Source organism: Dendrobates tinctorius, unplaced genomic scaffold, assembly GCF_039654945.1.
Source record: "Dendrobates tinctorius isolate UK_male_01 unplaced genomic scaffold, ASM3965494v1 ptg000111l, whole genome shotgun sequence".
NCBI lineage: Eukaryota > Metazoa > Chordata > Amphibia > Anura > Dendrobatidae > Dendrobates > Dendrobates tinctorius.
Genome location: NW_027361779.1, coordinates 42175323 through 43328755, shown reverse-complemented (window position 1 = coordinate 43328755; position 1153433 = coordinate 42175323). Strand labels below are relative to the sequence as shown.

The 1153433-nt window shown below is 44.8% G+C and overlaps 8 protein-coding genes and 2 long non-coding RNA genes across 16 annotated transcripts in view; 6 read left to right on the top strand and 4 right to left on the bottom strand.

Annotated features, from left to right (window-relative positions):
* Positions 1 to 20320: 20320 nt before the first annotated feature.
* LCA5 (lebercilin LCA5) lies at positions 20321 to 56921 on the bottom strand. Of its 6 annotated transcripts, none has more exons than XM_073589696.1 (8): positions 56900 to 56921; positions 41502 to 41857; positions 39106 to 39635; positions 37085 to 37222; positions 25551 to 25647; positions 25312 to 25439; positions 24906 to 25089; positions 20321 to 21917 (listed from the first exon to the last, which is right to left on the bottom strand). In XM_073589696.1, the coding sequence occupies exons 2-8, from the start codon at positions 41836 to 41838 to the stop codon at positions 21148 to 21150; spliced, it is 2184 nt and encodes a 727-aa protein (XP_073445797.1). In that variant the 5' UTR covers positions 41839 to 41857; positions 56900 to 56921; the 3' UTR covers positions 20321 to 21147. The 6 variants fall into 6 exon arrangements, with proteins under 6 accessions (XP_073445797.1, XP_073445795.1, XP_073445794.1 ...); XM_073589694.1 differs by lacking the exon at positions 56900 to 56921 and adding an exon at positions 53479 to 53532; XM_073589693.1 differs by lacking the exon at positions 56900 to 56921 and adding an exon at positions 51478 to 51569.
* Positions 56922 to 90785: 33864 nt separating this feature from the next.
* On the top strand, positions 90786 to 195152 carry SH3BGRL2 (SH3 domain binding glutamate rich protein like 2). The gene is made up of 4 exons (XM_073589690.1): positions 90786 to 91111; positions 146801 to 146986; positions 192493 to 192572; positions 194917 to 195152. Exons 1-3 carry the CDS (start codon positions 91067 to 91069, stop codon positions 192562 to 192564), a joined length of 303 nt encoding a protein of 100 aa, XP_073445791.1. The 5' UTR covers positions 90786 to 91066; the 3' UTR covers positions 192565 to 192572; positions 194917 to 195152.
* Positions 195153 to 275955: 80803 nt separating this feature from the next.
* LOC141100933 (uncharacterized) lies at positions 275956 to 792873 on the top strand. Its single transcript, XM_073589707.1, has 107 exons — positions 275956 to 276091; positions 281076 to 281230; positions 283415 to 283660; positions 294383 to 294534; positions 306249 to 306422; positions 315227 to 315431; positions 319170 to 319384; positions 320411 to 320613; positions 321866 to 321990; positions 331724 to 331850; positions 334248 to 334351; positions 358759 to 358915; positions 360417 to 360473; positions 360906 to 361041; positions 362149 to 362286; positions 372722 to 372842; positions 395629 to 395721; positions 403365 to 403576; positions 403898 to 403982; positions 415461 to 415672; positions 418723 to 418840; positions 419899 to 420024; positions 425531 to 425625; positions 427606 to 427826; positions 430197 to 430375; positions 450861 to 450974; positions 451062 to 451237; positions 459052 to 459142; positions 463144 to 463209; positions 465679 to 465791; positions 469216 to 469315; positions 471337 to 471450; positions 478501 to 478632; positions 481316 to 481425; positions 491416 to 491512; positions 492747 to 493004; positions 493529 to 493621; positions 495919 to 496118; positions 497110 to 497320; positions 498980 to 499099; positions 499277 to 499411; positions 502360 to 502584; positions 514613 to 514721; positions 515858 to 515985; positions 518196 to 518264; positions 519517 to 519615; positions 532059 to 532196; positions 536244 to 536461; positions 536950 to 537119; positions 544014 to 544162; positions 547887 to 548079; positions 554829 to 555052; positions 555834 to 555920; positions 556168 to 556275; positions 556815 to 556901; positions 557297 to 557361; positions 559196 to 559402; positions 560167 to 560317; positions 560584 to 560698; positions 560818 to 560916; positions 565218 to 565318; positions 567528 to 567677; positions 568576 to 568650; positions 569066 to 569236; positions 574591 to 574743; positions 576666 to 576770; positions 576864 to 577030; positions 595204 to 595390; positions 638536 to 638643; positions 640868 to 641007; positions 641835 to 641966; positions 642155 to 642341; positions 643028 to 643176; positions 647978 to 648144; positions 650010 to 650099; positions 650699 to 650844; positions 664369 to 664452; positions 664607 to 664763; positions 664926 to 665022; positions 675045 to 675172; positions 677968 to 678217; positions 687950 to 687973; positions 690351 to 690432; positions 693097 to 693209; positions 693342 to 693467; positions 694087 to 694195; positions 694322 to 694504; positions 720970 to 721125; positions 721242 to 721451; positions 721546 to 721691; positions 721975 to 722160; positions 725418 to 725529; positions 725618 to 725785; positions 728856 to 728972; positions 729387 to 729511; positions 733505 to 733715; positions 735014 to 735199; positions 763180 to 763371; positions 765404 to 765499; positions 767793 to 767904; positions 768350 to 768480; positions 768566 to 768674; positions 773878 to 774032; positions 774161 to 774277; positions 775270 to 775485; positions 777123 to 777284; positions 792443 to 792873. The coding sequence occupies exons 1-107, from the start codon at positions 275956 to 275958 to the stop codon at positions 792764 to 792766; spliced, it is 15375 nt and encodes a 5124-aa protein (XP_073445808.1). The 3' UTR covers positions 792767 to 792873.
* On the bottom strand, positions 581494 to 588808 carry LOC141100919 (uncharacterized). The gene is made up of 6 exons (XR_012234814.1): positions 588506 to 588808; positions 586912 to 586990; positions 585733 to 586727; positions 583338 to 583391; positions 581769 to 581847; positions 581494 to 581584 (listed from the first exon to the last, which is right to left on the bottom strand). It is a non-coding gene; the product is annotated as an uncharacterized lncRNA (long non-coding RNA).
* Positions 792874 to 806563: 13690 nt separating the features above from the next.
* ELOVL4 (ELOVL fatty acid elongase 4) lies at positions 806564 to 865701 on the bottom strand. The gene is made up of 6 exons (XM_073589689.1): positions 865401 to 865701; positions 845760 to 845947; positions 845415 to 845495; positions 824197 to 824368; positions 820722 to 820849; positions 806564 to 814041 (listed from the first exon to the last, which is right to left on the bottom strand). The coding sequence occupies exons 1-6, from the start codon at positions 865471 to 865473 to the stop codon at positions 813664 to 813666; spliced, it is 1020 nt and encodes a 339-aa protein (XP_073445790.1). The 5' UTR covers positions 865474 to 865701; the 3' UTR covers positions 806564 to 813663.
* Positions 865702 to 888281: 22580 nt separating this feature from the next.
* LOC141100917 (uncharacterized) lies at positions 888282 to 935233 on the bottom strand. Its single transcript, XR_012234813.1, has 2 exons — positions 934997 to 935233; positions 888282 to 888606 (listed from the first exon to the last, which is right to left on the bottom strand). It is a non-coding gene; the product is annotated as an uncharacterized lncRNA (long non-coding RNA).
* Positions 912880 to 988312, top strand: TTK (TTK protein kinase). 2 transcript variants are annotated; one of them, XM_073589687.1, is made up of 23 exons: positions 912880 to 913061; positions 917692 to 917844; positions 923283 to 923505; positions 924734 to 924840; positions 940080 to 940223; positions 940311 to 940425; positions 940533 to 940602; positions 940686 to 940771; positions 942060 to 942150; positions 944475 to 944598; positions 945029 to 945219; positions 953639 to 953772; positions 955146 to 955260; positions 955676 to 955768; positions 956091 to 956248; positions 956328 to 956479; positions 958152 to 958276; positions 958657 to 958737; positions 961585 to 961761; positions 977366 to 977456; positions 981800 to 981897; positions 984630 to 984759; positions 987378 to 988312. In XM_073589687.1, the coding sequence occupies exons 2-22, from the start codon at positions 917703 to 917705 to the stop codon at positions 984717 to 984719; spliced, it is 2607 nt and encodes an 868-aa protein (XP_073445788.1). In that variant the 5' UTR covers positions 912880 to 913061; positions 917692 to 917702; the 3' UTR covers positions 984720 to 984759; positions 987378 to 988312. The 2 variants fall into 2 exon arrangements, with proteins under 2 accessions (XP_073445788.1, XP_073445787.1); XM_073589686.1 differs by having other exon boundaries at positions 917687 to 917844.
* Positions 988313 to 1098446: 110134 nt separating this feature from the next.
* Positions 1098447 to 1101624, top strand: LOC141100953 (nuclear receptor subfamily 0 group B member 2-like). Its single transcript, XM_073589714.1, has 2 exons — positions 1098447 to 1099088; positions 1100515 to 1101624. Exons 1-2 carry the CDS (start codon positions 1098536 to 1098538, stop codon positions 1100754 to 1100756), a joined length of 795 nt encoding a protein of 264 aa, XP_073445815.1. The 5' UTR covers positions 1098447 to 1098535; the 3' UTR covers positions 1100757 to 1101624.
* Positions 1101625 to 1140199: 38575 nt separating this feature from the next.
* Positions 1140200 to 1153433, top strand: part of BCKDHB (branched chain keto acid dehydrogenase E1 subunit beta) — a 318960-nt gene continuing 305726 nt past the window's right edge. Inside the window, exons 1-2 of the mRNA XM_073589685.1 lie at positions 1140200 to 1140411; positions 1145268 to 1145345. Of these exons, the coding sequence (XP_073445786.1) occupies positions 1140207 to 1140411; positions 1145268 to 1145345 (283 nt within the window). The 5' untranslated portion in view covers positions 1140200 to 1140206. The remainder of the gene's footprint in view (positions 1140412 to 1145267; positions 1145346 to 1153433) is intronic.
* The window catches only part of LOC141100914 (uncharacterized), a 5273-nt gene continuing 4396 nt past the window's right edge, over positions 1152557 to 1153433 (top strand). The window contains exon 1 of the mRNA XM_073589684.1: positions 1152557 to 1153433. This exon is cut by the window's right edge and continues 924 nt beyond it. The gene's annotated coding sequence lies outside the window, so the exon portion shown is untranslated.

The window sequence follows — 1153433 nt, the reverse complement described above, 5'->3', positions numbered from 1 at the left end:
TGTATATATAAAATACGGGGTTTACTCTTTTTACCATGTCCCACACAGTGGCCTTTTTTTTTTTTTTTATAAATCCAGTTTTATTGAGTTAAAATGGAAAATACAGTACATAGTACAACCATTAATAATAAAAAGAGTATAACTTGATCACGAACATGCAATTATTCATGACATATCGTTTAGTAGATTTATGTTTAGTGTCAAAGTTTACCACAGCTTCCACTCATTGTTACTTTCTTGTATCAATAAAATCTATAAGAAAGATTTATAACATATCAACATCTACTTTACTGCACTTGTTTATGAATAAAGAAGTATGTAAAATAAAATTCCAGTTAGGAAGAAGGGGAATAGGAAGAAAAGAAAAAAAGGGGGGATAATGACAGAAGAGGGGGGAAGGTTATGTGGGACAGGGATCGAGGATTTTTAATATCTCCATCAAGCAAACCCAAACCTCCCAACTGGTAGGAAGAGAGAGTGAAGATCTAATTATTCTGAGCACACAGGACAAACCAAATGTATATTATTCGTGTTATGAAAGCGCCCAATTTGGTCGTAAGTGTAAATTAAGTTCAAGACAACCAAGAGTCTAGTTCTGTTCTGGGGTTTCTCTAAATACGATCCAGGAAGCCCTAGTGTTGTAGATTTTTATCAGGATCTCCCGTCAGTAGGCTTTTTTTTAATGCTTGTTCCAAGCTAGACTTCAGGATTTTGGGAAGCAACCTGTGAAGTGAGGCAAGTGCAGAAGGCAAAAAAGAGGCTTGTGACTCTGAATTCACAAAAACAATCTTCTGATCCCAGTCGGTTTCCATAGGTTCAAGTATTGTGGAGACAAAGGTTTGCTGCTCATCTCTAGTTACATTGTTAGCGACACTGAGAAAAACACGCTGCTGGCCATTTCTTTCACTTTGGCTGTTCCTGTCTGGCCCACTAACTGGGACATGCAAAGGGCTGGAAGCAGTGGTGTACCACACCAATGCGGCCTTATCCAAGCCTGGTGTCCTGAGGCTGCAGATGCCGGTGAATAGAATCAGTCAACAGCTCCCTGTTCGACTAATGTGGGGGTCATCATACTGTGTATAGAGTGTTGCGGGGGCCATAATACTGTGTGGGGGGCCATAATACTGTATATAGTGAGCTATGAGGGACATCATACTGTGTATATGGGGTGTTGGGGCCATAATACTGCTGAGGGACATACTCTGTAGAAAACTGATGGCCATCATACTCTGTGGTGGGCTTTGGGGAACATCATAATTTATGGGGGACATCAATCTGTGGGGGTGTAACTGGGGGAATCATACTTTGTGGTTGTAATAACAGGAGCAGTATTAGCATAAATTTATTATTAAACTGATTAGTGATTTTATGAAAAGTGGTGTATTTTATTGTTTTGATTAGCTGCTACTGATAAAAATACAAGTAACAATAATCCCTAGCGTAACATGTATAAGCAGTAGGAGCGAGTCAACAGACTTAACCCCTTCACTACCAAGGGTGGTTTGCACGTTAACTACCGGGCCAATTTTTACAATTCTGACCACTGTCCCTTTATGAGGTCATAACTCTGGAACGCTTCCATGGATCCCGGTGATTCTGACATTGTTTTCTCGTGACATATTGTACTTCATGTTAGTGGTAAAATTGCATTCAAATAACTTGCGTTTATTTGTGAAAAAAATGGAAATTTGGCGAAAATTTTGAAAATTCCGCAATTTTCCAACTTTGAATTTTTATGCCCTTAAATCACAGCGATACGGCACACAAAAAACTTAATACATAACATTTCCCACATGTTTACTTTACATGAGCACAATTTTGGAACCAAAATTTTTTTTTGTTAGGAAGTTATAAGGGTTAAAAATTGACCAGCGATTTCTCATTTTTGCAACACCATTTTATTTTTAGGGACCACTTCACATTTGAAGCCACTTTGAGGGGTCTATATGATAGAAAATACCCAAAAGTGACACCATTCTAAAAAATGCACCCCTTAAGGTGCTTAAAACCACATTCAAGAAGTTTATTAACCCTTTAGGTGCGTCACAGGAATTTTTTGAATATTAAAAAAAAAAATGAACATTTAACTTTTTTTCACAAAAAAAATACTTCAGGTTCAATTTTCTTTATTTTACCAAGGGTAACAGGAGAAATTGGACTGCAAAAGTTATTGTGCAATTTGTCCTGAGTACGCTGATACCTGATATGTGGGGGGGAACCAGTGTTTTGGCGCATGGCAGACCTCAGTAGGGAAGGAGCGCCGTTTGACTTTTTCAATGCAAAATTGGCTGGAATTCAGATCGGACGCCATGCCGCGTTTGGAGAGCCCCTGATGTACCTAAACAGTGGAAACCCCCCAAGTGACCCCATTTTGGAAACTAGACCCCCCAAGGAACTTATCTAGATATGTGGTGAGAACTTTGAACCCACAAGGGCTTCACAGAAGTTTATAACGTACAGCGGTACAATTAAAAAATCATATTTTTTCCACAAAAATGATCTTTTCACCCACAATTTTTATTTTTCCAAGGGTAACAGGACCCTAAAAGTTTTTGTGCAATTTGTCCTGAGTACGCTAATACCCCATATGTGGGTGTAAATGACTATTTGGGCGCATGGCAGAGCTCGGAAGGGAAGCAGCGCCATTTGACGTTTTTGGCTAGAATTGAGATCGGACACCATGTCGCGATTGGAAAACCCCTGATGTACCAAAACAGTGGAAACCCCCCACAAATGACACCATTTTGGAAACTAGACCCCCCAAGGAACTTATCTAGATGTGTGGTGAGCACTTTGAACCCCCCAGTGCTTCACTGAAGTTTATAACGTACAGCAGTACAATTAAAAATCATATTTTTTCCACAAAAATGATCTTTTCACCCTCAATTCTTATTTTTCCAAAAGTAACAGGACCCTAAAAGATATTGTGCAATTTATCCTGAGTACGCTGATACCCCACATGTGGGGGTAAACCACTATTTGGGCGCATGGCAGAGCTCGGAAGGGAAGCAGCGCCATTTGACGTTTTTGGCTGGAATTGAGATCGGACACCATGTCGCGTTAGGAAAGCCCCTGATGTACCAAAACAGTAGAAACCCCCCACAAATGACACCATTTTGGAAACTAGACCCCCCAAGGAACTTATCTAGATGTGTGGTGAGCACTTTGAACCCCCCAGTGCTTCACTGAAGTTTATAACGTCCGGGCGTGAAAATAAAAAAATCGTATTTTTTCCACAAACATCATATTTTAGTCCCCATTTTTTTATTTTCCCAAGGGTAACAGGAGAAATTGGACCCCAAAAGTTGTTGTCCAATTTGTCCTGAGTACGCTGACACCCCATATGTGGGAGAAAACTACTGTATGGACACACGTCGGGGCTCGGAAGGGAAGTAGTGACGTTTTGGAATGCAGACTTTGATGGAATGGTCTGTGGGTGTCATGTTGCCTTTGGAGAGCCCCTAATGTACCTAAACAGTGGAAACCCCCAACAAATGATCCCATTTTGGAAACTAGACCCCCTGAGGAACTTATCTAGATGTGTGGTGAGCACTTTGAACCCCCAAGGGCTTCACAGAAGTTTATAATGCCCAGGCATGAAAATAAAAAAATCTTATTTTTTCCACAAACATGATCAATTAGTCCCCAATTTTTTTATTTTCCCAAGGGTAACAGGAGAAATTGGACCCCAAAAGTTGTTGTCCAATTTGTCCTGAGTACGCTGATACCTCATATGTGGGAGAAAACTACTGTATGGGCACACATCAGGGCTCGGAAGGGAAGTAGTGACGTTTTGGAATGCAGACTTTGATGGCATGGTCTGCGGGTGTCATGTTGCTTTTGGAGAGCCCCTGATGTACCTAAACAGTGGAAACTCCCTACAAGTGACCCCATTTTGGAAACTAGACCCCCTAATGAACTTATCTAGATGTGTGGTGAGCACTTTGAACCCCCCAGTGCTTCACAGAAGTTTATAACGACCGGGCGTGAAAATAAAAATATCGTATTTTTTCAACAAACATCATCTTTTAGTCCCTAATTTTTTTATTTTCCCAAGGGTAACAGGAGAAATTGGACCCCAAAAGTTGTTGTCCAATTTGTCCTGAGTACGCTGATACCTCATATGTGGGAGAAAATTACTGTATGGGCACACGTCGGGGCTCGGAAGGGAAGTAGTGACGTTTTGGAATGCAGACTTTGATGGATTGGTCTGCGGGTGTCATGTGCGTTTGGAGAGCCCCTGATGTACCTAAACTATTGAAACTCCCCACAAGTGACCCCATTTTGGAAACTAGACCCCCCACGGAGCTTATCTAGATGTGTGGAGAACACTTTGAACCCCCAAGTGCTTCACAGAAGTTTATAACGCCTGGGTGTGAAAATAAAAAAAACATATTTTTCCGCAAAATTATATTTTTGCCCCCAATTTTTTATTTTCCTAAGGGTAACAGGAGAAATTGGACCCCAAAAGTTGTTTTGTAATTTGTCCTGAGTAGGCTGATACCCTACATGTGGGGGTAAAACACTGTTTGGGCGCATGGCAGAGCTTGGAAGGGAAGGAGCACCATTTGACTTTTTCAACGCAGAATTGGCTGGAATTGAGATCAGACGCCATGTTGCCTTTGGAGAGCACCTGATGTGCCCAAACAGTGGAAACCCCCCAATTATAACTCCAACCCTAACCTCAACACACCCCTAACCCTAATCTGAGCCCTAGCCCTAACCCTAGCCCTAACCCTACCCTAACCCTTACCCTAGCGGGAAAATGGAAATAAATACATTTTCTTTTAGTTTTATTACTTTTCCCTAACTAAGGGGGTGATAACGGGGGGTTTGATTTACTATTTATGGCGGTTTTTATGTTTGGCGGCTGTCACACGCTAAAAGACGCTTTTTATTGTAAAAGTAGTTTTTGCATCACCACATATTGAGAGCTATAATTTTTCCGTATTTTGACCCACCGAGTCATGTCAGGTCTTATTTTTTGCGGGACGAGTTGACGTTTTTATTGGTACCATTTTCGGGCACGTGACATTTTTTGATCGCTTTTTATTCCGATTTTTGGGACGCAGAATGAACAAAAACCAGCATTTCATGAATTTTTGGGGGGGTGCGTTTACACCGTTCCGCGTGCGGTAAAATTGATAAAGCGGTTTTATTCTTCGGGTCAGTACGGTTACAGCGATACCTCATTTAGGTCGTTTTTTTATGTTTTGTTGGTTTTATGCAATGAAAACTATTTTATATAAAAAATAATTATTTTTGTATCGCTTTATTCTGCGAGCTATAACTTTTTTATTTTTTTGCGGATGACGCTGTATGGCGGCTCGTTTTTTGCGGGACAAGATGACGTTTTCAGCGGTACCATGGATATTTATATGTGTCTTTTTGATCGCGCGTTATTGCACTTTTTGTTTGGTGGTATGATAATAAATCATTATTTTTTGCTTCGTTTTCTATTTTTATTTTTTAAGGGGTTCACTAAAGGGGTTAACTAATGGGACATTTTTATAGGGCAGGTCATTACGGACGCGGCGATACCAAATATGTGTACTTTTATTGTTTTTGTTTTTTTTTATTTTGAAAAAATGGATTTATTGGGGAATATTTTTTTTTTTACTAATTTATTTAGCGATTTTTTTTTAAATTATTTTTAACACTTTTTTTTTTTTTTTTACTTTATTACCTTGTCCCAGGTGGGACATCACTGTCCTGTGACAGATCGCTGATCTGTCACATCACAGATCACTGTCACAGATCAGCGATCTGTCACAGGCACTGCTGCAGACTTCCTCATGCCTGCGCTTTGCAGGCACTGAGGAAGCCAGCTTCCTCAGGCTCCTGAAGGCCCCCGTCGCCATCTTGGATTCGGGGGCCTGGAGGAAAGGAGCCCCCCGCAGCAGCGCTGCACATTGCGCTGCTGTGGGGGGCTTAGGGAAGCACGGAGGGAGCCCCCTCCCTGCCGATGCTTCCCTTTAACCCCCGGTACACCGCGATCGCGTTTGATCGCGGTGTGCAAGGGGTTAACGTGTCGGGGGCAGTCCGTGACCGCCCCTGACACATTGTGCCGGGTGTCAGCTATGATAATTAGCTGACACCCGGCCGCGATCAGCGGCGCTCACCACGTGGGCGCCGCTGATCATGGTGACGTAATATTCCGTCCATGGTAATTAGGTCCATGGTCACATGGACGGAATATTACGTCAATTGTAGGTAAGGGGTTAATTCTGCTCAATATTAAATTATAAAATTAATATAAAATAAATGACGTTATGGAGCAGAAGTAAGTTCACTGGCATGTGAAAGTAAATATTGTATGCATCTGTTAGTTTTATTTAATGTGCAATATCTTCATTGTAATGACTTCTTTAAAAGATGCAAAGAAAAAAAGTGTTATATGTCTTATGGAAGAAACTTTTGGTTAATCTATGCAATTTAGAATATTAAAACTATTAAATTTCAAGTCCGAATTACACATAACATTCATTATACCAAGAAACAGTGAATTAATAATAATACTTCCTAATACAATAAAGGCCAAACAAAATGAACTGTTCATGTGGCAAAAGAACACTCAGGAATATTGACTAAAGGTTTGCTTAGCCATGCTATTTTTCAAACCTAGCGACCAGCGGCCTATAGTCACGTTAAATACTGATGTGCCTTTCTTTCTTGTATAAACTGCTGGATAGTAGGGTGCTTTGAAAGGATTCCCTTTAACAATGACCATAGCCCTTGGTGCTATAATGTAGAAAGGTGTAGTAAAAGAGAAACCGCTAAAAAGACTGAGACTGCTGGGTGAGCTTTTCCTTTTAATGAGAGGAGCATTTGAAAAACAATAAATATACTTACAGGAAAGATGTATATCTTTGTACCGTGTTAGCCAGTGGATAGAAAAATATTCAGGATTGAGAGTCCTCAGTAGTTGATACCTTTTAATGGCTAACTGAAAAGATGGTAACACATTGCAAGCTTTCGAGACTACTCAGGTCTCTTCATCAGGCTAGACTAATACAAAATCTGAAGTCACATATTTATGCACAATACAGCCTAGAAAAAATGCAATAGATAAGACAAGTGACGTGAAGCAGAACTATCAATATGGGAGAGGGAGAAACATAAATATAAACATTGGACCAGTTCATAGATAAGGAGTCTGGATGTTTTATGGTCCTCTGATTGGGGTCTAGTTCTGTGTTGCCCCGCAAGGTTTTAAAAGGAAATTCCTTAATTGATGTAAAAAGACATAAATCCATGCGACACATTCATTCCAGCACTGAGAGTGTCAAAGTTCGTCATAAATTTGTACTCCCAAACTCGTCTCTCTCTCTGAGATGTGAAGTTACCTTTCAATACCAGTAATTTCATATCCATGCTGCTGTGATCAGGGATACAGAAATGTTTTGCCACAGGTAGATCCATTCTTTTTTCTCTTATTGTGTGACGATGAGCATTCATCCTTGTTCTAAGCTTTTGCCCTGTCTCCCCCACATACAGACCCCCAGTTGGACATTTAGTACAAATAATTAAGTACACCACATTAGATGTAATGCAGGTGAAAGTACCTGGGATCTTGTAGTCCTGATGTGAGTTGGGGATCTTTATCTTGTCCGTGGTCATTATAAATGGACAGGTTTTACATTTTTTCTGGTTGCAAGGAAAGGTTCCTGCAGCTGTTGGAGAGGACAGGGAGCTTCTGACAATGATGCTTCTTAAATTTGGGGGCTGCCTAAAACACAGTAGTGGGGGGTCTGGAAAAATGGATTTTAATCGGGCATCTTTTTGTAGTAAAGGTTGTAATTTCCGTGCAGCTCCCCTTAGCACCTCCAGATTTGGGTTGTAGGTGACTACTAGAGGCACTCGGTTATTTTCTTCTTTAGCTTTGTAATGTAGCAGGTGATTCCTTGACAATCTGGTGGCTCTTGTAATTTGGTTTTCAATTGTTCTTGGATGGTAACCCTGATTCAAAAAGGTCTTTTTGAGGCGACCAAGGTGTTTGTCTCTATCCATGGGGTTGGAACATATACGATTGTATCTGATGGCTTGGCTATAGATAATAGAGTTCTTTATGTGTTTTGGATGGAAACTGTCCCATTTAAGGTATGTTGGACTGTCGATTGGCTTCTGATACAGGGATGTCTCTATTTCATTGTTTTTTAGCTTAATGATGGTGTCCAAAAAATTAATCTCGGTACTGGAGTAGTTGAGTGTTAAATTGATGGTGGGATGAAATTGATTAAACTGTTCGTGGAACGTCTTTAGCTGTTGCTCAGACTCCGTCCAGATGATTAAAATATCATCAATGAAGCGGTAGTAGGCCAGGGGCCTGATGGGGCATGAGGACAAAAAATCGCTTTCAAGCTTGGCCATGAATAGATTTGCATACTGTGGAGCCATTTTACTTCCCATAGCTGTGCCAGTCTCCTGTAGATAGATCCTGTTGTCAAATTCAAAGTAATTGTGGGTGAGGATGAATTTTATAAGTTTCACCACAGCATCAGCATCAGTCCCTGTGTTTTCCATGAAGAATTTGCAGGCATGTAAACCATCTTGGTGTGGGATATTAGATTACAAAGATTCCACATCCATGGTGGCCAGGATGGTTCCTTCTGGTAGAGGACCTATTGCTGCTAGTTTATTCAATAGGTCAGTTGTGTCCTGAATGTAGCTGGATGTATCCTTCACCAGTGGTTTAAGAATACCCTCTACCCATCCAGATACCTGCTCAGTGAGGGTGCCCACACATGACATAATAAACTAGCAGCAATAGGTCCTCTACCAGAAGGAACCATCCTGGCCACCATGGATGTGGAATCTTTGTACTCTAATATCCCACACCAAGATGGTTTACATGCCTGCAAATTCTTCATGGAAAACACAGGGACTGATGCTGATGCTGTGGTGAAACTTATAAAATTCATCCTCACCCACAATTACTTTGAATTTGACAACAGGATCTATCTACAGGAGACTGGCACAGCTATGGGAAGTAAAATGGCTCCACAGTATGCAAAACTTTTCATTGCCAAGCTTGAAAGCGATTTTTTGTCCTCATGCCCCATCAGGCCCCTGGCCTACTACCGCTTCATTGATGATATTTTAATCATCTGGACGGAGTCTGAGCAACAGCTAAAGACGTTCCACGAACAGTTTAATCAATTTCATCCCACCATCAATTTAACACTCAACTACTCCAGTACCGAGATTAATTTTTTGGACACCATCATTAAGCTAAAAAACAATGAAATAGAGACATCCCTGTATCAGAAGCCAATCGACAGTCCAACATACCTTAAATGGGACAGTTTCCATCCAAAACACATAACGAACTCTATTATCTATAGCCAAGCCATCAGATACAATCGTATATGTTCCAACCCCATGGATAGAGACAAACACCTTGGTCGCCTCAAAAAGACCTTTTTGAATCAGGGTTACCATCCAAGAACAATTGAAAACCAAATTACAAGAGCCACCAGATTGTCAAGGAATCACCTGCTACATTACAAAGCTAAAGAAGAAAATAACCGAGTGCCTCTAGTAGTCACCTACAACCCAAATCTGGAGGTGCTAAGGGGAGCTGCACGGAAATTACAACCTTTACTACAAAAAGATGCCCGATTAAAATCCATTTTTCCAGACCCCCCACTACTGTGTTTTAGGCAGCCCCCAAATTTAAGAAGCATCATTGTCAGAAGCTCCCTGTCCTCTCTAACAGCTGCAGGAACCTTTCCTTGCAACCAGAAAAAATGTAAAACCTGTCCATTTATAATGACCACGGACAAGATAAAGATCCCCAACTCACATCAGGACTACAAGATCCCAGGTACTTTCACCTGCATTACATCTAATGTGGTGTACTTAATTATTTGTACTAAATGTCCAACTGGGGGTCTGTATGTGGGGGAGACAGGGCAAAAGCTTAGAACAAGGATGAATGCTCATCGTCACACAATAAGAGAAAAAAGAATGGATCTACCTGTGGCAAAACATTTCTGTATCCCTGATCACAGCAGCATGGATATGAAATTACTGGTATTGAAAGGTAACTTCACATCTCAGAGAGAGAGACGAGTTTGGGAGTACAAATTTATGACGAACTTTGACACTCTCAGTGCTGGAATGAATGTGTCGCATGGATTTATGTCTTTTTACATCAATTAAGGAATTTCCTTTTAAAACCTTGCGGGGCAACACAGAACTAGACCCCAATCAGAGGACCATAAAACATCCAGACTCCTTATCTATGAACTGGTCCAATGTTTATATTTATGTTTCTCCCTCTCCCATATTGATAGTTCTGCTTCACGTCACTTGTCTTATCTATTGCATTTTTTCTAGGCTGTATTGTGCATAAATATGTGACTTCAGATTTTGTATTAGTCTAGCCTGATGAAGAGACCTGAGTAGTCTCGAAAGCTTGCAATGTATTACCATCTTTTCAGTTAGCCATTAAAAGGTATCAACTACTGAGGACTCTCAATCCTGAATATTTAAATATACTTATTCTTTCTAATAGTTATTTCTGTACGTTACTTCGAAATGCAAATAATTAGAAACTGTAAATCCAGAAGTTCCCATGTATCAAGGCTGACTTTGTTGGCTGCAGTCACCAATTATGGAACATTTTCATTGCAATTAGTAAGTAAAACAAATGAAATTAATTGATTAGGCGGGATGGACACCAATGTCATGTTTTCTATAAAACTGTATTGCAGTATTGATCCATGAGACTTGAAATCGGCATGCTTGATAAAATATACCCCGCCGAAATCTAGGAAATCCAGTTACCATGAGGGGTAAAGGAACAAGTTTAGAGACATGCACAGCAACAGTTATTGTTCAATCTTTATGGAAGGAATTATTATTATATCACAATGTCTGTCATTTCCTTTGTGCCTTATGGGATTTTTAGTCCTGTGCATAGGAAACAGTTTTGAATATCCCAATGCCTGGATATCTTTGTACGTGTGATTATTAGATACTATGTGGTGCTTTGTGCTTTCCTTCTTCACCAGTTTGATGCACTTTACTTACCCACACTGGGCCTTATCTCCGCAGCGACCATGGTCCCTGTTGTTTGGGTCCATTGGCAGAACTGCTAAGCTTACTGATTGACGGCAGCCAAACAACAGAGACCAGGGTGTCGGAGACACAGCACTATACTCGGGTAGGTAACTGAAGTACGTTAACAGTTCTCTTCAATAGTTTGTCATACCCAGTTGACAAATTAGTGTATTAGTCAATGCTGACTGTTTAGCTTTTTACGATTTTCTTTTTCACGTACAGTTTGGTTTTAGTTGTCTCAATATAAGTGAAGTTTTCCTGAAAGGTTCAGTTATTAAACATCCGGTAAGACTATTAGGTAAATCAATGGGGACTCATATTTGGAGGTTGTGCTTGAACTTTAGACAACTAGCACACAAACCAAGAGAAAACATATAGAAAGTTTTGAGAGTTACCCGATTGTCCAGAACTTTTAAACTGATGGTCTATTGTTAGGGTAAGTGCACACGTAGTTTTTAGGTTGTGCGGATTTTGTTGAAAAATCCGCAGGTAAATCCGCAGGACAAAAGTCCTGCTGATTAGCCTGCGGTTTTTCCCTGCGGTTTCACACCTCATAATGGATGTGTGTGAAACCACAGCGAAATCCGCACAAAGAATTGACATGCTGCAGATTGTAATCCGCAGCAAAACCGCACGGAAAAATCCGCAGCATGTGCACTGCGTTTTTTTATTTCCATAGGAATTAAAGGTACTGTACAACGCAGCAGAATCTGCTGCGGACCCGCAGGGCCAAATCCGCAGCGTGTGCACATACCCTTAGGGTACCGTTACAGTAAGCGATGCACCAGCGATCCCGACAACGATATGGATCGCTGGTGCATCGCTAATTGGTCGCCAGTGAGCTGCCACACAGGCAGATCTCACCAGTGACATAGCAGCGGTCGGGGGTTGCTACTTACCTGTCAGACGCGGCAATCCTGACGTCCTCCCGCCCGCGTCCACGCGTCGCTCGTCGGCGCCACAGGAAGCCCAGCAAGAAGTGCCCGACGAGAAATGGTCCAGGATGTTCTCGCGCAACCAGCGGGGGAGCCGGTCGCAGGTAAGTATCAGACATAGCGATATCGCTGCTGCGTCACAAAACCTGTGACGTTTCAGCGATATTGCTAGCGATCTCGCTGTATGTAATGGGGGCTTTAGGCTGTCATCAGTATCAGATCAGTGGGGTGTGAATCCCCGACAATTAGCGGTTACTGGTGTTAGGGGTTACCAGATATTAATCAGTGGTGGTGCGGTGGCCCAAAGTCGCCAGTTGCGAAGCAGAATCAACTATATAGAGGCCGTGGCTGGGTGCTGAACATCCATCTTTATTTGAATCAACAGGGGTGGATTTACCATACCCTAGTGAGGCCAGTATACTGTTGTTGGACCTATGCTATTCTGCTTCGCAACAGATGACATTCGTCCAGCACCCTCACTGGGAACAGTTGATCGGCAGGAGTGTCAGTTGTCACCCCCCCACTGTATCCCAACAACAGAAAGTACTACACAACCCCTTTAAACCTATACAGCTTCCTCCAGTGGTACATGGCAATAACAGCAGGAGTTCTTGAGTCACTACACAGTGTGATGCATTGTTGAAGCATTCTGCTAAGTCAGCATTGATTGCATCAGTTTATAAGTCAGAAACGTTGTTTTGAATTCACTAGCTACATTGCACCATTCCAAATTCTCCTAATTGTATGATTAGCTTTGGAGGGATCCTACCCCCGAAGTGGAAATCTGCAGGTAAACTGAACTTTAAACATCTGTGGATGTTGAACTGGAAGGAGTGCGGATAGTAAATTTGTCTTCCTTAGATCTATTAACCCTTTAAGAACCAAAACAGTCTTGGCCCTAAAGGGAATCAATCAGTATGTTTTGAGGAAGATCTAAAGGCCCCGTCACACACAGCGAGATTGCTGATTTTGTGATACAACAGCAATCTCACCAGCGATCTCGCTGTGTGTGGCACGCATTAGCGACCGGCCCCCCGCCGGGTATTGCTGATTGCACACAAATGTCATGGGCCATTTTTTGATCGTTGGTCTCCCGCTGGCCAGCACGCATTGCGTGTGGCAGCGGGAGAGCAACGATCAGCGAGCTCCCAGCGCTGTAAGCAGACGCTGGGAGCTGGTATCTAAGGTAAATATCAGGTAACTAAGCGCATGCCGTCACTTAGTTACCCGCTGTGTACCTTAGATACCTGCTCCCTGCGCGAGCACGCAGGTATCTAAGGTACACAGCGGGTAACTAAGCGATGGCGCGCGCTTAGTTACCCGATATTTGCCTTAGATACCAGCGTCCTCGCTGGTCCTGATCGCTGGTGAGTCTGCCTGTTTGACAGGTCACCAGCGATCATGTAGTGAGGCACCAGCGATCCTGACAAGGTTATATCGTTGTCAGGATCGCTGGTGCATCGTTTAGTGTGACGGGGCCTTAAGGAGTTGAAGAGCAAGTTGTTGCAGTGAGATGTTGATGGGTTGACCGAGACCTCAGAGGTCTGCCTTTATTCCATACCAGAAGCGTGGCTTTATGGACTATTTGTCAACAATACATTGACATGCAAACTTTTCTTCAGAATATTAAGTATTGCAAAGAATTATGTAAACAATCAGGGAGTCACAGCGTAATGTCCCCTAGTGAGACAAAAATCTAACATTAGAAAGGATAGGGACAGACGCAAGGGTATTTTTAATTCATGTATTTTGGGCTTAAAACGGATTTTTGTGAGAACTCACCGTAACATCCTTTTCTCCGAGACGCTCATTGGGGGACACATGTACTGTGGGTGTATGCTACTGCCACCTGGAGGCTAACACTAAGTGAACAAAAAAAGGTTAGCTCCTCCCCCGCCGCATACACCCTCGCCCCAATCGCGGGCAGAAACCAGTTTAGTGCAACAGCAGTAGGAGAACATAAGACAAATCAGCCTTAATGCAGAATACAATATGTCTGGAAAAGGACCACCCTAATCTTAAAAGGAAAATACATTAATTAAATAAACAAGAGCCAACTGGCCATCAGGGTGGGTGCTGTGTCCCCCAATGAGTGTCTCGGAGAAAAGGATTTTACGGTGAGTACTCAAAAATCCATGTTTCTCCTTCGTCTCATTGGGGGACACAGGTACTGTGGGACGTCCTAAAGCAGTCCCTGGGTGGCAGATTGACTCACCGATCCAAGCCACATACACCTCCTGTCTAAAGGTGCGCCACTGTTGCTTGGAGAACTTTCCTACCCAGGCTCGCATCTGACGAAGCCTGGGTATGCACCTTGTAATGTTTAGAAAATGTGTGCAGGCTGGACCAGGTTGCTGCCTTGCATACCTGCTCCGCCGAAGCCTGGTGCCGAGGCGCCCACTGCCCGAGTAGAGTGCGTTCTGATCCCTGCTGGAATCGGCGTGCCTCTAATGCGGTAGGCCTCTTGAATGGTTAGAGGGATCCATCTGGCTATTGTCGACTTTGAGACTGCGAGTCCTTACCTGCGCCCTTCGGGGAGCATGAACAGCGTGTCTGTCGAAAGGGCGCCGTCTGCGACACGTACCTTCTGAGTGCTCTCACTAGGTCTAATGTGTGAAGCGCGCTTTCCACCTGATATACTGGCGCTGGACAAAATGAAGGCAGGACAATGTCCTCATTAATGTGAAATGAGGACACGACCTTCAGCAGAAAGGGGGGAGCTGCCCTGAGTACCACCTTATCCTTGAAGAAAGTGAGAAACGGTGTTCGACAAGATAGGGCCGCCAACTCTGAGACTCGCCTAATGGAAGTTATGGCTACCAAGAATACCACCTTCCGGGAAAGGTATGACAAAGAAATTTCCCGTAATGGTTCAAAAGGAGCTTCCTGCAGGACACTCCAGACCAGGTTAAGGTCCCAGGAGTCTAGAGGCGCCTTACAGGGGGGGTACCAAATGTGAAACACCCTGGATGCACATCCTCACCTGCCTATTGGTAGCAATTTTTCGCTGGAAGAGGACCGCCAAGGCCGATATCTGTCTCCTAAGGGAGCTCAGGGCCAACCCTGAGTCAAGGCCTGACTGAAGAAAAGCCAAGATGTTTTGGATAGAAAAGATCAGTGGAGCAACCCCGCGATCTCGACACCAACCAAAGAAGACCTTCCAAGTGTGATGGTAAATTTTTACCGAGGTAAGCTTCCGGGCGCTAACCATTGTAGCGACCACCTCACGCCAAAACTGCGCCTGGGTCAGAATCCAAGATTCAACGGCCATGCCGTCAAACACAGGGCCCCTAAGTTTGGGTGGAAGATCGGGCCCTGGGATAGTAGATCTGGGCGCTCTGGCAGTCGCCAAGGGACGTCGGCGAGCAGCTGCACTAGATCTGCGTACCATGCTCGGCGGGGCCAGTCTGGAGCCAGCAGAATTGCTGGAACCCTTCTGTTTTGATCTTTTTGATGACCCTCGGGAGCAGCAGCAGTGGGGGAAACAAGTATGGAAGATGAAACTGGTTCCTTGGCAGAACCAGCGCATCCACTGCAATCGCTCGCGGGTCCCGAGATCGAGTGACAAACACGGGCACCTTGGCGTTCATCCTGGAGGCCATCAGATCCACATCCAGTGTCCCCCACCGTTTGCAAATCTGCTGGAAGACCTCGGGGTGCAAAGACCATTCCCCGGACGTGACCCCCTGCCGGCTGAGGAAGTCCGCCGAACAATTTTCCACGCCCAGTATGTGGACTGCTGAAATTACCGAGTGGTTCCTCTCGGCCCAGCGAAGTACGTGTTCTACCTCGCGCATGGTTGCCTTGAGGCGCATACCCCCTTGATGATTTACGTAAGCCACCGCTGTGGCATTGTCCGATTGAATCCGGACAGGCCATCCCGCTAGAAGGTGCTGGAAATGTTGCAGCGCCAAATGCACTGCTCGTATCTCCAACAAGTTGATCTGGAGGCGCATCTCCTGTTTCGACCATTGCCTCTGGGTCGTGTGGTGACGAAAAACTGCTCCCCAGCCGAGGAGGCTCGCGTCGGTTGTGACCAGCAGCCATTGATCCGGGGGAAAAGGTTTCCCCTGAAGCAGGGAGGAACTGTTCGTCCACCACTGTAGTGACTGTTTGACCTGAGGGGACAACCGGCACCGGTGATCGAGCGTGAATGGGTTCTTGTCCCAGGATGACAAGAGGGCGTGCTGTAGGGGACGAAGATAAAATTGGGCAAACGGAATCGCTTCCATTGCCGCCACCATCTTCCCTAGCACCCTCATCCCAAACAGGATGGTGTGAGGGACTGGTTGCAGCAGCTTCCGGACTCCTTGCCGAAGCGCTAGAGCCTTGTCCTGAGGGAGAATTACCAACCCTCGGGAAGTGTCGAAAAACATCCCTAAAAAAGAAATCCTTTGGGCTGGGACAAGGGATGATTTCTTTCTGTTGACCAACCATCCTAGACGGGATAGGGTATTCAGCGTGATGCTGACGTTTTCCTTGCATGCCCGAAATGAGGGGCCTTTCACCAAAAGGTCGTCTAAGTATGGCAAGACGACTATGCCCTGAGAGTGCAAAATGGCCATGACGACTGCCATTACCTTTGTGAACACTCAGGGCGGTGGCTAGCCCGAAGGGAAGTGCTACAAACTGGAAATGCCGACCGTTGATGGCAAAACGTAGGAACCTCTGATGCGGAGGTAAAATAGGGACGTGCAGATAAGCATCCTGGACGTCGATTGAGGCCAAGTATTCTCCCTGCTCCATGGCCGATATAACCGAACGGAGAGATTCCATTAGAAAATGTCTGATCCTGATGAACTGGTTCAGGAGCTTTAGGTCCAGCACTGGCCTGACTGTCCCATCCTTTTTGGGGACCACGAACAGATTGGAGTAAAAACGACGAGTCCTCTCATACTCTGGTACGGGAATAATGACTCCGTTGCGCTGGAGTGGCTCTATGGCCCCTATCAGCACCTCTGCCTGGTCCTCCCCTTTGGGAAGCTGGGACAGAAAGAAACGCTTTGGAGGATACCTGAGAAGCTCTATCTTGTACCCTGAGGACACTATTTCCGCCACCCATGAGTCGCGTGCTACCGCGACCCAGATGTGGCGAAACCGGAGCAGGCGGCCGCCTACCCTGCCACTTTTGGGCAGAGGGCGCCCCGATTCATTTGGCTGAGGATCTTTGGGATCTGATTCCCCTTGACCTGGGCTGGCGAGCCCGCATCCTGCCCAGCGGGTTGGCTCTATATGTGACCTGTCGATCCTTATCTTGGTTGTAGCGGGCTGGCACGGCGGAACTGGCCGCTGCCATCCACCCGGGGTTGCGAAATGCTCGAAACCGTGCCTGAGGCTGGCAAAAAGGCGGTTTAATTTTCTGTTGTGGGAGAAAACTGCTTTTTCCCCCTGTAGCATCAGAGATGAGTTGGTCTAATTTTTCCCCAAATAGGCGGCCACTTTGATAAGGTAGGAAAGTCAGATTTTTTGGAAATTGAATCGGCCCGCCACATCCTTAACCATAGGGCCCTCCTAATGGCGACTGTATTTGCAGCCGCAAGTGCCGCGCAATTAGCCACATCCAAGGAAGCATTGATTAAGTATTCACCAGCCATCGTGATCTGACTCGCTATTTCTGATATTTCCGTTTGCAGGTCCCTATCCTGCAGGACCTTATTTAATGAATCTGACCATGACATCATGGCCTTGGCTACCCATGTTGCTGCGAACGACGGAGAGAGTGCTGCTCCTAATGCCTCATACACCGAGTGGGCCAAGCTTTCTATGAGCCGATCCGTGGGGTCTTTAATGGCAGAAACACTAGGTACTGATAACAAAGTTTTTGAGGCCAAGCGCAATACTGGCGGATCCACCACTGGGGATTCCGTCCACTTCTTACAGAGCTCCGGTGCAAACGGATACCTTGCTTCCAGTGTTTTCTGGCCCGAGAAACGCCTGTCCGGTCGTTCCCCATGACGCTGCACTATGTCCTCGAACTCCGGGTGAGTGTAAAAAACTCTATGCGATCGTTTGGCCCTCTTAAAGGCCTCCTTATGACCTGAGGCCAGGGAGACGTCTTCCTCGATTCCCAGATTCTGATTGACTGCTTCAATGAGACTGTCAACCGTTTCCCGACACCCTGGAGTATCTAGGTCCAGGGGCTCGTCTGCGTCATAACCTGAACTCTGCTCGCTCCCGGATAATGGTGACGGTGAAAGAGACGGCCCACTCACGGATCCCGAAGCACCGGACGGGCCCGGAGACGCAGTGTGGGTTCTTTTCCTATGCGCCTGCCAAGAGTGAGAGCGGCCCCTGCAGGCCGGAGGCTCTTGTGAGATGGATGATCCCTCCCAGACCGGCGAGCCGCCATCTCTGCCCCTACCTGGGGCTAGAAGGGTCTCGATCACCTGTCTTATCTTCACAAAATAAAAAAATAGAAGTCTGGGGAAAAACGGCCCAGATATGTCCCACAGTGCGGGAAAGGCTACGCGGAGACTATACTCAACGCGTGCTCGCCTGTTGATGGTTTGGGGAGATCGGCCCCTTTCAATAGGGTCCGTCCGTCTTATCTTCATAGTAAAAAGAAAAAGATAGCAAAAAAAAATAAAAGTCTGAAGACATCCAGACGTGTGTGCCTCCAAGGACACTAAGCAAAAAACTGGTTTCCGCCCGCGATTGGGGCGAGGGTGTATGCGGCGGAGGAGGAGCTAACTTTTTTTGTTCACTTAGTGTCAGCTTCCAGGTGGCAGTAGCATACACCCACCGTACCTGTGTCCCCCATTGGGACGAATGAGAAATTATTTTTTGCAATTGGGTTTCATTAAAAAAATGTTGCAGTTTGCCTTCTATATCCTCAATGTTGGATTGTCCATTGACTGACAGCAGAATCTGTTATCAAAGAATCAGTCAGTGTCTTGTCTTATCTGTCATTTTCTGAGCTAATTTCTGCTGATTTGTAACCACATACCATATCAAAGTTGAGCTGTACTTTATGGTCAAATCAGCTGACAGGAGCTCAGAAAAAAGCCAAGTGTTACAAACTGTCTTGTCAGAACAAGCTGGCTGACTGATTCTCAGTTAACTCATTCAGTATCCAGCAATATACAAAACAGCCAAGCCTGTAAAAGCCAAACAGCGAAAAATTGTTAATGAAACCCAATGGCAAAAATTACTTTTAAGCCCAAAAGATACAAATTTAGATTGAAATCAAATTGTCCCCAATGGTGTATAGACTTTAAAGCTACAAACTGTGTGCCCCCTAAAATGTCACTAATAAAACTAGAACTAAATGTGTGACTACTAAATAGCATAAAAGGGCATGTAAGCAGGGAATTGCTGAGAGTAAGTGAGATATAGATGGTAGATTCAGTTTGAGAAGAAACTTACCACTCTCCACTCCACTCGGTCGGTAGTTAAAGGGGAAGTCAGAACACAGTCCTAATAATCCAGAAATGTTATACAATAGGGCTGTACTAGGGCAAGGTCCCCCAATACATATTTACTAGGTACAAAATTACAGAGGCTTATTCATACAATATTATCCTTTTATCTGCTTGTAACATCAGAGACCGCACAGTTTAGGCCTGCAGTGCAGCCATGCCACAATGCCCGAACTGTTAAGCCCCCGTCACACATAGCGAGACCGCTGCTGAGTCACAAGTTTTGTAACGCAACAGTGATCTCACCAGTGAGATCGCTGTGTGACACTTACCAGCGACCGCCCCCCGTGCCCGTTATTCCTGATTGTCCTGGAATGGCAAGGACATTTTTTGATCGCTGGTCTCCCGCTGGCCAGCACACATCGCTGCGTGTGACAGGCGCGAGACCAGCGATCAGGAGCTGGTAACTAAGGTAAACACAGGGTTTCTAAGCGGCGCGCAGCGCTTAGAAACCAGATGTGTACCTTAGTTACCAGCACGCTGGTGCAGGGAGCTGGTAACCAAGGTACACATCAGGTTTCTAAGGGCCGCGCTCCGCTTAGAAACCCGATGTGTACCTTGGTTACCAGCTCCTTACATCAGCGCGCTGGTAACTAAGGTACACAGTGGGTAACCAAGCGACATGCGTCGCTTGTTACCCCCATGTCGCTGGTGCTGATCGCTTGTGAAGCTGCTTGTTTGACAGCTCACCAGCGATCATGTAGCGACACACCAGCGATCCTGACAAGTTCATATTGTTGTCGGGATCGCTGGTGCGTCACTATGTGTGACGGGGCCCTTACTCATCAGGAAGTTACTCCCCCGCTGGCAACCTTGAAGCCAGGAGGCAGAGGAGTGGTGCGCTCCAGGAGAATGATCATGAGACAACCCCTTTAAAGAAATTATTATGGAGCCAGAATAGGCTGTGTTAATTCACGGTATCATTTATTAACCTTCTTCAGTTAACTATTGTACGTTTTTCAGCATTCCTTTTACATTCAGTTTGAGCAAAACGTCAGCATTGATCATATAATTCAAGTTTACAATATACATACGTATTATAACTTATACAGAATTTACGCCCCAGGATAAACTAATCATTTATTTATAAATGTAGCACAATGCAAAAAAAGTGTTAAGTTGTCCGGCTGTCAGCTTAGTGCAGACTTTTCAGCTAGAGTTGAATGTAGCAAACAAGGATGCATCTGCCAAATGAAGTATGTGGTCATTACTATAATCAAAGTGCAATTATATAGATATATAATGTGTGGGGAGGGGGTTGTTTAATTAAACTAAAGTGATTTACATAACCTATTAACATTGAAAACAGGGATCTGAACTGTACTTAACGCATTCCAGTCAAACTATGGATATGAATCTTCAGAATTAAAAAAAATAATAATTTAATAAAATTATTTACGAAAAATGGTAACATAAAAAATACACATTTTAAAAGGGAGTCTGTCAGGATGATTTTACTGGTGGGACCAGTGGTATGGCATCAAGTCCAATGTGTCAGTACTAATGATACATCCAGAGCAGTGATATGAGCCCAATGCACTTCCAGGCTAATTTGCATGTTGCTTGAATTCTCAGCGCTGGCACAATGGACTACTACAGAACAGGTATCATTTTTATTACTGTACTAGATCTACAGGATGCAGCCATAACACTAGTGTCAGGAAATCGTCCTGACAGGTTGCCTTTAAACAACCTTTACATCTGGAAAAGGCATGTTTCCATCATTTCTATAGCGCTAATTCTTCTATTTCATCTTCCACAGAGTTAACAGCATTGACCGCTGTCCGTCCTGGTGTGTTCTGCATGCGACCTCTACTGGAGCTTGAGATTTTCCCATTGCCAGATAAGAAATTATCACCTTTCCCTTTGATTTTGCTGTTTTGTTCCCAAGGTAAAGTGTTGCTGGAGTCCTGATGTGAGATTCTGCTGCTGTTTGAAATGGGTCCATCTTGATCTCCAAATTTGTGAACGGAAGGCAATGTAGTGCTGTTCCCAAAAAGCTGCTCCATTAAATTAGTTTTTTTGTCTTTTTGTATGTCCAACTTTGAAATGCTTATAATTGGCTCCTCTAAGACTTCCTTCCTTTGATTATTAACAGTTGATCTTCCCCTTCCAAAAGATGGAGTGTAACTTCCGAACGTGATCTCCCCATTGGTATCACCTGTGATTGTATGACTCTGAACATCTCGTTTTGATTCTCGTCCTCCCTGTACTGGAAGGCCATTGAACAGGTTGTCGGTCGCCTCCGAGAATTTGTATGTCGTAGGCTTTGAATCCGTCGTGTCAGTCTTTATTGAATTATTTATAAGAGGTGTTGGAGCAGGTCTAGAGTGGTCAGAATAAAACGGGTCATGGCTTTCGCTGTCAATTTCAAACATTTTTGCCAATAACAGCTCCTTCTTAAGCCTTTCTTCTTCATTTTTGTTTCCTTCTATTATTATTTTATCTTTATTTAAGAAATCTTTATTCTTTCTTTCAAATTCTTCTTTTTCAAATTCTGCAAGGAAAAAAAAATGATACATTTGGATATACCACACATAGAAAGTCTGATAGGTTAGCCATTCAGTGAGATGTCTTAATAAAAGGTCTGATTTTCAAAACAAATTTTTATTGGGAGAAATTGCAGTGAAAGCTACTGCAAGCATGCAGTGGTTTGTCAACAATGGATGTATAGAACTGATCTATCTGGATGTGTTATACATTTTCTGGCATAGTAGCAATCATTTTGTTATATATTAAAAGGGATGGAGTTCAACTTAAAGAATTGCTCCCATCAAAATTTTTATCCTCTTGATATATTGCAATTATCATATTATATAGCACTGTGCACTTACAATTGCTCATTTACCTTCTACCCACTTAGTTCTTCTCTTTTCCATTAGGTCTATGACATCACATGATTAATAACTGACTAGCTGAATCTTCCTAAGCTCTATGTAGAAATAGGAGGTCAATTTTCCCTGCAAAATCCCTGGAGGGGGTGGGTGTGGGGAGCAGCCGGGTCAAGAGTTGAAGAAAGAGATTTCCTATTTTTACATAGACCTTAGAAGGACTCCGCTAGTAATTTATTAATCATGTGATGTCATAGACCTAATGAGATGCAGTAGAACTTATTGTGTAGAAGGGAAGAAAGAGCAATTGTAGTACACAATGCTATATAATATGATGACTGCAATATATCACTGCAAGCAACATGAAGTGCAGCTTGGCTGCACTTTTGCATCCAGGTATATTAATGTTGTTCCTATCTTCAAAAAGGGGAAGAAGGTGGACCCAGGCAACTATAGGCCGGTGAGTCTGACTTCTATACCAGGAAAGATCTTTGAACAAATTATTAAACAACATGTAAGTCAATACCTGGATAAGAATGAAGTGATCAAACAGAGTCAGCATGGGTTTGTAACTAATAAGTCATGTCAGACTAACTTAATTTCCTTCTATGACGGTATCACTGATTGGGTGGATCAAGGAAATGCTGTAGATATAGTATATCTTGACTTCAGCAAAGCATTTGACAAAGTCTCTCATACAATCCTTATTGAAAAAATGACTAAGTATGGAATGGACAAGGCAACTGTTAGGTGGATTCATAGCTGGCTTAGTGATCGGACCCAAAGAGTGGTCGTAAATGGCTGCACATCCAGTTGGAAGAATGTCTCAAGTGGGGTACCACAGGGCTCTGTCCTGGGCCCTGTATTGTTCAACATCTTTATCAACGATTTAGATGAAGGAATTGAAGGTAAACTGATTAAATTTGCTGATGACACAAAGCTAGGAGGGATAGCTAATACTAGAGAAGAGAGAGAGAGGATTCAAAGAGATTTAAATAAACTGGAGAATTGGGCAGTAACTAACAGAATGGTTTTTAACAGGGAGAAATGCAAAGTACTACATCTGGGCAATAAAAATGAAAAAAGCATATATAGAATGGGAGGAATAGGGCTAAGTGACAGCACATGTGAAAAAGACTTGGGTATACTAATAGATCACAGACTGAATATGAGTCAACAGTGTGATGCAGCAGCAAAAAAGGCAAATGCAGTTCTAGGATATATTAACAGAAGCATACAGTCTAGATCACGTGAAGTCATTATTTCCCTCTACTCCTCTTTGGTCAGACCTCATCTGGAATATTGTGTCCAGTTTTGGGCACCACATTTTAAAAAAGACATCAACAAACTGGAGCAAGTTCAGAAAAGAGCGACCAGAATGGTGACCGGTCTGCAAACCCTGTCTTATGAGGAAAGGTTGCAGGATTTGGGAATGTTTAGTTTGCAAAAGAGAAGACTGAGAGGAGACTTAATTGCTGTCTACATATATCTAAAGGGCTGTCACATTGTAGAAGGATCAACTTTATTCTCATTTGCACAAGGAAAGACTAGAAGCAATGGGATGAAACTGAATGGGAGGAGACACAGATTAGATATTAGAAAAAACTTTTTGACAGTTAGAGTGATCAATGAGTGGAACAGGCTGCCACGAGAAGTGGTGAGTTCTCCTTCAATGGAAGTCTTCAAACAGAGGCTGGACAGACATCTGACTGGGATGATTTAGCGAATCCTGCTTTGAGCAGGGGGTTGGACCAGATGGCCCAGGAGGTCCCTTCCAACTCTACGATTCTATGATTCTATGATTATTTTAGTATAATTTGAACAACAAGCCAGGGGCTATAGCTAGATCAGAGTCTAATCCGGCTTCATAGCGTTACTGCAGGTGATTCACAGGTTTCTCTCTAGCGTGTACACACGCGAGGGAGACACCTGTCAATCACATCTAGCAATGCTGGAAAGAGCAGGATGGAGGTGCACCGGACTAGTTTCATGTCTCCCTAATTTTTCTGGATCAACAAAGTAGATTTTCGCTGATCTGCCGAAATATTTGAGAATATTATGTCCTGGCTGCAAGTGTTCAGCCAAATTGTATTTAATGCTGCCCGTGGTTTTGGAAGCATGAGTCGCATTCCATGTTCCCTTCAATAATTATCACACTGTACAATTATATGGGACAGTGTTTAGCTGATTACACCATGGATTCTACTTTTTCCCAAAACAAATATTTTGCAGCTTTTGAATTTTTATTCAACAAATTTCCACTTTTATATAACACAACATATCTTGGCTTCTTCTGTCTGATCATGGCAAACATTTTGGGAGTATGCGAAACGATATAAGGCAAATATTTATTACTGATACTGATGGAATTTTGACGATCATCAGCAGCAATGATTTACAGATTTAGATGACCGTTTTAGTGTCATTAGGTCAGTCTAGGATACAACTAATGGAAACTCACAGAGTTCGCAGTCCACAGACAACAAATCATAAAATTCTGATTGAGTTAGCATCCATTAACTTTATCATCATTATAATCACACAATATCTTCTACTCAAAAATGTGGCATATTTTCACACTGTACAAAAGTATTCATAATTTCATACTTCAGAATTGATAAAGGTGTCACTTTATATATCAAGGGGATTCTTACCTTCACGCATTTTCCTTGCCTTGTCCTCCAAGATTTTTTGCTCCTTATTTCTATTCATTTTCTCTTCTTGATCTTGTTTTCGTTCTGCCTGCTCTCGTTCTCGTTTAAGTCTTTCAGCTTCTTGTTTCTCTCTTTTAATCTTTTCTGCTTCCTCTTTGAGCTGCTTTGCTAAATTTTCTTCCCCCTTTAGAAAAAAATATTGATACTGAATGAACGAATGCGCGTTAATGTCAGAGAAGTAAGATTTACCAAAACTGTATTTGGGAACATTTCTCATGCCAAAAGTAGGATCTCAGTTGAACATTGTATGGTAACTTCAATGGTAGTTCACGAAGAACAAAAAAAAAAAAAAAAAAAAAAAAAGGTTGTAGCATAAACAATATTTAAGAAAGTTTCACTTTATTACCAGAACTTCCTGCTCACTCTCCAGTTTATCTTCACTTAGAAATGGAGGTGGGGAAGGTGGAGGAGGGAAATCCAGCCATGAGGCATAGTCATTGGTCTGAACACCTACGTTAACACTATGGCTCGTCCCTATGAAGAAAACAATAGATTCATATTAGCTACAAATGTCTTATACAGTGCATTATACTCAGTTACTTAAAGCGGAGTTTCTATATGCTTTTCATGAAAGAAATCTGTTACCCTTCTTCCTAGGTGTAATCTCCGTGTCCTTTTTAGGTGATGGTTTGGACAAGCGCAACGCATAGATATTTTTTGCGTCAAGTTCTCTTTCCTTGTCCTATATGAAGGAAAAAAAAACCCTTTAAAATATGCAAATAAATACAGAGCTAAATTCTTGTAAGTTTTAAGTATTTTTAATAAGCCAGTATAACGTAATAAGAAATGCAGCAAATAATTTATATAGCTTTTCTAAAGATCAACACCACAATACCTCTACATAGACTAATGAAAATATATATTATATACACAAATATACATACACAGGTTCAGAAATATTTGGACAGTGGCTCAAGTTTTGGCATTTTAGCTGTTTACCAAAACATATTCAGGATATAATTACCGTATATACTCGAGTATAAGCCGACCTGAGTATAAACCGACCCCCCCTAATTTTGCCACAAAAAACTGGGAAAACTTATTGACTCGAGTATAAGCCTAGGGTGGAAAATGCAGCAGTTACTGGTAAATTTCAAAAATAAAAATGGATGCCAATAAAAGTAAAATTAATTGAGACATCAGTAGGATAAATATTTTTGAATAGCCATATTGAATCAGGAGCCCCATATAATGCTCCATACAGTTCATGATGGGCCTCATAAAGATGCTCCATACAAAATACACCCCATATAATGCTGCACAAAGGTTAATAATGGTTCTATAAGATGCTCCCTAGAATAACATACCGCATAAAGGTTATGACCCCATAAAATGCTCCACAGATTATGCCCCCATAAGATGATCCATAGATTATGCCCCCATATGCTGCCCCCATAAGATGTTCCATAGATTATGCCCCCATATGCTGCTCCACAGAATATGCCCCCATATGCTGCTCCACAGAATATGCCCCCATATGCTGCGCCCCCTGACGAAGGTGCTTCCGAAACGCGCGTTGGGGCGGGCACGGGGACCTTTGCTTGCCTGCACTTGCAACTCTCAGGTAGTTTATAACATACTTATGCTATTGTGACCTAAATTCTATATGCTATGTATTAGTCCTTATTTGAGGACAGCTTTATAGGTACTAGGATTGCATTATATTTTCTTGTGCTGCTTTGATCCTGATGAGTGACGGTTCTATTATGTCATACATGGCAATACCTGCTTATTATTGGCAACATAGTCCACCATGCCCTTATTATCTTTTGTAAATGACTAACTAGCACTGCTGCATGTTTTAATTTGTTCTGTGCATTACCACACAATAAAGCATTTTTCACTATGACCTTTGGTTGCTTTTTTGGATCCGTCCCCCCCTCTCTCCCCATATGCTGCTCCATAGAATATGCCCCCATATGCTGCTCCCATATGATGCTCCTTAGATTATGCCCCCATATGCTAATCCATATATCATGCCCCTAAATGCTGCCCCCATATATTATGTCCCCATATGCTGCAGCTGCAAATAGAAATAAAAAAAAAATTTACATACTCACATCTCCGTCCGTCGCTGGGTGTCAGGTGCCGGTGTCGCTGCTGGCTCAGGACCCGGCACCTGAGACATTCACCTGTCCTGCGTCCATCGCTGCTGCTCACCGCTATCTGCCACGCCATCTGTCAGTGACGTTCAGGCAGCAGAGGGCACGGCGCGCACTAACCACGTCACCGCGCCCTCTGCTGTCTGAATGTCACTGACAGAAGACACATCAGACAGCAGCAAGCAGCGATGGAGCTGGGACAGGTGAATATAGCCTATACTTAACCCGTCCTGGCACGGTCTCTGCACCCCTGCTTGTCCCACGGTCTCCCTTCCTTCCTTCAGCGGTCACGTGGTACTGCTCATTAAACTCATGAATATGTGCATATTCATGAATTTAATGAGCGGTACCATGTGACCGCTGAAGGAAGGGAGACCGTGGGACAAGCAGGGGTGCTGCAGAGACCATGCCAGGAGGGGTAAGTATGACCTGACACCCCCGCTCCCCCTCCGACCCCCTGGTGTATATGATTCGAATATAAGCCAAGACGGGGACTTTCAGCCCAAAAAATGGGCTGAAAAGCTCGGCTTATATTCGAGTATATACGGTATATAATCAACATGGGCTTGAAGTGCAGTCTCTCCACTTTAGGGCTTGCTCACATCGGCATATACATCGGAGGAGTTCTATCTGATGTTTTATCAGATAGCACTCAGACCATTGTTATTCAATGGGGCAGTGCTGATGCACGATTTTTTTTCCACTGACAGAATCGGTCACTGGGAAAAAAAATAAATAAATAAATCGCAGCATGATGCAATTTCTCTCCGAAATCGGAGGTCACTCACTCATTCAAGTCTGTGGGTACTTGGAAAACACAGACTCACACAATAAAGTAGATGGAGAAATTTTCTTCTCCATCTTCTCCTTACAACATGCTATTCTCCACAATTCTCTCATCTGAGAGAGTCGGATCACACGAAGTGGACACTCTGATCAAATTCAGATCAGAGATTCATTAGCATAATCAACTCAAAAGCACTTTAATGGGCTGCATGAGCTTTTCCATTGTTAATCCATCATCGATTAAGCAGGTAAAAGGTCTGGATTTAATACCAGTTGTGGCATTTGCATTTGGAAGCTGTTGGTCTGGACCCACAAATTGTGGTCAAAGCAGCTGGGAATGGAAGTGAAACAACCATCATTAGGCTGAAAATAAAAGAAATACATCAGAGAGATAGCAGAAATGTTAGTGGCGGATAAATCTACAGTTTTGTAAATTCTGGAAAAAATAAAAAGAGAGCACTGGTGAGCTTCGGATCTCAAAAATGCCTGGACATCCATAGAAGACAACAGTTGTGGAAGATTGTACAATCCTCCACAATGTACAATGTAAAATCTTTTCCATTTGTGAAGAAAAACCCCTTCATAACGTCCACCCAAGTGAAGAACACTCTCCAGGAGGTAGGCATTTCAGTATCTAAATCTACCATAAAGAGAACACTTCATGAGAACAAATACAGAGAGTTCACCGAAAGGTGCAAACCATTAATCAGCCTTAAAAATAGAAAGTTCAGATTAGATTTGGCCAAAAGAAATCTAAAGAAGCCAGCCCAGTTATGGAAACTAAGATCAACCTGCACCAGAATGATGGTAAGAAGTATGGAGGAGGTTTGGAACGGCTCATGACCCAGAGCACACCACATCCTCTGTAAAACATGGTGGAGGCAGTGTGATGGCATGGGCATACATCTCTTCCAATCTCACCAGGTCACAAGTGTTTATTGATGATGTGACTGAAGACACGAGCAGCCAGAAGAATTCTGAAGAGTACAGGGCGATGCTTACCTGTAATTTTATCCACTCATACCTCACCTGCAGAGTCAGCTATATTCCTTGATCATATCTACATTGACTTTACAGACAAAAAACGAAGGCAGCACACCAGTTCGGGTGAAAAAATGTGGCTATTTAAAGGGAATCTGTCACCTAATTTTTCGTATATAATATGCGGCCACCGCCATCAGAGGCCTATCTACAGCATTCTGTAATGCTGTAGATAAACCCCCAATGTGACCTGAAAGATAAAAAAATGAGTTATAGTATACTCACCCAGGGGCGGTCTGGGTCCGATGGGTGTCGCGGTGTGGTGCCTCCCATCTTCTAACGATGACGTCCTCTTCTTTGCTTCCCGTCGCAGCTCCGGCACAGGCGCACTGCTCTGCCCTGTTGAGGACAGAGTACTGCACTGCACAGGCGCCGGACCTCTCTGACCTTTCCCGGCGCCTGAGCACTGCAGTACTCTGCTCTTCCCTCAACAGGGCAGAGCAGTGTGCCTGCGCCGGAGTCGCGACGGAAAGCAAAGAAGAGGACGTCATCGCTAGAAGATGGAAGGTGCCGGACTGGACCGCAGCACCCATTGGACCCTGACCCCCCTGGGTGAGGATAATATAACTTTGTTTTTCTTCTCTTTCAGGTTACATTGGGGGCCGCATCTTATATACGAAAAATTAGGTGACAGATTACCTTTAATTGCCCAGAAAAAAAGCCCCTCTCATAATCCTGAGCTGAAACATCCCCATTTTGGGCAATTAAATAGCCACATTTTTCACCCTGATCTGGTGTGCTGCCTTTGTTTTTTGTCTGTATATACAATTTTTTGCATTGCCTTGGAGGCACTGCACCCAGGAATGCAAACTGCATGTGCTGTTTTTCGTTTTCTTTACATTGTGTTTAGCTATATACATGATCTTGGTTTTATACTGTGTATGCATTTTTGCTATTACCATGCACCATGGCTCATGTGAATTTTATTACCCTGCTGTGATTTGTGCTCTTATTTTGTTTGTGCGTGTCCCTACAACTTTTTATACTTAGATTTTGATATTCAATTTTATAAATCACTTACTGTCATACTGACTTTTTATTGATTTCTTTGTGCTTGATTATATCTAATTTACAGATTAGTCCTTTGGGTATCAGAATTCAGACGTATGCGGATATCTATTGTATTATTCATTACAGTCTCATATTTATGTGCATATTGATTCTTTTTCTTGCAACCTTTCTTTCCGGATTATAAAAATAGATACATAGGAGATGTTATTTCTTAACTATTTTGTGTGGCATGACTATCTGGTTTAAGGATATAAGCATTCAAAGTATGAAAATTGCACGTTTCAACATTTTCAATAAAATAGAAAAAAAAAGTGCAAAACCAAGATTACCGCTAACAAAGTTCAACATCTCAGGAAAACTCCTCCACAAGATTAGAAACACTGGGAGATTATATAATATATACACACACACACACGTGGATCTCAGAAAATTAGAATATCAAAAAGTTAATTTATTTCAGTTCTTCAATACAAAAAGTGAAACTCATATTATATAGAGTCATTACAAACAGGATTATGTATTTCAAGTGTTTATTTCTGTTAATGTTGATGATTATGGCTTACAGCCAATGAAAACCCAAAAGTCATTATCTCAGGAAATTAGAATACTTTAAAACACCAGCTTAAAAAATTAATTTTAAAATCCGAAATGTTGGCCTACGGAAATGTATGTTCAGTAAATGCACTCAATACTTGGTCGGGGCTCATTTTGCATCAATTACTGCATCAATGTGGCGTGGCATGGGGGCGATCAGCCTGTGGAACTGCTGAGGTGTTATGGAAGCCCAGGTTGCTTTGAGAGCAGCCTTCAGCTCGTCTGCATTGTTGGGTCTGGAGTCTCTCATTTTCCTCTTGACAATACCTCATAGATTCTCTATTGGGTTAAAGGGAATCTGTGACCCCTTTTTTCGAATATGAGCTGCCGGCATCGACATCAGGGGCTTATCTATAGCATTCTGTAATGCTGTAGATAAGCTCCCGATGTAACCTGAAAGAGAAGAAAAAGGAGTTAGATTATACTCACCGGGGGGCAGTCCGGTCTTGGTCCGATGGGTGTTGCGGTCCGGCGCCTCCCATCTTCATACGATGCCGTCCTCTTCTTTCCTTCCTGTCGTGGCTCCAGCGCAGGCGCACTGCTCTGCCCTGTTGAGGGCAGAGCAGAATACTGCAGTGCACAGGCGCCGAACCTCTCCTGGAGCCTGCGCACTGCAGGACTCTGCTCTGCCCTCAACAGGGCAGAGCAGTGCACCTGCGCAGGAGCCACGACAGGAAGGAAAGAAGTGGACGGCATCGTATGAAGATGGGAGGCGCCGGACCGCGACACCCATCGGACCAAGACCGGACCGCCCCCCTGGTGAGTATAATCTAACTCCTTTTTCTTCACTTTTATGTTACATCGGGGGCTTATCTACAGAATTACAGAATGCTGTAGATAAGCCCCTGATGGCGATGCCGGCAGCTCATATTCGAATAAAGGGGTGACAGATTCCCTTTAAGGTCAGGCGAGTTTGCTGGCCAATCAAGCATAGTGATACTGTTGTTTTTAAACCAGGTATTGGTACTTTTGGTAGTGTGGACAGGTGCCATTCCTACTGGAGAATGAATTTCCATCTCCAAGAAGCTTGTCGGCAGAGGGAAGCATGAAGTGCTGTAAAATTTCCTGGTAGACGGCTGCGCTGACTTTGGTCTTGATAAAACACAGTTGACCTATACCAGCAGATGACATGGCTGCCCAAACCATCACTTATTATGGAAACTTCACACTAGACCTTAAGTAGCTTGGATTGTCTGTTTCTCACCCTTCCTCCAGACTCTGGGACCTTGATTTCCAAGGTCTAGTGTGAAGTATACATACATTTCCTTTAAAGGGAACCTGTCAGTAGCTTTTGCCAATGTAAGATGTGTGACCATCACCTTTCAGGGCTTATACACAGCATTCTATAATGCTGTATATAAGCCCCCAACCCGACCTGGAAGAACTGAAAATAAGTTTATTATACTTACCTGCGGGGAGGTCCGGTCTAATGGGTGTCGATTGTCTTGATCCAGTGCCTCCCATCTACTTATGATCGCCTCCTTCTTGTGGATGACGCGACCCTGCATCATCCACACAGGCTCCCTGGCATCACACTCCTGTGTAGGCATACTTTGCTCTGTCCTGTTGAGGGCAGAGCAAAGTACTGCAGTGCACATGTGCCGGGGCTCTTTGACCTTTTACAGCACCTGCGCACTGCAGTACTTTGCTCTGCCCTCAACCCGCAGGTAAGTATAATAAAACTTATTTTTCAGTCCTTCCAGGTCGGGTTGGGGGCTTATATACAGCATTATAGAATGCTGTGTATAAGCCCTGAAAGGTGATAGCCGCATCTTATATCTGCCAAAACTGCTGACAAATTCCCTTTAACCCATGAAGCTTTTTTCGGTTTTGCGTTCTTCGTTCCCCTCCTTCCCAGAGCCATAACTTTTTTAATTTTCCGTCAATATGGCCATGTGAGGGCTTATTTTTGCGGAACGAGTTGTACTTTTGAACGATACCATTGATTTTACCATGTCGTGTACTAGAAAACAAGAAAAAATTTCAAGTGCGGTGAAATTGCAAAAAGTGTAATCCCACACTTGTTTTTTTTGTATGGGTTTTTGGCTAGGTTCACTAAATGCTAAAACTGACCTGTCATTATGATTCTCCAGGTCATTAGGAGTTCATAGACACCAAATATGTCTAGGTTCTTTTTTTTTTTATCTAAGTGGTGAAAAAAAATTCCAAACTTTGGCAAAAAAAAGGAAGAAAAAAAATTGCAAAATTGCACCATTTTCCGATACCCGTAGAGTCTCCATTTTTTGTGATCTCGGGTTTGGTGAGGACTGATTTTTTTGGGTGCCGTGCTGACGTTTTTAATGATAACATTTTGGTCCAGATATGATCTTTCGTTCACCAGTTATTGCATTTTAATGCAACGTCAGAGTGACCAAAAAATGTAATTCTGGCCTTTTGACTTTTTTCTCACTATGCCGTTTACGATCAGGTTAGTTTTTTTTGATAGATCAGGCGATTCTGAACGCGGCGACACCAAATATGTGTATGTTTGATTTTATTTTAAAGTTTTATTTTGAATGGGGCGTGATATGAACTTTTAATTTTTTACACATTTTTTTTTTTTTTACTTTTGTCATGTTTCAATAGTCTTCATAGGAGACCAGACGCTGACACAACTCGATTGGCTCAGCTACATACAGGCGATGAGCAGATCGCCTCTATGTAGCTGAATTACTGACTTGCTATTGTTATGAGCGGTGGAACGTACTAAATAAAATTAAAATAAAGTGCGTTCACCGCTCGGGATCCACCGTGCAGTAGATGGGGTAACCGCTGCTAAAAGAGGCAGGGCACTCAGGCGGTAATGTGCACAGAGTTTTAGCTGCACTCAGTGCACTAAAGCAGACTCTGTTATATGCAGAGAGCTGCCAACAAAAACATAAATACCGCTGAGTCTGTATAGAGTCACAGACTTCAGCGATGTGGACACGGTATTAAAGGTCACAGAAATAGCCTTAAACACCAGGACTATCCCCTCTAGACCTACCGTAAAAAATAAGGTACGAAGTGTCGCAACTGCGAACACCCGGAAGGCTGCAACCGCAGCGCGGCGTGAACAGAGCCGCAAGCAAGGCGCTGCAAGGACGCTGGTGCAATGCAAGACCCTTAGCTGCTGAAAAGGTATAGCTGGAGCGCGCTAGTGCTGCTACTGGCGGCTGCCCAATCACTCACACAATCGTAATATCCGAGGGAAGGGGTTTCATAATAAGTTATCCACCAGTCCAAGCATCCATACCAAACACACAGCAGCAAGTATGAGAAATACTAGCGCATGGCGGAACAGCCATGCGCACTTTTTATAGTGAGTGGGACCTTCCAGAAATCTCCAGAGCCCTGAGCTGAACCAATGGAATCAGGAGCAGGACCTGAGCACCTGACTCCTGAACTCCAATGGGAGCTCATTCCAGAAGCATGCTCAGAAGCTGGCTGAAAGGACTTAGCCTCTGGAGACAAATGTGAGGATCTGGATCTCTGCATAAGTATGGAAGGACACCGATTCCTAACATTACCCCCCCTCCTAAGGCCCCCTCCTCCCCGAGCCCTCCGGGCAAATACCCTGTGCCCTACGGTGGCATAGGGCTCAAACTCGTCCGAGGGCGAGCTTGGTGTCCAGGTAAGGGTTACAGTAACCCGAGACACCTGGAAGGCATCAGAGGAACCGAGGTCACCTGGTTTCAAGAGGGACACTTGGGAGATAGTAGGAGCGGGAGTGACAGAGGCACGCTGCCGCGTGTCAGCAGATGTCGCCACCCTCTGTCTAGGAGGGTTAGGCTGAGCACATAAGGTGCAAGCCCGAATAAATTTTTTTATGTCCCGAGCTCTATGGGGCCACCAATACGCATCAGCCAACAGTTTTGAGACCTGCATATAGCCCCGATGGTGGTGCGTATTAGGCGCATGCGCCCAGGCGAGCACCTGAGCCCTGAGATGAGGAGGGACAAAGGTCTCGATAGCCGGTTCAGACTCCGACCTTTGCGGGGAGCTGGCTTCCGGAGAAACCACACAGACATGGTGACAACCGATGGATTCCTGGTCAGAGTCTGTATTAAAGTTGGTGCGAGACACCTCCATGGGCTCAGGAGGTAGATCCTCCGGCTCGTCTAGCTCAAGGGGTACAAAAAATTTGGGAGCCGAAACGGATTTGCGCTTGGAGTGAGCTCGCTCCATACCGCGCTCCGAAAAACAGAGATCAATACGTGAGGAGACTGAGATTAGCTCTTCCAAGCTAGTGGGAATCTCTCAAGTAGAGAGAGCGTCCTTCACATGCTCCGCTAGACCTCGCCAAAAAATGGGGATTAGGGCCTTGTCGGACCATTCCAACTTGGACGCCAGTGTCCGAAAACGGACGGCATACTGGCTAACCGAGAGTGATCCCTGAGTAAGGGCGAGTAACTGCAGGGACGTATCATGCGTGACCCGAGGGCCGAGAAAAACTTGCCTGATGGCAGTTAGCAAGTTAGCCGCGGACCGAATCTCGGGGTCACCATGCTCCCACAGAGGCGTAGCCCATTCCAAAGCCTTGCCCGATAGTAGGGAGATAACAAAAGCCACCTTGGCCCGCTCCGTAGGGAATTGCGCAGCCAGCAGCTCCAGGTGTATCGAGCACTGGCTGATAAAACCCCTACAGGAGGCGCCATCCCCAGCATATTTATCGGGCAACGGAGGCGGGTAACTGTCGGTGCAAGGGCGGACATGGACATATGTCCTACTGCATCTGTGAGTGCCTGGATGGCAGCATCTGTAGCCTGCGCAGCTGCGAGAGACCTCTCAAGAGTAGCAAGACGAGCCACGAGATGACGCACAAGCTGTAACAGCTGCTGCTGATCTGCCATCTCTAGCCAGACCCTGGCGCTAGTATTATGTTATGAGCGGTGGAACGCACCAAATAAAATTAAAATAAAGTGCGTTCACCGCTCGGGGTCCACCGTGCGGTAGATGGGGTAACCGCTGCTAAAAGAGGCAGGGCACTCAGGCGGTAATGTGCACAGGGTTTTAGATGCACTCAGTGCACTAAAGCAGACTCTGTTATATGCACAGAGCTGACAACAAAAACATAAATACCGCTGAGTCTGTATAGAGTCACAGACTTCAGCGATGTGGACACGGTATTAAAGGTCACAGAAATAGCCTTAAACACCAGGACTATCTCCTCTAGACCTACCGTAAAAAATAAGGTACGAGGTGTCGCAACTGCGAACACCCGGAAGGCTGCAACCGCAGCTCGGCGTGAACAGAGCCGCAAGCAAGGCGCTGCAAGGACGCTGGCGCAATGCAAGACCCTTAGCTGCTGAAAAGGTATAGCTGGAGCGCGCTAGTGCTGCTACTGGCGGCTGCCCAATCACTCACACAATCATAATATCCGAGGGAAGGGGTTTCATAATAAGTCATCCACCAGTCCAAGCATCCATACCAAACACACAGCAGCAAGTATGAGAAATACTAGCGCATGGCGGAACAGCCATGCACACTTTTTATAGTGAGTGGGACCTTCCGGAAATCTCCAGAGCCCCGAGCTGAACCAATGGAATCAGGAGCAGGACCTGAGCACCTGACTCCTGAACTCCAATGGGAGCTCATTCCAGAAGCATGCTCAGAAGCTGGCTGAAAGGACTTAGCCTCTGGAGACAAATGTGAGGATCTGGATCTCTGCATAAGTATGGAAGGACACAGATTCCTAACAGCTATGAGCGCCGACCACTGGATGGCGATCTAAGCAATCTGGTACTGACAACCATAGAGATCTCCAGGAGAACTCGGGTTGTCATGCCGATACACCGGTGACCCGCGATCACATGACACGGGTCACCAATGTGCGTATTTCTGGCCCGATAGCTGGAGGCGCCATTTAAATGCCGCTGTCAGCGTTCGACAGCGGCATTTAACTAGTTAATAGCAGCGAATGGATCGCGATTCCACCCGCGGCTATTGCAGGCACATGTCAGCTGTTCAAAAGATGTGGGCTCACCGCCAGAGCCCATATCAAAAGGAGGGATACCGACATCGGCGTAAATATACGCCAGATGTCGATAAGGGGTTAAGATCATTGACGACTATAACCTGCTTTTTGCAACTTCATACTGCTCTCAGATTATATAGAGACCCTGATTCCAGTGATGTTTCACTGGGCTGCTTGTTACAGTTTTAATAAAAAATAAATAAATAAAAATCACAATTTTAAGCAACAGATTATTAAAAGACTAGTAAACCTGTTGCCAGGTAGTCCACAATATTCATGAGCTCTGTATATCCCCCGGCCCCACTAATTGGCAGCTTTCTGCATATACACTTTGTACACAGAAGGCTGTCAGTCCATGGTGTGGGCAGGGTTATACAGAAGTCAGCATTCAAAGAACTGCTAGAAACATTAATTTTATCAAAAACTCAGCAAGCACCCCAGTAGGTGATAAACTGCAGGAATCAGGGTTACTGCCCCTAACGACAGGTTCACCCAAGGTTAGTCTAATGCACATGGGGGCCTTAACTCTAGCAGAATTAGGTAGATTCCTTATTTACAGTGTACCAGATTCATAGTAGACAGACTTCAAACCTATTCTACATTATAGGCATTAATAAAAGGACACATACTCTTAATTTCTGAGTCAATCGTTGAAGCTCCTCTCGTAACCCTTTGTTGTCCTCCTGAACATCATGGACTTTCTTTTTCTCAGCTATCAGCTGCCTCTGGAAACTGCTTTGTGTCAGATCAATGTTCTTCTCCAGCTCCTGTAACACACAGGAATCTGTTAATAGTAATATCAGCACTATTGCTGAGGTTTCAGAAAGCACAGGAACAGTTTAACATTTCTCACCCAACTCTTCTACAGGCACGCAGCGATTAGCACACATCCTCAAGACTGAAGAGGCAGACTTAGGGGAGAGTCACACTGCCGTATTTTTCGTCCGAGAATCGCATCATAAAACTCGCACTGGCTGTCTGCTCTCCTGACCTGAGCTTAACAGCTGCATAGTAACCCATCATGCTGTCATGCTCAGGTCAGAGAGGTGCCGGCCATTCCGTTCAGTGCGATGCGATTATCGCAGGAGAAATACGCCAGTGTGTCTCTGCCCTTAATGTCTGAATGGGACAGATAAGCGGGATTCATTTTCATTATGTATACATTGCATAGCCAATATAAACAGAAGCAGGAGGACCCCCATTAAATATTATAGGGCCCGTCTGACTTCTGTTATTTGCTTAAACAGAAGAAAAATTGCAGCAAGTAGAATTTTTGTCGCTTGCTTGTATTTGTATCAGTTATGCAACATGGTAGCAATGGATGAAAGGCTGGTCATTATTCTATATTACATAGCAGTACTATCTTACAGCAGTGTGAGACTCCAGAAAAGCCAGTATGTGATTGGAGCGTGTGACGGCCAAGATCTGGAAAAATGACTGGCCAGTGCTGCACAGTAGTGGATCTATTAAAGGGGTTGTCTGATCTTAAAGAGAACCGGTCATCAGGATTTAGCTAAGTATAGATATGGCCATATTGCTGTGAAACGGATTAAAACGATACTTGTGTAGAAGAAATCGGTTTTGTGGCTTTTGTGTAATCATTGTTTGGCGTTTTCTTACAATGATATATTCGTGCATCTGGCAGGGTCTGATCTTGGTGCTCTGCCCCCTCTGTCTGTTTCCTGTATTTGAATGACAGGTTACTGATCCATCAGTGACCTGCTTCCTATTTTAAATATCTCACTGGCGCCTACATCAGGTCTTCAATAAAATGGGCTTTCACAAATCATCAATGTGGATATGCATGCGCTGCTGATGGCGCCATTCCATTGGAAATGTAACCTATGCAACAGCTCAATATTTAAAATAGGAGGCAGGTCACCGACGGATCAGTAACCAGTAATTCAAAAACAGAGGGGCCAGAGCACCAAGGTAAGACCCTGTCTACAGTCCCGCCCGTGCACGAATATATCATTATAAGAAAACGTCAATGATTACAAAAGAACCGCAAAATGATTTTCTTTATCACAGGCATCGTTTAACTCAGTATCACAGCGCCGGTATGGCCATGTCTGTGTTCAACAAATTCCTGCTGACAGGTTGTCTTTAAGCTACAAGTGTGGAGTCACAATGTGACTGCAGACATGTAAATCCTCACATCGTGCACACTGTGCATTGTATTCTCCGCTGCAAGGAGCGGGCGGCCATGTGACTGCAAGTGCGCGATTCCAAATAGACCATACCCAGCCTCGCTCAATACACTTGCATTGAGCGAGGGCGTGCCAATCTAGTCGGCACGTGACCACTTGTAGTCAATTCACATACTTGTGGACACAGGTTCACCATGCTGAGAGGATTCACAAGCCAGCCGTCTCATAGAATGACTACAGACTTGTAGTTTAAGACCGGACAAAATCTTTAAGCAACAGTAATATACATTAAGGGCAGTAATGTGTAGGTAACCCATTATTTGATGACTTGGCCCAACTGTTTTAAAAGTCTCCTCGGAGAAAACGGTTTCTTTGCCCACCCCCCATTCACCAGCAGTCAGCTCAATGCAGACCTTCTCTCCCTATCTGTAAAGCCTGCCCACCCAGCACGGTTCATGTGGGTCAGGTTGTACATGACGACGTGTGGTTATGAACAATACCTTAACTCTTCTTTCTCGATCATCCAGCCTGCTTTCAAGGAGATCCACTTTCTTTGTCAGCTCCTCGCGTTCAGCTAGGTGTTTATTTTCAGAAAGCAGCTTTAACTTTTTTAATGCAACATTTGCCCTATACAGCTCTTCTTCTGTTTCCTTCAGTCTCTTTTCCGTATTCCTCTCCCTTTCCTGAGATTTGCGCAGTCGTTCTCTTAGTATCCGGATTTCATTATTATGCCGGGATATAAGCTGGGAGACCTCATTTTCTGTATCCTCAAACTTATTTAAGGCCTTTTCCTGTCTGAACTGCAGCCTCTTTAGGGCCTTGTTTTCTTTCTGGCACTCTTCTAGTTTAATCTGAAGTTCTGTTACTTCATTTCTTAGTTCATTTATTTTCAAAAGCCGAGCTGAAAGAACTCTCTTGGTGACCACATCTATGTCCTTTGGTAGAGACTCTTTGTTTAGGCTCTGGGAACGAAATCCCCATCGTGGTGTCTTTTTACTTGATGAAAATTTGCTATTTACTTTTTTTAAACCTGAAATTACAAAACTACAATGGTAATTTCATAGACACACTCTCTATATGAATGACGTATAGAGGTGCCAAAAGGATAGACATTGTATTGACATAGCACATGATTTACAGCTTCCCTAATACCAGTCAAATATGTCCATGGACAGTCCCAATTCTAATGCTCTGCAACGTGCCTTCTACTCTTTTTGAGTGGGTGATTCTTCTTCATCCAGCACTACAGGTATTGGAGTTTTTCATTCACTTCCCAGTATGCATTGTATGTGTCGAAACGCAAAGCCCATCTCTCTCTATTATGACTATATGCATCCCAATCATTCCACTGAGACTGCCCTGACCAAAATTACTAACGACCTACTTACAGCCAAAGATAACGGACAATACTCTAGCCAGTGTCTCATTCATCCCGTCACAAGATCTGTGACGGTCCCAAAAGGCGAGATTACCACTGATCATGAATTAATGTTCATTCTAGCAAAAAGTCATTACTCTAGAGCAGACCTGGGCGTCTCACTTACACAGGTGTTTGCATCCTTGAGATGCAGATATACCAATCAAATCAGTGATGGAATAAAGAGCTGTCAGCTTGCGCCTCCATCACTGAACCTGATGTAGCATACCTGTGCCCTTGCCTCCTCCACTCCTTTCACTCACAGCATTATTTGTACCCTAGGCAGGATTTTCTCCACGTGGGTGATACTCTTCCCAGGTCCAGGTAGTAGGAGACTTTTTAGCCCCTTTATTCGGGCCATTTGTATTGCTTTGTAAAGGCTCATCCTGGCTCCTGGGAGAGGTTATTGCTACACCGTGCTTTTTGATAGTTGGCTTTATCTGGCCACTTTATTCTATTTGTTTCTTTTGCAGTACATATTCAACTGTACAGCTTCACTTGTATGGTATTAGTTGGCATACTTTTATTTCATATATGTGCTGCATTTGATTGATTATGTCTTGCACAAAATAATATGTTCATGGTGTAGCCAGGAAGGATTACGGCTCATTTGGGGTCTGGCAAGGGCACGGCCCTATTGTGGGTCATTGTGTGTGTTTTTTCTTTTTTTGCATTATGCATTTTTAAATGTTTTTAACCTTGCAGTGTTGTTGTGTTGTCACTTTAATAAAGACTTTGATATTATTTATTTGACGATCCCCGTGATTTGCATGCTACTTTTCTTCTCTCTTGGTCATGAATTACTCTAGCAGGTAATGGGAGATCTTTATTAGTGGTGCCCTCCAGCTTGTTTGTTCCGAGAGAGTAGCAGATGCAATAACCAGCTGTACCCAGGTACACAGCGCTGAGCGAAGGAACAGGGTTAGGCGAGTAGTTTTATTTGTTAGTACATTGTGGAAAAACTGTGGGGACACAATACTTTGCAAGGGGGCTGTGTGCGAACATCAGACTGTGTAGGGGGGCTTTGTGCAAATATAGTTTGTGAGGGGGGGGGGGATGTGTGGTGACAGCATACTGTGTAAGGGGACATCATATGTTGTGAGCGGATGATTAATTTAGAAGGGCTGAATAACAGGAGCAGTACAATTTATACATTTTATAAAAAGCAGTAAATTATATGGTTTTGATTAGCTGCCATTGATATGTATACATGTTAAAATGAACCATAAAACACTAAACAGAGTCAGCACACTTAGTTCTGCTACATCTTAAGTGATACAAATTAGTATAAAACAATATATAAAACAATAATGAGCAAAATTAAGTTCAAACATTCCATAATAGTCATGGTCTCTCCTGTAAACAACTGGGAAAATTAATGGCTGACCCCCGTCCTAGAGGATGGAATAAACCCTTTAGCTAAAAAGGAGGTCAAAGCATTTTGCTAAAGAGAAAAAACAAACAAACAAAAAAACTTACCTCTGTTATGTAATGGTGTGACAGATCTGACTTTATAGCCAGGCTTTTTGGTACGAGGTGACAAGGTCTTGGAGCTTGGTGTTGGTGATCGGTCAGACCCATATGTTGTGTTCTCATAATCATCAGAGTAATAAGAATCGCTACTTTTATCATCCTGGCTTCTATCCCGGTTGCCCCTTGTCCTCCCTCGGTCTGTTCTAGCCATGTCCTGGCCATCCTTCATGCTTTTCTTTGCAGTGTAAGTTTGCGAGCTTGTAGAATCCTGGCGGGATGAAGGACTCCTTCCTCTTCGTCCATCAGTCTCATGTTCCTGGGAGTGTGGGCTCCTGCTATTCATATCAATGAGTTATGCATTTCTGTCAGTAACAGATAAAAATGGACATACATTAAAAGGTAGGTATATACCATGCCTAAAGCACCTAGGGGAAAATTCATCAGAACTGGAGTTTTGTACTTCAGTCTTGATCCGAAGTACACTGGAATAAGATTCGCCAAATTGCTTAATAGGTCTACACTTCTTAATGAATTTGTTGCATCTTTCATTGGCCAATATGCCAGCATCAGAAAATGTACTGCATTCATGGACTGGAATGTATTTCTACCATAATTTACACCACCATGTAGTAAATTATAGTGACTGTGTAAGGGCATGTGCACACGCTGCAGATTCCTTTATTTCCTATGGAAAAAAAAAACGCAGTGCACATGCTGCGGATTTTTCCGCGGGTTACAATCCGCAGCATGTCAATTCTTTGTGCGGTTTTACACCTTATCATTATGAGGTGTGAAACCGCAGGGCAAAACCGCAGGCTAATCCGCAGGACTTTTGTCCTTCGGATTTACCTGCAGATTTTTCAACAAAATCCGCACAACCTATAAAAAACTACGTGGGCACATAGCCTTAGGCTTCTCTACACTACAAAAATGGGCATCGAAGTGGACACGGAAGGGCGTTATTAAAAGGGTTAAATGGCTTTGGGCCACTGATCTCACACTGCAGACACATAGATCAGGGGGGCCCACATCAAATTCAGGTTACTGCAGCCTGGTCCAAATGTGTTCTGAGCATAAGAACTGGCATCAAAGTGGGCAAACAGCCAATTTTCACACATTTGAATAAGAGTTTGGGGTTTTTAAGGGGTTAAATGACTTTGGACCACTGATGTCACACCAGCATTACATACCTGCATCAAGCTCCTGCTACTCCAGCCTCTACAGCCTGGCCTAAATGGGTTCTGAGCAGCAGAGCTGGCATAAAATGGGCAAATAGCTAGTCTTCACAGATTTAAAGAAGTACCGTAACTGGTGTTTCTTAAAGTGTAAGGGTATGTGCACACGCTGCGGATTCTGCTGCGTTTCCGCAGCGTTTTTGGCCGCTGCGGACACGCAGCAGTTTTAGCTGCGGTGTACAGTACCATTCAAATGAATGGTAAAAAAAAAAACAAAAACGCTGTGTAGACGTTGCGGAAAAATCCGCGCGGATTTGCTGCGGTTTTGAAACCGCAGAAAGAAGTGACATGTCAATTCTTTCTGCAGAATCCGCAGCGGGTTCCTATCTCCACCATTGTGGAGATGGTGAATCCGCAGGACCAAACCGCAGTCAAAACCGCAGATAATCCGCAGGTCTTTTGACCTGCGGTTTATCTGCGTTTTTTGCAAAATCCGTGCGGATTAATCTGCAGCGGATTCCGCAGCGTCTGCACACACCCTTAATTGACCTTGGGCCACTGGTCTTATAACAGCAGCACAAAACAGGACGATCTGCTGTACATCAAAACCAGTTTTCTTTCAGGTTGGTCAGAATGGTAACTGAACAAATAGCTGGCATCAGAGTTGGCAAATTGCAATTTTGTACCGATTTTAATAAGTTACTTATTCGTTCTAAGGGTTAAATGGGTTGTCCCATATTAAGCTAAATGTCTGCAGTATCTCTATGACTGCAGACTTGTGAATCCTTAAATTGCACACACTGCTCACTGTGAGGATTCTCCAGTGCCAGCGCCATGAGTGGCGAGCATGTGACTGCAGGAATGCCATTTGCATACTTTCGGCCACATTCTGACTAGACGTGTCTGGCCTCGCTCAATTCACTTGCATTGTGCAAAGCCGTTGGCTGTGACAGCATGTGTGCAAATCACAAACTAGCGGTCACACGCCCGCTGGGGAATCCTCACAGTGAGCAGTGCTGAAAGAAAGCGGATTTTGATGTGAATCTTCCTTTTGTGCTGGTGATATAAGACCAGTGGCCCAAGGTCATTTAACCCCTTAAAAAAGTTACTTATTTAAATCTGTGAAAACTAGCTATTTGCCCGCTTTGATGCCGAGGACCTGTTTCGGCCAGGCTGGAGTGACCAGAATTTGATGCGGGCATCATTATCTATGTAATGGTGGTGTGAGATCAGTGACCCAAAGTCATCTAACCCCTTAAAAACAACAGTTAGTTTTGAATAACTATTTGCCCACTTTGATGCCAGTTCTCATGTCCAGAACCCATTTGGGCCAGGCTGGAGGGACCTGAATTTCATGTGGTGTTACCTGATGTGTGTTGGCAGTGTGAGATCAGTGACCCAAAGTCCGTTAACCCTTTTAATAACGTCCTTCCATGTCCACTTTGATGTCCATTTTTCTGCCAGTTTTATCATTTTTGTAGCTGGTCTAAGTGTATTCACATCAGGACTCCTGGCTTCATTGTATTTTATTATTGTGATTTTTTACTTGCTGTCAAATCCGTAAAAACCAGAAAATAAAAATGCTGAATAAGAAACCTACTTCAGCATCATATGTAGTCCCCATAAACTTCTTTAATTTTAAACAGGCCTGCAAAGTATATATCTAAGCATATTTACTGTAATTGTAATACATGTTTAGAGACAGGCTGACCTAATACATGCACATACAGTTAGGCCCAGAAATATTTAGACAGTGACAGAATCTTCAGGATTTGAGCTCTGCATGCCACTATTTTGGATTTAAAATGAAACAACTGAGAAGCAATGAAGTGCAGACTTTCAGGTTTAATTTAAAGAGTTAAACAAAAATATCCTGTGAAACATTTAGGAATTTCAACCATTCTATAAACCGCCTCATTTCAGGAGCCCAAAAATAATTGGACAAATTAAGTTTATCATAAATATAATCATTTTTAACACGTTGTAGAGAATCCTTTGTAGGTAATGACTGCCTGACGTCTGGAAGCCATGGACGTCACCAAACACTGGGCTTCTTCCTTTGTGATGCTTTGCCAGACCTTTACTGTAGCTGACTTCATTTGTTTCTTGTTTGTGGGTCTTTCAGCCTTAAGTTTTGTCTTAAAGAAGTTGTTCACTACTTAGACAACTTTCTCTCATTTCACACGCTTGGCTCCGATAAAATAATAAAGCTTATACTTGCCTCCTGTGCTGTTGCCATTCCCGCGGTGTCGGCATTCGCTCTCTTCGGCGCTCTCGTGCTTTGTTGTGACACATGACCCCGACAACCAATCAGTGCTGGCGTCACTATCTCCGCCTCCTGTCGAACTGAACATGACGAAGACGTGTCAGGGATCAGCTGCAGCCCGGACTTCCTCTTCATGTTCGATTTGTCTGAATGCGGAGACAGTTACCCCGGCGCTGATTGGGCTCCGGGGTCACATGTCACAACAACAACACAAGTAGTGAACCATCTGTGTTTGCTTTCATGAAATCTTCTCTTTAAGCTAGATTTAGATACTGAAGCACCCACTTCCTTGAGAATGTTCTTCACTTGGGTGGGAAGGGGATTTTCTTCACCATGGAAAAAATTCTGCAATCATCCACCACTGTTGTCTTCTGTGGACATCCATGCCTTTTTGCGTCCCCAATATCACCAGTGCCTTTTTGTTGTTGCAGAAAGTACTAAATTGTTGATTTGGCCACTCCCAACATTTCTGCTGTCTCTCTCTCAGATGATCTTTTTTTCCAGCCTAATTATGGTCTGTTTCTCTTCAACTGAGTTGAAGCGTTTTGTGGGTTCACAGCAACAGCTTTCAAATGCAAATGCCATACCTGGAATCCACTCCAGACCTTTTACCTGCTTAAATTGATGATGGATTAATGAGGAAATGCAGCCCATTAAAGAGCTTTTGAGATAATTGTCCAATTACTTACTTTTGGTCCCTTAAAAAAAGAGGCATCTACATATAAAAGGGCTGTAATTCTTAAACCCTTAGGGTACGCTCCCACAGTCAGTAAACGCTGCAGGTTGGATGCTGCATACATCCGTGTAGTGATGGGATTTCAAGAAATCCCATGTCCACTCTGCGTGCTCTGACACCTGCAGAGACGGACATGCGGCACATCTTTCCAGACAACAGCATGTCTATTTATCTTGTGGAGACGCGAGTCTCTGCAAGATAAATTTCACCCGTCCAATGTATTGTATGCGGTGATTCTGCATGTTTTAGTGAACACATGCGGAATCACCTGCGTTCAAAAGCCGGCAGTGGACATGTGCTGCGTCCAAAGCTCTGCCAATTACTGACCGTGTGGACGTAGCCTTACTGTAATTAGGATGCGAATACCCTCAAATTAAAGCTGAGAGTCTGCACCTTAAGGCCATATTGATTAAGTAACTGTACCTTGAATATGTTTTGGTAAACAGCAAAAATTCCAAAACTTGTGTCACTGTCCAAATATTTCTGGACCTAAATGTATACATAAAGCTTTTATGAAAGGCTCTAAGGACTCATTCAGACATCCATTTTTTTTGCATACGAGTGCTATCCGTATTTTTTTAGCGCTTCTACCTACAATAGTGAATGGCGCTATTCACGTCTGATTTTTCATGAACTGAGCGGTCAGCACAAAATTTGCAGAGACATGTCTGATATTGTTCAGATTGTTGGATCAAAATTAGCAATGCAATTCTGTGGATGCATGAAAAATAGACCAGACAGCACTCGGATGCCATCCATGTGCTTTCCATTTTTTCACGGAGTGCTATATTGGAAAAAGATAGAGAAACTGTTTTTTGGTTTGTTTCTCAACTAAGAAACTGGTGAAACTCAAACCAAACTGATGACACGGTGATCAAAAACACTGAGATATGAGAAAATCACTGATGTGTGATTGAGGCCTAACATAAGCAGAGACAAATGAAATGCTAAGATCTAGCAAAAGGCGTTAACCACCAAACCACAGAACAGCAGCCAGCATTGAGAAGCTGCTCAGAAGTTCGGGTGCTAACCGAGTGTCTTCGGCAAGCTCGAATAATATGCTTGAGACCCCGCTCTTAAACAGCCACAACACACTTCATTTGTTTCTTGTTTGTGGGTCTTTCTGCCACAAACATATAGGACCTGTTGAAGTGCATTGTGCACGAAACGGCTGTCGTCCGTCTGTTTACATCTCTCCCGTGCCGATGCTTTGTCAATATGAAATAAAGTGAATCATTTCAAGTGAACGGTGAGTGCCATCCGGCTGTCTAACAGCCGCGGGGTCTCGAACATAATATTCGAGCTTGCCGAAGACACTCGGTTAGCACCTGAGTATGCCCAGATGACACCTTATCCGAACACGTTCGCTCATTGCTTTTGCTCATCCCTTCAAGTTTCTATCAAGTGTCAAATATTGTGTAATCTCTCCTGCTTGGCGGCTGCAGAAACTGTGGACAGAGAGCCACCAAACATGCGCTGTCACCCATCCGCCAACACAAGAATAGGAGGAGACACTTGTACTAGTGAATCAAATAATATTACTTGTATGGTCAACACATCATAAAAGTGAGTTACCCTTAGGTCGCATGCAGACGTGTGAATTACAGGTGAAATATCCATGATTTATCAGATTGTGGTAACACATATTAATTAGAATCTATGGTTCTATGGGATTTTTGCTGATCAAGAAACATGTCCATTTTTTATCTAAATCAGTGAGTCCAGGATTAAAAGCAAATATTGCCATCCGTGTTATGGATTGCAGAAGCTTTACAATGTATTTATTTCTCACAAGAAAATCACTGATGGGAAAAGCTGAGTGATTCTGAATGGGGTCTAAGGCTATGTGCACACGCTGCGGATTGGTATCTGCGGAACCGCAGGTAAAATGTCCTGCGGTTTTACCTGCGGATTGGCCTGCGGTTTATCACCTCTATAATGGAGGAGATGGTAAACCGCAGCAGAATCCGCAGAAAAGAAGCGACATGTCATTTCTTTCTGCGGATTCAAAACCGCAACTTTTCCGCAGTTAAAAATCCACAGCATGTGCACAGCAGAATGTAAATCTCATAGACTTACATACTACTGTACACTGTCTGCAGAACTGCCGCAGATCCACAGCAAAAACCGCAGCGGATCCGCAGCAAAATCCTCAGCGTGTGCACAGCAGAATGTAAATCACATAAGATAACATGCTACTGTACACTGTCTGCAGAACTGCTGCAGTTCTGCTGCAGCCAAAACCACAGCAGATCCGCAGCAAAAACCGCAGCGTGTGCACAAAGCCTAATGGGACATCACATTCACACTTCCGTATTGTAATCAGGTTCTCACTTTTAGGAAGCTAAATCAAATAATGTGACAGACTGACAAAACATGCAGGTGTGATCAAGGCCTCAAAGGGGTTCACCATGATGTTGATACTGATGACCCAATCTACGGCCTCGTACAGTATTTGACCTCATTATTTGGGGCCAAAGTCAGGAATGGGACAATCAGAGGGAAAGTATAATAGAAACACGTCACCATTTCTGGATTTTTGACCCTCTACTGGTTTTGGGTTACAAATACTGGACGTGGCCTTATGGTAGGGCCAGATGATGTGGTCACAATGTCACCCAATGAGATCGCTTGTCCTTTTCTCTTTCCAAAAAATAGGTCATCAAGATCAAATCATGAGGCACTCTCACCGATCAGCAGCTTTAAGGGCCAAGGTGTCATCACTACTTAACAGGTACAGCGCTGCACCTATGCCTGGTGCCCTTAAGGCTGTGTGCACACGATGCGGATATGCAGCGGATCCACAGCGGATTTTTCCGTGCAGAAACATTGCATATCCGCAATGTGATGTACAGTAGCATAGAACTCAATGTAAAAAAAAAAAACGCTGTGCAGACGCTGCGTATTTTTCAGCGCGGTTTTCCTGCGGTACAAAATCCGCAGCATGTTACTTCTTTTGTGCGGTTTTCCATCTCCCCTGTCTCCAAATCCGCAGTGAAAAACCGCAAGAAAACCACAGGAAAAATTGGAGAAATCCACATGAAAAACGTAGGACATTTGACCTGCGGATTTCTTCAATTCTGCGCTGAAAAATCCGCAGGGCCAAAAAGTCCGTCTGCACTCAGCCTTAATGGGACTTATATAGAGCGTCAATGCCAGGATCATCCCAGACCTGCAGCTGGGGAACTATTAACAGCCCCCCACCAATCACCTGAGAGCGAGCCCCCCCCCCACCACCACCAATCACCTGAGAGCGAGCCCCCCCCCCACCACCAATCACCTGAGAGCGAGCCCCCCCCCCACCAATCACCTGAGAGCGAGCCCCCCCCCCACCAATCACCTGAGAGCGAGCCCCCCCCCACCAATCACCTGAGAGCGAGCCCCCCCCACCACCAATCACCTGAGAGCGAGCCCCCCCCACCACCAATCACCTGAGAGCGAGCCCCCCCCACCAGCAATCACCTGAGAGCGAGCCCCCCCACCACCAATCACCTGAGAGCGAGCCCCCCCCACCACCAATCACCTGAGAGCGAGCCCCCCCCACCACCAATCACCTGAGAGCGAGCCCCCCCCACCACCAATCACCTGAGAGCGAGCCCCCCCCACCACCAATCACCTGAGAGCGAGCCCCCCCCACCACCAATCACCTGAGAGCGAGCCCCCCCCACCACCAATCACCTGAGAGCGAGCCCCCCCCACCACCAATCACCTGAGAGCGAGCCCCCCCCCACCACCAATCACCTGAGAGCGAGCCCCCCCCCACCACCAATCACCTGAGAGCGAGCCCCCCCCCACCACCAATCACCTGAGAGCGAGCCCCCCCCACCACCAATCACCTGAGAGCGAGCCCCCCCCTCCACCAATCACCTGAGAGCGAGCCCCCCCCCTCCACCAATCACCTGAGAGCGAGCCCCCCCCCCCCAATCACCTGAGAGCGAGCCCCCACCAATCACAGGAAGACTAGTCTGTACACTACCTACATGTCAGACAATGAAGCCGTCTTCACAGTGTGTATTGTACCCACCGCCACATGCATGGCACAGATATGCAATCAGGACACAATATGTCGGAATCTGAGACCCCGATATAGCGCAGGGACGTGCGGGCCGCAGTCGGTCGTACCCCGCTGGTCGGTGAGCCGCGGTCGTCCTCAGTCCCGGGCCTCTGAGCTGTGCAGGTCGCTGAGCGGGGCCGTGGTAGCTCCGGGCCGCTTTCTATTTACACGCAGCTCCACGGTAACCGCTCTGTAACCGCACCAACCACAGCGCTGAGTTCTCTCCACTCCCAGGAGCCGCAGCAGGCAGAGCTGCAAGCGGCCCGCTCATTAGAGGATGCGAGTCCCCGTGTGATTGGTCCGAGCACTCCGTGATCTGCTGCTCTCCCTGTGCTGGTTACCAGGCAGCGGCTGTAGTCACGGGGTGCAGTCACCCATGACACAATCACAGTGTGCCACCACGGGCTCCCAGAGCGGTTCTGTGGGCACGCGGGCTACTCCCAGCTATGTATGGTCACCTTGTGGTAGTAGGAGCGCACTGGCAGCACGGTCGCCACTGCCAACGGGCACAATGTTTCTCACTGACACATCAGGAAACCACGAGGGCACAGTGTGATTGTCTGCAGCCCCTAATATGAGGCCATCAGCTGTATTCCCTGTGACTGGTGATAAATCCACACCGTGTCTCCAGCGTCACATTAGAATCCTGTGCGGTAAGCTAGGCTTGTCACCAATAATGGGTGGCGGCAGCGTCGGACTGGCCCACCGGGGAGCCGGAGGATTCTCCGGTGGGCCCTGGCATCTGGTGGGCCCAAGGTGCTCCAGTCCGACGCTGGGTGGCGGGGCCACAGACACCAGTGCGTCCGGGCACTTTACAGACGCCAGCACTACCAAGGGGTTAGCCGGGGCTTCGGCTGTTTGTTTCTGTTGCTATAGGTCCTTCCTGACAGGTCGTTACTAACCTCCTGCCTGCAGCTATGGGCTCGTTCACACTGGCGAGTAGCAGCTCATGATTCTCTCATGCAAGAGAGTCGGATTCTGTCTGAAAATAATCCTCGGCTCAAACTCTCAGGAACCGAGGTCACTTTACTGTTAACCTAGTCTCTAGCATGCGAGTTTTCCGTCTTCTCCATTGTCTTTGTGAGTCGTCATATATCAGACTGCATTCAGATGACATCCGAGTGCAGTTCGATGTTTTGCACTCACCCATAGAATTGTATGGGTGCGCGCCGTCCGATATATGTTGCCAATTGTAGCATGCAGCAGCTTTTTTCCTCATGCCGACTCAGCAAGGGAAAATAACGCTAATCAGTACTGCTCCATAGTATAACATTGGTGTGAGTGCCAGTGCTGTTGATCGGCCCTAAAAGATCAGGAGCCCAAGCCCCAAAGTAAGTGTTTCCCAATGCAACCTCCCCACCACTTAAAAGAGGATCTATACATACACAATATAATTACAGTATACCACTGTTGCCAAGCTAAAATACACCATACAAGGACTAATGTTACCAAAATTACTGCTACACAAGACCAAGATTATACCGCTACACAATGTCCTCTACCATCACCACTACTCAGTGAGTACATGGCATTATGATAGGACCATTACCTCTACATGACTCACACTGTACAAAGACCAATAATGCCGCCATACACCTACCACTGCATAACTGAGATGCAGTAAGCTCTTACTAAATTGAGGGGAAAGAAACGCTATTGAACAGACCGATATTGCCGCCATACGATGACCATATAGTGGTAGATACCAGTCCTGCCAACCATATTACGGAGATTACAGTATAGTGACTTACAGCTGCCGTTCTTTGTGATGGTGTAGTTTATTTTTCTCATCTTTTTCATTTGGTCCAGACCACCATAACAATTTCTTCCAGACAGGACTCGTCTGCAGAGTTTACAACAAAGACACATCTGACTTCTCATATTTCCAGTACCGTCCTCATCTATTCCCAACCTGCACAACCTCCCCATCCTGCCGGCTCTTGTGGCGTGGAGCAGTGACCCCAATACTAATATTATGTCATTACTATGATTACCCCTTCACAAATTAATGCTACAAAGACTGTGTGTCAGATAAAGGGCCTATAAAAATAATAGCGCCCAATAGAAAGTAGTAAAGACCCCACTGTGCTACCTTGCAAGTAATAATGCCAGATATGGTTATAATATCTGAAGTGTCAGCTCCATGCAACAAATACCCTTGAGTATGCATGATTGTCCCCACAGCTCCCTACGCACTGTATGATTGTCCCCACAGCTCCCTACGCACTGTATGATTGTCCCCACAGCTCCCTACGCACTGTATGATTGTCCCCACAGCTCCCTACGCACTGTATGATTGTCCCCACAGCTCCCTACGCACTGTATGATGGTCCCCACAGCTCCCTACGCACTGTATGATGGTCCCCACAGCTCCCTGCGCACTGTATGATGGTCCCCACAGCTCCCTGCGCACTGTATGATGGTCCCCACAGCTCCCTGCGCACTGTATGATGGTCCCCACAGCTCCCTGCGCACTGTATGATGGTCCCCACAGCTCCCTGCGCACTGTATGATGGTCCCCACAGCTCCCTGCGCACTGTATGATGGTCCCCACAGCTCCCTGCGCACTGTATGATGGTCCCCACAGCTCCCTGCGCACTGTATGATGGTCCCCACAGCTCCCTGCGCACTGTATGATGGTCCCCACAGCTCCCTGCGCACTGTATGATGGTCCCCACAGCTCCCTGCGCACTGTATGATGGTCCCCACAGCTCCCTGCGCACTGTATGATGGTCCCCACAGCTCCCTGCGCACTGTATGATGGTCCCCACAGCTCCCTGCGCACTGTATGATGGTCCCCACAGCTCCCTGCGCACTGTATGATGGTCCCCACAGCTCCCTGCGCACTGTATGATGGTCCCCACAGCTCCCTGCGCACTGTATGATGGTCCCCACAGCTCCCTGCGCACTGTATGATGGTCCCCACAGCTCCCTACGCACTGTATGATGGTCCCCACAGCTCCCTACGCACTGTATGATGGTCCCCACAGCTCCCTACGCACTGTATGATGGTCCCCACAGCTCCCTACGCACTGTATGATGGTCCCCACAGCTCCCTACGCACTGTATGATTGTCCCCACAGCTCCCTACGCACTGTATGATTGTCCCCACAGCTCCCTACGCACTGTATGATTGTCCCCACAGCTCCCTACGCACTGTATGATTGTCCCCACAGCTCCCTACGCACTGTATGATTGTCCCCACAGCTCCCTACGCACTGTATGATTGTCCCCACAGCTCCCTACGCACTGTATGATGGTCCCCACAGCTCCCTACGCACTGTATGATGGTCCCCACAGCTCCCTGCGCACTGTATGATGGTCCCCACAGCTCCCTGCGCACTGTATGATGGTCCCCACAGCTCCCTACGCACTGTATGATGGTCCCCACAGCTCCCTGCGCACTGTATGTGTCACGGGGGCTTAGTTCAACTAAGGCTGAAATACCCGGGGCCCCTGTGGTGTCCCTTTACTAGGGGAAACCCTGTCTGACCCTCAACCCAGGGTTTTTGCTGAAGGTGCAAATGCCTGAGCCTCCGACCTTTCCTTATCTCCTGCTCAGCCCTGCACTTAACCCTCCACCCTCCACCCAGTGAGAAGTCACCACCAAAGCTCCCACACAAATAATGACAGACAGGGAGAACTTAAACTGCACTGCGCCGCACACACACAGGAATAAACAGTAATGTGAACAGGGCACAACTAAACACAAATATGGGAAGGAGAAAGGATAACGACGGATCATACGACACCAGATATGAATCTCTCTCTCTTGAACACCTCCACTCCAGACCGGAACCACTTGGTATGAAACACAAGCTATAATCGGCGACGCCCATAGGCTAGCATGACTATTTAAAGACCGTGGGCGTGACTAACCATCCAACCTGGTCTCCAGCAGGATTAACCCCCGAGAGCCTGAAGATCAGGCCGGCGCCACTGAGGCTATAGTGGCTGGAGGTGGAACTACCTCTGCCTGCCGGATGCTGTGGTGTGAACAGCGTCCGACATGACAGTATGATAGTCCCCACAGCTCCCTGTGCACTGTATGATGGTCCCCACAGCTCCCTATGCACTGTATGATGGTCCCCACAGCTCCCTATGCACTGTCTCATGGTCTTCACAGCTCCCTACACACTGTATGATGGTCCCCACAGCTCCCTACGCACTGTATGATGGTCCCCACAGCTCCCTATGCACTGTCTCATGGTCTCCACAGCTCCCTACGCACTGTATGATGGTCCCCACAGCTCCCTACGCACTGTATGATGGTCCCCACAGCTCCCTATGCACTGTCTCATGGTCTTCACAGCTCCCTACACACTGTATGATGGTCCCCACAGCTCCCTACGCACTGTATGATGGTCCCCACAGCTCCCTATGCACTGTCTCATGGTCTCCACAGCTCCCTACGCACTGTATGATGGTCCCCACAGCTCCCTACGCACTGTATGATGGTCCCCACAGCTCCCTACGCACTGTATGATGGTCCCCACAGCTCCCTACGCACTGTATGATGGTCCCCACAGCTCCCTACACACTGTACGATGGTCCCCACAGCTCCCTACGCACTGTATGATGGTCCCCACAGCTCCCTACGCACTGTATGATGGTCCCCACAGCTCCCTACACACTGTACGATGGTCCCCACAGCTCCCTACGCACTGTATGATAGTTCCCACAGCTCGCTACGCACTGTATGATGGTCCCCACAGCTCCCTATGCACTGTCTCATGGTCTCCACAGCTCCCTACACACGGTATAATGGTCCTCGTAGCTCCCTATATTCAGTATGATGGCCCCCACAGCTCACTATGACCAGTATGATGGCCTCTACAACTCGCTATATCCTGTATAATATCCCCCATAGCCCAATATATACTGTATAACGGCCCCTGCATCCCAATATATACTGTATGATGGCCCACTCACACCCTTGTACACTATATTATGGCATCCACTTCCCCTTATGTATACACTGTAGTATGATGACCCCCACAGTCCCTTATCTATAGTATGTTACATATATGTATAGTTGTGGGAGAAAGTGCCCCTTTCCTGATTTCCTATTCATTTGCATGTTTTTCCACACTTAAAAAATTCAGATCACCAAACAAATTTAAATATTAGACAAAGATAACACAGTAATCACGAAATTCTATTTTTAAATGAAGGTCTTTATTAAGGGAAAAAGAAATCCAAACCTACAGGGTCCTGTGTGAAAAAGTGCTGACCCCCTCCTTGAAACATACATTGTGTGTGTTTTATCACATCTTTGGGATGCTGAGTTCAAATTCCCTGGCCACACCCAGGCTTGATTACTGCCACACCAGTTCTCAATCAAGTAATCATTTAAAAAAGACCTGCCTGACAAAGTGAAGTAGACCAAAAGTTCCTTAAAAGCTAGACATACTGGAACAAATGAGAAACAAATTCATTGAAATCTATCAGTCTCGAAAAGGTTATAAAGCCATTTCTAAAGCTATGGGACTCCAGCAGACTTCAGTGAGAGCCTTTATCCTAAAATGGAGAAAACATGGAGCAGTGGTGAAGCTTCCCAGGAGTGGCCGGTAGACCAAAATTACCCCAAGAGCGCAGTGACGACTCATCCAATAGGTCACAAAAGACCCCACAACAACATCCAAAAAGCTGCAGGTCTCACTTGCCTCAGTTAAGGTATTCAAAACTCCACCATAAGAAAGAGACTGTGCAAAAATGGCCTGCATGGCAGAGTTCCAAGATGAAAACCACTGCTGAGCAATAAGAACATAAAGGCTAGTTTCAATTTTGCCAGAAAACATCCTGATGATCCCCAAGACTTTTGGGAGAACACTCTGTGGACTGACGAGACAAAAGTTGAACTTTTTGGAAGGTGTACTATATGTCCCATTTCATCTGGTGTAGAAGTAATACAGACATTCAGAAAAGGAACATCATACAAACAGTAAAATATGGTGGAGGTAGTGTGATGGTCTGGGGCTGTTTTGCTGCTTCAGGATCTGGAAGACTTGCTGTGGTAAATGGAACTATGAATTCTGCTGTCTACCAAAAAATCCTCAAGGAGAATATCCAGCCATCTGTTCGTGACCTCAAACTGAAGCACACCTGGGTTATGCAGCAGGACATTGATCCTAAACATACCAGCAAGTCCATCTCTGAAAGACTGAAGAAAAACAAAATTAAGACTTTGGAGTGGCCTAGTCAAAGTCCTGATCTTAATCCGATTGAGATGCTGTGACGTGACCTTAAATAGGTGGTTCATGCTCAGAAACCCTCCAATGTAGCAGAATTACGGTATTTTTCAGACTATAAGATGCAGTTTTTTCCTCCCAAAATTTGGATGAAAATGGGGTGTGCGTCTTATAGTCCGGATGTACTGGCTCTGGCTGTGGTAGGGAGGTGGGGGAGCGGTTTCGTTGGAGAAGCGGGTCACAGAGGTAGGAGCTGGCGGCTCCGGCTTACTCCTGTGCCCGCTGCTAAAGAGAAATGACTACTCACTGCATTCCACATCCATGGGCGTGGAGGGCAGTGAATATTCATTTTTTTTTGGCATCCTGGTATGATTGGTCCCATCCATATTCTGGTATGATTGGCCCCATCTCGTTCCTGGTATGCATGGCCCCATCAGAAAAGATTAAAAAAGCCACACCATTACACTTACCTTCCTCTGCTCCCTCGCAGTGTCCTGCTCCGTTGCCAGCAGCTGCTTAATGATGGTAAGCAGCGCATGGCAGAGACGTCATGTGCTGCTCACAAGCAGAGCACAGCTGCCGGAATACTCACCGGGACTGTTCATTGCAGAGAGCAGTGAGTAATCATTGATCTTCAGTAGCGCGCAGTGTCAGCCACTGGTTTCCTGCTGCTACCGGCGGTCATGTGTGCTGCTACTTAAGAGAAATGAATATTCACTTAAGGTTTTTTGGCAACATTGGAATTAATTAGAGACACACCTGTGGATGAATTTAACGTGCACCTGAAACACGCTGCTTCTTTGTGTAGCATGATGGCAAAGTCTAAAGAAATCAGCCAATATATTAGGAAAAGAATTGTGGACTTGCACAAGTCTGCCTCATCCTTGGGTTCAAATTTAAGATACCTGAAGGTGCCTCATTCATCTGTGCAAACAATTTTATAAGCAAGTACAAACAAGATGAGAATGTCCAGGCATCATACCGTTCAGGAAGGATACAGGTTCTGTGTCCCAGAGATGAATGTGCTTTGGTCCGACATACTGTATGCATATCAACCTAAGGACAAAAGCAAAAGACCTTATAAAAATGATGGTGGAAGCTGGTAAGATTGTGTCAATATCCACAGTGAAATGAGTACTGTATCAACATGGGCTGAAAGATCACTCTCTCAGGAAGAAGCCATTACTCCAACAGTTACATAAAAAAGCCAGATTAATGTTTGCAAATGCACACCTGAACAAAGACCTTAATTTTTGGAGACATGTCCTGTGGTCTGATGAAACTAAAATTGAACTTTTTGGGCATAATGACCATCGTTGCGTTTGGAGGAAGAAGGGAGAAGCTCAGAAGCCTAAGAACACCATCCCAACTGTGAAATATGGGGGGTGGCTGCATCATGTGGTGGGGTTGTTTTGCTGCAGGATGGACTGGTGCACTTCACAAAAATAGATGGCATCATGAGAAAAGAAGATTATGTGGCAATAGTGAAACAGCAGTGAAACAGCATCTCAAGACATTAGCCAGGAAGTTAACCCCTTTCCTACATTGGACATAATAATCCGTCCATGTGACCTGGGACCAAGGACGGAATATTACGTCACAGGCAATCAGCGGCCGGGTGTCAGCTGATTATCACAGCTGACACCCGGCACTATGTGTCAGGAGCGGTCACGGACTGCCCCTGCACGTTAACACCTGGCACACTGCGATCAAACATGATCGCAGTGTACCGGGGGTTTAGGGAAGCATCGGCAGGGAGGGGGCTCCTTCTGTGTTTCCCTGAGACTCCCGCAGCAGCGCAATGTGCAGCGCTGCTGCGGGGACCTCCTTCCCTGCAGGTCCCCGGATCCAAAATGGCGGCGGGGACCTCCGGGGGCCTGCAGGGAGCCGGCTTCCTCACTGCCTGCTGAGAGCAGGCAGGAGGAAGGCTGCAGCAGCGCCTGTCAGATCGCTGATCTGACACAGCGCTGTTCTAAGTGTCAGATCGGCGATCTGACAAAAGACAGTGATGTTCCCCCTGGAACAATATAATAAAGTAAAAAAAAAAAAAAAAAACACGTGTAAAAATAATTTAAAAAAAAAAATCACAAAATAAATGAAAAAAAAAAATATTCCCTAATAAATTCTTTTTTTCTAAATAAAAAAACAAACAATAAAAGTACACATATTTAGTATCGCCGCGTCCATAACGACCCGCCCTATAAAATTATCCTACTAGTTAACCCCTTTAGTGAACCCCTTAAAGAAAAAACAAAGCAAAAAACAATGCTTTATTATCATACCGCCGAACAAAAAGTGCAATAACGCGCGATCAAAAAGACGGATATGAATAAACATGGTACTGCTGCAAACGCCATCTTGTCCCGCAAAAAAACAAGCTGCCACACAGCATCATCAGCGAAAAAATAAAAAAGTTATAGCTCACAGAATAAAGTGATGCAAAAATAATTATGTTTTATATAAAATTGTTTTTATTGCATAAAAGCGACAAAACGTAAAAAAAGACATAAATGAGGTATCGCCCTAATCGTACTGACCCGAAGAATAAATCCCCTTTATCAATTTTACCACATGCGGAACGGTGTAAACGCACCCCCCTAAAAGAAATTCATGAAACGCTGGTTTTTGTTCATTCTGCGTCCCAAAAATCGGAATAAAAAGCGATCAAAAAATGTCACATGCCCGAAAATGGTACCAATAAAAATGTCAACTCGTCCCGCAAAAAATAAGACCTCACATGACTCAGTGGTTCAAAATACGGAAAAATTATAGCTCTCAAAATGTGATGATGCAAAAACTATTTTTACAATAAAAAGCGTTTTTTAGCGTGTGACAGCTGCCAAACATAAAAACCGCCATAAATAGTAAATCAATCCCCCCCGTTATCACCCCCTTAGTTAGGGAAAAATAATAAAATAAAAAAAAATGTATTTATTTCCATTTTCCCATTAGGGTTAGGGCTAGGATTAGGGTTAGGGCTAGGGCTGATATTAGGGTTAGGGGTGTGTTGGGGTAAGTGTTCGAGTTAGAATTGGGGGGTTTCCACTGTTTTGGCACATCAGGGGCTCTCCAAACGCAACATGGCGTTTGATCTCAATTCCAGCCAAAAATGTCAAATGGCGCTGCTTCCCTTCCGAGCTCTGCCATGCGCCCAAATAGTGGTTTACCCCTACATATGGGGTATCAGCATACTCAGGACAAATTGCACAATAACCTTTGGGGTCCTGTTTCCCTTGGGAAAATAAAAATTGGGGGTGAAAAGATCATTTTTGTGGAAAAAATAATATTTTTTTTATTGTATGGCTGTACGTTATAAACTTCTGTGAAGCCCCTGGGGGTTCAAAGTTCTCACCACACATCTAGATAAGTTCCTTGGGGGGGTCTAGCTTCCAAAATGGGGTCACTTGTGGGGGGGGTTTCCACTGTTTAGGCACATCAGGGGCTCTCCAAACGTGACATGGCGCCCGATCCCAATTCCAGCCAATTTTGCGTTGAAAAAGTCAAACGGCGCTCGTTCCCTTCCGAGCTCTGCCATGCGCCGAAACAGTGGTTCCCCCCCCACATATCAGGTATCAGCGTACTCAGGACAATTTGCACAATAACTTTTGCAGTCCAATTTCTCCTGTTACCCTTTTAACCCTTATAACTTCCTAACAAAAAAAAATTTTGGTTCCAAAATTGTGCTGATGTAAAGTAAACATGTGGGAAATGTTGCTTATTAAGGTTTTTGTGTGCCATATCTCTGTGATTTAAAGGCATAAAAATTCAATGTTGGAAAATTGCAAAATTTTCACAATTTTTGCCAAATTTCCATTTAAAAAAAAAAAGAAACGCAAGTTATATCAATTAAATTTTACCACTGACATGAAGTACAATATGTCACGAGAAAACAATGTCAGAATCACCAGGATCCATGGAAGCGTTTCAGAGTTATTACCTCATAAAGGGACAGTGGTCAGAATTGTAAAAATTGGCCCGGTCATGAACGTGCAAACCACCCTTGGGGGTAAAGGGGTTAAAGCTTGGGCAGAAATGGGTCTTCCAAATGGACAATGACCTGAAGCATACTGCCAAAATGGTAACAAAGTGGCTTAAGTGGCCCTGATCTCAATCCTATTGAAAATTTATAGGCAAAGCTGAAAAGGCAGGTGCAAGCAAGGCGACCTACAGTATAAACCTGGATCAGTTACCAGTTTTATCAGGAGGAATGGGCCCAAATTCCGATCAACTATTGTGAGAAGCTTGTGGAAGGATATTCCAATTATTTGATCCAAGTCATTCAGTTTAAGGGAAATGGTACCAAATACTAATGAAATGTTAGTAAACTTTTGACTTTGCAGTAAGTAATAAAAATGCCTTAAATCATTCTCTCTATCTCTCATTACTCAGGCATTTGGCAAATATCAATAATTATGGTAATTCTAATTGACCTAAAACGGGAAAGGTTTATTCTAATTTCACATCAAATACTGAGAAAAACATGCACATGTGTCATTTTATATAGTGTATGTAAATTTCTGGTTTCGACTGTATATATAGAGTGGGTATGGAAAGTATTCAGACCCCTTAAAATTTTTCACTCTTTGGTTCATTGCAGCCATTTGGTAAATTCAAAAAAGTTCATTTTTTTTCTCATTAATGTACACTCTGCACTCCATCTTGACTGAAAAAAACAAAACAGAAATGTAGAAATTTTTCCAAATTTATTAAAAATGAAAAACTGAAATATCACATGGTCATAAGTATTCAGACCCTTTGCTCAGTGTTGAGTAGAAGCACCCTTTTGAGCTAGTACAGCTATGAAACATCTTGGAAATTATGTGTAAGGGAGAAACAGTTCGTTGGATGCAGTGAGTAACCGGAGACAGAAAAGGGGTTAACAAGAATTTACTGAACAATCAATAACAGTAATACTCCACGCAGGGAGGTAAAGGCAATGGCAAAAGAATATACAAGATAACTGGGACACTTATTGGTTGCAGTTCTGGCAGGGGGAAGGCTGGAATATCTCCCGACGGTGTCTCAAATGATGCACAAAGTCTCTGGCTCTGCTACGAAGAAACGAGTAACACTGCCACCCGATAGTGCCAAAGGATTCAGTCCTGTTTGTCTTGGGTACGCTGGAACATAGGAACAGTCCTTTGTATGAATGCCTCAGAAATGGCGCCGAGCACGGGTCGCAGGCACGTGCACAAGCCGCAACAATGCGCGGTCTCTCGGAGTAGTCTCTAAATAGTTGTTCCAGTATCTCGGGTGAAGCAGGGGTATTCAACGGTGCGGGTACAGACAGTAACTGAATAGCGTCATGAGAAGTCTCAAAGTCAGCACACGGAGGTCTGGAAACAGAGGGGTTGTCAGTAGGAGCAGCGGAGAGGGAGTCAACCATCTCTTGTCACCTTCTTGCCAAGCCTCCCTCGTTCCTGCGCTCAGGTCTCCTTTTGTACCCAGCGCCCCTTGCTGTCTGACAGAAAGGTCTCTCCCTCTCAAAGGAAAACTTCCCCCACCAACAGTGGTGACAGCCCCTATAGTTCCGGCCTTAAAGGGCACCGCACACCGCTGACTCCATCTTGTCTCACCTTCTTACACCCCCCCTCTCTTTTCACTCGCCATTCCATGGGCAAGACATCAGGAGCACAAGTAGGGAGTTCATTTACAGGTTCAGCAGTTTGCCGCCAAATGAATTGATCTTTATTGTATAGAATGGTGGGCTGGCTGGCCGTTGTTCGTTTGGAGCGATGTGGATTGGAAGGAATAGTGGAGTCTTCTGGTGGAGGCAAAGCCGAATCTTTATTCGCCATAACGCTTTCTTCAGGAGTCTCGGGATCCTGATCTGCAGATGTATTTTCAGATGGTTGCTCAAGATTTTCATCTTCTTCCTCTATAGTCACAGGAGGCACTTCTTCAGAAACTTTGGGAGTCTCTTCCCTCCATATGGGATCTTCCGAGAAGCATGGCCGGAGCATATTCCTATGGACCACCCTAGTGGGCGCATTCTCTTCTCCTTCTGGAAAACTTCATATACAGGTCCTTCCACACCGATTCGATGCTTCACTCTGTATGGCCTACTCTCCCATCGATTTTCCAGCTTGTCATGGGGACGCTTGTCCCGCACCAACACTCGATCACCCACCTGAAGATCTGTGCCCCAGAGAGGAAGTTTCTCAAAATGCTCCAGCTCCCAGAGCCAGGTCAGCACTAGACGATGTAAGGTCTGTAGACCGCTGACTCCGTCTTGTCTCACCTTCTTACATATGCACCAAGTTTTTCCCACCTGGATTTGGGGATTCTCTGCAATTCTTCCTTGCAGATCCTCTCCAGTTACGTCAGGTTGAAGGGTGAACATTGGCGGACAGCCATTTTCAGGTCTCTCCAGAGATGCTCAATTGGGTTTAGGTTAGGGCTCTGGCTGGGCCAGTCAAGAATGGTCGCAGAGTTCTTCTGAAGCCACTCCTTTGTTATTTTAGCTGTGTGCTTAGGCATAGCTCCCAACAATCCCGGATTTGGCGGGACAGTCCCGTTTTTGATTGCCTGTCCCGCTGTCCTGGGCGGGAGCTTGTTTTTCCTGCATTTCACTGAGCCACACCCCCCCCATGCACTGACCCCATCCTCGCCCTCCCAGACAGACCCACCGGCCACCGCAGGACATTGCTGGGCTGTTCTGTGTGCACAGGACCTGTGATGAGGTCACAGGAGGGGAGGAGTCAGGGGTCACATGATCAGCCCTTGGTGTATGCAGGACTCTGCTGTGCTGGTTGTCATGGTGCTGGATGAGGGGAAGTTTATGTGTGGGGTCAGGAGGGGTTTACAGTGTGGATGTAGCAGAGGTACGAGGTTTACGGAGCAGAGCCGCGTGTGTTTGAGGTGTACGGAGCAGAGCCGCGTGTGTATGAGGTGAGTGGAGCAAAGCCGGATGTGTACAAGGTTTACGGAGTGGAGCCATGTGTGTACAAGGTGTACAGAGCGTGGCTGCGTGTGTACAAGGTGTACGGAGAAGAGCCGCATGTGTACGAGGTTTATGGAGTGGAACCATGTGTGTACTGAGTGGAGCTGTGTGTGTGCGAGGTGTACGGAGCGGATCCATGTGTGTACGAGGCATACAAAGCGGAACCGTGTGTGTATGCGGTGTCCCTGATCCAGCGGGACAGTCCCGATTTTGAGAGTCTGCCCCACTGCACCAGCCGGGAGCTTACTTTTCCTGCGGACACAGGAGTACATGGTGGAGCCCCAAAGAGCACTTTAAAATTCACACGTGACGTTCCACCGGAAGCAACGTGCTAGAAGCTGACCAGAAATGAGGTAATTTCTGGAAGAGACTGTGACAGAACCATGGAGGCACTTCAGGGAATGCTTCAGATCCATCACCGTGTTCTCCTCCGACAGCGTGGACAGCGGGATTGCCTTGGACTCGGGGATGTCGGCCATGTGAGCGGATCATGATATGTCCTGCATCTTTATAGAATCTTTCTCTGTTTCTTTCTATCTCTAATCTTTCTTTCTTTCCTCTCTTTCTTTCTCTCTGTTCTTTCTTTCTGTTCTTTCTTTCTTTCCCCTCTTCCGTTCTCTCTCTCTCTGTTCTTTCTTTCGCTCTGTTCTTTCTTTCTCTGTTCTTTCTTTCTCTCGCTGTTCTTTCCTCTCCTTCTCTCTCTGTTCTTTCTTTCTCTGTTCTTTCTCTCTCTGTGTTCTTTCTTTACCATCATTCTTTCTTTCCCATCTCTCTCTCTGTTCATTCTTTCTTTCCCCTCTTTCTTTGTCTCTGTTCTTTCCTTCTTTCCCTTCTTTCTTTCTCTCTGTTCCTTATTTCTTTCCCCTCTTTCTTTCTCTCCCTCTCTGTTCTTTATTTCCCCTCTTTCTTTTTTCCTCTCTCTGTTCTTTTTTTCTGTCCACTCTTTCTCTCTCTGTTCTTTTTCTTTTTTCTTTCTTTTTCCCCTTTCTTTCTTTCTTTCTTTCTTTCTTTCTTTCTTTCTTTCTTTCTCTCTCTGTTCTTTCTTTCTCTTTGTTCTTTCTTTCTTTTTCCCTCTTTCTCTCGCTAATCTTTCTCTAATCTTTCTTTCTCTGTGTTCTTCCTGTCATGGTTCAGTCCGGAGCTTATTTTCTGCTGTCTTCACTCTGGACTGGTCATGCAGGGGTTAAGCTCCTCAGCCTCGTTCTGGAGCTAGCTGGGCTATTTCAGTCTCTCACAGCCTGCTGACCAGTGTTAGTGATAGCTCAAGCTTCCAGTTTAGAGCCTCTGACCCTTGTACCTTGGTGATCCTCCTGCCTCTGACTAGTATCCACGTGTATGACCCGGACTGATCTCTGACTCCGCCTCTTGGTATTCGTCTATGCACCTACGTTTCCTCTCTGGCATTTGACTTCCCGGCTTGTACCCCGACCATGTATTTCACCTCACGTTTCTGGACCCTGTGCTCATGTTTTGGCTTTCTGACCCTCGGCTTGGTATTTTGACTACGTGTATTGCTGCTCCTTCTGGTACGTCTGCTCCTGCTAGTTTCTGACTCGGTTCGTCTGACCATTCTCTCTCGTTACCTGTCACACCTGTGCTATTTGCTCAGTGTTTGCTACTCTTAGTGTGTAACCTCTCTTCCCTCACCAGCTCCCCCTGGTGGAGGTTTCACTACACTTCCTTTCTTTCTCAGGGCCCTCATTCCTCTTGGTATTTGTTATAATCTACTGTATGTGATTATTGTTATGCTGTAATGTCTATTGTCTGTACAAATCCCCTCTGAAATGTAAAGTGCTGCGGAATATGTCGGCGCTATAAAAATAAAATTTATTATTATTATTATTATTCTCTCTGTTCTTTCCTTCTTTCTCTCTCTGTTCTCTTTATTTCCATTTTCTTTCTTTCTCTCTGTTCTTTCTTTCTTTCCCCTCTTTCTTTCTCTCTCTGTTCTTTTTTTTCTTTCTATCTCTCTGCTCTTTCTTTCCCATTTCTTTCTCTCTCTGTTCTTTCTTTCTTTCTTTCTTTCTTTCTTTCTTTTTCTTCCCCTCTTTCTTTCTCTCTCCTTTCTTTCTCTCTCTGTTTTCTTTTTGTTCTCTCTCTGTTCTTTCTTTCTTTTCCTCAGTACCAGTCAGTGTGCCCACAGTGCCAGCCACTGTGCCCTCAGTACCAATCAGTGTGATCAGCAGTGCTATATGGAATGGATGTGGTTGGGGCATGGACATGGGTGTGACTATTTGTGAAATGGGTGTGGTCAGGGCATGGCCTAAAATTTCCTGCGGCGTGATGTGCGCGCCGCAGCCTTTATCCCTCTTTCCTGTCTTCAAAAGTTGGGAGGTATGGTTTAGGTCTTGGGCTTATTCTATTATACTGTATGCTAGATACATTTATGAGTGTAGCCAGCAGGTGGCAGCATCACACACGGAAAGAGGTCATTGATGCTTCCTTCTGCTCACACAGCCTGCAGTCTGTTGGACAAGAGTGAAATGCAATGAGATGACTGTGTATAGTCAGAATTTGCAGTTCACATTAGGACCACAAATCTGTCGCAGTACCAGATAAGTGTTTGTAAAAACCCCATTCACATATAGTGGAAAACAAACACTAAAATAAATGCCAGGTATAGTTTGTCCATTTTTATGCAATTCACCCTATCCAATGGAGTGTGGCGAACAGGACCGGCTCCAGGTTTTTGTAGGCCTTGGGCAAAAGAGTCTCAGTGGACTCCTTTAACACACGATTCATGAGGCACAGATAAAAAATATAGGTAGTAAAATGCCAAAGATTTCACTTCTTACATTACATGAGTGATATCTACCGTAAATTCTACAATAGGTCAGAATAGCGAGCCCCATATATTGCTCCATACAGTATTATAGGCACCATATAGTGCTCTGTACAGAATAATGAGCCCCATATATTACTCCATACAGTATTATGGGCACCACATAGTGCTACGCACAGAATAATGAGCCCCATATACAATGTGTCCATAAAGTCATGGTGCACTTTTGACCAGTCACTGGAAAGAAACAAAAAAATGATAGAAATGTGAAATCTGCTCCAAATAAAAGAAAAACTCTCCCAGTTTCATAACTATACAATCATGGGAAGCAACTGCCATAGGTTTAAAAGAGTTACTGTATATAAATCTTTATTTAAACAAAATGCGACATACAGGTTAAAATTTCATGGGAACACGATTTACAAAAAAGGATCTGCCAAACCAGAGGTAGGTAAACCTTAATATTCAATATATCACCTTTGAAGGTAGATTTAAAAAATAATAATGCCTGGTAGATTAGAGTAAAGAGGTGATATGTATGAGCAAAACAGTTTTTTCCTTACATAGACTAAAACCATGTATATAAGAAAAAAAAATTGAATTCTCAGGACATAATAGGAGCAATTAGTGCTTATAAAATTCAATGTATTTGACAATTTTAAACCAACTCCGCAGTAAGTACATATAGTCCTAAATAATTATTAATTTTGGCCAAGAATAAATATCTCTAGCCTAGTGGCGGTTATCAAAAATCCAAAGTACTATTTATAGAGTATTAATTATATATCAGTCCAAATGGACAAGGTTAGAACACATTAGTTCTGGAAAGGATTAATAAAGAAAACCGAAGTCTAAAAATGTTTTTGTTTCATGGGCAAGTCAATCCAAAATGCTTAGCATCACAGTTGGTGCTCATAAAGTTCCATGTGTAGAGCAAAACACATAGGTTTTATATGTTTAGGAAATTCAACAGCTCCTGAACTAAACGCAAATAGACATAAATGATAGACAAAGAAAGAATTCCTTCTTTCTAATAGTAGTCACCAAAGGTTCAAAATGCTATACATGGAACCTTAATTATAAATCAGTCCAATTTGACAGTGTTCATATGTTGGTTTTAGAGGAGATTACTAAGGGCAACCAATGTCTACAAAAAATAATATTTTATCCAAAATGCTCAGCATCAGTTAGTGCTCATAAGGTTCAATATAAAGAGCACACTAGAATTAAGGCACAACAAATGTCACAGAATTTACTTAAATTCTCTATTTCATTTCACAATGCTTGAAATACTCCCCACTTGAGAGATTAGACTCCGAAAAGTTAAACAAAATTGTAATACTCTGACAGAGAGATGCAGCACTCTTGAAATTGCTAAGATATTAGATGATGACAGAACCATCAAAGGTCACAAAAACGTGTTAAGAAATAATATGAATGGGAAACAAAAGTGCAAGTGAAAATTCTGCAAAAACAATCTGCAGCAAAAATGGTGCCAGTGAACAGACACTTAAAAGGGTTTTCCTGAAAATATTAAAAAAATTAGCATGAAGTGATAAATCCCCCGTGGCTCCAGTCCTGATGGTGCCGTGACCTCTGCCAGTCCTGACTCTTGGCTGCAGTGCTCTTGTGGGTGTTCCTTCTACATATATAATCGCTAGTTGGGACTGTTGGCTGCTGTCCCCGAATCCCATAAGGCACCACAGCAGTGTCACTTGCGCCTGCGCAAGTGACATTCACGTCACCGCTATTCCCGTGCATGAGCAGTAACAACCACAACTGCGCGCTCTACCCGCACATGCGCGGTAACGACGCGGCTGTTACTGCGCCTGCGTGGAGAATAGCGGTGACGTCTATGTTTTACTTGTGCAGCCACAGTAACAGCCTTATGGCCACGAACTGCGCCTGCACAAGTGACAGATATACATGTCCGCTGCTCCTGTCAGCACCACTAAGCACTGACCGATGCAATAGCATCGGGCCTATTTCTAGTATGTTATAAGTAGCTTTGGGGACAATACAGCACTTTTTTATATTGCTTCATATTCTGCTGTTTGTGAGGTAGGTTGTACAAAAAGACATTGTGTCAATGTTTTCTATTCTTTTGACTGTTAGAGCTCATTCACACGACCTTATTTTCAGTCCTAGTGCTGTCTGTGAAAAAAAATGGTAGCAATTGGCCCAGTGTTGTTCAGTGGGGCAGTACAGACGAGTGGTTTTTATTCCACTGACCGAATCTCTGTGTGAAAAAGAAATTATAGTGTGCTCAAGTTTCTACTGCAATCGATAAAAATCAGATGCCATATGGAGACATAGTATATCATCCAATTGTTATGGATACAGTACAATTCTGTAACATAGCAAACTATAAATGGTCCTCTATATGATTAATAGCTGCTGCTGTAAAAAACAGATTGTAGACGATTGACAAGTCAAAAAAAATCCTCCCACTTTTCTGGATGAAACACTGTATTATCCGCTCATGTGAACATTCCCTAAGGCTATGTGCACACATGTGGAATTCCATTCCACGGGAAATATGCAAGAAATCCGCATTTTAAATTCCCGCGTATTTCTCGCGGAAAAACTAGCGATTTGCAAGCGTAATTAGCTTGCAGAATGCTAGCGTTTTCCAAGTGGTCTGTAGCATCGCTTGGAGAACTGATTGGCAAGTTGGTCACATAGTGATTGACTAGTGTGACCAACTTTTTACTATTGAGGCTGCCTATGCGGCATCAATAGTAAAAAAAGATATGTTAAAAATAATTTAAAAAATAAAAAAACGTATTTTTCTCACCTTCCGGCATCCCGCGCATCATTCCCGATCATCGCGACGATCCCGGCAACTCCCGTTCCCAGGGATGCCTTGCGACAATGACCTTTGATGAAGTCGCGGTCTCGCGAGACCGCGACGTCATCAAAGGTCATTGTCGCAAGGCATCCCTGGGAACGGGAGTTGCCGGGAGCATCGCTGAGGCCTGGTGATGCTGCGAGGGACGCCGGAAGGTGAGAATAACATGATTTTTTTTATTTTAATTCTTTTTTTTAACAGGGATATGGTACCCAGAGCCTGGAGGACAGTCTCCTCTCCTCCAGACCCTGGGTACCATCCGCACATGTTCCGCTTACTTTTCGCATGGTGGGCATATAGCCACATGCAAAGTAAGCGGAACAATGCAATCCTATGTGTGCGGATTTTCCCGCGATTCCGCATAAAGAATGAACATGCTGCGTATTTTTCCATGATGCAATTCCGCCGCGGAAAAATACGCAGCACTAGCACAGAACGTGCGGAATGCCATAGGATTGCATGGGATGCTTTTTTTTTGCATCTTCACGGAAAAATCACGTGTTTAAAAATGCCACGAAAACGCAAAAAAAAAACCCCGCTACGTGTGAACTCAGCCTAACAGTGTTATTGTTGGAATATTTATGTGTCTTGTTCAGTTGTGGTCGGATTTCTGCCTTCCTTTCCTTGGCCATGTCTCTGAGCACTGAACACCTTGCACTTCTGGGCTCTCCAGGGAGGTTACAGTTCTGGAGTATGATAGCACTGCACAGAGGCGTAGCTAGGGGTTCAGCTCAGGCGGGTGTGGGGAGCAAACACCTAAGTGGGCCCCTGATCAGGTAACTTTGTTGCATCTATGGTGGCGCATCCCATTTGTGCCTTCAGGGGAACCTCTCAGGTGATGACCATGGTATTACTGAAAATAAATTTCTATACAAAGCCCAACACTAATATTACCGCCATGTGGTGATCGTATAGTGATAGATACCGGTGCTGCAGAACATGTAAGGCTAGTTTCACACTAGCGTTTTGAGGCGCAGCGCACGCTCACCGTGAAGCTCTGCCCCCTGCCGTGCCTCCTCCGGTCAGCTCCACCTATGGGCGCATGACGCTGCATGCAACCTGCGTACCCTATCTTTAGCATTGGGTACGCAGGCTGTGCGCAGGTATGCTTTTGCCGGCTCATGCGTCCTTTTGACGGTGCGCCGATCTGTGCCAAACGCATCGTGACACTACTGGACACTACCTCACAATAGCTCACTGTCACTATGGGCACTTCACACCCCAAGGTCTTGGCTGTGAGCTCACTTCCAGCTGGCCATGACTTTTCTGCAGAAAAAAAGCAGCAAGTAATGATACCTGTGTTTTTGCAACATTTTTTTTAACACCCATTCAAGCCAATGGATGAAAAATGCTGCAAAAACGCAGCAAAAAGCTGAAAGAAGTGACATAATAATAATAATCTTTATTTATATAGCGCCAACATATTCCGCAGCGCTTTACAGTTTAACAGTTTCAAAACACAAGTCATAAGTAACAACGCTAACAATACAATAATTAAAGCAAAATAAGACGACCCTGCTGACATGCTCTATGTCCAAATTACGCAGCAAAGCACAAAATCCTGATGACACAAAAAAACAGTGTGTGTGCATGAGATTTCTGAAATCTCATAGAATATGCTGGTAATGGAAAAAGCAGCTGAAAATTAGCATTAAAAAACGCTAAAAAAAAGGCAGCAAAAATGCCCAGTGTGAACATACCCTTAGACTGTTTTTTTCGTGACATATTGTACTTCATGTTAGTGGTAAAATTTCTACAATATGACTTGCGTTTATTTATGAAAAATAAAAGGAAACTTGGCAAAAATTTGGAAAATGTAGCAATTTTCAAACTTTTAATTTTTGTGCCCTTAAATCAGAGATTCATATCTCACAAAATGATTAATAAATAACATTTCCCACATGTCTACTTTACATCAGCACAAGTTTGGAAACATAGTTTTTTTTGTTAGGACATTATAAGAGTTAAAAGTTGACCAGCGATTTCTAATTTTTCCAACAAAATTTACAAAACCATTTTTTATGGGACCACTTCACATTTGAAGTGAGTTTGGGGAGTCAATATGACAGAAAATACCCAAAAGTGACACCATTTTAAAAACTGCACCACTCAAGGTGCGCAAAACCACATTCAAGAAGTTTCTTAACCCTTCAGGTGCTTCACGAGGACTAAAGTAATGTGAAGGAAAAAATGAACATTTTACTTTTTTTCACAAAAAATTTACTTTGGAACCAAACTTTTTTATTTTCACAAGGGTCTCAGGAGAAAATGGACTACAAAATTAGTTGTGCAATTTCTCCTAAGTATGCCACTGTTAGCACCACGCTGGAGTCCTGCTCTGACAGGCAGGGTCTCCGGCGTGTCTCTGCACTCATCCGTGCTGCGGTCCTCTGGCCATGTCCTTAGGGCACGCGCGTGGGCACTCCCACCCTCTTGAAGGGTCAGCACGTGCACTTGCTATTTCCTCCCCAGCCAATAGCTGTGGGGCATTATTCCTCCCCAATGGGGAAGTGCCTGAGCAACCCGCCTGTTTTGCAGTCTAAATTGTGTAAAGTTGCATACCAGTCCCTGCTGCACTCTGGTGCAAATCCTGCCTGCATGCACTCTGGTGCGGATCCTGCCTGCATGCACTCTGGTGCGGATCCTGCCTGCATGCACTCTGGTGCGGATCCTGCCTGCATGCACTCTGGTGCGGATCCTGCCTGCATGCACTCTGGTGCGGATCCTGCCTGCATGCACTCTGGTGCGGATCCTGCCTGCATGCACTCTGGTGCGGATCCTGCCTGCTGCACTCTGGTGCGGATCCTGCCTGCTGCACTCTGATGCGGATCCTGCCTGCTGCACTCTGATGCAGATCCTGCCTGCTGCACTCTGATACCAACACTGCCTGCTGCACTCTGGTGTGAACTCTGTCTGCTGCATTCTAATACAAACTGCCAGCTGCTCCCTCCAGTCTGTCCTCTGGGTCCAGCAGCTGCGCATCCATTGGTCTGTCCTGGAGTGGCACCTGGCAGTCATCGGGAGCCAAGTCTAACCTCACCATCAGAGGTTCTAGTGAGTAGTCAGGTGTTCGCTTAGTCACGCCCCTCCAGGCTCTCCACGGTCCATGGTACAGTGGTTCCACAAACCACGTCCGTGACAGCTGATACCCTGTATATGTGGAAAAGCCACTGTTTGGGCGCATGGCAGGGCTCAGAAGGGAGGGAGCACCGTTTGACTTTTTGAAAGCAAAATTGGCTGGAATCAATGGTGGCACCATGTTGTATTTGGAGATCCCCTGATGTACCTAAACAGTGGAACCCCCAATTCTAACTCCAATTCTAACCTCCACAACCCCTAACCATAATCCCAACCTTAACCACAAGCCTAACCCCAAGAACACCCTAACCCCAACACAACCCTAACCCTACCCTAACTCTAACCATAACCTTAGTTATAACCCCAACCATAACCCTAACTCCAGCCTTAACCCTAACCCTAATGGAAAAAAATACATTTTTTTACTTTAGCCTAACTAAGGGGGTGATAAAGGGGGATTGCTGTACTATTTTTTTGTCACTGTGATAGGGTCTATCACAGTGATCAAAATGAACCAATAGGAAAAATCTCCTATTGTTGCTGTGTGCCTACCAGCCGATCTGGGTGGGCGCACTGCGCATGCACCTGCCATTTTCTTCCCGGAAGAAGATGCAGACGGCCGGGGGACAGGACTGGAGGATGGAGGAGGGTCCAGGGACACCAGAGGCACCAGGGGGTCTCGGAGGACCCTATTTCTTGCTCCTCTGATGTGCTTATATCATATCAGAGGAGAGAGAAATTAAATGGGAAATCTGACTTTTTTTGTGGTCGCCGTTATTCCGTGAATAACGGTGATCGCAACACTGAGGTCGGTAAAAACAGCCCCGAATTATGTTCTCTGGGGTCTCAGCTACCCGATAGCCAGAACCCTAAAGAAATTCCGACACTGGGGGTCGCTATAACCTTATTTCTCTCACTCACCTTGAGAAAGACACACTAGGTGTCATAACGCGTGGGTCTCCATATACCGCTCTGGCTGCAGACACTTCTTTCAGACTATGGGGCAACTGAGTCTTGCCATTTGACTGACCGACTTGTGGTGAAGTAATCTATTACTTACTCTGTTGTGAGCTATTTGTCACTTAGTACCAGCATGATCTCTTTTTGCTCAGGACATTTGTGGGGGGCTATCTTGTGGGGTTGAGATCTTTTACCATCTGTAGCATGAACACCCCTGACTTTGTATACTGACTTTGTGATTATGGTGCTTATTTTGTTGATATCACTTCATTACAGAGAACCTCCAGTGGTCTGAGCAGCTTAGTCTACCTCACTACGTATATATGGCTTTGTTGTAGATTAGCCTCTTTATTTGTGTCTATATATATCAAGTACTATTAGCAGTCTGACTATAAGGATATGATAAGGATTTCCTAGTGCACCAATTCTCTGCAGCCAGTGGCTATATGTTATTAATCACTTTGTTCGTGATCTCTTGGTGACTTTTTTGTCCCTTTGTACTGTTTTTAAATGCTTTTAAATAATTGTGTGTTGTTTTCTGATGCTTTTTTGAAAATAATAAAATTATTCATATACAGTTTTTGATTGAGTTGTTTTCTGCGTGGTGATCCCACACATATGCATAGTCCTTCTTCTTGCAATTTTTCATAACCTTATTTCTCAGCACAGTTAAAAAGCAGCGCTGAGGAATAAGTACTCTTAACTGCTGCGGTTAAAAGGGAAATCAGCGGTCGTTAAAGGGAATATGTTACCCTTTTTTTTGACTATCAGCTGCCGGCATTGACATCAGGGGCTTATCTACAGCATTGTGTAATGCTGTAGATAAGCCCTCGATGTCAATGCCGGCAGCTGATAGTCAAAAAAAAGGTGACAGATTCCCTTTAAGGGGTTATTGATGGAGTCGTTCATTTTTCCTGTCTTTTCCATCTGTCCCAGACTATTATACCTTCTCCAGCCAGACATAGATAACAACAAAAACACATTTGACTTTTTACATTTCCTGCACCGTCCCCATATATTACCAACCAGCACAAACTTTTCATCAAACTCAGACTCCACTACAGAGCTACTGCTGCTGTATGTGTCCCTATGACTGCCCAGCTGTGTGTCACAAAAAATGTTTTCATTTTACTGCCCCACATAGTAATGTCCATCACTCTGACCTTAAAAAGTAAATGCCTCCTTTCAGGGGCGGACACTGACAGCTTGGGGCCCCTGTGCAAGAAATGTGTCTGGGCCCCTCCTTCCTTTTATGGCGACAAAGCTACATATATATATATATATATATATATACTGTGTTCTAAATTATTATGCAAAAAGAGTTTAGGAGTGACAAGGTTAGAATTTTTTTGTTTGTCATTTAAACTCATTGATGGTAATGTGTGTCAGGGCTCTTTATAGCACTGAAAGCAATTGCAGATACCTGTGCAAATTAGTTTGGCAGGTGTGACCAAATAAAGGCAAGACTACTTAAGAAGGCTGTTCCACATTATTAAGCAGCCTACATTTTTTGCCAAAATGGGAAAGAAAAAGGATGTGTCGGCTGCTGAGAAGCCACAAATTGTGGAGTATTTAGGTCAAGGCATGACTACAATCAACATTGCCAAGACACTTCATCGTGATCATCGCACAATCAAGAAGTATGTAGCCGATTCCCAGCACACACGTGTGCGTGCTGATAAGGAAAAATTGAGGACTCTTTCCAACAGACAATTGCGTCAGGTTAAAAGAGCAGCTGCAAAAATGCCTTGTCATAGCAGCAGACAAGTTTTTGAAGCTGCTGGTGCCTCCAACGTCCCCCGAACAACAAGATGCAGGGTCCTTCAGAGGTTTGCAGCTGTGCGAAAGCCATCCTGTCGACCACCTCTATCCAATGCACACAAGCAGAAACGGCTCCAGTGGGCCAAACGATACATGAAGACTGATTTCCAAACTGTTTTGTTCACCGATGAGTGCCGTGCAACGCTCGATGGTCTAGATGGATGGAGCAGAGGATGGCTGGTTGATGGACACCCCATGAAAACACGGCTAAGGCGCCAACAAGGAGCAGGTGGAGTAATGTTTTGGGCTGGAATGGGGAGAGAGATTGTCGGCCCCTTTAGGATCCCTGAAGGGGTAAAGATGAACTCCATAATCTATGTGGAGTTTCTAAAACAGCACTTCCTGCCATGGTTCAAGAGGAAGAACCGTGGTTTCCGCAGCAAGATCATTTTCATGCATGATAATGCACCGTCTCATGCTGCAAATAACACATCTGCATCTCTGGCTGCTATGGGCATAAAAGAGGACAAACTTATGGTGTGGCCACCATCTTCCCTTGACCTCAACCCCATTGAGAACCTCTGGAGCATCATCAAAAGGAGTGTCTATGATGGCGGGAGGCAGTTCACATCTAAGCAACACCTCTGGGAGGGTATTCTGTCCACATGCAAAACAACTGAAGCACAAACCATCCAAAAACTGACAAATTCAATGGACGAGAGAGTTCAGAAGCTTCTTTCGAACAAGGGGTCCTATGTGCAAATGTAACATCACCTAGAATAAAGTTTTGACTTGAAAACTGTTTGATTTCATTTTGCAATAAGCTGATAATGTTTATAATTTCACAATTGACCATTTTTTTGTTCAAAATAAAAAGGTTGAAAACTATGCTGTGCATAATAATTTGGAACATGCATTTTGAGTGTTTCTTATTTTTTTTAAATATACTGTTTTCATAGGCAGTTTGTTCAAAAACATTGCAATTATACTAGAATATTAGATGACTGGAAAATAACAATGACTGCAATTCATATAGGTAATTTAGAGAAAATATGAGGAAATATTTTTTGCATAATAATTTGGAACACAGTGTATATATATATATATATATATATATATATATATATATATATATATCTCTCTCTACAGTTTTGGCCAAAAGTATTGACACCCCTGCAATTCTGTCAGATAATACTCAGTTTCCTCCTTTGGTATTATTATCTTCATTTAATTTGTCTTAAATGAAAAAAACTCAAAAAGAATTGTCCTAAAGCCAAATTGGACATAATTCCACACCAAACATAAAAATGAGGGTGGACAAAAGTATTGGCACTGTTCGAAAAATCATGTGATGCTTCTCTAATTTGTGTAATTAACAGCACCTCTAACTTACCTGTGGCACCTAACAGGTGTTGGCAATAACTAAATCACACTTGCAGCCAGTTGACATGGATTAAAGTTGACTCAACCTCTGTCCTGTGTCCTTGTGTGTACCACATTGAGCATGGAGAAAAGAAAGAAGACCAAAGAACTGTCTGAGGACTTGAGAAACCAAATTGTGAGGAAGCATGAGCAATCTCAAGGCTACAAGTCCATCTCCAAAGACCTGAATGTTCCTGTGTCTACCGTGCGCAGTGTCATCAAGAAGTTTAAAGCCCATGGCACTGTGGCTAACCTCCCTAGATGTGGACGGAAAAGAAAAATTGACAAGAGATTTCAACGCAAGATTGTGCGGATGTTGGATAAAGAACCTCGACTAAGATCCAAACAAGTTCAAGCTGCCCTGCAGTCCGAGGGTACAGCAGTATCAACCCGTACTATCCGTCGGCGTCTGAATGAAAAGGGACTGAATGGTAGGAGACCCAGGAAGACCCCACTTCTTACCCCGAGACATAAAAAAGCCAGGCTGGAGTTTGCCAAAACTTACCTGAAAAAGCCTAAAACGTTTTGGAAGAATGTTCTCTGGTCAGATGAGACAAAAGTAGAGCTTTTTGGGCAAAGGCATCAACATAGAGTTTACAGGAGAAAAAAAAGAGGCATTCAAAGAGAAGAACACGGTCCCTACAGTCAAAAATGGCGGAGGTTCCCTGATGTTTTGGGGTTGCTTTGCTGCCTCTGGCACTGGACTGCTTGACCATGTGCATGGCATTATGAAGTCTGAAGACTACCAACAAGTTTTGCAGCATAATGTAGTGCCCAGTGTGAGAAAGCTGGGTCTCCCTCAGAGGTCATGGGTCTTCCAGCAGGACAATGACCCAAAACAAACTTCAAAAAGCACTAGATAATGGTTTGAGAGAAAGCACTGGAGACTCCTAAGGTGGCCAGCAATAAGTCCAGACCTGAATCCCATAGAACACCTGTGGAGAGATCTAAAAATGGTAGTTTAGAGAAGGCACCCTTCAAATATCAGGGACCTGGAGCAGTTTGCCAAAGAAGAATGGTCTAAAATTCCAGCAGAGCATTGTAAGAAACTCATTGATGGTTACCGGAAGCGGTTGGTCGCAGTTATTTTGGCTAAAGGTTGTGCAACCAAGTATTAGGCTGAGGGTGCCAATACTTTTGTCTGGCCCATTTTTGGAGTTTTGTGTGAAATGATCAATGTTTTGCCTTTTGCTTCATTCTCTTTTGTGTTTTTTCATTTAAGACAAATTAAATGAAGATAATAATACCAAAGAATTTGTGTTTTCAATCATTTTCAGGAAGAAACTGAGTATTATCTGACAGAATTGCAGGGGTGTCAATACTTTTGGCCACAACTGTATATACAGTGCCTTGCGAAAGTATTCGGCCCCCTGGATCTTTTCAACCTTTTCCCACATATCATGCTTCAAACATAAAGATACCAAATTTAAATTTTTGGTGAAGAATCAACAACAAGTGGGACACAATTGTGAAGTTGAACAAAATTTATTGGTTATCTTAAATTTTTGTGGAAATTCAAAAACTGAAAAGTGAGGCGTGCAATATTATTCGGCCCCTTTAACGTAATACTTTGTTGCGCCACCTTTTGCTGCGATTACAGCTGCAAGTCGCTTGGGGTATGTCTCTGCCTGTGGGAGACTGCATTCTAGTATAGAGTCTGCCTACCCAGGGGGCTGTATTATGCTATAAAGTCTGCCTGTGGGGGGAGTGCATTATGGGGTCTGCCTAAGGGGGGGGGGGGCAGTATTATACTATAGAGCAGTGGTCCCCAACCTTTTTGACCTACAGAGCCACCTTCAGCTCTGAGAGAGGGTCGCGAGCGACATCCAGCTCAAGCCCCCCTCACAGTAGTGGCAACCAGAGCCCCCCCATTTCAGGTATAATCATAACCAAAGCTTTTCCACAGACATCCCCCCCGAAGCAGTATAACAAGATCCAGTGATCCCCAAAATTCCCCCATTCAGTATTCTCCCATCCAGCACTCCCAACACACTGTCACATCCAGCTTCAGGCGCCACCTCTCACAGGTAGTATCATTCTGTCTCCAGCATACCATACTTAAATTAAATCGAAACCTCTAAGACTAGTATATGTGCATCCAGATCTGCTCTTCTGTGCAGGGCTACTCACAAAATTCACTATTTTGAGTTGTGCTCCTCATACCTGTTTACTAGACCTGGAGCTAATGCACCAAGCTGGTAGACAACCGCGAGCCACATTTCATGGGACCGTGAGCCACACATGCCTCTCGATCTACAGGTTGGGGACCCCTATTATAGGGGAACTCGGGTTACTGTGACTGTCAATGGGGAACACCGAGCATTATTACTTTGTAGGTTTCTAGTGGGCAAAATGTGGGCACTGTTTTCTAGGGCACTTGCACCCAGCATTACTATATTATACAGGGTTTCTTTAGAATTTAGAGGGCACAGAGAGCCACACAGTAGGTTCAGTAATAGGGACACATACGGCAGCAGCGGCTAAGCATTGGGGTATCAGCAGGATAAGGAGTTTGTGTAGGGTGGGAATAGATGGTGATGGGGCTGGAATGTGAGAAGTGAAATATGTCTTTGTTGTAATCTCTGCAGCCGAGTCCTGGCTGAAGAAGCTTTCATGTTGGTCTGGACAAGTTGGAAAAGACGGGTCAAGTGAACGATTCCATCAGAAAGAACGTCCTCTGTAAAGGGGGTTTTACACATAGCGATATCGCTAGCAATATCGCTAAAGCGTCACCGATTTTGTGACGCAGCAGCGATATTGCTAGCGATATCGCTACATGTGATACTTACCTCCGACCGGCTCCCCTGCTGGCTATCGCTGATCGCGCGAGATCGTCCATGTCCATTTCTCGTCGGCTGCTTCCTGCTGGGCTTCCTGCTGGCGCCGACGAGCGACGCGTGAACGCGGGCGGGAGGACATCATCATCGCCGCGTCTGAAAGGTAAGTAACCACCGCTGCTGCATTGCTGTGAGATCTGCCTGTGTGGCAGCTCACTAGCGACCATTTAGCGATGCACCAGAGATTCTGACCGGGTCATATCGTGGTCGGGATCGCTGGTGCATCACTAAATGTAAAGGGGACTTAAGTCACCATGTTCTGTAATCACTTATCTGTTCTGTGGTACTGGTATTTACTACTGACCATATGGCAGTAATATCAATATTGGTTTTTGTATAGAGATTATTTTCAGCAACAGCGCTGTCATCTGCTGAGGTTCTCCTACATTCATTATTAGGGTGCATCACCGAATTGCAATCAAGGTTACCTGGTTAGTGGCCCACTCAGAAGTTTTGCTCTCCCTGAACCAAAACTCTAGCTATGCCTCTTTGGAGCCATGTGAAAATGGAAAACGGTCTTAGGAGCGCAGGAAAAAGACTCAGACAAGAGATGGGTTTAAACCACAACGCGTTTTGACGGAGGATCCGTCTTCATCAGGTGGAACTTCCACCTGATGAAGATAGATCCTCCGTCGAAACCAAGCCATGTAGCTTTTTCAAAGTCTCTGTGCTACTAGTAATGTGGAAAGACTCCCTATATTTCCTTTGACAGGTGACAGACCTGAGTTGGGGCTTTTTCATGAGCTGAAGATTTTATTGGTAACATTTTGGGCTATATACAGAACAAGGGGCCAGCTAAGTACTACTACAGTAAAATAGTAATAAGGAAACAAGGGGAAAAAATGGGAGAGGGATTTGTACAATGTAACCATTTCCAATTCAGAGTTACAATGACTTTTATACTTGTGTTAGGATCTAAAGCCAATATTATGACAGATAGCAGATCTCAAAAGCTACTCACTCCTGAATTTGTAGCTGGAGCATCAATTTCCCTTCCAAATATTTTTGGAAATTTGTCTAGACACTCTCCTGCTGTGTATGTCCACTTGTGCGAAGTAAACACATTATTTTTCTCTTGTAACCATGCCCCTTTAAAAGGTCTTCTTAGATATTTACAATTCCTTTTAGCATAATATGACAAGATTTTATATAAGGCTACTTTCACACATCCGTTTTCTGGAATCCGGCACGATGCGGCGAAAAAGTAAAAAACCTGATCTGGCACCGGATCCGGTTTTTTCCTCATTGACTGTCATTATCGCCGCATCGTGCCGGATGGCCATGCGGCGTGTCAGGTTTCTGCCGGAAACGGGAAAAATGCGCCGTCCGGCGTGTGCAAAAAACGTTCCCTTTTTTCACAGCGCCGGAACGGTTTTCAGCAGTGCGCATGCCCGGGCACGTTGTCTTTTAACCCCATAGGTGATTCTCTCTCTCTCTCTCCCTCTCTCTGCGTCTGTCGCCCTCTTTGCGCTCTGGCTCCTTTAAATCTTCACGACACCGTATCCGGCCGTACACAGACATCCGGTGTCTCCGCTCCACGCCGCATCCGACACTACGGCTTTTCACCGCAAGGCGCCGGATCACTAAAAACGGATGTGTGAAAGTAGCCTAAGCAGCGTGTAGCTCGTCCACAAGCCAAAATAGAGAGTTGTTAAGGGGAACCTGTCATCAGGAATAACGCTGTTAACCTGCAGATATGGTGGTAATCTGCAGGTTAACAGCATTATTATGCTGTTTGACGCAACAGAATGCAGCAGGGATAAAATTATCTTTTAAAAAGATCATTTTCTCCCCACTGCATAATAACGCTGTTAACCTGCAGACTAACCCCATATCTGCGTTATTCCTGGTGACAGGTTCCCTTTAAGAATCGGATGAATAACTCTTTGAGTACCAACATGCTCTTCCCTACTACCTTCCAGCCTACTAGGATTTTTTCCTCAATTTCCTCTCCCTCTATTTGCCTATCCCATGACCTAAATGCTTGTACTGTCTCTAATTTCCTCAGGATTGAGAGTCCTCAGTAGTTGATACCTCAACTACTGAGGACTCTCAATCCTGAATATTTTTCTATCTACTGCCTAACACGGTACAAAGATATACATCTTTTCTGTATCTAATTTCCTCAGAATTTATTTGAAACCTCTGTGTTCATGCTTGGTCTATTAATAGAGTATCCATTGCGTTTATTTTATTTGCTTCCCTTATATTTATCAGATGAGAAAAAATCATTCCCCTGATTTGTTTGAATTGCAGAAATTGCTGTTTACTTAAATTAAATTTTGATACAATTTCTTCTCTAGTCAACCACCTATTCTCTTCCTCGTGCAATAAATTAGCATTTTTGAGTATCTCCTTCAGCTTCCATTCCTGGAATAATTTATTCTCCCCTAATTTCTGTAACGCTGGTGTCATGATCCAGGTTGGATCATGACAGATTTTGCAAAAGTAACCTTTTTTTTTTCCTTTAAGCTGTTTGCTTAAAGCTAGTTTTACCCCCGGTGGCCGCTATTGTTATTGCACGTGATAATGAAGCAGGTGTGATTCCCTGGCTGCTACCGTACCTATAAGGGAGTAGCAGGTGGTCTCGCTCACTGTTGGTGATATTGCTCATTTCCAACTATGGCTGGTGAAGGAACTACAGAGAGGAATTCCTGGCAGCTCAGGGGAGCTCTGGTGTAATAGCTTCAGGCAGAAGCTGAATTCAGGTGTCGAGCTTCTTTGGTGTTGTATTGTTGCTGGGAGCAATAGAAACAGAGCTAAGCTAAGTGGTGTTTTTCCCTGTTTGTGACTTTCCTTGTGTGTGTATTAGTGCAGTGGTGGGATTAGTTTCTGCACCGTCCAGTTCACTAGAAAGGGATAGGTGCAGGGCAAGCTAGGGATTTGAGGTATCCAGCTCGTCACCAGGTGCGGAATCTGCCTAGGGATCGTCAGGAGTGTAGGGACACTGACTCAGGGGAGTGCAGGAGGTCTCCACGTCCCCGTTCCCTATTGCAGGGCCCTCCATTGTAATGTTTTCCCCGGTGCTTCCCTTAACTCTGTTTAAATTCGCCCTGCTGGAGGCGGTGTATCCATGTTCACGGGTGTTATAGAAATTCGCCCTGCTGGAGGCGGTGTATCCAGTCACACGTGACATTACAGCTGGCTTCCCCAACAAGGGCAAATCCCTTGAAATTCTCCACGATAACTTTAGTCTTTTTCTGATATCTTTACATGTTGCTATTGTGTCCTGGTATATTATTGAGTTTTTAATTTAAGTAGGCACTAGATTTTTTGGTGTGTGCAATACTGCAAATAGATTCCACGGGTCTGCATAGGATTTTTCCAGGGCCTTGTCAGGTTGTGTTACAGGCTGGCGGAACGCACCAAATAGTATAATGATAGTAGGTGCGTTCGCAGCCCGGGGTCCACCGTGCAGAGGTGGTAAACTGCTGCTTAGTAATGGCGGATATATATAGCGGTATACAAAGGTCATACGCGGGTTAACGTCACCCGGTGTGAACAGGACCGGTCTCTGTTACGTCACAGAGCCCATATATATTGTGTTATAGTGTTTGGGAAGTGAGGAAAGATCTGAAGGGACCTCGGTGGAGGCAACCTGGACGCACTCCCTTAGACATCTACCCTCACATGACTTACTCCACCCAAGAATTCTCCCCGAGGACCACTCTATGTGGGGAGAGTGATACGGCTGTAGGGAAGGTGTAGGGAAACCGCTTAGTCATGGGGGGCAGGGAGATAGGAACCCAGGAGGGAAATTCCCGAGGAAGAGGATAAATAGGACAGGACAGGGTTCCAGACAGTTCTAGTCCCGGGAGGAGCTCAGGAGGAGAAGAATCAGAAAGGAGAACTGACAACGGTGGAGAGCTTGACCAGGGGACTGATAGGAAGAGACAGTCAGGGGGTGGCCCTGACACAAAGAACCGCAGGACAGATGAGGCCCCGGGGGTACCAATTGGACGACGACCTCGGACTGGTGAAGCGCTGGCGGTAGATAGGCCTAGGGCAGCCCCAGCAAAAGAGCCGCGAGGAACGTCACTATGACAGAAGAAAGGTGCAGGTAGCCGGGCCTGAATACGGAGAGCTGTGAAGGTGCTGAGGTGTATGGCTACGGTCGTCAGGAGGACGGCCAATAAACTCGGACCTGTTGCAACCAAAATCTGCCTCCGTCTGGTGTCTGTGTCGTCTGGCCGCGGTAAGCAGTGGACCACCCCCCAATCTGGGCCTCTACCACATTTGGCGTAGTCGGCAGGATCGCCGCTGCCAATACTTCAACTTCAGGGGCAAGCCTGCGACAAAAGTAACCAGAAGAACTCGCGCTGCCGCACCTGTGGATTACAAACTTGAGACTTTGTTCCAGATCATTGGCTGTCATCAACGGAGCCGGGGCAGTACAAAAACTGGACAAAATGGCTGTGATATTCCAGCGTCAGGAAGAGGCACAGGCGTTTGCAGCTGTACCAGACGATCTGGGGCCATCTCAAATCCGCCTCCGGGGGGAGCGGTGTACATCTGGAGACCGCCGCCCTCTCATGCTGGACCCTGGGAGATGGGTGGAGAAGCCGACCACCGCCCCACCCAAGAACGGGAGTGGCCCGGGTGGGGAGACTGGCTGCGGCTGCTTGGCGCCATTCAGTTGCTGTACACCGGACGGAATGCGACGTTGCAGCTGCCGCGGTCTCGGACGCCTGGAAAGCGGTGGCGCCAGGAGGTCGAGTCTCATCGGGACACCTGCCCCTGGGAGCCGCTGACAAGACAATACCCCGGACACCGGTCGGAGAAAAGGAGCGACTTCGGGCCCTGCTGGAGCAGCCGCAGATGAAATCTTCAGGGAGCCTCCCCGTGGAACCATTGAGCCTGGAGGCTGGCCCTGCCGGACGGTGGGGTGAAGTTTCTTGGCAGATGACGGAGCGGCGGGGAAGCCTGTTGGGAGCCATGGTGCCGGGGAAGGTGAGCGTTCCCCCGGTCCCGCCGGCGGATCCTGTCCCCGCTCTCCGTACACCGGACGAGCCTCGGGGCCCCGACACCGGCCCTCAGCCTCCCCGCCTGACCTCCCGCTCTTTAGTGACCCTGGCTCCGGACGATTCCACGGCCCTTACCAGGCTGACTGACATCCTCAACAACGACCCCGAGCCACCCCAACCGTGGAACCAGCCCGCGGCCGCTCCCGCCGCGCGCCAGCATACGGCGGCGGCCTTTCCAGCGGGGCCTGCCGCCATGTCAGCTCCGCTCCAGGTCACCGCTACAACCGGGCCGCCGGCTGCCACGGCTGATCCACCGGCCTCTGCGGTCGCCGCTATTACATCTGCGACCCTGGCTGCAGTCGACCTGCTGGTGCCTGCGGCCGCCTTAGTTCCGGTTGCGGCCTCCCCCGCGGCCGTGTCCACTCCACTCCCGGAGCTGGCTGCGGCCTGCTTGTCGGGCTCTGCGGCCTACTCACCAGGACCCGCGGCTGCCTGTGCCCGTCACCTGGCCCCAGCTGCTGCTGGACTGCCGGAATCTGTGGCTGCCTCTGCCCCGCTCTCAGCCTCGGCCCGCCCACCGGACTCTGTAACCTACACCGGAATCTCAGCTTGGGTTGCGGAGGTCATCGAGAAGAAGGCCAGAGAGCGGGAGATCTGGGGCTGCTCCACGAGAAAGGAGAGGCTGGCATGGCGGCTCCACGATCCACCGGACGGCTCGTATACACCAACCTGGAGAAGGGTTACGGGTTCTCACAACCGGCCAAAAGGTATACCTTAACGTGACTTCCATCCGTCACGGCCGGGCTTTGCGGGAGGGGGACTTGGTATCCTATTATAAGGAATACTGCCCCCGCGGCTACTACGAAGGCCCCGAGCCCCCGTAAAAGGACTCACAGAGACACTTCATGCACCCCGGGGGCCTCACGGCTGTGGGGTTCCCTGCTGGATTTGCGCAACATCGGCCGTCAGGAGATGGCCTGGACTATCGGGATGTCGATGCACCGTTGTGCAGCCTAAAGGACAGTTTTACGTCCAAGTCAAGAAAAATGTTTTTTTTTGCTGTTTGGTATTTTCTCCTGACACAGCGGGGACAGGGGGGGGAGTGCTAATGTTAAAGGAAGGGGGAGTACTTCCATTTTTTGTTTGGAATATTGTGTTTGAAGAAGGAGTTAAAGTAAAAAAAAAAAAGAAAAAAAAGAAAAAAGGGGTTACTCCTGTTGAGTCACCCTTATTGTTATTAAAGCAAAGGTAACCATATATACGGTATACCAAAAGTTGATTTAATGTGTAGCATGTATAAGAATGTATAACAGGTCCTGGGAACAGGGTATGATAAAACCGCCGACCATGACTTTGTAACTGGAGGGACAAAAAGACGGAAGACATTGAACCGGACAGTGGTCCTTCAGTCAGGTCCCCGACACCACGCACACCCAAAAGGATAGGCGGGCGCTAACGATCTGGTAGGCGAAAGGCCTCGGTCATGGCGTTCCGGACAGTTGAGGGTAACAGAAGGGGAAAGTAGTGGGAGGTACACGCCGTAGAGTAGTCCGGGTGGACCTAACCCAACTTGAAAGAAGTTGTCACGTATGGTGCGCAACGGCGAGTAGCTGTAGGCTGCTCGGAGCATGGTGCTCCCGGTTTGATTCGGCCCCCCGCATATGGCGGGTTTGGCCCAACAACTGGTCCGACAACAGACGGTGGACAAGCTTCAGGACGACGTAGGTAGGGAATACGATTGTCGAGGACGACAATTGACAAAGGAAGGAGGAGTGTAGGGAAGGTGACCTGACGGATGGACTTGTCTGTAGGAAGAAGGGATGCTGGGTGCACTGTAGATGGACGGTTATAATAATAGAAGGGAAACAGCTGGGGGAAAATGGAATAGGAGTGCAGTACCTAAGTTTGACCACAAAATGACAGGGGGGAGTGTAGTTCAGGACTTGACAGCAGCTTAGGGCTTTAGAAACCACTTAGTCATGGGGGGCGGGGAGATAGGAACCCAGGAGGGAAATTCCCGAGGAAGAGGATAAATAGGACAGGGTTCCAGACCGTTCTAGTCCCGGGAGGAGCTCAGTAGGAGAAGAATCAGAAAGGAGAACTGACAACGGTGGAGAGCTCGACCAGGGGACTGATAGGAAGAGACAGGGGGTGGCCCTGACACAAAGAACCGCAGGACAGACGAGGCCCCGGGGGTAACAATTGGACGTCGACCTCGGACTGGTGAAGCGCTGGCGGTAGATAGGCCTAGGGCAGCCCCAGCAAAAGAGCCGCGAGGAACGTCACTACGACAGAAGAAAGGTGCAGGTAGCCGGGCCTGAATACGGAGAGCTGTGAAGGTGCTGAGGTTATGGCTACGGTCGTCAGGAGGACGGCCAATAAACTCGGACCTGTTGCAACCAAAATCTGCCTCCGTCTGGTGTCTGTGTCGTCTGGTCGCGGTAAGCAGTGGACCACCCCCAATCTGGGCCCCTACCACACCGCAACCAGGAGACCCCTAGAAGGACCTGGTCGATACCCTCGGGAATGACAAGGAGGGATATCGTCTCCTGATGAGATGGGGACACCGAGAGTAACAGTGGAGCGGTTTGGTGGGTAATCTGTGAGGGCAGAGTCGCGCTGTTCACTACTCTGACGCTGACTGGCTTGGACATCATAACCAGTGGTATCGCGTGCCGTTGACTGAAGGCAGATGACATAAAATTGCCCTCTGCTCCGGAATCCACGCAAACCTCCACCACCAGAGTGGAAGAACCAAACTCAAGTGTCCCCTTAAAGGACAACTTGTAGGAAAACGCCGCGGATACTAGTGAGCCGCCTCCTACGGCCACTAGGCGCGAGCGTCTTCACAGGCGCTGTGGGCACCGGTTGGCAAAGTTACCTGACTGCCGGCAACCATGACAGATCACAGGGGCTCGAGCGGGCCGGGGCCTGGATCCCTCACGGGAAGCCCCCTGACGCTCGGACGCCCGATTGGGAGATTCCAGAGGTTTAGCAAAACTGGGTGCCAACCTAAACCTCTGCCTACACTGGGACCGCTCCAAACTTTGCTCGGCAAAGCGAAGGTCTATACGGGTGGAGACGGTGATAAGCTCCTCCAATGTAGCGGGAATCTCCCTGGTGGCCAGAGCATCCCTCACATGGCTAGCCAAACCTCTCCAGAATGCCGGAATGAGGACCTTATCTGGCCATTCTAACTCCGAGGCCAGCGTCCGGAACTGGATGGCAAAGTGGCTGACCATGGACAAGCCCTGTGACAATGCCAGCAACCGGAGCGCGGTGTCATGGGTGACTCATGGTCCCAGGAAGACCTGCTTCAGACTGTCCAAGAACCATGAGGCACTCTGCACCGCATGATCACCACGCTCCCACAGCGGTGTGGCCCACTCTAAAGCCCTGCCCGACAAGAGGGAAATAATAAATCCCACTTTAGCCCGCTCGGAGGGGAATTGTGCTGCCAGCAGCTCCAGCTGTATAGAGAACTGGCTCACGTAACCCCTACAAGAAGCACTATTGCCCGAGAACTTTTCGGGCAGCGGGAGGCGGGACAAAGTTGGGGCAGGGATGGCAGTGGTCACACGGGAGACAGCCTCTTTGGCTGCCTGAACAGCGACCGCAGTAACATCCGCAGCTGTGGCGGAATGCTTGAGAACCGCCAACCGCAGTCGCTGTTCGTCCGCCATTACTAGTCAGACCCGGGCGCTAGAATGTTACGTGCTGGCGGAACGCACCAAATAATGTAATGATAGTAGGTGCGTTCGCAGACTGGGGTCCACCGTGCAGAGGTGGTAAACTGCTGCTTAGTAATGGCGAACGTATATAGTGGTATACAAAGGTCATACGCGGGTTAACGTCACCCGGTGTGAACAGGAGCAGTCTGTTACGTCACAGAGCCGCAGTACCGCGAAACTTAAATGCCGGAGTCTGTTAGCACTCACAGAGTTAGGCAAGGGGGTGCTCAGAATGTGGTCACAGAACTCTGCCCCAAGGACACGGGGTCAGAGTCCCTCTAGACCTCCTGAGCACGCGGCGTCGCACCTGCAGACGCCACTATAGACGCTGACTATGGAGTGTCGCTCACGTGCACTGTGGCGTGCCAAGCTACAGTTGGACACTGATGCCTGTCTCAGACTCTGTCCTACCTACACCTAAGCCTGGGCGCTTAACAGGCTAGGCTTCACAACACATGCATACCAAGGGTAGGGGTTTCTTAATGAGTCATTCACCAGAGACATTCATACATGCATACGACACTCACTAGTCTGATAATGCAGTTTATACTAGCGCATATGTGGTGCCCCTGAGGCTCAGTCGCCACAGAGGTACTGCACCTTCTCCTAAGGTGTGGTGCCTCACCATCCAAGTAAGGTGGGAACTCCTGACCACGCTCCAACACTCGCACCCCACACAACAGGGTAGTTCAGTAAAGCCACATTGCGGCTCCTTGCTTAGAGTGTAGCAGAGCACCTTTGGTGGCTCCCTACTTGGAACACGAAACGTGCTGGGAGGTGGGTGGAGTTGAGAATTCATAAAAGAGTGGGAAGGTTTAGGATTTAGGTCAGTCGGTGAGTCTGAGGGAGGAAGTCACTCAGAGAGGAGTGAGGAAAGAAGATCCCTGAGAGAGGGATTGAGGAAGGAGTGCTGCAGCAGTCCTGAGTGACCCGGGTCTGCTGGCACGGGAAAAGAGAGAAGGAGAAAGACATTGAACTGAAGCCTGAGCTTCCATAGGAAAGAAAGACAAGTACGGAACATAGGAGAATAAGAGAACACAGAGGACGTGGGTTAGAGGAAGAACCCTGCCTAGCAGTTCTAAGCGCAAGGCCGGGGCCCGGTCCCCGAGGTTGTATGGACACTAATGGTTCTGCAGCAGACACCGGTGGAGTAGTGGGCTGTAAATGCACTACTCCCATCTAAGACTTGGGGGCACAACAGCAACACGGATAGAGAGCCAGGACTCAGGAGTAAGGATTCCCAGAAGCAGGCTACAGCTGTCTGCCGTACAAGTAGAGTTCTTGGGAACATCTGTTAGGAGGAACTGCGGTGTAACTCAGTACTAGGAGATCTTCACACTAAAAGGCGCTATAAGAGGAGACGTTCAGAAAGGCACATGTTGGAGGAGCGTTGGAAGGGCCTGGAGGTTGGCTGAGTCCCTGACCTGGAGGACATGGCACAGAGGCCGGCACCTGTGTGTACTACAGACTGTGAGTAAAGCTTTGGAACTACAAGCCCTGGTGTCCTCCAATGATTCTTGCGCCAACACACCCAGCACCGCTACATCTGGGTACCAGCTTCTACACCGCCTGCGCCTCTCCTCTTCCCCTACATCTACACTGCCCTGGGGCTACAGCTCCACATGTGGGGAGCTTCACTTTCTTGGCTGCAACCCATCACCAGCCCCAGAGCATCTGCAAGCAGCGTCGGCCTAACATCTCACTTGCCGAACACCACAGGTGGCGTCACGAACTATTCCATCTAACTACATTCCACCATTCACCTTTCCCCATTACTTGGGTGCCCAGGGCCACGGTCCGGGTCACTGCTGCTGTGACACATCCCACTGATACCGGCCCGGTACCGAGTACCCCACGGCCCTGGGAGGGCGACCCACATGGCTGAGCGGCCATGCGAACCTTTTATAGCCGCGTCCTTCCGGGACCTTCCTGACCTTTCTGATGGTCCAATCCGAGCTGGAGAAGGACCTGAGCATGTGACCTTCGATCTCCAATGAGAGATCGTCCCACGGGCATGCTCAGTGGACCGAAAGGAGGACTTAGTCCCTGGAGTAGGTTGCTGCTGACCAGCCTGCATTGCTATAGCTGGACCAGAGGTGGCAGCAGCAACTAAACCTACTGAGCTGGTCTGAGCAGTCTCCTGTGCTGTCGGAGAGGAATGGGAGACTGCTGAATGCAAGGCTCGGGATTCCTGCTGTGCAGCGACCGGAACCCGACGCCTAACAGGTTGCATCTTCTTATGTCTATTAGATTTGCAAGTTCCCCCTGCTCACGTCAGCACATGTCCAGGCCCGTTTGAAGTTCTCGAATTACCATCTGGATGACAGTACGTGCATCTCGTATATGTGTCCCATAGGTCCCTACAATTGATAAGTAAGTGGTACATATGTACGCATATTCACCAATGGATTGATAATTGATATTCTGACTAACCAATGATGGGATATTGAGGAGGTAGTGATTGACCTCATATATGTATCCATTTGACCTGTCTATTGAGTCAGATGATTGACTGACTTTGGATGACATCATAACCAACCCTTTAAAAGACCATGTGCCTGCTCTTTATAGCCTCAATCCCCTAGTGATACCAGTTTGGTGAAACATGTCGGGGAGTCTCTAAACGCATCGTGGAAATGAGATTTCATGAAATCCCCTCCACTATGCTGTAACATCTGGACGTTGCGGGTTTGATGCTGCGGATGTACACAGCATCAAACCCGCAGCGTTTACTGACCGTGGAAACACAGCCTAAAAAAGCCAAACAAAAAAACAAGTGTGGGATTGACTTTTTTTTGCAATTTCACTGCACTTGGAATTTTTTTCCTGCTTTCTATTACACGACATGGTAAAACCAATGGTGTGGTTTAAGAGTACAACTCATCCCGCAAAAAACAAGCCCTCACATGGCCATATTGACGAGAAAATAAAAAAGTTATGGCTCTGGGAAGGAGGGGAGCGAAAAACTAAAACGCGAAACCGAAAAAAGCTACGATGGTTAAGGGGTTAATGGCATACAAATTTAAAGCTTGAAAATTGCAAAATGTTCAAAAGAATTCAAATTTGTTACATTTTCAACATTTTTATAAATAAATGGAAGTCATATTGACCAGAATTTACCACTATCATGAAGTACACAATGTCATGAAAATGCAGTCGCAGAATCACTTGGATACGTTGAAGTATTCCAGGATTAAGACTTAATCCACGTTTAAAAAAAAAAACCTCGGTGTGAACTTGGCCTTATGGTGTGCAGCCTCTGATGTAGTCTTCTAGGTCAGGGTTCCCCAACTCCAGTCCTCAAGGCCACCAGCAGGTCATGTTTTCAGGATTTCCTTAGTATTGCCCAGGTGATAATTGCTTCACCTGTACAATACAAGGAAATCCTGACCACATGACCTGCTGGTGGCCTTGTTCTAGGTCACCACCACTAATCCTAGCTGTCATCACAATACCCTGTAATGCAGTAGGCGTCCAGCAGGTGGCGCTGCATACTCGTGCACCATGAGATATTAAATGATATTACACGAGCCGTACATATCCCTTTTTTATTACTGGCGCTCAGCTATGCCACCATTTTCGGGGCTGTAGCTTTGCACTATTGAGGTAATGGTCGGTAAGGTAGCAATGTGCGCCCATATTTCTAGCCCAGCGCCCTTTGGCCGGCCCCTCCTCCTCCTCGGCCTGGGCGGTGCAGTGGGAGGTAGCAGAGCGGAGTGTCGGCCGGGGTATTAGGGACACGCACCCCGGTGTCCTCTCATCGTGTGCGAGGGAGTGTAATCTGCAGGTGTCCCAGGAAGACACGCGTCAGCTGGAGAAGATGGTGACCCGAGTGTACACGGCATCCTCCTCCTGCTCCACCACGGTGAGTGCGGCTCTGGAGATTCCCCGGAACTTAACGCTGCTTCGCTAGTTTTTCTACGAAGTCTGTGATCTTTGAATGACCAATGAATTAAAAGACGCGGTGGAGTATGTGTGCATCATCTATGTGGGGGATGGGTCCAGCTAGATCCCCTCGCCATACACCTGATCACATAGATGGGGGGCTGACTCCGGCACAGTGCTTGGCTCTGCCGCTCTCCTATGTCTCCGAGTAATACAGCATTACCAAGTTACACGGGGCGGGTCGTGGCTGACAGTAACGTCTCCATGTGTTGCCCCCTCTGCGACACGGGGGTCGTGGCTGACAGTAACGTCTCCATGTGTTGCCCCCTCTGCGACACGCGGGTCGTGGCTGACAGTAACGTCTCCATGTGTTGCCCCCTCTGCGACACGGGGGTCGTGGCTGACAGTAACGTCTCCATGTGTTGCCCCCTCTGCGACACGGGGGTCGTGGCTGACAGTAACGTCTCCATGTGTTGCCCCCTCTGCGACACGGGGGTCGTGGCTGACAGTAACGTCTCCATGTGTTGCCCCCTCTGCGACACGGGGGTCGTGGCTGACAGTAACGTCTCCATGTGTTGCCCCCTCTGCGACACGGGGGTCGTGGCTGACAGTAACGTCTCCATGTGTTGCCCCCTCTGCGACACGGGGGTCGTGGCTGACAGTAACGTCTCCATGTGTTGCCCCCTCTGCGACACGGGGGTCGTGGCTGACAGTAACGTCTCCATGTGTTGCCCCCTCTGCGACACGGGGGTCGTGGCTGACAGTAACGTCTCCATGTGTTGCCCCCTCTGCGACACGGGGGTCGTGGCTGACAGTAACGTCTCCATGTGTTGCCCCCTCTGCGACACGGGGGTCGTGGCTGACAGTAACGTCTCCATGTGTTGCCCCCTCTGCGACACGGGGGTCGTGGCTGACAGTAACGTCTCCATGTGTTGCCCCCTCTGCGACACGGGGGTCGTGGCTGACAGTAACGTCTCCATGTGTTGCCCCCTCTGCGACACGGGGGTCGTGGCTGACAGTAACGTCTCCATGTGTTGCCCCCTCTGCGACACGGGGGTCGTGGCTGACAGTAACGTCTCCATGTGTTGCCCCCTCTGCGACACGGGGGTCGTGGCTGACATTAACGTCTCCATGTGTTGCCCCCTCTGCGACACCGGGGTCGTGGCTGACAGTAACGTCTCCATGTGTTGCCCCCTCTGCGACACGGGGGTTGTGGCTGACAGGAACGTCTCCATGTGTTGCCCCCTCTGCGACACGGGGGTCGTGGCTGACAGGAACGTCTCCATGTGTTGCCCCCTCTGCGACACGGGGGTCGTGGCTGACAGGAACGTCTCCATGTGTTGCCCCCTCTGCGACACGGGGGTCGTGGCTGACAGGAACGTCTCCATGTGTTGCCCCCTCTGCGACACGGGGGTCGTGGCTGACATTAACGTCTCCATGTGTTGCCCCCTCTGCGACACCGGGGTCGTGGCTGACAGTAACGTCTCCATGTGTTGCCCCCTCTGCGACACGGGGGTTGTGGCTGACAGGAACGTCTCCATGTGTTGCCCCCTCTGCGACACGGGGGTCGTGGCTGACAGGAACGTCTCCATGTGTTGCCCCCTCTGCGACACGGGGGTCGTGGCTGACAGGAACGTCTCCATGTGTTGCCCCCTCTAGCCCAGGGTGGTATATTGTAGGTAAGTGAAGGGGCAGCTGAAGTTTAGTACATGGCTCTGATTGTGCCCCTCCTATACCTGTCCTACAGGCTTTCTTCCTGCCGCTTCAGATGTTTTTGACATTTTTGTTTATGGAGCCATAAATGTCAGGAACGCACCAAATTCTCCGTCTGTGGAAAATATCACTGTTGGGCCACGGTCACATGTTCAGTATTTGGTCAGTATTTTACCTCAGTATTTGTAATCCAAAACCAGGAGTGGGTGATAAATCCATAAGTTATACTTTTCCTCAGACTGTCCCACTCCTGGTCTTGGCTTATAAATACTGAGGTAAAACACTGAACGTGTGCACGTGACCTTACACTTGATTCATTGTTTTTTTATCAGAGCTTGGTGGTTTTTCCCATTAGGATTTGGTCAGTCTCAGATTAATAAAATGATGGCGGTTTCCTCAGATTCTCCTATGTCTGTGAGAAATGCACCGCTCACAGGTGAGGCTTTTTTCTCCTCACAGACCCGTTTACTTTGGCAATTTTGATCTGAGAGGCGAATTAGGATCGGACATGCCTCTTTGATTCTGTGCTTACCACTTGGTCCGCCAAAGTACGCCGACGTGTGACCAGCCCCACAGATGATCATAGGGCCAAGTTCTCTATGTGGAAGACTGACCGCTGAATGAGCCCTTAGGTCTAAGGTCACTTAAGCGTCTAAAAATAAGTTGGCTGATTTTTCATCTGTTTTGCCATCCACATGACATTAGTAAAAAATCAGATGCTTTCTGGATCACCCTATGGGTCTCTCAGTTTGTGCACCCATAGACTTCAATAGGCGAGTCTCATCTGAAAAATGGAAGAGAACGGTGCATGTTGCTTTTTTTTTTTTTTGGTCCAAGTAAAAGAGGAAAAAAAGAAAAAAAGGTCGCCTGAACAGCCCAATTAAATAGCGGGTATTGTCTGTGTGATGTCAATTTTTCCAGACTGAATACGGTGGTGTGCGCAGAGCCTTGGGGCTTATCAGTATGATCATTTTCTATTTATTTTTTTTCCTACAGAAAATCGCTTTTGTGCCTTATGCTATAGATGTTGTTCATGTACAGTTTGTTGTGATAACAGGCCCTGTAAGAGTCAAAGGCAAAATTCACACAAGTGATTTTCCCGCATAGAAAACCTCACAACTTGCACCTACGGTCAAGAGTCGGATACAGTTGTGCCAAAAGCGTGCGCTACAAGGACTGCCGTCACATCCACTACTAATGTGACTGGTCCATACCTATACAGTCTTTTGAATAAGTCCTTCATAGTATAGCCATAGAATTATTTTATTTGACCCCCTCGCCCTGCGCCTGTGATTATACACACGTATCTGGGTAGCAGACGTTATCCAGCCTGTAGTGAATCACCCATGTCAGGCACTCCTTGTTTTCTCAGAGTTCCACAGTAGCGCTTCATGAGTGTATTGTGTTTTCTGTGTGCAGAATACACGGTGCAAATATTTGCTGCAACATTCTCGCACCACTAGTCACAACTGCTGGGACAGATTGGAATATATTGGACAAAATGATCAATTTACCACATAGAAAAGCATGTCTGCTCAGACTTGGGAAGCCAAGAAAAGTTTCCATACACTATAAAAAAATGCCAGAAAGTTAACAACGCTCTGAAAGACCTTACAGTAACGTCAGATGAGCAGTTTTCTTGGATGTTGTGAAGGGTGGCGTATCCTTATATCTTGCTTTATTTACTAGACATCTAATTTTCACTCCTTTTTGTCACAGATTATCCACAATAAGCCTTAGGCCTCATTCAGACATCAGTTCTTCTCCTGTACATGACAAACACACCGATTTTGATCAGTGTGTGGTCCAAGTGTCATCAGTTTTTCTCATACAGTACATGGAGAAAATGAAAGTTTCTCCACCTTCTCCTTTCTGACAGTCTGTAAAAATCGGTCTAGACTTGCATTGTCAATTTTGATCTGACCCTTGGATCAAAATCTACCTTTTTGCCACTGACCTCTCAGTCAGCGAAAAATCAGATATGTGAATGGGCCCCATAGAATATCACAGGTAACGTTTTATTTTCTTCTGAGTAATATATGGGCAGAACTTGTATGCAAAAAACTGAGATCTGAATGAGGTTTTATAGCAAACTCCACATTGTATAAGGGTTTGTGCAGACAACCATAGTTTTGGTCCAAGTGTGATACACCAGAAGATTGGATCACACTTGGACCAATGTTATTCAATGAGGCCATGCACATGACTGATTTTTTTTTTTTTTTTTTTTCCCCCCCCTCTGGCCAAGTAGTCTGAGGAAAAAAAATTACAGCATGCAGGATTTTCCTCTGATTATCAGATCACACTTGCTCATTCAAGTCTATGAAAAAAAATTCAGATTTTAATGGACTGACAGTATGCAGAAATTAATTGTTCTATATTCTCCATATGTGAGAAAAACAGATTCCACTCTGAGAGTCAGATGAGAGTCTGATCAGCATAATTAGACATTTTTTTCAGATGGGAAAACATACGGTTGTGGCCCCTAGCCTTACAGTGCATACCTGTGGAGGTGTTTTGGGGTCTTTTCTCATAAGGTGATGTGCAGGTAAATATGTGAATAATAGTAGCTTGCATCTCTCTTGTGTGGATTGTGTGATCAATAGAAGTAGAGCATAAAAAGAGAAGGGGAAACACACTTTCAAGGTATTTTCCCCATTAGTGCAAGTGTTTGTGGGCTATATTCACATGTGTAATATTTGGTCTGTATTCCAGATCAGTATTTGTAAGCCAAAACCAGGAGTTGGTGAAAAATGCAGACGTGGTGACGTGTTTCTATTAGGCTTTTTCCTCGGATTGTTCCACTCCTGATTTTTCCTACAAATACTGACCAAATATTGAACGTGTAAACGTGGACTTACAGATTGACACAGAGGTCTCTCACACACCTATATGCAAACATCTGATTTTAGAGGCTCAATTGTGAAAATATGGTATGGAGACCTCGATAAGATATCAGCACAAAATTCTAATACGGCCATATACATCAGTTATTCCAGATAAAGTGATTTGACTTGCAATGCTAATGTGGCAGATTAGTGTATGGTCACGTGCACACCTTCAGTATTTTACCTCAGCATTTGTAAGCCAGAACCAGGAGTGGGTGATAAATACAGAAGTGGTGATGGTTTTCTATTATACTTTCCCTCTGATCCCTTCCTGGTTTTGGTGTACAAATACTGAGGTTAAATACTGACCAAGTACTCAACATAAAAATGTGGCCTTAAAGCTATAGCTCTATTAAAATTTCATAAACATATAAAAGCAAAGGAAGTCTGTTTGATAAACATAGGGAAAAAAAACTTCTTACCTGCTGTATGTGAGCAGAAGGTACTGTACCCCTGCCGTTTATTCCCTGAAGTACTGGAAATCAAAATGTCAGTGATTTACAACACACGGAGAAAGGACAGCTTAAGGTGTTTACATGTGCTTCTAACTTCCATCATGTTTCTTGCTTCCTGTTGCCCACAGGAATTGTCTGCAGCATCAATTTCTGTCTCTGGTGTTATAAAGTATGACAGAGGCAGCAAACATTACTGGATTCTGCATTCTCTTTCATTTCTGGCACAACGACCATATAGAATTTATGATTTTTTTTGTGGAGCTACGTGTTACATATGAATAAATGAAGATATCTGAATCTTGCATCCAGTAGCCTACAGTTTCACTTTTCAATCATTGCTCATTAATTTGTGACAGACAAGCCAGAACTATGAGTTGGTCCTAATATAGAAGAGGTTCATATGTTTCGATTATTTATTCCCTGTTATGTTCCACTACTGCTTATGTTTTCTGACAAACATACTGCCGTGTAAGTGTGTGTAGTCAGTTTTCATATTACGTTTTACCTTGCGTTCAGTGGCTCTGTAGAGGCTTGTATCCGATCCCACCAAAACGGGATTTGGACACTTGTGCTCATGGGGCCATTGACGATAATGATTCAAATGGAGTCAGTTTACTCTGTCGTACACTATTTTGCCACAATTTTTTTTCTTCTTACATCCTCACTAGAGATGAGTGGATGAGGCAGAATTTGATATATTGTACTTCATGATAGCTGTGAAATTTCTTTGCTATGACTTGCGTTTATTTGTGAAAAAAAACAAACAAATTTGGCGAAAATTTTGCAATTTCAAACTTTAATTTTTATATCCTTAAATCAGAGACTCATATTACACAAAATAGTAAATACATAACATTTCCCTCATGTCTACTTTACATCAGCACAATTTTTTTGAAACATACCTTATATACTCGTGTATAAGCAGAGTTTTTTTTTCAGCACATTTTTTTTTTTTTTTTTTTTTTGTGCTGAAAACGCCCCCCTTGGCCAATACACAAGTCAATTGTCCCAGAAAGATGCGGCAGAGCAGAGGCAGGAGTGTGTGGCTGTGGCTAAAGCCTGTGCCGCTGCTAAAGAGAAATGAATATTCCAGCACACATCCTCCTTACCTTCCTGCGCGCCCTTGCAGCATCTCATTCGTTGCAGCGCCAGCAGCTCTTCCAGCTGAGCGATCACGTGGCCCCGCTCATTAAAGTAATGAATATGCACGCCTCTCCACTCCTATAGGCATGGAGTGAATATTCGTTACCTTAATGAGTGGGGCCACGTGATCGCTCGGCCGGAAAAGCTGCTGGCGCCTGAACAAGATGAAGCGAGGGCGCCCAGGCAAGGTAAGTAGGATATAGATATATTTTTATTTTTATTAGTACCATGTATACAAGGACAAGGGGGATAAGGAGCCGTGCATACAAGGACAAGGGGGATAAGGAGCCGTGCATACAAGGACAAGGGGGATGAGGAACCTGTGCATGCCCGGCTTATACTCGAGTCAATAAGTTTATCCAGTTTTCGTGGCAAAAGTAGGTGCCTTGGTTTATACTCGGGTCGACTTATACTTGAGTATATACAGTATTTTTTTTTTAAGGAAGTTATAAGGGTTAAAAGTTGACCAGCGACTTCTCATTTTTACAACAAAATTTGCAAAACCATTTATTTTTAGCGACCACTTCACATTTGAAGTGACTTTGAGGGGCCTATATGGCAGAAAATGCCCAAAATTGTCACCATTCTAAAAACTGCACCTCTCAAGGTACTGAAAACCACATTCAAGAAGTTTATTATCCTTTCAGGTGCTTCACAGGAGTTTTTGTAATGTGGAAGGAAAAATAAACATTTGCTTTTACTTTACAAAAAAATTTTTTACACTTTTTTTTTTTTTTTATTTTCGCAAGGGTATCAGGAGAAAATGGACCATATAATTTTTTTCGTGCAATTTCTCCTGAGCATGCCAATACCCCATATGTGGGGGAAATCTACTGTTTTGGCACATGGCAGGGCTTGAAAGGGAAGGAGCGCCATTTCACTTTTTTAATCTATAATTTGCTGGCATAATTAGTGGACGCCATGTAATGTTTGGAGAGCCCCTGATGTGCCTAAACAGTAGAAGCCCCCCACAAGTGACCCCATTTTGGAAACTAGACCCCTCAGGGAACTTATCTAGATGTACTTTGAGCACTTTGAACCCATAGGTGCCTCACATAAGTTTATAATGTAAATCCGTGAAAATTATTTTTTTTTTTTTTTTTTTTTTTTTTTTTAGTTCCAAATTTTGCATTTTCATAAGGTTAACAGGAGAAATTGCTCCATACAATTTGTTTGGTAATTTCTCCTGAGTGCGCATATACGCAATATGTGGAGGGAAAACTGTTTTGGTGCATGGCAGGCCTTGAAAGGGAAGAAACGCCGTATTATAGTGCAGATCTTGCTGCACTTGTTTGAGGATGCCATGTTACATTGGCAGAGCCCCTGAGATGCCAACACAGCAGAAACCCCCCCCCCCCATTAGGGACCCCATTTTACAAACTAAACCTCTCAATGAATTCATCTTTAAAGGGGCTAGCTGAGGGACACAAGGACACTGCCAGCTACAATGGGTAAGCAGGACAACTCTGGAACATACATTAGCGCGGTGGTTTTTGACTTTTGTCACTTTTTGATCATGCATCGGTTCTTGTTATGCTCATTATTACATATGGGTGGTTATCTAAGTTATGACCTGCCTTACCCCAGGTTACTTCTTTGTATGTCCTTGTTTCTTCCCTCATGCTCCCGCAGAGCAGTATATGTACGACGCATGTCTGAAAAGGGTTAATGTCCCTCCTTCTGCTCACCTTCCCAGCCCTTCGCTCTCGCTACCATGCATCTGTTCCTCACCACATATACCCCCAGCACTTGCATTGAAATCTTCAGTACTTTCGCTGTACCAGAATTTCAGATGACATTGTGCGGAAAGTCAGCTGCGCACATCATGAAATTTTGATGCCTGTATAAAGTCTTCCCAGGCGCCATGACACTGGGAAGTTCAGCACAGTTCTAGAGACTTGAAGATTCAATCGCGAGCAGTGGGCAGTCAGAAGATGCGTTGACCTGCTAAGGGGCCGAAGAGGTGAGTTTAACAATTTTTCCAACATTTTGATGGCCCGTTATGGTTCAGAAAAATAATGGCTAGCGGCCACCATTTTGCTTAATCAGTACAGAAGCAAATTGCAAAGAATCCGCATTTGGCAAATGTGGATATTTTTAAAACTTCAGTATGAGGACTCAAACTCACATGCGAGAGAGAAACTCTGACGAGTCTCGCACGTCAGTACCTGGCACTGCCGCTGGCACTCAGATCGGATCGTTCAGCTGCATGTATATCTATGCAGCTGAACGCTCCGATTTGAGTGCCGGTGGCAGTGCCAGGTATTGACGTGCGAGACTCATCACAGTTTCTCGCATGTGAGTATGAGCCCTAATAATAATAAATCAACTTCACTTGAATTTATTTACTTATCTGTAATCTAATATATAAAGCACAATGTGTGTATGTCCGGTATTGGCATCCGCACCGTCGCAGCTACAGCCACAAAATTTGGCACAGTCACATGTCTGGACCCCGAGAGCGTCATAGGCTATGTTGAGGCGAAATTTTAACCCCGCGCGTTCCAATTCACCAAAAAATTTTGCCCCTATCTATATAATGGGGAAAAAGTGAAAGGAAAAGTGTTGGAGGCAAATTGACAGCTGCCAGATGTGAACAAGGGGGACTTAAAGAATGTGAGCGATGGTGCCAAAGAGTATATACCGTACAGTTGCTAAGGTGGGGCCCTGACATGGGATACTCACCACACACGGGGATATGAACACACACAAAATGCGCCACACACTACCACGTGCTTCCACACATATACCACCCTCAGCACACATTTCACCATACATACACCAACCTCGCCACATAAAAGTCGAAACACAAAAGACGCCACTCAAAACTCACCACACTGTCCCAGAGCTGTTTAAAAGATGAAAAATGAGCTGTGATTGGTTGCTATCAGCAACAGTTTTCTTTGTAGACAGTTGTGGTAACTGAGGCCTATTATTCTTATAATTTCTATGGTGTTATTGTCCTTCTGTGAAGCTGGAAATAACACAATTTATTACCGTGCCAACACAGACCACCCTCTGACACAGACTGCAGGGGAGCCCAGTATCACACAGGATAGGATTGGATACACAGCTCAGCAGTCAGTATCACACAGGATAGGATTAGATACACAGCTCAGCAGTCAGTATCACACAGAATAGGATTAGATACACGGCTGAGCAGAAAGTATCACACAGGAGAGGATACTTGGGTAATCGTTTAGTTAATTTGTGTTGCAAATCTGTAGTGTTGAATATATGATGTGAAATGGTTTTATGTGCAATATAATTATAATTTATTATAACTAACCACAGTTGGTTACTATGCCTAGGCAACGTTGGGCTCTCCAGCTAGTCCTAACTATAAAGTTAAATAAAAAGTTATCAAAAAGTTGTTGGTGAATGGTATTTAACCAAAACAACAAGAATTCAGAGTTGCTGTTTTGTTTTTTTTGTTTTTGTTCATTCCATCTCCCACAAAATATAATAAAAAATGAACAAAAAATTATATATTCACCTAATTTGGACTAATGATTAGATCCTGTCAGGTGAAAAATAAGCCCTCACACAAGGTCAGTTGACTGAAAAATGTTCAACTTGTGGCTCTTAGAATATGGTGACACAAAAACAAAATTGTTTTAAGCTGTGTATTTATTGTATAGCGTTATAAAACTATATTAATTTGGTGTGAAAACAGAAAATTAATACTTTTTATTTATGTACCATATGTAATCAAGCCCTCGTACAGCTATGCTGACAAGAACATTAACAAAATTATGAATCATGGAATAGAACAATGAAAAAATAGATGTTTAGCTCCAAATTGGGCCTGGTCCTTAAAGGGTTAGTAATAGGGATGGGCGAATCCTGAAATACTCGGAATCGCTAGACTCTAACGAGTCCGACTCGGAAACTCGCTACTCGTTGCGAGTCTAGCGAGTCCAATGTTAATGAATGGGGATGCGAGTATTGCAGCGATTCCTGTGCTGCCATTTTTTTTGTTCCGCTTACTTCCCGCATGTGGCTGTGCACACCATGCGGAAAGTAAGCAGAACAATTGCGGATGGTACCCACTGTCCTCCGGGCTTTGGGTACCATATCCCTGTAAAAAATAGAATTTAAAAATAAAAAATATTGTTATTCTCACCCTCCGACGTCCCGCGCAGCCTTCCCGCCTCTCCACGCTCTTGTTCCCAGTAGTCCTTTGCGAAAATGCCCGCGATGGCGTCCGTTCTCGCGGGATCGCGAAGTCTCGTGGTCATTCGCGCAACGTCATCTCGAATCACCGCGAGACATCGCGATCCCGCGAGAACGGACGTCATCGCGGGCATTTTCGCAAAGGATTACTGGGAACGGATGCGTGGAGAGGCGGGAAGGCTGCACGGGACGTCGGAGGGTAAGAATAACAATATTTTTTATTTTTTTTTACATTCTATCTTTTACTACTGAGGCCGCATAGGCGGCCTCAGTAGTAAAAAGTTGGTCACACTTGTCAAACACTGTTTGACGAGTGTGACCAACCTGTCAATCAGTTCTCCAAGCGATGCTACAGATCGCTTGTAAAACGCTAGCATTTTGCAAGCTAAATACGCTTGCAAATCGCTAGTTTTCCGCGGGAAAATCGCGGGAATTTAAAATGCGATTTTCCCGCGGAATGGAATTCCGGAATTCTCGCGGTAATTTCCGCGAGAGTTCCGGTACGTGTGCACTTAGCCTTATTTGCATTGGACTCGTTACTGTGCGAGTAATCGCTTGGAAACTCGCAGAGTACCGACTCCTGCGAGTCCCCTACTACTCGCAGAGTAACGAGTCCTAACGAGTAGATTCGCCCTTTCCTAGTTAGTAAGTTATTTGGGTTTTCTATTTTTTTTATTTATTTATTTTTTTGTTTAATCCTGTCCTGTTGTGAATCCTCTGTGTTTGATTCATGACAGCGTGAAAAAGGTAATAAAGATTGTAAGTACCAGTAAATGCCGGATAGATTTGTTTTGTAATGTATTGTATCAGGTTTTAACCTGCGTTCAACAAGTATGTACATGAGATCTGAGAATAAGTGCTTTCTGTGTAATGTTTTGAAAATGACAGTGTTGTAATGTATTTGTTTTGTGTAGCTGTGCCCTGTGTGGGATTTCCTGATGACTTGTGCTTATCATTCATGTCCAAGTCATAAGGAAGGAGCCAGAGACAGCTGAGTTTACATTTGTGTGCAGGACCTTGCTGAGTTTTGCTTACCATTCAGCAATTTTTTTTTATAGTTTTGCATTCCTAGTGTTTTCATTATAATGTATCCCATGTCACACTGTCACTGATCACTGTTGCCATTGTTTTTAAACGGCCCTGTTCGTATTTTGCAGTTTGATAATTTTAATTCAGAGAGGTTTTCATTACACACTAGGGAATATTTGTTAATACTGTCGTAAACGTAGACAGCCTAAGGCTGGGTTCATATTGCGTTCGGGTGCTGCGTTTAACGCATCTGTTACATAGCGGCATAACGCTATGTAACGGATGCGTTAACGCACCCATAGACTGCTATAGATGAGAGCATTGCTAACGCATGTCATAATTGGCATGCGTTAACGATGTGCTGTCATTCTGTGACAGGCGCTCATGCGCGGTCTGCAGTGTCCGAGGGTCCGTCACTGCTAGCGCATACGTTGAACGGACTGCCCTAACGCAATCTGAACCTAGCCTGAAAGTCAACGACACAGATGGAAACAGCACCAAATTTACAATGTGTGTCAGTGTCACGTGCTGAGTGATCATTTTCAAGCATCTTGCTAGATATGTTAGCCACTTTGTTGTGGTACCTCTTGGTTGACTTTACATTAGGGGTGGGAACCTTTTTTTTTATTTTTTCTTCTGTCAACGGCCATAAGTCGCATCTAAAAAATTATCCTTCCATCTTTGGTCAAACATTTAAAGGATTTGTGCAGTTACTTTGTAACTGCAGACTTATGAATCCCCCCCCCAGCACACGCACTGTGCGCTATGGGGATTCGCTGCTTTCTGAGCCAGGACCAGAGAGTTTTTATGCGTTATACATAGTCCCTGCCAGCGAGCACCGCCTCGCACCATACACTTGTATTCTGGAGCTGGTGTGTATACATCACATAGGAAAAGCTGGGGGCTGGAACAGATGCATCACATAGGAGACGCTGGGTCATATACAGTGGGTACGGAAAGTATTCACACCCCTTTAAATTTCATTGCAGCCATTTGGTAAATTCAAAAAAGTTCATTTTCTCATTAATGTACACTCTGCACCCCATATTGACTGAAAAGAAACAGAAATGTAGACATTTCTGCAAACTTATTAAAAAAAGAACTGAAATATCACATGGTCATAAGTATTCAGACCCTTTGCTCAGTATTGAGTAGAAGCACCCTTTGAGCTAGTACAGCCTTGAGTCGTCTTGGGAATGATGCAATAAGTTTTTCACACCTGGCTTCTTCCTTGCAAATCCTCTCCAGTTCCATCAGGTTGGATGGTAACGTTAGTGGACAGCCATTTTCAGGTCTCTCCAGAGATGTTCAATTGGGTTTAGTTCAGGGGACTGGCTGGGCCAGTCTAGAATGGTCAGAGTTGTTCTGAAGCCACTCCTTTGTTATTGTAGTTGTGTGCTTAGGGTCATTGCCTTTTTGGAAGGTGAACCTTCGGCCAATTCTGAGGTCCAGATCACGCTGGAAGAGGTTTTCAACCAAGATATCTCAGAAATTGGCTGCATTCATGTTTCCTTCAATTGCAACCAGTCGTCCAGTCCCTGCAGCTGAAAAACACCCCCATAGCATGATGCTGCCACCACCATGTTTCATTGTTGGGATTGTATTGGGAAGGTGAAGAGCAGTGCCTGGTTTTCTCCATACATACCACTTAGAATTATCACCAAAAAGTTCCATCTTTGTCTCATCTGACCAGAGAATCTTATTTCTCATAGTCTGGGAGTACTTCATGTGTGTTTTTTTTTTTTTTTTTATATAGCAAACTCTATGCGGGCTATCATATGTCTGGCACTGAGGAGAGGCTTCTGTTGGACCACTCTGCCAAAAAGGAATGACTGGTGGAGGGCTACAGTGATGGTTGACTTTGGGGAACTTTCTCCCATCTCCCTACTGCATTTGTGGCGCTCAGCCACAGTGATCTTGGGGTTCTTCTTTACCTCTCACCAAGGCTTTTCTCCCATGATTGCTCAGTTTGGCTAGATGGCCAGGTTTAGGAAGGCTTCTGGTGTTCCCAATCTTCTTCCATTTAAGGATTATGGAGGCCACTGTGCTCTTAGGAACCTTGAGCACTGCAGAAATTCTTTTGTAATCTTGGCCAAATCTGTGCCTTGCCACAATTCTGTCTGAGCTCCTTGGCCAGTTTCATTGACCTCATGATTCTCATTTGGTCTGACATGCACTGTGAGCTGTGAGGTCTTATATATAGACAGGACTTGGTTTGTAAAGACAAAAACCTATCAGTTTAATTAAACACAGCTGGACTCCAATGAAGGAGTAGAACCATCTCAAGGAGGATCACAAAGAAATGGACAGCATGTGACTAAAATATGAGTGTCTGAATTTGTTCAGAATGGGTCTGAATACTTATGACCCATGTGAAATTTCAGTTTTTCTTTAATAAATTTGCAAAAATTTCCACATTTGTTTTTTTTTTTTTTTTCTTTTTTAAACTCATGATGGGGTGCAGAGTGTACATTAGTGAGAGAAAAATGAGCTTTTTTGAATTTAGCAAATGGCTGCAATGAAACAGTGAAAAATTTAAAGGGGTCTGAGTACTTTCCGTACCCACTGTACATCATATAAGAGCGACTGGGACATATACATTTACATCGGAGGTGCTGAAGCGTCATATGGGAGAAATTGGCAGCTGTCTTGATTGGTGGGATGAGAGTGCATAGTGCACTGAATGTACCCACAAAGTACATCCTCACGCTGGCATTGAGTGTTGCATGTGTGACAGCATTCAGTTGGAAGCCTGTATGTGCATATTAACAGTGTAAATGTTAGGTTGAACAATAAGAAATGTTCACTAATTGCCTGCTCCTGGCCTAATGGATATTAATCAAGTGCGCACTAAAGAATTCACACCAGACACAGTCGGATGTAACCTCTCTTTGATCAATCTATGGCACAGCTCCAAAAGAGTTGATTTAACCTGAACATAGATTTATATATCCCATGTAAGGGGGCTCGGTTAGCTCTAAAATGGGAGTGATCATATGTATTCCATTGGTTAGTGGGTTGGGCAATGAGCTAGTCCGTGGGCGGATCCATGACGTCATCAGAGTGGGCGTCAATGTGGGGGGATTCATGAGGTCATCAGGGTGGTCATCTTGGATACCAGCACATGGTGTGTGGTGAAACAGGAAATGGCAGCCATCTTTAGTGCCACACTTTGATCTGAACAAGCTCATGTAAGGTTAAACAATACACTTTATAGGTCGTTTCTCTCACTCATGTCTTGAGGTTAATTAAGTATTTGATCTTATGGCTCTCCTCAACATAAGGAGCAATGAAATGGTTGGCAAAACAGACCCACCAGGCCAAGCACTGCGGTCCACATGAAGGTGCCCTGGGGCTGGAGAAAAAGAACATTGTGGGCCGTAAATGGTCTGCAAGCCGGAGGTTCCTCACCCCTGCCTTACAGGAATTAATTTAGGGAGTCTGAGCATTTTGAACCCACAGGTGAGTCACAGAATTTTATAACATTAGAACGCGGAAATGTAAAGTGAGTGGGTTTATTTTTTGTTTGTTTTTTTTTTTCAACCTTTGGCTTTAGTCCTAAATTTTAATTTTCACAATTGACCATAGGAGAAAGTGTACCCCACGATTTATTATGCAGTTTCTCCTGAATATGGCAATGCTCATAAATGGTTAGAAACTGTTTGGCTACTTGCCTGGGCTTGGAAGACAAGGAGCCCTCTTTGACTTTTAGAGCTCAATTTTGGCTGAAATAGATTGATACCATGTTGTATTTGCCGAGCACATGAGGTGCCAGGTACCTGGCAGACCTGGAAGTCCTTGTTTGACAGAAGACATGACATCCATTGGCACATTTAATATTACAGGAAGATTTATGTAAACTAGAAGCTTGGGTGGGCTGATAAATGGCAAATGAGCTTTAATGGGGATAAATGTAAGGTCATGCACTTGGAAAGAAGAAATAAGATATATAACTATGTGCTTAATTGTACAACACTGGGCACAACTGTCACTGAAAAAAAAAAAGACCTGGGTGTATGGGTGGACGACACTCATTTAGTGGCCAGTGTCAGGCAGCTGTTGCAAAGGCAAATTAATGGGATGCATTAAACGAGGCATAGATGCTCATTAGGAGAACATAGTTTTACCCCTATACAAGTTACTAGTGCAACCACACTTAGAATACTTTGTACAGTTCTGGTCTCTGGTGTATAAGAAAGACATAGCTGAACTGGAGCGGGTGCAGAGAAGAGTGACCAAGGTTATTAGAGAATTGTGGAGTCTGCAATACCAGGACAGGTTATTACACTTGGGGTTATTTTATTTTGGAAAAATGAAGACTTAGGGGTGATCTTATTACAATGTATAAATATGAGGGGACAGTACAAAGACCTTTCTAATCTTTTTACTCTTAGATCTGTGACTGGGACAAGGGGGCATCCTCTACGTCTGGAGGAAAGAAGGTTTAAGCATACTCACAGACGCGGATTCTTTACTGTAAGAGCAGTGAGACTACGGAACTCTCTGCCATATGATGTTGTAATGAGTGATTCCCTACTAAAATTTTAAGAAGGGACTGGATGCCTTTCTTGAAAAGTATAATATTACAGGGTATATACACTAGTTTCCTTAATATTGCGTTGATCCAGGGAGCTAGTTTGATTGCCATATGTGGAGTCACATGGGTTTTTTTTGCCTTCCTCTGGATCAACATGTTAAGGCAAGTTATGATAGAATATGGGTTGAACTAGCTGGACTTAAAGGGAAGGTGCCATCCAAAAAATTTTTTTCCAGCAATTGAAAAAATGTAAAGAATTAATGTTTACATATTCTTAAAAAATATATTATCATTTGTTTTTAACCCCTTCACCCCCAAGGGTGGTTTGCACGTTCATGACCGGGCCAATTTTTACAATTCTGACCACTGTACCTTTATGAGGTCATAACTCTGGAACGCTTCCATGGATCCCGGTGATTCTGACATTGTTTTCTCGTGACATATTGTACTTCATGTTAGTGGTAAAATTTCATTCAAATAACTTGCGTTTATTTGTGAGAAAAACGGAAATTTGGCGAAAATTTTGAAAATTTCGCGATTTTCCAACTTTGAATTTTTATGCCCTTAAATCACAGAGATACGGCACACAAAAAACTTGATAACTAACATTTCCCACATGTTTACTTTACATCAGCACAATTTTGGAACCAAAATTTTTTTTTGTTAGGAAGTTATAAGGGTTAAAAGTTGACCAGCGATTTCTCATTTTTACAACACCATTTTATTTTTAGGACCACATCACATTTGAAGCCACTTTGAGGGGTCTATATGATAGAAAATACCCAAAAGTGACACCATTCTAAAAACTGCACCCCTTAAGGTGCTCAAAACCACATTCAAGAAGTTTATTAACCCTTTAGGTGCGTCACAGGAATTTTTTTGAATATTTAAAAAAAAATGAACATCTAACTTTTTTTCATAAAAAAAATACTTCAGGTTCAATTTTTTTTATTTTACCAAGGGTAACAGGAGAAATTGAACTGCGAAAGTTATTGTGCAATTTGTCCTGAGTACGCAGATACCTGATATGTGGGGGGGAACGACTGTTTCGGCGCATGGCAGAGCTCAGAATGGAAGGAGCGCCGTTTGACTTTTTCAATGCAAAATTGGCTGGAATTCAGATTGGACGCCATGTCACGTTTGGAGAGTCCCTGATGTACCTAAACAGTGGAAACCCCCTACAAGTGACCCCATTTTGGAAACTAGACCCCCCAAGGAACTTATCTAGATATGTGGTGAGAACTTTGAACCCACAAGGGCTTTACAGAAGTTTATAACGTACAGCGGTACAATTAAAAAATCATATTTTTTCCACAAAAATGATCTTTTCACCCCAATTTTTATTTTCCCAAGGGTAACAGGACCCTAAAAGTTATTGTGCAATTTGTCCTGAGTACGCTGATACCCCACATGTGGGAGTAAACCACTATTTGGGCGCATGGCAGAGCTCGCAAGGGAAGCAGCGCCATTTGACGTTTTTGGCTGGAATTGAGATCGGACACGATGTCGCGTTTGGAAAACCCCTGATGTACCAAAACAGTGGAAACCCCCCACAAATGACACCATTTTGGAAACTAGACCCCCTAAGGAACTTATCTAGATGTGTGGTGAGCACTTTGACCCCCCCAGTGCTTCACAGAAGTTTATAACACCCGGGCGTGAAAATAAAAAATTCGTATTTTTTCCACAAAAATGATCTTTTAATCACCATTTTTTTATTTTCCCAAGGGTACCAGGAGAAATTGGACCCCAAAAGTTGTTGTCCAATTTGTCCTGAGTATGCTGATACCCCATATGTGGGAGAAAACTACTGTATGGGCACACGTCGGGGATCGGAAGGGAAGTAGTGACGTTTTGGAATGCAGACTTTGATGGAATGGTCTGCGGGTGTCATGTGCGTTTGGAGAGCCCCTAATGTACCTAAACTATTGAAACTCCCCACAAGTGACCCCATTTTGGACACTAGACCCCCCACGGAACTTATCTAGATGTGTGGTGAGCACTTTGAACCCCCAAGTGCTTCACAGAAGTTTATAACACTCGGACGTGAAAATAAAAAAATCATTTTTTTCCACAAAAATGATATTTTTGCCCCCAATTTTTTATTTTCCTAAGGGTAACAGGAGAAATTGGACCCCAAAAATTGTTTTGCAATTTGTCCTGAGTAGGCGGATACCCTACATGTGGGGGTAAAACACTGTTTGGGCGCATAGCAGAGCTTGGAAGGGAAGGAGCACCATTTGACTTTTTCAACTCAGAATTGGCTGGAATTGAGATCAGACGCCATGTTGCATTTGGAGAGCCCCTGATGTACCCAAACAGTGGAAACCCCCAATTCTAACTCCAACCCGAACCCCAACACGCCCCTAACCCTAGCCCTAACCCTAGCCCTAGCCCTAACCCTAACCCTACCCCAACACACCCCTAGCCCTAACCCTAATGGGAAAATGGAAATAAATACATTTTTTAATTTTATTATTTTTCCCTAACTAAGGGGGTGATAACGGGGGGTTTGATTTACTATTTATGGCGGTTTTTATGTTTGGCGGCTGTCGCACGCTAAAAGACGCTTTTTATTGTAAAAATAGTTTTTGCATCACCACATATTGAGAGCTATAATTTTTCCGTATTTTGACCCACCGAGTCATGTGAGGTCTTATTTTTTGCGGGACAAGTTGACGTTTTTATTGGTACCATTTTCGGGCACGTGACATTTTTTGATCGCTTTTTATTCCGATTTTTGGGACGCAGACTGAACAAAAACCAGCGTTTCATGAATTTCTTTTGGGGGGGTGCGTTTACACCGTTCCGCGTGCGGTAAAATTGATAAAGCGGTTTTATTCTTCGGATCAGTACGGTTACAGCGATACCTCATTTAGGTCGTTTTTTATGTTTTTGTCGGTTTTATGCAATGAAAACTATTTTATATAAAAAATAATTATTTTTGCATCGCTTTATTCAGCGAGCTATAACTTTTTTATTTTTTCGCTGATGATGCTGTGTGGCAGCTCGTTTTTTGCGGGACAAGATGACGTTTTCAGCGGTACCATGGATATTTATATGCGTCTTTTTGATCGCGCGTTATTACACTTTTTGTTTGGCGGTATGATAATAAATCATTATTTTTTGCTTCGTTTTTTATTTTTATTTTTTAAGGGGTTCGCTAAAGGGGTTAACTAATGGGACAGTTTTATAGGGCGGGTCGTTAAGGACGCGGCGATACCTAATATGTGTACTTTTATTGTTTTGTTTTTTTTTATTATTTCCAAAAAATGGATTTATTGGGGGAATATTTTTTTTTTTCTAATTTATTTGGCGATTTTTTTTTTTTTTTTTTTTTTTAATTATTTTTACACTTTTTTTTTTTTATTTTTTTTTTTATTTTATTAAATAGTCCCAGGTGGGACATCACTGTCCTGTGACAGATCGCTGATCTGTCACATCACAGATCACTGTGACAGATCAGCGATCTGACACAGGCAGTGCCGAAGGCTTCCTCATGCCTGCGCTTTGCAGGCACTGAGGAAGCCAGCTTCCGCAGGCCCCCGTCGCCATCTTGGATTCGGGGGCCTGGAGGAAGGGAGTCCCCCGCAGCAGCGCTGCACATTGCGCTGCCGTGGGGGGCTCAGGGAAGCACGGAGGGAGCCCCCTCCCTGCCGATGCTTCCCTTTAACCCCCGGTACACCGCGATCGTGTTTGATCGCGGTGTGCAAGGGGTTAACGTGTCGGGGGCGGTCTGTGACCGCCCCTGACACATTGTGCCGGGTGTCAGTTGTGATAATCAGCTGACACCCGGCCGCGATCAGCGGCGCTCACCACGTGGGCGCCGCTGATCGCGCCGACGTACTATCCCGTCCCCGGTCATACGGGCCCGGGTACCGTGGACGGGATAGTACGTCGGATGGCAGGAAGGGGTTAATTTTGCAAAATATGAAAAATAATTTTAAAAAGTTTGGCATTTCCACTTGTTAACACTAGGGGGAGCAGCTACTTAAATCTGGCACAAAAACCTATGACACCTGGGAACACAGTGAGCAGCCATTTTGATGGGGCCTGCAAAGTTACTGACTGTCTTTGCAAGTAAAGTCTGGATCAGAACAGGTCATCAATCGGCAGAAATGTTTCCTGGATTTCTGTGGAGCAGATAAGCAGACTGTCCATCCATGTGTATAAAAGACAGCACTCGATGTACAATCCCTGGCACTGAACAGAGTGCCCCCCCATAGACCAGTGCACTGCTCTTCTGAAATACTCTGTGCTGCTGTCACTCTGCTCCTTCCTCCATATATCAGGCCCCTGTCGCCTCGCTTTCACACATCGCCAGGACAAGATCTGAGGAGAGGAATGGGGTCTTAGGTCGCTGAGGATGGCAGGCAGCAAGGATTCTGGGAGCAGGGTGACAGCAGCACAGAGTATTTCAGGAGAGCAGTGTGCTAGTCTATGGGGGGCACAGAGGGAGATATATGGCGAAGGAGCAGGGTGACAGCAGCACAGAGTATTTCAGGAGAGCAGTGCGCTGGTCTATGGGGGGCACAGAGGGAGATATATGGTGGAGGAGCAGGGTGACAGCAGCACAGAGTATTTTAGGAGAGCAGTATCACACGGGATAGGATTAGATACACGGCTCTGCAGTCAGTATCACACAGGAGAGGATTAGACATGACTCAGCAGGCAGTATCACACAGGATAGGATTAGATACACGGTGCAGCAATCAGTATCACACAGGAGAGGATTAGATACACGGTTCAGCAGTCAGTATCACAGGATAGGATTAGATACACGGCTCAGCAGTCAGTATCACACAGGATAGGATTAGATACACGGTTCAGCAGTCAGTATCACACAGGAGAGGATTAGATACACGGCTCAGCAGTCAGTATCACACAGGAGAGGATTAGATACACGGCTCAGCAGGCAGTATCACACAGGAGAGGATTAGATACACGGCTCAGCAGGCAGTATCACACAGGAGAGGATTAGATACACGGCTCAGCAGGCAGTATCACAGGAGACAGTATTACAGATATGCCCACACTGGTGAAACTTCCAGCCCCCCCAATTATGCACTAGACTATGGGCTGTATATGTCACTGTCCTCCTCAGACAGCCATAAAAGCTCTCATAAAAGCAAAGGTGTCAGATTACCGGAGATCACTGGGGCTGTGTGTGAGTGAGGAGGCGGAGACAGAGCAGGAGGACTGTGGAGCTGGAGCAGGAAGCACGGTGCCGAAAGTGGAGCTCAGCAGATGGCACTGGGCTACAGTAAAATGGCGCCCAGCCACACCTACAGCAGTGAATGGTGCAGCCCACAGGGGCGTGCCCAGTTCACTGCTAATGAGGCTGCATGGTGGGGTCGGGAGCCGACCGCAGTCTCCTATGTCCAGGGACGGCCATATTTGCAGACTGTATGAGTCCTCCACAGATTTGCAAATCAAGATGGCAGCGCCCAGTGGCTACATTAAAACATTTTTACAAACAAACCATAAATCCTAGTTAGTACAACATTTGCTGAAACAACATGTTTTGTTACTTACTCTTTTTTTGCAAATTAAAGGAAAGGTGCCGCAATTTTATATAAAGTCTTTTCAATCTCAATAACTATGTTACTATGAACTGGAGCGGGTGCAGAGAAGAGTGACCAAGGTTATTAGAGAATTGGGGAGTCTGCAATACCAAGACAGGTTATTACACTTGGGGTTATTTTATTTTGGAAAAATGAAGACTTAGGGGTGATCTTATTACAATGTATAAATATGAGGGGACAGTACAAAGACCTTTCTAATCTTTTTACTCTTAGATCTGTGACGGGGACAAGGGGGCATCCTCTACGTCTGGAGGAAAGGAGGTTTAATCATAATCACAGACGCAGGTTCTTTACTGTAAGAGCAGTGAGACTATGGAACTCTCTGCCATATGATGTTGTAATGAGTGATTCCCTACTAAAATTTAAGAAGGGACTGGATGCCTTTCTAGAAAAGTATAATGTTACAGGGTATATATACTAGATTCCTTGATAGGGCGTTTATCCAGGGAACTAGTCTGATTGCCGTATGTGGAGTCGGGAAGGAATTGTTTTCCCCAATGTGGAGCTTAGTGTTTGCCGCATGTTGTGTTTTTTTTTTTTTTTTGTTTTTTTTTTGCCTTCCTCTGGATCAACATGTTAAGCAATGGGTTGAACTAGATGGACTTAGTCTCCCTTCATCCTTAAAGGGAATCTGTCACCCCTTTTTTGAGATATCATATTATGATATCATTCAATTGTGTGTCTCATAAGGATTCTCTTAGTACTTTTGCTTCCCCCTGACCCTGCACCTTTCATGCATAAATACCTTTTTTATATCGGTTCAGATGTATGTAAACTGCCGCTGTCCGGTCCGCTGGGCGGGGCTTATTCAACTGCTCCCCCCCTCCCTGTCTTGCTCTACACAAGAAGAAATGCATAGAGCAAGACAGGGAGGTGGGGGGAGCAGGTAAATAAGCCCCGCCCAGCGGACCGGACAGCGGCAGTTTACATACATCTGAACCGATATAAAAAAGGTATGTATGCATGAAAGGTGCGGGGTCAGGGGGAAGCAAAAGTACTAAGAGAATCCTTATGTGACACACAATTGAATGATATCATTAGATATCTCAAAAAAGGGGTGACAGATTCCCTTTAAATGCTATGTTACTATGTTACATCACAACCATGATGCTATAGTATCGATTTGATTAAATAGGGAACGCCCTCATGCTCACAATCATCTAGCTGCAGCAGTTATTATTGAATGTGACATCCAGAGGATTAAACAGTCAGGCTGTTAGGTAAGCCATACTTTCAAGGTGATCGCGTTGGGAACAGCTAGCCTGTACAATCACCAGGAAGTTCTAGTACATCCATTTGTGGACACTTATTCCCAAATAGGACGAACCCATTTGTCTAATATTGGGAATATTGGGAAGGCTTTAGTATACTTGCTGATCAATACATACCTTTTTTGGCATAGTGAACATGGGAACAAAGCCTCATTGTGTCCTGGAAGATGAGATATATTGTTCCATTGGCTATTTCCCCATGACTACAACATATGTATTGACAGAAAAAAGGAAGAAAAGGATTCACGTGACCATATGGATGAAATAATACATAAAATTATTTCACATGGTTAAAAAAGCTGTCCAGACAATTAAAAAAACATTACCCATTCTGACGTATGTTTCTTTTCCAAATAGTTTATTAATTTTGTAACAATTATCACAAGGATAGTAAAGATAAGAGAGGAATGAGGAATCCAATAAAATTATTATTGTACAAATAATACAATTTCAATATTAAACATAAAACAATAGTATGTAACACTAATACACTTCTCAAGTCCTATGCTCAAGCCTATATGGAAATATGGAAATATTTCTGTGAGACTGTTTTGTAACAATTACAGTATATACTCGTATATAAGCCGAAACCCCCCCCCAATTTTGCCACAAAAATCTGGGAAAACTTATTGACTCGCGTTTAAGCCTAGGGTGGAAAATGCAGCAGCTACTGGTAAATTTCAAAAGTTAAAATAGATTGAGACATCAGTAGGCTAAATGTTTTTGAATATTTATATTGAATCAGGAGCCTCATATAATGCTCCATACAGTTCATGATGGCCCCATAAGATGCTCTATACAAAATACACCCAATATAATGCTGCACAGAGGTTAATAATGGCCCAATAAGATGCTCCATAGATTAATATGCCCCATATGCTGCTCCATAAAGGTTATGGCCCCATAAGATATTCCATAGATTATGCCCCAATAAGATGCTCCATAGATTATGCCCCCATATGCTGCTGCTGCAAATTAAAAAAAAAAAAAAAAAAAAAAAAAAAAAAAAAAAATGACATGCTCACCTCTCCGTCGCTGGGGGACAGGTGCCGGTGTCACCACTGGCTCCGGACCCCCGCACTGGCGTTATTCAGCTGTCCCCAGTCCAATGCTGCTTGCCGCTGTTTGCCGGGTCCTGTGTCAGTGACTGTTCAGGCAGCAGAGGGCGCGGAGCGCACTAACTACGTCACTGTGCCCTCTGCTGCCAGAACGTCACTGACAGAGGACGCGGCAGACAGTGGCGAGCAGCATTGGACCGGGGAGAGGTGAATATTGCATATACTTACCCCCTTCTGGCACGGTCTCTGCAGCCCCCCCCTTCTCCCATGGTCTCCCTTCCTTCAGCGGTCACGTGGTACCGCTCATTAAAGTAATAAATATACGCATATTCATGACTTTAATGAGCGGTACCACGTGACCGCTGAAGGAAGGGAGACCGTGGGAGAAGCGGGGAGGTGCTGCAGAGATGTGCCGGGGGGGGGTCAGCATGATCTGACCCCCCCTCCTTCAGCCCAAAAAAATGGGCTGAAAATCTCGGCTTATACGTGAGTATATACGGTATTTTCTAGAGACTTGTAGTCAAACGATTGATGCAATGATATTTTATCAATCTCATCTTGTATAGTAGGTAAGTTTGAGGATTTCCAATAATATGCAATACTAATCTTCGTTACCAGTAGAACATATATAAATATTTGTCTCAAAATGGGATCGATTTGATCTGAATCTAAAGATAGGAGGACCAATTCGGGGGTTAGGATGAATTGCTGGTTTTTGAGAACCTGACCTATAAGAGTTGAGACTGAAACCCATAAAGGTTTAACCTTAGAGCATAACCAGAATATATCTAATAAATTTCCATGCTGGCCACAGTTTCTCCAACAGGAGTAAGGATTATCTGGATTAATGTGGGCTAGTTTAGCAGGGGTATAATAGCATCTCATAATGAGTTTATAATATTATTCCTGTAAGCACATAGAAGTTGAGGATTTCTAAGTTAGAGCTAACGCTTTTTCCCATTCCTCCAGATCTTCAGACAAATTAAATGGGTATCTGATTTAAATCATCTAGGGAGACTTGCAAATGTCGCTATCATTATTGAGCCATTTGTATATGTAATTTAGGCTCCAAAATATCTTATGGCCTAGGTCGCAAACCAGATTTCTGGAGGGTTCTGAGAGGAGTGGTTTTGTGAGGATGAAATTGACAGTCTTTCAGGAAGATATTGCAAGAAAGTTGAAGGTGGTACTTTAAAGATGGATCTAATACGACTAAAGGGATAACAGGTTGTACCATCACAAATATCCTGTAGTTTGGCGATCCCTAACTCAGCCCATGTGGGATTGATGATGGTGTTATTCATATACAAAATAAAAGAAATAGGAAGCGTTTTGGTTGAATCAAACCAGGGAACACCTCTTTTTGTTTTTGAAAGTTTTCTCCATGCTGTAATGGAGGCCTGAAAAATGGGATGAGTATTGGAACTGAATTTTGTGAGTGTGAGGTGATTCAAAATGAGAAGATTTAAAGGCTTACCTCAATTAAAGGATAATTCAAGATCATACCAGGTAGGTATTTATTCTAGAGGCCACCAGTACAAGCTTTGTTTTATCAAATTGACATAGTAGTATGCTATGCGGTTACATTAGGGAGGCCAATTCCACCATGTAATTTATTCCTGTATAACACATTTATTTGAGATCAGATGCTAGTCAAAAATGAAGTAGATATTATTAATGGTAGAGACCTAAAATATATAGGATTTGGGGTAAAATTATAGATTTAGCAATCATTATTCTCCCCCACCAGGACAAACCCCCGTCACCATAAAAGATCAAGTCATTGTTGATGATCTTAGTTAAATTGGTCAAATTATCTTGCATTAAAGTATTAAGTTTTCTGGACAATTTTAAACCCAGGTATGTTGTCTCTTTCTGCCCTGCTCCAAGAAGATGTTTTTTTAATTTCATCTATATGAATTTTGTTAAGACCAAAATGAAGGATTTTTTACTTTATTTAATTTATTTTAAAGTAGGAGACTATAGAAAATTTATGAAGAAGAATTTGTATTGTGGAAATGGATTTGACAGTCTGTTAGCGTCAAAATATCGTCTGCATTAGTGTTGAGCGATACCGTTCGATACCCAAAAATATCGTATCGGATGGTATCGCCCGATACGAAAAAAATATCGGGTATCACCGATTCCAATACCGGAAGTCCCATTCAAGTCAATGGGACTTCCGGTATCGGAATTAAAAAAACCCCTTTATTTCCTTGTTGGCTAATTCTACATAATTGAAAACAAATAAGAATCATGTAGAAAATATTGTGGGAGGTGGAGGAGACATTAAAGGCATAGTGGTTTATTCAAATCACATGACATAGCATTAATTCCAATTTTTTTTTTTCAAGACGTTCGGAGTTAAAAAGATATTGACTATGTTAACTTTTTTATATTTTGTCACATATGTATGTTTCACAACTTCCATGCTCTTCACCTTCTTTTGTACTTCTCCCACACTTTCTCCTTCATGATCCGCAGCAGTAGCATTTTTTTTATCAACTTTTTCTTCACCTTATTCATCTTCTTCTTCTTCACCTTCTTCCCATTATTTTTTTTTTCCATTCTTCATATTCTTCTTATTCAGCTGCTATTAATTTTCATATGCTATTTCTTCATCTTCTTCCTATTCTTCTTTTTCTTCATTTTCTTATGGTGACAGGCATTCCTGTAGTACTTATCTATAAAAGTTATAAGATTACACCTTACGTTCTGCCTGTCAAAAAAGATTTACAACAGGATTTGTCCGCGTTCAGTTTGGCCTGCAGCAGCAGGCATTTTCCAGGGGCACCACGAGGAGGAACGGACTCACCCCCATTTACTGCTTAGTCTTCTTCTGCTTATAATTTTGATTTCTTCTATGCTGATTTTTAGCCTTATGCTTAATGTTCTTCTGCTTTCTGTTCTTCTGCTTTTGCTTCTTCTGCTTCTTGTTCTTCTGTCTTTTGTTCTGTATCTTGGTGGTTGTCTTCATGTTCTTTGTCCTCTTGGTCATATTATTTAGGGTCATATTTCTGGTCTTCTTTGGTGTGGTCTTCAGGGTCGTCGTCATCAGGGTCGTCGTCATGGAGATCAATAAGGATTACCAAAGACAATTTCAAAAAGCTTGATCTTGGAAATGTAGCAGAAGGTACAAGAAGGCTGAGAAACTGGCGACAACCAGCTGACAGTACTGGAACCCGTAGTGGCAGCAGAAGGAACAAGAGCCAATGGCACTTCCGAGGACCAACTGACGGTTCTGGACCACGGTTACTAAGCAGAAGGTACCTGTGCTAGAAAGCACTACCAAGGACCAGCTGACGGTGCTGGACTTCGGATACCGAGATGGAGGCACCTAGGCCAAGGCTCTGGCGAGAACCAGCAGACAGTGCTGGAACCCGGGTGGGTAGCAGAAGGTACCCATTCAAAGCAAAGTAGCCAGGCCGCAAGCCGGCCGCAGTTACCAAAACCCACAGTCCTACACGGGGTCCATGTCCCATTGGCACTACGGATCCAGCCTTCAGTGCCAGTTCCCGCAGCCCACATAGGAGTCATCTAAGGCTGGTTTCACATTTGCGTTTTTTTGCGCTGGAAAAAAACGCATACGTGCGCATGCGTTTTTTCCCCTATATTTAACATGGGTGTGCATACCTGCGCGCTGGTAAGCGCACGTATGCGATTTTCATGCTCTGCGTTTTTTTGGGGTGTGCGTTTGTATTTTCCAGACGCAGCATGTTGCATTTTTTGGCCCTGCAAAAAAGCGCATGCGCACGTATGCGCACGTTTTGCGCTAAAAATGGCCATAATAGCCTATGGATGCGCATACATGCGCACTGGCATGCTCATGTATGCGTTTTTTTGCACATGCGTTTTTTTTTTGTTAACCATGGAATTTAGGGGTTTGGGTTAGAGTTAGGGTTAGTTAATGGGGTTTAGGGTTAGGGTCAGGGTCAGGGTTAGGGTTGGGGTTAGTGTCAGGGTTAGGGTTAAGTATGGTTTGGTTAAGGGTTAGGGTCAGGGTTAGGGTTAAGTATGGTTTGGTTAAGGGTTAGGGTCTGGGTTAGGGTTAGGGTCAGGGTTAGGGTTAAGTATGGTTTGGTTAAGGGTTAGGGTCAGGGTTAGGGTTAAGTATGGTTTGGTTAAGGGTTATGGTCAGGGTTAGGGTTAGGGTTAAGGTTAGTTAGGGTTTGGGTTAGGGTTAAGTATGGTTTGGTTAAGGGTTAGGGTCAGGGTTAGGGTTAGGGTCAGGGTTAGGGTTAAGTATGGTTTGGTTAAGGGTTAGGGTCAGGGTTAGGGTTAGGGTCAGGGTTAGGGTTAGTTAGGGTTTAGGGTTTGGGTTAGGGTTAAGTATGGTTTGGTTAAGGGTTAGGGTTAGTAAAGTCATGGTTTGGGTTAGTGTGAGGGGCCACCTAATGTTGGAAAAAAACGCAAACGCGGTAAAAACGCACTAAAAACGCATACAAACGCATAAAAACGCTGCGTTTTTTTCATGCATGCTCATAAAAATGCTTGAAAAAAACGCAGCAGTTGTATGCTTTTGTATGCGTTTTTTCAATGCGTTTTTTTGCGGGAAAAACGCGCTGCAAAAAAAAGCAAGTGTGAAACTAGCCTAAACTGCCGGCACCGTAGAGTCAGCTAACCCGGCCGCAAGACAGGACAATGGATTGGTGGCATAGTGACCTTGACACTACCCGGAAACAGCAGGCATGCTGAAAACAGGCTGGGCAACAGGGAGTACCCGTGCCAAAGACACTGCCGAGAACCAGCTGACGGTGCTGGAACCCAGATGGGTAGCAAAAGCTACAAGAGCCAGTGGCACTACCGAGGAACAGCTGACGGTGCTGGACCACGGTTACTAGGCAGGAGGTACCTGTGCTAGAAAGTACTACCAAGGACCAGCTGACGGTGCTGGACTTTGGATACCGAAATGGAGGCACCTAGGCCAAAGGCTCTGGCGAGAACCAGCAGACAGTGCTGGAACCCGGGTGGGTAGCAGAAGGTACCCATTCAAAGCAAAGTAGCCAGGCCGCAAGCCGGCCGCAGTTACCGAAACCCACAGTCCTACAGGGGGTCCATGTCCCATTGGCACTACGGATCCAGCCTTCAGTGCCAGTTCCCGCAGCCCACATAGGAGTCACCTAAACTGCCGGCACCGTAGAGTCGGCTAACCCGGCCGCAAGACGACTGGACAACGGATTGGTGGCATAATGACCTTGACACTACCCGGAAACAGCAGGCATGCTGGAACCAGGCTGGGCAACAGGGAGTACCCGTGCCAAAGACACTGCCGAGCACCAACTGGCGTTGTTGGAGCCCAGGGACAATCATGGTGCAGGCCGAGGCCTACTTGGTGGCAGTTTTAGATTGTTTGTAGGCTTACAACAGACTGTCAACGTGCTCCAATTAGGCATCTGTCTCCACTCTGTTTCCAGGATTTCACGTGACCACCAACACCGCCAGTTTATGCGTACAGCAGCCGTCTGCCCAATCCACACGTGTTCCTGTGTTACTGGGATTCTGTAATGTCAGCAGATCCCCTGATGTGTGTCTGCCACTGTCTCCTGCTCTGTCCACATTCCCACCACTTGCAGTGGGAAGGTGGACAGCGCAGGAGACAGTGCCGGACACACATTGGGGGATCAGCTCACGTTACAGAACACCAGGAACACAGGAACAAGTGTGGAATGCGTGGACGGCAACTGTGAGCAGGAACTGGCGGTGTTGGAGGTCAGGGGAAATACTAGAGACAGAGTGGAGACAGAGGCCAAATCAGAGAATGTTTAAATCTGAAGTAGTTACAATTTGGAGGCAGCAGCAGTTTGCCCTCCACACAGCAGGGGATCAGCTGACGTTACTGACCCCCACTTTCACATGAACAAGTGTGTTTTTCTGTGTGGACAGCACTTCGGAGCACCAACTAGCGTTGTTGGAAGCCAGGGAAAATCAGGTAGTAGGCCGAGGCCTACTTGGAGCCAGGTGTAAATCTGAGGTTGTTTGACTGTGGAGGGAGCAGGACACTTTGCCATACACACAGCAGGGGATCAGCTGACGTTACCGAACCCCACTTACACATGAGCGAGTGTTTTGTCTGTGCGGACAGCACTTCTGAGCACCAACTGGCGGTGTCGGAGCCCAGGGAAAATCAGGTAGTAAGCCGAGGCCTACTTGGTGGCAGTTTGCGATTGTTTCTAGACTACTACTAACTGTCAACGTACTCCAATTAGGCCTCTGTCTTCACTCTGTTTCGAGTATTTCCTCTGGCTTCCAACCACGCCAGTTGCTGCTCTGAAATGCCGTCTGCACAACCCACACTTGTTCCTGTGTTACTGGGGTTCTGTAACAGCAGCTTCTCCCTATAGGTGAGTCAGGCAATGTCTCCTTCTCTGTCCACATTTCCACTACAAGTAGTGGGAATGTAGACAAAGCAGGAGACATTGCCCTGCTCACCTCTGGAGATGAGCAGATGTTACAGGACCCAGGTAACACAGGAACAAGTGTGGATTGTGCAGACGGCACTTGAGAGCAGAAACAGGCAGTGTTGTAGGCCAGAGGAAATACTCAAAACAGAGTGGAGACAGAGGGCAAATCAGAGAACATATTAAATCAGAGGTAGTCAGAAGTTGTAGGCAGCTGGAGAGTTTGCCGTACACACAGCAGGGGATCAGCTGACGTTACCGAACCCCACTTACACATGAGCGAGTGTTTTGTCTGTGTGGACAGCACTTCTGAGCAACAATGGGCGTTGCTGTAGCCCAGTAAATAAAGTTCAGGTCATAGAAACATGAACACAACAGGAGACCTGGATCCTGTTGCCAACCAATTATTTATTCTGGAAGAGGACTGGCAAATTCAGGTGAGATCCAGGCCTTGTTCATTTTCAGAAAAGTAAGCCGGTCAATATTATCGGCGGATAGTCGCGTGCGACGGTCTGTTACTACACCACCTGCAGCACTAAAGACACGTTCCGATAATACACTGGCAGCAGGGCAAGCCAGCACCTCCAATGCATACTGGCTAAGCTCTGGCCATGTATCCAGCTTAGTGACCCAATACTTGAACGGGGAAGAGCCGTCTGGGAGTACACTAACAGGGCAAGACAAGTAGTCTGTCACCATCTGACGGAAACGTTGCCTCCTGCTGACTGGAGCCGTCTGTGATGGTGTAGCCGTTTGTGGCGGTCCCACAAAACTTTTCCACATTTGGGCCATACTGGCCTTGCCTTGTCCTGCGGCACTGCCTCTGCTACCTCTGTGCAGAGCTTCCTCCACTGCCTCTACCCACATGGCTGCTTTGAAAAGCACTACCAGCAACACTTGCGGGGGGAATGGAGAACATGATGGCCTGCACAAGTGTTTCTTGGTACTCCCGCATTTTTCGCTCCCGGTTCAACTGTGGTATGAGGCTTTGTAAGTTGTCCCGGTAGCGAGGATCTAGGAGTGTGTACACCCAATAATCAGCCGTGTGGAGAATGTTGGCGATGCGGCGGTCATTTAACAAGCACTGCAGCATGAAATCAACCATGTGCTGCAGACTGCCAACTGGACCGGAAATGCTGTCCCCAGCTTGAGGCAGCATCTCTGCCTGCTCAGCATCACCCCACCCTCGCTGTACACACTGACTACTAGAGCCTTGTGTACCTCCCTCCTCTGGAGAGATGTGTTCCTCCTCCATTGACTCCTCGTCATCCTCCTCACTAAGTGTTCCCTGCCTGGGCCTTTGTGTGGAAGCACGTTGCGCAGACTTGCCAGAAGCAGATGGCATTTCTGACTGCTCATCCTCGACCTCTTCAAAAACCTCCTCACTTAGTGCTTGTAAGGTTTTTTGAAGCAGACAGATGAGGGGGACAGTCATGCTGATTAGTGTATCATCTGCACTGGCCATCCGCGTAGAGTCATCGAAGGCACGCAAAACTTGGCAGATGTCCCTCATAGTGGCCCACTCAGTGGTGGTGAAGTGTGTCCGGCGCACAGTGCGACTTGTTTGCGCCTGATGCAGCTGGTACTCCATTACTGCTGCCTGCTGCTCACACAACCGCTCCAACATATGTAACGTTGAATTCCACCTGGGGGGGAGGTCACATATGATGCGATGTTCTGGCAGGCGGAATCGGCGTTGCAGAGATGCGATGCGCGATCTTGCCATGCTGGAACGCCGCAAGTGAGCACACTCTAGGCGAACCTTGTGCAGCAGTGCATCAAGATCCGGATAGTTCCTCAGAAAGCTCTGCACGACCAAATTGAGCACGTGTGCCAGACATGGTATGTGAGTGAGGTTGCCTAGGCCCACAGCTGCCACTAGATTTCGGCCATTGTCACTCACTACCAAACCTGGCTGGAGATTCGCTGGCACAAACCACACATCGCTCTCCTGCTTGATGGCATTCCAGAGCTCCTGTGCTGTGTGGCTCCGATTCCCCAAAGAAATTAATTTAAGGACGGCCTGTTGACGTTTGGCCACACCTGTGCTCATATCTGGTCTAACAGGCTCACACAGTGCTGATTCCGAGGAACTAGAGTAGGAGGAGGACTCAATATGTACAGACTGCATTCCTGCAATCCTTGGAGTTGGCAGAATACGTACAGAGCCACTCTCCAGATCTGTACCCGGCTCCACAACATTGACCCAATGGGCAGTGAGGGAAAGGTATCGTCCCTGTCCATGGCTACTGGTCCACGCATCGGTGGTCAGGTGGACCTTGCTACTGACGGCATTAAGTAGCGCATTTTTAATTTTTCCCTCCACATGCTTTTGCAGGGCAGGGACGGCTTGCCTGCTGAAATAAAAGCGGCTGGGCACATTGTATTGTGGAACTGCCAATGACATAAAGTTCCGGAAGGTGTCGGTCTCCACCAGCCTGAATGACAGCATCTCAAGGGCCAGTAGTTTGGCAATGCCGGCATTCAGAGCCAGTGCTCGGGGATGGTTTGCCGAGTATGGCCGCTTTTTCTCCCATGCCTGTGCTACTGATTGCTGGTGAGTGGCCTGGGAGTGTGCTGATGACTGCGAACGTGGTTCAGTGGGTGGAGTTTCACTGGGTCTCTGGACAACAGTGGCAGTGGTTCTTCCATGGCGTTCCAGTGAGGAAGCCGAACCAGCTGTGTGTGAGCTGGAGGAAGAGGCCCCCAACACGAGCTGAAGAGGTGGTAGGTGCTGCTGAAGGTTGGCCTACATCTTCAGTGTGTCTGTGTAACTCCACCTCGTGCTTGGTACGCACATGTTTCCACATATTTGTGGTATTGAGGTTGCTCACATTTTTCCCTCGTTTCACTTTCTGATGACACAGCTTGCATTTGACAAAGCAAATGTCATCTGCAACTGTGTCAAAAAAAGACCACGCACTGCAAGTCCTGGGAGCGCCCGTTTTGTGTTTTGGAAGAGGATTGCTCCTCACGGGTGCCAAAGTGGAGGCTACAGGCAACCAAGTCTGCCCCCGCCCTCTCCCTCCTCTTTTGGCCATTCGGGGAATCTCTTCCTCAGAGCTGCTCCCACCACCTTCCTGTGGCTGACGCCATGATGGGTCAAGGACCTCATCTCCACTCCCCTCTTCAAGCACCGGCTGGTCCTGGGTTGTCTCGCCAGCACCGTACGCACCAGAAATTGGCAACTGAGTCTCATCATCATCAGATGAGCACTGAGGTGTGCTGACAATAGGCACTGGCCCACCCGCCTCTTCAGATTCAGAGGGACAAAGCAGTTGTGCATCACTGCATACTCCCTCTTCTTCACGCTCTAGAATGCTGCTTGGCTGGCCACCTCTTTCCAAGCCAACAGATTCTGAGAACAGAAGTAAAGATTGAAATGGCTCCTGTCCAGGGCTCTCAGACTGCCTGGGCAATTTGGCAGGTGGTGAAGAGACAGATGGTTGCTCTTCAGTGCTCTGGCCTTGGGAGGATGCGGAAGTCATTGAAGTGGATGCGTTAGCTGCCATCCATCCGACAACGGCTTCAATTTGTTCGTCACGCAGCAGTGGGGTACGGCGAGGTCCTACAAAGCTGCGCATGAAGGACTGTTGCCTGGTAAAAGTGGGGGATGCCAGGTCACTGGTGGCCGCAGCAGACACCGAATCCCCACGTCGTCTCCCTGCTGAATCCCCCCGTCCTCTCCCTGCTGAAACTCCGCGGCCACGACCACGTGCCTTACTCCCTGCCTTCTTCATCTTGGTAGACTGATAGATAGGCAGAAAAGTAAAAAAGGGGTGGCTTAGTGTTCTTATTCCTGAACACCTGCTAACCAGTATAAGAAACACTAATTTGGCTAAGAGTGTGTGTACTACACTTTAATATGATCTAATGTGGCCTAGACAACTGTAAAGTGGAGTGTTTGGTGAACTTTATTTCCTTTTTTTTTGGGGGGGGGGGGGAAAGAAAAGAATGTGACCAAAGTTTGAAAGCTATAGTATCACAAACTTTTTGGAGTGATTACAATGCAGGAAGCTAACCTACAATGCAATTGATGAGGCTCCAAAAAATAGGGTGATACTAGTCTGGCTGGCCCTGAAGGGCACAAGCCAGCAAAAAGGTTCCTCTATCTAATCCTATATAGTGTTTGCAACCAACCAATGACAATGGATGCGGTTGGAAGCACACTAATATAGGAGCAAAAATCTGGCTAAATTAGGCTGGTTTCACATTAGCGCTTTTTAAGCGCACGCACGGCCGGGGGTAGCTCCGCCCCCGAGCCGGCTCTCTGCCCGGCGTGCCCACCCCTTGCTTGTAGCGCCGCCTCCTAGCGCACAGCGGCCCCTGCGATCGGCGCACCCTATCTTTAGCATAGGGTGCGCAGATCGTGCGCTAGTTGCGCTTTGACCTGCGCTGCGCACTTTTGACGGTGCGCCGTGCGCGCCAAAATCCGAAAAGTTTGATTGGAGTGGACATCCTTGTCTTGTCCCGTTTGTAATATCAAACGGTGTTGAAAGATGGTTGTTTGCATATATCTTGGATTTTGGTTTTGAGTACAAGGCCATCATTTGTTATACACGACTCATTAAATCCAAATTTTAAGAGTGGATTGTAAATATTTCCAGTTCAGGCGATCAAACGCTTTTTCGGCATCTAGAGAAATAACAGAACCGGTGTGTTTTGAAATGATTAATAATGTTGATGAGTCTCCTAGTACCCGCTGTAGATTGCCTACCTTTGACAACTCCAATCTGATCGTTGAATATCAGCTTCGGTAAAATACTATTCTGTTAGCTAGAATTTTTGAGTAGATTTTCAAGTCAGAATTTATCAGTGAAATAGGCCTATAATTTGTAACCAGAGTGGAGTTTGAGTCAGGTTTAGGAATAAGTATAATAGTAGCTTCTAAATTTTCTTCTGGAAATGAACCAGAGGTCGAAGCCGCATTGAAAACTTTTGTAAGGTGAGGAACCAGGAGATCACCAAAACTCTTTATAATAATCGTTACTAAAACCAACAGGCCCTGGTGCTTTGAGCGTTTTCAGCTGTTTAATAGTAGACGCGATTTCTTCATCACTAAAAGGAGAAGAAAGGAAATCTGAATCTTCAGGGGACATTTATGAGAGGTTAATTTTTGATAGGAGTCAATGTCTTTGCTGGGTTGGGGTAAAGGATTATTTAAACTTACATTGTATAATAGACTATAGAATTCTGCGAATGAGTTAACGATATCTTGTGGGTGAAGAATAGTATCTCCTTTTGGGTTTATAATTTTGTCTATTCTATTGTTGAGTCTGATTTTCTTAATTCTGTTTGACATACTGTATATTTGGAGGGCTTAAGTGAAGCATATTGCTTGAATTTAGAGTTTTTAATAGCCACTAAGATGGCCTTAAGATCTTTCCTTAATTTAGAAAGTTCTGATTGGTTTTTGAAACATGGAGAAGATTTTTTCATAAGGGACATTTCTTTATCTTTTATTAAGGTTTGTAATTCTTTAATATTTGTTCTATTAAGTTATTTCATTTTTGAAGATAATTGGATGAGAACTCCCCTAATGACAGCCTTTGGGCATTCCCGCAAAGAAAAGGGCTGTCTGGGATGTAGGGATTTTCTTTAAGTAATTTTCGATAGCCAAGGAAATTTCTCTATTGTAATTGGAGTTTTGAAATAAGGAAGAAATGCACTTCCATAGAAAATGATTATTTACGGAGTGACCTTCATTTATTTCTGCCGCAACTGGTGCATGATCCAAGATAGATTTAGAGCAGATGGATGCAGAGGTAAATCTAGGGAGCGAGAACACATCCGTTAAAATGAGATCTATTCTTGATGCTGATTGATGTACGTTCGAGCAATGTGAAAATTCTTTGGAATTGATTTTCAAACATCTAAACACATCAAAGACCTCGTTGTTAAAAAGCCAATTATGTGAAAGGGATTTGGACCTATTAGTTGAAGTTGAGTCACGTTGAAATCGCCTAAAATCAATAATAAACCTTTTTTGACCTTATTGATTTTCTTAGTTTATTTAAAAAAACGTATTTGTCCTTTATTAGGGACATATACATTGGTAATAGTATAAAGGCCCTTTTACACTTAGCGATGCACCAGCGATCCGACCAGCGATATGACCCGGTCAGGATCGCTGGTGCATCGCTAAATGATCGCTAGTGAGCTTCCACACAGGAAGATCTCACAGCGATGCAGCAGCGACGCAGCGCACGATACTTACCTTTCACAGACAGCGATCCTGACGTCCTCCCGCCCGCCTCCACTCGTCGCTCGTCGTCACAGCAGGAAGCGCCCGACGAGAAATGGAGCCGGACATTCTTGCGCGATCAGCGATGGACAGCGGGGGAGCCGGTCGGAGGTAAGTATCACACAAAATCGGTGACGTTATAGCGATATTTATGAAAAAAAACGGAAATATGACGAAAATTTTATAATTTTCAAACTTTGACGTTTTATGCCCTTAAACCAGAGAGTTAGTTCCATATATATTTGGACCTGCATGGAGAGCTCCTTTGACCGAATGTTTCCTTCAAAGCAAAACCTTCCAAATGCAAGCACCACACCTCAAATCAACTCCAGGCCTTTTATCTGTTTGAGAATGACATAACGAAGGGATTGTCCACACCTGTCCATGAAATAGCCTTGGAGTCAATTGTCCAGTTACTTTTGGTCCCTTTAAAAACAGGGTGGCACATGTTAAGGAGCTGAAACTCCTAAACCCTTCATCCAATTTTAATGTGGATACCCTCAAATGAAAGCTGAAAGTCTGATCTTCAACTGCATCTGAATTCTTTTGTTTAAAATTCATTGTGGTAATGTCTAGAACCAAAATTAGAAAAATGTTGTCTGTCCAAATATATATGGACCTAACTGTATGTGAAACAAAATAGTTAATAAATAACATTTCCTACGTGTCTACTTCACATCAGCACAATTTTGGAAACAAAATTTTGTTTTGTTAGGAAGTTATAAGGGTTAAAAGTTGACCAGTGATTTCTCATTTTTACAACAAAATTTACAAAACCATTTTTTTTTAGGGACCACCTTACATTTGAAGTCACTTTGAGGGGTCTATATGGCAGAAAATACCCAAAAGTGACACCATTCTAAAAACTGCACCCCGCAAGCTACTCAAAACTACATTCAAGAAGATTATTAACCCTTCAGGAGCTTCACAGGAGCAGAAGCAACATGGAAGGAAAAAATTGACATTTAACTTTTTAGTCACAAAAATGATCTGTTAGCAACAATTTTTTATTTTCCCAAGGGTAACAGGAGAAATTGGACCACAAAAGTTGTTGTCCAATTTGTCCTGAGTACGCTGATAACCTATATGTGGGGGGGGACGACCACTGTTTGGGCGCACAGCAGGGCTCGGAAGGGAAGCAGCGCCGTTTGACTTTTTCAACCTAAAATTGGCTGGAATTGAGATTGGACGCCATGTTGCATTTGACTAGCCCCCGATGTGCCCAAACAGTGGAAACCCCCCCCACAAGTGACCACATTTCGGAAACTAGATCCCCCAAGGAACTTATCTAGATATGTGGTGAGGACTTTGAACCCCCAAGTGTTTCACTAAAGTTTATACTGCCCAGGCGTGAAAATAAAAAATCCTATTTTGTGCCCACAAAAATGATCGTTTAGTCCCCAATTTTAAATTTCCCCAAGGGTAACAGGAGAAATTGGACCCCAAAAGTTGTCCAATTTGTCCTGAGTACGCTGGCCCCCATATGTGGGGAAAAAACTGATCAGGCACACGTCGGGCATCGGAAGGGAGTGACGTTTTGGAATGCAGACTTAGATGGAATGGTCTGCCGGCATCATTTTCCATTTGCAGAGCCCCTGATGTGCCTAAACAGTTAAAAAAAAAAACAACAACCCACAAGTGACATTGTTTTGGAAACTAGACCCCCCAAGGATCTTATCTAGATGTGCCCCAACTAATCTAATGTTTCCGGTAAAGTAATTTAGTAGTGCATTGAAGTTTGGTACAATTTGAAGTAATCCTTCATACACAGGCCAGGTTTTTCGGGGCAGGTGTCGCATTGATAAATGGTGTCCTTGCGTATTCCGTTTTTGTAACACACTCTGCACCTTTTTTGCGATTTACCTCTTTTTGCAGTTTGTGGGACCTCCCCCGGGAAATGCTGACCTGTACAATACGAGCACCTTCAGTTCCGGAGGTTCTGGGGCCTGCTCCTTTGAGTGCTAAACATCAGGGCCTTAGCCACTACCTCCTGGAACTCAAGGTACGACGTATCGGTGTGGCGTGCACATTGTGACAGCAGGAATGCGTTGAGCATTGCCAATTGGACGATGTGCATGGCCAGCTTTTTGTACCACACCTTGGCCTTTCTCAAAGCATTGTACGTTTGGAGGAGTTGATCGGAGCGATCAACTCCCCCCATGTTTTTATTGTACCCAAGCACACATTCAAGTTTGCTGACTTGTGCAGAGGTACCCCGTACAGTGCTGAGGGCGCTGCCATCACCGTGTATGGTGGTCAAGAGAAGGACATCCCTCTTGTCCATGTACTTGACCACCAGCAGGTGGTCGCTACATTGGGCCCTGCTCTCACCTTTTCGGAGCATCTGCCCAAGTAGCGTCTTCGGGAGGCCTCTCTGATTTTTGCGGACAGTACCGCAAGGTGCGGTACCTCGCGCAGAGAGGGATTTGTAGAGTGGGATGATGGAATAAAAGTTATCAGTGTAGAGGTGATAACCTTTATCCAGCAGTGGGTGCACCAAATCCCACACAATTTTCCCACTCACTCCCAGGGCAGGACACTCAGGGGGTTCAATCCTGGTGTCCTTTCCTTCGTACACTCTAAACCTGTTGGTATACCCTGAGGTACTCTCACACAGCTTATAGAGTTTGATTCCATACCTGGCCCTCTTACTGGGCAGGTATTGAGGGAATCCCAGCCTGCCCTTAAAATGGACCAAGGACTCATCCACGCAGATGTCCCTTTGGGGCACGTACACCTGAGCAAACTTCTTGTTGAAGTGTTCGATGATCGGCCGAACTTTGATCAACGGTCAAAGTTGGGGTCATCTCGTGATGGACACTGTGAATTATCGTTATAATGCAGGAATTTGTGGATGGCCTGAAAACGCGTCCGGACCATGACCATTCGGAAAACTGGAGTGTTGTATAAAATATCAACACTCCAATATTGCTGAATTTCAGGCTTCTTCAGGATACCCATGTGGAGGACCAGGCCCCAAAACTTCATCATTTCAACTGCATCCACAGGAGAAAAGTTAGAATAGGATGAACGCGGGTGTTGTTCCAAAAATTGCCGAGTGTACAAATTAGTTTGCTCCACCATGAGGTTAACAAAATCCTCAGAAAAAAAGACTTTGAAAAAGTCAATTTCTGTGAGGCTGGTGGTGTCAAACTTGATTCCTGATTCTGCCACAAAATCGGGAATCAGTGGCTCATAATTTTCGGGGGGCGAGATCCACACAGGGTCTGCTGAATCCGCTGCGTGCATGGTGGGCGCTGCCTCATCTTCTGTCCTGGAGCGTCTGCATGGCGGTTCCACAGGACCCTAGGAGGAAGATGAGGAGGAAGAGGATGAAGAATCCGAAAAATAAAGAAAATTGGGATCCTCTCCCTCACTATCAGTGTCGGAGGCAAGTGAGGCATATGCCTCCTCCATTGAAATAGTGCTGATGGGAGGAGCGTGATGGGCGGGACATTTTTGTGTAAATATGGGGTTTGGGTGTACTTTATTTATAACTGTGTATGTGTGTGGGGGGCTAGTGATTGGTGCACACTATCCTGTAAGAAAAAGCTAAAAGGAAATGGGGAGCAAAATACCTCTGAAAAAAGTCTAAAACAGCAAGCCCTAGATATGATAAGTGAACGGCATCACTTACCAAAATTTAGTGGCTGCTGGATGTGTGCACAGGGGTGGCTCAAGGAGCGGGGGGTGAAAAAGAAAAATGGAAAACAGCCAACACGAGCTTTGATAAGTGAATTGCGTCACTTACCAAAATTCGGTGGCTGATAAATGTGCACACAGAAACAGCAAAAATGGGGGTAAAAAGAGGGGGCTGGGGGGATTGGGGTGCATGAATAGAGATTGGGCAGGGGTCAACAGTTAGGGTTGTTGTTAGGTGGCACAAAAAGGGGTGAAAAAAAATTAAAAACGGCAGGCACAATCTCTGATAAGTGATGCGCGTCACTTAGCAAAGTTTTGCGGCTGCGGGATGTGTAGGAGGAGGTGGCGCAAAGGGGGCAGAGTGGGGAAAAAAAGGGAGCACGAGTGTTGATCGGTGAACTGCGTCACCGATAAACGCTCGGCGGCTGCGCACTGAGGCGGCGCTGGAGGGGAGTAAAAGGGGGGTGATGGGGGGGATGAAGATAGATTGGGCAGGGGATCAGGGATCAATTAACACTTACAGTTGTAGTGTTCATTCTTCTCTCTTTCTTCTGCAGGGATTATGATGCTACAAGCTGTGGCACCACAATACCCAGCACAGGAGGTCTTGCTGCATCTGACCTCTCTGCAGGAATCTTCAGCTAAGAGTGAGGACCCCTGCAGAGATGTCAGAGGCAGGTCAGGGACAGGTCACAGGGCGGTCACATCGCTGCTGTGACCTGTCATTGGTGGGATCGAATGATTACATCGTTCCACCAATCCCTGCTCTGCCTGGTGACCATGGCAACTGCCTAGGATCGGAGCTCACAGCTCCGATTCCTAGGCAGGTCATGGTCAGGTCACCAGCAGGGCACAGAGCGGTCACAGCGTGACTGCAGCTGTACCCTGTGGTTAGCGCGATCGCCGATCTAATCGATCGTGCCAACCACTTCCTGCAGGCCCTGCTGGGCCTGTCCTAGGCTCCGGCCTAGGATCGGTGCTATTACAGCACCGGGCCGGTACCGGCAGGGCACAGCGGCGATTTTCCTCCGCTGTGCGCTGCAATTGGCGTGATCGATTAGATCGGCGATCACGCTAATCTGGGGGCTTTTCACCAGTGGTACATCGGTACTCAATCCTAGCCTAGGAACCCGTTGTTTCAGCAAATCTGATTGGCTGAAACAATGAGAAGCGCTGTGATTGGCTGTTCTGAACTGAAGCGCACGGAGGGGCGGGCCAGGGCGGAGACAGACCGGGATGCCGAGGCCATCTTTCCTGAGGTAAGATGGCGTCGGCATTTTAATGCGATCACCGCGACTTAAGTCGCATTAAAGGGCATGACATACTATTCCGTCCATGGGACTTAGGTCCCAGGTCACATGGACGGAATAATAAGTCTAATGTAGGAAAGGGGTTAATTGTATTTAAAAACTTCAGGCCTTCATAAGGCTAGAGCAGGACAGTAGTTTTTCCTTTATACTGAACAAGGAGTTTTAATGGAAATCCCCATTTGTATGGGATTTCATTGTCTCTTAGAGGGATGGTTAACCATAAACCCCTTCATGACCAAGCCTATTTTGACCTTAATGACCAGGCCATTTTTTGCACTTCTGACCAGTGTCCCTTTATGAGGTAATAACTCGGGAACGCTTCAACGGATCCTAGCAATTCTGAGATTGTTTTTTCGTGACATATTGGGCTTCATGTTAGTAGTAAATTTAGGTTGATAATTTTTGCGTTTATTTGTCAAAAAATCAGAAATTTGGCGAAAATTTAGAAAATTTTGCAATTTTGAAATTTTGAATTTTTATTCTGTTAAACCAGAGAGTTATGTGACACAAAATAGTTACTAAATAACATTTCCCACATGTCTACTTTACATCAGCACAATTTTGGAAACAAAAAATTTTTTTTTTTTAGGAAGTTATAAGGGTTAAAAGTTGACCAGCGATTTCTCATTTTTACAATAAAATCTACAAAACCATTTTTTTTAGGGACCACCTCACATTTGAAGTCACTTTGAGGGGTCTATATGGCAGAAAATACCCAAAAGTGACACCATTCTAAAAACTGCACCCCTCAAGCTACTCAAAACTACATTCAAGAAGATTATTAACCTTTCAGGTGTTTCACAGGAACTAAAGCAATGTGGAAAGAAAAAATGGACATTTCAATTTTTCCAACAAAAATTTTCTTTTAGCCTCAGTTTTTTCATTTTCACATGGGCAACAGGATAAAATGGATCCTAAAATTTGTTGAGCAATTTCTCCTGAGTGCACAGATACCTCATATGTGGTCATAAACCACTGTTTGAGTGCACGGCAGGGCCCGGAAGGCAAGGAGCACCATTTGACTTTTTGAATGGAAAATTAGCTCCAATCGTTATCGGACACCATGTCGTATTTGGAGAGCCCCTGTGCACCTAAACATTGGAGCTCCCCCACAAGTGACCCCATTTTGGAAACTAGACCCCCTAAGGAACTTATCTAGATGTGTAGGTAGCACTTTGAACCCCCAAGTGCTTCACAAAAGTTTATAACACAGAGCAGTGTAAATAAAAAATAATTTTTTTTCCTCAAAAATGATTTTTAGCACACTATTTTAATTTTCACAAGGCTAACAGGAGAAATTGGACCCCAAATCTTGTTGTCCAGTTTTTCCTGAGTACGCTGGTACCCCATATGTGGGGGGGAACCACTGTTTGGGCACACGGCAGGGCTCAGAAGGGAAGGAGCGCCATTTGACTTTTTGAAATGCAAATTACTTTAAATCGTTAGCGGACACCATGTCGTGTTTGGAGAGCCCCTGTGTGCCTAAACATTGGAGCTCCCCACAAATGACCCCATTTTGGAAACTAGACCCCCTAAGGAACTTATCTAGATGTGTGGTGAGCACCTTGAACCCTCAAGTGCTTCACAAAAGTTTGACGCAGAGCCATGAAAATAAAAAAAAAAAAATTTTTTCCCTCAAAAAATTTTTTAGTGCGCAATTTTTTTATTTTCACACTGGTACCAGGATAAATTAGACCCCAAAATTTGTTGTCCAGTTTGTCCTGAGTACGTTGATACCCCATATGTGGGTGGGGACCACTGTTTGGGTACACGTCGGGGCTCGGAAGGGAAGTAGTGACATTATGAAATGCTGACTTTGATGGAATGGTCTGCGGGCATCATGTTACATTTGCAGAACCCCTGATGTACCTAAACTGTGGAACCCCCCACAAGTGACCCCATTTTGGAAACTAGACCCCCCAAGGAACTTATCTAGATGTGTGGTGAGCACCTTGAACCCCCAAGTGCTTCACAGAAGTTTATAACGCAGAGACGTGAAAATAGAAAATATTTTTTTCCTCAAAAAAAATGGTTTTTAGCCAGCAATTTTTTTTTTCACAAGGGTAGCTGGAGAAATTGGACCCCAAAAGTTGTTGTACAGTTCGTCCTGAGTACGCTGGTGCCCCATATATGGGGGGAACTATTGTTTGGGCACACGTAAGGGCTCGGAATGGAAGTAGTGGCGTTTTGAAATGCAGACTTTGATGGAATGGTCTGCGGTCGTCATTACGTTTGCAGAGCCCCTGATGTGCCTAAACAATAGAAACCCCCCACAAGTGACCCCATTTTGGAAACTAGACCTCCCAAGTAACTTATCTAGATGCCTGGTGAGCACTTTGGACCCCCCAAGTGCTTCACAGAAGTTTATAACGCAGAGATGTGAAAATAAAAAAAAAAAAAATTTCCACAGAAATATTTTTTTAGCCCCCAATTTTTTATTTTCCCAAGGGTACCAGGAGAAATTAGACCCCCAAAGTTGTTGTGCAATTTTTCCTGAGTACGCTGATACCCCATATGTTGGGGTAAACCACTGTTTGGGCACACGTCGGGGCTTGGAAGGGAGGAAGCACAGTTTAACTTTTTGAACGCAAAATTGGCTGGAATCAATGGTTGCACCATGTCGCGTTTGGAGACCCCCTGATGTGCTTAAACAGTGGAAACCCCTCAATTCTAACTCCAGCCCTAACCCCAACACACCCCTAACCACAGCCCTAACCCCAACACATCCCTAAACCTAATTCCAACCCTAGCCATAACCCTAACCCCAACATAACCCTAACCCTCTTTCCAGCCCTAACCCTCTTTCCAGCCCTAACCCTCTTTCCAGCCCTAACCCTCTTTCCAGCCCTAACCCTCTTTCCAGCCCTAACCCTCTTTCCAGCCCTAACCCTCTTTCCAGCCCTAACCCTCTTTCCAGCCCTAACCCTAATGGAAAAATAAAAATATTTTCTTTATTTTATTAGTTTTGCCTACCTATGGGGGTGATAATCGGGGGGTTTATTTACTTTTTCTTTCATTTTGATCACTGTGAGAGTGATCAAAATGAAAGAATGGAATCTGCAGCCGGCAGATTCGGGCGGGCGCACTGCGCAGGCGCCCGCCATTTTCCAAAATGGCGGCGCCCATCATCCGGACCCGAGGGACACCGGGAGGGACGGGGTGACTCAGGAGGTACCGGGGGGGGTGAGGGGGGGGATCGGAGGCTGGCGGGGAGCAGAGGGAATGGGAGGGGGGCAGATGATGACAGCAGTGGCAGATCGCCGCTGTCATTCAGTTGCGGGGGGGCGATCGCTGGTGGGGGGGGGTGGAATCGGTGTCTCCAGCCATGTCCGATGCTACAGCAGCGTCGGACATGGCTGGATTGTAATATTTCATCAATTTTCATTGATGAAATATTACTATCGCTCTGATTGGCTGTTTCACTTTTAACAGCCAATCAGAGCGATCGTAGCCACGTGGGGGCGAAGCCACGCCCCCTGTGGTGAATTACAAAGCCCCCTGTATCTGCGGGTCGGGTGACCTTTCAGTGACCCCGGTCACCCGACCCGCAGGGGGGCTTTAAAGTCATGACGCCACATAGGCGTCACTGGTCAGATTTGAACCAGGTTTCATGACGCCTATGTGGCGTCATTGGTCGTGAAGGGGTTAAATGTTTTCCTCCCTTCTATGGTATCTTTTGAAAGATCAGCATAGAACTTCAGATGATTGTAAGATTCTGGAAACCCACCCCTGTTTTTAACCCTGTTTAGCAGTTATTCCTTAATATGAAAGAAATTCTTAATATGGTGTCTCTAGGGAGGTCTTTAGCAATATTGGGTGGTTTGGGTAAATGTTGATTTCTGTCGATTATTAGGTCTTTAGTCAGACAAAGATGAAGAAATTTTCTTAAATACTGTACGTCTGACGTTGTCTGCAAGGTTATTAAGAGAAATAGATTCAGGGATCCCTTGTATTTTTATATTATTTCTCCTGTTTCTATCTTCGATATCCGCTAACTTCTAACTTATGCAATTCGCTTTTTATAACTTCATTTTCTTTCAAAGTAGTTTCTGATTTCTTTTCTACCACCACAAGTCCTTTTTTTCGTGATTTTCCAATTTGTGATTAAACAATTCTAGAGTTTCTTGGAAAATTTTTTGTTTGTCTAAAGTGGCTTTTAGATTGCCATTAATTTTTTCAACAAGACTAGCCATGTATTTCTCAATAGAATTCTTATCTATTTTAATAGAATTTTCACTTTCTGACTCAACTTTTTTAAATTGGGATTTTTCAGGGCCAGTGTTTGGTGAGGAGGAAGAGGAAGACTCTTCAGAATCTTTGCCTGTTGCTTCATGTTGTAGAGCAAATATTTCTCCCCACTCCCCTGGACCCTTCCTCTTGGAAGAGATGGATATTTACATAAGTTCTGATGTTTTTAAAGAAAAGTTGTCCGCTTTAGCAAAATTAGACGCATTGATGTCATTGCCTAGTTGGGGCTATTAGGAGATAGAGATCTCCAATCCAAAGGAAGGAGAAACTATTTCATTGGGCTTATGGTGTTGGTAGAGTCATGTGATGGGTTGCAGGAATGACCCTTGTCTTTTTTGGTCTGAATTGGAATTGTTGATTTCTTAGCAGCCATTTTAACTTTTGTATTATTATGACTCATTTTTCTGTATTATAAACGTTTGGCATGGAATTAGAAAACTGCAACAGTATGGTATTAGTAATTCTTATTGTGGTATCAGAATTGAATTTTAACCTATTGGTATTGTAGCAGAACCAATTAAAGAGGTAAAGGAGTATAAAATTACCAATTAATTATAATTGTTATAACCACTCAGTGTGGTAATAGAGGTGAAAAATAACCGAACTATATGGCAATAAAACTGCTTAATGTAGTAATAGATATTACATATGAACAACTAGTTTGGTGTAGGAACCACTCAATGTGGTAAATGAATTAAAATGTAGTTATCCAATACAATATTAGACACGAGGTATGACCAGCTAATTCTGGTATCAGAATTAAAATATGATCAACCAGAGTTATATGCGGATCACTTAGTGTGATATCAGATTAAACAGTTCCGGTCTTCCTTTTATTACTGCAAGCCCGATCGGTAAAAAGCTATTTTCCCCGGGGCCTCGGGGCTGTCAGCCGCTGAGACGCTTGCAGCCACGTAGTATGACTAGCCGCGGCTTTGCTAGGAGCTGCCGTGATCCCCCGTTTCCTTCCCTATGCAGGGGAGGCTCACAGTCGGGACCGCTGGATTACCCCGCTTAAGCACAGTATACTTCACCGCTGAATGTCAATGCGGAGCTAAGGCTACTTTCACACATCAGTTTTTTGCCGTCAGGCAGGATCCGGCTATTTTTAGAAAAACCGGATCCGGCATAAATTTTGGAGAACTGTAGAAACGGATCCGTTTTTCTGCTGGATCCGTCTAGCAGGTTATATCTGTTTCCTGGGGGCTGGTCAATTGGATCTGAGCATGCGCAGACTTAAAAAAACGGATCCGGTGGCTGGATCCGTCTTTTTCTGGATCCGGCGCATTCCGGCGCCCATAGACTTTCATTGTAGCAAAAAGCCGGAAGCGTCGGATCCGGCGCTTCCGGCTTTTTCGCCGGAGACAAAAAAACGTTACAGTAGCCGTTTTTTCCAGATGCCGGAATGAGACAAGTAGCTGGATCCGGCAAAAAATGGATGAAACGTAATGCCATCCGGCGCGATCCGGCGCTAATGCAAGTCAATGGGGAAAAACTGGATCCGGCATTGCATTTTGCCGGATCCGGTTTTACAAAAAAAAGCCGGATCGCGCTTGACGGCAAAAAACTGATGTGTGAAAGAGGCCTAAGTCCTCATCGCCGTCTCTTCTGGTATGTTACTGCCAGCGTCGCTGCTTGTCCTCCGTCCTCCCTTCAGCGCAGGATGGCACCTCACCTCCGTGACATCCCAATATTGTCCTTCAGAACAGACGGCAGGGACCGTCGGCGCTTTTAATCTTCACTGCAGCACGGCAGACTTAGTAGCGATGACGTGGCTGTATTGTCTCTAGGATCCCGGAGATGTCAGCCGCCCGCAGTGACTGCGGACAAGTTCTGCAGCTGGAGAAGTTGCTAATAAAAGTTCAAAAAGTCTATTTTGATAATCTTCTGCCTCCTTCTTTATTCCGGGGAGAGATATGGCTCAAGCCGGGGAAATATACAATAGGAGCCTGGCGGTGCCTGTTGCTATGCAACGCTCAACAGCTGATAAATAGCTGATGCCTCCATTGCTAGTGACGCAGTTAGGCCTCCATCAGCTGGACCGTTGTTAGTAATGCCATATAACCTGGATATTAAAGTCTGTGGGAGCCAATTTCAGGTTAAAATGATCTTCAAAGGATCAAATATTAGATATTAGCAAAAGGAGGTAAAATCCACGATTTTAAGTGGTGATAGTGATGCAGTGACGCAGTTAGGCCTGCAATAACTAGCCAGTTGGAGCAATGTCAGATGATTTTAGATAAGAGTCAAATATAGCCAACTTTAGGCTTAAAATAATCCACAAGGGATAAAAAATAGTTTTAGTGGAAAGAGGTAAAACAATCCACAATTTTGGTGGCAGTGACAGTAGTTTTAGAGGATGTCTCTCCAGAGCTAAAAGACCACACGTCCTACTCCATCGCAGTCATAGGCCACTCCCCCTGACATGTTTCTGGCCAAATCCCTTAGTTGTAGAATTCCACATTCATGACTGAGGGCTTTGGGCAGAAGCGTACATCATGTTTTTTAAGTATCTGGACAACTTTTTTAACCATGTGAAATAAAATTACGTAATTTTTATCTATACGACCATGTGGCTCCTTTTCTTCCTTTTTTGTCAATTTTCTCTGGTGGTCAACAGTATTGGATCCATTCTGTTTAACAGGGAGCAACGTTACATTTACCACATAGTGAGGCTCTTTCCAAATTTTCTTTTTGCGTTACTTCCTGTGTGTATGTGTGTGTGTGTGTGTGTGTGTGTGTGTGTATATATATATATATATATATCTATATATATATATATATAAAATCTCCAGTATACACTTGTTTTGGCTCTATTAGAAATTATATTCGCTTCGTGAGTATTCAACAAAGATGAATTGCAATTATGACGAATATCATTATTCAACTTGTCTTAAACATCAGTCTGAGATCACTGAACCTACTCTGGAGATTTGTTTTATGCTCTTAAAGGTGTTTTGTTGACTGTCTCTTTAACATCATCCTATGTTTGTTGGTTTCAACACTCTGATACAGAATCTTAGTGATTTCATTACACACACAAAGCAGCACAATTTCTAAACCTCGCAGAATAAGACAAGCTAATGCAGTTGTGTGAAAAAGTGTTTGCCCCCTTCCTGATTTCCTATTCTTTTGCATGTTTGTCACACTTAAAAGGAATCTGTCTCCCCCAGGAATGTATATGACCTATTAATATGGGCATACAGGTAATAGAAAGGTTAAGCTAGTCCTACCTGTATGCCTCATATTAACCCCTTAAGCCCCCATCACACATAGCGAGCTCGCTAGCGAGATCGCTGCTGAGTCACAAGTTTTGTGATGCAACAGCGATCTCACCAGCGAAATCGCTGTGTGTGACAGCTATCAGCGACCGGCCCCCCTGCCAGGTATCGCTGATCGCTGTGGAAACCTCGGGACATTTTTGGGGTCGCTGGTCTCCCGCTGGCCAGCATGCATTGCTGCGGGAGACCAGCGAGCAGGAGCTGGTAGCTAGGTTTCTAAGGGGCACGCAGCACCTAGCAACCCGATGTGTACCTTAGTTACCAGCGCGCTGATGCAGGGAGCTGGTAACCAAGGTACACGTCGGGTTTCTAAGTGACGCACATCCCTTAGAAACCCAGTGTACCTTGGTTACCAGCTCCCTGCATCAGCGCGCTGGTAACTAAAGTACACAGCGACGCCGCGCGCTCGGCGTCGCTGGTGCTGATCGCTGGTGAAGCTGCCTGTTTGACAGCTCACCAGCGATCATGTAGCGGCTCACCAGCGATCCTGACACGTTGATATCGTTGTCGGGATCGCTAGTCAGTCGCTATGTGTGACGGGCCCTTAGTGACACTCAATTTGGTACTTAATGACCAAGCCAATGTTTACAATTCTGACCACTGTCACTTTATGAAGTTATTGCTCTAGAATTTATCCCACTGACTCTGAGATTGTGTTTTTTTTCGTGACATATCATGTTAGTGGTAAAATGTCTTCAATATAACTTGTGTTTATTTATGAAAAAAAAACTAATTTGGCAAAAATTTTGATAATTTAGCAATTTTCAAACTTTTAATTTGTCCCCTTATGGACCGGAGCTTTTTTCGATTTTCGTTTTTCACTCCCCTTCTTTCCAGAGCCATAACTTTTTTTTTTTTTTTAATTTTTCCGTCAGTATGGCCATGTGAGGGCTTATTTTTTGTGGAACAAGTTGTACTTTTGAATGACACCATTGGTTATACCATGTCATGTACTCGAAAACGAGAAAAAAACTCCAAGTGCGGTGAAATTGCAAAAATAGTGCAATCCCACACTTGTTTTTTGTTTGGCTTTTTTGCTAGGTTTGCTAAATGCTAAAACTGACCTGCCATTTTAATTCTCCAGGTCATTACGGGTTCATAGACATGTCTAGGTTCTCTTTTATCTAAGTGGTGAAAAAAAATTCCAAAGTTTGCTTAAAAAAATGCTCAATTTTCCGAGACACGTAGCGTCTCCATTTTTCGTGATCTTGGTCTGGGTGAGGGCTTATTTTTTTGCGTGCCGGGCTGATATTTTTAATGATACCACTTTTGTGCAGATACGTTCTTGTGATCGCCCGTTATTGCATTTTAATGCAATGTCGCGGCGACCAAAAAAATGTAATTCTGGCGTTTTTGATTTTTTTTTTTTTTTTTCTCGCTACGCCGTTTAGCGATCGGGTTAATCCTTTTTTTTTTTTTTTTTTTTATTGATAAATCAGGCGATTCTGAACATGGCGATACCAAGTATGTGTAGGTTTGATTTTTTTTTTTTTATTTTGATTGGGGCGAAAGGGGGGGGCGATTTAAACTTTTGTTTTAATTTTTTTAAATTTTTAAACACTTTTTTTTTTTTTTCTTTTGGCATTCTTCAATAGCCTCAGGAGGCTAGAAGCATTCCATACTTGATCGGCTCTGCTACATATAGGCGATGCTCAGATCGTCTATATATAGCAGAAATACAACACTGCTATGAGCGCCGACCACAGGGTGGAGCTCATAGCTATCCGCTGGCAACAACCATGGAGGTCTCTTGAGACCTCTGGTTGTCAAGGCAACACGTTGCTGACCCTAGATAACGTGACTGGGTCATCGACGCGCTCATTTCCAGCCGGGCACCGGAAGTACTAGTTAAATGCCCGCTGTCCGCTTTTGTCGCGATTCCGCCCCCGACTATTGCGAGCACATGTCAGCTGTTTATAACAGCTGACATGTCGCGGCTTTGAGGTGGGCTCACCGCCGGAGCCCACCTCAAAGTAGGGGATAATGACCACTGACGTACTATCCCGTCAGCAGATGGTAAGGGGTTAAATAAGAGAGTGGTATCACACAAAATAGTAAATAACATTTCTCACATGTCAACTTTACATCAGCACAATTTTGGAAACATTTTTTACTCGAATCAATAAGTTTACTCAGTTTTTCGTGGCAAAATTAGGTGCCTTGGCTCATACTCGGGTTGCGGTAAATTTTTTTTATTTTTTTTGTTATGATGTTATAAGGGTTAAAAGTTGACCGGCGATTTTCTCATTTTTCCAATAAAAATTACAAAACCATTTTTTTTAGGGACCACCTTACATTTGAAGTGAGTTTGGGGGTCAATATAACAGAAAATACCCAAAAGTGACCTCATTCTAAAAATTGCACCCTTCAAGGTGCGCAAACCCACATTCAAGAAGTTTATTAACCATTCAGGTGCTTCACGAGAACTAAAGCATTGTGGAAGTAAAAAATGAACATTTTACTTTTTTCTACAAAAAAATTGGTTTGGAAGCAACTTTTTTATTTTCACAAGGGTATCGAGAGAAAATGGACCACAAAATTTGTTGTGCAATTTCTCCTGAGTACGCCGATACCTCCTATGTGGGGGGAAAGCCACTGTTTAAGCACATGGCAGGGCTCAGAAGGGAGGGAGCACCATTTGGCTTTTTGTATGCAAAATTGGCTGGAATCAAAGGTAGCGCCATGTCGCGTTTGGAGACACCCTTTATGTACCTAAACAGTGGAACCCCCCAATTCTAACTCCAACCCTAATCCCAACACGCCCCCAACTTTAGCCCCAACTCCAACTTTAGCCCCAACCCTAATACTAATGGAAACATGGAAATAAATATATATTTTTTATTTTATTATTTTTACCTAACTAAGGGGGTAATAAAGGGGGGTTTGATTTACTATTTTTTATTTTGATCACTGTGATAGGGTCTATCACATTGATCACAAATGAACCAATAGGAAAAATTTGTTGCTAGTTGCCGGCCAGCAGATCTCAGCAGGTGCACTGCGCATGTGCCTGCCATTTTCTTCCCAGAAGAAGACGCCGCTGGCCGGGGGACATCACAGGGGAATCCAGGAGGATCCAGGGACACCGGAGGTACCAGGGAAGGATCGGGGGACCCCATTTCTCTCTCCTCTGATGTGCGATCACATCAAAGGAGAGAGAAATTAAATGGTAAATCGGATTTTTTTTTTTTGGTCTGTTGTTCCGTTAACAGCGATTGCAACATTGTGGTCGGTAAAAACCGACCTGAATCATGTGCCCGAATCGGTAGAAGAGACCCTGGAGAAATTCAGACACTGAGGGCGCTATGCCCTTATTTCTAAGTGCTGTTAAAAAGTGGCGCTGAGGAATAAGTATCCTTAACTACTGCCGTTAAAAGGCGTATCGGCGGTCGTTAAGGGGTTAATGGTCTTGTTGTGGAAAAATGTTTTATTCTCTTTATGGTAATGATTTCTTCCAGGCTCCAGGGTGTGCTGTCACTGGGAGAAATCCCTGCCTATTGTCTTCGTTATAATATCACCACTGTCCCACGCACATCAGTTATGGTCTCGGAATCATGTGCCCTGCACGTGCTCAGTAGTACATACCTCTTCCTCCCTTCTATGGGCACTATATTCAGGGATCTGCGCAGGAGCCGGCAACTTTCGCTCCAGTGACCTCCGGTGTGTACGCCGTAAAGGTGATCCCCACTTCCTCCCTGCATAGTCATTGCCATGTACACACGGTTCCTAGCGATGACTATGCAGGGAGCAAGCGGGGAGAGCATCTTATCGGCGCTCACACCGGAGGTCACAGCGACTCTCCGGCGCTTGTGCAGAAGATCACTGAATACAGTACCCATAGAAGGGAGGATGAGGTATGTAGTTCTGATTGAGTGCAGGACGCAGGTTTCCGGGGTCATAACTGACATGAATGGGAGGGGTGTAGTATTGTAATAAGGAAAGGAGGCAGGCATTTCTTCCAGGCACTGCACGCTCCGTAACCTGGGGGAAATCATTAACATAAAGACAGAATATATCATTTCTCCACAACAAGACCATTAATATGAGGCATACAAGTAGGGCTGATAACTACCAGACCTGTTTTCAATCAAGAAATCGCTTAAATGGAACTTGCCTGACAAAGTGAAGTAGACCTAAAGATCCTCAAAAGCTAGACATCATTCTGTGATCCAAAGAAATTCTGGAACAAATGAAAAACAAAGTAATTGAGATCTATCAGTCTGGAAAAGGTTATAAAGCTATTTCTAAAGCTTTGGGACTCCAGCGAACAACAGTGAGAACCATTGTCCACAAATGGCAAAAACATGGAACAGTGGTTAACCTTCCCAGGAGTGGCCGGCTGACAAAAATTACCCCAAGAGCTCAGCGGCGACTCATCCAAGAAGTCACAAAAGACTCCACAACAACATCCAAAGAACTGCAGACCTCACTTGTCTCAGTCAAGGTCAGTATTCATGACTCCACCATAAGAAAATAGACTGTTCAAAAATGGCCTGCATTGCAGAGTTCCAGGATGAAAACCACTGCTGAGCGATAAGAACATAAAGGCTCGTCTCAGTTTTGACAGAAAACATCTTGATGATCCCCAAGACTTTTGATAGAATACTCTGTGGACTGGCAGGCAAAAGTTGAACTTTTTGTAAGGTGTATGTCCCATTACATCTGGTGTAGATGTAGCACAGCATTTCAGAAAAGGAACATCATACTAACAGTAAAATATGGTGGTGGTAGTGTGATGGTCTGGGACTGTTTTGCTGTTCGAGGGCTTGGAATTATATAGAACCATGAATTCTGCTGTCTATCAAAAAATCCTGAAGGAGAATGTGTGGCCATCAATTCGTGACCTCAAGCTGAAGCACATTTGGTTATGCAGCAGGACGGTAATCCAAAACACACCAGCAAGTCGACCTCTGGATGGCTTAAGAAAAACAAAATTAAGACTTTGGAGTGGCCTAGTCAAAGTCCTGACCTTGATCCGATTGAGATACTGTGGCATGACCTTTAAAAGGGCAGTTCATGCTCGAAAACTCTCCAATGTAGCTGAATTACAACAATTCTGCAAATATGAGGCGGTCTAAATTCCTTCAGAGCGTTGTAAAAGACTCATTTTCAGTTATCACAAACACTTGATTGCAGTTGTTGTTGCTACGGGTGGCCCAACCAGTTATTAGATTTAGGATCCAGTCGCTTTTTTACACAGGGCCCTGTAGTTTTGGATTTCTTTTTCCCATATTAATTAAAACCTTCATTTAAAAACTGCATTTTGTGTTTACTTGTGTTTTCTTTGTCTAATAATTAAATTTGTTTGGTGATCTGAAACATTTAAGTGTGACAAACATGCAAAAGAATAGGAAATCATTAATGGGGCAACCACTTTTCCACAACTGTAAGCTGCAACAACTGATTGTATATCTTTTATTCTTAGGTCCCCTGTACCTCACAGGGGCCACTCTCTGAACTGTTACTTTGGGTAGAAATTCTCCCTTAAGCCTTGTTCAGCATTTAGAGTAAGTTCAGTTTTTTTTTTTTTTATGCAGCAGAAAAGCTGCAGAAAAAAGTATGTTTTCTTTGTTTTTTTTTTCCTCTGCGGTTTTTGCATGCTAGATTTGTCTATTGTGCATGCTGATAAAGTTTAATGTCGGGAAAAAAATAAAAAGTCCTTTTTCTATAGAATCAGGTTTTGGAACAAAAAACGCAGCAAAACCTGATACCTGCATTTTTTTTTTTTTTTTGTGCATTTTTTTTTCACAACACATTCATCTCAATGGGTGAAAAACGCTGAAAAAAACCGCACCAAAAACTCAGTGACGTGTTCCATTATGCAAAAAAAAACATGCGAAGCACATAATCCTGATGACTAAAAACCAAGACGTGTGCACGAGGTTTCTGAAATCTCATAGACTTTGCTGGTTCTGTAAAACGCAGCTGAAAATTTGCGTTAAAAAGCATTAAAAAATGCTGCAAAAATGCCTAGTGTGAAATTAGTTGAAGCGCATATTTTATATCGGTATTTGTAAGCCAATATCTGGAGTGGAACAATTAGAGGAAAAGTATATTCGAAACACGTGCACCACTTCTGCATTATTCCCTCCTGGTTTTTGTTTACAAATACTGATGGAAAATGCTGACCAAATAAGGTTTTAACAAAACTTTTTTCTGAAGGGCTCTGCTTTTATGACCTACATTATGCTTCCTATAGTGAACATGTGGCTTCTCTTGGCTCAGCTCTCTTTCACTTGCAAGTCTGTCCCTACATACAATAAACATTAAATTGCATTACTGCACTAGAAATATGAAAAAGTGAGAATACTTAGCGCATAAAGTGGCCAATTCATGTGTACCTGGAAGCCACGTTAAGGCGATTCTCGTTTCCAGGACCTAACGCCAATCCTCTCTTAGCCAGTCTACATTTCTTCTGGGAACCTAATGTGAATCCTCTCCTAGACTAAAGTCTAAATCTCAATGGAGGGGTATGACGATGTTGCAATTAAAAACGCCTAAGGGGCAGAGTGCTCAGTCAGAAGGCTAATACAACTGTCAAAAAAGCACCTGTTCAGACCTGATTTGTGTTTGGATGTGACGATCAGTTTTTTGATAGTTGTATACAGTTGTATAGTTCTTAACCTCTGTATGATCAAAATTGAGCATAAATAGATTGGAATCTGGCTAATATATTTCTCTGTTCCTCCAGATAAAGAAGCAGCAGCAGGAACTAATGCAGTACTTGGAATCCCATAATATCACTTGTGAAATAGTGGATATCACCATGTCAGAGGAACAGAAGCAGTGGATGTACAAAAACATCCCTAAGGATAAGTGGCCTGAGCATGGCAACCCCCTACCTCCTCAGATATTTAATGGTGAAACTTATTGTGGGGTAAGTATTCTCTATTTTTACTCCTATAGTTGGTGTGTAAATGAAAAAAAGCTTTAATTACACTGTTGTACATATTTCTTAATGATTTTGAGCTCCTTAATTTAAACTCAGAGTTTTCCTTTTTATGTTAAATAGCTACTATATAATTGTCTGTCTTGGAAATCCCACTTCGCTGATTGGTCGCGGCAGTTAGGCCGCGACCAATCAGCGACAGTTGCTTAGTCGTCGTGGCAATACGGCTGCATTGCTTATTGTACAGGCACATTACAGCTGTTAAAGGCATCACTGCTGCGTCGCTCATTACCCAGGCACAGTCCTGTACATATTCTGGAGTACAATACATTAGGTAATTAGTTAACAGTAGAACAGTGACTTCAGCTCTGGGTGTAACTTGCATACAATACATTAGGTGACAGCAGAAAAGTGAATGCAGCTCTGGGTGTAACTGGAGTACAATACATTAGGTAAGATCTAAACAGTGACTGCAGCTCTGGCTGTAACAGGAGTATAATACCTTAGGTAAGAACAGAACGGTGACTGCAGCTCTGGGTGTAACTGGACTACAATACGTTAGGTAAAAGCAGAACAGTAACTGCATCTCTGGGATTAACTGGAGTACAATACATTAGGTAACAGCAGAACAGTGACTGCAGCTCTGGCTGTAACTGGAGTACAATACATTAGGTAACAGCAGAACAGTGACTGCAGCTCCGGGTGTGACAGGAGTATAATACACTAGATGGTGGCACGATTCTATCACATCGGGTATTCTAGAGTCTGTTAAAATAAAAAATAGTTATATACTCACCTACCGACGACCCCCGGACTCTGTCCCTCCTCTCACCACGCTCCCGGCATCTTCCGGTCCCAGTAATGCTTAGCGAGAAGGGCCGGAGATGATGTCACTCTCGCAAGAGCGCGACGTCATTAGCGGTGTTTTGCGCGAAGCATTACTGGGACCGGAAGATGCCTGGAGCGTGGTGAGAGGAGAGAAAGAGTCCGGGGGTCGTCGGGAGGGGAGTATATCACTATTTTTTATTTTAACAGAGACTCTAGAATACCCGATGCGATAGAATCAGGCCACCATCTAGTAATTAATAGCAACAAAATTCTAAGAACTGAGTTCATAGTATGGCAGTAAGTAAGGCCCTATGCCTAATGGTAAAAGGGCCAGAGTAGTAAAGGGAGATATTGTTCAAAATCCGTTATATCTTCTTTGTGCGTCTACATATAATTAATGTATAAAAGTTTCAGTACTTCTCAACAATTCAAATACCGTATTTTTCGGACTGTAAGATGCATCGTGCACCTAGGTTTTAGAATAGGAAATTAGGAAAAAAACTAACAAAAAATGTGGTCAATTCTGTACTTAATATCCACTATCCTGGTAAATATGGTCCCCTCATCCTCATACACATGGCCCCTCATCCCTATCCTGGTATGCATGGCTCCCTCATCCCCATCCTAATATGCATGCCTCATCATCCCTATCCTGGTATACATGGCCCCCTCATCCATATCCTGGTAAGAATGGTCACCCTCATCCCTATAATGGTATGCAGGGTCCCCATCCTTAACCTGGTATGCATGGCCCCATACTTATCCTGGACTTGGCATGCATGGGCCCCATCCCGGTCCTGGCATGCATGGGCCCCATCAGAAAAGATTAAAACAAAAACAAAAAAACTCTTTGCACTTGCCTTCTTCCACTCCCTCGCAGTGTCCTGCTGCGGTGCCAGCAACTGCTTTATGCTTGTAAGCAGCACATGGCAGGGACGTGATGCGCTGCTCACAAGCAGAGCACAGCGTCTGGAGTACTCACCGGGACTGTTCACCGCAAAGAGCTATGAGTATTCATTGCTCTTCAGTAGTGCGCAGTGTCAGCCACCGGCTTCCTTCTGCTACCGGCGATTACGTGTGCCAATACTTAAGAGAAATGAATATTCAGAAGTGAGTATTCCGGACGCTGTGCTCTGCTTGTGCGCAGTGCATGATGTCTCTGCCATGCGCTACTTAGGCTACTTTCACACCAGCGTCGTGTGACGGCCGTCGCCCTGCGTCGGGGCGACGAACCGTCGCACGTTGTGAAAGTTGTGCAAAACGGGGGCAGCGGATGCAGTTTTACAACGCATCTGCTGCCCCATTGTAATGTCCGGGGAGGAGGGGGCGGAGTTTCGGCCACGCATGCGCCGTCGAAAATGGCGGATACGACTCACAAAAAAAGTTACATGTAACGTTTTTCTGTGCGTCGCGGCCGCCAAAACACGACGCATCCGTCGCACGACGGATGCGACGTGTGGCAATGCGTCACTAATGTACGTCTATGGAGAAAAAACGCATCCTGCGGGCAACTTTGCAGGATGCGTTTTTTCTTCAAAAAGACGCATTGCGACGTGCTTCGCACAACGCTAGTGTGAAAGTAGCCTAACAAACATAAAGCAGCTGCTGGCATCGGAGCAGGAGACTGCAAGGGAACGGAAGAAGGTAAGTGTAATGGTTTTTTTTTGTTTTTTTTTTATCTTTTCTGATGGGGCTATGCATACCAGGAATGGGATGGGGCCAATCATACCAAGATAAGGATGGGTCCATGCATACCAGGATAAGGATGGGGCTAATCGTACCAGGGTAAAGATGGAACCAATCATACCAGAATAAGGATGGGACCAATCATACCAGGATGCCAAAAAGAAATGAAAATTCACTGCCCTCCATGCCCATTGGTGTGGAATGCAGTGAATATTCATTTTTCTTTAGCAGCGGGCGCAGGAGTTAGCTGCAGCCGCCAGCTTCTGCCTTTGTGACCCGCTGCGCCGCCGAAACCGCTCCCCCATCACAGCCAGAGCCAGTACATCTGGACTATAAGACGTTACCCCCCCAATTTCCTCCATATTTTGGGAGGAAAAAAGTGCGTCTTATAGTCCGAAAAATATGGTAAAGAAAACATGTCTAAACACTATTGTGAATTATAAACAGTTACCGCAATTACAGTACAGAGTTTGTTCCTCATTCAGTAGCAACTTTTTTTTTTTTTTTTTTTTGCTTGTCTCTTGTACTCCTGCATCAGATCATCTCTTACAATTATCCAACAGTAATCTGCAAGCATTGATGGATTACATTTTCCTTTTATCTTTTCTCTATAGCTGCAATATCTTGGTGAAAATGCACCGTTCTCGTTGCTCACTCATTGCTCCACTGTTTGGTGGAAAGAGTGTCTAGATGCGAATTTAAGAAATTAATCTTTAAAGACTTGTTGCAACCAAGATACTTGATCTTATGAATCTGAGGTCCAATAAAGACTCCTTTTAAATTTGCTTCGGTCAACCTTGGAACTTTATCAATGAGATGCTTAAATTCTTTTGCATTTTTATCCATTGCCTTTACAAAGTTCTTCATTAGGCTCAACCTGATATGCAATGGTGTCAACAAAATCTTATGTAGGTCAACAAGTGGTGGATGCAAGACATTGTTACTCCCTGGCTGAAGTGAATGTCAGAGAGGTCAGTCTCTTATTGTAGTGATATTCTCTTGCATGACTATCTCACTCTCACAGAAATCAGCAGTACTTAGTGAATCCACCCTAGAGGCCAAGTAAGAGAGCAACCACCTTTTAATCACTACAGAGGGGCCACAAATTTGGGCGGCGTTCAGGCACCTCAACAGCTGTTTCATGTTGTCATAGGTTTCTTTCATGTGGACTGCATAACCACCTGGAATTGAAGGTAGCGCATTGCCATTATGCAGCAAGACGGATTTTAGGCTTGTTTTGGACAAATCGACAAAGAGCCTTCATTCTTCTTGATTATGACTTAACTTCAGAGCTTCCATAAAACTGTTCATGTTGTTGCATGCCACAACATATACCCACATGAAGAAGTATTGGACAAAACTTTAGCACGGTTGCCGAACAAAGAAATCCGAACATCGGCCACTAGGAGATTCCACTGCTGCAGCATGGAACTGAAGAGCTCAGCCTTTTATTTTTGACAGACTCAAATCTCTAACTAGATCATTCAGTTCACTTGGTGTTTATAAGGTGTGGTTCAGTTGAGGTTCCTGACATAGTCTTGGTTGTGAGAGGAAGATGCTTCATGACACCAGTGTCCTCGTCTTCCTCGCTTGACTCAGCAGAAAATTTTTCTGGTGCTTTTGAAACTGGCAGTTCTTCTGTATGTAGAAAATGAAAAAGTCAGCTCACCTTGTATATAGGCTCTTTCACATACACCCGCAAGGAGAAATGCTTAGCAGTCAGTCCAGAGCATTCCACAAGCGAAGTATAATCCAGCGGGGGATCAGTGGTTAAAATCCAAAATTTATTAATCCATAAAAATGCCATGATTAAGACGTTGTCGAAAAGCGTTTGCTGATGCTACATGTGTGCTATGTTGATGTGTGCTTATATATATTTATAACATTTTGGTACACCAAGTGGAAATTTTTATGGATTAATACATTTTGGATAGTAACCAGTGATTCTCCGCTGGATTATACTTCGTTTGTGTTCTTCTGTATTTGGTACTGGGTTTATTGCAAATGAATGTTTGGATACTGTAAAGTCCACTACTTCTTCCTTGAAACTCCTTTCCTAATGGGAGACACCATGCAGAAATGGCAAATGTTAAGGGGGTTTTACACTAAGCGATATCGCTAGCAATATCGCTAAAACGTCACTGGTTTTGTGACGTTATAGCGATATTGCTAGCGATATCGCTATGTGTGATACTTACCAGCGACCGGCTCCCCCGCTGTCCATCGCTGATCGCGCGAGAATGTCCGGCTCCATTTCTCGTCGGGCACTTCCTGCTGAGACTTCCTGCTGTGACGACGAGCGACGCGTGGAGGCGGGCGGGAGGACATCTGGATCGCTGTGTGTGAATAGTAAGTATCGTGTGCTGCGTCGCTGCTGCATCGCTGTGAGATCTTTCTGTATGAAAGCTCACTAGCGATCATTTAGCGATGCACCAGCGATCCTGACCGGGTCGGATCGCTGGTCGGATCGCTGGTGCATCGCTAAATGTAAAAGGGCCTTTAGTGTGATCGGCTGGCTCTTTCCAGCTCATTGGGACTGCAAAATGCTTAGATTACATCTTCCCATGCAAGTACTGGGTAAAATGTGATGTGCATATATGTGGAGCCCAACTCTTGTCCTAATCTCCTATTCTGCAGCCAAAATACAGGTTTTAGGTTTACATTATAATGGTAGTCAAGTTGCACCTTTGTGACGACAAAGTGATTTCTCTACGTATATAGCAAAAAGTATCCTCTCATTTTAATGCAAGAATGAGGCAAATCTTAAAAAAAACAAAAAAAAAAAAAAAAAAAAAAAACTATACCTTACACAGAGAGTATTTATAAAAGTAGGTGATGCAACTGTAATTAGGATTATGTCATCAAAGCAGAGTTGGCGATTTTTGATTGCTCACCATAGGATAGAATGCTGTTGGCTCAATGGACTAACTAGAAGACATAATAGAGTAGCTGCTAATAATGCAATAATAATGATGAAATGGTAAAGACAAAATTTTTCTATAAGCTTCCACGAAAAATGTCATATGTAATTACAAGCTCCTCTGGATCTTGAAAATTAGATTCAATCAGCAAATTTAAGCATCATATTTGTTTTTAGCACCATGAAATTAGGTAGCTTCAACTGTTTTCGTGTCTGAACTAATTTGGCTGGAGAACAGTATTATCATAATTATTTTGAGCAGTGCCTGAAGCAAACTTAGTTTTACACATCTCATGATAAATCTGTTACCACAGATTTAAAAAAAAAAACAAAAAACTGCACAACTAATCATTGGAAAATAATTAATATTTGCACTCCTTCATCTCCTTTTAATTGTGCCCTCTGGAATCTTTGGTCTGTATGTAACAAGCTTCCTTTCCTGCACAACTGCTTTCTGAACAACTCTATTAATCTGTTGGCCCTCAGCGAAACCTGGATTCAAGATTCTGACACTGTCTCCCCTGCTACCATCTTTTTTATGGTGGCTTACAATTCTCCCATTCCCCGAGACCCACAAACAGACTTGGTGGTGGAGTCGGCATACTCCTGTCCCCACAATGAACTTTCCAGGTCATCTACCCAGCTCCATCGCGGTCATTCCCTTCTTTTGAGGTCCACACCAGGCTCTTCCGTCCCCACTTCCTCAGAGTATCGGTCATATACCGGCCCCCAGTCTTACCCACCCAATTCCTTGACCACTTCTCAGCCTGGCTGCCACACTTCATGTCCTCAGAACTCTCGAGCCTTATCCTGGGAAACTTCAACATCCCCATTAACAGCCCTACTTCCACATCTGCATCCCAGCTTCTATCACTAACCACTTCTCTTGGTCTCTCACAACTCTCAACCTCCTAGAGACACACAGACGGTAACACCCTTGACCGGCTCTGTTCAATCTCCTACCTAGATAACACCACTTTCCCTCTCTCTCTGACCACAACATTCTCTCCTTCATGCTCACAAATCCTCGCCCACACTAGCACACTCCTACTTGCCACACATTCAGAAATCTAGGCCATTAACCCTCATAAACTTGCAGACTCCCTACTCTCATCATTGTCCCCAATCTCCTATTTTTCCTGTCCTGATCTGGCTGGACATCACTACAACAACACTCTCAGAAGCACCCTTGACGAAGTAGCTTCCCTCACCTGCAAAACCTCCAAGCACAGAGTAAAACAGCCCTGGCTCACATCGCAAACTCGACTTCTCCAGCGATACTCTAGGAGTGCTGAACGCTTACGGAGCAAAACTCGCACACCAGAAGACTTCATCCACTTCAAATTCATGTTAAGAACCTATAGTTCTGCCATTCACCTTGCCAAAAAGACCTACTTTACCACCCTGATCTCCTCACTATCCAACAACCCCAAAAAACTTTGACACCTTTCACTCACTCCTCAGGCCGAAAGCACAAGCCCCTATCACAGACATTTGTGCTGATGACCTGGCCTCCCACTTTATAGAGAAAATAGATAATATCTGTTAGGAAATCCACTCCCAGCCACCAAGTGCAGTGACTCCCATCCCTCCCTTCATTTCCCCTGGCTCACTCTCCACATTTGATCCCATCACAGAAAAAGTCGTCTCCAGGCTCCTCTCTTTTTCTTGTCCGACTATATGCACTACTGACCCCATTCCCTCACATCTCCTCCAGTGTGTCTCTCTCTCTCTCTCTCTCTCTCTCTCTCTCTCTCTCGTGTCGTCACAACTCTCCTAACTACAATCTTTAATCTGTCTCCTCGGGCATTTTCCCCTCCTCCTTCACTCACTCTATACTCCATTATTAAAGAAACCCGCTCTCGACCCATCATGCAAAAACTACAGACCAGTCTCCAATCTTCCCTTCATCTCTAAACTCTTGGAGCTTCTGGTTTGCTCCCGCCTTACCCATTACCTTTCCACTCACTCATTCCTAGACCCATCACAGTCCGCTTTCCGCCCCCTACATTCGACAGAAACTGCTCTCATCAGTGACCAATGACCTTCTGACAGCAAAATGTAACAGTGACCACTCTCTGCTCATTCTCCTCGACCTTTCTGCAGCTTTCGACACTGTTGACCACCATCTCCTACTCTCTAGGCTCCATTCACTAGGCATTAAGGACAGTGCTCTCTCCTGGTTCTCTTCCTATCTTTCTTACCGCTCCTTCAGCATCTTGTTCGCTGTCTCCACTTCATCTCCTCATCCTGTCGGGGTACCTCAGGGCTCAGTCCTTGGCCCCCTTCTCTTTTCTCTCTATACGGCCCCAATTGGATAGACCATTAGCAGAGCTTTCAGTACCATCTTTATGCTGATGACAAACAACTATACTCATCCCCTGACCTTACCCCCGCTGTACTACAGAATGCCAGTGACTGTCTGTCCGCAGTCTCCAACATCATGTTCGCTCTTTATCTGAAACTCAACTTTTCCAAAACTGAACTACTTCTACTCCCACTGTCTACCAACCTACCTAAATCTGACATTTCCCTCTCCGTGAGTGGCACCATAAAAACACCCCGGCAGCAGGTGCGCTGTCTGGGTGTTATGTTTGACACCAATCTCTCCTTCACCTCCCATATACAATCTCTTGCCGCTTAAACCTAAATAACATCTCTAAATAACATCTCTAGAATCCACCCTTTTCTCACCATAGAAACAACAAAAACCCTCACTGTCGCCCTGATCCACTCCCGCCTGGCCTACTGTAATGCTCTATTAATTGGCCTCCTCATCACTCGACTTTCCACTCTCCAATCCATACTTAATGCAGCAGCCAGGGTCATCCATCTGGCTAATGAGTACTCTGACACGTCCGCTCTTTGTCAGTCATTACACAGACTGTCCATTCATTATAGGATCCAATTCAAAGTACTAGTTCTCACCCACAAAGCTCTCCACGGTGCGGCACCCCATTACATCTCCTCCCTCAGCCTAGCCGATTGCTGCGCTCTGCAAACGACATCCAACTAACCTCTGCACTAATCCGTACCTCCCACTCCTGACTCCAAGACTTCTCCCGCGCTGCACCAATCCTCTGGAATACTCTACCCCAGGAAATTAGGACCAGCCACAACTTGCACAGTTTTAGGAGCTCCCTGAAAACACATTTGTTCAGCCTATCATGTTCCCTAATCAGTCATTTTATGTGTAAGTGTGCGTGGGTAGCCCAGTCACTATCCCCCACTACCTCAAGATGGCTGGACCATCATTGTAAATACATCACTGTAAATACACACCTGTACTTTGTATCTCCCCCATCTGATTGTAGATTTTAAGCTCTCACGAGCAGGGCCGTTTTATTTTGCTTTTATCACTGTATTATTGTTAAAGTTGTTACTTTTGATTGTTTTTGAAACGTTTAAATTGTAAACCGCTGCAGAATATGTTGGCGCTATATAAATAAAGATGATTATTATTTATTAATGTTATTGTTATTATTATTATTTGGCCGATTTTAAAAAAAATAATGTGGGGCTACGAAAGTTGTGAGCTAACTTGGATTCATACATAGACATGATACACATTAAAAACTACGGTATATAAGAGAAACCTTAGGGGGTTGTGTGTGTGTGTGTGTGTGTGTGTGTGTATATATATATATATATATATATATATATATATATATATACATACTCACTCACTCACTGGCCACTTTATTAGGTACACCATGCTAGTAACGGGTTGGACCCCCTTTTGCCTTCAGAACTGCCTCAATTCTTCGTGGCAGAGATTCAACAAGGTGCTGGAAGCATTCCTCAGAGATTTTGGACCATATTGACATGATGGCATCACACAGTTGGCGCAGATTTGTCGGCTGCACATCCCTGATGCGAATCTCCCGTTCCACCACATCCCAAAGATGCTCTATTGGATTGAGATCTGGTGACTGAGGAGGCCATTTGAGTACAGTGAACTCATTGTCATGTTCAAGAAACCAATCTGAGATGATTCGAGCTTTATGACATGGCGCATTATCCTGCTGAAAGTAGCCATCAGATGTTGGGTACATTGTGGTCATAAAGGGAAGGACATGGTCAGCAACAATACTCAGGTAGGCTGTGGCGTTGCAACGATGCTCAATTGGTACCAAGGGGCCCAAAGAGTGCCAAGAAAAAATTCCCCACACCATGACACCACCACCACCAGCCTGAACCGTTGATACAAGGCAGGATGGATCCATGCTTTCATGTTGTTTACGCCAAATTCTGACCCTACCATCCGAATGTCGCAGCAGAAATCGAGACTCATCAGACCAGGCAACGTTTTTCCAATCTTCTACTGTCCAATTTCGATGAGCTTGTGCAAATTGTAGCCTCAGTTTCCTGTTCTTAGCTGAGAGGAGTGGTACCCGGTGTGGTCTTCTGCTGCTGTAGCCCATCTGCCTCAAAGTTCGACGCACTGTGCGTTCAGAGATGCTCTTCTGCCTACCTTGGTTGTAACGGGTGGCAATTTGAGTCACTGTTGCCTTTCTATCAGCTCGAACCAGTCTGCCCATTCTCCTCTGGCATCAACAAGGCATTTCCGGCCACAGAACTGCCGCTCACTGGATTTTTTTTCTTTTTCGGACCATTCTCTGTAAACCCTAGAGATGGTTGTGCGTGAAAATCCCAGTAGATCAGCAGTTTCTGAAATACTCAGACCAGCCCTTCTGGCACCAACAATCATGCCACGTTCAAAGGCACTCAAATCACCTTTCTTCCCCATACTGATGCTCGGTTTGAACTGCAGGAGATTGTCTTGACCATGTCTACATGCCTAAATGCACTGAGTTGCCGCCATGTGATTGGCAGATTAGAAATTAAGTCTTAACACACAGTTGGACAGGTGTACCTAATAAAGTGGCCAGTGAGTGTATATATATATATATATATTATAATATAATATATAATATAATATAATATAATATAATATATATATATATATATATATATATATATATACACACACACACACACACACACACACACACACAGTGGGGGAAAAAAAGTATTTAGTCAGTCAGCAATAGTGCAAGTTCCACCACTTAAAAAGATGAGAGGCGTCTGTAATTTACATCATAGGTAGACCTCAACTATGGTAGACAAACTGAGAAAAAAAAATCCAGAAAATCACATTGTCTGTTTTTTTTTTTTTTCATTTTATTTGCATATTATGGTGGAAAATAAGTATTTGGTCAGAAACAAAATTTCATCTCAATACTTTGTGATATATCCTTTGTTGGCAATGACAGAGGTCAAACGTTTTCTGTAAGTCTTCACAAGGTTGCCACACACTGTTGTTGGTATGTTGGCCCATTCCTCCATGCAGATCTCCTCTAGAGCAGTGATGTTTTTGGCTTTTCGCTCGGCAACACGGACTTTCAACTCCCTCCAAAGGTTTTCTATAGGGTTGAGATCTGGAGACTGGCTAGGCCACTCCAGGACCTTGAAATGCTTCTTACGAAGCCACTCCTTCGTTGCCCTGGCGGTGTGCTTTGGATCATTGTCATGCTGAAAGACCCAGCCACGTTTCATCTTCAATGCCCTTGCTGATGGAAGGAGGTTTGCACTCAAAATCTCACGATACATGGCCCCATTCATTCTTTCATGTACCCAGATCAGTTGTCCTGGCCCCTTTGCAGAGAAACAGCCCCAAAGCATGATGTTTCCACCACCATGCTTTACAGTAGGTATGGTGTTTGATGGATGCAACTCAGTATTCTTTTTCCTCCAAACACCACAAGTTGTGTTTCTACCAAACAGTTCCAGTTTGGTCTCATCAGACCATAGGACATTCTCCCAAAACTCCTCTGGATCATCCAAATGCTCTCTAGCAAACTTCAGACGGGCCTGGACCTGTACAGGCTTAAGCAGTGGGACACGTCTGGCACTGCAGGATCTGAGTCCATGGTGGCGTAGTGTGTTACTTATGGTAGGCCTTGTTACATTGGTCCCAGCTCTCTGCAGTTCATTCACTAGGTCCCCCCGCGTGGTTCTGGGATTTTTGCTCACCGTTCTAGTGATCATTCTGACCCCACGGGGTGGGATTTTGCGTGGAGCACCAGATCGAGGGAGATTATCAGTGGTCTTGTATGTCTTCCATTTTCTAATTATTGCTCCCACAGTTGATTTCTTCACTCCAAGCTGGTTGGCTATTGCAGATTCAGTCTTCCCAGCCTGGTGCAGGGCTACAATTTTGTTTCTGGTGTCCTTTGACAGCTCTTTGGTCTTCACCATAGTGGAGTTTGGAGTCAGACTGTTTGAGGGTGTGCACAGGTGTCTTTTTATACTGATAACAAGTTTAAACAGGTGCCATTACTACAGGTAATGAGTGGAGGAAAGAGGAGACTCTTAAAGAAGAAGTTACAGGTCTGTGAGAGCCAGAAATCTTGATTGCTTGTTTCTGACTAAATACTTATTTTCCACCATAATATGCAAATAAAATGAAAAAAAAACAGACAATGTGTTTTTCTGGATTTTTTTTTTCTCAGTTTGTCTCCCATAGTTGAGGTCTACCTATGATGTAAATTACAGACGCCTCTCATCTTTTTAAGTGGTGGAACTTGCACTATTGCTGACTGACTAAATACTTTTTTTCCCCACTGTGTATATATATATATAAATTGTCTCCCGTTGTACCTGAGCGAGTAGAATTATATATATATATATATATATATATATATATATAATATGTGTGTGTATATATTATTAATATTACATGCATGTATTTCTACTCGCTCAGGTACAGCGGGAGACAATCAGGGGGCAGGTTTCTTTTAAAGTTCATGGGGTTTATTGCATCATAAACCCATAAAGCAGCACATAACAAAAGAGAGCCCTTTAGCTTAGGCAAAAAGAGAACACATGTCCATTACTTCAGACTCAGTCCTGGAGCCTCAGCACACAAGGGAGGCTTGGTCCTCCCTGCATACAGCTCTGGGTTTCAGGAGTAGTCTAGCTTATAAAGTTGTTTAACCAGCCAATGGATAGAATAATTAAAATATACCTTTTATTGATATTTTTAAAAATTAAAGTGCAAGGTGCTCAAGTAACGTTAAACACAACAAAGAAGAACGCATAAATGAAAAAAGCTAGTATTGCCCATCGTTTACTGAGTATCCCAATTATCAAGCATATTCATTGGGTATTTTAAATCAGTCCAGAACAACCAACCTTTTCAAAAGACATAAGAGTTTCTCAAAATAGTCTCTAGACTTAACATATCATAGCGTTGGCCGTTTTTATTGGAAACCGGTGTCATGCCATCAGTATGTTCCCAAATATGGCATACCCGTTTCCCTCTCCTCATCAGGAGTACTGTATACTACAGGGTACAATACTGCTATACAACATAAAACAGAACCACATAACCTCAGTTATTACGTTCGCTGCAGGTTCTATGACACATACATAGTATATCAGATAGAAATGTATCAAGTGTCCTATAAAAGATATAATCCCGCATACCCTCCTTATATATCAGCAACAAATCTGAATCCACCAAGTATGCATAAATATCTTAGATAGACCGTCTCTTATAAAATGAGACCATTATCTAGACACCAAGGTATTATATACAACACGAAACAATCTCACCCAATTAGCAGGGGCATTTTTTGATTGATTGCCATCTCCGTGACTAGTAGGCGCGACACCCCTTTCTCCCGACGCGTTTCGTCCTATCTCATCAGGGGAGTCCAGTGGGGTTCATCTGAATGGTGTATCACGCATGGCCGTTCTATACTTCATCCGACATTATGTGTACATACACTCATGCATGCCTCCTTTTAAATGTTGGCGCCGTGGCGTCTCGGGAAGCCGTCACTTCCGGTCCCTGATCCACCTCACATCCTGTGTTCGGGTCGCGCGTATCATCAGCGTGCTCGCTCAACAGAGCGCGTCACACGCTGAGAGCGCGTACCTCCAACTGGGCATGCGCACATAGCGCTGCCCCCTCCAAAGGGAAAATGATATATATACTTTATATTATTATATTGGCGTCATTTAATTGCGGCATCACACAGCCCCTGTTGCACTATATATGCGCCTATCATTACCATCCATACAGCAGCAAAATATCATCTTATGCTAATTGTGGGAGCCCCTCTAGAGATTTAATTATTGGAGATATTTATCATATTTTGAAATATCCCCTACTACGATCATGTGCAGGAATTCATATATATGGGATTAGTTCCATATTAAATCAAGGGTTTTAGTTAATACAACTGCAGAATCAACAGACTCCTTCAGAAATATATCAGTTATAGAAAAATAGGCAGTTATGAAATTATTGCTATGACAGTACCGACTCACTTTGACCAGATGGGCCTTATAACCACCGAATTTTGCCTAAATAAACAATATCTTCTTGTTTGATAACAAGGTCTTCCACCAGCTCAGGGGTACTGCGATGGGGAGCCCTTGTGCCCCTACGTATGCAAATTTGCTCCTGGGCTGGTGGGAGGAGAATATAGTGTTCAATGATACATTCACTGAATTCAGCGAGAAGATAGTGATGTGGGTACGTTACATAGACGACGTGTTCGTCATATGGAAAGGTACTGAGGTTGACTTTGGTCAGTTCGTTGGGGGACTAAATGACAATGAGATTGGTTTGCATTTTACCCATGAGGTTAATAAATGCAGTCTGACATTCCTAGACATCCTAGTCCAAAAGAATGAGAATGGTGAGCTCATGACAAAAAACTACCGTAAACCTACGGCTACAAATTCCCTCTTAAGATGGGAAAGTGGGCATCCCAACTCCCTTAAGAGAGGCATTCCGAAGGGACAATATCTTAGAATCCGTCGGAACTGCTCAAATACAGCCAATTATAAGGAACAGGCTGATTTAAGGCAAAGGTTTTTGGATAGAGGCTATCCTAAGAATGTGCTAACGGAAGCCTACCAAAACTCTCTGACAAAAAACAGAAGAGATCTATTGAGCCATGCACCTCCGAAACGGGAGGATAATATCTCTAGGTTCATAACGAAGTTTTCTAGTGGGGCTAAAGAGATACGTAAAATCTTAGAACGACACTGTGCAGTGTTGTGTATGGACTTGGATGTCAGGGATACAGTGGGCCCTACCCCTCAGGTCACCTTTCGTCGAGGTAGATCACTGAGGGATAGATTGGTCCACAGTCATTTTCAGAATCCGTGCAACCAGACATGGTTGGGGTCACCTCCACTGGGATGTCATAGATGTGGGAAATGCAAAGCTTGTGCTTCTATATCCCCGGGTAAAACCTTTAAAAGTAATAACACTGGAAAGGTGTACTCTGTCAGACAGTTTATTAATTGCCAAAGCACAGGAGTGGTGTATAAGGCAACATGTGAATGCGGCCTGGAATACGTAGGAAAGACCAGGAGAGAGTTTCGGAGGAGAGTAGGAGAACACATACGTGACATCAGTAATAAAAGAGACACGTCCATTGCTAACTACATAAATGGATACCATCAGGGTAACTCCAAGGCTATTACATTTATGGGTATTGACAAAATAAGACCACCTACACGTGGAGGCAATTGGGACCAGATGATCCTTCAAAAAGAAACAAAATGGATCTTCTGGTTACAAACTACATATCCAAAGGGTCTTAATGATCAACTATCCTTTGTATCTTTCATCTAGCAAAGGGATTAATAGGGTCAGCAGTGAGGGAAAGCCGACGTTGAGTGGGGACGCCATCTGCGCAGGTCTTAGGGTGCCAATCTCCGCGGTAGGTAGGGAGAGGTAGCCTAGGAACTGTTATAGGGAGAATATAGTGGCACCCCTTTCAGTTTTTCGGTGGTTATAAGGCCCATCTGGTCAAAGTGAGTCGGTACTGTCATAGCAATAATTTCATAACTGCCTATTTTTCTATAACTGATATATTTCTGAAGGAGTCTGTTGATTCTGCAGTTGTATTAACTAAAACCCTTGATTTAATATGGAACTAATCCCATATATATGAATTCCTGCACATGATCGTAGTAGGGGATATTTCAAAATATGATAAATATCTCCAAGAATTAAAACTCTAGAGGGGCTCCCACAATTAGCATGAGATGATATTTTGCTGTTGTATGGATGGTAATGATAGGCGCATATATAGTGCAACAGGGGCTGTGTGATGCCGCAATTAAATGACGCCAATATAATAATATAAAGTATATATATCATTTTCCCTTTGGAGGGGGCAGCGCTATGTGCTCATGCCCAGTTGGTGGTACGCACTCTCAGCGTGTGACGCGCTCTGTTGAGCGAGCACGCTGATGATGCGCGCGACCCGAACACAGGATGTGAGGTGGATCAGGGACCGGAAGTGACGGCTTCCCGAGACGCCACGGCGCCAACATTTAAAAGGAGGCATGCATGAGTGTATGTACACATAATGTCGGATGAAGTATAGAACGGCCATGCGTGATACACCATTCAGATGAACCCCACTGGACTCCCCTGATGAGATAGGACGAAACGCGTCTGGAGAAAGGGGTGTCGCGCCTACTAGTCACGGAGATGGCAATCAATCAAAAAATGCCCCTGCTAATTGGGTGAGATTGTTCCGTGTTGTATATAATACCTTGGTGTCTAGATATTGGTCTCATTTTATAAGAGACGGTCTATCTAAGATATTTATGCATACTTGGTGGATTCAGATTTGTTGCTGATATATAAGGAGGGTATGCGGGATTATATCTTTTATAGGACACTTGATACATTTCTATCTGATATACTATGTATGTGTCATAGAACCTGCAGCGAACGTAATAACTGAGGTTATGTGGTTCTGTTTTATGTTGTATAGCAGTATTGTACCCTGTAGTATACAGTACTCCTGATGAGGAGAGGGAAACGGGTATGCCATATTTGGGAACATACTGATGGCATGACACCGGTTTCCAATAAAAACGGCCAACGCTATGATATGTTAAGTCTAGAGACTATTTTGAGAAACTCTTATGTCTTTTGAAAAGGTTGGTTGTTCTGGACTGATTTAAAATACCCAATGAATATGCTTGATAATTGGGATACTCAGTAAACGATGGGCAATACTAGCTTTTTTCATTTATGCGTTCTTCTTTGTTGTGTTTAACGTTACTTGAGCACCTTGCACTTTAATTTTTAAAAATATCAATAAAAGGTATATTTTAATTATTCTATCCATTGGCTGGTTAAACAATTTGGGAAGTGGATATCCTAGTGCTGTATATATAGCTTATAAAGTTCTAGCCACACCCACAAACCCAGCAGCTGACTGGTCACGTGATTGTGACCTCACCACAGGTCCTTGCAAAACATCTGAAATAGAATGATAATTAGGGTTTACATTACAGAGCGCACCCATCTCTGAGCCACATACCTACCATCAACTATACAACCCTTAGCCATGCCACATACCTCCCCCCTCTGCCTAAAGCTGTGGGGCTTGGCACTTTTACCTACTAGACAAGGGATTCGTGAGAGGACATCGGCATTACCATGTAGCTTCCCGACCCTATGTTCTACATGGAAGCTGAAGTCTTGCAGGGCTAAGAACCAGCGGGTGACCCTAGCATTCTTACCACTTGTTTCCCTCAGCCATCTGAGTGGGACATGGTTGGATATTAACCTAAACTTCCTTCCCACCAGGTAGAACCTTATGGTATCCACAACCCATAGCCACGCCACTATATATTCTACCGTAAACAAACAACCTATACATGTTTGGTATCTACAAACTTGAAATGACCTTGAGAATCATAATGGCAGGTCAGTTTTAACATTTGGTGAACATAGTAAGAAAAAAAAGTTATGGAATTGCACTTTTTTTGGGGAATTTCCCCACACTTGGAGTTTTTTTCCCGTTTTCCAGTACACGATATGGTAAAACCAATGATGTTGTTCAAACTTGCACCTTGTCCCGCAAAAAACAAGCCTTCACATGGCCATATTTATTATTATTATTATTATTATTATTATTATTATTATTTTATATTCCATGGTGCTGTTGTACAGGAGAAAGGGTTACATACAAATTACTGAATCACTTACAGTAAACAAACTAACAATCACAGACTGATATAGAGGGGAGAGAGGACCCTGCCTTTTCGGGCTTACATTCTACAGGATGGTGGGGAAGGAGACAGTAGGTTGGGGGTTTGCAGCAGCTCCAGTGATGTTGAGGCGGTAGCTCCAGTAGTGGTGAGGAGGCAGCGGGGATCATTGCAGGCTGTAAGCTTTCCTGAAGAGATGGGTTTTCAGGTTCCGTATGAAGGATCCATTTGTGGTTGATAGTCGGACGTGTTGGGGTAAAGAATTCCAGAGGATGGGGGCTATTCGGGAGAAGTCTTGGAGGCGGTTGGGTGAGGAGCGAATAAGTGTCGAGGAGAGAAGGAGGTCTTGGGAGGACCGGAGATTACGTGAGGGCAGGTATCGGGAGATTAGTTAAGAGACATATGGGGGAGACAGGTTATAGATAGCCTTGTAGGTCAGTATTAGTAATTTGAATTGGATACGCTGAGGGAATGGGAGCCAGTGAAGAGATTTGCGGAGGGGTAGCAAGGAGAGAGATGAATTAGTCGGGCGGCAGAGTTAAGGATGGACTGGAGGGGTGCGAGGGTGTTAGCAGGGAGGCCACAGAAAAGGATGTTGCAATAGTCGAGGCAGGAGATGATGAGAGCATGTACAAGCATTTTATTAGAATGAGGGTTGAGGAAGGGACGAATTCTGGAAATATTTTTGAGCTGGAGGCGACAGGAGGTGGAGAGAGCTTGGATGTGCGGTTTGAAGGACAGGGCAGAGTCAAGGGTTACTCTGAGGCAGCGGACCTCTGGTACGGGGGAAAGCGTGATGTCGTCAGTTGTTATAGATAAGTCGTGTAAGGAAGATCTGTGAGATGGGGGAGAGATGATCAGTTCAGATTTGTCTACATTGAGTTTGAGGAAGCGAGAGGAGGGGGATATGGCTGATAGACACTCTGGAATTCTGGACAGCAGAGAGGTGACATCTGGGCCAGAGAGGTAGATCTTAGTATCATCGGCATAAAGGTGTTACTGGAATCCATGGGACTTTGAGTTGCCACAGGCCAATTGTATAGATTGAGAAGAGTAGGGGTCCTAGAACAGAGCCTTGGGGGACTCCAACAGAGAGGGTGGGAGTGGGAGACGCTGAACGTGTGGTTGGAAAGGTATGAGGAGATCCAGGATAGGGCGAGGTCTTTGATGCCAAAGGAGGAGAGGATCTGTAGTAGGAGGCAGTGGTCAACTGTGTCGAAAGCAGAGGACAGGTCTAGAAGGAGGAGTATAAAGTATTGTCCGTTAGCTTTGGCTGTAAGTAGGTCATTGGTAATTTTGGTCAGTGCTGTCTCAGTGGAATGATGGGGACGGAAAACAGATTGTAGATTGTCAAAGAGCAAGATGAAAGGTAGGCGGAAAGGTCAGCGTGGACATGCTGTTCCAGGAGTATTCCAGGAATATTGATGGAAAAATAAAGTTATGGCTCTGGGAAGCAGGGGAGCAAAAAGTAGAAACGCAAAAATGAAAATGGGCTGCAGCGTGAAGGGGTTAAACTCCAAAATGTGTGACTTTGGATATTTTATCGTAATAAATAATTCCTAAGTACATGCAAAATGGGTTCTGGGGGGGCGTGGCTATGTAGCGGCGGAGAGAGGACGCATTCAGGGAGAGCTCATATCCTGATATTTATCCAGTCAGCGGACTTGTGGTGCCGCGACATACCTGCCGGTATTGGACCCCCTGGACTGTGGAGCACCTCTGGACCCCCGCGGGAGGCCGAATCTCGGCGGGCTGATAGCGGTAAAGGCCGGGGCAGCCGGCTGGGCCTGCACGAGGCGGCAGCCATTTTCAGAAGCGCGCGCTTTGGCTGTGAGAGATGCGGCGCTGGCTCCCTCCTCGCAGCGCTGACAGGACGGTGAGCACACATCCTGTGGATCTGAAAGGGAGAAGCGGTGAGTGCTCTGGAAGATTGGGCCCCGCACTCCCCTCTGCTAAGTCGCCCAATTTGTCGGTGTTATTAATTTAGGGTCCTCTGGACCTATCCCTGACTGCTGTCTCTGTGGGCACTGCGGATCCATCCCCAGCCATAAGGCCCCTCGGTTACTTCTCAGAGCCGAATTTTATCCTCCTGTGTGGCCCTTCCGCTCTGTGCTGCCCTTGTTATCATATTATAGCACTGCTGTGCTCATAACTTGGACCTGGGAATCCCCTGGATATACCATTTCTGTTACCCGGCGGTGCCATATTGCTATTGAAAATGAACCGTTCCAAGGGGGCAGGAGCAGCCGAAAAATTGAAAGAGTTTGCTAGACCTGACCATTCTGATACTACACGGTCCCTCAGAAATAACCCCTCACAGACTCATTTAAAAACCGTCCCTCTGAGGGTGAAGAGGAGAGTGAGCAGGAGGAATTAACCCTGAAGCAATCATCTGAGCAACTGATGCAGGACATCTCTTTAACTAGGACATCGCTGACAGGGAAAATAGAGGACGTGTATACCGAGGTGGGGCCTCTTCGACAAGATATGCAGGCCATGAGAGGGCGCATTACGGAGGTGGACACAAGGGTGTCCAAGGTAGAGGACACCATCGCACCCATGGAAGCCAAGCTTACGAAAGCGTCGGGCTCAGTGAACGCATGGAGGCAAAAAGCAGATGACCTGGAGAATAGAATGCGTCGGAATAATATCCGAGTTATTGATCTGCCGGAATGCTCGGAAGGTCAACATCCGGAACAGTTTCTAGGAGATTGGCTCAAAACTTCTCTGGGAGATGAATTCTCCCCAACATTTGCTGTGGAAAGGGCTCATAGGGTCCCTACAAGACCTCTTCCTCCTGTAGCCCCACCTAGACCTTTTTTGGCGCGTCTCCTCAATTGCAGGGACAGGGATGCGATTTTACGTCTGGCTCGACAAAAAAGTCCCATCCAGTTCAGCAATGCCACGATCTCAATTTTGCCGGATTTTTCCATGGAACTTCAGAAACAACGAGCACAATTCATGTAAATCAAGAAGCGGCTCCAGGAGAGGAATGTCGTGTACTCAATGATCTATCCGGCCAGGCTCCGGATCTATCTGGCCAGGCTCCGGGTGGTCCACAAGTGGTGTTCTACATTTTTTATGGATCCAGCGGAGGCGGCTGAGTGTTTGCGGTCCCACAAAGGGTCTGCTGCGAAGGAATCCTAATGTTTCTACTGTTAATCAGAATTCTTTTTATTGATGGTTTGATTGGAGCTTTTTCCACAGACGTCCGGATTACCAACAATACCGGACACTGAGCTGAGTGATGGTATCCCCGTGTCTATTTCGTGATGGGAGAGCAGGACTTTGCTCCCGTATTGTTTTTTTTTTCCACTTTGATGTTTTTTATAGTGGTTTTATTTGTTTTCTAGGTATAATTTGCAGCCAACAGCAATTTCAGTTTGTGTGGTGTCTCTAAATTTTACTCAGGCAGTGATGTAGGACATATCCAGCGGAGTAAATCTGGGGTCTGAGATGATATGTACGACATGGAATGTGAGAGGTATAAAAACCCCCTGGAAAAAGATCAAAGTTTTCTCGCAGATTAGACATTACCGCCCTCACATTGTGGCCTTGGTGGAGACGCTTCTGACCAGGGATACAGCCCGCTGCGTGCAGAAGCCTTGGGTGCAATGGTCTGTTCATGCATTCCATACTAGTTACTCGAGAGGGGTTTCACTGTTGGTACACAGAGATGTTCGATGGGAAGCCAGGGAGACCCGGAGGGATCCTGAGGGTCGTTTTATCTTCGTATATGCATCAATAAATATCAGGAAATATGTGATTTTGTGTGTTTATAATTTGCCCCCGGCTAATATGTCCATTCTCCAGAAGGCGCTGAGTTTTGCCCTAAATTATCCGGACACGGATGTTATCTGTATGGGGGACTTCAATATGGTTATGAACAATTGTCTTGATAAATTGAGATTGGATGATGGAGTATCTGGGAGGGTTCCTTCGCCGACGGCAACCCAACTGTCGCTATTTATGGTGGCTAGATTTGTGGAGAGTGCGGCATCCTGAGTTGAGAGAGTCTACCTGCCACTCATCCACTAAGCGCTCCCTATCGCGCATAGATTACATATTTGGAACCAGTGGTCTGGCGATGTGGGTGGATAGTGTGGAGCATGGCAGTAGAGGGATCTCAGACCATAGCGCGGTCATCCTCAAACTTAAGTACGGGCAATTAAATAACAGGATGGTTTGGAAGTTGAACCCTTTCTGGCTGAAACTGATAGTCCCCCCCCCCCCCCCCCGATAGAACAATCAATCAATTGCATTGTTTCATTTTGTCCCACCAGGAACCTCATGATATTAATTTATTTTGGGATGCCCTTAAGGCGGCATATCTGAGGGGCTGCTTGTCCTCCACAATTTCTTATATTAAGCGGGTAACCTCAAGAGCGGATGATGAGATGGAACGGCGATTGAAGGATTCAGAGGCTGTATAATACATATGTAACCAAACTAATGGCAATAGGATTGAGTGGTTGGCTGCCCAGCGATTATACACCCAGCATATAGACACTAAGTCTAAGCGCAAATTATTCTTTGCTCGCCAGTCTTATTTTGAACTGGGAAACCAAGCAAGTAAACTTTTGGCCTATCTGGTGCGCCAACATAATACTTCTAATACAATATTACAGATCCGTAAGTCGGATGATTCATTGGTGTCTTCAACTGAGGAGATTCTTGGCTGCATTTATGATTATTATAAGTCATTATATGAATCTAAAAGTGGCTCTGATAATTTGGAGTGTTTGGATTACTTGTCAGATCTAACATTCCCTACCATAGATCCTGATCAGCGAACCTTTATGGACGCTGAATTCACTGTGGAGGAGATAGAGAATGCTATAATGGACATGGCCTCTGGGAAGGTCCCTGGGCCGGACGGGTTCCCTATTGAGTTGTATAGGAAATACCGAGACATATTAACGCCACTTCTGATAAAGGTATTTCGGGGAGTATGGGAGGGGGAATCTATGCCTGAATCCTTTTACGAGGCTAATATCATAGTGCTTAGGAAGGAGGGGGAAGGACCCTTTGGGATGTGGTTCCTATTGTCCCATATCGTTAGTAAATATGGACTATAAAATCTTTTCTAAGATTCTTGCCACCAGATTAAATTCGATTATACTGAATCTTATACGTCCTGACCAGACGGCCTTTATGCCTGGTAAGAGCACTTCAATTAATATTAGATGAGTCCAGTCAGTAGTCCAATATAGTTCTCTAATGCCAGACAACAAATGGGCACTGGCATCGTTAGATGCCGCCAAAGCTTTTGACTCTCGAGTGGCCTTTCCTCTCCGCATGCCTACAGAGGTATGGCTTTGGTGATAAGTTTATAAAGTGGGTTAAAATACTATATATGAAACCTAAAGCCCGTATTATTGTGAACAATTCCATATCTGAGCCCTTTTCATTACACAGGGGGACCCGTCAGGGGTGCCCCCTTTCCCCGGCCCACTTCGCCCTTGCGATTGAGGCATTGGCAATACGTATAAGGTCTTCCCCTGACATTAGGGGTATAGATATAGCGGGTCGGGTAGATACCATAGGTTTATACGCAGATGATATGGTGAGATTTATGGACGAGGCGGAGGAAACTTTGCCTCAAGTGATTGCCACCATAGATAGATAGATAGATTCAGTAAATATTCGGGCTTATATATAAATTGGGAAAAGTCTGCCCTGTTACCCCTATCCCATGCCCCGACTTGAGGGTCTCTCCTCGTTGTCTATTGTATCTAGCTTTAAATACCTGGGTGTTCATGTGTCTCATACCAGCACGCTTGACTTACAACTTAATATCTACCCATTGCTGGAACTGGTTAGAGTTAAATTTGCAACCTGGAGCAAATTACCGCTGTCTGTGGCCGGACGCATTAACCTTATTAAAATATTACTTCCCAAACTTAGCTATTCCCTTCAGCACAGTGCTGTAATGGTACCCAAGTCCTTTTTTGTGAATCTTAATTCCCAGGTCACATCTTTTATATGGGGGGAAAACCAGACCCAAACTTAAATTGCCCACTCTACAGAGGCCTAAAAAGGGAGGTGGGGCGGCGCTACCAGATTTCTTCCTATATTATTTGGCTGGACAGGCTAAAGCCCTAAGTAAATGGATGCCAGGTAATTATCTCCCTAATTCTGAAAGCCACTTGCTTCAAGCTGCAAGATCTGATTGCCCACTGGGTTTCCTGGAGTTGGAGAGCCCTGGTGCCCCTCGTTTGCTGCCCTTGCTCCGTCTGGCACGATTAGTTTGGAGGCAAATTAAGAAAGTGATTGGATTTAAGGATATCATAGCTGAAATACCCCTATGGAAAAATGTCTATTTTCCGGTATTACTAAGTCACCCGTCCACTGATTTTTGGATTCAACATAATGTCTCCTTGATAGGAGACTTGTATGATCATGGGACCTTAATGTCTTTCGAGCAGATACAGGTTAAACATGATGTCCCGAGATCTCAATTTTTCCGCTATTTACAACTAACTGCTCTTCAGTCGCACATAAGGTGTATAGGTGTGGGCCGTGCCATTTCGTCCCCACCTTTGATAGGAATCCATAACTCACGGTCCACAGGGCCTTATCTCCTCTTTATATACGTCCATGCTGTCGGTGGGAACAGAATCTGCCATAAGCTCTGTTAAAGGGAAGTGGGAAAGACTCATCCCTAATACGCAGGGAGAGGAGTGGGAAGAGATCCAGGAGTCTCTGATCAGAGTATCACCATCTACTAATAATAGAATGATACAGTTGTATATAATAAACCAATCATATTTGACTCCGATACGACTTTTTAAGATGGGTCGATTCCAATCATCAGAATGCTTGCGATGTCACTCACCAGATTCAGACTTTATTCACATGATATGATAGTGGTATGTCCCACTATCTTACAGTACTGGAAAGAGGTGACGCTATTCTTGTCATCACTGGTGCAAACTCCTGTCCCTCTTGAACCACTGGTCTGCTTGTTTGGGGTATGGGAGGAGGTTTGGGGTTACCACGTTGGGATTTTTCTATGTGAGACGCTGTTTATGGCACGGAAAGTATTGGCACTACGGTGGATGGGTAATTCATGTCCCTCTCTTAGAACCTGGATTGACTTGGTAAACACAATTGTTCCATACGAGCGCACATTATATCAGAACATGGGATGCCTGGGTAAATTTGAAAAGATCTGGGAGAAGTGGAATTCTTCTCATATTACTTTGTAGAATGGAGACATTGCATATGAGATAATATAGTGCAAGATAGTAGGCTGCGAGTTAGTAAATAGTTGACGTAGACGTAGTTTAGGAACTTATAATCAATCTACATTATCTGAGCGACACTAAAAAGGCTTGTGAGATATGACTGATGTACATGCTTATAATGTATAGCCTGTTCTTTGTATATACTTGGGGGATTATGCATAGATTACCCGTATATTAAGAAGTGTTCAATTTTTGTTTAGTATTTAACAAAAAGACAGTAATGTGTATGCTCTGTACAGTGTTCACAACCACAAGCAAATATGTACATTGTATACTACATCCTTTTCTTGTTTCAAAGTTTAATAAACAAATTTAACCCCTTCACTACCAAGGGTGGTTTGCACGTTTACTACCGGGCCAATTTTTACAATTCTGACCACTGTCCCTTTATGAGGTAAAAACTCTGAAACGCTTCCATCGATCTCGGTGATTCTGACATTTTCTCGTGACATATTGTACTTCATGTTAGTGGAAAAATTTCATTCAAATAACTTGTGTTTATTTGTGAAAAAAATGGAAATTTGGCAAAAATTTTGAAGATTTCGCAATTTTCCAACTTTGAATTTTTATGCCCTTAAATCACAGAGATATGGCACACAAAAAACTTGATAACTAACATTTCCCACATGTTTACTTTACATCAGCACAATTTTGGAACCAAAATTTTTTTTTGTTAGGAAGTTATAAGGGTTAAAAGTTGACCAGCGATTTCTCATTTTTGCAACACCATTTTATTTTTAGGGACCACATCACATTTGAAGCCACTTTGAGGGGTCTATATGATAGAAAATACCCAAAAGTGAGACCATTCTGAAACCTGCACCCCTTAAGGTGCTCAAAACCACATTCAAGAAGTTTATTAACCCTTCAGGTGCTTCACAGGAATTTTTTGAATATTTAAAAAAAAAAAAATGAACATTTTACTTTTTTTCACAAAAAAAAATACTTCAGGTTAAATTTTTTTTTTATTTTACCAAGGGTAACAGGAGAAATTGGACTGCAAAAGTTATTGTGCAATTTGTCCTGAGTACGCTGATACCTGATATGTGGGGGGGAACCACTGTTTCGGTGCATGGCAGAGCTCAGAAGGGAAGGAGCACCGTTTGACTTTTTCAATGCAAAATTGTGTGGAATTCAGATCGGACGCCATGTCACGTTTGGAGAGCCCCTGATGTATCTAAACAGTGGAAACCCCTCACAAGTGACCCCATTTTGGAAACTAGACCCCCCCCCCCCAAGGAACTTATCTAGATATGTGGTGAGAACTTAGAACCCACAAGAGCTTCACAGAAGTTTATAACGTACAGCCGTACAATTAAAAATCATATTTTTTCCACAAAAATGATCTTTTCACCCTCAATTCTTATTTTTCCAAGGGTAACAGGACCCTAAAAGTTATTGTGCAATTCGTCCTGAGTACGCTGATACCCCATATGTGGGTGTAAATGACTATTTGGGCGCATGGCAGAGCTCGGAAGGGAAGCAGAGATCGGACACCATGTCGCATTTGGAAAGCCCCTGAAGTGCAAAAACAGTGGAAACCCCCCACAAATGACACCATTTTGGAAACTAGACCCCCCAAGGAAATTATCTAGATGTGTGGTGAGCACTTAGAACCCCCAAGGGCTTCACAGAACTTTATAATGCCCGGGCGTGAAAATAAAAAAATCGTATTTTTTCCACAAACATGATCATTTAGTCCCTAATTTTTTTTATTTTCCCAATGGTAACAGGAGAAATTAGACCCCAAAAGTTGTTGTCCAATTTGTCCTGAGTACGCTGATACCCCATATGTGGGAGAAAACTACTGTATGGGCACACGTCGGGGCTCGGAAGGGAAGTAGTGACGTTTTGGAATGCAGACTGTGATGGAGTGGTCTGCGGGTGTCATGTTGCCTTTGGAGAGCCCCTGATGTACCTAAACAGTGGAAACCTTCCACAAATGACACCATTTTGGAAACTAGACCCCCCTAAAGAACTTATCTAGATGTGTGGTGAGCACTTTGAACCCCCAAGTGCTTAACAGAAGTTTATAACGCCGGGGCATGAAAATAAAAAAAATCATATTTTTTTCCACAAAAATGATATTATTTTTCCCCCAATTTTTTATTATCCTAAGGTTAACAGGAGAAATTGGACCTCAAAAGTTGTTTTGCAATTTGTCCTGAGTATGCTGATACCCCATATGTGGGGGTAAAACACTGTTTGGGCGCATGGCAGAGCTTGGAAGGGAAGGAGCGTCATTTGACTTTTTCACCGCAGATTTGGCTGGAATTGAAATCAGATGCCATGTTGCGTTTGGAGAGCACCTGATATGTCCAAACAGTGGAAACCTCCCAATTCTAACTACAACCCTAACCCTAATCTCAGCCCTAACCCTAGCCCTAGCGGGAAAATGGAAATAAATACATTTTTTTTACATTTTATTATTTTTCCCCTAACTAAGGGGGTGATAAACGGGGGTTTGATTTACTATATATGGCAGGTTTTTATGTTTGGCAGCTGTCATACGCTAAAAGACACTTTATTGTAAAAATAGTTTTTGCATCACCATATTTTGAGAGCTATAATTTTTCCGTATTTTGATCCACCGAGTCATGTGAGGTCTTATTTCTTGCGGGACGAGTTGACGTTTTTATTGGTACCATTTTCGAGCACGTGACATTTTTTTGATCGCTTTTTATTCCGATTTTTTTGGACGCAGAATGAACAAAAACCAGCATTTCTCCTTCGTCTCATTGGGGGACACAGACTGTGGGTGTATTCTACTGCCGTCTGGAGGCTGACACTAGGTATACAAAAAAACAAGTTAGCTCCTCCTCCGCCGCATACACCCTCGCCCCGATAGCGGGCGGAAACCAGTTTTTTGCTTAGTGTCTTATGGAGGCACACGCAGTCTGGATCGCTCCAGACTATTTTTTTTTTTCTCTCGCTATGAAGAGGAGACAGGGGCAACGGATCCTATAGAAAGGGTCTGATCTCCCCAAACCAGCAACGGGCGAGCACGCGTTGAGATTCGCCTCCGCGTATCCTTTCCCACACCGAGGGACATCTCTGGGACTTTTCCCCAGACATCTATTTTTTCTTTGTTTTTTATTTTATTAAGATAAGACAGGGGCAACACATCCTATTGAAAGGATCCGATTTCCCCAAACCAGCAACGGACGACCACGTGCGAGTGTCCCTCCACGTTTCCTTTCCCGCGACGTGGGACACTATGCCAGACTTAGCCCTGTCCACCCCTAGGTATCGAAACCATGGGCTTGCACAGAGGCACAAGACTAGTCTGTGCGGCCCCCACTGCTCCACCAACGCAAGACGGCGGTGCTGCATGACGGCGGACGGTCCCTCTCCTCGCCCCTACAAGGCGGACGGAGCTAGGGTGCCTGCACCGTCCTAAACGGAATTACCTCAGGTGCTGACTATCGAGCTGGAGTGCAGGTATGAGCTGGAGAGGGCCCTGGGCAGCGTTTTTTGGAGCCAGGGATAGTAGTCAGCCTCGGCTCACCCCCGGGTGGCAGGCGGCCATTCGGCTGGGGGGGGGACAGTCTTCAGAATGGCTAAAGCCCGGGTAATCTCAAATCGCATTACCTCTCCCCCCCTCCTTCCCTCCGCTCCTCGATCCTTCCTCGCTCCTTCACTTCCCCTCCTCACTCCTAGTACCGGTGCGGTCCGGGAGACTCAGTGGGTCCGGGGAGCCGCCAGCAGACGGAGCGGCATTGGGAAGTGGACGGACCGTCTCTAATTTAGCCCGGGGCTTCGGCCTGGGCCGCGGGCGGAAGTTCCGCCCTGGGCGCGACGTCCTAACCAGGGCGGGCGCCGGATAAAATTGAGGCCCCTGCTGCAAAGCAGGGTAGGCCACGATCATAGAAGACTCGCAGCTTACCCAGGAGTGAAGCAGCAGGCAGACTGCAGGAGCACGGGGAGAGACACGCAGGAGCAGGTAAGTGCGACCCCCGTCCCGAAGCCGCACTAAGGCATTACAGGGTTACCCTCCTCCTCTCCCCTCGAACCTTAAAAGAAAAAATTTTTTTTTTTTTTTTTTTTTTTTGGCCTACTCCAGCAGTATGTCTGGAAAAGGAAAAACACACACGTTCCTTTATGCCGCATGCGTTTCCTGTGGGGTTATGTTCCCACGAGCGCAGACTGTTAAGTTATGTGAAGCCTGTGACTCCGAACGTGCCCAGGAGCCCTCCCTTGCGACAGAGCCCAGGGGTCTGGATCCCCTGGAATGGGCATTATTGCTCTCTCGGTCCATGGCTTCGCTTACGAAGGCGATTGAGACCATTCAGGCCTCGGATAGGGGTAGAGACGACGGCTCGCCTGTTTGGGAGGGTTCATCCACCTCACAAGAGCCTCCGGCCTGCAGAGGCTGCACTCTCTCTAGGCAGACGCATAGGAAAAGAACCCATACTGCGTCTCCAGGCCCCTCCAGTGCTTCAGCATCCGCGAGTGCGGCGTCTCGCTCACCGTCACCATTTTCTGGGAGCGAGCAGAGTTCAGGTGATGACGTGGAGGAATCCTTGGAGCTGGATACCCCGGGGTATCGGGAGACGGTAGACAGTCTTATTGAAGCTGTCAATCAGACTCTGGGTATTGAGGATGATGTCTCCCTAACCGCAGGTCATAAGGTATCCTTTAAGAAGGCCAGGAGACCACATAGATTGTTTAGCACTCATCCTGAGTTCGAGGACATAGTGCAGCGGCACAGAGAACGTCCAGGCAAATGTTTTTCAGGACAAAAAACGCTAGAAACGAGATATCCGTTCGCATCAGAGTTCTGTAAGAAATGGGCGGAATCTCCGGTGGTGGATCCCCCAGTGTCACGTTTGGCCTCAAGATCCTTGTTGTCAGTACCTAGTGGTTCTTCCATTAAGGACCCCACGGATCGACTCATAGAAGGTTTAGCTCGCTCGGTGTATGAGGCATCGGGATCAGCGCTCTTTCTTTCTTTTGCGGCAACATGGGTAGCCAAAGCCATGATGTCGTGGTCAGATTCTTTGAATAAGGTCCTACAGGATAGAGAATTGCCGACGGAAGTGGCTGAGATAGCAAGTCAGATCGCGATGGCGGGTGACTATTTAATGCATCTTTGGATGCGGCTAATTGCGCGGCACTAGCGGCGGCAAATGCAATCGCCATTAGGAGAGCCTTGTGGTTAAGGCTATGGCGGGCTGATTCGATTTCTAAGAAGTCTTTGACTTCCCTGCCTTTTCAGGGTAACCGGCTATTTGGGGAGAAATTAGACAAACTCATTTCAGACGCTACAGGGGGAAAAAGCAGCTTTCTTCCACAACAGAAGATTAAACTGCCATTTCGTCAACCTCAGGCGCGCTTTCGAGCATTTCGCACCCCCGGGTGGATGGCAGCGGCCAGTACCTCCGCCCCAGCTCGCTATAACCAAGACAAAGAGCGTCAGGTCACGTATAAAGCCACTGGGTAGGATGCGGGGCCGCCCGCCCAGGTCAAGGGGGGCCAGGTCCCAGAGGCCCTCAGCAAAATGACTCGAGGCATCCGGTACCCGAGGACAGCAGAGTAGGCGGACATCTGCTCAGGTTCTGCCGCGTCTGGGTCGCAGTGGCGTGCGACGCATGGGTGGCAGAATTAGTGTCGTCCGGGTACAAAATAGAATTTGTCAAAGATCCGCCAAGACGATTTTTTTTCTTTCCCGGCTTCCCAAAACGGAATCCCGGGCAGAGGCATTGCTAGGGGCCATCGAGGTGCTGCAGCGCAATGGGGTCATTGTCCCTGTGCCAGAGTGCGAAAGAACCCAAGGATTTTATTCCAACCTGTTCACGGTCCCCAAGAAGGACGGAACAGTAAGGCCGGTTCTGGACCTAAAGCTCCTGAATAGGTTCATCAGAGTCAGGCATTTTCGCATGGAATCTCTCCGGTCGGTCATATCGTCCATGGAGCAGGGAGAATATTTGGCCTCGATCGATGTCCAGGATGCCTACCTGCACATCCCTATTTTTCCCCCGCATCAAAAGTTCCTACTGTTTGCAATCGATGGGCGGCGTTTCCAATTTGTGGCCCTACCTTTCGGGTTGGCCACGGCCCCCAGGATATTCACGAAAGTGATGGCTGTTGTCATGGCCATTCTACATTCTCGGGGCATAGTGGTTTTGCCGTACTTAGACGACCTCTTAGTAAAGGGTCTGTCCTTTCGGGCATGCGAGGAAAATGTCAGCATCACACTGGATACCCTATCTCGCCTAGGATGGTTGGTCAACGGGAAGAAGTCATCCCTTACCCTAGCTCAGAGGATTCTATTCCTAGGGATGATTTTCGACACTTCCCGAGAGTTGGTAATTCTCCCTCAGGACAAGGCTCGGGCGCTCCGGCAGGGAGTTCGAACTCTTCAACAACCAGGCCCTCACACTATCTGGTTCGGGATGAGGGTTCTAGGGAGGATGGTGGCGGCGATGGAAGCAATTCCGTTTGCTCAATTTCATCTTCGTCCCCTGCAGCATGCTCTCTTAGCGTCTTGGGACAGGAGTCCGTTCTCGCTCAATCATCAGTGCAGGTTGTCCTCTCAAGTCTGACGGGCACTTCAATGGTGGACGCGTGACTCCTCTCTTCGTCAGGGGAAGCCCTTTCCCCCAGATCAATGATTGGTGATCACAACCGATGCAAGTCTTTTCGGTTGGGGGGCAATCTTCCGCCATCACACGGCCCAGGGACAATGGTCACCTCAGGAGGCACATCTCCCTATCAACTTGTTGGAGATTCGAGCCGTGCGGTTGGCACTGCAGCATTTTCAGCACTTGCTAGCAGGACGCCCAGTCCGGGTTCAATCAGACAACGCCACGGCAGTGGCGTACGTGAATCACCAGTGAGGCACGCGCAGCAGGGCAGCCATGCGCGAGATAGAGCATGTACTCCGTTGGGCCGAGAGGCACCACTCGGTAATCTCAGCAGTTCACATACCAGGCTTGGAAAATTGGGCAGCAGACTTCCTAAGCTGGCAAGGTGTCGCGGCCGGGGAATGGTCCTTGCACCCCGAGGTCTTTCAGCAGATTTGCCAACGGTGGGGGACTCCGGACGTGGATCTGATGGCCTCCAGGGAGAACGCCAAAGTGGGCACGTTTGTCGCTCGGTCTCAGGACCCTCGAGCAATCGCAGTGGATGTGTTGGTCCTACCATGGAACCAGTTTCGGCTCCCATACCTGTTTCCCCCACTGCCACTTCTCCCGAGGGTCATCAGAAAGATCAAGACAGAGGGGGTCCCGGCAATTCTGCTGGCCCCAGACTGGCCCGTCGAGTATGGTACGCGGATCTAGTGCAGCTCCTCGCAGACGTGCCTTGGTGTCTACCGGAATGACCAGACTTACTGTCCCAGGGGCCGATCTGCCACCCGAACTTAGGGGCCCTGTGTTTGACGGCATGGCTGTTGAATCTTGGATTCTGACCCAGGCGGGGTTTGGGCGTGAAGTGGTTGCTACAATGGTTAGCGCCCGGAAGCCGGCCTCGGCGAGAATTTATCATAACACTTGGAAGGTTTTCTTTCATTGGTGTCGAGAACACAGGGTTGCGCCATTATCCTTCTCGGTCCCCAACATCCTGGCTTTTCTTCAGTCCGGCCTAGACGCAGGGTTGGCTCAGAGTTCCCTTAGGAAGCAGATATCGGCCTTGTCGTTCCTTTTCCAGCGAAAGATCGCTACCAATGTGCAGGTCAGGACGTTCATTCAAGGGGTCTCTCATTTGGTACCCCTCTATAGAGCACCCATAGATGCCTGGGACCTTAACCTGGTCCTGAGTGTCCTGCAGGAAGTCCCGTTTGAACAGTTACAGGAAATTTCATTGTCATATCTCTCCAGGAAGGTTGTATTCTTGGTAGCCATAACTTCCATTAGGCGGGTCTCGGAGTTGGGAGCATTATCTTGTAGAGCTCCATTTCTGGCTTTTTTATAAGGATAGGGTAGTCCTTAGCCCACCGCCGCCTTTTCTCCCGAAGGTCGTGTCCTCTTTCCATGTTAATGAGGACATTGTTCTGCCTTCGTTTTGTCCAGCGCCAGTACACAGAGTGGAAAGGGCGCTCCACACGTTGGACCTGGTAAGAGCTCTCAGGAGGTACGTGGCAAGGACAGCACCTTTTCGCCAGACGGACTCGTTGTTTGTGATTCCCGAAGGGCGCAGGAAGGGGCTCGCAGCCTCACGGTCGACCATACCCGTATTAGAGGCACACCGATTCCAACAGGGATAGGGGCGCACTCTACTCGGGCAGTGGGCGCCTCTTGGGCGCTTCGGCACCAGGCTTCAGCAGAGCAGGTATGCAAAGCAGCAACCTGGTCCAGCCTGCACACTTTTTGTAAGCATTACAATGTGCATACTCAGGCCTCGTCGGATGTGAGCCTGGGTAGAAAAATTCTGCAAGCAGCAGTGGCACACCTTTAGACAGGAGAGCATGCGGCTTGGATCAGTGAGTTGTCCTCCCACCCAGGGACTGCTTTAGGACGTCCCACAGTCTGTGTCCCCCAATGAGACGAAGGAGAAACATGGATTTTTGTGAGTGCTCACGTAAAATCCTTTTCTCCGAGACGCTCATTGGGGGACACAGCACCCACCCTGTTAGCCAGTTGGCTCTTGTTTATTTAATTACTAGAATTCCTTTTTTAATGCAGGGTGGTCCTTCTTCAGACATATGACTTTCTGCATTAAGGCTAATTTGTTTTTTTGTTCTCCTACTGCTTTTGCACTAAACTGGTTTCCGCCCGCTATCGGGGCGAGGGTGTATGCGGTGGAGGAGGAGCTAACTTGTTTTTTGTATACCTAGTGTAAGCCTCCAGACGGCAGTAGCATACACCCACAGTCTCTGTGTCCCCCAATGAGCGTCTCGGAGAAAAGGATTTTACGGTGAGTACTCACAAAAATCCATGTTTCAAGAATTTCTTTTGGGGGGTGCGTTTACACCGTTCCGTGTGTGGTAAAATTGATAAGGCAGTTTTATGGTTTTATTCTTCGGGTCAATACGGTTACAGCGATACCTCTTATGTAGTTTTTTTTTATGTTTTGGCGCTTTTATGCAATGAAAACAATTTTATATAAAAAAAAAAAGCAAAACGATTGTATGCTTTTGAGCATGGCCCTCACTCCGCTTGCCTGAATTATATGTCACTTTGTTATGCATTATTGTACTTAGAGATACATTTTCCTTTTAAAAATTAATCTAGTAATTTAGGGTCCTGTTACCCTTGAGAAAATTAAAATATAGGGTGAAAAGATCAATTTTGTGGAAAAAATATGATTTTTAAATGTACGGTACAGTTCCTTGGGGGGGGGGGGGGTGGTCTAGTTTCCAAAATGGGGTTACTTGTGGGTGGTTTCCACTGTTTAGGTACATCAGGGGCTCGGCAAACGTGACATGGCGTCCGATCTGAATTCCAGCCAATTTTGCATTGAAAAAGTCAAACGGCGCTCCTTCCCTTCTGAATGCTGCCATGCGCCGAAACAGTGGTTCCCCCCACATATCAGGTATCAGCGTACTCAGGAGAAATTGCACAATAACTTTTGCAGTCCAATTTCTCCTGTTACCCTTGGTAAAAAAAAAAAAAATTGGACCTGAAGTAATTTTTTTGTGAAAAAAAGTTAAATGTTCATTTTTTTTTTTTAAACATTCAAAAAATTCCTGTGAAGCACCTGAAGGGTTAATAAACTTCTTGAATGTGGTTTTGAGCACCTTGAGGGGTGCAGTTTTTAGAATGGTATCACTTTTGGGTATTTTCTATCACATAGACCCCTCAAAGTGACTTCAAATGTGATGTGGTCCCTAAAAATAAAATGGTGTTGCAAAAATGAGAAATCGCTGGTCAAATTTTAACCCTTATAACTTCCTAACAAAAAAAAATTTTGGTTCCAAAATTGTGCTGATGTATAGTAAACATTTGGGAAATGTTATATACTAAGTTTTTTATGTGCTATATTTCTGTGATTTAAGGGCATAAAGATTCAAAGTTGGAAAATTGCGAAATTTTCGAAATTTTCGCCAAATTTCCATTTTTTTCACAAGTAAACGCAAGTTATTTGAATGAAATTTTACCTCTAACATGAAGTACAATATGTCACGAGAAAACATTGTCAGAATCACCTAGATCCATGGAAGCGTTTCAGAGTTATTACCTCATAAAGGGACAGTGGTCAGAATTGTAAAAATTGGCCCGGTCATGAACGTGCAAACCACCCTTGGGGGTGAAGGGGTTAAAAAGATGTTTTTTTTTCAAGGCACTCTTAAAGGGAACCTGTCAGCAGGATTGTGCAGAGTAACCTACAGACAGTTATAGGTCAGAACATGCTGAACCAAGGCAATACATTTATATCAACACGTACCTTATATACTCGTGTATAAGCCGACCCCCCCCCCCCCCCCCCCCCCGCCTAAATTTGCCACAAAAAACTGGGAAAACTTATTGACTCGCGTATAAGCCTAGGGTGGAAAATGCAGCAGCAGCTACTGGTAAATTTCAAAAATAAAAATAGATACCAATAAAAGTAAAATTAATTGAGACATCAGTAGGTTAAATGACTTTGAATATCCATATTGAATCAGGAGTCCCATACAGTTAATGATGTGCCCCATAAGATGCTCCATACGAAATACACCACATATAATGCTGCACAAAGGTTAATAATGCCCCCATAAGATGCTCCATAGAATAATATGTCCCATATAATGCTCCATAAAGGTTATGCCCTATAAGATACTGCATAGATTATGCCCCAATAAGATGCCCCATATGATGCTTCATAGATTATGCCCTCATATGCTGCTCCATAGAATATCCCCCATATGCTGCCCCCATATGCTTCTCCATAGAATATGCCCACTTATGCTGCCCCATAGAAAATGCCCCCATATGCTGCGGCTGCCCCCATATGCTGTATCTATCAGATACATTAATGATACTAGTGCTATATATGTGCACACAACGGAATGGCAGACCATTCGGAATAGATATAACTATACCAATAGCAAAAAACCCGAATATAGGTCGAGGAGGGGGTCACAATAAAGAATGTAGAAAATAGTTTGAAATAAAACACCTTTATTTGAGACATTGATGAAGTAGTGGCACAACTAACAGGAGTGCCTGCACATACAAACAGCAACAAACCATAAGGGCATATACAGTAAAATTACATACAAAGTATTGCACCAAGATAAAGACAGATAATTTAGATAAGCAGTTAAGACAAATATAGTAGTGTCCAAGTGGATAAGCCTTGCCAGATATAGGGTCCCATAGCAAAGTTTTAAAGTAGATAGAGTATATCCAAAGAAGATGGTCCAGAGTCTTTACACTAAAGGTGTATATCTTTGGTGCGAAAGAGTGCAATGTGCTAAGGTGCTTGGAGAAATATAAAGGCAGTAAGCACTAGAAATAAGCGCCAAAAATTGAAAGAAGGTACACTGAGAGTTAATTATACCTGCATCTAGATCCATGCTTATATTGTAGTAGCCATCTCACAGTAGTATAGTGCTGCACACATAAATAAGGTCAGTGAGCCCATAATACAAGATATAATGGCATAATTACCTGATAGTAGGTGTTGTGTATTATGGGCTCACTGAAATTATTTATATGTGCAGTACTATACTACTAATTATGCAAATTGTATCTTCAGAGAGGAAGAGGACTAGAACTCTAGTGCCACCTATTTCAGGTAGCAATCCTAAAAGTCAATGTTGACCCTTTTTAACAAGCCTAGTTACATGACTTAGGATAAAAGCCAAGCCAGAATCTCCATTTGCAGACACTGTGACTTTTATCCTAAGTCATGTAACTAGGCTTGTTAAAGGGTCAACATTGACTTTTAGGATTCTACCTCCAATAGGTGGCACTAGAGTTCTAGTCCTCTTCCTCTCTGAAGAGACAATTTGCATAATTAGCATATTTCCCAGAGGAGCATTATGGCTTTAAGTCTCCTCACCTCGACATGCTTAGCATGTCATTCTCTGCAAGGAGAAATGATACTACTTGTACTATACTACAGTGACATCCTGCTACTGCAAAACCTGCTTCTAGATCCATGCATATATAATTAATCCTCAGTGCACCCTCTTCCAAATTTTGTCATATACTTATTTCTTGTGCTTACCACATTTATATCTCTCTTGGCACATTGCACTTTCTCACACCAAAGAGATACATCTTTAGTATAAAGACTCTGGAGCATCTTCTTTGGATATACTCTATCTACGATCACCGGTACGCCTTTTAACGGCAGCAGTTAAGAGAACTTATTTCTCAGCACCGCTTTTTAACGACGCTGAGAAATAAGGTTATAGCGCCCCCTGCTTCTGATAATATCCGTGGTCTCTGCTACTGGGGGTAGCTGAGACGAAGGAGGACATGATTTAGGTTGGCTTTTACCGTCCCCATTCATGTAATTGACGTTATTCACCAAATAACGTAGATTGGAAAAAAAAAAGTCAGATTTCCCATTCATTTCTCTCTCCTCTGATATGATCTAGCATACCAGAGGAGAAAGAAATCGGGTCCTCCAAGCGGTGGTGTTGGGGTTAGAGTCAGGGGTAGGGCTGTGTTAGGGTTGGAGTTAGAATTCAGGGGTTTCCATGGCGCCCGTCATCGATTCCAGCCAATTTTGCGTTCATAAAATCAAACGGTGCTCCCTCCCTTCTGAGCTCTGCCATATGCCCAAACAGTGGCTTTCCCCCACATACGAGGAATTGGCGTACTCTGGAGAAATAGCACAAAAAATTTTATGGTCCATTTTCTCCCTTTACGCTTGTGAAAATAAAAACGTTTGGGTCTAATGTAAATCTTTTTGTGAAAAAAGTAAAATGTTCATTTTTTTTTTTCTTCTGCACCTGAAGAGTTAAACTTCTTGAATGTGGTTTTGAGCACCCTGAGGGGTGCAGTTTTTAGAATGGTGTACTTTTGGGTATTTTCTGTCATATTGACCCCCCCAACTCGCTTCAAATGTCAGGTGGTCCCTTAAAAAAGTGGTTTTGTAAATTTTGTTGGAAAAATGAGAAATCGCTGGTCAACTTTTAACCTTTATAACTTCCTAACAAAGAGAATTTTTTCCAAAACTGTGCTGATGTAGACATGTTGAAATGTTATTTATAAACCAATTTTACCACTAACATGAAGTACAATTTGTCCAGAAAAAACATTCTCAGAATCAGTGGGATACATTGAAGTGTTCCAGAGCTGTAACCTCATAAAGTGACAGTGGAATTGTAAAAATTGGCTTGGTCTTTAACCCCTTAACCCCTGGATCTTTTTTCGGTTTTGCGTTCTCGTTTTTCGCTACCATCCTTCCCAGAGCCATAACTTTTTTATTTTTCCGTCAATATGGCAGTGTGAGGCTACTTTCAGACTAGCGTACTGAGGCACAGCGCAGGGCTGCAGCTAAGGCTAGTTTCACATTTGCGCTTTTGAACGCAGCGATGGCCTGCGCACGGCCGCCGCTAAGCCCCGCCCCCTGCCGTGGCTCTGCCGGTAGCTCCGCCTACCGGCGCATGACGCTGCATGCGTCCTGCGTCCCCTATCTTTATCACTGGGGGCCCAGGCCGTGCGCAGTATGCGTTTGGCGCCGCATGCGTCCTTTTCACGGTGCGCCGACCATCGCCAAACGCAACCTGCTGCAGTTTGGTTGCGCTCGGCACACCGTGAAAAGGACGCATGCACCGGCAAACGTGCACTGCGTACAGCCTGCGCCCCCAGTGATAAAGATAGGGGACGCAGCATGCAGCGTCATGCGCCGGTAGGCGGAGCTACTGGTGGAGGCGCGACAGGGGGCAGGGCTTAGCGGCGGCTGTGCGCAGGCCGTCGCTGCGCTCAAAAGCGCAAATGTGAAACTAGCCTAAGCCCCGCCCCCGGCCGCGCCTCCTCCGGTCAACTCCTTCTATGATCGCATGACGCTGCATGCGATCAGCGTACCCTATATTTAGCGTTGGGTACGCTGGCCCTGCGCTGGTATGATTTTGCCGGCGCTTGCGCCCTTTTGGCGTTGCGCCGAGCGCACAAACGCATCGCATCAGTACACTAGTCTAAAAGTAACCTGAGGGCTTGTTTTTTACGGTACGAGTTGTATTTCATCATTGTTTTTACCATGTCGTGTACTAGAAAGTGGGAAAAAAATTCCAAGTGCGGTGGAATTGCAAAAAAGTACAATCCCACACTTGTTTTTGTTTGGCTTTTTTACTAGGTTCACTAAATGCTAAAACTGACCTGTCATTATGATTCCCTAAGTCATTACAAGTTCATAGACACCAAATATGTCTAGGTTCTTTATCTAAGTAGTGAAAAAAAATCCAAACATTGTTAAAAAAAGTAAAAGTTGCGCCATTTTCCGATACCTGTAGCGTCTCTATTTTTTGTGGCCTTGGGCTCAGTGAGGGCTTATTTTTTGCATGCCGAGCTGATGTTTTTAATGATCTCATTTTGGTGCAGATACGATTTTTTAATAGCCAGTTATTGCATTTTAATGCAATGTCGCGGCGACCAAAAAAAGTCATTCTGGCATTTTGACTTTTTTTTTTTTCCCTCTCCACGCCGTTTAGCAATTAGGTTAATCCTTTTTTTGATTGGGCAATTCTGAACACGGTGATACCAAATATGTGTATGTTTAATTTTATTATATTATTGGTTTTTTTTGAATGGGGCGAAAGGGGGGTGATTTGAACTGTATTTTTTTTAAATATTTTTTAAAACATTTTCTTCTTACTTTTGGCATGCTTCAATAGTCTCCATGATAGTCTAGAAGCTGCCACAACCTGATCGGCTATGCTACATACATACAGGTGATGGTCTGATCGCCTCTATGTAGTAGAATTGCTCATTTGCTATGAGCGCCGACTACTGGGTGGCGCGCACAGCAATCCGGCACTGACAACCATAAAGGTCTCCAGGAGACCTCCAGTTGTCATGCTGACACACTGGTGACCCGCAATCGCGTGAGACGGGTCACCGGTGTGCATATTTCTGGCGAGATTGCCGGAAGCGCTTGTTAAATGCCGCTCTCAGAGTTTGACAGCAGCATTTAACTGGTAAATAGCAGTGGGTGGATCATGATTCCACCCATGGCTATTGCGGGCACATGTCAGCTGTTCAAAACAGCTGACATGTCCCGGGAAAGATGTGGGCTCACCGCCAGAGCCCACATCAAAGGGAGGGAGTCCGACATCGGCGTACTATTATGCCCGATGTCGGAAAGGGGTTAAGGCCAAAATTGGCTCTGTCGCTAAGGGGTTAAAATCTTGCTATTGGCCCCAAGACTGCTGACAGGTCCCTGATCCCTCAGTGACCTGCCCCCTAATGTACATAATAAAATAAATATATACAGTATATAATCTCTTGGGGCGGGGGAGGGGGGAACAACCTTCTGCAGGCACCTGCGTTGCAGCATGATTTCCTATGTACCGTATTTTTTGCTTTATAAGACGCTCCAGATTATAAGATGCACCACAAATTTTGAGGAGAAAAATAAAAAAATATTTTTTAATAAAATGATGGTGCTGCTTATAATCCTTGCATCTTTATTGCTTACCGGGTTTGGTGGCTGCGGTGTAGCAGGGTCCCAGGCCCCGCTGCTGGAGGAGGCAGGAGTGGAGTGATGCTGCAGTCTGCATTCAGGGATGGGGGGGCTCCGATGTGTGCCGTTGTTGCAGGGGTCTTGTTCTGCTGAAGGGTCTTGTGCTGCTGCCGGGTTTCTCCGGGTGTCCGGTGGTTGCTGCGGGGGTCTTGTGCTGCTGCAGGGTCTTGTGTTGCTGCCAGGTTTCTCCGGGTGTCTGGCCGGTGCTGTGGGTGTCTCCGGGCTGCCTGTGGCTCTGCCGACATTGTGTGACAGGCCAGAGACCCGGCATTTCCACGGATCTCATCTCTCGAGAGCTGGGTCCCGAGATCCCATCTGCGCAAGTGCGGCAGCCATTTTTTACCGGAACCACAGAACACACAGAGGAATCGTGGTAATGCCGGGGTTCTGGCCTGTCGCAGAATGTCGGCAGAGCCCCGGGCAGCGCCGGACACACACGCAGCACCGGAGATACCCGTAGCATCGGCCAGCAACCGCCAGACACCCAAACACCCCCTGATCACGGCCTATGGTAAGGCATGTACGCTTTGTAAGACGCACCCCCATTTTCCCCCCAAGTTTTGGGGGGGAAAAAAGTGCATCTTACAAAGCGGAAGATTCTGTAATTATATACACATTTGTTTGTTGTAATCCTAAGTTCCTAAAAAATAAGAAATCAGTTTGAAAATGGCGCTGGCTGTGCCTGTGCAGTAGCAACTATCTGATAGCTGCTACTGCGCAGGTGGCACCATGTTGGAAGAGAATTTTTTTTCTTCCTCTAGCAAGATGGCGCCACCTGCGCAATAGCAGCTATTGCTGATCGTTGATAGCTGCTACTACACAGGCATGACCGGCGCCATTTTCAAACTTATTTTTAGGAATTTCAGGATTACATCAAACATATGTGTATATAATTCATTACATATCCAATCATGCTTTAGCGCAGGTGCTGGCGCCTGCCTGCAGCAGGTTTTTTTTTTTTTCTTTCAAGATATATGTAATATTCATTATGTAAACTTTGGGGCAGGTTGGTGAGGGATCAGTTACCTCTCAGCAGTCTGCATTATGAATAGATAATTAGAGCACCACATGAAGACCCCTCACAGGCCCGCCCAGAGCACGAGCATATCATTAACTCAAAGCTGAAAATAAAGATTAAACAACAACCACAAGACAGATTTCATCAACCACGGTATCATTTTATTCAGTATAACTGCGCCGACCTGACACTTTGTGTAGGATACTGTGCATAATCCTGCTGACAGGTTCCCTTTAAAGCTGGGAATTGATCGGACTGTCATGGGTAGTGCAAGAATAGGAAGGGAAGGATCAGGAAGAATGTCTTGGAGAAGAAGTGAGAGGTTCAGATTCTGGAGGATGTTAGTCTTGAAAGATTAGCACAACTGAGAGCACAGGTAGGCTGGCAAGCAGAGATGAGGTAATACAGTGGAGAAAAGTATTTAGTCAGCCACCAATTGTGCAAGTTTTCCCACTTAAAAAGATGAGGCCTGTAATTGACATCATAGGTAGACCACAACTCCGAGAGTCAAAATGAGAAAACAAATCCAGAAAATCACCTTGTCTGATTTGGCAAGATTCATTGTATAGGGAAGGGCAAAGCTGTGGAGACCTTTGGTGAGTTTGATATCTTCTGTAGCGGAGGAGCACACAGATCACATAGAAGAAAACGTGTTTGAGGCATGTGCCAGAGTTGCTGTCTTCTGTGAGATTTCTGGGTGTATGGAGCGCCTCTTCAACCTGAGACATTTAAAAAGTAGTTTTCCAACAAACAAAAGTTCATTTTAATCAATAGATTTTAGAATAATAGTAATTTCCACAATTTAATGTGTTTAAATAAAATGTTCCTGCTGTGCCCCTGCTGTGTATTGTAAGGCAGTGTCTGACCATACAGGGGACATAGTCTGATCATATCACAGCTCCTGGGCAGCTCGTCCCACAAAAAAACAAGCCCTCACACGGCCATATTGACTGAAAAATAAAGGTTATGGCTCTGGGAAGAAGGGGAGCAAAAAATGAAAATGTAAGAAAATGGAAAATCCCAAGGTCGTGAAGGGTTTAAAGGGGTTGTCCCATCTTCTATCTTCAGGAACACACTGCTCCCCATCCTCTTAACCCTTTCGCGCCTGAGCCTGTTTTTGCCTTCGTGACCAGGCCAATTTTTTCAATTCTGACCAGTGTCACTTTATGAGGCCATAACTCTAGAACGCTTCAACGGATCCTGCTGATTTTGACATTTTCTCATGACATATTGTACTTCAGGATAGTGGTAAAATTTCTTAGATATGAACTGCGCTTATATGTTAAAAAAATCTAAATTTGGCAAAAATTTTGAAAATGTTGCAATTTTCAAACTTTTAATTTTTATGCCCTTAAATAAGAGAGTGATATCGCACAAAATAGTTAATAAATAACATTTCCCACATGTCTACTTTACATCTGCACAATTTTGGAAACATAATTTTTTTTTTTTTAGGAAGTTATAAGGGTTAAAAGTTGACCAGCGATTTCTCATTTTTACAACAAAATTTACAACACCATTTTTTTTAGGGACCACCTCACATTTGAAGTGAGTTTGGGGGGTCAATATGACAGAAAATACCCAAAAGTGACACCATTCTAAAAACTGCACCTCTCAATGTACTCAAAACCACATTCAAGAAGTTTATTAACCCTTCAGGTGCTTCACATGAATGAATGGAATGTGGAAGGAAAAAATAAACATTTAACTTTTTTTCACAAACATTTTACTTCAGAACCATTTTTTTATTTTCACAAGTGTAAAAACAGAAAATGAACCACAAAATTTTTTGTGCAATTTCTCCCAAATACGCCGATACCCCGTATGTGGGGCTAAACCACTGTTTGAGCACACGGCAGAGCTCAGAAAGGAAGGAGTGCCGTTTGACTTTTTCAATGCAGAATTGGCTGGAATTGAGATAGGACGCCATGTCGCATTTGGAGAGCCCCTAATGTGCCTAAACAGTGGAAACCCCCACAAGTGACCCCATTTTGGAAACTAGACCCCTTAAAGAACTTATCTAGATGTGTCGTGAGCACTTTGAACCCCCAAGTGCTTCACAGAAGTTTATAACGTAGAGCCATGAAAATAAAAAATCATTTTTGTTCCACAAACATGATCTTTTAGCCCCCAATTTTTTATTTTCACAACAGTAACAGGAGAAATTGGACCCCAAAAGTTGTTGTCCGATTTGTCTTGAGTACACTGGTACCCCATATGTGGAAGAAAACTATTGTTTGGGCACACGGGGGGGGGGGGGCTCGGAAGGGAAGTAGTGACGTTTTGGAATGCAGACTTTGATGGAATGGTCTGCGGGTGTCATGTCGCGTTTGCAGAGCCCCTGATGTGCCTAAACAGTGGAAATCCTCCACAAGTGACCCCCTTTTGGAAACTAGACCCCCCCCAAGGAACTTATCTAGATGTGTGGTGAGCACTTTGAACCCCCAAGTGTTTCACTAAAGTTTATAATGTAGAGCCGTGAAAATAAAAAAATCATTTTTTTTCCACAAAAATGATCTTTTAGCTCCCAATTTTTATTTTCACAAGGGTAACAGGAGAAATTGGACCCTAAGAGTTGTTGTCCAATTTGTCCTGAGTACGCTGGTACCCCACATGTGGGGGGGGACCACTGGTTGGGCACACGGTGGGGCTCGGAAGGGAAGTAGTGACGTTCTGGAATGCAGACTTTGATGGAATGGTCTGCGGGCGTCATATTGCATTTACAGAGCCCCTGATGTGCCTAAACAGTGGAAATCCTCCACAAGTGACCCCTTTTTGGAAACTAGACCCCCCCAAGGAACTTATCTAGATGTGTGGTGAGCACTTTGAACCCCCAAGTGTTTCACTAAAGTTTATAATGTAGAGCCGTGAAAATAAAAAAATCATTTTTTTTCCACAAAAATGATCTTTTAGCTCCCAATTTTTATTTTCACAAGGGTAACAGGAGAAATTGGACCCTAAGAGTTGTTGTCCAATTTGTCCTGAGTACGCTGGTACCCCACATGTTGGGGGGGACCACTGTTTGGGCACACGGTGGGGCTCAGAAGGGAAGTAGTGACGTTCTGGAATGCAGACTTTGATGGAATGGTCTGCGGGCGTCATATTGCATTTACAGAGCCCCTGATGTACCTAAACAGTGGAAACCCCCAATTTGAATTCCAACCCTAACCCCAACACACCACTAACCCTAGCCCTAACCCTAACCCTAGCCCTAGCCCTAGCCTGCCTACCTGCTTTTTTTTTCTTTACTTTTTTTTATTTTTTGTGTTTTTTTATTTTTTGTATTTTTGACTCATAGTAACGCCACTTCTCCTCTGATCTCACACTGGCAGATGATCAGAGGAGAAGCAGCGTTACTATGTGACAAGATCGCTGCCCGGCACATAGTAACGCCACTTCTCCTCTGATCTCACACTGACAGATGAGCAGAGGTGAAGCAGCGTTACTGTGTGACAAGATCGCTGCCTGATACAGCTGTGCCAGGCAGCGATCAGCTGTGCCAGGCAGCGATCTAGTCACACTGTAACGCTGCTTCACCTCTGCTTATCTGTCAGCATGAGCTCAGAGGAGAAGTCGCGTTATAATGAGGGAGATCGCCGGGAAACAAGCAGCTTTCCCAGCGAGCTCTCTCATTGGCTGCTGTGACGCGACGTCATCAGGACCTGAACCAATCAGGTCTCGATGACGTCGGGGGTCCCAGCATGCATTGTGCACCGGGATCCCCGCGTTATAAGGTATGAGGGGGTCCCGGGGGGCACAAAACCGCCGACAGTAGATAAACGTCGGCGCTGCACAAAGCCCAGCAAGCGCCAACTTTTATCTACTGTGGGCGGTCGCGAAGAGGTTAAAATAAATAAACTAAAAACTTTAAAAATCTCAAATAGCCGCAAATCATATTTATTTTTATTTTTTTCTTACAACTTCTGAATTTTTTTTTTTGTAATTGCTTTGTCATGCAACCATAATGAAGGCAGGGTAAACCAGGCACACACACATTAAAGTTCAACTGTAGAAATGATTTTTATGCTTCCTTTTATGGACATAACATGATCATCAGATGCTCCCTTTTCTACATTGCTATAAACTACTAGGGTATCATATTCTCTGCCAGCACTGACCTCTAGTGTTTTTAGCAACTTATTCAGTTTTGGCTACTTTGTTAACCTTTTCTCACTTTTTTTTTCAGGATTATAATGCTTTTTTTGAAGCAAAGGAAAGTAATACAGTGTCGTCATTCCTACGGATATTGCCAAAATAATCAGCAAAGTTAGTTCTTTTCGTTTCTTTTATTTCTTTTGTGTAAACAGTGTTTTTTTGTTACTGCTTTCTCTCTTTTGGAGTAATATACATGAACAGGTTAAATTTCTGCTCCCTGACCCAAGACATTTATGCAAACTAAAATAGACTGGAAATTCTGAATAGTTTATGGAGGAGCCGATAAAGTAAAGAAACGCCGCCACCACCTGCCCAGAAGTGAGCTTGGACGCTCTCTAAGAAGAGAGAAAGCTAGTTTATTTAAACCAAGAAAGGGACATGAGTCATCTCCCCATCTCTCTGTTATCAGAGTAACAGCACTCTGTGCTCTGAGGGAATAACCACCACTGTGTGATTTCTAAGGGTATATTCCTACAGTCAGTAAACACTGCCGGTTGGACGCTGCGTATATCCGCTGCGTAAATCCACTGCGTCCAACCCGCAGCAGCCTCGTGTTACAGCATAGTGGATGGGATTTCATGAAATCCCATGTCTACAATGCGTGCAGGGATGCCTCCGGCTTCCCTGCGTAAACGGACATGCGGCACATCTTTCCAGACCGCAGCTTGTCTATTTATCTTGCAGAGACGCTCAGTCTCCGCAAGATAGTCACCCATCCAATGTATAGAACACGGTGATTCCGCATGATTCAATGAACACATGCGGAATCCCCTGGATTCAAAAGCCGGCAGCGCTTTGGACGCAGCGCATGTGAAAGCGCTGCGTAATACTGAAACTGGGAACATACCCTTAGATATTTTCAAGCAAAGGCATTTTATAATCACAGGGACACTTTATTCTTTTTACACTGCAACATCTTTAGTGTTTTCATGGTGATGCCTCCCAATAGCAAGTACACTCCCCTCATGATTTCTCCTATCGGAGAAAGAAACTCGTTGGGAGGGAATCTTTTCTTGGGATAATAGCTCCACTTGGGTACTTATTAGGACAGAATCAACTGCAGAGGGCAGGACAGGGCAGAGTGTGGGATGCTGCACTTCAGTTGGGTGAGATCCACGATGTTTCTTCTTTTTTCATTCACCTTATTGCACTGTGACACTTTTCTTATTTAGTCCTAGCATTACTAGTCAGATACATTAGCTAGCATTCTTACTAAAGGATGGGAATGTTTTTGTTGTAGTTTGTTGTATCTTGATAGTAGGTGTTAGGTTTGGATTTGGGTTCTTGCTGCTCTGCTGAATTTTTAAGGTATGATTTAATTAAAAGTCAATTTTTAATAGTGTCCTCTAGGCTAGATGTGTTAGTAATACTGATGAGGTGCCTGGTTAAAGACAGGAACAAGGGCCTTTATTGCTTACTATTATCTCTAGCTACAAGATTACTGGGCCACTTACCAAGAAATGTATTTTTAAAGTAATATTCAGATTAGTTTGTCTCTGCACCATGGGCGCTCTGCAGCACCATCCCTCTGTAGCTCCAAACCCTTCCCTGGACCTAACACATACATGTTTCAATATCCAAAATACTGTGACCTGTTTAAAGTTATGCCATTTTGATTTTTGGACAAGAAGCATCATAAATCAGTCACTCCCTCCCTATAGATAACTTATTTCTCAAATTATAGAAGCACTTATGAGAACATGTGAACTCTCACACTGGGAATCCAAAATTTGGAGGAGTAACCACTTAACAATGGGTTTAAATACAACAGCATAATGCTGATCAGCATAATACATTCAGAAGTTTTTCAGGGCATTACATGAGCAATCAAGCTGTTTGTAATTCTAGCCCAGAAGTGGACTAAAATAAAAAGTGAAAAAACCAAAATGCTGTTTATAAGTGCATATTATTTTGACAGTCAGATAGGAGGCATGCAGCCTTTACTTCTATCTACTGTATATGTTCATTTACTTTATTCAAGAGTGGATTAAATGATACATTTATGTACTTTAATGATGAAAGAACCTGTCTTTCGAAAATTACTTAAAACTACAACTGTTTATTGTGGGTCCATGGATATTACAGAAGGGGGTCCAATGCCGTAGCAGAGTGTCAATTTAAACGGAATCGGTTTCCTCCAAAATTACTTTTTAACTGCAGCTATCGGGGTAATCTATTGATAAACTGTTTTTAAATCATGCCTGGCAGGATTTCTGGAAGAGCAGTTACAGTAAGTTACCGATCACTATATAGTGAGAGCGCTGTAACATTGACAGCAAGCTGTGCACATACACACACTATACACACCTGCTGCAGAGCTGGCTGTTGATCAATATGCCTGATAAGATATATACATATACACACTATTTTGTTTCATTGCAGATGCCAAGATATGAAAAGAATGGTTTATCTCAAAATAAGGGTTTGCATTTATTCTATTTTTTTTCTCCCACAGAATGAAGAAATGTAAAAAGCATTTGATGCATTTAATAGAAAAGAAACACTTGATTCCTGTACAGCTCGAAACCATCCTGTCACATATTGTACAATCTGGATCCTTCATTTTTCTACAAGTGATGTGGAATAAATTGCGTTCGTAAACTGCACATTCTGTATAGGTTCCTTTGTACTTTGTAGAGTATATCATGTTGTGCAGAAGAGTGTGTTATTAAACCTACGGTTTATTTGTTACGTGCATACTGTTTCTTTTCTCTTCAAACCTGCAACTCTTTGCCAAAATCTCCTTTTACTTAAAGGGGTTATCCGGGACTTTTGCCTTTTTTATTGCTATGCTACTAAGCTCTTACAGGTAGATAGTTGCTAACTCCCTGCCTGTTGTGCCCAGCTTGGAGCAGTGACCGATCACTCCTGAGTACCTAAATGTGACCATATAGTAACAAGGCCCTCCCAATAGGGAGAAAAACAGGGAGTATAGCAGCCAAAGTAAAATAGTAATCTTTAATTGAAACATAAACTAGATACAATTTCATACAGAAGGCTGAAAATACATAGGGAGTCCCAGGGGATCAGACAAAATCAGAAAAGACAAAAAATGCAGGTGTATAGATAGTAAATAAATAGGTCTTGTATATTCAATGAGTATAGACTACAAAACACAGCTTGATAACAAAATTCAAGGTAACCTAGTTTATTTATATATGGATCTAGTGCAATAAACTTTAGGATTTATTTACATTTTTAACCTGCATTTCTGGATCATCTTACTACAGTATTTGTTTTTATTTTTTTTTGAAGGTTCCCTGAATTTTTCCTATCAACCTTTTTTTGGTAGACCATCTTCATTGAATATATAAGGGCTATTTATTATCTTTACACCTGCATTTTTTTACTTTTCTGATTTTGTCTGATCAGCTGGGGTTATCATTGCCCCTGGTACTCCCTTTGTGTTTTTAGCCTTCTGTATGACATCCTCTTTTTAATGAAATCTTACCTTGTTTATATGTTTCAATAAAGATTTCTATTTTACTTTGATTGCTATACTCTTTGTTGTTTTGTAGGTCTTTCTTTCACAGATCTCTCCTGCTGTTGATTCTGCTGCTTCATCTGACCTCACACCAACAAATCCATGACATCACCAAAGCCATGCAAACTAGCTACAGTGGTTACAATACTGTTGCATATACAGGGGCACCCAATAATGACCACATTTCATTGTAAACATTAATTTGTGCTGCTGTTTGTTCCATTTTCGTTTTAGGAATAACAACTTAAATATTTTATTGAAAAAAATATTATACAGAAATATGAATGTTACTATCTATATATTGTAGTATTTGAAACCCAAAACACTGAGGGTAAAACTAATGTTTACTATTAAAGGTGATATCAAGTTTCCCTTTAAATATTGCTTATTTTGATATTTTAATCCTTTAACAACCATCGGTACGATGAAAGGCTAAAATGCTGCGAGTCTCAGCTGAATACCATAGCTGACACTTTGCTACTAGGAAAGTTAATAATAATAATTTTATTTCTATAGCGCCAACATATTCTGCAGCACTTTACATTATAGAGGGGACTTCTACAGACAAAAGACATTACAGCATAACAATAAACACATAGATCAAAATAGATACCAAGAGGAATGAGGGCCCTGCTCGCAAGCTTACAGTCTATAAGGAAAAATGGGAGACACGAAAGGTGAATGGTAACAATTGCTTTTATTGTTTGGACCAGCCATAGTGTAAGAATCGGGTGTTCCTGTAATGCTGCATGAACCAGTCAACAGTCTAAATATGTAACAGTACAGACACAGAGGGCTATTAAATGCATAACGCATGTGAGAACATGATGCGAGAAACCTGGTTATGGTAAAACATTTTGAATGAGCCACACAGGGAGATTTAGGTTAATGCATTTAGGCGATAGGCCAGTCTGAACAAATGCGTTTTTAGGGCACTGATCGTGGCTGTTTAATCACTTATATGCCACTGTCAATAGCAATAGAGGCATCTAAATGGTTAAAAAAATGGAGGGGGCTCCGACTTTAACTGCCATCGTTATTTAAGATCTTGAGGCCAAGTAATGGTCTTTTGCTACAGTGGCCTGTTAAGTGCCACTATAAGTAGGGTCTAACAGGCAAAAAGTCAATATGACAGGTCTTATGCACTGTAATATAGAGGTATAGCAGTGTAGAAGGTGAAAGATCAGACCATTGAAAGTACAAGTCCCACAAAAGGACTAAATAAAACAAGCATTTACTTATAATTTGGTAGTTTCACACTTGCACCAACAAGTCTTAGAAGAGACCGTCACATTATTTATCCTGTATATGAATACTGCAAAAAACACACCAAAAATTTAGTTTTTTCATCAAACTGACACAAAAAAAGAATAAAAATGATCAAAAAGTCATTAGTTAAAAAAATGGGTATAACTAAAATATTAACTTGTCTCGCAGAAAAGAATTCCTCATACCTTTATTCCTGCAACCTGCACTCCCTCAGAAATGCATACCTCGTCCTCCCTTCTGTGGGCACTGCATTCGGGGATCTTCTATGTAGGCGCCGGTGACTTCCTCTCCAGTGACCTCCAGCGTGCGTGCTGATAAGTCGTTCTCCCCATTTGCTCCCTGCATAGGCATCACATTGTTCCTAGCGATGACTGTGCAGGGAGGAAGTGGGGAGAGCATATTATCCAGGCGCTCACCAGAGGTCTCAGTGATTGACCTCCGCAGAAGATCCGAGTGCAGTGCCCACAGACGGAGGGATGAGGTATGTATTTCTGAGGGAGTGCAGGGCGCAGGATTCTGGGGCCGTAACTGACGCTGATGGGAGGAGGTAAGTATTACAATGCAGAGAGGAGGCAGGGATTTCTTCCAGGCACTGCATGCCCTGGAGCCTGGAAGAAATCATTAACATAAAGAGAGAATATAAAATTTCTCAGCAACAAGACCTTTAATGAGGCATACAGGTAGAACTAGTGTAACATTTCTATTGCCTGTTTGCCCATATTAATAGGTCTTATACATTACATGCAATAACAGATTACCTTTAAAAACAAAACTCATCTTATCACTTATTCTGTGCAGTGAACAGTGTAAAAAATAAATAAAACCGTTCCTGATTTGCAGGATTTTGTTCATTCTTTTGTCCAAAAAATATGATTTAAGAAAAAGTACCCCAAAATGGTAACAGTAAAAATTTTGAATCATCCTTGGAAAAGCAGGCCCTCTTACTGCACTGTGGGGCAAAAAATGAAAAGTTACAGCTCTCAAATAAGAATAGTGACTAAAAACAAGGTTTTCTCTAGCAACCTTCCACGACAGCATAGGAGGATGTCTCCACGCCCTAATGGGGGACAGGAAGCACGAGAGGTTAAAAGGTCCCTCCCACCTCCCTCTCACCAGTGATTTTCCTGTCCCCCATGGGGCATGGAGAGGTCTGGTGTGCTGTGTGGCCGGCTGCTGCAGCATACCTGAGGATCCAAAGAAAAAGCCGGGCAGTGGTGGTCGCTGGCACTGCCTCCCCTCCTCCGATCTGCTCCCGTCTCCTCCTGGATTCGGGACCGTTCCTGGCCCTCCCGCGCTCCCCTATGGGGAGTAAAGCGGGCCAGTGATCCCTGACCGGAGGCCTCCTGTAGCTCTCCGGTCTCTCCCCCTGCGTGCAGTGCGATACCCGGAAGTGACGTCACGCACAGGTCACTTACGGGGTATGTGGAGGACGCGCTGTCATGGCGGCCCCCATGCAGTTGCCGGCGCGTGGAGCTCGCCAGCGCTTGCTGTGCCAGCATCGGGACCTAGGGAGGAGGAGGAGGGGGAAAATGAATACTGCGCTGAGGGCGGGGTTAATCTGTTATTAACCCGCCGGAAGACACCGACAGGTAAGATGAGAATCCCCTGTTAGCATGGACGGGTCTTCCTGCCCTGCATCTGCAGAGCCCAGCACTGCCCCAACCACAGTAAGTGTCCGGGGATGGGTCCTAGTGGTGCGGTCTCTGGGTATAGGTCCTCAAAAAAAATTCTCCGCCTTGTTTCATAGGGAGAAAAGTCTGCCCATAAGAGCACCAATACATCCAGCAAGTCGGCTAAATGTGCGATATGTAGCACAAAACTTCCCTCAAATTGGGAGAAAAAGCTATGTCAAGCTTGCACAGATAAGGTGGTTAGGGCTGAGCACCCGTCATTAATCGACGAGATCCGCAGCTTGGTTACCCATCAGGTTCAAACCTCTTTAGCTGCCCTGCCCCCCCCTCCACCACCTCCACTCCCCCCGATTGTGGGCTCACCGCCCCCCAAAAAAACGGAAAATTCAAATAGAGGATTCGGAATCTGAATCAGAGGGATCATACAAATCGGGATCCGAGAATTGGGAACAACCAGGAACCTCTAGGTCAGCAGACACTAGAAGGTACCTCCTCTCCACAGAATATGTGGAGGAGCTGGTCAGTGCAGTACGTGCCACTATGGGCCTAGAGGACGAACCCGTCACGCAGACAGCACAGGATCGCATGTTTGGTGGATACGAGGGGCCTAAGCGAACAGGCTTTCCAGTCCACAGGAGTATAGCAGATATGATTTCCCAGGAATGGGAGTATCCAGAAAAATGCTACTCTGCCCCCTCAGAAATCCGACATAGATTTCCCCTGGAGGGAGAGGAATTTAAATGGGACATCCCGAAGGTTGACGTCCATATGGCAAGAGTAGTAAAAAAGACGGTTCTGCCGTTTGATGATGCATCCCAGCTTAGAGATCCGATGGACTGTAAAGCAGAAAGCCTCCTAAGGAAGGCCTGGGAAACCTCTGCCTTTACCTTAAAGTCAGGAATCGCGTCCACTTGTGTCTCTAGGTCTCTCTTCCAATGGATTGAGGAACTAGAGAGCCATATCTCTCGTGGTACCTCAAGAAGTGACCTCCTTAACTCCCTCCCTATCTTGCAGAGAACTACGGGTTTCCTGGCAGATGCATCAATGGAGATGATCTGTGCCTCTGCCATGGCTATGGTGCAGTCAAATTCCGCCAGGCGAGCCCTCTGGCTTAAAACATGGAGCGGGGATGTTACATCCAAGATTAAACTCTGTTCCTTACCCTTCAAAGGCGAACATGTCTTCGGCCCTGCCTTAGACGAAATTCTAGAAAAGGCCACAGATAAAAAGAAGGTGCTTCCAGAGCCGGGGTCCACAAGAAAGCGTCTTTTTCGAGCCCCCCAGAGTCAGTCATCCCAACCGTGGGGAAAGGGAAAGATGGGAAGATGGAGCTACGCTAAAGGGAGAGGCAGGAACATCCTGGTCCCCCAGCAGCAGCAGCAACCACCACAAGAAAAACAATGACTCAACCCCGGTAGGGGGGAGGCTTTCGAGGTTCTTTCCTGCCTGGCAGTTGATCTCCAACAGCCCCTGGGTCCTCAGTGTGATCAGAGAGGGCCTACTGCTAGAGTTCGAATCCTCCCCCCCCCCCCGCGGGGTCTGAGTTACCTCCCTACCAGCTCGGGAGTCCCCAGCACTAAAATCCGGCAGTCGGCTTCTTCTACACTCAAATGCCATCTCTCAGGTCCCTGTGGAGGAGCAAGGAAGGGGACATTATTCCAGATTGTTCCTAGTAAAAAAGCCCACAGGGGAGGCAAGGATAATAATAAATCTGAAGGGCCTCAACCGACACATTCAAGATGGAGTCATTAAAGACTGCCATTCCTCTGATAGGGCCAGATTACTTCATGGCAACTATAGATCTGAAGTATGCTTATTTCCACATCCCCATACATCCTTCCCACAGGAAGTATCTAAGGTTTGTGATTCGTCAGGGTCCGTAAGTCAAGCACTTTCAATACAATGTGCTTCCCTTCGGAATATCCTCTGCCCCTCGAGTGTTTTCCAAAATTATGACAGAGGCCGTGTCCTACATCAGGAGCCGGGGAATATGTATTTTACCTTACCTGGACGACCTACTGGTAATAGGGTCCTCCTACCAGGCCCTGGAAGACCAGGTAGCCCAGACTCTAGACATTCTCCAATCATTGGGATGGATCCCGAATATAAAGAAGTCGCAAATCCAACCCTCTCAGGAGATAAAAATTTTTAGGAATCCTACTAGATTCAAAGAATCAAATGTCCTTCCTCCCGGAGGAACATCAGACGTCTATAATGTCAAGAGTCTCAGATTTCAGAGGACAGAGATCCCCGACCCTCAGGGCAGCCATGTCCATAGTAGGGTTAATGACCTCCTGCATCCAGTCGGTGCCTTGGGCGCAGGCCCACTCCAGAACACTCCAGTCTCATATCTTAAGAAACTGGAATAGGGATCACACCTGCCTGAACAAAAGGGTCCAGACCCCGGGAACAGTGAAAGCTTCACTAGCATGGTGGATGGACCGCAAAAACCTGTGCAGGGAAATCAACTGGTCCCTGATCCCCTTAATTACGGTAACAGACGCCAGCAAAAAAGGCTGGGGAGTTGTAGTGTCTCGTCAGCCATTCCAAGGGTTATGGAGCCAGAAAATGAGTGCAAGATCCTCAAACTTCAGGGAGCTGAAAGCAGTGGAGGAAGCTCTCCTGGCAGCAAGACACCTGGTCCAAGACCAACATATCAGAGTCTACTCGGACAACATAACAACAGTGGCACAAGATCCAGCAACCTGGAGGGCCTCTCAGGCCGAATATTTTGCTGGGCCGAAAGACACCTTCGTTCCCTGACAGCAGTCCACCTGAGGGGTACGGATAATCTTCAGGCAGATTTCCTGAGCAGAAAAGGTATCCAGCCTGGCGAGTGGGCCCTGAATGGAAGAGTCTTTCGAACACTAATCAGCAGGTGGGGCCTCCTGGAGGTGGACCTACTAGCCTCAGGAGAGAATGCTCAAGTGAGAAACTACTACTCCCTGAACCCCAGGGACAGATCCCTGGGAGTGGACGCCTTCGCCCACAGGTGGAGTTTCCATCTGGCATATGCCTTTCCGCCAGTTCCAATCCTTGCTGCAACCCTGAGGAAAATCTGGGAGGATCAGACCCCAACAATTCTAGTAGCTCTGCTATGGCCAAAGAGGAGCTGGTACTCTTTAATAACAGAACTACAGGTAGACGGGCCATTCATCCTACCCATAAAAGACGATCTTCTCTTACAGGGCCCTCTGCATCACCCGAACCTCAGGGGAATGAAGTTAGCGGCCTGGTTTCTGAAGCCCAGATCTTGAGGGCCAGGGGGCTATCAGAGGCGGTAATTAAAGCCCTCCAGAAATCTCGAAAGCCAGTCACCATTGCCATATATAATAAAATATGGAAGAGATTCCTCTCATGGTGTCTGCCAGACCTGCCCGACCCAGACAACCCTAACATTTCCCGTATCCTAGATTTCTTACAGAGGGGGCTGGAACTAGGTCTAAAACCTAGCACACTAAAAGTGCAAGTATCAGCATTAAGCTCTATGTTTGACTGTGACTTGGCTAACCACAAGTGGATAAAAAGATTCATGACATCGGTCTGTAGGCTACATCCAAAAAACTAGTCTCTGTCCCACCATGGGACTTGAATGTGGTGCTTACGGGACTCACTCAATCACCCTTTGAGCCTCTGTCATCCTGTACTTCTCAGCTCCTCACCTACAAATTAGCCTTCCTTATAGCAATAACCTCAGCAAGGCGGGTAGGAGAGCTCCAGGCTCTCTCAATCAAGGAACCCTACTTAACAGTTAGAGACGATTCCATAGTTCTCTCCCTTGAGCCATCTTTTCTACCAAAGGTTGTGTCCGACTTTCATAGGTCTCAGAGTATAATTCTTCCTTCATTCTGTCAAAACCCAGCAAACCCCAAAGAGGAGGTGTTTCACACGCTGGACGTAAGACGTATAATTCTCCACTACTTGGAGTACACCAAACCATATAGAATCGACCACAACCTACTTATCCATACCTCTGGTCCGAACAGAGGAAATAAGGTGGCAAAAAACACCATTGCCAATTGGATTAAAAAGGCTATCTCTGAAGCATACCTGGCGCAAAACATCACTCCCCCTACAGGGATCAAAGCGCATTCAACACGATCTACCTCCACTTCATGGGCTGAGAGGGCAGGCGCATCTTCAGAGCAGATTTGTAAGGCAGCAACCTGGTCTTCCTTACATACTTTCACTAAACACTATAGATTAGACCTTGTGTCCAACAGGGATTTAGTCTTTGGCCGAAAAGTTCTTCAGGCCGTTATCCCCCCCCCCCCCCCCCTAGTGCAGTATAGGTTGTTATGCCTCCTATGCTGTCGTGGAAGGTTGCTAGAGAAAATAGAATTATACTTACCGGTAATTCGGTTTCTAGAAACCTTCCACAACACCACTATTTCCCTCCCTGCATTCTTGGGCAAATTCTGAGAATCTTAAGGTAACCGGTGCTATGGTAATCAGTTATAAGTCACTGGTGAGAGGGAGGTGGGAGGGACCTTTTAACCTCTCGTGCTTCCTGTCCCCCATTAGGGCGTGGAGACATCCTCCTATGCTGTCGTGGAAGGTTTCTAGAAACCGAATTACTGGTAAGTCTAGTTCTATTTTTTTAGTGTTTTAAAAGGACTTAAAACAAAAAAAATATATAGAAATCCGGTATGCAGTGAACTTTACTAGATGAAGAAAAGTGTTTTATTACTTGTACTGCACAATGCAAGGCTTTAAAAAAGAAAAAAAAACTTCTGTGCTCTACGCTGACCACCTACAGAAGCGCAAGATGGGCACAATGCAATAGGCACTAAACTGGCATATTTGCAATTTTCAGTGTGCAACATCCACTCCATGCTTTTTTTTCTGGAAAAAATAGTCACTGCATTTGTAGATGAATTTACTGAGGGAGGAATTATCAAAATGGGGTCACTTCTGGGGCTTTCTACTGTTTTTTTGCACCTTAGGTGCTCTGCTGGAATACATTGTGATTGCAATTTGTAAAGTCTGCATTCCAAAAGTCAAACTGCATTCCTTCATTCTAAGCCCTGTCGTGTGGCTAAACTGTAGTTTCCAATTAAATATAGGGCATCAATGAGTTCAGTAGATATTTTGCAACAAATTATGTGGTCTAGCTTCACCTATTATCCCTTGTGAAAATAACAAAATTTCAGCTATTCTAACATTTTAGTACCAACATTTTTATATTTTTTTTTTATTTTTTATTTTAATGGTTCACTATTATAAAAATCTGTGATGCACCTGTGGGTTCAAAATACTCAGTTCAGCCCTGGATGATTTCCTTGAGCGGTGTAGTTTCCAAAGTGGGATCACTTTTTGGGGGGTTTCTACTGGTTTGGTACCTCAGAAGCTCTGCAAGTGCCACATTTCTTCCCCAATCAAATCCAACCAAAATTTCACTCCAAAAGTCAAACAGCACTCTTTCCTTGCCAAGCCCCGAAATGTGAACAAACGATAATATTCAACTACCATTAGTCCTATCACTGTGATCGGGAGAAATGGCATTACAAATTTTGTGATCATTTTTCTCTTACTACCCCTTGGGAGAATGAAAACATTAGATACTAAGGTAAGATTTTGAAAGTATTTATTTATTTTTTTTATTTTCATGGCCCATTCTTATAAAACTGACACACGTTGCGGATTCTGCTGCAGATCCGCAGCGGATTTGGCCCTGCAGATCCGCAGCAGATTTTGCTGCGTTGTACAGTACCATTAACCCCTTTCCTACAATAGACGTAATATTCCGTCCATGTAACCTGGGACCTAATTCCCATGGACGCAATATTACGTTATAACGATCAGCGGCGCCCACGTGGTGAGCGCAGCTGATCGCGGCCGGGTGTCAGCTGATTATTGCAGCTGACCGCGGCCGGGTGTCAGCTGATTATCACAGCTGACATCCTGCACAATGTGTCAGGGGAGGTCACGGACCGACCCCGACACGTTAACCCCTGGCACACCGCGATCAAACACGATCGCGGTGTACCGGGGGGTTAAAGGGGAGCATCGGCAGGGAGGGGGCTCCCTCCGTGCTTCCCTGAGCCCCCCCACAGCAGCACAATGTGCAGCGCTGCTGTGGGGGGCTCCTTCCCTTCAGGTCCCCGGATCCAATATGGCGACGGGGACCTTCGGGGGCCCGCAGGGAGCTGGCTTCCTCAAGCCTGCAAAGCGCCGGCAAGGAGGAAGCTTGCAGCACTGCCTGTGACAGATTGCTTATCTGTCACAGTGATCTGTGATGTGACAGATCAGCGATCTGTCACAGGACAGTGATGTCCCACCTAGGACAATGTAATAAAGTTAAAAAAAAAAAAAAAAGTGTAAAAATAAATTTTAAAAAAATCGCTAAATAAATTTAAAAAAAAAAATTCCCTAATAAATTCATTTTTTGGAAATAAAACAAAACAATAAAAGTACACATATTTGGTATTGCCGCGTCCGTAACGACCCGCCCTATAAAACTGTCCCATTAGTTAACCCCTTTAGCAAACCCCTTAAAAAATAAAAACAAAAAACGAAGCCAAAAATAATGATTTATTATCATACCGCCGAACAAAAAGTGCAACAACGCACGATCAAAAAGACGCATATAAATATCCATGGTACCGCTGAAAATGTCATCTTGTCCCGCAAAAAACGAGCTGCCACACAGCGTCATCAGCGAAAAAATAAAGTTATAGCTTGCAAAATAAAGCGATGCAAAAATAATTATTTTTTATATAAAATTGTTTTCATTGCATAAAAGCGCTAAAACATAAAAAAGACATAAATGAGGTATCTCTGTAACCGTACTGACCCGAAGAATAAAACCGCTTTATCAATTTTACCGCACACGGAACGGTGTAAACGCACCGCCCAAAAGAAATTCATGAAATGCTGGTTTTTGTTCATTCTGCGTCCCAAAAATCGGAATAAAAAGCGATCAAAAGATGACACGTGCCCGAAAATGATACCAATAAAAGCGTCAACTCGTCCCGTAAAAAATAAGACCTCACTTGACTCAGTGGGTCAAAATATGGAAAAATTATAGCTCTCAATATGTGGTGATGCAAAAACTATTTTTTACAATAAAAAGCGTCTTTTAGCGTGTAACAGCTGCCAAATATAAAAACCGCCATAAATAGTAAATCAAACCCCCGTTATCACCCCCTTAGTTAGGGAAAAATAATAAAATTTAAAAAAAAGTATTTATTTCCACTTTCCCATTAGGGTTAGGGCTGAGATTAGGGTTAGGGGTGTGTTGGGGTTAGGGTTGGAGTTAGAATTGGGGGGTTTCCACTGTTTGGGCACATCAGGTGCTCTCCAAACGCAACATGGCATCTGATCTCATTTCCAGCCAATTCTGCGCTGAAAAAGTCAAATGGTGTTCCTTCCCTTCCAAGCTCTGCCATGCGCCCAAAGTGTTTTACCCCCACATATGGGGTATCGGCCTACTCAGGACAAATTGCAAAACAAATTTTGGGGTCCAGTTTCTCCTGTTACCCTTAGGAAAATAAAAAATTGGGGGAAAAATATCATTTTTGTTGAGAAAACGATTTTTTATTTTCACGCCCGGGCGTTATAAACTTCTGTGAAGCTCTTGGGGGTTCAAAGTGCTCACCACACATCTAGATAAGTTCCTTGGGGGGTCTAGTTTTCAAAATAGTGTCATTTGTGGGGGGTTTCCACTGTTTTGGTACATCAGGGGCTTTCCAAATGCGACATGGTGTCCGATCTCAATTCCAGCCAAAAAGTCAAATGGCGCTGCTTCCCTTCCAAGCTCTTCCATGCGCCCAAATAGTCGTTTACACCCACATATGGGGTATCAGCGTACTCAGGACAAATTGCACAATAACTTTTAGGGTCCTGTTACCTTTGGGAAAATAAAAATTGAGGGTGAAAAGATCATTTTTGTGGAAAAAAATGATTTTTTAATTGTACTGCTGTACGTTATAAACTTCTGTGAAGCCCTTGTGTGGGTTCAACGTTCTCACCACATATCTAGATAAGTTCCTTGGGGGGTCTAGTTTCCAAAATGGGGTCACTTGTGGGGGGTGTCTACTGTTTAGGTACATCAGGGGCTCTCCAAACGTGACATTGCGTCCGATCTGAATTCCAGCCAATTTTGCATTGAAAAGTCAAACGGCGCTACTTCCCTTCTGAGCTCTGCCATGCCCCGAAACAGTGGTTCCCCCCCACATATCAGGTATCAGCGTACTCCGGACAAATTGCACAATAACTTTTCCAGTCCAATTTCTCCTGTTACCCTTGGTCAAATAAAAAAAATTGAACCTGAAGTATTTTTTTTGTGAAAAAAAAGTTAAATGTTCATTTTTTTTTTTTTTAAATATTCAAAAAATTCCTGTGAAGCACCTGAAGGGTTAATAAACTTCTTGAATGTGGTTTTGAGCACCTTGAGGGGTGCAGTTTTTAGAATGGTGTCACTTTTGGGTATTTTCTATCATATAGACTCCTCAAAGTGACTTCAAATGTGATGTGGTCTGTAAAAATAAAATGGTGTTGCAAAAATGAGAAGTCGCTGGTCAACTTTTAACCCTTATAACTTCCTAACAAAAAAAAATTTTGGTTCCAAAATTGTGCTGATGTAAAGTAAACATGTAGGAAATGTTACTTAAGTTTTTTGTATGCCGTATCTCTGTGATTTAAAAATTCAAATTTCAAAATTTTCACCAAATTTCTGTTTTTTTCACAAATAAACACAAGTTATTTGAATGAAATTTTACCACTAACATGAAGTACAATATGTCATGAGAAAACAATGTCAGAATCACCGAGATCCATGGAAGCGTTCCAGAGTTATTACCTCATAAAGGGACAGTGGTCAGAATTGTAAAAATTGGCCCGGGAGTTAACGTGCAAACCACCCTTGGTAGTGAAGGGGTTTTAAAGTCTATCTAGAACCATAAAGGCTGTGCACATGCTGTGGATTTTTCCACGGATTTAAATTCGCAGCATGTTAATTCTTTGTGCGGATCCACAGCTTTTTGAGATCTGCTCCTTTATAGGAATCCACCGGTGATAAAACGCAGGGGAAATCCGCACTAAATCCACCAGTAAAACGCAGGTCATTTGACCTGCGTATTTACCCAAATCCGCATGGAAAAATCCGCAGGGATTAATAATCTGCAACGTGTGCACATACCCTGATAGGTTAAAAATGTTCACCTTACTCATAGATGAATTCTTGCAGGGTTTAGTTTTCAAAATTAGATCACTAATTAGAAACTAATAATCATCTTTTTTGCTGCCACCTCAGGAACATGGGCACCACTGCATCTGAAATCTATTCCAACCAAATTTACGCTCCAAAAAACAAATAGCATTCTTTCCCTTCTGAGGCCTGTTGTGTGCCCAAATTGACATTTTTGACAACATATGGGATATTGCTGTGTGTGGGAGAAATTGCTAAACAAATTGTGGGGCTATTTTCTCTCATTAACCTGTGGGAAAATGAATAGTTTGGAGCTTACGCAGTGTTAGTGGAAAAACTTTCATTCTGTATTTCTTTATACTTTACACATATTTCTGTGAAACAACTAAAGGTTAACAAATTTCTTGACAATTTTTGAGAGGTGCAGTTGTTAAATTGGTATTACTTTTGATGCTGAAATGGTCCTTATGGAAATAAAACTTGTAAATTTTCTTTAAAAATTGATGCTAAATGTTAACCCTTCTGACAAAATAAAAGGATGTTTGAAAAATTATGCTTACATAAACTGCATTATATATATCATATAATATATATACTGGTGTGTGTGTGTATATGTGATATATACACACACACACACACACACACACACACAGTTTTTCAGTAATTCCTTTGTATCCCCGTTCATACGGCACCCACACAACATTTGAAAGGTAAACTTGCCCCCTTCAGCAAAGCAAGAAAATAGCCAAACAAACAACACATCCACGATTTGATCACAAAATACAGTTTACACATTAATTTTCATAAACCTGCAGTAAGGAAAAATGACCTGCAGGTGGCACCACAGTACCCCAAAGCACACTACCAACACATTTGTAAGCATGCACTGCTTTTTCGCTCATTACTTCGCCCCACAAACACAAATGATACACCATTTGAAAGGTAAACTTGCTCCCTTCAGCAAGAAAACAGTCAAACAAACCACACAATCATGATTCTATCACTAAATACAGTTTAAACATTTTCATAAACCTGCAGAAAGACACAATGACCTGCAGGTGGCACCTCAACCAGAAAACATTTTTTGGCCTCTACTTATCAAAACAATTTATAGTATTACCAATCTACATATATAAATACCTGTCTGTTCATCAGCTCATGAAATACACTTACATTTGACCAGCTTGCTTTTTCTGAAATTGTCTGCGCCCTCGACAACCAATGTGCGAAAATTTCACATGCGTCAAGCTAGTATATGTGTGTGTGTGTGTGTAATATATATATATATATATATATATATATATATATATATATATATATATATATATATAAAAACTGTGGTAGCGTCACTCTGTCTGAAGCCTTTATAGACTGCGCAAGCGCGACGTGCCTGCACAGTCTGGCTCCAGGCAGAATGAGGCATCCAGCGGTAAGAGGAGTGTGTATGGCACCAGAGATGGCGGTACGCGTACAGACTGCATACCGCTATCTCCGGCGCCATACTTTCCTGACCGGGAGGAGCATTGCCACGGCGCTTCTCCGGCTGGAGACCGGGGCCGGAGTGCATGTGGGAATCGCGCATGCGCAAAGCGCTATCCGGCGCCATTTTACTGAAGACATTTGCAGTGTGTCTTCAGCAATATGGCGCCAGACAGCGTGGTATGGGCATGCGTGTACTCCGGCGCCAGACTCCTCCCCTGGCCTCCGGCAGAAGTGGAACAGGACAGCGCTGGACACAGGGAAGAAAGGTGAGTATAATTTTTTTTTTTGCATGTGTGCAGTTTAATAGGGGTCAGGAGGACCATGCATACCAGGAAAGGGGGGGGAGTGAGGGGACCATGCATACCAGGAAGGGGGGGGAGTGAGGGGACCATGCATACCAGGAAAGGGGGGGGAGTGAGGGGATCATGCATACCAGGAAAGGGGAGGGGAGTGAGGGACCATGCATACCACGATTGGGGGGTGAGGGGTACCATGCATTCCAGGGCAGGAAGCGGGCAGCACATACCAGGATGGGAGACCATATGCCAATAAAAATGCTCGTCACCCGGACATGGAACGGGCTCATAGCTAGCTAGTGTGTGTGTGTGTGTGTGTGTATATATATATATATATACACTCACTGGCCACTTTATTAGGTACACCTGTCCAACTGTGTGTTAAGACTTAATTTCTAATCTGCCAATCACATGGCGGCAACTCAGTGCATTTAGGCATGTAGACATGGTCAAGACAATCTCCTGCAGTTCAAACCGAGCATCAGTATGGGGAAGAAAGGTGATTTGAGTGCCTTTGAACGTGGCATGATTGTTGGTGCCAGAAGGGCTGGTCTGAGTATTTCAGAAACTGCTGATCTACTGGGATTTTCACGCACAACCATCTCTAGGGTTTACAGAGAATGGTCCGAAAAAGAAAAAAAATCCAGTGAGCGGCAGTTCTGTGGCCGGAAATGCCTTGTTGATGCCAGAGGTCAGAGGAGAATGGGCAGACTGGTTCGAGCTGATAGAAAGGCAACAGTGACTCAAATTGCCACCCGTTACAACCAAGGTAGGCAGAAGAGCATCTCTGGACGCACAGTGCGTCGAACTTTGAGGCAGATGGGCTACAGCAGCAGAAGACCACACCGGGTACCACTCCTCTCAGCTAAGAACAGGAAACTGAGGCTACAATTTGCACAAGCTCATCGAAATTGGACAGTAGAAGATTGGAAAAACGTTGCCTGGTCTGATGAGTCTCGATTTCTGCTGCGACATTCGGATGGTAGGGTCAGAATTTGGCGTAAACAACATGAAAGCATGGATCCATCCTGCCTTGTATCAACGGTTCAGGCTGGTGGTGGTGGTGTCATGGTGTGGGGAATTTTTTCTTGGCACTCTTTGGGCCCCTTGGTACCAATTGAGCATCGTTGCAACGCCACAGCCTACCTGAGTATTGTTGCTGACCATGTCCATCCCTTTATGACCACAATGTACCCAACATCTGATGGCTACTTTCAGCAGGATAATGCGCCATGTCATAAAGCTCGAATCATCTCAGATTGGTTTCTTGAACATGACAATGAGTTCACTGTACTCAAATGGCCTCCTCAGTCACCAGATCTCAATCCAATAGAGCATCTTTGGGATGTGGTGGAACGGGAGATTCGCATCAGGGATGTGCAGCCGACAAATCTGCGCCAACTGTGTGATGCCATCATGTCAATATGGTCCAAAATCTCTGAGGAATGCTTCCAGCACCTTGTTGAATCTCTGCCACGAAGAATTGAGGCAGTTCTGAAGGCAAAAGGGGGTCCAACCCGTTACTAGCATGGTGTACCTAATAAAGTGGCCAGTGAGTGTGTATGTATATATATATATATATATATATATATATATATATATATATATATATATATATATATATATATATATATATATTGTGGTGTAGTTACCACTATGTCAGCTAGGGGGCGCTGTGTGGGTGTCCCAGGACGGGTGTACAGGCACATTCAGTGTGGTAACAGGAGCAGGGTCCTAAATGACCATTATGGGTCTCAAGGTGGGTGGCCTTGGGATGCAGGCTCCAGGGTGTATTGATCAGCAGAGGTACTGCTGATCTTTCTGTTACACTGTGTCAGGGAAGCCTGTGTTTGTCTATACAACCTTTAGTGATGTCATAGCCATGTGATCACCTGTGGGTGTGGTTACAGGGCTATGTAATTGAGATGTTTGGCACATGTGAGAGAGTGGAGGGAGTCTGTGAGAGTGTGGACAGACTTCCCTGTGTCCAGGTGGGACACTACAGAGAGGGGCATGTGTGCTAAGGAAGGAGAAGCCTTCCTGGGTCTGCGGCTGCAGATAGAGCGCTGCTCTGGACATTGCCCTGAGCTGGGTATATTAGTGTATATGGGGAGGACTACACCTCCCAGCATGTGCTGAGACTCTCGGTCCGAGTCTGAAGCCACGGACGTTTATGTTCTTTTGTGCCTAAGCTAGAGGCTATTTTGGTGATATGCTGATTTATGGTTTATGGAGCAAATAAACCTCATGAACTTTGGGAAGAACCTGCCTCATGATTGTCTCCCGCTGCACCTGAGCGAGTCACATCCCTACAATTGGCGGAGAACGCAGGCAGCGATTCCCAGAAGCACGTGTGGCAGCGCTGGCGATTCTGAGCCAGGAGAGCAGATGGTCTGACAACCGTGAGTAATACTGACCGAGGTCAGAGAAAGTGACTGTGTTAATATTTGTGGGATACCTCTGAGGAGAAGAGGCGTCCAGGAACCTGTGTGGCCGACACAGATAACAGACAGGAGTCTGTGTTGCACTGACCAGGGTCAGTGAGAGACTGTGTCCCTGGAGGGGTCAGTGAGCAAGGTCCTGGAGGGTCAGTGTTGGGAGGATCCCTGAAGCACGTGCTATGACCTTGGACCTGGTGAGGGGTGTGTTGGGCAGTCTCAGGTGGAGACAGATGTCCTGAAGAGCACTCGCTGAGCCCCTGGACCTGGTGAGACCGGTGTGTTGGGAAACCCTGGGAGGAGGGTCGGCTCCCTGAATAGCACCCGGTGTGCGCCTGTGTGTTGGACGGTCTCAGGCGGAGACGGTACGTCCTGAACAGCACACGGACAGGACATGAGAGACTGTGCATGTGTTTTTGTTTTTTTTTCTTTTCCTCTGCAAAACCTGAAGGTGCTTGCTGTGGCTCAGTGGGGTCACGAAGGTCTCGCAGCACAAGGACCTGGTGTTTTCTTTTTGGGATCTGCCCTGGGAGCATTGGTAGCAGACGCTGTCTGTCTACACCATCCTGCTGCAGCTTTATTGCATGTGACTAAGCGGATACAGTAGTTGTGGCTTTACACAACTATTAAGGGTGAGTACCCTGTATTATTGCTGCATAACCCATTATACCTGCACTGGTAAGGCCCTATGGGTGCGCTTTTGTGGCTTTTTTATCTTTGAGGGTGACAAGCAGCTTCCAGTAACCCGGCGGGGTTACGAAGGTGACAAGCGGCTTCCGGTGGATCGGCGGGTCCACGAAGATGGCGCAGCAGGAGCTGCAGTGACACCAGCCGCTGTGTATGTGTGTGAACAGCAGCCGGAGGTGCCGGTGATCAGTGACAGCAGGAGCTGTGGTGGTGCCAGCAAAGACTTGTGTGGTATCGTTAAAAGACAAACTGTACTGTGTGAACTGTGGCCTAAGAGGTTCTGCAGGACGGACATGGTGGTGACCCAAAAGGGGGTGGTGACCCAAAAGGGGGTGGTGACCCAAAAGGGGGCGGTGACCCAAATTGGAGTGGTAACCCAAAAGGGGGCGGTGACCCAAATTGGAGTGGTAACCCAAAAAGGGGTGGTAACCCAAAAGGGGGAGGTGACCCAAATTGGAGTGGTAACCCAAAAAGGGTGGAGTCCCAAAAGGGGGAGGTGACCCAAATTGGAGTGGTAACCCAAAAAGGGGTGGAGTCCCAAAAGGGGGCGGTGACCCAAATTGGAGTGGTAACCCAAAAAGGGGTGGAGTCCCAAAAGGGGGCGGTGACCCAAATTGGAGTGGTAACCCAAAAAGGGGTGGAGTCCCAAAAGGGGGCGGTGACCCAAATTGGAGTGGTAACCCAAAAAGGGGTGGAGTCCCAAAAGGGGGCGGTGACCCAAATTGGAGTGGTAACCCAAAAAGGGGTGGAGTCCCAAAAGGGGGCGGTGACCCAAATTGGAGTGGTAACCCAAAAAGGGGTGGAGTCCCAAAAGGGGGCGGTGACCCAAATTGGAGTGGCAACCCAAAGCGGGGTGGTGGTCCAGAAAGGGGCCAAGTTTGAAGAAGTGACAGCACTAGGTGACTCAGTAGGTACGTCTGGAGTACCGCAGTGTATGTGCAGGTCTTTTTCAGAATGTGGAATAACATTTCCAGGTAGTAATGACGGGCCACAGATGTGTACAGTGATGCTGCACCGGGAAGGAGCCTTTGGTCGGCTGGACTCAGAGAGTCAGGTGACTCTGACAGGTACGCCTCTCGTTTTCTCTGACCGAGAAAAACGTCAGGGTTCGCTGTAAACACGGGGTCACGGTGAACTACGCAGTAGACACAGTAGTGTTTGAGGGGACCAAAGGTGGTGAGTGCCAAGGTAGAGGGATACCACGGGACTTAGTCTATGCCTGGGAGAGGGGCCGGGACTTTCTTTTGTTTAATGACATTTGGTCGGATGATGGAGATGCTTCGACTGTGGGGCCAGCGGACACTGAAACAGTGACGGCTCCTGACATGGACAGGTCAGAGGTAGAACTGACCAGAGGAAGAAGTACATCTGCCCAACTGACGGACCTGACGTCTCGTGATAAGACAGATGGTGGGCTGGGAGATGAGACGACTGGACTAGACACATTGGTGCTGGACGGTAACTGGAGGGTTCACTCGACTGGGGTGACTGACCCAGTGGTACCCTTTAACGATATAATTAAAGAGGTAGTAGTGAGACACGTGATGGACAAAAGAGAGCAGGATCGTGAGATACAGCTGATAAAGGAGACTGTAACAGAACATGTCGAACGGGAAAGAGTCCTAAGGCAAGCAGCTGAGCACAGAGTGGATGAGCTGGAGAAGGAAGTCTCTGAGCTCAGAGGTCACCTGTCAGCGTGTAAAACCATGAACAAGACCCTGTTGGAAGATATGGAGGTGCTCAGAGAGGCCCAAGAGAAGCATCAACAGGAGATTCTCAGGAGAGAGGATGAGCGTCGCTACCTGGCAGAGGAGAAAGATAAAGTTCTGCAAGAACTCAGTGGAGTAGTAAAAGGTCTTCTGCAGAAGAAGTGGATGGGCGAAGACGTACAGCGGCCTTGCCCGACTGATAGCAAGGCAGAACTGCCAAAGCCCATCTTGGAAAAGGGTCCTGAAGACTTTAAATCTCAGGAAGATGGTGAGCCAAGAGCTGCACAAGACAGTCACCCGGTCTTGGCAGATACCTTGAGGGAAGTGTCCGTGGGGAACCCAGAGCCATCTGTCCAGGATGAGAGCAAGTCCATGACCTTCAAGTGCGTGATGGAGGTACCCGAAGACGTGCGAGAAGCGTGTGCCAGCGAAGGTGTGCATGAGACCTTTAAAAAGGCAGTAAAGGCCTATAGTGTGAGCTGGGCACCAGAAACAGACCAGTTGGTGATACTGGCAGAAACGGAAGACACAGAGAGAAGGGTGGCTGTCCTGAAGGAGATGCACCTACAACGTCTCCACACGAAACAGATGCTCGTGGAGCGTAATAGGAAAGCCGCTCGACGTCTGGAGCTTGCAAGGGAAGCACAAAGTCGGCTGGGCTTTGTGGAAGACATAATTCCGGTACCCCTGAAATCTGGTGGGGAAAGTCGTTGGCAGACTTGGAAAGGTGATGCAGGAGATGGTGAATCGATCCTGTGTGAAGAGAGTGAGGATCCCACCTGCTGGTGAAATCCAAGTCGTTATTGAAGATGACATGGTTCCTGTCATTGTGGTTGGTTCGGTGGAAAGCATTGGGAAGCTTCGCTTGCTCCTGGAATATCGGGTAGCGTACCTGAAGGAGATTGAGCAGCTAAGACAGGATCGACTGCAGATGAATGAGCAGATAGAGAACGTCAGGTGGCGTCCCCCTCCAACCCAAGGTGTAAGGACCCGAAGGGATCCTCCAAGGAATGAAAGGACAGGTAGTCGAAGGCAAGAACGTCGAGAGTCCGCAAGTGGCCGTTCTAATCTTAGTAACATAGGCACGAGACTCGGTGGTGGACATAGCGACAGAGGGTCAGACTCAGACCAGCCAGTTGGCCCAGCTGGACGTGGGACTCATGACCGTGCGAACTGGGAGAGCCAGCCAGTGAGAGAGAGGTCGCGTGATGAAGCACACTGCAGACAGGTGGAGACTAAAGAGTGTCTGGTCACACTGACGGACGTTGACGGGAAGGCCAAAGCCCAAGGCCGAGATACTGACCGCTGGGGGCAGGGGAGGCCTAACGTAAATATGCAGTATGACTACCGAAACAGACGGAGATGGTCCTCCCGACTGGTAGGGCAAGGTGACATGGGTGCCAGGTCTCAAGATCCCTGGGTGATGTCATGTGTTCAACCCCACAAGTTTGAACAGAGGGGGGAGGTATGTGGTGTAGTTACCACTATGTCAGCTAGGGGGCGCTGTGTGGGTGTCCCAGGACGGGTGTACAGGCACATTCAGTGTGGTAACAGGAGCAGGGTCCTAAATGACCATTATGGGTCTCAAGGTGGGTGGCCTTGGGATGCAGGCTCCAGGGTGTATTGATCAGCAGAGGTACTGCTGATCTTTCTGTTACACTGTGTCAGGGAAGCCTGTGTGTGTCTATACAACCTTTAGTGATGTCATAGCCATGTGATCACCTGTGGGTGTGGTTACAGGGCTATGTAATTGAGATGTTTGGCACATGTGAGAGAGTGGAGGGAGTCTGTGAGAGTGTGGACAGACTTCCCTGTGTCCAGGTGGGACACTACAGAGAGGGGCCTGTGTGCTAAGGAAGGAGAAGCCTTCCTGGGTCTGCGGCTGCAGATAGAGCGCTGCTCTGGACATTGCCCTGAGCTGGGTATATTAGTGTATATGGGGAGGACTACACCTCCCAGCATGTGCTGAGACTCTCGGTCCGAGTCTGAAGCCACCGACGTTTATGTTCTTTTGTGCCTAAGCTAGAGGCTATTTTGGTGATATGCTGATTTATGGTTTATGGAGCAAATAAACCTCATGAACTTTGGGAAGAACCTGCCTCATGATTGTCTCCCGCTGCACCTGAGCGAGTCACATCCCTACAATATATATATATTGTTTTAGGACTTAAACCTGATAGTCATACCACATACGTACAAAGTAAATTTTTCTGTCTATTCATCAAATCAAAGTATGATGTTTTAAAAAAAACAAGTCTCAGACATTACTGGGATGTGTTGAAGCATTTCAGAATTATTTATTATGCTTTACTTATTTAGCGCCATTGTATTCCATATCCAAAAAGAGACACATTTCAGATTTAAAAAAAAAAAAAAAAAAAAATCGGGCTTGGTTATTAAGGTCAACAATCAATGCGTTTCGAATTCAATAGGACTTCTTCAGGAGGTGCTATAGGTCAAAAATAGCCTGTAGGACTGAAGAAGTCCTATTGACTTTGAAACGCGTTGAGTGAATAAACCATCATCTTTATCCCTAAATTGTGTGAAAAGGAATTTGCACAGCAGCGCGGGTGTCAGCCACAATTTTTTTTCCAGTTTTAACACTATCTCCTCAGGTTGTTTTACCACCCAGCTCCAGACTCCTCAGATTGATTACTCACTGTCTTATTTCCTTGCCTGGTACTTGAGGTTACATAGACTGTGAGCTATCAATCACGCAAAAGCGGTCGGTGCTTTGCGGGAAAACAAGCTGGAGAGGCAGTGGATCCTTAAGCCCTCAGTCAGGCCCAGATCACTTGACACCTCATTTGCATATGAATAAAAACACTAATTACTTAGTAATTCAGCTACAGATAGAAAATATAAAGTTGTATATGGATATACCTGCATTTACAAGACCTGCATTCTCCCAAGCATGTGATTTGGGCGCCGTGGGGTTGATTTTACAGATTCCCTTTAACTTCGCTAACTTAAAACTTATTGTTATATAGAAAGAACCATGAAAAAATGTTTCTTGATTTCAAATGACTATTTCTTATATGAAAAGCAATTTCTCTTTTACAAAAAAAGTAAGATTTTATTTTTATGTATCTATATTTTTATGTAACTTACTTTCTGTTTCTGTTTCCCTTTTCATTCAATGTCAGATACTTGTATGATCCTCTTTTAGATATGGAAGGCAAATGGATGAATGCAATTTATTTTTTAAAAAATGTTACTTTCATTTATTCATCCATGAAAATGGTTAATAGATATTATACTATAGAAGAATGTAGAAAGAGACCCAAATAACACTATGGCAAAGCCTCTTGCATAAGTGAGTTCATGTTTACCCGGTATTTTCACTGTTATTGTGTGGTTTAGTTTCTTAATAAAAACGATTACTGACATGATGCTGACAGGGTTTTTTTCTTTTACTTATACTGAACCAAATGTGTGTTTTTAAACACCTATACGCAAAGCTCATTTATACAAAATCGCAGTGAATGTTTTATTGTATTTTTAATAGTTTGGGAGAAGAAAAAAGAAAGTGGTTACCTCCTAAGGTGATCCTCTAATGGAGCATTGTAGAATGTTAATATACCTGAAGGCCAGATATAAGAGGAATCCATTACGCTAGTGGGAACGAAGTATAAAATAAATATGAAATTATTTGTGCACATTTGACATATTTGGTTTTATTGGACATCATCTGGCTGCAAGTCCATAAAAAGGTTTAGAGTCTTGACGAGCTCACGGTCTTTCTGCTATCCACCATCTGTCTTTGCATTACCGTGTAATATCAGCCTCTTCTCATATTACCCTGCATTTAAAGTAAGAATTAATTCCATAGTCCTTTATCGCAGTTTATTATATGATTAACTATATGATTAACACGGTATGTATTTTCAAACTGTAAAAAAAGGAAACTTGCCATCTTAAGGAGGGAATTGTGTATAAATTCTGATTTTCTTCACTTAAAATGACTGTAAGACCATTACTACTTATAATGTACACCATTTTTTATGGTTTTCCCATCTATGAAACTGCACATCAGCCATTGTCAAAGATTTTTGCAAAGAGCTGTAAGATCCATGTAGTAATTCATACAGTGCAAAGCGCCATATCGCTTTATGCAAGGTGTTTAATTAAAGGTGTTTTTTTTTTGTTTTCAGAAACTGTAACATGATTTAATAATGACACCGCCTAGGAATAAAGACCACATCAGTGCACAGCCTAGACATAAGGACACAGGCTGTTGTGCTCTTCAGCATTGAACACCGTAATTGAGTGAAGCCTAGAGCTATAGAAAAAAAATTCACACACAAAAAATCAATAAATAAGGAATACATAAAATCAATCCCTGTTATGGCATTATTACAAAAGAACATGGCTTATAAATGAAGAAATGCATTGTTGTTATATCAGTACAGTATAATGTATCCTTGGGATACCTGTAATAGTAAATAAAATAATCACACAAAAATATTCTAGGAATAAACACCGTTTTAACATTATGGTAGTATATGCATAAAGGCCTGATATTGCGACATCATCACAATAAAACACACAAACAATAATACAACCAGAAATGTAAATGGTCATAACATTGTCATAGATATTCTTGCATCGTAATAAAGCTTACCTCAGTATTTGTAAGCTAAAATTTGGCGTAAAACAATCATAGGAAAAGTATATTAGAAACACATTGCCACTTCTGCATTTTTCTCCCAGTCGTGGCTTTGGCTTCTTACTGAGATAAAATACTGACCAAATACTGAACGCGTGAATGTGGCCTTATGCACAGCCTCCACCTGCAGCGCCTCACTCTTCTATATACACAGCCTCATACTGCAGCAGCTCCTCACTTCTCTCATTTTCCCAACATGCCTCTCATTTTTCCCCTCAATCCTCTCATCCCCCCTCCTCACTCCTCATTTTCCAATCACTCTCTTCCCCTCACACTTGCACAGCAACTTCCTGTTATGAGCACAGCGGTGTAATCCATGAGGCTCCTCCCTTTCCCTAGACGTCATGCCTCACAGGAGCAACTCCATTCTAGACACGACGGAGTTAGATGTGGCCTGAGCCTGCCACGCCCTGATACTCTGAAAGCGGCGGCCCTGATTGTAGCTCGCAGCGGCAGGGATGTTGCAGCCGGTGAATTTTAATTTCATAGCCCTTTCTTTTAGCAAGGTCACTTCAATGCGGAGCTCAACATATTCCACAATGATGTATGTCATGTGGAAAGAAAGTAAAGATAACAAAAAATATAAATTGATAAATTATTCTTTATTGAATGTATTAAAAAATAGGAAAATTAAAAAGACAGGGCAATAGGCCTCCAAAAAAGAGGGGGATAAGCTGCGGCAAAGAAAGTAGACAAAGACATGAAGCAAACAATAAAAATAACCCTATAGGTATGTATAAATACAAAAAGGTTCTTACATGCAAATTAGTCACTACAAAAATCAACATACCTTAGGCTACTTTCACACATCAGGTTTTCGGCGTCAGGCGCGATCTGGCGTCGTGCCGGAACGCTGGATCCGGCAAATGTTTTGTAAAACCAGATGTGACGGATCCGGTTTTCTGCCGGATCTGTCTTGTTCTTGACAGACAAAACCGGACCCGTCTCATCCGGTTCATCCGTTTTTCTATCCGTTTTTCGACGGATTACGCCGGATCCAGTTTTTAAAAACACCCCTTGTGGCCTTCCGAACGGGTTTGGCTACTGGAAAACTATATATAGCGTGTTCCTACAGCCCTTCTTTGACAGGTTGTAGAGGAGAAAGTGCAAGTTGGAGAGAGGAGCAAGTTACTGGCGAAGATGGATGTTGTGATTGGAAATATTTTGAAGAATTTGGCGGATTTTACAGCGGAGGTGAATCGTTTGAGGGTGATTGTTCTGGAGAAGGAGAGAGCGAGACAGCAGCGCATCAGGCATCGTAGACGATGTTTGTGGATCCACCCCATCACAGCCAAGAGAATGACGCGTGGGGTCTATTCTACACTCTGCATGGACCTTCGACGAAACCCGGATAAATTTTTTGGATATGTTCGGATGAAAATGGAGAATTTTGATTACTTGGTGGAGCGCATTGCACACCTCATAAGAAAAGAGGACACCTATTGCCGCTTCTCTGTTTCACCCGCAGAGCGTCTGATGGTGACTTTAAGGTAAGCCACATTTATTGGATGTGCTCGCATCAGAGCACACTTTCACTGCAATCTTGTTGGTGGTAGTTTGTATCTCCAAGTGTTATAGCTGAGTTTTGGTATGTAATGCTGTGATTTAAAACTAATTGATTGTTTTTTAATTCCCCACAGATTTCTTGCAACTGGAGAATCCCTTTCGTCACTGCATTTCCAGTACAGACTCGGGATTTCCACCATATCTGGAATAGTGAAGTACACATGCCGTGTACTGTGGGACTCCTTAGCTGAAGAGTTTTTACCAGAGCCCCCAACAGAGAGGTGGATTGAAATTTCAGAAAAGTTTCAACAGATATGTCAGTTTCCCAACTGCTTGGGCGCTGTGGACGGGAAACATATCCGCATTGTAAAGCCAGCCGGATCGGGATCGGAATATTTCAATTACAAGAAATATTTTTCAATTGTCCTCATGGCCATCGCTGACGCGGAATACAAATTTATTGCTGTTGATATTGGGGCCTATGGCCGCTCCAATGACTCTCAAGTTTTCAAACTGTCTGCCATGGGGCGTAAACTGTATGGAAACACCTTCCAGTTCCCACCCCCTAGACCGCTGCCGCAAACATCTGGTCCACCTATGCCATATGTCTGTGTAGGGGATGAAGCCTTCCAGCTGTCAGAACACCTTTTGAAACCGTACTCTAGCAGAGGATTGACAAGAACAAAACGCATTTTTAATTACCGCCTCACAAGAGCAAGAAGAATGGTTGAATGTACCTTTGGTATTCTGACAGCCAAATGGCGGGTCCTATTGACTGCGATCAACCTCAAGACAGAAACTGTGGACGAGGTGATCAAAGCATGTGTGGTACTCCACAATTTTGTTATCTGCAAGGAACCCATTTCCATTGAGGACACCTCTGAAGAAACCACCTTGCAAGATTACCATGACATTACCACTAGAAGTTCTGTGACGGTTTCAGTAATGAGGGACAATTTTGCACTATACTTTGTCACCTCAAGGCAGAGTACACTGGCAGGATGACAGAGTGTGAAAGATTTGTGCCCAACCAAACTTGTGTACCTTCTGTACCAACAGTATATACCTTTGCCAACCAAAGTTGGCTATCTTGTCATGGTCTCTATTTTTAGCTTTAGGCCACAGGTGTGTACCTGGTTGTGTTTTATGCAAAGTATTTCACCTTTTAACAAAAGTTGTGTACATTGTTAGGAAATCACCAACAATAAACACAACTTTTTAGGTGAAATACTTTGCTTCAAACACAACCAGGAACACAACTGTGGCAAAAAGCTAAAATTTACCCACAGTTATATACCTGGTTTTGAATACCTTTTTACCTTTTAAATACCCTGTATTTAACCTTTTTTTTAAACATATTTCGCCGCAGAAAGAAATGACAGACAACCAGTGTAAACAATAATTTAACTTTTATTTAAAATATTTTTTTTTTGTAAACTGTTTTTAAAGTTAAAAAAACTTTTTTAATAAAGGTTTGAAACCAACTGGGCATTTTTATTACAAAACACATCATAAATCTGTGTAGTGTGGGGTGGAAATACTGCTGGAGGGGCTGCGGGACACTTCGACACTGGGAGTGTGGAGAGAGGATTGGGATCGTGGTGGGGAAGGAACAGTTAGAGGTGATGGTGTGGAAAAAGCTACAGAATGGGTGGACATGTGGGAGGCAGAAGAGGTGGTGGGCGGTGGAGTGGAGGGTTGGGCAGGGACTGTAGGAGCAGATGATGTTGATGGCAAGTTGTATGGGGAAGGAGTTTGGTACGGGGAAGGAGTTTGGTACGGGGCAGGTTGCTGGAAGTGGGGAGGTTGCTGGTATTGGGGAGGTGGATGGTATGTAATAGGAGGGGGAGGATGGAAAGTGGCTGGAGGGGGTGCAGGTGGAGGAACTACTGTGGTGGGAGGAGGAGGTTGGGAGGTAACTTGCTGGAGAGCACCGTGGCATGAATGCATTACATGCATCTGCTGGGTAGGAGATAGCGTTTCCATGCGCTCCACAACAGACCTGAAAAAGGTGTGGTTGGCGAAGATCTTGCTTCTGAATGCATGGTTTGCAGAAGTGTCTTCACCTCCAGAATGCTGGAGTTGATCTGCTGAAAGCCTGCAGAGATTTGCTCTGACAAGACTTTTAGACAGTTCTGGAAAGATGCATTCAGATGCAAGAACTCTGGCGCATAAGTCTTTTCCTGACCCCTCTGCCGCTGCCGCCCAGTACCCGCAGGTGTACTAGAGGTGGCAGGGGCAGAAGGGTGGGGTAAAGGGAAATCGATCTCGTCACCAGCAGCTTCATGTAATGTAGGCGGCCACGATGCTCCTGTGCTGGTGGATGGGACAGATGGGTCGAATGTGTGGGAAGGCTGGGAAGGTGCAGATGTACCGGGGCGGTCGAAGTGTCCCTCGGTGCCGGTCTCCTCAGGGATCGCCTCAGAAGGGTCCAATCATGCAGGCTCCCGAGTGCTGCTCACCGTGCTGTGGACTAAAGAGAAAAAAAAACAATTAAAATAGTGACATAGTATGGCCCTGGCTGAAAAAAAAAAAGTTACATCTAACATTTTTTTTCACATGTGGTGTATAATATTTACCTTCTAGTGACCATTGTTTCCCGGAGGAACGACAGGGCTTGTGCGTACTTGTACTTGCTCCTGCGTCCTCCAGATCCACTCGGGGCCCGCATCTCTTTATTGAACTCCTTCTTGAAACGATCCCTCACAGACTGCCACCGCTTCACAATTCTGTTCCCTGAAACGAGAAAGGAGTGGTTAGTATACAACATCAGTGTTTCCCAAACTCCAGTCCTCATGGTCCCCAGGGGTCATGTTTTCAGGATTTCCATAGTAAATAGAAATCCTGAACACATGATCCGTGGGGACCACGAGGACTGTTGTTCGGGAAACACTGGTTTACATCAAGCAACCGGTACTGTATATACTTAAGCTCTTTAATCTGGGCCCGAGCATCGAGGTCCTCCCAGCGGTCCACAAGGAGCGAACAGATTTCCTCCCAGAGTCGCCGGGTAACAATCAGGTCAGCGTGGCGGCGGTCAGCCATATTCCAGAGCGGCTCCCTTTCTCTGACGAGATCGATGAGGTGGTCCACATCGATTCCTCCATCCTCACTGTCAGAGTCGGGAGCACGCTGTGAAGGCTGTTAAAGACAAAGACAAAAATAACATAATTAGCCTCCACAAAAGAAATGAAATAAAAAGTGCAAAAAAACAAAGCAAAAATATTTATACTTACACGCTGGTGACTGCCGCGTTGCTGTCACCGACGACCCTGGGAGGCACTGCGAGGACCTCTTGGCCGAGCACCAGATTGGGAAGACTAGAGAAGAAAACAAAAAATGTTATGTCTTTGGATGTAGGCATTTGTTTGCTGTGTGTGGTCTGCAGAACATTGTTTTCTATGTGTTGTGTGTAGTGTGATGTTGTGTTTCTGCGTTTGATGCCAAAATCTTACCAATTGTGAGCCCACTCCAGGTGTCTGTCCACCCCTTCCTTCTTCTTCTGGGAGCTCCTCTTCATCTTGTGATTCCTGTTTTGAAATAAAAGGCAATGAATAGACATATATTACAGAGATGATGGATTTTGGAAATAAAAACTTACCGTCAAACGCTGACGATGCGAGGGAGGGCTCCCAGAAGAAGATGTGCTGTCTTCCTGCTGGCCAGACTCCATGGCTGTGGGTGGTGTTCCTGCTGCTGCCATTGCTGCTGCTGCATCTATTGGGCGGCTGTTGAATAAAGAGAAACAAAGGGCCAATGAATATCTTGATATTCCATGGCCCTAGTTTGGAGGAATGGGGGATTTGATAATTACCATCTCTCATCTGCTGCTGGACTCCCCTCCTCAGCATGTTCCATTTGCTGCTCCATTTGGCGGCGTGGTGGTGGTGGTGGTGCTGATGGTGCTGCTGCAGATGTCTCCTGCCTTCTGCTCCTGGTTCTTGGCTTGGGTGGCATGTTGGGTGTGGCTGAGGGTCCCACTGTCTTGCTTTTATATATGTCTTGTGGGCAGAGCTACTGAGCATGCTCAGACCAAAAAAACCGGATCCGGCCACCGGATCCGGCTGTCGCCGGATCAGGCGCATTGCGGCGCTCATAGGCTTTCATTGTGTGAAAAAGCCGGACACGCCGGAGACAAAAAACGTTACAGTAGCCGTTTTTTCCAGACGCCGGATCGCGACACATTGCCGGATCCGGCGAATACCGGATGAAACGCATGGCCATCCGGCTCTAATGCAAGTCAATGGGGGGGAAACCGGATCCGGCATTGCTTTTCGCCAGATCCGGTTTTTGTCAAAAGCGCCGGATCGCGCCTGACGGCGAAAACCTGATGTGTGAAAGAGGCCTTAGTAGATGACAATAATCACCATTGTTTGTTACTACTAAGTTTTGCAAAAAGCAATACTGCACGTGAATACAGAGGTTCTAACATGCAAATTAGTCACTACAAGGTTCAGCATGCCTCAGTGAACAAAAAAACAGCCATTGTTGTGTTACTACTAAGTATCTGCAAAAAGAGCAGTATTGCACATTGCCCATATGACTGTTAGAAAGCTGGGTATAATGTAGGGTTAATAGGTTGGAATACACCAGGGAGCTGCACAGAGTAACAAGATTATAATGGTTGTGCTTATGTATAAAGCAAAGGACTGATGCTTAGTACCTGATATTAAGACGTGTGCCAGGTTAGGTGCAGCATCCACCAGTGAAAGGTAATTGATTGCTGCAGGCTGTCTCCCCCCGCCCGACGAGCGCCGTTTTGCTAAGTAGCTTCTTCCAGGGGAAACCTTAGTGCTGTAGGTAACAAGATTGTAAACACAGTATTCACCAAATGGTCTCACATGTCAACTTCTTCCGACCATGTAGACCAGGGGTGGGCAATTAATTTTCCCGAGAGGCCACATGAGAGACCGTGACTGTTGTGGAGACCGAACCAAAAGGTCGAAATTATTTCTACTTAATATTAATTTCAATTTATTACAATTAATATATTATTGAGAATTATAGTAATATAATCACTAGTATCACTTAATATTGAGCAGAATTAAGTATGCTGACATCCCGCTATATATCGTTTGAACCCGAGTACAGCCCCTTCTGCATATGTGACATAAGCCCCACACCAGCCTCTCCCATATGCAGCATGAGCCCACAGCAGCCTCCCCCATATGTGGCATAAGCCTCACTCCAGCCTCTCCCATATGCGGCATGAGCCCCACACCAGCCCTCCCTATATACGCTGCAGGAGTCCCACACAGCCTTCCTATATATATGCTAAAGGAGCCCCACACAGTCTCCCTATATATGCTGCAGGAGCCCCCACATAGCCTCCCTATATACGCTGCAGAAGCCCCACACAGCCTCCCTATATACGCTGCAGAAGCCCCACACAGCCTCCCTATATACACTGTAGGTGCCCCACACAGCCTCCCTATATATACTGCAGGAGCCCCACACAGCCTCCCTATATACACTGCAGGAGCCCCACACAGCCTCCCTATATATGCTGCGGGAGCCCCACATAGCCTCCCTATATACGCTGCAGGAGCCCCACACAGCCTCCCTATATACGCTGCATGGGCCCCACACAACCCTCGCTATAAACACTGCAGGAGCCCCACACAACCTCGCTGTATACACTGCAGGAGCACTACAAAGCCTCCCCATGTGCAGCATGATGCCCCCATAGCCAGCACCATGTGCAGCAGCATGTCGCCCTCATAGCCATCACCATGTGTAGTAGCATGTCGCCCCCATAGCCAGCACCATATGCAGCAGCATGTCACCCCCATAGCCAGCACCATGTGCAGCAGCATAGCCTCCCCATGCCCACCCAAACAAGCCATAGATATGAAAAAAAATACTACATACCTCGATTCCGTTCCCTCGCGCTTTGCTTCTCACCCTGACTCTCTGCAGTACGTCATCGCGTCATCTGCTTCACACCTTGATTGTTGGAGGTTGTGGCCAGAGGCCACTCCTCCACCAACGCAGATGGAGACAGTGGAGACAGCAAGCGGGCAGGCATGGTGCGGCCTGTGGACCTCTGGTTTCCAGCCCCACAGCTGTCTGTGGCCCACAGGCCACACTTTGCCCAGGTCTGATGTAGACAATTTCCTAAAAAAAATGAGCTGGTACATGAGACCTTTCAGTACTTTGGATTGGCCAACAAGGCCCACCTATATATTTAACCCTTAATGACAGCCAACACATGTTTTTACTGACCTGAGATATGAGACTATCATCCCCATACAGGTGACAATCCAGCAGCTGTCGGCTGTACACTATAGCTGACAACTTGCTGTATCACCAACAATCAGTGTTGGCATAGTCTATATCTGTTTAACCTCTTAGATGCTGCTGTCAAAAGTGACTACATCAAAAAAATGGTTAATAGATTGTGGGGGCTTCCGTTTTAATCTAATTGACACACCGAGATCATGATTGTGTGGTCCTAATGTTTGCCATAGCAGTTCATGGCCAAATAGCGGTCATAAGGGCCCGTTACACACAGCAATCTCGCTGGCGAGATCGCTGATTTTGTGACATCAGCGATCTCTCCAGCAAGATGGCTGTGTGTGACATCCAGCAACGATCGCCCCCCCTCCCCCGCGGGGTATCGCTGATCGTGCTGGATCGTCCTGGCCTGTTTTTCATCGCTGGTCTCCCGCTCGCAGCACGCATCGCTGCGTGTGGCAGCGGGAGCCAGCGATGAGCGACGCTGCACGCTGGTTACCAACATAAACTTCGGTCTGTCAGACCAGAGTAGCAGATAGCAGAGCTACGCCGGTCTGTCTGTGTCGCTCTGCCTCCACCTCCCACCCTGCCTGCAGTGCACGCTGGTATCTAGGGTAAACATCGGGTTTCTAAGGGCCCCGTGGCCCTTAGAAACCCGATGTTTACGTTGGTAACCAGCGTGCTCGTTGGTCCTGATCGCTGGAGGGGCTGTCTATGTGACAGCTCACCAGCGATCAGCTAACAATGTCCCAGCGATCCCATCCACGTCGGTTCGTTGGTGGGATCGCTGGGACATCTTTATGTGTAGAGGTACCCTTAGAGTCTCCAGGCTATAGCGGTCAGTTCAGAAGTCAGCGACATTTAGGTGGTAAACAAACACTTTTTCATTCCTGCTATACCACTTTGCATTAATTCCTGAAAATCACCTGAAGGGTTAATAAACTATCTGACAAAAGTTTTCAATATGTCAGGGGGTGCTGTTTTTAAAATGGTAACACTTTTGGGGTTTTCCAATATATAGGACCCCCAAAGTCACGTCAAACATGGATGGGTCCCTCAAAAAAATAAATTTTGAAAATTTCCTTGAAAAAATGAAAAATTACTGCTACATTTTTAAACCTCCTAAAAGGCTAACAAAATAAATTAGCATTTTTAAAATGGTGCTGATGTAAAGCAGGCATGAGGGAAATGTTATTTATTAATGTTTTTCTGTGGTATGACTATCTGGATTAAAGGGATAATCATTCAAAGTTTGAAAATTGCAATTTTGTTTACATTTTTGTCAAATTTCTGATATTTTTTTTATAAATAAACACAAAACATATCCATGTAAAGTTAGCATTATCATAAATTATAATTTTCTAAGAAAAAACATTCACAAAATCACTGGGGTTTGTTGACGTGTTCCAGTTTATCACCACATAGTGACATTGGTCAGAATTTTAAAAAATTGGCCCCGTCACTAAGTTAACCACTACATTTATACTCTTTATAAGGCAGGTAGGCTCTAATGTGAATGTTACACATCACATCTGTAGATGCGCCCACTAAGGTTTTGGTTGGGGCATCTTGTAAAGGTCATAATGAAATCGGTCCTGCCTAGTGACAAGGTTATTTTACAGGCTTCTGTACAAAGGCACAATGGCAGGCATTCAAGGGTTAATACTTTGGAACACTGAGACGGGCGTTCTAGCCAATGAAGCACCAGTAATAAACACCTGTGGTAACTATGGCAAGTGTGCTGATGTCATAAACACATACATCTATGATAGAGAAGATTCTGGAACCACAGGTCATTCAGCCGTAGGAGGAGCCGTACTTGATGTGTCTGGAGACCTGGAGCTTCATCACTCCACAAAGGGAGGAAGGGGACATCCGCCTAGCCAGCCAGATCAGCTATTCCACCTAGCCATCCAGATCAGCCCCATGGCCTAGCCAGCCAGAATAAACTAACCCTAGCGATCAGTGGGGTGACAGATGTTGCAGCCAGATCTCCCTCACATCCGGTACTAGCCGCCTTCACCTTTATGTATAGGGCCTGGAGAGGTCACATTAGGCTTCTCCATATGGCGCTTGCACAGGGCACCGGCTTGGACATTCTCCATTACGGTCTGTTTTCTGCTGATGTAATGTGTAACCTGTGTGACTATGTGATGTCACTGCTATCATATCTATGGTGGATGTATTTTGTGTCTCACTGTAAATATGATACAATGTACAATTTGCTGTTTCGTGTTGGCATTAAGCCCAAGGGAAGGGCAGTCCTCCAAGCCATGGTTCCCTAGAGGTTTCCACCACAGGGGTTTTTTCCCCTCCTGAGTGCTGAAGGATGATTCTTCGTGAGTCGGAGGTCTGTCATTTTCAGTGTCTTTTTCATACTAATTGGCTGATTCTAAATTTCAGACACTGAAAGAAATTACAATAATAATGTGATTTATAATAAAATTCTGTCCATTTAACATTCATTAAAAGTGTTTTGAGCATTTCTTTCACAATCTTGGGATGGTGGGATTTTGCTTGGGAAACAGAAACCTATGATTGAGCCATGAAATCCAGATAGGAAGTCCATGCGTTTTTATCCCTGTGCTTGAAAACCGGATGGAGCAGAGATAACAATTAGCACAATTTCACACTCATCCTTGGACTGAAATAATGGAGGTTACTCCTGTCAATCAAATTCACGATATGTTATGCCAATTTAGTAGTGCAGTCTACTCCAGTCATTGACTGGAGTACATTGTTTTACCGAAATAAAAGATCAGATAGCAGATATCATTTTATTCAGCTTCCTATGACCTACATGCTCATATAGATGACTTAGGAGTGTTGATCCTATTGACAGATTTCCTTCAATCACAGCTAAACTTAAATGGCATTTAAATATGAAACAAGCACAAACAGCTTTCATCGTGAATATAGGTGTCGGAGGCAATGTCCACAGAAGGTGCAGCAAAAAATCCACCAGCTCCAATGTGTCCGAATCCAGGTAGCAGTAGGAATGTCATTGTGAACAAGTGGGAATATTCTTCATCCCATGTTGCTCCGGTTTGTTGCACTCACTATCTCCACATGTGTGCAGCTCAAAGGAAGGTACGTATTTTTCGCTTTGTAAGACGCACTTTTTTCCCCAAAATTTGGGGGGAAAATAGGGGTGCGTCTTACAATGCAAACATACGTTTTTTGGGCTGCCGCTGCGGGTGTCCGTTACTTGCCGCCGCCGCGCTGGGTCCCTCGGGTGCTGCTGCTGCTGCCGCCGCCGCGCTATGTCCCCCCGGTGCCTGCCGCCGCCACCGTGCTGCGTGGGGGGCTCTGCCATTCCATCCATGACTGCGCGGTGGCTTGCTTCCTGGAAAATGGCTGCCGCGCAAGAGCAGATGGAGATCTCAGCACTGAAATCTCAGGAGATGAGATTTCAGCGCTGAAATCTCATCTCCCGAGATTTCAGTGCCGAGATCTCCATCTGCGCTTGCGTGGCGGCCATTTTCCTGGAAGCAAGCCACCGCGCAGGCATGGATGGAACGGCAGAGCCCCCCACGCAGCACAGGACAGAGCCCGGTGGCGGCAGGCACCGGGGGACACAGCGCGGCGGCAGCAGCAGCACCCGAGGGACCCAGCGCGGCGGTGGCAGCACCCGGAGGACCCTGTGCGGTGGCGGCAGCACCCCAGGGGACAGAGTGGGAAACAGCACCCAGGGGACAGAGTGGGCGACAGCACCCCGGGGACAGACCGGTAAGCAATAAGACGCCTGGATTATAAGAAGCACCACCATTTTATTAACCCCTTCCCGACCTGTGACACAGCGTATGCGTCATGAAAGTCGGTGCCAATCCGACCTATGACGCATACCCTGTGTCATGAATTCAAAGCCCCCCTGCGGGTCGGATGACCGGGGTCAATGAAAGGTCACCTGACCCGCAGATACAGGGGGCTTTGTAATTCACCACAGGGGGCGTCGCTTCGCCCCCACGTGGCTACGATCGCTCTGATTGGCTGTTAAAAGTGAAACAGCCAATCAGAGCGATAGTAATATTTCATCAATGAAAATTGATTAAATATTACAATCCAGCCATGGCCGATGCTGCAGTAGCATCGGACATGGCTGGAGACACCGATTCGACCCCCCCCCACCGGCGATCGCCCCCCCGCCACTGAATGACAGCGGCGATCTGCCGCCGCTGTCATCATCTGCCCCCCCCTCCCATTCCCTCCGCTCCCCGCCAGCTTCCGATAACCCCCTCACCCACTCTCACTGCCCCCGGCACCTTCTAAGTCCCCCAGTCGCTCCCGGTGTCCGGCGGGTCCGGTTCATGGGCGCCGCCATCTTGGAAAATGGCGGGCGCATGCGCAGTGCGCCCGCCCGAATCTTCCGGCTGCAGATTCCATTATTTCATTTTGATCACTCTCACAGTGATCAAAATGAAATAAAAAGTAAATGAACCCCCCGATTTTCACCCCCATAGGTAGGCATAACTAATAAAATAAAGAAAATATTTTTATTTTTATTTTTCCATCAGGGTTAGGGTTGGAAAGAGGGTTTAGGGTTGGAAAGAGGGTTAGAGTTGGAATTAGGGTTAGGGTTGAAAAGAGGGTTAGGGTTGGAATTAGGGTTAGGGTTAGAATTAGGGTTAGGCTTGTGGTTAGTGTTATGGTTAGTGTTGGGGTTAGGGGTGTGTTGGGATTAGGGTTAGGGATGTGTTGGGGTTAGGGTTGTGGTTAGGGGTGTGTTGGGGTTAGGGTTGGAGTTAGAATTGAGGGGTTTCCACTGTTTAGGCACTTCAGGGGGTCTCCAAACGCGATATGGTGCAACCTTTGATTCCAGCCAATTTTGCGTTCAAAAAGTCAAACGGTGCTCCCTCCCTTCCAAGCCCCGACGTGTGCCCAAACAGTGGTTTACCCCCACATATGGGGTATCAGCGTACTCAGGAAAAATTGCACAACAACTTTTGGGGTCTAATTTCTCCTGTTACCCTTGCGAAAATAAAAAATTGGGGGCTAAAAAATTATTTTTGTGGAAGAAAAATGTTTTTATCATTTTCACGTCTGCATTATAAACTTCTGTGAAGCACTTGGGGTTTGAAAGTGCTCACCATACATCTACATAAGTTCCTTGGAAGGTCTAGTTTCCAAAATGGGGTCACTTGTGGGGGGTTTCCACTGTTTAGGCACAGCAGGGGCTCTGCAAACGTAATGACGACCGCAGACTATTCCATCAAAGTCTGCATTTCAAAACGTCACTACTTCCATTCCGAGCCCTGACGTGTGCCCAAACAATGGTTCCCCCACACATATGGTGTATCAGCGTACTCAGGACAAACTGGACAACAACTTTTGGGGTCCAATTTATCCTGTTACCCTTGTGAAAAAAAAATTGCGGGCTAAAAATCATTTTTTTTGAGGGAAAAAAATGATTTTTTATTTTCACGGCTCTGCGTTATAAACTTCTGTGAAGCACTTGGGGGTTCAAGGTGCTCACCACACATCTAGATAAGTTCCTTTGGGGGTCTAGTTTCCAAAATGGGGTCTCTTGTGGGGGGTTTCTACTGTTTACAAAAAGAAGATAAATCCAGCGAGCCAAGTTTGAAGTACCTAAAAAATCTTTTTCTTTATTTCAAACGTAGATTAAAAATATTTATCCATAGCAGCATATTATAAATATAGGCAGAAATAGGAAAAATTACTGCTGTAAAGCGCACGGCAAGGCGCTTTTCGGCTAGACCTTTATCATTGCCATATCATTATGGCAATGATAAAGGTCTAGCCGAAAAGCGTCTTGCCGTGCGCTTTACAGCAGTAATTTTTCTTATTTCTGCCTATATCTATAATATGCTGCTATGGATAAATATTTTTAATCTACGTTTGAAATAAAGAAAAAGATTTTTTAAGTACTTCAAACTTGGCTCGCTGGATTTATCTTCTTTTTGCAATTATTGTTGGCAAGAGCTCCTGTCATTTATCCGTTGCTGAGAGCCTATACAGCATAGCAGCTTATCTTTTGAACCAACCGGGTAAGCTGGCATTTTTTCTTCTTTTTTATTTTTCTACTGTTTAGGCACACAGGGGCTCAGCAAATGTAACATGACGCCCGCAGACCATTCCATCAAAGTCAGCATTTCAAAATGTCACTACTTCCCTTCTGAGCCCCGACGTGTGCCCAAACAGTGGTCCCCCCCACATATGGGGTACCAGCGTACTCAGGACAAACTGGAAAACAACTTTTGGGGTCCAATTTATCCTGGTACCCTTGTGAAAATAAAAAATTGCCGACTAAAAAATTTTTTTTTTAGGAAAAAAAAAGATTTTTTATTTTCACTGCTCTGCATTATAAACTTCTGTGAATCACCTGGGGGTTCAAAGTGCTCACTATGCATCTAGATAAGTTCCTTAGGGGGTCTAGTTTCCAAAATGGGGTCATTTGTGGGGGAGTTCCAAAGTTTAGGCACACGGGATCTCCAAACACGACATGGTGTCCGCTAACGATTGGAGCTAATTTTAATTTCAAAAAGTCAAATGGCGCTCATTCCCTTCTGCGCCCTGCCGAGCGCCCAAGCAGTGCCCCCCCCACATTTGGGGTACCAGTGTACTCAGGACAATCTGGACAACAACTTTGGTGGTCCAATTTCTCCTGTTACCCTTGTGAAAATAAAAAATAGTGTGCTAAAAAATCATTTTTGAGGAAAAAAAAAATGATTTTTTTATTTTCACTGCTCTATGTTATAAACTTTTGTGAGGCACTTGGGGGTTCAAAGTGCTCACTACACATCTAGATAAGTTCCTTAAGGGGTCTAGTTTCCAAAATGGTGTCACTTGTGGGGGAGCTCCAATGTTTAGGCACACAGGGGCTCTCCAAACGCGACATGGTGTCCGATAACGATTGGAGCTAATTTTCCATTCAAAAAGTCAAATGGCGCTCCTTCCCTTCCGGGCCCTGCCGTGCACCCAAACAGTGGTTTATGACCACATATGAGGTATTGGTGTGCTCAGGAGAAATTGCCCAACAAATTTTAGGATCCATTTTATCCTGTTGCCCATGTGAAAATGAAAAAACTGAGGCTAAAAGATAATTTTTGTCAAAAAAAAGTACTTTTTTTTTACGGATCAATTTGAGAAGCACCTGGGGGTTCAAAGTGATCACTATGCATCTAGATAAGTTCCTTGGGGGGGTCTAGTTTCCAAAATGGGGTCACTTGTGGGGGAGCTCCAGTGTTTAGGCACACAGCGACTCTCCAAACGCGACATGGCAAGCGCTAAATATTCCAGCATATTTTCCATTCAAAAAGTCAAATGGCGCTCCTTCCCTTCTGAGCCCTGCCGTGCGCCCAAACAGTGGTTTATGACCACATATGAGGTATCGGTGTACTCAGGGGAAATTGCCCAACAAATTTTAGGATCCATTTTATCCTGTTGCCCATGTGAAAATGAAAAAATTGATGCTCAAAGGAAATTTGTGTTGGAAAAATTAAAATGTCCATTTATCCTTCCACATTGCTTTAGCTGCTGTGAAACACCTGAAGGGTTAATAATCTTCTTGAATGTGGTTTTGAGTAGCTTGAGGGGTTCAGTTTTTAGAATGGTGTCACTTTTGGGTATTTTCTGCCATATAGACCCCTCAAAGTGACTTCAAATGTGAGGTGGTCCCTAAAAAAAAAATGGTTTTGTAAATTTTGTTGTAAAAATGAGAAATCACTGGTCAACTTTTAACCCTTATAACTTCCTAGCCAAAAAATATTTTGCTTCCAAAATTGTGCTGATGTAAAGTAGACATGTGGGAAATGTTATTTAGTAACTATTTTGTGTCACATAACTCTCTAGTTTAACAGAATAAAAATTCAAAATTTGAAAATTGCGAAATTTTCAAAATTTTGCGCCAAATTTCTGATTTTTTCACAAATAAACGCAAAAATTATTGACCTAAATTTACCACTAACATGAACCCCAATATGTCACGAAAAAACATTCTCAGAATCGCTAGGATGCGTTGAAGCGTTCCAGAGTTATTACCTCATAAAGGGACACTGGTCAGAATTGCAAAAAATGGCCAGGTCATTAAAGTCAAAATAGGCTGGGTCATGAAGGAGTTAAAAAACGTTTTTTCCTATTTTTCTCCTCAAAATTTGGGGTGCGTCTTATAATCCGGAGCGCCTTATAAAGCGAAAAATACGGTATATCATTTCACTACACAAAGGTACAGTAGTCTGTCGGGCTAGACAAATTAAATATCTGAGTAGAAGTGTAACAACTCTTGAATGTCAAAAATATCACATTTCTGGGAGTTCACCAGAACAATGACATTGAAGTATATGAATTTCTGGTGTACTGCTGGTCCCCCAGTTATCAGTGTCTCCTCTGTTGCATATATATATATATATATATATATATATATATATATATATATATATATATATATATATATACTATAAACACAAAATCCTACATGGATTGGCTTCATATTCTGCAGCCATTCAGCAGCAAAATGTACACCCTTATAGGTTCCGTAATGCCTCTTCTAATCTACACATATATCCTACCAGAATCCCTAACATTTAGGAATATCTGTAAGGTAAAAAATATTTTATGAATATCCTCTCTCTTTAAAAAACTGGGCTACATTATAGATGCTTCTCACAAAATTAGATTATCATCAAAAAGTTAATTTATTTCAGTTCTTCAATACAAAAAGTGAAACTCATTATATAGAGTCATTACAAACAGAGTGATCTAATTCAAGTGTTTATTCTGTTAATGTTGATGATTATGGCTTACAGCCAAAGGAAACCCAAAAGTCATTATCTCAGTAAATTAGAATACTTTATAACACCAGCTTGAAAAATGATTTTGAAATCCAAAATGTTGGTCTACTGAAATGTATGCTCAGTAAATGCACTCAATACTTGGTCGGGGATCCTTTTGCATCAATTACTGCATCAATGCGTCTTGGCATGGAGGCGATCGGTCTGTGGCACTGCTGAGGTGTTATGGAAGCCCAGGTTGCTTTGATAGCAGCCTTCAGCTCATATGCATTGTTGGGTCTGGTGTCTCTCATCGTCCTTTTGACATTACCCCATAGAACTATGGGGTTACGGTCCGTCAAGTCTGCTGGCCAATCAAGCCCAGTGATGCTGTTGTTTTTAAACCAGGTATTGGTACTTTTGGCAGTGTGGACAGGTGCCAAGTCCTGCTAGATAATGGAATTTCCATCTCCAAAAAGCTTGTCGGCAGAGAGAAGCATGAAGTGCTCTAAAATTTCCTAGTAGAAGGCTGCGCTGACTTTGGTCTTGATAAAACACGGTGGATCTACACCAGCAGATGACATGGCTCCCCAAACCATCACAGATTGTGCAAAACTTTACACTAGACCTCAAGCAGCTTGGATTGTGGCCTCTCCACTCTTCCTCCAGACTCTGGGACCTTGATTTCTAAATTAAATGCAAATTTACTTTAATCTGAAAACAACACCTTGTACCACTGAGCAACAGTTCAGTTCCTTTCTCCTTGGCCCTGGTAGTACACTCCTGGCGTTGTCTATTGGTCATGAGTGGCTTGACACAAGGAATGCAACACTTGTAGCCCGTGTCCTGGATACGTCTGTGTGTGGTGGCTCTTGAAGCAATGACTCCAGCAGCAGTCCACTCCTTGTGAATCTCCCCAAAATTTTTGAATGGCCTTTTCTTAGCAATCTTTTCAAGGCTGCAGTTATCCTGGTTACTTGTGCACCTTTTTCTACCACACTTTTTCCTTCCAGTCAACTTTCCATTAATACAGTATCCTTAGATACATGCAGTGGCACGGGGTGGTAGGTCAAAGTCAGTGAGCACCCCGGCCCCTTGCACATGAATAGACAGTCCCAGCCCCAGGTCACAGCAGGTTACCTCAGAATTCACGGCTGCTCTCCACGTTGGCACGGCATCCTCCAGATGCACAACATGTCACACTCTTTAGGGCCCAACAGTGGCAACTTGTTTAATGAAGCTAAAGAATGGAAGAAGGTAACAATTCCTGAACTGTCCCTATTCCCCTCGGCAACAGCAGCAAAAGCATCAGCTCCCAATGGCTCCTGGAAATTCACAGTCACCTGGAGGGCACCATCACAGTTTCCGTGCCTTGTTCCACTGCCCGGCAGTCCTTGGCAGCTTTAAGTCCCCAGCCGTGGGTCCCTTCTGTCCCAGACGGGTATCCACATATACCCCAAATGGGGGTACTCACTGTTCCAGACAGGAACATGCTTATGCCCCAGACGGGAGTCTCTTCTGTCCCTGACGGGGACGCCCCTGTGCCCCAGATGGGGACACACACCCTGCCTCAGGCTGTCCTGCCTGGGCTCTGCTCATGAGGCTGGAGCTTCCTGCTTCCTTGAGGCTGCAAGTTCAGCCCCTATCATTAACTCTCTCTATCCCTGCACTAATCATGCAATGGCAATATACATTCACATGACAGATATTGACAGACATTTCACATTACACAGTACATATGAGACATGGCACATTAACACAATTCAACATAAGGGAACCATTCAGGTGCCGCACGGGCGACATGTGCCTGCAGTGGCGTAGCTACTGGGGGGCCAAGGGGGCCATTGCCCTGGGCCCAAGGCCGGTTTTAGATAAATCCGTCCATGTACCATCTGTGTTTTTCTGATATGGATAATGGAAATGAAATTACAAAGCTTCTTATATACTTTCCATGTTAAACAAAGACGGCACATGTACAGCACACGGACGGCATGTTTACACGGACCCATAGACTTGTATTGGCCCTTGTCATCTGTGCTGCTGGGAAAACACGGACATGAGTGCAGCACCGTAGGTCAAATAGGGGACATGTGGCATCCGTGAAAAACACAATAGTATATTAAGCCCTGTTCACACTGCGCTTCTGCAGTGCGTCCGGATGCTCTGCCTAAATCCCTCTAAAATAGTATTCACGTAAATCCCCAACGGGGCCACAGACTGCACTGACTCCAATTTTCCTGACTCCAATTTTTCTAATTTTGCATGCACTGACACAAGCAGAGGTCAAATGAATGTGTTTTTTTTTCTGAAATTGACTGATTTATTTTCTTAGGCCGGGTGCACACGATCAGGAATTGGCAGCGCTTTGGATGAAGCACATGTCCGCTGCCGGCTATTGAACGCAGGTGACTCCTCTGTGATCACTGAACCGAGCGGATTCACCGCGTCCAATACATTGTACAGGTGAGATTTATCATGTCTCCGCAAGATAAATAAACATATTGCGATCTGGAAAGACGTGCCGCATGTCCGTCTCTGCAGGTGAGCCGCGAGCGTCTGTGCACGCATAGTGGGCATGGTATTTCTTGATATCCCATCCACTATGCTGTAACATCTGGACGCTGCACAAGTACACAGCGCTCAACTCGCAGCGAATACTGATCGTGTGCACATACCCTCAGAGTCTGTTTGTGTTTTTTTGTCTAAAAGTGTCCACTTTTCTGTGGCTGTTGGAACACACGGACACGTTCAGAAAAAAAACATCACATGTGGGATTCATGTGAACTCCATTCCTGTCATTGCAATCTATGGCTCTATACAGGATTCAGGCAGAACGCACCGGGAGCAGTAAAGAAAGACAGTGTGAACAGGCCCTAATGTAAGACACGGCCATTAGACATACCGTATTTTTCGAATTATTAGGCTGGTTTCACACTTGCTGTTTTTTTGAGCAAAAAACGCATGCGTTTTTTCCTATACTTTACATGGGTGCGCATACACATGCGTTTGTACGTGTTTGTATGCGCATGCGCTTTTTTGTAGTGTGCGCTCGGGCACACAAAATGCATCCTGTTGCATTTTTTGTGCGTCCGACTTGTCCCCAAAAAAGCATGCGCCCGCAATGCGTTTTTTTTTCACCCAAACACCCATTATAGTCTATGGGTGCGCTGACGTGTGCGCATGGTAATGCGCATGTCAGCGCAAAAAAGCGCATGCTTTTTTAAAAAAAATGCGCAAAACCGAAAAAACCGCACACAAACGCATGATGCGTTTTTATGTGCGTTTGTGCACGGTGCGCAGCTTAAAAAAACGCAAGTGTGAAAGTAGCCTTAGATGCACTTTTTCCCAAAAATTTTTTGGGGAAAATGGGGGTTTGTCTTACAATGCAGATATACCTTACCGGCCGTGGTGGAGCAGGATCCCAGGGTCTCTCCAGGCCGCAAGCTGGGATGAAGGGGTGATCGCATGTGCGGCGAATGCCGGGTGTTTGGTGCTGCGGGTGTACGGTGTTGCGGGTGTACATTGCTGCGGGGGCTCTGCCGACATTTTGTGAAAAGCCAGAGCCCCCCCGCAGTTGCATGGATTCCTATGGGGTGGACTTCGAGAAAATGGCTGCCGGGGGTTTCGCATGATCTAGGGAGATGAGATTTCAGCGCTGAGATCTCATCTCCTGAGATCATGGTGTTAAGATCACCATCTGCGTATGCGCCGCCCACGGCAGCCATCCAAACACCCCCCTCATCCCAGCCTGCGGCCTGCAGCAACGGGCATTGGGACCAATGTTTGGGAGTGAGATATGATGTCTTTCTTGCTTCCCTTTATCAGATTGTCCCTCCTATGTTATTGTGTATATATTGCTAAGTGATAATGTTTGTGATAAACAACTGCGGTACTGCTACATAAAAATATGTATTATCGCTCGTCTTTAATGGTATTATCACTTGTATGTGTTACCATTGTGTAGAAAGCTGTACATATTGTCTTGCGTTTCTATATTATATTATTGCGTAATATAGGGTGTCTGTTGTGCATGTACAGTTAGGGAAGATTAGTGCATTCTTTTGGCTACATTAGAGGAGGGCACTTTATTATATAGTTTACATAGTCATGGGTAAGTATATTTCTGTTATGGGCCACTAGATGGGGACATACTAGTGGGCTCTATAGGTATAGCTGATAGGACGTTCATAGAGGGTTAAGTGTAGGAGGGGCTGCCGGGTAGTAAGTGGGGACCTCGTAGGAAGTTAGGTCAGATGGGGCCAGGGTGCCCTAGTGTCCACATGGGCTATAGACCCAGACAGCTTGGCAGCCACATAACGTTCAAGCGCTGCCACCCACATTACCCATGGACAATGTGTGTGTCATAGCAGTGGGCTAGTACAGAAGTGGAAAGATGTGGCGACTTGTCGCCTGGGCCAATGCTTTTATGGCAGGAGTAGGCTGGACAGCTGAAGTGAAGGAAGCTGGATCTTCGACGAGTTCGGTACAGATGGGCCGGATGCTTTACCAGAGGTGACCAAACCTGGTGGCTGATGATTTTGAGTCTGGGGCGAAACAGGCAGAAGGAATTGTCATCATGGCGAGGTTAGGCCAGGAAGGAACTGGGAAGCAGTCTAGAACGGTCTGGTCTGGCCGTGTACTGCACAGAAGTGACAGCCAGAAAGGGAAAGATGAGGAAACACTCAAATGTCACTGTTACGGTTGTGCTATGGTGAGGGGAGAACACTAGTACAACCCAGAAGTGAACCCTCTGGGTCACGGCTCCAGAGCCCCTGCGGGCAAGCTGACCAGGTGGAGCCACCCCCTAAACAGGGAGCGTTAGGGGCAGTTCCACAAGGGATGTAACCGTGACAGCCGGAGCCAAAGGGATGACTGGGTAGGCACCAGGAAAGCAGAGATAGAGAGTCCGAGATGCAACAGCAGGGGGAGATAACAGAGACCATGGAGCGAGAGAGGCTAAGGGACTGGGAGCACACAGGACTGGCGGAGGCTGGAGGCTGCAAAGAGAGGGAGAGATATGGTAATACAGCAGACAAGGACCTCAGAAAGGACAAACAAAGAAACTCAAAGACAGGATACACTCAGAGGGTTCTACCAGAGATGGTAGCACGGAGGGAGACACAAGACCGGAAAGACAGGGACACCGAGTATAGACAGGAGGAGGACACAGAGGCAACCAGCGGTAGCACCGGCAGAGAAATCAAAGTAGCGATACAGGGCCTGAAGGATGAGTGAGCGCTGGCCGAACGGACAGCGTCACCGCATAGGATAAACAGGCATCTTACCTGTGAAGACGCCGTGAAGAAATAGACTGTGGGCGCCTCCATGTTGGGGGCGGAGCCACCGCGTCACAGGTCCCATCAGTCTGAGCGCCGGGTGGAACGTCGGGCGCAGGCGCGCAGGACCGACATCGAGGAGACTGGATGTCGGAAGCGGGGACGCGCCGTGGAGCCGTAGCACGGCAAGAGGTGCGCCCGGGATCGTGCAGGTAAGTAACGGCGCCGGTGGGGGGCGTGACAGTGACCATGTACCAACTGTGGATGTAATGTGTTAAGTACTCAGTAAAGAAAGTGTTAAAGTTAATTTGGACTGTGTTTCCATTGATGGGGGTCGCCTGAGAGAGGGACCGTCATTGCCTGGGAAGTGCCCAGAGGAAGCTGAAACTGGAGATGCAGGTATGCCAGACAGAAGAGTACAGTTTTCTGTAGGGGAAGGACTGTACATGCATATAGCGGTTATTCAGGTCACGACTACAGTCCTGCCCCTCCCTTCCACCAACACCAGAGGCTCTAAGCCACAGCTCCCAACCGTCCCGATTCTCACAGGACATTCCCGTTTTTGACCCCCCCCACCCGTGTCCCGCTTGGGACTCTATTTTTCCCGCACCGCACTGATCCGCCACGCCCCCCATGCACCGACCCCAGCCGGGTGGAACGTGCAGGCCCGACGTCGAAGAGGCCGGATGTCGGGAGCGGGGACGCACCGTGGAGTGGGAGCGCGGCGAGAGGTGCGCCCGGGATCGCGCAGGTAAGTAACGGCGCCGGTGGGGGGTGTGACAGTACCCCCCCTCTACTCCCCCCTTCCTAATGCTGTTGAGAAATCGTTTCATGATAAGAGGAGCATCATTGTTTTCTCGAGGCTCCCAGGACCTCTCCTCAGGACCGAAACCTCTCCAATCAAACAAAAACAAAGTTCTTCCCCTAACAGTTTTCATAGCGAGTATATCTTTAACCTCAAAGGTATTATCAGAGCTGCTAGGTTGGGGATTTTGAGAAGAAGATGAGTGGAAGCGGTTAAATACCGCGGGTTTGAGGAGAGATACATGAAAAACACTGGGAATTCTTAGTGAGGCGGGCAATTTCAACTTGTAGGCCACATCATTGATGCGCTTTAAGACTTCAAAGGGACCAATGTAACGTGGGCCCAACTTATAGGAGGGAACCTTTAGCCTGATATACCGTGAGGATAGCCAGACTTTATCCCTGGGGATATACGGGGGAGCGTCCAAACATTTCTTGTCAGCATAACACTTCATTCTACGACTGGCTCTCTCAAGAGCCACTTTGGTGTCCCTCCAAATCTGAGAGAAGTCCACAGACAAGGAGTCCGCCGCCGGTACACCCGAGGTGGGGGAAACGGGAAGGGGGATGCCGGGATGTTGTCCAAAAACCACGAAAAAGGGAGACTTGGAAGAGGCTTCGCTGGGATGATTATTGTACGCAAATTCAGCCCACGGAAGAAGAGTAACCCAGTCATCCTGGTGGGCGTTGGAAAAATGCCGGAGGTAGGAAGTTAGGACCTGGTTGACCCGTTCCACTTGCCCGTTCGACTGGGGGTGATAAGCTGAAGAAAAATCCAGGGTTATCTTCATCAATCCGCAGAGAGCTCGCCAAAATCGTGAGGTAAACTGGACTCCACGATCAGAGACAATATGCTGAGGGAAGCCATGGAGTCGGAACACGTGGAGCAAGAAAATCTTTGCCAACTCAGGGGCAGAAGGCAGATTGGACAATGGAACAAAGTGAGCCATTTTGGAAAATCGATCAACGATCACCAAGTTAACAGTACATCTTGAGGACGGTGGTAGATCGGTGACGAAGTCCATGGCAATGTGGGTCCACGGGGTCGTAGGTACGGGCAACGGATGTAAAAGCCCTGGAGGACGATGTCGAGGGACTTTGTTCCTGGCACACGAAGGACAAGAAGCGATGAAGTCCAAGACATCCTGGCGAAGTGACGCCCACCAATAGTGGCGGGAGACGAGAGAGAGAGTCTTCTTGACTCCTGCATGTCTGGAAAATTTAGACGAATGTCCCCAACGCAAGACCTTCGGCCTGTCTCCACTTTGAACAAAGGTTTTACCTGGTGGTGGGGTAAGCACGCTTAGCGGAGCCACAGTAAGGATTTTGGCCGGATTGATGATATGCGTTGGACCATCCTCATTGTCCACAGAGAAAAATGAACGAGACAGGGCGTCAGCCTTGATGTTCTTATCCCCTGGCCGAAAGTGGAGTTCAAAATTAAAGCGCCTGAAAAACAAGGACCATCTGGCTTGACGTGGGTTAAGCCTTTGGGCAGACTGAACGTAGGCCAAATTCTTATGATCCGTGAATATGATGATAGGATGGACGGCTCCCTCGAGAAGATGGGGCCACTCCTCAAGGGCTAGCTTAATGGCCAAAAGTTCTCTGTCTCTGATGGAGTAATTTCATTCTGGAGCGGAGAAAGCTTTAGAGAAGAACCCGCAAGTGACCATACGTCCAGAGGAGGATTTCTGCAGAAGGACTGCTCCTGCACCCACGGACGAAGCATCAACCTCAAGGATGAATGGCCTATTGGCATCTGGGCGGTGGAGCACTGGAGCCTTAGTGAATTCTTGTTTCAGAGCCTCAAAGGTGGTCTCAGCGTCAGAGGGCCAAGTGTTGGGGTTAGCCCCTTTGCGAACGAGAGCTGAAATAGGCTTGGTCAGCGAAGAAAAATGGGGGATGAATTGCCTGTAATAATTGGCAAAGCGCTGGATAGCTTTCACACCCAGGGGACGCGGCCACTTGAGGATGGCAGAGACCATTTCAGGAACCATCTCCAAGCCAGAGCTCGAGACGATGTAACCAAGGAATGGTAGCGAAGCTTGCTCAAAGAGGCATTTCTCCAACTTGGCGAAAAGGTGGTTCTCTCTGAGGCGATGGAGAACTTGACGTCTCGACGGTGGGTAGACAAGTCGGGGGAGAAGATCAAGATGTCATCTAAGTAGACCACAACACAGACATAGAGGAGATCTCGAAAGATGTCATTGACGAGTTCTTGGAATACTGCAGGAGCATTGCAGAGACCGAATGGCATGACTAAATACTCGTAACGACCGTCTCGTGTATTGAACGCGGTCTTCCATTCATCCCCAGACCGTATGCGAACAAGGTTGTAGGCTCCTCGTAGGTCAAGCTTGGTGAACACTCGTGCTCCCCTCAGGCGGTCAAAGAGCTCAGAGATGAGCGGAAGTGGGTATTTGTTCTTCACCGTGATGCGGTTAAGACCTCGATAATCAATACACGGACGAAGGGACCCATCCTTCTTCACAAAAAAGAAACCCACCCCCGCAGGCGAGGACGACTTCCGAATAAAACCTCTGGCCAAGTTATCTTGAATGTACTCAGATATGGGTTGTGTCTCAGCTAGAGAGAGAGGGTAAATCTTCCCGCGGGGAGGAGTGCTACCTGGAATGAGCTCAATGGGGCAGTCATAAGGTCGGTGTGGCGGAAGGACCTCAGCTTCTCTCTTGTCGAAGACATCCGAGTAGGCGCTATATGCCGGCGGCAATCCGGAGAGAACAGGAAGAGGACGGGGGACACCTATGGGACGCACCGGCAGCAGACACTGAGCCCGACAGGACTCCCCCCATCGCAGAACATTGCCGTTACGTCAATCCAAGGTGGGTTCATGAAGCCGCAACCAGGGAAGACCGAGGAGGACAGGATCAGAGATACCTGCTAAAATATAGAACGTAATTCTCTCTTTGTGCAGACTCCAATCTGCAGCTCAATCTCATGCGTAACTCGAGTAACGGTTTCTTGCAAAGGGTTACCATCTACAGATGCATGGACCTGTGGATTCTCTAGAGTTCTCACGGGGACAGAAAATTTGGTGACTACATTGTGCCTAATAAAATTTCCGGCGGCACCAGAGTCCACGTAGGCCGCTAAAGAAACCCGCTTATCACCAACATGCAAGAGGACAGACAAAGAAAGGGGTTGAGAGGAATCATGTACACCTAGAGAGGCCTCTCTTACGTGACCTAGGCGGAGAAGTTTTCCGGTCGTTCCGGACAGGTTCGGAGCAAATGAGACCCACTGCCGCAATAGAAAGAGAGGCCATGGGAGCATCTCTCCTTGCGACGCTGTTCGGAGAGCTTCAGGCGGTCCACTTGCATCGGCTCAGGCGCGGAAGCAGAAGTGAGAGCCCGCTCCTGGAACCAAAGATCAATTCGAGTGGCCAGGGAGATTAGATCCTCAAGGGCAGTAGGAGTGTCGCGACCCGCAAGCTCGTCTTTTATACGACGCGAAAGACCTTGCCAAAAGGCTCCCACCAACGCCTCATTGTTCCAGCCCAAATCGGATGACAGCGTCCAAAATTGAATGGCATATTGGCCCACGGTTTGAGAACCCTAACACTGACTGAACAGAGACTCTGTAGTAGAGGCAAGACAGCCTGGTTCGTCGAATACCCGACGAAAAGTATCCAAAAAGACCGACAGGTGGGTAAACAGGGAATCGTCACGCTCCCAGAGGGGTTTCACCCATGCCAAAGCATCCCCTTCAAGATGGGAGATTATGAAGGCCACCTTGGACCTTTCCGTGGGGTATTGCTGGGGCAAAAGTTCGAAATGGAGGCGACATTGGTTCAGGAAGCCCTGGCATAGTTTTGCGTCACCGTTATACTGGGGTGGTTTGGCCAACTGCGGTTGAGGGTGGGGACCAGCGACTGGAGGGGAAGCAGCAGCAGCTGCCTGTAGCGAGAGTAACCGACTATCAACCGATGCCATGTAGCTGAGAATATGGGTCTGAGCATCACGCTGCTGCGCCAGCTCCTGTTGTAAGCAGGCCAGCTGAGCTGCATTACTAGGGTCAGATGATTGGAGGGCGGAGAGGCGTGCGTCCATGGATTTCATAAAGGACATTATGCGCGTTTGATTCTCCCATAAAAAAAATTACTCCTTCTGAGTAGCCGAGGCTCCAGCGGGTTCCATGGCCTGTTTATCTGTTACGGTTGTGCTATGATGAGGGGAGAACACTAGTACAACCCGGAAGTGGACCCTCTGGGTCACGGCTCCAGAGCCCCTGCAGGCCAGCTGATCAGGTGGAGCCACCCCCTATACAGGGAGTGTTAGGGGCAGGTCCACAAGGGATGTAACCGTGACAGCCGGAGCCAAAGGGACGACTGGGTAGGCACCAGGAAAGCAGAGATAGAGAGTCCGAGATGCAACAGCAGGGGGAGGTAACAGAGACCACGGAGTGAGAGAGGCTAAGGGACTGGGAGCACACGGGACTGGCGGAGGCTGGAGGCTGCAAAGAGAGGGAGAGATATGGTAATACAGCAGACAAGGACCTCAGGAAGGACAAACAAAGAAACTCGAAGACAGGATACACTCAGAGGGCCTACCAGAAATGGTAGCATGGAGTGAAACACAAGACCCGGAAAGACAGGGACACCGAGGCTACCAGCGGTAGCACCGGCAGAGAAATCAAAGTAGCAATACAGTGCCTGAAGGATGAGTGAGCGCTGGCCGAATGGACAGCGTCACAACATAGGATAAACAGGCGTCTTACCTGGGAAGACGCCGGGAAGAAATAGACGGTGGGCGCCGCCATGTTGGGGGTGGAGCCACCGTGTCACAGGTCCCATCAGTCTGAGAGCCGGGTGGAACGTCGGGCGCAGGCGCGCAGGACCGACGTCGAGGAGACCGGATGTCGGGAGCGGGGACGCGCCGTGGAGCGGTAGCACGGCAAGAGGTGCGCCCGGGATCGTGCAGGTAAGTAACGGCGCCGGTGAGGGGTGTGCCAGTCACCATGTACCAACTATGGATGTAATGTGTTAAGTACTCAGTAAAGAAAGTGTTAAAGTTCATTTGGACTGTGTCTCCATTGATGGGGGTCACCTGAGAGAGGGACCGTCATTGCCTGGGAAGTGCCCAGAGGAAGCTGAATCTGGAGATGCAGGTATGCCAGACAGAAGAGTACAGTTTTCTGTAGGGGAAGGGGAAGGACTGTACATGCATATAGCGGTTATTCAGGTCACGACTACAGTCCTGCCCCTCCCTTCCACCAACACCAGAGGCTCTAAGTCACAGCTCCCAACCGTCCTGATTCTCACGGGACAGTCCCGTTTTTGACCCCCCCCACCCGTGTCCCGCCCGGGACTCTATTTTTCCCACACCACACTGATCCACCATGCCCCCCATGCACCGACCCCATCCTCGCCCTCCTAGAGAGATCCACCACAGCCTGCAATGACGTCCTATGCGAACAGGACCTGTGATGAGGTCACAGGAGGGGAGGAGTCAAGGGTCACATGATCAGGGGCCTCCATGTCTGCACTCTGCAGGACTTTGCTGTGCTGGTTGTCATGGTGCTGGATGAGGTGAAGTTTCTGTGTGGGGTCAGGAGGGGTTTACAGTGAGGATGTTAGCTGTGTGTGTACGAGGTGTACGGAGTGGAGCCGAGTGTGTACGACGTGTACAGAGCGGAGCCATGTGTGTATGAGGTTACGGAGTGACGCCATGTGTGTACGAGGTGTACGGAGCGGCGCCGTGTGTGTACGAGGTGTACGGAGCAGAGCCACGTGTGTACGAGGTGTACAGAGCGGAGCCGCGTGTTTACGATGTGTACGGAGCCACGTGTGTGCGAGGTGTATGGAGCGGAGCCGTGTGTGTGCGAGGTGTGCGGAGCGAAGTCGTGTGTGTACTTGGTGTATGGAGCGGAGCCGCGTGTGTATGGGGTATGCGGAGCGGAGCCGTGTGTGTATGGGGTGCGTGGAGCGGAGCCGTGTGTGTACGGAGTGGAGCCATGTGTGTATGGGATGTACGGAGCGGAGCCAAGTGTGTACGAGGCATACAAAGCGGTCTTTTCCCGCTGGCACAGGAGTACACGACAGAGCCCTGAGGAGCACTTTAAAACTCGCACATGACGTTCCACCGGAAGTGATGTGCTGGAAGCTAACCGGAAATGAGGTAATTTCATGAGGAGATTGTGACGGAACCATGGAGGCGCTTCAGATCCATTACCATGTCCTCCTCTGACAGCGCAGACAGCAGGACCACCTTGGAATCGGGGATGCCGGCCATGTGAGCGGATCATGATATGTCCTGCATCGGGAGGCTCAGGTGGGCATTACAATGGGAGCCGGGCTGCTATAGTATCTTTATAAAATCTTTCTTTCTCTCTCTCTGTGTTTCTTTCTTTGTTCTTTCCGTCTCTCTGTTTTTCTTTCTCTGTTCTTTCTCTCTCTGTTATTTCTTTCCCTCTCTTTTTCTTTCTCTCTCTGTTCTTTCTTTCTTTCTCTCTCTAATCTTTCTTTTTTCTTTCTCTCTGTTCTTTCTCTCTCTGTTCTTTCTTTCCCCTCTTTCTTTCTTTTTCTTTCCCTTCTTTCTTTCTTTCTCTCTGTTATTTCTCTTTCTTTACTTCTTTCTTTCTCTCTCTCTCTGTTCTTTCTCTGTCTCTCTCTCTGTTCTTTCTTTCCCCTCTTTCTTTCTCTCTCTGTTCTTTCTTTTTTTCTCTTTCTTTCTTTATCTTTCTTTCTCTCTTTCCCCTTTATTTTTCTCTCTCTGTTCTTTCTTTCTTTCCCCTCTTTCTTTCTTTCACTCTCCCTCTGTTCTTTTTTCTCTCCCCTCTTTCTTTCCATAATAGATAGATCGGGTAGGGAAGATATGTGAGATGGAGGAAACATAATGAGTTCAGTTTTGTCTACGTTGAGTTTTAGGAATTGAGAGGTGAAAAAGGAGGATATGGCTGATAGACACTCTGGGATTCTGGACAGCAGAGAGGTGACATCTGGGCCAGAGAGGTAGATCTGAGTGTCATCTGCATACAGGTGGTACTGGAAGCCATGGGACTTTGAGTTGTCCTAAGCCACGAGTATAGATGGAAAAAAGTAGGGGCCCCAGGACAGAGCCTTGGAGAACTCCAACAGAAAGGGGGTGGGATGAGGAGGTAGAGTGGGAGTGGGAAATGCTGAATGTGCGGTCAGAAAGGTATGAGGAAATCCAGGACAGGGCAAGGTCTTTGATGCCAAGGGAACAAAGAATCTGTAGCAGTAGGCAGTGGTCAACTGTGTCAAAGGCAGAGGACAGGTCAAGAAGGAGGAGGATGGAGAACTGTCTGTTAGCTTTGGCTGTGAGTAAGTCATTAGTAATTCTGGTCAGGGCAGTTTCAGTGGAGTGGTGGGGGGGCGGAGGCCAGATTGCAGGATGTCAAGGAGAGAGTTAGATGAGAGGTGGGAGGAAAGTTGAGCATGGACATGCTGTTCAATGAGTTTGGAAGCAAACAGGAGCAGTGATATGGGGTGATAGCTGGGCATAGCAGTTGGGTCAAGGTTTAATTTTTTGAGGATGGGTGTTTTGGTGGCATGTTTGAAGGCAGAGGGGAAGGTACCAGAAGTTAGTGATAGGTTGAAGAGATGGGTTAGTGCTGTAATGATCATGTTAGTGTGGTTGGGGAGCAGGTGGAAAGGGATGGGGTCAAGTGCACAGGTGGTGAGGCATGATTTGGAAAGGAGAGGAGTAAGCTCTCCAGTGATGTTGGAGAGGGAGGTTATTAGGGAAGGGCAGAGGTCTGGTATGTGGAGTGGTTGGGGTGGTGGAACTGTAAAGGTTTGCCTTGTTTGGTTAGTCTTGTTTTTGAAATAGGTGGCAAAGTCCTCAGCAGAGATGAGGTGGCAGTGATGGACGGAGGAGAGAGTTGAATATGCTGAACAGTTGTTTTGGGTTGTGGGATAAAGAGGAGACAAGGTTTATGAAATAGGTCTGTTTAGCAGAGGTGAGGGCTGATTTAAAGGCAAGTGTAGCTTGTTTGAAAGCAGTGAAGTCGTCTGGCAGGCGTGTTTTCTTCCAACGCCGCTCCGCGACCCTGGATGCTTGTCGAAGTTTTGTGGTGAGGTTGTTGTGCCAGGGTTGCCTATTGGTTTGTCGCACTTTGCCATGCATGAGAGGAGTGACTGAGTCTATGGCTGATGTGAGGGTGGCGTTGTAGAAAGCGGTGGCACTGTCCGTGTTGTGGAGTGAAGATATGGAGGACAGAGGTAGAAGAGAGTCTGCGAGTCTGTGGATGTCTAGGTGTGCGAGGTTTCTGCAAGGATGTGCTAGTGGCTGGACATGGGGGGAAGGTGAGAAGGACAAGGATGAGAAGGTGAGTAGATGGTGGTCAGATAGGGGGAAGTGAGAGGTTGTGAGATTAGATAGGGAACAGAGGCAGGTGAAGATGAGGTCTAATGTATGTCCATCTGTGTGGGTGGCTGTGGAGGACCACTGAGTAAGTCCAAAGGATGAGGTAAGTGACAGGCGTTTGGAGGCTGCTGGCTGGGGGGTGTCAATGGGGATGTTGAAGTCCCCCATGATAATGATGGGGATGTCAGCAGAGAGAAAGTGGAGGAGCCAGGTGGAGAATTGGTCGATGAAGGCAGTGGCAGAGCCTGGTGGTCGGTATATGACAGTCATTTGGAGATTAGAGGGAGAGTAAATACGAAAGAAGGGAGGATAAAGGAGGGTGGGGGTTGGATAGGGTTGAAGGAGCAGTTTTTAGAAAGGAGGAAACCCACTCCTCCACCTTGTCTGTTGCCAGGGCGAGGAGTGTGGGTAAAGTGGAGGCCGCCATAACACGGGGATGCCGTGTCAGGGGGTGTCAGCCAGGTCTCAGTGAGGGCCAGGAAGGAAAGATTGCGGGAGGTAAAGATGTCCTGAATCACGTGGAGCTTGTTGCAGATGGAGCGAGCATTCCAAAGTGCTCCAGAAAGAGGGAGGGGGTCAGTGGCACAGGTGTTAAGTGTGAGGGATTGCGGTAGTTTGTTCTTTCCCCTCCTTCTTACTCTCTGTTCTTTCTTTCTTTCTTTCTCCTTTCTTTCTCTCTCTCTGTTCTTTCTTTCTTTCCCCTCTTTCTTTCTCTCTCTGTTCTTTCTTTTGCTCTCTGTTTGTTCTTTCTTTCTTTCCCCTCTTTCTTTCTCTGTTCGTTCTTCTTTCTCTCTGTCCTTTCTTCTTTCTCTGTTCTTCCTCTCTCTGTTCTTTCTTTCTCTCTCTCTGTTTTCATTCTTTCTTTTCCTCAGTACCTGTCAGTGTGCCCACAGTACCAGCCACTGTGCCCATAATGCCAGCCACTGTGCCCTCAGTACCTGTCAGTGTGATCATCACTGCTAAATGGGTGCAGTTGGGCGTGGACATGGGTGTGACTGGTCGTGAAATGGGTGTGGTTGGGGTGTGGTCTGAAATTTGCAACAGCGCAGCGCGCGCCGCAGCCTTTGTCCCTCTTTCCCTTCTTGAAAAGTTGGGAGGTATGTCTAAGCACCAGCTCCTATTAGATAGAGCAGTCGTTCAAAACTCAAAATCCAGAAGAGAGACCAATCTCAGCACAGCCTGGATTGACTACAGGAAAGCCTATGACTCAATGCCACACACATGGATCTGTGAATGCTTGGCTCTCTACAATGTCAACAGGAAATTAAGACCATCCCTCAGAAACTCAATGTGGCTATGGAGAACAACATTGTAAGTCAACTCAAGACAACTAGCACAAGTGACCATCAAATGCAGCACACACCAAGGTGATGCACTGTCCCCATTGCTGTTCTGCATAGGATTGAACCCCCTCAGTCAGATAATTTCAGACTCTGGCTATGGATACAAGTTCAAGAGTGGAAGCACCATCAGCCACCTCCTCTACATGGATGACATCAAGCTGTATGTGAAAAACGAACGAGAAATTAATTCACTCCTTACTGCCTCTGACTGCTGCTGGAAACCGTGTCCGAGCATTTAGTACATCTGATGCCTCTCCTGCCTCCTGAGCAGTTCTGACAACTGAACTGCCTAATGTTCACATGAGCTATCACATAAATCCCCCCTTTCCCCTGTAGCTACCTGCACCCCCTGTACTGAGGGTGTTTTATTGGAAAACCGCTGTACTGGCCCATTCAGAAGCAGGAGCTGCAGTGTGAATGCTGCCTGAGTGGGCCAGCGCAGTCATCCCTCAATAAAGACCCCTCAGTACAGAGGTGGTAAGTGGCTACAGGGGGAGGGGAGGTTGATGTTGTGGTAGGGGCCGGGCTTGGGGGGTGTACCGCTACTTACCAGACGAGACGGAGACAGAATCCAGTTGTAACAGTTCCAGGTTTATTTCGTCATCCTCCTGACGACCACTGCCACGCACCGCAGCCGCCTGTACAATTCTCCGTTTCTAGGCTTGGGTACCTTTTCACCTGTCTTTTAGTCGTGTTGGCGTCCCTCACGGATCTTTCACTGGAGCTGTCCTAGACCCATCTATAGCCAGCGCTTCACCTGCCCGAGGTCGCCGTCCAGTCGGTACTCCCGGGGCCTCACTTGTCCTGCGGTACGTCACCTCGCCTGTCCTGCGGTACAATGTGTCAGGGCCACCCCCCTGACTATCCTCTCCGTCAGTCCCCTGGCCGAGTTTTCTCTGTTCTCAGTCTTCCGCCTTCCTCTGCTAAGCTCCTCCCGGAACTGAACTCTCTGGAACCCCAGCCACTCCTACTTATCCCCTCTCTCACCGGGAATTCCCCTCCTGGGTTCCTATCTCCCCGCCCCCCATGACTGTGCGTTTCTCGAGCCATAAGCTGTTGTCAAGTCCTCAACTACTCTCCCCTGCCATCTTGCGGTCATTTCTTGGTACTACACCCTCCTATCTACCTTTCCTAGCTGTCACCCTTCTATCCTGTCAATCTCCGTCTCTTGTGCACAAACCGTCCCCTCCCACTACCAGTCACGTCCTTCCGTCAAGTCACCTTCCCCATAATGTCATGGCTCATGTTCACATGGGTCAGGCACCTGACAAAACTTCTCTGGAGGAAAAGTGTCAGAATCACTGACTGTTCGGAGGCCGCTCTCTGCAGCTATCAGAGGTAGTGAAGAGGCAGGAGACAGCACTGTCTGAAAGCTGGAGATCTGGCCAGTAAGTGCTGATGGACGGACTGAAGAGTAGACCCCCAGGATGGAGCTGCTGAGGATGGAGGACATCAGAGGGACAACATATGTAGGTAATAAAATGTGTACAGGTTTCCTGTTATCTATGTGTATTACCATACTTCTGTGCACCTGTTTGTAAAAGTCTATATATATATATATATATATATATACACTCACTGGCCACTTTATTAGGTACACCATGCTAGTAACGGGTTGGACCCCCTTTTGCCTTCAGAACTGCCTCAATTCTTCGTGGCAGAGATTCAACAAGGTGCTGGAAGCATTCCTCAGAGATTTTGGACCATATTGATATGATGGCATCACACAGTTGGCGCAGATTTGTCGGCTGCACATCCCTGATGCGAATCTCCCGTTCCACCACATCCCAAAGATGCTCTATTGGATTGAGATCTGGTGACTGAGGAGGCCATTTGAGTACAGTGAACTCATTGTCATGTTCAAGAAACCAATCTGAGATGATTCGAGCTTTATGACATGGCGCATTATCCTGCTGAAAGTAGCCATCAGATGTTGGGTACATTGTGGTCATAAAGGGATGGACATGGTCAGCAACAATACTCAGGTAGGCTGTGGCGTTGCAACGATGCTCAATTGGTACCAAGGGGCCCAAAGAGTGCCAAGAAAAAATTCCCCACACCATGACACCACCACCACCAGCCTGAACCGTTGATACAAGGCAGGATGGATCCATGCTTTCATGTTGTTTACGCCAAATTCTGACCCTACCATCCGAATGTCGCAGCAGAAATCGAGACTCATCAGACCAGGCAACGTTTTTCCAATCTTCTACTGTCCAATTTCGATGAGCTTGTGCAAATTGTAGCCTCAGTTTCCTGTTCTTAGCTGAGAGGAGTGGTACCCAGTGTGGTCTTCTGCTGCTGTAGCCCATCTGCCTCAAAGTTCGACGCACTGTGCGTTCAGAGATGCTCTTCTGCCTACCTTGGTTGTAACGGGTGGCAATTTGAGTCACTGTTGCCTTTCTATCAGCTCGAACCAGTCTGCCCATTCTCCTCTGACCTCTGGCATCAACAAGGCATTTCCGGCCACAGAACTGCCGCTCACTGGATTTTTTTTCTTTTTCGGACCATTCTCTGTAAACCCTAGAGATGGTTGTGCGTGAAAATCCCAGTAGATCAGCAGTTTCTGAAATACTCAGACCAGCCCTTCTGGCACCAACAATCATGCCATGTTCAAAGGCACTCAAATCACCTTTCTTCCCCATACTGATGCTCGGTTTGAACTGCAGGAGATTGTCTTGACCATGTCTACATGCCTAAATGCACTGAGTTGCCGCCATGTGATTGGCTGATTAGAAATTAAGTCTTAACACACAGTTGGACAGGTGTACCTAATAAAGTGGCCAGTGAGTGTGTATATATATATATATATATATATATATATATATATATATACCTGTGCAAAGTGTTTATATGCATGTATGTTTACTGTGGTTATCTGTGGGTGTATGTGTGTAAAGGTAATCACAGTACACAGTTTCATGTATTGATGTGTACTTTGGCTATCTGTGCATGTATGTGTGCACACACACACTGATGATAGTACAATATATTTTATATATACATATGCATATTTATATATTAGTACCTGAGACACAATATACAGTATGTGTACAGGTAAATATCATCTAATGTGGGTTTCCTGGGGCCAGACAAAATGCCAATGCAGCTGTATCAGGACCAGGAGTGGAGTGAGGCCACTGACACCAGCGAATATTTCAGCTCGATCTGCATGGGCAGAAGCAGGGGCGCGCACCTATCATGGTGAGGCCACCTGTTTTTTCTGCCGTCAGCACTTTAAATCTTCGGGCACGGCGGCTTTACAGGTGCGCGCGCTCGCGCAAGCATCAGTTAGTCAGTGGCCGGGTGCCTTGCGCATAGGGGTTAAGAACGTTTGACGTTGAACGTCAGGACGTTCTTTGTGAGCGGAGAGAGCTCTCCGCGTCTCCCGCCCCTGGCTGCAGCGTAACGCTGAACTAATCAGGTCAGGCATCCGGAGGAATTCCTAGTACCTGCGCACTCCTGAGGCAATCACTGTTATTCTATTCAGTCAGTGACATCACGCCGGGTCTGGGTGAGTGAGTGCTGGCTGGGCTGATTTATATACAGGGGCTAGGGGCTGGCTGGGCTGCTGTATATACAGGGGCTGGCTGGGCTGATGTATATACAGGGGGTGGGGCCTGGCTGGGCTGATGTATATACAGGGGCTGGCTGGGCTGATGTATATACAGGGAGTGCTGGGCTTAGTGGGCTGGGGCTGTGATGATATATACAGGTGGTGCTGGGTTCAGTGGGCTGGTGATGATATATACAGGTGGTGCTGGGCTCAGTGGGCTGGTGATATATACAGGTGCTGCTGGGCTCAGTGGGCTGGGGCTGGTGATGATGTATATATAGGTGGTGCTGGGCTCAGTGGGCTGGGGCTGAGGATGATGTATATACAGGTGGTGCTGGGCTCAGTGGGCTGGTGATGATGTATATACAGGTGCTGGGCTCAGTGGGCTGGGGATGATGCGTATACAGGTGCTGGGCTCAGTGGGCTGGGCTGGTGATGATGTATATACAAGTGCTAGGCTCAGTGGGCTGGGGCTGGTGATAATGTATATACAGGTGCTTGGCTTAGTGGGCTGGGGCTGGTGATGTATATACAGGTGCTGAGCTCAGTGGGCTGGAGCTGGTGATTATGTATATACAGGTGCTGGGCTCAATGGGCTGGGGCTGGTGATGTATATACAGGTGCTTGGCTTAGTGGGCTGGGGCTGGTGATGATGTACATACTGGTATGGGGCTCATTATACTGTATGGAGCAGTTTCATTCACCTTTTTTGTTCTAAAAGTTTACAACCTGAACTACCATGGCTTGCCCCCCTCCCTAGTTTTGATCCTGGGTACTCCCATGTCCCTCCTCCCTCCATTCAGGGGCGCCTGCTTAGTGACCAGCCCATGGTGCTGTCCCCAGCATGCTCCTGCCTTCTCCCTCCACTATGCACGCTGCACTGTGTCCCGACGCTGTGCCTAGGGTGCATGTGCATGCGCTCCACTGTTCTAAAATTGGCAGCATGCACACATGGTAAATGCTCCCAGCAACAGCTGGGAGGCATTTAGTTAAATGTGTGTTCACTTGCAACGTGTCTCCTAGTCAATAGCTTGGAGACATCTTGTTTAAAAAACATCCTCCCCAATAGGAAGGTGCCTGAGCAATCCCTATAGTTACTGTATGTTAGGTGGTTGGTGTGTATGCAACTTTTTGTTGCCAGGTCCCCCATCCCTAGCCTGATATCCCATATCCCATACCCTGTGTCCTGTTATTAGTGCTCACTTTCTGTGACCGCTTTGGCGGTGTCTGTGTCCTGAAATTGCGTCTGCGGTACCGGTACCTTCTCATCCCTATTTTCTTAACATCCTCCCTATTTATGTATGGTGCCATCCTTTATTATATAGCATCCTATTATGTGGAGTGCCGTCCATTATTGCACAGTATCATCTCTTGTCATCTACAGCAGCATCATCCATTACATTGAGTATTCTCATTATTTTTCTTATTCACAGCGCCCTCGCTTTATTGCTGTGTCCTCTCCTGTAAAATGACTGCTGATGGATCATCTGACCAGAAGACCAGTCTGTCAGCTAAATCCATCCCAAAAGAAACTTTCCCTTGCTCCATCAGCCGTCATTTCAGTTTATATCTAATAAGAGCGGATGATATGTAATAAAGAACAGGGAGGCATAAATAACAAAAATAATGAGAATCTGATATGTAAGGGATGGTGCTGTACATAACAAGAGGGAACTATGTGATAAGGGACGGCGCTATACATAAAGAGAGGACACTGTGTAATAAGGGGCGGAAATATATATAATGAGAGGATACTGTAGAAAAAATATGTATATCTGTAGCTTGGTCGCCATAAAAAGAGGGGGCCCCAGATGCATTTCTTGCACAGGGGCCCCAAGCTGTCTGTGTCTGCCCCTGGTACAGACATGCTACTAGTACCTCGGCATCCCACAGGGATACGGTAACCATGATGAGGAGGCAAGGAAAGCAGCAACGTCCAAATACCATCAAAGGGTAAGACAGGTCCTGAAGAGCCAGCTCAATGGGAAGAATAATATCCGCGCCTTCAATACATATGCCCTGCCAGTTATCAGATACCCTGCTGACATAGTGTGTTGGCCAAAAGAAAAGATGGAAGCTGCAGATGTGAAGACATGAAAATGCCTCACAAGGCATGGAGGTCTCCACGCTAAGTCTAGCACCCAAAGATTGTATACCAACAGAAAGGAGGGCAGTCGAGGCTTAATAAGCATTCAAGCCACCATCACTGATGAAACAAGGTGTTGGCAGCGGATTATTCAGGATACTCTCCAAATGTGTGACAACAGAGCTTCTTTATTCAGGAACAATCAGGAACAATATGTGATAAGCTTAACAGATCAGGAATAAATCATTTGTGTGTCTCTATCTGTGCAGCATCTACAGAAGGCTGCTTCTCTCATACACAGACACAGGAAAACAGGAAATACAGTCACATGCTCTCCCTGTATGAACCTCTGGGAGTTTTTTTTTAACTTTATAAACAGCAAACAAATCTAGCAACTAAACACTCATAGATAGGAATGGAGTTGTTGCACCAAACATATTCCAACATCAGGATATCCTGATAGGGTTACAGCGTATTTTCTTTCATGTGAGGCAATCGGGCCGAATTATCACACTGTGATGAAACCCTTGTCAGAGTGTGATTATACTGTGATTCGATTCTCTCAGATGAGGAGAAGATGGAGAAAAAAATGTCTCCATCTCCTCCATTCTATCAGTCCATGGAAATCGGACTGTACTCAGATGTCATCAGAGTGCAGTCTGATTGTTTCCACAGAGTCATTGCATTCCAGTGCCAAGTATGATCAGAATATCAGATCAAACTCTGGCATGCTGCATTTTTATTCTGGACGGCTCTGTCTGAGGAAAAAATCTGATGTACACGGCCCCATAGACTAACATTATTCTAAGTGCAATCCAATGTTTTGTCGGATAGCACTCAGACAGATATTATAGTTGTCTGCACAAGCCAATATAAAACTATAAGCAAGCTCACAAGGGGTTAATAACACTTTACATAGCAGATTTTTAAACTAGTAGGAAAGAGAAGTCAGCACTCATTGCTCAGGAGCTGTAAAACAGGAAACTAACATTGAAAACACTGAAGCCCTGATCAAGCTGAACCGGGTGATCCAGAAACACCGGCTAAACCTTACTTATGTGCAGTAGTGAAGATTAGCTCTAGACCGCCATAAAGAACTACAAAAGAAAAAGCTCAATTAGCCAGTGTGCCCATCCACCTATCCCATCATTGGTAGGAAATAAAGACCACAACATGGGTTATATGGGGGCAGCTTACATCGCATTCAGGTGATAATTCCATTTTCTTGTACTATCAGCTCACAAAGTAGAGATATCACCCTTAGACTTCCTTCACACGTCTGTATAAAACAAGTACATGAAAAAAACAATACTGTTGTCATCATTGATTTCCATTAGTGTGTCCTCGGTGTGTCTATTTTCACTATCCATGTGCCATACATGTGTCCGTGTTTACCATCAGTGTGTCATCAGTGTTTTAAATCAATGTGTCATGAGTGTGTCCGTTTTTACCATCAGTCATCGGTGTTTTTCCAGTATGAATGAAGAAAGAAATAAATTACAAAGCTTCTCATATACTTTGCAACGTTAAACATGGACAGCACATGGCAATAGAATAGCATAGCTACCGGGAGAGCAGACGGGGCGGTTGCACTGGACCCCGTGCTTTAAGGAAACTACTAAATCTTTAGTATAATTCATTTGTTCCATTGTATTTAATACTTGCTGCTTTATATTAATGACTGGGATCACTCTAGATGTTATCTGGTGGAAGGTGCTATAGCATATAGATGCAGCCAGGTCTAGTGTCTTTGATCATCTACCCATCCCCTGGTGTGCTGGCTCCAGCTGCCAAATTATCATAAACCAGCTCCCACAATCCCTTTCTCCTGACCTTGTAGTGTGGCCAATATATTTAGTTGCATTCTAAGGGGTGCACGCAGTGTGGGGTGCTTGCACTCGCATCCCCTCAGCAAATCATCCCATTAGCTAAGCATCCAGAAGAAGCAGTTATTCCAAGGCAGTCAGGTAAAACACACTTTGCTCTCCGTTTTATCCACATGCTTTATTTCTATCCTTCTGTGTTCTCTTGCATTTCACATTCACCGCCCCATCCCCCCTCCATCACGACTCATACACATCAGCCCCTCGCTCTTTCCCTCTCCAATGTACAGCTCCCATGCACTTCTCACCTTCCTGAAAAACCTCAGCCCATCTTACCCAAACACATCGCACAAAAAAACTTCTTACAATTCCAATAACTACTTGCTCTTTATCTTCCTACTGATTTGAGGGGACATCTGTTAGGGATGGCGGAACGCAGTAAATATTAAATAATAGAAAGTGCGCTCGCCACCCGGGGTCCACCGTGCAGAAGGTGTTAAAATCGCTGCTAGACAATGGCAGACGCGCTATATGGCGGTATAGCAGATGCGGGTTTTAACGTCTCCCGATGTGCACTGGGCGTACTCTGTTGATTCACAGAGTCGCTTAAGGCATGAACATAAATGCCGAGCCTGTTAACCTCACAGGACTCAGCGGAGTGCACGCACGGTATGTGGTTCCAGGACTAAACTCAAGACTCAGGGCGATGTCCATCTAGACCTACCGTGCGTGCCGCATCGCTACCACGGACGCCAACTAGTGCTGCTACAGCAGCGCAGTGACTGACCCTGCCGCAATGCGACAGTGCCCAAGAGGGGCGCACTGTCGGACACTAGTACTGTAGAGGATGTGCCGTGTGGCCAGTAACTTGCCACTAACAGGCGCTGACTCTATAACTAGATCCCTATACGCACACGTAATATCAGAGGGAGGGGAATCTTAATGAGTCATTTGCAGTCCATACATCCATCACCATTCACACAGTAGCAATTAGAGTCTATACTAGCGCATGGCCGAGCGGCCATGCGGGCCTTTTATAGCCGTGCGCTTCTGGGACCTTCCAGATATCTGAGATGGACCAATCAGATCCGGAGAAGGACCTGAGCACGTGACTCCCGATCTCCAATGGGAGATCGTCAAGTGAGCATGCCCAGTAGCGCGACGAGAGGACTTAGCCTCTGGAGTGGCTTGCTGCAGGACAGCCTGTGTGGCGCCCCTGAGGCTCAGTCGCCACAGAGGTACTGCACCTTCTCCTAAGGTGTGGTGTCCCACCATCCAGGTAAGGTGGGAACTCCTTTCCACGCTCCAACACTCGCACCCCACACACCAGGGTAGTTCTGCACAACCACATTGCGGCTCAGTGCTTAGAGAGTAGCAGAGCACCTTTGGTGGTTCCCTGCTTGGAACACTGGATGTGCTGGGAGGTGGGTGGAGTTAGAATACATAAAAGACTGGGAAGGTTTAGAATTGGAAGTCAGTCTGCGGGAGCAGTCTGCGAGAGCCGTCCCCTGGGGAAGTAGGAGAAGGAAGCCACTCGGAGAGGAGTGGGGATCCCTGGAAGAAGGGATGGAGGAAGGAGTGCTGCAGCTTCCTCCGTGACCTGAGCCAGCTGGCACTGGAAAGGAAGGAAGGAAGAAGGACACTGATCTGTAACCTAAGCATCCATAAGAAAGAGGGAATAGTACGGAATGAAGGAGAATAGGACCGAGAGGATGTGGGTTGGAAGGAAGCACCCTGCCTATAGGTTCTAAGCGCAAGGCCAGGGCCCAGTCCCCGAGGTTGTATGGACACTTATGGTTCTGCCGCAGACACCGGTGGAGTAGTTGGATGTAAATGCACTACTCCCATCTAAGACTTGGGGCACAACAGCATTTGGATAGAGAGCCGGGACTCAGGAGAAGGGAGTCCCCGAACCAGGCTACAGCTGTCTGCCATACGAGTAGAGAACACAGGAACATCTGTAAGGAGGAACTCCAGCGTAACTTAGTGCTAGGAGATCTTCACACTTAAAGGCGCAATAGAGGAGACGTTCAGAAAGGCACATGTTGGCGGAGTGTTGGAGGGGAGCCTACCATCTTGCCTGGAGGTTGACTGAGTCTCTGACCCGGAGGACACGGCCTGGAGGCAGGCACCTGTGTGCACTACAGACTGTGAGTAAAGCTTTGGAACTATAAGCCCTGGTGTCCTCCATTCATTATCGCGCCTACACTCTCAGCACCACTACATCTGGGTACCAGCTCCTACACTGCCTGCGCTTCTCCTCATCCATTACACCTACACTGCCCTGGGGCTACAGCTCCACCTGTGGGGAGCTTCACCATCTTGGCTGCCACACACCACCAGCCCCAGAGGATCTGCAAGCAGAGTCGGCTTAATACCTCACTTGCCGAACACCACAGGTGGCGGCACGAAATTTTCATTAAAACTAACTACAATACGAATTTCCCCCATTACTTGGGCGCCCAGGGCCATGGACCGGGTCACCGCTGCTGTGACACATCCCGCTGACACCGGCCTGGTACCAAGTACCCCACAGCCCTGGGAGGGCGACCCAACTTGTCGTCACGAACAGGATGAGGAGACCCGATACCGTCGGGTTCTGTGTACCTGAGATTTGTTGGACTTAGAACTTTTGAAAATGTGCAGACGACCTGATTTGATAGACTATAAAATGGACATTAGAAATGGCCGCTGGCGCGGAGAAGAAGGGCGTGAAGAGATGGGAGGTCCTAGGAAAAGACCGCAAATAGTCTTGGGCCTCCCCTGCCTGAATTACTATGTGACAGCAACATGGCCCACCCCCCGAGGGGTTCGTATACTGGCTTGGTATGGAGGTGCTGGAAGAAGACGCCGCCCCCGGAAGGAGGAGCTGAAGAAGCCAGTGGCGGGAAAGGGGCCGAGGCAGGAAGAACGCCAGAACGCTGTAAGAAAAAGTCCTACTGAGAGCTGGAAGAGTCGGGAAGAAGTTCCACAGACGATCTCTTATCAAGCTGAGGTTGAAGGTTTATTCGGAGATACACAGCAAGACAGATACAGAATAACAGAGGAGTTGGAATATGCAGGCAAAAACAGGAATTCAGACAGGCAGAGATTTGCTAGGAGGTCTGGCGATGGTAAGGCTCTGTGCCCTGGCCATGGTGAGGCACAGTGGCATGATGGCGATGGAATGGCCCCGATCGACAGTAACAGGGGCTTCTTATACATTATCAGAACAAAGAAAGCTGCATTTTGCCGCAGAGGGCGTTAACATTATAATTCTAAGGCGTTTTCATGGTAATCTACAGAAACGTGGTTTAGAACAGAGAATATAATGACATAATACGAAGATATTAATTAACATTTCTTCAAGCAACACTAAAACCCATAAGTCATTGGTATCTATGGCTACTGTCCTAAAATCTTATCATTGTCTCCAGTCTAGGTCCCTAAATTCTTACATCCTGACATTTTAACTACTCTACTCTTCGCTACCACACTATCACGTATAAGCATACTGACCATATATTTGGTAACCTGTGACCCTATTGATTGATCCAATCTTCCTCTACGCACATCGGCTGAGGTTGCTAGGAGACATGATCTCATTTTCCATCCTCCATTTAATACATTTTATCAGCTCTTTTGTAAAAGTTGAATCTTCTCTAACTTTCAACAAAATGGCTGCTAGAGACAACATGGCCGTTCAGTATATTATGACTGACCATTCTCTTACAAGTCCCCCTCTTGTACTCTATCCAGAGTACAACATACAGTACTGTAATATTCATGGGTGAATTACTGAAAATAAGAATATTGAGGTAATTCAGCACTTTATGCACGTGTGTGTAAGGCAAATGTCCCTAAAAATAGAACAAACACAATAAAAAAAATAATTCAAATGGTCCCGAAAAAAAAATAAGTTGCACAATAGTCAAGTCTTTTGGTCTTTTTCTTCTCATTCTTTGTCTTCTGGATTTTCCTGATCTTCTCCCCCTCTCACACTATCAGAGTCCCACTGTATAGTGTGAAACATCTTCTCCTGATCATCCAATAGGTTCATGGTCCCAGGAGTCGAATATGAAAATCTTCAGCGGACCTGGAGAAAATAGAAAAAAAGAGTGGAGTATCAGTCCTTACCAGAAATTTCAGCAAAATAATTAAGAAGTCTACACTGATTGATATGAACCATGTTAATCACCTCTTTAGCTTGAAAATTTGAGCAAAGACTTAATCATTGTTGTTGGGATGTAAAGCACTAGTCTATCATTAACCCGTTTGTAGTACAAGCACTCCCCCTCAATGGGCAGGGACTCAAGGGAATTGAACAGAGATGAGTCTCCATCCTTCTCCTGTGCTTTTACGAGATCTTGAAGAGAAGAATAAACAAGGGGGGGCTCTCGGGGTTTCTTTTAGTAACTGCAGCGATGACTTCTTGGGGATATTTGTCCTCGCCTGTGAGTGCAGCTTCCCTGGCTGCGTGATCTACATATGCATTGCCAAGGATGTGAGGGTCAGGAATTAGCCTCTGGTGTCCTTTAATTTTGCAGAAGGACCATAATTTTGGAAATTCTTTACCCCGTTGCTCAATTTGTTTTAGAATGTCTGCATGCTGCAAGGGCTTGTTCTGAGAATCAACCATCCCCCTAAGGGCCCATACATTAAGATACAGAGTGAGTGATGACACGACATATGCGCTACCACTAAAAATATTCATTGGTTCTGTACACACGAGAATGACCTGTAGAGCTGCTTCCAACTCAGCTCTTTGACCGGAGAAATGACCAGGGAGTTTATACTGCAGCAGCAATGGCTTAGCTGGAAACCACACAGCGAAGCCTGTGACGTAATGCCCCTCATGCCAATAGCGAGCTCCGTCAATATAGGCACAGGGGATTCCCTCTTGAAAGTCTGCTCGGAAGGGAGAGGGAGTAACATTAGCCTGTTCAATTTGACAATCGTGACTTTTTCCTGCATACTGCATCATCTGGGCTAAGTGATATTTTTCACCCACTTCGACTTGTAAGTCTCTAGTCTCAAAATCAATGATCCATTGGGCCATTCTCTGTGAATTGATACCTGAAGCTTTTCCCTTCAGCATAGTTTTTAAAGTGACATGTGGGGTCTGTAGAATTAAGGGAGCAAATCCCACTATATGTCTCACTTGATTCATAGTCCAGTGCACGCCCAGTAGGTGCTTCATGCACTGAGTGAATCCTTTTTCCACGGGGGTCAGCAACCTGGAGTAATAACCTAGGGCATACAACTGACTAGACACTTCTGGGCTTTCTTTGGGCCATTTTTGTAGGAGCACAGAAGAAATAGAGATATCACCAGTGTGAGTCTGAATGTAGAAAGGCTGGGAAGGGTCAGGGATAATCAATGCAGCAGCTGCCGTAAGGGCGCGCTTCAATCCCTCAAAAGCCTGTAAGGCGGTTCCCTCTACATTAACAAGGTCAAAGTCATTATCAACATTTTTCAATAAATCATACAGTGGTTTAGCCAAATAAGCAAAATCTTCAATGAATTCTCTGGAAAAATTAATAAGACCCAAAAATTTTCTGAGTTCAGTATTATTAGTTGGTAGGGGAACAGCTTGAATAGCTTTAACCCTATCATGCATGGGCTTCTTTCCTTCTGCTGAGACAGACACACCCAGAAATTTAACCTCTGATTTCATCAATTGTACTTTATCTAGACTCATTTTGAGTCCTGCCTCTTCTAAAGCCTGACAAACATTTTCAAGGGTTTCTCTGTGTTCACATTCATCGACAGTTTGAATCAATAAATCATCCCCATACTGTAAGACTTAGAATCCCTTGGTTACGGAGACAAACATCTGAGCCAATGCCTGATGGAAATACACAGGAGAACTGTGAAATCCCATGGGCAACCGCGTGCGAAGCGGAGTGCAGATTCAGGTGTTAGGGGTACTGAGAAAAAGCCATTTGCAATATCCAAACAAGAAAATACTTTACAATCACTCCTCAGCTGCGACATAACTTCAGGGACAGATGCAACAAGGTGAGCAGCTGAGGGAGTGTACTTATTTACAAGTCTCAGGTCTACTACCATTCGAAAACTGCCATCTTCCTTTTTTACAGGTAGAATAGGACTGTTACATGGAGAATTACCTTTCACAACAACACCTTGCTTCTCCAATTCACTGACTGCTACCCTTATGTAAGGGATTGCGTCCTCCGGAATATGGTACTGACGCTGGAAAGGTGGCAGCTTTTCATCATCAATTTTAACCTGAGTTTGCATTAACCCACAATCAGTTTTCTTTGAGATCCACAATTCAGGGAACTTTTGCTTCAATTCATTCTTTAAAGCATCATTGTCAGCATTTTCAACATTTTCACCAGTACATGCTCTGAAACTAGCAATGGGTAATTTATGACTCTCCTCCTCCTCCTCCTCTACAGGGACAATTACAGAACAGATAGTGGCTTCTTTGTTCCGCCACAAGACTTTGTTACATAAATCAACAACAATTCCCATTGCTCCCAAAACATCAGTTCCCAAAATAGTGTACCGTAACTGTGGGTTTACCCAAAAAGCGCATCGAAGACCCCTTTGCTTCGATCCCCCTGTGTCCTGAAATCTCAGGTTTACTGGACGACTTTTTACTGCTTGAATACAGGAGTCATCAAATTCTACAAAAGTGTAGTCTCAGGCAGTCCAGGGGGTGACTGCAATTTGTGTCATGTTATTGAAACTGAGGCTCCTGTATCGATGAGGATGTCTTCCCAAGGCAGCCCCTCTATTCTCCCTCTGACATAAGGTCTACCGTCCCCAGGGAAAGGGCGGCAAGGAGGGTAAGGGGAACAGGGGGAGCACTCCATCAATCAGTGTTACCTGCCGTGGGAAGCCCGAAAAATCCATCATCCCCATCTGGACATGGCTTCCGTCCAACAGCTGCCACCCCCGCCCCAAAGAGATCCTTAGTCAGGGTCCGGTCCTCATGTTCCCGCAGCTCCTTAATCAGCGGAGCATAGGGACGAGGAGGAGTGACCCCTCCCTTAATAGCATGGACCTCCGGGTGCGGATGAGTGAAAGCCATTGGGGAAGGAGCAGGAGCAGAAGGCTCCTGTGAGACTGGGTTAACCATTTGAAGACCGCTGTACTGCTGATACTGCCTAGGGTCATTCACTGCTGGATACGGAGGTCTAACTCCGAAAGGTGGTCTAGAAAACTCCCGGGGCCGTTGGGGGTTAAAGGGCTCCCGGGGTTCTTGGGATATAGGCCCTGGCACAAAGTTGGGACAAAAACGTCTAACATGTCCCAGATGTCCACAAAAATAACACAAGGGAGGACCTCTCATGGGATCCCGTGGGGGCTCTGCCGAACGGGACCTGCCCATTCTCGGCAGCTGCGCATACCCCCCCGGAACTCCTGGCCTCCCGGAATCAGCAGATACACCCCGAGGTGAATGGCATGCAAAAACATTAGACTCATCACCCCTCACCTCGGATTGCATCGTCCTAACAAAACACTCACCTACTTTCCTCCCAATTAGGCAACATTTTTTTAATAAATTTAAGATGGACCAGGAACATTTGGCCTGGGATTTTTCTCTCGGGGTAGAAGCAGCATCACACCTAACCTAGGGTCTGCATGTGCTGGAGCTGTCGGGACAATATATCTTTCCTCAACTGTGTCTGCATAAGCTGGAGCTGTTGGGACACTATATCTTGTTATGTACTACTTCACTCATTCTCCTAACTCTCTTCTCCAGTCTACAACTGTATTTACATCACACTGTGTCCCGAAGCTACAGTGTCCATCTGTGACATAACTGCTCTCAGCTGCTGCTGCTGCTCGCACCCCTCCTCTCTGTGCTAGCTCCAGCATCTCACTCAGCTTTCCTAATCTCTCCCTATACGCTGCCCCTCCCCAGGTGATCATGTTAACATATTGTTGTGTAGACTATTTATCAAGAGCCTGATCAAAGGTTATGACTGTCTTACACAAAGCCACTACTTGGCTATTAGCTTAACCTAGCAAATTTTTTCCTATCTAGTTCCCTGTTCTCTGTGGTAAACCAACGCATACAATTTAACCACGTGGTTTCCACATTAACCCCCTCCAGCTGGGGTGTGCCAGCATATTTCTCTGCCTGCTTCCGTAACCACTCCATATTTACAGTGGTCTACAAGGACGAGTTTTACTCTGTTCTAGTATCAACAAATGCAATTTAAGCAACGTTAGATACTCACACCTCTCTCGAATGGAAGACCTCCTGCCGGCTGTTTGGGGGTCGACCAGATATCAAAAGAGGTGCAGCCGTGATTCCAGCCTCACTCGTTAGCTTGCCAGGCGTCTCCCCACGCCCTTTTAAAGCTTCTTGCTACCGGGCACAAAAAATTCTCACGTCCTTGTAGATAGCTTCTTCTTAGTTACTCATCTTTTTATAGTCTTTTTCTTTGTCCGTGGTTTTCTTATAAAAAAAATCGGGCAGGCGGTCTCGGAGCGATCACGAGAGGTTCTCCTTCAGGCTGGCTTACTTTGATCGGTTTCACGTGTGGCCACACGCGTTTCTTTTATTTTTTCTCTTCCTCTTCCCACCTCCAAGCCCTCATCTGCGGCTTCTTCCACAAAGGTTCTTCTGGAGGCCACTCTCCGGAGCTGCTCCTCCTGGCTGGCAATCGCCACTTGTAAGAAAAAGTCCTACTGAGAGCTGGAAGAGTCGGGAAGAAGTTCCACAGACGATCTCTTATCAAGCTGAGGTTGAAGGTTTATTCGGAGATACACAGCAAGACAGATACAGAATAACAGAGGAGTTGGAATATGCGGGCAAAAACAGGAATTCAGACAGGCAGAGATTTGCTAGGAGGTCTGGCGATGGTAAGGCTCTGTGCCCTGGCCATGGTGAGGCACAGTGGCATGATGGCGATGGAATGGCCCCGATCGACAGTAACAGGGGCTTCTTATACATTATCAGAACAAAGAAAGCTGCATTTTGCCGCAGAGGGCGTTAACATTATAATTCTAAGGCGTTTTCATGGTAATCTACAGAAACGTGGTTTAGAACAGAGAATATAATGACATAATACGAAGATATTAATTAACATTTCTTCAAGCAACACTAAAACCCATAAGTCATTGGTATCTATGGCTACTGTCCTAAAATCTTATCATTGTCTCCAGTCTAGGTCCCTAAATTCTTACATCCTGACATTTTAACTACTCTACTCTTCGCTACCACACTATCACGTATAAGCATACTGACCATATATTTGGTAACCTGTGACCCTATTGATTGATCCAATCTTCCTCTACGCACATCGGCTGAGGTTGCTAGGAGACATGATCTCATTTTCCATCCTCCATTTAATACATTTTATCAGCTCTTTTGTAAAAGTTGAATCTTCTCTAACTTTCAACAAAATGGCTGCTAGAGACAACATGGCCGTTCAGTATATTATGACTGACCATTCTCTTACAAACGCCATGATGGAAAGAGAAGAGAAGACAGAAGAACGGGGGGAGGAGAAGCCACTCGCTCCCAGACCGCCCCTGCGGAGGCTGTGACCGCTGATGCACCCTCAGCAGCGGCCACCACCACCTCATAATCGATATTGTCATTGGATGAGTCCTGTCCGGAGGAGATATATGAGGGCTCTGGAGCAGAACGGAGGGCCGGGACCGCGTCCCCGTTTGGACCGAGCACGGTTGCACCGGCCTCCACTGACGATCCCGGCTGAGACCGGTCTTACCCCTGTCCGAATTCAGCTGCGGTCCATCCCATCAACAACTCTGGGAGTTGCGGCAGCCGCCGTCCATCACCAGGTACCGGAGCCGGAACTGCGGCTGGGAGCACCAGGTATGATTACCGCTCCAGGTCTGACCCTAGCTTTGGGAGCGGAACCCACGAATAGGAATGGCCCAATTGACCTCCGCCGACGACCCCTGACTGCGGTGCCGCTAGCTGAGGTCCCGATGGACACTGAAGAATCAGATCCCGAGGAATTAGCGGCAGCGCCGGCTGAATCACCGACAGCAGCAGCGGTGCCATCGGTGGTAGCGGATATGCCGTCCCCACCGGCAGTAGACATTTTCATGGCCCTTTCCATTACCCCGACCAGCCCTCATCTCTCCCTTTGGGAAGCAGAATACATGCGCTTAGCAAGCAACCAGCAAAAAGATGAAGACACCCAGAGTATTTCACCTGGTAGCGATTCACCAGCTTCCAGAACCCCAAGAGGAGATCAGCACTAACAATCTCGTTACCCAGGAGGGTATTTTGCACCGTTGTGCCTTTTTGCTTGCATCATGGTTTTGTTTTTTTTTCTTAGAGTTGCCCTGTTTGACTGGCAGCCTTTACATTTGAACTGAGCGATCATGAACTTGGAGTGATCCAAAAACTTTGTTGTAAATAGTTGCGCCTCTTAAGGTGCCCTCTCTTGGTTTTACATAAAGACACTTTGCGAAGATAAGGTGTTTTACATTAGGACACTTTGCGAAGATGATGTCTACCTCAAGGGACACTGCAAGAAATCCCAGCTGGGAGCAGTGTTCAGCACTAACAAGAATTTTTGAATGTTTTATTGTGAATTATTTGATAATGTGTCTTATGATAGCTTTTACATAGAATTAGGAATGCTTTAAGGAAGAAATGAGAGATTTGAATAAAGAGTTGGAAATGTAAATGATGATTGTTACTCAGAGTAAAAGAGAAGAGTAGAGAATGTGCACTAGAGATGAGTAAGAAATGTGCAGATGCAGAGTACTGAAGTGATAGAGTGTGACAGGTGATAGCACTTTGAATTACGCATAGTATTAAAAGATTTTGCACTTTTAGAACTTAGAATTCTAGATAGATAATTAAGAATTGTTTGTAACGTTCAAGAATGAGTGCCTCTCACATTGGGAAGTTTAATATAAGAAATGTTTATTCAGCATTACAAAAATTTTGTATGTTTCAGTGTTGCGCTCTTTGTTTACCTTGCAGCCCGTGGATGTGCTGTGTTTAATGGGGGGTATGTGGCACCCCTGAGGCTCAGTCGCCACAGAGGTACTGCACCTTCTCCTAAGGTGTGGTGCCCCACCATCCAGGTAAGGTGGGAACTCCTTTCCACGCTCCAACACTCGCACCCCACACACCAGGGTAGTTCTGCACAACCACATTGCGGCTCAGTGCTTAGAGAGTAGCAGAGCACCTTTGGTGGTTCCCTGCTTGGAACACTGGATGTGCTAGGAGGTGGGTGGAGTTAGAATACATAAAAGACTGGGAAGGTTTAGAATTGGAGGTCAGTCTGCGGGGGCAGTCTGCGAGAGCAGTCCCCTAGGGAAGTGGGAGAAGGAAGCCACTCGGAGAGAAGTGGGGATCCCTGGAAGAAGGGATGGAGGAAGGAGTGCTGCAGCTGCCTCAGTGACCTGAGCCAGCTGGCACGGGAAAGGAAGGAAGGAAGAAGGACACTGATCTGTAACCTAAGCATCCATAAGAAAGAGGGAATAGTACGGAACGAAGTAGAATAGAACAGAGAGGACGTGGGTTGGAAGGAAGCACCCTGCCTATAGGTTCTAAGCGCAAGGCCAGGGCCCAGTCCCCGAGGTTGTATGGACACTTATGGTTCTGCAGCAGACACCGGTGGAGTAGTTGGATGTATATGCACTACTCCCATCTAAGACTTGGGGCACAACAGCATTTGGATAGAGAGCCGGGACTCAGGAGAAGGGTGTCCCCAAAGCAGGCTACAGCTGTCTGTCATACAAATAGAGTTCTTGGGAACATCTGATGAGTGGAACTCCAGTGTAACTCAGTACTAGGAGATCTTCATACTTTAAGGCGCTATAGAGGAGACATTCAGAAAGGTACATGTTGGCGGAGTGTTGGAGGGGAGCCTACCATCTTGCCTGGAGGTTGACTGAGTCTCTGACCCAGAGGACACGGCCCGGAGGCAGGCACCTGTGTGCACTACAGACTGTGAGTAAAGCTTTGGAACTACAAGCCCCGGTGTCCTCCATTCATTATCGCGCCTACATCCTCAGCACCACTACATCTGGGTACCAGCTTCTACACTGCCTGCGCTTCTCCTCATCCATTACACCTACACTGCTTTGGGGCTACAGCTCCACCTGTGGGGAGCTTCACCATCTTGGCTGCCACACACCACCAGCCCCAGAGGATCTGCAAGCAGCGTCGGCTTAACACCTCACTTGCCAAACACCACAGGTGGCGTCACGAACTATTCATTCAAACTAACTACAATACAAATTTCCCCCAATTACTTGGGTGCCCAAGGCCACTGACCGGGTCACCGCCGCTGTGACACATCCCGCTGACACCGGCCCGGTACCGAGTACCCCGCAGCCCTGGGAGGGCGACCCACCTGCACTGCTATTGCTGACCCAGAGGTGGCAGCAACAACCAGTCTTACACAGCTGGTCTGAGCAGAGCGTCTGGGACGCCGAGATTGCTGTGCAGGCTCCTGAGCGGTCGGTGGAGAATGGGAGACCGCTGGATGCAAGGCTCTGGATTCCCGCTGTGCAGCTGCAGGAACCCGATGCCTAACAACATCTTCCCCAACCCTAGTCCACCATCCTTCAACCCCTACCCTACCTCACATCGAAACCTTAGTAACCTTATTAATACTATTTGCACGCCTTCATCTCCTTCTTTTAATTGTGCCCTCTGGAATCTGCGGTCTGTATGTAACAAGCTTCTTTTCCTGCACAATTAGTTTCTGAACAGCTCTCTTAATCTTTTGGCCCTCAGTGAAACCTGGATTCAGGATTCTGACACTGTCTCTCCTGCTGCCATCTCCCATGGTGGCTTAAAATTCTCCCATTCCCAGAGACCCACAAACAGACTTGGTGGTGGAGTCAGCATACTCCTGTCCCCACAATGCACTTTCCAGGTCATCCAGCTCCATCACTCTCATTCCCTTCTTTTAAGGTCCACACCATCAGGCACTTCCGTCCCCTCTCCCTCAGAGTAGCGGTCATATACCGGCCCCCAGGCTAACCCACCCAATTCCTTGACAACTTCTCAGCCTGGCTGCCGCACTTCATGTCCTCAGAACACCCAACCCTTATCCTGGGAGACTTCAACATTCCCATTAACAGCTCCACTTCCGCATCTGCATCCCAGCTTCTGTCACCAACCACTTCTCTCGGCCTCTCACAGCTCTCAACCTCCGAGACACACAAAGACGGTAACACCCTTGACCTGATCTTTGTCTGGCTGTGTTCAATCTCCTACCTAGATAACTCACTGCTTCCCTTCTCTGACCACAACATTCTCTCCTTCATGCTCACAAATATTCGCCCACCGCAGCACACTCCTACCTATCACACATTCAGACTGCCTACACTCATCATTGTCCCCAATCTCCTCTTTTTCCTGTCCTGATCTGGCTGTACATCACTACAATGACACTCTCAGAAGCACTGTTGACCAAGTAGCTCCTCTGACCTGCAAAACCTCCAAGCACAGAGTAAAACAGCCCTGGCTCACATCGCAAACTTGACTTCTCAAGCGATGCTCTAGGAGTGCTGAACGCTTATGGAGGAAAACTCGCACACCAGAAGACTTCATCCACTTCAAATTCATTTCAAGAACCTATAATTCTGCCCTTCACCTTGCCAAAAAGACCTACTTTACCACCCTGATCTCCTCACTATCCAACAACCCCAAGAAACTTTTTGACACCTTTCACTCACTCCTCAGGCCGAAAGCACAAACCCCTATCACAGACATTTGTGCTGATGACCTGGCCTCCCACTTTATAGAGAAAATAGATAATATCCATCAGGAAATCCGCTCCCAGCCACCAAGTGCAGTGACTACCTAGGCTCCTCTCTTATTCTCGTTCGACTACATGCACTACTGAACCCATTCTCTCACTTCTCCTCCAGTCTCTCTCTCCAGTCGTCACAACTCACCTAACTACAATCTTTAATCTCTCACTCTCCTCGGGCATTTTCTCCTTCAAACACTATCATTTCTCCATTATTAAAGAAACCCACTCTCGACCCATCCTGCGCAAACAACTACAGACCAGTCTCCAATCTCCCCTTAACCGCTAAACTCTTGGAGCATCTGGTTTACTCCTGCCTTACCCGTTACCTCTCCACTTACTCCCTCCTAGACCCATCACAGTCCGGTTTCCGCCCCCTACATTCGACAGAAACTGCATTCATTAAAGTGACCAACGACCTTCTGACAGCAAAATGTAGGGGTGACCATTCTCTGCTCATTCTCCTCGACCTTTCTGCAGCTTTCAACACTGTTGACCACCATCTCCTACTCTCTAGGTTCCAGTCACTAGGCATTAAGGACACTGCTCTCTCCTGGGTCTCTTCCTGTCTTTCTGACCGCTCCTTCAGTGTCTTATTCGCTGGCTCCACTTCGTCTCCTCTTCCTCTCGCTGTCGGAGTACCTCAGGGCTAAATCCTTGGGCTCTTCTCTCGCTACACAATTGGACAGACCATCAGAAAATTTGGCTTTCAGTACCATCTTTATGCTGCTGACACACAGCTATACACGTGATCCCTTGACCTTTGTCCCCGCTTTACTACAGAACGCCAGTGACTGCCCGCAGTCTCCAACATCATGTCCGCTCTCTATCTGACACTCAACCTTTCCAAAACTGAACTTCTTCCACTCCCGCTGTCTACCAACCTCCTGACATTTCCTTCTCCATGGGTGGCACCATAATAACACCCTGGCAGCAGGCGCGCTGTCTTGGTGTTATGTTTGACACCAATCTCTCCTTCACCTCCCATATACAATCTCTTGCCCACTCTTGCCGCTTACACCTAAATAACTTCTCTAGAATCTGCCCTTTTCTCACCATGGAAACAACAAAAACCCTCACTATCGCCCTGATCCACTCCCGCCTGGACTACTGAAATGCTCTATTAATTGGCCTCCCCATCACTCGACATTCCCCTCTCCAATCCATCCTTAATGCAGCAACCAGGGTCATCCATCTGGCTAATCGGTACTCGGACGCGTCCGCTCTTCGCCAGTCATTACACTGGCTGTCCATTCATTATAGGATCCAATTCAAAGTACTTGTTCTCACTCACAAAGCTCTCCACGGTGCAGCACCCCATTACATCACCTCCCTCATTTCTGTCTATCAGCCTAACTGACCGCTGCGCTCTGCAAACAACTTTCGACTAGCCTCTGCACTAATCTGCACCTCCCACTCCAGACTCCAAGACTTCTCCCGTGCTGCACCAATCCTCTGGAATGCTCTACCCCAAGAAATTAGGACCAGCTACAACTTGCACAGTTTTAGGTGCTCCCTCAAAACACATTAGTTCAGAGCAGTCTATCACATTCCCTAATCAGTCATTTTATGTGTAAATGTGCGGGAGTAGCCCATTCACTATCTCTATCTACCCCCTCCTCCCTCGAGATGGCTGGACCATCATTGTAAATACATCACTGTGAATATACACCTGTACTTTGTATCTCCCATACCTCATTGTAGTTTGTAAGCACTCACGAGCAGGGCCATCTTATTTGCTTTAAACACTGTATTATTGTTAAAGTTGTTACTTTTGACTGTTGTGTTTGAAACTGTTAAATTGTAAAGTGCTGCGGAATATGTTGGCGCTATATAAATAAACATTATTATTATTATTATTATTAACTGTATGGGCGTGTGCAGTGCACTCATACAGTTAACCCGTTCACGATATTCGTCATACATGTGTGGCACATGACGGGTCTCCCTCTTTGATGTGGGCTCTGGTGCTGAACCCGCCTCTTTTCCTGCACATGTCAGCCCTATTTCATCAGCTGACATTTGCCCCTAACAGCCATGGGTGAAATCACGATCCACCTGCGGCTGTTAATGTGTTAAATGAAATGCAGCTGGCAATTTCTGACAGCGGCATTTACCATGCACGCGCTGGAAGCCCTGCTGTGTGTAGCACAGGAGTTGGGATGATCACAGCTTCTAGTCTCCCACTACTACTGAAGCAAGTAAAAAAATGTTTTTAAAAACAATAAAAAAAATAAGAGTTCACATCACCCCCCCCCATTCATCCCATTCAAAATAAAACAATAATAACAAAAATACATATTTGGTATTGCATTATACTATATGGAGGCCTATGCCTATGGGGAGTGCTTTATATTATATTGAGGGCTAGCTGGTGTATTATACTACAGTATATGGAGGCTATTTAGGGGGCCATCATACAGTGCGGGGATTATAATATATGGACCATTATAGTTTATGTGTCGACGGGACCATAGACTATAAAGGTGCTTACAGAGTGAACGTGTGCGCTGCCGTGCATCATTTTCGAGCGTGTACACCTACTGAAGGCGGACACCCAGACATCTTACACTGTGTCTGAGCGTCCACAGGCGAATGCACTTGAAAATGATGCACAGCAGAGCACAGCTTCACTCTACAGGCACCATTATAGTCTATAGCACCATTAAAGGCTAAGACCCCATTGGTGCGTCTGTCTGAATCCCGTTTTGCTGGGAGTCAGACATAAGCCCCAACGGGGCAAATGAACGGGTACCGGAATACAATGTGAAAGCAGCCTTTGGGTGAAATTTGCAGCTCAGCTGTACCATTTTCACTACATTTCGCAAAGAAAATGCCTGTAGATGAATAGGACAGAAACTATACTTTTCTTTTGATAAATATATAAAATAAAGACAAAACAAAAAACAGCAACAATAACAGCAAACAACCTAATAAATAACGGATTCACTATAAGTTATGCCCTGTACTGACCCTCTCACAAGGAGCAGGTGAGGTGGGCAGTAACTTCTCTGATTTGTCACTTGGTTGTATGTGTGCCAAGTCCATAGCAAACAGCTAGAGTGCAGAGGTACAAACACAAGTGCCATTGTTCATTTCTCCCCCCAGCAGTTAATAGAAGGGTTACAGCTTCATTGTGTGAATTGTTTACTGTTGGCCATGACAACAGCCACAGCTTGACAAGGTGCAGCTTTCTATATAGGAGACTGTGAGAGATTGTAATATTTGTATCACTAAAGAAGAAGAATGGACGAGAGACATTGGTGGCTAGCAGGAAAAGTACAGCAAGCAGTGGATAATGCCAGCGAAGAGAGCTCCGCTGCCTTAGAAGCCTTCTTCCTGGAAGCTGACAATCTCCAACTTGTCAACAGATTTCTGCAGGGTCAGTACTCTTCACAGCGAGGAGGGAATACTGGCATAACGGCATCTGCAAGGAAAGGGTTAACCGCAGATATTCTTCCACTCTCAGACACATTGGTATTTGCAATGTTACCTGCATTTACTATTGGGGGGCATGACTAACAAAATGTCTTATGGGCATCCTATTACTTAGCAGTCTGAAGAAACTGAAAATTTTTAACTGATCAACTTTTTTGAGTGCATTTCTTATTTGATATCATTGCATAAGAAAATTGGCTTTACCATAATTTCAACTAATTTTTCTGACACAAATGACAAAAATTTTGGGAAAATACTTCTGCACTGTTTGGTGATCACCGGTCTTACAGTTTGAGTGAAAAAGTATCATTTCCAAAAATGTTTTCTTGCCATAAGTTTCAAAAATGTTCTAGACTTTAGCAAATTGAAGAAAATCAGCAGAGGAAAATATATGCCAAAATGTGTAATAAATTTTTTTTAAATGGTTTTCCAGTCCAGCACAAAAACACCAGAGTGGGGGTGCCAGAGCCTCATGTACCATGAGGCAAGAGGAGCTTCTCACCTCAGGCCAGTACTGCGGTTTCTATAAGGGGGCAGCACTTGTCGCAGGGCCTTATACGAGACAGTGACAACACATAATTCGTGCAGCATCCTCCTATCTATGTGTCCCTGATGCTGCACGGAGCCTGAAGCATTTCTATGCCCTTTACCTTTTGGCCTGGCTAGCATAGAGAAGCAATCACTATTGTTTTCTATCAGCCACAATGAAATCTTCAGGACAGGTCCTTGAACTAAACCCACAGACCTTGTTTTCTTGACTGGAGGCGTGTGCAATACAGTATTTATTGCAACATTGCCGAAATACATGTGTCCACTACCGCACCGAACCACAAGGGCCTATATTTGTAGAACATTAGGTGACAAGGAACAAATAAGGGCAGAGACTGGGACAATAATGATTCCAACAGCAGACTCGACCAGACCATGCAGCCCATTTTTCTTCAAGTGCCTCCTTATTATGCGTCTTGAAACAGCCGCACCGCTAGTTTTCAGAGAGTCCAGTATTTCAGCTGATGTTATTTGTGGGTTTTTCTTTGCATCCTGAACAATTTTGCTAGCATTTGTCACAGGTCAGAAGTGAGGATGTTACCTTTAGTAGCCATTCAAACCCATTTGTGTCAACTTCTGTGCATGTTATCAGGCCAAAATCACCAGGGTATGTAAACTTTTGATCAGGGTCATTTGGATGTTTTGGGTTGTCATTATGACAATAAATGGCTTCACCCAACCACTAAACATGAGTGGAGAGAAAGTTTTGGTGTTATCATTCATATTCTCTGAAAAAAAGGCCCCGAAAGCAAAAATTCTCCCGTGGTATGTAAACTTTTGAGCACAACTGTATATACAGTACTGTGGAAAAGTTTTAAGTAGGTGTGGAAAGAATGCTGCACAGTAAAAATTCTTTCTAAATTAGAAGTGTTATTAGTTTATTTTTGTCAATTAACAAAATGCAAAGTTAATGAACAAAAGAGAAATCTAAATCGAATCAACATTTGGTGTCACCGCCATTTGGGGCTGTTGTTTTGCTCGAGAAACCAATCAGATGCCTACTTAATGTCATTGCATGATGGGTAAATTTCTGCCTGTATTTCGCAGCATTGAGGACACCTTTATCCTGATCAAATCCCCAACTCCATTTGCTGAAATGCAGCCTTAAACCTGCAAGGAACCTTCATCAACTTCCCAGTTAATTCAGACCTCATTACTGTACCGCTCTCCAGCCCTTCAGTGAACAAACTGCCTTCTGTTACAGCCAAATATTTCACATTTGTACTTATGAGATCAGAGTACCTGCTGCCATTTTTCTGCACATCAGTTCCTATGTTTATATGAGTCGCTTGACCTTGTTTCCATGTCAAAGACAAAGCAATTCTTCCATTAAGACCACACCTGGCCAGTCTTCTCTGAACAATAGATGGGTATAGCTGGGTAACATTGGTTACTGCCAGCTCTGATCATTATCACCTGTTTGGTAAAATTAGTCACTCTTATACCTAACTATAATCGTGCAAAATCCCTGACTTTGTGCTATGTAGCTAAAAGAATTGCTGCTATTTTAAAGACAAAGAGTGGTGACATAAAATATTGGTTTAATTTAGATTTCTCTTTTGTTCATTCACTTTGCATTTTATTAATTGATCAAAATATAAACTATTAACACTTTTTTCAAATCATTCTTACATTGCTGCATTTTTTTCCACACTTGCCTAAAATGTTTTCAAAATACTGTACATACTATGTGGTGTATCTACATATACTGCACATATACATATGTACGGGCCCGGTTCCAAATAAATTGGGACTCTGTGTAAAATGTAAAGAGAACAAAGAAGTGTAGCACAATGGCCAGCGCCGAGATCCCGCCGCGCAGTGTGAATAAATCAGAAGTGACTGCAGGGCGGGATCTCGGGCTGCGCGTCCACGCAGGAGCGAGAAGGAAGACATCATGTGATGTCAGTGGACGGGCAGCGCTAACTGCGCATGTCCAAGAAACAAGATTACAGCGCAGGCGCCGGGTAAATAACTGAACGCTGAGGAGGCGGCACCCAGAAGAATAGAGGAAATGACTGATGGCTGTGAGGTGTCTGTGTCTGGGGGGAAAGACCTGCCCCCCGGACAAACTAGAGGTATGAGGGACAAATTATAAAAACGATTCTTTCAGCGGTGGAAGGGACCCCAACTAAAAGAGCCACCTTGACAGAATGCAGCATTAGTGCTGCACAAGGTGGCTCTTTTAGTTAAAACTGCCTGGGGGGTGACAGGTTCCCTTTAAATGGGCAGCGCAAGCATATTGCTAAATGACTTCAGACTGTTGCTGAGAGGCATTTAGCATAATGTGTACACCTGCTGGATGGCTCTTAGCCAATTGCTGGGATTCATCCTGTATAAAATACTCTCCCTTAGGAAGTCACCAAGCAACGAGTTTAGTCATTAGGTAGTGTGGTATTCTACCAGTGCAGTTGTAAGGTTCCCTGGTCCCGGTGTGACAAGTGTCCTGTTCCCGAATCCCTGGTCCTGGTATGGCAATTGTCCTGTACCAGAATTCCTGGTCCCAGTGCAGCCAGGGTCCTGAGCCTTATCCTCTAGTCCCAGTGCAGCCAGTGCCTGAACATTGTTCCCTTGTCCTGGTGCAGCCAGTCCTAAATCCAAAAAAAAGAGGAAATCCCGGCACTCACATGTGTTGATTTAATTTGCTTTATTCCACATCACAGCAAAGAGCAAAATGTTTCAGCTCATCCAGAGCCTTTGTCAATTGTCCAAAGTCCTCTGGTCCCAGTGCAGCTAGGTCTGAAAATTGTCCTCTGGTCCTTGTGCAGCCAGACCCTGATTCAGTTTCCTAGACCTGTGTGTCTGAACGTAGCCCTAATTAGAGTCAGCAAACCTGACCCCTGGTGCCAGCCACTTCAGTACCAGTATCTGCCAAGGAGTCGTACCAGGCGGTTACCTGCAGCGCAGTCTGTCTCCACCATCAGGAGCACCAGTGAACACCAGGTAGCCATTTAGCTATGCCCCATCCTGGATAGGCCCGGTCCTAAACACAGTGGGTCCACAAATCCACTTGTGCCACTTGGGCGTAACAGAATGCAATGATTTGGGAATCTCTCATTGCCATATTTTATACACAACAAAACATGGAACACATATCAGAAGGTGAAAGTCAGGAATTTTTACAGTTCATTTGAAAAAATTAACTCAATTAGTAATTGATGGCAGCAACATATCTCAAACAACGTTGAGACAGGGTTAGTAAAGGCTGGGAAAGTAAGTGGTACTAAGGAACAATGCTTGGATGATCAAATTAAAACTGAGTCACCTGAGTATGTAGAAAAAGACCATGTTAGAGATGCAGAGTCTCTCTGAGGCAAAGACAGATAGCTCTTAGAAGGTGGAGATCAAAAAAAATAAAACCACCTGTCAAAACTTCCTAATTCAGCAAGGGGATAAACATCAACTTGACAAGTGTTCACAAAGGAGTAGGACTTTGTACAACTTTGAAGGTTTGTCCTCTTTTCCAACACATACAAATGTGGATGAGAGATTTCATGAATAATGTTTCTGACCCACACATCATATTTTTTATTGAATTTACAGCAGAAAAAAAGATGTTGCTAATTCAGCCCCAATATCTGAAGTAATCTTGAAATAGTTTTATGCATATGGAGCTAGAGGTAGAAAGTATTTTACAGTCTTCTTTAAACGGTCCTATTTAAAATATGGTAGCCAATAAATAGGAACAGAATGTGTTGTCATTTTTTTAAGATTTGATGGCATTTCATCCACAAGGATATAATAAAGCATTTGACTTTTTTTTGGACTAAAGTTACACAATATGAGTTAGTAGTCTTCTTTTGCTAAAGGGCCACTCGATTCATACTGCCCAAACCACAGACAGCATGTGTCAGAACCTGGCTGCAAGATTGCAGTCAGGTAGGTTCTTCTTCGGAACATTCCGATGCATCAGAGTAAACATAGTTTGAAGAACCAGCTGGGGACCATTGGCAGAGACTAAACTAGTGAAGTGCAGCAGCTGGTTTCTCTCCCGCACCACTCTGTTAATTAACAAGTCTATCCCATGTCCCATGTGCGTACATGTGGAGACACCTGGCAATCAACTGGAGCAATGGGGAGAAAAGTTGACCGGAGGCAGCATTGGACTTCTGTCCTCTCTTCATATGGTCCCCTCCCCAGCCTTCAAATTATGGTTTCTCTAAAGTGTTGGAGCATTTCCGACAAATATGTACCTGGCTGCAATCATGCAGCAAGGCTCTGATTTATTCTGCCCATGGATTGAGCAATATGAATCAAAAATCTGATAATATAGGAAGTGTTTCCCTTAACAAACAATACCAACATTGCTTTCATCTTCTATTCTTGACTATGGAATGCTATCGAGTTGACTGATAAAATGTAATTTTTTTGCTACTCAGATGGAGGACACCAAGCCATGTTTTTTATGGTTGAAGCTAACGACAAAATCAATCCATCTACTTGGAAATTCCAAGTCAAGTCTGATCTCCAGAGTTTGGAAAGTGTGAATTTAAAGACATCTTTCCCCATATTACTTTATTTTCTACGCTTTGAGGTAAGTATAAAGATGTTACCTTACGATGCTCTCTCTTAAAAAGAGTGCTCAATAATCAAAGGTTTGGTCTCACCAATTCATTCAGTCTCGTCTCTCGTCATTAGCAGGTTGAAGAAACACAGGAACAAGAAGAGATGAATAAATTAAGGGAGGTTTTCCTATCATCCCCCTGTCAAGCCCCTGTATTGCTTCTGCCCTCACAAGAGCAGTCCACAAGTGTAGGTTGCTAAGATGTACCCACCCTCATATATTATCTTCTTCCTATGTGTTTCCTCCCCAATATGGGGGATTTATCAGGGAAGTGAAGAACATGTGGGAAGCATATCAAAAGTTCTTGCAGTAGCAGGAAACCCGGAATCAGGTCTGACCAGTTGTGTCAAATGTATGGTACTGGGGGAGGAAACGTGTAGGGAGAAGATAATATATGATAATCTCCTGCTGATAAAACACTGATTTTATTGAAACTATGAGAAAAAGACAGGAAGGCGCTCCTGGTGTAGATCAGACAGACTATGGAGTGTAGGTATGTTAGTACCACACCTACTGTTCGGGCATGGACCTTGAACACGGACTTCTCCAGGAAGTCAGTGCTACTGTCTGGATTCGGCACCCCGAACATCAGGTGTTTTGCACGCTGTCATCTGCATGACAGCACAAGAAACACTGTTGGCTCTGATTGGGAGTAAGATTATTTCTGCCAGTCAGAGCGCCAGCAGCTGTGGCCAGTGATAAAAAGTTTACCACTGATCACAGAGGTATCAGTTGATGTGAGTAGCAATCCTATCAGCCCACACCTGCTGTCACGAAAAACTGCGAGAGCAGGCACCACTGATGGGAGTATTTATCAGCCAGCGCCTGCACTATAAATAAATAATAATAAAAAAAAGTGCCATTTTTGATAACCAGCATGGCAAAACTGACAGCTGCGGACTTCAACCCACAGCTACCAGTTTTATCATGGCTGGTTATCAAGAATAGAGGTGTCCTCACTCCATTTTTTTTAAATTATGTAAATAAATAATTTGAAAAAATGACGTGGGGTCCCCCTTATTATTGACAACAAGCTAAACTAAAGCAGACAGCTAGGGGCTGGTATTTTCAGGCTGGTAAGGGGACATGGATATTGGCCCACCAGCCTAAGAATAGCAGCCCGCATCTGCCCTTGGATAGGTGTATGTATTAGATGCACCAATTCTGGTGCTTTGCCTGGCTTTTCCCACTTGCACTGTGATGGTGGCAAGTAGGGTAACAGTTGTGGGGTTGATGTTACCTTTGTATTGTCAAGTGACAGCAAGCCCACTGGTTGGTAATGGAGAGACGTCTATAAGATGCATATCCATTACTAATCCCATAGTCATAATGTAAATAAAAAACACCCAGAATAAAGTCCTTTATTTGAAATAAAAATCCACCCAATTTTACAAATGTATTAAAAATAACAAAGTTATACTCACCTTACGCCCATTCCAAGGAAGTCATTGTCCCCTGTAAAAAACAGAAAATAATAATCAACAAAAATACTCCCATGTCACCTGTAAAAGAAGAAAAACAACAACAATAAACAACTATATTCCTCACCTGTCAAAAGTGCAGCTATTCCATACTGTTTCCACAACAATTAGGATGATTTGGAAAGTAGTGACCAATGTCCCAACCAGCAGGTACACACTGAAAGAAGAGATAGTGAGAAAGTTCACCGGAGTTCATAGATGAACTCCGGTAACCTCACTTTCGGCACTGCACACTGCATGAGAATATTGCAAAAAAATTTAAAATTTTGGCCAAATTTCCGATATTTTAGCAAATAAACGCAAAAAAATTGACCTAAATTTACCACTTGCATAAAGTACCACATGTCACCAAAAACCATCTCAGAATCACTGGGACACACTGAAGCAATTCAGAGTTATCACCTCATAAAGAGACACTGGTCAAATTTGTACAATGCGGCTGGGTCAGGAAGATGAAAACAGGCTTCGGAATGAAGGGGTTAGCATAAAAATCATATTTAAATACACATTCCCTTTAATGTACTCTATTATACAAAAGGTGTTCACAGAATTTTTGTGCAGTCAAAAACTGTTCAGATTTGTTTAGCTATTGGATGGTGCAGAAGAGGTTAATCCATGTGTGCTAGGATTTTGGATAACCTTGACCTCTGCTATTTTTCTTTATTGTGTTCAGAAAAATCATGATGTTGATGCTGGTTTGATGGAAAAAGACATTCTCTGTGGTGAGATAAAGGAAAACCCAGTGGAGAGTCTTCGATGCTTATTGAATGAATTATATATCCCACTTCTGCGTGCTCAGAAAGACTGGGGATCCTGCAATCAGGAGAACGTGGCTAGTTTTCTTTCAGGCCTAGAGAAATATGTATCATCTATTGACGAAGCAGCCACCGTAACTAATCTAGAAAAACATCATATCACAGTAAGTAAAGATGGAAACAAAAAACATAATACTTCTAGTTTTATTTTTGTGTGATGTTCACGATTTATTAGCTAAAGAATAATGTCCAAGACAAAACAGACCAGCTATATACAGGTGCTTCTCTCAAAATTAGAATATCGTCAAAAAGTTAATTTATTTCAGTTCTTCCATACAAAAAGTGAAACTCATATATTATATAGAGTCATTACAAACAGAGTGATCTATTTGAAGTGTTTATTTCTGTTAATGTTGATGATTATGGCTTACAGCCAATGAAAACCCAAAAGTCATTATCTCAGTAAATTAGAATACTTTATAACACCAGCTCGAAAAAATAATATTAAAATCCAAAATGTTGGCCTACTGAAATATATGTTCATTAAATGCACTCAATACTTGGTCGGGGCTCCTTTTGCATCAATTACTGCATCAATGTAGCGTGTCATGGAGGCGATCAGCCTGTGGCACTGCTGAGGTGTTATGGAAGCCCAGGTTGCTTTGATAGCAGCCTTCAGCTTGTCTGCATTGTTGGGTCTGGTGTCTCATCTTCCTCTTGACAATACCCCATAGATTCTCTATGGGGTTAAGGTCAGGCAATTTGCTGGCCAATCAAGCACAGTGATACTGTTGTTTTTAAACCAGGTATTGGTACTTGTAGCAGTGTGGACAGGTGCCAAGTCCTGCTGGAGAATGAAATTTCCAACTCCAAAAGGCTTGTCGGCAGAGGGAAGCATGAAGTGATCTAAAATTTCCTGGTAAATGGCTGTGCTGACTTTGGTCTTGATAAAACAGTGGACTGTTATGATGAGTCACCGAAGGAGAAAAAAACAAAATACAAGCTAAGTCCAGAAAAACCAGAGAGGTTGGCAGTTATCGGATTGCAGACCCCTGAACCTATCCACAACAACTAGCAGTAGCCGTGGGGGGTTCCTACGGTGCCCTAGACCCCTCGATCACAGCCGGAGAACTATATAGCCTAAAGACAGAAAGGGGAAAAACTAAACTGCCCCAGAGCAGACCCCAAAGCAATAGGCAGCCCCCAACATATAATGACGGTGAAGCAAGATGAAAACACTAACACAGATAGAAAGATAGGTTGAGCAAATGATGGGGCCCAAGCTAACTACATAGGACAGGATAGGAAAGCTGCTGTCTGCCATCCGCAAAAACTCTATGAAAATGAGCCAACCGACTGATAGGAAAAACAGGCCCTGAAGTCGCCAGGCTTTAAAAGACTATATCAGCACTCAGGTATATTCTGAAGACAGAGCAAAAGATCAACAGATCAGAGACAAAAATGGAATTCAGCTCACCCCCGGCCGGGAATGGCAGAACTCCCAAAAAACAAGGCAAAACAAAAACAAAACTGAAGAGTACAAAGCAGAGCAGAAAAACTTAGCTTTGAGATGCAGGAATCAGACTGGTCTCCAAGAATCCAGCAGGAAAATCACCAGCCAGGAAGAAGGGCGTCGGCAGCCTTATATCCAGTCCTCAATTCCAGCCACCCAGTCATCATCTAGCTGCCCATGTGTTTGGTAATCAGCCTCACTACCTTCCTTCACCAGAGGAGGGAGTTCATCAGACCTCCATGGTGAAGGGAAAAATGAACTCACAACAGTACCTCCCCCTTGAGGAGGGGTCACCGAACCCTCATCCATGCCACCAGGGCGATCCGGGTGAGCCCGATGAAAGGCACGCACCAATCTTTCGGCATGAATATCAGAGGCAGAGACCCAGGAATTATCCTCCTGACCATAACCCTTCCACTTAACCAAATACTGGAGTCTCCGTCTAGCCAGACGGGAATCCAGTATCTTCTCTACCTCATATTCCATGTTACCTTCAACCAATATAGGGTCAGGAGGTGCCACCACAGGAACTACTGGTTCAACAAACCTCTTCAACAAGGACTTATGAAACACATTATGAATTTTAAATGTGACAGGAAGAGCCAACCGAAAAGAGACCGGATTAATAATCTCCAAAATCTTGTAAGGTCCAATAAATCTAGGCTTAAACTTAGGAGAAGCCACCTTCATAGCGATATTTTTTGATGACAACCAAACCATATCACCCACCTTAAACTGGGGACCAACGGTCCTACGCCGGTTGGAAAACCGCTGGGCCTTTTCCTGGGAGAGAGACAACTTATCCACTACTTGGTCCCAGATCTGGTGCATTCTCTCCACCACAGTGTCAACACCTGGGCAGGCAGAAGGCTCCACCTGCCCTGAAGAAAATCGAGGGTGAAAACCAAAGTTACAAAAAAAAGGTGACATCAAAGTGGCAGAACTAGCTCTATTATTTAAAGCAAATTCGGCCAAGGGCAAAAATGAAACCCAATCATCCTGATCGGCAGAAATAAAACATCTCAAATACGACTCCAAAGTCTGGTTTGTTTTCTCCATCTGCCCATTGGTCTGAGGGTGAAACGCAGAGGAGAAGGACAACTGAATTCCCAGCTTGGAACAGAAAGTCCTCCAAAATCTAGACACAAACTGAACTCCTCTGTCAGATACAATGTTCTCAGGAATCCCGTGCAAGCGAACCACCTGTTGCAAAAACAAGGGCACCAACTCAGAGGAAGATGGCAACTTAGGGAGTGGTACAAGATGGACCATCTTAGAGAATCTATCACAAATCACCCAAATAACAGTCATTCTCTGAGAGACAGGCATATCAGAGATAAAATCCATTGAAATATGGGTCCATGGCCTCCTGGGCACCGGCAAAGGCATCAACAAGCCACTAGAGCGAGAACAAGGTTTAGACCGGGAGCAAGTCCCACAGGACTGCACAAAATTCCTGACATCATGAGACAAGGCGGGCCACCAAAAAGACCGACTCACCAGATCTCTAGTACTAAAAATACCTGGATAACCAGCCAATGCAGAGCAATGAACTTCAGACATCACTCTCTTCCTCCACTGGTCAGGAACATACAACTTTCCACTGGGACAACGCTCAGGTTTGTCCTCCTGAAACTCTTCCAGAGCACGTCTCAAATCGGGCGAGATGGCAGAAAGAACTACCCCCTCGCCTAAGATGGTATCAGGCTTAGTCACAACAGGAGAATCAGCAAGGAAACTCCTAGAGAGGGTGTCTGCCTTGACATTCTTAGTGCCCGGAAGAAAAGAGACCACAAAATCAAAACGTGTGAAAAACAAGGCCCACCTAGCCTGTCTAGGATTCAAGCGCTTGGCCGACTCCAGGTAAATCAAATTCTTGTGGTCAGTAAGGACCACGACTTGGTGTTTGGCTCCCTCCAACCAATGTCTCCACTCCTCAAATGCCCATTTCATGGCCAACAGTTCCCGATTCCCCACATCATAGTTACGTTTGGCTGGGGAGAACTTTCGGGAAAAGAAAGCACAAGGATTCATTTTAGATGTCACAGGATCTTTCTGGGACAACACCGCTCCTGCACCAATCTCAGAAGCGTCCACCTCCACCTGAAACAGGAGTGAGACATCAGGTTGCTGCAAAACCGGAGCAGAAGTGAATCTTCGCTTCAGCTCCTGAAAGGAAGAAACAGCCTCTGGAGACCAATTCAGCACATCAGCACCCTTCCTAGTCAAATCCGTCAATGGCTTGGCAATACCAGAAAAATTAGCTATAAATTTCCGATAAAAATTAGCAAAACCCAAAAACTTCTGGAGGGCCTTCAAAGAAGTGGGCTGAACCCAATCATAAATGGCCTGTACCTTGGCCGGGTCCATTTCAATAGTTGACGGAGACAAAATAAATCCCAAAAATGAAATCCTCTGTACCCCAAAAAGGCATTTCGATCCCTTGACATACAGGGAATTCTCCCTCAAAATCCGGAACACAGTCCGAACATGTTCCACATGAGAGTCCCAATTCTTGGAGAAGATCAAAAAATCATCCAGATAGATAATCAAAAATTTATCCACAAAGTCTTGGAATATATCGTTCATGAAGCACTGGAAGACAGAAGGGGCATTAGTGAGCCCAAAAGGCATCACCAGGTACTCAAAATGTCCCTCCGGAGTATTAAACGCCGTCTTCCATTCATCCCCATGCTTAATGCGAATAAGATTATACGCCCCCCTGAGGTCAAGCTTGGTAAACCAGCAAGCACCTTTAACTCTGGAGAATAGATCAGAAATCAGGGGTAACGGATACTGATATTTCACAGTAATTTTGTTGAGGGCACGATAGTCAATACAAGGCCTTAATGAACCATCCTTTTAGCCATGAAAAAAAACCCAGCACCTAAGGGTGAAGAGGATGGTCTAATATGACCCTTCTCCAATGCCTCCTTAATATAGGATCGCATAGCCTCGTGCTCGGGTACAGATAAATTGAAAAGCCGACCCTTGGTGAATTTACACCTCGGGTTCAGCTCAATTGCACAGTCATTACTCCTATGAGGAGGCAAAGACGCAGACTCATTCTCACTAAATACATTATAAAAGTCAGCCAAATAGTCAGGAACATCATGCGACTGGGGAGAGGTGGAGAAAACAGGAGCATCACTAAGGGCACACCGACAACCCCAACTCACCACAGACAAAGATTTCCAATCCAGAACTGGATTATGAATTTACAACCAGGGAAACCCCAGAACAATGGTATCATGCAAATTATGCAACACCAAAAATCTGCAATTTTCTTGATGGTCTGGGGCGACCCGCATTACCACCTGGGTCCAAAACTGAGGTTTATTCTTAGCCAAAGGAGTAGCATCAATACCCCTCAAAGGGATAGGCGTCCGCAGAGGTGTCATAGGAAATCCACAACGTTTAGCAAAATCCAAGTCCATCAGAGTAAGAGCTGCACCTGAATCCACAAAAGCCTTGGCAGAAAATGTGGACAGGGAGCAGATCAGAGTAATTGCCAGAAGAAACTTGGGTTGAACACCACCCACAGAAAACGTGTGTGCACAACGTTTCTCTCGTTTAGGGCAGATAGAAATAATATGCGAGGCATCTCCACAAAAAAAACACAGCTTATTACGCCTTCTGAACTCCTGACATTGCGCCCTAGACAAAACTCTATCACATGGCATAGGTTCAGACATTTGTTCAACAGGTGGCAACATCTCTCGTGTAGTTTTGCGTTCACGTAAACGCCGATCCACCTGAATGGCTAATGACATAGAATCGTCAAGACCAGAGGCAACAGGAAATCCCACCATAGTATCTTTTACAGTTTCTGACAAACCCTTCCGAAAGAGGGCTGCCAAGGCACCATCATTCCAGGTAGTAAGGACCGCCCACTTTTGGAATTTTTGACAGTACAACTCTGCCGAATCCCGACCCTGGCTTAATGCCAACAGGGTCTTTTCAGCCTGATCAATAGCATTAGGTTCATCATACAACAACCCCAAGGCTTGAAAAAATGCGTTCGCATTATTCAGAATAGGATCATCAGGTTTCAAAGAAAACGCCCAATCCTGGGGATCGCCGCGCAGCAAAGAGATGACAATTTTAACCTGCTGCGCGGAGTTCCCCAACGAGTTAGGCTTCAAGGCAAAAAATAATTTACAATTAGTCTTGAAATTCAAGAATTTAGACCGATCCCCCAAAAATACATCAGGAGTAGGAATCTTTCGTTCAGCAGCATGTGAATGAGCAAGATAGGCGGAAATTCCCCGCACTTCAGCAGCGAGCTGCTCCACATGATCAGACAATTGCTTCATCTCCATTGAGAGAAAAATTCCCCCTACAGCCTCAGAGATATAGAGGAAAAAATATGCACGCAAAAAAAAAATTCTGACACTTTTTTTTTTTTTTTTACAATTCTCTCCTGCTATTGAGTACCCTAGGATCTGCGGTATGGCTGGTGATTCTGTTATGATGAGTCACCGAAGGAGGAAAAAACAAAATACAAGCTAAGTCCAGAAAAACCAGAGAGGTTGGCAGCTATCGGATTGCAGACCCCTGAACCTATCCACAACAACTAGCAGTAGCCGTGGGGGGTTCCTACGGTGCCCTAGACCCCTCGATCACAGCAGGAGAACTATATAGCCTAAAGACAGAAAGGGGAAAAACTAAACTGCCCCAGAGCAGACCCCAAAGCAATAGGCAGCCCCCAACATATAATGACGGTGAAGCAAGATGAAAACACTAACACAGATAGAAAGATAGGTTGAGCAAATGATGGGGCCCAAGGCTAACTACATAGGACAGGATAGGAAAGCTGCTGTCTGCCATCCGCAAAACCCTATTAAAATGAGCCAACCGACTGATCGGAAAAACAGGCCCTGAAGTCGCTAGGCTTCAAAAGACTATATCAGCACTCAGGTATATTCTGAAGACAGAGCAAAAGATCAACAGATCAGAGACAAAAATGGAATTCAGCTCACCCCCGGCCAGGAATGGCAGAACTCCCAAAAAACAAGGCAAAACAAAAACAAAACTGAAGAGTACAAAGCAGAGCAGAAAAACTTAGCTTTGAGATGCAGGAATCAGACTGGTCTCCAAGAATCCAGCAGGAAAATCACCAGCCAGGAAGAAGGGCGTCGGCAGCCTTATATCCAGTCCTCAATTCCAGCCACCCAGTCATCATCTAGCTGCCCATGTGTTTGGTAATCAGCCTCACTACCTTCCTTCACCAGAGGAGGGAGTTCATCAGACCTCAATGGTAAAGGGAAAAATGAACTCACAACAGTGGACCTACACCAGCAGATGACAAACCATCACAGATTGTGGAAACTTTACACTAGACCTCAAACAGCTTGGATTGTGGCCTCTCCACTCTTCCTCCAGACTCTGGGACCTTGATTTCCAAATTAAATGCAAAATTTCCTTTCCTTGTGGAGTATGTCAATGGCTGTCTCCTGGACATCTGTCAAGTCAGCAGTCTTCCCTGTTGTGAACTCATTTTCTGGTTTACCTCTGGCTTCTGGTGAGGTTGGTGGAGCTGGCTGTGTTGACAGAGGAGTCGTGAGTTCTCCATCCGGGCTCCCTCTAGTGGTGACAGTAGGTAATGAAGCTGATCTAAATTGCAGAGACCTGCCACCTAAGGAGGAGGATTGTGAGTGGACATCAGGAGTCTCTCTGACTGGATTTAAGACAGCCGACTCCCTAATTTTGTGCTGGTGATTTTTTCCTGCCCTGAGGTTCTGGTTTCCAGTTCTGTTCCTGGTCTGGTTTACTCAGTTTTTGTGGTCAGCCAGCCCCTGCTGGGGCTGTGCTGAATTTCCATTCCAATGTATCTGTTTATGCCAGTTTGCTTTTTGTCCCTGATCAGATTGGTCTCTTTTTGCTCTGTCTTCAGAATATACCAGAGTGCTGATATAGGGAATAGGGTTTTTGTTATCAGAAAGTGTTGGACATTTTTTGGCAGGGTTTTGTGCGTGATTGCGGACAGCATCTTTCCTTTCCTGTCCTTTCTGGTTTACTCAGTTTTTGTGGTCAGCCAGCCCCTGCTGGGGCTGTGCTGAATTTCCATTCTTCTTCTTATTATTATTATTATTTATTGTTATAGCGCCATTTATTCCATGGCGCTTTACATGTAAGGAGGGTATACATAATAAAAACAAGTACAATAATGTTAAACAATACAAGTCATAACTGGTACAGGAGGAGAGAGGACCCTGCCCGCGAAGGCTCACAATCTACAAGGGATGGGTGAGAATACAGTAGGCGAGGGTAGAGTTGGTCATGCAGCGGTTTGGTCGATCGGTGGTTACTGCAGGTTATAGGCTTGTCGGAAGAGGTGGGTCTTCAGGCTCTTTTTGAAGGTTTTGATGGTAGGTGAGAGTCTGATATGTTGTGGTAGAGAGTTCCAGAGTAGGGGTGATGTGCAATAGAAAACTTGTATGCGATTGTGGAAAGAGGAGATAAGAGGGGAGTAGAGAAGGAGATCTTGTGAGGATCGGAGGTTGCGTGCAGGAATGTACCGGGAGACGAGGTCACAGATGTATGGAGGAGACAGGTTGTGGATGGCTTTGTATGTCATGGTTAGGGTTTTGTCCTGGAGTCTCTGGGCAATGGGGAGCCAGTGAAGGGATTGACTGAGGGGAGAAGCTGGAGACTAGCGGGGGACAGGTGGATTAGTCGGGCAGCAGAGTTTAGAATAGATTGGAGGGGTGCGAGAGTGTTCAAGGGGAGGCCACAGAGCAGGAGGTTGCAGTAGTCAAAGCGAGAGATTATGAGGGCATGGACTAGGGTTTTTGCAGATTTTTGGTTGAGGAATGAACGGATTCGTGAAATATTTTTGAGTTGAAGTCGGCAGGAAGTGGCAAGGGCTTGGATATGTGGTTTGAAGGAGAGATCAGCGTCAAGGATTACCCTGAGACAGCGAGCTTGTGGGACTGGGGAGAGTGGGCAGCCATTTACTGTAATGGATAGGTTCATTGGGGGGGTCACGAGAGATGGGGGAAAGATGATGAATTCTGTTTTGTCCATGTTAAGTTTCAGAAATCTAGCAGAGAAGAAGGATGAAATAGTGGACAGACATTGAGGGATTCTGGTTAGTAGGGAGGTGATATCTGGTCCAGAGATCTAGATCTGTGTGTCATCAGCATAGAGATGATACTGAAAGCCATGAGATTCTATGAGCTGTCCCAGGCCAAAGGTGTAAATGGAGAAGAGCAGGGGTCCTAGGACTGAACCTTGTGGGACTCCAACAGATAGGGGGCGAGGTGAGAAGGTGGTGTGTGAGTGGGAGACGCTGAATGTCCGGTCTGTTAGGTATGGTGAGATCCAGGATAGGGCCAAGTCTGTGATGCCAAGGGATGAGAGGGTCTGTAATAATAGGGAATGGTCCACTGTGTCAAAGGCAGCCGACAGGTCCAGGAGGAGGAGGACAGAGTAGTGTCACTTGCTCTTGGCAGTTAAGAGGTCATTGGTGACCTTAGTAAGGGCAGTTTCAGTGGAGTGGTGTGACTGGAAGCCAGATTGTAAGCCGTCGAAGAGGGAGCAAGAAGAGAGATGGGAGGACAGTTCAAGGTAGACGTGTTGTTCCAGTAGCTTGGAGGCATAGGGGAGAAGTGATATAGGGCGATAGCTAGATACAGAGGATGGGTCAAGAGAGGGCTTTTTGAGGATAGGTGTGATGGAGGCATGTTTAAAGCTTGAGGGGAAAACACCAGTTGTTAGTGATAGGTTGAAGAGATGGGTTAGGGTTGGGATGAAGACTGTGGTGAGGTTTGGGATGAAGTGGTAAGGGATCGGGTCAAGTGCACAGGTGGTGAGATGTGATCTTGAGAGTAGAGTGGAGAGTCGATCTTCTGTAATGGTGGAGAAGTTGGTTTTGGAGGTGGAGGGCTGGGAAGTCGGGAGGAGGGGCTCTGGGGGTTGTTGACCAAAACTGTCTCTGATGCTATGTCTCTGTTTATGCCAGTTTGCTTTTTGTCCCTGATCAGATTGGTCTCTTTTTGCTCTGTCTTCAGTATATACCCGAGTTCTGATATAGGGAATTGAAATCTAGCGACTTCAGGGTTTCTGTTATCAGAAAGTGTTGGACATTTTTTGGCAGGGTTTTGTGCGTGATTGCAGACAGCATCTTTCCTTTCCTGTCCTTTCTAGTTAGTGTGGCCCCATCGTTTGCTCAGCCTATTTTTCTATCTGTGTTTGTGTTTTCATCTTGTCTCACCGACAATAAATGTTTGGGGGCTGTCTATTGCTTTGGGGTCTGCTCTGGGGCAGTTTAGATTTCCCCTTTTCTTGCTTTAGGCTTATTTAGTTCTCCGACTGTGACGTGGCGTAGGATCATCGTAGGTATGCTCCACGGCTACTGCTAGTTTTGTGGATAGGATCAGGGGTCTGCAATCCGCTTAGTTTCCAACCTCTCTGGTTTTCTGTGGCTTAGCTTGCTTTTGTTTTTCCTCCTCTGTGACTCATTCATAACACTTCCCCATGATTGTGAAGCCTACTGAAACAAAGTAAGGGAACTTTTTAAACGCTTAGGAAGCCTTGGCAGGTGTTTTTGTTAGTTGTTCTAATTTACTGAGATAATGACCTTTGGGTTTTGACTGTAAGCCATAATCATCATCATTAACAGAAATAAACACTTGAAATAGATCACTCAGTTTGTAATGACTCTATCTAATATACGAGCTTCACTAATTTGTATTGAAGAACTGAAATAAATTAACTTTTTGATATTCTAATTTTGTGAGAAGCACTTGTATGACTATGTGATCTTTGCATTTAAAACATGTGCATAGAAATATTTTACAGTACCATATATATTATACAGATTGGTATGATTTGGATTGTAATATGACATGTTTCGGTCTGAATACAGTATATAGGAGTGTTATATGTTATGCCACAATATTACTTCTGTTAATGGGAATCTAATCCAGCTGAGAACAGCATGATTTATGGCACAGACTCTAGCGATATATCACTGTCTGGGTTGGGTTGCTTGCTGCAGGTTTGTTAAAATCATTGTTTTATCTGCCACAGAACTACCACCACATCACTCATTGACAGCTTTCTGTATACACTGTGCATAGGCAGAAAGTTGCCAATCAGTGGAGGGGGCGTTATACAGGGGCATTATAGGTTTACTTCTCCTAGTGATAATCTGATAAAATAGTGATTTTATCAAAACTGCAGCAAGCTACTCAGTAAGTGATACACCACTGGAATCGGGGTCTGTGTCTCTATATTTTGCAGATTCCTTTTAAGTTAGCAGAATAATTGCTTATGAGATCCCACAGACAGAAAGATAATTAGTTCTGTTGTCATTTCATCCCAGTGCTTTCATTCTTTGTGACTGGGCACATTTTTTTTGTTGCAGATTTTGAAGAGACCACTGAATATTGTCAGTCCTGACTTTCTACTACAGAGATCAGCTGCTTTAGACCCAGAAATAGTCAGTGAAAGCGAAACACTTATTTCTGAGTGGATAAGAACTATTGATCAGGTTTTGATGGAAGCCGTTGATGAAAGGTAATATTGTTTAAGAAGTAAAAGTAGAGAAATGAGAAACATTTTTCAAAATAGACATATTTTAGTATAATAATACTACCCTGTTTAGAAATATTTGATATGAGCAAGTTTAACTTAAAAACCTGATACTCTCCAATAGGTTATATGGTAATAATGTGCTATTATAATCATATTCATTGTTTTCAATACATTACAAGTAGAAAGACAAGCAGATATAGAAATAGCGATCGTAGTCACATGGAGTGCGGCTGCGACTGGGCTGAGGACGTACGGTGGCTGTGGTGCTGAAGAAGCACTCTATCTTTCATGCAGGCTCGGGCCAGAGAGGTACCTATCTGAGTCAGCTGTCCAGTTCGTGATGGTGACTGGTCCTTCATAGCATTGTGTTACTCACCTGTCCTGGCACAAGCTCTGGGCCTGGCTCTCTTTCTATGGTCCCTTTCCCCTCGCAGTACTCCACCCTGGGTATCTGGGTTTAGCATAATCATCCTTGGCTTTTAAAGTCTGCCTTTGGAAAGACCAGGGGTTGTGTATTCTTTAGCATTTTTCAGTTGTTTTAACTTTGTGAGAGTTTGTTGTTACTTCTTTTTTATCATTGTTCTAAATTCTAAATGCTTTATTAATCATTAGAAAAAAAACAAATAAAACAACTTATCTGGTGTTTCCTTATCACATGAAAAGACACCCATCTTTTGGTCTTATCCCTCAGACCCCTAGCATTTCAAATCAGTTTTCTTGTTAATCTCTAAAACAGCCATAACATCCATAAAATGGGCAGCAAAGAGAGAAAGTCAGAAAAAAAAAGAATAAAAAGAAAAAAAATCCAAAACCTTGCTGCTTGTTCCCCACATCTTTTCCCCCTTTTCCCAAACGTTCCCTCTCCTCCCTAATTGTGGTTCCCCTCCCCAACATTCCATAGTGGAAGAAAATCTATTTCTAGGCCATACTTACTCCACCATCCCTTCACCCACCCAGTCCTCTTTCTGTAAACAATTACAACTTCCTAAAGATCTCTTGCTTCCATCGATACAGAGGCTTCCTTGGTGTCCAAAAAAAGTGTGAGTAAGGCTGGTTTCACACTTGCGTTTTTTTTGCGCTGTATTTTTGCGCTAAAAAATGCATGCGCTTTTTTTCCTATATTTTGCATGGGATGCGCTTATGTGTGCATACACATGCGTTTGTATGCGTTTTTACGCGCATGCGTTTTTTTGTGGTGTGCGCTCGGGCATCCTGTTGCATTTTTTGGGCGTCCGACTTGCCTCAAAAAAACGCATGTGCGCGTAATGCGGTTTTTTACAGCAAGACACCCATTATAAGTCTATGGGTGCGCATATGTGCGCATTGGCATGCTCATGTATGCGCTTTTTTGCGCATGCGTTTTTTTGTTGACCATTGGTTAGACAATGGAAATTAGGGGTTTGGGTTAGAGATAGGGTTAGTTAAGGGGGTTTAGGGTTAGGGTTAGTATGGTTTGGTTAAGGGTTAGGGTTTAGGGTTAGTTAGGGGTTAGGGTTAGGGTTTGGGTTAGGGTTAGTAGGGTTTGGTTAAGGGTTAGGGTTAGGGTTAGGGTTAGTATGGTTTGGTTAAGGGTTAGGGTCAGGGTTAGGGTTAGGGTATGGTTTGGTTAAGGGTTAGGGTTAGGGTATGGTTTGGTTAAGGGTTAGGGTTAGGGTTAGGGTTAGTAAAGTCATGGTTTGGGTTAGTGTGAGGGGCCAACTAATGTTGGGAAAAAATGCAAACGCGGTAAAAGCGCATTAAAAACGCATACAAACGCATAAAAACGCTGTGTTTTTTTCATGCATGCTCATAAAAATGCTTGAAAAAAACGCAGCATTTGTATGCGTTTTTTCCATGCGTTTTTGTGCTGGAAAAACGCGCTGCAAAACAAAGCAAGTGTGAAAGTAGCCTTATCCTCTTAAATATATAATTCTTACTTTTTCTCAAAACAATAAATAGCCAACATTTTTGATTCTCATCCTTCCTTGATTTAATTAAATGACATTCTTGTTAGGTGAGTCTTCCTTAGAATAATTTATAAAAATATAGGGGCAATTCAGCAAAGTCTTTTCTCCAGAAAACTGGCATATAAAACCCTTTGAAAAAGGTACAAAATGTTTGTGCAAAAATGCCTAAATGGGCAAGGCTGGGTATCAGCTGGGATGTGGTGTGGAATACATCACATGTATCAATAGGGTTGATGTCATCGTTTCAGCTGTTTCACACGCTGATTGAAGGAGGAAGTGGCCGGAGGCCCCTCCTCCACCAATGCAGTCAGCGAAGATATAGACAGCGGAGACAGCGAGCGGGTGGGCACGGTCCGGACCGTAGGCCACTGTTTCCAGCCCCTCGGCTGCACTTTGCCCAGGTCTGGTATAATGTCACGCTAAAAGACCTTTATTTATTGCCACTCATCTCTGAGCTACTTGATAGGTTTTAGGATGCTACAATCTTACCAAATTGCATCTATGTAAAGCTTATAACTCAATAGGGCACTTTTTCCCCGTCCATAAAAAAATTGTGATGTGTCCATGACTATTTTGAAGCGAAAGAGACTTTTACAGATATTTATGATGGTATTTTATCACCTTTATACAGATCACACTAAAGGCAGCTACTTATTATAAGTTAGTGATCCCTTATGGTCTTCTAATGCATCTGTAAAAAAAAGTTGTCTATCCAAGATTTTTTAAGAAGCTGTCCAGAAAAAAAACAAAACTAAAGATTGCAACACCGACAAATAGAAGCCCAGGTTCTACATGATGTTTTTTATGAATACCTTGTCATGCCTTTGGGATTACGCAATGCCTGGTGCTCCAGCACTTCCTTAACAAAATCTTTGTGATGTCCTGCACCAGTATTTCTTAGTATATCTGCAAATTGCCTCTACAGAGAGGAACAGGACTAGAACTCTAGTGCACCTATTCGAAGTAGCAATCCTAACAGCAATTCTAAAAGTCAATATAGGCCCTTTAACGAGCTTGCCACATGACTTAAGAAAAAAGCCAAACCAGAATCTCAATTTGCAGATACAGTGTTTCGAGGGTATTGCCCCTTGTCAGTGCAAAGTATGAGATCTGATTTGGCTAGGTGAGAAGATTAATACTGGGATCGAAGGGGAAATGTTTTTCCTTGTGACTAAGGCCTGCTATGTCAGAATGAGGAGACTTAAGGGCCCGTTACACATAGCAATATCGCTGTAATGTCACTGGTTTTGTGACGTAGCAGCGATATTGCTAGCGATATCGCTACATGTGATACTTACCTCCGACCGGCTCCCCCGCTGTCTGTCGCTGATCGCGCGAGAACGTCCCGGACCATTTCTCGTCGGGCGCTTCCTGCTGGGCTTCCTGTGGCGCTGACGAGCAACGCGTGGACGTGGGCGGAGGACGTCAGGATCGCTGCATCTGACAGGTAAGTAGCGACCCCCGACCGCTGCTATGTCGCTGGTGAGATCTGCCTGTGTGGCAGCTCACTAGCGACCACTTAGCGATGCACCAGCGATCCATATCGTTGTCGGGATCGCTGGTGCATCGCTTAGTGTAATGGTACCCTTACACGCTGTGCTTTGCTCCTTTGGGAAAATAAATATGCAAATTGCCTCTTCAGAGAGCAAGAGGACAAGAACTTTAGTGCCACCTTTAAAATTTAGCAATCATAAAAGTCAATATCAAGCCTTTAACGAACCTTGATATTTGACATAGGATAAAATCCTAGTCTATCTGGTGGCATTCTACTTTTTTCCAGAGGCCTTGACTCGCATCCTTATGTCCGCTACATTGTTAAGAGATTGTGACAAAACCCTTTCCTTTCCCATGAGGAAAATGTCTCTATTAGCATAATGAACTGTCGTTCCTCTGTTACTTCATGTGATGGACTCGGCTTCTGCTGAGCCCATTTTCCTTTTTAGAGTGGACCCTCTGGGCCGTGGCACCCACCCACCTAGGGCGAGCTGACCTAGTGAGAACCCACCCCCTGTACAGGGAGTGTCAGGGGCAAGACCAAGGGGGTGAGCCACCACGACTGCTGGAACCAGACGGCAGGTTCAGGGGGACACTACGGGAGTGTCTGACGACCAGGGACAGGCAGGAAACAAGACAAGACAAGAGGTAAGTGCAAGGTATCTTCATTAAGATCTTCAGGATCACATTCAGTGTAAAAACGTGAGAACAAGCAAAACGTGCAAAGTGCGTGCGTGGGCACGCCAAGGTCCATAGCATGGTACGTGCCAGGTGGCACACCTAGGTACAGGTAAAGGCACAATGGCATTGGACTCCGGACCACTGGCAACGATCGACATGATCAAGGCATCAGGCTGCAGACATCAGCTCCGGACATCAGGCCGCAGTCATCCATCTTACGATCTCTGGCAGCGATCGGCAGGTTCCGGGCATCCGGCAGGCAAACCAGGGTTCAGGCAAGGAGGCACGTCAGATATCCAGGCATGGTGCATGTTAGGGAACACGCCAAGGTCCAAGGCTAGGTGCAAGGCTAGGTGCGTGTGTAGGGGACACGCCAGGGTTCAAGGCTAGGTGCAAGGCAAGGTGCGTGTGTAGGGGACACGCCAGGGTTCACAAAACGAGACAGGGTGCATGTGTAGAGACACTCCAAAGCACAAGGTAAGACAGAGTGCGTGTGTAGAGACATGCCAAGGCACAAGGTAACAAAGCAGAGTCCTGCGCGTGCAAAGAGGCACGCCAGGGTCAGGCGAGGCAGAGTCGTGCGCGTGCAGAGAGGCACGCCAGGGTCAGGCGAGGCAGAGTTCTGCACGTGCAGAGAGGCACGCCAGGGTCAGGCGAGGCAGAGTCCTGCGTGTGCAGAGAGGCACGCCAGGGTCAGGCGAGGCAGAGTCCTACACGTGCAGAGAGGCACGCCAGGGCACGACAGGGGACATGGCAAAGCCTGCGCGTACTTTTACAGAAGCACAGGGAGGTATGCCATGGGCAGGCGAGGGTCTGCGCGTGCTTTAGAGAGCACGCAGAGCACAGTGCGGAAACAGCGTGAAGAGAGCACAGAGGGCACCGCTGGGGCACTGGCTAGCTGATCGGGCTACGGCACAGACAGACGGGCAAGACTCCAGCGAACCCGATTGAGGCATGGCAGGCGACACAGCTGTCACTGACCGACGAGCACGACTGAGGCACAAGCAGGCGGGCCCGGCTAGGGCGGGCACGGCTGAGGCACAAACAGGAGGCTAGGAAGGCCAGGCACATGCAAAGAGCAAATGAAGCTGCCAGGGAAGACAAGACAAGAAACCAGGCAGAGCTTAGAGTACAGAACCAGGGACGGAAGCATAGGCAGAACCACAGAATCAGGTCAGAGCAAGAACAGAGCTAGCAGCGGAGCATAGGCCGAAGCCCAGAGCCGGGCCAAGGGAGAACCTTGGGACTAGCCTGGAAACGTGCAAGAGAGCACAATAGGAAAGAGTCTAGCAGCGGAGCGTAGGCGAAGTCCAGAGCCGGGCCAAGGCAGAGCCTTGGGATTAGTCATGGAAAGGAGCACCAAAAGTAAGAGAGGAGGAATGGTGCATGTGCCAGAGAGCTCTACAGAGCACCATAGGAGAGAGCGAGGCAGAGTAAGCAAAGACAGAGATCATAGGGAGGAACATGGCAGAGCATAGCGAAGGCAAGACATGGCAAAAACAGGCAAGGCAGAGAATAACAGAAGGACTACAAGTCCAAGCAGGACAAGGACAAACATGGCACAATGGACAAACATAAGACAAGGCACGGGACAAGAGATGGAGTACGAGCACGGAGCGTGTGCTGAGACGCACGACAGAGCAGAGTGCAAGGGAACAGAATAGAGGGAGCAACCCCACAGACCAAACAGCCATGCAGAGAAGCAACACAATACTCAGGCCCTGAGCATAGGAAGGGGCGGTCTAATATAGGGCATAGCACCTCCTCTTCCGGGTCAGGACCAGGGGAGAACTTCCTAGTTCATATGCTCCAGGATCACAGAGCGCAGTCACATGATCAGGGTTTCAGACATGACGAGATGATCACAGAACCAGACAGTGCAGGATCTTAGGAAACGTCACATGATCAAGGTTTCAGACATGACGAGATGATTGCAGAACCAGACAGTGCAGGATCCTAGGAAACGTCACATGATCAGAGTTTCAGACATGACGAGATGATTGCAGAACCAGACAGTGCAGGATCTTAGGAAACGTCATATGATCAAGGCTTCAGACATGACGAGATGATTGCAGAACCAGACAGTGCAGGATCCTAGGAAAGACACATGATCAGGGATTCTAGACATAACGAGAAGATCACAGAAGGCAAAGCAGAAACGCAGGCATCTTGCAACTCAGCAGACATGAGGTTAGTGTGCACACTGCTCTAGGGAACAAGCAGGATAGCAGACATGAGATGCGCATGCACACTGCTCCTGGGTCATGAGGCAAATCAGACATGGCGGACATAACAGATATGGCGAGCATGACACTTCACCTCTTCTGGAAGTCTAATGAAGATTGTTTAAGCTATTCTTGATTGACCATAGCTCGATGGTTTTAAAACCCTTCAATGAGTTGTAAACTTTGCTAACCAATACTCCCAAGTGGTAGTTCCTCCTACAGCCATCATTGTTGTAAAGACACACTCGCTGTGTCTTTGGTGAATGAGGCCTAGGTGGTGCTGACCAAGGAGCGTACTCTGGCCAGGAGGTGTGTAGCCACCGCGACGTGCAATGTACATCAGAACAGGACCTTGCAGGACATGTGACTACCGGGGAAGCAGCCGGGGGGCGCAGCCAACCTACGTGAGCAGACGGGAGCCGGCTCTCAAAGATGTGCCGAGGACGTAGTCAGGAAAGCCGAGGTCAGAAGCCGGAGAGTAGCGTGAATGCCATCGGATGAGACAGGAGAATGGTGAGGGGCGAGCCTTGGTCGGGAGCCAGATGGAGATGCAGGACCCAGAGGGACAGACAGAGAGATGTCAGAGAAAAGGCTGGGGGTCAAAACCAGAGAGTTTAGAGAAGTACAGAATCATGAGGCAGAAACAGAACAAGGGACGAGCCGAGTCATACACGGGTACACACATACAGAGGAATCACGCTATCAAACAGAAACCTGGGTCAGCTGCTCAAGCCGAGTAACGGAAGTATCACTGACCCAGAGCTTGATGAGCAGCAACCCTAAATAGCCCTCCCCGCACCAAAGAGAAGCCATACCAAGTTAACCTCGAGTAAACCAGGACAGGAGAGGGAACCCCGTCCTGAATGATGACAATTGTATGACAAATACAGAGGCTCTGAAGTGAATTAAGAAATGAAACCAGAAAGAAGTGACTTCATTCTGAAAACTACACAAATCTAAAGAATTAGGGGTATAGTGTGCATTTTGAGCTCACAGATGTTTTTCAGAAACTAATGCACAGCAAACAGCAAACAATGCCAAGTAAAAACTGCATTTTTTCCTCAGATATGCCATGTCAGTGGCAAATATGTTTTGCTCAGCTTGTCTCATTGAAGACAAATACATCCCTTAATTTATTGAATTGAATTGAAGAGAATCATGACCCCAACAAGTTTAGATATAGGGATCTCCTAAATATTGCATGATATCTATAGAACTGTTGAGTGTATGAACCCCAATAAAACCACTTTATTAAATGTCCCCAGAAATATTAACAACACATATAACATAAAGCAGCAAAATGGTTGATGGTGAGGGCTCAAAGACAGACATTTAAACACCTACTCTAATTGGACCAAGAGAGTAAGTATGCAATGGTGGCTATGTAAAACTACTGATAAATTCATCAAAGTATATATCTCTACAAGACTATACAGGTTACATGCCTCAGTTTTAACTTCATACAATCACCCACATATACAGTATATTGTATAATGGTGCTGAGATACCAAGTAATGCACCTGACAGTTAAGTAAGAAAAACAATACAGTAACGTATATAAGGTGAAATGCTCATCTGTAAAGTTATTAGTTTTCATGTGTAAGTCCACAGCCCTGACGTGCATTTTATGTGGGCTTCCTCTTAGGGTTCTCTTGGTCCAATTATGTGTGCAATTGTCCATCTTTGAGCCCTCACCAACGACCATTTTGCTACTTTATGTTATATGTGTTTTTAATATTTCTGGTGACATTTAATAAAATTGTACTACATTTTATATATTTTCTTATTGAGGTTCATATACAGTACAGTGAAAATACCTTAAAAGTGAGCCCATTTTGTTAACTAAATGCCTTAATGGTGTTTATTCACTATTAAAAGTATTAATTTATTCAGTATTATACTATTATGAAATACCGTATATACTCGCGTATAAGCCGACCCAAGTATAAGCCGAACCCCTAATTTTGCCACAAAAAAACTGGGAAAATTTATTGACTCACGTCTAAGCCTAGGGTGGGAAATGCAGCAGCTACTGGCAAATTTCAAAAATAAAAGTAGATACTAACAAAAGTAAAATTAATTGAGACATCAGTAGACTGAATGTTTTTGAATATCCATATTGAATCAGGAGCCCCATATAATGCTCCATACAGTTCATGATGGGCCTATAAGATGTGCCATACAAAATACACCCCATATAATGCTGCACAAATGTTAATAATGTCCCCATAAGATGCTCCATAGAATAATATGCCCCATATGCTGCTCCATAAAGGTTATGGCCCCATAATAATAATAATAATAATCTTTATTTTTATATAGCGCTAACATATTCCGCAGCGCTTTACAGTTTACACACATTTTCATCACTGTCCCCGATGGGGCTCACAATCTATATTCCCTATCGGTATGTCTTTGGAGTGTGGGAGGAAACCGGAGTGCCCAGAGGAAACCCACGCAAACACGGGGAGAACATACAAACTCCTTGCAGATGTTGTCCTTGTGGGATTCAAACCCAGGACTCCAGCGCTGCAAGGCTGCAGCGCTAACCACTGAGCCACCGTGCTGCCCTGGCCCCATAAGATGTTCCATAGATTATGCCCCATATGCTGCCCCATAAAATGCTCCATTGATTATGCCCCCATAAGATGCTCCATAGATTATGCCCCCATATGCTGCCCCATAAAATGCTTCATAGAATATGCCCCAAAAGATGCTCCATAGATTATGCCCCCATTATGCCCCATAAAATGCTCCATAAGATGCGCCATAGATTATGCTCCCATAAGATGTTCCATAGATTATGCTCCATATGCTGCCCCATAACATGTTCCATAGATTATGCCCCATAAAATGCTCCACAGATTATGCCCCCATAAAATGCCCCATAAGATGCTCCATAGATTATGCCCCATAAGATGCTCCATAGATTATGCCCCATAAGATGTTCCATAGATTATGCCCCATATGCTGCTCCATAGATTATGCCCCATAAGATGATCCATAGATTATGTCTCCATAAGATGCTGCATAAGATGCTCCATAGATTATGCCCCCATAAGATGCTCCATAGATTATGCCCCATATGCTGCTCCATAAGATGCTCCATAGATTATGCCCCATATGCTGCCGCATAAGATGCTCCATAGATAATGCCCCATAGGCTGCCCCATAAGATGCTCCATAGATTATGCCCCCATAAAATGTTCCATAGATTATGCCACATATACTGCCCCATAAAATGCTCCATATAAGATGCTCCATAAGATGCTCCATAGATTTTGCCCCATAAGATGCTCCATAGATTATGCCCCCATAAAATGCTCCATAAGATGCTCCATAGATTATGCCCCATAAGATGCTCCAAAAATTATGCCCCCATAAAATGCCCCATAGAATATACCCCATAAGATGCTCCATAGATTATGCTCCCATAAGATGCTCCATAGATTATGCCCCCATATGCTGCCCCATAACATGCTCCATAGAATAGGCCCCATATGCTGCCTCTGCTGCTGCAAATAAAAAAAATTACATACTCACCTCTTGTCCCTGGGGGCCAGGTGCCGTGTCCTTAGCAGGCGGGGACACTGGTGCACTATGGGGGCCAGGTGCCGGTGTCGCCGCTGGCACAGGACCCGGCACCTGAGATATTCACCTGTCCCCATTCCATCGCTGCTCGCCCCTGTCTGCCGGGTCCTCTGTCAGTAACTGTTCAGGCAGAAGAGGACGTGGTGCACACTATCTACATCCCCGCACCCTCTGCTGCCTGATTGTCACTGACAGAGGACACGGCAGAAAGCATCAAGCAGCGGTGGACCGGTGAATACTGCATATACTTAGAAAAGAATATACTTATACCCTCCTGGCGCGGTCTCTGCAGCCCCGCTTCTCCCACGGTCTCCCTTCCTTCCTTCAGCGGTCACGTGGTACCGCTCATTAAAGTCATGAATATGTGCCTTTTCTGGGGTGGCTGGGGGAAGATTTTTTTTTTTAGCAAGGGAGGGGCCAAAAACAATGGTCCCTCTCTAGGCTATAAATTTCTGCCCTCAGTCACTGGCTTGCCCTCTCTGGCGGAGAAAATTGCGCACGAGCCCACGACAGTTTTTCCGTAAATTAATCCTTTAATTTAACACCTATAGCTCCAAAATGTAACACACATACACTACTAATATTATTAGAGAGGGACATATAAAAAAAATAACAGATATGCAATGGTTTACTATATGTAAACCATGTCTCATATCCTGTCGGGTTCTGTAATGATTTTACAGATGCCGACAATTGAATTTTAACCTATTCTGCTATCTATATCTCTATGAACTATAAATATATATATATATGTGTGTGTCTCACTGATGTGTATGTGTGTATATATATATATATATATATATATATATATATATATACCTATACTATGTGTATATATGCATTCTATTTTAACCTGTCAGTGTGATTTTACAGTATAGTGCATTGAATTGCCAGCTTTTCTAAAGGACACCGGTTCTTATTTCTCGCAAGTCACATGCATGGTCCATGTGTAATCCATTTTTTCTCGCCCCCATAGACTTGCTATGGCGAGTCTCAGCTGAGATATGATGCAAATCGCAGCATGCTGCGATTACTCTCGCTCGTATACTACAGGTGAGAAAAAAATGGATGATGGGAGCTGCCCTATAGATTAACATTGGAGTGCTATGAGGTTTTTCCTCGCATAGCACTCGTCCGTATTTCTCTCTAGTGTGACACCGGCCTTAGTCCCATAATGGGAACTGAACTTACAACAGCCTGATCACTATGGTACCGATTTTTCATGTACATGTATAAACACGGGCGTGTGAAGGAGGCCTTAGTTTCATACTGACACACAGCCTAATAGACCCTGCTTTTAGAAAGGCCTAACAGGCTTCATAGCAAATCCTTCCTTGACTTCTGTCTGCTCATCTTGGAAGGGTGCTGACGGGGCACATCGACAAGCTCCTACCTCTGTAAACCATTTATTATTATAAACACTGGCTTATACAGGGTTAAACAATCATAATTAGTGCTAGAACCGATTGTGGCCATGGCAGCAGAGAGTCAACAGTAAAATACAGCATTTGAGTTGGCATGTATGATGTGCTTTGCACTTGACAGGTGCACTGTACATGTATTGCCCGCATTCAAAAAAGGTTAAAAGATATCCGTATAAATGTCACTAACATTCAACAGACAGTGAACGATAGTTTGTGAACAGAGAATCAGTATTTTTTTTCCCTTGAATTATTAATTAATAAAATATATTTTGGATTATTCTATCTGATGCTTTTTCTTACTATCATACTAACATTTTGTGTCTTTTTGTCTTCAGAGTACTTGATATAACCACATCACCCTTGACTGAACTTGATCGTTGGCACCACAGACAGAAAATTTTAGGCTTAATAACTGAACAATTGCGAGGAAAAGAGTGTAAATCTGTGATTGGTATTATGATCTCAACAAAATCGCGTCTTCTAAAAAGATGGAAATTCATTGATATCAGGTTAGGACATTTTGCTATAAAATTCTTAAGATGTAATTTAAAGGGAATCTGTCACCCCATTTTTGCTCTATGAGCTGCGGCCACCGCCATCAGGGGCTTATCTACAGCATTCTGTAATGCTGTAGATAAGCCCCCGATGTAACCTGAAAGATAAGAAAAACAAGTTAGATTATTCTCACCCGGGGGTCCGGTACGGTCTGATGGGTGTCGTGGTCCGGTCCGGCGACTCCCATCTTCTAGCGATGACGTCCTCCTTCTTACTTCTGCCTCGGCTCCTATGCAGGCGTACTATATCTGCCCTGTTGAGGGAAGAGTAAAGTACAGCAGTGCGCAGGCGCTGGCCTCTCTGACCTTTCCCGAAGCCTGTGCACTGCAGTACTTTACTCTGCCCTCAATAGGGCAGACAAAGTACGCCTCCACAGAAGCCGCGGCAGAAGTTAGAAGGAGGACATCATCACTAGAAGATGGGAGGCGCTGGACTGGACCGCGACACCCAACGCACCCAACCGTGCCACCCGGTGAGTATAATATAACTTGTTTTTTTATCTTTCAGGTTACATTGGGGACTTATCTACAGCATTACAAAATGATGCAGATAAGCCCCTGATGGCGGTGACCACATCTCATAGAGCAAAAATGAGGTGACAGATTCCCTTTAAAAACATTTAATTGCATAGTGACATAGAAAGTACAGATGACCAGTGAGAGATTTTATTTGTTCCTCTGTACCTGCTTGATAGAAAGTGCTTTATAGGCAAATGTGTCATCAGAAAATGACCTATTATGTGACTCAGATTTTAATGTTAAATTTATTTTTTTGTTTTCTTTTTATATTTTCCATTATCTACAAGGTGGGCCATTTATATGTATACGCCTAAATAAAATGGGAATGGTTGGTAATATCAACTTCCTGTTTGTGGCAGGTCTGAGCATTCCTACAAGGAATCTGACCCCCTTAGACTAGAATTTCTTCTGCGGTGTTGCTATCAGTGTGTCAAGAGTGGGAGAAGAGGGTTGCATTGACAATCCAACACAATGGGCAGCACTTTGAACACATTTTATAAGTGGTCATAAACTTGTAAATAACTCATGAAAAAATAAAGTTACATTAAAACCAAGCACACCATTGTTTTTCTTGTGAAATTCTCAATAAGTTTGATGTCACATGACCCTCTTCCCATTGAAAAAAAATAAAGTTGGATCCAAAATGGCGGTCTTCAAAATTGCCGTCACGGTCACCACCCATCTTGAAAAGTTTCCCCCCTCCCATATACTACAGTAATGTGCCCCAAACAGGAAGCTGATATCACCAACCATTCCCATTTTATTTAGGTGTATCCATATAAATGGCCCATCCTGTATATAATTTATATAAAAATAATCAGAAAAGTTTTAATTTTCAAACAGGCCAATCCTACTTCCTGTTCTGCACATAAGAATTTTCATCAGCCTCATTATTATCATAGACAGAATTACAGTAAAATATAACACCTCTTTAGGCCACCTTCACATGTTAGTGTCTCCAATATATGCGGTGACAATTTTCACACATACTGGAGACTTAAACAAATGAATGGGTCTGCGCACATGTCAGTGATTCCATGAACCATGTGTCTGTGGGCAAAGTACGCTGACATGTCCAGTTTTTTATCAGCAGAAGTGGCCACAAAACGTCCCGCACACATGCACTATTGACACTTGGATGAGAGTGAGAATTTTCTGAAATTAATAGCCTGGGAAGGGGCCAGGGATATTGGCCTTTGTCCCAAGCACTCAGCCCCCAGAAATGGCACATCTATAAGATGCCCCAAATCTGGCATTTAGCCTAACTCTTCTCACTTGACCTGGTGCGGTGGCATGTGGGGTAGTAGAGTTGAGGTTGATGTCAGCTGTTTTATGGCACCTGACATCAAGCCCAGGGGTTACCAATGGAAAGGAGTCTATAAGGCGCCTCATGTTTAACCCCACAGACATATTGTAAAAAATATGCAGCAGGAGTAAAGTCCTTTCATTGAAAGAAAGGCACAGACTCTTTTATTTGAAATAAACCACTCCCCACCCTCTTGTTTCCCATTTATTACTGTAAAAATTAAAATAAAAAAACATATTCCTCACCTGTTCAACAACAATCCATTTGTCCTACAAAGATGTCCAGCTCTGCTACATCTGGATTACATGGTTGAGCAGTGGCATGATGCAACTGATCAGCAATGAATCCAGTACACACTGAGCTGAACTTGGGATACAGCTTCAGTAACAAGCGTACACATTATAGAGATTACCGCTGGTTACTGTCAGCTGTTCCCATGCTCAGTTCAGTGTGAGCCGGCCTATGAACTGCGGTAACCTTCATGACGTGATCGCTAGCACCATGAGAATTTTATAACTAACCAGTAAAGGCTAAGCAAACAGCTGTGAACTGTTATAAATAGTCTGGGAACCTTTTGGGATATTGTCCAGTTTTCCAGATTAGTAACATCAGCCCCCAGCTGTGGGATTTCCCTCTGTGGGCTCTGAAAATTACATAGAAGCCCATGGCATTTAAAAAAAAATAATTATTATTTTACACAATGTACACAATAGATGCTGAATACAATCCCTATTATTGTCTCCTGGTAGTGCTGATCTCAGGGAGACCAGGCAACAATGATCTGAGCTGTCATCAGCACCTGGCACCTGGGAACAGCAAGAACTGTACCACTTTTCCCAGGTGCCGGTACGTGTCACCCTGATCTGGCATACGGACAGCACAAGTATGCCACACTTATGTAACACACGGACATGGATAGCTCCGGTACTGGTTTTTCCAGTATCAGAAATATCAGGACGTGTGAAGGAGCCCTTATACAGTAGATAGCACATCATTCACAATAAGTGATGCTACTGCTCCTCCTTCACAATGACCTGTGCTCTGAAGAAAGCATGCTTATTAACTCTTTAGTGCAAAATGACGTACATGTACGTCAGCGTCTTGGGCAACCTGTGTAGTGGGCACTCAAGAGCTGTCCTCCACCCAAACAATGTAGATGACAGCTATGTTAAAAAGTCAACATCTGTCTCTAACAGCAGCAGCCATAGCAGAGCTCTGCTCAAGTCTCCTAAGGAATTTAAAAGATATAGTAAAACATTTTAAATTTTTTTTATAAACATATAAAAATCTTAAAAATATGAAAAGTCATACCACCCCCCAATAAATTAAAGAAAATGAAATAAACTAAAAAACATATTTGATATTGAGATGTCCATAATAGTCTGGTCTATCACAAGATAAAGTTAATTAACCCAAACAGTAAACTCTGTATAAAGGAAAAAAAACCCAGAATTGTGGGTTTTCAGTCACGAGTCACGACACCTCCCTGAAAAAAAAGATAGCGAATTAAAATTTTATATTTACAGAAAATGAGTATCAATAACATCATGAGTTCACCAAGCAAAAGATAAGTCCTCACGAAGCTCCCTCAATATTTTCTATTGATGGAGATACTTACACAAGTGAATGGGTCTGTGCACATGAGTGTGTTTCCACAAACCATGTGTCCGTGGGTAAAACATGCTGACATGTCCAGTTTTTTATCAGCTTAAGGCCGCAAAACGTCCCACAAACATGCATACTGTTGACACTTGGATGACAGTGAGAATTTTCTGATAGTAATAGCCTGGGAAGGGGCCAGGGATATGGATGGATGATAAAAACATTACGGTTACTGTAAAATGTTTTCAAGATTTTTGCTTGACTACTTATTATAAAAAGACTACACAAATTTGGAATTACCATAGTCACATCGACATGTGAAACAGATTTCCATATAATTTTTACCATACAATGAATAACGCAAAAAAAAAAAAACTTTAGCAGAATTGCAGGTTTTTCACCTTGTCATAACACTTGGAATGTGTTTTCACATTTTTCAATACATTGTATGGAAAAATGGATGGTTTCATTCAAAACTGTAACCTGTCATGCAAAAACAATCCATCATACAGCTATGTGGACCGAAAAATAAAAAAGTAACGGCTCTTGGAGGAAGGGGAGGGAGAAATTTAAACATAAAATCAAAAATTGTCTGTGGACTCAAGAGGTCAAATACTTCAATACAATTCAGTAGGCTCTGAGTCAGTCTATTATTGCTGTTGTGTTTATGTGTCCAACAGGAAGTCGAATCCAAATATTTGGCCTATTGGGGACTATGAAAATTGCACATTTTTAATTTTTAAAAATCTTTAAAAAATGCATTTAACGTAAAAACCTGGTTTTAATGATAGAGTCTAGAAACAGCAGCATAACACAAATTGAAGTAAATGCAAGAGTAAAAGAACTGCAACACTTTAATTTTGACAAAGATCCTTTGAGGGTGATAAATTTCTTAATGAACAAAGACTTGTTCCTTTTTTTTTCTAAAGGTACTGTCACACTTAGCGATGTACCAGCGATCCCGACCAGGGATATGACGTGGTCAGGATCGCTGGTACATCGCTAAGTGGTCTCTAGTAAGCTGCCACACAGGCAGATCTCACCAGCGACATCGCAGGGGTCGGGGGTCGTTACTTACCTGTCAGACGAGGCGATCCTGACATCCTCCTGCCCACGTCCACGCATTGCTCGTCGTCACAGCAGGAAGCACCACAGGGAGCTGACGACGAGAAACGGTCCAGGACGTTCTCGCGCGATCAGCGATAACCAGCGGGGGAGCGGTCGGAGGTAAGTATCAGACATAGCGATATCGCTAGCGATATCGCTATAACTTCACAAAAACCAGTGATGCTATAGCGATATTGCTACCAATATCGCTTAGTGTGACAGGCCCTTGAGTGTTGAGGTCCTCTCTTCTTAACTTAAACATTAGGTCATTTTCTGAGGACACATTCTCACTATGAGGGCTCGATCACACTGGCATGTTCTCTCATGCGAGAGAATCGGGAAGATTATGCTAATTATACTTGGCTCAAACTCTGTCAGAGGTTGATCCAAGTGTAATTTTAGTGTGATCTAATTCTCTTACTTGAGTTGAGAGAATCACAGCACAGGTGTGGGGAAGATGGAGAACTTACAGGGGTTGTCCACTACTTGGACAACCCCTTCTTGATATAAATGTTTGGCCCCGATAAAATAAAAAACCTATACTCCCCTCCTGTGCTGGTGCCGTTCCAGCGGTGTTGGCATTTGCGGTCCCGGGGTTATTGTACTGTTGTTGTGACATGTGACCCCAGTGTCCAATCAGTGGCTGTGTCACTGTCCCTGGACAAATCGAACATGAAGAGGAAGTCCGAGCTGCAGCTGATGTCTCACTTCCTCTTCATGTTCTATTCAACAGGAGGCGGGGAAGGTGATGCCAGCACTGATTGGGCGCAGAGGCGTATCTAGGCTTTCTGGCACCCGGGGCAAGAATTTGGTTCGGCGCCCCCCCCCAAGTACATATGCAACTTGCACACTTAGCCATGTCTCCCAAATGCTCTCAATGTTCAGTAAAAAACTGAAAGCAGGATGAGAAGCTCGTTGTCACAAGACCATAACTATGAAAATCACATATGAGTGAAGTGTCCATGTGATGACTACTGGAACCTGCAGAGCTGAATCCTGACATTGCAGCTTTTGAATTCTCACAATGAATGCACCTGCACACTTTTAGGATTCTCCCTTGCTGATGTACAGTCATGTCAGTATAAGTATGTGATTTGTATACTTCTGGCCACACTCCGACTAGACGTGCTCGGCCTCGCTCAGTTCATTTTCATTGAGTGAGGCCACACATGTCTAGTCAGCATGTGACCGCATGTATGTAAATTACCGGCCAAGAGAATCCTAACAGCGTTCAGTGAGCACTGTGAGAATTCAGAAGTCTGCAGTCACATAGAATGACTACAGACTCAGCACAAACCTGGACAACCCCTTTAATGTTCCTAACAAATAAATACATGAGAATTAGTCAGTATCACAAATATCATTTACATCCAGGTACCTTATACTGTAGATGATGTCTCTGAAGTCGTTCTCCTTTTCTTCTTCTTGTCCAGACCCCATGATGAGTTTTCTCATCCACAGCCGTCTCTGCAGACTTCCATCTTCTCCGGTCTTCTGCAGCAAATCTCCACACAATGCAATTAAAGATAGAAGTGTCATTATAATGCACCTAAAAACAAATATCTGCAATATACTGTCGCCTCACACTATTCCCCTCCATCCACATACTGTCTCCTCTATCATCCCTGTGTTCACCATACTGTCTCCTCATATATTTACCCCCTCACTCTCTATACTGTCTGCTCACACATACCCCTGACTCCCCATATTGTGTCTGCACACATCCCATCACCCTCTCTCCCCATACTGTGTCCACATACATTCACCCGTTCACACTGCTTACTGTCTGCGCTCATCCCCCATACTGTTTCCTCATACATGCCCTCATACATACATACTCTTCATTTTGTGTCCTCAAATCTCCCCACACACATTAAATACCATTCCCATCCCCAATCCCCCACACACATTAAGTACCCCCCATCCCCACTCCAAATCCCCCCACACATTAAGTATCCCCATCCCCACTCAATAACGCCTCTTCCCTACTCCCAAATTCCCCCACTCATTATGTACCCCCACTCCAAATCCCCCCACACATTAACCCCCATCCCCACTCATTAACCCCATCCCCACTCATTAACCCCATCAACACTCATTAACCCCCCCACACATTAACCCCCATTCCCACTCATTAACCCCCATTCCCACTCATTAACCCCCCCACATAAACCCCCATCCCCACTCATTAACCCCATCTTCACTCATTAACCCCCCACACATTAATCCCCCTACACATTAACCCCCATTTCCACTCATTAACCCCAATCTCCACTCATTAACCCCCCACACTCATTAACTCCCATTTCCACTCATTAACCCCCCACACTCATTAACCCCCATCTCCACTCATTAACCCCCACTTATTAACCCCCATCCCCACATTAACCCCCATCCCCACACATTAACCCCCATCCCCACATTAACCCCCATCCCCACACATTAACCCCCATCCCCACTCATTAACCCCCCACTCATTAACCCCCATCCCCACACATTAACCCCCCACATTAACCCCCATCCCCACTCATTAACCCCCATCCCCACACATTAACCCCCCACACATTAACCCCCATCCCCACTCATTAACCCCCCACTTATTAACTCCCATCCCCACACATTAACCCCCATCCCCACATTAACCCCATCTCCACTCATTAACCCCCACACATTAACACCCATCTCCACTCATTAACCCCCACACATTAACCCCCATCTCCACTCATTAACCCCCACACATTAACCCCCATCTCCACTCATTAACCCCCACACATTAACCCCCCCCACATTAACCCCATCCCCACTCATTAACCCCCATCCCCACACATTAACCCCCCACTTATTAACTCCCATCCCCACACATTAACCCCATCCCCACATTAACCCCATCTCCACTCATTAACCCCCACACATTAACCCCCATCCCCACTCATTAACCCCCCACTTATTAACTCCCATCCCCACACATTAACCCCCCATCTCCACTCATTAACCCCCACACATTAACCCCCATCTCCACTCATTAACCCCCATCTCCACACATTAACCCCCCCACTCAGTAACCCCCATCCCCACATGAACCCCCATCTCCACTCATTAACCCCCACACATTAAACCCCATCTCCACTCATTAACCCCCCACTCATTAACACCCCCCATCTCCCATCTTCGGTGGTTCTTCAGCTCCACAGAGGAGCACACTTACCACCAGCGTTTGCTCTGGGCGCCGGGGAGTGACGTCAGCAGCATGATCACATGACCTGATCACGCTGCTGACATCGCTCTGACCCGGCGGTCAGAGCTTCAATCAGAGCTTCAATTGTACTGGCGTCTGTATAGACGCCAGTACAATTGCTGCCTGGGAGCCGGTGCGGCCTCCTTCTCTGTGCCGGCTGTCAGCTTGACAGCCGTCACAGAGAACAGCCGACTCAAAGGATGGGGAGCGGCAGAACGCAGCCGCCGTGGGGAGACACTGCGGACCGCTGCATTAGGCGGCCCGACTGCGCCCCCCTGCTGCCTGCGCTTGGGGCAAGTGCCCCGGCTGCCCCACCCTGGATACGCCTCTGATTGGGCGCCAGGGTCACATGTCACAACAACAGCTCTCTCTCTCTCTCTCTCTCTCTCTCTCTCTCTTTTTCCCGGCCAGCGATTCCTTTAAATTTCTTCATTTTCAGGATCCGTCTGAAAACGGATCCTGTGCCATCCGTTCACATCAGTTGAGAACGGATCCGCTTGTCCGCCTTTTTGGCGGATTATAACTGATGCAAAAAACTGAAGTGTGAAAGAGGCCTAAGCTTTTTTATTTTATCGGGGTGAGGTGTGTGGTATGACAAGAAGTTGTCTAAGTAGTGGATAACTTCTTTAATTTCTCCATCTCCTCCATTGTCTCTGTGAGCTTATATCGTATTCCACTCGGATGACATCTGGAGTGCAGTCTGATGTTTCATACGTACCCATTGAATTGTATAGGTGCGAGGGATCCAAATTTTGGAGTTGATTGCAGCATTCTGTGACTGTTTTTTCATGCTGAATCGGCAAGAGAAAATAATCGCAGGTCAACACTGTCCTATAATATAACATATAACATTTGGCCGAGTATTATCCGATAAAACATTAGCTAGCACTTGACCATGTTATACAGCACTGTGAGCAAGCATTTAAAGTGATACATATAACATAATCAGCTGTATACATTATTATTAAAATGCAACTTTTTCTCCTTCAGTATTACAGAGGCAATGAATGCTACAAAGGATCGGGTTAAGTATTTAGAAGCACTTCATCGTCATTTTGATGCTTTGAATACAGAAAATGATCCGGAAAATCTTATAAACGGTATTCTCCCGGGTTTCTTCAATGGCATCCAACAAATGGAGATACTATCACGACATTTCTCAAAGAATGGATATCTGGGATTACTACTTACAAAGGTGCAAGCTGATAACATGGTCAATAAATCAATTTGTTCACTTGGAACATCCTGCCAATGTGATGTTTTTTACAGGTCTGAGTTCAAATGATCACATATTAGTAATAGTGTAATCTTTTTTGTTTAAAGTGAACCTGTCATCAGATTCACATTGCCTGAACCATGGGCAGCATGAAACAGACCCTGACTCACAATTGCAGCCAGGTACTGTATATTTTGATCTGAAATGCTGCATCATTTTCAGAGTTAACATATTTATAAAAGTCGAACGGGAACTATGTATATTGGATGTGTAGTCAGAGACTGGTCCCTTGCACCTATTGACAGTTTCCCTTTAAATTATATATGCATAGTAAGAACATTCTCCTTATGGAGAGTGCCAAGCTGTCGTAAGAAAACTCATAGGCCATGTAACGTTTCCCTGGGAATTTAAATATGCGAATAGCCTCTTCAGAGAGAAAGAAGATTTAAACTTTGACTTGACCTATTGGATATAGTAATCCTAAAAGTCTATAACGACCCTTTAACGAGCCTTGCCATATGATTGAGGACAAGAAGCCAAATCAGAAATTCAATTTTCAGACACGTGTTTCAGTGAGTTTGCGCTTCCTTGGTGCAAAGAAGGAAATATGATTTGACTAGGTGTGAGGCCTCTAACTGTGGGTAAGGCTAGGTTCACATTTGCGTTGAGAAGGGCTGCGGATGGCTGCCTACTTCCTCCTTTCTTCCTCCGTGAAGCTCTGCCTACTTCTGTATGCGTCCAGCGTTTCTCTGTGTATCTATCTTTAACATTGGGTACACAGGGACATGAGTTGTATGCGGATGTGTCCGCATGTGGCAATTTGATGTGTGCGGCGACCACACGAAAACGTAAAATTTTGCGTTTCTGTGCAGTCGCCGCACACGTCAAATCACCACCTGCGGACGCATCCACATACAACGCATGTCCCTGTATACCCAATGTTAAAGATAGGTACACGGGAAAGCGCAGGACGCAAACAGAAGTAGGCGAAACATAGGCGGAGCTTCACGGAGGAAGAAAGGAGGAAGTAGGCAGCCATCCGCAGCCCTCCTGAAAGCAAATCTGAAACCAGCCTAAAAGGGGGAACATTTCTCCTTATGGAGAAGCATCCAATAGGTGGCGCTGGAGTTCTAGTCCTCTTCATCTCTGAAGATGCTATTTGCATACGGTGATCAGCAAGTAATGTCTTTGAAAAAGATTCTCCACCTAAATCTACATTTTGAAAATGTTATTATTGAGGCAGTAAGAAATAATGAAAAACTGAGTGTGAGTGCTGTGAGTGCTCAATCAGACGTCCATAAATAACATGTTTTTCAGGAATAAAATACAGTTTATATTATTGTCTGCAGTGGGTACGGAAAGTATTCAGACCCCTTTAACTTTTTCATTCTTTGTTTCACTGCAGCCATTTGGTAAATTAAAAAAAGTTCATTTTTTTCTCATTAATGTACACTCTGCACCCCATCTTGACTGAAAAAACAGAAATGTAGAAATTTTTGCAAATTTATTAAAAAAGAAAAACTGAAATATCACATGGTTATAAGTATTCAGACCCTTTGCTCACTATTGAGTAGAAGCACCCTTTTGAGTTGGTACAGCCATGAATCTTCTTGGGAATGAGGTAACAAGTTTTTCACACCTGAATTTGGGGATCCTCTGCCATTCTTCCTTGCAAATCCTCTCCAGTTCCGTCAGGTTGGATGATGAACGATGGTGGACAGTCATTTTCAGATCTCTCCAGAGATGCTCAATTGGGTTTAGGTCAGGGCTCTGGCTGGGCAAGTCAAGAATGGTCACAGAGTTGTTCTGAAGCCACTCCTTTGTTATTTTAGCTGTGTGCTTAGGGTCATTGTGTTGTAGGAAGGGAAATATTCGGCCAAGTCTGAGTTCCAGAGCACTCTGAAAGAGGTTTTCATCCAGAATATCTCTGTATTTGGCCGCATTCATGTTTCCTTCAATTGCAACTAGTTGTCCTGTCCCTGCAGCTGAAAAACACCTCTATAGCATGATGATGCCACCACCATATTTCACTGCTAGGATTGTATTGGGTAGATGATGAGCAGTGTCTGGTTTTCTACATACATACCCCTTAGAATTATCATCAAAAAGTTCTATCTTTGTCTCATCAGACCAGAGAATCTTATTTCTCATTGTCTGGGAGTCCTTCATGTGTTTTTTAGCAAACCCTATGTGGGCTTTCATATGTCTTGCACTGAGAAGAGGCTTCCGTTGGGCCACTCTGCCATAAAGGCCCGACTGGTGGAGGGCTGCAGTGGTAGTTGACTTTGTGGAACATTCTCCCATCTCCCTACTGCATCTGTCGAGCTCAGCCACAGTGATCTTGGGGTTCTTCTTTACCTCTCTCACCAAGGCTCTTCTCCCATGATTGCTCAGTTTGGCTGGAAGACCAGGTCTACGAAGACTTCTGGTGGTCCCAAACTTCCTCGATTTAAAGATTATGGAGGCCACTGTGCTCTTAGGAACCTTGAGTACTGCAGAAATTCTTTTGTAACCTTGGCCAGATTTGTTGTGCCTTGCCACAACTCTATCTCTGAGCTCCTTGGCCAGTTCCTTTGACCTCATGATTCTCATTTGGCCTGACATGCACTGTGAGCTGTAAGGTCTTATATAGACAGGTGTGGGCCTTTACAAGTCATGTCCTATCAGTTTAATTAAACACAGCTGGACTCCAATGAAGTAGAACCATCTCAAGGAGGATCACAAGGAAATAGACAGCATGTGACTTAAATATGAGTCTGAGCAAAGGGTCTGAATACTTATGACCAGTTAATAATTCAGTTTTTCTTTTTTAATAAATTTGCAAAACTTTCTACATTTCTGCTTTTTTTTCAGTGAAGATTGGGTGCAGAGTGTACATTAATGAGAAAAAAATGAACTTTTTTGAATTTACCAAATGGCTGCAATGAAACAAAGAATGAAAAATGTAAAGTGGTCTGAATACTTTTCGTACCCACTGTATTGCTGTGATTGGCTGGTCAGAATTGACGTAAAATGTAAGTCCGCAAGGACAGGGTCCTTTCCCCTCTGTACCAGTCTGTCATCGTAAATTTGTTTACTGTTAATGATATCTGTAATTTGTATGTAACCCCTTCTCATGTACAGCACCATGGAATTAATGGCGCTATATAAATAAATAATAATAATAAAAAAGTGATTGGTGTAATTAAAAACTACAATGTGTCCTGATAAAAAATGTTTGATTCGAGAAAAAGGGGAGGACAAAAGAAAAGCACAAAAACAGAAAAATTGTTTAGTCCGGGAAGGGGTAAATACAAAATAGCACATTGTTCGGGAAACTCGAACAGATACCTTTTTTCACATCTGTTTGCGTTTTGCTTACATCCGGTATACACGTGTGCACTTACACGCATTTATAGTCAAGTCAACCTGTATAGTAACAGAACCATGATCCTTACAAATCCTAATAAATCCTTTTGATATCGAATGAGGTTTAGTTTCGAGTGTTTTTGAGAGCGAGAATAGCAGTATAGAGGATAATATTATTTATTTCAAAAACATATGAGCAGAAACAAAACTTGATCAGAGCCTTATCTATAATATTGTTAAGAAACTATGTAACATGTACCGTATTTAGCTCATTGTACTTAAAAAAAAAGTGGAAGCAGGCAAGAATGAAATTAATTACACTTATTTACTTTATATTCATTTTAAAGGTGTGTACTTTTTTTTATTTAGGTATCAAATCAGTTGGCTCTAAATTGCAAGTCTTTCCTAAAAGAAATGATTTCAACAGAAGATTCAAATGACCGACTTTGGAAAGTTATTAAAGAAGACATTATGAAAAACAGGAAGGAAAAATTATCAATGTGTGGTGTCAGAGAAGAAAGAATCCTTAAAAAAGAGAAATTAAAAGTAAAGGTGCAAAAAATTGACAGTGGTTTTTATGAACGGTAAGAGATGAGGAAGAAAGAACACATGTGCTCATATTAATCACACCACATTATATCACACAATGACATATATGTGGAAGCTTTTATTTAGAGTTAAAATTATAAGTCTGTTACTGAACCACTAGAGAAGGTAAAAATAAGTGTTTACAGTTTTAATCAAAATTATTCAACCACCATTTAGCAAAATTTACAACTTTTCTATAAAGCATTCAAACAAGAAAAATTTTAATTGTTCAACACAACTAATACAACAAAAGGAATTTCCAAATTCAACACAAAATACCACTTATAGTAACTACTGCAGTCTCAGAAGTATTCAATCCTTTCATAACAAACCTCTTTAGTACCTAGCACAACACTTTTGGCTGTTATGACCTACTACAAACATGAAGTGTTAGCAGAGAACAGCTTCTGGAAGTGCCTCTGATTCACTAATATTCTTGCATTTGCATGCTGCACCTGCTTTCTTCAAATCTCACAAAAGATTTTCAAAGGGGCTCAAGTTAGGCTAATCTGATTACCACAGGGGAATCTTTTAGAACTTCTAAAACCAAGCCTTGGTGAGCTTTGAGGTGCGCTTGAGATCATTTCCCTGTTGAAAGGTCTGATAATGCCCAATCTTCAGCTTCCTCACAAAAAGTATGACATTTCTTCCCAGGATTTACTGATACTTGATTGAATCCATCTTTCCCTCCACATGCTGCAGGTTTTCAGTGCCAGATGAAGCAAAGCAGCCATAAAGCATCACCAAGCTACCACCATGCTTCACTGTAGGCATGGTGCTCTTTTCAATGTATGTTTCATTCTTTTTTTCTACAGACTTTCATCTGACCCATAGGACCGAAAAGTTTCAGTTTTGTTTTATCGCTCTACACAACAGAATCCCTAAATCCTAATTTGCAATTAAGGTTTAATAAGTTTGATTACAGAGGCACTAAGAATTTGTTTCCCTTGCTCATGTAAATTGTCCAGCCCTTGTCTAGCTACTTTATTATGTCTTAAATTATGTTTTTTCTTTTTATGCAGCATTCAAGCCTGCCTGGCAATATACACTTGCTTTCAAGAAAAAGTACAGCATTTACGAGAATGGTTATTAGGAGCACATGGACTGCAGAGATATTCATCTCTAAGTTCTGTTTCTACTGCACCTGGGAGATTGTCTTCATTGCAAACTTCTAAAACAAATAAAAGCAATGCGAGAGTGACAGCATCAGTGCTATCCAGTTCAGGTAAGTAGATATTGAATTCTTTCCTTATTTATTTTTTTTACAGTTTTACTGTAAGTACTATTGTTCTTTTGCAAAACCCTTTTTTGTTTGTTAACTTGCCTGGAACCTTAAGAGATTTTAAAATATTTATTATGTTAAGTAGGCAATTGGTATAGATTGTGCGGTGAGCTAATCGTGTGGGCATAAAGCCAACAGTAGCTTCACTTTCCATGTAGCAGCTATGCTAAAACAACAGTTGTGGTCTTTGACCCCTTCTTCTATACTTTCGTATGCAGCTTGTTTGTCATTTGTCGGAATTGCTTTGTGATTGCGCTGATCTGAATGTCTAATTATAAGCCTTTATATGCATAGAGTCCCAGAGTAATAAAAGATGTCAAATAAAAGGACAATAGAAATCAAGCAAACCACAGACCAGAATGAGACAAGAAGATGCTTAAATTCTGTCTTAGTAGAACATGCCTAGTAAAACGTAATGAAATTCCACTGTAATGAGGTCACTACTTGGTGATGTGAATAATATAGAAAAAGCTTAAAAGTCTGTGGGAAGATTTTAGTATTCACAATGTCAGCTAAATAGAAACTGTAGAACAAACACTTCAATGCCTACTGACAGCTCAAAAGAGTAAAATCAGATGATCTATGTTTCACAATGAAATGTAGACATTGAACACGGTTAAACATCGTTGTTTTGGGCACGGCTACACCCCACCTAGTGCTTGCTTAGTTACCACCAGCAACCAGTTTGTCCAGGGCTATAACAGAGATAGACTCTCCTTAGGATAGGTCACTAATGTCTGATTGGTTGGGGCGCAACACCAGGCACCCCCGCTGATCAGCTGTTCCTGGTTTTGATTTGAATAGGGTCGGATGTGCAGTACCTGGCCGCAGCCACTATACAGTCGATGGAGCTGTGTGGTGCAGCTCCATAACTGAGCAGTTCCAGCCACCGCCAACAATGGGAACAGCTAATCAGTAAAAGAGATGGATGTCACACTCCCACCAGTCAGACATTGATGACCTATATTAAGGATAGACCATCAATGTTAAAAACCCCTTTAAGAAACTTGCCAAACATCACTCAGTAGTCCAAAATGTGCACAGAGCACTGACAACTTCTAATAATCATTTTTTCCATTTTGTTCAACCCTATAATCGCTCCTAACGTTGAAGCATTTAATGCTACCAATTTATGCATCCCACACATGTACGGTATATTTTATCTTATTTCCATTACAATATTTTTTTTTGTTAGACCAACAACATGACTGCCAAAGCAGTGGTGTGGCTATAACAGATGATGTCACCATCATGTATCATTTGGAAGCATTGAGTGTCAAGCTGAAGCAAACATTGGACATAGTGGACAAGCTCCAGCAGGTAGTATGGGGCCTATGCCCACTGTCAGATTGGCTGCGTCTTAGACATGCTACGTCAGAAACCCTAATGTATTCATGAATGCGCTGGTTTCTAAAAAATTAATCATTTTTAACACGTTTGCCGTCTATATATCAATATAGGGACAAACGTTATAATATTCAGTACTTACCAAGTTTTAAAACATGAGCAAGGAAACCAATCTATGTTAAGATTTATAACCCATATAAAGAAAGAAATGTACATAACAAAACTGAAGTTATTTAAAAAGTTGTAATTTTATTAAACAATTTATTAAAAGACATGTAGCCAAAATATTGATAGGGAATGATAAGATAGTGAAAAATACCAGAAAAAGGCAACGCAGATCAGAGGCGTGAATAGTCAATATAACATGCGCCCTGACAGCGCCGTTTCGCCGTGCTGGCTTCCTCAACAGGGGGCGTATCAATGTAAGTCGCAACTATTTTCTAGCACTATGCACTTTAAACCGCCCAATTGAGGAGTAGTATGCTTCTTCTGTTAGCCGTTATGGCATGTAAATTATACACGGAACAGATTGAATCAATTTAATGAGGAGCTATTCCCTTCTCTTGAGGCATTGCGGCATTGTTTTTTCATGATACTTGCAAAAACATTTTAGGAGTGCGGATGTTTTGATCATTTGGCACATTTTATACATAATTTTTTCTTGCCTTTAAACGTAATATATTTGTGATCATTCCACTTTGTATACAAAGTTGCAGTATCATTTTTTGATGTGAAAAGTTTTTTGTATGCACAAAAAATTCTCTGTACCTGGCATTTTAGGAGAGATTTCCTTGTTATATATTTTAGGAATTTATGTGAATAAATGATTGATTTTATTGGATTATTCATTTGCCTATTGCCTTTTTTTCTGCACAAATTTTGTGGCAAGAGTTGTTATATAAGATATTGAATTTGAGGTGGCTATTATTGTCTTTTTTGGACTATTTTGTTATATTATATTATTGTGTAGCTCTCCCTTTATGACCCCAAAGTGCTGCTCTAGCTGGGAGAAATTGTGCTTTGACGGTAGGTAGGAAATATAGTGGCTTGCTTAGGAGCTCAAAGTGCATTGTCAAGCCACAATGCACTTCCAGAAACAACTTTTCTTGTCTGTACCGCAGCATTTTTTGACTGTGGAAATGTGGTGAGGAGGACCAGGATTTTGAGAGATATCACTAGCAGTGAGGAGGAGCAGAGAAAGTGTTAGTAGGTGGGAGCAGGAGAGGGCGTGATGTGACTGTGTTTGGAGATATAGGATTGTATGTTGAGGAACAGTTCTGAGGAGGCGGTGAGATGTATGGGGAGAATGGAGGAAGAGTTCTTTACTAGGCATCGGGATTAGGGGGTTAGTAAGAAGTAAAGGACTATAGGGGTGAGAGCGAAAACAAACAAAAAAATAGTTTATTGTGACTTTGTATCCAGTTACTTTCAGTTTCCTTCTGGGTCAATTCTGGTGTAATTCTTGCAACACATTTAAGTGCTGCACTTAGGTGATGCATTGAGTAGACAAGTCTATGTAGACCCCTATCTCACAATATATTTGCTTATAAATGCTTTCAGGTGTGAAATAGAAGGGAGAGGCCTGTACTCATCTTTTGAAGATAATTAAAACTGAGCCAGATGCAGGATATAGAGGTGCATCTCACAAAATTAGAATATCATCAAAAAGTTAATTTATTTCAGTTCTTCAACACAAAGAGTGAAACTCGTATATTATATAGAGTCATTACAAACAGAGTGATCTATTTCACGTGTTTATTTATGTTAATGTTGATGATTATAGCTTACAGACAATGAAAACCCAAAAGTCATTATCTCAGTAAGTTGGAATACTTTATAACACCAGCTTGAAAAAATGATTTTAAAATCCGAAATGTTGGTCTACTGAAATGTATATTCAGTAAAAGCAGGCAATACTTGGTCGGGGCTCCTTTTGCATCAATTACTGCATCAATGCGTCTTGGCATGGAGGCGATCAGCCTGTGGCACTACTGAGGTGTTATGGAAGCCCAGGTTGCTTTGATAGCAGCTTTCAGCTTGTCTGCATTGTTGGGTCTGGTGTCTATCATCTTCCTCTTCACAATATCCCATAGATTCTCTTTTGAGTTAAGTTCAGGCGAGTTTGCTGGTCAATCAAGCACAGTGATACTGCTGTTTTTAAACCAGGTATTGGTACTTTTGGCAGTGTGGAAAGGTCCCAGGTCCTGCTGGAGAATGAAATTTCCAACTTCAAAAAGCAGAGGGAAGCATGAAGTGCTCTAAAATTTCCTGATAGACGGCTGTGCTGACTTTGATCTTGATAAAACATAGTGGACCTACGACAGCAGATGACATGGCTCCACAAACCATCGCTGACTGTGGAAACTTCACACTAGACCTCAAGCAGCTTAGATTGTGGCCTCTCCACTCTACCTCCAGACTCTGGGACTTTGATTTCCAAGGTCTAGTGTGAAGTATCCACAATCAATGATGGTTTTGGGAGCCATGTCATCTGCTGGTGTTGGTCCACTGTGTTTTATCAAGACCAAAGTCAGTGCAGCCGTCTACCAGGAAACTTTAGAGCACTTTATGCTTCCCTCTGCCAACAAGCTTTTAGGAGTTGGAAATCTTATTCTCCAGCAGGACTTGGCATCTGGCTACACTGCCAAAAGTACCAATTTCTGGATTACAAACAACAGTATCACTGTCACAGGTTCCACTCCCCAAGGTGTCTGGGATGCAGCTACTGACAGCTTGGCCATCCAATCCGGTACAGGGGCGTGTGTTGTGAATTCTCTTTCTGGCCTCCCTCTTGTTTACTGAAGGTAGTGGAGCTGGTCAGATTGACAGAGGGGTTGCGGATATTCTTTCTGTGCTCCCTCTTGTGGTTACTGGAGGTAGTGGAGCTTTGCTTTCAGAATATACCAGAGTGCTGATATAGTGGGGATGAAGTCGTGCGACTTCAGTGTTTTTTGTGCATCAGACGTGTTGGACTTTTGCAGGGTTTTTTTGCGTGATTGCAGACAGTCTTTCCTTTCCTGTCCTGTCTGGTCAGTGTGGGCCCCATCATTTGCTCAGTCTATTTTCCTGCCTGCGTTTGTGTTTTCATCTTGTCTCACTGACAATATATGTTTGGGGGCTATCTATTCCTTTGGGGTCTGCTCCGGGGCAGTTTAGATTTCCCCTTTCTTGCCGAGGCGTCTAGGATCATCGTATGTACGCTTCACAGCTACTGCTAGTTGTGTGGATAAGATCAGGGGTCTGCAATCCGCTTAGTTACCAACCTCTCTGGTTTTCTGTGGCTTAGCCTGGCCTGCTATCCTCCTCGGTGACCCATTTGAAGAGTGGAGACATTGGTTGGAGGGAGCTAGACATCAAGTTGTGGTCCTCACCTACCGCAAGAATTTGATGTATCTTGAATCAGCCAAGCGTTTGAATCCTAGACAGGCTAGGTGGGCCTTGTTTTTCACGCGTTTTAATTTTGTGGTCTCTTTTCTTTTGGGCACTAAGAATGTTAAGGCGGATGCCCTTTTTCTAGGAGTTTCTTTGCGGATTCTCTTGATGTGACCGAGCCTACTACCATTCTCAATGAGGGTGTAGTTCTTTCCGCCATCTCACCCAATTTGAGACGTGCCCTGGAGGAATTTCAGGAGGACAAACCTGAACGTTGCCCCATGGGAAAATTGTATGTCCCTGACCAGTGGAGGAAAAGAGTAATGTCTGAAATTCATTGCTCCGTGTTGGCTGGTCATCCAGGTATTTTTGGTACCAGAGATTTGGTGAGTCTGTCTTTTTGGTGGCCTGCCTTAACGCGTGATGTCAGGAATTTTGTGCAGTCCTGTAGAACTTGTTCTCGGTCCAAGCCCTGTTCTCGTTCTTGTGGGTTGTTGATGCCCCTGCCGGTGCCCAGGAGGCCATGGACCCATATTTCAATGGATTTTATTTCTGATCTTCCTGTCTCTCAGAGAATGACTGTTATCTGGGTGATCTGTGATAGATTTTCTAAGATGGTCCATCTTGTACTATTCCCAAAGTTGCCATCTTCTTCTGAGTTGGTGCCCTTGTTTTTACAACAGGTGGTTCGGTTGCACAGGATTCCTGAGAACATTGTGTCGGATAGAGGAGTCCAGTTTGTTTCCAAATTTTGGAGAGCTTTTTGTTCCAAACTGGGAATTCAGTTATCTTTCTCCTTTGCATTTCATCCTCAGACCAATGGGCAGACTAAGAGAACAAACCAGACTTTGGAGTCCTATTTGAGATGTTTCATATCTGCTGATCAGGATGACTGGGTCTCATTTTTGCCCTTGGCTGAATTCGCGCTAAACAATAGGGCTAGTTCTCCCACTTTGATGTCGCCCTTTTTCTGTAACTTTGGGTTTCATCCTCGATTTTCTTTAGGGCAGGTGGAATCTTCGGCCTGCCCAAGTGTGGATTCTGTGGTAGAGAGAATGCAGCAGATTTGGGACCAAGTGGTGGATAAGTTGTCCCACTCTCAGGGAAAAGCCCAACAGTTTTCCAACCGGCATAGGACCAATGGTCCCCGGTTTAAAGTGGGTGATGTTGAGAGCTCATCTGTTCATTCATCTTTTTTGTCCGAGGATCTCCCTCTTCTGGTGAAGGAAGGTAGTGAGGATGATAACCAAACACCAGATCAGGTGGATCGTGACTGGGTAACGGGAACTACAGACTGGATATAAGGCAGCGGACGCCCTTCTGAGTCGCTGGTGATTTCTCTGCTGGATTCTTGGAGACCAGTCTGATTCCTGCTTCCCAAAGATAAGTTTTTGCTCTGCTATTGAACTTATTAGTTTTGGTTTTGTTTACCTTGTTTTTTGAGTTCAGCCATCCCCGGCCGGGGGTGTGCTGGATTCTTTTTCCTTGATCAGTGTTCTCTTTTGCTTTGCTTCCAGAATATTCTGAGTGCTGATATAGGGTTTGAAGTCTAGAGACTTCAGGGTCCTTTTTGCTTATCAGTTCTGTTGGTAGTATTTTTTGGCAGGGTTTTCTCGGATTGCAGACAGCAGCTTTTCTGTCCTGTCCTTTTTAGTTAGCTTGGGCCCCATCGTTTGCTTTGCTCAACCTATCTTTCTATCTGTGTTAGTGTTTTCATCTTGCTTCACCATCATTATATGTTGGGGGCTGCCTATTGCTTTGGGGTCTGCTCTGGGGCAGTCAGTTTTTCTCTTTTCTCTCTTTAGGCTTGTGTAGATCTCCGGCTGTGACGAGGTGTCTAGGATCACTGTAGGAACACTCCACGACTACTGCTAGTTGTGTGATAGGATCAGGGGTCTGCAATCCGCTAGTTTCCAACCTCTCTGATTTTCTGGGCTGAGCTTGTGTTTTGTTTTTTCCTCCTCGGTGACTCAATCATAACAGGGTGATATGATTTGGTTGTCTTCAAAGAATATTCCTATGAAGGTTGCGTCTCCAAAATTCAAGCCAAGATTCATTGGACCTTATAAGATTTTGGAAATCCTTAGGCCCGTTTCTTTCCGTTTGGCTCTTCCAGTTACGCTTAAGATTCATAACGTGTTTCATAAATCTTTGTTGAAGAGGTTTGTGGAGCCAGTAGTACCCATGGCGGCGCCTCCTGACCCTGTATTGGTTAAAGATAATTTGGAGTATGATGTAGAGAAAATATTGGATTCTCGTTTGGCTAGAAGGAGACTCCAGTACTTGGTCAAATGGAAGGGTTATGACGAGGAGGACAATTCTTGGGTCTCTGCTTCTGACATTCATGCCGAAAGATTGGTTCGTGCCTTTCACCGGGCCCATCCTGACCGGCCTGGTGGCATGGATGAAGGTTCGGTGACCCCTCCTCAAGGGGGGGTACTGTTGTAAATTCTCTTTCTTGCCTCCCTCTGGTTATTACTGAAGGTAGTGGAGCTGTTCAGATTGACAGAGGGGTTGCGAATTCTCATTCTGGGAACCCTCTGGTGGTTACTGGAGGTAGTGGAGCTGATCTGATTGACAAAGGCTGGCCACCTGATAATGAGGATGATGATTGGAGATCTGGGGTTTCAGATTGGGATTTAATACAGCCGACTCCCTCTATCCCTGCTGGTGATATTCTTCCTGTGCCTCCTGAAGTCTGATGTCTCCTGCTCTGTCCCTGCATGGTTCCGCTAAATGGTTCATTTGCTACTCTGTTTGCATTTGATCTGGTTTTGTCTATCTCTCCTTTGTGCGAGTCAGCCAGCTCCGGCTGGGGCTGTGTTGAATCACCGCCCATATGTTACTGCTTGTGCCAGTTTGTTTTGTCCTCCTGTTATATTGGTCTCTTTTTGCTTTGCTTTCAGAATATACCAGAGTGCTGATATAGTGGGGGAGAAGTCGTGCGACTTCAGTGTTTTTTGTGCATCAGACGTGTTGGACTTTTGCAGGTTTTTTTTGCGTGATTGCAGACAGTGTCTTTCCTTTCCTGTCCTGTCTAGTCAGTGTGGGCCCCATCGTTTGCTCAGTCTATTTTACTGCCTGTGTTTCTGTTTTCATCTTGTCTCACCGACAATATATGTTTGGGGGCTATCTATTCCTTTGGGGTCTGCTCCGGGGCAGTTTAGATTTCCCCTTTCTTGCTTTAGGCTTAGTTAGCTCTCCGGCTGTGCCGAGGCGTCTAGGATCATCGTACGTACGCTCCACGGCTACTGCTAGTTGTGTGGCTAGGATTAGGGGTCTGCAATCCGCTTAGTTACCAACCTCTCTGGTTTTCTGTAGCTTAACCTGGCCTGCTATCCTCCTCAGTGACCCATTCATAACAGGCGTGCTGAAGCTGTCAGTACTTTGATGGACAGCATGGCCATCCAATCTGGTACAGGGGCGTGCTGAGCTGCAAATGTGTTGATTGACAGTTCGTCTAGCCAATCTGTGACTGGGAGGTGTCTGCTGTCTCAGGTATTCACTATTCTGGGTAATTGCAATGCCTACTTAACTGAGCAGCTTCTCCCAGATCACTGCCAGACGTACATTCATCTTGTGATATCTGTGCTCTGTGCTCTCCTGTGCCTTGTATTCTGTTTGCTTGATCTGTTGCCTGACTTTGGACTTTGTTCTGACCATCTGCCTGTTTAACCCCTTCAGTTCTGATCCATTAACCTCCCGGTTCTCTGATCTCGGAACGTTACCTGACTACGCTTTTGTCTCTTCCTTCTATTTATGACGTACCCTCCTGGCTTCTGACCTTAGACTCCTTGACCACTCCGACTTACGGCTTGGCTGTGAGAAGTAACTAGCATCACAATTATTATGCTTGATTGGCCAGCAACCTCACCTGGCCTTAACTCCATAGAGAATCTGTGGGGTATTATCAAGGAGAAGATGAGAGACACCAGACCCAACAATGCAGACGAGCTGAATGCTGCTATCAAAGCAACCTGGGCTTCCATAACAAATCCGCAGTGCCACAGACTGATCACCTCCATGCCACGCTATATTGATGCAGTAATTGATGCAAAAGGAGCCCCGACCAAGTATTGAGTGCATTTACTGAACATACAATTCAGTAGGCCAACATTTCGGATTTTAAAATCATTTTTTCAAGCTGATGATATTAGTATTCTAATTTACTGAGATAATGACTTTTGGGTTTTCATTGGCTGTAAGCCATAATCCTCAACATTAACAGAAATAAACAATTGAAGTAAATCACTCTGCCTGTAATGGCTCTATACAATATATGTGATTTTCACTTTTTGTATTGAAGAACTGAAATAAATTAACTTTTTGATGATATCCTAATTTTGTGAGATGTACCTGTATCACAAGTAAAGTAAACAAGCTGGTCCTAAAGAAAAGTGGTGAGGGGGGTTGTGGAGTGGTCTGTGGTTTTTCTTCTTTTCTGAACCCTTCTCTGTCCCCCAAACAGTAGTTTACAACTTCATATGGGGTATTACTGGACAAAAAAACATAATTTTTCAGTTTCATGTCCCAATGTTATAAAGTTCTGTAAAGTACCTGTGGGTTCAAAATGCTCACCACATCACTATCTTAATTTTTTGAGAGGTCTAGTTTCCAAAATTGGTTAACTTTGGGGATTTTTCTGCTGTTTTGGCATCTGATGGTCACTGCAAATGCAACATGGTGTCTGCAATTTATTCCAGACAAATTTGCACTTCAGAAATAAAATAGTGCTCCTTCCTGTCTGAAAACAGATACGGTAGTTTTCGACTGCATATGGGTGTTAGTGCATTCAGAAAAAATTGTGTAGAAATTAAATGTGGGGTCAATTTTCTCCCATTAACCTGTGAGAAAATGAGAAATATTGGGGTTTTAAATAAAAATTTTAGAGAAAAAAAATGTTTTTTTCCATCTTCCTATGTCTTAAAGTTCTTTGATTGAAGGGGTAACATTTCTCCTTACAGAGAGTAACATGTCAAGCCTGACACGCCAAGGTGAGGAGACTTTTAAGCCTTGCAATTCTCCTCTGTTAAGTATGCAATTTGTCTCTTCAGAGTGCCACCTATTGGAAGTAGCAATCCTAAAAGTCAATATTGACCCTCTAACGAGCCTTGCCACATGACTTAGGATAAAAGCTAAAACTAAAATCTTAAATACATACACTGTGTTTTGGGGTACTGCCCCTCATCAATGCAAAGTGCAAGATCTCATTTGGCTTGGTGAGAGGCGTCTAACCAAGATCCAATTGGTAACATTTCTTCTTGTGGAGAGTGACATTTCAAGCCTGACATGCCAAGGTGAGGAGACTTTTAAGCCTTGCAATGCTCCTCTGGGAAATATGCAAATTGTCTCTTCAGAGAGGAAGAGACCTAGAACTCTATTGACAATCTATTTCCTATAGGTTGTGTCATGTAGGTGATAGAAGAACATGTTTCTCAGAATGTCAAAAGAATAATGCTTTCTCCCATGAGATTGAATATTAGACAGCGCTGCTCCTAGCCCTGATCTCTGCAGTTGATGTATACTATAGAGGATTCGGAGTATGATTACACCTTCAGCTTTTATCCCACAGCAGTCAGCGTGAAGGGGAGGGGATACAGCTGAATTGACATCCCTGTGAGAAGAGAGCTGCAGAGGTGTTGTAATGACACTCAGCTTGGCTCTACTTCTTCCACACTCACTGTTTTGGGCTCAAAGTTGAATGTGTTTGTAATGACACTCAGCTCTCTCAAAACTTGCTGTTCTGAAATTAAAGCTGGAGATGTTTGTAATGAATCATAGCTCTGCTGTAACCCTTTCCTCACAATGTCTGCTATGACATGTAAGCTGAATGTATAATCACATTCAGGCTTGTTGTTCCCCTTCCTCCAACACTGATTGCTGTGATATTAAAGTTGGAGGTGTTTTGAAATTACACTCAGCTCTGCTTCACTCTACACAGTAGTTCCAGAGATCATGGCTAAGAGCAGGACTGTCTATCATTACATCTCACAGTAGAAAGCATTTTCTTCTGATCTTCTTGTAGCATGTTCTTTTTTCTCTACATGACACCTCCTGCTTATAATTGGCCAGCATCATGCTGGAGACAAAGTTCGTGCCACCAGAGAAAAAATCTCTGGTAACTTCCTGTTGGGCTTATCATGAATTATAACCTAAACTTTACAATATATACTAATATCTCTGAAATAAAGATGGGAAATTAAAAAATGAAAACTAAGATTTATTCAGCTCTGCAGCTCAAACTGTTGAAAGGTCCTCAATAAGGCCAAATTTGTCTCAGTCACTAAGTGGTTAGTAATGTATTTCAATTGTTAAACATGTTTTTTCTTTCCAGTTCAACATATTATCTAAGCAGACAGAAGGCCTGAGAAAACCTGCCCCTGAAGATCTTATGGAAGATGAAGATGTGGAATCTGGAAGTGTCTTTGATAGTGTTTTACTTGATGATCCAAGAGAGTCAGGTCTGAATATAGAAACATGTACTTCAATATTTGATAGTAAAATTTCGTAAGCAAACCATGTTAACATTAACATATTAACATTTCAACTAAAAACTATTTACAACCTTGTTATTTGTTCTCACTACCAACTTAACTAGGAGCTCAGACATTCCATCACTTGTGCAATGTTGTGATCACTTTTAGGGCTCATTCAAATGTTAGTTTTAGAACTCGTGAATGTTATAGTATATGGCGCTGTTCATATTTCCATGTATTTTTGGAGATGGAGTGGTTTGCACCAAAACGCAGAGACATGTCTAATTTTATTCCAATGAAATATACAACCCGGCACTCAACTTAAATATGCAGAAATTAACTTTAATTCAGTCCAGAATTGTAGTACAACAGAAGCGTTTCGGTCCCGCAGACCTTCGTCAGTCACTACAAAAAACTATATACACAAAAATGTGGAAAATAAATCAAAAACAATAAAAAACAAAAAACAAAACAGAAAGCACATACCGTATATACATAGGAGTATACTGGTCAGTGAAGTGTAATTTTAATACTATAAGCACCAGAACATTTAAGCAGGTACGGACTGGGGCTAACATTCAGCCCTGACATTTGAAATCACACAGGCCCATGTTGTCCCCGTTCCCAAGAGCCATATGAGATATATTACTAATATTACCCTGAATGGAGGAAAGGAAGATTTACTACAAGACCAATATTTCTAATGATACATGTGGCCTGCTGGGGTAAGTGGCGGAGTCAGCGACTTTGTGCTCCGTCACAACTCTTAACAGTATGAGTGTCTAGAGAACACCGATTCTGTTAGCAACATAGCAGACTAGGTAGCCCCTGCCCTCAAGTCAAAGTTGTATAGTCTCAGTGATTTATTAGATTGCAAATATTCAAGTAAAGTGAGAAAATGGAATAAAATGAGTGAAAAGATTTAACAGGAACCCATGTGATTTCTACTAGTATAAGGAAGCCTGGGGTAATTAAGTAACATACTAGAGGACTGTGGTCATATCTCATAGATATCGTACTCTAATGATCCAATAAGTATGCATCTATATATAATGGATATGATGAATATAATCATTACTGGAGTTGTAGACACTAAGAATTAGATCCATCAGTTAGTAAGTCAAAAGGCACCTACCCGACTAAATTGTAGTATAGGTAAATGGATTCAGGTTGGTCAAATGACAAATATGAACAGTCTAGGGACAAGAATGACCGCTTGTCGTTCAGTATCTAGGCTCAGCGCTAGTATAAAAAGGTAGGGGGCGGGTCTAGGGTGCCGGTGTGCGTCCAGTCAGTGGTGATTATGGGAACCAGAAGTGACAAAGCAGTGATTAAAAATTATGGTTGTTCCACAAAATATTGATTTCTGAACTCTTCCTAAGTTAAAACATTAGTATTGTTGTTTCTAAATGATTATGAACTTGGTTTCTTAGCATTATTTGAAGTCTGCAAACACTGCATTTTTTTGTTCTTTTGACAATTTCTTATTTTCTGAAAATAAATACAAAATTTAGTGCTTGGAAATTCAAAGACATGTTGTCAGTAGTTTATAGAATAAAAGAACAATTTACTTTTTGCCAGAGCTGTATATATATATTACACACACACATACAATGTATAAATCTCCATCGCAGTGAAAAAATATAAATATATATTTTTTTTCAGAGGTGTGGGGGGCTCAAGTAGAACTTTTGCTGCGAGACCCTGTGATTACTATGTACACCCGTGCTTTCAGGGCAGTAATAATGAGGGCAATATGTCTTGTTTCCCAAAGGCCTAGGCTCCATGGGTCCCATTGCCAGATTACCCTCATCATAATCAGTGTACCGGTCAGGGAGGGGGGCCCAGACACATTTCTTGCACAGGGGCCCCAAGCTATTAGTGTTCGCTCCTGGCAAGGAGAAAATGAACTTTACCCCCCGGCATCGTTACGGTTTCAGTCAGGGTTGTGGTTCAGTCACCACTCTGTTTATAGAGAGCGGCGGCTGTAACCGCCACCCTGCACTGACTGACAGCCGATCCCAATGCTGTACCAGCATCAGTCAGGGCCGGGGGTGCGGTTACAGCCGCCTCACTATATTCTCAGACAGAACCCGAAATAATGCACCCTCGTGACTGAAACCGGAACGCTGTGGTGGTGGGGGGAATAAGTTAATTTTCTCCCCGCAGCGTTTGGCTAAGTGCTAGAGACTGGCATGTTAATAACACTGTTAACTTGAAGATTAACCCCATATCTGCAGGTTAATAGCATTTTTGTTCTCTTAAAGTGAGATGTGTAGTATATGATTGTATCCACAATCTAACGTGTAGTATCGTCATTGCAATTTTCTTTTGGTAGCTTGGAGTTCTGACATTCTGCATTCCTTCTTTCTTTGTTGTCAGTAGATGCCCAGACTGAACCTCCATCTTACCTGCCTCAAATTATCCAACAAATTACAAGTACGCCAGGGAAATTGCAGACTCTTATAGAAGAGGATGAACCACAGGTAAAAAAAATATCATTGTTTAATTGAAAAATAACGGAACGGAGAATTCTCAGAAAATATTTTGTCATGTAAACTAGATCTATTTATCACATTTTTTTACTCATTGAGACCTAATTGAGTTTGGATGACTCTGTCACATGATACCTATAATCAATGACTGTACGTATCTAGTGTGTCAATGCCTTGCTGGCAAGGTCAGGGATTATTTCACATCCCTTTTGATCTTGTGTAAGTCAGTGGCATTATGTAACTGCAAGGGTTGGCCAAGACCGTAGTCGTGGCGGATGACTCCGGGGCAACAGTGTCCTGGCCTCCCCTCACATAGACATGACAGCTTTTTGTCAGCATACCTGTAGCTCCATTCTTCTCACCATCAGGGTCTTCTGTGCAGCGCACCTTTCTCTACTTTTTTGGCAAAAACAGAGACACAGTCCAATTCCAACTTTAAACAAGGAGCTTTACTTATTTGTGTTCTCAGTCCGTCCAGTACAATTACAGCGTGCACATCAGGTAACACACAATTTGGTTTCTTCTCTTTCCCTATTTTCTCACAGTCATCTTCCAGAACATTCCCGGGACGTCCCGTCCCATTCAGCATCCTCTTTGTCCAGCCTCACCATTTTTGGGCATTCCCTGTCTGTTTCATCCCAGACAAAAGGGTGTCTGCCCACATATCAAGCTGCCTTATAATGAGTGACCTGTGCTGCCATACTGCTGCCAACTGTCTGACTACCATCTGTAGTGTAGTCATCTGCACTGCTATGTTCTGCGCTGCTGTGATCTGCGCTGCTGTCTTCTGCAGTGTTGTCATCTGTGGCCCTCAGGCCCTGAATGGCTATGCCCGTGTCCTTAACATTACGGAGCTGATTGCACTGTCAGGGTGCTCCCTCCTATCTGATTCAAATCTCAGCTGTTCCCTTAATGGCAGTTAGCGCCTCCTACTTTAACTATTTACAGGCTGAGTATGCGCTCCACCCCCATCTAGTGGCCTAACTGGGGTACTATGCTTTCCCTACAACTACAACAGTAGTTATACATAGCATTTACATTAATATATATTACACTTTTATTCCTTAAGGTAATACACATAATAGTGTAGCAGTACCTATGTGACACACACATAATGGTAATACACATGAACATGTAGCAGTACCAGTAAAATATGAGGAAGAGGTAAAAGATTAAACAATAAAATTTTCCATTCCCTTACATAACCTTCAAGCCTCTATGTTTGTTTACAGTATTTTAAAGGTAAGTCTATCATCACTTATAATCATACTAGATGGAGGCCCGATGCTATCGGGAGGGCGGTAATGTCACGATGGAGGCAGGCTTTGCAGTGTTGAGAATCTCTCCCCCATGTGCTCACCCACCTATCCACTCTCTCTTTCCCCAAGTGCTGACTTCTCCTGTCTGTGCTCTCTTCTTTGAACTGTCTACCCCATGTGCTTTCCTCCTTGTCTGCTGTCTCTCTCCTTCCTGTGCTGTGTTCTCCCCTCATGTGCTGTCCCGTTTAAGCTTTCTCTCCCCCCACGCTCTGTCTCTCTCACCCCTGTGCACTTTCTCTCTCCCCCATCTGCTGTCTTCTCCTCTGATTGTTTGTGTCTGACCATGTACAGAACATACCACAGCTCCTGGGCACAAGCCACAGAAAACCAGAGAGGTTGGTAACTAAGCGGATTGCAGACCCCTGATCCTGTCCACACAACTAGCAGTAGCCGTGTAGTGTATCTATGATGATCCTAGATGCCTCGGCACAGCCGGAGAGCTAACTAAGCCTAAAGCAAGAAAGGGGAAATCTAAACTTCCCCGGAGCAGACCCCAAAGGAATAGATAGCCCCCAAACATGTTGTCAGTGAGACAAGATGAAAACACAAACGCAGGCAGAAAAATAGACTGAGCAAACGATGGGGCCCACACTGACTAGACAGGACAGGAAAGAAAAAACACTGTCTGCAATCACGCAAAAAACCCTGCAAAAGTCCAACACGTCTGATGCACAAAAGCACTGAAGTTGCACGACTTCTCCCCCACTATATCAGCACTCTGGTATATTCTGAAAGCAAAGCAAAAAGAGACCAATATAACAGGGGACAAAACAAACTGGCACAAGCAGTAACATATGGGCGGTAATTCAGCACAGCCCCAGCAGGAGCTGCCTGACCTGCACAAAGCTGAGATAGACAAAACCAGATCAAATGCAAACAGAGTAGCAAATGAACCACTTAGTTGAACATGCAGGGACAGAGCAGGAAACATCAGACCTCAGGAGGCACAGGAAGAAAATCACCAGCAGGGATAGAGGGAGTCGGCTTTCTTAAATCCCAATCTGAAACCCCAGATCTCCAATTGTCTTCCTCATTATCAGGTGGCAAGCCTCTGTCAATCAGATCAGCTCCATTACCTCCAGTAACCACCAGAGGGAGCCCAGAAAGAGAACTCGCAACCCCTCTGTCAATCTGACCAGCTCTACTACCTTCAGTAATCACCAGAGGGAAGCCAGAGAGAGAATTTACAACAGTACCCCCCTCTTGAGGAGGGGTCACCGAACCCTCATCCACGCCACCAGGCCGGTCAGGATGGGCCTAGTGAAAAGCACAAACCAATCTTTCGGAATGAATGTCAGAAGCAGAGACCCAAGAATTATCCTCCTGGCCGTATCCCTTCCATTTGACCAAGTACTGGAGTCTCCGTCTAGCCAAACGAGAATCCAATATTTTCTTTACCTCATACTCCAAATTACCTTTAACCAATACAGGGTCAGGAGGCGCCGCCATGGGAACTACTGGCTCCACAAACCTCTTCAACAAGGATTTATGGAACACGTTATGAATCTTAAACGTAACTGGAAGAGCCAAACGGAAAGCATCTACCTCCACCTGAAATGGGAGTGAGGCATCAGGTTGCCGTAGAACCGGAGCAGAAGTGAACCTCGGCTTAAGCTCCTGAAATGCCGAAACTGCCTCTGGAGACCAATTCACCACATCAGCGCCCTTTTTGGTCAAATCAGTCAGTGGTTTAACAATACCAGAAAAATTACTTATAAATTTACGGTAGAAATTAGCAAAACCCAAAAACTTCTGGAGAGTCTTCAAAGAAGTGGGCTGAACCAAATCATAAATGGCCTGCATCTTGGCCAGGTCCTTTTCAATAGCAGACGGGGACAAAATGAATCCCAGCAATGAAATCCTCTGTACACCAAAGAGGAACTTCGATCCCTTAACATACAGAGAATTTTGCCTCAAAATCCAGAACACTGTCCGGACATGTTCCATATGAGAATCCCAATCACTGGCAAAGATCAAAATATCATGCAGATAAATGATCAAAAACGTATCCACAAAGTCCCAGAAAATATCGTTCATAAAAGACTGGAAGACAGAAGGAGCATTAGTGAGCCCAAAAGGCATCATCAGGTACTCAAAATGTCCCTCCGGAGTATTAAACGCTGTCTTCCATTCATCCCCGTGCTTGATGCGAATAAGATTATATGCCCCCTGAGGTCAAGCTTGGTAAACCAACAGGCACTTTTAACTCTGGAAAATAAATCAGAAATCAGGGGTAACGGGTACTGATATTTAACAGTGATTTTGTTAAGGGAACGATAGTCAATACATGGCCTTAATGAGCCATCTTTCTTGGCCACAAAAAAAACCCAGCACCTAAAGGTGAAGAGGATGGTCTGTCATGATCCAGGACAGGGTTTCGCTTTGGCCCGTCCTGGTCTGATTGGGGGTTAATTATTCTGCCTCTCCCTGGCAGAGGGCGGCTATTTAATGCTCACTGGATCTAGGTCCGGTGTCAGTTATACTCCTGCCCTCGGCTGAGTTAGTTGACCTTGTGCGTACGTGTGCCTTGTGCCTGATATCTTGCTTGCTTGTTTGGTTTTGATCCGGTTCTGTCCCTGTTACGAGTTCTGCCTGCCCAACTTGTACTGCGCTACCTTTCGTGTATGACTCTCTGCTTGTGACCGGACTTCTCTCTGCTCGTCCCCTTGGTACCGCGTCGCCCTCTTGTGTATGACCTTTGGCTTTGTCTGACCTCCCATCTGTTTACCCCTTCTGTACCTCGCTGTCCGTACTGTGAATGACCTCCGTTTTGCCTGACTCTGAGTTTGCTGTCTTCTGTGAAATCAGGACGCTAAGCCCCGCCCTCTTGCAGTCACATGACCGTAGGTCCCGTGCCGGCTTGCTAAACTTCATCACTAAGGTCCTGTGCACCTATACTTTCTGGCTATTCTGGTCCCAAGGGGTCCCTACAGTGCGGGTGAGTCCCTGCTCAGCGGAGGCTGTACGCCGGCGCTGTCAAGATCCTGATATTATAACTGACAATACCTTTTTTTTTCTCTGCTTCCATTCACCTGTGTGTGTGATGGATCCTATGCACGCTCTTTCTGAGCAGGTTAAACACCTGACCCAGATGTCTCAGAAACTCCTTGGAGAACAACGAGACCTGGCTCAGTCTCAGCAACTGATCGCTGACACTGTACAGGGGGCTTTTTCATCGGGGGCTCGGGATGTTACATTAGTTTCCCCTGAGTCTCCAGTGAAGTTACCAGATATCTTTTCTGGAAATAAAAAAGAGTTCAAAGTTTTCAAGGAGGGCTGTAAGCTTTTTTTTCCTTAAGACCACACTCTTCTGGGGATGAAAGTCAGAGAGTAGGGGTCATTATGTCTCTGTTAAGGGGAGCCCCCCAAGCTTGGGCTTTCTCCCTTCCGACCACGGCCCCTGAGCGTATGACGGTAGATGCATTTTTTAAGGCCCTGGGCATATTTATGATGAGCCTGATCGTATGCGTATGGCTGAGGACATGGTGATGAGTGTGTGCCAGGGAAAGCACTCAGCCGAGTGGTTTTGTACAGAATTCAGACGCTGTGCAGTGGAGGTCTGTTGGAATGATGCCGCCCTTCGGGGTTTGTTCCGTAGAGGCCTGTCTGAATATCTGAAAGATGCCTTGGCTCTCCACCCTCCGACTGATTCCCTGGAGGAGGCTATGACACAGGCCGTCTGAATGGATCGCCGGCTATGGGCGAGGGGAGTGATGCAAAGTGAAAGACCGTTATTCTTCCAAGGAAGGGGACCCAGTCCTATTTTGGAGATCGCGGAGATGGGAACCATCGACCTCAAGGAAAATGAAAGGAGACAACGGCGCGTTGGAAAAGACTGTTTTCACTGTGGCGATTCAGGACATTGGAGAAAGCTGTTCCCCTCCCGTCCACTAACCAAGCAACTGAGCCCGGGTGATTGTCGTGGAGGTCACCCAGGCTCTCAGGTACCTTTTTCTGCCTTCTCTAAAATGTTGTTGCAAGTGGAACTTTGTTGTGGGAGTGTCTCCACATCCACTTCTGCCTTCATGGATTGCGGATCAACATTTAACTTTATTGACTCTGATTTGGTGTCCAGGTGTAAGTTAGGGACAGTTAGGTTGGAGACTCCAATTCACATTGTGGCCATTGACAAAACACCACTGTTAAAAAATGACATTATGTTTCGTACTGAAGAGTTTCTCCTTAAAGTGAGTTCCTTGCACCAGGAACGTATTTCATGTTTTGTGATGGACAACCTGCCAGCGGGACTGGTGTTGGGGTTCCCCTGGTTACAATTGCATAATCCTGTAATTAATTGGGAATGTCAGGACATTGTTAAATGGGGTCCTTATTGTTCTGTGTCGTCCGTGGGTCTGGGAGGTATTCCGGAGTTCCTGATAGACTATACGGACGTTTTCTCCGAAAAAGAGGCTTTACCACCACACCGCCCATTTGATTGTGCCATTGACCTGGTTCCAGGTGCTAAATTGCCCAAGGCCCGCTTGTATAACCTTTCGGATCCAGAATGGGCTGCGATGAAGGAGCATATTTCAGAGAGCCTCAGTAAGGGACACATTCGTCCTTCTGTTTCTCCTGTGGCGGCGGGGTTCTTTTTTGTAAAGAAAAAAGACGGTGGTTTACGCCCATGCCTCGATTTTCGTGAGTTAAATAAGATAACTGTGAGGAATACTTATCCCCTTCCACTTATTCCTGATTTATACAACCAATTGTCCGGAGCTAAGTGGTTTTCAAAATTAAATCTACGGGGAGCTTATAACCTTATCCGAGTCCGAGACGGAGATGAATGGAAAACCGCTTTTCTCACTACTGAAGGGTTGTTTGAAAATCTGGTCATGCCTTTCGGCTTGATGAATGCTCCTGCGGTCTTCCAAAACTTCATAAATCACGTGTTCTCTGATTTTATTGGACATTTTTTGGTGGTATATTTGGATGACATATTGATCTATTCTCCTGATAAACAGACTCACATTGGTCATGTTCGGGCAGTTCTCCAAAGGCTCCAGGAGAACTGTCTCTTTGCTAAACTGGAAAAATGTTTTTTGTTCAGGAACTGTCTTTTCTGGGGTTCATCGTGTCTGCTGATGGGTATCGCATGTATCCTAATAAGGTGCAGGCCATTGTCGAGTGGGCTCAACCTTGTGATTTGAAGGCTCTGCAGCGTTTCCTAGGATTTGCCAATTACTATCGCAAATTCATAAAGGGGTTCTCACAGGTGGTTAAACCCCTCACAGACATGACTCAAAAGGGGGCCGATATCAAGAATTGGTCTACCGCAGCGGTAGCGGCATTTCAGTTTTTGAAAACATGTTTCATGTCGGCCCCGGTTCTTGTCCAACTGCACCCGTCTGAACCATTTATTGTTGAGGTAGATGCCTCAGAGGTGGGGGTGGGGGCGGTATTGTCCCAAGGACCCGCCACTTTGGCCAATTTAAGACCTTGTGCCTTTTTCTCAAAGAAATTCTCTCCTGCGGAGAGAAACTATGATGTGGGAAATCGAGAACTTCTGGCCGTTAAGTTGGCCTTTGAAGAATGGAGGCATTTTTTGAAGGGGGCTGTCCATCCTATAACCGTAATTACGGACCACAAAAACCTAGCTTATATTGAGTCAGCTAAGAGGTTGACTCCTAGACAGGCTAGATGGTCACTTTTTTTTTTCCCGATTCAACTTCTCGATCACTTTTTGGTCAGGATCTAAAAATGTTAGAGCAGATGCCTTGTCACGCAGTCTAGATCCGGTGTCCCCCCCGGAACCTCCATCCTCCATTCTTCAGCCTGGGGTGGTGGTGGCAGGTATTTTGAATATGTTGGAATGAGAGATTCGGGAAGTCCAGTCTCTTGCACCGCCGGCTAAGCCGGTGGACAAACTTTTTGTGCCAGCTCAGCTTCGCCTTAAGGTCCTCCGGGAGTTCCATGACTCTGTACTGGGTGGACATCCAGGGATCTCGGCTACCCGGAAGGCCATTGCTAGAGTATTCTGGTGGTCTGCTTTAGCCTCTGATGTTGGGGAATATGTGTCTGCTTGTGATGTTTCTGCCCGTGCAAAAACCCCCCATAACCGGCCGGCCGGGGAATTGGCGCCACAGCCAATTCCTGAGAGACCATGGACGCATTTGTCCATGGATTTCATCACCAACCTTCCCCCCTTCAAGGGTAATACCGTCGTCTGGGTTGTGGTGGACAGGTTTAGTAAGCAGGCACATTTTGTACCTTTGGCAGCTCTACCTAATGCGGAAACATTGTCCAGATTGTTTGTTGAGCATGTGGTGCGGTTGCATGGGGTACCCTTGAATGTGGTGTCTGATAGAGGAGTGCAGTTTGTTTCCAGATTTTGGAGGGCTTTTTGTAAAAGGTTGGGAACTGGTCTGTCATTTTCATCCACTTATCATCCAGAGACTAATGGGCAGACCGAGCGGACCAATCAGTCTCTGGAGCAAATTCTGCGTTGCTTGACTTCAGACCGACAAGATGATTGGTGTTCTGTGTTACCGGTGGCTGAGTTTGCATTTAACAACCGTGTTAACCAGTCTACGGGTAAATCTCCATTTTTTTGCAATTATGGGTTTCATCCTCATTTTGGAGAATTTTCCCGTTTGAATTCTGGGTGTCCTGGGGCGGATGAGACGATCCAGCGGTTGGGGAAGGTATGGCGAGAGGTCCAGAGTAACATTACGAAGGCCCAGGACAAGTTTAAATTTTTTGCGGACAAAAAACGATCCACGGGACCGGTATTGCAGATTGGGGATAAGGTATGGTTGTCCACCAAGAATATAAGACTCAAGGTCCCCTCTGCGAAGCTGGGACCCAAGTTTATCGGTCCTTATGAAATTACCGAGGCAGTTAACCCGGTGGCTTTTCGGTTGAGTCTCCCACCATCTCTGCGGAACCCAAATGTTTTTCATAAGGCCCTTTTGAAACCTGTGAGGTTCGCTGGGGAGGGATCATCAGCTTCCCCAACACCGGTTTTGGTAGACGGGCAGTCGGAGTACGAGGTGGAATGAATTGTCGACTCCAGGTTGGTCCGTCGTGCCCTTCAATATTTGGTACATTGGAAAGGCTACGGTCCTGAAGAACGCTCGTGGGTTCCTGCTCGATCGGTTCATGCAGATCGGTTGGTCCGGGCCTTTCACGCCAAGTACCCTGAGAGACCTGGGGGTCCAGTGGCCCCCCATTGAGAGGAGGGTACTGTCATGATCCAGGACGGGGTTTCGCTTTGGCCCGTCCTGGTCTGATTGGGGGTTAATTATTCCGCCTCTCCCTGGCAGAGGGTGGCTATTTAATGCTCACTGGACCTAGGTCCGGTGTCAGTTATACTCCTGCCCTCGGCTGAGTTAGTTGACCTTGTGCGTACGTGTGCCTTGTGCCTGATGTCTTGCTTGCTTGGTTGGTTTTGATCCGGTTCTGTCCCTGTTATGAGTTCTGCCTGCCCCTCTTGTACTGCGCTACCTCTCGTGTATGACTCTCTGCTTGTGACCCGACTTCTCTCTGCTCGTCCCCTTGGTACCGCGTCACCCTCTTGTGTATGACCTTTGGCTTTGTCTGACCTCCCGTCTGTTTACCCCTTCTGTACCTCGCTGTCCGTACTGTGAACGACCTCCATTTTGCCTGACTCTGAGTTTGCTGTCTTCTGTGAAAGCAGGATGCTAAGCCCCGCCCCCTTGCAGTCACATCACCGTAGGTCCCGTGCCGGCTTGCCAAACTTTGTCACTAAGGTCCTGTGCACCTATACTTTCTGGCTATTCTAGTTCCCCGGGGATCCCTACAGTGCGGGTGAGTCCCTGCTCAGCGGAGGCTGTACGTCGGCGCTGTCAGGATCCTGATAGGTCTAATATGACCCTTCTCCAACGACTCCTTGATATAAGATCGCATAGCATCATGTTCGGGTACCGATAAGTTGAAAAGCTGACCCTTGGGAAATTTACACCCGGGCATTAACGCAATTGCACAGTTATAACTCCTATGAGGAGGCAAAGACACAGACTTACTCTCACTGAATACATCAGAAAAATCAGCCAAATAGTCAGGAGTATCATGAGACTGGGGAGAGGTGGAGAAAACAGGAGTGTCACTAAGAACACATTGAGAACCCCAACTCACCACAGACACAGATTTCCAATCTAAAACAGGATTATGAATTTGCAACCAAGGGAAACCCAGAACAATAGTATCATGCAAATTATGCAACACCAAAAATGTACAATTTTCTTGGTGGTCCGGGGCGACCCGCATTATCACCTGGGTCCAAAACTGGGGTTTATTCTCCGCCAAAGGAGTAGCATCAATACTGCTGCGATAAAGACCCATGTAGGGTCGAAACGTGTAGCTGTTATTTCAGTGCCTCATAGCACATCCATCTATTCTTGAGGAGTAAGCCGCTGTACTATTTTAATTTTTTCAATAAAGCAAGAAATTTTATCAGCTGGAACGCCCCTCATTTTTTTTGTCTAGCAGCATCAATAACCCTCAAAGGGATAGGAGTCCGCGGGGGTATCACGGGAAAACCACAACGTTTAGCAAAGTCCAAATCCATGAGATTCAAAGCTGCTCCTGAATCAACAAAAAACTTAGCGGAAAATGTAGACAAGGTGCAGATCAGAGTAATCGCCAAAAGGAACTTAGGCTGTATACTCCCACCGCAAATGTGTGAGCAAAACGCTTTTCTCGTTTAGGGCAGACAGCAATAGTATGAGAGGCGTCCCCACAGAGAAAACACAACTTATTACGCCTTATAAACTCCTGACGTTGCGCCCTAGACAAAACCCTATCGCATTGCATGTGTTCAGGAGTTCGTTCGAAAGGCGGCAACGCCTCTCATGTAGTTTTACGCTCACGTAAACGCTGATTAATTTGAATGGCCAATGACATAGAGTCGTCAAGACCAGAGGGAACAGGGAGTCCCACCAGAACATCTTTTATGGTTTCTGCCAAACCCTTCCGAAAGAGAGCTGCTAGGGCATCGTCATTCCATTTAGTAAGGACCGCCCACTTTCGGAATTTTTGACAATATAACTCTGCAGAATCCTGACCCTGGTTCAATGCCAATAAGGTTTTCTCAGCTTGATCAATAGCATTAGGTTCATCATAAAACAACCCCAAGGCTTGAAAAAACGCGTCCACATTATCCAGAATAGGATCTCCGGGTGTCAAAGAAAAGGCCAAATCCTGGGGATCGCCGCGCAGCAAGGAGATGACAATTTTAACCTGCTGCACAGAGCTCCCCGATGAGTTAGGTTTCAAAGCAAAAAATAGTTTACAATTATTCTTAAAATTCAAAAATTTAGACCGATCCCCAAAAAACACATCAGGAGTGGAGATATTTGGTTCAACAGCAGATGATTGAGCGAGATAGGCAGAAATTCCCTGCACTTCAGCAGTGAGCTGCTCAACACGATCAGACAATTGCTTAGTCTCAATTTAGACAAAAAAATATCCTTCTACAGCCCCAGAGAAAAAAAAAGAGGAAAAATTTATATAAAAAAATTCTGACACTTTTATGATTTTTTTTTAAATTCCTTCCTTCTTTAGAGTCCCCTAGAGTCTACAGTTAGGCTGGTGATTCTGTTATGAATGGGTCACCGAGGAGGATAGCAGGCCAGGCTAAGCCACAGAAAACCAGAGTTGGTAACTAAGCGGATTGCAGACCCCTGATCCTGTCCACACAACTAGCAGTAGCCATGGAGCGCACCTACGATGATCCTAGATGCCTCGGCACAGCCGGAGAGCTAACTAAGCCTAAAGCAAGAAAGGGGAAATCTAAACTGCCCCGGAGCAGACCCCAAAGGAATAGATAGCCCCCAAACATATATTGTCGGTGAGACAAGATGAAAACACCAATGCAGGCAGAAAAATAGACTGAGCAAACGATGGGGCCCACACTGACTAGACAGGACAGGAAAGGAAAGACCCTGTCTGCAATCACGCAAAAAACCCTGCAAAAGTCCAACACGTCTGATGCACAAAAACACTGAAGTCGCACGACTTCTCCCCCATTATATCAGCACTCTGTTTGTGATGTATGGTGTACAGTTCATATAGTGTCTTGTGCTTGGGTGTGAGGAAAACACATGAGACACAGATTTGATTAGGAAGGACTTGTATTACTTCATACAAGTAGGTAAACAAGGGTTCACACAGTTTGCAGGTACAGAGGCAGAAGACAGAGCAGGCCAGAGTAACTTTAGCTCAGCAGTAACTTTCCACAACAGGTTCAGGATCTCTTCCCTGTTATCGTAGTTCCCTTGCAAACGTGGATTTATCCAACAGCAGGTTTCCAGAGTCCACATGTGTTCAAGAGTTCCCAAACAGGAGATCCCTGGAGTACACACAGGCTGACTGCAGACTTGATTCTGAAGCACTGATTGCTCAGCTGAGGCTACTTAAGAGGCAAGAGGGAGAGAATCAGGGTGGGAACATGAAGGCTGGAAACTCCATATTAACTGAGGGCAAGATAGCTGCAGCAGGACAGAAGGCAAAATGGCCGGCGGAAAAAACTGAATTTCAAGAAACATTTAAAAAAGACTGAGAACCTTACATTACTCCCCCCTTAGGGACAGCCTCCGGATGACCTCAGACCAGGCTTGTCTGGGTACCTCTGATGAAACTGGCAGAGTAAGCGAGGAGCAATAAGGTTATTGACTGGTTCCCATGAGTTGTCCTCCACTGGGTAGCCCTGCCATTTAATCAGGTATTGTAACTGATTTTTTACAACCTGGAATCTAGAATCCTTTCCACCACAAATTCTTCCTGACCATCGACTAGCACTGGGTCAGGGCGAGGAGGAGAACGTCCAGGAAACGTATTAGGTGTTGCAGCCTTTAGTAGGGAAACATGAAAGACAGGGTGGATTCTCAAAGTTCTGGGCAGTTGAAGCTGACAAGCAATGGCACTTATAATTTTATTTATTTTATAGGGTCCAATGTACTTATGTCCCAATTTAGATGATGGAATTTTTAACTTAAGATTTCTGGTTGACAGCCAGACCAAGTCTCCTACCTTCAAAGCTGTTGCAGGTTCGCGAAATTTATCTGCTGCTTTCTTGCACCTTTCCTGAGCCAATTCCAGATTTTCCTTTAGAAGATCAATATTCTTTTGTAAAGACGTGATTCTTTCAGCCACTGCCGGCAAGGGCGTATCTATGGGAAATCGAGGAAGAATGTTAGGATGATAACCTAGATTGGCGTACAAAGGAGACTGCTTAGTGGAGTTGCTCTGAGAGTTGTTATAGGAGAACTTAGCCACTGGAAGTAGATCCACCCAATCATCCTGTAGGTGGCAGATAAAGCAGCGGAGATACTGCTCCAGGGTCTGATTGGTCTGTTCTGTCTGTCCATTAGTCTGGGGATGAAAAGCAGAAGAAAGGTTTACTTTAATGTCTAATGCGGCACAGAAATTCTGCCAAAACCTTGAAGTGAATTGCACTCCTCGATCCGAAATGATGTCTCCTGGTACTCCATGCAAGCAAATCACATTCTGAATCATCAAATCTGATGTCTGTTTTGCAGTGGGTAAGCTGACACAGGGAATAAAATGAGCTGCCTTTGTTAACCGTTCCACCACCACTAGAATGGTGTTCTTCCCTTGAGAGGTTGGTAACTCCACAATGAAATCCATAGAAATGGATCCCCACGGGCGGGAGGGGGTGGGAAGGGGTTTCGATAGACCCGTTGGCGAGGAGCGTGGTGTTTTGCATCTGCACAGACTTCACATGAAGTGACATAGCTTAAAACATCCTTTCTGTAAGTGGGCCACCAAAAGAAACGAGAAAGAAATTCTTGTGTCTTTAGAACTCCTCTATGCCCAGCTATCTTAGCATCGTGGATGAGTTGCAATACTCTCAATCTGACCGTTTCGGGTATATACAAGCGCTGTCCCTGTATTCACACACCATTCTTAAAGACAAGACTTACGTCCCTTGGAGGTTGTGCCAACAAAGAATCCGAATGGTATGCTTCCTTGATGTCCTTAAGTAGGTTTTGATTATGAATCACTCCCAGGAATCTAGAGTCAGGAAGAATCGTCTTAGGAGGAGTTAGTGGACGGGTCTCTGTTGAATGAATCCTAGAGAGTGCATCAGCCTTTCCATTGCGCGATCCTGGCCTATAAGAAATTACAAAATTAAATTGGTTTAGGAAGAGATTCCAACGAGCCTGGCGAGGAGTCAGGCACTTAGCCGACCTGATAATTCAAGGTTGCGATGGTCTGTCAAGACGACTATTTGCTGTGCAGTCCCTGAAGAAGGTGTCTCCATTCCTTGAAGGCGGCAATAGTGGCCAACAATTCTCTATTGCCCACATCGTAGTTTCTCTCAGCCGAAGACAACCGCTGGGAAAAGAAAGCACAAGGATGCAAGACATTCTTCTCACCTGTTCTCTGAGAGAGTATAGCTCCGATGGCACAGTCTGAAGCATCCACCTCTATTATGAAGGCAAGTTCGGGGTTGGGATGAACTAGGATAGGTGCGGTGGTAAATTTATCCTTCAGACGGGAAAATGCTTCTTGGGCTTGAGGGGTCCAGGAGAACCTAGACTCTTTCCGGGTAAGTTGTGTGATAGGTGACACTACCTCAGAGAAATTCCTAATAAAATGTCTATAGAAATTGGCAAACCCAATGAAGCACTGCACCTCCTTGACATTCCTAGGAACTGGCCAATCTTTGATGGCTTGGGCCTTGCTTCCATCCATACTAATTCCTTGTGTAGACATTACATACCCCAGAAATTGAATTTTGGTCCTATGGAGTTCACAGTTCTCAAGTTTGATGTAAAGATGGTTCTGTCTTAGGCGTTCTAAGACCATTCTCACATGTCCATGATGTTCCTCTGTGGAGTTAGAAAAAATTAAAATATCATCCAGATAAATCACCACGAATGTATCTAGGAGATCCCTGAAGATGTCATTCACCAAGTGTTGGAAAGTGGCTGGGGCGTTACACAGACCATAAGGCATGACTAGATATTCAAAGTATCCGTAGCGTGACCTGAATGCAGTCTTCCATTCATCCCCAGGTCTAATACGGACCAAGTTATAGGCCCCACGGAGATCCAGTTTAGAGAAAATTTTAGAATGCCGCACTCTCTCCAATAACTCAGGGATCAAAGGCAATGGATAACGGTTTCTAATAGTAACCTTATTGAGTTCCCGATAGTCTATACAGGGTCTCAGAGATCCATCTTTCTTCTTCACAAAGAAGATAGGTGCACCTGCAGGAGATGAAGAGTGGCGTATGAAGCCCTTGGCTAGATTTTCGTCTATATAGTCCTTTAAAGCCTTTAGCTCAGGCCCCGCCAGGGGGTAGATCTTACCAAAAGGTATCTCTGCTCCAGGCAATAATTCAATTGGACAATCATGTGGACGGTGAGGGGGAAGCTGGTCAGCGTTCTTCTTGTCACACACAACCGCATAGTCCTTGTGTACAGCTGGTAGTTCAGGGACTGACATGGTTCCTTTAGGAACAGAGCAAGCTGAAACTTCCGGACTCATCTGTTTCTCCGGAAAGTGCAGTTCCTTGGTCTCCCTGTTAATCGTAGGGTTCTGAGCCTGCAGCCATGGTAGCCCTAGAATAATGGGAAAGTGGGGAGAGCATAAAGCATAAAGGACAGTTTCTCCTGATGATCTTTACCCATAAAGACCTTTAAAGGCCCTGTTTCCTGATCCACTGGTCCAGAGGTCAGCAGGGAGCTATCCACAGTCTCCATCTATACTGGGGTAGCCTTCTTCGCATGTTTCAGAGCAAAGGAGATATCCATAAAATTGCCGCTTGCCGCTGAGTCAATCATAGCAGAGCTAGACACCCTGACCGAGTCAACCCAGAGCTTGATGGAAAGGAAGCAATGAGAATTGTTCTTCTTGCAACTCAGCTGAGACACTGCTGAGGAAACTTGAAAAATTGCAGCATTTACACAGTCATCGGCCTCAGAAATAACGGAGTTTAAGTCCGAGAAATCAATATCTATGGCTGCAGATCTCTCTGGAGCCTGAGGCTCGGACATGACAGATCTCCTCTCGCAACACTCACAGTGACTGACTGCTGCAGTAGTCTTACGAGAACGGCTGGGGCAGTTTATAATGAAGTGCCCTGACTTACCGCAGCAGAAACATAGATTTTCCTTTAAGAGATGTTCTTTGCGCGCATCACTAACCCGTCTCTGTACAGAGTCCATCTGCATGGGTTCAGGTTCTGGTTCCCGTGTAATCCTACTCAGAGGTTCCTTAGCTGGGGAGGAAGGTAGGAAAAGGTTAGTGCAATTATTTTCGAACCATCTCTCCTGTCTGCGTTCAGTAAGACGAGCATCAATACGGATGCAGTAGTTAATGAAGTCACCTAACGCAGTGGGTGGGTCGGCACGAGCAAGTTCATACTTAATCAGAGGAGACAACCCTTTCTGAAAAATAGATTTCTTGGCGGAACTGTCCCAAGTGGTATCGAGAGCCCATCTCCTGAAATCCAAGGCATATTCGGCTACTGTGCGCTTACCTTGGCGCAAAGTTAACACGGCTGCTTCAGCTGTTGCACCTCAATTGGGGTCATCAAACACCTGTCCCATGGCTGAAATGAAAGCATCAAGATGATTTAAACATTCATCCTCAGTCTCAATCAGAGGGTTTGCCCACATCAGAGCCTTGATGGTAAGCAGCATGATTATAGTAAGCACTTTGTATCGTTCAGTGGAAAATTGTGAAGCATGTGCAGAGAAAAATAAGTTGCATTGGTTAATAAATCCCCTGAATTTCTCACATTCACCACCAAAACGAAAAGGGGGTAACTTGGGGATCCCAGAACTCGGGGTTATGGCTGGAGCCTGGACTCGTTCCTCTAGAGACTCAATCCTGGCTCGTAAATCCTGAGTAGTTTGTCCAAAAAGTTGCAAATTATGATTAGTAAGGTCCTGTAGGCTTGCAAAACGGGTCTTTAAAATCTGTATATCTGCAAGGATTGTATCAGTTACTCGTCACAACTCCTTTATGCGAGCCTCCATCTTCCAGATCTTTAAGGCAGAAGTACTGGAAGGAAAAAAAAGCACACAATAGTGTTTACCTGAGGTAACACTCCAGAGTAAAAAGAAGGGAATGCGCTCACCTGGAATCGTTGTGAGAAGTCACAACCACTGTCATCACAGAAGGTATAGATGGATATCCGACCTCCACGGTCACAGCAGACACGCCCTTCCCAGACCCAGCAGATACTAACGCTGGCTTCAGAATCTTGTGTTGTATGGTGTACAGTAGGGTGACCGCAAAAAATCGATGTCGGAATTTTGTCCGTCTGGACCCCACAAAACGATTCCCCTTTCCAGATATTGAGATAGCCAAAATTTGAGCTCGATCAAACGACGTTAACCCGTGCCGCTCGTCGCTCAAAGTTTGAAAAAATCCAAATTGAGGTATTTTAAGATTTAGGTATTTTGCATAGTCTGTTAGACTATAAAGAATGTGACAACAACATTGCAGAAATAGCCCAGACCAAATTTTCGAACCATTTGTGGTATTTGAATGCAGAGTTGGTGGGATTATCGTTTTTTGATCCCACCATTACAGACAATGAAAAGTTGTTAATGGCTAATAAATTGCTCAGTAGCACAGATGAACCATCAGAGCACGCTAGGGTTGTAAATCCAAAAGTTAGGAAAGAAAAATTAAAAGAGGTAGGAAGTAATCGACTTTAACGACCTTCTGACAAAAGATGAAGAACAAAGTAATATGTCCTGCAAGTTGTAAGCAAATGCCGAGCATTATATTCTGACGTTTCAAAAACTACTTTAACAAAAGCTCTAGAATAGATAAGATAACTATGTAAAATTATCAACTCATGTAGGTTAGCGTGCTCTGATGGTTCATCTGTGCTACTGAGCAATTTATTAGCCATTAACAACTTTTCATTGTCTGTAATGGTGGGATCAAAAAACGATAATCCCACCAACTCTGCATTCAAATACCACAAATGGTTCGAAAATTTGGTCAGGGCTATTTCTGCAATGTTGTTGTCACATTCTTTATAGTCTAACAGACTATGCAAAATACCTAAATCTTAAAATACCTCAATTTGGATTTTTTTAAACTTTGAGCGACGAGCGGCACGGGTTAACGTCGTTTGATCGAGCTCAAATTTTGGCTATCTCAATATCTGGAAAGGGGAATCGTTTTGTGGGGTCCAGACGAACAAGATTCCGACATTTTTTCCCCCCCATATGAGATCCGGTCACCCTAGTGTACAGTTCATATAGTGACTTGTTCTTGGGTGCGAGGAAAACACGAGACACACCAACCTGACGTACATTACATACTTTCGATAAGCGACATGGTGTCCGCAAATGATTGGAGTTAATTTTCCATTCAAAAAGTCAAACGGCGCTCCTTCCTTTCCGAGCCCTGCCGTGCGCCCAAACAGTGGTTTATGACCACATTTGAGTTATCGGTGTACTTAGGAGAAATTGCCCAACAAATTTTAGGATCCATTTTATCCTGTTGCTCATGTGAAAATAAAAAAATTGAGGCTGAAAGAAAATTTTTGTGAAAAAAAAGTACTTTTTCACTTTTACGGATCAGTTTGTGAAGCACCTGGGGGTTCAAAGTGTTCACTATGCATCTAGATAAGTTCCATGGGGTGTCTAGTTTCCAAAATGGGGTCACTTGTGGGGGTGCTCCAATGTTTAGGCACACAGGGGCTCTCCAAATACAACATGGCAACCACTAACAATTGTAGCTAATTTTCCGTTCAAAAAGTCAAATGGCGCTCCTACCCTTCCGGGCCCTGCCGTGCGCCCAAACAGTGGTTTATGACCATATATGAGGTATCGGTGTACTCAGGAGACATTTCCCAACAAATTTTAGGATCAATTTTATCCTGTTGCCCATGTGAAAATGAAAAAAATTGAGGCTAAAAGAAATTTTTTGTGAAAAAAGTACTTTTTCTTTTTTACGGATTAATTTATGAAGCACCTGGGAGTTCAAGGTGCTCACTATGCACCGAGATAAGTTCCTTGGGGGGTCTAGTTTCCAAAATGGGATCACTTATGGGGGTGCTCTAATGTTTAGGCACACAGGGGCTCTCCAAATGCGACATGGCAACCGCTAACAATTGGAGCTAATTTTCCATTCAAAAAGTCAAATGGCGCTCCTTCCCTACCGGGCCCTGCCGTGCGCCCAAACCGTGGTTTATGGCCACATATGAGTTATTGGTGTACTCAGGAGAAATTGCCCAATAAAATTTTAGGATCCATTTTATCCTGTTGCCCATGTGAAAATGAAAAAATCGAGGCTAAAAGAAAAGCACTTTTTCATTTTTACAGATCAATTTGTGAAGCACCTGGGGGTTCAAGGTGCTCACTATGCATCTAGATAAGTTCCTTGGGGTGTCTAGTTTCCAAAATGGGGTCACTTGTGTAGGAGCTCCAATGTTTAGGCACACAGGGGCTCTCCAAATGCGACATGGCATCTGCTAACAATTGGAGCTAATTTTCCATTCAAAAAGTCAAATGTGCTCCTTCCCTTCCGGACCCTGCCGTGCACCCAAACAGTGGTTTATGACCACATATGAGGTATCAGTGTACTCAGGAGAAATTGCCCAACAAATTTTAGGATCCACTTTATCCTGTTGCCCATGTGAAAATGAAAAAAGTGATGCTAAAAAAAATTTTTTGTTGGAAAAATTAAGATGTACATTTTTTCCTTCCACGTTGCTTTAGTTCCTGTAAAGCACTTGAAGGGTTAATAATCTTCTTGAATGTAGTTTTGAGTAGCTTGAGGGGTGCAGTTTTCAGAATGGTGTCACTTTTGGGTATTTTCTGCCATATAGACCCCTCAAAGTGACTTCAAATGTGAGGTGGTCCCTAAAAAAATGGTTTTATAAATTTTGTTGTAAAAATGAGAAATTGCTGGTCAACTTTTAACCCTTATAACTTCCTAACATAAAAAATGTTTCCAAAATTGTGCTAATGTAAAGTAGACATGTGGGAAATGTTATTTAGTAACTATTTTGTGTCACATAACTCTCTGGTTTAACAGAATAATAATTCAAAATTTGAAAATTGCAAAATTTTCAAAATTTTCGCCCAATTTCTGATTTTTTCATAAATAAACGAAAAAATTATCGACCTAAATTTATGACTAACATGAAGCCCAACATGTCATGAAAAAACAATCTCAGAATTGCTAGGATCCGTTGAAGCGTTCCAGAGTTATTACCTCATAAAGGGACAGTGGTCAGAATTGCAAAAAATGGCCTGGTCATTAAGGTCAAACTAGGCTTGGTCATGAAGGGGTTAATTTTCATATTATTCCTTTCTTAGGGTACATGTACACAGGCTTGGACTGTCCCATAGGAGAACAGGAACATCCTCCAGTGGGTTCGTCTGCAACAGTGGGCCACCACCCTCTTATATGAGTAGTATTTAGCACCTAAATACTTCAATCACTATGGACAGATAAAGATAGCATCTTATTCATTTAACAATCTACCCAGCTCATTGTTACATAAATTTGTGGTTGAGGATAATGTCACATTTGCATGTAGCTGAAAAGTGGGGCCCTGTAGTTGGCTACTAGTGGGCCCTTGGCACCTCAGTCCAACACTGTATGTTCACATCTTTTACAGGTAGACTCTCCCTGGAACCAGCTTGAAAAAGTGCTAAAAAACATAAAAAAATAATACACATATGCCTAGGAATGCAAAGACAACTTGATGTCCAGTCTTTTCACATTTTTGGTAACCACTTCAGGCTTTCAAATCCAGAAACAAACAAAGAAAGAAAGGAGTCTATATCCACCTATAAAATTCCATCATTATTCCATAGGATAGCAGCCCCCGGAAGAAGCCCATGCGAAACGCGCGTAGGGGCGTAGTGTGTGGAGTTCCGGACAGCAAATGGGTGAGCAATGATAGGGAGGTTATGACCTGAGGACTGTTAGCAGGGCACTTGTTTGAAATTCACACCTCACTGGAGGATTATTTCACTTATGCTATTCAGTATGCTATGGGGCCTCTGGGTGATAATGGCACTTGCTGTAGATATGAAAATTATATTTGCTGTTAGTGTCCCTGCACATAGTTGCACCTTGGTCTCTTTGTAATACATTTGTCATACATGTGGTTGTGTATTTTTGTCTATGGATTTTTATACAGTATTTTGTGAGTACCAATAAATAATGATGGAATTTTATAGGTGGATATAGACTCCTTTCTTTCTTTGTTTGTTTCTATATATATTGGAGTTTTCCATGGGCTAATGCCCATAGGTGGTGTTCAGGACTAAGCATTCACCGCTGTTTGTGATGATTTTTGCTACTGGGATTTTGTATTATTTTCAAATCCAGAAAGTGGTTAAAAGAAGTTACCCTACCATTTTTCTGTCTGCTTCTATTTGGAAGCTGCTTAGCTTGAATACATTCAATTTAAAAAAAAAAACCCTCCAATTGCTGGAAAGGAAGTCAGAATAGATAATAAAAAAGAGACTTGTGACCAGAGACTGACATCTACTGTCCAACCAGGAACTTGCGGAACCAATAAGAAGGGGGAGTATTTTGAGAAGGACGAGTCTAGATGGAGCACCAGGTCAGGTGGCTGTCATGATGCAGTTCCCCTATATAAAAGGCCAGAGTGCTAAGGCGGGCACAGACTTGGTGCCAACGAGAGAGCAGCAGGACGAGTGCCTGAGATACCAGGCTGCACTCGAGGTACCAAACCAGCAGGCAGCTGTGCGCCTGCGAGTGAGATCCCGACTGAGCCAGGCAAGATCCGTGGACCAGACCACGCCAGTCAAAACCTGAGCCCCACTCCCATGCCAGTCAACGTCCTGAGACCAGACTATGATAGGTAAGATCTGAGGCTTAGCCCTCGTCAGTCTGGAACCTACACACGCCTGTCACGGTCAAGCCCAAAGATATGGTGAGGACCTTAATCTGGAAGTGAACGTCTGTAGCAGTGACTAGGGGGCGCGAGTCCACTGGCCATTACTTCCGACATTGGCATACAGGTAACTGTCTGGGGTGGTGCAACAGATGAGGTGGTGACCTACCAGAGAGCATTAACTGACTTTGTCTAAAGGACTTGCAGTCCTAGCGAGAAGAACCTGAGACCCCAACAAGGGCCTGGAAGATAGAGAGGATTGTTATAGCAACACCCTTGTTACTGTGAATATTGTTCTCATTAGAAATTATATAGATATAACGTACTGAAATCCCTCTGAAAGAGTTTTTTTATTATTGTATATTTGAATATTGTACTTTGTAAATATCCTGTTACTCACGAATAGTGATGGGAGAACTCATGGATGTTTGGGTCCGGCGGGTTCAGCCGATCATTTAAAAAAGTTTGGTTTGGGTATCAGAACAGTACTAGAACTCGAACCCAAACATGGACACCATTCAGATGAAGGGGGGCCCTAAACATCCGTTGTTTGCCATGCTGTCATCTGCATGACAGCATGACAACCATGGGCTCTGGTTGGTGGTAAATTAGTTACCGCCGGTCAGAACACTGTGGTTCCCAAGCTGTCAGATGACAGCATGTAAGCCAGCAACTATGACCGGCAGTAAAAAGTCTAACCCGGGTCATAGACATCGGCTGATGAGAGTACTACTCTCATCTTCCTATACCTGTTCTCACTGACAGCAAGCAGAGCAGGCAAGGCTAATAGGAGTATTCATCAGCCGGCACCAGCGTAATAAATAAATAGCTACAAAAAAATACATGAGGTCTCCTCTATTTAATAACCAGCACATGAAAAACCAACAGCTGCGGGCTGCAGCCCTCAGCTGTCAGTATTATAATGGCTGGTTATCAAGAATAGAGGAGTCCAACACCGTTTTTTTAAGCATTTAAATAAATTTAAAATAAAAGATGGCGAGGACCCTATCACATTTTTGTCAACCAGCCATTATTATTATTATTTACTTATTGCAGAGGCGTCGGCTGATGAACACTCTCATCAGTCTCACCTGATCTGACTGCTATCAGAGAAAGAAGGTGTAGGGTGATAAGAGTAGTACTCTCATCAGTCGACGCCTGTTACAAGTGGTAACCTTTTTACCGCTGGTCATGGCTGCTGTCTCACATGCTTTTATCTGCATGGGAACCGCATCGCTTTGACCGGCAGTAATGAACTAACTGCCGATCAGAGCAGCCTGTGTTTCTCGTGCTGTCACACAGATGACAGCTTGGAAAACAGCCGATGTTTTGGGTCCCAAACCCAAACAGTAACACAGACTTCCAGGAGAAGTTCATGTTCGGGGTCCATGCATGGACACTAGGTATCTGATATGGAACCCAAAATTTACTGTTCGGGTTCGCCCATCACTACACACGAATTACTCTTTGTTTCAATCATCTTCTTCCTGTATTTGCATCTGTAGAATAAATAATTAAGCCGGTTTACTTCCGCCTTGTCCTTGTCTGCATGTTGAATCCAGTAACCTGCTTACATGAGATTCATGCCTCAGTCAGTTTTTCACAGACAGAACACGTACCCAGGCTATAGTGCTATTAACATGTCTGTATTTTTTTGCAAAAAAATAATGGATGCCTATTTGTTTTTGATTAGAGTCATGGATCAAAATTACCATCACAAATCTATGGGTCAGTGAATATCATGGACAGCACACAGATCCGATCAGTGTGTAATCCGTGAGCTGTCCGTGATTAACATTGTAATGTATAGGAGAAGCTTTGTAATTTATCTTTTTTGTTTTTTTTAAATACCATATATGGAAATCACTGATGAAACACTTATTTGAAACATTACAGCCATCTAAATGAGGCCTTTGTGAGCAACTGAAAAGCTTCAATGCTCTACTGTACTGGCTCTACTGCGCATCATACACACATAAAAATTCTAACATAAAGGCTATTGCAAAGTCCAGTTTAGACAAAATCTGAATAACATATGGACGTACAGTCTGTGACTCATTGACTTCTATAGCTGCATTACCATGCCTCAATACAAAACACAGCTATAGTGCCAGCATATGAATGAGCACTTAGAAAAATAGCAGTTTTTGGGTTTGCTCACATCAGTGTTTAAACTCAGCAAGTGCAATGTGAGAAAACCTCATATTGTACTCGATACGATGTTAGCAAATTAGGCAGTGCTCAATGAGATTACAAAGCTGACATCAACCCCAATACTATTACCCCACTTACCACCGCACCAGAACAAGTGCGAAGAGTGGAGGCTAAATGCCAGAACTGGCGCATCTAACAGATGCACAATTTCTGGGATGGCTTAGCACTGATATTCTTAGTCTGGAAGGGAGCCAATATCCATGGCCTCTTCATACTCTATTAATAGAAGCCCACAGCTGTCTGCCTAGCCTTTGCTGGTTACTAATTATAGGGTGGATCCACATTGTTTTTTTGGGGGCTCACCCATTGTTAATAACCAATAATGGCTAAGTAGACATCTGTGAGCTGATATTAATTGCGTAGGAAGCTATATGTTTATTACTTCCTTCCCAGACTATAAGCATAAGCCCCCCAGCTGTCAGCTTTACCTCAGCAGGTTAACTAAAATGTGTGGGACCCCACCATTTTTTTCTCTTATTTATTTAATTATTAGCTAAATATATGTACAATAAGCTACACACGCACTGCACTGATTATATATCACAATGATATCTGTCTTTCTATCTAGGTATCTATCTATCTATCTATATGATTGTTTTATTAGTTCTTAAACTAGCTTGAAATGACATAGAGAAGTACTGCATGTAAAAGCTGATTTTAAAAACGCATTGCATAAGCATGTCATACAGATGCTAAGTGAGATAAAAAATGGATGACACTGTTCAACTTTTCTGGCTGAAAATCTCGACTGATTTATATACACTCTATTAATCCATTTTACTTAATTTCAGTTCTGGTACCCAACTACAATTTTTTTTTTTTTTTACATTAGTTGCACATGTTTTTCATTATTAGATTCACTTTTATGCTTTCCAGTTTCATTTTAATAGCCTAAAAATGCTGTAGACAGAATGTTCTCACTAGTTTAATAACATGGTTGCAATGTATAGCGGAGTACAAAGTGTTATTGGCAGACAGGTCTGTATGGTATTAATTTACTGAGTCTTATATATGCTGTCTTATTCTAGATGTTTGTGGAAGACTCCTCCATACTAAGTATCCCGTCTGTGAAATGTGGGGACAGCTCTACTAAATCAGCATTGGATTTGAGAAATGATCAACTCTCACCAAATAATGACGAAGACAGAGAAATTGGGCTTTCCAATGAGGAGAAACACATGTTAGGTATGTATGAGCAGGGTTGAACGCTGAATCAATCTATATTTGATCTCTTTTAAAACCTTTCCACATAGATGTTCATTCTAATGATCTAAAGTTGACTTAAAAGAGTTCATAAAATAGGAGTTCACTATTCAGTGCTTACAGACTAATGCTAGATTTACACCTTTACCAGTTGTCGGTCGTTTTACCCCTTAAGGACCAGGGATATTTCCATTTTTGCTTTTCCATTTTTACCTAACTTTCTTCCCAGAGCCATAACTTTTTTATTTTTCCATCAATATGGCCATGTGAGGTCTTGTTTTCTGTGGGACAAGTTGTACTTTTCAGCGACTCCATTGCTTTTACCATATCGTGTACTGGACAATAGGAAAAAAGTGCGGTGCGGTGCGGTGAAATTACAAAAAAAGTGCAATTCCACAATTGTTTTTTTTTTTTTTATTACCATGTTCACTACATGATAAAACTGACCTGCCATTATTTTTCTCCAGGTCATTATGAGTTCACAGATATGAAACATATAGATAGATACAATGAAATGATCGCCTGTTATTTAGTTTTATTGAAGTGTTGCAGCGACCAAAAAAAAACGTAATTCTGGCATTTCGATTTTTTTTTCTCATTACCGATTGGATTCTTTTTATATCTTGATAGATTAGACTATCCTGAACGTGGCGATACGAAATATGTGTATTTTTATTTTTTTTTTAATTGTTTTGGCTGGTGATTACTGCCATTGAACAGTCATCACACCTTACATCACAGTTTTGTGACCATCACTCTTAAAGGTTAATACCATCTTCATAAATGGATCTTCAAAGATGGATATCGTTGGATAGTGCCATATATACTCGAGTATAAGCCGACCAGAGTGTAAGCCGAGGCACCTAATTTTGCCACAAAAAAACCTGGGAAAACGTATTGACTCGAGTATAAGCCGGGTATGCCTCGTCCTCCCATCCCTATCCTGGTATGCACACGTCAAATCGCCACATGCGGACGCATCCGCGTACAATGCATGTCCCTGCGTACCCAATGTTAAAGATAGGTATGCAGGGAAACGCTGGAAGCATGCGGCGGTAGGCGGATCGTGGGCGGAGCTTCACAGAGGAAGAAAGGAGGAAGCACGCTGCCATCCGCAGCCCTCCTCAACGCAAGTCTGAAACCAGCCTTAGTCAACTGGATTGATGCGTAATGAAGCCGGCCGGGGATAGTGCTGAACTAACCTTTACTCTTCCTATAGTCCCCAGGGCATTTCAGAGACAATAATACCTGCAATTGTGTTGTCAGATTTCGAATCATGCTGCCCATGGTTTGGGCAACATCAATCAACTGACAAGTTCCCTTTAACGGACATTTTTTGTTTCTTTTCGACAGGTAGAAGATCTAAAAGGTGTCCATGGTTTTACATTTAAAGTCCTGGGTGCACATATATGCAATATGGAGAGGGATGATCTTATTAAAAGATACCCTTTACTGTTATTTTAATTTTTATTCCATAATACAGATTTTCCCATTACTGATATAGTTGACAATTGGTGCTCAGAAAGTTTTATGGAGACCTGTAAGTATTATTTCTGGATAACATGCAGCAGATTTTTTGTGTGTGCCTCTAGCTCCTCCCTCCATCCTCATCCACACCCCTCCCCATAGAAGTTTATGAGCACCAACTGTCTCCAATGTCAGTAATGTGAAACTCTATTTACTGAAGACAGATTTTACCTAAGAAGTGAGATAGAAAGAACAGTCAATAAAGGGAATAAAGCAGATTGCTCTTATAAGATATATAATGCTCAAAAAAATAAAGGGAACACTTAAACATCACAATGTACTAGGATGTGTTCCCTTTATTTTTTTTGAGCAGTATATTACAAAATTTCTTATTTTTATGCGTATTATAGATTTATGAAAAAAATAAAAAAGCTTGCTCTTTAAGTGAATAATAAAATCTATATAAAACAGCTCAAAGCCAGTAATATATTGATCTGCTTTGTAGCAAACCTGTACAACAGGGAAGATGTAGATGACGATGACTGCACTCTGTCCTCTGTTCTTCTGGAAAAGCTGGAGCAGATGATTGAACTGCTGAGGCAGTACATAGATGCAGATATATTACTGGATACAGAGAGGAGGTGAGTCATATGATAGAGGTATCTTACAATTTATTTTCTACGCTAGTTCAGAAATTAAGTTTAAAAATTGATCATTTAAAATAAATATTATCATTTGGATGTATATTTATGATTATATTTACAGGAGATACTAATTTAAAGGGGTTTGCCACTACTTTTTATTGATGTCTATCAAGGATAGGCCATTAATATCTGATCAATGGGGTTTGTGGGGTCACTAACTGTTACCGGCGGCGGCCAGAAGTTCTCGGATGCTGCCGGAACACAGCAGCTCAGTCATTTCTATAGTGGCCATGGACAGGTAGCATGTGAGTACTTCCGGCTGCTGGAGATGCCGGGAACAGCTGGTTGGTGGAGTTGAGCCCCCACTGATTACATATTGAAGGCCTATCTTAAGAGTAAACAATGAATGAAAAAAGTAGTGGCCAACCTCTGTAAGTTAAAAAATGAACGTTCATGCTGTAAATTTGGTAAAAAAACACATAGAAACTGGTAGCGGTATGGTAAAATATAATAAAAAATAAATTAATGGCCAGAATGCATATTTCCCTACTACTACTAATAATAATAATCTATAATTATATAGGGCCAACATATTCTGCAGCGCTTTACAATTCAGAGGTTCATATATAATAGTCATCTGTAACATAGTTACAGATAATACAATAATTAAAGTAAAAATAAGGACGACCCTACTCGTAAGAGCTTACAATCTGCAATGAGGTGGGAGTGACACAAAGTACAGGTGCAAATTTACAATGATGGTACAACCATCTTGAGTAAATGGGGAGTCGATAAAGGCTGCATGAGGCATTCGGGTACGGTTGAGTTTGATGGCGAGTTATGTTCAGAGAAGTAGAGAATAGGCTATATATATAAAAAGGACTTTGATTATGGAACATGATGGGCCGTCCTAAACAGATGTGTTTTTTGGGAGCGCCTAAAAATGTCTAAGCTGTGGGTAGTCCTAATTTCTTGGGCTCCATAATTTCTTGGGTTCTATTATGCATGTCTCTTTGCCAAAACAATACACATCAGTTTTGGTAATTTGCAAACTAAATGTTAGTAATATAGATTTTATTTTCCTTTTTTTCCCCACTTTTCTAGGGACCATGACCCCTTTGAAGAAGGTTATTCAGAATTCTTAGTTATGAACCAACAAATAGAAAACTACATTTCTGTGTATATACAAGCTTTGTTCCTTAGACAAATTCCTTGCAAGGATGCCCTTTCTATTATTCAAAGGTAACTACAGATTTCTTCAGCAAATACGAAATTTTTTAGCATTATCACATATAACCAATATGTCTTGTTTAATATTGCATTATATAAGTTGCATTGTCAAAAGTAAAGTAAATGAGCTTGAATATTTTGGGAGCGACAGGCAGGTTGGTAGTGGGACCGGGCACTCCTACTGCCTCCAGTACAGGTCTTGGTTAGGGTCCAATTAAGCCCAGGTGAATCTGCTGTGTTCATGAAACATAGTCTGCATTTAAGGCCAAGTTCTCACAACTGTATTTTCGGACCAAGTACTGTCCTTGAAAATACTGACAGTACTCAGACCAATATTATTGTTGGCAGCGGATTAATTTCTGTACTGTCCAGCTGTTCAAGAGTGAATATATACAGTATTTATTCAGGAATAAAAATAACACAGCTTACAACTATTATTTCATATAGCTTAGGATCTTAGCATCTTGTCTGTTTGCAAAGTGAAAGTAAAACTGTGCTCCACCTACACACACTGAGTGAACAGGAACTTCGTGTTTTTTTTAATATGGCTGAACTGGAAATATAACACTATTGCTGGAGACAGAAACCCATGCACTATTACACAGTGGTAAATAGTAGTTGATGCATACAATAATAAACATTATTCCATCACCCCCACTCAGCAACTACTTATCCCGGAGTCCCATAATGGTTCTGAATTCTTCAAATTTGGCTCTTAGAAGTGGCTTTGTTATAACATCATCTATCACATTGTCAATAAACAAACTCAATTATGCCACGTTCTATTAAATCACTCAGATGATGATGTTTAACGTCAATGTGTTTGGTTCTCCCATTGATCTTAACACTGCATGCAAGTTTAATTCATCCTTGGTTGTCTTCATAAAATCACCGCCAGTTGAGTTGATGGCTTACCAAGATCGCCTAACAACTGGTTTTACCAAATGACTTCTTGACTTTGGCTGCAGACACATACTCTGCTTGTGCAGATGACGAGGCTACAGACACATGTTTTCTGCTAGACCAAGAAATTTTACTTTCTCCAAGCTTGAACAAATAGCCACTTGATGATTTGCAATCAGTTAAATAACTAGCACAGTCTGCAACCACATAGCTTGTGAGTTTTAGATATCCTGTTGCAGATATCCTTAAATGTATGTCTCTTACCCTGCCTATAATTGTTGGCAATCTTTGCACTCAGTGCATAGCCTTTATGAGTCTATGAGTACCACTATATGACAATTTGATCAAACTGAGAAACTGGAGTAGAAAACAAACCCAACAAAAATTATGTACAAAAACAAATCAAGTTTTTATTAATACACATAAAGATACACATTAAAATACAAAAATATGCATCCAAGTAAAAATGGAAACATAATGAGGAGACATGGAGGTAGGCAGGGAGGGAGAACAGATCCAGGTGTCTTATAGAGTCAATAAAGCAGATCAAGGAAGTCACTGTAGTGTAGGCCCAAGAATTAAAGCAGCAAAAAATAAAGTGCATAGTGTGCATCAAAAGATGAGCCAGTCATCAAGGGTTCCTGTCGGCTTACCCATAATAGGCCACAGCGGCTGTCGCCCTCCCCGCGGCCCCTGACCCATATTTCACGTACCTGCTTTGCTGAAGGTGATAATGATAAACTTACCTGGAGCAGCCAGTGCCAGGCAGTGGCTGCCAAAGCAAAGAAGATCATGGGGTGAATTAAAAGAGGTCTGGATAGACATGATGAGAGCATAATACTGCCTCTGTACAAATACCTGGTTAGACCGCACATGGAGTACTGTGTACAGTTTTGGGCACCAGTGCTCAGGAAGGATATAATGGAACTAGAGCGAGTACAAAATTAATAAATAGGATGGTGGAACTACAATACCCAAAGACATTAGCAAAATTAGGATTATTTAGTCTAGAAAAAAGACGACTGAGGGGCGATCTAATAACCATTTATAAGTATATAAGGGGACTGTTAGGAACGGCAGAACGCACTAAATAAAAATATAAATAACGTGCATTCGCCGCTCGGGGTCCACCGTGCAGTAGGTGAAATAACCGCTGCTAGGTGGTGGCAGGAGCAATATGGTGGAATTGCACACGGGGTTAACCTCCACCTAGTTGTGCAGAGCAATCTCAGTTAAACTCATGGAGATGCCAAAAATACAAACACAAATAACTGAACCTGTTGTAGTCATAGAACTCAGTAAAAAACTCACACACGGTATACGGTCACAGGAGTAGCCCAAGACGGCGGCACTACGTCCGTCTAGACCTACCGTGTGCGCGGCGTTGCAACTGCAAACACAAAGGAGGCTGCTACTGCAGCGCGGCGTGGACACTGCCGCCAAACGACAAAGGCAAGGCGCAAGCGCTATGTCGGACGCTAGCAGCTGTGCGAGTTGAAGCATAGGGGCGCTGGCGCTGAAACTAACTCAGTCCCTATTCACATGCGTAATATCAGAGGGAAGGGGTTTCAAATGAGTCAGTCACCAGAATCATGCATCCGTCCTCATACACACAGCAGCAAGTATGACTATACTAGCGCATGGCGGAACTGCCATGCGCGCCTTTTATAGTAGCCGGGAGAGTGCAGAATGTGAGGATCTGGATCCCTGCTGAGTAAACGCAGGAATCCGACTCCTAACAGGGACAATACAAATATCTCTCCGAGGATCTGTTTATACCAAGGAAGGTGATGGTCACAAGGGGGCATGCTCTGCATCTGGAGGAGGGAAGGTTTTTACACCAACATAGAAGATGATTCTTTACTGTTAGGGCAGTGAGAATCTGGAATTCCTTGCCTGAGGAGGTGGTGATGGCGAACTCAGTCGAGGGGTTCTAGAGAGGCCTGAATGTCTTTTTGGAGCAAAACAATCTTGTATCTTACAGTTATTAGGTTCTTTAGAAGGACATAGATCTGGGGATTTATTCTGATGAAAAATAGGCTGAACTGGACGGACAAATGTCTTTTTTTCGGCCTTGCTAACTATGTTACCATGTACTGGCCTTTTATATTTAACAACTGCGCCACATCTGTGACCTGACCCGGTGTCCCCTTCGAATTCTTTTCTTCAGGGAACATACTCTCTGTCCTTTAGTTCCTGTCTATCCAGTCCAGCCAACACATGGCAGCATTTACTTGCAGATGCTATGTGATGTGGACTGAATGCAACTTCTATTTGCCACCCTCTTACATGTATATGCACAGCTCATTCAATTCTATGAGAGCTCTGAAAATTACCAAGTATTTGTATGATAGTTGTGCTACTGTACAATGTACATGGTATTTTACTATGAGCTGCTTATTGGTATGCTGATTATGACTCATGTGAGCTACTTTGAAAGTAAATCAGCCATATTTGTATAGTCATTATTGAGACATTAGACCTACTGTGAATTGTTTAAGAACACATGATACATGCACAAAGATGAACAGGTCAGTAAGAAACTGCTCACACCACCCAAAGACTAAGACACAGAAAAAACACAGTATGACAAATGTGTATGAATACTCGGTTGTAAAATATATGTAACAGTAAGCAGCAAGTGCTAGTAAAAGATGATAACAAACACAGGGTATTTAGTTCATACGTTTTTTGCAAAAAATGTATACTAAGCCTCTCCACCACGTCACGGTAATCCTTCACGGAGCAGTCCTATCTAATGTATTTAAAACCTGATAATGTGAACAATACCTTACATGAGAAGGATTCAGAAAGGCGCTGCATGGTATGGGCACACTGGGCAAAATGGCACCTTATGTTCATGTACCAGAAGAGAGAGGCGGGGATCTCCCAAAGCTTGCACAAACAAGAAATTAATGGATTAAAAACACATGAGACATGCATAAAAATGAACAGGTCAGTAAGAAACTGTTCACACCACCCAAAGACTAAGACACAGAAAAAACACACAGTATGACAAACGTGCATGAATACTCGGTTGTAAAATATATGTAACAGTAAGCAACAAGTGCTAGTGAAAGATGATAACAAACACAGGGTATTTAGTTCATACATTTTTTGCAAAAAATGTATACTAAGCCACGCCACCACGTCACGGTAACCCTTCACGGAGCAGTCCTATCTAATGTATTTAAAACCTGATCATGTGAACAATACTTACATGAGCAGGATTCAGAAAGGCACTGCATGGTATGGGCACACTGGGCAAAATGGCTCCTTATGTGCATGTCCCACAAGAGAGAGGCAGGGATCTCCCAAAGCTTGTGTCTTAGTCTACTGTGAATTGTGCAAAGTGGGGTCTCAACTTTATTAATTTATTAATTTATTTATTTCAAATCTGTTTTACCCCTCTTTTCAACTTATGGTTGCTGATGAACCTTGTGATTACAGAGGGATTTGCAATTGTATTGCATAAAAAAAATTACAGCCCTTGAGTATGGCTAGTGGGATGTCATGAATAATGGTGGTGTCATTTCTACCATGGGTAGTAATAAATCACTGAGAGAAAAAGCAATTCTCTATCACGTTCTGAAACGGCATAATACAATATATAAGAAAAAGAGGCTTATACTGTACTGCTTGCTGTGCTTTTATTTATACCATTGGCACATGACAATTTAAAATGAAAAGGTAATGAAAACAGTAGTGGACATTTATTACTGCATTGACGCCAGAAACTGGCTTCAAATAGTGGCAAATGATGATGCACACCATATGTACGCCATCGTTTGGGACTTTTTATTCTAACATTCTTCACTGTTCACAGCAGTGTTTTAAATATCTGTGGAGCAGAAGAATGTAGAGTCACAACCTGACAAATTTACTATGATTAACTCCAGATAGTGGTGAATATTTTACTGCAAATCTGTTTTTTTTGTGCACATACAGCTAGCAATGCGCCTGAGGCACTCACCTCTTAGTACATTAGGCATACCAATGTGTTTTTTATTAAGACCGACATAAAGTACAGAAAGCAAAGACCTGGCCCTAATAAAACTCTCGCAGGGTTTTAATTTCAGTACTGGGGTTCCACATCCAGGCAGAGAATGAATAATGTAGATGAGTCGGAAAATGTGCTTTATTCTCTCCATTTACTTCTTGTTCTGGGATGGATGTGAATCCAAGAGATGGGAGCCACATCAATCCGACATTTAAAGCATATCCACAGGCTATTTCTAAAGGTACAATATCACTTAAACTCTGACTTTTTTTTGTAACATTTGTGAGGTATTGAGCAGTGTCAAATACAAGGGTCACTATGTGTCCACCCCCCAGGATGCGCACTTTGAGGCTGTGGGAGTGCATTGCAGTCACAGGTAAAGCTGTAATTGAAATTCTAAATAAAAGTAAGTGTTGGTCTTGGGCAAGCTATTTGTCCGAGGCAGATTTAAGAAAACCTGCTCTGGGCTTTTATTTTTGAAATGGACCAGAGGATGGTAGTGGGGTTGACCATTTCCTTCCCGGCCAGGTTTCCCATGTGGCATATGGCCACAGGTTCCTTGTAAAAACCCCTGAAGCAGAGGGTTGGGTGTGTCAGTTTGGTTTTGCAAGTGTGCAGAGCAGAAGGCTCTGCAGAGCTCCATCTGTGTGGGGAAACACAGGGCTAAGCAGAGCCAAAATGCCTGGCACCTGCAGCGTTCACAGCGGCGCAGTTGCCCACAGCAACAGGTCTCGGAGGTGGACCATCTTGTTTCCTTGCTGCGATCCAGAGGTGGACTGTCTTGTTTCCCAGCTGTGATCTGGAGGATCATATTTACTTTCTGTTTTGTGAGTATGCTGAACATTAAAGAGACATTGCTTTGAACTTTGCTGGGTCACTGCCTCATCACTGCACAGTGTGGATACCGCTGCACTACATATGGTGGAGAATGTAGGCAGTGTGAACTGAGGCATACCCCAAAGCGTGCTGCATATCGGTGATTAGACTTGCAGCGCTGCAGCTCAAGCCTACTGACAAAATGGAGGCGCTTTTGAAGCAGTTGATCCTCACTCAGCAGCGGTAATATGAGCAGCAGCAGCTACAGTTTTAGCTGCAGCAGCAAGAGGCGATGTTAGGGTTCTAGATAGAAACCCGAGAGTGGACCCTCTGGGTCGTGGCTCCAGAGCCCCCGAGGGCGAGCGGCCCAGGTGATGACCACCCCCTATACAGGGAGTGTTAGGGGCAGGCCCAAAGGGGATGGGACCACGACAGCCGGAACCAAAGGGACGACCCAGGGAGTATACAGAAGAGCAGATCAGAGAATGAGAGGGTATATGAGGAATTGAGTGGACCCGGGACGGAAGGAGACAGGCTGCGGAAACCGGGCAGGATCAGGACGGAGCCGGGACCAAAAGCTGGAATGGAAGGACACAAGGAGATTAGGAGACACTGACCTAGGGGTTCGGACAGAACACCAGATAGGGGAAGGAAGCGAATTATGCCGGAGACAGACAGTTACTGAAACAGAGGACCAGGCGGGGAACAGGCACCGGGGAATACAGGATGGCGAAACAGAGGACCCGGGGAGAGAAGTAGGAGGACAGAACGAAGAGGAAGGCAACTGCAGGGAGAACTGGAGAGAGATCCCAGACGGAAAACCGGGCAGAGAGCAGAGCGCAGCAGGGGGTGCGCAGGGACCTGAAAGTCGGGGGTGACGCTGCGCAGGAACGCTAAGCGCCACGGATCATGACAAACAGGCATCTTACCTGTCAAGACGCCACGCAGAAATACCCGGTGGGCGCCGCCATGATGGGGCGGAGCCACCGGGTCACGTGCTCCCAGGATGCCCAGCGGTCGGTGACAGGCGAGCACGCATGCGCGGGCCTCTGACGCGCCGTGACCCTGCAAAGCCAGACAGGGGACGGCGCGAGACTGAAGAGGGAGGGCGCCGGGAGGAGGAGGACCCCAGGTGAGCGTCGGGGAGTGTAACAGGCGATGCAGTTGCAACGGCAGCAGCAGGAGCTACTGTATCAGCAGCAGCAGAAAACGAATGAGCTGATCTTGCAGCAGATTGCAGCCCTGTGAGAGGCACCCTCAATATTGACCCCAATATGCTCTGAGGCCTGGTACAAAGTCTGGACGGTGCTGAGGAAGATGAGCCCTCAGGACAATATATAAGCTTTCCTCACAGTGTTTGGGCATAAAACAGAGTGGGAGAGCCTGCCAGTGTCACAATGGGCTGAAGGGGTGGCCCCCTTCCTGACGGGAGATGCCCTGAAGGTCTACCTGGACCTCAGTCGGGAGGATGGCTTGGTCTATGAGAAGCTGAGGGGTGAGATCCTTGCCCGACTGGTGGTTAATACGTATGTGTGGGCCCAGCGGGTGTACCAGTGGTCCTTTCCAGAGTCCCTTCCTGCCATGTCTTAGACCTATGATTTGTTGCAGCTGGAAAAGAGATGGCTTCAGCCTGAGACCTTGACCCTGGCCCAGATGGTAGAGAGGGTGGTGGTCGACTGGTTGGTGAGAGCTCTGCCAGCAGCCATACAGTGTTGGGTGGGACAAGGGACCACTTTGGACCAGCTAGTTGGACTAGTTGAGTGGTATACAGCCACTCAGGACTTTGTACGGGACACTGCTCTACTTCAGCTGTCATATTGGGCCCCGCCATCCCAGGAACCTGAGAAAAGTGTACAACCCTCGGTTGGGGCTAACCAGGACCGAGCAAAAAATGAGGGTGTAATCCAAAGTGAGGGTGACAAAAGTCCAGTTTCCCCTAAAGCGGCCCCAAAGTCTAGTCATGCCACAGTTATTAAGTGTTGGCGGTGCCAAGGGACTGGACATGTAGCTGCCAACTGCCCCCTTACATCTGAACCCATGGACTGCGGGTATACTACCCATATCTCTATGTATGCTCAGCCAGTCTGTACCGCCACTACAGGCACTACTGGCAGCGAGCCCCAGCTGTGCCTGGTGCGCATCAATGGATACCAAACGGACACTCTCCTGGACTCGGGGATTATAGTGACTTTGATCTATGGGTCCCTTGTTGCCGGGGACAACCCCAATGGACGGAAAGTGGAGGTAATGGGTATACATGGGGAACTCCGGGAGTACCCGACCGCGGAGGTTACTTTTTCCACACCATGTGGAGACATTAAACATGTGGTGGGAGTGGTGAAGACCCTTCCATATGGGACTGTGTTGGGAAGAGACTTGCCCCTATTCTGGTCCCTGTGGGAGACCAGGGTTAACCCTTCCAAGGTAAATGTTGTTCTGGGTGCAGAACCCAAAGATCCCGAGTTAGTAATACCTGCCATAGGGGACGCCAACCTAGAGACAGTGTAATTCCAAAAGGTTTCTCCTAAAGGTATTGGCAGGAGAGGTCAAGGTGACCCCAGCAATCCCCGAGCTGGAAATGTCCCCCTGATAAGTTCTGGACAGCTCAGCTCCAGGGTCGCACGCAGAGACTCACGTATAAAAAAAAGCCTGGAGGAACTGGGAATGTTAGGTCATGGAGGTGATTCTGGTCATGCCCACAGGGCAGACCTCGATGATCCAGCATGACATATAGAGCCCCGGGTAAGGGTACAGAGGAAACAGTACCGAGTGCCATTAGCCCGGCACTTAGGTTATGGGATCGGCTGTGGGGCTAGCAAACCCCAGGTAAACAAAGTTGAGGCCATCCAAAACTGGTCCAGATCTGCTGTGTCAGGAAAGTGGGCATGTCTTCTGCAATGGAGAACGGGAAGTTGGTTGGTCATGTAACAAAGTATGGAGGATAAATGCAAAGTGGAGGAATGCTTGAGTCACCTGATGGTTCCGGTCCCTACAAAACTTTGGTTTCTTAGTGGAGCTTCGGGCGGGGCAGTCACAGGGATATGCAGATGTGCTGTCACAGACCTCCGGTATGGTGACAAGTGTTCCACCCCACAAGTTTGAGCAGAGGAGGGGGGTATGTGAGGCAGTGACCGGTGTCATATTCGAGGGTCACTATGTGTCCCCTCCAGGATGCGCACAGAGGAGCTGAGTGTGACCTGAGCGTAAGTGCGAACTGTGACCTGTGACGGGGACAAGGGGGCATCCTCTACGTCTGGAGGAAAGAAGGTTTAAGCATAGTCACAGACGCGGATACTTTACTATAAGAGCAGTGAGATTATGGAACTCTCTGCCATATGATGTTGTAATGAGTGATTCCCTACTAAAATTTAAGAAGGGACTGGATGCCTTTCTTGAAAAGTATAATATTACAAGGTATATACACTAGTTTCCTTAATATTGCATTGATCCAGGGAGCTAGTCTGATTGCCGTATGTGGAGTCGGAAGGAATTTTTTTCCCCAATGTGAAGCTTACTGTTTGCCACATGGGTTTTTTTTTGCCTTCCTCTGGATCAACATGTTAGGGCAAGTTAGGATAGGATATGGGTTGAACTAGATGGACTTAAAGTCTTCCTTCAACCTTAATAACTATGTTACTATGTATTGAGGAAATAGGAGTGCATTGCAGTCACAGGCACAGCTGTGATTGTAATGCAAAATAAAAGTAAGTGTTGGTCTTGGGCAAGCTATTTGTCCAAGGCAGATTTAAGAAAACCTACTCTGGACTTTTATTTTTGAAACTAACCACAGGATGGTAGTAGGGCAGTCCATTTCCTTCCCGGCCAGGTACTCCATGTGCCATGTGGCCTACGGCCATAGGTTCCTTGTAAAGAACCCTGAAGCAGATGGTTGAGTGTGTCAATTTAGTTTTACAAGTGTGCAGAGCAGAAGGCTCTGCAGAACTCCACCTGTGTGATAAAATAGGGCTAAGCGGAGCCAAAAGGCCTGGCACCCGCAGCGTTCACGGTGGCGCAGTCGCCCATGGCAACAACTCAGAGTTGGACTGTCTTGTTTCCCGGCTGCGATCCAGAGGTGGACTGTCTTGTTTCCCAGCTGTGATCCGGAGGATCATATTTACTTTCTGTTTGAGAGTATGTTGAACATTAAAGAGACTTTGCTTTGAACTTTGCTGGGTCACTGCCTCATCACTGCACAGTGTGGATACTGCTGCACTACATGTTTTAAAATGTTACATTAGATGCTTGGCATCTTTCATCTGTGTTTTTGGGCTTCCCGTAGACTTCTTTATTTAGCTTGTGGCGTCTTATAGACGGAAAACTCCAGACGAATGGTCACATTTTTGAACAGCTTTGCCTCTTTTAATACCTTAAGTGGTTAAAAGACAATCAAAAAACTGAACATCTGACCTTCATGTTGTTTTGACATAAAAATTGTATGTGTTCAATATTTTCATCGTTTTTAGTGCGGTTTTTCAAGTTGATTTCAGAGACTAGGCCAGCCGCCTGGAAAAGCCTTAATGTGAAAATTCCCTAAAATATGACTAACCCTTCTTATGAACATTTAGAGGTCAAGGTCTTATAATCAGTAGGGGATACTGAAATAAAACTATAAATAATTGCACAATACATATATACAACTAATATGCAATATAATCGCTCACAACTTATGTGGTTTGTTATGTTTTTTTTCGATCAGTAAAAGTTCAAATATTTCTTTTATTTCTGCAGGTTTTCTGTTGTCAGCCACAGGCAAGGGATACAGCACATTGTCAATGAGTGCTATGTTGAGGTATTTGACTGGTTTTACCTTGACCTCAAGGACGTTCAAAAAGAATATGAGACCTTTAAGGTAAAATTTTACTTTTCATTGAGGCCAAATGCCATAATAGTAGTATAATAGTAGACAGCTAGTATTATGTACCTTTTAATGATGGAGAATGAGGGCAAAATGCAATATTGCTCTGCAACATAACTGCCATATATTTATCTGGATGTATTCTAACTTTTCTTTCTGGCGAGTATCTATAAAGTCATAGTGCCACCTAGGTTAATACTTAGTCCACTAGGATGTGGGTATACAATTTTATCACTCCCTACATTTCCATCATTAATTGCTGTTGTAATTAACAATCATGTTCTTGATTTTTTGATTTATGTATTGTTTTACTGGCTGGAATATTATTTAGATTTGGATACATTGTGTTTATTGAGTTTCCTATTGTTATTTCTGTGATTATTAATTGTTATTGTTTTTTTTTAATGTATATTAACCCCTTTCTGCCATCCGATGTACTATACCGTCCATGTGACCTGAACCTTGTGACAATCGCAGGGCACAGCTGTGGTGTTACCGCACTGTGCCCTGCCGGTGACCTGCCTAGGATCAGTGCTGTAAGAGCACCGATCCTAGGCCAGTGCCTAGCAAGGGCCAGGCATGGCCTACAGCTGCTGAATGGTGCGATCAATGTAATTGTCGATCGTGCCAATCACAGGGCCTGTCAGTGACCTGCCTATGATCGGAGCTCACAGCTCCGATCCTAGGCTGGTGCCTAGCAACACCGGCGTCACCAGGCCAGCTCTGATTGGTGTGATCGATGTCATCATTGATCACACCAATGACTGGTCACAGCAGGGGTATGACCGCTCTGTGACCTGTCTGTGACCTGTCTGAGACTGCTCTGCAGGTCCTCACACTAGCTGAGGATTCCTGCAGAGCGGTCACACTGCTGGATCTCCTGCTGTGCTGGGACTTGGGGTGCCACAGAAGCCTGTGACACCACAATCCCTGCTGAAAAAAGAAGAAAGAGGACAAGACAGAAGAAAGAAGAGAGACTAAACCGTAAGTTTTTTTGATCCCTGATCCCTGTCCGATCTCTCTTTATCCACTCATCCCCCCTTCCCTTTCCCCCTCTTTTTACCCCCCTCCACCCCCTTTTGCACCGCTTCTGTGCTCACATTTAGCAACCGCCGAGCGTTGATTGGTGACGCAGTTCACCGATAAATACTCGTGCACGCTTTTCTTTTTCACTCCCCTTTGTGCCACCTCCGTGCGCACATCCAGCAGCTGCCGAACTTTGATAAGTGACACAGTTCACTTATCAGAGCTCATTCCTGCTGTTTTCCATTTTTCTTTCTCACCTCCCTTTGTGCCACCCCCGTGCGAACATTCAGCAGCTGCCGAATTTTGATAAGTGAAACAGTTCACTTATCAGAGCTTGTTCCTTCTGTTTTAGACACTTTTATTTTCGCCACCTCCGTGCGCACATCCAGCAGCCGCCGAACTTTGACAAGTGAAACAGTTCTCTTATCAGAGCTCGTGCCTGCTGTTTTACACTTTTCTTTTCATATGCATTTTTTTCTCCCTATTTGCTTTTTTTCTTTTAGCTTCTTCTATTCAGACACGTTTGCACCAAACACTATAACCCACACACAAACAGTTAAAAATAAAATACTTGACAAAAGCACCATATTCATAAAAAAGTGTTCCGCCCATCATGTTCGTCCCAACAGCTCAATTCAGTGGAGGAGGCATATGTTTTTGTTGCCTCCAACACTGATAGCGAGGGAGAGGATCTCACGTTTCTTAATTTCTTCATCCTCATCCGCTTCCTAATTTTCCTCCTTGGGTCCAACCAGGGCCGGTGTTAGGGGCAAGCAGACTAGGCAGCTGCCTAGGGCCATGGCTCCCCCAGGGGCCCCCAGCTAGCGGCACATCGCGCAGCCACTATGGGCCCCTGTGAGGCAGGGGGCTTGCCTGTCCCCAGCGCTGACTCCCCTCGCTGCCACCACTGCATTGAACTATACCGGCATCTGCCGGTACAGTTCAAAGCAATGATGGAGGAGAGAGCATCAGCTGACACTCCCTCTCCCATCATTCCCTGCTCTTCCTTTGACACGGCAGGTGCATGATGGCATTATCGCGCACTCACTGTGTGCCAGGCGGAGCAGCTGCTGAGACAGGAGCTGGGAGCAGAGCGGGCTTGTGGAGAGGTGAGGAGTGTGTTTTTTTCAATATAACAGTGAGTATTGGACTGTGAGGCCATTCTCAGGGAGCAGATGTGGGCTATGCTATATATTACGTGGCTGTGCTATATACTATGTGAGCTGTGCTATAAACTATGTGGACTGTGCTATATACTATGTGGGCTGTGTTATATACTACGAGGCTGTGCTATATACTATGTGTGGGCTGTGCAATATACTATATGGCTGTGCTATATACTATATGTGGGATGTGCTATATAATACATGGGCTGTGCTTTATACTATGTGGGCTGTGTTATATACTACATGGCTGTGCTATATACTACGTGGCTGTGCTATATACTACGTGGCTGTGTTATATACTATGTGGGCTGTCCTATATAGTACATTTAGGCTGTGCTATATACTATGTGGGCTGTGCTATATATTATGTGGGCTGTGCTATATAGTACGTGACTGTGCTATATACTATATGTGGGCTGTGCAATATACTATGTGGCTGTGCTAAATACTATATGTGGGCGGTGCTATATACTACATGGGCTGTGCTATATACTATGTGGCTGTGTTACATACTATGTGGACTGTGCTATATACTATGTGGGCTGTGCTATATACTACGTGGCTGTGCTATATACTATGTGGCAGTGCTATATACTATACAGTATGTGGGCTGTGCTATATACTATGTGGACTGCGCTATATACTATGTGGGCTGTGCTATATACTATGTGACTGTGCTATATACTATATGTGAGCTGTACTATATACTATGTGGGCTGTGTTATATACTACATGGCTGTGCTATATACAATGTGGCTTTGCTATATACTATATGTGGGCTGTGTTATACTGTATACTACATGGCTGTGCTATATATAATGTGGCTTTGCTATATACTATATGTGGGCTGTGTTATATACTATTGGGGGTATATTATATTCTATGGGGAGGCAGTGTTATATACTATGGGGGGTATATTATATTCTATGGGGGAGGCTGTGTTATATACCATTGGGGGCTACTTTATATTCTATGAGGGGCTACATTATATTCTATGGGGAAGTGGGCTGTATTATATTCTATGGGGGCTACATTATATTCTATGGTTGGCTGTATTAGATTTTATGAGGGAGAATTGCATCATACTCTTTGATGGGGCTACATTATATTCTATGGGGAGGTGGTCTGTATTCTATTCGGGGCTACATTATATTCTATGGGGGGCTGTATTATATTTAATATATTCTATGAGGGGTGATTGCATAATACTCTATGAGGGGGCTACATTATACTATATGAGGGAGGCTGCATTATATTCTATGGGGGTTTACATTATACTCTGTAGGGTGGTTGCATTATACTCTGTGGGGTGGTTGCATTATACTTTATGTGGGCTGCAGTATACTGTATCGAGGACTATGGAAATACATTACACTGTATGAAGAACTATGGGGTGCATTATACTATGGGAAGTGAATTGTACTACATGGATGACTATAGCGGTGCATTATACTATATGGAGCACTATGAGGAGTGTATTATACTATTTGGAGGACTGAGCAGTGTATTTTAATATATGGAGGACTGAGGAGTGTATTATACTATATGGAGGACTATGGGGCTTATTATATTATATGGAGGACTATGGGGTGTGCATTTTACAATATGGAGGACTGTAGCGCACATTATAATATATGGAGGACTATGGGGTGTATTATACTAAACAGGCGAAATACTGCCTATTCAGCGAGTGATTGGATTGTTTAAGCCGGAACAAAAATCATTGTTCTCAGCAGCACATCTCCAGTGTAAACTGTAGATATGCTGCTGATAACACGATTTTGTATGGGGACAGATTGATCTAATAGTGATTGTTCTGTCCCCATCATTCTTTCTCAGATGGTGGAAAGAGGCCAGGAAACAAGTGTTGAACAATTTCAATATTGTCCATTACACTTGTTTAGCGACCTGAACTCAGCGCACGTGACTACAACCGAAATGCTTCTGTGTGATGTGCAATATATTAGCATTTGGGGCCCCATTTTAAACTTTGCCTAGGGCCCCACTTTGCCTAAAACTGGCCCTGGGTCCAACGGAACCGCCACGCAGACGTCCCAGGACAGAAGATGAGGCAGCGCTCACCATTCCACATGATGAACCACCGAAAATTATGAGCCACTGATTCCTGATTTTGTGGCAGAATCAGGAATAAAGTTTGACACCACAGGCCTCACATAAATACACTTTTTCAAAGCCTTTTTCTCTGAGGATTTTGTTAACCTCATGGTGGGCCAAACTAATTTATATGCTCGTCAATTTTGGGCACAAAACCCCTGTTCATCATTTTCTAACTGGTCTCCTGTAGACGCAGTTGAAATGATGCAGTTTTGGGGCATGGTCCTTCACATGGGGATTCTGAAAAAGCCATAACTTTGGCAATATTGAAGTGTTGATATTTTATACTACACTCCAGCGTTCCGAATGATCATGGCCCAGACCCCTTTTGAGGCCATCCACAAATTCCTGCATTATAGCGATAATGCACAGTGTCCCCCACAAGATGACCCCAACTTTGACCGACTGTTCAAAGTTCGGCCGGTCATCGAACACTTCATCAAAAAGTTTGCTGAAGTGTACGTGCCCCAAAGGGATATTTGCGTGGATGAGTCCTAAGTTCATTTTAAGGGAAGGCTCAGATTCCGTCAGTACCTGCCCAGCAAGAGGGTCAGGTATGGAATCAAACTCTATAAGCTGTGTGAGAGTACCTCAGGGTACACCCACAGGTTTAGAGTTTATGAAGGAAAGGACCACAGGATTGAACCCCCGTGGTCCTTTTGTCCTGGGAGTGAGTGGAAAAATTGTGTAGGATTTGGTGCACCCACTGCTGGATAAAGGTTATCACTAGAGTTGAGCGACTTTTGTTTTTTTTATGGTCGAGTTTCGTTTCGTGAAACCCGACTTTTCCAAAAGTCGGGTCAAGCAAGATCGGCCGATTATAGGGAAAAGTCGGGGTCGTCCCAAAACACGAAACCCAATGTAAGTCAATGGGGAATAAAAGTCGGCAGTGAGAGGAGGACAGGAAACACACCTACAGTGCTCATTTGAATGCCAAAAGCATCAATTCTTCTTGCTTAAGCTGGTCAACCTTAATTAACTTCATAATACAAGTTACGCACTGAAAAATGGGGGTTATTTGGCTAAAGTTGTGGGGGGGTAGGGCTGGCTCCAGGTTTTCATGTGCCCTGGGCGAAAGAGCGCCCCTTTAACACATAATACCACAACTCATCATGCTCCGATACGGCAGAGAAATAGCGTTATAGTACAATGAAAAATACTTCACTTTTTACATCTCATGACGAGGCCCATCTATTTCTCCATACAGAATCATTGGTCCCATATAATGTTTGAAACAGTATATGATGAGCTCCACATAATGCTACAGTATATGTTGGTCCCCATGGATGAAGCTCCACTGTCTTATGGGCCCAAATAATGCTCCAAACATAATGGGCCCCATTTCTAATGCTCTAGTGTATAATGGGCCCTGTAAATGCTGCTCCAGTGTCTGATGTCCACCTTTGGAATGTTCCAGTGTATGGTGGGCCCCATCTATCATTCTCCAGAGTATAGTGCTCCCCAAAAATTGCTGTCCCAACATTGAAAACAATGAAATAAGTCTCCTCGCTAGGGAATCCCTGTACTAGTCTGGACTCCTCGTCGTCCCCATCTTCCATCTCACTGCACAGTATTTCAACCTTGCAAGTGCTGTGATCCTGAGCAAGCAGGGGGGGCCCACTCGTTGGCGACGGCACTGGCACAGGGCCCCTGATAGTACGGTGGTGTGTCTGATGGCGGGTGGGCCGAACCTGCACTTTCATCTGCAGCTTCCTCTTTGTCACCGTGTAAGATGGAACTGTATATGGGAAGGGTAACCTGAGTTTCATCAGGGTCAGATGCGTCAGAGGGTAGCGTGCGAGGGGAATGTAGTGGTCTGGGTCAATGTACCAGCAGATTCATCGAGCAGTGGCTGGGCATCAGTGCACTTGTGTCGCCCCCAGGAGTACGTTCGCCACAGTGGCATTACCTTCCTCCTAGGGAGTGTGATGTCATGCTTGGGAGCAACGAAGGATCTCTCTAGCAGGTTAACTGATTGGGCGGCGTTATTCCCACGAGTCATGACCCTCCAAACAGCGTTCATGAAGGCAAAGTGTTTGTTTTACGTGGGCAGTATGGTTGCAAAGCTGAACCTTAAAGGAATGTCCAGAAGGGCACCACCAGGAGTGGAGCCTACTGCGTAATTTGACTCAACACGGGCAACCTCAACCATGCCAGCTACAGAACAGATGCACACATTGCAAGCTTAATTCCGTTAACGAACGAGACTCCGTCATGCCCCGCGGTCCGAGTCCGGCTTACTAGAGGGACACGTGAGGCTCTGGCACATGAGATTGGCCAATAACTGGTGTGTCATGCCCTTACATGTCCGTGGCTGCATGTGCGCTACACTGAAAAGGCCAGCGTTTGTCGCTTACAGGTGCAGATAACCCGCTGAACAACGTTAGTGATGGGGATCACTGATTACAATTATTACTCGCGAACGATGATTTCCCAGTAAGTGCAGGTCAACCGCAGTTCCGGAATTAGGCCTAACCGTCATTCCTGAAAAAAATGAAAAACTTACGTGCGCAAACCACAGGTGCTGTAGCTTGCTTAACAGCTTGCCAGCCGTTCTCACGCCCAGTATGGGTTACACGTGATTGCACAAAGGTGAGAAAGGGTACCGTATCCCCGGATAACATGTATGGATAGCGTACACATTCAAAAGATATGTCTATACATCAGGAGGCAGGCTCAGACGGTGTAAGGCCCAGTATGGCTTGCAAGTGATTGCACAAAGGTGAGAAAGGGTACCGTATCCCCGGATAACATGTATGGATAGCGTACACATTCAAAAGATATGTCTATACATCAGGAGGCAGGCTCAGACGGTGTAAGGCCCAGTATGGCTTGCAAGTGATTGCACAAAGGTGAGAAAGGGTACCGTATCCCCGGATAACATGTATGGATAGCGTACACATTCAAAAGATATAAAACCAACAGAGAAAAAATCAGTGCATAAACATCCAAGAATAAATAGAGAAATCACAGATCTTTATTGAACACATAGGTAAAACATGGCATAATAGCATAGCAAGAGTGACATAATAAGCACCAAGGTAATCAGTGTCCTAGAGTATGTGCAAATAATATAGAGTAAAGCTGAAGTGCCCACCAATCACTGTATTATAAGGGGAACCATCCCCTGACGATTGGCTACCCATTAAGGGGTTAAATAATCAAGGTTCAACTATATAGCACATACCATAAAAGGAGCACTGGATACCTGATGCTGTAAAGACACCATAAAAGGAGCACTGGATACCTGATGCTGTAAAGACTTTACAGCATCAGGTATCCAGTGCTCCTTTTATGGTATGTGCTATATAGTTGAACCTTGATTATTTAACCCCTTAATGGGTAGCCAATTGTCAGGGGATGGTTCCCCTTATGATACAGTGATTGGTGGGCACTTCAGCTTTACTCTATATTATTTGCACATACTCTAGGACACTGATTACCTTGGTGCTTATTATGTCACTCTTGCTATGCTATTATGCCATGTTTTACCTATGTGTTCAATAAAGATCTGTGATTTCTCTATTTATTCTTGGATGTTTATGCACTGATTTTTTCTCTGTTGGTTTTGTATACATATTCAGTGTGTCCTATATTTATGAGTGTTTGGGCTTATAATTTCAAACATTTTTTGGTTTAACATTTAAACCCACTATAGTAATTCAATATAGCCCTATGCACTGTCTCTCTCTTCTTTGCTGCTTACATTCAAAAGATATGTCTATACATCAGGAGGCAGGCTCAGACGGTGTCAGGCACAGTATGGATTTGACGGCCCAGACTACACAGCGGAGGAGCAGGGAGAGGTAAAGATTGCAAATGCTGGGGCCCTGCCCAAGCAAGGGGGGCCCACTCGTGGGCGTCGGTACTGGCACTGGGCCCCTCATAGTACGGCGGTGTGTCTGACGGCGGGTGTGCACCACCACCGTCAGAGACACCTGATTGCACTATGAGGGACCCTTTGCCAGTGCCCGCGCCCAAGAGTCGGCCTACCCACCTGTCCAGGGCAACGGCACTTGCACGGTGTCGTGCGCTAGGTGGTGACCCCGGCCATGGGGGGGGGAGGCAGCACAGTTAGGGAGTTTTAGAAAGTGGCATATGTTGATGTTGGACATTCAGCTGATGCAAAAGGCGAAATAGATCAAGTCCCAGGAAGAGGTGGACCAAAGTAAGCCATTTTTCTGTCACCCTATGTGTCATCAGGGGAAGGTGGGACAAAATCCTTGGAAACCCATGCATGGTTCATTTTAATGAAGGTTAGATCATCCACATTTTGGGTTGACAGATGGGTCCTTTTTTCTGTCAGGATTGATCCAGCTGCACTGAAGACTCTTTCCGATAGCACACTTGCAGCTGGGCAAGCGAGCTCCTGTAAGGCATATTGTGCCAATTCAAGCCAGGTGTCCAGTTTAGCAGCCCAATAGTCAAAGGGGAATGACCTGTGTGGGAGAACATCGATATGGGAGGAAAAGTAGTTTGTAACCATAGTTGACAACTGCTGTCTCCTGTCACTTTCCATCGATGCTGTATTACCAGTTGTGTGAGCGGTACTTGAAAAATCAGTCCACAACATTGTCATGAAACCCCTGTCTCCAACGCCACTTCTACTGTGTGCACCATGAACACCTCTGCCAAGCTGCCCCCGGCCCGTACGGCTCGTGTGAGAACCATCACCGCTGCTGTGTGCTGGGAATGCCTCAAGCAACCGATTTACCAGAGTTACTTGTTTATTAGCCAATATTAGGTCAAGGTTCTCCTGTGGCATGATGTTTTGTAATTTGCCTTTATAGCATGGATCCAGGATGCTGGCCAACCAGTAGTCGTCATCGTTCATCATTTTGGCAATGCGGGGGTCCCTTTTTAGGATCCGCAAGGCATAATCTGACATGTGGGCCAATGTTCCCGGTGTCAATGATGCACTGCGAGTGCTGGTTGGAGGAGCACTTTCTGGCAAATCCACATCCCTCCAGTCACACACAAACCCTGTACCAGACCTTGCCACGCCAACATTTTCACTTGCTCCACGAGATGCATCCTCCTCCCCTAAGTAATCATCCCCATCATCATCCCCCTCCTCCTCTTCTTCCTCCAACTCGTCCAGGAGATGTCCCTGAGCAGACAATGGCTGAATGTCATCAAGGATTCCCTCCACCTCTTCCTCCTCGTCAACATTGGCTGCAGACGCCTGCTCCTTAAGGTGCGTCAAAGTATGCATGAGCAGACGCATAAGTGAGATGCTCATGCTTAGGATGGCGTTGTCTGCGCTTACCAGCCGTGTGCATTCCTCAAAACACTGAAGGACTTTACAGAGGTCTTTCAGCTTCGACCACTGCACACCTGTCAACTCCATGTCTGCTCTCAAAGTGCCTGGCCGTGTATCCTCCCACAAATGCATTATGGCCTGCCTCTGCTCGCACAGCCGCTCCACCATGTGCAGGGTGGAGTTCCACCTTGTTGCAATGTCGATAATGAGGCGGTGGTTGGGAAGGTGGAGCAATCGCTGCAGCTTCTGCATACGAACGGAGTGTACAGGCGACCGGCGGATGTGCGCGCACAGTCTTCGCACCTTATGGAGCAGGGCTGTTAACTCCGGATAATTTTTGAGGAAGCACTGCACCACCAGGTTCAAGGTGTGAGCCAAGCAAGGTATGTGGCTGAGTTTTGAAAGGGCTATGGCTGCCACAAAATTACGGCCGTTATCACTAACTACCTTGCCTGCCTCAAGATGTACACTGCCCAGCCATGACTCAGTTTGTCGCTTCAAGTACTCGGCCAGCACCTCGGCGGTGTGTCTGTCGCCCAAACACATCATCTGCAACACAGCCTGCTGACGCTTTCCACTAGCTGCTCGATAGGGGGACACCTCGTGTGCAACAGTGGCAGCTGCAGATGGAGTGCTCGTACGACTGCGCTCTGTGGACGAGCTTTCGCTTCTGGAGGAGGAGGAGGAGGAGGAGGAGGAGGGTGGAACGCCTACAGCCAACTGTTTCCTATACCGTGGGCTAGGCAGCACTGTCCCACCACCGCTGTCCCCTGTGGACCCTGCATCCACCACATTAACCCAGTGCGCAGTGATGGACACGTAACGGCCCTGGCCATGCCGACTGGACCATGCATCAGTTGTGAGGTGCACCTTTCCACTCACTGACTGCTTGAGTGCATGGACAATGCGGTCTTTCACATGATGGTGGAGGGCTGGGATGGCTTTGCGAGAGAAGAAGTGGCGACTGGGTAGGTCATAGCGTGGTACTGCATAGGCCATGAGTTCGCGGAAAGCTGCGCTTTCCACCAACCGATAGGGCATAATCTCAAACGAGATTAGTTTGGCAATGTGGGCGTTCAAACCCAGTGTACGCGGATGAGAGACTGAGTACTTTCTTGACCTACTCATAGTGTCTGGGAGGGTGAGCTGGACTTGAGAGCTGCATATGGTGGAAGTAGCGGTGGACAGGGCGGACTGAGAGAGGGTTGATGATGGTGATGGAGTTGGTGTTCTTTCTGATGGCCTAGATTCAGTATTTCGTTGATATAACAGTGGGATTCCCTGACTGCTGTGGCCTTGCAATGACACCTCAACATTTGCTGCTGTGCTAACCGGTGGGCTTACAGTGGGGGAAACAATGTAGCGTTGCCGACTACCTTCTTTGTGATCAGTTGCACATGTGGCACTTGAGGTTTGGTGTTGTGTCCACGCTTGCAAGTGCATGCTGGTTAAATGTCTAAGCATGCAACTGGTATTCAAATTTTTCAGATTTTTCCCTCGGCTAAAGGTCTTTGCGCACTTCTTACAGATAACCTTGGCCTGATCATGAGGATTTTGTTCAAAAAAGTGCCACACTGCACTCTTCCTACTTTGGCAGACATTTTGCGGCCTAGCACGCTGTGATGTTTTGACCCTCTGGACAAGCTGTCCAGCAACTCTTTTGATTTTTGGAACCTGTCTTTGGAGTGCTCCGGGCCTGCCAGATAACAGCTGTTGCGATGTTGATGTCTGCTGTGGATGCTCCTCATCTGAGCTATTGGAAGCAGCACCCTCTTCCCCCAATGGATGCCAATCTGGGTCAACAATTGGGTCATCCATCACCTCCTCTTCAATGTCATGTGCACCTTCCTCTGTGTCACCGTGTATGGTGGTATAGTGTGCGGGAAGGGGCACCTGAGTCTCATCAGGGTCAGAATCTGGCTCTGTACACTGCGAGGACAATGTAGTGCTCTGAGTGAATGTACCAGCAGAATCATCTATCAGCGGCTGTGCATCAGTGCACTCCATGTCAGATTCATCTTGGCCTGGGTAATTCACCATTTCACTTGATAATCCAGGCATGGTATGTGAAAACAGCTCCATGGAGTAATCAGTAGTATGGCCTGCGTCATCCTTCAATCTTGGTTGTGGTGAAGGACACAAGGAAAGGTGTGGTTCATGAACATGAGCCTCCAATGACGACTCAGTGCTTTTACTTTTTACAACTTCAGAAGAGGAGGCGATAGAGCTGGAGGCTGAGTCAGCAATGTAAGACAAAACTTTTTCCTGATGCTCTGGCGTTAAAAGCGGTTTGCCAACTCCTAGAAAACTAAGCCTTCGAAGCCTTATGGAGCCAGACGATGACGCAGGCTCAACACCTCCTGCATTCGGTCCTATTTTGCTTTTAAAAAGAGAAAAAAAAGCCAGCTCACCTGAAGGCATGTGTAGTGGATAGCCCGGACCACGTGCAGTCTTCACGCAGTAACCAAGGAAAAAGAAAAAAGGTCCAGCTTTGCAAATTCAAGTCCAATTTATTGTTAAAAACAAGTCCAAAACAGAGCAAAAAATGGTGTGTTCACATGAGTAACAAGTAGTAGATTACGCGTTTCGAACAATAGCTTGTTCTTTCTCAAAACTTTTGAGAAAGAACAAGCTATTGTTCGAAACGCGTAATCTACTACTTGTTACTCATGTGAACACACCATTTTTTGCTCTGTTTTGGACTTGTTTTTAACAATAAATTGGACTTGAATTTGCAAAGCTGGACCTTTTTACTTTTTCCTATTTTGCTTTTGCCACTACCATCAGATCCACCACCAACACCATCATTACCAGCTGCCAACCCCCGCCCAATTCCACGGCCTCTTCCACCAGCCTTCCTCATTTTTGGTAGAAATGTAGACAAAATCCTACAAACTATATAGTAATGTAAAACAAGGTAAAAGGTGTCTATAGGACAGGGGAGATTTAGATTTTCTGCAGACACTTGTGGACACTGGACACTTGGATTGTGTGAGGCCCACTGAATATCACAGCGCTATGTCACAGGCTCGATGGCACAGGTGTGAAAAAAGTGACTACAGGATAAGGGAGATTTTGAATTTCTGAGAGATTTTGAATTTCTGCAGACACTTGTGGACACTGGACACTTGGATTGTGTGAGGCCCACTGAATATCACAGCGCTATGTCACAGGCTCGATGGCACAGGTGTGAAAAAAGTGACTACAGGATAAGGGAGATTTTGAATTTCTGGGAGATTTTGAATGTCTGCAGACACTTGTGGACACTGGACACTTGGATTGTGTGAGGCCCACTGAATATCACAGTGCTATGTCACAGGCTCGATGGCACAGGTGTGAAAAAAGTGACTACAGGATAAGGGCGATTTTTAATTTCTGCAGACACTAGTGGACACTGGACACTTGGATTGTGTGAGGCCCACTGAATATCACAGTGCTATGTCACAGGCTCGATGGCACAGGTGTGAAAAAAGTGACTACAGGATAAGGGAGATTTTGAATTTCTGCAGACACTTGTGGACACTGGACACTTGGATTGTGTGAGGCCCACTGAATATCACAGTGCTATGTCACAGGCTCGATGGCACAGGTGTGAAAAAAGTGACTACAGGATAAGGGAGATTTTGAATTTCTGGGAGATTTTGAATTTCTGCAGACACTTGTGGACACTGGACACTTGGATTGTGTGAGGCCCACTGAATATCACAGCGCTATGTCACAGGCTCGATGGCACAGGTGTGAAAAAAGTGACTACAGGATAAGGGAGATTTTGAATTTCTGCAGACACTTGTGGACACTGGACACTTGGATTGTGTGAGGCCCACTGAATATCACAGTGCTATGTCACAGGCTCGATGGCACAGGTGTGAAAAAAGTGACTACAGGTTAAGGGAGATTTTGAATTTCTGCAGACACTTGTGGACACTGGACACTTTTGGATTGTGTGAGGCCCAATGAATATCAGAGCGCTATGTCACAGGCTCGATGCAGCAGGTGTGAAAAAAGTGACTACAGGATAAGGGAGATTTTGAATTTCTGCAGACACTGGACACTTTTGGATTGTGTGAGGCCCAATGAATATCAAAGCGCTATGTCACAGGCTCGATGCAGCAGGTGTGAAAAAAGTGACTACAGGATAAGGGAGATTTTGAATTTCTGCAGACACTTGTGGACACTGGACACTTTTGGATTGTGTGAGGCCCACTGAATATCAGAGCACTATGTCACAGGCTCGATGGCACAGGTGTGAAAAAAGTGACTACAGGATAAGGGAGATTTTGAATTTCTGGGAGATTTTGAATTTCTGCAGACACTTGTGGACACTGGACACTTGGATTGTGTGAGGCCCACTGAATATCACAGCTCTATGTCACAGGCTCGATGGCACAGGTGTGAAAAAAGTGACTACAGATAAGGGAGATTTTGAATTTCTGCAGACACTTGTGGACACTGGACACTTGGATTGTGTGAGGCCCACTGAATATCACAGTGCTATGTCACAGGCTCGATGGCACAGGTGTGAAAAAAGTAACTACAGGTTAAGGGAGATTTTGAATTTCTGCAGACACTTGTGGACACTGGACACTTTTGGATTGTGTGAGGCCCAATGAATATCAGAGCGCTATGTCACAGGCTCGATGCAGCAGGTGTGAAAAAAGTGACTACAGGATAAGGGAGATTTTGAATTTCTGCAGACACTGGACACTTTTGGATTGTGTGAGGCCCAATGAATATCAAAGCGCTATGTCACAGGCTCGATGCAGCAGGTGTGAAAAAAGTGACTACAGGATAAGGGAGATTTTGAATTTCTGCAGACACTGGACACTTTTGGATTGTGTGAGGCCCACTGAATATCAGAGCACTATGTCACAGGCTCGATGGCACAGGTGTGAAAAAAGTGAATTGTAGAATTGGGCAGAATAGGAATCTCCCTAGAGTGTAGGTCTGTAAGAACGGAACAAGTCCTCCACTTATCCTTCCACAGTGACACACAGATAGCTTCACTGTGGCTGTGATAACAGCCGTTACACGGTACTGTGTGAGGAGCGTACACCGCTGTATGGTGTGAATAAATGCACGCTCAGTAACTTAGCAGGACAAAAAAAAAATTGGGATTGCTTTTAAAAAAGCAGTTTGCAGAGCAGTGGGGAAACAGCAATGCAGCTGTCAGGAAGCCTTAGAAGGCAGCCTAACAACCAACACCGCTGATCCACCACAATATAGCCTCCCCTTGCACTGCACACAGAGTGACTGGTGTGTTGCACAGGCAAAATCGCTAGAAGCAGAAGCAGTTTTTTTGTCTTCTTCCCTGCCTAACGCTCTCCCTACAGAATCAGCAACCTCTCCCTATGCTAAGATCGGCAGAAGTAAGATGGTGGTCGGCGTGCACGCCCTTTTATAACCCCTGTGACGCCCACCAAAGCAAGCCAATCACTTGCATGCCCTTCTGAAAGATGGTGGCGACCCCTGCCTATGTCATCACGTTGCCCACAGTGTCCGTGGATCCTGATTGGCTGAAAAAGAGCGCTAAACAAACTTTTGAAACGCGACTTTGGCGCGTAAGTCGCCGACCTCGTGGCCGACCTCATCCTAGGGTCGGGTTTCGTTTCATGAAACCCGACTTTGCAAATTGTTCGACCCGTTTCGCTCAACTCTAGTTATCACCTCTACACTGATAACTTTTATTCCAGCATCCCAATCTTCAAATCCTTCTCTGCGCGAGGTACCACAGCCTGGGGTACTGTCGGCAAAAATTAGAGAGGCCTCCCGAAAAAGCTACTTGGGGAAATGCTGAGAAGGAGTGACAGCAGAGCCCAATGTAGCATCCACCTGCTGGTAGTCAAGTACAAGGACAAGAGGGAAGTCCTTCTCTTGACCACCATACACGGTGATGGCTGCGCCCTCGGTACTTTACGAGGTACCTCTACACAGGTCTGCAAACCGGACTGTGTACTGGGGTACAACAAAAACATGGGTGGCGTTGATCTCTCTGATCAACTCCTCCAACCGTACAGTACTTTGAGAAAGACCAAGGTGTGGTACAAAAAGCCATGCACGTTGTACAAATGGCAATGAACAACGCTTTCCTGCTGTCACGATGTGCACGCCACACCGATATGTCGTACCTTCAGTTCCAGGAGGTAGTGGTTAAGGCCCTGATATTTGGCACTCGGGAAGAAGCGGGCCCCAGTTCTTCCAAAACTGAAGGTGCTCGTATCGCACCAGGTCAGCATTTCCCAGGGGTGGTCCCGCCAACTGGAAAAAAAGGTAAGCCGCAAAAAAGGTGCTGAATGTGTTATTAAAGGGGAATACGCAAGGATACCATTTATCAATGCAATACCTGCCCCGAAAAACCTGGCCTGGGTATGAAAGATTGCTTCAAACTGTACCACACCTCCATGCACTACTAATTTACTTAAAGTTACATAACAGGAAACAGTAGATTAGTTCCAAAAAGGGGGCACATCTGGATAAGTTTACAAAAAGGGGGGCACTTGTTGGGCATTGCCACTATTTAGGCACATCTAGATAAGTTCCTTGGGGGTTTAGTTTCCAAAAAGGGGGCACTTGTGTTTTTGTTTACTGTTTACGCACATCAGGGGCTCTGCAAATGGAACATGACACCTGCAGACCATTCCATCAAAGTCTGCATTTAAAAATGTCACTACTTCCCTTCCAAGCCCCAATGTGTATCCAAACAGTATTTGTTCCCAGATATGGGGTACCATCGTACTCAGGATAAATTGAACAAGAACTTTTAGTGTCCAATTTCTCCTGTTACCCTTGGGAAAATTTAAAATTGGGGGACTAAAATATCATTTTTGTGAGAGAAAAATAGGATGTTTTATTTTCACGGCCAGGTGTTATAAATTTTAGTGAAACACTTGGGGTTCAGTTCTCACCATGCATCTAGATAAGTTCCCTGGGGGTCTAATTTCCAAATTGGGGTCACTTGTGGGGCATTTACACTGTTTAGGCACATCAGGGGCTCTTCAAACGCGACATGACACCCGCAGACCAATCCATCAAAGTCTGCTTTCCAAAACGTCACTACTTCCCTTCCGAGCCCCGACTTGTGCCCAAACAGTAGTTTTCTCTCACATGTGGGGTATCAGTGTACTCAAGACAAATTTGACAACAGCTTTTGGTGTCCAGTTTCTCCTGTTACCCTTGGGAAAATTATAAATTGGGGACTAAAAATCACTTTTGTGGAAAAAAAAGTTTTTCTTTTCACGGCCGGGCATTATAAACTTTAGTGAAACTTGGGGGTTCAAAGTGCTCACCACACATCTAGATAGTTTCCAAAATGGGGTCACTTGTGGGGGGTTTCCACTATTAAGGCACATCAGGGGCTCTCCAAATGTGACATGGCGTTCGATCTCAATTCGAGCCAATTTTGGTTTGAAAAAGTCAAACGGCGCTCCTTCCCTTCCAAGCTCTGCCGTGCACCCAAGCAGTGGTTCCCCCCCCACATATGAAGTGTCAGCATACACAGGACAAATTGGACAACAACTTTTGGGGTCCAGTTTCTCCTATTACCTTTGGGGAAAAAAAATTGGGGACTAAAATTCATGTTAGTGGAAAAAATATCTTTTTTTTATTTTCACGCCCGGGAATTATAAACTTTAGTGAAACACTTGGGGGTTCAAAGTGCTCACCACGCATCTATATAAGTTCCATGGGGGGGTCTAGTTTCCAAAATGGGGTCACTTATGAGGGTTTCCACTGTTTAGGCACATCAGGGGCTATCTAAACGCAACATGGCATCCGATCTCAATTCCAGCCAATTTTGGTTTGAAAAAGTCAAACGGTGCTCCTTCCCTTACAAGCTCTGCTGTGCGCACAAACAGTGGTTCCCCCCACACATATATGGGGTATCAGCGTACTCAGGACAAATTGGACAACAACTTTTGGTTGTCCAATTTCTCCTGTTACCCTTGGGAAAATAAAAAGTTGGGGACTTAAATATCATGTTTTTGGAAAAAATATGATTTTTCATTTTCATGGCTCTACGTTGTAAACTTTTGTGAAGCACATGGGCGTTCAAAGTGCTCAGAACATATCAGTTCGATTTTGGCATGCACAGCGCACCGTCAAAAGTGCGCAGCGCAGGTCAAAGCGCAACTAGCGCACGGCCTGCGCACGATCTGCGCACCCTATGCTAAAGATAGGGTGCGCCGATCGCAGGCGCCGCTGTCCGCTAGTAGGCGGCGCTACAAGCAAGGGGCGGGCACGCCGGGCAGAGAGCCGGCTCGGGGGCGGAGCTACCCCCGGCCGTGCGTGCGCTTAAAAAGCGCTAATGTGAAACCACCCTCAGAATTGTAAAAACTGTCCCGGTCATTAACGTGCAAACCACCCTCGGGGGTAAAGGGGTTAATTTGCTAGCTAAATATGTTTGTTGTGACAGAGAAGAGATTTTAGTGTCTTTATTATATGATAACAATTGGAGTTTGTTCATTTAAAGGGAATCTGTCAGCAACTTTATGCTAGGTAAACTGAGAGCAGCATGATGTGGGGACAGAGACCCTAATTCCAGTGATTTGTCACTTAAAAAGCTATGTTTTACTGTTACAATACAATCAGGGTTTTATCAGCTGGAGATTATCACTACAGTTCTATGTTCTTGTTCAACCCCAAACCTCTCCCCTGTACACAGAAAGCTGCCAAACAATAATGGGGAGAGTTTTACACAGCTCAACATTCTGAGCTCTGCTAGTACCGCTGCACAGAAAACTGTGATTCACAACTGTTGCACCCAATAGGATAAGTGATGCATCTCTGGAATCAGGATCTCTATGCTGCTGTCAGATTACATAGCAAACAACTGCTGAGAGATTCCCTTTAACAATATGGTTTAAAGTGGTTTCATCGTGTTTATCATGTTTTTATTTTGGATACTAATAAAATAATATTTTTTTTGTTAGCAGCGGATTAATCAGTGTAACATCCAGAGTCAGCAACACAGAATGTAGATTTATTCGTATCCAGGTTGAACAGCTTACAGCATGAAATGTGATCAGTCTGGTATCTGCTGTGGCTTGCAGCATGGGAGCATTACAACAACAAGAATGGAAGAGAAGGAGGGGGCATCCTGTCTGGTTTTTTTTTGTCACTGAACTTTGTTAACAATCTCACAATATGCACAATATATAAAACAGTACAGTAGTAGTTGTTGCAATACATACAGATCAATATGCATTATTCCAACACCCCCACTCAACAACTACTTATCCTCTTAGTCCCAGTGTGGTCCTCAATGCTTGGAACCTGGATTGTGGTCTGTTTAGTGACTGGAGCAAACGTAGCATCGTAATCTTCGCCATGCTTTTGAGAATATCCTTTTGCCACCAACCTTGCTTTAAATCTGTGGACTTTACCTTCAGAGTCATATTTGGTTTTGAAGACCCACTTGCACTTGATTGCCTTTTTGCCCTGTGGCAGCTTGGTGAGTTTCCAAGTTTGAAGTTGGTGAAGCGATTTGATTTCCTCATTAGCAGCATTGATCCACTTTGTTCTTTCATGGACAGGTAGTTCTTGCATTTCTTCCCATGACTGCGGCTCTGATTTTGGTAGTGTCTTGACTATGTAGGATAGACGTTTAGCTGGTATGCCTCTGTTTGATCTTGAAGATCTCCTGATTTCAGATTCACCTGATTTTTCTGTTGTTCCTTCAGTGGTTGAAGAATCCAGCCAACCCTCTACATCCTCCTTGTTAGGCTATGTGCACACACTGCAGATTTATCTGCGGTTTTTTTCTGACCCAAAACCGCAGCTGTTGGCATAAACCGCAGGTCTCTCCCTTCTGCGTTTTTGCTGCGGTTTTTACCTGCAGTTTTGTCTACGTTTTTTGAGGGAATGATACCCATAAAGTTTATACAAACAACACTGGAGAAAAAAAATTAAAAAAAAATGACGTTGGGGGTCCCCCATATTTTAGGGCCAGAAAGACTAAGCAGACAAGTGCGAGCTGATATTTCCAACCTGGGAAGGGGTTAATATCCATGTCCCCTTTCCCAGGCTACGAATATGAGCCCGCAACTGTCTGCGTAGCCTCTCTGGCTCTAAAAAAAAGGGAGACCCCCCAAAAAAAAATTACGTGGGGGTCCCCCATATTTTAGGGCCAGAAAGGCTAAGCAGACAAGTGCAAGCTGATATTTCCAACCTGGGAAGGGGTTAATATCCATGTCCCCTTTCCCAGGCTACGAATATGAGCCCGCAGCTGTCTGCGTAGCCTCTCTGGCTCTAAAAAAAAGGGAGACCCCCCCAAAAAAATTACGTGGGGGTCCTGCATATTTTAGGGCCAGAAAGGCTATGCAGACAGCTGCGGGCTCATATTCATAGCCTAGGAAGGGGTCATGGACATTGTCCCCCCCTGGCTACAAATATGAGCCCGCAGCCGCCCCAGAAATGGCGCATCTATAAGATGTGCCAATTCCGGCACTTAGCCCCTCTCTTCCCACTCCCGCTCCGCAGCGGCGGCGGGATGTGGGGTAATAAAGGGGTTAATGCCACCTTTGAATGATCATCAATAAATGTGAGAAAATATCTCTTCTTTCCAGGAGTCTGAGTGCTCATTGGACCTCAGACATCTGTATGTATTAAATCTAGTGTCTGTTCTCTTCTTGTAGTACTTCTCTTAGGAAAAGCTTTTCTAGACATTTTTCCTTTGATGCAGCTAGTACATTTCATTATCTGGTTACATAGATCAATTGTAATGTCCTCAGCTAGTTGCTTTTGACCTAACTTCCTTATTGCTTCTGGGTCTCTGTGTGCTAGGCGCCTATGCCATACATGAATGCAGTTATTGTGCCTTTCTTCCTGAGCAGTGTACACACACTCTTTGCATTTAAGCTGGTAAAGTTCATTTGTGATTTTTCCTTCTGCTAGTGTGTGGCCCTCTTTTGAGTTGATGCAGCTATCATGCTTAAATGTAACTTCATTTCCTTGTTTTGTGAGTTTCTTCACAGATAGTAAATTACTCTCAAGACTAGGCACACAGAGCACATCTTTTACTGGGATATTCTTGCTTTGTGTTGGTGAGATTTGACAATCAATATAACCATCTCCTATACCTTGTGAAGTCATGTACTGACCATTAGCCATAATCACTTTCTCTGACTTACTTTGGTTAAGCTTAGAAAAGAAGTCCCTGTTATTAGTCATGTGACTAGTTGCTCCAGAGTCTATACACCATGCATGCTTTGATGTATTTACACTGACAGTAAATGCAGTTTCAGTATTCACAGAATCATTCTCTGTAGACACAGCACTTTTAACCCTTTGAAGACTGCTTTGCTTTTTCAGCTGATTCATTCTAGCTTTCCAGACTCTGCAGTCGGCTTTCAAATGTCCTGATTTCTTGCAAACAAAACATTCACGTGTTTCTTTTAGGTGCTTTCTGTTATCATTTAGATTTTGTGTCTGTAAAGCAGATTCTCCATCGCATGTCCTGCTGTTTACACCTTCCGCTTTCCGCTTATATTCATCTATGAGCTTCCCTCTGACATACTCCAATGTAAGCTCATCATCTGGGCGCGCATCTAGTGCGGTTACAAGCGTGTCATAGTTTTCTGGAAGACCACTAAGCAGTAATGCGGCTACGTGAAAGTCCTTCAAATCTTCCCCAATGCCTCTCAGGCGTTCTACAATCTCTATAATGCTTGTTATGTAGTCCTGCATATCCTGGCCATTATGTAGTTTAGACTGGTACAATTTTCACATGAGATAAAGTTTATTGCTTAAATTTATCCTCTCATGCACCTTTTGCAGCTGCTCCCACATTTCTCTTGCAGTTTCACTTTTACACACATGCACAATCTGATCATCATCTATACTGAGTGATATGGTACTTTGTGCTTTCTGATCCATCTCTAGCCACTCCTGTGATACTGGGTCAGGTTTAGGCTCCTATGTGTATTTTCCACATACCTTCTCCTATCAGCAGCATTTTCACTTTGAATTTCCAGGATTGATAATTCTGGTTAGTGAGACTTGGTACTGTAAACTTCATGGAGTTGCTGCTGCTGGTGGCCATCTTTGCTGTCTTCCTTTCTTTTCTTTTCTCTGTGCTCTGGGGATCTGGGACTCTAGGACTCTGGGCCCATAACCTGTTAGCAGCGGATTAATCAGCATAACATCCAGAGTCAGCAACACAGAATGTAGATTTATTAATATCCAGGTTGAACAGCTTACAGCATGAAATGTGATCAGTCTGGTATCTGCTGTGGCTTGCAGCATGGGAGCATTACAACAACAAGAATGGAAGAGAAGGAGGGGGCATCCTGTCTGGTTTTTTTTTGTCACTGAACGTTGTTAACAATCTCACAATATGCGCAATATATAAAACAGTACAGTAGTAGTTGTTGCAATACATACAGATCAATATGCATTATTCCAACATTTTATACAGTTTGGATGTTCCAAATTTTATCCTTTTTGGTGTATCTCTTTGATTTTTATAAATGTATTTCTACACCAGTCCTTGCAAACTTCATATTATTACTATGTTTGGTGCCCTCCTGTGTTTTATTTTGGCTTTACTATTTTTTACTTACACAAAGGGTTCTGCAGGAGAAACGCACAAAAAACACATAAAACCCACACAATTGTAAAAAAAATAATTTTGTGTCTAAGCTAAATACCAGGAAGTATCGTAAACAAATCAGCCTTATGTAACACCTTAATGACCATCGATACCCATGAAAACAGTGGTCGTTAAGGGGCCTTATTGATCGTGAATAAGAGAACTGGTCCGCCCAGCTGCCGATATTTCAGCTGGTGACAGCTGCCACCCTACGATATCAGCCCTGGATGATTTTGGAGCCAATCGGTGCCGATTAAACCCCTTAAATATGGCTATTAATCGAGACAACAGTATCTAAATGTTTAAAAGGGGGTAAAAAGGCACCCTATGGCAGGATCAACCCCCCACGATCAAAATCGTGGGTGCCAGGGGAGGTGGGGAGGGGGTGGCAGGGGGGTGGGGCTTAGTGGCGGCCGTGCGCAGGCCGACGCTGCGCCCTGACACGCAAATGTGAAATAAAGCCTTAGGCATCATATGGAACCTATTGAATAATTAGCAGTATGGCAAAATCAGTATGGCACAAAATATAAAAAAATGACATACAGTATCCTCTTACTTCTGTGATCAATGTACGTATTCCCATTTTACAAAAAGTGCACTTTTGCTTTTTTTTTTTTTTTTTTTCAGGAAGATCCAGTTTTGCCTAGAAACATGCCACATGCAGTGGGAGCTGTTGTCTGGTCAAGAAAGTTGATGTCACGGATTGAAAACACCATGAAGGTTAGAGTAAATGTGCACATACTTCTCTTTATCTGGTTACTTATTTACCAAAGTACAGGAGTAAGATTCAATTCTACACCATTTAAAATATCATTTATTTGTAGACTGTGAGTCCTAACGGGCAGGGTCCTCTCTCCTCCTGTACCAGTTGGTGACTTGTTTTTTTCATGATTACTGTACTTTTTTTTTTGTTAGGGCTGGCGGAACGCACCAAATTATAAAATAATAGTGGGTGCGTTCGCAGCCCGGGGTCCACCGTGCAGAGGTGGTACACTGCTACTAAGTAATGGCGGAGGAATTAAGCGGTGTGAAACCAGTCACACGTGTGTTATGTCACTCAATGTGAACAGGGGCGAACTCTGTTAATGCACAGAGCCGCACAACCGCTGAACGTAGATGCCCAAGCCTGTTAAGCTCACAGTTCCCGGCCAAAAGAGCGCACAGTGTATGGCCACTGAACTCTACCCCAAGGACACGGGGTTAGTGTCCTTCTAGGCCCACTGAACGCGCGGCGTCGCTGCCGCGAACGCTGCTATAGACGCTGGCTATGGAGCACGTGCACTGAGGCATGCCGAGTCCCTGGTGAGGACTGATGCCTGACGCAACCTCTGTCCTACCTACGCCTAAGCCTGGGCGCTAGCAGGCTAGGCTGCACAACACATGCGTACCAAGGGTAGGGGTTTCTTAATGAGTCATTCACCAAAGACATTCATGTGTGCATACATCACTCACTCCACATAGTCTGTAAATACAGTCTTATCCTAGCGCATGGCCGAGCGGCCATGCAAACCTTTTATAGCCGCGAGCGTCCGGGACCTTCCCGGCTTCTCGGATGGGCCAATCCGAACAGGAGCAGGACCTGAGCAAGTGACCTTCGATCTCCAATGGGAGATCACTCCACGGGCATGCTCAGTGGCCCGACATGGGGACTTTCCCTGGAGAATCTCGCTGCTGAGCAGCATTTATTGTCATAGCTGCGCCAGAGGTGGCAGCAGCAAGCAAACCCACGGAGCTGGTCTGGGCAGAGCGCCTGGACCGATGAGTTTGCTGAGCAACCTCCTCTGTGGCTGGAGAGGAATGGGAGACCACTGGAAGTAAGGCTCGCGATTCTTGCTGTGCAGCGACAGAAATCCGACGCCTAACAATGGGCCCCCGCCTCGCTGCGCTCAAACTCCACGATGAGAAGAGGAGCGTGGATGTTCTCCTCCGGCTCCCAGGTCCGAGCCTCAGGACCATGACCCTTCCAATCCACTAAGTAAAACTTTTTGCCCCGCCTCACCTTGCATCCAACGATGGCATTGACCTCAAACTCATAGACGACAGGTCTGATGTCCCGGCCGATGGCTCAGAAAACCGGGACATATGAACCGGCTTAAAGAGAGACACATGGAACGTGTCCGAGATAGCCAAGTGTGGTGGAAGGGCCAGACGGTAGACCACAGGGTTAATCTGCTCGAGGACCTTGAAAGGGCCAATATAGCGCGGTGCGAACTTAACGGATTCCGCCCGCAGCCTGATGTTTCGAGCGGAGAGCCACAGTAAGTCGCCAGGGGCGAAGGTCAGAGCAGGGCGCCGGCGAGTATCAGTGGAGGACCTCATTCTCTCCTTGGAGGCCCGGATAGCATCCTGCGTGCAATCCCAAATGTCACGTGCCTCCACTGCCCAGTCTGCCACCCCAGAGTCGGTGGACGACACAGGCATGGGCACGGGGACGCGCGGATGCTGACCGTAATTTAGGAGGAATGGCATCTGACCGGTGGCGTCGGCCACAGTGTTGTTCAAGGCGAACTCCGCCAATGGCAGAAAAGATGCCCAATCATCCTGCTTGGCTGAGACAAAATGTTGCAGGTATGTCACCAGGGTCTTGTTGGCTCTCTCAACCAACCCATTCGTCTCGGGATGATAGGCCGAGGAGAGATTTAGCTCAATGCTGAGCAGAGAACAGAGCTCTCTCCAGAACCGAGACGCAAACTGAGGACCCCGGTCGCTGCCAATCTTATCCGGCATGCCGTGTAGGTGGAAAACATGTTTAATAAACAACGCTGCCAGGCCCGGTGCCGAAGGTAGCCGAGAGAATGGTACCAGATGTACCATCTTGGAGAAATGATCGGTGACCACCCAAATGACGGTGCTGCCACTGGACTTGGGCAGACCCACTACAAAGTCCATACCGACCATCTCCCAGGGCTTGTCCGCAACCGGCAGGGGATAGAGTAACCCAGCAGGCCACTGCCGAGAGGACAGATTCTGGGCGCAAGAGACGCACGCCTGAATATAGTTCCTGACGTCACGAGCCATATGCGGCCACCAGTACGTCCTCGCCAGGAGATCAGAGGTTCGTTTGGTCCCAAAATGTCCCCCCACCCTGGACGAATGAGCCCAAGAGAGGACCTCCGGTCGCAGATGGGCAGGGACAAAAGTCTTGCCTGGAGGTACCGACTCGATAGCAACCGGAGCCACGGTCCTCAGACTCTCCGATGGAACTATCAGCCGAGGCTCCTCCTCCTCTGATGACACCATGGAGCAAGAAAGAGCGTCGGCCCGGACGTTCTTCTCCCAAGAGAGAAAATGCAGGGTGAAATGGAATCGGGAGAAGAACAAGGACCATCTGGCCTGGCGAGAATTCAGCCGCTGGGCAGTCTGTAGATAGACCAAATTTTTGTGGTCAGTGAACACCTGGAAAGGATGTCAAGCCCCCTCCAGGAGGTGTCTCCACTCTGAGAAGGCCAGCTTCATTGCTAGCAACTCCCTGTCACCGATGGAATAATTCCTCTCCGCCGGTGTGAAGGTCTTAGAGAAGAAGAAGCATGGGTGCTTCCGACCTTGCGAGTCCTTCTGGAACATTACCGCTCCAGAATGAAGGGCTTATCTACATCGGGGCATTGTAGAATGGGAGCGCTAGCGAAGTGGGATTTATTAGCGGCGAAGGCCTTGGAGACAGTTTCCGACCACAGTTTGGGGTTTGCACCCTTCTTGGTGAGGGCTACCAAGGGCGCTACCAAAGTTGAGAAATGGGGGATGAATTGGCGATAGTAATTTATGAACCCCATAAAGCGCTGCACCGCTTTGAGAGAATGGGGCTCCTGCCAATCCATCACCGCCTGTAGTTTGGCAGGATCCATGGCCAACCCCTGGGCCGAGATGATATAGCCCAAGAAAGGCAAGGACTCCTGCTCAAACACACATATCTCCAACTTGGCCTAAAGGGAGTTTGCCCGCAGGAGATCGAAAACTTTGCGAACATCTCTCTGGTGGGAGTCAATATCTGGAGAGTAAATGAGAATATCGTCCAGATAGACTACTACCGAGGTGGTAAGCATATCCCAGAAGATATCGTTCACAAAGTCTTGGAAGACGGCTGGCGCATTACATAGCTCGAAGGGCATCACCGGGTATTCATAGTGCCCATCTCTGGTGTTAAATGCCATCTTCCATTCGACCCCTTCATGGATGCGAATCAGGTTATAGGCTCCTCGCAGATCAAGCTTAGTAAACACTCTCGCTCCCCGTAGCCTATCGAACAGTTCCGATATCAGGGGTAGAGGATACTTGTTCTTAACGGTTATGGCGTTAAGACCCCTGTAATCGATGCACGGACGTAATTCTACATTCTTCTTTTGGACAAAGAAGAATCCCGCTCCTGCCGGGGACACCGACTTCCTAATGAATCCTCTTGCCAGATTCTCCCTGATATACTGAGACATGGCTTCTGTCTCTGGGAGAGATAGGGGGTAGACTCAACTTCGGGGAGACTCAGCACCGGGCAAGAGGTCAATAGGACAGTCGTAAGGGCGATGCGGCAGAAGGGTCTCCGCCGCCTTCTTGGAGAAAACGTCTGCATACTGCTGGTAAGGCTTGGGAAGCGAGGAGAGATCTGCGGGAACCTCAGAGGTAGCAACCTGTACGCAGTCCCTCAAACACCTACCCTCGCAGGACTTGCTCCAACCGATTATTTTTCCCGAGGACCACTCTATGTGAGGAGAGTGAGCTCGTAACCAGGGAACTCCTGGGAGGACTTGGTCGATACCTTCGGGCACGACCAGAAGAGACAGCATCTCCTGATGGGAAGGAGACAGTGAGAGTCTCAGTGGAGCTGTCTGGTGGGTGATTTGGGACGGAAGTGTCGCACCATTCACCACTCTGATAGTGACTGGCTGAGGTAGCAGGACCAGGGGGATTGCGTGTTGTAGGGCGAAGGCAGATGACATGAAATTGCCCTCCGCTCCAGAGTCCACACAAACCTCCACCACCAGAGTGGAAGAATTAAATTCTAACGCCCCTTTAAACAGGAGCTTGGAGGAGATAGTAGCTGTGTCTAGTAGGCCCCCTCTGATCGCCACTGGACGGGAGCATGTACCGGGCGTTGTGGGCACTGGTTAGCTAGGGGCCCAGTCTGCCGACAACGCAAGCAAACTGAAGGTACCCACGCGGACCGGGCCCTAGACCCCGTGCGAGACACCTCCATGGCCCCTGGAGGCTCAGGCGGCTGACTGAGGGGTTCCAGCGGCCTAACAAAGTTTGGAGCCAATCTATATTGTTGGCGCGACTTGGAGCGCTCCAGCCCTCGCTCAGTGAAGCGAATATTAATCTGGGTGGAGACCATAATGAGCTCCTCCAAGGTGGTGGACACCTCCCTGGTGACCAGGGCATCTTTGACATGATCAGCCAGGCCTCTCCAGAAAATGGGTATGAGAACCTTATCCGGCCACTCAAGCTTTGAGGCCAGAGTTCTGAAGAGGATGGCATACTGACTGACCAGAGACGAACCCTGGGTTAGGGCCAGCAACTGCAGTGCGGTGTCGTGCGTGACCAGAGGCCCTAGGAACACCTGCTTCAAAGTGACTAGAAAATGGGTGGCACTCTGTACCAGGGGATCCCCACGCTCCCACAGCAGGGTGGCCCACTCCATAGCCCTGCCTGACAGAAGGGAGATGATAAATCCCACCTTGGCCCGCTCAGAGGGAAATCGTGTGGCCAGCAACTCCAGGTGAATGAAGCACTGACTCACGAAACCCCTGCATGAAGCACTATCACCCACAAACTTTTCGGGGAGCGGGAGGCGAGACAAGATCGGGGCAGGACTAGCCGTGGAGACACGGGCGACAGCCTCTGTAGCTGCTTGAACAGCGACCGAAGTAACATCCGCAGCTGAAACGCCTAAGCGCTGCCAACCTACCCTCCAGCTGCTGGATGTATCTATGCAGTCATTTTTCGTCCGCCATTATTAGCCAGACCCTGGCGCTAGGATAATGTTAGGGCTGGCGGAACGCACCAAATTATAAAATAATAGTGGGTGCGTTCGCAGCCCGGGGTCCACCGTGCAGAGGTGGTACCCTGCTGCTAAGTAATGGCGGAGGAATTAAGCAGTGTGAAACCAGTCACACGTGGGTTACGTCACCCAATGTGAACAGGGGTGAACTCTGTTAATGCACAGAGCCGCACAACCGCTGAATGTAGATGCCGGAGCCTGTTAACCCCTTAATGTCCAATGACGGACACAGTCCATCATTAGACATATCCCCTGCTTTGATGAGGGCTCCGGAGCTGAGCCCACATCAAAGCCGGGACATGTCAGCTGTTATGAACAGCTGACATATGCCCGCAATAGGCGCTAGCGGAATTGCCATCCGCCCGCGCCTATTAACTAGTTAAATCCCGCTGTCAAAGCTGACAGCGGGCATTTAAATAGCATTTCCTGCTGCCGGGCCGGAAATGACCTCATCGCTGACCGCCATCATGTGATGATCGGGGGTCGATGTCATGTTGCCTGGACAACCAGAGGTCACTATGAGACCTCTATGGTTGTTCCAGGCATATGGCTTTCAGCGCCACCCGGTGGACGGCGCTGAAAGCACAGGAGTAAATTTGCTACATATGGGCGATCTGCTCATCGCCCATATGTAGCAGAGCCGATCGGGTTGCGCATGTTTCTAGCCTCCTATGGAGGCTATTGAAGCATGCCAAAAGTAAAAAAAAAAAAAAAGTTTAAAAATAAAAAAAATTAAAAAAACTAAAAGTTCAAATCACCCCCCTTTCACCCCAATCAAAATAAAGCAGTAAAAAAACTATCCCACATACACATATTAGGTATCGTTGCATTCAGAATCGCCCAATTTATCAATAAAAAAAAAGCATTAACCCGATCGCTAAACGGCGTAGCGAGTAAAAAATTCAAAAACACCAGAATTACGTTTTTTTTGGTTGCCAAGACATTGCATTACAATGCAATAACGGGCGATCAAAAGAGCGTATCTGCACAAAAGTGGTATCATTAAAAACGTCAGCCCGGCACGGAAAAAATAAGCCCTCACCCGTCCGCAGATCACGAAAAATGGAGACGCTACGGGTCTCGGAAAATTGTGCAAATGTTTTTTTTTTTCTAGCAAACTTTGGAATTTTTTTTCACCACTTAGATAAAAGAGGACATAGACATGTTTGGTGTCTATGAACTCATAATGACCTGGAGAATCAAAATGGCAGATTTAGCATCTAGTGAACCTAGCAAAAAAGCCAAGCAAAAAACAAGTGTGGGATTGCACTTTTTTTGCAATTTCACCGCACTTGGAATTTTTTTCACGTTTTCAAGTACACGACATGGTAAAACCAATGGTGTCATTTAAAAGTACAACTCGTCCCGCAAAAAATAAGCCCTCACATGGCCATATAGATGGAAAAATAAAAAAAGTTATGGCTCTGGAAAGAAGGGGAGCGAAAAACGAATACGAGAAATCAAAAAAAGCTCTTTAAGGGGTTAAGCTCACAGATCCCGGCCAAAAGAGCGCGCAGTGTACGGCCACAGAACTCTACCCCAAGGACATGGGGTTAGAGTCCTTCTAGGCCCACTGAACGCGCGGCGTCGCTGCTGCGAACGCCGCTATAGACGCTGGCTATGGAGCACGTGCACTGAGGCGTGCCGAGTCCCTGGTGAGGACTGATGCCTGACGCAGCCTCTGTCCTACCTACGCCTAAGCCTGGGTGCTAGCAGGCTAGGCTGCACAACACATGCGTACCAAGGGTAGGGGTTTCTTAATGAGTCATTCACCAGAGACATTCATGCGTGCATACATCACTCACTCCACATAGTCTGTAAATACAGTCTTATCCTAGCGCATGACCGAGCGGCCATGCAAGCCTTTTATAGCCGTGAGCGTCCAGGACCTGCCTGGCTTCTCGGATGGGTCAATCCGAACAAGAGCAGGACCTGAGCACGTGACCTTCGATCTCCAATGGGAGATCACTCCACGGGCATGCTCAGTGGCCCGACATGGGGACTTAGTCCCTGGAGAATCTCGCTGCTGAGCAGCATGTATTGTCATAGCTGCGCCAGAGGTGGCAGCAGCAAGCAAACCCACGGAGCAGGTCTGGAAAGAGCACCTGGACTGATGAGTTTGCTGAGCATCCTCCTCTGCGGCTGGAGAGGAATGGGAGACTGCTGGAAGAAAGGCTCAGGATTCTCGCTGTGCAGCGACAGAAATCTGATGCCTAAAATTTTTATTATGTATACCCTTTTCACATGTAAAGCGCCATGGAATAAATGGCGCTATAATAATGAATAATAATAATTGATATGTCTTTATTACATATAAGATAGAGGTGTTCATGTTGTATTAATTTGATTTTCTTATTTTTTCCTTTTTTTAAAGGCATTTAATAATGTGCAAATTGTAGCTACTTGTCTTACATATCTAGATACTGTGAAGCTGTACAATAAAATCGCTTCTGCCCTGTTGTCATATGAAGACTTGTGGTACCAGAGGTGGAAGTCACAGATAGACAAAAGTCTGAATGGACTGAATTTGACATTACTTGTCCGTGATCCTGTGACACTACAGCTTATGGTGAACACAGATATGAGGTAAGTGTAACGGCCTATGTACTACACTTGTATCATTGTGCACTATGAAGGGATCGTCACACGTACAACTTGGATGAGGATCACAACGCAATGCTCGGACTGGCCATTGGATCTCCTGACAGGAGCATGACAACATGTATTCCTATGCAGATGTTAGGTCGGGAGAGCCGACGGCCAGTCTGAGCATTTTGTTGCGATCCTCATCCAAGTTAGATGGCCGTTTGACTCTCACCTTTGTGGAAATATTACGCATTTACTTATTGGTTTGTAAGTCATCTATATATCTTTAAATTATTCAAACTGTTATATTATTTATACTAGAATACTTCAACTGATTGAAGAGACAAAATGGATGTTGAGACTTGGAATTCATGTTCCAGAAGCAGCTCTGCTGGCATTTCATCAGGTACCTAGCTAATGGGCACGCCGTGTAACCGGCATGGCAGATAGATGGGAAGCTTTAGCTGCCGGATGGTCAGATGACTGGAAATCCGCATTAAATGTAGTACATACTGATTCTTATTCATCATTCTGCTTTGAGCACTTATATGCAGAAAACAGATCTGATAACTGTCTCATGTACGAGAATGTACCGCGATCGTGATACTACTGTATATTGCGTGATACAGTAAAAAACATTGCATGTTTTGCAAAGTTGAATATTAACTAGTGTCCTCATTGAATTTTTTTTTAGCATACTGCTCACATTTTTTTCTTTCACTCACTTATATAGCGCCATTAATTCCACTGCACTTTACAATCATTATCGGCACTGTCCCCATTGGGGTCACAATCTAGATTTGTTATTAGTATAGCTTTGGAGTGTGGGAGGAAATCGGAGTACCCGGAGGAAACCCATGCAAATACGGGAAGAACATGCAAACTCCTTGCAGATGCTGTCTTTGGTGGGATTTGACCCCAGTGCTGCAAGGCTGCCGTGCTAACTACTGAGCCACCGTGCTGCCCATTGAATGTTTTAGATCCAATTCATCATTGTCTCATGGTATTCACTAATGTTTTATGAGTCAAATTCATCAAAATACTGCAAGAGGTTCACAAAGTTTGTGCGAGGTCAAAAGTGTTTTATTTTCCTGTCATTAACCATTTATGGGACTTTTTGAAGAAAAAGTTGCATCTTTTTCAAAATGTTGCGAAAGATGGTACTTTTTGCTTCACGTGCAAAAAAAAAATCACTCTAGGGGGATATTGGTGTAGAGTTGTGCCAAAGTGTGCGACTTTTTAAAGAGTTGCACAAGAAGAATGAGCCAAAAAAATCTGGAATCACTAAACTCTGCCCATAAAGTTGCGCACATACAAACACATTTACATTTTCCTTAAAGGGAACCTGTCATTTCTAGAAATACTATATACCTGTAGATATAGGGTTAATCTGCAAGTGATTGGTGTTAAAGGAAACCTGTAATGGTGTTATAAAGCATGATTCGCTGATCAGATTGATATACGTTATTGTCGGAAAAAGTTAAGTAAAACTTGCATTTTATGCATTTTTATCTCTGGTGTCTGTATGCAAATGGTCCATAGGGAAGACTGTCACTCACTGAGTGGGACTGCCCACTGGACTCATATACACAGAAACACCAGGGATTTCAGAGAATAAAATACAAGTAAGGCCACCTTCTCATGTACGTGCATTCGGTACGTGTGGCATATGTTTTCACACATACCGGAGACACGTATCCACATGTACCCATTATAGCCTATAGGGCTGCTCACATGTCCGTATTTTAACACAGACCTTGTGTCCATGTGACGCACATGTAACGGGGACTAGGGGGGTAGTCGTGGCTGAGGGTGGCAATACTGGCACACCCTGGCCCTCCATCGCATAAATACATTGTCTCTTTGGCTGTGCATTTGTTGGTTCATTTACTTGCATATCAGAGTCCTCTCCGTCTGCTGGGGGTTTCCTACCCCAAACACCATGCAAAGACAGGAAGAGTCCAGATCCAGTTTTAAACAAACAACTTAACTCAGTTCTTGTCTCAGCTCATCCAGATTAGTCACAGGTACAATACAGGATCCTTCACACATCATAACCTTTCCTTTCCCTGTGCTGTCCCTCACTTCTCCAGGAATATCGCAGGGTTGTACCATCGCCTCTGGTACTGCAGCATTCTGTCTGGCCAGCCTAACTGTCTTCAGGAGTTCCTTGTCCGTTTCACCCCGGACATTTAGGCATCTTCCTATGTAGTTTACTGCCACCATGTTGAAGCTGCCCTGTATTCATTCACCTTTGAGGTGACCATTGCTCCTAGACCCTGGACGAGCTGGGCTCCTTTCCTTTAATGTTGCATGGCACAACTGCCCTGTCCGAGCTCCCAGGCCTTACTGACTAAATTCAGAAAGCTCTCTCTATCTTACACAGTTGGCCCCTCCTAACTAGTTCCTATCTTATTCCTATTACTATCCTACAATCCTCCCCTCTACTGGGCTAATCCAAGTACTACACTTTCCCTTTATCTAGTACGCACAAAAATCAAGCCCATTTTCCTTACACAAGGAACGGGCAACACTCCATACCATGATATTTCTTATAGATCATGTCACAATTGTGTAACAAATAGATCAAGAGTGTCATACACATATCAATAAAATGAAAATTACTTTATTTCAAAATAATAAAATATAACAAACAAAACACATATAAAATGGTTGCCTCAAACCATTCAACACAAAAACGGGGAAGCAACTGTAGCAGTAGGGTATTAGTTAGAAATTCTACAAAATTAACATAATTGCTGTGCAATAGCAGCTGCAGTTTTTCAGCATAGCAACTAACACACCTCTGCACTAGCACTTTATTTATGTCTGTAGTAAACTGTTGCAGTCTGGACCTCTTTCCACACATTATAGAATTGTGTACTTTAAATAGCCAACGGTTTATGGTGATTAAGATTACCATTGTGTGAGCCAAAAATCACACCCTATCTTATTAATGTGTGCATAGGTGACCAGATTCTGTGCAAAAGACTGAATTTTCATTAGATTCTACATATATATTGGAATGTCTTTTTAGCACAAGAAAATTATAACTTTGGATTAGTGGGCATAAAAAAGGATTATTTCAGTGCTGAATATGGCTAATTATATATGTGTGTGTGTATATATATATACTGCTCAAAATATAGAGGGAACACTATTCCATTTGCAACAGGCTGTTTGTGTTCCCTTTATTTGAGCAGTATATATATTTATATATTTAAAACTAATACCCTACTGCTACAGTTGCTCTCCCCGTTTTTGTGTTTAATGTTTTGAGGCAACTCTTTTATATGTGTTTTGTTTGTTACATTTTATTATTTTGAAATAAAGTAATTTTGATTTTATTCATATGTGTATGACACTCTTGATCTATATGTTACACAATTGTGACATGATCTATAAGATACTTTCCCTATATCTGTACAGTACCGGAACAGCTACATATATTACACATCATAGAAAACCCATAAGAACCACAGAGAGTTTAGAATATCCTAATTAATAGTATGGATGTACCCCAAAAGTACATTCAATAATAAATTAAACAAAGACAAAATATATAAAAATTACAAAGTGTTTTTATTGATACAAAATACTAACTGACAAACAATACATATACAATTAAATCCATCCTGAATAATCAATACATATGGAAAAGAACAGGCGGGCAGCAATTTAACCATGAAAGCAATGCTGGGCATAGCATATGAGACTATGGGAAAAAGATCATTTAGGCATACATAGATTCATTCCCTTAGTAAAGCATAGTTCATGATATACAGTATATTGCCAAGATGTATACAAAGAAGTTACACCATAAGTCACAAGGGCAGAGAAAGATAATAATATAGTAATTGCCAGGTATTTAATAGAATTCCTGATATAATATGAAGGTAACAAAATGATATCCCCAGCTACCTAAGGCCTCTTTCACACTTCCGTTTTTTACAATCAGTCAAAATCCGCCAGGTTTTGAAAAAAACGGATCCGCAATTTTTTTTGCGGATCCGTTTTTTTCCCCATTGACTTTCATTATTGGCGGATCTTGATTGCCGTCCGTTGCATCCGTTTTTGTGCGGATCCGCCATAATCTTGCTGTCCGTCAACATCCTCAAAGATTTCCAAACGTAGCTTGCAACTTTTTTTGGCCGGCGGATCCTCCAGACAGCGATTTAACTCGAAATTTTATCTCTCTCTCTCTTTCTTTCTCTCCCCCCCCCCCATTCCCGGCCAGCGGTTCCTTTAAATTTCCTCATTTTGCGGTTCCGTCCAAAAACCGATCCTGTGGCATCCGTTCACATCAGTTGAGAACAGATCCGCTTGTCCGCCTTTTTGGCGGATTTTAACTGACACAAAAAACTGAAGTGTGAAAGAGGCCTAAGGTAACCAGTAAATCACCACCAATGCATAGTTAGCAGTAACAACAAAACCTCTTACCGATACTGATGCCCAAACCAATGCAATGCGGAGGACCCGTAGAAGCGCAGGTTCGTGAAACGGCCGTTGTCCGATTATCATCTACTGGTTCTATATCTTGCCTGCCTGTATGAAGATGTTTTAATGCTACACAATAAAGTCTGGATTTTTTAAGAACTGTGAGTGCCACCCTTTTTCTTTCTTTTGAATGATATTTCTGAATAATATTATTGCATGCTTTCAGTTTCTGTGCTGTCTTATCCAAGTGAGATTTGAAGGTTAGGCTTCTATCAAGGATTACACCTAAATACTTAGTATTGAAATTGTGTTTGACAAGTTGACCTTCAAAATGTACTTTGAGTTCAGTCTTAGCACTTGCGTTGTGTAAATGAAAGCAACATACTTCCGTTTTTGATGTTTTGTGCTTTAGCCTCCATTGTCGAAAATATTTTCCCATTACACTAAGATCTTCAGTTAGAACATCCTCTGCTTCCTCCATTGTTTTGCTCACTGTAGCAAGTGCCCAGTCATCGGCGTATCCAAATATCCGTGATATTGTGTCACGAATGTCAGCTAGGTACAAAGCAAACAGGAAGGGTGCCAGCACTGATCCCTGGGCCAAACCATTGTTAAAGGTGCAACATTAGACTAACGTTGCACTAACGGGTGGAACGTTAGTCCGCCTCCACGTGGTGCACCCTGGGTAATCTAAAGGGCTAACAATCTTGATGACCAAACAATCAAACTACATCTAGATCTCCTGTACCTATCCCTAAGATCCCCTACCGCTCTATGTGGGTCCTTCCCCCTCAACCATTACGAACCTGCTCCATAGCTGTCACCTCACTAAACCCTGACTAGTGCACTGGCCGGCAAGGACACTAGCATCACCACTGCAGATGGTCCAAACACAGGGGATAGTGACAAGCACGAAATAGACAAGGTAAATAATAAAGCAACTTAGCTCCAGGCTTCGCTGCCAAGCTCCACACAGGAGAGGATGTGGAAACAGGACTCTGAACTCCACAGAAGTAGCAGATTCAACGCTGACACCAGAGAGCTGCAACTCCAAAGCTGGCATACATAGAAACTCTATTACCAACAGTCAGCTGATGCATCATGTGACTATATAAAAGATGGTGGAAGTGGTCACCACCCACATCAGCTGACTTAGCAACTCAGCAGCTTGCAGCAGGGAAAACTGACATTAACCCTTACTGGCATGAAAGCAAAAATCAACGTCTAAATTAAAGCACAGCCAGAGCTGTCACAAATCCAAAAATGGATCATGACAGTGCCCCACTTTCAACAAGGGGCCTCTGGACCCTTAACACTGGACCTCACTGGAAAGAACATACGGTGAGGACACCTCAGCCCCCTAGGATTCACCTCCGCAGTCACCTGATCCGCAGGTTTTCAGCAAACACAGCTCAATGGTGACAGAAATAACATAGGCTCTGGAGGCACAACAAATCTCCAGAGTGATGACCCGTGGTATACATTCTGTAATGATCCATAAGACCACAGTAAAAACATGCCCTTATCCCACGGCGAACCGCAGGCAACCCAGTTTGAGAAGAGACTCCCCCCACCTGCATGGGTTCGTCCATCTGCACCAGTGTGTCCTCCTCCCTAGTAAGAACAAGAGGGGGTAGATACGGTGTATGTCTCTTCTTGAGGCATCTATCCAACCGGATTGCAAGGGTTATGGTGGCTTCCAACGACCCAGGAGTAGCATCCTGCACCAGAGTATCTTGAAGCCTAGCTGAGAGACCCTGACAAAAATGGCTCCTAAGAGCAGGGTCATTCCACTGCGTGTCAGTGACCCATCTCCGAAACTCTGATCAGTACTCCTCAGCTCGCCGGCCCCCCTGCTTGAACTTACAGAGTTGAGACTCAGCCATGGAGACGCCATCAGGATCCCCATACACCAGCGCCAATGCCCCAAAAAACTCATCCAGTGACTGCAAAGAAGGTGAATCGGTCGGCAGGGAGAAGGCTCAGGATTGGGGATCATCCTTGAGAAGAGAGACTATGATCCCCACACACGGTTCCTCACTCCACGGAGAACGAAGGTGAAGCCTGAAATATAACTTACAGGCTTCCTTAAAGACCAAAAATGTATCTCTCTCTCCCTCCAGAGAACCTGTCAGGGAGAGATATCTTGTGTTCCAGTTGAGCCAAGACATGAGCCGAGATCATGAATCCAGACACCTGCTGAAGCTGCAGTACCACTGTAGGTATGTGTGCCAACTGGGGGGGTGGTCCCTTTCGGCTGCAGAACAGACTGGAGGCAGACACAGGAATCCATCAATCAGGTCCAAAACTTTATTGGGTGTCCTCCTGACATCCACGGCATGCACGACAGCTTCTGCCCCTAGGCCCGGGTACCCGTCACCTCCTGCTGCTACAATTGTCAAAGACCCTCTGGGTTCTTTCACTGTGGCTGCCGTTAGGCCCACGGCCACAGTGCTTCCCCCTGGCTAAGTCTGCCCGCTGTACACCTACTCACTCTTCGGTGTCCCAGCCGTACGGTACCCAAACCTTCCGTCAGTCACTGACGTCCTTTCCTGCGGCTGCCTTCTCAGGGCCACCCCCCTCTCCGAGTAACCATCTCTGGTTCTCCTCTGTCCTTCCTGAGCTTCTCCTTTCTCCGTCCTCTCCTGTGCTCTTCTCACTTCTTTCTTCCTCCTGGGTGTCTCTCTGCCCTGCCTCCTGGGACTCGCCTTCCTTATATCTCCTCTTTCTGGAAATCCCCTTCCCAGTCCCGTAACTCCACCCACCATGACTATACAGTTTCCCTGGCCTAAGACCTGCTGTTGAGTTCTTTTCTCACTGCTCTCTGTCTCCATCTTGTGGCCAAAACCCAGTACTACGTCGTCTTGTACTAATTCCCAGCTGTTAACCATATACATACAATAAAACATAGTGCACATCGTCCTTTACATGTTCTTCCCATCTCAGACAGGTCCATAGGTCAGTCCACCCCCTACACCACCAGAGAACGCAGCTCCGTTAACTCATCCGTAAGAGTCACCGGAAGAATGGTATGGTTGGTAATAATATCACCATTGCAGATGGTTCAAACACAGGGGATAGTGACAAGCACAAAATATGCAAGGTAAATAATAAAGCAATTTAGCTCCAGGCTCTGCTGCCAAGCTCCACACTGCAGAAGATATGGAAACAGGACGACCCTGAACTCCACAGAAGTAGCAGATTCAGCGCTGACACCAGAGAGCTGCAACTCCATGGCTGGTCTCCATAGAAAACTCTATCATCAACAGTCAGCTGATGCATCATGTGACTATTTAACCCCTTTACCCCCAAGGGTGGTTTGCACGTTCATGAACGGGCCAATTTTTACAATTCTGACCACTGTCCCTTTATGAGGTAATAACTCTGAAACGTTTCCATGGATCCCAGTGATTCTGACATTGTTTTCTCGTGACAAATTGTACTTCATGTTAGTGGTAAAATTTCATTAATATAACTTGTGTTTATTTGGGAAAAAAATGCAAATTTGGTGAAAATTTTGAACATTTTGCAATTTTCCAACTTTGAATCTTTATGCCCTTAAATCATAGAGATATAGCACACAAAAAACTTAATAAATAACATTTCCCACATGTTTACTTTACATCAGCACAATTTTGGAACCAACATTTTTTTTTGGTAGGAAGTTATAAGGGTTAAAAGTTAACCAGCGATTTCTCATTTTTGCAACATCATTTTATTTTTACGGACCACATCACATTTGAAGTCACTTTGAGGGGTCTATATGATAGAAAATACCCAAAAGTGACACCATTCTAAAAATTGCACCCCTCAAGGTACTCAAAATCACATTCAAGAAGTTTATTAACCCTTCAGGTGCTTCACAGGAATTTTTTGAATGTTTCAAAAAAAAAAATGAACATTTAACTTTTTTCACAAAAAAATTACTTCAGGTCCAATTTTTTTTATTTTACCAAGAGTAACAGGACAAATTGGACTGCAAAAGTTATTATGCAATTTGTCCTGAGTACGCTGATACCTGATATCTCAGGGGGAGCCACTGTTTCGGCGCATGGCAGAGCTCAGAAGGGAAGGAGCGCCGTTTGACTTTTTCATTGCAAAATTGGCTGGAATTCCGATTGGACGCCATGTCACGTTTGGCGAGCCCCTGATGTGCCTAAACAGTGGAAACCCCTCACAAGTAACCCCATCTTGGAAACTAGACCCCCCAAGGAACTTATCTAGATATGTGGTGAGAACTTTGAACCTCCAAGGGCTTCACAGAAGTTTATAACGTACAGCTGTACAATTAAAAAATCATATTTTTTCCACAAAAATGATCTTTTCACCCCAAATTTTTATTTTCCCAAGGGTAACAGGACCCCAAAAGTTATTGTTCAATTTGTCCTGAGTACGCTGATACCCCATATATGGGCGTAAATGACTATTTGGGTGCATGGCAGAGCTCGGAAGGGAAGCAGCGCCATTTGACTTTTTTGGCTGGAATTGAGATCGGGCACCATGTCACGTTTGGAAAGCCCCTGATGTGCAAAAATAGTGGAAACTCCCCACAAATGACACCATTTTGGAAACTAGACCCCCCAAGGAACTTATCTAGATGTGTGGTGAGCACTGTGAACTATCTATCCCATATCTATCTATCTATCTATCCATCCATCTATCTATCTATCTATCTATCATCTATTTATCTATCCCATATCTATCTATCTATCCCATATCTATCTATCATCTATCTATCTATCTATCTATCTATCCCATAGATAGATATGGGATAGATAGATAGATAGATAGATAGATAGATAGCTATGGGATAGCTATCTATCTATCTATCTATCTATCTATCTATCTATCTATCTATCTACCTATCCATCTATCTCTATATCATCTATCTATCTATCTATCCCATATCTATCTATCATCTATCTATCTATCCCATATCTATCTATCTATCTATCTATCTATCTATCTATCTATCCCATATCTATCTATCTATCAATCAATCTATCTATCTATCTATCTATCTATCTATCCCATATCTATCTATCTATCCCATATCTATCGATCTATCCCATATCTATCTATCCCATATCTATCTATCTATCTAGCTATCCCATATCTATCGATCTATCCCATATCTATCTATCCCATATCTATCTATCCCATATCTATCTGTCTATCATCTATCTATCTATCTATCTATTATCTATCTATCTATCTATCATCTATCTATCTATCTATCCCATATCTATATATCTATCTATCTATCCCATACCTATCTATCTATCTATCTATCTATCTATCATCTATCTATCCCATATCTATCTATCTATCTATCTATCTATCATCTATCTATCCCATAGCTATTTATCTATCTATCCCATATCTATCTGTCTATCTATCCCATATCTATCTGTCTATCTATCTATCCCATATCTATCTATCTATCTATCTATCCCATATCTATCTATCTGTCTATCTATCCCATATCTGTCTATCTGTCTATCTATCTATCCCATATCTATCTATCTATCTATCTATCTATCTATCTATCTATCCCATATCTATCTATCTTTCTTTCTATCTATCTATCTATCTATCTATCCCATATCTATCTGTCTATCATCTATCTATCTATCTTATCTATCTATCTATCTATCTATCTATCTATCTATCTATCTATCTATCTATCATCTATCTATCCCATAGCTATCTATCTATCTATCTATCCCATATCTATCTGTCTATCTATCCCATATCTATCTGTCTATCTATCTATCCCATATCTATCTATCTATCTATCCCATATCTATCTATCTGTCTATCTATCTATCCCATATCTATCTATCTATCCCATATCTATCTATCTTTCTTTCTATCTATCTATCTATCTATCTATCTATCTATCCCATATCTATCTGTCTATCATCTATCTATCTATCTATCTATCTATCTATCTATCTATCTATCTATCATCTATCTATCTATATATCTATCCCATATCTATCTATCTGTCTATCTATCTATCTATCCCATATCTATCTATCTATCCCATATCTATCTATCTATCTATCTATCTATCTATCTATCTATCTATTATCTATCTATCTATCCCATATCTATCTATCTATCCCATATCTATCTATCTATCTATCTATCTATCTATCTATCTATCCCATATCTATCTATCTATCTATCTATCTATCTATCTATCTATCTATCTATCATCTTTGCACATGTTTAACACATGTAAATCAGTAATTTCTTGAATGCATTTTATTCTGGTACATGTCACATGTATGGCACACAGATGGCACACATGTACACAAGGATGACACATGGATGGGACGCACTTACAAACGGATGGCCAACAGAAAACCACATAAATAGTAAAAATGGACTCTCTCACATGTACATTTTTTTAAGCGAACACGTGAAGGGGGCCTAAAACTGAATTTATTTCCAACAAATCTAAATTTTTTCTTGTTCAGAATGTCTATTATTATACCATGCTGCCAACAGTTCTGACTGCATGTACAAAGGGACAGGTTCTCTTTAAAAATTTTCCTGCCTGAGAAAAAGAAAATTAACTTATATCTTCAATGGAGCCACTCACATTCAGTGATTGGGCAGTGCAATGATCTGTTCCCAGGCAGTAAGCGCGGGAGTACTTATTCCCCATCATTTTGAATGACAGCCCGGTCTGCACATACATGCTGTACACACTGCAGAGCAGGCTGTCAGAGTGCTGGGGAGTAATTACAGCTGCGCTCACTGGTTATTGAACAGTGTCCATAAATGCCCCCTGCGCCGCCTTTGTGACTGAAAGTGAGCAGGTATGTGGAGGATGTAACTTCATTTTCACCCTATAAGCCTACACAAAAGTACCAAATATTGCATGTAAAAAATACAGTAAGTGGGTATTCTAAACTGGGAAGACCTACAAAAATTGGATAGCCACAAAAATAACTACAAATATAATTTTATTGATATATATAAATATAAAAAACTGCATGTAAAAGATAGAAACTGGCCACATAATAAAGACCACAGGGCACCAACGTATGTTTTGCCTTGGCTTTCTCAAGCCTTGGCTTCTTTCTTCTATGTAATTCTCCCCATGTTTTAATTGCAGTTTTTTAATATTTGTATATGTTAATAAAATTATATTTGTAGTTATGATTTTTGTTTATCCAATTTTCATTTTCACACAATTTTAACGCCATCTCCCTGCAGATTAACCTAATATCTGTAGGTGAAAAGCCTTTCTGGGCTTGCCAGGTCCTTTCTAAAACCCAATAGAGCGTTCCAACAAATAATCAGTAACCTCTGTATAGAGTAACCCATGTTCTCGGTTTGGTTGTCTTTGTGAACAAACATCTGCTGATCAGGCTTTATAGAATATGAAACCATTACTGTTATCCAGGTAATTTTAGATCTTCTATTACAGGCAGAAAAATTTAAGTTGTATAGAAGCAGTTTAGAAGATGTTGTGAAGGAGTATCGAAGAATTCAACAAGAGATTCCTGAGGAATTTGCAGCGTTGTTCTCTGATCATCTGGAGCAAGTAAATCATCAGTTCCAGCCAGGAATGTCTACTTTATCATGGAGTAGTGTGAACATAGAGGGATTCCTCCACCAGACCAGTGCTGCTGTGAAGCGGTAAGTAATTATTGGGGTCTAGTAGGCTTCTCACAAAGCAGACCCCTTAACCAGCCCCACAATACTTGGTGTAAATTGGGCTTTAAAGGAGTTGTCCAGTCTAAATAGATAAGTCTGCAGTCACTGTGTGTGACTGCAGACTCATGTATCCTCCCAGCAATGTGCACCACGAGATTTTGCCAGTTTCTGACCTAGGACCAGAAGGAATGTATGCGTTATACCTACTCCCAGCCACCTGTTTAGTGGGAGTGGCTTCTCTCCATACACTTGTGATGAGCGATGCCACACCCATTTAGCGACGTGGCCGTGCAGTGGGCATGACCGACTAGAGGGCGCTGTCTCATTCCTTACAAGTGTATGAAAGCAAGGCCGTGCCCACTGGCCAGGAGTGTGTAGAAGTCATACATACCCTCCGATCTCGGGTCACAAACTGACGAATCACCGCATGTGCGCTGGAGGGATTCATAAGTCTGCTGTCACACAGAGTGACTGCAGACATCGACTTGGACTGGACAATTCTTGTAAGATTTACTTGGGTTAATGTAAATTTTTTGTTGATATACTGTATATTTTTATTATTAGATATATTTTCTGTTTGTTGCTTCCCATGATGGTTAATCGATGCTGAATGTTTCGGCGCTACATATGGTAAATACTTCTGTAAAATTAGTTTATGCTGTCATCTGATGACAAAAAGAATCCACCAATCTACAAGTAAAATAACCAGAGTAGTATATTTGGCTTTCTTACTTAGGCATTTTATTTATACATGGCAGTGTTGGTTTACAACTTCAGCATCTATCAGGTCCAGTCTTGTACTGGCCCACAGGAACAAAGGTGAATCACCGGGTTGGCCACTGTAAAGGAGTGGGCGACCCACACATCTACATGAGCAGTGCTATTTCACTTGACTTCCTATTTACAGACAAAATTAGCATATACTCAATCATTAAATAAAACATCCAGTTTATAATTATATAGAAACATACAGTGGATTGCAAAAATATCCACTCCCCCCTTGGCATTTTTTGTGTTTTGCTTCCTCACAACATAGAAGTTCACTGTTTTGCATCAGTTTATGTAAAAAATGTGGCTACAGCTGTGAACATTTGGTGTGTATAACTATTCACCCCTTAAAGTCAGTACTTTGTAGAGCCTCCTTTTGCTGCAATTACAGCTGCAACATTTACACATTTCCCTTTAAACCTCTCAAGTGTTGATTTAGCAGTATGCTTTTGGTCATTGTCTTGCTGGAAGGTGAACCTCTGTCCCAGTCTCAAATCACTGACAGATTGAAACACCAGACTATTTTTCCTGACTCTGCAGCTGAAATACATCCTCACAGCATGATGCTTCCACCACTATGTTTCACTGTAGGAATGATGTTCTTGGGGTGATGACTGAGCTGTGTTAGTTTAGAGTCAAACATATTGTTTGCCTTAGTGGCCAAAAAGTTTCATTTTGGTCTCATCTGTCCACATCACTTTCCTCCATATATTTGGGGAGTCTCCCACATGTCTTTTGACTAACTCAAAATGAGCCTTCCAATTTTTGTGTGTAAGTAAAGGCTTTTTTTTCTGCCCACTCTTCCATAAAGGCCAGCTCTTTGGAGTGTACAACTTATTGTGGTTGTCTGGACAAATACTCCAGTCTTTGCTTGGGAACTCTGCAGCTCCTTCAAGGTTACCTTTGGTCTCTGTGCTGCCTTTTGTTGTGGTACTATGTTCTTTCCATATGATGGCAATGGATTTGATAGTGCTCTAGGAGATCATCAGAGATTTTTTATAACCCAACCCTGACTTGTACTTCTCAACAACTTTGTGCCTGACTTTTTCAAGATCTCCTTTATGGTGTTGTTTGGTTACTAGTTCCTCTTGCTTAATGGTGTTGCAGCCTCTATGGCCTTTCAGAAAAGGTGGGTATATACTGACAGACCTTGTGACAATTAGACTGCACACAGGTGGACTTCCTTTCACTAAGCGTGTGACTTATGAAATTAATTGGATGCACCTGAAAATTTTAGGTTCTTCATCATAAAAGAGGTGAATACATATGCACATGCTAATTGTGTAGCTATTTGATCCCATAAATTTAATTTATGCCTATATTTTTCTCACTTCAGTTCATCAACTTAGACTATTTAGTGCTGATGTATCACACACAAATTGGATTACAAAAATATTTAAACACAGGTTGTAATGTAGCAAAATAGGTAAAAAGCCAAGTAGGTGAATACTATCACAAGCCACTGTAGTTCAGGAAATTAGACTGTCAGTCATTACATGTCTCACTCTGGTAACGTCCCCTTTTATTTATTTTGAGCTCTACAGGCAGATTCTCAGGGAGATTTAGGACCGGCCCATAGATTTTAACTGTTCATTTACACATTAAAAAAATATATAGGTTTCTTTGGAATAAGACATCAGATTGCAGATATCAAGGTAGAATTTTTTCAACTTCCTATGACCTACACAGATGTAGATGGCTTAGCAGGGTTGATCCTACTAATAGATACAATAGGTACAACTCTTAAACCTAAGTAAATTGTTTTGTTCGTGGGTGACATACCATATGTTCATCCTTTGCTGCTGCCCACGGCCCATAGTCCTATTAGAACAACATAACGTTCAGGCACATGAGTCTGATGTTTTTGGTGAATGCCCTGGTTTCATTTATTTACTGAAAGCAAGATATATGCTTTAATTTGCTTGTGTGAAAATTCCAAGATTTCTGATTTTTTTTTCATATAGATGATGATTCCAAGTCATATTAAAAATATAAAAAAAAAAAATGATCCAAAATATTTTAAAAGTTGCATTTAGCCTAAAAATCTGATTTATACAATAATATCTTTCTGACATGTTCTCTTTAAAACACTAATTTCTTAGAATGTGACATCCTGAAATTTATTTGTGGTTGTGTAAAAAACTATTTTAATTGCACAAAATTTTTACTCGTTGTTAATCCTTTTTTCTTTCTCGAGGATTTAAACATTCTTACTAGAAATAAAAGATATCACCTATCATCCACATTTTCCTTTATTTCCATAGGCTGCAAACTATTGTTACTAAAGTAAGAGAAGTCAAAGAGCTGGTGATTGAAAAGATCCTTGAAGAGATCTCCTATTTAGATATGATTCCAATGGATGAAATTACAAGTGCCCCAAAAGTACGGTATTGCCAACTGTTCTTGACCTGGTCACGTTGGTAGCAACAATACATCTTGTTGTTGGGGGCTTCCCACTATAAATATGTCTCACTTATCCATAGGATAATGATTTGTTCACGACACATATACGAAATGTGATGGTTAGTATAACCCCTTCACCCCATGGCACTTTCCCGTTTTTTTGTTTTCGTTTTTTCCTCCTCTTCTTCCAAGAGGCATAACTTTTTTATATTTTTCTGGCAATGTAGCCATATTAGGGCTTCTTTTTTGCAGGAAGAGTGGTCCTTTTAAATGGCTCCATTCAATTTAACACATAGTGTACCTGAAAATGGGAAAACAAAATTGAAAGTACAGGGAAATTGCAAAAAAGTAAAATTATTTATTGGGTTTTTATTTCCCATGCTCACTATATGGTAAAACTGACCCGGCAATATGATTCTCCATTGTCAGTACAAGTACACAAATATCAAACATGCATAGTTTTTTTTTAAGTGGTGAAAAAAACTTTGGAAATTTGTATGCAAGCAGTTTATTTTGCTTTTGTCACTGTTTTCAGAGACCCGTAGCATTATCTTTTTTCAGGATACAGGGCTGGGTAAGGGTTTATTTTTTATGCCCTGAGCTGACATTTTTAGTAGCGGAATACTACTCCACCTGCGGCTGTTAGAGGCCCATGATGGCTGATTAAATCAGCCATCATATGGCGGGAATAATGCTGGCTTGGCATGTGAGCCACATCAAAGGCAAAAACAAGACATATGACGTAAATATAAGCAAACGTCATATGTCGTGAAGGGGTTAAACAAAAAAAAGCTTAGAAATGTATACTGTAGCATGCCCATACCTTAGTTATTATTCAGAACTGCAAAAACCTATGTTTTAGAATATTAAATGTCAGTAAACTGTGTTTTGCTTGGCAAAAGAGTTTTGCTCATGCATCTCATTGATATTGTGATCCAGTGAAGGTTTATTCTTGTATCAATGTTTTGTGTTCCCAAAACATTAGTTACATTACTTACAAGCACAAGCCACTTTTATGACCTGCATTATCTTTTCAGAACCCCGATGAGCTTTTGCAGCTGATGCAGATTTCCTTGATAACAAATAAAACTAAGGTAGAAACCATGGGATGTCTGATTAAAAGTGGTTATGAAGATATCTTAACAATACTGAGGATGTTTCAGGTAAATGTACATGTCACCTAGTTCTTAGGTAAGAGCCTACATGGATTGGTATATGTTCCAAACTATAACCTTTACGGGAACAACTTCTAGTGGGTGGGATAGATATATAGATAAAAATATTGACTGCCCCCTAGCACCAGGGCATCACATTACATGGAAGCATAGGCACGGACCTTTAAATTGGCATATCTATTGTATGGTGGCCTGGACATGATTTGTCTCCAGCCTATGGTATGTTGTAACAGAGAATCCATGACTTTACCCTACTCTGCATTAGAGTTCTTTATCCCTGCTATTCATTCTGTCTGGTGACATTATATATTTCTACTATATGGTGTTCCAGGATACCATGCAAGAAAACAGCAGATCATCTGGCCAAACTAGGAGTACATCTAGTTCCCAGGCCAAAAAGACTTCACAGAAATCTCAAACATTGTCTGTGGTTTCCTCCAGTAAGACATTCCCTGAAGAAATTACCAGTCAAGTTCTAGGTGTGTATCACTTTTTCTTGTTGTAACATTTTTTATTTTTTATAAGACTGCGTTCACATGTTGCGTTTTTGCTGCCTTTTTGCAAATTTTAAGCTGCGCTTTACAGTACCAGCAAAAGCTATGAAATTTCAGAAATCACACGCATACACGCTGTTTTTTCTCCTGACTGATGTAAAACACTGCTGCGTTTTTGCAAACTCCAGGATGTCACTTCTTTCAGCGTTTTTTCACCCATAGAAAGCAATGAGTAAGTGGAAAAGTGCAGCAAAGACACAGGTATCAGGTTTTGCTGCCTTTTTGGGGCAAAAACCTTAAGGAAGTTGCATCATGGTTTTTGTGGGGCACTAAACCTTATCAGCATGCACAAGAGACAACAAAAACACAGAAAAAAACGCAGCAAAACCTGCTTTTTGTAAGCAGTTTTTTTTTTACTGCCAGGCAGGTTTTGCCTGCAGAAAAAAAAACTCACCAAAAATGCAATGTGTGAACATAGGCTTAATGCCCCAAACTAATTGCCCCATGGAAACTAATGCTAAATACTGTGCACTCTCACTTTAGCTAGATTTTAAAGGGGTTTTCCCAAGTATAAAGGTAATTTTAATCAACATTTTAATTAATAGATCTTTGAATGATAATAATAATTTCCACAATTGGATTTGTTAAAAGAAATGTTCCTGTGTTGAGTTAATCTTATAAATGTGCCCCTGCTGTGTGCTGTGTAATGGCTGTGTCTGACCGTACCGGAACATGGTCTGATCATACACAGCTACTGGCAGGGGAGGAGAAAAAGAGAGGATACAGACATTACAGCATGGAATATCAGCTGGAATATACAGCATGGAATATACAGCATGGAATATCAGCTGATTCTGTGAGGTAAAACATTGTTTAACCCCTTACCTACAATTGACGTAATATTCCGTCCATGTGACCATGGACCTAATTACCATGGACGGAATATTACGTCATCGCGATCAGCGGCGCCCACGTGGTGAGCGCCACTGATCGCGGCCGAGTGTCAGCTAATTATCATAGCTGACACCCGGCACAATGTGTCAGGGGCGGTCACGGACCGCCCCCGACACGTTAACCCCTTGCACACCGCGATCAAACACGATCGCAGTGTACCGGGGGTTAAAAGGAAGCATCGGCAGGGAGAGGGCTCCCTCCGTGCTTCCCTGAGCCCCCCACGGCAGCGCAATGTGCAGCACTGCTGCGGGGGGCTCTTTCCCTGCAGGCCCCCGAATCCAAGATGGCGACGGGGCCTTCGGGGGCCTGCAGGAAGCTGGCTTCCTCAGTGCCTGCAAAGCGCAGGCATGAAGAAGCCTGTGCAGTGCCTGTGTCAGATCGCTGATCTGTCACAGTGATCTGTGATGTGACAGATCAGTGATCTGTGATGTGACAGATCAGCGATCTGTCACAGGACAGTTATGTCCCCCCTGGGACATTGTAATAAACTAAAAAAAAAAATAAAAAAAAGTGTAAAAATAATTTTAAAAAAAATCGCTAAATAAATTAAAAAAAAAAAAAAAAATATTCCCCCAAAAATTCATTTTTTGGAAATAAAAAAAACAAAAACAATAAAAGTACACATATTTGGTATCGCCGCGTCCGTAACGACCCGCCCTATGAAACTGTCCCAATAGTTAACCCCTTAAGCGAACCCCTTAAAAAATAAAAATAAAAAACGAAGCAAAAAATAATGATTTATTATCCTACCGCCGAACAAAAAGTGCAATAACGCGCGATCAAAAAGACGCATATAAATATCCATGGTACCGCTGAAAATGTCATCTTGTCCCGCAAAAAACGAGCCACCATACAGCATCATCAGCGAAAAAATAAAAAAGTTATAGCTCGCAGAATAAAGTGATGCAAAAATAATTATTTTTTATATAAAATTGTTTACATTGCATAAAAGCGCCAAAACATAAAAAAAGACCTAAATGAGGTATTGCTGTAACCGTACTGACCCGAAGAATAAAACTGCCTTATAAATTTTACCGCACCCGGAACGGCGTAAACGCACCACCCAAAGGAAATTCATGAAACGCTGGTTTTTGTTCATTCTGCGTCCCAAAAAACGAAATAAAAAGCGATCAAAAAATGTCACATGCCCAAACACGATACCAATAAAAGTGTCAACTCGTCCCGCAAAAAATAAGACCTCACATGACTCGGTGGGTCAAAATATGGAAAAATTATAGCTCTCAATATGTGGTGATGCAAAAACTATTTTTACAATAAAAAGCGTCTTTTAGCGTGCGACAGCTGCCAAACATAAAAACCGCCATAAATAGTAAATCAAACCCCCCGTTATCACCCCCTTAGTTAGGGAAAAATAATAAAATTAAAAAAATGTATTTACTTCCATTTTCCCATTAGGGTTAGGGCTAGGGCTAGGGTTAGGGCGAGGGTTAGGGTTAGGGCTAGGGTTAGGGTTAGGGGTTAGGGCTAGGGTTAGAATTGGGGGTTTCCACTATTTGCGCACATCAGGTGCTCTCCAAACGCAGCATGGCGTCTGATCTCAATTCCAGCCAATTCTGCGTTGAAAAAGTCAAATGGTGCTCCTTCCCTTCCAAGCTCTGCCATGCACCCAAACAGTGTTTTACCCCCTCATATGGGGTATCAGCCTACTCAGGACAATTTGCAAAACTACTTTTGGGGTCCTATTTCTCCTGTTGCCCTTAGGAAAATAAAAATTTTGGGGCAAAAATATCATTTTTGTGGAAAAAATTTTTTTTGTTATTTTCACGCCTGGGCGTTATAAACTTCTGTGAAGCCCTTGTGGGTTCAAAGTTCTCACCACATATCTAGATAAGTTCCTTAGGGGGTCTAGTTTCAAAAATGGGGTCACTTGTGGGGGGTTTCCACTGTTTAGGTACATCAGGGGCTCTCCAAACGCGACATGGTGTCCGATCAGAATTCCAGCCAATTTTGCATTGAAAAAGTCAAACGGCGCTCCTTCCCTTCTGAGCTCTGCCATGCGCCGAAACAGTGGTTCCCCCCCACATATCAGGTATCAGCGTGCTCAGGACAAATTGCACAATAATTTTTGCAGTCCAATTTCTCCTGTTACACTTGGTAAAATAAAAAAAATTGAACCTGAAGTAATTTTTTTTGTGAAAAAAAGTTAAATGTTAATTTTTTTAAATATTCAAAAAATTCCTGTGACTCACCTGAAGGGTTAATAAACTCCTTGAATGTGGTTTTAAGCACCTTAAGGGGTGCAGTTTTTAGAATGGTGTCACTTTTGGGTATTTTCTATCATATAGACCCCTCAAAGTGGCTTCAAATGTGATGTGGTCCGTAAAATTAAATGGTGTTTCAAAAATGAGAGATCGCTGGTCAACTTTTAACCCTTATATCTTACTAACAAATAAAAATTTTGGTTCCAAAATTGTGCTGATGTAAAGTAAACATGTGGCAAATGTTACTTATTAACTTTTTTGTGTGCCATATCTCTGTGATTTAAGGGCATAAAAATTCAAAGTTGGAAAATTGCGGAATTTTCAAAATCTTCGCCAAATTTCCGTTTTTCTCACAAATAAACGCAAGTTATATGAATGAAATTTTACCACTAACATGAAGTACAATATGTCACGAGAAAACAATGTCAGAATCACCGGGATCCATGGAAGCGTTTCAGAGTTATTACCTCATAAAGGGACAGTGGTCAGAATTGTAAAAATTGGCCCGGTAGTTAACGTGCAAACCACCCTTGGTAGTGAAGGGGTTAAAAACAGACATGGAAATGTTTTACCTCACAGAAAGAGTCAGCCGTATTCCCGTGCTGTCCTCTCTGTATACTCTCCTTTGTTTCCTCCCCTGCCCAGGAGCTGTGTTATGATCAGGTTTCACATCCGTGTGTTACTATAGAATAGACCAGATCATATACCAGCCATATCTTTTTCACCAGTGAAATGTTCCTCCATTTCAAGACCTTGTCTAGTGACTTCATTGCTGATTTGCCCATAGCTGTTCTCCTATTGATTTTCTTTTGTACTAAAACTTATTCCATACAAATAAATAAATGCCCTTTAAGCCACTTACTTATTTGTATGGAATGCACTTTAACACAAAAATGATGTGTTTTTCTCGATATATTCAGAGAAATAATAAAAGGCATCCCATGTTTCATTCACACCCTCCGCATAGACATTTGTTTGCCTGTGTTCGATTCTGTTCAATTTATTTATTACTACATCAACTCACATATTTGTGACTGTGATCATCCTTTATATATAATGAATACGTTTGTTTTTCTTGCGCTTTGGTACATATGAACATTTATATAAGGAAGACACCATTATGTAATTTACTGACTGTGTTATACAATTACAATGTTTTTTTTCAGAGTCAGTTAGTAATCAACTCTATCAAGCAGTGTACACTTGCATTTTGCGCTCCTTGGCCATCCTAGCACAGCTCGCAGGATGTGAAATGGAAAGTATTACAAGAGGTCTCTTACGTCTATTAAATAAACCGCCAGAAGGTCCGAACACCCCAGAGAATAAGTCTCTGGTTAATGAACATGTGCTTAAAGATATGCTTTTCAGATCTAAAATTCAGGCACAGAAATTAAGGTGAGGTTCAACTGAACATCATAATGGTATATGTAGCATGTACTAATTATAGTTGAATAATTTTGCAACCCAATAAATATACGCAAGGAAACATGCCAAAAGAGCAGAAAATGAGCAAAAAAATACATTAAAAAAATGCTTAACTTTGTTTTACCTCCGTTCCATTCCACAGCTCCCTAGCTGTAAAATCTGGAACCTTCTCATTCACTTAATATTCCTAATGTTCCTACCTTTAGTTTACTTTTGATTGACTGTCTAGGACATGGCTGGAGAATCGTTTTCTGTCAAGGGTTAAACGGGGGCCGTACAAATTGCGCTCTAACTCCGCAAACAAAGTAAGTCCTGATGCTAACATTGATGTCAGGACATAATTTTTCATTGCACGCACGTCAGCGTTCATTAGTGAGCACTGCTTGCACATACTCATAGAGCAAGAGCAAATTAATGAGTAAGCAGCCGTTAAAGTACAACTGCCGGTCCAAGCACTGTGGTTCTTGGAAATCTGTCCAAGGGCCGGATAAAAGGTTATTGAGGGCCATAAATGAGCCTGAGGTTCCCCTCCTCTGGTTCTGGACAACCCTTTTAGTGATCTGTCATTCTGCACAATTTTCCTCAAGCCCCTGAAAATAATGAATTAGCATTGAATGCTTGGAATGGTCATGAATAAGTTAAAGAATTTCAAATTCGGCATGTACGTTGCACATTGGATTTGTGTTCGGATTCCTGAGCTTTTTTCCTAAAAATCGGCAAAAGTCGGTATATGACCAAGCTCACTAACGGTTCTTTCAGATGTCGTTGTGTGTCCGGTAGCAGCACATGCCGCAAAATGTCCCGCACACGTGCACGCTGATAACACACAGATGACATCCCTGTATCATCAGTGTGACCCGTACTGGTGCCTGGAAATCAGCAGTACTGTTCACTCTGTTCCCCGGCTGCAGGTGCTTCCAGGTTACCTGAGTTCGGTGCCACCAGGTCTCTGGCAGCTGCAAGGCCCGGAAACCTCATATGAAACTTTTGAGGGACATTTTATAGTTACTGAAGTTTCCAGCTGCTGGAACATCTAAGGCTGGTTTCACACTTGCGTTTTTTTTCGCGGTATTTTAGCGCTAAATAGCGCATGCGTTTTTTTTCCTATACTTTGCATGGGATGCGCTTATGTGCGCATACACATGCGTTTGTACGCGTTTTTCCGCACATGCGTTTTTTTGCGGTATGCGCTCGGGCGCACAAAATGCAACCTGTTGCATTTTTTGGGTGTCCGACTTGCCTCAAAAAAACGCATGCGCGCGCAATGCGTTTTTTACAGCAAGACACCCATTATAAGTCTATGGTGAGCATATGTGCGCATTGGCATGCTTATGTATGCGTTTTTTTGCACATGCGTTTTTTTTTTTTACCATTAGTTTAGACAATGGAATTTAGGAGTTTGGGTTAGAGTTAGGGTTAGTTAAGGGGGGTTAGGGTTAGGGTTAGGGTCAGGGTCAGGGTTAGGGTTAGGATCAGGGTATGGTTTGGTTAAGGGTTAGGGCTAGGGTCAGGGTTAGGGTTAGGATCAGGGTATGGTTTGGTTAAGGGTTAGGGTTAGGGTCAGGGTTAGGGTCAGGGTTAGGGTTAGGGTTAGGGTCAGGGTCAAGGTTAGGGTTAGGATCAGGGTATGGTTTGGTTAAGGGTTAGGGTTAGGGTCAGGGTCAGGGTTAGGGTTAGGATCAGGGTATGGTTTGGCTAAGGGTTAGGGTTAGGGTTAGGGTCAGGGTCAAGGTTAGGGTTAGGATCAGGGTATGGTTTGGTTAAGGGTTAGGGTCAGGGTTAGGGTTAGGATCAGGGTATGGTTTGGTTAGGGTTAGGGTTAGGGTCAGGGTTAGGGTTAGGGTCAGGGTTAGGGTCAGGGTCAGGGTTAGGGTTAGGGTTAGGGTCAGGGTTAGGGTTAGGGTTAGGGTTAGTAAAGTCATGGTTTGGGTTAGTGTGAGGGGCCACCTAATGTTTGGAAAAAATGCAAACGCGGTAAAAACGCACTAAAAACGCATACAAACGCATAAAAATGCTGCGTTTTTTTCATGCATGCTCATAAAAATGCTTGAAAAAAACGCAGCAGTTGTATGCTTTTGTATGCGTTTTTTCAATGCGTTTTTTTGCGGGAAAAACGCGCTGCAAAAAAAAGCAAGTGTGAAACTAGCCTAAAGGCTGTAAACTAAGGTTATCTTATAAGATGCCTCTCCATTACTAATACTATAGTTATATTGTAAATAAACAAACAGCCAGAATAAAGTCCTTTAATTGAAAAAATGACACAGACTCCTTTAATGAATCTATATTAAACCATACTCACGTCATCACCCATTCCACTGAAGCCATAGTCTCCCGTAATAAAACAAAAATAAAAAAACAACCATATCCCTCATCTGTCCATCATTCTGTCCAATGCCGTAATCCATGTCTGGGGATAAACAGTTGATATTTTCAGGCTGGGGGGGAATTACTCAATAAATATTTTTATTTTACAGGTTTAAGTTGTCCCTCAAGTTTCAGATACCACAAATTCTGATTGATCCTTCTATAGACGAAGCTGAAGCTGCCTTGCATCAGGTTGTTCTTTCTATAACAGATGTCAGCAGTTGTTTGAACTGGTGGTCAGGAGAGAACAAAGGGCAATCATTTCATGTACATATGGCAACAGATGAGTTGCTACAATACATTACCACAAAGGTGGTGGAATCAGTAAGAGGTATTTTATCTACCCTCTCTCTTTTACATGTGACATTTATGCTTGACTTGAAAGGGTTAAAGTACCACTCCAGCACTTTTTTAATTTCAGTGCTGGAATGGTGCCACTAATCTTAGTTTTCCGAGCCTAGTCTTATACTTACCAGCGCCATCTTCAGCTGTTTCCAACGCTGCTCCGATCCCGTGCTTCCATCTTGTGACTGCAATTTCCGACTGGCCAGAAGCCAAAGGTAATGGTCACAAGTTGGGATGAGTGATCTCAAACTGGAAAGTTTGGGATTGGTACTGAGCTTCTAGTGTCCTGAACACGGATTACTTACTATATGTCCGGTGTCCTGTTTGGGTTCATCATCCTAATAAAGCTTGTTGGAAGACTGGAGCGCAGCTAATCAACAAGCTTTAAGGCTGTGGGCACTTCCGACTCCATCACAGCTATTTCAAGTAATGTCATGGCTGTGACTGGCCGGAGCAACACGTGACCCAACCTGACTGTCTAAAATAAATAAATGATCTAAAAAGCAAACAAACCAAGTCCGGTCCTCGTCTTTTTTAAACCAGCTGTGAGAAACACAGACAGCTGTGAGCTGCTTTTATTATTCTGGGAAGGGGCGAATTGCTCTGGGAAGGGACCAATATCCATAAAGTTTCCCAGCCTATTAATATCAGCTTATAGCTGTCTGCATAGCCTTGACTGGTTATTAAAAGGGGGACCCCCAAAAAAATGACGTGAGGTCACCCTATATTTAATAACCAGAAAAGGCTATGCAGACAGCTGCGCGCTGATATTAATAGGCTGGGAAAGGGCCATGGATATTGGCTCTCTCCTACACTAACAACACTAGCCCTCATTCACCCCTTGTGCTTTAGATCTGCCATTTTTGCTGCTTAGCCTCAGCTCTTCCCGTTTGCCTTGGTGCAATTGGCAAGCAGGATAATGGTTTTGGGATTGATGTCAGCTGTTTTATATTCGCTGACATAAAGCGCAGGGGTTAGAATATAGAGGCATCTATAAGACACCCCCATTACTTACCCCACTCTCAAATGTAAGAAACACACAAAGAGAAAAGTTCTTTATTTAAACAAAACACTCCCAATAAATCCCCTCTTTTACCCATTTATAGATAAAATTAAAAATAAAAAATCAAAGTAATCCTTACCTGTTCACGGATAATCCATAATAATGAGGTCTCACAACGATCCTCAACTCTGCTCCATAATGTGACCTCTAACTCGAGCAGCCAAAACACATTGTCAGTAGCCTGTGAATCCAGCTGCTATGACGAGCAATGACATCACTAAGGTTATCACAGTTCATAGCCCATGAACTGCGGCAACCTTATTGAGGTCACCTAAGTTCACAGGCGCTGGTTCTCACAAGTTCCATGCGAGTGCCAGACTGATGAGCAACCGCTGTAGGATAATATGATCTCTAAAATACATGTTTTCTTTTCATTTTGACATCTAAATTTCTTGAGGAAAAAAAATTATCTTAATCAAAATGGAGCCGGCTGCCATGCCTGCGCAGTAGTATCATTCGGAACGTGATAGATGCTACTGCACAGGCACCACCGGCGCCATTTTTCTAGAGAGAAAAAAAAATTAGCTCCATCAAGATGGCGCCGGAGGTGCCTGTACAGTAGAATCTATCGGATCGCCGATTAATGCCTCTGCACAGGCACCACTGCCATTGCCATTTTAATGGAGCCCAATTTTGATGGAAGTCATTTTTTTCTCTAGAAAAATGGCACCGCTGGCGGCGCCTGCGCAGTAGCATCTATCACGTTCCAAATTATGCTACTGCACTGGAGTGGCTGCTGGCGCCATTTGATTAAGATTTTTTTTCCCTAAGAAATTTATATGACAAAATCAAATGAATATATGGATAGATTGTATCATGTTATAGCGCAAGCGCCGGCACCTGCATGATGAATGTAATTTTTTTTTGCAAACAATAAGATATGCAGTATGTAAAATAGGGGGCAGGTTACTGAAATATCAGTGACCTGTCATAAGCCATACAGATGAATATGTAAGCAAAGCACAACAAAAAGACTCCGCCCACAGGCCGTACTGGATCACGAGAATCTCATTAACTGAAATCTACAAATACAGATTAAACAACAACCACAAGACGGATTTCATCAACCAAGGTATTTTAGGCAGTATAATGGCGCCGACCTGACATTGTCAGTAGGTTACTGTGCACAATACTGCTGACAGGTTCACTTTAAAGTGTTGTCATCAGTATATCCAAAAATATTTTTGCTTTTTAAGATGTTTAAAATAAAATAATCTGATATATACTGTGTAGATGTATAAAATAATACAATATATGTATAAGATATGTCAGGTATTTTGTTGTCTTTCATAGATCTACGCTCTGTGGTTAAGAAGCATGTATTCTCCCTAAGTTGTTACAACTTCTTGTGGGCAGACAACATGTATCAACAGAGTCAGGAGTTTTTAGACAGTGCTCCAAACCTAGCTGCAATGCACAAAGAAGTCAAACATTTCCTCAAGATTGAAGAACAAATTAAGGAATACTCAGAAGTAAGCATCTAAAATAGTATCAAACATACATAACGCTATGTAATGACAATATGTCGATTTGCCATTTCAATTGTGGTCATGTGCAGTAGTCAAGCTCTGTGATTGTCACACAAAATAGTATTAGTAGAAGTTGTAGTGGTAGCAGAGGATTAAGGGTTTGAGTAAAAATAAATCACGTCTTGGTAATTAGTAAAGAAATTGGCCTAATATTAAAACTTTTAGTTACCAGTACCACCAATATTCCTTTTTACTACCCTGAAAAATAACAAAACAGCAAGTCCTGATGGATGAAAATGCAACATCTGTTATGAATGAGTCACCGTAGGAGGCAAAAACAGAAATACTAGCTAAGTCCAGAAAACCAGGGAAGTTGGCAGCTATCGGATTGCAGACCCCTGAACCTAACAACAACAACTAGCAGTAGCCGTGGGGGGTTCCTACGGTGCCCTAGACCCCTCGATCACAGCCGGAGAACTACATAGCCTAAAGAGAGAAAGGGAAATCTAAACTGCCCCAGAGCAGACCCCAAAGCAATAGGCAGCCCCCAACATATAATGACGGTGAAGCAAGATGAAAAAACACTCACACAGATAGAAAGATAGGCTGAGCAAATGATGGGGCCCAAGCTAACTAAATAGGACAGAATAGAAAAGCTGCTGTCTGCAATCCGCCAAAACCCTCTCAAAAACAAGAGCCAACAGACTGATAGGGAAAAAAGCCCTGAAGACGCTAGGCTTCAAAAAGACTATATCAGTACTCAGGTATTTTCTGAAGACAGAGCAAAAAGGAATTCAGCTCACCCAGCAGGGGAAGGCAGAAATCCAGAAAAACAAGGCAAAACAAAACCAAAACACAAATGCAAAAAACAGAGCAGAAAACTTAGCTTTTGAGGAGCAGGAATCAGACTGGTCTCCTAGAATGCCTCAGAGAAATCACCCACAAGGCAGAAGGGTGTCGGCTGCCTTATATCCAGTCAGCAATTCCAGTCACCCAGTCATCATCATTCTGCTCAGGTGCTTTGTAATCAGCCTCACTACCTTCCTTCACCAGAAGAGGGAGTTCATCAGACCTCAATGGTGAAGGGGAAAATGAACTCACAACAGTACCTCCCCCTTGAGGAGGGGTCACCGAACACTCATCCACGCCACCAGGGCGATCAGGGTGAGCCCGATGAAAGGCACGCACCAATCTTTTGGCATGAATATCAGAGGCAGAGACCCAGGAATTACCTTCCTGACCATAACCCTTCCACTTAACCAAATACTGAGTCTCCGTCTAGCCAGACGGGAATCCAGTATCTTCTCTACCTCATATTCCATGTTACCTTCAACTAATACAGGGTCCGGAGGTGCCACCCCAGGAACAACTGGTTCAACAAACCTCTTCAACAAGGACTTATGAAACACATTATGAATTTTAAATTTGACAGGAATAGCCAAACGAAAAGAGACCGGATTAATAATCTCCAAAATCTTGTAAGGTCCAATAAATCTAGGCTTAAACTTAGGAAAAGCCACCTTCATAGCGATATTTTTTGATGATAACCAAACCATATTACCAACCTTAAACTGGGGACCAATGGTCCTATGTCGGTTGGAAAACCGCTGGGCCTTTTCCTGGGAGAGAGATAACTTATCCACCACTTGGTCCCAGATCTGGTGCATGCTCTCCACCACAGTGTCAACACCTGGGCAGGCAGAAGGCTCCACCTGCCCTGAAGAAAATCGAGGATGAAACCCAAAGTTACCAAAAAAAAGGTGACATCAAAGTGGCAGAACTAGCTCTATTATTTAAAGCAAATTCGGCCAAGGGCAAAAATGAAAACCAATCATCCTGATCAGCGGAAATAAAACATCTCAAATACGACTCCAAGGTCTGGTTTGTTCTCTCCGTCTGCCCATTGGTCTGAGGGTGAAAAGCAGAGGAGAAGGACAACTGAATTCCCAACTTGGAACAGAAAGTCCTCCAAAATCTAGACACAAACTGAACTCCTCTGTCAGATACAATGTTCTCAGGTATCCCGTGCAAGTGAACCACCTGTTGCAAAAACAGGGGCACCAACTCAGAGGAAGATGGCAACTTAGGGAGTGGTACAAGATGAACCATCTTAGAGAACCTATCACAAATCACCCAAATAACAGTCATTCTCTGAGAGACAGGCATATCAGAGATGAAATCCATTGAAATATGGGTCCATGGCCTCCTGGGGACCGGCAAAGGCATCAACAACCCACTAGAGCGAGAACAAGGTTTAGACCGGGAGCAAGTCCCACAGGACTGCACAAAATTCCTGACATCACGAGACAAGGTGGGCCACCAAAAAGACCGACTCACCAGATCTCTAGTACCAAAAATACCTGGATGACCAGCCAATGCAGAGCAATGAACTTCAGACATCACTCTCTTCTTCCACTGGTCAGGAACATACAACTTTCCACTGGGACAACGCTCAGGTTTGTCCTCCTGGAACTCTTCCAGAGCACGTCTCAAATCGGGCGAGATGGCAGAAAGAACTACCCCTTCGCCTAAGATGGTAACAGGCTTGGTCACCACAGGAGAATCAGCAAACAAGCTCCTAGAGAGGGCGTCTGCCTTGACATTCTTAGTGCCAGGAAGAAAAGAGACCACAAAATCAAAACGTGTAAAAAACAAGGCCCACCTAGCCTGTCTAGGGTTCAAGCATTTCGCCGACTCCAGGTAAATCAAATTCTTGTGGTCAGTGAGGACCACGACTAGAGTTGAGCGACTTTTGGTTTTTTAGGGTCGAGTCGGGTTTCGTGAAACCCGACTTTTCCAAAAGTCGGGTCGAGCAAGATCGGCCGATTATAGGGAAAAGTCGGGGTCATCCCGAAACACGAAACCCAATGTAAGTCAATGGGGAATAAAAGTCGGCAGTGAGAGGAGGACAGGAAACACACCTACAGTGCCCATTTGAATGCCAAAAGCATCAATTCTTCTTACTTAAGCTTGTCAACCTTAATTAACTTCATAATACAAGTTACGCACTGAAAAATGGGGGTTATTTGGCTAAAGTTGTGGGGGGGTAGGGCTGGCTCCAGGTTTTCATGTGCCCTGGGCGAAAGAGCGCCCCTTTAACACATACCACAACTCATCATGCTCCGATACGGCAGAGAAATGGCGGTATAGTACAATGAAAAATACTTCACTTTTTACATCTCATGACGAGGCCCATCTATTTCTCCATACAGAATCATTGGTCCCATATAATGTTTGAAACAGTATATGATGAGCTCCACATAATGCTACAGTATATGTTGGTCCCCATGGATGAAGCTCCACTGTCTTATGGGCCCAAATAATGCTCCAAACATAATGGGCCCCATTTCTAATGCTCTAGTGTATAATGGGCCCTGTAAATGCTGCTCCAGTGTCTGATGTCCACCTTTGGAATGTTCCAGTGTATGGTTGGCCCCATCTATCATTCTCCAGAGTATAGTGCTCCCCAAAAATTGCTGTCCCAACATTGAAAACAATCAAATAAGTCTCCTCGCTAGGGAATCCCTGTACTAGTCTGGACTCCTCGTCGTCCCCATCTTCCATCTCACTGCACAGTATTTCAACCTTGCAAGTGCTGTGATCCTGAGCAAGCAGGGGGGGCCCACTCGTTGGCGACGGCACTGGCACAGGGCCCCTGATAGTACGGTGGTGTGTCTGATGGCGGGTGGGCCGAACCTGCACTTTCATCTGCAGCTTCCTCTTTGTCACCGTGTAAGATGGAACTGTATATGGGAAGGGTAACCTGAGTTTCATCAGGGTCAGATTCAGGCCGTGTAGCGTGCGAGGGGAATGTAGTGGTCTGGGTCAATGTACCAGCAGATTCATCGAGCAGTGGCTGGGCATCAGTGCACTTGTGTCGCCCCCAGGAGTACGGTCGCCACAGTGGCATTACCTTCCTCCTAGGGAGTGTGATGTCATGCTTGGGAGCAACGAAGGATCTCTCTAGCAGGTTAACTGATTGGGCGGTGTTATTCCCACGAGTCATGACCCTCCAAACAGCGTTCATGAAGGCAAAGTGTTTGTTTTACGTGGGCAATATGGTTGCAAAGCTGAACCTTAAAGGAATGTCCAGAAGGGCACCACCAGGAGTGGATCCTATGGTTAAATTCGACTCCACCTGGGAAACCTCAACCATGCCAGCTACAGAAAAGATGCACACATTGCAAGCTTAATTCCGTTAACGAACGAGACTCCGTCATGCCCCGCGGTCCGAGTCCGGCTTACTAGAGGGATACGTGAGGCTCTGGCACATGAGATTGGCCAATAACTGGTGTGTCATGCCCTTACATGTCCGTGGCTGCATGTGCGCTACACTGAAAAGGCCAGCATTTGTCGCTTACAGGTGCAGATAACCCGCTGAACAACGTTAGTGATGGGGATCACTGATTACAATTATTACCCGCGAACGATGATTTCCCAGTAAGTGCAGGTCAACCGCAGTTCCGGAATTAGGCCTAACCGTCATTCCTGAAAAAATGAAAAACTTACGTGTGCAAACCACAGGTGCTGTAGCTTGCTTAACAGCTCGCCAGCCGTTCTCACGCCCAGTATGGATTTGATTGCACAAAGGTGAGAAAGGGTACCGTATCCCCAGATAACATGTATGGATAGCATAGTGTACACATTCAAAATATATGTCTATACATCAGGAGGCAGGCTCAGACGGTGTTAGGCCCAGTATGGCTTGCACGTGATTGCACAAAGGTGAGAAAGGGTACCGTATCCCCGGATAACATGTATGGATAGCGTACACATTCAAAATATATGTCTATACATCAGGAGGCAGGCTCAGACGGTGTCAGGCACAGTATGGATTTGACGGCCCAGACTACACAGCGGAGGAGCAGGGAGAGGTAAAGATTGCAAATGCTGGGGCCCTGCCCAAGCAAGGGGGGCCCACTCGTGGGCGTCGGTACTGGCACTGGGCCCCTCATAGTACGGCGGTGTGTCTGACGGCGGGTGTGCACCACCACCGTCAGAGACACCTGATTGCACTATGAGGGACCCTTTGCCAGTGCCCGCGCCCAAGAGTCGGCCTACCCACCTGTCCAGGGCAACGGCACTCGCACGGTGTCGTGCGCTAGGTGGTGACCCCGGCCATGGGGGGGGGAGGCAGCACAGTTAGGGAGTTTTAGAAAGTGGCATATGTTGATGTTGGACATTCAGCTGATGCAAAAGGCGAAATAGGTCAAGTCCCAGGAAGAGGTGGACCAAAGCAAGCCATTTTTCTGTCACCCTATGTGTCATCAGGGGAAGGTGGGACAAAATCCTTGGAAACCCATGCATGGTTCATTTTAATGAAGGTTAGATCATCCACATTTTGGGTTGACAGACGGGTCCTTTTTTCTGTCAGGATTGATCCAGCTGCACTGAAGACTCTTTCCGATAGCACACTTGCAGCTGGGCAAGCGAGCTCCTGTAAGGCATATTGTGCCAATTCAGGCCAGGTGTCCAGTTTAGCGGCCCAATAGTCAAAGGGGAATGACCTATGTGGGAGAACATCGATATGGGAGGAAAAGTAGTTTGTAACCATAGTTGACAACTTCTGTCTCCTGTCACTTTCCATCGATGCAGTATTACCAGTTGTGTGAGTGGTACTTGAAAAATCAGTCCACAACATTGTCATGAAACCCCTGTCTCCAACGCCACTTCTGCTGTGTGCACCATGAACACCTCTGCCAAGCTGCCCCCGGCCCGCACGGCTCGTGTGAGAACCATCACCGCTGCTGTGTGCTGGGAATGCCTCAAGCAACCGATTTACCAGAATTGCTTGTTTATTAGCCAATATTAGGTCAAGGTTCTCCTGTGGCATGATGTTTTGTAATTTGCCTTTATAGCGTGGATCCAGGATGCTGGCCAACCAGTAGTCGTCATCGTTCATCATTTTGGCAATGCGGGGGTCCCTTTTTAGGATCTGCAAGGCATAATCTGACATGTGGGCCAATGTTCCCGGTGTCAATGATGCACTGCGAGTGCTGGTTGGAGGAGCACTTTCTGGCAAATCCACATCCCTCCAGTCACGCACAAACCCTGTACCAGACCTTGCCACGCCAACATTTTCACTTGCCCCACGAGATGCATCCTCCTCCCCTAAGTAATCATCCCCATCATCATCCTCCTCCTCCTCTTCTTCCTCCACCTCGTCCAGGAGAGGTCCCTGAGCAGACAATGGCTGAATGTCATCAAGGATTCCCTCCTCGTCAACATTGGCTGCAGACGCCTGCTCCTTAAGGTGCGTCAAAGTTTGCATGAGCAGACGCATAAGTAGGATGCTCATGCTTAGGATGGCGTCGTCTGCGCTTACCAGCCGCGTGCATTCCTCAAAACACTGAAGGACTTTACAGAGGTCTTTCAGCTTCGACCACTGCACACCTGTCAACTCCATGTCTGCTCTCAAAGTGCCTGGCCGTGTATCCTCCCACAAATGCATTATGGCCTGCCTCTGTTCACACAGCCGCTTAACCATGTGCAGGGTGGAGTTCCACCTTGTTGCAATGTCGATAATGAGGCGGTAGTTGGGAAGGTGGAGCAATCGCTGCAGCTTCTGCATACGAACGGAGTGTACAGGCGACCGGCGGATGTGCGCGCACAGTCTTCCCACCTTCTGGAGCAGGGCTGTTAACTCCGGATAATTTTTGAGGAAGCACTGCACCACCAGGTTCAAGGTGTGAGCCAAGCAAGGTATGTGGCTGAGTTTTGAAAGGGCTATGGCTGCCACAAAATTACGGCCGTTATCACTAACTACCTTGCCTGCCTCAAGATGTACACTGCCCAGCCATGACTCAGTTTGTCGCTTCAAGTACTTGGCCAGCACCTCGGCGGTGTGTCTGTCGCCCAAACACATCATCTGCAACACAGCCTGCTGACGCTTTCCACTAGCTGCTCGATAGGGGGACACCTCGTGTGCAACAGTGGCAGCTGCAGATGGAGTGCTTGTACGACTGCACTCTGTGGACGAGCTTTCGCTTCTGGAGGAGGAGGAGGGTCGAACGCCTACAGCCAACTGTTTCCTATACCGTGGGCTAGGCAGCACTGTCCCACCACCGCTGTCCCCTGTGGACCCTGTATCCACCACCTTAACCCAGTGCGCAGTGATGGACACGTAACGGCCCTGGCCATGCCGACTGGACCATGCATCAGTTGTGAGGTGCACCTTTCCACTCACTGACTGCTTGAGTGCATTGTCAATGCGGTCTTTTACATGATGGTGGAGGGATGGGATGGCTTTGCGAGAGAAGTGGCGACTGGGTAGGTCATAGCGTGGTACTGCATAGGCCATGAGTTCGCGGAAAGCTGCGCTTTCCATCAACCGATAGGGCATCATCTCAAACGAGATTAGTTTGGCAATGTGGGCGTTCAAACCCAGTGTACATGGATGAGAGACTGAGTACTTTCTTGACCTACTCATAGTGTCTGGGAGGGTGAGCTGGACTTGAGAGCTGCATATGGTGGAAGTAGCGGTGGACAGGGCAGACTGAGAGAGGGTTGATGATGGAGATGGAGTTGGTGTTCTTTCTGATGGCCTAGATTCAGTATTTCGTTGATATAACAGTGGGATTCCCTGACTGCTGTGGCCTTGCAACGCCACCTCAACATTTGCTGCTGTGCTAACCGGTGGACTTACAGTGGGGGAAACAATGTAGCGTTGCTGACTACCTTCTTTGTGATCAGTTGCACATGTGGCACTTGAGGTTTGGTGTTGTGTCCACGCTTGCAAGTGCATGGTGGTTAAATGTCTAAGCATGCAACTGGTATTCAAATTTTTCAGATTTTTCCCTCGGCTAAAGGTCTTTGCGCACTTCTTACAGATAACCTTGGCCTGATCATGAGGATTTTGTTCAAAAAAGTGCCACACTGCACTCTTCCTACTTTGGCAGACATTTTGCGGCCTAGCACGCTGTGATGTTTTGACCCTCTGGACAAGCTGTCCAGCAACTCTTTTGATTTTTGGAACCTGTCTTTGGAGTGCTCCGGGCCTGCCAGATAACAGCTGTTGCGATGTCGATGTCTGCTGTGGATGCTCCTCATCTGAGCTATTGGAAGCAGCACCCTCTTCCCCCAATGGATGCCAATCTGGGTCAACAACTGGGTCATCCATCACCTCCTCTTCAATGTCATGTGCACCTTCCTCTGTGTCACCGTGTATGGTGGTATAGTGTGCGGGAAGGGGCACCTGAGTCTCATCAGGGTCAGAATCTGGCTCTGTACACTGCGAGGACAATGTAGTGCTCTGAGTGAATGTACCAGCAGAATCATCTATCAGTGGCTGTGCATCAGTGCACTCCATGTCAGATTCATCTTGGCCTGGGTAATTCACCATTTCACTTGATAATCCAGGCATGGTATGTGAAAACAGCTCCATGGAGTAATCAGTAGTATGGCCTGCGTCATCCTTCAATCTTGGTTGGGGTGAAGGACACAAGGAAAGGTGTGGTTCATGAACATGAGCCTCCAATGACGACTCAGTGCTTTTACTTTTTACAACTTCAGAAGAGGAGGCGATAGAGCTGGAGGCTGAGTCAGCAATGTAAGACAAAACTTTTTCCTGATGCTCTGGCTTTAAAAGCGGTTTGCCAACTCCTAGAAAACTAAGCCTTCAAAGCCTTATGGAGCCAGACGATGACGCAGGCTCAACACCTCCTGCATTCGGTCCTATTTTGCTCTTGCCACTACCATCAGATCCACCACCAACACCATCATTACCAGCTGCCAACCCCCGCTCAATTCCACTGCCTCTTCCACCAGCCTTCCTCAATTTTTGTAGAAATGTAGACAAAATCCAACAAACTATATAGTAATGTAAAACAAGGTACAAGGTGTCTATAGGACAGGGGAGATTTTGAATTTCTGCACACACTAGTGGACACTGGACACTTTTGGATTGTGTGAGGCCCACTGAATATCAGAGCGCTATGTCACAGGCTCGATGGCACAGGTGTTAAAAAAGTGACTACAGGATCACAGAGATTTTGAATTTCTGCACACACTAGTGGACACTGGACACTTTTGGATTGTGTGAGGCCCACTGAATATCAGAGCGCTGTGTCACAGGCAGAAATTGGCTAGTGTATCACAAACTACAAGGTGTATGTAGAATTGGGCAGAATAGGAATCTCCCTAGAGTGTAGGTCTGTAAGAACGGAACAAGTCCTCCACTTATCCTTCCACAGTGACACACAGCTTCACTGTGGCTGTGAGAACAGCCGTTACACGGTACTGTGTGAGGAGCGTACACCGCTGTATGGTGTGAAAAAATGAACGCTCAGTACCTCAGCAGGACAAAAAAAAAAAAATTGGGATTGCTTTTAAAAAAGCAGTTTGCAGAGCAGTGGGTAAACAGCAATGCAGCTGTCAGGAAGCCTTAGAAGGCAGCCTAACAACCAACACCACTGATCCACCACAATATAGCCTCCCCTTGCACTGCACACACAGTGACTGGTGTGTTGTACAGGCAAAATCGCTAGCAGCAGAAGCAGTTTTTTTTCTTCTTCCCTGCCTAACGCTCTCCCTACAGAATCAGCAGCAGCAACCTCTCCCTATGCTAAGATCGGCAGAAGTAAGATGGCGGTCGGCGTGCACGCCCTTTTATAACCCCTGTGACGCCCACCAAAGCAAGCCAATCACTTGCATGCCCTTCTGAAAGATGGTGGTGACCCCTGCCTATGTCATCACGTTGCCCACAGTGTCCGTGGATCCTGATTGGCTGAAAAAGAGCGCAAAACAAACTTTTGAAACGCGACTTTGGCGCGTAAGTCGCCGACCTCGTGGCCGACCTCATCCTAGGGTCGGGTTTCGTTTCATGAAACCCGACTTTGCCAAAAGTCGTCGACTTTTGAAATTGTTCGACCCGTTTCGCTCAACTCTAACCACGACTTGATGTTTAGCTCCCTCCAACCAATGTCTCCATTCCTCAAATGCCCATTTCATGGCTAACAGTTCCCGATTCCCCACATCATAGTTACGTTCAGATGGAGAGAACTTTCGGGAAAAGAAAGCACAGGGATTCATTTTAGATGTTACAGGATCCTTTTGGGACAAAACAGCTCCTGCACCAATCTCAGAAGTGTCCACCTCTACCTGGAACGGGAGTGAGACATCAGGTTGCCGCAAAACCGGGGCAGAAGTGAATCTTCGCTTCAGCTCCTGAAAGGAAGAAACAGCCTCCGGAGACCAATTCAACACATCAGCACCCTTCTTAGTCAGATCAGTCAATGGCTTGGCAATACTAGAAAATTTTGCTATAAATTTCCGATAAAAATTAGCAAAACCCAAAAACTTCTGGAGGGCCTTCAAAGAAGTGGGCTAAACCCAATCATAAATGGCCTGTACCTTGGCCGGGTCCATTTCAATAGTTGACGGAGACAAAATGAATCCCAAAAATGAAATCCTCTGTACCCCAAAAAGGCATTTAGATCCTTTGACATACAGGGAATTCTCCCTCGAGATCCGGAACACAGTCCGAACATGTTCCACATGAGAATCCCAATCCTTGGAGAAGATCAAAATATCATCCAGATAGATAATCAAAAATTTATCGACAAAGTCTCGGAAAATGTCGTTCACGAAGCACTGGAAGACAGAAGGGGCATTAGTGAGCCCAAAAGGCATCACCAGGTACTCAAAATGTCCCTCCGGAGTATTAAACGCCGTCTTCCATTCATCCCCATGCTTAATGCGGATAAGTGTGACGGACTCAGCTCCTGCTGAGCCCATTTTTTGAGTGGACCCTCTGGGTCGTGGCACCAACCCACCGAGGGCGAGCTGACCTTGTGAGAATCCATCCCCTATACAGGGAGTGTCAGGGGCAAGACCAAGGGCCACCACGACTGCTGGGACCAGACGGCCGGCTCAGGGGACACTATGTGAGTGCCTGACGACCAGAGACAAGCAGGAAACCAGACAAGACAAGAGGTAAGTGCAAGATATCTTCATTGAGAACTTCAGGATACATTCAGTGCAAACGTAAACCAAATCGTGCAGGGTGCGTGCGTGGGCACGCCAAGGTCCATAGCATAGCACGCACCAGGACACGCCTGGGTACTGGTAAGGCACAATGGCATAGGACTCCGGACCGCTGGCAACGATTGACATGATCAGGCATCAGGCTATGGACATCAGCTCCAAACATCAGGCCGCAGTCATCCAGCTTATGATCTCTGGCAGCAATCGGCAGGTTCCGGGCATCCGGCAGGCAAACCAGGGTTCAGGCAAGGAGGCACGACAGATATCCAGGCATGGTGCGTGTTAGGGAACACGCCAAGGTCCAAGGCTAGGTGCGTGTGTAGGAGACACGCCAAGGTACAAGGCTAGGTGCGTGTGTAGGGGATACACCAAGGTACAATGCTAGGTGCGTGTGTAGGGGACACGCCAAGGTACAAGGTTTAACCAACGAGACAGGGCGCATGTGTAGAGACATGCCAAGGCACAAAGTAACAAGCAAGACAGGGTGCATGTATAGAGACACGCCAAAGCATAGGATACAAGACAGAGTGCGTGTAGAGACATGCCAAGGCACAAGGTACAAGACAGAGTGCGTGTAGAGACACGCCAAGGTGTTATGATTGAGTCACCGTAGGAGGCAGACACAAAAATAGAAGCTACGTCCAGAAAACCAGAGAAGTTGGCAACTATCAGATTGCAGACCCCTGAACCTATCAACACAACTAGCAGTAGCCGTGGGGGGTTCCTACGGTGCCCTAGACCCCTCAATCACAGCCGGAGAGCTAAATAGCCTAAAGACAGAAAAGGAAATCTAAACTGCCCCAGAGCAGACCCCAAAGTAAAAGACAGCCCCCAACATATAATGAAGGTGAAGCAAGATGAAAAAACACTCACACAGAAAGATAGGATGAGCAAACGATGGGGCCCAAGCTAACTAAACAGAACAGGAAAGGAAGGTTGCTGTCTGCAATCTGCCAAAACCCTATCAAAAACATAAGCCAACAAGCTGATATGGAAAAAGACCCTGAAGCAGCTAGGCTTCAAAAACTAAATCAGCACTCAGGTATTTTCAGAAGACAGAGCTAAAGGAATTCAGCTCACCCCAGCAGGGAATGGCAGAAATCCAGAAAAACAAAGCAAAACAAAGTCAAAGCACAAATGCAAAAAGCCGAGCAGAAAACTTAGCTTTAGAAGAGCAGGAATTCAGACTGGTCTCCAAGGATCCCACAGAGAAATCACCCGCAGCGCAGAAGGGCGTCGGCGGCCTTATATCCAGTCAGTAACTCCACTCAGCCAGTCATCATCATTAGGCTCAGGTGTTTGATAATCAGGCTCACTACCTTTCTTTACCAGAAGAGGGAGTTCATCGGGCCTCAGTAGTGAAGGGGAAAATGAACTCACAACACCAAGGCACAGGGCAGGACGCGTGCTAGGAGCCACGCGGGACGCACACCTCACTGGCCAGTGCACACGGCTGTAACACCAGCACGAGGCACGACTAAGGCACAGGAGGCAGGCAAGGGAACCTTCGTGATAGGAGCCACGCCAGGTTCAGGGCAGGGTGCGTGCTAGGAGCCACGCCAGGGTTCAAGACAGGGTGCGTGCTGGGAGCCACGCCAGGGTTCAAGGCAGGGTGCATGCTAGGAGGCACGCCACACTGGCCAGTGCACACGGCTTTAACGCCAGCACGAGGCACGACCTTGGCACAGGAGGCGGCCAAGGGGAACCCACGCCGGGGTTCAAGGCAAGGACAAGGCAAGGAAGAAGTTACGGAACACAGAGCAGAACATAGGCAGAAACAGAATCAGATCAGAGCGAGAACAGAGCTAGCAGCGGAGCGTAGGCCGAAGCCCAGAGCCGGGCCAAGGAAAGACCTTGGGACTAGACTTGGAAATGAGCACTAAAGAGAGGAGAAATGGTGCGTGTGCCAGGGAGCACTACAGGGCACCATAGGAGAGAGTGAGGCAGAGCAAGCAAAGAGAGAGACCATAGGGAGGAACACAAGGCAAGAAATAGCAAGGCAGAGAACACAGGAAGGACTACAAGTCAAAGCATAGCAAAAGCAAGACATGGCAAAACAGGAAAGGCAGAGAACACAGGAAGGACTACAAGTCAAAGCATAACAAAAGCAAAACATGGCAAAACAGGCAAGGCAGAGAACACAGGAAGGACTACAAGTCAAAGCATGACAAAGACAAGACATGGCACAAGACAAAGGGAGCGACCGAGCAGACATACAGCCCTGCAGGGAAGCAACACAATAATCAGGCCCTGAGCATAGGGAAGGGTGGTCTAATATAGGGCATAGTACCTCCTCTTCCGGGTCAGGACCAGGGGAGAACTTCCAGTTCAGATGCTCCAGGATCACAGAGTGCAGTCACATGATCAGGGTTACAGACATGACGAGATGATTGCAGAACCAGACAGTGCAGGATCCTAGGAAAGGTCACATGATCAGAGTTTCAGACATGACGAGATAATTGCAGAACCAGACAGTGCAGGATCCTAGGAAACGTCACATGATCAGGGATTCTAGACATGACGAGAAGATCACAGAAGGCAAAGCAGAAACGCAGGCATCTTGCAGCTCAACAGTCATGAGGTGAGTGTGCACACTGCTCTAAGGAACAGCAGTATAGCAGACATGAGATGCGCGTGCACACCGCTCCAGGGTCATGAGGCAAAACAGGCATGGCGGACGTGACATTTCCCCCCTCTTTAAGCCCCCCTCACCGGGGCTGGAAAGAAGAAAAAAAAATTTTCTTCGGCAGAAACCAGAGTTTAGCACAAACACTCCAAACAATGTTGATCCGACATCTGAAACGAGCACCTGCACCGGTCAAGATACAGGAGTCGCGGACGAGACACGGAAATCCAGTGGGGAGGACAGTGGGTAGACAGGAAAGTCTTCTTACTCTGGCTGCCATCATTTCCAAACGATTTCAGAGGACAAGGGCCGGGTCTGATTCACATCAGAAGAGTGGCTGGGGTACCGCCATTTTCCAAGCGAGTTCAGAGGACATATATCAGGTCAGATTCTTCATCAGACGAGTAGCCGAGGTACCAGCGGAGTCCATGGCCTGATTAACTGTGACGGACTCAGATCCTGCTGAGCCCATTTTTTGAGTGGACCCTCTGGGTCGTGGCACCCACCGACCGAGGGCGAGCTGACCTTGTGAGAATCCACCCCCTATACAGGGAGTGTCAGGGACAAGACCAAGGGGGTGAGCCACCACGACTGCTGGGACCAGACGGCCGGCTCAGGGGACACTATGTGAGTGCCTGACGACCAGAGACAAGCAGGAAACCAGACAAGACAAGAGGTAAGTGTAAGATATCTTCATTGAGAACTTCAGGATACATTCAGTGCAATCGTAAAACAAAACGTGCAGGGTGCATGCGTGGGCACGCCAAGGTCCATAGCATAGCACGCACCAGGACAGGCATGGGTACAGGTAAGGCACAATGGCATCAGACTCCAGACCGCTGGCAATGATTGACATGATCAGGCATCAGGCTACGGACATCAGATCCAAACATCAGGCCGCAGTCATCCAGCTTATGATCTCTGGCAGCAATCGGCAGGTTCCGGGCATCCGGCAGGCAAACCAGGGTTCAGGCAAGGAGGCATGACAGATATCCAGGCATGGTGCATGTTAGGGAACACGCCAAGGTCCAAGGCTAGGTGCGTGTGTAGGGGACACGCCAAGGTACAAGGCTAGGTGCGTGTGTAGGGGACACGCCAAGGTACAAGGCTAGGTGCGTGTGTAGGGGACACGCCAAGGTACAAGGCTAGGTGCATGTGTAGGGGACACGCCAAGGTACAAGGCTAGGTGCGTGTGTAGGGGACACGCCAAGGTACAAGGCTAGGTGCGTGTGTAGGGGACACGCCAAGGTACAAGGCTAGGTGCGTGTGTAGGGGACACGCCAAGGTACAAGGTTTAACCAACGAGACAGGGCGCATGTGTAGAGACATGCCAAGGCACAAAGTAACAAGCAAGACAGGGTGCATGTATAGAGACACGCCAAAGCATAGGATACAAGACAGAGTGTGTGTAGAGACACGCCAAGGCGCAAGGTACAAGACAGAGTGCGTGTAGAGACACGCCAAGGCACAGGGCAGGACGCGTGCTAGGAGCCACGCGGGACGCACACCTCACTGGCCAGTGCACACGGCTGTAACGCCAGCACGAGGCACGACTAAGGCACAGGAGGCGGGCAAAGGAACCTTCATGATAGGAGCCACGCCAGGTTCAGGGCAGGGTGCGTGCTAGGAGCCACGCCAGGGTTCAAGACAGGGTGCGTGCTGGGAGCCACGCCAGGGTTCAAGGCAGGGTGCGTGCTAGGAGCCACGCCAGGGGGCACGCCACACTGGCCAGTGCACACGGCTGGAACGCCAGCACGAGGCACGACCTAGGCACAGAAGGCGGCCAAGGGGAACCCACGCCGGGGTTCAAGGCAAGGACAAGGCAAGGAAGAAGGTACGGAACACAGAGCAGAACATAGGCAGAAACAGAGAATCAGATCAGAGCGAGAACAGAGCTAGCAGCGGAGCGTAGGCCGAAGCCCAGAGCCGGGCCAAGGAAAAGCCTTGGGACTAGCCTAGAAACATGCAAGAGAGCACAATAGGACAGAGTCTAGCAGCGGAGCGTAGGCAGAAGCCCAGAGCCGGGCCAAGGAAAGACCTTGGGACTAGACTTGGAAATGAGCACTAAAGAGAGGAGAAATGGTGCGTGTGCCAGGGAGCACTACAGGGCGCCATAGGAGAGAGCGAGGCAGAGCAAGCAAAGAGAGAGACCATAGGGAGGAACACAAGGCAAGGAATAGCAAGGCAGAGAACACAGGAAGGACTACAAGTCAAAGCATAGCAAAAGCAAGACATGGCAAAACAGGAAAGGCAGAGAACACAGGAAGGACTACAAGTCAAAGCATAGCAAAAGCAAGACATGGCAAAACAAGCAAGGCAGAGAACACAGGAAGGACTACAAGTCAAAGCATAGCAAAAGCAAGACATGGCAAAACAGGCAAGGCAGAGAACACAGGAAGGACTACAAGTCAAAGCATGACAAAGAAAAGACATGGCACAAGACAAAGGGAGCGACCGAGCAGACATACAGCCCTGCAGGGAAGCAACACAATAATCAGGCCCTGAGCATAGGGAGGGGTGGTCTAATATAGGCATAGCACCTCCTCTTTCGGGTCAGGACCAGGGGAGAACTTCCAGTTCAGATGCTCCAGGATCACAGAGTGCAGTCACATGATCAGGGTTACAGACATGACGAGATGATTGCAGAACCAGACAGTGCAGGATCCTAGGAAGCGTCACATGATCAGGGATTCTAGACATGATGAGAAGATCACAGAAGGCAAAGCAGAAACGCAGGCATCTTGCAGCTCAACAGTCATGAGGTGAGTGTGCACACTGCTCTAAGGAACAGCAGGATAGCAGACATGAGATGCGCGTGCACACCGCTCCAGGGTCATGAGGCAAACACAGGCATGGCGGACGTGACAATAAGATTATACAACCCCCTGAGGTCAAGCTTGGTAAACCAGCAAGCACCTTTAACTCTGGAGAATAGATCCGAAATCAGGGGTAACGGATACCGATATTTAATAGTAATTTTGTTGAGGGCACGATAATCAATACAAGGCCTTAATGAACCATCTTTTTTGGCCACGAAAAAAAAACGGCACCTAAGGGTGAAGAGAATGGTATAATATGACCCTTCTCCAACGCCTCCTTAATGTAGGATCGCATAGCCTCGTGCTCAGGTACAGATAAATTGAAGAGCCGACTCTTGGGAAATTTACACCCCGGGCTCAGTTCAATTGCACAGTCATAACTCCTATGAGGAGGCAAAGACGCAGACTCATTCTCACTAAATACATCATAAAAGTCCGCCAAATAGTCAGGAACATCATGCGACTGAGGAGAGGTGGAAAAAAACGGAGCCTCACTAAGGGCACACCGACAACCCCAACTCACCACAGACACAGATTTCCAATCCAAAACTGGATTATGAATTTGCAACCAGGGAAACCCCAGAACAATGGTATCATGCAAATTATGCAACACCAAAAATCTGCAATTTTCTTGATGGTCTGGGGCGACCCGCATTACCACCTGGGTCCAAAACTGAGGTTTATTTTTCACCAAAGGAGTAGCATCAATCCCCCTCAAAGGGATAGGCGTCCGCAGAGGTGTCATCGGAAATCCACAACGTTTAGCAAAATCCAAGTCCATTAGGTTCAGGGCTGCTCCCGAATCCACAAAAGCCTTGGCGGAAAATGTGGACAGGGAGCAGATCAGAGTAATTGCCAGAAGAAACTTAGGTTGAACACCACCCACAGAAAACGTGTGTGCAAAACGTTTCTCTCGTTTAGGACAGACAGAAATAATATGCGAGGCATCTCCACAAAAAAAACACAGCTTATTACGCCTTCTGAACTCCTGATGTTGCTCCCTGGACAAAACTCTATCACATTGCATAGGTTCAGACACTTGTTCAACAGGTGGCAACACCTCTCGTGCAGTCCTGCATTCACGTAAACGCCGATCAATCTGAACGGCTAATGACATAGAATCGTCAAGACCAGAGGAACAGGAAATCCCACCATAGTATCTTTTACGGCTTCTGACAAACCCTTCCGAAAGAGAGCTGCCAAGGCATTATCATTCCAGGTAGTAAGGACCGCCCACTTTTGGAATTTTTGACAGTACAATTCTGCAGAATCTCGACCCTGGCTCAATGCCAACAGGGTCTTTTCAGCCTGATCAATAGCATTAGGTTCGTCATACAACAACCCCAAAGCTTGAAAAAATGCGTTCACATTAGACAGAATAGGATCATCTGGTTTCAAAGAAAATGCCCAATCCTGGGGATCGCCACGCAGCAAAGAGATGACAATTTTAACCTGCTGCGCGGAGCTCCCTGACGAGTTAGGCTTCAAGGCAAAAAATAATTTACAATTATTTTTGAAATTCAAAAATTTAGACCGATCCCCAAAAAACACATCAGGAGTAGGGATCTTTGGTTCAGCAGCATGTGAATGAGCAAGGTAGGCGGAAATTCGCCGCACTTCCGCAGCGAGCTGCTCCTCAGAGATATAGAGGAAAAAATATACACACTTTTTTTTTTTTTTTTTACAATTCTTTCCTGCTATTGAGTACCCTAGGATCTGCGGTATGGTGGGTGATTCTGTTATGAATGAGTCACCGTAGGAGGCAAAAACAGAAATACTAGCTAAGTCCAGAAAACTAGAGAAGTTGGCAGCTATCGGATTGCAGACCCCTGAACCTAACAACAACTAGCAGTAGCCGTGGGGGGTTCCTACGGTGCCCTAGACCCCTCGATCACAGCCGGAGAACTACATAACCTAAAGACAGAAAGGGAAATCTAAACTGCCCCAGAGCAGGCCCCAAAGCAATAGGCAGCCCCCAACATATAATGACGGTGAAGCAAGATGAAAAAACACTCACACAGATAGAAAGATAGGCTGAGCAAATGATGGGGCCCAAGCTAACTAAATAGGACAGAATAGAAAAGCTGCTGTCTGCAATCCGCCAAAACCCTCTCAAAAACAAGAGCCAACAGACTGATAGGGAAAAAAGCCCTGAAGACGCTAGGCTTCAAAAAGACTATATCAGTACTCAGGTATTTTCTGAAGACAGAGCAAAAAGGAATTCAGCTCACCCAGCAGGGGAAGGCAGAAATCCAGAAAAACAATGCAAAACAAAACCAAAACACAAATGCAAAAAACAGAGCAGAAAACTTAGCTTTTGAGGAGCAGGAATCAGACTGGTCTCCTAGAATGCCTCAGAGAAATCACCCGCAAGGCAGAAGGGTGTCGGCTGCCTGACATCCAGTAAGCAATTCCAGTCACCCAGTCATCATCGTTCTGCTCAGGTGCTTTGTAATCAGCCTCACTACCTTCCTTCACCAGAAGAGGGAGTTCATCAGACCTCAATGGTGAAGGGGAAAATGAACTCACAACAAACATCTGTCAGCTGTGCACTATACAGTCACCCTGTTGCATCGACCATAATCGGTGTTAACATTAGCAGCATTTCAGTGGAAACAATATAATTATTTTATCTCATTGATTCTACTTTGCGATTACTCCTGTGAAGCACCTAAAGTAATAACAAACTACCTTACAACAGTTTTGAATACTTTAAGTGGCGTCATTTGAAAATGGTATGAATTCTGACTTTTATTTTAATCTCAAAGACACTTCAAAACTGAATAGGCCTCTAAAAAATAAAAAAAAAAATTGGACATTTCCTTGAAAATTAAAAATTGCTGACTATTTTTTAAATCTCCTAATATTCTAACAAAATACAGTTTAAGGACATTTGAAAAATGATGCCGATGTAAAGTAGACATATGGGAAATTATATTTATTTCTTTTTGTGTAGTATCATTAGCCAATTAAAGAGTATAACATTCAAAGTTTGAAAATTGCAAATGTTTCAAAATTTCTGTCAAATTTCCAATATTTCAGAAATAAAACACATTGTCATCAATTTACCAATAACATAAATTACAATGTGTGGAAAAATAAAAAAAATCATTCTTACAATCACTGGGATATGAAGTAAGATAGAAGTAGACATAATGTATGTGGAAGCCAAGGACATTAAAAATCACATGGCTAAATGGATCTAAAAATATGATCAAAAATATTACCACATATCTATACAGAACAAGACTGAAGCAGGATAACTGCAATATACTAGAAAGCAACTCAAAAAACAAGCAGTCAAAAAATCCATAAAAGATAATATTTTATTAGTAATACGTATAAAATTATGGACAATACGGTACATAGAAATAGGGGGAATACAAAATAAGCGTACCCAGTGGCAAAAAGGCTGGATATACTACCAACGCAGCACCAGGATAATTAGTCTAATGTGCAAAATGACACATACACAACATTCATAAGAAATCAGGGAGACGCCATTGCAAATACAATAGTAGTGAGTATATCAAATAATCATCACACAGCAAGTGCTAGTACATATAAATAGATGTTGACAAAACTCCCTGACATATCGCAGAAAGAGCCATTACAGAGCAAGTGCTCGCAATAGGTTCAGTAACAAATAGATCATTAAAGTTGCGGTAACATTACCTGGAAGTGGTGAAGGCAGTGATATTGGCCTGACCCCGAAGCGCGTTTTGGAGCATACAGCTCCTTCCTCAGGGGGCGTATTATCTTTTATGGATTTTTTGACTGCTTGTTTTTTGAGTTGCTTTCTAATCACTGGGATATGTTGAAGAATTTCTATTATCACATAAAGTGATTTGTCAACATTTTAAAATTTGGTCTAGTCACTAAGGTGGTTAAATAAAACCAACTTTTAGTCACAAGTATGCTTTGACAAATATAGCAAATAAAAAAAATGTATTCTTGGTAATATATAAATTTTCATGTAGAAATGCCTTTCATTACCAGTTTTATAATTATTATTCTGCTATACATAATGGATACATTAATACCTGCACTTGCTTACTAGGTTTTGCAGTTGGGTTGTATTTCTCTTGATTGCTCATTAATAAAAGAGACCTTAAAAGGTTTTGTTGGAAGTTGGAAGTCTCATTATGCAGCTATTTTACATCATCATGTAAAAGTAAGTGCACTTTCTATACTACTCTACTCTGTGGAATAGTTTATTTTTACTAATACTAATGACATTGCAATCTTCTCTTCCTTCCAGGAAGAGCTTATACATGTTGTACAATATCGAGAGGAAACATGGCAGAAGCTTACAATGCCAGTAGAAAGCCTGGAACAGTTGAATTCTATTTTAACACTATTAGAAGAACTAGAAAATATGGAAAATAAGATTGATGAGTTGTACCAGCCTATAGAGAGCACATATGAACAACTAAGGTATATCTGTCAGGTGCAAATGCTGTATATATTAAAATGATAAATATATAATCCTTTATTAGCAGGTAAGAGGTACTTAAAGGGGTTGTTCATGTTCAATTCAATTTCTCCCCTGGCTGTAGTTTGCTATAGAAAAAAACAATCAAACCACTTTGTACACACTTTCCCTGGGTGCCCCAGTGAGTTTCTGCTGCTTTCCTAGTGCCTGGCATTGGTCATGTTGATGACGTCACCTTGACAGCCTGGCAGCCAGTGTGCTCAATGGCTCTAGTGGTACATTTGCTCCCATTTTGATAGAAGGTCCCATTCAGAGCCGCTCAGTTCATGGATTGGCTGCTGCGCCATCGATGTGACGTCAGAGTCACGGCTGAAGCAAGAAAACGGGAACAACGGCAAAGACCCTTCTCAATATATAATAATCTAAATTTACTTTTGATGTAAACGTTACTGTTATGTAAAGTGAAATATGCCATATTTTAATGTGTATATATATATATATATATATATATATATATATACACATTGTTGCTGTATATATATGTATGCATATGTACAGTGTATTTATATATATATATATATATATATATACACACACACAGTATACAGGGTGGGCCATTTATATGGATACACCTAAATAAAATGGGAATGGTTGGTGATATCAACTTCCTGTTTGTGGCACATTAGTATGGATCCAAAATGGCTGACTACAAAATGGCCACCATGGTCACCACCCATCTTGAAAAGGGAGCACAAACAGCCTGTTGCACATGGAGCAGTGTTTCCTTTATTATATATATATACGTACTGTATATATGCAATGCATGAACTCTGCACATATTAAACTTTTATTTTAAGGAGGTGTGATGACCATAATTCTCTATTTGGTTAACACTTTAATAAAAAAAATTTAAATTTGTGCCTCAAACAAATCAGTTTGATGCAAAATTGCATGAAGATGCCCCTGCATGATTAAAGTGCTGAGTAACATTTTGATTATGTGCCAGGTGTCTACTTTCAAAAAATATAAAGATATGGATGTTTAATATCAAATTTATATTTTGTAATTTAGATTATACTTGTTCATGTCAAAAATGCAAAAATTGACCTTGCTACTAGAGGCACAAATGATATAGCAAGGCAGGGAAAGGGTTAAATGCATAGAAAGGCTGCAACTCCAGTACTATGGTTATGATCAGCTTCATACAGCAGTTGAAGATAGTGATTATGGTGTGTTGTGGATATGCTCATGATTTGTAGAGACAGAAGATGGGCCATACAAATCATTTATTCTGGTAGGACTAGGGACCCTAACTTCAATACTATTGCGATGGGGTCTTTGAAAATTCTGGTGTTACATCTTTCAGAAGCCACAGACTCAAAAAAGCTACCTTGGACAGACTTGGCCCAAGCCACTCCATTTGGGAGATTCCAGAAGGACCCTGCCATTCACTCTTTAACCCATGTTCACAAATCTAGTCTTATAACTACTCTCTTCTGTTATGTGGCATGAGGCAGTAGCTGTGGGCTAGGTACTCATCTCTTGCGTCCCAGCATATTACATGAAGATGGAGGTCCTGGCTGGGTGTGTGGACTTGTGCTGGCTGTACGGGTGCTACACCTTTCAGGCTGCATGTAATGATTACATTGGTTGTCTAGGACCAGACGTTTCACAGTTCAGTAAGGGAGACCACAAGTCAAATATAAACTTTTTACTCAACGATAACTTGGAGGGGATTATATACAGTAGATAGCGGGCACACAACTTGCCGAACGGAGCATTTCCACATACAATTTCACTTTCTTCCTCTTTACTCATTTGTTCTCTATCTTTTCCTTTCCTTTCTACTTCACCACAACCCAGCCCAATACTACAGTCCAATTAGGAAGAGTCTTATCCTCAACTCGCGGTTCCGCAACAACTTTCCCCTCTAGGGAACTATATTGCTAATATGGCCAGTACTCATCTTCTCTGTCTCTGACACACTGAAACTCCTGCCCAGGGCACTCTCTTCATCTCACCTACTCTGTACCGACTAGGCCTGTTATCTTTTTGAGTTACAATATAAACTCTGGGCTGTATTGCTAGGTGTCCTGAAGCAGAATCCGTCTCCGATCAATCACTCTGTTGTTTCTGTCACTTCTCTCTCATTCTCAACTCTAGGATCTCGCTATCTTTGGTCTTTGTTTACTCTTTTGTTAGGCACCCATGTCATGTAGCACTACTCACACTCTGAGCCCTTTCTGACAGGAAACTTTCTGTCCCTTCAGCTTAAACTTTCCCACTCTGGACTAGTCCCAATCAATAACTCTTACTTTCCCTATTGTCAAACAACACACATCATTAACACTGTTAACTCATAGAACAATTTGCATTACACAATGTAACTGTCATGATCCCAGTGCATGTTTTTGAGCTGCACGTCAGGGGTTAATGTCTGGAGCTCAGTGGAGGTTTTGACCTGCACACCTGGGTTAATGATTGTGGCCTCTCTTTGATTCAAGGAGAGGTTCTTAAACCCCTGGGAAGCTCCAATCCCTGTCTGTTATACTTTTGCCTTTGGCCGAGTGTGGTGACCTCTGTGTGCCTGTGCGTTGTTATAGCTTGTTTATATGGTTCTGACCCAGTTCTGTTCCCAGTTGTGAGTTTGCCTGTTGATTCTGTACTGCGCTACCCTCTCTGTGTATGACTCATTGCCTGTAACCTGACTACTCTCTGCTCGCCCCTCTTGTACCTTCCAGCTATCTCTGTGTATGACTCATTGGCTGCGTCCTGACTATCCTCCCTGTTTATGCCCCTTGGTAACTTTGTCCCGCAGTTACCCTACTAGGAGTTCTCTTGCAGCTCCTAGCACTCAGGAGTTTAGGCCACGCCCCCAGCAGTCACGTGCTTCAGGTCCTGCTGCTCTGAAGTACGCATCTACTCAGCTGCTGCCCGCTCCACAGGTATCTTTGAGCACAGTTCGCTTTACTCAGGACACGCACACTGGCTCAGTGAGCAAGTTCAGTGCGGTGTTCGTGACAGTAACAATATGCTTGTATTGCAAGGAGGAATATTGGTCAATATGTCTATTTCTTTACATTTCCACGTAAGAGCTGTTGTAGTCAGGCGGGATTAATACCAAGAAGTCACATCAGGGACTTAATCAGATGGCAAGCAGGTAGTCAAAATACAACAGGATATACAAAATAGCACAAGAGCAAAGAATCAGAGTGACTAGGTCTAGCTGAACTGAATAACTGGCAGTTAGGCTAGGGATATACGACTGTATTTTCTCTTCTCCAACAAAATTGGTCTGATTATACTAATTAAACTCTGATCACACTCTGATCAGAGTGTAATCAGAGTGTGATCATAGTGTGATTCGATTTTCTCGGATGTGGAGAAGATGAAAAAAAAACTCCATCTTTTCCATTCTGTCAATCAGCGAAAATCTGAAAACATTCGGATGTCATCCAAATGCAGTCCAATTTTTTTCATTGCAGGGACTCTTTCACTTGCACAGTCAAGTGTGATTCAATTTGCAGATTCAAATCGCGCAGGCTACATTCTTTTCCTCAGATCGGGGAAAAAAATCGGACGTGTGCATGGCCCCATACAATCACATTAGTCCGAGCGTGACCCGAGACAGAAAATATGGTTGCCCTTAAGAGATGTCTGCTGGGGTTTACACAGGGCTGGTTTTAGGCAAAGTGGGGCCCTAGCCAAAAGTTTAAAATGGGGCCCCAAATGTTAACATATTGCACATCACAGAAGCATTTCGGTTGTATTTACATGCGCTGAGTTCAGGCCGCTAAATGAGTGTGATTGACAAAATTGAAGAAGTTGTTCAATACTTGTTTCTCGGCCTCTTTCCACCAGCTGAGAAAGAATGATGGGAACAGAGCGATGACTAATGGATCACTAACAGATCACCATACAGTATCATGTTATCAGCAGCACATCTACAGTTTACACCCCATAGTCCTCCATATAATATAATCTGTCCCATAGTCCTCCATATAGTATAATACACTCCTCAGTCCTCTATATAGTATAATACACTCCTCATAGCCCTCCATATATTAAATACACTGCTCAGTCCTCCATATAGTATAATACACTCCTCATAGTTCTCCATATAGTATAATGCACCACCATAGTCACCCATGTAGTACAATTCTCTTCCCATAGCATAATGTACCCCATAGTTCTTCATATAATGTATTCCCCATAGTCCTCAATACAGTATAATGCAGCCCACATATAGTATAATGCAGCCACCCCATACAGCATAATGCAGCCACCCCACAGAGTATAATGCAGCCACTCCACAGAATATAATGTAACCCCCCATTGAATATAATGCAGCCCCACCCCCCATATAGTATAATGCAGCCCCTCCATAGAATATATGGAAACCCCCTCATAGGATATAATACAGCCCATTATATAGTATAATGTAGCCCCTCCATAGAATACAATGTAGCCCTCCTCATATAGTATAATGCAGCCCCCATAGAATATAATTAATATAATACAGCCCCCCATAGAATATAATGTAGCCCCAAATGGAATATAATACATCCCACCTCCGCATAGAAAATAACGTAGCCCCACATATTATATAACACAGCCTCCCCCTATAGAATATAATGTCAAATGAACCCTGCATGGTATATAACACAGCAGCATAGTATGTAGCCCAGCACCAAATGGTATATAGCCCAGCACCACATGGTATATAGCCCAGCACCACATGGTATAAAGTCCAGCACCACATGGTCTATAGCCCAGCACCACATGGTATACAGCCCAGCCCACCATGGTATACAGCCCACCATGGTATACAGGCTGTATACCATAGTGGGCTGTATAATACAGCCCAGTATGGTATATAACCCCCCCAGAATGGTATAATACAGCCCAGCATGGTATATAGCCCCCCCAGAATGGTATAATACAGCCCAGCATGGTATAATACAGCCCAGCCTGGTATATAGCCCCCAGAATGGTATAATACAGCCCAGCTTGGTATATAACCCCCTGCTAGGAACGGCGGAACGCACTAAATAAAAATAATAATAAAATGTGTTCGCCGCTCGGGGTCCACCGTGCAGTAGATGAAATGACTGCTGCTAAGTGGTGGCAGGCAAGCAATATGGCGGAAATGCACACGTGGGTTAAACGTCACCCAGGTGCGCAGAGCAATCTCTGTTAAGTCACAGAGGTGCCAACAAAGACAAATACAATAAGGCTGAGCCTGTTGGAGTCAAAGTACTCAGAGTAAATGCACACGGTATCTGGTCACAGGAGCAGAGCCAAAGACAGCGGAACTGCGTCCATCTAGACCTACCGTGCATGCGATGTCGCAACTGCGGACGCCAAGGAGAGCTGCAACTGCAGCGCGGCGTAGGACACTGCTGCTAGACGACAAAGCTAGTACCCAAGCGAAATGTTGGAAGCTAGCAACTGTGGATGATGTACTAGTGGCGCGCTGGTGCTGACTCTAAGCTTAGTCCCTATCCACATACGTAATATCAGAGGGAAGGGGTTTCAAATGAGTCATTCACCAGAATCATACATCCATCATCATTCACACAGTAGCAACTAGAGACTATGCTAACGCATGGCGGAATGGCCATGCGCGCTTTTTATAGCAGCCGGGACCTTCCAGAAGCTTCCAGATCTCTGAGATGGACCAATGAGATCTGGAGCAGGACCTGAGCACATGACTCCCAATCTCCAATGGGAAATCGTCTCATGAGCATGCTCAGTAGGAGGACAGAGGTACTTAGCCCCTGGAGAGATTTGCTGCAAGGCAATCTCCTCTGCGGTAGATAAACAGCAAGAGACTGCAGAATGTAAGGGTCTGGATTCCTGCAGAGCAGACGCAGAAACCTGATGCCTAACACCCCCACAGAATGGTATAATACAGCCCAGCATGGTATAATACAGCCCAGCATCGTATATAGTCCCCCCAGAGTGGCCCCACAGTCCAGTAATCACACTGATTAAAAAAAACAAAAAAAAAAAACAAAACACTCTCCTCACCTTCTCCTCGTACCTGCGCTGCTCCCGGTTCCTGTCTCTGAACTGCCTGGTACACAGTGAGTGCGCGATGACATCATCGCGCATCCGCTTTGTCAGAAGCAGAACGGGGAATGATGGGAGAGGGAGCGTCAGATGACGCTCTCTCCTCCATCATTGCCTCCTTCAATGCGGCGAGGGGGGGGAGTCGGTGCTAGGGGCAGGCGGGCCCCCCTGCCTCACAGGGGCCCGATAGCGGCTGTGTGATGTGCCGCTGGCTGGGGGCCCCTGGAAGAACGGGGGCCCTAGGCAGCTGCCTGGTCTGCCTGCCCCTAATGCCGGCCCTGGGTTTAATTAGAACGGAGCCTTGACAATTTCTCCCAGCAGAGGCCTAATTATATACCAGCTCACTTCAGCAAAACACAGGTGGACTGGAAAGGGAAAACTAGTCTAAGCAATCTACAGGTTAAACCCCCACATGCTGATGGAATCCAGCTGTAGCTATAGTATTAATACAGCGCCTCCTAGCTACCAGGGCAGGGGATGCAGCAGTATGTTCAGACACCGATGTAACAGCTGGTTACTATCACCGCTAGTGATTTATAAGAAAAGGCCTTCCACTGAAATTATGGTTAGCAGAGCTTTTCTAAATTTGGAGTTATATCTGATATGTATGTCATTATTAATCTCGGTAGATTAGTATTCAAAAGATTAAGCTGCTTAACTCTGTAACTAGTGAAATAATGTTGTTGTCATTTCCTTGCATTATTATAAAAGCGTAGGTTCACTTACTTATGAGCGTCTCGCTTTCTTATATATTTAATTATATATGTAATGTATATAATGTAATGTATAATGTATATAATGTAATGTATACAGTAATTAGTCCTGTGATATAAATGTCTCCTGGTTCTTTACTTATAAAAACAGAATTGCGATGTGACCATGTAATATAATAATAATAATAATATTATTCTCCATGAGTGCGTAAAGAGCCTTCCAGGCTTTCATCTGGACATCACCTAGCCTACAGATATGCATTGACTTCCCAGAGTAGCCATTAAGTATAGTTTCTCCAGGATATTATCAATATTGCTTATTGATTTGTGACTCATTCATGTTTGCGTAGGCTTCTTTGAAGATGAGCAGGCACACAGGGTGCGATCTCTGAGATGCCATTTACCTATACATTACCATATACATTGTATAGTACATATGTGCAGACTCGGCTCTTTTCTTTCTACTGGTTATGGTGGGATTTTGTAGCCCTTGAAGTCCTTTTTTCTGGATTCTGTGTAGTAACCGAACACAATGAAACAGAAGGAACGTGAGAGGTGGTCTGGCAAGAGACGCGGCATTACATAAACCACGATTGAATGTCTATATGAATGTGTTAATGGCTTCTCACAGGATTCACCTTCTCGCTAATGATTACAGTGTCAGGGAATAATTGGCAGCGCTGTCCATGAAGATGGACAAACATCAAGAACTTACCTATCCTATACGATCATCAGTTCGTCTAAAACATCTTCAGATAGAACAAGCTGGAGAAGCTTTACAAATATAAATCTGCATAAAATATGTCAAACCAGTATCTGAGATCTCCGCTCATGCTGATATTTTTAGGAAGCAAAGAATGATATTTTGTTATTAAAAAAAAATATTGCATGACGTATATCGGTCCATTAAAACTTGTCCAAAGTCTGATGTGACCTATCGGTACATTTTGTAATTGTATTTATTTCTGAAGTGCCTGACCTAGTAAATGAAAAATATATTCTAACAAATCGTACAACTGTTATTACAGGTCTTATCAGCTGCGTATCCCAAGGGGAGAAGTCAATGATGTAACAAGCTTGAGGAATAAATGGGCTGAGTTGATGGATCTTACCAATGTTGTGAGTCTTAATCTTTGTCATTTTTTTTCTCAAATGTCCTATTCAGATGCTTAAAACGGCTCACTGAACTTCTGTAAAAAGAAAGTGTGTGCAATATTAACAGAAGATGTCTGCTGTCTCCCCGAAACTCTCTCACAATGCAATGTGGCTGCTGGAAGAAATCAACCACATTTATGTAGCTTAGCAAACTTTGTCACCAGGGTTTTGCTACACTATCTGAGAGCAGCATAATGTAGGGGCAGAGACCCTAATTCCAGCTATATATCACTGCTTACGGCAGTTTTGATAAAATCACAGTTTTATCTGCTGCAGATCTACCAGTTCTCTAAATGCTGAGCTTTTTATAACCCCGCCCACACCACCGATTGGCAGTTTTCTGTGTACATTGTGCATAGGCAGAAAGCTGCCAATCAGTGTAGGGGCGGGGTTATACAGAGCTCATTGATATGGAAGACTACATGGCAGTAGTTCTTAGCGATAATCTCCTGCTGATAAAAGTGATTTTCTCAAAACTACAGCAAGCAGCCCAGCAAATAATACATTACTGGAATTGAGGTCTCAACACACGTGGTCAAAATAGTTGGTACCCCTCATTTAATGACAGAAAAACCCACAATGGTCACAGAAATAACTTGAATCTGGCAAAAGTAATAATAAATAAAAAATCTATGAAAATGAGCAAATGAAAGTCAGACATTCCTTTTCCACCATGCTTCCACAGAATTTTGAAAAAAAAAACCTCATGAAATAGGCCTGGACAGAAATGATGGTACCCTTACCTTAATATTTTGTTGCACAACCTTTTGAGGCAATCACTGCAATCAAACGATTCCTTTAACTGTCAATGAGACTTTGTCCATCTCGACAGGTATTTTGGCCCACTCCTCAAGAGCAAACTGCTCCAGTTGTCTCGTGTTTGAAGGTTGCCTTTTCCAGATGGCATGTTTCAGCTCTTTCCAAAGATGCTCAATAGGATTTAGATCAGGGCTCATAGAAGACCACTTCAGAATAGTCCAATGTTTTCCTCTTAGCGATTCTTGGATGTTTTAGCTGTGTGTTTTGGGTCATTATCCTGTTGCAAGACCCATCACCTGCGACTGAGATCAAGCTTTCTGACACTGGGCAGCACATTTCTCTCTAGAATCCCTTGATAGTCTTGAGATTTTATTGTACCCTGCACAGATCCTAGACACCCTGTGCCAGATGCAGTAAAGCAGCTCAGAACATAACAGAGCCTCCTGCATTTTTCACTGTAGGGACAGTGTTCTTTTCTTGATATGCTTCATTTTTCCGTCTGTGGACATACAGCTTGTTGGGACTGTTCTAATCACCAATTTTGAATCCCATCAGGGATATGATTTTGTGCATTTGTGAAACAAAATTAATAAATCGGTTTATAGAATAGAAATAATTTAATATATGTAACAATGGGAAATCATTAGGTGATCTGACTCATAATTTCCTAAACATACACCTAAAATGGGTAGAATGGCATCCTTAAAAGGGTTGTCCGGTCTTATGGTAAATGTTTAGCAAAACGAAAAAAGTGGTTTGGTACTGTGTTAGCCAGTAGAAAAATATATATAAAGTGCTCTCAGTGAGAGAAACAAAATAGGAATCTTGTGGGTATGATATCTTTTAATGGCTAACAAGTAATAGTGAATGTTGTTACAAAGCAAGCTTTCGGGACTGCTTACGTCCCTTCATCAGGCTGATAACCTGATGAAGGGACGTAAGCAGTCCCGAAAGCTTGCTTTGTAACAACATTCACTATTACTTGTTAGCCATTAAAAGGTATCATACCCACAAGATTCCTATTTTGTTTCTCTCACTGAGAGCACTTTATATATGTTTAGCTTTTGAAACGGTTGTCAGGTCCAAATCAAAAAGTCTGCAGTCACTGTTTGCGACTGCAGACTTATCAATCCCCCCAGTGTTCACACTTTGCACTGTGAGGATTCGCCTGTTTCTGAGTCAGGAGAGGGTATGTATGCGTCATTCATACTCCCGGCCAGTGGGCGCGCCCTTGCTTGCATACACTTGTATGGAGCGAGGCTGCATCCTTTAGTCATCCATGCCCACTGAACGACCACGTCACTAGTTAGGTGTGGTATCTCTCAATACAAGTGTATGGAAAGAGGCCACACCCACTAGACGGACCCTGGGCGGGAGTATGTATAACGCATACATACCCTCCAGTCCCAGCTCAGAAACCAGTAAATCCTTGCAGCGTGCAGTGCATTCACTGGTGGGATTCATAAGTCTGCAGTCACACAGAGTGACTTATTGATTTGGACTGGACAACCCCTTTAAGGCTAAATTCATACAATGCAGATTATTTTCACCTCTAATTTTGCAGCAAATCTGCATAATACCTGGAGTGAAATCTGCCTTTGCTTCACACAGATTTTGATGAAGTTTTCACTCTAGGATTTGCAGAACTTTACAAAACTGTATCACAATTAATAGGCTGCAGGTTAGTGTGTAGGAAGGTGGCCCAGCTTGGGGGGTGGTCCCTTGTTTACCGCGAACAGACCTCACAGACACGAGACGGAGGCAGATTTCGGGTACAACAGGTCCAAGTTTATTGGCCGTCCTTCTGACGACCTCAACAATACACCGCAGCACTTCCACAGCTCTTCGTATTCAGACCCGGGTACACACACCTTTCTTCTGGTGTTATGACATTTCTCAAGGTTCTGTCACTGGGGGCCGCCCTAGGCCTATCTACCACTAGCACTTCACTGGTCAGAGGTCGTTGTCAATTCGGTACCCCCGGGGCCTCGTCTGTTCTGCAGTTCTTCGTGTCGGGGCCACCCCCCTGACTTCTTTTCTCCTCAGTCCCCTAGTTGAGCTCTCCACACTGTCCATACTCCTTCACTGACTCCTCTCTTTCTGAGCTCCTCCCGGGACTGGAACTTTCTGGAACCCTCCTGTCCTATTTATAACCTTCCCGGTTCCCTGTAAACCCGCCCCCCATGACTAACGGTTTCTAGAGCCATAAGCTGCTGTCAAGTCCTGTACTCACACTCCCCCCTGCCATCTTATGGTCAAACCAGGGTACTGCACCCATTCTACACTTTTCCTAGCTCTTTCCCATCTGTCATTACTAACATCTGTCTAAAGTGCACAAACCGTCCCCTCTTTCTTCTGACAAGTCCGGTCACCTTCCCCACAAGTGTACCCTTAAATCCACTTAGACTTTTTTCTCCTGCATATAGATGGGATTTACTACATTCCACATTGTGTGGATTTTCATTGTGAAGTCCATCTTTTGTCACAATTTTCTGGCCTTTAGACTGGTCAATCCGTGGCTGTTTAACAACTGCCAACCAACTGCATAGAAGCCGATGAGCGGTCGTTTTAGTAGCATGTTTAGACAGACCGATCCCACTTTCAGGGTGCTTAGACCGTCGTATTACTCGTGCAAGGATTGCATCACTATCTTCAGACTGGCCGTCGGCTCTCCTGACCGGAGCGGGATGTATTTCTATGCAGCTGTCACACTCAGGTCAGGAGAGCCGACAGCCAGGATTGCGATACGGCCATCTGACTGCGCCCTCAATGTGCACAGAACGATCATTAAAATGATTGATCTGAGTGCGCAGAACGTCATTACTCTAAGGAACACGTGTCCTGATTACACAGGTCATGTGAGGCCGAGAATATTGATTATTAAGCATGTTTATTGGAAGCACTCAGAAGTGTCAGTCTAAATGTATCTTAATGTGAACTCAGACTAGGCGGTATAAAGATGCACCAGATTTAGCAAACAACTTGGACTACAAAATAAATCGGGCGCATTTTAGGACTATCTAGTATAAGATTGCACTAAAAATTGGAAATTATTGACAAATATGCCCTGATTGGTTTACGTTTTTATCCGAGCTTTAATAGATATTTACTATGAGACTCCAAATCTAAGTTATATATAAATGAATGAATAAAATTCACCCAAATAACAGGATAATTTGTAAAAAAAAATTGTGTTTTTTTTATAGGTAAAGGACGATTTATTGAAAGAGAAACAGGACATCTTTAAGCAAGAACTTGATAAACAAGTTAAAGTAAGAGTGCATGTGTAATAGCTGACGTCATATTACGCCCTAATCTCTGCCATGCGTAGGAGACGCAGAAATTTCATTACACCGGCAGTTCTGGGAAGAGTTGGGCATTACACAATTGTATCCCTGTTCATGTGCTTCTGAACGGTTAGAAATTATGACATTCAGGGGATGCTGTACACAGTGTAATATTTCCCAAAAATAATAAAAGAACATCAGGGCAACAGGAAATAAAAGAAACACTACAGATTAAAGACAAGTGTTCAACTTACGGTTAAAAGAAGCCTGTCATGTCCAAAAACTCTTTATCTGCAGAAATAGGGTTAATCTGCAGCTAAATAGCATTAAATCCTGTTAGGCTGCTTTGCTAGAGGGATGAAACAAATTTATATTCTCCCTGCAGCCGCTTGTCTACCACGTGCTATTCATAATACTGGCCTTCTTATGTCGGAGGGACAGTAATGCCCAATGTAAGGACATGTAATGTTGCCTATCTAGCACGGTCTGCCTTTGAGTGGAGTAATGGTAATAATAACAAGTTTGGGAACCAAGACATGGAGGAACTTGCCCAGAAACATTAAAGAGATATTTTTTTGCTAGCATATTTGAGAGGAAGATAAAGTAGAGGCAGAGACTATGCTTATAGAGATGTTTGATTTACTGCGTTACCTGCTGTTGTTTTGATAACACTGTTTTAACAACAGGAGATTATCACTAGTAAACTACAGCTATGCAGTCCACCCCCACCGCTCATTGGTTACTGCCTACGCACAGTGTACATGGAAAGCTCCCAAACAGAGGTGTGGGCAGGGTTATACAGAGCTCAGCATTCCGAGAACTGCTAGATCTACAACATCAAAACTGCAGCAAGCAGCCCAGTAAGTGACACATCGCTGGAATCGGGATCTTTGCTCTGACCTGGTGACAATCCATGTAAGTATATTTCTATATGAGACAGGAGGAAAAGCTCCATTAAGAAAGCTATCAATAGTGTTAAGAGACACTTAGGCAGAATAGAAGAATATTGAGAAAGAAAGTGTTTTTATTTTCCAATGACATATCTGAATTTGTGATGAAAGAGGAATATTTACAGTTAAAGACTTGAAAAGGAAGCAGAGGTTCAACCAAGTACCGATGTTTAAGAGAAAATATAATGTACTAAACCTTCGTAATGAAAAAAGTGAAAACTTTTATTTTGAATGAAGCATACATTTAAATCCAGAAAATGGTCAATTATGCACTACTTATACAGAAAAAGTAAAGAAAGAGCAATACTTAATAAGATTTATTGGGAATAAAAAGCATTTAAGAACAGAGGCACAGAAAGCAGCCCCTATAGCTCTAAGGCTATGTGCACACACTGCGGATTGGTCTGCGGATTTGTATCTACGGAACCACAGGTAAAATGACCTGCGATTTTACCTGCGGATTGGCCTGCGGTTTTCTCCTGCCATTTATCACCTCTACAATGGAGGAGATGGTAAACCGCAGCAGAATCCGCAGAAAAGAAGCGACATGTCATTTCTTTCTGCGGATTCAAAACCGCAGCTTTTCCGCAGTTAAAAATCCGCAGCATGTGCACATCAGATTGTAAATCACATAGGATAACATGTTACTGTACACTGTCTGCAGAACGGCTGCAGATCCGCAGCAAAAACCGCAGCGGATCCGCAGCAAAACCGCAGCGTGTGCACATAGCCTAAATGGGGGGATAATAATTCATATGAAAAGTGTCTATAGGGGACACAAAGGGTCAAAACTGCCACCAAGAAGCAGCCAGTTACCACTGAGGAAGCAAAGAGGCAACTATTTACCTGGATGGGCAAAAACACAGTACATTAGGGCAACCGCCGCAAACCTATGGAGGCACAGGCAATACAGGCGAAGCTGCATAAGTAGCAGAGTCTGTAATCTGCCATATCAAAATCACAAACATGAACACGAATGGCCAGAATAGAGTGTATAAAGATAAAAAAGGATATTTGCTACACTATGGAACTGCCCGTTGGTAAACGGCCGCAGCTAAGCCCCGCCCCCTGCCGCGCCTCCGCTGGTAGCTCCGCCTACCGGCGCATGACACTGCATGCGTCCCGCGTCCCCTATCTTTATCACTGGGGACCGCAGGCCGTGCGCAGTATGCGTTTGGCGGCGCATGCGCCTCTTTGACAGTACGCCGAGTGCAACCAAACTGCAGCAGGTTGCATTTGGCGCAGGTCGGCGCACCGTCAAAAGGACGCATGCACCGCCAAGCGCATACTGCGCACGGCCTGCAGTCCCAGTGATAAAGATAGGGGACACAGGACGCATGCAGCGTCATGCGCTGGTAGGCGGAGCTACCGGCGGAGGCGCGGCAGGGGGCGGGGCTTAGCGGCGGCTGTGCGCAGGCCGTCGCTGAGCTCAAAAGCGCTAATGTGAAGCTAGCCTTAGTCAAACCAGAAAGGAGGCTAACATTTGTTGGACTTTTCTTCCCAGAGCTTTGTGGTGGAGGTGATCCAGTTTAGGAACCGCTTTGATACACAGGGTCCGGCAGCCCCCGGTGTGAGGCCAGAGGAAGCTGTGACTCGACTGCATGATTTCAATGAGAAGTAAGCAAACTGCTATTAATCGTTCTCAGGTCTGAATCATATTTGAACACTTTGCATGTCGAGAAACTTTAAAAAAAATCTTGCAATGTGAAATTAGGACACAAGAAATACCATTGTAAGTCATCGCAAGTTGCATAAGCGTACGTGCACACATGGCAGCAATTTCTGCACTAAAAAAGAATCTCTTGGCAGTAAAAATGTTGCATAAAATATGTGCGTTTTTTATGCAGTTTTTTTTACATGCTTTTTGTACACTTTTTTACTTTGTTTTTAATCTCAGTTCATTTGAATGGGTGAAAAACGCTGAAAAAAGCACTAAAATAATTGACACGCTGCAGATCTGGAACAGCTTCAAATATGCAAGGAAAATATAAGCAGCGTGTGTGTGGGATCTCACAAATCTCATTCACTTTGCTAGTACTGTGGCAACAATGCAAGGAAAAAATGTGGGAAAAACACGGCAAAAAAGCAAATTGTGAACATACCTTCAGACTTTGCCTTTTGTTTTGCACTGGGTTTTTTGTCCCTATTTTACATTGTGAAATTAAATTCTCTATCTAAAAGAATGTGCCAGAAACAATGGCTCGTGTAAGCAAAACTGAAAGAAGAACATACTGAGTATGTGTATGTTGTACACACAGACATATTTATATATGTACAGTATGTGTGTGTATTATATCTGTGTGTGTTGTGTGTTGTGTGTGTATGTATATATATAATATTTAGTCTAGGACACAAACACTTGGAACGTGCAGTGTATATTAACTACAAACTAGACAGGTACAGTACATATGGAATTCTTTGCAGTTCACACTTCTTCACTGTGTAGGGAGAAAACCTATTAGCAAACCTCTAAGGGCAGTGGAATGTATGAAATGTGGGAGCTGGAAACCTGCTTCAGAGATTACAGTAAACCGATGTCGTCATTCTAACCATGACTGTTATAGTGATTTAGAAAGGAAACCTTTCAACCTTTTCTGAATTTCATCATGTACATTTCTACTTTGTCTTTTGTTACTCTTTAGTAACCAGCGTTTTACTTTTTATTTCCTACACATGAAAATAAGCAACTTTATAATACATCTTATCAGAGAAATCTGCTTCTTTCTCCTCCTGGGCTGATCAGTCATTTAAAAAATTCTCGATTCACAGGTAAAATCAGTATTTAGTGAAGATAAACTTTTCCATTATTGAGATAGGGATTCTTTCAGTAGCAACTGACATCTATATATATAAAACGGAATGTATGTATGTGTGTATCACCAACCAATCACGAAGCATCTTTCATTTCAAAAGAGCTGTTCAAGAGAAGCTGAGTTGTGATTGGTTGCTAAGAGCAACAGTTTTCCTTGCAACCAATCACTAATCATTTCACCAGAGCTGGTTAAAAGAAGCTGAGCTGTGATTGGTTGCTATGAGCAAGTTTTCCCACTTGACAGCACCTCAGCAGACACTGACATGGTGGGAGAAATCTAGCATCCCTGGGAACATAAGTTCCCAGCCATTGTCTGCCCCCCAGAAAGGAGCAGCGAGCACATGACAGAAATGAATCCCCCCTCCCGTGCCTATATACCCATCACACATCCTCCATACCAATCTGTCAAAGTGTGAAAAAACGGATCCGTTGCAGATTTGCAAAAAACTGATGCACTGGATTCGGTTTTTGGACAGATCCGTCGCAGCAGCCAGTGTATGAAATTTAAAGGAACAGAACTCTGGAAAAGGGGAGAGAGAGAGACCCCAGGGCCTGTTAAAGGGATCATTGGTATGGAAGTTAGGGCAAATCCACGCTGCGCTTTGGTACTGACCCTAGGCCTTTCTTAAAGGGATCTCTGGTATGGAAGTCAGGGCAATTGCCTTCAAATGCTCTGGTACTGACCCCAGGCTCTCTTAAAGGGATCTCCTGTATGGAAGATAGGGCAAATCTCTCAGCGCTCTGATTCTGACCCCAGAGTTCCATTAAAGGGATCATTGGTATGCAAGTAAGGGCAAATCCACTCAGCGCTCTGGTTCTGACCCAAGGCCCCTCTTAAAGGGATCCCCGGTATGGAAGTGAGGGCAAATCCACTCTGCGCTTTGGTAATGACCCCAGGCCTCTCTTAAAGGGATCCCCGGTATGGAAGTGAGGGCAAATCCACTCTGCGCTTTGGTACTGACCCCAGGCCTTTCTTAAAGGGATCCCCGGTATGGAAGTTAGGACCATTCCACTCAGCGCTCTGGTTCTGACCCCAGACTGATGGGATGATGTGGGATATTAGGGGTAGTAGTCCGGTGGCTCTAACTGACGGGATGATGTGGGATATTAGGGGTAGTTGTCCGGTGGCTCTGGCTGACGGGATGATGTGGGATATTAGTGGTAGTAGTCCGGTGGTTCTGGCAGACAGGATGATGTGGGATATCATGGGTAGTAGTCCTGAGGCTGTGATGGAATGATGTGTGATATTAGTGGCAGTTGTCCGGTGGCTCTGGCTGACAGGATGATGCGGGATATTAGGGGTAGTAGTCCGGCGGCCGTGATGGGATGATGTGAAATATTAGTGGTAATTGTCTGGTGGCTCTGGCTGATGGGATGATGTGGGATATTAGGGGTAGTAGTCTTGTGGCTTTGACGGGATGATGTGGGATATTAGGGGTAGTAGTCCAGTGGCACTGGCTGATGGGACGATGTGGGATATTACGGATAGTAGTCCAGTAGCTCTGGCTGACGGGATGATGTGGGATATTATAGTGAATGTGGCTATGCGGAGTGCGTGGGGCTCTACACTCATCTTTATATATATAGATATCATCATTATAATTTGTTATAACTAACCGTAGTTAGTTACTATGCCCGGGCAGCGCCGGGCTCTTCAGCTAGTCTTCTATATAAATGGGAGAAGGAGGGAGGAGCTTTGCTTCTTGCTCCTCCCTCCTCCCGTCTAAATAGAATCTTAGAAGCACCAACTGTCATCTCCTATCTTAGTAATGTAACAATCTGTCTTCAATGAATACAGATTTTACCCGTGAATTGAGAATTTTGAAATTGTATAAGTAGTCCTGGAGGAGAAAGAAGGAGATTTATAGGATAATATATATTTTACAGGGTTTCTTTTCTTTGTATACTATTGATTTATGAAATGTAAATCATAATGATACTTACTCCATTAAGGGTTATCCCCATTTCAGCCTTTCTTGGTTAAGACGGCAATGATTTCTTTCAGACTCTGACCACTAGAAGTGTAGCTGTGCAATAAATGGGATTTATGCATACTGTAGCATAGCCACACTTGAGTGTTTCAGTAGCTATACTTCCAGTGGTGGGACCCCGGATGGAGATATTTCTGTCTCAGCCATACAAGGCTGAATAACTTTTTCAGTGTTGTATGGATTTGTTTTTACATTTGTGGGAACATTATTTAAGGAAAAATACTACTGCTTTTCACAGGTACCAGGCCTTTGATGCTAAAAGAAAAACCCTCAACTCAGTGCAAAAACTGTTCAATATTGTTCCAAAGAAATTTTATGAACTGGACAAGACTGGAAAGGTATAGCGATAGTGCTGCAGAATTAAGTGAAAAATGGATAATAATGTATGTCAAAGTATAGTCATATAATCAATTCATGTTAACTTCTGTGTCAGTTATAAGACATTGTGACTGCACCAAGATGACAAGGACATGATGGGAGGACCACTGTGAGTAGAGCCATTTTAGTCAGCTACTTGACTTAGTCAAACAGCATGTCTGTGATTGTACTTACTAATGTTGAAAGCAGATATCGATAACAGAATAATTGATAATTGGTAGTTCACAATTGATTGGAAAAATTAAATGAATGTAACTTGCAAGCAGTGTGCCCACTTAAGATCCATTTAGAATGTGCAATGTGCAGCATTAAACATATGTCAACCAGCAACTTATTTGCTGGTAGTTCGTTGTTTAATACTCGTAGCCTGTATGCACAGGCAGATTGAGCTTCAGATGCATACTGAACGATCTGCAATAGATCGTTGTGTGCATAGGCTGCCACTCGGCAGCACAGGTCCTGTTTACTCAGGATGATGTGTTTCCGAGAATAATGATCTGTTGGGCAAGCTAAAAGATGCATTCACCCGAATGTGCGTTCTGTTGGGACCTGTGGTACATCTGAGATTAGAAGATCACGGCGATTCGCTGAACACAGGGCCCTCTTTAAATCTACACGGCCATTTATGAGTTAACAGGTTTCTTGTAACATGGAAAGGGTTTAGAGTTCCTTATGGTCTATTGGCTGTGATGCTTATTGGAACCACACCCTTCCATTATATAAACCTCTGCCTGGCTTCCCTCCATGCGAACAATAGAATTCATTCTGTTCCTGGCTCCATTAAAGAAACTGTTCTAGAGAATAACTTTAGTCCTTTCAAGATTGTTGCATGCGGTTTGTTGTGAATACCTCTCCCTTCCCCATCTGGTGTTCTTTTGTCTTGCTTTTCTGCTTCTTTACTATGTAATAAATTTTCCCTTTGTATTTTATCCTGTGTGTCTGTCATTTGACTATGCCTTGGTTTCTCCTTGTCTGTCCAGTTGGTGTTAAACTTTTACTCCTGCCCCTTTCCTCCCTGGGGGGAGGGTGGAAACTGCATAGGATTTTGTAAGAGCAAAGAGAGGTACAAGACCCAGGCACTCCTGACATAAAAGCTGTATAAGGGTGTGTGCACACGCTGCGGATTCTGCTGTGGATCCGCAGTGGTTTTGGTCCTGCAGATCCGCAGCAATTTCTGCTGCGGTCTACAGTACCATTAAAATCAATTTTTCCGTGTGGATTTGCTGCAGTTTCAAAGCCGCAGCATGTCAATTCTTTGTGCGGATTCCGCTGCGGTTTGGCACCTGCTCCATGGCAGGTGTCAAACCGCAGGGGAAAACCGCAGAAAAACTGCGGTTTTTTAACAAATCCACGTGGAAAAATCCGCAGCGTGTGCACACACCCTAAAGCTGTCCCAGTTTAGGCTCATCATCTATTGTGTACTTAGTTTTCCCAACTCTCCCCCTAACAACAGATGTCAGGGGAAAGAAGAATCTATCATATCAACTTTCAATGCATTTGATGCTTTTGTTCTCTTTATTAAAGTGTGCATAATTATTAGGCAGTTTGTTTTCCTCAGCAAAATGGGCCAAAAAGAGATTTAGCTTACTCTAAAAAGATGTCCTTAAGTCGCACTGTCCCTCATTACACAAATACACATCAACTGATCTGCTTCATCCAATAAGTATTCAAGTTTATACAGCTTGGAGTTGACAAATCTGCATAAAAATTATGGTATGGTCAAAATACCCACCTAATAAATTGTGCACACAGTAAAGGATGAGAGATTTTAAGGAAACTTAACCTTACAATTGGTTCTTGCTAAAAGTAAGTCAAAGAAGGGGGGGGATTGTGCATTGAGTAGAAGACTTTTGGAGTATTTATGCAGCATATACTAAAATATTTTCCAATGTTCTTTTAAGTTTATATTTAACAAGGTACTTTTTTAACAAATGTTATTTATAACATGTATGTGCTAACAAATGTTAACTTGTCTCTTCAGGATTTGGAGCTACTGGGAACCCTCTATATCCTGTTCCAGAAGTTCATTGAGTTTGACCAGCGATTTCGGAACACACTTTGGGCAGATGTACGCCTTCAAATTAGTAATGCAGAGGTAAGCTTAAATTACATGAGCATGTTCGTTGGCATATTGTATTCTTTGGTTTCATGCAAAATTCCAAAAGAAATAAAATTGGATACACAAATTACTAATCAAACACTTGTTATAGATAGTCCTATGTTATTGATAGTCCAATTTTAGAGATACTATCTCAACTTGGAAGGCTGTTGTAAAAAAGTTTGGTCTCTCTTTTAGAACTTCAAAGCATTTTCTGCTGTAGTACAACCCTATATTCCCCCAAGGCATATAGAATAAACTCTATCTAATGTGGCGTAAGGCTGGTGTAGCCAATATCACCATTTCACCCAACTGAGCCGAGATGGCTGACAAGCATGGAGTGTCGCAAAATATCACTTTCACTCCTCTCATTATTTACTGTACTAACAAATTAGACTCTCTATCATGGCTAATTTATGAGATGTCATTTTTTAATCAAAACAGAAAGATCTAGACACTATTCTTCTCTCTCCAGTGTGCACTCCCTCAATATCATTACTTTGTTCTTATGATGAAACATGACCTACCTAGGGGTACAACAAAACCCCTTATTTTTTTTAAATACTGGAGTAATCACCTGGATAATATGGTTATTTCCACCAAAATCACAATAGGGTGTTCTTCAGTCAGGAAAAACATTACAAATCTTGGAGGGAAAAGCAATTTAAGATCACGCACTATATGCTTTAAATATAATAATAATAATAATAATAATAATAATAAATTTTATTTTTATAGCGCCGACATATTCCGCAGCACTTTACATTTCAGAGGGGATTTGTACAGACAATAGACATTACAGCATAACAATAATCACATACAGTAGATTATAACAAATAACAAGAGGAGTGAGGGCCCTGCTCGCAAGCTTACAGTCTATGAGGAAAGAGGTAGACAAGAAAGGTGGGTGGTAACAGTTGCTCTGATTGTATGGACCAGCCATAATGTTAAGTGTGTAACAGTACAGACACAGAGGGCTAATGGATGCATAAAGCATGTGGGAACATGATGCTGGGAACCTGGTTATGGTAAAACTTTTGGCTCTGCCACACAGGGATAGGTTAGGTTAATGTGTTGAGGCGATAGGCCAGTCTGAATAAATGCGTTTTCAGGACACGCTTAAAATTGTGGGGATTGGGGACTAATCGTATTGACCTGGGAAGTGCATTCCAAAGAATTGGCGCGGCACGTGTAAAGTCTTGGAGATGGGAGTGGGAGGTTCTGACTATTGAGGATACTAACCTCAGGTCATCAGCAGAACGGAGGGCGCGGGTAGGGTGGTATACTGAAACAAGGGAGGAGATGTAGGGTGGTGCTGAGCCATGGAGGGCTTTGTGGGAGAGGGTAATAAGTTTATAATGAATTCTGGAGTGGATGGGTAGCCAGTGTAATGACTGGCACAAGGTAGAGGCATCGGTGTAACGATTGGTGAGGAATATGATCCTGGCTGCAGCATTCAAGACAGATTGGAGAGGGGAGAGTTTGGTAAGAGGGAGACCGATTAGAAGAGAGTTACAATAGTCGAGACGAGAATGAATAAGAGAAACAGTAAGAGTTTTTGCAGAGTCAAAAGTAAGAAAAGGTCGAATTCTAGAAATGTTTTTGAGGTGCAGATGACAAGAGCGAGCCAGTGATCGAATGTGGTGGCAAAGGAAAGCTCGGAATCAAGTATGACCCCAAGACAGCGGGCATGTTGCTGGGGAGTAATAGTGGAACCACACACAGAAATAGCAATGTCGGGTATAGGTACATTAGTAGCGGGAGGAAACACCAGGAGTTCAGTCTTTGACAGGTTCAGTTTCAGATATAGTGAGGACATGATATTAGACACAGCGTTTAGACAATCGCCAGTGTTTTCTAGAAAGGCTGGCGTGATGTCAGGAGAAGAAGCGTATAATTGGGTGTCATCAGCATAGAGATGGTACTGGAAACCAAATCTACTGATTGTTTGACCAATAGGGGCAGTGTACAAGGAGAAGAGGAGGGGGCCTAGAACCGATCCTTGAGGAACCCCAACAGTAAGGGGAAGGTGAGAGGAGGAGGAACCGGCAAAAGAAACAGTAAAGGAGCGGTCGGAGAGATAGGAGGAGAACCAGGAGAGAACGGTGTCCTTGAGGCCAATGGAATGGAGCATAGTGAGGAGGAGCTGATGATCCACAGTGTCGAATGCTGCAGAGAGATCCAAGAGAATTAGCATGGAGTAATGACCATTTGATTTAGCTGTTAGCAGATCATTAGAGACTTTAGTGAGGGCAGTTTCAGTGGAGTGTAAAGAGCGGAAACCGGATTGGAGAGGGTCGAGAACAGAGTTTTCTGAGAGATAACGGATAAGACTGGAGTGGACCAGGCGTTCCAGGAGTTTAGAGATGAAGGGATGATTAGAGACAGGTCTATAGTTAGCGGCACAGTTTTGGTCGAGGGATGGTTTTTTAAGTAATGGATGTATGATGGCATGCTTAAATGAGGAGGGAAAAATACCAGAAGAGAGAGAGAGGTTAAATATTTTAGTTAGGTGAGGGGTTGACAGCAGGGGAAAGGGACTGGAGGAGATGTGACGGAAATGGGTCACTGGTGCAAGTAGTTGGGCGAGAAGATGCAAGGAGCCTGCTTACTTCTTCTTCTGTGACTGGTTCAAAATCAGAGAGTGAGTTAGATGCAGTGGGGGAGGGAGGACAGTGCATGGTATGAGGGGATTTGGAGATAATTTCCTGTTGGATCTGGTCAATTTTTTCTTTGAAGTAATTGGCCAGATCGTCAGCCCGGAGCTCTGTGGTTGGGGCCTGTACTCTTGGATTGAGTAGAGAATGAAAAGTGTCAAAGAGACGTTTCGGGTTATTGGACAGTGAGGTGATGAGGGTGTTGAAATAGGTTTGTTTGGAGAGGTGAAGGGCAGTGTTGTATGTTCTAAGCATAAACTTAAAATGGATGAAATCTTCGTGTAGATTGGATTTTCTCCACAGACGTTCAGCGCACCTGGAGCACCGCTGCAGGAAACGTGTTTGCACAGTGTGCCAGGGTTGTCGCTGTCTGTGTTGTGGTGTTCTATTTATAGGGGGTGCAAATTCATCCAGGGCACTTTGAAGTGTATAGTAAATATACTACCTGACAGATTAACTGCATGCTTCAAATGCCATTTCCCTGAATCTGACCTAATACGTGGTCTCTGGTTTTGTCCTAGTACAGAATCCTTCTAGAAAATTGTATCAGATATCGTAGACATACTTTGGAATTCTGATTGTTCTTTATCCCCCCAAATAGCTCATCTACATTTTGAAGTGACTCAAGTACCGTAACCAACCAACTTAGGAGCCCTCCAAAGCTTCTTCATACTCTACTTTTAATAGCAAAAAAAATAATCCTTAAATATTGGTTAGAACCCACCACCACCTCTATCTCGGAACTGCTAGCTCTGGTAAAACATTTTATGGATGTGGAAAAGGGGGATGTGGTTATTAACGAAGAGTAATATGCAGGCAAATGTCTCTTGAAATGGAAACCATTTATAATAATGTTTTGCACTTCAGAGTAAAAGTGGATAATTGTAAAACCCGTTGCCACAACTACCTGGTACATCTTAGAAGATCTAAAAAGCAATCTAGGCCAACTCCATATCAATAACTGAGCACTAAAGGGAGTGGACTGGATTATTTGGCTGGGAAATCACCTCCCCTCGCCCATGCATCCTTTTTTTATGATGGCTTTTATGTTGTTTTATTTATTTTTTTCCATCAGTGGACAATTTCTAAATATCTGTGCTTATCTTTAGTAAATTATGTATGTGCTATGATTAATGATTTTGTGTTCCCAGTCTGTTTGCTGGATGTGATTCATTTTTATTGAAATTTGTTGATTATATTACTTAATAAAGCGTTCAAAAAATTCTTAATTAAAAAAATATATAGTCCTATACTGGTTAAGCTGCAGGATTAATGAAAAGAAAAGTTTGATAATTAGCCAAAATTAATATAAGAAGATTTAAATGACTTTTATTACCCTTTAAAGCATTTAAACTTTTTTTTAGTAAAACCCTGTAGGACTGACAGAAACAATCAAGAGCTATACATAGCTACGCATCTCCATCAGACCTAAAAACTTTAAATAAAGTGCCATTACCCATGTCCTACCCCTAAACCTCCTCCACATACCAATGAGAAAAAACACAGTTTCTGGTGATTGGTGGGAGCCACCCTCAGTCATCCATATATCACCTATTAAGTAGCTAGATGATAAATATACTTTGTACAAAACCCCATAAAGCTCTCACTAAGAAGTTGCAATTCAGTCATAGTTTTTGTGCAGCTATAACTCATCTTCAATGTTTAAATTAGGCTTCACCTTACAGAGTCACCATTCTTTTAATTAGGAAAATTACATTGCTAGAGTCCACCAGCCAGATGTGAGAAAAGAACCAAACAAATCCTAAAACCTGAAAATGGAATGTAAAGTAGGGGGTATGTGGCTACTTGGTGACACAAAAAATCATATGAAAAAACCCTAACAACGATAACTTTATTAATAAAAGACCAAAGGTCACACCACAAAGTGAACAGAACAAAAACAAAACGTGTCCAATCAGTACCCAATTAAAACATGTAATGGGGGTTTCCTAGGAGTCCCTATTAACGTCTAAGGCTCAATCCTTCCTTGCCGCGGAGGTTGGCACCCTAGGGGGAGCGTTGTGGCGCCCCCGCTCAACGATGGCTGTCCCTGTGGACCCTGATGTACCCTACAGCCACTGGGGATCCCTTCCCCGATGCTAAGGGGGCCCCTATCAATAGACAGAGATCAACTGTGTTAAGGAGAACCCTAATCCCCAAATACAATTAAAAATCAAAGGAACACATTGATGTACTGGCTTTAAAGTGATGGCATATCAGTGACACGAGTCAAGTAGATACGACAGATACAATAGATAAAGTCCACAGCATATAGAATATCATTAACATGAGGTTAGATCAGAATGGCACAAAAATGCAAACTCCACAGATGATCAATCACTCAGTAGCCAAAAATTAGATGTATAGTGACCAATACATGCCACCTGACTGGAGAAACAGTGCCAATGAATAAATAGTTCAAACACTCAGTGATCAAATGCTGCAGATACTCATCGTGTCAAACGCCTTCTGCCATGTACGTGAAGCGTCTCATGAGGCAGCATTTGATCACTGAGTGTTTGAACTATTTATTCATTGGCACTGTTTCTCCAGTCAGGTGGCATGTATTGGTCACTATACATCTAATTTTTGGCTACTGAGTGATTGATCATCTGTGGAGTTTGCATTTTTGTGCCATTCTGATCTAACCTCATGTTAATGATATTCTATATGCTGTGGACTTTATCTATTGTATCTGTCGTATCTACTTGACTCGTGTCACTGATATGCCATCACTTTAAAGCCAGTACATCAATGTGTTCCTTTGATTTTTAATTGTATTTGGGGATTAGGGTTCTCCTTAACACAGTTGATCTCTGTCTATTGATAGGGGCCCCCTTAGCATCGGGGAAGGGATCCCCAGTGGCTGTAGGGTACATCAGGGTCCACAGGGACAGCCATCGTTGAGCGGGGGCGCCACAACGCTCCCCCTAGGGTGCCAACCTCCGCGGCAAGGAAGGATTGAGCCTTAGACGTTAATAGGGACTCCTAGGAAACCCCCATTACATGTTTTAATTGGGTACTGATTGGACACGTTTTGTTTTTGTTCTGTTCACTTTGTGGTGTGACCTTTGGTCTTTTATTAATAAAGTTATCGTTGTTAGGGTTTTTTCATATGATTTTTTGTTCTGAGACCCTTTACATTTGACAGTCATTTTTACTTGGTGACACACCTGAATTCTGAAATTAAAAGGGTTGCCTGGTCTTAAACTACTAGATTTGTGAATCCTATTGCTGAGGATTCTCCTGTGCCGGGAGTGTACAGTCATGTTACCACAAGTATGTGATATGCATACTCCTAGCCACATTCCATCTAAATGTGCGCGGCCTCGCTGAATGCAATTGTATTGAAAAAGACTGGAAACAGTCTAGTTGGAATGTGGCTGGGAGTATGTATATCACATACTAGAGGTCACAAGACCACTGTTCCCGGCGCCAGCACTGGGTAATCCTCACTGAAGAGTTGTGAGGATTCACAAGTCTGCAGTCACATATTATGACAGCAGACCTGCAGTTTATGACCAGACAAACCCCTTAAGGCCCTTATACATAGTAGATTAAAGTCAGCTGAACTCACCAATTTTTGTACGATTAGTCAACCATCAAATGTGTATGGAGGCTTCCTCACTGTTTCCTGTCAAATTACGTTGTGGAAGTGAAGAATCTGGCAGTTGAAATTGCAATGAGCTATCGTTTAGTTTAGCAGGCAAATAAGCAGCTGCCAGAGGAGTCTGGTGTTGGCTCTGTCATAGTAAATACAGGAGTGCTCAGCCGAGTCGAGCATTCCTGTGCATGGGAGAGATACCTGTCAGTCGAACTGTTATTTGGCCGACAACTATCAAATGTGTGTGGCCAGATTTCGACTTTATTTTTTCAGGCACTCCCATTACATTTCCTTCATGTGTCTTTCATTAGGATTAACAATTTGCTTAGTACCTTCCAAAACCTGTGCTTAATGTCTTGCGGCTGTCCTAATTTAAAGGCTCCACCAAATACCTATACAGTTTAGCATCAGGATATAGGGTGAAACAAAGGGTCAATACCATGTTGATCTCTGAAAGCTTGTTGACATTTGCACTAATAATAACTTGAGTCAAACTCCTAAAAGCAAATCTCAAGGGTACTGGTCATCGTGCAAACATTTGAATAATTTCTACTTCTGTCGATCATCTTCAGCTAATGGACTGTGGTTTCAAGACGAGCATCCCATTTGAAATTACTTTGAAAGTTTCCTTTAAACTCAACCTTTTCCATCTTGTTCAACATCCATATCTTTATAACTTGAAAAATCAATAAATATTGAAAGAAAAATAAAAAGACTAGCACTGGCTTCTTCACTGCATATGGGTTTTCAGACTTTGTTAAAATGCAATTTTGGAATATTTTTCAGATTAAGCAATATTCTTCAGAGTGCCAGATTTGGAATGATAAACTGAAGGACTGGGATGCATACAATGAAATGGCTCAAGACATTAAATTTTATGAAGATGTCTTCCCTATTCTACATGAATTAAAATCCAAGGTATTCTAATGGGGAGGTGGAGATGGAGACCCTTGTGTTCAGAGTACAGTACGTCACACAAGCAGCAGACAAACATTAGGAGCATGGTCATTAATAAGTGCAAGCAGAAATTTCAGCTAATAATTTTAAAATGTTTATGGTATGTTCATGTCTTAATCATGTTTCTTGTCAGAAGTCTGCTATGCCCTTTCAGCTTGTCTATCTTGAAGCTAATCTAAACTGGTTGCTTATGGACTTAATCTTATTTACAACCAGTGACTGGCTTTAGCTTTCTTGTGTCATCATCCTTGGGATGCAAAACACAAGCCGCGGAGACACCATCACATGTTTCTCAACGCAAGCAATGACTAGCCAGGTCTTTCCCCGGGAAGGAACAACCACGGGAAGGGCAGTCTCCAATGAAGGAAACCACCTATGCCAAAACATGGTATCCATCCACAGACAGCTGTTTCGGGGTATTGCCCCTCATCAGTGTGGAGTAGGAGACTGGCCAGTAGGAGACTGCCCTTCCCGTGGTTGTTCCTTCCTGGTGAAAGACCTGGCTAGTCATTGCTTGCGTTGCGAAATATGTGATGGTGTCTCCGCGGCTTGTGTTTTGCATGTTTTTACATATTTCCCATAAGGGATGGGGGCATTGCTCTAGAATCACCGCGTTGAGAAACATGTGATGGTGTCTCCGCAGTGTTGGATGTTGATCTCCATGAGTTCATTCATCCTCATTTTTCATCATCATTGGGATGACTGCAGAGGCCAGTGATTGGCTGCACTGCATTCAGTTATTGTAGATGGGACCTCAACGCTGCAGCCCTACAAAGACTAGAAGGCAGCGGTGGAGAGGTAGGGATTTCAATAAGAAAGTAATGCTTGGCTTATTTTGTGTAAGGCTGGTCTCACATTAGCGTTTTGTTGCGCAGCGCATCGTATGCATACGCATGGTCTTGCGTTTGCATGCGTTCTTCTGCGTTTTCATGCACATGTGTTTTTTCAAGGTGTGCGTCTAGACGCGCCAGACGCAACCTGTTGCATTTTTGGGTCCGTCAAAAGGCGTCCAAAAAACGCATGCGTTCGCTTGCACACGGAATGCGTCATAACAAGGCATTACAGTCTATGGGAACACAGGTGTGTGCAAGGACATGCGTACACCTGCGTTTGTGTATGCATGCATGTGCGGTTTTGCATGTGTTTCTACTTGCGCACGATGCGCTGCGCACAAAGACGCAAATGTGAAACTAGCCTAAGTTACTGTATATATTTTAAAGCATTACCAGTCTTGGTCCAAGTTTTGATAACTGACAATCCCTTCACGAATTATAATGTATATTTACATCATATGTCGAATCCCTGACTTTGATACAGGCTCTGGCTCTGAGCCCACATCTTTCCCCGCACATGACAGCTTGTTTAATGAGCTGTCATGTGCCTTTAACACCAACGGCTGTTAATCAGTCAATCTCTGAGGGCGGAATTTAATACTCGCCAGCCAAAGGTGTGTCACGAATCCTGTCCATCGGCGTCTGTCACATGATTGGAGGGGGAGGGCGCCAGTGGGTTTTCATGACAGTCAGTGGGATCAGTAGAAGACTCCCATGCCTTTCATCGTGAATCCCATGTGGCCGGCGTTCATAGAAGATCATGATATTTGCTATACATAACAGGGCTGAAGCACTGCTATGTATAGCAAGCGATCAAACGATCACAGCTTCAAGTCTTCTAAAGTAAAAAGTGAAAAAAAAGTTTTTAAAAATATGAAAAAAATACAAAACACAAAAGTTTAAATCACTCCTCTTTTGCCCTATTGAAAATAAAACAATTTAAAAAAAATACACATTTATTATCGCTGCAATGTCCAATCTAACTCGTATCAAAATATAAGGTAAATTAATCGGATTGGTAAACGGCGTTACAGGAAAAAAAAATCAAAACGCCAGAGTTACAGTTTTTTGGCCACTGCAACATTGCAATAAGAGGCGATCAAAACATTGTATCTACTCCAAAATTGTATTACTAAAAATGCCAGCTCAGGGTGCTAAAAAAAGCTATCACCCAGCCCCAGATCCTAAAAAATGAAAACGCTACAGGTTTCGGAAAATGTTGACAAACTCAAAAACTTCTTTTCAAGCAAATTTTTGGAATTTTTTTTCACCACTTAAAGAAAAAATAAACTTACATTTTTAGTACCTGCATACTCGTACTGACCTCGAGAATCATGGTGTCAGGTCAGGTTACCACATAGTTAACATAGTAAATAAATAAAAAAAAAATATATATACAATTGTGGAATTGCATATTTTTTGCAATTTTACCATACTTTGAAGTTCTTTCCCATTTTCTAGTGCACTATATGGTAAAATCAGTGGTGTCATTCAAATGTAAACCTCATCCCACAAAAAAACAAGCCCTCATTCGGCTATATTGACAGAAAAATAAAAAAGTTATGGCTCTTAGAAGAAGGTGAGGAATAAACAAAAATGGAAAATGGCCATGGTGTGAGGGGTTAAACAAGATTCAAAAGATTTAAGTGAAGACTAAGGAGGTCATGACTTTCTCATTAACGTTTTCCTGTCACATTTTAGAATACTCATCTGTGTTTATCGATGATAGGAATGGTAAATTCAACACATTGTATGCATACTTAATATTTTTTTCATTTCACTGTACTTGACATGAAAATGTATCTTTTTAGGAAATCCGGAATCGTCACTGGCTTCAAGTCATGTCTGTAACAGGAAGCTCATTCCCACTTGAAGCTAATGTCTTTAAAGTATTCCACCTTCTGGATATCGGGCTATTGAAGTATGTGGAATAGTAAATTAATCATTTAGACAAACCAGATATGTTCTTCTTTATATATCTATATGTTTTTGCACTATTTCTACTTTTAAAAATCATAAACTGAAAATAGGCCTTGTATAACTTTAATTCTTATTTAGAGCTGCGCCGATCAATTTCAAGTCGGATTTCATTGAATTCATAGATCCTGGCGGATATGAACAATTTGTGATTCGATTTGACAAATAAAATGCCTCACACCACTGTACACATGCATGGAATTCCCCATAATCCCTTGCAGCTCTAGCATCACATGGTATAGAGCATCTAATCTGGAGAGTCTATCAGAGACACTATAAAAGCTGAGCTATGCAAAGTAGCAGCCATTTTAGGGATTTACAGCCTAAGGCCGGAGTTACACTAGAGAGGAATACGAACGAGTGCTATGCGATAAAACATCGCATAGCACTCGAACACTTGGACCAGTATTCATCTATGGGGCAGCTCCCATAAACGTTGTTTTTCTCGGCCGTTTTCAGCATCCGGGTGAAATTGCAGCATGCTGCGATTTGCACCGACCCTCAGATGAGTCTCGGCTCACTCGCACCCATATAAGCATATGGGTGCGAGTGACACAGTGCACATCACTCGGATATCATCCGAGTGCTGTGCGCTATATGCCGACACCAGCAATGGAGGAGATGGAGAAATTAGTTTCTTTGCCTCCTCCGCATCTGTGCTCCGATCCACTCTGTGCGAGAGGAGCACAGTCGCATGACACTCGGCTCCCGCTCACAGCAGAGCAGGAGCCGAGGGTCATTAGCACATCGCATCCGATGTGCATAGCTCAGTATTAGAAATATGGAAGAAAGAAAAATATCTCAAACATAGGACCACTACTACTGAATATGGTGTACATCTGCAGTGGTGAAGATAGAAAATGGGAGTATTACGCTTTAAACAATACATAGATTCAATTGATAGGTGGTGAGAGAGAAAGGAAAATCCCCAGCAACTGCGGACTCTTATTTAACGATTATGATCTGTGATATTCTTAAGGAGGGCACTTTGTGCTGCTGTCTGTGTGTTAACCTTTTTTTTATTATTTTTAAGCACTATGAATCAAGCAGCAGTTCCAGTACATCAGTTCATTCTTTGACGTGGGTTCACACGCTGAACTCACATCTTACCACGCACATGATGACTGATTTAATAAGCCATCATGTGCCTTTAAAAGCTGTGAGGGGATTGGTGCTCAGCCCACGACTGTCAACCTGTTAAATCCCTTTGTCAGTCTCTGACAGTGGGATATAACGAGCGCCAACAGGGGAGCGCGTCATTCCATGTTCCCATCGGTGTGTCCGTGACGTGATCATGGGGCACAGATTGGTTATTAACTAAAGTAAGGGGATTTGCTGTTGACCGTATGCCTGTCATTACGATCCTCCTGTCAACGGCATTCATAGGAAATCTTCATTTCTGCTATACATTGCAGTGCTGATGCACTGCTATGTATATCACATGCGACTGCATGATTGCAGCTTCAAGTCCCGTAAGGGGACTATTAAATGCAGTAGAAAGTAAGAAAAAGTTTTTAACCTCTTCCTGACATTGGACGTACTATTTCCTCCATGTGCCCTGGGACTTAATGCCCATGGACGGAATAGTGCGTCATATGCAATCAGCCGCGCTCATGGGGGAGCGCGGCTGATCGCGGCCGAGTGTCAGCTGACACCCGGCACTAAGTGCCACCCCCTGAAACACTGCGATCAAACATGATTGCAGCGTTCTGGGAGCAGGCAGAGGGGTTGTCAGCTCTGACTGCCCCTCTGCCTTTGGATCGGAGACCCCGCGGCATGCCGCGGGGTCCCGACCGCTCCCATGGTAACCCGATGTCGTCATGACGACATCCGGGTTACCAGAGCTCTGAGACTTCCTGTCATGCGCAGTGCATGTCAGGAAGTCTCTGATGTCAGTGTGCACAGAGTGTAGCACTGACAGCTTATATGGCAGGCAGATATGCATGCCATATAAGCGATCAACCTGCACAAAATGAGTGTCCCATAGTGTGACAAAGTATGAAAGTAAGAATGAAATAAAACATTTTTTTTAAATAATTTTAAAAATATTTAAAAAAAATTACAAAATAATAATAAAAAATCAATCATATTTATTCTATCATTAAATCAATATTTGAATTTAAAAAATATAAACAATAAAAGTACACATATTTAGTATCGCCATGTCTGTAACAACCCAACCTATAAAAGTGTCCCACTAGTTAATCCCTTTAGTGAACACCATTAAAAAAAAAAAACCAAGGCGAAAAAACAATGCTTTATCATAATACCGCTGAACAAAAAGTGGAATAACATGCGATCAAAAAGATGAATAAATGTGGTACCGCTGAAAACGTCATCTTGTCCCGCAAAAAACAAGCCACCACAAAGCTCCATCACCAGAAAAATAAAAGGTTATAGCTCTCAGAATAAAGTGTTGCAAAAATAAATATTTTTTCTATAAAATAGTTTTTATTGTATAAAAGCGCCAAAACATAAAAAAATTATATAAATGAGGTGTCGCTGTAATCATACTGACCCAAAGAATAAAACTACCTTATCAATTTTACCACACGCGGAACAGTATAAATTCCCTCCCAAAAGAAATTCATGAATTGCGGATTTTTGTTCATTCTGCCTCCCACAAATAGGAATAAAAAGCAATCAAAAAATGTCATATGCCCGAAAATGGTACAAATAAAAATGTCAACTTGTTCCACAAAAAACAAGACCTCACATGACTCTGTGGGCCAAAATATGGAAAAATTATAGCTCTCAAAATGTGGTGATGCAAAAACTATTTTTTGCAATAAAAATCATCTTTTAGTGTGTGACAGCTGCCAAACACAAAAACCCGCTATAAAAACTCACTATAAATAGTAAATCAAACCCCCTTTATTATCCCCTTAGTTAGGGAAAAATAATAAAATAAAAAAGTATTTATTTCCATTTGCCAATTAGGGTTAGGGTTGGGGTTAAGGTTGGGGTTAGTGTGATAAGTATAGCATGGCACTACCGCAGGGTGCACAAGTAGGTTACACAGACCCAAATGAATAGCAAATAGTAACTTGGCACTCAACTTGAATGATCCTTTTTGAAAGAAAATTTTATTATGTGCAGTCTCAGAAACGTTTCGGCCCACAACAGGCCTTCATCGGTCTGCCGACTGATGTCACAGTGTGGTGACTAAATGCAAGTCCAAAATTTCGTATATATTGATTCCTGCTATCAAGGTTGGTGCAGGTGTGCACTGTGCACTCACTTGATACTGTTTGCGTATGGGCTGGTAAACTCAATATATATTGATTGTGGTGCGGTATCTAACTCCTTGGATTCAAATTAGGATGATGCACATTGTGGGCTGTCATACAAGCGGTGGATACCGCGTTTTGATCTACATACCCCAACCGACCTACACAAGCTTTAGGGGATACCACTACATTGATTACACCGCTTATCTTGTGCTCCCTCTCAGCTACAGTCCTGGATGGACCTCTGGTTCAAGAGCACTTAGTTTTTCATATCAAACGCCTGTCTTACATGGCCAAGCATCTCACAATGCGTCCAATCTCAATTCCAACCAATTTTGCATCGAAAAGTCAAGCGGCGCTCTTTCCCTTCCAAGCTCTGCCATGCACCCTAACAGTGGTTTACCTGCACATATGGGGTATCAGCTTACTCAGGACAAGTTGTACAACAACTTTTGGGGTCCAATTTTTCCTGTTACCCTAAGTAACATAAAACAAATTGGATCTGAATTAAAATTTTTGTGAAAAAAAGTTAAATGTTCATTTTTTTTTTAAACATTCAAAAAATTTCTGTGAAGCACCTGAAGGGTTAATAAACTCCTTGAATGTGATTTTGAGCATCTTGAGGGGTGCAATTTTTTGAATGGTGTCACTTTTGGGTATTTTCTATCATATAGACCCCTCAAAGTGACTTCAAATGTGATGTGGTCCCTAAAAAAAATGGTGTTGTAAAAATGAGAAATTGCTGGTCAACTTTTAACCCTTATAACTTCCTAACAAAAAAAAATGTTGGTTCCAAAATTGTGCTGATGTAAAGTAGACATGTGGGAAATGTTATTTATTAACTATTTTGTGTGACATGTCTCTGTTTTAAGGGCATGAAAATTCAAAGTTGGAAAATTGCAAAATTTTCAAAATTTTCGCCAAATTTCCTTTTTTTTCACAAATAAACGCAAGTCATATCAAAGAAATTTTACTACTAACATGATGTACAATATGTCACGAGAAAACTTTGTCAGAATCACTGTAATCCATGGAAGCGTTTCAGAGTTATTACCTCATAAAGGGACAGTGGTCAGAATTGTAAATATTGGCCTGGTCATTAACATGCAAACCACCTTTGGGGATAAAGGGGTTAAAAGTATTAAAAAAAAATTAAAGAAATGCAATAGTTCATATCACCCTCCTTTTGTCCCATTGAAAATAAAACAATTAACAAAAATACACATATATATATATATATATATATATATATATATATAAATCTTATTTGGTATTGCTGCATTCAAAAATGTCCGATCTATCAAAATATAAAAAAATTAATCGGATTGATGACTAGTGTAACAAGAAAAAAAAATCAAAACGCGGAATTACGTTAATTTGGCCACCACAATATTACAATAAAATGCAATAAGAAGCAATAAAAGCATCGTATCTACTCCAAAATGTTAGCAAAATATATATCCCTAAAATATCAGTAAAATCGTCAGCTCAGGGCACAAAAAATAAAAAATAATCCCTCACACAGCCCCAAAAACTGGTCACGAAAAATGGCAACAAAAGCAAACTTTTTTTTTCATACAAATTTCTTTATTGTATTTGGCCACTTAAATAAAAAAATACACGTTTGGTATCTGCATACTTGTACTTACCTGGAGAATCATGTTGCCAGGTCAGTTTTATCATATAATGAATCCAAATAACAATTGTGGAAATGCACTTTTTTTTGCAGTCTCATCACACTTGGAATTTTCTTCCCGTTTCCAGGACAATATGTGATAAAATGAATGGTGTCATTCAACAGTACAACTTGTCCCATAAAAAACAAGTCCTCATAGGGCTGGAAAAAAAAGTTATGGCTCTTGGAACAAGGGGAGGAAAAAACAAAACCAAAAAATGGAAAATGGGCAGCGGGTGAAGTTAATAATAATGTGTTTGCATTAAGGAGCTTGAAAGGAGACCTCAAACTTTTTTACATCTTTTCTGAGTAATTAAAATCTTTTAAGTATTTGCAATCAGCAGTAAATCGATTTGTTGCAAATTGAATTTTGGGGCAAAATTTGACAAAGCTGGATAATACATAACCTTTATTCTTAATATGAGTCAGATTTTATTTTCATTTTCATACGCTGTTCTGTTTTTCAACTCCAGCATGTTATAATTTTTGTTTTATAGTGAGATGGAATGTCAATGAAATGTTTTTCTACACATAGGGGGTAAAGTAAATACCCACAAAAAAAATAAATACGTCATAAAAACATATGCTTTATTGAGTACATAAAGATGAAAATATATATTTTAAGGCGTGAGAAAGCCAAGAGCGAAACGCGCTTCAGAGTCCTGGAGTCCTAATCTATATGTTGTTCTCTTTTCCATGTCTTTTGCTTGATATATGCAGTGTATTCATTTTGATTACGGTACTTATTTATAAATGTATAAAATTATTTTATATAGTATACATTTTTCTACTATATCTTATATACATAGATTATTTTTTATTATTTATGTGATACCCATTCTGATACGTTTGTCGTGAACTTTCTTTTCTATATTGCCCCCCACAATTTTAATATATATCTTTATGTACTTTTTTTTATGAGGTATTATTTATTTCTTTTTTGTGGTTATTCACTTCCTACCTCTGTGTTGAAGACAATATCTCTAGTATGAATATCCACCTAGGCGGACACATTGTTTACAGTACAGTATATCCTGGTGTATAGCCATGTCATGTTCCCTTACATGGTGAATTAAAGTGGTGCTTGATAAGGCCGTGCTAAATATTTTGCATCAAACAGGAAAGTTAGGTCTCCTTTAGGCTTGTGCATTTATACTTATATGAAACACTTACCCGTCTAAAGTAAAATATACTCAGTTTCTTGTGTAAGATTTTTCAGTAGCTTTGGCTTGACATGCTTTTACTTGAGGAGGATTAACTCAAGCATATGATTTTGTTCTTTTGACATATGCTTTCTAATTTGAATTGACAGCATTAACTTATATCTCCAGCTGTTCAGTTCACATCTATGAGGACATGATGTCACCAGTGGCCTCAGTTATGGAAACGTATTTCACCTTAATAGGTATAGTATGTAGGTGGAATGTTTTTTGTCAAAAGTGCAGGTAAAGGGTTGTTGACAATCAGCAGACCGCAACAGAAAATGTCAATAGTGTAGAGCAAGAATGATATAACAATGGTATTATGTACCGAGTCTGACATTTGTAGGATACCAATATGTCATTATTAGGGTTGTATGTGTGTGATAATGTACCAGCGTCTATGGCAGGCACTAGGGGGGTTTCGGTGGCTGACACCCGAGGGGGCATTGATTTCAGTCACTGAAGTACCCTTAGCGGGTATCTGAGGTGGGGCATATTTTAGGAACGGAACATATTTGTCTTAATTTCAGTTGGATCATTAGAAATGGCAATGCAAAAATTGAATGATTCACGTAGTACTAAAAATGTATATACTAAAAAAATTACCGTAACAAAAAAAGACAAACAAACTGCTCAATGAGGTACTAAAATGTAAAATTAGCCACACGCATTAGATCATTTTGAGAGTATCTACCACAAATACCACTCGAAAACTGCTGTTGAGAAAAGAAGCTTGTAGTTTGACTCTATTTTATCAACACTTTGGTTTAAAGGGAGGCAGGCATTGCCAGAGTCGTGTGGCAGCGGCTTACCGCTTCTCCTGTAGCCACACATACAGTATGCACTCATGCATGCTAATGCGAGGTCAGTGTGAGAATGCATGTTTATATGAGACTTGGAGCTACTTGCCAAACTAAGAATGTTTTTGTACTGGATCATATTTTAAAGGGAACCTGTTATGAGATTGGTGCTGCATGAACCACAGGAAGCATGAATCAGAGTCCTGCTCCATCATTTCAGTCAGATATGTTTTATTCTGAAACAGTGCATTGTTCAGAGAAAACATACATTTATTTACCAACCAGGGACCATTCAGCTTATATGACTAGTCCAGGAGGCTGCTCCTCCTTGCCCTACTCTCCATGACTGACAGGTCCCTCACTATGTATATATACACTCACTGGCCACTTTATTAGGTACACCTGTCCAACTGTGTGTTAAGACTTAATTTCTAATCAGCCAATCACATGGCGGCAACTCAGTGCATTTAGGCATGTAGACATGGTCAAGACAATCTCCTGCAGTTCAAACCGAGCATCAGTATGGGGAAGAAAGGTGATTTGAGTGCCTTTGAACGTGGCATGATTGTTGGTGCCAGAAGGGCTGGTCTGAGAATTTCAGAAACTGCTGATCTACTGGGATTTTCACGCACAACCATCTCTAGGGTTTACAGAGAATGGTCCGAAAAAGAAAAAAAAACCAGTGAGCGGCAGTTCTGTGGCCGGAAATGCCATGTTGATGCCAGAGGTCAGAGGAGAATGGGCAGACTGGTTCGAGCTGATAGAAAGGCAACAGTGACTCAAATTGCCACCCGTTACAACCAAGGTAGGCAGAAGAGCATCTCTGAACGCACAGTGCGTCGAACTTTGAGGCAGATGGGCTACAGCAGCAGAAGACCACACTGGGTACCACTCCTCTCAGCTAAGAACAGGAAACTGAGGCTACAATTTGCACAAGCTCATCGAAATTGGACAGTAGAAGATTGGAAAAACGTTGCCTGGTCTGATGAGTCTCGATTTCTGCTGCGACATTCGGATGGTAGGGTCAGGATTTGGCGTAAACAACATGAAAGCATGGATCCATCCTGCCTTGTATCAACGGTTCAGGCTGGTGGTGGTGGTGTCATGGTGTGGGGAATTTTTTCTGGGCACTCTTTGGGCCCCTTGGTACCAATTGAGCATCGTTGCAACGCCACAGCCTACCTGAGTATTGTTGCTGACCATGTCCATCCCTTTATGACCACAATGTACCCAACATCTGATGGCTACTTTCAGCAGGATAATGCGCCATGTCATAAAGCTCGAATCATCTCAGATTGGTTTCTTGAACATGACAATGAGTTTACTGTACTCAAATGGCCTCCTCAGTCACCAGATCTCAATCCAATAGAGCATCTTTGGGATGTGGTGGAACGGGAGATTCGCATCAGGGATGTGCAGCCGACAAATCTGCGCCAACTGTGTGATGCCATCATGTCAATATGGTCCAAAATCTCTGAGGAATGCTTCCAGCACCTTGTTGAATCTCTGCCACGAAGAATTGAGGCAGTTCTGAAGGCAAAAGGGGGTCCAACCCCTTACTAGCATGGTGTACCTAATAAAGTGGCCAGTGAGTGTAGAAAGACCTGTCACTCAAGAGGAGCAGGCGGGGAGAAGCCTTTGGTGGAACAATTATCGCTGTTCCGGATGGTAACAGTAAAAAAAAATAAAATATATAGAGGTGTGTGTATATATGTTTATGTGTGTATATGTATACGTATGTGTATATACAGTTGTAGCCAAAAGTATTTACACCCCTGCAATTCTGTCAGATAATACTCAGTTTCTTCCTGAAAATGATCGCAAACACAAATTCTTTGGTATTATTATCTTTATTTAATTTGTCTTAAATGAAAAAACACAAAAGAGCATGAAGCAAAAAGCAAAACATTGATCATTTCACACAAAACTCCAAAAATGGGCCACACAAAAGTATTGGCACCCTCAGCCTAATACTTTGTTGCACAACCTTTAGCCAAAATAACTGCGACCAACCGCTTCCGGTAACCATCAATGAGTTTCTTACAATGCTCTGCTGGAATTTTCGACCATTCTTCTTTGGCAAACTGCTTCAGGTCCCTGATATTTGAAGGGTGCCTTCTTCAAACTGCCATTTTTAGATCTCTCCACAGGTGTTCTATGGGATTCAGGTCTGGACTCATTGCTGGCCACCTTAGAAGTCTCCAGTGCTTTCTCTCAAACCATTTTCTAGTGCTTTTTGAAGTGTGTTTTGGGTCATTGTCCTGCTGGAAGAGCCATGACCTCTGAGGGAGACCCAGCTTTCTCACACTGGGCCCTACATTATGCTGCAAAATTTGTTGGTAGTCTTCAGACTTCATAATGCCATGCACACGGTCAAGCAGTCCAGTGCCAGAGGCAGCAAAGCAACCCCAAAACATCAGGGAACCGCCACCATGTTTGACTGTAGGGACCGTGTTCTTTTCTTTGAATGCCTCTTTTTTTCTCCTGTAAACTCTATGTTGATGCTTTTGCCCAAAAAGCTCTACTTTTGTCTCATCTGACCAAAGAACATTCTTCCAAAACGTTTTAGGCTTTTTCAGGTAAGTTTTGGCAAACTCCAGCCTGGCTTTTTTATGTGTGTGTGTGTCTGGTGCGTACGGTGTATACAGTGTGTGTGTGTGTGCGACAGTGTTCCGCTGGTGGTACCACGCCAGAGGTTGGTAGCCAGCAGCAGTTTCCATATTGAGACACTCATCACTTGGGTATCCCAATATGGCGGTCGGTGATCTTCCACCGCTTGGAATTCTGGGATCCGGAGACATCTGGATGGAACAGGATGTGAAGACATTACAAGGTAATTATATTAATAGATGATTTGCAAATTCTCCCAAAGCTAATATGCCATATACGATCCAATAAATGTAACTATAAATCTTAAAAGAATTATATGTGCTTTCACCAGTGAAAGAATGTTAATTTTTTTCACATTTTTTTTTACTTTTGCCATGTGTCGTTTATTTATTTATTTATTCAATCTTCCATAAATAGGTTTCAAAAGCAGTTAATTTCAATAGCAAAAGTAGCAAAGAAAGAAATGGATCTGGAAATTAAAATGAGAAAGGTGGAAGAAGAATGGAGTGAGCAGGTATATAACATTTACATTAAACATGATTTCACCAGCACAACTGACTATTGAATATCTGTATTTGTTGGAAGTGGATTGAAAATGAAGTGAAGCGTTCTTGTGTATTACCATCGGCACTTAATTGCATGAAAAAACTGAAAGATGTTCCTAACATATGACCACTGGAGGGGCTGGAGGGGATGCTAGTGATGAGCGAGTATAGGAACACACAGGCAATCCCCACATGTATTCTGGCTGGCTAGCAGCCGCAAATCTTGCAGCTACGGCGACAGAAACTAAATCTCCGAGCACATCCAAATACTCGGAGATCACCCGAGCATGCTCAGGAAATCTCGAGTAACGAGTATACTCCCTCATCATTAGATACAACTTATAGTTTTCATTACACAATACCTGGGAAATTTGCATCACTTGGCCTTACCTAACGATGATAGTGAACAAGCCATTTTCCTTTTTGCAATTTTTAAAATGTAATATATTTATTTATTTATTTTGCCTAAAATACAAAGGAAATGTGTTATATTTAACTTTAGCCCTTTTAGAGATCATTTCATCTTCAACTTGCTGAACTGTTCACAATAACTGTAATTTTGACCGGGGTGCCCAGACTTTTACATGCTACTGTATACTACCCTCACCAATGTCCCACAGTTCCCATTTCAGTTCTGGGAGGGTCTCTGCTGGTTTTGACTTCCTGTACACAAAACACATAGCCAAAAATACTAGTTGTGCCCCGTGATTGGCTAACCAGGTGCTTCCTGGTATTTCCATTTAATGTGGGGCATTGTTGAGTCAGTGGGTGAGTATTGCTTTTTTAATTTTTTTGTTAAACCAGTCTAAGATCTTTAAAGTGTCTACAGTTTACTTTAGAATTCTGTTTAGAATGTAATACTAACATTAGTGGTAATTTAAAATAGTACCCCCACACCTCAATATTTTAACTATGCCACCTTCTATGCCTTCAAATAGTAAAAGTGCCACCTGTGTGCCTCCATATAGTAGTAGTGCCTCATTTTCACCCCACTCTGGCACCATATAGTAATAGTACCGCCATTGTGTCTCCATATTGTAACAGTGCCTTCTTCTTGTACCTTCATATAGTAATATTTCCACTCTATGATTGCACGTATTAATAGTGCCTCCACTGCACCTCCAAACTGTAAAGGTCCCCATAATATTATGTTTAATGTGATCCCAGTGATTGAAGGTAATCTAGAATCTCCTCCATGTGTAGGTTCTAAGTTTCAAACCTTACAAAACCAAAGTGCTGTTGGTAAAGGATCAGACACTAATCTTACTAGAAGCGTTGGAAGATGCCCACATGCTCCTTGCGCAGATGCTGTCCTCAAAGGAAATTGATCCCCTAAGAGAGGAAGCGACAACCTGGGCAGAGAAACTAAAGCGCGTGGGTGATATTTTGGAGCTGTGGATCGATGTGCAAGAGCTGTGGCAGCATCTGGAGGAAGTGTACAATAATCCCACTACTATCCAAGTAATGTAGACATGTTTCATTGTACATTGTAATTGCTGTAGGATACATATTGTTTGTAATATTACAACTGTAATTGCTTTTTTCATTCTTCAAAATAATAATTTGTGACCTTACAACGCTTTTTTCATGTGTCAATTAGGCTAGTTTTACACTAGCGTTTATTCCATGCAGTGCACGGCGCCGCTAAGCCCCGCCCCCTGCCGGCTCCGAGCTCGCCAAAATGCAACATGCTGCGTTCGGCGCACACGGGCGCACCTTCAAAAGTGCGCAGCACACGCTAAAATCCTACTAGCGCACGGCCAGCGCACGATCTGTGCACCCTATGCTAAAGATAGGGTGCGCAGATCGCATGCGTCCATGTGCAATAGTAGGCGGCGATGACCGGATGGGGCGGGCAGGGAGCCGGCAGGGGGCGGGGCTTAGCGGCACGGTGCGCTGCATGGAATAAACGCTTGTGTGAAACTAGCCTTACAGACACACAATGTACATAATGACACTTCCTTCCTTTTATTCTCATTAAACAGGAACTACCACGGGATGCAAGAAGATTTGCAAAAGTTAACAGACGATGGACTTTGATGATGGTTTCAGCTTACAAGACAAAAAATGTCCTCCAGGTGAAGGAAATGCTAATGATTTTAAAGCAAATACCATAATTTTTATTTTACACTCATCTATTCAATGGGAACCGTACTTTCAGCAAAGTTTGCATAAATCAATACTGCAAACAAAGCGATTAATCTTTCCAATATATAAATCTGTTTTTTTTTCCCTTCACTTCCTTTCCCTCCTGTGTCCTGAAATCACTATCCACTCTGAAAAAAAGTCAGCTTAGCTTTATCTTGCTCAAGATCAAACCGACTGCCAGCATAGTGAGGTTTGAGGGCATACAGCATATTGAACTATGTAGAGGGAAAGGGGAAGGAGAAATGAAGAGTAGAGTGAGAAAATAGGCATCAAGAAATGCAAAAAGATTATGCTGAGCATTCAAACCAATCTATTTCCTCACTTTAGAGCTGGATTCATATCTACACTGCTAAGTACTGCAGTAAAATGTATTCAATTATTTTGCTGCTTCTGTCAGTTTGCTAAAAAAATTAAGAGCAAGAATGCATCTCTTCGTGAGCTGTGCTGTGTATTGGCCTGCTCAGAGTTCATTGCAAATTAAACCATCGTCTAGAGGGGTTGAAAATGGTGAAAATGCAGTCTACAAGACATAAAAGGATGAGAGATAATGTTATTTCTCTTGTGTATATGCTGGACAGCTTATTTTGAGTAGTTACCTGTGGTATAGTTCAGTTTTAATTTTTTTTATAGAAAATGTAATAAAATATGCTAATTTTAACCTAAATGTTGCATAGTTAACAGGTGAATATAATGACTCACTGTGTCTTTAAACAATAAGGGGATCCATAATAACTCAGTGTGATTTGTTGCCTGTAATAGAGAGTTAAGCTATATTTTTATGTAAAGTATATATTTTAAATCACTGTAAAACATTAGATTAAATGTCTACTAATAAATTGAAAAGTAGTTTTTAGGCTTAGACACCATCTTTGTTGGGCTAATTCTGAATTGATTGTTACAATAGTTTCCAGATTCCATCATAACTCTAAGAACACAGCAGGCTTGTTCCTTTCTCATTGTTGTAAGCATCAGCCTTAGAAATATCATTCTAGAAAATAAAACAAAAAGTACATGAGCCATTGTTTAATAAAGGTCAACGGACAACACTAGTGAGATCATTATTCATTCTTTTGTGTCCTTTCCCTTACTGTAGAGAAACCATTCTGGTGGACACTTTCTTAACACTATTCATTCCTGCTAGAAATGTGTGACTGATTTGGCAACTGGGTGTAACCAATGGGGGTGCGTCCCTTCACAGTCTGATATCGTCCAATCAATGCTGCTAATATGAGACTTGGTTTGACAACTGGGTGTTACCAATATTTGGTGCCTCCCTTCACAGACTGACATTGACCGCTTATTGCTGCTAGTATGAGGCTTGGTAGGGACGCATCGCTCGAACTCCGCTGTCCATGGATATATTTTTAAAAGGAATAACACAATGCACAGAGCTTTAATACAGAATATGGCCCCAAATCAACAACAGTTTTCTCCAGATTTCTGGCTTGAAACTGTTTGCAGTGTTGCTAAATCTTTGCACCGTTCTTAATGGCACAATTTTTTTTTTTTCATTTTTTTTTTTTTCTTTTGTCAGCTTCTCCAACTTTTATGAAAAGAGGATGTCTGACAAATGCATTATCATTTACATCACAAAAGTACTGTAAAATACAACAGAAAATGTACTCCAGTCCATGGAGTACACAGCAGATGTAGGATGCTCCAAATTCATTAAGAGGTGCATGCCTCTTAACCTCTTATAGTGTACATATGTCATATGTGCACAAGGGGTGATTTGTACTGCTGGTATGTGCCTGCAACAGCAGTAACTGGAGCTGGCTTCGACCACTGCTGTTTAACCATTTAGATGCTGCAACATTTTAATGTATTTGGCCGTGGGTGTGCTCATGCACAAGTCCACATTAACATCCCCTGTGTGACCTTATTGGTGCAATACTCTGGCCTTTTAAAGGCCTCCATTGCTATGCTGGTTCACTTATAAAGTGCAGCTACAGGGACTCCTTGGGAGAATATCAATTTGATTATATGCTGCAATAATTTGAAAGGAAAATGCAAAATTGAAAAATTGCCCGGTCTTTAATGGGTTAATGAATTTGGTGCATCTTACATCAGTAAACCCTTCATGAAGACTGGCATGCTACATGCCTGTCTTGATAAATGGGGGACTTCATGTGCAAGAGAATTAAATTAGAAGTTTTTCATTTTGTGTGAAGGCTAAATGCAAAGATATCAATTGAACTAAACATATCTTCAATGCTCTTTTATGCAGTGCTGCTGTACAGGAGATGTTCCCAAGGAAGTTCTTCTAAGACACTTCTACCAGGAGCTGGAGATCTGTTTTTATGCCTTAAATTCTTACCTTGGCAGAATGAGACAGACTTTCCCTCGCTTCTACTTCTTGTCAGATTTATCTCTGGTGTCTGTGCTTAGCCGGCCTTATGATACCAAATATCTTCACCATCATTTAAGGTACTGTATGTGTTCTTAGACATATTCCACATCACCTTGCAGACATCATCACTGTCCCCATTGGGGATCACAATCTAGATTCCCTATCAGTATGTCTTTGGAATGTGGGAGGAAACCGGAGAACCCGGAAGAAAACCACGCAAACACAGGGAGAACATACAAACTCCTTGTAGATTTTGCCCTTGGCGTGATTTCAGTCACCATGTTTTGTATGTATATTAATAGTGTAAATACAAAAACCATATTACTTTTTGACTTGTACATTGGAAAGTAGAGTATTGGTAGACAGTGCGATTCACAAGGATTTCCGGATTTCCAATATTTTCAGGTAATTACAAGATTACACGGTGTAGGCTTTTTTGTCTAATATCATCATTGGGATCACAGGGATTTAATTGTTCCTTTAATCTTCTTTGAGCTGTGGCTGTCAATCTGGGGGTTCTCAAAGGCCCCATCTATCTTACAATTTATACATACCGTACAGTTCTGGCATTAAGTGAATTAGTTGCTCAAGTCATTTAGCGTGTCTAAAGCCCCCGTTGCACACTGCGATATCGCTAGCAATATCGCTGTAAAGTCACCGATTTTGTGACGTTGCAGCGATATTGCTAGCGATATCGCTGCATGTGATACTTACCTCCGACCGGCTCCCCCGCTGGTTATCGCTGATCGCGCGAGAAGCTCCTGGACCATTCCTCGTCGGCCACTTCCTGCGGCGCTTCCTGTGGCGCCGACGAGCGACGCGTGGAGCCGGGCGGGAGGACGCAGGATCGCCGCGTCTGACAGGTAAGTAGCGACCCCCATCCCCTGCGATGTCGCTGGTGAGATCTGCCTGTGTGGCAGCTCACTAGCGACCATTTAGCTATGCACCAGCGATCCTGACCACGTCAAATCGCTAGTCGGGATCGCTGGTGCATCGCTAGGTGTAACGGTACCCTAACTGTATTTTATCTTCATGATTGTTTTATAATTGAAATGTATTGCCTTTTAGGAACTTGTTTGGTGGGGTTTCCTCTATTGAAGTAGAGAAAGTCGAAGAGGAGGAAAGTGAGATCTCGGATGCAGAAGAAGTTGAAGTAACAGGTCCAGTTCTTGACTTTTTAAGTGTTCGGTCTGGAAATGAAGGCTGGCTTTCAACAGTGCAAAGGAGCACAACACATGTCACAGACACTGAAAGTATATTTCAAAGATCATTAAAATCTGTAAGTTAGTTTTTGTTTATTTTTTACTGTAACTTATATTAAAATTTGTAGGGTTTTCGGCTCTCTGGTAGCTGATTGGACGTACACAGGCACAGAGTTGTTGTATCATAACGGAATAAAGTTTATTGTCCTAAACTTTACAGCTCGAAAATTAAACAGCCTTTCTTCAGCACAAATGAATAACCAGAAAGTCTTTACTTCAATAAATAACAAGGCCTCTCTCTGAGTAAGATAAAGTAAATTAGATGGTCTCACCAGCTTGGTATTACAGGAACCTCTAAGTCTGCAGTATAGACTATGCACCAGTTCTGTCTTTCTCCAGCCTTAGCACACTACTACTACCTGAGCTAGACCAGATGCATTTCATTAGGCCAGTAAGACCTGGACTGGAGTATGGGAGCGACCTTTCCCACCGATGCTCTTTTGGCCGTTCCTAAATCCCAGACCCAAAATCAAGTAAAAATAAAAACCATCTCAGTAACACATACCTGCCATCCAGGACATTACTTCCTGCCTTTTCACATAATCCATGCACTCGCTGAAAAAAATATTTGTTCTGTTTAAGTGGTTTTCCAACAAAAGACAAAGGGGCAAATTTATCAAGTAAAAAACACCAGACTTCTTGCACCAAAATTTTTTTTTTTCCCATGACCTGCATCATATTTACATTGTGTTTTAGACATTTTTTTCCACCTCACGGACATGGAAAGGATGTCCCCACTTTAATGGGGCATGATTTGTCAGAAATGAGGCATTAACTTGCAACACAGTAACCAAAAATGGCCCCATAATTTTGGCTCTCATTTCTGGCACACAGTAAGTCAACTAAAAGGTGATGTAAACTTCGACTAGACAATCTGACAATTTTTAATGTATAAGAATTATTTTATGTTGAAAAGTCTGCCCCGTTATAAATTAGATTACTGGGTTTGCCTGGCCACCATTTTCAGAGTAGAAGTGGCCTTTGAGGCATGAATAATGAAAATGCTTAGTCTATTTTGTCTCCTCTAGCAGTTGACAACTGCATAATAAGGGTACGTGCACACGCTGCGGAATCCGCTGCGGATTAATCCGCACGGATTTTGCAAAAACCGCAGATAATCCGCAGGTCCAAAGACCTGCGGATTATCTGCGGTTTTGCCTGCGGTTTGGTCCTGCGGATTCACTATCTCCACAATGGTGGAGATAGGAACCCGCAGCGGTTTCCGCAGAAAGAATTGACATGCAATTCTTTCTGCGGATTCAAAACCGCAGCAAATCCGCGCGGTTTTTTCCGCAGCGTCGGCACAGCGTTTTTTTTTTTCCCCATTCAAATGAATGGTACTGTACACCGCAGCTAAAACTGCTGCGTGTCCGCAGCGGCCAAAACCGCTGCGGAAACGCAGCGGAATCCGCAGCGTGTGCACACAGCCTAAGACTTCAGATCTCCTGGTCAGCCTAGGTCTATGGACATGAAGGATGCACATGGTCAGCAGTAAAACATACTATTGCGATGAGAGCCATATGGCTCTGTACAATACAATCGTAATATGTCTTTATCATTAAACAGCACTAATGATGCATAATGCTTTTTGTATAATTAAAGTAATATTATTTTGTAAGAAAAATGAAGTCAGCACACTTACACATTAACAGCCACCTTTACCTAATACATTGTAGGCTGGGATATCAAGAAACCAGGAAAGGAATCGAGCCATTGAATATAAGGAACCATGCTTGAAAATCAATGCAGTGGCTGTCAGAGGATATGCAGAGGAATGTTTGCAGTTGGATGAACAGGTCACTATTACCTCACCTATTGTTTTACCTCGCACTCATGTGTTGTAACTTGTCTTTCTGCATTACTAGTCAGTGAGCTGTTTTCCGTGTGACCATTTGAAATGACCATGTCTCCAATTGTTCAGCTTTTTAGATAGTGTACATTTACATATGTTCCTTTCTGTTTTCATTCTACAGGTCTCTCTTACTTCTAGCTTAGGTACCTGGCTGAGTAAATTGCACAGTAGCCTACGTAACTCATTGAATAACAAAATTTGTGGTATCGTTGAAGACATTAATCAAGGGATGGCTATAGAGGAGTGGACACAGAAGGTATCACAAAGAAATGATTCATGCTGTGTGGGATCTGGCTCTAACAAATGCATGTAATTAGTGAACTCGTACATTTCCATTGACTATTATTTAATTATAACGGCCAATAAAAATGTGAAAAGGGAAGTACGTGTCACGGATATGTCAGAAGCTGCAGACCATTGCACTGCATCTGTCTGCAGAAGGTCTCCGTAGTTTTCTTTGCAGACAAGTGGCCACCTCCCCCAGTGCTAATGGCCACACCTGGACCTGAATGTTGATATACTCCCTGCTTGCTGCTGGCAAGTGCAGGTAATATTTTCTATTTGCACTTCCCATTTGAGGCTTGGAGCTGTAGCAGTCTGCTAGCGTCCTCTGGAGTTTGGAGGGCGTCTGTGTTTCTTTCTGAGTCTACTCAAGCTAAGTGTCTCCCTTGTTTCGCTTATCCTATCTGTCTTTAGCAGTAGTGGGGATTGACTAGCACTCATCCTGTCCTTCCTGGTGCAGGGCTTATCGCCAGTGTCAGGCAGGGATTAGGGATCCTGCTCGGTGATAGGTGTGGAACCTATATAAGGACCACAGGGCAGACAGGGTGACTTTAGATCTGTCTCGGAGTCTTCACCCCCACCTTCCCTAGTGTTTAGCCCCCCTTCCCCTTATCCCTTTGTGTTGCACTTAGCTTTTCCTACACTGTATGTGACAGTATACTGAAATTAGTTTCTTTTCAATTATTGGCAAGTGTACCATTACAGTGTTTAGGTGACCATACACCTTAGATATCTGATGGCTAAACACTTTTTCATGTGTTCTCTATAGGGACAGCAGAGTAAGTTGCAACCAGACTCATCTGGAATTGGCTTATTTGCCCGAAGAACAAAATAATGAAGTAAAAATATTAACTCCACCTTTTCACCCAACATCTGTTGGGGAACAGTTGAGAGATCCCAATACATAGTTAATTGGCTGATTCTGAAAAAATCAGGTTTAGTTTGTTAAATTTATTTTTAACATTTTTGACAAAGCCATCTTTTTTCAATATATGTTCCAATCCTATATCAAAAATAAAAAAAAAAATCTTGATATTTTCACACTGACTTCTAGAGCTTTTATAAAGTCTAACTTCCTGTTGTTTCAAGAAACAACACATGTACATTACAATGTTTGACTATATTTTGTAGTGAAGTATCTAGTGAACGTGTGCAGAGGTCATCTTGAAAGGAAGGGGGAGCAGGGATAGCTGTGATATTGGTTGTGATTGGTATATCCTGTGTTATCAGCTGTGTGTAAAGATGACACCTGTCATTTTAATTGTGTCTCTACTGATAAGGAAACTCCTGTAAACTCTTCCTGAAGGCAGAGGCAGAATGAGTTTAAAAAAAATGGTCCCAGTTAGAGTTGAGCGACTTCAGTCGGATCGAGTTTCATGAAACAAAATTCGTTTCAGATGAAACTGGTCCAAGTAGGGCAAAAAAAGTCAGAGTTTCGTCCGAAACCCGACCCCAATGCAAGTCAATGGGAAATAAAAGTCGGCATTGAGCGGATGACATTCATCCACTCAATGCCGACTTTTATTCCCCATTGACTTGCATTGGGGTCGGGTTTTGGTCGAAACTCCGACTTTTTTTGCCCTAGTCGGACCAGTTTCATCTGAAACGAATTTTGTTTCATGAAACCCGATCTGACTAAAGTCGCTCAACTCTAGTTCCTGTGGCCCATGTGAAAATTGCAAAATTATTATTTTTTGCTATTTTTAATATATTAATTTAAAAAAAAAACACATTAAAAAGTTACATGTAACCCAATAACCTGATTAAAAAAAAGTTATTTTATTATTTCTGATAATAATTTTCCTTTGAAATAATCTGTTTGAAATCATTGCAGTGACATGTGAGTAGCTAGCAATTGTTTTTTAAATTTCCACCTGCTAGGATTTTAAAGCAATTTTACAAAATAGATTCTAATGAAAATAGCTTTGAAATGTTGTAAAAATCACTCTTTTAACCTTTGGATTTCCCCCTGACCCCGCACCTTTCAAGCATAAATACCTTTTTTATATGAGTTCAGATGTATGTAAACTGCCACGATCCGGTCCGGTCCGCTGGCCGGGGCTTATTCAACTGCTCCCCCCCTCCTGTCTTGCTCTATACAAAAAGAAATGCATAGAGGAAGACAGCAGGGGAGCAGTTGAATAAGCCCCGCCCATCGGACCGGACAGCAGCAGTTTACACACATCTGAACCGATATAAAAAAAGGTATTTATGCATGAAAGGTGCGGGGTCAGGGGGAAGCAAAAGTACTAAGAGAATCCTTATGTGACACACAATTGAATGATATCATTACATGATATCTCAAAAAAGGGCTGACAGATTCCCTTTAAATGGTGCTTGGAAGCTGCACCTCATATGTGCTATAGCCACTTGCCAACCAGCCAAAGTGTGGTTTTACGTGATCTTCTGATTACTCCGATTACTTGTATCTGATGTTAGGATTATTTTCTACTAGTTGTATGTAGTATAATGGATTATGAGCTGAATTTCATATGTTTCTTTATCATTATTTCAGCTAATAATAATAATCTTTTTTTTTATATAGCGCTAACATATTCCGCAGCGCTTTACAGTTTGCTCACATTATCATCACTGTCCCCGATGGGGCTCACAATCTAAATTCCCTAACTGTATGTCTTTTGGAATGTGGGAGGAAACCGGAGTACCCGGAGGAAACCCACGCAAACACAGGGAGAACATACAAACTCCTTGCATACTATTAAGTATTCATTAGGGGTTTGGTCCCTTTCACACCCCCTCAGAGTACATCATCTAAAGCTATATCTACAGTATGGTACTGACCGTTTATTTACTGCTGAGCAGCAGAGGATATAATTGGTGAATTTGTCAATGACCATAACCACATATGCTGTCAGTTTTTACAAATGATTTTAAGAAACATCCCTTTTTTCTGTTTTAAAGTACCCAACCCAAGCTGCAATCCTTGGCCTCCTCTACCTATGGACTAGAGACTTTGAATGCTCTATTTCTGAAACAAATCGGGATCGCAAGGCTCAGTCCCGTATTCTGAAGAAGTATACAGCGATTGTTGTCAAACTATCTACTATCACTGCTAAGGGGTACTGGAAAAATATGGAAGATGTAATCTCCCAGTCACAGAGACTAAAACTGGAAAATATAAACATGGTATGACTTTTATCTGATCCTATGAAGCAGATGTCCACATATCTCGTCACAAATTCATAAAACTTTCTTATCTGAACATGAGCTTTAAAATGGTCTGAGAATAGCTTAGTATCAAAAGTGAGAGTGCATTTAAACTGGCCATTTATTGGGAAAGGAGCGCTCATTTCTGATAATCGGCAAGTATAAGTAGGCTGATAGTTATCCAATGAATAAGCAAAATTCTCATTCATTGAGTGAAATGATTTTTATGCTTGCATAAAAGTAATAATTTTCAGCAGCATATCATCCTATGTAAATATGGCATGTGCTGCAGAAGGCAATGATATACTATGTGCACAAAATGAGTGTACTTCCAATCATTTTATGTGCATGTGATGTGCGTTTGGCAGGCCTAAAAAGGCTCTTAAATAGAAATGAGCGAATTTGTTCAGATTTTGTACCCGAATCTGATTTTGACATATTCGAGTCATATTCGAATAATATTCGTACCGAATGTATGTCTTATGATCGGTTTCGAACATATTCGGTAATTTCTACTCCCATTGACTCTAATGATGTTCGGCTGTGTTCGACGAATATTGCTTTTTAGCACTCTGACACTTGTCAGACCTTTACCAATTGCAGCTTTGGTCAAGTGCTCTGTGTGTGTGTTTGCTCTGTGCTCTGAGTTATATATTGATCTCTGTTGCCGACCTTTGATTTACCTTTCTGATCAACCGTTTGACTTATCCCTTTGTCTTGACCCCCACCCTCCTGATACTCTTACCTCATACTGTTACCTGACTACACTTTTGTCTTTTCCCTTTGACTATTATGAGCTCTCTTAGTACTAATTTCGGTCCTCTTGACTATCTTGCCTCACAATAAGTCGTGAGTAGTGACAAGCGTCAGAGTGAACTGGCATTTGGGAAGTGCTAGTGGTAGTTAATTCTGCCTGGTTTGGAGTTGCAGGAGTTGTTTGATGTTTGGAGTTGGCATTTGAAGAGTTGTTCTTGCGATTTCCGTGTGGTATTTGTTTAAGCGTTCATCGTCATCCTCTTCTATTTGGTTTCACCTACCCCTGTGTTCCATTCTGTTTGGTGAGTATATTTTGTATGATTGCAGTTTTCATGAATCTCTGTATGTCTTCCCTTGTCTGTCTGGTTAAGGTAATCCTATGCACTTTGGCCTCACACCATCCTGGGTGGGGTAGGGAACAAATAAGGGTAAGTCAGGAGTATAGCAAGGCACGTGACCCCGATGTCTCCAACTTCTGGGGTAATCCGGGTGACAGGGATAGACTATGGTGCCCCCTAGCGTCAGGGATAGGGAAAGAGCCCCTTTCCCTGAGAAATCCTGCAACAGTAACGTGACAGCAGACTAGTGAATATTTACATCGCACGCACTTCATGCTGTGAGTGTTTTCCCTGTTGTTGGGATCGGTGATCATGTGACTATTGGTATACAGTATGCATACTCCCTGCCACGTTCCAATCAGTAACAGATTTCAGACCGCTCAATGGACTTTACTAACGAGCGCTGGGCCTGTGAATTATGAGAACGAGACAGCATGTCTGAGAATGAACAGACAGTAAGGAAAAACTATGGGGACACTGAATGGGCACAAATGTAAGGGTTTTTGCTACAAAAAAAAATAGGCACCAAATTGGAGAATTTATTCTAGATGTGGTTTCAGTATGGACTTAATGATATGTTACTGATAAAATCTGTTTAAGACCTCATTCAGACTTTGATGTTTCACATACGTATTCTATCCATTTTTTATGGATATAACACATAGCTATACACAGTGATTTTAGTGCCAGCGATGCCTGAACTCTTTTATATTAAGTTTAAGAATATGACTTCGGTTTTGCCAGATTGGCTCTAGTTTCTGAGATGTTTAATAGTTATTTAATTAATTACAGTAAAATTCTGGCTTCAAAAAGTCACTTTGATAGCATTGTAAGCCTACAAATTGAAATACAAAATAATTTTATGGGATATTTTATTACCTAAGACATTGTTAAAGGATCAAAAAACAGACCAAAAGACCAAAGGTAATTGCATTTGTTATCACAAACACATAGGAATGGGGGAATACATTATTTTCATGGATAAATTATCTGAAAAACAGATAATTCAGCAAAAGTAATGGGATATTTAAATTCAGCATCCTCAAAATACCATAAGTCCATTCAAAAAACCATGGCACCTAAAAAAAATTTGAAATTATTTTTTATACATCTTTGTTATAATCTATGGTGCTATTTACATGCCAGTTTTTATACATGGACCGTGTCCGTGCAAAACATATGGAAACATGAATAAGCCATCTCACCAGTAAGCAGTATCACGGAGCTCCGTACAGACCAACGTCAGGAAATCATAAAAAAGGGGGAGTTCAGCTCTAGCTGCTTAAAATTCTTCTTTATTCAGTAGAGTTAAAATTGACACATCATTAAACTCTCCATATAACCGCACCAAAGCAGGAAAGCAGGACAAGAAGAGGCCTCATCTTGTCCTGCTTTGGTGCGGTTATATGGAGAGTTTAATGATGTGTCAATTTTAACTACTGAATAAAGAAGAATTTTATGCAGCTGGAGCTGAACTCCCCCTTTTTCTGACATGGAAACATGCCCATTTTTCTCCGGTCTCACAGATGAAAATAGCCAAAATAAGTCTCTGAAAAACACATACAGCACACTGATGGAATTTGTGTGCTGTCAGTATTTAACATTGCAAAGGGTAGATAATAGTGATGAGCAAAGGCGCTTGGTTAATGCGTTATCCGAGCCTGCTTGTGTGCTAACCGAGTGTATTCAATGTGCTCGAAAAATATGTTCTAGTCCCCACGGCTGCATGTTTTGCTGTTATCAGACAGCCACAACACAGGGTTTGCCTAACAGCCACGTGATATTCAACCACAGAGACTCAAACATATTTTTCGAGCAGGACAAAGAAAAATAGAAAAGCTTTGAAATTAATTTATTTACCTATCCAAAAAAACACTAATGACACACTGATGACAAAAACTGACACACAGACCATACACTGATGACATGCTGATAGTAAAATCGGACACACAGACCATACACTGATGACACGCTGATGGTAAAATCAGACACACGTGTGGTACTAGCAGGTACGTAGGATGCAGTGTCGAGCCGTGAGACGGTTTTGTGTTTTTGGTAACAACTTTTATAGGTTTATAGGTAACAATCCGCAGGGATAGTCTAAGCAACCGACCAAAATAACAGGAATTGTCCTCGCATGGACTCAATACAAGCCAACACAGAAATCTAAGAACACGACTAAGTCCGGCAAAGCCGGTCACTATAGGGCCGCGGTATGGCAGACTACGGGTCTTTAACTATATAGTGTCACTGAACCGGCTCGACATCCCTCAGCGTCCCGGACGATGGTTCTTCGGCGTAACAGCCGCTGGGCCCACCCGCTGAAGATCTTAGTCTTCGAGCGTTCCAATGCTCCGGTGAAGCAGGGGCACAACAGGCCCTGGAGGAGTCCTTGGACAGATGGGCTACAGCCCCTGGATAGGGGCAAGCAGCGGCGATGTGGGGGTGGCGGCTGGCAGGCCACCTGCGCAGCCAGCGTCTGCAGCGGCCGCTGGTCGACACGGGGCAGCGGTTCTCGGACGGTCGTCTCGGCGCCTTCCCACTGATGTCCAGGGGGAGTTTCTCTCCTGTCTCTGGCCTCCTTCCTGGCTCCGGTGAGTTGCTTTGGCTCTCAGTTGCTCCCATGGTCTCCTGCTCCTTCTGTCCCGTTCTGCTGACTCACTGTGACTCTGATTCCACGCCCCTTTTATACCGGCTCCTCCCCCAGCCAGCCCATCTGTCAGTCTTACCGGTCCGTCCCTGAACTCTGTCCCCAGGGAACAGTTTCCCCAGGAACCTAGGTGACGGTGACCTTGGTTCCGACCCGGACACTCGGCGGGGACCCTCTCTCCCACACTCCCCCTCCCTGTATGCTCGCCAGTCCTCGGGCGAGGGCTTTAGTAGCCTCCAGTAAATCTTTTGAGACGACATTCCTTGTCGCCATACGAACTGGTCCTGTTCATGGCGTTCAGGGGGTTTGCCAGCTGTTGACCGCTCGGAGCGTTTAAGTTCAGTTGTGGTGGAGTTTTCTGGGGTGGTGGATGGTGGTAGGTTGGTTGATTCTGGTGGGGTGGCTGGTCTACTGCGATATCACTACTTGGATGGCCCGCGGGTGCGGCTGGGGAGTCCTCCTCATCATCCAGGTCCCAGACCGCTGACGGGGGGGTCGGGGACCTAAGGGAATGCCTCTGATCGCAGGGGATCAGTGGACACACATGGACGTAGCATGTTATGGTGTACAACACGAGTGACAGGCGCGCCGCTTCCTTCGGATTGTATTTCATACACAGGCCCATCGGGGCTTATTCGGCGCAACACTCGGTACGGGTTTTCCTCCCACCGTGGCTCTAACTTGATTTGGGGGCATTGATCTAGCATGAGCACCCGATCCCCAGTTTGAAAGTCAATAGGTGGCGGCAGCGCTCCCCCCTGGTGTTTTAGGTCCTGGAGCTTTATATGGACAATTTGGTGGAGGGTTTGTAGTCGGTGCCGGTGGCTCCGGACCCAAGAGGATACTCCAGTCTAGGGTTGAGGTTCTTCCAGGTTTAACTCCACTTCTGTGATCCCTTTGCCTTCTTGTCCAAACAGCAGCGAATAGGGGGTATAACCGGTCACCCGGTGCACTCGGTTGTTGTAAACCCACACCAGTTCAGCGAGATACTCAGGCCAGCGGGCCTTTCGGTCGCTTTCCAGGGTATGCAGCATTTGAATTAGTGTCCGATTAAATCGTTCGTAGGCTCCATTCCCCTGCGGGTGATATGGTGTAGTCCGAGACTTATCGATACCGTAGAGATGATGCAACTCTTCCATGACTCTTCCTAGGAAGCACGCTCCCTGATCCGAATGTATTTGTTGCGGGCAGCCATACACTTGGATGAAGTTTTTACAAATTGCATAGGAGGCCGACTCTGCAGTTTGGTCTCGGGTGGGGGTGACCACGGCGGATTTAGTGAAATGATCCACCATAACGAGACAATGTTCATACCCCTGGTATGCGTGACCTATGGTGAGATAGTCCACTGTGAGGAGCTCAAGGGGAGCTGATGTTACGATTGTTTGCACCGGGGCTCGTTGTGCGGGTGGTTTAGCAAGCTCACATGGGCGACAGGTTCGGCAAAATTCCTCCACAGCGGCGTGTAAGCGCGGGTGGTAAACTATCTGTTGTAACCATTGCAAAGTCTTTTGAGCACCGAAGTGAGCCCCTTTTTCATGGGCTTCATGCGCCAGTTTGCCTAGGTGGGCTCCGGGCATGACCACCTGCCAAGTTATATCGGACGTTGTCCGTGACACTGCCTTATGATATAATAGCCCCTTCTTGATGTCTAATTTCTCCCATTGGCGCAACATCAGCAACATATCTTGGGACAAAGTCTGTCTCTGTGAGTCAGTGGGCAATTTGCCGGTGGTTACCCATCGACGCAGGAGTCCAATTTCTCCATTTTCCTGCTGCTGCTGGATCCATCTGTCCCATGTCTGTTCCAGCATTCCCCGTGAGGGTCCCGAATGGGACGCTTCCTGCGCGACAGCTGCAAGCGCGGCGGTGGTGAGGGCGAACGGCGTCTCTTCCGCTTCCATTTCGTCGTCCCGACTTTTCCCTGGGGTTGTGTGCCGGATTCTGGAGAGGGCGTCAGAGTGTACATTTTCGGCTCCTCTTTTATAGATGATCTTATAGTTGAACTTGGCCATCCGGGCCACCCATCGCTGCTCCAGAGCCCCCAGTTTGGCATTTTCCAAATGGGCGAGCAGGTTGTTGTCAGTCCGCACCACTACCTCGGAGCCCGCCAGGTACTCTGCGAACCGCTCCGTAATTGCCCACACTACCACGAGGAGCTCAAGCTTAAAGGAGCTGTAACTGTCAGGGTTACGTTCGGAGTCATGTAGTGATCGGCTACCATAGGCGATCACTTTCTCTCGGCCGTCTTGAACCTGTGACAGCACAGCCCCTAATCCATGGAGGCTCCCGTCGGTGTGCAGTATGAACGGTTGCGAGAAGTCCGCATAAGCTAACACCGGGGCGCCCGAGAGTGCAGCCTTGAGGTCTTGAAAAACGTCTTCTTGCGGTTGTTGCCACTGGATTTTCCACCCATTCGCCCCGGCAGGAGCCCTCTTTAGCAGGTCTTGCAGGGCCCGGGCTCGGCGTGCAAAATTCTTTATGAAACGATGGTATTATCCGGCTAACCCCAGGAAGGCCCGCACGTCTTTTACCGTCTTGGGAGTAGGCCATCCCTGGATTGCGGCAGCCTTTTCCCGGGAAGGTCTAACGGCTTTGGCCGAGATGGTATGCCCCAGATATTAAATCTCGGTGCAGAACAGGTGGCATTTCTGGGGTTTTACCTTCAACCCGTACTTCTGCCCCCGGCCCGTACGGCTCGTGTGAGAACCATCACCGCTGCTGTGTGCTGGGAATGCCTCAAGCAACCGATTTACCAGAGTTGCTTGTTTATTAGCCAATATTAGGTCAAGGTTCTCCTGTGGCATGATGTTTTGTAATTTGCCTTTATAGCGTGGATCCAGGATGCTGGCCAACCAGTAGTCGTCATCGTTCATCATTTTGGCAATGCGGGGGTCCCTTTTTAGGATCCGCAAGGCATAATCTGACATGTGGGCCAATGTTCCCGGTGTCAATGATGCACTGCGAGTGCTGGGTGGAGGAGCACTTTCTGGCAAATCCACATCCCTCCAGTCACGCACAAACCCTGTACCAGACCTTGCCACGCCAACATTTTCACTTGCCCCACGAGATGCATCCTCCTCCCCTAAGTAATCATCCCCATCATCCTCCTCCTCCTCCTCTTCTTCCTCCACCTCGTCCAGGAGAGGTCCCTGAGCAGACAATGGCTGAATGTCATCAAGGATTCCCTCCTCCTCTTCCTCCTCATCAACATTGGCTGCAGACGCCTGCTCCTTAAGGTGCGTCAAAGTTTGCATGAGCAGACGCATAAGTGGGATGCTCATGCTTAGGATGGCGTCGTCTGCGCTTACCAGCCGTGTGCATTCCTCAAAACACTGAAGGACTTTACAAAGGTCTTTCAGCTTCGACCACTGCACGCGTGTCAACTCCATGTCTGCTCTCAAAGTGCCTGGCCGTGTATCCTCCCACAAATGCATTATGGCCTGCCTCTGCTCGCACAGCCGCTCCACCATGTGCAGGGTGGAGTTCCACCTTGTTGCAATGTCGATAATGAGGCGGTGGTTGGGAAGGTGGAGCAATCGCTGCAGCTTCTGCATACGAACGGAGTGTACAGGCGACCGGCGGATGTGCGCGCACAGTCTTCGCACCATCTGGAACAGGGCTGTTAACTCCGGATAATTTTTGAGGAAGCACTGCACCACCAGGTTCAAGGTGTGAGCCAAGCAAGGTATGTGGCTGAGTTTTGAAAGGGCTATGGCTGCCACAAAATTACGGCCGTTATCACTAACTACCTTGCCTGCCTCAAGATGTACACTGCCCAGCCATGACTCAGTTTGTCACTTCAAGTACTCGGCCAGCACCTCGGCGGTGTGTCTGTTGCCCAAACACATCATCTGCAACACAGCCTGCTGACGCTTTCCACTAGCTGCTCGATAGGGGGACACATCGTGTGCAACAGTGGCAGCTGCAGATGGAGTGCTCGTACGACTGCGCTCTGTGGACGAGCTTTCGCTTCTGGAGGAGGAGGAGGAGGAGGAGGAGGGTCGAACGCCTACAGCCAACTGTTTCCTATACCGTGGGCTAGGCAGCACTGTCCCACCACCGCTGTCCCCTGTGGACCCTGCATCCACCACATTAACCCAGTGCGCAGTGATGGACACGTAACGGCCCTGGCCATGCCGACTGGACCATGCATCAGTTGTGAGGTGCACCTTTCCGCTCACTGACTGCTTGAGTGCATGGACAATGCGGTCTTTCACATGATGGTGGAGGGCTGGGATGGCTTTGCGAGAGAAGAAGTGGTGACTGGGTAGGTCATAGCATGGTACTGCATAAGCCATGAGTTCGCGGAAAGCTGTGCTTTCCACCAACCGAAAGGGCATCAACTCAAACGAGATTAGTTTGGCAATGTGGGCGTTCAAACCCAGTGTACGCGGATGAGAGACTGAGTACTTTCTTGACCTACTCATAGTGTCTGGGAGGGTGAGCTGGACTTGAGAGCTGCATATGGTGGAAGTAGCGGTGGACAGGGCGGACTGAGAGAGGGTTGATGATGGTGATGGAGTTGGTGTTCTTTCTGATGGCCTAGAATCAGTCTTTCGTTGATATAACAGTGGGATTCCCTGACTGCTGTGGCCTTGCAACGACACCTCAACATTTGCTGCTGTGCTAACCGGTGGGCTTACAGTGGGGGAAACAATGTAGCGTTGCTGACTACCTTCGTTGTGATCAGTTGCACATGTGGCACTTGAGGTTTGGTGTTGTGTCCACGCTTGCAAGTGCATGCTGGTTAAATGTCTAAGCATGCAACTGGTATTCAAATTTTTCAGATTTTTCCCTCGGCTAAAGGTCTTTGCGCACTTCTTACAGATAACCTTGGCCTGATCATGAGGATTTTGTTCAAAAAAGTGCCACACTGCACTCTTCCTACTTTGGCAGACATTTTGCGGCCTAGCATGCTGTGATCTTTTGACCCTCTGGACAAGCTGTCCAGCAACTCTTTTGATGTTTGGAACCTGTCTTTGGAGTGCTCCGGGCCTGCCAGATAACAGCTGTTGCGATGTCGATGTCTGCTGTGGATGCTCCTCATCTGAGCTATTGGAAGCAGCACCCTCTTCCCCCAATGGATGCCAATCTGGGTCAACAACTGGGTCATCCATCACCTCCTCTTCTATGTCATGTGCACCTTTCTCTGTGTCACCGTGTATGGTGGTATAGTGTGCGGGAAGGGGCACCTGAGTCTCATCAGGGTCAAAATCTGGCTCTGTACACTGCGAGGACAATGTAGTGCTCTGAGTGAATGTACCAGCAGAATCATCCATCAGCGGCTGTGCATCAGTGCACTCCATGTCAGATTCATCTTGGCCTGGGTAATTCACCATTTCACTTGATAATCCAGGCATAGTATGTGAAAACAGCTCCATGGAGTAATCAGTAGTATGGCCTGCGTCATCCTTCAATCTTGGTTGGGGTGAAGGACACAAGGAAAGGTGTGGTTCATGAACATGAGCCTCCAATGACGACTCAGTGCTTTTACTTTTTACAACTGAAGAAGAGGAGGCGATAGAGCTGGAGGCTGAGTCAGCAATGTAAGACAAAACTTTTTCCTGATGCTCTGCCTTTAAAAGCGGTTTGCCAACTCCTAGAAAACTAAGCGTTCGAGGCCTTATGTAGCCAGACGATGACGCAGGGTCAGCACCTCCTGCATTCGGTCCTATTTTGCTCTTGCCACTACCATCAGATCCACCACCAACACCATCATTACCAGCTGCCAACCCCCGCCCAATTCCATGGCCTCTTCCACCAGCCTTCCTCATTTTTGGTAGAAATGTAGACAAAATCCAACAAACTATATAGTAATGTAAAACAAGGTACAAGGTGTCTATAGGACAGGGGAGATTTAGAATTTCTGCACACACTTGTGGACAGTGGACACTTTTGGATTGTGTGAGGCCCACTGATATCTGAGCGCTATGTGACAGGCTCGATGGCACAGCTGCCTGTGACCAAAGTGACGAGAGGATAATGGAGATTTTGAATCTCTGCGCACACTTTTGGACACTGGACACTTGTGGATTGTGTTAGGCCCACTGATATCTGAGCGCTATGTGACAGGCTCGATGGCACAGCTGCCTGTGACCAAAGTGACGAAAGGATAATGGAGATTTTGAATCTCTGCGCACACTTTTGGACACTGGACACTTGTGGATTGTGTGAGGCCCACTGATATCTGAGCGCTATGTGACACGCTCGATGGCACAGCTGCCTGTGACCAAAGTGACGAGAGGATAATGGAGATTTTGAATCTCTGCGCACACTTTTGGACACTGGACACTTGTGGATTGTGTGAGGCCCACTGATATCTGAGCGCTATGTGACAGGCTCGATGGCACAGCTGCCTGTGACCAAAGTGACGAGAGGATAATGGAGATTTTGAATCTCTGTGCACACTTTTGGACCACTGGACACTTGTGGATTGTGTGAGGCCCACTGATTATCTGAGCGCTATGTGACACGCTCGATGGCACAGCTGCCTGTGACAAAAGTGACGAGAGGATAATGGAGATTTTGAATCTCTGCGCACACTTTTGGACACTGGACACTTGTGGATTGTGTGAGGCCCACTGATATCTGAGCGCTATGTGACAGGCTCAATGGCACAGCTGCCTGTGACAAAAGTGACGAGAGGATAATGGAGATTTTGAATCTCTGCGCACACTTTTGGACACTGGACACTTGTGGATTGTGTGAGGCCCACTGATATCTGAGCGCTATGTGACAGGCTCGATGGCACAGCTGCCTGTGACAAAAGTGACGAGAGGATAATGGAGATTTTGAATCTCTGCGCACACTTTTAGACACTGGACACTTGTGGATTGTGTGAGGCCCACTGATATCTGAGCGCTATGTGACAGGCTCGATGGCACAGCTGTGACCAAAGTGACGAGAGGATAATGGAGATTTTGAATCTCTGCGCACACTTTTGGACACTGGACACTTGTGGATTGTGTGAGGCCCACTGATATCTGAGCGCTATGTGACAGGCTCGATGGCACAGCTGCCTGTGACCAAAGTGACGAGAGGATAATGGAGATTTTGAATCTCTGCGCACACTTTTGGACACTGGACACTTGTGGATTGTGTGAGGCCCACTGATATCTGAGCGCTATGTGACAGGCTCGATGGCACAGCTGTGACAAAAGTGACTAGAGGATAAGGGAGATTGGATTGCTTTTAAAAAAGCAGTTTGCGGAGCAGTGGGTAAACAGCAATGCCAGCGTGTCAGGAAGCCTTAAAAGGCAGCCCAACAACCAACACCACTGATACACCACAATATAGCCTCCCCTTGCACTGCACACACAGTGACTTGTGTGTTGTGCAGGCCAAATCGCTAGCAGCAGAAGCAGTTTTTTTGTCTTCTTCCCTGCCTAACGCTCTCCCTACAGAATCAGCAGCAACCTCTCCCTATACTAAGATCGGCAGAAGTAAGATGGCGGTCGGCGTGCACGCCCTTTTATACCCCCTGTGACGCCCACCAAAGCAAGCCAATTACTTGCATGCCCTTCTGAAAGATGGTGGTGACCCGTGCCTAGGTCATCACGTTGCCCACAGTGTCCGTGGATCCTGATTGGCTGAAAAAGAGCGCAAAATCAAACTTTTGAAACGCGACTTTGGCGGGTAAGTCGCCAACCTCGTGGCCGACCTCATCCTAGGGTCGGGTTTCGTTTCATGAAACCCGACTTTGCCAAAAGTCGGCGACTTTTGAATTTTTTCGACCCGTTTCGCTCAACTCTAGTGACTAGTCCAGGAGACAAGCACCAGCACCTTCTTTACACCCCAGCCTCCATGATTGACAGGTTTCTCCCTATACACAGTCTAGCTGAGCAGAGCAGTCGGAGGCTGCTAGGGACCTAGTTGCATGGCCTCTGGCTGGCTTTTAAAATATTTTTTTCTCTGAAATAGGACAGCATTTCATTGGAAAACATGCGCGTATACAATAACACAGTTGGTCTTCGATTCATGCTGGCAGTCGTTCAGGCAGCATGAATCAGCAGTCAGGTTCCAGTTCATTGTTTGGTCAAATCAGTTTTTAGATTAATCTTTCTACTTTTTTCTTTTTGTGAATTTTCTGTTTAAACTAATTTTAAAAAGTATTAAAAAATGCAAAAAAAATATTAACAAAGTTCAATTGCAAAAAAAAAACAGATTTTTTTTTTCTGTACAGTAAGATAAACTATGTAGTTTTGCATTTGCCCAACTATTTTCAGCTTTTACAAGTAACAAACATTGCATTTGTTTACAGCAAGCACTTTATCTTCGTGATGTCATGGAAAATATTTGGTCTCGGAAAGTATGTGAGAATTCTGATTTTGAGTGGAAAAAAAGTATTAAGTTTTACCTAAAGGAAAAAGGTAAAAAAGTAAAGACATAGCCACACATTGAGTTCCTTATGCTTATGTGGAGAGGAGAGTATGAGATGTTTATGGGAAAGCAATGTTACCAATAACCCAACAATGGGACCATTAATATTATTTGTATTTATTTATATAGAAGTATGGTGCTGTGTAATGTAGTGTAATGTTCAGATAAAAAAATGTGCATAAAAAGTCAAAACAGTGAACTTTTTATAAGCAAAAAATGTTTAATCCATGTAAAGCCATCCATTGATAACAAACTATTCCTCTACCCCCATTTTTCTAAAAAAAAATTTAGCTCTAGTTTTTTGCCCACAACTTTAAAAGGTTATAACATTGGACACTTTTGAGGTATCTAAAGAGGTAAACTACATGAGTATAATACAGTCGGCCCTTGCCATTTATGAAGCGGTCTCAGTTCCTGAGCCCGCTCCCTATATGCACACCCAAAATGTCACATAGATGTACAAAACATGGTGAGAAGCAGGTTCATACTGACTATAGTAGCAAACTGCGTGGCCGCTACTGGGCCCATAAGCCAAGGAAACCCGAAATTATTCTGTTAACAGTGATCATTATACAGGTCATGTGTTCCCACTGTTCTGAGACCCAATAAATAAACATAAATTAATGAATTTAAAATAAAGTACCGTTTTTAAAACACATCTCTTTAACTATACATACTACAAATATACTTTTTTCTTGGCATTTGTATTATGGGATCAGCAAGTAATATGGTTCACAACACACAGAATACACGGCACTTACTGCAAACATACAAAACTTACATTTGTCCGCCAATCTGTGCTTGTTTCACTGTGGGAAGTACTTATAAATCTGAAGTACGGTCATTGCTCCCTGCATTATTTCATGGTCACAGATTTAGCATTGTAAGTACATATTTAGCTTGTGGGAGAAATATTTGCTTCTGATGTCATTTTCCATATAAAATATATACAAAATAAAAAATCTTTCCACTAGATAAGAATAAAAAGTCCTATTTATACAATCAGCAGTGCAAAAACAATTATTTTTGTTTGGATTAGCAGTGCCCAAAATGTTCCCAGTCATGAAAGGGTTAGATTAGATTTAGTACCTGGTATCTGAAGCATTCTTTTTTGCTTTCCTCCCAGATGGATCATGCAGACATGAGCTTAATATATTGGATGCTCAGTACACTTACGGATGTGAATTCTATGGTGCAAAAATTCCTTTTATTATGAATCCCGTAACTGAGAAATGTTTTTTCAAAATATCTCAGGTAAATATTGGTGTCTTTAGAGAGTTGTCTTAGCTATAACTGACATGGGGACAAGTCATCAGTGGTTTTTTATTGGCCAGAAAAGTGACATAATACACTTTAAAAAGTCAACGTGAAGTTTTGCAAAAATGTTGCATCTTTCAACGTTTTTTATAACAGTTTAACGTAGCTCTACCGAAATGGGCAGAGCTGGGGAGGAGCCAGGGTAGTTTGGGGTATGGCTTCACCCCCCTCCCCCTTCGTATTCATTGAAAATGGTGAAATACATGATGCCAAAAGTGTTACTCCAGTCAATGATTGGAGTAACATTTCTGGCTAAGCATACAAAGTCGCATGCAACTGATAGCATGCGTGCACTTGTTAATAAATTTGGCACATCTCATTATCGCATGCCCCTCATTAAGATTTACATACAAAACGCCAATCTTAATGAACATAGCCCAATGTGTTTATACAGTCCATTGCTTCGATGACCAAAATATTTTCTGTTGGGTTCAAACAATGCTAACACTGGTCAACAGCATTTTTGGTGCCAAAGATATTTCATCGAATTTAGGGTATTTTTGGGGTGCTGATTCTGAATATGTCATCAGTTTTGCCAGATTGGCTCAAGTTTTTGAGATTTTTGGTATCTTATTTATAGCACTTGTTGGTAAATGCGACGCATCATCTCATTAATTTCTTTGGATTAGTACTTGAACTGAGCAGTTCTCAATATAGTTTTGTGTTAATTAGTGTTCTAAAAGTTTGTTCATAGCTTGATTTTTGCACTAACTTTATGTTGTTGTCTGTTTTCCAGTGAAAAGCATGAACTCATCAAGAAGAAGTTGTCTTAACGATCCAGACTCATTCTGTTACATTTGTGGTGAATACACACTGCCAAAACATAGAAGAAACATAACACACTTCGTAAAAAAAGTGTATTTTGCCTATTTTGGGGTTATGCTTGGGGACCAAGACAAGTTTTGGGCACCACACATAGTGTGCAAAGCATGTATCGAATTATTACGAAAATGGAGCAAAGGACAAAGAAAAAGCTTCAAATTTGGTGTTCCAATGGTGTGGAGAGAGCCAAAAAATCATCATGATGACTGTTATTTATGGTAAACACAGGTACAGGCACATCTTCACAATGAGGGACAGGCCTTCTTGCAGATTCCATGTTACTCCCATTTTCGTTTCTTATGCTTATTGAATCCTTGCACTTGCACTGCACAGAAATAACAGTCATCATGATGATTTTTTGGCTCTCTCCACACCATTGGAACACCAAATTTGAAGCTTTTTCTTTGTCCTTTGCTCCATTTTCGTAATAATTCGATACATGCTTTGCACACTATGTGTGGTGCCCAAAACTTGTCTTGGTCCCCAAGCATAACCCCAAAATAGGCAAAATACACTTTTTTTACGAAGTGTGTTATGTTTCTTCTATGTTTTGGCAGTGTATATTCACCACAAATGTAACAGAATGAGTCTGGATCGTTAAGACAACTTCTTCATGATGAGTTCATGCTTTTCACTGGAAAACAGACAACAACATAAAGTTAGTGCAAAAATCAAGCTATGAACAAACTTTTAGAACACTAATTAACACAAAACTATATTGAGAACTGCTCAGTTCAAGTACTAATCCAAAGAAATTAATGAGATGATGCGTCGCATTTACCAACAAGTGCTATAAATAAGATACCAAAAATCTCAAAAACTTGAGCCAATCTGGCAAAACTGATGACATATTCAGAATCAGCACCCCAAAAATACCCCAAATTCATTAAAATATTTTGGACACCAGAAAAAAAATTTTTTTTCGTTGACCTGTGTAATCTTTCCTGCTATATCATCTAGATCATCTAAAATAAATTCATATTATAGGTCTGATATAAACCAGTTAATGAATTTTCTTTTTCGAGATGTCATTACAATGATGCCACTAATGTATTTTTATTTCTGTGTGTTTTCCTCTTCTGTCATTTCAATTGGTATGTAAATTAATGCAGTGGAAATGTGCCCCAAGTTGACTCATGTAGTTACCGCCTTGATACAAAGACATTGATCAATGATTCCTATTGTCAGCTTGTCATTCTGTTTCGTATACAGGCATGTCAGACAATATATTATGTATGTTTGTAGGGACTCAGATATATTTTGATTAGTATTTTACAATTTTTCAGAGCAATTTTTTTTTGTGAAATTAATATTTCTTTCGATAGATACTGCAGCAGAATAATGGTGTAATCCTACAAGGAGAGCATGGTGCTGGCAAAACAGAAACAGTAAAGGTATACCGTATATTTCTAATTGAAAAGCTTTAATGACAATTACTATATATCCTACTCGCAGTCTCTGAGTTTAAAAACCATTGAATTGCATCAGTCTTTAAGGAGAACTTATCAGTCGGTTCATGCTGCCCGAACCACAGGCTGCATGAATCAGAGATGGGCTGCACGATTGCATCCAAGCATAAATATACTTTAAAGATCTTGCTGGGGACCATAGCCGGAGACCAGACTAGTCCAGCTCTATGCAGCGATGTCAGAGGTGATTGACAGGTCTCTCGCTTTGGCTGGAGATCTGTCATCACCTGCAGTAGCGCTGGGAAGAGACGGCCGAGGGCGGAGTCGGACTAGTATGGTCTCTGACTATGATCCCCAGCCAGATCATTAACGTATCCAGGATCTGAATCATGCTGCCTCCGGTTTGGGCAACATGAAACAGCTGGTTCCCTTTAAAGTTATATGCATATAGTTGCATTGTATTTACGCCCTATAAAAACCCAGTAGCACTTAACCCATCAATAAGGTATCCACAAATAGATTGTAAATGTATTTGGTGGCCGATTAATCAAACTTGGAGTTTCCCAAAAAGTCTGTGACTTTGAGTGTTTTCACACCACTTAGAATCAGCTCCAATGACAAGGGCAGAGCTGGGGAAGCGAGGGTGGGTTTGGTGTGGTCATACCCGTTCATCCGAATCATGAGAAGTGGTAGCATTTTTTACTCCAGAAATGCAACTCCAGTCCCTGTATGGAATAGCGCATGCAGTCACACACCGCTCAGAAGAGGCACCCAATTCATTAAGTAGTGTGTGTCTCCTTATGAATTCAGCATCTCTTCTACTCCATCTTGAATGGTGTAGCTTCAGCATGCACTACGCCAGTCATGTTGACGATGCATTTGTATTGACTTACCTGTTGCTACTTCTCCTGTTTGTTCTTCATACGAATAATCATATATGGCATAATTTACCCACCGCTGTAACTATGAGAATATCAGAACTCATTAGGGAGATCTGTCACCATACACAACATTAGGCCACAAGTTGTGGCCCCTTAAAGTGACAGTCAGTGTGCTCCATGTAGTGAGCCAGTGTCATTTATGCTCTACCAGTCTCATATTCCCCCTGACATAGCCACATGGACTATCCATCACAAGCCATAACCTCGCACGTGTCATAAATATACAGTTATATATACTTATGTATATGTGTGCTATTAATTCATGTGTTACTTAAGGTTTTTTCTATTTGTCCTAGGGGCTGTCATATCTACTAGGAAACTTCCTTTACGTCTTCACATGTTGTTCAGTGACAAATGCGTCGGCTCTCAGCAGAGTTATAAATGGAACAGGTCTGGTGAGTAACTCACATTATAATCTGCCCATGCAAACTAATAGTCCAAGGGTGGTGAATCAGTCTGACAGAGTGTGGCAAAATAGTCAATCATTTTGTGAATTTTTCTTGATTGAGGATACCAATAAATGTGCATAGAAAACTTTAATGCCAGCCAAAGGTCAAGACCACCATAATAGTGTCAACCTGAGGACCTCCACACCAGACCTGCCATAGGACCTCATCATAGTGCCAATCACAGCGCTCTTAGGATAGAGGCAAAAAAGTAACACAGCCTTTGAATCCCCTATAACAATGGTTATTGGTTAAAAGTTTTGCCCACTACATTATATCAATGAACAGTTCTTTTGGTAGGTCAGCAATATTATAGGTCATCAATATTAGATTGTGGAGATCGGATACCCAACACTGAGAGTTGATGTTTTTAGCCAGGGTTGCCAGTATCCATGGCCCCTTCCTAGGCTATTAATATCAGCCCGCACCTGTCTGCATAGCCTTTGTTGGCTATTAATTATAGGGGGACCCCACCTCATTTTTTGGGTGGTCACCCATTTTAATATCCAGTAAAGGCTAAGTATACAGCTGTGAGCTGATATTAATAGCCTGGGACGCTCCATGGGTATTACCCCCTTCCCAGGTTAGAAACATTGGCCCCCAGCCGTCAGCTTACCCTCTGCTGATTACAAAAATTGCGCGGGAGCCCACGCTATTTTTTTTTTTTAAATAATCTTTGTTTATAAAAAGTATATGTACTGTAAGCTGCACACACACTGTGCTAATTGTATTTGTCACTGACATCTATATATCTACCCATTCTGTATGTATTTACTGTATGTAATCCATCTCTTCTATCCTGTCTGCTCTTGCTATGATTTTACACTACCACGGCTGCTGAATTACCGGTTTTTCTTTTATCTATATATCTATGTAATACATACAGTTGTGGCCAAAAGTATTGACACCCCTGCAATTCTGTCAAATAATACTCAGTTTCTTCCTGAAAATGATTGCAAACACAAATTCTTTGGTATTATTATCTTCATTTAATTTGTCTTAAATGAAAAAACACAAAAAGAATTGCCCTAAAGCCAAATTGGATAAAATTCCACACCAAACATAAAAAAGAGGGTGGACATAAGTATTGGCACTGTTCGAAAAATCATGTGATGCTTCTTTAATTTGTGTAATTAACAGCACCTGTAACTTACTGTGGCACCTAACAGGTGTTGGCAATAAGTAAATCACACTTGAAGCCAGTTGACATGGATTAAAGTTGACTCAACCTCTGTCCTGTGTCCTTGTGTGTGTCGTGAAACCTCCACCAGGGGGAGCTGGTGAGGGAAGAGAGGTTATACACTAAGAGCAGCAACCCTGAGCAACAGCACAGGTACCACAGGTAACAAGAGAGAATAGTCAGACGAACCGAGTCAGAAACTAACAGGAGCAGACGTACCAGAAGGAGCAGCAATACACGTAGTCAAAATACCAAAGCCAAGAGTCAGAAAGCCAGAACATGAGCACGGGGTCCAAATCGTGAGACGAAATACGTGGTCGGGGTACAAGCCAGGGAGTCAGACGCCAGAGAGGGAACGTAACAGCAGAGACGAATACCAAGAGACGGGGTCAGAAATCAGTCCGGGTCATACACGTGAATATCAGTCAAAGGCAGGAGGATCACCAGGGTACAAGGGTCAGCGGCTCTAAACTGCAAGCTTGAGCTATCACTAACACTGGTCAGCAGGCTGTGAGGGATTTAAATAGCCCAGCTAGCTCCAGAACGAGGCTGAGGAGATTAACCCCCGCATGACCAGTCCGGAGTGAAGACAGCAGAAGATAAACTCCGGACTGGACCATGACAGTACCCCCCTCTCAATGGGGGGCCACTGGACCCCCAGGCTTCCCTGGATGACGAGCGTGAAAGGCCCGGACCAACCGATCCGCATGGACCGAACGCGCCGGCACCCATGACCGATCCTCAGGACCGTATCCTTTCCAATGGACCAAGTACTGAAGCGAACGACGGAGCATACGAGAATCCACCACCTGTTCCACCTCGTACTCGGTCTGCCCATCTACCATAACAGGCGGCGGGTGCGAGGGAGACTCGTCAGAGGAAGGCACCGAGGGCTTCAGAAGCGCTTTGTGGAACACATTAGGAATCCGTAATGACGGAGGCAACCGCAGGCGAAAGACCACAGGATTAATCACCTCTAAAATCTCATACGGACCAATAAACTTGGGACCCAACTTAGCAGAGGGAATTCTCAGCCTTATGTTTTTGGTGGATAACCATACCTTATCCCCCACCTGATAAGCCGGCCCCACCGAGCGTCGTTTATCTGCGAAAAACTTATATTTGCCCTGAGCCTCCCCAATGTTTCTCTGAACTTCCCTCCAAACCTCCTCCAACCGCAAAAAGGCTGAATCAGCCCCTGGACACTCCGAATCTAGTCTGGAGAATTCACCAAAATGAGGGTGAAACCCGTAGTTGCAGAAGAAAGGAGAAGTACCAGTAGACTGATTGACACGATTATTGAAGGCAAATTCCGCCATAGGTATCATAGAGCACCAATCATCCTGTCTGGATGTGACAAGACACGGCAGGATCTGCTCTAAAGACTGATTGGTCCTTTCAGTCTGAACATTGGTCTCGGGATGGTAGGCCGATGAAAAGGACAGACTGATGCCCAGCCTTTTACAAAAAGCTCTCCAGAATTTTGACACGAATTGCACCCCTCTATCAGACACCACACTGACAGGCACACCATGCAACCGAATCACATGCTCAATGAACAGCCCAGATAGAGTCTCAGCATTAGGAAGGCCCGATAAGGGTACAAAATGTGCTTGTTTGCTGAACCTATCCACAACTACCCAGATCACGGTTTTGCCATTAGAGGGTGGGAGATCGGTGATAAAATCCATGGACAGGTGAGTCCACGGTCTATCCGGAATTGGCAGTGGCACCAATTCCCCGGCCGGCCGGTTGTGGGAGGCTTTCGCGCGGGCACAAGTTTCACAGGAGGACACAAAACCAGTGACGTCAGAAGTCAATGAGGGCCACCAGAACAGCCTAGTGATGGCTTTACGAGTGGCCGAGATTCCTGGATGCCCACTCAGAGCTGAGTCGTGGAACTCCCGAAGCACTCTTAACCGATACTGGACAGGCACAAAGAGCTTATTTTCAGGTATGGACGGGGGAGCAAGAGATTGGGCCTCACGAATCTCCTGCTCCAATCTCTGGGACACCAAAGCCACCACCACCCCGCGCTGAAGAATGGAGGAAGGAGGCTCCGGAGGCGATACCGGATCTAGGCTGCGAGACAAGGCATCCGCCTTCACATTCTTGGAACCTGGTCTGAAAGTGATGGAAAACTGAAATCGGGAAAAAAAAAGTGACCACCTTGCCTGTCTCGGAGTCAGACGTTTGGCGGATTCGATGTAAGACAGATTCTTGTGATCTTTAATGACAGTGATACGATGGACAGCCCCCTCCAAAAAATGCCTCCATTCTTCAAAAGCCAATTTAATGGCCAACAACTCTCGGTTACCCACATCATAATTCCTTTCAGCAGAGGAAAATTTTTTAGAAAAGAAGGCACAGGGTCTTAAGTTAGTTAATGTGGTGGGCCCCTGGGACAACACAGCCCCCACTCCCACCTCAGAGGCATCCACTTCTACGATGAATGGTTTAGACAAGTCAGGTTGCACCAGTACCGGAGCAGTCATGAAACGTTCTTTTAACAAAGAAAACGCCGCCACAGCTGGAGCTGACCAGTTTTTAAGATCCGCTCCCTTTTGGGTGAGATCAGTGAGGGGTTTGACCACTTGAGAGAACCCCTTGATGAATTTTCTATAATAATTGGCGAAACCCAGAAATCGCTGAAGACCCTTGAGATCTCTGGGTTGCACCCAATCCACAATGGCCTGTACCTTCCTAGGGTCCATACAAAACCCCTCAGCGGACAGGATGACCCCTAGAAAGGACACTTCTTGAGTAAAAAATGAACACTTCTCCAATTTGGCAAAGAGTGAGTTCTCCCTGAGCCTCTGGAGAACCGCATGAAGATGACCCATATGACTTTGTCTATCAGAAGAATATATAAGTATATCGTCAAGATAAACAACTACAAAACGTCCAATAAAATCAGAAAAAACATGGTTAATGAAATTCTGGAATACCGCTGGTGCGGTAGTCAAACCGAAGGGCATAACCAAATTTTCAAACAGACCCTCAGAGGTGAGAAATGCAGTTTTCCATTCATCCCCCTCCCGCATACGGATGAGATTGTATGCTCCCCTGAGGTCCAACTTAGAGAACCACCTGGCCCCCGACAATTGATTGTACAAATCAGGTATCAGTGGGAGAGGGTAGGCGTTTCTTATGGTTATTTTATTCAGTTCTCGAAAATCGAGGCATGGGCGTAAACCACCATCCTTCTTTTTTACAAAAAAGAACCCCGCTGCCACAGGAGAGACAGATGGCCATATATGCCCTTTACGGAGGCTTTCAGAGATATACTCCTTCATAGCAGCCCGCTCAGGGCCGGAGAGATTGTACAGCCGGGCTTTGGGCAATTTGGCACCGGGAACAAGATCCACGGCACAATCGAATGGGCGGTGTGGTGGTAGAACCTCAGCCTCCTTTTCGGAGAACACATCCTTAAAACCCTTTAGGTACTCCGGAATACCCTCCAGGTTGACGGATGACATAGACACAGTAGCAAGACAATTTTCAGAACACCCAGGTCCCCATTTAACAATATCCCGGGACCCCCAGTCAATAACTGGGTTATGCCGTTGCAACCAGGGAAACCCTAACACCAGGCCAGCAGGGAGGTTATCCAAAACAAAGCATGACATGCGCTCCTGGTGTAGGGCCCCCACCCTGAGGGTAAATTCTTTAGAACTGAAATGGAGACCATCCTTAGTGAGTGGTGTAGAATCAATAGCCACAATTTTTAAGGGAGTCCCCAACCTAACTGTCCCTAATCTACAGCGAGCCACCAGCTTAGAGTCAATCAGGTTCAGGGATGACCCACAGTCTACAAAAGCCGAAGTATGGAAAAAGCCATTCTCAACACCAAGTCCCACCTTTAGCAGTACTCTTGAAAAGGAAGAAAAAGGTACCTGAGAGTCTGGGTGACCTCCACGATTATCACCCAGACTCAGCCGCTTGTTAGTCGGAGGACAGGAGGGGCAGTCTTATTTCCAATGTCCGGGATCTCCGCAGTAAAAACACAATTTTCCATCACGTCGCCGTCTCCTCTCTTTCTCCTGGGGGTTGGTGGCTCCCACCTCCATAGGTTCAGATGGAAGCAACACATCAGGGTTAGCAGGGAAAAACGGAACCCCTCGCTGAGTAACACCTCTCTCCCGCAGTCTCCGATCCATACGGATAGCCTGACTCATAGCCTCCTCCAATGAACTGGGAGGTGGATGGAGAGCCAGAGCGTCCTTCAAGCAATCCGACAGTCCCTTCCTGAACAGACATCTCAGTGCAGAGTCGTCCCAGGACACCTCCGTGGACCATCGACGGAATTCGGAGCTGTACCATTCGGCTGAGTGCTTCCCTTGCCCCAGACCCAAAATAGTGTCCTCTGCCACCCTAACACGGTCCGGTTCGTCATAGATAAGTCCTAGGGCCTCAAAGAACCTATCTACCGACATCCGTTCAGGGGCAGTAGGGGGCAACGAAAAAGCCCAGGATTGGGGACCCTCCCTAAGTAAGGAGATAACAATCCCCACCCGCCGAGTCTCATCCCCAGACGATCGGGGTCTAAGAGAAAACCATAATTTACAACTCTCCTTGACTATATGAAATTTCTCTTTTTCGCCAGAAAATGTGTCAGGAAGTTTAACTGAGGGTTCAGGAGAGTGCAAAATAACATCTACAGAGTCACCTGGTGGACAAACAATATGAGAGGTGTTTCCCTGCATGGTCTTAATAGTCTCAGTCAGTTCTTTCTGTAAGGGGGTCTGAGACATGACAAGGGACTGATGATTCACAGAAAAGTCCTGCGCCATCTGCGTCAAACTGGACACTTGATCTGCCAAGTTATGCAGCAGATCCATGGCCAAAGAAAAAAAAATGCAAAATCCCGTTTAAATGTGGGGTTAGTGATAATGTCGTGAAACCTCCACCAGGGGGAGCTGGTGAGGGAAGAGAGGTTATACACTAAGAGCAGCAACCCTGAGCAACAGCACAGGTGCCACAGGTAACAAGAGAGAATAGTCAGACGAACCGAGTCAGAAACTAACAGGAGCAGACGTACCAGAAGGAGCAGCAATACACGTAGTCAAAATACCAAAGCCAAGAGTCAGAAAGCCAGAACATGAGCACGGGGTCCAAATCGTGAGACGAAATACGTGGTCGGGGTACAAGCCAGGGAGTCAGACGCCAGAGAGGGAACGTAACAGCAGAGACGAATACCAAGAGACGGGGTCAGAAATCAGTCCGGGTCATACACGTGAATATCAGTCAAAGGCAGGAGGATCACCAGGGTACAAGGGTCAGCGGCTCTAAACTGCAAGCTTGAGCTATCACTAACACTGGTCAGCAGGCTGCGAGGGATTTAAATAGCCCAGCTAGCTCCAGAACGAGGCTGAGGAGATTAACCCCCGCATGACCAGTCCGGAGTGAAGACAGCAGAAGATAAACTCCGGACTGGACCATGACAGTGTGTACCACATTGAGCATGGAGAAAAGAAAGAAGACCAAAGAACTGTCTGAGGACTTGAGAAACCAAATTGTGAGGAAGCATAAGCAATCTCAAGGCTACAAGTCCATCTCCAAAGACCTGAATGTACCGTGCGCAGTGTCATCAAGAAGTTAAAGCCCATGGCAATGTGGCTAACCTCCCTAGATGTGGACGGAAAAGAAAAATTGACAAGAGATTTCAACGCAAGATTGTGCGGATGTTGGATAAAGAACCTCGACTAACATCCAAACAAGTTCAAGGTGACCTGCAGTCCGAGAGTACAACAGTGTCAACCCGTACTATCCATCGGCGTCTGAATGAAAAGGGACTGTATGGTAGGAGACCCAGGAAGACCCCATTTTTTACCCCGAGACATAAAAAAGCCAGGCTGGAGTTTGCCAAAACTTACCTGAAAAAGCCTAAAACGTTTTGGAAGAATCTTCTCTGGTCAGATGAGACAAAAGTAGAGCTTTTTGGGCAAAGGCATCAACATAGAGTTTACAGGAGAAAAAAAGAGGCATTCAAAGAAAAGAACAAGGTCCCTACAGTCAAACATGACGGAGGTTCCCTGATGTTTTGGGGTTGCTTTGCTGCCTCTGGCACTGGACTGCTTGACCGTGTGCATGCCATTATGAAGTCTGAAGACTACCAACAAATTTTGCAGCATAATGTAGGGCCCAGTGTGAGAAAGCTGGGTCTCCCTCAGAGGTCATGGGTCTTCCAGCAGGACAATGACCCAAAACACACTTCAAAAAGCACTAGAAAATGGTTTGAGAGAAAGCACTGGAGACTTCTAAGGTGGCCAGCAATGAGTCCAGACCTGAATCCCATAGAACACCTGTGGAGAGATCTAAAAATGGCAGTTTGGAGAAGGCACCCTTCAAATATCAGGGACCTGGAGCAGTTTGCCAAAGAAGAATGGTCTAAAATTCCAGCAGAGCATTGTAAGAAACTCATTGATGGTTACCGGAAGAGGTTGGTCGCAGTTATTTTGGCTAAAGGTTGTGCAACCAAGTATTAGGCTGAGGGTGCCAATACTTTTGTCTAGCTCATTTTTGGAGTTTTGTGTGAAATGATCAATGTTTTGCTTTTTTCTTCATGCTCTTTGTGCTTTTTCATTTAAGACAAATTAAATGAAGATAATAATACCAAAGAATTTGTGTTTGCAATCATTTTCAGGAAGAAACAGTATTATCTGACAGAATTGCAGGGGTGTCAATACTTTTGGCCACAACTGTATATATATATATATATATATGTGTGTGTCACTGACATATATATACTAGCTGAAGAGCCCGGCGCTGCCCGGGCATAGTAACTAACTGTGGTTAGTTATAACAAATTATAATTATCCTCCATCCCATAGTCCGGTACCCATATACCCATAACACATCCTCCATCCCATAGGCCTGTGCCCATATACCCATCATACATATCCTCCATCCCATAGTCGAGTGCCCATATACCCATCACACATCCTCCATCCCATAGGCCCGTGCCCATATACCCATCATACATATTCGCCATCCCATAGTCAAGTGCCCATATACCCATCATACATATCCGCCATCCCATAGTCCCGTGCCCATATACCCGTCATACATATCCTCCATCCCATAGTCCAGTGCCCATATACCCATCACACATCCTCCATCCCATAGTCCCATGCCCATATACCGGTCATACATATCGTCCATCCCATAGTCCCATGCCCATATACCCATCATACATATCCTCCATCCCATAGTCCAGTGCCCATATACCCATCACACATCCTCCATCCCATAGTCAACCATTATGACATCATAATGAGCGGCGGCGGGGCTTGCAACCTATGATGACATCAATGTCGCCATGGCAACCATTGTGACATCATAATGAGGGGCGGGGCTTGATACGCACACACTGTTTCCCCAGTATGCAGATAGGGGCATTATGACATCATGATGAGGGGCGGGGCTTGACGCGCACACACTATTTCCCCAGTATGTAGATAGGGGCAAAATTGTTTGGTGAATTGGAACGCGCGGGTTTAAAATTTCGCCTCGCAACATAGCTTAGGACGCTCTTGGGGTCCAGACGTGCGACTGTGCCAAATTTTGTGGCTGTAGCTGAGACGGTGCGGATGCCTATCCCGGACATACACACATACATACACACATACATACAGTCATGGCCAAAAGTATTGACACCCCTGCAATTCTGTCAGATAATATTCAGTTTCTTCCTGAAAATGATTGCAAACACAAATTCTTTGGTATTATTATCTTCATTTAATTTGTCTTAAATGAAAAAACACAAAAGAGAATGAAGCAAAAAGCAAAACATTGATCATTTCACACAAAACTCCAAAAATGGGCCGGACAAAAGTATTGGCACCCTCAGCCTAATACTTGGTTGCACAACCTTTAGCCAAAATAACTGCGACCAACCGCTTCCGGTAACCATCAATGAGATTCTTACAATGCTCTGCTGGAATTTTAGTCCATTCTTCTTTGGCAAACTGCTCCAGGTCCCTGATATTTGAAGGGTGCCTTCTCCAAACTGCCATTTTTAGATCTCTCCACAGGTGTTCTATGGGATTCAGGTCTGGACTCATTGCTGGCCACCTTAGATGTCTCCAGTGCTTTCTCTCAAACCATTTTCTAGTGCTTTTTGAAGTGTGTTTTGGGTCATTGTCCTGCTGGAAGACCCATGACCTCTGAGGGAGACCCAGCTTTCTCACACTGGGCCCTACATTATGCTGCAAAATTTGTTGGTAGTCTTCAGACTTCATAATGCCATGCACACGGTCAAGCAGTCCAGTGCCAGAGGCAGCAAAGCAACCCCAAAACATCAGGGAACCTCCGCCATATTTGACTGTAGGGACCGTGTACTTTTCTTTGAATGCCTATTTTTTCTCCTGTAAACTCTATGTTGATGCTTTTGAACTAAAAGCTTTACTTTTGTCTCATCTGACCAGAGAACATTCTTCCAAAATGTTTTAGGCTTTTTCAGGTAAGTTTTGGCAAACTCCAGCCTGGCTTTTTTATGTCTCGGGGTAAGAAGTGGAGTCTTCCTGGGTCTCCTACCATACAGTCCCTTTTCATTCAGACGCCGATGGATTGTACGGGTTGACACCGTTGTACCCTCGGACTGCAGGGCAGCTTGAACTTGTTTGGATGTTAGTGGAGGTTCTTTATCCAACATCCGCACAATCTTGCGTTGAAATCTCTTGTCAATTTTTCTTTTCCGGCCACATCTAGGGAGGTTAGCCACAGTGCCATGGGCTTTAAACTTCTTGATGACACTGTGCACGGTAGACACAGGAACATTCAGGTCTTTGGAGATGGACTTGTAGCCTTGAAATTGCTCATGCTTCCTCACAATTTGGTTTCTCAAGTCCTCAGACAGTTCTTTGGTCTTCTTTCTTTTCTCCATGCTCAATGTGGTACACACAAGGACACAGGACAGAGGTTGAGTCAACTTTAATCCATGTCAACTGGCTGCAAGTGTGATTTAGTTATTGCCAACACCTGTTAGGTGCCACAGGTAAGTTACAGGTGCTGTTAATTACACAAATTAGAGAAGCATCACATGATTTTTCAAACAGTGCCAATACTTTTGTCCACCCTCTTTGTTATGTTTGGTGTGGAATTATATCCAATTTGGCTTTAGGACAATTCTTTTTGTGTTTTTTCATTTAAGACAAATTAAATGAAGATGGACAGCAGATGGAAATTATTGGCAATTATCAAGACACCCTCAATAAAAGAGTGGTTCTACAGGTGGGGACCACAGAGCACATCTCAGTAGCAATGCTTTCTGGCTGATGTTTTGGTCACTTTTGAATGTTGGTTGTGCTTTCACACTCGTGGTAGCATGAGACGGACTCTACAACCCACACAAGTGGCTCAGGTAGTTTAGCTCATCCAGGATGACACACCAATGCAAGCTGTGGCAAGAAGGTTTGCTGTGTCTGTCAGCGTAGTGTCCAGAGGCTGGAGGCGCTACCAGGAGACAGGCCAGTACACCAGGAGATGCGGAGGGGGCCGTAGGAGGGCAACAACCCAGCAGCGGGACCACTACCTCTGCCTTTGTGCAAGGATGAACAGGAGGAGCACTGCCAGAGCCCTGCAAAATGACCTCCAGCAGGCCACAAATGTGCATGTGTCTGCACAAACATTTAGAAACCGACTCCATGAGGATGGTCTGAGTGCCCGACATCCACAGATGGGAGTTGTGCTCACAGCCCAACACCGTGCAGGACACTTGGCATTTGCCACAAAACACCAGGATTGGCAAATTTGCCACTGGCGCCCTGTGCTCTTCACAGATGAAAGCAGGTTCACACTGAGTACATGTGACAGACGTGACAGAGTCTGGAGACGCCGTGGAGAGCGATCTGCTCCCTGCAACATTCTTCAGCATGACCGGTTTGGCAGTGGGTCAGTAATGGTGTGGGGTGGCATTTCTTTGGAGGGCCGCACAGTGTTGGGCTGTGAGCACAACCCCCATCTGTGGACGTCAGGCACTCAGAACATCCTCATGGAGTCGGTTCCTAACCGTTTGTGCAGACACATGCACATTTGTGGCCTGCTGGAGGTCATTTTGCAGGGCTCTGGCAGTGCTCCTCCTGTTCCTCCTTGCACAAAGGCTGAGATAGCGGTCCTGCGGCTGGGTTGTTGCCCTCTTACGGCCCCCTCCTGGTCTCCTGGAAGCTCCTCCAGCCTCTGGACACTACTCTGACAGACACAGCAAACCTTCTTGTCACAGCTCGCTATGATGTGCATTCCTGGATGAGCTGCACTACCTGAGCCACTTGTGTGGGTTGTAGAGTCCGTCTCATGCTACCACGAGTGTGAAAGCACAACCAACATTCAAAAGTGACCAAAACATCAGCCAGAAAGCATTGGTACTGAGATGTGGTCTGTGGTCCCCACCTGCAGAATCACTCCTTTATTGAGGGTGTCTTGATAATTGCCAATAATTTCCATCTGTTGTCTATTCCATTTGCACAACAGCATGTGAAATTGATTGTCAATGAGTGTTGCTTCCTAAGTGGACAGTTTGATTTCACAGAAGTTTGATTTACTTGGAGTTATATTCTGTTTTTTAAGTGTTCCCTTTATTTTTTTTTTAGCAGTGTGTGTACATATATATATATATATATTCTATCTTTTCTTTTCTTACCTGTCAGTGTGATTTTACTGTAGCCGCATATGAATTACCGGCTTTTCATCTATCTATCTATCTATCTATCTATCTATCTATCTATCTATCTATCTATCTATCATAAATATATATATGTGTGTGTGTCACTGACATGTATATCTGTGTATTCTATGTGTAGATATCTATTCTATATATTCTATTCTAACCTGTCAGTGTGATTTTACTGTAGCCGCATATGAATTGCCGGCTTTTCAAAGGACACCGGTGCGTAAAAATTGGATAGCACTCGCATGGTGCGAGTGCTGTGCGTTTTTTCTCACATCCATTGACTTGCGTTGGTGAGTCTCGCACAAGATACGCAGCAATATGCAGCATGTTGCGATTTTTGTTTCTCAGTCCAATTTCAGCTGAGAAAAAAATCACAGATGAGATGTCACCTATTGAATAACATTGGTACGAGTGCAATCCGATTTTTTTTATCGGATTGCACTCGTTCTTTTTTCTCGCAAATGGGTACGTACCCGAAGAGCTTCTCTTGTAACATGCAAGAAATCAACTCAAATGAAAATCACGTCCGCATTTCTTTTGTAGGATGGATGCTGGAGCTGCTTTGATGATGTTCATCTCCTCCCTGAGGATGCAGTATCTGTCTTTATGCACAGTTCACAGTCTCTTTATGAATCATTACAAGCAAAACTGCCCCAAATCACTTTACAGGATGGATCTCAGGTCGGGAAGAACTTACATTGAATCCTTTTATCTTATGACTGTTTCTTTGGAGATAATCTCCGTGGCTAATCTTTCGGAGGCCTGGTACAATCCTTCCTTGTGCTGTTTTACATATGCCTGACATATGAGTATGGCGGGCTTTCTTTTCCCTACAATCTAGGATCACTAGATGCTTTTCTAGCTTTGTTTCCGGTAGATGATAGTAAATTCTAGTTTATGAAACATTGTTTCCCTGCACGAGTTGCAATGAAGCGACCTGTTCTTATATGTGGCACATGTCGTGTCTATGGAAAGCAGAGGGAAATAATGCGGCAATATTTGTCTTCCTAAAATCGAAACAATTATGTAATCTCATCCTGTCCTGTCACTGGGATTGTGGCGGTCAGTTCAGTAGGAAAATCTGCTAGCACCATCTAGTGGTCAGTTTTGTACTTGTTCGCTTCAATTAATTCCAGTTAAAAATTGTAATTATTCTTTATTCTAAAAAAAATGGATAAGCATAAGATATATAGAGGAAATATACTTGTGTTTTTTTATTAATTGATTATTTGTATGTGTATAGGATTCTTTCTAAAGTCGTGATGTCATAAAATCATGCATATTTTTAAGCTATATTTTATTTTCATGATGTCACAATAATGTCTTTGTGTGTGTTTATAGGCTAAGAGCTTTGATAATATTGTGTTTGTTTTCACAGCCTGCCCTCCCCTCTAGTCATGTCACAGTGGTCTCTGTGTATTTAGAGGCTGCAGCATATTCTGATGATGTCATAATAATCGTCTATGTAATGTCTGCACTATATAATGAAGATATTACAGTAATAGGGCTGATTTACTAATCATATTTTTACACAGAGCAAAGTTAGGCTAGATAGTTGGAAAATGTGACAAGTGAATCACAATGGCTCAGGCTATATGATGATTTTAGAGAATCTTTAGAAAAATATTAAAATTCAAGAGTGGTTGAAACCTTTTACTGGCTAACTGAAAAGATGGTAGCCATTTTAATATTTTTCAATCTATTCTATAACTTGGTACAAAGATATGTTTTTTGTGTAATTTTAGGCTAGTTTCACTCTAGCGTTACAGGGCGCAGCGCACGGCCACCGCTAAGCTCTGCCCCTGGCCGCGCCCCCTACGGTCAGCTCCTCCTCTGATCGCATGATGCTGCATGGGATCAGCGTACCCTATATTTAGCGTTGGGTACGCTGGTCATGTGTTGGCACACTTTTGCCAGTGCATCCGCCCGTTTGGCGCTGGGCCAACGTGCGCCAAACGCACTGTGTTGCATTTTTGTGCGCTTGGGGCAGCGCCAAAAACGGCAGATGTGCCGGCAAAAGTGTGCCAGCGCATGACCAGCATACCCAACGCTAAATATAAGGTACGCTGATCGCATGCAGCGTCAAGCGATCAGAGGAGGAGCTGACTGGAGGGGACGCAGAGCTTCGCGGTAGCCGTGCGCTGCACCCTGTAACGCTAGCTTGAAACTAGCCTTAGACATGCTTGTCTACATCTTATCTATCCCAATGCATTATAGGAGTGCAGCTAAATTGTTAAAGGTGTTATCTGGGATTTATTTTACACTAAAGGTACTGTCACACTTAGCAATGCACCAGCGATCCCGACCAGCGATATGACCCGGTCACGATCGCTGCTGCATCGCTAAGTGGTCGCTAGTGAGCTGCCAAACAGGCAGATCTCACCAGCGACATAGCAGCGGTCGGAGGTCGCTACTTACGTGTCAGACGAGGCGATCCTGACGTCCTCCTGCCCACGTCCACGAGTCGCTCGTCGGCGCCACAGGAAGCCCAGCACGAAGCTGACGACGAGAAATGGCCCAGGACGTTCTCGTGCGATCAGCGATAATCAGCGGGGGAGCCGGTCGGAGGTAAGTATCACACATAGCGATATCGCTAGCAACATCGCTGCTACATCACAAAAAACAGTGACGTTATAGCGATATTGCTAGCGATATCGCTTAGTGTGACATGCCCTTAAGAGTGTGAAGGATGACACTGGAGAGATCACACATCCAACGGCTGCCACTAATATGTGAAGAACTGCACCTCGCATCCCCACCTGACGACACTAATACGACAAGGGGTCACGCAGTTCTGTCTCTCTACAATTCACCAATGTGACGTTCTGCTCCCCCTGGGGATACTTAGGTCAACTTGGCACACTTTACACAGACACCCCCTGTCCACACAGGCACAGGGAAGGACGGGGGGTGAGAGAGGGTGGCCCACACAGCCGCTGGAGTGGCAAAACACTCACTCACAACCCTGACAGGGTGAAAGACCTCTTTCATTAGCACCAGTCAAACAGAGCGTTGCCAACCCAGTAGGTCGGCAACCAGTTCCTTGTTAGCTATAAGCCCGGTCCATTAATGGGATTATATTGGGCCAGAAACCAACCTCGGTAGCATGTGACATTAAACCGAGAACACAGACGTGTGGATTCGTGGATCAAGATAAAACAGCAGCCTGAGGATAAATTAGATATTTAATCACATTAAGGACACACTAGACAAAACACTATATACCTAATTGATCTACAAGTACATATGAAATGGTCAGATATGCAAATGCAGGTGGTAGTATAAAAAGTATATGCAGATGAAACATATGTCGGTTACCGGCTTCATGTTATACATAGGAGGTGTGAAGTGCCAGATGTTTCTGATTTCTTCCAACACGATGCATGTCGTGATCCCCCTTAGAGGCTAACAAAGGGCCACACAGACTTACACGAGCACTTAACCCTTTGGTCGGTCACTCCCTTTTCGACCCCCAGGATAGTCCTAGTCCCCCTCCCTTGGGCTTCTAAAACTCCTAAACCTATGATGGATCATAACTTCTCTACGGAAGGTTACATGGCAGCGGTTTTGGCTCCATCGGATCCGGCCAGGCCCTCATTACTCACAAGTCCAAACATTGCTTGCTATGTGACTTCCACAATCTGTTCTGCAGATCTCCCCACCCTGGGATGCTGGAACAGATTGAGACCCCAGCAGGCATTTGGCCCATTCCTGAGATCTCAAAAATATAACTTTTTTATGGCTAGGACATAGGGTAACTCCATAATGGCCTTATGAAATTATGGCTCCCATTTGACTGGGGAATTTGATTGAAGCAGTTAAAAGCTTGGACTCCCAGCAGGATTTCATTCTGCCAGGAAGGTCTTGGTACCAGCTAGGCTGCTGTAGATGTGAGCTTTTTCATTTGGAGCTGTTGAAGCTGGACCATCTGCTGAGTCAGATGTACTGTTGAAGCTTCACACAGATATGATAAAGTCAATTGGTGTGAGATTATATCCCCCATATTCTTCCAAAGGGCTTAAGAGCTAACAGGCAGGTAGTTGCTAACTACCAGACCACTCCCACAGGCTTCAGCTGTCATCATATCGACAGAGTAACTGCTTCTCTTCTGCTCTGCTCTGTTGACGGGGCTTGACTGCCAATTTCATGCTTATCGACAGCCAGCTCCCTGCAGCCAGCTGTCAATTAGTATGATGCCGGCAGTCACACCCTGTTAACAGAGCCCGCAAGAGGACAAACTGCTCTGTTGAAATGAAGTAACAGAATCGCCAGCAGCAGCGGTCAGTGACGGCTCTGAGCCGGCGCTGGGTAGAACAGGAAGGTAGTTACCAACAATCTGCTTTAAATAAAAAAAAAAGTCCTGGAAAGTATTTGTCAGAGTGCTCCATTATTGTCTACAAGAGACCTGCTGATAGAATCCTCTGACTTATCTTAGCAAGAAGAAAGGTTTGGCACAAATTGGACATGTTGGATCCTTATGCCCCTCGACATCATCTGTTGGGGTAAAATCTGGAGATTGTCAGCAGAGACTACTGATATCAGTGTGTTCGGACATTAGTTTTTAGTAGGGATTTTAAAGTTGAACGCTCTCTTAAAACCGGGGTCTTATCACCTTAATGTTTGTTACTAATAAAGATTAAGGTCCGGCATGACTAGTGTTGTGCCATGTTTTTGCAAGTCATAGATCAAATGAAAAATAAATTACATGTTCCTTGTGTGTTTTAACAGATTGACGTACAACCCACTTGCAGCATATTTGTCACCGTCTCAAAATCTGGATTCCAGAATCTTCCAAAGGACATGTTGGCGATCTTTAGAGCAGTTTCTTTTGTTTTTCCTGATCACACAATACTTCTCAAGGCCAAACTTACCAGCCTTGGCTTCAAAGGACCAAAGGCCCTCGCCAAAAGACTTCAGCTCACCTCAGATCTGCTCAAGGAACAACTGTTAGTCTTCTGGGCTCTACATGTATCCTGCAATATTTTTAAGTCATGGTTTACATTGGGCATTATAGGTGCATCTTTAATCACAGTAGCCATTTGGTCTCTTTGGGTGAATTGGAAAATATTAATTTGCAAAAGTGTGCAATTTTGGAAACTACTGTAAGTTAGAAAAGTAAAGGGAGTTTGGTGATGATGAATTATTTTGACCACAAAAGGAAGCCCATCATTTTTAAACTACCCAGTGTGATTCAAAATGACTTAATCAGGAGTTTTTTAAATTATATAATTTTACAGTGAATAAACAATCTATATTTAGCTAATAGTTCCATGAAGAACAGTGAGGAAAAAATGCTCCCAAGCCATGATCCTATGGAGTATAAGGCTTTTAAAGTTACTGGGAGCATGTCATACAGTATCTGACTTTTAAATAATCACAACTTAGTATATTTCATAACAATTTTCTTTTAGTGATTTCCTATTTTTTCCAACAGACCAGAAGACTATCACTGTCATTTCAGTTTACGATCTATGCTAGAAGTCATATACCGAGCCATTCAACGTCGAGAGATGATAAAGATGATTAGTATGGAGAATGAGGGAGGAAGTGTCTCCCGATCAAGTAGTGTTATGTCATACCAACAGTTTACAGCATTTGCAACAAGTATGATATTTCCTGATGAATTTTATCTAAAGTTGCATAATATATTAACAATGATAAAAAGATTCAAATTATCCTTTTAGTAACTTATATATACCATACTAAAGTGTCATTATATCCCCCATATTATACAGGAGCGGGGGAGCAGAAAATCACAATAGGCTTACATGTGGTTATATAAGGAAGAAGTGTGTGTACGTGAAACGCGTCAATAAAAAAACGCATTAATTACAGTTCCTATTTTGGACTTCATTTCTACTCATCAACTGCATGGAAAATCCACAAATTTTCTCCTATACTCAATACATCCCCTCATACTGTTGGATAAAAGTAGTTTTGTAAAACAATTAAAGGGATAGTCTCAACTAAGCAAATTATGACCTGTCCAAAAGGTAGATGATAACTTGCTGATGTCTGGAGCTCCCACCATTATGACCACTACTACCTCAATTTTTGTCTCATCTGACCACAGCACCTTCTCCAAATCACTCACAGAATCATCCAGGTGTTCATGGCAAACTTCAGACAGGCCTGCACTTGTGCCTTCTTGAGCAGGGGGACCTTGCGGGACTTGCAGGATTTTAAACCTTTGCGGTGTAATGTGTTACCATAGGTTTTTTTGGTGACTGTGGTCCCAGCTGCCTTGAGATCATTAAGAAATTCCCCCATGTGGTTTTAGGCTGATCTATCACCATCCTCATGATCAAGGATAGTCCACGAGGTGCGATTTTTGCATGGTGCGACTGATCTGATTGACAGTCATTTTGTAATTCTTCCATTTTCTTACTATTGCACCAACAGTTGTCTCCTTCTCACCCAACATCTTACTTATGGTTTTGTAGCCCATTCCAGCTTTGTGCAGGTCTATGATCTTGTCCCTGACATCCTTAGAAAGCTCTTTGGTCTTGCCCATGTTGTAGAGGTTAGAGTTTGACTGTCTAATTGAGTCTTTGGACAGGAGTCTTTTATAAAGGTGACTATGTAAGACAGCTGTCTTTAATGCAGGTAACGAGTTGATTAGGAGCGTCTAACTGGTCTGTAAGATCCAGAACTCTTAATGGTTGGTAGGGGATCAAATACTTATTTCTCACTGCAAAATGCAAATAAATTTATATAATTTATACAATGCGATTTTCTGTATTTTATTTTTTATTTTCTATCTCTCAATGTAAAAAGTAACGTACCTTCCCGACCAATGACGCCTACTTAGGCGTCGTGAAAACCTGTGCCAATACAACCAGTGATGCCTACGTAGGCGTCATGGTATAAATCACGCTCCTGCGGGTAAAGGAACATTTGTGCTTCATCACAGGGGAGGTGGCTCAGCTCCCCCATGGCTGCGATCGCTCTGATTGGCAGTTTAACTTTCAACAGCCAATCAGAGCGATAATAATATTTCATTAATGAAATTCGATGAAATATTACAATCCAGCCATGGCCGATGCTGAAATATCATCGGCCATGGGTGGAGACAGTTATCTGACTTCCCCCCACCGCAATCTGCCCCCACCACCAACTGACGGCGGCGATCTGCCGCCGCCATCAGCATCTGCTCCCCCTCCCCTTCCCTCTGCTTCCCCGCCTTCCGATACTCCCCCTCCCCCTCGGTACCTTCTGAGGACCAGTGTCCCTTTGCTATCGGTCATGCGCGCCACCATCTTCCAAAATGGAGGGCGCATGCACAGTGCGACCGCCGATTCGGCCAGCAGATTCATTCATTCATCGCAGGTACATTTTGATCACTGTGATAGACCCTATCACAGTGATCAAAATTTAAAAAAGTAAATACCCCCCTTTATCACCCCCTTAGGTAGGGACAAATAGTTATGAGCACGTCACTTAGTTACCCGCTGTGTACCTTGGATACCTGCGTGCTCGTGTTGGACGCTGGTATCCAAGGTAAATATTGGGTAACTAAGTGCACGCGGCAGGACCCTGCAGAACGAAAAGAAAGAGGAAGTGTTGCAGGGGAATGGGTCCAACAAGAGCACAGGATCAGTTGACTTTACTTCTGTCACATAGCTCTCCGATATAAAAGGATGGAGTGACAAGGCGGGAAGGAGTTTGGCACGAATGAGTGAGACCAGCAGGTCGTGTGCTGAGAGGGACACAGCGGCTGAATCACTAGTTTGGGCCGACATATCACATGCCGGTGAACAGTACTCAGTCGACGACAGTTAAGACCCACAAGCCAGACTACACCTGTCAAGACCTGGAGCCTAGCCCTGCGCCGGTCAAGATCCGGGAGCCAGACTACACATGTCAAGACCTGGGGCCTAGCCCTGCACCAGTCGAGATCAGTGACACAGACTACGTCTGTTAAGACCAGAGGCCAAGTCCTCATCTGTCCTAGCCTGCCAAATGATAGTCGTAGGTCAAGTACTGAAAACTGAGCACGGATTCCAATCTGGAAATGGACGTTCACTGAGGTGACTGAGAGGCGCAAGTGAGCCATGTTGCTACATCCAACACTGATGTACGGTACAGGGGTCATTTGGGGGTGGTATAACAGATGGGTAGGGACTGGTCTGAGTACGTGAGGCATTGGGAGCATTGATTGTGGATCACCCCCAGGGCTGTGGGTTTACTCGGTACGGGCCGGTGTCTTAAAGAGAAGTGTCGCGTTGGCAGTGACCCGGTCCGTGGCCCTGGGTGTGTCATGCTCGCCATGTCTGTTATGTCCGCCATGTCTGTTTTGCCTCATGACCCTGGAGCGGTGTGCACGCGCATCTCATGTCTGCTATCCTGCTTGTTCCCTAGAGCAGTGTGCACACTCACCTCGTGTCTGCTGAGCTGCAAGATGCCTGCGTTTCTGCTTTGCCTTCTGCGTTCTTCTCGTCATGTTTAGAATCCCTGATCATGTGTCTTTCCTAGGATCCTGCACTGTCTGGTTCTGCAATCATCTCGTCATGTCTGAAACCTTGATCATGTGACGTTTCCTAAGATCCTGCACTGTCTGGTTCTGCAATCATCTCGTCATGTCTGAAACTCTGATCATGTGACCTTTCCTAGCATCCTGCACTGTCTGGTTCTGCAATCATCTCGTCATGTCTGAAACCTTGATCATGTGACATTTCCTAAGATCCTGCACTGTCTGGTTCTGTGATCATCTCGTCATGTCTGAAACCCTGATCATGTGATTGCGCTCTGTGATCCTGGAGCATCTGAACTAGGAAGTTCTCCCCTGGTCCTGACCCGGAAGAGGAGGTGCTATGCCCTATATTAGACCGCCCCTTCCTATGCTCAGGGCCTGAGTATTGTGTTGCTTCTCTGCATGGCTGTTTGGTCTGTGGGGTTGCTCCCTCTATTCTGTGCCCTTGTACTCTGCTATGTCGTGCGTCTCTGCACACGCTCCGTGCTCGTACTCCATCTCTTGTCCCGTGCCTTGTCTTATGTTTGTCGGTTGTGCCATGTTCGTCTTTGTCTTGCTTGGACTTGTAGTCCTTCTGTTATTCTCTGCCTTGCCTGTTTTCACTATGCCTTGTTTCGTACCTTGCCTTGCTCTGCCTTGTTCCTCCCTATGGTCTCAGTCTTTGCTTGCTCTGCCTCGCTCTCTCCTATGGTGCTCTGTAGTGCTCCCTGGCACACGCACCATCCCTCCTTTCTTTCCTTTCGTGCTCATTTCCATGTCTAGTCCCAAGGCTCTGCCTTGGCCCGGCTCTGGGCTTCGCCTACGCTCCGCTGCTAGACTCTTTCCTATTATGCTCTCTTGCACGTTTCTAGGCTAGTCCCAAGGTTCTCCCTTGGCCCGGCTCTGGGCTTCGGCCTACGCTCCGCTGCCAGCTCTGTTCTTGCTCTGACCGGATTCCGTGTTTCTGCCTATGCTTCCATTCCTGGTTCCGTACACCGCCTAAGCTCTGTCTTGTTTCTCGTCTTGTCTTCTCTTGCTCTGTTTCTTCGTGTGCCTTTTGCATGCACCTGGCCTTCCTAGCCTCCTGTTTGTGCCTCATCCGTGCCCGCCCTAGCCGTGCCTGCCTGCTTGTGCCTCAGCCGTGCTCATCGGTCAGTGACAGCTGTGTCGCCTGCCATGCCTCAGCCGGGTTCAGTGCCGCAGCCTGATCAGCTAGCCAGTGCCCCAGCTGTGCCCTCTGTGCTCCCTTGCACTTCACGCTGTTTCCGCACTGTGCTCTGCGTGCTCTCTAAAGCATGCGCAGGCCCTCGCCTGCCCATGGCATACCTCCCCGTGCTTCTGTAAAAGTACGCGCAGGCCTTGCCATGTCCCCTGTCTTGCCCTCTTGCACGCACAGGCCCTAACCCTGTCCTGGAACCCTGACCCTGGCGTGCCTCTCTGCACACGCGCAGGACTCTGCCTCGCCTGACCCTGGCGTGCCTCTTTGCACGCGCAGGACTCTGCTTTGCTACCTTGTGCCTTGGCGTGTCTCTACACACGCACTCTGTTTTACCTTGTGCTTTGGCGTGTCTCTACACACGCGCCCTGTCTCGTCTTGTGAACCCTGGTGTGTCCCCAACACACGCACCTAGCCTTGAACCCTGGCGTGTCCCCTACACACGCACCATGCCTGGATATCTGACGTGCCTCCTTGCCTGAACCCTGGTTTGCCTGCCGGATGCCCGGAACCTGCCGATCACTGCCAGACATCATAAGCTGGATGACTGCGGCCTGATGTCCGGAGCTGATGTCCGCAGCCTGATGCCTTGAACATGTTGATCGTTGCCAGCGGTCCGGAGTCCGATGCCATTGTGCCTTTACCTGTACCTAGGTGTGCCACCTGGCACGTACCATGCTATGGACCTTGGCGTGCCCACGCACACACTTTGCACGTTTTGCTTGTTCTCACGTTTTTACACTGAATGTGATCCTGAAGATCTTAATGAAGATACCTTGCACTTACCTCTTGTTTTGTCTTGTTTCCTGCCTGTCCCTGGTCGTCAGACACTCCCGTAGTGTCCTCCTGAGCCGGCCGTCTGGTCCCAGCAGTCGTGGTGGCTCACCCCCTTGGTCTTGCCCCTGACACTCCCTGTACAGGGGGTCGGTTCTCACTAGGTCAGCTCGCCCTAGGTGGGTGGGTGCCACGACCCAGAGGGTCCACTCTAAAAATGAAAATGGGCTCAGCAGAGGCTGAGTCCGTCACAGGGTGTCCATGTAAAATAGGTGGAATGAAGCTGAATAAAGTTTATATGTAGATAGTTCGTGACGCCACCTGTATCTGGTCAGAAAGGGAACCAGCGCTGCAGTGCAGATCCTCTGGGACAGATGGTGTGGTGCAGCAAAGATGTAATAGCTCTCCACAGGCAGAGCTGTAGTCCCAGGGCAGCAGTAGTAGATGCTAAGGTAGATTATGTGGTGTTAGGCACAGAGATGTAGCAGTGCTGAGTAGGTTGGCGCAGGAAGAAGGCAATGACACAGCTGAATGCAGTTCCGATACTTTACTCACGTTTCTGGCATAGACAGATGCCCGCTTCAGTGCCGTGTCCTCCAGGTCATGGGCTCAGCCCACTCCCAGGCAGATGGAATACACCCTTCCAGCACTCCCTTTCGAATGTGCCTTTTCTGAACGTCTCCTTTCTAGCGCTAATCTGAAGTACTTGTAGTTATGAATTACATTCAAGTTCCTCTTTCTTGCTGTTACTTATAACTCCACTCATATGACAGGCAGCTGTAGCCTGCTTCAGGGATTCCATACCATCCTGTCCCGGCTCACACACGTTGCTGCTGTGTCTTCGCGTCTTAGGTGGGAATAAAGTGGTCACAACTTCTATTCCTCCGGTTTCTGCTGTAGGATCGTTAGTATTACACACAGCCTCGGATACCGGCGCCCGGCCTTTGGCGCATCAAACTTAGGAAAGGGCTCTGCTGTAGCTCTGATCCCAGTTCTCTCTCCTCCTCACGTTCCGTACTTTTCTATCTCTCTTCCGAACAACTGATCCTTCCTTTTACTGTCTTTCCTTGCTAGCAGCTCCAGCTCACAGGAGGCTGCTGCATCTACGTCCTTTCCCTCCTTCCCCCAGTGGGGGAACTGACCTAACTTCCTGTCAGCTTTCCCCAATAATGTAATCTAAGCTCCACCCAGCACCCTTCATGAACCAAAGCAGCTGCCGTAAAGGGTGCTCTGCTGTTCTAAGGTGTCTGTGCTGGCTATAGGTGCTGGAGTCTGGTCAGGTGTTACCATCTTACCTGGGGAGTGGGATACTACACATTAGGAGGAGGTGCAGTACCTCTGTGGTGACTGAATCCTCAGGGGCGCCACAATTGATTTCTTGAAAAGGACTTGCGGCCTAGCAGGAAGAACCGGAGACCCCCGCTATGGCTTATTGTACAAAGGTGATCATTATAGTGGTACCTAGGACTTTGAACATTGCTCTTATAAGAAATGGGATATATGTAACGTAATGAAATCCCTCTGCAAGAGTTATAGTGCCTTGATAACAACTGTGAGATTACTGTATATTGAATCTTGTACTCTGGAATTACCATTATTTCTGAACTACTCTTTGTACAAATCACTCCTCTTCGATATTCACACCCAGAGAATAAATAGTTAAGTTGTTTGCCTTGTCTTGTCTGAGTGTTGCATCCCAGTAACACACTTACACCATGATATGGGGGACAAGTAGAGAAAAAAAAGTAACAATATTGATTGCCTATAATGCCAGGTAACAAGTGTCCACACATTCTGTATATGCCCTCGCTGGCCTCTCTGCTGATCCTACTCATTGACTGGACAGACCAGGCTTGCTTCAAATCTGTGCAACTATAAATCCTCAAGAAGTATTCTACAGTGACACTACCCCTCTAATGAGGATGCATTAGTATAATGTGATATTTGATTTACAGGGTGTTATTATGAGTTTCAGGTTTGTTTCAACCACAAATGCATTGATGTGTATTTAACATTATATTCATGAAATGTTTGATCTTGTTTTTGTCTAAATCAGGCCCAGTGCCTAGTTTAAAAACTGGCAACAGTGCCGACAGAAATAAGAAAGTCATCTCATCTAATCCTGCTCTTGCTGCTGCAAAGGAAAGTCATGCACTGATAGCCGATTCCCTTCAAGATGTCATTGGCCCGAGAATGAATGGTGATGTAAGTAGCAAAATGTCAAAATGATATTGGACCCTCTGAAACACTGTAACGTTTGGTCCCTGGAGGCTTCTCCCCAGCCCGATCCACTAGTCTGACACTTCTCTCCTTAATTGTGTCTAGGGATAGACTTGTCATTCTAGGGGGCAAGGAGAAGGATTGCACGAGTGATCCTAATTGTATCATCTGTAGCTGGCTTTTAAAAGAGTAACAATTCTTATGGAAATAAGATTTGTCATCCCCTGAGGAAGAAGTAGTTCTTACTTCGAAACGCGTTGAGAATAAATGGTTAATCTTTCACCATAATTGGAATCCTGTATTTTGTCAAGCAGCGCATGGAAGTCCATAAATTATTTCTATAAGAATTGTTATATCAGCTGTCACTTGTTTGACCTTTGGACGTGCAGCAGCTGACTACTAATCGTATATGCCTGATCTCTCCTACAATAGGTGAGTGGATTTCTTATATATTTTATTATTAACCCGGATAAGACCCTATTTGCGCTTTTTTGTTCCTATAGTGTATTGTATCAATTTTCAGAGTAAAGCATACGTGGCTACAATACCTAGGTCGGTCACTGATTCTTGTTGGTTTGGTCAGCATTAATAATGTTCCATTTAAGATTGTTACATCTAATGTTTTATTCCATTTGTAAAGAAAGTAATGACGTTTTTACTTTCTAATCTGTGTTAGAAAAATTATATCTAGTATCACACTTGCTCTCACTGAGACCTTCAATTTTCTTTTCCTTTAGTTTTTATAAAGTAAATTATGAAAAGGAATTTCAAAATGATTAGCTGGTTAATTCCATAATAGATTTTTTTATACTGGTTGATGCTTAAATGTCTTGTAGCAGAATTTCAGATACATGCCTACTTTTACACAGCTATATAGTTAAAAGGGTGACCGATCAAGGTAACCCCTTTTCCAACAGTAGACCCAGCTGCAAACCAAAGTTCTTCTGATATCACCAGTCCTCTTTCATCACTACTGAGATGCCCAAGATTTCTTCTACTTAGCTGTTTTTCTCTTGTAAGCGGCTAATTATGGTACCTGAAGAAATGCATCAGCAGGAATCATACAGTATCTAGATGCAATATAAAAATATTTAAAGGAGTATTCCCAAGTCATTTCTTGAGAAGGTGAGAGCAATGTAGTTTCCTTAGTTTACTTCCTTTCTGGTTTCTGCCATGGTGGGCTCTCCTCTTTTAATGACAGTTGTGGTGAATAGACTTGTCATATTTGTAGAACTATAAAGTTCAGCACAAGTTCTGTTATAACTCATTCAGCTGTCAGTGGTTTGTTCTGGAGTCTACACTGTTATCACTGCATATACAGATAGAGATAGCAAGTGGTCTGAGCATGCACACATCTGAGTGAGAGCCGAGGTTAAGAGACCTGCTGTGAAAGCTGGTGAATTATAACTGTATCTCTTCAGCAGATGAACGGGGATGAGCGCTAACTGCTGTATAGAAATCAGTGGCCTGGAGAGAGCTGATTGGGATGCTAAGAGTTGACTCTTCTCCTGGAATGTAGTGCACACTCTCGGCCACGGTCTAGTGACCGAGCATAATAGAAACAAGCTCTACACTTTAAAAGACAAAACTTGTTATTACATGAGAATAACAGCAGATAGAACTAGCAAATCAGTAGCTTACAGTGGGTACGGAAAGTATTCAGACCCGTTTAAAATTTTCACTCTTTGTTTCATTGCAGCCATTTGGTAAATTCAAAAAAGTACATTTAATTTCTCATTAATGTACACTCTGCACCCCATCTTGACTGAAAAAAAAAACAAATGTAGAAATTTCTGCAAATTTATTAAAAGAGAAAAACTAAAATATCACATGGTCATAAGTATTCAGACCCTTTGCTCAGACACTCATATTTAAGTCACATGCTGTCCATTTCCTTGTGATCCTCCTTGAGATGGTTCTACTCCTTCATTGGAGTCCAGCTGTGTTTAATTAATCTGATAGGACTTGACTTGGAAAGGCATACACCTGTCTATATAAGACCTCACAGCTCACAGTGCATGTCAGACCAAATGAGAATCATGAGGTCAAAGGAGCTCAGAGACAGAATTTTGGCAAGGCACAGATCTGGCCAAGGTTACAAAAGAATTTCTGCAGTACTCAATGTTTCTGAGAGCACAATGGCCTCCATAATCCTTAAATGGAAAACGTTTGGGACCAACAGAAGTCTTCCTAGACCTGGCCATGCAGCCAAACTGAGCAACTGGGAGAAGAGCCTTGATGAGAGAGGTAAAGACGAACCCTAAGATCACTGTGGCTGAGCTCCACAGATGCAGTAGGGAGATGGGAGAAAGTTCCACAAAATCAACTATCACTGCAGCCCGCCACCAGATGGGCCTTTATGGCAGAGTGGCCCGACGGAAGCTTCTTCTCAGTGCCAGCCACATGAAAGCCAGCATAGAGTTTGCTAATAAACACATGAAGGACTCACAGACTATGAGAAATAAGATTCTCTGGTCTGATGAGACGAAGATAGAACTTTTTGGTGATCCCAACAGTGAACCTTGGTGGCAGCATCATGCTATGCGGGTGTTTTTCAGCTGCAGGGACAGGACGATTGGCTGCAATTGAAGGAAACATGAATGCAGCCAAGTACAGAGATATCCTGAATGAAACCTCTTCCAGAGTGCTCTGGACCTCAGACTTGGCGAAAAGTTCACCTTCCAACAAGACAATAACCCTAAGCACACAGCTACAATAACAAAGGAGTGGCTTCAGAACAACTCTGTGACCATTCTTGACTGGCCCAGCCAGAGCCCTGACCTAAACCCAATTGAGCATCTCTGGAGAGACCTGAAAATAGCTGTCCACCATCGTTCATCATCCAACCTGAAGGAACTGGAGAGGATCTGCAAGGAAGAATGGCAGAGGTTCCCCAAATCCCAGTGTAAAAAAATTGTTGCATCATTCCCAAGAAGACTCATGGCTTTACTAGCTCAAAAGGGTGCTTCTATTCAATACTGAGCAAAGGGTCTGAATACTTATGACCATGTGATATTTCAGTTTTTCTTTTTTAATAAATTTGCAAAAATTTCTACATTTCTGTTTTATTCAGGCAAAAAGGGGTGCAAAGTGTACATTATTGATAAAAAAATGAACTTTTTGGAATTTACCAAATGGCTTGCAATGAAACAAAGAGTGAAAAAGTTAAAGGGGTCTGAATACTTTACGTACCCACTGTATTTCCGTGCTCTCTAACTAATTAAAGCAATTTAAGATCTTGAGAATAAACCTTTAAGACTGAAGAAAACATTTATCATACTTATTCTATTCTGCAAGTTCTTAAAGTTTTGCCTTGAATTAGGATGATGGAACAATTTTCTTTCAAGAAACACACTTGTTATCGGCCAGGATCTAATGTTTCATCCCTTCTGACTTGAAAAAAGAAAAGATGTGCTATGATGCCAGACACAGCCCACAGTCAAATGTAGCAGTGTTTCTAAGGGTGTAGAAGGTTTGGTCAAATCAAGCTCAATTTTGTAATCCATGACAATCACTAAAAATGGAACTTCTTTTAGCATGAAATAGTTGAATGTCTGCCTAAGGTTTTATTATAGAAACAATAGATCATAATTTGTTTCATTCTTGGACTTTATGACTGTATAAGTACATACAGGTTACAGTTCAATTTTTAAATTTACGCTTTACTTTTTGTAACAAAATAGATAAAATACTGTTCATTTACTTACAGAATTTTTTGGTGTTTAAACAAATTGTTGGAGATGTGTTTCCGGGAATGTACGACCCATCAGATACCAGACAGATTCTTCAAAAGGAAATCGAAAGGGCCATTTTATTGAAATCAGAAGAAAGTAAATTGTTTCCCCATTCTCCGTGGCTCAGTAAAGTCAAACAGCTATTTAATTTATGTCTTGTAAATTCTGGTAGGTTTGCCAAATATATCTGAAGGTTTTTCTTTAATCTTGATTTGTGTACTTAATGGACTTTAATGGAACATCATTACTATTGTGTGACAGTATAAGCATGTTCTAATTACATTTATTATAAAAACAATACGGCTTTGAAATTGTATAATTAAATGTCTAAGTAACTTATTTCTATGACTGTAGTTAGGTTCTTCAGTTCTTCATTTGCAGCTGATGATATATGATGCCTCAATGGGTATTCTGCCTTCAGGCATGCTGACATGATGTGCAATCCAGCATACAGTATAAACCACAGCTCTGTTTTCCAAAATAAGCAGACTGTTCTCTGTAGCCTAACTTGTTTATTTGTGAAGAGTATAGAACATGCACGGTAAAACTACAAGGAATACAAATAACATGCATAAGTATTGGGCAGATGATCACAGCTAACACAATCACAGACGTGTACATTGAAATGCAAACATTACATAGGAATACATTAGTTTGATTACATTTACTGAGAACTGGCAACTAAAGGGTTAATGACATCTCTTGGCTACTAGACAGTAAATAACACCTCTCTGAATCACTGCATTGTAAAAAAATACTGACTCTTACCAGATATGCTTTAGCCGGGTAGTGACTCAAGTAGAGAAGTTGCCGGAAAAACAAAGGTTACACATGAGGACAAAATAACATGTGCATCCTATGAGATCCACAGAAGCAAAATGGCCCTTCTTCATCCCAGAATACATTGCTTCCTTCCCACAAAGCACTGCTTTAATCCCATAGTGCATTGCTACTGTTAAAGTCACAGGCTTCATAATGCTATTGAAGACACTGCTATAAATTCAGCCACCACTACATGGTGTTATAATTAACCCAGCAATAATAAAACATTCTTTGCCCTATTAAGAGGGCAGAACAATGGGGCTATCAGACATACAAGATATAATCTATATAACATGAGAGTGACACCTAAGCTGTCACAGCCATTTTGCCCTCACATCAATATGAAACGTGCATATCCCAGGTTTAGGGAATGGGGCCATGTGAGTCTACTCCTTAAATTCAAAACCTGGAAACTGACTAAGACCCAGTTCTATGCCAGTTCTGTTCTGTTTTCAGTATATGTAATACGTCAATTTAGAGTAGTGAGTGTAACGCATATTTTTAGAAGGATGCGTAAGAAAATGTGTATTTTACATGAATATTTGATACTATTTTTCCTGTAATTAGAAAAACATAAAGGCATATTTACCAATCTAAATGTTCTAGAATTCTCATGAACATTGTTTAAGAAACTGCCTTACAAAACTTGCACCATATTTATTTATTTCACTTATATAGCACCACTAATTCCACTGCGCTTTACATACATTATCATCACTGTCCACATTGAGGCTCAAAATCTAAATTCAATTCGTCTTTGGAATGTGGATGGAAATTGGAGCTCCGGGAGGAAATGTATCACCCAGAGCTGGGTACTCAGGTCGCCAGGCAGTGTTAGATTCAGGAGGTCACGGGGGTGGCAGCCGTGCCCGGTGCCTGGTCTCTGGGGACAGTGAAATGGGGGTTAAAAAATAATAGAAAAATAAAAGAAATTTGAAAAAGAGTTCATGACGCCAGTTGGAGTGTTCGACTGTAAGATAGCAGGCACTGCAGATGATCCCTGGGGGGGTAGATAGTGATGGCAGTGCAGGTGTTTAATCCCTTTCTGCCATATGACATACTATCCCGTCCATGTGCCCTGGGACTTAATTCCCTGGGACGGGATAGTACATCATAGCAATCAGCAGTGCTCACGTGGTGAGCGCCACTGATCGCAGCCGGGTGTCAGCTGATTATCACAGCTGACACCCGGCACTATGTGTCAGGGGTGGTCTGGGACATTGTAATAAAGTTAAAAAAAAGTGTAAAAATAATTTATAAAAAATCGCTAAATAAATTAAAAAAAAAATATTCCCTAATAAATTCATTTTTTTGGAAATAAAAAATCAAAAAACAATAAAAGTACACATATTTGGTATCGCCGCGTCCGTAACGACCCGCCCTATAACATTGTCCCACTGTTACCCCTTTATTGAACCACTTAAAAAATAAAAATAAAAAACGAAGCAAAAAATAATGCTTTATCGTCATACCGCCAAAAAAAGTGCAATAACGCGCGATTAAAAAGATGGATATAAATAACCATGGTACCGCGGAAAACATCATCTTGTCCCGCAAACAACGAGCCACCATAAAGCATCATCAGCGAAAAAATAAAAGTTATAGCTCACAGAATAAAGCGATGCACAATAATTATTTTTTATATAAAATTGGTTTCATTGCATAAAAGCGCCAAAACATAAAAAAAGGCATAAATGAGGTATCGCTGTAATCATACTGACCCGAAGAATAAAACTGCCTTATCAATTTTACAGCACGCGGAACGGTGTAAACGCGCCCCCCAAAAGAAATTCATGAAATGCTGGTTTTTGTTCATTCTGCGTCCAAAAAATTGGAATAAAAAGCGATCAAAGAATGTCACGTGCCCGAAAATGGTACCAATAAAAACGTCAACTCGTCCCGCAAAAAATAAGACCTCATATGACTCGGTGGGTCAAAATACGGAAAAATTATAGCTCTCAAAATGTGGTGATGCAAAAACTATTTTTACAATAAAAAGCGTCTTTTAGCGTGTGACAGCTGCCAAACGTAAAAACCCGCCATAAATAGTAAATCAAACCCCCCATTATCACCCCCTTAGTTAGTGAAAAATAATAAAATAAAAGAAATGTACTTATTTCCATTTTCTCATTAGGGTTAGGGCTGAGATTAGGGTTAGGGGTGTGTTGGGGTTTGGGTTGGAGTTAGAATTGGGGGGTTTCCACTGTTTGGGCACATCAGGTGCTCTCTAAACACAACATGGCGTCTGATCTCAATTCCAGCCAATTCTGCGTTGAAAATGTCAAATGGTGCTCCTTCCCTTCCAAGCTCTGCCATATGCCCAAACAGTGTTTTACCCTCACATATGGGGTATCAGCCTACTGAGGACAAATTGCAAAACAACTTTTCGGGTCCAATGTCTCCTGTTACCCTTAGGAAAATAAAAAAATGGGGACTAAAAGATCATGTTTGTGGAAAAAATATGATTTTTTTTATTTTCACGCCCAGGCGTTATAAACTTCTGTGAAGCACTGGGGGGTTCAAAGTGCTCACCACACATCTAGATAAGTTCCTTAGGGGGTCTAGTTTCCAAAATGTGGTCATTTGTGGGGGGTTTCCACTGTTTAGGTACATCAGGGGCTCTCCAAAGGCAACATGACACCCGCAGACAATTCCCTCAAAGTCTGCATTCCAAAACATCACTACTTCCCTTCCGAGTCCCGACGTGTGCCCATACAGTAGTTTTCTCCCACATATGGGGTATCAGCGTACTCAGGACAAATTGGACAACAACTTTTGGGGTCCAATTTCTCCTGTTACCCTTGGGAAAATAAAAAAATTTGTTTGTGGAAAAAATATGATTTTTTTATTTTCATTCCCGGGAGTCATAAACTTCTATGAAGCACTGGGGGGTTCAAAGTGCTCACCACACATCTAGATAAGTTCCTTAAGGGGTCAAGTTTCCAAAATTGGGTCACTTGAGGGGGGTTTCCACTGTTTAGGTACATCAGGGGCTCTCCAAAGGCAACATGACACCCGAAGACCATTCCATCAACGTCTGCATTCCAAGACGTCACTACTTCCCTTCCGAGCCCTGACGTGTGCCCATACAGTAGTTTTCTCCCACATATGGGGTATCAGAGTACTCACGACAAATTGGACAACAATATTTGGGGTCCAATTTCTCCTGTTACCATTGGGAAAATAAAAAAATTGGGGACTAAAAGATCATGTTTGTGGAAAAAATATGATTTTTTTATTTTCACGCATTATAAACTTCTGTGAAGCCCTTGGAGGTTCAAAGTGCTCACCACACATCTAGATAAGTTCCTTTGGGGGTCTAGTTTCCAAAATGGTTTCATTTGTGGGGGGTTTCCACTGTTTTGGTACATCAGGGGCTTTCCAAACGCGACATGGTGTCCGATCTCAATTCCAGCCAAAAAAGTCAAATGGCGCTGCTTCCCTTCCGAGCTCTGCCATGCGCCCAAATAGTCGTTTACACCCACATATGGGGTATCAGCATACTCAGGACAAATTGCACAATAACTGTCAGGGGCCTGTTACCCTTGGGAAAATAAAAATTGGGGATGAAAAGATCATTTTTGTGGAAAAAATATGATTTTTTAATTGTACGGCTGTATGTTATAAACTTCTGTGAAGCCCTTGTGGGTTCAAAGTTCTCACCACATATCTAGATAAGTTCCTTGGGTGGTCTAGTTTCCAAAATGGGGTTACTTATGGGGGGTTTCCACTGTTTAGGTACATCAGGGGCTCTCCAAACGTGACTTGGCGTCCAATCTGAATTCCAGCCAATTTTGCATTGAAAAAGTCAAACGGCGCTCCTTCCCTTCTGAGCTCTGCCATGCGCCAAAACAGTGGTTCCCCCCACATATCAGGTATAAGCTTACTCAGGAGAAATTGCACAATATCTTTTGCTGTCCAATTTCTCCTGTTACCCTTGGTAAAATAAAAAAATTGGACATGAAGGAATTTTTTTGTGAAAAAAAGTTAAATGTTCATTTTTTTTAAACATTCAAAAAATTCCTGTGAAGCACCTGAAGAGTTAATAAATTTCTTGAATATGGTTTTGAGCACCTTGAGGGGTGCAGTTTTTATAATGGTGTCACTTTTGGGTATTTTCTATCATATAGACCCCTCAAAGTGACTTCAAATGTGATGTGGTCCGTAAAAATAAAATGGTGTTGCAAAAATGAGAAATCGCTGGTCAACTTTTAACCCTTATAACTTCCTAACAAAAAAAAAATTTTGGTTCCAAAATTGTGCTTATGTAAAGTAAACATATGTGAAATGTTATTTATTAAGTTTTTTGTGTGCCATATCTCTGTGATTTAAAGGCATAAAAATTCAAAGTTGGAAAATTGCGAAATGTTCAAAATTTTCGCCATATTTCCATTTTTTTCACAAATAAATGCAAGTTATTTGAATGAAATTTTACCACTATCATGAAGTAGAATATATCACGAGAAAACATTGTCAGATTCACCGGGATCCATGGAAGCGTTTCAGAGTTATTACCTCATAAAGGGACAGTGGTCAGAATTGTAAAAATTGGCCCAGTCATGAACGTGCAAACCACCCTTGGGGGTTATGGGGTTAACCCCCTCCAACTAGGGCTGGCCCCCAGAGATAGTGATGAAAGTAGATGGTGCAGAGTAACAAGGCAGGAGACAAGGAAAGTCACTATCATTTACTGAAGTCCAGATGCAGTTCAGAGGATAAAATACAACTCCCTCACCAGGTTTACAGTCTGCTCTGCACAATGGGAGTTATCCTTCTCTGCTGTGGTTCACTGTAAACTTCCTGCTGTTCTAATCCCTTCAGGGACAATGGTTTCCCAGAGTCTGAAACTTCCAGTACTCCCAGTACTCACAGTGTTTTCTGCCCCAGCAACATGCAGCTTGAATCCTATGAGAAGCACGTGCTCGTTCTGGCATAATCCCTCACTGGTTCTCAGTTGCTGTAGTTTTTCCTGGGAGAAAACACTCCACTGCTGGTTGTACAAACCACGCAGTCTCTCAACTTACCATCTGACTCTAGAAGCATAGATGGCCTAGGGGCTGATTCCTCTCAGCATTGTTCCTGGAGAGAGCAAGTGTTACTGCTCCAAGAACACTCTCCATTTTTCCTCACCGTCTTCTTCACAGAACAACTAAACTACTCCCCTCCCAGTTAGTGTACGTCTCCAAAGCTCTAAGCTTCAGGCAAGTAAGGGAGTGGGGTAAAATTGTGTGTGTGCAGTTGTCTTAGCAGAGAAAACATAACTCCCATCATCTACAAAACACATATAGAATAGTACATATTTGACCATTTTGCAGCGGCAAAGACACAGGGTGCCACAGAAACCCACGCAAACACGGGGAGAACACACAAACTCCTTGCAGATGTTGTCCTTAGTGGGATTTGAACCCAGGACCCCAGCGCCGCAAGGCTACAGTGCTAACCACTGTGCCACCATGCTCACCATATTATGTGTTTTAGACACTTTCTGCACCTGTCTGACAAGGGGGCTTAGCCATGCAGAAAAAAGAGTGGCTTAGCATGTTACAGTAAAAAATGCAGCATAATTTGGCTACAGTTTTTGGCAAAAAAATGAGCCATCTAATATGTAATGTAAACGTAGACTTGATGGTCCTAAAATTTTCAACATTTATTAAATAGCATAAAACATATTCATAAATCTGATGCATTTTACGACTGTCTAGTGTGAAGTTGCACTGTCTGAGAAATAGACAGTATTCATAAAAAATACCCATATCCATTAGGATTATAAAACGCATATTAGTCATGTAGTGATGGTTCCATCTTAGGTTTCACTTGTAGCTAGAATATTATCACACAAGTTAAATGAGCAGAAGTTACAGCACAGGGCAGCATTTAGTCACTATCACTTGAAAAAGTAAAATCCATTGTTTTACTTGGCTTATCTCAAGTGTGATGTAACAAACTCTAAATAGATAAGATTATATTTCGTCATGCAGATTTCAATATCATTACAATATGAGACAGTTTACTATTTCTTTGTGTGTTGCATTACAACTCCTCGGATATACTGTATGCCATACCATTCTGTACATATCTATTTTATATCATTACAGGTGTAATAGTTGCAGGACCTCCCGCTTCTGGAAAAAGTTCATGCATTAGTATATTAATTCAAGCACTTAATCATATACAAGTCTGTAGTGGAGAAGCATCCCATAAAATTGTGAAGATTCATCCCCTGAGTGTGGACACCAGCACTTTGATGTTCGGTGGTCAAAACGCATCACGTATGTGGCAGGATGGAGTTATCAGCTATTTATGGAAGAAAGCAATTCGGGTAGGTTTTTTACGCAATTTAAGAATCATAAAAATTTGATGTTGGTGTGTATGGTGAAATAAATGTGTGGTGACTAGTGATGAGCGAGTATACTCATTGCTCGGGTGTCTTCCGAGTATTTTGGCATGCTCGGAAGTTTAGTCTTTCCTCTTATCTGCATGATTTGTGACTTGCAGACAGGCTGAATACATGTGGGAATTCCCTAAAAAACAGGCATTCCACACATGTATTCAAGCTGTCTAGCAGTCGCAAATCATGTAACTGAGGCGACGAAAACTAAATCTCCGAGCACGCAAAAATACTCAGAGTATACTCGCTCATCACTAGTGGTGACATATGACTGTGCCATGTGCATAAGGATTTGATTATATATTAAAATTATACTAGTTGTATTTCATATGCTTATTTTTCTTCATTCCCTTATATTGAGGCTGTGTACCCATGTAAGCGTTTTTTTGCGTTTTTTAAGTGCTTTTCCCAGCCCAAATGCTTCAAAATCGCATACAAGAAGCATCCCATTCTTTTTAATGAATTCCACAATTTTTGTGCACATGATGCGTTTTTTTCCACGAAAAAACGCATCGCGGACAAAAACGCAGCATGTTCATTAATTTTGCGGAAAAATCCTCATTTCTAACTATATTCTGTGAACAGGAGGATGCTCCTGTAAAAAACGCGCAAAAAACGCATAAAAGTGCGTTTTTCCTGGGAAGGAGTCCGTTTTTTTCTGCATACGTGGGTACATAGCCTAACTGAAACATCCAAATGCTTCCCCTTCCAGAATCGCTGTAATTCTTGGCTCTGGCTTGATGGCCATCTGAACAGTAGCTGGGCTGACAACTTCAACAGTGTGCTTGGACCAGAGAAAGTGAGTACAGTAGCCAATATTACCAGACATAAAACATAAAGGTATTCTTCACAGTACTATGTGATTATATCAGATTTGGATTTGATCAATTAGTCTTTTTTTCCTTCCTTTGATCTCAAATTTGTTGGCTCACCCCAGTCTTATTTGTCCTAGCTGGGCATCCATGCAGATACAATGCAAACATTTTGCAGTAACTGCATTTGTTGTTGGATATGATTATTTTTATACTATTATTATTTTTTTTTAGGTTTTACAGCTTAATAATGGTGACTACTTGGAACTTCCAGAAAATCTGAAATTGATTTTTGAAACAACTGATTTACAAACAGCTTCACCTACAACCCTGACAAAGGCCGTGAGTGGAACCATTGTTATGCTTTAGAAGCCTCTCCTGAAGTTAAAGCGTAATCGTCATTGTAATTTTTTTTTCTTAAATCAATAGTACACATACAAATAAGCAACTTTGTAATATATCTTATCTGAAAAGTCTGCTTCTTCCTCTGCCAAAATTGATCTATAATTGTCGAAATTTTCAATTCTGAGATAAAATCGGTATTCCGTGAAGACAGACTGTCCCATTACTGAGATAAGAGATGGTCCCTGCTACTAATGAGATTCTATCTAGATATGAGGGTGACCAGCTCAGTCTCTAGCAACTGTCATCTCCTATCTCAGTAATGGGAAAGGGTCTTCACTAAATACAGATTTTACCTCAGGCTTGAAAATTTTGAAGATCATGATCAACTCTGGCAAAGAAAGAAGCAAATTACTCTGACAAGATATTTTACAAAATTGCTTATTTTCATGTGTACTATTCATTTATGAAATAAAAAATAAAATTGTGGTTTTCCTTTAAAGAAAATTACTTATATTTTGTTGCTTATTATATTTTAGGGGGTATTATATATTGAAGGTGATGCACTTGGGTGGAGACCCCTGTCTAAAATTTGGTTGGATGGAAGAAACCAACAAGAAAATGCTGTAAGTTTGATGAGAATACAACACAATGTTTTTTTATGTTTAAGCTTAAATTTAAAAAAGGCCATCTTCTAAGATGTACAGTTGTACATGTGTCTTGCCAGACTGCAAGATTCTAACGTGCATAGGAACTCACAGACACCATAATCTTGCAGTGTGTGTGGACCTTTTTAGTCTAGCATCAGTTTCATCCTGTTGTCACTTTTGAAATCTATTCTTCATAACAAAACAAATCCCAGAAAAATGCGTGCATTTCTGCTAGTAAAACACTACGAACAAAGCTTTTTTTCTTTTTACGTTCATGCGCATATAGACACTTGTATATCACTTCTCTATAAAAGCATTATTATTTTATGATGTGCCCTTGTATTTTTAATACTTAAATATTCTTTCTTTAGGTTCTTTCAAAAGCTTTCTACCGGACGTTGGACCCCATCTTCAATCTTATTCTTCATGATACCAAGTAAAGTAACTTAGTTTTGAAACATTTAACACATATTACACTAGAATCTGGAGCAAAGTGTAATCCTCAAAAACCACATGTGGACAGTATAATGCCACACATGGACAGCTAAACAGAGAAGAGGAGGACAGAGACCTATAGACCCAAGCTAGAACATTGTGAGAAAAGGGCAGTAATGAACATACTTCTGTTTTATCTATCAAAGGCCAAAGACTCAAAAAGGCTACCTCAGAAAGATTTGGCACAAGTCACTCTGTCTGGCAGATTCTAGAGGAACCCCAACCTTCATCCTTTAACCACTGTCCCAGGATCTGTTCTTACAACAATGTACACTAGATTGATTCCATGGAAAGGTTGCTTTTCAGAGGAACAAAGCAGAGGCAGGAAGGGACACCAAGCAGGGTGCAAGCTGAGACATCACATCAAGGACAAAGTCAGGAGGCAATTGGGTAGTCAAAAATCAAGCCGGAATCAGAACACGGAAATATAAAACAGCACACAAGAACCAAGTAACAGACAGCCTAGGTCTAGCAGAACTAAGTAGTAACTGTCAGCTAGAGACAGTCTGCTGGAGTTTATATAAAAGGGAACCAATGGCTCCCAGCAGAGAGCAAATTACATACCAGCTCACTGCAGCAAAACACAAGTGTATTGCAAATGGAACACTATTCTCAGCAATATAACAGCTAAACCCCCACACGCTGCCTGTGCTCACTCAGCAGTAACAGTACTGTTAGGGCCCAGTCACACATAGCGACTCACCAGTGATCCTGACAACGATATCAACTTGTCAGGATCACTGGTGAGTCACTACTTGATCAATGGTGAGCTGTCAAACAGACAGCTTCACCAGAGATCAGCACCAGCGATCAGCACCAGTGACGCCGAGCGCCCGGCGTCGCGGTGCACGTTAGTTACCAGCGCCTTATGCAGAGAGCTGGTATCTAAGGTACATATCGGGTTTCTAAGCAGCACGCGTCAGTTAGAAACCCGATGTGTACCTTGGTTACCAGCTCCCTGCATCAGTGCGCTGGTAACTAAGGTACACATCAGGTTTCTAAGTGACACGCGCTGCTTAGAAACCCAGTGTTTACCTTAGTTACCAGCATGCTGATCGCTGATCGCTGGTCTTCCGCCTGTCACAGGCAGCGATGCGTGCTGGCCAGCGGGAGACCAGTCATCAAAGAAATGTCCAGGGCATTCCAACAACGATCAGTGATACCAGCAGGGGTGCTGGTCGCTGGTCAGTGTCACACACAGCGATCTCGCTGGTGAGATCGCTGTTGCGTCACAAAAATTGTGACTCAGCAGCGATCTCGCTAGCGAGATCGCTATGTGTGACGGGGGCTTTAGTGTGGTGCTGCCTAACGAATAGGGCAGTAATTGCAGCAGTACATTCAGACACTGATGTGACATCACAGGGAACACTCACTGAGCTCTGGACCTGCAGCTAAATACACATGTCAGAGAAAGCAGGTTTTGAAAATTAAAGATTAAAGAGAGACATCAGTGATAAACAATGATATGCAACTTAAACCTCTCTACATACAAAGGCATATATCTCAATTTTATCCATGAAAAGGTTCTATATACTGTATATTACTTATATTGTTAGAATTTAACCATTAAATTTGTTGATATATCATGTTTTGCTATAAAATGCCTTAGATTAGAGTTTAATGTCACTAAAAAAAATTGAAATTTTTATTGAATTTAGATTCATTCTTTAGTCCGTCTAGCTAAATAGATTTTACATTCCTTTTAACCTTATAAAAGTGACCCTATTCAAAAAAAGGGCAATATATTTACAAATGTTTTTATATTTATTCATAAGGGCAATTGTTCCAGTAACAGAAGTCGGCTTGTTTCATTCTTTTACCAACTTATTGACCGTCCTGCTTAATGATAAGGCCCAGAGTATTGGTGGACAGCTGCATATTGAGAGACTTTTCATCTTCTGCCTTATCTGGTCAGTAGGATCACTTATTGAATATTCAGACAGGAAGAAGTTCAGTGATCTTCTAAAGGTCTACACATCAGTGTAAGTGTAATTTATGCCTCACATATCATGTATACCTGTCATAATATTCTATTATCAATATATAATATTCCATCCAAGATTGAAGATGAAATGTCAAGCAAACCACAAATTGACACTTCTTCATGTATCATTTCCAGCTTGTAGTCTGTGGTGGATAACACTTATCTTTGGGGAGATCTCCCGCACAGACTTTACAAAGTCTGTTTGTTGACTTTTAGCAATATACTGACAATTTTTTTAGCAGTCACTATAAGGCCTCATTCAGGTGTCCATGTTTCACATCATCACTGTTCTGTGTTTTTCACAGCTAGAACACATACTGATTATAGTTGACGTGCCTGTTCACATGTCCAGGTTCTTTTTGCTGGTCGAATGTCCGCAAAACAAAACCAAAAAAAGTCTGATTTTGATTTGAGTGATGGATGAAAATCACACTTTCAAATATGAGGCTGTGAAAAATTTGGACATCTCTAGAAGTAACTTGAATGCTATCAGTGTGCTGTTCAAATTTTTCATTGATTGTTTGCTATGAAAAAAAGGCATTTTTTTGCATTTGAGGAAAACTGCTGAAGCACTGGTAGCAAAAACTGACAGACCGACCAATCACTGATCGAAATCTAATCCCAAACACTGATCAAAATTGGTCCCCTATTTCCATGTAGAAGACAAAAACATACGCCCGAATGAGGTCCAACGGAAGATTGTAGTCAGTCATGCAGGACCCTCGACTGGGGAGTCGCTGACCTGTTTGTCTTTTTGTGTAGTTTGCCAGATGACGACCAGGAGATTTCGGTATTTGATTATTTTCTTGATGAGTCAGGAGAATGGGATACATGGCAGTCGCGCTTACCAGATATCACATATGTTGGGAACACAGACATCATGGGAGAAACATTCATTGAAACCCAAGACACGGTGAGTTGTCGGAAAACAAGTAGGAAAGCAAAACACTATTTGGGGAAAAAGGGAACATATTTCTTTATTTGTGAAAAAGTGTGCAAACAATGTCCAGTTTGATGCTTGGTTTAAAAGACAGATTGATTTTTTATATCACAAGACAAGGAGAACATGGCATTAACCATTTTATTTAGGTGTTTTCAGTTAAGAAAAAAACAGCATTTGGAAAAAGGCATAAACAACATAATTTTAAATGTTAGATCTATGTTATTTGTGTTTGATAGGTTATAGTGCGCACTTTCTTAGAGTTTGCAAGCATGGGATTCCAACATGTTTTATTAGCTGGACCTCCAGGGTGTGGGAAGACTGCATTGATGAATGACTTCATTTCTACACAAGGTATATGGTGCATTTATTAATATATATATATATATATATATATATATATATACTGTATATATATAATAATGGTCAATTAGTTTTATAAACATAAATTTATTTGTATTGTTGTTCTTCAGACCGGACACGCACATTGCTCAAAAGAATGGTGTTTTCAGGATCTTCAAAAGCCAAAGAACTCCAAGAATTACTAGAGCAAAATATTGTTCACAGACAAGGTAATCACATTAACGTTTCTTAAGCTTTTTACTGTCAGTGCAGATTTATAATATTTTATTGAAAAAAAAAAAAACACATATGTTTACATATGCAACGGCGGGCATAGCTTTGGTGCAACCTGTGCAGCTGCATAGGGGCCCAAAAGGTATGGGGTGCTCACAACCACCTTCAAAACAACAAGCAGCTTCTGTCACAGTGTCTCTCTTCTATCTGTGTCCACCCCTATATACAGTGGGTACGGAAAGTATTCAAACCCGTTTAAATTTTTTCACTTTTTGTTTCATTGCAGCCATTTGAAAAATTCAAAAAAGTTATTTTTTTCTCATTCATGTACATTCTGCACCCCATCTTAACTGAAAAAAACAGAAATGTAGAAATTTTTGCAAATTTATTTAAAAAAAAAAGACTGAAATATTTCTCCATCTTCTCCATTGTCTGAGTCTACTATGTCTGAGCTTTGGTCTCTAGTAGGCATACACGCCTGAAAATGATGCACGACAGAGCACATGTTCGCTCTGTCGGCACCATCATAGTCTATGGCCCTTCGGTGCATCTGCCAGAATCCCGTTTTGCGGGGGGGGTCGAACGTAAGCCCCAATGAGACCAACGAACAGTGTGCCAAAACGCAGCATGAAAGCAACCTTAGGTTATGTTCAAATATCCAGTAGTGATTAGGTAAAACGGATCAAGCAGCAATCAATTGGCATAAAAGTTGTGCAGACACAACTTTTAGTCCATTTTTAAATAACTGATCTTCGGGATCTATTTTGTTAACATTGAAGTCTATGGAAAATGGAGCCGTTAATTAGCTATCCGTTTTTCTTTCATTAGTAGCAGATACGTTTTTTTATTACTGGAGACAGTAAGCAAGTTACGTATTTGTTACTGGATTCAGTAAGCAAAATACAGATGCCTGATTGGTGGATCCATTTTCCATCAATAGTCAAGAACAGCTAGAAGTAAGAGTGTACAATATAGTAACAGTATGCCAGACATAGCAGCTGAAGGACACTAATAGTAATGCAAAAAAGCAGACCAAGAAAAAGTATATGCAACAACTATAGGGATCACCACTAATATTTATAAAACAAAAATACATTTAATTTAATTTCAGCAAACACTACATACAAACACATAGTTAAAAACAATTAAAAAAGTCTGTGCAAAAGCAGACATTAGAAAGTGAACAAAGAAAATTGGGTCATAATCACATACAATTCAATATTTAAGGTTCCAAAACCCCAGACAAAATACAAAAGTGCAATTGCTCATTAATTAATGAGGTCCCACTACATAGAGATATATATTACTATATTTCAATATTTCAAGTCATGATACCTGTATGCATGCTGTTTACAAATAAATACTGTCATAGACATACAAAATGTGCTAGACGCATGCTTACACAGGGAACCACCAGCAAATATTATTAATGGTACTCCAAACTCTATTAACATACACCCTGGGACATTCAAATTGCTGCAACCAATATTAACTCACAGCAGATAGTCAGAGCATATCACCAGCACAGGAGCCCTGGAGGCATAGACAAAAATCTCCCCTGCCTCCAACCATGATACCAGGCAGACCCCAAGTGGAAGCACACAGCCGTGTTTTGTGGAATCTAGGACCCACGCGTATCGGCACAAAGATGTGTCTTTCTCAAGGTCAGTGTGTTACTGACACACTGACCTTGAGAAAGATACAGCTTTGTGCCGATACGTGCGGATCCTCCGTCGAAACGCGTTGTGGTTTAAACCCATCTCCTGCCTGAGTCTCTTTCCTGCACTCCTAACACTGTTTTCCATTTTCTCATTGCTCCTATCCTCCTTTGAAGGTTTTTGGCTGGAGCTGCGGTGGAGACCTGATATTCTTGTCTGCCCCTGGGTTGCTTCCTAAGTGCTCCTTTATGACCGCTAATCACTGACTCTTAAAACATCGCATAGCACTCGGCCCAGTGTTGCTCTATGGTGCATCTCACATCTGTAATTATTTTCTCATGCCAAATCGGCATGCGAGAACAATCGCAGCAGGCTGTGATTTGCAGTGAGACTCTGCTCACTCGCACCCATATAAGTCTATGGTTGTGAGTGACACAACACACATCACTCAGATATCACCCGCGTGTGTTGCGATATACGCTGATGCTGGCAGCAGAAAAGATGGAGAAATTATTTTCTCCGTCTCCTCCTCAGGTGTGCTGCAATCCTGGCATGCGAGAAGATCTGTGCAAAGATCATTGACACTCGGCTCCTGCTTGCAGCAGAGCTGGACCCAAGCGAAATTAGCATATCGCATCCGATGCTCTAATATCGTATGCCATACGCTGGTGTCACTCCAGTTATTAGTCTCATTCGATTTCTATGTTTGACATGCTATTGCTATATTGTACACTATATTATATTACTACTAGCTGTTCATGACTATTGCCTGCTAATCCTTGGGATTTTGTATCTTCTCTCGTCCACCTCTTTTTATTGTGTGTAATTTTATGTACATTTTATCATATTTTCAGTAATAAAATTGATAATTTTTTTATATATTCTTTGAAGTCAGTACTCCATTTTCTGTGTATCAAATAGGTTGCCAGAGATGAGAGCTGAGAGCTGTCAGTTAATCACACTTAGGGATCATACTCACATGCGAGAAACTTGGATGAGTCTCGCATGTCAATGCCCGGCACTGCCACCGGCACTCGGATCAGAGCGTTTAGCTGCAAAGAATTACATGCAGCTGAAGGCTCCGATCCGAGTGCCGGTGGCAGTGCAGGGTATGGACGGGCGAGACTCGTCCGAGTTTCTCGCATGTGAATATGAACCCTTAGCTCTGCTGTGCTCCAGCTCATCATCACATTGCAGTAAAGAGAGCACACTGTTTGTCAATGCTATTGCGAGGACGTGTTCTTCTTTCCCTAGTGTGTTGCTGCCTGTTTATGATTATTCAGCATAATAAATAGGAAGAATTACACACCACTAGTAATGCCTTTCTGGTAATGGCCACTTGGACTTAAAAAAAAAATGTAATTGTTAAGTGACAAATATTTTGATTGCTAATATCTCCACAACAAAAAGACAAAATAAAAAAAAGTTTTATTCAGTGCTGCATCGTCTTTTACATTTTATGTCCAGTTCATCCTGAAAATTTTGATGAAAGGTCCTCTTTATTGGTCTGTCATTGTTCTGAAGTGTATACAGTATATTTCCACCTAGAGATAACAGGACAGGGCCTTTGAACAAGAAAACTGCTCAGGAAAGTGAGAGCTGTGATTAAGGGGCCCGTCACACACGGCGATCTCGCTAGCGAGATGGCTGAGTTTGTGACACATCAGCGATCTCGCCAGCGAGAACGCTGTGTGTGATGGGGATCAGCGACCGGCCCCCCTGCCGGTTATCGCTGATCGTGCTCGAGCGGCCTGGGCTGTTTTTCGATCGCTGGTCTCCCGCTGCCCAGCACACATCGCTGCGTGTGGCAGCGAGAGACCAGCAATCAGCGACGCTGGATGCTGGTTTCTAATGTAAACAGCGGGTATCCAGGAGCCGCGGCTCCTGGATACCCGCTGTTTACCTTGGAAACCGGCGTACACGCTGGTTTCCAAGGTAAACAGCGGGTATCCAGGAGTCGCGCGGCTCCTAGATACCCGATGTTTACCTTGGAAACCAGCGTGTATGCCGGTTTCCAAGGTAAACAGCGGGTATCCAGGAGTCGCAGCTCCTTGATACCCGACGTTTACATTAGAAACCAACGTCCAGAATTGCTGGTCCTGATCGCTGGGGCTGTCTAACGATGTCCCAGCGATCCCATCCATGTCGGATCATTGGTGGGATCGCTGGGACATCGTTATGTGTGACAGGGGCTTAAGACAGCTGCTCTAGAATCTGGTAAAAGAGGGTGGGAGCCAGGGGTTGTCATTGTGCCAAACTGATATGAGCAGCATGGTCAGGAACTGAGAGGGAGGGGGCAGGGAACTGAGCAGCTCAATGGTCTATGGAAATCAATGACCTGGAGAGATGTGGCTTGCAACTCAGGAGTTAATTCTTCATCCTGGAATGTAACTACTACACTTCATCAGGCTTTAATGGCTAGGCTCATTGGAAACAATCTGTACACAAGGAAAGATAAAAGCTCTTACAGCAGGAGAATAAAAAGCAAGTCCACTGCAAACTTGCTTATTTTCATCCTGTCTAGCCAGCTATATCAATTTAATAACATGCGAATACCCCTTTAAGGAAAATGTGTTTCTGTCCATAGAAAGAAAATATATGTTATTTTGAAATCTTTTGAGGTGTACTATACATTTCAGGTTTCATATATGGTGCAAAGGATGGAAAAACTTTGCAGTTATTTATCGATGATCTGCATCTCCCTACACCTGATGAGAATGGCATACAGCACTGTAATGAGGTAAATTGTTTTGTTTTAAAGGTGCAGTAAACAAAGGTGAGGCCTAAAGGATCCTAAAGAAATGTTAATATATTTTAATATGTAGAAATATGGTTCTGAAAGTAGTGGTAATGGATGTAATGGATGTAAACAATTCTCTGCATTTTCTGGCTGGAGATACATGCAGCACAAACCGTGCGCAGCATGTATCAGCCACTGGCTGTACAATCGGACAAAAGCATGCTTTTTAATAGCTGCTGGGAACCGAGCCGCACTGCGCACTAGTTATACAGGCAGGTCCCTGGCAAATTTTCTCCCTCCGCTGACAGCGATTTACAAATCTCTGCCTGTACGCGTATGTCAGTCTGTTGTTCCTTTTGATGTGCAGTTCCTTCCTTTCATTCACTACGGATCTACAGGAGCTCAGTGGTTGGCTCCAAAGAATGGAGCACCCTATACAAAATCATACCGTCCACTAAGGGTGTGCCACCTACCCTATTCATTATTTATTGGCAGAGTCTGATCTGCCAATGGGATTAAAAAGGGCATGCGCTGACCGAATGTGTGCATGGATCAATGAAACTCTTTAAAAATCCATCCGCAGTCGGAAAAAAGACAACAGATGAATGTCTAACACATACAGTAGGTACGGAAAGTATTCAGACCCCTTTAAATTTTTCACTCTTTGTTTCATTGCAGCCTTTTTTTTAATAAATTTGCAAAAATGTCTACATTTATGTTTTTTTCAGTCAAGATGGGGTGCAGAGTGTACATTAATGAGAAAAAAATGAACTTTTTTGAATTTACCAAATGGCAGCAATGAAACAAAGAGTGAAAAATTTAAAGGGGTCTGAATACTTTTCGTACCCACTGAATGTGTAAATGTAGCCAAACAATAATGAATGAAAAACTGGAGAGACAATACGCGCAATAGGGTCTTATCCGACTGGAAAAAGAGGAGATAAAAAGTGATTTATGCCCACCTTAGGGCAGAGTTGTACCTACTTATTTACAGCCTCATAAGTAAATGTAGCCAAAGACAGAGGTAGAAGAACTATTACAGAAAAAAGCAGCCGTAATTTACCAACACAAGGTCACAATACTAATGCACTACATGATGCAGCAAGTCACCATGATAAATACGGAAGCAGCACAGATACAAAACATTTATAAAATGACCACTTACACACCTACTATTCATGGAGGGGGTGATCGCCTTGTGTTAGAATTGCACATGGATAAGGCTTGTATAGAGCACTGGTCACACGAAAAAGATGTAACAGATGTATAACATGCACGCAACCACCCCCTCCATGAATTGGTAGGTGTGTGAGCAGTGGCGTAACTTGAAACTCATGGGCACCAATCCTCCAATGGGGCCCCAAATTATTGCAAGTCTTTAATAGCATTGGTCTTTTTATATAGGTCAAAGGGACTTTTTGGGCCCCTTAGGTTCTAGGGCCCGGTTGCGACTGCAGCCCACACATATTGTAGTTACGCCCCTATGTATAACTGCATGTTTCATCAACATTTTACACGTGTGTTGCCCCTTCATCCGGGGGTCTGTTGCATCCTTTAAGTGCATTAGTTTCTGTGACCTGTTATTGGTACATACAGTTTCCTGTGTTGTTTTTTTTATATTTGATATTCTGTTTTGTGTATTGCTTTTAATTTTTTGTAGAGATTCACAAGGCAATGAGGACCCTTGACGCGAGTTGCAAGCCTGAGTATTTTGGCCAAAATATCAAAAATACTAATGCATGTTATACATCTAGTTATTGTACATTTTTTCAACTTTATTCAGGCTACAGCCAGTACTTTACTGTTGGCTACAGAAATTGGGGTATCTGTCCTTGTGGGGTGCTCTCATAAAGTGCTGGACAAACCCACCTGATCTAAAAGTATTGGTGTCACTCATGGGCTGTAAACCAGACACCGTGCACTACACGTATCTGTGTGACTGTCGCCCTATATAAGCCTCATCTGTGTTCATTTATAAGACTAGGCAACCACCTCCTCCATGCCACTATTACCAAATTTTGCCTGATTTGCTATGTAACGAAAAGGAAATTATAGTCTTGCCATGCTAGAATGCAAGATGGTACCTTGGATTTGAAACATGTTATCTGTGAAAAAGAATCTGATGTATTTCCCCAGCGTTGTTCAGTATTATTATGTGTGTGGGTCAAAGTGATTAAATCCAAAATATTATCCTCATTTATCCATCTAGTTGTTGAGACTGCTTCTAGACGACAAAACTCTGGTGAGATTCAACAAACCTTTTGAGTGGCAGACTTTAGAAGGGCTCCTCGTAAAAGCTGTTATGGGTCAACCCAAATATGCCAACAGTGCCCACAGAGTTTCAGTTCAACGACTATTGGTGAGTTTTTAATAAAATAGACAAATTCCAATTTCAGGATACGTCAGCTGCAAAATTGTGAGGAATGTAAATCCTACAGTATTATATGCTATCTGGAGCCTAGGTTACAAATGGTGGCATATCAAGTGTGGTCACCGGAGATGCAACCACAACCAGGCCGATAAAAAGGGGGCATGCCCGTCCCACCTCATAGTTGATATCCCTGCTAATTAGTAACTCTTGGATTGTATCAAGGAAGGACATGGTTGGGGTCACAAAATGCTTTAATCCTATATATAAAACTTTTGCATATTGTTCTAATTGCACTGTACATGATTTTGTAAATATTTTTTAAAACTTTTTTTCTACTTCTTGCTTCAGTAGTCCCCTTAGGAGACTTTTCAAGCTGCGATCATCTGATCGCTTATGCTATTGTATGTGTAGCAGAAATCATCATCTCCTATGAAGTCTGGCGTTCATAGTAGATCTGCAATGACAAGCATGGGGGTCTTCTGCAGACCCCTAACTGTCATGCCAACCAATCGGCGCCCTGCAATCATATGGCAGGGGCGCCGATGGTGCGAGGTTTGTGACGCACATCCAGTTTGCTTCAGTGAACATGTTAATCTCTGGCGGCAGCATTTAACAGCTGCAAGTGGATCGCAATTCAACCCACAGCTGTTAGGGGCACATGACAGTGATCAAATCAGCTGTCATATGCCGGTGAAAGATGCAGGCTCAGCGCCGGAGCCCGCATCAAAAGGAGGGACTTGAGCTATGATTTACCTATACATCATAGGTCGTGAAGGGGTTAAACAATATTTCATTCAATTATCCTCTGAATTATTCAGTAATAACATAATTTAACCATTGCTTATGGGTGTGCATTAACATTAACCTTACAATGTTATTTTCTTAGCGCCATTTTTCTATATTCCACCTACCGGATTTAGAAGGGGCCCAGCTGCAGAAAGTGATTTTCTCTGTGCTAGAGGTAAATTTTAATATTCTGCTTTCATTACTTAATTAGCTCTCGGTGTGTTCACAAAAATGTTTATTTATTACTAATGGTTGTTTTTATGTCAGCCAGTTTCTTCTTTTAAGGGCTTGCAAATTTAAAGGTTTCTTCTTTTATGGTTTTCACGGCTAACACACGTACCTATGATGTTCTAATGGGCTGCGCACATATCAGATTTTTCTCCTTGGACTGAGTTTCAAATCAAAATTAGCAATGCAAGTCAATAGGGCTGTGAGAAAAATCGGATGTATTAAAAATAAGTGATCACATGAATGTGATGACCGAATGTGATCATTTAGTTCAATCAAAATCCTGTTGTAATTATAATGTTAGCAACACCTTGAATCATATACACACCTATATTCACTACTGTTTATTTTTGTAAATGCAGGCAAATATGGGTGACAAAGATGGCCTCTCTCTACAAGAAGATCTTAATTTATCCTTGGCGAAAGCTTCATGCCATCTTTTGGAATCTGTGAAAAAAGTCTTCGTTATTTCCCCAACACCAGGCAGACAGCACTATTTATTTTCGTTGAGAGAGATAACCAAAGTATTTCAGGTAATATTAAGAATTCATGGGCATATTTGTAAGGTAAAAGACATATAAAGTGCTCCTCCTACATATACCATCCTCCATATGTTTTTCGTCTCATTTTCAGCATAGCAGTAATGAACATTGTATTACCCATCAGACACAATCAGACTTAATCTCAGTATAGAAGGGGCTAGAACATGTATTTGGATTGATTATAATCTAAACTGCAATCCCACTTTCTAAGCAGCTTATAATAGAAAGATAATTAAAGATTTACAGACAATTAATAAGTATAGGGGCCAGCCCATGTTTGTCAGCATTCCCTATTCATTCAATATCACCAGGTGCTGGCTGGCACTTTTCAGCCTGGGCGGCAATCACAAGGTAGTGGCCCTCGTTTTGTGGTGGCCTACCCCTGCTCTGCTTATCTCTGGCCGTTCATTAAAGCAGCAGAGATAACAGGCTTTAACAACAGGTTGGTACATAGATATGCAAACAGAAGGTAGCTTGCTGCATAGGTATGGGAGCAGAAGCAAGCTTACTGCCTAACTAGATACTGCAATAGAAAGAAGCTGAATACATAGACACGAGAAAGGAACTAAGATTACTACATAGTAATCATGGCCTGATCACAGCACCATTGATATGAAATTACTGGTATTGAAAGGTAACTTCACATCTCGGAGAGACAGAAAAGTCTGTGAGTGCAAGCTCATGACGACCCTTGACACTCTCAATGCAGGAATGAATGTGTCGCATGGATTTATGGTTTTTTTACATCAATTAAGGAATTTGCTCCTAAGACCTTGTAGGGGCATCAGAACACATTAGGAGACCCCAATCAGAGGACAATAAAACATCCAGACTCCTTATCTATGAACTGGTCCAATATTTATGTTTATCCCTCTCCCATAATGATGATTCTTCTTCACGTCACCTGTCTTATTTATTGCTTTTTTTCTGTACTGTGTTGTGCATAAATATGTGATTCTTCAGATTTTGTATTAGTCAATGCCTGATGAAGAGACCTGAGTAGTCTCGAAAGCTTGCAATTTGTTACCATCTTTTCAGTTAGCCATTAAAAGGTATCAACCACTGAGGACTCTCAATTCTGAATATTCTTCTACATAGATACGTGAACTGAAAGGAGCTTTACTAAAGAGATATGGGAGCAGAATCAAGCTTACTACAGAGATAACAAGCAGAACCGAGCTTACTAAGTTTACTACATAGATACAGCAACAGAGCCAAGTCTCCTACATAGATACAGTACCAGAACCAAGCTTACTGCTTATTTATGGTACCATAACTGAGCTTACTTACAATTGTGCAGAACATACACGTGATTACAACACAGTCAAATATAGTAACTTACAGCTGATGTTCTTTCTGATTCGGGTGCCCCGATGAAAACTAATAATGTCCCCATTTAAAACAAATAACGTCCTCTGAGTTCCCACACAGCTCTGTGCCTTGCTGCAATTCTGTCTCTGAGCTCCTTGGCCTGTTCCTTTGACCTCATGATTCTCATTAGATCTGACACGCACTGTGAGCTGTGAGGTCTTATATAGACAGGTGTGTGCCTTTTCAAATCAAATTCTATCAGTTTAATTAAACACAGCTGGACTCCAGTGAAGGAGTAGAACCATCTCAAGGAGGATCACAAGGAAATGGACAGCATGTGACTTATGAGTGTCTGAGCAAAGGGTCTGAATACTTATGACCATGTGATATTTCAGTTTTTCTTTTTTAATAAATTTGCAAAAATTTTTACATTTCTGTTTTTTTGTCAGCCAAGATGGGGTGCAGAGTGTACATTAATGCGAAAAAAATAAACTTTTTTTCAAATTACCAAATGGCTGCAATGAAACAAAGAGTGAAAAATTTAAAGGGGTCTGAATACTTTCCATACCCACTATATACACAAGTGGTCAAAATTGTTGATTAATGACAGAAAAATCCACAATGGTGACAGAAATAACTTGAATCTGACAAAAGTAATAATAAATCAACAATCTATGAAAATGAACAAATGAAAGTCAGACATTGCTTTTCAACCATGCTTACACAGAATTTAAGAAAAAAACCCTCATGAAATAGGCCTGGACATAAATGATGGTACAGTCAACTTAATATTTTCTTGCACAACCTTCATAGGCAATCACTGCAATCAAACGATTCCTGTAACTGTCAATACGAATTCTGCACCTCTCGACAGGTATTTTGGCCCACTTCTCAAGAGCAAACTGCCCCAGTTGTCTCGTGTTTGAAGGTTGCCTATTCCAGACGGCATGTTTCAGCTCTTTCCAAAGATGCTCAATAGGATTTAGGTCAGGGCTCATAGAAGGCCACTTCAGAATAGTCCAATGTTTTCCTCTTAGCCATTCTTGGGTGCTTTTAGCTGTGTATTTTGGGTCATTATCCTGTTGCAATACCCATGACCTGCGACTGAGACCAAGGTTTCTGACACTGGGCAACACATTTCTCTCTGAATCCCTTGATAGTCTTGAGATTTCATTGTACCCCCCTGCACAGATTCTAGACACCTTATGCCAGACACAGCAAATCAGCCCCAGAATATAACAGAGCCTCCTCCATGTTTCACAGTAGGGACAGTGTTCTTTTCTTGATATGCTTCATTTTTCTGTCTGTGAACATAGAGCTGATGTGCCTTGCCAAAAAGTTAAATTTTGTCTCATCTGTCCATAAGACATTCTTACAGAAGTTGTCAACATGTAGTTTGGCAAATTCCAGTCTGTTTTTTTAATGATTTTTTTTTTTCAACAATGGTGTCCTACTTGGTCATCTCCCATGAAGTCCACTTTGGCTCATACAACGACAAATGGTGCGATCTGAAACTGATGTTCCTTGAGCTTGAAGTTCACCTTTAATCTGTTTAACAGTCTATAATTTTAAGGGTAGGTTAATTTTAAGAGATAGAATATCAAAAATAATATCCAGAATATCACATTGTATAAATTATATAAATTTATTTGAAATTTGCAGTGAGAAATAAGTATTTGATCCCTTATCAACAATTAAGAGTTCTGGCTCCTATAGACCAGTTAAACGCTCCTAATCAACTTGTTTCCTGCATTAAAGACAGCTGTCATACATAGTCACCTTTATAAAAGACTCCTGTCCAAAGACTCAATTAATCAGTCAGACTCTAATGTCTACAACATGGGCAAGACGAAATAGCTTTCTAAGGATGTCAGGGACAAGATCATAGACCTGCGCAAAGCTGGAATGGGCTACAAAACCATACGAAAGGCCCTGGGTGCGAAGGGACAACTGTTGGTGCAATAGTAAGAAAATGGAAGGAATACAAAATGACTGTCAATAAACATCGATCTGGGGCACCATGCAAAATCACACCTTGCGGGCTATCCTTGATCATGAGGAAAGTGAGAGATCTGCTTAAAAATACACAGAGTTACTTGTTAATGATCTCAAGGCAGCTGGGACCACAGTCACCAATAAAACCATTGGTAACACATTATACTGTAAAGGTTTAAAATCCTGCAATGCCCGCAAGGTCCTCCTGCTCATGAAGGCACATGTGCAGGCCCGTCTGAAGTTTGCCAATGAACACCTGGATGATTCTGTAAGTGATTGGAAGAAGGTGCTGTGGTCAGATGAGAAAAACACCGAGCTTTTTGGCATTAACTCAACTCGTCTTGTTTGGAGGAAGATAAATGCTGCGTATGACCCAAAGAATACTGGGCCATGATCAAGCATGAAGGTGGAAGCATCTTCACATCCTGTTCCGTCCAGATGTGTCCGGATCCCAGAATTCCAAGCTGCAGAAGTTCACCGACTGCCACATTGGGACACCCAAGTGATGGGTGTCTCAATATGGAAACTGCTGGTGTTACCAAGCCTCTTGTGCAGTACCACCAGCGGAACACCATCGCACCACACACACACAATGTATACACCATACCCACGACACACACACACACACACTGTTTACGTCATATGCACCACACACACACATTGTATAAGCCGTACACACCACACACACTGTATACACCGTACGCAGCCTCTTGAGGCGTACCACCAGCGGAACACTGTCGTGAACACGCTGCTGCTGGGATCAGCCAAATGATCCACTGACTGCCGCCATCTTTGTACAGGGGGAGCGCATGCTCAGTTTTAATGTGACCACCGCTATCTGTCTGCATAAAGATGGTGGCGGTCTGATTTACTGCACCTGCGCAAATTCCACACAGGCGCAGTGAATCATTCGGCTGATCCCGGCGGCAGATGCGCGATGTGTCTACAGGCAGAGGAAGCCGGTCACATTAAAGGGGTTTTCTCACAAACGAAAGTTCATTTTAAAAATTGTCTGTGTCTGACCGTGTACGGAGCATACCACATCTCCTGGGCAGGGGAGGAAGCAAAAGACAATACTGACATTACAGCAGGGGATCACAGAGGATTCCTTTTGTGAGGTAAAATATTTCACTGTTTTTAAGCAATATTTTACCTCACAAGATGTATCCTCTGCGATTTCCTGCTGTAATGTCAGTATTGTCTTTTGCTTCTTCCCCTGCCCAGGAGATGTGGTATAGACAGGTCAAAGAAGAGAGCACAGACGGGAGACGTCAGTACATGGGGAAAGAGAGAGTGACTAGGTGGGTGAGCACATGAGGGGGAGAGATTCTCAACGCTGCAAAACCTGCCCCCATCGTGACATTACCGCTTTCCCGATGCGATAGCATCGGACCTCCATCTAGTTAACTTATATCCTTATGGGAGCTGCTTGCTATCAGCCATAGGGGTGCGTATAAAGCTGTTACTGTCACTGCTCATTATACTGGGAGTATCCGCTGTAATCACTTCACAACACTTTGATTGACAACTCGTTCTGCACATACACACTACAGAGCAAACTGTCAATCAAGGGGCCAAGAAGTGATTTCATTTGCCACTCATAGCGCTTGAGAAGATATAAGTTCATTTCCTCCTGGTAGCCGTGTTTTTAGAAAGTTGGCAAGGTAGCATTTTAATGCTATAGTTTACCCCATATCTACAGGTAACCAGCATTTTGTCATTGCCAGCTTCCCTTTAAATTAAAAAAATAGAATGACCTACAACCAGAATATAAAACACAGACTATAAAAATGTATATGTGTTGTACATAATTTTGAAGATACAAAATTTAAAAAACCCACAATTTTCTTTTGCTGCACACTGTTATATAAGATGATTACATTTTGATTACGTTTGCCACGAGAGGATTTGACGTAGCATTCTCTTATCATGGTGGAAATGTTGAAGCAGAACTTGACATATTCAATGAAATATTTGAAATGATAAGATAAAAAAAAATGTTGCTAGAAGGTAAACATAGACTGTACATTTCTTTACAGTCCCTTCGGAAGCTTTCTAATGAAGACCGTGAAGACCAATGTACTGTTGTAGCATACTGGGAGCATGAAATGAATCGTGTGATAAGGGACAGGCTGTGCCGGCAAGCAGACATTAGTTGGTTCAAGTCAGAATTAACAACTACAATAACAGAGGTACAAGCATACTTGGATTATTTCAAGAAAAGCGGATCTAAAATACCCCAACAAATGTTTAATACACAATTAAAGGGTCTTAATAATGCTGCCTGACTGACACTGATAAGCATTAGTCTGTCTGTAAAGGTTTGTCCCATCTATTCTCTCATACAGCTGAAGTCATAAATCTACATACACCTTAACCACAATTATTAGAACTTTGTTTTCCACGATTCATAGTCAGTTAGGTGTACTATTATAACTCAACGGGTTAAGTTTCTCCTTGTGGAGAATGCCAAGTTAACATGAGTAGACTTATAAGCCAAGCCATGCTATGCTCCTCTGGAAATTTATATATGAATATACCCTTTTCAGAGAAGAAGAGGGCAGGAATTCTAACATATTAGAAGTATACATGTGTTTTGATGCATTTGCCCCTCATTAGTGTAAAGCAGAAGCGCAGATTTGCCTGTTTAAGAGGCTTTTGACTTGGAGATAAACTTTACCTCTAAGAAGCTTGACACTGATGAGAGGCAAAAACACTGAAACACATGTTTGCAAAAAAAAATTCTGGTTTGGCTTCTTATCCTAAGTCTTGTGAAAAAACCTCTAATCAATCACTTTTGTGATTCCTAATTCCAATAGATGGCACTAGAGTTACTTTCCTCTCTCTCTCAAGAGGTTTTTTGCATTCTATAATTCAAGTATGTGACATGTCAGAATAGTATTATGAATTACAATGATTTATTTAAAAGGGAACCTGTCAGCAGGATTGTACACAGTAATAGACAGACAGGGTCAGGTTGGTGCCATTACACTGATTAAAATGATACCTTTGTTGCTTAAGTCCGCCTTGTGGTTGTTGTTTTATCTTTATTTGTAGTTTTCAGCCAATGAGATTCTCGTGCTCCGGGGCATCTTCAGACAATAAGTTGCTGGAAGTTTGGCTCATTCTGCTTGACAAAATTGGTGTAACCGAGTCAGTTCTGTAGGACCCTTTGCGTGCACATGCTTTTTCACACCTTTTTTCCCAGTTTTAAACTAAAGAAACATATTAAAAGAAATCAATAAACATAATTGTCTAGTCTATAAAAAAATAAATAAAAATGAACTGAAACATGCGTTAATTGTTAAAAATAAAAAGATTTGCTTTTTTCAGTCATCATAGTTCCACCACCCCAAAAAAATTCAGTGGTGTGGGCAGGGCTCAACATTCCAAGCACTGCTAAACCTGCAGCAGAGAAAACTGTGATTCATTCACAATTGCTGAACCCAGAAAGCTAAGTGTTACATTGTCGGAATCAGGGTCACAGCTTCTACATCATGCTGCTCTCAGATTTGATAGCAAAAACCTGCTGACAGATTCCCTTTAATTAGCCTATCAGGAGCTTCCAAAGCTTCTAATTTTCTGACATTGTCCAAACTATTTAAAGGCACAAGCAGCTGTGTATGTAAACCTCACACACAGTGGAGTCTTGATATAGTGAATTAGAAATGAAATTAACTATTTGTTGGAAAAATTGCAAGTCATGTTCAAAGTTAACAGCTGGCTAAAACTAGAGTGTGTTGACCTTGAATCTGTGGACAGAATAAATTTGAGCCTTAATTTTTTCAATCTAAGTGTATGAAATTTGTGACTTCAACTGTATATATTATCGTTTCAATTGGAGTCTGATTTCTGAGTACTAGAATTGGGTATACTACAGTATATACTGTATGCTATGCATATATTATAGGCTTTACCAGTGTTTATTTGGTTCTTGAAAATGTCGAATCAGGCAATCTGTTTTTCTAGAGACATTTGGGACCACTTTTTAATATTAATACATTCAAAATATTTATATGCACTTTGGTTTTATTATGAATGAGTATTTTACCTAAGTTATTTTGTATTATTTAATAAGAAGGGAATATACAGTAATTTCTCTGCCTCCCACTAGTCTTTTCCAGACATAACAACATCTGCACTTCAAAAACTGTATACAACAATTCCCTTGGAAATGAAATTTTCTCATCAAGCCGGCACAGATAGCAGAGATGTTAAGGTAACTTTCCATGCGGCATTTTGTCCTATACTCTATAATTGATATTATTTTTTCCTTATCAATCCTACATTTATACTGGTTGCCGTTGCCTAGGTCTTGCTGCAATCTCGTGAAAAACTTGATGAGGTACAAAGCTTCTTGGGGACCATTGTCCAGCATTATAATGAGGAACTTGGACATCAAAAGCTGCATATAGAATTATCAGAGAATGTCGTAATTCAAGTGATCCGCATTCACAGAGTCTTGAGTGGTGAGAATGGGTGAGTAATGCTATAATGATTTGTGAGGGTCTATTCTGTGTACAGAGTTAAAGGGGTTGTCCCCTTTCAACAATCTTTTCACCATAGGCTTAGTCATATGTAAAAAAGTGCCTGAGACACAGTCCTGGATCCTGAAAGGATAAGGAAAGCTCAGTTTGTTTTTAGCATATAATTGAGCTCAACTTTGTTAAAACACAACAACCCCTTTAACGATAATTTGTGACCTTTCCTGTGTTAGTTAATTGAATAGCCCGTCACTTTGGCTATTACATTGTTCTAATTTTCAATTTCGGGAGTATAGCCTTCATTTTTGCATGTTTAGTTAGTAATAGAATTTTATCAAGGCCTAAGGTGTCTGTGTTGCAGATTTATTGCACTGTACATGTGATAAATTGAAACGCCAATGCCAAATCAATCATGCTCTACACGGCATCTCCAGACCCTCACATCTGTCACACAGGCTCAGTGGAAACCTTCTCTCATCGATGAAGAGTTTAGACAGCCAAAGATGCACCTGTCAATTCTGGTGTTCTCTGGTGAATGCCAATTGAGCTGCACAGTGCTGGGATGTGAGCCCATAACCCACTATAGGACATTGGGCCCTCTAGACATCCTCATGGAGTCCGTTTCCTTCAGTTTGGTCACACACATGCACACCAGTAGCCTGCTGGATATCATTTTGAGGAGCACTGACAGAATTCCTCCGGTTTCTGTTCACATAAAGGAGCAGATACCCTGCTGCTGGCTTCATGTCCTTCTCCACCCTTCATGCCCTGTCTTTCCTTGGGTCCTGGTATCTGATCTATGGTATTGAGACTATGCTGGAGACACAGCAAACAGTCTTACAACAGTATGTATAGATCTGCTATCCCAGAGATGCCTGTGAACCTGCATAGTCAATATACAGTACTACCTCCTGCTACTGTAGAGAGATGGACAAGACATACTGAGTAATTGTAAGTGAACACCGCCTTGTAAAGAATTGTGTTAGCAGGAACCAAATTGTGCTGGGAGATTTGCAGGGGGACTGATTTTGTCTGCTGAACCTGAACAGGTGATACATAGGAAGGATTTCCTGAATATAAAAGGCCTGGCCAGGCTGAGAGGAGTAGTTGGCGCCACAACCTGCACCAGGGCAGGTTGTATGCCTGCAAGGTGGGCTTGCAGAGTCGGGGAGTGGTCAGATGCCGAAGAAGGCCTTAGTTGTGAGGAAGATCTGTGTCCTGCTCCAATAGAAGGCCCTGACCAGATCCAAACCAGGCCTGAGGGACGCTGCGGCCGAGTTACTTGGAGAGTGAGACAGGTGGGAGATTTGGATGACTGCAATCAAGGCCTGGGATCTAGACTATGCTGGTCAAGTACCGAAAACCAGAGCAATACCGGTCAAGACCCGGAACCCAGACGAAGCCAGTCAAGAGTGAAGGACCAGCCCCCCCACTTTACCAGATCAAGGAGATCTGTTGGCGGTCAAGCACCAAAGACAATATGCAACCAGAGACTCTCACCTAGGCTGGTGATTGAGGACGCGAGTTAGCAGAGCTGTTGTTTTCAGCACAGGTACCAGGTGTGGGCAGGGGGGAGGCTGCAGATGAGACAGGGCCTGGCTGATGCTAAAGCAACCCAGAATGCGTTATTAGAGTTTGTCAGGGCCCGGAAAGCAGCAAGGGTGCCCCAAAGACTGTTCAGACCAAATACAATGTTTGCCCCCTTCCCAGTTAGACCAAGGTTGGACTGTAGACCCTGAACTGATCTTGAGGATTTATCTCTTGTAATGTACTAACCTATGCATGTAATTGCCTGTAAATGATACTGTGATAATGATCTTTCCCGCGTTTAACCCTGTTAAGTGAATAAAGTAGAAGTAGTTTGTTGATCCCGCCTGTTGTCTCCACGGTTGCATTCAGATCACCTGCATTACTCTACCAGTAGTGACAAGAACATTAGCAATATGCATAACTAGAGAAGAATCAGTCAGGAATGGTATGGAGAGACCCGTCGCCTCTCCTGTGCGTCTTTTACCAGTTAAATCTGCTCTAACGCAGGAGAAATTAATCCACAATTGCTTATGTTTCCTAACTAGACAGATTGATATCCTTAACCCCTTTCCTACATTAGACATACTATTCCGTCCATGTGACCTGGGACCTAAGTCCCCAGGACGGAATAGTACGTCATAGCGATTAGGGGCGCCCCCTGTGGGGAGCTGATCGCGGACGGGTATCAGCTTCTTATCACAGCTGACAACCAGCACTATGTGTCAGGGGTGGTCACGGACCGCCCCCGGCACGTTAAACCCTGGCACACCGCGATCAAACATGAACGCAGTGTACCGGGGGCATAGGGGAGAAGCACGCAGGGAGGGGGCTCCCTCCGTGCTTCCCTGAGACCCCCGGAGCAGCGCGATGTGCTGCGCTGTTCTGGGGGCCTCCTTCCCTGCAGGTCCCCGGATCCAATATGGTGGTGGGGACCTTCGGGGGCCTGCAGGGAGCAGTCTTCCTCACTGCCTGCAGAGCGCAAGCATGAGGAAGCCTATGCAGAGTCTGTGTCAGATCGCTGATCTGTCACAGCGATCTGTGATGTGTCAGATCAGCGATCTGTCACATGACAGTGATGTCCCCCCTGGGACATTGTAATAAAGTTAAAAAAAAAAAAAGTGTAAAAATAATTTATAAAAAAAAAAAAAAAAAAAAAAAAAAAAAAAATCGCTAAATAAATAAAAAAAAAAAATTACCTAATAAATTCATTTTTTGAAACTAAAAAAAACGAACATTAAAAGGTCACATATTTGGTATCGCCGCATCTGTAATGACCTGCGCTATAAAACTGTCCCACTAGTCCCTTTTTAAGGGACTTTATTTTTTAAGGGGTCCCTTTATTGAACCCCTTAAAAAATAAAAAACGAAGCAAAAAATAATGCTTTATCATCATACCGCCGAACAAAAAGTGCAATAACGCGCGATCAAAAAGACGGATATAAATAATAACTATGGTACCGCTGAAAACGTCATTTGTCCTGCAAAAAACGAGCCATGACACAGCATCATCAGCGAAAAAATAAAAAAAGTTATAGCTCGCACAATAAAGCGATGCAAAAATAATTATTTTTTATATAAAATTGTTTTCATTGCATAAAAGCGACAAAACATAAAAAAAAAAAGACATAAATGAGGTATTGCTGTAACCGTACTGACCCGAAGAATAAAACCGCCTTATCAATTTTACCACACACGGAACGGTGTAAACGCACCCCCCAAAAGAAATTCATGAAATGCTGGTTTTTGTTCATTCTGTGTCCCCCAAATCGGAATAAATAGCGATCAAAAAATGTCACATGCCTGAAAATTATATCAATAGAAACGTCAACTTGTCCCACAAAAAATAAGACCTCACATGACTCGGTGGGTCAAAATATGGAAAAATTATAGCTCTCAAAATGTGGTGATGCATAAACTATTTTTACACTAAAGCGTCTTTTAGCGTGCGACAGCTGCCAATCATAAAAACCCACTATAAATAGTAAAGCAAACCCCCCGTTATCACCCCCCTTAGTTAGGGAAAAATAATAAAATAAAAATAATGTATTTATTTCCATTTTCCAGGACGTCCACCTGACAGCACCATGGAGGACGTCCCCCTCCTCCATACAGGGACAGGAAAAGCACACAAGAGGTTAAAAGGTCATGTCCCACCCCCTCTCCCTCAGTGTTTTTCCTGTCCCTGCACGGAGGGACACACGAGAGCTGTGAACTTACCGGAGGGGCTCAGGGGATCGTGCGGCCAGTCCAATCCTTCCCCTGTCAAAAGGTCCCGGGGCCGAAACTCCCCGAGGGGGAGTTCCTCTGCTCCAAAGGCCAGGAGCAGGACGACGCTCCTGGAGGGAGCCGTTCCTCCCTATGGGAGGCTCTCGGCTCCAGGATACACCGCCATAGCAGGAGAAGGTCGACTCCCCGTAGGCGGCTGGCCGAGCAGGCACCGGCGTCAGATCAGCGCGGTCGGGCGCAGGCGCAGCCCGGGCAGGAAGTGGAGGAAGAGGCCTATCGCAAGAGTTCCGCGTCAGGTCCGGTGACGTCGCACGCCGGGTTTGAATTCCAGCGCGCGCTCCAGAGGCCCATATCGCTCTGGAAGCACAGATCGCGCAGGATGGAAGGAAACGCTCCGGCAGGTGGATGGGTAAGTGCGCCTGGCACAGACCACCCTCCCCACACCCATTTCCGTAGCCAGGGACTGAGACGGTTACCCCATCTTGTATTATTAGGATAAGGGAACCCCAGCAGAATCCCCCTCTGGGGCGAAGGACCCGGCTAAAGCCACCTCCAAGTCGGTCCGATGCCCCGTATGTAGGGTAAAGCTAGGTAATACAGATGGTTAGCACTCGGCCAGAGGGTTCGAGTTCGCGGTGCCAGTGAGAAGGAACGGATAGTCCCAGAATCGCATAAACAATGTATAGTCACTGCACACGCTCATTGTACTTAATGTGAAGTAAATTTATTGCTTGACAGTGAGGAAGCGACATCAAACGACGTTTCGGCCACATCGGCCTTTATCACAAAGTCGCTGTAATAAAATACATACATAAAAATATCAAAAAATTGTAAACTTTATACAAAATATATACACATAGTATCCAGAGAGCATGGAATATAAGCACTAGAATTATTTAGAAAGATGTGGAGACATCAAACACGTGAAACTGAGAGATAACGTGGTAGATAAGAAACATGAAGGAGCGTGGTCATACCCTTTTCAATTGAATGTAGGGTCTGTTTTCACCAAATCGATAGTGTCACTGCTAGGCATAAATGAGTTGATAGCATATTCTGTAAGTAGGGATAGATGAACATATCGTTAGGGTGACATAAATAAAGAAAAAACGACAAAAATAAAAATAAAAAATGAAAAATAAAAAATAGGAATAAGAATGAAAAAAATAAAAAATAAAAAATAAAGAGTAAAGAATGAAGATAGATCAAGTACTGAACTGGGTGTCTGGAGGACAGATGGATAAAACAGATTAACCAGCATAAGTGGCGTAGCTAGTTGTATACAAAAAAGACAGTGAGGGACTGTAAAAATATGCCCAGGTATCTAGCTGTCCAGACAAAAGCTGTATTCTATTTAGGGAAAACAAAGAAATATACCAAAGTTGCCACTAAATCCTGTTCCTTGAAGAGGTGGTGGACTGGTAAATATGCCACTGCTAAACAAAGAAAAAGGGGGTACATTAGAGATGTGGCAGGATTGGTGGTCCTGGATTGGGACCATACAAAAGTTGGTGATGCAGCGGTGGTCCTGGGTAGGGACCATGGTAAGGTTGGTGGTACAGCAGTGGTCCCAATGGGACAGTACTTACTATTATTGGTGGCTCAGTGGAGTGTGAAGTCTGCACAATGGTGCCAGAGCAGTGAGTGAGCGCTGGATCACAGGCTGTGCTTTTTATCCTGTCTGGTCCGGTCATGTGACCGGAAGTGACATCAGACGCCGGGGCGTGTGCATTGGAGCTCGGCCGTAGTGTCTCACATTGATCCCCACCAAAAAGATGGCGCTGGCTGTTCACACATGCGCAGTAGAGCGCAATCAAAGAAAACCTAATGAGGCCATGCAGAGACTGCTGTAGCTCTGAGTGGGACACACGCATCAGGGGGGGGAGGTGCAGTGTGCTATATATAAAGAGACTGGGCAATTAACATATGGAAACAAATATCAACGAACAGTATTATTGCAAATCATACATGTAAATATACAGCATTTGAATTGCTTAGGAGTCCAAACTTAAACAAACATAAAAAATAAAAGAAATGAAAAGAGTGATGTCAGACCTAGGGGAGAGAATGGAGAAGGTTATGAACTCAAATCAAATTAATTATGAAGATTAGAAAAAAGGAAAAATAAAGAAGGAAAAATAATAAAGGGAAAAATAAAGATATAAAATGAGAATAGTAGAAAAAAAAAAATAAAAATAAACAAAAAATAAAAAATAAAAAGTAAAAAAATAAAGAGAAAAAGGAACAAGGGGGGAAAAAAAAGAAAAGAAGAAAAAAAGGGAAAAAAAGGGGGGGAAAAAAAAGCCTGCAAGGAACAAAATATAAGGGGAAAAAATTTTTTTTGAAAAGTAAATAAAAAGACCAAATTTGTAAAGAAAAGGTGAAAATAAATTTTACGGCAAAATGCCTTCAAACAGAGGAAGGGGAAAAAAAAGGGGGGAGGGGGGGTTGTGGAAAACTTTTTTGCAAACTTGAAAAAAAAAAAGAAAAAACAAACAAAAACGAAAAAACAAAAAACAAAAACACATTATGTTTCATTATCTTACCGCTTGGGTTAGATGTAAAAAGGGGAGAATCAAGAAGGCAACCAATCAATGGGTCTAGGGAAAGAGGAAGAGAAAAAAAGGAATTTTTATAAAAATTATTAGATTAGCCAATCGATTTCTCGATTGAGACCCCTCGGATGTAAGGTGTCTAGTGTGTAGATCCAGAATGTCTCCCGTTGCTTTAAAAGGCGAACATGGTTCCCACCTCTTTTGGGTCTAGGGACTTTTTCAATAATTTGGTATCGTAGTTGTGATACGTTGTGTCGGGCTTCCTTGAAATGGGCAGGAAGTGGGAGCCATGTTTTCCCGCATCTAATCGTAGACTTGTGACTGGATATTCTGTCCCTGATTGCCTGGGTGGTTTCACCCACGTACAATAAACCACATGGACATTTGATGATGTAAACGACGAAGTTAGTTTCACAAGTGAAGTAATCCCTAATTGGATAGGATTTGCCAGAACGTGGGTGGACTATCTCACTGCCTTTGATGATATTGGAACAGCTCATGCAGTTTAGGCAAGGGAATGTACCAGTTCTCTTTTGTCCTGTTAGAGTATGTGTATTGATGTGACTGGAGGTACCCAGGACAGCCCAGACAAGCTTGTCCTTAAGATTTTGAGGTCTCCTCAGGCACATCAATGGTGGGGATTTAAAGAGGTTAATCCTAGGATAGGATCTGGTCAATAGAGGCCAATGTTTGTGGATGAGATTATGTATTCTTTGCATGGACGGGTGGTGACCATGGACGAATGGGAGTCTGGGTGGTTTGATTGTTGTGGTTCTGGTGGTGTCGGGGTCAATCCGTGCTTTAGTCATCTCAGAAGCCAGAAGTGTAGATGGATAATGCCTAGATTCAAATCTATCAGACATTTCTTGTAATCTGAGGTCTCTAGTCCAAGGATCTGATACAATCCTGGTAATCCTTTTAAACTGTGATCGTGGGAGACTATTACGGGTGGACCTTGGATGACAACTGTCATACAGAAGGAGATTATTGCAATCGGTGGGTTTAGTGTAAAGATCGGATGACAGTGTTCCTTGTGCATCTTTTTTGACCCTAGTATCCAAAAAACTGATTGATTCCAGGTTGTGGGACATTGTAAATTTCAGCTCATGCCTGGCATTGTTGATGGTATCATAGAATTTAGAAAGGCTAGTTGAGTCCCCACCCCATATGCAAAAAATATCATCAATGTAGCGAAGCCACACTGTGGCAAATTCCTGGAAAAGTGGATTGGCGTAAATGTAGTCTCGTTCAAACTTATCCATGTAAAGATTTGCGTACGCGGGGGATACATTAGAGCCCATCGCGGTGCCGCATGTCTGGATGAAAAAATCATCCTGGAATCGGAAGAAGTTTTCCGGTAAGACTTTATTTAGAAGGTCCAAACACAAAGCCTGTGTGTCCGGTGCAGTATTAGCTTCCATGAGAGTTAGTCTGACTGCCTCTATACCTTTATCATGTGTTATTGATGTGTATAGACTGTTGACATCAAAGGTGCAGAGAATGCTGCTGGGTGAAACGGAATTAATGGAACGAATCTTATTCAGGAAATCGCCTGTGTCCAAAATAAAAGATTTAGTGGTGTGAGTAAATGGAGTTAATATTTTCTCTAGAAAAATGGATAAAGGATTGAGGATGGAGTCCGTGGAAGCTACTATTGGACGTCCAGGAGGGTTGTGTAGGTTTTTGTGGATTTTGCGGAGGGTGTAGAGTACCGGGGTTATGGGATGTTGGTTTGTCAGAAATGTTCTAGTCTTTGCATCTATGGTCTTAAGCTGCATATGTTTGTCAAGAATTTGGTCTATTTTCCTACGTATTTGGAATGTCGGGTCAGTATGAACTTTCCTGTATGTGTTGGTATCCGAGAGTTGTCTCTGAATTTCGGTCACGTATTGATTCTTGTTCATGACAACGATTGCTCCTCCTTTGTCTGCCGGTTTTATAATGATGTTTGGATTGTCCCTCAAGGATGAGATAGCTTGTTTTTCAACAGGTGATAAATTATGGCGGACGGGAAGTAGGCCCAATCGTTGGTCATGGATGGTCTGTTTAATATCCCTGTCAAGAAGGTCTATAAAAGTCTCAACTGCATGATTGGTTTTGGGAGGCATAAAGCTACTTGGGTTGTGTAGTCCTAAGGTGTCAATTGTAATCGAGGGGCTAATGACCCGATTGGAATCTGGAGCTATGCTGTTGGCTACCCTTGTTGAAGAATCGTCAAAATGTACCTTTAATCTAATGTTGCGGTAAAATTGTTGTAGGTCTTTCTCTAATTGGAAAGCATCCCATCTTGGTGTTGGACAGAATGAGAGTCCTAGGTTTAGCACTTTAAATTCTAAAGGAGAAAGGGAGTAATCAGAGATATTTACAATTAAGTTTGGACTCCTACCTGTTGCGACCGAAGAGTCATCTGGCGATTTTGTTCCCCTCCTCCTCGACCGCCTTGTTGGCGTGCGTTTTGACCTAAAAAAGGAACTCTGGAAAGAGAGGTGCTGCCAGTGTCGCTCCCGGATCCTGGTGAAGAACCGCCAACTGGAGAGGATCCCCCGGAGGCTGTGTATCCCCCTTGGTGGCGGCGGGGTCTGGAACGGTAGTGTCTTGGTGCTGGATCTTCCCATCTGTACACTCTGTTATTCAGGTAGTCTTCTGTGTCACGTTGAAATTTAGACCTCTTCCGTTCTTCTAGAGTTTTTCGATGTGTTAATAAAACAGTATCAACTTTATTTTTGAGAGTACTAAACTCAGTATTACTCAAAGTTGAAGTTAATTGGGTCTCTATAGTAGAGATTTTTGCTTCGGTATCAGTTATGGCTTCTTGAAGGTATTCGATTGTTAATAGAATTATATCGAATGAGCATTTATTCTGAATTCTCTGAAAAGTGGCACAGTACTTAGCGTTGTCAGAGAAAAGAGTAGGTCTCAAGTGGCTACGAAGCCCGCGGGGTATCTTCCCTTGTCGATGGTATTCGCCCAACGTGGCGCAGTGTAGATCATAAGCTATGAGTCTTTTCTTTTCTTTCTCCCAGTCTCTCGTCTTGATGTCCCTACTGAGAACGTGAAGAAAATCTGAGCCAGATCTGATTTTAGATAAAATTGTTGATCCTAGTGCATCGTCGTACATAAATGTTTCAGACGTCATGGATACTGGGTCGGTGCTAATAACCAAAGAAAACTGATACTAGGTAATACAGATGGTTAGCACTCGGCCAGAGGGTTCGAGTTCGCGGTGCCAGTGAGAAGGAATGGATAGTCCCAGAATCGCATAAACAATGTATAGTCACTGCACACGCTGATTGTACTTAATGTGAAGTAAATTTATTGCTTGACAGTGAGGAAGCGACATCAAACGACGTTTCGGCCACATCGGCCTTTATCACAAAGTCGCTGTAATAAAATACATACATAAAAATATCAAAAAATTGTAAACTTTATACAAAATATATACACATAGTATCCAGAGAGCATGGAATATAAGCACTAGAATTATTTAGAAAGATGTGGAGACATCAAACACGTGAAACTGAGAGATAACGTGGTAGATAAGAAACATGAAGGAGCGTGGTCATACCCTTTTCAATTGAATGTAGGGTCTGTTTTCACCAAATCGATAGTGTCACTGCTAGGCATAAATGAGTTGATAGCATATTCTGTAAGTAGGGATAGATGAACATATCGTTAGGGTGACATAAATAAAGAAAAAACGACAAAAATAAAAATAAAAAATGAAAAATAAAAAATAGGAATAAGAATGAAAAAAATAAAAAATAAAAAATAAAGAGTAAAGAATGAAGATAGATCAAGTACTGAACTGGGTGTCTGGAGGACAGATGGATAAAACAGATTAACCAGCATAAGTGGCGTAGCTAGTTGTATACAATAAAGACAGTGAGGGACTGTAAAAATATGCCCAGGTATCTAGCTGTCCAGACAAAAGCTGTATTCTATTTAGGGAAAACAAAGAAATATACCAAAGTTGCCACTAAATCCTGTTCCTTGAAGAGGTGGTGGACTGGTAAATATGCCACTGCTAAACAAAGAAAAAGGGGGTACATTAGAGATGTGGCAGGATTGGTGGTCCTGGATTGGGACCATACAAAAGTTGGTGATGCAGCGGTGGTCCTGGGTAGGGACCATGGTAAGGTTGGTGGTACAGCAGTGGTCCCAATGGGACAGTACTTACTATTATTGGTGGCTCAGTGGAGTGTGAAGTCTACACAATGGTGCCAGAGCAGTGAGTGAGCGCTGGATCACAGGCTGTGCTTTTTATCCTGTCTGGTCCGGTCATGTGACCGGAAGTGACATCAGACGCCGGGGCGTGTGCATTGGAGCACGGCCGTAGTGTCTCACATTGATCCCCACCAAAAAGATGGCGCTGGCTGTTCACACATGCGCAGTAGAGCACAATCAAAGAAAACCTAATGAGGCCATGCAGAGACTGCTGTAGCTCTGAGTGGGACACACGCATCAGGGGGGGAGGTACAGTGTGCTATATATAAAGAGACTGGGCAATTAACATATGGAAACAAATATAAACGAACAGTATTATTGCAAATCATACATGTAAATATACAGCATTTGAATTGCGTAGGAGTCCAAACTTAAACAAACATAAAAAATAAAAGAAATGAAAAGAGTGATGTCAGACCTAGGGGAGAGAATGGAGAAGGTTATGAACACAAATCAAATGAATTATGAAGATTAGAAAAAAGGAAAAATAAAGAAGGAAAAATAATAAAGGGAAAAATAAAGATATAAAATGAGAATAGTAGAAAATAAAAAATAAAAATAAACAAAAAATAAAAAATAAAAAGTAAAAAATAAAAAATAAAAAATAAGAAAATAAAAAATAAAGAGAAAAAGGAACAAGGGGGGAAAAAAAAGAAAAAAAGAAAAGAAGAAAAAAAGGAAAAAAAAAGGGGGGGGAAAAAAAGCCTGCAAGGAACAAAATATAAGGGGAAAAAAATTTTTTTTGAAAAGTAAATAAAAAGACCAAATTTGTAAAGAAAAGGTGAAAATAAATTGTACGGCAAAATGCCTTCAAACAGAGGAAGGGAAAAAAAAGGGGGGGGGGGTTGTGGAAAACTTTTTTGCAAACTTGAAAAAGAAAAAGAAAAAACAAACAAAAACAAAAAACAAAAACACATTATGTTTCATTATCTTACCGCTTGGGTTAGATGTAAAAAGGGGAGAATCAAGAAGGCAACCAATCAATGGGTCTAGGGAAAGAGGAAGAGAAAAAAAGGAATTTTTATAAAAATTATTAGATTAGCCAATCGATTTCTCGATTGAGACCCCTCGGATGTAAGGTGTCTAGTGTGTAGATCCAGAATGTCTCCCGTTGCTTTAAAAGGCGAACATGGTTCCCACCTCTTTTGGGTCTAGGGACTTTTTCAATAATTTGGAACCGTAGTTGTGATACGTTGTGTCGGGCTTCCTTGAAATGGGCAGGAAGTGGGAGCCATGTTTTCCCGTAGGGTAAAGCTGCCAGACACCTATAACAAGACCCTATGCGGGCCCTGTACCTCTAGGGTCATAGGCGAGGAACAACCATCCCTCCTTTCCGAGATGAGATCATTGATAAGGGAGGAAGTCCAGGCCTCTAGATCCATCCTCGCACGACGTCAGTCCCCCAACCCAGGGCCGAGCCGCAAGCGCCCAAGGTGGGAAGCAGATCCAGTTTCGGAAGCAAGCCCTAGCGAGGAGTCCGACTTCCGTGATTCAGATCAGGAGAAAGAAGGCGAGATCCCAGGGGATAGACAGGACCAGGGCAGGAAGTACCTGTTCAGACTGGAGGACATGGACGAATTGGTCCAAGCAGTCAGAAATACTATGCAAATGGAAGAAATCCCTAAACCGCAGTCCAGACAGGACTTAATGTTTGGAGGACTGTTGCTCGGAGACAGGTCATGTTCCCCATAAGCGAGCACATCAAGACGATGGTCCAGGAGGAGTGGAAAGAGGCAGAACGTCGGTTGATACTCTCCCGAGACTTTGAGAATAGACTGCCTTTTGATCCCGAGGAAACACGGGCATGGGACGAAGTCCCTAAAATAGACGTTCCAGTAGCCAAGGTTACCAAGAAGATGGCCATCCCATTGGAGGACTCGTCAAGTCTCCGAGACCCGATGGATAGGAAGGCGGACGTCTTGTTAAAAAGAACATGGGAGACGTCAGCGGCTCTTATTAGGGCCAACATAGCAGCCACCTCAGTGGCCAGATCTATGTTTTTGTGGATGGGGCAGTTGGAGGAGCACCTAACCAACAAGACCCCTAGATCAGAGATCCTAGCATCACTTCCCCTTATGAAATCGGCCACGGCGTTCCTATCGGATACGTCGGCGGAGTCAGTGAGGTTTGCAGCCAGAAACAGCTCCCTCTCTAATGCAGCCCGAAGAGCAGTCTGGCTTAGATCCTGGTCGGGAGATAACGCCTCTAAAACAAAGCTATGTGCTATCCCCTTCTCGGGCCTGAGGGTATTTGGTCCAGCCCTAGATAACATTCTAGAGCAAGTGTCCGATAAAAATAAAGGGTTCCCAGAGGAAAAACCCAAGCGGCCCCAGTCCTTTCGGAGAGGCTCCTTCTCTAGGAGACAGACGGACTTCAGGGGTCAGGCTAGGTCCAATAGAGGCTCCTATAGGAGCTCCTACAGCCAAGGTGGGAGGTACAAGGGTTCCCTGTTTACATCAACATCCAGATCTAGGAGGCAATGACGCCATAGGTATTGGGGGGAGACTGCGCCACTTCGCAGCAAACTGGTTCCAAATCACCCACAATCAGTGGGTCCTCAGAACCATCGCGGAGGGCTACAGTATAGAGCTCTACTCTCCTCCCCCCGACAGATATGTTGCCCCCACCGTTGTCCTGGCGGACTCCGCAATGTGGACGGGACATGGTCAACTCAAAAGTTATAGTACCAGTTCCCCCGATGGAAAGAGGAAGAGGGCATTACTCTTCCCTGTTCTCGATCGCAAAACCATCCGGCAAGGCCCGTACCATCATAAACCTGAAACCACTAAATGCCTGGGTCAGGTACAAGAGATTCCGGATGGAATCAATCCGATCCGCAATACTCCTAATAGACAGGGACGCAGTTATGTGCACCCTAGACCTAAAGAAGGCATACTATTAGGTCCCTATCCATCCCTCATCCCAGAGGCTACTAAGGTTTGCGGTCAGTTTACCAGCCCGGACCTGCCACTTCCAGTTTCAGTGCCTTCCATTTGGGTTAGCTTCAGCTCCCATAATCTTTACAAAGCTGGTGGTGGAGATGGTAGCCTACCTGAGGGATCAAGGTATTGTGATCATTCCATAGCTAGACGACTTCCTACTGGTGGCAAGGTCAGAAAAAGCGCTCATTCGAGACAGAAACAGAGCAACGACCGTAATGGAGTCCCTTGGCTGGGTGATCAATTGGACGAAGTCGGACCTCAGGCCAGAGACAAAGAAAGTATTCCTCGGAGTCCTTCTAGACTCGGCCAGCAGAATATCCCGGCTACCCGAGAGGAAGCAGAAAACTATTCATGCCAGGGTCGGAGACCTGTTGGAGAGGCAAGGCTCCGTAAGAGAGGCAATGGAAGTTTTGGGCCTCATGATGGCCTGCATCCCATGGGTCCGATGGGCGCAGTTCCACTCGAGATCATTACAGAGGGAGATCCTCGCAAAGTGGGACAGAAGGCAGACGTCACTCGACAAACCCCTATGGCTGCCAGAACGGGTGAAAGAGGCCTTACGGTGGTGGACACAGCCCAGAAACCTTCAGGTGGGCGTACTATGGATAACCTCTCCATACGTGATAGTCACCACAGAGGCCAGTACGTGGGGATGGGGAGCCCACATAGAAGGGAAGATTTTCCAGGGAAGATGGCCAGTAGACATCAGGACCAGATCCTCCAATTTCAGAGAGCTCTACGCGGTCTGGGAAGCGCTGCGTCGAAACCAGGCGGTTCTAAGGAAGCGTCACGTTCGCATTTTATCCGACAATCTAACGGCAGTGGCATTCCTGAAGCACCAGGGAGGGCCCAGACATCAACCACTGCAGGCCCTGGCGGGAAGAATATTCGCTTAGGCAGAACGAACAGTCCGATCAGTAACCGCAGTGCACTTAGAAGGTTCCCAGAACGAAGTAGCAGACTACTTGAGAAGACAACAGATCCACCCGACAGAGTGGGAACTGAACGGGGAAATCTTCAACCATCTCTGTCAGCGTTGGGGGACCCCCAGTATAGATCTATTCGCACGCCGAAAGAACGCAAAGGTTCCCAGATTCTACTCCTTGAATCCGGCGGACCATCCGGAGGCCATAGAAGCCCTGAGCCAGACTTGGGGAGAACCCCTCTCTTATGCGTTCCCACCACTGGCTCTCATACCGGCAGTGCTCAGGAAGATACGCGAAGACCACGCAAGAGTGATGTTGATCGTCCCATACTGGCCGAGGAGAAGCTGATTTTCCCTGCTAGGAGCCATGGCAGTAGGAAATCTAGTCGAACTACCCCTGTGGAAGGACATCATTCACTAGGGCCCGATCCACCACCCGAACCCAGCAAGACTCCACCTATCGGCTTGGATCCTGAGATGGACATCCTGAAGGCAAAGGGGTTGTCGGATCAGGTCATATCCACCCTACAGGCCAGTAGGAAGCCGGTGACATCCGCAATCTATCGAAAGATATGGAAAAGATTCTGTCTGGAGGGTGGCAGGTCCGATCTCGTGGCAGGCACCCCTGACCTCCCTAGCATACTAAACGTTTTGCAGTCAGGGTTTAATAAAGGCCTTAAGCCCAGCACTCTAAAAGTCCAGATTTCGGCCTTGAGTGCCTTCTTCGATTACCAGTTAGCTTCCCATCCCTGGGTAATAAGATTCATAAGAGCCACGCAGCGCCTGCGCCCCACGATTAGGCAGCTCACCCCGCCTTGGGACCTGGGCCTGGTACTCAGGTTTCTCTGTACAGACCCCTACGCCCCCAGCGAGAAAAAAACAATCTCTTCTCTTACTCGTAAGACGGCCTTCCTGGTAGCCATTACTACGGCCAAAAGAATAGGGGAGATCCAGGCCCTGTCCACTAAGGACCCATATCTCCAGATAAGAGACGACTGTATAATCTTAAGATTGGACCCGGCATTTATCCCAAAGGTAGCCTCTTCAAAAATCTAAACCAGGAGATAGTGTTACCATCTTTCTGCGATAATCCCCGTAATAAAAAGGAAGAGCGTCTTCACTCACTGGATGTGAGGCGCGCAGTCCTAGACTATCTTAAGGCCACCAATAGTTGGCGCATTGACCCAAATCTGTTCATCCTTTTCGGGGGTAAAAATAAGGGGAAACAAGCCTCTAAGGCGTCCATTGCACGATGGATTACCTCAGTAATCTCTGACGCCTACCAAGCCGAAGGCGCCAGTCCGCCAAATTCCGTAAAGGCCCACTCTGCGAGGGCAGTATCGGCCTCATGGGTCGAATGGGCGGGGGCCTCGCTCGATCAAATCTGTAGAGCAGCAACCTGGGCCAATCTTAATACATTCTGTAAGCACTATAAGCTTGATGTGTTATCTGGTCAACAGTCTGCATTTGGGAAGAAAGTTCTCCAGGCGGTAATCCCACCCTGAGGAGGTGCTTTGGTACTCTCCATGGTGCAGTCAGGTGGACGTCCTGGAAAATAGGTATTAGACCTACCGGTAATGATGTTTCCAGGAGTCCATCCTGACAGCACGGGTAGTTTCCTCCCTATTTATGTTATCTTATGATTATTTCTTGTCATATGCTGTAATATGATTGTTTCATTAAAGTGTAACTTGCATCATCCACGTTGTGGTACTTGTTAAATCACTGAGGGAGAGGGGGTGGGACATGACCTTTTAACCTCTCGTGTGCTTTTCCTGTCCCTGTAAGGAGGAGGGGGACGTCCTCCATGGTGCTGTCAGGATGGACTCCTGGAAACATCATTACTGGTAGGTCTAATACCTATTTTCCCATTAGGGCTAGGGCTAAGGTTAGGGCTAGGGTTAGGGGTGTGTTGGGGTTAAGATTGGAGTTAGAATTGAGAGTTCCACTGTTTTGGTACATCAGGGGCTTTCTAAATGCGACATGGCGTCCGATCTCAATTCCAGCCAAAAAAGTCAAATGGCGTTGCTTCCCTTCCGAGCTCTGCCATGCGCCCAAATAGTGGTTTACCCCCACATATGGGGTATCAGCGTACTCAGGACAAATTGTACAATAACACTTGGGGTCCTGTTACCCTTGTGAAAATAAAAATTGGGGGTGAAAAGATAATTTTTGGGTAAATAATATGATTTTTTAATTGTACAGCTGAACGTTATAAACTTCTGTGAAGCCCTTGGGGGTTCAAAGTGCTCACTACATATCTAGATAAGTTCCTTGGAGGGTCTAGTTTCCAAAATGGGGTCAATTGTGGGGGTTTCCACTGTTTAGGCACATCAGGAGCTCTCCAAACGTGACATGGCATCCGATCTGAATTCCAGCCAATTTTGCAGCGAAAAAGTCAAGCGGCGCTCCTTCCCTTCCGAGCTCTGCCATGTGCCCAAACAGTGGTTCCCCCCACATATCAGGTATTGGCATACTCAGGACAAAATGCACAATAACTTTTCCAGTCTAATTTCTCCTGTTACCCTTGGTACAATAAAAAAAAATTGAACCTGAAGTAATTTTTTTCGTGAAAAAAAGTTAAATGCTCATATTTTTTTTAAACATTCAAAAAATTCCTGTGAAGCACCTGAAGGGTTAATAAACTTCTTGAATCTGGTTTTGAGCACCTTGAGGGGTGCAGTTTTTAGAATGGTGTCACTTTTGGGTATTTTCTATCATATAGACCCCTCAAAGTGACTTCAAATGTGATGTGGTCCCTAAAAATAAAATGGTGTTGTTAAAATTAGAAATCGCTGGTCAACTTTTAACCCTTATAACTTCCTAACAAAAAATTGTTGGTTTCCAAATTGTGCTGATGTAAAGTAAACATGTGGGAAATGTTACTTATTAAGTTTTTTGTGTGCCATATCTCTGTGATTTAAGAGCATAAAAATTCAAAGTTGGAAAATTGCGAAATTTTCAAAATTTTCGTTTTTTTTCACAAATAAACGCAAGTTATATGAATGAAATTTTACCACTAACATGAAGTACAATATGTCATGAGAAAAAAATGTCAGAATCACCGGGATCCATGGAAGCGTTCCAGAGTTATTACCTCATAAAGGGACAGTGGTCGGAATTGTAAAAATTGGCCCGGGCATTAACATGCAAACTACCCTTGGGAGTAAAGGGGTTAAAGCTTAAGGTGACCATTTTGCTGCACATTGTATGTTCATTGTTTCCTAGACAGCTGCCAGATATGAAAACAGTAATCTTACAGCAGAAGTTGCTGCCTTAGGCACTTGCCCACAGGTGCCTTAGTGTGAACATGGCCCTGCTATGATAAATTCAATAGAAAGAAGCGGTCTCTGTAAAGACACTGAACAAGAAAGGATTGCTGAAAAAATTCAGGAGAGAGAATACACCTGTGAATTACAAAGGCCTATACACCATGCTACAACATAATAATAGAACAAGTACCGGACATAGTTTTCCCAAACTGTTCATTTTTATGTGGATTATAGCTATTTACAAGTGACAGCTAGAAATGCTTTGCCTACATTAAATATCACCATATCTGCCTATTTTCGTATTATTATAATTGGCTTTATATTGTTTTTACTTGGTATATCTTGCTAACTATTGCTACCCACACATTTGAGCTAACTGCTGAGTGGCGTTTTGATTCCCAGCACTTTTATAGAACCACTCTGTGTATATATTCTTTACGTTGAAATAAACGCTTTTGATCACTCAGCTTAAATGAATATTCTTGTCATTGCAGCGGCAATGCTTTATTAGTAGGCTGCGTGGGATCCCACCTGTCCACCCTAGTAAAGCTGGCTCTCTACGTTGCCGACATTCGTCTTCATACATTGGACATATCTGGAAAAAACAGCCTAATGAGCAGTTTGAAATCAGCTATTGAGATCTCGGCTGTGGAAGGAAAGCCAACCGCGATTCTCTGCAACGTAAGTTTACAATATCCGAATGATAGTCCGTCCTGATTACTAATTCATTCACTAATAGAGGTATCCTGGACTCACCTGATAATGCTGTTTGTTTACCATTATGACGATCAGATCGGTGGGTGTGATGAAAATCCATTGATGAACCTTTGGGTGATAGATGCATTGCATCCGTCACTGGACTATAAACAGAATCGGGGCTCGTTTACACTGGTATATAACACGGCCAATGTGGTGTTTTATTGGATAGCACTTGGCCCAATGTTATACTATGGGACAGTGATGACCAGGACATTTTTTCTCATGCCGGTCCAGCATGAGAAGACAATCGCAGCATACTGCGAGTGGCTCCGATATTTGGATCACACCTACCAATACAAGTCTATGGGTGCGTATAAAACATTAGACTTCACTCAGATGTCATCGAGTGCGAGTGCAGTCTGATATATGCTCACAGAGACAATGGAGATGATGGTGAAATTAAGTTGTCCATCTTCTCCGTACCTGTGCTGCGATTCTTTCATGCGAGACAATTAGATCACACTCCAACAACCAAGTTCCATACATTTTTGGAGCTTGAGGTTTTAACCTCTTGTTATTGTAAATTTACAGCAATCAAGCAGGAGCATATTTTCTCACTGCCAGAAATAGCCGGGGGCCCTAGGAGAAGACAGAAGTGATTCATCTCCGCTTCTCTCTTCTATTTTGCTGGCTGCATAACACTTAATGAGCTCAATGTACAGGACCTGGCAATCACATGATTACTGGGTGTCTGCTGGCATAGTAAGCCGGATCCTTCCAGACAAAGATCGGCTCTGTCAGTGAATTATGTCACTGTATTATGCTGTTTCCCTTGTAACTGGGACTGCTAAGGATGTCTCAGTTACAGTGGAGCAAAAGTGATCAATAATATATATGCAGTACAGACCAAAAGTTTGGAAACACCTTCTCATTCAAAGAGTTTTCTTTATTTTCATGACTATCTAAATTGTAGATTCACTCTGAAGGCATCAAAACTATGAATTAACACGCGTGGAATTATATAATTAACAAAAAAGTGTCAAACAACTGAAAATATGTCTTATATTCTAGGTTCTTCAAAGTAGCCACTAGAGTTGAGTGAAACAGGTCGGTCAGATTGAAAAGTCGCCGACTTTTGCCAAAGTCGGGTTTCGCCGAGCGAAACCCGACCATAGCGTGAGGTCAGCCATGCGGTCGTCGACCCAAACGCCAAAGTCGGATTTCACAGAATGGTTGCATGTGACTTTTTTTCAGCCAATGAGCAAGGATGTACACTGTGGGCAATGAGATGACATGTGCAGCATCCAGAGAGAGAGATTTTGCGCACTTTAAAAAAGTGATCCAGGGCATGTAGGTGTGTTTACTGTCCTCCAGTCCCTACTGACTTTGCTTCCCCATTGACTTGCATTGGGTTTCGTGTTTCAGTCGGACCTTCGACTTTTCCTGATAGTCGGCCGATTTTGTTCGACTCGACTTTTGAGAAAGTCGGGTTTCATGAAACCCGACTCGACCCTGAAAAAGGCAAAGTCGCTCATCTCTAGTAGCCACCTTTTGCTTTGATTACTGCTTTGCACACTCTTGGCATTCTCTTGATGAGCTTCAAGAGGTAGTCACCGGAAATGGTCTTCCAACAGTCTTGAAGGAGTTCTGTTATGATGAGTCACCGAAGGAGGAAAAAACAAAATACCAGCTAAGTCCAGAAAAACCAGAGAGGTTGGCAGCTATCGGATTGCAGACCCCTGAACCTATCCACAACAACTAGCAGTAGCCGTGGGGGGTTCCTACAGTGTCCTAGACCCCTTGATCACAGCCGGAGAACTATATAGCCTAAAGACAGAAAGGGGAAAAACTAAACTGCCCCAGAGCAGACCCCAAAGCAATAGGCAGCCCCCAACATATAATGACCCCGGCCGGGGATGGCAGAACTCCCAAAAAAACAAGGCAAACAAAAACAAAACTGAAGAGTACAAAGCAGAGCACAAAAACTTAGCTTTGAGATGCAGGAATCAGACTGGTCTCCAAGAATCCAACAGGAAAATCACCAGCCAGGAAGAAGGGCGTCGGCAGCCTTATATCCAGTCCTCAATTCCAGCCACCCAGTCATCATCTAGCTGCCCATGTGTTTGGTAATCAGACTCACTACCTTCCTTCACCAGAGGAGGGAGTTCATCAGACCTCAATGGTGAAGAGAAAAATGAACTCACAACAGAGTTCCCAGAGATGCTTAGCACTTATTGGCCCTTTTGCCTTCACTCTGTGGTCCAGCTCACCCCAAACCATCTCGATTGGGTTCAGGTCTGGTGACTGTGGAGGCCACGTCATCTGGCGTAGCACCCCATGACTCTCCTTCTTGGTCAAATAGCTCTTACACAGCCTGGAGGTGTGTTTAGGGTCATTGTCATGTTGAAAAATAAATGATGGTCCAACTAAACGCAAACCGGATGGAATATCATGCCGCTGCAAGATGCTGTGGTAGCCATGCTGGTTCAGTATGCCTTCAATTTTGAATAAATCCCCAACAGTGTCACCAGCAAAGTACCCCCACACCATCACACCTCCTCCTCCATGCTTCACGGTGGGAACCAGGCATGTAGAATCCATCCGTTCACCTTTTCTGCGTCGCACAAAGACACGGTGGTTGGAACCAAAGATCTCAAATTTGAACTCATCAGACCAAAGCACAGATTTCCACTGGTCTAATGTCCATTCCTTGTGTTCTTTAGCCCAAACAAGTCTCTTCTGCTTGTTGCCTGTCCTTAGCAGTGGTTTCCTAGCAGCTATTTTACCATGAAGGCCTGCTGCACAAAGTCTCCTCTTAACAGTTGTTGTAGAGATGTGTCTGCTGCTAGAACTCTGTGTGGCATTGACCTGGTCTCTAATCTGAGCTGCTGTTAACCTGTGATTTCTGAGGCTGGTGACTGGGATGAACTTATCCTCTGCAGCAGAGGTGACTCTTGGTCTTCCTTTCCTGGGGCGGTCCTCATGTGAGCCAGTTTCTTTGTAGTGCTTGATGGTTTTTGCCACTGCACTTGGGAACACTTTCAAAGTTTTCCCAATTTTTCGGACTGACTGACCTTCATTTCTTAAAGTAATGATGGCCACTCGTTTTTCTTTACTCAGCTGCTTTTTTCTTGCCTTAATACAAATTCTAACAGTCTATTCAGTAGGACTATCAGCTGTGTATCCACCAGACTTCTGCACAACACAACTAATGGTCCCAACCCCATTTATAAGGCAAGAAATCCCACTTATTAAACCTGACAGGGCACACCTGTGAAGTGAAAACCATTTCCGGAGACAACCTCTTGAAGCTCATCAAGAAAATGCCAAGAGTGTGCAAAGCAGTAATCAAAGCAAAAGGTGGCTACTTTGAAGAACCTAGAATATAAGCCATATTTTCAGTTGTTTCACACTTTTTTGTTAATTACATAATTCCACATGTGTTAATTCATAGTTTTGATGCCTTCAGAGTGAATCTACAATTTTCATAGTCATGAAAATAAAGAAAACTCTTTGAATGAGGTGTGTCCAAACTCTTGGTCTGTACTGTATATAAAAAAGTTTTTTTTTAATGAAAATACGTTTCAATACATATGGAAAAAAAATACACGTTATCCACAATACCATAGTAACATGGATAATTCATTCAAGTGGTTATTTGGTGTAAAATATGAACAGTATAAAAAATTAAAAAAAAAAAAACAAAAGAAATTAAATAAACTATACAGTACCCGAAAACAGTGTTAAAAAATAATACAATTTGTTTTGCAAAAACCGGAGCCTCATCCAGCCACGTCAGTGAAAAAAAAAATTATGGCAAAAATTAGTAAAATTTGGTCAGACCTTAAGGCCCTTTCTCGCTTGGTCAAAAATGGGATAGTTAATAAGAGAAAAAGGCCTGCAGAACAAATGGATAAACTATGAAGGAAAAGTCTGAGAGCACTGCAGTTATTTGTCACTTTGATTTTCAACTTGTTTTCAAATTTTGATTCACAATGTTGACATTAACCCCTTTCCTACATTAGACGTACTATTCCGTCCATGTGACCTGGGACCTAAGTCCCAAGGATGGAATAGTACGTCTAGCGCGATCAGCTGCGCTCACGGGGGGAGAGCAGCTGATCGTGGCCGGGTGTCAGTTGAATATCACAGCTGACACCCAGCACTATGTGTCAGGGGTGATCACGGACCGCCCCCGACATGTTAACCCCTGGCACACTGCGATCAAACACGATCGCAGTGTACTAGGGGTTTAGGGAAGCTTCGGCACGGAGGGGGCTCCCTCCGTGCTTCCCTGAGACCCTCGCAGCAGCGCAATGTGCAGCGCTGCTGCGGGGGCCTCCTTCCCTGCAGGTCCCCGGATCCAGTATGGCAGCGGGGACCTTCGGGGGCCTGCAGGGAGCCGGCTTCCTCATGCCTGCAAAGCGCCGGCATGAGGAAGCCTCCAGCACTGCCTGTGACAGATCGCTGATCTGATACAGCGATCTGTGATGTGACAGATCAGCGATCTGTCACATGACAGTGATGTCCCCCCTGGGGCAATGTAATAAAGTTAAAAAAAAAAAGTGTAAAAATAATTTATAAGAAATCGCTAAATAAATTAAAAAAAAAAACGGGAGTTGGAAGTTTCGCCCCCAGCAGTTCGCCCCCAGGTACACTTCGCCCCCGAACATTTTGCCCCCAGCATTTCGCCCCCAGGTTGTTTCGCCCCCGCACATTTCGCCCCCGCACATTTCGCCCCCAGCAGTTCGCCCCCGGATGTTTCGCCCCCAGCAGTTCGCCCCCAGATGTTTCGCCCCCAGCAGTTCGCCCCCGGATGTTTCACCCCCAGCAGTTCGCCCCCGGATGTTTCGCCCCCAGCAGTTCGCCCCCGGATGTTTCGCCCCCAGCAGTTCGCCCCCGGATGTTTCGCCCCCAGCAGTTCGCCTCCAGCAGTTCACCCCTGGATGTTTCGCCCACAGCAGTTCGCCCCCAGCAGTTCGTACCCGGATGTTTCGCCCCCAGCAGTTCGCCCCCGGATGTTTCGCCCCCAGCAGTTCGCCCCCAGATGTTTCGCCCCCAGCAGTTCGCCCCCGGATGTTTCGCCCCCAGAAGTTCGCCCCCGGATGTTTCGCCCCCAGCAGTTCGCCCCCGGATGTTTCGCCCCCAGCAGTTCGCCCCCGGATGTTTCACCCCCAGCAGTTCGCCCCCGGATGTTTCGCCCCCAGCAGTTCGCCCCCGGATGTTTCGCCCCCAGCAGTTCGCCCCCGGATGTTTCGCCCCCAGCAGTTCGCCCCCGGATGTTTCGCCCCCAGCAGTTCGCCTCCAGCAGTTCACCCCCGGATGTTTCGCCCACAGCAGTTCGCCCCCAGCAGTTCGTACCCGGATGTTTCGCCCCCAGCAGTTCGCCCCCGGATGTTTCGCCCCCAGCAGTTCGCCCCCGGATGTTTCACCCCCGGATGTTTCACCCCCTGTCAGTTCGCCCCCAGCAGTTCATCCCTGAATGTTTTGCCTCTAGCAATTTGCTCCTGGATCTTTCGCATCCGGGAAAAACCTGCCTGAACTGAACATTGGCAGGTTTGCTTATCACTAATAATACACCATATGAGTCTAAGATATACAATTCTGATCAAATTAGTTTTTTTTATTCTCAAACTTTGTTTTCTAGATGAGTAATTTTACAAACAGACAGGAAAATAGTAGGATTTCATTGGTTACTAAGGAGGTCGTGCCCCCTTGGGAGCAGAACGGTTCCTGGCTCCCTATGATACATTCATGGCTGCTTGTTCACAGCCCTCTGCAAAGCTCCCCTTCACCCTCCGCTCATGTGCTCTGTCCTGGACAAGAGGAGGGCTCCCCCCTGCCTGTGTAAAGCCGTTACAGGACGGAACACATAGGGGGGGCTTTGCAGAGGGCTGTAAACCAGCAGCCCTTTATACATCATAGGGAATATATTGTTAGCTGCATGCTCCTGTGCAGCCACGCCCTCTAGAATCCATCCACAAGTACTGCTACTAAGGAGAAACAACCTCCTTAGCAACCACTGAAATCCTGCAGCACATGGAGCTTTAACTTGGATGAGACTTTTCACACAGAAGTGAAGCTGCTGGAAGGTCTCCTTTGGAAATGAATATCATGGGCACAGGTACTATAACATAACATGTTTTTTGCAGAGTTATGCTTTAACTGTATATATCAAAACTGTTTTAACAAGAAACATAAAAAGGTATAGAGGGGAAGGATTAGAGAAAAAGAGAAAATACAAATTGCAGGTTATAATGCTTGAATTATTTTACAGCTAAAAACACTGCTCTCAAAACATACAATATGTGACCATGAACTAAAAATCAAAGCTGTAGGCAATGCCTCTCAGATAATCCATCAAGCTTCTATTATCGAAATCTTGCACGATACGTTTAACCCTTGCTGAAATTGCAGCATACTTTTTGTTTCTTGCAGCGATGGGATTTCCTGCTATTATCTGAATAATTTCAAAACTATGGAGCTCTTGCTGATGTTTCAGACAGTTAATGAACCGGTATATATTTTGGAAAAGAGTACCACATGTTTCTCGAAAGCTACGGTGCCATCCTTCGACATCATTATTTGTTCGCTGTTGATCATTCAATGTTCGTTCATACACATTCCAGAATTGAACTGGAAACAAAGGTGCTTGACGTCCTCTGCGATTCATTCGACCGATATAGCTGTCTTCAAAATAGTTGGCAATAGGTATTGCTTCTTGTGGAAAGTCAGGATCTTCCACCAATTCTTCAAATGATTGCACAACATTCTGTGGTGGTAGAAAGGCCAGGGCAGGTATCATGCGTATCCAATGGGCAAATTCATGGTCACCTTGGTATTGCATCTTGAGTCCTTCATTTTGTACTTTACGCCAAACCGACTGTGATAGGTGGAAAAAGCAACCAGTCTTCACAAGGTTGGGGAATTCACTTTCAAATGCCTGTATTGCAGCTAGTTCAAAATCCAACATCAGGTTTTCTGGCTGCAGTCCAGGCTGCAAGTTCTTCAGCTCTTGCAGCAACCTCTGGTATGTAGAACGGCTCTTGTCTGTCAGCAAGGTGTACACTACAGGAACAACAAGGCCGCTGTGGACTACATGGATTGTGTAAAGTTGCTTAAACAAGGCTGGTGTAGTGAAAAACATGCCATCAGCAAACCACTCTTTACTTTGTGCCAGTAGATGGAGATTGTCTCTTGTTCCAAATATCAACATACGGCTGTGTCCATTTCCTAATTTAAAATGAAAGTATTAGTAGAGGAAATAACAGAAAAAGTGTAACAAGCAGCAAAAAAAATATCCTAATCAGAAGACTCTGTTCATATCTCACATTAAATACTCACATTTTGCTCCAAATTTTCTGATTTCATAATAAAAAACTGAAGCAAAATCTAGTGTGAAGGGGCCAACCAATAGTTTTTTACAACATATATTGTCCCAGTGGAAAATTATATATTTTTGTTTAAAATTAAAATTACTTCCAAACTTGAAATAGGTCACATTTTTAGGGTACCTTTAGACCCTTCAACTAGACGGCCGTTCAGCACGGCCGATCGCCACTATGCTGAACGGGCCGTCTAGTTGACAGCCGCATCCAGACGCGTCGTGCGGCTGGACGTCTGAATGAACGACTGGGCGGTCCGCCCGCCTGAATGGGGCATTCCATTCAGGCGGATGGGCACGCTAGTCGTCGGGTGGGCAGCGCGGACGTTCGTGACGTCCGCGCTGCCTATGCTGTCTCATTGAGAGGATTGTGCAGGACGCAAAAAACGCCAGTAAAATCACCAGTGTGCTTTTGGCCTAAGGCATAACTGAATGGTCCATTAGGCTGGGGTCATATGCAGCATTAATGTGTAAATCCCATCCACATGCTGATGAAAAAATTTTGTTTACAAAAAAAAAACATGCAGTGCAGCATGTCAATGTATGCTGCCATTATACAAACAAAATTCCAGCCATTCAGACAAGGGGCTGAAATCCTGCACTAAAACCTGCACCTAAATCCATAGAGTTAAGTGAAGATTTTGATACAGAATTAGGGTACCACAATAGTGGCCACAATTGCAGGCACAAATAGATTCCTGTGGGATCTCCAATTGCTACCGCAATTACAGCCGCTGCGGAGATGCCGCTCCACAATCCCCTTCCGTCAGTGGGCACAAGGCCTCAGGCTTTATCCAGACAAGCTGGATTTACAGGCGTATTCCGTGCTGTGTTTCCTGCCTGAAACCCGCCCTTTCATGTCTATGGTGCGGGTTACGGGCGGATTCCGGCCGGGGCCGGAAAACGCCCCACCGGAAAATAGCTTCAAAGCTATTTTCCGGCGGATCCCGGAAGGAATGGGAATGGGCAAGAGGGAAACCTCCCGAAAAATGCCTGCAAACCACGCCAAATACGCTCGGTTTAGGCCATAGCAGGGCATGGCCACGCCCATAGCAGAGCTTGGCCACGTCCCCTATTTGCAGAAGCGTTTTGCCAAAGCGCTTGCAAAGTGCTTAAAAAGTGCTTGGAAGCAGCAGGCAAAACGCATCTGCAAATCATGGCGTATCTCACCTGAGCTCCGGAGTTCAGCCCGACCTGTCCACGGATCTGCAGGACTGAACTACGAGAGCCGAGGAATCAGCCGGCGATGGCAGTTCAGTCCGTGCATGCCGCAGACAGGCGAGGCTGAACTCCGGGGCAGCATCCAGGACAGGTATGGCCAGTACAATGCTGCATATTTGGAATTAGTGTTGGCCGGTCCGATCACTGAAGATCGTAATTTATTACGATTTTCAGGCTGATCGTTATTTTAAATTACGATCCGATTTGTAGCCAGATCATGATGATGATCTGAATTAGAAATCGGAATCCTCCGTAATCTGAAAACACTGTCCGGGCATACACTCCCGAACAGTGTGCGCATATATATATATATATATATATATATATATATACACACACACACACACACACACACTATACAGGTGTACAGCGTGTGTGCATATTTAGCTTTAGTAAATGGCTCCAGGCTGCGCTGTTAAAAAATAAACAAACCCAGTTACTCACCTCTTTCTCCAGTGTCCAGTACTTGCTCCGGCTCCTAGCCCAGCAGTGCAGGGAATCCCGAAATCCAGGCGGCGCATCGCCGCCTCTGTGCCTGCCGTACTATAACTACAGTGGAGAGTGATCCCAGGACCGCTCACTAGACGGTCCTGGGAAAGCACCACATCACGTCACAGAACAGCCCGGCACATGTGCAGAGGTGGTGATGCACAACCCAGAATGCATAGCATTGGGATTTCGGAATTCCCTGCACCGCCGGAGACAGCGCTGGACACCGGAGAGAGAGTTGAATAACTGGGTTTGTTTATTTTTTAACAGCGCAGCTTGGGGCCATTATATATATGCAAGAAAGCTGGAAGAAGAGTGGCTCAACTGAGATTGTTGCTGAGGACTCAGTGTGCTGCTAGAGCAGGGGTTGGCTTCCGCCCGTACTTAACATGCATCCATGAAGAAAGACCTCCGCGCTCCTGAAGTCCTATACAAATCCTTTATTGCATTTCAAAGTTCCAAAAGTGCCAGACCACCATCACCCACCCACATATATGCATATATATACACACACACACTGTTCGGGCGTACAGTGTGCATATATATATATATATATCTACATCTAGCTCTGCTGATTGGATCTGAATTAATTCCAATCTTTCGGTATGATCAGCCCGATCTGATCCTATCTTTCCAGTGATCGGTCAACACTAGTTGGAATCAGTAGGCCTCACTACATTATATTACCCTCAAAGTTTCCCTTGAAGGCAAAAATCACATAGTATTTTATATCAGCACCTTATAGTGTAGCATTTTTCACATTTGTGCAAAATAAACTTTGCAATAATTATGCATAATGGAATTGTTTTAATACAATGTTAAATGGTTAAGTATCTTACCAGAGTCATGCAGAAGGAACTGCTGCTGGACACCATCAATACTGATCTCCTGGAACTCGAGGGGGATAACAAGTTGATCAAGGGTTTGAGGTAACCTTGGGATATTGCCAAGTTGCCTTGCTAATCGTATTGTCCTCTTCAGTGATGCTTTCCTTGGGAGAAGTGCTGCAACATTAGAATGGGCTCCTGAAATGACTTCTGTGAGAATCTGTTGTGGTGTCTCCTGTGTTGTCCTTGCCCTGGTCACAGCCTCATTAACAAGTCGGATTGCTTCAGGTCTTGCAGCTTGTGCTGCGTGATTGTGAAGATTGACTACTTTCACAACTTCGCCAGATTCTTCATTGGTCCAAACACGTCCCTTGCAAGTCGACCGTTTTTCACATACCCAGATGGAATGAACATCGTCAGCGGTTCGTTTGGAAAATAAGTAAATGTGATTCTCATGGACCAACTTCCTCCTTCCACGTTTGGACAGAACTGAATTCATAGTTGTAGAAAGTGAATTGCTGTGGAAGCTGACTGATTTTTTGTGGCAGTACACTTCTCTCTTTGTGGAGATTTCAGACACTGCTATATTCTGATATACAGATGGAATAAAAGCTAGTCTAATGTAACTTGCAGGACATGTGACATGCTACTTGTTACATCTGCAACAAAACTTGCAACAAAGCAGGTCAGTGCTGGGTCAGGTAAAAGTTCAAAATTGTTTAGATTTTAGGCCTCTTGCACACTGTAATTTTAGAGTGGTTTCACACTTGTGTTTGTGGCCGCCAGAGGTCGATCCGCTCTGGATCTGACATCCAGCTGACCCCAGGGCAATGCTGGCGGAAGGCTGGCATTCCGCTTGCATTGCCCATAGAAGTGAACGGCTGGGTTCCGCGATCTGCAGACGCCCGTTCGCTTTCGTAATGCCGCATTCCGCTATCAGTGTCAGAGCAAAAAGAAGATCATTTTCTTCTTTTCGTTCCGCTGCAGGTTAGCGGAATGCGGCATTACAGAAGCGAACGGGTGGCCTGTAGTGCATATGTAGCGGAAGTGTGAAAGCACCCTTTATGCTGCCACTGTTTTAGAACTCCAAAGCACGTGCTTTACTGGCATTTTTCAGAGCGCTTTTGTGAGCGCTCTCGGTAATGACCCATAAGATACAGGCTATTGATGAACGCTAAGTGCTCAAAAATAGCTCCTGTAATAAAATAAAAAGAGCTGGCCGAAACAACACCTCGCTTTTCTAGCCATTGACTTATCTACTATATAATTGTCTAAGGGTCACTTTCGTCTTTCTGTCTGTAACGTTTTATTCGTATATTCATTGGTCGCGGCGTCTGTCTGTCATGTAAATCCAAGTCGCTGATTGGTCTTGGCAAAATGCCCACGACCAATCAGCGACGGTCACAGTCTGCCATAAAAATGGCCGCTGCTTCACTGCCCTGCACTCACCGCTGACCGCTCACACAGGGTTAATGCCAGCGTTAACGGATCGCGGTGTACCGCACTCCGTTAACGCTGCTATTAACCCTGTGTGACCAACTTTTCGCTATTGATGGTGCCTATGCAGCATCAATAGTGAAAAGATGTAATGCTAAAAATAATAATGATAAAAAAAAAAGTTATTCTCACCCCCTCCAACGTCGTGCTGTCCTCCGCGCCTCTCTCCAATGCACACCGTCCAGGACCTGCGATGATGTCACGGTCATGTGACCGCGACATCATCGCAGGTCCTACGCTCAGACCGGAAGCCACCGCCAGCACTGCAGAGAGGCGCGAGGACTTCAGGGCCCGTGGCTGAGGTGAGTATATCTTTATTATTTTTTTTTTAAACACGAATATAGTGCCCACATTCCTAGACTACGTGGACAGTGCAATATACTACGTGACCAGTGCAATATACTACGTTGGCTGGCCAATATACTATGTGCGCTGTGTAATTTACTATGTGCGCTGTGTAATTTACTATGTGGACTGTGCAATTTACTACGTGCGCTGTCCAAAATACTACGTCGGCTGTCCTATATACTACGTGGCCTGTACAATGTACTACGTGGACTGTCCAATATACTACATAACCTGTGCAACATACCACGTGGCTGTGCCTTCTAGAATACCCGATACATTAGAATCGGGCCACCATGTAGTATATTCAAAATTGGCAATCTTCTTAGCGATTTTCCAGTGCTTAGCACTTGGGAAAGTGGCTACTGTGAAAGTGGTCTTAGGGCTAAAACACAAGGCCAAAATTCCCTGCCTAATTTGGGGCTGAAACATCTGGGGCAAAAAGCAGGGGGCGAAACATCCGGGGGCGAACTGCTGTGGGCGAACTGCTGGGGACAAAACATCCAGGGGCGAACTGCTGGGGGCAAAACATCTGGGGGCGAACTGCTGGGGACGAAACATCCGGGGGCGAACTGCTGGGGGCGAAACATCCGGGGGCGAACTGCTGGGGGCGAAACATCCGGGGGTGAAACATCCGGGGGCGAACTGCTGGGGGTGAAACATCCGGGGGCGAACTGCTGGGGGCGAACTGCTGGGGGCGAACTGCTGGGGGCGAAACATCCGGGGGCGAACTGCTGGGGGCGAACTGCTGGGGGCGAAACATCTGGGGGCGAACTGCTGGGGGCGAAACATCCGGGGGCGAACTGCTGGGGGCGATACATCCGGGGGCGAACTGCTGGGGGCGAAACATCCGGGGGCGAACTGCTGGGGGTGAATCATCCGGGGGCGAAACATCCAGGGGCGAACTGCTGCGGGCGAAACATCCGGGGGCGAACTGCTGGGGGCGAAACATCCGGGTACGAACTGCTGGGGGCGAAACATCCGGGGTGAACTGCTGGGGGCGAAACATCCGGGGGTGAACTGCTGGAGGCGAACTGCTGGGGGCGAAACATCCGGGGGCGAACTGCTGGGGGCGAAACATCCGGGGGCGAACTGCTAGGGGCGAAACATCCGGGGGCGAACTGCTGGGGGCGAAACATCCGGGGGTGAACTGCTGGGGGCGAAACATCCGGGGGCGAACTGCTGGGGGCGAAACATCCGGGGGCGAACTGCTGGGGGTGAATCATCTGGGGGCGAAACATCCGGGGGCGAACTGCTGGGGGCGAAACATCCGGGGGCGAACTGCTGGGGGCGAAACATCCGAGGGCGAACTGCTGGGGGCGAAACATCCGGGGGCGAACTGCTGGGGGCGAAACATCCGGGGGCGAACTGCTGGGGGTGAATCATCCGGGGGCGAAACATCCGGGGGCGAACTGCTGGGGGCGAAACATCTGGGGGCGAACTGCTGGGGGCGAAACATCCGGGTACGAACTGCTGGGGGCGAAACATCCGGGTACGAACTGCTGGGGGCGAAACATCCGGGGGTGAACTGCTGGAGGCGAACTGCTGAGGGCGAAACATCCGGGGCGAACTGCTGGGGGCGAAACATCCGGGGTGAACTGCTGGGGGCGAAACATCCGGGGGTGAACTGCTGGAAGCGAACTGCTGGGGGCGAAACATCCGGGGGCGAACTGCTGGGGCGAAACATCCAGGGGCGAACTGCTGGGGGCAAAACATCCGGGGGCGAACTGCTGGGGGCGAAACATCCGGGTACGAACTGCTGGGGGCGAAACATCCGGGTACGAACTGCTGGGGGCGAAACATCCGGGGGTGAACTGCTGGAAGCGAACTGCTGGGGGCGAAACATCCGGGGGCGAACTGCTGGGGCGAAACATCCAGGGGCGAACTGCTGGGGGCAAAACATCCGGGGGCGAACTGCTGGGGGCGAAACATCCGGGGGCGAACTGCTGGGGACGAAACATCCGGGGGCGAACTGCTGGGGGCGAAACATCCGGGGGCGAACTGCTGGGGGCAAAACATCCGGGGGCGAACTGCTGGGGGCAAAACATCCGGGGGCGAAACATCCGGGGGCGAAACATCCGGGGGCGAAACATCCGGGGCGAACTGCTGGGGGCGAAACATCCGGGGGCGAACTGCTGGGGGCGAAACATCCGGGGGCGAACTGCTGGGGGCAAAATGTGCGGGGGCGAAATGTGCGGGGGCGAAACAACCTGGGGGCGAAATGCTGGGGGCAAAATATTCGGGGGCGAAGTGTACCTGGGGGCGAACTGCTGGGGGCGAAATGCTGGGGGCGAAACTTCCTAAAACCAAAAAAAACATTCCCTAATAAATTCATTTTTTGAAAATAAAAAAAAGCAATAAAAGTACACATATTTGGTATCACCAAGTCCGTAACTACCCACCCTATAAAACTGTCCCACTAGTTAACACCTTTATTGAACACCTTAAAAAATAAAAAGAAAAAACGAAGCAAAAAATAAAGCTTTATCATCATACCGCCGAACAAAAAGTGCAATAAAGTGCAATCAAAAAGATGGATATAAATAACCATGGTACCGCTGAAAATATCATCTTGCCCTGCAAAAAACGAGCCATCACACAGCGCCATCAGCGAAAAAATAAGAAAGTTATAGCTCGAATAAAGAGATGCAAAAATAATTATTTTTTATATAAAATTGTTTTCATTGCATAAAAGCGCCAAAACCTAAAAAAGACATAAATGAGGTATCGCTGTAACCGTACTGACTCAAAGAATAAAACTGCCTTATCAATTTTACCACACGCGGAACGGTGTAAACGCGCCCCCCAAAAGAAATTCATGAAACACTGGTTTTGGGTCATTCTGCATTCCAAAAATCGGAATAAAAAGCGATCAAAAAATGTCACATGCCCGAAAATGATATCAATAGAAACGTCAACTCGTCCCGCAAAAAATAAGACCTCACATGACTCGGTTGGTCAAAATATGGAAAAATTATAGCTCTCAAAATGTGGTGATGCATAAACTATTTTTACAATAAACAGCGTCTTTTAGCATGCGACAGCTGCCAAATATAAAAACCTGCTATAAATAGTAAATCAAACCCCCCTTTATCACCCCCTTAGTTAGGGAAAAATAATAAAATAAAAAAAATGTATTTATTTCCATTTTCCCATTAGGGCTAGGGCTAGGGTTAGGGCTATGGTTAGGGGTGTCTTGGGGTTAGGGTTGGAGTTAGAATTGGGGGGTTTCCACTGTTTTGGCACATCAGGGGCTTTCCAAATGCGACATGGCGTCCGATCTCAATTCCAGCCAAAAAAGTCAAATGGCGCTGCTTCCCTTCCGAGCTCTGCCATGCGCCCAAATAGTGGTTTACCCCCACATATGGGGTATCAGCGTACTCAGGAAAAATTGTACAATAACTTTTAGGGTCCTGTTACTCTTGGGAAAATAAAAATTGGGGGTGAAAAGATCATTTTTGTGGAAAAAATATGATTTTTTAATTGTACAAAAAGCAAAGACACAAATATCCTGAACTAAAAGTAAAAAATATACTGCAAATAATGCATAAAGGTAATAATAATAATAATAATAATGGTATTTAGTAAACATAATTTTGATCAAAATAATGTACAAGCCATCCCGCCACGTCACGGCAACCCTTGTGGGACAGTCCCTACTCTAGTATTTAAAACCTTATCACTTGCCAAGTGGTGTGAATGTGAATAAGGGTCGAGCGGCTGAACCACTTGTAACAGCTTAGGCCAGACTGGATGGCTTTCCCAGCTCAGAAAGAGGGCGGTCACACCCATATATGCACTGAATGCACAATGAAATGAATAAAAAACAAATCTGGTCATGTGTTAATATGCACTTACATTGTGCATACACATTAACTTACTTTTCTCAGTTCAGATTTGTTTTTTTGTTTTTTTTGTTTTTTTAATACGTTAAAAACTTCTGTGAAGCCCTTGGGGGTTCAAAGTGCTCACCACATATCTAGATAAGTTCCTTGGGGGGTCTAGTTTTCAAAATGGGGGTCACTTGTGGGGGGTTTCCACTGTTTAGGCACATCAGGAGCTCTCCAAATGTGACATGGCATCCTATCTGAAAAAGTCAAACGGCGCTCCTTCCCTTCTGAGCTCTGCCATGCGCCCAAACAGTGGTTCCCCCCCACATATCAGGTATCGGCGTACTCAGGACAAATTGCACAATAAGTTTTCCAGTCAAATTTCTCCTGCTACCCTTGGTAAAATAAAAAAATTGAACCTGAAGTAATTTTTTTTGTGAAAAAAAGTTAAATGTTCATTTTTTTTAAAACATTCAAAAAATTCCTGTGAAGCACCTGAAGGGTTAATACACTTCTTGAATCTGGTTTTGAGCACCTTGAGGGGTGCAGTTTTTAGAATGGTGTCACTTTTGGGTATTTTCTATCATATAGACCCCTCAAAGTGACTTCAAATGTGATGTGGTCCCTAAAAATAAAGTGGTGGTGTAAAAATGAGAAATCTCTGGTCAAATTTTAACTCTTATAACTTCCTAACAAAAAAAATTTTGGTTCCCAAATTGTGCTGATGTAAAGTAAACATGTGGGAAATGTTACTTATTAAGTTTTTTGTGTGCCGTATCTCTGTGATTTAAGAGCATAAAAATTCATTTTTTTCACAAATAAACGCAAGTTATTCGAATGAAATTTTACCACTAACATGAAGTACAATATGTCACGAGAAAACAATGTCAGAATCACCGGGATCCATGGAAGCGTTTCAGAGTTATTACCTCATAAAGAGACAGTGGTCAGAATTGTAAAAATTGGCCTGGTCATTAACGTGCAAACCACCCTTGGGAGTAAAGGGGTTAATGATCGCTCATGTTCAGAGTTATTCACATATTTATGAGTCATGGCTTAATAGAAAAGCTTTGTGTATTATATCAACTCGGTTGAAAAAAATGTGTGCTGATGCTAAGGAGTTAATTACAATTATCCTAAATTATTTTAATAATGATCTTCATTGCGGCCACCATGGCGCTTGGAGCTGAACAATGCTGATTTATGTTTAGAGATAAGTGCACTCTGTTGCCATAGTATTTATCAATGACTGCTATGTGCAATCATGCTATGATTACAGTGTAGATAAAAGGCCATGCCGCTGTCTGCTATTAGCTTATTAGTCATAAGCATGGACCACATTACTCTGTCCAAACAAAAAGTCATTGTTTCGCTTTTTAATGCTAATGTTTGCTCCAGCTAAATTATCAATTACTCAGCGATGTGGAGAACCTCTCAGGCACTGTAAGAGACATTCCAATAAGAAATCTCTTCCTTTTTTTCACTATGCAGAATATCAAAATATTCACAAAATATTTCACAATGACCAAAAAGCTAGCGTTTTCAATGTATTGTTCAATTTTCTTTTTCAAGTTAATCATTATCTTAGTAATAATTTGCCCTAAGGTAAATATATTTGTATTATTATTATTTTTTTATTGTTAAACACCATTTATTCCATGATGCCTTACATGTTAAAAGGGTTTAGTGTACATACTGTGACAGGGTCACTGGCGCTGTATGTGAGGGGAGATATGTGTCTCGAAGATTGCTTTCTTCCGTGACCTGAAACACACACATTTCTCTCCAGCATGCTATGTGCTGAAGGGGTTAACCAGCCATGATAAGGGACTGGGTTTTAGGTGAGTAGGTCAGAGATGAGCGGAACATCTAATCACAATATCTCCACCTGAAGGGTGTGGCTGGGGAGTTATATGTGCAGCCACTGTTTTTATTCTCTGTGTTGTGGTTTGGAGAGGAAAGTCTCCAGACGTGGCACCAGGAGGAGCTGAAGACACATGGTGGAGATATAAGGACTTGCCAGAAAGGCCATGTTTATTTTATTGAACCCTGCTATGGTTTATGATGTTCCATAATAAACCAGCTGGTGTTACCTAAGAAGCGTTAGTGTGTCTACTTCCGAAAGAAGCTGAGTGAGTCAACCCCTCACAATACATATAATACAGTGACATGGTAAACAAAATACAGTAAACAGACTAACAATGACAGACTTTTATGGTGGGGAAGAGGACCCTGCATTTACGGGTTTACAATCTAAATGGTTTTGGGGAATACAACGGTAGGTCAGGGGGTTGGTGCAGCACGTGGCAGCTGAGTTAGATATGATGTACAACTGTAGGAGAGTCAGAGAATGTGTCTAGGCTTGAGAGGTTTCTGCAGGGGTGTGCTAACTGCTGAATTTGGTCGACAGTTGAAGAGAGCAGGGAAATGAATGTGAGAAAGTGGGAGAGGTGAGGTTATAAGGTAAGATAGGCAACATCTAGTGGATGTATGGATGGCTGTGAAGGACCATTTTGTGAGACCAAAAGATGAAGCAAGCGGCGAGAGTTTGGAGGTTGCTGACTGATGGGTGTCAATAGGGATGTTGAAGTCACCAATAATGATGGCTGGAATGTCAGCAGAGAGAGTGTAGATGCTAGGTTGTGAAGTTGTCAATAAAGGTGGTTATAAGGCCTTGGGAACGGTATATGATGGCCACTTGGAGATTGATGGGGAGTATATGCGAACAGAGTGCACTTCAAAAAAAGCAAGGGTAAGAGAGGGTATAGGTGAGATTGGGTTGAAAGTGCAGTTGTTAGAAAGGAAAAGACCAGCTCCTCCAGCATGTTTATTGCAAGGGTGAGGAGGGTGGCTGACATCAAGGCCACCATAACACAGTACAGCAGGGGAGGCTGTGTTAGATGATGGGAGCCATGTTTTAATTACCCCAGGAAGGATATATTGTGAGTATTAAACAGGTTCATGAACACCATGGAATTTATTACAGACTGATTGTGCATTTCATAATACTCTAGAAAGAGGGAGCAGGAGTGCAGGGAGTGTAGGGGTCAAGTGGATGGGTTTCATGTTAGAGAGGATTTCTCCTAACTGGAGAGTGGTAGGAAGGAGTGATTGTCTTAGGTACAGTATTAGCTGGGGAGGACTAAATATAATTACGGGACAATAACTTTACATAGCTAATATAATAATAATAAATTTTATTTTTATAGCGCCGACATATTCCGCAGCACTTTACATTTCAGAGGGGATTTGTACAGACAATAGACATTACAGCATAACAATAATCACATACAGTAGATTATAACAAATAACAAGAGGAGTGAGGGCCCTGCTCGCAAGCTTACAGTCTATGAGGAAAGAGGTAGACACGAAAGGTGGGTGGTAACAGTTGCTCTGATTGTATGGACCAGCCATAATGTTAAGTGTGTAACAGTACAGACACAGAGGGCTAATGGATACATAAAGCATGTGGGAACATGATGCTGGGAACCTGGTTATGGTAAAACTTTTGGCTCTGCCACAAAGGGATAGGTTAGGTTAATGTGTTGAGGCGATAGGCCAGTCTGAATAAATGCGTTTTCAGGACATGCTTAAAATTGTGGGGATTGGGGACTAATCGTATTGACCTGGGAAGTGCATTCCAAAGAATTGGCGCAGCACGTGTAAAGTCTTGGAGACGGGAGTGGGAGGTTCTGACTATTGAGGATACTAACCTCAGGTCATCAGCAGAACGGAGGGCGCGGGTAGGGTGGTATACTGAAACAAGGGAGGAGATGTAGGGTGGTGCTGAGCCATGGAGGGCTTTGTGGGTGAGGGTAATAAGTTTATACTGAATTCTGGAGTGGATGGGTAGCCAGTGTAATGACTGGCACAAGGTAGAGGCATCGGTGTAACGATTGGTGAGGAATATGATCCTGGCTGCAGCATTCAAGACAGATTGGAGAGGGGAGAGTTTGGTAAGAGGGAGACCGATTAGAAGAGAGTTACAATAGTCGAGACGAGAATGAATAAGAGAAACAGTAAGAGTTTTTGCAGAGTCGAAAGTAAGAAAAGGTCGAATTCTAGAAATGTTTTTGAGGTGCAGATGACAAAAGCGAGCCAGTGATCGAATGTGGGGGGCAAAGGAAAGCTCGGAATCAAGTATGACCCCAAGACAGCGGGCATGTTGCTGGGGAGTAATAGTGGAACCACACACAGAAATAGCAATGTCGGGTATAGGTACATTAGTAGCGGGAGGAAACACCAGGAGTTCAGTCTTTGACAGGTTCAGTTTCAGATATAGTGAGGACATGATATTAGACACAGCGTTTAGACAATCGCCAGTGTTTTCTAAAAAGGCTGGCGTGATGTCAGGAGAAGAAGCGTATAATTGGGTGTCATCAGCATAGAGATGGTACTGGAAACCAAATCTACTGATTGTTTGACCAATAGGGGCAGTGTACAAGGAGAAGAGGAGGGGGCCTAGAACCGATCCTTGAGGAACCCCAACAGTAAGGGGAAGGTGAGAGGAGGAGGAACCGGCAAAAGAAACAGTAAAGGAGCGGTCGGAGAGATAGGAGGAGAACCAGGAGAGAACGGTGTCCTTGAGGCCAATGGAATGGAGCATAGTGAGGAGGAGCTGATGATCCACAGTGTCGAATGCTGCAGAGAGATCCAAGAGAATTAGCATGGAGTAATGACCATTTGATTTAGCTGTTAGCAGATCATTAGAGACTTTAGTGAGGGCAGTTTCAGTGGAGTGTAAAGAGCGGAAACCGGATTGGAGAGGGTCGAGAACAGAGTTTTCTGAGAGATAGCGGATAAGACGGGAGTGGACCAGGCGTTCCAGGAGTTTAGAGATGAAGGGAAGATTAGAGACAGGTCTATAGTTAGCGGCACAGTTTTGGTCGAGGGATGGTTTTTTAAGTAGTGGATGTATGATGGCATGCTTAAATGAGGAGGGAAAAATACCAGAAGAGAGAGAGAGGTTAAATATTTTAGTTAGGTGAGGGGTGACAGCAGGGGAAAGGGACTGGAGGAGATGTGATGGAAATGGGTCACTGGTGCAAGTAGTTGGGCGAGAAGATGCAAGGAGCCTGCTTACTTCTTCTTCTGTGACTGGTTCAAAATCAGAGAGTGAGTTAGATGCAGTGGGGGAGGGAGGACAGTGCATGGTATGAGGGGATTTGGAGATAATTTCCTGTCGGATCTGGTCAATTTTTTCTTTGAAGTAATTGGCCAGATCGTCAGCTCGGAGCTCCGTGGTTGGGGCCTGTACTCTTGGATTGAGTAGAGAATGAAAAGTGTCAAAGAGACGTTTCGGGTTATTGGACAGTGAGGTGATGAGGGTGTTGAAATAGGTTTGTTTGGAGAGGTGAAGGGCAGTGTTGTATGTTCTAAGCATAAACTTAAAATGGCTGGCTATAAATAAACATTCAAATGCCTCATTGAATAAAAAGCAGTTCGTTAAGCAAACAAACCAGGAGTAATCATAATTTCAAGAAACTTAAATAGGATTTGTCACCAGTAGTGTTGAGCATTCCGATACCGCAAGTATCGGGTATCGGCCGATATTCGCTGTATCAGAATTCCCATACTTAGTTCCGATACATTTTTCATATCGAATACCGGAATCCGAAGTTCCCATAATGCTAGGAGCCCGCTCGATTTGATTCAGCCAATGGGGATCCTCAGAAGTGTGGGCATATCCTGTTAGGCATGTAGGCATGTTAACTACCGGCATGGCTGTGATTGGCTGCTGAAATGATGTCATGATGCACTATAAAAAGCGCTGCAGCCGCCATTTCTGGTCACTCTGCTGTGAATTCAGTTAGGGACAGGCTGCTGTTGAAGACTGTGAGGGACAGTTAGAAATAGCGATTCCACAAAACATATAGTGCTTAACCCAGGCTACATAAACCACCACTGTAGCTTGCTTTTCCCTAGCAGCGCTGTTTTCACAGCTGTCTGCAAGGGCTGTGTGAGTGCAGACCCACGCTGTGTAGTGTGTCCTGCAGGCACGTCTGCTTGTAGGCCGGCCAGTGTGTGTCTCTGCTTCATACACATTTTTCTTTTATTGCTGCTTTTTTTTTCTCCTGTATAGTGTGCTTCCATACGTATCCATATACGTTGGTTGCAAACACTAAAGGAGTGGACAGCGGAGCCTTTCAGCAGCCTTTCAGTGCTATAGCCCATTTCTCTGCACTGTTTTTGGCTGTCTGATAGGTCTCTCTGTGTGTGAGTGCAGCTCACGTTGCAGTGTGTTCTACAGCCACCGCTAGCTGTAGTCCGCTCAGCGTGCGTCACTGCCTCATACATAGTCCTTTTTTTACAGCTAATTTAGCCAGATTTTTGCTCCTATATTAGTGTGCTTCCAACCGCATCCATTGTCATTGGTTGGTTGCAAACACTATATAGGATTAGATAGAGGAGCCTTTTTGCTGGCTTGTGCCCTTCAGGGCCAGCCAGGCTAGTATCACCCTATTTTTTGGAGCCTCATCAATTGCATTGTAGGTTAGCTTCCTGCATTATAATCGCTCCAAAAAGTTTGTGATACTATAGCTTTCAAACTTTGGTCACATCCTTTCCTTTCCCCCCACCCAAAAAAAAGGAAATAAAGTTCACCAAACACTCCACTTTACAGTTGTCTAGGCCACATTAGATCATATTAAAGTGTAGTACACACACTCTTAGCCAAATTAGTGTTTCTTATACTGGTTAGCAGGTGTTCAGGAATAAGAACACTAAGCCACCCCTTTTTTACTTTTCTGCCTATCTTTATCAGTCTACCAAGATGAAGAAGGCAGGGAGTAAGGCACGTGGTCGTGGCCGTGGAGTTTCAGCAGGGAGAGGACGGGGGGATTCAGCAGGGAGAGGACGTGGGGATTCGGTATCTGCTGCGGCCACCAGTGACCCGGCATCCCCCACTTTTACCAGGCAACAGTCCTTCATGCGCAGCTCTGTAGGACCTCGCCGTACCCCACTGCTGCGTGACGAACAAATTGAAGCCATTGTCGGATGGATGGCAGCTAACGCATCCACTTCAATGACTTCCGCATCCTCCCAAGGCCAGAGCACTGAAGAGCAACCATCTGTCTCTTCACCACCTGCCAAATTGCCCAGGCAGTCTGAGAGCCCTGGACAGGAGCCATCTCAATCTTTACTTCTGTTCTCAGAATCTGTTGGCTTGGAAAGAGGTGGCCAGCCAAGCAGCATTCTAGAGTGTGAAGAAGAGGGAGTATGCAGTGATGCGCAACTGCTTTGTCCCTCTGAATCTGAAGAGGCGGGTGGGCCAGTGCCTATGGTCAGCACACCTCATCAGATGATGATGAGACTCAGTTGCCAATTTCTGGTGCGTACGGTGCTGGCGAGACAACCCAGGACCAGCCGGTGCTTGAAGAGGGGAGTGGAGATGATGAGGTCCTTGACCCATCATGGCGTCAGCCACAGGAAGGTGGTGGGAGCAGCTCTGAGGAAGAGATTCCCCGAACGGCCAAAAGAGGAGGGAGAGGGCGGGGGCAGACTTGGTTGCCTGTAGCCTCCACTTTGGCACCCGTGAGGAGCAATCCTCTTCCAAAACACAAAAAGGGGCGCTCCCAGGACTTGCAGTGCGTGGTCTTTTTTTGACACAGTTGCAGATGACATTTGCTTTGTCAAATGCAAGCTGTGTCATCAGAAAGTGAAACGAGGGAAAAATGTGACCAACCTCAATACCACAAATATGTGGAAACATGTGCGTACCAAGCACAAGGTGGAGTTACACAGACACACTGAAGATGTAGGCCAACCTTCAGCAGCACCTACCACCTCTTCAGCTCGTGTTGGGGCCTCTTCCTCCAGCTCACACACAGCTGGTTCGGCTTCCTCACTGGAACGCCATGGAAGAACCACTGCCACTGTTGTCCAGAGACCCAGTGAAATTCCACCCACTGAACCACGTTCGCAGTCATCAGCACACTCCCAGGCCACTCACCAGCAATCGGTAGCACAGGCATGGGAGAAAAAGCGGCCATACTCGGCAAACCATCCCCGAGCACTGGCTCTGAATGCCGGCATTGCCAAACTACTGGCCCTTGAGATGCTGTCATTCAGGCTGGTGGAGACTGACACCTTCCGGAACTTTATGTCATTGGCAGTTCCACAATACAATGTACCCAGCCGCTTTTATTTCAGCAGGCAAGCTGTCCCTGCCCTGCAAAAGCATGTGGAGGGAAAAATTAAAAATGCGCTACTAAATGCCGTCAGTAGCAAGGTCCACATGACCACCGATGCGTGGACCAGTAGCCATGGACAGGTACGATACCTTTCCCTCACTGCCCATTGGGTCAATGTTGTGGAGCCGGGTACAGATCTGGAGAGTGGCTCTGTACGTATTCTGCCAACTCCAAGGATTGCAGGAATGCAGTCTGTACATATTGAGTCCTCCTCCTACTCTAGTTCCTCGGAATCAGCACTGCGTGAGCCTGTTAGGCCAGATATGAGCACAGGTGTGGCCAAACGTCAACAGGCCATCCTTAAATTAATTTCTTTGGGGAATCGGAGCCACACAGCACAGGAGCTCTGGAATGCCATCAAGCAGGAGAGCGATGTGTGGTTTGTGCCAGCGAATCTCCAGGCAACTTTGGTAGTGAGTGACAATGGCCGAAATCTAGTGGCAGCTCTGGGCCTAGGCAACCTCACTCACATACCATGTCTGGCACACGTGCTCAATTTGGTCGTGCAGAGCTTTCTGAGGGACTACCCGGATCTTGATGAACTGCTGCACAAGGTTCGCCTAGAGTGTGCTCACTTGCGGCGTTCCAGCATGGCAAGATCGCGCATTGCATCTCTGCAACGCCGATTCCGCCTGCCAGAACATCGCATCATATGTGACCTCCCCACCAGGTGGAATTCAACGTTACATATGTTGGAGCGGTTGTGTGAGCAGCAGGCAGCAGTAATGGAGTACCAGCTGCATCAGGCGCAAACAAGTCGCACTGTGCGCCGGACACACTTCACCACCACTGAGTGGGCCACTATGAGGGACATCTGCCAAGTTTTGCGTGCCTTCGATGACTCCACGCGGTGGCCGGTGCAGATGATGCACTAATCAGCATGACTGTCCCCCTCATCTGTCTGCTTCAAAAAACCTTACAAGCACTAAGTGAGGAGGTTTTTGAAGAGGTCGAGGATGAGCAGTCAGAAATGCCATCTGCTTCTGGCAAGTCTGCGCAACGTGCTTCCACACAAAGGCCCAGGCAGGGGACACTTAGTGAGGAGGATGACGAGGAGTCAATGGAGGAGGAGGAACACATCTCTCCAGAGGAGGGAGGTACACAAGGCTCTAGTAGTCAGTGTGTACAGCGAGGGTGGGGTGATGCTGAGCAGGCAGAGATGCTGCCTCAAGCTGGGGACAGCGTTTCCGGTCCAGTTGGCAGTCTGCAGCACATGGTTGATTTCATGCTGCAGTGCTTGTTAAATGACCGCCGCATCGCCAACATTCTCCACACGGCTGATTATTGGGTGTACACACTCCTAGATCCTCGCTACCAGGACAACTTACAAAGCCTCATACCACAGTTGAACCGGGAGCGAAAAATGCGGGAGTACCAAGAAACACTTGTGCAGGCCATCATGTTCTCCATTCCCCCCACAAGTGTTGCTGGTAGTGCTTTTCAAAGCAGCCATTTGGGTAGAGGCAGTGGAGGAAGCTCTGCACAAAGAGGTAGCAGAGGCAGTGCCGCAGGACAAGGCAAGGCCAGTATGGCCCAAATGTGGAAAAGTTATGTGGGACCGCCACAAACGGCTACACCATCACAGACGGCTCCAGTCAGCAGGAGGCAACGTTTCCGTCAGATGGTGACAGACTACTTGTCGTGCCCTGTTAGTGTTCTCCCAGACGGCTCTTCCCCGTTCAAGTATTGGGTCTCTAAGCTGGATACATGGCCAGAGCTTAGCCAGTATGCATTGGAGGTGCTGGCTTGCCCTGCTGCCAGTGTATTATCGGAACGTGTCTTTAGTGCTGCAGGTGGTGTGGTAACAGACCGTCGCACGCGACTATCCGCCGATAATGTTGACCGGCTTACTTTTGTGAAAATGAACAAGGCCTGGATCTCACCTGAATTTGCCAGTCCTCTTCCAGAATAAATAATTGGCTGGCAACAGGATCCAGGTCTCCTGTTGTGTTCATGTTTCTATGACCTGAACTTTATTTCCTGGGCTACAGCAATGCCCGTTGTTGCTCAGAAGTGCTGTCTGCACAGACAAAACACTCGCTCATGTGTAAGTGGGGTTCGGTAACGTCAGCTGATCCCCTGCTGTGTGTACGACAAACTCTCCTGCTGCCTACAACTTCTGACTACCTCTGATTTAATATGTTCTCTGATTTGCCCTCTGTCTCCACTCTGTTTTGAGTATTTCCTCCGGCCTACAACACCGCCTGTTTCTGCTGTCAAGTGCCGTCTGCACAATCCACACTTGTTCCTGTGGTACCTGGGTCCTGTAACATCTGCTCATCTCCAGAGTTGAGCACAGCAATGTCTCCTGCTTTGTCTACATTCCCACTACTTGTAGTGGAAATGTGGACAGAGTAGGAGACATTGCCTGACTCACCTCTAGGGAGAAGCTGCTGTTACAGAACCCCAGTAACACAGGAACAAGTGTGGGTTGTGCAGACGGCATTTCAGAGCAGCAACTGGCGTGGTTGAAAGCCAGAGGAAATACTCGAAACAGAGTGAAGACAGAGGCCTAATTGGAGTACGTTGACAGTTAGTAGTAGTCTAGAAACAATCGCAAACTGCCACCAAGTAGGCCTCGGCCTACTACCTGATTTTCCCTGGGCTCCGACACCGCCAGTTGGTGCTCAGAAGTGCTGTCCGCACAGACAAAACACTCGCTCATGTGTAAGTGGGGTTTGGTAACGTCAGCTGATCCCCTGCTGTGTGTATGGCAAAGTGTCCTGCTCCCTCCACAGTCAAACAACCTCAGATTTACACCTGGCTCCAAGTAGGCCTCGGCCTACTACCTCATTTTCCCTGGGCTCCGACAACGCCCGTTGTTGCTCAGAAGTGCTGTCCGCACAGACAAAACACTCGCTCATGTGTAAGTGGGGTTCGGTAACGTCAGCTGATCCCCTGCTGTGTGTACGGCAAACTCTCCTGCTGCCTACAACTTCTGACTACCTCTGATTTAATATGTTCTCTGATTTGCCCTCTGTCTCCACTCTGTTTTGAGTATTTCCTCCGGCCTACAACACCGCCTGTTTCTGCTCTCAAGTGCCGTCTGCACAATCCACACTTGTTCCTGTGGTACCTGGGTCCTGTAACATCTGCTCATCTCCAGAGTTGAGCACGGCAATGTCTCCTGCTTTGTCTACATTCCCACTACTTGTAGTGGAAATGTGGACAGAGCAGGAGACTTTGCCTGACTCACCTCTAGGGAGAAGCTGCTGTTACAGAACCCCAGTAACACAGGAACAAGTGTGGGTTGTGCAGACGGCATTTCAGAGCAGCAACTGGCGTGGTTGGAAGCCAGAGGAAATACTCGAAACAGAGTGAAGACAGAGGCCTAATTGGAGTACGTTGACAGTTAGTAGTAGTCTAGAAACAATCGCAAACTGCCACCAAGTAGGCCTCGGCCTACTACCTGATTTTCCCTGGGCTCCGACACCGCCAGTTGGTGCTCAGAAGTGCTGTCCGCACAGACAAAACACTCGCTCATGTGTAAGTGGGGTTCGGTAACGTCAGCTGATCCCCTGCTGTGTGTATGGCAAAGTGTCCTGCTTCCTCCACAGTCAAACAACCTCAGATTTACACCTGGCTCCAAGTAGGCCTCGGCCTACTACCTCATTTTCCCTGGGCTCCGACAACGCCAGTTGGTGCTCGGAAGTGCTGTCCACACAGAAAAACACACTCGTTCATGTGAAAGTGGGGTTCGGTAACATCAGCTGATCCCCTGCTGTGTGGAGGGCAAACTGCTGCTGCCTCCAAATTTTAGCTACTTCAGATTTAAACATTCTCTGATTTGGCCTCTGTCTCCACTCTGTCTCTAGTATTTCCCCTGACCTCCAACACCGCCAGTTCCTGCTCACAGTTGCCGTCCACGCATTCCACACATGTTCCTGTGTTACTGGGGTTCTGTTACGTCAGCAGATCCCCCAAAGTGTGTCCGCCACTGTCTCCTGCGCTGTCCACCTTCCCACTGCAAGCGGTGGGAATGCGGACAGAGCAGGAGACATTGGCAGACACACATCAGGGGATCTGCTGACATTACAGAACAACAGTAACACAGGAACACGTGAGGATTGGGCAGACGGCTACTGTACGCATAAACTGGCGGTGTTGGTAGTCACGTGAAATCCTGGAAACAGAGTGGAGACAGATGCCTAATTGGAGCACGTTGACAGTCTGTTGTAGCCTACAAGCAATCTAAAACTGCCACCAAGTAGGCCTCGGGCTGCACCCTGGTTCTCCCTGGGCTCCAACAACGCTAGTTGGTGCTCAGAAGTGCTGTCCACACAGAAAAACACACTCGTTCATGTGAAAGTGGGGGTCAGTAACGTCAGCTGATCCCCTGCTGTGTGGAGGGCAAAGTGTCCTGCTCCCTCCAAAGTCAAAATACCTCAGCTTTACACCTGGCTCCTAGTAGGCCTCGGCCTGCACCATGATTGTCCCTGGGCTCCAACACCGCCAGTTGGTGCTCGGAAGTGCTGTCCACACAGAAAAACACACTCGTTCATGTGAAAGTGGGGTTCAGTAACGTCAGCTGCTCCCCTGCTGTGTGGAGGGCAAACTGCTGCTGCCTCCAAATTGTAACTACTTCAGATTTAAACATTCTCTGATTTGGCCTCTGTCTCCACTCTGTCTCTAGTATTTCCCCTGACCTCCAACACCGCCAGTTCCTGCTCACAGTTGCCGTCCACGCATTCCACACTTGTTCCTGTGTTCCTGGTGTTCTGTAACGTGAGCTGATCCCCCCAATGTGTGTCCGGCACTGTCTCCTGCGCTGTCCACCTTCCCACTGCAAGTGGTGGGAATGTGGACAGAGCAGGAGACATTGGCAGACAAACATCAGGGGATCTGCTGACATTACAGAACACCAGTAACACAGGAACACGTGTGGATTGGGCAGACGGCTACTGTACGCATAAACTGGCGGTGTTGGTAGTCACGTGAAATCCTGGAAACAGAGTGGAGACAGATGCCTAATTGGAGCATGTTGACAGTCTGTTGTAGCCTACAAACAATCTAAAACTGCCACCAAGTAGGCCTCGGCCTGCACCCTGGTTCTCCCTGGGCTCCAACAACGCCAGTTGGTGCTCGGCAGTGTCTTTGGCACGGGGACTCCCTGTTGCCCAGCCTAGTTCCAGCACGCCTGCTGTTTCCGGGTAGTGTCAAGGTCACTATGCCACCAATCCGTTGTCCTGTCGTCTTGCGGCCGGGTTAGCCGACTCTACGGTGCTTGCAGTTTAGGTGACTCCTATGTGGGCTGCGGGAACTGGCACTGAAGGCTGGATCCGTAGTGCCAATGGGACATGGACCCCCTGTAGGACTGTGGGTTTCCGTAACTGCGGCCGGCTTGCGGCCTGGCTACTTTGCTTTCAATGGGTACCTTCTGCTACCCACCCGGGTTCCAGCACTGTCTGCTGGTTCTCGCCAGAGCCTTTGGCCTAGGTGCCTCCATCTCGGTATCCGAGGTCCAGCACCGTCAGCTGGTCCTTTGTAGTGCTTTCTAGCACAGGTACCTCCTGCCTAGTAACCGTGGTCCAGCACCGTCAGCTGTTCCTCGGTAGTGCCATTGGCTCTTGTAGCTTTTGCTACCCATCTGGGTTCCAGCACCGTCACCTGGTTCTCGGCAGTGTCTTTGGCACGGGGACTCCCTGTTGCCCAGCCTGGTTCCAGCACGCCTGCTGTTTCCGGGTAGTATCAAGGTCACTATGCCACCAATCCGTTGTCCTGTCGTCTTGCGGCCAGGTTAGCCGACTCTACGGTGCCTGCAGTTTAGGTGACTCCTATGTGGGCTGCGGGAACTGGCACTGAAGGCTGGATCCGTAGTGCCAATGGGACATGGACCCCCTGTAGGACTGTGGGTTTCGGTAACTGCGGCCGGCTTGCGGCCTGGCTACTTTGCTTTCAATGGGTACCTTCTGCTACCCACCCGGGTTCCAGCACTGTCTGCTGGTTCTCGCCAGAGCCTTTGGCCTAGGTGCCTCCATCTCGGTATCCGAAGTCCAGCACCGTCAGCTGGTCCTTGGTAGTGCTTTCTAGCACAGGTACCTCCTGCCTAGTAACCGTGGTCCAGCACCGTCAGCTGTTCCTCGGTATTGCCATTGGCTCTTGTAGCTTTTGCTACCCATCTGGGTTCCAGCACTGTCACCTGGTTCTCGGCAGTGTCTTTGGCACGGGGACTCCCTGTTGCCCAGCCTGGTTCCAGCACGCCTGCTGTTTCCGGGTAGTGTCAAGGTCACTATGCCACCAATCCGTTGTCCTGTCGTCTTGCGGCCGGGTTAGCCGACTCTACTGTGCCTGCAGTTTAGGTGACTCCTATGTGGGCTGCGGGAACTGGCACTGAAGGCTGGATCCGTAGTGCCAATGGGACATGGACCCCCTGTAGGACTGTGGGTTTCCGTAACTGCGGCCGGCTTGCGGCCTGGCTACTTTACTTTCAATGGGTACCTTCTGCTACCCACCCAGGTTCCAGCACTGTCTGCTGGTTCTCGCCAGAGCCTTTGGCCTAGGTGCCTCCATCTCGGTATCCGAGGTCCAGCACCGTCAGCTGGTCCTTGGTAGTGCTTTCTAGCACAGGTACCTCCTGCCTAGTAACCGTGGTCCAGCACCGTCAGCTGTTCCTCGGTAGTGCCATTGGCTCTTGTAGCTTTTGCTAGCCATCTGGGTTCCAGCACCGTCACCTGGTTCTCAGCAGTGTCTTTGGCACAGGGACTCCCTGTTGCCCAGCCTGGTTCCAGCACGCCTGCTGTTTCCGGGTAGTGTCAAGGTCACTATGCCACCAATCCGTTGTCCTGTCGTCTTGCGGCCGGGTTAGCCGACTCTACGGTGCCTGCAGTTTAGGTGACTCCTATGTGGGCTGCGGGAACTGGCACTGAAGGCTGGATCCGTAGTGCCAATGGGACATGGACCCCCTGTAGGACTGTGGGTTTCGGTAACTGCGGCCGGCTTGCGGCCTGGCTACTTTGCTTTCAATGGGTACCTTCTGCTACCCACCCGGTTTCCAGCACTGTCTGCTGGTTCTCGCCAGAGCCTTTGGCCTAGGTGCCTCCATCTCGTTATCCGAAGTCCAGCACCGTCAGCTGGTCCTTGGTAGTGCTTTTTAGCACAGGTACCTTCTGCTTAGTAACCGTGGTCCAGCACCATCAGTTGGTCCTCGGTAGTGCCATTGGCTCTTGTTCCTTCTGCTACCCATCCGGGTGCCAGCACTGTCTGCTGGTTCTCGCCACAGCCTTTGGCCTAGGTGCCTCCATCTCGGTATCCGAGGTCCAGCACCGTCAGCTGGTCCTTGGTAGTGCTTTTTAGCACAGGTACCTTCTGCTTAGTAACCGTGGTCCAGCACCGTCAGTTGGTCCTCGGTAGTGCCATTGGCTCTTGTTCCTTCTGCTACCCATCCGGGTGCCAGCACTGTCTGCTGGTTCTCGCCACAGCCTTTGGCCTAGGTGCCTCCATCTCGGTATCCGAGGTCCAGCACCGTCAGCTGGTCCTTGGTAGTGCTTTTTAGCACAGGTACCTTCTGCTTAGTAACCGTGGTCCAGCACCGTCAGTTGGTCCTCGGTAGTGCCATTGACTCTTGTTCCTTCTGCTACCCATCCGGGTGCCAGCACTGTCTGCTGGTTCTCGCCAGTTTCTCAGCCTTCTTGTACCTTCTGCTACATTTCCAAGATCAAGTTTTTGAAATTGTCTTTGGTAATCCTTATTGATCTCCATGACGATGACCCTGATGATGACGACCCTGAAGACCACACCAAAGAAGACCAGAGGACAAAGAACATGAAGACAACCACAAAGATACAGAACAAAAGACAGAAGAACAAGAAGCAGAAGAAGCAAAAGCAGAAGAACAGAAAGCAGAAGAACATTAAGCATAAGTCAAAAAATCAGCATAGAAGAAATCAAAATTATAAGCAGAAGAAGACTAAGCAGTAAATGGGGGTGAGTCCGTTCCTGCTCGTGGTGCCCCTGGAAAATGCCTGCTGCTGCAGGCCAAACTGAACGCGGACAAATCCTGTTGTAAATCTTTTGTGACAGGCAGAACGTAAGGTGTAATCTTATAACTTTTATAGATAAGTACTACAGGAATGCCTGTCACCATAAGAAAATGAAGAAAAAGAAGAATAGGAAGAAGATGAAGAAATAGCATATGAAAATTAATAATAGCTGAATAAGAAGAATATGAAGAATGGAAAAAAAAAATTAATGGGAAGAAGGTGAAGAAGAAGAAGATGAATAAGGTGAAGAAAAAGTTGATGAAAAAAATGCTACTGCTGCGGATCATGAAGGAGAAAGTGTGGGAGAAGTACAAAAGAAGGTGAAGAGCATGGATGTTGCGAAACATACATATCTGACTAAATATAAAAAAGTTAACATAGTCAATATCTTTTTAACTCCGAACGTCTTGAAAAAAAAAATTGGAATTAATGCTATGACATGTGAATTGAATAAACCACTATGCTTTTAATGACTCCTCCACCTCCAACAATACATTATACATGATTCTTATTTGTTTTCAATTATGTAGAATTAGCCAACAAGGAAATAAAGGCCTTTTTTTAATTCCGATACCGGAAGTCCCATTGACTTGAATGGGACTTCCGGTATCGGAATCGGCGATACCCGATATTTTTTTCGTATCGGGCGATACCATCCGATACGATATTTTTGGGTATCGAACGGTATCGCTCAACACTAGTCACCAGATTTCAGAATACAAATAATAAACAATACTAGCTTGGCCCATGCGAAATTTTCACACATTGGTCGTCGGGGGCGCAGGCAGTTTCAGAAAAAGCAAGCTGGTTAAATGTAAATGTATTTCATGAGCTGATGAACACAGACAGGTATTTTTATATGTAGATTGGTAATGCAATAAATTGGTTTGATAAGTAGAGGCCAAAAAATGTCTTCCGGTTGAGGTGCCACCTGCAGGTCATTGTTTCTTTCTGCAGTTTTATGAAAATGAATGTTTCAACTGTATTTAGTGATAAAATCATGAATGTGTGGTTTGTTTGGCTCTTTTCTTGCTGAAGGGGGCAAGTTTACCTTTCAAATGGTGTATCATTTGTGTGTATGGGGCAAAGTAATCAGCGAAAAAGCAGTGCATGTGTCACGTCGTTCTGTTTGTATTTGGTTGTCGGCGTGACAATGCATGTTTTCTGCTTTAACCCCTTACTCCTTTCCCCCTAATTGAGCTGGGATACTGCTGGCTGTTACCTGTTTGGAGCCTGCTCAGTTCCCTGCTCTGCTGCGTAGCTGCACATGTGGTGTTAGGTCTTTGCTCTGCTGCTTGACCATTCACATGTGCGGTCCCTGGTCGCCACTGTGGAAGCTGTCCATGGGTTGTGAGGTCATTTGCAGCTGGTGCATGACTTTCCACGTGTGTCTAGGCTTGCAGACGATGCCAGGTGCTCTAAGCTGCAGTTCCTGCACTGATTGTGCTGCAATGGTTTCTGTGTGTGCTTAGGGTGTGTGCAGCCACACCTCCCCTGCTTTTATCAGGGTTAGTGTGTGTACTTGAAATGCTGTCCCCAGCCAATTGCTGAGGGGCAGCTCCTTTATAAACTGACCCTGCCCTATGGGTGGGGCCAGAGCTACTCACAAAGCTCCTGAACCTTGCCATGTGTGTCTCGTGTCTGTGTCCCTGGACCTCGTCTGTCTCTGTTTTGGTACCGAATTCTCTGCCTTGATTCCTGCTTTGTCCTGTTCCCTCGCCCTACTCCGGAGGCGGTATATCCGGGCCTGAATCCCTGATCCTGTACCTGTCATGTACCTGACCCCGTCTAAATTCGCCCTGGCCTGGAAGCGGTGTATCCAGGCTTGAATCCTTGATCCTGTACCTATCTCTTACCTGACTATGTCTGAACTGTCTGCTGTGATATGTTCCTGGAATCCCTCTGTGTTTGGAGCCCCGCACCCAGTGACTCTGAGACTCTTGCAACCGGTGTTCCTGCTGAGCATCTATTATGCTGTGCTCTGACTACCATGCGGTGCTAGCTCCATGCAGGCCCAGCAATCCTGCGGTATTATACGCTTGAGTTCCTTCCTAGGTCCGATGCCTGGAGCCTGACGACCGCAGTCTGGAACCTGATGACCGCTGCCTGGAGCCTGGAGCTGGATGACTGCAGTGGTGCCTGTAGGTCGTGTTGGATGTCCGGAACCAAATGACTCCCGTCTAATGTCTGCCGGTGACTCTGATGTTCTGCCTGCATCTGCATGACCTCGTGTGTCCTGATGTCCTGATGACCTCGAGTGTCCGGATGACCTCGTGTGTCCTGATGTCCTGATGACCTCGTGTGTCCTGATGTCCTGATGACCTCATGTGTCCTGATGTCCTGATGACCTCGTGTGTCCTGGTTTTGTCTATGTACTGTGACTTTACTTTAAGTAAACTTTACTTTATTTATACTTGAAGTTGTGCGGTGTCATCAAGTCCTACGTGTCCTTGTCCACATGCTCAGCTGCCACAGAATCCCGGTCGCTGCCCTTCCCTAGTTCGGGTAGGCCCAGGTTCCCCTCTGTGGTATAGAGGGTCCATATTGCGTCCCCGGGGGATGCCCGCCCCTCGCCATCGGCGTGGACGCGCCTGCTGGGCCGCGTCTGCGGCTGCAGTCGTGACAGCATGTTTACAAATGTGTTTGCATATGTGACTCACCATTTGTGTGGTGGGGCGAAGTAATCACCAAAAAAGCAGTGCATGTTTACAAATGTGTTTGCATATGTGACTCACCTGCAGTGAAGTGTGCAATCCTCCAATGTGCCTGAAATAGGCTGGGCAAGCACTTGGGCAAGTTGGAAACACTCCAAGGTAAATGTTTGGATTTGTTTGTGAAGTCTGTAATCAGCTTTGTGGTAGTGTGCTTTGGGGTAGTGTACTGCCACCTGCAGGTCATTTGACCTTTCAAATGGTGTATCATTTGTTTGTGTGGGTGAAGTATGAGCAGAGCAAGTGTGCAATTCAATAGGCAGTGCATGTTTACAAATGTGTTTCCATATGTGCCTCGCCTGCAGTGAAGTGTGCAATCCTCCAATTTGGCTGAAATAGGCTGGGCAAGCAGTTTGGCAAGCTGGAAAGCCCCCAAGGCAAATGTTTGGATTTGTTTGTGATGTCTGTAAGCAGCTTTGCGGTAGTGTGCTTTGGGGCAGTGTGGTGCCAACTTGCAGGTTATTTTTCCTTACTGCAGGTTTATGAAAATTAATGTTTAAACTGTATTTTATGATCAAATCGTGGATGTGTGGTTTGTTTGGCTATTTTCTTGCTGAAGGGGGCAAGTTTACCTTTCAGATGTTGTATCATTTTTGTGTTTGGGTGCAGTATGAACGGAAATACAAAGTAATCACCGAAAAACAGTGTTTAGAAATAATAGAGTAGATTGCATAGATTTTAGACCTACGAGGCTGGTGTGTTTACTTTAAAAATCATCAAAATGGTTTTATAGTTCTGATATTAAAATGAGCATTTTTGAGTCCACCTATCTGGTAAAGTATCTCATGAGTCCAAGTGTATTAAGTCTCCACTCCAGGAGCTTCTTGCCTCAGTACGTAGAATGCAGTATATTAGGATTGGTGGCAGGACAGCAGCTAAAGCCCCTCATACACATTAGACTGTCAGCTGAACCCATTGCTATTGACAGGTTTCAGCCAACTGTCTAGTTGGCTGGGAGTTAACTGGGAGTTAAGGATCCGGTATGTCCATTTACAGACTGTTGGTCATTTTTTCTTTCCGAGATAAGCATTCGCCATTTCTGGGGGAGGCCCTCTCAAAGAGAGCACGGGAGTGATTGGTTGAAAAGCACGTATGGGAGTGCCAAGAGAGCTGGCTGCCATCTAAACGATTGATCAAAGCATCATGTAGACAACAGCCATCTCCTGTGTTTGGTAGGCCTGAGAGTTTGCCATTTGAATCTCGCTCAAAAACCTGCCCAGTGCTTCTCTCACAACAGCTCTCTCTTTACCCCTCATCTTGTACTCTCTCAGAGCTTCCTGGTAACTTCAAGCCAGCTCTGCTGTCAGGACATGGAGGTGAAGGGATGTTTGCCTCTACCGTTCTGCTCCACCCAAACAGCCTGACTGATAACTACAGTTTGTACTAAGCAATGTGAGATCACAGCTGACACAGCAGGGAGGAGGGACACTGAAGAGCTGTCCATCAGATTAATGGGGGGAAATTGGGATATGGAAGGATTATACAGTCATTCAGATATGAATATTCATATCAATAACTTTTGCAGTTTGTATTGTGAAATCCGGTGATGCCTGACTTTGGTGCCTATAAATTAAACAGTCATAGAATTCTAAACATAAAAAAAATATCTATTTTAGGATCCTGTCACTAATGGAACTAAATATTATGTCTAAACAATTTTTCAAATAAGCTATTTGCTAGTCATGTTTGTTGTTCACAGGCTCTACTGCTCTAGGCAAATCTTATTGTTTTAGTGAAGGTAAACGTATTAGCAAAACTATCATTGACACTCTGTATGCTAAAACCCACATTATAAAGCAGACAGCAGAGGGCGCCAGTGATCTATGCTTCGAGATGAAAATGGAAATATAACTTGGAGGCACTAGTATTATTTGCATATACTGTATAGTCAACCATCTAATGCACAAACCATCTATAGGTTTAAAAGATATATTTTACACATATATTTTTATTAACTTTTGAATAACAATTCTTTAGCTCTACAGACTTTTTTTTAGTATAAGGCCGGGGTCACACTGGCGAGGAATACGGCCGAATGAGAGGCGCTAAAAGCACGCATTAGACACGGACCAATGATTCTCTATGGGGTCACTCGCACCAGCCGTATATTTCTCATCCGTATTCTACGGTCCGTGCCAATCGCAGCATGCTGCGATTGTCAGCGTACTACGGCCGTAATACGCCAATGCAAGTCTATGGGTGCGCAAAAAATACGGATTACACACGGAACACACGTGTGACTTGCGAGAAATACGCACCAGGTGTCTTTTAGCAAAGCTGGCAATTCAGTGCGCTATACAGTAAACTCACACTGACAGGTTTAATAAAGAAACGAAAAAATAGATATATACACATAGAATACATACATGCATATATATATATATATATATATATATGCATTCTATGTGTCTATATCTATTCTTTGGTTTCTGTTAGAAACCCTGTCATAGGGCTCCATTATATGTCCATTTTGCAAGCCTGCGAGAAAATCTCGCCATACGGATGCCATACGGATTACATACGGATGCTTACATGCGCAAAATACGCGACCACACCTTGATTACGGATGACATACGGAGTCATTAAATTCAATGGGGAAAATCGGTGAGAAATGTAAAGCCATACGCATGTCATACGGATATATGGGTGCGAGAAAATGGCATCATTGCATTACAAACGCATTACACACGGATGACCATACGGAGAGCACTTGTGCGACTCTCAGCAGGGAGACTCGGACCAATTTTCTATACGATAAGTGTGACTCCAGCCTAATGGTGAGAGTATTTCTGACACAACTTTTCTCCTAAAATTATTTACTCTGATAGAGAGCTACCAGATCCCTGCACAGACAACTTATAAAGGGAGCTTACTGTATACTGTTTTATTAGCGAGTTTGATGTGCAGTAATAATATATGTTGTAGGGCTCACACCTATATTCAGGAATTCTGTTTGTCTTTACCATTATTTAGAATAAAGCATGTAATGCAGAACTTTTTTCCATTCTAAAAACTGACAAAGTCCATAATAATCCATGGCGATTTTATGCAACTGATTCATTTCAGACAAATTCTGATTGTCTGTTCCCAAAACAGAAATTCCCTAATGCAGATGTGAACCCAGCCTAATCTGCTTAGTGTCATCTATTGGTGACCACAAAAAGACAGCGTTTTATCCTTTAAAGAGTACCTCTCACCAAGTTTTTCATGTTGAACTGGACATAGGATGTAAACGTGGCTCCAGAGCGGAATAAAATTTTTTTTTTTTTAAATTTCTCCCCTCCATTGCGGAGATATTAGGAATCAAAGTACTTGGCATTTAATGAGCTAACTTTTTTAAATTCCATGTGGGTGTTATCAGAGAGTTTTCACTAGGGGTGTGTAGTTCTCCTGTATGATGCTGACAATCATAAGCATGCAGCAACACTTAAAGAAGTTGTCCACTACTTGAACTACTCAAACCCCTCGCTTTTCCCCTATAAAATAATAATGGTTATACTCACCTCTCATTCTGGTGCTGTTGGCACTTCATCTCTTGGGACTACCGTTCTGTTGTTGTGACACGTGACGACGACACTCAATCAGCATTGGCATCACTGTCCCCACCTCCTGTCAAATTGAGCAGAAAGAGGAAGTCTGAGATCATCTGCGGCCCAGACTTCCTCTTCATGTTCGATTTGTCCGAAGGTAGAGGTAATGATGCCAGCGCTGATTTGGCGCTGGCGTCATGTGTCATAACAACCACACAGGAGCACTGGGACCGCGAGTGCTGACACCGCAGAAACAGTGGCCAAACATTTTGATCAAGAAGGGGTTGTCCTAGTAGTAGACAACCGTCTTAAAGAAAATAAGAACACACCCCACCATAGCTTAGAGCAGTTTTCTCACTGTTTAAGATGGAATATTATAGCTCTGATCTTAATATTTAACCTCCTGCATGAGTCAGTGTGGAGGAACAGCAGCACAGCTGAGTTCAGCTGTGTCACTTTAAAAAACCCTTTTATCAGCTTTCCTGATTACAGATTGTGTCAGTATCACACTTATATCTGTCATGCTTAGGCAACTTGTACTTGCGCTGCACTGAGAACATCAGAATAAAAAGGAAAAAGCCAGCTCACCTAAAGTCATGTGTTGTGGGAACCTGGACCACGTGCAGTCATCACGCAATATCCAGAGAAAAGAAGAGAGAAGATCCAGCTTCACAAAAGAAGTCCAATTTATTATTTAAAAATAAGTCCAGAACAAAAAAGAAAATTCATTCACATGAGCGACATCTGTCACTCATGTGAATTAATTTTCTTTTTTGTTCTGGACTTATTTTTAAATAATGCATGTTCGAGTCTAAAGGTACTGTCACACTTAGCGATGCACCAGCGATCCCGACCAGCGATATGACACGGTCAGGATCGCTGGTGCATCGCTAAGTGGTCGCTAGTGAGCTGCCACACAGGCAGATCTCACCAGCGACATCGCAGGGGTCAGGGGTCGCTACTTACCTGTCAGACGAGGCGATCCCGACGTCCTCCCGCCCGCGTCAACGCATCGCTCGTCTCCACAGCAGGAAGCTGACGACGAGAAACGGTCCAGGACGTTCTCGCGCGATCAGCAATAACCAGCGGGGGAGCGGTCGGAGGTAAGTATCTGACATAGCGATATCGCTAGCAATATCGCTATAACGTCACAAAAGCCAGTGACGTTATAGCGATATTGCTAGCGATATCGCTTAGTGTGATAGGCCCTTAAGCCTGTGTGAGGCTTATTGAGACTCCACTCCTATCTCACTGCAGAGTAATTACAAGTTGAGCATAGCTGACATCAGTAAGATTACTGACACATTGAGCTCTCAGCTCTGGGCAGGCCGTGTGGGGCAGTACAACATAGCTGATAGTGCTAGGTAAGGAAAAGTGCTAATACAAGGGTTTGTAATGTGATACAGCTAAATTCAGCTGCACAACCCCCCCCCCCCCACACACACACACACACACACACTGACTCATGCAGGAGGTTAGACCAAAAGATCAGCACTGTATCATTACATCTCACACACTGAGAAATCTGTGCTAAACTATGCTGGTGATGTGTTCTTCTTTCCTTTTGAGTGTTGCTGCCTGCTTATAATTGGTCTGCATCCTACATGGAGAAACAGCACATGCACCCAGTAAAAACTGCTAGATAGCACACACTTGGACTTACAAAAGTTAACTCAATAGGTTCCAAATACTTTGATTGCTAATATCTCTGCAATGAAGAAGTGAAAAAAAATAAGTAAAAATGTTTTATGCCACTCTGTAGTTACTATTATTCAGGATGGCAAGTTCAGCATGATAAATTTGGTGAATGGTCCTCTTTAACATGAGGTCTATGCAGTGGCTTTGGACCAATGAAAATCGAATCTGGGACAAATCATAAAGATATATTAAGAAATATAAAAATCTTGTTACTCGTAATCCACATAAAAAATGGAATTGGTATGAGGGCATTTGGATAGTCATTAGAGTTGAGCGATACCATCCGATACTTCAAAGTATCGTATCGGATGGTATCGGCCGATCTTTAAAAAAAGTATCGGTATCGCCGATTCCGATACCGGAAGTCCCATTCAAGTCTATGGGACTTCCGGTATCGGAATAAGAAAAACCCTTTCCTGCCCTTGTACAGCCTCTCTGGGGTCTGTACGGGCCTTTCGGGGGGCTGTGCCGGCCTGCCAGGGGGTCTGTGCAGGCTCCGGTGGTCTGTGCCGGCCTGCCGGTGGTCTGTGCAGGCTCCGGGGGGCTGTGCCGGCCTGCCGGGGGGCTGTGCCGGCCTGCCGGGGGGCTGTGCCGGCCTGCCAGGGGGTCTGTGCAGGCTCCGGTGGTCTGTGCCGGCCTGCCGGTGGTCTGTGCAGGCTCCGGGGGGCTGTGCTGGCCTGCCGGGGGGCTGTGCCGGCCTGCCGGGGGGCTGTGCCGGCCTGCCGGTGGTCTGTGCAGGCTCCGGGGGTCTGTGCAGGCATCGTCCGATGGGACTACAAGTCCCATCGGGCGATGCCTGCTACCATGACAGTGATTGACACATTAGCCAATGATGGGACAGTAGTAGTCCCATCATCCGGCTAATGTGTTAAATGTTAAAAAAAAAAAAAAAATACTACATACATACTACATGCTACATACATACTACATATATACTACATACATACTACATACATGCTACATACATACTACATGCATGCTACATACATACTACATGCATGCTACATACATACTACATGCTACATACATACTACATATATACTACATACATACTACATACATACTGCATGCTACATACATACTACATACATACTACATACATACTACATGCATGCTACATATATACTACATGCTACATACATACCACATGCATGCTACATATATACTACATGCATGCTACATACATACTACATATATACTACATGCATGCTACATACATACTACATGCTACATGCATGCTACATACATACTACATACATGCTACATATATACTACATACATACTACATATATACTACATGCATGCTACATATATACTACATGCATGCTACATATATACTACATGCATGCTACATATATACTACATACATACTACATATATACTACATACATGCTACATACATACTACATACATACTACATATATACTACATGCATGCTACATATATACTACATGCTACATACATACCACATACATACTACATACATGCTACATATATACTACATGCATGCTACATACATACTACATATATACTACATGCATGCTACATACATACTACATGCTACATGCATGCTACATACATACTACATACATACTACATGCTACATACATACCACATATATACTACATACATACAATACATTCATACAATACATACATAGACATACAGTACATATAACATAGAGTAACATACTTACCAATACTTGTCACATTGTTCCCCGAAGCCATTGTCGTCTACGGAATAAATATTAACATAACAAACCACAAAAATACTCACCCACGATCCGAAGCAGTCCACGAGTGTGTCCCACGACGATCTTGGGTAGAGAACTGCAGCATCAGCTGATGCTGCCGTTCTCTACGGGCTGCAGGAATCCAATGACGGAAGGTAGGTATCCTTCCGCACTGTATTCCTCCGCCACTTAAAAAAAAAAAGTCCCTAGTCTCACTTTATGCCATTGCTGTGTGGGAATTTCCCACGCAGCAATGGCATAAAGTGAGACTAGGGACTTTTTTTTTTTAAGTGGCGGAGGAATACAGTGCGGAAGGATACCTACCTTCCGTCATTGGATTCCTGCAGCCCGTAGAGAACGGCAGCATCATCTGATGCTGCAGTTCTCTACCCAAGATCGTCGTGGGACACACTCGTGGACTGCTTCGGATCGTGGGTGAGTATTTTTGTGGTTTGTTATGTTAATATTTATTCCGGAAAGACAATGGCTTCGGGGAACAATGTGACAAGTATTGGTAAGTATGTTACTCTATGTTATATGTACTGTATGTCTATGTATGTATTGTATGAATGTATTGTATGTATGTAGTATATATGTGGTATGTATGTAGCATGTAGTATGTATGTAGTATGTATGTAGCATGCATGTAGCATGTAGTATGTATGTAGCATGCATGTAGTATATATGTAGTATGTATGTAGCATGCATGTAGTATATATGTAGCATGTATGTAGTATGTATGTGGTATGTATGTAGCATGTAGTATATATGTAGCATGCATGTAGTATATATGTAGTATGTATGTAGTATGTATGTAGCATGCAGTATGTATGTAGTATGTATGTAGTATATATGTAGTATGTATGTAGCATGTAGTATGTATGTAGTATGTATGTAGCATGTATGTAGTATGTATGTAGTATATATGTAGTATGTATGTAGCATGTAGTATGTATGTAGTATTTTTTTTTTTTTTTTTTTTTTTTTTTTTAACATTTAACACATTAGCCGGATGATGGGACTACTACTGTCCCATCATTGGCTAATGTGTCAATCACTGTCATGGTAGCAGGCATCGCCCGATGGGACTTGTAGTCCCATCGGACGATGCTTGCACAGACCCCCGGACATCAGCACAGCCCCCCGGCAGGCCGGCACAGCCCCCCGGCAGGCCGGTACAGACCCCCACAGGGTGCACAGCCCCCCGGCAGGCCGGCACAGCCCCCCGGCAGGCCGGCAGAGACCCCGGGCAGTCCACACAGCCCCCCGGCAGGCCGGCACAGCCCCCCGGCAGGCCGGCAGAGACCCCCGGAAGGCCCGAAATGACGGCGCATCATGATGCGCACACACCGCGCATCATGATGACGTCAGGCCGTCAATCAACTGAACTTCCGATTCCGATGCCGAATTCCGATATTGAAAAAATATCGGAAGTCGGTATCGGAATTCCGATACAGCAAGTATCGGCCGATACCCGATACTTGCGGTATCGGAATGCTCAACACTAATAGTCATATATAGTACAGTACGTCACTATAGAGCGCTTTGCTGCATAGAATTATTTTGTAATAATTGGTTGAACTAAAAGGCTTCTTGACAGATACTCATCTGATCTGTAAACTGTGTTTCAGTGTGTTAATGAATATATCACTACTCTTGTCTTATATTAAATTGTGCATCCAATAATAACAGGCGGAGGAGCTGGCCACCGAGGGCTGCCTTAATGCCATTAACAGTCTACTGACCTGTGGGGAATATTTGCCACTGTTCACTACTGAAGAGATGAATGACCTCCTGCAGGTAAGCACCTGATGTGTCACTGGATCATGGCTGTAATACATGTGGTTGGGTCTGATGACAATTTTTAATGTAATATATTTAACTATTTTTTTCTATATGGAAACTCTTTTGATTGTCTTCCAGCAATAAGCTGATGCCAGTGTGAAGTTGAAGACTCATTTCAATCATCCATGATTTTAGAGAAGGCTTTTGACTATACAATTTCCCGATAGCAAAGCTGCAGAAAAAATTAAGCATTACATAGTGCTTGTCAAAATGAGCCATAAAAATATACACGGGTCAGGCCTGAGTCCAATATTTTACGTCTGATCATAATAATTAAAATCAAATAAAAAATCCAATTACAATAAAACAAATATACTAGGAGAATGAATGGAAAAATAGGGAACAGGGAAAAATGATAAATACTGAGAAAATAGTCATATAGTGATTGTTACTTTTTTACAGTAACAAGGAGTATAGACTACAATAAATACATCCCATAGAAACAACCAGGCATGAAAGAAAAGATATACAGTAGTTACCAAGAAACCCAAATATAGGTACCCTCAGCTGATGCGCCTTGACAAATGCTCAAGAAATCTGCATGCTTATATTGCATGCTTATATAGTAGGCTCATATTTATCTGCAAATTTCATCTTGTGTATTGAAAAAGGTGAAAGCCATGGCTAAAATCCACTGATTTTCAGCAACATAATGACAGATCAATAGTTCATTTCTTGAAGATTATGATTGATTCTAAACTTACAGCCATTGATCTGTAAACTAATCTTTTACTGAATCCAACGAAATATACCTTAAAAGTGTTTTCCATCACTGCCATCACCTAATTAATCGGGAGCCACTGCTGGGTCTCCCACGGTCTTCAGAATGCAGGGTCCTTCAGCAATTGTATAGCACTTTGGATGTTTCAATGTTTTTCATGTATCCGCATCATGACCCAAGGGTTAAGGGCGCCCTGTTATGATTAGATAACCGAGAAGGATAGCAGGGGAATAGACTAGGCAACCACATAACCAGAGAGGTTGGTAGCTTAGCGGATTGCAGACCCCGAAACTGACAACACAACTAGAATTAGCCGTGGGACGTACCTATGATGCCCTAGACACCTCGGCACAGCCACAGAATTAACTAAGCCTACAGAGAGAAATGGGAAAGCTAATCTGCCCTGGAGTCGAGCCCCAAAGGAAAAGATAGCCCCCGAACATATATTGCCGGTGAGACAAGATGAAGCACAAAACACAGGCAGAGAATAGAGTAAGCAAATGATTGGGTCCAAACTGTCTAGATAGAACAGGACAGGAAAGGATACTGTCTGCAATCACGCAAAAACCCTAAGAAAAATCCAAAACGCCTGATATGCAAAAATACTGAGGCCACACGACCTCTCACCCACTAAATCACAACTCTGGTGTGAACTGGTTACTATAATGACTAACATATGCTGTGGCATATGGAACATAGTCCAGCACAGGTCCCAGCATGGAACCAGGCTGAACTCACACCAGCTAAGCAAAAATCAGAGACAAGCAAAAAATGGATCCAATGCAAAAAAAGATTCAAGAAGACAAATAACTTATCTGAAAGATGCAGTACAGAGCAGGAGACAAGCAGACTTCAAAATATGCTCAGGAAGCAAACCAAATCACTGGCAACAACTGAGGGAAGGTTGCTCACTTAAATTTCTCCAGTCTGTAAACCTGACCTCCAATCATCCTCCTCAGGTGATTGATTTCTGTCAGCCAGACCAGCTCCATTACCAGCAGCAACCACCAGAGGGAGCCCAAGCACAGAGGCCAGGTCAAAAGTGTTCACAACAGTGCCCACTTCCAAGGCAGCACATAAACGGGTGCATTATCATGAACTCTATGATTGTGTACCGTTATTTCACAGGTCCTTCCTTCTGACTCTATCTGCCCCTGTTTGCCACCATTCATTTCTTTTTCACTGTCTGTATTTGGTGAAATTACAAAAGTTTGGATATCCAACTGATATGCCATACCAATACATGGTGTCAACACTGTCTTATGTAGATTATGACAGGTCACCAAACAACTTTTGTTGAGGAAATGTATTTTGCTTGTTTTTTCTCAAATGGATTAAAAAAACATGAATAAATATACAATATTTGTCACCATATTTTTAATGCGTATTGACCTCCACTCAAAATTCTAAATCCACCCCAAAACTACAGATTTTATTAGAGCCATGTATGTGTTTTAGGTTTTAGGACCAGCACTACTCAGGAAACATCCACATCTTGGTTATGACCCAACCAAATACTTTATCTCGCAAGTGAAATCCTATCTGCGAATAATAGTTTGTATTTCTCCATGCCATGAACTTCTGCAGACAGCCTCAGGGTAAGCCTAATATTTGGGTTTTGCTATACTATTGATATATGTGTACAAACCCTTCTCTACATTTATTTTTAACAATGAGAGAAGAGGGAGGGGGATCGGAGAGAACCATCAACATAAGGAGCAGGATCTCTGATGGATTTGTAACATTTTTGCAAACCGGTAAGGTAGATAAATGACATACAGGCACTCTGTGGCAACAAAACTGTAAAAAATAATTTTTTTGAAGGCTGTTTAGAAATTTGTTTAACTTTGCATTTAGGAGGCAAAATAACATTATATGAGTTATCTGTGTATTTGATATTGATGACCACTGCATGAGTTGGATCATCAATATCAGATTGGTGGCGGTCCGACAAATCAGCTGTAAACATTGTTTGTGGACGCATGTGAACATTGAAAGAATCTGCACTGTGCCTCTCCATTCATGTAGTGGCCACTGCCAAGTACTGCAGAGCAGCTCCTATTCTTTTGAATAAGAACTTATGCTCAGTACTTGGCAACTGGCGGAGCTGCAACTAGCTGATCGGTGGGGGTGCAGGGTGTTGGCCCCCCCACAAATCTGATATTGATGTCTTATCTTAAGGATAAGTAATCTATATCATATGCTTGGAGAACCCCTTTAACATTATAGAGTAGTGTAGTGTACTTTAGGATCATGTATTTCATGATGTTGTATGAATTTAAAAGAAATGATTTAATTAATGAAGGCGCCAGAATGTATGGGGATTTACACCAAGGTCTGAATAGGAAATAACAGCTGGACAAGTTGGTACTTTCCATATTCTATGGGTTTAATGAGTTTCCATTTATACATATATTCTTTATAGAAAATATCCTGGATTCTTAAGTGGGTGCCAGCTAATCTGGATTGACAGTTGGTCACAAGATGTTATTAACAGGGAAGCCAAACACTACATAATGCAGCACAGGATTATGGAAACCCACACAGAAGAAACTCGGTACGACTGCTGTTCACGTGTTATTGTCCATAGATCAGTATTCATGGAACATGTCCTGTATTATTCATATACCTTTGTATGGAACATATTCTGTTTCAATGAAAATACATTTTTAATGATCGGAAATAAAGCGTAAAAAAAGAAAAACATGTTTACTTCACTAATTCTTATTTTCCATTGTGTTTTAGTGAGAATGTAGCAACAGCTATGACCTTGATTCATAGTTCTATGCTCCATGACAATGACCAGATTCCATGGACAGGAATCAGTCATGGCAGCATATTATCCAAGAAAGCAAATGAGTCCAGCCAGAGTAACGGTGCACTCGGAGATGGCGGTCCTGCCCAGTTTCCATACTGTAAAGATATTACTCAGGTATAGCTCATAAAACAGATATCCCGCTTCTCAAAATGAGGACATGCTGGCAATAAACTCAATGCCACAGATCTGGAAGTTAAACATTGGTCCTAACAAACAGGCAATCCCTGCAAGTGTTGCGACTGACAAACAGCCGCGAGACATGCATCCGCGAGGACTCGAGCATATATTTCGAGCACATGAACATGGATGACGCCTTATTCGAGCACCTTCGCTCATCACTAGTTATTAGTGATGTGCGATTATACTCGTTGCTCTGGTTTTTCCGAGCATGCTGGGGTATCCTCCGAGTATTTTGGCTTGCGCGGAGATTTAGTTTGTGTCGAAGCAGCTGCATGATTTGCAGCTGCTAGACAGCTTGAATACATGTGGGGATTCCCTAACAAACAGGCATTCTTCACATGTATTCAGCCTGTCCAGCAGCCGCAAATCATGCAGCTGCGTTGACAAAAATGAAATCTCCGAGCACGCCAAAATACTCGGAGGACACCCGAGAATGCTCGGGGAAACCCGAGCAACGAGTATACTCGCTCATCACTACTAGTTATCAATATGAATGTGGTGGACAACTAGCATCAAGAAGTGGACAACTATTTATCAAGATTGAACAAGGGTATAAATAGGGTTTGTAGTACATTAGGAATGTTACACATGTATTAACATTATACATTTTCACCATTTAGGAAAAACTCAAGCTTCTACTAACAAAGGATACAGTAATGACAGACAAAGTTTTTGTTGGTCCCAGTACATTACAACTGTTTTTGGATAACTTTAAATCCATTTTCCTAAAGAAAATGGAAGAACAACTCAACACAAACAATCGGCTGATGTAAGTATTGATTTTCTTCTTGCTTAGTAATAGAGACCATGTCACTCTTGGTTTTAGCAAAAAAAAATTTATATGCAAATCACTAACCAAATCCTAACTTTTTATTTTCCTTTAAATGAGTGGTGCACAACGTGCGTGCTGGGGTCCACCTGCAACCCACTATGGCATTTTGTTTTTCTCCCAACCTTGTATATATTGTATTTTCCATGTCAGATTGAAGAAGAATAGGACGCTGGTCAGCAGCCGTAAAGGGAATGCAGGAAAGAGCACTGTGTTACCATATCTGGCTCCCCTATACATCAAGAGACCAAGGTTCCTTGTCTCCTGCTCACCACTCTAGAAGGGCATATGTGGGAGTGAGTGGTGGCTGCCTATGTGTGCAGCTCTCACTATTCTATTTTAAAGGGTTTATGAGATGTAACCAGCTACTACACTCATAGTCTTAAATGGAGACAGTTACATGTGTGCAAGGTCTCCTCCTTGCTAGAGTACCTAGGGGGAGAAGACCCTCATTTTCCAGATATGTGGAAGTTCTGATAGTAGAACCTGCATTTCTTAGACATTTATGACATTTTCTTTTGATATACCGTAAACCTCTCAAAAGGTGATACCCAGGGCCAGTTTTAGACAAAGTGGGGCCCTAGGCAAAAGTTTAAAGTGGGGCCCCAAATGCCAACATTGTAAAATCACACATTTAGGTTACATTACATGAGCAGGATGTGGATACAGGTGGCAGAGGGGCCTGTGCTGGCACTGTGGCCCCCATATTCAGGGGCCTTATATCAGCCAACGGGTCTACCACTATTAGCATTACACAGGAGCGTTGCTAGGGTCAGAAAAGATTGGGGGGCCCAAGCCCCAAGACAAAGAGTTGTCCCCCAACCCCCTCTTAATTTTTTTTTAACACTGCAGATAACACAGCAGGGCTCCCAAACGTCCTGGATCCAACGGGACAGTCCTGACTTTGACACTCCCACCTGCGGGATTGTAGTTTTCCCACACTGCAAATCAGCCACCACGCCCACCTATCATTTTAGAAGGGGCTGTGTACCGATCGCCATACAATTCCCTTTATGCACAGCACACTCCAGAACAGAAGCCCTCCCGGCTCACGTGACCAGTCATATGACTGTGACCTCATCCTATGTAACACCAGAGATAGCAGTGATAACTCTCGGAGAACAGATAATGTATTAGATGTCACCTGCAGTCCTACGCAACACCACAGATAGTCTTACTCTGAAACGCTATGGCTATGTTCACATGCATTTTTTTCAGTGGCCAAAACCTGTTCTATTGGCAGTAAAAAATGTTGCGTTCAAAACACCTGTTTTTCAGCTTGTTTCTGGTGTTCTTTACACTTTTTTCAGCTTTTTTTTAAAGTGAGGATGTTTGCTTTGTCTACAGTATGTTTAAGGCCACGTTCACACGTTGAGTATTCAGTCAGTATTTCACATCAGTCTGTGGAAGTCAAAACCAGGAGGGTGAGAAATCCAGAAGTAGTGACGTGTTCCTATTATGCTTTTCCTCTGATTGTTCCACTGCTGTTTCTGTATTGCAAATACTGATGTGAAATACTGACCAAATACTAAACATGTAAACGAGACCTAATAGTTTAATTCAACAAAACCACTTAAAAAATTGCAGTGAAAAATGCCATTGCAATATCTGCAACTTTCTTTTTATTCTTTCATTGCTTCCAATGGGTGAAAACACACTGAAAGAAGTGACACGCTGCAGATTTAAAAAGTTCTACAGTTCTGTAATTCAGTCAGAAAACAAACAAGCGCATGCAGGAGATTTCAGAAATCTCATATGTTTTGCTGGCACTTTAAAAAGCCACTCTTGGCCACGTTCATAGGCAGAATTTCTGCAGCTTTTTCTTGTGCAAATAAGAAGTTTACAGCATTTTATAGCACAAAGACTGAGCTTTTCAGAGATCTCCTCACACCCTTATATTTTCTCCTGACTGAATTTCACAACTGCAGCTTTTTTTAAATCTGCAGCGTGTCACTTCTTTCAGCAATTTTTTTCACCTGTAGAAAGCAATGAAAAAGCTTTAGAAAAACTGCAAATGTCGCAACGCTGTTTTTCGCTGTGTTTTTGGTGAATAAAACTAACTTTATTAAATATGTACTCTAGACAAAATGAATACTATACAAAAAAACAGCAAAAGCTCTTAAGGTCTGTGTCAACGGTCAGTAAACTGGATGCTGTGTACATCCACAGCATCCAACCCGCAGCAGCCAGATGTTACAGCATAGTGGAGGGGATGTCCACTATGCGTGCACATACGCCCGCACCTCACCCGCAGAGACAGACATGCAGCACGACTCTCCAGACGGCAGCATGTCAATTTATCTTGTGTAGATTCGAGTTTCCGCAAGAGAAATCTCACCCCTACGATGTATTGGGTGCGGTGAATCCGCACGGTTCAGTGACCACACGCGGAATCACCTGCGTTCAACAGATGGCAGCACTTTAGACGGAGCACATGTCCGCTGCGTCCAAAGTGCTGCCATTTCTGGATCGTCTGCACATACCCTAAAAAATGGGTGTTTTGAAAGCAGTGTTTTTACTGCCAAGAGAGCAGGCTTTGGCAGCAAAAAAAATGCACCAAAAACGCTGATTCCTATGCACACCTGTACTATATACTGTATATGTATAGTTTACCCTTATTATTTCACATGGGAATTCATTTATTTCTATATCATAAATCCCCTGATTCAGCAGACAATATCCCTGTCTTGTGTCATCCAGACAGTAGTGACAGGAGGTCGTCCTGTCACATTACAAGCAGGGATTAGAGACTGCGGTCAGAGCTGATGCTGATCGCTGCTGTATGTGGCTGTGAATCCTGATTCTGCAGCGATCAGCACAGAGCTCCGGACCACAGAGAGGAAATCACTGCACTTTGACCTGTTATTGCTGCTCTTACCAGGTTCTGTGGCTTCACTTAGGCATATCCATTCTCAGAACAGTGCTAGGAGCAGCCATGATCAGGACTCAGGAGGTGACATACAGAGCTGCAGGCATTGTCCTGCACTATCACTGTGCTGCTGTAATCGGCCCCTGCCCTCACTCTCAACTTTTAACCTGACTGCAGGGAGAAAGCGACAGGGGGGCTCAAGGGGCTTTGTGAGAGACACTACAAGACTTCAGAGCAATGCACAGCATTATTCACTGCTGTACACCCTCTGGGCACTTCATAAATGGACTGCAGATGCATGGGGCCCCCTTTGTAGGTGGGGGCCCCAGGCATCTGCCTGGTCTGCCTGGTCCAAACGCTGGCCCTTTTGATACCACTTTAAGTTTTATTGTGGCTCCTGGACATAGTTGAATATGATAATGTGTCCAAAAAATATTGTGCCCCATTCTCTAAACCAAGGAGAAATGCTAGTAGGGAAAAAGAAAAGAGTTGTCAGTCAGATTTCATTTTATCTATAAATATAGTACAAAAAACTGTAATAGATTCCTATCATTTCTATACACATAAAGATAGATAGATATGGGATAGATAGATAGATAGATAGATAGATATGGGATAGATATGAGATAGATAGATAGATATGGGATAGATAGATAGATAGATATGGGATAGATAGATATGGGATAGATAGATATGGGATAGATAGATATAGATGGATGGATGGATGGATGGATGGATGGATGGATGGATAGATAGATAGATATGGGATAGATAGATATGGGATGGATAGATAGATAGATATGGGATAGATAGATATGGGATGGATAGATAGATAGATATGGGATAGATAGATAGATAGATAGATATGGGACAGATAGATAGATAGATATGGGACAGATAGATTGATAGATATTAGATAGATAGATATGAGATAGATATGAGATAGATAGCTAGATCGTTACACCGATGCCTCTACCTTGTGCCAGTCATTACACTGGCTACCCATCCACTCCAGAATTCAGTATAAACTTATTACCCTCACCCACAAAGCCCTCCATGGCTCAGCACCACCCTACATCTCCTCCCTTGTTTCAGTATACCACCCTACCTGCGCCCTCCGTTCTGCTGATGACCTGAGGTTAGCATCCTCAATAGTCAGAACCTCCCACTCCCGTCTCCAAGACTTTACACCTGCCGCGCCAATTCTTTGGAATGTACTTCCCAGGTCAATACGATTAGTCCCCAATCCCCAAAATTTTAAGCGTGCCCTGAAAACGCATTTATTCAGACTGGCCTATCGCCTCAACAGATTAACCTAATCTGTCCCTGTGTGGCACAGCCAAAAGTTTTACCATAACCAGATTTCCCGCATCATGTTCCCACATGCTTTATGCATCCATTAGCCCTCTGTGTCTGTACTGTTACACACTTAACATTATGGCTGGTCCATACAATCAGGGCAACTGTTACCACCCACCTTTCGTGTCTACCTCTTTCCTCAGACTGTAAGCTTGCGAGCAGGGCCCTCTTTCCTCTTGGTATTTGGTATAATCTACTGTATGTGATTATTGTTATGCTGTAATGTCTATTGTCTGTACAAATCCCCTCTGAAATGTAAAGTGCTGCGGAATATGTCGGCGCTATAAAAATAAAATTTATTACTATTATTATTATTATATTAGATAGATAGATAGATAGATTTGAGATAGGTAGATAGATAGATATGAGATAGGTAGATAGATAGATGTGAGATAGGTAGATAGATAGATTCATAGATGTGGGATAGATAATTGATAGATTTAAAATAAACATACATTTTTTTAAATAATGCTGCATGAGTTGATTCTACATAAAGCATTTGGATTTCAACAGGCATGCACTTGAGACACTTGCTAATACAAGAATGGATGCAAGGAAAACTCAAGAAAGCATTGGTGGTCTTGAAGAAAAGTGCAAAGAATCACAAATTGTCGTTTCAAATATTTTAGATAAACTTATTACAAAGACTTCTATGTTGGAGCAGCTTAAAGCTATTTTAGGTAAGGTTTAAATATTAAAACCATTAGTTCTTTTGAGAATTATATGCATAACGTTAAGGCTTTTATAATCTCAGTATCGGGGTTGCCAACATAAATTTTTATTTTTCTGCACAGTTTATAAAAAAATCACAGCCAGACAATTTTTACAGACAGATTGGAAAACCATAATAAATCATTGGGATTTATAAGTGATACCCATTTGCAGCCCATAATACTGACATGAAGACATCAGCTGCATTCACTGTAAACTTTAAAATGATGATTACAGTCAAAATAATCTGTAAGTTTCAAAAAAATCACAGACACCTTACATTTATTTTTATGGACAGAGAAAAAAATTGCCTTTTTACTGACTGTCCTGGAATTTCTGGACAGCTGGCAACCCTGCCCAGTATTATTATTTTTCTTAAATCATATTTTGAAAAACATTTGTGTACTATATACAGATGTTCTACAGCACTGCAATGTATAGCGAAAATCACGGTCTCCTATGAAAATCAGCTACAGGCTGGCTTTCACAGGAGCTCCATAATGACAGGCACGTCATGGCACCCCAGAATCACGGCATGGGTGTACTGATGGGGGCATAAAATGAATCACACCCTTGCAGAAATTGACAGCGGCATTTAACAAGTTGTCGGCCATGGGTGTAGCTTAACATCATCTGCCGGGAACAATGTGGGCTCAGCCTGCGAGCTCACACCAAGTCAGGGACCTGACATATGACGTAACTGTAGGTTATATATTGGGAAGGGGTTAGAAATCTTTATAAGGAATGAGCTGGACAGATCTGTGGGAAAACATTTCTCTGGACAGGAACATAGTGTGACAGATTTAAAAGTCTTAATACTGAAAGGTCATTTTAAGGATACCAGAGAGGCAAAAATCTGTGAATTCAAGCCGATGAGAATGTTCAGGTCTTTGACACTAGGAGTCAATTTAACATCTGGATTTATGACTCAATGGATGGACACAGTTCACACCTCCTCAAAACGGACTCCTGATCACTAAACCATCACTCCCACCACCTCTCCACTTGTAAGAAAAAATATAATTTGATTCATTGGCGTATCTTTAGTAGGCATCACCCCATCTTCTCTATGCACAAATGTTCTTCAAGAGGGGTTACCTGCATATCAAATGTCCTGTTGTAAAGCCTCTTAAATGTTGGCTCTTTTCTCAGTAATTCATTTGTAAACTAGCCTGAAGAAGGAGCCTTGGTGCTTTGAGAGCCTACAAATATAAATTTTCTGGTTAGCCAATAAAGGTATTTACAACGGAAATATAATTTTTTTATGGCTCTTAGAAGAAAGGTAGGAAAAAATCAAAAGTTCAAAACCAAAAATTTCCTACAGAGGCAAAGGGGTTAACAATAGCTTAAATTAATGTAATTCCTTTCACGAGTCGAAAATCTGCTGAGCTGTCCAAAATCTGAAATCTCCCACAGTCCTTGTCCTTATTGTGAGACCATCATCAGACCACTTTTGTTATCATATAATAAAATTAATTACATTTTTTTCTCAATAGTCAATATTTAGTGAAGAATATACATTTTGGAGGTAGTGTGAACTGAACCCTACAATGCACATATTACAAAATACTGAACCCTACAATGCACATATTACAAAATACTGGTAAATTCAAACATGTACAGGACAAGGATTTTACTTTTTTATTCTTTTTTTTTTTTCAAAATCGCTATTTAATCTGAACCCAAATCCAAGCATAATCAGTTGTCTGATTGTCAATGTGAAGAAGGTCACTAGGTTTCTAGGTGTTGTGAAGTTATACATATATAGTATATAACAATTACTACACACTGGAGTGAGCGTCCATTCAGCTGAACCATTTTTTGTTTCTTTCAGGTATTGGAGATGAGACCCTACAAATTTTTCTTTCACAAAGTGAAAATGAATTTGACCACTTTGATGAAAAGGATGATTTACTAAAAGATGGTATTACTTCCGTACAACTATTTGTCTTATTCTCTTCTACTACATTCTCATTTCATTTACAATCTGTTAAAGCCAAGAAATAAAGTATTGTGCTTCACAAAAATGTTAACCTGCGAAACAATGTGCTAAAGTTTGCGGAGTTCACTGCCTACATGTAAAGTAAAGCTATTTCATGCAGGATAAAAAGTAAACGTCAATAAAAATTTCACCGAAGGTATAATTAGGATACTATTCAGATTTCCTATTTTCTTTTTTCCCTTTCTACCTTTCTTATAAATTGAAAGAGCTTGATATTGAAAGGAAGTGAAATTTGATCTTCTTAGAACATCTTTAGTATATATATTTTTTTTTTTAAAAAGTGTACTCTTAATGTTGAAAATGACCCTTGTGCTAAAAGTCTGGGAGAAATAATAGTAAAATCTGTCCTTTGTTATATTTCCATTCTAAAGAGTAAATGACAAAATGTGATACATCTATTTATACAGATAGTCCTGGGCTTATAACTTCTAGAAATGTTGATGCAATTTATCAATGACCTGTGTTTTGACGCTTTCCCGGTATAACAACCAGAACCTTCTACATGTACTTTTGTATTTTAGATGGTTGTGATGACTATGATGAAGCATTTTATCGCATGAAAGAGGCAAATAAACATTCATATCTAAATGATATCCAGCAAAAGACAGAGAAAGCTGCTGATGAGCTAGAGGAGCTCAAGAAAAACCAAAGAGCTATAAAGAATGAGGTAAACCTCCAATAAGCTGCAAAGAAAAATTGGAGCTGATTTCTTTGATCGTTGGATTAAACAATTTATCTCATGCTGCGTTCTTTATAGAAAAGTCCTGCATATGTTTAGGTTAAACTAATTTATTTTAGAAAGCATCACTAATAGGAGAATTCATCACTTTCACGAATATCTTTACCACATCATTGGGCATTAAAAAAAAATGATAAATATGAACTATTCAGTTTTTTTCCTTCTTCAAAATGTTAACTAGCAAATAAAGAAATATTGCTGGCCATGCACATTAGAAAAAGGTCGTGCTGATTTTGGTGGCATTGACTGATGTTTATGTGTGGGTTTTTCCCTTAATGTCAGATGTCAGAGAGAGGGATTAAATAATTTGGATTTCAACGTGTCCAATTATTCGTTCTCATGAGAAATTACCTACTATCAGAGGTGTCTGGCAGTCACTTTTTACCCTGTCACTTATTACTATCTGTGGGAAAAAAACACACACACACAAACATGTAAGAGGACGAAGTAACAGCTGTCAGCTAAATGAGCCTATGAATAAATCTGAAACCCCTATAAGAACTGAAATGGTTGATATTTATTGGCCTATACTTTTAAATATACCTCATTTTTTTGGACAATAGGACATAAAACCTTACTATAAGGGTTCGTGCTAACGATCAGGAATAGCAGCGTTTTGGATGCAGTGCACTTGTACTGGGACGTACAGTACAAGAACAGTGGATGCGGGTTTATGACGTAGCATGTCAATTTCTGGCGCAGAGACACATGTCTCCGCAACAGAAATGGCCACAATAGATATGTATTGGATGCTGTTAATCCGCATTGTTCAGTGAACACATTTGGATTTTACCTGTGTGATTAGAGCATAGTGCTTTGGACACAGCGAAAATACGCTGCTTCCAAAGTGCTGCTACTTCCTGGTCGTGGGAACGTAGCCTAAGATGTAGCCCTGGTTTAGACAGCATGAGGTAAGAAGTACATATTTCCTACGAGTAAAACTTCACTGGCAATGTAAACAAGTGGAGGACTCAATACCACTAATTTTAATGCACTAATGTAAAATAGGGAGGTATTACATCTATTGTTTCTCTGCAGCATTGTGTATTATACATACAGTTAGGTCCAGAAATATTTGGACAATGTCATGCTGGAGAGTCACCACCTGGCTATAAAGCAGGAATTTAAAACCAATGCTTCCTGAAGAGTTTTGTTTCCCTGGCCTATCCCCTGCCTGCAGTGGATGCATTAGGCAGCTCCTACCTCCACACTTTGCCTAAGCTTTGGTACTGCTGCAGTTCCTCTCCAGCCAATTGGAGAGTATCACACCCTAATAAAGCTTCCAGCTTTCTGCTGAAAGCTGCTAGATATACCTTAGTGTTTCTGTGGCTAGGTGTGCATCATCTGTTCTTGTTTTGTTTAGTGAATTCCTGTTTTGACCCTGGCTTATTTCTGACTATTCTTATGGACAGTGATTTTGTCCTTGATGTGACCTCTCAGCTCTGACCCTACTTGGCCACCATTCCTACCTCTGGACAGCAGCCATTCCATGGTATCATTTCACTGGGTCCTATTGTTAAACCAGATCCCTGTACTGGGGTTAAAATGGGTTTAAGGGTACTGAGATTTCTCGTGAGTCTTCCAGATGGAGTGGCTTGTGCCAAGTTTGTCCAAGGCAGCCTTTTCAGCCTGTGACCTCAGTCAGACGTTACAAGCTCCTGCTATAGAGTTGATGCAGGTTCAACGGACCAAACTTTCTGTACAAGAGGGATAGTGAAGCTATAGAGAAATCAAGTTGTTGTATTTTAGAAGCAAAGGACATTATATTCACCAGTGCCCAATGAGGCCAGAAAACTCCAGCAGCTAGGGTTAGTTGGAGAGATGAGTTCATCCTGACCTGGGGAGAGAGATCTTTCTCCACAGCAGCCCATTTAGACTCCCCCACCAACTTCATCCACCATGGTTCTTTAAATTCAGCTCCCTACACAGAAGCTGGATCATCCCCTGGTTATTACTTCCATAGCCGGACAACTTCTGGTAGAGCCTGTCTGATATATCACGCTGCCAACTGGAGTCCAGAATTCCGAAAGAATTTCTTTCTACGTGCTACCTAAATCTGTAAACTCTTTTTTTCTGTGTCATCCATAGTTGAGTTTACATGCGCCAGTTGTAGACTGGTCCACAAACCAAGTGCTTCAATGAGGACCGTTTTCTGCCACCAACTGCCTTACCAAGGTCTTGCCCAAGTCTCCGCCTTCCGTCTTTTGTGAAAAGAAAGCACGAGTCTTGGGGTGGCATAGACTTTGCTATTGTCCTATTGATCTGCAGTCTGGCGTCTCTCCAGCCCAGTGACGTGTGTATCCTTTATCCCTGCTAGAGTCTCGTGCCATGTCAGAATACATCCAAGAGAACCCAGCCAAGGTATTCATCCGTAAGTGCGCTTCTTCTGCCAGTGCCGGCTTCTTCTTTGTGTCTAAGAAGGATGGTTCCCTACATCCCTGTATAGACTATTGGGGCCTTGACAAGACCTCTATTAAGCAAAAGTATCGCCTGTTGTGAACTTTCTTGATCTGACTTCTGAGTCGGGGCTCCCTCTGGTGGTTTCTGTGGGTAGTGGAGCTGGTTGTGTTGATGGAAGTCTATCACCTGAAGACGATGATTGGAAGTCAGGGGTTACAGACTGGGAGGATTTAAGTTAGCAAGCTTCCTTCAGTTGCTGCTGGTTATTTGGTTTCGTGTCCTGTGCATTGTGAAGTCTGCTTTTTCCCCTCCTTGGTCTTGCATCATTCAGATAAGTTATTTGTTTGCTGGAATCTTTTGCATTTGATATAGTTTTTGCCTTTCTCTTGCTTTCTGCTTTGCTGAGTGGGTTCAGCATTATTCCCTGCTGGGATTTGTGCTGGACCCCGCTCATATGTCACAGCTTATGTCATTCTGTTCAGTATTGCTAATTCCCTGTTATATTAGTATCTTTTGCTTTGCTTCCAGTTCACACCAGAATGCTGATCTAGTGGGGGAAAGGTCTTGTGGCCTCATTGTTTTTGTATATCAGACGTGTTGGATTTTTTAGGGTTTTATGTGATTGCAGACAGTATCTTTTCTGTCCTGTCCTATCTAGACAGTTTAGGCCCCATCATTTGCTCACTCTATTTTCTGCCTGCGTTTGTGCCTCATCTTGTCTCACCGACAATATATGTTTGGGGGCTATCTAATCCTTTGGAGTTCTACTCCGGGGCAGTTTAGCTTTCCGCTTTCTTGCTTTAGGCTTAGTTAACTCTTTGGCTGTAACGAGGCATCTAGGGCATCGTAGGCATGTCCCACGGCTAATGCTGGTTGTGTTGTTAGGTTTAGGGGTCTGCAATGCGCTCAGTTACCAACCTTTCTGGTTTCTTGGTTGCTTAGCTATTTCCCCGGTAATCCTCCTCGGTGACCGAATCATAACAATCTCCTGCCCCAGATTTCAGAACTATTTGACAGAATCCATGGGGTAAAGAGTTTCACTAAATTGCATCTAAGACAGGCTTATAACTTGATCTGGGTCCGCAAGGGTGACGAATGGAAGACGGCCTTTAATACCCATGATGATCACTACGAGTATCTCACCATGCACTTTGGTCTGTGCAATGTGCCCTCTGTTTTTCAGGAATTCGTTAATAACATCTTCAGGGACATTCTCTATGTTTCTGTGGTCGTGTACTTGGAAGACATCCTGATATTCTCCCCTGGTCTTCCTACTTGTAGAAGACACATACGTCAGGTTCAACAGCGTCTATGCAAGAACAAATGGTTTACCAAATTGTCCAAATGTGTCTTCAAAAAATCCTTCTTATCATTCCTCATCTATATTGTTTTCAGTCAGTGTCTCAAAATGGATCCTGAGAAGGTTTCTGCTGTTCTATCCTAGCTTCATCCTCAAGGCATTCGTGCCATCCAGCTGTTCATGGGTTTAGCCAACTCCTACAGGCAATTTATTTCTCATTTCTCATGTCTCATGGTATCCATCTCTGCTTTAACAAAGAAAGTGGGCTGATTCGGTTCTGGTCTGAGTCGGCCATGTCATCTTTCCAACACTTGAAAGAGGCCTTTGAGATAGCGCCGGTGCGGCACCACCCTGATCCTAACATGCGGTTTGGCTTGGAAGTAGATACCTCCTCTATCGGTGCTGGGGCAGTCTTTTGAAAATTACATCCTTGGGGAAATCATTCACTGGTGTTTTTTTCTCTAAACTGTTTTCACCAGCAGACCAAAACTATACTTTTGGGTTCATGAAATACTGCTCATTAAGATGACGCTTGAAGAATGGCAATATCTACTGTAAAGGTGCCAGCGTTTCAGTAATAATATACACCAACTATAAGACACTAACTTTTTGCAGTCCACCCAACAGTTAAATCCTCATCAAGCAACAGCTCAAGTTAGCTACAGTAAAGGTCCTGGCAAAGTATCATAAAAGAGGAAACCCAGCGTTTGGTGACATTCATGGCTTCCAGACTACAGACAGCCATTGCCTGCAAAGGATTCTCTACAAAGTATTAAAAATGAGCATTTTATTTGTGATAAAGTTAATTTGTCCAATTACATTTGAGCCCCGGAAATGAGGCGGCTTTGTGGAAAAATGGGTGCAATTCATAAGGGCTCTTTCAGATGTTCTTGATAATCTGTCATGATGCAATGCATGGACTGGCATGGGTCAGGAGATGTGCGGCCAATGTGTGCATTGCAATCTGACATAGGACCGATTATCACGATCTTCTGAAAGAGCCCCAAAAATTTCACAAGATATTTTAGTTCAACCCCGTTAATTAAACCTGAAAGTCTACACTTCAATTTCAACTCATTTATTTTATTTTAAATAAAAAATAGTGGCATGCAGAGCCCAAATCACGAAGATTCGCTCCATGTCCAAATATTTTGTATTTAACTGTATATAGCTGTACAACATACAGAGTGAGTACACTCTCTGCAGCTCACACATATTCAAAACACAGCTCCATGTACAGTACACAAACGCAGCTCTACTACGTAGGGTGTAATGATTGCAATCACAGCGGTTGTGACCTCAACTAGGCATGTGCCGGTGAGGGGCACGCCAACCCCAACTCAAACTTCAACTGGATGTGCGTCCACCACATTCAGCTGGAGTGTATTGCGGCACAGGGGTCCGTGTGCTGCAATACACGCTGCTGGCCAGAGAACAGCAGCTGATGCCGATATGTATGTGACTGGGGGAGCATCGAAGTAATCTCATCTGCTCCCGTCGCTTCAAAGCTGAAGTGAGGTGCCGGCTTCAGAATAGGATGTCGCACATTGGGGAAGTGGAGGGAAGTGAGTAGAATCATTTTTTTTTCTATGCATTAAAGAACAGCAGCAGAATGAGGGACATATACCGGGATAAGGGATATATATACCATGGAGGGGCCTTGGAAAAGGGACATATATACCAGGATGGGGCCTAGGATCAGGGACACACGTACCAGATGGGGCCCAGAATAAGGATAAGGGACATATATGCCAGGATGGGGGATCTATATCCCAGGATGGTGCCCAGGATAAGGTACATAAATTCCAGCATGGGGAACATATATACCAGTGTGAGCCCAGGATGGAGAATATATATAACAGGATGGAGCCCAGGATTGGAAACATATAAACATACAGCTCTGGCAAAAATTAAGAGACCACTGCACAGTTTTATAAAAATCAGCTTCTCTACATGTCTGACAGCCATTCCATTCCAGTGTCAGTTGTATTCCAACCAGAGTACACCTCATTCTACTTTATGTGCTTCTAATTAGGTGATCACCTGAACCAAATCTTATTTATTGAAGGAAAGTATAAAAAACCCTGCTGTGGTGTTCACAATCCTCTTGCAATAGGGCAAGCTGGATAATAATAATCTTTATTTTTATATAGCGCTAACATATTCTGCAGCGCTTTACAGTTTACACACATTATCACTGTCCACAATGGGGATCACAATCTAAATTCCCTATCAGTATGTCTTTGGAATGTGGGAGGAAACCGGAGAACCCAGAGGAAACCCACGCAAACACGGGGAGAACATACAAACTCCTTACAGATTCAAACCCAGGACTCCAGCGCTGCAAGGCTGCAGTTTTATCCACTGAGCCACTGTGCTGCCGGAAAACAAGTGCTAGTAATATCCCAAAAGTAATAGGAATGAAAAAATAACTTTTAACCATGCCAAAGGAGTTGAAAAGAAAAGTATTGAGTGGGGAAAAGAAGGACGATGGAGCCTCTCCTACTTGCAATACAGCAATGTCCAGAAATAAAAGGGGTAAAAATTGGGAAGCAAAATTACAAGACTGCGGCCTTCGCCGATGATTTACTCATCATAATGACGAAACCACATAGGAGCTTTCCAGTTCTCAAAAGACTACTAGATGAATACGGCAGTGTCTCAAACTTTAAGGTGAATGTGTCTAAATCGGAGGCATTAGACCTAAACGTCCCAGCCCACACCCTTGGCAAACTGAAAAAGGAATATCCGTTCACCAGGCCCAAAAATTATATTACGTATTTAGGAGTTAAAATAGGTGTAACAACCCTGCTGGCATCACTGCATGGCCTCCCATCCCCCGCACACCAACTTACTTTCGGCTTCAAGCCATGCTGTGAATTGTGTCTGTTGCCAGCTCTGTGCCTCTGCTCTCCATGTTTCCAGACTGTGTGTATAGGGGGGCGGCGCCTGAACGCTCTGGTTCTTATGCAGTCAGGGTGCACCTGTGTAATCTGTCCCTGACCAATCACCTGGAGCCCTTGACTATTTACTTTCGCCACTCCCACTGAAACATTGCCTGTGCAATGTCTAAACTCAGTTAGCTCCTTGCTGCTGAGCTAGCCAGGCCCTGTCCTATGTCTTGCCTTCTCTGAAGGCTCTTAGTCTGTATTCCTGTGTCTCGGTACCTTGCCTAGCATTTCTCTGTCTGCCTGCCAGGAGGCAGAATATCCTGGTCCTTGAGTCTTGTTCCCAGTGCCTTGTCTGTTCTCTGCCCGCCTGCCAGGAGGCTGAATGTCCTGGTCCTTGTGTCTTTGTCCCTGTCTCTCTGTCTGAACTCAGTCTTACCTTTGTCTATCAGTCTCTCTTTCTCCTTGTCCGTGGCTCCCTTCCTTGCTGTGTCTTTCCTTGTGTCCTCCCTGTCTGTGCGTCTGCACTCTCGCAGCTTTGTCTGTGCGTCTGCACTCTCGCAGCTTTGTCTGTGCGTCTGCACTCTCGCAGCTTTATCTGTGCGTCTGCACTCTCGCAGCTTTATCTGTGCGTCTGCACTCTAGGCGCTCTGTCTGCATGGCTCCTGCTGCCGCTGCAGAGCCTCTTGCTGCAGCTTCTCACCACAGACCTTGTGGTTCAGCTTTGCTCCATTCCTGCTGCCGCTGCAGAACCTCTTGCTGCAGCTTCTCTCCACAGACCTTGTGGTTCTGCTTTGCTCCAGTCCTGCTGCCGCTGCAGAACCCCTTGCTGCAGCTTCTCTCCACAGACCTTGTGGTTCTGCTTTGCTCCATTCCTGCTGCCGCTGCGGAACCTCTTGATGCAGCTTCTCTCCACAGACCTTGTGGTTCAGCTTTGCTCGACTCCTCCTGCCGCTGCAGAACCTCTTTCTGCAGCTTCTCTCTCCACTCCTGCCTTCACCTGCACCTCCTTTGTGAACAGGTCCAAACCTGTTCCTTCATATTCCACTCCTGCCTGCCTGCATCCATACCCGCACCTCCTGTCTGAACAGGTCCAAACCCGTTCCTCCATATTCCACGCCTGCCTGCATCCATACCTGCACCTGCTGTGTGAACAAGTCCCTACCTGTTCCTTCTCAAGCCGTGCCCGCCTGTCCTGTGTCTCAAGCCGTGCCCGCCTGTCCTGTGTCTCAAGCCGTGCCCGCCTGTCCTGTGTCTCAAGCCGTGCCCGCCTGTCCTGTGTCTCAAGCCGTGCCCACCTGTCCTGTGTCTCAAGCCGTGCCCGTTTGCCCAGTGTCTCCAAGCCACGCCTGCTTGCCCTGTATCTGTCGTACCTTCTTGCCCTGTGTCTCAGTCTGCCTGTCAGTCACACCTGTCCAAGTGACTTGTCTCCAAGTGGGATCAGCAGCCACAGCCAGACACCACCCTGGAGTGGCACCCGACAGCTATCTGCCGCACAAGCCTGACCTCACCATCAGAGGCTCCAGTGAAGACCAAGGTAGCTGTCGCAGTCACGCCCCTTCCAGGGTAGTCTGGTCTGTGGCACAGTGGGGCCACAACCCCCGGCTCGCGCCATTCAGCCAAGGCGTGAGCGTGACAATAGGTAGAACAGAAAAAGAATTGATAAAGTACAATTATGATCCATTGATAGAACACGCAGTAACTACAACTGGAGCATGGAGAGATTCGTTCCTATCATGGACAGGGAGAAAAAATCTTCTAAAGAGTCTGATATTACCAAAATTCACCTATATGTTCCAAATGCTACCTATCCAGGTACCAGATTCCTATTTGGCTAGAGTTAACTCCCTTTTTTCCAAATATATGTGGAACAAGATGAAACCACGAATAGCTTTTCACACGCTGACCCTGCCAAGGGCAAGGGGGGAATGGGTGCCCCTGACATAAGAAAGTACTATTATGCCTCACAAGACAAGCAATGGGTGGCAATAGAAAAGGAGCTCTCACCCCAACCCATCTGACAGCTCTTATTGACCTATTCTGGAGGGACCCCCCTTCCTCCCTCTCCAAATTTACTTACACGCTCTTTGCTAAAGGTGTGGGCAAAAGCATACAACATTCTGATGATCCCCCTCATCACCAATATTAACGCTATGAGACATTTTAGCTCATTCCCTTGTCACATCGACTGAAGAAGCTCTACCGGGACTGAAAATTACAATAGACCAGCTGCTTACAGACGGAATGCTCCCACCACTCCAAGACCTGTGCAAATTGCCCGGGCTAGCAAATATCAATTTTATACAATATTCCACAATAAAAAAGACATTGGAAAGAATACACTATTACGCAGACTTAACGCGCAAACCCACATCCTTCGAGACTCTATGCTCCAAATCAAACAAACCCACAAAAATACTATCCGTTATATACCATGAGCTACTTCTTGTGAAACATTGCCTTAAGCGGGCCTATATAGCAAAGTGGGAAAATGACCTAGGCTACACATTTTCTCAAGAACAGGTACTTCATATATATAAACATTCCCACGGTCCGACTAAATGTGTTAAAACCCAAGAAAACTCCTATAAGATAGTGTCCAGATGGTACATCATGCAAACACAATACCAGGCCTGGCGGGTGAATCATCACACGAAATGCTGGAGATGTGGTACTGGAGATGGCAACTACCTCCATTTATGGTGGTCCTGTCCAGTTATAAAACGCTTCTGGGCACTCACTGAAAATGTCATTCAAGAGGTAATTGGAAAGACAGTGACCCTAGCGCCTGAAACATCACTATTGAATTTTCCGGTGTGGCCGGGTAACAAGAAATTATCCATATTAGTCCACAACATAATAGCTGCAGCCAAACTTTTAATACCCACTTATTGGAAAACTGAGAATAACCCCACACGCCAGCTATTGCTCTATAAGATAGATCAACTCTATGAAGACTCAACAGTGAAGACTCATCCCCCCCTCCATCCCTTCTCACTCTTTGTCTGTCCTATTTCTCTTCTCTTACTCTAACTTTCTCTTAATTGGTTCGCTGTTGACCCAGATAGCTATATTGAAAAGGCCAAGTGTTGGATTGAACCTGGGACTCTTAGTTCGATACTATGCATTATGGTATTTTGAATTCTTCAGTTGTCAAAACACTTTCTTCAATTTGGCTGCATAATGCTAGTCATAAGTAAATGACATTCACTACAATGGTTTTGACTAGCCAACTATATGTATGTATATATGTTAAGCGCTGAAACTTGAAAATGTAATACTGTTCTATTACATTTGATGTTATGCTTTAAAAATTTAATAAAAAGAACATTGAAAAGAAAAAGAGTGGGGAAAAGAAGGGCTGAATTCTGGCTTTACTAGCAGAGGGATACAGTGAGTGTCTTGTTGCATCCATCCTTAAAATTTCTAAGATGGCAGTCCATTACAACAAGGTCAAGCAGCAGACATTGGGGACAACAAAGCTACAGACCAGCAGAGGGCGAAAACGACTCTCCACTGGCCGGGATGACCATCATCTTATTCGAATGTCACTCAGAAACCGCAGGAGGACATCAAGTGACCTACAAAAGGAATGGCCAATGGCAGCTGGGTTGAAGTGCACGGCAAGGCTCCTAGAGGCAGGGCTCAAGTTATGTAAAGGTACAAAAAAGCCTTTCCTCGATGAGAAGAAAAGGAGAGCCAGGCTGAAATTTGCCAAAGGCCATAAGGATTGGACCATAGAGGACTGGAGTAAGGTAATCTTCTCTGGTGAGTCTAATTTTCAGCTTTGCCCAACACCTGGTCATCTAATGGTTAGACGGAGACCTGGAGAGGCATACAAGCCACAGTTTCTTGCACCCACTGTGAAATTTGGTGGAGGATCGGTGATGATCTGGGGATGCTTAAGTGAGGCTGGAATTAGGCAGGTTAATCTTTACGAAGGATGTATGAATCACGCCGCATACAACGTTTTCCTGGAAAAACAGATTCCTTCAGCTCAGGCAATGTTCCCCAACTCTGAAGACTGGTTTTTCCAGCAGGACAATGCGTCATGCCACACAGCTAGGTCAATCAATGTGTGGATGACATCAAATCCTTGTCATGTCCAGCCCAATCTCCAGACCTGAACCTCATTGAAAACCTCTGAAATGTAATCAAAGGGAAGATGGATAGCCACCAGCCGTCAAACAAAGAAGTGCTTACATTTTTGTACCAGGAGTGGCATAAGGTCACCCAGAAACAGTGTGAAAGACTGGTGGAAAGCATGCCAAGAAACATGAAAGCTGTGATTAAAAATCATGGTTATTCCACAAAATATTGATTTCTGAACTCTTCCTGAGTTAAAACATTAGTATTGTTGTTTCAAAATGATTATGAACTTGTTTTCTTAGCATTATTTGAGGTCTGCAAGCACAGCATTTTTTTGTTATTTTGACCATTTCTCATTTTCTGAAAATAAGCATAAAATTTAGTGCTTGGAAATTCGAAGACATGTTGTCAGTAGTTTATAGAATAAAAGAGCAATTTACATTTTACTCAAAACTATACCTATAAAGAGAAAAATCAGACAAACTGAAAATTTTGCAGTTGTCTCTTAATTTTTTCCAGAGCTGTATATAACATGACATGCAGTATATGTATACACCAAGATCAGGGGCATATATATACTAGAATGGGCCTAGGATGGGGGACATATACAGTTGTGTTAAAAGGTATTTGCCCCCTTGCTGATTTCCTATTCTTTTGCGAGTTTTTCACACTTAAATGTTTCAAATCACCAGACAAATTTAAATATTAGACAAAGATAACACAAGTGAGCACAAAATGCAGTTTTTAAATGAAGGTCTTTATTATTAAGGAAAAAGAAATCCAAATCTACAAGACCCTGTGTGAAAACGTGATTGCCCCCTAAGCCTAATAACTGGTTGGGCCACCCTTAGCAGCAAAAACTGCAGTCAAGCTTTTGAGATATCTGGCAATTAGTCTTTTACAATGCTCTGGAGGAATTTTGGCCCACTCATCTTTGAAAAAATATTGTAATTCAGCCACATTGGAAGGTTTCCATGCATGAACCTCCTTTTTAAGGTCATGCCACAGCATCTCAATCGGATTCAGGTCAGGACTTTGACTAGGCCACTTCAAAGTCTATTTTTGTTTTTCTTAAGCCATTCAGAGGTGGACTCGCTGGTGTGTTTTGGATTATTGTCCTGCTGCATAACCCAAGTACTCTTCAGGTTGAGGTCACGAACACATGGCCAGACATTTTCCTTCAGGATTTTTTGGTAGACAGCAGAATTCATGGTTCAATTTACCACAGCAAGTCTTCCAGGCCCTGAAGCAGCAAAACAACTCTAGACCATCACACTACCACCACCAAATTCTACTGTTGGTATGCTGTTCCTTTTCTGAAATGCTGTGTTATTTCTACGCCAGATGTAATGAGACATACATCTTCCAAAAAGTTCAAATTTTGTTTTGTCAGTCCACAAAATATTTTCCCCAAAGTCTTGGGGATCATCAAGATGCTTTCTGGCAAAACTAAGATGAGCCTTTATGTTCATATTGCTCAGCAATGGTTTTCGTCATGGAATTCTGTCATGCAGGCCATTTTTGTCTCCTTCTTATGGTGGAGTCATGAACACTGACCTAAACTGAGGCAAGTGAGGCCTGCAGTTCCATGGATGTTGTTGTAGGGTCTTTTGTGACCTTTTGGATGAGTTGTCGCTACGCTCTTAGGGTTATTTTGGTCAGCCTGCCACTCCTGGGAAGGTTCACCACTGTTCCATTTTTTTTCCATTTGTAGATAAATGGCTCTCACTGTGGTTCGCTGGAGTCCTAAAGCTTGAGAAATAGCTTTATATCTTTTTCCAGACTGATAGATCTCAATTACTTTGTTTCTCATTTGTTTAAGAATTGATTGCGGCATGATGTTTAGCTTTTAAGGATCTTTTGGTCTACTGTACTTCGTCAGGTGGGTGATTTCTTGATTGAGAACATGTGTTGCAGAATTCAGGCCTGCGTGTAGCTAGGGAATTTGAACTCCGCTTCCCAAAGATGTGATAAACCACAGAAAATTTATGTTTTAAGGGAGGCAGTCACTTTTTCACACAGGGGCCTGTAGGCTTGGATTTCTTTTTTCCTTAATAATAAAGACCTTCATTTAGAACTGTATTTTGTGTTTACTTGTGCTAACTTTGTTTAATATTTAAATTTGTTTGGTGGTCTGAAGCTCTTAAGTGTGACAAACAGTCAAAAAATTATTAAATCAAGAAGGGGCAAACACTTTTTCACACAACTGTATAGCAGGATGGAGTCCAGGATGGGGGACATTATTATATAATGGGGAGGGGCAACTCAGTCATATGTCCTTTATCAGATTTACAACGCTAAAAGGGCCCATACATCTGACCAACATGGTGTGTGTGGTGGGGGGCAGGTCTAAATTTTGCACTAGTTATGCCACTGTCTACTACATATACAGACAGCTCTGCCAGACATAGCATATAATTTTTAAAAAATTGTATCTTAATGAACTGTGTGTGGCATACCTCAGGAAAAGGTCCCAATATATACACGAAAAAAAGGGATAAACCTAGCATAAAGCATACATATTCACACCTAATGAATATTCGTTGGCTAAAATTTAATAACGCATGATCATTTTAGCCAACCAATAATTCAATGAAATGATCTTTTACCAGCTGATTATTCCTTCAACATTTGTTTAACCATAAACCAATTTATATTCAATGTGTATGTCCATCTGAAGGCTACAGATGTGGTGGAATATTTATACACATACAGTATATTGTACACATTTTTAGTTTACTTTCTTGTTTCTATCTCCTTGTTTACCTTACATAGGTGATGCACTGGTGTAGTAAAGTAGACAAATCTTGTGTTGAAAGACTTGTCCGATGTCAAAATCCCCCATACTTGGTTGCTCAGGTAAGAATGTACAAATAAGTTAGAAAGACAATATTTTAAGACATATTTTAATTTACTGTTGCATGTGTTATTGGTGCCACAACTGGTACATAGATTAAAAAAAAAGATCTAGGTTGTATTTCATTTACAGTGATACATGTGTCCTCTGGTCTAGATTTTGGAAATGGCGTTGGTCATGATCAGTTGTTTCTCCAAAGCTGAAAACATGAATGACCTCCAGAAAATGTCTTCTGTAAATGAGAAATCAGAAAGTAGGGCGAATACCAGACTTCAGCCCTCTCCTGTAAGCAAGCCATCTCCATCAAAGAGAGGTGAGAAACGCTGCCCATTTTTTAATGATAGTGTGATAGTTATTCTGATATATCTACAATTCATTAGAATACTGTCAGATAAGCTTTTAGTACAGCAATTTATGTAAGTTTGCAATGATATATATATAATAAAAGCAATTTTTTTCTGTGCAAAAATATTAGGTATAAGAGAATCTACTGATAAGGTTGACAGAGCAAGATGGAAGAACATACAATATAAAATTGGCGAGACCAGCAAATTTGTTGAAATGATACATCAGTAAGTGTTCATGAAGAATATTAACAGGTCTGCATGACAAATCAGTGCATGCAATATTACTGCTAAAATCACATACAGTGGGTACGGAAAGTATTCAGACCCCTTTTTCACACTTTTTTTCATTGCAGCCATTTGGTAAACTCAAAAAAGTTCATTTTTTCTCATTAATCTACACTCTGCACCTCATCTTGATGGAGGAAAAAAACATAAATGTAGAAATTGTTGCAAATTTATTAAAAATACCCTGAAATATCACATGGTATTAAGTATTCATACCCTTTGCTCAGTAGAAGCACCCTTTTGAGCTAGCACAGCCATAAGACTTATTGGGAATAATGCAGCAAGTTTTTCACACCTGGGGATCCTCTGCCATTCTTCCTTGCAGATCCTCCAGTTCCATCAGGTTGGATGGTGAACGTCGGGTGACAGCCATTTTCAGGTCTCTCCAGAGATGCCCAATTGGGTTTAGGTCAGGGCTCTGGCTGGGCCAGTCAAGAATGGTCACAGAGTTGTTCTGAAGCCACTCCTTTGTTATTTTAGCTGTGTGCTTAGGGTCATTGTCTTGTTGGAAGGTGAACCTTCAGCCAAGTCTGAGATCCAGAGCACTCTGGAAGAGGTTTTCATCCAGGATATCTCTGTACTTTGCCGCATTCATGTTTCCTTCAATGGAAACCAGTCATCCTGTCTCTGCAACTGAAAAACACCCTCATGGCATGATGTTCCACCACCATGTTTCACTGTTGGGATTCTATTGGGCAGGCGATGAGCAGTGCCTGTTTTTCTCCACACATACCGCTTAGAATTATCACCAAAAAAGTCTATCTTCATCTCATTAAACCAGAGAATCTTATTTCTCATAGTCTGGGAGTCTTTCATTTGTTTTTTAGCTAACTCTATGCAGGCTTTCATATGTCTTTCACCGAGGAGAGACTTCTGTTGGGCCACTCTGCCATAAAGGCCCGACTGGTAGAGGGCTGCAGTGATAGTTGACTTTGTGGAACTTTCTCCCATCTCCCTACTGCATCTGTGGAGCTCAGCCACAGTGATCTTGGGTTTCATATTTGCCTCTCTCACCAAGGCTCTTCTCCCACGATAGCTCGGTTTGGCTGGACGGCCAGCTCTAGGAAGACTTTTGGTGGTCCCAAACTTCTTCCATTTAAGGATTATGGAGGCCACTGTGCTCTTAGGAACCTTGAGTACTGCAGAAATTCTTTTGTAACCTTGGCCAGATCTGTGCCTTGCCACAATTCTGTCTCTGAGCTCCTTGGCCAGTTCCTTTGACCTCATGATTCTCATTTGGTCTGACATGCACTGTGAGCTGTGAGGTCTTATATAGACAGGTGTGTGCCTTTACAAATCAAGTCCTATCATTTTAATTAAACACAGCTGGACTCCAATGAAGGAGTAGAACCATCTCAAGGAGGATCACAAGGGAACGGATAGCATGTGACTTAAATATGAATGTCTAAGCAAAGGGTCTGAATACCTATGACCATGTGATATTTCATTTTTTTCTTTAATAAATTTGCAAAAATGTCTATATTTCTGTTTTTTTTCAGTCATGATGGGGTGCAGAGTATACATTGATGAGAAAAAATGAACTTTTTTGAATTTGCCAAATGGCTGCAATGAAACAAAGAGTGAAAAATTTAAAAGGGTCTGAATACTTTCTGTACCCACTGTATATCAATCATGAATAGCCTTGCCCATTTCCAACAAGGGGCAAACACTGAAAGCAAAGGGCTCCTGTGTGATGCATGTTTCTATGCCCACCCACTTGTACATATGCACATTTTTATTCACGTTAGGCAAAAATATATAATAGCACACATAACAAAAGTGCACATTCTAATACAATGTGCTTGCATTTAGATACTACATCCTCATACGTAGTACACATATGCACAAAAATGCACGTCTTTCTTCAATTTCGTGCTTCATTGGAGGAAAGATGACAGAATATATGGAAAGATGACAGAAAACGTGATGAGATGGCATAACATATGGGTCGCCCTCCCAGGGCTGTGGGGTACTCGGTACCGGGCCGGTCTCTCAGAGGGAGGTGTCACAGCAGCGGTGACCCGGTCCGTGGCCCTGGGCGCCCATGTAAAGGGATTGAGTGATGGGAATAAAGTTTATGAATGATTCGTGACGCCACCTGTGGTGTTCGGCAAGGGACATATTAAGCCAACGCTGCACGCAGATCCTCTGGGACTGATGATGTAGTGCAGCTGTGATGTTGTAGCCCTCTACAGGCAGGGCTGTTGGTCCCAGGGCAGTGTAGAAAGGTATTGGGGACGAGGGTGCAGTGTATGGCACAAGGATGTAGCAGTGCCGGAGAGATGGTAGGAAGAAGGCAAGGACACCACAGGGTGCAGTTTCTTTACCTTTACTTGGCAAATGCAGTCCAGGGTCCCGATTACAGATGGCACAGGAGCAGGCTAGCCTGGAAGCAACTCAGGAATGTCTCTATGCAGATAGGTTGTGTAGTCTCCTTCCTAGCGCTTAGTTGAGGTACATGCAGTACTGTGTTACACTGAAGTTCCTCCTTCTTATCTTCTCTTAGAACTACCTCATACGGCAGACAGCTGTAGCCCTCTATTTCTCTTGGCTCACCCGTCGCTGTTGTGCCTCCGAGTCTTAGGTGGGAATAGAGCATTTACAGTTTCCTATTCCTCTGGTTTCTGTTGCAGGACCTTCAGTATCCATACAACTGTGGAGACCAGGCTCCAGATCATGCGCTATCACTGGGAGGGAGCTCTCTATCCACAGCTCAACCTCCAGCTTCTCTCCACATGACTATACACTTCGGCCTCCTCACACTAACTCAAACTCCCTTCCTGGCCCTCAGAGAGCACTCCTCCCCTTATTATTGGTTCAGAGCTCCCTCTGCTGGCCTGGAGTGGGATCCGTGTTGCATGACATGGTTAACTGCTAGAGAGACCCTTCATTGCTTCCAAGCCTGACATCCCCCTCCCTGGAGGAAGGCAATGTCACTGTGGTGACCATACCCCTGGGGGCGATACATTCCCCCCTAGTGCAATTCAGCACTCCTGGGCTGATGAAAAACATACACAACATATAAACAAATAAATAAATATAAATGTGCAAGATTTAGAAAAATGAAAAATTGCAAAAAACCAAAGGCTCCAAAAATAGTCCTGTGATGATAAGTCCATGCATCAACGTCCATGGTCCATTCCTGGGCAAATGGTGAACTATGTACAAAGTTACAAAAAGGAGATAAATCCAGCGAGCCAAGTTTGAAGTACTTAAAAAATCTTTTTCTTTATTTCAAACGTAGATTAAAAATATTTATCCATAGCAGCATATTATAGATGTAGGCAGAAATAGAAAAAATTACTGCTGTAAAGCGCACGGCCTTCCCACAACTTTCTGTAGGACCACTTCTAGTCACTGTAGGTAGACTGGGTAGTAGCTGTCTGCAAACTCTTAGACTCCCCATGGGTAAGACAAATTCACCACTGGCAGGGCGAGGATTCTCTGGCTCCACTGTTGGTGTGGCATCTGCTGCCTGAACTTCCTGATTTTCAGAGTTCTCTTGAGTCTTCCTGCACTACCAGTTGGGGAAATGTCAACACTGGCACCACTATGGCATCATTTGCTTTAGTCCAATTGGCAGGGAATTCTCCAAGTATAGTGCTGAGTTGCTTCTTCTTCCATGGGTTGGATGTTATTTTGTTTTTCCATTCTTTCCATGAGCTGGTCAGGGCATAATTTCAAATGATCCCTCGATATTGCTGCTGAGGTTTCTCCTCCATCTTTACTAATAAGGCACACCTTGGTATTGTCAAAGTTTGAGGGTAGAATGGTGTAGGGTTCAGCTTCCCATTGGTCATCCAATTTATGCATCCTTCTTTTCCTCTTTAGGACTTGTTCTCCTGGTGACAAGGGAACTGCGGGTGCATGTTTATTGTAGTGCCTTTCTTATTTTTGTCTTGCCTGAGCTAGACTCTTTTCCACACACTCTTGTACTCTACTGTACTGTTGCTGCCGCTCTGTATCCCAGTCAGCATCTGGTGATGTTACCTCAGGTGTAAGGACTCCCATATCCAAATCAATAGGCAGCTTACCAGGCCTCGCTCTCATTAGGTAGGCTGGAGTGCAGTTGGTGGAATTCACAGGAATGTGATTGTAGAGGTCAACCAGATTTGGCAACTTCTCTGGCCACAAATTCTTTTCCTCCAAAGGCAAGGTCTTCAGCAGGTCGATCACCACCTGGTTCATCTTTTCACACATGCCATTGGTCTGTGGATGGTACGGTGTTGTCCTGATCTTCTTGCAACCGTACAAGTTACAGAATTCCTGGAACATTTCTGCCTCAAAGGCTGGACCTTGATCTGTAAGCACTCTTTCGGGATATCCATGTGGTCTACAGAAGTGCTGTTGGAATGCTCTGGCTGCTGTCCTGGCTGTTTGATCCTTGACAGGCACTACTACCAGGAATCTTGAGTAGTGGTCCACGATGGTAAGAGCACAAATGTAGCCTGAACGGCTTGGAACCAGCTTCACATGGTCCAGGGCTACCAACTCGAGTGGCTGTTTGGTTATTATTGACTGCAAAGGAGCTCACTGGCTGTTGCGGTCCTTTCTGCGCAGGTTGCATTGTCCACACTCCCGGCACCAATTTTCAGTGGCTTTCCTCATACCAGCCCAGTAGAATCTCTCCCGGAGCAAGGCTTCCAACTTCTTCCATCCGAAGTGCCCAGCTCCATTGTGGTATGCTTCCAAGACCATTGATGCCTCTCTCTTCGGGACTACCACCTGCCAGACCAGCTCATGAGTGCGGGCATTGATTCTCCTCCGCCACAGCTTTCCTTGATAAATGAACAGCCTGCCTCTTTCCTTCCACAACTGCTGGGTTTGTTCAGGAGCATCCGACTCTGGGCGTGTCAGCTTGTGACAGTAGCTCCTTCACCAGGCAGACTGCGGGGTCACTATCCTGCGTTTCTGCCCAGTCATGATGGGGCAATGGATTTAGGGTGGCCTCTTTCAAGCCAGACCTTCTGCTTCTCACTCCTTGGGCACGTTGGGCCGCAATTGGCCGGTGGAAGGGAGGTAACTCTATCTCTTCAAAAGCCTCGGGGTCTTCTCCTGCATCTGGCAGATTAGGCATTCTGGACAGCACATCAGCATTGGCATTCTTGTGCCCTGCTCAGTACTTGATGGTGAATTCATAGTTAGATAGCCGAGCCATCCATCGCTGCTCCAGTGCACCTAGCTTGGCAGTTTCCAAGTGAGTCAGCGGGTTGTTGTCCGTGAAGATGGTAAACTTGGCTGAAGCGAGGTAATGCTTGAATCTTTCAGTCACAGCCCAGACTATGGCGAGGAACTCCAGCTTGAAGGAACTGTAGTTGTCAGAGTTCCTTTCAGTGGGATGCAGTTTCCTGCTGGCATAGGAGATCACTCTTTCTTTGCCATTCTGTACCTGTGACAGTACTGCTCCCAGTCCCACGTTGCTGGCATCAGTATACAACACAAAGGGTTGGTCATAATCTGGGTAGGCCAGAACTTCATCTCCTGTGAGAGCCATCTTCAGTCGGGTGAAGGACCTCTCCAACTCCTCGGTCCATTCAAATGTGGAACTCTTCTGTTTGGCTTTCTTAGACTGTTCCACCAGAAGATTTTGCATAGGGGTGGCTATTTCAGTGTAGCCTTTGATGAATCTTCGGTAGTAGCCTACCAGTCCGAGGAATTGGCGTACTTCATGGAGGTTGCAGGGCTTCGGCCAGTCCCGGATGACTGTGACTTTGTCAGGATCTGGTGCCACACCTTCTGCACTCACTACATGACCGAGGTACTGTACCTTGGGCTTCAGGAGGTGGCATTAGGAAGGCTTCACTTTCAGGCCAAAGTTGGACAAGGCTTCAAACACCTCAGCCAGGTGCTTCAGATGGTCTTCATAAGTCTTGGTGAAAACAATGACATCATCTAGGTACAACAAGACTGTCTCGAAGTTCTTGTGTCCCAGGCAGCACTCCATCAGCCGTTGAAATGTTCCTGGGGCGGTGCAGAGCCCGAATGGCATATAGTTGAACTCACAGAGACCCATTGGGGTGGTAAATGCTGTTTTCTCCTTGTCTGTCTCTGCCACTGGAACCTGACAATACTCACTAGTGAGATCCAAGGTGGAAAAGTAGTTAGCAGTTTTAAATGCGGCTAATGACTCCTCAATTCTAGGTAATGGGTAGGCATCTTTATGTGTAATGCTGTTAATTTTTCTGTAATCAACACACATTCTCATGGTACCATCCTTTTTCTTTACAAAAACTATTGGAGCTGCCCAGGGGCTACAACTGTCTCTGATCACCCCAGCCTCCTTAATTTCTCTCAACATACTTTTGGCACATTGATATTGTGTTGGAGGTATAGGCCGGTACCTTTCTTTTATGGGTGGATGATTACCAATGGGGATATGATGTTGAACCCCTTTTGCCTTCCCAAAATCTAGAGGGTGTTTACTGAATACAAGCTCATACTCCTGGGTCACTCTGTAAACCCCATTCTTTGGTTTGAAGGGGTGGAGTCAGTCCCCACCTGCAGTTACTGGCACCACTCCTCCAGCTGCTTTTCAGAGCCATTGTCCTCCACCTGGTCAGATGAGACCAAGGTCTCTGCTGCCTGCATTGCATTGTTACTGACAGTGAGCAGCTTAGCAACTGTGGCATACCAAGGTATTGTGGCCTCCTCCTCCCCACAATTCAAAAGGCGTACAGGTACTCTCCCTTTACGTACATCCACTACCCCTCAGGCTGTCAGGACAGTGGGCCTGCTATCAGAGTATACTGTCTCTACCAATGCCTGGTAATCTTTTCCTCTGAGGCCTATGGCTGCCCGACACCAAATCAACAGTTCACATCTGGGGAGTATTGCAATGGGGAAAGCATCACTCACTCTGACGCTGCCAATTTCTCCGCCAGAGAGTTCTACCTGCTGTCTTTGCATCAGGGCCTTGATCTCCTTCTGCAAGACTCGTTGTTCACTGGAACCAGCAGTCTCAGCCACCTGTTGCAACAAGACAATAACCTCGGAAAGACAATTTTCAATTACATTTATACCAAGAGTCATCATGGGATTACATTCTCGACAATCAATATCCACAACTATCAGACCTTGAGATTTTAACTCCACCCTCCCCACTTTAACAGTAATTTCTTTTCATCCTATTTGTGATAAAGGCTGACCATTACTGGCAACTACTGTGAGTTCATCACTTGGGCCATGGGTGAGTTCAGAGTCAGCCCAATACCGCTTGTAGAGGATAAAGGGCATAGTGGTCACCTGGGAGCCAGTGTACAGCAAAGCATTCATGGGGATGCCGTCAATCACCACTGGAAGGATCGGTCTCCCTCCAACATACTTGGCTCTCCAGTTCTTTGGGCCTTGTGGTCCTACTCCTGGGGGTTGGCCCTCTGCTCCAGGGGTTGCTCGTTTAAATAATAGAATCTTGCGAGGTGACCTGCCTTGTGGCAGTGACGACAGATGGGACGTCCATCCTGGTCATAGCAATCGTTGTTCCTCCCTCGGAGTGGCGGGGTTCTACTCTTCCAAAGCCACGGGACATCCTCTGGACTGGAAGCAAGCTGGATCTTTTCCTTGGAGGACACCTGCAGGGACTGCACGGTTTTAGTAAGTGCAGCCATACCTTTGGTCAACTCCTGGCCCTGGAGACGTAGTTCTTCAGTTGGATCTTTATCCAGAGTCTGTGCATCAGCCTCCACAGTGATGGAAGGGAAAGATGTTGCTTCCTGGTGGTAGGTGATCACTGGGCACCTAGGGGGCGCTGGATGGCTGACAGTTGGTTCCTGCATAGCCCGGATAGCCCTGTCCTTGAAATCAGCAAAGTCTAGGTCAGGGTTTTGTAGGGCTATGATGCGCAACTGTGCTCGGTGGGTACTGGATAGGAGTCCTTCAATAAATTGCTCCTTTATCAGTCCGTCTCCATCTTTCACACTGTCAGGATCAATCTGCTTGACAGCTTGCAGCGCCTCCTGCAGGTTAAGAGCATAGTCCATTATACTGTCCTGCGCTTTCTGTTTACATCCAAAGAACCTCATCTTGATTTCAGCTGCAGTGCGAGTGTCAAAGGTGCTTCTTAGCTTGGCCAAAATATTTTTAACAGTCTCTTTGTCAGTGTCCTGCCAGGCTTTTACTTCTCTCTGTGCTGCACCTGTAAGCTGCCCAATAAGGATATTCACCTTCTGGCTTTCAGATAGAGGATACACCTCAAACAAGCTGCACAGTCTCTCTTTAAATTCACTCAGGGTATGTGACTCCCCTGAATACTGCAGTAGCCAGGCTGCTCCCGGTATGTAAGGCATAGTCAGCGGCATTATGGGGACCGCTGCGGTGGGAGTTGTTTCTTGCGGTGCCCTGGAAGCAACACTGGCTGCTGGATTCAGCAACGCTGTGGGGTCTGCGGGGGTGTCCGCCGCTGCATCAGCGCGTGCCTCGGACATTCTCCTTCCCCCCTAGTTAACGATTGCCAGGCCCCGGGGTTGAGCGGCTTACCGGCTGTAGGCCTCAGCTCCTCCCTTCTCGCGTGCTGTCCTCTCTTCCCGCGCAGCACTTCACTTCCTCGTGCTCTTCGGCAGGCTCCGCCCACAAAGGCCTGCCTCTTTGGTTTCCCGCGCGCGCCAAGCAGCGGGATAATGGCGGCAATAGCGCCAACAGTCCACAGTACACAAAACAGTCTCTGGCACACAGGACCCGGGGATACCGGGCTCCGTAATCCTGTTCGTGACGCCAAAATGGGTCGCCCTCCCAGGGCTGTGGGGTACTTGGTACCGGATCGGTCTCTCAGAAGGAGGTGTCACAGCAGTAGTGACCGGGTCCGTGGCCCTGGGCACCCATGTAAAGGGATTGAGTAATGGGAATAAAGTTTATGAATGATTCGTGACGCCACCTGTGGTGTTCGGCAAGGGAGATATTAAGCCGACGCTGCACGCAGATCCTCTGGGACTGATAATGTAGTGCAGTTGTGATGTTGTAGCCCTCCACAGGCAGGGCTATTGGTCCCAGGGCAGTGTAGAAAGGTATTGGGGACGAGGGTGCAGTGTATGGCACAAGGATGTAGTAGTGCCGGAGAGATGGTATGAAGAAGGCAAGGACACAACAGAGTGCAGTTTCTTTACCTTTACTTGGCAAATGCAGTCCAGGGTCCCGATTACAGATGGCACAGGAGCAGGTTAGCCTGAAAGCAACTCAGGAATCTCTCTATGCAGATAGGTTGTGTAGTCTCCTTCCTAGCGCTTAGTTGAGGTACATGCAGTACTGTGTTACACTGAAGTTCCTCCTTCTTATCTTCTCTTAGAACTACCTCGTACTGCAGACAGCTGTAGCCCTCTATTTCTCTTGGCTCACTCGTCGCTGTTGTGCCTCCGAGTCTTAGGTGGGAATAGAGCATTTGCAGCTTCCTATTCCTCTGGTTTCTGTTGCAGGACCTTCAGTATCCATACAACCGTGGAGACCAGGCTCCAGATCATGCGCTATCACTGGGAGGGAGCTCTCTATCCTCAGCTCAACCTCCAGCTTCTCTCCACACGTCTACACATTCGGCCTCCTCACACTAACTCTACCTCCCTTCCTTGCCCTCAGAGAGCCCTCCTCCCCTTAGTATTGGTTCAGAGCTCCCTCTGCTGGCCTGGAGTGGGAACCGTGTTGCATGAGATGGTTAACTGCTAGAGAGACCCTTCATTGCTTCCAAGCCTGACATCACCCTCCCTGGAGGAAGGCAATGCCACTGTGGCGACCATACCCCTGGGGGCGCCACACATACATAGCAGCATTCTCAATAAGAAACAACACATAACTTTACTGTGATTGCTATGAGCAGACATACGATATACAGTATATGGTGAAACCAGCATGAGTACAATGTAGCAGGACTGATCAGCTTCCTCGCTGCGCCCCACAGGCAGCAGCAATACGACTACTAGTCATAAAATTTGTCCTTCTGACATTGCTATTGCATCTTTATTGTGATCTTTTTCTAAAATTAGGATTGCTAGGCTTGAAGATGGGCTTCCAGACCAAACATTAAAAGATGTTGAAGCCTACCTTGGCAAAGCTAAAGAAGGGAGCCATGGTGTTACTGGTGAAGGTTCCTTGTTAGAAAACGCTGCTCCAAGTAAGTATAATCAATGCAATGTGTCCCAGGATACAATAATTGTTAGACACTTCAAAACATATGCATCAATTGGTCTATTGTGGTAGCCACACTAGACAAGAAGCTATTCCAACTCAAAAAATAGGATTAAAACTAAATTTTATTAATTCATTCATAGTAAAATCCATCATAATAAAAATGTAAAAAGGACAGGGCAAAAAAACCTCCAAAAAGGGAGAGAAAGGCACAGCATGATACCACCAATAGAGTTACCAGGACCGAAAAAATATATACAGAATATATCTCAAAAGTATATTGAACAGACTTAAAGGGAATCTGTCACCTATTTTTTTTTTTGCCTATAAGCTGCCGGCACCGCCATCAGGGGCTTATCTACAGCATTCTGTAATGCTGTAGATAAGCCACCTATGTAACCTGAAAGATAAGAAAAAGGAGTTATATTATACTCACCCAGGGGCGGTCCGGGACCGGTCCAGGTCCGGAGGGTGTTGAGGTCCAGTACGGCGCCTCCCATCTTTATGCAGTGACGTCCTCTTCTTTGCTTTCCATCGCGGCTCCGGCGCAGGCGCACTGCTCTGCCCTGTTGAGGGCAGAGCAGAGTACTGCAGTGTGCAGGTGCCGGAAGAGGTCCAGCGCATGCGCACTACTCTGCTCTGCCCTCAACAGGGCAGAACAGTGCGTCTGCTCCGGAGCCGCAACGGGAAGCAAAGAAGAGGATGTCACTGCATAAAGATGGGAGGCGCCGGACCGGACCGCGACACCCTCCGGACCCGGACCGCCCCTGGGTGAGTATAATATAACTCCTTTTTCTTATGTCTCAGGTTACATCGGGGGCTTATCTACAGCATTACAGAATGCTGTAGATAAGCTCCTGATGGCGGTGCCGGCAGCTTATAGGCAAAAAAAATAGGTGACAGATTCCCTTTAATATTGCACTATTTCCACCAATAAAGTAATATACTATATATAAATGATTCAAATAGAGAGTGGACTTTATCAGTCAAAAATCTATAATATACCATAAATAGATGCGTGGTGCAGGTAAAGTAGTCCTTAATATTTTAAGATATACCAAATGTAGGTAAAATAACCAGCAAGTGCATCTATACTCTTTATCCCTGCAAAGGTATACTATGATAAAGAACGGTCTCTTTTATAAAGCCAACCCCTGCTGCAGAGTCATTATAAATGCCTACAGTCGCTCATATATAAAAGTATAGTAAAGATAAAGATACATTTTCTTTACCTGAATAGCCAAGAAGCACCGAGTCATATGGCCAAAATGCTGTGCAAAGGGGTGGTGTGGTAGGGGCTCCCGGAAGAAGCGAACAGCGAAACGGCGCCCATCAGGTGTGGGGAAAACACAGCCCTATCACACCACCCCTTTGATCCAAGTAAGTATAGTTGATGTAGATGTTACTGTAGTCTTACTTTTGTAAAAGTGATAGTTTCAAGATATTCTGGAAATTTATTCATGGTAAGGGTTTGGACTACTACCACATAAATTTGCTATATACCATGTGCCAGAAAACTGGCATACCTTGTAGCTGAGTTCTACGCCAGTTCACGACTGTTCTACGCCAGTTCACGACTGACCTAGATTTCATGTTCTGGAGCGGGTCACCCCTGAGATATGCCAGATTTATGCAGTAGAGAGACGTGCATGTGTTAATAAATTTGTTCCTCCTTATTTCAGCGGGCTAAAGTTTCAAGACTGGTATATGAAGCACCAGTATAGATAAATTCTCCCCATTATGTTCTTTTGCACAGATTGAAAACTATAATGTTGATATATTAAAAATCATAAATAAAACTTGAAAAGAATGTGTTTTTTTTATTAAAAAAAAAAACCTTAAAACATGTTTTCACATTTTTTATGACTTTATATGTTAATTTTGGTAGATCACACTAAAAAATATACATATTCGCTACAGGTCATATAGCTGTTACTAATATGTCATCAAATAATTTATAGGCTATTAGGCTGTTTTGAAAAGCTTTAGGATTGTATTTTGTCAGTGGACAAATACAAAAAATATAAATTTGCATCAACATATTTATCTTGTTATGTTGCCCATTCTCCATTTTTAATCATTACCCACTACTTAATGTTGAAAATACATTGAAAATGAAGTAAACTAAACATGTAACATGGAAATTTAAAATTTTGCGTTTTCGTGCGGTCGCTGCACATGTCAAATCGCCGCATGTGGACGCATCCGCACACAATGCATGTCCCTGCGTACCCAATGTTAGAGATAGGTACGCAGGACGCATACAGAAGTAGGCGGAGCTTCAGGGAGGAAGTAGGCAGCCATCCGCAGCCCTCCTCAACGCAAATGTGAACCTAGTCTTAGTTCAGTGAATCGCACACAAGCAGAAGTCATGTCGGCACCTGCTCCCATGAGAAGCTTACAGGTCACCGTATCTTGGTGACCCCGCTGCATTCTTTCGGCCAGTGGTCATGATTGAGACCATTGCCAATTGAGGTGTGCAGATCGGAGCAGAGAGGGAACTCCCTCCCTCGGCTAAGCACATCAATGTCACTGTCACTATTGACAGTGGCATCAGAGGGGTTAAACCAATTTAATCAATGGGGACATAGATAAATTTCTTTATGCTTTTCTGTAAAATATTATTAGAACTGAATAACCTTTTCCTGAGCCAAGTTGTTATCATTGTTTTTGACAGTGTTAGTCGAGTTTTTTGTAATACCATAATGGGGACTATTAGCTCATTATTTAGGATTATTTATATTCAAGACCATTGCTTCTCACTGCACTTATCATTTTCAGATGCAACTCCGCAATCCATCACTCCTGCCAAAAAATATTCACACATTGATTCTAAGAAAAATAAAGATGCAAAAGGAGGAGGAATCACTATAGCTACAGCCCGGTACAGCTCCGAGGATGCCGCATCTTTGGTGGCCTTTGTTGTTGCCATTATCGAGTACACAAGACTTTGTGCACCCGTAAAGGAATGTCAGAAAAAGTTATCCAACATAGAAAAGGAGAAAGAAGATCTGATATTAAAGGAGGCACAGTCTAAAATGGTGAGTATATGATAACATGCAAGGTTAGTGAAGAAAGCTCTATGTCAGAGCCCTTACAGTGAGTGATAGCCATAGATGGAAAGGAAGATTATTTTTGTATCCTGTAGCATTACCATACACTGTACAAACTGGGACTAGCCCAAATCCTGAAAAACAGCCCCATACCTATATTTCTCTTCTGCCAAATATCGCAGTAAGAATTCTTTATTTCGGTCTGTAGTGTGTTTCTGGGTATCTGCAAATTTATTATTCCAAAGAACATAGAATCATAGAATCGTAGAGTTGGAAGGGACCTCCTGGGCCATCTGGTCCAACCCCCTGCTCAAAGCAGGATTCGCTAAATCATCCAAGTCAGATGTCTGTCCAGCCTCTGTTTGAAGACTTCCATTGGAGAACTCACCACTTCTCGTGGCAGCTTGTTCCACTCATTGATCACTCTAACTGTCAAAAAGTTTTTTCTAATATCTAATCTGTGTCTCCTCCCATTCAGTTTCATCCCATTGCTTCTAGTCTTTCCTTGTGCAAATGAGAATAAAGTTGATCCTTCTACAATGTGACAGCCCTTTAGATATTTGTAGACAGCTATTAAGTCTCCTCTCAGTCTTCTCTTTTGCAAACTAAACAATCCCAAATCCTGCAACCTTTCCTCATAAGACATGGTTTGCAGACCGGTCACCATTCTGGTTGCTCTTTTCTGAACTTGCTCCAGTTTGTTGATGTCTTTTTTAAAATGTGGTGCCCAAAATTGGACACAATATTCCAGATGAGGTCTGACCAAAGAGGAGTAGAGGGAAATAATGACTTCACGTGATCTAGACTGTATGCTTCTGTTAATACATCCTAGAATTGCATTTGCCTTTTTTGCTGCTGCATCACACTGTTGACTCATATTCAGTCTGTGATCTATTAGTATACCCAAGTCTTTTTCACATGTGCTGTTGCTTAGGCCTATTCCTCACATTCTGTATATGCTTTTTTCATTTTTATTGCCCAGATGTAGTACTTTGCATTTGTCCCTGTTAAAAACCATTCTGTTAGTTGCTGCCCACTTCTCCAGTTTATTTATATCTTTTTGAATCCTCTCTCTCTCTTCTCTAGTATTAGCTATCCCTCCTAGCTTTGTGTCATCAGCAAATTTAATCAGTTTACCCTCAGTTCCTTCATCTAAATCATTGATAAAGATGTTGAACAATACAGGGCCCAGGACAGAGCCCTGTGGTACCCCACTTGAGACATTCTTCCAACTGGATGTGCAGCCATTTACGACCACTCTTTGGGTCCGATCACTAAGCCAGTTATGAATCCACCTAACAGTTGCCTTGTCCATTCCATACTTAGTCATTTTTTCAATAAGGATTGTATGAGATACTTTGTCAAATGCTTTGCTGAAGTCAAGATATACTATATCTACAGCATTTCCTTGATCCACCCAATCAGTGATTCCGTCATAGAAGGAAATTAAGTTAGTCTGACATGACTTATTAGTTACAAACCCATGCTGACTCTGTTTAATCACTTCATTCTTATCCAGGTACTGACATACATGTTGTTTAATAATTTGTTCAAAGATCTTTCCTGGTATAGAAGTCAGACTCACCAGCCTATAGTTGCCTGGGTCCACCTTCTTCCCCTTTTTGAAGATAGGAACAACATTTGCTCTTCTCCAGTCTTCTGGGACTTCTCCTGTTCTCCAAGAATTTTCAAAGATTATAGAGAGGGGTTCAAAAATTTCTTCTGCTATCTCCTTCAGTACTCTGGGGTGTAATTCATCTGGACCTGGAGACTTGAATTCATTTAGGTTAGCTAAGTGTTTCCTCACTATCTTTCTGTTTATAGATATCCTGGATTCTTCTATTCCCTTAATAGGACAGTGAAGAACAGTTGATGTTACTTTTCCTTTCTGAGAGAAAACAGATGCAAAATATGAATTTAAAAGTTCGGCCTTCTCAACATCCTGTCTTACCATTTCATCATTTTCATCCTGTAAAAATCCTATAGCATCTTTGACTTTTCTTTTACTTTTGACATATCCCCCAAATCCTTTATTATTGCTTTTGACATCTCTTACAAGCCTCAATTCATTGTCAGCTTTAGATAATCTGATTTGTGCCCTGCAGGTTCTGCAGACAGCATTATATTCTTCTTTAGATATGCCTCCCTCTTTCCAGTTTATAAACATTTTTTTCTTCCTTTTTAGCATGTGCTTAAGTTCTGTGTTCATCCATCCTGGCTTCCTTAAATGCTTCCTATTCTTTCCTCTTTTCGGAATTGTTAACAATTGTGCTTTGAGAATTTCATTTTTCAAGATTTCCCATCCTTCCTGGACATTTTTGTCTTTAAGGATATCCAGCCATTGGATCCTTCCAATTCTCTTTCTGAATCCCTTAAAATCTGCCTTTCTGAAATCTAACCTTGACGTCTGAGTCTTCACAGGTCTTCCTCCTCTAGTTATCCAAAATTCTAAAATAGCATGGTCGCTACCTCCTAGGGTCCCAGCCACTTTTACCTCCTCAACCATTTCCTCCCTGTTTATAAGGATTAGATCCAAGATGGCAGTTCCCCTTGTTTTCTCCCCTACCTTTTGGAAGATAAAGTTGTCAGAAAGAGAGGATAAGAATTTCCTTGACCTGTTAGTTTTGCCTGAGAGAGATTCCCAACAAATGTCTGGATAGTTGAAATCTCCCATGACAACTATGTCATATTTTTTGGAGAACTTGGCCATTTGATGCATAAAGAGTTCATCCATATCTTCAGCTTGCACAGGCAGCCTGTAGTAAATGCCTACAATGGTGTCCTTTCCATTGTTCTGTCCTTGTATTCTTACCCAGTTTCCACAGAACTCCCAGTCTCTGAAGCTTCAATCTCTGTGCAGATATACGCGTTTCTAACATACAATGCGACACCTCCTCCTCGTTTATCAAGTCTGTTTCTTGCAAATAAGTTGTATCCTTCTAGTCTTGTATTCCAATCATGTGTATTGTCCCACCAAGTTTCAGTGATTCCAATGACATCATATTTCTTTTCCTGTGTTAGTAGTTCCAATTCTCCTTGTTTGCTGCCCATGCTTTGTGCATTAGTATAGAAACATTTTAGTTTGTGATTGGTTTCTCTTTCTCCAATATTTTTATTAATTAGATTCTTTTGTCTTTGTTCTTCCTTTCCACTTCTAATAGCAGAGTTCTCAATAGCATTTGTCAGGTGTATGGCTTTTTCTGGTCTTTTGCTTCCCTTCCCATGTTGTTCTAGTTTAAAGCTCTCCTTACAAGTGTAGCAAGGCGACTTCCAAATACATGTTTTCCAGTCTTTGTAAGGTGCACCCCATCTCTAGCAAGTAGTCCATCGTAAAGGTAATTCTCTCCGTGATCCATAAATCCAAATCGTTGCTGACGGCACCATCGACGTAGCCAGTTGTTCACCTGCAGAATCTTATTCCACCTCCTTGTTCCATGGCCATCCACTGGGAGGATGGAAGAGAAGACCACCTGCGCTCCCAGTTCTTTCACTTTCTTGCATAAGTCTTCAAAGTCTCTGCAGATGGTTTCCAGGTCGTTTCTTGCGGTGTCATTTGTCCCCACATGTAGTAGCAGGAATGGGTAGTCATCTGTAGGTCTGAAGAGTCCTGATATCCTGTCAGACACATCTTTAATTTTTGCACCTGGAAGACAGCACATTTCTCTTGAAGTCATATCCGGTCTGCAGATAGTGGCCTCTGTTCCTCTCAGCAGGGAATCCCCCATGACCACCACTCTCCGTTTCTTCTTCACAACATTTTTCTTTCTCCATCCAGGAGGACTCTGAGGGCGTGCAAGGTTGCTGTTTGTGGGCAAAGTCTTATCCTGATGTATTTCTTCATCAGTTTCCTGAGTGAGAGCCTGGTACTGGTTCCTGAGAAGTATGGGTGCTGACTGCCTCCTGATCCTCCTGCTTCTCTGGGTCACATGTCTCCATTCCTCTGTTTCTTCAAGTGCACTTCGAATTTCTTCTCTTTCTGTAACATGAAGAGATAATTCTGCTCTGTCTAAGAACTCTTCACCTTCCTTAATGATCTTCAACGTAGCTAACCTCTCTTCGAGATTTTGCAACTTTTCCTCCAACAGGGACACAAGCTTGCATTTGTGGCATGTGAAGTTTGGCTTTTCCACTGGTAAGTCTGTGAACATGTAGCAAGAAATGCAGCTCACCAAATGGCTCGTGGCCTCTTCCATATTGAGATTTCTTAAAAACGATGAAAGATGAGCCAAAATTCGCACGCCGATCGGTGCTCGGTTTTCCGATCTCCTCTTTTCAGCTGCAACGGCCAAAACCCAGTGATCGTTGAGCTCGCGGAGACTCTTCACTTATCCCAGAAGGCACTGGGAATATGCAAATGATCTCCTCAAGACTCTTCCCCTGGACCCACTTCTCCACTGCCTCCACTGCCACTGCTTGCCTTCAGCTGTTCATCTTTTAGCAATACTACCTTTTTTTGTGCTTGGAGATTGGTTGCCTAATGTGCATGATGTCATGCCCATGTTTGTAATGGATGTAAGTGAAACAGTTGAAAGCAATAATTACAGGGGATGTCTACATACTTTTGGTCACATAGTACATAACGAGATATAGCTAAGATTTTACTACAGTAGAGCACCCACTGACCCCTGTGTCTTCACACAGTTTATTAACCACTTCACCACCTTGGGATTTTCCATTTGCGCTTTTGTTTTTTTGTTCCCCTTCTTCCCAGAGCCATAACTTTTTTATTTTTCCATCAATATGGCCATGTGAGGACTTATTCTTTGTGGGACAAGTTGTACTTTTGAACAACACTATTGATGTCCCCTCTACAATGAATAAGAGATAACATGATATTTTGAGAATAAGCCTTTAAATGGTTATTAATTATGTATTGAATGTTATGAAAAAAGTAAACTCATGTAGTAAAAATGAAGATTTTTGGTAACATAAAATCTTTCTTTCCAGGTCCCCACCTGACAGCACACTGGAGGACGTCCTTCTCATCCGTAGTGGGACAAGAAACCACGAGAATTTAAAAGGATCCTCCCCTTGCCATCCCTCAGTGTTTTTCCTGTCCCACTGTGGATAGGAACGACGAGAGGAATATCCGACCGTTCCACGCAGATGGTCAGGATCGGGGGGCCCAGCCTTTCCCTTCCTACCTGGAGAAATCTGCAGCTGACACCCGACAGAGGGTCCCTCAGCTTATCCAGTGTAGCGCTGCTCCTGGACACCGGGTCGCTTCCTTCTGACGGGGGCTCTCGACCCTGGACGCCACCACCGCCAAACCGCCTCTGGGGAGTCCACTGAGCCCACAAGCGGACACCCGGCAGCAGATCACCGCGCTTCCCCCCTTTTCCCAGTGAACGCGGCACATCAAGGGCAGGGCCGCCATGCCCGGAGACAAGGGGCCTCACTTCCGGCCGATGGATGCGAAACAGACCGGGCGCGCGTCACAGACCGGTGGCGCCTCACTTCCGGCTGCCCCATCAGAGCCGGGGACGCGCAACAGACCGGTGCGCGTCACAGACCAGAGGGCGTGTCACTTCCAGCCGCCATCAGAGCCGGGTGCGCGTACAGACCGGGGACGCGTCGCTTCCGGTCGCGTCGCCCCTAAGCTACTACTTCTGGCGGCGATCGCCCGGCATCACAAATCACAGCGGATATAGGCCCACCAGGGAGGTGGGCAGGCGTCCAGAGGAGCAGATCGGCAGCGCACAACAGAGCGGTACACAGACTCTGCTCCGGAGGGGCCGGACGAGGTGCCCGTCACCACTTACATGCCTCTGTGTCTCCACAGTGGTCAGCTGGACGGCGGTATCCATCTCTACAAGGAACATGGAGGACCATGCAAAGATGGAGACGGGAGCAGAGAGCCAGGGTCATGTGAGTAACCTCAAAAGAGAGGTCAGTGCAGAGGCCGAAAAGATAGACCCCACAGAACCCGTATTTTATATGTTCTAGGGGGGAACCTCCACCTCTGAGAGAAAGGAGCCTGAGCGGAAGGATAAGAAGTGTCCGGTTTGCTCTAAGAAGCTAAAGGACACGTGGCAAAAGACCCTCTGCGACGCATGTGCAAAGCGCATAGTGGGGGAGGAAAAGGCTACATTCAGGTCTAACATGAGAGCGATAATTAGGAAAGAAGTACAGGCCTCGGTATCCGGCCTAGCCACTTCCCAGACCCCACAGGCGAACCCCCAGTTATCCAGGAGAAGGCAGAGGGAATCGGACACGTCTTCTGAAGACATCCTGTCCGAATCGGACGCAGAGGAGGAGGAGACCAGAGAACACCCAGAAAGGGGACGGAAATATCTGTTTTCGTCTGGGGATACGGACAAACTATTGGAGGCAGTGCGGCAGACTATGCAGATCGAGGAACCCCTCCTACCCTCTCAATACAGGACGAAATGTTCGGAGGGTTACGCTCCCAGACTTCGATGGTCGTCCCAGTAAACACCCACATACGGACAATGATACTGGACGAATGGGAGGAGGCAGAGAAAAGCTTAACTATCCCCAGAGACTTTAGGCTTCACCTGCCGTTTGACCCTGAGGAGGTCAAAGTCTGGTAGGAGGTCCCTAAGATAGACATCCCAGTGGCAAAGGTATCAAAAAAGATGGCAATTCCATTCGAGGATTCCTCAAGCCTGAAGGAACCCCTAGATCGGAAAGCAGACAGACTCTTAAAAAGGGCCTGGGAAAGTTCGGCAGCGGTCATAAAAACGAATATAGCCACAACATCAGTAGCACGCTCCATGCATCTATGGATAGATGATTTGGAGGAGCATTTGTCAGATAGAACCCCGAGGGAAACCATCCTGAAGTCCCTCCCCTTACTAAAGTTAGCTACTGGGTTTTTGGCCGACGCCTCAGCAGAGTCGGTTAGGTTCACGGCCAGAAGCCAGTCCTTGTCCAATACAGCCAGAAGGGCTATCTGGCTTAAGAGTTGGACAGGTGACATGCAGTCAAAAAATAAACTCTGCTCAATTCCCTTCTCGGGGGGCAGGGTCTTCGGGCCCGTGCTCGATGATATCTTGGAGAAAGCATCAGATGAAAAAAAGGGGTTCCCTGAAGAGAAGCGTAAAAGATACCAGCCCTTTCGTAGACCCCGTTACAACCAGAGAACGGACTACAGAGGGAAAGGGAAGTCAGGTCGATGGAGCTACCCCAAAGGAGGCGAGGGTCGAAATAGGAACAGAGATAACATCTTTTCCGGTCCAGGGTCCAGCTCCTGGAAAAAATGACGCCACCAGAGTAGGGGGGCGATTGCTCAAGTTCAGGGGGAAATGGCAGGAAGTTACCTCCAGCCCCTGGGTACTACAGGTCATTTCTCAGGGGTACAGGATAGAATTCAACTCCCTGCCCCCGAACAGATTCTTAGTGACCAGTTCTTGACTCAGTTCAGCTTCCCCCATGTGGTTGGACATTCAGGATCTCCTAGACATGGAAGCAGTTACACCAGTACCCACCCAGGAAGAAAGGAGACAACACTACTCGAGCCTCTTTGCAATAAAAAAAACCCTCGTGGAGACCAGAACCATAATAAACCTCAAACCCCTAAGCAAATTGGTAACATACAGACGCTTCAAAATGGAATCGATAAGATCCACGATTCCGCTCCTGGGGAAAGGGATGGTAATGTGCACGCTAGAGCTAAAAAACGCGTATTACCACGTCCCTATCCACCCAGATCACCAAAAGTACCTCAGGTTTGCGGTCGAAAGGGACGGCAGGATATACCATTATCAGTTTCACTGTCTACCCTTTGGCCTAGCATCAGCCCCAAGAATCTTCACAAAATTAATGACAGTGGTAGTGGCCTACCTAAGAGACCGAAACATCACGGTGGTCCCGTATCTAGACGACTTCTTAATTATAGCCAATTCAGCAACCCAGCTCAGGGTCGACTGTCAGTCCTCAATCTCCACGCTGCTGAGTTTAGGATGGATCATAAATTGGTCAAAGTCAGATCTCATACCCAAGCCCAGAATAAAATTCTTGGGGGTCATGCTAGACTCGGAAAGAAGGATGTCTTATCTACCAGCCGAAAAGCAGGCCATTATGCTGAAGAAGATTTGTCAGTTCTCAAAGAAGCGGGTATCGATCAGGGACGCAATGAGAATCCTGGGGCTGATGACTTCGTGCATTTCCTGTGTCAGATGGAGTCAGTTCCACTCCCGCGACCTACAACGCACAGTCCTAGCATCCTGGGACAGAAGGCAGAGCTCACTGGACAAGAAAATACTGTTAACCCCCCGAGCCAGAAGATCGCTATTGTGGTGGACCATTCCGAGAAACCTAAAAATCGGTGTCTCATGGGTTCAGTCCCCGGAAGTTGTAGTGACAACGGACGCGAGTCTGTTCGGCTGGTGCGGACACGTCGCAGGAAAGTATTACCAGGGGCGATGGAGTCCGGAGGACAGCAACAGGTCCTCCAACGTCAGAGAACTACATGCGGTCTGGAAAGTACTGCTCGTCGCCGGGTCTCACGTGAAGAACAAACATGTCAAAATACTGTCAGACAATACCACGACAGTAGCCTTTCTCCACCACCAGGGCGGACCAAGACACCCGACACTTCAGGCCTTAGCAGATCAGATCTTCAGATGGGCAGAGATGGAGGTCCTCTCAGTCTCAGCCGTGCATCTGGAGGGCTCCAGGAACCAGATCGCGGACTTCCTCAGCAGAAGAAGGATAACCGCAACAGACTGGGAGCTCAACGACGAAGTGTTCAGCAGCCTGTGCGACCTTTGGGGACAACCAAGAATAGACCTGTTCGTGGACAAAGGGAACGCAAAAGTCAGTACCTTCTACTCCCTGAACCCCCTGGGAAATCCGACAGGGATAGATGCTCTATCACAGTCCTGGAGCAGGGGCCTGTTATATGCCTTCCCGCCCCTAGCCCTCATTCCACGAGTCCTCAGAAAAATCTGCGAGTACAAAGCCTGGGTCATATTAGTGGTCCCCTATTGGCCAAGAAGAAGTTGGTTTCCCCTACTCAGGAAATTAGCAGGCAAGGAACCCATTCTCCTGCCAAGAAGAGAAGACCTCCTCCATCAGGGTCCGGTCCTACATCAAAGGCCGGAAGCTTTCCAGTTATCAGCCTGGATCCTGAGCGGCAGGTCCTAAGAGCAAGGGGTCTATCGGACGAAGTCATTTCTACCCTACAAGCAAGTAGGAAACCCGTGACCGCGGCAATATATAATAAAATCTGGGAAAAGTTCTGCAGTTATTGTGGAGAGGCGACAGTCGGAACTGGCCATCCCAACATCCCGAAGATACTTGACTTCTTGCAGGAAGGGTTCAAAAAGGGCCTTAGACCCAGCACTCTGAGAGTGCAGATAGCAGCCTTGAGCGTGTTCTATGACACAGCCCTATCATCACACCCGTGGATAGCCCGGTTCTCGAGAGCAGTGCAAAGGCTTAAACCCTTAATAAGGAAGAGCATCCCGCCCTGGGACCATAACCTAGTCCTCAATGCGCTATGTAAACAGCCATACCAGCTAGGAGCAGAGATAAATATTGGTAATCTCTCTCTCAAAACAGCCTTTCTAGTGGCAGTTACCTCAGCCAAGAGGTTAGGAGAACTGCAGGCCTTATCGACCCAAGACCCCTACTTACAAGTGTTTAGTGACTGCTTAGTCCTAAGACTCGACCCGGCCTTCCTACCCAAAGTTATCTCAAACACAAACATGAATCAGGAAGTAGTACTCCCTTCTTTTTTCCAGTCTCTCAAGAATAGCAGGGAAGAAGCCTACCATAACTTGGATGTAAGGGCAACTGTACTCAGGTATCTGGACGCAACCAGACCCTGGAGGCAGGACAGCAATCTCTTTGTCCAATATAGAGGCCCTAATAAGGGGAAGAAGGCGTCAAAATCAACAATAGCAAGGTGGATTAGATCCACTATTAGCATGGCCTATAGAGCACAGGGTCAGATTCCCCTGGGGAGCCCGAGTGCCCACTCAACTAGGGCCATGGCCGCATCATGGGCAGAAAAGGGGGGAGCCTCGGCAGAACAGATCTGCAGAGCAGCGTCTTGGGCCAGTCTTAGTACTTTCTCCAAGCACTATAAACTAAACGTAGCATCCACACAGCTAGCATTTGGGAGAAAGGTACTCCATGCAGTAGTCCCGCCCTAGGACCAATATACTTTGGTACTACTCCAGTGTGCTGTCAGGTAGTGACCTGGAAAACGGTAATTAGACCTACCGGTAATTGTGTTTCCAGGAATCCATCCTGACAGCACTGTTAGATCCCTCCCTATGACACTTTCCATACAACTGTGATGTAACATGTGTAGGAAGAATGTTGGTTTAAATAAAGTCTATGTTTGCATCCATCCAGATGTGTTACTTTGTGAAATCACTGAGGGATGGCAAGGGGAGGATCCTTTAAACTCTCATGGTTTCCTGTCCCACTACGGGTGAGAAGGACGTCCTCCAGTGTGCTGTCAGGATGGATTCCTGGAAACACAATTACCGGGAGGTCAAATTACCGTTTTCGTAGCCTTCTTTGGAGGACACAGAAACCAAGGGTTATACGCTGGAGGCTGACTGTAACGGCCATTGCCAATGCTCTCACATGGTTACCCTGCTCTCTCCATGCAGTAACACCAACACACTCACCGCCCGGCCACAGCAGCATCCTTGCGCGTATACTCCTCTCTCTGTGCAAGCTGCACTCTCCTTCAGTGGCGCACCTAGTGCACACATGCTACCTGCTATTAAAGTGGCAGTGTGCACACCTGCAAAGATGCTTGCAGCCAATAGCTCAGAGGAATTTTGTATACAAGGCACCCTCCCCAGAAGGGCAACCCCTATAGTTAGTTTGCTAAGTGTTGGTGTGTGCAACTGTATGTTGCCAGGTCCCCTGTCCTTAGTTTGTTATAAATATTTACTTATCCTATGTCAACCCATTAGTCTAGTATAGTGTGTACGTGATCCTGTGGCCACATCGGCGGTACCTGAGCCGTTTCCCGATAAACTGCGTGTCTAAACGAGAACCGATCTCCAAAATCCACATTATTCAGACTGTCCATCAGTTTCCAAATCCTGCTTGCCAGTGTCTCCGGTAACGTCTCCCCGCTCAACTAACCTGACCCGTTGAGATCGACAGCTGTGGTGTCGGGGACTACCTGGGAGTGGTACCTGGTGGCTACCTGCAGCTCAAGCCTAACTCGACTTTCAGGAGCTCCAGTAGCCACTTAGCTACACCCCTCCAAGTTAAGACCGGCCCGGTGGCACAGTGGTTCCATGAACCATGTGCGCCACCTACAAGCGTGACACTGACATCAAGAATACATGTTAGAAATAAAAGCAGACTCCTCCAAACAGCCTAAACTTGGCCAGCCAACACCCAGCTGTTAAGCTAGTACAAAAGCAATTGGAGGAACAAAATCAAAACCTCCCCAAACAAGGGAGGTTGCAATGTCCCCCATTAAATGCTGTGAGAAAGAGATTTTATGATGAGTACTAAAAATTTTCATTTCTCAGACACTTCATTGAGGGACACAGGAACCAAAAGTAGTAACTGAGTTGGGAAAACTATTACTAGTATTGCTGAAGGAAGAATAGCAAACCCTTAGATTACTACCCAAGCAACTGCCAGTTGTAGTACACTTCTGCTAAGACTTGCATTCATAGATGTAAAGATAAGAGCTCTGCAAAGATGTGACCTGAAGACTAATCTACCTCCAACGTGACACTAAGCTAATGAGTGTTGGATGGCTAGCTGTCAGCTGTTGGGAAGGGGTCAGCTTTTTTTTCTAAGGTGTATTCTTAGTGTCAATCTCCAGGTGGCAGCCTATAACCCATGGTTCCTGTGTCCCCAATGAGGTGTCTGAAAAACTACACACAAATTAATTTTGTACCGAAATATTAAATTAGTAAAGCTTAATCAAAAACATTCTTTTAACAATTTTATTGGGCCTAAAACCCATTGCAAGTATTAATTCTAAGATTATGTAATTAAATGTTTACGGCATTTTATTTAGATGCAAGAGTAGAGAGCAAGACTTTAATCAAACCATCCTTTATTCAATTTATTGAGCATTAAACCCAAATGCAATGCTCATATTAATGTTATATCAAGATAATTAAATACATGCTTTATTTAGACAACAGGAAGCTTTGAAGAAGAGCCAACGGTGTTATATCACCAGACGCTGAGCGCTCTCACAGCAGATGATCTCCCGCTTCTACAAAAAGAGGTAACAGTTCATATTTAGTTCAGGTCCATAAATTGTTACAAACACATCTTCACATGCAACTTTGATGTAAGTTTATTATTTTCTATCAATTATTTGCACTCCTTTCATACAAGTTACAAAGTTATTTGCAGCACAGGGAAAAAATATATTCTAAAGTCAAGTTAAATGATCTAAAAATATATGGAGAAAGCATTTAATATATTTCTTTATGGGTTTGGGGATTTCATATAATTACATTTTTTTATCAGCTATTTTTAACAATACCTTCTCCTCTTAAGATAGAAAGTAATATTTACTGTCATATTGTTCTAAATCGTTTAAGCAATCATATGATCACAGGTTCAATTGAGTTCCTTAGGTGAACTAAAATCTAAAGAGTCAGAATTTTTTTTTTTAAAAAAAGTTAAATATAAAAAATACATAAAGGTTTAAAATCACTGCTTTTTTTGCCCCTTCAAAATATTTAGTATGGTCATGTCCAAAAAAGACAAATCTCTCAAAATCCAAAATGTTTAACCGATGGTTGAAATAATTTTGTAAATCGAAAATGCCATTTTTCAGTTGCCACACTTTCCCCCCAATAAAAAGAGATCAATATGTCAAATGTATCCCAAAATAATATCTAAAAAAACCTGTCAGCCCAGGATACAAAATAAAAGCCCTCACACGGTTACATTTAAGGAAAAATTAAAAAGTTCTGTGTCTCAGAAAATAGCAACACAAATATATATATATACTGTATATATTTTACAAAATTGCAGATTTTTTTTCTCAGCTAAAATAAAAAAAACTGGACAACTTTGGTATCTACATAATTCTACTGACATGAGAATCATATTGCTAGGTTTTTTTTCCCACACAATAAACACGCACAAACAAAACCCCAAAAACAAGCATTGGAACCTTCCAACAAACTTTTCTAAAATTGGATTACTTAACTGCTTCCTTTAGCAGGTAAAACTCAAGCAACTTTACTTCACCCATAGCACTACTCAAGCAACCATGCCTCTTTCTCTGCTAAGTCACAACATATGAGGTCACCACTGACTATGATATTTCATACACTTCTAATCATATAATCTTTTGTTTCATAGTTTAGCCGTAGTGCGTGACCTCTTAATGTCTGGTACTGGGGCAGCATGGTGGCTCAGTGGATAGCGTTGCAGCACTGCGGTCTTGGGTTCAAATCCCACTAAGGACAACATCTGCAAGGAGTTTGAATGTTCTCCCTGTGTTTGCGTGGGTTTCCTCTGGGTACTCCGGTTTCCTCCCACACTCCAAAGACATACTGATGGGGATTCTAGATTATGAGCCCCAATGGGAACAGTGATGATAATGTTTGCAAAATGCTGTGGAATTAATGGTGCTATATAAGTGAGAAGAATAAAATAGCAATGCTATACAATCAGAATAGACATTCTCCTCCTCTAGGACTCCGTGCAGACTATTTGCAGCTGCAATTTCTATTTATATAGACTGGTTGGATAGCCTTAATAAAACACCTCCAGCTATTTTTCCCTTAATCCTCTTGATTGTATGTAACAAAGTGTAAATGTTTTAAAATGCTTACCGATTGCTGTCTTTTCTGGTTTCCAGCGTCACTCCTGTCCTCTTCTGAACTATGTGATCGCAAATCAGACTAGCAAGATCATATGGCCTTTTATGTGCAGAGCGGAAATTGCTTTTTCACTGAATGTCTATGTAGCTTTGTTTCGAGTCTCATAGACTTACTCTGGGAAAGCAGTTACCGCTCTACACAGAAGACGCTGGTTACGCCAGCGGTCACGTAGGCAACAAGAGGATTGAAACTGGAGAAGATAGCAATCAGTAAGTATCTTATTTCACTTACACTACATCACATACATATTTACATTAGGGGAAACATTTTGCTTGGAGAGCTACTTTAAAAATACTTCGTAGGTTTTCTTATTAAGCTATCAGGGTCCTGTCAGCGCCAGAGAACTGCCACGGCTGAACAGGGTGACTCACCCACACTGCGAGAGGGCCCGGGGTCAGATACTGCAGGGAAAGCTCAGGCAGACAGGACCTGGGACGCTGAAGGTAGCAAGCAGTGAAGGACCTACGATCATGTGACCGTAGGGGGAGGGGCTTAGGGTCCTGCTGCTGGAGATGAATACAGGATTCTACTACAGGGATCCTGGAGTAGAGGAGAGGGGAACTCAGGTCAGACAAATGGGTGGTCATACACGGAGAGGACGGCGCGGTATCAGAGGGATGAGCAGAGAGTAGTCAGAACGTAAGCAATGAGTCATACAGGGAGATAGCAGCACAGTACAAGAGGGGCAATCAGAGAATGGTCAGGACATAGGCAATGAGTCATACACGGAGAGGGCAGCGTAGTACAGGAAGGACAGGCAGAACTCGTAACGGGAACAGAACCAGATCAAAACCAAGCAAGCATAAAGTAGCACAGGCATAAAGCACAGACACACCATGGTCACACACACTCGGCCGAGGGTCAGAGTATAAGCGACGAGGAATGACCCCACAATGAGGCTATAAGAAGCCTCCCAGAATCCCACAGTGAGGCAGTCCAGATTAACCTCTGAACTACCTAATCCCACAAGCTGAGCAAACCATGGCATAAACTTAGAGATAGGTTTCTAGAAACAACATTAAGTAGAATATATGTTCCAATAATAGATAACACAACTCCATGAAGAGTATGATGCTGCTGTCAACCTTAAGCACCAAGTGGAGGAAAAATTGGAGTCACACAAAGAGAAGCTACAGGCGGCTGCAAACATGCTGAACAGGTTGGTCAATGGTTCATCGTTCAAATAATATACTATATAACTCAGTAGACTTCACATCACCCCACAGTCCTGTGCGCTCAGTGGACATTTGGTTAGTCTATGTATCTGATTTTATTGATTAATATTTTCAAGATTGAAAATGCAAGAGCAAGAATGGAAAGAGAAATTGAACCAAAGTAGTGTTAGCGATCTACTCACAAACTGTGTTCTGGCGGCGGCCTTTGTCACATATTGCCCTGCCCTAAGTATGGATAGAAGGTGAGTGAGAATATCTGAAAAATTTTAACGTCATTTAAAGAGTAACCGTCGTTTTAATTTTATTGCATAAATCAATACTACTACACGTGAAAATAAGCAACTTTGTGATATATCATATAAGAGAAATCTGCTTCTTTCTCACCGTGGACTGATTATTCATTCTCAATTATTGCGTATAATCTGTCTTCATCGAATGCCGATTTTCCCATTACTGAGATAGAAGATGACAGTTCGTGCTCAAAAATTTCTTTAGAAAACTGTAATTTTGGAAGAACTTGCAGCAGAATGCGCCTGACACTAGCTCCTCCTCCTCACCCGTCAATACGATTTTAAAAGCACCTATCCTATCTCAGTAATAGGATAGTCTGTCTTCACTGAATACAGATTTTATCTATGAATTGAGAGGGAATTATCAGTCCAGGAGGAGAAAGAAGCAGATTTCTCTGATAAGATATATTACAAAGTTTCTTATTTTCATGGGTACTATTAATTTATAAAAATAAAAATGAAAACAACAGCTACTCTTTACAACCTATATTTCCTGTTATGATATAATAGTAATGATAGATTAAAAATGACAAATTAAACATTATTTCTAAAATGTTGTATTTTACGTTAGGAGCAAAGTGACTAGTTTGCTTTTCAAAGTATGTGAGAGCTGTGGTCTTCATCTTCCGCATAGAACACTGCTGAAAAACCTTCCTCTCATTCAGCTCATGCAGACTCCGGTAATGTAATTATTGTCGATGCTGTGCAATATACTACTTATACCAAAATATTCAGGAAAAATGTTGCCAGCAATATTTGTTTTTTTTTTTTTTTCAAGAAAAAAAAAAGTTTTCTTTTCTTCCTAGATTGAAATCAAGACTTTGGAGGAAAGGGGGCTTCCAACAAACCCCCTTGCTTTGAATAATTCATGTATATTTTCCAGTACAATGGGCAGTAATTCCTGGGTCTTAGTGTGTGATCCCACAGGACAGGCTATAGACTGGATCAAAGGTCACTTACCAGAAGATACAGTGGAAGTAATGTACAATGTAAGCAAAAAATAGATTTGTTTTTTTTGTTTTTACGCCTGTTGTACTGTATTTTGTAGAAAGCTTACTTTTTGTAAAGTTTATTTCCAATGCCTGACAAAATGGCGCATACTCACTACTAGTGTACTTTCCACTGGCACAACAGTATTGAGTTTTAGTGCTAAATACACAGTAATGTCCTCTTTAAAGCAGGGGTCTTAAACTCAGCTGGGCATGTGGGCCGCACATAGGAAAAAAATGTAAATTTGATGCACCACACTCTTTGTAGGATGAGATGATATTTTTAGTGATACCTTTTTTTCTATACATGTCTTGATGATTTTTTTAACATTTTAGGTGTGTTTGTAATTTTATTCTTCTAAATGAATTCTTCAGCACAATTCTCTACAAACATTTAAGACAAGTTAAAGATGATGAGTAGCACATAGCTAAAACTCACAGTAGCTAAGCTGAATAATGAGAAGTATCAGTTATGGAAGTTTAAAGTAGAGATGTTATTGTCTAAAGATGATTTATGGAAAGTAATTACTACAGATAGGCCTGATGAAGATAATCAGACATGGGATAGAAAAAATAGGCAAGCAAAAGCTAATATCAGCCTATTAGTGGAATGAGGATGCAGCAAAGGGAACGTGGGAGGCACTGAGAAACCTACATGAAAGACGCAGCTTAAATCATTAGTTATTTCTGTTAAGAAAGCTTTACAGTATGAGACTAAGTGCAGACAATGACATGCAGAAGCACATATTCTCTATTATGGAAGTGATATCACAGCTGAGATCAATTGGTCAAGATATTAAGGAAAGCCATATAGCAGCAATATTATTGTGCAGTTTACCAGATTCATATACTGCTTTAATAAATGCACTAGAGACAAGACCTGAAACAGATATAATATTAGAATTTGTGAAGACCAGACTCATAGATGAATATCAAAGAAGGAAAGAACAAACAAATGATTCTTCTACTGAAAAAGAAAATGGAAATGCTCTTAAAGCTATAGAATCAACAAGACCCTATAATAAAGAGACAAGAGAATGTTTCAGATGTAAGAATAAAAGGAAATGTAAAGATGGACTGTACTATATGGAAAGCAGAACAGAAATTACACCATAAGGAAAATACACAGAAGGTGAAAAACACAATTTCTGATTCATGTGAAAATAATTGGAATGGTTCATTTAAAGTAGCTGATAAGAAATCATCATTTGGTTGGTTTATTGACTCAGTAGCAACAAGTCACATGACAAGTAATAAAGATTTCTTTACTGAACTTGATTTAAATAAAAAGGAAGCCATTTATCTTGCAGATGGAAGCAAAATAACTGCAGAAGGTGTTGGACAAAGGATGCTAAACTGTTCTAACAAATTTGGGTATGATTCAAAAATACTTGTACAGGATGTGTTATACGTTCCAGGATTAGAAGGCGGATTGTTATCTGTAAAACGTCTAACAGCTAAAGGACTTACTGTAAAATTCAAAGATGACGAATGTACAATCCTAGTAGGAAATAAGGTAATAATCAATGTCAAGGCAGATCAACAATTATATCATCTAGACACATTAAAGGAACAGATGAAGTTGTGTACACATGATCACAAGAATTGTATTCACATGTGGCATAGACGTCTAGGACACACATCCTGAAAGTATAATGGAGCTAGAAAGGAAAGAATTGACAAAGGATCTAATGATATCTGACTGCTCAATTACCGTAAGATGTGAATGTTTTATAAAATCTAAAGCCACAAGGATATCTATTCCTAAAGAAAGTGAAACAAAAAGCACAAGACCACATGATTTGGTGCATACTGACGTATGTGGACCCATGAAAGTGACTACATCAGGAGGCAATAGATATATGGTGACTTTTATAGATGACTACTCAAGATACACAGTCACATACTAGATCAAGAACAAAAGCGAAGTTTTCAATAAACTAGTAGACTATGTGACAAAGTCGAATAACAAGTTTCAGATGAAACCAATTGTCATTAGAAGTGATAATGGAGGTGAATTTACAGGACACAAAATAGAAAACTACAGTTAGGTCTATATACACTCACTGGCCACTTTATTAGGTACACCATGCTAGTAACGGGTTGGACCCCCTTTTGCCTTCAGAACTGCCTCAATTCTTCGTGGCAGAGATTCAACAAGGTGCTGGAAGCATTCCTCAGAGATTTTGGACCATATTGACATGATGGCATCACACAGTTGGCGCAGATTTGTCGGCTGCACATCCCTGATGCGAATCTCCCGTTCCACCACATCCCAAAGATGCTCTATTGGATTGAGATCTGGTGACTGAGGAGGCCATTTGAGTACAGTGAACTCATTGTCATGTTCAAGAAACCAATCTGAGATGATTCGAGCTTTATGACATGGCGCATTATCCTGCTGAAAGTAGCCATCAGATGCCTGTTCTAAGCTGAGAGGAGTGGTACCCAGTGTGGTCTTCTGCTGCTGTAGCCCATCTGCCTCAAAGTTCGACGCACTGTGCGTTCAGAGATGCTCTTCTGCCTACCTTGGTTGTAACGGGTGGCAATTTGAGTCACTGTTGCCTTTCTATCAGCTCGAACCAGTCTGCCCATTCTCCTCTGACCTCTGGCATCAACAAGGCATTTCCGGCCACAGAACTGCCGCTCACTGGATTTTTTTTCTTTTTCGGACCATTCTCTGTAAACCCTAGAGATGGTTGTGCGTGAAAATCCCAGTAGATCAGCAGTTTCTGAAATACTCAGACCAGCCCTTCTGGCACCAACAATCATGCCACGTTCAAAGGCACTCAAATCACCTTTCTTCCCCATACTGATGCTCGGTTTGAACTGCAGGAGATTGTCTTGACCATGTCTACATGCCTAAATGCACTGAGTTGCCGCCATGTGATTGGCTGATTAGAAATTAAGTCTTAACACACAGTTGGACAGGTGTACCTAATAAAGTGGCCAGTGAGTGTATATTTGGACAGAGACAAAAAAATTTTAATTTTGGTTCTAGACATTGCCACAATGAATTTTAAACAAAACAATTCAGATGCAGTTGAAGTTCAGACTTTCAGCCAGTAGCATAGCTACCGGGGGGCAGGGGGGACGGTGGCCCCGGGCCCCACACTCTGAGGGGGCCCACCGGAGCTACACTACACTACACCACTATTCTGCGGCAGAGCAGGGAGAATCGATCTCCCTACTCTGCTGCCGGCCGCTATGGGCCCCTGAGAAGGTGATGGGGGGCCCCGGTGCCAGCAGTGGGCCCCCCACCTCTCAGCCAGCAATGTCGTCCTGGGCTATTCTGTGCGCACAGGACATGTGATGAGGTCACAGGAGGGGCAGAGTCAGGGGTCACATGATCAGGGGCTTCAGTGGCTGCAGGACTCTGCTGTGCTGGTTGTCATGGTGCTGGCTGGATGAGGTGAAAATTCTGTGTGGGGTCATGAGGGGTTTACAGGGTGGATGTAGCAGAGCTGTGTGTGTATGAGGTGTACAGAGTCGAGCCGTGTGTGTAAAAGGTGTACGGCGCAGATATATGCATGTATGAGGTGTACGGAGGAGCGGAGTCCTGTGTGTATGGGGCGAGCGGAGCCATTTGTGTACAAGGTGTACGGAGCGGAGCCGTGTGTGTACGGGGTGTACGGAGCAGAGCCGCGTGTGTACAAGGTGCACGAAGCAGAGCCGCGTGTGAACAAGGTGCACAGAGTGGAGCCATGTGTGTACAAGGTGTACAGAGCAGACATGTGTGTACAAGGTGTACGGAGTGGAGCCGTGTGTGTTCAAGGTGTATGGAGCGGAGCCAGGTGTGTACAAGATGTACGGAGCGGAGCCGCGTCTGTACAGCGTGTACAGAGCAGAGCGCATGTGTACAGCGTGTATGGAGCAGAGCCACGTGTGTACAAGGTGTATGGAGTGGAGCCGTGTGTGTATAGGGGGTGCGGAGCAGAGCCGTGTGTGTGGAGCAGAGCCGTGTGTGTATAGGGGTATCAGGTGCAGTAATAGGGACACATGTGGCAGCAGCTCAGCATTGGGGTATCAAGTGCAGTAATAAGGACACATGCAGCAGCAGTGGCTCAGCATTGGGGTATCAAGTGCAGTAATAGGGACACATGCGGCAGCAGCGGCTCAGTATTGGGGTATCAGGTGCAGTAATAGGGACATATACGGCAGCAGTGGCTCAGTATTGGGGTATCAGGTGCAGTAATAGGGACATATACGGCAGCAGTGGCTCAGTATTGGGGTATCAGGTGCAGTAATAGAGACACATATGGCATCAGCGGCTCAGTATTGAGGCATCAGCGGCTCAGTATTGAGGTATCAGGTGCAGTAATAGGGACAGATACGTCAGCAGCGGCTCAGTATTGGGGCATCAGGTTCAGTAATAGGGACATATATGGCAGCAGCGGCTCAGTATTGGTGTATCAGGTGCAGTAATAGGGATATATACTGCAGCAGTGGCTCAGTATTGGGGTATCAGGTGCAGTAATAGGGACACATATGGCAGCAGCGGCTCAGCATTGGGGTATCAGGTGCAGTAATAGGGACATATATGGCAGCAGTGGCTCAGTATTGGGGTATCAGGTGCAGTAATAGGAACACATATGGCAGCAGCGGCTCAGTATTGAGGTATCAGGTGCAGTAACAGGGACACATACGGCAGCAGCGGCTCAGTATTGGGGCATCAGGTGCAGTAATAGGGACACATACGGCAGCAGCAGCTCAGTATTGGGGTATCAGGTGCAGTAATAGGGACATATACGGCAGCAGCGGCTCAGCATTGGGGTATCAGGTGCAGTAATAGGGACACATATGGCAGCAGTGGCTCAGTATTGGAGTATCAGGTGCAGTAATATGGACACATACGGCAGCAGTGGCTCAGTATTGGGGTATCGGGTGCAGTAATGGGGACACATGCAGCAGTAGCGGCTCAGCATTGGGGTATCAGGTGCAGTAATGGGGACACATACAGCAGCAGCGGCTCAGTATTGGGGTATCAGGGTGTAGTAATAGGGACACATACAGCAGCAGCGGCTCAGTATTGAGGTATCAGGTGCAGTAATAGGGACACATACGGCAGCAGTGGCTCAGCATTGGGGTATCAGTTGCAGTAATAGGGACACATACAGCAGTAGCGGCTCAGCATTGGGTATCAGGTGCAGTAATGGGGACACATATGGCAGCAGCGGCTCAGTATTCCGGTATCAGTGTGTAGTAATAGGGACACATACGGCAGCAGCGACTCAGCATTGGGGTATCAGGTGCAGTAATAGGGACACATACGGCAGCAGCGGCTCAGTATTAGGGTATCAGGTGCAGTAATAGGGACACATACGGCAGCTGCAGCTCAGCATTGGGGTATCAGGTGCAGTAATAGGGACACATACGGCAGCAGCGGCTCAGAATTGGGGTATCAGGTGCAGTAATAGTGACACATACGGCAGCAGTGGCTCAGTATTGGGGTATCAGGTGCAGTAATAGGGACACATACGGCAGCAGCGGCTCAGCATTGCGGTATCAGGTGCAGTAATAGGGACACATATGGCAGCAGTGGATCAGCATTGGGGTATCAGCATGAGGGGTTTGTGCAGGTTGGAGATAGATGGTGATGGGGCTGGAATATGAGAAGTGAAACGTGTCGTTGTATTCTCTGTAGCTGAGTCCTGGCTGGAGGAGTTGTCAATGTCGGTCTGGGCCAGATGGAAAAGACGTGAAAAGTGAACGATTCCATCAGTAAGACACCAACTATAACTGTGCAGTAATCACATATATTTTGTAGGACTGGTATTTACCACTGACCATATGGTGGTAATATCAATATTGGTCTTTATTTAGGGATTATTTTCAGTAACAGCGCAGTCATCTCCTACATCCACTATTAGGGTGAGTCACCGAGTTGTAATCAAAGTTACCTAGTTAGGGGCCCACTCAGGAGTTTCACCCCCCCGAACCAAAACCGTAGCTACGCCTCTGCTTTCATTTGAGGGTATCCTCATAAAAATTGCTTTTGGTCCCTTTAAAAACAGGGTGGCACATGTTAAGCAGCTGAAACTCCTAAACCATTCATCCAATTTTAATGTGGATACCCTCAAATGAAAGCTGAAAGTCTGAACTTCAACTGCATCTGCATTGTTTTGTTTAAAATTCATTATGGTAATGTCTAGAACCAAAATTAGAAAAATGTTGTCTCTGTCCAAATATATATGGACCTAACTGTACTTAAGACCAAATGTTATAGAACATCAAAAGACTGTTCCATATACACTTGAATAAAATGGAGTAGCAGAAAGGAAAAACAGAACTCTGACTGAAATGATAAGGTGTATCCTGACAGATTCCAAACTATCAGAGAAATATTGGGGTGAAGCAGCAATGACAGCTACATATTTACAAAACCAACTTTTTTCCAGAAAACTGAAAAAAACTCCATATGAACTGTGGCAAGGTATGAAACCAAGTGTGAATGATTTAAGAGTTTTTGGTTGTAAAGTTTTTGTATTCATTCCATCAGAAAAACGTTAGAAACTTCAAAACAGGTCCATAGAAGGGATATTTGTTGGATATAGTGGAAATAGCAAAGTATATAGAATCCTAGATCACAAAACAGACAAAATTACGGTGAGTAACAGTGTGACATTCATTGAGGATCTAAATGAAGACACTATGATTTCACTGGAAACAAAAAATGAGAAAAACAGCAGAAATTGATAAAAAACAGAATTCTGAAAGTTAAGAGATACAACTACAAACAGACACAGAACCAAGACGTTCAACAAGAGAACAGAAAGGAAAACCACCAAAATGTGTCTCATACAAGGCAAGTACAAGTAAAATTTATGAACCTACCTTTTGACAGTTAGAGTGATCAATGAGTGGAACAAGCTGCCACGAGAAGTGGTGAGTTCTCCTTCAATGGAAGTCTTCAAACAGAGGCTGGACAGACATCTGACTGGGATGATTTAGCGAATCCTGCTTTGAGCAGGGGGTCGGACCAGATGGCCCAGGAGGTTCCTTCCAACTCTACGATTCTATGATTCTATATCTCGACTTCCTGAAGAAGAAGATAATAAATGGATAGAAGCAGCGGAAATAGAAATAAAATCCATGCATGACTCAAAGACATGGACACTAACAGAATTACCAGAAGTAAGAAAAGCTATAGGATGTAAATGGGTTTTAAAAGTAAAGTACCAAACAGATGGCACAACTGAACGATACCGAGCAAGACTCGAAGCTAAAGGTTATTCTCAAAAATATGGAGAAGGCTATGATGAAACATTTGCTCCAGTTGTCAAACATACTACAATAAGAACTTTGTTTGCAGTTGCAGCAATGAAACAAATGTAACTGAAACATCTGGATGTAAAGACAGCATTTTTGAATGGAAGTTTAACAGAAGATATTTACATGGAACAATCTCCAGTATTCAAAGATGAAAGTAACCCAAACATGGTTTGCAAATTACAGAGAAGTATATACAGTTTAAAACAAGCAGATAAAGCGTGGAATGATAAAATCACGGAAGTGCTCACAAATGAAAAATTTCAAAGAAGCAAATCTGATCCTTGCCTGTACACAAAAAGACTAATGGACAGATAGCTTTATGTACTCATATATGTTGATGACATTTTAGTTTGTTTTGAAAAATAAAGGGATAAAGAGCACATACTAAAAATCCTGAATCAACATTTCAAGTTCAAAGACTTGGGAAATGTGAAACAGTACCTAGGAATACAGATAGAAAGAGAAGAAGATGGAAATTTCTTACTTAATCAAAATCACATGATTCAAGACATAACCGAAACATTTGGATTGAAAGATGCAAAAATAGCAAAGTCTTCAATGGAAACTAATTATCTTAAAGAGATGAATAGTGAGAAAATTGTATCACCAAACAATGAAGAGTACAGAATGCCAATAGGAAAATTGCTGCATCTAGCGACTGTTACAAGACCAGACATCGCAGCAGCAGTAGGAATTCTGAGTAGAAAAGTATCTAAGCCAAATAAAGTGGATTGAAATGCTGTGAAGATAGTAATACGTTATTTGAAAGGAACTGGCAATGTTAAACTGAAACTGCCTACAAGTGATAAATGCATTTTAACTGGATATGTTGATGCAGATTGGGCTGGAGATCCAACTGACAAAAAATCTACCAGTGGCTATCTTTTCTTTCTCTCAGGCGGACCAATTAGTTGGACTATCAAAAAACAATCAATAGTAACGCTGTCATCAACAGAAGCAGAATATGTTGCAGCAGCACATGCAAGTCAAGAAGTTCTATGGTTAAGACAATTGCTAACAGACCTAGGACAAGCACAGTTGGAACCAACAAAAATAAATGAGGACAATCAAGGATATCTTGCTCAGATGGAAAGAGTTAACCGAAGAACCAAGCACATTGATGTGAAGTATCATTTCTTAAGGGATTTTTGGAACAAGGAATCCTGAAATTAGAATATTGTCCAACTGAAGATATGACAGCAGACATTTTCACAAAGGCACTGAATAATGAAAAACGTCAGAGACTAATGAAGAAATTAGGTTTGACTGAATAAGTCCTTACTGTTGAGAAAGGGTTTTGGCATTTGCAACAGCTGTGGACGTCTTTGTTTGTGTAAAGGAGGACTTCATGCTGATCTGACAATAGATGGTGATATTGTGTAAAGTTTCCTTGCTTAATGTGTTGTAAGAGAAAAGGTCTCTTGTTATTTTCAGTTTTGATTTCCTACTTCCTGATGATGCAGCATTGTATGACTGTGCATTTTTCCTTTACCTCATGTTCTGACAAGTAAGGCTGAGTTCACACGTGGCGTTTTTTTCGCGTTTCCGCGGCAGTTTTAACCGCGCGATTTTGCCGCGAAAACGCGAAAAATAAGCATCCCATGCATTCCTATGGGATTCCGCAATGCTGTGCTAATGCTGCGGTTTTTACCGCGGCGGAATCGCTTCGCGGTAAAAGCCGCAGCATGCTCATTAATTTGCGGAATCGCGGCGATCCCGCACCCATAGGAATGCATTGTTCCGCTTACTTCCCGCATGTGGCTGTGCCCACCATGCGGAAAGTAAGCAGAACAATTGCGGATGGTACCCACGGTCCGGAGGAGAGGAGACTGTCCTCCGGGCTTTGGGTACCATATCCCTGTAAAAAATAGAATTTAAAATAAAAAATATTGTTATTCTCACCCTCCGACGTCCCGCGCAGCCTTCCCGCTTCTCTTCACGCTCCCGTTCCCAGTAGTCCTTTGCGAAAATGCCCGCGATGGCGTCCGAAAATGCCCGCGAGAACTGACGTCATTGCGGGCATTTTCGCAAAGGACTACTGGGAACGGATGCGCGGGACGTCGGAGGGTGAGAATAACACCGTTTTTTATTTTTTTTTTACATTCTATCTTTTACTACTGATGCCGCATAAGCAGCCTCAGTAGTAAAAAGTTGGTCACACTTGTCAAACACTATGTTTGACGAGTGTGACCAACCTGTCAATCAGTTCTCCAAGCGATGCTACAGATCGCTTGGAGAACGCTAGCATTTTGCAAGCTAATTACGCTTGCAAAATGCTAGTTTTTCCGCGGGAAAATCGCGGGAATTTAAAATGCGATTTTCCCGCGGACTGGAATTCCGGAATTCTCGCGGTAATTTCCGCGAGAGTTCCGGTACGTGTGCACTTAGCCTAAAAGTTTGGTATCCCATGTAATCTTCTCTGTGAACTTTTCTACTGCAACTGTGGGTATTCAAGGAGCTGTGCAACAAGCTGTGCAACAGTATTAATATCCTCAACTTGTAGTAATAACTCCATCCTTGTCTCCATTTTGTAGTGATGTCCTTATCCTGTAGTTATATCCCCATCCTGGTCCTTATCTTGTAGTAATGTCCCCCATTGTGCCGATCCTCACATACACGTTAAAAATAAATCTTTGGGGGGCGTGGCTTGGACATGGAGCTGTGAGGCTGCATCTTTGCTGAGCTCCTGCGTGCCTGAAGCCCCTGCAGCGATTAATCAGCTATATCTAGCTCCACTCACCCGTCGTTATGAAGGGCAAGACTGGTCTCCGTTCCCAGGCACCCAGAGAGCTTACTGCGGGTCCCGGAGGTGCCGGAATAGCCAGATATATGTCGGCCCAGGGAGGCGTGGGAAAGAGAACGGCACCCTCGGAAATGGTGGAGGGGAGAGGTGACTCCCCTGTGTGGCTGAACGCACATGGACGCCCTTCACCTGGGACCACAAGCAAGCAGAAGACTGGAGCTGTAGCAGGGAGGGTGCTGGATGGGGGAGGGAGGACTGCTGCTCCTGTGACCAGCCGTTCACCTCAGATGCAGACAGGAGGGAGCCTGGCACAAAGCACTGGAGAGGTGAGAGCTGCGTCCTGCCCCCCATCCCCCGGTCAGACCATGGCACAGACTGAGCAGGCAGAGGACAGGTCTCCTCCTATATTACAGCCCTACCAGACCCAGATAACAGAAGTGGTCCCTTCACTATCATCAGGGGGATATGAAAGTGGGGCTTCTCCCTGTCTGGTGTCCCAGGACAGTGTCCCCCCCACCACTACATCTCATGGCCCCCCTGCACAAGCTCCTTCTAGACCTGTGGGCCCTGATGATTCCATAAATGCTTCAGAGCTGAGAGCGCAGCTGAGTGCCATCCCCACCAGGGCCGATATGGAGGGCTATATTCAGCGCCTGGAAGCGGTGTGCAGGGGTGAAATAGGGTCCCTTAAGGAGGACGTGTCCCACCTTACTACTAACGTCTCTGCATTGGAGGCGAGAGTGGAGTCGCTTTCCTCACAATTACAGAGCCAGCAACAACATCTGGATCTACACTCGGAGTCTTTTAATATGGTACTAGATATGCTGGAGGACTCTGAGAACAGGAACCGGAGGAATAATATCAGGCTCCGTGGGATCCCTGAGTCTGTGGCCTCACGTGACCTTTCCTCGGCCCTTCACGGCATTTTTAATTCGCTCTTAGGGAAACCATCCACTGAACACATTGAAATTGATCGAGCTCATCGCTCGCTAGGGCCCAGGAACCCCGACACATCTAAGCCGAGGGATGTCATATGCAGGATCCACTACTTCCAAACTAAGGATGATATCATGCGTAAGGCGAGTGACCACGATGCTATAGACTTTAATGGATCTGATATTCTTCTTTTGTCTGATCTCTCACGCTTCACCCTAGCCAAACGGAGGGCTCTATGTCCCCTCTTGGAGATGTTGCGGGAAAATAGGATCCCCTATAGTTGGGGCTACCCATTCCAATTGCAAGTACGCAGTGATAAGGGTCTGACAACTTTGAGATCCCCGTCGGATCTCCAGAACTTCACCGCTGCTCTGAGCTTTCCCATGGTTGCGCTGGGGGACTGGCCTCACCTCACTGCGTCTGAATTATGGGGACTGCGCCGCGATGGAGGACCTCCTGCTGGGACTATGGGAAGAGGAAGCGGAGATCCCGCCGGAGACATGGATCCGTCACTCAGACCAACGACACTTGATCATCTATCCTAGATTATATGTTTTCTATTGTCTCTTTTGTTCCGCCTGCGGTACCCCTGCATACTGTCGGGCTCCCAAGAGGAGTCTGGTCGTAACTTTGGTCAAGTTTGATTAATGCAGGGGGACTGGAGCCATATGTTTGGTAGCGGTTTCATTTTCATCAGATTCTATCTGGGACTCTTGAACGGAGCTCCCAGCATAGCCTATTCTACACTGTTTATGAATGGTTTCCTACTCCGATGGGCACCCTAAATGATGTGCTTACCTGTTGTATTACTTTATAATTCCACTAATTATATCCTAGGCTGACTAACGCTACTTTTTCTTCTAAATTTAGCACTCGGAGATGCCCCTTCGGAGACCCGTTCCGATTGTGTTCACTTCTGCAAATGTATCTGGTTTATGACTCGTCCTGTTGTATTTGTTAATATTGTTTATACTGACAGGTCTACAGACCTACGGGGTGGAGTTTGGATTTCCTTTTTTTTTTTTTGCTGCAGGGGCTTGGCTGTTGACTGCTTGCTCTTTGCCCAATCACCTCCCCACTAGGGTGTGTCTGTGACACTACTTCTCAGAGTTTTCTCTGATATTGTTCTCTACACGAGAGGCCTAGTGGCCTCTTGGTCTTCCCTTTATTTCTTTTTTCTTTTCGGTCGGTTCTGAACTACTCTCTTTCCTTGGTGCTTTACTTTTACTATCTCTGTCTCTTCCCACCACCCACCCCCCCTACTCCTTCCTGACCTGATTGTGCCACCTGTGGGCCCGATAGTTCATTTGGCATCCCTACAACTCTGCTCACTTAATGTCAGGGGGTTTAATGTCCCCGAAAAACGATCGAAGGTTCTATACGGTATGCATAAGCAACGAGTTGATGTACTTTTGCTGCAGGAGACACATTTCCGATCAGACAGAATCCCTACGCTTAGCCATAAATACTACACGCAGTGGTTCCATGGAAGTAATTCTGATTCCAAGTCTAAAGGAGTCAGCATTGCATTACATAAGTCTCTCCAGGCTCAGGTTGTCGCCTCTAAGACGGATTCTGGTGGTCGATATGTGTTTCTGAAGCTTAAAATCGCCCACGATCTGTTCACCATAGCTAACATTTATCTCCCCAATCAAGACTAGGTCCGAGCATGCAGAAAGTACTTGCGGGACCTATCGGCTTTTGCGGAGGGCTACGTGATCATGGGAGGGGATTTCAATATGGTGTTGGACCGCGCTGTGGATTCCTCTTCGGGCAGGTCAGCGGTGTCCCCCTCGCAGATGGAGAGACTACGTCGGGCCCTGACGGACTCAAGGTTGGTGGATGTCTGGAGGTTACTGCACCCCACTGCCCGGGATTATACCTATTTTTCCACAATACACAATTCTTACAGTAGATTAGATTATTTTTTGATCAGCCACAGGCTCCTGTCTTTTGACCCTAGGTCCGACATCGACACGATGTTATGGTCGGACCATGCCCCGGTCTTGCTCTCCCTGCGGTTGCCGAGTCTCGTTCCGAAGGAATGGACCTGGTCCTTAAACCCTGGTCTCCTTGGAGATCTAACGTGTCAGGCGGCCGTGCGAACAGCAATCTCGGACTTTCTAGATTTTCACAAACACGACCCTACGGCTATTCCTTATCAATGGGAAGCTTTGAAAGGAGTCATACGGGGGGTATTTATACAACAAGGGGCCAGACTGAAAAGAGAGAGGGAGACTGATATAATGGGTTTGTTGACTCGTGTCCAAGCTTTGGAGACGGACCATAAACGGATTAGAGATGCTTGTTTGCTGACTGATCTCCTCCGGGTGCGCTGTGAGTTGAGCACCTTGTTAGACACGACGTTAGCACGACAGAGGGACCGCTTCCGTAAATTTATGTACAAATATTCTGATAAACCTGGGAGGGCCCTGGCGAGGTTTCTGCATCCCCGTGCCCCTACCACTTATATTCCTACCATGAGATCTGCTACGGGTGAACTGGTCCATTTTCCTGGGGAGATTGTGGACTCGTTCAGAGCATATTACGACTCTCTTTAAAATTTAAATGGCCCGTTGTCTGATATGTCCCCCCTCGAGTTTCAAGCACGGGTGGATGATTACATCCGGGATACTGGGCTCCCGCCTATGTCGGTGGAGGAGTCTGAGACCCTGGAGAGCCCTCTTTCAGAGCAGGAGGTTCTCGACACAATAAAATCCTTAGCTAATGGTAAGAGTCCTGGCCCTGATGGATTTTCTGCTGCCTTTTATAAATTGTTTGCAAACTCCCTAGTCCCCTTCATGATCAAACTGTTTAACTCTATCTCGGCCAGCTGTCCCTTTGCCCCCCAAAGGCTGATGGCTACAATCACCGTGATTCCTAAACTGGGTAAAGATCCCCTATTATGTGCAAGTTATAGGCCCATATCCCTTATTAATGTAGATGTGAAGGTGTTCGCGAAAGTGTTAGCTGGTAGACTGAACCCTGTTCTCCCTGGGTCCATCCATAATGATCAGGCAGGCTTTGTGCCTCACAGGGAGGCCAGGGATAACACGGTGAAGACGTTGCTCCTGACTTCATACATGCGCACAGGAAGGGTACCAGCATGCTTATTATCTATTGACGCTGAGAAGGCGTTTGACCGCCTAGGTTGGCCCTTTCTACGTGCTTCTCTGCAGCCACTAGGAGTGGGTCCTAACATGATGGAGAGGATTTTTGCTCTATATCATAGACCTACAGCCCGTCTCAGAGTTAATGGCACCCTCTCCCTGCCCATTAATATAAGGAACGGTACCCGACAGGGTTGCCCCCTCTCTCCTTTACTCTATGTCCTCGCGATGGAGCACCTAGCAGTGGCATTACGGAAGACACCCGATATTGAGGGTTTGCAGATTGGTCAACATGAGTTTAAGATATCCCTATATGCGGATGACTTACTGCTATATATTACCAACCCGACTGTGGCCTTTCCCGTACTTCTCCGAGAGTTCCGTAGGGTCGGGGACGTCTCAAATTTTAAAGTCAACTACTCCAAGACGGAGGCGCTCAATATCTCCTTGCCTAATGATCTGGTTTCTCAGCTCCAGACGTCCTTTTCTTTTAAGTGGAAGACGGCCGCCTTGAAATATTTAGGAGTCTTAATACCTGCTGACATTAACGCAACATATGCTCTGAACTATGTCCCGCTCCTGCAGAAAACTATCTTGGACCTTAAACGATATAACAGACCTCAGCTATCTTGGTTCGGACGGGTAGGAGTGATCAAGATGGAAATCTTGCCCCGATTCCTCTATCTTTTTCAGACGGCTCCTGTGCAGGTCCCGGATTGCTTTTTCAGGCGCCTGCAATCGGCTATCAATAGCTTTATTTGGGGAACTAGGAAGCCGCGGACTCGGTTCTCGGTACTAGTGAGACCCAAGACTAAAGGGGGGGTAGGCCTCCCTGATTTTAAACGTTATTATCAGGCAGTCTTGCTCTCTAGGATAGTCGATTGGAGGTTTGGCGATGCTCATAAACAGTGGGTGTTCTTGGAGAAACTTTTATCGCCCTCTTCATTGTATTGGCTACCTTGGCTGGGGGGGATCGGACGCCCGCCTGTGTCAAGTTATGCTCCACTCACACAGGTTGTTCTGAGGTTCTGGGACAGAGCCTACGTGAAATTACGCCTGACCTCTCGATTGAGCAGATTGAGTCCCCTTTTTGACAATCCGGCCTTTCCCCCAGCAATGAATAGATCTACGTTTTTGTGTTGGACGCGACCTGACGAGGTGGTACTGGGTCAGGTGAGGGATAAACTTGCGGGGCTCTCCGATGTGAGGGGGTTGCGGGGCCCTGGTCAAATGACGCCGCTGTCCTGGCTGGAGTTTCTGCAATTGCGGAGCTTCCTTCTCAGTATACCATTAGGAGCGCCAACGCCATTTGAGTCTCTGATGCTCCCTACCGAGGGTCCCTCTCATGTGGTTTCGGCGCTCTATGGCCTGGTCTTGAACTCACTTCCCTCTACTACGCTCGGCTTGATGGAGGCTTGGGAGAGGGACCTGGGGATCACCTTTTCTGAGGCGGATAGTTTAAAAATTTTCACTCTCGCGCACAAGATGACAATATCCAGTCAGTCGCAGGAGAGGAATTATAAATTGCTGATGCGCTGGTATAGATGTCCCACACTTCTCCATAGAATTAACCCGGAGACCCCGGATACCTGTTGGAGATGTGGATCCGCCGCAGGCTCTATGCTTCATGTTTGGTGGTCCTGTGGTCTCCTGCAACCCTTCTGGAGCTCGGTGTTTGATGCCTTTCATCTGATGACTGGGGTCCGCCATGAGCCCTCCCCTCAAATTGCCCTACTGTCCCTGATTCCCAATTCGATAGCTTCGGTTAAAAAGGGGATTCTAAGATTCTGTTTAACGGCTGCCAGAGCGGTTATTCCTCGGCATTGGAGGTCCACTGAGGTTCCCTCCACGGAGGAATGGATATCTGAAATGGAGAGACTTCATCGTCTGGAGTCAATGGTGGCGGGTGACGGTGATGTTGCATGTGAACAGAGGCGCACCTGGTTCCTCTGGCAATCCTTCAAGGAGAGCGCGGGGTTCCTGAACTGGCTACGTACATATTCACAACCCTCAATACGTGGACACTGATGCTATTGGGTCCCCTTTAACCCTCTCCCTCCCTACTCCCCCCTTTCTTCCTATTCCACCCACCCCCCTTTTTTTTTTTTTTTCTTTCCTTCTCTCTCTCTTCTCTCTTTTTCTTTCTTTCCTTCTTCTTATATCTCTATAACTGCTTTTCTTACAGGTTATTTACTTTGTTTATAAGGTTCATATCTGGAGATGTTTTTCAAGATAGCAAGCATGTATCCTATATATGCCAGAGTCCTTGTTTGGCTATAAGTGTGCTGCTTTTACAGAGATTTAATGTTTAGCCTTGGACATGGTAAATGGCTCTCTGTACTGCTTTTACTGTTTAAAAAAAAAAAACTTCAATAAATATATTTACTGGAAAAAATATATATAAATAAATAAATAAATCTTTGTCACCTGACCTCGGTCCCTCGATGAATAGCATGTCTTCTCTTCCACAGCCGGGGCGACGCATGGCACTAACGTCATACACTGCTTGCATCAACTGTTGGACTCTGTTTAGCAGGAGGCTGGTATTGATATTGCGGTGCAGAAGGTTGGTCTATGCACCGTAATACATTTAAATTGAATTTGCGTCTGTAGTGACCCAGTCCAGAGTGTGTCCGTCCCTTTAAGTCACTGTTCCCCAACTCCAGTCCTCAAGAGCCACCAACAGGTCATGTTTTCAGGATTTCATTAGTATTGCCCATGTGATGGAATTATTGCCTGTGCAGGTACTGCAATTATCATCTGAGCCATACTAAGGAAATCCTGAAAACATGAACCGTTGTTGGCTCTTGAGGACTGGCGTTGGGGAACACTGAATTGTGAGTAGCTTCTCTACACTACAGCTCACTCTCTAACTGACCCTCTACATTATTTGTGAGCTGTAATTCTCCATTTCTAGTCACCTCCATTTTAGATGCAAAGCATTTCTCATTTGCTGTGTTCTGGCACCATCTAATGGTGAAAGTGTACCCGCCTGGATTACTGCAACGCTCTATTAATTGGCCTCCCCATTACTCGACTATCCCCTCTCCAGTCCATACTTAGATGACCCTGGCTGCTGCATTATCTGGCTAATCGGTACTCGGACACGTCTGCTCTTCGCCAGTCCTTACACTGGCTGCCCATTCATTATAGGATCCAATTCAAAGTACTTGTTCTCACCCACAAAGCTCTCCACAGTGCAGCACCCCCCTACATCTCCTCCCTCATTTCTGTCTATCGGCCTAACCGACCGCTGCGCTCTGCAAACGACTTTCGACTAACCTCTGCACTAATCCGCACCTCCCACTCCTGACTCCAAGACTTATCCCGCGCTGCGCCAATCCTCTGGAATGCTCTACCCAAGAAATTAGGACTATCCACAATTTGCATAGTTTCAGGCGCTCCCTCAAAACACATTTGTTCAGAGTGGCCTATCACGTTCACTAATCAAAGTCATTCTATGTGTAAGTGTGCATGTGTAGCCCATCCACTATCTCCATCCTTCTCTCACTCCCTCAAGATGGCTGGACCATCATTGTAAATACACCATTGTAAATACACACCTGTACTTTGTAAGCTCTCACGAGCAGGGTCGTCTTATTTTGCTTTAATTATTGTATTGTTAACGTTGTTACTTATGACTTGTGTTTTGAAACTGTTAAACTGTAAAGCGCTGCGGGATATGTTGGCGTTATATAAATTATTATTATTATTATTATTATTATTATTGTACAATGATGCATAATTATTGTTTTGTAATGATCTGAGATGTGAATTCGGTCTCCTATTGGCCAGCTCCTATTCACATGGTCAATAGGAGGAGCTGTTTTCCAGGCAAGTCTAGAATGTTCTGGAGTCTGAGTTATGCCTTCTGGGAGAGCAGTAATAATGAGAAACGTGGCACTACTGGTGCGGTGCTCAAGTAGGATCCCAAACCAATAGGATATATAAACAAGACATGGCATTCAACTTAGATGAGTAGAAAAAACTTTAATGAACAGTCAGTGGTACATAATTCACAGACGTTTTGGTCTACTCAATCTTCATCAGTGTACCGACTGCTATAATAGGTAGAACATAATGAATGGATATACTTGTTTGTACCCCTTTAAGAGCTTAGTTTCTCTTATCTAATGGATTATAATACTTTAGGTTAAATTCCTTCTATGAGAGAGGAGCACATTCGTCTTATAAGGTTGTCTCCGTTCTTCAATAAAGTTGCTGCATGGGTCTAACATGGTGTCCAGGTGGAGGTGGGAATATCATTTTGGGTTGGGCTGTTTTTCAGTATATGGCACTGGCAAAGTTCATATAATTGAAGGAAGGATGAATGGACAAATGTACCGAGACATTCTTGATAAAAATCTGCTGCCATCTACCAGGATGATGAAGATGAAATGAGGGTGGATATTTCAACAAGACAATGAACCCAAACACATACCCCAGGGAAACTCTCAATTGGTTGTAGAGAAACAAAATAAAGCTGCTAGAATGGACCAGCCAATCACCTGATCTGAATCCACTAGAAAATTTATGGAAGGAACCAAAGCTAAAAGTTCATAGAAGGAGCCCATGGAACCTTCAGGATTTGAAGAGTGTTTTGTATGGAAGAATGAGCCAAAATCCCACCTGAGCAATGCATGTGACTAATTTCTACATACAGGAGATGTCTTGAACCTGTAATCACCAACAAAGGCATTTGTATGAAATATTAAATACATTTCACTAAGTGTGTTCAATACTTTTTCTCTGTGTCATTTCTAATTATTACACATAACTAGAGATGAGTGAGCACTAAAATGTTTAGATGCTTGTTACTCAAACTGAGCAATTTCTAATGCTCTGATTCTCGTTTCGAGTAGCGAGTATGATGGGAGTCAATGGAAAATCCAAGCATTTTTCAGACAGACCCTACAAGGAGGTCTGGGGGGGGGGGGCAGTGAAAATATTGAAATGTATGGAAAAAAAGGCTGAATGGAAGGAGAACAGCATAAGGAAGACCCCCTGGAAGCATCTCTGACTCCCAGATCACTGCTGAGAACAATGGGGTCACACTTTTACTCCACTTTAAGGACTGACAATAAAACATTCAAAATCAACGAAAATTGGAGTTTACAGCAAAAAAAAATTCATAGAAACATCTTTTCCTGTATGATGACTTACATACATTACCGTTCAAAAGTTTAGGGTCACTTAGAAATTTCCTTATTTTTGAAAGAAAAGCACAGTTTTTTCCAATGAAGCTAACATTAAATGATTCAGAAATACACTTTATACATTGTTAATGTGGTAAATGACTATTCTAGCTGAAAACGTCTGGTTTGTAATGCAATATCTTCATAGGTGTATAGAGGTCCATTTCCAACAACCATCACTCCAGTGTTCTTATGCTACTTTGTGTTTGCTACTGTGTAAGAAGGCTAATGGATGGTTAGAATACCCTTGAAAATCCTTGTGCAAGTATGTTATCACAGCTGAAAACAGTTTGGCTGACTAGAGAAGCTATAAACCTGACCTTCCTTTGAGCTAGTTCGGAATCTGGAGCATTACATTTGTTGGCTCCATTAAACTCTCAAAATGGCCAGAAAAAAAAGAACTTTCATATGAAACTCTACAGTCTATTCTTGTTTTTAGAAATGAAGGCTATTCCATGCGAGAAATTGCCAAGAAACTGAAGATTTCCTACAACGGTGTGTACTACTCCCTTCAGAGGAGAGCACAAACGGGCTTTAACCAGAGTAGAAAGAGAAGTGGGAGGCCCCGCTGCACAACTGAGCAACAAGACAAGTACAATAGAGTCTGTAGTTTAAGAAATCGACACCTCACAGGTCCTCAACAGGCAGCTTCATTAAATAGTACAGTGTCAACGTCTACAGTGAAGAGGCGACTCCGGGATGCTGGCCTTCAGGGCAGAGTGGCAAAGAAAAAGCCATATCTGAGACTGGCTAATAAAAGGAAAAGATTAATATGGGAAAAAGAACACAGACATTGGACAGAGGAAGATTGGAAAAAAGTGTTATGGACAGACGAATCCAAGTTTGAGGTGTTTGGATTACACAGAACTTTTGTGAGATGCAGAACAGCTGAAAAGATGCTGGAAGAGTGCCTGACGCTAACTGTCAAGCATGGTGGAGGTAAAATGATGGTCTGGGGTTGCTTTGGTGCTGGTAAAGTGGGAGATTTGTACAAGGTAAAAGGGATTTTGAATAAGTAAGGCTATCACTCCATTTTCCAACGCCATGCCATACGCTGTGGACAGCACTTGATTGGAGCCAATTTCATCCTACAACAGGACAATGATCCAAAGCACACCTTCAAATTATGCAAGAACTATTTAGGGAAGAAGCAGGCAGCTGGTATTCTATCTGTAATGGAGTGGCCAGCGCAGTCACCAGATCTCAACCCCACTGAGCTGTTGTGAGAACAGCTTGACCGTATGGTACGCAAAAAGTGCCCATCAAGCCAAACCAACTTGTGGGAAGGGCTTCTGGAAGCATGGGGTGAAATTTCTCCAGATTACCTCAGCAACTTAACTGCTAGAATGCCAAAGGCCTGCAATGCTGTAATTGCTGAAAAGGGAGCATTCTTTGATGAAACCAAAGTCTGAAGGAGAAAATTACTATTTCAAATAAAAATCTTTTTTTTCGAACCTTGTCAATGTCTGGACTAGATTTTAAATTCATTTGGCAAGTCACTTGATTAATAAAAGTATGAGTTTTCATGGAAAGCATAAAATTGTCTTGGTGACCGCAAACTTTTGAACGGTAGTGTATAATGCAAAATTTAAAAAGGATTTTAAAAAAATTATAATTTATGTAAACCAAAAAAGATTTTTTATTGTGAATGTAAAGTGAGGGTCATGGAAAAGACAGCAGTACATAAAGTGGGCCATATGTGCCAAGTACCCTACGGAGAACACCATGATGACAACTCTCCACCTCCTCCCTCTCCCACCTCATTCTCATCCTGAACCCATCCAAACAGGAGAGACGGGATGAAGATTGTGTGGATACTAGCCTCTCTTGCACTAGTCAACAGCTCCTGTTTCTCCTCAGCCTCCACCTCCTTATTGTTACGCAATCCGCACTGAGCAGATGAGATGAGGCCAATAGTATCTCCTTGTCTCATGTCTTCCGCCATCTCCACCTGGTCCACATGCATAGCTTCAGGTTTAATTGTGAGCAGTGACTGTTTAAGTAGGCACAGAAGCGGGATCGTTGCTCTGACTGTAGTGTCATCACTGCTCACATCTTAGTGGAGTCCTCAAAGACTTGGACAACTGCACAAATGTCAGACATCCTTGCCCACTTTTCAGTTATGTGCAGAGACTGACCAGAATACCGACAGGTATGTTGGAGCTGGTACTCAACAACTGGCCTCTGCTGCTCGCAAAGCCTTACCAACATGTGCAGTGTGGAGTTCCAGCATATGGTCACGTCACACACCAGTCGGTGAGCTGGCACTTGCATGTGCGACTTCAGCACTTCCAGAGCAGAGGTAGCTGTAGCCAAACTTGTGAAAATGGCCGCTGACATGGGGTACCTTGACTAGAGGCTCTGCTATATCATGGTATGTTTTTACAAAACGCTGAACTACCAAGTTGAGCACATGTGCCAAGCATGGTACTTTTGTGAGCTTGCCAAGCTTCATATCCACCACCAAGTTAAGGCTATTATCACACACAGCCTTGCCTGGTTGGAGGTTCAGTGGCAAAATCCACAGATCTGTCTGGTTTGTTATTCCTTTAAGTAACTACCGCAGTGTGTGGTTTATCTCCTAGACAAATTAGCTTCAGCAGAGCCTGTCGCCGCTTTGCTGAGGCAGAGCTTCCAACTTCCTGCTTCCTGGACGATGTGTTCTGAGATAACACACTGGAGATGGAGGATGAGGAGAAGCAGGAAGGGTTGCGGGAACTGATGTCTAACGTGAAGGAAACTTCAACTCCAGCCTCCACAATGTTCACTCTGTGTGCGGTCATAGAAATGTAGTGTCCATGGCAACAAGCATTTGTCCACATGTCGGTCGTTAAGTGGACAATCCCAGTAACTGTGTTGGTAAGGGCATGGGGATGTACTGGGACTCGTGTTTTTACAAGGCGGGAATGCCACAGTGGGAGAAAAAGTGGCTTCTGGGGACTGAGTACCAAGAGATGGCTGTCGACATGAGTCGGCGGAAATCCTCTGTGTCAACAAGCCTAAACGGCAACATTTCCTTGGCAAGTAGCCAGGAAATGTGCCCATTTAGCCTTTGTGTCTGTGGTTGGGTGGCGGAAACTTTCTCTTTCGTTCCAAGCCCTGGGGTAGAGACATTTGAACGCTGTGCTGGAACAAGTATTTGGACGTGCCTGATGATGGTGCGTCAGAATGTGCAAGGACAGGTGCAGAGCGGGGGGCATATGTGCGAGTGCCATGGACAGGAGATTGGAAAGCACCCAGCATAGAGGAAGAGGCAGTGGTGGCACCCGCTGGCACCAATCATGGACCCAGGCGTATGGCCCACCGAGTCGGTTACTTAGATGTGGCTGATCTTGCTGGTGGTGGTTAGGTTCTTAGAGGTCAGGCCTTTTCTGATCTTGATATGGCACACGTTGCAAATTACATTTTTTTTTTCTCTCAGATCTTTCTTTAAAAAAGTCCCAGACTGGGGAGCACCTAATTCTTTGACGGAGAATTCAAGAGTGTCGGTGCTCCGTAGAACCGTTGCCCATCTTCTCCCTCTAATCACCCCCCCCCCGCCTCTTCCTGCCATTTTTGCTGCTGCTGATCTCTCCCCCTCAGCCCTGCTGTCCTCACTCTGCATGCTAGATTCGGAGGTTGCGTCGGTGACTTTGTCATCACCACCTTGCCTTACACCATCGCACATTAGACCTCCTGGCTTGTTGACTTAACAACAACCTGACTTAACGGCAACTGTGTCTCATCATCTTCCTCCTTAGACAAAATTTGCCGTTTACCACCTTCATCTTCTTGTGGCTGTGGCTGCTCTAAGTTTTGTGCATCACTAAAAAGTATCTCCTCCTGTCCCTCTTGGAACATGCAGACTGAGAGGCCGCAATCAACAAGTGATTTTGTAAAGAGCTCCTCAGAGTGTCCCAGTGCAGGCTCAGAGTGATGATTAAGTGATTCAGACTGTTGGCAGGTGAGACTGGGCTATGTGGAAAACTGAGTGATGCTGCCAAGTATGCTGGAAGTATTATCTGCTATCCAACAGACCACCTGTTCACACTGTTCTGGCTTCAGAAGTGGTGTACCGTGCCTCCCTGCAAAGTTGGATAGGAACCTATGTGTCGTTGATGGGTGTGTATCTTTTGTTCCAGCAACAGGCGTATTCTCACCTGCCCCATGTCCTCAGCGTCCATTTGCACCATCATCAGCACTTCCAATTCCCCCTTCCTTACCATATGCCTTATGCATTTTCTAATTTCTAGGTCTCTTGAAACGAAGTCTATTTTTAATTAAGAAAAAAAATTGGTCACCTGCAGCAATCAAAGCATGTTTTGAAGTTTATAACCACTGTAATGTAACACAAAGCAAACAAAAGTGTATGGTTGACATATTCAATTCAGAAAAAGTTTACCACACTGCATGTATTAGTCTAGTTTCACGCATGTCCCTGCATACTCAATGTTAAGGATAGGTACGCAGAGAAATGCAGGATGCATATAGAAGTTGGCGGAGCATAGGCAGAGCTTCACGGAAGAAGAAAGGAGGAAGTAGGCTGCCATCCGCAGCCCTACCGAACGCTAGTGTGAAGCTAGCCTTACTCTACGGGTGAGTAACTGAATTCAGAAAAATGTTTCAACGCTTTCTGGGAGTGTTATGTAACACCGAAATGTACCACAAAGCACGTAATACTCCATCGATGACAATATAGTCATTTTTTTCACCCCCCAAAAAATGTGGTCAACTACTGCAGCTATATATTTAGCAACGGACTTCAAAAGCCATAATCCCTGCCTAGAGACTATATTCAGCCACTCTCCCTGCTCCTGCAACTCTCTCTCCCTCCCTCGGCTAAATGCAGAATGTATCTGATACAAACAGCAAAGTAAAAAATTAGCCCTTAGAAGGACTGTTGGTCTGATCATTCATCTTTAGGACCAGTATCAACACTACAGACCTGTGATTTAATAATAATAATACATTTTATTTCTATAGCGCCGACATATTCCGCAGCACTTTACATTTCAGAGGGGACTTGTACAGACAATATACATTACAGCATAACAATAATCACATAGATCATAACAGATACCAAGAGGAATGAGGGCCCTGCTCGCAAGCTTACAATCTGAGATTTGTTATGCTGTGCACACACAGGCCTAGAAAAGCACTCTCTTCCTCCAATAACTGTCACAGAGCTGTGTAATGGCATCAGTGGGATGAGCTTGGCTGCACCTCTCCTTTTATAATGCCTGATGATGTCATATAGCCAGCCAGTTACAGTTATGCCACTACCAAGATGGCTACAGCATTACCGTGACTCGCGGGCAATCCGTGCATGCTTATTGGCTGTGTAATAGACGCCAAATATGCGGGATGAGTATTCAAGTTTGGAACCAAGCACCAGCTAATGCTCGCCGAGCACATCTATTCTGCCTTCAGGCACGCTGACACGATGTGCAATCCAGCATACAGTATAAACCACAGCTCTGTCTTCCAAAATAATAAGACTGTTCTCTGTAGTGTAACTTGTTTATTTGTGAAGAGTATAGAACTTGCTCGGTAAAACTACAAGGAATACAAATAACATGCATAAGTATTGGGCAAATTATCACAGCTAACACAATCACAGGAAGTGTACATTGTGATGCAAACATTACATAGGAATACATTAGTTTATTATTACATTTACTGAGAACTGGCAACTAAAGGGTTAATGACATCTCTTGGCTGCTAGACAGTAAATAACACCTCTCTGAATCACTGCATTGCAAGAAAACACTGACTCTTACCAGATATGCTTTAGCCGGGTAGTGACTCAAGTAGAGAAGTTGCAGAAAAAACAAAGGTTGCACAGGAGGACAAAATAACATGTGCATCCTATGAGATCCACAAAAGGAAAATGGAGTCCCCTCCTCCCAGAATACACTGCTTCGTTACCACAAAGCATTGCTTCAATCCCACAGTGCATTGCTTCTGTTAAAGTCACAGGCTTTAAATGCTACTTAGGACGTAGCTATAAATTCAGCCACCACTAAATGGTGCTATAATTAACCCAGCAATAATACAAACATATTGCTTTATTCAGAGCACATAACACAAACAGACTGCCCTATATCAGAGTGCAGAACAAGATCCAAGCACCCAGATACTGGAGTGATACTCGAGTATCACAGAGCACATTCACTCATCCTTACACATAACTTAATTTATAGACACCTATGATTTGATTTCTTTGCCTGTGTGGATTGGATGAGTTATTGCCAACATCTGATGAAAATTCCATGTCAATAGCACCTTTACAAATATATTTGCTTAGAAAACTGGGGCAATATACTTATTTCACTTGCTGTGTCTGAGGCTGTGTGCACACGCTGCGGATTTTGCTGCGGTTCCGCAGCGGTTTTGGCCGCTGCGGACCCGCAGCAGTTTTTGCTGCGGTGTACAGTACCATGATTCCCTATGGGAATCAAAAACCGCAATGCAGACGGTGCGGAATTTTCCGCGCGGATTATCTGCGGTTTTCAATCCGCAGAAAGAATTGACATGTCAATTCTTTCTGCGGATTCCCCTGTGGTTTGCCATCTCCTCCATTGAGGAGATGAAAAACCGCAGGGCAAAACCGCAGAGCAATCCGCAGGTAAAACCGCAGGTATTTTGACCTGCGGTTTCACCTGCGGATTTTACAAAATCCGCGCGGATGAATCCGCACCTAATCCGCAGCGTGTGCACACAGCCTTATGAGTGAAATCAGTTTTTTTCTCGCCCTGGATTGAGCTATCACTTTCAGTTCATGGGGGATCAATAAAGACAAACTTTCCCATTCATGAGATGGGAGATGACAGTTGGTGCTTTAAAAGTTATATGGAGAGGTAAAGAGGAGTATGTAGGGAGAAACTTTCCAATGCAAGTTCTTCATAGAACCTTGTGAGCACTAACTCTCATTTCCTATCACAGTAAAAATCAGTATTCACTGAAAACAGATGTTATCTATGAACTAAGAATTTTGAGAATTAATGATCAGTCCTGGAGGAAAAAGAAGCAGATTTCTCTCATAAGATATATTACGATTATGCTTATTTTAACTTCTTTTCTTTTGTGTAGTGTTGATTTATAAAAAAAAAACAAAACTAAAAAAACCCACAACGGATACTCTTTGATTTTTAAAGTGTTGTATTGAACAGTTCTGCCATGTGTTTTTAGCTGAATTTCACTTACCCAAGGTAATTTAATCATTTGCAGGCACTACTTTCTGAGATGGATACGTGCCTGACAATTGGACATTCACTTCTGTTGACATATTGTGAAATGCAAGATCTATCTTGTGATGCTCGCTTTAAGCAGATTCTGCGCTCCAAAAGAGAATTTTTTCAGCATCATGTGCCATTTAAAATGATGGTATGTGCAAGCATGATGGCATCTTTAAATGCCAAGTAATGTTATGTAATAATGATAAAGTGAAAAAAAAGTATAGTGACCAGTGTAACTATATTGGTCCCCTTTCTCCTTTACAGGTGGGAGAACATGAAGTTGAATGCCACCCTTCTTTCCGCATTTACCTACATACAACCAAGATGCCAGAAGACGTGCCTCCAGAAGTAGCCTCTTTCTGCACCACTCTCTACTTCTACCAAGACAGAGAAGGACTCGTGGAGCAGCTGTTAGACAGATTTGTTTCGCTAGAAAAGCCTAGACTAAAAGAAGAACATGTACAACTGAAACAGGTCATCTGTTCTGTTACCTTTCATGGTTTGTTCCGAAAAATAAAATGATGAAATAAACACTAACTAATCTTCTCAACTTCTCATCTTTTATCAGGAGGGCTTGGCCAATATGATAATACGGTCAACTTTGGAGGAAAAAGTAATAGTAACTCTTCAAAGTCATGAGTCACTCTTGCACAGCTTATCTGTAACTAAGAAATTGGGAGATTTTACACTGCAGCATGAAGAAGCCTCAGAAATGTATGTTCAGCAATTCCGTAACCATAAGTATGCTATTTAGTAGCGTTAGGTATCTACTCCCCTGCTCTATACATATACAGTACATAGATTTATTTATGTATGTGTATATATGTATAACCACATGAATCTCTGTGCCAAAGGGTTTAACATAAAGTACTATGGGTCTTTATACAATGCAAAATGAGAAGGGTGATTTGCTAGAAGAAGCCAAGAAGTATCTTGCCCTTTGGTCTTGACTTGGAGTAATGGCACTGAATTTATCTTAACCATTTTTTCTGAAAAGGTACATGAAGACGGTTGCCGCAGAAAACAGCATGTTACTTGCCAGGGGAGATTTTCGTGAGATCGCTGTGCGTGGTGCTGTGATGTTTGACACTTCTAGAATGCTTCAGCAACTTAACAAAATGTATAACACCAGTTATAAACAGCTCCTTCAACTCTTTGATGCATCTGTAGCGCATTCAGAAAGGTGAGCTTCTAGAATATGAAAAATTGTAGAATTGTGTACAGTGTTATAGGCAAACTCAAGACAAACGCAACCTCACTCGATAATTAAACACCTAGGAGGCCCAAGATTTATTGGCTAGGGGAAATATCCATGTGCATAATTTTTTTTAACAGGGGCTGCTGATTGTATGTCAGCAGATATGCCTCTCCAATTAGCAGCCATGTTTAGGATCTTAATGCTGTGCCGTTTATGGAAAATACTGTTCTGAACAAAGGAGTAAAGAAAAAACATTGATACCTTGGGTGAAGAAATCCACTTCATTGTTCTTCTTTAATCACCAGTTGAAGTTTTCTGATAATTAGATTTCAGTGCACAGGGGCGGGACTGTACACTGGGTCTTCTCTTCCCGATCTGTGATTCCCTGACTTCTCCGCCTGCCTACGGTCTTTGAATGTCCAGCAGAGACTTGTCTCATTCACAGACCAGAGGCTGGCCAAGCGACTGAGGAATCACAGACAGGGAGAAGAGCCATTGTACAGTCCCACCCCTGTGCCCAGAAATCTAATTAGCAGAAAACTTCAAATATTGATTAAAGAAGAACAACAAAGGAGATTTCTTCACCAAAGGTTTCAATTTATTCAATATTTCAGCACCATTGCGGCCATGCCTTTACTTAACATTAAAAAATCGTACTGACAGGTTCTATGTAACTTATGAAGCTGGTCCTGCAGATTTGGGAAGTAATAATAATAATAATAATAAATTGGCCAGTCCTTTTAAGTCTTGATCTGTGTAGGACATGAGATGCTCTATAAGACAAACTCCTCTTTAGCCATTCTAAAGATATATCAAAAATTAATATATACAGAAGATTGAACCTAAAAAGAGTGGAAACATGGATGAAGAGTCACTTGTTTAACCTCAAAGACAAGCGAAATATGGTCATTAATGCAATTCTTTTTCTACAAGTTCATTTAAAGAAGTTGTCCACTAACTGGACAACTTCTTTACATACTCCTCGCTTAGTCCCCATAAATAATAAAGTTTATACTCACCTCCCATGCCAGCACCGTTCCTGCGGTGTCAGCACTCATTTTCCCGGGGCTCCCGTGCTGTTGTTGTGACTCATTACACTGGTGCCCAATCAGCGCTGGCATCACTGTCCCCTCTTTCTGTCAAATCGAGCAGGTAGAGGAAGTCCTCTTCATGTTCGATTTGTCCTAAGACTGGGATAGTGATGCCGATGCTGATTGGGTGCCAGCATCACGTGTCACAACAACAGCACGGGAGCCCCGGGAAAACGACTGCCAACACCGCTGGAACGGCACTGGCATGGGAGGGGAGTTTAGGCTTTATTATTTTATAGGGGTCAAACATATTGATCAAGATGGGTTGTCCTAGTAGTGGACAACCCCTTTAATATCTCTTCATTTCATTCCAAATTTACCTGACACCAAAATGATCTGATCTTTTGCATTGAGTCCGAGCTGTCAGACGCTCATGTCTTATTGAGCTGCATGAAATAGAGGAAATGCTGTATAGCCAAATCATTTCCAAAAACACTGATTAAATATATACAGTGGGTACGAAAAGTATTCAGACCCCTTTAAATTTCTCACTCTTTGTTTCCTTTCAGCCATTTGGTAAATTCAAAACAGTTGATTTTATTTTCTCATTAAAGTACACTCTGCACCCCATCTTGACTGTAGAAAAACAGAAATGTAGAAATTTAGGCGAATTTATGAAAAAAGAAAAACTGAAATATCACATGGCCATAAGTATTCAGACCCTTTGCTCAGTATTGAGTAGAAGCACCCTTTTGAGCTAGTACAGCCATGAGTCTTCTTGGGAATGATGCAACAAGTTTTTCAAACCTGGATTTGGGTATCCTCTGCCATTCTTCCTTGCAAATCCTCTCCAGTTCCTTCTGGTTGAATGGTGAACGTTGGTGGACAGCCATTTTTAGGTCTCTCCAGAGATCGTCAATTGGGTATAGGTCAGGGCTGTGGCTGTGTCAGTGAAGAACGGTCACAGAGTTGTTCTGAAGCCACTCCTTTGTTATTTTAGCTGTGTGCTTAGGCTCATTGTCTTGTTGAAAGGTGAACTTTTGGCCAAGTTTGAGGTCCAGAGCACTCTGGAAGAGGTTTTCATCCAGGATATCTCTGTTCTTGGCCACATTCATGTTTCCTTCAATTGCAAGCAGGTGTCCTGTCCCTGCAGCTGAATAACATCCCCATAGTATGATGCTGCCACCACCATGTTTCACTGTTGGGATTGTATTGGGTAAGTGATGAGCAGTGCCTGGTTCTCTCCACACATACCACTTAGAACTTTTTGATGATAATTCTATCCTCATCTCATCAGACCAGAGAATCTTATTTGTCATAGTCTGGGAGTCCTTCATGTGTTTTTTTTAGCAAACTCTATGCAGGATTTCATGTCTTGCACTGAGGAGAGGCTTCTGTTGGGCCACTCAGCCATAAAGGCCCGACTGGTTGAGGGCTGCAGTGATAGTTGACTTTGTGTAACTTTCTCCCATCTCCCTACTGCATTTGTGGAGCTCAGCCACAGTGATCTTGGGGTTCACCTTTACCTCTCTCACCAAGGGTCCTCTCCTATGATTGCTCAATTTGGCTGGACGGCCAGGTCTAGAAAGACTTTGGGTGGTCCCAAACTTCTTCCATTTAAGGATTATGGAGGCCACTGTACTCTTAGGAACCTTGAGTACAGCAGAAATTCTTTGGTAACCTTGGCCAGATCTGTGCCTTGCCACAATTCTGTCTCTGAGCTCCTTGGCCTGTTCCTTTGATCTCATTATTCTCATTTGGTCTGACATTCACTGTGAGGTCTTATATAGACAGGTGTGTGCCTTTACAAATCAAGATCTATCAGTTTAATTAAACACAACTGGACTCCAATGAAGGAGTAGAACCATCTCAAGGAGGATCACAAGGAAATGGACAGCATGTGACATAAATATGAGTGTCTGAGCAAAGGGTCTGAATACTTATGACCATGTGATATTTCAGGGGTTTTTTTATATAAATTTGCTAAAATTTCTACATTTCTGTTTTTTTCAGTCAAGATGGGGTGCAAAGTGTACATTAATTAGAAAAAAAATTGAACGTTTTTGAATCTACCAAATGGCTGCAATGAATCAATGTATGAACAATTTAAAAGAGTCTGAATACTTTCCATACCCACTGTACTATAGGATTATTCTGTCTCAAAAATATTACTGTGCTTAGATACTCATTTTGTTCTGCCTTTTATTTTAGGTATTCACTTAAAGGAATAGTGGCCAGTGTAACCAGTAACATTTTCTCATTCATATCAAGGTCCTTGCTGGACAAGGACAGACTGGTTTATGCCTTACTTCTAGCATTTGAGGTGAGGGTCACTTAATAGTAAAGTGTATTATTATTTTATATTCAAGTGACAAATAATCTTGTTAACAAACTGTATATTCTTATACAAGGTGCAAGACTCACTAGGACGATTAAGCCCCGGTGAGAGAGAATTCATCATTTCTCCAGTACTGTGTGTCACAGTACTACAGGGAAGAAACAGTAAAATGTTGGAGTCGCGGCAGCAAGAAAAAAATCCATTTGACTGGATGAGTGAAGAGCAGTTTAAAAATGTGCAGGTAAAAAAACATTGTTACTTTTTGCAGAAAGCAGATAATAAAACTTGTGTGGACGTATTAAAGAAATTGTTCCTATTTATTAATACTTCCTTAGAATTGCATTTGTTTTCCAGGAATGTGAGAAAGGAAAAAACTTGCACTCTCCATCCCTTAAAATCTTCCTTTATTCATGAATTTTAAAACATGGCAGCAGGTTGAGAATGCATCTCAGTAAGGACGACGGCCGTTTCGTGCTTCAATGGGTCCTGAAACAGGATGATTGTGGTCCCGTTGAAGCGCAGAGGAACAACCCAGTTTTTTTACAGTTTTTATTCCTTTCTCACATTCTGCAATATTTTTTTGTTTTTACTGGCACGCAAGGTCCCTGCTCCTTGGAAGAATGTCCTCAGCTTTTCTATGGTAAGGCGAGTGTTGGTGCCAGTTTTCCATGCAAGAATATGCAGAACACAAGCAGCGGAGACAACCATCACATGTTTCTCAATGCAAGCAATGACTAGCCAGGTCTTTCCCCGGGAAGGAACAACACCGGGAAGGGCAGTCTCCAATGAAGGAAACCACCTATGCCAAAACATGGTATCCATCCACAGACAGCTGTTGCCCCTCATCAGTGTGGAGTAGGAAACTGGCCAGCAGGAGCAATGCCTAGTAGAAGACTGTTTTGGCATAGGTGGTTGAGAAACATGTGATGGTGTCTCCGCAGTGTTGGATGTTGATCTCCATGAGTTCATTCATCCTCATTTTTCACAGTCTTCAACTAGGCATTGCTGCTACTGGCAAGTTTCCTACTCCACACTGATGAGGGGCAATACCCCGAAACAGCTGTCTGTGGATGGATACCATGTTTTGGCATAGGTGGTTTCCTTCATTGGAGACTGCCCTTCCCGTGGTTGTTCCTTCCCGGGGAAAGACCTGGCTAGTCATTGCTTGCGTTGAGAAACATGTGATGGTGTCTCCGCAGCTTGTGTTTTGCATATTTTTTACATATTTCCCATAAGGGATGGGGGCATTGCTCTAGAATCACTGCGTTGAGAAACATGTGATGGTGTCTCCACAGTTTTGGATGTTGATCTCCATGAGTTCATTCATCCTCATTTTTCACATTTTTCCATGCAAGGACACCATAGAAAAATCAACATATTTACAAGTATGCGGGCTGCATTCAGGAGGCCCCCGGGGTAAAAGGCAGAGGTTGTTTGCTCAGTATTTTGCACCTGTGCTGCCTTCATTTTCACCATCGGTGCCTGATGCATCCTGTTGTATATTGATATTGTAACCACTTATTGGTAAGTATGGACGCTTTTTTTTCTCTGATGGTTTTTGGAATGTTGTCCTTTTCAGCGAATCGCTTAAAGGAGCGATTCCATTAAAGGTTATTTTACTAATTCTGTGTATGTAGTGTAATTTGTGTTCATTTACTCACCTGCTGCTCTCTCCAGTGTCAAGTGCCGTCCTTCTCTTCTTAGTGACATCACTGCTCTTCAGACTATCTAGGTAAGGGTGCATTCACACTGCGTTCTGTATCCCCGTCGGGACATACGTCCAAATTACCCCACAAACTGGGGTCCAGACATATGCACCGGCGGGGGCCACAGACTGTAATTGTGACTGTAGAGTGAATTTGTACTATGACGTGTATCATTTTCGGAAGTGTACGCCTACAGGTGGCAGACAGTCAGACGTAGTAGACTGGGAGATTTCGGACGTACTGTTATAAGTTTATGCTAAAGTTCTATGGAGTCCGATGACGTGGGTCAGAAAAGAAGACAGACACGGTATATGACAGTTCAAGATGTATATATTGCAGAGATATGAACTTCAGATGAGATGCAAACTGTGACTCTACAGATAAGCAGGCAAATAAGACAGTCTCAAAGTAGTACATACCAGTCCAGCAATGCAGGGTCCGGGGCCCAGTGCCCAGAGCCTGGGCCGGCTCCTAAAGGTAAGCAGACCATAGCAGAGGTGAGTGCAGAGTGGGTGTAGAACAACAGAGTCCTTCCGTGGTACGTAGCTCCAAAGCAGGCGGGGTATCCCGAAGATTAAAAGAAGCAAGCAGGTTGCAGGTCCGTCCAGCTTGGCAGCAAGTAAGATACACAAGCAAGGTACAATGTGCAGAGTTCCTTTATATACACAGCAGACAGGAAACCAGAAGTATCAGACAGGAAACAAGATGGCCCCCGTGAAGCCAGCAGCTCCATTTTGGTTAAGGGCAGAATCCAACCGAACTAAGGGCAAGAGCAGACAAAACAGGTACACAGTCCTTACACGTACGCTCCAATGGGGACAAAGAACGCAATGTGAAAGCACCCTAACACTTCACTCGGCATAACGCCAAAGTAGCTCTTGCAATGTAAGTCTGTGGAGCATCAGAACGAGGCCCCAAAGGTTTACATTCTAAAAAAAAAAAGACTCCCGGCTCACTCATAGAGCATATAGTGAGCGTGAGAATCCGAAGATCAGTGCCATCACTGGAAAGAGGAGTGGAACGGTGTTGGAAACTGGAGAAGACGATGGAAGGCGAGTATATTAACACACTCACACTACGGTATATACAAATATAGACAAATTTTGTTAAAAAGAAAAAAGTTTAACCGAGTACTCCTTTAAGTGCTCTGGACTTACTGGATGCCAAGCAATATTTGATAAGGAATTATCTATGATATAGTTGTGGTTATTTTAGTACCATCCCCTCCGTTGCCCACCCACACATAAAAAGCACTGATGTGGGTAATTATTATTTGTATGGTAATACATAGCAATTATCTTCCATTAATATACATGGAGAGTGAACAGGCAGTCTTTGTTCTTGGATTAGGATGGTCTCTGTTCTTGAAACCCTTCCAGTCACACTTTATGACGGACTGGAAAAATAACTATAAATCACTATAAAACATGCCAGGTTTTTCCTATATAGACTATGAGAAAAGCAAGACTCACTTAGTCATTAATAAAAAAAATAAGCATGTGATCACCTTGTTGATGTTATACAGGATTTGTTATAAAGCCGGTCTGATACATTTATGAGAGAAAGTTTTGGGTTTTTTTGTAATGTGTATTATATTTAATAAAGGCTCTTGCCACGTGCTTTGACTGGTTTGGAGACCTCTTTGATCGAATGTGCAAAGATGTTAAAGACCTAACTTGGAAAACATTTTGTGAAAGCGAACAGCCAGAAAATCCTTCAAAGGTAAATCATTTGTCACAACGTCACTAGTTTTAGTTCTCCAAAAAATAATTATTCATGTAAACACTCGATAGATATTATTAAATAACATTTGCCAGACATTTAAAGTCTATTGCTGGGTAAAATATTTTACCAAAATAATATTTTGCTCCAGGGAGATACTTTTACATTTCCGATCTGTAAAAACATTTTTGGGGTTAGTACGTACCAAAAGTGGTCCAAGGGAGGACAACCATGGAGCCCATGTCTTGTGTCATTGTTCTCTCTGTTAGTTGGCTTTGTATTGGTTTACAAGCTAATACAGTATTTGTAGTCTTTAGTTTACACTGACATCACAGAATTACAGTTATAGATTTAAGTAATATATCCAAGTCATACATATATTCATGTTACTAATGTTTTGTATGCTATTTTCAGGTCAAATGGCCTGAAGGAATTGAGGCACTAAGTCCACTTCAAAAATTCATGGTTTTGCGAGCTGTACGCAAGGACAGAATATTACCATCCGCCTCTAACTATATCAGTGCTGCACTAGGGAAAACGTATGTAATGTATGAGATTCCGATGGATAATAATATACAAAATGCATCACGGTAATGATCTATTTGTATCTGTATCCTGTGATTTGCCTTTTGCAAACCTGAAATATGAGCTAATACGCACATGCGGCAGAAATTTCTGCAACTAAAATTCCATACAAGTGATATTTTTTTCTCTTTCCGTAACATAGAATCATAGAATCATAGAATCGTAGAGTTGGAAGGGACCTTCCTGGGCCATCTGGTCCAACCCCCTGCTCAAAGCAGGATTCGCTAAATCATCCCAGTCAGATGTCTGTCCAGCCTCTGTTTGAAGACTTCCATTGAAGGAGAACTCACCACTTCTGGTGGCAGCCTGTTCCACTCATTGATCACTCTAACTGTCAAAAAGTTTTTTCTAATATCTAATCTGTGTCTCCTCCCATTCAGTTTCATCCCATTGCTTCTAGTCTTTCCTTGTGCAAATGAGAATAAAGTTGATCCTTCTACAATGTGACAGCCCTTTAGATATTTCTAGACAGCTATTAAGTCTCCTCTCAGTCTTCTCTTTTACAAACTAAACATTCCCAAATCCTGCAACCTTTCCTCATAGGACAGGGTTTGCAGACCGGTCACCATTCTGGTCAATCTTTTCTGAACTTGCTCCAGTTTGTTGATGTCTTTTTTAAAATGTGGTGCCCAAAACTGGACACAATATTCCAGATGAGGTCTGACCAAAGAGGAGTAGAGGGAAATAATGACTTCACGTGATTTAGACTGTATGCTTCTGTTAATGCATCTTAGAATTGCGTTTGCCTTTTTTGCTGCTGCATCACACTGTTGACTCATATTCAGTCTGTGATCTATTAGTATACCCAAGTCTTTTTCACATGTGCTGTTGCTTAGCCCTATTCCTCCCATTCTGTATATGCTTTTTTCATTTTTATTGCACAGATGTAGTACTTTGCATTTTTCCCTGTTAAAAACCATTCTGTTAGTTGCTGCCCACTTCTCCAGTTTATTTATATCTTTTTGAATCCTCTCTCTCTCTTCTCTAGTAAAGCTATCCCTCCTAGCCTTGTGTCATCAGCAAATTTAATCAGTTTACCCTCAATTCCTTCATCTAAATCGTTGATAAAGATGTTGAACAATACAGGGCCCAGGACAGAGCCCCGTGGTACCCCACTTGAGACATTCTTCCAACTGGATGTGCAGCCATTTACGACCACTCTTTGGGTCCGATCACTAAGCCAGTTATGAATCCACCTAACAGTTGCCTTGTCCATTCCATACTTAGTATTTTTTCAATAAGGATTGTATGAGATACTTTATCAAATGCTTTGCTGAAGTCAAGATATACTATATCTACAGCATTTCCTTGATCCACCCAATCAGTGATTCCGTCATAGAAGGAAATTAAGTTAGTCTGACATGACTTATTAGTTACAAACCCATGCTGACTCTGTTTAATCACTTCATTCTTATCCAGGTACTGACATACATGTTGTTTAATTATTTGTGCAAAGATCTTTCCTGGTATAGAAGTCAGACTCACTGGCCTATAGTTGCCTGGGTCCACCTTCTTCCCCTTTTTGAAGATAGGAACAACATTTGCTCTTCTCCAGTCTTCTGGGACTTCTCCTGTTCTCCAAGAATTTTCAAAGATTATGGAGAGGGGTTCAAAAATTTCTTCTGCTATCTCCTTCAGTACTCTGGGGTGTAATTCATCTGGACCTGGAGACTTGAATTCATTTAGGTTAGCTAAGTGTTTCCTCAATGAATTGAACATGAACATTGATTTCTGTAAACCCTATTTAGTGGATTAGGAGTGTCGCAGAAATATCTGAAATAAATCTGCTAGAAGTGAAGGGAATCTACCACCAGTATAGACCCATTCCAGCTCCATGACATACCATTACATCATGGAGCAGGTGCGGCTGTATGGAGCGGGCTCAGGAGCTGAGTCTGCTTTGGGCAGGACAGGTGCCAACTGTGTTATACAGCTAGCACATCCATCTAGCTCTGATGTAATTGTGTGATCTAACAATATAGTACGAAGTATGTTTTGCTCTTTGAGGGTCTATGGAAAACCAACCAACAATCCCTGTGGCTTCTGTAAATTTCTATGGCGCAATATTGGTTGGGCGTCTGGTCAGGTACTAATTGTCCATCCGGTAGAAGAAACCTTCAGTACAGAATTAGGAATTCTTGAAAGCGGGTTTTTATTGAACTGACTAGTGTATAAAAAAATCCCAACATTTCGGCCTTTCTGGTCTTTATCAAGGATATCTGACGGTTCACTAAGTGACCTGCCCAGGTCTCAGAAACTAATGCCTAATGACTACGGTAATTGTCCATAAGCGATCGCACTGGGGCAATGAGTTGCCATGGCAGCCCTGAGGTTGGTGGATGTCCCCATCTCTGCTATCATGGATCTACTGTAAAGATCAGCTACATGATGTGATTCATATGTCAGTGATTTTCACTATATATTACAATACTAAAACAATGCAATAATAGTACAAGAGATTGCAGGTTCATGCCCCCTATGGAAAGGATCGCCAACTTGACTTTTTATTTTTTCTGGAAGCTTTCCAAAAAATCACAGACAGACAATATTTTTACAGACACATTGGAAAACCATATTAAATCATTATAATTATTAGTGATCCATGTCTACAGCCCACAATTCTGATATGAAGACAACAGCTGCATTCACTGTAAAATTATGATAATTACAGTCAAAATAATCTCTACAAGTTTCTTCAGTTTCAAAACATTCACGGATATTTTAAAGACTTTTTACGGACAGGGACAGAAAGTGCCTTATTTGTACTGACTGTCCTAGAATTTCTTGATAGTTGGCAACCCTTCCAATGGAGACTAAAAAATATAGTGAATAGTTAAAAAAAATTGTCAAAAAATAAAAAAATGAACATTTTAGGCTGGTTTCACATTAACGTTTGTGTGCGCAACGTACGTATATTTAACATGTTGTACGCAGGGACATGCTTTTGCGTACACATACGTCGTTTTACTGTGTACGGCAGTGTCCGCCAAACGCAACATGTTGCATTTTTTGAGGCGTCAAAAATCTGTCAAGTATGCACAGGCATGCGCATGCGGATGAGTTCGTCAAAAAAAGCATTACTGTCTATGGGAACACATTGATGTGCAAGGACATGCGTTCGATACGCATGCGTTCTTCAAACTGTAAATAGAAATCCCATGAGACACGCCCATTTTTATCTGATGTCATATCTAACGCATGCGCACAAACAACGCAAACACATGCAAAAATGCATACAAACGCATGCACAAGCAGCATTTTTCCGTCATGCGTGAAATGATGCGCATTAAAAGCGCTGCTTAAACATGCATTTTGCATGCATTTTTTAATGCGTTTGCACATGCGGATGATATGCTGTGGACTCAAATGCTAATGTGAACCTAGCCTTAATCCCCCCTCACTTTCCCATCAAACAATTAAGTAAATAAAAAGATAAGTATATTCAGTACTGCCTTATCAGTAAAAGTGTAAAATTTGCCACGTCTCAAAGTTTACCTAAGGCCTCATTCACATGTCCATGTTTCCAGTATATATGGCATGCGATTACGGATACCATTAGGATCCAGCAAGGTCTTTTTGCAACCCACTAATTAGGCCTGATTCTAAGGAGTATTTTATTTTACTCATTTATATAGCGCCAGTAATTCCACAGCGCTTTACAGACATTATTGGCTCTGTCCCCGATGGGGCTCACAATCTAGATATGGCCTGTCAATAAACTGGTAATGCACAAAATTCTGTGCTGTTTGTAGGGGGGCCCTGACCACTAGAAAGCAGGAAGGATTTTCTTGTTTTGCCAAAGCATCACTTTAATGTTTAAACCATGTACATGCTACGTTATTGTGCGGTCATTATAATGGTCATTGCTATAAAAATACCCTCAAATTTAAGTGTTGACCATTTGTGAAATGAAACAATCATAGACATATTTTATTACCTAATAACAGGTATACATCAGATGTAGCCACTGATCTTCAGGCAACTCTGTCATGGATGTCACCACATGAGCCAGGGTTACTACTTTATGGTACAGATAGTAAGTTGCCACGTACCATACTTGAATCCTTTGCAGAAGCAAATAACCAAAAAATCACTGTATTCCCCATTGGATTCTCTGAAGACAAAACTAAGGACGTCTTGACCCAAGTAATGTCTGAGGTATTTATTGATCATTTATCTGAGTGATTTTAGAAGTTAAAGGGATTTTCCCACAAACAAACTGGGAAATTTTAATTAATAGAGCTTGGAATAATAAGTTCCACAATTAGATGGGTTAAAAATGTTCCTGTGCTGAGATAATCTTATAAATGTGCTGCTGCTGTGTACTGTGTAATGGCTGTGTCTGACCGTACAGGGATATGATCTGATCATACTACAGCTCATGGCCAGGGGAACGCATAACTCACTATTTATAAGTTAGTATTCAGCAGGGGCTCACAGCTGCTGTATTCTGAAGTAACAAATTTCATTGCCTGCTTTATCACAGGGGCAAGTGTTTCGCCATGTCTCTTGCCCTTTGAGCTCATCATAAATTATGTCAGTGACGTAAGAGCTCCTCGCATCCTTGAACTTAGCTACTTGATTTATGATGAGCTTAGAGGGCAAGAAACATGGCAGAGACACTCACTCCTGTGATGAAACAGTCAGGGAAATATGTCACCTTAGAAGGCAGCAGCTTGAAGCCCATTCTGCCTTGTGTCTGTATGTATTCTCAATTATCATAAGTGATTTATGCTTCCTCCCCTGGTCAGGAGCTGTGGTATGTGTAAACCATGAACTGAAACCGTTCTGCATGGTCAGCCACTACAAATAAGAAAGTACACAGCAGGGGCACAGTTATAAGATTATCTCAGCATAGAAACATTTTTTGTAACACATCCAATTGTGAAACTTATTATTAGTCTATGATCTATTCATTAAAATGCACTTTGTTCGTAGGAAACTATTTCAAGGATATTTCTTGTTTATTCTGGTTCCCTATTGGTATAGAATGATTTCTGGTTGAATAGGGTATGGTTTTCCTATACTGTCCTAGCAGAACAGTGTATAAAGAATTTTAATAAATAAGTCACACATTGGCGGTTTTTTAAGACATGCGTTTGTGTGTATCTCAAAAATAAGTGGGTGCAGGGGGCTACATAGATATTGTGTTGGAACGGAACAAGATGTCAAACTAAGCATAAATACAATAATAGATTTGCCCCAATGTTCTTATTCTAAATTATCCAGAAAGATTATGTTGATTCTTGCCAATAAATTCCCTTTCCTTAAACTTAACAGGCATTATCAATAAATAAAAATTATTTCATTGCACACACTATGACATCAAACAGAAATTTTAAGTTCAAATCAAATATTTCTTTATTGTAAGTTCCATAGACCTTCCAGTGCAGAGTGAAGTGAGTAACATTTCTCACTGTTTTAAGTAATCTAAAATCTATTTATTTAATATATAGGGATGTTGGATGCTAATGGAGAACATCCATAATTCTCCCAAACTAATGATGTCACTTGGAGAAATTCTAAAATCTAAGAAGAACCCTGAGAAAAACTTCAGACTTTGGCTTTCTGCTCAAGCAAGAGAAGATCTACCAACATCACTGCTTCATTACACTGTAAAAACTGTTGTGGACACTCCAATGGTAAAGAATAAACTCAGTAGTGCCGTAAAGATACTTATATTTAACCTTAAAGGGGTATTCCCATCTCCAACTTCCTATCCCAATATGTAGTAGGTGTAATAATAATAATAATATTGGCATATATCTCCAATTATAAATGTAGCATAGTTCTTCTGATTTGTTATATTGCTTATCCCATGTGCAGGCATTGCAGTAACCTAGGTATCCATGGTTACAAACACCCATACAATGACATAGCGAATCAGAAGAACTATACTACATTTCTAATTGGATGTAATTGCTAATAATAATATTATTACATCTACTACATATTGGGATAGGATCTTGGAGATGGGAATACCCCTTTAAAGACGTCTCAGTAAACCCTCCTAATTTTGTGCGTAATGTAGTGTATGTAAATTAAAATCCTTTCTGATCGCTTTCTTCCCCGGTTTCCAGCGCGGCTCTGGTTCTCTACGGGACCACATGATCTAAAAAAAACTTGAAAAAATTGGATTATTAATATACTTGTATTACATCACATACATAACTAGATGTGTATTTCCTGAAGGAAGTACAGATAGTGGTTTGAAATGGTGCCTGGGCTGCCCCTTTAAGAGAGACTTGCCTGCTGCCCCTGCAAGACTTTCAACTCAGGATCCGTTTTAACTGAGTGCCTCTCAGGGGCCACTTTGGCCTCAGGGTCTGATTTGGTGGGTGGGGTGCCTCAGGATCTGATTCCTTGGCCTGGGCTCCTCAGGGCTTGAATTGTTGGTGGGGATCCCTCAGGCTCCGATTTTGTGGGTGTGGCCCCTCAGGGTCCGATTTTGTGGGTGTGGCCCCTCAGGGTCCGATTTTGTGGGTGGGGCCCCTCAGGTTCCGATTTTGTGGGTGGGGCCCCTCAGGGTCCGATTTTGTGGGTGGGGCCCCTCAGGGTCCGATTTGGTGGGCGGGACCACTCTGGGTCCGATTTGGTGGGCGGGACCACTCTGGGTCCAATTTGGTGGGCGGGACCTCTCAGGGTTCAATTTGGTGGGTGGGGCCATTCTGGGTCCGATTTAGTGGGCGGGGCCCCACAGGGTCCGATTTGGTGGGCAGGGCCTCTCTGGGTAAGATTTGGAGGCTAGGGTCGCTCAGTCTCCGATTTGGAGGCAGGGGTCGATGAGCTTCCGATTTGGAGGCCGGGGTCGATGAGCTTCTGATTTGGAGGCCGGGGTCATTGAGCCTCCGATTTGGAGGCCGGGGTCGTTGAGCCTCCGATTTGGAGGCCGGGGTGGCTCAGCCCCCGATTTGGAGGCCGGGGTCGCTCAGCCTCCGATTTGGACCCCAGGGTCGATCAGCTTCTGATTTGGAGGACGGTTTGGCTCAGCCTCCGATTTGGAGGCCGGGGTGGCTCAGCCTCCGATTTGGAGGCCGGGGTGGCTCAGCCTCCGATTTGGAGGCCGGGGTGGCTCAGCCTCCGATTTGGAGGCCGGGGTGGCTCAGCCTCCGATTTGGAGGCCGGGGTGGCTCAGCCTCCGATTTGGAGGCCGGGGTGGCTCAGCCTCCGATTTGGAGGCCGGGGTGGCTCAGCCTCCGATTTGGAGGCCGGGGTGGCTCAGCCTCCGATTTGGAGGCCGGGGTGGCTCAGCCTCCGATTTGGAGGCCGGGGTGGCTCAGCCTCCGAATTGGAGGCCGGGGTGGCTCAGCCTCCGAATTGGAGGCCGGGGTGGCTCAGCCTCCGAATTGGAGGCCGGGGTGGCTCAGCCTCCGAATTGGAGGCCGGGGTGGCTCAGCCTCCGAATTGGAGGCCGGGGTGGCTCAGCCTCCGAATTGGAGGCCGGGGTCGATCAGCCTCCGAATTGGAGGCCGGGGTCGATCAGCCTCCGAATTGGAGGCCGGGGTCGATCAGCCTCCGATTTGGAGGCCGCGGTGGCTCAGCCTCCGATTTGGAGGCCGCTGTGGCTCAGCCTCCGATTTGGAGGCCGGGGTCGATCAGCCTCCGATTTGGAGGCCGGGGTCGATCAGCCTCCGATTTGGAGGCCGGTGTCGATCAGCCTCCGATTTGGAGGCCGGGGTCGATCAGCCTCCGATTTGGAGGCCGGGGTCGATCAGCCTCTGATTTGGAGGCCGGAGTGGCTCAGCCTCCGATTTGTAGCCTGGGGTGGCTCAGCCTTCGATTTAGCGTGTCGGCCCTTTAAGACTCATTTCGGTGCGCCGGCCCTTTAACAATCACTTTGGCGCGTTGGCCCTTTAAGAGCTAGTTTGGCTCACTGGGCTTCTTCTAAATCAACTTTGGCAGACATTCTCTCTCAGGGGCATGTGTCATGTGATGAAGCTAGATTTGCATTTGTGCTGTGGGTTTCGCTTTAAGAGCTGATATTATGTGGCAGAAGCTCTGTCCTTGGGGCGTCATGTGACGTTCGTAGGCGTTGGCATAGTAACTGGGTGTGCCTGCGCATATCAATGAGCTTAACTGCCATTTCAGTCGCCTCAGGGCACGTTTTGCCATTTCACATTGAGAAGCATTGGTGGGCGGGGTCCCTCAGGGTCCGATTTGGTGGGCGGGGCCCCTCAGGGTCTGATTTTGTGGCCGGAACCCCTCAGGGTCCGATTATTTGAGTGGGGCCCCTCAGGGTCCGATTTTGTGGCCGGGGCCCCTCAGGGTCCAATTTTGTGGCCGGGGCCCCTCAGGGTCCGATTTGGTGGGCGGGGCCACTCTGGGTCCAATTTGGTGGGCGGGGCCACTCTGGGTCCAGTTTGGTGGGGGGCCCTCAGGGTCCGATTTGGTGGGCGGGGACCCTCAGGGTTCGATTTGGTGGGTGGGGCTCCTCAGGGTCCAACTTTGTGGTTGGGGCCCTTCAGAATCCGATCAGCCCCTCAGGGTCCGATTTGGTGGGCAGGGCCACTCAGAATCCAAATTGGTGGGTGGGGCCCCTTAGGGTCCGATTTGGTGAGCGAGGCCCCTCAGGGTCCGATTTGGTGGGCGAGGCCCCTAAGGGTCCGATTTGGTGGGCGGGGCCACTCTGGGTCTAATTTGGTGGGCGGGGCCCTTCAGGGTCCAATTTGGTGGGTGGGGTCCCTCAGAATCCGATTTGTTGGGCAGCGTCACTCTGGGTCCAATTTTGTGGCGGGGCCCCTCAGGGCCCGATTTGGTTGGTGGGGCCCCTCATGGTCCAATTTGGTGGGCGGGGCCCCTCAGGGTCTGATTTGGTGGGTGGGACCCCTCGGGGTCCGATTTGGTGAGTGGATCCCTCAGGGTTTGATTTGGTGGGCGGGCCCCTCAGGGTCCCATTTGGTGGGCAGGGCCCCTCAGGGTCCCATTTGGTGGGCGGGGACCCTCAGGGTCCGATTTTGTGGTTGGGGCCTTTCAGAATCCGATTTGGTGGGCGGGGCCCCTCAGGGTCCGATTTGGTGAGCCGGGCCCCTCAGGGTCCGATTTGGTTGGCGGGGTCCCTCAGGGTCTGATTTGGTAGGTGGGGCCCCTCAGGGTCCGATTTGGTGGGCGGGGCCTCTCAGGGTCCGATTTTGTGGTTGGGGCCTTTCAGAATCCGATTTGGTGGGCGGGGCCGCTCAGGGTCCGATTTGGTGAGCGGGGCCCCTCAGGGTCCGCTTTGGTGAGCGGGTCCCCTCAGGGTCCGATTTGGTGAGCGGGGCCCCTCAGGGTCCGATTTGGTGAGCGGGGCCCCTCAGGGTCTGATTTGGTGGGCGGGATCTCTCAGAGTCCAATAGGTGGGCGGGGTCCCTCAGGGTACGAATTGGTGGGTTGGGCCTCTCAGGGTCTGATTTGGTGAGCAGGGCCCATCAGGGTCCGATTTGGTGGGCGGGGCAAATCTGGGTCTGATTTGGTGGGCGGGGCCCCTCAGGGTCCAATATGGTGGGTGGGGCCCCTCAGGGTCAGATTTTGTGGGTGTGGCCCCTCAGGGTCCGATTTGGTGAGCTGGGCCACTCTGGGTTCGATTTTGTGGTTGGGGCCCCTCAGGGTCTGATTTGGTGTGGGGTGTGGCCCCTCAGCATCTGATTTTGTGGTTGGGACCCCTCAGGGCCCGATTTGGTGGGCGGGGCCCCTCAGGGTCTGATTTGGTGGGCGGGGCCACTCTGGGTCCAATTTGGTGGGCGGGTCCCCTCAGGGTCTGATTTAGTGGGCGGGGCCCCTCAGGATCCGATTTGGTGGGCGGGGCCACTCTGGGTCTAATTTGGTGGGCGGGGACTTTCAGGGTCCGATTTTGTGGGCAGGGCCATTCTGGGTCTGATTTGGTGGGCGGGGCCTCTCAGGATCCGATTTGGTGGGTGGGGCCACGCTGGGTTCGATTTGGAGGCCAGGGTGGCTCAGTCTCCGATTTGTAGGCCAGGGTGGATCAGCCTCCGATTTGGAGCCTGGGGTCACTCAGCTTTCGATTTGGCGCTCCAGCCCTTTAAGGCTCATTTTGGTGCGCCGGCCCTTTAAGAATCACTTAGGCGCGTCGGCCGTTTAAGAGCTGGTTTGGCACACTGGGCTTCTAAGTCCACTTTGGCGTACATTCTCTCTCAGGGGCATGCGTCATGTGATGAAGCTAGATTTGCATTTGTGCTGTGGGTTTCGCTTTAAGAGCTGATATTATCTGCCAGAAATTGTGTCCTGGGGGCGTCATGTAAAGTTCATAGGCGTTGGCATAGTAACTGGGTCTGCCTACGCATATCAATCAGCTTATCTGCCATTTGAATCGCCTCAGGGCATGTTTTCTCTATGGCAAAATTTCCCCATTGAAAAGCATTGAGACAATACTTTCCAATGACTGGAAAATAAATTTTCTAACGCAAATTGCACAAAAACTACAAATCCGATCGAAACGAAAATTACTTAGCACACTGCTCGTGGACGCTGGCTTCGAAACGACACCTCAACGGAGTCTGTGCATGTAGCGGTTCGGGCCGAATTAATTGCGGAAATCAACTGAATAATAAGAATGAGTTAGCAACTTTCGGATTACAACATTAATACTAGATGTGTATTTCCTGAAGGAAGTACAGATAGTGGTTTGAAATGCTGCCCAGGCTGCCCCTTTAAGAGAGACTTGCCTGCTGCACCTGCAAGACTTTCAACTCAGGATCCGTTTTAACTGTGGGTGCCTCTCAGGGGCCACTTTGGCCTCAGGGTCCGATTTTGTGGGTGGGGCCCTCGGGGCCCGATTTTGTGGGTGGGGCCCCTCAGGGTCCGATTTGGTGGGTGGGGCCCCTCAGGGTCCAATCTTGTGGCCGGGGCCCCTCAGGGTCCAATTTTGTGGGTGGGGCCCCTCAGGGTCCAATTTTGTGGCCGGGGCCCCTCAGGGTCCGATTTGGTGGGTGGGGCCCCTCAGGGTCCGATTTGGTGAGCGGGGCCCCTCAGGGTCCGATTTGGTGAGCGGGGCCCCTCAGGGTCTGATTTGGTGGGTGGGGCCCCTCAGAGTCCGATTTGGTAGGTGAGGCCCCTCCGGGTCCTATTTGGTGAGCGGGGCCACTCTAGGTATGATTTGGTAGGCGGGCCACTCTGGGTCCGATTTGGTGGGCGGGGCCCCTCAGAGTTCAATTTGGTCAGCGGGGCCCCTCAGGGTCCGATTTGGTGGGCAGGGCCCCTCAGGGTCCGATTTTGTGGCCGGGTCCCCTCAGGGTCTGGATTTGTGGGTGGGGCCCCTCAGGGTCCGATTTTGTGGGTGGGGCCCCTCAGAGTCCGATTTTGTGGGTGGGGCCCCTCAGGATCTGATTTTGTGGCCGGGGTTCCTCAGGGTCCGATTTTGTGGCCGGGGCCCTGAGGGTCCAATTTTGTGGGTGGGGCCCCTCAGGGTCCGATTTTGTGGGTGGGGCCCCTCAGGATCCGATTTTGTGGTTGGGGCCCCTCAGGGTTCAATTTTGTAGGTGGGGTCCCTCAGGGTCCGATTTTGTGGCCGGGGCCCCTCAGGGTCCGATTTTGTGGCCGGGGCCCATCAGGGTCTGATTTTGTGGTTGGGGCCCCTCAGGGTCCGATTTTGTGGGTAGGGCCCCTCAGGGTCCGATTTTGTGAGTGGAGCCCCCTGGGTCCATTTTGGTGGGCGGGGCCACTCTGGGTCCGATTTAGTGGGCGGTGCCCCTCATGGTCCGATTTGGTGGGCGGGGCCCCTCATGGTCCGATTTTGTGAGTGGAGCCCCCTGGGTCCATTTTGGTGGGCGGGGCCCCCCTGGGTCCGATTTGGTGGGCGGGGCCTTTCTGGGTCCGATTTGGTGGGCGGGGCCCTTCAGGGTCCGATTTGGTGGGCGGGGACCCTCTGGGTCCGATTTGGTGGGCGGGGCCCTTCAGGGTCCGATTTGGTGGGCGGGGTCAATCTGGGTCCGATTTGGTGGGTGGGGCTCCTCAGGTTCCGATTTGGTGGGCGGGGCCCCTCAGGGTCCGATTTGATGGGCGGGGCCACTTTGGGTCCGATTTGATGGGCGGGGCCCTTCAGGGTCCGATTTGGTGGGCGGGGTCACTCTGGGTCCGATTTGGTGTTCGGGGCTTCTCAGGGTCTGATTTGGTGGGTGGGGCTCCTCAGGGTCCGATTTGGTGGACGGGGCCCCTCAGGGTCTGATTTGGTGGTTGGGGCCCCTCAGGGTCTGATTTTGTGGCTGGGGCCCCTCAGAGTCCGATTTTGTGGCTGGGGCCCCTCAGGGTCTGATTTTGTGGGTGGGGCCCCTCAGGGTCTAATTTGGTGGGCGGGGCCCCTCAGGGTCCGATTTTGTGGTTGGGGCCTCTCAGGGTCCGATTTTGTGGTTGGGGCCCCTCAGGATCTGATTTTGTGGCCGGGGTCCCTCAGGGTCCGATTTTGTGGCCGGGGCCCCTGAGGGTCCAATTTTGTGGGTGGGGCCCCTCAGGGTCCGATTTTGTGGGTGGGGCCCCTCAGGATCCGATTTTGTGGTTGGGGCCCCTCAGGGTTCAATTTTGTAGGTGGGGTCCCTCAGGGTCCGATTTTGTGGCCGGGGCCCGTCATGGTCCGATATTGCGGCCGGGGCCCGTCAGGGTCCGATTTTGTGGGTAGGGCCTCTCAGGGTCCGATTTTGTGGGTAGGGCCCCTCAGGGTCCGATTTTGTGAGTGGGGCCACTCAGGGTCTGATGTTGTGGCCGGATCCCCTCAGGGTCCGATTTTGTGGGTGGGGCCCCTCAGGGTCCAATTTTGTGGTCGGGGCCCCTCAGGGTCCAATTTTGTGGTCGGGGCCCCTCAGGGTCCAATTTTGTGGGTGGGGCCCCTTAGGGTCCAATTTTGTGGGTTGGGCCCCTCAGGGTACAATTTGGTGGGCGGGGCCACTCTGGGTCTGATTTGGTGGGCGGGGCCACTCTGGGTCCAATTTGGTGGGCGGGGCCACTCTGGGTCCGATTTGGTGAGCTGGGCCCCTCAGGGTCTGATTTGGTGGGCGGGGCTCCTCGGGGTCCGATTTGGTGGGCGGGGTCAATCTGGGTCCGATTTGGTGGGCGGGGCTCCTCAGGTTCCGATTTGATGTGCGGGGCCCCACAGGTTCCGATTTGGTGGGCGGGGCCCCTCAGGGTCCGATTTGATGGGCGGGGCCCCTCAGGGTCCGATTTGGTAGGCGGGGCCACTCTGGGTCCGATTTGATCGGCGGGGCCCTTCAGGGTTCGATTTGGTGGGCGGGGTCACTCTGGGTCCGATTTGGTGGGCGGGGCTTCTCAGGGTCTGATTTGGTGGGCGGGGCTCCTCAGGGTCCGATTTGGTGGACGGGGCCCTTCAGGGTCCGATTTGGTGGGCGGGGCCACTCGGAGTCTGATTTGGTGGGCGGGGCCCCTCAGGATCCGATTTGGTGGGCTGTGCTACTCTGGGTCTGATTTTTTGAGCGGGGCCACACTGGGTCCGATTTGGAGGCCAGGGTGGCTCAACCTCCGATTTGGAGGCCGGGGTGGTTCAGCCTCCGATTTGGAGGCCGGGGTCACTCAGCTTTCGATTTGGCGCGCCGGCCCTTTAAGACTCATTTCGGTGCGCTGGCCCTTTAAGAATCACTGTGGCACGTCGGCCCTTTAAGAGCCAGGGTGGCTCACTGGGTTTCTAAATCCACTTTGTCGCACATTCTCTCTCAGGGGCATGTGTCATGTGATGAAGCTAGATTTGCATTTGTGCTGTGGGTTTCACTTTAAGAGCTGATATTATGTGGCAGAATCTCTGTCCTTGGGATGTCATGTGACGTTCGTAGGCGTTGGCATAGTAACTGGGTCTGCCTGCGCATATCAATGAGCTCAACTGCCATTTCAATCGCCTCAGGGCACGTTTTGCCATTACCCATTGAAAAGCATAGGAGACAGTGCATTCCAATGACGGGAAAAAAAATTTTCAAACGCAAATTGCGCAAAAACTACAAATCCGATCGACACGAAAAATACTTAGCACACCTCTCGTGGACGCTGGCTTCGAAACGACACCTCAACGGCGTCTGTGCGTGTAGCGGTTCGGGCCGCATTAATTGCGGAAATCAACTTAATAACTAGATGTGTATTTCCTGAAGGAAGTACAGATAGTGGTTTGAAATGGTGCCCGGGCTGCCCCTTTAAGAGAGACTTGCCTGCTTCCCCTGCAAGACTTTCAACTCAGGATACGATTTAACTGTGGGTGCCTCTCAGGGGCCACTTTGGCCTCATGGTCTGATTTTGTGGGTGGGGCCCCTCAGGGCCTGATTTTGTGGTTGGGGCCCCTCAGGGTCCGATTTTGTGGTTGGGTCCCCTCAGGGTCCGATTTGGTGGGCGGGGCCTCTCAGGGTCCGATTTGGTGGGCGGGGCCCCACAGGGTCCGATTTGGTGGGCGGGGCCACTCTGGGTAAGATTTGGAGGCTGGGGTCGCTCAGCCTCCGATTTGGAGGCCGGGGTCGTTGAGCTTCCGATTTGGAGGCCGAGGTCAAAGAGCCTCTGATTTGGAGGCCGGGGTCGATGAACTTCCGATTTGGAGGCCGGGGTCGATGAGCCTCCGATTTGGAGGCCGGGGTGGCTCAGCCTCCGATTTGGAGGCCGGGGTGGCTCAGCCTCCGATTTGGAGGCCGGGGTGGATCAGCCTCCGATTTGGAGGCCGGGGTGGCTCAGCCTCTAATTTGGAGGCCGGGGTCGATCAGCCTCCGATTTGGAGGCCAGGGTGGCTCAGACTCCTATTTGGAGGCTGGGGTGTCTCAGCCTCCGATTTGGAGGCCGAGGTCAAAGAGCCTCTGATTTGGAGGCCGGGGTCGATGAACTTCCGATTTGGAGGCCGGGGTGGCTCAGCCTCCGATTTGGAGGCCGGGGTGGCTCAGCCTCCGATTTGGAGGCCGGGGTGGCTCAGCCTCCGATTTGGAGGCCGGGGTGGCTCAGCCTCCGATTTGGAGGCCGGGGTGGCTCAGCCTCCGATTTGGAGGCCGGGGTGGATCAGCCTCCGATTTGGAGGCCGGGGTGGCTCAGCCTCCTATTTGGAGGCCGGGGTGGCTCAGCCTCCGATTTGGAGGCCGGGGTGGCTCAGCCTCCTATTTGGAGGCCGGGGTGACTCAGCCTCCGATTTGGAGGCCGGGGTGGCTCAGCCTCTGATTTGGAGGCCTGGGTCGATCATCCTCCGATTTGGAGGCCGGGGTGGATCAGGCTCTGATTTGGAGGCCGGGGTGGATCAGCCTCTGATTTGGAGGCCGGGGTGGCTCATTGTCCGATTTGGAGGCCGGGGTGGCTCAGTCTCCGATTTGGTGTGTCGGCCCTTTAAGACTCATTTGGGTGCGCTGGCCCTTTAACAATCACTTTGGCGCGTTGGCCCTTTAAGAGCTAGTTTGGCTGACTGGGCTTCTTTTAAATCCACTTTGGCGCACACATTCTCTCTCAGGGGCATGTGTCATGTGATGAAGCTAGATTTGCATTTGTGCTGTGGGTTTCGCTTTAAGAGCTGATATTATGTGGCAGAGGCTCTGTGCTGGGGTTCAAGTGAAGTTCGTAGGCGTTGGCATAGTAACTGGTTCTGCCTGCGCATATCAATGAGCTCAACTGTCATTTCAATCGCCTCAGGGCACGTTTTGCCATTTCCTATTGAAAAGCATTGGAGACAGTGCATTCCAATGACGGGAAAAAAAATGTTCAAACGCAAATTGCGCAAAAACTACAAATCCGATCGACACGAAAAATAATTAGCACACCTCTCATGGACGCTGGCTTCGAAACGACACCTCAACGGAGTCTGTGCGTGTAGCGGTTCGGGCCGCATTAATTGCGGAAATTAACTTAATAATAATAATAAGAAGAAGAAGAATAAGTTAGCAGCGTTCGGATTACAATATAGTGGTTTTTTCAAACCACTATAATAAGAAGAAGAACTAGATGTGTATTTCCTGAAGGAAGTACAGATAGTGGTTTGAAATGGTGCCCGGGCTGCCCCTTTAAGAGAGACTTGCCTGCTGCCCCTGCAAGACTTTCAACTCAGGATCCGTTTTAACTGTGAGTGCCTCTCAGAGGCCACTTTGGCCTCAGGGTCTGATTTGGTGGGTGGGGCCCCTCAGGATCCGATTCCTTGGCCTGGGCTCCTCAGGGTTTGAATTGTTGGCGGGGATCTCTCAGGCTCCGATTTTGTGGGTGTGGCCCCTCAGGGTCCGATTTTGTGGGTGGGGCCCCTCAGGTTCCGATTTTGTGAGTGGGGCCCCTCAGGGTCCGATTTTGTGGCCGGGGCCCCTCAGGGTCTGATTTTGTGGCCGGATCCCCTCAGGGTCCGATTTTCTGGCCGTGGCCCCTCAGGGTCCGATTATGTGGGTTGGGCCCCTCAGGGTCCGATTTTGTGGCCAGGGCCCCTCAGGGTCCGATTTTGTGGCCGGGGCCCCTCAGGGTCCGATTTTGTGGCCGGGGCCCCTCAGGGTCTGATTTTGTGGTTGGGACCAATCAGGGTCCGATTTTGTGGTTGGGGCCCCTCAGGGTCAGATTTGGTGGGTTGGGCCCCTTAGGGTCCGATTTAGTGGGCGGGGCCCCACAGGGTCCGATTTGGTGGGCGGGGCCCCTCAGGGTCCGGTTTGGTGGGCAGGGCCTCTCTGGGTCCGATTTGGAGGCCGGGGTGGCTCAGCCTCCGATTTGGAGGCCGGGGTGGCTCAGCCTCCGATTTGGAGGCCGGGGTGGCTCAGCCTCCGATTTGGAGGCCGGGTGGCTCAGCCTCCGATTTGGAGGCCGGGGTGGCTCAGCCTCCGATTTGGAGGCCGGGGTGGCTCAGCCTCCGATTTGGAGGCCGGGGTGGCTCAGCCTCCGATTTGGAGGCCGGGGTGGCTCAGCCTCCGATTATGAGGCCGGGGTGGCTCAGCCTCCGATTTGGAGGCCGGGGTGGCTCAGCCTCCGATTTGGAGGCCGGGGTGGCTCAGCCTCCGATTAGGAGGCCGGGGTCGATCAGCCTCCAATTTGGAGGCCGGGGTGGCTCAGCCTCCGATTTGGAGGCCGGGGTGGCTCAGCCTCCGATTTGGAGGCCGGGGTGGCTCAGCCTCCGATTTGGAGGCCGGGGTCAATCAGCCTCCGATTTGAAGGCCGGGGTCAATCACCCTCCGATTTGGAGGCCGGGGTGGCTCAGCCTCCAATTTGGAGGCCGGGGTGGCTCAGCCTTCGATCTGGAGGCCGGGGTGGCTCAGCCTCCGATTTGGAGTCCGGGGTGGCTCAACCTCCAATTTAGAGGCCGGGGTGGCTCAGCCTCCGATTTGGAGGCCGGGGGTCGATCAGCCTCCCATTTGGAGCCTGTGGTCACTCAGCTTTCGATTTGGCGTGTTGTCCCTTTAAGACTCATTTCGGTGCGCCGGCCCTTTAACAGTCACTTTTGCACTTCGGCCCTTTAAGAGCCAGTTTGGCTCACTGGGCTTCTAAATACACTTTGGCGCACATTCTATCTCAGGGGCATGTGTCATGTGATGAAGCTAGATTTGCATTTGTGCTGTGGGTTTCGCTTTAAGAGCTGATATTATGTGGCAGAAGCCCTGTTCTGGAGATGTCATGTGACGTTCGTAGGCGTTGGCATAGTAACTGGTTCTGCCTGCGCATATCAATGAGCTCAACTGCCATTTCAATCGCCTCAGGGCACGTTTTGCCATTTCCCATTCAAATGCATTGGAGACAGTGCATTCCAATGACGGGAAAAAAAATTTTCGAATGCAAATTGCGCAAAAACTACAAATCTGATCGACACGAAAAATACTTAGCACACCTCTCATGGGCGCTGGCTTCGAAACGACACCTCAACGGAGTCTGTGCGTGTAGCGGTTCGGGCTGTATTAATTGCGGAAATCAACTTAATAATAATAAGAAGAAGAACTAGATGTGTATTTCCTGAAGGAAGTACAGATAGTGGTTTGAAATAGTGCCTGGGCTGCCCCTTTAAGAGAGACTTGGCTGCTGCCCCTGCAAGACTTTCAACTCAGGATCCGTTTTAAATGTGGGTGCCTCTCAGGGGCCACTTTGGCCTCAGGGTCTGATTTGGTGGGTGGGGCCCCTCAGGATCCGATTCGGTGGCCTGGGCTCCTCAAGATTTGAATTAGTGGCCGGGATTCCTCAGGGTCCAATTTTGTGGGTGGGGCCCCTCAGGGTCTGAATTTGTGGGTGTGGCCTCTCAGGGTCCGATTTTGTGGGTGTGGCCCCTCAGGGTCCGATTTTGTGGGTGGGTCCCCTCAGGGTCCGATTTTATGAGTGGGGCCCCTCAGGGTACGATTTTGTGGGTGGGGCCCCTCAGGGTACGATTTTGTGGTTGGGGCCCCTCAGGGTCCGATTTTGTGAGTGGGGCCCCTCAGGGTCCGATGTTGTGGCCGGGGCCCCTCAGGGTCTGATTTTGTGGCCGGATCCCCTCAGGGTCCGATTTTGTGGGAGGGGCCCCTCAGGGTCCGATTTTGTGGGTGGGGCCCCTCAGGGTATGATTTTGTGTCCGGGGCCCCTCAGGGTCCGATTTTATGGCCGGGGCCCCTCAGGGTCTGATTTTATGGCCGGGGCCCCTCAGGGTCTGATTTTGCGGGTGGGGCCTCTCAGGGTCCGATTTTGTGGGTGGGGCCCCTCAGGGTCCGATTTTGTGGCTGGGGCCCCTCAGGGATCGATTTTGTGGTTGGAGCCCCTCAGGATCCAATTTTGTGACCGGGGCCCTCAGGGTCTGATTTTGTGGGTGAGGAACCTCAGGGTCCGATATTGTGGGTGGGGCCCCTCAGGATCCGATTTTGTGGGTGGGGCCCCTCAGGATCTGATTTTGTGGTTGGGTCCCCTCAGGGTTCAATTTTGTAGGCGGGGCCCCTCAGGGTCCGATTTTGTGGCCGGGACCCCTCAGGGTCCAATTTTGTGGTTGGGGCCCCTCAGGGTCTGATATTGTGGTTGGGGCCCCTCAGGGTCCGATTTTGTGAGTGGGGCCTCTTAGGGTCCGATGTTGTGGCCGGGGCCCCTCAGGGTCTGATTTTGTGGCCGGATCCCCTCAGGGTTCGATTTTGTGGGTGGGGTCCCTCAGGGTCCGATTTTGTGGCCGGGGTCCCTCAGGGTCTGATTTTGTGGCCGGGGCCCCTCAGGGTCCAATTTTGTGGGTGGGGACCCTCAGGGTCCAATTTTTTGGCCGGGGCCCCTCAGGGTCCAATTTTGAGGGTGGGGCCCCTCAGGGTCCAATTTTGTGGGTGGGGCCCCTCAGGGTCCGATTTTGTGGTTGGGGCCCCTCATGGATCGATTTTGTGGTTGGGGCCCCTCAGGATCCAATTTTGTGACCGGGCCCTCAGGGTCTGATTTTGTGGGTGGGGCCCCTCAGGATCCAATTTTGTGGGTGGGGCCCCTCAGGATCTGATTTTGTGGTTGGGGCCCCTCAGGGTTCAATTTTGTAGGCAGGGCCCCTCAGGGTCCGATTTTGTGGCCGGGGCCCCTCAGGGTCCGATTTTGTGGGTGGGGCCCCTCAGGGTCCAATTTGGTGGGTGGGGCCACTCTGGGTCTGATTTGGTGGGCGGGGCCACTCTGGGTCCGATTTGGTGGGAGGGGCCACTCTGGGTCCAATTTGGATGCCAGGGTGGCTCAGCCTCCTTTTTGTAGGCCAGGGTCTATCAGCCTCCGATTTGGAGCCTTGGGTCACTCAGCTTTCGATTTGGCGCGCCGGCCCTTTAAGACTCATTTTGGTGCGCCGGCTCTTTAAGAATCACTTTGGCGCGTCGGCTCTTTAAGAGCCAGGGTGGCTCACTGGGCTTCTAAATCCACTTTGGCACACATTCTCTCTCAGGGGCAAGTGTCATGTGATGAAGCTAGATTTGCATTTGTGGTGTGGGTTTTGCTTTAAGAGCTGATATTATGTGTCAGAAGCTCTGTCTTGGAGAGGTCATGTGACGTTCGTAGGCGTTGGCATAGTAACTGGGTCTGCCTGCGCATATCAATGAGCTCAACTGCCATTTCAATCGCCTCAGGGCACGTTTTGCCATTTCCCATTCAAATGCATTGAGACAGTGCATTCCAATGACGGGAAAAAAAATTTTCGAACGCAAATTGCGCAAAAACTACAAATCCGATCGACACGAAAAATACTTAGCACACCTCTCATGGACGCTGGCTTCGAAACGACACCTCAACGGAGTCTGTGCGTGTAGCGGTTCGGGCCACATTAATTGCGGAAATCAACTTAATAATAAGAAGAAGAATAAGTTAGCAGCGTTCGGATTACAATATAGTGGTTTTTTCAAACCACTATAACTGAATAATGAATTGAAATGGTGCCTGGGCTGCCCCTTTAAGAGAGACTTGCCTGCTGCCCCTGCAAGACTTTCAACTCAGGATCCTTTTTAACTGTGAGTGCCTCTCAGGGGCCACTTTGGCCTCAGGGTCTGATTTGGTGGGTGGGGCCCCTCCGGATCTGATTCCTTGGCCTGGGCTCCTCAGGGCTTGAATTTTGGTGGGGATCCCTCAGGCTCTGATTTTGTGGGTGTGGCCCCTCAGGGTCCGATTTTGTGGGTGTGGCGCCTCAGGGTCCGATTTTGTGGGTGTGGCCCCTCAGGGTCCGATTTTGTGGGTGAGGCCCCTCAGGGTCCGATCTTGTGAGTGGGGCCCCTCAGGGTCCGATTTTGTGGCCGGGGCCCCTCAGGGTCTGATTTTGTGGCCGAATCTCCTCAGGGTCCGATTTAGTGAGCGGGGCCCCTCAGGGTCCGATTTGGTGAGCGGGGCCCCTCAGGGTCCGATTTGGTGAGCGGGGCCATTCAGGGTCTGATTTGGTGGGCGGGATCTCTCAGGGTCCGATTTTGTGGACGTGGCCCCTCAGGGTCCGATTTTGTGGGTGGGCCCCTTCTGGGTCTGATTTGGTGGTTGGGGCCCCTCGAGGTCCGATTTGGTGGGCGGGGCCACTCTGGATTCGATTTGGTGGGCGGGCCCCTCACGGTCCGATTTGGTGGGCGTGGCCCCTCGTGGTCCAATTTGGTGGATGGGGCCTCTCTGGGTCTGATTTGGTGGGCGGGGCCATTCAGGGTCCGATTTGGTGGGCGGGGCCACTCTGGGTCCGATTTGGTGGGAGGGGCCACTCTGGGTCCGATTTTGTTGATTGGGCCCCTCAGGGTCCGATTTTGAGGGTGGGGCCCCTCAGGGCTTGAATTGTTGGCCGCGATCTCTCAGGCTCATATTTTGTGGGTGTGGCCTCTCTGGGTCTGATTTGGTGGGTGGGGCCACTCTGGGTAAGATTTGGAGGCTGGGGTCGCTCAGCCTCCAATTTGAAGGCCGGGGTCGTTGAGCTTCCGATTTGGAGGCCGAGGTCAAAGAGCCTCCGATTTGGAGGCCGGGGTCGATGAGCTTCCGATTTGGAGGCCGGGGTCGATGAGCCTCCGATTTGGAGGCCGGGGTGGCTCAGCCTCCGATTTGGAGGCCGGGGTGGCTCAGCCTCCGATTTGGAGGCCGGGGTGGCTCAGCCTCCTATTTGGAGGCCGGGGTGGCTCAGCCTCCTATTTGGAGGCCGGGGTCGCTCAGCCTCCGATTTGGAGGCCGGGGTGGCTCAGCCTCCGATTTGGAGGCCGGGGTGGCTCAGCCTCCGATTTGGAGGCCGGGGTGGCTCAGCCTCCGATTTGGAGGCCGGGGTGGCTCAGCCTCCGATTTGGAGGCCTGGGTCAATCAGCCTCCGATTTGGAGGCCGGGGTGGATCAGCCTCCGATTTGGAGGCCGGGGTGGATCAGCGTCCGATTTGGAGGCCGGGGTGGCTCAGCCTCCGATTTGGAGGCCGGGGTGGCTCAGCCTCCGATTTGGAGGCCGGGGTAGCTCAGTCTCCGATTTGGTGTGTCGGCCCTTTAAGACTCATTTGAGTGCGCTGGCCCTTTAACAATCACTTTGGCGCGTTGGCCCTTTAAGAGCTAGTTTGGCTCACTGGGCTTCTTTTAAATCCACTTTGGCGCACACATTCTCTCTCAGGGGCATGTGTCATGTGATGAAGCTAGATTTGCATTTGTGCTGTGGGTTTCGCTTTAAGAGCTGATATTATGTGGCAGAAGCACTGTGCTGGGGTTCAAGTGAAGTTCGTAGGCGTTGGCATAGTAACTGGGTCTGCCTGCGCATATCAATGAGCTCAACTGTCATTTCAATCGCCTCAGGGCACGTTTTGCCATTTCCTATTGAAAAGCATTGGAGACAGTGCATTCCAATGACGGGAAAAAAAATTTTCAAACGCAAATTGCGCAAAAACTACAAATCCGATCGACACGAAAAATACTTAGCACACCTCTCATGGACGCTGGCTTCGAAACGACACCTCAACGGAGTCTGTGCGTGTAGCGGTTCGGGCCGCATTAATTGCGGAAATCAACTTAATAATAATAAGAAGAATAAGTTAGCAGCGTTCGGATTACAATATAGTGGTTTTTTCAAACCACTATAACTAGATGTGTATTTCCTGAGGGAAGTACAGATAGTGGTTTGAAATGGTGCCCGGGCTGCCCCTTTAAGAGAGACTTGCCTGCTGCCCCTGCAAGACTTTCAAGTCAGGATACGATTTAACTGTGGGTGCCTCTCAGGGGCCACTTTGGCCTCAGGGTCTGATTTTGTGGGTGGGGCCCCTCAGGGCCTGATTTTGTGGGTGGGGCCCCTCAGGGTCCGATTTTGTGGGTGGGGCCCCTCAGGGTCCGATTTTGTGGCCGGGGCCACTCAGGGTCCAATTTTGTGGCCGGGGCCACTCAGGGTCCGATTTGGTGGCCGGGGCCCCTCAGGATCCGATTCGGTGGCCTGAGCTCCTCAAGGCTTGAATTGATGGCCGGGATCCCTCAGGGTCTGATTTTGTGGGTGGGGCCCCTCAGGGTTCCGATTTTGTGGTTGGGGCCCCTCAGGGCTCCGATTTTGTGGGTGGGCCCATCAGGGTCCGATTTTGTGGGTGGGGCTCCTCGGGGTCCGATTTTGGGGCCGGAGCCTCTCAGGGTCCGATTTTGCTGGTGGGGCTCCTCAGGGTCCAATTTTGTGGCCGGGGCCCCTCAGGGTCCGATTTTGTGGGTGGGACCCCTTAGGGTCCGATTTTGTGGGTTGGACCCCTCAGGGTGCGATTTTATGGTTGGGCACCTCAGGGTCCGATTTTGTGGGTGGGGCCCCTCAGGGTCCGATTTTGTGGGTGGGCCCCCTCAGGGTTTGATTTTGTGGCTGGGGCCCCTCAGGGTCCGATTTTGTGGCCAGGGCCCCTCAGGGTCCGATTTTGTGGTTGGGGCCTCTCAGGGTCCGATTTTGTGGCTGGGGCCCCTCAGGGTCCGATTTTGTGGCCGGGGCCCCTCAGGGTCCGATTTTGTGGTTGGGCCGCTCAGGGTCCGATTTTGTGGCCGGGGCCCCTCAGGTTTTGATTTTGTGGTCGGGTCCCTCAGGGTCTGATTTTGTGGGTGGGGCCCCTCAGGGTCTGATTTTGTGGCTGTGACCCCTCAGGGTCCGATTTTGTTGGTTGGGCCCCTCCGGATCCGATTTTGAGGGTGGGGCCCCTCAGGGTCCGATTTTGTGGCTGGGGCCCCTCAGGGTCCGATTTTGTGGTTGGGGCCCCTCAGGGTCTGATTTTGTGGCCGGGGCCCCTCAGGGTCCGATTTTGTGGGTGGGGCCCCTCTGGGTTCGATTTTGTGGCCGGGGTCTCTCAGGGTCCGATTTTGTGGCCGGGGCCCCTCTGGGTCTGATTTTGTGGTTGGGGCCCCTCAGGGTCCGATTTTGTGGTTGGGGGCCCTCAGGGTCCGATTTTGTGGGTGGGGCCCCTCAGAGTCCGATTTGGTTGGCGTGGCCCCTCAGGGTCCGATTTGGTGGGCGGGGCCTCTCTGGGTCCGATTTTGAGGGAGGGGCCCCTCAGGGTCCGATTTTGTGGGCGGGGCCCCTGAGGGTCCGATTTGATGGGCGGGGCCCCTCAGGGTCCAATTTTGTGGGTGGGGCCCCTCTGGGTTCGGTTTTGTGGCCGGGGTCTCTCAGGTTCCGATTTTGTGGTTGGGGCCCCTCAGGGTCCGATTTTGTGGTTGGGGCCCCTCAGGGTCCGGTTTTGTGGTTGGGGGCCCACAGGGTCCGATTTTGTGGCCGGGGCCCCTCAGGGTCTGATTTCGTGGCCGGGGCCCCTCAGGGTCCAATTTTGTGGCTGGGGCCCCGCAGGGTACGATTTTGTGGATGGGCCGCTCAGGGTCCGATTTTTGGGCCGGGGCAATTCAGGTTCCGATTTTGTGGCCGGGGCCCCTCAGGGTCCGATTTTGTGGGTGGGGCCCCTCAGGGTCCGATTTTGTGGCCGGGGCCCCTCAGGGTCCGATTTTGTGGTTGGGGCCCCTCAGGGTCTGATTTTGTGGCCGGGTCTACTCAGGGTCCGATTTTGTGAGTGGGGCCCCTTAGGGTCTGATTTTGTGGGTGGAGCCCCCTGGGTCCATTTTGGTGGGCGGGGCCACTCTGGGTCCGATTTGGTGGGCGGGCCCCCTCAGGGTCTGATTTGGTGGGCAGGGCCCCTCGGGGTCTGATTTGGTGGGTGGGGCTCCTCAGGGTCCGATTTGGTGGGCGGGGCCTCTCTCGGTCCAATTTAGTGGGCAGTGCCCCTCAGGGTCCGATTTGGTGGGTGGGTCCCTTCATGGTCCGATTTGGTGGGCGGGGTCACTCTGGGTCCGATTTGGTGGCCAGAGCCCATCAGGGTCCGATTTGGTGGGCAGGGCCCCTCTGGGTCTGATTTGGTGGGCGGGGGCCATCAGTGTCCGATTTGGTGGGCTGTGCCACTCTGGGTCCGTTTTTGGTGGGCAGGGCCACTCTGGGTCCGATTTGGAGGCCAGGGTGGGTCAGCCTCCGATTTTAAGGCCGGGGTGGCTCAGCCTCCGATTTGGAGCCTGGGGTCACTCAGCTTTCGATTTGGCGCGTCGGCCCTTTAAGACTCATTTCGGTGCGGCGGCCCTTTAAGAGCCAGTTTGGCTCACTGGGCTTCTAAATACACTTTGGCGCACATTCTCTCTCAGGGGCATGTGTCATGTGATGAAGCTAGATTTGCATTTGTGCTGTGGGTTTCGCTTTAAGAGCTGATATTATGTGGCAGAAGCTCTGTTCTGGAGATGTCATGTGACGTTCGTAGGCGTTGGCATAGTAACTGGGTTCTGCCTGCGCATATCAATGAGCTCAACTGCCATTTCAATCGCCTCAGGGCATGTTTTGCCATTTCCCCATTCAAATGCATTGAGACAATTCATTCCAATGACGGGAAAAAAAATTTTCTAACGCAAATTGCGCAAAAACTACAAATCCGATCGACACGAAAAATACTTAGCACACCTCTTATGGATGCTGGCTTCGAAACGACACCTCAATGGAGTCAGTGCGTGTAGCGGTTCGGGCTGTATTAATTGCGGAAATCAACTTAATAATAATAACTAGATGTGTATTTCCTGAAGGAAGTACGGATAGTGGTTTGAAATGGTGCCCGGGCTGCCCCTTTAAGAGAGACTTGCCTGCTGCCCCTGTAAGACTTTCAACTCAGGATCCGTTTTAAGTGTGGGTGCCTCTCAGGGGCCACTTTGGCCTCAGGGTCTGATTTGGTGGGTGGGGCCCCTCAGGATCCGATTCGGTGGCCTGGGCTCCTCAGGGCTTGTATTGGTAGCCGGGATGCCTCAGGGTCCGATTTTGTGGGTGGGGCCCCTTATGGTCCGATTTTGTGGCCGGGGCCCCTCAGGGTCCGATTTTGCGGCAGGGGCCCCTCAGGGTCTGAATTTGCGGCCGGGGCCCCTCAGGGTCCGATTTTGCGGCCGGGGCCCCTCAGGGTCTGATTTTGCGGGAGGGGCCCCTCAGGGTCCGATTTTGCGGGTGGGGCCCCTCAGGGTCCGATTTGGTGGGTGGGGCCCCTCAGGGTCCGATTTTGTGGCCGGAGCCCCTCAGGGTCCGATTTTGTGGCCGGAGCCCCTCAGGGTCCGATTTTGTGGCCGGGGCCCCTCAGGGACCAATTTTGAGGGTGGGGCCCCTCAGGGACCGATTTTGAGGGTGGGGCCCCTCAGGGTCTAATTTGGTGGGTAGGGCCCCTCAGGGTCTGATTTTGTGGGTGGGGCCCCTCAGGGTCCGATTTTGTGAGTGGGGCTCCTCAGGGTCCGATTTTGTGGCTGGGGCCCCTCAGGGTCTGATTTTGTGGGTGGGGCCCCTCAGAGTCCGATTTTGTGACCGGGGCCCCTCAGGGTCTGATTTTGTGTTTGGGGTCCCTCAGGGTCCGATTTTGTGGCCGGGGTCTCTCGGGGTCCGATTTTGTGGCCGGGGCCCCTCAGGGTCTGGATTTGTGGGTGGGGCCCCTCAGTGTCCGATTTTGTGGCTGGGGCCCCTCAGGGTCTGATTTTGTGGCCGGGGCCCCTCAGGGTCTGGATTTGTGGGTGGGTCCCCTCAGGGTCCGATTTTGTGGGTGGGGCCCCTCAGGGTCCGATTTTGTGGCTGGGGTCCCTCAGGGTCCGATTTTGTGACCGGGGCCCCTTAGGGTCTGATTTTGTGACTGGGGCCCCTCTGGGTTCGATTTTGTGGCTGGGGTCTCTCAGGGTCCGATTTTGTGGGTGGGGCCCCTCAGGAACCGCTTTTGAGGGTGGGGCCCCTCAGGGTCTAATTTGGTGGGCGGGGCCCCCTCAGGGTCCGATTTTGTGGGTGGGGCCCCTCTGGGTCCGATTTTGTGGCCGGGGCCCCTCTGGGTCCGATTTTGTGGCAGGGGCCCCTCTGGGTCCGATTTTGTGGCAGGGGCCCCTCTGGGTCCAATTTGGTGGGCGGGACCACTCTGGGTCCAATTTGGTGGGCAGGGCCTCTCAGGGTCCGATTTTGTGACTGCGGCCCATCAGGGTCCGATTTTGTGGCCGCGGCCCCTCAGGGTCTGATTTTGTGGCAGGGACCCCTCTGGGTCTGATTTTGTGGGCGGAGCCCCTCTGGGTCCAATTTGGTGGGCGGGACCACTCTGGGTCCAATTTGGTGGCCGGGACCACTCTGGGTCCGATTTTGTGGGCGGGGCCTCTCAGGGTCCGATTTGGTGGGCGGGGCCCCACAGGGTCCGATTTGGTGGGCGGGGCCACTCTGGGTAAGATTTGGAGGCTGGGGTCGCTCAGCCTCCAATTTGGAGGCCGGGGTCGTTGAGCTTCCGATTTGGAGGCCGAGGTCAAAGAGCCTCTGATTTGGAGGCCGGGGTCGTTGAACTTCTGATTTGGAGGCCGGGGTCGATGAGCCTCCGATTTGGAGGCCGGGGTGGCTCAGCCTCCGATTTGGAGGCCGGGGTGGCTCAGTCTCCGATTTGGAGGCCGGGGTGGCTCAGCCTCCGATTTGGAGGCCGGGGTGGATCAGCCTCCGATTTGGAGGCCGGGGTCGATCAGCCTCCGATTTGGTGGCCAGGGTGGCTCAGCCTCCTATTTGGAGGCCGGGGTCGATCAGCCTTCTATTTGGAGGCCGGGGTCGATCAGCCTCCGATTTGGAGGCCGGGGTCGATCAGCCTCCGATTTGGAGGCCGGGGTGGCTCAGCCTCCGATTTGGAGGCCGGGGTCGATCAGCCTCCGATTTGGAGGCCGGGGTGGCTCAGCCTCCGATTTGGAGGCCGGGGTGGCTCAGCCTCCGATTTGGAGGCCGGGGTGGCTCAGCCTCCGATTTGGAGGCCGGGGTGGCTCAGCCTCCGATTTGGAGGCCGGGGTGGCTCAGTCTCCGATTTGGTGTGTCGGCCCTTTAAGACTCATTTGGGTGTGCTGGCCCTTTAACAATCACTTTGGCGCATTGGCCCTTTAAGAGCTAGTTTGGCTCACTGGGCTTCTTTTAAATCCACTTTGGCGCACACATTCTCTCTTAGGGGCATGTGTCATGTGATGAAGCTTGATTTGCATTTGTGCTGTGGGTTTCGCTTTAAGAGCTGATATTATGTGGCAGAGGCTCTGTGCTGGGGTTCAAGTGAAGTTCGTAGGCGTTGGCATAGTAACTGGGTCTGCCTGCGCATATCAATGAGCTCAACTGTCATTTCAATCGCCTCAGGGCACGTTTTGCCATTTCCTATTGAAAAGCATTGGAGACAGTGCATTCCAATGACGGGAAAAAAAATTTTCAAACGCAAATTGCGCAAAAACTACAAATCCGATCGACACGAAAAATACTTAGCACACCTCTCATGGACGCTGGCTTCGAAACGACACCTCAATGGAGTCTGTGCGTGTAGCGGTTCGGGCCGCATTAATTGCGGAAATCAACTTAATAATAATAATAAGAAGAAGAATAAGTTAGCAGCGTTCGGATTACAATATAGTGGTTTTTTCAAACCACTATAACTAGATGTGTATTTCCTGAAGGAAGTACAGATAGTGGTTTGAAATGGTGCCTGGGCTGCCCCTTTAAGAGAGACTTGGCTGCTGCCCCTGCAAGACTTTCAACTCAGGATCCGTTTTAACTGTGGGTGCCACTCAGGGGCCACTTTGGCCTCAGGGTCCGATTTTGTGGGTGGGACCCCTCAGGGCCCGATTTTGTGGGTGGGGCCCCTCTGGGTCCGATTTTGTGGCCGGGGCACCTCAGGGTCCGATTTTGTGGGTGGGGCACCTTAGGGTCCGATTTGGTGGACGGGGCCACTCGGTCCAATTTGGTGGGCGGGGCCACTCAGGGTCCGATTTGGTGAGTGGGGCCCCTCAGAGTTCAATTTGGTCAGCGGGGCCCCTCAGGGTCCGATTTTGTGGGTGGGGCCCCTCAGGGTCCGATTTTGTGGTTGGGGCCTTTCAGAATCTGATTTAGTGGGCGGGGCCCCTCCGGGTCTGAATTGGTGGGCGGGGCCCCTCAGGGTCCGATTTGGTGGGCGGGGCCCCTCAGGGTCCGATTAGGTGGGTTGGGCCCCTCAGGGTCCGATTTTGTGGGTTGGGCCCCTCAGGGTCCCTTTTTGCGTCCGGGGCCCCTCAGGGTCCGATTTTGTGGCCGGTGCCTCTCAGGGTCCGATTTTGTGGTTGGGGCCCCTCAGGGTCCGATTTTGTGTCCGGAGCCTCTCGGGGTCCGATTTTGTGGTTGGGGCCCCTCAGGATCCGATTTTGTGGCCGGGGTCCCTCAGGGTCCGATTTTGTGGCCGGGGCCCCTCAGGGTCCAATTTTGTGGGTGGGGCCCCTCAGGGTCCAATTTTTTGGCCGGGGCCCCTCAGGGTCCGATTTTGTGGTTGGGGCCCCTCAGGGTCCGATTTTGTGAGTGGGGCCCCTCACGGTCCGATGTTGTGGCCGGGGCCCCTCAGGGTCTGATTTTGTGGCCGGATCCTCTCAGGGTCCGATTTTGTGGGTGGGGCCCCTCAAGGTCTGATTTTGTTGCCGGGGTCCCTCAGGGTCCGATTTTGTGGCCGGGGCCCCTCAGGGTCCAATTTTGTGGGTGGGGCCCCTCAGGGTCCAATTTTTTGGCCGGGGCCCCTCAGGGTCCAATTTTGTGGGTGGGGCCCCTCAGGGTCCAATTTTGTGGGTGGGGCCCCTCAGGGTCCAATTTTGTCGGTGGGGCCCCTCAGGGTCCGATTTTGTGGTTGGAGCCCCTCAGGGATCGATTTTGTGGTTGGGGCCCCTCAGGATCCAATTTTGTGACCGGGGCCCTCAGGGTCTGATTTTGTGGGTGGGGCCCCTCAGGGTCCGATATTGTGGGTGGGGCCCCTCAGGATCCGATTTTGTGGGTGGGGCACCTCAGGATCCGATTTTGTGGTTGGGGCCCCTCAGGGTTCAATTTTGTAGGCGGGGCCCCATCAAGGTCCGATTTTGTGGCCGGGGCCCCTCAGGGTCCGATTTTGTGGCCGGGGCCCGTGAGGGTCCGATTTTGTGGCCGGGGCCCTCAGGGTCCGATTTTGTGGCCGGGGCCCCTCAGGGTCCGATTTTGTGGTTGGGGCCCCTCAGGGTCCGATTTTGTGAGTGGGGCCCCTCAGGGTCCGATGTTGTGGCCGGGGCCCCTCAGGGTCTGATTTTGTGGCCGGATCCCCTCAGGGTCCGATTTTGTGGGTGGGGCTCCTCAGGGTCCAATTTTTTGGCCGGGGCCCCTCAGGGTCCGATTTTGTGGTTGGGGCCCCTCAGGGTCCTATTTTGTGAGTGGGGCCCCTCAGGGTCCGATGTTGTGGCCGGGGCCCCTCAGGGTCTGATTTTGTGGCCGGATCCCCTCAGGGTCCGATTTTGTGGGTGGGGCCCCTCAGGGTCCGATTTTGTGGCCGGGGTCCCTCAGGGTCCGATTTTGTGGCCGGGGCCCCTCAGGGTCCAATTTTGTGGGTGGGGCCCCTCAGGGTCCAATTTTTTGGCCGGGGCCCCTCAGGGTCCAATTTTGTCAGTGGGGCCCCTCAGGGTCCGATTTTGTGGTTGGGGCCCCTCAGGGATCGATTTTGTGGTTGGGGCCCCTCAGGATCCAATTTTGTGACCGGGGCCCTCAGGGTCTGATTTTGTGGGTGGGGCCCCTCAGGGTCCGATATTGTGGGTGGGGCCCCTCAGGGTCCGATATTGTGGGTGGGGCCCCTCAGGATCCGATTTTGTGGGTGGGGCCCCTCAGGATCTGATTTTGTGGTTGGGGCCCCTCAGGGTTCAATTTTGTAGGCGGGGCCCCTCAGGGTCCGATTTTGTGGCCGGGGCCCGTGAGGGTCCGATTTTGTGGCCGGATCCCCTCAGGGTCCGATTTTGTGGGAGGGGCCCGTCAGGGTCCGATTTTGTGGCCGGGGTCCCTCAGGGTCCGATTTTGTGGCCGGGGCCCCTCAGGGTCCGATTTTGTGGCCGGGGCCCCTCAGGGTCCAATTTTGTGGGTGGGGCCCCTCAGGGTCCAATTTTTTGGCCGGGGCCCCTCAGGGTCCAATTTTGTGGGTGGGGCCCCTCAGGGTCCAATTTTGTGGGTGGGGCCCCTCAGGGTCCGATTTTGTGGTTGGGGCCCCTCAGGGATCGATTTTGTGGTTGGGGCCCCTCAGGATCCAATTTTGTGACCGGGGCCGTCAGGGTCTGATTTTGTGGGTGGGGCCCCTCAGGGTCCAATTTTTTGGCCGGGGCCCCTCAGGGTCCAATTTTGTGGGTGGGGCCCCTCAGGGTCCAGTTTTGTGGGTGGGGCCCCTCAGGGTCCGATTTTGTGGTTGGGGCCCCTCAGGGATCGATTTTGTGGTTGGGGCCCCTCAGGATCCAATTTTGTGACCGGGGCCCTCAGGGTCTGATTTTGTGGGTGGGGCCCCTCAGGGTCCGATATTGTGGGTGGGGCCCCTCAGGATTCGATTTTGTGGGTGGGGCCCCTCAGGATCTGATTTTGTGGTTGGGGCCCCTCAGGGTTCAATTTTGTAGGCGGGGCCCCTCAGGGTCCGATTTTGTGGCCGGGGCCCCTCAGGGTCCGATTTTGTGGTTGGGGCCCCTCAGGGTCTGATTTTGTGGCTGGGGTCCCTCAGGGTCTGATTTTGTGGCCGGGGCCCCTCAGGGTCCAATTTTGTGGGTGGGGCCCCTCAGGGTCCAATTTTTTGGCCGGGGCCCCTCAGGGTTCTATTTTGTGGGTGGGGCCCCTCAGGGTCCAGTTTTGTGGGTGGGGCCCCTCAGGGTCCGATTTTGTGGTTGGGGCCCCTCAGGGATCGATTTTGTGGTTGGGGCCCCTCAGGATCCAATTTTGTGACCGGGGCCCTCAGGGTCTGATTTTGTGGGTGGGGCCCCTCAGGGTCCAATTTTTTGGCCGGGGCCCCTCAGGGTCCAATTTTGTGGGTGGGGCCCCTCAGGGTCCAGTTTTGTGGGTGGGGCCCCTCAGGGTCCGATTTTGTGGTTGGGGCCCCTCAGGGATCGATTTTGTGGTTGGGGCCCCTCAGGATCCAATTTTGTGACCGGGGCCCTCAGGGTCTGATTTTGTGGGTGGGGCCCCTCAGGGTCCGATATTGTGGGTGGGGCCCCTCAGGATTCGATTTTGTGGGTGGGGCCCCTCAGGATCTGATTTTGTGGTTGGGGCCCCTCAGGGTTCAATTTTGTAGGCGGGGCCCCTCAGGGTCCGATTTTGTGGCCGGGGCCCCTCAGGGTCCGATTTTGTGGTTGGGGCCCCTCCGGGTCTGATTTTGTGGCTGGGGTCCCTCAGGGTCTGATTTTGTGGCCGGGGCCCCTCAGGGTCCAATTTTGTGGGTGGGGCCCCTCAGGGTCCAATTTTTTGGCCGGGGCCCCTCAGGGTTCTATTTTGTGGGTGGAGCCCCTCAGGGTCCAGTTTTGTGGGTGGGGCCCCTCAGGGTCCGATTTTGTGGTTGGGGCCCCTCAGGGATCGATTTTGTGGTTGGGGCCCCTCAGGATCCAATTTTGTGACCGGGGCCCTCAGGGTCTGATTTTGTGGGTGGGGCCCCTCAGGGTCCGATATTGTGGGTGGGGCCCCTCAGGATCCGATTTTGTGGGTGGGGCCCCTCAGGATCTGATTTTGTGGTTGGGGCCCCTCAGGGTTCAATTTTGTAGGCGGGGCCCCTCAGGGTCCGATTTTGTGGCCGGGGCCCCTCAGGGTCCAATTTGGTGGGTGGGGCCACTCTGGGTCTGATTTGGTGGGCGGGGCCACTCTGGGTCCGATTTGGTGGGCGGGGCCACTCTTGGTCCAATTTGGATGCCAGGGTGGCTCAGCCTCCTTTTTGTAGGCCAGGGTCTATCAGCCTCCGATTTGGAGCCTTGGGTCACTCAGCTTTCGATTTGGCGCGCCGGCCCTTTAAGACTCATTTTGGTGCGCCGGCTCTTTAAGAATCACTTTGGCGCGTCGGCCCTTTAAGAGCCAGGGTGGCTCACTGGGCTTCTAAATCCACTTTGGCGCACATTCTCTGTCAGGGGCAAGTGTCATGTGATGAAGCTAGATTTGCATTTGTGCTGTGGGTTTTGCTTTAAGAGCTGATATTATGTGGCAGAAGCTCTGTCTTGGAGAGGTCATGTGACGTTCGTAGGCGTTGGCATAGTAACTGGGTCTGCCTGCGCATATCAATGAGCTCAACTGCCATTTCAATCGCCTCAGGGCACGTTTTGCCATTTCACATTGAGAAGCATTGGAGACAGTGCATTCCAATGACGGGAAAAAAAATTTTCAAACGCAAATTGCGCAAAAACTACAAATTCGATCGACACGAAAAATACTGAGCACACCTCTCATGGACGCTGGCTTCGAAACGACACCTCAACGGAGTCTGTGCGTGTAGCGGTTCGGGCCGCATTAATTGCGGAAATCAACTGAATAATAATAATAAGAAGAATAAGTTAGCAGCGTTCGGATTACAATATAGTGGTTTTTTCAAACCACTATAATTAAGAGGGTTTAGGGAGAGAAAACGACCTTGATTTTAAGGTTTATATTAAGAATATGTTATACTGGACAAAAATGTGAATGTTTAAATTATGCATTTTAAGAGGCCATTTAAAGTGCACTTTTCTATATTTAAATTGCAGATTTTATACACTTTCTACTTTTCTATGTATACAGAAATACTGAGGGGGTTTATTACTAAATTTTAAGATACTGTCCTCAGACATGAATGCAACTTTTATTTGCCACCATATCCCGATTCTGCCTTACACACTGGTCTACTAAAGTATTCTGAGTTTTGAAGATGCAGGAGAGTACACATGAGTCTTTTGTAGGGCATGCTCTCCAAATTGCAGAAGGGCGTATATTAGTGGAGGATTCCTAGAACAATAGCTTAAAATTATGTTGTTCTTAGAAATTTCTAGAATAAGCTTTGCATTTTGTTTCCTATGATATATTTATTCTTATGTTACAGAATATAAGGCGTGGGATCATTCGTTCTTGGAAGTTTGTTAACCATGAAGTGCTAGCTACAAGTTCCCGCCCAGAGTGGCCTCCTCTTCTGCACAATCTCTGTTTCTTGCATGGTGCCATACGCTTCAGAACATTGTATGGTGGAGGCTGGAATTGTCCAGATGCAATGACATTTGGCTGTGCAGAATTAATGGTATGTGAAAAAGCAACTGTAAATTAATGATTTTATGAAACAAAAAAAATAGTAGCAATATCTGAGAAATGCATAAGTTCTTGAATCAACAATGAAGCATTTATATGTTTACTTAAAAATAAGATGTTTGATCTCATTTAGTAATATGAAGGCTCCACATCTCGCCACCCTGCATGACGCTAATATTGCGTCAGCGGGATCACGTGGTAAGGTCTCCAAACTTGTACCAATGTGACATTCTGCACCCTCTGAGGGCACGTATGGACAGCTTGGAACAGTTTTACACAGACACCGTCTGTCTACACGGGCCCAGGAAGGTACAGGGAGTGAGAGGAGGAGGCCCACACAGTCACTGATGTGGCACCACACTCACACACAACCATGACAGGCTGAGAGGCCCATTTCACTAGCCCCAGTGAAACAGAACCTTATCTGCCCGGTAGAACTGCCACCAGTTTCTCGTTCGATATAAGCTCAGTCCATTAACAGGATTATATTGGGACAGAAACCAGCCCCGGTAACATGGAAAGTAAAATCGAAAAATGGACATGTGGATTCGTGGATTGAAATAAAAGTGCAGCCCAGGGTTAATTTAACCTCAGGCTGCTCTTTTATCTTGATCCATGAATCCACACGTCTGAGTTCTTGGTTTAACTTGTCCTGCTATGTGGGCTGGTTTCTGGCCCGATATAATCCTGTTAATGGACCGCTCTTATATCTAATGAGGAACTGGTGGTAGTTCTACTGGGCTGGTAGAACCTCTCATATGATGAAAGGTTGGTAAAGTTGGGCTTGTTTAGCTTAGAAAAAAGATGCCTCAGAGGAGATCTCAGTTACATGTATAAATATATGTGTGGTCAGTAGAAAGGACTGGCACATGACTTATTCCTTCCAAGAAACATACTAAGGACGAGGGGGCACTCATTATGGGTGAAAGAAAGGCTATTCAGAGAGCTAAATAGGAAAGGGTTCTTTACAGTTAGAGCAGTCAAACTGTGAAATGTCCTACCACAAGAGGTAGTAATGGCAGACACTATTACAGCTTTTAAAAAAGGGAAGGGGGATTTCCTCAGTACACATAACTTTGCGAGTTATAGTTAATTTAGTGACAAAATGAACAATTGGTGGAGAAAGGTTGAACTTGATTGACTTTTTTCAACCTATGTAACTATGTAATATGTAAATGTATTTCTGAACTTTTCTTTTAAAGAATTACTTTATATACTCGTGTATAAGCCGAGATTTTCAGCACTTTTTTGTGCAGAAAACGCTCCCTTTGGCTTATACATGAGTCATTGTCCAGAAAGCCGGCGGGGGAGGGGGAGCGGCGTCAGGAGCCGGCGGCTGTGGCACAGTGACAGCTGCAGCCACCGGCTTCCAGAAGACATCACACTCACCCTTCTTGCGTCGTCGCTGCATCTCCATCCTTGCAACTCAGTTCCGGTGCCGGCAGCTCTTCCTGTGCTGAGCGGTTACGTGGTACCGCTCATTAAGGTAATGAATATGTATGCATCTCCACTCCCATAGGCGTGGAGTACATATTCATTACCTTAATGAGTGGTACCACATGACCGCTCAGCAAAGGAGAGCTGCTGCGCCGGGACAACAGAGATGCAGCGACGGCGTGAGGAGGGTGAGCCATGCATACGATGGGACGGGGGGTGAGCCATGCATACAACAATAGGACCACACATAGCAGGACAAAACGGGGAGCCACATACCAGGACAGGACGGGGGAGCCACATACCAGGAAATGATGGGGGGAGCCATGCATAGCAGGACAGGGATGAGGGAACAATACATACTTATACTCGAGTCAATAAGCTTACCCAGTTTTCCATGGCAAAATTAGGTGCCTCGGCTTATACTCGGGTCGGCTTATACTCGAGTATATATAGTATATAAACAGTTTAAGAATGTAATCCTGCTCATAGATTCCCTTTAAACACACTGGATTTCTTTTATAGACAAGTATGTTTGAATTATTCATAACAATTCATTCTTTCCATTGCATTTTATGTATTATCTTTAGGAAAGCATTGAGATACTAAAGCGTGAATTTAAGGAGGACTCTGAGAATGCAAGAAAGATTCCATCTTGGACTGCTCTGAGATACCTACTGTCAGAAGTATGTGAATTTTTTTTTTCAATGTCACTTCTATGGGTGCCATATCTTTAGTGGTATTCCCACTTTCCAGATGCACTGTATTCTATATTCTTCTATGGCAATCTGTATATCTGAAGGTCTAAACGGAGACCGAAGCATCATATATGTTCACTGTGGATTGCAAATAAATAATCTTTTTTCCACATCAATTAAGTTCTTCATATATATTACTTTAGACAGAGGGAGGACATGATCTTACAGACAATCTCTGGTATTTCGTAATAAGGTGGGGATGATGCCAGAAGATGTGTATAATTGGGCGTCACCAACATTCACATGATACTGGAAGCCAAATCTGTTGATGGTTTGTCCAATTAGGGCAGTATATAGGGAGTAGAAGAGGAACCCAGTTATTAAGGAGAATAGGGGAAGATGAGCCAGCAAAAGATACAGTGAAGGAGCGGTCAGAGAGGTAGAAAACCGAGAGATGTTTCCTTGAGGCCCATAGAGAGGAGCATAGTGAAGAGGAACTGGTGGTCCACAGTGTCAAATGCTGCAGAGAAATCCAGGAAATTCACCACGGAGAAGTGACCTTTAGATTTTCCTGTTAATAAATTGTTAGAGACTTTAGTGAGGGCAGTTTCAGTAGAATGTAAAGAGCAGAAATCAGATTGTAAAGGATCAGTTATCTGAAAGATAGTGGGTTAAAGGCCTGTCACACTAAGGCCTGTTTCACACTTCCGTTTTTGTGTCCGCCAAACGGATCCGTTTCCGTTTTTTTGACGGAAACTGATGCAAACGGATCCGTTTTTTTGACGGATCCGCGGTAACCGTAATGGAAGTCTATGGGACAAAAAAAAACGGATCCTGCAAAAAATGGCGGATCCGTTTTTTTACGGAAAACAACGGATTTTGACGGATTTGAAAAAACGGAAGTGTGAAACAGGCCTAAGCGATATCGCTAGCAATATCGCTGTAACGTCACTGTTTTTTGTGACGTAGCAGCGATATTGCTAGCGATATCGCTATGTCTGATACTTACCTCCGACCGGCTCCCCGCTGGTTATCGCTGATCGCGCGAGAACATCCTGGACCGTTTCTCGTCATCAGCTTCCTGTGGCGCCGACGAGCGACGCGTGGACCCGGGCGGGAGGACGTCAGGATCGCCTCGTCTGACAGGTAAGTAGCGACCCCCGACCGCTGCGATGTCGCTGGTGAGATCTGCCTGTGTGGCAGCTCACTAGCGACCACTTAGCGATGCACCAGCGATCCTTACCGCGTCATATCGCTGGTCGGGATCGCTGGTGCATTGCTAAGTGTGACAGTACCTTTAGACTGGAGTGGAACAAGTATTCTAGGATTTTAGAGATGAAGGGGAGATTAGAGACAGATGTCTGTAGTTAGCAGAACAGTTTTGGTACTGGGATTTTTTTTAAAGGGAATCTGTCACCCCTTTTTGAGATCTCATATAATGATATCATTCAATTGTGTGTCACATAAGGATTCTCTTAGTACTTTTGCTTCCCCCTGACCCCGCACCTTTCATGTATAAATACCTTTTTTATATCGGTTCAGATGTATGTAAACTGCCACGGTCCGGTCCGATGGGCGGGGCTTATTCAACTGCTCCCCCCACCATGTCGTGCTCTATACAAGAAGAAATGCGTAGAGCAAGACAGGGAGGGGGGGAGCAGTTGAATAAGCCCCGCCCAGCGGACCGGACAGCGGCAGTTTACATACATCTGAACCGATATAAAAAAGGTATTTATGCATGAAAGGTGCGGGGTCAAGGGGAAGCAAAAGTACTAAGAGAATCCTTATGTGACACACAATTGAATGATATTATATATCTCAAAAAAGGGGTGACAGATTCCCTTTAAATGATAGGATACAAGTGGGGCTACGATGGCTCATTTAAATAAAGAGGGAAAGATTCCAGAAGAAATAGAGATGCTTAATATTTTAGTTAGGTGGGCAGTGACAACTGGGGAGAGAGACTGTAGGAGATGTGAGGGAATAAGGTCACACATCACAAATATAAACCGGTTGTCCATTGATCACAAATTAAAATTGTCAGAAAAGAGCATATCACATAATCTTAGTCCATAAAATTACCTAATGTCTGGTCCTTATGAACCAATGTTTCTGCAAAAAAAAAACAAAATACTGTGGTAATAGAAAGGAATCAGCAATCACAATATAGAAAAATATTGGCAGCTACAGACGTTAATATTGCTCTGTTATTGGTCACATAGCACAGAAAAGTGGCATTGGTAACTGCTTAATTGTCAACTGTCGTGGTCTTTTTTTGCAGATAATCTACGGTTGCAATGTTTCAGATGACTTTGACATGACAGTCTTGACTTCCATGATAGATTACTGGATCAGCATAAATACTACAAAGAAAGACAGTGAACTCACTAAATGTATGCTATTTTCTAATACAAATATTTCTATGAAAGAACACTACGGGCCAAATTGAAGCTCTGTAATATGCATTATGCAGGTCCTGAGGCATGGAGCATGAGCACCCTCCCATTCCCAGATATAACACAGCGTGCCAGTTTTAATTTAATGATTTTTATTAAAATTTGTGTTTTTATTAGCAGTCGTATCTTGTGTTGAACACTGCACAATATAGAGTTTTAGCTGTTATTAAAAATGTGGCAAGATAATAGGACTGAAGGAAACTAAAAACAAACAGGAAATATAAGATATGATCATTGTCTTACGCTATTTTAATAGTTGAAATTGAATCTGTAAAAATAATATATTTCTGCTAATATTTGATGTAGTGTTAGCATATTATTTGCATGACTTTAGGGACAAGTATAGTTTGGTGACGAATGTGTGGTTATATTTATTTTGTAGTAAAATTCAGAATTCCATCATCTTTCTTTAATCTGGATTTAAATCCTGCTTCGCTGGCACAAGCGATGGAACTCATCCCCCAGTATTCATTAGATGCTCCGGAAGCTTTCCACATGCACCCCTCTCCAGTGGTAATACAAGCATGCACTCTATAGTATCACCCTGCATAACAAACATCCCTATATTAACGCCAGTGGTTTACAACTTCTTATCCAGGTTCAGTTTGGAGAACAAGGTTATATTATTTCTAAACTCTGCCAAATGTATGGCTACAAAGAAGGGTTCTGCAGACATGGTGAAAAACCTTTCCAAACATCTCAGAAAGGTAAATGGCTACAAGAGTATTTTACAGTGAATTAGACAGTGGGTACCATTAGTTCCCATTCTTGCAGCAATTTCCCTGTATTTTATTTGCTTAACTTTTTTGAACTTATTTCTATGTGTAGAATCCAAAAAGGCAGGAGAATGAAACCCCTATATTAAAACTTATCTTTTGTTAGGACAGTTTAAAAAAAATAACCAAAGAGCTGGCATTAGTCAGCAATTCAAAAACAAAAAATAAATGTGCAAAAAAAGAGAGATAAAGAAGAGAATGCTCAGCAGCGGTCGGTCCCCTGTATTTAGGCCGAGGACTGGATATCCCCTGATGATCCAAGGGAGAAACGTGTCAGGAGTGAGACAATGTGAAGGTTGAGATAAGTCCCATCCTCCTGTATGAGGACAGTTTATATTGATAACCTAAACTTTTTTTATGTCAGTGTACATGTGATAAGCCTTTGCACATGCTGTTATGGTTACCACATTTGTGTTATTTTTCAGTGGGCTGTATGGTGGATTTAGACATTTTGTTTCAGAGATGTATATGAAAGAATTGTTTAAGCGTTAAAGAGTCTGTTACCAGTGAGGGTTTGCCCAGGGGCTAGTCGATGGTGAGTGGGGCTAACAGAAATATACTCACAGAGAGTGGCAGAGTCTCAACAAAGGTTGGGGATATTTTTGAACAATACACCAATGTTCCCCCATATGGTCTTACTATCATATACAATAGGTATAAAGAAATATCAAAAATGTATTCATATAAATCAAAATGTTACACACTTTTTTTAAAGTTACAAAAAGGACAGACAGCCTAGAAAATACCAGCAGTCCCTTGGGGAACACCAACCACAATATGGGTAAGCACCACTAATGAATACGTATATATACCTGTTGCATATGTGGTGCATTGCACACATGAAAAGTGGCATTATTTGTATTGACAAAATATATGTACCATCCACCTGACATACGGAGGAAAAAATGGCTGGTATTTATCAGTTTCCTGAGGGAGGTTCTTTAAACTGATCTGTCTACAATTCTACCCATTTTTATCCACTGTGATCATCTGATTAGTGGTTGCTTATTTTCCCCAGGCTTCTGATATTTTCTAGGCTGTCTGTCCTTTTAAAAAAAAAAGTGTTTAACATTTTGATTATATGAATACATTTTTTTATGTTTCTTTACACCTATTGTATACAACCCCTGGCAAAAATTATGGAATCACCGGATTTGGAGGATGTTCATTCAGTTGTTTAATTCTGTAGAAAAAAAGCAGATCACAGACATGGCACAAAACTAAAGTCATTTCAAATGGCAACTTTCTGGCTTTTGGCTATGTGCACACGTTGCGGATTCTGCTGCGGATCCGCAGTGTTTTTGGCTCTGCGGGTCCGCAGCAGATTTAGCTGCGTTGTACAATACCATTATTTTTAATGGTAAAATGAAAAACGCTGTGCACATGCTGCGGATTTTTCCGCGGGTTCAAATCCGCAGCATGTCAATTCTTTGTGCGGAATCCGCAGCGGTTTCACACTTTCTCCATTGTAGAGGTGTGAAACCGCAGGCTAATCTGCAGGTAAACCGCAGGTCTTTTGACCTGCGGATTTTTCCAAATCCATGCGGAAAAATCCGCAGCACCTTTCACTACATGTGCACATAGCCTAAGAAACACTAAAAGAAATCAAGAACAAAAAATGTGGTAGTCAGTAATGGTTACCTTTTTAGACCAAGCATAGAGGAAAAATTATGGAATCACTCAATTCTGTGGGAAAAAAATTAATGGAATCATGAAAAACAAAAAAAACCACTCCAACACATCACTAGTATTTTGTTGCACCACCTCTGGCTTTTATACCAGCTTGCAGTCTCTGAGGTAGGGACTTAATGAGTGTCACACAGTACTCTTCATCAATCTGGCTCCAACTTTCTCTGATTGCTGTTGCCAGATCAGCTTTGCAGGTTGGAGCCTTGTCATGGACCATTTTCTTCAACTTTCACCAAAGATTTTCAATTGGATTGAGATCTGGAATATTTGCAGGCCATGACATTGACCTTGTGTGTCTTTTTTCAAGGAATGTTTGCACAGTTTTTGCTCAAAGGCAGGATGCATTATCATCTTGGAAAATGATTTCATCATCCCCAAACATCCTTTTAATTGATGGGATAAGAAAAGTGTCCAAAATATCAACATGAACTTGTGCATTTACTGTAGATGTAATGACAGCCATCTCCCCAGTGCTTTTACCTGACATGCAGCCCCATATCATCAATGACTGTGGAAATTTGCATGTTCTCTTCAGGCAGTCATCTTTATAAATCTCATTGGAACAGCACCAAACAAAAGTTCCAGCATCATCACCTTGCCCAATGCAGATTCGCGATTCATCACTGAATATGACTTTCATCCAGTCATCCACAGTCCACGATTGCTTTTCCTTAGCCCATTGTAACCTTGTTTTTTTCTGTTTAGGTGTTAGTGATGGCTTTCCTTAACTTTTCTGTAAGTAAATCCCATTTCCTTTAGGCGGTTTCTTACAGTTCAGTCACAGACATTGACTCCAGTTTCCTCCCATTCGTTCCTCATTTGTTTTGTTGTGCATTTCCTGTTTTGGAGACATATTGCTTTAAGTTTCTGGTCTTGACGCTTTGATGTCTTCCTTGGTCTGCCAGTATGTTTGCCTTTAACAACCTTACCATGTTGTTTGTATTTGGCCCAGATTTTAGACACAGCTGACTGTGAACAAACAACATCTTTTGCAACATTGCGTGATGATTTACCCTCTTTGCAGAGTTTGATAATCCTCTCCTTTGTTTCAATTGACAACTCTCCTGTTGGAGCCATGATTCATGTCAGTCCACTTGATGCAACAGCTCTCCAAGGTGTGATCACTCCTTTTTAGATGCAGACTAACAAGCAGATCTAATTTGATGCAGGTGTTAGTTTTTTGGGAATGAAAATTTACAGGGTGATTCCATAATTTTTTTCCCACAGAATTGAGTGATTCCATAATTTTTCTCCTCTGCTTGGTCTAAAAAAGTAACCATTACTGACTACCACATGTTTTGTTCTTGATTTCTTTTAGTGTTTCTTAAAGCCAGAAAGTTGACATTTGAAATGACTTTAGTTTTGTGCCATGTCTGTGATCTGCTTTTTTTTCTACAAAATTAAACAACTGAACGAACATCTTCCAAGGCCGGTGATTGCATAATTTTTGCCAGGGGTTGCAGCACTCCTTTTTTCGGATGTACATCTTGCACCCGCAATCTAAGGTGCTAACCTCCATAGCTAGGTAGTGTTTTTGAACATTAAGGCTAAGTGCACACGTACCGGAACGCTCGCGGAAATTACCGCGAGAATTCCGGAATTCCAGTCCGCGGGAAAATCGCATTTTAAATTCCTGCGATTTTCCCGCGGAAAAACTAGCATTTTGCAAGCGTAATTAGCTTGCAGAATGCTAGCGTTTTCCAAGCGATCTGTAGCATCGCTTGGAGAACTGATTGACAGGTTGGTCACACTCGTCAAACATAGTGTTTGACGAGTGTGACCAACTTTTTACTACTGAGGCTGCCTATGCGGCATCAGTAGTAAAATATAGAATGTAAAAAAAATAAAAAACGGTGTTATTCTCACCCTCCGACGTCCCGCGCATCCGTTCCCAGTAATCCTTTGCGAAAATGCCCGCGATGACGTCAGTTCTCGCGGGATCGCGACGTCTCGCGGTGATTCGCGATGACGTCGCGCGAATGACCGCGAGACTTCGCGATCCCGCGAGAACGGACGTCATCGCTAGCATTTTCGCAAAGGACTACTGGGACCGGAGCGTGGAGAGAGGCGGGAAGGCTTCGCGGGACGTCGGAGGGTGAGAATAACAATATTTTTTATTTTTTAATTCTATTTTTTACAGGGATATGGTACCCAAAGCCCGGAGGACAGTCTCCTCTCCTCCGGACCGTGGGTACCATCCGCAATTGTTCTGCTTACTTTCCGCATGGTGTGCACAGCCACATGCAGGAAGTAAGCGGAACAATGCATTCGTATGGGTGCGGGATTGCCGCAATTCCGCAAATTAATGAGCATGCTGCGGTTTTTACCGCGAAGCGATTCCACCGCGGTAAAAACCGCAGCATTAGCACAGCATTGCGGAATCCCATAGGAATGCATGGGATGCTTATTTTTCGCGTTTTCGCTGCAAAATCGCGCGGTTAAAACCGCCGCAGAAACGCGAAAAAAATGCAACGTGTGAACTCAGCCTTAGTAGGGATATTACTAGGGCCAGTTTCCATGGGGCATTCCCCCATACCTGTGGATCTTTACATCCTAGTTCTTATACCCTCCAGAAAGGTCATATATTATAAATTACCTCTAAACTGGGTATGAAATTTTACCTAAATATAGGGAATCACTGCTGAACCTTATTTTCTTTAACACTATTTTATTTATTTTTTTTATCTTTGGAACTCTATTGTTGATATCTCCAGTTGTCTCTGGGAATTATTTGACTGGAATAATAAAAGATAGGTTTTCATATTTGTGTTTCTTTCTGCTGCCTTTTGGAATCTATACATTCTTATACCACAGATTTTGTCTTATATATACTTTGTGGATTTGTGTAACTTTCGAACAACATACTCTATGATAAAGAGGTGGAAAACCCCACATTTGGCACTCTTTATGGTACAGCGTAACCCTCCGAGTCTTATTAAAAAAAAAATAGAGCTTAGGGTTTCTGTGGTCAGAGTTTACACATTTCCATGTAAGCTCTGTTGTCTGTACACAGCTGTAAATCTCTCCTCCAGAGATCTTCTTGACTAAAAACACTCTTTGGGCAGACAGCAGCTTGTGTCACACATTGGGTTCCATTGTAAAAGTGCATATATTTTACAGTGGTTTTTGTACAGTAAAGGACAGTCAGCTGTAGTTGCAAAACAGATGCATACCATCCCAACTGAGGCGAAGAAACTCACTAAATAGTCAACGTGGCCTAAAAGTCACAAAATTTTATGTTACACAAAAATTTTGAGACTTTTCAAAAGGGTTTTTTTTTTAAACTCAGAATTCTGGCATAATTGCTTTGATGAATTGAGGACTGTATTGAATTTTTCCAACGCAGGTGAACATACTCTAAAATATATAATACTAGTGTTGTAAGATAACACATTCATAGTCACAATAAAACCTTTAAAATACATTTTATATGTTTTACCATAAGGTGTGAAACTGTCTTCATTTCAAAGTCCTCGCTCCTCATCATTGAAAATGCCAGAGATTTTACCCAGGTCTGCTGAGATAGCAATGCCCAGGCTGTCAGAGCTTCATGACATCTGTGCTTCCATGTTGTCCAAGCTACCACGAGGATGGAGTCGGGTAAATATGTAATCTTCCACATTGCATAAACTATTATAATCTACATGTGTGATACTAGTGTATTCAGATATACGACATTGGCAATACATACATTTCTGTATTCCTAATTATTTTTATTCTGCTACAAGGATTTTATTAATGACCGTCTTAAAAAACTTGGAGGAGACACACCGTTCAATCTCTTTTTGAAGAAAGAACTTGGTCATCTTATGGCGCTGGTATCTGAAATTAGAAACAATTTGCAGGTGAATATCAATGTAGATTATCAAGTGTTAATGATTTGTCTTTTTTTGTTATTAACCCGATAGTCAATGCAGCAGGGCAATTGGTAAGCGCAAAGGCGAAGCGCCAGAATTAGAGTATATAATGTGTTGCGCCACTTCTGGGGCAGTTGCTTGCTGGTATTTTTACGCTGAGAAGGGCCAAATATCCATGGACCTTCCCAGCCTGATAATATCAGCTCACAGCTGTCTTGCTTTACCTTTGCTGGTTATCAAAAATGGGGGGACCCCACGTCATTTTTTTAATTTATTAGGTTAACATGTACAGTAAGCTACACACAAAAGGCACTAATTCTACATCTCATGGATATAAAGTCCACAGTATATAAAAACAGGTAATTTTTATTGAGTATAAAAGGCATTAAAATATATAACAAAAAAAGGTATAGACAAAAAGCCAATCAGACAAAAACAGTCTCAGGTGTGAAGGACCAACACACATCAAATATGTATACAGAGTTAGGAATAGCAGGATCTAAGCAGATGGTAATGGTATCCACGGTTATAAACATTGTGTAAAGATACATACAGAAGTATGTCCCACGGGCACGCAACACTGATAACACTGGTACTGGGTTTTTTTCCAGTACCGGTAAAATCAGCTTGTGTGAAGGGGGCCTTATAGAGATTTTTTTTCCACGTGGACCAGAAATCTGTGGATAATCATCCATGTGCACTAGCATATAGCCCACATTGCAAATTAATTGGTCCAAAACTATTCTGGGTGTGCAGCTTTAAAAATCTGGGGGCAAAGATTTCAAGTGATTTAATTGAACATGTTGAATTCAAAAATATTATTGGGTGCACTTAATTAGGCTTCCATTTTTACATAACACACCATACACCAGGAAGAATACATCTACATACCCTACTGAAAAACTGGTAAAGAGTGAAGGAAAACAAAAAGAAACCTGTAGATTCAGTCACTAAATTATTTTTTTCTCTTATTCATTAAGATGATAAAAAATTCTCTGGAATCATCTGAAATTTTAGGAGATCAACTTTCAGATTCGGACATTGGTACCATTGTTCATGAATTGTATCACAAGAAGCCTCCATCACACTGGTGTAATATGGCGTGGAACTTTTCTTGCCCATCTGATTGGTCTGTCTCTTACTTTCTACAAGATTTACAACAGAGAGTATCACACTTCGAGAAGCTGCTTCAACTTGTAAGTAAATTCAAACCAAGTGCCTCCTCCAATTATTGCCGCACCACCGATTTTGGAACAGTTTTTCTTTCTTCGGTGCCCTTCTGTTCCAAAGTTATAGCCCTCTAAATAAAGATGCAAATTTTCCCTACACCCCATTGGGCTTATGAAACTGAACTTGTCTGGACAAGTATAAGGGTTTTTTTCGTGCATAGTATTTTTTTTCTTTGGAAAAATGCAGTGTTTTACGGTAGCAGCAAAACAAATGAGATTTCGAAAATCTCATTCACGAGTTTTTTGAGCAGCTAATGGTATGTGCGCACTGCCAGTATAGTTTTTCACCACATTTTCCAGGCAGAACATTGCAGATATTTGCACGATGTGGATGAGATTTTATGACACCATCAAATCTATCGATGCTGCGGATTTCACCCTTTGTACGGAAAATCAGCAGCAAAATGTTTAGTGTCCACGTCTAAATGTTTTGCATTATATTATTCTCTGATTGGGGTCCATTGTGAATTTTTATTATTTAAAAAGGTACATGCAAAATACTGTGGATGAGACCGGAGGGCTACTTCACACTAGTCTATGAAAGTACAGATCAAAAACGGACGCACAGATTGTATATTACTTATTACTCTGCTGTGCGGTTTTTCTTTTATTCCTCTTAGAAATATCAATACTTTGTGTTAATATTCCCATTGTCAAAGGTTTGTGTTCTTACCCTTTTTGGATGTACAAATTATCTCTTCAGTGAGGAAGAGGGCTAGAACTCTAGCGCCTCCTATTGGAAGCCTCGATCCTAAAAGTCAATAGGTGGCGCTGTATTCTAGTTCGCTTCCTCTCCGAAGAGAACATTTGCATATTTATATTTCTCAGAGGAGCATGCAAGGCTTATAAGGGTACGTTTCCACGTACCATATTGTCGGCGCTTTGGACGGAGCGGAAACTCAGCTCCGCCTAAAGCCCCACCCCCTTCTGTACCTGCAGTGATTCTAGGCGAGTTCATTGAACACATCCAGAATTGCTGCAGCGTATCCATAGAGTAGGCTGTTTACCTTGCGGAGACTGAGCGTCTCCGCAAGGTAAACAGACATGCTTCGGTCTAAAAAGATGCGCCGCATGTCCTGTTTGGCGGATGTGTCACCCGTGTATTCGGACACATAGTGGAGGCGGGATTTCATAAAATCCCCTCCACTATGCTGTAACATCTGGACGCTGCGGATTGGACGCTGCGGCTGTATGCAGCGTTCAATCCGCAGAAAATACTGAATGTTTCCTCTACGTGGAAACATGCCCTTAGGCTCCTCATTCTGACATGCCAGTCTTGGCAATCTCCATAAAACATTACTCCTTAATACCATTTTTGGCCAACGTAACCCCTCTGTAAAAGCACCCCCAACCCAGCTGATAACTCACTCAAATTTCACAGAGGAACAGCGCCGATACGTCAATCAAGCAGAGAGGGCATTTTTTTTTTTTATGTATTAGCAACGTTTTTCCAATACACAATGAAAGAAAGAAATAAGGAGCCACAATACAAATGGTAAATGAGCCCTACCAGGGAAATGTATCAAGGTCAGAAGGCTAAATGGAATATTCTTTCATCTATTAGGTTCACATCTCTTGTAATTTCTTTGCCGTTTTAAAAACAGGGCCGTGAAAAAATGCCAATATATTGGCTTGGAGCATTTCGTAATCCAAAGGGCCTATTATCTGTGCTGAAACAAGAGGCAATCCGCAGATACACAGAGAGAACTGAGAATGTGGACTCCATAGAGTTAACAACAGAAATAACGCAAAGGGACAAAGAACATGTAAGTGGTTTTTCATTGCAGCTTAACCTTCCATGACATGGTGATGTTTTTTTTCTCTCTTCTGCTTTTTCCAAGAGCTATAACTTTTCCATTTTCCATTGAAATAGCTGTGTGAGGGCTACTTTTAGGAGGGATGAGCTGTAATTTTGAATAACATTAAATTTTGGCACTGAAAAAAAAACAGAATACTTATTTCAAATGTGGTGCAAAACAGAAAAAGTCAAAAAAACAATTCCGCCGTTATTTTTGGGGGGCCTTGTTTTGAGTGTGCTGACCTATGGTTTTTATTAAAGCACCACTCCAGCAGTTTTTGTATTGCACCTCTGGAGTGGTGCTTTACATGTCATTTCCCTGTCTTCATCCTTTTCCAGAGCCGCTCTCCTCTATGACAGCTTTGTTCTGACTCTTAAAGTCTTGCATTGATCTCTTGTGGTGTAATGTCTGACTTCCGGCCAGTCAGAAGTTACAGGAACAAGACCCGGCAGGACCGAAGCAGCTTATCTATATTCAAATAATGATCTATTAAGAATAATAATTAGATTAGTAATCTATTAATCTGTTAAATTGTATCCACAGTGAATTTACACAGAAAAAAATGATAAAGTATGAGCATTTTATGGTTCAATCTATTTTTATTGAAGTTATCATTAACAATTGATGTTTCAACATACATCAAAATTAAATTCAGATTGCACAACAGATACAATCAAATATATGTAAGAATATTAACCAGCATACACTTATTTGGAAAGGGAAAGTATAGTGCAACAACTAACATGATACAACGTTTCAATACTATGTGAATAAATTGTTGTATTCAAATGGCGAGACACCGTAGTGAATAATCGGGGGGGGGGGGACACGAAGGCCAACACAGGAGGAAGGTATAGGGAGGGGAATCTGGCATATTCTGAGTGCGATATCAATGGCTCAAAACCACTAGAATGGCGATGTTGGCCATCTGAATGGTGTCCAGGGTAACCAAGCTCTTAGTATATTCGTATGAGTCCAAGTTCAGCCAACTCTCAGAGACTATGAGCTCTTCCATGTGAATAAGGTTATCTACTGCCTCAACCCATTACAATTTAGAAGGAATAGTGATTGATCTCCAATATCTGGGGATAATCTCTCATTGCAGCTAAAAACCCTCTAAATAGTCCTTTTTTAATGGTAGAAAAGGAAATAGGGAACATTTATAGTAAAGCTGTTTCTGGAGAGTTTAGGAAGTTAGTGCAGAATAAATTATTGAAGAGATCTAATAATCCAGTCCACAATTTGGATATTCGGGGGCAAGACCACCAAATACGGGTGATGTTACCTACAGTGGAGTCACATCTCCAACACTTATTTGTTATATTAGTATGAGCATTTTAAATAGTTTTTGTTTCTATGCTGTAATTAGAATAATAAATTTTACTTCTATAGCGCCGACATATTCCGCAGCACTTTACATTTCAGAGGGGACTTGTACAGACAATAGACATGACAGCATAACAATAATCACATAGATTATAACAAATACCAAGAAGAATGAGGGCCCTGCTCGCAAGCTTACAATCTATGAGGAAAGAGGTAGACACGAAAGGTGGGTGGTAACAGTTGCCCTGATTGTATGAACCAGCCATAATGTTAAGTGTGTAACAGTACAGACACAGAGGGCTAATGGATGCATAAAGCATGTGGGAACATGATGCGGGGAACCTGGTTATGGTAAAACTTTTGGCTGTGCCACACAGGGATAGATTATGTTAATGTGTTGAGGCGATAGGCCAGTCTGAATAATTGCGTTTTCAGGGTACGCTTAAAATTGTGGGGATTGGGGACTAATCATATTGACCTGGGAAGTGCATTCCAAAGAATTGGCGCAGCACGTGTAAAGTCTTGGAGACGGGAGTGGGAGGTTCTGATTATTGAGGATGCTAACCTCAGGTCATCAGCAGAACGGAGGGCGCGGGTAGGGTGGTATAGTGAAACAAGGGAGGAGATATAGGGTGGTGCTGAGCCATGGAGGGCTTTGTGGGTGAGGGTAATAAGTTTATACTGAATTCTGGAGTGGATGGGCAGCCAGTGTAATGACTGGCACAAGGTAGAGGCATCGGTGTAACGATTGGTGAGGAATATTATCGTGGCTGCAGCATTCAAGACAGATTGGAGAGGGGAGAGTTTGGTAAGAGGGAGACCGATTAGAAGAGAGTTACAATAGTCGAGACGAGAATGAATAAGAGAAACAGTAAGAGTTTTTGCAGAGTCAAAAGTAAGAAAAGGTCGAATTCTAGAAATGTTTTTGAGGTGGAGATGACAAGAGCGAGCCTGTGATCGAATGTGGGGGGCAAAGGAAAGCTCGGAGTCAAGTATGACCCCAAGACAGCGGGCATGTTGCTGGGAAGTAATAGTGGAACCACACACAGAAATGGCAATGTCGGGTATAGGTACATTAGTAGAGGGAGGAAACACAAGGAGTTCAGTCTTTGACAGGTTCAGTTTCAGATATAGTGAGGACATGATGTTAGACACAGCGTTTAGACAATCGCCGGTGTTTTCTAGAAAGGCTGGCGTGAAGTCAGGAGAAGAAGTGTATAATTGGGTGTCATCAGCATAGAGATGGTACTGGAAACCAAATCTACTGATTGTTTGACCAATAGGGGCAGTGTACAAGGAGACGAGGAGGGGGCCTAGAACCAATCCTTGAGGAACTCCAACAGTAAGGGGAAGGTGAGAGGAGGAGGAACCGGCAAAAGATACAGTAAAGGAGCGGTCAGAGAGATAGGAGGAGAACAAGGAGAGAACGGTGTCCTTGAGGCCAATGGAACGGAGTATAGTGAGGAGGAGCTGATGATCCACAGTGTCGAATGCTGCAGAGAGATCCAAGAGAATTAGCATGGTGTAATGACCATTTGATTTAGCTGTTAGTAGATCATTAGAGACTTTAGTGAGGGCAGTTTCAGTAGAGTGTAAAGAGCGGAAACCAGATTGGAGAGGGTCGAGAAGAGAGTTATCAAAGAGATAGCGGATAAGACGGGAGTGGACCAGGTGTTCCAGGAGTTTAGAGATGAAGGGAAGATTAGAGACAGGTCTATAGTTAGCACAGTTTTGGGCGAGGGATGTTTTTTTTAAGTAGTGGATGTATGATGGCATGCTTAAATGAGGAGGGAAAGATACCAGAAGAGAGAGAGAGGTTAAATATTTTAGTTAGGTGAGGGGTGACAGCAGGGGAAAGAGACTGAAGGAGATGTGACAGAAATGGGTCACTGGTGCAAGTGACGGATGTCAACCTGTGCTCACTGTGACATATCGCTGCCCTATCTGGCTTACATTTCCAGAGCGGTTGGTGACGTATGCCCCTTTAGGCATTACAGCCAGTAGCTGCTTGGTTTACCTGCGCTGGCAAGACAAAATACAGCGAAGCCCTACACATTTTTTACCAGGAAATTAAATAGATTGCGAGATTGACACCATTATTAAACCCCCCCCACCCCCTGCAGAAACAGGTTTTTAATTAAAAGTACATTTACTTACATACATTGGGAGAGAGCACGGTGGGGGACGGGGGAGAGACAACCGCCACACCCAGCGCCACAGAGCTGCCCCCATCGTGATGTCACTGCCCTCCTGATGCGATAGCATCGGGCCCACATCTAGTAAATTATAAGAAAGGTGGAAAGAAGCAGAGTGTGAAATATTTAGAGACAAATAAAGCATACAGTGGCTATAATCCATCAAGAGGAAACATTAATATGAAAGCCAAATATGCAGTGTAAAGTACATAGATATTTGAAATATCTGGAGTGTCAAATATTAAAAGAACAATACAAAATACCAGATCTCAAAAGACGTGACCAATAGTGCAACCTATAAAAATATTGTATAGATGGATAATGCTAATAGGGGCATGTGATACGCCAATGAAAGTAACTTCATCATGGGTATAAAGGTTGTTCACTATGGTAGATATTTATAGAAACTTAACCCTTTCATCCCCAGCCTGTTTTCACCTTCCTGACCAAGTCAAATTTTACAATTCTGACCAGTTTCAATTTATGAGGTAACTCCGGAACACTTCAACGAATCACACTGATTCAGAGACTGTTTTTCATGACATTTAAACCAAAAAACTATTCCACATAGTCAGGTGGAAGAGCCTCTAGACCAATTAATTATACCAAGAAAAACCAAAATAATTCAGAAAAAATGTCAAAAAAGTATTAACTGAGCATGCTCACATGTTAGTCATATATATTAATATGGTTAAATGCTCAGAATGTAATCGTAAACATCAAAGAAATAGAAGCTCAAAATGATATCAAGAATAATACAAAATTTATTTAAGCATAAACAATGTGACAAAAAGAGTGTCTGGGTATGCACACATAAAGGTAGGAGAAGGGAAGAAAGGGGAGAGAGATTTTGTCCGGAGTCAAGTGATAAAGATAAGCATGTTCACAATAATCATTTATACATTATGTGACCCAATAGATTGTAAACACACCCCAGACAAAAAAAAGAGGGGGGGGCGAAAGCACTCCTCTGATTCTACCAAACAGGACACCGTGATTAGATCAATAATAAAAATACCAGTCTGATATAAGTAAGGGCCTGTCAGGGTTAAATTAACCGAGTCTGAGTAGGATATATAATGGCTAAGTTCTACTCTACACTATTCAGAACAAGGTACTGGCATGAATATCGCACCCATTACAAATAGAGTGCATTACCTTCAGACATGGTGCGGTGTGACCGTGGAGCAGGGAACAGATGGCGCTTCCGAAGGCCTCGACGCGCGTTTCACCACCCTTGTGGTTTCATCAGGAGGCGTGATTTTAGTATCGGCGTCAGGGGTTTAAATTACAGCAGCTGTAGAGACTTGACAAATCGGCGCACATGCAGCATGTTGTGTACCGCCCATGGGCGGGGAAGGCACACACGCGCCCTCAGCTATAGGGAGGAGGATCATGCTAATAGGGGCATGTGATACGCCAATGAAAGTAACTTCATCATGGGTATAAAGGTTGTTCACTATGGTAGATATTTATAGAAACTTAACCCTTTCATCCCCAGCCTGTTTTCACCTTCCTGACCAAGTCAAATTTTACAATTCTGACCAGTTTCAATTTATGAGGTAACTCCGGAACACTTCAACGAATCACACTGATTCAGAGACTGTTTTTCATGACATATTGTACTTCAAGTTAGTGGAAAAATGTCTACAATATGACTTGCATATATTTGTGAAAACAACAGAAATGTTAGCAATTTTCAAACTTTTATATTTATGCCCATAAATCAGAGAGTTATGTCACACAAAATAATTTATAATAAGTAATTAATAATACTTTCCCCATGTCCAATTTACATCAGCACCATTTTTTAAACAATTTTTTTTGTTAGGAAGTTATAAGGGTTAAAAGTTGACCAGCGATTTCTCATTTTTCCAATAAAATTTGCAAAACCATTATTTTTAGGGACCACCTCACATTTGAAGTGAGTTTGAGGTGCCTATATGATAGAAAATACCCAAAAGTGAACATTCTAAAAACTGCACCCTCAAGGTGCTCAAACCAAGGTACTCAAAACCGCATTCAAAAAGTTTATTAACCCTTCAGGTGCTTCATAGGAATTTATGGAATGTGAGAGAAAGAATTAACATTTAACTTTTTTTCACAAAAATGTTACTTTAGACCCATTTATTTTATTTTTGCAGAGGGCAACAGTAAAAAAAAATGGACCCCAAAATTTATTGTGCAGGTTCTCTAGAGCATGCAGATACCTCTTATTTGGGAGAAAACCACTGTTTGGGCGCATGGCTGGGCTCAGAAGGGAAGGAGCGCCATTTGACTTTTTGAATATAAAATTTGCTGGAATAATTAGCAGATGCCATGTCGCATTTGGAGACCCCCTAAAGTGCCTAAACAGTGGAAAACCCCCACAAGTGACATCATTTTGGAAAACTAGGCCCATCATGGAACATATCTAGATGTGTGGTGAGCACCTTGAACTCCCAGGTGATTCACAAAAGTTTATAACATTGAGTTGTGAGAATAAAAAAAAAATAATTAAATTTTTCCCACAAAAATATTCTTTTAGTCCCAATTTCTTTATTTTCACAAGGTAACAGGAGAAACTAGACCCCACAGTTTGTTGTGCAAATTCTCCAGAGTATGCAGATAGCCGATATGTGGGGAAAAATGCTGTTTGGGCAAATGGCAGGGCTCAAAAAAGGAGTTATTTTTGTAACGCTGACTTTGGTGGAATGGTCTGTCGGTGCCATGTCACATTTGGAGAGCCCCTGATGTGCCTAAACAGTGGAAGATCCCCACAAAGGACACTACTTTGGAAAATAGACCCATCAAGGAATGTAGGTAGAGGTGTGGTGAGCACCTTGAACCCCCAAGGTGCTTCAAGTTAACCAGCAGGAAAGATTCATATAAAATTTAATTTTTAATCATGTGGTACTGTAAAAAACCAAACCGTGGTCAGTGTAACAAAAGTAGGCTCCAAGTCCAATCTTGGACTGGAATTGTTCCCTATATGGGTCCACAGATGCCTAGTAAGTAATCCACAATACCACTCAGCAACCTTGACCCCAACTGGAAGGTTGTGGCCACCTCCAGTTAGGTCACCAAACCTTATATACCCAACAGGAGTAGGAGACACCTAAGAGAGCCTTGAAGAGTCGTCATATCCAGTGCGAATGGTTGATATTCAGGGGCAATCTGTCTGCCTTCTGCAGCTGCTCCCGCTCTAACAAGGGCAGTACCGAAGCATGGCTCTCAATCCCTCCTGACATGTTTCTTTTCACAGTTGAGAGGTCATCAGGGGAGTGTACTTGTCTTTGGGTGCTTGTAAAATATCGCACTGTACTCATAATATCACGCGAGTGCAGTGCGATTCCCGCTGACGCAGGCAGCAGAGGAGATGGAGAAATTACTTTCTCTGTCTCCTCTACAGCTGTGCTCCGATCCTGTCAAGCGAACGGATCGGAGCACAGAGCACTGATACTCGGCTCCCACTTGCTGCAGTGCAGGAGCCGAGTGTCATTAGCATATCACATCCGATGCTCTCGTATGAATCATCGGATGCCATACGCTAATGGGAACCTAGCCTTAGTGGCCCAATTGGAGGTGGCCACAACCCTCCAGTTAGGGTCAAGGTTGCTATGTAGTATTGTGAATTACTTAGTAGGCTCCTGTGGAATAATTCCAGTCCAAGATTGGGCTTGTAGCCTACTTTTGTTACCCTGACCAGTGTTTAGTTTTTATGGTACCACAAGATTTCCTGCTGGATAACATTATTATGTAGAAAGAGAACCTGCAGCAACAAAACAGGAGATATAACTATACAACCCCCTTGTGCTTCACAAAAGTTTGTAAAGTAGAGCCATGAAAATATATTAAAAAAAATAAATTTTTCCCATAAAAATGTTGTTTTAGCCCCAAGTTTTTTTTACTTTCACAAAAATAACAGAAGAAACGAAACCCCAAATTTGTTGTGCAATTTCTGCTGAGTATGGCGATACCTGATTTGTGGTTGAAACCTACTTTTGAGGCACGGCGCAAAGCTCAGAAGGGAAGAAGCCCCATATTGGAAGTTCAGATTTTGCTGGACTGGTTTGAGGGTGCCAGGTCACATTGGCAACACCCTTGAGATGCCAGAACAGCAGAACCCCCCGATAAGAAACACCATTTTACAAGCTGCACCTCTCAATTGATTCATCTAGGGATGCAGTGAACATATTGAGACTACAGGTGGGTCACAGAATTTTATACCATTGTGCAGCGAAGAATAAAATAATTACATTTTTACCACGAAAATTTTGTTTTAGCTCCAGATTTTACATTTTCACACTGGGAAATGGGTAAAGATGGCACCAAAATTTGTCCCACAATTTCTGCTGACTGTAGAAATACCCTTTATATGGCTGTACAGTACTGCTTAGGCACACAGCAAGACTTGGGAGGGATAGAGCGCTATTTGCCTCCTAGAGCACAGATTTTCCTAGAATAGTTTGTGGACTCCATATAAAGAGCCCATAAGTGCTAGAAGAGAAGAATCCCCCCCTCAAGTGACCCCCATTTTGGAAATTATACCCCTGTGGGAATTTATCCTCCGGTGTAGTGACTATTTTGTCTCCATGGTTGTTTTCCAGAAACAAGCAGCAATGGACGTTGCTGAGTAAAAAATGCAAACTGCCGTTGTAGTGACCAGTATGTTATAGTGCCCAGTACGTTATGCCCAGCTTATGCTGCAAGAGACACGCACCAGTAAATTAGGCGTGCTCTCATCGCTACAGAAATGCAAAATGCGTGAATGCCAAATGTGGTTTAGGTACATTGTTGGGCTGAGAAGGGAGTGGGCATTTGGATTTGGGAGTGCAGAATTTGATGAATTTCTTTTGGGGTGTGAGGAGCCTTTTTGCTTTTCCAGAGCCTTTTTACTACCAGTAACCTGGAAGTGTCCTATATTTCCATTGATAGATGACAGACCTGAGTAGGGACTTGCTTTTTTCGTGGATTGAGTTGAAGATTTTATTGGAAACATTTTACATAACATTTGGGATCACATTTATCACATTTATCCGGCACTCTCGGCTGAGCACGTACATGGGGTTTCCATCTAAGGCCGGCGTCACACACAACATATAAAAATACGGTCCGTATTTTACGGCCGTAACACGCAGAAATGGCCCCTGAATAGTGATGCGTATGTCATCTGTTGTCAGGGTGTGGCCGCGTATTTTTCCCATGTAAGCATCCGTAAGTAATCCATATACCGTTTTTTTCTCGCAAGCTTGCAAAATGGACATATAATGGAGCCCAATGACAGGTTTTCAAACACAAATGAAAGAATAGATATATACACATAGAATGCACACACATATATATATATGTGTGTCTCTTTAACATATATATATATATATACACTCACTGGCCACTTTATTAGGTACACCTGTCCAACTGTGTGTTAAGACTTAATTTCTAATCAGCCAATCACATGGCGGCAACTCAGTGCATTTAGGCATGTAGACATGGTCAAGACAATCTCCTGCAGTTCAAACCGAGCATCAGTATGGGGAAGAAAGGTGATTTGAGTGCCTTTGAACGTGGCATGATTGTTGGTGCCAGAAGGGCTGGTCTGAGAATTTCAGAAACTGCTGATCTACTGGGATTTTCACGCACAACCATCTCTAGGGTTTACAGAGAATGGTCCGAAAAAGAAAAAAAATCCAGTGAGCGGCAGTTCTGTGGCCGGAAATGCCATGTTGATGCCAGAGGTCAGAGGAGAATGGGCAGACTGGTTCGAGCTGATAGAAAGGCAACAGTGACTCAAATTGCCACCCGTTACAACCAAGGTAGGCAGAAGAGCATCTCTGAACGCACAGTGCGTCGAACTTTGAGGCAGATGGGCTACAGCAGCAGAAGACCACACTGGGTACCACTCCTCTCAGCTAAGAACAGGAAACTGAGGCTACAATTTGCACAAGCTCATCGAAATTGGACAGTAGAAGATTGGAAAAACGTTGCCTGGTCTGATGAGTCTCGATTTCTGCTGCGACATTCGGATGGTAGGGTCAGAATTTGGCGTAAACAACATGAAAGCATGGATCCATCCTGCCTTGTATCAACGGTTCAGGCTGGTGGTGGTGGTGTCATGGTGTGGGGAATTTTTTCTGGGCACTCTTTGGGCCCCTTGGTACCAATTGAGCATCGTTGCAACGCCACAGCCTACCTGAGTATTGTTGCTGACCATGTCCATCCCTTTATGACCACAATGTACCCAACATCTGATGGCTACTTTCAGCAGGATAATGCGCCATGTCATAAAGCTCGAATCATCTCAGATTGGTTTCTTGAACATGACAATGAGTTTACTGTACTCAAATGGCCTCCTCAGTCACCAGATCTCAATCCAATAGAGCATCTTTGGGATGTGGTGGAACGGGAGATTCGCATCAGGGATGTGCAGCCGACAAATCTGCACCAACTGTGTGATGCCATCATGTCAATATGGTCCAAAATCTCTGAGGAATGCTTCCAGCACCTTGCTGAATCTCTGCCACGAAGAATTGAGGCAGTTCTGAAGGCAAAAGGGGGTCCAACCCCTTACTAGCATGGTGTACCTAATAAAGTGGCCAGTGAGTGTATATATATATATATATATATATATATATATATATATATATATATATATATATCCAACAATGTAGACCAGCTCACTCCTGTGAACCACCTGGAACCTCAGCTGACTTGGTTAACTCCGTTGTGCCCGGATCTGGATGTAGGAGTCCATCCATACAAATGTGAACAATGACAAAGCAAAGTCCAGCAAAAACGTGAGCAATCCAGGATGCTGTTGAAAATTTTTTTCTTTTTATTCATAAATCCATTAAAATGCAATGGTCCAAGCAGTTCAAAACAGCAATAACGCAGGAAAGTCGTGCAGATAGTCCTATCTGCACGACTTTCCTGCGTTATTGCTGTTTTGAACTGCTTGGACCATTGCATTTTAATGGATTTATGAATAAAAAGAAAAAAATTTTTTACAGCTTCCTGGATTGCTCACGTTATTGCTGGACTTTGCTTTGTCGTTGTATATATATATATATATATATATATATTATTTATATTTCATATACCGGTAGTTCTACATAGCAGAATAGCCGCAGAATCAATTGCCGGCTTTTGTAAAATCATTCCCCAACCCGACAGGAAATGATACATGGTTTACATACAGTAAACCATTTCATTTCATGTTTTTTAATATGTCTTTCACTAGTAATTAGATGAGGGTTTGTGTGTAAAATTTGGGAGGTGTAGGTGTTCATTTAAGGGGTTAATTCATTGTCAAAAATTGCGTGGGCTCCCGCAGTAATTTGTCAACCAGAGAGGTAAAGCAGGTGAGTGACGGCAGATTTTAATAGCCTTGAGAGAGACCATTGTTTTTGCCCCCCGCCTACAAAAATCTGCCCCCAGACACCCCAGAGAGGGCGCATCTATAAGAAGCGCCTTTTCTGGCACTTATCCTTTCTATTCCTATTGCCCTGTAGCGGTTGTGAATGGGTTAATAACAAAGGGTTAATGTCACCATTCGATTGGAAAGTGACATTAAGCCGATTAATAATGGTGAGATGTCAATAAGACACCGATCCATTATTAACCCTAGACTATGAAAGGGTTAAAAACCACACACAGACATTAAATAAAAAGTCTTTTAATGAAATAAAGACACCAAGATTTTGACAAATTTTTATTACTCTGCTATTCCAAAATTAAACCATGACCTGCAAAAAAAAAAAAAAAAAAAAAATCAACAATATCCTTACCTCTCCACCGTTCAGTCATGTCCCACGCTGTAATCTTTCACAAGGGGTTAAATAGTTTACAATGAGGACCGGTGCTAATGCGAGATCAACTAATTACCATGGGAAAGTTTCTGCATTTTTTCCCACGCTCATTAGTTCACCTCAGGTCAGCCAGGGGACTCCCCACAGCCTCAGTGATGTCAGCGGGAGTCCCCTGCTGACCTGAGGTGAACTAATGAGAGTGAGAAAAAATGCAGAAACTTTCCCACGGTAATTAGTTCATCTCAGGGCAGCCAAGAAGGCTACGCAGAGCTGAACTAATTCATTCTGAAGTAGTTTACAGTGGGGCTGGTCGCATTAGCACCGGTCCTCATTGTAAACTATTTAACCCCTTGTGAAGGATTACAGCGTGGGACATGACTGAACGGCGGAGAGGTAAGGATATTGTTGAGTTTTTGTTTTGTTTTTTGCAGGTCATGGTTTAATTTTGGAATAGCAGAGTAATAAAAATTTGTCAAAATCTTGGTGTCATTATTTCATTAAAATACTTTTTAATTAATGTTTGTGTGTGGTTTTTAACCCTTTCATAGTCTAGGGTTAATAATGGATCGGTGTCTTATTGACACCTCTCCATTATTAATCGGCTTAATGTCACCTTCCTATTGAATGGTGACACTAACCCTTTGTTATTAACCCATTCACCATCACTACAGGGGAATGGGAATAGAGAGGATAAGTGCCAGAAAAGGCGCATTTTAAAGATCTGCCTTTTCTGGGGTGTCTGGGGGCAGATTTTTGTAGCCGGGGGGGGGGGGCAAAAACAATGGTCCCTCTCAAGGCTATTAAAATCTGCCCTCATTCACCTGCTTTACCTCTCTGGTTGACAAATTACCGCAGCAGCCAACGCAATTTTTGAAAACAAATTAACCCCTTAAATTAACACCTATACCTCCCAAATTTTACACACAAACCCTCATCTAATTACTAGTGAAAGACATAAAAAAACATGAAATGAAATGGTCTACTGTATGTAAACCATGGGTCATTTCATGTCAGGTTGGGGAATGATTTTACATGAGCCGGCAATTGATTTAGCAGCTATTCTGCTATGTAGAACTATATGAAATATAAATATACAGTTGTGGCCAAAAGTATTGACACCCCTGCAATTCTGTCAGATAATACTCAGTTTCTTCCTGAAAATGATTGCAAACACAAATTCTTTGGTATTAAAATCTTCATTTAATTTGTCTTAAATGAAAAAAAACACAAAAAGAATTGTCCTAAAGCCAAATTGGATATAATTCCACACCAAACATAAAAAAGAGGGTGGACAAAAGTATTGGCACTGTTCGAAAAATCATGTGATGCTTCTCTAATTTGTGTAATTAACAGCACCTGTAACTTACCTGTGGCACCTAACAGGTGTTGGCAATAACTAAATCACACTTGCAGCCAGTTGACATGGATTAAAGTTGACTCAACCTCTGTCCTGTGTCCTTGTGTGTACCACATTGAGCATGGAGAAAAGAAAGAAGACCAAAGAACTGTCTGGAACTTGAGAAACCAAATTGTGAGGAAGCATGAGCAATCTCAAGGCTACAAGTCCATCTCCAAAGACCTAAATGTTCCTGTGTCTACCGTGCGCAGTGTCATCAAGAAGTTTAAAGCCCATGGCACTGTGGCTAACCTCCCTAGATGTGGGCGGAAAAGAAAAATTGACAAGAGATTTCAACGCAAGATTGTGCGGATGTTGGATAAAGAACCCCGAGGGTACAACAGTGTCAACCCGTACTATCCATCGGCGTCTGAATGAAAAGGGACTGTATGGTAGGAGACCCAGGAAGACCCCACTTCTTACCCCGAGACATAAAAAAGCCAGGTTGGAGTTTGCCAAAACTTACCTGAAAAAGTCTAAAACGTTTTGAAGAATGTTCTCTGGTCAGATGAGACAAAAGTAGAGCTTTTTGGGCAAAGGCATCAACATAGAGTTTACAGGAGAAAAAAAGAGGCATTCAAAGAACACGGTCCCTACAGTCAAACATGGCGGAGGTTCCCTGATGTTTTGGGGTTGCTTTGCTGCCTCTGGCACTGGACTGCTTGACCGTGTGCATGGCATTATGAAGTCTGAAGACTACCAACAAATTTTGCAGCATAATGTAGGGCCCAGTTTGAGAAAGCTGGGTCTCCCTCATAGGTCATGGTTCTTCCAGCAGGACAATGACCCAAAACACACTTCAAAAAGCACTAGAAAATGGTTTGAGAGAAAGCACTGGAGACTTCTAAGGTGGTCAGCAATGAGTCCAGACCTGAATCCCATAGAACACCTGTGGAGAGATCTAAAAATGGCAGTTTGGAGAAGGCACCCTTCAAATATCAGGGACCTGGAGCAGTTTGCCAAAGAAGAATGGTCTAAAATTCCAGCAGAGCATTGTAAGAAACTCATTGATGGTTACCGGAAGCGGTTGGTCGCAGTTATTTTGGCTAAAGGTTGTGCAACCAAGTATTAGGCTGAGGGTGCTAATACTTTTGTCTGGCCCATTCTTGGAGTTTTGTGTGAAATGATCAATGTTTTGCTTTTCGCTTCATTCTCTTTTGTGTTTTTTCATTTAAGACAAATTAAATGAAGATAATAATACCAAAGAATTTGTGTTTGCAATCATTTTCAGGAAGAAACTGAGCATTATCTGACAGAATTGCAGGGGTGTCAATACTTTTGGCCACAACTGTATATATATGTGTCTCAATGACATATATGTGTGTGTATATATATATATATATATATATATATATACACACACACATACACACACAGTATATATATGTATTATATGTGTATATATCTATTTTTTTGTTTCTTTATTAAACCTGTCAGTGTGATTTTACTGTATCGCGCACTGAATTGACGGCTTTTCTAAAGAACATTGGGTGCGTATTTCTCGCAAGTCGCACATCTGGTCCGTGTGTAATGCGGGCTTTTTGCGCACCCATAGACTTGCATTGGCGTACTACGGGTGTAGTACGCTGACAATTGCAGCATGCTGCGATTGGCATGGCCTGTAAAATATACGCCAGAAATATACGGCTGATGGGAGCTACCCCATAGAGAATCATTGGTCCGTGTGCAATGCGTGTTTTTAACGCCTCTGACTCGTCCATATTTCTCTCTAGTGTGACGCCGGCCTAAATCTCGTAGTGACGTGATTCAGATTAAACCCCCAAGATATTCAGTTACTATAATGAGGCAGCAGAGTTACCTCTGTTCAGCTATGTCCTTTTTTCCCCAGGAGATGCACAGAACTGTGGCAGACCACGCTTTTGTGCATGCCTTAGAAGACGGACACTGCTGGATCACAGGTCAAACAGTGTTTCCATCTGTCTCATTATGTGTAATCTTCCACCGGGGGTTCCGTCTGAATCACGTATTTCTGAGATTTACACAGAAACCCAGATGTAAGCGTTGAGCATTGAGAGCACGATAAATGTAATCGAGCCTTACTGTGATCTTTGGGAGGCAGAATGAACAAATCAAAATCAATTTGGTTTTATTTTTTACGCCGTTCCTTATGCGGTATAAGTGATTAAACTACTTTATTCTTTGGTTTAGTTCTGTGCGCGCAAAATCGCCATGGTATATCTATACGTCCAAGGTCAGTAAGTGCCAGACAACACTACTGTTTATGAACTCGGCGTTTGTGTCACACAGTGGAACACATCGCCGGACATGACACGACGTAGCATGAAGTGACACACCACTATAATCTGGGTCTCTGTCCGTACATTATGCTGCTCTCAGATTACATAGAAAAACTCACTGACAGATTCCCTTTAAATAACCGATTTGCAACATGTTTCATTCTAGATTCGAGATCCACCCCAAGAAGGAATCTTTGTACATGGAGTTCATCTTTGGGGAGTGAATTGGAACAAGACTGATGGAGAGATTGTGGATTCCCCTCCAAAGCATTGTCTGAATGTACTTCCTGTTATTCATCTGCAGTGTTTGCCTACATCAGAAAAGTCTGGGATTCATGATACTTACAAATCAGATACATACCAGTGTCCAGTGTACTGTTCGTCAACATCTATAAGAGAGCCAGTTTTTAATCTGGACATTCACAAAGAAAATGTTTCTTGCTCGAGGTGGGCTCTGAGGGGTATGAAAGCAACAATACATCCATTTTGATTAATTTTCCATTCTATATATACACATCAATAATATATGCATCGTTACAGAGTGCATTAAATAATGTGGAATTGGATTTATACATGTAACAGATCTTGAAATAAGTAAATAAAAATAGCTTTTTCATGAACATTTTGCAGTCTCTATGTCAAAAACATGGGTATTACTTACCGGTAATTTGTTTTTTTCGAAACCCATGATGGCATCACGAGAGGGGGGATCCGCCCTTAAAGGACAGGAAACTTTCAAGATAAAATGGGCGGCTCCTCTCTCCGCATCAGTTGTTTTACAGAGCACGAGAGGAACTCCACAGGTTAGTGTACACACAAAGTAATATATCCATGTCTATAATTAATTTTAACTACTAACATCCAAGGAAATGTCTGACAACCAATATTCACAGAACAAAAAAGAAGTGATCCAATAGGGAGGGAATATAAGGGTGTCGTCATGGGTTACGAAAAAACACATTACCAGGTAAGTAATACCTGTGTTTTTCAGGCACCCATGACGGCACCACCAGAGAATTTCAGAGACTTGTATTCTTAGGGAGGGACCACCGCTTGTAGAACCCTTCTCCCAAATGTGAGGTCAGAGGAGGCAGACAGGTCTAACCTATAGTGTTTGAAAAAAGTGGATGGAGAGGACCATGTGGCCGCCTTACAAATCTGGTCGATCGAGGTATTCACTCTTTCTGCCCAGGAAGTCACCATGGCTCTCCTGGAATGGGCCTTCAGACCTTCAGGAATAGCCCTGCTTGCACTGACATAGGCTAACTTTATGGCATCTGTCACCCACCTTGCTATAGTCTGCTTAGATAGAAATCAACTTTAGTGGTTTAGTCTGTCCTCTAATGAATTGTCCCCGTGACAATAATAGAGTATAGGGGGTCTATATGAATAAAGATAAAATATAACCTTTATTAACTATTCTTAAAATTAGGTCACGAAAAAAGTGGTTTGGTACAGTGTTAGCCAGAAGAAAAAAAAAAATATATAAAGTGCTCTCAGTGAGAGAAACAAAATTGGAATCTTGTGGGTATGATACCTTTTACTGGCTAACAAATAGTAAATGATGCTACAAGGCAAGCTTTCCGGACTGCTTACGTCCCTTCATCAGGCTGATATAACAAAATATGAATCTTGGGAAGCATATAGAAAGTTCCCATCCTTCTGATTCTCGGGTATTAAGTCCAGAAGGTTTATGGGGTCTGTACATAGACATTTGATGACTCTTTTCAACTCCCTCAGATATTTTGGAGTTGGGTCATAATCCAGTTTGGTGTAGTACTGTATATCCATCAGTTTTCTGTGTGCCTCTTTAATGTAGTCGGTTGTATTAAGGAGAACTATAGTTCAACTGATGGATATACATTACTACACCAAACTGGATGATGACCAGGACACAACATAAACAATATGAAAGTTGTCATTTTAAAAGGCAATTTTAAATCTCAGAAACACAGGAGAGTGTGGGAGTACAAATTCATTACAATCTTTGATTCTATTCACACAGGACTCAATTTGTCAGAAGGTTTTATGGCCCATTACCATATCTGAGCTATTTCCTCCAAACAGCCCTTTGATCTCATGGAACTTTCACACCTCTGATGTAATCTTACCTAATGAAGTATTCCCTCTTCAAGCTCAGTATTTGTTTACTGAAATTGTATTGTCTATTGAAATGTCCATGTATCACACCAGCATGTGCTTTAAACTGTATATAAATAAGGTTTCTTCAAATATTTTGTTATATCAGCCTGATGAAGGGACGTAAGCAGTCCCGAAAGCTTGCCTTGTAACATCATGTACTACTATTTGTTAGCCATTAAAAGGTATCATACCCACAAGATTCCTATTTTGTTTCTCTCACTGAGAGCACTTTATATATAAAATTAGGTCTGAACTATCCACAACAATGACACAAAAACCCATAAACATAAAGGTGCTCATATAGACCCCAATAGCTATACTCTATTATAGACACTCTAAGGCCCTTCCTCAACCCCAGAAAGGATACAAAAAGGGCCCTCTGCTTCCTCCAGGCATCTGTCATTTCTAGATAACGCAGAAGGCACCTAACATCTAAATTATGTAGTTTTCCTCCTTCTGGTTGCTGAGACTAGGACAGAAGGATGATAATTTCCTGAGCCCTATGAAATTTTGTAACTACCTTAGGGAGATAAGCTGGATCTAACTTTAAGATTAACCTATTGTCACGCTCGCGCCTTGGCTGAATGGCGCGAGCCGGGGGGTTGTGGCCCCACTGTGCCACAAACCAGACTACCCTGGAAGGGGCGTGACTACAACAGCTACCCTGGTCTTCACTGGTGCCTCTGATGGTGAGGTCAGGCTTGTGCGGCAGATAGCTGTCGTGTGCCACTCCTGGGTGGTGTCTGGCTGTGGCTGCTGATCCCACTCGGGGACAAGTCACTTGGACAGGTGTGACTGACAGGCAGGCTGAGACACAGGGCAAGCAGGTAAGACTGAGATACAGGGCAAGCAAGCACGGCTTGGAGACAGAGCAAGCAGGCACGGCTTGGAGACAGAGCAGGCTGGTACAGACGAGACACAGCGCAGGGTGGCATGGCAGGCGGGCATGGCTGGAGACACAGGGCAGGCGGGCACAGCTGGAGACACAGGGCAGGCGGGCACAGCTGGAGACACAGGGCAGGCGGGCACAGCTGGAGACACAGGGCAGGCGGGCACAGCTTGGAACAGAGGGCAGACAGGCACGGTGTGCGAAGGAACAGGTAGGGTCCTGTTCACACAGCAGGAGCGGGTACAGATAGGAGAGAGTGGAATGACAAAAGCAGGAGTGCAAAGTAGGTGGAGCTGCAGGAGTGCAGAGGAGGCAGAGCTTGCAAGGGTGCAAGGTAGGCGGAGCTTGCAAGGGTGCAAGGTAGGCAGAGATTGCGAGGGTGCAAGGGCTCAGACAGGAAGGACACAAGGAAAGACACAGCAGGGAAGGAAGCCAAAGACAAGGAGGCAGGGGTAGGACAGAGTTCAGACAAGGTACAGGGACAAAGACTCAAGGACCAAGATATTCTGCATCCTGGCAGGCGGAAGGACAAGTAAACACAAAGCTAGGACCAAGACACAGAGACCAGGATATACAGCCTCCTGGAGGGCAGACAAAGAACACAAACCAAGGCTAAGAGTATTCCTATAGAGAAGGAGATACACAGAACAGGGCCTGGCTTCCTCCGCAGCAAGATACTGAGTACAGACATTGCACAGGCAATGTTCAGTGGGTGTGGCGGATCTAAATAGTCTAGGGCTCTAGGTAATTGGTCAGGGACAGATTGAACAGGTGCACCCTGACTGCATAAGAACCAGAGTTCTGGCGCCGCCCCCCTATACACACATAGCCAGAAAGCATACAGGAGAACAGAGACACAGAGCAGAGGACTGGCAGCAAACAGAATTCACAGCATGACCCGAAGCAGTGAGTAAGTTGGTGTGCGGGGGAAGGGAGGCTATGCAGTGATGCCAGCAGGGTTGTTACACCTATTGTCCATGACCTGCATATAAGGAGGGTCTGCTACAAAGCCTGCAAATCCCTTATCCTACGGGCTGAAGTCAGAGCTACAAGTAGGGCCGGTTTTAATGAGATCACCTTCTCTGAGGAAGCTAACAGTTCAAATGGGCTTTCTGTTAGTGCTGACAAAACCAAATTTAGATCCCAAGGAAGGGAGCTAGGTGATGGAACTGAGTTAGACCTTCTCTATAGGCTCTAATGAACCTGGCCACCCATCTATTATTTGCCAAGTCACAATTGTATAAGGCCCCTAAAGCTGAAACCTGTACTTTAAGGGTTCTAATTGCCAGGCTAAGGTCTAACCCCCTTTGAAGGAACTCAAGTATAGATACTAACGGGACTTCCCCTACACGTACTGCCCCCACGAAGGATAGGAATTTTTTTCAGGTCCTCCCATAGATTCTGGTGGTCACCGGTTTTCTGATACTATGCAGGGTGGAGATTAACCGAGCTGAAAACCCTCTTTTTTCTAACGGTGACCTCTCAAATTCGAGGCTGATAAATGCAGCCGGGAAATCTGAGGGTGCAGAGAAAAGACCCCTGAGATAGGAGATTCTGGTCCTCTGGAAGAACCCACGGATCTGATACCGACATCGTCCTCGGCAAGTAAAACCAAGGCCTCTTTGGCCAAAACGGGGCTATCAAGATCACTGTGGCTCCGTCTTCCCTGATCTTCCTTAACACCGACAGAATGAGGCATATTGGTGGAAAGGTGTAGTGTAGCCCTGGTGTCCATTTTATTTGGAAAGCATCTACCCTGTGAGGCTTGTCTGCTGGGTTTAAGGAACAAAACCTCTGGACTTTCCTGTTGTCTCTTGAGGCAAAGAGGTCCATCTGGGGGCGACTCCACATGGCCACAATCTGATCAAAAACTGATTCTTTCAGGGACCCCCTGTTTTACCTGACTGCGGATTAGGAAGTCTGCTCTTAAATTTTCTGCCCCTGTGATATGCAGGGCCGATAAAGGTAGATGTCTTTCTGCCAGAAGAAATATTTGTTCTGCCACCGCCATTAGAGAATGGGAACGAGTACCCCCTTGATGGTTTATATACAGTTGTGGCCAAAAGTATTGACACACCTGCAATTCTGTCAGATAATACTCAGTTTCTTCCTGAAAATGATTGCAAACATAAATTCTTTGGTATTATTATCTTCATTTAGTTTGTTTTAAATGAAAAAACACAAAAGAGAATGAAGCAAAAAACATTGATCATTTCACACAAAACTCCAAAAATGGGCCAGATAAAAGTATTGGCACCCTCAGCCTAATACTTGGTTGCACAACATTTAGCCAAAATAACTGCGACCAACCGCTTCCGGTAACCATCAATGAGTTTCTTACAATGCTCTGCTGGAATTTTAGACCATTCTTCTTTGGCAAACTGCTCCAGGTCCCTGATATTTGAAGGGTGCCTTCTCCAAACTGCCATTTTTAGATCTCTCCACAGGTGTTCTATGGGATTCAGGTCTGGACTCATTGCTGGCCACCTTAGAAGTCTCCAGTGCTTTCTCTCAAACCATTTTCTAGTGCTTTTTGAAGTGTGTTTTGGGTCATTGTCCTGCTGGAAGACCCATGACCTCTGAGGGAGACCCAGCTTTCTCACACTGGGCCCATTATGCTGCAAAATTTGTTGGTAGTCTTCAGACTTCATAATGCCATGCACACGGTCAAGCAGTCCAGTGCCAGAGGCAGCAAAGCAACCCCAAAACATCAGGGAACCTCCGCCATGTTTGACTGTAGGGACCGTGTTCTTTTCTTTGAATGCTTCTTTTTTCTCCTGTAAACTCTATGTTGATGCCTTTGCCCAAAAAGCTCTACTTTTGTCTCATCTGACCAGAGAACATTCTTCCAAAACGTTTTAGACTTTTTCAGGTAAGTTTTGGCAAACTCCAGCCTGGCTTTTTTATATCTCGGGGTAAGAAGTGGGGTCTTCCTGGGTCTCCTACCATACAGTCCCTTTTCATTCAGACGCCAACGGATAGTACGGGTTGATATTGCTGTACTCTCGGACTGCAGGGCAGCTTGAACTTGTTTGGATGTTAGTCGAGGTTCTTTATCCAACATCCGCACAATCTTGCGTTGAAATCTCTTGTCAATTTTTCTTTTCCATCCACATCTAGGGAGGTTAGCCACAGTGCCATGGGCTTTAAACTTCTTGATGACACAGCACACGGTAGACACAGTAACATTCAGGTCTTTGGAGATGGACTTGTAGCCTTGAGATTGCTCATGCTTCCTCACAATTTGGTTTCTCAAGTCCTCAGACAGTTCTTTGGTCTTCTTTCTTTTCTCCATGCTCAATGTGCTACACACAAGGACACAGGACAGAGGTTGAGTCATCTTTAATCCATGTCAACTGGCTGCAAGTGTGATTTAGTTATTGCCAACACCTGTTAGGTACCACAGGTAAGTTACAGGTGCTGTTAATTACACAAATTAGAGAAGCATCACATGATTTTTCGAACAGTGCCAATACTTTTGTCCACCCTCTTTTTTGTTTGGTGTGGAATTATATCCAATTTGGCTTTAGGACAATTCTTTTTGTGTTTTTTCATTTAAGACAAATTAAATGAAGATTATAATACCAAAGAATTTGTGTTTGCAATCATTTTCAGGAAAAAACTGAGAATTATCTGACAGAATTGCAGGGGTGTCAATACTTTTGGCCACAACTGTACACTACAGTAGTCCGATTGTCGGACATCACTCTCACATGATGACTTTGCAGATGCGGTAACAATCCCTTCAATGCTTTTTCTACCGCCAAGTGCTTCCAACTGTTTGATGAGAGCAATTTCTCTTCCTTTGACCAGGCTCCTTGCAACCAGAGGGCGCCTAGGTGGACTCCCCACCCCCAGGGACTGGCATCAGTTGTTACTACTCTGGATATCATAATCGCCCAGGGTACTTCCCTGGGAGCCAACTCGATCTGTAACCACCACCTGAGGGATCGGATTATCGTCTGTGGGAGAATTAACTTCCTCTCTAAGCAACCTTGCAAAGCCAGTTCATTCTGCAGAACGCACCACTGAAGTTCTCGCGTGTGGAACTGGGCCCATTTTACCGCTGGTATGCAGGCGGTTAGAGACCCTAACAGCGACATCGCCTTCCAGAGGGTTATTCTCGGATTTGCCACTGATGTTAGGATTAGACTCGACATTAATTTTTCTTTATTCTGGAAGGCGACATTCCTGTTTTACTAAGTCCAGAACCAACCTTAAAAAGACCTGTCGTCACTGGCTCAAACCTGGATTTTTGGAGGTTTAGATGCCACCCCAGAGTCTCTAAAGTGTCTCTGACTATCCTGACTTGTTCCCAGCACTACAGAAGAGAATTCCCCATGATCAAGAAATTGTCTAAATACGGTATCACGAAGACATCCCTCTCGAAGATGGGCAGTCACGTCCGAGATCAGCTTTGTAAGAATTCGGGAGACTATTGCTATTCCAAATGGGCGAACTCTGTACTTGAAGGGTCTCACTTCTGATTGCATCCGCACCACCTCTCTGAGGAATCTTTGATCTTGCTCGCGAATAGGCACATGATAATAGGCGTCCTTGAGGTCCAGGACCGCCATGTAGCAATGTGGGAACAGAACCTTCACCGCCGTCCCCACGGATTACATCTTGCATGACTGTATTATCAAGAATTTGTTCGAGACTTTTAGGTTTATAATGGTGCTCCATGACGCATCTTTTTTTCTTTTAGCAGAAATAGTGGGGAATAGAACCCCTTTCCCCTTAGGGAATTTCTTTTAGTACATGTTTTTCTTTTAGGGATAGAATTTTGTTCGCCAGGGACAGTCTGTTGGGAAGGTTGCACTGGGGTATCCCCATATCTCTGAGATGGCGTGGTGTGGAATTTTAGTTTTAGGCCTGATCCTACAATCTGGAGGATCCAGGAACTGGGATGATTTGATGGGAGTGCTTCTTTAATGAGAACTAAATTTAAGATGGGTGGATAAACTCGCATTACTCTGGTATGTCGTCCATGTCTCTGGAAGGCAGACTCACAAATCTTCCATGATCCCAGACATGTCTTTAGATTAGCCAGGACTGGTATGACTCATCATTGTGACATTATGCACAGTACTCCAGTGTGGCTAATCAAAAGTCAGGCATCCCAGAAGGTAAGAGATTAGTGATACTCCTGGTCTGCAGTCACAGAGCACTAACCTGCCCGATGACCTGAAGTCCCATCAATCAATCCGCTCATCCCCAATGACAATCTATTAGGTGAGATACAGTTGTGCTCAAAAGTTTACATACCCCAGCAGAATTTTTGCTTTCTTGGCCTTTTTTTCAGAGAAGATGAATGATAACACCAAAGCTTTTTCTCCACTCATAGTTAGTGGTTGGGTGAAGCTATTTATTGCCAAACTACTGTGTTTTTCTTTTTAAATTATGACAACAACCCAAAACATCCAAATGACCCTGATCAAAAGTTCACATACCCTGGTGATTTTGGCCTGATAATACGCACAGAAGTTGACACAAATGGGTTTGAATGGCTACTAAAGGTAACATCCTCATCTGTGACCTGTTTGCTTGTAATCAGTGTGTGGGCGTAAAAGCTGACTGAGTTTCTGCGATCCAGACAGACCCTTGCGTCTTTCATCCAGCCACTGACGTTTCTGGATTGTGAGTCATGGAAAAAGCAAAAGAATTGTCAATGGGTCTACGGGAAAAGGTAGTTGAATTGTATAAAACAGGAAAAGGATACAAAAAGATATCCAAGGAATTGATAATGCCAGTCAGCAGCATTCAAGCTGTGATTAACAAATGGAAAATCAGGGGCTCTATAAAAACAAAACCTCGGTCTTGTAGACCAACAAAAATTTTGTCCACAACTTCCAGGAAAATTGCTCGGGATGCAAAGAAAAACCCACGAATAACATCACCTGAAATACTGGACTCTCTGAAAACTAGCGGTGTGGCTGTTTCAAGATGTACAATAAGGACCCACTTGAAGAAAAATGGGCTGCATGGTCGAGTTGCCAGAAGAAAGCCATTACTGCGCGAATGCCACAAAGTATCTCGCCTACAATACACAAAACAGCACTGAGACAAGCCTCAAAACTTCTGGAACAAAGTAATTTGGAGTGATGAGTCCAAAATTGAACTTTTTGGCCACAACCCTAAACGTTACATTTGGAGAGAGGTCAACAAGGCCTATGATGAAAGGAACACCATTCTTACTGTAAAGAACGGAGGTGGATCGCTGATATTTTGGGAATGTGTGAGCTACAAAGACACAGGAAACTTGGTCAAAGTGGAAGGAAAGATGAATGCAGCATGTTATCAGCAAACACTGGAGGCAAATTTGGAATCATCAGCCCGGAAGCTACGCATGGAACATACTTGGACATTCCAACATGACAACGATCCAAAACACAAGGCCGAGTCGACCTGTCCTTGGCTACAGCAGAACGAAGTGATGGTTCTAGAGTGGCCATCTCAGTCTCCTGACCTCAATATCATTGAGCCATTCTGGGAGAACTCAAGCCCGCAGTTCACGCTAGACAGCCCAGAAATTTACATGAACTGGAGGCTTTTTTGCCAAGAAGTGTGGGCAGCTTTACCATCTGAGAAAATAAAGAACCTCACTCATCCACAACCACCACAAAAGACTTCAAACATCAATGACAGCTTGAGGGGGTAATACATGGTATTAAGAATTGGGGTATGTGAACTTTTGATCAGGGTCATTTGGATGTTTTGGGTTGTCATTATGATTTAAAAAGAGAAAACACAGTAGTCTGACAATAAATGGCGTCACCCAACCACTAACCATGAGTGGAAAGGTTTTGGTGTTGTCATTGATATTCTCTGAAAAAAAGCAAAAATTCTGCTGGGGTATGTAAACTTTTGAGCACAACTGTATGCAGCCCTTAGCTGGGAGGAGTGTAAAATATTGAAACTAAGCTCTGTGAGATCCATTTCCTTTCATGTGATTCGGTGATCCAAGTCGTGATAGGACTGCTTACCCAGTCCATTTGAGCCATAGATATGCCTGAAATGGCTGTATATCAGCTTTGTTTGTTTTGCCCTATATTCATCTTTTAAATTTGTTCCTTTTTTATATGTTAGGCAATTTTTTGTGTTTAGTTTCCTGAAATTGCAAAAAAAGTTTGAGACAAAAATAAAGCCCATTTTTGACTGTATGCAAAATGTTATGAACAGTGTGCCTTGTTTTGAAAAATTTGGCACAAAAATTGCAACGAATGCAAGACCAACAAAAATACAAAATCGTTACTCAGGGCCAGAATATTTGATGCAAAATTTTTCTTACATTTCTGAAAAAGTCACAGCCATTTTACTACATGTGAACACATTAAAAGATAAATTTCTTTTTTTTTACCATGATGTGTCCATAAGTCATTGTGCTTTGGAGAGTTGTGGAATGTCTTTCCAAGCTGACTCTAAACCTACAGATGATGGAGCCCAGCTTCTGGGTAGATGCACATCCCAGCAATGACACCTGTATCTATTTAGTGAAAGGGCCCCGATACACACTGCTGTCAGAGAAGAGATTGTTGGAATACCATTCATTTTGTATGGGAGTTTAACCCACCTCTCCAGTCACAGCTGTACATGGTAAGCGTTTTACATTAAAAAGGGTTGCTTGAAATTAATAGTGATCTTCATCCTAAATGCATCTGTTTTAATAACAGTTTTTCTAATATGGATGAAAGAGTCCCTACCCTTCCCACTCCAATCTGACTAGTTTATTTTTTTTTTCTCACCTACCGTATACACTCGTGTATAAGCAGAATTTTACAGCACTTTTTTGTGCTGAAAACGTCCCCTCGGCATATACACAAGCCAAATGTCCCAGAAAGGGGGAGGGGGAGCGGAGGAGCAGCGGATCACAGAGACAGGAGCTGGTGGCTGTGGCTAAAGCCTGTGCCGCTTCTGTAATCGCACAGTGCCAGCCGCAGGTTTCCAGCACACATCCTACTTACCTTCCCGCGTGCCCTTGCTACACCTCGTTCGTTCTGGCGCCAGCAGCTCTTCCGGCTGATCAATCACGTGGCCCTGCTCATTAAGGTAATCAATATACACCCCTCTCCACTCCCATAGGGGTGGAGTGAATATTCATTACCTTAATGAGTAGGGTCACATGATCGCTCGGCAGGAAGAGCTGCTGGCACCGGAACGAGATGCAGCAAGGGCATGCAGGCAAGGTAGGGCTTTTTTTTTTTTTTTTTTTTTAATAAGAACCATGCATACAAGGATAGGAGATAAATAGCCATGCATACCGGGATGGGGATCCATGCATACCAGGACAGGGATGAGGAGCCATGCATACAAGGATAGGGGATAAGGAGCCATGCATACCAGGACAGCGACGGGGGAGCCATGCATACCAGGACAGCGATGGGGCAGCCATACATACCAGGATAGTGGTGGGGGAGCCATGCATACCCAGCTTATACTCGAGTCAATAAGTTTACCCAGTTTTTCGTGGCAAAATTAGGTACCTCTGCTTATACTCGAGTATATACAGTATTTCTGTTTTGATGACGCTTTGAGTATCCCAGCATGCACTTGGGATTCTCAAACGAGACATCGCTACCACAAACTCTGTCCCAACCTGAAACAAAGCATCATTTGTGACATCCAATTCAGAGGCTTGGCTGAGAGTCCCTTCTGTACTGATCGGGTGCTGGTTGTAAATTCAACGTATGATCAGTACAAGCTCCCTTCTTACTGTGCAATACAATATACTTCTCAGTGTACAGAGGCAGTGTGCTCCCTTGTTGGCTCCAATTAGAAGTGACAGGTTGGCAAAAGAGCAGTGCTTATTGTAAGAACAAAAGAAAGCTATGAACAAAAACTAGCCCCTATGCTCCAAAAGTGACAATACTGATCTCACCTAACAATGCGGTGAACTACAAGAGTTAGGGTCCATCTTGATTGGGTACACCTTGTTGCGGTGGGATGGATTTTATGCATTTTGAACAAAATAGCATCAACCAAGTACTAGGGATGGGCAGATCACTCATGTCACCGTTCAACACACCATCCAGATGTAGCAGAGTTGGGGAGTGTTGTGGGAAGCGAGAAGGATTTGTGTCAGACCCTTTTGGATTACCGTATTTGATTTTTTCTTTTTTTTTTATAAATGTAATAAATTGGTAAAAGATGTTTGGGGAGTGTTTTGTACAAATAAAGGACTTATTTCTGTGTTTTTTGCTTTAAAACTTACGGGGTTAGTAATGGGGGTGTCTTATAAACGCCTCTCCATTACTTACCCCTGAGCTTGATGTCTGATGACATTGCAAAGCTGACATCAACCTCAAAATATTACCCCACTTGACAAGGCACCAGGGCATGCAGGAAGAGCCAAAGTGCCAGAATTGGCGCATCTAATGGATGCGCCTTTTCTAGGGTGGCTGTGGTCTGCTATTTTTGGCTGGGGAGGGCCAAATATCCATGGACTTTCCCAGTTTGAGAACATCAGCCCCCAGCTATTTGCTTTACCTTGGCTGGTTTTCAGAAATAGGGTGGATTCCACTTTTTTTCATTTATTACTAATAAATTGAAAATACAAATTGAAAAAAAGAAAAAAAAACGTGCGGTCGCCGCTATTCTTAATAACAAGCAAAGGGAAATTAGACAGCTGGTCTTATGCTGGAAAGGGCCATGGCTATTGGCCCCTTCCCTGCTTAACTAGACACGCCTGCAACCACCCCAGAAATGGTGCATCCATTGGATGAGCCAATTATGGCGTTTAGCCTCGGCTCCTCCCACTTGTCCTGGTGCCTTGGCAAGTGGCGTAATATTTTGAGGTTGATGTCAGCTGTGTATTGTCTGCGGACATCAATCAGATGGCCCTATTACTAACCCAGTAAGTAAAGAGAGGAAAAAAAAATAAAACAGAAGAAAAATATTTGAGCAAACAAAAAAAAAACCCCACTCCCAACAATATTTCTTTCCCCCATTTATTTAAAAAATAAAATACACACCAATCAGCTGTAGTTCAAATGGAGGTCCCATGAGGATTCCAGTCTTTTTCAGACTGGAGCAGCAGCTACTGCCAGGGCTAGCACTGTGCTCCACAAGAACACTGCTACTGTGAACTGAGGTGATGTCATTAAGGTTACCTCAGTTCACAGAGGTTGGTTCTCACGAGAGCAGAGCAAGTACCGGACTGATGAGAAAACACTCATCAGTCCGACACTCGCGCTGTCCTCATGAGATCCAGCGCCTGTGAACTGAGGTATAACTTTACTGACGTAATCTCAGTTAATTTATGTCAATCCGTTCTTCCAGGCTCCGGGGCATGTGGTCTTCACTTGCGTGCCTCTCATCAGCTTCACAGGGCCCTGTGACATCTAGCGGTTGTCCCGTGCCCTGTAATTGGGATATTCCGCCCTTCTATGGACAATGGCTTCTTGTTTCCGTCCAGGCACCACACGCCTCGAAGAACGTATTAACATAAAAGGATTAAAAGAGGATTTCTGAAGAACAAGATTGCAGATATGAGGCATACAGGTATGACTATTTTAAGTATTCTAGTACCTGTATGCCCATATTAATAGCTCAGGTATGTCCAAGGGGGTGACAGATTCCCATTAAACAATTGAAAAAAAAAAAAAAAAAAGAACGTTGTGGAGTGCTCATTTTTTATATCCAGCCAAGATAAATCAGAGAGCTGAGGACTGCAGTACGCATCAGTTTGCTTTACCTGCACTTGTTTAAAAAAAAAAAAAAAAAAAAAAAAAAAAAAAAAAGGGACCCCACTTTTTTTTTTAATTTAGCATAGTTTACCAGCAAATCACAGACACACCAATACTTGACATGGCAGTGATGGGGCCGTATGTGCCCACAAAGGAAAAGCCTATTGATTGGGTTTTTGTTTTTATCCTAGGTTTCGTTTGCCTTTTTTTACAAACTCGTATTTCAAATGTTGCAAAACCCTGGAAAATGGATAGCTAGTGAATTATTCAGAGATTACCAGCTATCACAAGTGAAAGCTGCATAATTCTGTACATATGTGCGGGCAAATAAAGTTTTACATGGCACCCTCTGGATAGAAATCATGCCAAGTCCGCCTGAGTGACAGCCAATGTTGGGAGCCAATAGGGTTAGAACAGGGATCCATTTATTAATATGGCATAGGGACAAGGGTAGTCTTATATTGACTTTTTTTTGTAAGAAAAACTTAAATGATGTGATAGTTTAAAAGATGTAATATAATATACAACATAAATATCAAAACACTGCAATAGGTTTTTTGAAAGAGGAAAATACACAGCATTATACATTTTATTGAAATAACTTTTTTCAGTTTACATCAGTAACATTGACATGATAGCTTCTCTTCTCATGTAAGAAAATAGACCAGTGTGGCTCAAGCCCAGTTTAGTCTAAGACCAGGTCTACACTTAAAGGGAATCTGTCAGTAGGATCAGTCCTCCTAAGCCGTCTATATGTGCATGCAGGTCATAGAAAGCTGAATAAAACGATACCTCGATATGTGTGATCCGATATCTTATTCCAGAGATAACATCCACATTTTTCTTACATGTAGATGAGCTGTTCAGGACAATGGTCCAGACACTGGTCTGCATGAGAATCTGCCTCCAGAGCTTATAAATAGAAGAGGGTGTTAGTGCGAGACATATTATGACTGACAGTTCTCTCCTTATCCCCCTGCGGAGCTGTGTGTGACTAAAACTGACAATGGCAGGTTCCTCTTAGGGCTCCAGCTTCCATCTTACAAGCAGCCAGTGTTGCAGTACAGCAGAGCTGTGACAGCTGCAGCAAATGTGCTTGTAAGGAGACAAAGTTCAGTTGTACTGTTCTGTGTTACAAGTCTCACACTGATAACGTCCCCTTTCATGTACAATAAGGACACTGATCTGCATGACAATCTGCCTTCAGGACTAAACAACTCCTTTACACAAGAAAACCATGGACATCTCTGGAGTAAAGGCCCCGTCACACTAAACGATGCACCAGTGATCCCGACAACGATACCACCTTGTCAGGATCGCTGGTGCCTCGATACATGATCTAAGGTACACTGCGGGTAACTAAGCGCGCACGTCACTTAGTTAACCGCTGTGTACCTTGGTTACGATCTCTGCGCGAGCACGCAGGCATCTAAGGTTCACAGCGGGTAACTAAGTGACGGCGCATGCTTAGTTACCCTATATTTACCTTAGATAACAGCTCCCAGCGTCTGCTTACAGCGCTGGGAGCTCGCTGATCGTTGCTCTCCCGCTGCCACACGCGATATGCGCTGGCCAGTGGGAGGCTAACGATCAAAAAACGGCCCAGGACATTAGTGCATGATCAGCGATACCAGGCGGGGGGCCCGTTGCTGATACGTGTCACACACAGCGAGATCGCTGGCGCGTCACAAAATCAGCGATCTTGCTGTGTGTGATGGGTCCTTAAGACATCAGATTACATATATCATTTTATTCAGCTTCCTGTGACCTACACAGCTTAGGAGGGTTGATCCTACTGCCAGGTACCCTTTAATATTGCTGTGATTTCGTCAAAAGCAATTACACAACAATATTGCATATGACTTCTAAAGAAAACAGTATGTGAACAAATTTCCTCTGGGTCCCGTCTAGTATGCTTGCACATACTGGGGATCTGTTACATATTAATACTAGCATAGAAACACAGCCTATTATAAGTGTAGAGTCCTCTATGATAGATTGTATATAAGCCCATGCTTATTCCTTTAACCCCATGCATGCCATATGGGCTGAAACTGTATCATCACATTCAAAAATGATATATTTATGGACAGACTTTTTCAGATAAAAAGTACATAGCGTTAGATACAGACAATCAAAATCCCCTGATTGGTTTCGAAACATAAATAACATTTAAATGTACGACATTTCCCTTTCCTAGTCTCCCACATGAGGACACATTAATACACAAGCCCAAACTAAATAAAATATGCAGAAATCTTACCATATTATTCAGATTTCATGATCTGTGCTTATAAATTATGACAAAAAAAAGAAATTAAACCTGTATTTCACGTTAGGATATGGCTCAATCCCCTTCCTTCTTGCCATCTCACATCTTCCAGTTTACATACATCTGTGTCCACAGTCAGGAATACATACAGCCTTATCACTCGCTACACATTTTGATTAAATCTCTTATCTAACAGTAATAATACTCAAAAGCACCAAATAAATGTTAATATTGTACAGAAGAATACATTAATTTTCTATCTGCTATTCTAAAAAATGTCCAAATTGGAAAACACAAAGGAGAAACGAACCGTAAAGACGTTGGGACAAGTGATCATTTTCACAAAGCTTAACTCCGGAATCCAGCAGGCGATACATCTGGAGAGGGGCTGCCAGGCTTAGAGATCCTTCTGATACCAGGTGTGGGAAACATCAGAGGACGCGGCATCGACTCTAAAGCGCTTCATTTTTGTATTCATTAAATTCATCAGGATGGTTTGTTTTTTGTTTTTTTTTTTTAGTCTGACTTACGATTTCAGAGCTATTCCTCTTTTTCTTTTTTTAAAATAGGGATCAAAAAACAAAAACATTGTCATCTCTACCAATGCAGCAGTTCCCACAATGTTCCCTACCGGGGTACTCTCAGGGTATGTGCACACGTTGCGGATTTGGCTGCGGATCTGCAGCGTTTTTACACACATTCCATTATAGGACTCCGCAGGTGTAAAAACGCAGGTGAAATCTGCAGAAAATCCGCAGGAAATCTGCACTAAATCCGCAGGTAAAACGCAGGCATTTTGCCTGTGGATTCAGCCAAATCCGCAACGTGTGCACATACCCTTAGACTCCCCCGTGACAGTATAAGTAATCAAATCAGAGTCACATAGCAGCCTGTCACACCGTGGTTTGGGGAGAACAGACTTGTACACACAGGATCACACTGAGTGGAGCAGGATTGGGTTGGCGAGCGTCACAAATACAGACGCAGATTGGGGCTGGCGAACATACAGATGCAGCAGATCCAGGCTGGCAACCGGCGCACATTACTGATGCAGCAGATCTTGGGTCGGCTACCGCCACACATACAAGATGCAGCAAAGCTGGGATGGTTTCTGACACATACAGATGTAGCAGATCTGGGCTGGCGACTTGAGCACATACTGATCTGGGATGGTTACTGACACATACTGATCTGGGATGGTTACTGACACACGTCTGTTCTCACCAGAGAAAGTTGTGTGTACTGCCTTGCTTAGAGAGACAAAATTTGCTTTATTATTTAACATAAATAAAAAGGAATATTTCTACAACTGTAGGTCAAATTTCAAAAATTAAATAAAAAAAACCCTGTCATAATCAGGACAAAAAATTGGCAAATTTAATGAATACAAAAAACGAGCAATTTTGAGGTCTTCTTAAAAAAGGAATCTGTCAGCAGGTTTCTGCTATGTAATCTGAGGACAGTATGACGTAAGGGCTGACACACTTATTTCATCGGTGTGTCACTTATTAGGCTGTGTGCTGTTGCTTCAATAAGTATTTTATCAGGAGGAGATCATCACTGCCCAGACGACAGCTCCCGTGCCTCCTGATCCAACCACACCCCCAGCATTGATTAGAAGCTTAGTGTCAATATAACATGTACACAGAAAGCTGTGGTGTAGGTAGGGGCAGCTTTTGAGCTCTGCTACATGACATGCTATATCTAAAAACTGATTGTTTACTGGGTGCAGTAGTTTGAACTGGAATCATGGTCTCTTTTCCTACATTACACTGCTCACAGACGAGTTAGCAAACACCTGTTGACAGATTCCCTTAAGGGTTATTGTTAGTGCTTGTACACACAAGCAATTTTGCAATTCTCTGTATCAACATTTTCAGCCGATCTTGAGAGATCAACACTTTCCTTTTGTTTACAGCTGATTGTCTTGGAAAGTTGACCATTGCTGCTAGACAGCAGAACATGCTCAGCGCTTACAAGCTTTTCTACCGAGCTTGTAAGCAGAGCTTTGAAGCTGGCCAGAATGGCTGGAGTTTGCCGTTAGCTCCTGTTTATCGGCCAGCTTCAGTGCGGTGCTTGCAGGCTAGATAGGTGGTCGGTCTCCAAGGTAACAAGCTGGAAGCAACAGTAAAAAGTTACTATCTAAAGAACTCAAGCCTGATGAAGAGACCTGAGTAGTCTCGAAAGCTTGCAATGTGTTACCATCTTTTCAGTTAGCCATTAAAAGGTATCAACTACTGAGGACTCTCAATCCTGAATATTTTTCTATCTAAAGAACAGCGACTTGTTTTACTAAGCAGTAAAATAAAAGAATACTTATTTTTACAAGCACTATCCGACAATATCCATCTATGGAGATAGGAATAATGCTTTAAAGACGTATTCTGTTCTTTGGCACCTATGGCCTACATGAATTATGCCCCCCTTCTGCACCACAACTCTTGGTTGTCCTATATTATCTCTTATTTCTTATAAAATGTGTCTGTACTGCCTCCTGCATAGAATGGCATGGATGAAAGAGCTGAGCATTGTCTCCAGTCTGGTCCCCCATCATTAGTCAGGACCAAACCGCACGCATAATACGGTGTTATCTGGGAAGCATGGTCCTTGCACCACACAGGACTATTGCTCTATACGAAATGCAGACAGATTCGTAACCCCTCGATTTGTACAGACTGCGCCTGATAATAGGCTCAAACCAACGGCGGTCTCAAAAGGTTTTACAATACAGAAGAGCAAAAAAAGGGCAACAAACTGCAACATATACGATTTGTGAATGGAGATGTGGACAGATCGTCTTCACACCAGGCATGACAGAGGTGGAGCGCCAACATACGGGCAAAGAATTAACGTTATTTTGCACTAGTCGGTGTTCGCTTATAGAAAAAGGTGTAATAGTTTTGTATTAAATGGAAATACAAAAGCTAGACTAAAAAAGTGGTGTAAAACAGCCATCAGCCCGAGGCAAATTACTGTCCTCATCAAAGGTCAGAAGAATGGGCACGAGATCGCTAACGATGCAACGTACCAAAACCAGGTATCGCATCACTGATACTGGGCAAAAGGCCGATTCCAAAAACGGGATATTACATCTCCCAACTCATGTTCAACTCGTACAATTCACACCTGCCAGTGGAAGAAAAAAAGGTAAGCAGCAACAAAAAAAATCACAGTGGCCTTTAGGGGCCATAAACTGACCTCTTCTCCAGCATTTTCTATTTACTAGGTCACATTCTGAGTGTTTCAACCTATGTATTTGGTCATCTACCTGGCAGCTTACTAGTAGGACACGTTATCAAGCAGGGCTGTCTCGTCGCTACTAGATTGGCTGAAAAAAAATACAAGTGTCCCTTTCCAGTGAATAAGGAGCCGCCATGTGTCTAATCCAAACTCACTCTGGCCCAGAAGATTTAGACTATTTGGGTTTCAAACTTGTTACAAAAATGAAAAGCCATGTCACCATTTTATGACCAGCTATACATTTAGTAGCTTTTTTAATGGAAGATGATCAGCCCAGTTAAGGAGTACCAGGGAAAACTGTTTGCTTACAATCACTGCCCGGCATAGCATCAGTTCTTGCCTATTGTGGAGTCTAAAGTCAAAAGACAAAGGCTATTAACCAGGCTACCCAACTTCCTAGCAACTCATAAGGCTCAATATACATATTGGACTAAAATGGTCCCAAACCGTAGAGGACAGTGGGACCGGCAGATCAACTGATTTGTACAGGGGTCTCCCAACTCTACCGCGACAGACTACGGCTCTGTTCACTTGTTCAGTAATCATCAGAACTGATCCAGCAGCAATCCATTAGCAAACAAGTTGTGCAGACAACTTTTTTGATCCGCTAAAAAAAACAAAAATAGACAAAAAAAAAAAAAACTCCCACAAACTGGTTTCATCTGGATCGTTTTTTTTTTTGTTTTTAACGTTGACGTCTATGGAAAGCTGATCAGTTAAATACAGTCATCAGTTTTGTTTTCACTTGAAACTGATCTAGTAAGCAAAAAACAGATCCTTTTCAAATGAAAGAGAAACAGATGGCCGATTAATGGATCGGTTTTCCATAGATTTCAATGTTTAAAAAAATGGATCCAGTTGAAAAAAAAAAAAAAAAAAAAAATCAATGAATTGCTGCTGGTCAGGTGGTCACTGGTCAGGTGAACATAGCCTAAGACAGGAAAAAGTAGGATCAAACAGTCAAAATTTCAACACCTGACACTTGTTTGAAATGTGAGATAAGCCACTATCAGAGATGTCTGGCAGCAGCTTTATCTCCTTCTCCATTTGAAACACATGATTCTCAGTTGAGTGCTCATATGTATGGGGAGGCGTTAAGAAAGCTGTTCAACAACTAACCTCATGTGTATGGCCTGTTTAGAGGGATTTTACACTGTCAGGAAACACTCTAAAACAAACAGAGCAGACTCAACCTTACGGCATTAGTTCCCCACCGCTGCTGAAGTCACAGTGCGTTGGCTGCAGCGGTAACATTACGCCGACAGCGTACAACACTGCTGAGCAGAAGGAAATGGCATGAGCCACTGAGCTCAGTGATTGGCTACAGAGGCAATGCTCACTGTAGAGGCAATGCTCACTGTAGACGCAATGTCAACTCTGGCTCCGAAACACTGAGATCCGGGGTGGGGTAGCGCAAGTGGAAAACCCCTTTCAAAAGTATGTTAGTCACCCAAGGAGTATTTGGGAAGAGCGGGATGGAAGGGTGAAGTTGCTTTTTAAAGTCAAGATATTATATGCCACGACCCTCTATATATTTAAGAAAATGTTAGCAGAAATTACCCATTTCTTCCCTTTGAGGCTGGGTACCGGCTGAGCAAATTCATGCACTTACCTAACCAGTGGAATTCAGATACAGAATTTAGAAAAAGGGGATATGAGCCGATGTGTGGCTCTTTCTGGTATCTCCTCTGGATAAATTGCAGCCTTGTGGGGTTTTCTTTGTATTCTAGGAGCAATTAAACATAATAATATTCTCACAGCTAAACACGAGAATGCACCATAATATTTTGACATGCTTAACGCAAGAATAAAATGATCCCTTAAGTTCGTTTCTCTTGCAGCAATTTCTGCCTCCCCCTTAATCATCTGAATTACTGGTTATAGGATCCTCTTTGCTGCTACAACATATTATTCACCAAGAACTCCCTCGCTGTGCACAAGCCAACAGAGGCGGGCATCCCTCCCTGCAGAGAAACAGGAAAAATAGAGCCGGGCTGGCTTGTTCATGGCAGGCTGGAAAGAATAAATTAGGGACAGATCAAGCACCGTCATATAGAAAGGAAATTATACATGAACCTAAACAGCTTTATAGGGCAGGATCAACTGTACACTAACAGGGACGGCTCCCTCAGATCACCGAAGGATAAGGCGTGGGGTAATCACTCTCGCTTTGCTTTTCCCTTCCTCCTTTTCCTTCCGTGCTCTACTCCCGCTTTGTGGTTCTCATGCTTGTGCAGAGCACCATTAGTAACCGCTCCTCCATTCACCACTGACTTTGCGTTCACCATAGACTTTCCATTTATCACGGATTTTCCGTTCACCATAGATTTTCCATTTACTGCAGACTTCCCATGTTGGACATGTTTTCCGCTTCGCGCTGATCCTTTTGGTGTTTTGTATGTCCGGTAGTAGAAGTTTGCAAATAGAAAAATGAAGGTGATGGCATATACAATCAGCGCCCAATGCATCCATTTGGGGAAGGGACAATCAATGTAAAGAGACAAGGCAGTGTGACCAATAGTGACGTGGAACTGGACCTAGAAACCAAAACCAAAAGAACCATTAGACGGGTGACCAATAGTAATTACGTAGCAGTCATACTTCTGAATTGCTCTGCGTGGTCATATTCCTTCAATATGCTGTCTAATAACTACGTGATAAATCAAATATTTTCTTCCACCCTAACCCCTTCAACCCCCCCCAAGCCTGATTTCAGCTTCATGACCAGGCCAAATTTTACAATTCTGACCACTGCCCCTTTATGAGGTTATAACTCTGGAACGCTTTAATGGATCCCGGTGATTCTGACATTGTTTTTTCATGTCATTTTGTCTTTCATGATAGTGGGAACATTTCTTAAATAGGACTTGTTTTTATTTGTGAAAAAAAAAATTTGGCAAAAATTTAGAAACGTTGCAATTTTCAAACATTTAATGTTTATTCCCTTAAAATCAGATATTTATCTCACTCAAAATTGTTCATAACTGACAATTCCAACATGTCTACTTTACATCAGAACAATTTTTGAAACAATTTTTTTGTTAGAAAGCTAGAAAGAAGTTAAAAATTAACCATTGATTTCTCATTTATCCAACAAAAATTACAAATTGTGCAATTTCTCCTGAGTACGCCAATACTCTATATGTGGGGGAAACTACCATTTTGGCACACAGCAGGGCTCAGAAAGGAAGGAGTGACATTGAACACCTGTGGAGAGATCTTAAAATCACTGTTGGGATATAGCACCCTACAAATATAAGAGACCTGAAGCAGTTTGCAATAGAAGAATGATTCAAAATTCCAGTTGAGAGGTGTAAGAAGCTTGATGATGGTTATGGGAAGCAACTGATTGCAGTCGTTATTCCAAAGGGCGGAAAAAACCACAAGGGGGCACCACTGACCTAAACAAAGGGATCCAAGCCAGACCTATAAACAATGGCATGTATAGTAGGAAAGGAAAGTATAGGTCATACAAAGGGGATCACCTGAGGCATGTTTTAACAAAAATATATAACAATATAATCTTTATTGTGACACAAGTAACAGACATACAGAAAGTTAAAAACATTAAAATTCGTCACTCATGTGACATACACAAATTACTAGGCTCATAATAGAGCCACACCCCCTTGGCTAAACACTCCAAACAAACATGTGAATAGCATACCATATATTCACAATAACCCTAGGAGCATGGAATATGCAATCTTGCTTGTTAGTACATGTAAATAAAAGGTTGTTTATGAATATAAAAGTTGGGAACAATAACCCAAAACGCAACGATCCTATATTACAATTGGTACAAATGAATATTAAAGCATGTAATCACAGGAGAATATCCCAAAAAAAGGTTGTGTAGGAAAACAGAAATCGACTCAGATACTAGTTGGCAGAGGCCTCTTTCACACATCAGTTTTTTGCCGTCAGGCGCGATCAGGCTTTTTTTGTAAAACCGGATCCGCGAAATGCAATGCAGGATCCAGTTTTTCCCCATTGACTTGCATTAGCGCCGGATGGCATTGCGTTTCATCCGTTTTTTGCCGGATCCGGCTACTTGTCTCATTCCGGCGTGTGGAAAAAACGGCTACAGTAACGTTTTTTGTCTCCGGCGAAAAAGCCGGAAGCGCCGGATCCGAAACTTCCGGCTTTTTGCTACAATGAAAGTCTATGGGCGCCGGAATGCGCCGGATCCAGAAAAAGACGGATCCAGCCACCGGATCCGTTTTTTTAAGACTGCGCATGCTCAGATCCAATTGGCCAGCCCCCAGGAAACAGATATAACCTGCTAGACGGACCCAGCAGAAAAACGGATCCGTTTCTACAGTTCTCCAAAATTTATGCCTGACAGCAAAAAACTGATGTGTGAAAGTAGCCTTAGAGGTGAAATAGCCAACCTGTTTTTCCTTAGTGCCTCACACATAACAAGTAATTCTGGCATACAGAATTAAATACTAAGGCCTTTCACACATCAGGTTTTCGCCGTCAGGCGCGATCCGGCGCTTTTGACAGAAACCGGATCCGGCGAAATGCAATGCCGGATCCGGTTTCCCCCCCATTGACTTGCATTTGCGCCGGATGGCCATGCGTTTCATCCGGTTTTCGCCGGATCCGGCAATGTGTCGCGATCCGGCGTCTGGAAAAAACGTCTACTGTAACGTTTTTTGTCTCCGGCGAAAAAGCCGGACACGCCGGATCCGGCGCGTCCGGCTTTTTCACACAATGAAAGCCTATGAGCGCCGCAATGCGCCGGATCCGGCGGCCGGATCCGGTTTTTTGGTCTGAGCATGCTCAGTAGCTCTGCCCACAGGAGATATATAAAAGCAAGACAATGGGACCCTCAGCCACACCCAACATGCCACCCAAGCCAAGAACCAGGAGCAGGAGAAGGCAGCAGACATCTGCAGCAGCAGCACCATCAGCACCACCCCAAATGGAGCAGCAAATGGAACATGCTGAGGAGGGGAGTCCAGCAGCAGATGAGAGACGGTAATTATCAAATCCCCCATTCCTCCAAACTAGGGCCATGGAATATCAAGATATTCATTGGCCCTTTGTTTCTCTTTATTCAACAGCCGCCAAAGAGATGCAGCAGCAGCAGCAGCAGAAATGGCATCACTGGTAGCAGCAACAGCAGCAGCAATACCCACAGCCATGGAGTCTGGCCATCAACAGGACAGCACATCTTCTTCTGGGAGCCCTCCCTCGCATCGTCAGCGTTTGACGGTAAGTTTTTATTTCCAAAATCCATCATCTCTGTAATATATGTCTATTCATTGACTTTTATTTCAAAACAGGAATCACAAGATGAAGAGGAGCTCCCAGAAGAAGAAGGAAGGGGTGGACAGACACCTGGAGTGGGCTCACAATTGGTAAGTTTTTTGCATCAAACGCAGAAACACAACATCACACTACACACAACACATAGAAAACAATGTTCTGCAGACCACACACAGCAAACAAATGCCTACATCCAAAGACATAACATTTTTTGTTTTCTTCTCTAGTCTTCCCAATCTGGTGCTCGGCCAAGAGGTCCTCGCAGTGCCTCCCAGGGTCGTCGGCGACAGCAACGCGGCGGTCACCAGCGTGTAAGTATAAATATTTTTGCTTTGTTTTTTTGCACTTTTTATTTCATTTCTTTTGTGGAGGCTAATTATGTTATTTTTGTCTTTTTCTTTAACAGCCTTCACAGTGTGCTCCCGACTCTGACGGTGAGGATGGAGGGATTGATGTGGACCGCCTCATCGATCTCGTCAGAGAAAGGGAGCCGCTCTGGAATATGGCTGACCGCCGCCACGCTGACCTGATCGTTACCCGACGACTCTGGGAGGAAATCTGTTCGCTCGTTGTGGACCGCTGGGAGGACCTCGAAGCTCGGGCCCAGATTAAAGAGCGTAAGTATATACAGTACCGGTTGCTTGATGTAAACCAGTGTTTCCCGAACTCCAGTCCTCGTGGTCCCCACGGATCATGTGTTCAGGATTTCTATTTACTATGGAAATCCTGAAAACATGACCCCTGGGGACCATGAGGACTGGAGTTTGTGAAACACTGATGTTGTATACTAACCACTCCTTTCTCCTTTCAGGGAACAGAATTGTGAATCGGTGGCGGTCTGTGAGGGATCGTTTCAAGAAGGAGTTCAATAAAGAGATGCGGGCCCCGAGTGGATCTGGAGGACGCAGGAGCAAGTACAAGTACGCACAAGCCCTGTCGTTCCTCCGGGAAACAATGCTCACCAGAAGGTAAATATTACACACCACATGTGAAAAAAATGTTAGATGTAACTTTTTTTTTTCAGCCAGGGCCATACCATGTCAGTATTTGAATTGTTTTTTTTTCTCTTTATTACACAGCACGGTGAGCAGCACTCGGGAGCCTGCACGATTGGACCCTTCTGAGGCGATCCCTGAGGAGACCGGCACCGAGGGACACTTCGACTGCCCCGGTACATCTGCACCTTCCCAGCCTTCCCACACATTCGACCCATCTGTCCCATCCACCAGCACAGGAGCATCGTGGCCGCCTACATTACATGAAGCTGCTGGTGAGGAGATCGCTTTCCCTTTACCCCACCCTTCTGCCCCTGCCACCTCTAGTACACCTGCGGGTACTGGGCGGCAGCGGCAGAGGGGTCAGGAAAAGAGTTATGCGCAAGAGTTCTTGCATCTGAATGCATCTTTCCAGAACTGTCTCAAAGTCTTGTCAGAGCAAATCTCCGCAGGCTTTCAGCAGATCAACTCCAGCATTCTGGAGGTGAAGACACTTCTGCAAACCATGCATTCAGAAGCAAGATCTTCGCCAAACCACACCTTTTTCAGGTCTGTTGTGGAGCGAATGGCAACACTATCTCCTACCCAGCAGATGCATGTAATGCATTCGTGCCACGGTGCTCTACAGCAGGTTACCTCCCAACCTCCACCTCCCACCACTGTAGTTCCTCCACCTGCACCCCCTCCAGCCACTTTCCATCCTCCCCCTCCTATTACATCTGCACCCCCTCCAGCCACTTTCCATCCTCCCCCTCCTATTACATCTGCACCCCCTCCAGCCACTTTCCATCCTCCCCCTCCTATTACATACCAGCAACCTCACCAGTACCAGCAACCTCCCCAGTACCAGACATCTCCCCACTTCCAGCAACCTGCCCCGTACCAAACTCCTTCCCCGTACCAAACTCCTTCCCCGTACCAAACTCCTTCCCCATACAACTTTCCATCAACATCATCTGCTCCTACAGTCCCTGCCCAACCCTCCACTCCACCGCCCACCACCTCTTCTGCCTCCCACATGTCCACCCATTCTGTAGCTTTTTCCACACCTTCACCTCTAACTGTTCCTTCCCCACCACGATCCCAGTCCTCTCTCCACACACCCAGTGTCGAAGTGTCCCGCAGCCCCTCCAGCAGTATTTCCACCCCACAGTACACAGATTTGTAATGTGTGTTTTTTGTAATAAAAATGCCCATTGGGTTTAAAACCTTTATTAAAAAAGTTTTTTGCACTTTAAAAACATTTTACAAAAAAAAAAAAAAAAATTTAAATAAAAGTTAAATTATCGTTTCACAATGGTTGTCTGTCATTTCTTTCTGCGGCGAACTACGTTTTAAAAAAAGGTTAAATACAGGGTATTTCAAAGGTAAAAAGGTATTCAAAACCAGGTATATAACTGTGGGTAAATTTTAGCTTTTTGCCACAGTTGTGTTCCTGGTTGTGTTTGAAGCAAAGTATTTCACCTAAAAAGTTGTGTTTATTGTTGGTGATTTCCTACCAATGTACACAACTTTTGTTAAAAGGTGAAATACTTTGCATAAAACACAACCAGGTACACACCTGTGGCCTAAAGATAAAAATAGTAAGACCATGACAAGATAGCCAACTTTGGTTGGCAAAGGTATATACTGTTGGTCCAGAAGGTACACAAGTTTAGGGCACAAATCTTTCACACTCTGTCATCCCAGTGTACTCTGCCTTGAGGTGACAAAGTATAGTGGAAAATTGTCCCTGAAACCGTCACAGAACTTCTAGTGGTAATATTTCCAATGACAACATCCATCTTCGCCAGTAACTTGCTCTTCTCTCCAACCTGCACTTTCTTCTCTACAACCTGTCAAAGAAGGGCTGTAGGAACATGCTATATCTAGTTTTCCAGTAGCCAATCCCGTTCGGAAGGCCACAAGGGTCAATTTTAAAAACCGGATCCGGTGTAATCCGTCGAAAAACGGATAGAAAAACGGATGAACCGGATGAGACGGATCCGGTTTTGTCTGTCAAGAATTAGACGGATCCGGCAGAAAACCGGATCCGGCACTTCAGGTTTTACAAAACATTTGCCGGATCCGGCATTCCGGCACGACGCCGGATCGCGCCTGACGCCGAAAACCTGATGCGTGAAAGTAGCCTAAGGCTGAAAAAACCGTCTAAGAAGCAATACAGCTCAGCCCTAAATTACCAGTGAAATGACCCCCTGTGAGGGTGGAAATAAACCCTGAGAGGAAAAAACCTCCTAAACACGCCTCAAATTACCAAATGCAGCTGCTCAGCATTGTAAGTGGCACAAGCCTAGGCTAAGATAGTACCTATAGAAATATGATATGTGCGCTGCTGTTCAATGGACAGGGCCCATATGTGAGAGGGTGCCAACACTTTCGGCCGTGATTGTACATATTATAACCCACAACTTCCACATTCATCTGAACAGTGATACATTTTTTGGCACTTATGAGTTCAAGGTGATGTCCATATTTTTTCTTAGCGGTCATTGTAGTGTCCCTTTATTAGCTGACCTGTAATCACATTTGTATCAAGTGGCAACGATGACGTTGCGCCAGGCTAGATAATCAGAAGAGTCACTGATACGGTCAGGTGAAGAGTGGTTCTCAGGGCTTCTGTCCGGGTGGCTGAGTACCAAGTCCTGTGAATGGAGTTGGACCAACTCGAACGTAGCACTGTGTATAGCACTGCCGGAGCAGACTTGGAGAAATGGTATGGCCAGCACGGCTATTTATGCAGGAATAAAAACCTCCTTTTTTTACATAAGGCAGTTACCAATAATAAAAATACGGAGATGTTAAAGTTAGAAACCTCTAGTAGAAGTCAGTGGTCAGAGTTGTTTAGAGGTAGAAAACCTACAGACAGGTTTCCAATACTAAAGGAGTAATCCTTTTATGGAATTTTTTTTTTTTTTTTTTTTAAAAACAAATAATTTATATTTTACCAGTTGTAAAATTGTCAAGTATCGCTTCCACCAAAGATACTTCTGAAGATGTGGTCCACAGGAAGCTAAGCCATAATATAGGTACATCACGACATGGATCAAGGCGTTCATATGTGCACCAAAGAAGGCTGGTAAGTAATAAGACACAAAAATGTATCAGAGACCACAAAGTCATGTAAAAGTACAAACAAGCATGTCCCCTCATTAAGACACTGCACATAATAGTTACCTGACAAACTCTGAACACAAGATTTACTGCTATCTTTTAAACACAGTGCTAAGTATAGGCTCACCATGCCAGGTATATCTTATTCCTGCCAAATACACTTATTAAAGAGATTAGGACAACTGGATCAAAGAGACGATGTTCAATCTGTATACACAAACTGTCATGACAAAGCCTATAAGATAGTCATGTTTAAGGAAACCTGTCAGGTGAGTCATGCGGCCCAAACCATGGGCATCATTGATCAAATCTTGGCTGCATGATTATGCCAGGTACGTTTTACTCCGAACGTCTTCCAGAGAAGTTATAGTTAAAAGATCCAGTAGGGAACCACAAGTAACTAGGCCGGCACTGCCCCTTGCCAGCTTCACCCCCTCACATCTACAGGTGATTGGCTGATCTTCTATGTGTACACAGAGACCCCCGTCACCAGTAGAGGAACCTGAAGCCGATCTTCTAACTAGGTTTTCTCTGAAATGTTGGAGTGTTTCGGAGAGAAATACACCTGAGCCAGGCTCGGATTCATGCTGCCCGCGCTTTGTGTAGCACGAGTTGCCTAACACGTTCTTTTTAAACTGGGAGGTGAAACTACAGCTGGAGGCCAAACCCAGATGTATCAGCCAATGCTTCTTAGACGGAGCGGGCGTTACTCGTAAGAATCTCCCCTTTTGTTGGTGAAAACGGGGGGGGACATTTACTGCAGAAGGGATTATAAGCGGCACAGGCGCCTCTGGCTGCAGCAAACTATAGTTTAGCAACACGATTGACTCATTTTGTTCTTTTATTAATGTTTTTCCTGGAGTCAGCAGACAAAGGAAACATTCAGACATTCAGCTCCATTTTTAATTTTGCATGGTGTATAATTAGTGGTGATGATTTGGCTTTTTTGCTGCTGTTTTATGCAAATTTTAAGCTGTGTTTTACAGGACCAGCAAAGTTTATGAGATTTCAGAAATCTCATGCACACATTGGGTTTTTTTCCTGACAGATGTCCCTTCTTTCAGCGTTTTTTGCTGAGTTTTTTCTCCCATAGAAAGCAATAAGTACAAAAAAAAGCAGCCAGGTTTTTCTGCGTTTTTAGTGCAAAAACCTCAAGAAGTTTTTTTTTTTTATTGTGCACTTATCTTTATCAGCCAACACAATAGGCAAATGTACCTGATAAAGACGCACCAAAAAAAAAAAAAAAAAAACACAGAAAATACGCTGCAAAACCTCTTTTTGTAAAGCAGCTTCATTACTGCCTATTGTAGGTTTTGCTAGGAGAGAAAAAATGCAGATAAAACGCCATGAGTTAACATAGCCTATGGCACAAGTACAAGAAGTACGAGAAATCCAGGTACAGAACGAGTTTATGGATGCTTTCATATATTGCCCCTTACATGAGAGAAACCTCAATCATCACGGTCAAATTTTAAAGTACAGCTCCGGTAAAAATTAAGAGACCACAGTTTTCAGTTTGTCTGATTTTTCTCTTTATAGGTATATTTTATGTAAATTGCTCTTTTATTCTATAAACTGCTGACAACATGTCTCCGAATTTCCAAGCACTAAATTTTGTATTTATTTTCAGAAAATGAGAAATGGTCAAAATAACAAAAAAATGCAGTGCTTGCGAACCTCAAATAATGCTAAGAAAACAAGTTCATAATCATTTAGCTCAGGAAGAGATCAGAAATCAATATTTTGTGGAATAACCATGATTTTTAATCACAGTTTTCATGAGTCTTGGCATGCTTTCCACCAGTCTCTCACACTGCTTTTGGGTGACCTTATGCCACTCCTGGTACAAAAATTTAAGCAGTTCTTGTTTGATGGCTTGTGACTATCCATCTTCCTCTTGATTACATTCCAGAGGTTTTCAATGGGGTTCAGGTCTGGAGATTGGGCTGGCCATGACAGGGATTTGATGTGGTGGTCCTTCATCCACACATTGATTGACCTAGCTAGGTGACATGGCGCATTGTCCTGCTGGAAAAAACAGTCCTCAAGGAACATTGCCTGAGCAGAACGAATCAACTGTTTTTCCAGGATAACCTTGTATGCGGCTTGATTCATACATCCTTCGCAAAGAATAACCTGCCCAATTCCAGCCTTGCTGAAGCATCCCCAGATCATCACCGATCCTCCACCAAATTTCACAGTGGGTGCAAGACACTGTGGCTTGTATGCCTCTCCAGGTCTCCGTCTATTCAATAGACAACCAGGTGTTGGGCAAAGCTAAAAAATAGACTCATCAGAGAAGATTACCTTACTCTAGTCCTCTATGGTCCAATCCTTATGTTCTTTGGCTCTCCTTTGCTTCTCATTGATTAAATGCTTTTTTCTAGCTTTACATGACTTGAGCCCTGCCTCTAGAAGCCTGTTACAAACTGTTTTTGCCATGCACTTCACCCCAGCTGCCATTTCTTTTTTAGGTCACTTGATGTCATCCTGCAGTTGCTGAGTGACATTCGAATAAAATGACGGTCATCCCAGTCAGTGGAGAGTCATTTTCGCCCTCTGCGGGTCTGTAGCTTTGTTGTCCCCAAAATCTGCTGCTTGACATTGTTGTAATGGACTGCCGTCTTAGTTAAAAGTTATTTTTTCATTCCTATTACTTTTGAGATATTACTAGCACTTGTTTTGCCATCCAGCTTGTACTACTGCAAGCGGATTGTGAACACCACAGCAGGGTTTTTTTTTATACTTTCCTTCATTAAATAAGATTTGGTTCAGGTGATCACCTAATCAGAAGCACATTACGTAGAATGAGGCGTACTCTGGTTGGAATTCAACTGACACAGGAATGGAATGGCTGTCAGACATGTAGAGAAGCTGATTTTTATAAAACTGTGCAGTAGTCTCTTAATTCTTGCCAGAGCTGTATAAATATTTTGAGTAAACACACCAAATATAATAAATACGCTAACTATAATAGAATCGGTGCAGACTGATTGCTAGGCTGGGTCCGACTAACCAGGTCGGTTATTTCTGGACGGGAGATCCGCCTCCTACCTTCAGGCATCTGCAACTCTTCTTTTGTTTAGCCGACCTTGTGTGACATCACATGTGTGTCAAGCTGCAACAATGATGTTGCACCAGGCTGGCTAATCAGAAGAGCTATGGAAGCCAAAATGTGGTTCTCAGGACTCCCTTTCAGTGGTCACAAATAACTGACAGTGGTCGTGCGAATCAATTCTCACCGTCTTGAATAATAGACATATCCAACTAAAACAAGAAAAAATGTAAGAGAATAAAACGGATACTTACATTGTCCCCCAGCGACCCATTTGATTCCAATCCACCACAAGGTAAACATTGTACAGTGGTGATATACATGCAGAAAACTGATTTGATTAAACTTTTTTCTCAGAATGAAAAACACTGTATCAAAGTATTCAACTCCTTTAGAGACATAATACCACCACAGGGCAGAGGCTACCTGAAAGAAAAAGGAGGCCCAAGATAAATGGTAGAGGCAGGAGAAAGAGTAACAAAACGGATGTAAATGCTACAAATGTGTTACGCAGAGTTAAAGGTGTTGTCCACTACTTGGACGACCCCTTCTTAATCCATCAGTTTGCCCCCAGAAAAACAACACTAAGTACACAGTCGGACAGCTGTATAAAATCAGACAGCAATGCACAGACTGGCTGGCGGCTCTCTTGACTTGTGCATGACGGCTGTACAAAAATATATGAAGCTCTCGCTCTCAGGTTGGGATAGTCGTCAGCCAGTCTGTGTATTGTGGTTCAATTTATACAGCTGTGTAACTTCGCCATTATACTCACCACCAGTGCTGGTTGGATTCCAGCAGTATCGGCACTGGTTCTCCCAGGGATCGCGTGGCATTAAGTCACGCCATCTCTGTGGCCAATCAGCGATGGCTTCACTCTCCCTGCATTCAGACAAATTACGTACATCCCGAACAAGTGAGAGCTGCAGCAATTGACCTGTAACTAATTTTTGCCTTATAAACTGAACATTCCTCCACATACTAGCAAGAACTGACATGGAAACAGTTTTCTTTGTTTACTGCATTTATTATTTTGCATTCCGTTGAGAGTCACAGGTCATCAAAATTCCTGGCGCCTTATGGGTTAATTTTATCATTCATCTTGGCGTTTCATTTCGTTCACCTTTCTAGGCGTGTACTTTTATCCCACTATGACGGTGTGCAATCACAAAAAAAAACACCACAGGCAGGCGCCAACAGATGGGACATAACTGAAACACCCATTGGAGGTAAGGCGCTGCGCCAGTCACCCTCCCTCCAGCTTTCTTATATGTAAAGTGCCGGGAGAGGAGCAGAACAGCACCATTCAAATGAGGAGCGTCACAGGACTAGCCGAGGGGAAGTAATACTGTTAAGTGGGGGGGGGTAAGGCGTTGTCAGTGTGCGAGAGGGAAGAAATACGATTAGGTAGGGAGAGGGGGGGTAAGGCGTTGTCAGTGTGCTCTCGTGAGACAAAATCTCATGGGACCATACTGGCACAGGTCCTGACCTTACTGGGTGTTTAATATAGGTCAGAACTGTGGATGAAAACAATGAATTGCCCAGTTGAGTGATAAGACAAATAACATTTAGGTGCCAATAATTTCGACGCCCAGTATCTCCACAGCAGAATGCAGAAAAAAAAAAATAGGTTTTCTCTACATTCCTGCAAGTATGCGCAGGAACATACCATTTCTAAGACAAAAATTGGTGAGAGGTCCGCTTTAATGGAACTAAATTTGCTATTGTGTGTAGTACTGAATAGCGCGGCGGGGTACATTACACTAGGAGCTAAAGACCAAGTTGGCAGAAGTCCGAGCGTGACCTTTGGATGCCTGCTGCAAATCCATCCATGTGGATTAACACCAGGATTAGCCCCATTGTCACTCACAGGCTATTTTATGTGGAATCTGCAGGAAACAAATAGCACTTTGCTTGTTTCCATGGATGGTTTTTCGCCACAGAGGCAAAATAATCCACAGTGAAAATTCCTGATCCATGTTAAAATGGACATATGAGGCCTCTGAGACTGAGAGGGGCAGGAAAAAACAGAACAACAAGGAAGCTCAGAGACCACGTCAGGCAGCGGCAAAGTACTTGAACTTTAAAGATAAGGAAGAAATACTCAGGGCTTATAAAGGAAGAAGGCGACCACTGATAATTCAGGGACATAAAGTCCTTTTATTTGGAGACTATTCAGCAGAGGTGACACGGAGAAGAAGGCCATTCAGCGAAGCATGCACTCTGCTGTTTAAGCGCAACATCAGATTCCAGCTAAACTACCCAGCAACGCTGCGTTTTAGGACAAGAGATGGTGTGATGAGGTCATTTACAGATCCCAAGGAGGCCATGAAAATTATGTCCCAGCAGCAACCTTCATCTGGCTAACAATCACCTGAAAATACCAGCCCGCCGAGCGGGGAGACAGGGGGAGATGCTGAGGACGAGAGGGGGAGACCCTATCCGTATAGCCTGAGGTCGGATTTGCATTTGGAAGGAGATAATGAAAGAGACGATGGCTAAGGAACAAAGAACCCCGATGACAAGGGTGCTCAGGAAGAACCAAACAAGACAGAATACTAAGTGATCTAAAGCTTATGAGCAGGGCCGGCGTTAGGGGCAGGCAGACCAGGCAGCTGCCTAGGGCCCCCGCTCCTCCAGGGGACCCCAGCCAGCGGCACATCACACAGCCGCTATGGGGCCCCTGTGAGGCAGGGGGGCCCGCCTGCCCCCAGCGCCGAATCCCGCCGCATTGAAGGAGGCAGTGATGGAGGAGAGAGCGCCAGCTGACGCTCCCGCTCCCATCATTCCCCGCTCTGCCTCTGACACAGCGGGGGCGCGATGACGTCATCGCGCTCTCACTGTGTGCCAGACAGAGCAGGAAGAGACAGGAGCAGCCAGCAGCGCAGGCATGAGGAGAAGGTGAGGAGTTTTTTTTTTTTTTTTTAAATCTGTGCGAGTACTGGCCTGTGGGGCCACTCTGGGGGGACTATATACCATGCTGGGCTGTATCATACCATTCTGGGGGGCTATATACCACGCTGGGCTGTATTATACCATGCTAGGCTGTATTATACCATACTGGGGGGCTATATACCATGCTGGGCTGTATTATACCGTGCTGGGCTGTATTACACCATTCTGGGGGGGCTATATACCATGCTGGGCTGTATTATACTGTGCTGGGCTGTATTACACCATTCTGGGGGGGCTATATACCATGCTGGGCTGTATTATACCATTCTGGGGGCGTTATATACCATGCTGGGCTGTATTATACCATGCTGGGCTGTATTATACCATTTGGAGGGGCTATATACCATGCTGGGCTGTATTATAACGTGCTGGGCTGTATTATACCATTCTGGGGGGGACTATAGACTATGCTGGGCTGTAATATAACATTCTGGGGGGGGCTGTATTATACCATGGTAGGCTGTATACCATGCTGGGCTGTATTATACTGTGCTGGGCTGTATTACACCATTCTGGGGGGGCTATATACCATGCTGGGCTGTATTATACCATTTGGGGGGGCTATATACCATGCTGGGCTGTATTATACCATTTGGGGGGGCTATATACCATGCTGGGCTGTATTATAACGTGCTGGGCTGTATTATACCATTCTGGGGGGGACTGTAGACTATGCTGGGCTGTAATATACCATTCTGGGGGGGCTGTGTTATACCATGGTAGGCTGTATACCATGCTGGGCTGTATTATACAGCCCAGCATGGTATACAGCCCAGCATGGTATACAGCCTGTATACCATGGTGGGCTATATTAAACCATGGTGGGCTATATCCCATGCTGGGCTGGGCTGTATTCCATGTGGTGCTGGGCTATATACTATGCGGCTGTGTTATATACCATGCGGGATACATTTTACATTATATTCTATAGGTGGAGGCTGTGTTATATAATACATTATATTCTACGGGGAGGTGGGCTGTATTATATTCTATTTGGGGCTAGATTATATTCTATGGGAGGGGCTGTATTATATTTATTATATTCGATGGGGGCTGCATTATACTATATGAGGAGGGCTACATTGTATTCTATGGAGGGGCTACATTATATCCTATGAGAGGGTTGCCATATATTTTATGGAGGGGCTGCATTATACTATATGGGGGGTGGGGCTGCATTATATTCTATGGGGGGGTTACATTATATTCTGTGGAGTGGCTGCATTATACTCTGGGGTAGCTGCATTATTCTCTAAGGGGGGGCTGCATTATATTCTATGGGGGTTACATTATATTGTATGGCGGGGCTGCATTACACTGTATGTGGGCTGCATTATATTGTATCGAGGACTATGGGGAATACATTATATGAAGAACTATGGGGTGCATTATGCTATGGGATGTGAATTGTGCTACATGGGTGACTATACTATATGGAGAACTATGAGGAGTGTATTATACTATATGGAGGACTGAGCAGTGTATTTTATTATATGGAGGGCTATGAGGAGTGTATTATACTATATGGAGGACTATGGGGAAGATTATATTATATGGAAGACTATGGGGTGCAAACTGTAGATGTGCTGCTGATAACATGATACTGTATGGTGATCTGTTAGGGTGTGTGCACACGTTGCGGATTAGTCTACGGCTTTTTCCGCAGATAATCCATATCTCTTGGCAGAAACCGCAGGGTAAAACACATGCATTTTTCCTGAAGATTCCTAGCATGTGTACAGCGGATTTGATGCAGGTTCTAGTGCGGTTTGGCAGTGCGGATGAGAGAGAGATTGATTGATCTGTATGTCCCGGAACGTACACTGCAGCTGCGGTTCCGCAAAAAAGAATTAACATGCTGCGGAAAGGGTGTGCACACACCCTTAGTGATCCATTAGTGATCGTTCTGTTCCCATCATTCTTTCTTAGACGGTGGAAAGAGGCCGGGAAACAAGTGTTGAACGACTTCTTCAATTTTGTCGATCACACTCATTTAGCGTCCTGAACTCAGCGCATGTAAATACAATCAAAATGGTTCTCTGTGATGTGCAATATGTGAGCATTTGGGGCCTCATTTTAAACTTTGCCTAGGGCCCCACTTTTCCTAAAACCGGCCCTGCTTATGAGATTGTGTCAAGATACATCCTGGGGTCAACATAAGTGAAAGGTATGACTGGAATACCTCACATGATAATATGAAGATGAAAGGGAGAAATTTTTGTGGTCCAGGTTGAGCTGCAAAAAGACTACTTACACTCCCAATCACCTAAAATAGGAAGACGTACAGTAATAAGGGTTATCATCTGTGAACCACATGGTGGTGTACAAAACTTACAAATTTACAGGTATATTCACCCGACCGGGTCAATATCAGACGGAACTATGTATGTTCAAGGAAGACTACAGGACAGCTGGTGGAGAGATTCCCCCTTCTATTACTTTTTTTTCCCCCATCTTCTTTCTTTTCACAGGTTCTGTTGGACTGAATGGAGAATTTGGGGTGCTGATTTAATTGGTCTGCAAGCTGATCAAACTGGCTGCTGGCAAATTTGTGGCTTCCAGGTTTATGGACATTGTGAGGTTTTCACAACAAAAAGACATATATAAAGTTGGGATAATGATGACCAGATGTGATGTATATACTAGGTAGAAGACAAGATCTTCATTGCATGTTGATGGGAGTATTTTGTGTTAAATTCAGATATCTTCCAGGGGGAAAGTATCATACAAATACTAGGTTCACATTGGGAGATGTTGCTTGGGGGGGATGAAGGGGGTGGGAGAAAAGTATTTTTATACCTCTCTGACATCAAAAAGGAGAGATGGAGAAGGACTTTAAGATAATATGGTTGTGAATATTAAGATGTTAGGAAATTTATATGATAAATGAAGGGAAATAGATGTTGATCTAAGATTTCAGAGTTTCAAGGTTACATGAGGCTCAGAAAAAAGGGAGGGAGGGAAGTTAAAGTTCATGAGCCCACTGCTATTGTACTAATTCATTACTGACTGAGATGACAGTGACTGGCAGACCATACCTGAGAGGGAGAAGCTTCACACGTCCTCGCAGAAGAAACCATTTAGCAATTAAAAATGGTTAGATTAATAACATGGAATATAAAAGGGTTGCGCTCACCACATAAAAGGATGATGATACTTTGTCACCTGAACAGATTAAAAGCAGATATAGCCTTGCTTCAGGAGACACACTTGGGTAAAGAAGACTTTTTTAGAATGAAGAAATTATGGGTGGGAGAAGTTTATGGTTCCAGCTCGGTTGACAGAAAAGCAGGAGTCCTAATACTGATACATAAAGCATTGGCACACAGAGTTTCACCGTAGAAATGGACCAGGAGGGTAGGGTCATCCGTTTGAAATTAGTGATAAATAATGAGAGTATTACCCTGTACAATATATATCCCCGAACATAAATCAAAAGAAATGTTTTATGTCCTTACAGAACAAAATACTGGCTGATAGTGGCAACATAATCATAGGAGGAGATTGTAATGAGCTGCTTAAGGAGGAAGAGGACAGAAAAGGGAGCTTAATAAGATTAAATCCAGGAGAAGGGAAGAGATATAGGGGGAAAAAAAGTTATTTGGAAGATATGATCTCGAATTGGCAGCTGAAAGATGCGTGGAGAACATCTCACCCTATGGATCGGGAATTCTCACATAGTCTCATGCACACAAGACGTGGTCGAGAATAGACATGTTCTTTGTGTCAGATAAGATACTACTCAAAATGTGTGATGTCAATATTGAGGACACGGTGATATCAGATCATAGTCCTATATCTCTAGACTTAGCTGACGCACATCAGAAAGGGACGGACTATCTATGGTGATTTCCAGGAAACATGACAAAAGAGCAAGATTTTGTGAAACGGATGGGGGAATGGTGGACAGAGTTTGCAATGTATAGTGAGGAGCACAAACCTAACCCTAGATTATATTGGGAAACAGCGAAGGTGGTGATAAGGGGAAACATCATGGCTTACACGCCGAGAATAAAAAAGTGAGTAAAGGAGCAGTACTTAGCAGCAAGCAGCGAAGTTAGGAGCATCTATACAAAATATAAGAACTCACTACTGGATGAGGATAAAGATAATTGTATGCGGGCCAAAAAAAATTTTGAAGAATGAGCAGAAAAAAGAGAGCAATTATATAGAAATCACTGGGAGGTAGAATTAAATAGGTATGGTGACAAAGCAGGGAGAATACTGGCTAATTTGGCTAGGGGAAGATATGTGGGTACATCTATAATGGCAATTAGAGCTAAAAAAGGGCAACGACTGACTAATCCCAAAGGTATAAACAGAGTGCTGGGCAAATTCTATGCTAGGTTATACAAGGATGAGGATCATCAAGATGTAGCAGGGGAGACATGGCTGGGTAGAGTTGATATCCCTAAACTGACGGGGGAGGAATTACAGGATTTAAATGGTTGTATCACGGAGGAAGAAATTAGTATGGCAATAAAAGGACTGGGGGCCAATAAGGCTCCAGGGCCCGATGGATTTAATGATTCATTTTATAAGGCGCTGAGTGAGAAAATAGTTCCCATGCTTAAAGATTTATATAATCACATTTTGCAAGGGGAAGCTATGTCAGAAGGGATGAATACGGCCTACATAAAGCTTCTCCCGAAGGGAGGGAAAGATTTGGAAGACCCTTCGGGATATAGGCCGATATCATTAATAAATCAAGATGTTAAACTTCTCTCAAAGATAATGGCAGACAGGCTGGCTAGGATACTGCCTAGATTGATATCAAAGCAACAAACAGGTTTTGTGAAGGGAAGATCAGCCGCTACTAATATAAGGAAAGCCATGTTATTGCTAGACAAGATTAGAGGGAAGAATTTGGATAAGGGAGAATCCAGCTATGGTCACACTGGACGCAGAAAATGCGTTCGATAATGTGAGGTGGCCATGGCTGGGTCAAGTGTTGGATAAAATAAATCTGGTAGGTCCGTATAGACAATTTTTGGCGGTACTATATCAGAATCCCAAAGCAAGGGTATACACGCCGGGGTTTCTCTCAGATGCCTTCGAGCTGAAAAAGGGAACGAGCCAGGGACGCCCGCTGTCCCCCTTACTGTTTAATTTGGCGATAGAACCTATGTCGAGATATTTAAGTGATTGCAGTTCCTGCAAAGGGATAAAGGTGGGAAATGAGACAGTCAAAAATGCCCTATTTGCAGATGACATAATTCTGTTCATGAACAACCCAGAGGAAGATCTCCCTATGTTGCTGCTTGAAATTGAAAAGTTTGGAAAATTCTTGGGCTTTCGTTTAAATAAGTCTAAATGTGAGATTCTGTTCATGAGGAGTGAGGTAAACCGTGGCCAGGAGAGTAATATAATGGGTATCCCGAAAGCGACAACATCTACAAAGTACTTGGGAATTTATTTGGGGAGAACGCCGAAACAGATTTATGATCTCAATTATAAGCTTATCATAGACAAAATAGAGAAGGAGTTGGAGAGGTGGGGAAATCTACCCCTCTCGCTGCTGGGTCGCTGCCACCTAATCAAGATGACAAGCTTTGCGAGATTACTGTACCCAATGCAAACTATCCCAATGTTAATTCGTCACGCAGATGTTCTCAGATTAAACAGGGCCTTTTCTAAATTCATCTGGAGGGGTAAAAGAGCGAGATTGGCTATAAGAACTCTAATGCACCCAAAGGAGGGCGGGGGAGTGGGATTACCAAATATTAGGGGATATAATTTATTGTGTTTAATGAGGAATGTAATAGACTGGATTAAAAAAACGGGGCGATATACTGACTACAAATTGGAAACAGAATTTTGTGGCTTGTGGGATCTGACGGCGCTGCTTCATACGCCGCTGTCACACATACCGCCAAACATTAAATATTCGGTAACATGTAAAGATACCATTGCCACATGGAAGGTCGTAAGAAAAAAAAACTAAAAATGTCGTGGAGAGTGTCGAAACACCTGAATCCTTGGGCATTTCCTGCCTTTAGACTAGGAAGAGAAAATAAATTATACACAGAGTGGTTGAGGAAAGGTATACAGAAGCTAGGGGACTTACTACATCTACAAGAAGGCCGCTGGTTGACAGGATTGGAAGTGATAGACAAATTGGAGCTGCCGAGATATCATTTGATGTTATATAGTCAATTAAAGCATTATGTATTAGACCTTCTTCAGGATAAGAGGAAGGAAATCGATTCAGAAATATGGGAGGACTTGGTTACCAAAGACATTGGAGAAATATCGATCACCTCAATATATGGGATGCTGAGGGACATATTACGCCCTTCAGGGAATGGCAAAATATTTCACAAATGGAAAAACATATACATAATGAAGAACTTGAGCATAAGATTCTGCAGGGCTGGGAATTGGTAAGAAAGGATATCATCAATGAACAATGGAGAGAGAGTCAGTTCAGAATAATGCATAAAACAATATGTGGCTTCAATATACCTCCGATTCCGCAGATTCCTGATAGGCAGACAAGTTGCCCAAAATGTACAATGCCCAAAACAGACACAGAACATGGATTGTGGTCATGTCTCAGGACACAAGCAAAGTCCAGGATATGTATCTGAAGATATGTGGGATTTGGGTAGAAGCAGATCCACTGTGTTGGTTGTTTCACTTTACGACGGGTAAAACAAGAGGGGGACGGCTACACGACTTGTTTCACACCATTGCAATGGTGACAAAACGTCTAATTCTGCAACACTGGCTAGCTAAAACACTCCCAGGAGTTAACGATCAAGGAAGGTTTAACATCGGTCTTATTTTTGGAAAAAAGAGAAACAGAAAAAAATAAAGATAAAATGACGAAATTTTTTTTTTTTTTTTAAATGGAGAGTGTTCATAGAAACGTCACTGACCACCAGAGAAATTCAAGACTTAATGAGCGCCTTTGTGGATTCGGATTGGTATCTATTAGAGGATTTGAGTGGTAATCTGGGTAAACTGAATTGTGTTATATGAGCTATATGGAGGATAAGGTGGAGCTGGAGATAAGGTGTCCGATTTCAGTCAATGTGATCTATGAAAATGTGGACGTAAGGGGGTTTGATAATTTTATATTTGTTAAGTTTATTTTTGTTTCTATTCAGGCTTAGGTGATAAGCATGTTAAATATGTTCTTTGTAACAATTCAATGCAACGTTTATAACTTGTAATGTGCAACTTCATTACCAAATCAATAAAAATGATGTTTCAAAAAAAAAAAAAAAAGGATGTATGTGATGTAAATTTCGTAGTTAGGTTCAGAATCAGTGCCAAAATCTGCACATAACCCTTGTTTGTCACACAGATTACATGTTGCCCCTCACCTGTCACATATTTGCCCAACAGTGACCTACAAGTATGTCACAAGATACTTTTATTTTTGCTATAACAAACAATCCAGATTGAATCTAGTCTGACCTACGATTTGCCATCAATTTCAGGCAATTGTGTAACAGCAACTAGAATATTTGAGAATTCTAAAATAAGCCATTGACTAGACATAGGGCATCTTTTTTTATTCCTACACTTCCTGAACACTGGATAGCAGCACTAATCAGAGAATTTTTTTTCATTTATTTTTTTTTTTTTTTAAAACACTTAAGTCTATGGAAAACAGATCAATTAAATAACTATCAGTTTTATTCCATTTGAAACTGATCCAGTAAGCAAAAAAAGATCATTTTTAATTATGAAAGAATGTGCTTGGATCACGTGTTATCTGAGCATGCTCGGGTGTGCTCAGATAATATATTAGAGTCCCAGCAGCAGCATGTTTTGCAGCGGTAGACAGCCGCAACCTATGCAAGGGTTACCCGTTTGTTAGGGAATCCCCACGTGTTGCAGCTGTCTACCGGCCGCAAAACATGCAGCCGCAGATCTTCGAATATATTATCCGAGCTCGCCCAAGATACACAGCTAACACCCAAGCAAGCTCAGATATAACATGGTTAATTAAGTGATGTGTTTTCCATTGACTTCAATATTCAAAAAAAGGGATCCAGCTTAAAGCCGATTGCTGCCGGATGTGTTCTAATGGATGATTGCTTTTAATTTTGCCCCTCTGTTGCAGAGATATTAGCAAAGTGTTTGCTAGCTAATTAGTTAATTTTTACTAAGTACAAGTGGGCGTTATCAGGAAGTTTTCACTGGGGGGGCGTGTACTTCTTCTGCCTGTATGATGCTGACCAATCATAAGCAGGCAGCAGAACACTCCCCCACAATAGTAGCTTAGAGCACATTACCCACTGTGAGGCATAAAATAACAGTCTGATCTCAAGGTAGAGCGATTACAAGTTGCTATAAGCACAGCAGACCAGACACCGTGGAGCCAAGTTTAGCTGTGTCACATTAAAAACCCTTTCATCAGCGCTCGTCATCATGCACTGTGACATCTGATCTACTGCAACTCCCCCCACAAGTAAATCCTGACATAGTAAGAACTTACCATGTCAGTATTTACTTGTATTTGTTGTGCTCAACTTGCCTGATCTCACTGCAGAGCCATTGCAAACTAAGCCCACCAGACATTAGTGTGATTACTGACACTCCTTTGGAGTTCTTAGCTCTGGACAGGCAGTGTAGGGGGGAGGGGTAGTGCAGCAGAGGTGACCATGATATGAGAGGAGGAGCTGACAGAAGGAATTGTAATGTGACACAGCTAAACTCAGCATGTGCTGCCCCATCCTCAACACTGCCTGGAGATAAAAGCTCAAAGTTATCAGTAATCAGACTTATGTCTGTTGTGCTCATAACCCTGCAGAGCAGTGAGAGCATATCGGGATGCCATTACATTTGACAGAGGAGGAACCCATTCTAAGCTATTGTGCAGTCGTGTTTTTCTTTCCCGTGAGTGTTGCTGCCTGATGATAGGTCAACATCACACATGGAGAAGAAGTGCACACCCCAAAAAACTATCTGAAGAGCTTACTGGACGTAAAATAAAAGTAACTCAGTTACCAAATACTTTGTCAAAATCTCTGCAATGGAGAGGAGAAATAAACAAAAATCACAAGCTTTAGTCTACACTGCAGTTACTATTATGTCATGTGTCCAGTTAAACAAGAAAAATTTGATAAAGTTTATTAAACAATTATAAAAAAAAAGTATTACATTTAAAGGGGTGGTACACTATTTGGACAACCACTCCTCATTCCATGTTTGGTCCCGCTAAAATAAAAACTCATACTCGCCTCCTGTGCTGGCATCATTCTAGTGTATGCACACTCGTGATCCATGAGCATGAGGTTGTTACACGCGAGCCTTGTGCCCAATCAGCACTGGCATCACTGTTTCCACCTTCAGACAAATCAAATATCAAAAGCAAGTCAGAACAGTTGCAGTCCTGGCTTCGTCTTGATCTTCAATACGTCGGAAGGTGGGGAAAGATAATGTGGTGCTGAATGCACGTAGGTCTTGTGCTGTCACCTCACGCGAGCACCGGGAATGCAATTGTCTACACCGATGGAACAGCGCAGAAGGAGAGTATAGGTTTTTTTTTTAATGGACTAAAACATGGGATATCAGAAGGGGTTTTCCTAGTAGTTGACAACCCCCTATAAGGTAAAAATTGTCTCTGTCACTGAGGGCTTAACTACTTCTGGACAGCGCATAGACTTTACGAATCTATGGAGTAAAATCTTTGCCCTGAACTAATGTTCTAAAACAGTGAAGCTGGCTTGTGTGACATCACAACCTCAAGTGAGCCGTGGGAACAAGAGTGCCACCACCAACGGAACAGCGCCGGCACTGGAGGGGAGTTTAAGCGTTTTTATTTTAACAGGACTCAGACATGTGGAATGAGAAGGTGCAGGCTTAGTAATGGACAACCCTTTAAATGTGGAGAGATCTGCTAAAAGACAATCATATATAGGGAAACGTGAAAAACTATCTAGATCAGGATTAATAAGTTACTGATATGAGATACAGTGTAACCCCTAAAAAAAAAAAAAAACAAAAAAAAAAAAAAAGGCTCTCCCAAAGAATATACAAATAATTAGGGCATGACCATAAAATCTGTTAGAGTGACAGAAGATAACTGACATATGCAAGAATATAACTAAAATGTCACAAAGTGAATAAATCTGTAAGAAACACCTACAAATATGTAAAAGTAAACAGCACTAGCAAGCTGAATTAACTCCTATGGGTTATGAGTACAGCTAAAAGGAAACAGTACGTAAAGTATAATCATAGATCTCCAATATCTTGGAACATGGTGAACTAGTGGAAGCAAGACTTTGCAAGAGACACAAGGAGGTGGGCACACAAATGTATTTATAGGTGTCCATTACAGATTTATGTGCTTGATACACTTTGTGACATTTTAGTTATATACTTACATAGGTCAGTTGTCTTCTGTCATTTGTGCAGTTTTTACTGTCATGCTCTAATTATATGTATATTTATTAATTGGGAGAGCTGTTTATTTGGGGTGTGAGGCAGTGACCGGTGTCATATGTGAGGGTCGCTATGTGTCCCTCCCTCAGGATGCGCACAGAGGCGTATTGAGGCCGTGGGAGTGCGTTGCAGTCACAGGCATAGCGGTGATTGCAATGCAAAATAAAAGTAAGTGTTGGTCTTGGGCAAGCTATTTATCCAAGGCAGATTTAAGAAAACCAGCTCTGGGCTTTTATTTTTGAAACGGACCACAGGATGGTAGTGGTGCAGTTGGTTTCCTTCCCAGCCGGGTTTTTAATGTGGCCTATGGCCACAGGTTCCTTTAAAAAAAAACCTGAAGCAGGGGGATGGGTGTGTCAGATTGATCTTGCAAGCGTGCAGAGCAGAAGGCTATGCAGAGCTCCACCTGTGTGAGGCATCACAGGGCCAAGCAGAGCCAAAAGGCCTGACACCCCTCATCGGTGTAGTCGCCCACGGCAATAGGTCTTGGAGGTGGACTGTCTTGTTTCCCGACTGCGATCCGGAGGATCATATTTACTTTCTGTTTTGTGAGTGCGCTGAACATTAAAGAGACTTTGCTTTGAACTTTGCTGGGTCACTGCCTCATCATTGAACAGTGTGGATACCGCTGCACTTCAGGGGGTTACACTGTCTCTTACCATTAACTTATTGATTGCGATGTAGATGATTTTTCATCTTTCCCGATATATGGCTGTCTTTCAGCAGATCTCTCCACACTTAAATGCAGGGCTGTGGAGTCGGAGTCGGTGTTCATTTTGGTGGAATCAGAATAAAATGGACCGACTCCGACTCCTAAAATATATAATAAATTGGGTACAGTAATTCAATGCAGAATGTGCTGAATATTTTTTCATAGGAATTTGGGAAAGTTATGAAATGTCCTATAAATGGCTGTTCTATTCCTGATCCAAGGATACATTCACACACAGCGTTTTTGCTGCGTTTTTTGAGGATACGTTTTTCAGCTGCAAAAGCAGATCAGCTTTTTAAAAAACCACATCACCCGAAAGGTTTTTGAGCTCATAGATAATGTTTTCAATAGCAAAAGCAGATTAGAAAAACGCCACTCAAACTGACATGCTCATTGAGCCCAAAAACGGATCCTCATAAAACAATGTGTCTGAATGTCATATCTTGAAACCCATTGACTTTGCTGGGATGCCCAGAGTCACTGCATTTTACTGCAAAAAACAGATCCGCAAAATCGCTGTGTGTGAATCATGGCCGTAGCCAGCGAGGGGCAGCTGCCCACCCTAGAAGCAGGGGCACGCACCTATCCAAACTCACTTGTATGCTGCAGTGCTCCTATCCTGCACCGGCTCCAGACTGCAGGGAGCAATCTCCTCTCCTCTGTCCTGTCTTTCTGCCATCTTCACCAGAGAGAGGAGGGGGAGGGGTGCCTGCTCTGCACAGGCACCGAGCTGGAGAAAGTGAGAAAGTTGTGCACATGCTGCAGCTGGCAATAAGAGATAGTCTGCAAGAGGGACATGCTGGAAATCTAATTGGAAAAGTGAGGAAATTGGTTATTGCCGCCAGAACCCCTAAAATTGATTCCATCTTGAAGAGACGTGCTGGGAAAGGGGCAATTGTCGATCAGCCACTCGGTGGGGCAGCACTTATTTAATGATTAAGCGATTGCTTGAACTAAAACTGTTTCTTATAGATATGGCGAACCCTCAGGTAACCCTAAATGAAGGTCAATGGACACAGGTGGCTGAATTGAAGAATTGCTTAATCACCCATTTACCGTGACTAAAAAATTACAAGCTGAGGATTTAACTCCTGGCATTTTCATAAGGGAGTGGAAGAACTTGCTATTTTTCCTGTCCCAAAGAGGAGGTTTAATCGCAGATGGCATTTCTGCTTCAATGAAACGGAGAGACACAGCTATTGTAAAATAAAATTTTTATGGCAGTTGTTTATGTGGACCCAAGTCATCGTATACTGCTTGATGATCAACAGCTTACTAAAGGAAAAGAAGCCCTGACTGAGGTAGCAGTTAGAATGAGTGGCCTACAGGAGGACTGCCAGGCGCAAGAGGTCTGGGGTCCTGACAGTGCTACTGCTGCCATATCTTCATCCTCATCAGATGAGGAGTATGATTTTGACAAGTATTTGGATGACATGGAGCAGGCAAAGCGTTGCCGCAAAGAAAAAGATTTTACTCCGTCTCCTATAGCAAGCAGATTGACCATATTTCAGCAAAATGTTTCACTTGTTCTCAGAGAAATAGAAAAATTCAACCGTTCACCAAACTGACTGTGCATGAGGCAAATTCCTTTATACCCGGAAATTGTTGGAGATGTTACCCATGTGGTTACGGCTTTGCCTCCAACCCAAGTTAGTGTAGAGAGGTTGTTCTCTGGCCTTAAAATTATTCGGTCAGATTTGAGGTCATCTATGAAGGAGGATCTGATAGAGGCAATTCTATTTCTTAGAATGCAAATTGCCTCTTCAGAAAGAAAGAGGACTTTTACTCTACAGCGCCACCTATTGGTAGTAGCGATCCTACAAGTCACAATCAACCCTTTAACGAGTCTTGTAGTATGACTTAGGATACATTTTAGGATATTATTATTTAGGATATTATTTTCCCAGAGGAGCATTGCACGGCGAATAAGTCTCCTTACCTTGACAAGCCACAGCTGGCATGTCACTCTCCGCAAGGAGAAACCTTACTTCTTAGACCCTAGTCCAGAGCCTCTCACCTAGCCAAATCAGATCTCATACTTTGCACTGACGAGAGCCAACAGCTCGAAACACCGTGTCTGCAAATTGAGATTCTGATTTGGCTTGTATCCTAAGTCATACTACAAGACTCGTTAAAGGGTTGATTGTGACTTGTAGGATCGCTACTACCAATAGGTGGCGCTGTAGAGTAAAAGTCCTCTTTCTTTCTGAAGAGGCAATTTGCATATTATTTTCCCAGAGGAGCATTGCACGGCGAATAAGTCTCCTTACCTTGACAAGCCACACCTGGCATGTCACTCTCCGCAAGGAGAAACCTTACTTCTTAGACCCTATTTCTTAGAACAAATTTATAGACTGCACAAATGTTATTTAGTATGTTTTTGTTGAAAACTGTTTTTTGCCACTTACATAGTGATTATATATATATATATGTTTGTACAGACCAAAAGTTTGGACACCCCTTCTCATTCAAAGAGTTTTCTTTATTTTCATTACTATGAAAATTGTAGATTCACTCTGAGGGCATCAAAACTATGAATTAACACATGTGGAATTATATAATTAACAAAAAAGTGTGAAACAGCTGAAAATACTATATGTCTTATATTCTAGGTTCTTCAAAGTAGCCACCTTTTGCTTTGATTACTGCTTTGCACACTCTTGGCATTCTCTTGATGAGCTTCAAGAGATAGTCACCGGAAATGGTTTTCACTTCACAGGTGTGCCCTGTCAGGTTTAATAAGTGGGATTTCTTGCCTTATAAATGGGGTTGGGGACCATCGGTTGTGTTGTGCAAAAGTCTGTCCTACTGAATAGACTGTTAGAATTTGTATTATGGCAAGAAAAAAGCAGCTACAGTAAGTAAAGAAAACGAGTGGCCATCATTACTTTAAGAAATGAAGGTCAGTCAGTCCGAAAAATTGGGAAAACTTTGAACGTGTCACCAAGTGCAGTGGCAAAAACCATCAAGCACTACAAAGAGACTGGCTCACATGAGGACCGCCCCAGGAAAGGAAGACCAAGAGTCACCTCTGCTACGAAGGATAAGTTCATCCGAGTCACCAGCCTCAGAAATCGCAGGTTAACAGCAGCTCAGATTAGAGAGCAGGTCAATGCCACACAGAGTTCTAGCAGCAGACACATTTCTACAACAACTGTTAAGAGGAGACTTTGTGCAGCAGGCCTTCATGGTAAAATAGCTGCTAGGAAACCAGTGCTAAGGACAGGCAACAAGCAGAAGAGACTTGTTTGGGCTAAAGAACACAAGGAATGGACATTAGACCAGAGGAAATCTGTGCTTTGGTCTGATGAGTCCAAATTTGAGATCTTTGGTTCCAACCACGTGTCTTTGTGCGACGCAGAAAAGGTGAACGGATGGACTCTACATGCCTGGTTCCAACCGTGAAGCATGGAGGAGGAGGTGTGATGGTGTGGGGGTGCTTTGCTGGTGATACTGTTGGGGATTTATTCAAAATTTGAAGGCATACTGAACCAGCATGGCTACCACAGCATTTTGCAGCGGCATGCTATTCCATCCGGTTTGCGTTTAGTTGGACCATCATTTATTTCTCAACAGGACAATGACCCCAAACACACCTCCAGGCTGTGTAAGGGTTATTTGACCACGAGGGAGAGTGATGGGGTGCTACGCCAGATGACCTGGCCTCCACAGTCACCAGTCCTGAACCCAATCGAGATTGTTTGGGGTGAGCTGGACAGCAGAGTGAAGGCAAAAGGGCCAACAAGTGCTAAGCATCTCTGGGAACTCCTTCAAGACTGTTGGAAGACCATTTCCGGTGACTACCACTTGAAGCTCATCAAGAGAATGCCAAGAGTGTGCAAAGCAGTAATCAAAGCAAAAGGTGGCTACTTTGAAGAACCTAGAATATAAAACATATTTTCAGTTCTTTCACACTTTTTTGTTAATTATATAATTCCACATGTGTTAATTCATAGTTTTGATGCATACATACACACACACACACACACACACACACACACACAATATAAATATATACACTCACTGGCCACTTTATTAGGTACACCATGCTAGTAAGGGGTTGGACCCCCTTTTGCCTTCAGAACTGCCTCAATTCTTCGTGGCAGAGATTCAACAAGGTGCTGGAAGCATTCCTCAGAGATTTTGGACCATATTGACATGATGGCATCACACAGTTGGCGCAGATTTGTCGGCTGCACATCCCTGATGCGAATCTCCCGTTCCACCACATCCCAAAGATGCTCTATTGGATTGAGATCTGGTGACTGAGGAGGCCATTTGAGTACAGTGAACTCATTGTCATGTTCAAGAAACCAATCTGAGATGATTCGAGCTTTATGACATGGCGCATTATCCTGCTGAAAGTAGCCATCAGATGTTGGGTACATTGTGGTCATAAAGGGATGGACATGGTCAGCAACAATACTCAGGTAGGCTGTGGCGTTGCAACGATGCTCAATTGGTACCAAGGGGCCCAAAGAGTGCCCAGAAAAAATTCCCCACACCATGACACCACCACCACCAGCCTGAACCGTTGATACAAGGCAGGATGGATCCATGCTTTCATGTTGTTTACGCCAAATTCTGACCCTACCATCCGAATGTCGCAGCAGAAATCGAGACTCATCAGACCAGGCAACGTTTTTCCAATCTTCTACTGTCCAATTTCGATGAGCTTGTGCAAATTGTAGCCTCAGTTTCCTGTTCTTAGCTGAGAGGAGTGGTACCCAGTGTGGTCTTCTGCTGCTGTAGCCCATCTGCCTCAAAGTTCGACGCACTGTGCGTTCAGAGATGCTCTTCTGCCTACCTTGGTTGTAACGGGTGGCAATTTGAGTCACTGTTGCCTTTCTATCAGCTCGAACCAGTCTGCCCATTCTCCTCTGACCTCTGGCATCAACATGGCATTTCCGGCCACAGAACTGCCGCTCACTGGATTTTTTTTCTTTTTCGGACCATTCTCTGTAAACCCTAGAGATGGTTGTGCATGAAAATCCCAGTAGATCAACAGTTTCTGAAATTCTCAGACCAGCCCTTCTGGCACCAACAATCATGCCACGTTCAAAGGCACTCAAATCACCTTTCTTCCCCATACTGATGCTCGGTTTGAACTGCAGGAGATTGTCTTGACCATGTCTACATGCCTAAATGCACTGAGTTGCCGCCATGTGATTGGCTGATTAGAAATTAAGTCTTAACACACAGTTGGACAGGTGTACCTAATAAAGTGGCCAGTGAGTGTATATATGTAATCGATATTACATATTTACAATTTATTACAGTTTTTTGTGTTGTAAAGTTGTATTCCAATAAATATATATTATGTTCTAAATATTTTGATTATTGTATCATAAAAATGATTAAATATCTGATGTTCACATTGTACTACAATACATTTTTCACTTAAATATAAGCAATATATGAGGGAGTCGGAGTCGTGGAGTCGGAGTAAGGGAAACTGAGGAGTTGGAGTCGCAGGTTTGGCTTACCGACTCCACAACCCTGCTTAAATGTAATAATTACAGAAAGTATTTAATAAACTTTATACTATTGTTTCACTACTATTGGTTGCTCCTGTGACTTTTTCTATTGGATATGCTATTTATTTTTACTCCATTAAATTAAAAAAAAATTTGGTCTTCAATTAGTATTTTTAAGAGCTTCAACTTTCTAATTGTTGGAATATCTTTGTAGATTATTATGTTTGTATTTTTATATGCGGCCTCCATACACCACTTGGTGATATACAAAACAATCCGCATGAACATGCACCATTATCCTGTATACACATGCACTTTACTTAAGTTCCTTACCATTCTACTTACGTGTGCTATATTATACTACTAGATACACCATACAGTTTTGACACTATACTCCATATCAGCAATTCTCTATCTAGGTATTTGAGCTAATTAGCCACATTTATGCACCTATGCACTTTATGCTAATAAACTATTTGATTGCATTTTTTTTACCTTATCACTGACATTGCATTTTTTCCCATCATTCTACTATGTATATGTATTTAATTTATACCGTCATTGTTCCTGGATATCACGTCCGCTTTCCATCTTGTTATTTTTTTCCACCGCATCCAATTTTCATCTCTATGTAATTAATAAAGTTTTACTATTTTTCTATCACAGACTTTTGTATTCGGTTTTGCTTTCCTTTTCTTTACATTTCTAGTCTTACCGATGGGTCTTCATTTATCATTTACACACATATGGTGGTGATCTTCATTTCACTCTCACCCCCAACTATTCCCATTGTTGGCTACTATTTAGTTACTACATACTGATAGGGAATTTAGATTGTGAGTCCTATTGGGGACAGCGATGATAACGTCTGTAAAGCGCTGTGGAATTAATGGTGCTGTATAAATGAGTAAAATAAATACATTTTGTCAGCATTTTAAAAGGTTTATAAATGTAGCAGTACTTTTTCATTTTTTAAAGGAAATTTACAACATTTATTTTTTTTAGGGACCTCTTCATGTTTGAAGTGACTTTGGGGGTCCTATATATTGGAAAACCTCCAAAAGTGATACGATTTTAAAAAGAGCACCCCCTGACATATTGAAAACTGCTGTTTGGCTGTGAATAGCCACGGTAAACATCAGGAACACAAAATCATGATCTCTGGGTGCCGACTGGGATAAATAGGAAGCCCCCACACTCTGTTAACCATTTATATGATGTAGTCACTATTGACAGCAACATCTAAGGGGTTAAACAGATATAGACTGTGCCAATACTGATCGTTGACAGCTATAGTGTACAGCCGACAGCTGATGGATTGTCACCTGTATGGGGATGCTAGTTTCATATCTCAGGTCAGTAAAAAGATGTATTGGCGGGCATTGAGGGGTTAATAATCTGAAAAATACGGCGTGTACATGATAAATAAAAGCTATATTTAAATCATATACCTATTCCCGTTTTGCCTACAATATATAGGCATATAGACACGCACAGCTCTGCTACTTTCACACACATTAAACATTACCACCTCTTGCAGGTCCTGATCGGGACATGAACAGAGGCTGCATGAGCTGAAGGACCTTCCACACAACTAACTCAAGAACCTTTCAAGTCAAGTGATCAGTCACATGACCTGAAAGGTCCTTGAATTACTTGTTTACAAGGTCATTCAGTCTCCTTTCATTCCTGGCTGCTTCCTCTCCTACTCAGCACCGATCACAAAGATCAGTGTCAGACAGGAGGAGAGAGGGAGCTTTCTCTGTGATCAGGAAGAATGCGGTGTCAGCATTCTCCTCCATCGCAGTAAGCTGGCTCCGGACTTGAAGACGCGCACACTTTTTAACAAGAGTTTTCAAATTTCGTCTTACAGTCCAAAAATATGGTATCACTTAGTACACTTGCACAAGGATCAAATACTTACTCTGACTTCATTAACGTCATCTGAATAATCTACAGTCTGACAAATGTAACTGTATCCTGCTGCTTTCGCCCCTAAGAATAGCTGAAAAGAAAAAAATGAGAGAAATAAGTAATGTGGAACTATACACCATTCTACTGGAGAGAGCGAAAAAAGTACAAGAGAGCGAAAAAGAATAGAAGAGAGCGTGAAAGAAGCAGAAACAAAGAAAGAAAAAAGACTTGACAGATTTCCTTCAAGATCCAACTAGTATTAGTATAGAAAAGACAGCAGTCTACAACCTGCAAATAGGACACAAGCCATAATATTCGGCAAGAGGGCACATATATGACAACAACAAATACCAACCTCTTTAAATATAAAAAAGTTTAAGATAACCATGCCAAAATTGTAGCCAATCAATGGATATCGCAACTGGAAAGGTTCTCGATTCTTCATGAACTTGGGACCCAGCCACACAATAAGTAGGTAAAGCGTGCTGATGGCCAAGGTGGGTAACGGAGACTGCATCAGAGTCCATTTTTCAACCCTTTTATCTGAAAGGGAAAAAATACAAACACAACACATTGTGATACAGTTAATTCAATTTTGAACAAAATACACTGCTCAAAAAAATAAAGGGAACACTAAAATCCCACATCCTAGATATCACTGAATTAAATATTCCTGTTGCAATTCTTTATTCATTACACAGTGTAATTCGTTGAGAACAATAAAACAAAAAAATGATCAATGTAAGTCAAAATTAATATCCCATGGAGATCTGTATGTGGAATGATAGTCAAAATCAAAGTGGAAAATCAAATTACAGGCTGATCCATCTTCAGTGGAAATGCCTCAAGACAAGGAAATGATACTTAGTAGTGTGTGTGGCCTCCACATGCCTGTATGACCTCCCTACGACACATGGGCATGCTCTTGATGATGCGGCAGATGGTCTCCTGAGGGATCTCCTCCCAGACCTGGACTAAAGCATCCGCCAACTCCTGGACAGTCTGTGGTGCAACGTGACGTTGGTGGATGGTGCGAGACATGATGTCCCAGATGTGTTCAATCAGATTCAGGTCTGGGGAACGAGCAGGCAAGTCCCTAGCTTCAATGCCTTCATCTTGCAGGAACTGCTGACACACTCCAGTCACATGAGGTCTGGCATTGTACTGCAGTAGGAGGAACCCAGGGCAAACCGCACCAGCATATGGTCTCACAAGGGGTCTGAGGATCTCATCTCGGTACCTAATGGCAGTCAGGCTACCTCTGGTGAGCACATGGAGGGCTGTGCGGCCCTCCAATGAAATGCCACACCACACCATTATTGACCCACTACCAAACCGGTCATGCTGAAGGATGTTGCAGGCAGATTGCTCTCCATGGCGTCTCCAGACTCGGTCACATCTGTCACATGTGCTCAGTGTGAACCTACTTTCATCTGTGAAGAGCACAGGGCGCCAGTGGCGAATTTGCCAATTCTGGTGTTCTGTGGCAAATGCCAAGCGTCCTGCTCGGTGTTGGGCTGTGAGCACAACCTGCATCTGTCGACGTCGGGCACTCATACCATCCTCATGGAGTCAGTTTCTAACTGTTTGTGCAGACACACGCACATTTGTGGCCTGCTGGAGGTTATTCTGCAGGGCTCTGGTAGTGCTCTTCCTGTTCCTCCTTGCACAAAGGCTGAGGTAGCAGTCCTGCTGCCGGGTTGTTGCCCTCCTACGGCCCCATCCACGTCTCCTGGTGTACTGGCCTATCTCCTGGTAGCGCCTCCAGCCTCTGGACACTACGCTGACAGACACAGCAAACCTTCTTGCCACAGCTCTCAATGATGTGCCATCCTGAATGAGCTGCACTACCTGAGCCACTTGTGTGGGATGTAGAGTCCGTCTCATGCTACCACGAGTGTGAAAGCACAACCAACATTCAAAAGTGACCAAAACATCAGCCAGAAAGCATTGGTACTGAGATGTGGACTGTGGTTCCCGTCAGCAGAATCACTCCTTTATTGAGGGTGTCTTGATAAATGCCAATAATTTCCATCTGTTGCCTATTCCATTTGCACAACAGCATGTGAAATTGATTGTCAATCAGTGTTGCTTCCTAAGTGGACAGTTTGATTTCACAGAAGTTTGATTTACTTGGACTTATATTCTGTTGTTTAAGTGTTCCCTTTATTTTTTTGAGCAGTGTACATCCCGACCTGTTACCATCAGCTATTACATTAAAGGCATTTTACCACCCAAATTTATTTCTAGAAGCATACAACAGACTAAAAAAAAAAAAAAAAAAGTAAATAAAGCATGCCCATCTTACTAATCCCAACCGCTCATCACTTATTACCGTCAGGGTAACCCTTCTTCTAAGGGCATATTTACAGTACATGGCCATATTGTCAGTCCCAGTGACCTCACAGGAATGTTCAGAAAAAAACATTGCAGAGTCTTGTGTACTTTGGATAAGACTCACCTATTCAAGTGCATGAATGAGCAAAAAAAAAAAAAAATATGGATCACCTACGCATCATCAGTATAGGATCACATCTTTACGGACACAGCCATTATTATCATAGGAAATTGTATTTGCTCTTGAAAATCTTATTAACTGCTTATGGTTGCCTTAGGAGCGTAAAAAAAGGACATACAGATGGCGTTTTCTGGATCAAAATTGGATGATTTTTTTCATATGCTGGTGTCAGTTTAGCAGTCTTGACACTTGGCACCTAGATGATCAGCTGTTTTAACAGTGCATGGGGTTCTTGTGGGCGCTCTCACTTATGCTGTATACTGATCTACCGCTGTACCAACATTTACTTACAACAGTGCTTAGTATCTGGAGCTTTGTCCCCTGCAAGTGAATGTAACACATCTTTAATACCAGGCACAGCTGTGAAAGGGAATCGGTCAGCAGGCATTGCTCTGTAGTACGAGAGCAGCATGATGTAAGGGAAGAGACCCTGATTCCAGCAATGCATCACTTACTGTTTTACCGTTTCAGTGTTTTATTCAGAGATTATCACAACAAGACAACTGGCCTTGTGCCTCCTAGTCCAACCCCACCCCCTGCACTGATGAGCAGCTTTCTGTCAATATACAGTGTACACAGAAGGCTGCCAATCAGTGGACATAGTTATAACATAGCTCAGCATTCTGAGCACTGATGCAGCCAGCAAACTAAGTGATACAGTGTTGGAATCAGGAGCTTTTTCCTATATTATGCTGCTCTCAGATGAGGTACCAAAAACCTGGTGACAGATTACCTTTAAAGGGGTTGTCTGTCCTAATTGATAAGTCTGTGTGACAGCACACTTCTAAATCCCCGCCGAGCACGCACTGCACGCTACCGGGATTTGTGGACGAAACACGCGTCGGGGTGGAGGGATACGGCACGGAATCCACACACTTAGCAAGTACAATTTTAAGAGTATCTATTGGACCACTTTATGTTTAATTTTAGTGCTATAGGCTGTATGTCGGTCAGATGTGACACCCATATAAGATATATATCTTAAGTAATGGGTTGTCATGTTGATTTGGAGGTATGAATTGGGTAGACCACACTTTTTGATTTTAGCACCTAGCACTATCTGCTTATTTTGCACAGATTGGTCTGGATACTGTATATTTTGAAGTGTGAGTGAAGGAGTTGGGTGGCCTCAAGTGTCCCTCATATTCTGAGGTCGCTATAGACGGTTTTAATTTTATATTGTGAATTTTTATTGTGAATTGAAGTAAATTGTCTATTTTTCAGTTTGTTTGTGCCTCTTCTGTTTACTCTTTTACTTGAGAATGGTGTAAGACGGGTTTCTTAAACCCCTTTAAGGAGCAGAGGCGCCCAGGATGCGTGGCAGAGCCCTAGTCTGGATGCCAATATAAAAAAAAAAACAAACAAAAAAAAACTGAAAGCCAGGCATCTTAGTGGGAATCTTTTTGCTCATCTCTAAGAGATCCATCAGTCATGTGGAGCCAGGCACGCAGCAGCTGGTAGAGACATTCCCTTCTCATTTCCAACTTGATTTTAAAGAGACTCTGACAGCAGATACATGCTGCCCAATGCACGGCTATTACGTATCAGTCACTGGCAGTATGACTTCAGACATGTATGTGATACTCTGAAATGCTGCAGTGTTTCAGATAAAACCATAAAAGCAGTTGGGGACCGAACCGAGCTGTAGAGTAGTGGGAGAGGCGCGTGCATGGTGGCTTCTCCCTGCTTGCTGCCGCCGTCTCTATTCGCACACATATGCATAAGAGCCCAGTAAGCGGTCCTACTCAGTGATTGACAGTCTTGCCTGTAAGACTGAGTGTGGAGCAATAAATGTCAATCATGTAGTAGGCCCGCCACTAGATTCCTACACAAACACCAAAGATTTCAATAAATAAAATACAAGTTAGACTGGTTTCACATTAGCGCTTTTTAAGCGCACGCACGGCCGGGGGTAGCTCCGCCCCCGAGCCGGCTCTCTGCCCGGCGTGCCCGACCCTTGCTTGTAGCGCCGCCTCCTAGCGCACAGCGGCGCCTGCGATCAGCGCACCCTATCTTTAGCATAGGGTGCGCAGATCGTGCGCAGGCCGTGCGCTAGTTGCGCTTTGACCTGCGCTGTGTACTTTTGACGGTGCGCCGTGCGCGCCAAAATCCGAAAAGTTTGATTTTGTCGCGCACGGCGCACCGTCAAAAGTGCGCAGCGCAGGTCAAAGCGCAACTAGCGCACGGCCTGCGCACCCTATGCTAAAGATAGGGTGCGCCGATCGCAGGCGCCGCTGTGCGCTAGGAGGCGGCGGTACAAGCAAGGGGCGGGCACGCCGGGCAGAGAGCCGGCTCGGGGGCGGAGCTACCCCCGGCCGTGCGTGCGCTTAAAAAGCGCTAATGTGAAAACAGCCTTAAAGGGAATCTGTCACCCCTCGGACATATTACGATTAATATGGGCATACAGGTGATAGAAGAGTTACACTAGTCCTACCTGTATGCCCCATATTAATGGTCTAGTTGTGGAGAAATGTTATATTCTTTCCTTGTGCTATTGATTTCTTCCAGGCTCCGGGGCGTGCGGTGCCTGATAGACATCCCTGCCTGCTCTCTTCATCTCTTCATTACAATACTAACCCCTTCCATGCACGTCAGTTATGGCCCCGGAATCCTGCACCCTGCACTCCCTCCACAATACAAACCTTTTCCTTCCTTCTATGGGCACTGTACTCAGGGATCTTCTGCGCAGGCGACTTCCGCACCTTGACCCCCAGCGTGCTCGACGATAATGTGCTCTCCCCACTTCCTCCCAGCGTAGTCATCACTATGTACAAATGGTTCCTAGTGATGACTATGCAGGAAGGAAATGGGGAGAGCACCTTATCGTCACGCACGCAGAGGTCACAGTGACTCGCCAGCGTAGAAGATGCCTGAATACAGTGCCCATAGAAGGGAGAAAAAAGTCTGTAATGTGGAGGGAGTGCAGAGCGCAGGCACAGAGTTCCGGGGCCATAACCGACGTGTCTGGGAGGGGGGTGGTATTATAATGGAGACGAGGCAGGGATTACTTCCAGGCATCGCACGCCCCGAAGCCTGGAAGAAATCATTAACATAAAACATTATAACTGCATTTTTCAACAACTAGACCACAGCTATGAGGCATACAGGTAAGACTGGATAAACCATTTTATTATCTGTATGCCCATATTAATAGGTCATATACATCCCAGGGGTGACAGATTCCCTTTAAACAATCTTTTTACAGAAATCTATATATCAATGCTCAGCTTCTGCTTCTTTATACCATACCTTTCCACAGAACGGCCTGTGTGTCCGGGACAGGTTCCTTAATTTTTTTTCCATGGCTGAACAGTTTTATTAAACATAAAAAACTTGAATACTATTGCCAATATTACACCATATGTTAGATCAGGGGTGGGCAATTAATTTTGCCATGGGGCCGCATTAGAAATTGGGATGGTGTCAGAGGGCCGGACTACAATAATTAACTCAGTTGTACCCAATACTATATATGTATGTAATATATAGTATACATATGCTATCTTTTCATAAACAAGGGGCTTTATTAGGCGCTGACCACTCTACCCAGAGTCCCAGACCCTGGCCTGACGTAATCACACAGTCCAGACCCAAACACCCAGTCCAGACCCAGTCTAAAGTAATTGATGCTAGTCTTACGTTGCACCACAGTGTCACTGGTCTGCTTGCAGCAGTATAGATCACACGCTTCCATGCCCGCACGGTTTAGCACAGAGTTGGAGGCGTGGTGTGATGTATACTGATGCAAGCAGACGCCACCAACGGCATCTACGCAGCCCTCTCTCAGACCACGCCCCCCTCCAGCCTCGACCAGTCAGCGCCGGAGGTCTGCTGTGTGGGCGGTGCGCTGGAGGCAATGTTTCTGTGCCGCTCACCGCCGCGTCTGCCGGGACTCCTCTGCTTCCTGCTTTCATCATGAATGATTCAAGAGGAAAGCAGGAACCGGAGAAGTCCCGCACCCCTCCGCGGGCCAGTCACAGGCAGTGGGTCGCCCCTTGCCCAGATCTGTGTTAGATGCTTGTTATGGTTGATACTTTATATCTTGCATTGATTATCATTTAAACAATATATATCTACTCTATATAATCTAGTATAAGCTGAGATTTTTCAGCCCATTTTTTTTGGGCTGAAAGTTCCCCCCCTCTCGGCTTATACTCGAGTCATATACCGGGTGTCGGCAGGGGGAGGAGCGGGGGTGTCAGATCATACTCACCCCCTCCTGGCGCGGTCTCTGTAGCCCCCCTGCTTGTTCCATGGTCTCGGCGCCCCTGCGCTTCCTGCCTTCAGCGGTCACATGGTACCGCTCATTAAAGTCATGAATTTGTGCATATTCATGACTTTAATGAGCGGCACCACGTGACTGCTGGAACCTGGAAGAGCAGGGGCGCCAAGACCATGGAACAAGCAGGGGGGCTGCAGAGACCATGTCCCAGGAGGGGATGAGTATGACGGGAAGCAGTACAATATTCACCTGTCCCCGTTCCACCACCGCACGCCGCTCTGTCCTCCGCGCCCTCTGCTGAAAATCACTGCAGAGACCCGGGACACAGAACGGCGCCCTGCGATGGAACGGGGACAGGTGAATATCACCAGTGCCGGGGACTTGGTGACACCGGCACCTGTTCCACATAGCGCGCCGGTGTCCCCGCCTGCTCAGGAGTAAGTCTTTTTTTCTTTTTTTTTTTTTTTTAATTGCAGCAGCAGCAATATATGGGCCATATTTATCTATCGAGCATCTTCTTGTGCCACCATTAACCCTTGTGCAGCACCACCCTCGGCTTATACTCGAGTCAATACGATTTCCCAGTTTTTGTGGCAAAATTAGGGGTCTCTGCTTATACACGAGTATATACGGTAGCTTTAATAGGTTTTTGATGATTCTGACAAATTGTTTAAAAGGGTTGTCACAACACAGCTGTCGGGGGACCCGGCACCAGGGCTCCTTCCCTGTCCCTAACACTAGGGGGTGCCCAAGTTCGCCCTACTTCCCAGGATACTTCTGAAGGTGAGGATGCCGGGGCCTCCGCCATTGCCTTATCTCCTGAGTTAGCTCTCCATCTGTTCTCTTCCCCCACCAAGGGAAGAAGGGCGCTAGTGTGCACAATAGCACACCAACCAGACAAACAAGCCAACACAAACAAGGGTTAACAAAAAATTCCAGGAATACAAAACATTCACTCACACTTAACAGAGGAATGCACCGGGGCATGGAGGTAGGGGAATAAACCAAAAAAAAGAGAAGGATAAGGAATTATCACACATACAAACCAAACAACAGTCACAGACAACTCTTCCAACTCTCCTTCTCATATGAACACCTCCCCTTCCGTTAGCCATGCAGCAAATGCTAGCTCTGACAAGGATGTGTAACAGAGCCCAGATTATAAAGGGGAAAGGAGTGGCTAACCGAGCTCAGCTATGAGCACAGGAATTTCCAACAAGATCGATTACTCCCGGTTCTGCCAGAAGAAATAAACACATTTAAAATGAAGAAGTGCTTCTTCTCAGTCCTGGAGTAGGAGCAATTGGACGCTGCGGTCTTCTGGCTCCACACTGTCGTGGTAACACTGTGACGGGGGTTGTCTGGTCTAAAATGAAAAGTCTGCAGTGACAGCAGACTTGTGATCCTCCCAGCGCATGCACTGTGGCTTGCGAGGATTCACCGATGTCTGCACCAGGCACCCCAGTGTATTGAGAGAGGCTGTGCCCAGTCTAGTGAGTGCAGTCATCAGTTGGTCATGACCTTGCTCCATACACTTATATAGAGTGAGGCGGCCCCCACTAGACTATATCTGCCCGGGAGTACGCATATCGTATACCGCAGGGCTGTGGAGTGGGTAAGCCACAGTTGCGACTTCGACTCCGACTCCTGGATTTTATCAGGCTCCGACTCCGACTCCAGCTCCGACTCCTTCAAAAATGGCCAATTCATAACAACAAATTTACTGTTGTAAAATATTAAACATCGTGCTTATTCAGTTTCTCACCATCATATAAGTAATCAGACCACTTAGAGCAAAAACTACATTTATTAGAATACAATTAGAATATAGCAAATAACTTTTCTAAACTTTTCTAAACTGTAAGTAAATATGCAATAAACACTTTTATGCAGTTAATAAAAAGAAATCTATAAATCTGTCCTCAGAAAAAGTATTGCCTCTGTCAGATCCTCCTTCATGGATGCCCTCAAATCTGATCTAATTATTTTAAGAGCAGAGAACAACCTCTCTACACTAACTTGTGTTGGTGGCAAAGCAGTAACCACTCGGGCAACAATCTCTGACAATGTCAGGATACAGAGGAATCGCTCGTTGCACTGTTATTTTTGATGAACGGTCAAATTTCTCAATTTCTTTTAGTGCACATGAAAAATTCTGCTGAAATGTACTGGCTGTGTTCCTTGATGGGGATGACTCTTCTTCTATGCGGGAACGCTTTGCACGGTCCTTGTGATCCAAATATTTTTCGAAATTAAATTCTTCATCAGTTGATGATGAGGGTGAAGATGTGGCAGGACGACCAAATTCTTCTTGTTCCTCCTGACTGTTCTGCAACCCTTTCATCCTTACTGCTATTTCAAACAGAGCTTCTTTTCCTTTACTTAGCTGTTGATCATCTAGAAGAATCCGATGCATTGGGTCTACATAAACAGCTGCCAAAAGAATGTTGTTATTTTGTAATAGTAGCTCCTCTCTCCATTTCATTGATGTAGCAATGCCACTTGCAATTAACCCTCCTCTTTGGGACAGGCGAAACATCAGGTTCTTCCACTCCTTTAAGAAAATACCTGGAGTTAAGTCCTCTGCTTGTAATTTTTTAGTCACTGTAAATGGGTGCTCTAGCAATTTTTCCAGCTCAGTCACCTGATTCCACTGACTTTCATTTAGCATCAGTTGAGGGTTAGCCATGTCTACAAGAAAGGTTTTCAGTTCAACCAAGCGCTGAATGGGAGGAGACACAGATTAGATATTAGAAAAAACTTTTTGACAGTTAGAGTGATCAATGAGTGGAACAGGCTGCCACGAGAAGTGGTGAGTTCTCCTTCAATGGAAGTCTTCAAACAGAGGCTGGACAGACATCTGACTGGGATGATTTAGCGAATCCTGCTTTGAGCAGGGGGTTGGACCAGATGGCCCAGGAGGTCCCTTCCAACTCTACGATTCTATGATTCTATGAATCATTAAGTAAGTACTGCCCCATCGTGTGGCTTGATCAATAATTGCCCCTTTTCCAGCACGTCTCTTCAAAATTGAGTCAACTTTAGGGGTTCTGGCAACAGTAGCCAATTTTCTCACCTTGCCAATCAGTGCAGCAGCATGTCCTTTTTGCAGACTGTCTCATATAGCCAGCTGTAGCGTATGCACAACACAGCGCATGTGATGAATGAAAGAACATATTGACACAGTTTCAACAAGATCATCTAAACTATCATGTTGCTGTTCATCTGAAGCAACTTCAGTTTGCTCCTCAGTTACAATACTGTGTTCCTCTATTTCAAACATTTCTGTGTCTGTGGACCCAGAATGTTCTTCTAGCTGCTGGTCACCATCATTACTCTCATTCATTAGCTTAATAGTACTTATCATATTTGAAGCATTGTCAGTTACGACAGAAAGAACTTGCTCTTTTTTAAGTTCATAGTCTTGCAGAACCTTTTCCACCAAGACCTGGAGAAACTCACTGGTGTGATGAGCTTTGGTGTCTTTTACTGCCAATGTCTTGGTAACTATTTCATTTTTGTATCTACTGTCATTGTCACAGTAACTTTGTCACTGACAAAATATCTTGCAACTGATGGCTGCAAAGTTCTCTGCTCCTTTGTTTGGCTGGAAGAGCTGGGCACTGGTTCATTGGTTTGGATGCAGTCTTTCTCATCCACTGCTTTCAGTACTTCTGGATGAAAGCGCTGTAAATGTCTCTTTAGATTAGAAGCTCTGGTAGGAGCATTTTTATCTTTGCCTGAATATGCACTCATCTTGGCTTCACAGCATTTGTTTTCGTCTGGATCATTTGTCATACACTGACAGACATAATGTTTTCTATCTTGACTGATGGTGAAATGTTCAAATACAGCTGATTTAATGTGATGCTTCTTTGACATTCTCAGGTTTTTAATTCTGCATTCACAATCCAAATGACAATTGTTTTTCCTAAAAACAATTGTACAAAATTATTGCCAGGTCGTACAACTGATATAGTGGTCAGTAATACTGTTATTATTCCTCATGTACTCACAGTTAACTGATGCAAAGTTTGTTGAAAGGATAATACTTCTTACAGTCTTCCTCTTCTGAGTAGCAGGCAGCTGTGAGATGCTTGGAAGACGCACACCTAGTATGATCTAGTCTAGAGGAGGAGCTTTACTACTAAGAATTTGCAACACATTTTCACTTTCAGTTTCATACATTGTAAGTAGGGGGGTTGGGGCAGCATGAGGTTAACCAAGTATAAGATTAGATAAGGGCAGTGGAGAACAGTGACACACAAGAAGTAAGAAATGTCTCTATCTCCAGCAGAACTGCTTATCACTGTTGTTCATAGTTTGATAGAACATATATATTTGAGTAACATTTATAAAATTCATATGAAAGTTCAATTATGAAATATTAATACATTTTTTTTAAAGCTGGAGTCGGAGTCGGTACATTTCTACCGACTCCAACCAAAACTAACTCCGACTCCGACTCCACGACTCCACAGCCCTGGTATACCGGACCACCATTTCTGGGGCGGACACAGGCGAATCCTTGCAGTGCACAGTGCATGCGCTGGGATGATTTGAAAGTCTACATTCACACAGAGTGACTGAAACATGCGAGACCCCCCCCCCCTTCGGCTGCCCTAAAGCTCTACCTAATGGGGGGTTCCACGACATCATAAACCAGAAAATGATCATCAAGAGAAGAGGAACCCACACGTATCTACACTAAATTCTAGTTACAGGAGCTGGTAATTTGCCACCAGAACATAAACCTTCCACAGGTTTCATTATAAAGTGATGTTGACAGGGTACATGACACACGTACCAAGATTGTCCCATATTCCGCCATCTTCAGTGCAGCATAGCAACCGAAGCATGAGGAAATCAATAAGCATTTCTTACTACGGCTCATGGTACAAAGCCAGGCCTGATTTCCCACAGGACATCTATACAATGGCATTATGAACAGCCTGAAGGAAATTCTTCAGATCCTAACACACTGATCTTAAGCATCTTCAGCAATTCTTCGTTATTACCAGGCCATGAAAAGAGAACGTAAGGGCATGTTCACATATTGCGGTTTTGCTGCAGATTTTTTCCTGCAACATTAATTAGAGCGGTGGCAAGAAAAATGCAGCGTACAATACGCAGAATTTTGGCCAAATTTTTACATGCGTTTATCACCCATTCATTTTAATAGCTGCAAAAACGCTGAAAGAATTGGCATGCTGTATCTTGGCAAAAGCACAGAAGGGCTGAAAATACAAGCAGCAAAAAACCGGCAGCGTGTGCATGGGATTTCAGAAATCTCATTGGATATGTTGCATAAAATAAGCAGCAAAAACCTTCTCCAACAGTCAGAGGAAAAAGGCAAAATAAATGGCATTTATAGTCACATGCCAAAGAATATCAAAACAATGTCAATATTAAAGGGCTGTCCAGGTCTTCCATACATTGAGCTTGTCTAGGTGCAGCCACGTGACCTCCTGGTCTAGCCGCCGACACAGAAGTACCCTCAGGCTGTGTGCACACGCTGCGGATTTTGCTGCGGTTCCGCAGCGGTTTCTGCTGCGGTGTACAGTACCATGATTCCCTATGGGAATCAAAAACCGCAGTGCAGACGGTGCGGAATTTTCCGCTCGGATTATCTGCGGTTTTCAATCCGCAGAAAGAATTGACATGTCAATTCTTTCTGCGGATTCTCCTGCGGTTTGCCATCTCCTCCATTGTGGAGATGAAAAACCGCAGGGCAAAACCGCAGAACAATCCGCAGGTAAAACCGCAGGTCTTTTGACCTGCGGTTTCACCTGCGGATTTTACAAAATCCGCGCGGATGAATCCGCACATAATCCGCAGCGTGTGCACACAGCCTCACAGTACGGATTGAGGATTCACAAGTCTACAGTCATATAGCAGACTTGTGAACAACCCCTTTAACCCCTTCATGACTGGAGTTATTTTCGGTTTTGCGTTTTTTCGCTCCCCTCCTTCCCAGAGCCATAACTTTTTTTTTTTTCCATCAGTATAGCCAAGTGAGGGCTTCTTTTTTGTGGGATGAGTTGTACTTTTGAACAACACCATTGGTTTTACCATGTCGTGTACTAGAAGAACGGGAAAAAAATTCCAAGTGGGGTGAAACTGCAAAAAAATGTGCAAACCCACACTTGTTTTTTGTTTGGCTTTTTTACTAGGTTCACTAAATGCTAAACCTGACCTGCCATTATGATTCTCCCGGTCATTACGAGTTCATAGACACCAAACATGTCTAGGTTCTTTAGGGGGTGAACAGTTATGCACACTCAAGTTTCCAGATATTTTGCCCCATTTGTTGCTTTCTTGACAATAACAAGAAAACAAAATGTTCACAGTTGTAGGTATGTTCTTTACATGAGCTGATGCAACTCCTTAAAAAAAAAAAAACAGTGATATTCCAGGTAGCAAAACACGAAAAAATGCGTTTCTCTGAAATGCTGTGGTGGTTCACAAATATATACTTTAATAGCCATCGGTGACCAAGCTACGTAGGAGACCAGTCAGAGTGGCGGGGTCCCTGGCAGCTTTTCCCCGCCTGATGCCCTGGAGGGGCAGGTTTCTCCCTATAAGCAAAAAGCAGGGAGAGAAGTGTCACTCAAAGGGCGTGAAGAGAGAGAAGCCGCCTAGTCTCCAGCACGGTTTGGTCCCCGGCAATTTCTCCTCACCCGCTGCCCTGGATTGACAGATCGCGCATGTAAGCAGAGACTTGTCAATTCAGGACAGCGCAAGGGGAGAACACACAGAGGAACCCCGTCTTACTAGTCTCCAGTGCAGCTCGGACTGCGGCAGATTTTTTAAAGTATATTTTTGTCTGAAACACCGCAGCATTTCAGAGTCAAGCATACCTGGCTGAGATCATGCTGCCCACAGATCGGGCATCATGGGCACGCCGTCAGGTTCACTTAAACCGATATTCTCACATTATTGAATTGGCATAGTTAGAGCACATGGAAATCAGCAAGTCTGTAAATGACTTGCTTTTCAGATCTGCTATCATTCTCTTCCAATGAGAGCTGTTAGCTTTCATAGTGTGCAGCTCATTTCCAAGGATACTGACCCCCAGAACCTAGCAGTGCCGTAGTTACATTCCACGAGAAAAGCTAAAGGGGTGGTCTGACAACTAAACTGTATTTTCCAAATATCCATCCTTACACCCTAACCATTTTGCCATTTTTACAGTGCGTCTGCTCTGGTGGTTGTTAGGCTACATTCACACTGCGTTTAGCAATGCTTGTATCATACGCTTTCATCTGAGCCACTAAAAACCAGGATTGGTATGTGCCGATGGAGAAATAGACGCCATCTGCTCCTTTTTTCGACAGGGACCACTACACATTGAATGGAGCTACAGAGTGCAGCTCCGGTCACTGTCTAATCCAACCACCAATGAAGCCAATAACAGCTGGTGCTGGGTGTAGGACCCCCACATTCTTATATTGATGATCTCTTCTTGGGGGTCAATATATGTTGGAGAACCCAATTAATATGTGATCACGATCTGAGACATCCTATAAGTTAGAATATAGCAGGATGCCCAATGATTCATTAAAGGTAACCTCATCTGACAGCCGGTCCACGAGCAGCAAGCATCCGACACTGCCTGTATGATATCAGCCCGGGATGTCTGACCCCGAAATACTGCAGTGGTGCCACACAGACCAGTGGGGACAGGCAGATCCCAGGTGGCTTGAGTGACAGGTCTCTACCTACGCAGGGCCGGAAAACTAGGCATTTGCCTACCTATTCCACTCCCCCAGAGGCCCCTAGACATTGGCTCCCTCGCTCATCATTTCCCCTCTGCTTCTGAAGCAGCGAACACGATGCCGTCACTTCATCACGCACCACTCTGTGACGAGCAGTGGAGATGCTGAGAAGAAGCACTGCAGAGACCAGAGCAGCGCGGGAACAAGGAGAGGGGAGTATTTTATTTATTTTTACATTAGCGAGTACTTGGTGGCCATAATACTGGATAAATACGGAGTGTGCATTATATTCTATGGGGAGTGCATTATACTGTATGGAGGACTATGGGGAATGCATTATGCTGTACGGAGGACTATGGGGAATGCATTATGCTGTACGGAGGACTATGGGGAATGCGTTATGCTGTACGGAGGACTATGGGGAATGCGTTATGCTGTACGGAGGACTATGGAGAGTGCGTTATGCTGTACGGAGGACTATGGAGAGTGCGTTATGCTGTACGGAGGACTATGGAGAGTGCGTTATGCTGTACGGAGGACTATGGAGAGTGCGTTATGCTGTACGGAGGACTATGGAGAGTGCGTTATGCTGTACGGAGGACTATGGAGAGTGCGTTATGCTGTACGGAGGACTATGGAGAGTGCGTTATGCTGTACGGAGGACTATGGAGAGTGCGTTATGCTGTACGGAGGACTATGGAGAGTGCGTTATGCTGTACGGAGGACTATGGAGAGTGCGTTATGCTGTACGGAGGACTATGGAGAGTGCGTTATGCTGTACGGAGGACTATGGAGAGTGCGTTATGCTGTACGGAGGACTATGGAGAGTGCGTTATGCTGTACGGAGGACTATGGAGAGTGCGTTATGCTGTACGGAGGACTATGGAGAGTGCGTTATGCTGTACGGAGGACTATGGAGAGTGCGTTATGCTGTACGGAGGACTATGGAGAGTGCGTTATGCTGTACGGAGGACTATGGAGAGTGCGTTATGCTGTACGGAGGACTATGGAGAGTGCGTTATGCTGTACGGAGGACTATGGAGAGTGCGTTATGCTGTACGGAGGACTATGGAGAGTGCGTTATGCTGTACGGAGGACTATGGAGAGTGCGTTATGCTGTACGGAGGACTATGGAGAGTGCGTTATGCTGTACGGAGGACTATGGAGAGTGCGTTATGCTGTACGGAGGACTATGGAGAGTGCGTTATGCTGTACGGAGGACTATGGAGAGTGCGTTATGCTGTACGGAGGACTATGGAGAGTGCGTTATGCTGTACGGAGGACTATGGAGAGTGCGTTATGCTGTACGGAGGACTATGGAGAGTGCGTTATGCTGTACGGAGGACTATGGAGAGTGCGTTATGCTGTACGGAGGACTATGGAGAGTGCGTTATGCTGTACGGAGGACTATGGAGAGTGCGTTATGCTGTACGGAGGACTATGGAGAGTGCGTTATGCTGTACGGAGGACTATGGAGAGTGCGTTATGCTGTACGGAGGACTATGGAGAGTGCGTTATGCTGTACGGAGGACTATGGAGAGTGCGTTATGCTGTACGGAGGACTATGGAGAGTGCGTTATGCTGTACGGAGGACTATGGAGAGTGCGTTATGCTGTACGGAGGACTATGGAGAGTGCGTTATGCTGTACGGAGGACTATGGAGAGTGCGTTATGCTGTACGGAGGACTATGGAGAGTGCGTTATGCTGTACGGAGGACTATGGAGAGTGCGTTATGCTGTACGGAGGACTATGGAGAGTGCGTTATGCTGTACGGAGGACTATGGAGAGTGCGTTATGCTGTACGGAGGACTATGGAGAGTGCGTTATGCTGTACGGAGGACTATGGAGAGTGCGTTATGCTGTACGGAGGACTATGGAGAGTGCGTTATGCTGTACGGAGGACTATGGAGAGTGCGTTATGCTGTACGGAGGACTATGGAGAGTGCGTTATGCTGTACGGAGGACTATGGAGAGTGCGTTATGCTGTACGGAGGACTATGGAGAGTGCGTTATGCTGTACGGAGGACTATGGAGAGTGCGTTATGCTGTACGGAGGACTATGGAGAGTGCGTTATGCTGTACGGAGGACTATGGAGAGTGCGTTATGCTGTACGGAGGACTATGGAGAGTGCGTTATGCTGTACGGAGGACTATGGAGAGTGCGTTATGCTGTACGGAGGACTATGGAGAGTGCGTTATGCTGTACGGAGGACTATGGAGAGTGCGTTATGCTGTACGGAGGACTATGGAGAGTGCGTTATGCTGTACGGAGGACTATGGAGAGTGCGTTATGCTGTACGGAGGACTATGGAGAGTGCGTTATGCTGTACGGAGGACTATGGAGAGTGCGTTATGCTGTACGGAGGACTATGGAGAGTGCGTTATGCTGTACGGAGGACTATGGAGAGTGCGTTATGCTGTACGGAGGACTATGGAGAGTGCGTTATGCTGTACGGAGGACTATGGAGAGTGCGTTATGCTGTACGGAGGACTATGGAGAGTGCGTTATGCTGTACGGAGGACTATGGAGAGTGCGTTATGCTGTACGGAGGACTATGGAGAGTGCGTTATGCTGTACGGAGGACTATGGAGAGTGCGTTATGCTGTACGGAGGACTATGGAGAGTGCGTTATGCTGTACGGAGGACTATGGAGAGTGCGTTATGCTGTACGGAGGACTATGGAGAGTGCGTTATGCTGTACGGAGGACTATGGAGAGTGCGTTATGCTGTACGGAGGACTATGGAGAGTGCGTTATGCTGTACGGAGGACTATGGAGAGTGCGTTATGCTGTACGGAGGACTATGGAGAGTGCGTTATGCTGTACGGAGGACTATGGAGAGTGCGTTATGCTGTACGGAGGACTATGGAGAGTGCGTTATGCTGTACGGAGGACTATGGAGAGTGCGTTATGCTGTACGGAGGACTATGGAGAGTGCGTTATGCTGTACGGAGGACTATGGAGAGTGCGTTATGCTGTACGGAGGACTATGGAGAGTGCGTTATGCTGTACGGAGGACTATGGAGAGTGCGTTATGCTGTACGGAGGACTATGGAGAGTGCGTTATGCTGTACGGAGGACTATGGAGAGTGCGTTATGCTGTACGGAGGACTATGGAGAGTGCGTTATGCTGTACGGAGGACTATGGAGAGTGCGTTATGCTGTACGGAGGACTATGGAGAGTGCGTTATGCTGTACGGAGGACTATGGAGAGTGCGTTATGCTGTACGGAGGACTATGGAGAGTGCGTTATGCTGTACGGAGGACTATGGAGAGTGCGTTATGCTGTACGGAGGACTATGGAGAGTGCGTTATGCTGTACGGAGGACTATGGAGAGTGCGTTATGCTGTACGGAGGACTATGGAGAGTGCGTTATGCTGTACGGAGGACTATGGAGAGTGCGTTATGCTGTACGGAGGACTATGGAGAGTGCGTTATGCTGTACGGAGGACTATGGAGAGTGCGTTATGCTGTACGAAGGACTATGGAGAGTGCGTTATGCTGTACGAAGGACTATGGAGAGTGCGTTATGCTGTACGGAGGACTATGGAGAGTGCGTTATGCTGTACGGAGGACTATGGAGAGTGCGTTATGCTGTATGGAGGACTATGGGGAATGCATTATGCTGTATGGAGGACTATGGGGAATGCATTATGCTGTATGGAGGACTATGGGGAATGCATTATGCTGTATGGAGGACTATGGGGAATGCATTATGCTGTATGGAGGACTATGGGAAGTGTGTTATGCTGTATGGAGGACTATGGAGAGTGCATTATGCTGTATGGAGGACTATGGAGAGTGCATTATGCTGTATGGAGGACTATGGAGAGTGCATTATGCTGTATGGAGGACTATGGGGAGTGCATTATGCTGTATGGAGGACTATGGGGAGTGCATTATGCTGTATGGAGGACTATGGGGAATGCATTATGCTGTATGGAGGACTATGGGGAATGCATTATGCTGTATGGAGGACTATGGGGAATGCATTATGCTGTATGGAGGACTATGGGGAATGCATTATGCTGTATGGAGGACTATGGGGAATGCATTATGCTGTATGGAGGACTATGGGAAGTGTGTTATGCTGTATGGAGGACTATGGAGAGTGCATTATGCTGTATGGAGGACTATGGAGAGTGCATTATGCTGTATGGAGGACTATGGAGAGTGCATTATGCTGTATGGAGGACTATGGGGAGTGCATTATGCTATATGGAGGGCTAAGGGGAGTGCATTATGCTGTATGGAGGGCTAAGGGGAGTGCATTATGCTGTATGGAGGACTATGGGGAGTGCATTATGCTGTATGGAGGACTATGGGGAGTGCATTATGCTGTATGGAGGACTATGGGCAGTGCATTATGCTGTATGGAGGACTATGGGAAGTGCATTATGCAGTATGGAGGACTATGGGAAGTGCATTATGCAGTATGGAGGACTATGGGAAGTGCATTATGCAGTATGGAGGACTATGGGGAGTGCATTATTCTGTATGGAGGACTATGGGGAGTGCATTATTCTGTATGGAGGACTAATGTTTCGGTGCGATCATGCAATATGTTAGTTTTTGGGGCCCCACTTTGTTTAACACTGGCCCTGTCCCTACGTGTATGGAGGAACCTGTCACTCCAGAGTGGTGGGTAGCAGCCATCGGTGACCCACCTATCTGACTAGTACCCCGTGTGACTCAATCTCCTGAAGCTTATAAAGTACTTTTCTTTTCTCTGAAACGCCACAGCTGAGATCATACAGCCAGTGTCTACTACATGCTGGCTATGGATCAGCTGTCCAATCCCTTTAAAGGGAACCTTCCTGTTCCATAAAAACCCATCAGCCAGTTGCAATCTCCTTTTTAAGAAAAAAAAAAAAAAAAAATCTTTCCTCATCCTCCCTGGGTCCAGAGATGAGTCTCCAGCACTGCTTCTGGGGTCGGTTATTATCTGACAGCACTGAGCTCGGGCTGAGCAAACGGCATGAGATACTGAGCCCACAGACCGGCTGCAGCGCTGCGGCCAATAACTGACACCAGGAGCAGCGGTGGAGACAGCACCGGACCTGGGGAGGGTGAATATACGACATTATGAAATGATAAGAACATCTCATGTCTGAAGCCTCGCTACCACCTTACACCGTGAATGAAGGCGATAATGTAGCGGGGTCATCACCGCTCAGGCCTAGGGCCCACGGGGTCTCAGCGTCTTACCAAGTGGGGGAAACAGTCATCAGTCTCCATGGGGGAGGGGGAGAAAAAGGCAGAGAGTGCACTAACCCCAAGACTCATCCCCACCTCAGACACCCCGTCCCTCAGGGTGGTCCGCTGCCTATTGTAGGCCCGCTGACTCCTCCATGGTGGAATGTGGCAGAGACATACAGTCTGGGAGAACAGAACATGTCTTTTTCCTGGATGGTTGGAAAAGCCGGACAGCAGCTGCTGATGGTGTGAACAAGGCCATAGAGAGGCGCCATGTAGGACCAGTGGTCAGCCATCACTCCGGGCTCTCCCCGGCCCCTTCCTCAGCGCTCCAGCCTACCTGCGATGCTCAGGCTCCAGCTGTACAGCCGCAGCGTGTCATTGAGCAGCTCGGACACCGCCGTCAGCGCCATGCTGTCTCCTCAGCCGGGGGAATCCTGCAGACGAGCTCGGCTGTCGGTCAGTGAGCGGCAGCTGCGCGGGGCATGGCGTGTGCGGGCTGCCGGGCAATGATGGCGGCCGAGAACAACTGCGCCACCTCTCCACACGTGACGCGGTTACCCTGGTTACAGCTGCATTCCAGGTACCGGCCGCCAGTCACCACAAGGACCACTGATGGTGGAGGGGCGTGGCCTCTATGCTAATGAGCTGGGAGGCTTTGGCGCAGTGCTGCTGCTTGTACACAATAGCGGCAGGATCTCCGTACGTGGCTCACAATACGGTCTGCTGTGACTGAATGACGTCATGTCGTGACTAGCAATGGCGCTACGACAGTGTGGACTGCTGTCCGGCGATGTAACAACGGAGTGTGTGGGTGTAAGCTGCTTATAGGGGTCCCACGTGATCTCCCCGGGTACAGAGGAGCTGACACTGACCTCAGGGGGCGCTGTGCACCGACTGCCTGACTGCAACATTAACCCTTTCAGCACCAGGAAGTTTTCCTTTTTTGCGCTTTCGGTTTTTCCGTAGACACAGCGGTCTCATTCTTTGATATATATATATATATTTGCTCTGTGTCACGATTTTTCGAGATCCCAAACCTTTTTATTTTCCTGTAGAGACAGGGCTGCCACTAGGAATTTTGGGGCCCCCCTTGAGACTCCGCCCAGGCTCCACCCCCAGTTCCACCTCCACCCTAGCTCCTCCTCCACCACCTGAACTTTCCAAAATCCTTTGGATAAACTTCATGTAACAACCCTGCTGGCATCACTGCATGGCCTCCCATCCCCCGCACACCAACTTACCGTATTTTTCGGACTATAAGACGCACCGGACCATAAGACGCACCCCAATTTTCAGTAGGAAAATAGGGGAAAAAAAAATAATGTGTCAAATGGGGGTCCGTCTTACAGTCCGAATTCAGCTTACCTGGGAATGGATCCGGCACAGGTGGAGAAGTGGTCACAGGGGTCATTCAGTGGTCCAGGCTCGTGCGGTGGCGGCTCTGTGCTAGGGCAGGTTGGTTGTGCTGGGGCAGCTGTGCTGGGGCAGGGGTAGCTGTGCTGGGGCAGGGGCGGCTGTGCTGGGGCAGGGGCGGCTGTGCTGGGGCAGGGGCGGCTGTGCTGGGGCAGGGGCGGCTGTGCTGGGGCAGGGGCGGCTGTGCTGGGGCAGGGGCTGCAGTGCTGGGGCAGGGGCGGCTGTGCTGGGGCAGGGGCGGCAGTGCTGGGGCAGGGGCGGCTGTGCTGGGGCAGGGGCGGCTGTGCTGGGGCAGGGGCGGCAGTGCTGGGGCAGGGGCGGCAGTGCTGGGGCAGGGGCGGCTGTGCTGGGGCAGGGGCGGCTGTGCTGGGGCAGGGGCGGCTGTGCTGAGGCAGGGGCGGCTGTGCTGGGGCAGGGGCGGCTGTGCTGGGGCAGGGGCGGCAGTGCTGGGGCAGCAGGGCAGGGGCAGCTGTGCTGAGGCAGGGGCAGCTGTGCTGAGGCAGGGGCAGCTGTGCTGGGGCAGGGGCGGCTGTGCTGGGGCAGGGGCGGCAGTGCTGGGGCAGCTGTGCTGGGGCAGGGGCAGCAGGGCTGGGGCAGGGGCAGCTGTGCTGAGGCAGGGGCAGCTGGGCTGGGGCAGGGGCAGCTGTGCTGAGGCAGGGGCGGCTGTGCTGGGGCAGGGGCGGCTGTGCTGGGGCAGGGGCAGCTGTGCTGGGGCAGGGGCGGCTGTGCTGGGGCAGGGGCGGCAGTGCTGGGGCAGGGGCAGCAGTGCTGGGGCAACAGTGCTGGGGCAGGGGCGGCAGTGCTGGGGCAGGGGCGGTAGTGCTGGGGCTGGGGCGGCAGTGCTGGGGCTGGGGCAGCTGTGCTGGGGCAGGGGCGGCTGTGCTGGGGCAGGGGCGGCAGGGCTGGGGCAGGGGCAGCTGTGCTGGGGCAGGGGCAGCTGTGCTGGGGCAGGGGCGGCTGTGCTGGGGCAGGGGCGGCAGTGCTGGGGCAGATGTGCTGGGGCAGGGGCAGCTGTGCTGGGGCAGGGGCGGCTGTGCTGGGGCAGGGGCAGCTGTGCTGAGGCAGGGGCAGCTGGGCTGGGGCAGGGGCAGCTGTGCTGAGGCAGGGGCAGCTGTGCTGAGGCAGGGGCGGCTGTGCTGGGGCAGGGGCGGCTGTGCTGGGGCAGGGGCGGCAGTGCTGGGGCAGGGGCAGCAGTGCTGGGGCAACAGTGCTGGGGCAGGGGCAGCAGTGCTGGGGCAAGGGCGGCTGTGCTGGGGCAGGGGCGGCAGTGCTGGGGCAGGGGCGGCAGTGCTGGGGCAGGGGCGGCTGTGCTGGGGCAGGGGCAGCAGGGCTGGGGCAGCTGTGCTGAGGCAGGGGCAGCTGTGCTGGGGCAGGGGGGCTCTGCGGTGGTGGCAGCGGGCGGCGCTCTGCGGTGCGGTGCTGGCAGCGGGCTGTGCTCCGGTGCAGGGGCCGCGGCTCCGCCGGCATTTCTTCACAGCCCGGTGGCCCCCCCAGTTCCCTTGCTGGCCGCCGCCATGTTGCGGTGGCCTCCGGGAGCATGGCCGCTGGTCCGGGGACGGTGCATGCGCGGGATCAGATCTCGTCCCGAGATCTCGGGGGACAAGATTCAAATCTCGGCAACGAGATCTCGTCCCCCGAGATCTCGGGACGAGATCTGAAGCTGCGCACCACCGCACAGCAGAGCGCCGCCCGCTGCCACCACCGCACCGCAGAGCCCCGCCCGCTGCCACCAGCCACCAGGTTAGTACCGTGTATTGCGACCATAAGACGCACCCCCCACTTTCCCCCAAAATTTTTGGGGAAAAAAAGTGGGTCTTATGGTCGGAAAAATACGGTACTTTCTGCTTCAAGCCATGCTGTGAATTCTGTCTGATGCCAGCTCTGTGCCTCTGCTCTCCATGTTTCCTGACTGTGTGTATAGGGGGGCGGCGCCTGAACTCTCTGGTTCTTATGCAGTCAGGGTGCACCTGTGTAATATGTCCCTTACCAATCACCTAGAGGTCTTGACTGTTTAGTTTCGCCGCACCCACTGACCTTTCCCTGAGCAATGTCTAAACTCAGTTAGCTCCTTGCTGCTGAGCTAGCCAGGCCCTGTCCTATGTCTTGCCTTCTCTGAAGGTTCTTACTGCGTATTTCTGTGTCTTGGTACCTTGCCTAGCATTTCTCTGTCCGCCTGCCAAGAGGAAGAATATCCTGGCCCTTGAGTCTTGTTCCCAGTGCCTTGTCTGTTCTCTGTCTGCCTGCCAGGAGGCAGAATATCCTGGCCCTTGTGTCTTTGTCCCTGTGCCTCTGTCTGAACTCAGTCTTACCTCTGTCTGTCAGTCTCCTTGTTTGTGGTTCCTTCTCTGCCGTGTCTTTCCTTGTGTCCTCCCTGTCTGTGCATCTGCACCCTTGCAGCGCTATCTGTGCATCTGCACCCTTGCAGCTCTATCTGTGCATCTGCACCCTTGCAGCTCTATCTGTGCATCTGCACCCTTGCAGCTCTATCTGGGCATCTGCACCCTTGCAGCTCTATCTGGGCATCTGCACCCTTGCAGCTCTATCTGGGCATCTGCACCCTTGCAGCTCTATCTGGGCATCTGCACCCTTGCTGCTCTATCTGGGCATCTGCACCCTTGCAGCTCTGCCTGCACGGCTCCCTAGCCGCTCTGCCTGCACGGCTCCTTAGCCGCTCTGCCTGCACGGCTCCTTAGCCGCTCTGCCTGCACGGCTCCTTAGCCGCCTAGCCTACTCCGCACTCCTGCGGCTCTGCCTTTTCCACTCCTTCCTGCCTATATCCATACCTGCCCCTTCTCATACCACGCCAGTCTGCCCTGTGTCTCCAAGCCGTGCCCGCCTGTCCTGTGTCTCCAAGCCATGCCCGCCTGCCCTGTGTCTCCAAGCCGTGCCCGCCTGCCCTGTGTCTCCAAGCCGTTCCCGCCTGCCCTGTGTCTCCAAGCCGTGCCCGCCTGCCCTGTGTCTCCAAGCCGTGCCCGCCTGCCCTGTGTCTCCAAGCCGTGCCCGCCTGCCAGTGTACCAAGCCGTGCCTGCTTGCCCAGTGTCTCAGCCTGCCTGTTAGTCACACCTGTCCAAGTGACTTGTCCCCGAGTGGGATCAGCAGCCACAGCCAGACACCACCCTGGAGTGGCACCCGACAGCTACCTGCCGCACAAGCCTGACCTCACCATCAGAGGCTCCAGTGAAGACCGAGGTAGCTGTCGTAGTCACGCCCCTTCCAGGGTAGTCTAGTTTGTGGCACAGTGGGGCCACAACCCCCCCGGCTTGCGCCATTCAGCCAAGGCGCGAGCGTGACACTTCACTTCTGCACCACGCCCTACACAATCACACATTAACACCATATCACATACACAGACATCAGCTTTTGTTTGACCAAAAGATTTTTTAAGCCTGCCACCACGACAAGGTAGACTATTGGCAGGGCCCTACTCTATTCTAACCTATGAAACATTTGGTACCTTTTTTCTGGGTAAACATTTTTTTTGTAAACTTTTTTAGAAATGCCCCATCATGATCCCCTTCATGTAGAAATATGCCCGCCCCATCATGATCCCCCGTAATGATCCCATTCATGCAGAAATATGCCCCGTCATGATCCCCTTCATGCAGAAATATGCCCCGTCATGATCCCCTTCATGCAGAAATATGCCCCATCATGATCCCCTTCATGTAGAAATTCCCCATCATGATCCCCTTCATGTAGAAATGTCACATCATGATCCCCTTCATGCAGGAGTATGCCCCATCATGATCCCCTTCATGTAGAAATGCCACATCATGATCCCCTTCATGCAGAAATATGTCCCATGATGATCCCATTCATGTAGAAATATGCCCCATCATGATCCCCTTCATGCAGAAATATGCCCCATCTTGATCCCCTTCAGGAAGAACTATGCCCCATCATGATCCCCTTCAGGAAGAACTATGCCCCATCATGATCCCCTTCATGCAGAAATATGCCCCATCATGATCCCCTTCATGCAGAAATATGCCCCATCATGATCCCCTTCGTGCAGAAATATGCCCCATCATAATCCCCTTCATGCAGAAATATGCCCCATCATGATCCCTTTTATGCAGAAATATTCCCCATCATGATCCCCTTCATGTAGAAATGCCCCATCATGATCCCCTTCATGTAGAAATATGCCCCATCATGATCCCCTTCATGTAGAAATATGCCCCTTCATGCAGAGCTATGCCCCATCATGATCCCCTTCATGCAGAAATATGCCCCATCATGATCCCCTTCATGTAGAAATGTCCCATCATGATCCCCTTCATGCAGAAATATGTCCCATCATGATCCCCTTCATGCAGAAATATGCCCCATCATGATCCCCTTCATGTAGAAATATGTCCCATCATGATCCCCTTCATGTAGAAATGCCCCATCATGATCCCCTTCATGCAGAAATATGTCCCATCATGATCCCCTTCATGTAGAAATGTCCCATCATGATCCCCTTCATGTAGAAATGCCTCATCATGATCCCCTTCATGCAGAAATATGTACCATCATGATCCCCTTCATGCAGAAATATGTCCCATCATGATCCCCTTCATGCAGAAATATGCCCCACTGTGATCCTCTTCATGTTGAAATGCCCCATCATGATCCCCTTCATGCAGAAATATGCCCCATCATGATCCCCTTCATGTAGAAATGTCCCATCATGATCCCCTTCATGTAGAAATGTCCCATCATGATCCCCTTCATGTAGAAATGCCCCATCATGAGCCCCTTCATGCAGAAATATGCCCCATCATGATTCCCTTCATGCAGAAATATGCCCCATCATGATCCCCTTCATGCAGAAATATGCCCCATCATGATCCCCTTCATGCAGAAATATGCCCCATCATGATCCCCTTCATGTAGAAATGCCCCATCATGATCCCCTTCATGCAGAAATATGCCCAATCATGATCCCCTTCATGCAGAAATATGCCCCATCATGATCCCCTTCATGTAGAAATGCCCCATCATGATCCCCTTCATGTAGAAATGCCCCATCATGATCCCCTTCATGCAGAAATATGCCCCATCATGATCCCCTTCATGTAGAAATATGCCCCATCATGATCCCCTTCATGCAGAAATATGCCCCATCATGATCCCCTTCATGCAGAAATATGCCCCATCATGATCCCCTTCATGCAGAGCTATGCCCCATCATGATCCCCTTCATGCAGAAATATAGAATCGTAGAGTTGGAAGGGACCTCCTGGGCCATCTGGTCCAACCCCCTGCTCAAAGCAGGATTCGCTAAATCATCCCAGTTAGATGTCTGTCCAGCCTCTGTTTGAAGACTTCCATTGAAGGAGAACTCACCACTTCTCGTGGCAGCCTGTTCCACTCATTGATCACTCTGTCAAAAAGTTTTTTCTAATATCTAATCTGTGTCTCCTCCCATTCAGCTTCATCCCATTGCTTCTAGTCTTTCCTTGTGCAAATGAGAATAAAGTTGATCCTTCTACAATGTGACAGCCCTTTAGATATTTGTAGACAGCTATTAAGTCTCTCAGTCTTCTCTTTTGCAAACTAAACATTCCCAAATCCTGCAACCTTTCCTCATAAGACAGGATTTGCAGACCGGTCACCATTCTGGTCGCTCTTTTCTGAACTTGCTCCAGTTTGTTGATGTCTTTTTTAAAATGTGGTGCCCAAAATTGGACACAATATTCCAGATGAGGTCTGACCAAAGAGGAGTAGAGGGAAATAATTACTTCACGTGATCTAGACTGTATGCTTCTGTTAATACATCTTAGAATTGCATTTGCCTTTTTTGCTGCTGCATCACACTGTTGACTCATATTCAGTCTGTGATCTATTAGTATGCCCAAGTCTTTTTCACATGTGCTGTCACTTAGCCCTATTCCTCCCATTCTATATATGCTTTTTTTATTGCCCAGATGTAGTACTTTGCATTTCTCCCTGTTAAAAACCATTCTGTTAGTTGCTGCCCACTTCTCCAGTTCATTTAAATCTTTTTGAATCCTCTCTCTCTCTTCTCTAGTATTAGCTATCCCTCCTAGCTTTGTGTCATCAGCAAATCTAATCAGTTTACCCTCAATTCCTTCATCTAAATCGTTGATAAAGATGTTGAACAATACAGGGCCCAGGACAGAGCCCTGTGGTACCCCACTTGAGACATTCTTCCAACTGGATGTGCAGCCATTTACGACCACTCTTTGGGTCCGATCACTAAGCCAGTTATGAATCCACCTAACAGTTGCCTTGTCCATTCCATACTTAGTCATTTTTTCAATAAGGATTGTATGAGAGACTTTGTCAAATGCTTTGCTGAAGTCAAGATATACTATATCTACAGCATTTCCTTGATCCACCCAATCAGTAATACCGTCATAGAAGGAAATTAAATTAGTCTGACATGACTTATTAGTTACAAACCCATGCTGACTCTGTTTAATCACTTCATTCTTATCCAGGTATTGACATACATGTTGTTTAATAATTTGTTCAAAGATCTTTCCTGGTATAGAAGTCAGACTCACCGGCCTATAGTTGCCTGGGTCCACCTTCTTCCCCTTTTTGAAGATAGGAACAACATTTGCTCTTCTCCAGTCTTCTGGCACTTCTCCTGTTCTCCAAGAATTTTCAAAGATTATGGAGAGGGGTTCAAAAATTTCTTCTGCTATCTCCTTCAGTACTCTGGGGTGTAATTCATCTGGACCTGGAGACTTGAATTCATTTAGGTTAGCTAAGTGTTTCCTCACTATCTTTCTGTTTATAGATATCCTGGATTCTTCTATTCCCTTAATAGGACAGTGAATAACAGTTGATGTTACATTTCCTTTCTGAGAGAAAACAGATGCAAAATAGGAATTTAAAAGTTCAGCCTTCTCAACATCCTGTCTTACCATATGCCTCATCATGATCCCCTTCATGCAGAAATATGCCCCATCATGATCCCCTTCATTTAGAAATGCCCCATCATGATCCCCTTCATGCAGAAATATGCCCCATCATGATCCCCTTCATGTAGAAATGTCCCATCATGATCCCCCTTCATGTAGAAATGCCCCATCATGATCCCCTTCATGCAGAAATATGTCCCATCATGATCCCCTTCATGCAGAAATATGTCCCATCATGATCCCCTTCATGCAGAAATATGCCCCATTGTGATCCTCTTCATGTTGAAATGCCCCATCATGATCCCCTTTATGCAGAAATATGCCCCATCATGATCCCCTTCATGTAGAAATGCCCCATCATGATCCCCTTCATGCAGAAATATTCCCCATCATGATCCCCTTCATGCAGAAATATGCCCCATCATGATCCCCTTCATGCAGAAATATGCCCCATCATGATCCCCTTCATGTAGAAATGCCCCATCATGATCCCCTTCATGCAGAAATATGCCCCATCATGATCCCCTTCATGCAGAAATATGCCCCATCATGATCCCCTTCATGTAGAAATGCCCCATCATGATCCCCTTCATGCAGAAATATGCCCCATCATGATCCCCTTCATGCAGAAATATGCCCCATCATGATCCCCTTCATGCAGAAATATGCCCCATCATGATCCCCTTCATGCAGAAATATGCCCCATCATGATCCCCTTCATGTAGAAATATGCCCCATCATGATCCCCTTCATGCAGAAATATGCCCCATCATGATCCCCTTCATGCAGAAATATGCCCCATCATGATCCCCTTCATGTAGAAATGCCCCATCATGATCCCCTTCATGTAGAAATGCCCCATCATGATCCCCTTCATGCAGAAATATGCCCCATCATGATCCCCCTCATGTAGAAATATGCCCCATCATGATCCCCTTCATGCAGAAATATGCCCCATCATGATCCCCTTCATGCAGAGCTATGCCCCATCATGATCCCCTTCATGCAGAAATATGCCTCATCATGATCCCCTTCATGCAGAAATATGCCCCATCATGATCCCCTTCATGTAGAAATGCCCCATCATGATCCCCTTCATGCAGAAATATGCCCCATCTTGATCCCCTTCATGTAGAAATGTCCCATCATGATCCCCTTCATGTAGAAATGCCCCATCATGATCCCCTTCATGCAGAAATATGTCCCATCATGATCCCCTTCATGCAGAAATATGTCCCATCATGATCCCCTTCATGCAGAAATATGCCCCATTGTGATCCTCTTCATGTTGAAATGCCCCATCATGATCCCCTTTATGCAGAAATATGCCCCATCATGATCCCCTTCATGTAGAAATGCCCCATCATGATCCCCTTTATGCAGAAATATGCCCCATCATGATCCCCTTCATGTAGAAATGCCCCATCATGATCCCCTTCATGCAGAAATATGCCCCATCATGATCCCCTTCATGTAGAAATGTCCCATCATGATCCCCTTCATGTAGAAATGCCCCATCATGATCCCCTTCATGCAGAAATATGTCCCATCATGATCCCCTTCATGCAGAAATATGTCCCATCATGATCCCCTTCATGCAGAAATATGCCCCATTGTGATCCTCTTCATGTTGAAATGCCCCATCATGATCCCCTTTATGCAGAAATATGCCCCATCATGATCCCCTTCATGTAGAAATGCCCCATCATGATCCCCTTTATGCAGAAATATGCCCCATCATGATCCCCTTCATGTAGAAATGCCCCATCATGATCCCCTTCATGCAGAAATATGCCCCATCATGATCCCCTTCATGTAGAAATGTCCCATCATGATCCCCTTCATGTAGAAATGCCCCATCATGATCCCCTTCATGCAGAAATATGTCCCATCATGATCCCCTTCATGCAGAAATATGCCCCATCATGATCCCCTTCATGCAGAAATATGCCCCATCATGATCCCCCTCATGTAGAAATATGCCCCATCATGATCCCCTTCATGCAGAAATATGCCCCATCATGATCCCCTTCATGCAGAGCTATGCCCCATCATGATCCCCTTCATGCAGAAATATGCCTCATCATGATCCCCTTCATGCAGAAATATGCCCCATCATGATCCCCTTCATGTAGAAATGCCCCATCATGATCCCCTTCATGCAGAAATATGCCCCATCTTGATCCCCTTCATGTAGAAATGTCCCATCATGATCCCCTTCATGTAGAAATGCCCCATCATGATCCCCTTCATGCAGAAATATGTCCCATCATGATCCCCTTCATGCAGAAATATGTCCCATCATGATCCCCTTCATGCAGAAATATGCCCCATTGTGATCCTCTTCATGTTGAAATGCCCCATCATGATCCCCTTTATGCAGAAATATGCCCCATCATGATCCCCTTCATGTAGAAATGCCCCATCATGATCCCCTTTATGCAGAAATATGCCCCATCATGATCCCCTTCATGTAGAAATGCCCCATCATGATCCCCTTCATGCAGAAATATGCCCCATCATGATCCCCTTCATGTAGAAATGTCCCATCATGATCCCCTTCATGTAGAAATGCCCCATCATGATCCCCTTCATGCAGAAATATGTCCCATCATGATCCCCTTCATGCAGAAATATGTCCCATCATGATCCCCTTCATGCAGAAATATGCCCCATTGTGATCCTCTTCATGTTGAAATGCCCCATCATGATCCCCTTTATGCAGAAATATGCCCCATCATGATCCCCTTCATGTAGAAATGCCCCATCATGATCCCCTTTATGCAGAAATATGCCCCATCATGATCCCCTTCATGTAGAAATGCCCCATCATGATCCCCTTCATGCAGAAATATGCCCCATCATGATCCCCTTCATGTAGAAATGTCCCATCATGATCCCCTTCATGTAGAAATGCCCCATCATGATCCCCTTCATGCAGAAATATGTCCCATCATGATCCCCTTCATGCAGAAATATGCCCCATCATGATCCCCTTCATGTAGAAATATGCCCCATCATAATCCCCTTCATGTAGAAATCCCCCATCATGATCCCCATCATGTAGAAATATGCCCCATCATGATCCCCTTCATGTAGAAATATGCCCCATCATGATCCCCTTCATGTAGAAATATACCCCATTGTGATCCCCTTTATCCAGAAATATTATTATTATTATTATTTATTATTATAGCGCCATTTATTCCATGGCGCTTTACATGTGAGGAGGGGTATACATAAAAACAAGTACAATAATCTTAATACAAGTCATAACTGGTACAGGAGGAGAGAGGACCCTGCCCGCGAGGGCTCACAATCTTCAAGGGATGGGTGATAATACAGTAGGCGAGGGTAGAGCTGGTCGTGCAGCGGTTTGGTCGATCGGTGGTTACTGCAGGTTATAGGCTTGTCGGAAGAGGTGGGTCTTCAGGCTCTTTTTGAAGGTTTCGATGGTAGGTGAGAGTCTGATATGTTGTGGTAGAGAGTTCCAGAGTAGGGGTGATGCGCGAGAGAAATCTTGTATGCGATTGTGGGAAGAGGAGATAAGAGGGGAGTAGAGAAGGAGATCTTGTGAGGATCGGAGGTTGCGTGCAGGAAAGTACCGGGAGACGAGGTCACAGATGTATGGAGGAGACAAGTTGTGGATGGCTTTGTATGTCATGGTTAGGGTTTTGTAATGGAGTCTCTGGGCAATTGGGAGCCAGTGAAGGGATTGACAGAGGGGAGAAGCTGGGGAATAGCGGGGGGACAGGTGGATTAGTCGGGCAGCAGAGTTTAGAATAGATTGGAGGGGTGCGAGAGTGTTTGAGGGGAGGCCACAGAGCATGAGGTTGCAGTAGTCAAGGCGAGAGATGATGAGGGCATGGACTAGGGTTTTTGCAGATTCTTGGGTGAGGAATGAACGGATGCGTGAAATATTTTTGAGTTGAAGTCGGCAGGAAGTGGAAAGGGTTTGGATATGTGGTTTGAAGGAGAGATCAGCGTCAAGGATTACTCCGAGGCAGCGAGCTTGTGGGACTGGGGAGAGTGGGCAGTCATTTACTGTAATTGATAGGTTCGTAGGGGGGGTCACGTGAGATGGGGGAAAGATGATGAATTCTGTTTTGTCCATGTTGAGTTTCAGATATCTAGTGGAGAAGAAGGATGAAATAGTGGACAGACATTGAGGGATTCTGGTTAGTAGGGAGGTGATATCTGGTCCAGAGATGTAGATCTGTGTGTCATCAGCATAAAGATGATACTGAAAGCCATGAGATTCTATGAGCTGTCCCAGGCCAAAGGTGTAAATAGAGAACAGCAGGGGCCCAAGGACTGAACCTTGTGGGACTCCGACAGATAGGGGGCGAGGTGAGGAGGTGGTGTGTGAGTGGGAGACGCTGAATGTCCGGTCTGTTAGGTATGATGAGATCCAGGAGAGGGCCAAGTCTGTGATGCCGAGGGATGAGAGGGTCTGTAATAATAGGGAATGGTCCACTGTGTCAAAGGCAGCCGACAGGTCCAGGAGGAGGAGGACAGAGTAGTGTCGCTTGCTCTTGGCAGTTAAGAGGTCATTGGTGACCTTAGTAAGGGCAGTTTCAGTGGAGTGGTGTGACCGGAAGCCAGATTGTAAGCGGTCGAAGAGGGAGCAAGAAGAGAGATGGGAGGACAGTTCAAGGTAGACGTGTTGTTCCAGTAGCTTGGAGGCATATGGGAGAAGTGATATAGGGCGATAGCTAGATACAGAGGATGGGTCAAGAGAGGGCTTTTTGAGGATAGGTGTGATGGAGGCATGTTTAAAGCTTGAGGGGAAAACACCAGTTGTTAGTGATAGGGGAAATATGCCCCATTGTGATCTCCTTCATGCAGAAATATGCCCCATCGTGATCCCCTTCATGCAGAAATATGCCCCATCGTGATCCCCTTCATGCAGAAATATGCCCCATCATGATCCCCTTAATGTCGAAATTGCCCATTTCCTCACCTCCATCATTTCCTCCTCCCCATCACCCCATCATTGCCCTCTCCCCATCACAACTATCACTGGACCTCTCCCCAATGTCCCCATTCCCCATCATCGGCCCTCTCCCCATCATCTCCCCATCCATAGAGCAGCATTGTCAGCAAGGGCAGGCAGGCCGCAGGCTACACAGCAGAGTCCACCAGGCACCAGCGCACATGATCATCCCCGTGGCGCCACCCCACCCACGCCACCGGTCTGGAGACGTCGCAGTGCACTCGGAGACTGAGTCGAAGAGACAGACAGTGACTAGTACTTACCCGCCACCCTGCTCACTCGCCTGCCGCCTGGTCGTCCACTCCACTCCTGCCGCCTGGCCGTCCACCGTCTTCTGCTGCGAGTCTGCGACCGCTCCCAGCCAGTCCTACGTGGCGCACGCATGCTGCTCTGCTCCGGAATAAGGAAGAGCAGCGTGTGACGTCACATGAGGGGCTTGGCTGGACCATGATGCACTGGGGGGGAAGGGGGAGGGCCCCGGCAGGCAGGCGCTGGGATTGGGTTGTGCTTTTTACACTTCACAAAGCGCTGAGAAGCCAGAACAAAATGTCAGGGCTCGGGGGGCCCGCTGGCCCCCCTAATCGTCCAGGCCCTCCACACTTGTAAGGGCTGTCATGCCCTGATGGGGGCCCTGTGTAGAGATGACGCTTTGCTGATTTTGGAAGTGGCAGTTCTGGGAATATTTCTTTCAGTTTGTGGTCTCTGTAAAGTAGAATATGGGTTGGAGATCAGCACCAGTTTTTCTTAGAATGCTCATGTGGGGGTTGTATGTGACCACAAGAGTCACCCTGTTGTTGTCCTCCCTATGTCTGTAAACCAGGAGGCTGCTTCTTGGGATCCTTGTAGCTCTGTGGATCTGTTCATCTATTAAAGGGAATCTGTCACCCTTTTTTTTTCCCTATTGGCTGCCGGCATAGACATCGGGGACTTATCTACAGCATTCTGTAATGCTGTAGATAAGCCTCCGATGTAACCTGAAAGAGAAGAAAAACACGTTATATTATACTCACCGAGGTGGGCGGTCCGGTCCGATTGGTGTAGCTGTCCGGTCTGACGCCTCCCTTCTTCATGCGATGACGTCCTCTTCTCCCGTCTTGTAATGGCTCCGGCGCAAGCGCACTGCTCTGCCTTGTTGATAATGTCAGCGATCTGACATTATATAGTTGTGTCCCATCCTGGGACAATGTAAAAAAAATTTAGAATGTGTAAAAATATTTTTTTAAAAAATCCTTAAATAAAGAAAATAAATAAAATAAATATTTTTTTCTAATAAATACATTTATGTATGGAAATTGAAAAAAAAAGTACGTTTGGTATCACCGTGTCAATAACGACCCACTCTACAAAACTATCCCACTAGTTAACCCCTTCAATGAACACCGTAAGAAAAAAAAAGGTAAAAACTATGCTTTATTACCATACTGCTGAACAAAAAGTGCAATAAAATGCGATCAAAAAGAAGAATGTAAATAAAAATGGCACCGCTGAAAATGTCATCTTGTCCCGCAAAAAAGCAATCCACCATACAGCTCCATCAGCAGAAAAATAAAAAAGTTACAGCTCTCAGAATAAAATGATGCAAAAATAATTATTTTTTCTATAAAATAGTTTTTATTGTGTAAAAGTGACAAAACATTAAAAAAGATATAAATGAGGTATCACTGTGATCGTACTGACCCAAAGAATAAAGCTGCCTTACCAATTTTACCACAAGCGGAACTGTATAAAAGAAAAAAAACAAAAAGCCATTCCTGAATTGCTGTATTTTGTTCATTCTGTCCGCCGAAAATTGGAATAGAAAGCGATCAAAAAATGTCATGTGCCCGAAAATGGTACCAGTAAAAACGTCAACTCGTCCCGCAAAAAACAAGACCTCACATGAATCTGTTGGCCGAAATATGAAAAAATTATACCTAAAAATATGATGATAAAAAAATAGTTTTCGCAATAAAAAGCGTCTAGCGTGTGACAGCTGCCAAACATAAAAACCCGATATAAATCTGGTATTGCTGTAATTGCACCGACCCAAAGAATAAAGTCTCCTAATCACTTATACAGCATGAGGAACGGCATAAAAATAAATAAAACCAATTCTTCACATGCTGTTGATTATTTGATTCTGCCTCCCAAAGATCGCAGTATGGCTCGGCGCACATTTATTCTGCGCTCTGAGCTGAGCACTTAGACCGGGGTTTCTGAGTAAATCTATGAAATACGTGATTCAGACAGCCCCGGTGGAAGATTCCTTATAATGAGGCAGATAGAGGCACTGTGGGTGCCCATAGGGCCTGTGATCCGGAGGTGTCTGTCTTTTTAGGATTGCATAAAAGTGCCGTCGGCCACAGTTTTGTGCACTTCTGAAAAGGACACCGCTGAACAGAGATCAGATGGAGTCCAAAGTAAATCTGCCTCATTAGAGTGAATGGATCCCTTAGGGGTTTCATCTGTCACGTCACTCAGAGATTTAGACGGAAACCCCAAAGTGCTCAGCGTAGAGCGCTGGATAAATGTGATCCCAAACGTTATGTAAAATGTTCCAAATAAAAGCTTCAACTCAATCCACAAAAAAGCAAGTCCCCTCTCAGATCTGTCATCTGTTAACAGAAATATAGGGGGCTTCCACGTTACTGGTAGTACAAAGGCTCTGGAAAAGCTAAATGGCTTCACACTCCCCAAAAGAAATTCAGCAAATTATGTGCTCTCGAATCCAAATGCCCCCCTCCCTTCTGAGCCACAGTGTGCCTAAACCATATGTAGCATCCACATGTTTGGCATTTCTGTAGTGATGAGAGCCCACTTAATTTACAGATTTGTGTGTTCAGGAGCATGAGCTGGGCATAATGTACTGGTCACTGCAACGGCAGTTTGTAATTTTCACTCAGCAACATCGACTGCTGCCTGTTTTTGGAAAACACCCATGAAGTCAAAATCATTACTACATCTGTAGATAAATTTCCAAAGGGTTATATTTTCCAAAATGTGGTCACTTAATGGGAGTTTCCACTGCTTAGTCACATCGAGGGCTCTCACAAACACTACATGGCGTCCGCTAATTATTCCAGTAAATTTTACATTCAAAAAGTCAAACGGCGCTCCTTCCCTTCCAAACCCTGTCATGTACCCAAACAGTAGTATTTCCCCACATATAGGGTATTGGTGTACTCAGGAGAACAACAAATTTTGTGGCGCAATTTCTTCTGTTACCCTTATGAAAATGCAAAATATGGAGCTAAAAAAGATTTATTTGGTAAAAATGTGATTTTTTTTTTAATTTTTTTTTTTTTTTATTTTTTTATTTCCATGGCTCTACGCTATAAACTGTGAAGCACCTGTGAGTTCAAGGTGCTCAGTACACATCTAGATAAGTTCCCTAAGGGGTCTAATTTCCAAAATGGTGTCACTTGTGGAGGGTTTCCACTGTTTAGGCACATTAGGAGCTCTCTAAACGCTACATGGCGACCTTTAATTATTCAAGCATAATTTACATTCCAAAAGTCAAATGGCGCTCCTTCCCTTCCAAGCCCTGCTGTGTGCGCAAACAATTGTTTTCCTCCACATATTGCATATATGCACACTCAGGAGAAACTGCACAACAGATTGTATTTAGCAATTTCTCCTGTTACCCTTTTGGAAATGCAAATTTTGGAGCTAGAAAATATTTATCTGGGAAAAATGTGATTTTTTTTTTTCACGGCTTAGGCTGGTTTCACATTTGCGTTTTTTAGCGCTGGAAAAAAACGCACACCTGCGCATGCGTTTTTTCCCCTATATTTAACATGGGTGCGCATACCTGCGCGCTGGTAAGCGCATGTATGCGATTTTCATGCGCTGCGTTTTTTTGGGGTGTGCGTTGGGATTTTCCAGACGCAGCATGTTGCATTTTTTGGCCCTGCAAAAAAGTGCATGCGCACATATGCGCACGTTTTGCGCTAAAAATGGCCATTATAGCCTATGGATGCGCATATGTGCGCACTGGCATGCTCATGTATGCGTTTTTTTGCATATGCGTTTTTTTTTTTAAACCATGGAATTTAGGGGTTTGGGTTAGAGTTAGGGTTAGTTAAGGGGGTTTAGGGTTAGGGTTATGGTCAGGGTCAGGGTTAGGGTTGGGGTTTGGGTCAGGGTTAGGGTTAAGTATGGTTTTGTTAAGGATTAGGGTCATGGTTAGGGTCAGGATTAGGGTTAAGTATGGTTTTGTTAAGGGTTAGGGTCAGGGTTAGGGTTAGGGTTAGGGTCAGGGTTAGGGTCAGGATTAGGGTTAAGTATGGTTTTGTTAAGGATTAGGGTCAGGGTTAGGGTCAGGATTAGGGTTAAGTATGGTTTTGTTAAGGGTTAGGGTTAGGGTTAGGGTTAGGGTCAGGATTAGGGTTAAGTATGGTTTGGTTAAGGATTAGGGTCAGGGTTAGGGTTAGGGTTAGGGTTAGGGTCAGGGTTAGGGTTAAGTATGGTTTTGTTAAGGGTTAGGGTCAGGGTTAGGGTTAGGGTTAGGGTCAGGGTTAGGGTTAGGGTCAGGGTTAGGGTTAGGGTCAGGGTTAGGGTTAGGGTTAGTTAGGGTTTAGGGTTTGGGTTAGGGTTAAGTATGATTTGGTTAAGGGTTAGGGTCAGGGTTAGGGTTAGGGTCAGGGTTAGGGTTAGTAAAGTCATGGTTTGGGTAGTGTGAGGGGCCACCTAAAAATGTTGGAAAAAAACGCAAACGCGGTAAAAACGCGCTAAAAACGCATACAAACGCATAAAAACGCTGCGTTTTTTTCATGCATGCTCATAAAAATGCTTGAAAAAAACGCAGCAGTTGTATGCTTATGTATGCGTTTTTTCAATGCGTTTTTTTGCGGGAAAAACGCGCTGCAAAAAAAAGCAAGTGTGAAACTAGCCTTAACGTTATAAACTTCTGTGAAGCACCTGGTGGATCAAGGTGCTCAATACACATCTAGATAAGTTCCCTAAGGGGTCTAGTTTCCAAAATGGTGTCATTTGTGGGGGGTTTCCACTGTTCAGGCACATCAGGGGCTCTCCAAACGCGACATGACGACTGCTAATTATGCCAGCATATTTTACATTCAAAAAGTGAAATGGCGCTCTTTCCCTTCCGAGCCCTGCTGTCTGCCCAGACATAGATTCCCCCCTCATATGGGTTATTAGCATGCTCAGGAGAAATTGCACAACAAAATGTGTGATCCATTTTCTCCTGTTATCCTTGAAAAAGTAAAAAAATTACGGTAGGTCTAAAGGAAAACTTTTGTCAAAGAAAAGTAAATGTTTATTTTTTTCTTCCACATTCCAAAAATTCCTGTGAAGCACCTAAAGTGTTAATAAACTTCTTGAATGTGGTTTTGAATACCATGAGGGGTGCAGTTAATAGAATGATGTCACTTTTGGGTATTTTCTGTCATATGGGCCCCTCAAAGTGACCTTATATCTTCCTAACATAAAAAATATATGTTTCCAAAATTGTGCTGCGGTAAAGTAGACATGTGGGAATTGTTATTTATTAACTATTTTGTGCGATATGACTCACTGATTTAGGCCAGGGTCAGACTTGAAAGAAACTCGGCCGAGTCTTGCACGTCAATACCCGACACTGCCGCCGGCATTCGGATCAGAGCATTCATCTGCATGTATTTCTATGCAGCTGAACGCTCCATTCCGAGTGCTGGCGGCAGTGCCGGGTATTGACGTGCGAGACTCATGCGAGTTTCTCGCAAGTCTGACCCCGGCCTTAAGGGCATAAAAATTAAAAGTTTGAAAATTGCGAAATGTTCAAAATTTTTGCCAAATTTCCGTATTTTTTTTTTTTTACAAATAAGGCCTCTTTCACACATCTGGTTTCAGGGTTCCGGCGGCGTGCGGCGAAAAACCGTGCCACCGGAATCGGCCTGTAGCGGTGACACCGGATGTGGATGTGTCGCTGGATGTGGCCTGGATAAAATTTAAAGGAGCCGCAGCACCAGGTGACGAGAGCCAGCTGTAGAGACGGGAGCCGCGCTGTAGAGACGGGAGCCGCAGTGATGAGAGCCATCTGGAGAGAGCGGGGGGACAAGTGAGTCAGAGTCAAAGAAAGGTAGAGAGAGAGATTGAGAGAGAGACTTGCGCTTGCCGGGCACCTGTGGGGTTAAATCACACAGTGTCCGGGCATGCGCACTTTAAAAAGCCGTTCCGGCGCTGCCAAAAAGCGTTGCAGGGAACGTTTTTTGCAGACGCCGGACGGTGCATTTTTGCCGTATCCGGAAAGAACCGGGGCCGCCGCATGTACATCCGGCACGATGAGGCGATCATTACTTTCTATGTGACAAAACCGGATCCAATTCCGGATCCGGTTTTCACACTTTTCGCTGCATCGTGCCGGATTCAAAAAGACAGATGTGTGAAAGTAGCCTAAACGCAAGTCATAGCAAAGAAATTTTACCGCTCTCATAAAGTAGAATATGTCACGAGGAAACATTCTCAGAATCAGCGGGATCCATTGAAGCTTTCTAGAGTTATGACCTCATAAAGTGACAGTGGTCAGAATTGTAAAAATTGGCCTGGTCAGGAAGCTGAAAACAGGCTTTGGGGTGAAGGGGTTAAGGACTACAGAGAAAGAAAAATTTGGGCATTCAAGCTGATAAAGATGTTCAATTGTATGACACTAGGACTCAATTTAACACCTGACTATGACTACAATACTAATCCCTGTTCCAACGTAACAGTGTACAGTGACTAGAGATAATCCTCCTGCTGTGGATCACTCCACCGCCTAGAGGTCACCTGAGTTCATCCTGTCACTTGAGGCACTGCTGCGTGAGAAAATTCTCACAGCAGTGGTGCTGTAGTGAGAGCACGAACTCCAATGAACTACACTGCAGTGGGATTATCTCCGGTCAGTGTGTCATCGGAGGCCCTGTAGAGTGGTCACATCTACTGATGTGACTGCTTTATAGGGGAGATTATCGTGGGACACTCGTTATTAAATGGATTATGTCGGAACAGGGAGTATGTGTGTTGGTTTATTTTATTTTTTTGCAGGTGATCAAGGGCGTCGCAGGAATTAGGCTTATAATAAATATTGTAAACAGTGTTGTGTTTTATTTCATTTAAATTCTTTATTCTGGCTGTGTCTTTATTTAACCCCTTAAAACTTTAATATTAGTAATGGATGGGTATCTTATTGACACCTCTCCATTACTAAGCCGGGCTTGATGTCACCTTACAATACAAAGGTGACATCAACCCCACAACTATTACCCCATATGCCACCGCCACAGAGCAAGTGGGAAGAGTGAGGCTAAGTGCTGGAATTGGCGCATCTTAGAAATGCACCATTTTTGGGGAGGCTGAGAGCTGGTGTTTGTAGTGGGGGGGCAATAACCTGGGCTATTAATATCAGCCTGCAGCTGTCTGCATAGCCTTTTCTGGTTATTAATTATAGGGGGACCCCATGTCATTATTTGGAGGGCTCCCCTATTTTAATAGCCACTAAAGGCTAACTATAGAGCTGTGAGCTGATATTAATAGCCTGGGAAGATCCATGGATATTACCCACTTGCCAGGCTATAAACATCGGCCCCCAGTCGCCAGCTTTCCCTGTTGTGGTTTTGAAAACTGTGCGGGAGCTCACGCCATTTTTTTCCTTTTTTTTTTTAAATTAAAGGGAATCTGTCACCCCATTTTTCGAGTATCAACTGCCGGCACCGCCATCAGGCGCTTATCTACAGCATTCTGTAATGCTGTAGATAAGCCCCCGATGAAACCTGAAAGAGAAGAAAAAGGAGTTTTATTATACTCACCGGGGGGCGGTCCGGTCTTGGTCCGATGGGTGTTGCGGTCCGGTGCCTCCCATCTTCTAACGGTGGCGTCCTCTTTTTTGCTGCTTGTCGTGGCTCTGGCACAGGCGCACTGCCCTGCCCTGTTGAAGGCAGAGCAGAATACTGCAGTGCGCAGGCGCCGGACCTCTCCCGGCGCCTGCGCACTGCAGGACTCTGCTCTGCCCTCAACAGGACAGAGCAGTGCACCTTCGCCAGAGCTAAGACGGGCAGTAAAGAAGACATCACCGTTAGAAGATGGGAGGCGCCGGACCGCAACACCCATCGGACCAAGATCAGACCGCCCCCCCGTTGAGTATAATATAACTCCTTTTTCTTCTCTTTCAGGTTACATCGGGGGCTTATCTACTGATGGATGCATGTTTCTGGTGACTGACTTATTATGACTCCCCTCCCTTGGATACGCATGTGATAGGGGTATTAGAGTCAGAGTCAGCGCCTAGTAGTGGCATTGCCTTCGCGCCACAGTGCTTCCAGTCCTCAGCACCACACTTAGCGCCGGATTGTGCCATCCAGCACAAGGCACTACTGCAGCGTCTGTCCGAGCGGCGCCGTGCGCACTTCAGTGCTATTAAAGTGCACTTTCCAGTCCTAAGTCTAGGCTGGTTAGTGGCGTCCGCCAGTGCGGCACTGTATGCACTTTAGTGCGGTTTCTCTGTAATTTGTCCTACCCGGCACCGCAGCTGCGGCGCCGAGTGCTGGTGAGTCTAGAGGGACTTCGACCCGGTGTCTTGGGGCAGAGTCCTGTGGCTGTACACCAGCGCTCACTTCGCCGAGCTCTGTGATTTTAACAGGCTCCGGCATCTATATTATGCGGTAGTGCGACTCTATGAAGCAACAGAGTTCACCCGTGTACACGCCGGGTGACATTAACCCGCGTGTGTTTATTTACTATTCCGCCATTACCGAGCAGCAGTTACTATCTCTGCACGGTGGATCCTGGGCTGCGAACGCACCTAAATACCATCTTTATTATTTGGTGCGTTCCGCCAGCCCGTATGACGATATCACGCCTGCCTTATTAGAAAACACCAGCGATTGTCTAAACGCTGTGTCTAATATCATGTCCTCACTATATCTGAAACTGAACCTGTCAAAGACTGAACTCCTTGTGTTTCCTCCCGCTACTAATGTACCTATACCCGACATTGCCATTTCTGTGTGTGGTTCCACTATTACTCCCCAGCAACATGCCCGCTGTCTTGGGGTCATACTTGACTCCGAGCTTTCCTTTGCCCCCCACATCCTATCACTGGCTCGCTCTTGTTATCTGCTCCTCAAAAACATTTCTAGAATTCGACCTTTTCTTACTTTTGATTCCGCAAAAACTCTTACTGTTTCTCTTATTCATTCTCATCTGGACTATTGTAACTCTCTTCTATTCGATCTCCCTCGTACCAAACTCTCCCCTCTCCAATCTGTCTTGAATGCTGCAGCCAGGATCATATTCCTCGCCAATCGTTACACCGATGCCTCTACCTTGTGCCAGGCATTACACTGGCTATCCATCCACTCCAGAATCCAGTACAAACTTATTACCCTCACCCACAAAGCTCTCCGAGGCTCAGCACCATCCTACATCTCCTCCCTCGTTTCAGTATACCACCCTACCCGCGCCCTCCGTTCTGCTGATGACCTGAGGTTATCATCCACAATAATCAGAACCTCCCACTCCCGTCTCTAAGACTATACACGTGCTGCGCCAATTCTTTGGAATGCACTTCCCAGGTCAATACGATTAGTCCCCAATCCCTACAATTTTAAGCGTGCCCTGAAAACGCATTTATTCAGACTGGCCTACCACCTCAACGCATTAACCTAACTATCCCTCTGTGGCACAGCCAAAAGTTTTACCATAACCAGGTTCTCCGCATCATGTTCCCACATGCGTTATGCATCCATTAGTCCTCTGTGTCTGTACTGTTACACATGTACAGCGCTATAGAAATAAAATGTATTATTATTATATTATCCGTATGGCATCCGTATGCGGAGATTTTCTCACAGGCTTGCAAAATAGACATATAATGGAGCCCAGTGACAGAGTAAAACACAAACTAAAGAATAGATATATACACATAGAAAACATATATATATACACAGTACAGACCAAAAGTTTGGACACACCTCATTCAAAGAGTTTTCTTTATTTTCATGACTATGAAAATTGTAGATTCACTCTGAAGGCATCAAAACTATGAATTAACACATGTGGAATTATATAATTAACAAAAAAATGTGAAACAAATGAAAATATGGCTTATATTCTAGGTTCTTCAAAGTAGCCACCTTTTGCTTTGATTACTGCTTTGCACACTCTTGGCATTCTCTTGATGATCTTCAAGAGGTAATCACCGGAAATGGTTTTCACTTCACAGGTGTGCCCTGTCAGGTTTAATAAGTGGGATTTCTTGCCTTATAAATGGGGTTGGAGTTCTGTGGAAACCATGGTCCTGTAACAAAAATAAACCAAAAATAATATAATAATCATTATAATTTGTTATAACTAACCGTTGTTAGTTACTATGCCCAGGAAGCGCCGGGCTCTTCAGCTAGTATATATATATATATATATATATATATATATATATATATATACACATACATACATACATATACATACACAGTATATACAGGGGTTGGACAAAATAATGGAAACACCTAACGTTTTGGCATCATAATCTTCGAACATGTTATAAACATGCAAACCGTGACATATGGTAATGTTTTGTAGTTGATTATTTGTGTTATGTGATGTGTATGTAAATTAACTCTTTGTTTTGCAGAATTGTAAGAACATTGATGAGAACCTGATACCAATGGCAGACCTCTCGGATTTTCAAAGAGGCCAAATTGTTTGTACTTGTATGGCAGGCGCTAGTGTAACAGAAAGTGCCCGAATGCTTGGTGTGTCAAGAGGTACTGTCTCCAAAGTAATGACTGCGTTTGAAAGAGAAGGAAAAATGTCCGGCCGAAAGTCGAAGTTGACTGAGAGAGACCGTCGGACTCTAAAGCGAATTGCGAGAGAGGATTGCAAGACCACGGCTCCGAAAATCACTGCTGAGCTTAATGAATACCTACAGAACCCAGTTTCCATGAAAACTGTTTGTCGGGAGCTGCACAAATCTGGATTCCATGGAAGAGCTGCAATTCGAACACCGCTGCTCTCAATGACAAATGTTTCCAAGCGTTTAGAGTGGTGTAGAAACCGCCAGAATTGGTGCCTCGAGCAGTGGAAACGTGATATTCTCAGACGAATCATCGTTTACCCTATTTCCGACCTCCGGCCGAGTGTACGTTTGGAGACAGCCGACAGAAGCATTCCATCCAGACTGCCTTCTCCCAACCGTAAAACATGGCAGAGGTTCTGTGATGATCTGGGGTACTATTTCGTTGAGATCCACCAGGCCAATGATATCCCTTTATGGAAGAATTAACAGCCGCGATTATTTAGGCATTTTGGGCAACCAAGTGCATCCTATGGTTCAAGCACTGTTCCTGGAGGGGAACGCCATCTTTCAGGATGATAATGCACCAATTCATACAGCTAGAATCGTTAAAGCATGGCACGAAGAACATTGTAATGATGTTGAGCATCTCATCTGGCCCCCACAATCCCCAGACCTCAACATTATTGAGCATTTAAGGTCGATTTTAGAGATTCAAGTTAGACGTCGATTTGCGCCGCCATCGTCGCTCAAAGAACTGGAGGGTGTTTTAACTTAAGAATGGGCTACAATTCCTTTGGAAACAATTCACACCTTGTATGAATCCATACCTCGGATATTTGAGGCTGTAATCGCCGCGAAAGGTGGAACTACACCATATTAAACTAACTTTCGTTGATGTTTCCAGGTGTTTCCATTATTTTGTCCAACCCCCTGTATATGTGTGTGTGTCTCAATGACATATATATATACATATGCATTCTATGTGTATATATCTATTCTTTCGTTTCTTTATTAAACATGTCGGTGTGATTTTACTGTATCGCGCACTTAATTGCCGGCCTTTGTTAAAGGACACCGGTGCGTATTTCTCGCAAGTCACACGTCTGGTCCGTGTGTAATCCGTATTTTTCTCGCCTCCATAGACTTGCATAGGCGATTCTGAGCGGAGATACGTGTACAATTGCAGCATGCTGCGATTTCACTCGCAGATAGAAAATGTGTGAGAAAAAAATCGGATGATGGGTGCTGCCCCATAGATTATCATTAGGACAAGTGGAATGCGATTTTTTATCGCCTAGCACTCGTCCGTATTATACGCTTGTGTGACTCCGTCCTTAGAGAGGTATTCACACAGGTCAGGGACCCATCAAACTTTGAAAACGCCTTGACGTTGGCTAGTGGGCTAGAAGGATACAACTTATTTGCTAGAAACAGACTTGATAAACGAGGAGGAGGTGTCACATTGTATGTTAGAAACGCATATATCTGCACAGAGATCAAAGCTTCAGAGACTGGGAGTTCTGTGGAAACTGTTTGGGTAAGAATACAAGGACAGAGCAATGGAAAGGACACCATTGTAGGCAATTACTACAGGCCGCCTGTGCAAGCTGAAGATATGGATGAACTCTTTATGCATTAAATGGCCAAGTTCTCCAAAAAATATGACATAGTTGTCATGGGAGATTTCAACTATCCAGACATTTGTTGGGAATCTCTCTAAGGCAAAACTAACAGGTCAAGGAAATTCTTATCCTCTCTTGCTGACAACTTTATCTTGCAAAAGGTAGGGGAGAAAACAAGGGGATCTGCTACCTTGGATCTAATCCTTATCAACAGGGAGGAAATGGTTGAGGAGGTAAAAGTGGCTGGGACTCTAGGAGGTAGCGACCATGCTATTTTAGAATTTTGGATAACTAGAGGAGGAAGACCTGTGAAGACTCAGACGTCAAGGTTAGATTTCAGAAAGGCAGATTTTAAGAGATTCAGAAAGATAATTGGAGGGATCCAATGGCTGGATATTCTTAAGGGCAAAAATGTCCAGAAAGGATGGGAAATCTTGAAAAATGAAATTCTCAAAGCACAATTGTTATCAATTCCGAAAAGAGGGAAGAATAGGAAGCATTTAAGGAAACCAGGATGGATGAACACAGAACTTAAGCACATGCTAAAAAGGAAGAAAGTAATGTTTATCAAATGGAAAGAGGGAGGCATATCTAAAGAAGAATATAATGCTGTCTGCAGAACTTGCAGGGCACAAATCAGATTATTAAAGCTGAAAATGAATTGAGGCTTGCAAGAGATGTCAAAAGCAATAATAAAGGATTTTGGGGATATGTCAAAAGTAAAAGAAAAGTCAAAGATGCTATAGGATTTTTACAGGATGAAAATTATGAAATGGTAAGACAGGATGTTGAGAAGGCCGAACTTTTAAATTCCTATTTTGCATCTGTTTTCTCTCAGAAAGGAAGTGTAACATCAACTGTTCTTCACTGTCCTATTAAGGGAATAGAAGAATCCAGGATATCTATAAAACAGAAATATAGTGAGAAAACACTTAGCTATCCTAAATGAATTCAAGTCTCCAGGTCCAGATGAATTACACCCCAGAGTACTGAAGGCGATAGCAGAAGAAATTGTTGAACCCCTCTCCATAATCTTTGAAAATTCTTGGAGAACAGGAGAAGTGCCAGAAGACTGGAGAAGAGCAAATGTTGTTCCTATCTTCAAAAAGGGGAAGAAGGTGGACCCAGGCAACTATAGGCCGGTGAGTCTGACTTCTATACCAGGAAAGATCTTTGAACAAATTATTAAACAACATGTATGGAAGAATGAAGTGATTAAACAGAGTCAGCATGGGTTTGTAACTAATAAGTCATGTCAGACTAACTTAATTTCCTTCTATGACAGAATCACTGATTGGGTGGATCAGGGAAATGCTGTAGATATAGTATATCTTGACTTCAGCAAAGCATTTGACAAAGTATCTGTTAGGCGTCGGGTTCCTGCAGCTGCACAGCGGGAATCCAGAGCCTTGCATCCAGTGGTCTCCCATTCTCGCCCGACTGCTCAGGAGCCTACACAGCAATCTCGGCGTCCCAGACGCTCTGCTCAGACCAGCTCTGTAGGACTGGTTGCTGCTGCCACCTCTGGGTCAGCAATAGCAGCGCAGGCTGTCCTGCAGCAAGCCACTCCAGAGGCTAAGTCCTCTCGTCGCGCTACTGGGCATGCTCACGAGACTATCTCCCATTGGAGATCGGAAGTCACATGCTCAGGTCCTTCTCCTGATCTGATTGGTCCATCTCAGAGATCTGGAAGGTCCCGGAAGCGCACGGCTATAAAAGACCCGCATGGCCGCTTGGCCATGCACTAGTATAGACTCTTATTGCTACTGTGTGAATGGGGATGGATGTATGGACTGCAAATGGCTCATTAAGATTCCCCTCCCTCTGATATTACGAGTGCGTTTAGGAATCTAGTTATAGAGTCAGCGCCAGTCAGTGGCAAGTTACTGGCCACACGGCACATCCTCCACAGTGCTAGCGTCCGACAGTGCGCCCCTCTTGGGCACTGTCGCATTGCGGCTGGGTCAGTCGCCGCGCTGCTGTAGCAGCACTAGTTGGCATCCACGGTAGTGATGCCGCACGCACGGTAGGTCTAGACGGACACCGCCCTGAGTCTTGGGCTTCGTTCTGTGACCACATACCGTGCGTGCACTTCGCTGAGCCCTGTGAGGTCAACAGGCTCGGCATTTATGTTCATGCCTTAGGCGACTCTGTGAATCAACAGAGTGCGCCCAGCACACATCGGGTGACATATAACCCGCGTTCGCTATACCGCCATATAGCGCGTCTGCCATTGTCTATCAGCGGTTTTAACACCTACCGCACGGTGGACCCCGGGGGGTGAACGCACTTTCCATTATTTAATATTTAGTGTGTTCCGCTGTCCCTAACATTATACTAGCGCCAGGGTCTGGCTAGTAATGGCAGACCTGCAGCAGCTTCGGCAGTACATTCGGGAGCTAGAGAGCAGGTTGGCGGCTATTGAGAGCTCCACCTCAGCTGCGAATGCTACAGTGGCCGCTGCCCAGGCAGTCGCAGAGTCTGTCTCGCGTGTGCCCACACCCACGCCAGTGCCGACAATGTCCTGCCTCCCGTTGCCCGATAAATTTTCTGGTGACACTGCCGTCTGCAGAGGTTTCGTGAGCCAGTGCTCTATCCAGCTTGAGTTACTGGCCGCGCGATTCCCTACAGAGCGGGCTAAGGTGGGGTTTATCGTCTCCCTCTTGTCGGGCAGGGCATTAGAATGGGACACGCCGCTGTGGGAGCGTGGTGATCCCTTGGTTCTGAGCGCTGCTCAGTTCCTAACCTTTCTAAAACAGTTCTTTTTGGGACCACGGGTCACTCACGACACCTCTCTCCAGCTATTAGCTTTAACACAGGGCTCCCTCTCGGTCAGCCTCTACGCCGTTCATTTTCGGACACTGGCTTCCGAGTTGGAGTGGCCTGATAAGGCACTCATCCCTGTGTTCTGAAGGGGTTTGGCGCAGCATGTCAAAGATGCTTTAGCTACCAGGGAGGTTCCCGTAACTCTGGAGGAGTTGATTACTATCTCCACCCACATTGATCTCCGTTATATTGAGCGTGGATTGGAACGAGCTCAATCCAGACAGCGGGTTAGGTTGGCTCCTGCCTTCTCTGTACCTCTTGAACCCACGGAGGTGTCTCGCACCGGCTCTAAGCCGCATACGGTGCGAAGCTCCGCACACTGTTATCAGTGCTGACAGTTTGGTCACTCGGCTAACACGTGTCCACAGCGGTCGAAAAAACGATCATGCCCCGTGGTCGTAGGAGGGGGTCTATCTGATATGAAACCCTTTTCTCCCAAACCGGTATTCCGAGGAACGTTAGATAGCGGTGCTTCCTCCTGGTAGAAGTCATGGTGGACTCCTGGGCAGAAGGAAATTTCATATCTTCATCCTTCGCCCAAAAGCACGCTATTCCGCTGGTGCTACTGCCCCATCCCATGACTGTCAGGGTGGTTAATGGTGCGCCTTTACCATCTCAGATCACCCACCAGACGGCACCTCTTGGTCTCTCTATCTCACCATCTCACCACGGGACCTTGTCCCTGTTCATTTTGCCAGATGGCATCGACCAGGTGCTTCTCGGAGTTCCCTGGCTCCGTTACCATTCCCCTTATATTGATTAGACTTCGGGGAATATACTGGGTTTCTCGAGGTAGCTATTTAGGGAGGGCTAAATTATCCCTTCACGGTTGAGCCAGTGATTTCCAAATTATTCCAGTGTTGCTAGCAACTCAAATGACCACACGGAGACGGGGGTCTCTGTACGGGAGGATCGAGGCAGATCACTAAGCCCCTTTATTTTAGTCACATCTTTTATAATCTTTTGCTTAATTATGCAAGGTTCTCAAGTACCAATAGCATCATTTCACTTTATAAGCCAATAATATTGCAAGAAAACCGGAAACTACATATATGTCCGTACCTAGATAGCGTAGAAAGTAGTATAATGGCATATTCTTCAGCGTTTTACACCCCCGCCTCCCTTATCTTATACAGATGGGAACAGTCTGGTTTCATGACAGCCCATGCCAGTTATAAAAATTTATCTTACAACAACAAAAACAGAAAAACGAAACCTCCAGAGAATGGCTAAAACGAAACTTCAACTCTGATTTTAGTATTAACCCTTCACAGGTTGAAGCAAGGACTGTGAGGGGAGGTGCATGAGGGGCAGTGTCCAAGTAGCCTCCACAGAAGTGCCCGCGGACCTTTCCGCGCTTCCTACACACTACCGGCAGTACGCAGACGTTTTATCCAAAAAGTCTGCGGAGACGCTTCCGCCGCACCGTCCATACCATTGCCCGATAAACCTATTGCCAGGCGCGGAACCTCCTAGAGGCCATGCGTATCCTCTATCTCTCCCCGAGACGGAGGCTATGTCACAATATATCCGGGAGAACCTGGCAAGAGGTTTTATCAGAAAATCGGTGTTGCTGGCTGGTGCAGCGTTCTTTTTCGTGCAGAAGAAGAGTGGAGAGTTGCGCCCCTACATCGACTACAGAGGTCTCAACGCCATTACTGTAAAAAACAAATACCCTCTTCCTTTGATCTCTGAGTTGTTTGACAGGTTGCGAGGCGCCCGGATCTTTACGAAATTGGATCTACGGGGGGCGTACAACCTGATCCGCATACGCGAAGGAGACGAGTGGAAGACAGCCTTTAATACCAGGGATGGCCACTACGAGTATTTGGTCATGCCCTTCGGCCTCTGTAATGCGCCAGCTGTCTTCCAGGACTTCGTAAATGACATCTTTCGAGATATGCTTTCCACCTCGGTGGTGGTCTATCTGGATGACATTCTCATCTTTTCTCCAGATTTGTCCTCTCAACGGAGAGACGTCTGCAAGGTCTTCGACCATTTGCGGGCGAATTCTCTCTTCGCCAAGCGCTGGGGTCCTGCGTTCAAATCCCCGTGAGTGCGTGGGTTTCCTCCGGGCACTCAGGTTTCCTCCCACATTCCAAAGACATCCAGATAGGGAATTTAGATTGTGAGCCCCATTGGGGACAGTGATGATAATGTGTGCAAACTGTAAAGCGCTGCGGAATTTGTTAGCGCTAAATAAAGATTATTATTATTATCGTCAGTTCATTTCCCATTTCTCCACACTGGTAGCTCCTTTGGTCGCTCTCACCAAGAAAGGAGCCAATCCTAAGGTTTGCTCAGAGCAGGTCTCCACGACCTTTTCTTCTCTGAAGTCCCATTTTGCTGGCGCTCCTATCCTCCACTGTCCTGATGTGGATAAACCCTTTATCCTAGAGGTGGATGCATCATCCGTTGGTGCAGGAGCAGTCCTTTTCCAGAAGGATGCTCAAGGTCGGAAGCATCCCTGCTTCTTTTTCTCAAAGACCTTCTCACTGGCTTCTTAATTACAGATATATAGCAGGGGTATCTCAAACCAATGTCAGATATTTAGAGGTAGCAAATTGGTATATCATGAACTATAAAACTTAACCTTTAATAATTCCTTAAAAACCATACATCAAATCTAGACAAACATGTGCCAAAGTGCAATTGTGTAGTGCTCTATTTAAAAACAAACCGTTATGTACTTTATGAGGTACCATATGGCCCTAGACATTATCGTATTTCTTGTCCAAATATTTATAAACCTGGACTCTCCGACCATATGGGCCTTATACATATATATTCATATGCCAAAGGGCCTTTATGTCATCAGAATTATTACTTGTTAGACATATACTCAGCCCGTATACAAATAGCATAGCGTGTGTACAGCACCGGTCAAATGCATAAACATAAAATCACCTCATCAGCAATTTATATCTATTTATGATACCACTATAGAAACTGAAACCGCTGTACTTATCTTTGGACGCTTCTATAAATAACGGATGATCAGGTAAGGTCCATCTGAAAACCCCAGAATCATGACCCGATCTCCAGAATTGTCACCCAACGCGTTTCATCAATGTCTGACTCATCAGGGGTATTGTGACATCTTTTTCTGGCGCATAGCTCGCCCATTGTGAGATAGCTGCCTTTTATAAATCGCGGCATACCGCGGCTTATTGCCGTTTCCGGTTGCCCTGTTCAGTACTTCCGGTTTGCGCATGACGCCGGCAAAAAAAAAAAAAAAAAAAAAAAAAATAAGAGCAAACAAATGCCACCTATTAGCAACGATATAGGGGCCCTTGATATATTTGCCAACCTGGTATCTAGAGATATCAAGGAATTGGATAATGGGAAAAAAAGACGATTCCATAACCTTACCAAGTCTGAGATGGATGGGCTTCTGGAGCTAGAGAGAGACGATACTATAATAGTGAAGCCCGCAGATAAAGGGGGAAATATAGTATTGATGGATGTAGCACAATATAAAACCATGTGCTACTCATTGTTAGATAGATCTATGGGATATGAAAGAATGGAACATAACCCCACTAACACTTTTTTGAATGATCTTAAGAAGTTGGTGAATGGGGCCCTCCAAGCAAAACTCATTGATAAAAATGAGAAAGAATTTTTGATTCCACAACACCCGACTGTGGCAACATTCTATGCTCTGCCTAAGATTCATAAAGGCCTTTCGCCCTTGAAAGGCCGACCGATTATATCGGGTATAGGAAGTCTAACCCAAAATCTGGGTATATATGTAGACAAAATTTTAAGACCATTTGTTACATCACTTAGTTCCTATACAAGGGATACCACCGACCTTTTATTGAAACTCGACCACATCGAATTGGACACCGATATGATATTGGGTTCAATAGATGTAGAAGCCTTGTACTCATCCATTCCCCATGATAAAGGTCTGATGGCTGCGGACTATTTCCTAAAGACAAGGGGCGTCCAATGTAAGAGACATAACTTGTTTGTTATGCAAGCCTTGGAATTCTGTCTCAAAAAAAAATTTTTTCTTTTTGATGGCAGGTTCTTCCATCAGCTCAGGGGCACTGCGATGGGCAATCCCTGTGCGCCATCGTACGCTAATTTGCTCCTGGGCTGGTGGGAGGAAAATGTCGTTTTTGGTGAGCAGGTTGATGTGGCGGAGGACAAAATAGTGCTATGGCTCCGCTACATCGACGACGTATTTGTTATTTGGAGAGGTGATGAGAACAGTTTTAGAACCTTTGTGAAAGATCTTAATATAAATGATATTGGTCTTAGCTTCACATGTGAGGTTAGTGTGAATAGACTACCCTTCCTGGACATAGTCATTAAGAGGGGAGAAAATGGCCGTATAGTTACAGAAACATACAGGAAACCTACCTCTACGAACTCTCTTCTAAGATGGGAATCCAGCCATCCAGTCCCCTTGAAAAAAGGTATTCCTAAAGGCCAGTACCTACGCATGAAAAGGAACTGTACTGATCAGAGAGACTTTAAGAGACAAGCAGATGACCTTAGATCTCGTTTTCATGAACGAGGATACCCAGATGACATTCTTAAAGGGGCTTATAAATCTACGGTAGAGAAGGAAAGAAAAGAACTACTTATACCCAAACAGCAAACCAATGAAGACAATATCATAAGGTTCATCACCACTTTTTCCAATGGGGCAAATGAGCTGAGAGCCATTATGAACCGACATTGGCCAATTCTATGTATGGACAAAGATCTTGGAGGCTTGATCTCGGATAATCCACAAATTACATTTAGGAGGGGCCGCTCCTTGAGGGATAGGTTGGTCCGCAGCCATTATACCCAGAGAACCTCATACAGCCCAACATGGTTAGGTACACAGCCGAAAGGCTGTTACAGATGTGGTAGCTGTAAATATTGTACCTCTATTCACCAAAGTAAAGAATTTCAGAGCAATGTCACAGGAAAGATCTATCGTATTGGTCAATTCATAAATTGCAGATCAATAGGAGTGGTATATAAAATCACCTGTAGCTGTGGCCTTGAATACATCGGCAAGACCAAGAGGGAGTTGAGGGTGAGGGTAGGTGAACACCATAGAGATATAATTCTTAAACGTGATACACCGGTAGCCACTCATGTCAATCAAAGACATAAGGGTGATGTGAAGGCGGTCAGTTTCATGGGCATAGAAAAGGTCCCCCAAAATCCAAGAGGAGGTGATTGGGATAAACGTATACTCCAAAGAGAAGCATATTGGATTTTCTCATTACAATCTGTATATCCCAAAGGACTTAATGAGACACTATCCTTTTCTTCCTTCTTGTAGGGAGTTTCAATAGGGCTTTTTAGCTCAGGGAGAGCCGACGAGGAGTGGGGGCGCCATTGCGCAGGAATTTAGGGTGCCAACCTCCGCGTGAGGTAGGGAACAGTCAGTTAGGGACATTTAGGGCCAGATTTAGTGGGCACCCTTTCTATAATTCCTACAGATACATGGAGGTTGGTGGTATCCCCTATTATGCATGCAACAAAATAATTGAACAAAATTCCACATTATACATAATTTGCAGATGGTACCATGATTATTTTTCTTTTTCTTTTTTCTGTTTCTTTCCCTACGATGGGGTGTAAAGAATTTGTTTTTATTCACAAGATAATCCTTGACAATGTCCATAATATGGGTGTTGGCGTTTTGTACTGATTCATAACGCCTATACAATCATAAAATGACCTAATAATTCAGATCCCGTATAAATAATGATAGGGGGACGAAATCAACATTTTATGATTGAGTAAATGAAGCCGCACTATTAGATTGATGTAGTAAAACAAAGTGAGCGGCTCCTAATGGTACGTGATGGTCAGGTGACTGCTTAGACCAATCACGCAATATTTTGATATGCAGACCGACAGGCCCGGTTACGCCCAGGAAGTGGGGCAGGGTAGGGTCGGTTCCTGTCCCAACATGACGCGCGGCGCCTGTTTAGGAAAACCCAGGAAGTGGGGCAAGTTGCCTGAGCAGATGCCGGCGTCATGCGCAAACCGGAAGTACTGAACGGGGCAACCGGAAACGGCAATAAGCCGCGGTATGCCGCGATTTATAAAAGGCAGCTATCTCACAATGGGCGAGCTATGCGCCAGAAAAAGATGTCACAATACCCCTGATGAGTCAGACATTGATGAAACGCGTTGGGTGACAATTCTGGAGATCGGGTCATGATTCTGGGGTTTTCAGATGGACCTTACCTGATCATCCGTTATTTATAGAAGCGTCCAAAGATAAGTACAGCGGTTTCAGTTTCTATAGTGGTATCATAAATAGATATAAATTGCTGATGAGGTGATTTTATGTTTATGCATTTGACCGGTGCTGTACACACGCTATGCTATTTGTATACGGGCTGAGTATATGTCTAACAAGTAATAATTCTGATGACATAAAGGCCCTTTGGCATATGAATATATATGTATAAGGCCCATATGGTCGGAGAGTCCAGGTTTATAAATATTTGGACAAGAAATACGATAATGTCTAGGGCCATATGGTACCTCATAAAGTACATAACGGTTTGTTTTTAAATAGAGCACTACACAATTGCACTTTGGCACATGTTTGTCTAGATTTGATGTATGGTTTTTAAGGAATTATTAAAGGTTAAGTTTTATAGTTCATGATATACCAATTTGCTACCTCTTCTTAATTACAGCCAGCATCCGTGCGTCCCTGTTCCAATGCCAGTGTCTTCCACTGATTCCAGGGTGGCAGACTGGGCAGTGGAGGCTCGCGACATTTGGGATCGCACCCAGGATGCTATTCGAGCCTCTAAAGAGAGAATGATACACATCGGCATCCCGCTCCAACTTTTGCCCCTGGTGACTTGGTGTGGCTCTCTGCCCAAAATATCAAGCTGCGGGCCGAGTCCTCCATGTTCGCTCTGTGATACATTGGTCCCTTCAAAGTCCTCGAGCGCATCAGCTCAGTAGTCTACCGTCTGGCTCTTCCACCACACTTGGCCATCTCTGACGTCTTCCACGTGTCCCTTCTCAAGCCTGTTCACATGGCTCGGTTTTCCGAGTCATCTGCTGGCACATCAGACCTGTCGTCGGATGAGTTTGAGGTCAACGCCATTGTGGGACGCAAGACTGTGCGTGGCAAAAAATTTTATTTGGTGGACTGGAAGGGTGATGGTCCTGAGGCCCAGACCTGGGAGCCAGTGGAGAACATCCACGCCTCACTCCTGATCACGGCGTTTAAGAGAGGCTCAGAGGGGAGGATGTTGTGAATTCACTTTCTGGCTTACCTCCACTAGTGAAGGTAGTGGAGCTGGTTATATTGACAGAGGGGTCACAAATTCTCTTTCCGGGCTCCCTCTGGTGGTTACAAGAGGTAATGGAGCTGATCTAATTAACAGAGGTCTGCCACCTGATAATGAGGAGGACAATTGGACATCTGGAGTTTCTGATTGGATTTAAGACAGCCGACTCCCTCTATCCCTGCTGGTGATTTTTTCCTGCCTCCTGAGGTCTTAGTTTCCAGTTCACTCTCTGCATGCTCAAGCTAAGTGTTGTTTTGCTATTGTTCATATTTGATTTGGTTTTGTCTGTTCAGTTTTGTGTGGTCAGCCAGCCCCTGCTGGGGCTGTGCTGAATTTCCATCCTTATGTTACTGCTTGTGCCAGTTTGTTTTTGTCCCTTATTAGATTGGCCTCTTTTGTCTGTTTTCAGTATATGCCAGAGTGCTGATATAGTGGGCGAAGTCGAGTGACTTCAGTATTTTTTATATCAGACGTGTTGGACATTTTTTGCAGGGTTTTTTGCATGATTGCAGACAGTGTCTTTCCTTTCCTGTCTAGTTAGTGTGGGCCCCATTGTTTGCTCAGCCTATTTTCCTACCTGCATTTGTGTTTTCATCTTGTCTCACTGACAATATATGTTTAGGGGCTATCTATTCCTTTGGGGTCTGCTCTGGGGCAGTTTAGATTTCCCCTTTCTTGCTTTAGGCTTATTTAGTTCTCCGGATGTGGCAAGGCGTCTAGAATCATCGTAGGTACGCTCCACGGCTACTGCTAGTTGTGTGGATAGGATCAGGGGTCTGCAATCCGCTTAGTTACCAACCTCTCTGGTTTTCTGTGGCTTAGCTTGGTCTTGCTTTCCACCTCGGTGACCCAATCATAACTGAATCACCAGCCTAAACCGCAGATTCTAGGGTCCTCAAAAGCAGGAGAGAATTGTAAAAAAAAAAAGAAAGAAAAAAAAAAAATGTCAGAATTTTTTATATATACACTCACTGGCCACTTTATTAGGTACACCTGTCCAACTGTGTGTTAAGACTTAATTTCTAATCAGCCAATCACATGGCGGCAACTCAGTGCATTTAGGCATGTAGACATGGTCAAGACAATCTCCTGCAGTTCAAACCGAGCATCAGTATGGGGAAGAAAGGTGATTTGAGTGCCTTTGAACGTGGCAAGATTGTTGGTGCCAGAAGGGCTGGTCTGAGTATTTCAGAAACTGCTGATCTACTGGGATTTTCACGCACAACCATCTCTAGGGTTTACAGAGAATGGTCCGAAAAAGAAAAAAAATCCAGTGAGCGGCAGTTCTGTGGCCGGAAATGCCTTGTTGATGCCAGAGGTCAGAGGAGAATGGGCAGACTGGTTCGAGCTGATAGAAAGGCAACAGTGACTCAAATTGCCACCCGTTACAACCAAGGTAGGCAGAAGAGCATCTCTGAACGCACAGTGCGTCGAACTTTGAGGCAGATGGGCTACAGCAGCAGAAGACCACACTGGGTACCACTCCTCTCAGCTAAGAACAGGAAACTGAGGCTACAATTTGCACAAGCTCATCGAAATTGGACAGTAGAAGATTGGAAAAACGTTGCCTGGTCTGATGAGTCTCGATTTCTGCTGCGACATTCGGATGGTAGGGTCAGAATTTGGCGTAAACAACATGAAAGCATGGATCCATCCTGCCTTGTATCAACGGTTCAGGCTGGTGGTGGTGGTGTCATGGTGTGGGGAATTTTTTCTTGGCACTCTTTGGGCCCCTTGGTACCAATTGAGCATCGTTGCAACGCCACAGCCTACCTGAGTATTGTTGCTGACCATGTCCATCCCTTTATGACCACAATGTACCCAACATCTGATGGCTACTTTCAGCAGGATAATGCGCCATGTCATAAAGCTCGAATCATCTCAGATTGGTTTCTTGAACATGACAATGAGTTCACTGTACTCAAATGGCCTCCTCAGTCACCAGATCTCAATCCAATAGAGCATCTTTGGGATGTGGTGGAACGGGAGAATCGCATCAGGGATGTGCAGCCGACAAATCTGCGCCAACTGTGTGATGCCATCATGTCAATATGGTCCAAAATCTCTGAGGAATGCTTCCAGCACCTTGTTGAATCTCTGCCACGAAGAATTGAGGCAGTTCTGAAGGCAAAAGGGGGTCCAACCCCTTACTAGCATGGTGTACCTAATAAAGTGGCCAGTGAGTGTATATATATATATATATATATATATTTTCCTCTTTTTCTCCGGGGCCGTAGGAGGATTTTTTTTCTTTAATGGCGACTAAGCAATTGTCTGATCGTGTTGAGCAGCTCGCTGCTGAAGTGCGGGGAATTTCCGCCTATCTCACTCAATCACCTGCTGTTAAACCAAAAATCCCTACTCCTGATGTGTTTCCTGGGGATCGGTCCAAATTTTTGAATTTTAAGAATAATTGTAAACTATTTCTTGCCTTGAAGCCTAACTCATTGGGGAGCTCTGTGCAGCAGGTTAAAATTGTCATCTCCTTGCTGCGCGGCGAACCCCAGGATTGGGCTTTTTCTCTGACACCTGGAAATCCTATTCTGACTAATGTGGACGCATTTTTTCAAGCCTTGGGGTTGTTGTATGATGAACCTAATGCTATTGATCAAGCTGAGAAAACCCTATTGACATTGAACCAGGGTCAGGATTCTGCAGAGTTATACTGTCAAAAATTCCGAAAGTGGGCGGTCCTTACTACATGGAATGATAGTGCATTGGCAGCTCTCTTTCGCATGTGTTTATCAGAAACCGTAAAAGATGTTATGGTGGGATTTCCTGTTCCCTCTGGTCTTGATGATTCTATGTCATTAGCCATTCAAGTTGATCGGCATTTACGTGAACGTAAAACTACACGAGAGGCGTTGCCGCCTTTTGAACAAACGTCTGAACCCATGCAATGTGATAGGGTTTTCTCTAGGACGCAACGTCAGGAGTTTAGAAGCCGTAATAAGCTGTGTTTTTTCTGTGGAGACGCCTCTCATACTATTTCTGTCTGCCCTAAATGAGAGAAACGTTTTGCGCACACATTTGCTGTGGGCAGTGTACAGCCTAAGTTCCTTTTGGCAATTACTCTGATCTGCTCCTTATCTACATTTTCCGCTAAGGCTTTTGTGGATTCAGGAGCAGCTTTGAATCTGATGGATTTGGACTTTGCTAAATGTGGTTTTCCTATGATACCCCTGCAGACTCCTATCCCTTTGAGGGGTATTGATGCTACTCCTTTGGCAGAGAATAAACCCCAGTTTTGGACCCAGGTGATAATGTGGGTCGCCCCGGACCACCAAGAAAATTGTAAATTTTTGGTGCTGCACAATTTGCATGATACTGTTGTTCTGGGTTTTCCCTGGTTGCAAACTCATAATCCTGTTTTGGATTGGAAATCTGTGTCTGTGGTGAGTTGGGGTTGTCAGTGTGTTCTTAATGACACTCCTGTTTTCTCCACCTCTCCCCAGTCTCATGATATTCCTGATTATTTGGCTGATTTTTCTGATGTATTTAGTGAGAGTAAGTCTGCGTCTTTGCCTCCTCATAGGAGTTATGACTGTGCAATTGAGTTAATGCCCGGGTGTAAATTTCCCAAGGGTCGGCTTTTCAACTTATCAGTACCCGAACATGATGCTATGCGATCTTATATCAAGGAGTCGTTGGAGAAGGGTCATATTAGACCATCCTTTTCACCGTTAGGTGCTGGGGGTTTTTTTGCAACCAAGAAAGATGGTTCATTAAGGCCTTGTATTTGTCATGCCGCGCTCACCAGGAGGCGGGGCTACGGTCCCGACGTCGTTCTGTCCGGTGTTGCGCCCGCTCTGGGCCCCTCGTCGGGTGCGCACGCTGTGCTCTCGGGTTTTCGCCTCCTCCATGTCACGCTCGCCCTAGCGCGTTCCTGTCCTCCAGGCCTTGGGTCGGTCCTCTCTATGGTAAAGGAGGACCTGACCCCGAAGCTGTAGTGGTCAGGTTTTTCTGGTTAGAGGACCTGACCCGGAACCAGTAGCAGTCATGTGCTATATCAGGCGACCTCCCCCTATGGGAGGTGCCTGATTATTGTGCTTCCTGGCTGGGTCTGCTGTGTCCCTGCCTGGCTGTGCGCTGTTCTCAGGTCCTCTACTTTGTCTTGTATTCTATTTTGCTCTTAGCACTCGTTCTGAACTCTCACTTGCTTAATGCTCAGTTGTGCCTCCTGGCACACTCTCGTATCCTGTCCTCTGTCTCTTGCTCAGTCGTGCCTCCTGGCACTCACTCTGTCCCTGTGCTCCATTACACCTCCTGGCACGACTGCTGCTCCATTCAGTACTCTGTCGTGCTCCTTGCACGTGTCCTGCTTTGTTTACCTCCGGACGTATTACTCGCTACACGCCATACGTCCTCATGTGTACCTGTCTTGCACTATCCTGAAGTTAGCACACTTCCGTGTACACACCTGGTATTCCTAGTATCCAGTACTGGCCTTCAGACATACTCACCCGTGTCTCCTGTGAGCCGTCCCTCTCGGTACCGGCTACCGTGGAACTCGAACCCCTGGGCCTGCTCCTAACGGTCCCTGTATAGGGGTCCGTTCCACCTGGCAGCTCGCCCGGGGCCCCTCGGTGCCACAGCCCAGAGGGTCCACTCCTGGAGTTTCCGGCTCCAGACCACCTACGCTAACAGTATTGACTATCGTTCCCTTAACAAAATCACTGTTAAATATCAGTACCTGTCACCCCTGATTTCTGATTCATTTTCCAGAGTTAAATGTGTCTGCTGATTTACCAAGCGTGACCTCAGGGGGGCGTATAATCTTATTCGCATCAAGCACAGGGATGAATGGAAGACGGCGTTTAATACTCCGGAGAGTCATTTTGAGTACCTGGTGATGCCTTTTGGGCTCACTAATGCCCCTTCTGTCTTCAAATCCTTTATGAATGATATTTTCCGGGACTTTGTGGATAAGTTTTTGATCATTTATCTGGATGATATTTTGATCTTTTCCAGTGATTCGGATTCTCATGTGGAACATGTCCGGACTGTGTTCCGGATTTTGAGGGAAAATTCACTGTATGTTAAGGGATCGAAATGCCTCTTTGGCTTAAATCCTATACAGGCTAGGTGGGCCTTGTTTTTCACGCGTTTTAATTTTGTGGTCTCTTTTCTTCCGGGCACTAAGAATGTTAAGGCGGACGCCCTTTCTAGGAGTTTCTTTGCGGATTCTCTTATTGTGACCGAGCCTACTGCCATTCTAGGTGAGGGGGTAGTTCTTTCGCCATCTCGCCCGATTTGAGATGTGCCCTGGAGGAATTTCAGGAGGACAAACTTGAGCGTTGCCCTATGGGAAAATTGTATGTTCCTGACCAGTGGAGGAAGAGAGTGATGTCTGAAATTCATTGCTCCGCGTTGGCTGGTCATCCAGGTATTTTTGGTACCAGAGATTTGGTGAGTCGGTCTTTTTGGTGGCCTGCCTTATCTCGTGATGTCAGGAATTTTGTGCAGTCCTGTGGACTTGTTCTCGGTCTAAACCCTGTTCTCGTTCTAGTGGGTTGTTGATGCCCCTGCCGGTGCCCAAGAGGCCATGGACCCATATCTCAATGGATATTATTTCTGATCTTCCTGTCTCTCAGAGAATGACTTATCTGGGTGATTTGTGATAGATTTGATTTTCTAAGATGATCCATCTTGTACCACTCCCAAAGTTGCCATCTTCTTCAGAGTTGGTGCCCTTGTTTTTACAACAGGTGGTTCGGTTGCATGGGATTCCTGAGAACATTGTGTTGGACAGAGGAGTCCAGTTTGTTTCCAGATTTTGGAGAACTTTTTGTTCCAATCTGGGAATACAGTTATCTTTCTCCCCTGCGTTTCATCCTCAGACCAATGGGCAGACTGAGAGAACAAACCAGACTTTGGAGTCCTATTTGAGATGTTTTATATCTGCTGATCAGGATGACTGGGTCTCATTTTTGCCCTTGGCCGAATTTGCGCTAAACAGTAGAGCTAGTTCTGCCACTTTGATGTCGCCTTTTTTCTGTAACTTTGGGTTTCGTCCTCGATTTTCTTCAGGGCAAGTGGAATCTTCGACCTGCCCAAGTGTGGACACTGTGGTAGAGAGAATGCAGCAGATTTGGGACCAAGTGGTGGATAAGTTGTCCCTCTCTCTGGAAAAAGCCCAACGGTTTTCCAACCGGCATAGGACCATTGGTCCCCAGTTTAAAGTGGGTGATATGGTTTGGTTGTCGTCAAAGAATATTCCTATGAAGGTTCCGTCTCCAAAGTTCAAGACAAGTTTCATTGGACCTTATAAGATTTTGGAGATTCTTAATCCTGTTTCTTCTCGATTGGCTCTTCCAGTTACGTTTAAGATCCATAACGTGTTTCATAAATCTCTGTTGAAGAGGTTTGTGGAGCCAGTAGTTCCTATGGCGGCACCTCTTGAACCTGTATTAATTAAAGGCAATGTGGATTATGAGAAAACCAAAAGCAAAACACAAAACAAATATCCTGGAATAAAAAAGTAAAAAAATATATTGCAAAAATTGCAGGAAGGTAGTAATAATAGTAATAATAAGGGTATTTAGTTAACATAATTTTGATCAAAATAATGTAGAAGCCATCCCGCCACGTCACGGCAACCCTTGTGGGACAGTCCTAACTCTTGTATTTAAAACCTTTCCACTTGTCAAGTGACGTAAATGTGAACAAGGACAGAGGGATTGAACCACCAGTAATAGTATAGGCCAGACAGGATGGATTTTCCAACTCAGAAACAGGGCGGTCACACCCTTATATGCACAATGAAACAAATGAGAAACTGGGTCTGAGCAGAAAAAGTAAATTAATGTGCATGCAAAATGTAATTGCATATGAACACATGACCTTTACACAGAGAAAACCAAGAGCAAAACACAAAACAAATATCCTGGAATAAAAAAGTAAAAAAATATATTGCAAAAATTGCATGAAGGTAATAATAATAGTAATAATAAGGGTATTTAGTTAACATAATTTTGTTTGTTTTGCTTTTGGTTTTCTCTGTGTAAAGGTCATGTGTTCATATGCAATTACATTTTGCATGCACATTAATTTACTTTTTCTGCTCAGACCCAGTTTCTCATTTGTTTCATTGTGCATATAAGGGTGTGACCGCCCTGTTTCTGAGTTGGAAAATCCATCCTGTCTGGCCTATACTATTACTGGTGGTTCAATCCCTCTGTCCTTGTTCACATTTACGTCACTTGACAAGTGGAAAGGTTTTAAATACAAGAGTTAGGACTGTCCCACAAGGGTTGCCGTGACGTGGCGGGATGGCTTCTACATTATTTTGATCAAAATTATGTTAACTAAATACCCTTATTATTACTATTATTACTACCTTCATGCAATTTTTGCAATATATTTTTTTACTTTTTTATTCCAGGATATTTGTTTTGTGTTTTGCTTTTCGTTTTCTCTGTGTAAAGGTCATGTGTTCATATGCAATTACATTTTGCATGCACATTAATTTACTTTTTCTGCTCAGACCCAGTTTCTCTCTAATGTGGATTATGAGGTAGAGAAAATATTGGATTCTCGTTTGGCTAGACAGAGACTCCAGTACTTGGTTAAATGGAAAGGTTATTGCCAGGAGCATAATTCTAGGGTCTCTGCTTCTGACATTCATGCCGATAGATTGGTTCGTGCTTTTCACCGGGCCCATCCTGATCGGCCTGGTGGCGTGGATGAGGGTTCAGTGACCCCTCCTCCAGGGGGTGTACTGTTGTGAATTCACTTTCTGGCCTACCTCTGGTTACTAGTCAAGGTAGTGGAGCTGGTTATATTGACAGAGGGGTTGCGAGTTATCTTTCCGGGCTCCCTCTGGTGGTTACAGGAGGTAATGAAGCTGATCTAATTAACAGAGGTCTGCCACCTGATAATGAGGAGGACAATTGGACATCTGGAGTTTCTGATTGGACTTAAGACAGCTGACTCCCTTTATCTCTTCTGGTGATTTTTTCCTGCCTCCTGAGGTCTTAGTTTCCAGTTCAGTCCCTGCATGCTCAAGCTAAGTGTTCTTTTGCTATTGTTCATATTTGATTTGGTTTTGTCTATTCAGTTTTGTGTGGTCAGCCAGCCCCTGCTGGGGCTGTGCTGAATTTCCATCCTTATGTTACTGCTTGTGCCAGTTTGTTTTTGTCCCTTATTAGATTGGCCTCTTTTGCTCTGTTTTCAGAATATGCCAGAGTGCTGATATAGTGGGCGAAGTCGAGTGACTTCAGTATTTTTCTATCAGACGTGTTGGACATTTTTTACGTCATTGCAGACAGTGTCTTTCCGTTCCTGTCTAGTTAGTGTGGGCCCCATCGTTTGCTCAGCTTATTTTCCTACCTGCGTTTGTGTTTTCATCTTGTCTCACCGACAATATATGTTTGGGGGCTATCTATTCCTTTGGGGTCTGCTCTGGGGCAGTTTAGATTTCCCCTTTCTTGCTTTAGGCTTATTTAGTTCTCTGGCTGTGTCGAGGCGTCTAGAATCATCGTAGCTACTCTCCACGGCTACTTCTAGTTGTGTGGATAGGATCTGGGGTCTGCAATCTGCTTAGTTACCAACCTCTCTGGTTTTCTGTGGCTTAGCTTGCTCTTGCTTTCCTCCTCGGTGACCCAATCATAACAGGAGGGGGCCCTAGGAAGGGGGGTAATGTTAGGCATCGGGTTCCTGCAGCTGCACAGCGGGAACCCAGAGCCTTGCATCCAGTGGTCTCCCATTCTCCACCAACTGCTCAGGAGCCTGCACAGCAATCTCGGTGTCCCAGACGCTCTGCTCAGACCAGCTCTGTAGGTCTGGCTGTTGCTGCCACCTCTGGGTCAGCAATAGCAGCGCAGGCTGTCCTGCAGCAAGCCACTCCAGAGGCTAAGTCCTCTCGTCGTGCTACTGGGCATACTCCCATTGGAGATCGGGAGTCACATGCTCAGGTCCTTCTCCTGATCTGATTGGTCCATCTCAGAGATCTGGAAGGTCCCGGAAGCACTCGGCTATAAAAGGCCCGCATGGCCGCTCGGCCATGCGCTAGTATAGACTCTTATTTCTACTGTGTGAATGGTGATGGATGTATGGACTGCAAATGACTCATTAAGATTCCCCTCCCTCTGATATTATGATTGCGTTTTGGGATCTAGTTATAGAGTCAGCGCCAGTCAGTGGCAAGTTACTGGCCACTCAGCACATCCTCCACCGTGCTAGCGTCCGACAGTGTGCCCCTCTTGGGTACTGTCGCATTGCGGCTGGGTCAATCGCCGTGCTGCTGTAGCAGCACTAGTTGGCGTCCACGGTAGCGACGTCGCACACATGGTAGGTCTAGACGGACACCGCCTTGGGCTTCGTCCTGCGACCACATACCGTGCGTGCACTTCGCTGAATCCTGTGAGGTCAACAGGCTCGGCATTTATGTTCATGCCTTAGGCGACTCTGTGAATCAACAGAGTGCGCCCAGCGCACATCGGGTGACGCATAACGCGCGTACGCTATACTGCCATATAGCGCGTCCCTCTGATATTACGAGTGCGTTTTGGGATCTAGTTATAGAGTCAGCGCCAGTCAGTGGCAAGTTACTGGCCTCATGGCACATCCTCCACCGTGCTAGCGTCCGACATTGTGCCCCTCTTGGGTACTGTCGCATTGCGGCTGGGTCAGTCGCCGTGCTGCTGTAGCAGCACTAGTTGGCGTCCACGGTAGCGACGTCGCACGCATGGTAGGTCTAGACGGACACTGCCTTGGGCTTCATCCTGCGACCACATACCGTGAGTGCACTTCGCTGAGTCCTGTGAGGTCAACAGGCTCGGCATTTATGTTCATGCCTTAGGCGACTCTGTGAATCAACAGAGTGCGCCCAGCGCACATTGGGTGACGTATAACCCGCGTACGCTATACCGCCATATAGCGCGTCTGCCATTGTCTAGCAGCGGTTTTAACACCTAGCGCACGGTGGACCCCGGGCGGCGAGCGCACTTTCTATTATTTAATATTTAGTGTGTTTCGCCATCCCTAACAGTATCTCACACAATCCTTATTGAAAAAATGGCTAAGTATGGAATGGACAAGGCATCTGTTAGGTGGATGCATAATTGGCTTAGTGATCAATCCCAAAGAGTGGTTGTAAATGGCTGCACATCCAGTTGGAAGAATGTCTCAAGTGGTGTACCGCAGGGCTGTCCTGGGCCCTGTATTGTTCAACATATTTATCAATGATTTAGATGAAGGAATTGAGGGTAAACTGATTAAATTTGCTGATGACACAAAGATAGGAGGGATAGCTAATACTAGAGAAGAAAGAGAGAGGATTCAAAAAGATATAAATAAATTGGAGCAGTGGGCAGCAACTAACAGAATGGTTTTTAACGGAAAAATGCAAAGTACTACATCTGAGCTATAAAAATGAAAAAGCATATATAGAATGGGAGGAATAGGCCTAAGCAACAGCACATGTGACAAAGACTTGGGTATACTAATAGATCACAGACAGAATATGAGTCAACAGTGTGATGCAGCAGCAAAAATGACAAATGCAATTTTAGGATGTATTAACCGAAGCATACAGTCTAGATCACATGAAGTCATTATTGCCCTCTACTCCTCTTTGGTCAGACCTCATCTGGAATATTGTGTCCAGTTTTGGGCGCCACATTTTAAAAAAGACATCAACAAACTGGAGCAAGTTCAGAAAAGAGCGACCAGAATGGTGACCGGTCTGCAAACCCTGTCTTATGAGGAAAGGTTGCAGGATTTGGGAATGTTTAGTTTGCAAAAGAGAAGACTGAGAGGAGACTTAATAGCTGTCTACAAATATCTAAAGGGCTGTCACATTGTAGAAGGATCAACTTTATTCTCATTTGCACAAGGAAAGACTAGAAGCAATGGGATGAAACTGAATGGGAGGAGACACAGATTAGATATTAGAAAAAACTTTTTGACAGTGAGCAATGAGTGGAACAGGCTGCCACGAGAAGTGGTGAGTTCTCCTTCAATAGAAGTCTTCAGAGGCTGGACAGACATCTGTCTGGGATGATTTAGTGAATCCTGCTTTGAGCAGGGGGTTGGACCAGATGGCCCAGGAGGTCCCTTCCAACTCTACGATTCTATGATTGTATTTGGCCAAATTTTATGCTAAGCGTCTCATATATTTTTTCCTAATACTCCAAAGCCGTATTGCTATTCAGGTTTCACATATTCCACATTGACATGCTTTAGCATGATAGAGTGCAACCTTTTCTTGTATATTGTCTTTATTTAACTCTTTATGTACCATTTTATGTTCATTGCTAAACATTGGCCTTGGTATTATCTACCTAGAAATATATCTATAGATATTCGCTTATATTTGTTTTGTGTACATTATATGTGAACATGGTATGTGATGATATGGAATTCAATGGAAAAGAAGAGGTTGGACAAAAAAATGACATCACAATTCTTTTTTTTAATTAAATAATATAGCTATTTAGCATACATATCCGCATGAAAAAACCGTGTGGATTTTTACCTGCATTTTCTGCCAAGAGAGGAAGAATTTGTGCAGAAAATTCCACCGGCAAATCCCCAACGTGCACCCGGCCTTACCATCATCTCCAGGCTCACAGCTATTGGGGAGATACTCTGCAGACGCCCTTACTGTGAGGTTGATATACTGTATAGTTCTGCTTTTTCCCTGATCTATGTGACCGCAGTGTGAGCTCAGTGGCCCAAAGTTATTTAACCCTTTCAATAACGCCCACTTTTAGAACATTTGTAGCTGCTTTAAAGCGTAGTCGCATCAGAGTTCCTCACAGCGTTGTATTTTATTATTGTGAGTTTTTATTTTTGATATTAAACCTGTGAAAAACAGAAAAAAAAATTGCTGAATAAGAAGCCAGCTTCAGCGTTGGTCCGTCATGGAGACATCAGATATACGCCACATATAGCCCCTGCGCCATATCGTCCTCGTCCAGCTCTCCCGGTGCGTTCTCCAGACTACCCAGCGCTGAACCCCGCACACTAGTACAGACGGAAGCAACTCACTGCCCCAAACAAACATGGCGGCGAAAGACAGAGAAGGGCAATCGTCACTTCCGGATCCGACTGCGCTGACCAATCATATTGATGCATCCAGAAGGTGGCAATTTTCAAACTAACGACGTCACCGTGAGCCGATGCTCGAGCGCTGATCTCCGGGGCGCGGATCGTCGCCGTTACCGGCCTGACAAGCTGCCGGGCCGCAGAGGGACAGAGTAGCAGTGGCGCTGGCTGACAGGTGCGTGGCGCAGCTGCCTACTGGTTATATGACCTTCTGTGCCGCCATGTAGCAGACGCTGCTCGGCTCCTGGCCCAGGGACGGTGATACCGCGGCCGGTGCCTCACTGCGCCAGCCGTCAGACGCGCGCACTCAGGCCCTTTCTCCCTGTCACGCCCTGTTATAGGTGACGGCCCCTCACTGCTGCCGGTGTGACCGTCTCCAGAGCCGCTGATCGGCTGCAGCGCTGATGACGTCACCGGGGGAGGAGAACTGCAGTGGGTTTTGTTTGTTGTCCACTACTGGGCCCGCTCCTCATTCCTCAGGTTTGTCCCCCGCGGTGTCATGTGAGCCCTGCGCCCAATCAGTGCTGGCGTCGCTGTCCCCACCGTCAGACGTGGCCGTAATCCGGAGACTGAAGGCTGCAGCAGTATGGGCCTGTGAAGAACACGCATAGCACATGGGTGTCATCCGTGTATTGTATGTGCTTAACCCCCTCACGGCCTTGGACGTATCCAGACGTGTAGGTCAGTGGGTGCTTGCCGCCCTTGGACGTATGTGTCACGGCGATGCTGTGCGCACGCGATTGCCGCCAGCTGATATGGCTCATGGCCAGGAGCGCTGCCCGCACCAATCCAGTCAGGTTAACCCGTTAAATACTGTGACTGCAGCATTTAGAAGGCAGAGGGAGGGGCCCCCTCTGCCCTCCAGTCGGTGATCCCTCCAATTGGGGGGCCCAGTCATAGGCATGATGACATGCGCGTCCCTAGAGCTAGCACGCTTCTATAGTTTATTAAGCGTAGCGATGCTCCTGTATAAGTGATCGAGGTGGAATAAAGAGTGAGGGTACGTGCAGCGCTCTGAGCGCAGGGTATGGTCGCTGCCAGCTATTGAACGCAGGTGACTCCTTTGTGATCGCTGAACCGTGCGGATTCACTGCGTCTAATACATTCTATTGGCTAAATTTCTCTTGCGGAGACTCACATCTCCACATGTGAAATAGACACGCTGCAGTGTGTAGAGACGCTCCGCATGTCTGTCTCCACTTGTGAGCCGTGAGCGTCTGTGCACGCATAGTGGAGACGGGTTTTCTTGAAATCCCATCCACTATGCTGTAACAGCGGGACGGTGCGCAGTATCTAACTTGCAGCGTTTACCCTAAAAGTCCAGTAGTGGGACAAAGTAAAAAAAAAAAAAAAAAACACTGATTAAAAAAAATAAAAATATATTGTACCCATAAATGAATATTTTTTATTAAAGGGAACCTGTCACCCCCTCCAGGCGATTTTAAGTAAAAGAGCCACCTTGTGCAGCACTAATGCTGCATTCTGTCAAGGTGGCTCTTTTATTTAGGGTACCTTCCACCGCAGAAATAATCTTTTTTTAAAATTGGTGAGACATACCTGATATTTGACAGGAGGGCAGGTCTTTCCCCATCTGACCGAGACGCCTCACATCCGTCACTCATGTCTTCCTGCGTTGTTTGCTCCGCCTCTTCATTTTTCTTTGCAAATCCTGGCGCCTGCGCTGTAGTATTTATTCTGGGGCATGCGTAGTGACCGCTGCCTGTCCTCTCATAACTTCCTGTTCTGTCCCCACATGAGGTGAATGGAGGTGTAGTTTATTGGGGCTGGGAGAGATTCCTACCTTCCGTTTCTTCAATGCAGAGCAGACAGGATCATTGTTGCTGTTTTGCTGTTCGTGCGTCCGGAGAGATGATACACACCAGATATTGTCAAGTCCAGACTTGTTTATTGGAGATCTGGACATACAGCGTATGATTGGAATGCAGTAGGTTCTCCAGACGTGCAGATGTAACAACCAAGGTGTGCAGCAAGTTGGAGCAAGGTGATTCAGCAAATTGTGAGTGGTGAAAAAACTGATGCCTTTCACAGCCTGGTAAGCTGTCTCTCCCAGGAGAAAATGAAACTAATAATGGCCACCGGCAGGAAGAGGACTGACCTGACCTGGAAGTGGAAGGCATGTACCAGAATTAACTAGCTGCAGTCTGCCATACAGAAAAAGGACAGCAGGTGGCAGCAGACCAAATGCAAAACTGAACACACAGAATGGTAACATAACACAATCTATATAAGCATATAATCATAACTTTAGATGGAACAGCACACTTCCTGGACTTCCTATCATGCGGCCAGAGATCTCGCCCCGCAGTCGCTTATGATTTATTCACACTGCGGGGCTGGGAATCTTGGGCACGCGCAGTAGTTATCTGCGGCTCTCATGCCCAAGATTCCCAGCCCCGCAGTGTGAATAAATCATAAGCGACTGCGGGGCGGGATCTCTGGCCGCGTGTCCACGCAGGCGCGATAGGAAGGCCAGGAAGTCATGAGAGGACAGGCAGCGGTCACTACGCATGCCCCAGAATACATGCTACAGCGCAGGCGCCAGGATTTGCAAAGAAAAATGAAGAGGCGGAGCAAACAACGCAGGAAGACATGAGTGACGGATGTGAGGCGTCTCGGTCAGATGGGGAAAGACCTGCCCTGACAAATATCAGGTATGTCTGACCAATTTTAAAAAAAGATTATTTCTGCGGTGGAAGGTACCCTAAAACTGCTGTGCACACGCTGCGGATTCATCCGCGCAGATTTTGCAAAATCTGCAGATAAATCCGCAGGTCAAAAGACCTGCGGATTAGCCTGCGGTTTATCATCTCCACAATGGAGGAGATGGCAAACCGCTGCGGAATCCGCAGAAAGAATTGACATGCAATTTTTTTCTGCGGATTTGAAACCGCAGCACAATCCGCACGGAAAATTCTGCACAGCAGTTTTTAATTCCCATAGGGAATAATGGTGCTGTACACAGCAGCAGAAACTGCTGCGTACCCACGCGGCCAAATCCGCTGCGGATCCGCAGCGTGTGCACATATCCTTAATAAAAGAGCCACCTTGACAGAATGCAGCATTAGTGCTGCACAAGGTGGCTCTTTTACTTAAAATCGCCTGGAGGGGGTGGCAGGTTCCCTTTTAAAAAAAAAAAAAAAAAAAAATGTACACCTTTAGTGGAATAGTTTTATGTCAGATTGATCTGGAAGCAGCAATACTAGTTTATCCCTTCAGTGCACATCGTAAAAAAGCAATATTTTTTCATCATACCACCACTGATACTGCTGAAAACGCCACCTTGTTCCGCAAAAAACGAGCCGCCATACAGCGTCATCAGTAAAAAAGTTATATCTCTCAGAATACAGCGATGTAAAAATATTTTTTTCTATAAAATAGTTTTTATTGTGTAAAAGCGCCAAAACCTAAATGAGGTATTGCTGTAATCGTACTGACCCGAAGAATAAAGCTGCCTCATCAATTTTACCATACTGTGAAAGGCATAAAAAAAATTCCTGGTTTTTCATTTTGCCTCCCGAAAATATTAAAAAAAAAAAAGACCTCACATGACTCTGTGGGCCAAAATATGGAAACGTTATAGCTCTCAAAATGTGACTATGCAGTTTTTTTTGCAATAAAAAGCGTATTTTAGTGTGTGACAGCAGACAAACATAAGAACTCGCTATAAATCTGGTATTGCTGTAATCGCACTGTCCCAAAGAATAAAGTCGCCTAATCACTTATATCGCGCGATAAATAAAACCAATTCTTCACCTGCTGCTGTTTTTTCATTCTGCCTCCCAAAAATTGCAGTAAGGCTGGAATCACATGCAAGAAACTCAGACGAGTCTCGCATCTGAAGCCGGCACTCTGTAGCGGAGCGTGCAGCTGCATAGAAATACATGCAGCCACACGCTCCGCTTCCGAGTGCCAGTGGCAGTACCGGATAGTAAGATGCGAGACTCGTCCGAGTTTCTTGCAAGTGAGTATGAGCCCTAAGGCTCGGTGCACATTTATCCTGCGCACTGTGCTGAGCGCTTACACTGGGGTTTCTGTGTAAATCTGACATGCGTGATTCAGACGGAACCTCTGGCTGAAGATTGCCTATAATGAGGCAGAGGGAGGCCCTGTGGACGCCGTGTGGCTGCGTATGATTCAGCAGTGTTCGTCTTTTTAAACATGTATAAAAGAAACAGTTTTGGGCACCTCTGAAAAGAATGAAGTCCAGAGTAACTCTGCTGCCTCATTATAGTGAATGGATCCCTCAGGGGTTTCACTTGTCGCGTAGCTCGGAGATTTAGATGGAAACCCCAAAGTATGTGCTCAGTGTAGAGCGCCAGATAAATGTGAGCTTCCAGTAAAAGCTTCAAATCAGTCCACAAAAAACTCCCATCCCCACTCAGGTCCACCATTTGTTAATAGAAATATAGTGGGCTGGCTTCTATGTTACTGGTAGCACAAAGGCTCTGGAAAAGCTAAGTGGCTCTCCCCCCCCCCCCCCCCCCCCCCCCCAAAAGAAAAAGAAAAGAAATTTTTCTGCCCTCCCAAGTCCAAACGCCCCCTTCCCTTCAGAGCCCCAGTGTTCCTAAACCACATTTAGGCTATGTTCACATGTTGCGTTTTTTTGTTGCAGGTGATACCCGCTCTTTTGGCAGTAATGAAGCTGCTTACAAAAAGCAGGTTTTGCTTTGTTGTTTTGTTATTTTGCTGCGTTTCTGCTGCTCTTTTGTTGTCTCTTATTATATTGCAGGCATCCTTTACCAATTTGAGGTTTGTTAACTCTGACATTTGTCATCTTAGTCTAGATTTGTACAAAATGGAGGAGGAAGATATAAGTGAACGGAAGTTAAAGATTGCCTCCATTTTGGATAGAGTTAAGAGCTTCAAGACCAAGTATGGTAATGAAGATAACTGGACGGATGAACTAACTTTCACCAAATCTTCTGCCGACACGACAGGTAAGTGTCATAATACCGGTATTGGCCACCTGTTGTGTAAGTCGCGCACTGTGCTGCTTTCCTTGTGTGTTTGTGTACAGTTTTGTGTTCTAGTTGGGGAAACCCTTATCCCCTTCAGGACATATGGCGTATTTTTAAGTCCTATATCGTGTCCCCTTTTGCCCCATCTAATATATAAAGCTCAGTGTGGTTGTGTATGTATGTGTGTGTGTGTCCGATTGGCATCTGCACCGTCGTAGTTACAGCCACAACATTTTGCACAGTCACACGTCTGGACCCCGAGAGTGTCCTATGCTATGTTGTGAGGTGAAATTTTAACCCCGCACGTTCCAATTCACCAAACAGTTTTACCCCTATCTACATAATGGGGAAAAAGTGAAAGGAAAAGTGTTGGAGGCAAATTGACAGCTGCCAGATGTGAACAAGGGGGACTTAAAGAATGAGAGCGATGGCTCTAAATTGTATATACCGTACAGTTGCTAAGGTGGTGCCCTGACATGGGATACTCACCACACACGGGGATATGAACACACACAAAATGCGCCACACACTACCACCTGCTTCCACACATATACCACCCTCAGCACACATTTCACCACACATACACCAACCTCGCCACATAAAAGTCGCCACTCAAAACTCGCCACGCTGTCCCAGAGCTGTTTAAAAGATGAAAAATGAGCTGTGATTGGTTGCTATCAGCAACAGTTTTCTTTGTAGACAGTTGTGGTAACTGAGGCCTATTATTCTTACCATTTCTATGGTGTTATCATCCTTCTGTAAAGCTGGAAATAACACAATTTATTACCGTGCCAACACAGACCACCCTCTGACACAGACTGCAGGGGGAGCCCAGTATCACCCAGGATAGTATTAGATACAAGGCTCAGCAGTCAGTATCACACAGGAGAGGATTAGATACACGGCTCAGCAGTCAGTATCACACAGGATAGGATTAGATACACGGCTCAGCAGTCAGTATCACACAGGATAGGATTAGATACACAGCTCAGCAGTCAGTATCACACAGGATAGGATTAGATACACAGCTCAGCAGTCAGTATCACACAGGATAGGATTAGATACACAGCTCAGCAGTCAGTATCACACAGGATAGGATTAGATACACGGCTCAGCAGTCAGTATCACACAGGATAGGATTAGATACACGGCTCAGCAGTCAGTATCACACAGGATAGGATTAGATACACGGCTCAGCAGTCAGTATCACACAGGATAGGATTAGATACACGGCTCATCGGTCAGTATCACACAGGATAGGATTAGATACACAGCTCAACGGTCAGTATCACACAGGATAGGATTAGATACACAGCTCAACGGTCAGTATCACACAGGATAGGATTAGATACACAGCTCAACGGTCAGTATCACACAGGATAGGATTAGATACACAGCTCAGCAGTCAGTATCAAACAGGAGAGGATTAGACACATGGCTCAGCAGGCAGTATCACACAGGATAGGATTAGATGCACGGTGTTTATGTGCAATATGATCATTATAATTTGTTATAACTAACCACAGTTGGTTACTATGCCCAGGCAACGTCGGGCTCTTCAGCAAGTTGAAAATAAAACAATAGAAAGAAAAATACACATTTGGTATCGCTGCGTACAGAATGTCTAATCTATCAAAATATAAAATAAATTAATATGATCGGTAACCAGCGTAGGGAGAAAAAAAAAATCACTACATCAGAATTACGTTTTTTTGGGCCGCTGCAACATTGCAAGTATACGCAGTAAGAGGCGATCAAAAGATTGTAGCTACCTAAAATGGTATCTGTAAAAAATGTCAGCTCAGGGCACAAAAAAAGCCCTCACAAGGTCCCATATCCTGAGAAATGGAATGGGTCTCAGGAAAAATTGCCACAAATGAAGAAAAAAATTTTCATACAGATTTCCAATTTATTTTATTTTTAAAGGGAATCTGTCACCTTTTTTTGGACTATGAGCTGCAGGCATCGACATCAGGGGCTTATCTACAGCATTCTGTAATTCTGTAGATAAGCCCCCGATGTAACCCGAAAGATAAGAAAACAAGAGTTACCGTATATACTCGTGTATAAGCCGAGATTTTCAGCACATTTTTTGGGGCTGAAAGTCCCCCTCTCGGCTTATACACGGGTCATATACCTGGGGGTTGGCGGGGGCGGGGGTGTCACAGATCATACTTGCCTGTCCTGCCGCGGTCTCTGCAGCCTCGCTCGCTTCTCCACTGTCTCCCTTCCTGTCTTCAGCGGTCATGTGGTGCCGCTCATTACCACTCATGAATATGCGCATATTTGAGTGGTAATGAGCGGTACCACGTGACCGCTGAAGACAGGAAGGGAAGGAGACAGTGGAGAAGCGAGCGAGGCTGCAGAGACCGCGGCAGGATGGGTGAGTATAGTGATATTCACCTGTCCCCCGGTCCATCGCTGCTCACCGCTGTCTTTGCTGCATCCTGTGTCAGTGACGTTTAGGCAGAAGGGGGCGCGGTGACGTGATTAGTGCGCGCCGCCCCTCTGCTGGCTGAACAGTCACTGACACAAGAAGCGGCAGACAGCAGCGATGGGCCCAGGAGAGGGGAGTATGGCATTTTTTTTTTTTTTTTTGCAGCATATGGGGGCATATTCTATGGGGCAGCATATGGGGGCATATTCTATGGAGCAGCATATGGGGGCATATTCTATGGAGCAGCATATGGGGGCATATTCTATGGAGCAGCATATGGGGGCATATTCTATGGGGCAGCATATGGGGGCATATTCTATGGGGCAGCATATGGGGGCATAGTCTATGGAGCAGCATATGTGTGCATATTCTATGGAGCAGCATATGGGGGCATATTCTATGGAGCAGCATATGGGGGCATATTCTATGGGGCAGCATATGGGGGCATAGTCTGTGGAGCAGCATATGGGGGCATAGTCTGTGGAGCAGCATATGGGGGCATAGTCTGTGGAGCAGCATATGGGGGCATAGTCTGTGGAGCAGCATATGGGGGCATAGTCTGTGGAGCAGCATATGGGGGCATAGTCTGTGGAGCAGCATATTGGGCCATAGTCTGTGGAGCAGCATATGGGGCCATAGTCTGTGGAGCAGCATATGGGGCCATAGTCTGTGGAGCAGCATATGGGGCCATAGTCTGTGGAGCAGCATATGGGGCCATAGTCTGTGGGGCAGCATATGGGGCCATAGTCTGTGGGGCAGCATATGGGGCCATAGTCTGTGGGGCAGCATATGGGGCCATAGTCTGTGGGGCAGCATATGGGGCCATAGTCTGTGGGGCAGCATATGGGGCCATAGTCTGTGGGGCAGCATATGGGGCCATAGTCTGTGGGGCAGCATATGGGGCCATAGTCTGTGGGGCAGCATATGGGGCCATAGTCTATGGATTCCACCCTCGGCTTATACACGAGTCAATACGTTTTCCCAGTTTTTGTGGCAAAATTAGGGGGGTCGGCTTATACACGAGTATATACGGTAGATTATACTCTCCGGAAGGACAGTCTGGTCTCGGTCCGATGGGTGTTGCGGTCCGGCGCCTCCCATCTTCATACGATGCCGTCCTCTTCTTCCTGTCGTGGCGCAGGCGCTCTGCTCTGCCCTGTTGAGGGCAGAGCAGAGTCCTGTGCAGTGCTCAGGCGCTGGGAAATGTCTGGCGCCTGCGCTTTGCAGTATTCTGCTCTGGCCTCAACAGGGCAGAGCAGTGCGCCTGCGCCACGACAGGAAGGGAAGAAGAGGACGGCATCGTATGAAGATGGGAGGCGCCAGACCGCAACACCCATTGGACCGAGACCGGACCGCCCTTCCGGAGAGTATAATCTAACTTTTTCTTTTCTTATCTTTCAGGTTACGGGGCTTATCTACAGCATTACAGAATGCTGTAGATAAGCCCCTGATGATGCCGGCAGCTCATAGTAAAAAAAAAAAAAGGGTGACAGATTCCGTAACATTTAAGAAACCTATATAGATTTTTTTCATATGGTAAAATCAATGGTGCTGTTCAAAAGAGCAACTCATCCTGCAAAAAGACAAGCCCTCACATGGCCCTATTAAAATAAAAGTTATGGCTCTGGGAAGAAGGGGAGGAAAAAACGGAAATGGAAAATGTCCCAGTGGTGAAGGGTTTAAAGGGTTATTCCCATAATTAAAGGAAACCTGTCATTAGGTTTGTTCTATGTGAGATAAGACCACCACCTTTCGGCCCTTATATACAGGAATCTATAATGCTATATTTCTGCCCCCCAATCCAGCCTGCAAGACAAGAAAAATACTCTTTATAATACTCCCCTACGGGGTGGTCCGGTCCGATGGGCGCCGCTGTCTGGTGTCTGCCTTCTTCTTAGAATGCCGTCCTCCTTCTTGCTTCATGTGGATGATGCACCCTACGTCATCCACAGTTTCCCTGGCGTTGCGCTCCTGTGCAGGCGTGCTTTTCTCACCTTTCGAGGGTGCAGGAGCCAGGAAAGATCAAAGAGTGTAAATGCCTGAGAGGTGGTGATCTTATCTCATATTGGTTAAGCCTGGTAACAGGTTCCCTTTAAAGTATACCTCCACGTTACACATTTTATTTTATTTATGCATATTACAGGTCTTTAAACATCTTGCACATGGGTGAGGGGCCAGGTCCTGACACTCCATGATGGCTCAAAACACTTTTTGAAAGTGCTGATGTCATAAGACAGAAGCGTTCTCCTCCTGCCTGAGCCCGTACACAGAGCCGGAAGTCTCGGCCCGTACACTGCTCTGTGCACATGTGGGAGAGGAGTCCAGAGACTAGAGGACCTGTCACAAGCACTGTCCCCAAAGAGCATTCTGCTTTTTTCTTTTTGAACATCTGCCATTCACATTGAGATGTTACATAGAGATGAGCCTTTTTATTTCTAACCCCAATTCCCAAAAAGTGGAGCCGCCGTGTAAAATGTACCTAACACCATGCAATGATTTGGAAATCTCTGACATCCTTAATGTATTCACAGCAGAATACAGGTCAGAAGATGAACGTCAGACATTTGTCCAATTCATTTGTGAAGATATAACTCCTTGTGTGGCATCTCCTCTTCTTTATACAACAGTCTGTATACATCCGTGAGACCAAGTAACGGAGTTGTGCCCAAATTTTGTGGTTATTTTTTATTTATTTTTTTTTACCATTGCTTTTACGCCACTTTTTTGGCTTAAAATCTTTGCTGAATCAGGGCCAAAGTGATCACCAGGAAATAAATAGTGTTGTCCATTTTGACAATAGTCGGAGAGGCCGTTGGTGCAGGGACTTTAGGCATAGCAGACATTTTGGTACACAGTGGGTTGATTTGGAATTTTCTGTGTTGCTTCTATTAGTTTTTGCTATGATTTGTGCACGTTTTGTTGGAGTGAGCTGTATACTGCTGTTCCGGATGACATGAACAATCGCTGTCCTTTCTCACAGAGCACTCCGGGTTCTTCAATCACCTGTTATCCCCAAAGACTCCAGAAGAATGGCTGTCTTTCCTATTAAAGCTGGAAAGTACCGGCCTGCCGCAGAGTGATAGGATGCTGCTGAATAAGCTCATCGATAGTTACACAAAAGCCGTTGAAATGCTTTCTCCAGAAAAGCACAGCCATAACGAGAGCTATGCGAAGATCTCTGTGCGATTTGCAGAGTTAAAATCGTAAGTATGAGGACTTATTCTTGATGGTAATTGTCATATGTGGCTTTCTACAACGTTGCACTAGATTAATGTGCAAGAGTTTAAATTTTTTTTAAAGTTTCGTAAACAAATTGTGTAAGTTTTTTTCTTATCAGACCTGTAGAGAGACAAGAAGAAACTGCATGCCGGCTGTTACAGCTCCCAATGAGTATCGTGCATGGGTCTCCTTAATCAGAATAGGACCTGTGCACAATACTCATGGGCCTCAATTCAGTCTATTTGCCATTTTGCCTGAGGTGCAGTTCAGTCTCACCAGGGTGTGTGTTGGAATTTGTACCCATTCATCCAAAAGAATATTTGTGAGGTCAGACACTGAGAATGGATGAGAGTTCCTGGTTTGCCATGTCCGTTCTGGTTTATTAATTGGGTTAAGGTCAGAGCTCTATGTGTCCAGTTATGTTCTTCCAAATCAGACTCGCCCAGTCATGGCTTTATGGACTTTTCTCTGTACACCGGGGTACAGTCTTGCTGGAACAGAAAATGACCTTCATCAGAAGGTTTCCACAAAGTTTTGAAGTATATCATTGTCCAAAATGGCTTGGTATGCTAAAACGTCAAGATTACCCTTCACTGCCGGTAAGGAGCCTTGGCCAACCCCATAGCATTATCCCTCCTCCATCAAACTTTACAGTAATGGATGATCTCCTGGCATCCATCAAACTAGCATGTGGAGATATCTAGACTCTTGGCTGTCACTGTTTTTGTAGTAAAGGGAACAGGTCCTCAAAGCTGGGATTATTAAACATAGATCTAGATGCTATTGGGCTTAAATACCACTGTAAATGTTCGTTAAAACTTTTACTTTTAATAAGATGGAAAAATGAAGGTTATTTAACCACCGTGTGTGGCTCTAAATAATCGTATGGGTTGTACTGAGAAGTCTTCTCATTGTTACTGTGTACACTCTGACATCCCTTTCGGCACAGCTCAGCCAGTCCGAGCTTCACATGTCTGATTATAAGTTGGTATAGGTGCAAAGTGATGTCCTACGAGGCAGAGTGAATGTGGTAACACCGAGGTGACTGGTGCTCTGATTTTATAGGGTCCTGCCAGTGGTTTTCATATCCTGGCCAGTGCTGAAAAATGTAGCCTGTTTTATCCCAAATAATTTTTTGTTACTTTTTTTTTTTGACTGGTTCCCTTTTACTTCTGGTGATCTTTATGCTCCTTACTTTATTTTCTATTTTAGAATACTTGACCAAGATGAAGCACGTGATCAATTCCAGCTTGCAAGATTAAACTGCAAGAAGTTTGCTTTTGTGCATGTAGCTTTTGCCCAGTTTGAGTGGTCTAAAGGTAATGGCCTAAATGTATTACTTCTGTCTTATCCTACTCTTCTGCAGTGTGTGCACTCAGATCATTTTATGATTATTTTAGCTCAGCTCTCACTTGCATCATGTTTAATATGATGGACATCATTAGGCTTAACCAGCCACACGTAGTATACAGGGCTGTGGAATCAGTAAGCCAAACCTCCGACTCCTCAATTTCCCTGATTTCCAACTCCACAACACTGGTGACTACTGAGCATGTACATAAAGTGCAGCACAGATTCATCTCACCTCTGACCCCACAGCACTGGTCACTACTGAGCATGGACATAAAGTGCAGCACAGATTCATCTCCGACTCCACAGCACTGGTCACTACTGAGCATGTACATAAAGTGCAGCACAGATTCATCTCCCCTCCGACCCCACGGCACTGGTCACTACTGAGCATGGACATAAAGTGCAGCACAGATTCATCTCCCCTCCGACCCCACGGCACTGGTCACTACTGAGCATGGACATAAAGTGCAGCACAGATTCATCTCACTCCGGACTCCACAGCACTGGTCACTACTGAGCATGTACATAAAGGGCAGCACAGATTCATCTCACCTCTGACTCCACAGCACTGGTCACTACTGAGCATGGACATAAAGTGCAGCACAGATTCACCTCACCCCCGTCCCCACAGCACTGGTCACTACTGAGCATGTACATAAAGGGCAGCACAGATTCATCTCCTCTACGACTCCACAGCACTGGTCACTACTGAGCATGGACATAAAGTGCAGCACAGATTCACCTCACCCCCGTCCCCACAGCACTGGTCACTACTGAGCATGGACATAAAGGGCAGCACAGATTCATTTCACCTCTGACTCCACAGCACTGGTCACTACTGAGCATGTACATAAAGGGCAGCACAGATTCATCTCACCCCTGACTCCACAGCACTGGTCACTACTGAGCATGTACATAAAGGGCAGCACAGATTCATGTCACCTCTGACTCCACAGCACTGGTCACTACTGAGCATGTATATAAAGTGCAGCACAGATTCATCTCATCTACGACTCCACAGCACTGGTTACTACTGAGCATGTACATAAAGTGTGGCACAGATTCATCTCATCTCCGACCCCACAGCATTGGTCACTACTTAGCATGTACATAAAGGGCAGCACAGATTCATCTCACCTCCGACCCCACAGCACTGGTCACTACTGAGCATGGACATAAAGTGCAGCACAGATTCATCTCAGCTGAAAGCCGAGATCCTTAGATCAGGAACAGAACAGACATTTATAGGACCTTTCATATCTTTCCCAAATTCTTATGAAAAGATTTACAGCACATCCTGCATTGTACTACTGTACCAATGTATTATATATTGTTGGAGTTGGTCCATTTTAGATCAAATCCACAAAAATGGACTTCCGACTCCACAGCCCTGGTAGTGCATTTGGTTCTGTCATGGGACTCAGGAGCTGAGCCTGCTCCACTTCTGGCAAATGATTGCGGTGTCACTCTAATAGCTGCAAGTGGAGCAGATCTCTGCCCGTGGCTATTAACCTGTTAAATGCTGCTGTCATTATATGGCTCTCATCGGGGGATGGGGGGGTTGCTGTTCCCACCACTCATGTTATGACTATAGTCCTGTGGAGACCAGCTCCTGGCTGGCGTTCATAGGACACAGCAATTTACAAGTGACTTCTGAGGTTCAAGTCCACTGAGAGGACTAACAAATACAAAAAAAAAATGTTTTAAACAAAAATAGTCACTTTTTACCCCATTTAAATTGAGAATCTTAAAAAACTGAAGAAAAATACACCTAGTATTGCTGCGTCCATAAACGTCCAATCTATCCAAATATAAAATTTAATTGACCTGATTGGTAAATGATGTAAAGTGGGGGAAAAAAAATCAAAATGCAGAATTCTTATTTTTGGGTCGCCACAAATCCTTTTAAAATGAGAAACTATCAAAATGTCGTATCCACCCCAAAGTAGAAGCAAGAAAAATATCTCATTGCCTGACAAAAACAAGCCCTCAACTATGCTCCATCAACTGCAAAATGAAAATGGTGACACAAGCCCTTTGTTTTATTATTTTAAACAAATTTAAGAATTTTGTTTTCACCACTTATCAAAAGCTATGCAAGTTTTGGTATCGCCGTAATTGTACTAACCTAGAGAATCTTATTTCCAGGTCATTTTTCCCCTTGTTCATGACATCACACAAAAGAGAGTAGGATTTGCCCCTATTACTGGACAGGAAGCCAAGAGCACAAAGCAAAAAGGCAGCTCCCACTTCTCCGATATGGTTTCCTGTCCTTTGGATGTAGGAGCCTTGAGTACATGACTGGAGCAGCCGTGAATCATGGAACACCATGGCGTTTTCTATAGCAATCTCTAGTAAGAATGGCAATGAGTACAGGGCCCAGTGGGGCCCTGAAATGCTGACATCAGTCTGGGAGAATCTACATTTCAAGATTTAGTACCTACTTATGTTTGATGTTTGGCCTAGGGCCTTGTGGTCCGGTCGCCTGGCCGTGGGCCTTGCAGCCTAGCGTTTCTTGTTTGTGCTGTGGCTTAGTTGGTTAAAGAGTCTATCTTGTCTAGCCTCGGGTCTGGCCTCACGGCTTGTGCCTTGAGCCTCGGGTCTGGCCTCACGGCTTGTGCCTTGAGCCTCGGGTCTGGCCTCACGGCTTGTGCCTTGAGCCTCGGGTCTGGCCTCACGGCTTGTGCCTTGAGCCTCGGGTCTGGCCTCACGGCTTGTGCCTTGAGCCTCGGGTCTGGCCTCACGGCTTGTGCCTTGAGCCTCGGGTCTGGCCTCACGGCTTGTGCCTTGAGCCTCGGGTCTGAGGCCTGCCGATTTGTATGGGGTCTCGTGTGCCATGTCACCTGATGTCTCGTGTTTGGCCTATCACTTCAATTCTGACCTTATGTCATACCACCACAGGTTTTGTGTTTGGCCTTATTTGGAAAAAGTTATGTGGCACTCACCATTGCATGCATTGTGCTAGTCCTTTTATTCCATCTTCTGGTTACTGAACATAAAAAGTGACGTGCAGGTTAGGCTAGTTACACACTTGCGTTGAGAAGGGCTACGGATGGCTGACTACTTCCTCCTTTCTTCCTCCCTGAATCTCCGCCTACTTCTGTATGCATCCTGCGTTTCCCTACGTACCTATCTTTAACATTGGGTACGCAGGGACATGCGTTGTATGCGGATGAGTCCGCATGCGGCGATTTGACGTGTGCGGCGACTGCACAGAAACGCAAAGTTCTGCATGTCCGTGCGATCGCCGCATGCGGATGCATCTGAATACAAAGCGTGTCCCTGCGTACCCAATGTTAACCCCTTAATTACCAGAGATTTCTTCGGTTTTCGCTCCTTCTTCCCAGAGCCAAAACTTTAATATTTTTCCATCAGTATGGCCATGTGAAGGCTTATTTTTTGTGGGACGAATTATACATTTGAACAACACCATTGGTTTTACCATGCAGTGTACTCAAAAACGGTAAAAAAAATTCCAAGTGCAGTGAAATTGCAAAAAAAAGTGCAATCCCACACTTGTTTTTTGTTTGGCTTTTTTGCTAGGTTCACTAAATGCTAAAACTGACCTGCCGTTATGATTCTCCAGGTCATTACGAGTTCATAGATAAAAGAGAACATAGACATGTTTGGTGTCTAAGTGGTGAAAGAAAATCCAAAGTTTGCTAAAAAAAAAAAAAATTGCGCAATTTTCCAAGACCCGTAGCGTCTCTATTTTTATTCGGACTCCCATGACAGCACCACGAGAGAGGGGATCCGCCCTTTAGGAACAGGAAACCTACAGATACAAAAGGCGGCAAGATGGCGGCGCCCATCGTAAACGCCGATAAGCGTCGGCTCTCCGGCCGGGTGCGGCGCCAGCTGGAGAAGGGAGCCCTATTAAGGGGGGAGGGGCGCGGCAGGAATACTGCTGTCCGGAGGAGAGGTATATAGGCAGGACCCTGGCAGGGTGCCTTGCCTTGGCCACATTATTGTGAGCAATAATGGAAAGCGAGCGGCAGCAGCGGCAACGGCGGCAGCAGAGACAAGCATCACTACCTCCCCTGAATGACCTTCGGCAGGGCAGGCAGAAAAAGAAAGAGTCCCGTGACAGTAAGGAACATGCGGGACGAAGTGACCAGTCCACTCATAAAAGCTCCTCTAGGCAGACAGGAGCGTCGGCTGAGAAGAATCCCCCTCATTCTCCGGTACTTGATTGTGGCACTGGTAAGTGATCTTCGTGAAAGTTCACTCAGTGACGGGCCCCCCCTTCTGTGTTTTATTTTAGGGGAAGAAGGCTACAAGTAAATCTAAACACAGGGAATGCGCACTCTGCGCATGCCCATTACCAGACTCATGCCCCAAGAAATTGTGCCCCCCCCCCCTGTATTCAGCAGACAGTGGCGGAAGAGTCGCCCGCGGTAGCGGCGAGTTTAAGGGACATAGGGCAGAAATGAAAGAGACCCTAAAATCCTTGTCCCAGCCGGAAAGTCTAAGGGGCGGGGTCCCGGTGGAGTCCGATTCCTCGGCAGAATGGAGGAGAAGTAGAGACTCCCAGGCGTCATCTCCCTCGTCCTCCTCAGGAGAAGAGGACTCTGGGCAGTTTTGTTTGCCACTTGACCGGGTAGATAAGCTGGTCAAAGCAGTCAGAGGGACAATGCAAGTGGAGGAGCCTAAGCCCCAGTTATCCATGCAGGATGTCATGTTCGGGGGGCTGGAGCAGAGGAAGCGTAGAGTCTTCCCATTAAATCAGAAAATCCAGGATCTGATCCACAGAGAGTGGAAAAAACCGGATAGAAGAGGGTCGCTACCACCAGCCCTCAAACGCAGATATCCCTTCGACGATCCGGCAGTGAGTACTTGGGACAAAGCCCCCAAATTAGATGCAGCTATTGTGAAGGCATCGAAAAAATCCTCGCTACCCTTTGAGGACATGGGATCCCTTAAAGATCCCCTAGACAGGAAGGCAGATACCTTCCTTAAGAATGCCTGGGATATGGCGTCCTTAAGACCAGCAGTGGCATCAACATGCACGGCCAGGTCCATGATGGTCTGGTTGGACCAGTTGGAGTCACAATTAAAACAGGGTACGTCGAGGCAAACAATTCTTGGGGCTCTACCAACAATCCAAGAGGGAGCAGCATTCCTAGCAGATGCCTCAGCGGATGCAGTAAGAATGGCCGCCAGGGCAGCAGGTCTCTCTAATGCGGCTCGTAGAGCCCTGTGGCTAAAGTGCTGGCAGGGAGACATTCAGTCCAGAGCAAAGCTCTGTGCTATTCCGTGTGAAGGTGAATATTTGTTCGGCGCAGTCCTGGACGAACTGCTTGAGAAGGCTGGGGACGACAAGAAAAAATTCCCAAATCTCTGGTCTGCGTCCTACCGACGTCCATTTGGTAGAAGGAGATTCGGTCAGGGGAGAAGGCGCAATTCTTCGCCTATTAGAGACTGTCCCAGATGGGAAGATAGAAGAAGAGGTACGGGCTACATGTTCAGACGCTCGTCGAGAGATCAAAAGAGACAGAATCAATGACTAGTAATTCCCGTGGGGGGTAGACTGTCATCCTTCCTCCCGGCATGGTTACAGATTACAAATAGTGACTGGGTGCGCAAGGTAATATCCACCGGGCTTAGATTGGAGTTTACCCAGGTCCCGCGGGATACATTTAAACTAACTCCCTTAAGATCTTCACCCCTCGAACAAGCAGCGTTAGAAGCGGAGGTCTTGAGCCTTTGCCAGAAAAACGTCCTGATAGAGGTTCCAGAATCTGAAAAAGGAAGAGGGTTCTACTCTCACTTATTCCTAATTCAAAAACCTGATAAAACATTTAGGACGATTATTAATTTACGTTTCCTTAATCAGTTTTTGGTTAATCGTACTTTTAAGATGGAGTCCATCAATACAACAATAAAAATATTGTTTAAAGGGTGTTTTATGGCAGTCATAGATTTGAAAGATGCGTACTATCATGTGCCAATCCATGCAGATTTCCAGCAGTACCTGAGAGTGGCGGTTTCAGTAGACGGCGCAGTCCGTCATTATCAGTATAGAGCCCTTGCCTTTGGTCTCTCAGCAGCACCCCGGGTTTTTACGAAAATAGTGGCGGAGGTTATGGCTCATTTACGGGAAGTGGACATCTTAATTGTTCCATATTTAGATGATTTTTTGATTGTGGGAAAATCGGTGGGCCATTGTATATCCCAGATAGAGCTAAATCCAGGTTAGAAAACCTCGGATGGATATTAAACTACGAGAAATCCCGACTCCAGCCCTTAAAGATACAGAAGTTTCTAGGCTTACTATTAAATTCAGAAACTCAGCAGTGTCTATTGCCATTAGATAAATTACAAAAGATACAGCAGCAGGTTCTTCGGGCGATTGATAATCCTTCTATGACCCTCAGACAGGCCATGTCCCTGTTAGGCTCTCTAACCTCATGCATCCCAGCAGTCAGGTGGGCACAATTCCATACTAGAGCCCTTCAGAAGGACGTCCTGGTTTATAGCAGGGCCTTGAAAGGCTCCTTACAGGGTCGAGTGCTGCTAAGCCCCTCAGCTGTAACATCGCTTAGATGGTGGCTCGATGACGAGAACCTAGCCTCAGGGGTGCCCTGGATAACGCAGATAACCCGTATTATAACCACAGACGCTAGTCCCTTCGGTTGGGGGTCCCATATGGGGGACATAGTGGTACAGGGACATTGGGATTCGGATGATGAAATCTCATCCAATCAAAGAGAGATATTGGCGATAGAGCGGGCAGTCAAAAAACTCATTATGTACCTACAGGGCCATCACGTGAGGATACTATCGGACAACCAGGTAGCGGTAGCATATGTCAACCACCAAGGTGGAACCCGCTCCGACGCCCTGATGCGGATAACAGAACGTCTCCTTCAGATAGCAGAGGAAAGTTTTCTATCTTTAACGGCCCTCCACATCAGAGGAAAGGACAACGTGAAGGCAGACTTTCTAAGTCGCAAGGCTCTAAAGCAAGGAGAATGGGCTTTGAACAGGGATATTTACCACCAGATTGTCCGCAGATGGGGTCAGCCAGAGGTAGACCTCTTTGCCACCAGAGAAAACAGGAAAGAAGAATCGTTCTGCTCTCTGAACCCCAGAGAAAATCCACTGGCAGTGGATGCCCTCCTGATAAGATGGAACTTTTTTCTGGCATACGCCTTCCCACCATTAAATCTTCTACCTCTGGTAGTAAGGAAGATCAGGGAAGATCGGGCAAGAGTCATATTAATTGCCCTCTTTTGGCCCAGGAGGACCTGGTTCGCATGGTTGAGGACCATGTTGGTATGCGATCCCTGGGTACTGCCAAACCTTCCGGATCTCCTCTACCAGGGGCCAGTCAGCCACCCGCAAGTAGCGGGACTCCATTTGACGGCGTGGTGTTTGAGAGGACACTATTAAAGGATAGAGGGTTCTCCAAGAATTTAATTGATACCCTCCTAAAAAGCAGAAAACTAACTACCACTAACATTTATGCTAGGACCTGGAACCGATTCCTGTCCACCTTTCAGTTTGATGTCAGAGACGGAATTCCCACGAAACATATTCTGGAGTTTCTCCAGAAGGGTCTCGAATTGGGTCTCTCCACAAGTACATTAAAAGTACAGGTTTCAGCCTTAGGAGCCTTGTTTGCATGTGATATTGCCAATAACTATTGGGTAGCAAGGTTCATCAAAGCGGCGGCTAGATCGAGACCCATACACAAGGACAGATGTGTGCCTTGGGACTTAAACTTAGTCCTTACAGCCATGACAGAAAGTCCGTTTGAACCTTTGGATTCTGCCTCATTAAAGATTATATCTCTTAAGGCAGCATTTCTGGTAGCGATAACATCCGCACGTAGAGTGAGCGACATACAGGCACTTTCCAGATTGCCCCCTTACACAGAGTTCTTACAGGATAGAGTGATCCTAAGGCCAGATCCAGCATACCTTCCCAAGGTAGCATCACAATTTCACAGGACACAAGAGATAGTTCTGCCTTCCTTCCTCCCTAATCCGACCAACCTTAAAGAGCAAAAACTCCAGGCATTAGATATTAGGAGATGCTTACTTAAATATTTAGCAGCCACGGATCCTTGGAAGAAGGAGAATGCATTATTCCTATCCTTCCAAGGTCCCAGGAAAGGTTGTAGGGTATCGAAACGCACATTAGCAAGGTGGATTAGGGAGGCTCTCTCTCTTGCCTACACAGCAGGTGGAGGTCCGGCTCCGCAGAACCTGAGGGCGCATTCCACCCGTGCCATGGCATCATCTTGGGCAGAAAGATCCAGAGTGTCAATTGATCAGATATGTAAGGCGGCCACCTGGTCATCTCCTTCCACCTTTTTTAACCACTATCGGTTAGACATGGTTGCCTCCTCAGACCTCACTTTTGGGCTAAGGGTGCTGCAGGCTGTAGTCCCTCCCTAAATTAATTTTACATCTCTGTAATTCTCTCGTGGTGCTGTCATGGGAGTCCGAATAAAGTATTAAGTTACGTACCTGTAACAGTATTTTTCGGAAGCCCATGACAGCACCCTTAGTTCCCTCCCTTGTTCACAAATAGGGGTGCACTCCTTTAGAAGATTGTCCACAATTTACGGTATAAGGGAGATGGTACAAAATATTTCAGGTAAATAGGGTAGATAGGTTGTATATATTATATGTTGTGTACTAACCATGGTAGCCTCTCAAGCTCTGTAATCCAACTGATGCGTGGGAGAGGTGCCGCCCTTTTGTATCTGTAGGTTTCCTGTTCCTAAAGGGAGGATCCCCTCTCTCGTGGTGCTGTCATGGGCCTCCAAAAAATACCGTTACCGGTACCTAACTTAATACTTTCGTGATCTTGGGTTCGGTGAGGGCTTATTTTTTTGCGTGCCGGGCTGACATTTTTAATGATACCACTTTTGTGCAGATACATTCTTTTGACCGCCTGTTATTGCGTTTTAATGCAGTGTCATGGCAACCAAAAATACGTAATTCTGGCGTTGTGATTTTTTTTTTTCTCTACGCCGTATAGCGATCAGGTTAATCCTTTTTTTTTTTTTCCGGGCGATTCTCAACTCAGCGATACCAAATATGTGTCTGATTTTTTTTTTTTTTTTTTGGTTTGTTTTATTTTCATTGGGGCGAAAGAAGGGTGATTTAAACTTGTATACATTTTTTTTTTTTTTTTTAAATTTTTAAACACTTTTTTAATTTTGGCATGCTTCAATAGCCTCCATGGGAGACTAGAAGCTTCCATACTTGATCGGCTCTGCTACATATAGCTATGAGCGTTGACCACAGGGTGGCACTCATAGCAATCTGCCGGCAACAACCATAGAGGTCTCTGAGACCTCTGGTTGTCCTGGCAACGCGTCGCTGACCCCCCCATCACATGACGGGGGTCAGCGATGCGCTCATTTCCGGCCGGGCGCCGGAAGCGCTAGTTAAATGCCTGCTGTCAAACTCTGTTAACTAGTTAATAGGCGTGGGTGGATCGTGATTCCGCCCACGCCTATTGCGAGCATGTCAGCTGTTTATAACAGCTGACATGTCGCGGCTTCGAGGTGGGCTCACCTCAAAATAGGGGATACTGACTGCTGACGTACTATCCCGTCAGCGGTCAGTAAGGGGTTAAAGATAGGTACGCAGGACGCATACAGAAGTAGGCGGAGCTTCAGGGAGGAAGTAGGCAGCCATCCGCAGCCCTCCTCAACGCAAATGTGAAACCAGCCTTACAGAGGCATGCGGGGAGAGACAGAGTGGATGTCGGCCGTTTTGTGTACCAATGCTTCAACAGGTCCAGGTGTGTAACTAGTTCGGGTTACTCCCTTAAGGGCTGTCCATGTGACTCAGAAGTAAAGTGCATAGCGTTAAACATAAATTGTGCAAAATATATAAATAACATAATTACAATCTTAACAGAGCTGCCATGATTAGAGGAAAATAGATAGATCAAGTCTACTGTTAAGCCCGAGATTAATGCCTGTGTGGTATGAAATAATGTCCCACATTCTAGTAATATTTGGCTTGTTTGATGAGTCCCTCCATACATAGCTTACAGGTTTATGTAGATGGAGGTCTGTTCAGTCGCCATTATCTGACTATACAAAGTTTTGTTTGTTACTGAGATACTTATTTTCTGTAATAAATGTATGCTGACCTTCATTCTAGTCATCGGGTGTTAGTGACGCCTTGGTAAGACTACGAGAAGCCACAGCAGCGTTCTTTGGTGGTGATATAAAAATAGACGGCAAACATTCAAGATGCATTGCTGAGCTGTCAGACATTGCAGGAATGGACTGTGTGCTACAGAAAACCGAGTATCATTCCTTCCTTCCTGTCGGAAGTATTGGCCGGTGCACATCAATCAGAAACCTGACATTTAATCTGCTGTTCAGCTGTTGTAGGCAGTACAGCTGGCCAAGTGTCAGCGATCCCTGTGCAGATGCTGTGCAGCCAGTATAGCTGGCCAAGTGTCAGCGATCCCTGTGTAGATGCTGTGCAGCCAGTATTGTCGGCTAAGTGTCAGCGATCCCTGTGTAGATGCTGTGCAGCCAGTATTGTCGGCTAAGTGTCAGCGATCCCTGTGTAGATGCTGTGCAGCCAGTATTGTCGGCCAAGTGTCAGCGATCCCTGTGTAGATGCTGTGCAGCCAGTATAGCTGGCCAAGTGTCAGCGATACCTGTGTAGATGCTGTGCAGCCAGTATAGCTGGCCAAGTGTCAGCAATCCCTGTATAGATGCTGTGCAGCCAGTATTGTCGGAGATCGCTGTAGAGATGCTGTGCAGCCAGTATAGCTGGCCAAGTGTCAGCGATACCTGTGTAGATGCTGTGCAGCCAGTATAGCTGGCCAAGTGTCAGCGATACCTGTGTAGATGCTGTGCAGCCAGTATAGCTGGCCAAGTGTCAGCAATCCCTGTATAGATGCTGTGCAGCCAGTATTGTCGGCTAAGTGTCAGCGATCCCTGTATAGATGCTGTGCAGCCAGTATTGTCGGCCAAGTGTCAGCGATCCCTGTGTAGATGCTGTGCAGCCAGTATAGCTGGCCAAGTGTCAGCGATACCTGTGTAGATGCTGTGCAGCCAGTATAGCTGGCCAAGTGTCAGCAATCCCTGTATAGATGCTGTGCAGCCAGTATTGTCGGAGATCGCTGTAGAGATGCTGTGCAGCCAGTATAGCTGGCCAAGTGTCAGCGATCCCTGTGTAGATGCTGTGCAGCCAGTATAGCTGGCCAAGTGTCAGCGATACCTGTGTAGATGCTGTGCAGCCAGTATAGCTGGCCAAGTGTCAGCAATCCCTGTATAGATGCTGTGCAGCCAGTATAGCTGGCCAAGTGTCAGCGATACCTGTGTAGATGCTGTGCAGCCAGTATAGCTGGCCAAGTGTCAGCAATCCCTGTATAGATGCTGTGCAGCCAGTATTGTCGGAGATCATTGTATAGATCCTGTCCAGCCAGTATAGCTGGCCAAGTGTCAGCGATCCCTGTGTAGATGCTGTGCAGCCAGTATAGCTGGCCAAGTGTCAGCGATACCTGTGTAGATGCTGTGCAGCCAGTATAGCTGGCCAAGTGTCAGCAATCCCTGTATAGATGCTGTGCAGCCAGTATAGCTGGCCAAGTGTCAGCGATACCTGTGTAGATGCTGTGCAGCCAGTATCGCTGGCCAAGTGTCAGCAATCCCTGTATAGATGCTGTGCAGCCAGTATTGTCGGAGATCGCTGTAGAGATGCTGTGCAGCCAGTATAGCTGGCCAAGTGTCAGCGATACCTGTGTAGATGCTGTGCAGCCAGTATAGCTGGCCAAGTGTCAGCGATACCTGTGTAGATGCTGTGCAGCCAGTATAGCTGGCCAAGTGTCAGCAATCCCTGTATAGATGCTGTGCAGCCAGTATAGCTGGCCAAGTGTCAGCGATACCTGTGTAGATGCTGTGCAGCCAGTATAGCTGGCCAAGTGTCAGCAATCCCTGTATAGATGCTGTGCAGCCAGTATTGTCGGAGATCATTGTATAGATCCTGTCCAGCCAGTATAGCTGGCCAAGTGTCAGCGATCCCTGTGTAGATGCTGTGCAGCCAGTATAGCTGGCCAAGTGTCAGCGATACCTGTGTAGATGCTGTGCAGCCAGTATAGCTGGCCAAGTGTCAGCAATCCCTGTATAGATGCTGTGCAGCCAGTATAGCTGGCCAAGTGTCAGCGATACCTGTGTAGATGCTGTGCAGCCAGTATAGCTGGCCAAGTGTCAGCAATCCCTGTATAGATGCTGTGCAGCCAGTATTGTCGGAGATCATTGTATAGATCCTGTCCAGCCAGTATAGCTGGCCAAGTGTCAGCAATCCCTGTATAGATGCTGTGCAGCCAGTATTGTCGGAGATCATTGTATAGATCCTGTCCAGCCAGTATAGCTGGCCAAGTGTCAGCGATCCCTGTGTAGATGCTGTGCAGCCAGTATAGCTGGCCAAGTGTCAGCGATACCTGTGTAGATGCTGTGCAGCCAGTATAGCTGGCCAAGTGTCAGCAATCCCTGTATAGATGCTGTGCAGCCAGTATAGCTGGCCAAGTGTCAGCGATACCTGTGTAGATGCTGTGCAGCCAGTATAGCTGGCCAAGTGTCAGCAATCCCTGTATAGATGCTGTGCAGCCAGTATTGTCGGAGATCGCTGTAGAGATGCTGTGCAGCCAGTATAGCTGGCCAAGTGTCAGCGATCCCTGTGTAGATGCTGTGCAGCCAGTATAGCTGGCCAAGTGTCAGCGATACCTGTGTAGATGCTGTGCAGCCAGTATAGCTGGCCAAGTGTCAGCAATCCCTGTATAGATGCTGTGCAGCCAGTATTGTCGGAGATCATTGTATAGATCCTGTCCAGCCAGTATAGCTGGCCAAGTGTCAGCGATCCCTGTGTAGATGCTGTGCAGCCAGTATAGCTGGCCAAGTGTCAGCGATACCTGTGTAGATGCTGTGCAGCCAGTATAGCTGGCCAAGTGTCAGCAATCCCTGTATAGATGCTGTGCAGCCAGTATAGCTGGCCAAGTGTCAGCGATACCTGTGTAGATGCTGTGCAGCCAGTATCGCTGGCCAAGTGTCAGCAATCCCTGTATAGATGCTGTGCAGCCAGTATTGTCGGAGATCGCTGTAGAGATGCTGTGCAGCCAGTATAGCTGGCCAAGTGTCAGCGATACCTGTGTAGATGCTGTGCAGCCAGTATAGCTGGCCAAGTGTCAGCGATACCTGTGTAGATGCTGTGCAGCCAGTATAGCTGGCCAAGTGTCAGCAATCCCTGTATAGATGCTGTGCAGCCAGTATTGTCGGAGATCGCTGTAGAGATGCTGTGCAGCCAGTATAGCTGGCCAAGTGTCAGCGATCCCTGTGTAGATGCTGTGCAGCCAGTATAGCTGGCCAAGTGTCAGCGATACCTGTGTAGATGCTGTGCAGCCAGTATAGCTGGCCAAGTGTCAGCAATCCCTGTATAGATGCTGTGCAGCCAGTATAGCTGGCCAAGTGTCAGCGATACCTGTGTAGATGCTGTGCAGCCAGTATAGCTGGCCAAGTGTCAGCAATCCCTGTATAGATGCTGTGCAGCCAGTATTGTCGGAGATCATTGTATAGATCCTGTCCAGCCAGTATAGCTGGCCAAGTGTCAGCGATCCCTGTGTAGATGCTGTGCAGCCAGTATAGCTGGCCAAGTGTCAGCGATACCTGTGTAGATGCTGTGCAGCCAGTATAGCTGGCCAAGTGTCAGCAATCCCTGTATAGATGCTGTGCAGCCAGTATAGCTGGCCAAGTGTCAGCGATACCTGTGTAGATGCTGTGCAGCCAGTATCGCTGGCCAAGTGTCAGCAATCCCTGTATAGATGCTGTGCAGCCAGTATTGTCGGAGATCGCTGTAGAGATGCTGTGCAGCCAGTATAGCTGGCCAAGTGTCAGCGATACCTGTGTAGATGCTGTGCAGCCAGTATAGCTGGCCAAGTGTCAGCGATACCTGTGTAGATGCTGTGCAGCCAGTATAGCTGGCCAAGTGTCAGCGATACCTGTATAGATGCTGTGCAGCCAGTATTGTCGGAGATCATTGTATAGATCCTGTCCAGCCAGTATAGCTGGCCAAGTGTCAGCGATACCTGTGTAGATGCTGTGCAGCCAGTATAGCTGGCCAAGTGTCAGCAATCCCTGTATAGATGCTGTGCAGCCAGTATAGCTGGCCAAGTGTCAGCGATACCTGTGTAGATGCTGTGCAGCCAGTATAGCTGGCCAAGTGTCAGCAATCCCTGTATAGATGCTGTGCAGCCAGTATTGTCGGAGATCATTGTATAGATCCTGTCCAGCCAGTATAGCTGGCCAAGTGTCAGCGATCCCTGTGTAGATGCTGTGCAGCCAGTATAGCTGGCCAAGTGTCAGCGATACCTGTGTAGATGCTGTGCAGCCAGTATAGCTGGCCAAGTGTCAGCAATCCCTGTATAGATGCTGTGCAGCCAGTATAGCTGGCCAAGTGTCAGCGATACCTGTGTAGATGCTGTGCAGCCAGTATAGCTGGCCAAGTGTCAGCAATCCCTGTATAGATGCTGTGCAGCCAGTATTGTCGGCCAAGTGTCTGCGATCCCTGTGTAGATGCTGTGCAGCCAGTATAGCTGGCCAAGTGTCAGCGATCCCTGTATAGATGCTGTGCCAGCTACTACGACTGGTTGAGTGTGAATGATCCCTTATATATATCTATATCCTGTGCAGCCAGTACAGTTGGCTGAGTGTGAAAGATCCCGTATATATGCTGTGACTGCTCGCACAGAGATTACGGTTATGGCCCATGGACCAGTCTTGCTGTTCCAATGTAACTATTCACCTTTCATATTCAGTTTTTTTTGGTTTCCGTATAAATTGTATCTAGCACTAAGACTCCTGCGTGTCACTAGAAAGAGCTTGTCTAAGCCCCCTCAGCACCAGTTGGCCCCAATTATCCCTAATGCTGCTGGGATACAGCCCTCTGCTAAGCTCTTACTTCTTTCAAGTGATTGCAGGGGCTCTCCACACTTAGGCCGGGGTCACACTGCGTTTAGGCAGTCCGTTAGACGGACTGCGTTACACCGCGGTATATCGCCAACCCTCCAGAGCCCTACTTCTAGTAGTGAGTCTCCCCGATGATCAGTAATTTAGCACCCAACCTGTGGTTACAGTAAACCAACCCCTCTGAGATGCAGATGAGAAGTAGCAGACGTTTTTTTTTTAGAATCACATATAGACCTAAAATTATGACCATTTTGCCAGGAAACTTTAAAAAGAGTAAGCAAATCCTCCAGAAAGGAAGGGATTGTGGAGCTGCCCCAGCGGAAGTGATGGAATTGGCTCTGAAGAACTTGCAGCTGAAGAAACCCCAGCTGATTTCTGAAGAAGATAAAGAGAACTTGTCCTGTAAGTGACTTCAGTATGAATGTGGGGTTATGTCATCAGCCAGTGCCGACTGACTGCTTATTTAGGTTCATTGACGTTATCTTCCAGTGTCCTTGAGCCACACGAATGGTGAAAATGTGCAGAGTTCTGCGCCAGGAAGGACTCAAAGGATGCGCAGCGACAGCTCAGAGGAGCTTTCTAACAACCTGATCTTTTCATTTGGGTATCAAATTTATTTATTTTCCATTTATTTTAAGAACTTAACTTTTACATTTGAGTGTAACATGCATGTGTCTTTGTACCAGAACTAAGCATGTGTCTGTTTTGTAGACAAAAGTTAAGCTCACCAGAAGAATGTGATGAAGTTCCAAGGAGGCCTCCTGTGAATGTGCCTAACAAGGTAACATTACATTGTGGCATGCCCTGTACAGCACTGCTTCCAGTCTACTATATACTAAACCTGCTGTGTTTTATGCCTGCCAGTTTGGGAGAGTCCCAGCACAGTCCACAACCTCTCCAGAAGCAGATGCCAGCATTAGTGACACCTTGTCCAACTCAAGTGTTAAAAGGTACTATATATTCAAGTCTCATCCGGATATAGGCTTCTTTACAGTAATGCTTGGGGTCATTTCTACGTTCTGGGATTAAAACATGGCTAAAACATTAGACAATATATGTAGCAATTATTCATTGAGAATTTCAGGATTTCCACTTGCTGTTTAATAGAGTGATATAAATATTAAAAATCTGTCCATATTCATATGATGGACACACGGGTGCAGGTCTGGTTTTGGATAAAGCCTTGCACCTGTGTTTCCATCGCATCTCTACGACAAAGTTGTATCTCCTGGAAGTAAACAGTTAACACTGCTAGGACAACCCCTTCTCAGTCTGTAGGTTTGCCCATATTACAACAGTAACCCTTTTACTGCCAGTTGGTGAACCGTGTGGAATCACCGTGTCTAATAAATTGTACGGGTGAGATTTATCTTGTGGAGACTCGCATCTCCATAAGATAAATAGACATGCTGTGGTCTGGAGAGACGCGTCACATGTCCATGTCCACAAGTGATCCGTGGATGTCGGTGCACACATAGTGGGCGTGGGATTTCTTGATATCCCATCCACTATGCTGTAACACTTGGACACTGCGGGAAGTACGCAGCATCCAACCCACAGCGTTTACTGACTGTGTGCACCTACCGTTAAGGTCCTTGTTAAAGGGTTATCTCCAAAATAGCTTGTAATCTTCTATCCAGCAGATAGGAGATAACTTGCTGAATGCTAAGGGTCTGTTTGATGAGACCCCCAGCAATCCCAAATAGGGGCATTGCAGCCCCATCTTAAATGGAGTGTTGGTGTGAATGCCTGGACCACACTCTATCAATTATTGTCTATGGATTTGCTGGAGAAAACCAAATACATTGGATGGTATGGGACAGGGGTTAACTAGAATTACCCTTTAGGTGACTACAGGCAGAAATGTTGGAAATTGTGTGAAAGTGTACTGAAAAAATAGAGATTTCATATGTGCATAAGGCTCCGTTCACACTGATACTGTATTCCAGAAGCCATGGTATATCAGATTGATCCTGTTTTGTAATGGCTCTTGACTGATCCCATTGACTTGTATTGAATCCGTCTCCTTTCCTTTGTGCTGCTGGAATGAATACAGCATTAGTGTGCTCATTTGTTGATCAAAGAATAATCAAAACCCAAAGATTGGTTGCTAATAAGTCTTGCAAGTAGATGTGTGTGAATGAATAGTTCCTATGAATATTTTTAGTTTTTCAGTTACGTTGTAATTATAACTTCAGATTACATTTAATTAATTTTTTATGTCTTCTTTATTTCAAGGCAACCACTTAATGCGATGCGTGTGCCAGTTCTGCCTTCGTTGTCAAAGCCAAAGTATAATGGCAGTGAAAATCATGCTTTTGGGAATAAGGTTGGATAAGGTTTTTTTTGTTTTTTATATATAGACTTAAAAACTTTAGAGAACTTGTCATAAGCAGAAGAATTTTATACCCCAAACTAATGTCATGTATGTAAAGGTGCTTTATTCCTTACCTTGTACAGATTCATTTTCCTGTTTTAGAAAAATCCACGGTTGAAATTGTATGCTAATGAGTTGTAAGTTCAGCGGGGGTGGGTTCTGCAGCTACAGCTCTCCTGCGCCTCTCCTATTCCCCTCCTGCTGCCTGCCTCTGTCTGACAGGTCCGATTTCAGTCAGACAGGAGGCAGGCGGGGAGTAGGGAGAGAAGCAGACTAGCTATATTTGCTGAGCCCTCCCCCGCTGTACTTACAGCTCATTAGCACACAATTTTCACTACGCAGTACTTTTAAAAAAAAAAAAAAAGTAAAACATATTTATACATGAAAAGCTAAGGGTTTACCCAGCATTCACCCCTTCACAAAATGCAGATTTTTCATTTTTGCACTCCCCTTTTTCCAGTTGCTGTAGTGTTTTTTTTTTTTTTTTTTTGTTTTTTTTTCCGTCTTCCATAACCATTAGGGCTTGTTTTTTTCCGGGATGACTTGTACTTTTGAATCACACCATCCATTTTATTATGTAATCTACTTGAAATTGGGAAAGAAATTACCAGGGCTGCGCAGTTGGAGCCGGTGTCCATTTTGGTGGAGTCGGTATAAAATGGACCGACTTTTCCTCCTACAATATATGATGCATTGGGTACAGTAGTTCACTGCAGGATGTGCTGTAAATTTTAAGAATTTGGGAACGTTCAGAAATCTGCTATAAATGTCTGTTCAGTTCCTGATCTAAGGATCTCGGCTTTTAGTTGAGATGAATCTGCTGCACTTCAGGCACACTCTCAGCATCTCAGCAGTGAGGCGGTGCTGTGGAATTGGGGAAATTTGAGGAGTCGGAGGTTTGGCTTACCGACTCAACAGTCCTGGAAATTACAAGTGTGGTTAATTAGCGGAAAAAGCGTAATCCCACAAATTGTTTTTTGTTTTTTAATTTTGGGGTTCACTATACGGTAAAAATGATTTCAAAATATGTTTCTCCAAGTCAGTACGATTTATGGCAATACCAAAAATGCCTTTTTTAAAAATTAGTTTTATTCAAGTGGTGACTTTTTTTTTGAGAATTATTTGTAAAATAAATGAATTGTTGCCATTCATCTAATTCCCTAATGTTCTCAATTTTCAGGTGATAGGCCTGTGTGAGGGCTTGTTTTTTCCATACTTATTAGTGATGAGCAAGTATACTCATTGCTTGGGTTTTCCTGAGCATGCTCGGGTGTCCTCCGAATATTTTGGCGTGCTCAGAGATTTAGTTTGTGTCGTCTCATCTGCATGATTTGTGACTGCTAGACAGCCTGAATACTTGTGGGGATTCCCTAACAAACAGGCAATCCCCACATGTATTCAGGCTGTCTAGCAGTCACAAATCATGCAGATGAGACGACACAAACTAAATCTCTGAGCACGCCAAAATACTCGGAGGTCACCTGAGCAACGAGTATACTCGCTCATCACTAATACTTATCCATCCTTTTTATTGATACCAATTGGTGGTAGATACAATGTTTTCCTCTTATTGCAAGCCTAGTGTTTTCATTGTCTTTTTCTTTACACCGTTTATAGATCATGTTGATTGATTTTTATATTTTGATAGATGAGAATTTTACAAATATTGAGATACCACATATATGTATTTAAAGAAAAAAAACATCATCAAAGAAGCTGCCAGTACGTAATGTGCCCTTAAGGAGATTAACGTACCTGTATACACATGCCATCAGGTTGGCTATAAAATCCTGATGACCGCTTTTCTTTAAAGACACACGAGCCATACATGCCCATCGGGAGACCCGCTAGCCGATAGACTGATTACTCAGTGTTGCCCCATAACATACTTAAAGAATTAAGTAGCAGTGATTTCCATGGTGTCCCTAGAAATACTGATTGAAATATGGATCATACATAAAGGGACTTTGCTACCTAATCTTAGAGCATCAAATTGTAGGGGCAGAGACCCTGATTGCAGCGATGTCCCTTACTGGGTTTCCTAATGTAGTGTTGATAAACCCAGTAAACCTACTGCTACACAATCCAACCCTGACCCCACCACTGATTGGCAGATTTCAAATGCGGATCTGTGTGCAATACTCTGTTCTGGCTCTAATCTGAAATAACATGGGGAAAGCGTTACATCACAGATTACATATTAGCTGAAATATTTTGAAAATCTTCCATTTTCTCTCCATATAACGGTGCTGAATCATCCAATGTCTTGTTCTTAGTTGTCCTCCAGTGTTAGCCCCACTAGTTCACAGCTGTCGACAGAAAACAGTCTGGAAATGAAGACTCCTTCATCAGTGATCATCAGGCGAGCAGATGCCGGCACCCATGGCCGAAGAGATGAGGGCAAGTTGTTGTCATTCTGGCCGCCTTTCCTTTATGATTGTGTGCTGTATTTGATGAATGTTGTGTAGAGACTAGCAAGTATGGGCACTTCTTTCTCATCCTAGTTCTATAGCTGAGCTATAGTGCCCAGAGATCTCGCCTAGTGGTGGTTCAGTCCGGAGACCTCATACAGAACATGCATGTCACAACTGTCAATGTCATTAGTGGAGGTCCGAGTGCTGAGCCTTCCCTTTTGCTGGAATGTGCCAAGTGCTGTGCCCTTTGGGCTTCAATAAAGGAGATGTGAACATGGAGGCATGAGGCTCAATCTCTGTGACCATTTTCATGCCGGGACGTTCCTTATGCTGGGAAGAGAAGTGTACAAGAGGCAATTTTCCATAATATATAGAGAGAGCCATTATTATGTCTTTTTCCGCTTTGTATTTTTTAGATATAAATATGGACGATACAGACTCTACTACAGCTCCGTATCACCCTCCAGAAATGAATCAACAGTCTGAACCTTCACCAGTCCCTGGTCTTGTCAACCACAAGCAGACTGAGCCACCAAAACCCCTAAATGTGGAGGCAGAATGGAAATGGAAAGTTCCTGAGGTGCCCAGTGACCTTTTCCAAGGAGAGGTGCTTATTCTTTTAACCTTTTTTCCAACTTTCATTAGGATGCTTTGATGTAAACAGCTTAGTGTAATTTGTGGGTTTTACTTCCAGAACAGGTTTCTATGTACATTAAAGTGCAGAGAATAATTGTAATGATTTTACGCCAAGCCTTCTAGTAGACTGACGGGCAGTGTAGGCCTGCTAGGTGCAGATTTCTACTATTTGCTCTCATTTATTTCTATCACCTCCATTGTGGGCGCTGTTCCAGCTATGTCAGTGCCTGACCTTGTGTGACATTGTTGTGCCCTCATGTGATGTGAGCGCTGCAGCCAATCAGTGATTGTTTCACTCTTCCTACGGACAAAGCTGACACCTAGAAGATGTTAGAGCTCCTACGCTGTGACTCCCTCCGAATCTCCGTTACTGCCGAAAGTAGTGAGAGTGAAGCGGCTGCTGGGCTCACGTGGCATAACCATGTCACACAAGCCCCAGGATAACAGACCTCGCTGAAACTGCATCGAAGGTGAGTAACGGGATGTCTCTCTTTTACCCAGGCAAATCGAGCAATTGAGATGGGGCTGTCTAGGGTTGTGGGCAACCCCTCTAATATTGGAGGATGCCAGTGTATATAGGCTATTGAATGTGTCCAAATATGTTTCAGACTATAGTAGTGTAAAGGGTTGTCACATCACAGCAAGTTAGCTAGACTACTGTCATAGCTGACACTGGAGACTGGTGCTGTTGATGCATGTCCAGCCATGGCACCAGTGGGGAAGGAGGATCTGGAGACTGTTCATTAGATGAGTGGAAACCACATCTATTGGATGTTTGTTATACTCTGTTCAGTCTGTTATTAAACGTTTTCTTCAATAGATCTTTACCATAGCTACTGCCTTTATAGGATTAATACTAGTGATGAGCGAGCGTGTACAGATAAGGTGTTATCCTAGCATGCTTGTGTGCTAATACAGTATCTTCGGCGTGCTCGAATACTATGCGCAAGTCCCTGTGGCTATATGTCTCTTGGCTGTTTGACAGACGCAACACATGCAGGGGATTGGCTGTTTGTTAGACAATCCCTGTATGTGTAGTGGCTGTCGAACAGCCGAGAGACATTCAGCCACAGGGACTTGCGCATAGTATTCGAGCACGCCGAAGATACTGCATTAGCGTACAAGCATGCTCGGAGGGTACACTATCCGAGCACACTAGCTCATCACTACCTAATACTTTGGTTGCATAGCCTTTGTAAATGACTGTTGCAAAACTTGAAGTGTACGATGGTTTTGAAGTATTATGTGGGAAGTGATGGGTGGTGATCTTTTGAAGTCCTGCAATTCATTAGGACATGCGCAGATTGCGTCTGAGTGCCGTGTCCGCAGGAGGTGGTTTCTTGTCACTACACAGCAGCAGATGCTGTGTCCGCAGGGGTCGGGTTTCGGACGAAACTCCCGACTTTTTTTGCCCTAGTCGGACCAGTTTCATCTGAAACAAATTTTGTTTCATGAAACCCGATCCGACTAAAGTCGTTCAACTTTAGTTAAGAGTTTACATCATTAAATTGCTTTAATTAGTTGAAATTAATGTAATTAGCACGAAAATAAGAACGTTTGCAAGTGACTTCCTTTTTTTTTCTGTTGATGATCTCATGGAATGAGAGCTTTTATCTGTCATAATGTACAGCTGGTTTCCATGGAGCTTGACCACTAGTGCTTACCTGACCCTAACCAAGTGTGTACAGTAGTTTCATTCTTGAAGAGATGTTTACTCCTAATGTCCCGGGCACCTCTCTCCAGCCCCTTGATTTCTATACAGCAATTAGTAACTCGCCACCTTCTCCCTCACTCTCTGCTGCTGTAGTGAATCCTGTAGAATCACAATCCCCTGGCACTGAACACCATGGCTCTCACTGTCCTGCGCAGTGCGCTTGTTCAAAAGCCCTGATATCTATATAAATAGATACAGAGAGAACACTATATACTCCAGATCAAACAACTGATAAATAAGTTCTACAGTAGGAGTTGTGTTCAGTTTTATAGTTCTGGTAATATTACCGCTCTGCTACTCACCAGAACTGTTTCTCAAGGAGAGTGCCCACCCTGCCAGACACCAGGAAGTATGGGGACTACAGAGTTAGCTTCTCCATAGACAGTTTTCTGATTATAAGTTCATTGAGGTCTGTGGGAATTCGTTTATGCACAGCTCTCTTAAAAGGAAGCTGTCATCAGGTTTTTATGCCTCAAATTGTCATCTATTTAGTCTCTGAACTGTTGAAAACCAGTTCGCTAATCGCGCCAGACACTGTCAGTCTTCATCATCAGGATCTTACTGCCCATGCATCACCTCAGGGAATTACTTTGCTTGCGGTAGATCTCAGTCAAATGAGGCAAGACATTGGAACAAGAGTGATCTGTCAGTCACTGACAGGTGGTGGGCTGGGGATAGGGAAGAGAGACAGAAGAGCTGTAAGTGCAGTGCCCACCCTGCTGTACTTGCTGTCATTTGCATAAAAATGTGACCATGGTCTTCTCTAAAACGGAAATGCTGCATTCTAAAAGAAGGATATGAATTTTATCAACACTACATAAACTTTACATATATGACATTAGTTTGAGGTATAAAAATTAGTCCAGTCCCCTTTAATGTCCCATCACAACATTTCAATTGGTTTGATGTCTGGACTTTGACTGGGCTATTACAACACTTTGATTCTTTTCATTTTTAGCCATTTGGAATGTAGTTAACAGGTGTCATTGGGATCCTTGTGACCCAGTTTTGTTCAAGCTTTTTGCTTTTGGATAGATGGACTCGTTTTGACTCTCAAATACTTTGGTTGCTTGGACGTTCCTGATCAACTCAATGACTGAAAGTTACCTTAGTACTGTTGCTGTAAATTAAGCTCAAATCATCACCCGTCCACCAGCGTTCCTGACAGTTGGTTTGAGGTGTTTCCACTGATGTGATGTAATTGGTTTTCACCAAATGTGATGAAGGACATTATGGCTAAACTTCTCCACTTTTTTCCCACGTGTCCAATGGCCTTTGTTACAGAAGTCTTATGATTTGTTCATGTGCAACTTTGCCCATTTTCTCCGTGCTGCCTTGTTCTTGTTCAGTCTTAATCTGCTATCATGGACTTAAACATTTAACAAGCTAAGACCTTTAGAATCTGAGCTGAATCGCTTGGGTTTTTACAGTTTCCCTGAGCATTGCACGATCTGACTTTGGGGTTAATTTGCTGGGATGTCCACTAGGGTGACCGCAAAAAATCGATGTCAGAATTTTGTCCGTCTGGACCCCACAAAACGATTCCCCTTTCCAGATATTGAGATAGCCAAAATGTGAGCTCGATCAAACGACGTTAACCCGTGCCGCTCGTCGCTCAAAGTTTGAAAAAATCCAGATTTAGGTATTTTGCATAGTCTGTTAGACTATAAAGAATGTGACAACAACATTGCAGAAATAGCCCTGACCAAATTTTCGAACCATTTGTGGTATTTGAATGCAGAGTTGGTGGGATTATCGTTTTTTGATCCCACCATTACAGACAATGAAAAGTTGTTAATGGCTAATAAATTGCTCAGTAGCACAGATGAACCATCAGAGCACGCTAGGGTTGTAAATCCAAAAGTTAGGAAAGAAAAATTAAGAGGTAGGAAGTAACCGACTTTAACGACCTTCTGACAAAAGATGAAGAACAAAAGCAATATGTCCTGCAAGTTGTAAGCAAATGCCGAGCATTATATTCTGACGTTTCAAAAACTACTTTAACAAAAGCTCTAGAATAGATTAGATAACTATGTAAAATTATCAACTCATGTAGGTTAGCGTGCTCTGATGGTTCATCTGTGCTACTGAGCAATTTATTAGCCATTAACAACTTTTCATTGTCTGTAATGGTGGGATCAAAAAACGATAATCCCACCAACTCTGCATTCAAATACCACAAATGGTTCGAAAATTTGGTCAGGGCTATTTCTGCAATGTTGTTGTCACATTCTTTATAGTCTAACAGACTATGCAAAATACCTAAATCTAAAAATACCTCAATTTGGATTTTTTCAAACTTTGAGCGACGAGCGGCACGGGTTAACGTCGTTTGATCGAGCTCAAATTTTGGCTCTCTCAATATCTGGAAAGGGGAATCGTTTTGTGGGGTCCAGACGAACAAGATTCTGACATTTTTTTCCCCCCCATATGAGATCCGGTCACCCTAATGTCCACTCTTGGAAAAATTGTCAAACGTCTTGATTGTTGTCTTCTGAATAATTTTTCTCACTGTAAAATGATGGACTTCAGTTTATTTGAAAAATGACCTTTTACAGATTTATGGGCTCTAACTATTAAATCTCTGTCTCTAAGGTTATTGCGGACGTCTTTCCTTCTTCGCATAGTTTTAGCGCTTGAAATATACAGACCAGCAAACTGTCAAAACTTCTGCTTTTATAGAGTTGGTCACAGGACCCGGCAGCTACTTACCCGCTTTAAATTCTATGCAAGCATTAAAGTGAACCTGTCAGCAGGATTGTGCACAGTAACCTGCACACACTGTCAGGTTGGTGCTGTTATACTGATTAAAATGATACCTTGGTGATACATGTGTCTTGTGGTTGTTGTTTAATCTTTATTTTCAGTCAGTGATATGCTCGTGCCCTGGGGCGGCCTAAGGGGCAACCTGTGGGGGTCTTCATGTGGTGCTCTGATTATCTATTCATAATGGAGACTGCTGACAGGTAACTGATCCCTCACTGACCTGCCCTCTAGTATACATAATGAATATTAAATGTACATACTGAAAGAAACTCTTCTGCAAGCAGGCACGAGCCGTTGCCCCTGTGCTGCAGCATAGTTGCATGGATTCTTTTTTTTAATTTGAATATTATATGTACTGTACATACTGAAAAAGTTTAAAAACAAACGGCAGGTGCCAGCCAGGGGTTATGTTTTTCTTTTTCTCAGTATGTAACTATAATAATCATTATGTAAACTAGTGGGCAGATCAGTGACCTTTCAGCAGTCTGCATTATGAATATCTAATCAGAGCACCACATGAAGACCTCCCCCCACAGGCATATCATTAACTAAAAACTGAAAATAAAGACTACACAACAACCACAAGACAGATTTCATCAACCAAGGTATCATTATAATCAGTATAACGTCGCCAACCTGACACTGTTTGTAGGTTACTGAGCACATTCATTCTGACAGGTTCCCTTTAACGGTCTACTTAAATTTTCACGTCCCTCATTGGGGGAGCCATGGCTGAAATCTACTGCCACCACAAGAGGCTGACACAAAGAATTCCCTTTTAAAAAGAAAAAAAAAAAAAAAAAGTGCCCAACAGGTGCAGCTACTTTGTTTAGCTTGGTGCCACGGAAAGACCAAAATGGCTTGATGTACTCTGCAACCATGTACCCAGAAGGATGGTCCTTTGCCTACTCCTAGAGAGTGGCGCAATAAATGGAAAGGAAAATTGAACCGGGACTACAGGACCAAGCCTTTTTTAAACCTTGAAGTATGTCTCTCACTTCAGTCCTGCGTTGCGCTCAACTTTTCTTCCTGCCACTCCTTTCAAAGTCTTCCTCTCCGGACCACAGCGCTCCCACTTCTCGACGATGCGCTTTTCTCCTTCACTGTCCTTGTGGCGTCTATATAACAACATTGTAAGGCTATTTTCAGACTGGCGTTCAGAGGCGCAGGGCCGCCGCTAAGCTCCGCCCCCGGCCGCGCCTCCGGTGATCGCATGACAGTGAATGCGATCAGCTACACCTTATATTTAGCGTTGGGTACGCTGGCCTTGCGCTGGCATGATTTTGGCGCTTGCGCCCTTTTGGCACTGCGCCGAGCGCACAAAATTGCAACACGGCGCATTTTTGTGCGCTCGGCGCAGCACTGGCAAAATCATACCAGCACACGGCCAGCATACCCAATGCTAAATATAGGGTACGCTGATCGCATGCGCGTCATGCGATCATAGGAGGAGCTGACCGGAGGAGGCGGAGCTTAGCGGCGGCCCTGTGCTGTGCCTCAGAACGCTAATCTGAAAGTAGCCTAAGGCTGCTACTTGGTCATCTGACCATACCTTTCCATAGTTTTTATACCTTTGTGGTGGCACATGCAATTCTTGACGGGAAGGTGCTGCAAGTGGTAGTCACTCGGTGGTAGCGTGAGGGTTTACTATTCTTCCCTTTGCAACACTATCATTGTTTCCCACCCTCAGGACTGCTCTAGGACATGCCAAGGTTCCTGTGCTCTCCAGATCAGGTGTAAGGAGGTGGCGTGGAACCTCGCCTTTCTCTTGGACATTGTTCGGGCAATCACATGCGGCACCATGACGTTTTATTTGTTAATCTACTGTTCAGTTTACTAATGTTTTACTATTGTGTGTGTGTACTGTAATGTAAATGTATTTGTCCTGTATTTTGCATAGGCTTAGGGATAGATTAGGAAGTAGTATAGGCAGCATAGGGGTTAAGTAGAGGGGAGGAGTTAGAGAAAAGCAGCACAGAGCAGGGAGGTATAGGACAGGCACTTCCTGATTTGTGTCAGACTCTGTGGCAGCTTTCCCAAGGGCAGGGAGTGCATGCATTTCAGGAGACAGTTACAGGCCATGGGGATAAAGCTGTGGATGGCAGTAAGGGACCCCAGACTGGAGAATAGTGCACTCTGGCACCAGCTCAACAGGATCATTCCCAGGAAGGACAAGGGGCTGACATGGAGTTGGTGATGCTGAAGGTACAGATGGGACACAGACTGTCCAGAGGGACTGCCCAGATGAAAGGAAAGCGCAGAGAGAATAGAGTCTGCCCATAAGGCAGGGAAAGTACAAAAAAAAGTTGCCCTGTGTGAACTGTACTGCTGATGTGATGGATACCTTACTGTTTTTAGTAAAGTTTAACTGTTGGAAAAGAACTGTGACTCTGTGATGCTCAATGGGACAAGAATTCCAGCAGACACAGTGAGTACCCATCTCTCCATGTGCCAGGGTGCTCACTGTCTGTTGCTTAATGGACTCGCCCATGACTACCACCCCATGCCACCTTGTTACACAGATTCTTAGGAGTAAATTCTTGGACTTTTAGGTGCGCTGCCAGACAAATTCCATAGCCAAACATGGTTAATGAATTAACCCTTTATTCCCTACGCGTTTCGAAGTATAACACTTCTTCAGGGGATGACTACCACCCCATGCCACCTTGTTACACAGACACCCAAGAAAAATGGAATTTTGGAATTAATTGTAACCATAGGCCTACAAATTCATACCACCTTCTAATTCCAATATGTCTCTTTAGCCTAAAGAAAACCTCCTAATCTGTGCTGCAGTAAGGGGAGCTGGAAGGGGTGTGAGTCTGAAAGATGAGACACCTGTGAATCAGAAAAAGGGGTTTCATTAGCAGGCATAGATTCCGAGTGGAAGAGCTGTTCGAGCACTCAAAGCAATATACAGGTCTTGTAGATGGCAGAGGCAGGCCAAGCATCCCCGATCATGGACTCAATCTAAGGAGATGTAATTAGGGGTCTGGCTTGGGCTAGGAGCAGGCCACTGTCCCCCCCGATCGTGATGTAACGTCTCCAAAGGGTGTGGGAGCACGAAGAAGCAAAATCGGCATTAATGTACAGCAGATACTACAACGATTAGAAACCGCTCAGTGGATGTCAGCTGTATAGGTTATGAAGGAATTGATAAAGCGTTTATCTCTCCGAAGTTCCCTTTTAAGGCCTTTTTGGTGAATAAATAATGACATGGTGTAATTTGTCATGTGTTTATCTGAGGTTGTGTTTCCTTTTTTTTTTTTTAGACTGTCTAACAATTTTTTTTTTTATTTCGCGAGACATAAAACTATAATTCAAAGAGGGTGTACTTAGTTTTTCTGTATTTTTTTTTTTAATGTTTTTAACTGTGTACTCTGGACGTGTGCTTCGGATTATTCCGTGTCTTGTGGTCTATACCTTGCTATACACGGCTGCATTAAAGCATTTTACAGGGGATCTGTCAGTAGGATCAATCCTCATAAGCTTTCTATATTGGATGCTGGTGATAGGAATAAAATGAGATCTGTGATCCGATGTCTCACTCCAGAAAATAAGGGCGGCGTCACCAATGTGAGACATGTGATAACTGACAGAATCTACATGTCTCGCGCTGGTAACGCCCCCATTAATTTAAAAGAAGCTCTGGAGGCAGATTCTCGGAGAGATCTCTGTCCGGCCCATAGATCTTAACAGCTTATTTACATTTACAAGAAAAACGTGGCTATCTCTGGAATAAGACATTGTATCAGGGATATCGAGGTATCACTTTATGCAGCTTCCTATGACCCGCTTGCCCTTCTAGATGACTTAGCGTTGATCCTACTGACAGATGCCCTTTAAGGCATAAACATTTGTGTTTCTAATGCATCAGTAATGTAACTGCTCAAATATCTGTCACCTTTAGGGAAAAAGAATGAGTATCGAGCCACGTGCTTATCCTCTGTCCAAGCGAGCATCTCCACCTGGGCCATTTCCGAAGCACGATCCTGCATTAGTATGTGGCACTCCTGCCAAACCACAGGAAGATTACATGAACTGGTAATTGTGTACTTAATTTATTATTATTCCATTGATTCCATGCTGCTGCAAGTGAGGAGGGGTAATATATAGGATACAAATATATTACCATAAACAAACTAACAAAGACAGCCCGGCACAGAGGGGAGAGGGCCCTGCCTTTTGCGGAGATGCAGGATAATGGGGAAGGAGACCTTAGGTTAGCAGGTTGCTGCAGCTCCGATGGTGGTGGGGTGGCAGCTTTCTTGAAGAGATTGATTTTTCAAGTTCTGTCTGGAAGTTCTGAATGAGATGGTTAATCGGACATGTTGGGACACAGAATTCCAGAGGACGGGGAACACTCAGGAGAAATCTTTGAAAAACGTACAAGTGTAAAGGAGATACTGCAGTTTTGGGAGGAGCGGTGATTGTGTGGGAAGGTATCGGGAAATTAGTTTGGAGATTATACCGAGGAGACAGATTATTGAAGGCTTTGTAGGTCCATGGGAATAGCTTGAACTCAATATGTTGGGGAACTAGGAGTCAATGAAGTGATTTGCGGAGCCAGAGAGAGAGGTGGATTAGTCGGGCAGCAGAGTTAAAGAATGACTGTTCAAACGAAGTGCCGCAACTGTGCGATTCATAGCCAATCATTTCAATACACCTTCAGCACTGCTATGTATAGTACAAGCGATTGGATGATCGCAGCAAGGGAACTAGTAAATCCAGTAAAAAGTGGTGGGTGGGAAGCGGGGGAGATTTAAAAAATATTTTTCAAAAAACGCAATAAAAAAATACATATTGTGTGTGTGTGTATGTATGTGTGTGTATGTATGTATGTGTATATATATATATATATATGTATAGCTGCGTTCAGAAATGTCCAATCTATCAAAATATTAATAAAATATATTGTTTTATTTGGCTACAACAACATTGCAATAAAATGTAATACAATGTTTAGATCGCCTTTTAACGGGGCTTGGAAAATGGTGACACAAACACAATTTTTTCTTATTACAAATTTCCAATTTTGTTTTCTGCACTCAAATAAAAGAAAAAAACACATTTTTTTTCTCCCCGCTTTCCAGTGCATGACATGATAAAATGAATGATGTCATTCAAAAGTACAACTTGCCACAAAAAGCAAGCCCTCATACTGCTATATTGATGGAAAAATAAAAAGTTCTGGATCTTGGAAGAAGGGGAGGAAAAAAATGGAAAACCGCAAGGTCGTGAAGGGGTTAAAATGCAACACACTTTTAGCGGTTCACGCTGTTCAATATAGCTGACACTTTAAACTTTCTGGTCCAATATTTTTCTATAACAATTAGACAGCACTGATAAGTTTGCCTCCATGTATGGTTACCTGCATTAATGAACTATAAAAGTATTTTTTGTTATACCTGTTTTAGTTTTCGTACTCCTGTGGTGAAAGGTTCTTTAGGACCACTATCGCTGATGTCCACTCCATGTGACAACCGTCCCAGCTATCTTCCACATACCCCAGCTAATATGCAACCTTTTCCGGTAATATATCAAATTTCTACTATACAGTATATTGAATGTTTCTGTGTCTCTCTGTCTGTCAATCTTTTACTCCAGCCCGTGTCTCTCGGTTTGACTGCCTTTCTCTCTTTATTGCTCGTGTGTCTCTTTGCGTCTCTCTCTTTCTCTTTCTCTCTCTCTCTCTTTTTCTCTCTCTCTCTCTTTCTCTCTCTCTCTCTCTTTCTCTCTCTCTCTCTCTCTCTCTCTCTCTTTCTCTCTCTCTCTTTCTCTCTCTCTCTCTTTCTCTCTCTCTCTCTCTCTCTCTCTCTCTCTCTTTTTTTCTCTTTCTCTCTTTCTTTCTCTTTCTTTTTCTCTTTTTCTCCGTGCCTCCCGCTCCCCATTGTCTGTAATTTTACATCTTCTGGTACTTTCCTAGAACATTGGCTTTCTTTTGTAGATGGCTGCCCCTATCCCATCCAGTGAATGCATTGTTGTGAAAGGCCGGGTGTACGCAGTACTGAAACAAATCGGCACTGGTGGATCTAGTAAGGTAAAACAGTCAATCACCAGCTCAATACGCGAGCGTGCTTCTGCTCACATGGATGCTCCTGCAGACCTGTTCTTGGTGTTTGTGTCAAGCGACCATGAACGTTGAACGTCAATGCCACAGTTGCTTAGACTGAACCTTCTTTATAGCGGCTGCCCCCTGCAATAGGTGTTTAGTGCGTGGTACTGCTCCAGCACAGCTTTACCCCAAGTGCCTGATGTTGGGATGGTCACGTCCTATCGTAGCTGAGAGAAGTCCTACATGCACCTGTTTTTTCTTGCCATTTCTTTATAGTTGTGTAGATAATTTTCATGTCTTGTCACAGGTCTTTCAAGTCATGGATGACAAGAAACACTTGTATGCAATAAAGTATGTGAATCTAGAGGAAGCCGATAAGCAAACTATCGAGAGCTACCAGAATGAGATTTCACATTTAAACAAACTTCAACAACACAGCGATAAAATAATTCGTCTGTATGACTAGTAAGTATTCATTCCTCTATTGTTAGTAAGGACGAGGTCCAATCAGAAGCTGTAAGCACTTATAGCTGTCGTTCCTCAGTGAAATAACCAAGGAACACATCTACATGGTGATGGAGTGTGGAAACATCGACCTTAATACTTGGCTCAGGAAGAAGAAGACGATTAATCCATGGGAAAGAAAGAGTTACTGGAAGAACATGTTAGAAGCTGTCCATACAATACACCAGCATGGTAGGTAGTTTACTGCAGCTTTTCAGTTTAAAGGGCTGTTCCAAAACATAGGCGATAACTTTCCTAATCGCTGGGGTTCTGACCGCCGTGGACCCCACAGATTGCGAAAACTAATGGAGTAGAGGTCGATCATGTTTGTTCTAATAGAAGCGCCAAAGATCAGCCAAGTGCTGCGCTTGGCAATCTCTGGCGCTCCCATGATTGCCCTCCGCTCCATTCTGCCGAGGATCTTCATAGCTCCTGTTGTTGGATACAAGATATATTTTAAACTTGAGAGACACCACTTTAAGTACTCAAACCATCAAGTTATGTGAAGATAATGTCTGTAAGGTGCTGTGGAATTAATGGCGCTATGTAAGCGAGTAAAATCCTCTACGTGGCTAATATTTATACAATGATCAGTGTCATTTGTGGATCAATCAGATTCTATTAATACCATCTGAACAACACAAACTAAACATTTAATGGTATTTTCAGCAAAACCTAAATCATAGAGTGCAACAGTAAGCCAAAAACTTACAAAGAAGAGTATAAGAAAGTGTTAGTTTAGCTAGCGGGCAGACTGTCCCAGATGGCAAAGGATGTACTGCAAGGTACTGAAGAAGAAACGCAGTAAAACAAACGGATAAAAATACTCTGTTGTAAAAAAGTAACAGTAAACAGCAGGTGCTAGTAATAAGATAACAAAACAGGGTATTTGGTTGATAAGTTTTTTTTGCAAAAAACGTTTACTAAGCCGCTCTACCAAATGTCAAGGTAACCCATTTCAGAGCAGTCCCTAACCGATGTATTTAAAAACCTGATCATGTGTATAGCACCTGTATGAGCAGGATTCAGGCAGGTAATGTCCGAAGACGACTTTTGTGTGCATGGCCCATAAGGGAGGGGTCGAAACCGCCCCAATCTTGCAAAAACAGGAAACCAATTAGACAACACATGGGCCATGCACAAGGTACTGAAGAAGGTATTATTCCCAGGTATGAGTTCGGTAATCTGTTGTATATGAAAAAACTGAGCCTCTCTGTCAAGGATGGGACTCTTCTTGGTTCCCATGATTTAAGGATCATTATTCTCAGTTACTTGTAGAGGAAGGTTTCCATTGAGGGTACATGGAGGGTCCTGGCACAAGAATGTATGGCATGGTCATCTGTGACATGACTTGGCTAAATCTCTATCCATGTATGTAGCGAGGGGATCAGGTACGTACTCCTGCTGTTGCTGTGTTCAGTGCCTCAGAATAGGGGGCAACAACCAGGTAACAGATTCCCTTTAAGGCCTTAAGGACTTTTCCCCTTTATTAAGAAGAACAAACACTTGCCTTGCGCATTTTTCACACAAGGGACTTGTAGCGCAGATTGGAAATCCTTGTTACGGGGGCAGTTATGCCGCAAGTGGTGTTCAGTGTCTGCATCTAGGTTCTCATTCCACAGCGCCCACTTGGGTGTGAGGAAATAATGACGTACTCAGAAGAAAGGGAAAAAAACACGATGAAACAAATTCTTGCATATGTAGTTCTTGATTAGACTCAAATACATTACCCCGTCACTGCAAGTCAGTGATGCTGACCACTGAGCCTACCAGCTAATAGTAAAGGGACATGATTTTAGAAGTCTACCCTTGTGCTTGTATTGTGTGCGGCTGGATGTTCACACACGTACTGTTTATCTTCTAGGTATTGTTCACAGTGATCTGAAGCCGGCAAACTTCTTGATTGTCGATGGGATGCTGAAGCTGATAGACTTCGGCATTGCAAACCAAATACACCCCGATATGACCAGCATTGTGAAAGACTCTCAGGTATTTATACTGAAGATGGCATTCCGGTTTAATGTGTGGATTTATTATATTTCCATGGCTACATTTTGATAGCGTTAGCAGTAATAAATCAGAAGCCCTCTGACTGCTGAGCCACTATTGGATCACTATATCCAAGATTGGGTTTCCTCTAGACACCAGGTTCACCCATACTTGTTCATGAGTTGACCTGTCTCCGTGTAAAGCAAATGTTATCTACAACAATCAGTTTGGGGTCTTAGCAGTTGTATCCTCACAATTCAATTATATTTATTACTTGGGTATGGCAAAAAATATTTTTGGTTGCAAAAGGTTTCTTGGGCATAGTTGGCTACTCATTGATTTTTTTCTTTTCTTTTTTATTCTGTTATTCTTCCATTTAGGTGGGCACAATAAATTACATGCCGCCTGAGGCCATCAAAGATACCACATCGTTTGGAGATAATGGAAGGCCTAGGTCAAAGGTAAAATCTGCCCGTGCTTTGTCTATCATTGCAACTGTAAATGTTTAGATCCTAGTTGATTATGCAATTATTTATTCTGCTTGTAGAGGAGATCTGGGATGGAGCATTTCAGTGTTAAAATCAGGCGTATGCCTTCAAACACTTGTATGCTTAGTGATTCTGCCTAGTTTGAAAGTTATCCCCTGTCCATAGGCAAAAGGATAAATTCCCTTTCACTGGGAGTCCAACTGCTGGGACCCCAACTGTTCCTGAAATTGGGCCTCTGAAGCGCACTGTCTGAAGGGTGGAGAGACAGCGCGCACACCTCTTCTCCATTCATCCTCAATGGGAGTGCAGATATAGCAGAGCTCTGCACTTGGCTGGTCTACAGCACTCCCATTAACAATGGATGAAGGTGCACATAATCCATTCATATGGGGGTCTTTAGTTGTGAAACGATTAATGAGGTTCCCATCACTACATCTTAAAGGGAAGGTGCCATCCAAAAAAAATTTTTCAGCAATTGAAAAAATGTAAAGAGTTAATGTTTGCATTTTCTTAAAAAAATATTATCATTTGTTTTTAATTTTGCAAAATATGAAAAATAATTTTAAAAAGTTTGGCATTTCCACTTGTTAACACTAGGGGGAGCAGCTACTGAAATTTGACACAAAAACCAAGTGTACAACTAGCTCACATTACTGCCCTGCAGTAATTATGGGCGGAATCTGCTGACATGGGTGTGGTGTCACTCCTCTCCTCCCCTTCTGGGTGTTTGCTAAGGGAAAAGAGAGGATGACATCTAGGAACACAGTGAGCAGCCATTTTGATGGGGCCTGCAAAGTTACTGACTGTCTTTGCATGCAAAGTCTGGATCAGAACAGGCCATCAATCAGCAGAAATGTTTCCTGGATTTCTGTGGAGCAGACGGTCCATCCATGTGTATAAAACACAGCGCTCTATGTTCAATCCCTGGCACTGAACACTGTGCCCCCCATAGACCAGCACACTGCTCTCCTGAAATACTCTGTGCTGCTGTCACTCTGCTCCTTCCTCCATATATCAGGCCCCTGTCACCTCGCTTTCACACATCGCCAGGACAGGATCTGAGGAGAGGAATGGGGTCTTCGGTCACCGAGGATGGCAGGCAGCACAGAGTATTTCAGGAGAACAGTGTGCTGGTCTATGGGGGGGCACAGAGGGAGATATATGGGAAGAGCAGGGTGACAGCACCACGGAAATCCAGGAAACATTTCTGCTGATTGATGGCCTGTTCTGATCCAGACTTTGCATGCGAAGACCCCATTCCCCTCCTCAGATCCTGTCCTGGTGATGTGTGAAAGCGAGGCGACAGGCGCAGTCTGGGGTGACGTTGGGAAGCAGGATGGGGGGAAATGTAGCCATACAGTAACATTAAAAATGAGGCCCCTCTCTTCAGCTACCTCAGCAGCCAACCCTCCCCTGACTGCACCTATTACCCCTGACCCGTGTGCAGGTGCTCAGCCAGAACCACCCTAGAATGGGTCCCCTTTTAGCAGATAATACTGCCATAGTGTTCAAACATAATACCGCCATATAGTTCACACATAATGCCGCCATATAGATCATACACAATACCACCATGTAGATCACACAAAACAGCAGAGTGACAGCAGCAGAGTATTTCAGGAGAGCAGTATCACACGGGATACGATTAGATACACTGCTCAGCAGTCAGTATCACACGGATAGGATTAGATACACAGCTCAGCAGACAGTATCACACAAGAGCGGATTAGATACACGCTCAGCAGTCAGTATCACACGTGATAGGATTAGATACACAGCTCAGCAGTAAGTATCACACAGGATAGGGTTAGATACACTGCTCAGCACACAGTATCACACAGGAGAGGATTAGATACACGCTCAGCAGTCAGTATCACACAGGAGAGGATTAGATACACAGCTCAGCAGTCAGTATCACACAGGAGAGGATTAGATACACAGCTCAGCAGACAGTATCACACAGGATAGGATTAGATACACGCTCAGCAGTCAGTATCACACAGGAGAGGATTAGATACACAGCTCAGCAGTCAGTATCACACAGGAGAGGATTAGATGTCCAGCAGATTGCCAAGTGTTTTGAAAGAGCAGGGAGCAGCTCCTATGTTTTGCAAGTGCAGGGGCTGCAGCTGGTCGGGTGTTTTGGAAAGAGCAGCTAGGTCCCCAGGAGCTCGTCCTGTATTCTCTCCTGCAGGTTGTATGTGCAGAGTGAACATCCAAGCCGTTATGCTGGAACAGTACAGCATCCAGGGCTTGCATCAGAGTGTAACTGGAAAGCACTGGGCTCTAATAAAATGGCGCCTGGTCACACCTACAGCTGTGAATTGAGCTGCCCAGAGGCGTGCCCAGTTCACAGCTAATGCTGCTGCAATGATACAGATAGGGGTCGGAGCCGACTGTTATGTCTTATGCCCAGGGACTGCCATAAATGAGCATGGAAAGTGTCGTTCAGCAGCCAGAGAGGTAAGATGGGGCAGCCCCCAGTGGCTGCATTAATACAGTAAAAAAAAAATACCATACACACCACTGAGTCAAGCTTAGGGGACAATATCTTTTTATACTATTTTCTTTTTTACATTAAATTATAAAAAAACATGGCACCTTCCCTTTAAACTTATAGGATGTGATCAAGAATGGCTCGGTAACACCAGTGGATCTGTGCTTCTGGTTGCCTTCCTATAGATAACACTGGCCTATTACGTGAAAGCAGGACTAATGTATATTATCGTCCCAAGTTATGCGATCTACAATAGTATAGTCCTTATAAATTCTCTGAATATATTCACTATGACATAAATACTTGTTTTCTGTTCTTTCTAGATAAGTCCCAAAGGAGATGTGTGGTCTCTGGGATGTATTCTTTACTGCATGACCTATGGGAAGACCCCATTCCAGCATATTACTAATCAGATCACAAAGCTACATGCAATCTTGGATCCCAGTTATGTTATAGACATACCGGATATACCAGAGAGGGACCTTCAGGACGTACTCAGAGTAAGATTCTCTCATGTCTTGAAAATTAGGGCAGCCAGCACCCCAAACAACTTGGAAGTGTAAAGGACCTATTTTACAAGAACCGATCGGTGGCGCTAAACCCAGTTAGATGTTTACCGATCGGCAGTTGTTTAAAATCCTCTTTACAATGAGATATAGCTTCAGAGGCGCACTGAACGATCTGGAATCGATGATTCAGTGCACATAGGCTACAACTGTGCATGATCGTTTGGTGAAGATCACTTCCACCTGATTGTCAGACTGTTTAGGCTGCAAGGATACCTTGAAAGGAGCGTTTTTGGAAGTCTTTCTCGATAATCTTCCAGTGTAAATGGAGCTGCTGCAGGAAAAAATATCATGAAGCTTTCTAGATACTTAGAGGTTGTCCACTAATCAAGCAACCTCTTCTAATTTACTATATTCCTCCTAATTTATTACTAGTCTGTACTCTCCTCCTGCGCTGTTCCAGCAATGTTGGTGCGGAGTCTCCCAAACTTGCTTGTTATGACATGCGAGACCGGCAGCCAACCAGCAGCTGCTATTGGGCTGCGTCACTCTCACTTCCTTCAGACGAAACAGACATCCGAAGTGAGAACTGCTGCTCTCGGACTTCCTATAGATGTCAGCAGGCCCAGATTGATGATCTGGCGAGCCTGGCAGATACCCGGTGGGCTGGCGGCTCTGAACTACAAAATGGGCCGCTGGCCCTTTAAAACTTCTGACTAGGCTCTGTGTGCGCTCGCGCTCCTATTGGTGCACACGCTGATAATGGCCGCAGCGGCCTGCCTCAGTGTGTGAGCGCGGCCCTCTTCAGTGCGGGCAAGCAGGGGAGTGCGCGCACACAGAGCCTAGTCAGAAATTTGAAAGGGCCGCCTGGGCGCGCACAGGACGCCTCTCTGCTCTCCTCCAGGGGCGTCGCTATGAAAGCATCGGGCCTGTTGTCCTCCTGTGCAGCTCGCTCTGAGGGAGACAGCCAGCGCAGCAATCAAGATGAAATCAGCATAAGGTCAGCATAGGTGGCTGCTTCTCCCAGGGAGAGATAAGCTCCTGTCAGCAGGTGACAGCTTCTCTTGCTCTCATCTGCTAGTATCCTGACCCGTAGCGAGGAGAGACCAGGGGATGTGCAGGGACAGAGCTGCTGTGAGCAGGAGAAGCTGAAGAGCTGCACATGGACACCAGCCTCCCCTGCACCACTGAGGAGAGTGTTGTGCGGCTGTGTGTGTGTGGCTGTGTGTGAAACATGTATGTGTGATATACGTGTGTGAGCTACACGTGTGTGTGTGTGTGCGCTGTGTAATGTGTGTGTGTGTGTGAGAGCTGTGTAGTGTGTGTGTGCTACTTGTGTGTGTGTGAGCTGTGTAATGTGTGTGTGCTACTTCTGTGTGTGATACGTGTGTGCGTGAGCTGTGTGATACATGCGTGTGTGTGAGCTGTGTGATACGTGTGTGAGCTGTGTGATACATGCGTTTGTGATACGTGTGATGTGTGAGCTGTATGAGCGTGAGCTACTTGTGTGAGCTGTGTGATACGTGTGTGTGATACGTGTGTGTTGTGTGTGTGTGATGCATGTGTGTGATACATGCGTGTGTGAGCTACTTTGTGTGAGCTGTGTAATGTGTTTGAGCTGTGTAATGTGTGTGTGTGTGTGATACATACGTGTGTGTGTGTGAGCTCTGTGATACATGCGTGTGTGGTGTGTGAGCTGTGTGATACATGCGTTTGTGATACGTGTGTGTGATGCATGCGTATGTGCTGTGTGATACGTGTGAGCTACTTGTGTGTGTGAGTTGTGATACATGTGTGTGTGTGTGTGTGTGTGATACGTGTGAGCTGTGTGTGTGATCGTGAGCTGTGTGATACGTGTGTGTGTGTGTGTGTGTGTGTGATACGTGTGTGCGAGCTGTGATACAGCGTGTGTGTGTGAGCTAAATCAAAAGTTGGCACAGCCTGCCAGTGTTCTGCGATTTTGGTGAGGACATTCATTGTATGTGGGCTGGTGAATTTTCTTTTTTTTGTGCCAGGGCTGCTTTTTGGTCTCAGTCCGGCCCTGGATGTCAGCTTTGTCTGAAGGAAGTGACGTAACATAAGAACGTCATTCTAGCCCCAGTGCCGACCACTCAGGTGTCAACAGGCTGTATTATTCCAGAAGTGGGACTGTTACTGTTCGTGAGGACACGTCTTGTGCGTTATGTTTTGCTCACACTGAAATTAAAATAAAAAAAACCAGTAATTTATAGTATGTAGTTTACTAGATGGAGGCCTGATGCTATTGCATCGAGAGGGCGGTAATGTCATGATGGGGGCAGGCTTTGCAGCGCTGAGAATTTCTATCCTCCCCCCCCCATGCTCACCCACCTATCCACTCTCTTTCCCCATGTGCTGACTTCTCCCGTCTGTGCTCTCTTCTTTGACCTGTCTATCCCATGTGCTATCCCCCTTGTCTGCTGTCTCTCTCCTTCCTGTGCTGTGTTCTCCCCTCATGTGCTGTCCCGTTTGAGCGGTCTCCCCCCTGTGCTCTGTCTCTCTGACCCCTGTGTCTGACCGTGTACAGAACATACCACAGCTCCTGGGCAGGGGAGGAAGCAAAAGACAATACTGACAGGAGACCACAAAGGATACATTTTGTGAGGTAAAATATTGTTTTAAAACAGTCAGTGAAATATTTTACCTCACAAAATGAATCCTCTGCGATCTCCTGCTGTAATGTCAGTATTGTCTTTTGCTTCCTCCGCTGCCCAGGAGATGTGGTATGCTCCGTACACGGTTAGACACAAACAAATTTTAAAATGAACTTTCGTTCTTGGGAAAACCCCTTTAATGTGACCGGCTTCCTCTGCTTGTAAACATGTAGCGCATCTGCCGCCGGGAACAGCCGAATGATTCACTGCGCCTGCATGGAATTTGCGTAGACGCAGTGTTCCGCTGGTGGTACCGCGCAAGAGGCTGCGTGAGTGTAGTGCGACGGTGTTCTGCTGATGGTACCACGCAATAGGTTGGTACCAGCAGCAGTTTCCATATTGAGACACCCATCACTTGGGTGTCCCAATATGGCGGTTGGTGAACTTCCTCCGCTTGGAATTCTGGGATACGGTGACATCTGAACAGAACATGAAATGAAAACCTTTACAAGGCAATTATATAAATAGATATGCACTTTGCTGCTGTTCATGTGTAATAACTCCGATCTAAGTATAAATCCACACGTGGCAGAAAATTTCCACTGGAAATGGACAGCAAAATCCACATGTACTGCAGATTAGCAGTGGATTTTAGTGCTGCCACATTGAGGGTGGATATGCTGCAGATTTTTCTTGCAGATTTGCTCAGAAAACATCTGCATCCCATTATGGTACAAGACGAGTGCATTATTATACAGATATTATTGACCTTCTGACACTTTCTCCTATTGTACTGTCAGAATTCACAGAGGGACTCATTCTGTAGTCAGCCATAGATAGTGTAACACGCAATACAGATGGCAAACTGCAAAATTTTAATCCCCAAAAAGTATTTTTTCTAACAGATTAATTCACGACCGTGTTGCATAGATGAGTACACCCCAAAGAAAGTTTTAGGAGCAAAACTAGCATTTAGAGTACATCATTCTAATTAACTGTAGGTCAACCACAGGTAATTATGCATTAAACAGGTTTCCAGCAGATAGTTGACTATGAAAGTGCACTACTTTTAGCTTTAAAAAAAAAAAAAAAATCCCTTTCCATTTCATGCTGTCAGCAATAGCACCACATGGAAAAGAAACGTCACAAGACTTGAGAGAGAAAATCATTTAATTTACACAAGAAAGGTGAAGCTTACAAAAAGATCAGCAGACCTTTACACTTGTCAGAATACTGTAGCAAATGTGACAAGGTTTCATTGAATTCACAGAACTACTGCTTTATATTGAAATAGAAGATGCTTCCATCACTCTGTGCCCTTAGTAGAAATGAACTTTTCCAACATGACAACGATCCAAAACAGTGGCCAAGTATGGGTTCAGATCTGGAGACCATCGTATACCTATGGGGAATTCTGAGGAGACAAGTTGGGCATCACTCTCCATCCAGCATCAAGGCTGTAAAAGAGGTCTTTCTTGGAAAATAGAAAAAGATGTTACAGTATGACACCAATTTGCTTTTTCCATGCTTAGAAGACTTGGTGCTGTCCTTAAAATTCACAGACGTCACACAAAATGCTAGATGTAGGTTTTTTGATTTTTTTTTTTTTTTTTACGTGGGATGTATTCATTTTTGCGCTGCCTAATTTGAGTATGGTCACATGCACACACTGAGTGTTTGGTCAGTGTTTTAAAAACCTCTGTATTAGTAAGCCAAAGAGGGTGAAAAGAAGTGGTGATGTGTTTCTATTAGGCTATGTGCACACGGTGCAGATCCTCTCCCGGATTTTTCAGCGCGGATTTTACTAAATCCGCAGGTCAAATGACCTGCATTTTTCCTGCGGATTTCTTCCTTTTTTTTTGGCGGGTTTACTGCCGTTTTTGTACGGTTTTCCACCTGCGGATTTGTAGAATGGAGCAGGTGGAAAACTGCAGCAAAACCGCACAAAAGAAGTGACATGCTGCTTTTTTTTCTGCACAAAATCCGCAGCAGGTGCACAGCGTTTTTTTTTTTTTTTTTACATAGGCTATAATGGTACTGTACATCACCTGCAGTTCTGCTGCAGATCCGCAGCGGAAACTGCACCGTGTGCACAGACCCTTATACTTTCAGTCTGATTGTTCCACTCCTGGTTTTGGATTATAAATACTAATGTAAAATACTGACCAAATCCTGAACGTGTGAACGTGGCCTAAAGCTGAATATTTCATAATGAAAGTTATACTGTTAGGCTATGTGCCCACGCTAGCGGTTTTAAATGCTCCGGAAACTGATCCCCTTCCCAGAAAACGCGCCTCTTTTTTTCCGCGCGTTTTGTGCAAAAAAGCCGCTCATTTTTGAAGCGTTTTTTGACACGCGTTTTCTGGGAACATTGGGGATGGCTAAAAACGCTCAGCTATGCGGAAATTAATGAGCATGCTGCGTTTTTAGCCGCTAAGCGGTTAAAAATGCATGCATTGGTAAAAAAAGCCAAAAACGCATGCTAATTAATTAGAAGCATCTTTTAAGCGTTTCTGCAGCGTCTGAGCCGGCACAAACGCTGCAGAAACACTTAAAAAAACGCAACGTGGGCACACAGCCTTAATCTTTCATGTTATGGGTTAAAAAAAATGTTCTATGTAACTTGTTTCTACACAATTTTGGAAATTGTTCTTGTGTCCAGTGAGATATTGATTGAGGCTGTGTGCACACGTTGCCTTTTTTTTTTTGCGTTTTCGCAGCGTTTTTCCGCTGCGCAATCGCCGCAAGAAAACGCATCCCATGCAACCCTATGGGATTGCGCAATGCTGTGCTAATGCTGCGGATTTTTCCGCTGCGGAATCACATAGCGGAAAAATCCGCAGCATGCCCATTGTTTTTGCGGAATCGTGGCGACTCCACACCCATAGGAATGCACTGATCCGCTTACTTTCCACATGTGGCTATGCCCACCATGCGCAAAGTACCGTATTTTATTCGGACTCCCATGACAGCACCACGAGAGAGGGGATCCGCCCTTTAGGAACAGGAAACCTACAGATACAAAAAGGGCGGCACCAGTTGGTTTCCTGTTCCTGAGGGGATGGGATCCTACAGAAGACCGGATCCCAGGGCCGGCCGATACAGGTAGCGAGGGGGTCTCCTACCTCGGCCTGGTGTGGAACTCCTGGAAGACGCCACGGTGGCCCAGGATGGGTGGCGTGGCGGATGCAGCAGGGAGCGGCGTCCGGAGGAGGTCCGTCTCCAGGGTAAGGCCGCCGCCGGTGAGTATGCCCCCCGGGGGCTCCCGGCTCCGGCGGCGCAAGTGCGGTGGTAACGGGGGCCGGCGCGGCTGCGGGGTGCTGAGACCGGGGAGCGCTGCATTCCGGAGCGCCCGGGCGTCCCGCGTGACTTCCGGTCACGTCGCGGTGACGTCAGGGGGCGGGCGGAGGATGCGCTTCCGGGTCGGCAGGGCGCCACTGCGCAGGTGCGAGAATCCAAGATGGCGGCGCCCATCGTAAACGCCGATAAGCGTCGGCTCTCCGGCCAGGTGCGGCGCCAGCTGGGGAAGGGAGCCCTATTAAGGGGGGAGGGGCACGGCAGGAATACTGCTGCCCGGAGGAGGGGTATATAGGCAGGACCCTGGCAGGGTGCCTTGCCTTGGCCACATTATTGCGAGCAGTAATGGAGAGCGATCAGCAGCAGCGGCGGCAGCGACAAGCATCACTACCGCCCCTGGATGACCTTCGGCAGGGCAAGCAGAAAAAGAAAGAGTCCCGTGACAGTAAGGAGCGTGCGGGACGAAGTGACCAATCCATTCATAAAAGCTCCTCTAAGCAGACAGGAGCATCGACTGAGAAGAATCCCCCTCATTCTCCGGTACTTGATTGTGGCACTGGTAAGTGATCTTCGTGAAAGTTCACTCAGTGACGGGACCCCCCCTTCTGTGTTTTATTCTAGTGGAAGAAGGCTACAAGTAAAACTAAACACAGGGAATGCGCCCTCTGTGCATGCCCATTACCAGACTCATGCCCCAAAAAATTGTGCCCCCCCCTGTATTCAGCAGACAGTGGCGGAAGAGTCGCCCGCGGTAGCGGCGAGTTTAAGGGACATAGGGCAGAGATGAAGGAAACCCTAAAGTCTTTGTCCCAGCCGGAAAGTCTAAGGGGCGGGGTCCCGGTGGAGTCCGATTCCTCGGCAGAATGGAGGAGAAGTAGAGACTCCCAGGCTTCATCTCCCTCGTCCTTCTCAGGAGAAGAGGACTCTGGGCGGTTTTGTTTGCCACTTGACTGGGTAGGCAAGCTGGTCAAAGCAGTCAGAGGGACAATGCAAGTAGAGGAGCCTAAGCCCCAGTTATCCATGCAGGATGTCATGTTCGGGGGCCTGGAGCAGAGGAAGCGTAGAGTCTTCCCATTAAATCAGAAAATCCAGGATCTGATCCACAGAGAGTGGAAAAAAACGGATAAAAGAGGGTCGCTACCACCAGCCCTCAAACGCAGATATCCCTTCGACGATCCGGCAGTGAATACTTGGGACAAGGCCCCCAAATTAGATGCAGCCATTGCGAAGGCATCGAAAAGATCCTCGCTACCCTTTGAGGACATGGGATCCCTTAAAAATCCCCTAGACAGGAAGGCAGATACCTTCCTTAAGAATACCTGGGAAATGGCTGCCGGGTCCTTAAGACCAGCAGTGGCATCAACATGCACGGCCAGGTCCATGATGGTCTGGTTGGACCAGTTGGAATCACAATTAAAACAGGGTACGTCGAGGCAAACAATTCTTGGGGCCCTACCAAAAATCCAAGAGGGAGCAGCATTCCTAGCAGATGCCTCAGCGGATGCAGTAAGAATGGCCGCCAGGGCAGCAGGTCTCTCTAATGCGGCTCGTAGAGCCCTGTGGCTAAAGTGCTGGCAGGGAGACATTCAGTACAGGGCGAAGCTCTGTACTATTCCGTGTGAAGGTGAATATTCGGCGCAGTCCTGGACGAACTGCTTGAGAAGGCTGGGGACGACAAGAAAAAATTCCCAAATCTCTGGTCTGCGTCCTACCGACGTCCATTTGGTAGAAGGAGATTCGGTCAGGGGAGAAGGCGCAATTCTTCGCCTATTAGAGACCGTCCCAGATGGGAAGATAGAAGGAGAAGAGGTACGGGCTACATGTTCAGACGCTCGTCGAGAGATCAAAAGAGACAGAATCAATGACTAGTAATTCCCGTGGGGGGTAGACTGTCATCCTTCCTCCCGGCATGGTTACAGATTACAAATAGTGACTGGGTGCGCAAGGTAATATCCACCGGGCTTAGATTGGAGTTTACCCAGGTCCCGCGGGATACCTTTAAACTAACTCCCTTAAGATCTTCACCCCTCGAACAAGCAGCTTTAGAAGCGGAGGGCTTGAGTCTATGCCAGAAAAACGTCCTGATAGAGGTTCCAGAATCTGAGAGAGGAAGAGGGTTCTACTCTCCCTTATTCCTAATCCAAAAACCTGATAAAACATTTAGGACGATTATTAATTTACGTTTCCTTAATGAGTTTTTGGTTAATCGTACTTTTAAGATGGAGTCCATCAATACAACAATAAAAATATTGTTTAAAGGGTGTTTTATGGCAGTCATAGATTTGAAAGATGCGTACTATCATGTACCTATCCATGCAGATTTCCAGCAGTACCTGAGAGTGGCGGTTTCAGTAGACGGCATAGTCCGTCATTATCAGTATAGAGCCCTTCCCTTTGGTCTCTCAGCAGCGCCCCGGGTATTTACAAAAATAGTGGCCGAGGTTATGGCTCATCTACGGGAAGTGGACATCTTAATTGTTCCATATTTACATGATTTTTTTGATTGTGGGAAAATCGGTGGGCCATTGTATATCCCAGATAGAAAGGGCTAAATCCAGGTTAGAAAACCTCGGTTGGATATTAAACTACGAGAAATCCCGACTCCAGCCCTTAAAGATACAGAAGTTTCTAGGCTTACTATTAAATTCAGAAACTCAGCAGTGTCTGTTGCCATTGGATAAATTGCAAAAGATACAGCAGCAGGTTCTTCGGGCGATTAATAATCCTTCTATGACCCTCAGACAGGCCATGTCCCTGTTAGGCTCTCTAACCTCATGCATCCCAGCAGTCAGGTGGGCACAATTCCATACTAGAGCCCTTCAGAAGGACGTCCTGGTTAATAGCAGGGCCTTGGAAGGCTCCTTACAGGGTCGAGTGATGCTAAGCCCCTCAGCTGTTACATTGCTTAGATGGTGGCTCGATGACGAGAACCTAGCCTCAGGGGTGCCCTGGATAACGCAGATAACCCGTATTATAACCACAGACGCTAGTCCCTTCGGTTGGGGGGCCCATATGGGGGACATAGTGGTACAGGGACATTGGGATTCTGATGCTGAGATCTCATCCAACCAGAGAGAGCTATTGGCGATAGAGCGGGCAGTCAAAAAACTCATTATGTACCTACAGGGCCATCACGTGAGGATACTCTCGGACAACCAGGTAGCGGTAGCATATGTCAACCACCAAGGTGGAACCCGCTTCGACGCCCTGATGCGGATAACAGAACGTCTCCTTCAGATAGCAGAGGAAAGTTTTCTATCTTTAACGGCCCTCCACATCAGAGGAAAGGACAACGTGAAGGCAGACTTTCTAAGCCGCAAGGCTCTAAAGCAAGGAGAATGGGCTTTGAACAGGGATATTTACCACCAGATTGTCCGCAGATGGGGTCATCCAGAGGTGGACCTCTTTGCCACCAGAGAAAACAGGAAAGAAAAATCGTTCTGCTCTCTGAATCCCAGGGAAAATCCACTGGCAGTGGATGCCCTCCTGATAAGATGGAACATTTCTCTGGCATACGCCTTCCCGCCATTAAATCTTCTACCTCTGGTAGTAAGGAAGATCAGGGAAGATCGGGCAAGAGTCATATTGATTGCCCCCTTTTGGCCCAGGAGGACCTGGTTCGCATGGTTGAGGACCATGTCGGTATGCGATCCCTGGGTACTGCCAAACCTTCCGGATCTCTACCGGGGGCCAGTCAGCCACCCGCAAGTAGCGGGACTCCATTTGACGGCGTGGTGTTTGAGAGGACACTATTAAAGGATAGAGGGTTCTCCAAGAATTTAATTGATACCCTCCTAAAAAGCAGAAAACTAACTACCACTAACATCTATGCTAGGACCTGGAAACGATTCCTGTCCACCTTTCAAATTGATGTCAGAGACGGAATTCCCACGAAACATATTCTGGAGTTTCTCCAGAAGGGTCTCGAATTGGGTCTCTCCACAAGTACATTAAAAGTACAGGTTTCAGCCTTAGGAGCCTTGTTTGCATGTGATATTGCCAATAACTATTGGGTAGCAAGGTTCATCAAAGCGGCGGCTAGATCGAGACCCATACACAAGGACAGATGTGTGCCTTGGGACTTAAACTTAGTCCTTACAGCCATGACAGAAAGTCCGTTTGAACCTTTGGATTCTGCCTCATTAAAGAATATATCTCTTAAGGCAGCATTTCTGGTAGCAATAACATCCGCACGTAGAGTGAGCGACATACAGGCACTTTCCAGATAGCCCCCTTACACAGAGTTCTTACAGGATAGAGTGATCCTAAGGCCAGATCCAGCATACCTTCCCAAGGTAGCATCACAATTTCACAGGACACAAGAGATAGTTCTGCCTTCCTTCCTCCCTAATCCGACCAACCTTAAAGAGCAAAAACTCCAGGCATTAGATATTAGGAGATGCTTACTTAAATATTTAGCAGCCACGGATCCTTGGAAGAAGGAGAATGCATTATTCCTATCCTTCCAAGGTCCCAGGAAAGGTTGTAGGGTATCGAAACGCACATTAGCAAGGTGGATTAGGGAGGCTATCTCTCTTGCCTACACAGCAGGTGGAGGTCTGGCTCCGCAGAACCTGAGGGCGCATTCCACTCGTGCCATGGCATCATCTTGGGCAGAAAGATCTGGAGTGTCAATTGATCAGATATGTAAGGCGGCCACCTGGTCATCTCCTTCCACCTTTTTTTAACCACTATCGGTTAGACATGGGTGCCTCCTCAGATCTCACCTTTGGGCTAAGGGTGCTGCAGGCTGTAGTTCCCTAAATTAATTTTACATCTCTGTAATTCTCTCGTGGTGCTGTCATGGGAGACTGAATAAAGTATTAAGTTACGTAACGGTATTTTTCGGAAGCCCATGACAGCACCCTTAGTTCCCTCCCTTGTTCACATATAGGGGTGCACTCCTTTAGAAGATTGTCCACAATTTACGGTATGAGGGAGATGGTATAAAAATATTTCTGGTAAATAGGGTAGATAGGTTGTATATATTATATGTTGTGTACTAACCATGGTAGCCTCTCAAGCTCTGTAATCCAACTGATGCGTGGGAGAGGTGCCGCCCTTTTTGTATCTGTAGGTTTCCTGTTCCTAAAGGGCGGATCCCCTCTCTCGTGGTGCTGTCATGGGCTTCCGAAAAATACCGTTACCGGTACGTAACTTAATACTTTTCGGACTATAAGACGCACCGGACCATAAGGCGCACCCCAATTTTCAGAAGGAAAATAGGGAAAAAAATAATGTGTCAAATGGGGGTCCGTCATACAGTCCGAGCTCAGCTTAGCTGGGAAGGGATCCGGCACAGGTGGAGGAGTGGTCACAGGGGTCATTCAGTGGTCCAGGCTCGTGCGGTGGCGGCTCTGTCCTGGGGCAGGTTGGTTGTGCTGGAGCAGCTGGGCTGGGGCAGTTGTGCTGGGGCAGGTGGGCTGAGGGTGGCGGCTCTCTGTGCTCCGGTGCAGGGGCGGCGGCTCCGCCGGCATTTCCTCCAAGCCCGGAGGCCCCCGCACATCCCTTGCTGGCCGCCGCCATGTTGCGGTGGCCTTCGGGAACATGGATGCCGGGAAGATGGCCGCCGGTCCGGGGACGGCGCATGCGCAGGTTCAGATCTCGTCCCGAGATCTTGGGGGACGAGATCTCGTTGCCAAGATTTGAATCTCGTCCCCCGAGATCTCGGGACGATATCTGAACCTGCGCATGCGCCGTCCCCGGACCGGCGTCCATCTTCCCGGCGTCCATGTTCCCGGAGGCCACCGCAACATGGAAGCGGCCAGCAAGGGATGTGCGGGGGACCTCCGTGCTTGGAGGAAATGCCGGCGGAGCCGCCGCCCCTGCACCGGAGCACAGAGAGCCGCTACCCCTGCATCGGAGCACAGCCCATTGCCACCACCGCACTACAGAGCCCCGCGGCACCCGCCTCGGAGGTTGGTACATTGCGACCATAAGATGCACACCCCCCCCCCCACTTTCCCCAAAATTTTTGGGGAAAAAAAGTGCGTCTTATGGTGCGAAAAATAGGTAAGTGGATCATGTGCGGATGGTACCCAGGGCCTGAAGGAGAGGAGTCTCTCCTCAAGGCCTTTGGTACCATAATCCTGTAAAAGATAGAATAAAAATAAAAAATAGAGATATAATCACCTTCCGGCGTCCCCCAGAGTCCTTCCCGCCTCTCACCACGCTTCCGGCATCTTCCGGTCCCGGTAATGCTTGCGCGAGTGACCGCTGATGACGTCACGCTCGCGAGAGCGCGACGTCATCAGCGGTCATTCGCTCAAAGCATTACTGGTACCGGAAGATGCCGCAGAGTAGATCGGGGGCCGTCGGAAGGTGAGAATAAAAATAGTTTTTATTTTTTTTATTTTAACATCCTATTTCCAAGCGATGCTAAACGCTTGGAATGCGCAAGCATTCTGCAAGTGAAAAACGCTTGCAAACCCCTTGTTTTCCGCTGGAGTGCGAAAAAACGCTCGCGAAACGCTTGTTTTCCGTGGCTTGTTTTATGCTGAGCTGTGTGTATTCATATTCTTGTGTGTATACGTACATTAGATAGATGGATTTACATATCTAATATATACTTACCTTGTAATGTATTCACATCCTGTTCCATCCAGATGTCTCCGGATCCCAGAATTCCAAGCAGCGGAAGTTCACCGACCGCCATTTTGGGACACCCAAGTGATGGGTGTCTCAATATGGAAACTGCTGGTGATATCGGCCTCTTCCACGGTACCATCAGCGGAACACCGTCGCACCACACACAAACACACACACAATGCATATGTCGTACGCAACACACACTGTATACACTGTACGCAGCCTCTTGCGCGGTACCACCAACGAAACACCGTCGCGATCACGCCGGGATTAGCTGAATGATTCCCTGACCACCGCTATCTTTGTACAGGAGGAGCGCATGCGCGGTTTTAATGTGACCTCCGCTATCTGTCTGCGCAAAGATGGCGGCAGACTTATTTACTGCGCCTGTGCGAATTCCTCGCAGGCGCACTGAGTCATTCGGCTGATCCTGGCTGCAGATGCACGACGTGTCTACAAGAAGAGGAAACCGTTCACATTAAAGGGAACCTGTCACCACCACCCCCCAGGGCCTTCTTAAGTAAAAGAGCCACCTTCAGCAGCACTAAGGCTGTATTCTGTGAAGGTGGCTCTTATGTTTCTTATCCCTAGGAACGCTGAAATAAAGAATTTTATAAATTGCCTGCCATACCTCTACTGTGTCCTGGAGTTATGTTTTCTCCCCTTGTGTTAACCGCCTCAGAGCCATCCATCACCTCCCTCTTGCGTCTCTGCGCCACCTCCTGTATTCCTGTTACATGACCGATGCCTGCGCTCTGTGTGAATACATCGTAACACACTGCGGGGCGGGATCTTTGGCCACCGCTCCATGCAGGCGCGATATCATTACATCATCGCATGATGTAAGTTCCCGGGCAGCGCTCCCGGCGCATGACAGAGAAATGTTTGCAGAGGGCAGGAGCCGGTCATGTGACAGGAACACAGAAGGCGGTGCACAGGCGCAAGAGGGAGATGGACGGCTATGAGGTGGCTGACAGTGGGAGAAAAAAAAAATATTTTATATATATATAATCTATATCACACACACACACTAGCTGAAGAGCCGGGCATAGTAACTAACTGTGGTTAGTTATAGCAAATTATAATTATCCTCCATCCCATAGTCCCGTGCCCATATACCCATCATACATATCCACGATCCCATAGGCCCGTGCCCATATACCCATCATGCATATCCTCCATCCCATAGTCGAGTGCCCATATACCCATCACACATCCTCCATCCCATAGTCCCATGCCCATATACCCATCGTACATATTCTCCATCCCATAGTCCCGTGCCCATATACTCGTCATACATATCTGCCATCCCTTAGTCCCGTGCCCATATACCCGTCATACATATCCTCCATCCCATAGTCCAGTGCCCATATACCCACCACACATCCTCCATCCCATAGTCCCGTGCCCATATACCCGTCGTACATATCCTCCATCCCATAGTCCCGTGCCCATATACCTGTCATACATATCCTCCATCCCATAGTCCAGTGCCCATATACCCATCACACGTCCTCCATCCCATAGTGAACCGTTATGACATCATAACGAGGGGCGGGGCTTGATACACGCACACTTTTTCCTCATTATGTGGATAGGGGCAAAATTGTTTGGTGAATTGGAACGCGCGGGGTTAAAATTTCGCCTCACAACATAGCTTAGGACACTCTCGGGGTCCAGACCTGTGACTGTGCCAAATTTTGTGGCTGTAGCTGCGACGGTGCGGATGCCAATCCCGGACATATACATACATACATACATACATAGATACACAATTGAGCTTTATATATTAGATATATATATATATACAGTATATGTGTATATATAAAACTATATGTGTGTATCACCAACCAATCACGAAGCATCTTTCATTTCACCAGAGCTGTTCAAAAGAAGCTGAGCTGTGATTGGTTGCTATGAACAACAGTTTTCCTTGCAACCAATCACTAAGCAGAAATGAATCTCCCCCCCCCCCCCTGTCCATATACATATCACAAATACTCCATCTCTTAAAGGGATCATTGGTATGCAAGTTAGGGCAAATCCACAGCGTTTTGGTACTGACCCCAGGACTTAAAGGGATCTCCGATATGGAAGGCAGGGCAAATCAATGCAGTGCTTTGGTTCTGACCCCATGCCTCTCTTAAGGGGATCGCCCAGTATGGAAGTCAGGGCAATTGCCTTAAAATGCTCTGGTACTGACCCCCGGCTCTCTTAAAGGGATCTCCTGTATGGAAGTTAGGGCAAATCCCTCAGCGCTCTGGTTCTGATCCAAGGCTCTCTTAAAGGGATCCCCGGTATGGAAGTGAGGGCAAATCCACTCTGCGCTTTGGTACTGACCCCAGACCTCTCTTAAAGAGATCCCCTGTATGGAAGTTAGGACCGTTCCACTCAGCGCTCTGGTTCTGACCCCAGACTGACGGGATGAGGTGGGATATTAGGGGTAGTAGTCCGGTGCCTCTGGCTGACGGGATGATGCGGGATATTAGGGGTAGTAGTCCGGTGGCTCTGGCTGACGGGATGATGTGGGATATTAGGGAGAGTTGTCCCGTGGCTCTGGCTGATGGGATGATGTGGGATATTAGGGGTAGTAGTCCCGTGGCTCTGGCTGACGGGATGATGTGGGATATTAGTGATAGTAGTCCGGTGGTTCTGGCAGATGGGATGATGTGGGATATTAGGGGTAGTAGTCCAACGGCTTTGACGGGATGATGTGGAATATTACGGTTAGTTGTCCGGTGGCACTGGCTGACGGGACGATATGGGATATTAGGGGTAGTAGTTCAGATGTGGGATATTAGTGAATGTGGCTATGCGGAGTGGGTGGGGCTCTACACTCAGAGCGAGAGATAGAGAGAGAGATATATACACATCATTCATTATAATTTGTTATAACTAACCGTAGTTAGTTACTATGCCCGGGCAGCGCTGGGCTCTTCAGCTAGTATGTACCGTGTGTGTGTGTGTGTGTGTGTGTGTATATATATATAATTTATAATGTGTGTGTGTATATATACTGTGTATGAATATATGTATTTAAGTATATCATGTTCTGATATTGATGAAATTCTTGTGACCAAATTTTATTTTTTTATTTAAAGAAATGTTTAGTGAGAAATCCCAAGGCCCGAATATCCATTGCGGAGCTGCTAGGCCATCCGTACGTTCAGATCCAGTCTCACACACGGACAGGTATGTGTCAGACTTGTCAGGCCTGTTACTAGCTGACCTGCAGTAAATGATTGTGCACCGGTTCTCTCCTGTACCCCACTGTCGTGTTATCTGACCACATTTTTTCCATGCCACTGGAATGAAAGTGCCCTGGGTACAGAATACATAATTGTAGGGTGTGGGCTAATCTGTAACCAGCGCTATTTAATGGTTAACACTCTGCAGATAATCAATTACGCTTTATTGGTGAAATGTAAAGCACGATTCTGCTCTGAAACAACGTCGTCTCCCAGTTATCTGCATAAGCTATTATAATGTACCTTCAGGAGTCAGGTGATTGCTGTTATAGCAGACAGTGCTTTATCTGCGCCCCGGCCAGACGTGTTACCGAGCAGCTCAGCTTTAGTTGCGTAACGATCACCTGCGCTCTAGTGATAAGCGAGGATAAGGTGTTATCCGACCATGCTCGGGTGCTAACCAAGTTTCTTCGGTGTTCTTGAATATTATGTTCGAGCCCCGTGGCTGCATGTGTCTCAGCTGTTCGACCGAAACGCAGCAGCAATCTGAGGAAAATCAGCCGCGGCCCTATTCATTCCCGATGGGGAAACGGAGCCTGTGCTCTGCTTTTTTTCACCAGCCCCAAAGGGAATGAATAATAGAGGCCATCGGCTATCTGACTTGCTGCTTCATGTTGTAATGGTGATAAGTTCTCCGATCTGTCCATTGGTGCGGGTCCCAGCAGTCAGACGCCCACCGATCAGCAAGATATTTCCTATCTTATGGATAGATGACAGCTTGTTTTAACCCTTCAAAGGACCCGGGTGATTCTGGGTTTGTTTTCTTGTGACATATTGTACTTTGATAGTGGTAAAATTTCTTTGATTTGACTTGCGTTTGTTAAAAAAATCCATTTTCACCAAATTTCCAAAATTTCACAATTTTCAAACTTTTAAATTTTATGCCCTTAAATCAGAGAGTCATATTGAACAAAATAGTTAATAAATAACACTCCACATGTCTACTTTACATCAGCACAATTTTGGAACATAATTCTTTTTTGTTAGGAAGCTATAAGGGTTAAAAGTTGACCAGCGATTGCTCATTTTTCCAACAAAATATAGAAAACCATTTTTATTTTTTTTTTAGGGACCACCTCACATTTGAAGTGAGTTTGGGGGGGTCAATATGACAGAAAATACCCAAAAAGGACACCATTGTAAAAACTGCACCCCTCAAGGTGCTCAAAACCACATTCAGGCTATGTGCCCACGTGGCGTTTTAAAACGCACACTGAAACCGGACTCCTTCCCAGAAATCGCGCGTTTTTTTCTGTGCGATTTCACCGCGATTATGTTCGCGATTTTGCCGCGATTTTCGCGTGCGATAGTCAAGCACTTTCCAAGCGATTTGAAGCATCGCTTGGAAAGTGATTGACAGGTTGGTCACACTCGTCAAACATAGTGTTTGACAAGTGTGAGCAGCTTTTTACTATTGAGGCCGCCTATGCAGCATCAATAGTAAAAGATAGAATGTTAAAAATGATTAAAAAATCGGGGTATATTTACCTTCCGACGTCCCGCGCTGCCATCCCGGGCCACAGCGTTCCCAGTAATGCCTTGCGAGACCTGTGATGACGTTGGTGTCGCGTTACTATAGCGATCTCGCGAGACCGCTAGTCACGCGAGACTACGTCATCACAGGAACTTGCCGCAAGGCATTACTGGGAACGCTGTGTCCCGGGATGGCAGCGCGGGACGTCGGAAGGTAAATATACCCCGATTTTTTATTCTTTTTTTTTACAGGGGTATGGTACCCAGGGCCTGGAGGACAGTGTCCTCTCCTCCACACCGTGGGTACCACCCGCACATGAGACGCTTAACTTCCTGCATGGTGGGCATAGCCACATGCGGGAAGTAAGCGATTCTCATGCATTCCTATGGGTGCGGAATCGCGGCAATTCTTTGCGATTCTGCACAAAAGAATGATCATGCTGCGATTTTTTTTCCGCGATGCGATTCCGCCGCGAAAAAAAGCGCAGCATTAGCACAGCATGTGCGGAATGCCATAGGAATGCATGGGGGGCGTTCTGTACACGATTTTTAAACGTTTTTGCGACGAAAATTGCGGCATAAACGCTTAAAAATCGCATTGTTAGCACACAGCCTCAATAAGTTATTTAACCCTTTACGTGCTTCACAGGAACTGAAGGAAAAAATGAACATTTTATCTTTTTTTCACAAACATTTTACTTCAGAACCTATTTTTTTTATTTTCACAAGTGTAAAAAGAGAAAATGAACCACAAAATTTGTTGTGCAATGTCTCCTGAATACGCTGATAACCCCATATGTCGGGGAAAACCACTGTTTGGGCGCATGGCAGAGCTCGGAAGGGAAGGAGCGCCGTTTGACTTTTTCAATGCAGAATTAGCTGGAATTGAGATCGGATGCCATGTCACGTTTGGAGAGCCCCTGATTTGCCTAAACGGTGGAAACCACCCAATTCTAACTCCAACCATAACACTAACACACCCCTAACCCTAATTCTAGCCGTAACCCCAACACACCCCTAGCCTTAATCCCAACCATAGCCACAAACCTAACCCTAGCCCCAACCTTAACCTGCCTTATCTGTTTTTTTTACTTTATAACAAGATCGCTGACTGGCACAGCTGTTGCCAGCAGCGCTTGTCACACTATTTCTCCTCAAATCTCTCACTGACGGAGATCAGAGGAGAAACAGCGTTATTATGAAGCAGATCGCCACAACAAACTTTCCCAGTGATTTATTTTTGGCTGGTGTGACGCTGACGTCTTCAGGGCCTGAACCAATCAGGTCTCGATGGGGTCGCAGGAAGCATTATGCTCTGGATTCCCCTTGTTATAAGTTATGTGGTTGGGTCCCGTTCAGCACAAAACCGCCGACCGTAGACAAATGTCGGCTCTGCACAAAGCCCTGCTAGCGCCAACGTTTATCTACCGTTGACGGTCATGAAGCGGTTAACTTGACATCCCCTTTAATTTCTGATAACTTTCAAATCTGTTCAGAACCATTTACATGGCTATATAATATAAGCCTTAGATTCTAACTAGTGCAGTTAAGTTCACATCTGAATTAAAGTGGTTGTCTTGTAAAAGATCAAGAGGGGTCTGACTCTTGCTGATTACTAAACGAAAGTAGTAGGGGCACTAGGAAATGGTAAGTCTGTGTGGGGAACATGTTTTTTGTCTACTTTCATGCTTTGCCAGTCTCACAAAGGCGCTGTAAACCTTGGCATTTGCCCCTCCTGTCTTACAGATTGTATATCTAATGCCTTCTCGCTTTGTCCTGTCTCCAGCACCAAACGTTTCTCAAATCTGCTTTTTACTCAACTTTAACATTTACATAAATGTGCTGAAATGATTGCGATGCATCCTGAACTCTACTGCTTGATTAATCCTGGTCTTCCTTCGTTGGTCTGCCGTCTATCCACCATGGATTTCACTGCCTGCTCTTCACCCAGTGTACACATGTCAGAATGCTAACAACACATGGGTCATTCAACCCCTTGTCTCCTTCATAGGTCTTTGTCCTAATCTCCCGCTATCTTCACATATGTAATCTCGTCTTCCTAGGAACTATTGCTCTGCTCTTCTCTTGTCCACCATTACATCTCCATTGTCACAATATGTTGTGATTTCACTATCCCAGCACATCAGAGTATCTCCCTCTCTTCAGAGGTTCAAAGCCAACCAGGAAACCTACCTACTCAAAAGGCCTACAAGCTGCAATAACGCTATCTTCACTACAACAAGTCATCGACTGCTTCTTTTCTCACCTTTGTTCTTTTTCCTGTAAGACCGCCTGGGCTGGGTCATTCTCTTTCCATACAAGTTTAATTTCTGAGCTTGTATAGTCCATTATATCTGCTTTTGTGTTCTTTATTAATAGGAGTCAGTCGGGACTATTTTATTGTTTTGCTTATGTGCTTAAGAACTTACCAGCAGGCAGTTGCATCATTTATTCTCATCAGTTAACGGTTGATGGGTCATGACTGCTGACGTCATGCTGATTGACAGTCAGCTCCCTACTGCCTAACTGCGGGGAGGGAGCTGTCAATCAGCATGACGTCCGCAGTTACGACATGTAGACCGAACATCTTGGAAGAGGTTGAACTACTCTGATGTGAGGTCAAACGAAGCAGAATCTGTGGCAGGAGCTGTCTGTGATTGCTATGAGTCTACAACAGGCAAGTAGTTAGCAACTACCTACCTGTTAATTCTTGATTCCATCAGAAAAAATAAATTTAGTCCTGGATAACTACTTTAAATATGTACAGATTCCTGGAAATAGATTGCATTATAAATAATATCATATGTATTACAGAAGAACAAGTACAGAAGGGTACCACAGAGGAAATGAAGCGTATTCTTGGCCAACTTATTGGACTGAATTCACCAAATTCGATTTGTAGAGCTGCCAAGGTGAGTACACCCAGATCAATAGTGTAAACTAGTTATAGTCTATTATACATTATCTTTGTAATGAAGGTTGTTTTTTTTTTTTTTTACCCTCTAAGATCCCAAGGTCTCCTTATCAGTCACACAGGATTTCCTCATGCATTCCTGACTGCTATCTTATTAGTACATCATATTCATAGAGCTGGTGTCAACACTGCGTTGTAAAGTTTTACGACGGTCGATTCATTCTGTGTTCACTTTCTTCTAGATTTAGTGCTTTCATTGCTGTATGCCCCTATGTAATTAGTGATTGTCGGCCTGCCTATGTGCTAATTTCAGTTGAGGTTATGTCCATGATAATGTATATTAATTATGGAGGACCTGTCGGCATTTCTCATAAGTTTGGTTCAGTAATACTTGCCCTTTGAATCCAATTAAAAAATTAAAGACGTGAAAATAAATGTAGGCATAATTTGTAGGCATAATTACAAAATCAAAAGATATATATTTCTTTAACGGGGAACTGTATTGTCTACTTTGCATAAATCAATAGTACATAAGAATGTAATAAACTTTATAATATGTCTAATAAGAAAATTTTGCTTCTTCATCCACTTATGAGCCACTTCTTCCCCTTCTCTCTGCCTCATGAACTCACTGTCCACACTTAGAAAATGGCTCTGGTGTTCTGCCAGCTCACTCTGATGTCCAGTTACATAGCCTACTATAATCTATGGAGAGGGGAGGAGGATAAGAAAAGGGGCCAATGGAGATGCAGACAGATCATGCTGAGCTTTCTAACAAGTCTTTTCCCTCACCCCAGTGCATGATTCACTTCTACACAGCGTTCTAAATTATGCGAATGCCGTTTTTCTCAGATTTTCTTTAACGGTCTATGCAAGTCAGTATAATGATCAAATCTTCAGCCATTGGGGTATAAATCACATTTTATTCCATAAACTTCCCAATGAGAACAGTATTTTTTTTTAAACTAAAAAAATAAAACCTCAAAATGCACAGATCTAATATGCACAACAGAGTTCCCAAGTATTTTATAGTTTGTAAAGAACTAAAAATTATCGTTTTGTTGGATTTGGAGCATTAGTTCACATTAACTGAAATCAAAAGCTTTTTCAATCAAAAACATCTTAACAGGTCAAGTTACATGTTCACATAGGACACCTACCTTAAGATTTCCTTCACAATTGTTGCATCCATTGAGTTTGTGTGTTTGGATAGTTTGTGCTTTAATTTTTTTTTATAGGATGTCAGATTAGCCTCCCCAAGCTGCTGTATTGATGTGAACTTATTATTAATAATAATAATTTTATTTCTATAACGCAAACATATTCCCCAGAACTTTACATTATAGAGGGGACTTGTACATACAATAGACATTACAGCATAACCATAAACACATAGATCAAAACAGATACCAAGAGGAATGAGGGCCCTGCTTGCAAGCTTACAGTCTATGAGGAAAAAGAGAGACACGAAAGGTGGATGATAATTTCTTTCATTGTTCGGACCAGCCATAGTGTAAGTATCGGGTGTTCCTGTAATGCTGCATGAACCGGTTATCAGCCTAAGTATGTAACAGTACAGACACAGAGGGCTATTAAATGCATAAAGCATGTGAGAACATGATACGAGGAACCTGGTTATGGTAAAAATTTTGAATGGGCATCACAGGGATAGTTAGATTTATTGTGTTGAGGCGGTAGGCCAGTCTGAACAAATGCGTTTTTAGGGCACACTTAAAACTGTGTGTATTGGGGATTAATCGAATTAACCTGGGTAGTGCTTTCCAAAAAATTGGTGCAGCAAGTGAAAAGTCTTGGAGATAGGAGTGGGAAGTTCTGATTATTGAGGATGTTAACCTCAGGTCATTAGCAGAACGGAGGGCGCGGGTAGGGTGGTAGACTGAGACGAGGTAGGAGATGTAGGGTGGTGCTGAGCCATGGAGGGCTTTGTGGGTGAGGGTAATAAGTTTATACTGAATTCTGGAGTGGATGGGTAGCCAGTGTAATGACTGGCACAAGGTAGAAGCATCGGTGTAACGATTGGTGAGGAATATTATCCAAACTGCAGCATTCATGACAGATTGGAGAGGGGAGAGTTTGATAAGAGGGAGACCGATTAGAAGAGAGTTACAATAGTCCAGACGAGAATGAATAAGAGAAACAATAAGAGTGTTTGCAGAGTTAAAAGTAAGAAAGGGTCGAATTCTAGAAATGTTTTTGAGGTGCAGATAACAAGAGCGAGCCAATGATCTGATGTGGGGGGTGAATGAAAGCTTTGAATCAAGTATGACCCCTAAGACAGCGGGCATGTTGCTGGGGCGTAATGGTGGAATCACACATGGAAATGGCAATGTCGGGCATAGGTAGGTTAGTAGAGGGAGGAAACACAAGGAGTTTAGTTTTTGACAGGTTCATTTTCAGATATAGGGAGGACATGATGTTGGAGACAGTGGGAAGACAAGGAACTTCCTTCCACCCTCATCTATCTTTAGTTAGAGAGATCAGGTTTTGGCTGCAAAAAGAAAATGCAGTAAAAAGGCAACATGTGAACATAGCCTTAGACTGGTGATCCTTGTCGTTGGCATACTGTATTTTCTTGCATCCACATTTTTACAATGTATGGTTACAAGACTCAGGCTGGTGGTTTTTTTTTTTTTTTTTTTTCCCTCAACTGAATTATTTCCATTGCTTTTCTAGAAATGATTAACAATAATGTATGTCCTTTTCTTTCAGAGTTTATATGATCAGTGCAGCAGTGGTCAAAGCCTAGATTTAACTACAATTAAGAAACCGACAAATCAAAACTCGCAGACAATGAAGTGATAACTAGCCTCAAAACGCAAGACTAAAGATCGAAGCATTGGTAATTTTGGACATTTCAGTCCATAAATGTGAAACCATTTAATAAGAGTACTAGGTGTTTTATTCTCCTGTCAGCTCATCTGCGGGTTACCATTGCAATCCTCAAAATATATGTGCGCTGTGTCTATATCTTATATTCCTGGGATCACAGCTGATTGTGTGAGATAAATATCTTGTAAAAACAGGCTGAGTAATGTTTTACCTCACAATACGAATCAGCTGTGATCCCCTGCTATCCTGTCTATACTCTTTTGCTTCCTCCCCTGCCCAGGAGATGTGGTATGATCAGACCATGTCACTGTACTAAATAGTAGAAAAGACAGCGCCTTAAACGTTGGTGGAAAAGAATTCACATATTATTCTGCCTCCTGTGACACAGCCATTACACAGCAGGGGCACATTTATAAGATCTCAGCACAGGAACACTTTTTTAATCACTTCCTATTGTGGTCCTCATTTTCGTTCCAAGATCTAGTGAATAAAATGAAGATTTGTTTGTGGGGACATCCCCTTTTAGTCACACACTTGTATAATATAGTGCCACCCGTTGTTCAAAGTATATAGCGCTGTGTGGGTCCACTGGTCACAGATGTGTGCATAGTGCGTCATTGCAGAGCAGCCAATAGCAATAGACTCCTCCCTAGTTTGGGCTTTCCATTGGCTGTTTAGCAGTGCATGGAGGGCCCCTATATAGAGAACTGGTTTTGGGGAGAGGAGCTGACAATACATAACAGCATGAAACTAATTATGTGGAAATGTACAGTTTTAAACATTTTGAACAACAAAGCAACATAAGAAAAGGGAACACTTAAAGGAAATCTGTTACGTTTTTGAGTTAATAATATGGGCATACAGGTTGTATACAGCTGAAATTAGTCATACCTGTATGCCTCCTTGATGATATTTTATTTAGTAAAAATCCACTATAATAGCTTCGATCTTCAAGGCTGACTGGAAGATAAGTGTCCCGTCTTCATTATACAAGATTTCTCCTCCCCTTCTCTTTTGACAGCTTGTGCACAGCCAGAAATCCTGCCCGCTGTGAGCTACAATCAGACTCACTGCCTTCAGAGTATCAGTGCGCAGCAGGCACAGGCCCCGTCATGTCTAGAATGGAGTTGCTCCTGTGAGGCATGACGTCAAGGGAAAGGGAGGAGCCTCATGGATTACACCGCTGTGCTCATAACAGGAAGTTGCTGTGCACATGTGTGGGGGGGAAATGAGAGAAGAGAGGTGCTGCTGCAGTATGAGGCTGTGTATATAGAAGAGTGAGGAGCTGCAGGTGGAGGCTGTGCATAAGGCCACATTCACACGTTCAGTTTTTGGTCAGTATTTTACCTCAGTATTTATAAGCCAAAACCACGAGTGGAAGAAGTATACATAAGTGATTACATGCTTCTAATATTCTTTTTCCTCTGATTGTTTTACTCCAAGTTCTAGCTTACAAATACTGAGGTAAAATTACTGACCAAACAACGTGTGAACGAAGTCTAAAAGAGAAAAGTGTGGTGCTGCAGAAGAAGTAGACTGTGCATACAATGCGCTTTATTGCCATTAGTGCACTTTCTCTCAAGATCAAGTGTTTCCAATTGTATATGGAAGAGGAGTGTGAGGTGCAAGCTCCATGCTTTTCTCATGGTCAACCTTACGTGGTCTGTTCAGGAGTTGGAACTGCCAAAAATCTGTTCATCTTTGCACCGAAAGGAAAAAGCAAAAATGTTGTTTATCAAAAGGCTCTTGAATTAGTTAAATAAAATACTATCAATACTTGGGTAATAGTTTAGTTAATTTGTGTTGCAAATCTGTAGTGTTGAATATATGATGTGAAATGTTTTTATGTGCAATATAAGAATTATAATTTGTTATAACTAACCACAGTTATCAAAATAAGGAAATGGTTGCACTCAATTGCATTAAGGCATATCAAATATGAAATCTATGAAATACGAATAGCATAATGGCTTTTGTAATTTAGAAAAAACATATGAGATACTTTGGCCAAAAGATGTGAGCCCATTCACCAACGTCAAGGTGATCTCATTGAACGGGTCCCTATTCTAACTGCCTAGTGTGAACTAACCTCTGTTTAATAACATAGTAAAGCCTATATTTATAGGAAGATAGGAACCAAAATGTGATTGGATGTAATTAAAATCACAGCCTGATGAAGGGCGGAGTGCTCAGTCTTGGAAGTCTTGTATAATGAAGACCAGAGGCTCTTATCTTCCGGGCAGCCTACACCCCATAGCCTGGCAGATCGAAGCTGTAAAAGATGATTTTTACCAAACAATGCGCCATCAAGGAGGCAAACAGGAATGACTAATTTCAGCTCTATACAATCTGTATGCCCATATTAATAACTCAAAAAGCTCAAAAGGGTGACAGATTTTTTTTTTTTTTTACAGCATGTACATTTCAGATATTATATTTTATTCAGTGGATAGAGTCAGGCCCGTTTATAGAAAGACCAGATGACTAAAATCTGACTACAGGCAGGTTTGTTTGTAGTCTGTAACCATAGAAACACAGATTTGCAGCAAAGTTGTTAAGACAAAACTGATAGAACATTGTAAACTGAGACTTTTTGCTAATTATCTTCATTTTTTTTTTTTGTTTTAGATTGCAATGGACAAATAAAACCTTGCAGGACATGATCTTTAGTGTATCTTTTCTTGGAGAATTTACCCAATTATTCCTCATCTCTTAATGTTTCTGAATTGAAATAAAACTAGTATTGTAGTTACAGTGAACTAATATGATAGAATAAAGATGCAGAGAGTTTTCTCTTCCTTGTAGGAATGGTACCTAAGGAGCGTGTGCTGAAGTGGCCAATACTAGAAAAACACTAAGCCCGTTCTGAAGTTCAGACAAGGGCCGACCTTTGCTGACCAGTTATGTCCACAGCTCTATGTGCTCGTCCTAGTGGATGGATGCAGGAGCTGCCGACTATATACCATGTACTAGTCTTGGTGGTAAATCGGGCCAGTCGAGCATGTTTGGGATTTTTTTCTGTGAGGACATGAAATCCATGCTGAAAAAAGTCAATGCGGACCATATTAACCCTTTCATTTGTAACTTTTTTGAGAGCGTCTTTTTTTTTTTTCTCTTTTTTTTTTTTTTTTTTTTTTATGAGGATCATATAGTAAGCACTTCATTTGTACAGGGTCAAGCCTTAGTATCTTCATTTGCACTGTGAATATATTTATTTCAGCTACTTTCAAGCTGTCATTCATTAGAATTAGAGAATTTCCGGCATTTCTTCATCCATCAGTGTGTAAATATGTTGTACTGTTTTGTTTATTATTTTCCTCTCTGCATAAATCCATACATTATCAATCCCAACAACTTGTATTTGGAAGCTGATACAATTGTATACATTGTTATGCACTTGTATATTTTTTCCTTATCTTTGTGTATGTCTACACCTTACACCTTTTAATACAAGATGTACATATTCTATTTTTAATGTTCTAACATTTCCTTCTACGATTGTGCCAAGGAAATCTGTTTGACGTCAACACTGAAACCATTAAAACAAATAATATTGTAATTGAGTCCTGTGGTTTGTAATTTTTGTGATGTGAAATATGAAGACATTGAGCATGAGACTGATCTAGGCAGGTTTAACTCTATCACTTTTTACAAGGCAATGAGTATCTCAGTATATGGATCTGCGCTAGTAGTTTGCATAGTTTACATTCCTTTCTTAGAATACTTACTAGATGTGCCAATGCTGTGCTCTGTGCTAAATTATAGGACCCTCTAAGTTAGTGACATAGCCTTTACTGAAGACTAGTTGTCATAGAAAATATTAAAAATCCTTGAGGTCACTCATGTCCCCCCCTCCTTTTTTGCTTTCATCAACCATTTGTCATGAGATGCTGTGGGCTAGCAATCACACCTGTCTTTATGTAAAATGGCAGTGACACAGCTATGTGAAGCAGATTAATTAAAAAGCTAGGATGTCTATTGTCCCCACATAGACAAGAAAAGATGTTATTAGGGTCTGAAGATGATCAAATAACCTCTGACACCCTGTACAAATAGCCACAGTGACAGTACAATTTATGGAGCAAGACAGCATGACTCCGGGAGAAGATATGGAATATCGGAATTTCTATCCATCCGATAATAATGAGACGTATATTGTCAGCATCGGGATAACTAGGCAATCATACACATTTTCTCATAATTATAACCCCCACCAAAAGGCCCCAAAGCCATAGAGGCCAAAGAACCACCAGAAATTAGGCCATGTTTGGTTTCGAGGCGTAGCTAAAATCCTGATAGAAAAGATGACATCGGTCACAAACTTCTGCGGTCATCTTATGTGGAGTTATTACATAAATTGGGATTGCCTAAAATTATGAAGGGTTGAGTCATCCTGTGTGATCAGAGGCCACATTTTACAGAACCATCTGGGCCCAACTGCACCTTGAAAAATAAAAGTGCAAAAAACATACCAATATATGTGAGATATTAGTTGATATGGCCAAAATATGGAAGCTCACAACCCACGTCAAGGGTCCCCACGTTTGAGAGTCCTATCACTAAACATCAAAACGGGTCACTGACACAAAAAGAGAACTTAGAAATCCTCCAAAAAATTTTCAAAAAACACCAGAAAAAAGGCAGTGAAGCTTACCTGCCCTGGCCTCCAAACAAATGCACTATCAGGGTGCAGTGGACCGATTAAAGATGGCAGCAACACTGGTGCAGCAATACCAATGAAACAACCACTCAACCTACCAATCCATGGAGGGGGTAGGTATGTACACTTTGTAGCGCCAAACTGTTGCCATTCTATAACAAAAAGTTGTGCCAACCCTGCATAGAGAAGGCAGAGGAGGAATCATTGTCCCTTATGAATAACTTGAAGACTATTGTAAAATCAGAGGTCGTGAATTCACTTAAGGGACTTAAGAATAGGACCTCTTACTGTATGTTCCTGCTGAGAAGTTGGATACGAGCTCAGACAATGATTTAGAATATGGGGCTTAGAATGGTTTTATTCGAAAGTCTCTTCATTATCTTCCTCAGACAATAATGAAGGCCATCCTTGTTTCCCAGCTGAGGACATGAACAAATTAGTCAAGGCTGTTAGGGCCACAATGAACATTGAGGATATTAAAGAGCCTAGAACCGTACAGGACTTGATGTTTGGGGGGTTGGAGATTACGAAACAGAAATATTTCCCAGTTCACAAGAACATATCTTCCCTGATAAGGTATGGGAGAAGCCTGCTAAAAGGTTTCATTTCAAAATGAGATAAAAGAAAGTACCTCTTTGAAGCAGATATTTCTGAGTTGAGAAAAGGTCCTGAAAATTGATGCACGCTATTTCTCATGTATCCTGAAAATCTGCTTTGCCTTTAGATGACACAGGGTTCTTAAAGGACCCCTTAGATAAAAGTAGAAAGTTTCCTTAAAAAAAAAAAAAAAAAAAAAAAGGGCCTGGTAGCCAGGGGCTGCATCATTTAAGACAAATGTCGCTGCAACATGTGCGGTTAGATCAGCTACACTCATAAGAGAACAAATGCCTGTGGGACCAGATTTTAGCCAGTTTTCCAACCATACAGAAGGCAGTTGATTTTCTACCGGACGCCTCTGCAGACACAATAGCTCACTCAATATGGATGCTGAAACAAAGAATGGACAGCGCCTCCAAAAATCATACATTGATCTAAGGCCGCTAGGCAAAAATATATATTACTGAGCATGAGGTTCTTAGTTTAACATTCTGTTTAGACAGTATGAAGCCCATTGCCACGTCACAGCAAAAATCTTAGTAGGTCCATGTCACCCTAACGAAGCGGAGACGTGTGCCGACCACTGCCACAGTGACAATGCATCGGCAAGGCAGACGGCCTGGTGCCTCACAGCAACCATGCTGCAAGACTGAGTCCCCATGACTCCAGACCGCACCGCCCCACCAGCACAAAACCACAACAATGGTCCCCACACAGCACCAACACTAAATGAAAGGAGCATTGAAACTTGCCTTTCTCAAGCTCTCCAGTGAGCAAAAATGGGCTAGACCCCTTTTTTGTGGTCTCCTAATTTAAAATCACTTATGCCAAATGGGCGGGGTGCACATCCAAAGAAAAAAAAGGACAGATCATGTAATATGCTGAAAAAGAGAATGGACAGCAAGAGAATTGGAGGTGCTGTCCATTTTCTTTTTCAGCATACAATAACTCACTGCGTGCTAGTGAGCTTAATTCAATTCTGCTCTGCAGATTTCCTGCCCAGTTCTTTAACCAATCGAAAAGTAAATTATGCAGTATTCCATGCAAAATAGAATTCCGTTTGGGACCAGTCCTAGATGAGCTACTGCAGAAGGCAGCAGATACCAAGAAAGGATTCCTCGCTGGTTACTTTCTGAGGAGGTCCTTTTGTCCCTCTGGAAGAAGACAGTTTGCATCTACAAGGAACAGGGACCCAAGCTGGAAGAGCCCAATGAAGGGAAAAGTCCTTAGCTATGACTTCTTTCCCTCTGATCCCCCAAATAGACCTGGAAGATAATGTCGCCAGACCCCGGGTATGTGGAAGGTTTAAAAGGTTTCTTTCTGCCTGGTTAGAGATTAAAAAAAAAAACAACAGATGGATCTTAGACACCATAGAGCAGGGGTTAAAGTTAGAATTTGGCTCCCAGCCACCTGAAAAATTCCTGGTTACAAAAATCCAGTCCTCGAAAGCAAACCAGGCCTTACAGCAGGAAGTCCTGTTCTTGGTACAGAAAGGGGTTCGTATTCAGGTTTCGAAGCCTGAAAAGGTCGTTTTTTTTTTTTTTTAATGGTAGAAACAAGATTGCTCCCTAAGAACTATTGTGAATCTGAAAAATTTGAATCTGTTTAAAAATCAGGCATTTCAAAATGAACACTAGAGGGGAGATGTCCGTCCACATGATGATGTGGTAGTATGATGGTAATAGGAAGCTTTAAGTGTTCTGGCTTGCCTAAAATCTGTGGGTTTGATTCCAGTCATCTCTATTTACTATATAACTATCGAATAACATAATATTATAGGTAGATGGTTGACCCAGCTTAGGGGAAGGAATTTTTTTGCCTATGGAGAAAATTGGCTTCTACTGTGGGTTTTTTGCCTTCCCCAGGATCAACAATGCAGAACAGCTGCACTAAAAATAGGCTGAACTAGATGGACATAAGGTCTTCCTTCAGCCTTCAAAACTATGTAACTATCCGAGAAAGACGTATTGTTCGTTCCATATTTAGATGACTTACTGGTAGTGGGTAAAACCATATTAAACTGCAGTTAGGTGATAAATTACGTGACCAGTGCCCAAACCTCCCTGGGATGCAAGAAAATCAAAAGTGATTCCTGAGCAGAGACGAGCGTTTCAGGGGATTCTGCTAGATTCACGCAAGCAGAGAAAATAGACCAGATAACGGTGATGGTTTCCCGTCTGATCAGCAATCCAATAGTAATGTTGAGAGTCTTATCCATCCATGGTCCTAGTCATTGGGAGTTCCTGCAGTTGCATGGGCATATTTCAGAACACTAATATAGGAGGTTCTGGAGGCAGAAAAGAGATGCAAGGAACACCTAGACAGAAGGATACGGGTGTCGAGGACAACTCTGAAGTCCCTAGTTTGGTGGCTCTATCCGGAGAATCTGTTACAGGGAGATCCCTGAGAGATTTTGAATTCCTCGATCACCACAGATGTACAGATCATAAGTAGCCCCATGATTTTGCACATGAGACTGCTGTTTATCCTACAAAATAAATAATCAGGACTGTACCCTCAACACTTGACGGTTGCAAAGCTTAGAGATTTTCTGAGATTTTAATGCTGAAGACCTGTACATAGGTGATAAATACCAGATCAGTGGGGGTCCAATGTGTCTGCAACCAATAAGTAATTAAAACGAATGGCGGCTTTCGGGGTGTGCAAGTTCAGATTAGTCCAGGGAGATTTTACATGTGATGTATTAAATAATGCCATTGTTTTCCAACATTTTTATAACTTAGTCTTTTATATGAATTAGAACATGATGCATAAACTGACAATTCATGAGTTTATTACAGCAATTAGATTAGTATTTGTCCATTGATGATTGTTGCAGCTTTACCTGAGGTTATTCTATGTCAGTAACCTTCATATGAGTAAATGACACTGGGTAACCTTTTAGCTTCAAGATTACATCAAGTAAGAAGGGTTTTCATTCATCAGATTATAAAAAAAAATTGCAACTTTCTTAGACTATTTCTATAACAAACAAGGCGACATTGAACACACAACTTCTTAGAAACTGATAATTATTAATTAACTCAAAATTGACAACTAATGACTGCAATTACTGTTGCCACTTTTGCCAAAATCTATGCTGTAATGGCTACTATTGCATGTCTTATTTCTATGTATCTTTTATAACCGATTGCCTCAGACAGGGTGGTAAAACTTGTCTACTTTGCTAGGTATTATTTATAATTTACTGGTATGGTCTTTCTACCAGTTTCAAAAATTAAAAACTATCTCTGTCAAAAAAAAAAAGAAAAAATGTAATAGGAAAGATGTAAAAAAAAGTAATCCACTGGATTTTTTCCACTGATTTTGGGAGCTTCATTGTTGTCAAGTAACTACTTTTGTAAATGTAACAAGCTAAATTTAATGATACTGCCGCTGATTGTGATCATTTTTACCCCAGAACAAACTGCCTTGTAACCAGCCTTTTACCTATATACAGATGTTGAAAAAATTGTTGGTCTTCGTCTTATAAAGTAAAACTCACAATGGTGGCTGAAATACCTTGAAACTGACAAAAGTAATTTTCAGTTTAGATTTACTAAATATTAACTAATCAAAATCAGACATTGTTTTTGAATTGTGGTTCAACGGAAAAAAAAATTATAATAAGAAAAGCGGCCTGGAAAAAATTATGTACATTTAAATTAATATTTTGTTGCCCAAGCTTTTGAGGCAATCACGGCAAACAATTATTGTAACTCTTAATAGGACTTCGCCACCTTTCCACAGGTACTTTAGCCCACTCCTTGTGAGCAAACTGCTCAGGTGTGACGGAAGCCTTCAGACTGCATGTTTCAGCTCTTTCCACAGATGTTCACTAGGATTTAGATCAGGGCTCATAGAAGGCCACATCAAAATATTCCAATGCTTTGCTGTTAGCCACTCTTGGATGTTTTCAGTTGTGTGTTTTGGGTCATTATCCTGCTGGAGAACCCATGACCTGCGACTCAGACCATGTTTTCTGACACCGGGCAGCACATTTCTCTTCAGGATGCCTCGGTAGTCTTGAGATTTCATTGCATGGTGCATAGATTTAAGATACCCTGTGCCAGATGCAGCAAATCAACCCCAAAGCATAACCACACCTTTCCATTTTTAACATTAGGTACAATGGTTTTTCTTTGAATGCATCATTTTTGCATCTGTGGACATAGTACTGATGTGATTTTGTCATAAAGCTCCAGTTTTGTCTTATCGGTTCAAAGTACCTTCTATAATCTTAGTGGCGTGTTGATATGCATTTTGGCAAATAACAGGCTTGCTTTTTATGATTTGCTATCAACTGTGGTTTCCTCCTCTGTTTCCTTCCATGAAGTCCACTTTGGTGTACCTTGACCTTGAAGTTCACCTTTAATCTCATTGGAAGTTGTTCTGGGCTCTTTGATTACCTTTTGTATTATCTTTCTATTCAATTTGTAATACATTTTCCTCTTCCATCTGCATCCATGTAGGTTTTCTACAGTCCCATGATCTTAAATGTATGCATAGTATGTACAACTGTAGTAATGGGGATATCAAGCTGTTTAGAAATTATCTTATAGCCATTACTTTTAACATCATTGTCTATAATTGTTTATTTCTAATCTCCACAGATGTGTCTTCAGCTTTTTTGGTCCATGTTCAGTGTGTTGTACACCATGATACCAAACAGCACAATAACTACTTTTCAATACTTTTCAGACTGATTACAACTTTGTAGATACCTATGATGCTAATAACAGGACACGCCTTAATTTTCATATGTCTATATCGTCAAATTATTTGTCTCTTCTAGGATTACTATCACTTATGTCCAGGCCATTTTCACTAGTTTGATTTTATACATTTTTCTCTGAACAACAATTCAAACGCAATGTCTGATTTTCGTCAGATATTCAGTAAATTAAAAAGTAAAATTACACTCCAGACAGATTCCTTAATTAGACAATCTTATCTGCTTAAATGGGAGGAATATCTGGGTAAAACACTAAGTATAGAAATGTTTGGACCAGAGCAGATAAGACTGCATCTTGTATTTCATACAAAGAAAATCAGTACAAAGTTCTTCATATCTGGTACCACACGCCTGATTTTTTGCATAAAATTGATAAATCTATTCTTTCCCTTTGCTGGCAGTGTGTCCTGTTTGGATGCTCTATTTTTCATATTTTTTGGAACTGCCCTCTATTTAAACAGTAGATGTCCCTCTAGATCCTCAGCTCTTTCTATTAAAAATTTTCCCTGAGCCCATATCTAAGAAATCCATTAGATTGTTTTTACATATGTTGCCAGCAGCACACTGTTTGATTGCCTGTCACTGGAAACAAACCTCTCCACCGTCCCAAATAGATTTACTTGTGCTTCTCACATAATTAGAATATCATCAAAAACTTAATTTAAGTTCTTCAATATGGAAAGTGAAACATAGTCATTACAGAGTGATCTATTTCAAATGTTTATGTTGATGATTATGGCTTACAGCCAATGAAAACCCAAAAAGCGGCTTACCTGGGCCAAGGAGAAAAAGAACTGGACTGTCGCTCAGTGGTCCAAAGTGTTTTTTTCAGATAAATGTAAATTTTGCATTTCATTTGGAAATCAAGGTCCCAGAGTCTGGAGGAAGAGTGGAGGGACCACAATGCAAGCTGCTTGAGGTCTTGTGTGAAGTGTCCACAATCAGTGATGGTTTGGGGAGCCATGTCATCTGCTGGTGTAGGTCCACTATGTTTTATCAAGACCAAAGTCAGCGCAGCCATCTACAACAACATTTTAGAGCACTTCATGCTTCCCTCTGCCGACAAGTTTTTTGGAGATGGAAATTTCATTCTCCAGCAGGACTTGGCACCTGTCCACACTGCCAAAAGTACCAATACCTGGTTTAAAAACAACAGTATCACTGTGCTTGATTGGCCAGAGAATCTATGGAGTATTGTCAAGAGGAAGATGAAACACCGGACCCAACAATGCAGATGAGCTGAAGGCTGCTATCAAAGCAACCTGGGCTTCCATAACACCTCAGCAGTGCCACAGGCTGATCGCCTCCATGCCAAGCCGCATTGATGCAGTAATTGATGCAAAAGGAGCCCCGACCAAGTATTGAGTGCATTTATTGAACATACATTTCAGTAGGCCAACATTTCGATTTTTAAAATCATTTTTCAAGTTGGTGTTATAAAGTATTCTAATTTACTGAGATAATGACTTTTTGGCTTTCATTGCCTGTAAGCAATAATCCTCAATATTAACAGAAATAAACACTTGAAATAGATCACTCTGTAATGACTCTATATAATGAGTTTCACTTTTTGTATTGAAGAACTGAAATAAATTAACTTTTTGATATTCTAATTTTGTAAGTAGCACCTGTATATTCTCTCATCAAGGATATCAGGAGTTTTGAATACCTGGCAACCCTTAATGACAAAACTGTAGAGAGATTTAACCTTATTTGGTCTCCTTGGGATTCCGTTTTGGGCCATGTTAAATAAATGACCTATATGAGATGGATATTAATTGTTAATAACATTCCATAACATATCCCCCCACCCCCTTTCCTTTTGTCTGAGTCTATATGTTTGTTTTTTTCCCCTTGAGAAAGCATCCAGTTTGAGCGTGAAACGTGCGTCGGATGTCGCTCTTTAGGTCCTGGGTACCTGTGCACCATCCGGTAAGCCCCTCCCTCTTACAATTTTGCATTTTACATGACGCCATCTGTATATTTTTTTATGGATATTGCTTACCGCCATGGCCTCTATTGTCTTACTTCACACTGGCTTGTCTGCCCTTAGGAATTATTTTTAAGCCTATTATGGCCTTACTTTGAATCAATATGGGCATTCATGTTTGCCATTGCTGTTGTCTGTGCATTTTATATGCTATCTTGGCCTGGGTTATTGGTGCATTTGGCCCCTTTTATTTCCCCCTCCCAGTCTTTCCTGATTCTGGTGTCAATTTGTCATTGCAGTTTTGCTATTTGTATATATTGTCTGTGCCTTGAATAACAATAAATATTGTAATAACTTTTTATATACTGTTTGGATCCAATTACTCCCATTTTTCTCCTTGCCTCATAGGGGTCACTGTGTGTATGTATGTGTGTGTGTGTGTGTGTATATATATATATATATATATATATATATATATATATATATATATATTTACAAAAAATTGTTTTCATATTACAACACTACAGAACTAAAAACATTAAAAATGACCTTACCTATCAAAAAGCCCTTGGTAAGGCTATGCCCCTATCTCACCACCAATATCACATCACAATAGAGATACAATTATACAACACTTTTGAAAACAGGTATACATGACACCAATAGTAAACACAGAGAGAATAAATTTATGTACACATTACATGCTGATAAAGTGCTATTGTGCAGACCAAAAAGAAAAACAACCATCTAGAAGAGGATGTAGAAAAGCCTCTAAATGACTGAGTAGATCAAACTCCAAATGAAGCCAGGAGTAAAGAACTATTCCCTAGACAATGGGCGGAATGTCCAAGGTAGCGGTGCCCAAATGCGGGCCCTAAACCGTAATACTACCTGTGAGAAAGACCGTGCCAAACACATGTTGAAAAGACTCCTGTAGGCAGTAAAAGCCGTGCTGCAGGTGTGGGTGATGGAAGAAATAACGACACAATGCGCTCAACGAGTGTCGCCAGTAAACTGGCTTCTTCAGGGGCTGTATAGCTTCCCATGGGTGGGTGTCTTAGTCTGGCCCTGTCCTACTCTGCCCTTATTCACATTGATGTTGTTTTACACATGGTAAGGTTTTAATACTAGAGGCAGGTTAGGTCCATCCCAATGGGTACCCCTTGTTGGGATGGGATGGCTTTTATGCTTATTTGTTCAGAATAGTGTTAACTAAGTACCTTATGTTATTTACGTTATATTACCATTGACTGATTTACTTGCTGTAGATTACATGCTCATCTTTGATGATTCTTGGGTTTTGTCTATGAAATGACCACAGTGTGAATTCTTACACTCTGCACTTATACCAGCTTATAGTCCAGCTCAGTTTTTTTTGTTTTGCATGGCTAGACAATCTTCCTATTTTCAAGGGCAAACCTACCTGTAATGGATATTATGCAACTAAGGGGTAATAATAAGAAGAAAAACTCTGAATGGACAGGCTCTCCCTAAAATGTAATATCACATAATTATTCAGTGATGCAAAAAAAACCTCTAGACATAGACAAGTTAAAACCAATGTGCATGTTTTATACATGTCCCTAGCCTTCCTCTTTTCCTATCTTTTGTACCTTTTTACTTTATTAGTTTTGTACCTTGTTTCAATATTATCTGTGCTATGAAGTATAGCTAAAATGGCTAAAGAAGTTTTTACTATTTTTTTCTGTTGCTTATTTGTACCTGAAAATTTTTATTATATCTTTTGATTCTATAAAGGTAAAATAAAAAAAAAGGTAATTTTGTATCATACTTTCTGTATTATGAAACTTTTGGATACAATTATATAAAAAGTGTAAATAAAAAGTGTAAAGTAAAAAGATAACTGTTAAGTAATTGGACTCTGTAGATGTCAACTACACATTGGTGCCCAGACTACAGGCTTGCTTAGGACTGCATACACAAAACTTATACACGTGGATTTTTTAGCAGTAAAACATTTTTATTTTTGGCTAAGTTTACATTTTAAGGACGAATATATTTACCTTCAGCTATTACTAGTATTTTGGGGAAGCATTTCCCCTTTAAACATAAAGGTTTATTCAGGATCAAAAAACCTCAGAAGCCCGTTGGTTATCTGATAGCACAGAAATAAAAAAAATTATATGGTCAATAACTACTATCTGAGGTTACTCTAGGTTGAAAAAAATAAGATTATTTGCCAAGTGTCTGAATGATATTATGGTTGTGCTGTAAAAATGTAGGACTGCGTTAATGTTATGCCTTGGATCATATATGCATTTGCCTGATATCACTCGATTTTTCTTTTCCTACACATACAATAAAAAAATTCATATAAAGAGGGGGAATGAACAGTCAGCTCACCGTATTCCTGGCACCTTGTGGGGGGGGGAGCCGCCCTGGTCCTGGGCGTTTCTTGGAACAGAAATAGGAAGGAAAGTTCTTAGAAACCTTGACTAAGGCTAAGTTCACACTTGCGTATGGCTTGTCTGCGGGGATACAGGACTATCTAGCCAAAACGCGTCGGTCCTGTATCCCCTGGGATTTCTATTAGTATACCAAACATGTCTTTTAATAAGTACTGAATGCACGGGAAGTTGTATTCTTCCCTCTGTGCTGGAGAACTTTCCTTTTCATTTCTGTTCCAAAAGAACTAATATGGTCAGTCCAACCTTAATGTTTGTTATTAGATATCATAGAAATGTGTATTGTGATGGTGTCTTGTACCTGTGCCGTCTCTCGAGACTAAAAAGAACTGACACCTATTTGGCATTATTCTGACAACATTTTCAGCAAATCACCCTTTATATCAATCACTGCTACTTCTCACAACCCTGATTGATACGCCCCTGTACTAAAATGTTAGTGAGCTTGTAATGAGTGATGTTCATAAGCAGCTCAGAATGGTTAATAATCCACGCAGCGAAACAAGGGATCATAACCATACAAACATTTCCAGATAAATATGTGAGATTTCGCACTCAGCATTTCTCCAAGCTCGGGAAGCTTCAGTGTTTTAGAGGCTCTCTCTTCAATCCCAGAAAGGCAGGAGTGAAGAAAATCGTACCTGTAATGCTGATTTATACAAACCACAATAGATAGGTATTATACCAATAAAGCTGATGCCTTTTCAAAAATTTGGATATGATTAACTGAGGGGTTTTGGCACAATACCTTAAAGACATAGGTGGCGATTCATCAAAACTTATATAAGTAGGGCACTCCAGTCTTAGTGAAGCTCTCGCTGGAATACACTGACCTGATCCATGCGCCACTTAATGAATCCGGCATGTTTGATATCCAGCATGCGCTGCCACCAGAAATGTACACCAGCGGTGGGTTGGTATACTGTACATATCTGGAGAAAGTTACTCCACTTTAGTGGCATAAACAAAAAAATGCAGTCAGCTCACCTGTCTGGATGTGTGGTTCCCAACAAAGGTCCAGGCCTCGCGTGGATCAGGGCAGAGCACCCACAGCAAACACAGGAAAAAAAAAGGGAAGTGATGATCCAGCAACATCGGCTATGTGCCTTTTTAAATGAAATATAGCTTTTATTGAGCCATTTAAAATGAGCACTTAATGCTTAATCCACATATAAGCACATAGTTGGCACAGATGCACAGGTGCTATGGTTAAAACCAAGTAGTTTCGACTTGCATCTTAATCATGGTCTGAACCTCTAGTCCAAGAACAGATTTATATACCGCTGAAGGTGTAGCCACATGATGGTATAATTGGCTAGACAAAAGATAATTAAAAGCTCATTAAAAAAACAGCTGCACCTGAAACAAAATTTTACATGTCACCCTCTCTACAAGGTCTCTACACTTTTTCAATGCCACAGTATCTTAAACCACTTACATCACCTAGCAGGACCCTACCTTCTCATGTAAACATAGAATTTAATCTAAGAAAGGATTCACATTAGATAGGTTCCCAGCAACGAGAATCGCCTTATCGTGGCTGTCGGTTACACGTGAATTGGTCAATTTATGCACTAAGTATTCTCAAATTCTCATTTTCTAGTGCAGTAATGCAATTCAAATTTCATATTTAATGTTTGCATGCTTTAGCGCTACAGAGTGCTGCTTTATTTGTTGGTTGCCGCATGGAAGTCAGGAGTAGCAGAGGAGACACTAGACGTTTGGCTGACAAGCTTGATGAAACTGAAACAATGCTACTTAATACCCAAGCACTTGATCCCTGTCTGAGCTGGCCTTACTTAAAAAAAGCATAAGGTAATAATGTCAGATGTGTTTATGGGTTTGAAACCCAGCGTGGACTACTGCAAAAGGTGGCGGCCATAGAAAAAGAGCAAAGACTAGTGCTGGAGCCAGGACAGATGAATAACAATTTCTCTGTTATGCTGCTTCATAAAATAGATTGACAACTTCGTGCTACCATTCCTTGTCTATAGAGCCTACACATTACCACTGTTTCAGCACTGATTAAACCAGACGTCTCAAACTCGGCCGGGTGAATGAGCCGCACATAGAAAAAATCTAAAGTTGACAGGCCGCATTCCTTGAAGGATATGATGACATTTTTTACCATTTTTTATGTGACATGCCACCGGCACTCAGATCGGAGCATTCAGCTGCATAGAAATACATGCAGCTGAACGCTCCGATCCGAGTGCCGGGTATTGACGTGCAAGACTCGTCCGAGTTTCTCGCATGTGAGTATGAGCCCTAAGTCATTATATGGGACTTTAACTTGCCTTATTGCTGATTTAATATCATAAAATACTTTTGACTGGGGGATATTAGATCTATATTTATATAGATCTTTATATTTATTGTTGACTCTGAATTTGTATGACGTTTAAATAGCCTCCTACTGGGCATTTTTGTTATTTTAATTACATTTTAATATAGATCAATATAATTTTTTTTTTATGTAGTTTAGCTGGGTCTCTTTTCTTTCGGTTACAATATGATATAAGTCCGAAACTTGTTTTTTGATTTATGCTATGAAGTACCAGTTTGTTTATTCATATGGACTAATTTTGGAGGATATTAAGATCTGTCAGATTTACACTGACACCGCCTGTTAGACTGTGCTTATTGCAGTGCCTTACAGGCCACTGTAGCTGGCTGACCTGAAGGCCAAGTTGTCATAGCAACTATTGTGCCACATTGTGGAGTGATAGTGCCTCCCAATCAATAATACTGTCCCCAAATAGGACCAAGTTATATTGCCCACATCCTGTTACTTATCTTGTAATAATGCCCCTTCATTGCCCCATCCTATAATACTGTCCCCCATCTTAGGCCCTATCTCCCCTTCTTTGCCCCTATTCTGTAATAATGTCCTCTGTCCTGACGCTCATCCTGTAATAATGTCCTTTTTTATGGACCCCTATCCTGTAATGTCCTCTGTCTTGGTGCTCATCCTGTGATAATATCCCCCTTCCCGTAATAATAATCTTTATTATGGCCCCAATACTGTAATAAAATCCCCCATCCTGGCATCTATCCTGTAATAATGTCCCCATCCTTTAATAATGTCCTCTGTCCTGGCCCCCATCCTGCTAATCTGCACGTACACATTAAAAAAAAAGGATTTCTCATACCTGTCCACTCCCGCAGCATGTGATGACCACTTCCTGCTTCATAGCCGATGCAGAAGAATGGGGAGGTGTGGCACCCCAGGAGTCCGGTTGCCACAGTGGCATTGCCTCCCTCCCGGTGGTGGGGTGACATCATGCCTGAAAGCAAGGAGGGATTAACTGACCAGGTACAACAGCATACAACACTTTCCTGCTCCAGACCAGAAGGGGGAGCTCTAAACCCAGTTTAAAAGTAGCTTTCCAGCAAGTTCTGGGCTGGGGGTCGAGTTAGTTTAGTCAGTCTGAGGGAGACAGAGAGGAGAGTGGACATGAATGAAGGATCTGAGGAGTGGAGCTAGAGTTAAGCTCACCTCAGGGTCAAGTGCTAAAGACAGGACACCGGAGTCCGTGGCTGTGTGGGTGCTGAAACCACGACAGCTAAATCCAGAGAGCAGGGGATTGCAGGTCCCCTGGCCCCACCATAACACCTGAGGGCTCAGCAGCAACAGACCAGAGCCACAGTGAAGTAGTGACATCTGCAAAAGGCTCAAGCTGCCTGCTATACAGGCAAGAATTAAAGGAACAGAAAATAGCCGAGGACTGAGCATAGCTTTAGTCAGCAAGGACCTTCGCATACAGCACAATAAGGAGGCCTACTCTGAACCCACCTGGCTATATGGACCTCAAACTGCTTCCAGGCTGAACGGATCTCCAATACCAACTGTAATCAATGCCCTGGACTACATCACAAACTGTGAGTAAAAGAGTGAAGACTGAACGTTGCTGTGTCCTCCCCTTTATTTGCTGCGACACCTACTCTGTACTACAATCACTATCATCTCCATATATTACAATATACAGCCCTGGGACTGGCTCCATCTGTGGGGAGCTGTATCAACTCTGCTGCATTACCATTAGCTCCAGCGGTCTCCTCAGCAGCGTCGGCTAACACCTTTATGTCGAATACCATAGGTGGCGTCACAAACTACAAACTATACTTTATAAACTTTAATTCCTCTTTCCATCATTGTTATTGGACCCCCAGAGCCACAGAACGGGTCACTGCTGCTGTGACGCATCCCCTTAAGGAACGTCCCGGTACCAAGTGCCCTACAGCCCTGGTAGGGCGCTCCAGAGGTGCATTGCAGTGACGTCATGTGCCCACCCTCAATAAGAACACCAACAACCACTACTTGCTTCTGAATGGCCAGCGTGTGTATCTCTGCATCGTAATACATTTCAACTAAATGTGCATCTGAAGATACACATATAGCTGAAAAAGCACTAGCATCACAGGCCCCTTTCCTTTCCGGGCCTGGTATCAATAGTTTTGAGACACAGTCTTAAATAACTTATTTTGAGGCAAAAATTTCCTCTAAATAACAATATGATAACACAACCTTAAATAAAAAAAAATTGTTTAGGGAAAAGAGGATCCATTGCAGAAAGTATTTAAAAAAAAAAAAAAAATCATTTAAAAAAAAAATTATAATTATATAAAAATCCAAGCAGATTGAACAAGAAAGTGACACATTAATATTTATAGCATGATGAATATATCCTGTTTACAGTCATCATCACGGGCAAAAAATGTATAATAAAGTGACTAAAAAATATCATAGCCTTGGACGCCCCCATTCAGGATTCAAAAATAGGTAAATCAACATCTTTTAAATTGTAAAGTACATGTGCATAATGCATAAATACGTATATTTATGTAAAAATAAACAAAAAAAAGTATACATATTTGGTATCGACGCATCCATAGCAACCCGATCTGTAACACTAGTTAACCCCTTCAGTAAACGCAATTAAAAAAAGTAACAAACTTTTTTATCATATCGCTGAACAAAAAAGTGACAAAAAAACAGACATAAAAATTGTATCTCTAAAAATGTCATCTTGTCCCTCAAAAAACAAGCTATGATAGAGCTCTGTCAGCCGTGAATTAAAAAGTTATACATCTCAGAATATAGCAATGCAAAGACAATAATTTTCTCTATAAAATAGTTTTTGAGTAAAAGCAACAAAACATAAAAAAAGATATAAATGTGATATCACTGTAATTGTACTGACCAGAAGAATAAAGCTGCCTTATCACCTTTTCCACACAGCGAATGACATTAAAAAAACAAATCCAGAATTGCTGCTTTTCGTTAATTTTGCCTCACAAAAATCGGAATAGAAAGCGATCAAAAATTGTTTTGTGCCTGAAAATGGTACCAATAAAATTGCCAACTCATCATACAAAAAACAAGCCTTCACATGACTCTGTCGGCACAAATATAGAAAAATGATAGCACTCAAAATATGGTGATGCAAGACCTTTTTTTTCATATAAAAAAGTATTTTAGTGTGTGATGGCAGCCAAACATAAAAATCCAATATCGCTGTAATTGCACCAATGCGGAAAATAACGTCATCTAATCACTTACACAGCATGGTGAACTGCGTAAAAAAATCAATAAAACCAATTCTTGACCTGCTGTTGATTTGTTCATTCTGCCTCCCAATGATCACAGTAAGCCTCGACTCACATTTAAACGCTTACACCTGAGTTTGTGTAAATCTATGAAAAACGTGATTTAGATGGAACCCCCGGTGGAAGATTCCCTATAATGAGGCAGATGGAGGCACTGTGGATGCTGTCCGACCTGTGATCCAGCAGTGTCTGTCTGATTAAGCGTGGGAGTAACTCGAGATCTTGGTGCCGGGATCTCCATCTACGAATGCGACACCCCCAGCGGCCATTTTCCCAGAGTCCAGTGCATAGTAAACCATGGACCTGCTGGGGCTCCGGCCTTTCACAAAATGTCAGCAGAGCCCCCGCAGCATTGGACACTCCCGCAGCAGCACGGGACAATCGCAGCGGCATGTCACACATCTGAACACCCCCTCATCCCAGCCTGCGGCCTGCAGCATCACCCCACTCCTGCCTCCTCCAGCAGCGACCCTGGGACCCCGCTTCATCGCAGCCACCACCACTGGTAAGCAATAAGATGCATGGATTATAAGAAGCACCACCATTTTATAAAAAAATTTTTTTCTTATTTTTCTCAAAATTTGAGGTGCGTCTTATAATCCAGAGCATCTTATAATCCGAAAAATACGGTATATTCCAAAAGGAGAATTAGAATCATAGAATCATAGAATCGTAGAGTTGGAAGGGACCTCCTGGGCCATCTGGTCCAACCCCCTGCTCAAAGCAGGATTCGCTAAATCATCCCAGTCAGATGTCTGTCCAGCCTCTGTTTGAAGACTTCCATTGAAGGAGAACTCACCACTTCTCGTGGCAGCCTGTTCCACTCATTGATCACTCTAACTGTCAAAAAGTTTTTTCTAATATCTAATCTGTGTCTCTTCCCATTCAGTTTCATCCCATTGCTTCTAGTCTTTCCTTGTGCAAATGAGAATAAAGTTGATCCTTCTACAATGTGACAGCCCTTTAGATATTTGTAGACAGCTATTAAGTCTCCTCTCAGTCTTCTCTTTTGCAAACTAAACATTCCCAAATCCTGCAACCTTTCCTCATAAGACAGGGTTTGCAGACCGGTCACCATTCTGGTCGCTCTTTTCTGAACTTGCTCCAGTTTGTTGATGTCTTTTTTAAAATGTGGTGCCCAAAACTGGACACAATATTCCAGATGAGGTCTGACCAAAGAGGAGTAGAGGGAAATAATGACTTCACGTGATCTAGACTGTATGCTTCTGTTAATACATCCTAGAATTGCATTTGCCTTTTTTGCTGCTGCATCACACTGTTGACTCATATTCAGTCTGTGATCTATTAGTATACCCAAGTCTTTTTCACATGTGCTGTCACTTAGCCCTATTCCTCCCATTCTATATATGCTTTTTTCATTTTTATTGCCCAGATGTAGTACTTTGCATTTCTCCCTGTTAAAAACCATTCTGTTAGTTGCTGCCCACTTCTCCAGTTTATTTAAATCTTTTTGAATCCTCTCTCTCTTCTCTAGTATTAGCTATCCCTCCTAGCTTTGTGTCATCAGCAAATTTAATCAGTTTACCCTCAATTCCTTCATCTAAATCGTTGATAAAGATGTTGAACAATACAGGGCCCAGGACAGAGCCCTGTGGTACCCCACTTGAGACATTCTTCCAACTGGATGTACAGCCATTTACGATCACTCTTTGGGTCCGATCACTAAGCCAGTTATGAATCCACCTAACAGTTGCCTTGTCCATTCCATACTTAGTCATTTTTTCAATAAGGATTGTATGAGAGACTTTGTCAAATGCTTTGCTGAAGTCAAGATATACTATATCTACAGCATTTCCTTGATCCACCCAATCAGTGATACTGTCATAGAAGGAAATTAAGTTAGTCTGACATGACTTATTAGTTAGAAACCCATGCTGACTCTGTTTAATCACTTCATTCTTATCCAGGTATTGACATACATGTTGTTTAATAATTTGTTCAAAGATCTTTCCTGGTATAGAAGTCAGACTCACCGGCCTATAGTTGCCTGGGTCCACCTTCTTCCCCTTTTTGAAGATAGGAACAACATTTGCTCTTCTCCAGTCTTCTGGCACTTCTCCTGTTCTCCAAGAATTTTCAAAGATTATGGAGAGGGGTTCAAAAATTTCTTCTGCTATCTCCTTCAGTACTCTGGGGTGTAATTCATCTGGACCTGGAGACTTGAATTCATTTAGGTTAGCTAAGTGTTTCCTCACTATCTTTCTGTTTATAGATATCCTGGATTCTTCTATTCCCTTAATAGGACAGTGAATAACAGTTGATGTTGCATTTCCTTTCTGAGAGAAAACAGATGCAAAATAGGAATTTAAAAGTTCAGCCTTCTCAACATCCTGTCTTACCATTTCATCATTTTCATCCTGTAAAAATCCTATAGCATCTTTGACTTTTCTTTTACTTTTGACATATCCCCAAAATCCTTTATTATTGCTTTTGACATCTCTTGCAAGCCTCAGTTCATTTTCAGCTTTAGCTAATCTGATTTGTGCCCTGCAGGTTCTGCAGACAGCATTATATTCTTCTTTAGATATGCCTCCCTCTTTCCATTTTATAAACATTTTTTTCTTCCTTTTTAGCATGTGCTTAAGTTCTGTGTTCATCCATCCTGGTTTCCTTAAATGCTTCCTATTCTTCCCTCTTTTCGGAATTGTTAACAACTGTGCTTTGAGAATTTCATTTTTCAAGATTTCCCATCCTTCCTGGACATTTTTGTCTTTAAGGATATCCAGCCATTGGATCCCTCCAATTCTCTTTCTGAATCCCTTAAAATCTGCCTTTCTGAAATCTAACCTTGACGTCTGAGTCTTCACAGGTCTTCCACCTCTAGTAATCCAAAATTCTAAAATAGCATGGTCGCTACCTCCTAGGGTCCCAGCCACTTTTACCTCCTCAACCATTTCCTCCCTGTTTATAAGGATTAGATCCAAGGTAGCAGTTCCCCTTGTTTTCTCCCTTACCTTTTGGAAGATAAAGTTGTCAGCAAGAGAGGATAAGAATTTCCTTGACCTGTTAGTTTTGCCTGAGAGAGATTCCCAACAAATGTCTGGATAGTTGAAATCTCCCATGACAACTATGTCATATTTTTTGGAGAACTTGGCCATCTGATGCATAAAGAGTTCATCTATATATTCGGCTTGCACAGGCGGCCTGTAGTAAATGCCTACAATGGTGTCCTTTCCATTGTTCTGTCCTTGTATTCTTACCCAAACAGTTTCCACAGAACTCCCAGTCTCTGAAGCTTCAATCTCTGTGCAGATATACGCGTTTCGAACATACAATGCGACACCCCCTCCTCGTTTATCAAGTCTGTTTCTTGCAAATAAGTTGTATCCTTCTAGTCTTGTATTCCAATCATGTGTATTGTCCCACCAAGTTTCAGTGATTCCAATTACATCATATTTCTGTTCCTGTGTTAGTAGTTCCAATTCTCCTTGTTTGTTGCCCATGCTTTGTGCATTAGTATAGAAACATTTTAGTTTGTGATTGGTTTCTCTTTCTCCAATATTTTTATTAATTAGATTCTTTCGTCTTTGTTCTTCCTTTCCACTTCTAATAGCAGAGTTCTCAATAGCATTTGTCAGGTGTATGGCTTTTTCTGGTCTTTTGCTTCCCTTCCCATGTTGTTCTAGTTTAAAGCTCTCCTTACAAGTGTAGCAAGGCGACTTCCAAATACATGCTTTCCAGTCTTCGTAAGGTGCACCCCATCTCTAGCAAGTAGTCCATCGTATAAGTAGTTCACTCCGTGATCCAGAAATCCAAATCCTTGCTGACGGCACCATCGACGTAGCCAGTTGTTCACCTGCAGAATCTTATTCCACCTCCTTGTTCCATGGCCATCCACTGGGAGGATGGAAGAGAAGACCACCTGCGCTCCCAGTTCTTTCACTTTCTTGCCTAAGTCTTCAGGTTTATTAATATGGTGGATTGAACGACAGCACTGTCATTGTTCAATAATAAAATGAATCATCAAAATATATAAATTACCTAATAATTTATCACACAGTGTATGCAATGGGCATGACTCCAAGCACATGACAAATCAGTATATCGCTGTAAAAATAAATATATTAGCCCCAATCGGCAAGAAATATAGAGATAAGATGTACTTTTTAAAGGCCAGACTATCTCTCTTGAAACACATTGCTCAAAGTACAACCTTTTTGTGAATTCTGCTTGAGTATTGATGGTTTTCTTAGTCATATGAAGAGAATCTCTAGGACGTCAAGATAAAAAAGTGATATAAGTATTACAACATTTACAAATTTTTTTTATTTTATTTGGTGGCTTTTAATCCAGTACACCACAATTTATATGAAGTTAGAGTTGCAGCACACATCTGCAATTTTTCACTACAAGATTCTTGGTGAATGTATAGTGTGTGCACACAATGTTGTCTGAGAACTTTTTTTGGGGAGAAGATCTGCTTCAAACACTCTGAATAATCACTTAAAACGCTTGAAAGACTCTCCTTCCTCATTTCTGTTTTTAAAATCTTTTGCTGTTTTACATCTTCAGTTTTTTCATCCGATAGAAAAAAGTACTCAAAAACCAATTTTACAAATGAAGACATACAGTCATATGTAAAAGTTTGGGCACCCCTATTAATGTTAACCTTTTTTCTTTACAACAATTTTGGTTTTTGCAACAGCTATTTCAGTTTCATATATCTAATAACTGATGGACTCAGTTATATTTCTGGATTCAAATGAGGTTTATTGTACTAACAGAAAATGTGCAATCTGCATTTAAACAAAATTTGACCGGTGCAAAAGTATGGGCACCTCAACATAAAAGTGACATTAATATTTCATAGATCCTGCTTTTGCAAAAATTGCAGCCTCTAGTCCCTTCCTGTAGCTATTAATGAGTTCCTGGATCCTGGATGAAGGTATTTGTGACCATTCCTGTTTACAAAACAATTCCAGTTCAGTTAAGTTTGATGGTCGCCGAGCATGGACAGCCCGCTTCAAATCATCCCACAGATGTTCAATGATATTCAGGTCTGGGGACTGGGATGGCCATTCCAGAACATTGTAATTGTTCCCCTGCATGAATGCCTGAGTAGATTTGGAGCGGTGTTTTGGATCATTGTCTTGCTAAATTATCCATCCCCTGCGTAACTTCAACTTCGTCACTGATTCTTGCACATTATTGTCAAGAATCTGCTGATACTGAGTTGAGTCCATGCGACCCTCAACTTTAACAAGATTCCCAGTGCCGTCATTGGCCACACAGCCCCAAAGCATGATGGAACCTCCACCAAATTCTACTGTGGGTAGCAAGTGTTTTTCTTGGAATGGTGTGTTTTTTAGCCTACATGCATAACGCCTTTTTGTGTGACCAAACAACTCAATCTTTGCTTCATCAGTCCACAGGACTTTCTTCCAAAATGTAACTGGCTTGTCCAAATGTGCTTTTGCATACCTCAGGCGACTCTGTGGCGTGCTTGCAGAAACGGCTTCTTTCGCATCACTCTCCCATACAGCTTCTCCTTGTGCAAAGTGCGCAGTATTGTTGACTGATGCACAGTGACACCATCTGCAGCAAGATGATGCTGCAGGTCTTTGGAGATGGTCTGTGGATTGTCCTTGACTGTTCTCACCATTCTTCTTCTCTGCCTTTCTGATATTTTTCTTGGCCTGCCACTTCTGGGCTTAACAAGAACTGTACCTGTGTTCTTCCATTTCCTTACTATGTTCCTCACAGTGGAAACTGACAGGTTAAATCTCTGAGACAATTTTTTGTATCCTTCCCCTGAAAAGCTATGTTGAATAATCTTTGTTTTCAGATCATTTGAGAGTTGTTTTGAGGAGCCCATGATGCCACTCTTCATAGGAGAATCAAATAGGAGAACTACTTGCAAGTGGCCACCTTAAATACCTTTTCTCATGATTTGATACACCTGGCTATGAAGTCCAAAGCTCAATGAGGTTACAAAACCAATTTAGTGCTTCAGGAAGTCAGTAAAAAGTAGTTAGGAGTGTTCAAATCAAGAAAATGATAAGGGTGCCCATACTTTTGCACCGGTCAAATTTTGTTTAAATGCAGCTTGCACATTTTCTGTTAGTACAATAAACCTCATTTGAATCCAGAAATATAACTGAGTCCATCAGTTATTAAATATATGAAACTGAAATAGCTGTTGCAAAAACCAAAATTGCTATGAAGAAAAAAGGTTAACATTAATAGGGGTGCCCAAACTTTAACATATGACTGTATAAACTTTATTTAGAGACATACATGAAAACAGTTAAAAAGACAGAATCTTAAAAAGTGGGAGACCACAAAAGTGGCACCATTGCCCACAAACAAAGCCATAAGGAGGCTGCACACAATATAAACTTCCAGCAAACGCTGTATCTGTACTAGTATCCAATGCCCCATAACCACATAGTGTCTACACATAAACAGCATACCACTAGTGCATAAATAGATAAATGGCAGGTGCATAAAACATTACCTCCTGTGGCTGATGGGGTCAGCCCCAACGCACGTTTCGACAAAAATGCCTTCTTCCGGGGGTGACCACACCAAACAGGGTAGGGTTTTATAGCCCATAGGCATTTCCTGATTGGTTCCTAACAAACAGACCTACACTTATCATAATTGTGATAGGTTAGGGGGAGGAGGATCTATCCGGAACTATATATGGGAGAAATATACACCTTATATACCAATAGGACAGAGAGGGGTGTGATGTAACACAATCTAACTATGCGATGCTAACACATCACCTATGGGAGAGTAGAGAGATGGTTAGGAGGTGTGTCCAAGTCTCCTTCAATAACGCCCCTTCATGGCAAAAAGTTCCCCATACATTAATGGTCTGTATGAACTACATTCGGATCTTGATCCCGCTCAATCGGGTTATAGCGGCGCACCCCGCGCTGACCGGCGACGGGGAGAGCATCGTGGCAGTGCAGCAAACCTGGCGCTCGGGCCGCGAGTCAAACCATGCCCACAATGACGTGGACGAGGATGAGTCACATGACCGTCGCGTCGAACCATAAGCTCCAACCCGAGATACCTCCCCGCACACAAGTCAGGCGCATGCGACCCCAGTCTTTTGAGGGTGCGAGGGATTGACTGTTTGGTTTTGGGTACCAGAGGGGGAGAGGTGAGTCGCCCTCTGGCATGTTTAGAGACCAGGTGGATCTGGACCTTGGGAACCCTGCATCCACGTGGACTCAATGAGTCCCTAAGCTTTGTTCCGTTTCTGTAAGATCGTCTGTTTCAATTTTTAAACCACTTTTTTTACCTGTTTGTGTTTTTAACTTGTTTTTTCACTTTTACTTCAGAGTACGGTTTTAGAGGTTCCATATTGACCAAGATTGATTGCTGAAATTTATTCTTGAACATCACTAATCATTGATGGAATAAAGGGGAATAACAGAGCTTTCCACCATGTGCCACACCGGATGAATTATAGAGCAAGACTCATATCTTCTTGGTGTGAATTATCTGAACGAGTACTATATGTATGTCTGCATGTTGGTTCACATTCTATGTTGAGTGTAATGATTAACACTGAAATAGCACAGAAAGAGGACTTAAAAATACTGCGGAATATGTTAGCGCTATATAAAAATAAAGATTATTATTATTATCACATTGTAATAACCTGCAGGTACTGAGGATGTTGCCACGGAACAGAGACAGACCAAGAGTTAAAGGGTTTATTTACAGGGGATAAATTCTCCATGCAGGGATGGTTCGACTGGCATTAATATGACTTATCAGTCTGGGGAAAGCTCATTCTCCCACGTTGGCACCGTCAACAACACCACAGCAGCACTCGCAGTCTCTGTAGTCTCCTCTGGATGTAGCTGGAACCTCAGGGGTTAAGTCTCTGCAGTCTCTTCTCAGGGTGAAGCTGGAACTTCAGGGGTTAAAGCAGGAAGCAGGGAGACACAGCGGAACTGAGTCTCCCCTGCTCTAAGTCTCTGTATGTTATGCTGTCAGTCTCTCTGCAGTAACGATGCTACGCACACTGGGAAGTCCTTTGGACCCTTCCTTCTCTTCACCCCCTTACAACATATCCAGGGGTACTTCACAATTGCAGTGATATTTGCTTGATGGTAATTCAGACATCCTTGTACTTCCATATTTGGTGCATGCTCACCATTGATGAACGCCCAGTGCTACACTTTATCTCTTTCGTACTGACACTGTACTAATCATGGACCCAGTGGCTGACTAGGATAATTATATATATGCATACTTTGTAATATTTCATGAACACCTCATGTGGATTTATCTTTTTGGCCTATAGTGGGGATTTCCTCACCTCATCATTTCCTTCTCAAGGATTGTTCACAAATTTGTCTAATTCTATGTTAGTGAGCACTTCTCCTTTGCCTAGATAATCCATCCACCTCACAGATGTGGCATATGAAGATGCTGATTACACAGCATGATTATCACACAGGTGTGCCTTATACTGGACACAATAAAAGGCCACCCTAAAATGTGCAGTTTTACAGTATTGAGGTGGTCTGGAGGGATCAGTAAGTACCGTATATACTCGTGTATAAGCCAACCCGCGTATAAGCGGAAGCACCTAATTTTACCACAAAAAACTGGGAAAACTTGTTGACTCGAGTATAAGCCTGGTATGCATTGTCCCCTCATTTCCATCCTGATATGCATTGTCCCCTCATCCCCATCCTAGTATGAATTTTCCCCTCATCCCCATCCTGGTATTCATGACCCCCTCATCCCCATGCTGTTATGCATTGTCCCCTCATCCCCATTCTAGTATGAATTGTCCCCTCATCCCCATTATGGTATTCACGACCTCATCCCCATCCTGGTATGCATGGCTCCCTCATCTCCATCCTGGTATGCATGGCTCCTCATCCCTATCCTGGTATGCATGCCCCCCTCATCATTATCCTGGTATGCATGGCTCCTCATCCCTATCCTTGTATGCATGGCTCTTCATTCCTATCCTGGTATGTATGGCTCCTCATCCCTATCCTGGTATGCATGGCTTTTAATCCCTACCTAGGTATGCATGACAGTTCATCCCAATCCTGGTCTTCATGGTCCCTCATTCCTATCCTTGTATGCATGGCCCCCATCTGCAAAACATTAAAAAAAATATAAACAATCCTACTTACGGTACCTCCGCTCCCTTGCAGCGTCTTGTTCCGGTGCCAGCAGCTACAGGATCACGTGTGACCGCTACTTAAATGAATGAATATTCACTGCTCTCCATACTGCTCTCTCCCATGGATGTGGAGGGCAGTGAATATTCATTCCCTTAAGTAGCTGGCATCGCCTGTCCGCTGCAGAAATCCAGCAGCTGCGACTATTGTGCCTGCTATTAAAGCGAAATGATTATTCACTGCCAGGGCAGCGCATTTCTCTTTAGCAGCATGCACAGGCTTTAGCCGCATCAGCCGGCTCCTGTCTCCTGTGACCTGCTGCTCCGCCACTACCGCTTCCCCTCCATCTTCTGGGACCCTCACTCGAGTATAAGCCGATGGTATTTTTTTAATCACAAAAAATGTGCTGAAAAACTCGGCTTCTACTGGAGTATATACAATATCTGATGTTACCACTATTTGCCTCACGCAGTGCAACACATCTCCTTTGCATAGAGTTGATCAGGTTGTTGATTGTGGCCTGTGGAATGTTGGTCTACTTCTCTTCAATGGCGGTGTGAAGTTGCTGGATATTGGCAGGAACGTGAAAAATTTGAGCAAAAGCATTGCGTTTATATTTTTGTTCAGTATATATACAGTGGGGAAAATAAGTATTTGATACACTGCCGATTTTGCAAGTTTTCCCACCTACAAAGAATGGAGAGGTCTGTAATTTATATCATAGGTACACTACGACTCTGAGAGACAGAATCTTAAAATAAAAACTAGAAAATCACATTGTATGATTTTTAAATAAATAAAATTACATTTTACTGCATGAAATAAGTATTTGGTCACCTACCAACCAGCAAGAATTCTGGCTCTCACAGACCTGTTGTTTTTTCTTTAAGAAGCCCTCCTACTCTGTCCTCTTTACCTGTAAGGCTTTTTTTACACTTGCCGTTTTTTTCCCCCGTTTTGCGAGCCGAATTGCCATGATGTTTGCGGTCTCTCACAAAAACGGGCCGCAAAAAATACCTTCTCGGATCACTGTTTTTCCCTGTTGTCACAAATTGCAGGGAAAAATTGGCGATCCGCAAGTATAGTGTACCGTAAAAAAAAGCTACTGTTGTTTTTGCGGTACCATTGATTTAGAATCATAGAATCGTAGAGTTGGAAGGGACCTCCTGGGTCATCTGGTCCAACCCCCTGCTCAAAGCAGGATTCGCTAAATCATCCCAGTCAGATGTCTGTCCAGCCTCTGTTTGAAGACTTCCAATGAAGGAGAACTCACTACTTCTCGTGTCAGCCTGTTCCACTCATTGATCACTCTAACTGTCAAAAAGTTTTTTCTAATATCTAATCTGTGTCTCCTCCCATTCAGTTTCATCCCATTGCTTCTAGTCTTTCCTTGTGCAAATGAGAATAAAGTTGATCCTTCTACAATGTGACAGCCCTTTAGATATTTGTAGACAGCTATTAAGTCTCCTCTCAGTCTTCTCTTTTGCAAACTAAACATTCCCAAATCCTGCAACCTTTCCTCATAAGACAGGGTTTGCAGACCGGTCACCATTCTGGTCGCTCTTTTCTGAACTTGCTCCAGTTTGTTGATGTCTTTTTTAAAATGTGGTGCCCAAAACTGGACACAATATTCCAGATGAGGTCTGACCAAAGAGGAGTAGAGGGAAATAATGACTTCACGTGATCTAGACTGTATGCTTCTGTTAATACATCCTAGAATTGCATTTGCCTTTTTTGCTGCTGCATCACACTGTTGACTCATATTCAGTCTGTGATCTATTAGTATACCCAAGTCTTTTTCACATGTGCTGTCACTTAGCCCTATTCCTCCCTTTCTATATATGCTTTTTTCATTTTTATTGCCCAGATGTAGTACTTTGCATTTCTCCCTGTTAAAAACCATTCTGTTAGTTGCTGCTCACTTCTCCAGTTTATTTAAATCTTTTTGAATCCTCTCTCTCTCTTCTCTAGTATTAGCTATCCCTCCTAGCTTTGTGTCATCAGCAAATTTAATCAGTTTACCCTCAATTCCTTCATCTAAATCATTGATAAAGATGTTGAACAATACAGGGCCCAGGACAGAGCCCTGTGGTACCCCACTTGAGACATTCTTCCAACTGGATGTGCAGCCATTTACGACCACTCTTTGGGTCCGATCACTAAGCCAGTTATGAATCCACCTAACAGTTGCCTTGTCCATTCCATACTTAGTCATTTTTTCAATAAGGATTGTATGAGATACTTTGTCAAATGCTTTGCTGAAGTCAAGATATACTATATCTACAGCATTTCCTTGATCCACCCAATCAGTAATACCTTCATAGAAGGAAATTAAATTAGTCTGACATGACTTATTAGTTACAAACCCATGCTGACTCTGTATAATCACTTCATTCTTATCCAGGTATTGACATACATGTTGTTTAATAATTTGTTCAAAGATCTTTCCTGGTATAGAAGTCAGACTCACCGGCCTATAGTTGCCTGGGTCCACCTTCTTCCCCTTTTTGAAGATAGGAACAACATTTGCTCTTCTCCAGTCTTCTGGCACTTCTCCTGTTCTCCAAGAATTTTCAAAGATTATGGAGAGGGGTTCAAAAATTTCTTCTGCTATCTCCTTCAGTACTCTGGGGTGTAATTCATCTGGACCTGGAGACTTGAATTCATTTAGGTTAGCTAAGTGTTTCCTCACTATCTTTCTGTTTATAGATATCCTGGATTCTTCTATTCCCTTAATAGGACAGTGAATAACAGTTGATGTTGCATTTCCTTTCTGAGAGAAAACAGATGCAAAATAGGAATTTAAAAGTTCAGCCTTCTCAACATCCTGTCTTACCATTTCATCATTTTCATCCTGTAAAAATCCTATAGCATCTTTGACTTTTCTTTTACTTTTGACATATCCCCAAAATCCTTTATTATTGCTTTTGACATCTCTTGCAAGCCTCAGTTCATTTTCAGCTTTAGCTAATCTGATTTGTGCCCTGCAGGTTCTGCAGACAGCATTATATTCTTCTTTAGATATGCCTCCCTCTTTCCATTTTATAAACATTTTTTTCTTCCTTTTTAGCATGTGCTTAAGTTCTGTGTTCATCCATCCTGGTTTCCTTAAATGCTTCCTATTCTTCCCTCTTTTCGGAATTGTTAACAACTGTGCTTTGAGAATTTCATTTTTCAAGATTTCCCATCCTTCCTGGACATTTTTGTCTTTAAGGATATCCAGCCATTGGATCCCTCCAATTCTCTTTCTGAATCCCTTAAAATCTGCCTTTCTGAAATCTAACCTTGACGTCTGAGTCTTCACAGGTCTTCCGCCTCTAGTTATCCAAAATTCTAAAATAGCATGGTCGCTACCTCCTAGGGTCCCAACCACTTTTACCTCCTCAACCATTTCCTCCCTGTTTATAAGGATTAGATCCAAGGTAGCAGTTCCCCTTGTTTTCTCCCTTACCTTTTGGAAGATAAAGTTGTCAGCAAGAGAGGATAAGAATTTCCTTGACCTGTTAGTTTTGCCTGAGAGAGATTCCCAACAAATGTCTGGATAGTTGAAATCTCCCATGACAACTATGTCATATTTTTTGGAGAACTTGGCCATTTGATGCATAAAGAGTTCATCCATATCTTCAGCTTGCACAGGCGGCCTGTAGTAAATGCCTACAATGGTGTCCTTTCCATTGTTCTGTCCTTGTATTCTTACCCAAACAGTTTCCACAGAACTCCCAGTCTCTGAAGCTTCAATCTCTGTGCAGATATACGCGTTTCTAACATACAATGCGACACCCCCTCCTCGTTTATCAAGTCTGTTTCTTGCAAATAAGTTGTATCCTTCTAGTCTTGTATTCCAATCATGTGTATTGTCCCACCAAGTTTCAGTGATTCCAATGACATCATATTTCTTTTCCTGTGTTAGTAGTTCCAATTCTCCTTGTTTGTTGCCCATGCTTTGTGCATTAGTATAGAAACATTTTAGTTTGTGATTGGTTTCTCTTTCTCCAATATTTTTATTAATTAGATTCTTTCGTCTTTGTTCTTCCTTTCCACTTCTAATAGCAGAGTTCTCAATAGCATTTGTCAGGTGTATGGCTTTTTCTGGTCTTTTGCTTCCCTTCCCATTTTGTTCTAGTTTAAAGCTCTCCTTACAAGTGTAGCAAGGCGACTTCCAAATACATGCTTTCCAGTCTTCGTAAGGTGCACCCCATCTCTAGCAAGCAGTCCATCGTATAAGTAGTTCACTCCGTGATCCAGAAATCCAAATCTTTGCTGATGGCACCATCGACGTAGCCAGTTGTTCACCTGCAGAATCTTATTCCACCTCCTTGTTCCATGGCCATCCACTGGGAGGATGGAAGAGAAGACCACCTGCGCTCCCAGTTCTTTCACTTTCTTGCCTAAGTCTTCAAAGTCTCTGCAGATGGAGGCCCCATTGAAATCTATTGGGGCCGCAAAAACGACCCACAAAAACACGGCAAGTGTAAAAAAACCCTAATAATTTTACCTGTTTGAACTCATCACCTGTATTAAAGACACCTGTCCTCACACTCCAAGCTCTCCAACATAGCTAAGACCAAAGAGCTATCTAAGGACACCAGGGGCAAAATTTTAGACCTGCACAAGGCTGGGATGGGCCACAGGGCAACTTGGTGAGAAGTCAACAGCTTTAGGCACAATTATTTGAAAATGAAAGAAACACAAGATGACTGTTTAATCTCCCTTGGTCTGGGGCTCCTTGCAAGATCTTGCTTCGTGGGGTAGGAATGATTCTGACAGTGGATAGTAATCAGCAAGAACTACACAGGAGGACCTGGTCAATAACCTGAAGAAAGGTGAAACCCCAGCCTCACACATTACTGTTATTAACACACTACGCCGTCATGGATTAAAATCCAGATAAAGTTGCACTTTGTAGTTCTAAAGCATGTAAATATGAAGCCTGAATATCATTACTGGTCTAGATAATAAGAAAAAGTTGAGATACTTAGCATATAATTTGGTCAATTCATGAGTGCCCAGCAGCCAATGACAAGGTGAACTCGGGTTTGCTGGGAATCTGCCTGATGTGAATACTCCCTTAGGTTTAAACTTTAATTTATGGTTAGGTAGGATCCTGCTGCAAATAAAACTGCCACAGGCTGGAGGGCGGAGTGTTCAGTCAGAGAGCTAATATACAAATAGCAACAAACTGACTGGCACTTCCAAATTAGAAAATGATGTGTACAGGTGCGAACTAAGAGTAGCCATCTCTATACATAACAAACATCATTCTTTGGGGGTGCTTTTCTGCAAAGAGGACAGGACGACTACACCGTATTGAAGGGAGGATGGATGGGGTCATATATTGTGAGATTTTGGCCAACAGCTTCCTTACCTCAGTAAGAGCATCGAGGATGTGTCGTGGTTGGATCTTCCAGCATAACAATGACCCGAAACACACAGCCAAGGCAACAAAAGGAGTGGCTCCGTAAGAAGCATTTCAAGGTCTTGGAGTGGCCTAGCCAGTCTCCAGACCTGAACCCAATATAAAATCTTTGGAGAGAGCTGAAAATCAATGTTGCCCAGTGACTGCCCCAAAACCTCAAAGATCTGTATGGAAGAGTGGGCAAAAATCTCTGCTGCTGTGCATGCAAACTTGGTCTAGAACTACAGGAAATGTCTAATTTCTGTAACTGCAAACAGGTTTCTGCACCAAATATTAAGTTCTGTTTTTCTATTGTATCAAATACTTATTTCATGCAATAAAATGCAAATTACATAGTAACATAGTTATTAAGGTTGAAGGGAGACTTTAAGTCCATCTAGTTCAACCCATATAATTATGAAAGAATTATACAATGTGATTTTCTGGGTTTTATTTTTAGATACCGTCTCTGATAGTTGAAATGTACCTGCGATAAAAATTACAGACCTCTCCATTAATTATTGTAGATGACAAAACTTGCAAAATTGAAGTGTATAAAATACTTATTTTCCCCATTGTATCTGAACGAATCTTAACCCCTTAACGACCGCCGATACGCTTTTTAACGGCGGTAGTTAAGGGTACTTAAACCTCTGTGCCATTAATTCGCGGCGCTGTGGAGTAAGTAAATAGCGCCCCCCCAGCGTCGGATTTTCTCTGGGGTCTCGGCCCCCGGGGTAGCCGAGACCCCAGAGAACATGAATCAGGTCGGTTTTTACTGACCCCGCTTTTGCGATCGCCGTTATTAACCCTATAACGGCGATTGCAAAAAAAGCCGCGATTTTGCAATTTCTCTCTTCTCTGATATGATCGCACATCAGAGGAGAGAGAAATAGGGTCCCCGATCCCCCCAGTACCTCCCAGTGGTCCTGGATCCCCTCCGATGGTCCTGGGTCCCTCCTGCCTCCTCCGGTGGGCACCGCCATCTTGGATCTGGAAGAAAATGGCGGGCGCAGATTCCAGTCCTTCATTTTGATCACTGTGATGAACTAACATAGTGATCAAAATAAAAAAAATAGTAAATAACCCCCCCCCGTTTATCACCCCCTTAGTTAGGCAAACATAATGAAATAAAGAAAATATTTTTTTTTTCATTTTTCCATTAGCGTTAGGGTTAGGGTTAGAATTCGGGTTACGGTTGGAACTCAGGTTAGTGTTGTAATTAGGGTTAGGGCTAGGGTTAGAATTAGCAATAGGGTTAGAATTTGGATTAGGGTTCGGGTTAGGGTTGGGACTAGGGTTAGGGGTGTGTTAGGTTTAGGGTTGGAGCAAGAATTGAGGGGTTTCCACTATTTTCCAACTTTGGGGGCCTAATTTCTCCTGTTACCCTTGGGAAAATAAAAAAATTGGGGGCTAAAAAATGACTTATGTGGGAAAAGAAAGATTTTTTTATTTTCACAGCTCTGTGTTATACAGTGCTGTGCAAATTAATTGGGACAAAGCATTTTTTTAAGTAAAATTGTAAGTTGGTTACCAGTCAGTGATTCAAACCAGTTTTAACTGCTTTGAACAGGTGTGAGTGCATGTTTAAAGCAGTTAAAACTGGTTTGAATCACTGACTGGTAACCAACTTACGATTTTACTTAAAAAAAATGCTTTGTCCCAATTAATTTGCACAGCACTGTAAACTTCTGTGAAGCACTTGGGGGTTCAAAGTGCTCAGCACACATCTAGATAAGCTCCTTGAGGGGGTCTAGTTTCCAAAATGGGGTCACTTGTGGGGGGTTTATACTGTTTAGGTACATCAGGGGCTCTGCAAACGCAACATGACGCCCGCAGAACATTAAATCAATGTCTGCATTCCAAAATGGTGCTCCTTCCCTTCCGAGCTCTCCCATGCGCCCAAACAGTGGTTCCCCCCACATATGGGGTATCAGCGTACTCAGGACAAATTGCATAACAACTTTTGTGGTCCAATTTCTCCTGTTACCCTTAGGAAAATAAAAAATAGCAGGCTAAAAAATCATTTTTGAGGGAAAAAAATGATTTTTTTATTTTCACGGTCCAATTTCTCCTGTTACCCTTGGGAAAATAAAAAATTGGGGGCTAAAAAATTATTTTTGTGGAAAAAAAAATATTTTTTTATTTTCATGTCTCTGCGTTATAAACTTCTGTGAAGCACTTGGAGTTTCAAAGTGCTCACCAGACATCTAGATAAGTTCCTTGGAAGGTCTAGTTTCCAAAATGGGGTCATTTTTGGGGGGTTTCTACTGTTTAGGCACATCAGGGGCTCTGCAAACGTACCGACGACCTGCAGACCAGTCCATCAAAGTCTGCATTTCAAAACGTCACTACTTCCATTTTGAGCCCTTACGTGTGCCCAAACAATGGTTCCCCCCATATATGGGGTACCAGCGTACTCAGGACAAACTGGACAACAACTTTTGGGGTACAATTTCTCCTGTTACCCTTGTGAAAATAAAAATTTGTGAGCTAAAAAATCATTTTTTGAGGAAAAAAATGATTTTTTATTTTCACAACTTTGCGTTATAAACTTCTGTGAAGCACTTGGGGGTTGAAAGTGCTCACCACATACCTAGATAAGCTCCTTTGGGGGTCTAGTTTCCCAAATTGGGTCACTTGTGGGGGGTTTCCACTGTTTAGGCACATCAGGGGCTCTGCAAACGCAACATGACGCCCGCAGAACATTCCATCAAAGTCTGCATTCCAAAATGGCGCTCCTTCCCTTCCAAGGTCTCCCATGCACCCAAACAGTGGTTCCCCCCACATATAGGGTATCGGTGTACTCAGGGCAAATTGCACAACAACTTTTGTGGTCCAATTTCTCCTGTTACCCTTGAGAAAATAAAACATAGCGGGCTAAAAAATCATTTTTGAGGAAAAAAAAGTGATTTTTTTTTCACTGCTCTGCGTTATAAACTTCTGTGAAGCACTTGGAGGTTCAAAGTGCTCACCACACATCTAGATAAGTTCCTTAAGGGGTCTAGTTTCCAAAATGGGGTCACTTGTTGTGGGTTTCCACTGTTCTGTTTAGGCACATCAGGGGCTCTCCGAACGCAACATGGCATCCGATCTCAATTCCAGCCAATTCTGCTCTGAAAAAGTCAAATGGTGCTCCTTCCCTTGCAAGCTCTGCCGTATGCCGAAAAAGTGGTTTACCCCCACATATGGAGTATCGGCGTATTCAGGAGAAATTGCACAACAAATTTTGTGGTTCATTTTCTCTTTTAACACTTGTGAAAATAAAAAAAAATGGTTCTGAAGTAAATTTTTTGTAAAAAAAAGTTGAATGTTAATTTTTTCCTTCCACGTTGCTTTAGTTCCTGTGAAGCACGTAAAGGGTTTATAAACTTCTTGAATGTGGTTTTGAGCACCTTGAAGGGTGTAGTTCTTAGAATGGTGTCACTTTTGGGTATTTTCTGTCATGTACACCCCTCAAAATGACTTTAAATATAATGTGGTCCCTAAAAAAATGGTTTTGTAAATTTTGTTGTAAAAATGAGAAATCGCTGGTCAACTTTTAACCCTTATAACTTCCTAACAAAAAAAATTTGTTTCCAAAATTATGCTGATGTAAAGTAGACATGTGGGAAATGTTCTTTATTAAGAAATTTGTGTGACATATCTCTCTGATTTAAGGGCATAAAAATTTAAAGTTTGAAAATTGCAAAATCTTCAAAATTTTTGCCATATTTCTGTTTTTTTCATAAATAAACACAAGTCATTTTGAAGAAATTTTACCACTAACATGAAGTACAATATGTCATGAAAAAACAGTCTCAGAATCAGCAGGATCCGTTAAAGCATTCCAGAGTTATAACCTCATAAAGTGACAGTGGTCAGAATTGTAAAAATTGGCCTGGTCATTAAGCTGCAAAATGGCTCTCTCCATGGGTGTACCCTGGATCAAAACTAGGGGGGGGCAAGCCATGGTCGGGTGCACGGAAAATTTTCAGCCACACCCATTTCATAACTAGTCACACCCATATCCACACCCCAACAGCACCCATTTAGCACTGCTAATCACACTGACTGCTACTGAGGTCACAGTGGCTGGCATTATAGACACAGTGGCTGGTACTGAGGAAAAGAAAGAAAGAACAGAGAGAGAAAGAAGAAAGAACAGAGAGAAAGAAAGGAGAGACAGAAAGATAGAAAGGAGAGACAGATAGATAGAAAGAAAGAGAAAAAAGGAAAAAAAAGAACAGAGAGAGATAGAAAGGAAGAACAGAGAGAGAGAAAGGAAGAACAGAGAGAAAGGAAGAGGGGGAAGAAAGAAAGAACAGAGAGAAAGAAAGAAAGAGGGGGAGGAAGAAAGAAAGAACAGAGAGAAAGAAAGAAAGAAAAAACAGAGAGAAAGTAAGAGGGGAAGAAAAGAAGAAAGAACAGCGAAAAAAAGAACAGAGAAAGAAAGAGGGGAAGAAAGAAAGAACAGGGAGAGAGAGAAAAAGAAAGAACAAAGAGATAGAAGAAAAGGGGAAAGAATGAAAGAAAGAAAGATCAGAGAGAGAGAAAGAAAGAACAGAGAGAAAGAACAGAGAGAACTAACAGAAAGAAAGAACAGAGAGAGAAAGAGGGGAAAGAAAGGAAGAAAGAACAGAGAGAAAGAAAGAGAACAGAGAGAAAGAAAGAACAGAGAGAGAAAGAAGAAAGAACAGAGAAATAAAGAAAGAGGGGAAATAATGAAAGAAATAAAGAACAGAGAGAGAAAGAAAGAACAGAGAGAGAAAGAAAGAGGGGAAAGAATGAAAGAAAAAGAGGACAGAGAGAACAGAGAGAGAGGAAGAAAGAACAGAGAGAGAACGAAGAAAGAACAGAGAGAGAGAAAGGGGAAAGAAAGAAACAAAGAGGGGAAGAAAGAACGGAGAAAGAAAAAAAGAGGGAAAAGAAAGGAAGAAAGAACAGAGAGAAAGAAAGAACAGAGAGAGAGAAAGAAAGAACAGAGAGAAAGAAAGAACAGAGAGCGACAAAGATACAGAGAAAGAGAGATACTATAAAGATACTATAGCAGCCTGTATCCAATTGTTGTGCCCACCTGAACCTCCTGATGCAGGACATATCATGATCCGCTCACATGGCCAGCATCCCTGATTCCAAGGTGATCCTGCTGTCCGCTCTGTCGGAGAAGGGCATGGTGATGGGTCTGAAGCATTCCCTGAAGTGCCTCCATGGTTCCGTCACAATCTCCTCCCTAAATTACCTAATTTCTGGTCAGCTTCCAGCACGTCAGTTCCGGTGGAATGTCCCGTGCGAGTTTTAAAGTGCTCCTCGGGGCTCCGCAGTGTACTCCTGCATCCAAGGGAAAAGCAAGCTCCCGGCCGGGACAGCGGGGTAGACTCTGAAAATCAGGACTGTCCCCCACCATACATCTTGTACACGCATGGCTCCGCACATCTCATACACACACGGTTCCGCTTTGTATGCCTCGTACACACATGGCTCCGCTACATACACCTCGCACACACGGCTGCACTCCATAAACCTCGTCCAAATGCGGCTCTGCTCCATACACATCTGCTGTGAGTTCATTTTTCCCTTCATCGTTGAGGTCTGATGAACTCCCTCTGGTGAAGGAAGGTAGTGAGGCTGATTACCAAACAACTGGGCAGCTAGATGATGACTGGGTGGCTGGAATTGAGGACTGGATATAAGGCAGCCGACGCCCTTCTGCCTTGCTGGTGATCCTGCTGCATTCTTGGAGACCAGTCTGATTCCTGCGTCTCAAAGCTAAGTTTTTCTGCTCTGCTTTGTACACTTCAGTTTTGTTTTTGTTTTGCCTTGTTTTTTGGGAGTTCTGCCATCCCCGGCCGGGGGTGAGCTGAATTCCATTTTTGTCTCTGATCTGTTGATCTTTTGCTCTGTCTTCAGAATATACCTGAGTGCTGATTTAGTCTTTTGAAGCCTAGCGACTTCAGGGCCTGTTTTTCCTATCAGTCGGTTGGCACATTTTGGATAGGGTTTTTGCGGATTGCAGACAGCAGCTTTTCTATCCTGTCCTATGTAGTTAGCTTGGGCCCCATCATTTGCTCAACCTATCTTTCTATCTGTGTTAGTGTTTTCATCTTGCTTCACCGTCATTATATGTTGGGGGCTGCCTATTGCTTTGGGGTCTGCTCTGGGGCAGTTTAGTTTTTCCCCTTTCTGTCTTTAGGCTATGTAGTTCTCCGGCTGTGATCGAGGGGTCTAGGGCACCGTAGGAACCCCCCACGGCTACTGCTAGTTGTTGTGGATAGGTTCAGGGGTCTGCAATCCGATAGCTGCCAACCTCTCTGGTTTTTCTGGACTTAGCTAGTATTTTGTTTTTTCCTCCTTCGGTGACTCATCATAACAGAATCTCCAGCCATACCGCAGATCCTAGGGTACTCAATAGCAGGAGAGAATTGTAAAAAATAAAAAAAATGTGTCAGAATTTTTTTTTTGTGCATATTTTTTCCTCTATATCTCTGAGGCCGTAGGGGGAATTTATCTCTCAATAGAGATGAAGCAATTGTCTGATCGTGTGGAGCAGCTCGCTGCTGAAGTGCGGGGAATTTCCGCCTATCTTGCTCATTCACATGCTGCTGAACCAAAGATTCCTACTCCTGATGTGTTTTTTGGGGATCGGTCTAAATTCTTGAATTTCAAGAATAATTGTAAATTATTTTTTGCCTTGAAGCCTAACTTGTCGGGGAACTCCGCGCAGCAGGTTAAAATTGTCATCTCTTTGCTGCACGGCGATCCCCAGGATTGGGCATTTTCTTTGAAACCTGAAGATCCTATTCTGAATAATGTGAACGCATTTTTTCAAGCCTTGGGGTTGTTGTATGATGAACCTAATGCTATTGATCAGGCTGAAAAGACCCTGTTGGCATTAAGCCAGGGTCGGGATTCGGCAGAGTTGTACTGTCAAAAATTCCGAAAGTGGGCGGTCCTTACTACCTGGAATGATGGTGCCTTGGCAGCCCTCTTTCGGAAGGGTTTGTCAGAAACTGTAAAGGATACTATGGTGGGATTTCCTGTTCCCTCTGGTCTTGACGATTCTATGTCATTAGCCATTCAGGTGGATCGGCGTTTACGTGAGCGCAAAACTACACGAGAGATGTTGCCACCTGTTGAACAAATGTCTGAACCTATGCAATGTGATAGAGTTTTGTCTAGGGCGCAACGTCAGGAGTTCAGAAGTCGTAATAAGCTGTGTTTTTTTTGTGGAGATGCCTCGCATATTATTTCTGTCTGCCCTAAGCGAGAGAAACATTGTGCACACACGTTTTCTGTGGGTGGTGTTCAACCTAAGTTTCTTCTGGCAATTACTCTGATCTGCTCCCTGTCCACATTTTCCGCCAAGGCTTTTGTGGATTCGGGAGCAGCTCTGAACCTGATGGACTTGGATTTTGCTAAACGTTGTGGATTTCCTATGACACCTCTGCGGACGCCTATCCCTTTGAGGGGTATTGATGCTACTCCTTTGGCGAAGAATAAACCTCAGTTTTGGACCCAGGTGGTAATGCGGGTCGCCCCAGACCATCAAGAAAATTGCAGATTTTTGGTGTTGCATAATTTGCATGATACCATTGTTCTGAGGTTTCCCTGGTTGCAAATCCATAATCCAGTTCTGGATTGGAAATCTTTGTCTGTGGTGAGTTGGGGTTGTCGGTGTGCCCTTAGTGATGCTCCTATTTTCTCCACCTCTCCCCAGTCGCATGATGTTCCTGACTATTTGGCTGACTTTTATGATGTATTTAGTGAGAATGAGTCTGCGTCTTTGCCTCCTCATAGGAGTTATGACTGTGCAATTGAGCTGAACCCGGGGTGTAAATTCCCCAAGGGTCGGCTTTTCAATTTATCTGTACCCGAGCACGAGGCTATGCGATCCTATATTAAGGAGTCGTTGGAGAAGGGTCATATTAGACCATCCTCTTCACCCTTAGGTGCTGTTTTTTTTTTCGTGGCTAAAAAGGATGGTTCATTAAGGCCTTGTATTGACTATCGTGCCCTCAACAAAATTACTGTTAAATATCAGTATCCGTTACCCCTGATTTCTGATCTATTCTCCAGAGTTAAAGGTGCTTGCTGGTTTACCAAGCTTGTCCTCAGGGGGGCGTATAATCTTATTCGCATTAAGCATGGGGATGAATGGAAGACGGCGTTTAATACTCCGGAGGGACATTTTGAGTACCTGGTGATGCCTTTTGGGCTCACTAATGCCCCTTCTGTCTTCCAGTGCTTCATGAACAATATATTCCGAGACTTTGTGGATAAATTTTTGATTATCTATCTGGATGATATTTTGATCTTCTCCAAGAATTGGGACTCTCATGTGGAACATGTTCGGACTGTGTTCCGGATTTTGAGGGAGAATTCCCTGTATGTCAAGGGATCAAAATGCCTTTTTGGGGTACAGAGGATTTCATTTTTGGGATTTATTTTGTCTCCGTCAACTATTGAAATGGACCCGGCCAAGGTACAGGCCATTTATGATTGGGCTCAGCTCACTTCTTTGAAGGCCCTCCAGAAGTTTTTGGGTTTTGCTAATTTTTATCGGAAATTTATAGCTAATTTTTCTGGTATTGCCAAGCCATTGACTGATTTGACTAGGAAGGGTGCTGATGTGCTGAATTGGTCTCCCGAGGCTGTTTCTTCCTTTCAGGAGCTGAAGCGAAGATTCACTTCTGCTCCGGTTTTGCGGCAACCTGATGTCTCACTCCCGTTTCAGGTGGAGGTGGACGCTTCTGAGATTAGTGCAGGAGCCGTGTTGTCCCAAAAAGATCCTGTGACATCTAAAATGAATCCTTGTGCTTTCTTTTCCCGAAAGTTCTCCCCATCCGAACGTAACTATGATGTGGGGAATCGGGAACTGTTGGCCATGAAATGGGCATTTGAGGAGTGGAGACATTGGTTGGAGGGAGACAAACACCAAGTCGTGGTCCTTACTGACCACAAGAATTTGATTTACCTGGAGTCGGCCAAGTGCTTAAATCCTAGACAGGCTAGGTGGGCCTTGTTTTTCACACGTTTTGATTTTGTGGTCTCTTTTCTTCCGGGCACTAAGAATGTCAAGGCAGACGCCCTCTCTAGGAGTTTCCTTGCTGATTCTCCTGTTGTGACTAAGCCTGCTACCATCTTAGGTGAGGGGGTAGTTCTTTCTGCCATCTCGCCCGATTTGAGACGTGCTCTGGAAGAGTTTCAGGAGGACAAACCTGAGCGTTGTCCCAGTGGAAAGTTGTATGTTCCTGACCAGTGGAGGAAGAGAGTGATGTCTGAAGTTCATTGCTCTGCATTGGCTGGTCATCCAGGTATTTTTGGTACTAGAGATCTGGTGAGTCGGTCTTTTTGGTGGCCCGCCTTGTCTCATGATGTCAGGAATTTTATGCAGTCCTGTGGGACTTGCTCCCGGTCTAAACCTTGTTCTCGCTCTAGTGGCTTGTTGATGCCTTTGCCGGTGCCCAGGTGGCCATGGACCCATATTTCAATGGATTTTATCTCTGATATGCCTGTCTCTCAAAGAATGACTGTTATTTGGGTGATTTGTGATAGATTCTCTAAGATGGTCCATCTTGTACCCCTCCCTAAGTTGCCATCTTCCTCTGAGTTGGTGCCCTTGTTTTTGCAACAGGTGGTTCGCTTGCACGGGATTCCTGAGAACATTGTATCTGACAGAGGAGTTCAGTTTGTGTCTAGATTTTGGAGGACTTTCTGTTCCAAGCTGGGAATTCAGTTGTCCTTCTCCTCTGCGTTTCACCCTCAGACCAATGGGCAGACAGAGAGAACAAACCAGACTTTGGAGTCGTATTTGAGATGTTTTATTTCTGCTGATCAGGATGATTGGGTTTCATTTTTGCCCTTGGCCGAATTTGCTTTGAATAATAGAGCTAGTTCTGCCACTTTGATGTCACCTTTTTTTTGTAACTTTGGGTTTCACCCTCGATTTTCTTCAGGGCAGGTGGAGCCTTCTGCCTGCCCAGGTGCTGACACTGTGGTGGAGAGAATGCACCAGATCTGGGATCAAGTAGTGGATAAGTTGTCTCTCTCCCAGGAAAAGACCCAGCGATTTTCCAACCGGCGTAGGACCATTGGTCCCCAGTTTAAGGTGGGTGATATGGTTTGGTTGTCATCAAAAAATATCGCTATGAAGGTGGCTTCTCCTAAATTTAAGCCTAGATTTATTGGACCTTACATGATTTTGGAGATTATTAATCCGGTCTCTTTTTGGTTGGCTCTTCCTGTCACATTTAAAATTCATAATGTGTTTCATAAGTCCTTGTTGAAGAGATTTGTTGAACCAGTAGTTCCTGTGGTGGCACCTCCTGACCCTGTATTGGTTGAAGGTAACATGGAATATGAGGTAGAGAAGATACTGGATTCCCGTCTGGCTAGACGGAGACTCCAGTATTTGGTTAAGTGGAAGGGTTATGGTCAGGAGGATAATTCCTGGGTCTCTGCCTCTGATATTCATGCCGAAAGATTGGTGCATGCCTTTCATCGGGCTCACCCGGATCGCCCTGGTGGCATGGATGAGGGTTCGGTGACCCCTCCTCAAGGGGGAGGTACTGTTGTGAGTTCATTTTTCCCTTCACCATTGAGGTCTGATGAACTCCCTCCTCTGGTGAAGGAAGGTAGTGAGGCTGATTACCAAACACCTGGGCAGCTAGATGATGACTGGGTGGCTGGAATTGAGGACTGGATATAAGGCAGCCGACGCCCTTCTGCCTTGCTGGTGATCCTGCTGGATTCTTGGAGACCAGTCTGATTCCTGCGTCTCAAAGCTAAGTTTTTCTGCTCTGCTTTGTACACTTCAGTTTTGTTTTTGTTTTGCCTTGTTTTTTGGGAGTTCTGCCATCCCCGGCCGGGGGTGAGCTGAATTCCATTTTTGTCTCTGATCTGTTGATCTTTTGCTCTGTCTTCAGAATATACCTGAGTGCTGATTTAGTCTTTTGAAGCCTAGCGACTTCAGGGCCTGGTTTTCCTATCAGTCGGTTGGGACATTTTGGATAGGGTTTTTGCGGATGGCAGACAGAAGCTTTCCTATCCTGTCCTATTTTCCTGTTTTCATCTTGCTTCACCGTCATTATATGTTGGGGGCTGCCTATTGCTTTGGGGTCTGCTCTGGGGCAGTTTAGTTTTTCCCCTTTCTGTCTTTAGGCTATGTAGTTCTCCGGCTGTGATCGAGGGGTCTAGGGCACCGTAGCAACCCCCCACGGCTACTGCTAGTTGTTGTGGATAGGTTCGGGGGTCTGCAATCCGATAGCTGCCAACCTCTTTGGTTTTTCTGGACTTAGCTAGTATTTTGTTTTTTCCTCCTTTGGTGACTCATCATAACACACATCGTTCACACGTGGCCACGCTCTGTACACCTCGTACACACATGACGCCACTCTGTAAACCTTGTACACATGCGGCTCTGCTCCATACATCTCGTTCACGCGCTGCTCCGCTCTGTACATCTCGTACACACACATGACTCCACTTCGTAAACCTTGTACAAATGCGGTTCCGCTCCATACACCTGGTTCACACACAGCTCTGCTGTATACACCTCGTTCACACGCGGCTCCACTCCATACACTTCATTCACACGTGACTCCGCTCCATATACTTCGTTCACACGCGACTCCGCTCCATACACTTTGTTCACACACGACTCCGCTCCATACACCTCGTTCACACGCGGCTCCGCACCATACACCTTGTACTCATGTGGCTCCGCTCCGTACACCTCGTACACACGCGACTCTGCTCCGTACGCCTCGTACACACACAGCTCCGATCAGTACACTTCATACACACAGGGCTCTTTTTCGTACACCCTGTTCACACGCGGCTCTGCTCCTTACACACACACAGCTCCGCTCTGTACACATTGTACACACACGGCTCCGGTCCGTACACCTCGTACACACATGGCTCAGCTCCTCACACTTCGTACACACAGGGCTCTTTTTCGTACACCCTGTACAAATGCTGCTCCGCTCCATACACCTCGCACACACATGGCTCCGCTCCTTACACTTCGTACACACAGGGCTATTTTTCGTACACCCTGTACACATGCGGCTCCGCTCCGTACACCTCATACACAGACGGCTCTGTACACCTCATACACACACGGCTCCGCTTTGTACACTTTGAACACACAGGGCTCTTTTTTCGTACAACCTGTACACATGCGGCTCCAATCCGTATACACACACGGCTCCGTACACCTCGTACACACATGGCTCCGCTCCGTACACTTCGTACACACACGGCTCCAATCCGTACACCTCGTACACACACGGCTCCAATACGCACACCTCGTACACACGGCTCCAATCCGTACACCTTGAACACACACGGCTCCGCTCTGTACACCTCGTACACACACGGCTCTGCTCCATTCACCTCGTACACACATGGCTCTGCTCCGTACACCTCGTACACACACGGCTCTGCTCCGTACACCTCGTACACACACAGCTCTACTCCGTACACCTCGTACACACACAGTTCTGCTCCGTACACCTCATACACACACACGGCTCTGCTACATCCACATGGTAAACCCCTCTTGACCCCACACATAAACTTCACCTCATCCAGCACCATAACAACCAGCACAGCAAAGTCCTGCATACATCGGGGCCCCCTGATCATGTGACCCCTGACTCCTCCCCTCATGTGACCTCATCACAGGTCCTGTGCGAACAGAGCAGCCCAGTAGCGATGTCATTGCTGGGATTTATTAGCAGTGAGGGCAAGGATGGGGTGCATGGGGGGAGTGGCGGTACGAAAAGTAAACTCGCTCTCCACTACCGCAGCCAGGAGGTGTTGTTTCATTTGCGCCCCTGTTTCTAAGGGGGGGCAGCTTCCCCCCTGCCCCACGGTGGGTACGCCCATGGCTCTGTCACTAAAAGGTTAAATGATTTCATCCTCCATTTTTGATTACAACCCCTGGCAAAAATTATGGAATCACCGGCCTTGGAGGATGTTCATTCAGTTGTTTAATTTTGTAGAAAAAAAGCAGATCACAGACATGGCACAAAACTAAAGTCATTTCAAGTGGCAACTTTCTGGCTTTAAGAAACACTAAAAGAAATCAAGAACAAAAAATGTGGTAGTCAGTAATGGTTACTTTTTTAGACCAAGCAGAGAGGAAAAATTATGGAATCACTCAATTCTGTGGGAAAAATTATGGAATCATGAAAAACAAACAAGCAAAAAACACTCCAACACATCACTAGTATTTTGTTGCACCACCTCTGGCTTTTATAACAGCTTGCAGTCTCTGAGGCATGGACTTAATGAGTGTCAAACAGTACTCTTCATTAATCTGGCTCCAACTTTCTCTGATTGCTGTTGCCAGATCAGCTTTGCAGGTTGGAGTCTTGTCATGGACCATTTTCTTCAACTTCCACCAAAGATTTTCAATTGGATTGAGATCCGGACTATTTGCAGGCCATGACATTGACCTTATGTGTCTTTTTTCAAGGAATGTTTGCACATTTTTTGCTCTATGGCAGGATGCATTATCATCTTGAAAAATGATTTCATCATCCCCAAACATCCTTTCAATTGATGGGATAAGAAAATTGCCCAAAGTATCAACATAAACTTGTGCATTTATTGACGATGTAATGACAGCCATCTCCCCAGTGCTTTTACCTGACATGCAGCCCCATATCATCAATGACTGTGGAAATTTGCATGTACTCTTCAGGCAGTCATCTTTATTGGAACGGCACCAAACAAAAGCTCCAGCATCATCACCTTGCCCAAAGCAGATTCGCGATTCATCATGGAATATGACTTTCATCCAGTCATCCACAGTCCACGATTGCTTTTCCTTAGCCCATTGTAACCTTGTTTTTTTCTGTTTAGGTGTTAATGATGGCTTTCATTTAGCTTTTCTGTATGTAAATCCCATTTCCTTTAGGCAGTTTCTTACAGTTTGGTCACAGACATTGACTCCAGTTTCCTCCCATTCGTTCCTCATTTGTTTTGTTGTGCATTTCCTGTTTTGGAGACATATTGCTTTAACCCCTTCACGACCAATGACGCCACATAGGCATCATGAAAACCTGTGCCATTATGACCAGTGACGCCTATGTGGCGTCATGATTTTAAAGCCCCCCTGCGGGTTGGGTGACCGGGGTCACTGAAATGTCACCCGACCCGCAGATACATGGGGCTTTGCACTTCACCACAGGGGGCATGACTTCGCCCCCACGTGGCTACGATCACTCTGATTGGCTGTTAAAAGTGAAACAGCCAATCAGAGCGATAGTAATATTTCATCAATGAAAATTGATGAGCTATTACAATCCAGCCATGGCCGATGCTGCAGTAGCATTGGACATGGCTGGTGACACCGATTCAACCCCCCCACGGTTAACAGGGGCGATCTGCCCCCAGCCACTGAATGACAGCGGCGATGTGCTGCCACTGTCATCATCTGCTCCCCCTGCCTTCCCGCCGCTCCCCCCCGCTTTCTGATTACCTACCCTCCCACCCCCCGGTGCCTACCGAGGGCCGCTATCACTCCCGGTGTCCCGCGGTCCCGGACCATGGGCGCCGCCATATTGGAAAATGGCGGACGCATGCGCAGTGCGCCCGCCGGCTGCAGCTTCCATTCATTCATTTTGATCACTGAGATAAACTCTCACAGTGATCAAAATAGAATGAACAGTAAATAAACCCCATCTTTATCACCTCCATAGGCAGGAACAAATAATAAAATAAGGAAATTATTTTTATTTTTATTTTTCCATTAGGGTTAGGGTTAGGGTTGGAAATAGGGTTAGGGTTGGAAATAGGGTTAGGGTTAGGGTTGGAATTACGGTTAGGGTTAGGGATGGAATTAGGGTTAGGGATGGAATCAGGGTTAGGGTGGAATTAGGGTTAGGGTTGGAATTAGGGTTAGAGTGGAATTAGGGTTAGGATTGGAATTAGGGTTAGGATTGGAATTAGGGTTAGGGTTGGAATTAGGGTTAGGGTTAGAATTAGGTTTAGGGTTGGAATTAGGGCTAGGGTTGGAATTAGGGTTAGAATTAGGGTTAAGATTAGGGTTAGGGATGTGTTGGGGTTATGGTTGTGATTAGGGTTAGGCTTGTGGTTAGGGTTATGGTTAGGGTTGGGATTAGGGTTAGGGGTGTGTTGGGGTTAGAGTTATGGTTAGGGTTGGGATTAGGGTTAGGGATGTGTTGGGGTTAGGGCTGTGGTTAGGGGTGTGTTGGGGTTAGGGTTGGAATTAGAATTGAGGGGTTTCCACTGTTTAGGCACATCAGGGGGTCTCCAAACGCGACATGGTGCAACCATTGATTCCAGCCAATTTTCCGTTCAAAAAGTCAAATGGTGGTCCCTCCCTTCCAAGCCCCGATGTGTGCCCAAACAGTGGTTTACCCCAACATATGGGGTATCAGCATTCTCAGGAAAAATTGCACAACAACTTTGGGGGTCTAATTTCTCCTGTTACCCTTGGGAAAATAAAAAATTGGGGGGGCTAATATTTTAAAATAATTTTTTTATTTTCATGTCTCTGCGTTATAAACTTCTGTGAAGCACTTGGAGTTTCAAAGTGCTCACCAGACATCTAGATAAGTTCCTTGGAAGGTCTAGTTTCCAAAATGGGGTCACTTTTGGGGGGTTTCTACTGTTTAGGCACATCAGGGGCTCTGCAAACGTACCGACGACCTGCAGACCATTCCATCAAAGTCTGCATTTCAAAACGTCACTACTTCCATTCTGAGCCCTTACGTGTGCCCAAACAATGGTTCCCCCCATATATGGGGTACCAGCGTACTCAGGACAAACTGGACAACAACTTTTGGGGTACAATTTCTCCTGTTACCCTTGTGAAAATAAAAATTTGTGAGCTAAAAAATCATTTTTTGAGGAAAAAAATGATTTTTTATTTTCACAACTTTGCGTTATAAACTTCTGTGAAGCACTTGGGGGTTCAAAGTGCTCACCACACATCTAGATAAGTTCCTTGGGGGGTCTAGTTTCCAAAATGGGGTCACTTGTGGGGGGTTCCACAGTTTAGGTACATCAGGGGATCTGCAAATGTGTCATGACCACCCCAGACCATTCCATCAAAGTCAGTATTTTATAATATCACTTCTTCCCTTCCGGGCCCCGACGTGTGCCCAAACAGTGGTCCCCCCCACATATGTGGTACCAGCATACTCAGGACAAACTGGACATCAACTTTTGTGGTCCAATTTATCCTGTTACCCTAGTGAAAAAAATTGTGGGCTAAAAATCTTTTTTCTTTTGGGAAAAAAAATGATTTTTTATTTTCATGGCTCTGCGTTATAAACTTCTGTGACGCACTTGGGGGTTCAAAGTGCTCACCACACATCTAGATAAGTTCCTTGGGGGGTCTAGTTTCCAAAATGGGGTCATTTGTGGGGGATTTCCACAGTTTAGGTACATCAGGGGCTCTGCAAATGTAACATGACGCCCGCAGACCATTCCATCAAAGTGAGCATTTTAAAATGTCACTACTTCCCTTCCAAGCCCCGACGTGTGCCCAAACAGTGGTCCCCCCCACATATGGGGTGCCAGCGTACTCAGGACAAACTGGACAACAACTTTTGGGGTCCAATTTCTCCTGGTACCCTTGTGACAATAAAAAATTGCGCACTAAAAAATAATTTTTTGAGGAAAAAAATATTTTTTATTTTCACAGCTCTGCGATATAAACTTTTGTGAAGCACTTGTGGGTTCAAAGTGCACACTATGCATCTAGATAAGTTCCTTAGGGGGTCTAGTTTCCAAAATGGGGTCATTTGTGGGGGCGCTCCAATGTTTAGGCACACAGGGGCTCTCCAAACGCGACATGGCAACCGCTAAATATTCCAGCATATTTTCCATTCAAAAAGTCAAATGGCGTTCCTTCCCTTCTGAGCCCTGCCGTGCACCCAAACAGTGGTTTATGACACATATGAGGTATCGGTGTACTCAGGAGAAATTGCCCAACAAATTTTAGGATCCATTTTATCCTGTTGCCCATGTGAAAATGAAAAAATTGATGCTAAAAGAAAATTTTTGTTGGAAACATTAAAATGTCATTTTTTTCTTTCCACGTTGCTTTAGTTCCTGTCTAACACCTGAAGGGTTAATAGTCTTCTTGAATGTAGTTTTGAGTAGCTTGAGGGGTGAAGTTTTTCGAATGATGTCACTTTTGGGTATTTTCTGCCATATAGACCCCTCAAAGTGACTTCAAATGTGATGTGGTCCCTAAAAAAAAATGGTTTTGTAACTTTTGTTGTAAAAATGAGAAATCACTGGTCAACTTTTAACCCTTATAACTTCCTAACAAAAAAAAATTGTTTCCAAAATTGTGCTGATGTAAAGTAGACATGTGGGAAATGTTACTTAGTAACTATTTTGTGTCACATAACTCTCTGGTTTAACAGAATAAAAATTCAAAATTTGAAAATTGAGAAATTTTCCAAATTTTTGCCAAGTTTCTGATTTTTTCACAAATGAACGCAAAAATTATCGACCTAAATTTACCACTAGCATGAAGCCCAATATGTCACAAAAAACATTCTCAGAATCATTAGGATCCGTTGAAGCATTCCTGAGTTATTACATCATAAAGGGACACTGGTCAGAATTGCAAAAAATGGCCTGGTCAATAAGGTCAAAATAGGCTTGGTCATGAAGGGGTTAAAGGGAATCTGTCATCAATTTTTTTGCCCATCAGCTGCGGCCACCGGCATCAAGGTCTTATCTACAGCATTCTGTAATGCTGTAGATAAGCCCCCGATGTATCCTGAAAGAGAAGAAAAAGAAGTTAGATTATACTCACCCAGGGGCGTTCCGGGTCCGGTTCAGGTCCAGAGGGAGTCACAGTCCGGTCCAGCGCCTCTCATCTTGCAGCGATAACGTCCTCTTCATTCCTGGCCGACGCGGCTCCGGCGCAGGCGCACTGTTCTGCCCTGTTGAGGGCAGAGCAGATTACTGCAGTGCGCAGGCGCCGGAAGAGGTCCAACGCCTGACAGATTCCCTTTAAGTTTCCGGTCTTGACGCTTTGATGTCTTCCTTGGTCAACCAGTATGTTTGCCTTTAACAACCTTCTCATGTTGTTTGTATTTGGTCCAGATTTTAGACACAGCTGATTGTGTACAACCAACATCTTTTGCAACATTGCGTGATGATTTACCCTCTTTTAAGAGTTTGATAATACTCTCCTTTGTTTCAATTGATATCTCTCATGTTGGAGCCATGATTCATGTCAGTCCACTTGCTGCAACAGCTCTCCAAGGTGTGTGATCACTCCTTTTTAGATGCAGACTAGAGAGCAGATTTAATCTGATGCAGGTGTTAGTTTTGGGAATGAAAATTTAGAGGGTGATTCCATATTTTTTTTCCCTCAGAATTGAGTGATTCCATAATTTTTCCCCTCTGCTTGGTTTAAAAAAGTAACCATTACTGACTACCACATTTTTTGTTCTTGATTTCTTTTAGTGTTTCTTAAAGCCAGAAAGTTGCCATTTGAAATGACTTTATTTTTGTGCCATGTCTGTGATCTGCTTTTTTCTACAAAATTAAACAACTGAATGAACATCCACCAAGGCCGGTGATTCCATAATTTTTGCCAGGGGTTGTACCTATGTACAATCTTCAGCACTACTTGCCGTTTCACGTTCTTTGTTGCATTCATTGTTCTATCGTGTGTTATTCCCTAACAAATAAAAATGGTAAACCTTTCTAGAATCCTTATGTAAACAGGACAATTCCTTGATAGAGCCCGAGCTGTCATCTATTCTCTCCTTTGGTTTATTGATGTATATAGCATAAAATATTATATTGGCCAATGGCTTGAGCAACAATTCCTCAGTGTATGCCTGTTAACAATGGTGCAATCTGAATATACACAATGACAGTAGTTTTCCTATATTTTATGACTGCCTTACAGCCTTCATCTTTATAGACTGCTTGTATAACCTTGGCTCGACTGGAAAAAACCTGTGATTTTCCTATTCTTCAGGTATAGTAAAGGTACTGTCACACTTAGCGATGTACCAGCGATCCCGACCAGCGATATGACGCGGTCAGGATCGCTGGTACATCGCTAAGTGGTCGCTAGTGAGCTGCCACACAGGCAGATCTCACCAGCGACATCGCTGGGGACGGGGGTCGCTACTTACCTGTCAGACGCGGCGATCCAGACGTCCTCCCGCCCGGCTCCACGCGTCTCTCGTCCTCACAGCAGGAAGCACCACAGGAAGCTGACGACGAGAAACAGTCCTGAACGTTCTCGCGCGATCAGCGATAACCAGCGGGGAGCCGGTCGGAGGTAAGTATCAGACACAGAGATATCGCTAGCAATATCGCTATAACGTCACTAGTTATAGCAATATTGCTAGCGATATCTCTTAGTGTGACATGCCCTTTAGCTATTGATATTAACTTGAATCCCTATTATTTACGTGATATGCCTTTGATGTGAGGGGTTTTAAATACATGCTGTTTTAATTAATTAATATGACTAATACATTATTGATCCAGGGACTGTGCTTGAGGGCAGAGTATAGTAATACTAACAAATACACTATAAATACATGATTCACTGTAATTATCTTTTTATTTGCTGCATAAGGCTTGATAAGTTATCTTTCGGGCTTACTGTGACAGCTGCTACATATCCCAGTAGTGATAAGGCTCTCTGGATAGACATTATTATCTTCTTGTTGTTCCCTGTGACTATGTGTCAGGCTGGCACCATGTAGTAAATAGTGATAAAAGTTGTTCTTCTTTGTCAAGTACAAGGCCACCTTCCAACTCATAAACTGCTGGTATTAGGGAAGTGTGAGGTCAGCTACCTACTTTTCATACTGCCATGATTGTGCATTTAGTGAGTATAAGTCCATTTACTAGGGGAGATGATTGCCTGAACAAACATTTGCATGAAATTCATTATTGATTATTATCACTGTTAACTTGTCCAGCGATCAAACACTTTTTTTTGTCATTGATCGCATTTTTTTCTGATGATTGGTCAGCAGCACATTTCTTCATATTATTGCTGCCAACAATTATGAGAGTAACAGAGATGATCCATCGTAGGAGAAATTGTTCACATGAACCCCTTCGTGATTTATGTTAAATGAACGTAAATTTCCTATATTCCCTATTGACAGATGGAATTTATATTTAACACCTGTTTTCCAAGCAGGGAGTGTCAAAAAATTGACTTTTTAGGGGTTTTTTTTACTACTGCAAAAGTTAAACTGCTGAGGGCAGTATAAGAAAAACAAAACCTGTTCTCAACTACTGGATCAGCGCCACTCCATATTGAGTCCTCTTCTGACATAACAACTAGAATTTTTCACATTCTGTCCAAACAACATCTTCTTGTTCAGACAAAATGTGAAGGCTGCAGCCTATCAGCCACAGATTGGCTCGAATAGACATGTGATGCCCACCAGAGGAAATTGACGCCAGGAGACATGCATGGGATACAGAATGGAGTGTGGCGCTGGTCTGGTAGGTAAGTATAGGTTTATTTTTTTATATATACAACACGGAGCCCATTAATTTTAACTTTAGTAGTAATGGAAAACCCCTTTAGGCTATGTTCCCACTATGAATATTAGACAACTTTTTAATGCTGCAGATTTTCAACAGCAGTTTTGTGCACTTTCAAAAAGTTGTCAGAGCTTGCTCGTCAAAAATGCTACTTTTTATGCAACTTTGAATTTTCACAGTTTTATGCCAGAATTAAAAGCGAAAACAGTTTGATGAATCTGTCTAAAACATGATATGACCATATGTGTTGAAGATATTGAAAACTATATTAACAGTGTGGCATATCAGAAAAATAAGATTACATTTCAGGGTTCTCAAACTTGGCTGGGTATATGGGCCACATATAGAAAAAAATTTGAATTTGGGGGGCCACATTCTTTGAAGGACAAGTGACATTTTTAGTGATATCATATTGTAGTTATTTCCCCATATCTTAGTTATGTCCCCATCCAGGTCCCCATATTGCAGATATATCCACATCCAGGTCCCCATATTGTAGTTATTTCCCCATGCAGGTCCCCATACTGTAGTTATGTCCCCATGCAGGTCCCCATATTGTAGATCTGTCCCCATGTAGGGCCCCATATTGTAGGTATGTCCCCATCCCATCCAGGTCCCCATATTTATGTGTCCCCATCCAGGTCTTCATATTGTAATTATGGCCCAATCCAGGTCCCAATATTTAGATATGGCCTCTATTGTGCCGTTCTTCATATACACATAAAAGAGAAAAAAAATAAAGATTCTTCTCATCCATCCTCTGTTCCCTCCGCATCCTTACTGTACATGTTGCCGCAAGCATTGTAGACCCCTTGGCGACCGTGGCGCGATACAGAAGCTGCCGCTGGCAGCACGTTATCTTACTTGAATGCGTGCTCTTGGACGCACATTCAATTGAAATGTATTACAGCGCAGAGACTCTCCACACAGCAATACCTATGCTATCCGCCGGGCAATCAGAGGCCAGCAGCTTTTTTTTACTTTTTGCATTCTTCAATAGTCTCCTTGGGAAACTAGAAGCTGCAGTTGTCTGATCGCCTCTGCTACACACAGGCGATGATTAGATCGTTTGCATGTAACAGAAATGCTCACTATCAGCGCTGACCACGAGGCAGCGCTCATAGCAATCTGGATATAACAACCACAGAGGTCTGCTGGAGACCTCTGGTTGTCATGCCAACCCATCGGTGATTCGCAATCACCAATGTGCGGGATTTCCAGTGCACTTCCGGTAAGTGCCAGTTAAATGCCACTGTCATGGATAGACAGCGGCATTTAATAGGTTAATAGCCATGGGTGGATCGCAATTCCACCCTCAGCTGTTAGAGGCACATGTCAGCTGTTCAGTGCCACAGCCCACATCAAAGGGAGGGATTCCGACGTGGGCGTACTATTACACCCAATGTCAGAAAGGGGTTAAGTGGCATAAAAAATAAGAAATTTGTAGAACAAAACAGAAAAAAAAATTGTTTTTTTTCTGAGAACTGAAACATATTTGTGTTTCTGTTGCTGTAGATTTTTGATGGCTTGTTTGAATTTTTATATATTTTAAATGTATTTTTCATTTGTTTTTTTACTTTTTTTAGTCCTTTAGAGGATTTGACACCGCGATCATCTTGTTGCATACACTGCAATGCCACTGTTATGTAATGTAGAGACAAAAGGGACATACAGTGGGGAAAAAAGTATTTAGTCAGTCAATTGTGCAAGTTCTCCCACTTAAAAAGATGAGAGAAGCCTGTATTGACATCATAGGTAGACCACAACTATGAGTCAAAATTCTGAAAGACCCATCCACATTTCATCTTCAGCGCCTTTGCTGATGGAAGGAGGTATTCACTAAAAATCTCACAATACATGGAGCCATTCATTCTTGCAAGTATACGGATCAGTCGTCCTGGTCCCTTTGCAGAGAAACAGCCCCAAAGCATGATATTGCCACCCCCATGCTTCACAGTAGGTATGGTGTTCTTTGGATGCAACTCAGCATTCTGTCTCCTCCAAACACGATGAGTTTTGTTTCTACCAAACAGGTCTACTTTGGTTTCATCAGATTATATGACATTCTCCCAATACTCTTCTGGATAATCCAAATGCTCTCTAGCAAACTTCAGACGGGCCCGAACATGTACTGGCTTAAGCAGGAGGACATGTCTGGCACTGCAGGATCTGAGTCACTGGGGGCGTAGTGTGTTACTGATGGTAGCCTTTGTGACGGTGGTCCCAGCTCTATGCAGCTCATTCACTAGGTCACCCCGTGTGATTCTGGGATTTTTTCTCACCGTTCTTGTGATGGTTTTGACCCCACGGGGTGATATTTTGCGTGGAGCCTCAGATTGAAGGAGATTATCAGTGTTCTTGTATGTCTTCCATTTTCTTATTATTGCTCCCACAGTTGATTTCATTACACCAAGCTGCTTGCCTATTGCAGATTCAGTCTTCCCAGCATGGTGCAGGGCTACGATTTTGTTTCTGGTGAATTCTGCAAATTCAGCACATCAATCTATGTAATACTCGTTGAGATGCTGCAGCAGCTGGATTTTGTAAGGATGCCATTTGTGAGTAGCTAATATCCGCCAAAGGGATGTTCAACTGATGCCAGATCGGCGCGCTGAATTTGCATAATGGGCAAAATAAAAATTGGAACAGGACCCTCAGTTTACACAGAACTTTATGTTCAATAATGTGGCTATTTGGGTGGGCCATTTATATGGATACACCTAAATAAAATGGGAATGGTGACTGTTTTCTTGCATAGGGTGTCTTGCATTGAAATCTGCTGCAATGACCCGGGTACTGCATTCACCAGACATCAACGCAATTTCTATCCACTCCTCACGGGTTAACCTCTGCGACATGTCAATGGCTGTAAACAAAGAGAAACTTGTAAATAACTCATGGAAGAATAAAGTTATGTTAAAACCAAACACACCATTGTTTTTCTTGTAAAATTCTCAATAACTTTGATGTGTCACATGACCCTCTTTCCATTGGAAAAAATAAAGTTGGATCCAAAATGGCCGAGTTCAAAATCTTGAAAAGTTTCCCCCCTCCCATATACTAATGTGCCACAAACAGGAAGTTGATATCAAACATTCCCATTTTATTTAGGTGTATCCATATACATGGCCCACCCTGTATATATGTAAGAAGTGTTGCCCACATTTCTCCTGAAAGACACAAGTATTGTTGCAATGTATGTGCGACATGTCTGACAGTGTGGAGCCAGAAGACCGCAGCGTCCGATTGCTCCTACTCTGGCGCTGAGAAGAAGCACTTCTCCTTCATTTTAAATGTGTTTATTTCTTCTGGCAGAACAAATTTGGTGAACCAACGGACTCCAAGTACCGTAGCTACTTATAGAGATCAGGGAAGAGTGAAAGAGGATACTGAGTCTTTACATTAATGTTAAGTTCCCGATAGTAAATAGATGGTCTGAGACACCATCTTTTTTACCAACAAAAAAAGAAACCGTCACTTGCTGGTGAGGTGAATGATCTGATGAGCTCTTTTTTCAGACTGTCTGCTATATAATCTTTTATGGCCAGATTTTCTGGGCCAGAAAGAATATATACAGCGAAGGAAATATTTATTTAATCCCTTGCTGATTTTGTAAGTTTGACCACTGACAAAGACATGAACAGTATATAATTTTAAGGGTAGGTTAATTTTAACATTGAGAGATAGAATATCAAAAATAAAATCCAGAAAATCACATTGTATAAATTATATACATTTATCTGCATTTTGCAGTGAGATATAAGTATTTGATCCCCTACCAACCATTAAGAGTTCTGGCTCCTACAGACCAGTTAGACGCTCCTAATCAACTCGTTACATATATTAAAGACAGCTGTCTTACATAGTCACCTTTATAAAAGACTCCTGTGTACAGACTAAATTAATCACTCACACTCTAACATCTCTTGGCTCATTAAGACACTGCCGAGTGCCAACGTATTACGGTGGAGGAAAGAGGAGGAGGGAGATGGGGACAGGCGCAGAGATCCTCACTGCGCAGGTGTCAGATTCCCAGCCCCGCAGTGTGAATACTTCATAACGCACTGCAGGGCGGGATCTGTGGCCTCCGCTTCACGCAGGCGCGATATCATTACCTCATCACCTGATGTAAGTTCCCAGGCAGCGTGCACGGCGCATGCCCGAGAAATGCTTGCAGAGTGCAGGCGTCGGTCATGTAACGAGGAACAGAGGAGGCGGTGCACAAAGGCAAGATGGGGATGATGGACGTCTGCGAGGCGGCTGACACAGGGGGAGAAAACATACCTCCAGGACACAATAGAGGTATGGCGGGCAATTTTTAAAAGTCTTTATTTCAGCATTAACAGGGATTAGAAACATAAGAGCCACCTTCACAAAATGCAGCCTTAGTGCTGCTGAAGATGGCTCTTTTACTTAAAAAGGCCTTGGGGGGTGACAGGTACCCTTTAAGATACAAATATTTTGCAAGATAACTCAAACCAACAGGGAGCAATCATTTACCAGAGTCACAGGGAAATACCTGTGTATCAAGCTGGGGCCCGATCAGCAGAGGGGGCCCGCATCGGGCCCCGTCTCTTCTGCTCCGGGCCCCAGCGGCAGGATTCTGTCTGAGACACAGGTTCAGTTACTCTATTGCTGTGTGGGCCCGGACAGAAATAGTTAAAGCAACCAGACAATCGGAGGCTGGTAGCTGACGTCAGCGCTCACATCGCCGGCGTATGACGTCATTGTCATTCACCGGCGAGTGTGCACTTTAAATGCCTGGAGGGATCATCGCCGCAGGAGCGTGGCTAGGAGAAAGTTTTTTTTTAAATTTTTATTGAAAGCGGCAAGCCACAATATGCTTCACCAGCAGGATGGAGACACATGGACCATGGACCATGTGTCTCCATCCTGCCTGGGGCAGAATGGAGACAAGGGGCAGAATAGGAGACACGGGGGGAGAATGGAGATATGAGAGCAGGATTGGAGACACGGGGGCAGGATGGAGACATGGGGGCAAGATGGAGACACGGGGAAAGGATGGGAGACACAGGGGCAGTATGGAGACATGGAGGCAGAATGGAGACAGGGGGCAGAAAGGGGACAAGGGGCAGGATGGAGACAAGGGGGCAGGATGGGAGACATGGGGGCAGGATGGAAGACACAGGCGAAGGGGCAGGATGGAGACACGGGGCAGGATCATGGGGCAGGATGGATATGATGGGGCAGTATCATGGGACAGATGGGGCAGGATCATGGAACAGATAGGGCAGTATCATGGGACAGATGAGGCAGGATGGGGAGATCATATGGGGCAGGATGGGACATCACATGAGGGCAGAATGGATACTCATGAGGGCAGGATGGGAGAACATATGGGGCCAGGATGGGAGAGCATATGGCTGGAGCCAGGGATGAGACAAAGAGGGGCCAGGATGGGGAATATTATTACCATAGGGGCTAATTAAGGGATATTATTACTGCAGTGATTTATTTATTTTATTTTTTGAGGATACTGTTTTAAATGAGGGAGGTGGTCTTGTTACTGTGCAGAGTGACACTGTCGCCTTTTTTCTTCATCTGGTGTAGTTTAGAATTTGGGAAAAAAATAAGTAATGTGTTCTGAAAGTGGTGCTCTAGATAACTGTTTTATTTCCTGCAGAGACAAGCCCTGGCTGGAAGAAGTGATGGCGATCTGTGCTGGATGAAGCTGAAAAACGAAGATGAAGGAATTCACCAAGAACATTACTGGTGAGTCAGCATGTTACCTGTACACTGACTGTTATGCTCCAAGAGTAGTCCCTTGGGATCAAGATACCCAAACCCACCTGAGCGAGCTGGCCTAGTGAAACCACCCCTATACAGGGAGCGTCAGGGGCAAGCCCAGGGGGTCAGAATACCATGACAGCCAGTAACCAAGGGGTGGCTCAAAGGAGGCAGGGAAGAGAATCAGGGGTCTACGGGGTGACGGAGGGAACAGGAAACTGAATATGTAGACGAGGTGCGGACAGGGACACGGAGCACACAGAAGAAGAAGAAAGTACTGGAATGGGATCTGTGGGCCAGGAGCCAAGGGCGCAGAGCAGGGTGTGGACACAGGAAGAAACCTGGAAGCCGGACACTGCAAGGCAAAAAGGGGCAAAATATGGCTAAGTGAGGACAAGGGACCTGAGTGAGGCAGCGCTAGGACAAACCCTAAAGCAGGCACGTAGTAGACACTATCAATAATCAGGCGCTTCCTCTAACAGGAAGAGGCCTGATATACCCGGTAGCCGCTGCCCAGATTGGGCAGTGCTTCAGGGACCCAAAACAACCGAACAGTATTAAACTGTCGGGGAAGCACGTGCCCGCGACCTAAGCGGGCGGGCATGCATGCGCAGAGCCCGAGATCCCCAGCACGGCTGAGGACCCAGAAGTGCTGGCGAGACATGGCAGGGGACACGGGGAGGGACCCGGCCGGCGGGTGAAGAGACGCGGTGAGGGACCCAGCCGGCGGGTGAAGAGAGGTGAGTAACACTGACACTATACACTATATATACAGCGGTCCTGTGTACAATGTCACCAGTAATCACTGTATTACTTTTACACTATACACTATATACAGAGCTCCTGTGTATAATGTCACCGGTGATCACTGTATTACCTGTAAACAGACACTGCATGCTAAGTACAGATCTCCTATGTATAATGGCACTTATGGTGATATTAGTATTGTGTTTTTTTTATTACTGATCAGTATTGTTGTGTTCAGTCACTGTGTGGGGGTAATATGTGGTCTGGTCATGGTGTGGTGGTATTTGTCTCTTATGGTGTTGAGTTTGGTCTCTATGTGGTGGTAATATGTGGTCTGGACATGGTGCGGTGGTATTTGCCCCTTGTATGTGATATTATCCGGTCACTGTATTTGTACCGTATATACTCGAGTATAAGTCGATCCGAGTATAAGTCGACCCCCCTAATTTTGCCACAAAAAACTGGGAGAACTTATTGACTCGAGTATAAGTCTAGGGTGGGAAATGCTCCATAGATTATTCCCCCATATGGTGTCCTCAGAAGAAGCTCCATAGATTGTTCCCCCATATGCTGCCCCACAAGAAGCTCCATAGATTGTTCCCTCATATGCTGCCCCCATAAATAGCTCCATAGATTGTTCCCTTATATGCTGCCCCCATAAATAGCTCCATAGATTGTTCCCCCATATGCTGCCCCCATAAATAGCTCCATAGATTGTTCCCCCATATGCTGCCCCCATAAATAGCTCCATAGATTGTTCCCCCATATGCTGCCCCCATAAATAGCTCCATAGATTGTTCCCTCATATGCTGCCCCCATAAATAGCTCCATAGATTGTTCCCTCATATGCTGCCCCCATAAATAGCTTCATAGATTGTTCCCCCATAAATAGCTCCATAGATTGTTCCCTCATATGCTGCCCCCATGCTGCTGCTGCATGTAAAAATAAAAAAATGACATACTCACCTCTCCGTCGCTGGGTGTCAGGTGCCGGTGTCACTGCTGGCACCTGAGATACTCACGTGTCCTGCGTCCATGGCTGCTCACCGCTATCTGCACGTCATCAGTCAGTGACGTTCAGACTGCAGGGGGCGCGGCGCGCACTAACCACGTCACCGCGCCCTCTGCTGTCTGAAGTCACTGACCGATGACAGACAGAAGCAAGCAGCCATGGACGCAGGACAGGTGAGTATTGCTATACTTACCCGTCCTGACGCTGTCGCTTGAGTCCCCAGCTTCTCCGCGCTCTCTCTTCCTGCATTCATCGGTCTTGTGATACCGCTCATTAATATGCACATATTCATGAGTTTTAATGAGCGGCACCACGTGACCGCTGAAGGCAGGAAGAGAGAGCACGGGGAGAAGCTGGGGGCTCAAGCGACATCGTCAGGACGGGTAAGTATGACCTGACACCCCCGCCCCCCCTCCCCCTCTGACCCCTTTGTATATGACTCGAATATAAGACGAGAGGGGGACTTTCAGCCCAATTTTTTGGGCTGAAAATCTCGACTTATATTCGAGTATATACGGTAATATGTGGTCTGGACATGGTGTGGTGGTATTTGTTCCTTGTATCTGGTATTATAGGTCACTATGTGGTGGTAATATTGTGTCTGGTTATGGTGCAGTGGTATTTGTCCCCTGTATGTGATATTATTGGTCATTTTAAAAATTGAAAAATAAATAAAAATATACCTAAATTGTATTGGATATTTTAACAAATATTTAATAGGTTAGAGTAAAGTAGGGCCCTGCCAAAAGAGTCTACCTTGTCAAGGTAAGATGCAGGGAGATAGCGGTCACTGGGGAGCGCTGTGAGGCAAGCAGGAAAATAAAAGAGGAGCAGGTCCACCACAGCTCCAGCCGGTAACCTCCTACGAGGATAGATAATGAAGACGGTTTAACTGTTGAAACGCGTTGTGGTTTAAGACCATTATCCTTGTCTTGGTCTCATTTCCAGTGCTCCTAGGACCATTATTATTTTTTACTACCTTGAGGTGGCTGCTTAACCCTCCGTCAGGAACAATGGATCTGACAGGCGCAGCTCTTCTACTTTCATTTCTCCCTTCTCACCAGATTTTCAGGAAACCCCCTCCCTCTAGATAGTCTCCTGGCTCTAGCTGCAGTGTGAAACCTGATACCACAGTTGGTCGGCAGAGCTTCAGGAAGGAAGATATAGCTGTGCTGGCTTCTCAGGCTCATTGGTCCCGAACACATCACACTTTATAAGGTTGGTATGTAATGTTTTTAGTCATTACTATTGTTTATTTAGCTTGTTTTATGAATGGATAGAGAAAGGTTTGTGGATATTTCATATAAATAAGGCAGATTTTCTTACAAATGAAAGTGTACTTCTCAGGAGTTTTGAAATTTGTGTATATCAAAGTTATTACTTTTATGTTGAGTAAATGGGTTTGTTTTGCACCTGATAAGGTGTAGTCTCTTTTATTACATCCCTATGAAGGTCTCTGATCACTTTTAGGTCATTGAAATTGAGAAAATTAGATATTCTAGGCATTTTTCTAGCCTGCGCTTGACAGGCACATTGTTCCATTACGAGTTAGTATGAATATTGTTCCTGACGGAGGGTTAAAAAAATCTTTTGGCCAAAACAAAAGCTGCTAGCTATATGTGTGATCTGGTGATGGGAACTGTTAATATGTGATTGGTGAGAAGTGGAGTTTTTCCAAGACAGAGCCGTGGGACTGTGGACAGTTCAAGGGGTGGAGGCAGGGCTGGGAAGGAGCTTGGGCGGAGTCTCAAGGGGGCCTCGAAAATGTTGCCAGTATGCGGCCCCGAAATTCCTAGTGGCAGCCCTGATCCGAGGATCCATTTAGTCGCTGGAAACTTTCTGACAGTGGTTGTTTTGGACAGGCATGTATTAGACGTCCGGCCTCGTCCGGACTCATAGTCTCAGCAGTTAGGGTAATAGGGGCACAAGACTTAGGTGGCGGTGGGGTGTCTGCAGTGAGTTCCTATCTATGTTTGCAAAACCATCTATCGAGATGGCTGAGTCAAAGGAGCCAGGAGATAGGAACTGCAGTAAAATGTTTTTGATGTGGTCAAAAAGTCCAGCACGAAACTGATGGCAAAGGACCTGGTCATTCCACTTTGAGTCAGTAGCACACCGCAGAAACTCTGTACAATAATCCTCAGCGGGACATTGCACCTGATGGAGTGCAGTTAATTCACTTTCAGCAAAAGCTGTTTGGCCTTAGATCATTATATAGGAGCGTTAAAGCCTGAAAAAATGAGTCAACTGCGGAGAGCTTTGGGGTGTCATGAGCTAGAGGCAAGCCTTAAGGTCAGCCTGCAGCAGGGAGATGATGAGTCCCACAAGTTGGATCTCTGAACCAAATTATTGTGGGTGGAGCCTGAAATATGGGCAACAACTTTCCCTACAAGAAAAAAAAAATTCCTACAGTCATCTGAAAATTGGTCAGGGAGGATAACCTTGTGTTCAGAAAAAATAAAGGGAGATGCTACAGGGCCTTGGACCTGAGGGATTTCATGATGCTGTAACAGCTCTGCAAGACCTTAGACCAAATAGACCAGGTCTTGCATTTGATCCACCACCATTTGGAGGGGATCCATAATTTGTGGGCCAATCAATTTGTCACGCCTGTCAGAGGCCACAGGATCAAAAAGGCTACCTTGAACAGATTTGGCACAAGCCACTCAGTCTGACAATTTCAGAGGAATGTCGATCTTCACCCTTTAACCCCTGTACAAGGATCTGGTCTTACAACGGGGTTCACTAGACTGCTTACACGGAAGGGCTGTTATTTACTTTCAGCAAAAGCTACTCTGTCAGGATTGTCATACAGGAGCCCTAAGGCCTCAAAAAGAAGCCTACATTGGAAAGTTCTGATGAATTACTGTAGGTGGTTGGGATGAGTCACAAACGCTGGGTTTTGGAGACAGATTAATTTGGATGGAGCCTGAAATACAGGCAGTAGCTTCCCTTAAAGGAAAAATAATTGTTTATGGTCACCTAAAAATCAGTCAGGCTGTCATGATCCAGTGTTGGATCTGGCGGTATTAAATTGACAAAGTGAACTTTTTTTACTTTGTCAGGTTCTGGTGTCTTGACTGTCCCCGGTGGTGGTGAGTGGTATCGCACCTTAGCTTTAGTTTTAGGTTAATGTGCACGTTAATTACATGACAGGTGTTAGGCTCTATAAAGGACAGCCAGGGGTTTTCAATCACTGTTGGTGTTAGTTGTTCATTTGCAACCAACCTTGGTGGTGGAAGGAGCTGAAGAGAGTGCTCGGCTCAATCTGAGTCCTGGTGTGGAAGGAGTCACAGAAGGGAGTTCTTGGCAGCTATTCAGGAGAAAGGCTGCAGTCGGTCGCTGGACTCTGTGCTGGAGCTTTAGCACAGAGAGAGCTAAGTTTTCTTTTTCCCCTGTTTGTGACTTTCCTTATGTGTGTTCTAGTGCAGTGGTGGGATTAGTCTCCGCACCGACCTATTCCCTAGTTAGGGTTTAGGTTTAGGGCTTGCTAGGGTATTAAGGCACGCGTGCAGCGACAGGTGAGGAGCCTGTATAGGGAATGTGAGGAGAGCAGGGACACTGGCTCAGGGGAGCTTAGGAGGTCTCCACGTCCCCCATTCCCTATCGCAGGGCCCACCACTGTAATTGTTCCCTGTGTTTACCCTTATTATTTAAATTCGCCCTGCTGGAGGCGCTGTATCCAGGATCACGTGTGTCATAAATTCGCCCTGCTGGAGGCGCTGTGTCCAGTCACACGTGATCATTACATTAACACTAACCTTTAAATTTTTTTTTTTCTGCTGAGCCATGGACCTAATGCAAACCTTTACCCAGGTACTGCAGACCTTTACTGAAGAGATTAGGGGGCTGCGCGGTGAGATGGTGCAGCAACTGCAGCTATTGGTGGGCTTTGGAGGTTTGATTCAGGCACAGGCTCAGCCAGAACCCAAGATATCTCTCCCGGACTGGTTTTCTGGAGGGAGAGATCAATTCTTGGTATTTCAGCAAGCCTGTAAATTATATTTCAGGCTGCGCCCTCGTTCTTCAGGGAGCGAAGAGCAACAGGTGGGAATCATTATGTCCCTTTTGAAGGGGGATCCCCAATCCTGGGCCTTCTCCCTGCCGGACGATTCACCATCTTTAGAGTCCGTGGACGAGTTTTTTGCGGCTTTGGCGCTTGTGTATGGGGATCCTGATGGTGTCTCTCTGGCGGAATCCCGACTCCGTAGGTGTAAACAGGGAGCCCGGATTGCTGAGGAGTACTGCTCTGAGTTTAGGAGATGGGCCACTAACACTCAGTGGAATGACCCTGCACTTAGGAGTCAATTTGTGCAGGGTCTGTCTCCTAAGTTGCAGGACACTCTGGTGCAGTACGCCGCCCCCAGGTCGCTGGAGGCCGCCATGTCCCTCGCCATTCGGGTGGATAGACGCCTTAGGGAAAGACATACACAAAATGTGCCCCCTGTAGTCCTCTCCGGGGGTGAGGACCCCCCGGTACGGTTGGTGGAACCCAGGCAGCCCGGTTTTGTTGGTACAAATAGGGGGTTGCCTGGGGTTCGCCGTGGTGGGGGGTATGCTTTTCCTGTGGGAAGCCGGGCCATTTCATGGGAGCCTGCCCAGGGCGTGCCAAGTCTCCGGACGAACCTATGCAAGTAGGAAGTGTTGGGTTGTGTTCAGGCCTGCCTACGGTTCAGGGAGTGGGGTTGGCATGTTTTTCCTGTGGGCAGATTGGTCATTTCCTTAAGGCGTGCCCATTACGTGCCAAAATATCTGTGTCATCTCAGAAGCCGCAGACCCCTGGTCGTTTGGAGGGAGGCAACCAGGGAGTGTACATTTCCTCCATTTTGCCCTCCCAAGGTATTATGTCAGCAGAAGTGTTAGCTGGCGGGGTACCGGAGGTGGTACCGGTGCTTGTGGACAGCGGAGCAGGAGTCAGTCTGGTGGATGCTCGTTTTGTCCAGACTCATGGCCTGAAGTGTAGGACGCTGGCCCAACCTATAAGCGTCCAGGCCATTAACTCTGTTCCACTGAGTCAGGGGAGCCTTACCCAAGTCGTAGAAAACATCCATCTGCGTATAGGACATCATGAGGAGTCCTTGTCATGCTACGTCTTGGAGGGAATGCCAGTACCTATCGTTTTAGGCTTCCCTTGGCTGAAAAAGCACAACCCGGGGATAGATTGGCGAGCTAGGGAAGTAGTCAGCTGGGGGCAGTCGTGTGGGGGCTGCTGCCTGGAGACTACTGTCTCTGCCGCCTCTCTTCAGGGGACCCCTTCCTTTCCAGTGAGAGCAGCGATTGTGCGGCGGGGGAGTAGGGGCAAGTTCCAGCCCTCGCCACTAGCAAACCCTGTGAGGAGCAGACCTCGTGGTGGAAAGGGTTGGAGGGTGGTGTACCCTATGGTGTAGTGCGGGGGTGTGAGTGTGGTGACACAGGGGGACGCCTCTGTGGTCAGGTCCAGTATGAGTTCACCTAATTTATGACTACCGAATTTGTGCAATAAACGTTCAGGTCCGGACCTGTGTGTAAACGAGCGTGTATGTGTGCCACCAAAAAAACATCCTGTGGAAGTGTGTTGTGGAGCCTGATCAGCTCATAACAAACAAACGTATACTTACATATACTCGTTCCCCAGGTCGGCGCTGTGGAGATGGGTGGTTCCTTCAAAATAATAAAAATAAACTTTATTGCCTATACCAGCTGTGTATTTGTCATATACCTGAAGTGTCAGGTAATGGTGGGCTGAACTCAGGGTCTGGCTGTCCCCGCTGTAGGTGTTTCCCTAATGAGGGGTGGTCTTGAGGGTCCAGAGGCCCCTCATTAAGGAGGGGGTACTGTCATGATCCAGTGTTGGATCTGGCGGTATTAAATTGACAAAGTGAACTTTTTTTACTTTGTCAGGTTCTGGTGTCTTGACTGTCCCCGGTGGTGGTGAGTGGTATCGCACCTTAGCTTTAGTTTTAGGTTAATGTGCACGTTAATTACATGACAGGTGTTAGGCTCTATAAAGGACAGCCAGGGGTTTTCAATCACTGTTGGTGTTAGTTGTTCATTTGCAACCAACCTTGGTGGTGGAAGGAGCTGAAGAGAGTGCTCGGCTCAATCTGAGTCCTGGTGTGGAAGGAGTCACAGAAGGGAGTTCTTGGCAGGTATTCAGGAGAAAGGCTGCAGTCAGTCGCTGGACTCTGTGCTGGAGCTTTAGCACAGAGAGAGCTAAGTTTTCTTTTTCCCCTGTTTGTGACTTTCCTTATGTGTGTTCTAGTGCAGTGGTGGGATTAGTCTCCGCACCGACCTATTCCCTAGTTAGGGTTTAGGTTTAGGGCTTGCTAGGGTATTAAGGCACGCGTGCAGCGACAGGTGAGGAGCCTGTATAGGGAATGTGAGGAGAGCAGGGACACTGGCTCAGGGGAGCTTAGGAGGTCTCCACGTCCCCCATTCCCTATCACAGGGCCCACCACTGTAATTGTTCCCTGTGTTTACCCTTATTATTTAAATTCGCCAGCTGGAGGCGGGGTATCCAGTTTTACGTGTATTTCTTAAATTCGCCAGCTGGAGGCGGTATATCCGGCTGCACGTCCCATTATTGTTTAAATTCGCCCTGCTGGAGGCGCTGTATCCAGGATCACGTGTGTCATAAATTCGCCCTGCTGGAGGCGCTGTGTCCAGTCACACGTGATCATTACACAGGCACTGTATTTTGGGTTCAGAATATGTCAAGGAAGGTGCTGCAGGGGACTGAGTTTGAGCAGTTTCATGATGCTGAGATTGGTTTGCAAGATCCTGGATATACTGCACCAGGTCTTGCATTTTGTCCATCATTGCTTGGAGGGGATCCATAATTTGTGTGGGTCCAATATAATGTTACACCTGTCGAAGGCTACAGGCCCAAAAAGGCTACCTTGGGCAGACTTGGCACAAACCACGCCGTATGACAGATACTACGGCCTTCACCCTTTTACAACTGTACAGAGATCTGGTCGTACAAAGGGGTCCATTGGAATGCTTCCACGTAAGGGCTGCCTTCAGGAGGAGCGAGCCAGAGACAGGAAGGGTCGCCAAGCAGGGTCAAAGCCAAGAGGTCAGGGACTAAATCCTAAAACTAGTGGATAATCAAAAGTCAAGCCAAGGCCAATATAGACAAGCTATTACCTGGCAGTGGGAGTCAGACCTTCAGGGGTTTCAATAGGTGACTAACCCGCCCAGGGCTCTCAGAAGAGAATAATCAAAAGCTAGACCAGGCAAGTGGTCACTGGGGTGGGAGCCCCATTTCTTTTACATCCGGTTAAATCCAAAATCACTGTTGATTGCAACATCTACAGTAGATGGCTAAACCAAGAAGGCATCAGTGGATTTTGGCCGTTGCAGCTGAAAGGAGGAAATCAGTAAACCGCACGTATTTTTCACCGCTTTGATATCTCTTTGACAATAAGAACATGGAAAAGGCCAGTAGCCATTTGGTGAGCTGCATTTCCTGCTACATGTTCACAGACTTACCAGTGGAAAAGTCAAACTTTGCATGCCAGAAATGCAAGCTTGTGTCCCTGTTGGAGGAAAAGTTGCAAAATCTAGTAGCGAGGTTAGCTACATTAAAAATAATTAAGGAAGGTGAAGAGTTCTTAAGGTGGTTTTACACACAGCAATATCGCTAGCAATATCGCTAAAGCGTCACCGATTTTGTGACGCAGCAGCGATATTGCTTACCTCCGACCGGCTCCCCCGCTGGCTATCGCTGATCACGCGAGATCGTCCATGTCCATTTCTCATCGGCCGCTTCCTGCTGGCGCCAACGAGCGACGCGTGGACGTGGGCGGGAGGACGTCATCATCGCCGCGTCTGAAAGGTAAGTAATGACCGCTGCTGCGTCGCTGCATCGCTGTGAGATCTGCCTGTTTGGCAGCTCACTAGTGATCCTGACCGGGTCGTATCGTGGTCGGGATCACTGGTGCATCGCTAAATGTAAAGGGGGCTTTAGATAGAGCAGAATTATCTCTTCATGTTACAGAAAGAGAAGATATTCAAAGTGCACATGAAGAAACAGAGGAATGGAAGCATGTGACTCAGAGAAGCAGGAGGATCGGGAGGCAGTCAGCGCCCATACTGCTCAAGAACCAGTACCAGGCTCTAACGCAGGAATACAATGAAGAAATACATCAGGATAAGACTTTGCCCTCAAACAGCAACCTTGTATGCCTTCAGAGTCCTCCTGGATGGAGAAAGAAAAATGTGAAGAGGAAACAGAGAATTGTGGTCATGGGGGATTCCCTGCTGAGAGGAACAAAGGCTGCTATCTGCAGACTAGATATAACCCTCAAGAGAAATGTGCTGTGTTCCAGGTGCAAAAATTAAAGGTGTGTCTGACAGGATATCAGGAATCTTCAGACCTACAGATGACTACCCATTCCTGCTAATAAATGTGGGGACAAATGACACTGCGAGAAATAACCTGGAAAACATCTGCAGAGACTTTGAAAACTTAGGTAAGAAAGTGAAAGAACTGGGAGTTCAGGTTGTCTTCTCTTCCATCCTTCCAGTGGATGGCCATGGAACAGGGAGGTGGAATAAGATTCTGCAGGTGAACAACTGGCTACGTTGATTGTGCCATCAGCAAGGATTTTAATTTCTGGATCACGGAGTGAATTATCTATATGATGGACTACTTGCTAGAGATGGGATGCAGCTTACGAAGACTGGAAAACATGTATTTGGAAGTCGCCTTGCTACACTTGTAAGGAGAGCTTTAAACTAGAACAATGTGGGTAGAGAAGCAACAGGCCAGAAAAAAAAAACATACACCTGACAAATACTATTGAGAATTCTGCTATTAGAAATGGAAGGGAAGAACAAAGACAAAAAAATCTAAATAATAAAAATATTGGAGAAAGAGAAACCAATCACAAACTAAAATGTTTCTATACGAATGCACAAAGCATGGCAATAAACAAGGAGAATTGGAAAAACTAATGCAGGAAATGAAATATGATGTCATTGGAATCAGTGAAACTTGGTGGTACAATACACATGATTGGAATACAAGGCTAGAAGGATACAGATTATTTGCAAGAAACAGACTTGATAAATGAGGAGAAGGTGTCACATTGTATTTTAGAAAAGCATATATCTGCACAGAGATTGAAGCTTCAGAGACTGTGAGTTCTCTGGAAACCGGGTGAGAATACAAGGACAAAACAATGGAAAGGACACCATTGTAGGCATTTACTACAGGCTGCCTGTGCAAGCTGAAGATATGGATGAACACTTTATGCATCAAATGGCCAAGTTCTCCAAAAATATGACATAGTGGTCATGGGAGATTTAAACTATCCAGACATTTGTTGGGGATCTCTCTCAGGCAAAACTAACAGGTCAATGAAATTCTTATCCTCTCTTGCTGACAACTTTATCTTACAAAAGGTAGGGGAGAAAACAATGGGATCTGCTACCTTGGATCTAATCCTTAAAAACAGGGAGGAAATGGTTGAGGAGGTAAGAGTGGCTGGGACCCTAGGAGGTAGTGACCATGCTATTTTAGAATTTTGAATAACTAGAGGAAGAAGACCTGTGAAGACTCAGACATCAAGGTTAGATTTCAGAAAGGCAGATTTTAAGGGACTCAGAAAAAGAATTGGAGGGATCCAATGGCTGGATATCCTTAAAGACAAAAAAGTCCAGGAAGGATGGGAAATATTGAAAAATGAGGTTCTCAAAGCACAATCGTTAACAATTCCAAAAAGAGGGAAGAATAGGAAGCATTTAAGGAAACCAGGATGGATTAACACAGAACTTAAATGCCTGCTAAAAAGGAAGAAAGAAATGTTTATCAAATGGAAAGAGTGAGGCATATCTAAAGAAGAATATAATGCCTCCATCTTGTGCCAGTCATTACACTGGCTACCTATTCGCTACAGGGTCCAGTATAAACTCATCTCTCTCACCCACAAAGCTCTCCACTGTTCTGCACCGCCTTATATCTCCTCTCTCATCTCTGTCTATCGCCCTACACGTGCCCTCCGTTCTACAAATGACCTAAGACTAACATCCCCCGTAATCCGAACCTCGCACCTCCGTCTCCAAGACTTCTCTCGTGCTGCTCCAGCTCTCTGGAATGCACTTCCCCAGATGATCAGACTGATACCTAGCCCTGACCTATTCAAGCGCGCTTTGAAAACCCATCTCTTCAAACAAGCCTACCACATCAACTACTCAGCAAGCTAACTTTGCCCTGTTCCCTCCTTCCAAATATTATTCTGAATCTGCACCCTACTATTCATCTGTCTCCACACCCTTCATGCACATGATAACTGCACTTGATACTTGTCTATTGCACTTAAACACACGGGCTGATGACCGGATCATGCAGCTTTATATGAAAATCCCTATTATAATTGCCAGACCTGAATTAACAAGCATTTCTCACCTACTGTGTCCCCCCCATTTCCTTGTAGATTGTAAGCTTGCGAGCAGGGACCTCACTCCTAATGTCACTGTTTGAATTGTCTTAACTTGTATTGAATTTATTGTCTGTACATGTCCCCGCTTAATTGTAAAGTGCTGCGGAATATGTTGGCGCTATATAAATAAAAATTATTATTATTATAATGCTGTCTGCAGATGCTGCAGGGCACGAATCAGATTATCAATAGCTGACAATGAATTATGGCTTGCAAGAGATGTCAAAAGCAATAAAAAATGATTTTGGGGATATGTCAAAAGTAAACGAAAAGTCAAAGATGCTATAGGATTTTTACAGGATGAAAATTGTGAAATGGTAAGACAGGATGTTGAGAAGGCTGAACTTTACATTTCTATTTTGCATCTGTTTTCTCTCAGAAAGGAAATGTAACATCAACTGATCTTCACTGTCCTATTAAGGGAATAGAAGAATCCAGGATTTCTATAAACAGAAAGATAGAGAGGAAACACTTAGCTAACCTAAATGAATTCAGGTCTCCAGGTCCAGATGAAGTACATCCCAGAGTACTGAAGGGGTCAGCAGAAGAAGTTTTTGTATCACTCACCATAATCTGTGAAAAATTTTGGAGAACAGAAGAAGTCCCAGAAGACTAGAGAAGAGCAAATGTTGTTGCTATCTTCAAAAAGGGCAATAAGGTGGACTCAGACAACTATAGGCCGGTGAGTCTGACTTCTATACCAGGAACGATCTTTGAACAAATTATTAAACAACATGTATGTAAGTACCTGGATAAGAATGAAGCAATTAAACAGAGTCAGCATGGGTTTGTAACTAATAAGTCATGTCAGACTAACTTAATTTCCTTCTATGACAGAATCACTGACTGGGTGGATCAGGGAAATGCTGTAGATATAGTATATCTTGACTTCAGCAAAGCATTTGACAAAGTATCTCACACAATCCTTATTAAAAAAATGACTACGTATGGAATGGACAAGGCAACTGTTAGGTGGATTCATAACTGGCTTAGTGAATGGACCCAAAGAGTGGTCGTAAATGGCTGCACATCCAGTTGGAAGAATGTCTTAAGTGGGGTGCCACAGGGCTCTGTCCTGGGCCCTGTATTGTTCAACATCTTTATCAGTGATTTAGATGAAGGAATTGAGAGTAAACTGATTAAATTTGCTGATGACACAAAACTATGAGGGATAGCTAATACTAGAGAAGAGAGAGAGGATTCAAAAAGATATAAATAAACTGCAGCAGTGGGCAGCAACTAACAGAATAGTTTTTAACCGGGAAAAATGCAAAGTACTACATCTGCGCAATAAAAATGAAAACAGCATATACAGAATGGGAGGAATAGGGCTAAGCAACAGCACAAGTGAAAAAGACTTGGGTATACTAATAGATCACAGACTGAACATGAGTCAACAGTGTGATGTAGCAGCAAAAAAAGGCAAATACAATTCTAGGATGTATTAACAGAAACATACAGTCTAGATCATGTGAAGTCATTATTTCCCTCTACTCCTCTTTGGTCAGTCCTCATCTGGAATACTGTGTCCAGATTTGGGCACCACATTTAAAAAAAAAACTTCAACAAACTGGAGCAGGTTCAGAGAAGAATGACCAGAATGTTGACCGGTCTGCAAACCATGTTCTATGAGGAACGGTTGCATGATTTGGGAATGTTTAGCTTGCAAAATAGAAGATTGAGAGGAGACTTAATAGCTGTCTATAAATATCTGAAGGGCTGTCACATTGTAGAAGGATCATCTTAAACGTTACCAGAATTCACAGCCACCAGGTCTCCCGGCAGCTGCGAGGCCCAGAAATCTCATGAGAAACTTTGAGGGACACTTTAAGGTTACTTGTGTTTCCAGCTGCTGAAACACCTGGAGGCTGTGAACTAAGATTATGTTGGTGTATTTACTGTACTTGTTAATAAAAAAATTTAAAAAAAGTGTGGTGTCACCGGTAATTTTCATAACCAGCTGAGGGAAAGCCGAAGGCTGGGGCGCTGAGGTTAATATTCTGGAAAGAAGTCAATAGCCCAAAAGGTTTCCCAAGCAATTAGTATGAAATCACAGTGGTTTGCTTAGCCTTTACTGGTTATTATATGGGAGACCCCCAAAAATGATGTAGGGTCTTCCTATATTTACTAACCAGCAAAGGCTAAACAGAAAGTTGCAGACTGATATTAATAGCCTAGAAAAGGGCCATGGATATTGGCACCCTTACAGATTAAGAACATCAGCCCTCAGCCCCCTAGAAATGGTGCATCCATAAGATGCACAAATTCTGGTGCTTAGCCTCGCTCTTCCCGCTTGCTATGGCGCGGTGGCATCAGCTATGAACTCCGGTCACCTTTTGAGGTTTGTGCTTGGCACTGTACCTGAGTTCTCAGGCTCAGTTCAGTATCTCCTGGATTCACGACTTAGCAGTCGCATCATACCACCGGTCAGCAATGTAATCCAGATGTTGGAGCACGTTGTGGGCCAAATGGTAAAATCCTGCGCAAAGATTACCTTCAAATTAAAATCACCTACATTGAGTTCTTAATTTAAGGGAATGAAAATGACATATTGCTGGTAATCAGGTTTTTGGCTTAGATGGAATTTTTTAAAAATATTGGTATTTTTTTCATGTCACAATCTGTAGTAAAACACAAAATTGGTAATCTTGCAATTTTCAAAGTGTCCACTTGAGCTTTTTTGACTCACTCTTATTGTTCTTTCAAGAACAGTTTTTAGCAATCTCTTTATAATAAATAACAGCTCTATATACAGCTGATAACATAAGATCTGTCAATCACAATGAGGATGTTACAGCTCCCATCACAATAGCCTTTTTGTACAATCTTGTTAAACATTTAAATATAGAAGAAAGGATTAATGTCATTGTATTGCTGCTAATAAATATTTCGATTTTTTGAAACAAAAGGAAGTTAGTGTTTAGAATATCCCCAGTGGCCAGTGTAAATATTGCAAAATTACTATTTTTTAATATTTACCATAGACGGTAATGTGGAAAAAAACACAAAACATGTTAATGTTTTTTCAAATAAATGTAACAAAAAAAACCTTACTAAAATAAGTCATTTTCTAACGACACATTATTTCAAGAAATCACAAAGAAATTGATTGTGATGTGAAATGATCTAGCTTATTAACTATAGAAAAATTGAATCTTTAATTTTGGAAATTCAAACATGATCTCTTCTTTCTCATCTTTTAGCATTAGCCTTGTCAAGAGTTCAATATACGCTCAGTAACCTTGTACTTAATGCTACTAAACAGTTACTTTTTATACTAATTAAAATATTCAACATGATTCTAATGGCACCGTGGCCTGCAGTAAAACGTAGACTTTAAGCTAGAACAAATAATGTCATAAAACCTAGAATAAACCTCAATTAAGGACAGTAAATGCCAAAGTTTTGTAAACATAAGATGAAAAGTCAGTGAACCATTTTACAAGGTTCTTGACTCGTATTTTGGTTAAAGCAAATAACTTCACTGTACGACCAAAAAAAAATAAAATGGAAGATTAATCTTTAGTGAGTAAGAGGTTAGTTAGAGGTTAATAATTTACAAAGACCAATATTACCAATAATACCACTGTACACCCACCAATACATATTGCCCCAAACTGTTACTAAATAAAAAAAGAAATAATAAAAACCCAAAATGTTAAAAGACTGATATTACCCTGATATAGTGACCACATGGTGGTATATGCACGCCCTGCTTTCCATATAAAAGATAGCAGCACAATTATATACACTATAGTCACTTAATATGAAAGTCTTTCTGATGAAGTAGTTCAATTTTCTGATAGAAAAGGATGCGCCGCGCTATACTGGGAAATCAAAAACAAACTAGCAGATTTACTCACTTTTAGATAAGTAGATGTGAAACAGTGTCCTGAAGCTGTTCGCTTTGGCTTAGATATAAATTGCCTTTAATGTGATGAAAAAACTCCTGAATAAAAATATATAGAGGATTTTAGATTAAAGGTATACCTATTAATGAGTTAAAAAAGGCCGTAAGCTGAACTGCAAGGTGGATAATTGTCAGTGAAGACGGTCTGTATACTGGGAGGCACAACCCTGATGAAGAGAGAAGCCATCTCTCGAAACGCGTCGGTTTTTGTGCCACTAGCGAGCCACCGTCCTTCCCCTAGTGTGATGTCACGCTAACCCCACCACACGCCGATCTCCTCAGCGTTGCTCACAGCCGGAGCGCGCGAGGTAGCCGCGACTTCCACTGCTGCACGGACTAGCAGTAGCAGCTTTAACCCTCACCTTGAGCACTCGAGCCTGCTTCACCGATCACTAATCTGCCAAGGAAGTGCCTCACAATCCAGCACCTTGACAGCGGGCACAAGCCTCCACTGACAATTATACACCTTGCAGGAGCCGTGCCTCTGAGTGTGCCTGCACAGGACTAAGATTGTTTGACCTGAGGGCATTTAGTATCTAGCAAGGTTAGCATCTAGGACCTACTTTAACCTATTCATGGTCCGTTCTTTTGGTTTTTTATCCATTATTTCATCTATTTTTTTAATTTTTAACCAGTACCTTACCACACACATCCAAAATCAGGATGCATCATTCTATTTATAACATCTAAGCAACGGTCATATTTACAGTATGCTGTCTACAAGGTTCTGATGCACCAGTACGAGTAAGTTCAGTTCAGCTTGCGGCCTTTTTTAACTCATTAATAGGTATACCTTTAATCTAAAATCCTCTACATATTTTTCTTCAGGAGTTTTTTCATCACATTAACGGCAATTTATATCTAAGCCAAAGCGAACAGCTTCAGGACACTGTTTCACATCTACTTATATAAAAGTGAGTAAATCTGCTATTTTGTTTTTGATTTCCCAGTATATCCTTTTCTATCAGTTTTTGCTCTTTTAAACAGGCACCAGCACAGAGCCTGTTGTTCACCAGCTGCATCTGGGAATAGTGGACCTTCTTTCTCTGGTAAAGTGGATTAGCGCCAGTGTGATATCCTATTATTAGTTCAATTTTCTCTTTTTTTTCCATGAGGCCCTGACCGCCACGACAACTTCTTCCAGCATAGCTTGCATCGTTCCAGCATTGTTTGCATAGGTTATAAGAAATACACCTTTGACTTCTCACATTTCCAGCACTGTTCCCAACTGTTCCAAACATCCACAAATTTCCCAATTGCCCGCACCTGCAGCATGGAACCGTGACCCCAATACTTAAAAAATGGTGCCATTACTATAATTACCCACTCCACCCCCACCAAAAAAAATGCTGCACAGACATTGTACTACATAGACGGTGCCTGTAAAAATAATGGTGTCACATAATAAATAATAAGTCCCATTTTCTCATCATCATTTTAAGTTATAATATTGTCACTTTACATTTCCAAATGACTGAATGTGTGATTTTACTAAAGTGGCCCAATATATAATGATAAATTAAATACTTGTTAAATAGTTGTAGTGAAAAGGAGATTTTCTGCTATTTAGATAGGGACCAGCTTACTGACCATTTGGATCAAATTGCTTGGACCCCAATGATTGTGGGAGTAGAGCGTTTATGAGCCTTGTCTAAATGGAGTCAAAGTGCAAATGCACGTACCGCTTCATTGTTCATGGGATAGCTGGAAATAGCAGACCCTGTGGAGAAAGAATGGCACTCATTGTTTGTAGGTGCACAGATACTGTAGGGTCCCAACCTGTTACAACTAGAAAGTACAAGAATCCAGCATTCAATCAGGTGAATTTATTTACAGCATGAAGAAAGTGTACAAAAGCGTTTCGGTCGTTAGACCTTCATCAGTTAAAAACTAGAGGATGGTCAAAAAAATACATAAAGATAAGTAATTAATCAACAGCATGACAGTGTACATAAAATGGAAATAATGTGATGCAAATGAAAATACAGGCAATGAACATGAACACCATCATAATGTATACATTTAGGTATAAATACAGCCATGGGGCAGATATTTACCTAAATGGGTCAATTAAATTCATGGAGATTCAAAACATATAGCAAATCCATAAGCATACGTCTATTAGAGATAAGACAGTAGTGAGTCCCTGGAGGCTGTGTAACAAAAATCACACCCATCAGTGTGAATGTAAGAGAAATATATGTGAGGATCAGGTTGTGTTATCTTATCGCACGTGTCTGATGAAGTTATGCTATCTCTAGATTGATGCTGTTCAGATTTACAGATAGCTAACATGGTGTGTGAAATGATTTAGTTCCGACTGATATATGCCCATCATCATTTGAAGGGATTAATGATTAATTGTGAAAGTCTGTTATAATGTAGCCCAAATTGGTGCCTCTCTATTGCCATCTGGATAGGGAGATATATAGTTAAGGTGCATACTACAGAGGTTTGCAATAAATATACAGGCATCAGATGTGTACAACCATGTATACAGCCAAATACAAGAACTTCTCACAAAATTAGAATATCATCAAAAATTAATTTATTTCACTTCTTCAATACAAAAAGTGAAACTCATATATAACAGAGTCATTACAAACAGAGCGATCTATTTCATGTGTTTATTTCTGTTAATGTTGATGATTATGGCTTACAGCCAATGAAAACCCAAAAGTCATTATCTCAGTAAATTAGAATACTTTATAACACCAGCTTGAAAAATGATTTTAAAATACGAAATGTTGGCCTACTGAAATGTATGCTCAGTAAATGCACTCAATACTTGGTCGGGACTCCTTTTGCATCAATTACTGCATCAGTGCGTTGTGGCATGGAGGCGATCAGCCTGTGGCACTGCTGAGGTTTCACTTGCTTCTGTTGCACTACTACAAGTTTCAAGAAACTTTACCGGTCCGTATTTACGGACTCAATGACTAACAGGGCATACTTGATTAAGGAAAATCTTTCCTGTTATACAACGGGGGTTATTTATATTATTGAATGTCCTTGTGGCAAGTTATACGTTGGTCATACAAAAAGGAAGTTAATGACTCACATCAAAGAGCACCTCACTAACATTCAAAAGGGGTATGACAGTCACCCACTATCACGCCATTTTAATGAGATCCATAACAAGTCGGCGAAGGGTGCAATTTTTGTGCCATCCAAAAGGTGCACTAAAACCCTAGAGGTGGTGATTTTATCAAAGCAATGTCTAGGGCTGAGTCAAAATGGATCTACACTTTTGACTCTTGATCTAAACCAGGAGCTGGAAATCTATGCTTTTCAGTAAAGTATTATGGCTCACATTTAGTTTTTTAGTTTTTTTGCTACTATTGACTTATTTCAAATTTTTTAGTAGTTGAATTTTAAATTATTGATCCTGCAGGCTAGAAAACTGAAATTAATATTATTTCCTCTTTTTATTCGTGAACCTGCAGCATAATTATCTGCACAATCGTGCATATTTTTAGAAAAGTTTTCGATTAGGTGAGCCTGCAGGTTACTATACGTACTTTCATGTATTATTATGTGGGACTCTGCTTGAGTCTATACGCGTTTGCTATACAAACTGGTATTTTAAATTTGGTTCAATGGTGTGGTTTTTATCTAAAAATCAAATAGAATTTTGGTTTTTACCTAAAAATCAAATAGAATTTTTTTTAAAAAAAAAATTTTCTATATTTTTTTTTTCACAATATGTTTCCAATTACATTTTAAGTTGCTATGAGTGTCTAATTGTTAAGGAAAGTAAAACTAATTCACAGGGGTTTTTTTATGTGTATTCAGTGTTTCATTTTTTCTTTTTCCTTTTTTTTCCCTTTTTTTCCTTTTGTGCTTTTTTTTTCTTGCTTTCATCTTTTTGTAAAGATATATTTACTTTTTATTGTGTAAATAAACACACTATTTTTTAATGCTATCCCCCCTTTTTTATCAAATCTTCTTATACCAGGTTCAGAGTGTTGCCATATGTTTACTCCATTTCTTTCTATCAGGAGACAGGAGGAGGGTTAATCTGTCAGCCACCGAGGGTATTTATGGGCACTGTTTTAGTAGCTCAAGCACCCTGATGAAGAAGGCTGACTGTGCCTTCCAAACGCGTTGGCTTTTTGGCCTGCACATTGCCCTGCACAGGCTGTGACGTCACACGCTTAGGTACTCTCAGGCGGCTGTCTCCAAGCGGGTTTCTAGGGATGCTACTGGCCGGAGCTTTCCCTTTCCTGATTCCCTCACCTCCTGTCCTCCCCTGAGCCTCATGCACACGCTCCCTATCTGGATGGACGCCCATTGTGCACGGATCTTTCACAGCAATACTGCTCTTCATTGTGCCTAGGTTACCACTGTTGGTGTGTAACTGCTACAGCTGCTGCAGCTTGCACCCTTGTTTATCCCGGAGCACGCTCAGCTCATTTCTCCTTGCAGCTCTGCATTCCAGGCCAGCACTGGCGTCATGTTCATGCTAATCATCCTTTGTAACTCACGTCATCATTATTTCTTTTGGTGAGTGCTTTCCTGTCTGATTCAGGATTATTTTATACTATTACCATTTTTTATGTGCATTAGTACGTTGTATTTATCTTTGCATTATTGCTGTAGCGGCATTTTATTTATTTAAGTGGTGCTTATGACCTAGGATTGTCCACTTGGCAGCCTCTGTTTAGCCCTTCAACGCAGGTCCCCCTGATTGTTTTACTGATATTCTAATTTAGTGAGAAGCACTTGTGTATGTGTACAGCCAAATATAGTAAGGCTAAGTTCACACTGGGTGTTTTTGCTGCATTTTTTTTTTCCTGCAGCAAAACTTGAGTGCTTGCCAGGAAAGAAGCTGCAGCAAAAGCGCAGGTATTGATGCATTTTTTGTGGTGTGTTTGGTGCTTTTTTTCATGTGTTTATTCCATTCAATTCAATGGGTGAAAAACGCTGAAAAAATTCTGAAAGAAGTGACTTGTTCTATGTCAAAAAAATGCAGCAAAGTACAAAATACTGAAGGCAAAAAAACACGCTGTGCATGAGATTTCTGAAATTTCATAGACATAGTTGGTACTGTTGCAGCAAAAACGCCCAGTGTGAACTTAGCCTAAAGGTACACCCTATAGGGGTTTGAATAGATATGCAGACATCAGATGTGTACAGCCGCATAAGGGACTCAAGTGTGCATTTTAATCCAAACTTGAAAGAACAGGACTTACTTGTGACTCGCCCCCAGAGGCCGTGGGGTACTCGGTGCCGGGCCCGTTGATTACAATGGGAGATGTCACAGTGGCAGTGACCCGGTTCATCCCCTCAGGCGGTCAATGTAAAAGGGGTAGAGTGATGGGGATAAAGTTGTTGAGATGATTCGTGACGCCACCTGTGGTTTCTGGTCAGTTTGACCAGCGCTGCAGGGTTGCTTCTCTGGGACAGATGGTGTGGTACAGCAATGATGTTGACGCTCCCCACAGGTGGAGCTGTAGTCCCAGGGTAGTGTAGATGAGGTTGGCAAGTGGGGAGATGGTGTAAAGAAGCAGATGTAGCAGAGCCAGGTGTAAGTCACAAGAATAAGTGGAGGACACAAGGGCATGTAGTTCCAAAGCTTTACTCACAGTCTGTTGCGCATACAGGTGCCCGCTTCGGTGCCGTGTCCTCCAGGTCAGAGGCTCAGACAGCTCCCAGGCAAGGTAAAGTACACCTTTCCAGCACTCCTCCAGCATGTGCCTTCTTTGAACGTCTCCACGCTAGCGCCTAATCAGAAGTACTTGTAGTTGCATATTAAACTCAAGTTCCTCCTTCTTGATGTTACTTAGAACTCTACTTGTACGACAGACAGCTGTAGCCTGCTTCGGGGACTCCTTGCTATCAAGTCCCGGCTCACTCACGTTGCCCAAGTCTTAGGTGGGAATAAAGTGGTGACAACTTCTATTCCTCCGGTGTCTGCTGTAGGAACATCAGTATCCATACAACCTCGGGGACCGGACCCCGGCCATGCGCTTCGAACTTGAGGAAGGGCTCTGCTCTGACCCTAGTCCTTAGTTCTCTTCTTCTCCTTTCGTTCTGTACTAAACTATCTTCCTTCTGAAGAATCAGGCTTTCTATTGCTCTTTCCTGTGCCAGCAGCTCCAGGTCACAGGAGTCTGCTGCAGCACTTCCTTCATTCCATCCCTCTCAGGGGAACTTCTCTCACAGACTGACCTTTTCCTAATATTCTCCCACTCTCTTGTGCAGTCTAAGCTCCACCCACCTCCCAGCACTCTTCGTGTTCCAAGCAGGGAGCCACAAAGGTTGCTCTGCTACTCTACTGGTGTGCGTGTGGGATGTAAATGTTGGAGTGTGGTCAGGCGTCTCCACCTTACCTGGATAGTGGGGTACCACACCTCAGGAGGAGGTGCAGTACCTCTGTGGCGACTGAACCCTCAGGGGCACCACATACCCCCCCGTTAAACACAGCACATCTGTGGGCTGCAAGTGAAACAAAGATGTTACATAAGGAACATACAAAATTTTTAAAATGCATTTTAACAGGTAAACAATTTTTAAACTAAACTTCCCAATATGGGAAGCACTGATTCTTAAACGTTGCAGAACAAGTTAACAGACTACCTATAATTTAACATTTTACCTAATTTAAAGTGCTATTGGCAGTAACCGTTGCTAAGAAGTTCACTACCAGTTCAGGGCCTACTATCCCCACTGCAACATATTTTCCTTTATCATTCACATTTCCACATTCTGCTGTTTCTTCTAGACCCATAGGTGACCACCGCTGACTCCTGGTCTGTTACCTGAATTCAAATTTTTATTCAAAACTTCACTTTTTTTTTTTAGTAAGCATTAGTATGAGGCTAAATTCTGCAAACTATTCACTCCTAATACTGCAGCTAAACATTGCTACCAACATTTTCAAAAGGCACATTATAAAGAGTTTCACAGTAAAACAACAATAATTCTTGCAAAGTGCTGGACACCGCTCCCAGTCGGGATTTCTTGCAGTGTCCTTGGGGTTGGAGCAGAACTCCAGGTCTGAGGTAGTCCTTGTTGAAGACTGTTCATGTAAAACCAAGAGAGAGCACCTTTAGAGGCGCAAACTATTTACAAGCAAAGTTTGTGAATAATTTCCAGTTCATGATAACGGCAGTTCTGTATAAGAGGGTTAAACTGGTGCCAAAAACTGGGCAAAAACTGGCAACAAGATAAACAATGGGGCACAACGGTGCCAATACCCTCCTGGTTAACAGTTCAGTTATTGGTAAATCTTCTTTTACTGGTGGTCCCCTCCTGGGGTGGTGGAAGTAGTTTTCCTCTGCTTCCAGGGAAGGTTTTCAGGACTTCCGCCTCCTGGTGGGTTAACAAACTGCAGATACCCTTCCTCCCAAGGAGTTAGATTGGTGGCTGCCCGGGCAGATGGGGTGGCAGCTGGCAACAACTGTCTCTGATCACCCCAGCCTCCTTCATTTCCTGCAACATACCTTTGGCACACTGGTATTGTGTTGGGGGTATAGGCCAATATCTTTCTTTTATGGGTGGATGATCTCCAGGGGGGATATGGTGTTGAAACCCTTTTGCCTTCCCAAAATCTAGAGGGTGTTTACTGAATACACGCTCATACTCCTGAGTCACTCGGTAAACCCCATTCTTTTGGTATGAAGGGGTGGAGTCAGTCCCCACCTGCAGTTGCTGGCACCATTCCTCCAGCTGCTTTACAGAGCCATTGTCCTCCACCTGGTCGGATGAGACAAAAGGCTCTGCTGCCTGCATTATGTTGTTACTGACAGTAAGCAGCTTAGCAACTGTGGCATACCGAGGTACTATGGCCTCCTCCTCCCCACAATTCAAGAGGCGTACAGGTACTCTCCCTTTGCGAACATCAACTACCCCTCTGGCTGTCAGGACAGTGGGCCGACTGTCAGAGTACACTGGTTCTACCAATGCCTGGTAGTCTTTTCCTCTGAGGCCTATGGCTGCCCGACATCAAATCAATATTTCACATCTGGGAGGTATCGCAATGGAGAAAGAATCACTCACTCTGACGCTGCCAGTTTCTCCGCCAGACAGTTCTACCTGCTGTCTTTGCATCAGGGCCTTGATCTCCTTCTGCAGGACTCGTTGTTCACTGGAACCAGCAGTCTCAGCCACCTGTTGCAACAAGACAATAACCTCGGAAAGACAATTTTCAATCACATTGGTACCAAGAGTCATCACTGGGTTACATTCTCGTCGATCAATATTTACAACTATCAGACCATGAGATTTTAACTCTACTCTACCCACTTTAACAGTAATTTCTTTACATCCCACTTGCGGTAAAGACTGACCATTACTGGCAACTACTGTGAGTTCATCTCTTGGGCCGCGAGTAAGTTCAGAATCAGCCCAATACCGCTTGTAAAGGATATAGGGCATAGTTGTCACCTGGGAGCCAGTGTCCAGCAAAGCGTTCATGGGGGTACCATCAATCACCACTGGGAGGACTGGTCTCCCTCCAACATACTTGGCTCGCCAGTTCTTTGGGCCTTGTGCTCCTACTCCTGGGAGGTTAGCCCTCTGCCCCAGGGGTTGCTCGTTTAAATAACAGAACCTTACAATGTGGCCTGCCTTGTGGCAGTGACGACAGATGGGACGTCCGTCCTGGTCATAGCGATCGTTGTTCCTTCCTCGGAGTGGCAGGATCCTCTTCTTTTTTAGCCACGGGACATCCTCTGGACTGGAGGCGAGCTGGATCTTTTCCTTGGAGGATACCTGCAGGGACTGCATAGTTTTAGCAAGTGCAGCCATACCCTTGGCCAACTCCTGGACCTGAAGACGCAGTTCTGCAGATGGATCTTTGTCCAGAGTCTGTGCATCAGCCTCCACAGGGATGGAAGGGAAAGATGTTGCTTCCTGGTGGTATGTAATCGCTGGGCACCTAGGGGGCGCTGGACGGCTGACATTTGGTTCATGCAGCACCTGGATAGCCCTGTCTTTGAAATCAGCAAAGTCTAGGTCAGGGTTTTGTAGGGCTATGATGTGCAGCTGTGCTCTGTGGGTACTGGATAGGAGTCCCTCAATGAATTGCTCCTTTAACAGTCCGTCTCCATCTTTCACACTGTCTGGATCAATCTGCTTGACGGCCCACAGCGCCTCCTGCAGGTTAAGAGCATAGTCCCGTATACTGTCCTGCGCTTTCTGCTTACACCCAAAGAATCTCATCTTGATTTCAGCGGCAGTTCAGGTGTCAAAGGTGCTTCTTAGCTTAGCCAGGATCTTTTTAACAGTCTCCTTATCAGTGTCCTGCCAGGCTTTTACCTCTCTCTGTGCTGCACCTGTTAGCTGCCCAATAAGGATGTTCACTTTCTGACTTTCAGACAGAGGATACACTTCAAACAAACTGCACAGTCTCTCTTTGAAGTCATTCAGGGTATGTGACACCCCTGTATACTGCGGTAGCCATGCTGCTCCCGGTATGTAAGGCATAGACAGCGGCATTATGGGGACCGCTGTGGTGGGTGCTATTGGAGCCACATCCACGTTGGGCCCTGCATCCTGCGGCGCTGAGGGGTTGGCGGGGGCGTCCGCCTCTGCATCGGCGCGTGCCTCCGACATTCTCTCCCCCCCTAGTTAACGTTGGGCCAGGCCCTGGGTTGTGCTGGCTTACCGGTTGGATGATCGGGGGACACCGGTGCTGCAGGCCTCTGCTCCTCCCACTTCTTGCGCGCTGTTTTCTTCCCGTGCGGCACTTCACTTCTTCGCGCTCTTCGGCAGGCTTCGCCCACGATGGCCCGCCTCTTTTGTTTCCCGCGTGCGCCAAGCTGCGGGATAATGGCGGCAATGATACAAACAGTCTAATGCATACAATACAGTCTCTGGCACACAGGACCCGGGGACACCGGGCTCCGTAAATCCTGTTTGTGACGTCAAAATGGGTCGTCCTCCCAGGGCTGTGGGGTACTCGGTACCGGGCCGGTCCTTCAGAGGGGAATGTCACAGCAGCAGTGACCCGGTCCGTGGCCCTGGGTGCCCATGTAAAAGGGGATGAGTGGTGGAATAAAGTTTGAGTGATTCGTGACGCCACCTGTGGTGTTCGGCAAGGGAGGTGTTAAGCTGATGCTGCAGACAGATCCTCTGGGACAGATGGTGGGGTGCAGCAGTGATGTTAAAGCCCTCTACAGGTAGGGCTGTAGTCCCAGGGCAGAGTAGATAAAGAGAATAGGGGTTGAGGCAGAGGGTGCAGTGTCTGGCACAGAGATGTAACAGTGCTGGAGAGGTTGCAGAAAGAAGGCAAGGACACAGCGGAATGTAGTTTCTTTACCTTTACTTGTAAGCGCAGTCCAGGGTCCAGATTACAGATGGCACAGGAGCTGATTAGCCTGGAAGCAACTTAGAGAGATTCCTATCAGATGGGTTGTGTAGTCTCCTCTCTAGCGCTTACTTGAGGTACATGCAGTACTGTGTTACACTGACGTTCCTCCTTCTTTCCTTTTGGATCTACCTCGTATGGCAGACAGCTGTAGCCTTCTATCTCCTTTGGCTCACACGTCGCTGTTGTGCCTCCGAGTCTTAGATGGGAGTAAAACATTTACAGCTTCCTATTCCTCTGGTCTCTGTTGCAGGACCATCAGTATCCATACAACCTTGGAGACCAGGCTCTTGATCATGCGCTCCAGCAGGGAATGAGCCTCAACTCTCTGCTCAATCCCCCAGCTCCTCTCTCCAAGTCCACACATTTCGCCCTCCTCACAGAACTGACTAATTTCCCCTCCTGGCCCCCAGAGAGAAGCTCTTCCCCTTAGTATTGGTTCAGAGCTCCCTCTGCTGGCCTGGAGTGGGAACTGTGTTGTATGTTATGGCTAACTGCCAGAGAGACCCTTCATTGCTTCCAAGCCTGACATCACCCTCCCTGGAGGAAGGCAATGCCAGTGTGGCGACCATACTCCTGGGGGCACCACACATACCAGCCGCGTAGCCCCTCGTGACGGGTGAAGGTGACTTAATCTCCTGGGTACAGATCACGAGTGGGGTGTCCCCTCTGGAGGTGGGACTCTACATCCCTCCGGCTGACAAAGAGGTCGAAGATCCTCTGGGGGTCTGAGATGAAACCAAACCCCCTTTCCAGATTAAAATTCAGGACCTGACCCCATCCGGCCGAGTTCAGGGGACAGTAGTGCCCAGCACGGGCCTTTTCTTTCCGGTCCATGTCAGGGCCCAGCACTGCCAGTCTCCGCTGCTCCCGCACCTGCTGCTCTGCTGTCAGCTGGCGGATAGTCCGCTGGTGGTAGGGCTCTTCCTCCTCCACCTCTTGGGGCCAGCCTCTGCCCACCGTGGACAGGGGCACCACTGCTAGGGGTTCGGGTGTTCCCCCCCAGGGACTAGTATCCCGGTCCCAGACTAGGTCCAGCACGACCTGCCCGGACGTTGGAGCGGACGGGCACCCAGAGGTCTCCCCAGCTGCAGGGGCGGCGGTCATACCTGGCGCCTCCTGGCGGTGTTCCGGCTCCGGTGCAGGCACTGGACGGCAGTCGGTGGCAGCGGTGGTTGCTGGAGCTGCCTGGTCAGCGGGCGGCGACGGTGGTGGAACGGATGCTGACTCCGGGTCTGCAGGGGCCTCCGGTGGGACCTGCGCGGCCGCGCCAGGTCCTGACAGGAACACAGTCGCCATCTCATCTTCAGCTCCCAGGCCCTCGGGTAACTCCTCCTGGCAGGCAGCGCTCAGCGGCAGTTGCAGCGTGGAGGTGGTGACAGGTGCTGCCGATGGCATCACAGCGGCCACGGGTTCCACAGGTGCTGCCTGGGGGAGAACTGGTGCAGTAGCGGCAGGTACCGGTGGTGGAGGTACCGTTTGCGTAGGCCCCTCCTGGGTGCGCTGCAGATTCATGGTCCACAGAGCCTCCTGTTTCAGCCGCAGACTGCGGGTCAGCAGGGCAATTTCTTCCTCCAGCTGCTTGCGGTCCATCGTGGAAGCAGGTTTGGAGCCTTCGACTAGTGCGCCGGGGAAGACAAGCTCAGCTTCCGCGTGCTCCTCAGGCCTCCGTCTTTCTTCCATCATGGCGTCCTGGCGTTCTAGCTTCTTCCTGGGCTCCTTTCCCGCCACAGGGCTTTTCTCCTTCCTTCCTTTCTTCTTCCTCTGCCTCCATACCAAGCCAGTATACGAACCCCTCTGGGGGTGGGCATTGCTGCTGTTGCATAGAAGTTCAGGCAGGGGAGGCCCAGGACAGTTCGCACTCTTTTCTTAGGGCCACCCATGTTGTCACGTCCTTCTTCACCGCGCCGGCGGCCATTTTGAGAGTCCATTTTACAGTCTATCATTTTGGTTATTTTGCACATTTTTAGCAATTTTAAGTCGAATAAGTCTTCAGCACACAGGACCCAGTGGTACCAGGCTTCGTCATCCTGTTCGTGATGCAAAAATTGACTCGCCCCCAGAGGCCGTTGGGTACTCGGTGCCGGGACCGTTGATTACAATGGGAGATGTCACAGTGGCAGTGACCCGGTCTGTGGCCTCAGGCGGACAATGTAAAAGGGGTAGAGTGATGGGGATAAAGTTGTTGAGATGATTCGTGACGCCACCTGTGGTTTCTGGTCAGTTTGACCAGCGCTGCAGGGTTGCTTCTCTGGGACAGATGGTCTGGTGCAGCAATGATGTTGAAGCAACCCACAGGGGAAGCTGTAGTCCCAGGGTAGTGTAGATGAGGTTGGCAAGTGGGGAGATGGTGTAAAGAAGCAGATGTAGCAGAGCCGCGTGTAAGGCGCAAGAATAAGTGGAGGACACAAGGGCATGTAGTTCCAAAGCTTTACTCACAGTCAGTTGTGCATACAGGTGCCCGCTTCGGTGCCGTGTCCTCCAGGTCAGGGGCTCAGACAACTACCAGGCAAGGTAAAGTACACCTTTCCAGCACTCCTCCAACATGTGCCTTCTCTGAACATCTCCACGCTAGCGCCTATTCTGAAGTACTTGTAGTTGCGTATTAAACTCAAGTTCCTCCTTCTTGATGTTACTTAGAACCCTACTTGTACGGCAGACAGCTGTAGCCTGCTTCGGGGACTCCTTGCTATCAAGTCCCGGCTCACTCACGTTGCTGTTGTGCCCCCAAGTCTTAGGTGGGAATAAAGTGGTGACACCTTTGTTTCCTCCGGTGTCTACTGCAGGAACATCAGTATCCATACAACCTCGGGGACCGGACCCCGGCCATGCGCTTCGAACTTGAGGAAGGGCTCTGCTCTGACTCTAGTCCTTAGTTCTCTTCTTCTCCTTACGTTCCGTACTAAACTATCTTCCTTCTGAAGAATCAGGCATTCTATTGCTCTTTCCTGTGCCAGCAGCTCCAGGTCACAGGAGTCTGCTGCAGCACTTCCTTCATTCCATCCCTCTCAGGGGAGCTCCTCTCACAGATTGACCTTTTTCTAATATTCTCCCACTCTCTTGTGCAGTCTAAGCTCCACCCACCTCCCAGCACTCTTCGTGTTCCAAGCAGGGAGCTACAAAGTTTGCTCTGCTACACTACTGGTGTGCGTGTGGGATGTAAGTGTTGGAGTGTGGTCGGTCAGGTGTCTCCACCTTACCTTGATAGTGGGGTACCACACCTCAGGAGGAGGTGCAGTACCTCTGTGGCGACTGAACCATCAGGGGCGCCACACTTGTGTCTAGGGAAGGAGAGCCTATAGTAGGGTTGTGAGTCGTGACTCCTGTGTGGGGCATGGCGCTGAAGTGTTGCTTTAATGTGCATGAAACTGTCGACTTCCAGTTTGTACAAAGAGTAGGCTGGTAGTGCAATAAGAGACTGCGCTGCTGTAGTAGAATTCAAGATATCTTTATTGCCAACGCGTTTCCTGAGCCAGTCCCAGCTCACTTCATCAGGGCCTGAAGAAGTGAGCTGGGACTGGCTCAGGAAACGCGTTGGCAATAAAGATATCTTGAATTCTACCACACCAGCGCAGTCTCTTATTGCACTACCAGCCTTCTCTTTGTACCAAGCCCTTGGACCTCGTGCAGACTGCTGCAGCTGTTTTATGCGATTATAGGTGTTGTGACTCTCACAACCCTATCAGGTGAGCCTAACATTTGCTGTGCACTTATCTACTTTCCATACAGACCTACGCATTGGAAGCGCCCTGTCTCCCCCTTTTTGACTTCCAGTTTGTGGGACCGGAAATGATGAAGTGTCGTGCTCCGTGTGTGTGTATATGAGGTCACATGCAATAGGCTCTCCAGGTTGAGCATATGATTCTCCATACCATTCAGATGGGACTAGATGGGGTCCTAGCAATTGGACCCCAGTGATCAGTAAGCTATCCCTTATCTATAATCACTGGAGTCCAATAACTAAGTTATGGGAAACCCCTCTCACATGTAGAAAGTGATGAAAACCTATACTTGTGTACACCTGTTACACAAGGAACGCTAAGTAAATTACAAGGTTCATGGTAACATGGTTAGTAATAAACCTATAAACCTTGAGTTGAAAGAAAATATGAAAAACCTCTAAAACATCTGAATGCCATTAAGGTGTTTACAGCCTCAGGATAATTAAGTAGTGTGACAATGGGAAACAGCGATAAGACATGTCTTCTGACAGTTCACATATCACATAGAATGCAAGCTTCTAATGTGAACTAGAGGTTATCTAAATGCAAGAAATAGAAACCACAGAAATCAAGTGAAAATCAAAAGCAAGAGAACAAAAGCAAGCACTATCCTATTGGTCAGTCTGAATTAGTGCTGACAACTCCTAAAACAGTTTTATGAAAGTTTGCCAGAGAAAGGACAGATTTGGAATCTTCAGACATAACCTGAAAACTCATCTCATTAGGGGAGCCTATAGCACGCAGTAATCCGGCTGCCACCTCACCACTACCAGAGCTGACACAACCCTCTGACCTACTGCCTCTTCCACATTACCCTGTAGATTTTATGTCTGTGAGTAGGCAGGGACTGGTCCACAGGAGAACAGGAGAATCCTCTGGTGGACCCCTGTGCAGCACCCTCTTATATCAGCAGTACTTGGCACAATATACTTGAATCACTATGTACAATGCCAAGATTTTATTCATTAGCAATCTACCTAGTTCATTGTTTTATAAATTTATGATTGTGGATAATGTCACATTTGCATGTACCTGAAAAGTGGGGCCCTGGGGTTGGATTTTGGTGGGCCCTATGCACCCCAGTCCGACACTGCCTGTGAGGATTGAGTCCTCTGCTCCTCTGTCACTGTTAGTCTGTTAATTGCAATTTTTAGTTGTATTTAGTATGTAAATCCTCTTCACATGTACAGTACCATGGAATCAATGGTGCTTGAAAAATAAATAGGAATAATAACATAACAATCCATTCTATTCTTTCTAAACACTTTTTTGGTGATTACTTAGTTTGTATCTCCATTCATACTCCACCTACACACACAAATGATACACCATTTGAAAGGTAAAGTTGCCCCCTTCAGCAAGAAAATAGCCAAATAAACCACACATCCACGATTTGATCATAAAATACAGTTTAAACATTAATTTTCATAGGAAAAATGACCTGCAGGTGGCCGCACACTACCCCAAAGCACACTACAACAAGGGTATCAGGAGACAATGGACCACAACATTTGTTGTGCAATTTCTCCTCAGTATGCTGATACCCCATATGTGGAGGAATGCCACCGTTTGGACGCATGCCAGGCCTCAGGAAGGAATAGACACCATTTGACTTTTTGAACGCAAAATTGGCTGGAATTGATGGCTGGCACCATGTCGAATTTGGAAACCCTCTGATGTGCCTAAATAGTGGAAACCCCCAATTCTAACACCAACCCTAACACATCCCAAACCCCAACCCTAACCCCAACACACCCCTAACCACAACCCCAACTCTAACCCCAACACCACAACCGTAACCCCAACACCACAACCGTAACCCCAACACCACAACCGTAACTCCAACACCACAACCATAACTCCAACACCGCAACCATAACCCCCACAAAAATCCCACCCTAGTCCCAACCCTAACCCTAGCCCCAACCCTAACCCTAGCCCCAAAACCTAAACCTAGCCCCAACTGTAACCCTAATTGCCAAGAATGGAAAAAAATAATAATAAAATACAATTTTTTTTTAATCTAAGGGGTGACAAAGAGGGTTTGATTTACTTTTTTTATTTGGATCACTGTGATAGGGTCTATCACAGTGATTAAAATGAACAAAAAGGAAAAATCTCCCTATTGTTGCTGGATACCGGCCGGCAGATCTCGGCGGGTGCACTGCGCATTTGCCCTCCATTTTCTTCCAGAAAGATGTCGTGGAGGGCTGGCAGATGGAGCCGGCGGGTCTGGGGATGGTGGAGGTACCAGGGGGCCCCATTTCTCTCTCCTCTGGAATGTTAGATCATATCAGAGGAGAGAGAAATGAATGGGAAATTTGACTTATTTTGTGATTGCCGTTATTCAGTGACTAACGGCGATCTCGTGACTTGGGACGGTATAAGCCGACTGGAATCATGTTCACCAGCAAAATGGATGGGATTTTATGACATCTCATCTATACGCTGAGAAAATCCACAGCGTGAATTGACTGACGCAGATTTAACATGAACAATGTGTAAATTCATGCTGTGGATGTTCACCACCGATTTCATCCTTTGCAATACAAAGGATCAGGTCAGTGGTAAAGGTGCGACATTACATAGTAATAAACGCAGCAGTATCTGCACAATATCGGCACAATGTTGGCACAATATCTGCGTGGATATTTCTGCTGTTAATTTGCTGTGGGATTTCCATTGTGGAAATTCTGCAGCAAATACATTATGTGAATGTTCCCTCTTATAGTGGTGGGGGTCCTAAATCACTTATGCATGATATTGGAGTAATATCGAAAGAGTTTTCCCTCACATCCGCCCATATACATTTTACATAAATATCTCTGCCACCTATAAGGTCATAACTTTTTATGGAGGGCATAATTTTGCTAGTATTAGTAACATAGTAGCATAGCTTTGAAGGCTGAAGGAAGACCTTATGTCCATCTAGTTCAGCCTACTTTTAGTGCAGCTGTTCTGCATTGTTGATCCTGCGGAAGGCAAAAAACCCACAGAGTAGAAGCCAATTTTCTCCATAGGGAAAGAAAATTCCTTCCTCTAAGCTGGGTCAACCATCTACTTATAATATTATGTTATTCGTAATCTTCTATACTGTTACTCACAAGAAAAGCATCCATTCCTTTCTTAAATTCATTCAGTGAGTTGGCCATCACCACTTCCTCAGGAAGAGAATTCCAGAGCCTCACTGCTCTTACCGTGAAGAACCCTCTTCTATGCTGGTGCAGAAATTGTCTTTCCTCCAAACGAAGAGAATGCCCCCGTGTTCTTGTCAAAGTCCTTGGTACAAACAGTTCATTGGAGAGATCTCTGTATTGTCCTCTGATATACTTGTACATATATATTAGGTCTCCCCTAAGTCTTCTCTTTTCTATAGTAAATAGACCTAATTTTGATAACCTTTCTGGGTATTGTAGTGAACCAACTCCATTTATCATTTTAGTAGCCCGCCTTTGAACCCTTTCAAGTTCAATAATATCTTTCTTGAGCACCGGCGTCCAAAACTCCACACAATACTCCAAGTGTGGTCTGACGAGTGATTTGTACAGAGGGAGAATTATGTTTTCATCTCGTGTCCCCAGACCTCTTCTAATGCATCCCATGACCCTATTTGCTTTGGTGGCAGCTGCCTGACACTGGGCACTCCAATTTAGCTTCTTATTGACTAAGATGCCTAAGTCTTTTTCCATGTCTGATTTCCCCAGCAGTTTCCCATTTAGTAAGTAATTGTAGCATCTGTTTCTCCTTCCCATGTGCATAACCTTACACTGATCTGTGTTAAACCTCATTTGCCATTTTTCAGCCCAATTCTCCAATTTACTCAAATCTGTCTGTAGTTGCAAACTGTCCTCCTTTGTGTTAACTACCTTACATAGTTTTGTATCATCTGCAGATACTGATATTTTACTGTGTAAGCCATCCACTAGATCATTAATAAATATATTAAATAGTAGGGGGCCCAATACAGAACCCTGTGGTACCCCACTAGTAACCCTGGCCCAATCTGAGTATGCACCATTAATAACCACTCTTTGTTTTCTATCACTAAGCCAGCTACCTACCCATCTACACACATTTTCCCCTATCCCAAGCTTTCTCATCTTACTTACCAATCTTTTATGTGGGACAGTGTCAAATGCTTTAGAGAAGTCGAGATAAATGACATCCAATGATTCTCCTTGGTCCATTTGAGAGCTTACATCCTCATAGAAGCTGATTAGGTTAGTTTGACAGGAGCGATCCTTCATAAATCCATGTTGATATGGAGTTAAACATTTATTAACATTGAGATATTCCATAATGGTATCCCTTAGAAACCCTTCAAAAATTTTACCCACAACAGATGTTAAGCTTACCGGCCTATAGTTTCCAGGTTCCCTTTTACACCCCTTTTTGAATATTGGTACCACATTTACTTGCCGCCAATCAAAAGGAACAGACCCTGTTTCTATAGAGTCTTTAAATATAAGGAATAGAGGCCTGTCTATCACATTACTTAGGGAAAGAAAAGTTTTAGTCAGGGGTGAAACAGGGGGAGAGGGATTCAGGCAGGGGTGATACAGGGGGAGGGCGTGCATCAAGAGGTGATACAGGGGGAGGGGGCGCAGCCAGAGGTGATACAGGGGGAAGGGATGCAGTCAAGGGTGATACAGAAGGAAGGGGCTCAGTCAGGGCTGATACAGGGGAGGGGGTGCAGTCAGGGGTGATAAAGGGGAGGGGTGTAGTCAGGGGTGATAAAAGAGTTCGAGGACTCAGTCAGGGGTGATTTAGAGGGAGGGAGCTCAGTCAGGGTTGATACAGGGGAAGGTGTTCAGTCAGAGGTGATGTAAGGGAAGGGGTGTTAGGCGTCTGGTTTCTGCGTCTGCTCTGCAGGAATCCAGAGCCTCACATCCTGCGGTCTCCTGCTGTCTATCTACTGCAGAGAAAATTATTTTGCAGCAGACCGCTCCAGAGACTAAGTTCCTCTGTGCTCCTACTGGGCATGCTCACGAGGCGATCTCCCATTGAAGATTGGGAGTCATGTGCCCAGGTCCTGCTCCAGATCTCATTCGTTCATCTCGGAGATCTGGAAGGTCCCGCATGGCTATAAAAAGCGCGCATGACCGTTTGGCCATGCGCTAGTATAGACTTTTCAAGCTAAATGTGTGAATGGTCACGGATGTATGACTCTGGTGACTGACTCATTTGAAACCCCTTCCCTCTGATATTACGCATGTGGATAGGGAATTATTGCAGCAGTCAGCGCCAGTCAGTGGCAAGCCTTAGGCCACTGTGCACACCGCACCTCTGCTCTAGCGTCCGACATTGCGCCTGCTTCCTAGGCTTGTCGACTAGCCGTGCCCTACGCCACACTGCAGTTGCAGCCCTCCTTGGCGTCTGCAGTAGCGATGCTGCACACACGGTAGGTTTAGACGGACACAGCTCCTCTGCCTTGGATCCTGCTCCTGTGACCAGATACCGTGTGTGCATTTCCCTGTGGTCTGTGACACTAACAGGCTCATTGTTTTCGTATGTTTATGTTGCGGCACCTCTGTATGTGAACAGAGCCCGCTTTGCGCAGTTCGGGTGAAGTCTAACCCGTGCGCATTATACCGCCATATTGCTTGTCTGTCATTACCTAGCAGCGGTGTAACATCTACTGCACAGTGGACCCCGAGCGGCGAGCGCACTTTATTATTTTTATTTAGTGCGTTCCGCCATTCCTAACATTATACTAGCGCCAGGGTCTGGCTAGTAATGGCAGATCAGCAGCAACTCCTTCAGTGCATTCGCCAGCTAGAGGGCCGGCTGGCTACTCTTGAGAGTGTTATCTTAGCGGCGAAGTCTTCGGAGGCTGCTGTACGGGCGATCGCAGAGGCGGTTTCATGTATGTCCACGTCCTCCCCTGCGCCGACAGTTTCCTGCCTCCCGTTGCCCAATAAATTTTCTGGTGATTGCGCCTCCTGTAGGGGTTTCGTGAGCCAGTGGTCTATCCAACTGGAGTTACTGGCTGTGCGATTCCCTACGGAACGGGCTAAGGTGGGGTTTATTATTTCCCTTCTGTCAGGCAGGGCGTTGGAGTGGGCCACGCCACTGTGGGAGCGTGGTGACCCTGAGGTTCGGACCACTGCTCACTTCTTAACATCTATCAAGCAGGTTTTTCCTGGGACCATGGGTCACGCACGATACCTCTCTTCAGCTCCTTGCATTAACTCAGGGATCCCTCTCAGTCAGTCAGTATGCTGTACGTTTTCGGACACTGGCTTCCGAGCTGGAGTCGTCTGATTGAGCCCTCATCCCTGCGTTTTGGAGAGATTTAGCTGAGCATGTTAAGGATGCTCTATCTACCAGAGAGGTTCCTGCAAGTCTGCAGGAGCTGATTGCCATTGCCACCCGCATTGATCTCCGTTTCTCGGAGCGCGGGCTGGAGCGTGCTCAATCCAGACGGAGGGTTACTCCGGCTCCCAACCTCTTTGAACCTCTGGAATCACCCGAGCCAGAGTGTTCACTCCCAGAGCCCATGGAGGTGTCTCGCGCCAGTCTCGAGTCACGTCTGGCACTAAGCTCCACTTGCGGCTACCACTGCCAGCACTCTGTTCCCAGGATAATGGGGCCCCGCAATGGCCAAACTCTGTGCCGCCGGGCAAGACCTTTGTCCCCCCTCACCTTCGGTTGAAGGTTCTCGCGTGGGCACACGCATCCAGGGCGGGTGGTCACTGTGGCTACATGCAGACCACAAAACTTCTGGCAGGGTCGTATTGGTGGCCGCACAGAGCTCGGGACATTAAAAAATATATTGGGGCATGCGCCTTATGTGCTCGGGATAGCCTCCTTAAACAGAGAGTGGAAACGTCCGCCGACACAACGCGGCGTTCCACTTCAACCTATGCTCCGGGCGGTTTTGCCGCTCCCGTTGTCTCCCACGTGTCCCTTCTTAAACCTGGCTATCTTGCCGCCTCTGATACCTTCCACGTGTCTCGGTTTTCCGTGTCATCTACCGGGACATCAGACTTGCCTTCGGATGAGTCTGAGACCTATGCCTCTGATGGGCACAAGGTGGTGGATTGGAAGGCTCAGAGGGGAGGGGGCCCTAGGAGGGGGGGTAATGTTAGGCATCTGGTTTCTGCATCTGCTCTGCAGGAATCCAGAGCCTCACATCCTGCGGTCTCCTGCTGTCTATCTACTGCAGAGATTACTTTGCAGAAGACCGCTCCAGAGACTAAGTTCCTCTGTGCTCCTACTGGGCATGCTCACGAGGCGATCTCCCATTGGAGATCAGGAGTCATGTGCCCAGGTCCTGCTCCAGATCTCATTGGTCCTTCTCGGAGATCTGGACGGTCCCGCACGGCTATAAGAAGCGCGCATGATCGTTCGGCCATGTGCTAGTATAGACTTTTCAAGCTAAATGCGTGAATGGTGACGGATGTATGACACTGGTGACTGACTCATTTAAAACCCCTTCCCTCTGATATTATGCATGTGGATAGGGAATTAGTGCAGCAGTCAGCGCCAGTCATAGCCGCCCTTATCATACCTCCCAACTTTTGAAGAAGGGAAAGAGCGAAAAATTTTAGGCCACGCCACGGCCACATCCATTTCGCAACTAGTCACACCCATGTCCACGCCCAGCCGCACCCATTTAGCACTGCTGATCACACTGATTGGTACTGAGGTCACAGTGTCTGGCATTATGGGCACACTGACTGGCACTAAGGAAGAGAGAAAACAGAGAGAAAGAAACGAGAGTGAGAGAGAAAGAAAGAACAGAGAGAGAAAGAAAGGGGAAAGAAAGAACAGAGAGAGAAAGAAAGAAGTAAATAAAAGAGAGAAGGAAAGAGAGGAAAGAAAAAGAAAGAAAGAGGGGAGAGAGAGAAAGAAAATGAGGGAAAGAAAGAACAGAGAAAGAAAGAAAAAGAGAGAAAGAAAGAAAAAGAGAGAAAGAAATAAAGAAAGATTCTATAAAGATACTATAGCAGCCCGGCTCCCATTGTAGTGTCCACCTGAGCCTCCCGATGCAGGACATATCATGATCCGCTCACATGGCCGGCATCCCCGATTCCAAGGCGATCCTGCTGTCCCGCTGTCGGAGGAGGACATGTGATGGATTTGAAGCATTCCTAGTTCTGTTACAATCTCATGAAATTATCTCATCTCCGGTCAGCTTCCAGCACATCACTTCCGGTGGAACGTCATGTGTGAGTTTTAAAATGCTCCTCAGGGTTCCGCCGTGTACTCCTGTGTCTGTGCAAAAAGCCCGCTTTGTATGCTTCGTACACACTTGGCTCCGCTCCGTACATCCCGTACACATATGGCTCCACTCCGTACACACACGGCTCCGCTCCGTATACTCCATACACACGCGGCTCCGCTCCATACACCTCGTACACACACGGCTCCGGTCCGTACACCTCGCACACACACGGCTCCTCTCCGTACACCTCATACACACACGGCTCCTCTCCGTACACCTTGTACACACGTGGCTCCACTCCGTACACCTTGTACACAAGCGGCTCCGCTCTGTACACCTCGTACACACACGGCTCCTCTCCGTACACCTCGTACACATGCGGCTTCTCTCCGTACACCCCGTACACACGCGGCTCCGCTCCGTACACCTCGTACACATGCGGCTCCTCTCCGTACACCTCGTACACTCGCGGCTTCTCTCCGTACACCTCGTATACAGGCAGCTCCGCTCCGTACACCTCGTACACACGTGTCTTCTCTCCGTACACCTCGTACACACGCGGCTCCTCTCCGAACACCTCATACACATGCGGCTCCGGTCCGTACACCTCGTACACACGCGGCTCCGCTCCGTACACCTCGTACACACGCGGCTCCCCTCCGTACACCTCGTACACACGCGGCTCCTCTCCGTACACCCCGTACACACGCGGCTCCGCTCCGTACACACACGGCTCCAGTCCGTACACCTCGTACATGCACGGCTCCGGTCCGTACACCCCGTACACGCATGGCTCCACTCCGTACACCTCGTACACACGCGGCTTCTCTCTGTACACCTCGTACACGCGCGGCTCCGCTTCGTACACACACGGCTCCTCTCCGTACACATCCAGCTCCGCTCCGTACTCCTCGTACACATCCAGCTCCGCTCCGTACACATCGTACACATCCAGCTCCACTTCGTACACCTCGTACACATCCGGCTCCACTCCATACACCTTGTACACACGCGGCTCCGTTCTGTACACCTCATACACACACTGCTCCACTCCGTACACCTTGTACATATCCAGCTCCGCTCCGTACACCTCGTACACCTCATACACCTCATACACACACAGCTCTGCTACATCTACCCTGTAAACCCCTCCTGACCCCACACATACTTACCTCATACAGCACCATGACAACCAGCACAGCAGAGTCCGGCAGACACCAAGAGGCAGGGCAGTGCGCGCAGGACCTGTGGTGAGGTCACAGGAGGGGCAGAGTCAGGGGGTCACATGATCAGGGGTCTGGACAAAGGCTCCTGATCATGTGACCCCTGACTCCTCCCCTCCTGTGACCTCATCACAGGTCCTGTGTACAGAGAAGAGAGAAGGCAAGCGACGCTGTGAGTGGCTGCGAGGGGGGAGGTCTCAAGCTAGGGCGAGTATGGGGTGCCTGGCGGCTTATCTCCCTGCAGTGCGGGATAGAAAAAGCCAGTGGCAGGAACAACAGCCAGGCCAGTGGCAGCATCAGCTGGCAAGTGGCTAGATGAGCGGGCGCTGCCGCCCGCGGCCCACATGACAGCGGCCCAGCGGGAAAATGCCCGGTTGGTTATATTACCAATCCGGGCCTGGTTCAAAGTGCTCACCACATATCTAGATAAGCTCCTTTGGGGGTCTGGTTTCCAAAATGATGTCACTTGTGATGTTTTTTCACTGTTTAGGCACATCAGGGGCTCTCCAAAAGCGACATGGCGTCCAATCTCAATTCCAGCCAATTCTGCATTGAAAAAGTCAAATGTTGCTCCTTCCCTTCTGAGCTCTGCCTTGCACCCAAACAGTGGTTTACCCCCACATATGGGGTATCAGCATACTCAGGACAAATCGCAAAACAACTTTGGGGGTATAATTTCTCCTGTTACCCTTGTAAAAATAAAAATTTGGGGGCAAAAAAATCATTTTTGTGGAAAAAAAAATATTTTTTATTTTCACGGCTGTGAAGCACTTGGAGGTTCAAAGTGCTCCCCACACATCTAGATAAGTTCCTTAAGGGGTCTAGTTTCCAAAATGGGGTCACTTATTGGGAGTTTCCACTGTTTAGGCACATCAGGGGATCTTCGAACGCAACATGGTATCCGATCTCAATTCCAGCCAATTCTGCGTTGAAAAAGTCAAACAGCGCTCCTTCCCTTGCGAGCTCTGCTGTGCACCGAAAAAGTGGTTTACCCCCACATATGGGGTATTGGCGTATTCAGGAGAAATTGCACAACAAATTTTGTGGTTCATTTTCTCTTTTAACACTTGTGAAAATAAAAAAAATTGGTTTTGAAGTAAATTTTTTGCAAAAAAAGTTAAATGTTAATTTTTTCCTTTCACGTTGCTTTAGTTCCTGTGGAGCAAGTAAAGGGTTAATAAACTTCTTGAATGTGGTTTTGAGCACTTTGAGGTGTGTAGTTCTTAGAATGCTGTCACTTTTGGGTATTTTCTGTCATGTACACCCCTCAAAATGACTTTAACTATGATGTGGTCCCTAAAAAAGTGGTTTTGTAAATTTTGTTGTAAAAATGAGAAATCGCTGGTCAACTTTTATCCCTTATAACTTCCTAACAGAAAAAAAATTTTGTTTCCAAAATTGTGTTGATGTAAAGTAGACATGTGGGAAATGTTATTTATTAAGAAATTTGTGTGACATATCTCTCTGATTTAAGGGCATAAAAATTTAAAGTTTGAAAATTGCAAAATTTTCAAAATTTTCGCCATATTTCTGTTATTTTCATAAATAAACACAAGTCATATCGAAGAAATTTTACCACTAACATGAAGTACAATATGTCACAAAAAGCATTCTCAGAATTAGTGGGATCTAGAGTTATAATCTCATAAAGTGACAGTGGTCAGAATTGTAAAAATTGGCCTGGTCATTAAGCTGCAAAATGGCTCTGTTACTAAGGGGTTAAGGCGCAAAGAAACAAAATAAATGCAGCAGCCTCACTAATCTCAGTATTCCAGATAGTATCAGCTCAAGCAGTTTAAACCAAACACACCCCTTTTGGCTATGTGTACATGTAGTCTTAGGTGCTGTAGATTTTTCCGCGCGGATTTGGAAAAATCCGCAGGTAAATTCTCAGGTCAAAAGACCTTCGGTTTACCTGCGGATTAGCCTGCAGTTTAGCCCTGCGGTTTCACACCTCTACAATGGAGAAGGTGTGAAACTGCTGCGGATTCCGCACAAAGAATTGACATACTGCGGATATGAACCCACAGCATGTGCGCAGCGGTTTTCAGTTTACCATTGAAAACAATGTTAAATCTGCTGCGGACCCGCAGAGCCTGAAACGCTGTGGATCCGCAGCAGAATCCGCAACGTGTGCACATGGCCTTTCAGCTCCAGCACAACTCCACATTGCAGAGCTAACACAGCTGCTTATTATTAGGCCTGTAAACCCCGGGCTGGATTTTGGGAATGACCTTTCCCACCCAGACACATTTTCTTGCTCCTAAAATCCTGACTCAAAATCCCATCAAGTTAAAACTCTCTCAATAACCAGGTTACTGGTACCTCCTGCTTTCTTACATACCCCACTCTACCCAAAGCCAGGACTGGGCACTGTCTACCCATAAACAGTCTTCTTATGTACCCATTTTCATGTAGCTAAGGCCTCTTTCACACATCAGTTTTTTGCCATCAGTCGCATACAGCAGTTTTTCGCTGGATCCGACTGCCCTACCTGGTAATAATAATTGGAGCATGCTCAGTTTAAAAAAAACCTTCAAGTGACGGAATCTAGCAATGGATCCTGCGCCCATAGGCTTCCATTATATCCAACGATGGACGGCGCTGGATCCATCACTGTTCGATTTTTCGATGGAGACAAAAAACGTTGACGGACGAAAAAATTTCCGACGGATCCAGTGAACGACGGACGAAATGTGAGGCCATCCGTCGCAATCCGTCGCTAATACAAGTCTATGAGAAAAAAAACGGAGCCAGCGTCATCAGTCGCTGGATCCATTTTTTTCTAAAAACGACGAATTTCGACTGATGGCAAAAAACTGATGTGTGAAAGAGGCCTTACCGGGTCTGTATTCCCCACTGATGTCCAGGGACATGCCAGCTCCTAGCCCAACATCCAGTGTATCTGTCTGGACAATGAACTTTTTGGAGAAATTCTGCACTACCAACATTAGCTGCCTAGAGAGGGCCAGTTTAAGCTCTTGAAATGCACTCTTAGCCTCTGGAGACCACCTAACCATAGCTGATGGTTTTCTCTTTAGTAGATCGGTTAAAGATGCTGCTATTATGGCAAATTACGGACAAACCTCATGTAATAGTTTACAATCCACACAAATGCTCTGACCTATTTTTGTGCGAGGGGGAAAGGCCAGCTCTGTATTGCCTCCACTGAGCCTACCTCCTGGTGGGCCTTGGGAATCCTATAGGGTTTTAAATTGACCTGAGAGTCAGGCTCAATTCGTATCTCATGGCTGATGCTTACAAGGGATACCTCGTAACTTCGAGAACCTGTTCCTATTCTGGTATACCGAGTTCTGGCCATGCTATATTTGGGAAGGAATGGACACACAAAATCCCATATATATAAATCTCATGGGAAAATACGAAGAGATCCCAGATATTAAAAAACAATTTTTTATTAAATACTCATAATAAAATTAGTGAAATCATAAAAAAGCAAAATACTGTCTAGGGGACACCAAGGCACAAAAAATCAGTCAATGTACAAAGAAACATGCACAGAGTACAACACGACTGCCAATACCGGGTATAGAGAAAAACCTAGTATATCAATATTATGATCAGCATTTTAAATATATATAAGGTGCTGTTATAATTATACAGGTCAAAACATCACATGACATATAACTTATTGTAGTGATGTGATGAAATAATCATATATACAAAAAATGAAAAATAAATGCTGTCAGTAATAACTCTAATATAACCCCATAGGCAATTCAATAAAGTAGCTCAAAACATCACACTCCAAAGGACATATTGTGGTGATGCAATCAGATAATTATATATCAGCATACACACTAGCAGTAATAGCCCCTGTGACCATCCCTCAAGGCAATACCTAGCCGCATAGAAATAAATAGTGCTAAAGAATAACAAAATAATAATTACCAATAAAGAGAGATGTGTGCACTCGGCATCCCCTCACCTGTTTCTTCCAGGCCTTTGTTTTTCCTAGTCAGTGTATTTTATAGTTGGCCTCTCCCACCTTTTCCATCACCTCATAGGGTTCCTGCCACTTGGTACGGAATTTGCTCTCCACTGTGACACTAACACAAGTAACCGATCCCCAGGCTTAAATTGTCTCACTCAAGCCTGCCTATTATAGTCCCTCAATCGTGCATATTGTGCCTTGAGCTCTATTAGCTGTCCCCTCACTTTGGTCCCTCGACACATCAAAGCATTATCCCTGGCCAAATGCGAAAAATAATTATCGGCTCCTTGGGAAGACCATTCAACAGCCTTAGGCTAGGTTCTTATTACGTTAGGGCAATCCGTTTAACGGATCCATTTGTAAGCAGCACTAACGCAATGTAACGGACATGTTAAAGCACTCATAGACTTCCATTAGTGTAACGGATCCTAACGTATGTCAAAATCGGCATGCATTTGCAATGGTCCTTTAGTTTGTGACGCATTTTCCAACGCAGACTACACGTTTTCGGGTCCACTACGGCGAACACACAGTGAATGGAAGCGTTTGTTCTGCATAGAACTCTATTGCAAATGCAAGCAGACGCATAATGACCTAACGCAGCCACATGCGTTCACGCATGGGTTAATGCGATGGCAAAAATACACCACAAGAAGACAATTTTGGGCTCATTTTTGGTGCATACGTTTAACGGATCCGTTAAACGGATTGCCCTAATGCAATATAAACCTAGGCTTACAATTTACAGAGTACTTTTCACCATTAAGTCCCTGAGCTGGGCAGTCAGAAAGTTATCCTGGGACTCCTCCGGGTCAGGAATATTGGCTTCAGACGATGCCTCCTCATCCTCCTCTGTAGCCAGTACAGTAAAAGGAAATTCACCAGTTACATCATGTGATCTTGGCAGCATACTGGACTACTGGGTGCTATAGTTTTAGCCCATAAGTCCCAGAACAAAGAAAAATCTTGTCCGATAACAATAGCATGCAATAAGCCCTAGACAATTCCTACTTGGTGGGAATCTTAACCACAGTCTGTGTGTATGTCGACCTGGGCCATGGGATAAATCCATGTGATTGAGTGAAAAAAGGGTGGCACTCACTGTTTCTAAAATCCAATCTTTATTGTTGCAAATTAAAACATCTTCAGCAGGGAGAGTAGAAAGAAAAGGAAAAGTCGGACGATGGCCGTTTCACGCTCCTGCGCTTCTACGGATCCTGGGCCATGGGATAGTTCTTGGCATCTCCATGGATACACCTTACCCCCACCCTTTTTCCAGGGACTAGCAGATGCTTAAGTGTGGCAGTTAATAGGGTCACCGAACTCCAGGAGTCTGGTCATAGTAACACTGTTCACCGCCACTTGGCACAAGTGAGGTTCCTCACCAGGGTGAGGTATGGTACTGTACTTGGTATGTGCAAAAAATTAGAATGGTCACCCTACTGAGTATTCCATAGGACAATGGGCTGATATATAACCCTGACCTTAACACATCCAACAGACAATGGAATGAGATGTACCCCTTGAAACTGGCTCTGAGTTTTAATGGTTATTTGAATGCCATTCAGACGTGGACTTGGAACCCCTCTTTTGGGTATCCCAGAAATATGACCTCTCTTGATTGCTCAGGAAGTTATTCACAGCCAAAGGGGCCCACTTCTGTCAGTATTGTGATGGACAGCTCAACCGTCCAACTGGAAGCTGGGGCATGCTTAGCTGTCAGTGTCTTGAGTGACAGTTCAGCCATCCAATCAGGGCCAGGAAGTGTCGGGGCTTTCTTAATTTTTTTGAGATTTCACAGATTACCTGGCTATTTAGCTGGCTCTCTGCTTTCAATTAGTGCCAGTTGTCGCTTTGCTCAAATGGTGTGCGCTTGCTCTGTTCTCTGTGTTCCTGTATTTAATTTTTGCTGCCCGACCTTAAACCTTGATCTGCTACCTTCCTGGATTTCTGGCCTCAGACTGCTACCTGACTATGCCTTTGCCTTATCCCTTTGCTTATGATGAGTCCTTTTGGTATCTGACCCTGGACCTCTTGACTACCCAAACTTCATGGCTTGTCCGTGAGTTTTGACTATCATCACAGTATGCACACCCTTAGGGCGCAGTCAGACAACCATATAAATCAGACCGAAATCGGAATGTAGTGCACATAGAAATACATGAAGCTGTCACACTCATGTCTGGAGACCTGCTGGCTAGTCCGAACATAGCATTCCGATCTTGGTCCAATTTATATGGTCGTCTGACTGAGCTCTAAAAAATTGGTACTTTGAATGACAAGTTACTAAACTGATACAGGAAAGATGTATATCTTTGTACCGTGTTAGCCAGTGGATAGAAAAATATTCAGGATTGAGAGTCCTCAGTAGTTGATACCTTTTAATGGCTAACTGAAAAGATGGTAATACATTGCAAGCTTTCGAGACTACTCAGGTCTCTTCATCAGGCATAGACTAATACAAAATCTGAAGTCACATATTTATGCACAATACAGCCAATTCATTTTTTCTAGGCTGTATTGTGCATAAATATGTGACTTCAGATTTTGTATTAGTCTATGCCTGATGAAGAGACCTGAGTAGTCTCGAAAGCTTGCAATGTATTACCATCTTTTCAGTTAGCCATTAAAAGGTATCAACTACTGAGGACTCTCAATCCTGAATAAGTTACTAAACTGTGACTGACAGGTCACTGCTGAGATTTACACTGCAAAATGATGCTGATCGGTTGTCCTTAAATAGATTGGCTAATTTTGAACACAACCACATCCTCAATTATGAAGTGGGTGTTCACACATATGCAACCAACCACAATAATTTAGCTTTATTTTTATTTTCCCCTTTGAAATGATTATAGCTTCTTTATCAACACATTTGTACAGATTATGGGTGACATTAAAGGTGGGAAAGTTCTGAGATGATTCTTCTTGGTATGATTTTTTTTAAATGACAAAAAGTTGACATTTTAAGAGAAGAGTGTAGACATTTATATCCACTGTTATAGTGCAACAGCAGATAATGAGATTTACACCCAGCACTTATGATATGACTAGTGCAAAAAACACGCTGCACATGCTGTCTCTGCTTGATTCTGTGACTTTACTCTATATATCAAATATCAACCACAAACAGCCAGAGAGGACCAGACTAATGGTCTCAACACTTACCATTCACTCACTCCACAGCAGTGGTCTTCAGCTGTGGAGAAACTACAACTCTCAGAATAGCTTATTTTAGGAGTTGTAGTTTCCTATCAGATGCATTACTGTCAAAGAACATAACACAGATCTTCTCATTTACCTGAAAGCTATTTTCAAACTGTAACTTGTCCAAATGTAACTGAGTTTATTAAACCTTCCATTTACATATATACCATGCCAGCTCTAGGTCCAGCTGGCTGGGTAGGGAGCAGTAGGGCCAAAACAAGGGGCTACAAATGGTCCAGTCTCCCAGTGTCACACAGCTGCCCCACCGCCACTCCTTTCATACTGGAAAGGGTTAGTGATACTGATCTTGTCTGATCTCTGCTGTTCCTGCTTCTGTCAGACTTGGAGGCCAAAGTTTGTAGCTGAGTTTGGATGGGGCAAGCGGACAGAATGGAAAAGAAACATGTGCATAGCAGTGACTTGTAGAAAATGGAGTCCCCTACTCATCATAATCCTTCCTTCTCAACTCAACTCATTTTAGCATATAAATAGTGCAAACTTTAGAACATTTTTTAGAAATCACAATGTTTTTTTTTGAAAAGAAGAAAACCCTGTTTTTTACTGTCTGTAAATGTATGGTTGCCACCCTGGCTTACAGGGTTTACAGACATTGGTCAAACAGTGCTCAATTTAGTAGAAGTGACAGTATTGATACAGACTCTATGCACAGGAATAACTACTACGTAGCGACTCGAATCAGACCAGCAAAAGTGCAGTCACAGGCGCACTTTGCGCAAGCCACCACTGCTAGGTAAATCCTTAAAGGCTGGGATAGTCTTCACTAGAGATGAGTGAACATCGTCGACTCCCTCCACACAGCCGCGACACATGTAGCTGCGGTGCCGAGCAGCTGATTATTGGGAGCGCTCCAGGTATCCGTGTTCCCACTGCAGCTTCTTCGGTAACCACTATAGCTTGCCGAATAAGGAGGGAGCCGACAATTTCTAGTCATCACCCACTCCCAAATAGGAGGGGGGCTTTACAGAGCCCTTCCCAGACTGCTGTCGCAGGATAGCTAGCGCCTGGTGACACGGACCATGTAGGGTCAAGTACAAGAGTCAATCAAAAGCTAGCAAAAGCCCCAAAAGAAAGCCAAAGAGAAACCCCAGTACAATGGCTAATAAAGAGAACCAATAATGACCATTAGCAACTATTGAGAAGCATCCAGAGTTCTGCCAGGAAGCACTCACCAGACACCTACACAAGGGAACTGAAAAAACAGCACTGAACTGGATGAGAAGTAGGCTTTAAATAGCCAGCCCAAATCTAAGGATAACAATCAGGTGATGCACTCCACCCAGTCATATCCAGGGAGCCACTCCCTGCTCACCTGTACAGCAGGATGCACACATTCCCACCATTGGCTAACACCAGACAAGTCAGTGTCCTGCATTTCCTGGCATTTGGGAGACACAGTGTTCCATGTCTCCCGTGTCACAAAACAAGTGGGGATCACGGTGTCCCGTATTCACATACCGCACCATCAAAGTGCACACTAGCTCCACCCCGAGAGAGGACAGTCTGGAAATCAGAGGAGGATAATTGCATCCAAGGCAGGTAGTCCTAACAACATGTTAAAAACATTACAGTTTTTGCCCAAAATCAAGTTATCCCATATTCATAAAACAGAGAAAAACTTGCTGATTGATGGGGGTCCAACGGCTGGGATCCCCTGAGCGACCTCAAGACTGTGATCTATATCTCTAGATCCGGATTTACAGAATCATTCTGAATTGCTCAGCATTCGCTCCATTCATTCTCTATGGGACTGATGGAAATGTATCTTAATATATACTTACCTTTTAATGTGTTCACATCCTGTTCAGTCCAGATGTGTCCGGATCCCAGAATTCCAAGTGGCGGAAGTTCACCGACCGCCATATTGGGACACCCAAGTGATGGGTGTCTCAATATGGAAACTGCTAGTGGTATCAGCCTCTTGCGCGGTACCACCAGCGGAACACCGTCGCACCACACACACAGACACACACACACACACACACACACACACACTGTATACGCCGTACGCACCACATACACACACACAAACACACACTGTATATGCCGTACACACCACACACACACTGTATATGCCATACACACCACATACAAACACACACACTGTGTACACCGTACGCAGCCTGTTGAGCGGTACCACCAGCGGAACACAGTTGCGAACACGCCGCCTCCGGAATCAGCCGAATGATTCACTGACCGCCACCATCTTTGTACAGGAGCGCATGCGCAGTTTTAATGTGACCACCGCTATCTGTCTGCACAAAGATGGTGGTGGTCTGATGTACTGCGCCTGCGTGAGTTCCACGCAGGCGCAGTGAATCATTCGGTTGATCCCGGCGGCAGATGCGCGATGTGTTTACAGGCAGAGGAAGCCGGTCACATTAAAGGGGTTTTCCCACAAACGAAAGTTTATTTTAAAAATTGTCTGTGTCTGACCATATACGGAACATACCACATCTCCTGGGCAGGGTAGGAAGCGAAAGACAATACTGACATTACAGCAGGGGATCACAGAGGATTCATTTTTTAAGGTAAAATATTTCACTGACTGTTTTTAAACAATATTTTACCTCACAAAATGTATCCTCTGCGATCTCCTGCTGTAATGTCAGTATTGTCTTTTGCTTCCTCCCCTGCCCATATAAAACACATATAATAGATAGATACAGGGATGGATGGATAGATAGATAGACATAAATTATAGAATAAAATGTGTTTTTGTCCTTATGTGGATACAATGTAAATTAAAGCACCTTTGTCATAAATTTTTCCATGTTGATAAAATGTTAACATTACCTACTTTGCTTTAATTTTTATCACAGGGGGAGGGGTGAGTGCACATAGGAACCTTCCCTTCTGCTTTCAAACATGCCACAAAAAAAAGTCAACCCTTAAAAAGCCTATAATAAAGTAACTTGGCACTCAACTGAATAATCCTTTGCAAATTAGATTTATTTTATAAAGTCCTGGAAACGTTTCGGCCTATTATCGGCCTTCCTCAGTCTGCCGACTGCTATCGCGAAATACTAATCCGGTACCCAAGTAAGGATTCCTATGGAGATCTACTTCAGAATTTCATGTTGATCTAAATGGTATCTCCTATTATAAGAGTGGATATAATGATTTAAATGCCTTATTTATGGAGGTGGCATACACAGGTGGGACGCGGTATTCCCCCGCTCGTCAGCTGGCCAGCGGGGGAATACCGCGTCCCACCTGTGTATGCCACCTCCATATCTACTTGGGTACCTGATTAGTATTTCGCGATAGCAGTCGGCAGACTGAGGAAGGCCAATAATAGGCCGAAACGTTTCCAGGACTGCAATAAATTATAAAATAAATCTAATTTGCAAAGGATTATTCAGTTGAGTGCCAAGTTACTTTATTATTCACTTTGGTCTGGGTAAACTACTTGCGCACCCTGCGGTAGTGCCACGCTATATTTGACACAACCCTTAAAAAGCCAACCCTCAACCCAACCGCTATGTGCAGCTATCGCCCAATATCGCTGCTCCCTTTCACTTCCAAACTCCTGGAGCAGCACGTCCATGCTGATCTTTCCTCCCACCTATCATCTAACTTTGTCTTTGACAATCTACAATCTGGTTTCCGCCCCCATCACTCCACTGAGACAGCCCTGACCAAAATTACTAACGACCTACTTACAGCCAAATCAAACGGACAATACTTTATACTCCTTCTTCTAGACCTGTCCTCTGCATTCAACACAATTGACCGCTGCCTCCTACTGCAGATCCTCTCCTCCTTTGGCATCAAAGACCTCGCCCTATCCTGGATCTCCTCATACCTTTCCAACCGCACATTCAGCGTCTCCCACTCCCACACTACCTCCTTATCCCACGCTCTCTCTGTTGGAGTCCCCCAAGGTTCTGTTTTAGGACCCCTCTTCTCAATCTATACACTTGGTCTGGGGCAACTCATAAAGTCTCACGGATTCCAGTACCACCTTTATGCTGATGACACTCAGATCTACCTCTCTGGCCCAGACGTCACCTCTCTGCTGTCCAGAGTCCCAGAGTGTCTATCATCCATATCCTCCTTCTTCTCCTCTCGCTTCCTCAAGCTCAATGTGGACAAATCTGAACTCATCATCTTTCCTCCATCTCACAGATCTTCCTTACCCGACCTATCTATAACAATTAATGACATCACACTTTCCCCAGTACCGAAAGTCCGCTGCCTCGGAGTAACCTTTGACTCTGCCCTGTCCTTCAAACAGCACATCCAAGCTCTTTCAACCTCATGTCGCCTCCAGCTCAAAAATATTTACAGAATCCATCCTTTCCTCAACCCTCAATCTACAAAAATGCTTGTGCGTGCCCTCATCATCTTCCGCCTCGACTACTGCAACATCCTTTTCTGTAGTCTACCTGCTAACACCCTCGCACCTCTCCAGTCCATCCTTAACTCTGCTGCCCGACTAATTCATCTTTCTCCTCGCTACTCTTCCACTTCTCCCCTCTGCAAATCTCTTCACTGGCTCCATTCCCTCAGCGTATCCAGTTCAAATTACTAATACTGACCTACAAGGCCATCTATAACCTGTCTCCCCCATTTGTCTCTGAACTAATCTCCCGATACCTTCCCTCACGTAATCTCCGGTCCTCCCAAGACCTCCTTCTCTCCTCGACACTTATTCGCTACTCACCCAACTGCCTCCAAGACTTCTCCCGAATTGCCCCTATCCTCTGGAATTCTTTGCCCCAACATGTCCGACTATCAACCACATTTGGATCCTTCAGACAGAACCCGAAAACCCACCTCTTCAAGAAAGCCTACAGCCTGCAATGACCCCGCTACCTCTTCACCACTACCGGAGAAATCACCTCCACCTACACCGGAACTGATGCAACCCACCAACCTACTGTCTCCTTCCCTACCATCCTGTAGCATGTAAGCCCTAAAGGGCAGGGTCCTCTCCCCTCTGTATCAGTCTGTCATTATTAGTTTGTTTACTGTAAGCGATATCTGTAATTTGTATGTAACCCCTTCTCATGTACAGCACCATGGAATCAATGGTGCTATATAAATAAATAATAATAATAGGAAAGAGGACACACAGGGGGAGACAGCTCAAATGAGAGAACACATGAGGGAAGAAGACATCACAGTGGTGGAGAGAGAGACGGCACACAAGGGGGAGAGCACATGAAGTACACAGGTCAACGAAGAGATGACATGAGAGGAGTAGACAACATATTTGGGAGATAGAAAGCATACAGGGGTGAGAGAGACAGAGCACATGGTGGAGACAGCTCAAACAGGACAGCACATGAGGGGAGAACACAGCACAGGAAGGATAGAGACAGCAGACAAGGGGGATAGCACATGGGGTAGACAGGTCAAAGAAGAGAGCACAGACGGGAGAAGTCAGCACATGAGGAAAAAGAGAGTGGATAGGTGGGTGAGCACATGGGGGGTGAGATTCTCAACGCTGCAAAGCCTGCCCTCATCGTGACATTACCGCCCTCCATCTAGTTTATTATACTTACTTATAGAACGCCATTAATTCTACAACACTTTACAGACATCATCATCACTGTCCTCATTGGGGCTCACAATCTAAATACCTATGAGTACGAGCGTATGTCTTTGGAAATAGCAGACTATTGTACTTGGCAGTCCCATAGACAATGAATAGAGCAGAATCTCGCGCACATATTCTTCTTTCAGTAAATTGCTGCAGACAATCTGTCTCGGAGTTCCTGAGCCCTGATCTCAGAATCTCAGTGATAAGACCTCTACTGACCGGCAAGTCATCTCCTATTTTTTTCTTTTATAAATCTTTAATATAATAATAATTTTCATTCAAATAGCAAAATCTAAAACTATTGTGCAATAAGACTAGGATAACAGGATGAAAACAATATTAAGATCTCTGTTCTGCACTTTGTGGTCTACAAATTGCTCTTTCAAGGTCTGATTAGACAGCGTGAGAATGGCAGGAATACACTTAGTGCTGGCAGCCTCTTGTGTGTCCTTGATATCATGGCACAGCTTTCCACCATCTCAGACTGACATAAGTCAGTAAACAAGGTATTTTCCTATTGTTCCGTTCCTATCCGTGACCAGTCTCCTCATTCAGATAATTTTAGCTCTTTCAGATAGGGCCGTTTTAGCCACACCTTGAATGATTGTGAATGAAAACACTCTAGTAAGAATAAAGTTCAAGGCCGCGTTGACACACCACATGGTCACATTGCTAAGGAGTATATAAAAGATCACAACGCCTAACTGATGACATAGGAAGACTGACTTGCTTCTCAGACAACCTTCACGTCAGCCTAGGCACTTGGTTACCTGCAACACAGCCATGGCTTATAGGTCCGAAAGACCAAGAACCTGTCAATGTAAGCGAGATCCAGTCAACAGTATTCTTTTCCAAATGCTTAATTCAGGCAGCCCCGCAAAAACAAATCTTCACCAACACATGTGTAATCCAAATAGAGGATGCCCCTGTGACGGAAATAGGAAAGTGTTACTCAAAAATCCAGATGTTATCTGCCAGAAAGCCTCAGATGTTCTACTAAAGACAGTGACTTTTATAAGAAATCTACCTTCCTTCTACCAGCTGCTCCAGGATGACCAGATCCTGCTCGTAAGGAAGTGCTGGGCACCGCTATTTGTTTTAGGACTGGCTCAGGAAAGAGTTAATTTTGAATGGGAAGAACTTTCTATGCCCAGTCTACTGAAGAAGATACTTCTTAACCAGTCATCTAATGCTGCTGATATCACATTGACATCTGATGCTGGAGTCCCTTTCAAAGAAGTGCAAAGACTACAGATGTTTCTACATAAACTCTGGAGCTTGGACATTTGTACCAAGGAATATGCCTACCTTAAAGGCATGGTGTTGTTCAACCCAGGTAAGATTTGATTGTTATTGTTACATATGCTGCTTTATAAAGACGTTTGATATAACATTTATAACGGATGGAGAAGTGTGAACGTTGAAGCAATGCTATAGTGGAGCCTCATGCTGTTACCTTTTTTGATTGAGAATGCTTTCATCGAAAAAATCATCCATGTGAATGATTACTCACATTCACTTCCCAATGTAAACTTTCATTGGTCATACTAGTATTGGGGGGAGAAGAGAACCAACGAATCATATAAATTCAAGTAAGTGCATGCCGATCAATACCACATCAATGGTCATCGCTTTTCTGCCCTTAGAGTCATTTTTCTTCTTTGAAATGTTAAGCTTTTTTTTACATATATGTATATTTATTAATTTATCTATGTTGATAGTTACAAATATTTGTTGATTTTTGGCCATAGCAATTTTCTCCTGTTATCCTTGTGAAAGTAAAAAAATCGGATCTAAAGTAAAATGTATGTGGAAAAAGTTAAATGTTCCTTCTTCATTGTATCTTGTGTTGTATGACACCATATTCTAGCAGCTAGGGATTTCCTAGGGTCATGTTGGAGATCAAGGCTACCCATTACAGAGTAGGTACCATATCTAGGAAGGGTGGCCACTAGGGTTTGTGTTGGGACCTTCATTGCCTATTCACATAACATAACTTTCTACTAAATGCTTGTTCATCTGACAGCTGTCTCTCCCGTCCCACCCCATTTTCACGCACTCTCGGTTCGGCCAAACATGCATATGTTTTCAATGGGGAGAGTCAAGTAAGTCCCTGCCAGACACCACTAAAGGTAAATCATCTCCAACGAAAAGGATCGGACATATTGGACATAACACTTCTTTTGTGAAGGACCCAATACACATTAGATAGTGGGCTTTGCTGATTTTATGGTATTCAGAGCCCTTAAGTCAGAAAGCCTCCTTCAGTACCATATGTAAAGGTTATAGAGTCCTTATTTGAGGTCCAAAAATTAATTAAGACTTTAAGATATTAAAATGGCAGCTAGTGCTTGGTTATACTTATTATGGATGGGAGGTTTGTGATACGTGCAGGTACTGGGACAATCATCATCAGTTCAAGAGGCTGGTAGAGCTAGGAGCTTTGAAATTATCTCAGTTCAACCAGGACATAGTCATAAACTGTATTTAGTCTACGATAAGAGGTTCCTATCAAATGCACTGATCACAGTGCTATTCCTGACACGTTCATTTCACAGCTTCACCTTATTGCTGTAGTGCAAGAGCTACTGTACGTGTCGAAAGAGGTTAATTAATACAGATTAATGGTAATTAATATTAATTACATGTGTAAAGGGCACTTCTTTTTTTCTAATTCAGATTTGCTAAACCTGTATGCCTATCTTCTAGGAAATATTGATTGCCAATAGCCTTACCATTTTCTCTCTTTTCTTTGCCACAAGGAATCAGAGGTATGAGATTCCCCCAATATGTCCAGACCCTACAACTGGAGGCTCAACAAACGCTGATGGAGTTCACGTCAACGATGCAGAACACGAGTCACGTCCGTTTCACGAGAATGCTGGAGACCCTGGACATTCTAAAAGCCATTGACTCAGAAATTATCACAGAACTCTTTTTTAGACCCATCTCTGGAGAGATAAATTTGGATGATCTATTGCTTGACACATTATTTTTCAACTAAAAAAAAGAAATGTATAGGATTATTGCAGTTAAAGGGATTATCTAGGCTTACTTTAGTGATAAGGATAGATTACCAATATCAGATTGCTGGTGTTCTCACCTCAGGCCCCCTACCGATCAGATTTTAGCTTTGACAGCTAGATGGAAAGATTGAAAGAACCTGAACAAACATTGATGCCCAGCTCCTATGAACGTGAATAGTAGCTGAGCCGCAGCAGCTGCAAAAAGACACTGTACGCTGACCAGAGCTGTGCTATTCTGCACTTTTCACAGTTTACGTCAGACCACCACTGGTGCTAATAAGAGCTGATCGGTGGAAGCTCTGGTTGTTGGACCACCACAAATCTGACATTGATGACCAATTCTAAGGACAGATTATCAATATCTTAAACCTCTAAAAGTAAATGTGTTTTTTTTTTTTCTTTTATTAAAAGCGGTTTCTGTCACTTTGGATGGGCACTCAAGATCACCAGATTTGATAGGTCCAAAATAAAAGCACTCCAAAGTGTGTGTGAAGATAGAGGTGAGATAGGAGTAGGGGGGGGGGGGTGTTCGGGAAATGAAGGTGGGGGCAGTTAGCTCAAGAATAGAACATTTAACAAGAAAAATATTCAAAGTCTTAAAGAAAATTGAACCTTTTTTTGCCCATTTAAAAATAATGTATATTTTAGTCTTTTATGATTCTTTTGTTCTATTTTTGTATTTAACATGGTGTCAAGTTTTTACAATGAGGAAGGATCTCCGGTGTGTATTTTTCCATTATCTCTATTACATTCTAAAATGAACCTTGCACTTATGCTAAAATGTTTATTTATTTTTTTTAATATCATCAATATAAAGTAAAATAAAATATTTTATTAATAAACAGACTTATGTTTATTCGGCTGTATTAACATTCAGATTGAGAACTACTAAAAGTTTATATGTGGACTTCATGGTTATGTAACAACATAGCGTTACGGGCATTTTTACTACCAACTCAAAAGGACTCAACAAGTTACCATTAGGGCTTGTTCACATGACCGTATTTTGGGCTCGAGTACTGTTCAGGATAAAAAGTCAGCACTCAGATCAATGACACTCAATGGGGCAGTGCAGATGAGTGATTTTGTTCACTGACCAAATCTTTGTGCAAAAAAATCTCACATGAACTAGTTTTTTCCATAAATTGAATGAGACTCATCTATTTAAAGGGTCTATGGGCGTGTGAAAGACAATCAGATGCCATACAGAGCCACAGTATAAAATCTGATTTTTACGTATACATTGCAATTCTGTAACAAGAAACTTGTAAATGGTCTTGTAAATTATTAATAGCTGCTGCTGTAAAAGAACAGACTGCACTTGAAATGCACAAGGATGACAAGTGAGAAAAAAATGTCCCATTTTCTAGCTGAAACTCTGAACGATTTTTTATACATTTGTGTGAACCTACCAACTGGGCATTCTTTTATGTTTGAATCACTGCATTCAGAGACCCATAATGTTTTGATTTTTCCATCAACGTAGGTCTATAAGGTTAGTTTTTATGGTGTGTGTAGTATTTTTCAGTGACACTATTTTGCAAGCCTCCCAAGCGTCCTGGACACAGCGGGACAGTCCCGATTTTCACAGCCTGCCTCGCTGTCCCGACCGGAATTTTACATTCCCGCACTGCACAGAGCCGCCACGCCCCCCATGCAATGACCCCATCTATTGCTCACCCTCCCAGAGAAACCCACCGCAGCCCCTCACTAATAAATCCCAGCAATGATGTTGCTGGGCTGCTCTTTGCGCACAGAACCTGTGATGAGGTCACAGGAGGGGAGGAGTCAGGAGTAACATGATCAGGGGCCTCAGTGTATGCAGGACTCTGCTGTGCTGGTCGTCATGGTGCTGGATGAGGGGAAGTTTATGGGTGGGGTCAGGAGGGGTTTACATGGTGGATGTAGCAGAGCTGTGTGTATTAGGTGTACGGAGCGGAGCTGCATGTGTATGGGGTGTGCAGAGTGAAGCTGTGTGTGTACAAGGTGTACAGAGCGGAGCCGTGTGTGTACTTGGTGTACGGAGCGGAGCCGTATGTGCACGAGGTGTACGGAGTGGAGTCACGTGTGTATGGCGTGTACGGAGCGGAGCCGTATGTGCACAAAGTGTACAGAGTGGAGCCACATGTGTATGGGGTGTATGGAGCGGAGCCGTGTGTGTACAAGGTGTACGGAGTGGAGCCACGTGTGTATGGGGTGTGAGGAGCGGAGACATGTGTACTTGGTGTACGGAGCGGAATCGTGTGTGTACTTGGTGTACGGAGTGGAGCTGTGTATGTACAAAGTGTACGGAGCGGATCCGCGTGTATGGGGTGTGCGGAACGGAGCAATGTGTGTACAAGGTGTACGGAGCGGAGCCGTGTGTGTACTTGGTGTACGGAGTGGAGCCGTGTGTGTACGAAGTGTATGGAGCGGAGCCGCGTGTATGGGGTGTACGGAACCATGTGTGTTATGATTGGGTCACCGAGGAAGAAAGCAAGACCAAGCCAAGCCACAGAAAACCAGAGAGGTTGGTAACTAAGCGGATTGCAGAACCCTGCTCCCGGTCCTGTTTCTTTTCCTTCTCCCCGCCTTGCCAAACCACCCCGATTCATTGGCGACCCCAGACATTGCAGAGGGTTCTTGAACCAATGTAGCCTTCACTTCGAGCTACTACCACATCATTATCCCTCTGATAGGGCCAAGGTGGCCTTTATTATGTCCCACTTGGAGGGGGAGGCCCTGTCTTGGCTAAATCCACTCTGGGAGAGGGACGATCCCGTGGTCTCAAATCGTCCGCTCTTTTTGGATACGTTCAGGAGGGTCTTTGATGAGCCAGGTCGGCTAGCCTCTCTTAGGCCGGTTTCACATTTGCACTTCAGGGCGCAGCGATGGCCTGCGCACGGCCACCGCTAAGCCCCGCCCCCTGCCGCGCCTCCGCCGGTAGCTCCGCCTCCGGGCGCATGACGCTACATGTGTCATGCGTCCCCTATGTTTATCACTGAGGACGCAGGCTGTGCGCAGTATGCGTTTGGCGGTGCCTGCGTCCTTTTGACTGTGCGCAGAGCGCAACCAAATTGCAACAGGTTGCGTTTGGCGCTGGTCGGCGCACCGTCAAAAGGATGCAGGCGCCGCAAAAACGCATACTGCGCATGGCCTGCGTCCTCAGTGATAAACATAGAGGACGCATGACGCATGTAGCGTCATGCACCCGGAGGCGGAGCTACCGGCGGAGGCACGGCAGGGGGCGGAGGCGCGGCAGGGGGCGGGGCTTAGCGATGGCTGTGCGCAGGCCGTCGCTGCGCCCTGAAGCGCAAATGTGAAACCGGCCTTACTGAGCCCCTTTTCAACCTCCACCACGGCGCCCTCACCGTCGGACAGTACACTATCCGGTTCCGCACACTTTCTTCAGAGTTGGGATGGAATAATGTAGCACTCCTTGGGGCATTCTGGCGTGGCCTCTCGGGCACGGTAAAAGATGAGTTGGCAGGTCGAGATACTCCCACCACTCTCGAGGACCTAATTTCCCTGGCCACCAGCATAGATCTCCGGTTTCAGGAGCGTGCCAGGGAGTCAGCTAGAGACAGGAGATCCACTAGACCAGCCCTTTCCTTCAACCGGCCCTCTAGCCCTCGTCCTGCCGGAGTTCCCCATATTCCTCCGTCCGAACCGATGCAGGTTGACCGAGGTCCGGCAAAAGGAGAGGCGGGCACAAGGTCTGTGTCTCTATTGTGGCGGAGCTTCGCATTTCATCCACTCCTGTCCTGAGAGACCGGGAAACTCTTCCGCCTAGGCCAGGTAAGAGAGGTCTCCCTAGGCATCCATGATTCCTCTCAACCACTCACTATCTCCGTTCTTTTGTTTTCGGGGCAGAGGCGTGGCTCTGAGGTGGCTTACGTGGATTCGGGCGCAGCAGGTAACTTCATCCGGCATGAAGAGATGGGCAGGGTGTGCCCTGCTGTCTTAGTTTAGTTTGATTGATCAACGAGAAAGAGAGAGAAAAAAAATCCCAGCCTTAGATTCCTATATGTTCAGACCTAGCTTGGGGGAGCATTTATGCAGGGGGCATTTATGCACACTTTATCGAAGTACAGTTTATCAAAGTACTGGCAGTTATAACATGGCAGTTAGACAGGGCAGGAGACAGGAAAGACATTTATATACATCTACTCCCTGTACATTTGGAGTGCAACAAATACAGTCATATGTAAAAGTTTGGGCACCCCTATTAATGTTAACCTTTTTTCTTTATAACAATTTTGGTTTTTGCAACAGCTATTTCAGTTTCATATATCTAATAACTGATGGACTCAGTTATATTTCTGGATTCAAATGAGGTTTATTGTACTAACAGAAAATGTGCAATCTGCATTTAAACAAAATTTGACCGGTGCAAAAGTATAGGCACCCTTATCATTTTCTTGCTTTGAACACTCCTAACTACTTTTTACTGACTTCCTGAAGCACTAAATTGGTTTTGTAACCTCATTGAGCTTTGAACTTCATAGCCAGGTGTATCAAATCATGAGAAAAGGTATTTAAAGTGGCCACTTGCAAGTAGTTCTCCTATTTGATTCTCCTATGAAGAGTGGCATCATGGGCTCCTCAAAACAACTCTCAAATGATCTGAAAACAAAGATTATTCAACATAGCTTTTCAGGGGAAGGATACAAAAAGTTGTCTCAGAGATTTAACCTGTCAGTTTCCACTGTGAGGAACATAGTAAGGAAATGGAAGAACACAGGTACAGTTCTTGTTAAGCCCAGAAGTGGCAGGCCAAGAAAAATATCAGAAAGGCAGAGAAGAAGAATGGTGAGAACAGTCAAGGACAATCCACAGACCACCTCCAAAGACCTGCAGCATCATCTTGCTGCAGATGGTGTCACTGTGCATCAGTCAACAATACAGCACACTTTTCACAAGGAGAAGCTGTATGGGAGAGTGATGCGAAAGAAGCCGTTTCTGCAAGCACGCCACAAACAGAGTCGCCTGAGGTATGCAAAAGCACATTTGGACAAGCCAGTTACATTTTGGAAGAAGGTCCTGTGGACTGATGAAGCAAAGATTGAGTTGTTTGGTCATACAAAAAGGCGTTATGCATGCGCTGTATTGTTGACCGATGCACAGTGACACCATCTGCAGCAAGATGATGCTGCAGGTCTTTGGAGGTGGTCTGTGGATTGTCCTTGACTGTTCTCACCATTCTTCTTCTCTGCCTTTCTGATATTTTTCTTGGCCTGCCACTTCTGGGCTTAACAAGAACTGTACCTGTGTTCTTCCATTTCCTTACTATGTTCCTCACAGTGGAAACTGACAGGTTAAATCTCTGAGACAACTTTTTGTATCCTTCCCCTGAAAAGCTATGTTGAATAATCTTTGTTTTCAGATCATTTGAGAGTTGTTTTGAGGAGCCCATGATGCCACTCTTCATAGGAGAAGCAAATAGGAGAACTACTTGCAAGTGGCCACCTTAAATACCTTTCCTCATGATTTGATACACCTGGCTATGAAGTTCAAAGCTCAATGAGGTTACAAAACCAATTTAGTGCTTCAGGAAGTCAGTAAAAAGTAGTTAGGAGTGTTCAAATCAAGAAAATGATAAGGGTGCCCATACTTTTGCACCGGTCAAATTTTGTTTAAATGCAGATTGCACATTTTCTGTTAGTACAATAAACCTCATTTGAATCCAGAAATATAACTGAGTCCATCAGTTATTAGATATATGAAACTGAAATAGCTGTTGCAAAAACCAAAATTGTTATAAAGAAAAAAGGTTAACATTAATAGGGGTGCCCAAACTTTTACATATGACTGTATATACCATATGCATTTGTGTAATTTATATCCTAGCTGCTGCATTCACACATATCCACCGCCCTGGCATTAACTCTCCACACTCCATCCATATCCGCCCCTCACTCCTTTCCTCTCCTATGTATAACACTCACACTCTTTTCACATTGATAATTGCACAGATCCATTTAGTCCCACCATTCAACATAAGAGACGCTCCCACAAATCACTCAACCATCTGCTCACTCTTTCTATCCTCCTTCTCCTAGTCGCAGGAGACATTGCTCCCAACCCTGGTCCCCCATGTTATAGAAAGTCAAACCCCCCAACTGCTACACTCAGAAACCCCTCTAATCTTATTAATATTCCCTGCATGCCATCTGTCTCTCTTAATTGTGCCCTTTGGAATTCTCGCTCAGTGTGTAATAAACTCTCCTTCATCCATGACTTCTTCCTTTCTAATTCTCTTAAACTCCTGGCTCTTACTGAAACCTGGATCCAGCAGTCAGACACTACCGCTGCTGCTGCTCTTTCATATGGGGGATTACACTTCTCTCATACCCCATGATCAGACAAAAGAGCAGGTGGAGGCGTTGGTCTGCTCCTATCACCAAAATGTACCTTTCAGGTTATCCCTCAAGTATCCTCACTAGTCTTCCCTTCTTTTGAGGTCCATGCTGTCAGACTCTACACCCCCTTCTCCATGCGAGTGGCGGTAGTGTATCGTCCCCCCGGCCCCTCCCATCAGTTCCTGGATCATTTTGCCACTTGGCTTCCACATTTTCTCTCCTGTGACATCCCTACCCTCATCATGGGCGATTTCAACATCCCCATTGCTCTTCCCCTCTCCCCATCTGCTACTCACCTTTTATCTCTAACCTCCTCATTTGGCCTTTCGCAGCTTACTAATTCTCCAACGCATGAAGACGGAAACTCCCTCAAATTGGTCTTCTCTCGGCTTTGTGCAGTGGATGATTTCACAAACTCCCCTCTCCCACTCTCTGATCACAACCTTCATTCATTCTCTATCAAGAACTGCCAGGCCACTCAGGTCACCCCCACTGTCCATACTTATAGAAACATTAACACCCAGAAACTTACGATGAACTTGCAGTCTTCATTGGCCCCTATCTCCTCCCTCTCATGTCCTGATTCTGCACTGAAGCATTACAATGAAACACTTCAAACTGCCCTGGATGATTTTGCACCTCCTATACATAGAACAACACGACAAAGACAGCGACAACCCTGGCACACCCTGCAAACACGTTTCCTGCAGCGGTGCTCCAGGTGTGCTGAACGTCTATGGAGAAAATCCAATCTACACGAAGATTTCATCCATTATAAGTTCATGCTTAGAAAAGACAACACTGCCCTTCGCCTCTCCAAACAAACCTATTTCAACACCCTCATCACCTCACTGTCCAATAACCCGAAACGTCTCTTTGACACTTTTCATTCCCTGCTCAACCCAAGAGTGCAGGCCCCAACCACAGAGCTTCGAGCTGACGATCTGGCTAATTACTTAAAAAAAAATTGATCATATCCGACAGGAAATTATCTCACAGTCATCTCATACCATGCACTGTCCTCCCTCCCCCACTGCATCTAGCTCACTCTCTGAGTTTGAACCAGTCACAGAAGAAGTAGTAAGCAGGCTCCTTGCATCTTCTCGCCCAACCACTTGCACCAGTGACCCATTTCCGTCACATCTGCTCCAGTCCTTTTCCCCTGCTGTCACCCCTCACCTAACTAAAATATTTAACCTCTCGCTCTTCTGGTATCTTTCCCTCCTTATTTAAGCATGCCATCATACATCCACTACTTAAAAAACCATCCCTCAACCAAAACTGTGCCGCTACCTATAGACCTGTCTCTAATCTTCCCTTCATCTCTAAACTCCTGGAACGCCTGGTCCACTACCGTCTTATCCGCTATCTCTCTGATAACTCTCTTCTCGAACCTCTCCAATCCGGTTTCCGCTCTCTACACTCTACTGAAACTGCCCTCACTAAAGTCTCTAATGATTTACTAACAGCTAAATCTAACGGTCACTACTCCATGCTAATTCTCTTGGATCTCTCTGCAGCATTCGACACGGTGGATCATCAGCTCCTCCTCACTATGCTCCACTCCATCGGCATCAAGGACACCCTTCTCTCCTGGTTTTCCTCCTATCTCTCTGACTGCTCCTTTACTGTATCTTTTGCTGGCTCCTCCTCCTCTCATCTTCCCCTTACTGTTGGGGTTCCTCAAGGATCAGTTCTAGGCCCCCTCCTCTTCTCCTTGTACACTGCCCCTATTGGTAAAACAATCAGTAGATTTGGTTTCCAGTACCATCTCTATGCTGATGACACCCAATTATATGCTTCTTCTCCTGACATCATGCCAGCCTTTCTAGAAAACACCGGCGATTGTCTAAACGCTGTGTCTAACATCATGTCCTCACTATATCTGAAACTGAACCTGTCAAAGACTGAACTCCTTGTGTTTCCTCCCTCAACTAATGCACCTATACCCGACACTGCCATTTCCGTGTGTGGTTCCACTATTACTCCCCAGCAACATGCCCGCTGTCTTGGGGTCATACTTGACTCCGAGCTTTCATTCACCCCCCACATCCAATCACTGGCTCGCTCTTGTTATCTGCATCTCAAAAACATTTCTAGAATTCGACCTTTTCTTACCTTTGACTCTGCAAAAATTCTTACTGTTTCTCTTATTCATTCTCACCTCGACTACAGTAACTCTCTTCTAATCGGTCTCCCTCTTACCAAACTTTCCCCCCTCCAGTCTGTCTTGAATGCTGCAGCCAGGATCATATTCCTCTCCAATCGTTACACCGATGCCTCTACCTTGTGCCAGTCCTTACACTGGCTACCCATCCACTCCAGAATCCAGTACAAGCTTATTGCCCTCACCCACAAAGCACTCCATGGCTCAGCACCACCCTACATCTCCTCCCTTGTTTCAGTCTACCACCCTACCCGTGCCCTCTGTTCTGCTGATGACCTGAGGTTAGCATCCTCGATAATCAGAACCTCCTACTCCCGTCTCCAAGACTATACACGTGCTGCGCCAATTCTTTGGAATGCACTTCCCAGGTCAATACGAGTAGTCCCCAATCCCTACAATTTTAAGCGTGCCCTGAAAACTCATTTATTCAGACTGGCCTACCGCCTCAACACATTAACCTAACTATCCCAGTGTGGCACAGTCAAAAGTTTTACCATGACCAGGTTCCCACATGCTTTATGCATCTATTAGCCCTCTGTGTCCGTACTGTTACACACAACATTATGGCTGGTCCAAACAATCAGGGCAATTGTTACCACCCATCTTTCGTGTCTCCCCTTTTTCCCTCATAGAGTGTAAGCTTGCGAGCAGGGCCCATATTCCTCTTGGTATCTGTTATGATCTATGTGATTATTGTTATGCTGTAATGTCTATCGTTTGTACAAGTCCCCTCTGAAATGTAAAGTGCTGTGGAACATGTCGGCGCTATAGAAATAAAATTTATTATTATTATAAGTACCAGATTCCCGTAGTCTCTCTGAAGAACCCTCAGCTCATTGCGTCGGTGGACGGCTGACCGCTACCGGAATCAGTCACCATGGTTACCGAGGAGGTAGACTTCCAAGTCGGTGCTCTACACCGGGAAAGAATAGCCTTCTATGTGCTGCCTAGTCTTTCCCACGCGATCATCCTGGGACTTCCTTGGCTACGGACGCATCAAACCGTGCTCGACTGGTCATCTGGGGAGGTTCTTCGCTGGGGACACTTTTGCCATGATCGGTGCCTGAACTCTATTCGTCCGGCTGCTCCTTCACGTCCACCTCCTGACTGTCAGGAACACCGCACTTGCTCACTGAGCCAGTGCGCGTGTCCTGAGTAAGAAAAACTGTGCTCAGAGATACCTGTGGAGCGGGCAGCAACAGAGAAGATGCATGCTTCAGACCCGCAGGACCAGATGCACATGACTGCTGGGGGCGTGGCCTAAACTCCAGAGAGCTAGGAGCTGCAGGAAAACTCCTAGAATGGTAACTACGGAACAAAGTTACTAATTGGCATAAACAGGGACATAAACCAGATCAGGTCGGGGTCAAAGCACGAGATAGCACGACAATTACCAAAGGGCTAGACAGAACGGATAGTCAAGACGTAGCCAAGAAGTCAGAAACCAGAGAAGCAGATATACTGTACAGAATCAACAGGCAAACTCACAACGGGGGACAGAACCAGATCAGAACCATATAAGCAAGCTATAAGACAACGAACAGGCACACAGGGGTCAAAACACTCGGCCAAAGGCAAAAGTATAACTGACAGGGATTGGAGTTTCTCAGGGCTATAAAAAGCTCTCCCTGAACCAAAGAGAGGCCACAATAATTAACCCCAGGCGTGCAGGTCAAAGCCTGCACTGAGCTCAAGACATTAACCCCTGACATACAGGTCAAAAACCTGCACTGGGATCATGACAGTACCCCCCTCTCAACGGGGGGCCTCTGGACCCCCAGGCTTCCCCGGGTACTTGGCATGGAAAGCCCAAACCAGGCGATCTGCATGTACAGAGTGAGCAGGGACCCATGAGCGATCCTCCGGTCCATATCCCTTCCAGTGGACCAGGTACTGCAAAGCGCGGCACACCCGCCGAGAGTCCACAATATGTCCGACCTCATACTCCAAGTGACCCTCCACCAACACTGGAGGAACAACAGACTCAGAGTCCTCCTTGACAGACCCCACGGGTTTCAACAGAGATTTATGGAACACATTGGATATCTTTAAGGAGGCGGGGAGACGCAACCTATATGCCACCAGGTTGACTATCTCCACAATATCGTACGGACCAATGAACTTTGGTCCCAATTTTGCTGACGGCACCTTCAAGTTGATGTTACGTGTGGAAAGCCAAACCTTCTCCCCCACCTGAAACATGTGTCCCGGGGCTCTCTTTTTGTCAGCAAAATATTTGTACCTCCCCTGGGCCCGAGAGACATTATGCTGGACTTCAGCCAAGAGGTTTTTTAACCGTTGGACGAACCCCTCTGCCCCTGGACAACCGGAATCCACCCGTGAAAACTCCCCAAAATGATGATTAAACCCATAATTGATTAGGAATGAGGACATGTTGGTGGACTAACTCACCCGGTTCTTAAAAGCGAATTCCGCCAATGTTATCGCATCACACCAATCCTCCTGTCTGGCGGAGGTCAGACACCTGAGAATTTGTTCCAGTGATTGATTGGTGCATTCCGTCTGACCATTACTCTCCAGGTGATATGCCGACGAGAAGGAGAGTGAGATACCCAATTTCATACAGAATGCCCTCCAAAATTTGGCCACAAACTGCACACCTCTGTCAGACACCACATTCAGGGGTACCCCATGCAATCGGACCACATTTCTGCACAAACAACCTTGACAATGTTTCTGCTGAGGGTAGTGCTGCCAAGGGAATTAAATGGGCCTGTTTTGAAAACCTATCCACCACCACCCAGATCACGGTATTGCCCCTGGAAGGTGGAAGACCGGTAATAAAATCCATGGAGTGATGAGTCCATGGCCTATCAGGAACCGGTAAAGGTATGAGTTCCCCAGCCGGCCAGTTATGCGAGCTTTTGGAATGGGCACAAACTCCACAAGCAGCAATGAATTTCTTGACATCGGACCCCAGTGAAGGCCACCAAAAACCCTGGCTACTGCCTCTCTAGTGGCCGTGATACCGGGATGAGCACTCAGCCTAGACTCATGAAACTCCTGCAGAAGTCTAGGCCGCAATAAATCTCGAACAAACAGTTTATCCCCTGGCCTGGTCGTCGGAGCTAGGGCCTCAGCCCTCAACATTTCTTGTTCCAACTCTGATGAGACACCACCACTACCACCCCTGGGGGAAGAATGGAGAACGGCAGCTCGGGGGGAGACACCGGGTCAAAACTTCTGGACAGGGCATCCGCTTTAACATTTTTGGACCCTGGTCGAAAAGTAATGGAGAACTGAAAGCATGAAAAAAAAGTGACCAACAGGCTTGTCTAGGAGTAAGCCTCTTAGCAGATTCAAGGCATGCCAAATTTTTGTGATCAGTGATAACAGTGAGCTGCCCCTTCCAAAAAGTGCCTCCATTCTTCGAATGCCAGCTTGACCGCAAGAAGTTCTCTATTGCCTACATCACAGTTTCTCTCGGCGGATGAGAACATCTTGGAGAAGAAGGCACATGGTTTGAGATTAGTAAGAGTGGCCGGACCCTGGGACAACACTGCCCCCACCTCTACTTCAGAAGCATCCACCTCCACAATAAATGGTTTGGACGGGTCTGGCTGGACCAACATCGGGGCAGACATGAAACATTTCTTAAGAGCTTAGAAGGACTCCTTAGCGAGTTCTGACCAATTTTTTACATCATCCCCCTTCTGAGTAAGATCTGTGAGTGGTTTAACCACTTGAGAGAAACCTTTAATGAATCTCCGGTAATAGTTCGCAAATCCCAAGAAGCGCTGGAGCCCCTTGAGATCACAAGGCTTAACCCAGTCTGCGATCGCCAGCACCTTCTTAGGGTCCATACGAAACCCCTCACAAGATACAATCAGCCCCAAAAAAGGCAGTTCCTGTACGAAAAACAAACATTTTTCCAATTTAGCAAACAAGTGGTTCTCCCTGAATCTCTGGAGAACTGTCTGTAGATGTTGTAAGTGACACTGACTGTCTGGGGAATACACCAAAATGTCATCCAAATAAATGACAACAAAATGGCCTATCAGGTCAGAAAACACAACATTGATAAAGTTCTGGAAAATAGCGGGGCATTAATTAACCCAAAGGGCATAACCAGGTTTTCAAAGAGTCCCTCTGATGTGAGGAACGCAGTTTTCCACTCATCCCCTTCCCGAACCCTTATCAGGTTGTAGGCCCCCCGGAGATCTAATTTGGAGAACCATTGGGCCCCAGATAACTGGTTACATAGGTCTGGGATGAGGGGAAGTGGATAAGTGTTCCTAACCGTTATCTTGTTAAGTTCCCGAAAGTCGAGGCACGGCCGCAAACCACCATCTTTCTTCTTCACAAAGAAGAATCCTGCTGCCACGGATGACACAGAAGGCCTGATATGCCCTTTGCGTAGACTCTCAGCTATAAACTCCTTCATGGCTTGGCACTCAGGCCCGGACAAATTGAACAATCGAGCCTTAGGTAACTTGGCTCCGGGTACTAAATCAACGGCACAATCATAGGGTCTATGTGGTGGCAGCGCCTCAGCCTCACTTTTGGAAAATACGTCTTTGAAATCCTTCAGGTACTCTGGAATACCTTCCAGACCGACAGCCGACACAGATACGGTTTTAACAGAGTTAACAAGAGGCCCCAGGTTACAACTTTTATCTTTACATCCTCATTGAGTCATCTCTCCCGTCACCCAATCAATGGTAGGATTATGGCGTTGTAGCCAAGGCATCCCCAGTACCAGTCCTGCAGGCAAGTTATCTAACACAAGACAAGTTAATTTTTCCACATGAGTGGAACCCACTTTCAGAGAAAAAAGTTCAGACCTGAAACAGATACCGTCCCGGGTAAGAGAGGACGAGTTAATTGCCACAAGTTTCACAAGATCCTGAAGCCTGACTGTCCCTATCTTATTAAGAGTCATAATCCGGGCATCAATCAGGTTAACAGCAGAGCCACAGTCAACAAAGGCGGTAGTCTGAACAGGACCATCACCAAGTTCCAGTTCCGCCCGAAGCACAATTTTTGCAAGTGAGACAAAAGGTATCTGAAGGTCTGGGTAGCCTCCTCGACTACTACCCAGACCTAGTCATTTCCCGCCACCTTGGAGGATGACGGACAGGAGGGGTAGTCCTTCTTCCAATGTCCAGATTTCCCACAATAGAAGCACAACTGCTTTTCCCGGCAGCGTCTTCTTTCCTTCTCATCACAGTTGACAGCGCTCACCTCTATAGCCACTGGAGGAGTCCGAGTCTCAACTTCACTGGAGAATAATGATGTTTCAAGTTGCATAACACCTCTTGCCCGCAGTCTGCGATCCATGCGAACCACTTGGGTCATGGCATTCTCCAGGGAGTCAGGTGGAGGATGGAGTGCCAAGGCATCCTTCAGACGTTCATGCAGGCCTCTACGGAACAACCCCCGAAGGGCGGCATCACTCCAAGAAGTCTCGGCTGCCCAACATCTAAATTCAGAACAGAACCACTCGGCCGAGTGCTTCCCCTGACAGACACTCATCACCTTGTCCTCAGCCAAACGCACTCTATCTGGCGCATTGTAAATAAGCCCTAAGGCCTCAAAAAATGCATCCACAGTCATTCTCTCTCCGGGGCAGAAAAGGAAAGAGAAAATGCCCAGGCTTGTGGGGCCCCCCTAAGCAGGGACATAACCACCCCCACCCTCTGTTTCTCATCCCCAGAGGAACGGGGTCTCAAGGAAAAAAAGAGTTTACAGCCCTCCTTAAACTCTCTACTAGGTGGTCTACTAGGCATTGCTCCCACCTAGCCAGAATCCTACTCCACACTGATGAGGGGCAACACCCCAAAACAGCTGTCTGTGGATGGATACCTGGCCTTGGTATTTCCCTTGTCATATCTGTAAACTCGTAAAGAGCTGGATATTGACCTAAAGGGCCACTTAATATGGTGGTAATGGTGGTTTCCGAAAGGAGCCACCCCTTGGCTGGGTCCTTCCCTGGAGGAAGATCTGGCTAGTCCTGTGTTTGAGACTCTTAAATGAAGCTCCACGGACTTTATTTGCATATTCGTATTTCCCAGGGAGCATTGCACCTAGGATTTCACTGATTGAGCACCTTTGCCGGCTGCCGCAGTGTTTTCTTTGACTGTTCTCCCTGAGGTCAGTGATTGTTTCGTGATGTTGGTCTACTAGGCATTGCTCCCACCTAGCCAGAATCCTACTCCACACTAATGAGGGGAAACACCCCAAAACAGCTGTCTGTGGATGGATACTTGGCCTTGGTATTTCCCTTGTCATATCTGTAAACTCGTAAAGAGCTGGATATTGACCTAAAGGGCCACTTAATATGATGGTAATGGTGGTTTCCAAAAGGAGCCACCCCATGGCTGGGTCCTTCCCTGGAGGAAGATCTGGCAAGTCCTGTGTTTGAGACTCTTAAATGAGGCTCCACAGACTTTATTTGCATATTCGTATTTCTCAGGGAGCATTGCACCTAGGATTTCACTGATTGAGCGCCTTTGCCGGCTGCCACAGTGTTTTCTTTGACTGGTCTCCCTGAGGTCAGTGATTGTTTTGTGATGATGCTCTACTAGGCATTGCTCCCACCTAGCCAGAATCCTACTCCACACTGATGAGGGGCAACACCCCAAAACAGCTGTCTGTGGATGGATACCTGGCCTTGGTATTTCCCTTGTCATATCTGTAAACTCGTAAAGAGCTGGATATTGACCTAAAGGGCCACTTAATATGGTGGTAATGGTGGTTTCCGAAATGAGCCACCCCTTGGCTGGGTCCTTCCCTGGAGGAAGATCTGGTTAGTCCTGTGTTTGAGACTCTTAAATGAGTCAGCAACCTGCCGTTGGGACTGGGCCAGAGTTTGGTGTTCCAAACTTAGCTTCTGCAGCGACTGAGTCAAGCATTTCCCCTGCTCAGATAAGGCATGCATTGCTATAAGACAAGGAACAGGCACACAGGGGTCAAAACACTCGGCAAAGGCAAAAGTATAACTGACAGGGATAGGAGTTTCTCAGGGCTATAAAAAGCTCTTCCTGAACCAAAGAGAGGCCACAATAATTAACCCCAGGTGTGCAGGTCAAAGCCTGCACTGAGCTCAAGACATTAACCCCTGATGTGCAGATCAAAAACCTGCACTGGGATCATGACACTGACCTCTCAGGGCTACCCTCAGCCTATCGGTCCTACGCAGAAGTCTTTGATAAGAAGGAGGCGGAGAGCCTTCCCCTGCACCGTCCGTTTGACTGTCCCATCGAGCTAGTTCCTGGTTCCACCCCTCCGCGGGGCAGGATCTACCCACTGTCTCCTGCGGAGACCTTGGCCATGTCCGAATACGTCCAGGAGAACTTCGCCAGAGGCTTCATACGGAAATCCTCCTCTCCCACAGGAGCCGGCTTTTTCTTCGTCAAAAAGAAAGATGGCTCTCTGCGCCCGTGCATTGATTATAGGGGTCTGAACAACATCACCATCAAGAACAGGTACCCCCTTCCTCTCATCCCGTTGCTGCTTGATCGCCTCAGAGGAGCATGGGTCTTTTCCAAGTTAGATCTCAGAGGAGCCTACAATCTGATCCGCATCCGCGCCGGCGATGAATGGAAGACCGCTTTTAACACTCGAGACGGGCACTATGAGTACCTTGTCATGCCCTTTGGTCTGTGGAATGCTCCTGCCGTGTTTCAAGAATTCGTCAACGAGATCTTCCGCGACCTGCTGTACACCTGTGTGTTAGTGTACTTGGACAACATTCTTGTCTTCTCGCCAGATCTCTCGTCTCATAGGAGGAGTGTCCGCTTGGTTCTTCAACGACTTCGAGAAAACCGCCTGTATGCTAAGATGGAGAAATGCCTCTTTGAGTAGACCTCATTGCCGTTTTTGGGCTACATCATCTCTGACGCCGGCCTGAAGATGGATCCGGAGAAACTGTCCGCTATTCTCAAGTGGCCCCGTCCCGTCGGCGTAAGAGCCATCCAACGGTTTCTCATATTCGTCAACTATTACAGGCAATTTATTCCGCACTTTTCGTCCATTACCAAACCCATTTCCGCCCTTACCCGAAAGGGGACGGGTCCCAACTCTTGGACCACCGAGGCTGAAGAGGCCTTTCTCACACTAAAACGGGCATTCTCCACAGCTCCAGTCTTGTCCTGCCCCGTGAGCAGCAAACCCTTTGTACTAGAGGTGGATGCCTCCTCAACAGGAGCCGGGGCTGTGTTATCTCAGAAAACCATCTCTGGTGGCCTACGCCCCTGCGGGTTCTTTTCCAAGGCCTTTTCTCCGTCCGAGTGCAATTACTCAATTGGCGATCGTGAACTATTGGCCATAAAATTGGCTTTGGAGGAATGGCGTCACCTTCTGGAGGGGGCCGTCCACCCTTTTGTGATTTACTCAGACCACAAGAATTTGGCCTATCTGCACTCCACCCAGAGACTCAATCCTCGACAGGCTAGATGGTCCTTGTTTTTTGCTCATTTCAATTTTGAGCTCCATTTCCACCCGAGTGACAAGAACACTTTTTTGACGCCCTATCCAGAGTCTTCCAGACGTCCGAGGATGGAAACGAACCTGCTCACATCATTGAGCCCTCTAGGATAATCACCGTGGCTCCTGTGAATATACTTTCTCCACCCCCAGGCAAGACCCTCGTGCCCGAGGATGCCAAGAGAAGAGTCCTACTCTGGGGTCATTCCTCCAAACAGGCAGGCCATGCCAGGACCAAGAAGACTCTCGCTCTCATCTCTCGGCACTACTGGTGGCCTACCCTCCGCCAAGATGTGGCGGACTTCGTGGCCTCTTGTCTCTCTTGCGCTAGAAACAAGGTACCACGATGGTCCCCGGCCGGCTTGCTCCTCCCCCTGCCAGTTCCTACGGTCCCTTGGGAACACATCGCCATGGATTTTATCACCGACCTGCCCCGCTCATCAGGCTGTATGGTGGTTCTAGTGGTGGTAGACCGTTTTTCCAAGATGGCACATTTTATCCCGTTGACTGGACTTCCCTCTGCGCCTGAACTAGCCAAAATCTTCATCCACCAAATTTTTAGGCTCCATGGTCTACCTCGACGCATTGTGTCCGACCGGGGGGGGGTCCAGTTTACTTCCAAGTTCTGGAGGGCACTTTGCAAACTCTTGCACATATACTTAGATTTTTCCTCCGCCTACCATCCGCAGACCAACGGGCAAGTAGAGCGAACCAACCAGACGTTAACTGGATATCTCCGTCATTTTTCCAACGTCCACCAAGATGACTGGGTTGACCTGCTACCCTGGGCGGAGTTCGCTTACAACAACCATACCGGTGAATCCTCAACCAAATCTCCGTTTTTTGTGGTGTTTGGCAGACATCCCGGTCTTCCTCTCCCTGTAGGTCCAATTTCCAAAGAACCTGCGGCCAACTCTGTGTCCCTGGAATTCTCCGAGATCTGGGCTGAGACCAATGCAGCCCTCAAGAAAGCCAGCGAGCAAATGAAGCATCACGCCGACAAGAGGAGATTGGATCCTCCGCCATTTTATATCGGGGATAAAGTCTGGCTCTCATCTAAATATATCCGGCTGAAGGTACCCTTGTACAAGTTGGGCCCCCGGTACATCGGTCCCTTTGAAATTTGGGATCATGTCAACGAAGTCGCCTACAAGTTGAGGTTGCCTGCTTTGCTTCGAGTCCCAAACACCTTCCACGTCTCTCTCCTGAAACCGGTAGTATTTAATCAGTTTCATTCCTTGCCCTGCTCCACTCCTCGGCCAGTTGGTACCGACGACACCTTTGAGGTAAGAGATATCCTCGCTATGAAAAGAATCAGGGGAAAACCCTTTTTTCTTGTTGACTGGAAGGGTTTTGGTCCCGAGGAGAGGTCCTGGGAGCCCCGGGGGAACATTAACGCTCCTCCTATTCTAAAAAGGTTTTTTGCCAATCTCAGTGGGGGGCGGCTTAAGGGGGGGTACTGTTACGGCCCCCGTCGCCCCCCACTGTACTCACCCGGCTGATCCCGCGCTGCAGCCTGGCTCCTTCCCTCAGCCACGGCGTCCTGTGTCCGGTCCACGGCCTGCAACGTCCTTGCATGCTTTGCGCATGCGCCGTAGGACGCCTCCTTCTCCCTTCTCCTATGCTCCAGCGGTGCCTTGACCCGGAAGCACCGCCGGACCAATGGGGGCTGCTTCAAGGACATTTCAGGCCGCCCTCCTATAACAGAGACACCTGATCGTCGTTCTTCGACCGCATGTTAGGCCCCCGTGCCCCTGCTCCATGCGCTGTGCCGGTCCTCTCATTGTCTGTGCTTCCTTGCAGTCTGCCTGTGCCTGTCCTGCCTGTGTGTGCCTGTGTCCTATTCCGTCCTGCAGTCCTACTCCGGTCCTGCCTGTCCGTGCCCGATTCCCGCTGTCCTACTCCGGTCCTGTCTGCCTGTACCTGTGTCCTGCTCCATCCTGTAGTCCTACTCCGGTCCTGCCTGCCTGTGCCTGATTCCTACAGTCCTACTCCGGTCCTGCCTGCCTGTGCCTGATTCCTGCAGTCCTACTCCAGTCCTGCCTGCCTGTGCCTTATTCTTGCAGTCCTACTCCGGTCCTGCCTGCCGTGCCTGGCTCCTGCTGTCCTGCTCCAGCCTCTCCACCTGAGCTTCATGCCTCTTCCCATGCTCGTGGTACCAGGTACTCTCTCTCGCTCCAGTCCATCCGAGCCGCCCCTCTTGGTACCGGCTGCCGTGGCATTCAAACCCTTGGGCCTGCTCCTAACGGTCACTGTATAGGGGTCTGTTCCACCTGGTAGCTCGCCCAGGGGCCCCTCAGTGCCAAGGTCCAGAGGGTCCACTCTTGGAATTCCGCCTTGCCTAGCAGAAAGCTTACAGTATCTTTATAGAATCTTTCTTTCTTTCTCTCTCTGTTTCTTTCCCTTTCTAATCTTTCTTTCTTTCTCTCTCTGTTTCTTTCTTTCTCTGTTCTTTTCTTTCTCTCTGTTTCTTTCTTTCTCTCTGTTTCTTTCTCTCTCACTGTTCTTTCTTTCCCTCTCTAATCTTTCTTTCTCTAATATTTATTTTTTTCTTTCTCCCTCTGTTCTTTCTTTCCCCTCTTTCTTTCTCTCTGTTCTTTCTTTCTTTACTTCTTTCTTTCTCTCTCTGTTCTTTTTTCCCCTCTTTCTTTCTCTCTATCTCTCTGTTCTTTCTTTCCTATCTTTCCTATCTTTCTTTCTTGCTTTCTTTCTCTCTCTGTGCTTTCTTTCCTCTCTTTCTTTCTCTCTGTTCTTTTTTCTGTCCCCTTTCTTTCTCTCTCTCTGTTCTCTTTCTTTTTTTCTCTCTCTCTGTTCTTGCTTTCTCCTCTTTCTTTCTCTCTCTGTTCTCTTTCTTTCTGTTTGTTCGTTCTTTCTTTCTTTCTTTTTTTCTTTCCTCTCTTTCTTTCTCTATCTGTTCTTTCTTTGTTTCTTTCTTTCTCTCTCTGTTTTTTCTTTCTTTCCCCTCTTTCTTTCTCTGTTATTTCTTTCACTCTCTTTTGTTACTTTCCACTCTGTTATTCTCTATCTCTGCTCTTTTTTTCTTTCTTTCTCTGCTTGTTCTTTCTTCTATCTCTCTGTTCTTTCTTTTTCTTTTTCTCTCTCTGTTATTTCTTTCTTTGTTTCTTTGTTTCTTCTCACTCTGTTCTTTCTTTCCTCTCTTTATTTCTCTCTCTCTGTTCTTTTTCTTTGTTTCTTTCTATCTCTCTGTTCTTTCTTTCCCCTTTCTTTCTCTCTCTCTGTTCTTCCTGTTAGGAGTCAGGTTCCTGCATCTGCTCTGCAGGAATCCAGACCCTTACATTCTGCGGTCTCTTGCTCTTTATCTACCGCAGAGGAGATTGCCTTGCAGAAAATCTCTCCAGGGGCTAAGTCTCTCTGTCCTCCTACTGAGCATGCTCATGAGATGGTTTCCCATTGGAGATCGGGAGTCATGTGCTCAGGTCCTGCTCCAGATCTCATTGGTCCATCTCGGAGATCTGGAAGCTTCCGGAAGGTCCCGGCTGCTATACAAAGCGCGCATGGCCGTTCCGCCATGCGCTAGTATAGACCATACTGCTATGTGTGAATGGTGACGGATGTATGTTTCTGGTGACTGACTTATTATGAAACCCCTTCCCTCTGATATTACGCATGTGGTTAGGGAATTAGTTCAGTAGTCTGCACCAGTCTGTGGCAAGCCTTAGACCACTGTGCACACCGCACCTCTGCGCTAGCCTACGATATAGCGCCTGCTTTGTAGCTGTGTCGTCCAGCGGCAGTGTCCTGTGCCGCGCTGCAGTTGCAACCCTTCTTGGCGTTTGCAGTGACGCCGCACACACGGTAAGTCTAGACAGACGCAGCCCCTCTGTCTTAGTTCCTGCTCCTGTGACCTTATACCGTGTGTGCATTTACCTGAGGCCTGTGACTCTAACAGGCTCAGCCTTTTTGTATGTTTTTGTTGCGGTGCCTCTGTGTGTGAACAGAGCCTGTTCTGCGCACTTTGGGTGAAGTTGAACCCGTGCACATTATATCGCCATATTGCTTGTCTGCCATTACTCAGCAGCGGTTGTAACACCTACTGCACGGTGGACCCCGAGCGACGAACACACTTTATTATTATTTTTATTTAGTGCGTTCCGCCATTCCTAACATTATACTAGTGCCAGGGTCTGGCTAGTGATGGCAGCTCAGCAGCAACTCCTTCAGTGCATTCGCCAGCTAGGGGGCCAGTTGGCTACTCTTGAGAGTGTTATCGCAGTGGCGAAGTCTTCGGAGGCTGCTGTACAGGCGATCGCAGAGGCGGTTTCTCGTATGTCCACGTCCTCCCACGCGCCGACAGTTACCCACCTCCCATTGCCCGATAAATTTTCTGGCGATGGTGCCTCCTGTAGGGGTTTCGTCAGCCAGTGCTCTATCCAGCTGGAGTTACTGGCTGCACGATTCCCTACGGAGCGGGCCAAGGTGGGGTTTATTGTTTACTTTCTGTCGGGCAAGGCGTTGGAGTGGGCTAGGCCACTATGGAAGCGTGGTGACCCAGAGGTTCGGACCGCTGCTCAGTTTTTAACAGCTATTAAGCAAGTCTTCCTGGGACCACGGGTCACGCACAACACCTCTCTACAGCTACTGGCTTTGACTCAGGGATCCCTCTCGGTTAGTCAGTATGCCGTTCGTTTTCGGACACTGGCTTCCGAGCTGGAGTGGTCTGACAAAGCCCTCATCCCTGTGTTTTGGAGAGGTTTAGCTGAGCATGTTAAGGATGCTCTTTCTACCAGAGAGGTTCCTGCAAGTCTGGAGGACCTGATTGTCATTGCCACCCGTATTGATCTCCGTTTATCGGAGCGCGGGCTGGAGTGTGCTCAATCCAGACAGAAGGTTACTCCGGCTCCCAACCTCTTTGAACCTCTGGAATCACCCGAGCCAGAGTGTTCACTCCCAGAGCCCATGGAGGTGTCTCGCTCCAGTCTCGAGGCGCGTCCGACACTAAGTTCCACTTGCGGCTGCCACTGTCAGCACTCTGTTCACCAGGATAACGGGGCCCTGCAATGGCCAAACTCTGTGCTGCCGGGCAAGACCTTTGTCCCCCTCGCCTTTGGCCGAAGGTCCTCGCGTGGGCACATGTGTCCAGGGCGGGTGGTCATTTTGGCTACATGCAGACCACAAAACTCCTGGCATGGTCGTATTGGTGGCCGCACAGGGCTCGGGACATTAAGAAATATATTCAGGCATGCACCTCGTGTGCTCGGGTAAGCTTCTTAAACAGAGAGTGGAGACGTTCGCCGACACACCGCGGTGTCCCACTTCAACTTATGCTCCGGGCGGTTTTGCCACTCCCGTTGCCTCCCACGTGTCCCTTCTTAAACCTGGCGATCTTGCCGCCTCTGATACCTTCCACATGTCCCGGTTTTCTGTGTCACCTACCGGGACATCAGACTTGCCTTCGGGCGAGTCTGAGGCCTATGCCTCTGATGGGCACAGGGTGGTGGATTGGAGGGCTCAGAGAGGAGGGGGCCCTAGGAGGGGGGTAATGTTAGGAGTCAGATTCCTGCTTCTGCTATGCAGGAATCCAGACCCTTAGGCTGAGTTCACACGTGGCGTTTTTTTCGCGTTTCCGCGGCATTTTTAACCGCGCGATTTTGCCGCGAAAACGCGAAAAATAAGCATCCCATGCATTCCTATGGGATTCCGCAATGCTGTGCTAATGCTGCGGTTTTTACCGCGGCGGAATCGCTTTGCGGTAAAAAACGCAGCATGCTCATTAATTTTGCGGAATCACGGCGATCCCACACCCATAGGAATGCATTGTTCCCCTTACTTCACGCATGTGGCTGTGCACACCATGCGGAAAGTAAGCAGAACATTTGCGGATGGTACCCATGGTCCGGAGGAGAGGAGACTGTCCTCTGGGCTTTGGGTACCATATCCCTGTAAAAAATAGAATTTAAAATAAAAAAAATTGTTATGCTCACCTTCCGATGTCCCGCGCAGCCTTCCCGCGTCTCTTCACGCTCTCGTTCCCAGTAATCCTTTGCGAAAATGCCCGCGATGGCGTCCGTTCTCGCAGGATCGCGAAGTCTCGCGGTCATTCGCGTGACGTCATCGCGAATTAACGCGAGACATCGCGATCCCGCGAGAACTGACGTCATCGCGGGCATTTTCGCAAAGGATTACTGGGAATGGCTGCGCGGGACGTCGGAAGGTAAGAATAACACCATTTTTTATTTTTTTTTGCATTTTATCTTTTACTACTGATGCTGCATAGGCGGCCTCAGTAGTAAAAAAGTTGGTCACACTCGTCAAACACTATGTTTGACGAGTGTGACCAACCTGTCAATCAGTTCTCCAAGCGATGCTACAGATCGCTTGGAAAACGCTATCATTTTGCAAGCTAAATACGCTTGCAAAATGCTAGTTTTTCCGCGGGAAAATCACGGGAATTTAAAATGCGATTTTCTCGCGGAATGGAATTCCGCAATTCTCGCTGTAATTTCCGTGAGAGTTCTGGTACATGTGCACTTAGCCTTACATTCTGCGGTCTCTTGCTCTTTATCTACCGCAGAGGAGATTGCTTTGCAGCAAATCTCTCCAGGGGCTAAGTCTCTCTGTCCTCCTACTGAGCATGCTCATGAGACGGTTTCCCATTGGAGATCGGGAGTCATGTGCTCAGGTCCTGCTCCAGATCTCATTGGTCCATCTCGGAGATCTGGAAGCTTCCGGATGGTCCCGACTGCGATAAAAAGCGCGCATGGCCGTTCCGCCATGCGCTAGTATAGACTTTACTGCTATGTGTGAATGGTGACGAATGTATGATTCTGGTGACTGACTTATTATGAAACCCCTTCCCTCTGATATTACGCAAGTGGTTAGGGAATTAGTTCAGTAGTCTGCGCCAGTCTGTGGCAAGCCTTAGGCCACTGTGCACACAGCACCTCTGCGCTAGCGTCTGACATAGCGCCTGCTTGGTAGCTGTGTCATCCAGCGGTAGTGTCCTGCGCCACGCTGCAGTTGCAGCCCTTCTTGGCATTCGCAGTAGCGACGCCGCACACACGGTAGGTCTAGACGGACGCAGCCTCTCTGTTTTAGTTCCTGCTCCTGTGACCTTATACCGTGTGTGCATTTACCTGAGGCCTGTGACTCTAACAGGCTCAGCCTTTTTGTATGTTTTTGCTGCGGCGCCTCTGTGTGTGAACAGAGCCCACTCTGCGCACTTCGGGTGAAGTTGAACCCGTGCGCATTATATCGCCATATTCCTCATCTGCCATTACTCAGCAGCGGTTGTAACACCTACTGCATAGTGGACCCCGAGCGGCGAACGCACGTTATTATTATTTTTATTTAGTGCGTTCCGCCGTTCCTAACATTTCCTCTCTCTTTCTGTTCTTTCTCTCTGTTCTTTCTTTCTTCCCCTCTCTGTTCTTTCTTTCCCCTCTTTCTTTCTCTCTTCTTTCTTTCGCTCTCTGTTCTTTCTTTCCCCTCTTTCTTTCTCTATCTCTGTTCTTTTTTCTCTCTGTTTGTTGTTTCTTTCTATCTCTGTTCTTTCTTTCTCTTTCTTTTTCTCTCTGTTATTTCTTTCTTTCCTCTCTTTCTTTCTCTCTCTCTGTTCTTTCTTTCGCTCTCTGTTCTTTCTTTCTTTCCCCTCTTTCTTTTGCTCTCTTCGTTCTTTTGCTCTCTGTCCTTTCTTTCTTTCTTCCCCTATCTCTGTTCTTCCTTTCTCTCTCTGTTCTCTTTTCTCTCTCTCTGTTCATTCTTTCTTTCTCTCTCTGTTATTCTTTCTTTCTCTCTCTGTTCATTCTTTCTTTCTCTCTGTTTTTTCTTACTTTCCCCTTTCTTTTTCTCTCTGTTATTTCTTTCTTTGTTTCTTACTTTCTCTCTGTTCTTTCTTTCTTCCCCTCTTTCTTTCTCTCTCTCTGTTCATTCTTTCCTCTTTCTTTCTCTCTCTGTTCTTTATTTTGCTCTGTTCTTTCTTTCTTTCCCCTCTTTTTTTCTCTCTCTGTTCTTCCTTTCTCTCTCTGTTCTTCCTTTCTCTCTCACTCTGTTCTTTCTTTTCTTTCTTTCTCTGTTATTTCTTTTTCTCTTTCTGTTCGTTCTCTTTCTTTCTCTCTCTCTGTTCTTTCTTTCTTCCCCCTCTTTCTTTTTCTCTCTGTTATTTCTTTCTCTGTTCTTTCTTTCCTCTCTTTCTTTCTCTCTCTGTTCTATCTTTTGCTCTCTGCTCTTTCTTTCTTTCCCCTCTTCCTTTCTCTTTCTCTGTTCTTCCTTTCTCTCTGTCTGTGCTTTCTTTCTCTGTTCGTTCTTTCTCTCTCTGTTCTTTCTTTTTCTCGCTCTCCTTTTTCTTTCTGTTTTTTCTCTCTGTTCTTTATTTCTTTCTTTTCCTCAGTACCAGTCAGTGTGCCCATAGTACCAGCCACTGTTCCCTCAGTACCATTCAGTGTGATCAGCAGTGCTAAATGGGTGTGGTTGGGGCGTGGACATGGGTGTGACTAGTTGTGAAATGGGTGTGGCCTAAAATTTACTGTGACGCAGCCTTTGTCCCTCTTTCCCTTCTTCAAAAGTTGGGAGGTATGTTCATAGCCTAAGAAGGGACCATTATTACTGCCCCCCGGCTAAAAACATCTGCCCCCAGCCACCCCAGAAAAGGCGCATCTGTAAGATGTGCCAATTCTGGCACTTAGCCTCTCTTTTAACTTTGCCCTGTAGTGGTGGCATATGGGATAATAAGGGGTTAATGTCAACTATGTATTGTAAGGTGACATTAAGCCTGGCATTACTAATCCTAAAGTTTGTAAAGGGTTAAATAAACACACATACTGTACATGCAGAATAAAGTATTTTAATGAAACGAAAGAACACAAAGTTTTGCCATCTTTATTCTTCTGCTAATCCAAATGATGCCCTTGATCTCCTGTAATAAATGAAAAATTAAAAAAACAACAATATACCAAACCTGTCCGGTGAACAGTCCCACGGCATAATCCATATCTGGGAGTTAAATAGTTTACAGCCGGGAGCGGTGCTAATGCTACGCCCAGGCTGTAAACCACTGAGGAATGAATGAGAAGCTGCAGGTGGCAGCATCAGTGACGTCAGCGCAGCCTCCGAGCCTAACCCGAGCGAGTGACTGTTCATTTTCCCATGCTGCTGAGTTCATTGCAGATCAAGCTGGGAGGCTGAGCCCTGAAGTACCTCGGGCAGCCAGTGTCTTCTTTCATGAGAAAATGGCAAGCGCATGGGCAGTGCGCCCGCCAAGATCTGCTGGCATCTGGCAACAATAGATTTTTCCTATTGGTTCTTTTTGATCACTGTGATAGACCCTATCACAGTGATCAAAATAAAAAAAATTGTAAATCAAATTCCCCTTTATCACCCCCTTAGTTAGGTAAAAATAACAAAATAAAAAAAATGTATTTATTTCCATTTTCCCATTAGGTTTATTAACGAGTTGGGCTAAAGTTAGGATTAGGGTTGGGGCTAAAGTTAGAGTTAGGGCTAAAGTTAGGGTTATGGTTGGGGCTAAAGTTAGGGTTAGGGTTGGGGCTAAAGTTAGGGTTAGGGTTGGGGCTAGGATTGGGATTACTGTTAGGGTTGGGATTAAGGTTAGGGGTGTGTTAGAGTTGTTTGTGGTTAGGGCTATGGTTAGGGTTAAAGGTGTGTTGGGATTAGGGTTGGAGTTAGAATTGGGGGGTTTCCACTGTTTAGGTACATCAGGGGCTCTCCAAATGCGACATGGCGGCCGATCTCAATTTCAGCCAATTTTGAGTTGAAAAAGTCAAATGGCGCTCCTTCCCTTCCAAGCTCTGCCATAAACAGTGGTTTAACCCCACGTATGGGTTATTGGCATACTCAGGACAAGTTGCTCAACAACTTTTGGAGTCTAATTTCTCCTGTTACCATTGGCAAAATAAAAATTTGGGGGTGAAAAGATCATTTTTGTGGAAAAAATATGAATTTTTAATTTCACGGTTCTACGTTATAAACTTGGGGGTTCAAAGTGCTCACCACACATCTAGATAAGTTTCTTGGGGGGGTCTAGTTTCCAAAAAGGTGTCACTTGTGAGGGGTTTCCACTGTTTGCGCACATCAGGTGCTCTCCAAATGTAACATGGCGTCAGATTTCAATTCCAGCGAATTCTGCGTTGAAAAAGTCAAACGGTGCTCCTTCCCTTCCGAGCTCTACCATGCGCCCAAACAGTGGTTTACCCCCACATATGGGATATCAGCGTATTCAGGAGAAATTGCACAACAAATTTTGTGGTTCATTTTCTCTTTTTACACTTGTGAGAATAAAAAAAAATTGGTTCTGAAGTAAAATGTTTGTAAAAAAAAGTTAAATGTTCATTTTCGTTCCCTACATTCCAAAAATTCCTGTGAAGCAACTGAAGGGTTAATAAACTTCTTGAATGTGGTTTTGAGCACCTTGAGGGGTGCAGTTTTTAGAATGGTGCCACTTTGGGGTATTTTCTATCATATAGACCCCTCAAAGTGACTTCAAATGTGATGTGATCCCTAGAAATAAAATGGTGTTGCAAAAATGAGAAATCGCTGGTCGACTTTTAACCCTTATAACTTCAACCAAAAAAAAATTTTGGTTCCAAAATTGTGCTGATGTAAAGTAAACATGTGGGAAATGTTATTTATTAAGTTTTTTGTGCGATATGACGCTCTAATTTAAAGGGCATAAAAATTAAGTTTGAAAATTGCTACATTTTCAAAATTTTCACCATATTTCCGTTTTTTTCATAAATGCAAGTCACACCGAATAAATTTCTTTATCGCCTTATTGGGGGACACAGAATACCATGGGTGTATGCTGCTGCTGCTAGGAGGCTGACACTATGCAAAACAAAAAAATTAGCTCCTCCCCGGCAGTATACACCCACCGACAGGCACTAGGCACCTCAGTTTGTGCTTAGTGTCTGTAGGAGGCGGACCGGGATCTTCCCAGATCCGCAATTAACCTTTCTTTCCTTTAGGTGTTCTAGTGGAACTTTTTAATTTTTTTGTCTTTTGTTTTGCAGATTTAAGTCGGGAAACAGGGTGGAAGTTCACCCTGCTTTCCCATATCAGGCGGCTGAGCGAGCAGTGTGGCTGATCCCACATCGCAACTCTCAGTACGCTGGCAGGACTGTTTCCCATATCACCTCCTGGTGCTATGGGATTGTAATGATGTATAGTAGGTTTCTATGAAGACAGTGGCTAGATGATAGAGTCACAGACACAGGTATACGTGAAAGTAGTTTGTATTAAACAAGCAGCACAGAACAGCACAGGTGCTGGCGGAGCCAGATAATGACAGCAGTGGTAACAGCAGCAGAACTCAGTCCAGTAGATAGCAAGTTGTACACCGGCACTGTGTAGATGTAAGCAGACACGGTCTGAAGAATGCAGGCAAGGACAGTCACTTAGCCCTCTCCCTTGCGGGAGGGGAATCTTCGGGCACAGTGCAGTGGCAGAGAAAGTCACTAGGTAATTGATACTGGATGTGCAAAGGTAGCAGGGATAGTCTCTCAGGTGGAACGCACACAGCAGTAGAGATCTTCAGCGCATACCGTGAGTGCTGTAGTAGCGGTGAGCGGTGGAGGCAGAGCTGGAAGGAGCCTTCAGGCAGACACCGTCAGAGGGTCCAGGCGGCAGTAGGCAGCAGGTAATCCAGGTGGATTCAGCAGGAAGGAAGGAGGTAGCACAGCGTGCAACTCCCAGCTAGCAGATCAGGTACAGGACGAGATATACAAGCAAGGTAGTCACGTCCAGGAAAGCTATTTAAACCCGGCGGGCGGGACCAACAGGCGGTGATGTCACAGGAACCAGTATGGCCGAACGAAGCCAGGCTTAAGGGCAACAGTAAGGGCAAAGTCCGGAACACAGCAGAATAGGAACGATGCTTACATTATTCCCCCCTTAAAGAATGTCCTCCGGACAATCTTCGACCAGGCTTGTCCGGGTACCTTAGATGAAACTGCTCCAGCAGCCGCGGAGCACAGATATTCTCCACCGGTTCCCAGGAATTCTCCTCGACAGAGTATCCTTGCCACTTGACCAGATATTGCAACTTCCTTCTGAAGATCCGTGAATCCAGAATCTTCTCCACGACATATTGTTCATGTCCATCAACGAGCACTGGAGCTGGAGGAGAGGAAGTACGCCCTGGGAAAGAATTTGGTACAACTGGCTTTAGTAGGGAAACATGGAACACCGGGTGAACCTTCCAGGCAGGGGGTAATTTCAGACGCACCGCTACCGAATTCACTAGAGCCACGATCTTGTATGGCCCTACAAACTTCTGCCCCAGCTTGACAGTCGGTGCCCTCACCCTCAGATTCTTGGTAGACAACCAGACCGTATCTCCCACCCTATACACCGGAGCCGGCCTCCTGGTACGATCTGCTGCTCTCTTATACCTTTCCTGCGCAGTCGTCAAGGTGGTCTTCAGAGCTTCCAAATTCTGCTGTAAGAAAGAAAGATGGTCAGACACAGCAGGCACTGCAGCCTCCTTGGGGAACTGCGGCAAGATGCTTGGGTGGTAACCCTGATTAGCAAAGAATGGATCTGCTGCGTATGCTGCTTTGATCTCAGACAGAAGATCCTGATGATGGATTGCAGAGATGAAATGAGCGGGAGACACAACAGTACTAGGAGACGACTTAATCACTTCCTCAGGAGCAGCAATCCTAGATAGCGCATCTGCCTTACCATTCCGTGCCCCCGACCTGTAGGAGATGATGAAGTTGAATTGGTTTAGAAACAAGCTCCAACGTGCCTGACGTGGGTTCAAACATCTTACGGACTGCATGAATTCCAGGTTTCGGTGGTCGGTAAGAACTGTAATCGGAGTTGAGGACCCCAGCAGCAAGTGTCTCCACTCCTTGAATGCCGTCACAATCGCCAGTAACTCCTTGTTCCCTACGTCATAGTTCTTCTGCGCCGGGGATAGCTTCTGAGAAAGAAAGGCACAAGGATGAAGAACTGCCTTCTCACCTCCTCTCTGTGACAACACTGCGCCGATGGCGACATCCGATGCGTCCACCTCAAGAGTAAAGCTCAGGTCTGGGTCTGGATGTCTTAAGATGGGAGCCGACACAAATTTGTCCTTCAGCCGTGTGAACGCCTCCTGGGCTTGCGGAGTCCACCGGAACGGTACCCCCTTCTTGGTCAGTTGGGTGATGGGAGCCACAATCTCAGAGAAGTTACGGATGAAGCGCCTATAGAAGTTGGCGAATCCCACAAACCTCTGAACTTCCTTCACCGATCCTGGCGCTGGCCACTCCTGGATCGCTCTGGTCTTTTGATCGTCCATCTGGAGACCCTGTGGAGAGATGACATAACCGAGGAACTGCACTGTTGCCCTGTGGAACTCGCATTTCTCCAATTTGATGTAAAGATGGTTATGCAGCAGGCGTTGCAGCACTGTCCTCACGTGGAGCCGATGTTCCTCGAGATCACTGGAAAAGATTAAAATGTCATCGAGATACACAACCATAAATACATCAAGCACATCTCGGAAAATGTCATTAACAAAATGCTGAAAGGTTGCAGGAGCATTTCGTAGTCCGAACGGCATGACCCGTGATTCGAAGTGTCCATAACGGCAGCGGAAGGCCGTCTTCCACTCATCTCCAGACCGAATTCTCACGAGATTGTAGGCTCCCCGAAGATCCAGTTTGGTGAATATCTTAGCCTGCTTCACCCTCTCCAGTAGTTCAGAGATTAAGGGTAGCGGGTGCCGATTCATGACCGTTACCTTGTTTAAATCACGGTAGTCCATGCAAGGACGCAGACCCCCGTCCTTTTTCTTCACGAAGAAGATTGGTGCACCCGCAGGAGAAGTAGACGGTCGGATGAAGCCCTTGACGAGATTCTCGTCGATGAAGTCCTTCAAGGCCTTTAATTCAGGACCAGACAAAGGGTAAATACGCCCGAATGGGATCTCCGCCCCAGATATCAGTTCTATCGGGCAATCATAAGGCCGGTGGGGAGGTAACATATCTGCCCTCTTCTTATCACATACCTCTGCCAGATCCTGATACTCCATTGGTAATTGTCCCTCAGTCGTAGCTACTACCTTGGGGATAGCAGCGACCTTAGGAATAGCGGGGTTGCTGTTAGAACTTGGAGGGAACTGCACTTCCCTGGTCTCCCAGTTGATGCGAGGATTCTGAACCTGGAGCCAAGGTAACCCCAGGATAATAGGAAAGTGAGGAGAAGATATTAGTAAAAAGGACAAATGTTCCACATGTTCCTCTCCAATGCATACCTTCACCGACTCAGTCTCCATGGTTACCGGTCCCGATGTAAGTGGTGACCCGTCTACTGTCTCCATCAAGACTGACGACTCCCTCTTCACTGCCCTGATTCCATGCTTCCTTGCAAACGCGATATCCATGAAGTTTCCACTGGCCCCGGAGTCCAACATGGCGGCGCTCTCGACACACCGACCCTGGAAGCAGACCCTCAAGGATAGGTAATAGTGGGAATTCTTCTTAGTAGCGAAGGAGGAAACGACGGATGTCATCGAGATCACCACTGCGTTCAATGGAAGAGATGCCAGCGAATTCATATCGGCAAAGTCCAGGTCTCTCTGATTGTCTCTGCCCCCCGAATTGTTCAGATCTAGGACGCAGGACTCCCCCGCCTCGGAGTTACAATCAATGATAGCTGCAGCCGTCTTACGTCTCCTGACTGGACACTCGGAGATGAAGTGACCGGTCCCCCCGCAGTAGAAGCACAGGTTTTCCTTAAAGCGATGCTCCTTGCGGGCATCAGGAGGATTTCTACGTACGGCATCCACCTGCATCGGTTCGGGCTCGGGCTCGGGATTCCTCCTGCTGGTGACATCTCTGGAGGGAGAAGAGAACGGAACAGTGTTATTAAACCGTAGATCAGACCAGCGCTCCTGTCTGCGCTCAGAGAGTCGATTGTCAATGCGGATGCAGTGGTTGATGAAGTCCCCAAGAAGCACGGGCGAGTCCCCGCGTGCCAGTTCATCCTTAACTGCCGTAGACAATCCCCTGCGGAAGATGGCCTGCTTGGCTGCCCCGTTCCAGGTGGTGTCTAAAGCCCATCTACGGAAGTCCAATGCATACTCCAGCACCGAACGCTTCCCCTGCCGAAGGGTCAGCAGCGTCGTCTCAGCAGTATTAGCTCGGTTCGGGTCATCAAACATCTGCGTCATTGCGGCAATGAAATTGTCCATAGAGTTAAGCAGAGGGTCGTCGGTCTCAATCAAAGGGTTGGCCCACGCGAGCGCCTTACCAGACAGCAGCATGACTATGGTCAGAACTTTGGAGCGTTCCGTAGTGAACTGTGGGGCATGAGCAGCAAAGAAGATCCGACACTGGTTCAAAAATCCTCGGAATTTATCCCTCTCACCAGCGAACCGGAAGGGTGGAAGCTTCGGGAAGGTCGGTGTAGTATCCCGGGCAACACCTGCTACCTGCGCGGCTGGGGCCTGTTCCAGAGCAGCAATCCGATCGAGCTGCATAGGAATCGCTTGCTCCAACGCCAGAAAACGATCACCCTGAAGAGGAGCTGCTTGTTCCAGCGCCGTAATCCGATTTGCCAGTCGTTGCAACTCCCAGCTAGCAGATCAGGTACAGGACGAGATATACAAGCAAGGTAGTCACGTCCAGGAAAGCTATTTAAACCCGGCGGGCGGGACCAACAGGCGGTGATGTCACAGGAACCAGTATGGCCGAACGAAGCCAGGCTTAAGGGCAACAGTAAGGGCAAAGTCCGGAACACAGCAGAATAGGAACGATGCTTACAGGGATGTGGACAGGTGGCTGGTCCTTGCCAAAATCCCCCTCCTCACCCCTCTCTCGGGACAGGGCTGAGAGGAAGACGGCGATCGCAGGATTCCCCTCGTCATCAAGAGGTTCATGCCGTCTTCTGCAGGATGCGGGTACAGAGGACAGCGGCTTGCCACTACCCTTGTGGGGCCCCTGTGATCACCCTCTTCAGGGACAGCAGGTAAGTGCCTGTATGACCCCTTCAGCCCGCAGCATCTCCTGAGGCACATCGATGGAGGAACAGCAGATCTCATTTTTAAATCTCCCGCCCTCCCCCCTGCCTGACGGACGCCGCTCTCATCAGCCGCGCGGCTCTCCATAGATACTCAAGTGCTTAGGACAGGGTTTTCTATCCCTGTCCTCACAGCTGGGCAGGTTTTTTTCCACAGCGTCTACGCACAGTACCTCCATTCAGGTTTTTCTCTTCATTTCCGGGACTATTCATCACGGGGCTGCAGTGCCGTTTTTTTGTACTTTCACTTTCGCTTTCGGCCCCGCTTTCAGAGCGCCTCCTCTCTCTCTGAGCGCGCTGTTCTCGCGCCTTTTTTTTAGCCCATCACAGGGCTCCTCTTCCCTGCTGCTGATGTCAGATCCAATTGCGGCTCAGCCGCTAAGCTCCGCCCTCCGCCCACCTCATCGGACATTTCCTGGTTGTTCGGTCCTGGCTTTCTGCGCTGCTTGGGGGACACTTCAGCATTTCTGCTGCTCGCGGGAACTAGGTAGGCTCTGCTCTGTGCAAAAATATTAGCCCTCCTCCACAGTTATTCCCCAATTTTCGCAGGCCATTCAGCGCAGTCTTTTCCTTATGCCCAACCCTGCAGGGGTACTCTTTTTCAGGCCCACCGCTACTCATTACGCCTGTGCGTGCTGTAAAAAGAAGTGGGCTTCGGGTCAGCCATCTCCTTTCTACCAGTCCTGCAGTCCTTCAGCCATGTCGGCCTCTCAGGAGCACACAGATTCCCGTGATGAGGGCACTTCCCCTCTCCCAGAATGGGCCGTAGCTATGTCTCAGTCGGTCTCCGATCTGACCAAAGTCTCTCAGTCCCTGGTCCAGGTCCTAGAACGTTTGCCTCAGCTTTCTACAGCCACCGCTGCGCCGACCACCTCTCAAGGTGAGTCATCTGCTCCTGACCGCGACCTTCAGAGGGACAGGCTGAGTAGGATTTCTAGGAAGCGTCTCCTATCGGGCTCGTCCTCCAGTTCGTTAGGCCCATCTGCTTCACCCAGGTGTCCTTCTCTTTCTGAGGATGACCTTAGGTCAGACGACGATCGACAATCAGGGTCTAGCTCAGAAGCAGACGAAATGTCTAAGACTTGAAATATGGTCGATAGTCTTCTTTCAGCTATCTTCCAAACCCTGGAGATTAAGCAGGACAGGCCCATTACTCAGGAATGTTCTATACCATTTAAATGATCTAGGCCGCCACCCAAGACTTTCCCAAACCACCAAGAGTTTGATACGACTCTAGCCAAACATTGGGAGCACCCCGAGCAACGCTTTTCGGGCCGCAGGTATTTGGATGTCCTGTACCCATTTGAGGCTGATTTGCTTTCAAAATGGACCAAAGCCCCTGAGGTGGACCCTCCCGTTTCTCGCATAGCCTCTAAGCCGGTTCTGTCCCTCCCAGACGGAGCATCGCTTAAGGACCCAACAGACAGGCAGCTAGAATCTTTGGCGAAGTCTATTTTTGAGGCCTCCGGCGCTTCCCTCTGCCCTATTTTCGCCTCCTCCTGGGTGGCTACAGTCATTTCGGCTTGGGCAAAAATTCTTCGCAGGGGCATCTTAGCAGCAGCTCCCAAGGATGAGCTGGCAGACCTAGCAGATCAGATTAATCATGCAGGTAAATACCTCTTAGCCGCCTCCTTAGATGCGGCCGGTTGCGTAGCAAGGGCTAACAGCAATATAGTGGCTGTACGCCGAGTTCTTTGGTTAAAATCTTGGAATGCGGATACCACCTCTAAGAAGTCGCTCACCAATCTGCCCTTCCATGGTTCTCGGCTCTTTGGGGCCAAGCTGGATCAAATAATTTCGGATGCCACGGGGGGAAAAAGTACTTCACTCCCCCAGTCTCGACCACGACGTTTTTTTAATAGAAAGGGTTTTCGGCCCTTTAGGCCCTTTCGTCCGTTCTCGTCCACAGAGAGATCGGCCCAGCAAGAGCGTCCGTCCGCTTCCAGGGAGCGTGAGCAGAAGAAACCTTCTTACAAGCCCGCTCCCCGATGGAGATCTAGAGGACAATACTCCAGGTCGTCAGGTGCCCGTTCCGGTAGGTTTGCTTCCAAGTGACGGGGCACCCCCACCTGGAAGTGTTTCCAGGGTTGGAGGCAGACTTTCCTTTTTCGTGGACGCTTGGCTGTCGGTTGTCGACGACGCTTGGGTCAGGGAAATCATCGCATCTAGGATGTATTAACAGAAGCATACAGTCTAGATCACGTGAAGTCATTATTTCCCTCTACTCCTCTTTGGTCAGACCTCATCTGGAATATTGTGTCCAGTTTTGGGCCCCACATTTTAAAAAAGACATCAACAAACTGGAGCAAGTTCAGAAAAGAGTGACCAGAATGGTGACCGGTCTGCAAACCCTGTCTTATGAGGAAAGGTTGCAGGATTTGGGAATGTTTAGTTTGCAAAAGAGAAGACTGAGAGGAGACTTAATTGCTGTCTACAAATATCTAAAGGGCTGTCACATTGTAGAAGGCTCAACTTTATTCTCATTTGCACAAGGAAAGACTAGAAGCAATGGGATGAAACTGAATGGGAGGAGACACAGATTAGATATTAGAAAAAACGTTTTGACAGTTAGAGTGATCAATGAGTGGAACAGGCTGCCACGAGAAGTGGTGAGTTCTCCTTCAATGGAAGTCTTCAAACAGAGGCTGGACAGACATCTGACTGGGATGATTTAGCGAATCCTGCTTTGAGCAGGGGGTTGGACCAGATGGCCCAGGAGGTCCCTTCCAACTCTACGATTCTATGATTCTATGATTCTATGATCCGGTTACAAGATCGAATTTTCTTCCCTGCCAGACAGGCATTTTTTCCTGTCGCGAACTCCAAGACAACGGTCCCACATTCCAGGATTCTTTCAGGCCATCTCCTCCCTTCTTTCCGCCGGAGTGATTGTTCCCGTTCCCTCAGACGAACGGTTTTCAGGGTTCTACTCAAATCTCTTCATAGTCCCGAAGAAAGACGGCTCCCTGCGGCCAATCCTGGACCTCAAATTGCTCAATCGCCACGTGAAGATTCTTCATTTCAAAATGGAGTCTCTTCGATCGGTGATAGCCTCAATGGAGCCTGGAGAATTTCTCTGTTCTGTGGACATACGGGATGCCTATCTTCACATCCCTGTTTGCTTGCAGCATCAGAAATATCTCAGGTTTGCGATTCAGGAAAATCATTACCAGTTCACGGCTCTTCCCTTCGGCCTAGCCTCTGCCCCCCGTGTTTTCACAAAAGTGATGGCGGCGGTCATGGCCATCCTTCGATCCAGAGGGATTCTCATCATTCCTTATCTGGACGATCTCTTAATCAAGGGCTCGTCCCGTCAAGACTGTCTCCTAAGTCTTCAGATAACCCTGGATACTCTTGTCCGTCTCGGATGGTTAGTCAACAAAGAAAAGTCCGTTCTCAGCCCTACTCAGCGTCTGACCTTTTTAGGCATGGAGTTCGACACGAACCTGGCCCGGGTGTTTCTTCCGAGGGAAAAATTTGCGGCTCTGTTCAAAGGGATTCGAGCCCTCAAACGGCCTACGCCCATTCCCCTTCGATTCTGCATGAAAGTTCTGGGGAAGATGGTAGCTTCCTTGGAAGCAGTGCCCTTTGCACAGTTTCACCTTCGTCCTCTTCAGCTGTCCCTCCTATCAGTCTGGGACAAGACGACGAGGTCCTTAGACCGGCCCATTCTCCTCCCTCTCAAAGTGAGGCAATCCCTCACTTGGTGGACGATGTCTACATCACTCCTCCAAGGGAGGTCCTTCCTCCCGCTTCGGTGGCAAGTCATCACCACTGATGCCAGCCTCCTGGGTTGGGGAGCGGTTTTTCATCAGAGGACGGCTCAAGGACACTGGAACCCACAGGAAGCTCTTCTTTCTATCAATCTGCTCGAGATCAGAGCGATCTTTCTGGCCCTTCTTCGCTGGCAATCCCTTCTCGTCGGCAAGCCGATCCGCATTCAGTCGGACAACGCCACGGCTGTGGCGTACATAAACCATCAGGGCGGCACGCGCAGCCACCAAGTCATGTCAGAAGTGGCCAGGATTCTGCGCTGGGCGGAACGTTACGTCCCAGCAATCTCCGCCGTTCACATTCCAGGGGTGGAAAACTGGGCAGCCGACTTTCTGAGTCGTCAAGGCCTAGCGTCAGGCGAATGGTCTCTCCATCCCTCAGTCTTCGATCAGATATGCAAGCGCTGGGGTTCTCCAGACGTCGACCTCATGGCATCTCGGATGAACCACAAAGTTCCGCGCTTCGTAGCCAGGTCCAGGGATCCTCTAGCCGTCGCTTGCGACACCCTAGTAATCCCGTGGTCCCAGTTCCAACTCCCTTATCTTTTTCCACCTCTTGCCTTGATCCCAAGAGTGGTCAAGAAGATAAAATCGGAAGGCGTTCCGGTAATTCTTGTGGCTCCAGACTGGCCGAGACGGCCTTGGTATGCAGAACTGGTGAACATGCTCGCGGACGTTCCCTGGAGACTTGCAGACCGTCCGGATCTTCTCTCGCAAGGCCCCCTTTACCACGAGAATTCTCGGTCTCTGAATTTAACGGCATGGCCGTTGAGGCCGCAATCCTAAGAGAATCAGGTTTCTCCAGCCAAGTGATTCAGACGATGATCAAAGCCAGGAAGCCAGCCTCTTCCCGCATTTACCACAGGTGTTGGAAGGCTTTTTTCCGTTGGTGCGCCGATAAAAAAGTTTTTCCAATGGCCTTTTCCATTCCGTCCATACTGGGTTTTCTCCAGTCTGGCTTAGATTCGGGTCTGTCTCTCAGTACCCTGAAGGGCCAGGTTTCTGCCTTGTCTATCCTCTTTCAAAGAGAGCTCGCTTCCTTACCGCAGGTTAAGACGTTCCTCCAAGGAGTCGCTCATGTGGCTCCTCCTCATCATTCACCAATAGAACCGTGGGATCTCAATCTCGTTCTTGGCGCTCTCCAAAAGGCGCCGTTTGAGCCCATCCAGGACATTCCTTTGTCACTTCTGTCATGGAAGGTAACCTTTTTGATCGCCATTACATCCATCAGAAGAGTTTCTGAGTTAGCGGCCTTGTCATGCCGTTCTCCTTATCTGGTGCTCCATCAGGATAAAGTCGTCCTCAGGCCCGTTCCTTCCTTCCTGCCAAAGGTGGTTTCCTCCTTTCACATCAACGAGGATATCGTTCTTCCATCGTTTTGTCCGGCTCCTTCTCACCCTCTTGAGAAGTCACTCCACAAGCTGGATGTTGTTAGAGCCTTGCGTGTCTACCTCGCTAGGACCGCTTCACTTCGTCAATCCGATTCATTGCTGGTCATTTCTGAAGGTCGGAGGAAAGGGCTTCCGGCATCCAAATCCACGATCGCTGGCTGGATTCGTTCTACCATTCAGGAAGCATACCGACTTCAGGACAATCGGCCCCCTCCGGGAGTGAGAGCTCACTCCACCCGGGCTGTGGCAGCTTCGTGGGCCGTTCGACACCAGGCTTCGGCTCTGCAACTTTGCAGGGCTGCGACCTGGTCGTCTTTGCACACTTTTGCGAGGTTCTACAGGGTTCATACCCAGGCCTCGTCTGATGCAGTTGTTGGTAGGAAGGTTCTGCAGGCGGCGGTGGTGCATCGGCCGACCTGAGCCTTTCGGTTACTTTCGTTCCTTTTTGCTGTTCCCACCCTTGGGACTGCTTTGGGACGTCCCATGGTATTCTGTGTCCCCCAATAAGGCGATAAAGAAAGATGGATTTTTGGTTCTTACCGTAAAATCTCTTTCTTGGAGCCTTCATTGGGGGACACAGCACCCTCCCTGTTTAAAATTGTAACGTGTTGGGTCTTTGAGTTCCCTGTTGGGTTGGTACATATGTTTAGAGTGTTCCGTTGCTTCTCCTACTGCTTTTTCACCAACTGAGGTGCCTAGTGCCTGTCGGTGGGTGTATACTGCCGGGGAGGAGCTAATTTTCTTGTTTTGCATAGTGTCAGCCTCCTAGCAGCAGCAGCATACACCCATGGTATTCTGTGTCCCCCAATGAAGGCTCCAAGAAAGAGATTTTACGGTAAGAACCAAAAATCCATCTTTTACCACTATCATGAAGTACAATATGTCCTAAAAAACAGTCTCAGAATCAGCAGGATCCCTTGAAGTGTTCCAGAGTTATAACCTCATAAAGGGACAGTGGGACAGTGGTCAGAATTGTAAAAATTGGCCTGGTCATTAAGTTGCAAAATGGCTCTGTCACTAAGGGGTTAAAATAAATATGAAGGACTGAAATACTATAGTTCATACACGATTCCCTAATGGTCTAGTATGCTGCCATCTAGTGGTCGAAGTACACCTAAAAACTGCCCGTGACGGTGTACTTTGCACGTGGTGTTGTGTACAGCCCCCTCCGCCATTCCTGCCTCTCTCCATTTTCACAGACCCGCACAGCGGCCCGGGGTGGTGACGTCACAGGATGCTAAAGCCGCGCCCCTGCAATACTGGCAGGTGATTGGCTGAACAGATTCCACCTCTTATTTACTATCCCACACTCGCGACCAATGGGATGAGGCGCCCGCTAGCCCCTCCTCCTGCGCTAAGTTCAGTCATTGCACTGCAGGCTTTAAACATGGCGGCTCTGAGGACAGTGATCGGGAATGGAAGCCGGGCGACCAAGTGTATTGCACGATGGAATCGGCACAGACTGCAGTCACAGACCAGATCGGTTGCACATTTTACCTTCCAGCCCGACCCAGAGCCCACAGGATATGGTGAGGACTCTTCCTATGTGTGACATTGTGTGTCATCTGCTCCATGGGAGATGTAATGCTGCAGGAGGTCCAGCTGTGCCATCGGGCAGGCGATGTGGGGCTCTAATGCTATGCCTCACATCATCCGATCATGGACTGGAGCGATCTGGTTCCTGCCTCCCTAATAACACCTGCTGGTTAGCAGTCCAGATCCTGTTGGACAGTGGGGGTTGTGTGCGCTTGTGGCTATCAGATGTTCCCTCAGGCCGGGTTCACATTGTGCATCTTACCCAACTGAAATCTGCGGTTTCTGATTCTAAAATCTGTTTTCTGCACTTTATTTACGTGGTTCCTTGTGCATCTTTTGTTGTGGAAACTCACCGAAAATGCGACAACAAATATAAATGCCAGGCCAGCGTTGGAATCTGCACTTCTAGGATGCCCATTGAAATGAATGGGTCAAATATGCGCAAGAATGCAATAAAAAAACAATTTGTTTGGATTCCATGCCAAAAAAGCAGCATGTGGATGATATTGTTAAAATGGATCTTTTACTGGTGTTGTGGATTTTACATATGAAAAATGCATAAAATCCGCACCAGATACACAACCCGACCTTAGGTAATCGCAGGGGCAGGGAACATGGATTTATTATACCAATACTTTGGTGAAATGATAAAAAATAACCCGCTGGAGCATTGCTTTAAGGCTTGGGTTACACATTGTGTTTCTGGTGTGGATTTTACATGTGGATTTTTCGCTCCTAAAATCCCCAGCACTTTACAGTATCCGGAAAGTGAATGAGTTTTAGCGCTCGCTCACGCTGGCGTATAAATCGGACAAGTGCAATGCAAGAAAACATCACACTGCCCTCTGACCAATGTTAGTAAATGAATCAGTGCTCATCTGTGAGTTTTTTTTGTCAGCTAAGATCGGACGGAGAAAAAAAATGGCAGCATGCTGCGAGGATCGGATCGCATTCGCCAATGCATGCCAGTGGGTGCGAGAAAAAATTTAAAAAAATTGCGCGGCACACAGCCCATGTAGTGTGCTGTCTGATTTTTACGCACACATCTCAATCGAAACCTGGCATTTCATCAGCCAAGTACAGTAAATTCGCAGCGTGTACCATCAGAATACAATAGATATATAAATATTGATGTCAGTGAGAAATATATCACTGCTTACTTCTGTAGTTTACTGTACCTGTATTTACCTAATTGAAAAAAATTGCACTTGGCTTCGCCTCTTCCCGATTGACCTGGTGTTGTGGTAATTTGGTTAATGTCAGCTGTATAATGTCTGATGACATCAAGTCCAGGGGTAAATAATGGAGAGGAGTCTAAAAGACACCCCCATTGCTAACCCTATAGGCAAAAGAAAGAAACACACATCCCTTATTTGTAAAAAGCACTCCCTTACAAATTCTCTTTTACCCATTATCATAAAAAAATAATCCATAGGGTCTGCAAAAGTCCATATGGAGGTCCCACGACGATCTCCGTGTTCTTCGTCCTGTCTATGGAGCCCAGTTCAGAGAATGCAGCTCCGTAGATTGGAGCTGTAACCACAGCCGGATCTCACACTGCACTGCACGAGAACCCGGCTGTTGTGACGAGTGGTCACGTCATTAAGGTTACCTCAGTTCACAGCTGCTGATCTGCGGTAACTTTACTAATATCACTGCTCGCAGCGTGAGAACTTACTGCTAGTTCTCACACTGCCCAGTAAGTTCTCACACTGTGCAACGATTCTCTCATCCCTGAGAATCTGATCAAACTCAGATCTGACGTTGAGCTGAGTGTCATTTGCATAATGGGCCTGATTCTCTGAAAGAATAAATGCATGCGTGACCCACAGACTAAAATCCCCAGTTGCTGTACACATGTCCGAAATGTTTTTTCGTTATCTTTGGACCTTGCACTAGGACCTTTATGGCATGCTCAGTTGGATGTCAATTTTTCCTCCTGAAATCGCATTTGTAGGATGTGTGCCAGAACATGAAGTGGATCCAAAAAGAAGACAAAATACGATGGAAAGACTAAAGGTGCGGTTACATTTTCTAATTTGTCAACATTAAACAACCGCATATCGGTGGTAGTGTCACTGCCGAGAACGATATTTTTTTTTTTTTTTTTTTTTTATTTTTTTTTTAAACCAAAAATCATTTTACCCAATTAATGAGTTTTGTTCGTTCATTTGGTGACCATCAGCCTGTTTACACTGGAAGATTATCTTGAGTGAGCGTTTGTATGAACACTTTTCACGATAATCTTGCAGTCTAAACAGGCTGCTTATAAACTAGCAAAACTTTCGTTCGTTGGGTGAAATATATTTTAACTTTAACAAAAGATTGTTCTTGGCAGTGCGTTGCCCTGTGTAAACAGTACTCGTGCTGCTGAGAATAAGCGGGCGGGAGGACGCCAGGATCGCTGTGTGTGAAAGGTGAGTATTGTGCGCTGCGTCGCTGCTGCATCGCTGTGAGATCTTTCTGTGTGAAAGCTCACTAGCGATCATTTAGCGATGCACCAGCGATCCTGACCGGGTGGGATCGCTGGTCGGATCGCTGGTGCATCGCTAAATGTAAAAGGGCCTTAATGGTGGACTATGTGCACTGTGCGATCTATTACAGATCACTCACTGCAGATCATTTAATGCGGTTTGCCTGTGTAAACAGGCTAATAAATGACTGCCAATCATTTAACGCTGGCAATTTGACATAATCCCACCTTCAGACTTCTGTGTTTCATGTTCCAACTGTGAACAGTAGGCCTTCAGGCTGGCAGTAGGCCTCCAGGCCGACGGCAGGACTCCAGGCCGAAGATCCACCTTTTAGGTTGTTGAGTTCAAGCCTGGAGACCTGCTGCCAGTCCTGGAAATAATGGTCTGTGTTTGGACCATGAAGCAAATTAACTGGTTTATCACATCTTTGAAAAGCGGAGTTCAAATTCCCTAGCTACACAATGTAGATTTATTGAAGTAGTTTCCGCCTTGTCCCACCTCATCTGAATGTGGTTTTCAGGAGTCTATATGCGTCTTGTGTAAATGGCCCTATTCAAAAGTAGGGACTGAGTTTTTGGGTTGCAGCAAATCTGCCACATATGAACATTCAATTATGTGCAGCAACCTAAAGCATGTGAGGTACCAGCTGCAGGGCAAGGAGCAAGGTTGACTAGCATCAGACTGTGACCTTGTGGAGCACAATTTGCTTATGTGATTAGATTTTCAAGGTTACATTTTAGCATACAACAACTACAATTTCTGTGTTGCTGATAATGCAGAATTCGAAGAGGTGCTCCAAAATCTTTATTAACCAGACATGTCAGGAGGGATGTCAAGCCTCCATTAAAAGAACCTATTTGTTGAAGGATAAGCTCAAAGACTCAACAGTTCGGATTTATCTGAACTGCTGAGTTTGATCGATCATGTAATGGGTATGGGGGGCCTCATGACTTTTTTGAACTTGCTTTATTAAGTACAAGTTGGCTACTAGAGGGAGAAAGCATGAGAAGTTCAGTTTTGGAGAGATTCAGTTTCAGATAGATGGAGGACATTGTTAGACAGTGAACAGACAATATCTGGTATTTTGTAGTAATGCAGTGGTGATGCCAGGAGAAGATATGTATAATTGGATGTCATCAGCATAGTGATGATGCCGAACACCAAATCTGCTGGTGGTTTGTCCAATTAGGGCAGTATATAAGAAGAATTGAGCCTTGAGGAACACCAATAGTAAGGGGAGGATAATAGGAGTAAGAGACGGCAAAATATACTATGAAGGAACGGTAAAATAGGTAGGAGGAGAACCATGAGAGAACAGTGTCCTTGAGGCCGATAGAGCGGAGCATAGTAAGGAGGAGCTGGTGATCCATAGCATCGAATGCTACAGGGAGTAGTGACCATTAGATTTAGCTGTTAGAAGATCATTAGAGACGTTAGTGAGGGCAGTTTCTGTAGAGTGTAAAAAGCGGAAACCAGATTGTAAAGAGTCAAGAAGAGAAGAATAGTGGGCAATCTTTTAATTGTAAAATTTCTTATTCACCACTAATGGGAGTTTAGAAGCTTAATTTTTTTTTTTTTTGTGTGTGTGTGATGTAGAAATTGTATGCAGTAAAAGCCTAACCATCCTTTGATTGTTCTGTCAAAGAGACCAGCACCAAGAGGTCTTTTCACGTCACCTCTCCTCCCAGACACAGAGCCCCTTGTGGCAATCCTGGCACTCCTCTGACTCTGTTTAGTCTGCCACAAATGGTACTCTGCAGCTCCCAGCTGAATGTACACACTGCTCAGTTCCCCAGCACACTGCACACCATGTGAACCTGCTTCTAGGAAAAGCTATGCAGGTGCCTCTAATCAAACCCTGCAGAATTGGAGTTTAATCCTGCCTTACCTGGCTTTGTCTATGGAGTAATTTGGAGCATCGTAATAAAAGCAATCCTAATAGAATGTGCCTTAAATGTCTGTCTCACATCTATCTACAAAACGGGGGTATCCCTTTTCCCCATTTCGGCCAGGGAAACATGGTGACTTCTCCATCGGCTCTCTCCCTTCATTACTGTTGGAGTTCAGAATACAGCTAAGCAAATTCTTGTGGCTATTTTCAGAACTCCCATAGCAAAAAAAGTGAGAGAGTTGGCTCATGCAATGCCACTTCTCCACTCCTTTGGTGGTGGGACACCGGCTTGAACGGGAGCTCAGATTCCGTTCTAGAGAGAAGTGTGGGACATGGATAGCATATCATGTGTCGACTACCCCTTTAAGAATTGGATTCACACAATGCTTTGCATAATCTGTGTTCAGACAGTTTTCCTTTTTTTTTTTTTTTTTTTCCAGTTTAAATGTTTATTAGCTTTTAATGTTTCAATCCTTTTTTGCAGGACCAACTCAGAAAATGAACCTATTCCAGGCCGTACAAAGTGCGTTAGATAATACCCTATCAAAGGATCCGACTGCAGGTATAAAGCAGATGAAATGGAAATAAATGTGTGTCCAGGATTTGTACAAACAGATCTGTTAATGATAATTGCCTACCCTAACAAAATTCAACAACAAAAAATTCCCATATGTGTAATACCCGTGGGAATATGAAGAGATTCAATAGAAATATATAAAAAATATATAATTTAATAATTCTCAAGTAAGTTGCCATATAAAAAGCATAAATACCATCAAGGGACACCAAGCAGAAAGGGGATGTTGCATCATGATAAGGTATCAATAATCCAAAATCTAAAATACTGATGCCAAAAGACCAACCTATACAGTGCAGTATTCTATTATTACGGACTACATCAAGATGCTATCTCCATGTGGTAAGCTCTTATAAATCCAAAAAAAATCATCAATCTAAAGCTGTATATAGTCCATATCCCTATGAAGTAAACATAAATACTGTATAAGCTGACCCGAGTATAAGCCGAGGCACCTAATTTTGCCACAAAAAACTGGGAAAACTTATTGACTCGAGTATAAGCCTAGTGGGGGAAATGTAGCAGCTACTGGTAAATTTCAAATACAAAAATAGATACCAATAAAAGTAAAATTAATTGAGACATCAGTAGGTTAAATGTTTTTGAATATCCATATTGAATCAGGAGCCTCATATAATGCTCCTTACAGTTCATGATGGGCCCCATATATACTGCTCCATACAGTTCATGATGGGCCCCATAAGATGCTCCATACAAAAAATATGACCCATATAATGCTGCACAAAGGTTAATAATGGCCCCATAAGATGCTGCATAAAGGTTGATGGCCCCATAAGATGCTCCATAGATATATATGCCACTCCATAAGGGTTGATGTAACCCCTTCTTATGTACAGCACCATGGAACCAATGGTGCTTTATAAATAAATAATAATAATATGCTGCTGCGGTTAAAAAAAAAAAAAGACATACTTGCCTCTCGTTGCTGGGGGCCGGGTGCCGGTGTCCTGAGCCAGCGGGGACACTGGTGCGCTATGGGGGCCAGGTGCCGGTGTCACTGCTGGCTCTGGCACCTGCGATATTCACCTGTCCCCGTTCCACCGCTGCTCTGTCTTCCGGGTCTCGGAGGGCGCATACTAAACACGTCATCGCGCCCTCTGACCTGAACGTCACAGCCAGAGGATGCGGAGAACAGAACGGCGCTCGGTGGTGGAACGGGGACAGGTAAATATCGCATGGCTCCCCCCGTCCTCCCCGTCATACTTGCCCTCTCCTGGCCCAGTCTCTGCACTTGCTTCTCCTATGGTCTCCGGCGCTGGCATCTCCTTCCGGTGTTCAGCGGTCACGTGGTACTGCTCATTAAAGTAATGAATATGCGTGCATATTCATTACTTTAATGAGCGGTACCACGTGACCACTGAACACAGGAAGATCTACGGTGCCAGAGACCATCGGAGAAGCAGGGAAGTGCATCTATTAGTGATTGTTCTGTGCACATTGTAAGCTCGGTCTGTCTTTCTAAACGGACTATATGGGCAAACCATGTAGCCAATCGGCAGCTGTTTAACGCCACAGTTTGGGTAAGTGAGTAATACATTTGCTTTTCATTAGGATTTCCGTGTGTAATCCATGCTGAAATCCTAATGTGAATAGGGAGTTATCGACACTGTTTTGCATTAGATGCTTACTATACTATGTGAATCTCACAAATTAAAAATGGGATCTTTGATCTCTTATCAACAAGTAGCCATCTCTTGCCAAAATTTCTCAACTATGGTATGAAGTCTCAGACATCTGGATAACACCCAAGGCAGCTTGTGATTTTTCTGCTTTGTTACCAAAATCTGATTGTAAAAGAGGAGCCCTTAGTTTCCATCACTGATGAACTGCTGGAGGTTCCTTGGAGTAGATGGTAAGCAGTCCAGCAGCTTTTTGAGCAGTCTTCTCTTGTATATACATTCCATTCCCGGGTACTACTGATACGGATGGCAAGACACAGAGAATATAGTACATGGGTAAAATGCATAACACTTCTGCAGAGAAGTCATTAAGACACTGGACAGGGCCATGGAAGCATTTCAATTTACATTTGCCTAAGGAATGAGCTCCTTATCAGACTGAAACCCCTCACATGGAGCCGGAATGGCTACTTGTTGTTGGCACCTTTTCATCTCCCCATCTTTTTAAACTAGGAAACAATAGGCTCATTACATAGACAGGTTTTTTTTTTTTTTTTTAGCTTATTCATTTCATATGCAAATAGGAAACAAACAGAATTCAAACCCATACTGTGATGTAATTATACCGTAGACTTACATACTGTAAGTTAAACATACTGTGACACCCCTGGTCAAAGTTTCTGTTGTGAACAGTTAAGAAAGCTGAAGATGAAATGATCTCTAAAAGGGCTCAGATCAGGTAACTGAGGGCCATTGTAAAACTTTCAGCTTGCGCCCTTTTTAAGGTAGTCTACTGTGGATTTTGAATTGTGTTTAGGATCATTATCCATTTGTAGAACCATCCTCAACTTCAGCTTTTTTACAGATGGTGTTATGTTTGCATCAAGAATTTGTTGAAATTTCTTTGAATGCATTCTTTTTTTCTACCCGTGAAATGTTCCCCGTGCCATTAGCTGCAACACCGCACCAAAGCATGAGTGATCCACCACCATGGTTAGTGGTTGTCGAGATGTTCCTTTCCTGAAATTCTGTGCCCTTTTTTCTCCATACATACCTTTGATCATTGTGGCCAAAGAGTGCTATTTTAACCTCATCTGTTCACATGACTAATTTCTAAAATGCATCAGGCTTGTTTAGATGTTCTTTTGCATACTACTGACTCTGAATGTTATGGTGAGGACGTAGGAGAGACTTTTTCTGATTACTCTTCCATGAAGGCATATTTGTGCAGGTGTCTCTGAATAGTAGAACAATGTACCACATCTTCAGCCTTCTCCTTCTTTCTGGGTCTTGTCCATTTTCATTTGCAAGGGTATGTTTCCACGCTGCATAGTAGCAGCACTTTGGACGCAGCGGAAAGCCCACTCCGCCCAAAGCGTCGCCCCCTTTTTTTACACACGGTGATAAATCATGTGTACATTGAACACATGCGGAATCACCACATCCTATCCATAGACTAGGCTGTTTATCTTGCGGAGACGTAGTGTCTCCGGAAGATAAAATAGACATACTGCGGTTTATGAAGAAACGCCGCATGTCCGGTTTTGTGGGTGTGTCACCTGCGTCTTTGTACGCATAGTGGATTCGGGATTTCATAAAATCCCTTCTACTATGCTGTAACATCTGGATGCTGCGGATTGAACGCTTCGGCTGTACGCGGCGTTCAATCCGCAGCAAATCCTAATGTATTACGCCACGTGGAGACATACCCTAATTTTGGAAGGGAGGGGCATATAACAAAAAGAAAAGCTGTTTAAGAACAGAATTATTAGAGCTGCACCATTCGGATGGGGTACTCAGTTTACCCCTTAACGACTGCCCATATGCGTTTTAACGGCTGTTTTTAAGGGACTTTATCCCTCAGTGCTGCTTTTTAATGGCGCTGAGGAATAAGTGAATAGGGCTGCCCCATGGGTGCAATTGCTGCAGGTGACCACGGCTGCATATGACAGCTGACACCCTGCGGTATCTGCCCCGGCCGGTTTTGAGACAAATGGGCCGATTTACCCCATTAAATACACTGTCACGAATGATAGCGGTATCTAAGTGGTACTCTGAGGTCATCTGATGACCCCGGGCTAGGGTAGCCTGTGCCTGAGAATATTTTAATGCCATTTTGACAATAAATATTTGTTTTTAACCGTCACCCGACATCGCTGGATCCTTCCATTTTTTTGTGCTGATGTTTCCTTAAGCTCACTTGGATCCATGCAGGGTGTTGGCTGATGGTGAGACAAGCTGCAGATAGCAGAAAGGTGAGCTGACTTCAACCTTTTTTTGATTAAAAAAAAAAAAAAAAAAAAGTCATATGTACAGTAGAAGAAAATGGTGTAAATGAAAATGCCAAACAGTCCTGCAATAAACAAGCCCTAATACAGCTCGTGTAGCAAAAAAAAAAAAAAAAAAATTAAATAGTTGCAGCGCTTAGCATATGACGATGCAAAAGTAATTTGTTTTGGGAAAATATTGTTTTTAGTCTGTAAAAGTAGCCAAGCATAAAAAAAAAATTCTAGTTGGCGCTGTAATATTACTGACCCATAGAATGAATATGCCTTCTCACTTTTATCACACAGTGAACTGCTCAAAACAGAAAGTAAAAAGAAAGGAATTGCTGGTTTTGTTCATTCTAAGTCTGAAAAATCAAATAAAAAAAAAAGTTATGTACCCCAGAATGGTAACAAAATCTATCTCCAAATCATCAGACAAAAAATAAGCCCTCATACAGCTCTGTTTGCCAAAAAATAAAAAGGTACAGCTCTCATAATATGGCGACGAAAAACAAAAAAATTTTTTCTTAATAAAAAGCATTTTTGTGTGATGGCAGGAAAACAAAAAATCTGGTATCTCTGTAATTGCACCGACCTGAAGAACAAAGCCGTCTAATTGCTTATACCGCACTATGAACTAAGCAAAAATAAAAATAAGAACCATTCTTGTACTACTGTTTATTTGTTCATTCTGCCTCCCAAAAATTGGAATAAGGCCCGGCTCACATTTATCCTCGCTCTATGCACACATACAGGTCCATGACACAAGATTAGAATATAATCAAAAAGTTAATTTATTTTAGTTCTTCAATACAAAAAGTGAAACTCGTATACACGTGGTCAAAATTGTTGGTACCCCTCGTTTAATGAGAGAAAAACCCACAATGGTCACAGAAGTAACTTGAATCGGACAAAAGTAATAATCAAAAAATCTATGAAAATGAACAAATGGAAGGCAGACATTGCTTTTCAACCATGCTTCCACAGAATTTTTTTTGAAAGATAAAACTCATGAAATGGGCCTGGACAGACATGATGGTACCCTTAACTTAATATTTTGTTGCACAACCTTTTGAGGCAATCGCTGCAATCAAACGATTCCTGTAACTGTCAATCAGACTTCTGCACCTTTCGATAGGTATTTTGGCCCACTCCTCAAGAGCAAACTGATCCAGTTGTCTCGTGTTTAAAAGTTGCCTTTTCCAGACGGCATGTTTCAGCTCTTACCAAAGATGCTCAAATAGAGTTGAGCGACTTTGGTCGGATCGGGTTTCGTGAAACCTGACTGAAACAAAATTTGAGTCAGATGAAACTGGTCCGACTAGGACAAAAAAAAAAATCGGCGTTTCGTCTGAAACCCAACACCAATGCAAATCAATTGGGGTCGGGTTTCGGACGAAACTCTGACTTTCTTTGCCCTAGTCGGACCAGTTTCATCTGACTCAAATTTTGTTTGTCAGGTTTCACGAAACCCGATCTGACCAAAGTCGCTCAACTCTATTTGTAATTACTATCTAATGTGAGTTACACTTTTTGTGTTTAAGAACTGAAATAAATAAACTTTTTGATATTCTAATTTTGTGAGATGCACAAGATTGTGATCCAGCCTTATACTGAAAGCGATAAAATATTATGTACCCTAAAATGTTACAAATAAAAACCCTAACTTATCCCGCACAAAACCAGCCACCACTCAGGTCTGGCATCTGTCACTGCAAATATAGGGTGTTCCCACATTACTGGCAGAACAAAGACTCTGGAAAAGTAGCACATCTCCAACACCCCTTCAAATAAAATCCAGGAAATTCTATGCTCCCAAATTTAAATGCCCACCACCTTCTGCACCCCACTGTGCCTAAACCACAGTAAGCGGCTACATGTTTGGCATTACCATAGTGGGAAGAGCACACTGGATAATCTATGGGGTGCGTGTAGCCAGAAGCACAAGCTGGGCACAATGTATGAGGCATCACAATATATAGGGGCACAATGTATAGGCAATAAACTGGCAGATTTGCATTTCTCCAGAAATAAAGCCTGGCGTGGATGTTAAAAAAAAGTCACTGCAGCCATAGAGGTATAATTTCTATGATAGGGTCAGTTTTGGTGGCTTTATGCAGTTCTGGAACCTTCGCGGCTCTGCAAATGTTGCTAACTGACAAATTTTCAGCAAATAAAAAGAAAATTAACTTTTTTTTCACTTAAGTGTTATATTTTCAGGTCCCAGAGTTATAAAATTCTGTGAGGCACCTGTGGGGAAAAAATTAACATTGGGTCATCATATTGAAAATGTTATCAAATTCTGTGTAGCAAAATTAGGATTATTTAGTCTAGAAAAAAGATCACTGAGGGGCGATCTAATAACCATGTATAAGTATATAAGGGGACAATATAAATATCTCTCTGAGGATCTGTTTATACCAAGGAAGGTGACAGTCACAAGGGGGCATTCTCTGCGTCTGGAGGAGAGAAGGTTTTTCCACCAACGTAGAAAAGGTTTCTCTGTTAGGGCAGTGAGAATCTGGAATTCCTTGCCTGAGGAGGTGGTGATGGCGAACTCCAGTCGAGAGGTTCAAGAGAGGCCTGGATGTCTTCCTGGAGCATAACAATATTGTATCTTACAGTTATTAGGTTCTTTAGACGGACGTAGATCTGGGGATTTATTCTGACGGAATATAGGCTGAACTGGATGGACAAATGTCTTTTTTCAACCTTGCCAACTATGTTACTATGTTGCATGCTCATTATATCCCTGGATAAAATCTTTATGCGGTGTAGTATTCAAAATGGGGTAACTTGTAGGGGGTTTCAGCTGTTTAGGCAAATCGGAGGCTTTGAAAATGCAACATGGTACCCGACATCTCTTTCAGCCAAACGTGTGTTCCAAAATTCAGCTGGTGCTCCTTCTCTAATGAGCACTGCCATTTGTCCAAACAGAAGCCTTGACCACATGTGGGGTATTGGTGTGCTCAGAAGAAACTGGCTGACACATTTTGCTGTCCATTTTGTCATGCTTTCACTTGTAAAAATGAAAAAACTGGGGCTAATGCAACATTTTAGAGGTCAAATTTTAATTTTTTTCATTCCACTTTGCATTAATTCCTGTGTAGCACTTGAAGGGATAAAAAGAAAAAAATCTCCTGACAGTTTTAAGTCTATGTGCACACGTCCGGAATTCCAGCGGCAATTCCGCAACTCCCTGCTGCGAGAAATCCACATGCGTAATTCCCACGAAAAACTAGCGTTTTGCAAGCGTAATAAGCTTGCAGAATACTATTGTTTTACTCTTCGCCACGACAGCACCCACTGGAGGTATCGGATCCGCCCATTTGGAACAGGAAACCCTACAGGAAAGATAAAAGGGGCGGTCCGCCTTTCCTCCTCAGTTTTGGTTTCCTGTTCCAAATGGAGCAGGATCCTGCAGGATCTTACCTGGGCCATGCATCCGCCTGTGCGGTCTCTTCGGGAACGGCAGGGGCTGCGGTCCGGAAGCAGCGTCGGGGGAGACTCCGTTTGACGGCTCCCCCCTCGTCTGGTGGCATAGTGGTAATGGCCGGGTCCGGGGAGGGCCGCCCGGTCTTACCAGGGAGCGGGCCGGTCTGGCATCCGGGGGATCCCCCCCCCCCCCCCATCGGTGGGGGTATAGCGTGGATGGTGAGGCCATGAGCGCGCGAGCCGCGCGTGTCAGTAGCGGTGGAGCGGGCCGGCGCCCGACGCTCCTATACCCCGGAAGTAATGGTTGAACTTCCGGGGTAAGATGGCGATGACGCGGCGCATGCGCCCTGTGACAGGGCGACTTCCGGGGGTACGATAAGTGTATAGATAAAACAGCGCTGCAACGTTGGAACCATGTCGTCCCCCGCAGAGTCGCAGACCCCAGCAGGGGATTCAGCTGGGGGCAACTCCACCAGGGACCGCAGCGCCAGGACAGAGACTGCCCGCAGGAGCGAGGCAGCAGAAACCCGATCCAAACCGTCTCAGCCATCCGAACCGGTATTAAGCTTCACTGGGTGAGTGTGCAAAGTATATGCTCTACCTATTAAGCTAACCTCCTCTCCTCCCCCCTCTCTTTACCTTTGACCTCCCACTTCAGTCAAAGAAAAAAGGAAAAACAAAACATAAAGAATGCGCATTATGTTCAGAGCCTCTCCCTGACTCCTACCCCA

Excerpts from the sequence above, each read along its gene's own strand:
- LOC141100933 (XM_073589707.1), top strand. The coding sequence starts at position 275,956 with ATGGACGAGAGACATTGGTGGCTAGCAGGAAAAGTACAGCAAGCAGTG. Across the intron at positions 403,577-403,897 it reads ATGGTGAACACAGATATGAG|AATACTTCAACTGATTGAAG; the intron begins GTAAGTGTAACG and ends TATTTATACTAG. Across the intron at positions 595,391-638,535 it reads CAACCGCGATTCTCTGCAAC|GCGGAGGAGCTGGCCACCGA; the intron begins GTAAGTTTACAA and ends CAATAATAACAG.
- TTK (XM_073589687.1), top strand. The coding sequence starts at position 917,703 with ATGGAGGAGGAAGATATAAGTGAACGGAAGTTAAAGATTGCCTCCATT. Across the intron at positions 940,224-940,310 it reads AGATAAAGAGAACTTGTCCT|TGTCCTTGAGCCACACGAAT; the intron begins GTAAGTGACTTC and ends GTTATCTTCCAG. Across the intron at positions 961,762-977,365 it reads ACCTTCAGGACGTACTCAGA|AAATGTTTAGTGAGAAATCC; the intron begins GTAAGATTCTCT and ends TTTTATTTAAAG.
- LCA5 (XM_073589696.1), bottom strand. The coding sequence starts at position 41,838 with ATGAATAGCAGGAGCCCACACTCCCAGGAACATGAGACTGATGGACGA. Across the intron at positions 25,440-25,550 it reads GATTACACCTAGGAAGAAGG|GGACGAGCCATAGTGTTAAC; the intron begins GTAACAGATTTC and ends TTTTCTTCATAG. Across the intron at positions 21,918-24,905 it reads GGCAAGGAAAATGCGTGAAG|AATTTGAAAAAGAAGAATTT; the intron begins GTAAGAATCCCC and ends TTTTCCTTGCAG.
- SH3BGRL2 (XM_073589690.1), top strand. The coding sequence starts at position 91,067 with ATGGTGACCCGAGTGTACACGGCATCCTCCTCCTGCTCCACCACG. Across the intron at positions 91,112-146,800 it reads CCTCCTCCTGCTCCACCACG|ATAAAGAAGCAGCAGCAGGA; the intron begins GTGAGTGCGGCT and ends CTGTTCCTCCAG. Across the intron at positions 146,987-192,492 it reads ATGGTGAAACTTATTGTGGG|GATTATAATGCTTTTTTTGA; the intron begins GTAAGTATTCTC and ends TTTTTTTTTCAG.
- ELOVL4 (XM_073589689.1), bottom strand. The coding sequence starts at position 865,473 with ATGGCGCTGACGGCGGTGTCCGAGCTGCTCAATGACACGCTGCGGCTG. Across the intron at positions 824,369-845,414 it reads ATGACGTTAATGAAGTCAGA|GTAGCCTCTGCCCTGTGGTG; the intron begins GTAAGTATTTGA and ends TTTTTCTTTCAG. Across the intron at positions 820,850-824,196 it reads ATGGGTCGCTGGGGGACAAT|CCTTCTTTGGTGCACATATG; the intron begins GTAAGTATCCGT and ends ATTACTTACCAG.
- LOC141100953 (XM_073589714.1), top strand. The coding sequence starts at position 1,098,536 with ATGGCTTATAGGTCCGAAAGACCAAGAACCTGTCAATGTAAGCGAGAT. Across the intron at positions 1,099,089-1,100,514 it reads CATGGTGTTGTTCAACCCAG|GAATCAGAGGTATGAGATTC; the intron begins GTAAGATTTGAT and ends CTTTGCCACAAG.